The 1,094,920-nt window shown below is 44.9% G+C and overlaps 117 protein-coding genes, 3 long non-coding RNA genes, 3 other non-coding genes and 1 pseudogene across 223 annotated transcripts in view; 61 read left to right on the plus strand and 63 right to left on the minus strand.

Moving 5' to 3' along the window:
* Positions 1-608: 608 nt before the first annotated feature.
* Positions 609-3,902, minus strand: LOC133395673 (zinc finger protein 594-like). Its single transcript, XM_061664784.1, has 3 exons — positions 3,462-3,902; positions 3,020-3,224; positions 609-2,168 (listed from the first exon to the last, which is right to left on the minus strand). The coding sequence occupies exons 1-3, from the start codon at positions 3,649-3,651 to the stop codon at positions 1,634-1,636; spliced, it is 930 nt and encodes a 309-aa protein (XP_061520768.1). The 5' UTR covers positions 3,652-3,902; the 3' UTR covers positions 609-1,633.
* A 458-nt stretch (positions 3,903-4,360) lies between these two features.
* On the minus strand, positions 4,361-12,328 carry LOC133395617 (zinc finger and SCAN domain-containing protein 2-like). Of its 4 annotated transcripts, none has more exons than XM_061664679.1 (6): positions 11,537-12,328; positions 10,689-10,805; positions 10,302-10,386; positions 9,464-9,553; positions 6,527-6,728; positions 4,361-6,085 (listed from the first exon to the last, which is right to left on the minus strand). In XM_061664679.1, exons 2-6 carry the CDS (start codon positions 10,779-10,781, stop codon positions 5,434-5,436), a joined length of 1,122 nt encoding a protein of 373 aa, XP_061520663.1. In that variant the 5' UTR covers positions 10,782-10,805; positions 11,537-12,328; the 3' UTR covers positions 4,361-5,433. The 4 variants fall into 4 exon arrangements, with proteins under 4 accessions (XP_061520663.1, XP_061520661.1, XP_061520662.1 ...); XM_061664677.1 differs by having other exon boundaries at positions 10,302-10,403; XM_061664678.1 differs by having other exon boundaries at positions 10,302-10,403; positions 10,689-12,328.
* Positions 12,329-12,423: 95 nt separating this feature from the next.
* LOC133395618 (H-2 class I histocompatibility antigen, Q9 alpha chain-like) lies at positions 12,424-16,496 on the minus strand. Its single transcript, XM_061664682.1, has 8 exons — positions 16,177-16,496; positions 15,201-15,467; positions 14,798-15,076; positions 14,112-14,420; positions 13,930-14,037; positions 13,836-13,853; positions 13,064-13,145; positions 12,424-12,986 (listed from the first exon to the last, which is right to left on the minus strand). Exons 1-7 carry the CDS (start codon positions 16,238-16,240, stop codon positions 13,084-13,086), a joined length of 1,107 nt encoding a protein of 368 aa, XP_061520666.1. The 5' UTR covers positions 16,241-16,496; the 3' UTR covers positions 12,424-12,986; positions 13,064-13,083.
* A 14,704-nt stretch (positions 16,497-31,200) lies between these two features.
* LOC133395602 (major histocompatibility complex class I-related gene protein-like) lies at positions 31,201-35,290 on the minus strand. The gene is made up of 8 exons (XM_061664655.1): positions 34,982-35,290; positions 34,003-34,269; positions 33,600-33,878; positions 32,851-33,159; positions 32,669-32,776; positions 32,575-32,592; positions 31,827-31,908; positions 31,201-31,749 (listed from the first exon to the last, which is right to left on the minus strand). Exons 1-7 carry the CDS (start codon positions 35,043-35,045, stop codon positions 31,847-31,849), a joined length of 1,107 nt encoding a protein of 368 aa, XP_061520639.1. The 5' UTR covers positions 35,046-35,290; the 3' UTR covers positions 31,201-31,749; positions 31,827-31,846.
* Positions 35,291-36,287: 997 nt separating this feature from the next.
* On the plus strand, positions 36,288-50,840 carry LOC133395601 (protein MTSS 1-like). 2 transcript variants are annotated; one of them, XM_061664653.1, is made up of 15 exons: positions 36,288-36,677; positions 38,468-38,529; positions 39,543-39,616; positions 43,571-43,655; positions 43,911-44,002; positions 44,070-44,144; positions 44,263-44,274; positions 44,461-44,618; positions 44,687-44,794; positions 44,870-44,967; positions 45,093-45,315; positions 45,664-45,900; positions 46,255-46,392; positions 46,488-46,644; positions 46,825-50,840. In XM_061664653.1, exons 1-15 carry the CDS (start codon positions 36,609-36,611, stop codon positions 47,409-47,411), a joined length of 2,175 nt encoding a protein of 724 aa, XP_061520637.1. In that variant the 5' UTR covers positions 36,288-36,608; the 3' UTR covers positions 47,412-50,840. The 2 variants fall into 2 exon arrangements, with proteins under 2 accessions (XP_061520637.1, XP_061520638.1); XM_061664654.1 differs by lacking the exon at positions 45,664-45,900.
* Positions 50,841-51,222: 382 nt separating this feature from the next.
* Positions 51,223-55,631, plus strand: rnf139 (ring finger protein 139). The gene is made up of 6 exons (XM_061664785.1): positions 51,223-51,539; positions 52,439-53,094; positions 53,331-53,478; positions 53,573-53,679; positions 53,854-54,105; positions 54,255-55,631. Exons 1-6 carry the CDS (start codon positions 51,377-51,379, stop codon positions 55,047-55,049), a joined length of 2,121 nt encoding a protein of 706 aa, XP_061520769.1. The 5' UTR covers positions 51,223-51,376; the 3' UTR covers positions 55,050-55,631.
* Positions 55,632-59,216: 3,585 nt separating this feature from the next.
* Positions 59,217-61,177, plus strand: si:ch211-171h4.3 (serine/threonine-protein kinase SBK2). The gene is given in 4 exon segments (XM_061665603.1): positions 59,217-59,373; positions 59,879-60,081; positions 60,159-60,320; positions 60,480-61,177. Coding segments are annotated over 4 exon segments (1,152 nt in total). The 3' UTR covers positions 61,110-61,177.
* Positions 61,178-63,161: 1,984 nt separating this feature from the next.
* Positions 63,162-71,642, plus strand: LOC133395622 (epsin-1-like). Of its 4 annotated transcripts, none has more exons than XM_061664686.1 (10): positions 63,162-63,201; positions 63,826-63,917; positions 64,244-64,540; positions 64,616-64,771; positions 65,270-65,398; positions 65,797-65,917; positions 65,998-66,173; positions 66,784-68,158; positions 69,134-69,220; positions 69,969-71,642. In XM_061664686.1, the coding sequence occupies exons 3-10, from the start codon at positions 64,472-64,474 to the stop codon at positions 69,980-69,982; spliced, it is 2,127 nt and encodes a 708-aa protein (XP_061520670.1). In that variant the 5' UTR covers positions 63,162-63,201; positions 63,826-63,917; positions 64,244-64,471; the 3' UTR covers positions 69,983-71,642. The 4 variants fall into 4 exon arrangements, with proteins under 4 accessions (XP_061520670.1, XP_061520673.1, XP_061520672.1 ...); XM_061664689.1 differs by having other exon boundaries at positions 64,247-64,540; XM_061664688.1 differs by having other exon boundaries at positions 64,464-64,540.
* Positions 71,643-72,043: 401 nt separating this feature from the next.
* On the plus strand, positions 72,044-79,483 carry LOC133395607 (germ cell-specific gene 1-like protein). Of its 4 annotated transcripts, none has more exons than XR_009767261.1 (9): positions 72,044-72,175; positions 72,821-73,071; positions 73,318-73,742; positions 75,044-75,238; positions 75,554-75,613; positions 75,687-75,845; positions 76,395-76,506; positions 76,587-77,467; positions 77,755-79,483. XR_009767261.1 is itself a non-coding variant. In XM_061664663.1 (8 exons), the coding sequence occupies exons 3-8, from the start codon at positions 73,547-73,549 to the stop codon at positions 77,056-77,058; spliced, it is 1,194 nt and encodes a 397-aa protein (XP_061520647.1). In that variant the 5' UTR covers positions 72,044-72,175; positions 72,821-73,071; positions 73,318-73,546; the 3' UTR covers positions 77,059-79,483. The 4 variants fall into 4 exon arrangements, 1 of the variants encoding a protein (XP_061520647.1); XR_009767262.1 differs by having other exon boundaries at positions 78,175-79,483; XR_009767260.1 differs by having other exon boundaries at positions 76,587-77,109; positions 77,371-79,483.
* LOC133395610 (recoverin-like) lies at positions 78,686-82,675 on the minus strand. 2 transcript variants are annotated; one of them, XM_061664666.1, is made up of 5 exons: positions 82,565-82,675; positions 82,334-82,443; positions 80,688-81,070; positions 79,333-79,444; positions 78,686-79,156 (listed from the first exon to the last, which is right to left on the minus strand). In XM_061664666.1, the coding sequence occupies exons 3-5, from the start codon at positions 81,066-81,068 to the stop codon at positions 79,071-79,073; spliced, it is 579 nt and encodes a 192-aa protein (XP_061520650.1). In that variant the 5' UTR covers positions 81,069-81,070; positions 82,334-82,443; positions 82,565-82,675; the 3' UTR covers positions 78,686-79,070. The 2 variants fall into 2 exon arrangements, with proteins under 2 accessions (XP_061520650.1, XP_061520649.1); XM_061664665.1 differs by having other exon boundaries at positions 78,691-79,156; positions 82,372-82,443.
* Positions 80,614-85,708, plus strand: LOC133395612 (uncharacterized). The gene is made up of 3 exons (XR_009767263.1): positions 80,614-82,709; positions 83,265-83,643; positions 83,744-85,708. It is a non-coding gene; the product is annotated as an uncharacterized LOC133395612 (long non-coding RNA).
* On the minus strand, positions 84,533-85,973 carry tmem238a (transmembrane protein 238a). The gene is made up of 3 exons (XM_061664667.1): positions 85,840-85,973; positions 85,406-85,596; positions 84,533-84,872 (listed from the first exon to the last, which is right to left on the minus strand). Exons 2-3 carry the CDS (start codon positions 85,554-85,556, stop codon positions 84,709-84,711), a joined length of 315 nt encoding a protein of 104 aa, XP_061520651.1. The 5' UTR covers positions 85,557-85,596; positions 85,840-85,973; the 3' UTR covers positions 84,533-84,708.
* Positions 85,974-86,128: 155 nt separating this feature from the next.
* On the plus strand, positions 86,129-91,688 carry LOC133395787 (coiled-coil domain-containing protein 106-like). Of its 2 annotated transcripts, XM_061664979.1 has the most exons (8): positions 86,137-86,146; positions 86,257-86,300; positions 87,454-87,582; positions 87,731-87,922; positions 88,801-88,944; positions 89,239-89,445; positions 89,689-89,849; positions 91,262-91,688. In XM_061664979.1, the coding sequence occupies exons 2-8, from the start codon at positions 86,261-86,263 to the stop codon at positions 91,415-91,417; spliced, it is 1,029 nt and encodes a 342-aa protein (XP_061520963.1). In that variant the 5' UTR covers positions 86,137-86,146; positions 86,257-86,260; the 3' UTR covers positions 91,418-91,688. The 2 variants fall into 2 exon arrangements, with proteins under 2 accessions (XP_061520964.1, XP_061520963.1); XM_061664980.1 differs by lacking the exon at positions 86,257-86,300 and having other exon boundaries at positions 86,129-86,146.
* Positions 91,689-92,397: 709 nt separating this feature from the next.
* On the minus strand, positions 92,398-99,947 carry LOC133395786 (gamma-enolase). 2 transcript variants are annotated; one of them, XM_061664977.1, is made up of 13 exons: positions 99,747-99,947; positions 96,972-97,057; positions 96,325-96,420; positions 96,190-96,248; positions 96,029-96,098; positions 95,819-95,952; positions 95,623-95,714; positions 95,378-95,508; positions 95,094-95,291; positions 94,777-94,978; positions 93,955-94,063; positions 93,821-93,879; positions 92,398-92,931 (listed from the first exon to the last, which is right to left on the minus strand). In XM_061664977.1, the coding sequence occupies exons 2-13, from the start codon at positions 97,054-97,056 to the stop codon at positions 92,862-92,864; spliced, it is 1,305 nt and encodes a 434-aa protein (XP_061520961.1). In that variant the 5' UTR covers position 97,057; positions 99,747-99,947; the 3' UTR covers positions 92,398-92,861. The 2 variants fall into 2 exon arrangements, with proteins under 2 accessions (XP_061520961.1, XP_061520960.1); XM_061664976.1 differs by having other exon boundaries at positions 96,972-97,060; positions 99,747-99,946.
* Positions 99,948-102,136: 2,189 nt separating this feature from the next.
* On the plus strand, positions 102,137-113,081 carry LOC133395482 (cell division control protein 42 homolog). 2 transcript variants are annotated; one of them, XM_061664424.1, is made up of 7 exons: positions 102,137-102,228; positions 103,091-103,195; positions 103,797-103,869; positions 103,938-104,047; positions 104,125-104,322; positions 104,730-104,850; positions 112,559-113,081. In XM_061664424.1, exons 2-6 carry the CDS (start codon positions 103,091-103,093, stop codon positions 104,817-104,819), a joined length of 576 nt encoding a protein of 191 aa, XP_061520408.1. In that variant the 5' UTR covers positions 102,137-102,228; the 3' UTR covers positions 104,820-104,850; positions 112,559-113,081. The 2 variants fall into 2 exon arrangements, with proteins under 2 accessions (XP_061520408.1, XP_061520407.1); XM_061664423.1 differs by lacking the exon at positions 112,559-113,081 and having other exon boundaries at positions 104,730-105,922.
* Positions 113,082-114,742: 1,661 nt separating this feature from the next.
* chd4a (chromodomain helicase DNA binding protein 4a) lies at positions 114,743-132,793 on the plus strand. 3 transcript variants are annotated; one of them, XM_061664427.1, is made up of 28 exons: positions 114,743-115,086; positions 115,456-115,645; positions 117,008-117,117; positions 117,550-117,798; positions 121,051-121,169; positions 121,305-121,564; positions 121,646-121,776; positions 121,957-122,098; positions 122,259-122,425; positions 123,091-123,324; positions 123,398-123,601; positions 123,707-123,915; positions 124,050-124,181; positions 124,250-124,349; positions 124,732-124,923; positions 125,578-125,778; positions 126,149-126,286; positions 126,373-126,494; positions 126,572-127,932; positions 128,146-128,237; positions 128,584-129,340; positions 129,455-129,505; positions 129,588-129,737; positions 129,821-129,929; positions 130,149-130,281; positions 131,307-131,502; positions 132,079-132,254; positions 132,458-132,793. In XM_061664427.1, exons 2-28 carry the CDS (start codon positions 115,579-115,581, stop codon positions 132,473-132,475), a joined length of 5,820 nt encoding a protein of 1,939 aa, XP_061520411.1. In that variant the 5' UTR covers positions 114,743-115,086; positions 115,456-115,578; the 3' UTR covers positions 132,476-132,793. The 3 variants fall into 3 exon arrangements, with proteins under 3 accessions (XP_061520411.1, XP_061520412.1, XP_061520413.1); XM_061664428.1 differs by having other exon boundaries at positions 114,743-115,645; positions 129,458-129,505; XM_061664429.1 differs by lacking the exons at positions 130,149-130,281; positions 131,307-131,502; positions 132,079-132,254; positions 132,458-132,793 and adding an exon at positions 130,047-130,088 and having other exon boundaries at positions 114,743-115,645; positions 129,821-129,954.
* A 1,128-nt stretch (positions 132,794-133,921) lies between these two features.
* Positions 133,922-144,347, plus strand: LOC133395502 (solute carrier family 2, facilitated glucose transporter member 1-like). Its single transcript, XM_061664461.1, has 11 exons — positions 133,922-134,014; positions 134,257-134,384; positions 137,423-137,524; positions 137,623-137,783; positions 138,572-138,812; positions 138,902-139,064; positions 140,102-140,289; positions 140,372-140,476; positions 140,581-140,679; positions 140,754-140,971; positions 141,199-144,347. Exons 2-11 carry the CDS (start codon positions 134,373-134,375, stop codon positions 141,530-141,532), a joined length of 1,623 nt encoding a protein of 540 aa, XP_061520445.1. The 5' UTR covers positions 133,922-134,014; positions 134,257-134,372; the 3' UTR covers positions 141,533-144,347.
* Positions 144,348-145,130: 783 nt separating this feature from the next.
* LOC133395516 (polyhomeotic-like protein 1) lies at positions 145,131-153,393 on the plus strand. 6 transcript variants are annotated; one of them, XM_061664488.1, is made up of 15 exons: positions 145,131-145,374; positions 145,986-146,041; positions 146,131-146,264; positions 146,464-146,580; positions 147,577-147,705; positions 147,850-148,017; positions 148,146-148,215; positions 148,888-149,660; positions 149,756-149,870; positions 149,933-150,087; positions 150,177-150,240; positions 150,664-150,751; positions 151,051-151,234; positions 151,731-151,935; positions 152,060-153,393. In XM_061664488.1, the coding sequence occupies exons 3-15, from the start codon at positions 146,136-146,138 to the stop codon at positions 152,209-152,211; spliced, it is 2,349 nt and encodes a 782-aa protein (XP_061520472.1). In that variant the 5' UTR covers positions 145,131-145,374; positions 145,986-146,041; positions 146,131-146,135; the 3' UTR covers positions 152,212-153,393. The 6 variants fall into 6 exon arrangements, with proteins under 6 accessions (XP_061520472.1, XP_061520468.1, XP_061520470.1 ...); XM_061664484.1 differs by having other exon boundaries at positions 151,731-153,393; XM_061664486.1 differs by having other exon boundaries at positions 149,936-150,087; positions 151,731-153,393.
* A 295-nt stretch (positions 153,394-153,688) lies between these two features.
* LOC133395519 (tyrosine-protein kinase STYK1-like) lies at positions 153,689-160,906 on the minus strand. The gene is given in 11 exon segments (XM_061664496.1): positions 153,689-153,982; positions 153,984-154,011; positions 154,447-154,543; positions 155,538-155,578; positions 155,681-155,889; positions 157,105-157,173; positions 157,457-157,644; positions 158,057-158,278; positions 158,706-158,897; positions 159,978-160,060; positions 160,696-160,906. Coding segments are annotated over 10 exon segments (1,296 nt in total). The 5' UTR covers position 160,060; positions 160,696-160,906; the 3' UTR covers positions 153,689-153,814.
* A 284-nt stretch (positions 160,907-161,190) lies between these two features.
* LOC133395518 (uncharacterized) lies at positions 161,191-169,979 on the minus strand. Of its 5 annotated transcripts, none has more exons than XM_061664492.1 (10): positions 169,751-169,979; positions 166,873-166,907; positions 166,738-166,773; positions 166,433-166,538; positions 164,521-164,877; positions 163,582-163,737; positions 163,389-163,519; positions 162,779-162,901; positions 162,550-162,708; positions 161,191-161,889 (listed from the first exon to the last, which is right to left on the minus strand). In XM_061664492.1, the coding sequence occupies exons 1-10, from the start codon at positions 169,776-169,778 to the stop codon at positions 161,671-161,673; spliced, it is 1,350 nt and encodes a 449-aa protein (XP_061520476.1). In that variant the 5' UTR covers positions 169,779-169,979; the 3' UTR covers positions 161,191-161,670. The 5 variants fall into 5 exon arrangements, with proteins under 5 accessions (XP_061520476.1, XP_061520477.1, XP_061520475.1 ...); XM_061664493.1 differs by having other exon boundaries at positions 161,192-161,889; positions 166,442-166,538; positions 166,873-166,910; XM_061664491.1 differs by having other exon boundaries at positions 161,192-161,889; positions 166,873-166,910.
* Positions 169,980-172,183: 2,204 nt separating this feature from the next.
* Positions 172,184-175,550, plus strand: LOC133395872 (vesicle-associated membrane protein 2-like). The gene is made up of 5 exons (XM_061665140.1): positions 172,184-172,267; positions 172,773-172,893; positions 173,912-174,070; positions 174,953-175,004; positions 175,147-175,550. Coding segments are annotated over exons 1-5 (351 nt in total). The 5' UTR covers positions 172,184-172,265; the 3' UTR covers positions 175,164-175,550.
* A 661-nt stretch (positions 175,551-176,211) lies between these two features.
* LOC133395869 (neuronal pentraxin-1-like) lies at positions 176,212-186,910 on the minus strand. Of its 3 annotated transcripts, none has more exons than XM_061665135.1 (6): positions 186,420-186,910; positions 183,488-184,434; positions 181,359-182,067; positions 180,453-180,703; positions 178,676-178,855; positions 176,212-178,221 (listed from the first exon to the last, which is right to left on the minus strand). In XM_061665135.1, the coding sequence occupies exons 2-6, from the start codon at positions 184,253-184,255 to the stop codon at positions 178,012-178,014; spliced, it is 2,118 nt and encodes a 705-aa protein (XP_061521119.1). In that variant the 5' UTR covers positions 184,256-184,434; positions 186,420-186,910; the 3' UTR covers positions 176,212-178,011. The 3 variants fall into 3 exon arrangements, with proteins under 3 accessions (XP_061521119.1, XP_061521117.1, XP_061521118.1); XM_061665133.1 differs by having other exon boundaries at positions 183,488-184,514; XM_061665134.1 differs by lacking the exon at positions 186,420-186,910 and adding an exon at positions 184,739-184,849 and having other exon boundaries at positions 183,488-184,514.
* A 3,230-nt stretch (positions 186,911-190,140) lies between these two features.
* Positions 190,141-192,656, plus strand: LOC133396131 (voltage-dependent calcium channel gamma-6 subunit-like). The gene is made up of 6 exons (XM_061665616.1): positions 190,141-190,341; positions 190,962-191,072; positions 191,143-191,251; positions 191,870-191,944; positions 192,226-192,363; positions 192,445-192,656. Exons 1-6 carry the CDS (start codon positions 190,141-190,143, stop codon positions 192,654-192,656), a joined length of 846 nt encoding a protein of 281 aa, XP_061521600.1.
* A 2,804-nt stretch (positions 192,657-195,460) lies between these two features.
* LOC133395870 (voltage-dependent calcium channel gamma-4 subunit-like) lies at positions 195,461-199,856 on the minus strand. Its single transcript, XM_061665136.1, has 5 exons — positions 199,774-199,856; positions 199,046-199,303; positions 198,560-198,643; positions 197,508-197,648; positions 195,461-197,381 (listed from the first exon to the last, which is right to left on the minus strand). Exons 1-5 carry the CDS (start codon positions 199,802-199,804, stop codon positions 196,549-196,551), a joined length of 1,347 nt encoding a protein of 448 aa, XP_061521120.1. The 5' UTR covers positions 199,805-199,856; the 3' UTR covers positions 195,461-196,548.
* Positions 199,857-203,931: 4,075 nt separating this feature from the next.
* On the minus strand, positions 203,932-212,820 carry LOC133395871 (voltage-dependent calcium channel gamma-7 subunit-like). Of its 2 annotated transcripts, XM_061665138.1 has the most exons (8): positions 211,932-212,820; positions 211,450-211,566; positions 210,341-210,390; positions 207,609-207,804; positions 207,345-207,431; positions 206,259-206,399; positions 205,125-205,270; positions 203,932-204,347 (listed from the first exon to the last, which is right to left on the minus strand). In XM_061665138.1, the coding sequence occupies exons 2-8, from the start codon at positions 211,472-211,474 to the stop codon at positions 203,940-203,942; spliced, it is 1,053 nt and encodes a 350-aa protein (XP_061521122.1). In that variant the 5' UTR covers positions 211,475-211,566; positions 211,932-212,820; the 3' UTR covers positions 203,932-203,939. The 2 variants fall into 2 exon arrangements, with proteins under 2 accessions (XP_061521122.1, XP_061521123.1); XM_061665139.1 differs by lacking the exons at positions 210,341-210,390; positions 211,450-211,566; positions 211,932-212,820 and adding an exon at positions 209,616-209,682.
* Positions 212,821-218,358: 5,538 nt separating this feature from the next.
* On the minus strand, positions 218,359-254,313 carry grin2da (glutamate receptor, ionotropic, N-methyl D-aspartate 2D, a). Of its 2 annotated transcripts, XM_061665131.1 has the most exons (18): positions 254,175-254,313; positions 252,346-252,483; positions 251,280-251,546; positions 246,438-246,625; positions 244,824-244,964; positions 235,771-235,885; positions 234,714-234,919; positions 232,936-233,104; positions 232,651-232,804; positions 228,401-228,526; positions 227,398-227,510; positions 226,407-226,523; positions 225,952-226,112; positions 225,310-225,379; positions 224,373-224,490; positions 223,642-223,703; positions 223,037-223,207; positions 218,359-220,692 (listed from the first exon to the last, which is right to left on the minus strand). In XM_061665131.1, the coding sequence occupies exons 1-18, from the start codon at positions 254,280-254,282 to the stop codon at positions 218,389-218,391; spliced, it is 4,728 nt and encodes a 1,575-aa protein (XP_061521115.1). In that variant the 5' UTR covers positions 254,283-254,313; the 3' UTR covers positions 218,359-218,388. The 2 variants fall into 2 exon arrangements, with proteins under 2 accessions (XP_061521115.1, XP_061521116.1); XM_061665132.1 differs by lacking the exons at positions 244,824-244,964; positions 246,438-246,625; positions 251,280-251,546; positions 252,346-252,483; positions 254,175-254,313 and adding an exon at positions 236,589-236,684.
* A 364-nt stretch (positions 254,314-254,677) lies between these two features.
* Positions 254,678-278,477, minus strand: LOC133395892 (uncharacterized). 2 transcript variants are annotated; one of them, XR_009767287.1, is made up of 4 exons: positions 278,428-278,468; positions 277,630-277,664; positions 275,467-276,362; positions 254,678-254,778 (listed from the first exon to the last, which is right to left on the minus strand). It is a non-coding gene; the product is annotated as an uncharacterized LOC133395892 (long non-coding RNA). The 2 variants fall into 2 exon arrangements; XR_009767288.1 differs by lacking the exon at positions 277,630-277,664 and having other exon boundaries at positions 278,428-278,477.
* Positions 278,478-282,581: 4,104 nt separating this feature from the next.
* On the minus strand, positions 282,582-295,774 carry dbpa (D site albumin promoter binding protein a). Its single transcript, XM_061665188.1, has 6 exons — positions 295,688-295,774; positions 294,065-294,896; positions 292,176-292,438; positions 291,265-291,445; positions 286,122-286,384; positions 282,582-285,249 (listed from the first exon to the last, which is right to left on the minus strand). The coding sequence occupies exons 2-6, from the start codon at positions 294,258-294,260 to the stop codon at positions 285,034-285,036; spliced, it is 1,119 nt and encodes a 372-aa protein (XP_061521172.1). The 5' UTR covers positions 294,261-294,896; positions 295,688-295,774; the 3' UTR covers positions 282,582-285,033.
* A 2,370-nt stretch (positions 295,775-298,144) lies between these two features.
* znf865 (zinc finger protein 865) lies at positions 298,145-304,752 on the minus strand. Of its 2 annotated transcripts, XM_061665423.1 has the most exons (3): positions 304,216-304,752; positions 303,808-303,929; positions 298,145-302,744 (listed from the first exon to the last, which is right to left on the minus strand). In XM_061665423.1, the coding sequence occupies exon 3, from the start codon at positions 302,502-302,504 to the stop codon at positions 298,524-298,526; it is 3,981 nt and encodes a 1,326-aa protein (XP_061521407.1). In that variant the 5' UTR covers positions 302,505-302,744; positions 303,808-303,929; positions 304,216-304,752; the 3' UTR covers positions 298,145-298,523. The 2 variants fall into 2 exon arrangements, with proteins under 2 accessions (XP_061521407.1, XP_061521408.1); XM_061665424.1 differs by lacking the exon at positions 303,808-303,929.
* A 367-nt stretch (positions 304,753-305,119) lies between these two features.
* On the minus strand, positions 305,120-313,764 carry LOC133396041 (protein shisa-7-like). Its single transcript, XM_061665454.1, has 7 exons — positions 313,363-313,764; positions 312,376-312,618; positions 311,765-311,881; positions 311,547-311,680; positions 309,120-309,356; positions 308,600-308,984; positions 305,120-308,436 (listed from the first exon to the last, which is right to left on the minus strand). The coding sequence occupies exons 1-7, from the start codon at positions 313,755-313,757 to the stop codon at positions 308,070-308,072; spliced, it is 1,878 nt and encodes a 625-aa protein (XP_061521438.1). The 5' UTR covers positions 313,758-313,764; the 3' UTR covers positions 305,120-308,069.
* A 6,888-nt stretch (positions 313,765-320,652) lies between these two features.
* LOC133395547 (CCR4-NOT transcription complex subunit 3-like) lies at positions 320,653-333,463 on the minus strand. Of its 3 annotated transcripts, XR_009767248.1 has the most exons (20): positions 333,324-333,463; positions 332,058-332,120; positions 331,195-331,262; positions 331,025-331,099; positions 330,841-330,930; positions 329,767-329,895; positions 329,563-329,658; positions 328,786-328,914; positions 328,622-328,712; positions 328,397-328,530; positions 328,213-328,269; positions 326,791-327,655; positions 326,598-326,703; positions 326,191-326,341; positions 325,762-325,852; positions 325,209-325,410; positions 324,140-324,272; positions 323,823-323,948; positions 323,095-323,446; positions 322,007-322,547 (listed from the first exon to the last, which is right to left on the minus strand). XR_009767248.1 is itself a non-coding variant. In XM_061664552.1 (19 exons), the coding sequence occupies exons 2-19, from the start codon at positions 332,080-332,082 to the stop codon at positions 320,812-320,814; spliced, it is 2,571 nt and encodes an 856-aa protein (XP_061520536.1). In that variant the 5' UTR covers positions 332,083-332,120; positions 333,324-333,463; the 3' UTR covers positions 320,653-320,811. The 3 variants fall into 3 exon arrangements, 2 of the variants coding, with proteins under 2 accessions (XP_061520536.1, XP_061520534.1); XM_061664552.1 differs by lacking the exons at positions 322,007-322,547; positions 323,095-323,446 and adding an exon at positions 320,653-320,814; XM_061664550.1 differs by having other exon boundaries at positions 322,007-323,446.
* Positions 333,464-334,071: 608 nt separating this feature from the next.
* Positions 334,072-342,439, minus strand: LOC133395414 (guanine nucleotide-binding protein G(I)/G(S)/G(T) subunit beta-3-like). Of its 2 annotated transcripts, XM_061664278.1 has the most exons (10): positions 340,941-342,439; positions 338,689-338,805; positions 338,167-338,281; positions 337,947-338,092; positions 337,727-337,790; positions 337,483-337,639; positions 337,109-337,175; positions 336,819-337,020; positions 335,753-335,969; positions 334,072-334,888 (listed from the first exon to the last, which is right to left on the minus strand). In XM_061664278.1, the coding sequence occupies exons 3-10, from the start codon at positions 338,233-338,235 to the stop codon at positions 334,782-334,784; spliced, it is 1,029 nt and encodes a 342-aa protein (XP_061520262.1). In that variant the 5' UTR covers positions 338,236-338,281; positions 338,689-338,805; positions 340,941-342,439; the 3' UTR covers positions 334,072-334,781. The 2 variants fall into 2 exon arrangements, with proteins under 2 accessions (XP_061520262.1, XP_061520261.1); XM_061664277.1 differs by lacking the exon at positions 338,689-338,805 and having other exon boundaries at positions 340,941-342,438.
* Positions 342,440-342,531: 92 nt separating this feature from the next.
* On the minus strand, positions 342,532-347,001 carry LOC133395415 (CD209 antigen-like). 2 transcript variants are annotated; one of them, XM_061664280.1, is made up of 6 exons: positions 346,340-346,991; positions 345,917-346,030; positions 345,659-345,802; positions 344,345-344,556; positions 343,715-343,830; positions 342,532-343,267 (listed from the first exon to the last, which is right to left on the minus strand). In XM_061664280.1, exons 1-6 carry the CDS (start codon positions 346,440-346,442, stop codon positions 343,096-343,098), a joined length of 861 nt encoding a protein of 286 aa, XP_061520264.1. In that variant the 5' UTR covers positions 346,443-346,991; the 3' UTR covers positions 342,532-343,095. The 2 variants fall into 2 exon arrangements, with proteins under 2 accessions (XP_061520264.1, XP_061520265.1); XM_061664281.1 differs by lacking the exon at positions 343,715-343,830 and having other exon boundaries at positions 346,340-347,001.
* Positions 347,002-347,557: 556 nt separating this feature from the next.
* Positions 347,558-350,815, minus strand: ndufb9 (NADH:ubiquinone oxidoreductase subunit B9). Of its 2 annotated transcripts, XR_009767237.1 has the most exons (5): positions 350,633-350,815; positions 349,444-349,636; positions 348,987-349,100; positions 348,398-348,653; positions 347,558-347,943 (listed from the first exon to the last, which is right to left on the minus strand). XR_009767237.1 is itself a non-coding variant. In XM_061664282.1 (4 exons), exons 1-4 carry the CDS (start codon positions 350,719-350,721, stop codon positions 348,522-348,524), a joined length of 528 nt encoding a protein of 175 aa, XP_061520266.1. In that variant the 5' UTR covers positions 350,722-350,815; the 3' UTR covers positions 348,342-348,521. The 2 variants fall into 2 exon arrangements, 1 of the variants encoding a protein (XP_061520266.1); XM_061664282.1 differs by lacking the exon at positions 347,558-347,943 and having other exon boundaries at positions 348,342-348,653.
* A 321-nt stretch (positions 350,816-351,136) lies between these two features.
* tatdn1 (TatD DNase domain containing 1) lies at positions 351,137-354,890 on the plus strand. Of its 2 annotated transcripts, XM_061665443.1 has the most exons (12): positions 351,137-351,300; positions 351,878-351,943; positions 352,031-352,080; positions 352,508-352,571; positions 352,636-352,782; positions 352,857-352,899; positions 353,041-353,126; positions 353,197-353,237; positions 353,320-353,396; positions 353,584-353,654; positions 353,720-353,846; positions 354,702-354,890. In XM_061665443.1, exons 1-12 carry the CDS (start codon positions 351,222-351,224, stop codon positions 354,805-354,807), a joined length of 957 nt encoding a protein of 318 aa, XP_061521427.1. In that variant the 5' UTR covers positions 351,137-351,221; the 3' UTR covers positions 354,808-354,890. The 2 variants fall into 2 exon arrangements, with proteins under 2 accessions (XP_061521427.1, XP_061521428.1); XM_061665444.1 differs by lacking the exon at positions 352,636-352,782 and having other exon boundaries at positions 351,140-351,300.
* Positions 354,891-355,446: 556 nt separating this feature from the next.
* Positions 355,447-367,535, minus strand: LOC133395743 (ribonuclease Y-like). 2 transcript variants are annotated; one of them, XM_061664896.1, is made up of 3 exons: positions 367,317-367,535; positions 366,555-366,632; positions 355,447-356,676 (listed from the first exon to the last, which is right to left on the minus strand). In XM_061664896.1, the coding sequence occupies exon 3, from the start codon at positions 356,101-356,103 to the stop codon at positions 355,516-355,518; it is 588 nt and encodes a 195-aa protein (XP_061520880.1). In that variant the 5' UTR covers positions 356,104-356,676; positions 366,555-366,632; positions 367,317-367,535; the 3' UTR covers positions 355,447-355,515. The 2 variants fall into 2 exon arrangements, 1 of the variants encoding a protein (XP_061520880.1); XR_009767279.1 differs by lacking the exon at positions 355,447-356,676 and adding an exon at positions 356,860-360,312 and having other exon boundaries at positions 367,317-367,534.
* plekho1a (pleckstrin homology domain containing, family O member 1a) lies at positions 356,916-366,302 on the plus strand. Its single transcript, XM_061664895.1, has 10 exons — positions 356,916-357,052; positions 357,667-357,816; positions 359,300-359,440; positions 360,598-360,702; positions 361,668-361,766; positions 361,833-362,129; positions 362,187-362,284; positions 362,537-362,693; positions 363,472-363,584; positions 363,758-366,302. Exons 1-10 carry the CDS (start codon positions 357,026-357,028, stop codon positions 364,419-364,421), a joined length of 1,851 nt encoding a protein of 616 aa, XP_061520879.1. The 5' UTR covers positions 356,916-357,025; the 3' UTR covers positions 364,422-366,302.
* Positions 367,536-368,114: 579 nt separating the features above from the next.
* On the minus strand, positions 368,115-374,150 carry anp32e (acidic (leucine-rich) nuclear phosphoprotein 32 family, member E). Its single transcript, XM_061664422.1, has 7 exons — positions 373,939-374,150; positions 371,292-371,441; positions 371,080-371,202; positions 370,648-370,810; positions 370,387-370,553; positions 370,017-370,071; positions 368,115-369,912 (listed from the first exon to the last, which is right to left on the minus strand). Exons 1-7 carry the CDS (start codon positions 373,990-373,992, stop codon positions 369,785-369,787), a joined length of 840 nt encoding a protein of 279 aa, XP_061520406.1. The 5' UTR covers positions 373,993-374,150; the 3' UTR covers positions 368,115-369,784.
* Positions 374,151-374,648: 498 nt separating this feature from the next.
* Positions 374,649-381,353, minus strand: gabpb2a (GA binding protein transcription factor subunit beta 2a). 4 transcript variants are annotated; one of them, XM_061664420.1, is made up of 8 exons: positions 381,085-381,353; positions 379,159-379,266; positions 378,923-379,090; positions 378,521-378,715; positions 378,263-378,416; positions 377,464-377,640; positions 377,176-377,294; positions 374,649-376,069 (listed from the first exon to the last, which is right to left on the minus strand). In XM_061664420.1, exons 2-8 carry the CDS (start codon positions 379,264-379,266, stop codon positions 375,752-375,754), a joined length of 1,239 nt encoding a protein of 412 aa, XP_061520404.1. In that variant the 5' UTR covers positions 381,085-381,353; the 3' UTR covers positions 374,649-375,751. The 4 variants fall into 4 exon arrangements, with proteins under 4 accessions (XP_061520404.1, XP_061520405.1, XP_061520403.1 ...); XM_061664421.1 differs by lacking the exon at positions 381,085-381,353 and adding an exon at positions 380,719-381,042; XM_061664419.1 differs by lacking the exon at positions 381,085-381,353 and having other exon boundaries at positions 378,263-378,308; positions 378,384-378,416; positions 379,159-380,689.
* Positions 381,354-382,342: 989 nt separating this feature from the next.
* On the minus strand, positions 382,343-384,559 carry mllt11 (MLLT11 transcription factor 7 cofactor). Its single transcript, XM_061665035.1, has 3 exons — positions 384,435-384,559; positions 383,461-383,617; positions 382,343-382,764 (listed from the first exon to the last, which is right to left on the minus strand). Exons 2-3 carry the CDS (start codon positions 383,608-383,610, stop codon positions 382,672-382,674), a joined length of 243 nt encoding a protein of 80 aa, XP_061521019.1. The 5' UTR covers positions 383,611-383,617; positions 384,435-384,559; the 3' UTR covers positions 382,343-382,671.
* Positions 384,560-385,426: 867 nt separating this feature from the next.
* cdc42se1 (CDC42 small effector 1) lies at positions 385,427-390,952 on the plus strand. 2 transcript variants are annotated; one of them, XM_061665217.1, is made up of 5 exons: positions 385,427-385,508; positions 387,376-387,583; positions 389,813-389,917; positions 389,999-390,070; positions 390,155-390,952. In XM_061665217.1, exons 2-4 carry the CDS (start codon positions 387,452-387,454, stop codon positions 390,065-390,067), a joined length of 306 nt encoding a protein of 101 aa, XP_061521201.1. In that variant the 5' UTR covers positions 385,427-385,508; positions 387,376-387,451; the 3' UTR covers positions 390,068-390,070; positions 390,155-390,952. The 2 variants fall into 2 exon arrangements, with proteins under 2 accessions (XP_061521201.1, XP_061521200.1); XM_061665216.1 differs by having other exon boundaries at positions 385,428-385,517.
* Positions 390,953-393,029: 2,077 nt separating this feature from the next.
* bnipl (BCL2 interacting protein like) lies at positions 393,030-397,515 on the minus strand. Of its 2 annotated transcripts, XM_061665213.1 has the most exons (13): positions 397,363-397,515; positions 397,060-397,160; positions 396,857-396,922; positions 396,753-396,788; positions 396,642-396,665; positions 396,095-396,190; positions 395,277-395,429; positions 394,828-395,031; positions 394,637-394,739; positions 394,397-394,528; positions 393,574-393,660; positions 393,252-393,350; positions 393,030-393,142 (listed from the first exon to the last, which is right to left on the minus strand). In XM_061665213.1, exons 2-13 carry the CDS (start codon positions 397,142-397,144, stop codon positions 393,118-393,120), a joined length of 1,110 nt encoding a protein of 369 aa, XP_061521197.1. In that variant the 5' UTR covers positions 397,145-397,160; positions 397,363-397,515; the 3' UTR covers positions 393,030-393,117. The 2 variants fall into 2 exon arrangements, with proteins under 2 accessions (XP_061521197.1, XP_061521198.1); XM_061665214.1 differs by lacking the exon at positions 396,753-396,788.
* Positions 397,516-399,319: 1,804 nt separating this feature from the next.
* mindy1 (MINDY lysine 48 deubiquitinase 1) lies at positions 399,320-405,590 on the plus strand. Of its 2 annotated transcripts, none has more exons than XM_061664410.1 (13): positions 399,320-399,526; positions 400,528-400,587; positions 400,697-401,092; positions 401,628-401,894; positions 401,975-402,135; positions 402,200-402,257; positions 402,351-402,415; positions 402,776-402,934; positions 403,013-403,115; positions 403,255-403,397; positions 403,900-404,100; positions 404,261-404,422; positions 404,693-405,590. In XM_061664410.1, exons 3-13 carry the CDS (start codon positions 400,861-400,863, stop codon positions 404,762-404,764), a joined length of 1,623 nt encoding a protein of 540 aa, XP_061520394.1. In that variant the 5' UTR covers positions 399,320-399,526; positions 400,528-400,587; positions 400,697-400,860; the 3' UTR covers positions 404,765-405,590. The 2 variants fall into 2 exon arrangements, with proteins under 2 accessions (XP_061520394.1, XP_061520395.1); XM_061664411.1 differs by having other exon boundaries at positions 401,655-401,894.
* LOC133395474 (phosphatidylinositol 4-kinase beta-like) lies at positions 401,444-413,713 on the minus strand. Of its 3 annotated transcripts, none has more exons than XM_061664409.1 (16): positions 413,485-413,713; positions 412,046-412,462; positions 411,392-411,744; positions 410,496-410,870; positions 409,979-410,206; positions 409,309-409,548; positions 409,109-409,200; positions 408,933-409,037; positions 408,734-408,857; positions 408,529-408,642; positions 408,105-408,256; positions 407,731-407,863; positions 407,482-407,602; positions 407,255-407,411; positions 403,912-406,691; positions 401,444-402,041 (listed from the first exon to the last, which is right to left on the minus strand). In XM_061664409.1, exons 2-15 carry the CDS (start codon positions 412,458-412,460, stop codon positions 406,661-406,663), a joined length of 2,640 nt encoding a protein of 879 aa, XP_061520393.1. In that variant the 5' UTR covers positions 412,461-412,462; positions 413,485-413,713; the 3' UTR covers positions 401,444-402,041; positions 403,912-406,660. The 3 variants fall into 3 exon arrangements, with proteins under 3 accessions (XP_061520393.1, XP_061520391.1, XP_061520392.1); XM_061664407.1 differs by having other exon boundaries at positions 401,445-402,041; positions 409,109-409,206; XM_061664408.1 differs by having other exon boundaries at positions 401,446-402,041; positions 403,912-407,411; positions 409,109-409,206.
* Positions 413,714-414,460: 747 nt separating this feature from the next.
* Positions 414,461-420,148, minus strand: rfx5 (regulatory factor X, 5). Its single transcript, XM_061664594.1, has 10 exons — positions 419,158-420,148; positions 419,014-419,047; positions 418,568-418,650; positions 418,377-418,499; positions 418,186-418,302; positions 417,958-418,036; positions 417,539-417,737; positions 417,392-417,474; positions 417,185-417,313; positions 414,461-416,753 (listed from the first exon to the last, which is right to left on the minus strand). The coding sequence occupies exons 1-10, from the start codon at positions 419,265-419,267 to the stop codon at positions 415,803-415,805; spliced, it is 1,908 nt and encodes a 635-aa protein (XP_061520578.1). The 5' UTR covers positions 419,268-420,148; the 3' UTR covers positions 414,461-415,802.
* A 539-nt stretch (positions 420,149-420,687) lies between these two features.
* Positions 420,688-423,596, minus strand: psmb4 (proteasome 20S subunit beta 4). Its single transcript, XM_061664684.1, has 8 exons — positions 423,455-423,596; positions 422,541-422,667; positions 422,255-422,334; positions 422,013-422,159; positions 421,817-421,898; positions 421,631-421,747; positions 420,937-421,025; positions 420,688-420,791 (listed from the first exon to the last, which is right to left on the minus strand). Exons 1-8 carry the CDS (start codon positions 423,577-423,579, stop codon positions 420,779-420,781), a joined length of 780 nt encoding a protein of 259 aa, XP_061520668.1. The 5' UTR covers positions 423,580-423,596; the 3' UTR covers positions 420,688-420,778.
* Positions 423,597-423,978: 382 nt separating this feature from the next.
* Positions 423,979-427,625, minus strand: LOC133395712 (transmembrane protein 65-like). Its single transcript, XM_061664847.1, has 7 exons — positions 427,223-427,625; positions 426,027-426,071; positions 425,884-425,951; positions 425,727-425,781; positions 425,533-425,575; positions 425,008-425,113; positions 423,979-424,931 (listed from the first exon to the last, which is right to left on the minus strand). The coding sequence occupies exons 1-7, from the start codon at positions 427,458-427,460 to the stop codon at positions 424,812-424,814; spliced, it is 675 nt and encodes a 224-aa protein (XP_061520831.1). The 5' UTR covers positions 427,461-427,625; the 3' UTR covers positions 423,979-424,811.
* A 439-nt stretch (positions 427,626-428,064) lies between these two features.
* On the minus strand, positions 428,065-434,284 carry vps45 (vacuolar protein sorting 45 homolog). Its single transcript, XM_061665445.1, has 16 exons — positions 434,187-434,284; positions 434,002-434,123; positions 433,136-433,270; positions 432,979-433,039; positions 432,775-432,854; positions 432,475-432,543; positions 432,243-432,380; positions 432,044-432,154; positions 431,478-431,612; positions 431,100-431,213; positions 430,860-431,027; positions 430,333-430,491; positions 429,140-429,247; positions 428,936-429,057; positions 428,715-428,846; positions 428,065-428,631 (listed from the first exon to the last, which is right to left on the minus strand). Exons 2-16 carry the CDS (start codon positions 434,092-434,094, stop codon positions 428,553-428,555), a joined length of 1,704 nt encoding a protein of 567 aa, XP_061521429.1. The 5' UTR covers positions 434,095-434,123; positions 434,187-434,284; the 3' UTR covers positions 428,065-428,552.
* Positions 434,285-436,223: 1,939 nt separating this feature from the next.
* pogza (pogo transposable element derived with ZNF domain a) lies at positions 436,224-450,601 on the plus strand. 2 transcript variants are annotated; one of them, XM_061665407.1, is made up of 26 exons: positions 436,224-436,354; positions 437,463-437,542; positions 437,633-437,736; positions 437,843-437,903; positions 438,923-439,048; positions 439,131-439,271; positions 439,969-440,045; positions 440,591-440,719; positions 440,805-441,064; positions 441,469-441,626; positions 441,707-441,807; positions 443,075-443,221; positions 443,340-443,474; positions 443,579-443,656; positions 443,744-443,835; positions 443,911-444,066; positions 444,184-444,243; positions 444,672-444,778; positions 445,469-445,520; positions 446,149-446,368; positions 446,563-446,802; positions 447,689-447,778; positions 448,558-448,860; positions 449,176-449,370; positions 449,511-449,641; positions 449,962-450,601. In XM_061665407.1, the coding sequence occupies exons 2-26, from the start codon at positions 437,479-437,481 to the stop codon at positions 450,224-450,226; spliced, it is 3,492 nt and encodes a 1,163-aa protein (XP_061521391.1). In that variant the 5' UTR covers positions 436,224-436,354; positions 437,463-437,478; the 3' UTR covers positions 450,227-450,601. The 2 variants fall into 2 exon arrangements, with proteins under 2 accessions (XP_061521391.1, XP_061521393.1); XM_061665409.1 differs by having other exon boundaries at positions 449,887-449,965.
* A 2,821-nt stretch (positions 450,602-453,422) lies between these two features.
* On the plus strand, positions 453,423-455,511 carry si:ch211-191i18.2 (uncharacterized protein LOC564095 homolog). The gene is made up of 4 exons (XM_061665350.1): positions 453,423-453,543; positions 454,373-454,453; positions 454,593-454,783; positions 455,180-455,511. Exons 1-4 carry the CDS (start codon positions 453,468-453,470, stop codon positions 455,228-455,230), a joined length of 399 nt encoding a protein of 132 aa, XP_061521334.1. The 5' UTR covers positions 453,423-453,467; the 3' UTR covers positions 455,231-455,511.
* A 1,469-nt stretch (positions 455,512-456,980) lies between these two features.
* cart4 (cocaine- and amphetamine-regulated transcript 4) lies at positions 456,981-459,369 on the plus strand. The gene is made up of 4 exons (XM_061665075.1): positions 456,981-457,034; positions 457,316-457,467; positions 458,053-458,136; positions 458,251-459,369. The coding sequence occupies exons 2-4, from the start codon at positions 457,321-457,323 to the stop codon at positions 458,356-458,358; spliced, it is 339 nt and encodes a 112-aa protein (XP_061521059.1). The 5' UTR covers positions 456,981-457,034; positions 457,316-457,320; the 3' UTR covers positions 458,359-459,369.
* Positions 459,370-461,103: 1,734 nt separating this feature from the next.
* Positions 461,104-463,552, plus strand: LOC133395778 (gastrula zinc finger protein XlCGF8.2DB-like). 2 transcript variants are annotated; one of them, XM_061664965.1, is made up of 2 exons: positions 461,104-461,228; positions 462,151-463,552. In XM_061664965.1, exons 1-2 carry the CDS (start codon positions 461,174-461,176, stop codon positions 463,131-463,133), a joined length of 1,038 nt encoding a protein of 345 aa, XP_061520949.1. In that variant the 5' UTR covers positions 461,104-461,173; the 3' UTR covers positions 463,134-463,552. The 2 variants fall into 2 exon arrangements, with proteins under 2 accessions (XP_061520949.1, XP_061520950.1); XM_061664966.1 differs by lacking the exon at positions 461,104-461,228 and adding an exon at positions 461,243-461,385.
* LOC133395777 (uncharacterized) lies at positions 461,827-465,914 on the minus strand. Its single transcript, XM_061664964.1, has 5 exons — positions 465,685-465,914; positions 465,181-465,380; positions 464,608-464,899; positions 464,298-464,429; positions 461,827-464,185 (listed from the first exon to the last, which is right to left on the minus strand). The coding sequence occupies exons 1-5, from the start codon at positions 465,878-465,880 to the stop codon at positions 463,941-463,943; spliced, it is 1,065 nt and encodes a 354-aa protein (XP_061520948.1). The 5' UTR covers positions 465,881-465,914; the 3' UTR covers positions 461,827-463,940.
* A 762-nt stretch (positions 465,915-466,676) lies between these two features.
* Positions 466,677-466,795, plus strand: LOC133396188 (5S ribosomal RNA). The gene has a single exon (XR_009767325.1). It is a non-coding gene; the product is annotated as a 5S ribosomal RNA (ribosomal RNA).
* Positions 466,796-467,049: 254 nt separating this feature from the next.
* LOC133396195 (5S ribosomal RNA) lies at positions 467,050-467,168 on the plus strand. The gene has a single exon (XR_009767332.1). It is a non-coding gene; the product is annotated as a 5S ribosomal RNA (ribosomal RNA).
* A 727-nt stretch (positions 467,169-467,895) lies between these two features.
* LOC133395779 (gastrula zinc finger protein XlCGF8.2DB-like) lies at positions 467,896-471,035 on the plus strand. The gene is made up of 2 exons (XM_061664967.1): positions 467,896-468,009; positions 469,373-471,035. Exons 1-2 carry the CDS (start codon positions 467,955-467,957, stop codon positions 470,311-470,313), a joined length of 996 nt encoding a protein of 331 aa, XP_061520951.1. The 5' UTR covers positions 467,896-467,954; the 3' UTR covers positions 470,314-471,035.
* A 1,555-nt stretch (positions 471,036-472,590) lies between these two features.
* Positions 472,591-478,411, plus strand: LOC133396132 (zinc finger protein 569-like). Its single transcript, XM_061665617.1, has 5 exons — positions 472,591-472,708; positions 473,258-473,461; positions 473,815-474,994; positions 475,440-475,639; positions 476,642-478,411. The coding sequence occupies exons 1-5, from the start codon at positions 472,660-472,662 to the stop codon at positions 477,493-477,495; spliced, it is 2,487 nt and encodes an 828-aa protein (XP_061521601.1). The 5' UTR covers positions 472,591-472,659; the 3' UTR covers positions 477,496-478,411.
* A 603-nt stretch (positions 478,412-479,014) lies between these two features.
* LOC133395780 (gastrula zinc finger protein XlCGF8.2DB-like) lies at positions 479,015-481,424 on the plus strand. The gene is made up of 2 exons (XM_061664968.1): positions 479,015-479,142; positions 479,896-481,424. Exons 1-2 carry the CDS (start codon positions 479,094-479,096, stop codon positions 480,813-480,815), a joined length of 969 nt encoding a protein of 322 aa, XP_061520952.1. The 5' UTR covers positions 479,015-479,093; the 3' UTR covers positions 480,816-481,424.
* Positions 481,425-481,901: 477 nt separating this feature from the next.
* On the minus strand, positions 481,902-488,848 carry kifc1 (kinesin family member C1). Its single transcript, XM_061664714.1, has 17 exons — positions 488,756-488,848; positions 488,521-488,608; positions 487,775-487,853; positions 487,016-487,069; positions 486,853-486,936; positions 486,578-486,758; positions 485,835-486,000; positions 485,507-485,674; positions 485,274-485,387; positions 484,439-484,525; positions 484,155-484,373; positions 483,885-484,049; positions 483,384-483,522; positions 483,059-483,198; positions 482,747-482,820; positions 482,473-482,548; positions 481,902-482,362 (listed from the first exon to the last, which is right to left on the minus strand). The coding sequence occupies exons 2-17, from the start codon at positions 488,596-488,598 to the stop codon at positions 482,318-482,320; spliced, it is 1,869 nt and encodes a 622-aa protein (XP_061520698.1). The 5' UTR covers positions 488,599-488,608; positions 488,756-488,848; the 3' UTR covers positions 481,902-482,317.
* A 915-nt stretch (positions 488,849-489,763) lies between these two features.
* LOC133395885 (zinc finger protein 384-like) lies at positions 489,764-499,471 on the minus strand. Of its 4 annotated transcripts, none has more exons than XM_061665164.1 (11): positions 499,317-499,471; positions 497,579-497,646; positions 496,318-496,612; positions 495,375-495,497; positions 494,866-495,020; positions 494,594-494,670; positions 494,285-494,509; positions 493,109-493,276; positions 492,912-492,990; positions 492,497-492,655; positions 489,764-492,310 (listed from the first exon to the last, which is right to left on the minus strand). In XM_061665164.1, the coding sequence occupies exons 2-11, from the start codon at positions 497,639-497,641 to the stop codon at positions 491,957-491,959; spliced, it is 1,698 nt and encodes a 565-aa protein (XP_061521148.1). In that variant the 5' UTR covers positions 497,642-497,646; positions 499,317-499,471; the 3' UTR covers positions 489,764-491,956. The 4 variants fall into 4 exon arrangements, with proteins under 4 accessions (XP_061521148.1, XP_061521147.1, XP_061521152.1 ...); XM_061665163.1 differs by having other exon boundaries at positions 494,866-495,050; XM_061665168.1 differs by lacking the exon at positions 497,579-497,646 and having other exon boundaries at positions 494,866-495,050.
* Positions 499,472-500,258: 787 nt separating this feature from the next.
* Positions 500,259-509,476, minus strand: daxx (death-domain associated protein). 2 transcript variants are annotated; one of them, XM_061665363.1, is made up of 12 exons: positions 509,151-509,476; positions 507,421-507,647; positions 506,660-507,103; positions 505,734-505,865; positions 505,549-505,665; positions 504,968-505,199; positions 504,227-504,381; positions 504,071-504,152; positions 502,970-503,255; positions 501,694-501,888; positions 501,072-501,189; positions 500,259-500,993 (listed from the first exon to the last, which is right to left on the minus strand). In XM_061665363.1, the coding sequence occupies exons 2-12, from the start codon at positions 507,634-507,636 to the stop codon at positions 500,934-500,936; spliced, it is 2,037 nt and encodes a 678-aa protein (XP_061521347.1). In that variant the 5' UTR covers positions 507,637-507,647; positions 509,151-509,476; the 3' UTR covers positions 500,259-500,933. The 2 variants fall into 2 exon arrangements, with proteins under 2 accessions (XP_061521347.1, XP_061521346.1); XM_061665362.1 differs by having other exon boundaries at positions 507,421-507,650.
* An 887-nt stretch (positions 509,477-510,363) lies between these two features.
* tapbp.1 (TAP binding protein (tapasin), tandem duplicate 1) lies at positions 510,364-515,373 on the minus strand. The gene is made up of 8 exons (XM_061664268.1): positions 514,881-515,373; positions 513,793-513,978; positions 513,376-513,612; positions 512,934-513,293; positions 512,367-512,690; positions 512,144-512,245; positions 510,699-510,727; positions 510,364-510,620 (listed from the first exon to the last, which is right to left on the minus strand). The coding sequence occupies exons 1-8, from the start codon at positions 514,939-514,941 to the stop codon at positions 510,609-510,611; spliced, it is 1,311 nt and encodes a 436-aa protein (XP_061520252.1). The 5' UTR covers positions 514,942-515,373; the 3' UTR covers positions 510,364-510,608.
* A 2-nt stretch (positions 515,374-515,375) lies between these two features.
* Positions 515,376-519,988, plus strand: psmb9a (proteasome 20S subunit beta 9a). The gene is made up of 7 exons (XM_061664269.1): positions 515,376-515,596; positions 515,699-517,010; positions 517,447-517,514; positions 517,734-517,865; positions 518,205-518,334; positions 519,498-519,639; positions 519,763-519,988. The coding sequence occupies exons 2-7, from the start codon at positions 516,966-516,968 to the stop codon at positions 519,888-519,890; spliced, it is 645 nt and encodes a 214-aa protein (XP_061520253.1). The 5' UTR covers positions 515,376-515,596; positions 515,699-516,965; the 3' UTR covers positions 519,891-519,988.
* Positions 519,989-520,181: 193 nt separating this feature from the next.
* On the plus strand, positions 520,182-526,353 carry tap2a (transporter associated with antigen processing, subunit type a). Its single transcript, XM_061664267.1, has 11 exons — positions 520,182-521,063; positions 521,479-521,590; positions 521,907-522,037; positions 522,154-522,359; positions 522,717-522,914; positions 523,050-523,178; positions 523,281-523,469; positions 524,200-524,373; positions 524,507-524,666; positions 525,024-525,160; positions 525,351-526,353. The coding sequence occupies exons 1-11, from the start codon at positions 520,610-520,612 to the stop codon at positions 525,546-525,548; spliced, it is 2,088 nt and encodes a 695-aa protein (XP_061520251.1). The 5' UTR covers positions 520,182-520,609; the 3' UTR covers positions 525,549-526,353.
* Positions 526,354-531,437: 5,084 nt separating this feature from the next.
* Positions 531,438-542,127, plus strand: LOC133396076 (bromodomain-containing protein 2-like). The gene is given in 13 exon segments (XM_061665522.1): positions 531,438-533,403; positions 534,993-535,299; positions 536,450-536,587; positions 536,687-536,837; positions 537,136-537,335; positions 537,765-538,313; positions 538,639-538,767; positions 538,955-539,149; positions 539,233-539,486; positions 539,713-539,938; positions 539,940-540,033; positions 540,210-540,335; positions 540,778-542,127. Coding segments are annotated over 13 exon segments (2,529 nt in total). The 5' UTR covers positions 531,438-533,371; the 3' UTR covers positions 540,906-542,127.
* Positions 542,128-542,283: 156 nt separating this feature from the next.
* hsd17b8 (hydroxysteroid (17-beta) dehydrogenase 8) lies at positions 542,284-545,277 on the plus strand. Of its 4 annotated transcripts, XM_061665562.1 has the most exons (9): positions 542,284-542,338; positions 542,754-542,956; positions 543,450-543,566; positions 543,630-543,725; positions 543,868-543,953; positions 544,031-544,115; positions 544,620-544,662; positions 545,008-545,082; positions 545,165-545,277. In XM_061665562.1, exons 1-9 carry the CDS (start codon positions 542,293-542,295, stop codon positions 545,182-545,184), a joined length of 771 nt encoding a protein of 256 aa, XP_061521546.1. In that variant the 5' UTR covers positions 542,284-542,292; the 3' UTR covers positions 545,185-545,277. The 4 variants fall into 4 exon arrangements, 3 of the variants coding, with proteins under 3 accessions (XP_061521546.1, XP_061521547.1, XP_061521549.1); XR_009767319.1 differs by lacking the exon at positions 545,165-545,277 and having other exon boundaries at positions 544,322-544,662; positions 545,008-545,058; XM_061665563.1 differs by lacking the exon at positions 544,620-544,662.
* Positions 545,278-546,992: 1,715 nt separating this feature from the next.
* LOC133396073 (collagen alpha-2(XI) chain-like) lies at positions 546,993-579,241 on the minus strand. Its single transcript, XM_061665516.1, is given in 66 exon segments — positions 546,993-548,217; positions 548,859-549,095; positions 549,170-549,238; positions 549,454-549,563; positions 549,662-549,947; positions 550,022-550,075; positions 550,161-550,196; positions 551,204-551,257; positions 551,366-551,527; positions 551,621-551,674; positions 551,769-551,876; positions 552,415-552,468; positions 552,549-552,602; positions 552,691-552,744; positions 552,856-552,909; positions 552,981-553,088; positions 553,178-553,231; positions 553,320-553,373; positions 553,454-553,507; positions 553,581-553,634; positions 553,714-553,821; positions 553,901-553,954; positions 554,035-554,088; positions 554,212-554,319; positions 554,400-554,507; positions 554,643-554,696; positions 554,775-554,972; positions 555,052-555,105; positions 555,183-555,236; positions 555,316-555,369; positions 555,456-555,500; positions 555,612-555,665; positions 555,747-555,791; positions 555,873-555,926; positions 556,013-556,066; positions 556,181-556,288; positions 556,382-556,435; positions 556,523-556,567; positions 556,658-556,711; positions 556,828-556,872; positions 556,951-557,004; positions 557,176-557,220; positions 557,287-557,340; positions 557,423-557,467; positions 557,545-557,598; positions 557,850-557,894; positions 557,986-558,039; positions 558,132-558,185; positions 558,256-558,309; positions 558,387-558,440; positions 558,514-558,567; positions 558,658-558,714; positions 559,162-559,248; positions 559,399-559,473; positions 559,546-559,608; positions 559,702-559,743; positions 559,955-560,008; positions 560,808-561,026; positions 562,523-562,564; positions 562,566-562,643; positions 563,576-564,565; positions 567,399-567,521; positions 567,613-567,775; positions 568,192-568,402; positions 568,829-568,990; positions 579,021-579,241. Coding segments are annotated over 66 exon segments (6,312 nt in total). The 5' UTR covers positions 579,139-579,241; the 3' UTR covers positions 546,993-548,070.
* Positions 579,242-589,293: 10,052 nt separating this feature from the next.
* Positions 589,294-604,650, minus strand: rxrba (retinoid x receptor, beta a). 5 transcript variants are annotated; one of them, XM_061665534.1, is made up of 13 exons: positions 604,524-604,650; positions 603,681-603,858; positions 602,731-602,966; positions 602,332-602,482; positions 601,889-602,068; positions 601,174-601,194; positions 600,134-600,294; positions 599,927-600,056; positions 599,588-599,720; positions 598,181-598,216; positions 595,940-596,031; positions 595,764-595,869; positions 589,294-594,764 (listed from the first exon to the last, which is right to left on the minus strand). In XM_061665534.1, the coding sequence occupies exons 2-13, from the start codon at positions 603,694-603,696 to the stop codon at positions 594,617-594,619; spliced, it is 1,410 nt and encodes a 469-aa protein (XP_061521518.1). In that variant the 5' UTR covers positions 603,697-603,858; positions 604,524-604,650; the 3' UTR covers positions 589,294-594,616. The 5 variants fall into 5 exon arrangements, with proteins under 5 accessions (XP_061521518.1, XP_061521519.1, XP_061521520.1 ...); XM_061665535.1 differs by lacking the exon at positions 604,524-604,650 and adding an exon at positions 604,280-604,482; XM_061665536.1 differs by lacking the exon at positions 601,174-601,194 and having other exon boundaries at positions 604,524-604,649.
* Positions 604,651-615,741: 11,091 nt separating this feature from the next.
* Positions 615,742-619,007, minus strand: LOC133396088 (major histocompatibility complex class I-related gene protein-like; annotated as a pseudogene).
* Positions 619,008-619,231: 224 nt separating this feature from the next.
* On the minus strand, positions 619,232-622,716 carry LOC133396087 (major histocompatibility complex class I-related gene protein-like). 2 transcript variants are annotated; one of them, XM_061665550.1, is made up of 7 exons: positions 622,424-622,716; positions 621,525-621,791; positions 621,147-621,425; positions 620,644-620,946; positions 620,136-620,243; positions 619,746-619,763; positions 619,232-619,650 (listed from the first exon to the last, which is right to left on the minus strand). In XM_061665550.1, the coding sequence occupies exons 1-7, from the start codon at positions 622,488-622,490 to the stop codon at positions 619,598-619,600; spliced, it is 1,095 nt and encodes a 364-aa protein (XP_061521534.1). In that variant the 5' UTR covers positions 622,491-622,716; the 3' UTR covers positions 619,232-619,597. The 2 variants fall into 2 exon arrangements, with proteins under 2 accessions (XP_061521534.1, XP_061521533.1); XM_061665549.1 differs by having other exon boundaries at positions 621,147-621,428.
* A 1,005-nt stretch (positions 622,717-623,721) lies between these two features.
* Positions 623,722-632,788, plus strand: slc39a7 (solute carrier family 39 member 7). 5 transcript variants are annotated; one of them, XM_061665521.1, is made up of 9 exons: positions 623,722-624,296; positions 625,416-626,703; positions 627,475-627,533; positions 627,609-627,777; positions 629,469-629,543; positions 630,200-630,322; positions 630,386-630,460; positions 631,470-631,714; positions 631,842-632,788. In XM_061665521.1, exons 2-9 carry the CDS (start codon positions 625,425-625,427, stop codon positions 632,094-632,096), a joined length of 2,280 nt encoding a protein of 759 aa, XP_061521505.1. In that variant the 5' UTR covers positions 623,722-624,296; positions 625,416-625,424; the 3' UTR covers positions 632,097-632,788. The 5 variants fall into 5 exon arrangements, with proteins under 5 accessions (XP_061521505.1, XP_061521501.1, XP_061521502.1 ...); XM_061665517.1 differs by having other exon boundaries at positions 623,723-624,296; positions 625,416-626,991; XM_061665518.1 differs by having other exon boundaries at positions 623,725-624,296; positions 625,416-626,991; positions 629,472-629,543.
* A 3,335-nt stretch (positions 632,789-636,123) lies between these two features.
* On the minus strand, positions 636,124-640,087 carry LOC133396092 (formyl peptide receptor 2-like). Its single transcript, XM_061665553.1, has 3 exons — positions 640,055-640,087; positions 637,958-638,145; positions 636,124-637,067 (listed from the first exon to the last, which is right to left on the minus strand). The coding sequence occupies exons 2-3, from the start codon at positions 638,138-638,140 to the stop codon at positions 636,246-636,248; spliced, it is 1,005 nt and encodes a 334-aa protein (XP_061521537.1). The 5' UTR covers positions 638,141-638,145; positions 640,055-640,087; the 3' UTR covers positions 636,124-636,245.
* A 1,131-nt stretch (positions 640,088-641,218) lies between these two features.
* On the minus strand, positions 641,219-645,983 carry LOC133396086 (zinc finger and SCAN domain-containing protein 21-like). 2 transcript variants are annotated; one of them, XM_061665547.1, is made up of 3 exons: positions 645,515-645,983; positions 644,575-644,723; positions 641,219-644,034 (listed from the first exon to the last, which is right to left on the minus strand). In XM_061665547.1, the coding sequence occupies exons 1-3, from the start codon at positions 645,699-645,701 to the stop codon at positions 643,801-643,803; spliced, it is 570 nt and encodes a 189-aa protein (XP_061521531.1). In that variant the 5' UTR covers positions 645,702-645,983; the 3' UTR covers positions 641,219-643,800. The 2 variants fall into 2 exon arrangements, with proteins under 2 accessions (XP_061521531.1, XP_061521530.1); XM_061665546.1 differs by having other exon boundaries at positions 641,219-644,723.
* Positions 645,984-648,190: 2,207 nt separating this feature from the next.
* laptm4b (lysosomal protein transmembrane 4 beta) lies at positions 648,191-658,383 on the plus strand. Of its 3 annotated transcripts, none has more exons than XM_061665570.1 (8): positions 648,191-648,281; positions 648,440-648,567; positions 649,759-649,876; positions 652,455-652,528; positions 652,598-652,720; positions 652,901-652,999; positions 654,356-654,451; positions 656,590-658,383. In XM_061665570.1, exons 2-8 carry the CDS (start codon positions 648,475-648,477, stop codon positions 656,662-656,664), a joined length of 678 nt encoding a protein of 225 aa, XP_061521554.1. In that variant the 5' UTR covers positions 648,191-648,281; positions 648,440-648,474; the 3' UTR covers positions 656,665-658,383. The 3 variants fall into 3 exon arrangements, with proteins under 3 accessions (XP_061521554.1, XP_061521552.1, XP_061521553.1); XM_061665569.1 differs by having other exon boundaries at positions 648,230-648,281; positions 648,458-648,567; XM_061665568.1 differs by having other exon boundaries at positions 648,214-648,567.
* A 3,304-nt stretch (positions 658,384-661,687) lies between these two features.
* On the minus strand, positions 661,688-663,737 carry rpl30 (ribosomal protein L30). The gene is made up of 5 exons (XM_061665578.1): positions 663,677-663,737; positions 663,512-663,563; positions 663,066-663,211; positions 662,576-662,706; positions 661,688-661,801 (listed from the first exon to the last, which is right to left on the minus strand). Exons 2-5 carry the CDS (start codon positions 663,530-663,532, stop codon positions 661,749-661,751), a joined length of 351 nt encoding a protein of 116 aa, XP_061521562.1. The 5' UTR covers positions 663,533-663,563; positions 663,677-663,737; the 3' UTR covers positions 661,688-661,748.
* Positions 663,738-667,812: 4,075 nt separating this feature from the next.
* Positions 667,813-671,849, minus strand: rida (reactive intermediate imine deaminase A homolog). 2 transcript variants are annotated; one of them, XM_061665577.1, is made up of 6 exons: positions 671,452-671,657; positions 670,786-670,891; positions 670,331-670,385; positions 670,193-670,261; positions 668,728-668,783; positions 667,813-668,117 (listed from the first exon to the last, which is right to left on the minus strand). In XM_061665577.1, exons 1-6 carry the CDS (start codon positions 671,514-671,516, stop codon positions 668,061-668,063), a joined length of 408 nt encoding a protein of 135 aa, XP_061521561.1. In that variant the 5' UTR covers positions 671,517-671,657; the 3' UTR covers positions 667,813-668,060. The 2 variants fall into 2 exon arrangements, with proteins under 2 accessions (XP_061521561.1, XP_061521560.1); XM_061665576.1 differs by lacking the exon at positions 671,452-671,657 and adding an exon at positions 671,699-671,849 and having other exon boundaries at positions 667,814-668,117.
* A 585-nt stretch (positions 671,850-672,434) lies between these two features.
* On the plus strand, positions 672,435-675,113 carry mrpl9 (mitochondrial ribosomal protein L9). Its single transcript, XM_061665556.1, has 7 exons — positions 672,435-672,661; positions 672,971-673,130; positions 673,222-673,346; positions 673,429-673,482; positions 674,548-674,649; positions 674,746-674,829; positions 674,893-675,113. Exons 1-7 carry the CDS (start codon positions 672,581-672,583, stop codon positions 675,097-675,099), a joined length of 813 nt encoding a protein of 270 aa, XP_061521540.1. The 5' UTR covers positions 672,435-672,580; the 3' UTR covers positions 675,100-675,113.
* A 911-nt stretch (positions 675,114-676,024) lies between these two features.
* LOC133396098 (transmembrane protein 272-like) lies at positions 676,025-676,999 on the plus strand. Of its 2 annotated transcripts, XM_061665567.1 has the most exons (4): positions 676,025-676,178; positions 676,251-676,301; positions 676,367-676,558; positions 676,648-676,999. In XM_061665567.1, the coding sequence occupies exons 1-4, from the start codon at positions 676,025-676,027 to the stop codon at positions 676,908-676,910; spliced, it is 660 nt and encodes a 219-aa protein (XP_061521551.1). In that variant the 3' UTR covers positions 676,911-676,999. The 2 variants fall into 2 exon arrangements, with proteins under 2 accessions (XP_061521551.1, XP_061521550.1); XM_061665566.1 differs by having other exon boundaries at positions 676,025-676,301.
* Positions 677,000-677,587: 588 nt separating this feature from the next.
* On the minus strand, positions 677,588-680,287 carry prcc (proline rich mitotic checkpoint control factor). Its single transcript, XM_061665539.1, has 7 exons — positions 679,711-680,287; positions 679,580-679,627; positions 678,879-679,403; positions 678,709-678,804; positions 678,345-678,491; positions 678,205-678,270; positions 677,588-678,019 (listed from the first exon to the last, which is right to left on the minus strand). The coding sequence occupies exons 1-7, from the start codon at positions 679,918-679,920 to the stop codon at positions 677,933-677,935; spliced, it is 1,179 nt and encodes a 392-aa protein (XP_061521523.1). The 5' UTR covers positions 679,921-680,287; the 3' UTR covers positions 677,588-677,932.
* Positions 680,288-681,130: 843 nt separating this feature from the next.
* Positions 681,131-686,847, plus strand: stk3 (serine/threonine kinase 3 (STE20 homolog, yeast)). The gene is made up of 11 exons (XM_061665529.1): positions 681,131-681,306; positions 681,674-681,754; positions 682,008-682,136; positions 682,226-682,340; positions 683,192-683,356; positions 683,443-683,610; positions 683,698-683,835; positions 683,951-684,076; positions 684,155-684,356; positions 684,675-684,901; positions 685,059-686,847. Exons 1-11 carry the CDS (start codon positions 681,284-681,286, stop codon positions 685,215-685,217), a joined length of 1,533 nt encoding a protein of 510 aa, XP_061521513.1. The 5' UTR covers positions 681,131-681,283; the 3' UTR covers positions 685,218-686,847.
* An 18,368-nt stretch (positions 686,848-705,215) lies between these two features.
* Positions 705,216-750,569, plus strand: LOC133396072 (AT-rich interactive domain-containing protein 1A-like). Its single transcript, XM_061665515.1, is given in 21 exon segments — positions 705,216-706,628; positions 724,620-724,793; positions 724,795-724,857; positions 726,543-727,166; positions 727,886-728,002; positions 737,862-738,102; positions 738,513-738,602; positions 738,713-738,883; positions 739,906-740,209; positions 740,688-740,830; positions 741,229-741,326; positions 741,402-741,611; positions 741,692-741,896; positions 743,282-743,414; positions 744,400-744,575; positions 744,647-744,776; positions 744,858-744,977; positions 745,505-745,601; positions 745,685-746,504; positions 747,395-747,525; positions 747,611-750,569. Coding segments are annotated over 21 exon segments (6,786 nt in total). The 5' UTR covers positions 705,216-705,662; the 3' UTR covers positions 749,384-750,569.
* Positions 750,570-761,343: 10,774 nt separating this feature from the next.
* On the minus strand, positions 761,344-764,205 carry LOC133396083 (trophoblast glycoprotein-like). Its single transcript, XM_061665540.1, has 2 exons — positions 763,752-764,205; positions 761,344-762,238 (listed from the first exon to the last, which is right to left on the minus strand). Exons 1-2 carry the CDS (start codon positions 764,033-764,035, stop codon positions 761,383-761,385), a joined length of 1,140 nt encoding a protein of 379 aa, XP_061521524.1. The 5' UTR covers positions 764,036-764,205; the 3' UTR covers positions 761,344-761,382.
* Positions 764,206-764,881: 676 nt separating this feature from the next.
* Positions 764,882-769,889, minus strand: tmem222b (transmembrane protein 222b). 3 transcript variants are annotated; one of them, XR_009767320.1, is made up of 7 exons: positions 769,724-769,889; positions 769,117-769,201; positions 768,831-768,862; positions 768,655-768,751; positions 768,037-768,167; positions 767,635-767,802; positions 765,015-765,104 (listed from the first exon to the last, which is right to left on the minus strand). XR_009767320.1 is itself a non-coding variant. In XM_061665571.1 (6 exons), the coding sequence occupies exons 1-6, from the start codon at positions 769,834-769,836 to the stop codon at positions 764,936-764,938; spliced, it is 627 nt and encodes a 208-aa protein (XP_061521555.1). In that variant the 5' UTR covers positions 769,837-769,889; the 3' UTR covers positions 764,882-764,935. The 3 variants fall into 3 exon arrangements, 2 of the variants coding, with proteins under 2 accessions (XP_061521555.1, XP_061521556.1); XM_061665571.1 differs by lacking the exon at positions 767,635-767,802 and having other exon boundaries at positions 764,882-765,104; XM_061665572.1 differs by lacking the exon at positions 765,015-765,104 and having other exon boundaries at positions 765,115-767,802.
* A 2,389-nt stretch (positions 769,890-772,278) lies between these two features.
* paqr7a (progestin and adipoQ receptor family member VII, a) lies at positions 772,279-776,875 on the plus strand. Its single transcript, XM_061665552.1, has 2 exons — positions 772,279-772,349; positions 773,544-776,875. The coding sequence occupies exon 2, from the start codon at positions 773,556-773,558 to the stop codon at positions 774,612-774,614; it is 1,059 nt and encodes a 352-aa protein (XP_061521536.1). The 5' UTR covers positions 772,279-772,349; positions 773,544-773,555; the 3' UTR covers positions 774,615-776,875.
* Positions 776,876-778,925: 2,050 nt separating this feature from the next.
* Positions 778,926-782,384, plus strand: sh3bgrl3 (SH3 domain binding glutamate-rich protein like 3). Its single transcript, XM_061665580.1, has 3 exons — positions 778,926-779,054; positions 780,016-780,183; positions 781,166-782,384. The coding sequence occupies exons 1-3, from the start codon at positions 779,010-779,012 to the stop codon at positions 781,229-781,231; spliced, it is 279 nt and encodes a 92-aa protein (XP_061521564.1). The 5' UTR covers positions 778,926-779,009; the 3' UTR covers positions 781,232-782,384.
* Positions 782,385-783,833: 1,449 nt separating this feature from the next.
* On the plus strand, positions 783,834-787,895 carry LOC133396080 (probable histone deacetylase 1-B). 3 transcript variants are annotated; one of them, XM_061665530.1, is made up of 12 exons: positions 783,834-783,967; positions 784,368-784,480; positions 784,848-784,965; positions 785,051-785,125; positions 785,208-785,346; positions 785,473-785,614; positions 785,694-785,786; positions 785,867-785,975; positions 786,361-786,741; positions 786,922-787,077; positions 787,137-787,179; positions 787,247-787,895. In XM_061665530.1, the coding sequence occupies exons 1-12, from the start codon at positions 783,919-783,921 to the stop codon at positions 787,269-787,271; spliced, it is 1,443 nt and encodes a 480-aa protein (XP_061521514.1). In that variant the 5' UTR covers positions 783,834-783,918; the 3' UTR covers positions 787,272-787,895. The 3 variants fall into 3 exon arrangements, with proteins under 3 accessions (XP_061521514.1, XP_061521515.1, XP_061521516.1); XM_061665531.1 differs by lacking the exon at positions 787,137-787,179; XM_061665532.1 differs by lacking the exon at positions 783,834-783,967 and having other exon boundaries at positions 784,373-784,480; positions 784,850-784,965.
* eif3i (eukaryotic translation initiation factor 3, subunit I) lies at positions 787,079-791,177 on the minus strand. Its single transcript, XM_061665554.1, has 11 exons — positions 791,079-791,177; positions 790,755-790,847; positions 790,457-790,544; positions 790,309-790,374; positions 790,086-790,235; positions 789,587-789,714; positions 789,382-789,492; positions 788,744-788,833; positions 788,593-788,666; positions 788,088-788,180; positions 787,079-788,008 (listed from the first exon to the last, which is right to left on the minus strand). The coding sequence occupies exons 1-11, from the start codon at positions 791,079-791,081 to the stop codon at positions 787,927-787,929; spliced, it is 978 nt and encodes a 325-aa protein (XP_061521538.1). The 5' UTR covers positions 791,082-791,177; the 3' UTR covers positions 787,079-787,926.
* Positions 791,178-792,159: 982 nt separating this feature from the next.
* ptpn2b (protein tyrosine phosphatase non-receptor type 2b) lies at positions 792,160-801,246 on the plus strand. 2 transcript variants are annotated; one of them, XM_061665542.1, is made up of 10 exons: positions 792,160-792,204; positions 793,225-793,315; positions 793,390-793,490; positions 793,768-793,866; positions 794,279-794,416; positions 795,217-795,426; positions 796,278-796,439; positions 796,511-796,674; positions 797,846-797,914; positions 800,160-801,246. In XM_061665542.1, exons 3-10 carry the CDS (start codon positions 793,455-793,457, stop codon positions 800,179-800,181), a joined length of 900 nt encoding a protein of 299 aa, XP_061521526.1. In that variant the 5' UTR covers positions 792,160-792,204; positions 793,225-793,315; positions 793,390-793,454; the 3' UTR covers positions 800,182-801,246. The 2 variants fall into 2 exon arrangements, with proteins under 2 accessions (XP_061521526.1, XP_061521525.1); XM_061665541.1 differs by lacking the exon at positions 792,160-792,204 and adding an exon at positions 792,212-792,410 and having other exon boundaries at positions 800,160-801,221.
* On the minus strand, positions 800,982-805,025 carry psmg2 (proteasome (prosome, macropain) assembly chaperone 2). Its single transcript, XM_061665561.1, has 7 exons — positions 804,882-805,025; positions 804,480-804,651; positions 804,339-804,397; positions 803,364-803,482; positions 802,183-802,365; positions 801,976-802,096; positions 800,982-801,114 (listed from the first exon to the last, which is right to left on the minus strand). The coding sequence occupies exons 1-7, from the start codon at positions 804,936-804,938 to the stop codon at positions 801,037-801,039; spliced, it is 789 nt and encodes a 262-aa protein (XP_061521545.1). The 5' UTR covers positions 804,939-805,025; the 3' UTR covers positions 800,982-801,036.
* A 345-nt stretch (positions 805,026-805,370) lies between these two features.
* zgc:136493 (uncharacterized protein LOC692276 homolog) lies at positions 805,371-809,198 on the minus strand. The gene is made up of 6 exons (XM_061665551.1): positions 808,651-809,198; positions 807,171-807,549; positions 806,740-806,911; positions 806,347-806,525; positions 805,752-805,848; positions 805,371-805,672 (listed from the first exon to the last, which is right to left on the minus strand). The coding sequence occupies exons 1-6, from the start codon at positions 808,747-808,749 to the stop codon at positions 805,519-805,521; spliced, it is 1,080 nt and encodes a 359-aa protein (XP_061521535.1). The 5' UTR covers positions 808,750-809,198; the 3' UTR covers positions 805,371-805,518.
* Positions 809,199-813,114: 3,916 nt separating this feature from the next.
* ncaldb (neurocalcin delta b) lies at positions 813,115-819,878 on the plus strand. 2 transcript variants are annotated; one of them, XM_061665575.1, is made up of 4 exons: positions 813,115-813,295; positions 816,255-816,687; positions 817,258-817,363; positions 817,936-819,878. In XM_061665575.1, exons 2-4 carry the CDS (start codon positions 816,310-816,312, stop codon positions 818,028-818,030), a joined length of 579 nt encoding a protein of 192 aa, XP_061521559.1. In that variant the 5' UTR covers positions 813,115-813,295; positions 816,255-816,309; the 3' UTR covers positions 818,031-819,878. The 2 variants fall into 2 exon arrangements, with proteins under 2 accessions (XP_061521559.1, XP_061521558.1); XM_061665574.1 differs by lacking the exon at positions 813,115-813,295 and adding an exon at positions 813,312-814,936.
* Positions 819,879-820,400: 522 nt separating this feature from the next.
* Positions 820,401-835,083, minus strand: grhl2b (grainyhead-like transcription factor 2b). The gene is made up of 16 exons (XM_061665528.1): positions 834,681-835,083; positions 832,021-832,210; positions 831,114-831,181; positions 830,700-831,039; positions 830,245-830,303; positions 829,992-830,148; positions 829,425-829,536; positions 826,126-826,220; positions 823,894-824,052; positions 822,977-823,034; positions 822,755-822,894; positions 821,897-821,934; positions 821,691-821,782; positions 821,424-821,509; positions 821,267-821,331; positions 820,401-820,941 (listed from the first exon to the last, which is right to left on the minus strand). Exons 1-16 carry the CDS (start codon positions 834,698-834,700, stop codon positions 820,827-820,829), a joined length of 1,794 nt encoding a protein of 597 aa, XP_061521512.1. The 5' UTR covers positions 834,701-835,083; the 3' UTR covers positions 820,401-820,826.
* On the plus strand, positions 834,853-838,780 carry LOC133396107 (uncharacterized). The gene is made up of 3 exons (XR_009767321.1): positions 834,853-834,907; positions 835,078-835,169; positions 838,694-838,780. It is a non-coding gene; the product is annotated as an uncharacterized LOC133396107 (long non-coding RNA).
* A 3,226-nt stretch (positions 838,781-842,006) lies between these two features.
* znf706 (zinc finger protein 706) lies at positions 842,007-844,882 on the plus strand. Its single transcript, XM_061665581.1, has 3 exons — positions 842,007-842,281; positions 843,245-843,390; positions 844,274-844,882. The coding sequence occupies exons 2-3, from the start codon at positions 843,256-843,258 to the stop codon at positions 844,367-844,369; spliced, it is 231 nt and encodes a 76-aa protein (XP_061521565.1). The 5' UTR covers positions 842,007-842,281; positions 843,245-843,255; the 3' UTR covers positions 844,370-844,882.
* Positions 844,883-846,773: 1,891 nt separating this feature from the next.
* On the plus strand, positions 846,774-855,408 carry LOC133396095 (14-3-3 protein beta/alpha-B-like). Of its 4 annotated transcripts, none has more exons than XM_061665557.1 (6): positions 846,774-846,931; positions 849,342-849,652; positions 851,429-851,552; positions 852,399-852,562; positions 852,674-852,769; positions 854,038-855,408. In XM_061665557.1, exons 2-6 carry the CDS (start codon positions 849,356-849,358, stop codon positions 854,146-854,148), a joined length of 792 nt encoding a protein of 263 aa, XP_061521541.1. In that variant the 5' UTR covers positions 846,774-846,931; positions 849,342-849,355; the 3' UTR covers positions 854,149-855,408. The 4 variants fall into 4 exon arrangements, with proteins under 4 accessions (XP_061521541.1, XP_061521544.1, XP_061521543.1 ...); XM_061665560.1 differs by having other exon boundaries at positions 849,351-849,652; XM_061665559.1 differs by lacking the exon at positions 846,774-846,931 and adding an exon at positions 847,295-847,574 and having other exon boundaries at positions 849,351-849,652.
* Positions 855,409-858,097: 2,689 nt separating this feature from the next.
* LOC133396077 (polyadenylate-binding protein 1A-like) lies at positions 858,098-864,500 on the plus strand. Of its 4 annotated transcripts, none has more exons than XM_061665523.1 (13): positions 858,098-858,263; positions 859,311-859,504; positions 860,048-860,163; positions 860,530-860,669; positions 860,770-860,864; positions 861,016-861,153; positions 862,053-862,148; positions 862,212-862,581; positions 863,093-863,188; positions 863,259-863,374; positions 863,752-863,830; positions 864,084-864,214; positions 864,413-864,500. In XM_061665523.1, the coding sequence occupies exons 1-13, from the start codon at positions 858,098-858,100 to the stop codon at positions 864,476-864,478; spliced, it is 1,803 nt and encodes a 600-aa protein (XP_061521507.1). In that variant the 3' UTR covers positions 864,479-864,500. The 4 variants fall into 4 exon arrangements, with proteins under 4 accessions (XP_061521507.1, XP_061521510.1, XP_061521509.1 ...); XM_061665526.1 differs by having other exon boundaries at positions 858,171-858,368; XM_061665525.1 differs by having other exon boundaries at positions 858,171-858,334.
* A 1,024-nt stretch (positions 864,501-865,524) lies between these two features.
* LOC133396106 (type-4 ice-structuring protein LS-12-like) lies at positions 865,525-868,016 on the minus strand. Its single transcript, XM_061665582.1, has 5 exons — positions 867,996-868,016; positions 867,229-867,324; positions 866,417-866,482; positions 866,205-866,328; positions 865,525-865,901 (listed from the first exon to the last, which is right to left on the minus strand). The coding sequence occupies exons 3-5, from the start codon at positions 866,460-866,462 to the stop codon at positions 865,688-865,690; spliced, it is 384 nt and encodes a 127-aa protein (XP_061521566.1). The 5' UTR covers positions 866,463-866,482; positions 867,229-867,324; positions 867,996-868,016; the 3' UTR covers positions 865,525-865,687.
* A 1,412-nt stretch (positions 868,017-869,428) lies between these two features.
* On the plus strand, positions 869,429-874,790 carry lix1l (limb and CNS expressed 1 like). Of its 2 annotated transcripts, XM_061665544.1 has the most exons (7): positions 869,429-869,479; positions 869,789-870,421; positions 871,828-871,991; positions 872,109-872,249; positions 872,383-872,478; positions 872,604-872,681; positions 872,959-874,790. In XM_061665544.1, the coding sequence occupies exons 2-7, from the start codon at positions 870,043-870,045 to the stop codon at positions 873,208-873,210; spliced, it is 1,110 nt and encodes a 369-aa protein (XP_061521528.1). In that variant the 5' UTR covers positions 869,429-869,479; positions 869,789-870,042; the 3' UTR covers positions 873,211-874,790. The 2 variants fall into 2 exon arrangements, with proteins under 2 accessions (XP_061521528.1, XP_061521529.1); XM_061665545.1 differs by lacking the exon at positions 869,429-869,479 and having other exon boundaries at positions 869,703-870,421.
* A 424-nt stretch (positions 874,791-875,214) lies between these two features.
* sf3b4 (splicing factor 3b, subunit 4) lies at positions 875,215-877,920 on the plus strand. The gene is made up of 5 exons (XM_061665004.1): positions 875,215-875,295; positions 876,130-876,258; positions 876,413-877,105; positions 877,234-877,389; positions 877,470-877,920. Exons 1-5 carry the CDS (start codon positions 875,262-875,264, stop codon positions 877,643-877,645), a joined length of 1,188 nt encoding a protein of 395 aa, XP_061520988.1. The 5' UTR covers positions 875,215-875,261; the 3' UTR covers positions 877,646-877,920.
* Positions 877,921-878,452: 532 nt separating this feature from the next.
* On the plus strand, positions 878,453-888,091 carry LOC133395918 (synaptic vesicle glycoprotein 2A-like). Its single transcript, XM_061665220.1, has 13 exons — positions 878,453-878,538; positions 880,819-881,469; positions 881,696-881,876; positions 881,949-882,100; positions 882,165-882,298; positions 882,388-882,477; positions 882,670-882,777; positions 883,074-883,162; positions 883,276-883,440; positions 884,058-884,191; positions 884,547-884,753; positions 885,024-885,183; positions 885,338-888,091. The coding sequence occupies exons 2-13, from the start codon at positions 880,860-880,862 to the stop codon at positions 885,519-885,521; spliced, it is 2,214 nt and encodes a 737-aa protein (XP_061521204.1). The 5' UTR covers positions 878,453-878,538; positions 880,819-880,859; the 3' UTR covers positions 885,522-888,091.
* A 2,744-nt stretch (positions 888,092-890,835) lies between these two features.
* LOC133395425 (cathepsin S-like) lies at positions 890,836-893,020 on the minus strand. Of its 2 annotated transcripts, XM_061664300.1 has the most exons (7): positions 892,901-893,020; positions 892,257-892,379; positions 891,805-891,951; positions 891,511-891,735; positions 891,211-891,376; positions 891,020-891,122; positions 890,836-890,935 (listed from the first exon to the last, which is right to left on the minus strand). In XM_061664300.1, exons 1-7 carry the CDS (start codon positions 893,018-893,020, stop codon positions 890,836-890,838), a joined length of 984 nt encoding a protein of 327 aa, XP_061520284.1. The 2 variants fall into 2 exon arrangements, with proteins under 2 accessions (XP_061520284.1, XP_061520285.1); XM_061664301.1 differs by lacking the exon at positions 891,805-891,951.
* Positions 893,021-903,737: 10,717 nt separating this feature from the next.
* Positions 903,738-906,202, plus strand: tbxta (T-box transcription factor Ta). The gene is made up of 8 exons (XM_061665618.1): positions 903,738-903,925; positions 904,110-904,374; positions 904,485-904,619; positions 904,689-904,750; positions 905,320-905,381; positions 905,465-905,638; positions 905,718-905,844; positions 905,938-906,202. Exons 1-8 carry the CDS (start codon positions 903,738-903,740, stop codon positions 906,200-906,202), a joined length of 1,278 nt encoding a protein of 425 aa, XP_061521602.1.
* A 4,858-nt stretch (positions 906,203-911,060) lies between these two features.
* Positions 911,061-913,699, minus strand: nudc (nudC nuclear distribution protein). Of its 2 annotated transcripts, none has more exons than XM_061665429.1 (9): positions 913,523-913,699; positions 913,076-913,153; positions 912,796-912,999; positions 912,630-912,710; positions 911,993-912,103; positions 911,713-911,907; positions 911,560-911,643; positions 911,372-911,490; positions 911,061-911,308 (listed from the first exon to the last, which is right to left on the minus strand). In XM_061665429.1, exons 1-9 carry the CDS (start codon positions 913,595-913,597, stop codon positions 911,257-911,259), a joined length of 999 nt encoding a protein of 332 aa, XP_061521413.1. In that variant the 5' UTR covers positions 913,598-913,699; the 3' UTR covers positions 911,061-911,256. The 2 variants fall into 2 exon arrangements, with proteins under 2 accessions (XP_061521413.1, XP_061521415.1); XM_061665431.1 differs by having other exon boundaries at positions 912,796-912,970; positions 913,523-913,613.
* Positions 913,700-913,855: 156 nt separating this feature from the next.
* On the minus strand, positions 913,856-917,794 carry kdf1b (keratinocyte differentiation factor 1b). Its single transcript, XM_061665428.1, has 4 exons — positions 917,620-917,794; positions 915,820-916,712; positions 915,219-915,305; positions 913,856-914,923 (listed from the first exon to the last, which is right to left on the minus strand). The coding sequence occupies exons 2-4, from the start codon at positions 916,700-916,702 to the stop codon at positions 914,826-914,828; spliced, it is 1,068 nt and encodes a 355-aa protein (XP_061521412.1). The 5' UTR covers positions 916,703-916,712; positions 917,620-917,794; the 3' UTR covers positions 913,856-914,825.
* A 457-nt stretch (positions 917,795-918,251) lies between these two features.
* Positions 918,252-923,881, plus strand: LOC133395663 (palmitoyltransferase ZDHHC18-B-like). Of its 3 annotated transcripts, XM_061664767.1 has the most exons (10): positions 918,252-918,931; positions 919,023-919,183; positions 919,861-920,010; positions 920,514-920,651; positions 920,795-920,846; positions 920,930-921,032; positions 921,630-921,742; positions 921,838-921,937; positions 922,939-923,228; positions 923,345-923,881. In XM_061664767.1, the coding sequence occupies exons 1-9, from the start codon at positions 918,678-918,680 to the stop codon at positions 923,224-923,226; spliced, it is 1,359 nt and encodes a 452-aa protein (XP_061520751.1). In that variant the 5' UTR covers positions 918,252-918,677; the 3' UTR covers positions 923,227-923,228; positions 923,345-923,881. The 3 variants fall into 3 exon arrangements, with proteins under 3 accessions (XP_061520751.1, XP_061520750.1, XP_061520752.1); XM_061664766.1 differs by having other exon boundaries at positions 922,939-923,881; XM_061664768.1 differs by having other exon boundaries at positions 923,011-923,881.
* Positions 923,882-924,857: 976 nt separating this feature from the next.
* On the plus strand, positions 924,858-936,984 carry arhgef1a (Rho guanine nucleotide exchange factor (GEF) 1a). Of its 2 annotated transcripts, XM_061664765.1 has the most exons (23): positions 924,858-924,952; positions 925,105-925,187; positions 927,216-927,381; positions 928,215-928,282; positions 928,422-928,485; positions 928,580-928,712; positions 928,909-929,018; positions 929,090-929,233; positions 929,317-929,567; positions 930,103-930,228; positions 930,305-930,422; positions 930,524-930,600; positions 930,680-930,851; positions 931,945-932,021; positions 932,097-932,269; positions 932,360-932,427; positions 932,507-932,695; positions 932,773-932,859; positions 932,941-932,990; positions 933,082-933,132; positions 933,952-934,257; positions 935,052-935,202; positions 935,372-936,984. In XM_061664765.1, exons 2-23 carry the CDS (start codon positions 925,125-925,127, stop codon positions 935,398-935,400), a joined length of 2,673 nt encoding a protein of 890 aa, XP_061520749.1. In that variant the 5' UTR covers positions 924,858-924,952; positions 925,105-925,124; the 3' UTR covers positions 935,401-936,984. The 2 variants fall into 2 exon arrangements, with proteins under 2 accessions (XP_061520749.1, XP_061520748.1); XM_061664764.1 differs by having other exon boundaries at positions 932,097-932,427.
* Positions 936,985-940,483: 3,499 nt separating this feature from the next.
* On the plus strand, positions 940,484-944,622 carry LOC133395399 (tropomyosin alpha-3 chain). The gene is made up of 10 exons (XM_061664242.1): positions 940,484-940,718; positions 940,805-940,930; positions 942,479-942,612; positions 942,883-943,000; positions 943,080-943,150; positions 943,531-943,606; positions 943,688-943,750; positions 943,849-943,918; positions 944,295-944,373; positions 944,461-944,622. Exons 1-10 carry the CDS (start codon positions 940,605-940,607, stop codon positions 944,462-944,464), a joined length of 855 nt encoding a protein of 284 aa, XP_061520226.1. The 5' UTR covers positions 940,484-940,604; the 3' UTR covers positions 944,465-944,622.
* Positions 944,623-944,793: 171 nt separating this feature from the next.
* LOC133395398 (death-associated protein kinase 2-like) lies at positions 944,794-951,958 on the minus strand. Its single transcript, XM_061664241.1, is given in 13 exon segments — positions 944,794-946,188; positions 946,666-946,746; positions 946,821-946,910; positions 946,989-947,034; positions 947,132-947,284; positions 947,376-947,402; positions 947,512-947,560; positions 947,999-948,128; positions 948,194-948,332; positions 948,648-948,862; positions 948,864-948,870; positions 949,021-949,214; positions 951,450-951,958. Coding segments are annotated over 12 exon segments (1,080 nt in total). The 5' UTR covers positions 949,083-949,214; positions 951,450-951,958; the 3' UTR covers positions 944,794-946,107.
* A 374-nt stretch (positions 951,959-952,332) lies between these two features.
* ssr2 (signal sequence receptor, beta) lies at positions 952,333-955,199 on the minus strand. Its single transcript, XM_061664243.1, has 6 exons — positions 955,165-955,199; positions 954,420-954,580; positions 954,184-954,282; positions 952,998-953,106; positions 952,817-952,894; positions 952,333-952,743 (listed from the first exon to the last, which is right to left on the minus strand). Exons 2-6 carry the CDS (start codon positions 954,578-954,580, stop codon positions 952,633-952,635), a joined length of 558 nt encoding a protein of 185 aa, XP_061520227.1. The 5' UTR covers positions 955,165-955,199; the 3' UTR covers positions 952,333-952,632.
* Positions 955,200-956,046: 847 nt separating this feature from the next.
* LOC133395875 (protein TMEPAI-like) lies at positions 956,047-961,769 on the minus strand. The gene is given in 5 exon segments (XM_061665143.1): positions 956,047-957,084; positions 957,160-957,210; positions 957,291-957,442; positions 961,434-961,560; positions 961,562-961,769. Coding segments are annotated over 5 exon segments (819 nt in total). The 5' UTR covers positions 961,622-961,769; the 3' UTR covers positions 956,047-956,655.
* Positions 961,770-962,407: 638 nt separating this feature from the next.
* On the plus strand, positions 962,408-967,657 carry thap7 (THAP domain containing 7). Of its 2 annotated transcripts, none has more exons than XM_061665502.1 (5): positions 962,408-962,471; positions 963,385-963,464; positions 963,584-963,721; positions 964,061-964,162; positions 965,191-967,657. In XM_061665502.1, the coding sequence occupies exons 2-5, from the start codon at positions 963,385-963,387 to the stop codon at positions 966,161-966,163; spliced, it is 1,293 nt and encodes a 430-aa protein (XP_061521486.1). In that variant the 5' UTR covers positions 962,408-962,471; the 3' UTR covers positions 966,164-967,657. The 2 variants fall into 2 exon arrangements, with proteins under 2 accessions (XP_061521486.1, XP_061521487.1); XM_061665503.1 differs by having other exon boundaries at positions 962,420-962,672.
* A 374-nt stretch (positions 967,658-968,031) lies between these two features.
* On the plus strand, positions 968,032-973,385 carry s100v2 (S100 calcium binding protein V2). The gene is made up of 3 exons (XM_061664733.1): positions 968,032-968,211; positions 971,836-971,967; positions 972,965-973,385. The coding sequence occupies exons 1-3, from the start codon at positions 968,203-968,205 to the stop codon at positions 973,133-973,135; spliced, it is 312 nt and encodes a 103-aa protein (XP_061520717.1). The 5' UTR covers positions 968,032-968,202; the 3' UTR covers positions 973,136-973,385.
* A 98-nt stretch (positions 973,386-973,483) lies between these two features.
* On the plus strand, positions 973,484-985,394 carry sema4ab (sema domain, immunoglobulin domain (Ig), transmembrane domain (TM) and short cytoplasmic domain, (semaphorin) 4Ab). 4 transcript variants are annotated; one of them, XR_009767266.1, is made up of 15 exons: positions 975,779-975,924; positions 976,607-976,845; positions 977,020-977,180; positions 977,259-977,318; positions 977,719-977,817; positions 977,903-977,996; positions 978,429-978,551; positions 978,648-978,775; positions 978,971-979,152; positions 980,674-980,818; positions 981,104-981,293; positions 981,373-981,488; positions 981,720-981,972; positions 983,032-983,774; positions 985,043-985,394. XR_009767266.1 is itself a non-coding variant. In XM_061664730.1 (14 exons), exons 2-14 carry the CDS (start codon positions 976,746-976,748, stop codon positions 983,721-983,723), a joined length of 2,343 nt encoding a protein of 780 aa, XP_061520714.1. In that variant the 5' UTR covers positions 973,484-974,539; positions 976,607-976,745; the 3' UTR covers positions 983,724-985,392. The 4 variants fall into 4 exon arrangements, 3 of the variants coding, with proteins under 3 accessions (XP_061520714.1, XP_061520713.1, XP_061520715.1); XM_061664730.1 differs by lacking the exon at positions 975,779-975,924 and adding an exon at positions 973,484-974,539 and having other exon boundaries at positions 983,032-985,392; XM_061664729.1 differs by having other exon boundaries at positions 983,032-985,392.
* Positions 985,395-986,338: 944 nt separating this feature from the next.
* Positions 986,339-990,463, plus strand: si:dkey-81h8.1 (uncharacterized protein LOC100034657 homolog). 5 transcript variants are annotated; one of them, XM_061665021.1, is made up of 9 exons: positions 986,339-986,543; positions 987,122-987,228; positions 987,838-987,951; positions 988,038-988,094; positions 988,543-988,680; positions 989,143-989,190; positions 989,329-989,442; positions 989,632-989,742; positions 989,810-990,463. In XM_061665021.1, exons 2-9 carry the CDS (start codon positions 987,130-987,132, stop codon positions 989,897-989,899), a joined length of 771 nt encoding a protein of 256 aa, XP_061521005.1. In that variant the 5' UTR covers positions 986,339-986,543; positions 987,122-987,129; the 3' UTR covers positions 989,900-990,463. The 5 variants fall into 5 exon arrangements, with proteins under 5 accessions (XP_061521005.1, XP_061521008.1, XP_061521007.1 ...); XM_061665024.1 differs by having other exon boundaries at positions 989,813-990,463; XM_061665023.1 differs by having other exon boundaries at positions 989,635-989,742.
* Positions 990,464-991,116: 653 nt separating this feature from the next.
* Positions 991,117-993,799, plus strand: rps27.1 (ribosomal protein S27, isoform 1). The gene is made up of 4 exons (XM_061664873.1): positions 991,117-991,205; positions 991,705-991,813; positions 991,882-991,992; positions 993,675-993,799. The coding sequence occupies exons 1-4, from the start codon at positions 991,200-991,202 to the stop codon at positions 993,701-993,703; spliced, it is 255 nt and encodes an 84-aa protein (XP_061520857.1). The 5' UTR covers positions 991,117-991,199; the 3' UTR covers positions 993,704-993,799.
* Positions 993,458-993,587, plus strand: LOC133396194 (small nucleolar RNA SNORA35). Its single transcript, XR_009767331.1, has one exon. It is a non-coding gene; the product is annotated as a small nucleolar RNA SNORA35 (small nucleolar RNA).
* LOC133395726 (small conductance calcium-activated potassium channel protein 1-like) lies at positions 993,672-999,371 on the minus strand. The gene is given in 12 exon segments (XM_061664872.1): positions 993,672-994,444; positions 994,528-994,597; positions 995,014-995,141; positions 995,308-995,418; positions 995,490-995,631; positions 995,748-995,869; positions 996,426-996,716; positions 996,791-996,886; positions 997,635-998,156; positions 998,158-998,405; positions 998,508-998,526; positions 999,132-999,371. Coding segments are annotated over 10 exon segments (1,944 nt in total). The 5' UTR covers positions 998,392-998,405; positions 998,508-998,526; positions 999,132-999,371; the 3' UTR covers positions 993,672-994,216.
* Positions 999,372-1,003,100: 3,729 nt separating this feature from the next.
* On the plus strand, positions 1,003,101-1,016,493 carry chrna11 (cholinergic receptor, nicotinic, alpha 11). The gene is made up of 9 exons (XM_061664593.1): positions 1,003,101-1,003,217; positions 1,004,503-1,004,642; positions 1,004,721-1,004,765; positions 1,005,733-1,005,842; positions 1,005,911-1,005,990; positions 1,008,005-1,008,172; positions 1,008,343-1,008,537; positions 1,013,506-1,013,615; positions 1,014,779-1,016,493. The coding sequence occupies exons 1-9, from the start codon at positions 1,003,166-1,003,168 to the stop codon at positions 1,015,463-1,015,465; spliced, it is 1,587 nt and encodes a 528-aa protein (XP_061520577.1). The 5' UTR covers positions 1,003,101-1,003,165; the 3' UTR covers positions 1,015,466-1,016,493.
* Positions 1,016,494-1,020,599: 4,106 nt separating this feature from the next.
* snx27a (sorting nexin 27a) lies at positions 1,020,600-1,031,682 on the minus strand. Its single transcript, XM_061665041.1, has 13 exons — positions 1,031,219-1,031,682; positions 1,027,615-1,027,840; positions 1,026,147-1,026,339; positions 1,025,996-1,026,060; positions 1,025,399-1,025,503; positions 1,025,221-1,025,299; positions 1,024,692-1,024,855; positions 1,024,455-1,024,544; positions 1,023,885-1,024,034; positions 1,023,514-1,023,642; positions 1,023,313-1,023,372; positions 1,023,081-1,023,129; positions 1,020,600-1,022,367 (listed from the first exon to the last, which is right to left on the minus strand). Exons 1-13 carry the CDS (start codon positions 1,031,536-1,031,538, stop codon positions 1,022,297-1,022,299), a joined length of 1,701 nt encoding a protein of 566 aa, XP_061521025.1. The 5' UTR covers positions 1,031,539-1,031,682; the 3' UTR covers positions 1,020,600-1,022,296.
* A 4,892-nt stretch (positions 1,031,683-1,036,574) lies between these two features.
* LOC133395434 (ictacalcin-like) lies at positions 1,036,575-1,038,160 on the minus strand. The gene is made up of 3 exons (XM_061664313.1): positions 1,038,050-1,038,160; positions 1,036,876-1,037,021; positions 1,036,575-1,036,795 (listed from the first exon to the last, which is right to left on the minus strand). The coding sequence occupies exons 2-3, from the start codon at positions 1,037,011-1,037,013 to the stop codon at positions 1,036,655-1,036,657; spliced, it is 279 nt and encodes a 92-aa protein (XP_061520297.1). The 5' UTR covers positions 1,037,014-1,037,021; positions 1,038,050-1,038,160; the 3' UTR covers positions 1,036,575-1,036,654.
* Positions 1,038,161-1,041,680: 3,520 nt separating this feature from the next.
* LOC133395432 (protein S100-A1-like) lies at positions 1,041,681-1,043,976 on the minus strand. Of its 2 annotated transcripts, none has more exons than XM_061664312.1 (3): positions 1,043,798-1,043,976; positions 1,042,810-1,043,008; positions 1,041,681-1,041,923 (listed from the first exon to the last, which is right to left on the minus strand). In XM_061664312.1, the coding sequence occupies exons 2-3, from the start codon at positions 1,042,948-1,042,950 to the stop codon at positions 1,041,759-1,041,761; spliced, it is 306 nt and encodes a 101-aa protein (XP_061520296.1). In that variant the 5' UTR covers positions 1,042,951-1,043,008; positions 1,043,798-1,043,976; the 3' UTR covers positions 1,041,681-1,041,758. The 2 variants fall into 2 exon arrangements, with proteins under 2 accessions (XP_061520296.1, XP_061520295.1); XM_061664311.1 differs by having other exon boundaries at positions 1,041,684-1,041,923; positions 1,042,810-1,042,972; positions 1,043,798-1,043,973.
* A 468-nt stretch (positions 1,043,977-1,044,444) lies between these two features.
* trim46b (tripartite motif containing 46b) lies at positions 1,044,445-1,055,483 on the plus strand. 4 transcript variants are annotated; one of them, XM_061664307.1, is made up of 12 exons: positions 1,044,445-1,044,777; positions 1,047,002-1,047,263; positions 1,047,391-1,047,571; positions 1,047,937-1,048,135; positions 1,048,209-1,048,355; positions 1,048,498-1,048,593; positions 1,049,183-1,049,436; positions 1,050,092-1,050,213; positions 1,051,042-1,051,380; positions 1,053,413-1,053,642; positions 1,053,966-1,054,033; positions 1,054,244-1,055,483. In XM_061664307.1, the coding sequence occupies exons 1-12, from the start codon at positions 1,044,718-1,044,720 to the stop codon at positions 1,054,695-1,054,697; spliced, it is 2,412 nt and encodes an 803-aa protein (XP_061520291.1). In that variant the 5' UTR covers positions 1,044,445-1,044,717; the 3' UTR covers positions 1,054,698-1,055,483. The 4 variants fall into 4 exon arrangements, with proteins under 4 accessions (XP_061520291.1, XP_061520294.1, XP_061520292.1 ...); XM_061664308.1 differs by lacking the exon at positions 1,044,445-1,044,777 and adding an exon at positions 1,045,395-1,045,453; XM_061664309.1 differs by lacking the exon at positions 1,044,445-1,044,777 and adding an exon at positions 1,045,535-1,045,587.
* Positions 1,055,484-1,066,487: 11,004 nt separating this feature from the next.
* On the plus strand, positions 1,066,488-1,067,964 carry dpm3 (dolichyl-phosphate mannosyltransferase subunit 3, regulatory). Its single transcript, XM_061664314.1, has 2 exons — positions 1,066,488-1,066,548; positions 1,066,757-1,067,964. Exon 2 carries the CDS (start codon positions 1,066,782-1,066,784, stop codon positions 1,067,058-1,067,060), a length of 279 nt encoding a protein of 92 aa, XP_061520298.1. The 5' UTR covers positions 1,066,488-1,066,548; positions 1,066,757-1,066,781; the 3' UTR covers positions 1,067,061-1,067,964.
* A 6,212-nt stretch (positions 1,067,965-1,074,176) lies between these two features.
* efna1a (ephrin-A1a) overlaps positions 1,074,177-1,094,920 on the minus strand; it is a 20,992-nt gene continuing 248 nt past the window's right edge. The window contains exons 1-5 of one of the 2 annotated variants that reach the window (XM_061664692.1): positions 1,094,842-1,094,920; positions 1,077,099-1,077,394; positions 1,075,788-1,075,853; positions 1,075,579-1,075,674; positions 1,074,177-1,075,009 (exon numbers count right to left, since the gene is read on the minus strand). The exon at positions 1,094,842-1,094,920 is cut by the window's right edge and continues 248 nt beyond it. In XM_061664692.1, coding sequence (XP_061520676.1) covers positions 1,074,855-1,075,009; positions 1,075,579-1,075,674; positions 1,075,788-1,075,853; positions 1,077,099-1,077,394; positions 1,094,842-1,094,920 — 692 coding nt within the window. In that variant the 3' untranslated portion in view covers positions 1,074,177-1,074,854. Of the gene's footprint in view, positions 1,075,013-1,075,578; positions 1,075,675-1,075,787; positions 1,075,854-1,077,098; positions 1,077,395-1,094,841 lie in introns of both variants that reach the window. The other variant, XM_061664691.1, reaches the window with a different exon arrangement.

A 1,094,920-nucleotide genomic window follows, 5' to 3' on the forward strand; every position in this document is an offset into this window, starting at 1 on the left:
TTATTAAGATTTTAACCAAAAAGCAAAATTGTACCACTTTTCCACGCTTTCCGCTTATCATTTTTGCAGTAAATTTGCATGTTGCTATCTCCCACTTCCTGTTCTGTGGTTATCGGGACACTTCTCCTCTTGGCCATCTCTGGTGACAACTGACCCAAAAAAAAAAAAAAAGTCATCATAAAAAGTACAAATCATTTTTGTAACCTCATATGTTCGCTCACTTCGCTCAAGTCGCAACTCCGTAGCACAACCGTAAACTATTGACTCAAGTGTTTACGTGTGCGTGCGTCATGTGACCTGGCCCCTCCCCCCACGTCCTGTATATGGCGTCCTAGTACTCCGTGGCCCAGTTGACAGCACTCGCCGAGCCAGCACATTCCGCATGATTACTACTTGAAAGGCTCTGTGTCCCCATTGGCTGAGCCGCCTCTGACATCGGAGCCCAGCGGGGACCAATGAGGAGCGAGCGCCGCCGAGTTTAACGCCAGACGAGGCGCCCTCTGTTGGCCAACACCGGTAGTGACACTTTTTAAACAGCTTACATTCATTTACCTTCATCGTCTGTCTTAACGCAGCAACAATGAGAAATTACACCCAAAACAGCAGAATAAGGATTTTGATATTTTATTGCTATTAGCACATACATTTATTTGACAATTGAATCAACTCTGTATTCAATAAAATTGATAATAGGGGAGGGGGTTATAAACCGTTTATTTGCAGCACAACGCCATCCGTTTGTTAGGCCTCCGCTTAGTTGAACACAAATTGACTAACATTTTCCCTCCTGTGCTTTCCCACCTCTTCCTCTTCCTTGTTGATTCATGATGAATTGGGCCATTTTTATGTGACAAGTACAAAAACGTACGCTCACACGCACATGCCCGAACAAAGAAGCTGTGCTTATTTGCTGACAAAGTGTTGTGTACACATTCAAACAGCAGCTGTATACTTGGCGTAGTGTATTATAATATACGTAGTATACATAATATTACATGGGTAAAGTCACCTTTTTTTTTTTTTTTTTTTTAGAAAAAATGGTATATTTTTGGGGGGGTGGAGATTACAGTGCTTGTCAGTTTATTTCCAAAGCAAAGATTTTCTTTTTCCTTTCTTAACTCTGTTACTTGCTGAAAAACGTCCAAGTCGTTGTTTTTGTGCTTAGGCCAAAGCAATAGAAGTAGTGCTTTGGCGCCCTCGTTGTGCCAAAGAACTACATTGCAATGAGTAGTGCTTTGCCGCCACCCTGTGGCATCTACAGGCAATTACAAATCTTTTTTGGGGTGGACGTTGTCTTTTTACTTGCGGTTTTCTGTTATTCGCCGCAGAATAGAGGGTATATTAATAAATATGTCTCATTGGTATTTAGGATTTTGAGGTGGTCCTTGGAAAAACTGCTGTCCTTGTCCCACTAAAGTTTGAGGAACCCAAACTTGAACGTCCCGGCCACAGCAGCAGTCTTTGGTCTCACACGCACGGCAACTGATTGCTTTTTTCGCCCGCGTGTCTCCTCATGTGCATCAACAAATGTCGCTTGCGCGTGAACTTGTTCCCGCAAACGGAGCACGTGAACGGCTTCTCGCCCGTGTGCGTCCTCATGTGCGCAATCAAAACGCACTTCAAGGAGAACCTGTTACCGCAGACGGTGCAGGGAAAGGGTTTGACTCCCGTGTGCGTTCGCGAGTGCGCCGCCAAGTGCGAGCGTTGGCTGAACCCTCGGCCGCAGACGGAGCAGCTGAAAGGTTTCTCCCCCGTGTGACTTCGCGTGTGCGAAAGCAAGTGCTCCCTGCGGCCGAACGTCTTGCCGCAAACAGGAGCAGCTGAAGGGTTTCTCGCCGGTGTGGATCTTCATGTGTCGGCTGATCTCGTAGCGGTATTTGAAACTTTTGCTGCACATGGAGCACGCGAAGGGCTTCTCGCCCGTGTGGCCTCGGACGTGTCGGATGAGGCTGTCCTTGCGGCTGAAGCTTTTGCTGCAGAAGGAGCAGACGAAGGTCTTGTCGCCTTTGGACGCTTCGCCGCCGCCCTTGGACGCTTCCCGGGTTTCGTCGCTGTCGTCCGTCTCGTTGCATTCCGACGGCGTGTCCTCGATGTCCGACGGTGGGCCCGAGTGGCCGTGCGGTGGGGCTCCCTCGGCTTCCGTCCTGAGATCAGCGCCAGAAAATGTCCTGGAAATTCCCAGGGGAGGTTAACCCTTTCACAACCGATAGAGGGAAAAAAAGTTGTAGATTTCCGTTGGACATTTACAACAAAAATCAACAGCTCCGCAGGGAGGCGTCCTAAACAGATGCCCGAGCCACCTCGTCGGGCTCCTCTGGATGCGGAGGACTATCGGCCCCTCCCGGGTGACCAATTTGTCGTAACTCTCCAAGAACCCCAAATGTTTTATTTCTAGTCAAAACTAATTACCCTTAAAATAAGACTGATCCCACTCCACTGTCCTCACCTAAAAAGTAACTTCATTGTGTAAATGTGTGTAAAATATATCCGTAATATTTTCAATTTGGCATGAAAAACACAAAAAGTTCACTTACCTCAAATTTAGCTGTCTTAGGCCAACGTAGACTACGTCGGTGAGCGCTTTCATCCCATTACGGGCAAATTTCATCCCGCGATTGGAGAGACAGCGCCCTCTGGTGGGGGCGTGCCAAGCCTCGCGTTTGACAACCAACCGACTTTTCCCTACGACTGACGCGCCTCACGTGAAGGCGGTTTGTCCTGAATAGTGGAATTTATGTAACATGCTTCATGATTGTGTACATGTTAGAAGCATGGAGTTGATGCGATATCATCCTCTCTGTCGTAAGTGCTTCGCCGCCGTTTCGTGCCCTCAATCCGCAATTGCCAACCCCTATTATGGGGGCTTCAATTGCTGGCGGATTTTCGCAATTTCCTCCAGCCGGGGTTTCATTGCATTTAAGTTGCCTGCTAAGAGCTAACCTTCAAATTTGTGAATTTCGGATTTCCGGTCCGTTCATTTCCCACGGTTTTGAAAACTCGCCGCATGTCGCAAGCCCACCTGAGATGTGACCACTGAGCCTCATCTTCTTCGTCTTCACTCTTCACGTGGAACTTGGTGATGACGTCATCCTCCCGCAGACCCTCGCCCGCTTGGTCTTTAAGGTCGGGGGACTCGGGCTCGTCATCCTCCTCCTCTTTGACGAGGGGGGGCTCGGGCTCCTCCTGACGCTCACAAAGGACATCTTCACGACATGGCCGGATGTCTGAAGGACACGTGAACACAAGCACAAGACGTCATACAGACGCTCTTCTGCCCATAAACATTTTGGACATCACACATCCACAAAAAAACAAACAAGACAAAAAAAACGTATCAGTCAATTTTAGTAAAGTAAGGTCAAATGACGTTAACTGGTAAAGGTAAGAGTGCATTTCAGGAACTTTTTTGTCGTTGTTGTTGAGTCGTGTTTGCCTCTTTCGAGCGGCGCAAGTGTTCCAACCTGTGGCGTTGAAGCCGCCTGGAGGCTCGCGAGCGTCCAGCAGTCGCCGTTGTCGCTCGATCTCCTCTTTGGAGCGACAAAGTTCCTCCTCGTACTCCGCGATCGTCCTTTCGAAAAGTCCAAATATTTCTTCCACGGCGGCATTGAGTCGCTCGTTCACCAAGGCTCTCAGCATTCGGACTTTGCACATTTCCAAAACGCACTCGCCGCTGGCTTCTACTTGCTAACTTCCGGCGTTAGCCTCGCGGCTAGCAGGCTAGGCGAACGAGCCCAACATCTACTTTTACACGAGCTCGGAACAGAATAAACTCTGGCGTTTTTTTTTTAATGAACGCCACAGAAGTATAGAGACTAAATATCAACAAACGCGATTATTTGCAGCGCTCAGGTCGTCGACATTATACGTGTTGCGTCAAAAAAACAAAACAAAGGAACTCTCAATTCCATTTCCTTTTGTTGTTGTTGTTTTTTAATGACCTACGGGGTTTATACTGCCACCTAGCGCATCGGAGCGTCGCGACAGACACAGTTGGTCGATTAGTTGTTAGCAGGCACTTCTCGAGGTTTTTGCGTCCAGGAGAGAAATGTTTCCCAGGAGCCCCACAAAGTCCGAACGCCGATAAAACAGAACGACGGCGTGTGCCCCAAAATGTCACAAAAGTGGAAAAGTTGCCAATTTTCAAGGGGGGAAAAAAAGTCATAATGTTGGGGGAAAAATATCATATCGTTCACAGAGGGGGGAAAAAGCGTCAGTTATGAGAATCATATTTTTTCAAGAAAAATGTTGTAATCTTACAAGCTTTAAGTTGTACTTTACCAAAATAAATATGTTATAGAGTATTAAAAGTTTAACAAGGAAAAAAGAAAAGTCCTTTAGACGAGTTTAACTGTGTGTGATATTATGTCCTTTTATTCTGCGGAAGAGAAAAACAAATCCTGTAATAATTCACCTTTTGTTTAAAAAAATTAAAAATAAATAAGACACCATGAGTTTACTAACACAGGGTACAGCGATCATCAGTCATAATCATATTGGCAAGGCCCGCCTTACAAAAATATACAAATATGTAAATATGTGTATGTGCTAGATGTATTTGCTTTGTTTTACTCTGTTGCCGGCAGCCTGGTCGGCATTGCAAACGAGAATCTGTTCTCACCTGTCTCACCTAGACAAATAAAGGTTAAACAAATAACATTTTAAAACGACCCAAAACCAAGGACCGACTGTTGGACCGTCCCAAGATGGCACGATAGTCACGCAAGCGAGACTTCGTTCATGAACGTCGAGCAGGTTTATTTCTCCTGCTGGCGAACACAGCGTGCATCTGCGACCAAAAAAAATGCATCTGGAACTTTGTACGTGGCGTATAAAAGGCTCCAACAGAATGCAAGGCGTACTGACGTGTGTGAAAAAATCCCGCAAAAGCTCACACCTTCGAAATAGAAGCACGTCGTGCGCTAACATAGATTCGCCGCACTTTCTGGGGTCGCATGGTGGCTTATCCAACAGTTGCACTCAATAAAACAAAATAAAATTTGAGTGCGACTGCACAATACGACACAAAGCCAAATAAAGCGTGGTGAAACTCATTGCAGGAGAGTGGCATGCTGTTTTTTTTTTCAAAGGCCTAACCTTTGGCAGGATGTTACGCCTATGTTGCCCCCAACTTGTCCAAGTGTTGCCAGGCAGACCGGGAGGCTTGTTAATGATTGCCTTGACTTGTGAATAAAAGCTCGTATTGTGGAATACACCTTGCCGCCTGTCGAACCCTTCTTACACAGTGCGGCAGAACGTTTCGGGTGTCGGCCATTTGATAAAGAAGGCGAGAAACACTACAGCGTTCAAGAAGGAACTCTGAAAATGGCTCCCCGCCATTCCCTCCTCACTGTATATACGTCATCAAGAGATTTCATTGTGAGGAAGTCAAAATTCCAAGTTGCTTCGCGGATTCCAGTCGCCTCTCTGGCCACTTCACGTCCTGCATTCGTGTACCTTGAGCTGGAACTTGCGAGCGAAGCGTCGCTGGCACACGTTGCAGCCGAACGGTTTCTCCCCGGTGTGCACCTGCATGTGCATCCTCAACCCGCCCTGCTGGGAGAAGGTCCTGGCGCAGACCCCGCAGGCGAAGGGCTTCTCGCCCGTGTGCGTTCTCATGTGCAGCACCAGCGTGTAGCGTTTGGAGAACCTGGCGCGGCACACGGAGCAGGCGAAGGGTTTTTCGCCCGTGTGGGTCCTCATGTGGACCGCCAGGCCGGTGCGCCGACCGAACGCGGAGCCGCAAACGGAGCAGCTGAAGGGTTTCTCGCCGGTGTGGATCTTCATGTGTTGGCTGATGTCATAGCGGTATTTGAAACTTTTGCTGCACATGGAGCACGCGAAGGGCTTCTCGCCCGTGTGGCCTCGGGTGTGTCGGAGGAAGCTGTCCTTGCGCTTGAAGCTTTTGCTGCAGAGGGAGCAGGCGAAGGTCTTGTCGCCTTCGGCCGCTTCGTCGCCGCCGCCGCCGCCCTTGGACGCTTCCAAGGTTTCGTCGCTGTCGTCCGTCCTGTCGCATTCCGACGGCGTTCCCTCGCAGTCCAACGGGGGACCCGAGGGAACGTGCTGTGGGGCTCCCTCGTCTTCTGTCCTGAAATCGGGGGTGGAAAATGTCCACAGGAAGTTAACCCTTCGACATCCAATGCAAAAAAGTTTACATTTTGGATTTCCTTTGGACAGGTATAACAAAAATCCACACTTTTAAAAATACGAGGCTCTACTAAATGGTTGCGATAATGCTCGTCCAAATATGGTCCATTTAATAGTTTTTCACATTACAGTCATTTATGTAACATGCTTCATGATTGTGTACAAGCTAGAAGCATGGTGTTGTTGCTTTGTCACCCTCTCTGTTATAAGTGCTTTGCCACCATTTTGTGGCATCCATAAACAATTACAAACCCCGATTAGGGGCCGGGGCCCTATAGCGGCGGTCTGCCGACCTTCAAGTTTGTAAACTCCTGATTTCAGGTTCATTCATTTCCATGGAAAGTTCCCAACTTTGAAAATTCCCCGCATTTTGCAAGCCTACCTAAGATGTGACCACTGAGCTTCATCTTCTTCGTCTTCACTCTTCACGTGGAACTTGGTGATGACGTCAGCCTCCCGCAGACGCTCGCCCGCTTCGTCTTTAAGGTCGGAGGACTCGGCCTCGTCCTCTTCCTCCTCTTTGACGCGTGGGGACTCGAGCTCCTCCTGACACTCAGCAAGAACATCTCGACATGGTCGGCTGTCTGAAGGACAGGCAAACGCAAGCACAATACGTCATACAGACACTCATCCGCCTGTAAACATTTCAAACATAACTCTCCCACGTTAGCTGGAAAATAATTACTACAGGCGTAACCTGACCTTGAATTTGTTCTGTGACCAAACTCGTCACCCAATCTACTATTGCAAATCAATTTCACCATTGAAATGATCAATACTGTTACTCTTGCGATCATAATTACGTGGGCTTCCCACAACACTCCCATTTGTTGTGTTCACACGTTGCTTAAGTCTTATATGGAATGCCAAAGCAGGGCAGAACCATCAAAACGTTTTATTTTCCCCGTGTGGCCAAATGCATTTGACAAAATGATATAACAAACTTGCAATTGCAAGAATAACCCAAACAATTGTTTACTAAAGTTCATACATGATGACACTGCTTAAGTTCTAAGGACAAATGACGTTTTTTTGGGGGTGAGTAGTCTTTGCCTCTTTCGGGCATCACCGCGACGCGAGCGGCGCAAGTGTTCCAACCTGTGGCGTTGAAGCCGCCTGGAGGCTCGCGAGCGTCCAGCAGTCGCCGTTGTCGCTCGATCTCCTCTTTGGAGCGACAAAGTTCCTCCTCATACTCCGCGATCGTCCTTTCGAACAGTCCAAATATTTCTTCCACGGCGGCATTGAGTCGCTCGTTCACCAAGGCTCTCAGCATTCGGACTTTGCACATTTCCAAAACGCACTCGCCGCTGGCTTCTACTTGCTAACTTCCGGCGTTAGCCTCGCGACTAGCAGGCTAGGCTAACGAGCCCAACATCTACTTTTACACGAGCTCGGAGCAGACTAAACCCTGGCGTTTGGTTTATTGTGAACGCCACAGAAGTAGGAAGACTAAATATCAACAAACGTGATGATTTGGCGCGCTCAAGTTGTCGAAATGTAGATGGACGCTCAATTCCATGTTCTTATGTTGTTCTTTTTTTTAATAACCTACCGGGTGTATACTGCCACCTAGCGCATCGGAGCGTCGATTAGCAGACGCTTCTGAGTTTTTGCGTCCAGGAGAGAAATGTTTCCGAGGAGCCCCTCAAAATCCGAACGTAAATGAAACACAACGACCACGTGTACCCAGAAATGTCTCAAACGCTGCCGGTTTTCAAGGGGAAAAACACAGTCATAATGTTGCGAAAACAAATTGAACAAAGTTCAAATGTTACGAGAATAGTCATATTTTTTCAAGAAAAAGGCAATCTTACAAAACGAAAGTTGTATTTGACCAAAATAAAGATTGTTATATAAATTAAACATATAACAAGGCATAAAAAGTCCTTTCGACGTTTAACTTTATTCTTGTAATATTATTCTTTTGATTCTGAAAAAAATGCCCTTAAAAAAATACACTACTTTTCTGTGAATAAAAACTTTATTCCTATAACATCCTTTATTTATTTATTTATTTATTTATTTATTTTTTTAAATGTGACAATTTGTGCCAGCTTCCCCTAAAAAAAAGCAGCAAACTTTTTTTTTTTCAGTACGAAAAATAACACTCCCTAATAATGTACTTCATGAAAACATACAGTAACAACATCAATACAATGTACAAAAAAAAACATAACTACAACTATTTGCCACATTTTTTTTTGCTTCAGTTTAATGGACATTGTGCTGCTCCTTCTGGTGTGCATGCCTTGGTCACCTGGGGGAGAGCCAGTCCTCCGTAAGTTGCATTTACATGAGTTGTCTTTGGAGAGGATAAAGAATATATACTTGTGGATATTGTTTCATTGTCTGTCACCAATGCTGTTTGTTTTGCATTGTTTGTTGAGTTTGCTGCCATTATAGAGCACTTGTATCTCAAATGTTTGCTCGCAAGTCAAAGCAAAAAAAATAATAAACAATAACAAAATAGACCGAATGACAGCTCGGATCTTGAAAAATGTCCAAGTTGAGTCACTCGTATCTCAAGGTACGACTATAAAGTAATCCTGATTCTGAACTGGCACGAACAGAGAATAAAATAAGAAGTATTTCTGAACTCTTATTGTCCAGTGATTCACTATTTCTCTTGAGAGTTCAAAACAAGTTCAATGTGTGTGCGCGGCCGCGAGGAAGCCAAAGTTCCGAGTCGCTTCGCAGCTTCCGGCCGCTTTGCGCCCACACTCGTGTTTCTTCAGCTGGTACTTGCGTGCGAAGCGTCGGTAGCACACGTTGCAGCCGAACGGCTTCTCCCCGGTGTGCACCAGAATGTGCGACCTCATCACCCCCTGCTGGGAGAAGGTCCTGGCGCAGAACCTGCAGGAGAAGGGCTTCTCGCCCGTGTGCGTTCTCATGTGCAGCACCAGCGTGTAGCGCTTGGTGAAGCTGGCGTGGCACACAGAGCAGCCGAAGGGCTTCTCGCCCGTGTGGATCCTCATGTGGTCTTCCAGGCCGGTGCGCCGGCTGAAGGTGGAGCTGCACAGTGAGCAGCTGAAAGGTTTCTCCCCCGTGTGGACGCGAGTGTGCCTCTCTAACGTGGAGCGGTGTTTGAAGCTCCGACGGCAGAACGAGCAGCTGAACGGCTTGTCGCCGGCGTGGCTTCTGATGTGTCTCTTCAGACCGGCATGCCGGCTGAACGTTTTCCCACAATCGGAGCAGATAAAATTGTCATGATTTTGGGGTTTCGCTTTGGTCCTGTCAGCAGCGTGGGCCGACGTCATATCACTATTTTGGGGCTGACCGAAGTGGCGTTTGTGTGCTTGTGTCACCGTGTGACGATCACCTGACTCGCCGGTCTCCTCGCGTTGACGGCGATGAGGCCGAGCTGGCTCCTCGGCGTCGTCTTGGCTTGTCGCACGGACGTCGCCGTGACCTAATTAACAAGAGACCGACAATCTTTCATTTTAACAGTTGATTATCTTCAGACGATACAGTTGCAAGCAAAAGTTTATGTACGCTATGTGAAAAGACAAACACTTTTTTCTGTTTTTGGTCGATTAGCATGACCACAAATTATTTCCATTTTCTAAATGCCAGAAAAATAAGATTTTTTTTTTTTAAAACAACGTTTCCCCATTTTATTCAAAGTCAGAAGTTTGCCTTTAAACTGTATGTCAAACATTATGAATATCCTTTCACAAGCTTCTCACAATAGTGAGGACATTTTTGTCCCATTCCTCCTGACAGAACTGGTGTAACTGAGCCAAATTTGTAGGCCGCCTTGCTCACACATGCCCTTTGAGATCAAAGGCTCTGTGATGGCCACTTCAAAACATGGATTTTGTTGTCCTGAAGCCACTTCGTAAACCAGTTTGGCAGTATGCTTGCGGTCAACGTTCATTGGGACGACCCAATTTCATTTCAGCCAAGCGTTAACTTCCTGGCTGATGTCAAGGCGTTGCTGCGTCAGTATTTCCACATGATGATCTTTCTGGAGCAAAGCAAGCCCACAACATGATGCTGCCACCCCTGTGTTGCACAGTTGGGATGGTGTTCTCAGGCTTGCACCTTTCCCACTTTATCCTCCAACTCTAACCATTCTCATTACGGCCAAGCAGTTCAATTTTAGCTTTTTCACACCACAGGACCTGTCTCAAAAAATGAGGGACTTTGTGCCTCACCTGGGAACTCAGTGACTTGCTCCAGCTGCTCTCCTACTTTCTCCTCTTCTTTAATGTAGGAGGGAACTGATTCATGCGGCTGCTGCTGCTCAGGAGGTACATCTTGAAAAACACAAGAACGCGTGCCTTTATTATTTCATATTTGCAGCTCGTAGCACACAGATGCACCCTTGACAATGGTGGTATGGTGCCAATACTGTACATTGCTACTCGTACTCAAACCTGGACTAAAAAGCTGCAATACGACAACAGACGACGTACTGTACTATTCTGTCCTCTCTGAATGTGCAGTGAGCAGTTTGGCAGAGAACAAACGGTTCTTCAAAAAAGAGTCCACGTGGTTTTGGACGCACCAGTTGAAGTTGACAGTCAAACGAAGCGCCTCACCTGAGAACTCGGTGAGCCGCTCCAGCTCTTTTCCTGCATGCTCCTCGCCCTCCTCTTCCTCTTCTTCTTTAACACGGAGGGGCTCCGGTTCATGCTGCTGCTGCTCGGGGGGAACGTCTCGAAAAATAGTACAACACATGCTTTTGTGATTTCATATTTGCAGTTCAGAAATGACACATTCCAAACTGGAATCTTTCCATGGGCATTAGCTGGGAATTGACGGTCATTTAATGGCGAGCTGTCACTCACATTGGAGCATCAACCGAGCCCCGGCACAAACAACGCAAATCTGCGAGGAATTGAAAAAAAGACCAAAAAAAATTGTTGAAAATTCTCTTGACATGCCAGAAGACAGAGCACTGCTTTAGTCGAAATGAAACTCCTCAATTCACTTCATCATAGTTGCCATAGTTGCTGGCACAAAAGCAGAAAATTTGGGAGTTTTTCAGCAAATAGAGGATAGCACCCTTCCCCCCCCCCAAAAAATGAATGTGCGAGAGCACACATGCAATCTTGAATTGTTCTTTGAATTATTCAAAATTGGACAAACGTGTGTTGTCGTCGAGAGAGCAGCCGATTAAAAATACCGATTTTTGTTTGTTTTCTACCATTCACCGAGAGTTGTATTGGGCGAATAAAAATGGCTAAAACGTGGTTTTAGCCAGCCCTGGTAGTTTTTATTTCTCATGTTTACAATATGCGGACTGAATTACACTATTCACAAAAATACACGACGTATAACCTTTCTGGGTGAACTTCATTTTGTCTCCATACACTTACCACCGTCAATGGAAAACGAAACAATGTGATTCAAGTGCGTCGATGATGTGACTCAAAACCAAACCGACCTGCTTTGTGTCGCCGAAGTTCAACTCGAGGCTTGAAAACAGCGTCCAGCAGTCGGCGCTGTCGCTCGATCTCCTGTTTGGATCGACACAGTTCCTCCTCGTACTCCGCCATCGTTGTTTCAAACGCCACAAATATTTCTTCAACGGCAGCGTTTAGTCGCTGATTCACCAAAGCTCGCAGCATTTGGACTTTGCACATTTTGTTTCCCCTCCACAACAATAACAACACTTTACCGGGCTCTGTGCTTCGTGTCGCTAACTTCCGTGTTTTTTTTTTGTTTTGTTCGCAGCATACACGTTTCGATACGAATATTGTGGTGGTTTTTTTTAATTTTTTTTTTAAATTCATAAATGTGTATTCAACGACGCTATAACAACAAATTATGACGTCGCTCGCTAGCACTAGCTTAGCTTTAGCTTGCTCACTTCCGCATTCTCGCTCAGCGAACCGAGCTGACGAGAGCGCTTTGCGGTGAATAAATCGTCCAAAACGGTGACGACGACAAAGTGTTCCCTTTTTCGACGTGTATCGACCTTCGGCGCAGTTATGTACTTGTCCCAATTTAATTGTTTAGCGAAACGAATGACGTATCTTGACCGCGACGGGCTCCGTCTCCATCTTGTTTGCGTTCTTCTTCGTTGGCGAAACGCGAACTGGCGAGGACGCCGCCTGGCGGGCGCCGTGGTCGCCCGAACTGCCAGCAAGACGCAAGCGCTATCAATCAAACGTGTCCATTGTTTCAGATTAGTGATCTTCCGACAAATTATGGATCGGAACTAAAAATATCGGCTACCTTGGTCCAAAGTTTTGTTTACGAACACTCGCTGTGAAACTATGAAAGGATGTAGTAAGATTTCAATGAAAATTCTGTATCATGACACGAGCATGTGATGAATCTCCTCATTTTATTAGCAAGGTTTATCAATGCAAATTTGTCAATCAATCACAAAGTCGCTTTTTTCCCAGTATTTTACAAGGATTTATATTGAATTGCAGAATTCCAAAAACAAATGCAATCGACGACATTGTCCCATTCTGAGCGACGTACAAATTGACAGAGTTGTTTGTTGAAGTGAAAAGCGGTCCTGGAATCGATAACAGGATTATAAAATCATTTTGGACTGATAAAAGGAGTGCGAGGCAAACCGGCAATCGACACATTGTGATAGCAATTCATCGTAGCTGTTCAAGTGCTTGATACAACGAAAGAAGAAATCCTCTCATTGTGTGACTGCGCCGATTTCTGACAAACGTAACGGACAGAAGAAAGCAACCCGATCAACTCCAACGAGTCTCACCCAAGACACCAAAGCCAGCAAAAACTGTGACTTAACAGAAACATCTTAATTGCACAAATTGTCTGCGTGAAGAACAAATCCCATCTCTGTTTTCAAGCCCGAGCGTGATGAGAAAGCGCTCGATGGAGACATCTCTCTCGTGTTCCGACACCTGCACGGAGAAGAGCACGCGAATGCACCTGGAAAGAGTCCCGAGAACACGAGCGGAGTCCACGTCAGCGAACTCACCGTGCGACGGCGGCTGCGTCTCACTCGGAAGCGGGCGTCGGGGCGGCGGGCTCGGAAGCGGGCTCGGAATCGGCGTCGACGGCTGCCGTGAATGAAAAAAAAGATGTGAATGAAAACAAGTCCGACTGTGGAAGGAAGGACATTTGCTCCACGAAGGCCTCTTGAATCCATCTTCACTCGTACTTTGAGCTGCGGTTGGGACAAATCTTCTACTTCCTGACTACGAGAGTGCGGTGGGGAACTTCTTTGGAATCGTACAGTTCATAGCCGCATATTTACAATTCCACATTCATGAATTCGGATGTTGGGGAATATTTATTGAGGGGAAGCTATCTTCTGTTATTCGCCGTCTTTGCGCTCAGCCCAAAACCATATCGAATATTAAAATAGAGGTTTGGCGCCGCAAGGAACTTTGTGGAAGCGAGGGGAGGAGCTTCAATTGTCGGATTCGAACCGGACATTCGGGAGCGGCTCCCTCGGAATCGAATGAACCCGAGTGCGGCTTTGACACACTTCGCCGTCGGGGGCCGAGGAACACGAGTGAACTAAGTCGTACGTTTTCCACGAAATCTAAATTGACTTCAATTCGGTTTCAGGTTTTCTCTGCCTTAGGGAGCGAGTCCTTTTTTCCACAACGATGGCGACATCGACATTCACGTGCTGACTATTTGCGACTCCTCGTGCACACTTTTGGAGCAAAGGTCCACGTCAGACCTTCGCACGAGCGCTTTGCCGACTGCGGCTCAAAGGAAACAGAAGTCGTCGCACTTACAAGCTGGATCGTATTTGGCTGCGAAGAAAAAAGAGACACAAAGGTCACGATGGGCACAAATCTTCCCGACAGAGCGAACGTCGGCGTCCCTCACCTCGTCTGCTTTTGTAAAGCTTGACGAGGACCGCGACCGCCGCCGCCGCCAGAGCGAGGACCGCCAGCGGGACAGCGACGGCCAGCGCCATCTTCCTCTTTTCTTCCTCTTCGCAGAGTGAGAAGAAAGAAGAAAACGTGTGAGCGATCGTTCCGACGCGCGACGATCTGAGCGTCGGTCACCTCGGATGCGCGCGTTGCTCCGGACGCTTCTCCTCTCCAGCTTGGCGACGATGTCGTCCGCCACGCCGGACAGCTGGAACACGCATTCGTAGCGGCCCTCGGCTTCATCGGTCACCTCCGCTTTCAGGTCGGCCGTCGTCTGGAAGGTTCCGTCGTGGTTGCGGAGGGTCTCTCCCGTCTCCACGTCCTCGTGGAGCTCCTCGCCGTCCTTCCTCCAAAACAGGGCGGCCGCGCCGGGGTAGAAACCCGTCGCGTGGCAGGTGACCGGAGAGGACGGCGTCTTCTGGAGGAGAGACACCGTGGGAAGCTCTGCGGGCCGAGGGAGACGTGGACACCGGGTGAGAGAGGGGCAGAGACGGAGAGAGAGAGCGTGGGAGAGGAGGAAAAGATGGGGAGAACGTGTGAGAGGACAAAAGAGAACTTGTGAGAGGAACAAAGATGGGAAGAATGTGTAAGAGGAGGAAATATGGAAAGAAAACGAGTTGAAGAGAGCGTGTGAGGAGAAAGGTATGGAGACAATCAATGGCAGATTGAAAAGAGAGAGATTGTGTGAGAGGGTGAAAAGATGGAGAGAACAAAAGATGATGAGAACGAGTGAGAGAGGAAAGAAGCCAACGAGGAAAGAGTGCAGCTTGTAATGCCAGTAAAGGTCCTGTAGGGGGCGTGCTAACATGATGTGACTGCACCTGTTCTCATCAGGAAGTCCCTCCCATTGGTCAAATACTTCTTCAAGTAAGAAGGACAAATCTCAGTGTAGTAGTTCTTCTGGTTTAGATTCCAAAGTTCGTCACTGTCCCACTTGAGTTTGGTGACGAAAGCTTGTGGGTGAGCTGCGATCCATCTCATTGTCTTCACCTCCAACGAGATGAAGGCTTCTCCATCGTAACTGTAGTGTTCCCAACCATCGACCTCATCGGTCTCGTCGTCCCATTCGCAGCCGGACATCCACTGGATCATGTGAACACCTGAGAGAATGACGTTGAAGAGTGACGCCATGTCGAGAGAGAAGGAAACGTGTTTATGAGGAGGAAGAACGTGTACGAGCACATGAAATCTATTTGAATTGTGGAAAGCTGAACGTCAACAAACCTCCAGTTTGGTTGAAGCGCGCTTTGGCAGTTTCGATGTTGATTTTGTCGACATGCTCATTACCAATACTGTTCTCTGTCTCTCTCTCCCAGTAGTGAGGTTCATCTGCTGTGATTTTGTTCATCCAGTCCTGTTTGGGTTTTGCTTTCCTGCTCTTGCTGTCGTAGCGCGAAATCGGAACGTCGTCAACATAACCGACCTCCGAGTAGTCTGGGATGTTTGGAATTTGAGACGATGCTGTCCTGAAATACTTGAGCGTGTGAAGCACTGAAAGAAAAAACAAACAAAAAGGTTGATCTTCCTTTTTTGTTTGATGGCCCAAAATCTTGCACTCTTCCTATTTCAAATGATTTCGTCTTCCGTTGAAACATTTGAACGTCTTTTTTAGGGAAAATAAATGAAAATCAAAAGATACAAAACATTCCATTTTCTTTTGTGGTCATTTCAATACTTGAATATTTATTTAAACGTATTCTTACACACAAATTTCTCAATGGATTCGACAACAGACGCTCATCATTCTTTTGATTTCATTTTCACGACTTCCGTATCATGTTACAATTATCATGCCCTTGCTAAATAAATGGATTTAATAGTCCTTAATAACAGATTCGTCAATAAATATAGACGATATATTTTGTAAACTTAAGTTGTAACTCTGGAAAAGGAACTTCTGACAATAAATATGTTAGAATGATGATCTACTAAAAGATACGCTGAACACTTTTTTTTTTTTTTACACAGATTTTGTTTGTCGTTATTTCAAGAAATGAGATTTTATTTGTATTTTTTTCCCACATATATTGAAATGCCGCCTCCGTGAGGCGAATATTCCAATGGCAGCTTTGCCAAGTGAAACCAGTTGCAAGAACTTCGGACTGAGGGTCCAAGTGTTGCTTCCGGCAAAGTCAAGAGCGTCGACACCAATCATCGGAACACGATCGGGATCATCAAGTTGTGGACAAAGTGCACTTACCGGGCGTCACGCTGTGGATTTGCGCAGCCGCGACAAACAAGACAAACAAGTTCAGCGTCGCCATGTTTTGCTCCTTTTCGTCCACAAAGTGACGACGACTCCTCGTCGACGGCCGAACGGCAAATGACAGCAAACCGGAACACGCGCCTTCTCTACGGTGCCGATGACGTCACTTTCGCTTTCCTCATCATCGGGCGACAAGATTTGACTCGCGTGGCGTCGTTGCGTCGCTCAAATGAAGTCGAGGGTGCGAAATTGGAGACGAGAAGCAGCGCGAGTGTTTTGGGAAGCTTGTGCTGAAACAGCGACGCTTTCGCTTTCGTTCTTGGCGCGCGCGCGCGAGCCTTTCGGGGAAGTCACGTGACCGCGCCCGCCCACTTTCCGAAGAAACATACGACGACGTGCGTGGAGGAAAACTCCATTTGCGCTACGTTCATGCAAAAGTAATCACACTTCCCAAGGGTGTGGATTTTCCTCTCATTTTGTCAGTTCCAGGAAAATATTTGATGTTTGTTGGGATGATAAGAAAAATAGAGTGAGGTCACACATTCTGAGGGGCCGTAGGCGCAGAATGGCAGCCACGCTTCGTCAGACTGCTTCGCAAGTCGTGTCTTTGAGTGCCTAGAAAAGTGCTGTACGAGTGTCATGCGTTGGATTGAGTATGAGAATCAAGTTGTATTTTTATCTGTAAAAGAAAATGTCATATTACAACTCCGGCATAGAGTTATATTGTTGTAATTTGAGAATAAAAGTTGCATATTGTCAATGAAAAGAGAATGCACTCTATTGTTAGATAAAAAGCTGCACTTTTACAAGAATTAAGTTGTATTTTGGGGGGCTTTAGAGGCATCGGTTTATCTTGAGAATATTTTATTTTTGCTATTTCTTCGCTTGATAGGAGTTTTCTTTTAGATACCTGTGGATGTTTCAGCGTTCTGCAAAGTTTTATTTTTATGAGTAAGTCACAATCAAAAATAAGAACGAAGTTGTCTATTCCAGAAAAAGAACGGCAAACAATGCAGTCAAGCATAAGAAATCAATGTTTTTATTGTGGTTTCTTCCATTTAAAAACCAAACAAAAAAGAGACAGAAGCATGCACACATTCCTGGCAGCAGCCTAAAACAAACATTTGATCCTCTTAAAACAAATAAAAGTCGTATTAAATCTGGAGCATTTTGAGCAATACAGCATGTACAACATTCGCAGAAGCAGCAGCGCAGCCAATGAGTCCGCAGCACTCAATGCATGTACACTATGTACAAGCAGAAAACAAACCGCAGTTTGGCACTAGGCACACTTCCAAAATCACGTGTTGACAAAAAATATATATACAAAAAGTTGTAAATTAGAGAAGTGCTTATAGTTGGGGTAAATCAGAGGAATTTAAACTCAAACATGATTTTGGGTGGAATTGAGCAATCATTTTGAGATTTTTTGGGGGGGGGCAAAATTATATATATTATAAAAGGGGGAAGCGGGCATTTCCACCATCAGAGAAGAAGGAAAATGATGTAGTGGGACAAAAAAGAAAAAATGTAAATCTGGCATTGCTACTATTACGAAATATAGTATATTTTTATTTGATGTAACTGGTTTAATTAAAAAAAGCAAAAATAAATACTCCAATTTGGCAATAATTCTGGGGAAAAAAACAAACGCTGCCATTTCTGCTATGCGAGTTGTAGTCCAAAAAATATTTGGTATGATTGACCTCATTTAAACTAAAGAAATAAATACATTTAAAAAGTGGGGGGGGGGGGGGGGGGAAGCTCCAATGTGGGATAAAGCGGATGTATTTTTGGCCATTTCCATGTGAAAAGTAGCCAAAATTATTTTGCTGTAATTCAGCTAACAAAAAGGGTGGAAAAAAGATCCAATGGGGTGGGGGGGGGGGCATCTTTTTTACCATTTCCACCATGGAAGAAGTCATCAAAAATGATTACTTGGTATAATTGGAATGATAAAAAAAAAATATGGACCAAAAAAAAAAAAAAAGGACAATTTTTTGTTTGTTTGTTTGTTGCCATTTCCACCGTGAAAGCCGTAGTCAAAAATAAAAAAGGGGGGTTGGGAAATTGCAGCATGAAAAGAAAACAAAAAAAAACAAAAAAAACATCTGGTTTGGTTGGAGGGAGGCGACCTGAGGGTCTCGACAATCGCTTGTTGTTCCTGAGTGCTAACGAGGAAAACTTGCTGGGCTGAGCTCGGACGCTATTTACAGCCATTTAGTCCGTCCTTCCTTTTCTCCGCTTTAGCATCCTCAAACGTTTTCCTGGCGAGCGGGAAGAACCCGCGACGTCTTTTGCGGGTTCCCCCGGTCTACGCCTCGTGGATGGCGATGCGCGGCGAGCGACGGAAGTCGACGGAGGCGGACGAGCTGCGGTAGAAGGAGCGAGTCTGGCGGTGGAGGCGCGCCCGCTTGCTGCCCACGCACAGGCTGCGCTTGCTGGACGAGATGATCTCCGTGATGAACTTCTTGCAGTCCACGCACACCTCCATGGACGCCCAGTCCCCCGTCAGCTCCTTGGGGAGGTCCGGGTCGCCCCGGGTCGGAGGTGACGCGTCGTCGTCGTCGTCGTCGTCACCCGTGCCCGACTTGCTGAACCTGAGAAAGACGGCAAACACGAACGCTAAACAGAGCTCTCTCGGAGACGTTTATTTGTGTACTGAAAAAATAAAAAAAGATTAACAAGGTAATAGTGGTCGCAGAGAGAAGATATGCTGCTGCGTGTTAAAGTAGCAACTGTGAAAGTTTGTAACTACCAAATGTTTGCCAATTTCTGGTAGCCCGCCTGTGGCATTTCAAATTATATGTTAGCATTCAGCTCGCAGGCTTTTGTGAGATGAAATTATATGGTTCGGTCGAGCCCTTTTGGTGTTTACATATATAATGTTTGATTATTTTGTTGTGTGCTCCGTTTGTATGTGTTGCTGCTAAAACATTTTCTAACTTTAAATAAAAAAAAATAAAAATAAAAAAAGTTATTTTCAAGCTATTTTCTCTTTGTTAAATAAAAATCTAGTCGTATCTAAAAACTAAAAATATCCCAATGTAATTTTCAATGGGTCTACGATTCAAATATTTTACAATTTCTTTTTTTTTTTACATTCTTTTTAATTAGAAAAATATATCAGAATCAGAATCATCTTTATTTGCCAAGTATGTCCAAAACACACAAGGAATTTGTCTCCGGTCGTTGGAGCCGCTCTAGTACAACAGACAGTCAATTTACAGAACACTTTGGGGACATAAAGACATTGACAAAAAACAATTGTGCAAAAAGATGCAGAGTCCTCGAGCACTTAGAGCAGTTCGAACGACTCATATTGCAATAGTCCGGTGCAATGACCGTTGTGCAAAGGGCGCCGAGACTTCAAGGAGTGTATGCGGTTTAAAGTGACGAGTAGTGCGATCATCTGGGACAACGTCGGTTGTGCAAATGGAGCAGATGCTACTCTGGCATGAGTGGCCAGTATATGCAAATAGTGCAGCGTGGCGAGACAACTACAGTGAGTGCACGAGTAATACATAATTGGCCCCACAGAAATGTGACAACGAACTCAAGTCAAAAAATTGCCAGCTTGTTGTAATGGAATTATAGGTTAGGTGTTTAAGAAGTTGATCGCAAGAGGGAAGAAGCTGTCGGAATGTCTACTAGTTCTAGTTTGCGTCGATCGGTAGCGCCTACCCGAGGGAAGGAGCCGGAAGAGCCGGTGACCGGGGTGCGGACGGTCCGAGAGGATTTTAATGGCGGGTAGGGGGGTACCGACAATCCTTTCAGCAGTTTTGATTGTCCGTCGCAGTCGGAGTTTGTCCTTTTTTGTAGCGGCGCCAAACCAGACTGCGATGGAAGAACACAGGACCGATTCGATGACCGCTGTGTAGAACCGTCTCAGCGGCTCCGGTGGCAGGCCGTGCTTTCTCAGAAGCCGCAGGAAGTACATCCTCCGCTGGGCCTTTTTGAGGACGGAGTCGATGTTGTTCGCCCACTTCAGGTCCTGAGAGATTGTAATTCCCAGGAACTCGAAGGTCTCGACGGTTGACACAAGGCAGCTGGACGACGTGAGGGGCAGCTGTGGCGAAGGATGCCTCCTGAAGTCCACGATCATCTCTACCGTCTCGAGCGTGTTCAGCTCCGGGTTGTGTCGCCCGCACCGCGGCTCCGGCCGCTCCGCTTCCTGTCGATATGCAGACTCGTCACCGTCCTCGATGAGGCCGATGACGGCGGTGTCATCTGCAAACTTCAGGAGCTTGACAGTCGGGTTCGCTGAGGTGCGGTCGTTCGTGTACAGAGAGAAGAGCGGCGGAGAGAGGACACGACCTCGGGGCGCCCCGGTGCTGATGCTGCGTGCGGATGAGGTGGCCTCCCCCAGCCTGACCTGCTGCGTCCTGCCCGTCAGAAAGCTGTAAATCCACTGGCAGATGGCAGGTGAGACGCTGAGCTGGAGAAGCTTGCTTGAAAGGAGTTCAGGGATGACGGTGTTGAACGCTGAGCTGAAGTCCACGAACAGGATCCTCGCGTAGGTCCCTGCACTGTCGAGGTGTTCTAGGATGAAGTGCAGTCCCACGTTGACTGCATCATCCGCAGACCTGTTCGCTTGGTAGGCAAACTGCAGGGGGTCCAGCAGGGGACCTGTGACACTCTTGAGGTGGTCCGGCACGAGACGTTCAAAGGACTTCGTGACCGCAGATGTCAAAGCGACAGGCCTGTAGTCATTCAGACCCGAGATTGCAGGTTTCTTGGGGACTGGAATGACGGTGGAGCGTTTGAAGCAGGATGGAACTTCGCACATTTCCAAAGATCTGTTAAGGATCTGAGTGAAGACTGGAGCGAGCTGGTCCGCGCAGACTTTGAGGCAGGATGGGGACACGTGGTCCGGTCCTGTCGCTTTGTTAATCTTCTGTTGTTTGAAGATGCGTCTCACATCCTGTTCATGGATGGTTAACGCAGAAGTCAGAGGTGCGGTTGCGGTTGTGGTCGCGGGTGCGGCCGGGCGGGTGTGTGGAGTGAAACTGTCCTTTTCAAATCTGCAATAGAAGGTATTCAAGTCGTCGGCTAGTGTGCTATTGTTCTCAGCTTGGGGGGATCGTCGCTTGGACTTAGTCAGCGATTGGAATGCACGCCAGACTGATTTCGAGTCGTTCGCGCTAAACTGTTTTTCCAACTTTGCTGCATAGATCCTCTTTGCAATGTTAATTTCTTTAGTAAGCTGGTTTCTAGCTCGATTATACAGGGCCCTGTCCCCGCTCTGATATGTCTTATCTTCCTTAGCTTGGCGAAGCTGCTTAAGTTTAGCAGTGAACCACGGCTTGTTGTTGTTGAAGGTCCGAAATGATTTTGTTGGTACGCAAACCTCTTCACAGAAACCGATATAGGATGTGACAGTGTCCGTATATTCATCCAGGCTGCCGGCTGAATTTTCAAAGACACTCCAGTCTGTGCAGTCTAAACAGCTTTGAAGTTCCATCTTTGCTTCATTGGTCCACTTTTTGACTGTTTTCACTGTAGGCTCCGCACATTTAAGTTCTTGCTTGTACGTCGGTATTAAGTGAATTAGGCAGTGATCAGAGGAACCCAGGGCTGCACGAGGTATAGCACGGTATGCGTTTTTTACCGTCGTGTAGCAGTGGTCTAAAGTATTATTTTCCCTGGTAGGACAGTCGATGTGCTGCTTGTATTTCGGGAGTTCGTGGTTGAGTTTAGCTTTGTTAAAGTCCCCGAGAATAATGAGGGGTGAGTCAGGGTGTTTTTTTTCAATTTCGTTGACTTGTTCGGCGAGCGTTAGCAATGCGGCGCTCGTGTTAGCTTGCGGTGTGATATAGACTCCAGCCAGTATAAACGATGCAAACTCACGTGGCGAGTAAAATGGTTTACAGTTCAGAAACAGCGACTCCAAATGGGGGCTGCAGTGTGTGCTGAGCACCGTGACGTCCGTACACCATTTTTCGTTTATATGGAGGCATATCCCGCCGCCCTTCGTTTTTCCCGATGATTCCATGTCGCGGTCCGCTCGATGAATGTTGAAGCCGGGAAGCGTGACGGCGCCATCGGGTACGGCGTCGCAAAGCCGGGTCTCCGTGAAGCACATGGCCGCGGAACGTCCGAAGTCTTTACCGGTCTTTAACAGAAGATGAAGCTCGTCCGTTTTGTTGGGTAGGGAGCGTACGTTCGCGAGGTGGATCGACGGGAACGCCAATCTGTGTCCTCTCTTGCGGAGTTTCACCTGAATGCCGGCTCGTTTTCCTCTGTGGCGCCGCTTCCGCATCCATGCGCCGAAAACCGCGGACGCCGCTCCGGTGAGTAACTCGGGGAAAAAACTGAGCGGATTTTCGAAAGTTGGTGACAGAAAGTCCGGAGTAGCCTCCTTGATGGTTAGCAGGTCTCCCCTTGTGTAAGTGAGTCGTGTAAGGTCTCCAAAGACGGACGAAAAACACAAAAACAAAGACAATACTAGAGAGCGCGTTACCGAGGCGGCCACACTGGTAGGCGCCATCTTGTAGAATCATGAAAAATTTGTTAACTTGCGCGTCAGAGGGAGTCATTTTTCGGGTTACGGAGTGACGCGACGGGAAGACGGTAATGAAGGATGATAAAACGGGGAATGAGGGAGAAGCGTGTGGAAATATGAACGCACGTTCGGGATAATAGTAGGCCGTCGACCAGTATATGCCACGTGAACATTTGGGAATATAAAGGAAGTCGGTAAGCGTCGTCAGTAGACGTGCGTAGAAGTTCCTGTTTGTGGCAGACCGGATGAAGACATTTACGCAAGGGACACCGGTCGGCTGAAGACCCCCTTACCATATTAAATTGATACAATGTAAGGAATATGAATACAGTACAGTGAATGCAATCCTTTCCATTCACAGCAGTGGGCGGATGTGTCAAGTTGAGTTGCTACTGACTTACGAGAGGGAGTTAGGGTGTGTCTAACGACCAGCTACATACGATATGAGACGGTGCCTCGTTTGCATCGTGTGCCAGGGAAATTATGAGGAGGACATGTTTTTGAGAACGGCTAATATGCTGTGAGGATGAATCTGTTTGATTGTCTCCCCAGATTCAGCACGAGAGCAGGGAAGACAAAGAGGATTTGGCCATCTGTCTGGCAAGCCAATTTGGAGGAGCTTTATTGATTTGCATTCTGTCTCCTAAATCAGGTTGATTACAACACTTTGTGGACAAGCGGAGAGCTACTTTTTGAGCTAAAGGGACAAATTCATCAGGGATAGTATTCTTAGATTTCTAAAAATAAGATAACAGGGTTGCCTGCCCCAGTTATGGGGGACTGGTTCCTTACAGCGGTCGGGGAGGCTTGGTCAATGTGGGACATAAAGTAATAATTCACAAAAGGGGTCATCGGGAAGCACCGTATACAGATGAATAAATACGAGTTAAGGTTGATTGAGGAAATAGCAGACAGAATAATCTGGGAAGTCCTGCGGTGCCCTGAGCCCTAAAATCGCCGGGAACTCGCACTAAAATGTTCAATGGCAGGACATCGGCATCCCAGCTAGGGGGCCCGTTTTACGACTGGTGCGTTACGTCTGAGGATGAGAGACAGAGGTCGGGAGGGTTGCAACTCGGAGACAACTGGAAAATGGAAGACAAGAACAAAGGTTAGTTAGACTTCCAAATCTTAATTGAACAAGCTAGAAAGTAAGCGGATAGAAACCAAATTTAGAAGCTACGACAGAAACGCCGTTGACCGAACAGGTGACTACGGGAGGCTCGGTCGTGTTAGCGGGACCTTATTGACAAGTGAAAACCCAGTGTGTCCCCTCGCATACGCTGTCACAGCCGCGGGTCGCTCGCCGGTTTCGGCTTTTCAGTTCATCCGCAACGATAACAAAGACACCAGCGATGCCGGGAAGCCAGGAAGGGGGGCGCGACGGTTGTTATTCGTCACGAGAGACTCAGAGAGACTCGTCAACCTGACGATTGCATCTACATGAAGGATGTTTCTCATGACAGAAAAGAATTATGCGCAGCGACGTGGCTGGAAAGACGGACATACGAGCGAGCCGTTTCTTGTACACCCGGGGAGTCATAAGACGAAATCAGTCGGTGCCAGAGCTATTTTTAAATCGTCAATCGAGCAGGAATATCGCGGTACGGAGGAGGAAAACCACGTGTCGTGATTGTCATGGTGAGTTCAAAGCGATCGACTTTCAAATACGAGTTACGTGATGGCAGTGGAGGAGGCGGTTTTTGCCCAAACGGGAACGAGGGAAGTGGGATATTAATTGCGTGAAAAACTAAAAGCCTCAGGAGGCTGCACAAGTTGCATAGCTCGCGAATTCCAAATTGAGATCCGCGGATTGGGTAAGCACACAAAATGCTTCCAAAGGGGTTGGTTGGGAATTACGAGTCAACCAATACATATTCTGTGTCCAATGTTTATGGTTTGTCTTCAATGTTTGTGTCGTGTTGAGTAAAAGCAGAAATGAAGCACCACTGGGTCAAATTCACTCATGCGGAGAAGGCTTTTACGCACTTTGCGGGGTCATCTGAGACTAACATGTTTATGACGACCGAGGACATCGTGACGGACAAGTGGGTCAGGTCTCCACAGACCGTTGACTAACTTTTATCTCTTGCTGATACTTCTTTTGGCTGGTGATGTTGAACTAAACCCTGGGCCACTGCTAGCTGGGCCTCCACCTCTGCTACCTGGGCCAACATCACTGCCAACTGGGCCTTTACCTCGAGCAGCCGGGCTAACACCAATGCTAGATCAGCTAACATCATTGCTAGCTAGGCCTCCACCTCTGCTTGCTGAGCCTCTACCACTGCCACCTGGGCCAACACCACTGCTAGTTGGGCCAACACCACTGCTAGTTGGGCCAACACCATTGCCGGCTGGGCCTCCACCACTGCTAGGTGGGCCTCCACCACTGCTAGCTGGGCCTCTACCACTGCCACCTGGGCCAACACCACTGCTAGTTGGGCCAACACCACTGCTAGTTGGGCCTCCACCACTGCGAGCTGGGCCTCCACCATTGCCGGCTGGGCCTCCACCACTGCTAGGTGGGCCTCCACCACTGCTAGCTGGGCCTCTACCACTGCCACCTGGGCCAACACCACTGCTAGTTGGGCCAACACCACTGCTAGTTGGGCCAACACCACTGCTAGTTGGGCCAACACCACTGCTAGTTGGGCCTCCACCACTGCGAGCTGGGCCTCCACCACTGCCGGCTGGGCCTCCACCACTGCTGGTTGGGCCTCTGCCTCTGCTAGCTGGGCCTCTACCACTGCCAGTTGGGCCTCCATCACTGCCAGTTGGGCCTCCATCACTGCTAGCTGGGCCTCCACCACTGCTGGCCGGGCCTCCACCACCGCTAGCTTGGCTTCCACCACTGCCGGCTGGGCCTCCACTACTGCCGGCTGGGCCTCCACCACTGCCGGCTGGGCCTCCACCACTGCCGGCTGGGCCTCCACCACTGCCGGCTGGGCCTCCACCACTGCTGGCTGGGCCTCCACCACTGCCGCCTGGGCCTCCACCACTGCCGCCTGGGCCTCCACCACTGCCGCCTGGGCCTCCACCACTGCCGCCTGGGCCTCCACCACTGCCGCCTGGGCCTCCACCACTGCCGCCTGGGCCTCCACCGCTGCCGCCTGGGCCTCCACCACTGCCGGCTGATGCGGAAGCTGGCAGCGTAAAGCTATATGCAAACATTGCCAATAAAAGAAACAGGGGGCTTCCAAACCCCGCAATACTAAAGCACCGGAAATGCAGGGTGTTCCAAACCGTTAATAACTCTAAATTAATATGGGACTCAACACGTAAACCAAAAGGCATTATTTGTGCACACTTAAATATACGAAGCATTTTAACAAAAAGTGATCAGGTCAAACACCTTCTCACTGACTCTAATATTGACTTCCTCTGCCTATCTGAGACATGGCTCCATGAATCTTCGCCCTCAGCAATACTATCTGTACCTGGTTATAAAATGTTTAGAAACGACAGACAGGCTTCTAAGGGAGGAGGTGTTATGATTTATGCCAAGGACACTTTTAATTGTAATGAAATACATGTTACATATGAGAATGGATTAGAATTTCTTGGACTAACTGTTTCTTTGTCACAGCAAATGTCTTTTATTCTTATAGTTATTTGTAGGCCTCCCTCATCAAATGGCGCTTTTTATGAAAAGCTGGAAATGTTACTGAAACAACTCAATCTTGCAAAAGAGGTGATAATAATGGGTGACCTAAATGTTAATTGGGAAGTTAACAAAGTTAGGAAACAATTGAAAAGGGTCATGGATGATATGGATATGACTCAGGTAATTAATGGCCCTACGAGAATTACAAACTCCACCCGAACTCAGATTGATCTCGCTTTTACTAATAGGCCAGAAAGGATCTTGAAGCCATACAATATGCTCACAGGATTGTCTGATCACAATCTTATAATGGTCACGAGAAAATTAAATAAAAAGCGCTTCAAACCCTTGGCCACCACTGAATCCAATAGGGTACCAAAACATGAACAACAAAATTTCCAAGATTCTATCCAAGAAGTAAACTGGGATGTATTACTTGCTGGTAAAAATTTAGATGAGGATTGTTCTAAATTTGCCAACAAAATACAAAAAATTCTTATACAATTTACACGGATAATTCAACTAAAAGCTAGAAAGAATGGCCTTCCTTGGTTAAACACATTTATTCTGAAACTGATGAAAGAACGCGATCATTCCTTGAAATTGTCGGTCAAATCAGGATACAATAGACAGCACTTTATTTCACTGAGAAATAGGGTAGTGAAAGAAATAAGAGAATCTAAAGCTGACTTTTTCATGACTGCTTTGAATAGTGCGAAGGGAAATTCAAAAATAACCTGGAATTACATTAAAAAACTATTGGGTAATACACAAAATAACAAAACAAAACTAATGCAAATTAAATGAAATGGAAACATCCTCACGGAACCTCAAGTGATGGCTGATGCTTTTAACAACTACTTCATTGAATCTGTGTCAGAAATCTCTTCTAAGTTTGCAGTAAAACAAAGGAAGGAATACCCTGCATTGTCTGCAATATATTACAAATATTACTGAGACCAAAGTTATCGATTTCATTCATTCACTCAAACCATCTAAGGCAAAGGATGTTTTTGGAATGGACACGAACATGCTCAAAGATCTCGGTTCAACTCTTGCTACTCCTATTGCCTCAATCATTCATCTTTCAATTTCATCTGGTCACTTTCCAAAGGCCTGGAAATCTGCTATTGTTACCCCTGTCTTTAAATCCGGTCACTCAAATTGTCTGAATAACTACCGACCTATAAGCATTCTTCCGGCCATTTCCAAAGTTGCAGAAAAATGGGTGTCAGAGCAGATTGTCCATGATTTAAACAGCAGCTCCCCCTCTCTCCACGCCATGCAGTTTGGTTTCAGATCCCAGCATTCCACTGAAATGGCTACATGCCTCTTCATTGAGAAAACAAAATCTTCTCTCGACAAGGGTGGAGTTGTAGGGGCGGTGTTCTTGGACCTCAGGAAAGCTTTCGATACAGTAAATCACTCTGTTCTTCTTACCAAGCTCTCAAAATGTAACTTCTCTCACAAAGCTGTGAGCTGGACTGAATCATATCTGCATGACCGAACACAATCTGTATCAGTTAACAACTACAGATCAGAGTCTCTTAGGCGAACCTCTGGAGTCCCTCAGGGATCAATATTAGGCCCCCTTTCATTGAGTCTTTATATCAACGATTTGCCCACTGTTTGTTCTGAAGCAGAGTGCTTAATGTATGCAGACGACACGGTTTTCTTTGTTCATGGTCGCTCCAAAGATACTGTTGCTGCTAAACTCACTAATACAATGTCCTGTGTCACAACTAGGTTGCAGGAGTGCTGTCTACACCTAAACGTTTCTAAAACTGTAGGCATGTATTTCACTAAAACAAATAGAGTATCACCTGACCCCGATATACTTGTTAATGGAGAAAAAAATGCAAATTGTCAGCCAATACAAATATCTTGGGTTAATAATAGAGTCACAGCTTTCCTTTAAAGCCCATATTGACAAATTGTGTAAAAATATCAAATTAAACCTCGCAAATTTTCGTGCAATTCCAAATGAAATGTCAACTGAAGCCGCAAAAATGTACTTATATTCAATGATTCTTAGTCACTTTAACTATTGCATAACCAGTTGGTCCCAGGCTGGTCAGAATGCAAAAAAACCATTGGAAGTTTTGTACAAACAAGCAATTAAAGTGATGGATAAAAAAACCAAGGCACTATCATCACTGTGCAATTTTAAAAAAATACAGTCTTTTAAACTGGGACAGTCTTCACATATTTGCAGATTTAAATTTGATTGATAAAGTACTGCATGATTTGGCTCCAGCTCCTCTGGCTGAGTTCATCAGCCAAAGAAACAGCTCTGAGCGTGTCACTCGAGGCTCTGTCAGAGGTGACTGTCTCATTCCTCTGCGCAGGAGCACTTTCAGTAAGTCAGCCTGGTCAGTGAGGAGCGCTGGTGAGGGGAACTCAGTACCCGAGGAGGTTAAACTGCTTACAACATACAAAGCCTTCACAAAAAAACTGAAAATGTGGTTAGTTAACACCTATAGCTGCCAACACTAAAAGACGAGTATGTTATGATGTTTTTATTTTTTTTTTTTGTTATGATCAAATGATTTGTGGTTTTATTCTCTCTTAATAGTAAGTCTTTATGTATCCTGTTTTATATTATATTGTCTTGTAGATGTATTTTACTGCTTTTTTACATCATGGCCAGGGGACTACAGATGAAAACTAGCCTTCTGGCTAATTCTGGCTTTTTTAACCATGTGTATTTCATGTGTTTTATGAAATTGCATTGTCCCCTTTCAAATAAACTGATTAATAATAACTGACCTTTGTGACGGTGCACATACGGACACGGGGAAGACTCTGCTTTTTGACTCTGATTTGTGGACATCACTTTATTTTTCAGGACGCCCAGGAGGATGCAGTGTGACAGTGTTGATTTACGGCAGGTTGTGGGAGTGCTGACTTAACGCCGATTCTTATGTGATTCGTTATTTATGGAAATCATATCAATGTTTGGTGACCATTGTCGACTTTGGCCCTTCTCTGGGATATGAAGGCAGGAATTCTGGAGTCCCGGCAGGAACATCTTTTGCAGAGGTGTGATTCATTGATGAAAGGACTTGTTTACAGGACTCGTCGGCTGGGCCTCTGCAACGGGGAGACGACCTGTTTAAATGTGGATGGTGGTTTGTATTCCTGTTGTTGTGTATTTGGCTGGGCGAGGAGCCTCGAGGAACTCGGCTGTACTGACTCCTACCAGTAACATCGACTGCCGGCGAACCGGAGACAGCTGTCGCAGAAGGGTGCCCGGGTAAAGCGGACACATTGATGCGTGATGTAGCCGAACGGGAGGTTAGTATTCCAATTCTGAACTTCGATTCAACACGATACTGACATTGGAGGTTGCTCGTTTATGCGGGTTCATCACAGGACGTTGGATGGAGGAGAGCTTAGGAAGACGCTGTGCATGCATGACCGGGGGGATACAGAGTAGGACCAATATCGGAATGTCTAATACAATACTATCGAAGGAGTTCACCTAGTAAGTACCTTAGCGTGACACTGACGGTGAGTATGATATGAGTGAGTGGTTATGAATAATACGAAACAGCGATTGACACCCCTGCAGAGGTTATGATTCAAAAAGTGACAGCTATATGGAAGTTGGCATGAACAATAAATATACAGTAACTATGGTATCATGAGCTATTCGAGTCTCGAGGCTTGAAAACAGCGTCCAGCAGTCGGCGCTGTCGCTCGATCTCCTGTTTGGATCGACACAGTTCCTCCTCGTACTCCGCCATCGTTGTTTCAAACGCCACAAATATTTCTTCAACGGCAGCGTTTCGTCGCTGATTCGCCAAAGCTCGCAGCATTTGGACTTTGCACATTTTGTTTCCCCTCCACAACAATAACAACATGTTGGATATATTGTAGAAGTTATCATTTCTTTGCTTAGCTTGCATGAGTATTATGGACAATTTTTAGAAAGAATGATGTCTCGCCTTCAAGAAGATGACTCAGCAGGAATCATCAGAGAGAAGGACGTGGCCGGGACGTGGCAGGTGTTGGTGCCATGTTTTCACCTTGAAAGCCTCCCCTTAGTGTGTTGTGTCTTGTAAACTTAGAAACCTCCCTATTTCAAATAAATACAGGAGCGACGGGAGAGATTGTTGAGAGCGTGTTGAGAGGCTGTAATCTGAACAATCTCCCATTCGCCGCCCTCATGAGAAAAAGAAACCAGCGTCTTCATTCCTTTTGTCTATTTTTTATAATGTTGGGCAAGATAAATCCAACACAACAACACTTTAGCGGGCTCTGTGCTTCGTGTCGCTACCTTCCGTGCCTGTTTTGTTTTTGTTTTGTTCGCAGCATACACGTTTCGATACGAATATTGTGGTGGGTTTTTTGTTATGTTTTTATATATAGTTATATATTCAACGACGCTATAACAACAAATTGTGACGTCGCTCGCTAGCACTAGCTTAGCTTTAGCTTGCTCACTTCCGCATTCTCGCTCAGCGAACCGAGCTGACGAGAGCGCTTTGCGGTGAATAAATCGTCCAAAACGGTGACGACGACAAAGTGTTCCCTTTTCGACGTGTATCGACCTTCGGTGCGGTTATGTACTTGTCCCAATTGAATTGTTGAGCGAAACGAATGACGTATCTTGACCGCGACGGGCACCGTCTCCATCTTGTTTGCGTTCTTCTTCGTTGGCGAAACGCGAACTGGCGAGGACGCCGCCTGGCGGGCGCCGTGGTCGCCCGAACTGCCAGCAAGACGCAAGCGCTATCAATCAAACGGGTCCATTGTTTCAGATTAGTGATCTTCCGACAAATTATGGATCGGAACTAAAAATATCGGCTACCTTGGTCCAAAGTTTTGTTTACGAACACTCGCTGTGAAACTATGAAAGGATGTAGTAAGATTTCAATGAAAATTCTGTATCATGACACGAGCATGTGATGAATCTCCTCATTTTATTAGCAAGGTTTATCAATGCAAATTTGTCAATCAATCACAAAGTCGCTTTTTTCCCAGTATTTTACAAGGATTTATATTGAATTGCAGAATTCCAAAAACAAATGCAATCGACGACATTGTCCCATTCTGAGCAACGTACAAATTGACAGAGTTGTTTGTTGAAGTGAAAAGCGGTCCTGGAATCGATAACAGGATTATAAAATCATTTTGGACTGATAAAAGGAGTGCGAGGCAAACCGGCAATCGACACATTGTGATAGCAATTCATCGTAGCTGTTCAAGTGCTTGATACAACGAAAGAAGAAATCCTCTCATTGTGTGACTGCGCCGATTTCTGAAGAAGAAAGCAACCCGATCAACTCCAACGAGTCTCACCCAAGACACCAAAGCCAGCAAAAACTGTGACTTAACAGAAACATCTTAATTGCACAAATTGTCTGCGTGAAGAACAAATCCCATCTCTGTTTTCAAGCCCGAGCGTGATGAGAAAGCGCTCGATGGAGACATCTCTCTCGTGTTCCGACACCTGCACGGAGAAGAGCACGCGAATGCACCTGGAAAGAGTCCCGAGAACACGAGCGGAGTCCACGTCAGCGAACTCACCGTGCGACGGCGGCTGCGTCTCACTCGGAAGCGGGCGTCGGGGCGGCGGGCTCGGAAGCGGGCTCGGAATCGGCGTCGACGGCTGCCGTGAATGAAAAAAAAGATGTGAATGAAAACAAGTCCGACTGTGGAAGGAAGGACATTTGCTCCACGAAGGCCTCTTGAATCCATCTTCACTCGTACTTTGAGCTGCGGTTGGGACAAATCTTCTACTTCCTGACTACGAGAGTGCGGTGGGGAACTTCTTTGGAATCGTACAGTTCATAGCCGCATATTTACAATTCCACATTCATGAATTCGGATGTTGGGGAATATTTATTGAGGGGAAGCTATCTTCTGTTATTCGCCGTCTTTGCGCTCAGCCCAAAACCATATCGAATATTAAAATAGAGGTTTGGCGCCGCCCGGCGGCATCTCGGGGCCAAGGAACTTTGTGGAAGCGAGGGGAGGAGCTTCAATCGAACGAACCCCAGTGCGGCTTTGGCACGCTTCGCCGTCGAGGGCCGAGGAACACGAGTGAACTAAGTCGTACGTTTTCCACGAAATCTAAATTGACTTCAATTCGGTTTCAGGTTTTCTCTGCCTTAGGGAGCGAGTCCTTTTTTCCACAACGATGGCGACATCGACATTCACGTGCTGACTATTTGCGACTCCTCGTGCACACTTTTGGAGCAAAGGTCCACGTCAGACCTTCGCACGAGCGCTTTGCCGACTGCGGCTCAAAGGAAACAGAAGGCGTCGCACTTACAAGCTGGATCGTATTTGGCTGCGAAGAAAAAAGAGACACAAAGGTCACGATGGGCACAAATCTTCCCGACAGAGCGAACGTCGGCGTCCCTCACCTCGTCTGCTTTTGTAAAGCTTGACGAGGACCGCGACCGCCGCCGCCGCCAGAGCGAGGACCGCCAGCGGGACAGCGACGGCCAGCGCCATCTTCCTCTTTTCTTCCTCTTCGCAGAGTGAGAAGAAAGAAGAAAACGTGTGAGCGATCGTTCCGACGCGCGACGATCTGAGCGTCGGTCACCTCGGATGCGCGCGTTGCTCCGGACGCTTCTCCTCTCCAGCTTGGCGACGATGTCGTCCGCCACGCCGGACAGCTGGAACACGCATTCGTAGCGGCCCTCGGCTTCATCGGTCACCTCCGCTTTCAGGTCGGCCGTCGTCTGGAAGGTTCCGTCGTGGTTGCGGAGGGTCTCTCCCGTCTCCACGTCCTCGTGGAGCTCCTCGCCGTCCTTCCTCCAAAACAGGGCGGCCGCGCCGGGGTAGAAACCCGTCGCGTGGCAGGTGACCGGAGAGGACGGCGTCTTCTGGAGGAGAGACACCGTGGGAAGCTCTGCGGGCCGAGGGAGACGTGGACACCGGGTGAGAGAGGGGCAGAGACGGAGAGAGAGAGGAGGAAAAGATGGGGAGAACGTGTGAGAGGACAAAAGAGAACAAAGATGGGGAGAACGTGTGAGAGGACAAAAGAGAACAAAGATGGGAAGAATGTGTAAGAGGACAAAAGAGAACTTGTGAGAGGAACAAAGATGGGAAGAATGTGTAAGAGGAGGAAATATGGAAAGAAAACGAGTTGAAGGGAGCGTGTGAGGAGAAAGTATGGAGACAATCAATGGCAGATTGAAAAGAGAGAGATTGTGTGAGAGGGTGAAAAGATGGAGAGAACAAAAGATGATGAGAACGAGTGAGAGAGGAAAGGAGCCAACGAGGAAAGAGTGCAGCTTGTAATGCCAGTAAAGGTCCTGTAGGGGGCGTGCTAACATGATGTGACTGCACCTGTTCTCATCAGGAAGTCCCTCCCATTGGTCAAATACCTCTTCAAGTAAGAAGGACAAATCTCAGTGTAGTAGTTCTTCAGGTTTAGCTTCCAAAGTTCGTGACTGTCCCACTTGAGTTTGGTGACGAAAGCTTGTGGGTGAGCTGCGATCCATCTCATTGCCTTCACCTCCATCGAGATGAAGGCTTCTCCATCGTAACTGTAGTGTTCCCAACCATCGACCTCATCGGTCTCGTCGTCCCATTCGCAGCCGGACATCCACTGGATCGTGTGAACACCTGAGAGAATGACGTTGAAGAGTGACGCCATGTCGAGAGAGAAGGAAACGTGTTTATGAGGAGGAAGAACGTGTACGAGCACATGAAATCTATTTGAATTGTGGAAAGCTGAACGTCAACAAACCTCCAGTTTGGTTGAAGCGCGCTTTGGCAGTTTCGATGTTGATTTTGTTGACCTGCTCATTAACAATATTTTTCTCTGTCACTCCCTCCCAGTAGTGAGGATCATCTGCTGTGATTTTGTTCATCCAGTCCTGTTTGGGTTTTGTTTTCCTGCTCTTGCTGTCGTAGCGCGAAATCGGAACGTCGTCAACATAACCGACCCCCGAGTAGTCTGGGATGTTTGGAATTTGAGACGATGCTGTCCTGAAATACTTGAGCGTGTGAAGCACTGAAAGAAAAAACAAACAAAAAGGTTGATCTTCCTTTTTTGTTTGATGGCCCAAAATCTTGCACTCTTCCTATTTCAAATGATTTCGTCTTCCGTTGAAACATTTGAACGTCTTTTTTAGGGAAAATAAATGAAAATCAAAAGATACAAAACATTCCATTTTCTTTTGTGGTCATTTCAATACTTGAATATTTATTTAAACGTATTCTTACACACAAATTTCTCAATGGATTCGACAACAGACGCTCATCATTCTTTTGATTTCATTTTCACGACTTCCGTATCATGTTACAATTATCATGCCCTTGCTAAATAAATGGATTTAATAGTCCTTAATAACAGATTCGTCAATAAATATAGACGATATATTTTGTAAACTTAAGTTGTAACTCTGGAAAAGGAACTTCTGACAATAAATATGTTAGAATGATGATCTACAAAAAGATACGCTAAACACTTTTTTTTTTTTTTTTTACACAGATTTTGTTTGTCGTTATTTCAAGAAATGAGATTTTATTTGTATTTTTTTCCCACATATATTGAAATGCCGCCTCCGTGAGGCGAATATTCCAATGGCAGCTTTGCCAAGTGAAACCAGTTGCAAGAACTTCGGACTGAGGGTCCAAGTGTTGCTTCCGGCAAAGTCAAGAGCGTCGACACCAATCATCGGAACACGATCGGGATCATCAAGTTGTGGACAAAGTGCACTTACCGGGCGTCACGCTGTGGATTTGCGCAGCCGCGACAAACAAGACAAACAAGTTCAGCGTCGCCATGTTTTGCTCCTTTTCGTCCACAAAGTGACGACGACTCCTCGTCGCCGGCCGAACGGCAAATGACAGCAAACCGGAAGACGCGCCTTCTCTCCGGTGCCGATGACGTCACTTTCGCTTTCCTCATCATTGGGCGACAAGATTTGACTCGCGTGGCGTCGTTGTGTCGCTCAAATGAAGTCGAGGGTGCGAAATTGGAGACGAGAAGCAGCGCGAGTGTTTTGGGAAGCTTGTGCTGAAACAGCGACGCTTTCGTTCTTGGCGCACGCGCGAGCCTTTCGGGGAAATCACGTGACCGCGCCGAAACACACAACGATACGCGTGCGCACATACACGGAACACACGTGCAGTCGATCTGGTCAAGGAGTTACAAAATGTGACATTTGTGCTCGGTTGATGCGCAAGTCATCATGAATAAAAATGGCGATCCTCTTTCAAATGGAGAAAAATCCAACTCAGTGGTCGCAATGGGAGATGAGAGTCGTTCGAAAAATACCATTTGTGTCAACTCCTGACGATTCGCGACTTCCTCGACATTTGGCAGATCCACTTGTTGACACTGTTTATGACGTATGTTGCTGCGCATTGTATGCAGAGTCGTGTAGGATTGCGCAATACAATGCCGCACTGTGTCATACTAGTGTCCCGTAATCTAGTGTAGACTAGTGTATTGTGCGACAGTAGTGTCATATAGTATATAGTTGAATTCAGCATCGTGTTGTGCAGTTTATTCTAGTACTATATAGTGGAATAAGCCTGTACAGGTTAATGTTGTATGGTACAGTATGGTGTCATATATACTGTAGTGTATATATATTGTAGAATGTGAAAATACTAAAGTACATTATATTGTCGTACTATGTAGTATAGTGTACTATGGTTCAGTAAAATGCAGACTGGTATGTACTTACCAAATTACAGTGCAGTTTAGTGCAATAAGTTGTTTGTACAGGTTAATAGCGGGTTGAATGGTCATTTGTAATATACTATGCTATATAGTGTAATGTAGGCTTGTATGTAAATATATAGCATACATGTACTATAGCGTAATATAGTTTACAGTGTCGTACTGTGTAGTGTTTTATGGTACAGTATAATGTAGAATGTGCCATAATGTAGTGTAATATAATGTAAAGTATAGTGGAGCGAAGGAGCAATATATTAAAAAAAAAAAAAAAAAAAGAAAACCTCCACCAGAGGGCGTGGTCAAACTGACGCGCGGTCACGTCTTCCCTGACAGACAGGCGCGTTCCCGACGCGTGTGGAAAACGAAGCGCAAGATGACGACGTTGATGGCGGCGGTCGTCCCCGGTCGCTCCCCCGGGGCTCGCCTCCTCCTCCCCGCGGGGACAGCGCCTCCCTCCCCGCTGCGGGGCCACTAGACGCCGCCTTCGGAGCTCCGTCAGCCGGGGAGAGAACGCCAGTGGAGCCGCCCACCCCGCAGCCGGTGCACGCACGGCCCCGCTCGGCCTGGTCGCTCGCTTTGGTTCATTATTATTCATTTATACATATACATTTTCAAAAAATGACTTCTTGATGGATAACGCGCGCGCCCAGTGAGCCGAGATGGAGACCATGGAGAGGGAGTGCAGCGCGCTGGGGGGACTCTTCCAGAAAGTCATCGCGGACATGAAGGTAACCGCGCTCGTGGATTCTCATCGTCATCCAAATTCATAATCATCATAATCGTGTGATGGGATGGTGACGTCATAGCACACAGGTGTGGTGGTGGGGGGGGGGGGGGGGGGGTCTGGGGAATGTGCCGCACCCTCCCGCTTCATTCCACAAATCAATGGCTGGGTTGGGAATCGCCCCCTATCTCCTGTTTAGTGTCGTGCCCTCAATGTATCCCACAATGCATCTGAGGAACTATCTGGGTCCACTTGATCCACTTGGCTCAACAGTGGGCTTCGCGACCGGGCCCACTCTTTTTAATAGTATGGAAACAGTATTATTTTGTTAATAAATACAACAACAAAAAAGTTGGAAAGAAAATGCGAGTATGTTAGCGATTGGGTAAAAATATAAAATGAAATGTGAACAAGTAGGGTCATGTGAATTATAATTTTTTTGTCCCTCCAAATATGGATAAGAGGGGATTGGATTAAAAAAAAAAACACACACACACACACAAATAAGCAGGGGAATGTGAATAACAAGAATTTTAGAATTTTCTTCTCTTGAAAAAAAAAGCAAATAAATAGGGGATCGTGTCAAAAAAATGCCACCAAAAAAGCAGAGGTTTCCTCAAATAACAGGGGATAGAATTACTTAGTAATCAATTAAAAGTGTTTATTATGCCTGAGAGAAGACGAGGATGTCGCTTCTTTTTTGTGCAGTTGAGCTCAGACTCCGGTACCCTGCTCCCCGTCGCCACGGAAACAAACCGGGCTAATGGGCTGGCTGTGGGCCGCTCACCGTTCATCCCCAATTTTCTGACACGTGGTGAAACCGCTTCTTTCCTTGCTCACGGCAAATGTGAGCAAAATGAAAAACGAACGCAGAGGAGAGCTGTGATGGATTCCTCGGGGTTCCTCAGACCGCTGCTGTTGCCACGGTGACAATTTATGTGCCGGGTGGCTGAAAGATGCCGCGGCGGCCCTGCCCGCCTCCGCTCAAACGCGGGCACGCCAACAAAGACCGGCGCTGCAGTGTTGCCATGGCGACGGCCGGCCGCGCAGCTGGAGAGGGAGGAGGAGTGACGGGTGGTGCAAATGTGTCAAATGACCCGAAGTCGGGAGATGTGTGACGAGCCACCATCCGGGCACGCGCAAAAGTATTGGGACGCGCTCAATTCATCAATCAGAGGTTGGACTAGAATGTCTGAATCTCATTAAGACGTGCAAAGAACATGTTTTTGTCCGATTCATCGAAGCAATGTGATATCAGCGGCCATTTCGATGTCGTTTCCTCTGAATCGATTCACCTCCTGGCCAGCGGGCGGCGCTTTGCGCGTGACGACTGGCTCGACCAAACATCTGAAGCGAACTGAATCGTAACCTAAGAAATCGAAATGGAATCGAAGGTGGAGGTGCTTAACAATACATAGACACTATCCTAAAATGTTGGCCTGGCAGAAGAGGAAGGAAGACGTCAAATGTGACCGACAAGTTTCGACAAATGACACAAAAGGTGAGTTTGGCGTGGAAGAACATTTGCGCAAACGTACTCGCACCATCTCGTTCCAAAGTCTTCCCAGGAGATCGGAAGGCGTCGTATCGCTTCGAACAAATCCCACAACTTTCCCCTGAGCGTGTCCCGATACTTTTGTCCACGTTCTGCTGCAGCGGTCCTCAGTCTGAGGATTCGCGGGGTCTCGCGGATCGACACGATCGATCCGTCTCCGGGCTCTCGATGCGTCCGGAGCTCGAGAGAAGGCACGCACACGTCATGCTGGGTTTCTTCTTCTTGTCTTTGCTCCGCAGGGCAGTTATCCCGTGTGGGAAGACTTTGTCAGCAAAGCCGGCAAACTGCAGTCACAGCTCAGGTAACGTTCACCTTTTTTGAGGTCGACAGAGGTCACATGACTTGAATGGAGTCAGACTAATTAAAGGGCGAGTTTGCCATTTTCGATAAAATCACTTTTAGGGGATCCAACATCTAACATCTAACGACGTGAATGCCACAGTTCAGCTCACCAATTAGCTTGAGCTTATCTTTATTTTTGTTCAACCTTTAATGAAGAAGACAATCAAATATGTCATGGAAAATCTCATGTTTGCTATTGTGTAACTGGTGTTACTGTGTACATTCAATAGTGAATCACAACCGTTGGTTTCATTCGAATACACAATGTCCTTCAATATGAAGTCATCTTTCTTCGATTTTATTATTTTCTTTGCCATGAAGTGATGACTTGAAAATACAAACCAGTGATGCCTTTCGCAGATATCAAAACACGGACAGCGACACTGAAACGGGAGGAATCGTCCCGAGAAACATGTGTCCAAAAATGCTGAAACTTTTTTCCCCCGGTTGTTATCGGTAGACTGAAGTAATGTGAATGTTTTCGGATTGAATAGCGCTCCACGTTGAGAACAAACGGCGGCCATGCTGTGTGACTCCGACACTTAACAGCATTTACTGTTTCATCAGAAAGTGAGAATAGATCAGCGTTTCAGAGTAAAACTCCAACCGATCATGATTATTTGGACAAGGGTAGAAATCGGCTGATAAAATTGGCCAACGGATGCATTGGTCGGGCCCTAGAAAGGAAGGAACTCCCCTTTGACACCTCCCTGATAGGCCGGTTGGTGTTTCATTCTTGAGAATTGTTTTCATGTGAACGAGCAAGATTGTACAGTCTGACACGACTTATCTGAAATTGAGCAGGGACTCCGCTTGACTCGCTCGATTTTTGCGACAGTAACTTGGGGCTTACTGATGACAATTTTGGCCAACCGGAAGAAAATCATTTCCAGTTGGGGGAAAAAAAACTAATCACGAGATGCAAACAATGATGAATGAAATTGAACCAAGTGATCCCGTGATGTTTGGCAGGACGACGGTGGCGGCGGCGGCGGCCTTCCTGGACGCCTTCCAGAAGGTGGCGGACATGGCGACCGGCAGCCGAGGTAGGAGGCGGGCCTCGGCGACAGCTCGGTGGAACTAAACAGCGTCGGAAGCACTGACCGACATTCATAACCTTTGTATTAATTAATCCCTAAACTTTTATTTTCATGATGTCCCATTTTGTTATGGGGGGGGGGGGTGTTGGACTTATGGTACATTATTCTCAGGCTAAAGTAATGCATGTGTTAATTTGGTGCCATTCCTTCGGTCAAGGAACTCTTTTGAAGTGAGTTGCGATACTTCAATAACACAAAAGTAGTGCTTTGTTACCATAGAGTGGCATCTTGGTGCCAAGGAACTATGCTGAAACGAGTTGAGGGGTTTCCTCTCGACAAAAGTAGCACATTGAGGCTATATAGTGTGCCATCTTGGTGCTGAGGAACTATGTTGAACTCAGTTGAGGAGTTTCCTTTAGACAAAAGTAGCACATTGAGGTTATACTGTGGCCTCTTGGTGCCGAGAAATGATGTTGAAGTGAGTTTAGGAGTTTCATTTAGAGTTTTTTAAAAGTAGAGCTTTGGCACCATCCATCTTGGTGCTCAGGACCTATGTTGAAATCAACGGAGGAGTTTCATTGAGACAAACAGTGCTGTGCATGCATCTTGTGGCATCTTGGTGTTACGGAACTATGTTGAAGTGAGTTGAGGGGTTTCCTTTTGACAAGACTAGTGGTTTGCCGTATTGTGGCATCTTGGAACTGTGCTGAAGTGAGTTGAGGAGTTTCATGTAGCAAAAAAAAGTATTGCTTTCTATAGGCAGTTGTAAATTGTTTTAGGGTGGGCGTCGATGATTTTCGCCATTCGTGGCAGGGCTCGTTCCTCTCGCGATCGGCCGGCCCATCGGTTGTCAATACTTTATGTGCCTGGACATGGACCGGTGCGCAAGTCAGGGCGTAACCCGCTTCCCACCCGAAGTCAGCTGGGGTAGGATCTACTAGCCGCGACAAGTGGCATGGAAAATGAATGGGTGAACGTCAGCGTTTCCACGAGTTTGCCCTTCAAGTGGAAAAACAAGAATCCAGATGATGTCGGGGAAGTCGAACCTTCCAATCGTTCTCCGCCAAGCCGAGCGTGCGTCTCGCAATGACCGAGTGGGTCAAACGTTCCCCGCTATTTTTGAATCCCCGCCGGCAGCTTCGGTTACAGAGCGCTTGAAATACCCACGAGGGCCGTCCATCATCGCAAGACGGGCTCGACTTGCTAATATTCATCTTTAAATACATCGAAGTGCCGTTTCTCATTAGAATGCCGGTCGCGGGGGCCTCGGGGCGGTGTGGCATCGCTACGGCAACCGCACCAGCTGCACCCACACACACGCACACACACACAGTCACGGAAGCGCACACACACGCAGGATCTTAAAAAGAGTCAAGTGAGCTTTTCATTTGTGTGTGCGTGTTTGGGGTTCATGTGACCAGTCCATTATTTCTTTCTTTTTGGGAGAGATTACAGATTCCGGATGACATCTTTGGGGAGATTCTGCTTCTCCTCCGAAGGAAATTCTGAAAACAGACGCCGGCTGAATCGTAAACCGGGGAGGGCGAGAACGTCCCGACACACTTCTTTGAAAAATCCCAAGATCCCCAGAACATCCACGCCCAATCCCCGCTGAAGGCATCCCAACACTGCTCGCGTGCGTTTGTGTGTGCGTGCGTTTGCTATTTATTCCTGGCCCGTACAGTTTGACCTCGTTGCTCTCAGCAGGAATTCTCTCTAACTCCCTGCGAAAGACCAGCCACGCACGCACAAACGGTGCCTCGGTGTCGACACGGATGCGGCGACATCGACAACGTCGCCTTCGAGTGGGAACAAGGCGTTAACGTCGCGGGCTCGTTTTCGAAACACAAAAACAAAAACAAATTCCTTTTTTTTTTTTTCTTTCTTTCTGTGGAACCTTTCCCAAGTTATTCCCTGACAACGTGCTTTTTTTTGTGCTTTTTCTGAAACACAAATTGGTGTCAAGGAAGTACGTTGAAGCGATACATCTCGACTGAGAGACGAGCTTTGTACGTCGGGGGGGGGGGGGGGGGAAAGCTACGTTTAGCCCGGGTTGTTAGTGGAAGTTACACGCACACTTGCAGTGCATCTTTTCGAAAACCGTAGGCCATTCATTTTGAATTCTGTGGACATTTGGGATCGCAGTTGGCCGTATTTTTAAGGTCCATATCGTGGTGACTTGAGATACGAGTGCTGTGTGCGGGCAGTGAGCTCAACTCGCAAATTATGAACAGTTTTTCCAAAAAACAGTTTTCAAGTTGTCGCTTGGAGTTAACTGTCAAACTCAACGTCAAACAAAGAGAATCACACCTTGTGTATTCAAAAGAACGACACAGCTTAGTTAGCCCGCTAGCGTAATGCTAACGCGAAGTAGCATCTCTGCCGCGGTGCTTTAACCTATTCAGCAACAGCTCGGACACAAGTGGAGCAGCAGCACATGTAGACAGACAATGTAACAGTAGCCAGAGTCACATGTTCTTTATCCTCTGGGAAGAACAACTAATAATAGCGCTGGACTGATGAGCTGGAAGAAGTTGAGACGTCTCACTCAACTGTATATCCGTCTGTCTGTCTTATCCTGCCCCTGGCTTTAATTGATGCATTGTTACAAAAGCGGTTAAATTCTCATGTCATAACTTTTTTTTTTAATTAATTTATTGATTTCTTTTTTAAATAAAATGCAATGTTATGGAGTTCTATTTAACCAATCTTTTTGTTTTCTGCCAACATACTCGGAAGTTGAAGTTGACGACGTTGGGGCGTGGGGGTGTTTTTGTTTTGCAACGGGGCGCCCCGGTTTGATGCCGATGGCATTTGTTGATGTCTGGTGGTCCAAAACAACTCGATTTGCCGTCGCAGAGAGGCGGAGCTCCGTGTCGCTCCGCCGCATACGAACCGCACGAAAAACGCAGAATCTGAGCCACCAAGTTTTCTGGAACAACTGAGTGAAAACTAAGGAGAAAAAGACGAGGGAGGAAGGGAGGAGGAAGGTGGGGAGGAAAGGAGGAAAGGGGGGCGGTGTCAGTGGTGCAATGCAGCAGCAGCAGCAGCAGCAGCAGCGTCATGGCCGCACCCTGACGCTCGCGCTCCCTCTAAACCCACAAGTTGAAAATTACGACCTTTTCCAAGTCATTTTTTTACGTTTAAGGAATCAACATGTATTTATCTGCATCTACATCATTATTGATTTGATTTCATTTTGGCGTTCAGAAATGCACATTTTCTTGACTTGAACCAGTTTCACAGGCATTTATTTTCACAAAATCCCGTCTTTTAACATAAATTGGTCAATTGTTGTGCACGGAAATATTGACTTGTCACTATGCATGATTAAACAATACCAGTACAAAATATGCATGTGAGGCGTGGTTATCATTTTTGCCCACCATACATTTTCGCCATTCTCACCTTCTACACTGTCGTATGTGTGACTGTGTGTGTGTGTGTGTGTGTGTGTGTGTGGCTTTTAACGGCAAGGCCCGATCTGGTGAGTGATGTGGGAGTCGGCGAGTGAAATTTGCTCAGAATTTCATTTGTAATCAAATTGTTCGAGTGACCGTCGCAGCCCAAGTTAATACTGTACGTACATTTCCTGTGGGTGCCACAAGGTGGCGGCAAAGCACGGTGGTCTCAACGAAACTCCTCAATGCCACGAGATGGCGCCAAATGAATACTTTTGTTTTTCTTTGGTTTGAGCAAAAAAAAAAAAAAAAAGAAAAAAAAAGTGTGGGGTGTTCTTTTTTGCAAATAATGGATGATAGGTAAAAAAAATTAAAAAATGGAGAATTGGTGAATTTGCGAATGTGGAATCGCAAATATGTGGGTGTTTGCTGTATAATAACAATCAAATACAGGGGTAATTGTCTGTGTAATAATAGGATGAGGTGATGAGACATTTACTGTGGTCACGCAACAAATGATTTTTTTATGCATTTACTGTGTTTTTGATTTGGTTGCCAGGGGCGACGAGGGACATCGGCTCAGCGCTCACCAGGATGTGCATGAGGCACCGCAGCATCGAGGCCAAACTCAGACAGTTCTCCACGTACGTGCGCGCGTGGGCTCGTGCGTGCGTGTGTGTGTGTTGAACAGGTGTTGCCTCCCACATCCCCATGGCAACCCCTCCTCCTCCTCCCAATCGTCCATCTTGTTCTGCAGGGATGCAACATGAATGTTTATTTGTTTTAATCATTCAACCCCTCCTCCTTCTCCCATCTTGTCTTTTTCTGCAGCGATGATTGTTTTGTTGACTTGTTTTTATTATTGTTATAACTAACGAAACGTGTGTGTGTGTGTGCAGGTTGTTTGTGGATTGCCTCATCAACCCGCTCCAGGAGCAGATGGAGGAGTGGAAGAGAGTCGCCAACACTCTGGACAAGGACCACGCCAAAGGTACACCCGCGGGCACTGTAATTTCCACTGTGTGGCGCTCTTTCAGTCTGCGCGTTGTTTTGAACAGAGTACAAGAAAGCGCGTCAGGAGATCAAGAAGAGATCTTCGGACACTCTGAAGCTGCAGAAGAAAGCCAAGAAAGGTTTGCCAAAACATCTGCCCAATCACAGTTATGTTTTCATCCGTAGCATTTTTGATCATGTTTTGTTTCTCCGACCCGATTCTGACGGTGTTCGGCCCGTTCGGGACTGGATCTGCAGCTGATGTCTTCGGTAAGTTATCTCTCGCACAGTGACCCGAATGAAAATGATCAATTGGATGTATGCGTTTTATATTTCATACAGAGTTGTGGTTCAGACGCGTCAAGCTAATCAGAAAATATTCTCCTGAACATGGAGGAGAATGTTGCAGTTTTGTTTTTTTTTGCCCCACGGTCCCGTTTGTCCCGCCTCGCCCAGGTCGCGGGGACATCCAGCCGCAGTTGGACAACGCCAAGCAGGAAGTGAGCGACAAGTACTTCCTGCTGGAGGAGGCGGAGAAGCAGGCGGTGAGGAGAGCCATGGTGGAGGAGAGGAGTCGCTTCTGCTGCGTGGTCGCCATGCTCCGGCCCGTCGTGGTCAGTGCAAACGCCACAAAACGCAAAAGTTAACTTTGCGTCGTGCTCATATTGCGTGTGTGTGAAAGGAAGAGGAGATGTCCATGCTTGGAGAGATCAGTCACCTTCAGACGCTGACCGACGACCTGAAGATGTTAACCATGGACCCTCACAAGCTGCCAGCTGCCAGTGAACAGGTCTGTCCTCGCTCCTTCGTCTCTTCTGCGTCGTCCTCCTCCTCTTTCATCGCCTCCTTCCTCCTCCCCTCTTAGGTGATTGTTGACCTGAAGGCGTCAGAGTGCACCTGGTCCTATCAGACTCCGCCCTCATCTCCAAGCACCACCGTGTCCAGGAAGTCCAGCATGTGCAGGTTGGTTACCGTAGCAACCCGATCTCGCATCTGCAGAACGAACCCAGGCGCCGTTTATTCCTGCCTGGCCTGTGCTTCCCCCAGCGGAGAGAGCTGATAAAAACCTTGTTGCCCCGCCCCCACAGCAGCCTGAACAGCGTGAACAGCAGCGACTCTCGCTCCAGCGGCTCCCGCTGCCACTCTCCCACCTCGCACTTCCGCTACCGCGCCTCCTCCTCGTCCTCCTCGGCTCTACCGCAGCAGACGCCCGCCCGCCTCTCCTCGGTGTCCTCCCACGACTCGGGCTTCATCTCGCAGGACGCCTCCCGGTCCAAGTCGCCCTCCCCCATGCCTCCGGACCCCTCGCAGGTGAATCCACGTCACACGCTAGCGTGTTGTTGTTGTTGTTGCGCGCATAGACGTACGCTACTAGGGATGGGAATTCCGTGCCGCTCTAGCGGTGCTGTAAACGAGTATTTGCGGTCATTGAGCCCAAAAAGGGGGACCATATGAATCGAGAACATTTTCATAGATCCAGGTCAGATGGACCGCACTGTTTTTCGATTCCCTTCCCTCTACACTACAAAAGGGCCGCAATATTTGGGCTTGGGGGCGAAACTTCAGAATGACTCTGACCTCAAGATTTTGTGAGTCGTGTTAAGTCTACACTTTCAGGTATGTCTAAGCGACGCATTCCATTCTTGTCTTCACCTTCAGTTGTCCGATGGTTTGGACCGTCCCGCTCACCCCTGGCTGTGCGGCGTGTTACAACAAGACATCCACTTCCATTCACCATACTTGCCCTCCTCATCCTTCTCTTCCTCCACCGCCACCTCACCCTTGTCCCCGCCGTCCCCTTCGACCCTCTCGCCCGTCCGGTCTTCTCGTTTGGCCGACTTCCCGCCCTTCTGCTCCTCCGCGACCTCATCATCGAGCCGGGTCCCGTCCTGGAAGGTCCTTTAGTCCTGCGCTTGCTCTTCATTGCTGTCTCATTGCCTTCATTGTTGTCACTCATCCAGGTCACAGTCGTCAGCAGAAGTTGAATGGAGGCGACCGGACTCTTCTTGGTTGTTGAAGACGTTTCACCTGAATCCAGAAGCCTTCTTCAGTTCTGAATCTTAGGTGTGGAGCCTGGTGGGTGGTCAGTTGAGATTCAGAACTGAGAAAAGCGTTTTGAACTCAAGGAGAAACAACCAAGAGTCTAGTTGCCTCCGTTTCACTTTTTACCGATTGACTTCCTTGCGTTTAGCGTAGCGACGTGCTAACGTCTCAAGGTCACACATTGACAATCGCGCCTCGCCTTGCCAGGACTGGGCCAAGCCGGGCCCGTACGATCAGACCGTGTTCAACGCCCTGAGGAAGGGCAAGGAGAGGAGGGAGGCTGTTGACCCCCAAGGAGAGGAGCTACAAGGGGGCAAAGGAAGCCCCCCTGTGTCATCACCCAAGGTTTGTAATTAAGATCGACAGCATCGGGATGAGCGCAGACATCTTTTGTTTTTGTTCACACTCGTGATATGTTTGTGATACGTTGGTGTGCGCAGGAGGACAGGGAGGCCCACGTGGAGCTGGCGAAGGCGCTGGCCCGCAGTCTCCACTTGGACTTCCACGGCTCCAGCAGGGACTCGCTGCAGGGCTCCAGCGGCTACAGCAGTCAGACCAACACACCGTGCTGCTCCGAGGACGCTGGCCCCGCCCAAGGTGGGTCGCTGGGGCTTTGTTCAGCCGGGTTATGGTGGCTGAGGGCAGGTTGGAGTGAGTTCAGCATACGTGGGTTAGGGTTAGAGTTAGCTTCCACACACCTGATTTACGATTAATTTATTGAATCGCTGATCTGTATTAAATATAAAAGGTCGCGATCTGTCTGTCTGGCCTCATCAGACTGCGACTACTTCTCCATGGCAGCGGACCACGAAGGCGACCGCCAGAATCCCGACGTGGACAAGTCGCCCGGCGTCCCGCGGCCCAGCGACCACTCTCAGTCCTGCCGCCGCTTGTTTCAGTCCAAGCGTCCCGCGTCGGCTTGCGTGCTCCCCGGCCCCGCCGCGGTGGTGCCGCCGGGGGTGGCCACCATTCGGCGGACGCCGTCCTCCAAACCCAACCTGCGACGCCCGTCGGGAGGCCTCGCTTTGGGCCCCATCCCCATCAAGCCGCCCATGATCCCGGTCAAGACCCCCACCGTGCCGGACCACGCCGGCTTCCCTCGGGGCAGGACGTCCGAGGACGGCAACGCCCCGCGGAACCCCGTGAGCCCCCCGAGCACTCCCCTCTCACCGGGGAGCAGCGGAACCTTTTCGCCTCACGTTGATCGCGGCCGGGGGTCCGAGCCGGACCGACGTCCTCTGCCGGAGCTGCTGGAGGAGACGGAACACGGGGACGGGGCGGACGACTTCTTGGTGGCCATCCGGCGCGGCGTCAAGCTGAAGAGGACGACGACCGACGACCGTTCGGCACCCAGGATCCACTGAGCCCGACAAACGGTTTCTCCGATGCTGCAGCGGTTTTGTCGCAAACAAAACGGACAAAGTGAGTCACACATTTCCCCGTTTGGGACGTCCCCAACTGAAGCGCTTATCCCTTTAAGAGTCAACAATCGGACTTGTCTGGAGGACGTTTTGTCCAGGAGGTGTCAAACGCGAGCGGCGTGTGACTCACGCGTGAAAACACGGCGGTCGATGTCTTTTCTTTTTGCACGCTCTCCGCTTAAAATGCCAAAATCTGCTCCGGTATCTCATTTATTCTGCTTCACTTGACCGTGAGGGCAAAGGTGACGACAGGACGCTGGAGTTTGCCTTTCGGACTGAAAGCGTTTGGCATGTTGTTGCTGTTTTTATCTCCGCCGTGTTGTCGATTATTGATCGTTGTCGACGATCTCACCGCGCTTTTGGCCCGATACGATTCGTAACGCGATAACATACGTATGTTGGGTTTTTACCGTTTATTTTTGCAGAGGCGTACAGGGGTCAAGTCAGGTAGAGTTTATTTATGATTTGTTACGCCGACATGTTGTGGATACATTGAAGTGTGTGTCATCATATATAATAGACTTAACGACGTAACGATGTTATCGTAGACACACTCGCGGTGTACGGAGGTAGGTTTCCATGTCTCACACTGAATCACGAGCGAAGGTGTCGCGTGAAGACTCTGAAGGACACCACGTCGGCTCTGTACAAAATGGAAGCTAAGAATTAGTTAGGTGAGTAGTTGAGTGTCATCGATCCCCTGCCAAGCGAGGGATCTCCTTCTCAACCTTCTTGTACACGATGGCTGGACTCTGTCCGTCGTGTGGCTGATGCGCCGAGCAGATGAAGCTGAATGTGACGAGCCTCCAAAAGTCTACGCTCGCAATCATTTCAGCCTTGGAGAGTTCAATACACAAATCATTTTTTTTTTAAATGGTCAGGTCCAGTGTGTGTGTGTGTGTGTGTGTGTGTGTGTGATTGTTGCTTGTCCTACTCGCACACAAGTCTTGCGCGCATTTAATGTCTGGAGATTCTCATGGTAATCCGCAAAAAATGATTTTGCCGGTTAAATGGTGGCAACACGTCCCAATTGTTGTTTTTGGACCATTGCTCAGGAACTAGGTTGAAGTGAGTTGAGGACTTTCATGTAGACAAAGCGAGTGCTTTACTCCTAGCATCTTGGTGCCAAGGAACTATGTTGAAGTGAAATGTGAAACATTTAGACAAAAGTTGGGCTGTCACCATCGTGTGGCATTTTGGTCCCAGCAAACTATTTAGAAATTAATGGTGAAGCTACATTTAGACAAAAGTAGTGGTTTGCTGCCATTCGGTGGTATCTTGGTGCCAAGGAACTATGTTGAGGAGCTTTATTTAGAGAAAAAGTAGTGCTTTGCCACCATGTTTTGGTGTCTGACTGCCAAGGAACTATGTTGAAGTGAGTTTAGGCGTTTCGTGCAGACAAAAGTAGTGCTTTGCCACCATCTTGTGGTATCTTGGTGCCACGGAACTATGTTGAAGTGATTTGAGGAGGTTCCTGTAGACACAAGTAGCTCTTTGCCGCCATCTTGTGGCACCTAAAGGCACTTCTAAACCTTTTTGGGGGGCATGTCAAGTACTTGCGGAGTTTTGCTTGTCATCTGTCCAGAATGTGTACATTGTTGTCCTCAAATGTCCTTTCCTCTTTTTGAGATGCAAATGAACCGCTGAGTCCGGACCCCCAAGTAGGCTGCCCTCCTAACGGATAAAAAGGTAGAATCCACAGGCCAGCACGAGCCCGACGGCCAAGGCCACGGGTGAATTCATCGTGTGGTAGCAGGCGTGGCGGAGGTGGGTCCACACCGGCGAGGGCTCCACCAGCCGGTCCACCCTCTCGGAGATGGCGCGCAGACGCGCGCAGATGTCCCGCAGTTCTTGGCGCAGCTCGTCCAGGTCCATCTGGGTCTGCCGCTTGATCTCCACGATCATCTGGTAGAGCGTTATGTTGACCTGCTGGCCGTTCCTCGTTACCTCAAACATCTCGCGGCGGAAGGCCTCGATGTCCGCCGGGCAAGCTTCCATCCTCCGGCGGCGGCGTTGTGTGCGGGACGGGGCGGGTCGGGGCGCAAATGTGTCGACGCAGCTCTCGAAATCCTCCGTTCGACAGCGCGACAAAGGACGGCTCGCCTCTCATACGGCACGTCAACAAAGACCGAGCAGGTGATGAGGAGCTGTGTGATGTCGTATTAAGGACGGGCCATTACAGCTGCTTCGATAGCGCTTACCCCCGTTTGGCTCGTGGACTTTGTGCGCAAAAGAGGGACTAAACCTGGACTGGTAGCCAGCCAATCACTGGCCACAAGTAGAGACAGACGATCTTTCTCACTCACAGCGGCTGGGAACTGAACCTGAACAGAACAGAAGCGAGACGACTGAACTACGACGCAGCCGGAAAAACAAGTAACTGACACGTGCAATTGCCTGTTACCGCAAACTTCGATCCGAAAACAGTTCGAAATCATTTTAAGATCATCTTAGAACATTACCCGTAAAAGAAAAACTGCCCCTGAAGTGCACGCGCACACTGGCAAAGACTCTCCGTAACGTCCACGAACAACCCAGGCGAAACATACAAAGCTTGTCTCTCTGTTGAGATGTATCACTTCAACGTACTTTCTTCAGAACAATTCCTATTTACATGGGCTTTGGCGCCATCTTGTGGCATCGTTGAGATTTATGAAAAGAGCACAAAAGGCCCAGAGATTTGGATCTGTGGATAGAAATGAATAAAGTGGGAGTCCACAATTTCAAAAATGTAATACAAAAGCAATTAATCAGATACGTGAATCCGATTTGTTCTCGTATGTACTCAGTGGTTTTCAAGTTTTTAATGGCATCGCGTTTGTGTATTTCATCATGGGTTGAATCGAGGCAACTGCATGGACTTTTTTTGTTTTTGTTTGTCTTGTTTTATGAAAATAATTTGAAAATGACACGATATTAGACTAATGATTTACACAAACATTGAATAGGTGAGTTTTCCAGCATCTAACGGAGGCTAGGGTCTACAAAGTAAAAATCTGAGATCTGCGAATTGTTATTAGCCCCCCCACCCCCTCGAACAAAAACAACTAAAAAAAATCTGCTTGTAGCGAAAATGATCAAAAATTGATAATGCAATTATGCAATTTGGCTAACGATTAACAAGGACAAAAAATATGTAGTTACATACACAGTATATAATGATTTTTGTTTTGCATATTATGCTGATTGTAGTTATCAACCGACTGTTTATGTATTTAAAATTCCTGTTTCATAATTATATGGGCTACGTTTTTTATTTATTTTCTTTATCAAATTTAAAAATGTATACTCTAAACGCTGTGTTGAGCCACATGCTACAAAATGTTGTTCCGGATACTACTTGTGTGACAATAAACCTTGTGTAAGTCTAAATCGATGATGATTATTATTTTTTTTGTATTATTTATTTTTTTAAAAAAAAATATTTTGGGAAAATAACGGACGATAGGACGTTCAAATAAAATCTGTGAATCACGACTATGCGGGGGCGACACTACAGCTGAGTGGTTAGCAGGGATTTTAATCGCATTGCATTTGTGCATTTCAGGCAACCTGATGAAATTGGTTTCATATTGATTCCAGTCCGGCAGAACACTCGGACTTGATGGACACTTGTATTGCAGTTGTACTGTACACTGTGCTGTCGTTGATTTTTCCTCGAAGGGGAGAGTGAACGTTGTAGTTCCGCGCTCAGTCGTTAGGCGGCGGTAGCGTCCCACTCGCCCGACGAAGAAGACGCACCAGAAAAGTTAAAGTGGCCAACATGGCGGCCGCGACTCCGAGCTGCCGAAGCAAGTGAAGCCCGACCTAAGCCCGAACAACCCAGCCAGCGGGCGACTTCCATGCCTGTCCCCGGTCCATGGACGTCCCGGAGCCACTGGGACTGTGAGCTGTGAGCCCGAAGCCGCATGGCGTCCACTCAAGCCCGGATAGGCCAGCAGGCCCAGGCGGTGCTCGATGTGGCTCTGCGGGTCCCGTGCATCTTCATCATCGACGCGATTTTTAACTCGTATTCCGAGCCCGGACCGGGATGGGCCGGTACCGTCGGGGATGGTGTGCTCCGAGTCGTCGGTAAGTTTTCGGTCGACACGCACGCACAGTAGCAGCTCGCACCGGGGCTAATGTTAGCGAGCCGCCGAGGTCACGTCACCTGTCAGTGACGCTCCAACCGCGAAGTCGACAGCAACACTTTTTAGTTTTTTACGCTATAATATACATTTTTGTTTGTTTGTGTGCGTGTGTAAAATCCTTTGCCTTGTTTTAAATGTCGTCTCTGATCATCTTACGTGACCGCACAAATGGAGCCGGTCGCATTCATCATGCGTTTACTCGTCCAAGTTTGTTGTCGTTCACCTTTTCGACCTTATTTGAGGCCATGTACACATACGAAGGATTTTTAAAATCTGAAAAATATATATATATTATTTAAATCTGCTACACACATGCAGATTAAGAATCAAGCATTTTGACAGTTTTAACACGACACACGTACACATTCTGTACATATTGTACTGAAAAGAAAGCATTTCTGGTTGATAAAATTCATGCAGTCCACCCCAGTATTGTGGGTTCACTGCATTTCATTTTGTAAGCCACTGTAACGTGCAGTTGCAACATCAACACTGCCATATACGGGAACATTTGAACCAATTTCAATAATCATTCAATTGCAGTGGATTGCACACAAGATATGATAAAATTTACCAGAATGCATGTTTGAAAACACGTCTAAAAGACTAAATGCAAACATTTTGAATTCAAAGTTCAATACAACTGAGCTGCGCTGTCATTGTCACATAATGCGCACTTTGAACATTTGATTCAGCGCTTTCAAGTACCACTAGGGGGAGCACACATAACAAACACAACTTTTCGGAGCAATTGAGTGAAAATGGATGTAGTTGGGAGTCACTATTAATGAGCTCAAGTTGTTTGGGGAGGTTCTGTGACGCATGTCCATCATCCTGCAGGTGTACTTGTCTCCAGCGTGGTGCTGCTGCTCTCCCAGAAGGCCTTGTTCAAGTTCTACACCCTCTTCCTGGCCGTCGTCTTGGGCGCAGCGGCCGTCCTGGTCAACTACCACGCCACCTCCCACATGGACTTCTACAGCGCCTACTACAAAGCGGCGCTGGGCTTCCGGCCGCTGCCCAGAAACGGGCCGACGCTGTGGCTGGGCCTGGCCGCCGTGCAGCTGGCGTTCGGCGTGGGCTACGTGTTCCTCTTGGGACTGCAGTCGTCGCTGGCCGCCCTGGTGGTCCTGGACATCATGGTGCCCATGTGGGGGCTCGTGATCGAGCTGCCCCAGGACGCGCGGCGGGCGGTGGCCGTCTTCTCGGGCGCCGGCCTGGCCCTCAACACGGCCGCGTGCCTGGCCGTGCGGCTCAAGTGGTTCTACTACTCGTGCCGCTACGTCTACCTGCTGGTGCGACACATGTACCGCATGTACGGCCTGCAGCTGCTCCTCAAGGACACCTGGAAGCGAATCCGCTTCCCGGACGTGCTGCGGGTTTTCTGGCTGACTCGCATCGCGGCGCAGGCGATCATCCTGTTCTACGTGGTGCAAGCGGTGCGAAGGGAGAGCGGCGACGCCACGGGCGCCGACGCCGACGGGAGCTCGGGCCCGCAGGTAAAAGCTGATCCGAGAACTAACAGCTTGCAGCTCGTAGCTGGTTTGGGTCAAGTTAATTTAGTCCCTAGCATTGACCAAGTACCTGGCAGCAGGTAAGCAGGGAGGTTGCGTTCGACATAGGACAACCTTGTTTTTTTTCCAGCAGCTCAGCACGGAGCTGATTAAATTGATTGCTTCTGACTTGCACATACGTGACTTCCTCCCGCCTGTGACTGTTCGGTGGCAACCTTTAGGGTTACCTGCTGAGCTGGGACGTGTTGTGGGACGTGACGAGCAACCTGATCATCTCCGGCTGCGACTCCACGCTCACCGTCCTGGGCATGAGCGCCGTCATCTCGTCGGCGGCGCACTACCTGGGCCTCAGCATCCTCACGTTCATCGGTGCGTGTCGGCGGCCTTCCCGGCGCCGAAAAAAAAAAACAACAACAAAAAACGCTCACCGCCGGTCTTAACGCCGGTGTCGTGTCTCGTTCAGGCTCGACCGAGGAGGAGGACAAACGTTTAGGCTTCGTGGCTCCGGTGCTGTTCTTCATCTTGGCTCTGCAGACCGGCCTCAGCAGTCTGGACCCCGAGGAACGCCTGGTAGGACACGAGAAGCGCATCGGTTGATGTGCGGTGCGCAATCGCTCGGTGTGCGGCGGGTTTAAGAGTTTCTGAGAAATGACCGATGATGTACAACGTTCGTAAATCAAGAATTCACGTCATTACACGTCGCTGGCATCGCTAGATCAAAGAAGTTCCGCTCCGTTCCCAAAGGTCCGCCTGAGCCGCAACATGTGCCTTCTGCTGACGGCCATCCTGCACTTCATCCAAGGGATGACGGACCCGGTGCTGATGTCGCTCAGCGCCTCGCACGTGTCCTCTTTCCGCCGCCACTTTCCCGTGCTGCTGGTGTCGGCGGCGCTCTTCGTGCTGCCCGTGGTGCTCAGCCACGCCCTGTGGCACCACTACGCCCTCAACACCTGGCTCTTCGCCGTCACCGCCTTCTGCGTGGAGCTGTGTCTCAAGGTGCGTCGAATGTTCTGCCTGTAATTCAGATCTTTATTGTTGTTGGGACCCCAAAAAGTTAGCGGAATTTTATTCTGCCAAATATCGGCCTCGGCCTCCAAAAAGTCATATCGGTGTGTGAAGTTGAACACGCTTCCCGCTTGGGTCAGGTGTTGGTGTCGCTGACCGTCTACGGCCTCTTCATGGCGGACGGCTTCTCCAACGTGCTGTGGGAGAAGCTGGACGACTACGTGTACTACGTGCGCTCGGCGGGCAACGTGATCGAGTTCCTGTTCGGCGTGGTGATGTTCGGCAACGGCGCCTACACCATGATGTTCGAGTCGGGCAGCAAAATCCGCGCCTGCATGATGTGCCTGCACGCCTACTTCAACATTTACCTGCAGGCGCGCAACGGCTGGAAGACCTTCATCAACCGCCGCACGGCCGTCAAAAAGATCAACTCGCTGCCCGAGCTGCGCGGCGAGCAGCTGCGCCGCATCGAGGACGTGTGCGCCATCTGCTACCAGGACTTCGCCGCCTCGGCGCGCATCACGCCGTGCCGCCACTACTTCCACGCGCTGTGCCTGCGCAAGTGGCTCTACATCCAGGACACCTGCCCCATGTGCCACCAGAGGGTCAACGTGGACGACGACGGGCAGGACAGAGACGCCTTCTCCAACAATAACGGGGACTACGCGGCGCCGCAGGAGGCCCCCGCCGCCCCGCCGGCGGAGGAGAATCCGCCCGCCGACGCCCAGCCGGTCAACAGGGCTGCGGCGGCGGGCGCGTTGGCGGCCGGCGGCCGGCCGGTGCTGGCGGCGGCGGCGGGGGGGGGGCTGGACCACGAGCTGCTGGAGGACAACGACAGCATCGAGTACGACGACGACGACTGGGGCGTGCAAAACGGCGGCACGCCCGTGGAGGAAGAGTATTTGAACGATGACACGGACTCCACAGACGACTGAGGGGGGGGGGGCAAAAAAAAATAATAATAATTAAGTTCACTTCAGCTTCTTAATTGAACAAAACGTCAGGGATGATTTTGTGTTTTGGGGGGTTTTACTCCAAAAAATGGGAATATGCGTACCTGTGAGAGCGAGGGCGCGTGAGTGGCAGAGTTTAGCGCATGTGTGTTCGAGTTTGTTGGATAGCGAGTGAGAGTATGCGTGAAATAGTGAGTTGTGAGAGACGACGTGAATGCGAGCGAGCGACAGAGAGCGTGTAAATGTGAATAAGTTTGTGAAAGAGCGAGTGATCGCGTGAGAGCTTGTAAATGAGATGGAGTTGTGAAAGAGTGAGAGAGCAAGTGTGTGACAGAATATGGAATATGAGAGAGGAAGAATGTAAGCGTGGGAAATCTGCGTGAGAGCTTGTAAATGAGATGTGAGAGAGAGCAAGCGTGTGACGGAATATGAGAGTGAGGTTGGTTTTTTCCCACTGTATTTTGGGGGTTTAGTTTTTTTAATTTGTTTTGTTTAATTTTAATGTTATTTTTAAATTATTATTTTATTTTTTTTAATGTATGTATTCATTTATTTTGTTTCTTTGTGGGGTTTTTTTTTTTTGGGGGGGGGGGGGGGGGGCTGCTTGTGTTGACCAAATTGTCCCACTAAGGCTTGCACACGATTTTCCCGTTCTCGCGTCTCCTGGTTGCTGTTCCATCAGTTTGCGAGAATTATTATTTTTTTCTTCTTGTTGTTGCGGTTTTAATCTCCGCCGTCATGAAGTACTCGTCACATGTCCCCTCTCTCGTCCAATCAGTGCCAAGCTGACTGATGACTCGCTACTGGTCTCTTGTGCGACCGTGCCTACATTTATGTACGTTCTTGTACATTATGGGTTAAACTAACACATACGCACGTGCTGAATCAGCGTCTTTTGGTTCTGATAAGTTACGTTGGAAGGGTTTTCCCCCCCAAATAGAAAAAAAAAAAAGCATTAATGTGATTCTTTGTGTTGAGCGAAATCTGTAGATTATCAAGCAAGAGGAGTCCAGTTGCCTCCATCATACTCAAGTGAGTTTGCGATAATCATGGTTTTGTGGCCAGAGTTCACCAAAGGAGCCGAAGAAAGTGTTTTTGCGTCTCAGGCTCGCTCGCTCGCGTTCGCGGCCTCCGAGAAGACTTTCACGTTTCGGGGCCGTAAGATTCAGCTGGTGTGGTCTAATCAAATTTGCGTGCAGGCAGGAAGCACTTTGCAGCAGACACTGAAACAAACGCAAATCCTCGACGACTGGCGCACAGCAAAGCTATTTTTGTAAAGTTGAGTGTTTTTGAGGCCCTCAGCGGAACGTTGGCGTGAAGGCTTTAAGCACAAATGTTGTCGTTTTGTGTCATCACTGCTGTACAAGAAGAACAACTTTATTTTTTTGTTTTGTTTTTTTGGGGGAAAGCTTTTCGACGAGGCCAAGCTTTTCGTTTTGCCTTTTGGTTGAGGAAAAAAAATAATAGATTTATGTAAATAAAATCATGTTTGATATTGCTCGTGTCTCTTATCAAGTGGTCTTATTCGCGCTAGTGTGCTAGGGAACACTATTGATGAACCTTATTGGATGTTTGTACTGAACTAGCTTCTAAATGCAGTCTATGTAACATGGCTTCATGGATTGTGTACATGCTAGAGACGCAGTGTTGATGCTTTATGATCCTCTCCGTTTTTAAGCGCTTCGCCGCCATCTTGATGCGTCCACGCAATGACAAAACAGGGATTTGATCTATTTTGTTCTTAGTTGGAACTTCTTATTTTTGGGAGAAAATAGACATTTCTAAGGGGAAAACCCTCGCCCTCAATGTTTGACTGGCACCATACCTCCAGGTGGCACTGATTCGCCAATCAACTTCTGTTACACACGCACAGAGCCAAGTTTGCGCGCGTGTGTGTGTTTAAGTGAGCACAGATTGTGCTGGTTAAAGTTGCAGCCCGCATCAAGTTGCTCACACAAATTTGACTGCGTGGCTGCGAACAAGCTTGAACAGTCAGTCAAGCTCGAACAAGCTTGACTGACTGGCGCCGCCGGCTCCCGGTTCTGCTGGTGGTTCTCCAGGTTCTCGCGGTTCTCCTCCTGGTTCCGATGCCGCCCAGCTGCAGAGGACACGTTGGCTGCCAGGCGCGCCTGCTGACGGAAGAACATTTGGACTGAGATTTTGGATCGGAGCGAGAGAAAAAAAAAAAATGACGGTAATGTTGTGAATGATGTTGATTCCTTCGCGAGCGCAAAGAGAGAACAATGCTTGTCAGGTTAAAGATGATCACATCTTGATGCGTGTGATTTTTTTTTTTTTTTTTTTTTTTAAACTCCAAAATATAAAGTCCTGTATAAAATGGCACTACCTCGTGCTGACGTGTCACCTTGGGCTTCAGGAGCTTTGATTACTATTTTGAAATTCCTCATTTTTCTAATAACCTAAAAGGATGAAGAAGAGATGCGAAATTATCAATATTTCCGCTCGACTGTAACATTTAACGCCTTTCTTTGATTTTGAATTGATTGCACTCGGGCTGCAACTCACAAATATTTGAATCCTCGATTAATGTGTTCTGAGGACCGAGGTTCAAATCCCGGCCAAGTGCCTGCGTGGGCAGGCCGGTTGCCTCCGACATCCCAAATGCATGCTAGGTTAATTGAAGACTCTAAACTGCCCGTAGGTGTGTATGTGAGTGCGAATGGTTATTCGTTTATATGTGCCCTGCGATTGGCTGGCGACCGGTCCGGGGCGTACCCCGCCTCTCGCCCGAAGATAGCTGAGATGGGCTCTGTCGTGCCCGCGACCCGCGTGAGGAGGAGCGGTAAAGAAAACGGATGGATGGATTCATCTGTTTATCTTTTCGATTAATCGATGATAAAAATACATTTTAATTTCCATGCCTTTATCAATAACAGGACAACAGTCCAGAAGATGCACGTGAATGATTCCGTTCGTGCGTGGGTGGCGATCATCGTTGTCCAAAGTAAAAGATGTTTGCAAATGATAATCAGTCTGCTTTCATGGAGGATATTTACCATTGAGATGCTAAAATTCTTGAAACAATCGATTATCAAAATAGTTGTCAATTAATTTGATCGTTGATTAGTTGTGGATTCATCAATTACTTGCACTTCTAAACCCCCCCCCCCCCCCAAAAAAAAGGGGAAAAAACACACCTGCTAAATGGCTCATCAATATCCAACAAGGTTCAAAGTTCAAAGCGGCTTCTTCCATTTTGGTTATTTATGTTCATGTTGTTATTAATAGCAATCGCGTCATTGCGCTCCTCGAAAGTGCTCGACAAACATCGTACATCATCCTCATAGCGGCCGAATGTTCGTTGACGACAATTCCGCTGGACGTGTTCGAGTTCTCCGGATCGTTGCCGCCTCGTAAATGTCGGCGTCCGAACAACGAGCCGGAGATTTTATTTTTACTTTTCCGGATGATCTGTCAATGTTCCGCGTGGGGCGTCAGGTTATGTAAGAAGGGCTCATCGTAGACATATTTATTGAGGGGGACACACACACACACACACACATACTCATGCATGACGCTGACACCCTGCGAAAGTCTCCAAGCTGGAATGTGAGAGTGAAAGTTTCTTGAGTGAGATGAGCTCATTACGAAGAGGCTGCCATGTTTTAACTCGGTTGGGCAGCACGGCAGCCTCGCGGTTTGCACGTCTGTCTCACAGCTCTGAGGTTCTGCGTTCGAATCCCCTGTGGTGTTTGCGCGTTTTGTCGTGAAATTGTTCGTAGGTGGGAATGCTTGTCTGTCTACATGTTCCCTCGCATGAACTTGCGACCGGTCCCGGGTGTACGCCGCCTCTCGCCTGAAGGCAGCTGGGAGGGTTTTGATGATTTACGTATTCGTGCCTGATTCGGGGGCTTCAGCTGCTGAGGGCTTTGTTGCGGCTAATAACAGACGTGTATATGTGTGTGGGGGTCGTCACCGTGGCGACAGACATCACTCGACGGTGCCTTAAAGCCGTCATGGTTTCATCTGACTCGTTGTTGTCCAATAAAAAAAAAAAAGTCTCGTCATAGTCACGCCGTGCTCGTCTTCATTACGCGGACGAGGGGTCAAGGGTTGTGGTTACCGTGGTTACCAAACAACCACTTGAACTGACTTTCCTCTCCCGTGCGCGTGTGTGTATGCCCGTGTATGCGTGCGTAGGCCGCCACCAGGCTTCTGGACGACATGTGCCATCTGACCGCTCAGTCGCTGAACAGGTTGGAGACGTCGGAGCACTTCCAGGTGGTCAAGATGTTAGGCGAAGGCTCGTACGGGAAGGTCATGTTGGCCGTGCACAACAAGAGCGGTGAGCCACGGTGTGTGCGTTTGTGCGTGTGCGCGTGTTCTCCTCCAGTATCATCAACAACAACATTAATCACATCAACGACATGATTGACATCAGGGATCTCATCATCACCATCAACAACAGCAACGACATCCACGACATCAGAAGCAACGCTGGCGTCGCGCCAAATCCTCAAACTTTATGTCTAAATTTGGTCAATGCTATTGGTCAGTCCCCATATACGTTTTTTTGATTTTTACCAATGATTGACCAATTGAAATTGACTTGCTCTTTTGGACGATGCGATGTGCATCGTTCAACAAACGTGGCGTTTTTATTTATTTATTTTTGGTTGATTGAAAATGGATGCTTTTGGAAGACGCCAGGATTCCGAGCGACGCCAGCGAATGAATCGTCATCGACGTCATCCTTAACAACATCAATTGCATCAGCGACATCACGTCATCATTACCAGATCACGAATTGTAATCAAGCAGGGCGTCGGTGTGTGCGTCTGTGTGTCCAGGAAGCCCGATGGCCCTGAAGTTCTTCCCTCGCGTGACAACGTGCCTCTGCGCGTTCCTGCGCGAGTACAACGTGTCTTTGAGGTTCTGCACGCACCCGTCTCTGAGTCGCGCTCTGGGCATCGCCTACCTGACGCCGTCGCACTACGTGTTCGCGCAGCAGGCCGGCCTCTTCGGCGATCTGTACGACTTCATCGTACCCGAGGTAACGCTAACATCCTAGCGTGTCAAAGTAAGGGGAAAGAACGCTCGGCGAGTATTTGGACTGGGTTGCTTGGCCAGGTGGGCGTGGAGGAGGACCAGTGCCAGCGGGTGGTGTCCCAGCTGTGCGGCGCCCTGTCCCACCTTCACTCGCTGGGCTTCGTCCACAGAGACGTCAAACCCGAGAACGTCTTCCTGTGCGACGCCGCCTGCCGATGGGTCAAGCTGGGAGACTTCGGCATGGTAAGCCTTTAAGCAATGTGTATTTGAACACAAACAGTGCAGCAACACATGCAGATAGCGGTTGTGAAGCGGCAACATTCACCACTGATGGGCAAATAGGTCAACAGATATGAACATTTTCCTTTAAACTGGCGTGTGCGTAACACTTTTTCACTGCAGGTGAAGGCCCGAGGAACCAAGGTCCCGGAGGTGTGGTACCGCTCCCCCTACTGTACCCCCGAAGCCGAGGCGGCGCGAGGCACCGAGGACAGCGGCGGCGATCAGAATGACGCAAAAGAGCGAGCGAAGCCAGGAAACGAGAAGAAGAAGCGACACCCGCGAGTTTGGGCCTCCGTGGAGCCCAGTGTCGACAGCTGGGCCCTGGGGGTCCTGACCTATGCCATGCTGACGGGCGCCCACCCGTGGTCCCACACGTCCTCTGACTGCGGCGCCTACCTCAAGTATCTCCAGTGGTTCCGCACGGCCAAAGGTCTGGAGGACGAACTGGACGTGTGGGCAGAACCGCAGCGCCAGGGCCCCGACGGCTCCCCGGCGGAGTTCGGTGGGAAGGGGCAGCCCCCCGTGGCTCCCCAGTTTGCCCGCTTCACCCCGCTGGCCCGCGCTTTCTTCCGCCTGCTGATCGACCCTGGCCCGCAGGACCGAGGGCGGCCCGAGGACGCGCTGGGGTACCTGGGGGGCGCCTGGGTGCCGGCCGGGGAAAGAGAACAACTGGAGAAGCAAAGGAAGAAGAGCCCAGGAAGAGGAGCTGTGAACAAGGTGAAGGAGAAGGAGGGCCGAGGACAGCGGTGAACAAGGGACTCATGTGTTGCCTATGTTAGCTTTAACATTAGCATTAGCATTAGCACTAACAAGAGGCAGAACCAGCGAGGAGGTGAGCGAGGGACTCAGACGTTGTTTACATTAGCTTTACTATTAGCAATAGCTTTAGTGCTAGGTTACGTTAGCTTCAGCATTACATTTAGCAATAGCGCTTACAAGAGGAAGAGGAGCCATGAACAAAAGTGAAGGAGATGGAGGGCTGAGGCCGCGGATGAACTCGGGAATCACCTGTGCTTTATTTTAGCATTACCTTTGGCATGAGATTTAGCATGAGTGCTAACAAGGTGCTTGGACTTAAAAAACAGACGATGCATTAAAATCACTGACAGAGCATTGACCTCCGACAAGACTTCCGTATTTGTTCATGTTACATTTTAGTCACTGACAAATGTGCAATCTGGATCAAATGTGGATCAGATCTGGCTCAAACCCGGCTTGAAACTACTCGCATACCAAGTCCTAATGCAGAGAAGAACCCGAGCGGGATGACAAAACAGGACTGAAGTTGCGCTCAAGTAAACCGAGTTTCCTTGGCGGAGGTCACAGCTGAGGTTCTGCAGAGAGGTTCTCTCGGTTCTGCTGTGTTGAGCTGATGAACGAACTGCGTCTATATTTACCTCGCGACCTTTCAGCGCTTCATTCTTGGCTGCCGAGCGCATCCACTCGACTTTGTTTACCCGTAAACGCGTCGGACATTTTCTTGACGTCCTGACAAGAACCAGAGATGCCTGTGGTACCGTTTAGCATTTAGCATCAGCGGCAAGGCAACACACACACACACGCACGCACACACACAAACACACACAGTGGGCACCCACTCAATTCAAAGTTCCAAAATAGACATGAGCTCATAAAATTGACACGTGGGCTTTCATCACCGGATTTGAACACTCGCGGTGTTCTGACCCACTTCGCCAAATCCCCTGAACCCCCCCCCCCCCCCCCCCCCCGATCCTCTCCTCCCGCTTCAAATCATCTCACTTTGGAAAAGTGTCGGTGTTGAACCCTTTGACAAGGAAAGGTGTGGGTGTTGAACTGTTACACTGGGGGAAATGTGGGTGTGAAACTCTTTTACTGTAGAAAGTGTGGTTGCTGAAACGTTTTACTGGGAAAAGTGTGGGTGTGAAACTGTTGTACTGGGAAGAATTGTGGGTTTTAAACCCTTTAACAAGGATAAGTGAGGGTGTTGAACCATTTCACTGGGAAAAGTGTGGGTATCGAACTCATTCACTGAAACAAAGGGTGTTTCACTATCAAATGCGTGCGTGCGGGACCGTTTTATTGGGTGAAGTGTCGGTGTTGCGCCATTCAACCAGGAAATGTGTGGGTGTTGAAACCTGTCACCAGTAAAAATTTGGGTTTCAAACATTTTAGTGGGAAGTGTGGGCTTTGAACTCTGTCATGCACACCCACATGGAGACATCGGGAAAAGTGTGGGTGTTAAATGTTCAGCGGGGAAAGTGTGGGTGTGCATGAAGACAAATTTAAAGTCAAATTTTGAAATGAATTGTGCCTATTTGTGAGCTCACTGACGTCGATCGCCGTCTAGTTCTTCCACACCACTCATCTGAGCACCCAAGGGCAACGACTCGCACCCGCATGCAATTTATGAGGGTGTAAACGCGCTGACCTCCGAGCAAGACGGCGGCTTCTTCCACTTGCCGAGAATCCCGTTGCGGTGAACATAGCAGGCTGGCGAGCCGAACGTCGTCAATCCTCAGGCAGCTTAGTGGATGACAGCTCGAAATGCAGGGAAAGGGATCCCTGCCGAAACCCGAGAGCTGCACTGTTGCATGCTGGGAGACGGTCAGACTCCTGGCCAGCGTTCCCACTCACACTCAAACCAGTGGACACCGCAAAATAATAATAATGAAAGAAAAAACGTTTAATTAAAAAGATATATCCAATGGAAATATTTCAGTTGCCGTGTTTTCGGTCCTGCCTTTCTACCGATGTACTTTCCAGTCGGCAGGGGGCGCTGATGCTCGTCAACGCTGGTTGCCCAACCACCAATTGCTTCAACTCAGAAACACGAACAAGAATAAAATCCTCTTCGGATGCAGTGAGTAGCTGTGAATTTTCTCTCATTTTCCACGTTTCCGCCGCGGTTTGCCGGTGCCCGACGACTAGGACGTGATCACCTCAGCTAAATGTCGGTTAACAACGTGTATATTGTTGTCTTGTGGACTAAAAACTATATATTTTTTGACATGATTGTCCAACAATCAGCGCTCGGTCGCCGCCATGTTGACTCCTGTCGCTGTCCGAGGTCCTGGAAATAAAAACATCTAATCATTAAAAACATGACATTCACACGCTTTTACGTGGCCCAAAGTGTTCATTTTGTCGCGGAAATGTTCGCGTGTTAGTCCGCCTTGACTTACGCGAGCCTCGAGACGCTTGAGAATTGCTGAAGATGAGAAGCCAGTGGCGAATATTCGAGAATATTTTGAGACGGGAAGCACTTGGGTTCGTGGTGAGCATATCTGTCGCAGAGTTGCAAGGTTCTGGGTTCGAATTTCGTCTCTGGCCGTGTTGGGTTTGCATGTTCGTGGGGTTTACAGCTCACATTCCCCGTGGAAAACCCCCCCCAAAACAAACCAAAACAAAATAAAAAAACTGTTCCCGTGACTAAATTTGTCTTTGTGTGCCCCGACACTGACTTTGTGTCGACTCCTTGTTGCAGCGTTGAGGAGCAGAAGAGGTCAAGCACGATGAGCCAGTAAGCTGCACTCGAGCTACATTAGCATCCTTAGCACAGCAGGACATCACTCACAGGTACGTATTCATGATCTATCTACACGTCTTGATCCCCTCCGGAAAAGTGGTCGAGCCCCTTGAAATTGCCTCCGCCTCGGCATAAATTGGTCACTTCATCCAAGTCACAATAGTAAACAAACACTGCTTAAACTAATGCTACGCAAACCCGTTATCAGACAGAAAGAGTATGTCCACGTATGGTCAATTTATTTATTTGTTTCCCCCACCAATCGATGCCACTGGTCTGTCCTCACATTGTCAGGTATGTTTCGATGTTACTAACCAATTTAAAGTGTTGAACATAGCCTGAGACCAAATCTGTGAACTCTCTTGATCTGTGTGAGGAGTGTTCTGCGGGAGCCGTACGGCATGATGTCACCTCAAGATTCAAAGTTCGGATCTTTTTTACGACAACAAGGAGTGAACAAAGTTACGTTAGATACATTTATATAACCCTGTTTTTATTTTATTTCACGGATTGCTGTAATAATTTTGGTGACAGCGTATTAAAAATTCCATTCCAAAGGGTTCGCACAGTTTTTCTTGTTTATATCGTCCCTCAAGGAGGCACCATGACGTCCTCCATGCTGCGCAGACAGCTGAAGAACCTGGTCCAGAACTACTCTGAGGCCGAGGTCAAGGTAGGTCACGCCCGTCCGGAATGTAGTTGAAGAAGGAAGCCGAAGGACTGTGGGCTGACGCCGCCCGTGGCGCAGGTTCGAGAAGCCACGTCCAACGACCCGTGGGGCCCGTCCAGCTCGCAGATGGCCGACATCTCGGACCTGACTTACAACGTGGTGGCCTGCAACGAGATCATGACCATGCTGTGGAAGAGGCTCAAGGACGACAGGAATTGGAGGCACATCCACAAGGTAACAGGAACAATAGTAATACAGTGTTCCCGTTTGTATTTGTGATTCATAACCGGCAGATTTGTGGGGGGAGGGGCAAACTATATTGCGTTATTCAGTGTTGGGCTGTCACTGTTGAATCTTTCTAGAATCGATTATCCTATAGATATTTTGTTGAGTACTCGAGTAATCGATTTTTTTTTCTTCTAACCCTTCTTTTTTACTCTACTAACATAAACTCTGTACAGAATTTGAGACAACACAATCAGTTGGCATTCACAATTAGCATTAGCGATTACAATTTTAGGTTAAAAAAAATGCCAACTCCCATTCAGCTCACTTATACATCATGTTATATGTACATTAATCATCTAATCGTGTCTTAAACATCACTTACAGGTGCTCCTCTGTCGTTTTTGCCAAAGTTTATCAATGGCCCAACACTGTGTTCTGTTTTTGTGCTCAGGCCAAAGACATGTTCAGTATAAAAAGGAATTACCTTGCGTGCGATTGTTGCAGTCGCTGACTCTGCTGGAGTACCTGCTGAAGACGGGCGACGACCGCGTGCTCCTCAAGATGAAGGACAACATCTACATCGTCAAAGCGCTCACGGAGTACCGCTTTGTGGAGAAAGACGGCAAAGATCAGGTGAACGCAACTTTCTCCCTCCGCGCTAACCGTCACGGCGCTTGTTACTCCTTGGTGTTCATCTTCATTTCCGTGTTGACTTTTTAACACCGGTGGGGGACACACACGACAAAAAAGCGTCAAACACACATTGGGGAAAGAAAAAACAAAACAAACACACACAAAAAGCACCCAAAAAAACCTAACAAACGATAAAAAAACATCTCACACCACAGAAAAACTTTCACAGACATCCAGAAACTCTCAAACACACACCAACAGTTAAGTGGTAAATAGTTTTTGCCACAGGACCTTTGTGACTTGCTTGAAAGTTGAAGGTTAAGATTTGAGAATGTGACTTCCCTTTATTTTATTTTATTTTATTTTTTTGCTAACGTGAACAACGCATGTCTCCCAAGGGTACAAACGTGCGAGAGAAGGCCAAAGTTGTTCTGGTCCTGATGGAGGACGACGACAAACTCAAGGAGGAGCGAGACTTTGCTGTCAAGACCCGAGAGAAGACGTCCAAAGGTTCCGCAGGTAACTGAGCAAGTCGGTCCAGGCTCGGCTAGTTCCCTCTGCGATCTTCCCACCCGGCTTATCCGGCGTTCTCGCGACAGCCTCGTCCTCGGACGCCGTCACGGACCCCAACTACAAGCCGTGCTACGTTCCCGGCACCTCGGGGCTCCCGTCCCTGGACAACATTCCCTCAGTGGCCGACCTGACCGCTTCCTTCGCCGCACGCAAGGAGGAACGCGTCAAGCAGGAAGAGCAGAAGAAGGAGGTGGAACGGAGGGTGAGCCTGCAAAGGTTGCTGTTCTCGGCCTGGGCAGTTCAGCAATTTTAGTTTTTTTTTTAGTGGAAAGCGCATCATGAGCAAGTTTTGTGCAAATTTTGTGTCTGAAAAAAAGGAGCAGTGTTTCCAACCTATTTTCTGGAGATATGGCTAAAGACGGGTCCATGTGTTGCCAAAAGTTGCTAAATGTGCAACAGCAAAAGTGCTAAATTGACTTCTCAACTCGACTCAATTTTATTCTCGAGCACTAAAAACAATCACAGCTGAAACAAAGTACTGTATATAAATAGAAATCTAGCAGAATGTAAGACAACTAAACAGACAGTATTTAAAAACAGTATAACAACAACCAAGTTCAAAACAATGAAAACAAAAGAAAATCCCACCAGGAAAAAAAAGCTACAAGAGTTTTGTCATTGGTATCTGCTTTTTTATAAGCAAAGGAGTGGGAAATCGATTATAAACGAAAATAAACAAGTTGATGTTTTTGTGAAAATAAAATGTGAGGTTTTAGGACCGTATCGTACAGCTCTATTCCGATAAAAAGTGGTCACACACCAACACAAAATTATTTTTGCTTTAAACATAAAACATTTTCTGTGCTGTGTAGGCCAAAATGTCCGAAGATGAGCTGAAATGGGAAGATGCTGGAAAAGGAAACGGCGTTGTGGATCAGGCCTGGGGAGGAGCGGAGGAGGAGGAGGAGGAGGAGGAGGATGTCAAGCCAGAGCCCTGGGGGGTCCCCAAGGCGGACCCTTGGGGTGCACCCTCCAGGCCCGATGCATCAGATTCAGGTCCTGCTAAAACAGATGATTATTCTTTGGAGTCTCCGAGCGCTCGGGTTTTCGGCGACAAAGATGAACCCTGTGATCCGTTTAAAGCACAAACAGATACACAAGATGCCTTTGTGGCCCAAAATGACGCCCCAAAACATGCAGGCTCCTTTGAAGACCAACCCAAAAACCAAGAAGATCCCTTTAGTTCTTCTAATAATGACCCATTTAACACCCCAAAAGATGACCCGTTTAACACAGCCAAAGGTGACCCGTTTAACGCCCCAAAAGACGATCCCTTCAACACACCAAAAGATGATGCGTTCAACGCCCCAAAACAAGACCCATTCAATGCCGAAAAAGACGATCCCTTTAATGCCCCCAAAGAAGACCCGTTTAACGCCACAAAAGATGACCCATTAAATGCACTCCATGACGACCCATTTAACACCCCGAAAGATGACCCGTTTAACACCTCAAAAGATGACCCATTTAATGCACCTGAAGATGACCCATTTAACACCCCGAAAGATGACCCGTTTAACACCCCGAAGGATGACCCCTTCAACGCCCCCAAAGATGACCCATTTAATGCACCCAAAGATGACCCATTTAACACCCCGAAAGGCGACCCCTTCGATACCCCAGAAGACAAGTTCAGTGCCCCCAAAGATGATCCATTTAACACCCCTCAGGATGACCCGTTCAACACCCCAAAGGACGACTCATTTAACGACCCAAAAGATGACCCCTTCGGCACTCCAAATGACTCATTCAACGCCGCAAACGATGAGCCATTTGTAGCCTCTCTAGTATCAACTTCCTGTGAAGAAAGTCCACCTGCCGCCCCCACCGCGCCCCCGAAGGACGACCCCTTCAGCACCCCGAACGACGACCCCTTCTCAGCACCCGCTGCAGACGCTGAAGAAACAGCGGCCCATAAGGACGACCCGTTTTCCGCCCCGTCCGACGAGGACCCCTTTTCTGCCCCCCCGACGACCCGCAAAGACTCCCCCTTCGAAGAATCGGATCCCTTCGCCGCCCCCCCGCTGAACTTGTCCCAAAGCGAGGGAGACGCGTGGGGGGCTCCCTCCAGCTCGGCACCCCCCGCTGGCTCGGACCCGTGGGGCGGCGGCGCATCCTCGCCAGTTGACAATTGTGACCCGTTCGGGGATGCCACCAAAGCCCAAAGTGACCCATGGGGGGCGCCAGGTAATACAACACAACTTTATTTAGAGAAAAGTGGAAACAAGTTTCTTTAAAGTAAAAAAAGTATATAAATATATTAAAAATATAAATTATATAAATATATAAATGGATATGTATCTATTTATTATATCTTTAAATATTTTATGTTTTACATAATCAATTATTTTAATAAATAAAAGTCATTGATTAGTATTTAATTGTAGTGTTCATGATTAATTTTATTAGAATTAATCAGCCATTATTAAAAAAAAAAATTCATTTAAGAAAAGTTTAAATCACGTTTATTTTGATATTTCTTATGTATATGGGCTTTATATTTTTATATAGTTTAATAAATAAAGTAATGATTATATAATATATCATTATAATAATAATGATCATTATTTACTACCTGGAGTATTCGCAGTTAGAATTTATTTGCCAATTATTTAATACATTTATACAAATTTGTCAAATGTCAAATTGTGCATTTTGAAAAGGTAACCAAGTAAAATATGTATGTAAATGTGTAAATTATTATCTAGAAGTTCTATAACTATATATGACATGTAAATATGTAAATTATTATCTAACTATGACACATGTAGTTTGTTTCAATATAAATATTTGGATTTTTTACATTTTCTGTCATTAATTTTCCTTCAATTCAAAATGTTGATATTGTATAACAAACACATTTATATAAATGTTTATATTTTTTACCTTTAGTTTATCTCCTAATTCATACATTTTATATAATTCATTGTCCATAATCAATTATAATTCATGAACCAATTATTTAATGCAACATATTTGATGTCCATGTAAAACTGTTTCACTATTTTTTTTATTTTATTTTACTATTTACAATCAAGGAGAAAGAAAAAAATCTAATTGAATAAATGCATTTTAATGAAAAAGTCGGAACGCAGCGGGCTATTTTTTTGCCGACAGTCTTCTTCCGGAAGTTTCGACTTGAGTTGTGTTCCTCTTGTGAAGGTTCTGCTGATGCAAAAGAGGCCTGGGGTGCATGCACCTCCGCTCCCAGTGACCCTTTCGGAGACTCGAAAAGCAGAGGAGGCAAAGGTAATGCATTATTATTATCATTGTTACTATTAGTAGTAGTCGTAATATGTGAATGCCGAAAAGTGCCAACATTTTTATTATTCTGTCACTTTTTGTCCTCATACTACGTTCATGTCTCTCAACCGATTCAAAGCATTCCCACTAACAAAAGTATTCACAAAATTCACAATATCAGCGAACCTTCCCCCCTCCCACCCCCAAACCATAACCAAAATTTCCATGTTCCCGCAATTCCCCAATTTCCATGAAAAACAAAATCCCTTAACTCATTCACTGCCAGCTTTCCCAGTTAACATGGATATTTGACTTCTAAAGCCGTCAATGGCAGTGAATGTGTTAAAGTGAATGTAAACATTTTCCACATTAAACTCATCAAATCTAATTTCGGTATTTCACATTCCATGGATGAAAATTCAGAACTTAATGGCGATATTTTACATATTCACAGCCCCCCTCCACATTTCTCAAATCCTTCCCCCTTATACTGTTCAGCTCAATCAGGGCATGTTGCGTTTTATTTTCAGGCTACTTATTTTGCGATATGTTAGCATTTCAGCAATTCTCATTACAAATAATACATATTATACATATACTATAATAACTTAATTTCCCAAATTTTCAATTTCATTCCCTCCTACCCCCAACCCCCGGTTTATCGTCAACTCGTCAGTGTTCATATGCAGTTTGTCTAGTCATTGCATTAGTAAATAATCATTTGTTTCTTTGTTTCCTTTCTTGATGCCTGAAGAAAACTCCTTCTAAAATCTTGACTGGATCAGAGGAGGCGTGTACAAACTACAAAGATGGCGTTGTTTTTCGTGCTGGGCGGCGGGGGCTCCTGGACTTGGTCCACCTGAAAACTGCGCCCCCTTCCCAGCATGCACAGCGTACCCCCACCCCCACCCCCCACCCCCCACCCCGGGGCAAAGACCACCCCACCCCCACCCCCAGGCCCGCCCCCTACGAAGGAGAGCTAGTCCTAGCACATGGATGCTTGATGAGCGCTGTGATGGTTTCTATGGTTACGGTCAGGCAGGGAGTGGTGGCGGCAGTGCCACTCATGAATATTAATCATCAATTTGTTTGGCTCCTCCCTCTCTCCTTGTGCTTTTGTTGTTGTGCGTGCGTGTAGTTGTTTCTTCACGTGTTGAAGTTGTGTAGCTGTTAGCATTAGCATTGGGCTAACTCTTCGACCCCTCCCTGCTGTGACAAAGCATCCACAAAATGGTGGCATGACGGAACCGCGTTTACATTTTGGACACATGTACACACGCACGCTTAAGCACACGTGCATACATACACACACCTTCACACACATTCACACGTAGATTCATGTTCACACACACACGCACACACACACACACACACACACACACACACACGTACGCACACACACTTGGTAGCAAATTTGTGTAGATGCATGTGTCCAACAAAGCGAGTGTTGTAATTATTGAGCGTGTGCGTGTGCGCGCGCGCTGCTGTAATCACACATAAACCTTACAGTAAAATGTAAAATACAATCAGGAGTATTTATTGCTTTATAGCTTGAATATTTATTGATGCGACCACGCTGCGCACATTTAAAGTTCAGGTTGTTGTTGTTGTTTAGCCGTGATGATGATGATGATGATAATTGATGATGATGATGATATGTGACAAAGTTTAGTAACCAGCGGTGTCTTTTTTTTTTTTTTTCATTTTCAACAACGTGAACAAAATACTAATGTGCGTGTAAGACATCATTATAATGCGCTAAATACTTATTAAATTAATTGATCAAGTTAAATGAATGATGATGGTTAATTTGACCCCATTTGTACCCAAAATATATTTAGAAATAAGATCAGAACCAGATACTGTATGTTGTTATTCTCACATAACAAATCAGAAGAATCACTAACATACTGTTTTATTTTATATGAAAACATTTTATTTTTACAGTGTGAGTGTCGTAGCAATTAGTGTACAGTATGCAATTCTGTATTTTTATGTATGTATTTATTCATATTTATTTCTATTTATGTATTTGAAAGTTTTCTCTGATTTGGTCTTCTGTCAGAAGACATTTCTTCCGGCGACCACAAGAGGGCGGCAAAGATTTCATGTGTTTACAGACGGTATACGCAGAAAAATGAAATGAATAGTTCCTGAAATTCATCTTGATAGGCTGTGATGTCATTGAATTGTTTGCTTGGGCGTTTCTGATTTATTTTTCTAGGACTTAATGATGATGGATGATGACACAAATATTTCTGAACATTTCATCGAGTTCGTACTCGTGTGTGGGTATGACGTGCATTATTTATTATTTATTGTTGTGATATAAATATTGACCTGATTATGCCATAGAATCATGTATATTATTGTGGATAATTAATAATTATTATCACAGGTAAGTATTTATCGCTTTCTTGATGAAATAAACGTTTGTGTGATGAAAAGCTTCATGATAACTAAATAATCAAATGCGTCTGATTTGTAATTTTGTTTTATTAAATAACTTGTAGTGGATCGAATAAGAGCCTTCAAACGTTTCCATTTTTTAAAAATCATGTTTCAGCATTCCAGCATGTTTGAGGATTTGTGTCATGTTTCACTATTCCACGTGCTCGTTTCAGCATACGTGTTGTGGTTGCAGAAACTCACGCCGTGTTTCAGACTTGCTACGTCATCTTTCGGCACGTTTAAAGCTTCGAGCTGTCACTTTGGAAAATCATGGCGCTGTCCACTTGGACTCTGTGGCCTCTGTTCCTGGGGGGGGGGGTCAGAGGTCAAGAGTCGCTGTGCGAGTGGGCGTGGTCCAAGGGGAGCGCGGCCCGGAGGTGACAGATGGACTTGCGATGATAACTTGCGATGATGACTTGCGAGGATTACGCCAAGAAAAGCGGACGGCTTTGCCGTGCGAGCAGCCGCAGAAGCCGCGAGACTCCGGGCCGGAGAATAACAACGAAGCTGGTGAGTCCTGCACGTTTTTAAGACAAAACGTCATGTGGTGGTGGTGTTTCAGCATTCTTTATATTGTTTGAGCATTTTAGGTCACGTTTCACTTTTTCATGTCACGTTTCAACTTCATGTCAGTCCATGTTGTCATAGCAACACAAGTCATGTTTCAGCATCTGCTAACTATGTTTTTCATCGGCATCACATTCCGTGTCTTCGTTTCAGCATCTGTCTTTCCTGAAACATGTCATAGTTTAACGTTTCAGCATTCATGTCATTTCAGGCTTCTACGTCATGTGTCAGCATTCCATGCTTCAGCAGTCAATGTTTTGTGTTGGCATTTCGTGCTATGGTTCAGCATTCCAAGTTGTGTTCCAGCATTCCATGTTGCGATTCAATGTTTGATGTCGCGTTTCAGCATTCCGTCGTCGTTTCAACATTCCACATCATGTTTCAGCATTCCTTGTTGCGTTTGAGAATTTCACGCCATTTGTCGGCGTTTCATGTATTTCAGCATGCCGTCATTGTTCCACCACTCCATGCCGTGTTTCGGCATTTAACACCGTATTCCAGCATTCCATGTTTCGACATTCCGTGTTAAGTTTCCATGTCATGCTATGCTAACGTCGCTAACCATGTGTGTTTAATGGACTTCCTCAGGTTGCGGTGGTGGCTGAGACCAAGACAAAGACATTAATCCGATCCAGTCGAGTCAGCCAGATTAAGGCGGATTAACATCCCCGAGGCGACCTTTGACATCTCAGTCTTCGGTGAGAAAGTGCAGGAACAGCTGAATTAGTCGCGAAGATCCTGGGATCACGTTTAAGACGTTCATCTTCATCCTGGGACGACGCGGCAGCATGGGTTAGAGGAACCGTTCCCGACCGTAACGTGCCGTGACCCGTCGGCAGGTGAGCCGCGGAAATTATGCAATTTCACTTCATTGGTCAGAAAATGCTGATTGATGTCCGACAAAGAATGTTTCTTTTGTTGACGTATCTGTGCCGGTGACGTATACTGAGAGGCAGAACATTTAAATGCTCCTCCACAACCATCGCGCATCGTCGTCATTTTAGTTGGCAGCGTATACATTTTGTGACGTTTTTGTTTGGTTGCATGCCGAAGCAACATTTGTCACGTGAAATCTGTGCTCAAAGGTCGGAAAACGGCGGGATAGCCACGACGTTTGTCCAGGAAGTCGGGAAAGTGACGAGAAATTCTCCGTCCTCACATCTGGGTCCGCCATCGACTCACTCTCGACTTCCCTGATCTCATTCCCTGGATTTTCTCTCGCTCTCTCGCTGGCCTCCCTCGCCGCGTCCGCCATGCCGCCGCACCTCTGAGCCTCGGAACGGGAAGCGGGCCCTCGCCCTGCCGCCGTCCGCCATGTTGGAAAAGATGTCCCGCCGGCAGCGTTCCCTGCTGTCGTTGGCGTTGACCTCGCTGGCCCTCGGCTTGTCCGTGTCGGCCTTCTGCACGTCCTACTGGTGCGAGGGGACCCACAAGGTGGTCAAGCCGCTGTGCCTGTCGCCCGTCAAGATGAAGAACTGCGGGCAGAACAACAGCCAGCCCTACACCACAGGTCAGAGCGCCACCTGGTGGACGGGCGCGCTCCTACACGCAGAAATACGGAAAACTGTACTTCGTTCCAGTCAATCGTACTTAAAACAGTTTACAACAAATACGGTACTCAAAATGACTTTAAGAAAATATGCAGTAGTGCCTTAACTTAAGAGTTTCATTCATGGAGGGAGCTTGCTCTTAACTCAGCACACTCGTATCGCAAATCGTCTTTTCTAATTGAAATGAATGCAAATGCCATTAATCCGTTAGAGCCCCTAAATGAAACACCAACAAAAATCGCTGTAATGTGTTCATAAATTCATGAAATTGATCAAATGTAACTTTTGCACGATTTCATAGTAGTATAAAATAGGTTTTCCAAAACAATTAAAAACATAAAATAACTTTTTAAATTCAATAATAATTGGTATTCAAAACAAAATGTTTCTCTATAAAATGTAACTTTCACACAATTTAATCATAAAAAAGATGCAGAACCCAAAACAATGGAAACAATTTAAAATGTGTATTTTCCTCTCTAAAATGTCATTTTTACACAATTTGATTGAAAACAAAGATACAGAACCCGAAACAGTGTACAAAAATGAAAATCAGGATTTCCTTCTCTAAAATGTAACTTTTCCACAATTTGAAAAGTTTGGGAACGGCTGATATGATTGTACTGTTGCTATTTTACTTTGTGTGTGTGTGTGTGTCTCTACTTTGGTCTGTCAAGGCACTTTTTCAACGTGCTTTTAAAGGTGCTCTATAAATGAAGTTATTATTATAAAAGTGGTGTTATGACACATACTGAAGTTGTTTTATTGAACGGTGAACTGGCACAGATTCCCATAATCCCTGAAAGCTTTGTTGCTAATCTCTCAGCTCTTGTGGATTCTGGCAGGTTTATCTTTTCTTTTCTTTTTTTTTTTTCTTCCTCGAGCATGTGCTATGCAATGTTCCTCGTGTACAATCCACATGTGCGCGTTGCAGTGTTCCCCTCCTCGGGAATCGTCAGTTTTCAAACGAAGGGCGCCGCCCCTTGAGAGAGAAAAGAAGCCGCCGGTCAATCCTTCTGAAACTTCTATGTCATCGTGCTAGGTGGCTACATATGTGTTAGCATTAGAAGTCAGGCGCTAGATCAGGCGTGGGAAAGCTATGGCCCAAGGCCACAACGGTTCATTTTAAAAATCAAATGTGGCCCGTGAACGCCAAAGTTTGTCCGCCCATGCGTTAGATGTTGAAATAAATAAATAGGAATATTTTGGGATGTTGGAACGTCGCGAAGCCTAACTTTGTCAAGTGTTGCCGCCCACACAGAGGCCCCCACGCCGGACCCCAGGAACCCGCCATCCAACGTGACGCTAACGCCGCTGCAGAGGGAGCAGCTGGCGATCCTCAGGAGGAAACAACTGGCCAACGCCGTCCACTACATCTGGGAGACGGGCGAAGACAAGTACATGCTGCGCTACTTCCACACCGGATTCTGGCTCTCCTGCGAGAAGCACAATGAAGGTGAGACGGCGCGGCGGTTGCGTGGGGGGCGGCCACCTCTGTCACAGAGTCACAGTAGGATATTTGTAAGGCGAGAGGAAGCCGCAATACCCGGAGAAACTGAGAAAGAACATGACGGTAGCACGGTGTGTTTTTCTCCGAGTACTCTGGCGACCTCCCACGTTCCGAACAAAAAAAAAATGCGTGTTACTGAAGATGCTAGAGAACTTGAGCGGGCTAACTCCACGTTGGCCGCGTTGCTTGGAGAGTGATTTGAAGTTTGAAGCTGCATATCGAAAACGGATAGGTGCATTGTGATACCGGTTGGTGTTGCAGGTGAGGACCAGGAGGAAAAGTGTCGTAGTTTCATCGAACTGACTCCGGGAGAGACTCAAGGTCAGCGGCTGCGTCCCGCCCCGCTTCGCCGCCGCCGTCATATTTACCGGCGCGTGCGCGACTCCACCCGCAGGTGTCCTGTGGCTGTCGGTCATCAGTGAGTTCATGTACATCGGCCTGCTGGCCATGGGCTTCCTGCTCATGTGGGTGGAGGCCATCTGCCTGTGCGCCAAGAGGGAGATGAACGCCCTCAAGATCAACGCCTTCGCCGCCATGTGCACCGTCCTGTCAGGTAGGCCCAGTCCCGCATTTTGAAACTAATTGTATACGATAAGGAAAATGCAGATTTTCACATGCAAATAGGTCAAGACGAGTCTCATGAATACTCATCAAAGTCAGGTGGAGACTTTCATAAGTTTTAGCCAAGCAAGTCCCAAGTTCTAAAACTGGCACCTGAAGGGCCTGTAGACTAGTCGGCAACCTGATGGCGACTTGAGTCTCCGCCACGTCTCCTGGAGAACAGCTGCCGTTGCCAGGGAGTCCCCGTAAACACAAACAATTGTCGATTTCTTTTCCCCAAGTCTCCAACGGATATCTCGGAGATGTTGCGGAGACTAATCCTGTCCGGGAGATGTCTCTGCGACATCCCCGAGACCTGCTGGCGACTTCCGGGCAAACCGGTCTCCGCGAGTCGTCGCCCCGGTGAGAACGCAAGCGATAGTTCGCTCTCCCGAGTCGCCCGAGTCGCCGCGACCGAGCAGTGGCAGCGGTCACGGCGACGTCTCTGCCAGTGAGATAGGCCCTTGATGTCTGACTCGAGTCCCCCACCTCTGGCGCGCAGGCATGATGGGCATGGTGGCGCACATGATGTACACCACAGTCTTCCAGATGACCGTCAGCATCGGGCCCAAAGACTGGAGGCCGCAGACGTGGGACTACGGCTGGTCCTTTGCGTACGTCCACAAACGCATCATAATAACCAGAAGTCATAAAGCGCTGATGCCTCCCTCTCTGTCGTTCGCCCACCCCCCAGGCTAGCCTGGCTGTCGTTTAGCTGCTGCATGGCGGCCGCCGTGGCCACGCTCAACTCCTACACCAAAACCATCATCGAGATGAAGCACCGCGCCCGGGTGCGTCTGGAGGAGGCCCGCGCCGCCGCCCGTGCCCCCTCCTACGAGGAGGTGGTCCGCGCCGGGGGCGGCGTCTACTCTGTCAGTCAGCTGATCCAGCTGGGCCAGCAGGGGGCGCTCATGGACCCCCTGTGGCCACGGGGGGTGGGCCCCGCCGTGGGACCGTTGGCCTGCGGGGCCGGCGGGGCGCCGGTCGGGATCGGAGTGGCGGGCATGGGAGCCGTCGGTGTGACGGGCTCGGGTGGGCGGGCGGCGGAGCCCGGTGGCAGCGTGGTGGCGCTGGAGGGGTGCGGCGTGGACGGATGCGAAGACTGCGAAAGGGAGCTGGACGAGATGGACTATCTGCACGAGGACGGAGACGGCTCGCTCTGCTAGCGCCGCTTTGCTGGCACCTGCTGGCCTGGAGAGGAACTGCATGCCAGACAGGCTAGTAGCAAGTCATGTGACTTGAAAGTTTTTGAAACCGTCAATCAGCGTATTGGAGAAAGAACTAATTCTTTATCTTCAGATCAGTTAGACGATGTTATGACAAACCAGTGTGCTATGACTGGCACGACACATTTTTTATTTTTTTTTTAATCAGCCACCTCAAGGGTGATGGGCGCCCTCGTAGGCGAGATCCGACATCACTTGCGATGGTATATAAACTGCGTGTTCAGTCAATGAGTTGACTCCTCACTTCCACAGCAAACGTGTCCTGCGCATTTATTTTCTGGGGGTTGTCGACAGGACGGGGAGAAAAAAAAGGACATCAGCGCCGCGTTCCAAAACACAGCCATGTAAGGTAAGATTATTTGCTATTTATAATATTTACAGTCTTGTTCTGATCTTGGGGAGGTGAGCATTGCCTCTGCAAGGTCATTGTATTTTTTATTTTTTTTTGGTGATTGTCAATCGGTTTTAACCAACAGACATGGATTTGTGACAGTGGCGGTTCACCCGCACGAACTCGTCCCCCCTCGGGGAGGTTCCACTGTTGGGGGTTGGGAAAGCCTTTGTGTGATTTGTTGTTTGCTTGTCTCCGGGCAGAAGTCTGTGATTACAGCATAATTGGATGACATTACTATATAGGAAAAGAAGAGCCACTGCCGCAGTGCCCCCAGCCTGATGGTTGAATGACGTGAGGAAGGTTACGGGCTTTGGGTCAGAGCAGACTGCAAGCGAGGAGCTACCAACAAATAATGGTAGTTATTATTATTTTAGGTAACTTGCACCAAGTCTGTGTAGCTACAGCGTCCAAACACGCAAAGAGCGAAGACTGCGCCTAGTGATCATGACACGAGTCGAGTAATTTATGTCTATGAGCAAGGAGAACGCATATTATTTTCTCAAGTAATTCACACGGTGTCCAAGTGGTTAACGCTACTGCCTGACAGTTATAGTTTTGACGTTCTGGGTTTGAATCTCGGCACCAGCCTTCCGACGTGGGGTTTGCATGTTGGCGGCGCTGTGCTTTAATAAAGGCATTTTTTTTTTTTCCCCCCCTCAAAGGGCCAGCATGCGAAAAGCTATCGTGTAAAAGTTGAGGATTTAGTCGGCGCATTTAATGACTGCCGCGGCGAAGAATGAGAGCTTTGGACCTGAGACAGATGTTCTGCCCAAGATTACGGGAATAATCTGCACAAAGCGAGCGGGTGATTGACAGATCAGCAAGGTCGCTATGTGGCCTCTAATTAAAAGGGAAAAGTAGGAGAGTTGCTGTAACAACAACAACGACAGGAGGAGGATTCAGGTCAAGAAGACAGCAGATGTGAAAGGAAAGCAGGTCTCACGACTAAATTAATCTGTTCTTGTGCGACGCTAACATCTGCACCAACACCACAAGAGTCCAGGGTCAAGGAACAAATAGAAAATGAGACACAAAGCCAGATTATTCTACAATTTCAACATGAAAGATTGTCCAATATATAATGCATATACAGGTATGTGGTAATAAATAAGAATAAGGAAGAAAAGTTTCAATGTAGTACTTTCTTCTTAGATGTGGCTTTGGCGCCATCTTATGGTATCTTGGGGGACTTCATACATCAAGTGACGGCATAAGATCATTTGTGTGTAACAAAACTTTATTTTTATTTTATTTTTTTGTGGAGTGAAATAGTAGAACTGTAGTTTGAATCCGCATTTATTGACAATAAAACACACACTCAGCACATTTGGGCTGAGAAGTTCAACGAAAGTGACTTAGTCATGTGACAGGAAACAGGAAGTGGAATTACATGCTTTGGTTGTTGTCTTTAGTCCTGTAATAATTATATGCCTTATATTCTTGAAAAGATGCCTTGTTTCTCAAATATACATATATATGTATTTTGTTCTTAAAAAAAAAACACAAAAAAACCCCACACAATTATTAATTGTAAATGAAAGAAAATTGTAAATGGCTGTTATTTGGGGGGCTGGTACTGGATCAAGCGGAGGGCCTCGTCGTTGTCCAGCACACCCTGGATAAACTCGCCCTCGGCCACGCGCTCTGGGAAACATCACAAAACACAACACCACAATTTACCTGCGGGCAACATCCCCCCCCCATCCCCCCATCCTCGCTGGGCTGGCAACCAGTCTGCTGTTCGTTTAGATTTGCCCTGGCATTCAAGTAAGTTGCTGTCTTTTTTTTTTTTTTTTTTTTTTTTTTCCTCCCCCACTCACCGTTTTCTCCCTTGTCAAAGAACTTCCACAGTTTTTCTGCCCTCTTTTCTGGGGTGTTCTCATCAGCAGGAAGTTTGGACACCTCGTCTTTGGGAATCAGCTTGAAAATAGCCTGGTAAATGCACACACACACACACACACACACAGTCATGATAACAATACTAATAATAATGATAATAATATATTACACTATCATTTCTCTTGATTTCTACTGTATGCGAGTCTAAAAGTGTTGATTTGGTGGTGAGGACATGGGGGGGGGGGGGGGGTTTACAGGTGGCCTTGAAAAGCCTCGTTGGGCTTAACGTGTTTATCAGCACCAATTAAAAGTCTTAATCCTGTTTTCTCCTGCATGGAGACTTCTCATCACTTCAAATCACACATTCCCACTTTATTTTTTTCAATTTGTATTTTTTGAATGTATTTATTTTATTTTTATTTTTTTCCAATTTTGAGAATTGAATAAACCTGCCATGCATGTTTTATTTTATTTTTTTAATGTAGAAGTTTGCCGGAGAAAACCCGACTTGTCTTCGCCCGTCTCCAAACCGCACATTAAAAAAATTAAAATTCAATCAAATTTAAATAGTTACAATGTGTACGTAAATATGTTCATTTTAATTATTGAAGTAAAAATCATTCTAATTTGTTAAATATTCACAATGAATTTAACTAATTAATTGACCAATTGTATAAAATGATGAAATATGTATTTTTTTCATTTTCCCATTCCGTTTTAATATTATTTACAATAAACCAATGCACCAATTATGTCATGAGATAAAGCAGTTTTTTATTCATTGAAAAATATATAATATAAATATTAAAATATTTTAATTATCGCCATCAATTTCAGGAAAAAAAACTGCTAAATTAACCAATTTTACAGGACTCTTGATAATGTAACTGTTCGGTGGGCTTAATTAAATAACGGCGCGGGTCGTATATGATACATTGCCCATCCCTGTACTATTTATGTTTCCAAACCTTTATTGAACCAAGGCACATATTTTACATTTCAAAAATCTCACCGCCTCCCACCGAACAAAAATGTCACAAAAAGTTGATATCGTGAAATAATGATGATTGGTTGGAGTAAAACTCTCATCTTATTCTGCGGGTGGCGTGTGCGTGATGTCGCCTTTTTTAAAATTAGAAATGAATGAGTGAAAATAGGCTACATACATTTGAGTAAGCTTGTTTCCGCCTATTACGCTGCTCTGCCAGCTCATGGGTTAATTTATTGCGGCTCTCAAGGCTCTAAGAACTTTGAGAGTTTTCACCATGTCATACTTTTTAAAAAAATATATATTTTTTTACTTTTATTTTGTTGGAGGATCTAATCAAAACCTTACCGTGCAAATTTCCTTGACCTCAGACTTGGTGATGTAGCCGTTCTTGTCGACGTCGAAGAGCGAGAAGGCCCACTCCAGCTTCCTGGTGGTCTTTCCGGTGGAGGTCATGTGCAGGGCGATGATGTACTCCTTGAAGTCCAGGGTGCCGTCGTCGTTGCTGTCGAAGGATCTGAAGACGTGCTGGGCGTACGTGTTGCCGTCGCTGTCTGGGAAAAACTTGCTGTAGATGGACTGGAACTCATCCTTGGTCAGGCGACCGCTCGGACACTGCCTCTTGAAGTTGTCGTACCACTGGGTGATCTCCGTCTCGGAGAACTTGGTGTGGAGCTTCAGGTCCTCCAGGATCTCCTTGGACACGGCGCTGCTTTTGCTGTTTCCCATGACTGATGGTGATGACACAAGTGGGGGGTGGGGGTGGCGGGGTCACATTAGTAATTTGAGAGTCTTTAAGCTGCAATACTTCACAAAAACAAGCGACTGTTGTTACGTCAGCTTCCCAAATCTTCTCAAAGGTCTTAAAGCCATGAGTGATGCAATATATTGAACGATGGGTTGACTAAGCAGCTAGCATAGAACGCGTTGCAGCGATACATTTTTAACAAAACAAGCTTACTCAAATGTATCTAACCTAACTATTTTCACTTGTTATTGTTTAAAAAAAAAAAAATCATACAGACTTTCAATCTTGAGGGGACATAACGCCACACGGCTTTATGTGAAGGAAGAGGCAGTGTTACCACACTCCTCAGATAGTTTAGGAGCGTTAAATAGATAATAAATTTCCGACGCTCTAATTTGTTAATAATGCATACAAACAACAAATGACGTGGGGACAGAGCAAGAGTTTTGATTTGTGAAAATATACGAAACTGACCATATTTTGGACATGCGAAGTTTCCGCCCGACAGCGACGCTATGTGCTAGTTTCAAGTCTTGACCGTAAAGTTTCAACCGGGTCTCAAATTCCAGCGGCAAAAATCAAGCAAGTCAAGTTTTGCTCAGTCACAGCATATATTCGCACATTAGCCACTTTGCGCTCAGTATCTGTACTTGCTTTGGTTACTGTAGTTGTACGACCACATTCACAATCACTTTTTTTTTTTTTTTTTTTTTTTCAATGCTCCCAAACCGGTCTTCGTATTGTCCATTACTTTCTCTTCTCGTTTAAACGCATAACCAACACGAAGCTTAGTTCATGTTTGCCCGGCTCGTCGTCAGAAAACAAAAACAGTGACCGGAGTCGACTCGAGTCTAAATCGTAATGACTCGAGTCGTCTTCTCTGGCAGTGAAGGATGAAGTTAGGTGTCGTAGTTGTCGTCGTCTCTTATCTTTGAGTCGCAAAGCTTTTGTGTTGCTGTTCTCTGTTTTCCCGTTTGATCAACGACATAATCCCTCAATCCAAATGTAATAATCTCTTGAACTCCCTCCGTGATACTCGCTTCATGAGGTGGCCTTCTGCACTCTTGCAAAGACAAACCAAATGGCACACGGTCTTAAACAAATGCTGATTTTCAAATGTTCACAGACTTGTTAAGTCATGTAGTTCAAGTCTAAATCAGGGCAAGTCTTCATAAGTGTTAACCAAGTCTTGAAATTGGTAATTTAAGTCAAACTCAAGTCAATTTATGTGATTCGAGTCCCTCACCTCTGGATTATAAAACCGATAATGATGATGTTTCCTACCGAGGACAAGTCGACAATCTAGCAGCTTTGCAGAAGAATGGGCCTTCAAGTCAGTCCTGGGAGGAGAAGATTCTGGAAGGAACAGAAATCATTAAGTTGATCAAGCCTAACGATGTCACCTGACTGGGTGTACGTGCTCATCGAGAGAACGTTACAACCGATTATTTTTCTTATTTTGGGTTTTGTTTCCTACCTTGTTTGTGTGCGCGGGAGCAGCGGATCCGTGCGGGACCGACGGGAATATTTAGTCTGGCGGCCGCCGAGGAAATCTGCCTCCACCTGCTTGGATTAGTCAATTAAACGCCGTCATCCTGGGGCGGAGCCACGGGAGATTCCGTGTGAGTCTCAACACACACACACACACACACACACACTCACACGAATATGATGGTTTTAAGTTCTTGTTGGATGTCACTTGTGGATTTTTGTTTTTGGCCTTATGATCATTCAAGAAGATGGACTCAAAGTGTCAAAACATCAACTTGTCATCTTATTTTTACTTTTTTTTTTTTTTTCTTTGTCTCCACACTGGGAGAGCTCCAGAGCCAAGTGCCCAGGCCTGCTTGGGTTGCTGGCCAGCCAAGAGGCTCCTTGGCTGGGACATTTATGCTCACCTGGCACCCCCAAAGTCTGATTCTCCTTTGTGTCCTCCTTCCTCTCCCTCACCCTCTTCCCCTCTTCTTTCTATATACAGTATGTCAAATATATAATTGCTTTGTGTACATGTACTTTTTTTCCCACTGTGCCCAGGACTGCTTGCATTACTGCCCAGCGAGGAGACTCCTCGGCAGGGGAACTCACGCTCACCGAGTCCCCCGAAAGCCTGGTGCTTTTTTTTTTTCTCCGCTCGTCTTTTTACTTTACATCCCACCCATTTGTCTCGTGCATTTTAGTGTATCACACATCAACCTCAGTGAGGCTGTGGGTCCATGATGGGATGCGGGAGGAGAGTGGCAGCGGAAATCAAAACAAACATCAGGATCGAGTGATTAAGCGAAAGCGAGACTTTGGCGCTGCGACTTTTGACCTTACGACGAGCCAAGACTTAGCGTGTCAGTCGAGCAGGTGACGGCTATGCGGCGTTTCAACGAGCTTAAGGGGCGGCTGCATTGTGGCGGCACGCCATCTGCTCCACCTGCGCTCTTTCGCCACACAGGTGCCACTTCTTGCCAGCTGCATGATGGGAAATAGCCAGCTCTTGATGCTGACTTCATGCAGTACACATCTGTTTTCAAATGTACGTAGGAGTAAAAGTAAAAAGTCTTCAGAAAAGTAAGTCGAGTACAGATACCTGACAAATCTATGTCAGGACAGTAACAAAGTATTTGTACTTGATTATTTCCCACCACTGCTTGTTTGCGTGCTGCTTTAGAAAGGAATCCGGTGATTGAAACGAGGGGGCGGGGAGATTAGCGACGGAGTCGGGCAGCCAATGTGGCGAGTTGAGGCGGCCTAAAGAGGATTTGGCATCGGAACAAAGCAACGGCGGAAAAGGGAACGGAAAAACGGGCCTTCCAGTGTCGTCAAATCCCCTTGACCAGACTTTGGACGGATCTATTTTCAGAAGCAAAGGTCAAGCTCATTGTCGTCACGGTGACGAGGAGATCTTCATTGCCACAGAAATAAGAAGAGGAAGAAGAAGAAGAAAAAAATGGAGCAACTGCTTCATCTTCTTGTTTTGGTCTCATGAACTTCTACATGCGCACTCAGTGGACTTGATTGGCTTTAAATGGGCCACAGAAATGTATGCGCTGGTCCGGATCTGGCCCCCACCCCTTGAATTTGACATGTGCTGTATAGAATATGAATTAGTTATTGTAACATTTGGATTTCTTTTTTGTATCCAAAAATAGTCAACATTTTAATTCCTATGGCATTTAGATACACGTGTTAGTTGTGTTTCTTTAGTGTGGAGACTGTGATGGGGGGAAGGGGGGGGGGGGGCAGAGAGATTCATGATAAACTGGATTTTTTTTTTTTTTTTCCTTTTTAAACACGTTGCATTACACTAAATTAGAACGATTTAATACCGTCGCTGCCCCAAAACTTCTCTGGCCACCTCACAGGAAAACGACGAACTACCACCTGAAGTCATCATAATTGCGTGTGACTGTTGACCAAAAAAAAAAAAAAAAAAAAAACAGATGTTGGTAGAATACATTTTTAAAAAAGCTTTATTGAAATGTAACTTGAGATCATTAAATGACAATATAAATGTGAAGGTATGAAGAGTGTAACAGGAGAGCAAGGTGAAATGTTTTGGACAAGCTGGTAACACTTGAATGTGAACACTGGCTGAAGTAGGTGAGCCCTGGCCGCCCTCCGCACTCTCTCTCCTCAGCGGTGGATTCTGTACGTGAGGATCTTGCGGCTGAGGTTGCGAGCCAGGCGCTCCACGGCGCTGCCGACGTGTCCCAGCTCCTTTTTGTACGTCAGGCCCTCGATGTTTCCGCTGTACCACAGCACCCAGCCGCCCAGCGACATCAGGACCAACAGAGCTCCTGCGCGCGCGCACACAAAACTAATGTGATGAAACCTCATTTTGGACTTGAAATAGTTATTTTCAGATAAATTACAAAGGTTGTTCAAAGTGTCAAAAGCATCCACTTTGGACTCAATGAGTGGATCAACACATGTACACAGATAATTTAAAAACACACACAGGCATATAGTCTTTATCCTCTGCAAAGAATGATGAATATTACTGCAGCTCACAGAGTTGGATGAGAAATGCTTTTTGTGTGTCTGTCTGTATTATACTGCCACCAAGTGGCCAGCTCACGCACACCGGAAGGAGCAGCACAATGTCCATCAAATTGAAGCAAAGAATTTGGCAATAACTTTAATTTCTTTACATTCTATTTATTTCATGACTGTATGTACTTATGATTTACAATATGGTAGAGTGCTATTTTTCCTATTTAAAAACAAACTAATGGCATTTCAATGGAGAAAGGTGATTTATGACCACAGTACATAATATGTACTTTTGTGTACAACAACACATGTTGATCCCAGCTGTGCACTCACGTACCCGTGTAGACGAGCAAGTCTCCAAAGTCTTGACCTTTCACCTCCAGGGGGGCAAAGACCCCCAGCAGCAGGGCGACGCCCCCGAGCACATCCATGAGCACGGCGAAGGCCAGAGCCAGTTTGCAGTGGGACAAACCGTCACACAGGCCCATGCTGGCTTGCTGATACTCTGGTCAGGGGAAGGGAGGGGGGCTAAAAAAATAAATAAAATTGGTCATAAAAATGCTCCATTATGGGATAAACACTTTGAGGGAAGTCAAGTAAGCTAAGGTGAGGCTTATGTGGCAAATGCAAATGTATGTATATATATATATATATATATTTAATAAATTCAAGCTATCATTAAGACAAACTTTCTTGTATGACTTCGTCCACGTTGACAAGAACACTAAAAGCAAAACATTTAAGAGATCATTTCACACCAGTGGGACTTACTTGTTATACTCGGCCGCTGAACTGCATCAAACGCTTCCTTTAACGTCTTGAATATTTCTTGAAATTTCGCCTTCCGAAGCTTTTTCTTTTTCCCTTTCTCCCCTACTTCGGTTTCTTTACTTCCGCGTTTTCGTACCTGCGCCCGCCCACACGTGACCTTTACCCTCCCTTTTTTTTTTTTTTTCTTTTTTTTGCCGTGCAACGCGAACGACGTGCGCGTCCACGACAATTAGCATCCGGGTACTTCGGGTTTTGTGATGGCGCATGCGCGTAAATACGACCACCTGTGCGGGCCTCTTATAATCAGGTAATTGACCACCGGCGCCAGGTTGTATTACAGAAGTATAAACCACGAACTTTCACTCGACTTATTCGTCGAAAACTTGAACATTAAACGAACGTGGTTATTCCCAATAGCAGGATGAATCCGGGAAGCAACTCAGACGATGCCAACACGTCAGGTAATTGCTGACAAAGTGCGATATACGTTTAAGAATGTTTCATGAGCAGTCCACCTATTAGCTTCATAGGAGAGACAAAAATGTCTTCAATGGCTTCTTCTTGATTTTTTTTTCTTCGCTTTTTGAGTCCGAAAATAGCACCACGAATAATTTGTGTTATGACTCTTTAACTGTTTTGTTCGTTGTCCGATACTACGGTCCATCTCAGGTAATAGCCGGTACCAAGTGGAAGTTTTATGCCTGCTATTTGGGTCAGTCTCGGGTGTTAGACAGTACCGGGTGTCTATATGGCTGCTCAATGGGTAATAGACATTATCCGGTTCAACAGTTTGTGTTTGATACTCGGGTCGATCCCAGGTAATAGACAGTGCCATGTGTTTATACTGTTTATCCGCTACCTGGGTCAATCTCAGGTCATAAACGTTACCAACTGAAATACTTTATGTGTCTGCTAGTTGGGTCAATCTCAGGTAACAGACAGTACTTAATATGTGAAATAAAAAAAGAATAAGTTGGTCCAGTTAAAACAAAAACAACCTTGTTCCATTGGAAAGGGCTTGGCAAACCCTTAAAATAACGTCATAATTATTAAGATATCTTGAATAATAAGGAAACTACCTTTTTTTTATCGTTATTTGACACATTGAAAAAAAAAAGGTAGTTGAGGAGCACTTTGTGATATTTCCCAGTTTGGTTGACACAGTGATGATTTTTCTTCAAATTATTTGTCTTATCAAGGCCATTTTTTTTCTCATTAACTGTCCATTGGTGTTTTCCATTTCACTGGAATGGCAATCTGGCACAAAATGGCCGCCGCGTCATCAGCTGTTACAAATGTGGCGTAGACTTCCATTTTAGTTGCATACAGGAAATACCCCTACACGGTCTTATCTTTGTGTATTATCTTCTTTACAAAAATAATATTGTTGCCTTTTGATTGACACTGTCATTTAACAACAAGTTTATAATTACGGTTGTAATGTACAGTGGTGTGCATCTGCACTGTCATACTGAGAGCTGTGTCCTGTTTAGTGTAGCTAAATAAGTTACCCGAAATATTAAAAAAATCTCTGTATGAAGATATGGTGAGGGTGTGTACTTAATGAAGTGTCCTGTTAGTTTAGAATATTGTGTTCTCTTTCATGTGTTATAGCTCACGATATGGCTCCTGCCGCAAGAGGAGGTGGAGGTTTGTACCTGGAGTCTTACGAGGTGTCTTTCCCACTGGAGGAGGGCACGGAGAGGGCGACCTCGTACCACCATGGCCAACCGATAATGGACGGTACGCTACGCCATGTTGCTGACCGGTTTTGTTGACAGAAGTCTTATTACTGCTGCAGAACTCCATCAAACCTGATGTGGTGTAAGCAAGTAACTAAGTAGATTACTTGCATCAAACTTTGATGTTTCATGTGGCTGGCCCCCCGCAGAGGCCAGCATGCAGGATGCGCCCCCCTCGCAGTATAGCCCCTTCATCCTGGTGTCCAACCTGCGGGCGCACCTCTACGTGGCGCTGGAGAAGAACGCCTGGCTGCAGAAGCGCATCGAGGAGCTGGAGGAGGAGCGCAACTTCCTGCGCTGCCAGCTGGACCGCCTCATCGTTGGCGTGCGGGGGCACGAGGGTGAGGTGGGAGGTGGGTGGGGGTGGTTCCCCGCGACACCCGCATCCGTTTATGCATCCATCAAGCCACTTCATTGAATCATTTGCTTTTATTTGTCGTGCACCGCATACACTAACAACACGGCTGCAAACGGAGAGGAGCTGGTTTACAAAGCCACAGTCTGTCTTGACAATGTAGCATTTTGCTCCATACGTTGGAGAGACTGATGACCACAAAACGAAAGACCGCATGAAAAACTTTTCATTTTGTAGTTTTTACTCCACCCACATGCTTTAGACACATTTAAACTTACTAAAAGGCATTTTTAAAGTATTTCTAAGTGCCTGGTCTCACCCTCTCGCCGTCAAGAAATAGGAATGTATAACATGACAAAGTAAAGACTCTCTGGCTCACACGGTTCTGAAATAAGAGACAAAGGGTGCTCGCTTCAAGCTGTTTGTCACTCCCAGTTGACGTTTACTGCACTAATGACATATTAAACAAAAGATCATTCAATATTGTGTATTTAAACACCACAATGTTCGACCAAACCATACAATTTCGTCTAGCAAAAGTCCTCTAGCTTAATGCTAACTTATAATGCAAAGTGCTATAGACAGGCTAACAGGTTAGCATGAATGTTACACTAATTGTAAACTTTCAAACAACTGCTACTTTGCACACCTGGAGCTGCAACACATACAAATAAAACATACAACAACACTCACAAGCATATATTCTCTCTGCAATATGGGAATAACCACTTATTACTAGGCAATGACTTAAGGCAAAACTTGTTTGGAAAAATGTCATTCCTATTTGGGAAAACAAAATCGAAATTTAAATTTTGTGAGGGAAAAACAAAATGTAACCAGCGTCCATGTGCGTTAAATTTCCAGAGTGGTGCGGTGACGCCCATCGCGGCGGTGTGAAGATGCAACCTGCCAGCCCCACTGACCCGCCGTCACCCATGACCACACGCTCCGGAATGACCCTGAAACGCCTGCAAGGACCTCGGCCACGCCACGGGACCGCCATCCCCGGTGAGAAACATGATCACCATCTTTCCATGTACGGTACAGTCGAGCCTCACCCCAAAAAGTTGCAAAAATGGGACGGCCACCAGCAAAATGGTTTCAATTGCTTGTATTAATAGTTTAAACCCTAAATATAGTAGTACCTTTACATACTTCGTTAATCCATTTCAGCCCCCCCCCCCCAAAAAAAAAATTGTAATGTGCTTTTCTTTGAGAAAAATAGCAATTAGTAATATTGTAGGAGTTACATTTGAGGCGTGTGGCTCACTGTATTAATTCATCCTTCTGACCTGACCGCAGTCAAGCAGGAGTTTCACCTGGAGGAGGAAAAGTTCTACACCGACGACGAGTTCCTGCAGGAGCAGGAGGAGGAGGAGGAGGAGGAGGAAGAGGAGGACTCTTCCCTGGAGGCCGGCACCAAGAAGAAGGGGCGAGGGCGAGCCGGGGAGCCCAGGATGAAGAAGATGAGGATCTTCCGCATCACCCACGGCAGGGAGAGGCAGAGAGGTGAGAGGTCACGGGGATGATTCCCAGCCAGCGTTAGTGCGTCTCGAGAAGCGATCCTATTCCACTTCAATTGCTCTGAAAATGATTATTAATTGATAACTAATAATACATCCAGGCCTGGCAGAACAGTTAAATGCTCTTCCAGTAGGTGGCTTGTAGGTTCAAAAGGTCAAACTAAAAATGTTTTCTTTGTGTGTGTGTGTGTGTGTGTGTGTTTGTGTGTGTGTGTGAACTCCTTTGCAGTCAAAGACCCGGATGGCGTTCTGATCCGCTACAAGAAGATCCTGTCCACCTACCAGCGTGTGAGGAGCATGTCCAGAGCTTTCCAGATCCACGGTGTGGACCGCAACACCATGGCCTCCACCTCCCCCATCGCTGAGCTCCTACTGGTGGCGCCGGAGAAGGTCTCACGCTTATTTTGCGTTCTTCGGTGCCGGGCGGGCCGTGCATTTGGTACTTGGGCCTTCAGTAGGGATTTACAATCATAATAATACTACCACCACTATCATGTCATCATAATTACACAAGCCATGAATGCTATACTAAAAGGCAACTGTACTACGTTTATATTTTGGGGCATTTCACAATCAATACTTATCGTATAACATGACGAAAACAAAACATTTCCATAAAAAAAATACATCATACTCACCAGAGATGCTCATTATTAAATGTATTCATGTGTTTTGCTCGTCGAAATTGTCTATAACAAATTTTGCCCCGACAGATCAGAAAGTTAAAATGCTGATGTCATCAAGCGCTACCTGATTGGTTAGGAAAAAAAATGTCACATTGGTTATGTGCAGCTCTTGAAAAAAATAGGTTTCCCCCCCCCCCAAAAAAAAAAAAAAAAAAAAAACGCAGGATCTTTTTGGGGTATTTTGATCATGTTTTGTTTTCTGCAAATAAACAATAATAAAACTAAAATATAAAAGCAAAACTGGAGAAATTGATGGCCTTCGGAAGGTCCTGGGCAGATTAGAGTGACATGGCAACATGTAGAGGCAGAAATCTGATTGGACGAAAAACATCTAACCATCACACACGTACTGGAAGCAACGGAGCCCCCCTGGTGCCAAGGCATGAGAAAAATAAAATTCATTGATAATCTTTACCCTCAATTTCGTAATCCGTTCCCTCAATTTACCAATCTGTACCCTCAGTTTAGCAAATGTCTGGGGCTCCATATACAGTTCAGTTTCAGTTGAAAAAATGGGATGTAGGATATATCGCGACATGACAATTTATTCACAGAATTCACACCAGTAAGAATATAACATCCAAATAGAATTTACTTTACTTGACCGATACAGATGCGTATACAGAGCCCCAGACATTTCGCTAAACTGAGGGTACAGATTACTAAATTGAGGGTACAGATTATCAATGAATTTTATTTTTCTCATACCTTTGCACCAGGGGAGCTCTGTAGGAAGCAGTGCAGCCAAGACGAACAAATAAACTAAATAAATAATAGATCAATAAAATAATAGTCATTGCACTGCCACAAATTACCACTAGATGCCACAAGATGGCGCCAAAGCACTTGGTTTTGTTGTTTGTTTTTTATTCAACAAGCGAATGGCCTAGCTAAATGAAGCGCCACCCCTCACGTCAACATAGTTCCCTTAGCACCAAAAACGACACACGATGGAGCCAAAGCAATATTTTTACATAATAATATATTTGTATTTGTCTGAGCACAAAAACAGCAAACAGATGAGATTAAAAAAATTATCATTTATATCAAAATGTGGAATTTGGGACGCGAATGGGTGGTTGACACGTGCGCACGCGTTACTTTGACTGCATGCAGATGGACGAAGTGGGCGAGTTCGAGGCGCCCAAGGAGAAGCTTCTGGACTACGCCAGGCGCTGCTACAAAATCATGGACGAGCAGACGCATGTCAAAGTTCAGAACATGAAGAAAAGTCACAAGCTGCTGCCCATCTCCTATCGCTTTAGGAATTGATCTCCCGCATTTTTCTGACGCTTCATATTTGACCAGAAGGAAAACATTTGCACTTTGAATGACTTCCAAGTTGACGGAAGCTGCTTTATTATTGTTATTAATATTATTTTGTATTTTGCGCAGATCTTTATCAAAGTTTTCTGTGGACAAATCCTAGATGAATGATAAGAAGTGACCTCATTTAGTTTGAGATGAATATTATTTATGCCTCAAAGTTTTGCACAGTATGTTTGTTTGGAACACAAATTATGTTGTTTGCTGTATTTAAGTTGTTCAGGTAATTATGTTGAAATATTAAAAGGTTATATATTTTTTTGCATCAAGTTAAATGTAATTTGATTGGCTGAATTGAGGAAGGTTCCATTGCTACTCGGGTGACCCGCGTGTTGACCTCTTATGGTAAATGGTCACGTTAGATGTAGTTTTTGTTTTTTTTAATTCAATTTTGAGGCAAAGAAATCATAATTGTTAGACATTTAAATTCTGGCATCACATACTTAACTTTCATTACTGTACAATTGAATATTGGAAATTTGCGTGTTCAAGAGTGGCCAACTAATTAATAACTTTCTGCTAAGACAGTTGGGGAAGTTTTTTTGACGTTAAGACAGTTTAGATGACATCACCCTGCCTTAAAAGACACATTCAAAGTCACGTTAAATTTGCTTCCAAATTAACATCTTCATTGCAAAATTTATATAAACTTGGAATACTTTAAATAACAATTATTCAGTTTAACCTGGAACCAGAAATAAAAAAAGTTGTTTTTAACTTAATTCCCCAAAAATGAAAATGTCTGTTTTTGCATTTGCATGTGTCAAATGTTTACTCCCATATATATTTCAATATTTCTCAGCAGAGTTGCATCGGTAGCTCAATGCAAACGTTAAAAAAATATATATACATTTGCGGGTTTGTGCTTACGTTTCTAGCATGCTAAACATATACTGTAAGGACAAAACATTTACAATCATCAGATGTCAGACTGTAAATTGTTTTTATTTCACACATTTGCTCATGGTTCTTATTGTTCCTTGAGATCTCTTACAGTGAGTCGCGGACCGTCCGGCGACATTCGCGCGCATAGCAAAGTCGTCTATTGGCGACGTCACAGTCACGTGGTGGTGGGAAAGTGAAGATGGAGAAAGGAGGCCAAGAAGGAGAAACAAGGATGAAGATGAGGAGGCGCGCATGTTGGTTTGTCCCGGTCTTGAAGAAGTCTTTGACATTTCTTTTTCAATTACTCTTTTTAAACTACATTAACAGTGCATGTCTGGCTTTTAAACTCCACTTGCAGGTGTGTGTGCACCATCAACCCCTCAGCCCACATCATAAGAGTCCAGTGCATATTTTGTATCCTTTTTTTTTTTTTTTTAAGGTATTGTGTGAGTTTTCTTCCGTACATGGCTCAGCGTGTGCGTGTGCGCGGGCGTGCGTGTGAGTTTCACAGGACGCTGGGGTTCCTAAAGTTGTGTCCTGCAAAGCGGGCCTGGTCTCCCAGCTCTTCCTCGATCCTGCAGACAAGGAGATAGCATGAGCCAAGGAGTAAATTGCATTCTGGGAGTTTGGAGTGCTGGAGTACTGATGACACTAAGGGCCTCTTCCGATTATAGGAACTTTCCTAGCCTAGCGAGATGGCCTGGAAGCATTAATTGAATATAGCCTACTACAGATTGAATAAATTTTAATCCATAGCAGGTGGTTTGGATAGAGGAAAGTCAGAAAGAGCCACTGCTGCTCTTTCAGTGGTTTATTTAAACAAATGCTTTGAAAATACTGTAAACAAAACACACTTTGCACACCTGCTGGTACGCTGCAGTGGCTGATGTTACAACCAGGAAATAGCCGGCCAATCGTACGTCCTCATAAGTCAACCTCCGCGTCACTCAACAAAGCAAACCCGGCTTTAAAGGCGCACACACATTTACATTCTGAGTTATTACGGGGACGAATGTGTTGACGGCAACCTCCAGGGGACAAAAGTAATATCTGCACCTCGTATGCATATACTGTATTATTTCTTGGTGATGAAGAGTATGCATGAAAGTTAAAGATATATAAATACCATAAATACTTGGTTGCTGCCTCCAACGATTATTAAGACAACGTATGTTTTCTATTTATAAAGGTTGTCACAAGGGAGCCCCCCCATAAAAAGGCCCAAAAGTGACGCAAGGCAATCCTGGGATCGGAGAGACTGCTGGACAACATGCCGTCCGTAAATCATGTGATGTGGATTTAGCCAAAGGCAGCAGTGCGGTGACTTTTTAAAAACTGTTCAGACTTTCGCTACAGTTTAGGCCTCTTCCGCACCCTTCCTCATCTTCCTCAACCTCCTCTTCCTCAACCTGCCTCCACTTGCCTGCCGCAAAGGATTGTGGGTCTGCAGGTGTGGTCACTGACCTCATGAGCTGGTTGTACTTGGCCAGCCTTTCGGACCTGCAGGGGGCGCCGGTCTTAATCTGCGACACACAAATCAAGATGAAGCTTCGTGTGTGTGTGTGTGTGTGTGTGTGTGTGTGTGTGTGTGTGTATACCTGTCCAGTGCACAGTCCGACCACCAGGTCTGCGATGAACGTGTCCTCGGTCTCCCCGGAGCGATGGCTGACCATGACGCCCCAGCCGTTGGCCTGAGCCAGTTTGCACCTGCAGGGGGCGACACTCGCGTGAACGGAAGTGGGCCCAAACGGACAGGAAGTGAGTGACAGCATCTTGGTTGTTTCGTTGTCATGGTGACTGTCAGTCAGGTAGCAGACAGCATCTTGGGTTTGTTTAGAGGATGTTCTAGTTCATGTTTTGCCCTGTAGCGGGTGTGAAATGACGCAAAGTAATAATAATAATAATTTGAAACTTTAAACCTACTTTGAAATCCCTGGCTTGGAACCCTAATTTGAACCCTAACGTTGATTTAGAACCCTAACAATAACCTTAAAACCTTAGCTTTGTCTTGAAGCCCTAATTTGAATTCGCAGTCCCAATGTTGAAAAAGCAACCCCTTGCTTGGAACCAGAACTCTGGTTTGAAACCCGAACTTTAAATCCTTACCCTAATTTAAAACCCTAACTAGAAACTCAAACCCTGGTTTTAAATCCTAAATTTACTTTAAAGCCCTAATTAGAAACCCTAACTTGGTTTAAAACTCTAATATAAAACATTAACCGTGGAGTGAAACCACAATTTTATACCTGAAGACAGGTTTGAAACCCTAACTGTTTGCAACCCATTTGAAACTCTAATTTTAGATTAAAGCCCTAATTTTAAATCCTAACCCTAATTGGAAACCCAATTCCTGGTTTGAGACGGTCCCTTTAGATTTTAGTTTTTACGTGGCTGTTTTTGTTGTTTTCGTGGTTGCGTACGCTTGTATGGCCTCGGTGACGGAGCCGATCTGGTTGACTTTGAGCAGCAGGCAGTTGCAGGCGCGTTCCTCGGCCGCCTTCTCGATCCGCTTGGGATTGGTCACCGTCAGGTCGTCGCCCACCACCTGGATGCCCACCCGGGCCGTCAGACGGGACCAGGCCTCCCAGTCGTCCTGGTCGAACGGGTCCTCGATAGACACCACTGGCGTAGGAGAGAAGGTGGAGACGCGTCACACGAGGGGTGGGTGTATGTGTGTGTGGGGGTGGGGGGTTACCCGGAGTCCCTGGGAATATCCGTCGGGGTTAGGGCGACCCACCCGGGTAGTTGTTGACGAAGCCCTGGTAGATGTCGGCCAGTTCTTCAGCGCCGATGTGGCGCTCAGCGTCCGGCGGGGACTTGAAGTCCAGGTCGTACTTTCCCTCGCGGTGGAACTCGGAGGCGGCCACATCCATGCCCACCACCACCTTGTCCGTGAAGCCCGCCTTCTCGATGGCCGTCTGGAGCAGGTCCAGAGCTGGCGGGACCACAAAGACGGCGGAAAATATTGTCGTGATCGTCATGGACGGCATCGATGTTGACGTCGACGTCGTCCCTCCTCACCCTCGCTGTTCTCCAGGATGTTGGGCGCGAATCCTCCCTCGTCGCCCACGTTGGTGGCGTCCTGCCCGTACTTCTGCTGGATGACGCCCTTCAGCGTGTGGTACAGCTCGGCGCCTATCCTCAACGCCTCCCTCGGGAGGAGGGGGAACAAAACACGGGATCACCGTCAACACAACAGCTGGAGAGGAACCCACCTTGGAAACCCGAACCCCTGCCTTGAAAGTTTGTAGACTTAACCGTCTTACTTGAAGGATTCTGCGCCCACGGGAAGCACCATGAACTCCTGCATGGCCAGTTTGTTTCCGGCGTGGGAGCCTCCGTTGATCACGTTGAACGCCTGCACACGACGAGGGGCGTGGTCAAAGCAGGTGAGGAAGAGGAGGAAAGGGAAGTGAAACGCTGATGATGGTGATGCTGACGATGATGATGATGAAGACTCACGGGCACCGGCAAGACCATTTCCGTGTTTCCCGCCAAGTCTGCGATGTGTCTATAGAGGGGGACGTCCTTGTGGGCGGCGCCTGCCTTGCAGACGGCCAATGACACGCCCAGGATGGCGTTGGCCCCGAACTGAGCTGCGAGCCAATGACGCGGCAGCAAGTCATTTGATGTCACATCCTGCGTCGCATTACTTCTTTCTTTCCGACTTACATTTGTTTTCTGTGCCGTCCATCTCGATCATCACGTTGTCCAGCTGCTCTTGTTCCACCACGCTGATGCCCTGCGCGCGCACACACACACACACACACACACGGACACAAATACATTAAACACTCCAAACAAACGCCGTAAACATTCACTGCAATACTCACAGAGGCTATAAGCGCAGGACCCAGCGTGTCGTTGATGTGTCCGACGGCCTTCAAGACGCCTGAAGAAGACAAAAAAAACTAAGAATGTCTCCAGGCTGCCCCCTGTTGGTAGCGTAGTGAAGTGCACGCAATAACCTTTTCCCTTGTATCTGCTCTTGTCGCCGTCTCGCAGCTCCAAGGCCTCGTAGATGCCCGTCGACGCGCCGCTGGGCACCGCCGCTCGAAACACACCTGCAACAACATGGCAAAATGGCAGCCCGCCCCAACAAATATTAATAAGTATGTTGTATTACGAAAAAATTAGATGTTTCTTCGATCAGTCACTTTATGAATCAATCTGGCAGTTGAAGGACAATGTCAGTTGGTTTAAGATGGTTTGCCAACCGCCAGTAAAATATGGACAAGAAGAAGGACATTACATTAGGTACAGGACAGATTAATTGCATTTCCATTCATTTCAATGGGTAAAGACGATTTTAAATAAGAGCAAGGTCAAATTAACTTTGTATCTCAAAGCACCTCTGTGTATGCTTGTGAGTGCTGCGTTTGTATGTGTTTCTGCTCTGTTTGTGTTTAAGTAGCAGTTTTTGAAGTGTTTAGAATTACATTAACATCAATGTTACGTTCCTTTAGCCTGTCTACGGTGTTTCGCATTATATGTTAGCATTAAGCTAGCGGATTTGCCTTACAAGAAATTATATGGTTTGGTTGAACATTTTGGTGTTTAAACATGCAATGTTTAACTCTTTGTTTTATTCCAGTTTTCCAGTGGACGGGCGCACCTTTGTCGGTGCGGAGGTCCACCTCCACGGTGGGATTCCCTCGGGAGTCCAGGATCTCCCTGGCGACGATGCTGACAATCGACATCCTGCTGAAGACACACGGTAAGAGACACGCTTCCTTTCAGCTCGGTTGTTTGTTTGTTTGTTTGTGGCCGCACATGTGTTACATGACTCAACACACACCAAAGTCACAACATTCACACACGCACTCACACACACACACACTTGTGGACATTATGTCAACATCACTTCCTGTGGGGATCTTTCAATTTGGGGGTGCTGAATTTTTTCCCTCCCTTAAAAAACACAATTGGGGGGCGCCAGCGAAGTGGCCGACTTTCAGTCGAGGGAGGGCATGGCCACCCCTGGCCATCATCTAGCTCCGCCCCTGTATATAAACAAACAGTGGACTGATGGCAAGCCAATGTCAGGGCCTTATAAAAATAAATACCGGATTACCTTAAAATGCCATAAATAACCGCAAAACACTACTTTGTTCTAAATGAAGCACCTCAACTCAGTTCAATGTCGTTCCTTGGCACAAAAATGCAATAAGATGGCACCAAAGCACTACTTGACCTGAGTACAGAACAGTGAATAAGTGACATAATAAATACATCTACTGTGTGTGTGTGTGTGTGTGTGTGTGTGTGTGTGTTTTTCCCTCCCCTGCGCCTCATTATTATTCCAGGCACGCGCCGCTGCAACGTGAGGTGCTAAAGTGTCTTCTGGTGATGTGCAGTGGGACACTAGATGGACGTTCGGCGGTTGGTGACGTGAACGAGAGTGTGAGCGTCACACTCGGCTCATCCGCCTTGGACCCCCCACACACAATCTCCATGGGGGGTGCTGTGTGCGTGTGTGCGTCTTTTTTTATGTGCTTTTATCTTCCCGGGAGCTGTTTTACTTGAGGCCCCGCCCTGCAGCACTGCAGCGTTTTGCTCCTTCTGAGCATGAAGAAGAAGAACGCCACGTCCACGTCGTCTTACTGTGTGCAGATAGCAACATTCAATTTGTTTTTTTTTAAAAAAAGGAAAAGGATCAGATAGAAGTGGTTAAAAAAAAAAAAAAAAAGGTTAGAATATAGATGTAAAATATATTCAATACAGTGAACCATCTCATATTTGTAGTTTGGCCTTTGCAAAAATCAAATAGCTGTTTTTGGTCAAATCCAACAAAAGTATTATTTTGCCACCATCTTGTGGCATCTTGGTGCCAAGGAACTATGTTGAAGTGAGATAAGGAGATTCATTTAGAAAAAGAAAGTCCAAACTTTAACTCCACGTGTGTTACAGTGAAAGCTGTTTGAAGGTTTAGAATTACCATAACATTGATGCTAACTTCCATTTTGCCCATCTAATGGAATTTCACATGATGTGCTACAGGCCTGCTGCTGTCAAATATTTTTCAAATTGATTATTCCATTGAATAATTAATAAAAACTCATTGGAATTTTTTTTTCCATTTACTGTTTGTTAACAGGAATTTGGACAATTTTGAGGTTAGACGATGGCTCTATTGGTCGATGAATTTGATAATCGATTAACTGTTGCGGCGCAAATAAGTTAGCATTAAGCTAGCATGTTGTCACTAGACGAAAGGATATGGTTTGATCGAACACTTTGTTGCAGGTCTCTCTTTTGTTTTATGCGTATGAATACTTTAAGAAGTGTGTGGTAATAAGTGGGCCGGGGGCCTCGAGTTTGTGAAGTGTCCCCTGAGGCCGCTCCTATTTGTCGGCTTTAATGCGCTCAAGCATCTCTTCCCTTCCCGTCGCTCGTCTCTCCTGTTGTTGCGCGCGTTGCCGTGTGTTACGTAAGCCCGCGTGGAGGGAGGGAGGGCCCTGAACGCATCACGCCACACCTTCCTTCCACAGACTGCAGTGCTCACCAGAGAAAGCACAGCGGAGACAGCGGATACGGTGCTGCAATGCATCCTGGGTAAATCAACACTAGACTGATTATTTTTTTAGAATGTATTTTTCCTTCATTGAGCATGCGCGACACACACGTCAAGCGAATGGAGAGAGGGTGTCGTTTTAATCTGTACAACCGGGCACGCGCACAATAAGGAAGGCGCATCAAGACAAACATAGTCGATAGAGAGATGGAGGAGAAAATTGAGTGATAAATAATTAAATAGGCCAGTGTGGATACAGAAGACCTGCAACTCACACACACACACACACACACCCACACACACCTGAGTGCATTCTAACGTGAATGCGCCGGGGCTCGGACACAAATACACACGACAGTACCTCTGACACGCACACTCGTACGCGAACGCATAGACAACATTTTCTGTTCAATCTACGAACGTGTGTGAAAGAAAATAAACACACGTACGTGCATAAACACACGCTCGGCAACGGAGAAACATAAGCCCAAACATTTTGCCCAAAGTCCCTCACACATCGTGTCAACACAGACAAAATGCACATCCATGACACGCACACACATGTAACACAATACTGCATGAACACAAGCACGCACACAATGTATTACCATAGCCAATATGCATTATTACACACACACATTGTGCACATTCATTTAACACAGACATACACCTACACACACACACAACAATGCACATCCACTTCACACACACACACGCACGCACACACACACGATGCATATTAAACACACACACACATAACACCCACGATGCACATCCACCTCACGCACACACACACACACAGGCTGCACATTAATCACACACACATTCACAGACACACACGCAGCGCACAAATAAAGATGTCGACGCCGTCGTTACCTGCTGTGTGCGTCGTGCGTGACTTGGCGAGAGGCTGAGATGCTTCTGGAGCACCACAAGCACCCAGAGAGGAAAGCAAGGGGGTGGGGGGGGAGTAGGATAAAGGGGGGGGGGGGGTCCTGTGATGATGGGAGGGCTGATTCGGAAGAGGAAGGAGGAGGATTGGATGGAGAGTGTGATGATGGCAAGATACAGCTGAGATGCAGAGGAAGTAAAAATAGACCAGGGGAGGAGAGGGGAGGGGGCCCCTTTGGGGTGTACTCCGCAGTGGGGTCCTCTCCATTTGTGTTACGTAATAATCCATCCTCCAGCAGATATGGTGAACTCCGTCCATGGGAAACAATACAAGCACGAATCGAGGTGATGCTGCTAAAACTACCGCTAACTAAATGCTTTCAGTGTGTGCGTGTGTGTGTGCGTGTGTGTGTGTGTGGACCATCCCTTTCAAACTCAACATAAAAAGCTGAGAATTCCATGATGCGTATTTAAATCAACAACATAGCTTTGCCTATGGTAAATCCGTGTTCGCTTAATGCTAACAAACCATTCCAAACACCGCTGGTAGGCTAACGAGCAGCATTTGGTGTTGCGGCGTTACAACCCTTTAAACCACAGATATTTGAACACAAATGGTGGCGCAACACATGTGGACAGATAATAGCACAATACTCACAGGCATGTATTCTTTATCCTGTGCGAAGAACAACTCATATTACTGCGGCTTACTGAGCAATTGTGACCGTCTCCGTATATATCCGTATGTCTGCATTATAGTGCCCCCGGGTGGCCAAGGCATGCACGCCAGCGTAAGCTAATGTTAAGTGAAACATCGCAAAGCGTGCGTATTCGAAACTTCGCGTTGGTGTGTGATGTTGTGTGTTCACGCACGTGCGCGCACACACGCACGGGCGCGCTGCTGCTGCAGTAACCTGCTTGCTCTAAAAACAGGCCGATGAGGAAGTTTTCGTCGACTGGAGGCTGACAGTGATCCACAGTGACAGGCTACGTGGAGGTATGTGTGAGTGCGAGCGCGCGTGTGTGGGCACGTGTGAGCGCGCGTGTCGGTCTCGCGCGTCTAATGGGATTATTGCTGCGAGAGGAGCAGCGCGACGTCCTCCCCGGATTGGCCGCGGCCCAGCGGCCGATTGAGACGCGCACACGGCAGGGAGGAGGCGAGGTCGGGGGTCGGCGTGGGGAATCTGTGGGGTGAGACCCCAAGTGAATCAAATTGAGCGTCAAAGTGACGGGAAAAAAAAAAAGGAGGACATCATCACTACTTGTAAAAAGAAAAAAAAGACTCAGGTACAAGTAGAAGTATTGATTCAACTTCCTATGTGAAAGACTGCAATGTACCAAAGTACAGAAGTTAAAAGCATTTTTGACAGTCATTTTAATAAATGACAGTAAAAACGTTTTCCACAAGATTCAACTAAACGCAATCAAACAGTGTTCCCATCGTAGGCCACCTCTATAAAATGAGTCCATTTTTACTTTCTATTATATAAATGACAGCATACACTCAAAATCCCGTGATATGGACAATTATTATTATTATTAACTGAAGAGAGTGCACAAAATGAGCTGTCCGATATTTGTCTCCCTCTAGTGGTCACGGACGATATCGCTTGCTGGTGATCACCTTTGAACCACTTACTGGTAATAAAGGGATATGAGGAATGTGCTAGTCATACTGATATAGTTTGCAATTGTTTACATTTTGCCACCTGACTACAAATAAATGAAACGGCAAAAGTAAAAAACATTCGCAGAAATGAATCAGCTTGTCAATCAAGGCATATATCATTTAAATAAACTTAAATGATTATTGTTATTATTATTATTATTATTTATTTATTTTTTTTTGAGTCTGCACTTTTTCTGACTTCCTGACTCCGCGTGGGCTCGGAAGCTGTCTCCGGAAAGCACTCGAACGCAGCACGATACTTTCCGTGTCCGGAGGGACTGTAGGAATTTTCGCGGTTTCACCGATTTGGTGACCGGCAGTCCTCGTTTTTAGGACACAATCGACTAATTAAGGCATTTTGTCCACGGAAAAGCAATAAGTGCTGCTAACGAAATACTATGTGTGTTTCAGTGTGTAATTGTCTACATTTTACTCACGCTTTTTAAGCTATTACATTACAACACCGGTATAAATAAGTCGAAACGACAATTGTTTGCATTGGTTTCTGTGAAAATTAAAATCAGTTTAATTAAATGAATCGACTTGTCAATCAAAGGGATAGCGTTTTAAAAACAGGGTCCGGTTCACTTATTTGATGAAGTACAAACAAGTCCGGCGCTACGTAAACGCAACACATGTCACATTTCCTGATTTCCGCGCTGGGTCGGAAGCTGTTTACGGAAAGCACTCGAACGCAGCACGACTGTTTTCAGTGTTCCAGCGGTTGAGAGGAGTCGAAGTCGTCGATGTAAATTGTCGCTTTTAAGGACACAATCTACTCATTAAGTTGCTCAGAAAGTAAGTGTGGGCGAGTTGAATCGCGAACCAAACTGTTACTAGTTGAACAGCTAAAGGCAACTTGTCACCTCTGCTAGCTTGTCAAAACGTGTTTACATGTTGACGCGTCGCTCGTTCAAAGAAAACAAAAGTCACAAAACACTAAAGTGTCAATATTGTGTTAAAGTATTTTCTCTTTAAGGTTTGGAAACACTTTTATTTTTTATTTTTTAATTGTTGTTGTGGGTGTGGACGAGGCGGATGTGACTCACCTAGCGAGCCTAACATCTTTAAGTGTAATTACTTTGTTACCTATAAATGACATTTGATTTTGTTACACAACGCTATACGTGTATGTCTTTGTAGTCGAGCAGTATGATTTTTCTTTTCCTCATATATTGATATTTTATGTGATATATATATTTATTATTACTTTTTATTTGTATTTTTTTTTTTTTTTTTTTTCCCCCCAAACAATGTGTGCTCCTGTATGTCAAACGTTGGAGCAACAACTGCTGCTGCTGACCAAAATGCCGAGCTCGTCACGAAGATCATAATAATGAGCTAATTATGGCCAAACAAAGGCAGCCAATGACAAGCAGCGTTCCATTGCTGTTAACACTTTATTGGCAAATGTGAGAGTGGACTCTCACTCCTTGTGCTCACTTGGTCATCGTCATTTGTTTAGTTTTTAATATTGCGCGGTTCGCCCGTGTTGTTCAAACCGTCTCAACTTCAAGTCTCGTCTTCCGTATTTCAATACTTCAATTAAATCCACAGCAACTCTGAAAGCATTCGCGTGCCTTTTCTACACCAATGTATTTTTGTAGTTGCTATTCACTACCATTCATTTGAGATGTGATTGATCTTTTCTCCCACTCAGATGCAGACCATCAAATGTGTGGTGGTGGGCGACGGCGCCGTGGGGAAGACGTGCCTCCTCATCTCCTACACCACCAACAAGTTCCCGTCGGAATACGTCCCCACGGTCGGACACAACGCCGTCTTTCTTTCTTTTTTTTTGGTCACAGGGTTTTTCCTGGCTCAAGTTGAAGGCAGTGGTGTTGCCGGTGTGATCGTTAGCACAGGTGCGAGAAATCGCACGTGCTCGGCCCCGAAACGAAACTCCACAAAGTTGTCCGACACATTTGTAGTGGGAAAGACAATTGGTCATTTGTGGTGGAAAAGTATGACTTTTTTTTCCCCCCTCAAAAATATAAATTCATCAAACTTTTCACCTTTCAAATATTTGAATCAAAAAAGACTTTTTTTAAAATGTGTTTTGTCTTTAAAAGTATTTTTAAAAATGAATTGAAAAATCCGACTTTCTTTTATTTTTTTTCGAAGATACACGTTTTATCTTGAAAAATAAAACTTTTTTCCCCACTTAGATTTTTTTTTTCTGTGAAAAAGACTCCCTGTTTTAGATTTATTTATTTCCCCCCCCCGCCCTGAATTTTTTTGGGACTTTTTCAAACTACTAAGTGACTCTCCTTTTTGTCGGTAGCCCCAAGCAACGCTGCTGCCTCCACATTCGACGTTGACCCTGTAGTCGCCTCACACATGACGTCATTCTCCTCTGTGCGCAGGTGTTCGACAACTACGCCGTGACGGTGATGATCGGCGGCGAGCCGTACACTTTGGGACTCTTCGACACTGCGGGTAGGACGACGGCATTTTTGAACGGCGGTCGCGCCGCGCTTTGTTGACGGCCGCGTCTCCCCCCGCAGGCCAGGAGGACTACGACAGGCTGCGACCGCTCAGCTACCCTCAGACCGACGTCTTCCTCGTCTGCTTCTCCGTGGTGTCGCCTTCTTCCTTTGAGAACGTCCGCGAGAAGGTTCGGATCGCGAACACCGCGATTTTAGCGAACGTCTCTCCGATACAAAATTGAAGAGTGAGCCTTTCTCGTCACAGTGGGTGCCGGAGATCTCCCACCACTGCCCGCGGACGCCGTTCCTGCTGGTGGGGACTCAAGTGGACCTGAGGGACGACGGCACCACCCTGGAGAAGCTGGCCAAGAACAAGCAGCGAGCGCTGACCGTCGAGATGGGCGACAAACTGTCGCGGGAGCTCAAGTCCGTCAAATACGTCGAGTGTTCGGCGCTCACGCAGGTTGGTCGTCAGTTCACATTTTAGTCAGATTTTATGGAAAAAGCAAATCGTCACCTTTCTGAAATAACGTATTAACGCATTATCACCCCAGTATTAACTTGCACAAGCAAAAAGTACTGAAACATTCAATAGTTGGACATTTCAAATGTACTCGTGGTCAAATTAAGTTCACCCGTAAAGGTCATCGTGCATTTAAACCACAAAAACATGGCACGATTGTCAAGGAAGAAGCAGATGAGCACAAAGAGAGGAAATGGGTGAAAATGAAGGAGATAATGTTGATAGTTTGAGATTTTGAGGCAATGATCAATCGTCCCAGAGTGCATTTGTGCATTTCTACCGCCGCCCCCCAAAAAAGGAGAGTTTTGTTGAGACTGCGTTTAATGCCGTCGTGTGTTCTTGCTCAGAGAGGCCTGAAGAACGTGTTCGACGAGGCCATCCTGGCGGCCCTGGAGCCTCCCGAGGTGAAACCCAAGCGGCGCTGCGTCCTGCTCTAAGACGCCGCTCGGCCCGGACGGAGGCGGCCAGGTGAACGTGGGTGGGGGCGGCGGGTTCTCGGGGGGACGGGGGGGGGTTCTTTGAATGGACGCGACACACGAGGAGGCGGCTTTGTTGTTGCCAACTGGGAAAACATTTGAAGGAAACCTTGGCGGTCATGGAGACCTGCCTCAAAAAACTAAAACCACACTTAACACTTTGCAAAGTCACTCATCTTGCCGTCTTTTGGCTTTTGTTCACCTTTTCAACTCCAGAATCTTCCGTGGTTCCAACGTGATAGTGATGTGAACGCAAACAAAATTTGGATCAAAGCTTTTAAGAGAAAACTTTCAGTGCACTTTACTGAATTGCAATGAGGCACGTTTGCAATAACCTATCATTGTTATGTTTTAAATCTGTGTTTCCCAACCTTTATTGAGCCAAGGCACATTAAAAAACAAAACAAAAAAATCACGGCACACCACCAAGCACTGTTTTGCCTGTCACTATATGTCACTGGCTTACGTAAATGAGCAAACGTACATTATTTGAAACAAATAAAAAATTGGGAGCAATTAAGCGAAAATCTGGTTAGTTGTTCACAGCGCAGTAGTTGGGGATCACGTCTCACAATCAGCATGCTATCCACAAAAAGATGAATTTTCTTTTGCCGTGTCTACATGAACATTGTGTGTGTGGACGACTTTTGGGGGCGCAAAAAACAAAGTGCAATTTATCGGGGGTTCACTGTATTCATCCCTAGTGCAATCTTTTGTGCAATACCATTTAAATACCTAGTGAGGAGGAGCTAACCTTGAGCCAGTAGACCTTTTGAATCATGGGTGCTGTAGAAAATAAATTGTATTAACGTACAATACATACAGATATGTATTTTTTTTTGTCATACAATGACAGAAATTTGATCAGTTTCTCAGATTGGAATCCTTTTTTTTTTTTTTTTTTTGAAATTGTAAAGCCGGTTAGAAGTGTTCTTGTAATTCATAATATATCTCTTGTGTTGATTATTCTCTTTTGACTTTGTGACCGTTATGTGCCAACTTGGACGCAAACAAGCTTCTTCAACAGTGTTTCAGCTCCTGGAAAATAAATTAGAAAAAAAACACTTGACTCTTACTCTTTCACATTTCTTCTTACAAAGGCGATCGACACATTGGTTTTCACTTTTTGTTAAGTTTTATCTCTGCACATAAGCGGCAAGGCTAAAAACCAACATTGAATGCCCGTGACCTTCAATTCTTCAGGCAGCACTGCATTAAAAACCAGTATCGTTGTGTATAGGATATTGCCACGTGGGCTCAGGAAGACTTCAGTAAGTGACCATTTTCAGTTAACGCAGTTGGTCGCTACAGCTACAACTGCAAGTTAAAACTCTACTATGCAAAGCGAAAGCCATATATCAACAACACCCATAAAGGCCACCGGCTTCTCTCTGCCTGAGATCATCTGAGATGGACTGACGCAAAGTGGAAAAGTGTGTTGCGGTCTGACGAGTCCACATCCTCAGATTGTTTTTGGAAGTTCACGGATGCCGTGTCCTCCAGGCTAAAGAGGAAAATAGCCATCCGGATTGTTATCAGCGCAAAGTTCAAAAGCCAGCATCTGTGATGGTAAGGGGGTGTGTTAGTGGGTAACTTGCACATCTGTGAAGGCACCATTAATGCTGAAAGGTACATAAAGGTTTTGGAGCAACATATGCTGCCATCCAAGCAAAGTGTTTTTCAGGGGTGTCCCTGGTTATTCGGCAAGACAATGCCAAGCCACATTCTGCACGTGTCACAACCGCGTGCCTTGGTAGAAAAAGTGTGCGAATGCTGGACCTGTCTCCCATTGAAAATGTGTGCAGGCGCATTATGAAGTGCAAAATACGACAACTGAGACACCGGACTGTTGAGCAATTGAAGTTGCACATCAAGCATGAATGCGAAACAATTCCACCTACAAAACTTCGACAATTAGTCTCCTCAGTTCCCAAACGCTTATTGAGTGTTGTTAATCGGAAAAATGATGTAACACAGTGGTGAACATGCCCCTGTCCCAGCTTTTTTTTTTTTCCATGTTGCAGGCATCAAATTCAAAATAAGTGAATATTTGCAACAACAACAAAACGAAGTTTACCAGTTTAAGCGTTAAATACTTTGTAGTATATTCAATTGAATATAGGTTGAAAAGGATTTGCAAATCCTTGTATTCTGTTTTTATACAACGTACCATCTTCATTAGGATTGCAGTTAGTATAATGAGAAATATTTGAGGGTGAAAAGAGGAAGTGATTAATGCAGTACCATACAGTGGACTCCAGGGGGCGGGGCTTCCCCGTGTTTGAGCGCGTACAGTATGCAAATGAGCCGGCTTCATTTTGATTGGCAGTCTAAAATGGATACCGGGCCATTGTCCACGCCGCTTCCTGCTTCCCATCATGCATCACTTCCCCTTTTTGTCCCCCCCCCCCCCCCCCCCATCCTCCTCCCAAAAAAAAACATTAATTTCGACTTTTCAGCACATACTGGTGTGTACAACTACAGTATTGGTTGAAAGATGATGTCTGACCTGATTAAGGTAGATTTAGAATGTTCAAAAGGATTAGGAATGGTTTCCAATTGCAACGTGACAAGTGGCTGACATCTTTGTGGAATTTTCTTAAAATATAGACAAAACTCCTTTAAGTAAATTCACAAAAAAAAAGAATTGACTAAAGTACATAACCTATTATAGTTTTCGGCTCTTATTAGCTTATTTGTGGATATTTTTAACTGAAACTTGTCAGCCAATCGGAGAAGGGCTTCCCCGAGTAGCAGACGAAACCAAATGGTCGAGGAGATACGTTGAGAAATAATCAAGTTGAACAGTTTTAACCTAATATGAAGGCCTTTTTGACCAGATTTTCGATAGTCGATATTAAGACAAAAAACTCTCTCCGCAACTCATCATCTGATTTTCAAAATTATTGCTGCTTTGTAGTCAGGTTGAAGTGGCCATTCCAACCAAACGCGGCCAGAAATCTTGTCATAGTGCTAACACAAAACCTCCAGGCCTCCACTGTAAAGCAAGAAATAAATGTCAAGAAAAGCCTACTCGAACATCTGAACTTTATTTGGGGTTAATCAGAGGCACTTTAAATGGTGGCAGTCGTGTGCTGACTCACTTTTAGTTTGAACTTGTAAGGGGGTGTGCACACTTGTGCAACTTCATTTTCTTAGTTAAACTTACGTCCCATCGTGAAAAGTTTTAATTTTTTTAGTTGTACATTTATGTTGGAATTCTTTTTTTAAATTTTTATTTATTTATTTTTTATAAATTGATTGATCTTGGTCTCATTTTGACGTAATCACAAAAATCTGGTGTGTAGACTTTTTATATCCAACGTATAAGACAGGAAAGTTTCGATTTCAGCTCATGTGATTGGTCGACGATTGGAATGTAACCTTTGTTGTGCGTGTGGGTGCGTTTATGCGAGCGTGTTTGTGTGTCACCAGATGAGTCAACTTGGGTTTATGTGGCGGCCATCTTGTCTGGCTGCTCATTCAGCCTGTGACACTTTTCCACTTTGGCGCCTCCTCGCTGGTGAACATTATGGGATGTCCGCCTGACCTCATTATAATCACGTTGCCATGGGTGACCAGTTTAAAGGAGGCGGGTGGGTGGGTGGGGGGTTGTATGTGGGGGGGGGGGGGGCAGTTGAGTGTTGCATCATGGGACAGAAACCTGACCTCGCATGATTTTTTATTTTTTTTAACTCGTCTTTAAGGGCGTACGCGCGCGCACACATGCTGAATGTAAATAATTGTGTGTAATTTGTGTAGTTGGACACATTGTGTGCGGCAATGTCACACAAAACGGCACTTGTGTGTCGACAAAACCACACACACAATCATCTTTGTGTGTGCTAGTGGTGGTGTGCGCGTGCGTAGTTAAGTCATGTTTTATCTTCTGTTCCTTCATTAGTGTGTGTCTGTGTGTGGTTTTAGTCATGTTTTTAGATTGTGTTCCCTCTGCTGTAGTGTGTGTGCGTCTTGTGTGTGTGTAGTTTTAGTCCTTTTTTCAGTTGTGTGTTTTCGTGCATGTGTGTGTGTGGTTTTAGTCATGTTAAGTTGTGTTCCTTCAGTAGTGTGTGTATGCCTTGTGGTTGTGTAGTTGTGTGTATGTGATTTTACATTGTGGCTCTGGTTGTGCGTGCGTGTGTGTGAGTGGTTTAGTGCATATTTCTACATTGTACTCCCTCGGTAGTGTGTGTGTGCCTTGCGGTTGTATTGTTGTGTGTCTCTGGATGTGTAATCGTGACTGCATTGTGCCTGTTGGCCTGTCATTTGTGTTGTTGTACACCGTTTGCGCGACAGTGTCGTACAAAATGGCACCTGTGTGTCGACAAAACCCGTTAGTGTGTGACAAGGAGTTGAATGAAGTGAATGCATACATTTGTGTGTTTGTGTCTGTGCATGTGTATGATGTTGTGTTTATGTGCATCTGTAATTCTGTAATCTCTCAACTGTGTGTGTTGTACATGTGTGTGGTTTTAGTTGTGTTTTTACTGTACATTGTGTTCCATCGGTTGTGTGTGTGTGTGTGTGTGTGTGCGCGCCTTGTGATCGTGTAGTTGTGTGTGTCTGGATGTGTACTCATGGTTGCATTGTGTCTGTTAGCCTGTAATTTGCGCACTGTATATGCATGTGTGTGTTCACATACACGTGCACGAACGCACACACGGTCATGTGTGACATAAGTGGTTGCCATGCATACTGGGTGACTGACTATTATGGGTTGTTCTTTGTTTTGTCACGACGTGCCCTGCTATGGAATGGGAGGGGGGAGGGGAACTGAGTGTGCGTGCGGGTGTAAAGGTGGAGGGATATGGGGGGGGGTTGTGTGTTTTTATGTCTGCATGTGTTCTGTAGTTGGGGGTGGGGGGGGGTCACAAGGGTCGGGGGGGTTCAAGCATTTGCGTGTCGAGCAGGAGATTGGTCGATGGTGTGCGCGTGTGTGTGAGCTGCGCGAATGTGCATGAGGAAGTGAAGAGGAGGTATGAAATGGCGCCGTGCATGTACGTGCGCATCTCCTTGTCATGTAAAAACATCGTCTTGTGCACGCCAGCAGTCGCAGCTTGCTGGATGATTTTACAATTTTTCTTTCCCATACCCCGACTCATATGGTTTCGCTATTGCTTTAATGTGAACTATACTAAAATTCACATACATGGACTATTTAGGACTTTCAGGCTCACTACGGACACTTTCATGGAAACGTGTTGTCGTCTTCTACACGTCAGTAGCTGCAATTGTTTTGTCTATTTTCCGATTTTTCACTTTTGCTTTAATGCAAACTATATCAGAAACACACATTAACTATTTAGCTGTTTTACATTCGCCAATGTTTTTTTTTTTGTTTATGTGTAAGCGTCATCATCTCCACTTAAATAGCTACAATTTTATGGTCATTATTTTTTTGGTTGTTTATTTTGTTTTATGTTGACGTAGTTTTAATGTGAACTATTTTGGACTATTTCACTTTTCCATGTTCACTACTGACATTTTGATGTTAAAGCATAGTCTACATGTGAACAGTCCCAACTTTGTTGTCAATTTCACAATTTATCCTTCACATTGACACATTAGTCCCACTATTGCTTTAATGTAACTATTTCAACAGCCAAATTGTTGTAAATTTTATGATTTATCACTGTCAAACTATTTCAGAATTCCGTGTGGACTATTTCACTGTTCCCTGGTCAGTGCTGACATTTTTATGTAAAACCGTTGAGTACATGTCAACAGCCTTTGACGTTTTCTGTCACTTTTACAATTTTTTTACGATTGCTTTAATGCAAACTCTTTCAGAATTACGTATGGGCTATTTGATGTTCACTACTGACATTTATATGTAGAAGGGCAGTCTCCTCCATTTGAACAGATGAACCTTTTGTCAATGTTAGGATTATTCTTTCGTGTTGAGAACTTTTAATATTGCTTTATTGGGGACTATTTCAGAATATAAGTGGACGGTTTCACAGTTTCACGTTCACTACTGACATAAAACTGTTGTCTTCTACACGTCAACAGCCAGAACGTCTTCGGCAATTATAGGATTTTTTTGTTTTGTTTTCAGTACTGCTTTAATGCAAACTATTTCGCTGTTTCATGTTCACTACTGACGTTTTAACATAAAAGCATAGTTTTCTACATGTGAACAGTGGCAACTTTTTTTTCAAAATTTACGACTATTTCGTGCTGACATCTTGGTTTCAATATTGCTTTAATGTGAACTATTTCAGTAATAGACGTGGACTATTTTACAGTTTCACGTTCACTATTATTGATAATTTCCATGTGCAGGCTTCATCTTTGACGTGAACAGTCACGCCTTTTTTTCATCGATTTTCCCATTTTCCTTTCACGTTAGACCAACTGGACCACTTTGACTCTCACAGCGAAGACGGCGAGTCGTGTCGATAGCGTTGGTGGGCGAACGCAAGAGAGCGAGAGCGAGAGAGAGAGAGAGAGGGAGGGAGAGAGAGAAAGGGCTTGTGGGTATTTTCAGCCTTTCAAGTGGCTCCGCAGTTGCACTTGAGGAACCTTAAAGAGAGGAAATGATGATGGCGGGCGGGGGGGTGGGGGGGGGAATTAGTGATTATTATGGAGTGGCAGGCCAAGCAGGGAAGGAGGGGCGAGTGGGGGGGGTGCATATTATGGGATGTCTGCATTCTAAGGTGGGGGAGGGGCAGATGCCTTTTTTTTGTGCCCGCGACCAGCCCCCCCCCCCCTACCACCCCCCCAACACCACGACCACCACCTACACAATGCGAGCATCAGAGAAATATGAACAATCAAATGTGCTGCGAGGAGATGTGAATGTAGCGAGCTGAGCCCACTGTGGAGCTGCAAAGACTGCTGGGAAAAGACAAAGTAGCAAGTACAAAAAACAAATCCAAGTCTTTCTTCACGATTCATCGATTATCAAAATAGTTGTCGATTTGTGGATTAATTGTCGCATCTGTAGTCACAGGTGACCTGAGCCCATCCCAGCTAATGAAGCTAACATGCTAACGCTCTTGAATCACCTGAATATTTGTTGCATTCATTTTACATTTTTTTCCCTAAAATTGGTTAATCGAAGTGCATTGTTCATTACATGCATTTATTATTCATCTCATTAAATAATTTGTGAATTGATTTTTTTTGTAAGTAATATGAAATTATTAGTAAAATGAACATATTTACATATACATTTAACAAATTTGTATCCATTTTAAAATATGTAAAAACTTAAATTATACATAATATAGTAAAATTCCAAAATACCTTATGTTGATCGTAAACCAGACCACCACTTGACCTTACCTTTCACACCTGATTTTTGGTTCCTACCAGACCCCCCCACCCCCCCAGTCATCGCAGGAGTATTATGGGATGCACTTTGACTTACATTGTAATCTGACCCTGTCTGTCTGTACCTCCCCATCTCCATGGTGACCAGCGGCACAGGAGTGCTATTATGGTCTGTAACCCCCCTTCTGACCCCAAAATTCTTTTCTAGTAGGCCTCAGAAATGTTATCATTATGCAACACACACTTTTGCACAAGGTGCTGCGCGCATTTGTATGTATGTGTGTGGGGGTGGTGGTCTTCTCAAGACATGCAAAGGGTTTCTATGACAACTGCCCCTACTATCCTTCTGATTGGAGATTATGTGATGTTGCCCCCCCCCCCCCCCCCCCAAAAAAAAGTACACATGAACACTGTGTCCACAGGAAGGAGATAGCTGGGGGAGGGGCAGCCGTGCCAACCCGAGAAAGGAGCGAGAAGAAAGAAGACAAGTTGGGCCTGACGGACAAAGGAAAGTCCGCCAGGATTCAGCTGAAGATGTTGGGACTGCGTGATGATGATGAAGCATCTGCGCTCGTCTTCGTCGACGCAACGTTTGGTCGCCAACGACGTCACAAAGCCACGATGTCGCACAGACGTTTGGTCAGAAGACACCGGAAAGACCGTTGTCATGACGCTCCGTCTGTATGTGTTTCCGCTGCGTCTTTGTCAAAGTAGCAGTTGTTTGAAGGTTTACAATTACTGTAACATATGTGCTCATTTCCGTTAGCCCGTCTATGGTGTTTCATATTATATGTTACCGTTAAGATAGCGGACGTTGGTTTTAAAGTAAAGTTTAAATATTACAGTAAACTTCAAAATAAACTTCAACAAAAGTTAAAACTTCAAAACAACCACATTTTACAGTAAACCTTACCTGTGAGTCACAAATAAACAGCTTGAAGCATGCACGCTTCGCCTCTTATTTAGAGAACTGTGTGAGCGATATTTTTCATTTCCTGAAAGTGATGTTAAACGACAGTCTCCCATCTCTTGCCTGAACAAGGATTAAGGAATACTTTTAAAAAGTATCTTTCAATATGTTCGTGCATGTTGTAATACCTTTAGAGAGTTCACCGTAGTGAAAATTATATAGAGTCCAGTAATTACCTGTAGGGATTACAAGATGGTGGATGACCAGCGGCGCACAGCAGGGGCACGCGTCCTCGTTAGCAGGGCCACGCGTCCTCGTTAGCCGATGAGCACACGCGTGTCTTTTTTGGCCGCAACACGCCAACACGTCTGCTTTCCGCCGCTTGCTCGGCAGCTGAATGTTCTCGCACAGTCAATGGTGGGGTGGGGGGTGGGTAAGCGTATAGGAGCCAGACACTTTTCCCACCATTGACTGCCAGTAGGGAGTGCGCACGTGACATTTCACGCTGACACCGTCACAAGATTGCCCCCCTGCTCCTTAGGTTGGCCTCAGCTAGGCGTCTACCGCACGCGTGATACGGAGTCATGCGTGTGAAGAAACAGTAAACAGTATATACAGTCGATGGACGGATGATGCAAACTCCACAAGCGAAGCCAAGATTCAAACCCTGAACCTCAGAACTACAAGGCAGACATGCTAACCACTAGCGCTACGTAATAGGAAGGCATCATAGTTGGGTGGCAAGGTGATTCAAAAATAGATGTGGTGGAAATTCAGACATAGTTGACATGATAATCGAGGAACTTGCGAACCAATTAGCTTTTCGGTTCCTCGGACGAATAAAGCCGACTGAAAATAACCTTTATGTTTTTCTAATTCAAAGCAGACATTTTCTACTTGTGGGAAAATGTCTCCCACAAACCCCACGATGGAGTTTTGGTTCCCAGTCTGTCCTTTTGAACGTCTTGCCAACTTCTCTGTACAACAATTTACACCATCCATCGATTTAGCCTCCTCACCCAGAAGTTCCGCTGGATTCATTGAGGTTATATATATATATATATATATATATATATATTTTTTTTTTTTTTTTTTTTTTTTTTTTAATGGTGATCCAAAAAATATGTTTGGGTCTATCTGGCAGCGTGACCCCAACAAGTTTTCGTCATGAGTTTCAATTCAACTTAGTGGTTAGTCAATAATTTTCTGGCACCCAGAAGTACTCTTGGCAACTATTGTTTACAAACATTGTGAAAAAGTCAATCCAATTCAGCTAAAAAAAAAAAAGAGGGGGGTCACCTGGGTCACCCTTCAAATCCGGGTTGTAGGGGTCAGCCTATCGTGTGCTTGCAGTCAAGTTACAGTACAGTACGCAAGTGCGCGTGCACACGCACCCAAGTCAGCGTGCACGCGCAAGTCAGCAGTCATGTGGCGCGCACAGTTGCCATGTGACGGCGTTTCCTCCCGCCCTCTGCCTATCGCGCATTTTTTGGGGGAGTTATGCTTATTGTGGGACGTTAGTGACTCCGCTCATGGCTATTATGGGATGTCAGCAGTGGTGGGAGGGGGAGCGTCACCACGGTAACCAGGAGGGTGGGGGGGTGCACGGAGGAATGGGGAAGAGACTGCGAGGGAGGGGGTGAGTTTAATATTATGGTCTGTATGTTGCAAGGTAACTATGCAGAGTGGAGGAGGGGTGAGCGAAGTGTGTGTATGTGTGTGCGGCAAAGGAGGAGGTGGGGGGGTGATATTATGGGATGCCTGCCCCCTGATCTCTTTGTGTGTGCGTGCGCGCGCGCGGGGCGTGTGCGAGATCGCCCAAAAAAAAAAAAAAAAAAAAAAAAAAAAAGGGGGGAGACGAACGACGTCGTGCGCACACGCAGCTGCAGTCGCACAAAAACAAGGAAATCGGGTGAAATCGAGCCAACGTCGCCGTTACCTGAACAAAGCAGCGCCCGCCAACTATTGATTGAGACAACAACTGAGGCTGGAATTATTATTATTTTTTTTTTGTTAAGGGGGAGTGTGGAGTGTCAAGTTGTGAGTATGCTACTTTGCCTCAATGGACTCGAGTGGAGATAAAGATGATGGCGACTTGTCAACGCTTCTTCAGTGTTGTAGTCGTTGGTTGAGTTTGGCCGCATAATGTGAACCTGGCGGTGGGTCAAGCTCGGGCTAGCTCGCATGCTAATGGTGGCGGTGGTGGGCAACTAACGAGAGCCGGCTGATACGTTTTTTTTCGACGTTTGGCTAAAGTTAAAATGTATTGTCCGCCGTGCTGAGTGTTTTGTGTGCCGGCTTTTCACCGTTTGTTAAACATTCCCTTCCGTTTTCTATTTTTTATTTTTTTTGTTCTCGGTGGAAACGCGACCGGCTCCTCTCCGAACCGCACACGCCGTCTTTGGACAGACTCGACGAACGCTGGCATCAAACTCTGGATTATTGTCGTACAAAACAACTTTTTAATTTAGTTAGTTCAAGTGCTAGCTAGCTAAACAGCAAAAAAAAAAAGTAAAGTTTCTGCTGTCCACGATGTCTGGGAGCGAGGACGACCGAGACGACTATGGAGCCCCTCCGCCGGAGGAGCGCTTAATGCACGGTAAGACGACGTCGACGAGCTTCGGTTGTTAGCCACGCCGTGCTAATGTTTTGTCACGTTCGTATCAATCATCTCCACTTAGCACCCGGCTAACTACCGGGTTGCTAACGTTAGTTAGCTCGACGGCCGGCGAACGCCTACGCTCTTCTCCTTGATAAAACGTCGTCGAGTTCGAGCATAAATGTCACTTTAAAAAAATATTAAAAATAAAGAAATATATATGTTCATATACCCCCAAAAGAACGAGGGTGGTCCCGTCGTGAAGTCACGCCGTCATGTTCCCGCCCGGGCCTTACTCAAGTGGGCTACCGGTATTTTTTTTTTTTTCCCCCTTTACGTGTCGATGACAAGATGGAGGCAGCCAGTTAGCTTGGAAGCTGGCGGATGACGTTCGGCGGCTCCCTCCTCGTGGCCGGCTGCTTGGCTGCCAACAGAAAATGGAAAGAGAAAACAAAAAAACAACCCACCCAAAAAAGTGCTGGCTTTTCCTCGGGAGACTTTTAAACAGAAACACAATACGGAGCGTTGTGTGCTTTTAACATGAGCGTGTTATTACGTGGGGCTGTCAACAAATACTCCTCGCCAGTTAGCTTCGAGTGCTAAGTGCAAACATTTAGCTTGAACTCAGTGAGGCTGGTGTGCTGAAGTTTTTGAAATTTGATTTCACTTAGTGTTTGTTGGCGTTCAGTAAGCCACAAGGCTCAAACATCGTTTTAAAGCCCTGAAGGAATTGTTAGTTGTTAGTTAGTTAGTTAGTTGTTGTCCATTCACACTAAGTCCTGAATTTGCAATCAAATGTTTTAATCAATTCTATCCAAAGTCTGTTAATGTTCGAAAAATAAAAGAAGAATAATCTGGGTGGATATAGTATGAAGAATGAAATTTTCCATCCCTCCCGCACACAGCCAGCCCCCTTTTTTCATCTACTAAAATGCCAATATTTTACTTGGGTGAAACGAAGATGATTTATTTGAAGCCCCTGAACTAATTGTTTGTGCCTGTTAGTCTGAGGCGTTATTTAATAATAAAATGGTTTAATCAATTCAAAAATCAGCGTTAAGGAATTCCACAGAATTGGAATTGTGGACATGAGACTAAAGATGAAATTGTCCCCTACAGCTTCCTACACAGCCGCCTTTTTATTTTGATTTAAATGATGGTTGTTTTACTGTTTTTAGCACCCAAAAGAATTGTTGGCGTGTGGTGGCCATATAAAGGGTGTGAGTTTAAACTCGCTCAAGCGGTTTGTTTCTCATGGTCAAAACAGCCGCGCATCGTGATTGTTACACACGGCCACTCACGCCTACTGTTTTATGCACGTTTGTCCTAACACCGCAATGTCTCTCTTCGCCCAATCTGTAGACGACGAGGACGAGGATATTTCGGAGAATGAGCCTCAGAAGGTGAAGAAGAAGAAAAAGGCCAAGAAGAGCAGAGAGAATAAAGGCAGCAAGAGGCGCTCGCGCAGAGAGGTATGCTGTTTATAATTATTAATTTTATTTTTATTTATTTATTTATTGGGTGGGTGAGGGAGTCTGCTGTGAGATTTTTGTCTTTTATATTATTAGCCTGGTGTAAAAAAAACAAACAAAAAAAGTTATTTGACTTCCAGTTTAGCGAAATCACTTTGCGGTACTATTTACAGTATTTAGCACCAGAATGGGTGCTAAATGGTACCCAAAAGCGATTCCCCTATGTGCTCAAGTCCAAATAAACAAACATTTGGACACTATGTAGAACCTTTATTTTTTAGAGGCAATAGACGCAAATACACCCACAAGATTTGCATCACCTGCATCTAATGCAAACGTATCACGAGTGCAGAGGTCACAGTCAATGGGCTGCGGATGGCCCACGTGCATTGTGGGTAATAAAGGGCCACCAATCGGGTTCTTGCCTCCCAGGAACTCCCCACCAGCTCCCCGGAGCGCGTGGGCGTGGGCGTGGCCGGGGCCGAGGACGAGACGGGCGGCGGCGGCCAAGCTCAGCGCTCCGACAGCGAGGGCAGCGACTACACGCCGGGACGCAAGAAGAAGAAGCGGGCCGGCAGCAGCAAAGAGAAGAAGCGCAGCGGGGCCGAACGCAATTCGGCCAAGAAGAAGGAGCCCGAGCCCGAGGAGGAAGAGGAGGACGACGACGATGACGACTTCTCGGTGAGGAGACCCAGATGAGCGTTATGTGCTTTAGAACACGGCAGAGCGAGTAATCGATACTATCAATTCATTCAAATTAATTTGCCTGGAGGATTTATTTATTTGTGTTTTTTTTTTGCCAGTGTGTGTGGCCTCCATAGTTTAAAGCGTATCCCCGCTGATGTGCACTGCTTACGTTAACAACATAGCTGCAAAGGGAGAGGAGCTAGTTTACAAAAAAGCACAGTCAGTGTTGCCAACTTTGCGATTTGGGCTCTATATTTAGCCACTTTCCCCCCCCTCTAGCAACTACTTGTAAAGAGAGCGACAAGTGAGTTTAATTCCCGCTAAAAAACAGACTACATGAGCAAAGTTGTTTTGCACGGCCAATGGCGCTGAATGTTGCTGTAGACATTTGCTTTTTCAAGAGGAAGTACTTATTTACACGTATGTGAGGAGTACAATAATTTTCTTTTCTGTAGAAGTGGAGGCGATTTCTTGCTGGAGTTAAAAACCAGTTTCAAAACGTTTTTGGGGATTAAGTAGAAAAATAAAAAATCCCAGAAGGGGGAGAAAAAAAATGCAAAGCAAGCCTTGTTTAGAATGTTATTTTTATTAGATTTTTCTAAAACTAAATGGGGAAGAAATCAATTAAAATTGCATTTGTATTAGACAGAGAGAGAGAAAGAGACTGACTTTAGCAGGTCTAATTGCCCAGCCATTTATGACACAAAATCGGACCAGACGGCCAATTTGTTTAATCTCACAGGTACTTAAAAGTTATCAAGATGATGTCGTTAGGAAACAAACAAATAGAAGTTTGTTTACATTAAAAACCCTTGTGTGTGTGTGTGTGTGTGTGTTCTGGCGTGCCTTTGTGTTCCGCCTGTTAAAGCAGGTTGTGTTTGTGAGCTGCAGTGGGCCTTGGCGCTGCCCTCAAACTGTGTAATTCATTTACAAATGAGCTGTACTGTATTTCCGTGGAAGCCAAGTAATTCAGTAAAAAGAAAAAAAACAATAGTGCCACTGGGCCGAGTTGGCAAGCATTAACTTGTGCTGTGGACGTTTGTATTCATCAACTGGTATCCAACCGTCTACTGCCACTGCTGGTGGGTGCGGAAGAGGGTCTCGCCCAGCTTGTCTGTGAAATTCACGTTTGTAAACCAGTGTAATGACTCATCGCTGTTGGTGGCTACACGGCATCGCTTTGGTTTTGACATCGGCACAGGTTTTGAGGAGACGATCAAAGATGAGGTGAATCTCAGCCTGTCACGTCCGTTATGAGGGAGAGAAATGCGTGTTTTGGCACCTGCCACTCAGGATAGTATGTATGATTTAAACAGTGTGTGTCATGATCATGAGAACACGACACAGATCATGGAGTGAATGGTGAACGCCATGTTTATTAAAAAAAAAGAAAAAAAAGCCACTGATGCTTAACGTGATATGTTGAGTCTTATTTTGCCACCAGAAGCCCTTTTCACAGGCTTTTTTTTTGTGGTTTTATAGTTTGACGCGTCACAAAAGCCCAAACTATTAATGTCCAAGGCGCTGTCCTGCTTGACATTTTTACGTCTTACAAAAAGCTCGTCTATCTTTTTGGTGAGAAACCAACCGATGTTCTACTGTTGATTACTCCGGAACATAAAAAGCTAGAATCAAACTTTTCTGCTGAAATAAAAGTCTGCACATTCTTTTGGTAGATTCGGTGCTTGTATTTTCACAAAACACAATATTGTGCGGGTCTTGATTGGGGAAAAATCTGTTAAAATGCTCTGTACCGGCTTGTAATACGGGGATGATTTCATATTTTGGCTGTCATGCGAGTGGTCTCTCACTAGTTGTGAAACGGTTGAGCATGAAAAACACTTGTTTTGCACAGGTAGTTGACGTTGAAGACATTTAAGCTCAAGCCGCTGTTTTGTCACGTAAAGTGTTGAGTCCGGTTTTAAAAATCGTACGTGGACGCAATCTTCCTCCTGAGCTCCACCTTTTATCGTGCTGTAATATCACCAAGCTCATAATGGCTGCGTGTATTTGGGAAATTAACTTTGGCCTTTTTGTTTTCTCTTTGTCTCACCTGTCATGGATGTGATATGAGCGATGGTTAAACAAAGAGCCGGGCCAGCCAATAGGGAGCCTCCTACTTCATGACACTTACTGAGGCGGGGGGGGGGAGATGTTGCATGTGTGTCTGGGGCGTGTAATGCATATATGCAGTTTCCATGGCAACCTGTCTGCCGCCACACCGCACCGTTCTGTCTTCTTGACCCTTTTTTTAAAACAATTTTTTCCCCTCCTCGTTTTGGGTTAGAAAATCATTTTCATTCATTTGTAGAGACGCCCCCGTTGCATTCAGGCTCCTCGTGGAGACTGCAAATTGGGACCACAGCTTTAGTTTTGCATCATTTGGAGCGGAGACGGAGAGACAACCCGTCATCTTGCACAGTATGAATAAAGAGAATCGGCATGAGCTGGTTTCACATTCACATTGTCAAGGTATTGCAATTGGAGCTCTAAAATTATTTTTTCTCCCCCCATTGAATGGGCTCTCTGAGTACATTAGTAAACGTAAAAAGAAAACAATAGAATTTTTCTAAATACACTCAAAACGTAGTAGTACAACAGTAAAATTACTCTCTGCTCTTTGTCGCGTTTGTGAAGTAACATCAGCGGAAACGAACTGATGCTCGCCGTGCCGGTCACCTGACACGTGAAGTCCCGTAACTGGTTGCCGATTTTCATCTAAAGACGGCGTGATGCTAATGTGTTCACGTTACCTTGAATTTGTCAAAGTGTGATGGCGGTGCTGCCAATAAGATATGCGATGTTGTATTGGAAGTATTGTGTCCGGCGGCAATCATTCTTTGTCATCATGTTTTGCGTATCCTTCCTCTGCCAAGCCGCAGTACCTGGAAAAATACTCACATTTTATTAACGCAAAAGCTGACTTTAGTTGGTGGAAAGGAAAAGGGAAGACAAATCTTTTTCCTAATCTGTCCAGATTCTTCCAACCATTTTGAGCAAATTTGCCTTGCTCGCTCGGACAAACTCAGGAAAGTGTGCCAGGTGCGTTTTGGCCCCGCGAAACCATCCAGAAACAAAGATGGATGATTAAGGCACAAGAAAATGCTTTGAAATTCTTCACAGATGGAGCCGTGGCATACGGACGTTTGTCACATCAGCAATCGCGATAAGACTGCAGACACTGAGGAGAAATGGACCTCTTGTCATGTCTTTTATTTATTTTAAACCCCTGTGGTTTCCGTGCAGGAGCCCAAGTCGTCCTCCCAGCTGCTGGAGAACTGGGGCATGGAGGACATCGATCACATTTTCACCGAGGAGGACTATCGCTCTCTGACGAACTACAAGGCCTTCAGTCAGATTGTCAGGTAGAGATGCTCACGTTTTCACTCTGTTGATTAATTCCGCTAATGCGCCACTCGCAGAGAGTTGAGGTCATTCAGTTGAAATTTCAAAATAATCTGTGGGCAACTAAGCATCCGTGTTGCGTCGCTTCCATCCAGGCCGCTCATCGCCGCCAAGAACCCCAAAATCGCCGTGTCCAAGATGATGATGGTTCTAGGCGCCAAGTGGCGGGAGTTCAGCACCAACAACCCCCTGAGGGGAGCCGCCGCCGCCAATGCCGCTCTGGCAACGGCAAACGTACCCGCCGCCGTCGACACCATGGTGGCCGAGGCCGCCCCGCCCCCCGCCGCCGCCCCGGCGGAGCCCCAGCAACCCCCCGCGCCGCCGCTGCGCAAGGCCAAGACCAAGGAAGGCAAAGGTACGGCTCGGGTAGCGCTTTATGACTCGGGAGATTGTCTACTGAGCTCAGCTGACGGCAGCTTTCTTTCGTCTCGCGCAGGTCCCAACGCCCGCAAAAAGTCTAAAGCTTCGCAGAAACAACAAGAGAAGAAGAACAACGCAAAGACCAAGAAAGTGGCTCCTTTGAAAATCAAGCTGGGAGGCTTCAACAGCAAGCGGAAACGCTCATCGGTACGAGACAGGGGAAGAATTTATCAAATCCTAAGGCCAATTAAAAGTAACTACCATGTGTGCTATAGGAATTCATTTTGCAGAAAAATTGGAATGTTAGAATAACAAATTCATCCGTTACCGGTTTTGGTGTTAAGACGCGCACACTAATTCCGAGTCTTGCGCGTGGTCTCGGTTCAGAGCGAAGAGGACGAGCCCGACGTGGACAGCGACTTTGAGGACGGCAGCATGAACAGTGTCTCCGTCTCCGAAGGCTCCAACAGCCGGAGCAGTCGCAGCAAAAAGAAGCCTTCGTCCAAGGCCAAGCCCAAGAGGAAGAAAGGTAACGTGCCCGAAGACGACTTTCCGTACGAGTCCACTTTTATTTAGTCCTCGTCTTGTTTTCACGAGGGGGATAAAAAAACGGACGGATTTTTTTGGGCAACAAAATTAACTCTGCAGTCAAGTACCTTGAGCCTAAGTGTTTCCGTTTCTCCCACAAGCTGAGGATGCGGACGGCTATGAGACGGACCACCAGGACTACTGCGAGGTGTGTCAGCAGGGCGGCGAGATCATCCTGTGTGACACGTGTCCCAGAGCCTACCACATGGTCTGCCTGGACCCCGACATGGAGAAAGCGCCCGAGGGCACCTGGAGCTGTCCGCACTGCGTAAGCAAAACTCGCTCTGTCTTATGTCCGCTGTCTGTGGAGATGGCGCGTGTATGAAAAGAATTAAACCAGCGGGTGTCGAGCGCTTGTTGTTGTGGCTCAAAGTGCCTGATCAAAAGATTATGTTGTGATGAAACTGCTGGAAACCGTAACACTTTTGATTTCATTTTGCTCTGAAAACAAAATATGCTTTATTTTTGGAATAGCACCACAGGTACACTTTGCCCAGACCAGACTAAAGGCCTTTGATACTTCACAAAAGCAAATTACTTTATCATCATTTTCCCAAATTTTATTTTTTATTGTTGTTATTTTTTATTTTTTTAAAGCGTCTCAGAGCCAGAGTGATGTAATAAATAAACGATTCATTTTTAACAAAACAACAGACTTACTCAAATTTGGCTAACCTAATTTCACTCGTCTAAAAAAAAACATCCACGCTTTCAATCTTGAGGGGACATAAAGCCGCACAGCTCCCGCAGAGTGAGGCAAGAGGCGGAGTTTTCGTCTGTCTTCATTTCAAAAGGTTTAATAGATTTGTTCTCAAGCTATTGTAAACACTTTAAATTGGCTAATGCATAAAAATAACTGACGGCGTGGTGGCAGATTCATGCATAACAATAGTGGTAAGCAAATATGAACTAAACGGTGTCCCGGCTCTTCAGGAGAAGGAGGGCATCCAGTGGGAGGCGAAGGAGGAGGTGTCGGAAGGCGAGGAGGACAACGGCGACGGCGGGGAGATGGAGGAGGACGACCACCACATGGAGTTCTGCAGGGTGTGCAAGGACGGAGGCGAGCTCCTCTGCTGCGACTCGTGCCCGTCGTCCTACCACATCCACTGCCTCAACCCTCCGCTGCCCGAGATCCCCAACGGAGAGTGGATCTGCCCGCGCTGCCTGGTGAGTGTGCGCCGGGAACGCCGCCGATTGTAAATCTCCACGATCCGCTGCGAGACTTTTCCTCCTGCCGCAGTGCCCCCCCATGAAGGGGAAGGTCCAGAAGATCTTGACGTGGCAGTGGGGAGAACCTCCTCCTTCGACACCGGTACCCCGACCGCCGGAGCTCCCGGCGGACGCGCCCGACCCCGCCCCGCTGGCAGGGCGGCCCGAGCGAGAGTTCTTCGCCAAATGGTTCAACATGTCCTACTGGCACTGCTCGTGGGTCACCGAGCTGCAGGTGTGTGGCAATACAGCAAACCCAAATGCGCAAAAAAACACAAGTCATAGGTGCGCACCAAGTTTAGAAACGCTGCCCACTAAGGTGTTGCCCGTCCTCCACCAGCTGGAGCTCCATTGTCAGGTGATGTTCAGGAACTACCAGAGGAAGAACGACATGGACGAGCCGCCGCCCATCGACTTTGGCGACGGGGAGGAAGACAAGAGCGACAAGAGGAAGAACAAGGACCCCATTTATGCGCAATTGGACGAGAAGTTCCTCCGATTCGGAATTAAGATGGAGTGGCTGATGATCCACCGCATCCTCAACCACAGGTCGGCACGCGCCCTACGGATTTTCATATAATTCTTAGGCTTGGGTATCATTGTCTTCCGCCCCTGTTATTTCTTTGGATGTACAAGAACCGGTGCCACGTTTTTATTTCCATGGCTGATTGTGTTGCCTGCAGCGTGGACAGAAAGAACAACGTCCACTACCTGATCAAGTGGCGGGAGCTGGCGTACGACCAGGCCACCTGGGAGGCGGAGGACATGGACATTCCCGACTTTGACACGTACAAGCTGCAGTACTGGAACCACAGGTTCGAGCCAGAGCAACCCGTTGGTGACCTTTTGCCGTCCCCTAACACGTGTCTCACTTCTCTCGCAGAGAGCTCATGATGGGCGACGACGGCAAACCCGGGAAGAAGATCAAGGTGAAAGGGCGTGTGAAGCGTCCCGACAGACCGCCGGAGAACCCCGTCGTCGATGTACGCTCATTTTGAAGTCTTTTTTTTATATATATATCTATAGATAATACATGCTTATGACAGTTATGAACACAAAGAAGCATGACTCGTGTCGATGTAACATTTAGCTTATTTTGACAAGCAAGCAGTCATAGTGAAAAGAAGTGTTCTGCGGCATGTGATTGCCAGATGATTCCTGATTAACAATTTGCTCAGCAGTCTTTTCACTCAAAATGTAACTTGTTTTCACATGGCACTCTAGTGAGTGAGGATTAGATATGAAGTAGTGCGAGCTAGCTGATGTACATTGCCCTCTGAAATAATGGCGGGACGCAATTTGTCGCTTTTGATTGATTTTCTGCCGCCGCTCGCTCACCCGTCCGTCTTGTCATTCTGTCGCCAGCCCACCATCAAGTTCGAGCGTCAGCCCGACTATCTGGACAGCACGGGCGGCACGCTGCACCCTTACCAGCTGGAGGGCCTCAACTGGCTGCGCTTCTCCTGGGCGCAGGGCACTGACACCATCTTGGCCGACGAGATGGGGCTGGGCAAGACGGTCCAGACCGCTGTCTTCCTCTACTCGCTGTATAAAGAGGTGGGTGGCGCTTGGCTGTCGACTTCCCTTCTGACACTCCAAGCTAAACATCACGTAAGAGCAGGGCCGACCAAAGTCCGGTGGGCAGCTCATTTGCCGTAACTATATTTAGGAAAACAATATCAAATTGCTTGGTTTGGTTTTAGCCTGTTTAGTACATTGAGCAATGTCACAGTGGCCCTTGCGTCCTTCAGTTTTGCTCTGTGACCCTTGAAAGAAAGCCGTTTGGACAGACCTGCTTAAAAGGGTTCAGTGGAACGTCGCCCTGACAAAGGAGGCTTTGTGTGTGTGAGTGTGATGGCCGGAGGCCTGATGCCATTCAGCCATTTTGTGTGAAGCAAATTTGTCAACATCAAACAGTCAATTGTCATTCAGGTTGCTGGCGTGTGAGACTGCTGCCACCTGGAGGTGGGAGGCTGAAATGCACACAAGGAAGCTTCTAATATTGCTTCTCTGCGTAGTTTCTTTGTGTCCCTGTTTTTATTCTATCAATGGAAATTACCAAAACTTGGGAATATTGTCACCTGCATTGGTGTGCGCAAGTCACATGCGCGAGAGTAAAATCAACAGATCTGATTTTGTTTTGCCGGATCAGCTGTTACGTTTCATTCACGTCTTCGCGAATAACACGTGCGCCCTCCTCTGCACCCCCAGGGTCATTCCAAGGGTCCCTTCCTGGTCAGTGCGCCGCTCTCCACCATCATCAACTGGGAAAGGGAGTTTGAGATGTGGGCGCCCGACATGTACGTGGTTACGTACGTGGGGGACAAAGACAGCAGGGCCGTTATCAGAGAGAACGAGTTCTCCTTCGAGGACAACGCCATCCGGGGAGGGAAGAAAGCCTCCAGGATGAAGGTGGGAGCAGATGGTGCTGAATGATATTGAGAGAACATGTGGGGGGGGAAACACACTTTAAACACACGTATTCTTTTTGAATACATACCTGCCCCGCTCTTAAAGTTGAACCAAAGTCACTGTTGTTTTATTTCTAAATACATTAAATATCTTTTGAAGATAAGTGCTGAAAACGTGTGTAAAGACTGAGAACAATTGTGCAAATGCTAACATAGTGCGAAATGCCATGGGCTCATGGAAAACAAATGTTATAGTAATTATAGAGCTTCAAACGACTGCTACTACTAATTCAGACTTGCCTGTGTACGGTAGTGTAGTGCAATGATCGGCTGATTTTTGTAATTATTTTATTTATTCCCCCCCAAAACAGAAAGATTCATCGATCAAGTTCCACGTCTTGCTGACATCCTACGAGCTGATCACCATCGACATGGCCGTGCTAGGCTCCATCGACTGGGCCTGTTTGGTAGTGGACGAGGCCCATCGGCTGAAGAACAACCAGTCCAAGGTACTGACACTGCACAGCACCGGTTTGCCGCCATCCGGTCACAATCGCCATTCAACCCGACATGTTTTTCCCGTGGTTTCCTGCAGTTTTTCCGCGTCTTGAACAACTACCCCCTGCAACACAAGCTGCTGCTCACCGGAACGCCGCTACAAAACAACCTGGAGGAACTTTTCCACCTGCTCAACTTCCTCACGCCAGAGAGGTTCAGGTCAGCACGGCTCCTTCGCTCTTCTCTCACCGCTTTGTTTTCCGATGACTGAAGTGTGAATTGATTTGCGTCCGCAGCAACCTGGAGGGCTTCCTGGAGGAGTTTGCCGACATCGCCAAAGAGGACCAGATCAAGAAGCTGCACGACATGCTGGGTCCGCACATGCTCAGGAGGCTCAAGGCCGACGTCTTCAAGCACATGCCCTCCAAGACGGAGCTCATCCTCCGGGTGGAGCTCAGCCCGCAGCAGAAGAAATACTACAAATTTATCCTGACCAGGAACTTTGAAGCTCTCAACACCAAAGGAGGAGGGAACCAGGTTTCGCTGCTTAACGTGGTCATGGACCTCAAGAAGTGCTGCAACCACCCCTTCCTCTTCCCCGGAGCGGCAATGGAAGCTCCCAAGTTGCCCAACGGGATGTACGACGGCAGCTCGCTCATTAAGGCGGCTGGGAAACTGATGTTGCTGCAGAAGATGATGAGGAAGCTGAAGGACGGAGGACACCGAGTGCTCATCTTCTCTCAGATGACCAAGATGCTGGACCTCCTGGAGGATTTCCTGGAGAACGAGGGCTACAAGTATGAGCGTATCGACGGCAGCATCACGGGAGGGATGAGACAGGAGGCCATCGACCGCTTCAACGCTCCCGGCGCTCAGCAGTTCGCCTTCCTGCTGTCCACCAGGGCCGGAGGTCTGGGGATCAACCTGGCCACCGCCGACACCGTCATCATCTACGACTCGGACTGGAATCCTCACAACGATATCCAGGCTTTCAGCAGAGCTCATCGAATCGGTCAGAACAAAAAAGTCATGATCTACCGCTTCGTCACGAAGGCCTCGGTGGAGGAGAGGATCACGCAGGTGGCCAAGAAGAAGATGATGCTCACCCACTTGGTGGTCCGACCCGGCCTGGGCTCCAAGACGGGCTCCATGTCCAAGCAGGAACTGGACGACATTCTCAAGTTCGGCACGGAGGAGCTCTTCAAAGACGAGGGCGAGGGCGAGAACAAGGAGGAGGACAGCAGCGTCATCCACTACGACGACAAGGCCATCGACCGGCTGCTGGACAGGAACCAGGACGCCACCGACGACACGGAGCTGCAGAGCATGAACGAGTACCTGAGCTCCTTCAAGGTGGCGCAGTACGTGGTGAAGGACGAGGACGAGGAGGAGGAGGAGGTGCAGCGCGAGATCATTAAGCAGGAGGAGAGCGTGGACCCCGACTACTGGGAAAAGTTGCTGCGCCACCATTACGAGCAGCAGCAGGAGGACTTGGCCCGCAACCTGGGCAAGGGCAAGCGCATCCGCAAGCAGGTCAACTACAACGACGGCTCGCAGGAGGACAGAGCCGACTGGCAGGACGACCAGTCGGACGGCCAGTCGGATTACTCCGTGGCCTCCGAGGAGGGAGACGAGGACTTTGACGAGCGATCGGAAGGTAAGAACGTGGTCTTCGTGTCCGCGCAGTTATGATACGCCAGTCCAAACGGAGCTGCGTACGCAATTCTTTCTCGCCTCCACATCCGCCGAGCCGATTGACGTGAATAAAACTGATCGCCATAACACATCTACTGCTTTAGTAATCTTGATTTATTCATATTTAGACTTTGAGGTCACGCTGCGTTTCAACTTGTCCGTCTGTCCCATGCAGCCAATTCACGCAGACCGAACAGGAAAGGCCTGAGGAACGACAAAGACAAGCCACTGCCCCCCCTGCTGGCCAGGGTGGGAGGCAACATTGAGGTGAGAGCCCCTCACTCTCTTTTTTTCCTTTTTTTGATTTTTTTGTTTTTCTCACTCTCAGAACAACAATTGAATTGTTTAGTGTATGTATAAATGAGTGTTTATATGTGGGTAAAAATAGATGTGGAGATTGCGCACATTGTCTGCATGTCGGTTTGCAGTTCTAGATGAACTCTTGACTTTAGTAAAGTAATTGTAACGTTTTAATTAAATTTGACTTCCTACTCCTTTTCGGACCAGCAGCACACGGTGTTTCAGAATGGGATATTTATATTGTACGTTTAAAAAATGGTACCACCCCAAAAAGTTTTACAACGTCCGAATACTAAGTTGAAATGTCGCACAGGTGCTGGGCTTCAACTCCCGGCAGAGGAAGGCCTTCCTGAACGCGGTGATGCGTTACGGCATGCCGCCGCAGGATGCCTTCACCACGCAGTGGTTGGTCCGAGACCTGCGAGGGAAGTCGGAGAAAGAGTTCAAGGCCTACGTGTCTCTGTTCATGCGGCACCTCTGCGAGCCCGGAGCCGACGGCGCCGAGACCTTCGCCGACGGCGTCCCCCGGGAAGGGTTGTCACGGCAACACGTGCTAACCCGCATCGGCGTCATGTCGCTCATCCGTAAGAAGGTTCAGGAGTTCGAGCACGTCAACGGCCAGTGGTCGCTGCCGTGGATGGCCGAGCTGGAGGAGAACAAGCGGGCCTCTCAGCCCGACTCGCCCGGGAAGACGCCGTCCACGGGAACGCCCGCCGACACGCAGCCCAACACGCCCGCTGCGGGCGACGAGTCGAAAAGCGACGAGGCCGTCAGGGACGGAGACAAAGACTTGAAGAAAGACGGCGAGGCGGACAAGAACGGCAAAGACGCTGCAAAGAACGCCGGCGAGGTCATCGCCATCCCCGACGACGACGACGACAAAACTCCGTCGGAGGACAAGAAGGCGGACGAGCCCGCGGAAGCGGACAAAGCCGCCAACGGAGAAGCCGAGAGCGCCAAGGACGGTGAGAGCGACAAGAAGAGTCCGCGAGGCAGAGACGACTCCGCCTCGCCTTCGGAGGCAAAGAGCCTTGGTCCCGAGTCCAAAAGTCAGGAGTCTGACGTCAAAGGTGAACTTTTTTTAAATTTTACTTTTGCGTTTTCAACAACACAGCCCACATTGGGTGTGATAACCAAGCTCCTATAACAATTCATAAAAAAAATTTTTTTGTTGTTTTCCCCAGAAGACACGTCCGAGAAGATGGACACGACTCCGCCCGCAGACGACAAGAAAGGTAGCGCCTCCTGATTAGTTCTCAGTGTGATGACGTCATCTCTCTCTTGCGGTTGTTGAACGTGCCCGCGTTCTCTCGGCAGCCGCCAAGGAGGAGAAGGAGGCGCCGAAAGCCGAGGAGGCCCAAAAGCTGCAGAACGGCGACAGCGGCAAGGAGAGCGCCGCCGCCATCGAGGAGAAGAAGAAGGCCAAGGGCCGTTTCATGTTCAACATTGCGGACGGAGGATTCACAGGTACACACACACACACACACACACACTATACGTTGAAAGGTCAAATGTCATTCCTTGATTGACGTGAAGTCTCGTCTGTCCAGAGCTTCACTCACTGTGGCAAAACGAAGAGCGTGCCGCCACGGTCACCAAGAAGACCAACGAGATCTGGCACCGTCGCCATGACTACTGGCTGCTCGCCGGAATCATCCAGTATCCTTTTCGCCACGCCTGGAAAGTGAATGAACTCAGATTCTGGGGAGTTCACCCAAATGGGTGAAGGGTATTTCAGACAGAAGGGCCAAGATAAAATGCCTTTTTTAAATTCAGACGACACCATCTGTGGGCGGGGCATGATGTCAAGGTTCCCTTTCCTCGACAGCTTTAATTCTTCTCGATGTTGTCGTTGACCTTGACGGCGGCGCTCCTCAGACACGGCTACGCTCGCTGGCAGGACATCCAGAACGACGTCAAGTTCGCCATCCTCAACGAGCCTTTCAAAGGCGAGATGAACCGAGGCAACTTCCTGGAAATCAAGAACAAGTTCCTGGCCAGGAGGTTCAAGGTACCGAGGCCCGCCACGCCACGCTTTCGCAACCTTTCGCTCTGCACATATTTGACATTACGAAAATCGCACACCGAACCGCATAACAACCATTTTGTAAAAAGTCTATTAACTGGAATAATGATGATCTTGTCCCAATTTACTTCAGTGCCAACTCGTGGAAGAGCATTTCGTTTTTCTATCCGTCGCTGGCAAAGATAAATGAACAAACGGACATAATTAGATCGTAAATAATTCAATCAAATTGGATCACTTCCTGCAAGAGATATAAAAGATGTAAATTTACCTGTCAGGATAGTTTTTTTTTTTTCTAAATTAAGTTTGATGTAAATTTATAATATTTGAAATTAATTTAAAAAAATGAAATATGTTTACCATGTTTAATGTTATTTGTAGTAAACTGTTTCCATTTTTTTCCAATTTCTGTGTTTGTCTTTTTGTCAAGTTACTTAAAATGGAAAAGTAAATTTCAGGGTGCGGAATTTTATTTATTTTTCTCCCCCCCCCCCCCCATCAATTGATGAGTTCAACTTTATTAAAAAGAAAAAGTAATTCACCGTTAGTTTTTTTGGGGTTTGCAATTTTTAGATTAAAATTTTATAAATGTAAATTAATAATATATAGTACTAGAAGTCATAATTTGAAGTAATTTTGAAAATCAATTAAGTACGGTTCAATAAAGGTTAATTCAACTTGTTTGTTTTGTTTTTAATTAAATCATCGAAATTAATTTCAAATTAGAAAACAAATATTTTGTTTACCGTATTTTGTCTTTTGGGTTGCCCCATCAAGGCTTGTGTAATTTGTTTGGCACAGTTTTGATACCCGATACTCTTCCTGACACAATCGGCCCATTTTTTATTTTTCTTATTTTTAATTGTTTTAATTTAAGATGCATTTAATTTATTTTGCGTTAATGAATTGGGTCATTTCTCGCGGCACGCCTAAGTTCTTGTGAATCAATACACCAAGAAAGAAACCAAAAAGCAGTCTGTCGTTAACCGTTGGCCGTCGCCTCGCCGCAGCTCTTGGAGCAGGCGCTGGTGATCGAGGAGCAGCTGCGTCGCGCCGCCTACCTCAACATGTCCGAAGACCCCTCGCACCCCTCCATGGCGCTCAACACGCGCTTCAGCGAGGTGGAGTGCTTGGCCGAGTCGCACCAGCATCTCAGCAAAGAGTCCATGTCGGGGAACAAGCCGGCCAACGCCGTCCTGCACAAAGGTCAGTCCGAGTGGGATGAGAATTATTAACACGTTAGTTCTGTGTCAATGAAATTCCTCAATTTGCTACAACATAGTTCCGAGGCAACAAAATCCCTCAAGATGGTGGCAAAGCACGCATTTTGTCTGAATGAAACTCCTCAATTGAGCGAAAGTAATTTTTGGACTCTTTTAAGATGCCACAAGATGACGGCAAATTGCTATTGTTGTCCAAAGGAAACTCCTCAACTCACTTCAGCATAGTTCTTTGACAAGGTGGTGACAAAACTCGACTTTTGTCTAAATGAAATTCAACTCGAGTCAACATAAGAGGATGCGTTCTTTATTTTGGAATGAGCACAAAATAGCAATGGGAGTTTTTCAGCGGATAACAGGGGGCATAAATCCACTAATGCCCAATTTTCCAAATGCTGAACTGTGAATATGTGGAGGTACTTACTACACAACAGCAGCACAACAAAATGGCCACCTCACTATATATTGGGTAGGGAGGCATTCCTACTGTCAGCGCGCCGATGTCATGACCCGCACGGGGCCTTCCTTCAAGTAATATTAACGCGGTTGTCATTGCCGCCAGTGCTGAAGCAGCTGGAGGAGCTCCTCAGCGACATGAAGGCGGACGTGACGCGCCTCCCGGCGACCATCGCCCGAATACCGCCGGTGGCCGTGCGGTTGCAGATGTCCGAGAGGAACATCCTGAGCCGCCTGGCCAGCCGAGGACCCGACACGCAGACTCAGGCGCAGACGCAACAGGTACGTACACGCGAGCAGCGTTACAAAATCGGTTGGAATTAACCGGAAGAAACCGGGATTTACCAAATTAAACGTTTTTTTGCGCCCTCGAGTATCGGCAGCCTTCACGAGTACCAGATACCTCGAAATAAGGCCGGTATGGGCCCGATAACGTTACTCGCCCGTCCCTGGCGTTGACCTTTTCTTTCCTCCTCTTCTCGCAGATGTCTCAGCAGCAGTAGACGGACGACGCTCAGCTCTTTACCTCTAAGCCCCCCCACACCCCAACCACATTCCTGATTGGCAACAGACTGTGCGCCCACGCTTGAAGCCACACCCAGCTTGCCCCGCCCCCAACAAACAGACTTTGTTTCCCGGAGGACAGACAAATGGACGGACTTCCTTCCCGAACGTTTGAGGCTGTGGGCACAAAAGCAATTTTTATTTTTTTCTCCTTTTTTCAATTTCTGGATTAATATTATTGATATAATGTTATTATGATGTTTTTTTGGGACCTAAATAAAAAATAAAAAAAAAAGTGAAATAAAAAGTCACCTTGGTCCGGAAACTCCGATTGGCCACAATGTGACACAAGCATGACTCGGCAAAATCACCAAAGCTACACTCCAGTAATAATCATAATGTTAGTCCTCTAATGATATGTTATGAAATTACTGAGTACAGTCCATCTCTGTGAGGCAAACATGATATATTAATTTTCTCCAGCCAAAACAAAAGTGAAACTACCTCTACATATGTCCACAAGGGGGCAGCATTCTTAGAATTTGATAGGACAAACGAGACTGAACTGCTAAAGTACAATTGTTTATTCGAAAAGCAAATATTGTATAAAAAGTACTCGTGTCAGGATAATTGTTTTTAATTGTATGTAATTCTAGTGAGTCAAGGTCAATTTGAAGTTAAATGTAGTTGTAAAAAATTAACTCGTTTACATAAAAATGAGATTTTATTTAGTTCACATTTTTGAAAGATAAGATAATTCATAGTTAAATTTTTATTAAAAGGTGTAATGAAGTTACGAATAATACATTGATTCAACTGATGGAATGTTATTTTTGTCATGTCAATTGAACAGATTTCATAGTTTCTTTTTTTAAGTTACATTGAAACATTACAATACGTAGACAATACACAGTTAACAAAATATTTTTGAACTGATTTCATTTTAATTTTTTAGTTTATTTCGCGTTATTTAAAAAAAACAGGAAAATATAATTACAAATGATCAATTTTTTTTCCCAAGACCAACAAAGAAAAAATATTTTGTAATTATGTAACATATAGTGTGCATGCTCCGTTGTCCTGGTAACGGCTGGAGTGGCGTCAACATCCGCAGGATCAGCATCCACCATCAGTCAAGGTCGCAAGTGCAAGGCATCATGGGACGATAACGTCACGACATCGCTCCTCAGCTCTCTCCATCTGCGCATGCGCCCCCCCCCCCCTTCTCAGTCACGCTAGTTGACCGAGTAACAATAAAGCTATACTGTGCGTGGGTCCCCAATAAAGTGACCAAAGCAGAGGGCTGCATGCGTGCATGCGGCGGCCACCGTAGGACATGGCGGCGAGCGACGACGGTGCGCGCGCATGGACGTCAGCGGCGCGGTTGGGGGCGGGGCCACGTCACGACATCTTTTTTTTTTTCTTTTTTTTCCCCCCTTCCTCGCAGTTTTCCCATACATCCCCAAAACAAGACGAAGAAATAGGTCGTGGACGTGCTGCGCAAACATCTCTTGAGGCTCGAGCTTCTCCACGCACAGGTTAGATGACTCATAAATCAATCCTTTTATCCCGCCCCCCATCTTTTCCCAGGGCTCTTCTGTGGATATTTGTTAATAATTTCGGTAAAATTGCCACTTCAGCCGTCAACGTTGGTCGTCACTCCCCCTGCGTGGTGTGCTTTTCCGAGGGTCGGAATCCGGATCAGTTCGGTCCCGGTCCGGCTGAGGTTTAAGCACCGCGGACAGCGCCTAACTGATGGGGTCCGTTTGTTTCTTCGCAGCGGTGAGCGCAGACGGGCGGCTCCGAAGCGCCACCTGAGGAACGTGATCGTCTGCACGTCAGGTTTTGCTCGTCTTCGGCCTTCCAAATAATAATAATAATAATAGGTGGAAGACGATGGAAGGACAGGTCAGTGTTTTAAATTTATTTTTTTTGTTTACTCTTAATGTCAACATAACCATTCTGCCTGTATGCAAATTAGATTATTTCGCGTTTAATTCCTCTCAAGTGATGGCTCCTGATTTTAATTTTAGATGAATTTTGAGGTGGTTCGAATATAACAACACGTCTCAGAAACGCATGAAAGTCATGGCTCTTTAAATAAAAGGGACCAGTATTGTCTTTGAAGAGTTTTGTGTGGAAAATGAGTGCCATTAATCTTGTAACGATGCTTAATCGTCACCCAAGCTTTCATGTCATTGACGAATGAAGCAAGATGTGCACGCGCACGAGCGCGCGGATGCTGCGTCACTTTGTCATCGGACCCGCTGTCTGTCAGGTGACAGGTTTTTATTCTTTTTTAAATATTTGGAAGAGTAGAGGTCGTGCGCATGCGCGAGGACGTTGCTCCATGGTTGCTCATGGACAATGTCAATATGAGTAAAAGTCAAAAGTGTTTATATAAAAAAAAAAATGGGTTTTAACAAAGCCTCTACGTTGGAAAAGTGCAAATCAACCAAACAATTGAAAAATGCATTTATTTTATTTGCACAACGTAACAAAAATGACGATAAACATAGAAAATTGTAAGCACAGATCGACCGCCTGAATGAAAAAATTTTTATTATTCCTGAAATAAATCACTTCTATCACATACTCAATTTCAATTTGAATTGATTTTTTTAAATATTATTATTATTATGAAGGGGGCCTATCGGTGATCTAAACATGGCCCTTGAACACAAAAGTTTGCACACCCCAGCCAGCCTCTGCGAGACCATCAAATCCGCAAGCAGACTTGCGGATTTATTGACTCCTAATCGCACAGCGTCATTAAAAACATCATTTGCGTGTGCAGTCGCCGCTGTCCATAAAAACAACTTTACAGACCAAGCACATTTGCGTCCTTACACAGGACATCAAATCTTGTTGTTGTTGTTTTAAGTGCTTGTTGCGGTGTCTTCCTGCTGTGTTGCAAATGGTGCACGTTGTTTCGAGGAAAGGGTTGCCATGGAGACGAGGAGGGGGACACATATTATCAGTCCCCTTAATATTCCAAATGAGTGTTTCCTGCACTTGTCATATAAAAAGAGAGAAAAAAAACTTTTTATATATATAAAGAAACTTTTTTTTTTTTTTTTTTTGAGAAAATCTAAACAAACAAGCAAGTTTGTTGGCTTGTGACTCCTGACGACGCGGCATAATCTTCCTCAAGGCCCGTTTGATGTCTTTTCCTGTTTGAAATCTCTTTTTGTGAGCTCACATCCGAATTGGAAGTCGGCGCAGATTGCTCGTCGCCCCCTCCTGGCTCAAATAGGAACGCACATAAACATCACCTGACTCAAGGACGTCTTTGGTGTCCGCTGCACTTCCTGCCCTGTCAGCAGCGAGCCAGCGCACCGGGCACTGACAGAGCACCAAAAAAGACAAAAATTGCCAGTGGATTAAAACCATAAATCTTTCCATGGGAATTAACCACGTAGTTGTTCTTGACACAAATAATAAACTGATGAGGAAAAACACGTTGAAATACATAGAAGCGCATAATATAATATAAAAAAAAAAAAAATGTTTGTTGGATTACGTGTACATAATGGGGAAAACCTACATATCATACCTTGTTGACCTAATGACAAATGTGCACTATTTATAGACATTAAACTGTTGAAAAGCTTGCATTGTTCTACGCGTTCAAAAGGGTAAATGGGAGTCGAACCTTTTCAAAATCGCAGGCAAACTAATTGATGACACCGCAAGGTGGAGCTTTTGCGGTCATGTTTGTAAAAATGCGTGTAAAAAAGTGTTTGCTTTAGGGAGGAGGTGATATGAAAAAGAACATGTACGTTTTTGTAGCGATTTTTCAAATGTAACTCATATTTTAATCACGGAAATTTCCAAACGCAACTGTAATTTCATTACACATTTTCTCCTGGTAATGTATTGTCTTACATATATATATATATATATATATATATATATATATATATATATATATATATATATATATATATATAATTAAATTACCTAATCTGTTTCCATGTAATTAGTTACTCCCTAACACTGTCGCAAGTAATCCCAAATTATTTCTTGTTCCTCACGTTTCCCATTTGTGGGGGGGAAAAAAAAAAAAAAATTCAAATGCCACGCCATTCAAAAATCGGATGTGAATGCAGGAGAAATAAAAATAAATCAACATTGTTCGCCGGTTGAGAGGCGACAGCTGCGGGCGTGCCGTCGCCGTGACAACAGGCTAATCCAATCGTGACGTCGACTTTATTAACGAGGCACCCGATGGACCCCACAGAAGCTCGAGGGCCTTGATTACGACTGGCGCGTTCATCCATTTTATCCGTTAATTAAAATGTCTTTGTCGGACATTTTTCTTGAGTCGATTTTTTTAATTTTATTTTATTTCTTTTTTTGCTTGTGGCTTCCGCAGTTGCGACTTTCCAGTTTGGAGCATTGCGGTTTGACGGCTCAATGTATCATGTTAAACGTTTGAAATTGAAATGTGACCTTTGACCCTTACAACTCAATGGGGGGATAATGTACTTTTGATGTAAACAACACAAATAATGAGGTTGCAAAAGTATCACACCCTTGTGTAACTGGGGATGTGGCTGTGTTCAGGATGAACCGATCACTTTCAAACTCAAATGGGAGTCAGTGTTTCTGATTAACAGCTGTTCTAGTAGGCTTTTCTTGTCATTTTTGCAGCCACATGTGCACAAAATGCACTTGGCTGTAGGGCAAGCGTTCAAATCATTAATCCATTTTCTTTTTTTTCTATCTCAAAAACATGGCATTTGAACAAAGGAGTGTAGACTTTTTATGTAGATATTTTATATCATTGAATATTTGTTATTTGTTTGCACGGTGGCCCTGATGACGTCATTTAATCCATGAGCATTGTGGTGTTGCAGGTTGAATTGTTATATTTATGTATTTTTTTTGCACGATGATGCGGAATGGCGATTTGCGATCCATGTTTTTCCTTGCGGTCGCAGGGCAAGCAGGTGACAGGCTACCTCCTGTTCTCCCTGACCACGGCCGTCATCGGCTCGCTGCAGTTCGGCTTCAACACGGGCGTCATCAACGCACCCGAACAGGTTGACCTCACCTTTGACCTCCTCGTATGCGTATATTGTATACGTGCTATCGCTGCGGCGATTATTGAGTGCATTTGTTTTTTTGTGTGTTTTTTGAGAAACTGCGCTCGTTCTTCAATGACACGTGGTTGGAGCGTTACGGCGAGCCAATCGGCCCGGGCGTTTGCACCGTGGTCTGGAGCGTCACCGTCGCCATCTTTAGCGTGGGCGGCATGGTGGGATCCTTCAGCGTGGGCGTCATGGCCGACCGATTTGGCAGGTTGGGGATCGCACTTTTGTTTATGCAGCTCCTCTTGCTGCAGGTTAGCATAGCGACTGTTAGCATGTTAGCATTTGATCCAATGTCATATGTTCTATGTTAGAATTCCAACTGTTAGGAAGTTAGCGTTGGATCAATTCCCATTCCAAATAGTAGCTGACGACAGAGAAACATTTCAAATCGTTTGTGTACTCAGGTTGCTATTTTGCTAGATGCTAGCGTGCCAACTGCTAACATGTCAGAATTTCATCACTTTTTCTTTGAAAATGATGGCAAGATGTGACGTGCTAAACAAGCTCTTAGCACGTTTTTAACGAATGTTCCTATTTTGCTATGTATGAGCATATCAGTAGTTAGCATGTTAGCATTTAATCAATTTTCATTCAATATCATACCCGACTACAGGGCAAAATGTTAAAACACTTAACGAGCCTTAGCAATGTTAGTACCCACGTTGCTATGTTAGCATAGCAACTGTTAGCATTTGATCACTCATCATAAAATGTAGTGCGTGAATTCAGGGTAGAAAGTATAATCCTTATCATTCTGTAAGCGCTTTTTGCACTAATGTTGCTATCTTGCTATATGTTAGAACAACATTTGCCGACGCGTTAGCATTTGATCAATTCTTATTAAAAGTCATACCTGACTACAGCGAAGAAGTGAAAATCATCAATCTGCCTTAGCATGTTTCGTACTCATGTTGCGAGAATATATGTTAGCAAACTGTTAGCATGCTAGCATTTCTCTCGCCCTCGAAATGAAGTGATGCCTCTGATCCCCCGCAGGAAGCGCTCCATGTTCCTGGTCAACATCCTGGCGGTGATCGGCGGCCTCCTGATGGGGTTTTCCACCATGTGCTCGTCGTACGAGATGGTCATCGCCGGCCGGCTGGTCATCGGCCTCTTCTGTGGCCTCTTCACGGGCTTGACGCCCATGTACGTGGGCGAGGTGTCGCCCACCCCGCTCAGGGGGGCCTTCGGAACCTTGCACCAGCTGGGCGTGGTCGTCGGCATCCTCATCGCTCAGGTCGGATGCCGCTGACGCTAGCGTGTATATATTTACTGCATATCCGTGGACGCGGCGAAGGTGACTGCGTGTTGGTGTCGTGCGCGCAGATCTTGGGCCTGGAGTCGTTGCTGGGCTCGTCGCGTCTGTGGCCCGTGCTGCTGGCGCTGACGGTGGCGCCGGCCGTGCTGCAGTGCGTCCTGCTGCCCTTCTGCCCCGAGAGCCCCCGCTTCCTCCTCATCAACCTCAAGCAGGAGGAGGAGGCGCGCAAAGGTAAACCTCGACACTAGCATCATCATCATCCAATTGTATTTCCATAGCGTCTTTGGTACGTTCATCACGTCAACAAAAAAAAAAAAACAATAATAATGACAATAGTAATAGGAATTCATTTTAACATTTTCAACAAAGGCAGCCGTCAAAATGGAGGCCCTGTTATAGTGAAGAATAATTGGTGTGTGTGTGTGTGTGTGTGTGTGTGTGTGTCTCCTTGAGATGACAAACATCAGATGACATCAGGTTTTGACAGACGTTGACAAAAGTCTCGTCCATCACGCCGCTCGACGGGAACGAACACAACACAAGCAAGACACTCACATTTCTTTTCGCGATTATGATCAATATGTTCACAAACAAAACCAAAACAAGACATTTGCAAGGCTGTCCAGTGCATGCCAAGACAGCAGGTGGCGCCACCTTGCGGTTTTCCATCGGCTTTTATTTCCTACTGGTGGAAAAGGAAAAGCTTCAATGGAATGAAGAGAGGGTTTTTTTTTTTTTTTTGCATTTTTTTCCTAAAACAAGTTACTAGTAGTTTGTGGGAAAAAGTTGTATCTTCGCACAATAGTTTTTGAGGGAATATGTCATTATATTTAGAAATCTATATATATTTTCAAGAGAAAAATGATCTTGTTTGACCAATAAACTATACATTTTAGATGGAAATGTCCAAATTGTATCTTGCAAATTTTTTGAGATTTATTTTAGGCCTGAAAAGCAACATTTTGGGAGCAAAATTGATTTGCTATTTCGTCGTCAAAATGTTTCACAAGGAAGAAAACAAAGGTAACTTCTACATTTTTTAAGTATTTTTTTTCCACCCAAAAAAATGAAAAAAATGTATGCTTAGAGGGGAAGAAAAAGCACATATTTTTCCACCCCCCCCAAAAAAAAATGCTTTTTGAGGGGGAAAAAAAGTCAAAATGTGTGACTAAAGATATTTTTTCGAGGATGAATTTTTTTTAATCTGTCTATCTGGCTTCCTACTGATCAATCCCTCCATCCATTTATGCGTTTGTGTCCGCGTGCAGCGTTGGTGCGCCTGCGCGGCAGCGAGGACGTGAGCGGCGACCTTCAGGAAATGAAAGAGGAGAGCAGCAAGATGGCGCTGGAGAAGAAGGTGACCATCCCCGAGCTCTTCCGCTGCGCGGCGTACCGCCAGCCGCTGCTCATCGCCGTCATGCTGCAGCTGTCGCAGCAGCTGTCCGGCATCAACGCCGTGAGTCACCGCCTAGCGGTTAGCGCGACCGGCCGCCTGGCGCTCGTGAGGTTTGAAGCGGCGCTTGTGTTTGTGTGCGGAGGTGTTCTACTACTCGACGGGCATCTTCGAGTCGGCCGGCGTCCGGCAGCCCGTCTACGCCACCATCGGCGCCGGCGTCGTCAACACCGTCTTCACCGTCGTCTCGGTGGGCGCCCGCCGTCTTTTGTTTTTGTCCCGAAATGTTTCTTTTCCTCTCGGTGAGGAGATCTCCAAAATGTCACTAATGTCTGCGTGTTGTTCCTGGCGAAGCTGTTCCTGGTGGAGAAGGCGGGCCGCAGGACGCTCCACCTGCTGGGCTTGGGCGGCATGGCGCTGGCCGCCGTGCTCATGACCATCTCGCTGCTGCAGGTGAGTCGCCCGCGTCCCCGTTCACGCGGAAGCCGGTTTGACCCGGTCCGGCCCGGTCTCCCCGCTTCCGGCAGAAGGAGCTGGCGGGCATGAGCTACGTGGCCATCCTGGCCGTCATGGTGTTCGTGGCCATGTTCGAGCTGGGCCCGGGCCCCATCCCGTGGTTCATCGTGGCCGAGCTCTTCTCGCAGGGCCCGCGGCCCGCCGCCATGGCCGTGGCCGGCTGCTGCAACTGGACCTCCAACTTCCTGGTGGGCATCAGCTTCCCCAAACTTGAGGTGAGCGTGCGTGCGTGCGTGCGTGCGCACAAAAGGCAAAGGGAAAAAACTTTCAATTTTACAATAAAAAAAAAAAAATATATATATATATATTCATAGTAAAAAAATATCTATTCAAGTAAAAAAAGATATATATATATATATTCAAGTAAAAAGAACTTGAACTGAAAAATGTGAAATTGCCGAAATTTCTGCTGTATTTTTGCGAGCTTTACCGTACAAACGTGTCGTCGTCCCGCAGGAATTGTGCTGGTCCGTGGGTCTTCCTCATCTTCACCGCCTTCCTCATCCTCTTCTTCGTGTTCACCTTCCTCAAAGTCCCGGAGACCAAAGGCAAAACCTTCGACGAGATCGCCCGCAGTTTCGGCGCCTCGTCCCCAGGAGACGCCCGCCCTTGCCCCCCCGTGGGTGCCGACGGCGCCGCCCCGGCCGACGCCTCCCCGGCCAAGGAGGAGGAGAAGGAGAAGGTCCCCCTGGTGGAAAAGGAGAAGGTCCCTCTGGCGGAGAAGGGCGCCGGCGACAATACCGAGATGGTGTCCCTCAGGGAAGCATCCATTGTTATGGAGAGCGTTTAACTTTGTCCAGGAACGAGAGGATTTCACCACCCCCTCCAAAAACAAAACAAAACAAAACAAAACAAAACCCCCAAAAAGCCGACTCGGTTGAAATCCTCGCGTCCTTTGGCTGTTGCGCACATTCAATCGACATTCCGACCGAAGTCGGTCGCGCTCGTGACGGTTGGTCGCCGCGACGACCCAGCGCTTGGCCAGGGGGCGTGGCCTTCTCTTTGCTGTGTGTAACTTTGTAAGCTTAATGTAGCCACGAGCTGGCACAGGGGCGGGCGAACGGTACGCAAACGCTCCCTTCCCGTTTTTCACACAGCCCATCGAAAGTCTTGTCGTATAAATATTAATTTCGCCATTTTTCCCCTCCTAAAATTGTGGATTATATATATATATATATATATATATATATATATCATGAAATAATCAATTTTCAATTGAAAAATTGAGTTTTTTTTATTTTATTCAATAATTGGTTCATTGAAATATTGGAACTGATAAAACTCTAAAAATCAATAGTATTTGAAAATATTTAATATTTTATTCAATAATTGCTCCATTGACTGGAAATAATTCAAACAATTGTATTGTACTTTTTTATTACGAGTTGCTTCATTGATTTATTGAAAAATCATTCTAAAAATTAAGTTCATTGTTTGATCATTTTTAATACATACTTGATTGACTCACATTTACAATATTTATTTGTTAATAATAAAAGAATTCTCATCCGTTTTATCATTTATAATTAGTTGACTTAACCAATTAGTCAGTAAATAGAAATGGATTGACTGCACAGAGGTCAAATTTAACTTAAACCAATCCACAGGCTCATTTTGACTTGTTATGCAGAAAAATGATTAGCTCCTGATGACGTGTGACCTGTAACGAGTTTATTTTAATCATAGAATAATTCATTCCGATTGACATTTTATTCAGCCGAACCATATTTCGATGCACATTTGAAGTTGCGAAAGTGTTCTTGCCCGCCCCCGCGCTAACGCTAACAAATGTGTGCTTGCTTGGTGCTGTTACCACGGCAACCGTCCACCACGACAGTGTTGCAGCTTCTGGGAAAAGAAGTTCCTTAATTTCCTTCCCTCCACGGGGCCATCTTGTGCTTTTTTTACGGCTTTTTTGTTTATTATTATTTCCCAAGCGCAGTCGAGCCTTATTGACATTAGTGTGATTATTATTATCTTTTAGTCAGCAATACCAAAGTACATAAATTTTCCTTTTCAAGCTTGATGATGATATATTAGAAATCCCAAATATACTACAGCACTAAATGAGAAGTATGTAAATAACATAGAGAAATATTAAACTACAGTCTATATTGAAGAAAGAGATATTTATGTGCTCAAGATGTATTTAAGGTGGATGATGAAGGGAAAGCAATTTTCGATATTTTGAAAGCGATTATAGCTTCAAGTCGAACTGTGAAGTTTTCCGGACGTACGTTTGCGCTTTAGAAGTATTCCAAAAAAGGGGCAAAGAGTGCAATCGAGTGCCGAAACATTTCGTGGCGTGACGGGCGAGTGCTAATATGTCAAAAATGTCAATTTCTTAACTGTGGTTGCCTTTCATGCACGTAGACGGTCATTTTCTCATTCTCTCATTGATGCGACGAGAAAACGTTGAAAAATGCAACGTCATTGGCCTGCGACAATAAAACGTTGAAAAATGCAACGTCATTGGCATGCGACAATAAAATACTGAAAAACGCAACGTCATTGGCCTGCGACGACAAAACGTTGAAAAACGCAACGTCATTGGCATGCGACAATAAAATGTTGAAAAACGCAACGTCATTGGCCTGCGACGACAAAACGTTGAAAAACGCAACGTCATTGGCATGCGACAATAAAATGTTGAAAAACGCAACGTCATTGGCCTGCGACGACAAAACGTTGAAAAACGCAACGTCATTGGCATGCGACAATAAAATGTTGAAAAACGCAACGTCATTGGCCTGCGACAATAAAACGTTGAAAAACGTAACGTCATTGGTAGAAAGTTAAAAAAAAAACAGCTGGGGTTTCTCAACTTTTTGTTGTCACGGGGAGAAATCTTTGCCCTCTTAATCCAAACAAACGACTGTGTGTGTGTGTGTGTGTGTGTGTGTGTGTGTGTGTGTGTGTGTGTCCAAAATGATTGTGGCCACAAAATAGAGAAGAGGTGCGCACGTTCTACTCCTTCGTTCACCCCGACGTCCGCAAGTTGTTCATCGGAATGACAATTTAAAAGTCAAATATCGCAACTCGAGGCCAGTTATGCTTGTTCTTGTTGTTTGTCTGCCAAAATATTTCTACTTGGCAGGCATTTTTGTATTTATTTTTTGGTAAGACCATCTTGTTCCTTGAAAATCTTTAACTTGTTTTAAAAATCTTAAACTTATTTATTGGTTCTGGGTAAGTTTCACTTTAAATTAGCTATTTCCAGCCAAGCAAGTTCTAAGCGTGCACGTGTTCTCTCGCTCGTTTTTAATTTCGTCTTTTTTTTTGAGTCGGTGTGGCAACTTTGTGTGTTACCAAATGCGTGTTGTCGTATTTTGTTCGATTTCTTCACACCGACGCTGCACTTGTGACTTCTAATTTCAACGAAGGGTTTACAAGAGGTTGAAAAAGATGACGCGTTGTCGTGACGCACGCGCGCACACGACGATCGTCGCTGCTGCTTTGTGACCACCGTCGGAAGTTTGCGGGTCCGATTTTCACACGGTGACGTGTTATTTGTGCGCGTGCGCGTTGTTGTAGGCTGGATCGACGACTGACTTGTGTTTGTATTGTACATGTGGAACGTTGTTGAATAAATCCTATACACTATATCAAGACACGGAGTGGAGCGGTGGATTTTTTTTGGGGGGGGGGGGGGGGGGGGTCATATTAATAAACACTTCTAGTGAAATTGGGCCACTGAGAACAAGAGTGGGCCAATTCCATTGTTGTCATTTTGCAGGAGAGCTGAGTTCCATGTTTTGTGGCTGTGATCAAATGGATTTATTTACCATTTATTATATGGCAATGAGGGCTTTTTTTTTTTTGGGGGGGGGGGGGGGGTTCAGATATTTTTCCAAACATGACTTAAATTTTGAGGTGATATAATATGACACATTTTTAGCTACAACTCATATAAGTTTCATAGTTTGGGTTGGTACGTTTGAGGTTGTCTGGAAGAAAAACTGAAATTCGAAAAAAACTCCTTGCACGAAAGTGGTCAAATTAAATTGTAAAATTACATTATTGTAATGTTAAAAGTTGTTGAAAGAAAATAGAGAATATTTTTCTCTGCCACAGATGATGACTTTACACTGATCAAATATTTTTCTGCTCAATTAATAAACATCAAGTGCACATGCATGAGTGAATCAGATCCAAATCCAATTTAGATTTGTATTAATTAAATTATAATGAATGTATGTACCTTTGAGAATAATAATGCTCAGTTTTGATTGACATTGCCAGAGAACTATGACACATGTCTACGTATGTTTCAAGCGATCGATTGGCGATATCGATCGGCTGGATCGATCGGCGCTCGTTCGGGTTCGCTCGGGCTTTTTCGTCGTCAAAAGTGGGCGTGAGCCTGCCAACGTCAGTCGCCCGTGGGTTACCGCCGCTTCCGTCCAGCGGTGCGAGCCCACCGGAAACGTAAAAGCGACGACACCGAACCCAGACACACACACACACACACACACACACACACAGACAGACAGAGCTTCACCCACGCTGCAGCCGGAGGAGCCGGAGGAGAGCGGCGGAGGAACGGCGTCGGGAAGAGGCACGAGTCGCCGCCGATAAGGCGCTTGCCGGCCGGACGGCTGGCTGGACGCCCAGCAAGACACAAGCTAGCAGGTTCGGTGCCGGTTCGGCGATGCTAGCTAGCAAGCTAACGTTAGCTGGATTTGTTTTATTACATTAGGGTGGGGGGGGGGGAAACTGTAGACGGGCAGGTACCGAGACGCCTTAGTGAGCGGGTCGGTCCGTGACAGCGACACGTCAGCCCGGCCGCCATATTGGATGTGGCAGATCTGCCGGTAATCTCAGCAATTCAATGAAGTGTGGTTCAGAAAGATCAGGAGATAAGGTTGTAGTTCCGAGAGCAGGTTGGAGCCCCAAGGAAAAAGTCCAGTCCCAAGAGTACGTTATAGTCCTGAGAGAAGGTTGTCCCCCCAAAATGGTCCAGTCCTAAAACAAGGTTCTCGTCCTGAGAAAAAGTACTCGTCCCAACAAAATGGTCTAGTCCCAAGTGAAGGTACTAGTGCCAATAAAGTGGTCTAGTCTTGAGATAAGGTGCTACTCCCCAAATAATGTACTAGTCACAAGTGAAGGTTCTGGTCCTAGGAGAAGGCTTTCGTACACCCCCCGCCCCCTAAAAAAAAAAAAAGAGAGCTCTAGTCCCAAGTGAATGTACTGTTCCCATGTATATTCTCTACTAGTACCCCCCCCAAATAATTTTCTTCTAGGTCCAAGAGAAGGTTCTGTCCTCCCTCGCGGTTGAAATGTCAAAGTTCACGGCCAGGTACTCTGTTGCTATGTGTGAGCTTGCAATCCAAAGCCACCTTTGACTGACGTCTGTCCATCATTGCGTTCACGCACGTCTGTCCTCAGTAACCATGGAGACGCACGACGGGCAGCAACAGCGGCGGCAGGAGGCCTCGGCCAATGAGAGCGCTGCATCCGGCACCGGTGCCCGCCCCTTGGCAATCAACTCCATGTCGCTGTACGAAAGGCAGGCCGTGCAGGTGTGTGTGTGTGTGTGTGTGTGTGTGTGTGTGTGTGTGTGTGTGTGTGGCCCACAATGCATTTTGTGTCGAGGATTTGAAATGTTCTAATTTGGATTTTAGTCACTTTGACGAGTTGATATCGCACCGCACGCGTTGTTTGTTAATCTGTGCCCTGCGGTGGACTTGGCGGCATCCTCTCCCTCGTCTCCCTCGTCAGGCCCTGCAGGCGCTGCAGAGGCAGCCGCACGCCGCTCAGTACTTCCAGCAGCTGATGTTGCAGCAGCACATCAACAAAACGCAGCTGCGCAACCTGGCCGCCGTGCAGCAGGTCAAGGTGCGTACGCGTCTGTATGTGTGTGCGTGCGTGCATGTGTGTGTGTGTGTGAGACGAGTACTAGAAGGTAGAGGGCAGACCTCCACCAAGGGCCAATAAGTCGGAATTTTGTCATTAGCATTGATGTTTTGTTTACTTGGAAATGTTCGTAACGGTACCAAAAAAAAAAAAAAAGAGGATTTCCTGTTAACAAACAAACGGAAATAGAAATCTAACCTCCTTGGCGGAGGTTATAAAACATCAAAGCTCATCAAGTTATATTAGTTTATTAGTTTTGGCTAACTTGCTATAGTATGGCCCTAAAATAAAATCCAATTTTCTTTTAAAAAAAAAAAATCCAATTTCCTTTGTTCATCAAATGTTTTCCACCTTCGCTTGAAGAAAAAGCAAAGGACAATGAAATCTAAAACAAGTTTAGCTGAAGACAGAGCAAGAAATGTTTTACTTGGGTGCTATCTAGTGGCATCTTGGTGCCAAGGAACTATGTTGAAATAAATTGAGGAGCTTTATTTAGACAAAAGTAGTGCTTTGCTGCCATCTTGTGGAACCTTGGTGCCAAGGAACTGTGTTGAAGTGAATTGTGGAGCTTCATTTCAACAAGGGTAGTGCTTTGCTGTTATCTGAATGGCATCTTGGTGCCAACGAACTATGTTGAAGTGAATTGAGGAGCATCATTTTGTCAAAAGTGCTGCCATCTCGTGGCATCTTGTTGCCAAAGAACTATGTCAAAGTGAATTGGTCCATCACACAATAAACAATAAAATGCATGAATGGCCCACTATAAAGATGTTGGCGATACGGTGGAGTTGACAGGAAGTGTAACTTGTCATCCCTCAGGCGAGTTTGGGTTGCTCATCTCGTTACATCCGCGTAGCCCGCCCTTCCCGTGGCGCAGGAGCCAATCATGTTGCAGCGGGGCGTGTCCTGCCTCGAAACTATCGATCTGGCAATCCGGTGTTGGATCCGCGTGACCGGTCGTCATTGTTGTTGTTTCAGGCCGGCGCGACGTCAGACTCCGCGTCCGCGGCCGGCAGTCGGCCCGTCACCGCGGCGACCGCGTCAACCATCAGCCAGTCGCTGGTGCTGAGCGGCGGGGCGGGGGGTCGCGGTCAGATGTTTCTCAGGGTGCGTTTGGTGCTTCCCTTCACAATTTGCTCATCCACACTAAAGCTGTCCGGCTTACCCGGTCTAGAGAAACTAAAGTCGACTGACCCGAAGGGCGACGCGCTCTTGATTTTGTCTGAACCCTCCGACTTCACCTTCCCGCAGGTCAACCGTCCCCCGAGAGCACCCATCTCCTCGCAGCTCATCTTTATGCCGGGCCGAGCGCCGACGACCGCCACCGTGGCGACCGCCTCCGCGGCGACCGTCGCTCGTCCACCCAAAGAAGAAGTAGCGGCTACGATGTCCTCCGGCAGCCAAACGGACGGCGAGCTGGTCAGTGATGCCGTCCGCCGTTATGGGCCGGACCCGGAGCCCGTTGTTTTGTATAAAACGGATTCGCCTGCAGTCTGATCGAGGCTCTGGTGTGTCCTGTGTGGACCGCACGTCTTCTCCCGGCACAGAATTTGACAGTGAGGGGCGCGTCCTGTCCGAAAGGTGTCAAGACGGAGGTGCTCGAAAAGAGTGACGCAGGTGAGCAAAAACAGGAAGTCACTTAATATGCAGTACATTGAGGTAACACATACATCGACGCTTGCGAGCTTAATCACACGTCGATGGCACTTGTGGGTCGAAACCCTTATCTTGGGACTTGAATCTTCTCTCGGGACAAGAATCTTTTCTCTGGATTAGAAACTTGTCTCGGTACTAGAACCTCCTCGGGACTTTACCTTCCCTTGCGATGAGAACCTTCTGTCGGTACTAGAACCTTCACTTGATGTAGACCGTTTACTCGGGACGAGGAGATTCTCTCAAGACTAGAGCTTAATCTTGGGACAGCTGTAGAACCTTCTGTAGTGGCTAGAACCTTCACTGGACTAAAACCTTCTCTTGGGACGAGAACCTTGGGAAACTTGGGGCTAGACCATTCTCTTGGCACCAGTCCAATCTCTCGGGACTACGACCTTATCTGAGACTAGAACCTTCTCTGGTGGTTTGTACCTTCTCTCAGGACTAAACCATTCTCTCTGGACAAGGACCTTATCTCAGGACTAGACCCTTCTCTCTCTTGACTTGAACCGTCTGTTGTTGGTTTGGTTCTTAGTGTATCCTAAACATGTAAAGAGTAAACATTTCCAATCATCACATTAAACGTGACCTACATTATGTTGTTTTTGGGTCTGCCAAATTTTTCTCCATGTCCAGCGTCGTCCTCACTGGTCGCCTCCCCCAAAAAGTCCACTCACCCGCAGCCGTCCCCCATCAAGATCCCCACCTACCCTCAGCCCGCCCACTTTAAAGGCCACCCCTCCCCCCCCTCCTCCGGTTCCACCTCCTCCATCCCGTTCCCGCAGCTTCTGCTTCACGGAACCCGTACCCTCACCACGGGGACGGCGGCGCCCGCTGGCGCGCAGGCGTTGGTCTTGGCGTCCGCCGCGGCCTCACAGGCCCGTGCGTACCCGCTGGGCACGGCCGGCGTCGAGCCTATGCAGAAGAGCGCGCCGGGCGGCGACAAGGTGGCCCACGGCAACGGGCCGGTCCCCATCCAGCCCAAAACCGTGCAGGGGCTCCGCCTGCCCCTCCGGCTCACTTCCAAAAAACCCCCGCCCATCATGCCCGCCCCGCCGCCTGCCGACCGCCCCCCGCGGACGCCCCACGTCCCCGTTCAGATTGTGGGCGCCCGGCAGAGCGCGCTGGGAAGCGGTCAGGGGTTAGCCTTACTCAGGGGGGGCTGCGGTCAGGAGGGGGCGGCCGTCTTCACCAGCTCGTCCAGCCGGCTCACCGTGGTGGCCTCCGTCGCTTCCGGGGAGGGCGCCGTCCCGGGGCGAGCACCGCCCGCCTCGACCTCGCAGGTTCATCCGTGCCCCGGAACCCTGGTGCCCGCCTCCGCGCTGCCTCGTGCCCCGCTGCCCCTGGCGCAAGAGGCGCAAAGAGGGGCAGTGGATGCGCCCGCTAACGGCGACGCCACAGGAAGTCGGGTGAGGAGCTCCTTCATTCAACACAGCAGACACATGACGGGCTGTCAATCGATCCAAGACATCCGTCAATCAAACACAATTTCACATTTTTATAGAGCAAGGATGCGGCGCTGAAGCGCAAGCTGGAGTCCGGCGACGACTTCGTCCCCGAAGTCCGACGGCCGCCGCCGTTACGAGATGACGACTCAACTCTGGCCAACTTGGACGCAGGTAGCCACCGCCCAAAGTCCATCAGAAGAAATCCACTTTGACACCTCCCCTTCCCTTTCCAGCAGTTTCCGCCGCCCCTCTGGCCTCTCCCTCACCGTCCCGTGGCGTCTGCGGTGCGGGTGAGAGGGCTCCTCCCCCCCAAGCGGTGGCGAAGCCGCACATCCTGACGCATGTCATCGAGGGCTTCGTCATCCAGGAAGGCGCCCGGCCTTTTCCGGTGAGTTCCCGGCGGGAATGCGTTGGCGTCAAAGTTCCTGACTGAAACGCTTTTAAAACGCCACTCTGCCCCTCGCCTTTGACTGACAGGTATGCGGGCAAATCAAAGACTCGGCCGGGGAGGACTTCGCTTCCTCTGTAGCCACGGCAACAAGTCAGAGACAAACTTTTTTTGTAATATCATGATTTGCTATTTTTTTTCGTCAAAATGAAACTCATTACAAACATACTTCCTTGGCACCAACATGCCACCAAACGATGACAAAGCCCTACTGTTGTGTAATTGAAGCTCCTCAATTCACAAGACGACACCGAAGTGATTAGTTTATTGCTTTGTCCTGAGCACGGAAAAAGAAAACAGGTGTGTTTTTTTAGCGAACACCAGATGATATGTTCGCCCCACCCCAATCTGCCAATGTCGAATTATTGACGTACAAAAACACATGAAAACACAAAGAGAATCTGTGCGCATTCACTAATTTGGAGAGGAACGAGTGTGCGCGACATCTTGAGTGAAGAATTTTCAAATGAATTTCATCACGGTCTCTCCCCCCCCCCCCCCCCCCCTCCCCCGCAGTGCTGAAATGCGAGTGCTGCGAGAAGTTGGCCCCCGCCAGCCATTTTCCAGGAACCAAAAGGTTCTGCTCCACCTTGTGTGCAAAGAGGTACGAAGCAAGCGTGCAGCTGTCACACTTTGTCCATTTATTGTCTGCATGTTTATGAAGACTGGAAAACAAAAAACAAAAAAAGCATGTACCAAATATAAAAAACTTCTCCTTAAATAAGATTTAATAGAAGTACAAGCAAACAGTTCTTAATGCAACTGTATTGGACTTAAAAGTTCAATACAACTGAACTGCACTGAGGCGTACTTCGGCTTATTCATGAACGGCAATTAGAGGAGGCCAGGAACCCCGGCCCACCCGGTCTTCGCCTCTGACGTCGTATGTTGTGGTTCCGCAAGGCACAAGCTCACCTTTGGCAGGCGGCCATCTCGGGAGCATCGAAGTCACCTCTCCAACTCGGAGGAGGAATGCGACGTGGCCCAGAGGACGACGACGAGGAGGAGGAGGAGGAGGAAGGTGCCGCGCCGGACCAGCTCGGAAATCGCTAGCGCCAAGATCGCGGGCCAGTCGCTGTCGCTCAAGGTGGGACGGGAGCGAAGGATGATTTTAGCCTACTTTTTCACCGCTGTAGTTTGAATGCGTGACGTATCTGCTGAAAAGATGGTGCGACGTGAGATGTATTTACATTTCAACAGATAAGTTGATACAAAGAACCCCAAAAAAAACAGTCTTCGCAAATTTGCCCAATCATGAATTTACTAACAGAACAGAACTTAGCCGCTGTTTTTTTTGTTCCAAAACATCTGCATTGAAGTGAGCGGAGGAGCTCCAGGATTAAAAAAAAAAAAAAAAAAAAAAAAAAAAGATCTTGTTCCCCTCTCTCTGATATTGTATTATCACCGCTGTGAGACAAAGCTAACAAATGCTAGCAAACAATGCGTAATGCCATAGACGGGCTATTGAAGAGCATCGGCGTTGTGCCGTTTTAACCCTTTAAGCAACACATTTTTGAACACAATCTCAAGTTTTCGTCATGTTTCAAGCATTCTGAACGCTTCTGTTAATGCGCGCACCGCAGCACCTCTCCGAGTCCAGCCGCTCGGACAGCGAGTGGAGCGGCGAGGACGACGACGCCGTGTCTCCCTCGCCCGCGTCCTCCTCGGCTTCCGGCCGCCGCCGGCCCCCGCCGTCGCCGCCGCCCGCCAAGCAGATATCCGCCGCGCCTTCGAGCCCCGCACATTGGAGTGTGGACCAAGTGTCGCAGTTTATTTGCTCGCTACAAGGTGGGAAGCCTTTAAAGCGGCGCCGACGTCATTATCTGAAGACACAAGACGGATGCCCTCGGTGTTCCGGAAACTTCTCTGTGAAAGAGGGCTCCTGTTTCTCACCCGGCACGTTGCGTTTCAGGCTGCGAGGATCTGGCGGCGCTCTTCTTGTCGCAGGAGATCGACGGACAGGCGCTGATGCTGTTGAAGGAGGACCACCTGGTGTCGGCCATGAACATCAAGCTGGGCCCCGCCCTCAAGATCTGCGCGCACATCAGCAACCTGAAGGACTGATCCGCTAGCCCAGGTACCTCCGACCTTCTGACTTTGTCTCCTCTCCTGTTCCGATTAAGGCCCGGACTCGTCCCGGACTCGTCCTGTTCAGACGTCCGCAAATGTGAACTATTTTTTCTTTTTTCCACCTTTGTGACAAACGTAGCAGAACTCTCGTGAGAAACTCGAAAGCTGTGTCGGGATCGCTCGCTCTGCGCCGTGTTGTGAGTTTGCCGTTTCGTAGCGCAGTTCGAATGTGTCGTTAAGTACAGTGGTGCCTTGAGATACGAGTGACCCGACTTTTGAGTTTTTCAAGATGCGAGCCTGTCGCGCTCGCAGTCACGTATTATTTATCCTCCGCGGAGAACAGCTAATATTAGTACCGTACTGATGAGCTTGAGGGGAGTCGAGACGTCTCGATGAACACGATATCCGACCGCCTGTGGTTTTTAAAATATGGCATAATACAGACATGGAGACACATCAAGAAGTGTTTCCCAACGGACTGCTGTAATATGAATCGTTTTTTACGAAGAATGAAAAAATAAATGTCTATATATATAACAACACATCTGCATGTGTTACTCCAGTAACTCCTGTTACTTAAAGGGTTATAGCACCGCGACACTGATGCTATTGATGAGCCCGTCTCGAGCGTTTTGTGTCGTTTGTCAGCATTGAGCTAAACGGACGCTGTGGTTTCAACGCACAAGGTTCAGTTCTCTTTTAGCGCTTGGATCCACAATTTTTGGCTCACAAGTCAAAGCAAAGAAATTGGCCGAACAGTGGCTCGTATCTCAAAAGAAACTCATAACCTGATTCAGTTGTATTTCAAGGCAATAGTGTACCTGTAAGAAAATGTCTTCCACAAACCCGATGATGGAGTTTTGGTTCAGTATTTTTTTTCCCTCTTTGGAAGTGGCGACCACGCCAGCAGGCACTTGTGATCTTCTTCTCTGTACAACTATTTTCTTTTCTTTCTTTATTTTTTAAAACGCATCTTTAATCATCTCCATTAATGACATCTTTGGGTCTTTTTTGGACCGGACCGCATTGACTTTGGACATTGGGCACTTTTGTTTCTTCAGAAGCGGACCACGGAGACCTTCTTCAAGGCTTCATTTCAGCCTAAAGACAGGCCACAGGTTTTTAACAAAAAAAATAAAATATTTTTTTTTTTTTTTTTTTTTTTTGCTTTTTTGCTCGTACTTGCGAGGGGACGTTTGGATCTCCAGGCCAAACTTTCTTTTCCGAGCATCTTGCACTTAAAGCAGCGGTTCCGGCTCGTGCCGATGTCCCTGATGGAGAACGAAGAGAAACTGTGAAACTCGTGTCTTGTGCGTATTGTGCGTGTGTGTAATATTTATGTATTTATATTGAAACTCTGGTCTTCTGTTTGAACCTTGACCACTTTCTGGGTCTTCTCTTGAGGGGAAAACCTGTATGAGGGGCTGCCAGAGACGTCATTCAGGATGATATGAAACGCTCTCACACGCCATTTTGAAAAGCTCTCATATAATACAGTAATCGACATTGTATTTACAGTACCAAAATATACAAATGCTATCAGTTTTTCTCCGTTTAGCAGCAAAGTGTCTCGTCGAAGGTGCCCCGTGTCGTCCGATCAGAGCGCGGCGTAGTTGTAGGCCTCGCCGTAGCCCGCCTCCCGCAGGTACTTCTCCGTGTCCAGCGGTCCGGCGGCGCGCACGAGCGTCCGCCCGTCGGCCGTCATCTCTCCCGCTCGGAGCTCCTCCGCCAGCGTTGCCGCGGCGATGCGCCGCCGGGGGCTGCCACTGGCAGCACGAAGACATGACGGCGAAGCTGCGGGCCCATCGTACGAGCGCGTTAGCGTGACTTATAATATTTGGACTTTTCTTGAGAAAAATCAAAAACAAAAAAAACAACTTATATTCTCATAAAATTCAAGCATTTAAAAAAAATATACTGTTTAGTTTGAATAAATCTGACTTATTCCAGTCAATTTAAAACTTTTGTCTGAAAAAATGCTAAAAAGGTCACAAACGTAACCGCAAGAAACTACATCAATTAAGAGGTTTTATGTCGAAAAATGAATACTTCATCATAAAATCATATATGATGTGGAGAAAAAAAACTATCAAAAAAAAGTCTTTATTTCAGTAAAAATTGTGATATATTTCTCTCCGGGGGGCTCCACTGGCAGCACGAAGCTGCGGGACGAGCGCACCGCGGTTCGGATTCCGCGTGTTAGCACGTTAGCACGTTAGCTGTACTCACAGTTTGTTGGAGCAGCCGGGCGGACGTCGCAGGTAATTTCCTCTCTGGAGGTGCTGCAGGAGATCGGTTGACCGCAGCTGGGCGAACGGGGGCTCACCTGCATGTACGCAACATCTACTGTATGACTGGCTATACTAACATAATAAATGGAATATTATATTACAACTTAATTAAAAAAAAAAAAAAGAGACTATTCTCATAATATGCTTTTTTTCCCCCCTCAAAAATATAACTTAATTCTCGTCTTGTAATATTGCATTTATTTTTCCTCCTAAAGTAATTTTGTGCATTTAAAAAAAAAAAAATGTCATCTAATATTACACATTTTACTCAAAAAATACGTTTTACACCTTGAAAAAATAACTTTTCCTAATATTGAGCTTTAAAAAATGTTTGGGAAAAAGCAAGATGTTCTATTGTGAGAAAGAAAATGGTTATTCTCATATTATATCTTTTTTTCCTAAAGACAATCCAACACTATCTTGGAAAGAATACAATTTTATTCTCAAAACATTTTGACTTTATTTTCATAATATATAAAAAAAAAATATATATATTGGGAAAAAAATTTCATTATACCCAAAAACTATTTTTTTCCTCCCAAAATATAATTTAATTCTTGTAATATGTAGACTTTCCTTGGAAAAATATTTTTATTCTTGAAATGTAAAAACATTTTTTTTTTCAAATTAAGACTTTTTACCTAAAATGATGACTGAATTCTCGTAATATCACAACTGTTAAAAAATAAGATCTTTTATCTCCCAAAATTGTATTTTATTGTCGTCTAGGGAAAACTCTTTTCTAAGACGTTTGATTTAAAAAAAAAAAAAAAAAATATATATATATATATATATATATATATATATATATATATAATATGAACATTTTTCTCTTGAAAAACAACAATACTGCCTTTCGTCTTGAAACCTGATCATTTTGGACAAAATAAGATTGAATTCTGATAATATATACAACTTCATTGATTTTTGTTCTCAATGAAACATGACTTAATTAATTCATATACTCAGGTTGACAACGTTTTGCTTTGGCTAAACAATGACTCCTTTCCTGTTTGAATGTTTTCTTACCTAACGTGATCATCTCGTAGAGCAGGAGCCCAAAGGACCATCTGCGGAAGGCACGCGCATTGATGTCAATGAATTTTAAACGACATTTTTGTTTGAGGGGGGGGGGGCAAGTTTAATTGTTTCAGGCGAAGTTCGTCACTCACACGTCGCTGCTCGGGCTGAAATCTCTCCCGGCGAGCACTTCGGGCGCCTGCCACTTCTTCAGCTCGGTGGCGTCCGCGGCGTTTGCGGCCCGGGACTGGCGGCGGTAGGCGGCGCCCAGACCCCACAGCTTGGCCGTCAGGTCGCCGCCCACCAGGACGCTGCGAGCACCCACGTTGCTGTGAACGCACTGGCGGCTGTGGAGGTACTCCTGAGGGACGTTCATGCATGCAAATTATTATTTTCAAACACTTCAAATCTGACTTTATTATTATTTTTATCTCTAAAAAAAACCCCAACAAATTTATTCTTGTAACATTACAATGTCCTTTTTTTAAAAGAAACTTTTACAATTTTTATTCTTGTAATATTTAGACGTTTCCTGAAACAATACAAGTTTATTCCCCCAAGATTAAAACTAAAAAAAAAAAAAAAATATATATATATTTTTCAGCTTGAATAAATACAATTTATTCCTGTAAGATTAGAACTTTTTGTCTTCGGGGGGGGGGAAAAAAAGTTTTTAAAAAAATCTAATTGTAATAAACTGCATCAATCCCCAGCAAAATATTCTGACTTCATTTCCGTAACATTGATTTATTTCTTGAAACAAATTTATCTTGGGGGGAAAAAAAAAAAAAAAAATGTATCTTGAAAAAAATGTTTTCTACGCATTCTTGAAAAATGTGGCATTTAAAATACCTGTATTCTCGTAACTTTTTTTTTTCATGTTGGAAAAAAAAAATGATTTGATTCTTGTAATATTTGGACGTTTCTTGAATACAACCTCACACATTTTCAGTTTGAATAAATACGACTTATTCTCGTACGAATACAACTTTTTGTGTTGAAAATAATCAATAATCTTTGGAAGAAACTACGTCAACTAACATCTTTTCTCTAAAAAAAATCCCTTCGTATTAATGAGACTCTTATGTTTATGATTTTTTTAATGAAATCTGACTGTTGTCCTATAATTGCAATTAATTTCTCGCAAAAATACAAATTTGTATCTTGAAAAAAATATTTTCATTCCCCAAATATTTAGACATTTAGTTGAAAAAGAAAATATAGCTTTAATCTTATAAGATTAAAACATTAAAAAAAAAAGACTTTTTAGCTGGACTAAATGAATCAGCAAAAAACTACCTCAACTAAGACTTACCGTCATGTTACGACTTTTTTTTAACACCAAAATACTGACGTGAAAAAACCCCATCATATGTTAAATTAAATGTCTTGATGAGGACTTTATAGATCTTTTATTATTTAGTCCATACACTCTGATAATGATTACGTAATGAGCAAACACTGTGCGTTCTTTGACAAGAAATTTGTGACGGTTATCTGGTTGACATTGCGACGACAACGTGTCTTGAAAAGCTGCTCAAACGTTTGTCAACATTTTAGTCAAATGGGAACCAACCAGAGCCGAGGACACTTGTGTTGCCATGGCGAAGAGCCGCTTCTCTGTCATCTGGTAAGGAGATGCATCCTGCATGCATATAAAAAAATAGTAATAATAATTTTCATGTTGATTAGCTTGGTCATATCTGGCCCGGTGAGCATTTCCATTATCAAAAATCCTGTGATTTTCCCTTTCCCAGTTAACACGGATATTTGACTTCTAAAGCCGTCAATGGCAGTGAATGTGTTACAAAGAAAAAAACGGAACGGAAGCAACTGGACTTGGTGAGATATTGTTCTCCTCGTGTTGGGTGTCGCTAGATCTCGTTACGAGGTTCACGGTTGAATGACTTGATGAACGAAGTGCTGACCGTGCGTCTGCATCTCCACAGGAAGCCCAGCAAGTCTCCGTGTCGCAGCTCCTCCACGACCATCACCGCGGTGGACGGCGGCGTGGTCACCGAGCCCAGCACGGCCGGGAGGAACGGGTGCGGCCCCAACCCCGACACGAACGAGGCGAAACCCAGGAAGCGACGCCGCTCCTCGCGAGCGGCCGAGTCTGCGGACGAGGAGGTCAGGTGACAACGTTGTCTTGGAAACGCTTGCAATAACATTGAAGATAGCATTAAACAAATATGCATTGCTAACGTTATATAACGTAATGATCGTTCCATATTTGACCTGCTGTGTAGACACCCGGGGATCAACGTGCTAAACTGACTTACAACCTATAACTTTACAGAAAAGAGTTTTAAAAATGTTTAACAATAGTCGCTACAGTGATTCCTCTAACCCATTATTTAGGAAATACAAAGTACTGAAATTTTATGATCGAGTTGATTTCGGAATCTTAAACTGTGAGCTGTACAAGGCTAATAAAAATGCCTTGCCAAAAATATTCAAATAAAGTTAGAAAAACAGAGTATGCAACTACAATCTGAAATAATTAAAAGTATTTAAGTATTTAAAACCTTTGAGCACCCTCAGTACGACGTCCTTGTGGTCCACGCGGGCCCGGTAGAGGACGACGCTCTCGTCGGTCGCCATCGACAGCGTCCGCGGCAGCGCGGCCACCTGCCCGAAAGAGCCGAGACGCCCCTCCGTGGTCACCCGCGGTACTGCTACGCCGGTTGCCCTCTTGTGTACGGCCATGGGCACCTCCTCGTGTTCCAGCGGGTCGATGCCAGGGGGCGCTGGAGAGAGACGGGAATACATTAGAGCATGTATTGTGTGCTCCGTTCGTACGTGTGTGTGTTAAAGTAGCAGTTGAAGGTATAAAATTGCCATAAACATTTGGCTCATTTCTGATAGCTCGTCTAAAGCGTTTCATATTATATGTTAGCACTGAGCTTGCGGACTTTCCTTATATAGTTTGAGTGAATACAGTAATCCCTTGCGATATCGCGTTTCACTTATTGCAGCTTCATTGCATCGCATATTTTTGGGGAGGATCAGTGAAGCTAATGCACCCACTCATTACAATATGGAACAAATGCTAGTAAAGAGCAACATTTAGCTTGAGTTTCTACAACCTGAGATTGGGCTAAAACAATTGTTTACATTGTCTCCGTATGGAGGATTTTCGCCCACGGCTGGTGATGTTTTGTGATGTGCATTTACCATCAATGCCCTGCAGGTGGCGCGTTCGCCTGTGCCGTGAGCGGCCGAAGCGTGCCGGCGCTGCGTTGGCGGCGCGTCTGACGCGCTTGCGGTGCAGGTAGACCAAAACCAACATGGTCGCGATGGTGATCACGCTCCCGAGGAGGAGAAACACCGGGATGATGATCACAGCCTGCTGATACGTCACCACGACTGTGGGAAGACAGGGAGGAAAATTCAGAATACAGTGATGGATGGATGAGTATAAGCAAAGGGGGAACATTTTCTTTATATTAAAACAAAATCACTTAAAAAAAACAAATTAAAAAAAACATTTGAAATATAATTTTTTTTTATTTTTGATTTTTTTTTTTCCCCTTACTGGTTTTGTGAAAAATATTTATAAATATTAAAATCAGCAATCAGATTATGTGGGGGGAAAAACTCCAATAAAATCAGAAATTGAATGTTTGTGGGGAACACTTGAAATCTGATTTTTCCGGGGGGGGGGGGAGAAAAAAAAACTAATCTGATGTTTGTGAACAATCAAATTCTGAAATCAGATAGTGGGCAAAAAAACCCCAATTAAAATCAGGAATCAGATTTCTGTTGGGAAAAAAATGGCTTGAAATGTCATTTTTCCAGGGGGGAAAAAAAAATCACATCTAATTTTTCTGTGTTTAAAAAAAAAACAAATTTGATTAAAAGCAAAAATTGATTTTCATGGGGAGCAAAACAAATCAAAAATCAGATTTTAAAAAATACAAATGTGATTTTTTTCCAGATTTTAAAAAATAAAAATGTCATTCTTTTTGTGGGAAAAAAAAAGATTAAAAACAAACCTTGATTAAAATCAGAAATCAGATTTGGGTGAAAACAATCACTTAAAATTCAAATCGGATTCTTTTAGGGGAAAAAAATCGCTTGAAATAGGATTTTTCTGGAAGAATTTGCTGATAAACTTGTTTGGTGTCAGGACAGCAACAGGAAATCCCAGAATGGGGGAAATGGGTTTGCTGTTCCTTAAGTGGGAAAAATCACTTAGCATTGGAAATGGGATTTATTTATTTCATTTTTTTATTATATTTTTTTTTCCTTCTCGATACCGTCCAGCCCTACCATGTATAAATGTCCCACATGTACTGAGTCATTCTGCGTTTTTCGTCATCCCATTGAGGGGGCGCATCAGGGGGCGTGTCGGAAATGTCGCTTTGTGTTTCAGCTTTTGCGACACCGTGGAGGCAAAAGGTCAAAATGAAGGAAAGCGGAGATGAGGCCGTAAAGAGTTCTTACTGCATAAGTTGTCAGTCGGTGCGCACGTCCTATTTGTTGTTGTTGTTGTTGTTGTTGTTGTTGTTGTGGTGTTGGTTGCCATGCTGGAATGGAACACACACACATTGCAGTTAATAAGTTATTACAATGTTACTCCATTGTTATTACAATAGTACAATTTAGTCATTACACACTATCAGGTAGTTCTGTTCCAATATTCACACATAACTTTCTTCTCATAATATTACTTTTTTTTTTCTTAACGACTAAAATCTCGTGATATTGTGACTACTAATGGCCCTGCACGAAGCTTACCCTACTGTAGCTTTCAAATCACTTCGTTACTCAAACATGAACGTGTTGGCATGAATTGTGGATTAGTACAGTCTTCCCCCCCCCCCACACACACACACACACGCACACACTGTGAATACATCAGAACCAGTTTGCCTCCATATTCTTTCAGTGCTGCTTGCACAACAACATACCATGTGTGTGTCTCACACACACACACTGACATTATACTGTCCCATATTCACTGCATTATACACATTTGACTTTTTTTTATTTTTTGAAAAGGAACCAACTTTTGTAGCGTATTCAAATGTATCGTGATACACGTGCGTAGTCTGAGCCAATAATAAAAGCCACAACGGTTCTTAGCCTGTTTGCTGTGATTCTCGGCAGCCACGTTGACGTATTCCCGTTTAACAACAAGGCAGCGCTCGCCGCCTTTTACCTTCGTGACTGGTCCGCGTCCTCTCAGGTGTCAAAGTCATGGCGTCCGCGGGCCCCCGCGTTCATGTTGGCACATCAGGATCGGGATAGCTTCCGTGCGAGTGTCAGAACGTGTGTGTGTGTGTGTGTCGTCGCCTGCTCGGTCTCGCCTGCCCTCGTGACACACCCGCAATCCTGTTTTGCCGCTGAAATGTGACATCATCGGCTGAGCTCACAGCTAATTCATTGCTTTGTTTGTGCCCTGATTTGCGCTGAGTAACGCTTGAGGCCTCGGGCCCGTTTCGCCACGTCAACACGACGGATGAAGAAAGAAACGTCAGAGGAAACGCACGTCCTCGACAAGAACGACTTTTAAAGGCCAAATGAGATCAAAATATGCAAAATAGCCCAAAACAATCTGCCGTTTGAAACGAAATGCTGAGCATGTTCAACGTCAAAGTCGCTGACGGTCAGGTGACTTGAATCGCGGCAGCCACAAATTGGGACTTCCAATCTGAATTCGATTCATTGTGCAGCCCGACTTTGTTTAAAACCTTTATTCCCCACTCACAAACATTCATACAAATACATGTGTACAGTTATGTATTATGTTTTTCCCTTTTATTATAAAAAGCAATTGGATATGTTATTACATTGTATACATTGTAACATTGCGGCGGTGCGCTTGAAGTCTTTGCCGCGTTGGCAGGACGTTCCAGACGACGGATGCAACTTGAAGCAAGCGCTTCCTTGTTGTCGTCAGGTCGTGTTTGTCCCGCCTCTTGTGTGCGTTTGTATTGCGATGTTTTTGTTGGTTCTACTTCCTGTCCGTTGGTCTTTGGTCCCCCCAAAAACTTTTTTTTTTTTTTTTTTTTTTTTTTTTTTTTTTTTTTGCTTGGTTAATATTCCACATGTCCGGAAAGGGGAGGGGCTGGGATAACATCGGTACTGATTATTGGACTTGTTGTATTGATCGTGTTGTTTTGGACGTTTTGTCTCAGTTGGTGGCCGCCGCCACCACCACGCCGCCGCCCTCGTCCGGGTCGTCGTCGTCCTTCTCCTCCAGCGACTGGACCAGGCACGGCGTCACGTCGAAGGCGATCCTCTCGGCCGGCGTCCCCGGGCTGGGACCTCTCGTGGACGGCGCGTCGTCCCGCAGCGGCGACGGGGTCAGAGGGCACGGCTTGGACTCCGAGGTCAGTGTGACGTAATCCACCTGCGCACACAGGGAGGAGACAAAATCGGTCGGCTGTGTACGTGTCCAATTACGATGGCCTGGTAGCCATCTCGTGTCAGAACACAAGTGGACGAACAACAGACTGGTCATGGTGTGTCGAGCCCATTTGAAAAGTGAATAAAAACACCCCAAAGGTTTTGAGATCTTTAGAATTTGTGTCCTTTTTTAACAAGCTAGAAAAGTGTCAGAGCCATACAGTACTTGGTTGAAATGTTGTAATTTAGCAACAAAAACACAGTGCCACCCTTGCCACAAAAATGGTTTGACCCGCCGCATCCCTCCCAGCTCTCTTTGACCGTATTCTGAGCGGTGAACGAGAGCTGCGCAGAAGCAGAATGCAGTGTGGTGACGTCCATATGCCAACCTTGTTGAAACCCGGATATATGGCATTTTTTTTTTTAACTTTTACCGCTCAGTACCAGCACATTGTTATCCTTACCAGGCCTCATTTTTGCTGCATTTAACCACAACAATGTCGTGTGTATTTTTACACTCCTGCGGTCCGGATTGTACCCCCACCCGTGGGCCAGTTTTGGCCCGCGGGCTGTATGTTTGACACCAGTGCCGTAAATGAATCCCGGCACCCCTAAACCTCCGATCCTCGAATGGCCGATGATCCCGGTCGTCGATGTGACTCACCCTGGCGAGTTCCTCCTCCTCCTCCTCCTCCTCATCGTCCTCATCGTCGCGCCGTTCCGCGTAGCCGAAGGAGTCGACGTGCGTCGCCTCCCCGAGCGCGTCTGCCCCGACGCCCGCCGTTTCTGCCGTACGTCCGCTCAGCTGCCCGACCATCTCCACCTGCAACGCGGACGTGGTCAGGCCAACGCGTCCGGCGACCTTTCACCCGCAGAGCGAGCGCCCGAGCTACCTGGTGCGCCTCCGCCTGCGCCGCCCCCCACAGGTCGGCCAGGCGCGGGTGCGTGGGCGGGCCCAGGCTGTGGATGGTGCTGTTGGGCGTGACTTGGAGGGAGTGGGAGGCGCTGTGCAACGACTGGTTGCCACGGAGACAGACACACAACAAGACTGGTTACCTCCTCTGCGTCGTCTTTCTTGACCTTTGGGCTTAACCCTAAGAACCTTCTCAACATGTCGTCAGACAGGGACTGGGCTGGACCGCAAATAGCAAAAATCTGCGTATAATTGACGCCCATTATAAATGCATTGAAAAATATACACCTATTTTCTTTAAATCCCAACTAAATCTTGAAGAAGCGCCGATTAAACCATCAGTGGGAAAAAAAATCGGTGGATAGGTGAATCCAAGAGTGCCAAACTGCGAGAATACTCGGGGGGTCTAACTGTAATTACAAAACATTGTAAATATGAATAAAACAGACGACTTATTTTTTGAAGGTGCTAAGATCTTGTAATGCTACGTCGTCAGTCGTCCGTCGCCGGCCGTGCAGCGTAGTGCTAAAGCTGCTGAAGTCTGAAACGGGTGAGGACTGCGTTTGCGTGTGCGGTCATGCCGGTGGCACCTGCTGCTGCTGGAAGTGCAGCAGCTGCTGCTGCTGGTATTGCTGCAGCTGCTGCAGCTGGTTGTGCTGCTGGAGGAAGCCGCCCACCGTCGACTCGTAGCCCTCGCCCGGCGTCGCGCCTGCGCCGCTGCCTGCAAAGCAGCACACGCGTTGTCGACAGACGGGCAGACACGCAGACAGACGGATTGCTCACCCGCCGCCACGACGTAGGAGCCGGCGGCCGGCGAGGCGACGCCCGAAGGCTGACTGGTGATCGGCTCCCAGGCGTCGGTCGAGGACAAACAGTAGAGGCCCTGCGACACGTACGTCCGAGGCCACACGTCCGCAGACGAGTGGTGGAGGACCTGGTCTGTACGTCGCGCGAACACACACACACACACACACATATGCAGTACTTAGTTAGCTACTTACCTGACTTATTTACCTATATATACTTACTTAAATACTTAACTTACTTACCTACGTCCTTGCGTATTTACTGTATTTATATATAGCTACTCGCTCACTCAGTTTGAAGTTTTCCAAAAAGTCGGTGACCCAAAACTTTGCATGGGGACGAAAGCCCAAAAATGCAAATTAAAAAAGAAAAATCTCCATAATTTCAAAATATCTGTGTCCCTAACCAAAAGTGACATGTTTCCACCTTGGGCCGAAATTCTGAATCACGCCACCACTTTGCTCGCCGAGACGTTTCCCGTTTGATCGCAACACGCGGACGACGGGGCAGATGCCGCGCGCGTCGACGCGTCGCGAGCGGCGCTCGGAGGGGCACGTCCGCCCTGGAAACGTCCTTGGCGGCCGTCCCTCGGGCCCCCCGAGGGCGACGTTGGAGTCCAGATGGCTTTGCGGACGCGAGACGAACGTGACCCGAGCTGGCGACCGTTCGCTTCGTCACTCAGGCTTTTCACTCGGTCGTTTTGCTGCTTATGTCGAGTTTTTTTTAGATGACTTGATTTAAAAATCTTTATGCAACTTCCGCTGACCACCCAGGCTAAACTTAGCTCCTCCCCGGCATGCAAAGATCTTAGTCTCTTAGTTGAGATGTATCACTACTTTGGTGCCATCTTGTGACATCTGGGGGCATTGTCGAAATCGCACCCAAAAAAATGTTTTAAAAATTGCTGTGGCGCACCTCTGCTGGTGATGCTGTCCTGGTTGACGTCGCTGAGGTGCGCGACGCTGCCGCGGTCGGAGTCGGCGACCGGGTCGTCGTCCACGGACGTCCAGCCGAAGAGCGTGGCCTCGGAGATGGCGAACTGCTGCATGATGCCGGCGGCGAAGCGCGCCTCCTTCTCGCTGTCGCTCAGGTCGCTGTAGGCGTCGTTCTCCATGCGACGCTCCTTCTCCCGCTGCAGGTTGGCGCGGCCGGCGCCCCCCAGCGGCCCCGCCGAGGGCTTGCCCCAACTCTGCCACTCGATCATGTGGGCCACGCGGCCCCGCGCCATGGCGGTGGGCTTGGTCACCTTGTCCTTCATGGAGCGCGTCACGCCTGCGGGTGAACAACGCGACAACACGCGCAACGTCATCTTGGAAACAAGCACGAGTGTGCAATGTTGGTGCAAAATGAATCTGAACTAGAGAGAGAAATAAAGTGGATATTTTGAGGGTGGAATGGTTTGAAAGGAGGAGGTAAAGATGTAAAATAGCTCTAAATTTGAGAATTTTACCTTGAAAATTTGGAATGGTTTGAATAAGTTGTGAAATATGGATGGATGGAATTACATTTGGCAAATATTTCCATTCCTTTCAATGCAAATCGTTTCTATGGAAAATGTCGCCATCAACGGGTGAATGAGCGTTGGGTCTTTTTTCCCCCCAAAGAATAACAAGTTTGTACTCCAGCAGACGCCACAAACATCCGAGGTCAGCGAGAGAGCGCCGGCGACTGACACGACACCACGCCGCACCGCACCGCAGGAGCCGAACGCCACAAGGGGCGGAGCGGCAGGACGGCCGGAACCGCACGGAGAGCGGCCGGCTGACGTCCGACACTCGTTCTTCTTGGCTTCAAAGTAAGCGAACGCTTACTTTGCTTTGTGTGGCAATCTGAGCGGTCCATCAATGATGATGTCATTAACGTTAGCCGATGGAGGGGGGCGCGTGCGCGCGTGTGTGTTTTTGGAGGGGGCGCCCACAGGGGCGGCCATGTTGGCTCCGAGGTCCGCCGCCTCCGCCCGTTGCTCGTCCGTCAAGTTCCGACGGAGCTCCAAATTTGGTGGCGAATTGCGTCCAAAGCGGGGGCACGCTATACACACACGCTACGACCACTAACACTGCTACTGGAGGTCGTACTACTTCCACTACTATCAGCACCACTACTACTTGAGAATTGCTACAATATCCTTGATTTTCATCCGTTTTTTTTTGGACCGAGTAAAACAATTCGGCGCACTAGTAGAATGGCTGTCTCGCTAAAATGTTTTATTCCCCCCCTAGTGAGGGGGAACTGTGCAAGAGTTGACAACGGCTACTAGTTCTACTAGTGGCATTTTGCATTTAATAGTTAATAACTTCACTAGAAGTGCACAGATGTCAACTAGTGCCCAGTTTTGCCTCTTTAGGAGTAAGTCGTCGTTCTACTATTGCGCAGTAGTGGCAAAAATCTACTCGTAAGACAGAGTTGTTCTCATTGTCTTACTCGTGAGAACAAAGAGTGTACTAGTACATGGACCTTATGCTGATATTAATATATTTTTTTTTATCTATACTACTACCGCCACCTCTACAAATACTACTATAACTTCAACTCCTTTTTCTTTGCATTTCCGGCAGTGTGGATGCCCTGTTGTGGCACCACGCTGCCTCCCACAGGTCAGTCTTGGTACTGCAATAGCCATATCGCCATCGTGGCACCCGCTAGAAGAGCCGTAACACACACGTGAACATTTTTATATCATCTCGGGTGTTTCAAATCCATGAAAAATCGCAAACCCCGCTTTAGTAGCCACAAAACGTCGGCGCAGAAGTTGACGGAGGAGCACGCGAGCGGCGCGCGGAGGCGAAGCGAGCAACATGGGGGAGGCGTTACCGGCACAGACACACACCTGACACACCTGTCAGAGACGACTTAGCCAGGGCGCCGATGCCGTAGGAGTTGGCCGACTTTCTCTTGAGGCTCGGCAGGATGGACGTGGTGTCCTCCATGGACAGCTGCGAGGGGACCAAAACAGCAAGACGGATGTTGGGGAGGAGGAGGAGGAGAAGAAAAACACAAAAAGGAGATGAAGAAGACTGTGAAAGGAAAGTTAGAAAGGAAAACTAGCCAGCGTGCTAATGCTAACAGCTAAAGGACGAGGAGGAGGAGGAGGAGGAGAGAAAGAAGTGGAAAGACTGCCATGAGGAAACTCACATTGATTCCTTCCCAGGAAAACTCGGCACGGCCATGCTGCCGAGGGAGGAGGACCAGGAAGCGAGGAAGGAAGGAATTAAAAGAGGAAAGATTAAGGACATGCAACGTTTGGGGGCAAATAATTGCAAATACTACCTGATCTCCGTCTTTCCGCACCGGCACCGCATCGGCTGCTGGGGGCGCAAAAGAAAGAACACGAAAGATGAGCGACATCGTACGGCAGCGGCACCTTGGACCGCGACCTTCAACCTTACACGCGCTGGTGACGGGTGAAGAAGAAGTCGAGAAGAGCAGTCGCCGAGGATGAGGAAGAAAAGTCGACAAGAAGCGTCGACGGGAAAGAAGAAGAAGAGTCATGGAAAAAGATCTTCCCAGCGAAGATCGCATTTCACGTTTGGTCTTTCGTGTTTGCGTTGAGCGATTTGCGCGCTCTCCCCGCGTCGGTCGGGCCGCCGTTTCCCGCCAGGTTGCCGCAACACACACCCGCCCGCTAAAAATAGCTCGGCTTCTATCGGACGCTTTGCGTCATAACCGACATCGGTAAATACCCGAGCGGGCTAATAAAACGCTCGTGGTCGCGTATTCAACGCCACGCGTGAATAAATACATCGTAAATAAATGACACACAGACACACACACGCACGGGGGAAGAAGGTGAGGCCGAAGGCTCTCAAAAGGCTGCTTTAAGAAGAGCAAAGCATGCTGGGAAAATCAAGCCAATCGCCATGCCGGCACGGCGAGGGGGCGGGGCCCGTAGACATGCACGTAGTGGACATAGAAATCCTTACATAGCGCATAAATTGCGTCAACGTGTTTCCATCGTCGTCAAAGCGTGTTGACGAAGACGTGATGCTTCTGGAATAATCAGGCCGGAAAACACTTTGAAAGGCGAATGAGTCACACACTTGTGTGTGTGCGCATGTGTTTCAGTCAAACATGGTAATTGGTGTCAGTGTTGTGTGTGTGTACGTGTGAATCTGACAAGGAATCAGCACACTTTGCCAGCTGCCTTTTTCACGAAATCCTGCTCGCCAGGCCGCGAAACGCAGAACGCCGCCTTTTCGTGACCCGGGAAGCGCGTTTTTCATGTTTCCAAAGGCTCCTGCACTCGGCCGTGAGCGTCGGTCACACGAGAGTTGCCGCGCGATGAGTCTGCAGCCGCGAGACGGGACACCAGACAGGACGCGAGACGGTTGCGAGAAGACTCAAGACGAGATGTGAGGCGGTACTTGAGACGGGGAAAGAGACAGGATTCAAGGCGGGACTCGTACCAGGACTCAAGACAGGGCGCCAAACAAGACTCGTGACACAGGACAGGACATAAGACGGTCGAGACAAGACTCGAGACAGGACGGCAGACGGCGTGCGAGACGCGACTCGAGAGACTCGAGACGGTACTTGAGACGAGCGGGACGGGATGTAGGACAGGACTAGAGACAGGACAGGAGAAGAGACAGAGCGAAAGACACAAGCTGGGACGCCAGACAGTCGAGGGTGGACGCGAGACAGGACGGAGACAGCATGCAGGACAGGACTCAAGACGAGACAAAGGACAGAGCAAGAGAGAGTTGAGGAAAGGACGCGAGATCGCGACCTGGGACGAGACGCGGGACAGGACGCGAGACACAAGCTCGCGGAGTTGACCCAAATTTGCCGTCCCGTTTTCCCTCCTCCTCTCATTGACCTCCGTCTCGTCGTCCTATTTTTAGCGCCGGCCGGTCGCCGTCGACCGGAAGTCGGGAGACGTTTCCCTCCAAGAAGCGGGAAATATAACCCGCGCGTCACCGGGGAGTTCTCGCCGGTGGGCGGGGTTCTGACGCCTCGTTATGTCGATTCGGCATACAAATAAGAACGTCAGTCCCCCCCCCCCCCCCCCCCCCCTCCCTCCTCCTACTTCCTCCCTCCACGGAGGCAAGATGACGGACGGCGTTGTTTACTTGGAGAAGAAGAAGGAAAAGAGCAAGTGGGAGGAGGCCGCATTTGAAGGACGTCGAGCTTCCGAACAAAAATGGAAACCGAAGCGCCGTCAAATCGAACTGACGAGACTGAAACGTCGAACACCCTCAAACGTCGAACACCCTCAAACGTCGCCGCTGGATGACACGCCAAGGTCAAAGCACATCAGCTGAAGCAAGGATGATGATGATGATGATGATGTTGCTAATGTTGACGACGACGGCGATTACGACAGAGACGACGGCGATGATGATGAAAATGACGATTACGGCAAAAACTTTGGAAAGTTAAGCAGAGGTTAAGTTGGAGCCTGCAAACCTGACTATGACGTCATAGAAACATGTCACATGCTCCTGATAAGGACATGACCATATTTGGCCCTGGACGCCCTTGTAACGGCATGTGATGTCACGTCACCTTATAAGGATGTGAACGCATTGGTCCCGTGACGCCCTTTTCAGGAAACAAACGCAACCCACTTAAAGGTCACATTGCTCATGTCTGAGGCACAAAATTGCACCTGAACGCACCACGTTCACACATCTGCCCATGTGAGTCGCACAAACACACACACGTTTTAACACGCACTTAATCATGCACTTGTGTGTGTGTGTGTGTGTGTTTCCTCCTTATGCTGCGTTCAGGTTCTCACCTGAGTTTACAGGCACCAATTCTGACTCATCCTGCACTTGTGCGTGTGCGTGCGCGCGTGCGCCCCCGAGTCTCCAGTTTATGACGTGTCAGCGTGACGCGGGGGGGGGGGGGGGAATTTCAATGACCTTAAGTTGCATGTCAAGGCGTGGGTATCTCTCTCTCGCGTGCTCTCATGCACGCGCACAGCGCCTCTCGTCGCGCACGTCAAGACGTCGCTCCTTCCCGCAGGTCTGTTCTCGCGCACGTCCACGACGCTATGGTAACACACACACACACGCACGGGCGCGCGCACAAAAAGAGACCCCGAACGGAGCGCGAGGTGCGGTCACGTGACATTGTGTGCACCTTTAGGCCCGCGTCGTCTCACGCACGCGCACGTGACAGCGAGCGGCTTCCTGCTTACTGATGCTTCTGGATCCGATGCAGCCCATGTTGCCCTAGTGAGGCGCGCGCAGCGTGGGGGGAATCGCGTCCATCTTCCTCCTCATCCTCCTCGCCGCTCCTCTCCCCTCTCTTCCTCTTTCTCTTTCTCTTCTTTTTCTTTTTCTTCTTCCTCCGCCGTGACTCCGAGGCGGCGTGCGTGCGTGCGCGCACCGCTCTCTCCTGGCCGCGCGTCCACGCCCTCGCTCTCTGTCGTCATGCGCGCCTTTGTGCGCATGCGCGCCGCAGTGTGTACAAGCGACCGGGGGGGGGGGGGGGGGGGACAAGGCCAACGTGATGAAATTGGTTGCAAAGTGGACGAAAGTGCGAAAGGTTGGAAACTCGACTGAGCTCGCGCAGGTGACGTCATTTTAATGGGGGGCGGGGCAGCCTGGGGCAATGGGTTTTGTCATAGTTGGCGTCCCCCTCGGACTGCTGTCGTCAGTCACGCGTGCCGACTCAATGTTTTCCAAGTAAGACCAGCGCCAAACAACTTGGGTGGTACATTGGCTGGCTTGATGGAAACGTGGGGAAGGAGTGGGGGGCAAGCACAGTGTTAAGTGGTTACTGGCCCTCCTGGCCCCATCCTAGAACCACCACTGCACATTTTGATTTGGCGCAAGCAGCAATGTGGAGTAGTGGGTACCGTGTCTGCACTTCGGGGCTCCAATCTGGGCTCCGGCCTTCCTGGCATTGACTGGCGACCGGTCCAGGGTGTACCCCGCCTCTCACTCCAAGTCAGCCGGGATAGACTCCAGCTCACCTGTGAACCGAAAGAAAACCGAGCGCTCTAGAAAACGGATGGATGCATTTAGCAGCGTGCGTGCCTGGCCTCGAGTCGGCGCTGCGGTCACGACCATCACGGCCATAAGTCGGCGAAAGTCGACGATGACTCACGCCGAGACGTGAGGACAAAGACCATCGAGAGGAAGAGGAGATGAGCGAAGAGCTGACAGGAGTGAGAAATGTTTCCGCATACGAAGACAAACACAAACTATTTATAGCTGCGCGTGCGTGTGTGTTTGTGCGCGTGTGCGTGCGCGCACGGCTGCTCGAGTGCGTCAGAGGACGAATAAGGACAACGATGACGGTGGTCTCGCCGCTAAACAGCCGGGAAACACCCGACTGCGGCGACGTCGACTCGGCCCAGGAGACTTCCCCGTCTTGCTCGCACAGTTGTCCAAATAAGAGGCCCAGCGTGCTCGCTTCAAGCTGTTCATTTGTCCCTCCCACTAGAAGTTTCCTGTAAAACTGACACATTAAACAAAAGAGAGTTAAACATTGTGTCGTTAAACACCAAAATGTTCAACCAAACCATATCATTTCATCTGACGAAAGACTACTAGCTTACAGTAATGGTCCTCGGCAATGTGAAATGCCATAGATGGGCTAGTATGAATTAGCCTCAATGTAATTCTGTAATTCTGTAATTCAGAAACACATGCCCACAGAACATAGAGTACAATAATACTCGCGATGACAATTGCTGGAGTTTAGTTGGTGACCGTCTCCGCGTCTTTTTCTTGCTCTGAATTATGCTGCACCTCTTCCAGAAGAGCTCAGTGCTGCCTGGCACGTTGTGGCACAAAGCGGTACTACGCTGACGCGCGCACAACTCTTAAATTCAGACTTGCCAGTATGCCGTGAAATGCATTCATTGAAAAAGAGCTCTTGGAAATGCGCAATTTAGCGGCGGCGAGAACATTTGGCCAAGCTACAGCAAGAGTTCACTGTCATCATATTTGTTACCCCAAGATAAAGTTGAAGTATGGGGTAAAAATGTATCTTACAAGAGAAGTCTTTCTTTTTTTTTTAAAATGAAAAATTGCAACACAAATCTAAATAAATGATAAACAACTCTTAATCTTACATAAAGTTGTACGTTTCAAGATAAAAAGTAATATTACAGTGAGAAAGTCATGTTTGTTGTTGAGAAAAAAGTAAATCTGAATATTTTTCTATTTTCAAGGAATTCTTTTTATATACAATGTATACTATACACAGTACATATATAATGCCTAAATGTATTTATATATTTTATGTATCTATTTTACAAGTCTAACAAGAACTATATAATTAAAAATGTTTCAAAAAGGATAAAGGATTGTAATCTCTTTTTTTTAATAAAATGCATGAACATTGCGAGTTCATTATCGTCTCGTTCCCATGCAATAGCACACTTGAGGCAGCAGGTGGCAGCACAGTCAACCCGAGCCATTGGATGGCAGAAATGATCTGAAAAATATTACAAAACAAAAGTGATCAAGAGATTTTAGTCAAGTGAATAAAATTACACTTATTGACTTGTGTGTTATTAAATGACAGAAGAAAACGTTTTTTTCCCCTTTTGTTTTGTTTATTTCGTGACTGGGGACGTTCGCCTGGGTGTATTTGCGCATGCGCGGCATTAACTGCTCTCAGATTGCGTTTCTCTTTAAATCCTCGCCCCCCCTCGCTGTCTGTCCCGGACTGGATTATCTCATCATCGTGCAGCTGAGATGTGAGTACAGCATCATTTGATTCGTTTTGGGGGGTTTGGTTGTTGTTTAAGATTCAATTAAAATGCTAAAAGTTGATTTATGTGCCTGTCGAACGTTTTCATCCGTCCATCAAACTGCTGCGCTCACTTTTCATCGTCTAGCATTTAAAAAAAACATTATATTTTGCAACAATAGCAAATGTTTTTTTTTTTATTGTTCGTTTGTTGTTGTATGTGCTTTTGTGTGAATGTTGTTTGTTAATCTGTGTTGCGTTGATATAATCTGTCGTTAGATTGAAGTAATGTAATGTACGTCATTGGGCCGCCACTGTCACGTGATGTGCCCTCCCACCAGGGGCGTCAAACAAGGGAGGGGGGGGGGGGGACAACTATCCCAGGGCACTGAACATTTGGGGAGGGGGGCTGGCAGGGGGTTTCAAGCTCGGCCTATCTCTCCAGATGAATTTTCCCTCCTGTCGTGTGCCCCCCCCCCCCAACCCCCACCCCGCCCCGCCCCCCCCGGCAGGTCTGCTCCGGACGCAGCAGGAACCCCGGGAGCACCCGAGCCCGAGGGGGGGCCTCCGGCCGCGGCCCCCAACCTGACCAGCAACAGGCGGCTGCAGCAGACGCAGGCGCAGGTGGACGAGGTGAGGGACGCGTACTGTACGTCGCGTGTAATGTCACCTAAAATGCACCCCCGCATTTTCATGGTTCGGCATTTGGGAATTCGCCGATTGAGTCATCCTGGTGCCAAGCAAATATAATGAAGTGAGTTGAGGAGCTTCATAGAGAAAACAGTAGTGGTTTGACACCATTTGTAGCATTTTGGTGCCAAGGAACTATGTTAAAGTGAGTTGAGTAGTTTCATTTAGACAGAAATTGTTTTGATGCCACCCTGTGGAATCTTGGTGCCAAAGAACTAAATTGACGTGCGTTGAGGACTTTCATGTTGACAAAAGTAGTGCTTTAAATCCATTTTGGGATATCTTGGTGCCCAAAAAACTGTTGGCATGAGGAGTTTCATTTCGACAAAAGTAGCGCTTTGTCACTATTTTGTGGCAGGTTAGTGCCAAGGAACTATGTTAAAGTGAGTTGAGGAGTTTCACTTAGACAAGCGTAGTGCTTTGCCACTGTTTTGTAGCATGTTAGCGTGCAGGTCAAGGAACTATGTTGACGTGAGTTGCGGCTTTTCATTTATGCAAAAGCAGTGCTTTGAGGCCATTTTGTCCCATCTATAGACAATTCTAATTTTGTCAAAGTTTTTTGAACGACTTGCTGGTTTTCACTATTCAAGGTGATCCCAATTTGACCTGGCATCGGCGTTTGAATGCTCGTCGTGTCCGACCGGCGACTGTTTCCGTACTTTTTGCCCAACTTGCTGGAAAGGAAACTCGATGACAAAATTCCCCACCGATGTTTGAGCCACGAACGTTCCCGAGGACGCCCACTCGGGTGCCTTTCTGTGACGCTTCCCATCTCGCCGTGGCGACCTGTCGCCGACATTCGAAGCTCAGTGGCCACTTCCTGTTCGATGGCTAGGCGCCGTCGTCGACCGATTGTTACGTGTCGTCTTGGTCTCACGATGTCAAAATGTCAACGGCATGATGAAGAGGACGGTTTAAATACTGATTTTTTTTGCCTTTTTTTGTGGGGGGGGATTTGCAGGTGGTGGACATCATGCGCGTGAACGTGGACAAGGTCCTGGAGCGCGACCAGAAGTTGTCGGAGTTGGACGACCGCGCCGACGCCCTGCAGGCCGGCGCCTCGCAGTTTGAGAGCAGCGCCGCCAAGCTCAAGAACAAGTACTGGTGGAAGAACTGCAAGGTGCGTCCACGCGCTCCTCCTCTCAGCGGCAGCCATCCATCGTGTCGGTGGGCGCCATCCCTCCACGAGGCCTCTTGGCGCCGCCTCCGCAGCGTCCAATCAGGGCGGGCGGAGGCGGCTCACGGCAGCGGTTGAGTGACGGCGAGCAGGAAGTCCGAAATCGCGATCGGGATTATTGCGAGGATTAAGCAGACAGATGTGACGTGATTCCAGCATCGGCGCACAAACAAACACACAAATAACACAATGACACACGCACACGGAGACGCACTCACGGGTCCTCTCTCACCCCGCTCGTTAATCTCGCTCGCCCCTCCCCCCGTCCATCATCCCCTCTGCATGTGATGTCACAGAGTTGTTGCCCATGTTATATTTAGATCAGGGCTACAAGTCAAAGAGTTATTTTTAATAATGAAATAATAATGACTTCTATATTCGTATTTTCATTTTCAAAGTGGATTACAGTAAAGTGATTGTCGCAAATTGCCGAAAATTCCAAAAACATTTGTAATCGCCTATGGATGCCACCAAGTAGTGCTTTGGTGCCATTTGGTGGCATTTTGGTGCCAAAGAACTTATGTTGACATCAGTTGAGGAGTTTCATTTAGACAAAAGTAGCGCTTTGCCACCATCTTGTGGCATCTGCAGGCAATTACTCGCGTTTTTCGGGTGTCGTCAGCGACATTTACATTTACTGTAAATGCATTTTAGTTCAACGCTTTTAAGAAAAAAAAAATACACGTCACAGGACTAGAATGCAAATTCTCAATAAAGAACGGATGTAGACACAATCACTTGTGTCAATCAGAAGCACGTTAGCCACGAGCGCCGCCCTCGCGCCGCGCTAGCGCCGCGTCGACGCTCACTCTGTATTTCTTCTAGATGATGATCATCATGGCCGTGGTCGGCGTCATCTTGTTTGGCGTCATCTTCCGTAAGTGTCTGGGTCGACTTCTATCATCCAATGACAGTGTTTCTCAACCTTTGCTAACTTATAACCAGGACACACTGTATGTGACTGACTTCCGCCTGTGCAACACGCGCACAAACGTTTGCCCTCTTCTTTGCGTCCGCAGTCTATTTCTTCTACTGACCTGAACCCGCGACGCTCCTCGGCTTTCCCCCCTCAGTTTTCGTCCTGCTCTTCACCGACGTCTTCTTCGCCAAGCCCACAATGGCCGATGGGTCACATTTGGCGAATGAGGCGCGCTGACTGGAAATCCCCCCCCCCCCCTTGCATTCAAAGCTGAAAACGTTTGACGACATCGAAACGTGAATTTGTGATTTCACTTGTATGCGATTGCGACTGCGTGAGCTCAGCGTTGCTGTTTTTTGTGAGTCTGTCTGCCCTAAAGAACGTCTGAAGGCGAGATGCAATGGAAAATGGAATTTGGAACGTTTGTACAGTATACAGGTATTTGTGTGTCTGGAGTGCCTGCCCACCCAACAAGTTTAAAATTAAACTACCAAGTCAATCTTTTGATTATCTGCCTTTTTTTCTGAAAATCTGCGAGTCCTTCTGAATTTTGCTGAATTGTGACATCACAGTGGAGCGAATTCACATAATAGCTCCATGTTTTTTTGGGTTTTTTTTTCTCTTTCACTGTTTTTATCGCTATCATTTAGTCATTGTCATTTAACTGTCAGGTCACTTAAGAACAGCGATCTTACAGTAATCGATTCCTGCAAACACATTGCCTACGTTACCGCTCCAGTCCAATCGGTGGCGGTAATGCGCTGATAAGCTGATTTGTCGACCGCCACTAACCACCGGTGAAGAAGAGGTAGAAGCGGCAGAAAAACAAAACAACAACAAAAGGTGTTCTTATGTAGCTTAGCTTTTCTGTCATACCTGTGTCGCAGGTGCAAAACGGAGAGAAACCCTTCCGCTGCACCTTCTGCGGCTAGAAGAAGGTGCAGCCTTCTACTACTACTCACAATTATAGTAAATATTTGGTTGAAAAAAACATTAATATAATACAAACACAGGAAAAAATAGAATAGAAAAATGGATACGTTTTGCAGATGGATGAATAAATCGACGTTGAGCCCCCTCTAGTGACGCATTGTGGTACTGCACGCATGAATCTGAGGGCTCATGTTTTCAGTCGGAGGAAGTCGAAGAAGTGTGAGTTGTTTGAATACAACTTTATTCCAAATGCTGACTCCGTTTACAAGTCGACAAAAGTTTTGGCTTACTCGTGACTCTGGACTGAACTCACTGTCGTACATATTCATCAATGATTATTCATATTAAAAGCCAAAGACACAAATATAAATAAAGACGCTATCAAATGTGCATCAAAGGCGAGGAAGAGGAGGCGTGAGTCCTTTTCTCGTGCGTCTTCTGTCAAGAAGCAATGGCAATAAACACATTCTTCTTATTATTATTTTGATTCTTCCATAAAAATATCATGCTTCTGTCATTTGGCCCTATATTAGCATCACTTGGCATGACAATAAAACAAGATTATTTACAGCTTTTGATGTGGTCATGATGCAAACAAACACTATCACTAAGGCGACAAGATTTTAGGATAACCAGGGGTGTCCAAACATTTCCATCTTCACAAATTCACACGTGTGTGTGTTTTTTTTTTAATGGAACCTATCCTCTGTTATTCACTGGAAAAACATTTTTTTAGGTTCTGGCCAAAGCAAATGTTTTTACTTTGGCACCATCTTGGTGTCAAGGAACGATGTTTAAGCAAGTGGAGGTTTACTCTAATGCTGCGGACCGCTAAAAACAGATCACCCTCAGGTTGTCGTTTGGACACCTCTGGTGCAAAGTGCCTTACTTTGTTGGGGCAAAAAACAACAACAACACAACACAAAAACTCCAGAAGAAATATATCCATAAATTCTCTCAGTCTTTATAAATTGCCAAAGGATTCAACAATATTTTGGTACTTGTACAAAACCTTATAAAAAGTTTAAAGCGCAGCTAAAACCAGTTAGCAGAGCGACACATAATCCTTCACCTCGGTTGCCTGCGCAACAAAAGTGTGTGTGCGTGTGTGTGTTTGTGTGTTAACTGAGAATTAGGCGCGATCATGGGCGCACACACCAGTGGCGCCCATGATCATGGGCGCGCACACCAGGATTTAGTGTCGTGGCTTACGACACTAAATCCTGTCGTAAACCACACGGGTGGCCGAGGGGACGTCCGCCATTAGCGCGGTGACACGTCGAGGTAAGGTTAGCGCTGACTGGACGCCTCAGGTGCCCTTACGCAATCAGCTCATCCAATTACGCACGCACACAGAATCGGACCCCGCTGTCCGCTCCTCTGCACGGTCTCATCGAAAACGCCATCCGGTGTCAAATATCGCTCGAGTCTCATCATGCAAATCATCTCGATTGGAGGAAGTCAGGGATGAGATCTTCCTCGAGTATCGTAGGGTTTTGGAGAGAAGTAGGATGAGGGGGCGCCGGTATCGGGCGAGGAGGCCTCCTGGACGCCTCCCCAGCGAAGAGGTCCAGGCGCGGCCCCTCGGAGGAAAGACCCAAGACACGCTGGAGAAACGGATGCCGTCACTGTGGTCCGAGATGCCAAGTTACGGTTTGGAGTGGAGAGTTAGGGTGTTAAATTGGAGCAATTTACGCTCGCAATTTAAGGTTTCAAGTTAGGGTTTGAAGTTATGGTTCTTGTTAGCATTTCAAATTAGGTTGGCAAGTTACGGTTTCAAGTGGCGAGGCCGTTCATTCCGGACCTGCCACTTCTCACCGGGCCCTCGAGTCTTTGGTGTGAAAAGCTGGAACAAAGAGCGGCTGCATGTGGCTTGCGGCGCAAGCTCGAGAGCCGCACGCCGTCCGGGACGGTGTCAACACGCTCCGAGATCCCAACCGGGTTGAATGCCCAATCAAGTACAAGTCAGCAAGTCAGGAAGGGAGCCGGAGGCTCGTCCGGTTCCGGTTGGGAGAAGGCAGACGACCGGGTCTCAGTGGCAGGTGTCGAAGGGGAACTCCGCCAGGCCGCCGTGGAGCTCCACGGCCTCCTGCTCCCAGGACGCCACGTCGCCCGGTAGGCGAGCCCCGCACGACGCCAGCCTGTAGATCTCCGCGGGCGTCAGGACTCGCGACCACACGTGAACGTCCGACAGTTCTCCCATGAACGACTGCGTCACGTCGAAGCGGCCCCCCATCGTGTCCTGTGCAAAAAGACAAGGGCGCGTCACTCATCCATCACCATGTACTGACTAGCATTTAGCATTAGCATTATGTTTACATACGTATTTATCATCATTTTGCTACTGTATTTATTAGCATTTTGTTACCATAGTTCCCAGTTTTGTCAAATCTGAAAGAATAATTTGCATTTTGTTACCGTGTTTATGAGCATTTTACTAGCACATGTATCAGCCTATTTGTTGGCATATTTATTAGCATTTTGTTACCATATTTCCAATCCTCGTCAACACTGACTGCATATTTATTCGCATTTTTGCAAATTTAGAATTTTGTTACCATAATATTAGCATTTTGTTGCCATATCTAGTAGCATTGTGTTAGCATACTTATTAGCAATTTGTTATATTTAATGGCATTTTGTCACCGTATTTCATAGTCTCGGTTCATAGAAAAAGCGCCCCGAGGGCGTCTCACCTGCTCTTGTCCGAGAAGAAAGATCCCTCCCGGTTTGATGGCGTGCCAGGCAGCCAGGTTCTGACCCGACCCTTTCCTGGCCCCGTCCTGGTACACCTCCCACACGCCGTCGCGTGTCGCCCACGTCACACACACGTGGTGCCACTTCCTGTCGCTCAACGTCACGGGCAGCGTCACCGCCTATCACAACGCACCACCCATGGTTAGAATTTTGTTTGCATATTTAGGTAGGGTTTGTTAGCATATAATTGTTTTTTAGCATATTAGCATTTTGTCAGAATATTTGTTTCATACCTATTAGCTTTTCATTAGAAAATTTGTTTGCGTTTGTATATTTATTGGGCTATTTGTTGTCATATTTCTTAGCACTTGGTTAGGATATTTCCAAGCTTTATCAACACTGCATATTTTGTAGTATTTTTTTGGTATTTTTGGTTTATTATTGCATTTTTTAGCACATTTATTAAAATGGAGCATAATTTTGAGAATTTCTAGCACATTTATTAACATTCTCTTAGCTTTATTTAAAGCATTTCCTTACCATATTTCGACAAAAACGGTGGCATATTTCTTCGTATTTTTTGTTAGCATGTTTCATAGAATTTTTAGCCATTTTTAGCATATGAATAGCATGCTTTTAGCACATTTCTTTGCATTTTGTAAATGATTTGATAGCATATCTTGCTGCCTTGTCAACACTGCATATTTCTAGCTTCAATTAGCATTTTTGTCAGCATTTTGTTTGCATATTACTTTGGTTTAATCTGTCCACTGAATATATTGCCAGTAGTGCTGTGGAACGCCATTATTAGCATTCAGTTATCTCACGTAGCTGTAACAGTGACACTAGTGGCGATCTTAAAATGTATCAGTTTCCAACGAATTCAGTGCTTCCGGTTGAGTCTCTTAGCGGCGAGCAGTTAGCGGCTAACAAATTTGGCGGGTTAACGAGCCCGCTGCGAGTCCAATGTTCCCTGCGGTAGCTCAGTGTCACAAGCGTGGTGTGTGTGTGTGCTGTTGTTAACCAAGCGTGAGACAAACATGACGCTCCTGACAAACAATTGGGCCAATCAATTAGGCTTAAAAGGCTTAATCGCTGCGTTTCGTTGGCCAGGCGAGCTCAACCGAAGCTACGAATGGGGGTAGAAAAAAAAATCTAATACCGGGACCCGCCTTCCGTTTGGTGGACAGATGAGCCAGCGCTTCTCAGGATGAAAGATTAGCACGCTAACACAGTCATTAAATAATCCAAACATTCACCATTTTTGAGTTGACTGACCGGATGAGGCTAATCTGCATGGATGGACGCCCTTCCCCCCCCCAAAAAGTGCACGTAAAATGATCACAAACAAAGTGAGAGGGCAGTGTGGTAGACTATTTGTTAGTGCGTCTGCCCTACAATTCAGGGGTTCCCTTTTTGGAGGTGGCATTTTCCACCCGTGATTGCGTGAGGCCCAGTCCATTCTTTATCTGCAGTATCTGTGCTCTGCCCATGACTGGCAACCAGTCCATAATTTGTCATGCCCTGATATTGACTGACGACCAGTCTGTTAATTGGCTCTACAGGCCTTGCAGTTATCTGCCAACCAGTCCATTGTTTGTCTATATGTGCCCTGCCATTGATTGGTGACCAGGCCAGGGTGAAACCCGCCTCTCACCCAAAGTCAGCTGGTGTAGTATCTAGCTCCCCCGCCTTACTGCCCGAATGGACCCCAATAGAAAGTGAATGGATGGGACAAATTGAAAGGCCACTTAACAACAGATTTTGATCGACAACCTTGTCGTTCACCAGCAGCTCCATGGGATTGGCCCCCCACTCAATGAGCACCAGTTCGTTGGCCTGGCCCGGCACGGCGTAGGAGAAGGGCGTCCCCACCCCGGGGCCTGCGCCCGCCTTCATGCGCAGGCAGATGGTGAGGGCGAAGATCTCTGTCACCAGGGAGCGCTTCATTCTGGCGTACATGTAGTTAGTCCTCATGGGGAAGTCAAGCAGGAAGGCACTGGAGCTCTTCAGCTTCTTGTGGCCTCCTGCTGACACCAGGGGTTCACATTTTATGTCAGGTAAGATGTAATTCCATACTTTAACTTAGCAACAAGGCGTACCTCAAGGTTCAACTCTTAGCCCATTTATTTGTTTGTGTTTTTCTCAATGAATGTTGTGTTCAACTTTATGCAGATGATACAGTTATATGTACAGCGGTTTGTACCTTGCCTTAGTCCCTCAAATTCCACATTTTTCCATTTACAAGCTGTTGCTTGGTAGATTTGCAACAAAAAAAATGTGACTTATGAGCAAGCTTCATTTCCGCTGCTGCTCAAGTGACGTGGAAAAAAATGGAGAGCAACAGTTGCCCGTGTTCTTTGAGACACTTTTTGAACGTGACAGTCAAATGCAAAAATAGAAAATGAAGACACTCGGAAGGAGTACGGAGAACATGCTAACACTCACCCACCCGACTGACTCTAGACTCCCGATGTCATTCACTAGGCCACGTTCCCTCATGTAACTAACTAATTCAAACGGCGTACATCCAAAACCTAATTCCTTACAGATAGAATCAGGGCTAATTACATTCACCTGTAAATGTTAAGTGAATTTTAGGTTCATCCTAAAATGGTACCCGAAAGCTGAAAAGCTCTGAAGGTTTTGTGAGTAGTGTATATGGCATGCTACCATGCTAACCGTGCTCAGAGTGGCCGTGGTGCAGCTGGCTGAGGACGGTTTCCAGTTTGCTGTGTCCGCTATTACGTGCATTTGTCTCCTTGCTGCTGAAAGGAAGTCGCCGAGGGAGGTGATCGCCACCATGATGGTCATCGTGGTGATCGTCGTGACGGTCGTCACGGTGATCGTCGTGGTGTTCGTCATGGTGATCGTTGTGGTGTTCATACACGTCGCCGTGATGGTTGGCGGAGCGGCCGGAAGGGCGACTGCTGCTGCTGTGCCAGTCGTGGTGTTCGTAGTGAGGATCGTGATGGCGAGTGCGGTGGTCACTATGGTGGTTGTAGTGACGGCTCCCATGGTGACTGTTGTAGTGGTCGTCATGGCGACTGTTACCATGGTGTTCATCACGGTGGTCATCGTGATGATCAGTGTAGTGGTTGTCACGGTGGTGGTCGTCGTGGTGATTGTCATGGTGGTTGTCACGGTGATGGTCGTCGTGGTGGTTGTCACGGTGATGGTCGTCGTGGTGGTCGTCGTGGTGATGGTCGTCGTGGTGGTCGTCGTGGTGGTTGTCACGGTGGTGGTCGTCGTGGTGGTCGTCGTGGTGGTCGTCGTGGTGGTCGTCGTGGTGGTCCCTGTAGTAGCTATGCAGCTGCTCCTCCAGAGCGTTGATCTTGCGCTGGAGGAGTTCCCTCAAAGAGCTGGAGTAAGAGCTGGAGGAATTCCTCGTCTGCACACACAAACATTCAGAGTTGAAAAAATTCCCGTTGCGCTCCACAAAGGACAGGAAGAAGAGTTCCATTGCCGTGTGTGCTTCACAGATCAGAGTTTCGGGTTTCAAATCTTGGCTAGTTGACTATCAAAGTGTACAATACTCGATACACGGCAGTAGCTCCTCTGTAAGGACTTACAGAATCGTGGGGGGGGGGTCACGGTTTGAGTCTCGCCGCAGACAAAATGTACAAAAAGAATGGCAACTAGTTGTTGAAGAGATGCTCGTCTGCTCCTGACTACTGTCGGGGTGCCCTTGAGAAAGGTTTGCGTGGGTTTTCTCTGGGTACTCTGGCTTCCTCCCGCATCCCCAGAACATGGTGGGTGAATTGAAGACTAAATTGTCCATAGGTGTGCATGTAATGTGTGAATTGTTGTGCCGTGTGATTGGCTTGCGACCAGTCCAAAAGTTGTAAAGTCAGCTGGGATAGGCTCTCGTTCACCCACAACCCAAATGGGGAGTGGCTTAGAAAATGGATGGGTGGGTGGATCTTCCTCTTTCCTCTCCCTGGCTCGCCCCTCCTCTTCCTCACCTGAAAATCCGGCTTTGTTCCCTGCCAGTGCACGCTGCAATTAATAGCCTCGTCAGGCGGGATGAAGCTAATTGAAGGCGACGCTGGCTCGCGCCCCTCAGGGAGGACGGCGGTGTGGCATCCTGTTCGAGAAGGGAGGTAGCGGGGAGTCAATCCTGGCTTGGCTTCAAGTCTGCCTCTCACCTTTGGGATCCAAGCAGATTCTTGGCAGTATCGCCTGAGCCCACCAGACTTTCGCAAGAAGCCTTTTCAAGGCTTTCCCTCGAAAGCTTCAGAGGAGCTCGGACGACCGATCTCGGGTGATCGCTTTTGTGAATTCTGCTCGTGACTCCGACCCTCTCAAAGCATCAAATATCCCTCAAACTCGTCACTAAGAGCATTTCAAGTTTTCTCTGCTGCCATTTTTCTAAGTTTGACCCAGACGTTGACGCCAACAGTGCGTCTCATTTAACACCATGTCATGAAAATTGTACTATTTATACCATATTACGATATTATTTCTTTCTATACATTCATTAGTTCCTTTTCTTTTGTTCCAACCTCAACGCTCAGAATTTATACAGACAAGCCCTGTGTTACAGATTGGAGTCTGACAAGGTAACTTAGCGTGGTGTCCCGAAGGATTGTTAGCACACATACAGTAGCCTCGACATCGCACCCATAAATAAAATGAAGGTCTGTATAAATTGTTCTCCTGGGAAGCGGCCTAAAACGTTGCTGCACTTTGGTCCTTGAATAAAAGCAACAAAAGATGATCACTGAACTTCAGAAACGATTTCTCTATTTCAGAAATTCCACAGTATGTCTTAAGTTGAGTGCCATCTCACTTCTAAGTTCTGGCCTCACCTGCAGGTTCTCCAGACGCTCCTTCAATGTCTGCAAGGTTTTCCCAGTCTGCTCCGGCGAGAAGGAGCCGTGTTTGCCGTACGACTCCCGGTGAAGGGGATTTGACCTGTGGGAGAAGTGGTGATCGCTGTCGTGATAGGACCCGTGGTGTGAAGACGGGCCGGCGCGGTGGCCGTCGTGATGGTCGTCATCGTGATGGTCGTCGTGACGGCTGTTGTGGTGATTGTCGCGATGGTCGCTGTGATGGCCATTGCTATGGTGGCCACCGAAGCCCTCGCACAATGTGAGTTTGGCGGTGAGCTCCCTAATGGTCTCGCGCTGGTCCAGAATGGTTTCCTTCTGCCTGACCAGGCTCTCACGGAGGTGCAGGATGGTGGCTTTGGCCTCGTCCGAGATCAGAATTCTGCGGTTGCCGCCGCCGTGGCCGTTGGCGTGGCCATTGGTGCTGGGGCCGTGGGGAACACCGGGTGGGGAGTAGCAGCTGGGGTCTGCTTCTGGAGGGATGGGAATGCAAACAAATTTGGGGCTCGTGCCATAGTCGTGCTCCATGCCAAGCAAGCTCGCCGAAGCTTCAGAGCAAGACAAGAAGTAGCAGAAGACCAGTGAGCGTAAGGCGAGGAAGACGACCGAGGTGGCGCCGCCTCGTTGCTTTGCAGACAAAGTCAGATGACTGACGCCTCTCGCCATGTTTGATTTGGGTCCAAATGACTCCTCGGGCGATGACCTGAAGGTCCTGCGAGGCTTTATCTTTGCGGGGAACAACACCATGGATCATTTGGAGCGCGAGGAGAGCAAAAAAAAAAAAAAAAAAAAAAACGACCTTTCACGAATCCTTGTGCTACCACACTGGCCTCCAATGTTGATCTTGAAACATCCTTCCGCGGTGCCCGGGAACAAACGGCAGAACCTCGTCCACCCAGGTCTTCGGGCTTTGCAGAGAGGACGTCCTGTGTTGAGCAGCCAAGATTAATCCATTTAAACTTGGCCTCCAACCATCACATCGCAACACAAGACTCAGCACGATTACCTGCATGTAGGACACACAAGACAAGACACGCACACTTCAGAAGTTACACGCACACACATCAAACACATCACAAGTACTTATACACAAGTCAGGAACTGAAGTTGATGTTGATGTTTGTGTTCTTAACAATCAAAGGAGGCGACCAGATTACAAAGAGATTACTGGTAAAGTTTGGACAACAACAACAAAGTGGACCACAGAGTAATCAGTCAGCGAGATGCTACCTTCAGGAGAAATTGTGCCGTAAACCAGTAACAAGGTTTCATGAAGACTAATTGAGCAGAAGGTCTCACACACACACACACACACACACACACACACACACACAGTAGTGCATTTTTGTGTTGACGTGTGCCTTTAATGGGGAGGCGTGGCCTAGTCAGGAGCTCTGACTCCAGCTCTGGTTGGCCATTTTCCAACGTCTGCTCCGTGCTCCTTGCGAGTGTTTTCATTTCGTAGATTTGTGTGTTTGCCCGTTTGTCCCGTTCCACGAAGGGCTCGCGACGCTGAACTCTGAACTCGAAAAAAACAAGCAAGGGAAGGTACCGCTGTAGAAACAATCAACTCAACAACATCCTCCACTCGTTTTGTACTTTTCCATCAGGTTTCCGAGGTGAAAACTTTTGATGAGCTGGTTGCCAATCTGGACAACGACAGCGCTAAACACAACAAACCGTTGGGCCCTGGAGAGCTTTTTTTACGGTGCTTTGTGCTCAGGTTGCTAATCTTACTCTGAGCGCCGCTGTCTGATACTTAAAGACAACATTAGCTCAGACTTAGCAGCCATAATACTCAGCTGAGGCACGCGGCCTCGCGCACGAGCAACGCGACGCAACTTCACGGACATTTGCGCTCCTTCGAGCGTCTCGGTGTGACTTTATGTTCCGTTTTCATTCCGGATCAGACCACTTTGTCAGACTCTGAAATTGGATTTATTTCAGTCAAAAGTTCGTGTTCAAATCTGATTGGCTTTGGATAGATCGGGTGGATACTCACTCAACATTCATCCGACCGTCCATTTTCTATCCCGCCAATTTTTCACGAACGTTTCGCGAATGAGCCGGAGACCCATCCGAGCTGACTGCAGGCTAGAGGCAGGGCCTGTCACCAGCCAATTACAGCCTACCATTATTCCATCCATCCACCGGGAGGCGGGGTACACCCTGAACCGGTCGCCAGGCAATCGCAGGGCACGCATAAACGAACAACCATTGGCACTCGCATTCACACCTGCGGGCAATTTAGAGTCTTCAATCAACCGAGCACGCATGTTTTGGGGATTTGAACCCCGGTCCCCAGAACTGACAGGCAAATGTGCTAACCAGTCGTCCACCGTGACGGTTATTATATAACATTTATATGCAAAATGTAGGTGTTCAAGGGCTCACTGAACATTTACATCCAACATTTTTCATTATTATTATTTTCAAATATATTCACCTCATTATGTCATTCGTTAATATATTGTAAGTAACAAAACGGGTATTGGTAGTAAAATAATCATAAAAGCATGAGCATAATTGTCCAAGTCATTTTTAAACTATTGTCACAATATCATTAAAAAATACCAACGTGTTCGTGAAAATGCATTTCTTTTTTTTTTTTGTCTGTAAATTAATTGTCAATCATCCAGGTTAAAGGTCATTCACAAAGGTTAAAGCAAAGAAAATGTTTGTTGGATTTGTTGCTTTTTTTCCCCCTGAAAATGTTTAAAAAGGACTTTTAATTTGACTAATTAGGCTGACGATATAATTTTAACAATTGGTTTTGTTATATCATTAGTCAATTGCAATGCAAGTTTAAAACCAAACTGAATTATTTGATGATGAAAATGGAAAGTCTGCGATATTTTCTGCTAATGTTCCGCAGACGTAATTGCAGGTGGAGGCGAGCGTTCCTTCCTACCTGCTGGCGAGCGGATCCTCAATCCATCCTGCGCGACGCTGAGCGGCTTGAGGAGGATTGCTGGCTTGAGCTGGATAAATTTATCTCTCTCTCTCTCTCTCTCTCTCTCTCTCTCTCGCTCGGGCCTCGAACCGCCGCGCGAAGAAAAACGTCAGCCCGGTGCCATACAAATGGAATCGTCACCATTGCCATTCACCGGTGGGGCACATATAGACAAACGCGCATTCACACTCACGTTCACACCGGTGGCGAATTTGGAACGCGGGGAAAAATGCAAACACGCTGCCAATCTTCTTTATTGATTCAGTCGCCACCGAACGTGAAGCGATCGTTTTTCTCGTTTTGTTATCGTCGATGACGTCATCCGGAAAAAACTCACCCAGGCTTTCAAACCCTCATTTAAAACCCTAACCCTTCGTTTGAAACCCACATCCAAGGATGGAACCCCAAATGTTGCTTGGATCAGCTACTACTCACTACCTCACACTTCTGCTATACACACACAACTACACACGCACACACACATTAGCCCCTTTCACCCCCCACTGGGGTCAGTGCTGATGTCATTAACAGGTGGGTGGCAGAAATAGACACACACACATGCACACTGAAGGATGTCTGCAAGATAACACACAGACATGCAACTTTAGACACTACACACATATAATCCGCACACACGCCCACGCACACACAAAGCAGGTCAGTAACTTGTTAACATCATTGTTGTGTTGCGAGTGTTTACGAGAGAACACAATGAAAGTTATGCGAGTATTGTCAACACTTGGGAGGGGGCTCGAGGCAGAGCTGGGGGGGCGCTCCGGTCACACTAAGTCGTCCAGGGGCTCTATGCATCGGCTTTGTGACGTAGCTTCCTGCTCCGTTCACAACAGCGGGGAAATGAACCCCCAATAAAAAAATAAAATAACTGTGCTATAACCATGACAACAGCGATGTCGTCCGCAACATACGATTGAGCGTTTGACATTTTCAACAGTGTAACTTGTAAGTGTAAGCAACTACTTTCCCAAAGTCGTCTTCACGACACCTGGTTAAAGGCTTGCGACTACCTTGCAATTTACTCTCGAGAAGGTGGGGGCCGCGGAGGGCGGGCGGGTGAGGGGGTCATGCGGTGGAAATGGCCTCCTTGCTGGCGGCATTACAAATCGTCAGCTAATGCCCCCTGAGGCTGCTTTACGATGGCCTATATTTGGAGGAAGCGGAGGGGATATTTTGAGGCTCCCAACGTGTCAGAGGATGTTTGTCGCCGCTCGCCGCGCCCGCTCTAATCGCTTGCTTCCTCCCTGTCGGATTCCGACCTGCGCCCACGTCAGGTAACGGCGATTTCCCGCACTTTCTTTGGAGTTATATAAATCGGAAAATAAATCGGGCCTCGCCTGTGTGGAGTTTGCATGTTCGCCGCGTGCTTGCCTGGCTTTTCTACAGGTACTCCAGTTTCCTCCCACATTCCAAAAACATGCATGTTGTCTTTGTTACAACTAACCATTTCTCTAATAATTGATTAATCTGGCAATTATTTTTTCAATGAATTAAATTAAAACACTTTTTTTTTTTTTTAATTTCTGTCATTTTATTAAAAAACAGGACATGGTGTCAAATTGAATGTGCAGAAAATGCACAAAGGAATTGATTATTCTTCAGTTACTGGTTTCGTCCGTAACATGTCTGAAAATAGGCAAACATTTCAACACAAATATAATCAGTCTGCAGAAATCTGAGAATATTTACACTTGATTTCAGAGCCTACAAATCCAAGGATTTGGACAATTTTAAGTTAAAACAAGGTCTCTAAACAATGAATCCATTATCAAAATAAACCGTTAGTTTGTTGCACCTCTATTCGAGACAACATTTTCCACAGGTGTGAATGTGTGTGTCAATGCTTGTTTGTCTATCTGTGCCCTGTGATTGGCTTGCAAACAGTCCAGGGTGTGGTCTGCCTTTCGCCCTAAGTTAGCTAGGATAGATGTGAGTAACATCAACACTTGGGGAGGGGGCTCGAGGTTGAGCTGTGGGGGACTCCAGCTCACCTGTCACCCTCATGAGGACAAGTGCTGTAGAAAATGGATGGATAAACAAAAAGTGCCGATTGGACTAAAACATGAACTAACATGGCGGCACGGTGGCCGACTGGTTAGAGCGTCAGCCTCACAGTTCCGAGGACCCGGGTTCAATCCCCGGCCCAACCTGTGTGGCGTTTGTATGTTCTCCCCGTGCCTGCGTGGGTTTTCTCCGGGCACTCCGGTTTCCTCCCACATCCCAAAAACATGCATTCATTGGAGACTCTAAATTGCCCGTAGGCGTGACTACGAGTGCGAATGGTTGTTTGTTTCTATGCGCCCTGCGATTGGCCGGCAACCGGTTCAGGGTGTACCCCGCCTCCTGCCCGATGACAGCTGGGATAGGCTCCAGCACGCCCGCGACCCTCGTGAGGAGAAGCGGCTCAGAAAATGGATGGATGGATGGATGGATGGATGAACTAACATGTTCATGGATGACAACGAGAAAAACATCAACACACACTAGCATCTCTCCTGCAACTCGCAAAATGCTGAATACATCCATCCATCCAGTTTTCCGTACCGCTTATCCTCAATCGGGTCGCGAGTGTGCCGGAGTCTATCGCAGCTATCTTCGGGCGAGAGGCGGGGTACACCCTGAACTGGATGCCACTCACATTCATACCAACGGGCAATTTAGAGTCTTCGATCAACCTACCGCGCATGTTTTGGGGATCTGGGAGGAAACCGGAGTTCCCGGAGAAAACCCACACAGGCACGGGGAGAACACGCAAACTCCACACAGGCGGGGCCGGGATTTGAACCCCGATCCTTAGAACTGTGAGGCAGTCACATAAACACCTGTGGACAATTTAGTGTGTTGAGTGAAGCTAACATGCTAACATGTTTTGGGATCGTGGGAGGAAAAACCTGCTGAGATTCCAACCCTGAACCCCAAAGCTGTGAGGCAGACGCGTTCACCACTTTTCTCACAAAAGCAAAGAAAGTTTGAAGTTACTCGTGAAGAATCGGTCGCCGCTGAGAAAGCACAGATGCCAGACGCTCCGGAAATAGCGCACGTCCGCTTTTGATTTCAGTGCGTGGAGATGTTGCACTTGCATAACTTGCTCAAATTAGAAACCCACTGATTGGACGCGGCGCTAAACGCTTGCAAAGCCGCAGCGACTGCTCGCTTCTCATCTTTGCTTTCGCTGCTCGTTTGGTTTTCGGCTAATTGCGAACGAGTCTGATCGCTTCTGTAGTTGAGTGAGGATTCGTTAGAGGCCAACCCTGGTTTGAAACCGTACTTTAAAACCCTAACCCTAATTCAGAGCCCTAACCCTGGTTTGAAGCAGGATGCTTGTTTGTTTTTAATTTTGAGATTTGGACATATTCCTGATTTTTTTAATTCCTTTTTTCCAGGACACATGCCCGCTTTGAGCTCCTCCTGCTGAACGTCTCCTTGATGATTCGTTCACCATGATTCTTTCGTCCAATCGCATTTTTTCGCCAAAGCTGCCATTTTGTCCTCGCCAAAAGGTGCACTTCCGCCTTTTGTTGATGATGTTTTTATAGACACGCAAATCTTTTTAGAGACACACATTTCCTTTATCAGTCACACACATTTCGATTTTTTTTTTCTTGTACATTTTTTAATAAAATGTTGTTTTTTTAATTCTATTCGTCAAGTTTTTTTTTTTGACATGATGTGGTCGACCTTCCTGGTGGCGGACGAGGAGGGCCGCGGCGTGGGCCCGGCCGCCACCCCCACAGTGGGAGCGGGGGCGCACGGCGGGGCCCAGGGCACGGGCGGCCTGGCGGGCCTGATGAGCGGACGCACCACCTTTGGCGGGAACAAGCGGCGCCGGACGGGACACGCCATGACCGAGGCGCAGGAAGGGAAGGTGCGTGCAGGGCGCGATTCGCAACTGAAGTACAATTACAGATACTTGTGCACATGTACGAAAGTATGTTGCAAAATTTTAGGCTTCTGTTGGAACGCAAAAAAAATAAAAAATGTCAGGAAAACCTACTTGAACAGCTGAACTTTATCTGGGGTTACTCATAGGCACTTTGCTCTGACTTGCATTTAACGAGTGAATGTGATTGCCCTAACCCAGTGAAAGATTGAAAGTTTTTAAAAAAAAAATCATTTTTATATTTTTGATTTATTTTAATTCAGTTAATGTATTGTTGTAAAATAGTTTCTGGATTTTGAATATTTAGATCATTCTTATTTTTTTGTATTTGTATTTTTTTTTTTTTTTTTTTTTACACATGTTGCTTATTTAGATTTTTTGTAATTCAGATAATCTGTTGTATTTGGATAATTTCTGGATTGGGATTAGTTTGATGATTTTTTTTTGTATTTTTGAATAATTCTTTTCGCCCAGATGTAAAAAGATCTTGTAGTGTAGAGGCTTAATAATTTTATGGCGTGTACTTAATTTTAATTTAATTTATGGCGACGTGTACTTTAGCATTAGCATGTTGCTAACTCCATGGCGTGACCCCACGTGCGCAGATCAAGCTGGCGTTCTTCGTGGCCATCGTGGGCGTCATCCTGACCGTGCTCGGCGTGGGCACCGAGTTTTGGGCGGAGCTGGCCCCGCCCAAAAGTTTATATGGCAACCAGGTAAGACGAGGGGGTCACGTCGGGACGGTCGCGTCCCGCCCCGCCGGGCTGACTTCCTGTGCGGCTGCAGACGTGTCCGGCGGTGCACTTCGGCCTGTGGAAGGGTTGCACCAAGACGTTGTGGGTGGCCGATATCGACCCGGAGAGAGAGAGCTGCGGACCCGCCGAGCTGCCCGGAGGTATGCCCGCTCCAAAAAATTGGATTCTTCACTTCCTGTTGTCCCAAAAGCTTGACGAGGGCAACCTGAAAAGCAATCGATGGCTGACGAGACGCTTCATGAACAGACTTTGTAACTTTTGGGGTGATCTTCTTGTATTTTTATTGATATCAGGATAGTTAATTTTATTTAGATTAATACCGTACATTTATTATGCAGTGTTATTTTGTTTTATTTATTTATTATTATTATATCTATATATGTTTTTGTATTTCTATTTAAAAAGTAGGACCCTCTTGGATTTTTCATTTGGATTGTTTTTTTTTTTTTCAATTTTGTGTAGTATTTGGATAATTCTTTATTTGGGTAATGTTTGTATTTTGATTATATTAAGTTAGATTTTTTCTTTTTTTTAATGTTTTATTTCCATACATTTACAGTGTTTGGATTATTTGTAGATTTGTATTATTTGTATTTGGGATTTATTTTTTTTGTATTAAATTAAATGAATTGTAATATTTGGATATTTTTGAAATATTTAGATTTTTTTAAATTGATTTTGTAAATATTTCAAATGTATTTTGATTATTTTTATTCGATTTGTATTTTTCAATTTGATTTGTATTATTTGTCCTTCAGAGTCCAACTGCACGTACTTCAAGTTCTTCACGACGGGCGAGAACGCCGTCATGTTCCACAAGACCACACAAAAAAGTCAGTTGGGCCACTTGAAACTCTACTTTCAAGCCACGACTCGGGCTTGAAACCGTGCCTTTTGTTGTAACTGAGATTTGTAGGTTTTTTTTTTTTTTTACATTCTGATTTGCAATTTATTTTTACTGCGAATCATATATTTTGTTTGGATAATTTTTTTTATTTGGAGGCAACCCAATGGTCCTTCTTTGGATTGCGTCATCCTTTCCTCCAAAGTACATTCTTCTGGCTTCCGATCGGCTCGCCCAAGCGGCCAATGACCCCTCCTCTCCCCTGTGCAGACCTGAACGTGGCGGCGGCCATGTTGTCGGTGTTCAGCCTGGTGCTGATGGTGATGGGCGCCATCTGCATCAGCATGGCGCTCAGCAAGGAAATCGCCTTCTTCCTCAAGCCCGCGTCCTTCTGCTTCATTCTGGCAGGTGAAAATAAACGAACGAAAACGAGCTCGACGTCGGCCGTCACGTTTTTGTCATCTTGCGGTCTTGCGCTGCTTTCACCAGGTGTGCTGGTTCTGTTGTCTCTGCTGGTCTTCCAGCAGTCGGTGTGGTCTCTCCTGGCCAGCGACCACACGGTGCCGCTGCACCACAACTTCTCCTGGTCCGTGTCGTGCGTGGGCATCGCCGGCGCCGTCTTGATTGCGGGCGGCATCCTCTTCCTGCTCCTGGCTCTGCCCTACAGCCCCTGGCGGAGGTGCCACAACGGTGCCGGCTAGCGGCCGGGAGGCGCTATGACGTTCGACGCCACGACTTTTGGGCGGACGTTAAGGACCGGAGACATACGCAGAAAGCCGTTACCGCGTTTGTTCCTCATTTGAATTGTCCATGTACTAGTATCGTCATTGTCCTCACTAGTAGGACAACTGGCCTACTAGTAAGTACATAAGTTGACAATTGCATGCTAATAGTACGACTAGTGCTCAGAGGTCAACTCGTGCACAGTTGTGCCTCAATAGTAACATGTACTGTAGTTGTCCTACTAGTGTGCAGAAATTGGTCGAAGATTCACGACTATTAATCAGCACTAAGAACATACTAGTACATGGACCTTGAACTGGTTAACAAGGATATGGGATGAATGCTGTAACGGTTTGCCGTAGACAAACATGGACGCCACTTTGAGTGGCAAATTGAACAGTACGCCATCTTGGATGTGGCAAAGTGGAGGGATGACGTCTCAAAATTCTTTTGCTGCTCGGAGATGTTGCAAGTGTTTTACGCTCAAAAGTCAGATCTGATGCGACTTTGGCTCACAGGTAAGCCTTAAAAATTGATTGCATTTTGCCAAGATGAATGAATTTGCTATGTTTGCGGCTAGTAATGTACTTGGAAGTTCAGTATGTGCATAATACGACAGTACTGCGAATTTTTCCACAGTGAAAACAGCCTCCAAACAATAAAGTCGTTCCTATTTAACTAAAATGTCCTGAAGTAACGTCTGTAGTGTTCCCCCTGCTATTTGTAGACGGGAAGCTTCTAGAACCTTGGGGCGATAACTTTCGGTCGTTGTTTTGATGCCAACACCAACAGTATTTCCGAAACATAAAAGTAGTAAACATTTGGATTTTAAAATCTATGACTGAATGAGGCATTAAGTTTGTGCACTTTTTGGGTTTTCGCTTTCTGAAGTCGAGTCCATTGACTTGCATTTGTTTATGGGGCACATATGCCACATCCAATATGGCCGACACCTCCATGTCTTAATGTCTACGGCCACGCCCCTCTACACATCCAACAGGAAGTCTTAAAGCACACATGGGATCCACTAACATTCTTGCCTCGTTCCAGTTGTGAATTCATCGATCCAAATCTCTGAACGTGATCAAATCAGTCAACAATCGAGTTAGGCAAGTTGGTAAACTAGCCTAGCCGTTAGCAGAAGGTTTGTTTGCTAACGCGTGGCTTCCAATATGATCGCGAAAACACTAATGATAATAAGTCACTTGTGCGCTCATATATGAAGTCTATTATTCGTCGTATTATTTACGTACTATTGTGTATGTTGTATGTATGTCATCATTGAACACGCACACACGAGCTGTCAATCATCTCTAAAGTGTCACATGTTCAGCATTACCTTGATGTACATGTATAATAATGTGTAAGAACATTATAAATATGTATAAGAGAACATGTTAAATCATTTCTATTTGTTTCAAGAAAGGTTTTCACTTTATTCATAAACGTAATGTTGAGTAGTTTCCTTCCCTTGTGCAGTAAAACCACAGTTTAGCTTCGTTTTATGTTTGTTTCGCGACCAACGGAACCGAACTTCTTGCAAATGAAATTAGCAAGAAATATGCGGCGACATTCTGCTGCCCGCTATCCTGGAGTAAGAATCCACGAGATAGCGCAAATTATTTTCGTAAACAACTTTATTGAATATCTATTGTATACCTATTATATATATATATATATATATATATATATATGCTTACATCTGAGCAGTATTGCTTCCCAAAATCCTTTAGGCCAGAGTGGTTGAGAAAAGGAGATCGTGATTTTTTTTTTTTTTTACTTTTTAAAATGAATCAGATCCACTCAATACCTGGTGAGCAGCTGATTGTTGTGCCCACAACACAAACAAACACAGAGTTCCCCTTCTCAGCACTAGCGTCATTAACACACATTAATAATATATATATTTATATTTATACATGAAACACCAGGAACTAAATGTAAACTATGGCCTACACTAACACGCTTCTCAGAACATTAGAACATTTTTCTACTTATTATTGTTGTTCAAATGCCGGCCAGGAAAATAAAAAAACTAAACAACAAAAAAAAAAGCAACAGAGAAGCCTTGGTAGAAAATAAACAACTCATTTTGCGCACACAAAATCAAGTTCATGGGACTCCACTGAGACCACAAAGTACAACAAAGTACAAAGCCTGAGTTCAACCAAACTAAACATAACAAAGTGGAAAAACACAACAACAACAAAAAAATTACAGCGGTGCCTTGAGATACCAACAAAAATTTGAGATGAGTGCGCCTCAGACCGTCACCGCTAGCTGGCACCGCCAAACTTCACAACATCCGGCCACCATCAGTTCACATTGGTTTCATTGCAGTGGAAGGACAATACCAGTTGGTGGCGCCAATTCACCAACAAGCTGGTTGCCAACCGCCAATCGACACCACACAAGTACGAGGAAGAACAATACATTAGGCACAGTCGAGTTTTGTGCTCGCATTTTCCGTGTTACATGGAGAGGAAAAAAATGCTTTTATACAGTATAGTACAGTAAAATAGTGCAATTTTTCTTGTAAATGAAACACTTTTTTTAAAGCGGGGCTGGGACAGATTCATTGCATTTCCATTTATTTCAATGGGGAAGGATGATTTGAGATACGACCCTGGTCCCGGGACGAATTAAACTTGTATCTCAAGGCACCCATTGTAGAACAAAACTGTCAATAAAAGTACAAGAAATAGTGTGAAATTACCAATTGTAAAAAAAAAAAAAAAATGTATTTTAAAACAATTGTGTAATTTGTTTGCAAAAAAAAAAACAACCCATCAAGACACTAAGTGATGAAGTTGATGAAAGCTTTGAAGATATTGAAGAATAAATACATGATTAATATAGTGATTAATAATATTCTACATGAATTTGTCATGGTGTGCTTGACATTTACGAGTTAAGACAAAGTTAAAATTCGTGCGTCGATTTCGTCTCGTTTTGAGGCTCAAATGCTGAAGCTTGGGCTTGAAATCATTTTCACATTCAAGTGTGATGTCATCAACTTGAGATCACCCGCCGACGATGTCATCATCTTCGACATCGTCACGTCGTCGTGTTCCAGAAGGACGCGTAGCGGTCGTCGTCGTCGCGTTCCTGAGAGGAAAAAAAAACGAACACAAGGCAGGAGCGGCTCGTGTTTCACAGCATTGAGGAACGACAACAATGCCCGAACGCCGGGCGGCGTTCTTGTGTGAGCTCACTGGCACTGATGTTATGCGCACGGTGTGTGTGCAAGTCCTGGTGTGTTTGTGTGCATTTCATCTGCATTAGTGTGTGATTGTGGTTGTTTGCATGTGTGTTTGCATGATAGTGTGTTTGTGAGTGTGCATGTTTGCATTCGCGTGTGTTTGTGAGTGTGCATGTTTGTGTTTGTGTGAATGTGTATCGTATGTGTGGGGTGTGCATGTTTGTGTGGTTTTCTGTGTGTGTGGGCGTGTGCGCGTATTTGTCAATATTTGAGAACATTTGTGTGAATGTGTGTCGATGTATCAGTGTGTTTTTGTGTGTGTACATGTTTGTGCATGTTTGTGTCACTTTGTGTTTGTGTGCGTTTCATTGTGTGTGTGTGTGTGCATGTGTGTTTGCGTGCATTTGTTTGCGTGTAATTGTGTGTGTTCATGTGTGTGTCAATGTCTGTGTGCATTTGCGTGCATGTATGAGTGTTTGGGCGATTGTGTGCACACGTGTGTATTTGCGCGAATGATATTGTCCATCCGACGTATGTTTAAGTACTTATGGCTCCTGCGTATCCCAAATGTCGGGACAGATAATCTTGTATTTATAGCCCTCCTCAGTCTGTAATTGGCTCATGTTTGGACTGTAACCCCGCCTTCCCCCGGCCCCACCAATCAGCTTTCAAACGGGCGTGGTTTTCCTGTTGAGCGTGTCCGAGTTGCTGTCACGGTCTCTCTTGGCGGTCAGTCGGTCCAGCGTTCCCACGTTGCCCCTGTCCCGCTCCATGGTGGCGGTGGACATCGGCGCCTGCGCGGCGCCGGCGGGGACGGCGGCGGCGGCGCCCGTGCCGGCGCTATTCAGCGGGGCGGAGGTCTGGGCGGCGGCCGCCAAGTTGGATTTGGAGTGCGACGGGAGCGTGCCGCTACCGACGTGCGCGGCCCCTCCGCTGCCGCCGCTGCCGCCGTCCTTGGGGAAGTAGTTGTGCAGCTGGTAGAGAGCGGCGCGATCCATGGTGCCGTAGAGGGGCGGCGCACCACCGCCCAGGCTGCCCAGCTTGGCGTCCCTGGACAGGGTGTACATGGAGATGTCGCCGCCGCCGCCGCTGCTGCCGTGGTGGGGGTTGGGTAGGGTGGCTACGGAGAACGGGGGCGCGGACGGCGGCAGGCTGAAGGTTTTGGCCCCGACGGGCGACGTCTCCTGCGAGCGCGGCGGGTCGGTAGAGCGCGAGCTGGAGCGCGAGCGCCTGCGGAAGCGGTAGCTGGGCAGGCGCATCACGGCGTGCGTGGTGCTCTTGAAGAGGTCGGCGCGCGAGCGGCAGCGCAGCTCCTTGTTCTTCTCGATGTAGATGTTGACGGCCAGGACGCCCACCATCTCGGCCAGGATGAAGGAAAGGCCCCCGAAGTAGAAGGACCACCCGTACGAGTAGTGCCACTTCTTGTCTTCGTCCTTCTTGGGCGAGATGTCGCTGAGCGCCGCCGAGATGTAAACGATCACGCCGATGATGTTGCTCAGGCCTGCGAAACCAGAAGGCCAGATAGTGTGGTCCGTCGGTGGGTAGGTAGGTAGAGAGGTAGTCAGGTACGAAGGTGGTAAGGTATGCAGTGTAGGTGTGTCCCGCTAGTCGTTGGAGCGCTTCTGACCTGCGGCCACGAAGAGGATTCCTCCCCCCAGGATGACGTTCCTTTTGCTTTTGTAGAAGCTGCTGGAGGCCACGCACACGCCGCCCAGCAGAAGCAGCACGGCGCTCAGGATGGGGAACATGCTGGATGCGCGCACCACACCTGCGCGCACACACACACGCACACGTGGTCATGGTTGTTGTTGTTATTGAAGGTGGTAGGACACGCCAAGTTAGCATGGAGGAGGAAGAGGAAGTGTGACAAAAACCTGCTACAACTTCCTCACATTTATTATCAAAACACATCTAGTGATATTATTTACCGTCTGTTACAGAACGTATAACGTGACATATGTATACCAATTGAAAACGTGTATATCAAGTCATAGCATATGTCATGTATGGAAAGTGATCACGTCGTGTAGTGTACAGACAGTGAGAAGATGTATCTAAAGTGATAACATATGTTGCGCGTACAAACTTTGCCATGCAAATTAAATGATACCACATGTCGTGCACAAACAGTGATAATATGCATCGTGTGTGTAAAGTGATAACATGAGTCACGTAAGCAAAAGTGAAAAGTGTGTCAAGTGCTAACATGTGCGGGCAAGCTATACGATAGCGTCGTGCATGCAAAGTGATGTCACTTATATCATATTTCCTGTAGAAAAGGTGCGAGGCATCAAAATCGAGAGGCGACGAGTTGACGATTGCTCGTGGACGAGATGTTTGACACTGCGCTTTATGAACAACACATTCGTCTGCTGTGCACAGCGGAAAAGAATTCATTCGCTGCTTTTTGATGTTGTTTTGTCCGCATGACAGCTGCCTTTTGTGTGTGTACACCCCCAGACTCACCAGCGCACACCTGACACACACACACACACACGCGTACACACAACCGGAAACACACATCTTCTTTGCCCGACTCTCACATTTCTGCATTGATGTCCGCCCACCAGCCCCTTCTGTCCTTTCCACATCCTCGTCTTTGTGTGCGCGCACGCTTTTGTGTGTGTGTGTGTGTGTGTGTGTGTGTGTGCGTGCGCGCGCTGCGGATGTGCCACTCACGCAGCAGATACTCGGCGGAGTCTTGGTCGTAGTCGGCGTCGTCCGGGAAATGATTGATCTGGGAGCACACACCTCGCTTCAAACCTGCCAGACGAGGTCGAGGAAGAATATATCGAGGAGAAAAGAGCAGATGTAACTGTGTCGTCAAGTATGTTTACGGGTCATTTTCATATGATTCCATTGCTATTGGTAATGACACTTCTTTTATTAATGCTGCCTTGGTTGGTTTTATGGGTGTAAATCTATCAATTTTCCAAACGTTATTGATTATTTTGTAAATGTTTGGCCAATCAAGCGATAAATCCACAAATTCTATGGCAGATTTCTAAAACTTCATCAAAACCATAAATGACGATAACGACTTCAATTTTGCCACAGTTGACTTGCTCGAACCCAACAGAGATACACATTTCGCATAACGGTAAAGACACAAACGGCTTCATCCGAACCACAATTGGCACGCGCGAGGGGAGAGGAAGCAAGAACCTTCCAGGCAGCAGATCCTCCACAGTCCCGAGTGCGTGAGGGCGCCGGGATCCTTCTTGTCCTTGGCGCCGCTGTCGTCCTGCGCCGAAGACGAGTTGGCGGTGCTGTTGCAGATGAAGGCGCGCGCGTACAGCCAGTAGTCGGTGCCGATGGCCACCGTCATCAGGGCGAAGGCGGCGAACGCGCCCACGGTGGTCAGCAGCACCTGAATGCCGCGCTCGCACCACACCAGCGCCGGACGCGGCAGGAAGCTCAGGTCTGCGAGCGGGAAGTCGTCATCGTCGCACTCGTACGTGTAAGAACAACGTCACGTGTGCCACAGTGCACAAACACACTGACATGTATTGGGAAACGCACACAAACTGCCATGCACGCGTGTGTCAGCATTGGTGCGTGTGTCAACCTATGTGTGTGTGTGTGTCTGTCAATGTGTGTATGTCAGTGTGTCAGGGCATGTCTGTCTGTTTGTGTGTGTGTGTACACACACACGCACACACTAACACAGTTACACGCGGACAGACGTCATCATCATGGCAATTTTGGATTCCATGTGTGTGTATTATTGTTTGGGTGTGTCATCTTGTGTGTGTGTGTCTCTTGTGTGTCATTGTCTAAGTGTGTATCAGTGTATTTCTATGTGTCACTTTGTGTGTGTGAGACACTGTGTGAGCGTGTGTTTCAGTGTATGTGTGTGCGTATTTTAGTGTGTGTGTGCATTTGTGTGTTACCTGAGGGCACGTTCCTGCTTTTTGCCTCCATCCTTTCTTCTTCTTGGTGGGTGTCTTTCCTGAGAATCTTCCCAATTCTTCTTCTTCTCCTCCTTCAGCTCCTCTTCAGCTCCTCCATGCTTTCCCGTTTGCTCTCCTCACCTGTCTGCTGCTTTCTGTCCACTCCTCCTCCTCCTCCTCACTGTCGTCGGAGGTGAAAGGAAGGAAGGAGGGAGGGAGGGAGGGAAGGAGGGAGGGAGGGAGGGGGGAAGCGAGACAAAAGGTGAAGGAGAAAAGAGAGGGCGTGAAGCAACACAAGGTGAAGATGAGGATGGAGAAAAGGAAGAAGACTGAGCTTCCTGTCCTCGCCGGCGGAGAGGCGACGGCGATTTGAGTGAGGGAGAAAAACGATGCGAGCGAGTGGTTGCTCTACCATCGCCATGGCAACTGTGGATTCCAAAGTCTACCCTGTAGTGCGTGTGTGTGTGTGTGTACGCAATTCAGGAGGGATTAAACAGCTGGGTGGATTTTTTCCCATCAACATAAATATGAACATAAAAATCCATATTATACATCCGGCATATAAAGATAGGAGGGAGGATTCATGATGATGTCATTGGTGTTCCTGAAGAGAAATCCTGGTGACAAGAAGAAGACCCGTGTGGTTCTGATCTGGTTTTGCTGTGGTTCCGGTTGGGTGCCTATCTGGTTCTGAAGTGATTCTGGTGTGGTTCCTATCTTGTTTTATTTTTTTTCCGAATGGTCTCCGATCAGGAACTGGTCTGGTTTAATCATGTTCTGGTGTGACTCCGGTGTGGTTCTGATCTGCTCCGAGATGGTTATGTTGTCATTCTGATGTGGTTCCGCTGTAGCTCTGCTCTGCTTTCTATCTAGTTCTGATGTAACTCCAATGTGATTCTGATCTGGTTCTCGTCTAGTTTGGATCTTTTTTTTTAATGTAACTCTGATCCAGTTCTTGTCTTGTTCTTATGTGGTTCGGATGTAATTCTGGTGTGGTTCTGATCCCATTCTGGTCTGGTTCAATCTTACTCTGGTGTGACTCTGGTATGGTTCTGATCTGATGAGAGGTGGTTCTGTTGTCATTCTGATCTAGTCTGCGCTGGTTCCTGTCTGGTTTAGATCTGGTCCCGCTGTCTCAGCAGTAGCTCTGATCTGGTTCCTATCTGGTTCCGATGTGATTCTGGTGTGACTTGTATGTTCGGGTCTGGTTCTGTTCTGATATCACACTGGTATGATTGGTACGTTCTGATCTGTTTCTGGTCTAGTTTTGATATCATTCTTGTCTTACTCTTGGATGTTCTTACCTGGTTCTTCTGTGGTTCGGGTCTGGTTCTTCGTTTCCTCTGGTATGGCTCTGATCTGGTTTGGCTTTTGCTCATCTTTGTTTATGTTCTGGCTCCTATTAAGTTCGCATGTGATTCTGATCTGGTTTTGCTGTGGTTCCGGTGAGATTCCTATCTGGGTGATCCTTTACTGGTGTGACTCTGGTATGTTTCTGATGTGTTGAATGCAGTTTTGATGTGGTTCCCACCTAGTTCTTATGATCTTATTCTGATCTGAGTGATTCTGATGGCAGTTCTGATCTGGTTCTATTTCAGGGCAAACAAGCATTCACATTTCCACCTACGGAAAACTTCTCAGTCGTCAAGGAAGCTAACATGCTAATGCTATGTCTTTGGAATGGGGAGAACACGCTAACCGCTCGCAGGAAGACTCGAGCCTAGATTCAAACCCAGAACCTCAGAACTGCTATGTGGACGTGGTAACCACTAGACCGCCGAGCTGCCTGTTTTCTTTGGATCTTCCACTACGTTTGTATGTCGCATGTGTTAAATGTTCCCAGTTTGGAATGATTGTCATCCACACATGCTAATACGTTAGCGCTTCATGTTGATAACGTCGTGATGACTCATTCGCACCTTCGCTGACCAAATGAATCTTTGCCACTAATTCCCGTCGACACTCGGTCCGGAAGCAGAAGTTGAAACTTTATTGAACTCCAGAAAACACGACTCATGTCGGCATGCTCAGAAAAATACCTTAGAAAAAGTTCGACGTATTTATTATCCGTGTGCTACATTATGCTATATGTTGACAATATGTTTCATGTATCAAAAAAATGGACATGGTTAGCGTTATAAAGGCAAACGATTTGTGCAAGTGTTCTTACTGTTGTGTATGTTGACTGACGCTTACTTAATCATTATGGATGTTTAACCCTATGTTTTCTATATCATCATATATGTTGACTGTGCGTAAGATGAGAGGAAGAGGATGAGAAGAGGAAGAGCAACTTCTGTAGCCCCCCGTTCAAAATCAACCGCGTTCTCGCGCTGACATCAATCATCGCGGATTTGACTGCCTCGGCAATATTGCAGTTTGAATCAAAGTCGGCAGGCTTCTTGTTGCTGCATCGTACGGAGAGGTCCGACATTTGAAAACTTACACGGGAACCAATGATGATGTCACTTTTCTCCTCGTTGCTGTCCTAAGAAAGTTTGTTACGCTTCAGTTTTCAATCAAGCGATTTCAACTTTCAGTTTCTTGCTCATGATATTGATTCCATTTCCTGGATATAAGAGTGATTCGACTTCCTATTTCCTGGGCGAGACTTTGAATCAACTGCCTGTTTCTTGCTCATGATAATTATTTAACTTTCTGTTTCGCACTCATGCAATTGATTCAAAATCCAGTGATTCAAGTTCCTGTTTCCTACACTTGAACTAACTGTTTACTGCACGCACTTCAACTTTCTACCTGTGATACGTCAACTTCCTGTTTTTGACATGATGATTCAACTTCCAATTTCCTGTGTGTGATGATTAAACTTCCTGTTTCCTTCATGGACTAAGGATTCAACTTTCTATTTCCTGTGCGTGATGATTTAACTTTGCTTCCTGCCTGTGCCAATCACCCAACTTCCTGTTTCCTGCGGATGACAATCGGACGTCCTTGTACCTGCACGAGAGTGTGATTCGACTTCCTGTGTGCGAAGGAGCGCGTCCGTCAGCGGCGTCCGTTTGCCGCCGTTCCACTGAGCGTTCTTGTCGACCGTCTCGGCGGCGATGAGTCATCTGTCCTTTTTCTCATATTTGCTGCTTTCGCTCTCGTCCTCCCACACACGGCCAGGCTCTGTGTGTGTGTGTGTCTGTGTGTATTTTATCTTTGTGTGCTTGAGTACCGTAAGTGTACTTATGCGTGTGTGTGTGTGAATGTGCATTTCTAAGTATGTGTTAGTGCGTGTGTTTGTGGATTTCTGTGTATATGTTCGTCTGAGTGTGTGTCTATTGAATGTGTGTGCGCGTGTTTGTGTGTGTGCCCGTCTCAGTGGCAATCCTAGACCTATTTTATCGTAATATTTTAGCCGTATATATTGTATTTTGTATTAAAGGTTCAACAGATGGCAACATGTATTTTATTATATTAACAACTCAAGGCAACAACAACCCTTCCGGTCCGCTCGGCAACATGAGCGCAAGACAACCTGTAGCTGGTAAAGTCTGGTCTTCAAAATAAAAACATGCCAATAAAATAACACCACAGGATCGTTTAGTGCGTTGCGATTACGTTTGTTAACCAGAGGTTTTACCTTGTAACAATACATATATTTTTCGTGCTAATTTTTTTTTTTGCTAGCACTGACTTCCTGTCGTCGGGTGGATGCTGGTAACCTTTAGTTCGTAGTGTGAATAAACCAAACTTGTTATTGCCCGCTGTTTTCAGTTTTACCGGATTCTGTGACGTAACTGACGTGATTGTATTTTGAAGGCCGTACTTCAACGGCTACAAGACGTTTAACAGCAATGATGCTAAGCGGAACGGAAGGGTTGTTGTTGCCTTGAGTTAAAAATAAAATTGTGGAATACGCCTTGCCGACTGTTTAACACTTGAAACAAAATGTGACCGATCCGATTAGAATGTTGGGCCACGCGCATTAGTTCCGCTTTCTGTATCGGCGCGATATCACAATTTCAAAGATTACAGTACCGTATGATCTTCGGATGGGGGGGCCGGGGGCACAGGGGGCCCCCTGTAAGCACGCTCTTATAGTGTACGTGTGTGTGCGTGGAAGTGTGTGTATATACTTGCGTCTTGTGCGCGTACAGATGTGTGTGTGTGTGTGTGTGTGTGTTCGTATGCGTGTGCGACACCCCGCCACACACAGCTTAGCACGGCGAGGCGCTCATCCGCATGTGCGCGTGGTAGCGCGGTGGAAGAACGGCCGAGGGAGGGGCCGCCATGGGAAGGTGGTCGCCCAGGTGGGACCAGGGCTGCCCGTGGGGCGCCCGCGGGAAGGTGTGGGCGGCGGCGTGAAGGAGGGGGTGCGGCTGGAAAGAGGAGGAGGAGGAGGAAGAGGGGGGCGCGGCATGGTTGAGCTGGATGGAGATGTCCGAGGAGACGTCAGATTTGCTGCGGCTGCGCGGGGGCGGCGCCCACGAGTCGGGGTGCAGGAAATGGCCGCTGTAGTCGCTGCAGTCCGACAAGCGAGGGCGGTAGAGGGCGGGGTGCGGCCGGAAAAGCTCCTCCTCGGCGTAGCGCTTCATGAAGAGGTAGACCGACATCACGCCTGCGCCCTGCAACACGCACACACATGCAACACGGGCGCCTGATAGTGGAAGGATCTGGAAGTGCCGTGACATCGCCATAATCAAAGAAGTCCTAATTGGCATCCCCCATTTTTCAAAAATATAATGCAAACCATCCATCCATTTTGAGAAACAAGAATTCCCACTCACAATCACAGCTAAGAACAATTTAGACTCTTCATTAGCGTGTTTTTATGATGTAAACGGAAAAAACTTCACAGCTGAGATTCGAACCCACAACCTCAGTATTGTGAGGTACACGTGCTAACCACTAGGTCAACACACTGCGCATCATTGGCAAAATGTCATTTTTTAAAATGTCATGCTAATTATTTGTAATTATTACATCTATCCCTGACACTTGTAGCTGCATCCATGTCTGATCATGACACATCACTATGGCAACAAGCAGAAGTGTGTGCGTTTGTGCATGTGTGTTAATCTCATTTTGTGCAGCTTCAGGGGGGCAAAAAAAGTGACGAAGGAGCATGACGGGACGATTAAAGGATGATAGAAGTGGAGGAAGGAGGAGGATTAAGGAAAAAAGCGAGGGCAAAGGAAGCAGGAGAGAAAGGGAGTAAACCAAGGACGTAGGAAGAAAGGATGCAAGGATGGAAGAAAAAGAGAAAAAAAAGTAGAGGCAGGAAGTGATATCCCGTGGGAGGAAGTGAAGAAAACTGCAGACAATTCAAGTGATTATCATTCATGAATACTGATGCAGGCGAGATGACAATGTGCGCGTGTGTGCGCTCGCGGGCGTGTCACCTCTTTAAGCAGGAAGGAGGAGGCGGCGAGTGCGAAGGACCATCCGTAGCGATAGTGGAAGAACTGCTCGGCCTCGCGCGGTCGGTTCATCACTTCATCGTTGATGCTGGAGATGTACAAGACGAGGCCCACCACCAGGCTCAGGCCTGCGCGCGCGCACACACAGGCACAAACCCAAAGATTGTCGTTGCTTCATACTGCTGTACATTATGCACAGTGTACACTGTGCAGTCTACAGAACATTGTGTACACGTGAACATCAGGCTGGAAACTCTATTTTGAAACCTACACACACCCACACACTCACACGTGCGCACATTTGGTCCACGTGTGCAGACTGATCGATTGCCAACGATTACATTGCTAGTCGTTGACTGGCGACCGGTCCAGGGTGTAGGCTGCGACTGACTCCAGCTCACCCGCGAGCCTCACGGAGATAATAAGTGCGATACAAAATGGTTGAATGGAACACAACGTGTGCAATGATCGTGTGGAAGAAGTTGGATGTCAAAGCTGCAATTGCCAGGATTGCCCAGAAGACGGCAGCATTGCCACCTCCCTGAGGAGGAGGCTGAGTGGCGAATATGAGCGTGTATGTTCAAGAGCAAAAAACACACCCGCCACGAACACGCACTCAAGGTGATGTCATCATGTCTACTGAAGTGCAAAATCATTGAGGAAACCAAACAGACATGTTGTCCCGTCATCATTAATCATGATATCGTGAGTTGGTCATTTTGTAGCACTGTTGAGTGAGTATAGGTTCTCCTGGCCTTGTATAATCTGAAACCCTAATTTGAAAATCTAATCTTGATTTTAAACCAAATTCCTAACTCGAGAATGCGCGATGAGGGCCCCACAGGCATGCCCTGCTTGTGTGTGGGTGGCGCCCTCAAGTGGACAGATAAAATACCCGCGCCTCTCTCTAAATTAGTGTCACAAATTGGCATTGAAATGCCTGCATGAAACATAAATTCACACAGTAATATAATAAATAATTGGTGGCTACTTTGCATTTATTAAACAACGCGATAAACGAGGGTTTAAAAGAGTCTCGCTCGCTTGTGAGGCTCGAAAACCGTACTTTGAAACGTCAAGATGAACTTTTGAGAGAAAAGCGGGCAGAGTTTCTACCTGACAGGATGAAGAATATTCCGGAGACGAAGGCCAGGATGGTCCGCTGGGGCCTGACGTGACCCACGCTGCTGACCACGAAGGCGATGAACACGAACAGCAACGACACCACCGGGAACGGCGTGGCCGTGCGCACCATTTCTGTAAAAACATCAACAAGTCTGAGGGGTTGTCAGGGACAGAATTTGGGATTACACTACTGAAACACTCTCACACCCTACTGCAACACACACACACACACACACACACACACTACTGAAAGAGTTTTACACACAAAACTGAAACTCTCATACGCACTACTGAAAAACACAACTGAAACACTGGCTCTCATACACAACTGAAACTCACACACACTACTGAAATCCTCTCATACAAGCTACTGAAACACCCATCGACGTGACAGAAATGCTCTCATACGCACTGAAACACCCTCAAACACACGACGGGCATTTTTGTCAGTCACACAAACAACTGAAATGCTCTCACAAACACGACTGAAAATGCTACTGAAACACTTTCACACACACAATATCGAAACACTCAAAAATACAACTGAAACGTCCATCCATCCATCCATCCATTATCAACACCGCTTATCCTGGTTAGGGTCGCGGGGCGCTGGAGCCTATCCCAGCTGACTTCGGGCGAAAGGCGGACGACACCCTGAACTGTTCGCCAGTCAGTCGCAGGGCACATATAGACACGGACGACCATTCGCACTCACATTCACACCGTCACTGAGTGGGAACTGAACCCACGCCGCCTGCACCAAAGTCAGGCGAGTGCACCACTACACCATCAGTGACCTACTGAAACGTGGTTCGGTGTATTATGAGCGTATTTCAATGTGATGTGTGAGGATTCACTTGTGAGCCTGAGAGAATTTCAGTAGTGTGTGAGTGGGAAAAAATATTCAGCACGGTTTCAGTATATACGTAGGAGCGTAGTATCGTACTCGTATTTCAGTATGCAAAAAAAAGGCAGTCTGCCTGAGAGCGTTTCAGTAGTGTGTGAGGTAATCCCGAACGATGTCTCTGACGGCCCGTCGTAATCGTCGCCATGGTGGCGGTCGGCACGGCGACTCACTGAGGATGTTGGCCGTGTTCTCCGTGGTGATCTCCACCTCAGGTTCGCTGAAGTACTCGGACGCCACGCAGCGACCGTTCTCGGGGCCTGGCGAGGAACGAGACGTCACCAGCGAAACGCGCACGCACACTCACACTCACACACTCACTCACGCACACCCTCGCGTGCACGCCCTCTGTATGCCGCCCGCATGTTTGCCCGCTGACCTGTTTGGCGGCAGCCCAAACACGGCAGGCGGGCAAATGCTGAACGCTAACACGTCACCTGCCACGAAGCAGACGCGCCACAGGCCCGAGTGCAGCGCCATCTTGACCTGGGTGCTCTGGTTCTGCTGCAGGACCACGCCCTCCTCCATCAGCAGCCAATAGTCGCTGGACACGGCCGCGCCCACCAGGAGGAGGCCGCACCCCCCGAACGAAGACGACAGCAGCGTCAGCGCACGCGTGCTGAACCAACTCATCTGAGGGCAAACGGAAATACGACGTACGATGAAAGCAGGCTGGTGTGCGTCACGCAAAGATGACATCATCAGCGCGGGTTGTGCGACCGTAGCGCTCGGATGGCGTGGAACGTGAAAAGTCTCGAGGCCAGCACGGAAACTTGGCGGCGGCGCAGACGCAGATGACGCACAGATGGCGCTTTCAGGTTAGCTCACCATCAGCGTTCTGTTCAGACGCAATATGGGCTCAACCTGTGCCAACTGGCACCAGCAAGTGCCCATATTTAAACAACTAAGGGTGTGTGTTTGTGATCGCAGTGCGTATGTATGTGCATCTATGTTGTGTGTGCATATGTAGTTGCGTATACGTGTTTGTGAGCACGTGCGTGTATGTACGCGTGTGTACCGTGTTTGTGTGTACGTTGACGTGTGTATGAGTGTGTACGTGTTTGTGTGTACAGGTGTGTTTATGTGAGTGTACTTGTGTATGGACTGTATGTGTGTGCGTGTGTGTATCCAGTGAGTTTGTGTGTTTAAATTTCGCTTTAAGTGTACACGTGTCTGTGTACGTGTGCCCACGTGTGCATTTGTGTGTGTGTGTAAGTAAATGTTTTAGTGTGTTTGTACCACATGCATGTATGTGTATAACTGCGTGTTTACATGTCTCAGTATGTGTATGCATGTGTATGTGTGCACGAGTACATCGGGAAGAAGAAACGAGGCCGGACGCTAAGAACCAGGACAGAGAGGAAGAGGAGGATGAAGATGAAGGCGCAAAGATGGATGAGGTGAGGAAGAACGCGCGGCCACGAACATTCGTTGTGGTAACGACGCGCCGACACGACGGAAGAAGAACGCGAGATGCCCTTTCTATTTTCCGTACCGCTTATCCTCACTAGGGTCGCGGGTGGAGCCCCTTTTTTTTGGAATATAAAATAAAATTAACTGACCCTCTCTTATTTATCCTATTTATTTATTATTATTTAGTATTTTGAAATCTGACGGACATTGTACATAGGCCGCCGTCTTGCTCCCAGCCCCCTTATTTGCTGTTGATTGTGTCAACAGAAATAAATATGCAAGTTAAATACGTACTACTGTTTTATCATAATTGTATGAATAATTTGGACTATGGATGCCATTTGTTTTGGCTTGAGCACCTGCCCCCAAAATTTCTACACATGTGCCTTTTTTACTGCATGTTATATGATACACGTCATGTTAACATTATACAGTACACGCATGGGATTGTATTACTGTAAATAATGACGTGTGTGTTGGCATGCATCGTGCAACAACACGATTACACACAATGATATCAGTTACCTCATGATATCATATTACAATAGCTGTCACATCACGATATCAACGATATCGCGCTGATCCTCGCCGGCGCTGTCCAGGTTGCTGAATGTGCCGCTACACACGTTTGTGTTGAGCACGATTACAAAATGATAACACGAGATGACTTAAACACAACCTGACATGACAACACACACGCGTACACACCCACAAGTTGAGCAAAAGTGAGCACGTGTGTCCGATTAGAACTGCAGCGTGCAATCAGAGGGATGGCTTCCCCGAGAAGGAGTGCACACGCGCGTGCTCGCACACACACGCACAACCTCCTGGGGCAGATTGAGTGCGCTGGTTTTGTCAACAATGAGCTCCTGCATGCTCAACACTGTAGCACACGCGCGTGCATGCACGCACGCGTGCGTGTGTACACTTGCCGTGTGCGTGCGTGTCTCACACCTGCGCGAGCTCACAGAGTGAAGATGATGATGATGATGATGATGCTGAGGATAAAGAGGAGAAGAACAAGAACTCACCTTGCCGAGCTCGGAGGTGCGCACATGTGAGAAGGTGCGTGCACACTGTGGCGGCTCGGGCACCAAACTGCAGTTATTCCTCCTCTCTCTCGCTCTCTTTCGCTCCCTCCCTCCCTCCCTCCCTCGTTCTCAGAGTGCTCCCCCCTTCTTGCCTCCTTGAGCACTGCAGAGAATCTCCATGTGCTTTTGCTCCACTTTATTTGTCTTTTTTTCTTTTTAAGTACGGTGATGAGCGGGCTTGGTGGGAATAGGGTGAGCGGACGCACTGTGTGTGTGTGTAATACACCATAGGGCTGTTTAGAATTCATTATGCCACCATTAGTTTTGTTGTTTTAGAAATGCTGTAACGACAATAACCATAATGTGACCTCCGCCAAGGCTGAAATGTTAATAAAAGTGAACATGAATTCCTTGGGTGTCATATCACGGAAAAAATAAATAAAAATAAAAATATCTACACCGGGTTTTAAGTCTGAGTGTTGGATGTGCTGACCTGGTCCAGATCCGAAAAGTAGCGGTGAGCCCCTTGCTCCCTCCCTTCCTTGAATTAAAAATATGTCTAACTCTTTTGGGCCTCCCCTGTCTGTACAAATATACGTAAATTCAGTCGAAGTATAGCAAGGCGCAAATCATACTCAAAGGGGCACATATGACGTGTGCTGTAAAAACAAGATGAACAGATGTCTTGTCGTGTGTGCGAGCGTGTGTGTGTGTGTTCTGATGACCGTGAAATGTGAAGTGGCGTCCTCTCCTCTCGCCGCCGCTTCCTTCCTTCCTTCATGCGTCCGCCGCCGGCCGTGTAAATTTCCACACGCGCGCACACACACACACACACACACACACACACACAGAGAAACATGTCAACATCATCACTCTTGATTTGTAACATTTAGTTTAGTCTTTTACAGGTCTTAAGCAGCAATATTTGTATAAAGGTAATGTTACCATAATATAATTTTATACTTTTACTGACACATGACTGTTACTATTAGTGCTAATGTTCCCATGATGCAATGTGACCTATGAATACTAAAGTACTGAGTGTGTGTGCGTATATTCTGGTCCAGTTGACCCATTTAGGCCAGATGAGAGGGAGCATGTGCACACACACACACTTCCGTGCACGAGTGTGTGACAGGCTTTAGACCTGCAGGCCTGATGAAGACCTGATGTGAACTGCGTTATGTGTATGTGTGTGCTCATGTAAATTTAAGCCAATAAAGCAGATTCTGAAAACATATTAGAAGTTTTGACTGGCACCGGTCCATTGTTTTGTTTATGTGTCCCACAATCGGCTGGCGACCAGTCCAGGGTGTACCCCGCCTCTCGCTCAAAGTCAGCTGGGATAGGCTCAAATTGTAGAAAACGGAGGGAAAAAAGGCGGTTGTAATATTAAGGTGCAGTTGCAGATTGTGGCCACCAGCCAGCAGCATTGTTATTATCATGTGTTTTCCCCTGAAGCAAAGACCGTCAATACAATGTAATAAATTGTACTTATTGGCTATTATCAAAGGTTCTTTAATAATACAAATATACAAAAATGACACGTACATTATAATTGTTTTTACCTCATCTATTCTAAATGGTCAGATCTTTTTCATATTGAGCATTGTTTACTTTTTGTGTATATTAGCATGTTAGCCTTGTGCTAGCTACACAGTTGGCCGGGGACACACACGACAGTCGAGCTGCTTTTGTCCCGATGTTGCATCTTCCCACCAAGGACAACAAATAGCAGATTATTTTATGTTAGCCTTTAGCTGTTTCCAAGCCTTTGTGACTCACCTATTAGCATCTGTAGCTAGTGTTAGCCTACTGTCAGTGTGACACTCACGTGATCGGTCTACTTTGGAGGTCATCAGTCACGTCAGAGGGCCACTCCCGTTTTAGGTTTTAAGGAACTTTCCTTTCCTTTCCTGTCCAAGCGAGATGACGAAATGACCTGAAAGTACTTGGAGGGAAAGTTGATGGAATTCTAAAAATGCTTAGGAACGGTGCCTCTATGCAATCTTCAGGCAAAGGTGACATGAGAGTTTCACGCTAGAGATATATAATAATAAATAAATAAATACTGAACAGTATATGTGAACTAACATGCATCAAGAATAGTCTTACAGAAGAGTAGCAATGTGAACAAAATAATATCAATAATTATTATTATCAATAATAATAATAATTGTAAAATTCACATTACGAGCCATACAGAAAAAAAACAAACAAAAAACATTATAAAATACAGAAGCATGCGTGAGGAATAAAATATAATAAAAAATAATAAAAGTGAGAAAAAGATAAGCAAGCAAGCTCGAGACTTACGTCAGCAATACTCGCTGTCGAGTCTGCAAGGAAAAATGGAGTCGAATTCATTTGAAACAGTGCCTTCATTTTCGGGCCCCGAGTTTTAACACAAATCTGATCTGGCACCCCCTAGTGGAGGATACATGACACTGCATGTCATTGAGCACTGTTAGCTATTACCTTAGCATAAGGCAGAAGGGAGTGAGGCTGCAGCACGCCCATTTAAAAACTTTGAGGAAGTTTTCCCCTCCAGGACAGAAGCTTTGAAGTGCAACCAAACCCCAAATCCAATCAGCTGTGATTTTATTGATGAATGCAGCTGCACGCACGCGCGCGCGCACACACGCACACACACAGACACTCACAAAACTCATCAGCAGCTGTGTGTGTGTGTGTCAGGAGTGTGTGTGAGTCTCTAGGGGTGACTGGAGGCTTATGGAACGCAGCCGACGCGCCCTCGCCACTCACACACGATTATCTGCATGCTACCTGAGTTAGCATGCGGAAACGACATCAGGCGGAGTGTGCGTGCGTGTGTGTGTGTGCGTGTATGCGTGTAAGTGTGATCCCACTGATTCTCACATGAAGGAATTAGCACAACCGTACACACACATGCTCACAAGGACACACAAACACGCACATTCACACCTCCACATTAATACATTCCCCTAAACACGTACACAAGAGTACGCACACACACACACACACACACACACAGCAGATTTGCATGTACAAATACGTATACATTTTAACACGCAAACACACAACCAGTATACACACACATGCACACTCATGTACACAAACACATACATAGATACAGATAAACACAGACATATGAGTATACACACATACATATAGTTGACACACACACAAACACACACACACACACACACACAAACAAACACTCAGTCCCTCCTGCTGCGGCTGAAAAGCACAGAAGCTAACAAGATCTGGATGAGGGCTGCGTGTGTGTGTGTGTGTGTGTGCACAAAAGCGCTAGTAAGAAGAGAACATGAATAGTTGATGTGAAGCAGTATGTGGTTGAAGTTGCAAATAACACAATTAGTGTGCGTATGGAGTGTGTGTGTGTGCGCGTGGCAGTGCGTGTGTTGTTTTTGAAGTCATGAAACAAGTAACGGGTTGGAAAGATTGTTATTACCTAGGGGATAGGGTTAAGGGTAAGGTTTAGGCTTGGGGTTCGGGTTATACGTACAGGGGCAGGGTTTCGGGGTTTCGGGGTTAAAGGTTTCGATTATGATGAGATGGGCGCAGGGGTTCGTGGGTAGATGTAATGTTCGAGTTAGGGCCACAGGGTCAGGATTAGACATGGGCAGAGTTAGGGTTGGGATTGCGGGTTAGGGGTAACGTTAGAGGTAAGGGGTTGGGGTCGGGATTAGGGTTGTCCGTGGTTTAGGAATGAATGAGCAACACTTAAACACACCCAGTCAGTGATTTTGCTTTTTTTTTTTTTTTTTTTTAAAGTTCTTTATTAAAATCATCTGTCCTGCTCCATCACGTTACTGTCACCCTCACGTGTGTGTTTGTGTGTGTGTGAAGTCACTTTTGGCTTCCTTAAATAAGTAACAATTGCTTGGACTAAAAAGCGCCCTGGCTGGACCAATTTAAACCTCAATGTCACATCTTTGCCAAGTCAAGAAGGAAACAGGTTTTGTCATTTGTCATATCGTGTTTGTTGTTCTTCAAGACCAGGGGTGCAAAAGTCTGGATGGATTTTCAAAATTGGAGATTTACCATGGGAGTTAACAGGAATTAATGGGAATACATTTGAATAAACTCGGAATTTACAAAATTGAAGGTTGGCACTTAACCCATTCACTGCAAGCCGTTTTCATAGATGAGTTCCCCATATTGCCAGCTGTTTTAGAGCATTTTGACTAATCGAAAGCTTTTTCCGTTGAGTAATTACCATTCGAACCAAAACCAGTTTCTGAGTAAAAAGCAGACTAGTTTTGTGTAAAAAATAAACATATCAAGCAGAACAGTGACTTTGTCGATATTTTTTGCACCTCAAACTCTAACACAAACAAGACCGAGAAAAAGTCTGTCAAATTAATCATTTATTTACAGATATACAACTAAGAAATGCGCAATGAGCGACACTGAAAAACCGCACAGCCCAAGTTGAATGCGTGCCTTTTTTACATGGCGTTCACAGAGTGAATGCTACCTGCCGTGACACATACCGTTTACACCATACATACACTGTACCTACTCAGTTCGAGTGTCAGGTGCCGAAACTTGTCCGACTTCCAACATGCTGGCATTTCTCCCCCATAATTGACACGACAAGCCGAAATTGACGGATGAAAAACATACTTGACGAAGATATTCGTCGGTGGCAGTAAACGGGTGGATTCCAGTTGACGAATATAAACGGCCATGGCAGTCAATGACTTAAGGTACTCGAATGCCCTTGCGTGTGGGCAAGGAGCGCAATCGATTTTGCACTGATGTCTGCTAATGACAAAACAAAATGTTTATATTGAATATATCTTTCTATCCTTACCTTCAATTCCTAGTTAATTCCCATGAACGTTTCCAAATACATTTACAAAATTCTCACGGAAATTTAAGAAATTCACAGCAAATGTTCCACCCCTTTGCAATCTTCAGACACACATCATCATCATCATCATCATCATCATCAAAAGAAGAAGCTTGCTACATGGTGTCAGAGACCCCGCCACATGGTCCCCGAGGTGCGGTAGGGGTCTAGAGAGGTCGGAGGCCACACACACACACACGTGAGAGCGAAGTCACGCATAGGCCAAAAAGCGAAGAGAAAAAAAGGCCCCTCTAGGTAAACACTCGCCACCGCCGCTACAGTGACACGGTCATAAGACACTGGCGCAGCCCCCCCGCCGCCCAGCACACTGTCACTGGGTCGGAACCCTCGGTGGCGGCTCGCGGAGGCGAGCGACAGCAAAATTACGTGGCGGTCTCTGTGAGCGCATGGCTGGCGGGGGGCTCGTGAGGGGCTCGGGGGCGGGTGTGGGGGAGGTTCCAGACGAGGACAAAAGACAGAAAAGATATTCCAACTCATAGCAGATTCGACGTAAATATAGATCTTAGATATTTAGAGCAACACATATTGCACATGGATTCTTCTTCTTTTGAAAGCAGCACAAGCAGAACACACAATGGATGGGAGATAAACGAGACCGCCCAACACAAATCATCTAACTTTACCATTTGGGTTCCTTCAATTACCTCCGCCAAGGAAGTGGTGTTTACAAGTTTGTAGGACAAATTGTTGGCAACGCCAGAACACCATTCATCTATTTTCTACAGCGCTTATCCTCATAGTGCCCCGCATGAGCTGGACTTTGGGCAAGAGGCGGGGAAGACTTTGGAGTGGTCGGCAGTTACATTCAAACCAATGTACAATTTAAAGTCTTCAATGAAGACTGCATGTTTTTTGGCGGGGAACATGGGAGGAAGCTGTAATGCATTGAGAAAACCCACGCAAGCACAGAGAAAACAAGCAAATTCCACATAGGAAGGCCGCAGCCCAGATTTGAACCCGTAGCTTAGAACTGTGAGGCAGACATGCTAACCACTGACCCGCTGTGCTGCCCTACGTGAGGACACTACGGCAGGATTCTTTTTAAAGACAGCATTCTCTAAAGGTGTACAATTACATTTTTTAAGCCTTGGCGGAGGTCCGTGTGTTTCGTCATCGAAACCATAGGAGGGAAACAACAAGAAGATTGTTAACGCGACCCACTGGCACAAACACGTATTATGTGACGTATGTAGGTATATAGAAGTAGATTTAGCTTGTTAGCGAAAAGGCAGATCAACTCTTTGAAATGTTTTAAAAAACCTAAAGTCTCTTCTGGTTGGAGTAAATAATGGCTCAGATGCAGTTTCAGGCAAGCTGAAAATGTGACGCTAAAGACGACCGCATTAGCACTCCGCTCGTGTCCGTAAATGCTCAAGGTCGATGGCGGCAGGTGCGCAGCTAGCGGCTAACGGCTAGCAGCATGGATTCTTCTTATTTGCTTCTGGAGTTTGGCTGCTGGTGTCAGCTCGCTGACGGGCTAAAAAAACTGCTTGTTTTTCAAGGTGAGAAAGGTTTTTAAAAAGTGCACAACAGGAGGCGCTGCTGTGTTGCTCGCACGCCGCCGCGCTGCACATTCCAGCCGACGCTGACGCTAGCCAGCATCCAACATAGGCACTGTCTCTTTTGACATCAGAACGGCAATTAACAATCCAAATTAGCCCAGACACGTGGATTATAAATACGTAAATCATACATAATCCTTCAGACGTGTGGTAGCAGCAGTTATCATCAGGCTACACTCACACACATTTCCCTGCAACAGCCTGTGGTCTGGTCTAACACGTGTACCACCAACAAGCAAAAGAGACACTCGTTGCCATGCTCGATGCGATGCAAACGCATGGATATGATCACGTGTGAAAACCTTCTAAAGGGATACGGTTAAAGGATTAGGTTTAGGGTCATGGTTTAGGGCCTAGTGTTAGGTTTAAGGATAAGGGTTAGGGTTATAGGTAAGAGGTAGGGTGAGGGTTAAGGGGTAAGCATTTTGTTTAGGACTACGGATTGGGGATGGGGGCGAGGGGGCAGAGGTCTCTCGCCCGTGGAAAAAAACAGACGCACCTCGTTGAGGTTAGCATACACGTAAATTGATGCCACATCTCCACCATCGAGAGTGTTAATCGTCCACTTTACATTCAGTCAATACGCGGAGGGGGCGAGGGGGGGAGCGGACGCGGCTTCTGCTGTAGGTAGTTGGCGGAATCTTCCACGGGTCATATGGCACAGTGCTTACATCGTATTAGACTCAATACATTTCTCGATATATACTGTAGATTTATATAGATCAACATCGACAACGACAACGACGACGACAACACAAGAGTAACGCAAAGGCATCGAAAAACCGAATGATGTATTGCTCTGGAAACAGAAAAAAGACATTTGTCCGAGCGCGTGAGCGTTTGTGTGCCCTTTAGTGTGCATATGACGGTGTAGCGGGCAGCTAACTGGATACAAATTGATGTGGAGTTTGGCACTCAGCTTTTCATTAAGCCAGCAGAATGTTAGTCACGGTTGACTTACCCTGTTGTCAAGAGTACAAAGACAGAAAAGCACAGACTCACGAGAAGCACAGCGAGGAGAGGAGGAAAGCTAGAGAAGGTTCTAGAGGAATGAGAATACAAAGGAAAAAACAAAAGATGACACGTCAGCCTCCTCTCGGGCCAAACAAGAACGGTTTTGCTCGTACAGGAGGAAAGTGCCCTGGTGGGCGTCACAGTTCTGCGGGGATGTAAACAGTTCTTGTGGGAAAAGGGAACGTGGGGCTAAGCGATTTGTTGAAGGGGAAAAGAAGAGTATTAAAGAGCGCTAAAGGCGTGCAGGAGCAGCAGGCATACGACAAAGTTCCTGAGCCCTCAGAATGCACGATGAATACAAACTACTCCTCTGCTCCGACAACCAAAGCCCTTCACTGTCTGTAGCAAAGGACTGTCCTTCAGCCCCGAAGATTGATTGCCCCACTTCCATTGCTAAATGTATCTGTGGGAAGAAACCAGTCAGCTCCCGTTTGACTCCAAACGACTTGTGTTGGGCTTGCTTGGCTGCGTGGTCGCTTTGTGCAGAGCCTCGGGAAAAAAGACTCGGTGTGGAAACTGAGATGGCCTCAAGGATCAGACCTCACTCTCCACGCTAGAGAAATGGGTCGAGCCCCTCCGAGAGCAGAGGGCCTTGGCTTTGAGGGGCACATGAGGAGACTGAGGAAACCTCTGGGGTGGAGCAACCGAGCGCAGCCTCTGGTACTGCAGTTTGGCACTTGCCGAAGCCACGGAGGAAGGCTGGAGGGCGCCCGGGGTGGACGACACCACGGAGGGGGAGGACACCGAGGAGGAGGACGTCAGCGGAGGAGCGTGGATGGGGTGAGCCGAGGATGGTGGAGCTGGAAGGGCGGGAAGGGGGGCTGGCAAGTTGGGAACGAGGGTGGAAGGCGGGGAAGGAAGTCTCCCTCTGTCTGCTCTCTGTGTTCGTTGCTGGATGCTCAGGTTTGACTGGCTTCCGGATTTGGAGGGGTTCTGCGAGCGATCCGGCTTGGAGGACGAGGAGGAATCGTGTTTGGGCTTCGGGGTGCTGCCGAAACTCTGGCAACGGCGGTAAAGTTCTTCTTGGCTGCGTGAGGTGATGGGAGCCCACTTGGAGGAATGGGAATGTGGATGGTGTCGAGGGGAGTGGCAGGATGAACAAGCCGTGTGTCCTCTCACTTTGTCCTTGGACCTCTGCTTTGTCTTCTTCTCATCCTGCATGTGAAGTTTGTCCACTGACCAGTAACGTCGCGGCGGGGGTGGTGTGAGCGGAGATGGTGGCCAGTGCGACCCCGACCCCCAACCCCAACCACTTTCTCCGGTCCCCCACCTCTCCCCTCGTTCCAGGACCAAGTCATCTCTGCTGTTGATGCTACCTGCTTTGTCCCTGGCAGGGGTACGTACTAAAAAACCAGCCCCCTCCTCCAATCCCGCCCACAGCTCTGCCGTCACGATCGTCCCAGTACCTCTCGAACTTGCCAAACTCCCCCGAAGAGCCTTCATCATCCGAATATATCCCGACGACCTTGTCCCGGTCTCCGTCCTCATCAGAAAATTTCCTGCCTTGCCTCTTCGCATGCTCGCCTTTCCTTTGCTCTTGCTCAGACTCTTCATCTTCCTCCAAGTCGGATTCCCACTCGTGGAAAGATAAACCTTCCTTGGAGGGCATCTCACCTCTCCCGTTCCGGCCCAGCAGTGGTTTCCTCTCTCCTTCTATTCCGACAACATCCCTGTCTGAGCTTTTGCTCTTCCTCCTCTTCGAAGTGACGGGCAACAGTGGTAGGAAGGCTGATGGGATGGTGTCAGACGAGAGGTTGCCTGCCCAGAACTTGACAGATGCGGACGGCTTATTGCTGGCGGACTGATAGTGTTTGCTGTTCCTGCGTCTGTGCTGCCTTTCTTTCCCTCGGCCGTCATCGCCATCCTCTCGCTCTTTTTCTTCTCTATTCTTCCTGTCGTCGTCAGCTGCGATGTTCCATCCGTAGCTCCTAATGGAGCTCTCATTCTTTTTGCGGAAGGATTCCCTCCTCAGGTGAAGGTACGACGGGTAGTCCGGCGTTCCTGGTTTGGCCTCCTCTCGCTTCTCAGGGTCTCTTCCCTCCTGCTCCGACTTCTTTCTCTCCTTCTTCCTCACCTTTTCATCTTTCTTTTTCTTCTTTGCTTTACGCCGTTTTCGCTCCCTTTCTCTCTCCCTTTCCTCCCTCTTCTTCTTCTTTCTCCCCTTCTTCCTCCTCTTGTTCTCGCGTTCCCTCTCTTTGTGCTGCCTTTTGTCTTCTCTCAGTCCACCCACATCTCCTGGGTTGGTTGTCCCTGACCTTCCCCTTTCCCTGTCGCCCCACGATGCCCACCACTCTTGCAATTGTGCCAGCTGACTGCTTCTCCGCTCTCGCCCGTAGTCTCTCTGTGGACGTGGCTTGCGCGGCGGGATAGGCGGTGGCGGCGGGCTACATGGCAGCGAGCGCGACGACATGCGACGCGAGCGAACCTTCCGGCGGGAGCCCAGGAGAAGACTGGACTCTTCCGTAAGCAGATCTGAGTCGTAGTCATCCTCCACTGTAAATTCCCGGTCACCCGCACGATAGCGGAAGCTTAAGGAGGAGTTGTAGGAGCTGTCACTGGAGCAGGAAGAAGGAGAATTGGAGCGGGAGACAGAGACGGACGATGAGGAGGAGGAGGAGGAGGAGGAAGACGTGGATGAAGAGGACGATGATGAGGCGCTGGAGCAGGTGGAGTAGAAGCGGCATGGAGATGAGGGAGTGGTCGGAGTATGCATTGGGGAAGAAAGGGGGACTGGCAGAGGAGGAGGTGGGGGAGGACGCCGACCCCTCCTTCCCATGAGATCACTTCCTCCGTACCTGCCGCCTCCTCTTCTCCCCAGAGGGAGGATGTTCTCATACAGAGGACCCCCTGAACTCTTCCTCCTCGCTTGGGCAAGACTTCCACGCCGCCAGAAGGGAGGCCTTCGTGGCGAGGACAGCATGGGAGGCGGTGGCTTACTGATTAAGGGTCCGGGGCCTTTGGGAGGGGGCCTCAACATTCCAGTAGCTTTGGGACCTCTGGGATTAGCTTTGGGTGTCTGTTGGCTGCCTCCAACGTGTTGGTCGGAGTTAGCTCCAAGCCCCTCCGGATCTATAGGACCATAGTACCGCTTGTACTCATCCAGCCCTTGGTCACCTGCTCCTTGCAGTTTCCAGTGTTGTCCCAGGTTCTGCTGGTACTGCTGCTGGGCCTGGAGTTCAGTGATGCCTCCCGCGATACCCCCGATTCCCAGACTCGCACCGCTGCCGCCACTCAGGACCTTCTCCGGCTTGGGCCTGTTCCAGCGATCCACCACAGCCAGTCTGCGGTCATGGCGAGGCAGGAAGGTGGAGCAGGGCATGGGGCCTTCAAAGAGGGGGCTGTTTGAGGGTCCCAGCGCCATGGCCGAATGCCCCGTGGGCGGCGGCGAGCCCGGCAGCATGGTGGTGTACGTCTGCCCTTGCGGCTGCTTTGGGACGTGCTTGGGTGGCAGCTGCTGCTGCACCATGGCGATGGCGGTGGTGTTGTTGACCGTGGCGGTCACCAGGTGCTGCTGGGCCACGGTGGGCATGGTGGGCACCGTATGGTACTGCGGCAGAGAACTCTTACCGCTTCCTGGCGCCGTCTCATCCTCAAACTGACAGCAGCTGTACATGCCCTAGTAGAGATGAAACAGAGATACAGAAACACTATCATTTATGAAAGTCATTGATGAGATGCATTGATATGGTCCACATCCTAATGCCAAAGTATTCTAGACGGTTAGAATCTGCGGTGCAATCTGCTCAAGGCTTTAATGACGTCCTTCCCGACAGCAGCGGCAGCGCTATCGGCGTCCCTCGAGCCCGCCGCTCAGTGCTCTGTGAAATTGAAACTGGTGCGAGCCCCTGATTGGCTTCCAGCGAGCCACAGAGGAGACGTTAACGCGCGCACGCTATACATCTTGTGAGATAACTAACTAGCTAACAAGTCTTGAGAGTGATATTTTTATTTTCGTTTGAACGTCCTTTTTGGAGGCCTCAACAAGTCTGAAAACTCATCCATTTTTAGTTTCACCAATCGGCAGGAAACAGGGTGGACACAAAAAAAGCCTCAAGAACCCATACCTAAAATTGAACAAGGGGGCCATTTTGTTTTGAAACAGCCAATTCCAGGACTCGTACTTTGACAAACTCCAAAGAGACGCTACATTGGCCCCCCTGATCGCTGCGCACCCGCTTTAATCATATCGAAACATCGCAGATAATGACAAGTTTACCCGTGTGAAAATAAAGCGGATGAAGGAGCAATTGCGCTCCACAGCAGGGGAATGCGCGTCACCTTCACCTACAGGAAGTGCAGCCATGCAGCACACAACCTCACTTGACTGGCTCGGACTAATGAGGAACAAAGTATTTACATGAGGAAGTGTCCCCCCGGACATCAAACTGGTTCATAAATCAGCGGCTTGGTTTAAAAAGATAACGTGAGCGTCCGAGGGGAGCATCTGTTTAAAGTTCAAGCTACTTTACAGCAGATGCACGTGATTAATGCTCTCTTCCCGAAAGCAGAGCTGGCTTGAGGACAGACGGCAGGAGGAGGAGAAAGAGGAGGAGGAGGAGGACATCTTGCAACCAGGATGTCTTTTTTTGCCACAAATCTTCACTGCAGAAGCAAACTGAGACGAGAACTCGACGCCACACGTGGGCCAGCCAATTTCGGCAACAACTACAGTAAATCCTCGCTGATTTGCAACTCACCGACTCGCAAATCTTTCTTTCACTAACATTTGCTGAAAATCGCACTTATTCCATACGCGTGAAGAACAAATCTTACATCGTGAGCAAGTATTACATTGGTGCATTGCAAAAAGCTTGTTTTCTCCTCTTTTTGGTCAAATCATCCCATGCTCTACTGCGTAATAGAAAATATCTTTTTTCAGGTTAAAGAAGAGAGAGTCAACTCTTTGTTTAGGTAGGCTCCGAGTTTATATTGTCACAGAACACAATATTCTGTGGGTCTTGACAAATCAGTCAAAATGCTATTAAATGGCTGCCAAGATGCGGCGTTAAAGGCACGGATCCAAAACACAATTACACATCATAAAACCAGTTTATGTCTTTACGTTCTGTTGTACACAAAACAGTGCTATTCTCCATGAAATACATGGAACCAAACATTTTGGAGGACTCGATTCAAGGCATTTTATTTCATTTCAATGAGAACATTTGATTTGATATAAGTAAATCAAATTACAAGCTTGGTCACAGAACTAATTTCCACTCATTAGTCAAGGTACCACGGGAGTGTGATTGTGATTGTTGATGTTCAGCGCTCAAATGATGAGCTCCACCAGGAAATATAGTAAGAGAAATATACTCTTACATCATAAATAAGCAGCGTGCGTGTTTATCCGCAGCATGAAAAGATCAGTCAAAGTGCTTTTGCGCCCATAACAAGGAGAAAAGCAGTTTGTATCAGTGTCGATTTAGCTTGTTAATAGGTGGCAAGCATTATGTCATAGTCGGGTTGTAATATCCTCTTGGGTGTCGCACATAAATAAGGATCTTGTTGCGGAGTTGGAGGCGTCGTTTGTTGTGCCTTGAAAGTGAAGTTGTCAGCCCGTGGCCGTGTCTCGCAAGGAAGACAGAAAGCCCCCCCCCGGGGCGCCATCCAGCATGTACCCCTCACCGGCAGCCCCTCCCCTTCAATCATCCCACAGTCACCCAACTCTGGACGTTCTCAGCCCTCCCACACGCTTTAAAGACGTTTACATTTATGAAAACACACTCTAAATGTGTTTAAAACCACTGTACTGTATAAAAACGTTGTTTTAATATGGTCTATCTATATCAAAGATTTTCAACTATCGCAGTCTGGTTTAGAACGTATCCTCGTACCACTACTACTACTACTACTACTACTACTACTACTACTACTACTACTACTAATTTCGGAGCCGAGTGCAGTGTTTCATCAGTTCTTATGAAATTAAAGCGTGCGTGTGCATGCGTGTGTCTCACCCTGCTGAGAGCCAAGAGGAAGTCCATGCCGCCGGAGCGCTTGACGCAGTGTCGGAGCTTCCAGTAGACCAAATGCTCCCAGGCGAACACCAGCAGGCTGAGGCCCATGGCCACCAGCAGCATGTAGAAGACGCCCGCCATGTTGTCGATGTCCAGCTTGCTGCTCATCACCTGAACGGCGGCGACACACGGGAAGGAGACGCCGATGTTCACTACTAACCGGGGACACGTTAAGCCACAACTGGTAATCGGGCTCGTTGTGAGAATTCACGACTACTTCCACCGTCCGTCATCACCACTACTAGTACGATTACTACTACCAGTACAACTCCATCTATTACTACTCCTACTCCCTCCACCACTACTATTACCACCCCCATCATCACTACCACTACTACTACTCCTACCAGTATTACACCTACTAGTACTACTAGTGAATGCCCCGTGGCACCATGCTGCCTCCTACAGGACTGACTCAGTACTACGACTTTGTTTGTGTGTGTGTGTGTGTGGTTTCTCTTCAGTAGACCCCACACTACAAAAGTAGTAACTAAACGCAGACACAAAAAAGAGATGACATGTATTTGAAAATATCGACGTCGTACCTCAATCTTGTCGTTGTGGCAGATTCCCGACAGCCAAAGACGCTCCAACATGTCAATCTCATCTACAAGAATAAAACATTAACACACGCACACGCACGCACACACACAAAAAGAGAACATGAGTCCGGTCAAAGGACGTTTCTCAGAGGTCCAACACTAATTGATCTCTGGGTTAATGAGCGCCATCTGGAGGATTGGAGCGCCGCGGTGGGCCATGTTGACCGCAACAACGTCCACTGTAACTCCTGGCTCGCCTCACATTGCGACACAATTTACTCTATACATGATTTGACTTGAATAACCCTCCTACGCATTCGCAGTTCACTATTTTCAAATTCAACTTTTGCGGTCTTTTAACCTCCCCCTTCATTATTTGCTGAAAAAAACTTACCTATTTGCAGTTTTTGTACTTTTTCTGAAATGCCACAAGATGGTGCCAAAGTCCTGTTTAAATAGTAAATCAGTACCATTGGTCCGAAGAACTATGTTGAAGTTATGCACTTCTACATGTGGACAAGCATGGGCGCTCTAAAATCCAGAACCAAAACACAAAACAAACTCTTAAAAACCTTTTTGCATTAAAGGTGAAAAGTCTTCAACAACCAAGAAGAGTCCAGTTATCGCCCTCAACTTTTGCAAATCGACACAGACACCATCGCATTGTCTATGAATTTGTTCACTTATATTTTCCCGATCTGCTCAGGCAGCATGTGTGAAGAGATGTTCTGTACCGTCTCCCACCAGCTGCAGAAGCGCCAGGTCAAGCGGTCGCTTCCATCGGGAGTTCTTGTGCAGAGCGATGCCGTAGCCGGTGGTGGCAAACACTTTGCCAGAGCCGATGGTCATCACCTTGTGGAGAGAAATCAGCAAAACATGAGAGGGGTCTTCATTTGGGGGGGGGGGGGCAGCCATGGTTTGGAATCACACGCTTCAATGACACAGTTACGATCTTTGTTGTCCCATGTGACTAAATGATCCAGATAAGATCGATATTCATGGCACATATGGTTAGTTAGTTGGTTGGTTGGTGACTTTGTTCATTAGTTAGCTGGTTCAATCAGTTGGTCGTTTGGACAGTCAGTTGGTCTTTTAGTTACTGTACTTGATCAGTTAGGTGGTTGGTCAGTTCAGTTAGTCAGTAAGTAGTAAATCAGTCACTCAGTCAGTCGGAAAGTGGTCAGTCAGTCAGTCAGTCAGTCAGTTACTTATGTATTGGTCAGTCAGTCTGTCGGACGGTCGGTTACTTGGTTAGGGAGGTAATCAGTAAGTCAGTGGCTTGTCAGTTGTTTGGTTAGGTTATAGTCAGTCAGTTAATTAGTCAGTTACCTGGGTAGCTGTCATTTAGTCTTGATGGCCAGTTACTTGGTAAGGTAGTTAGTCAATCAGTTCGTGAACAAACCAGTTGCTCAGTAGTAGTCGGTCAGTTGGTGACAGTCAGTCTTTCAGTTGTTTTGTCTATGAGGTGGTTAATCAGTTGGACATTGAGTTATTTATTTATGTAGGTAGTTAGTCAGTCAGTCAGTCAGAGGCTCAGTTACTTGGTTAGGCATGAAGGTAGTCAGATAATTAGTCAGTCGGTCAGTTAATAAGTCAGTCACTTGGTTAGGTAGAAGTCAGTCCATCAGTCAGTCACTTAGTCAGTTAGTGGTTAGTCAGTTTGTTAGTCACCTTGCAGCCTTCATCCTTCCTGGCCATGTAGTTGAGCACGGCGGCATCGTAGATGAACGCGTCCAATTTACTGCAGCGGCAAACAAAAACACAAACAAACAAACGTGGTCGTGAATAACAAACAAAAACGCGTTCGCAAAGATCCAAGTCAAATGAGTCGAAAAAGCTGTCAGTGTGACGCATTGCAGTTTTCTTTCACTCTTCCCAAAGCGTGGCTCACACATTCCATTTTCCCAGGACACAAGTGCAAGTACATCCGTCGCGTTTGACGAGGACGAGTGGCCGAGACTTCCCGATCGACAAGCGGATCAAAGTCTCGGCTCAGACGCGTGATGATGTTGACGATGATGATTGTGTGAGGACGTAGGGAAGAGCTACACGAGTGCTAGCGCATCTGCTTCCCATTCAACATCCTTCCTGTTCACACTCGCCAGCTGCGAAGTGCCCGCCGAGTCTTCCGGGAGGAAACCGCTCACGGATGAAAAATGGAAAGCATGACGAGGAGGAAGATGATGCAGTGGTTCACTCGCCTGACTTTGCTGCAGAAACACGACGGTGTAAATGTATGTGAGCGTAAACTGTTGTCTGTCGCTATATATGCCCAACTCTCGTACCGACCGACGGCTTTGTCCCGTCACTCACCCCGTCTTCAGGTTGTCGATGGCCTCCTCCACGCCCTTCTGGTTGTTGCGGATCATGTACTGGTGCATGTTGGGATAGTTGGAGCGGATGTTCTCCTCCGTGCTGCCGTTGGGCACCGTACCAAAGCGCAGGGGTGGGTACTGCTCGGTGGGCTGCTGGAACTACGCCGAAGGGGGCGACAGACCAGGACATAGTGTGAGAAAGAGAAAACAAAACTAATATGAATGTTTAGTCCATTGTTTAGAATCGTTTTCATTTTGTTGAGAGAAGTACATATGACGTGGTGAAAAGGCCTGAGAAACTGAAATGGGGTGACCAGACTGCGTGTCGCCCAATTATAACTCCTTGACTAAAGACAATCACTGAGGCCAAGAAATTATTTATCTCCCCAGAAATTCCACAAGGTTCATGAATATGCATGCCTTCACGAACACGAAAACCAATCTTGACTCTACCTTCTTGTCGGAGAGTCCCGACACGGTGTCGATGTACTCCTCCTGGATCATGAAGGCGGCCAGGTTGGCGGTGTACGACGCCAAGAAGATTACGGCGAAGAAGGCCCACACCAGAACCTGCCGAGAAAGACCCGGACAAACTAGCGACCATGTGGGAGGCAGGAACTTTATTTCCACAAATGGGAGGACATTAACACATCCGACTCCGGACGAGCGAGACGGCTCTGTGACATCGTCACAAACTACTAGTAAAAGATTTCTCGGAAAAGGGAGAACGTGAGGATGCACAGCAGGTAACCGATCAGGCTCACGTAGAGCCACGCCACGAAGAGCAACATCACATAGAGCAGGTTCATTGTTACGTCGAGTCCCGTGACATCGAGCGGGCTCGCACATGTGGAGTCGGTCGTGGCGTGAGGTCCATCCAGAGATATGACATCACACCGTAACACAGCTGACATAGTGCAGTGTTACATAGAGCTGCAGAGAGCGATGTCACATAGAGTGGGGACACGTCTATCCATTGTCGATACTGCGTATTAGCGAGCCTAATGAGCTCATCCCAGATGACTTCTATGTATCACCGACTCAAAAATGTCTTAAAATGCCTCATAGGAAAGTAGTAATTGCTCCTTTTACAGGATGGCCAGAACTCTGCATCTGAGAAAAGAAGTTGCCTGCTCTGACCTGCTTTTTTGTCAAGCGAGCGGCTGATGAGCTCTCCACCTGATTGGTGGAAAGCTCTCAAGCAAAGGAGATGAGCTCGTCCCGTCCCGCTGGGCCTCGTCAACACTTGGCGCCGTCACGCCGCTTTCGTCGAGAAAGTTGCAACTTGGCCACGCTAACGAGACCCACTCGAGATCACGCTGTTTCGTGTTCCAGTTGTCGTCGCAGAAAAGCTGGTGTGCGGCACCGCTCACCCCCTTCACACTTTCCAACCAGTGTAATGAAATGATTGAAAAAAAAACAAAAACAAAAAAAAACAACTGACCATGATCTTGCTGGTGGTTCCTCGGGGGTTCTCCACAGGCACAGAGTTGTTGAAGACCAGCGCCCACAGAAGCCAAACCGACTTGCCGATCGTGAACTTGGAGCCGCCCGACTCTGAGACAAAACAGGGAACAGCGCTCCTAAGAAAGACTCCCCTCGTTGAGCACGGCGCCATGATGACGGTGATGAATTAAAACAGTGGTGGGCAAACTTTGGAGCTGAGGGCCATATTTGATTGTTAAAATAGACAGCTGGGCCAGGTGGAAAAAAAAATACATAAAATGTCTCCATACATAGTTCATAATATTCAAATTTCAATTACTAATGATTAAAAAAAATGGTTATTTAAGTATATAAGTGTCAATCATAGTTAATTCAATTATTAGTTAAAATGAACAAATAATTGGCTAATGACAATCAAATGAATTCATATAAATGTAAAAGGTTCAATGGAGGCCTGTATGTGATAGATTTTTTTTGTTTACAATAAATCAATTCACCAATTATGGATATAGCCTACATAAATAAAAAAGTGTATAATAAATAATGAAAAATATCATGATTAGGAACAAAGGACAACATTCATTTAACAAATGTCCAAATTTGGTTAATTTCATATTTTTTTTCCACAAATCGATACTCTTGGTCAGTTCCCGTATGGTTCTGTCATCTTTACGTTATTGACCAATCTAAAACGATGAAAACGGCGTGCCCTCTTCGACGACGCAATTTGAATGGCTCGACAAACATACCGTTTTTCTGGTTTCCTGAACAAATGATAGTTTGGGAGATGCGAGGACTCCACCTCCTAACCGCTCTGCGCCCGCCCGCGGATTACAACATGGAGGAACATGAAAGCCGCTATTGAGCTCATGATTGCAAGCGATGCTGTGGCTTCAGACAGGAACACGGACAATCAGTCATGCCAGCGAAAACAACTCCCGACCAACCTCACCCACATGACGACGAGACATTTCGAGCACCTTGACTCGCCCGCGTCTTACTTTTGGCGCTCTGCAGGCTGCGGTTGTAACCGACCGGACTGAAGAACTCGAAGATGAAGACGGTGACGGCCACCACCGACAGACACATCACGAACATCATCACCCACACGGCCGGGCTGTACGGCTCTGCAACGCACACGCGCACATATTTCATAAACATGTTAGGAGGGCATTGTTTTGGAAACCTTCAAACTAAATCACATGATGGTCATTATATAGCATGATGTAAAGATCCAAGCACAGAGGGGCAAAAAGTAGATCAGATCCCATTTTATGACCAATTTATACAGAAATAAAGGTCATTCCAAAGGATTCCGATACTTTTTCTCAGAACTGTATCCTGTATATACATAATATACATACAAGATGAAGCGATGCAGGCGGAGCGTGTGCGTGTTTTAGAAGATGAGAAGTCGAGCGCGGCGCGAAGCAGAAATTCCTTGAAATTGTTGGAGTGATTTGCTGAATGAGGGAAGGATTCGACCCGGCTCCAATCGGATCAAACGCGACCTCGGAGACACAGCGGCACCCCGGTCTTGCTGCTACCTCCACCAAGGCACTCTAGCGCTTGTGTGTGTGTGCTCCCGTTTGTGTGTGTGCGTGTGACGGCGAGAAGCTCGGCAGGGATGAAGTCATAAAAAAGCTTCTTTGTCGCACTTGATTGACGCAAGTGTTGTAGGAGACACTTATGCAGTGTTGCGATGCGGTGCCATCTGGGAGATGACTTGTAAATATTTACCTTGCTTGATTTCATACAGTGTGTTATTTGTTTTTTTTTAAATTAAGATCCGGCCTTGTAAAATGACTCGTTAGTTGTGAAGGTTGAACCGCTGTTCAACGCAGTGATTTTTGTTGTTGATTTAGTTTCCATCATCATAACATTATTATTCAAGCAAAATGCTGGTCATTATCCAACATGATGGAAAAAAGAGGCATGTTTACAATAGAAGTGATGACTTGTTTCGGTAGGATGCATCCTTGGTAGGGCGCATAATGGAAGTTATTCATAGTAAGATTTTTTATTAATATCTTTTTTTTTTTTTTTTTTTAGACGTGATTTTTTTTTTTTAGACGTGATTTTTTTGGGGGGGATACATGACGTGTTGTATCCTATGACCTTTTTTGGGGGGCGGGGGGGTGACATTTACCTAACATGATGTAAAGCACCATATCACTGTGATTATTTATGAAGTTTGCTTCATCGTAACATGATTTATTTATGAAGTGTACCTCATCATAACGTTCACATTATCACGACGTGGTTATTTATGAGGAGTAATTAGGAGCAGGAGCTGTTCAGTCAGGACACTAAGTCCATTCGCCTCGACGCACATATTTGATTGAATATGTCCCACGATGTAAATAACTATCATATTTCACGTACTGTAGTATTATAACAATAAAATGTAAACAATGTCAAACTAGAAACATCTCTGTCAACCCAAATGCCACATGTGCCACTCTACAAGTCACCTGTGTCACCCACATTCCCCACTGTCAGCCTACCAACCATCTGAGTCACCTTTCTTTCCCCCATGTCACATGTGTCAATCCAAATGCCACCTGTGCTACGTCACAAGTCACCTGCGTTGCCCCAGATGCCATCTATGCCACACTACATCAAATATGCGACGCCACATTCCCTATTGTGTCACCTCACAAACCACAAAATGCCACTGGTGCCACCCTATCGGTCACCTGTGTTGCTCCACGTGCCACCTGCATCACCCTATATCACCCATGTCACCCATATTCTCCTGTTTGACAGCCTTCAACCCACCCATGTTGCCCCATGTCTGTCACCCTCCATGCCACCTGTGCCACACCATAAGCCACCCAAAATGCCGTTGTGTCACCCTACATCCCCAGCGATGCCCTTTAAGTCACCTGTTTCACTCCACATGAACCTTTGTGCCACCCTACAAACCACCTATGTCAACTGTGTCACACATCATGCCACCTATGCCACACATTAACCAACTCTGTCACCCCGATAAGACACTCTTGTTGCTCCACATGCCACCTGTGTCATCCTTTGTCACCTCACGTCACCTCGGCCGCCGATGTCACTCTACATGTTACCTGTGTCACGCCACACCACCTGCGTGTTCCCATGTCACCTGCAGCATGCGGGGGAAAACAAAAACGCAAAGGTGTTGGATGAAACAAAAAGTTGAGGCCCGACTCGCCCTCTTGTAATTCTTTTAATTAACAATTGGCGCGGCCGTAAAATCAATGTGAACATAAAGACGCCACAGAGGGCTTACTCGCTTAACGAGCTGACTGATGGCTGCTCAAAGCAGCACCTGTACAATAACATTTGACTCAATTAACGAGGGGCGTCTCGCTTAACGAGCATGCGTGAGATGTGAGGAAGAATGCTGGTAAAATACTTTTAGCCATCTATGTCACAGAAACTACTCACTTTTCATCTCCGCGAGTTCCCCTGACAATGGCGGCTCATTCTCTAGACATTTGCGTCTCATTTTCTCATCCACTAAGCTTATCAAAGTGTGTCGACACAGGTGGAATTACCACGGTAAATTAAAAACAAAGCTCATTTAGAGTGAAGGTGCATCAGTGGGACTATTCTTCACACTTATCTGCCGTAAAGCGACACAGAGTCATTTGCATTCGCTGAAGGTGCACTGCGGCACTCAGGAGGAGGACGTGCCGCCTGTGGCTGAAGGTGAAAGTGACGCCAGCTTTCAGGCACTTTGCACGCGCCCTGTGGACGCACAGGGCGCACCTCTGGATAATATGAGACAGACTTGAAGTCGGCTTCCTTGAACACGGCACAGGCGGAGGAGTTCAAAGTCATCCAACATACAGCTGCCACGAATTCCATTTAACAGTGCGAGCCACAAAATCTAGTGAAAGAAATGCGCTCTGTCACCTTACGTCACCGGTGTCGCGCCCCCATGCCATCTGTGTCAACCCAAATTCCATCTGTCTTGCAAGTCACCTGCGTTGCTCCAGATGCCACCTGTCAGCCAACATCAGCTGTGACCCCCTATAATTTGCGCCACATTGTAAATCACCTCACTTCACCTATGTCACCCCTTATGTCATCTGTGTCACCCAACATATCCCTTTGTATCACCCTCCAAACAACCCATGTCACCTCACACCACTCGCCTAACATGCCACCTGTGCCACCCTACAAAGGACCTGAGTCACTAAAAATGACACCAGTGCTACCAGACTATTCACCTGTGTTGTTCCACAGACCACCTGGGTCACATACATCACCTGTCACCCCCACAATTCCTCTTTGTCTCACCCTCCAAACCACCTGTGTCACCCTTTATTCCACCTGTCCCACCCTACAAAGCACCTGTGTGACTACAGATGCCACTGGTGCCAACTGCAAGTCACCGGTGTTGTTCCACATCACCTCTGTCATCCCACACCCCTTGTATCACCTTCCAAACCACCTATGTCACCTCGAATCACTTGTGTCACCCTACGAAACACCTGTGTGACCCAACTTGTCACTAGTGTCACCTACAAGTCACCCGGTTTGCTGCACGTCACCTATGTCACGCCAAATCCCCCTTTTTGTCACCTTATAAACCACCTCTGTCACCTCACTGTCATGGTCTGTGTTTTGGTTTGGGTTGTGTTTAGTTTTGTTCCATGTTTTCCTGTGTTCCATGTTTGTCGTGTGCTCATTAAGTTGTTGTGTCCACCTGTTCTCGTCTGCTTTGTGTCGACCAATCAGCTCTCTCCAGCCACTCATGTCTTATCCAGGTGTTCCTCGTTGTCTCGTCTATCTGTTTGTATTTAGTTCCCTGGTTTCTTTCAGTTCTTGTCGGTTCATTGTCGTTGTCACATGTCTCTGCCATGTCATAGTCGTCAGTTGTCTTTATCATTGTGGTATGTTATTGTCAGGTGTCATTCTCCCTTTCTATTCCACGTCTTACTCACAGGTCATAGTTTGTTTCCAGTTTTAGATATTCGAGTGTTTCTTTGTTACTTTGATTTGATCGGTATCTGTTGTGGGACTTTGTTTAGTTTTCCCTTTTTGAAGATTAAATATTATTTTGAGACTCCCGCACTCCTGCCTTGCCTCCCTGCTTCCCTGCAATTGGGTCCACCATGTTCTTGCCTTGCGTTACTCGCCCTCGCCTTAACCACGTACGTGACACTCACGGCACCGGTGTAATCTTACAATCCAACTGTGCCACCCTAAAAAGCACCTGCGTCACCGAAACGTCATGTATTCGCAAGTAGTTACAGTTACTCACCGAGAAAGGCGGAAGGCGACACGGTGCCGTTGCTACGGGAAACCATGACGCTGATGCCCGTCTCCACGAAGGGCACGGAAAACTCCACAACCTCCGACCGCTCCTCGTTGATGGTGAGCGAGCCGATGGCCATGTCGGCCCTGTTGGATACCACCTGTGGAAACAGGAAGTCAAGGTTAGATGCCAGCTGGCGAACAGGAAGTGTGCACTTAGACACCACCTGGTCAACACGGAAGTACTCTCTCTCTCTGTATATCTCTCACACACACCGGCCTGAGGACCGACCTCGCCCACCATGCCGTTCCACTCTCCGTTGATGTTCTTCCCATGGCGTCCGTTGGTGACCAGGTAGAGGTCGTAGGTGAAGCCCACGATCTTGGCGAGCCTCTTGAGAACGTCGATGCAGAAGCCTTTGCAGCAATGCTTCATGGGAGACGCACCCTCCACCACCAAGCTGCAAGTGCAACAAAAATAGTTGGATATCGTGGATCTATATAGTTCTCCCAAAAAAATTCCTGTGTTGTATTCGATTAATTGTTTCAGCCCTAAAGTCAAACGTGCATTCCGCTAGATAGAAATTCCTTTGTGGTGATTAGGGAGTAAGAAATGAGTGAATGATTCTGAACGCAGCGTTAGGAATCATTCACTCATTTCTTACTCCCTAATCACAAATGGGATTTTTTTATAAAGTGGACTATATTTCATTTTCATTAATAAATGGGATTAACAGACGACTTCCTGGGGACATTTTGATTCTGTAGGATGGACGCATCCAAATGAATTTGTGTATGTGTACCTTTAACCAGATCCTAGGGGTGGGCTATATGACCTCAAAATCTAATTCATGATTTTTTTTCCAGAAAAATCTAATTTCAGATTTTAATCATTGTTCCCCCCCTTTGCTTATAGATCAAACAAACATGGCTAGCACTAACTTCCATCAACGAATCAAAGAGTTTCAATGAAGTCAACAGGTTCTAGAGTATTCTCTATTTGGGCTCTGATACCTGGATTTTTTCCTGTTTTACTGCCGCTTCTCCTACCAGTTCACCAGCCACCCCCCACACCCTCCACCCGATCCCCACCCTTTCCTGCTCAGGGAGGTGGCTAGGAGGTTTTGACCAAAGTGTGACTGGTGTAAGTCGCTGAGATGACTGCTTGATTTAGAAGTCACGCGCAAGACATCAAAGTTCTTCAAGTGTTGCGCGTCCGCCCGGACGCGTCTCAGTGTCTGTCCCGTCGCCTAGCAACACCACAACCAATCAGTAATGCTTGACTCTAACTCGATTTCAACCAAAACAAGGACCTTGAAGGCAACCTTAAAAGAGACCACGGCGGCAAATAAAACGTCACACAATAAAGGAAACATAAGACGATGTGTGTGTGTGTTCGCCCGCATGCTAAAAGCAGGTGAATTAAAAACTACAGCACTATTCTCTCTTGGCCAATCAAATTGATAGAGGACAGACTTCTTATCTGCCATTGCCCAGCCAGGTCGTGTGCTGCCAGTCGGTAGCTTATCTCACGCAGACACACACGCACAGGTAGTGGTTATGAGGCCCTGATTATTAACCACTGACTTTCAAGCCTCCTACGAGTTTTCTATGGAGAAAAAAATAGTAACACTCAGTTTACATATTCATTAGCTTCCATTTGCATTTATATGATGTTTTCAGTGTATATGGTGAGCAAGGAAGACGTGATTGTTGATTTGTGTGTCTGCATGAGCACTTTACTCTGATGAGCCCTTATCAGGTTAGTGGAAGCCATTAACTTCCATCCTGGGAAGAAGAGGAAGGAGGTGGAGGTAGGATAGTAAACTAAATGCTCCCTAGTCTGAAGCAACAAAAAACTAAGTAGTAACTAACTAAAAGTCTGTAGAGGTAAAAACAATCAAAACGTAGTCGCTACTTCGTGGATTTCACCTATTGCGGGGGGAGGTCCGGAACCTAACGAGCACGATAAACGAGGGATTACCGTACTGTAAAAACGCATACTGCAAAAAAAAAAAAAAAAAAAACATGGCTCAAAAATGTGGCGTCAGATGAAGCGCTGGCGTGTACCTGGAGTTGAGGGGCATGCGGCAGGGCACCGAGTCCCGAATGCAGGAACTGGTCCCCGGGTCGGCGGGCTCCACGATGACGAACGGGCGCTCCTCCAGCGTGACCACTCGCAGGTGCTGCGCGTCGTCCAGCGGCTTGAGGAAGGAGCCGTAGCGAGACCACGGGTGGTAGCGCAAGCGCAGGTGGCCGTTCTCCCACCAGCCCACCTGGTCAAACGCAAATAATTATCAAATTAAATGACGATGATTTCATTAGTGTATTATTCGATAGCACATGAGCAACACTGTGGCCTTTCCATATGACAAGAAAAAGTTTCAAACGATTAAAGGTTGGGGGAAAAAAAGACTATATGATTGAATAAAGTGAAGTGCTATTAAAAGTGAAGAAGATGATTCAAGACACTCCGAGTGCAATTAGAAAAGGCTGAAAAGTTGATAAAGGGGAACATAAAAAGAGGAAGGAAAAGGGATGACAGGAAAATGACGCTGCGGTAAAAATAAATGGCCTTTTTGCTCCGCTGTCAAAACAGGCAATTTATTTGGGATCGGCTGCTACCATTTCCTCCACCAGAGTCGGGTCAGCCAGGTCCGCCGTACCTTTGTCTTTCACGTTTGATCGTTAAAGTTCAGCGTGTGACACTAAGCGAGGAACGGGAAAATAGTATTGGCGCTAAAAGAAGCTCAGCTGTTGTTGAGCTTGGCCCACGGCAGATCGGATCATCGCGGCATGTGACCCCCAACGCCACTCGACCTCGTACTTAGCACTATGACTTGTCTGTCAACTGATTGACCAACCAATCAATTGACTGACCAACCAATTAATCAGATGACTAATCAATCAACTAATCAACCAACACATCCATTTATTAACCCCTCCCAAAGATTGTCTCTTGCCATGGGCAAACTGGACACTAACGAGCCACTTGTGAACAACCAGTCATCCAAGTAATGACTTGACTCGACTAGCTTGAAATTTAGCAGCGACTCGATTCGACTTGCTTGCTTTTTGCTGGAATACCGTGGATCCCCTTTTAACAGAGCGCCAAATGTGGACTGACCTCCTCCCAGCCCCGCCCATTATTGTAGGAGATGACGTCCAGCAGCGGATTGGACAGGTAGCCGTCGTTGTTAAACGAGTAGTCCCGCCCCCCGATGGAAATGTTGGTGAAGTACCTAAAAACAAACAAACAAACAAACAAAAACAAAACCATGTTGTTAACATGTGATCAAAAACACAAAAGAAATCACATCTCAACTGCACTTAGAGCGCCCCCTACTGTCACAAATATATTCATGCTTTTCATTTTCCAATTTGACAAGCAAGAATTCACACCAAATCAAAATACCTGTAAAGGTTGTAGTGTATTTTATCCACTCTTTCCCTAGTCCCTAATAATCACTAGTTACGGACAGTGGACCTAGATAGTTCCTAAAAATGTTCGCGAAAAATCCCTTTGTAGTGTTTTTGGAGTAAGAAATGAGTGAATGATTTTGAACACAGTAACTGCGTTCGGAATCATTCACTCATTTGCCTACTCCCTAATCACTATACAGTGTCGCCTTGAGATATAAGTGACCCGACTGAAGACTTTTTAGAGATACGAGCCGTCGTTTTTGCTTTGACTTGAGAGCGTAGACTTACGACTCACTCAGTTCACAACAAGCAGCAGTTTGGCAGCTAGCATTAGTGAACAATTCTCCAAAACAGAAGCTTCTGGAAATGTCCCTGTTAGCTCCATGCTAACACATAGTGGAAAACACCATTGACGGGCTAATGATTAGCATCTATAGTCACAGTGTTATAACCCCTTAGGCAACGGATATTTGAACACAAACGGTGGTGCAACCAGTAAACGGGTAATATTACAATACTCACAGGCATATATTCTTTACCCTCTGTAAAGAATGTCTCATATTACTGCTGAAGCGTCAGTGCTGTATATCCACGTCTGTCCTATACTGCCCCCAAGTGGTCAAGGCACCCACACCATAATGAGCAACACAATGTGCATTGAACTGAAGAAGAAAGTGTGACAAAATCATTTTCATTTCATTTGAATTCTTTTTCATTATGTCATATTGATGACCTCATTGATTGTCCATCACTGGGCTCATCGGCCACTTGCCGAGTCATCTCATTGGTCGCCACGGTTTCGTACGCTTTCACAAAGCCGCAGTGAGTCAGTTTGTCAGTTGACAATCGTCATGGTTCCGAGAGCGAGCGCGCGAGCGGATGAGGCGCTCTCACGCTCACTGCACGACAAAGCAACACTCGAGAGAGGAAATGGGACTGAATGTGTGTTCTGCCGTTTGATTGGGCACGTGCGCACGCACACACTGCAGTGTTGAAATCAATGCGAGCGTGTGAGATTGATGTTTGGACACGGGCGAGAAGCGAGACGGGACGCGTCAAGAAGCGCAACAGACGCTGTTGTAGCGCGAGTGGCACAATGAGATGTCGCTAATTTAAAAGCTGATGAAGGGGAAAAAAAGATGAGTGAGAGATGAACAAACGTTCGAGTTTGTGAGTGTCGCACGGACAAGATAAAGAGGGCAATTCCCCATCATGCTCCTTGCTTGCTTCCTTGGATGCCATCGCAACAAGATGGACGCGGGCAAACATTTTTCTCTTAAAGCTCCCGAGAGGGAAACAAAAAATCCTAATGAAGTCCGACAAGTCAGAGAACTCGAAAAGGAATGCTGTGTGGTCACAACTGCAGTAACGCTACACTTTTCATCCTTTCCATTCTAAAGGATTCTGTGACAACCATGTTCGGCAGAACCAAATTGCCTCCAAGCTTGGAGTTATGTATTTATTAAGTGATGGAAGCATGCAAACTCCCTCGTTTCCGTAACACATTTACACAATGGTTTTTGGGATCTTAATCGATTTTTACAAAGCGACAGGGCCCACATTACGTGATTAAAAAAAAAAAATGGTAATGTGTAGTTGTAGTGGAGGTACAGGTGATAGGAGGAAGAAGAGTTGTGGTAATAGCTGTAGTAGTAGTGGTAGTATTAGTCGTGGTCGTAGTTGTAGTAGCATAAGTAGTGATGGTGGTGGTGGTAATAGTTGTATAGTAGTGGTAGTAGTGGTAATTGTATTATTAGTTGTAGCCGGACTAGTACTAGTCCTGCTAGTATTGGTAGTAGTTGAGGTAATAGTAATAGCACTGGTGGTGGTGGTTGTAGTAGAAGTAGTAGTAGTAGTAGTAACAATAGTTGTAGTAATAGAAGTAAACGTAGTAGTAATAATGACTTAAAACCCCACAGGATAATCACTCAGGATCATCGTCACAGACTTTGCATAATCGACTTTAATCTGACATTTGGATGATCGGGCTCAAAATCGTCCGTCCTATCGTTATATGTGTGCCCGTCTTTTGTAAAGCTTACAAACTATAGAGTGCAATACAGTACCAGCAGCAACTGCCATTTTGTTATGAAACAGAAAGACATTGTAAGGTGCTTCTGCTGCAGCGACGGCGATGATGATGAGGACAATGGTGATGATCATGCCGTGACAGGAGTTCAGCGTGCGTAATCATCGTTCGTGTTTGTGTCGAGACGGCGCGGCGCTCGGGCGGCTTCGTTTGGCGGCTCGGGCCGCGGTTTGCCGCTGGATGCGCTCCGGCGAGCTCGTGAGGCGCTGATTGGCCATCAGAGCAGTCCAATTAATGAGAAGAACGCTGCATGAGGCTCACCGTGGACAGCTGAGCGAGGCGATTAAACACTTTGGTTTTAGTTTTACATCCTGCCTCGGTGGGCCTGCTACAATCGGCGGTCTCCCTGCGACCGGTGAGCACTGCGAGTCTATCGTAGTCGACCCGACTGAGCGCAATCAGCCAATCGCAGGGTGTAGAAACTCATCCGCCATGTCAAATACGTCCCTTTGCTAAGCGAGTGAAAATCAGATTGATCTTGACATCATCTCACTGAGGAGGCAAAATGGCGTCCCTCAGGGCTCATTAACATGTCTGCTCATCTTCCTCACATCTGTTGTGTCATTGTGTACATGCACTTGTGTGTCAGTTCCCCGCTTCCTGCTCGTCTCCCTGATGTCACCCGTCCATTTCCTCCGTCAAAACTTCACCTTGGCGGCGTCACGTTTCGCGCACGAGACTGTCCTCCATGCTCCCGAACACGAGAGAAGTAAGCCGCACTTCCACTCCGAGCCTGAAGGACGCCATCGACTCTTAAAGTATGTCAATAATTAATCGAGAAGCTAAATAAATATAAAATCACATCACATGTTGATTTGTAACACCGAAACGTGCGCAGTCAGACTTGCTCCACTGTCCTACACGGAAGTACTAAATAGGAACTTCATCAACCGCCGTAGATTTCAAAAGTCTTCGCGAGACTTTCATAGGCATGTACAGACTTCGTTGTGGATAAGCAGAAAACCCAATAAGACACAGACAAGAGGGTCAGAGGGGACAATCTGATCTGGACATTGGACATAGAGCCCATTGAGGGATGGTCAGCAGCATTTCTTGGAACCCGCTTCCATTCTTGGAACCCTCGTGGTTAAATCAAAACAATGAGGGCTTATTCCCTTAAAAGGAAGCTCACTTTTTAAACATGTTTTCATCAAGCGTGGTCAACCCGACCTGGCTCGATCAAAATGTTCTCTCTCTATTGGTTCACACTGGTTCATGCTACCGTATTTTCATTCTACCATACATTCGCCCCTTTTGGGCTCAATAATCAAACTGAAATGTTTCATGTTTCCCCTCTGTTCCAGTGTTAGAATATGAGACTTGTTTCATAGGCATTCATAGCCCACCCAAAAAATCTCAAGACTTCTATAAACCTCCATTGAAGACATCCGTAGACCTCCATAGACTTCCTTAGCATAGATTTCCATAAACATATCCGTAACAATTTATAGATTTCCATAGAAGACTTTCATAGACTTCCTTGGCTTTCATATACTTTCTGCATAATCAGTATGATGCAGACGTCACGTCAGGTCACGGATCTTTTTTTACCCTGGCGATGGTCTTTTACAATGATGTCAATCCTCAACAAATCACGCACAGAGCTTCCGAATTCCGTGAAATTAATGTCCCGTTTTCCAGAATTAACTCAATGCTGGGCTATTATTGCCGAGTCACATGACAGCAGTGACTTGATGATGTGTGCCGTCCTCTTCACAAGCTCAGCTTTTGTTGACTAAATGCTTTGCTGGCGTTCAATAAAACTCATCTCACCGCCTTCCACTTGTCTTTCTCTCTCGCTCTCGGCTTCCCAGCGGCACGCTTTGTCCTCGGCCTGATTCACAGAGGCAGCCTTTGTCCTGCCGTCTTCCTTTCACAGGGCGCATGAAACATCAAGAGCGTTTGAATGGTCAGCGGCACGATCGCGGTCGTCGTCAGGTTCATTCATAATGCTGACGGCGGGAAAAAACGCTAACGAGGACCATCAAACGCATCAAAGGAAATTCGCGGAGAAATCTTTGGGTGAATTTTGTAAAGGATAATGAATAGTCATCTCACACACATGCAGAGACACACCGGAACACACACACACGCAGAGGGATACACAAAGACATGTGCAAACACACACACACACACACACACACACACACAGTAACAGAAACTCCCAAAACTCACTCATTAGCGCCCCCTGGAAAGTTTGGAAGACAAAAAAAAAACAGTCTTTGACACCATCTTGGCCCATCGACATGAAATCGGGTGGACGCGTCACCAAGATGGGATGCACCAAAAATCTCAAGAACGCATGCCCAAAATTCAACAGGAAGTCGGACATTTTGGTTTGAAGCAGAAAATTCCAGGGCACGTATTGCGGAATGATAAATAATGCTGTTGTTATTTGTGAAACAATCTGCTGTGTGCTGCTGTAACACCTGATTTTCTCCCTCCACGATCATTTAAGGCTTACCTTACCTTACCTTACTATCTTATCTTATCTTGTCTCATCTTTATTCTTTTTCTGTCACAAACGGACCCATATGTTGGTCTCCTGCGCCTGTCTCTGTGTGTTTTTCCGTGGCCATTTTTCATCCGCCCTTCACTTTTCCTTCTCCTTGTTGCTCATTTTTCATTCAGGCTTATTGAATCAAGCACCCCCCCTCGTCCTCTACCTGCTGCTCCCTCCATCCATCCTTCCACTTTGCTCACCCGCACGTCTCGGCGGCCGCATGCAATTTGTGGTTTTGCATGTCAATTGGGGAATTGTATGCGCGGATGGACTCAGGGAGGAAGACAGGAAGGAGAGTGAGGGAGGGAGGGAGGAAGAAAGGAAGGGAGGAAGGAAGGGAAGAAGGCCTTTTGGAATAAAAAAGAAGGAGACATGAAGACATGAAACAAGCGTTCGCACTGACATTCTCACCTGTGGACAATTTTGAGTCTTCAATGAAGCTAACGTGCTAACATGTCTATGTAATGCGGGAGGAAGCTGAAATACCCACAAAAAACCCACGCCAGACCAGGCAACACCGAGATTCAAACCAAGAACCTCTAGACTGCAGGCACATATGCTAACCACTTGTTCACCGTGCTGCCAAAACGATATCTCGCCAAAGATTGTGTTTTTATTGGCACCATGCATAAAATATTGACCTCTTGGATGTATTAGTTCGTCTATTTGAGGCCAAGTAAGTCTAAATCAATACGGTGCTTGCTTTTGACACACAACAATAATCCCTCCAGCAAGATCAGATTGGGAAGTAATCGACAGAAAGGTGAGGATTATTTGTCGTTGATCTTACCTTTGGCCATTTTCTGTGGGACATCATTCAAAATCAACAGGGTTCTTACTTGGCTAGCAGGCAAAACAACCACTGAATGTTTGAAGCTCGTCTTTTCAGCGCGGCTGGCTGACATCTTGGCGTGAAAACAAACAACTTTTCGATGTTTTCCAACGCCGCCGCAGGTGTCGCTCGTCGACGCCCCCGCCCCCCGAGGCGCCACGTTAGCCGCATGCTAATTGGCCAGCTGTCAGGAACGGCGCTACGTCGGGCCCGGCTGGGCCTCGCCGGGCCCGGCTCCGTCTGTCTGTGTTGTTGTGAAAGCTGTCAGACGCTCCCTGGCTGCTGTTAGCGGGTCTCATCGCCGCTAATGGCGGTCGTCACATGGGCGCTAATGGAAGGCGCTACTTAATAGCGGAGGTGGGGAACTCGAGTCACATGACTTGACTCGAGTCAGATTTAAGTCGCCAATTTTAGAACTTGGCTAAAATTTGAACTTAATTCAAAATGCTGCTTGCCTCTTAACTGGAGCACATAAGAGGGAGCACGTAACTGCTACTCTGGCCTCCCTCCACCTGCTGCCTGCGCATTTTCGAGTTCACGTCAAGATTTTGAAGTGTCGTAATGGTGACGCCGCGCCTTACCTCGTTGAGCTGCCCCATACTGACCCTCACTATCCATTTTCGAATCCCGCATCAGAACCCATTTGTATACGTTGGCTTTGAAAGCAGCTTGAGACCCAGCCCTTGTTTTAGTGTCTCATTTATTTTTTATTGTTTTAACTTTGTTATTGTTTCTAAATTATATTACGTCCACTTGTCTTCTGTTCAATTTCTATTTAAGTGCAGCACTTTGTTGCGGCTGCGGTTGTTCTTAAAGTGCTCCTATAAATAAAACTGAGTTGAGCTGAGTGAACAACATGACTTGAAAAATTTGATTGTTGACATCTGAAAATCAGAATTTTCACAATAGGGTGCCATTTATTTTGTTTAGTTATCTTATTTATTTAAGTTATCTTTTTGTGTGTGTAATGCGTGCAAACCTGGCAACCAACTAGTGTGCTATGGTGAAAAGTATTATCAATTGTGAAAAAGAGAACAACTCGCAGGGTTTCCTAAGTCAAAGATCAGGGACACAACAACGATGACATATAACTTCACCCATCACTATAAAACCCGCAAAAAGAGGTTAGCTCTATTAACTTAACACCAGTGCGTTCTCTGTTCACCTGAAACATTTCCTAGCTTACAAGAAACCCTCAACTAACTCCTAAATAACAACATGAACAGTGAGCTATAATTAAATGCAGCAAAAATGAGAACTGGTAATAATAATAGTGTGTTGGCATTAAGTGGTAGAAGTTAAGAAAACTTTCACGTATCCTGGTTTAAGCCACATATTTACACCACGACTGTTTTTCACATTCTACACAGACATCAAGAAAAAAAACAATTTCGCAAGCACATTGTTTTTTTTTTTAATTGATATTGTAAAAGTAAGTTAAAAATGACCGAGGCAATCGCGTGACTAGGCTAACGGAACATATGTTAACAATTGAATGCACGGGCAATTGTGTACACAGTGCGTACCAATATGATGAGCCCATTATACATTGATATGATTTTCACAGTCGGGAAACCATCACGAGGCCGTGATGAAAATTTGTTTCACAACGCTGTAACAGAGAATAACAGGGAGAACTGGTTTGGGACCAATTAAAAAAAACAATGTGATTGCGAATCTGTTAGCACAGCTAAGTAACGCAGATCCTAAATGCAAAGTGGCTTCATTGCGAGTATTCGTTGTGACTGTACAACTTGACTACTGACTTGAAACTAATCATGACTGGATTTGGTTTTTGATTGATTTTTGCCACGGTAACTTGGGACCCGAGCGAAATTTTACGCTTAAGCCTTTGCCCCACCTGTGTCTAATTAGCAACACGCTAGCGCAGGCGTGACGGGACCGTTAAATGCGGTCACGCAACCCCGGCTAATCGTCCCTCCCTCGCTTGTAACACGCGTGTGTGCTAAGTGCGCTTCTTATTACGCTTGTAAATAAACCAGCTTCATATCCAGCGTGAGCACGAGCGGCGACGAGCGAGGCGGCGCGTCGCCACGGTGACCGCGGTGTGAAACCCCAGCCGGGGGATGCGGGAGGTGAGGGAGAAATTGGCGAGATGGAAGATCCGGAATGAAAAAGGCAGGGGGGGAAATGATGGGAAGGAGGAGGCAGAGTCACCGTGGAGGAACAACAGAGGGGGGAAAAAACAGCGTTAAAGATGTTTGCTTGTTAAAAATAAACTGAAAGGCTATATGAGTTTTATGCAACGGGTTTTTAGGAAGTGTGCAGACAAGTCCCAATTTAAAAGTTTGTGTGTGTGTCTGTGTGCGCGCGGGTGTGTGTGAGAGCACGTTTGTGTATGTGCGTGTGTCTGTGTGCGAGTGTAGGTGGGTGTGTCTGCATCTGTGTGCATGTGAAATTATCGTGTGTGTGCGCCAGCTTCAAGCCAAGATTTGTGCATCACCATGACAACTTCTTCAAAAGTCACAGAAATGAGAGTGCACCACCCCCCCCCCCCCCCACACACACACACACACACACATTGAGTAGCTGGTTGCTAGGTGACACGACAGCGTGTCATTTAAAACACACGTGACAGCATGTGGCTCATCGCCCACCAAGAATCTTCTGCGCCGGGTGATCCTGTCAGCAATCGTCCGTTTGCGACGACCACTTCGAGCATGACGTGTGACATGTTAGTCGGAGGACCTTGTCGGCTCCGTACAAGCGCTCCTCTTTCTCTCTCTCTCCACAACAATCTACCACCATCTCCACGACTACAACGTACATCTACTACTACTATTATAGGTAGGGTTACCACCACACTAGTACTACTCCTATTACGAACATATACCACCACCTTTATCGTCTGTCTATGCAGATTATTTCCGCCTGCTTCGCTGCTCTTTCCCTGCCTCCACCTTTGACCTCTGCAACTGAGGGCTGCTGTCCACCCCTGTGAACCCCAACCGTGATCCCCTGTGAGCGCCCCCCATCACTTCCACCAGGGTCAGACTGGATGAAACAAAGCTCTCGTGTCCTCAGGGAGCTCCAATTCCGTGTCGCCATTGCGCCGGATAATAGCGACCAAACAGGCCAACGTACAGAAGTTAACTTGTGCGCAGTTTTCCCTCACTAGTAACATGCAGTTGTCCCACTCGTGAGGACAAAGACCATACTAGTACTACCGCCACCACCATCATCAGTGCTACTGCTACTACGACTAATACTACCACGACTACTTTTGGGAGTGGCACCGTAAAGCAGCCATCAATCAAAACCCGAGCTCCGGATGTGCTGCCAATCACCGGCGCATTCCCCGCCCCCACTCACCGGATTCTGTCAGCCACTCGCTGCGTGTGGTTGCCGTCGCTGTGGCAGTTTCCGGCGTACTGAGCCCGGCCGCCGGCCCCCTGGTCCCGCCGGAGGGCCATGGCGCCGTGGGTCAGCACAGACACGCCCTTGGCGATGCGTCTGTAGGGGGCGACAGACACAAATGAACAGGACGCAGGGACACGCGTTAAAAGCTTTGAGACGTGGATGGTAAGCAGAGCTGCAGTGTTAGCAGAGATTAGCGCTAGCTACGGTGAACTACGAATTCATGGTTCAGCATTTGCAAATTCCCCTATTTCTATATTTATTTATTTTTTCGTATTACTTTGACACCATCTTGTGGATTCTTGGTCCCAAAGAACTATGTTGAAGTGAATTGAGAAGCTTCATTTAGACAAAAGTAGTGCCATGTTGTGGTATCCATTGGCAGTTGTTAAACTTCTTAGAGGTGGATATCAATTACTGGTGAATTTTTGCTATTCTTTATATATGACACAATACAACAACTACTGTACACAATATTATCTCATAAGGCGGAACATATAGACATACAACAGACATGTTGCCAGTCAACGTCAAGCTCACGCGTCTTTGGAATGTGGGAGGAAAATCGCACTTGAGTACAGGAATTGAACCTCAGAAGTGTGATACAGTAAGTTTGCTTTTTATGAACACGCTGCATCACAAGTGTGAGGGGGCGGTTTTTTGTGCAGGATTTCCCCTGCACGTTCCCTCCTGTGGCTGCTCGGTAATTGCGGGAATCAATGAGGGATTGTTCCTTTCACCTGCCTCACTGGGAACGTGCGTTTAAATTAAAGCACATTCAACTTTAATGATCCCCGCGGTGAAACGAGGTCACGCGTCAACGAATACATCAGACGGGGACGCTCGCTCGGAACGCCACGGGGAGAAAAAACAAAAGCCAAAGTGTCTCCCCCGTTAAAAATGTTGTTTCTCTTCGCGGCATGTTTATTTCTAACACTCGAGCCTCCTCATGTATTTTTAAAAGCAGGCCAGGCAGACGCATGCTCGATGTAAATGCCGCTGGAAACGAAGCTCTCCGTCATTCTGCTTTGACATTCGCGCACTAAAGACGACGCTCCGTTCAAGTGCGTTTCGTTGACTTGCTATTCGTGTAAAGCAGGAATGCGAAAACTTTTGGTGCTCAAGGGCCACATTTGAATTTTAAAACTGACAAAAGGGTTAGCTCATTTGTAGATGAGACTTTCTTTTAAAATAACTTCATTTAAATAATTAAATAATTCATTCTCTTGTTTTTCTTGTTTATTCACTTGCAAAAATTTAAAAAAATTACATTCAACATTTACTTGTTTTATTATTTATTGAAATAAATGTATTTTAAATGCATATGTATGTGCACTTTTTACAGATAGATTTAACGTGTATGCTTACTTAATGCAACAAAATTCTGCAGGACTGTTGATAAGGGAAATGCTCAGTGGGCCGGATTAAAAACAACAGAGTGGGCCGCACTTTGCCCACACCTGCTGTAAAACCAACCAAAAACGTCACGTTCACGTTTGCTCAAGTTTGGACAGGAAGAAGCACGCACACACACAATCCCCAGTAGGAGGATTAGTAGGAGAGGAGTACCTGCGTGGCTCGTCCCTCCATCCCTGAGGCCGGATGGCGAACAAGGCCTTGGGCAGCCCCTCCAGACCCAAGCCAGACAGCGCCGGGCCCACGACGAACCACATGTGGCTGGGGCCCGCCTGGCCCGACGCCCAGGCCGCGAGGAACACAAGCTCGGCCTCCTCCAGGGAGCAGTACAGCAGACGCACCTGCGCGCACACATTCGGACACGCTTGAAAGCGCCGTGCTGCGTTCGGGTTCCATTTGCTGCAAAGTGAAACGACACTGGAGAGGCTCGTTTAGAATCAGTGACATTTCATCTCGGTGCATTCGGGTCCCACCTGTTGGGAAATTACAGATTTGTCACAACCACAGTGACGCTACAAATCTTCATGGTGCATTCAGGGGTCACTGGCTGGTAAATAAGATACTTGTTTCACTTGAAAGCTCCGCGCTGCATTCAGGTTACACTCGTTAGAAGATGAAATAGTGCTGGAGGGACTTTTTTAACACACAGTGACACTTGAAAGCTTCACGGTGTATTCAGGTTCCACTGGTTGGGGAATGTAAAATACAAAGACACTTAAAAAGGTTGTGCTGCATTCGGGTTACACTACCTGCAAAGTGAAATGACACTGGAGAGACATCACGGTGCATTCAGGTTCCATTTGTTGGGAATTGAGAGATTTTTTTCAAATTCAGGGACACTTGAAAGCATCATGCTGCATTCAGGTTGTACTTGCTAGAAAATGAAGTAGTATTGCAGAGACTTGTTTAAAAGACAGTGAGGCTTGAACGCATCGCAATGCATTCAGCTACCACTGGTTGGGAAATGAGAGATTTGTTTTCAATACAGTGACACTTGAACGCACTGTGCTCCATTCAGGTTTCACTTGCTGGAATAGAAACAACACCGGAGAGACTCGTTTCGAACACGGTGACTCTGGAAACCACTGTGATGCATTCAGGGGTTACTTGCTACAAAATGAAACAACACCAGAGAGATTTGATTTAAATACAGTGACTTGACACTCAAAAGCACCACGTCGGATTCGAGCTTCACTCGATCGGCCATGAAAGCTTTTTGTGATCCACTTGGCTCACATCAAGAAGGGAGTGACGCTACATTTTACACCTCTTACTGTAATAGAGAACAAATATATAGCGTGTAAATATCAAGAGAGAGCGAGGGTGAAGTGTTGTATCGGTTTCAATTTGATAGTGGTGTCCCTCAGGGATCCGTCTAGGAGTATTCTCTATTTTCATATCATATCAGGTTATGTCTTCATCTGTGGCCGTGTCAAAGATGGCAGACGTTCAGAAGACGTAGAGGCTCGGATTCTTTGGCCTTGACAGCCAACAGATCTCCATGATCCATAAAAGAAGTGTTTCTCAAGCATGTTCTTGACAACATAACTCCATGAAAATGTTCAATAAAGTACACAAGTAGTAGACTACCAAGTAATTTTAATGAGGTGTGTACATTATTGCAAGTGGTGCACTTCATCTTCTCGATTCATTTGCGGGAGCAGAAACACGGCCGATCTTGCCATGAATTATTCAACACAACAATTAAATATCAGATTAAAAAGACGCGTGAGAAAAAGAATGGAGGATGAGGATGAGGATGGTGATTATACATTATTCATTTTATCCACCCTCTTTCATGCATCCATTCATCATTTCATCCATTCATCTTTTGTCAATCATTTCATTCATCCTGCATTTCATCCTTCCATTGTTGTTCCACTTGCTGTAAAATGAAATGACACTGAGAAAGAGTTGTTGAAGTGACACTTGAAAGCATCACGCTGCATTCAGGGGTCACCTGCTTGTAAATGACACACTTTTTTAAAACACATTGTTACCTGAAAGCATCGTGCTGTGTTCAGGTTGCACTTACCCAGTAAAGTGAAAACACAGATTTGTTTATAAATATATCATACATGTTTGAAGATAATTGCCCAAAACGTGCAAAAACTGATAACTATGTCATACTCAGTTGTGGAAATACAGCATTAAACTGTTTTTCACCAATTCAGTTTTCCTGATTTTGGCTAAAACGGTGCCCGGTGACACACTTGGGCATCCGGCATGAGTTGCCCCTCGCCCACTATATAAGAACTTGAGCACAGTCATTCGCATCAGTGGTTATCCCGGCGCAATTGTGACGTGCAGTTAGCTAGCTGGCTATGCCTACACATCGAACATATTCCCCTTGGATACTCTGCTGGTGTGGCCACTTTAGAGCGCCTCATTGTCAGCCGTGAGTGTGCGCACATCACCTTTCCCGCACACTTTAAGCACCACTTTAAAACAGAGACACTTGAAAGCATCACAGTGCATTCAGGGTCCATTTGCTAGAAAATGAGAGGTGAAAAAAAATACAGAGACACTTAAATACCATCCTACATTCAGTTAATATATGAAATGACACTGGAGACATTTGATTCAAATATATGGAGACAACTTTCTTGCGTTATTTTTAACATTTGACGATTTGAATTCTGTTTCACACAATTTTATACAAATTGCCTCTTTTCTACACATCACATCAAAACAAGAAGAAGGCAGCATCCAGCTCCACTGTCCATGCTAATGGGAAACGCGGCGCGCTGGGAAAGCGGACAGCTTTCCCGCGGAGCACCACTGAAGGACTCCTTGGTTTCCCATCAAAGGCGTGAACCTCAGCGGGAATCCTTGTCCGCCCGGCGCCTTTCAACGAGCGTCGAAGCGGGCATTGACACGAACGTTGAGGGAAAAGAAACGAAGCATTTTGAAATTCTTTGTAGGGATCGCGAGCATAAAAAAATAAAAAGTGAGAAGCAAATAAAGCAAGTGGACTTGCTCCCGCCGATGTAAGACACTGCACACAAACTACACACGAGCTCCACAGGCCATGCGTGGAATTTTCATTTCTGGTTCTGGTTTGGCGACTGCGGCCTGGAGCTGAACTCGCTCAAAACTGTAGAGATGATCGTGGACTTCAGGAGGCATCCTTCACCACAGCTGCCCCTCACGCAGTCCAGCGGCCTTGTGTCAACCGTCCAGAAGCTTCAAGTTCCTGGGAATTACAGTCTCTCAGGACCTGTAGTGGGCGATCAACATCAACTCCGTCCTCAAAAAGGTCCAGCAGAGGATGTATTTCCTGCGGCTTCAGGGGAAGCAAAGCCTGCCATGGGAGCTGTTGAGGCAGTTCTACACAGCGGTCATGGAATCAGTCCTGTGTTCTTCCATCACAGTCTGGTTTGGTGCTGCTACAAAAAAGAGACTGCAACGGACAATCAAAACTACTGAAAAGATTGTCGGTACCCCCCTACCCAACTTTGAGGACTTGCACGCTGTCAGAACTAAGACAAGAGCGTGCAAAATCCTCTCGGACCCTCCACATCTCGTTCACCGGCTCTTCCGGCTCCTACCCTCAGGTAGGCGCGACCGATCAATGCAAACTAGAACTGAGCAGACATTCCAACAGCTTCTTCCCTCTTGCCATCAACTTCTTAAACAGCTAACCTACAATTCCAATGCAACATGCTGCCAATTTCTTTGCCTTGAGTTTGTTGTCACATTTCTGTCAGGCCAATTATACGTTACTCGTGCACTCGCTGTAGTAGTCTCACCACGCTGCACTATTTGCATATCTGTTGTTGACCAATACTGGCCACTCGTGCCAGAGTATTTGCAACATTTTCTCTATTAGTCATTCAAACTGCTCTCATTGCTAGAGAACCCTGCATCTTTTTGCACAATTGTCCACTTTTTCTCAATGTCTTTATGTCTCAAAAGTGTTCTCTGTCAATTGACTCCAACTACCGGAGTCAATTCTCTGTCAATTGACTCCAACAATCGGCTCCAACTACCGGAGACAAATTCCTTGTGTGTTTTTTGGACATACTTGGCAAAGTAAAGATGATTCTGATTCTGATAAGTATCCATACAAGATTCCATTTATGAACGTGAGCGAGGGGCAACACACACATCCAAGCAAACAAACAAAAACTACTCCAAAAAGGCTCCGAACATCTTCGCATTTCAGTTCACTGTCGCCTCTGTTGGCAAAACCAAGTTTGTTGGGCTCGGTGAATTTCTTTTACAGTGTGAGCTCCCCAGTGGGTTACCTCCGCCGGAAGCTAATTAAAGACCTTATTAGCAAAAGAACGATGAGGCTTTAATAAAATGAAGATTCCTTGATCACCACCAGTGCAGGAAGTCCAAATTAAATCGATTTTTTTTTTTTTTTTTTTTTTTTTTACTGGGGACAGAAGAAGAACTGCTGCCTCAGCTAACACTGTACTGATACATTATATATTATATACTGTAAAGTATATACTATACAGTGAAGCCGTTATTGCAGGGATATGTTCCAGACCACCCACATGAGGTGAAAATCCAGGATATAGAGCAATCATATGAAAAAAAAATGTAAAATAGTTTTACCCCTCCCCACTTTAAAGTCGCTACAAAGGGAAAATAAATGTCTTGTACATTTGACACACCACAGAGAAGAGTGTTGTTAACAACCCTTGCACCTTTCTCACTGTGGTATGCGCACACTCACGGCCGACAACGAGGCACTCTAAAGGGGCCAGGCCAGCACGAAGCCCCGGTTCACATGCTAACACGTCTGACTTTCCCCACCCCCCGTCTTTCTCAGCGTGACGTGTGTGCACTCATGGCCAACAACGAGGCGCTCCAAAGCAGCCACGCCTGAAAGGAAGATGCATTTTCAGGTTGTAGGCATAGCTAGCTAGCTAACTGCTAAGTTGCATGTGCGGCGAATAACCGCTAATGCGAACAAAGGCGCTCAAGTTCTTATATGTAGGGGGGGAGGGGCGACTCATGTTGCTATTATTCCGTTCTCACCTGCGCCTCGTTGTCCTTGAGCACGCGTTTGGTGCGGGTGCCCCCGGGGTCGTCGGTGATGTTGAGGACGACCACGCTTTTCCTCTCCCAGCCGATGAAGGAGCCGTCCGTCATGCCCTCCACCATGTCCAGGAAGTCCTCGTAGCCGTGGTGGCGCGTGGTGACCACCGAGAAGGACGTCCAGTCGTACTCCTCCAAGACCTCGAAGATCACCTCCAGCTGCAGCGCCGTCGAGCAGGTGAACTGCAGGTAGATGGAGCCGCTCTCCTGCCGGGCGCGAGTTTTAACGTCACTAATTTAATATGCTAAAAATCACTGATTTACTACAATGTCATTGATTAGAATCAAAAAAAGCAAAGGATTGTTGTTACATCATCTTATCAAACTCTGTCCCAAAGGTGTTCGACTCATGATGGATGCAATAAATAAAACAAATGAGCTGAGTAAGCAGTTTAAAAGGCAGAAAGGAATCTGCACACACTTACCTTCGTGGTTGACCAGTTCTTTCTGCACGCATAACAGTGATCCATTTTTAACAAAACAGGCTGACTCAAATGTACCTAACCTATTTTCACTTTTTCTTCTTGACGTTCTATCTTGTGGCGACATAATGCGAACGGCTGCCGCAGAGTGAGTTTGGCAACACTTGGAATTTTAAGCATTCAAGCGATATTTTCAACACTTTAAATCGGCTAATAATGACGACGTGAGGACATAAAAACAGTATCGATGTGTAAAAAATATATGTATACATAAATTGACCATATTTGGACATCGGAGGTTTCGCCACAGCGTGTCATCTTTTTCCATGTAAGCCTATCTGCCCGACAGTGCCGATATTTAGAATTTATACTTGGAGAGTTAACACATACACTCTGTCTCATTCGATTCTATTCTATTCTCTTCACGGTGACGTTGATGACCTTCCATTGTGCTTTTCTTAAAGCAGACCTCCTGACTTCATTTCCTGCTTTCATGTATTATTCACACGTTGACTGACGTGGAAATGTCGGCACCGGGTAACGTGGAACGCGGGAGGAAACGAAGCGAGAGGCTAATTTGGTACCTGCGGCTCTCGTCCCAGGCTGGCACCTCCGCCCACCGCCACCACGGGAACGCCGGTTTGCGCCGAGATGAACTCCAGCATGGGGGCCAGGGGGGCGCGGTTGGGGGGCGGCGGCCTCTCCTCCTCAAACACCAAACCCTGGAGGTCACAGCAATGTCAGATTCTTTTTCGACAAGTAAGCACATCCGTATGTGTTCTTATCGAGAAACAATACTTTGACCCTCCACCTGTATTAGTTTATATTATAACCTTTATTTCATATATTAGTGACGCACGTCGTGTCAAATGTTGTTTTGAGAGTATGCCGCGGGCCGCTAATAAATGGAAGGTGGGCCGCAAACGGCCTCCGGGCCGTAGTTCAGAACATTTTCTAGTCTTTGCAAGGAAGCTGCGTTGAGCGAGCGCGTGCACACGCACTGACCCGGTGCGCACGTTCCAGCTGTGTAACTTGACGCTAAGCGACGCTGACAGCTCGGCGCTCACTGGAGAGCACTTGATATGCAAATGAGATGTGATTTAATAACAAACGGGGTGCTAAAGAAAAGCTTCGTGCCGAGGACCAGGATCCCAGACGCCGTGGAAATGTACAACGTAGTGCGGGCGTCCACGCGGGGCGACTGTAACCTCTCCTCGTCACAACGGCGTCCGGTGAGCCTCGCTAGCGCGTGGTTGCGTAAATTCAGCAGTGGTGGGAAGTAATCGGACGATTTTTTTACTTTGAACCTGTGAGCAACAATTTGACATATGAGCGGTGTGTGTTGGCAGTGAATTCCACTCAACAATTATTTTAAGAAAAAAAAGAGGCTTCAAACTGTTTAATCCCAATCCCATCTGAAGTTTACTGTCAAGCATTAAACATGGAGAATGTCATACGTTTTTTAAAACAACCATATAACTTTATCGAACACATAACGGGAAACAGGTCGACAAACAATTTCACAATATTCATAGTAATATATTCTTTATCCTCTGTGAAGAATGACTAATATTACTGGATTTACTGGGGAGTTTCGACCATCTCCATCCCATTATTCATCATTATTATTTTTATTATCATTCAATCATTATCACCAGAAGGAGCAGCATTATATCCACTGATTTGAAGTGAAAAATTGGTCAAAAACTGTTTCATCTTTTGATTTTCTATTCAACTATGCAATGAAGAACATCATCAGACTGCTTACATTGCCTGGGAGCAGCCATGAAATACCAATCGCTTAAAAGTCCACGATTTAGCGAAGGGTTTACTGTACATTGCATATTTTAAAAAAAATCACAGATGTTTGTGATATAGAAAAATGAGACCAAGACGAATCATTCCAAACCTTTTCCCACCATTAATGTGACCGATAACCTGTACAACTCAACTGAAAAAATAAATATTTTGGACAGAGGCCGTACAAAATAAACAGCGAAGATAATGTGGTTGCACAAGTGCGCACACCCTTCTAACTGGCTGTGTTCAAAAGTGGCCAATCAGATTTGCGCTCATGTTCATGTGGGAGTCAGCACACACTTGCCACTGTTTCCACCCCAAATAAACGTTGGCTGTGCTAGTAGGCTTTTGCTAACATTTTTGCAGTCACATTTTGCTGCACAAGTCCTGGTCCACAGAAAGGCTTTCACAGCAACAGAGGGAGCTCATTGTTCAAAGGTATCGGTCAGGAAAAGAGAAAGAATTTGATAGGAATGATTTACCTTGGTTTCATTTTTTTATGACAAAAACCTGGTATTTAAACAGGGGTGTGTAGACTTTTTATATCCCGTGTATTGGCTTTCTCGGACCTGAGGTTACGAGTATGCGGTGACGTCCACGCTGGCGTTATTACCTGCAACGGCGTGGTGGCGAGCAGCTCGCACAGCTGCAGCAGGAGGCTCCCCGGGCTGCTCTCGTTCACCGCCAGGTAAATGACATTGGCCTGCCCCGACGGCGTCATCACCGTCTCCCCGACCAGCGCCGCCAGGGACGACGACGGCGACAACGACGACGAGAATGCCGCCGCGGCCGCCGCCCCCGCCACCCCCGCCAAGGAGGCCGTATCCATCACACCCCTTTCGCCGCTGCCCGGGCCGCTCCCGAGACCGGGCCGCGGCCCCGGCCCCGACTCTCCGGCCCCCGCACCCCCCGCCGCTGCCGCCGCCGCCGTCTCCGGGAGCAGGGAGGATCCAGAGTGGACCACGGCGATGTTGACGCCACCCGAGTCCCTCTCTCTCTCCCGGGGCCGCAGCAGCAGGGGTGGCGAGGGCTGCGCGGGCCCCGTGCAGGCCAGGACAGCCAAGAGCAGCGAGAGGCGAGAGGCCGGCCTCGGCGCCACCATGGGGTACGGGCGGGGCCAGTGGGCGCTGGCCGCTCAGCTTTGGCGGGTGAGGCCTGGCGCCGGTTCTCGGGGTGGGTGGCGCTCACCGACTTTCACCTGATGAGGTGAGGACACCCTGCGGGGGACACCCAGTGGACATCCTGTCAGTCAAACGCACTCACAAAGACACAATATAAGGACCACTTCATGTCTAAAACCTCTGCCTATGTATTTTTTTGTTTTTTGACTGTACTTCAATTTTGGCCATTATGGTGAAAACTTGGGAGAGCTAAATATTTTTGAAGGTGGTATTTGGTGTAATAACTTTGAGAACCACTTGTCTAGGCGACAGTGAATCGGTGACACGTTCGACGTCATTTGGACAACTCCGCGAGAACTCCTTAAACTGATCTTGACTTGATCTGTTCTGACCCCTGTTGGCCTGGAGTGTAACTGCAACTAGTCAAACTCACACAACTCGTGTGTACGTGCGCGTGTGCGCCTGGTGGACGGAGAGCACGGAGGAAACCATTGGGATCACGTTGTTAAGCCTCCTGCGTCGTCATTAGGTCCAATTATATTTCCCGTGTCAGTTTCTTCTCTCTCTTCCAACCCTCACGCCGCCGCCCGCCATGCTGGGAAGTTAACGTGGGATTAGCGCTGCTGCGCTCTGCAAGAAGTCTTTTTTCTTTGCAGTTCCCAGAAAAGAAAAAAACAAACATTTAATCATCTTGTTGTTTGTGCCTGCAAAAACATTTTCTCCTCATACAACTGGGCACTTTATTAGGTACACCACATCCCAATACCATTATATGTGATTGACACTGCCACACTTAGTAATTTATTTATATTAAAATATAACATATTCAACACCATCAGTAGGGACGGTAACGGAAAACGGATTCTTTTTTAGGACGGGTTCTCAATCATTTGATTCCTAGGAATCTGATGATTCCGCTTATTGACTGTTCTTAAAAAATACAGAATAAAAAAAACAAAGAACTCGGGAAACTGCCTGTGGGGAAAAAAAAGTCTATACCTGGTGTATTAAAAGACAGCTGACATCCTGGCAAGAATGATGAAAGTTAGAAGCTCTCTTTTGACTGTTCTCAGTGTTTAAAGTTGGGCTTAAAAAGCACAAATATTTTCATTTTCTCTGGAACCATAAGACTGCAACTCGACAAGTCCCTTAGGCACTACTATTATTAAATAGAATGTACAGAATTAAAGTTTGAGCCACATTTTTGGCCACCTGTGGGCAGTATAATATACCCAATCCGATGCACATGAAGGTGACAGGCACAATTGCCCAGTAAATTTTCAGAGGATAATGTTGTATATTGTATATCTGTCTATGAGTGTTGCTTAATAACAACAATAATCACATTAGAGTCATCTCCGCTACTGATTTTGGATTCTATTTTGGATTCTATACAATCGACATCTATGAGTAGAATAACGACAAAAGGAATGAAAAACTGTCATAACAACATGAGGTGGATTTTATTGCGTGATATATACAGTGTGCAATACAGGTAGCATACATGTGTAATAGCTAGTATGCAGTCTGGAGTATGGACCGTAATGGTGCATCGAAATGGACTAAAATGTACATTTACCAAAAGACATAAAATGTTCATTCGGAACAGCAAGCAGCTGTAATGCAGCAAAGCAAAGCAAAGAATTGTGGGTAATGTTTTTTCTTGGCCGGCAGTCGTTTTCGAAAGCGTTCATTAGTGTACCGGCGCGAGGCATTTAAGGAGCATCTGTAAATCTCAGCCACAAAAACCACTTTGACTGTACGAGAGGAAAAAAAAATGGATTTTAGCGCTCTCTCCCTCACACACACACACACCAATGCGAGTTCCATTAAATCTCATTAAATCTCCAAACGGCACATCCTCCATCTTCCCCATGTAGCTCTGCCTCTTCCTCCTCTCTACCAAGAACGAGCACTCCTCCTCTTCCTCCTTCCTCCTCTTCTCCTGTGGGCCGTCACAATTCATTACGGGCCGCGCTGATTCATGGCTCGGTCCCACATCGTCGGGCCGCACGGAGGCAAGGCCATATATCTGCGGCACCCCAACATGCATGAACACACACACACACACACACACAAACAAGAAAATACACCGCATGCCTGCATCAGCATATCAAAGAAAGCAAGATAAGTGAACATAGTGCATGCGGCTCACACACACGCAGACTCGTGAGGCGCATTACACCCACACATCACACGTGGAAGGCAGTAGTGTGCGCCTCGTCATCATTCCAAGCCTGCTGGGAGCGTACAACGTCCACTATGGGCCTGCTGTAGCACTGCTGTGCGCGTCGGCGTGAGAGCGTGAAGAATAGAAAGAATGATTAATAAAGATCTTCTCCTCGATAATCTCTATTTTACAGCTTCATTTTCTGGACGTGAAATATACATCCGAGTGGGAGCTCACGGTGGAAGAAAAGATGGGATGAAATTGACTGACGTTTGGGGATCAATGGTGAAAACATGGATCGACTCCGTAGCAGCAGCAGCAGAATCATTTCTAGAATTATTTTTCAGATGAAGAGCTTCATGTCGTTTTTTAATATTTACACTCGCAGCATTCCACGCTGTTCAATGTTTCGATTCAGCCACTTTCAATTCATGTAACACTTCACTTTGCAGGATTCTACATGCCACTTTCTACGATTCTACACCAATGCGTACGATTCTATGCTATCACTTTCTGCGATTCCACACTTTCATTTGTGTGATGCTGCACCGCCACATTGTGATTCTGCACAGTAGGTTTCTCCCATTCGACACCATCACGCTTGACGATTCTACACTATCTATTTCTATGATTCTACACTCTATTGTCACGTTCAAACATTCTACAGTGTTGACGGTCTATGACAAAACGCCACCACTGAACTACCGCGAAGAGCGACGGCAAATATTTTTTGATTTGATTATTTGTGTGTGACAGACAGCTGATTGGCTGAGGGGGAGACAAAGATACAACGAGCAGGCTAAAATCACAACATAGAAAACTGTAATAGTCGGCACTGTCACGTTAAACCAAAAACCATAAAATAAAGAAAACCCAAATCATGACATGATTTTTCTCTTTTAAAATATCGGTCTACAATAATCTATACAATAATGTACTTGGTGGAAATGAAACTGAGATGGAGAAAAAAAAAGAAGAGCTGGAGAGAATAAAGCTAACGTAAATCTCTTTGACTTTAATCATCTTCAATCATTTCAGCTTCTTAATTATTCAAATCACTTCCCGCTTCGCTATTGCAGCCCAAACGGGCCCGTCGGCCACGTCGGGCCCATCGCCGGGACGACGAGGAGGAGGAAGAGGAATACGTCTTACTGGCTTAGTGCCACTGTGGAATATCAAACTTGTTATTATTTGCATCTCTGCATTAATTGTTTGATCAAAGAGATGACCGATGAGTCCTTGAGTCCACACAAACACTTCATTCGCACTTGGAACGTTCGCACCCGATACCGCGTGATGCAGAACACCACCGACGTGATCTCAAGCGCAACTCCAGACACGTCGCAAGCTCTTGGATGCGATCCGATTACTTACGAGCGATGACGTCACGCTTTGAAAGTCGCTAACAACTGCACATGTCGGATGCTCTGCTTGCATGCGTTGCTGCTTCGTGTGTGTTCAAGTTGCAGTTGTCAGTTGTTTGAAGGTTTAGAATTATTTGTAAAATCTATGCTAATTTCCGTTAGCCCTTTTACAGCGTTTCGCATAAAATGTTAGCATTAAGCTGGCGGACTTAAATTCGATTACATTTAAAATTACAATGCTCAATTGTCTATTGTCGTCTTTGCCAGTTTTACAATAAACTTCAACTGGAACTGACAAATAAACAGCTTGAAGCAAGCACATTTTGGATCTTATTAATTTGGGGGCGTGGTTATTCGGTTAATTAGCCCCACGGCGATGTCACAATCAGACCTCCCAGTTTTCCATGACGCAGCAAATGAGTCAGTCACACAAAGTCAACACTGAATTCTCACAAGCTTTTGTGTTTTTGTGTGTGCAAGTGTGTGTGTGTTGGCATCACTTCTGCGCCGCCTCCGCTCCATCCTTGAACCTCGTGTGCGCCATCCGTCACAGAACACCAGCCAGGACACTTCATTAGGTACGCCACCACCAAACAGGTTCTGCACTGACTGAAACTGTCACCTGCAGTACTGTGTGTACTGTTTGCAGTACACAATCGTTACTCTTGGGCTTTTACGCAACTTCACCGCACTACATCACTCGTGTTCCTCTTAATATTCCTCTTTTATCATCTTATTTGGCTGGTATTTATCATTCCACTTTTCTAGTCTTATTAGTCCTCTTTTATCCTCATATCGATCATGAAGTGTTTGAGAGTATGTATCCTAAGAACAACAACAACACGTGTGTGTTGGGTTAAAAAAAAAAAAAGAGGAGCATCGAGCACAGGTGGTCAGACGTGACCTGCGGCTACGCTCGCGGCAAGAAAGTCGAGTCAGGTCGCACGAACGCGACAGGAAAGGAAAAAAATAAAATTAAAGGTCGGCGGTCTCCTTGGTCATTAACAGTCGCTCACTCCGGGCAGCGTTTGATCGCCGCCCGCTAATGAGATCCTTTCAGACGCTTTCACAAGCTTTCACTTGCTTTCAGGCGTCCTCACAGCGAGTGGGAGAAGGGCACACGCGCACACGCGCACACGCGCGCGCGCACACGCCGTGACACCTCGGATCAGTCGAGACACGAGGCCGTGATGGGAGGATGGACTTCTTCAAGACAGCGTGACCTCCTCTGACTTGACTGCAGATCATTTTCCACATCTGAAATTCATCACTCCCTTTTCGACCTTTTTCACCCCCCCCATCTCCCAACTCAACAAAACCACTATCACCCGCGTTCCTTCTCTCTAAATTTTATTTAGTGGCGTCCACCGGAGTCGTACACGTGGCGCAAATTCGGTAGCGAGCCGACAAATTCTCGAAGACGAGATTGGCGAACGATGGACCGCCGGAAACGGACGAAATGAGCCGAAAAATGGCAGCTGCGAAACCAAATGGCAGATGAAACATCATCAAGAAGACATTTAAATTAGAGGAGGAATGTAAGATTATATAACAGAAATAATATGACATTCAAAGAGGAATAAACGGGGATTCATATGATAAATGAGTAAAAAGAAACTGTTAAGCGGAACAATAGACATTTGAAGGGGAATATTCAGATGGCAAAAGACAAATCATGATAAAAGAGGAACAAAAATATATTTAAAAAAAAAATAATCATCAGACAGCAAAAGTGGATCATATAATAAAACACATAAAAATAGTAATAATAAGATTGTAAAAGAAGAAAAGCGGATTGAAAGAGAAGAAAGCGATGCGACTACTTAATAAGTGCACTTCAAGGGAGCGATAAAAACAAAACAAAGAAAGTAAGAACACTAAACAAGTTAACTACGCACAGGATGCTAAGGGGGAAAAATAACACTTTCATTCCTTTTTCCCAATGGTGATATGCTAACCGGACAAATTGAAATGGGAACAACTTGTTGTGTTGTTTGTAATTAGCGAGCGCTTGAGGATTCGTCTGCTATGTGGAGACACGTTTGCCACTGGAGGCTCCGCAATGAGCTTGTTCCACAAAACTACTGTATGAGTTTCAATGAGTCCCCCACCCCTTCACCAAACAATATTTGCCGCACAAAGGCACGAGCAAGCATGAGCCCACATGATAAATCTAGTAATTCCACTTTTATCATCTTATGACTCTTCTTTTAAGGTCGTATTATTTTTCTTGTGCCCTGCTATTTCTCTTGCCCTGTCTTACTCCACTTTTATCATCTTAGTTTTCATTTTTAAGGTCGTATTTTATGCAACTATTCTTTTCATGTATTTTTTTAATCGTCATATTATTCCCATTTTAAGGTGTAATAAATGTCTGGTAATAGCTTCTGGCATACTATTTTAATTTGACTTCCTAATTATTCGTCTTTTGTTTTATTCCTCTTTTATCATTGTATTATTTCTTTTTTTAAAGTCTTACTCCTCTTTTATCCAACTAGTCCTCTTTTAGTGTTTTCATTAATCATCTTATTATTCCTCTTTTAATGTCTCCTTATTGTGTTTATTCTTTGAAGGTCTTAGTCTTACTGTTTCATTCCTCTTTAAGCATCTTATTATCATTATTTAAATATGTAATTGATGTCTAGTAATAACTTGATCAGTCGTCATCTTTTATCATAGGGTTAGATGCATTACTATTCTATTTCCTTTTATTCCTCTTAGAATTTTGATTGTCCTCCTTTATCATATTACCATTCATATTATCCGATCCTTCATTTGATCATCTTATTATTCCTCCTTCATTATTCCTCTAGTCAAAACTTAACATTGTATTGTTATTTTGTCATCTAATTATTGCTCTTGTATCATCTTATGTTCCCTTTTTCTCCTCATATTTCATCTCATTTGATGGTCCTATTTTTCCTTATTTCCTTCTTTTTTCTGCCGTTCCTCTCTCCTCGTTTGCGTTGATGCACCTGCGAGTCGTGGTGACAAGATTGCGTCATTCCGCGAATTCCTCTTTTATCATGTTATTCCTCTTTTACGGTCTTATTGTTCCTCTATATCATTCCTCTTGAAATGTCTATTTATTCCACTTTCATCATATTACTCGTTTTTGTCACCCATGCAACACAATGGCGCGGAATCGCCGCTGCGGTCCAAAAAGGGCAACTTGTCGACGAGCTCGTTATTGACGACGACGAGGAGCGAGGAAAAGGCGGGTCGATAGCGGGCGGCTGTAAACACCGAGCGAGCGGCAGCAGTCATTTGTACGGCTGCGTCGGCCACTGCAGAGTGTGTGTGTGTGTGTGTGTGTGTGTGTGTGTGGGAGGGGGGGGATGCTTGCCACAAAGTGAAACGAGGGCCCAAAGTCCTGTAATCAACATGGTGTCCATTAGCGCTCGCTAGCATGACAAAATCTTTAAAGCACATATTACAAGGAATAAAATGTACATAGTGTACAATACTACTGTGCATTACTGTTTGTTTAAGAGTATAGAAGGTGTTTATAAGAGTATGATAGAGGTTAATAGAGGTGTGGGGAAGATTAATAAGCATATGGAGAGGTTCTTACAGGTTATAAAAGAGGCAAAAAATATGTATTCCTAACTTTGCGAGAGTGGTCCGGAACCTAACCCCCGCAATAAACTAGGGATTAATATAAAACATATTTTAAATATATTGAGTTGCGACCTCGGTAAGAGAATTAAAATAAACTAGTAAGACAAGATATAAGCATAATAGCGCTTGTTAGCATGACATCTTCGCCGACCGGGCACATCAAGGTCGCACCTGCGGGGGAAGCGGCGAGTAGAAAGCGGCCGTACACGTCGACGACTCTTTGGCGGTGCCGCAGCAGCTTGTTGCTGCCAGGAAATGGGGGGCATTGATAGCTCGGCGTCGCTCTCGGTGCTGCTGTCAGCTCGCCCGCCAGGCTGCCACTCAACGCAGGAAGCAGCCGGCGGGTTGAACACGGCAGCGCCTCGTCACACGCCAAAAGGGAAACCGTTACACGGGCCGGGGGGGAGGGGAGACGACGCGGGACAGGGGTGGGGGGCCTTCACCATCGCCGCCTTCAGCTAAAGCATTTAGACTGAGCCGTTAACGGCGGGAAAAGGAGGCGAGGGTCGCCATCTGCTCGCCGTTCTCCATGAGACGCCGCTTAAGACGCCCGGTCATACAGATGTCTACTGCCAATTAGCATGCAGCGGAGAGGTCATCTTTGTTGACGCAAGCGCTAATTGATGTTCCGTAAGGTCCTACGTCACACATACACACACACACACATACACACACAAAAACATTAACTTTGGCTTTGAACGTGACAGACGCTTCCAACGGACGAACGATAATATTTACCACAGTAACAACCGCAACAATACCAATACTAACAATGAAAACAATGACAACAGTGATACCGATAATGGGAAAAACAACACTAGCGTACACGAAAACAGATAACAAAAATAACAGCAATAACAATAGCGACAGCTTATATGAGGTTCTGCGATGTTCTCTGAGGTCCTACGTCACAACAACAACAAAATAAAATCACATCATATTCAAACGGAACTTGCGTTTATAATGTTAAAACTTCTGCCTTGAACGTGACCTGCGCTTCCAACGACACCGTTGACGATAACAAATAGCAACAACAATACCAACAATAATATTGAGTACAGCGATACCGTCGACCGATAACGAGAACAGCAATGATAATGAGAGCTGTGATAACTGTAACAACATCAACGCTACCCAAAGTAACAGTCGATAACAATGAGAGGAAACTCAGCAACAACGATAACGAGATTTGCAGTAATAATAACTGTCTCAACAATACCAGCAGGAATAATGACAACTAAAACAGCTAAACGATAACGACGACAACAACAGCTGTAACAATGATAGTGACCACTGCACGATAAAGATAGCTGCAATTACGGTAATAACAATATCGCAATACCGATAAGAGAACAACAACAATAATGAGAAATGCAATAAAGACAACGACAATTACGTTAGCAACAATACCGACACTACCAACGATCACAGCGATACAGACAACAATGAATATAGCAAAAACAATAAGTGCGATAATGTTGGTTGAGGCGCTGCCCGGTGATGATTAAAGCGACATCAACAACGAGACCAAACAACAAAGCGGGACGCCGAGCCTTTCAAGCTGTGTCAGAAGATGAGCCCAGCCTGATGTCACCGCCAGCAAGCCCTCGTTCCCCTCGGGAACGCGTCAAAACGACCGGGCGGGAAAAACAAGCCGCAAACAATAGTCGCCTTGTAATTAGTCGGCGGTGGAAACAACCAATGCGCTCGTGTCCAATCAGGTTGAATTCCCTACCGGCGAGCACGACGCATCGGCCGCGACCGGGCCGCCAGTCATCCGTAGCCATGATGAAATGTTCAACAAAAACACAAAGTGTCTAAAAGAAAATGCTAAAATGTATGCAATAAATATTAAAAGCCTCTTGATTTGAATTTCATTCAAATTAACCAATATTTTGGATTAAATAATTAAACATTTAAACTGGAATATTTAATTTTAATTACATTTAATCCATTTAATTTTAATATTTGTGTAATTTATTTGATTTAATAATCTGTAAAATTTTCGATTTGAATCATAAAACGAGCGTGCTCATTTTCAAATGGTATTGTTTCTATAATAGGCGGCACGGTGGGCGACTGGTTAGCGCGTCAGCCTCACAGTTCTGAGGACCCGGGTTCAATCCCCGGCCCCGCCTGTGTGGAGTTTGCATGTTCTCCCCGTACCTGCGTGGGTTTTCTCCGGGCACTCCGGTTTCCTCGCACATCCCAAAAACATGCATGAATTGGAGACTCTAAATTGCCCGTAGGTGTGAATGTGAGTGCGAATGGTTGTTTGTTCCTATGTGCCCTGCGATTGGCTGGCACCCTAGTTCAGGGTGTACCCTCCCTCCTGCCCGATGACAGCTGGGATAGGCTCCAGCACGCCCGCGACCCTAGTGAGGAGAAATGTTTATTTTGCTAATATTTTTGTTTTTATTGTTTACAATAGCACAATTAACATAAGTATTGAACAGACTATAAGAGGGAGGCGCCACCACACCCTAGTGAGGCTAAGCGGTTCAGAAAATGGATGGATGAATGAATAATAAATGAAACACATGATACCTTTTAATTCATAAATTTTTTTTGGGGGGGGGGGGGGGACAACAAACAATTATTACTGGACTCTTGATAATCCAAATGCTCGGTAGGCCGGATTAAGGAAGGGGGCGGGCCGCCTGTAGCCCACGGCTCGTACTTTTGCCACCATCTGTGCTAACACCGGCTGGTTAGCTCAGAAACAGAAAACAACATTTCACCTGAGGTAGTAAATACAGAGCCAGAAAGTCAATGACGCGCCTCCAGTGAAATCAGACGAGCAAGACCGAGCAGCAGACGGAACGAAGATTTGCCTACCATGATTTCAGGACAAGAAGTTGTCGGATGCTGCTGTCTGCCACAGAGAAAGAAAAAAAAAAAGAAAGAAAAGAATAAAGAGACACAACAAACATGAGAAGAATATTACAAGGGGAATAAACTGGTACTGAATACTGAAACTGAACACTGCGCCGATATCAGTCCAGCAATTTCCATGCTAAGATTCCATCAGCTTCCTTCCTCACGTTCAAAAAATATAAGCAGGAGACCGCTACGTGTGATTTCCCAGCACGGAAATGCGGCCATCGTGTGAATTATTTACCGCACGGATTTCATTATCTGAGGCCCGAGCCCGGCCTACGCAGTCTGGACACGTCGAGGCCGACTGGCAAGGTCGTTTCGGTAGCGGTAGCGAGAACGCGGACGAGATGACGAGCCGGCGTCCCGCTCGGGGAACACAAACACCGCGAGATGGATGAGGAATATTTCGGCGGACAAACGTTCATAAATGTTCCAGTCAAACTTCTCCAGACGGGTCAAACTGAGCCGAGCGCCGAAACGAGAGAGCGGCTTGATCCCGTTATCCCGCCGAGCAATGCAGGAGGATTGAGAAAGCGACTCGAGACATCTTTGTGCATGAGCCGAGAGATGAACAAATTCACCAGCGGGAAACATTTCTTTTAAATTACAACATATCACATGTACGCTGAGCATTTTTTTGAATCATCATTCGTTTCATTGGCTGATGAACTCATCGACTGGCAGTTGTGGCTGTTTTCAATGCATTTGGACTGATTTCTCGAGACCCACAGAATAATGTGTTCTGCGACAATATAAACATTGAACCTACCAAAACAAAGTGTAGATGCTCTTCTTTCACCAGAAAAAGCTAGTCTCGAGCTTTTTTTGTTTTTGTGACATCTCAAACTATAAAACAACAAAACGACCTACTCTTTATCTTCTCCTCAAAAGCGATGCCGATCTCATATCCAAAGTGGTGCAACGCTGCCATCTACTGGTGTCTGTTTTTCATCACAGTTATGTAGAAGCTTGAATTTCACAGCTTGAATTGCACGCCTAACGAGTAGGTGTGCATGCAAAAAAAATAAGAAGAAGAAATAAATAAAAACGTACTTGACGCATATATTCGTCAGTGGCAGGAAATGGTTGGATTCCAGTTGACCAATGTAAATGTCCACGGCATTGAATGACTTCATTGTAAATGATCTAATTAAAACGTGGCTGGCACGGTGGCTGAGTAGTTAGTACATGTGCTGTTCAGTTCTGAGGTTGGTGGGCCCGTGACCTGAATGAGAATAAGCGCTGCAGAAAATGGATGGAGGCCGTGACGATCCTGGCTTGAATAGAGCCACGTGCGAGACCCCCCTTTGGTGTTATTTCCCAGCATATTTTCCTTCTTTTATGTTAAGGATTCGATTGTTATGTTATTTCCCGAGTGTTGCCTCCTGGCCTTCCTTGATGCGGAATCGTCTGTGATGTCCTCGTATAAAATCTGTTCCCCCGGCTGTGTGGTTGATGCTTATGATGCTGAAGCCAGTTAAACGTTCCTGGGACACGGTTGGCCTCAAGTGGGTTTTTATTAACTCGAGTTTTGAAAAGGCATCTCATCGACAGAGGGCGACTTCACAAGGGGGCGCAAATTCCGCATACAAACGGCAATTATTGACATGTCATGATGCCAATTCAAAACCATTTTATAAATAGCATTTTTTTTGGGGGGGGGGGTCAGGGGCCGCTGTGGAGCTGCACTTATAGCGCATACCAGAAACCACCAAACGTTTAATCCAAAAAGTTTCTTCAATTCTAAATTTTAAGTAGAAAGTCTCCCTGTCCGTGTACCCTGGGGGTGGTCACATGAGGGTTTTGGTGATGGTGTTGTTTTTGTTTACAGGTGTGGCTGGTGACTGAGCGTTTGGAACAACAACTGGTTGTTCACCTGACAATGTCCAAATTCTGAACAAAGAGGACCGCTGGTTTTAAAGAGGTGTAAGCGAAGACAGAAGAAGTTGAGCCGTTAGCATGTTGCTAAGCTAAACACTACAAAGTGAATCCACAAAAGTTGAATCACGGCAACTGGACTCTTCGTATTTGTTGAAGACGTTTCACCTTAAATCCAAAAGGCTTCTTCAGTTCTCCATTTTTGGATTAAAGGTGAAACGCAACCAAAGAGTCCAGTTCAAATATTATTTTGGGCCACATCTACAAACAGCCAGGCCTATATGTTTGTTTTAAAAATGAAAAATAGCCTTGGAGCACAAAAGTTAGCCCAGATGTAGCTGCACGCTAACGGGTAGTGGAGCCTTTTTAATGAATGCTTTGATTGTTCACCAAATAACAAGTAAGCTGCATGCTGATTTGGACATTGTCATACTGGCGTGATCTCCCGCAGGCTTCGTCCCAGCTTGCTCACACCCAGCTTGGCGTCTCAAAGCGGGGGAAACGTGTTCCTGGCTCAATTCCCCCGCAGGGTCTTGGCGAGGACTGCGGGGCCGCCTAATTGACTACATTGTATTCTCTACAGCGGAGTCGGATCCGCCTCGGGAGAGAAGAAGCTCGAATGAAACCCTTAGTTCGCCCTCTAGCGCCAAGAGACTCATCAGACACCAAGTGCTGAACCTGGTTGTGAGTAAGTGAAAGGAACAAGAGGATGGAAGCAGGAGAGGAAGAACAATCCTCAGGTGACACCACCTCACAGGCACCTTCTTAATTCCTGCTTCTTGCTGAAGTGGAAAACTGTGGTGGGATTATTACCTCCCTTTTTAAAGCCACCTAAAAACTGAGGTTAGGGTTAGTCTGCTCATTACCAGCTGAAGAACATCTCTAGAATCCGAGATCCATCCAGCTATGTATTTTCTGCTCTCCCAGCTGACTTTAAGCGAGAGGTGGGGTACATTCTGGACTGGTCATCAGCCAATCGCTAGGCACATATATGAAAACAAGCTTCACGCTTAAGCAGTCACACTGATGGACAAGTTCGAGTCTTTGATGAAGTGAGAACTAACATGCATGTTTTTGGAAAGTGGAAGGAAGCCGGAGTACCCACAGAAAACCCAAGCATGGGGAGAACGCGCAAATTCAACAGGATTCGAACCCCGAACATCCAAACTGTGAGGAAGAACTGCTGAGCACAAACATTTTTAAAAAAATAAATCAATAAATAATGCACAACAATTCAACATCTTGAAAAATTCCTCCATCCATCCATTTGCGATACCGCTTTTCCTCAAAAGGGTTTGCTGGAGCCAGTCCCAGAATAGTCAAATAGTCAAAGAATAGTTTTTAAAACCTTATAGTTTGTCTATAACGCTCTGAACAGTTTTGGACCAAAATATATTCAAGACCTTTAAGTTCTCTGTGAGACTTCCGAACCCCTCAGGCTCATTGAATGTTTCCAGTACCACAACTGACCAAAGTGAAACAGCATTGTGTTACAATGCTTCTTAACAAGGAAGTCATAAGCAACACATGCCAGCCTGTCCACCAAAAAAGAAGCACTGTGTTGTGATCCTAGTGTCAGTCTATCATGGCGGACATGTCCCGCTAATAAGTGTTGCCATGGCAGCAGCCCTGGAAACTGCTGAAGACATTTTTTCTGTTTAGTGTTTTCAAGACGCAAGAAATGAAAAGTGTGCCTGCCGTGGCTCTCTCCTCAACTCAATTAGCATCCATCCATCCATTTTGTGTAGTGCTTCTTAACCTGTTCGTGACTGAAATTGAGATTGAAACTTCTGTTGAAATGCAGACACGGGTACACTGTGGAGGGAGCACCAATTGATCACAGCCAATATAGCAGAGGTGGGGGACTCCAGTCACGTGACTCAAGTCAGACTTAAGGCGCCATTTTTAGGACTTGCTCGCCTAAGACCTATGCAAGACTCCACTTGCTTCTCAGTGCAAAGTGGCCAATGTTTGAATGCATGTTGTGAATGAGCACACCTGTACAATTCGACTTACGACTTGCTTACGACGACTTAGCTTAGCTTGACCCGACTTTAGTGGAGACTCGACTTGAGTTTTTGCTCCAGCAACTTGGGACTTGACTGAAACCTGAAAATTAAGACTTGAAACTACAACCCCAATTCCAATGAAGTTGGGACGTTGTGTTAAACATAAATAAAATCAGAATACAACGATTTGCAAATCATGTTCAACCTATATTTAATTGAATACACTACAAAGACAAGATATTTAATGTTCAAACTGATAAACTTGACAGTTTTCAGCAAATAATCATTAACTAAGAATTTTATGCCTGCAACACGTTCCAAAAAAAGCTGGGACAGGGTCATGGTTACCACTGTGTTACATCACTTTTTCTTTTAACAACATTCAATAAACGTTTGGAAACTGAGGACACTAATTGTTGAAGCTTTGTAGTTCTAATTCTTTCCCATTCTTGCTCGATGTACAGCTTCAGCTGTTCAACAGTCCGGGGTCTCCTTTGTCGTATTTTACGCTTCATAATGCGTCACACATTTTCAATGGGAGACTGGTCTGGACTGCAGGCAGGCCAGTCTAGTACCCGCACTCTTTTACTACGAAGCCACGCTGTTATAACATGTGCAGAATGTGGTTTGGCATTGTCTTGCTGAAATAAGCAGTGGCGTCCATGAAAAAGACGTTGCTTGGATGGCAGCATATGTTTCTCCAAAACCTGTACGTTCCTTTCAGCATTAATAGTGCCTTCACATATGTGTAAGTTACCCATGCCATTGGCACTAACACAGCCCCGTACCATCACAGATGCTGGCTTTTGAACTTTGCGTCCATAACAGTCCGGATGGTTTTTTTCCTCTTTGGCCCGGAGGACACGACGTCCACAATTTCCCCCAGAAATTTGAAATGTGGACTCATCGGACCACAGAACACTTTTCCACTTTGCGTCGGTCCATCTTAGATGAGCTCGGGCCCGAGAAGCCGGTGGCGTTTCTGGGTGTTGTTGATAAATGGCTTTTGCTTTACACAGTAGAGTTTCAAGTTGCACTTACGGTTGTAGCGCCTAACTGTATTTACTGACATTGGTTTTCTGAAGTGTTCCTGAGCCCGTGTGGTGATATCCTTTACACATTATGTATTACTCGTGCACTCACTGTAGTTGTCTCGCCATGCTGCACTATTTGCATATACTGGCCACTCATGCCAGAGTAGCATCTGCTCCATTTGCACACCGATTGAGGAGTATCTGCAACATTTGCACAACCGACATTGTCCCAGATGATCGCACTACTCGTCACTTTAAACCGCATACACTCCTTGAAGTCTCGGCGCCCTTTGCACAATGGTCATTGCACCGGACTATTGCAATATTAGTCGTTCGAACTGCTCTAAGTGCTAGAGGACTCTGCATCTTTTTGCACAATTGTTTTTTGTCAATGTCTTAATGTCCCCAAAGTGTTCTGTAAATTGACTGTCTGTTGTACTAGAGCGGCTCCAACTACCGGAGACAAATTCCTTGTGTGTTTTGGACATACTTGGCAAATAAAGATGATTCTGATTCTGATTCTGATTCTGATTCTGACATTGATGTCGGTTTTTGATGCAGTGCCGCCTGAGGAATCGAAGGTCACGGGCATTCAATGTTGGTTTTCGGCCTTGCCGCTTACATGCAGTGATTTCTCCAGATTCTCTGAACCTTTTGATGATATTATGGACCGTAGATGATGAAATCCCTAAATTCCTTGCAATTGTACTTTGAAGAACATTGTCCTTAAACTGTTCGACTATTTTCTCACGCACTTGTTCACAAAGAGGTGAACCTCGCCCCATCTTTGCTTGTGAACGACTGAGCAATTCAGGGAAAGTCCCTTTATACCCAATCATGGCACCCACCTGTTCCCAATTAGCCTGTTCACCTGTGGGATGTTCCAAACAGGTGTTTGATGAGCATGCCTCAACTGTCTCAGTCTTTTTTGCCACCTGTCCCAGCTTTTTTGGAATGTGTTGCAGCCATAAAATTCAAAGTTAATGATTATTTGCTAAAAACAATAAAGTTTATCAGTTTGAACATTAAATGTCTTGTCTTTGTCGTGTATTCAATTAAATATAGGTTGAACATGATTTGAAAATCACTGTATTCTGTTTAGCACAACGTCCCAACGTGTTTAAAGCATGTGTGAGGAATACAACTATTTTTTTTAAATAATTTTACATGGCCTATGTCACAGATTTTCACCTTTCTTGGGCAAGTCTGGAATGTATCCTGCATGACGAACGGGGGGGTGTCACTGTAATTTCAAAAATAAATAAATCCATCTTCATCACTTTCTCCTCCTCCTCATCCAAGCGCCTTCATTTCCTATTTCTGCTCCCTCCCATCACTCCTCAACCTACACTTTAGGACACTTCCTTTCCTCGCCGCCGTCGTCTCTGGCCTACATCAGATAACGCTGCGTTCGCGTGTGCACGCGCGTGTTTGCGAGTGTGCACGTGGAGGCTCATTCATCTCCTCGTGCGCTGGCATCCATTCACAAAGGCTGATCGTGCACAACGATAAAGAGGAGAAAAACGGAGCGGCGGAGGGGAGGAAGATGAAGGGATGAGCGGGTGATGGAAGGACGCAAAGAAAGGAGAGATGAGCGGAGGAAGCAATGATGAGAGGTGAAGAGGAGGGAGACGGATAAGGAAGAAAAAGAAAGGATTACGGAGATGGAAGGATGAGAAACGGGGAGTGATGAGGAAGAAGGGGTGAGAAAGATGAGGCGAGACGGGAGGAGGAAGAAAAAGGTGAGATGAATGAGTGAGGGGAGGAGAGGAAGATGAAGGGATGATGTGGAGAAAGAGGGATAAGGCAGAAGGATTAAGGTGAAGGAAGGATGAGGAATCGATGAGTCGAATGAGGGCGAGGAAGTAGGAGTGAGGAAGAGATTGCAGCTGGAGGAGGAGAGGAAGATGAAGGGCTGATGAAGGGGGAGTGAAGCGAGCGGTGCAGCGAGGAGAAGATTGCAGCTGGAGGAGGAAAAGAGGATTGGAAGGAGACAGTGTGGGAGCGAGGGATTACAAAGGACAGTAGGTGAGAGAAAAACGAGAAAAGACAAAGTCAAATAAGTTCAGCATCAAAGTGGACAAAAACAGAATGAAGGGAAGAAGAAAGAAGAAGAGATGAAGGAAGAAGAATGAAGGGAAGAACGGGAAAAGCGGAGGAGGGAAAGAAGGAGGGATGAAGCGTGACGGTAATTAGAAGAGGGAGGAGAGTAATGAACCACACAGCAAGAAAGAGGGATGAGGAAGGAAGGAAGCAAAAAAAGATGAAAAGACTCCGATGTAGGAAAGTAGAAGGGAAAAAAAATCGAATGAGAAATGTTTAACACCAAAAAAAAAACCACAATTAAAGTGATCAACGTTCCCCAAACAAAATGGCGACGACCACGAGTCACAGACGCGTGCTTTGATGCGACATGCTACATGCGTGTTCACGTGGAAACATGCAGTGATCAGCTCAAAATTCAAATGCTCCACTGACAAAGTACACACGTGTGTCCATTTATCCAGGGCCAACTTTTACATTTTATTCCCTGATGCGTTTGTTACTGTGCATATATTTGCATTCATAAAGTGCCGTGGAAAATAATTGGCCCCTGTCTCAAATTCGTAATTTGTTTTTGCATAGTTTCCCCACTTGAGCATCTCAATCTAATTCAAGTCCAGACTTTGACAAGCGACTCCAAAACCTTGTTTGTTTTTTAAGCCATTCAGAAGTTGACTTGCGGCCGTGTTTTGGAACGTTGTCCAGTTGCAGAACCCAAGTGTGCTTCAGCTTGAGGTCACAAACCGATGGTGCAAAGTTTTCCGGTAAAGAGCAGAACTCATCGTTCCATTCATCACACAAGTCGTCCAGGTCCTGAAGGAGCAACGCTGCCCCAGATCACCAGACTACCACCACCATGTTCGAGTGTCGGTATGATGTTCTTTTTCTGAAATGCTGCTTTACATTTACAACAGCTGTAACGAGACACACACATTTCAAAAAGTTCAACTTTCATCTCGTCAGTCCATAGAATATTCTGGTAAAAGTCCGATTTTTTTTGTTTTGTTTTTTTGGGCCAAAAGTGAGCTGAGCCTTTGTTCTTTTTGGTCAGCAGTGGTTTTCGCCTTGAACCTCTGCCATGGATGCCATTTTTGCACAGTGGATCTGTGGATAAAAACAGACACACGGTATGTGGCCATAACAACCAGAAAACTTGGTTTGTGGATGTGTGGGTCATGAGGCTGGATCGCAGGGCGTTTGTCAATGAAACCTCAGAGTTGGTGCAGAAAAATTAATTATACATGCAACGAATAGAATCATGAATATAGTAATAAAGTAAATAATACACTGGCGAGAAGTTGCCACCAGGCTGCAACTGTTTTGTTTGTTTTTTTAGCTTTTTTGCTTTACTCCAATAATAAAAATGACGAAAAACAAACTCTTTACTCAATAGATTACTTCCCCTTATCATAAATTCCACTTCATATCCAATCTTTTGCCTTGTACGCTGTATACACTACACGCTTATTTATTACCGGTTATGCGCGTCTCGTTAGATGCAATCGGCAATTTGTTGCCTTGAACATGTGATGTGTTGTGCCAATAAGTTGGAATCCAAAAATGAATAAATAAATAAAGAGAGAGAGGATGGCAAAGATTCCTGGGAAAGCATCCAAACTGCGTGATTCAGCCCATCAATGAAGACGAAGCCTAGCCCACACAGTCCGTCTGCGTGTGTGTGTTTGCGTGCGCGCGGGTGTGTGAATGAAATAAAGTATCAACCCGGTTTAGCATCAAAATATGATAAATGTGCGACTTTGGCGTGGAGACAACGCAGGTTTATCCACGCCGCCTCCGCTTTGTACTGATGGATTGTGGGAAGTGATGACACACGACAACTTGCATCCAGTCCGAGACGCTTATGGGGCAAACGCAGCCAAAATTCTGCACTCCACTGGCTTTTTAACGTACGTGCTACTTCCTGTCGTATTTCCTGTATGATGTCGTGACTACATCCTGTGTTATGACACAACTTCCCGTCCTGCTTCTTGGGTTAGACTGCTGCTCCTTCCTCTTACGCCGCCACTACTTCCTGTCGTACTTCCTGTGACACACCTGGTCAATTCTGATCGGGAAGTCAACGCAAGCCACAGTTGGAGGGCATGCGGGTCAGTCCCCTCAAGCCGGGCATCTTGACCTCAGCCGGCGCACGACGGCACAACACGACCTCATTAGGGCGGTGCGTGAGCTCGAGCCCAATGCCAGCTGACTGGTTGTTGGTCCATGTCAGGGAACATACTGTATATATGGACAAACAGGTGTTCACACCGTTGGACAATTTCTTCATCTTCAATTAAGCTAACACAATAACAGGCTAACCTGCTAACTCCAGATTCTAACCAGTAAACCTGAGAACTGTGAGGCAGACATGCAAACCGCTTTGTCACCGCGCTGCCTCAAAGTGAAGGAACCACAACAAAATGGAGCCTATCAAGAAGCGAGCAGAGATGAAAATATAAATGGCAACACGTCAATGGGTTAGGGTGCGTGCGCGCAAACTGTTGAATGTGCCTCAGGGTAATCTGCATCATGATGCTGATGATGATGATGATGACTGTTGTGGCATTTGTCGTGTTGTGTTGTTGTTATTGTGTTTGTGTGTATGTGCGTCAGTGCGTGTGTGCACCAGCTGCTGGAGTGCGCGTGCTGCTATAATGTTATATGTGCCCTAAAGCGCGTGTGTGTGTGTGTGTGTGTGTGTGTGTGTGTGTGTGTGTGTGTGTGTGTGTGTGTGTGTGTAGGGGGGAGATCGAGACCCCACTGCAGGACGCTGGAAGGAGGGCGCAGTGGCGCACATATGCGTGTGAGTATACGTGGCTATGCGTTTGTGTGTTTTGTCTGTGCGCTCTGTGTGTGTGTGTGTGTGTGTGTATGTATGTACTGTATTTATGTACATTTGTGTGTGCAAGTTTGTGTGTGTGTGGGTGTGTGTGTGTGTACTAGTGTACATTGTTTGTGTGTTTGTTTGTGTGCATGTGTGTTTAAATGAATGTACATGCATGTGTGTGTGTGTTTGTGTGTGTATAAATGTATGTGTGCATGCATGTGTGTGTGCGCGTGTTTGCATGTGTATGAGAGTGTGTGTGAGAGTGTAGGGGGGAGATCGAGACCCCACTGCAGGACGCTGGAAGGAGGGCGCAGTGGCGCACATATGCGTGTGAGTATACGTGGCTATGCGTTTGTGTGTTTTGTCTGTGCGCTCTGTGTGTGTGTGTGTGTGTGTGTATGTATGTACTGTATTTATGTACATTTGTGTGTGCAAGTTTGTGTGTGTGTGGGTGTGTGTGTGTGTACTAGTGTACATTGTTTGTGTGTTTGTTTGTGTGCATGTGTGTTTAAATGAATGTACATGCATGTGTGTGTGTGTTTGTGTGTGTATAAATGTATGTGTGCATGCATGTGTGTGTGCGCGTGTTTGCATGTGTATGAGAGTGTGTGTGAGAGTGTGTATCTGCATGTATTCATGTGTGTGTGAATGTGTGCGCGTGACTGTGTGTGTGCGCGTGAGTGTGTGTGTGTGTGTGTGTGTGTGTGTGTGTGTGCGTGCATTTTTTGACAAATGTCCCACGTGAGTCACACCTCTGGAACTTGGCAGCACAAACACACACGCACACACACGCACACACACGCACACACACACACACACTGACACACATGCACATCAATGACAGAAGGGTCAAAGACACGTTTATGCACACAGTGTGTGTGTGTGTGTGTGCGTGTGTGTGTGTGTGTGGGCGTGAAGGGCAAAGCCGGCGTCAGGTGTCGCGCGCGCGTGTACTCACCGTGTGCGTGAGGCTCTTCTTCTTCTTCTCCTCCTCCTGGCGCTGCTCTCTCACTCCATCCATCCGTCATCCCTCCGCCGGACATCCTTTTCCTCGTCACCCCCGTGGCGGGACGGCGTCCTCGGCATCCGGACGGTTCATGTCGCACACGTATTTCCGCACACCCCGAGAAGCCAAAATGAGGTCTGCTCGGCTCGGCTCGACTCGACTCGGCTGCGGCGGCGTGGCTACATGTTGCTGCTGCCGCCTCAGCGTCTGTTTCTCGCCCGCCCGCCCGCCTCGACACTTCTTGGCTTAACATTCAGTATGTACCCCCGTTGCCTAGCAACCTCTCTCAACCGCCCTCTCTCTCGCCTCGGCCCCTCCCCTACACGCCTGGCTCGCTACACGTGTTGAATGCAAACGAAGTCGCCGCCGCGTCCTTCCTTTCCTGCCTCCTCGGCTCCTTCGCTCCGCTCCTGACGCTTCGCGGCCCACGCGGGAGCTGGCAACAGCGAAGAATTCCAGTACACACTTTGACCCCTTAACCTTGCCTTGAAACCTTGACATGAAACCCTTACCCGAAATGTGAAACCATATCCCTTGTTTGAAACCCTTAACCAGGAGGCCTCTAAACCCCAACTTTGAAACCTTAACCCTTGCTTGAAAACATACACATGTTGAATGCCAACATGCCATCCTGCCTGCATCCTTTCCTGCCTCCTTGCCTCCTTTCACCTCTCAAGCCTTTGCAGTGCTGGCTAAAGTGAAGACATCCAATGCAGACTTACATTTGGAATCTCTATCTTATTCTTCGTCTTCATCATCATCATCATCATCATCATGGAGTTGGTCTTTATCCCGCGGTTGGTCCTCCAGCCTCCAAGAGGCGCCGTCCCGCATGCCGCGTCCTCCTCCTGACGTCAACAGAAAAATCAAAAAGTCGGCCGGTCAGGTATTGGCGACACGTCTAAAAATAGAACAAAAAAAACATCTAAAAATAGTGATGGAGCACGTCTTGATTCTCGTTTATTTTTTTTTTAAATAAATACAAATCAACTAAGAGGACATCAGTAGTCACTACAAAATTTAAAAAGAAATCTATACCAGCAAAAAAAAAAAAAAAAAAAAACATCAAGGATTCCACTTCCTCTCTCCACCTACGCTTTTCAAACCTTACTTTGCAACCGTAACCACGGGTCCAAACCGTAGAGAGACTTACTTTGGCCTGAAATCCTAAACGTGGTTTGAAACCCTAATTTGAACCTCTGACCTCTGTTTGAAACCCTAACTCTGGCTTGAAACCTTATTTCAAACCCCTAATCATGGCCCAAAACCCTAAAAGTCGGACCCTAACCTTCATCTAGAACCCGAATTTGGCATGCCAGAACTGGAAGTGACATCGCAACCAGTGCAAGCCAATAGCAGGGCAGCATTTTCCTGCATGTGCGAGTCCAGTGCACATTTTCTTTTGTTGCGCGAGCGGTCGTAATGGTGGGAAAGTATGGAAGGCGCTAATGCGAGCGCCATTATTTTTTTCTCTCTTCATTTCCGCGGGTTTAATGTTCCTCATCCTGCCACTTTTGTGACCCGGGGAGGCGCCACGGCGATAACGAGCAACAAATAATGCGCGGCGCTCGATGGAGAACGGCGGGAATGCGGCGCTCCCGACATCCATTAGCGAGCCGCCGAGACGAGGCCGGGTGAGGTCGGGGTCGCTTCTTTCGCGCTTCTGCTGAGCTCAGCTCAGAAACTTCCAGTTCTAGTTTGCCCATATTTACATGGAAATGTGGAACATGAGCAGTGAAGGGAAGTGACCACGTACATACGTATACTCCATTACTGTACTCACATTTACATATACAGTAGTTCATCATTTATATTTGGCAACTAAAATCCGTTCCGCTTGAACTTTCTTTCGTAAAAATCTCATTTTCCTTGCTTTTTGGCTGAGAAACCGGTGTTTTTGGTGCAACCAACCCATGTTCTACTGCTGATTACTAAAGCAAAGAAAAATGTAAAAACAACCTTTTTTTTTTCTGGTTAAAGACAAGAAGAGTCTATTCTTTCTTATATTGTCACAGAACACAATATTCTGTGGGACTTCATTGAAAGATGAGTCAAAATGCTTTCAAACGGCTGGCAATATGTACAGTGTGTGGATGTACGGTATGTATGACTTACTCTTCTTCTTCTTTCGGCTTGTCCCGTCTTGGGGTCTTGTGAAAACGAACAACAGTGAGCCTAAAGAGCACCAGTTTGCAACTTGCAAAAACTCCGTCTCATGTGAAAAACACATTCGGGTCAAGGTGTATTTTTTCAGTTGCACGTTGTTTTGATTGTGATTTCCAACCACTGTGCCGTTAAATGTGATGCGAGAGATCATCAGGTGTGCCGTGGGAAATGATCCGCTTCCACTTAATTGCTCGAGAAATTATTTCTTTTTAGCTTGATTGTAGCTTTTTAAGCCTGCCTGCAATAAAATAAATAAAACGATCAATAAATAGAGTTTCAGAACGGTCTTTATATCAGATTGGTCCTTGACTAAACACGTACAGAATTCACAGAGTAAATTGAGATGAACTCGTCATTATTTCAGTAAGGGCTGTCACTATTTAATCTTTTCAGAATTTATTATGCTAACAACTATTCCAGCGAGTAGCCCCCCAAAAACAGTTTTTTGTTTGCTTGTTTCTTTCTTTGTTTTCTTTTCTTTTTTTCTTCTCATTTATGAGTGGTGGACATCTGTACTTAAACTACATATGTTGGTACCGAGTGTATGGTATAAATTCTGTGTAGAGAATTTGAGACAACAAAATTAGCTAACGCTAAACGCTTAGCAATCGCGATTAGCATTAGCGCATTAGCGATTACCATTTTAGGTAAAAAAATCAAAATAAAAACGCTACCTACCATTCAGCTCACTCATACATCATGTTACATGTAAATTACACATCTAATAGTGTCTTAAAAATCACTTACAGATGCTCCTCTGACGTTTTCGGCAATATTTTCTCTGGTGCAATACGGCGTGCGTTTGCAATACATGTCCGTGTGAAACATGGCTGGTGACGCAAACATGGTTCCAGACGGAATATTTATTTTGGTCTCGGCGACGTTTCGAGGCAGAAATTTAAGACCTATTTAAGAAGTTGACTTTATTTGAGTTTGTCGATTTTTAGGGGGGGGGGGGGGGAATTTTCCATTACAAACTCCAAAATGAAGTTATGTTTACCTTGTTTTTATCAGTGTGTATATAAAAATGAATGTAGTATGTAGTATATTTCAATAGTACTGAAACCAGACCTCCGTTGAGAGGGTCAAAGGGTGGGAGACCGGTATTCACTCCAACAATCTTTTGTTTGCACCTCTAAATCCCAGGACATCTTTAAATCAGTTATATGGATATTGGGGTTTCCGGCTAACCCTTGACCGAAACCTGACCGGTATTTACAACCGGGGTCAGGTCATCAGAGAGGACTGGTTTTCATTATCGCAACCAAGGGCCCCAGGGAGGGGGGAAATTGACAGAGTAAAAGAGACACCCGCATGGGAGTGCAAGTCCAAATATGGTCACGAGGAACGGCCCTCTCACGGGTGCCCCAAGGAGGGGCTAATTCCACGCCCAGAAAATTAAACCTTGATAAACTGAGATCCAGGGGTCTTTCGGGGGCTCTTTCATCGTTCTGACCATGAAGCAGCTGCTATGACACTAAGGCCTGTTCAATAAATCGAATCAGTGTCTCGAAGTCTTCATTCAACCCATGCCAGACGGAAGTCGAAGTTCTCCCGGGAGATCAATCGACTCGGAAGCACAGGTGCAAGAAAATTAACCACAAGTACAATATACAGATAAATGAAAACGAGTCATTTGTTTTGGCACCCTAATAACAGTAACACTAGCAGTTTTGTTTTCTTTGGAGCCATACTGATTGCTCATTTAGAGCAAAAAACAAACATACCTGCAAAATAAAGCGATTCCACAGTAATTTTCTCTTTTTTTAATTTACATTTAGCAGTGGCCGCTGTCACGGCCACTTATTGCACCAACTACACTTCTAATCAAGAAAAATCGTTACAATTAGACTTTGACATATCAACCCCCCGCCAACCGTCCCGTCCCGTCCCCCCCCCACCCAAAAAAAAAAAAAAAAAACAAGAACAAGTTTAAACTTGAACAGCCCCGATGGCAAATTCCTTCGACTTCATCTACTTCCTGTCAATGAAGCGACAGCGATGTCGCCCCGCGGCAGACGTGATGATTGAGCGGACGTCCGGCGAGACGAAAGCGCATCGGGATGGTGAATTAAACATGAAGGTAAACACGGGGCTCGCGCTGGATGCGTCCGCCGGGCACGCTGAAGAAGGAAGAACGCCGATTTTCCTGGATGTGAATTTTGGACGCGGCCCGCTGCATCAGCCTATTTTGGCCCACCTCCGGCACTAAAAGCTCTGACATAATAAAAAGGGTTATTACCTGACAGACGTTGCGCTAAGGTGGCTTTCGTTTTTAACTGCAATATGGGATTATGCAGAACCACTTGGAAGTCACTCCTGAAAACATCAAAGAAGAAAAGGCACAAACAGTGGAATGCAAAGAGGGTTGTGGGGACAGGGGGGGATGTGTCGCCAGTAGGGGGCGTTCATGGTCCCCAAAAAGCAGGTTGAAATGTTTTGAGTTTTGTGTTGGTGGCAGCGGTTCGTTTGAGGCCAATGAGGCTCCGATTAGTGTAATGGGACAGATTGTAATGGAATGGTCGCGCTGCATCGCCGGAAAAATGAGAGGAATTCCAGGCGAATAAAGACGTGGTTAAGGGAGGGGCCGACCTACACGCTTCGCCACGCCGCCATCTTTGTTGAATTGGAAAGTGATGTCATCAACGTGGGACCTTAAACTAACGAGCATGTTTCGGCGGTTTTCAGCCAGCTGACCCACGGCGCCGTCTTCAGTCGTTACGGCGGCGCCTCGGTCGTACGTCCTCGTTTTGCCCGGCGAGGCAGGAGGACATCGGCCACATCGACGCTGACACATTTCCGCTCCGTTGAGCCGCCGCGCTGTGATCGTTCGACGCTCCTGGGCCGCGGCGCTCGCCCGGCCGCCTCGGCTCCGTCGTCAGGCGCCTCCTGGCGGGGCTCGTAAATCATGATTAGCGTTTACGTGGAAGACGTTCATTAGCGGTACTTGGAGCACAGCTGCTGTGACACCGCCGCCACCTGAGGAGGGAAATCAGGATAGCGTGACAGCACTTTTAGAAAGAAAGAAAGAAAGAAAGAAAGAAAGGAATAAAAGAACCTCTGTGTGCGTCCTGCAGTGCATTGTGGGAAAACAAACGCTCTCCATCCCCCTCAACCGGCTCCACAATTCCATGTTGAAGTGAGTTGAGGAGCTTCACGATGCGCTTTGCCGCCATCTTGCGGCATCTGTTGGCAATTATAAACCTATTAATGGGGGGCATCAATTACTTTCGGATTTTTGTTATTCACGGCAAGGCTTGGTCCCAAATCCGGGCATGTAAAAGTGTTCCAATAATTTGCCCACAAAAACCAGACTGAAAAAGGACTATAATTGCCTATATTAATATTTTAAACACAAAATATTCACCAAATTATGATCGCATAATATTACTCAAACTCATTCCTCTTAAATTAAGAGACACCCGCATGGGAGTGCAAGTCCCTTGCATATTATTTGATTCGGAAAGTGTCTGTGTGTGCGCGGGTGTATGTACATGGGTTTGTGTGTGTGTGTGTGTGTGTGTGTGCGCGAGTGTGTGTGCCCAACAAGCCTGCAGCGCGAGCACTCATCTTTTAAGCGCTTCGTCTGCGCCTCACACTCCAAGTTGACGTGAGAGGAAAAGTTGAGCCGACAAAAGATGAAATTTAAATGCTCGCCAGCCCGCCGGCGCCCGCGTCTGCTTTTGAACACTGGCTCAACCCTGCGTGTGCGTGCGTGTGCGTGCGCGTGTGTTAAATGGCTTGGAAATAGCGGCGCGTGAGGCCGAGAGCTCGTTTACCCGCTAAAAGTAAACGTGGAACTAGAAAATAGAAACTCTCCTCAGGCCGCGGGGGCGTCGCTCGTGGAGGGCTAATGACGGGGTGGCGACGATTCGCAAAGAGCACTCTGGGTAATAAAGACGGCTGCGATCTTCCAGTTTTTTCAAGTCAGCGTCGTGGGGACCATTTGTGGTCAAGTTTCATTTAGACAGCAATAGTGCTTTGCAGCCACCTCGTGGCATCTTGGTATCAGGGAACTAAGCTGACTTGAGTTGAGGAGTTTCACTTCGACAAAGGTAGTGCTTTGCTGCCATCTCGTGGCGTTTTGGTGTCAACGAACTATGCTGAAATGAGTCGAGGAAGTTTGCTTTGACCAAATACAGTGCTTTGCCGCCATCTTGTGTCAACTTGGAGTACAGCAACTTTGTTGAGGTCAGACAAGGAGTTTGATTTAGACAAAATTAGTTTTTTTGCTGCCATCTTGCTGCATCATGGTGTCAAGGAACTATGTTGAGGTGAGTTGAGGAGTTTCACTTCGACAACAGTCATGCTTTGCGGCCATCTTGTGGCATCTATGGGCACTAGTTATCAGTCTTTTTAGGGGGGAGACATTTCACACGCAGGTAGGTGACATCAGGGGGCGCTCAAGGTCGAGGAGGACAACTCAGTGAGTCAAAATAGACGATGCGGCACATGCGCACACAGACACACACAGCATCAACACAAACGTGCACGTGTGAATTTTGACCTGGTTTATGCATTCACTTGCATCGATTTCTAAAAAATCTTTTATGATGATGGAATCCGCACGGTGCCTGCCGCGTGAGTTGTTCACGGCGGCCACCAGAGGGTGCTGCCGCTGCCCCAACTCGCATGACGCACCAGAGACGGAGAAGTCAAGGAAATTTCGAAAACCTTGAGCGGTTTGTGGTTGTCACGGCAACAGAGTCAGAAGGAACTCATCGAGTTTGACACTGCCACTCGGCGAGTGTCAAACCAACCTATAGTACAAAATCTGACCAAATTCCAATCAAGAATTCGGCATGTGTAAGTTTTTGTGGAGAATCATATTAAAATCTCGTGACTGTTTTGAATAGTTGTGTGTTACAAAAAAAATTCACAGCAAGAAAGAAAACCTCAAATGGTGGAAAGGAGAACGTTTTATTGTCGTCACAAGAAAAAAAAGGTGGCGGCGCATGGAGTTGTAGTTCTCAAGAGTCACCAGTAGGGAACGTGGCCATCCACAAAGTTGTGAGAGGAAAACAAGGAGGCTGTGATTATCGTCGCCATGGTTACCTGCCAGGAGGCCACCATTTGCACCATGCGGAACACATCCAATATAGAAAAACTTCCGGAAAGTCTCAAACAACTGGGACCGAATTTCAAAATCCCCAAAAAAGAAAAGTCGTTCGCACACACACACATGGCTTCCCCGCCGCCGTCCGAGCATGAAAACGCTCCGGAACCTTCCTAACTCAAAGTCCCAAGTTGTTGTTTGTGTACTAAATATATTCCACCTACAAAAGTGGACAACCATGTTGGAAGTGCAGCACCCAGAATGTACTTGGGCTCCATGGAATTCAAGTGAATTGAGGGAATAAAAGGAAGTGGAAGAAGAAAAAACATCAAGCACAATACAAGCTGAGAACATTTTTCAACTTTTTTTTTTTTTTTTTTTTTACCTTTCAGGCTTCATTTGGTTTTTGGTCTCCCCATAAAAAAACAAAAAACAAAAAAGAAACACTCGAGTGAGCGTGTGTGGTGAAGATGATCCCAGCTGATTTGTGGCTAAATAAAGCAATCGTCAATCAACCAATCAAAAGACAGATCCGACAACAATTCCCACCTTGCGATGTCAACAAGCCACAAAATTTGCAAGCAAATGTTCCATTTCTTTTTTTTTTTTGCTTAGAATTTTTCTAAATATGTTTATTTAATAACTCAGACAAAAATACCTGAGAAAAATGACGCAAAAAAAAGGATTTGTTTTTCCTCTGTAATATATTCATTTATGTATATTACAACTAGAATCACATTTCAAGCATATATCATATACACATACTGTTTATATATATATATATATATATATATATATATATATAGTGAGAGTAGAAGAGTACAGTATTAGTAGGGAGCATCCATCATGGCTGGAAAGGTTTGAAGGTAGGAGGTATAGACGTGTAAATCTAGATACGCTTTCATCGATACACAAAGAGAAGATCGACTCAAACACAAACAAAGGATTAATAGGCAGTTCAAAATGTGTGTGGGTGTGCGAGTGTGTGTGTGTCAGGTGAAGGCCCGTTTCAGATCAGCAACATCGAAGTCCAAAACAACAACAATGACGTGTATGCGAGTGTGTGTTTGTATCTGTGCGTGTGTAAATATCTATAGTGCGCGCGTGTGTGCGTGTGTGCGCGCATGTATAGTATGTTTGTGTGTGTTTCTGAGTGTTGTGCTCGCACGTGTACAATTGTACACAGGAATAGTAAAATGCAAAGGTGCCGATCAAAAGTGTCGGCCGTGCACTGCGTCTGTTACCGTGGCGACCTGCGAGCCAATCAGACACGGCGAAAGAAATCGCTCATAAAAGAAAAGAAGAAAAGAAAAACACAACGAGCGTCTGATCCCCGAACTCCTTCTCACCTCTCGCAATGGTTACTAAGCCCCGCCTCTTGCACCGTATGAAATCCCTGATTGGACGAGATACATTCTGTTCCGCCTCCACCGGCTAGATTCTTTGACGTCGGGTGACCGGTTGCCGCCTGGCGTAGAAAATCGAGAAAAGTCCTGCTGGCCTGCTCGTAGAAAAATAGACATCCATCTCCCGGCCGCCGCCCGCCACGCTTCCTGTCTTTCCGCTTGAAAAATAGACTTTGACATGTAGAAAAGAACGCGACCAAGCATTAAAGCGACGACTCGGACGTGAGCGGCCGCGTGGCGTGGGCCGCATGCCGTTGCCGTACATCGTGGGCACATAGCGTAGACTGTCGCATAGAAAAGAACACGAAGCGAGCGGACGCGGTATGTCAGACGTGTGTGGAAAATCCAGATCAGGGACTGGTAAAGTGGGAGTGCGCTATGGCGCCATGGCCGCATAGCGTTGCCATGTAATGTTGCCGCATAGTGTGGCCGCATAGCGCTACCGAACATTGCCACATAGCATTGCCGCATAGCTTTGCCCTACAACGTTGTCATATAGTTTTGCGTCATTGCGTTGTAGCATAGCGTTGCAACGTAGTGTATGCGCGTAGCATTCTCACAAACGTAGCCCCAGTGTCGGCCCATAGCGTTGGCGCATAGCAACTTCCACTAAAGTGCTGCTGTTGTTAAATTGAATGGTTGCCGCTTGAAAAATAGACTTTGCCATGTAGGGGAAAAAAAACACGACGTGATCGGACGCCGTACGTGGGATGTGTGGGAATTACGCGGTGGACAGTTCGAGCGAGCTACGGTGACACGTTAAAAAACGCGCAGCGCGGCGTAGCGTTTTCCTCCTGCGGTTGTCGGACTTCCACTAAAGTGCTGCTGTTGTTAGGGTTGACTGGTTGCCGTCCGTCCTCCTCCTCCGCCGCCTCCTCGCGGGCGTCCCGCTCACAGGTCACCGTGCCGACTCTCGTACTTGTTGATGATGTTCCGGCAGCGTCCGAGCTCCTTGCGCATGTCGGCCACCTCCAGGCGCAGCGCGGCGTTCTCGCGCTCGAGGAAGGCGGCGCGCACCGAAATCTGGTTCTCCTTCAGGCGGCGGGCGTCACGCGAGCGCTTGGCCGCTTCGTTGTTCTTGACGCGCCGGCTCCAGTACTTCTCATCCTGGGGGGGGTTGCGGTATGTGTGTGTGTGGGGGGGGGGAAGGAAGTGGGAGGGAGACACACAGGGGCGAAGTGGGAGGGGGAACGGCATGAGGGTCAGTTATGTGATGAGGGGGGGGAGCGGGGAGGAGGCAAAAAACTCAGAAGGTGCTAATGCTAATGTTTTTCTAGCTATCAATCTGTCATTCGACCGTCCAACTGTATTATATATTAGTGCTTGGACTCGCCGTCTAAATCCCAAGTCGCAATTCGCACTGACAGTAACAAAGAACTAGCGACTCATAATGGAGTCGTTTGTCCTTGTGCTTTTCCGAAATAAAGACGACAAATGAAAACTCCAATTCGATTATTTGAAAACCATCTGTCGCGCCCTGGTTGCTGTTTTTTTGGGGTCACAGATTTTGTCACAACACTAGAAAGAGAGTACACTGATGCCGTTTAGCAACAAGAAGCAAGCAAGCATCAAGCAAAAAGATATTGCCAAAACGCTTCTTTTCAGCTTACACTGGCTTACTTTTTACCAGGATCCCTTGCAGCATCGTGGCCGTGGTCTATTTTGCCCCGTCTCTGTGCCGTAAAATGCATAAATCCATGCTGGCTGGCTGCCAACATCTGCCTCTATTAAGCCAGTTAGTTAGCATAGCGGCTCGTTAGCGGTAGCTGGCTAGCTATCACCAATCATCTGCCATGACGTACTGAATGAATCTGGCATAACTTTATCCAGTACAACTGCCGTGGTTGCAGACTGCCACGAACATCCATGAAGCTCCTCATGTATGTCTTTCTGTCATCCTTCCACTGATCTATCTATGTACCAGCCAGGACACACGTCATGCATCTTAGCGTTGCAAAGGATTGTGGGAGTTGTAGTACCTTCTGCTCAATGGGCACGAGCATCTTGCGCGCCTTCTTGATCATGGGCTGCGGTTTGAGCTCCTCGTCACTGAAGCAGTGCCTCCGCGGGTCGAACGCCTCCTGGCCCGGGACGCTGGACAGAGCCACGTCCGCCGGGTCGGGGTCAAAGTTGACCTGGATGTCACCGTTGCCGTTGGCCGTCGCCGCCGCCGTGGACGCCCCGGCCGGGACGGAGGGGCCGCTGGAGGAGGGGGACGCGTCCTGGCCCACCACCTGACCACCTGGAAGGGCACCGCGAGAGGGCGTGAGTCACCTGACTTTACACTCCCTACCACTGGGGGTAGCCAGTCACACTATGGCTGCATATCCTTTGTGTATTGATTTATTGTATTATATTTTTCGGTCGCTTTGCACTTTTTTCACTTTTTACCACCAGGTGTCGCCAGAATCACACTGGGACTCCTTTTTAAAATGTATTTATTTGTAATTTTATGCATAATTAATTCATATATTGACTAATTTTATTTTAGATGTTTTGTTTTTTTATTTACATTGTGGGTTTGCCTTTCTCACTATATGTAGTACAGAAAGATGGACAGACAGATGGAAAGATGAACAGATGAAAGAGAGCGAGAAAGAGAGAGAGCGCGAATGATTTATTTTCCACCAATGGGTGTCGCCAGAGTCACACTATAGCTTCCTCTTTGAGTCGTAGCATTTATTTTATAGCACCAATTGGATTTATTCTATATTATCAATGGCTTTACTTATAATTTCATTGATATTGTTGGACTTGATTTTCTTTTTCTCATGATATGATGTTTTCACTTCACTTCCTACCACTTTGTGGCCACAAACTCAGGGCGAGGGGGCGTTTGTATTGAACTTTGAAAATTGGAAATCCATGCAGAATGTGCACATTTTCGACATGTTACCAGCAGGGGGAAATCATGAGGAGATTTGATCACGTGTCGAGTGCGACACACGCGCGACGGGAACGCAGGTGTCGTTTCGGAGGCGCCGCACCTGTGTCAAATGTTCGGAATTAAGACCATCGTTAAACAAACGCAGCAAACAACAACACCGACACCCCCGTTCTGGTTGGGAATCGATGTTTCCAGGGCAACCGTGAGCCTGCTGTTGATGCGACTGCTTTGAAGGCCTCCACCTGTGTGTGCGTGTGTGCGTGCGCACACGTTTCACAGCAATCCGCACGTGCACGCCGGCCTCTTCATCCGCCTCCGCACACTTGCCGCTCCATCTGTTTGTCTGTGCATCATCCTCATCATCGTCACCCTCTTCATCTTCATCATCCTCGCATCTGGTCCTAGCTCATCCTGACTAAGTCGAATCTTACAGTTTGCCTGTTTGCCGGAGTACCTACAGAAACCCCACGCAAGCATGTGGAGATTTTTTTTTTCTTTTTATTTCCATTTCTTTTTTCAAACGTTTTCATTTTTCGTTTTGTTTTTGTCTTTTGGGGCGGGGGGGGGGGGGGGCAACCCCGAAAATGCATATTGGTGCACGAGAGGAAGCGCAAGCGTCAACTGAGATAATTCGCTTGCACAAGTGTGCAGACCTGCTCATAACTGGCATGTGGCTATGTTGAGAATGAATACATCACATCTGATTTGAAAGCAAAAACAAAAAAACATAAAAAATGAAATAAAATCAGGAAAAGCCTACTAGAACAACGGACGTTTTTTGGGGGCTAATCAGAGGCACTTTAAATGGTGGCAGGTGAGTGGTGACTTCCATTTAACATGAGTTTGAATGAGAACATCCCCAGTTCTTAGAGGGTGTGTACACTTGTGCAACCACATTATCTCAAAATAAACCGATTTTCACTTCCACTATAAAAGAGTTCTTTTTTTTTTTCAATTGAGTTGTACAGGTTATAGGTCACATTTATCGTGGTCTCATTTGTTTTTTTAATGACAAAAAAAAAACTGGCATTTGAACAGGGGTGTGTAGACTTTTTATAGGCACTGTAAAAGTAAGGTGGGTGTTTACAGTTGCTATCATTGGATGATTTACCATTTTGGGAAACTATTTTGTGCCAATTCATCAAAATAGGACAGTGAAAAATAATAATTTTTACGTTTTACTTTTGTACTTGAAAAGTACATTTCAGAGTCTTTGACGTAAGCATTTTTACTTTTCCACTTTTTTACTCGAAACGTACACACTTTTAAAATGTTACTTAATTCATTGATATTTCATATTTCTTTCAACAAGAAAACGACATTTCAGAGTCTGTGCTTTTTTGATGTTTACTTTTTTGTCTGTATTTCTTCTTGGGTACAAAGTGTGAGTGCTTTTGCCCCCCTATGACCCGCGCGCGCACACGCAGGTGACACGCCCAGCAGTGCGCTCCTGTCAACACAGCGAGTCGAAGTTATGTCGTCAGCGCGTGGACACGCGAGTGTTCCCTCCTTCATCCCTCTCTCGCTTCCTCCCCTCGCACGACCTCGCCGCACATTTTGCCCGTGCGCGTGTAAACGAGCTGAGTGACATCACCGCGCGCGCCCCTGACACGTATGACATGTGACGGGTGACGTGCCGCGGCTTTAGAGGTCAATCAGAGGTGAGCTAGTGCACCATTAAAAAAATTAATGAATTAATGAATTAACAAGTAATAATACAAGTATTAAAAGAAACACTAATGATATAACGATATGCGTGTCGCTCATTCAATAATTGGTTAAGCGATTTATCGTAAATCAAATAAATATTAGTCAAATACATTTTACAGACACATTTTGACAGAACTGCTTAGTTAATTGTTATTCAAGTAAGTATAAATAATACAGCAAAGAAGGGCAATGAATTATTTTCTTATTAAAAGTAATCATTTTTAGTTTTACATTTTTAAACGTATCTCATGATTTACATTTTTTTATTATTCATTTATCCCATTAAATAAGTGGTTAATTGTAAAGGAAATAGTCTTACACATACTTTTTAAAATTAAATAAGTGGTTAATTAATTATAATTAGCTATTATAAAAAATAAGGATGAATTATTTCATCATTAGACTCTTTTTAAGAAATTATTTTACATTCGTAAATGTCTCTGTATTTTTACTTTTTTATGAGATACGTTTCTCCCAAATGGTCACAATAAATTCACCACATGCAAACATATTTGACATATTTACCTCCTTCTTCCATAATTCTTGGCTGATTTAAACCATTGCAACATCAAAAACGTTCAGCTCATTCAGGAAATGGATCCCTTTAGTATCCCACTCTTGCCACGACTAAACTTACCCATGTACCTCTGCCATTTAATTTCTGCCTTTGTTCAGTCACACGCTCAACATTTGTCCCTTTGCGTTTCATTCCGCAGCATTTCAATCGGGCAGCATTCTACTTGCCATTACATTCTGATTCGGAAATGGAGTGCATTTGGAGCCCATGCAGGTCATGTGACCAGCGCACCCGTGCGAGGAGAAGCTGGCTTGCCTCTTTTCCTCCCCCCCCCCCACCAACCGCCCGTCCCCTCGCGGGCTCCCTGCAGCGGCACGTGACGTGGCGCCGGCACATGGCCCGAGCGTGTGAGGCGGGCGGAGAGCACACATTTCAAAACATGCAACGCCAACTCGCTCTCCTCGCCTTCCTCTCTTCACAGTGAGGCTGCGTTAACTCTTGCCTCGCCCGCCGCTACTCGACGCCGAGTCATCATCCCCGCTTCCCTGACGGAGGTAACACCAGCAGGCTATGTTGGACTCAAACCACTTAAAGGCCGGTACGCGCGTGAAGACGATCGGGCAGTTTTTGTCCCGATTTTGCACCTCACCCACCGTGGACGTCAAACGCCAAACGCTTTTGTATCATAAGATTATCCTATAAGATGATATTGTTGTCTGAGGTGTGTTAAGAGTGGATTTGTCCCGACTTCACGGGTGATATGCTCTAGTCCCGACCAATCCGCGATTAAAAAAATTCAATCAACGTATATTTTAACAACAGCGTTCAGCCAAACCATACCATTTCGTCTAATGATTTTTATTTTATCTGCCACTGAGCCCACACATGAAGATGAAAAAAAAAAAGGTTTGGTCGTATTGTGTGTGGTGTGCTTCGATAATCTCAACACATAAAACCACACGCGCCCTCGGTCCAAACCCGTACGAAACAAATCCACTTTTAACGCAGCTCAGACCTAAGGATCAACTTATCGGATAATCTTACGAGACATAAGATTGTCTGGTGTTTGGCGTCCTTGGTTGGGAAAGGGGCAAAAATTGGTACAAAACAGCCCCATTGTCTTTATGTGTGTTAACAAAAGTCCACTAGCTTAGTGCTAACATATAATGTAAAATGCCATAGACTGGCTAGCGAACATTAGCATAGGGTCATTCTAAACCTTCAAACAACTGCTTGTCATTCGAGTCTTCCAACCGGGAAAGTCAACGCTGAACATGCATGACACATCATCATCATCATCATCATCATCATCATCATCATCATCATCATCCTAATCATTGGAAACAAGGTTTTAGGCCATCTTTTATCCTTTATAGGGCTATCTATCTATCTATCTATCTAATTCTCTCTCTCTCGCCATAGTAACACTTCAGCAAGCGAGCGCTGCTTTCACCGCGGGGACTTCTGGCTCGGTGCTTCATATTGCGTTCCGTCACGTGTTCACAGTGCACGCGCACGCACACACACACACACACACACACACACACACATACTTGTGTATTCTCTGAGTCAGACTGCAGTCCCGTTTCTATTTCTCTGCTTTGTGTGATGCACACTCAACCAATCTTAACCTCAGAATACATAAACGTACACAGCATTGTACATGATGTTGTACACGATTTCTCATACAAGGTTGGACAGAATATTGTCGAAAATGTTATAATATGCAATAGTGTACACATAGTGCGCACAATGCTGTATACAGTGTTGTGTACAATGGCTTTCGACACATCAGGGTGGGACAAGTGAGTGTCGGGTATTAACTTCGCACATTAGTCAGGGCTTTACGCTGTCCGCTTACGCACGACCTATGTTACACTTTGACCGGTACTCAGACAGCAGCCCCACCTGACCCACTGTCCTGTACCGTCCTGTGCTATACGATCCTGTACCGTCCCTGTGATCGATGAGCTGTTCCGCAATGTTGACTTCGTAGCAAGTCACTCACCGTGTAGACACTCGGGTCCTCCCATCATCCCTTGCTGCTGAGGCGGCGGGGGTTGGACGGTTTCCAGTCCCAGCAGGGAGGACGAGGAGGACGAGGAGGACACGGAGGAAGAGGACGAGCACGGCGAAGGAGAGCTGGGTGGGCACTGCGAGCTCTGATTGGGCACCGCCGACTGGGAGCTCTGATGAGACACAAAACAAAAACGGGTTTGCTGTTATCTGCTGTTTGCTCTTGTTTGCACACAAATTCTTTGCAGGGGTTTTGGCACTCAGTAGCCACTCCCAACACAATCTGCTAGCACTGGATGGAACACGACCCCTGTCCTGTCCTGCCCTCTCTCATCCATTCCTGATCCGTCATTTTGTTTCCAGTCCTGTCTTATTCCACCCATCCTGACCTTTCTCGTCCTGTCCTGCCCCTACAAGACCTACCCTTTCTCATCCTGTCCTGTCCATCCCATCCTTTGACATTCTGTCCTTCCTTGTCCCGACCTTTCCTTTCTTGTCCTTCCCCGTCTCGTACCATCCTGTCCTGCCCATCCCTGTCTCACCCATTCCTGATCCATCCTGCCCTGACTCATCTTGTACCATTCTTTTGTTTCCTGTCCTGTGCAGTGTCATCCTCCCCTTTGACATTCTGCCTTGTCCCAACCTTTCCTGTGCCGCCATTACCTTCCCCATCTTGTCCTGTCCTGTCCCATTCTTTCCTGTCCAATCCTGTCCTTTCGCATACATCCTTCCCTGTCCCCTCCTTTCCTGTCCCAGCCTGTCTCGTCCAGCCCAGTACCACCACGTCCTGCCCCATCTTGTCTCAATCCTGTCGTGTCCTTTCTCATCGCATTCCATCCCACCCTGTCTTGTCCTGTCCCATTCTGCCCTGTCTTGAAGTATTTCCCGCTTCCTGTTTCCTACCTGCGAGGGGATCTGCGCGCTAGCCGAGCTGGGCCCGTTTCCGTGCATGCCCATTCCGTTTTCGGTCAGGAACTCCTCCAGGTCCATGTACTGCAGCTGGAACAGGCCGCCGTCACAGGGCAGCGTCCGCTCCCACAGCAGCGGGCCCAGGAAGGCCGACTGGGAATTGGGCCTCAGGGCGCCGGAGCCCGGGGCGCCGGGCCCGCCGGTACCGCCGGCCAATCCCAACGAGTCTTCATCCGAGTCCAAAGGTTTATCTTTATCTGATCAGGAGGAAAGATTGTCACTGGTTACCATTGTCAATTGTTTGTCTATGAGTGCCTTGACATTGCCTTGCAACCCTGTGGTATAGACCCCGGAAACTGAAAATCATTTTTCGGTGTCGTTGTAATGTATCATGGGATATTGCTTTGCTCGTCATGGTCATTGTTGAATACTTTTCAAGATGTGTTGTGACATACGTAGCATGTAGCACGTGGCAGTGTGACTACATTCAAATCGCATGTCCCTGCCAACTCGCTGCAGACACAACGGAAAGACCTACGATAAGCATATAGACGCTAGATCTAGATCTAGATTCTAGATTTAGCCTCAGCACGGATCGTACGCTGACCCTTGAATCGTGTGGCAATAACGCAACGCTAAGTAAGCGCGTGCGTCCAGCAGCTGGGAGCGCCGACATAGAGCGCAGGCAGGAAATCGGAAAGGATTAAATGTGGCAAACGCACGGGAGAGATTACGGCTTCGGCGGCGCAGGCCTCCGTAATCTCGCCTTCTTCATCGCCGTCAAGCGCGCCAGCCAATGTTGGCACGTGTAGACAAACGACAGATTGGTTGCCGCTGTGCTGCCGTTTCAATATCAATAATCCCAAACAAATCCGGCAGCGTCAATCAAAAGTGAAGGACGAGGAGTCATCGTAACAAAAACGTCGACGTCAGCGACAACTCGATGACCGTGCGTGGTCGACATGTCACACACACACACACACACACACATCGGCGCTCGTGTTGCATTCAAGGCCACTGAGGCGATTAGGATTCATATTCATATTTACTTATTGGTCGCGATTCGCCGTGATGAATGCGTTTGACTTTGTGTGCCGAGCAGGAAGTGTGCAAATGTGAGCTTGTTCATGCAAATTAGAGCTCGGACACGTGTCAAGCCGAGCGTGACGAAAGAGAGCGGGGAGAGGAAGAGGACGATGAGGAGGAAGAAGAGGAAGAGGAGAGGGGGTGTGTTTACAATGGTGTGTGTGTGTGTACATTTGTGTTTGTATGTACATTTGTGTTTGTGTGTTTGTCTGCGTGTACAATTGTGTGTCTGTGTACAGTTGTGTGTTTGGGTGCGTGTATTTTTGTGTTTGCGTACATTTGTGTGGACATTTTTATTTGCGTGTACATTTGTGTTTGTGTGCGCGTACAATTGTGTTCACGTGTACATTTGTGCGTGTGTGTTTGCGTACATTTGTCCATGTGTGTACATTTGTGTTTGTGTCCAATTTTGTTTGTGTGTACGTTTGAATGTGTGTGTGTGTAATTTTGTGTTTTTGTACATTTTTTGTGTGCACATTTCTTTTCGTGTGTACATTTGTGTTGTGTATAATTTATGCATGTGGACATTTGTCTGTGTATGTAGTGTGTACGTTTTTGTACATGCGTGTGCATGTGTGTGTGTCTGTGTGTGTGTGTGTGTGTGTGTGTGTACCGGTAGCCAGACAGTTATAGTTCCCATATCGACACACAATGGACTGATTGCCACACACACACACACACACGCACACAGTGCGTCTAACGTTCCACTTCCCAACTATGTAACTGTTGTTTTTTACTGATACTGGCCCTTTAAGAGTAACGGCGACACACGTGCACGAGCACACAAACACGCTCACCTTTCATCTCGCAGCAGTCTTTGGTGCCTCGCTGGTCGGCCTTGATTGGCAGCTGGAGGAGGGACTTGAGGTTGGTCATCGACGTGAGGTGCCCGCCCGGGGGGCCACTCGAGGCCGGGGCGGGGGCCCCGAAATGGGGGCTGGCCCCTGCCGCGGGAAGATCCGGCGGCAGGAGCTGAGCGAGAGGTCTGGACATAACTTCCGAAAGTGCGTGTGTGTGGGGGGGGCGAGGGGGGTTGAGATGGGGGGGGGGGGCAGGGGGCGACCTGTCCAAAATCAAAATAATCCAATTAGCGCGCCGTCAAAACGATGCGCGCGCACGTCGAAAGAAGAGGAAGAAGAAGAAGAAGCGTTCTTCTTATCTCCAAAACGGCCCCATGGTTGCTAAACCCGCCCCCCCCCCCCCGACCCCCACCCCCCCGGGTACTCCCCGACCCTCCGTCGCTGCTCTCCCCGCCGAGCGTGCGCTGGATCCCCGGGGTGCGCGGCCACTCAAGCGCCCCTCCGCCCGGTGGGCATCGACGCCTCCTCGTGCACGTGAGAGTGGGGCGAAAAGATTGGCAAAAGTGCCCCCCACCCCCCCAAAAAACAAAAAAAAAAGGGGAAAAAAAGACAGAAAGCGTAAAAATGTGTGACCATAAAGACGACACAAATAAAAAGAAAAACAACACGCGAGAGTGAGCGAGATGGATGGATGCTGCTCACAGCTCAAATGCGCGCTCTCTCTTTCTCTCTCTCTCTCTCCTGTCAGCTGGAACCAACACGAGCCGCTCCTGTGACGTCACAGCTCACGGGGTAGGACTGGTTTGAATACGACGGCCACGCCCCCTCGCTGCGTTCAGTGTGCAAGAAAAGATGGGAAAGAGCAAAGAGCAAATGTAAATCATGAAATTTAAAAAAACGACAATGAATTATTATTGAAATTTACTTACATAAATTTTACATGCTTTTTAGTCATTCATTTTTTAATAATTTCTAAAATGATTTATTTTAAATCATATCAAAACTTGTAAAACAATTTTACATTTACAAGTACCATTATTGTGTTTATTTTATTAAATAATAGGGTTATAAATTATTGCATAGTAAAAAAAAAAAAAAACAGCAAATATTTTGTTTTTAATTTGGCGAAAGCCTTTTGTCCCACATGAGGGAAAGGCAACACAAGATTTCCGGAAGCCGCTCGAGTAGAAGGCCACGCCCCCATGTGGAAGCCCTTCCGTGATTAGTTGTAATACACCACGCCCCCCCGTTGAAAAATAAAAAATCCAAATTCACATTTTCACATACACTCATACACACTAAAAAACACGCAATTTACACACATTAATGTACATAGACACACGATTTACACGAACACACGATCATGTACACACACGTCTTCATACACATTACCACACACACATACCCACTTATGTACTTATAAGTCACACAAACACACAGATGCACAAATTCTCCACACACACATGTACACGCGAATACACGTACTCACTCATGCGTGCATACACACATCACACACACTTAGCTATACACGAACATGTCACACATGCTCACGTACACACGCGCACATAAACACACTACCCGGTCCACACACAACGTGAGAGGACAGAAGGGAAAACACACGTTTGTTACGTCACAGTGCGCGCAAACAAACGCTGCCGCCATGTCGGCGCGCTTCCGTCCACTTGGATAGCAACGACGCGCGTTCACATGCGAGGGGGAGAAGAAGAAGAAGGCGCCGCGCGCACCCGCGACTCGTCCCCGCTGTTCTCCCGCCAAGTGTCAGCGATGGGAGCGAGCACGTGTCGGCAGCACGCCTTCGCGCTGATTGGCTGAATGTAGGTCACTCCCGGAGTCTCTGACGGCCTCCCCATTGGAGGAAAATAGGTCACAGGCCCCGCCCAATGTGTTCCCCATGCTACGGCCACGTGACCGGCAGGGAGCCTGCGTGCGAGGAAGCGACGAAACGTGAAAAAAAAAAAAAAACAGCTAAACGACAACATTGAAGTAGCTGTATGCAACATTCACTTAAATGTGAAATTAAGAAGGCACACTTTTATTGTCAACATTTCCAATCTTTATGTTAAATATCAGGACGGCACTTTAGGCCTAGTGGTTGGCAAGTCTGCATCGCAGGTGAGATGTTCTGGGTTCGACTCTTAACTCAGGTGGATGTTTCCTACCACATTCCCAAAACATGTTAGCTTCATTCAAGACCCAAAAAATTGTACACAGGTTCTTGATAAATAAAAATGTTTGGCTTCCTAGCTAACCTTGATTTTATACTTTCACCTAAAAAGAATCCTTAGCCTTAATTAAAATAGAAATGACTTTTATATATTTTTCTCATTTTTAAATTTGCATTTGCATACTGAATGCAATTAGTATCAATCTATTCAATATATAGCAACTGAATTCGTACTGATCTCTATATTTTGTATACTACATTTGAGTGTATGTGTTACAGTTCTCACGTCACGTGCTCTAGTATTGTTTTGACAATTTTTTTTTTTTTTTTTTAACGTGCCAGCTGCTGCACTGCATTCTGGGAACGTCCAACAATTCTTGGAAGGACCCAGAAGTTGTCGATGAGGATGCAACCAGCTGACGTCACTTGACAGGATTGTGCGAGTGGTAGTACGAGGACAAAATAGTCGCGCACGCAGCATTTCATTTCAAATCAGGAGGAAATCTTACTAAAATGGCGCCATCTGGTGGCCAATATTTGCCATTGTAGCATTTTGACCTGTTAAATGAAAACATTTCCATTCATAATCTTATGACTATAAAGACTTTTTTAAAACATGGTTGGGACAATTTGGGGGCCAAAAGATAACTTTTGATCTTTCAAATGGAGAGTTTGTTCGGCATACAAGAAAAATGTATAATGTTCAATAAAAGGATACTCATTTTTTATTTCTATGTATAAATCATTAGTTGGCCCTTTTAGAAAAATGTTTTAGTTTTCTAATTTTTTTTATCATGTATTTATTATAAGTATCTTAATACTTAACTACAATAAACCCTTGAGACCGACTGAAGAAGTGTAAAACTAAAAGTCACTCGTTTGCATTTGACTATTATAATCAATTTAATTAGAATTAACAAAATATTTACTAAATATCAAACGTATATGTAAAATACGATTTTCTCAAGATTTTATTTACAGTAAATTGATCGACCAATTATTTAATCAAACGCACATGAATACATTTTAATGAACACATTTTAGGTAATAATTTGAAAAAAATGACCGCAACCTCCCAAAACTGAAGCGTGGATGCAGACGCTACAGTTTCCGAATAAAATAAAGACTGTACTTGTAAAACAAGCTTCTTTTGAGGACGATTTAGAGCTTCTGTTAAGCGTTATTTAAAGAAAAAAAAAATCTTATCAAAACTACTCCCTTGAACGCACCTCACTCTTGACAAAAAACCCAAATGTGATTTTTACAATTGACTTTTTTTAATTTGATTTGAGGGGTCTTCAACAAGTCACTTTTTATACAAAGAAAATAATAGTCATTTAGTAATAATATTACGTTTTAGTTGTACAGAAACAAAACAAAAAGGTTGAACAATGTGAACAGGAGCTTAGCCAAAACTGTGTGTGCACGCTTTAGTTACAAAAAGTGTCGCACACAAGGAAAATAATAATTTCCCCCCCTCCCCCCCGCCATTTTACAAACACACCCCTACCCCCGACGTCAACCCTCACAATACCGACACCCAAAGAAGAAAAGGATACTTGGGGAGTAAAAAACAGCAAGTCGTCAATATATAATAAAATATAATCGGGAATTATATCGATACACTCCGGGTTATTTCTACATAAACAGTTTGGAAGGCGCTTTTTAAAAAAAAAAAAAAAAAGTCATTTTTTTTTTTTTTTTTTTTAAACAAACATGTTTCAGTCACATCACCTTTTTTCAACAAACAATAATTATAATAATAATAATAACAATAATAAGGCATCTGAACTGTGCTGGAAAGTCGGGAGGATTTCATGACAAGAGCAACAGTGTTTGTTAAAAAAAGAAAAAAAAAAAAAAAAAAAAAAAAAAAAAAAAAGAACGTACACAGAAAAGACAATAGTGTTTACGTGACACAGACGGTGTGTGTGTCTCTGTGTGCGTGCTGATGTGTGTCCGTGTGTCTTCAGTCAATGTGCGTTTCCATTTTCTGTCCATATGTTTGTGTTAATCTGTGTGCACGTGTGTGTGTGTGTGAACGGTTACAGCTGCTACTCAAAGTGTCATGTGACCAGTTGGTCATGTGCCTTTGCAGAATGTTTTGGAGTCGTGAGGAACCTTTACCTCCTCCTTTTTTTTTTCCTTCTTTTTTTTCTTGTCCCTTTTGTTCAAAAGCTGCCAGCTGCCACTCGCTTCTCGGATTGTTACAAAAAAGAAAAAGAAACAAAGTGACAACAAACTAATGGAACAAACAAATGAGTTGAGTTTTTAATTAGCGTACTCAGTCAGAACCGACGACCTCTCGTGCGGGACCAGAGCCGGCAGAGGTAGGTGCGCCGGCGGGCGGTCGCCGTGGGACGACGGGGACGACTTCATCCTCGCGGGCGCCCATTCGCCGTCGGCCCACCGTCCCCCCAAAGCGGGGGCCCGGCACGAGAACTTGTGTCTCTCCAGGAGCCGCGGGTTCCAGAAGCGGCGTCGGCATTTGTGGCAGCGGAAGGTGGCGCGCTTGAGGTGCCGCCCGCGGTGTTTGAGGGCTTTGAGCAGGCTGCCGCTGCGCCGCGCGCAAACGGTGCAGTGCAGACGGGCGCGGCGACCCGAAGTCCCGGGCGGGTGCCGGACGGCGCGGTGCAGCAGCAGGAAGCCCCTCCTGGCGTAGGTGGCGCTCGGGCAGACGGGGCACGGGAAGCGCTTGACGGCGACGTCCATGGACAGCAGTCCGCTGACTTTGACGGCGCCCCCGGACCAGGACCTGACCACCGACACGCCTCCGCGTACCCTCAACTGCGCCAGGAGCTTCTTCTTGTTGATCTGAGCCAGCAGTCGGCCCCTCCTCTTCCTCAGCAGCATCAACTTCCTGCGCGTTTCCTTGCTGAGCGGGACGCCCACCAGCTTCCCGTCCCTCATGATGCTGTGGATCACCACCCGCCTCTTCTTCTTGCGCCCTTTTCTGGTACTCTCCGACTGCTTTTTGGGCCGGTAGTGAAACGGGTGTTGAGGGTCTTGCGGCTGAGCGGGCGGCGCGGGGGCCTGGCTGGCCACGTGCTGCACGTACCCGGAGCCCGAGTCGTAGAAGGCGGGCGAGTAACCGGGCGGTTGCGAATGGTTGACCCGCTGGCCGTTGCGGTCGATGCCGTGCTGCGAGAGCTTGTGGCGCACCAGGCTGTTGGAGTAGGCGAAGGATTTACCGCAAACTTCGCAGCGAAACGACTTCTCCAGGCCCACGCCGCCGCCGTGCACCGTCTGCTGGTGCGCCGTCAGATGGAAATAATGGCGGAAGGATTTCCAGCACACCGTGCAGGTGTAGAGCCTCTGGGAGGGGGTCCCGGACGTGGGCGACTTCTCCTCTTGGGAGCAAGACGAGAAAAAGTCAGAGTTTCCCTGGTTGGAGACCTGTCCGATGGCAGCGGCGGCGGCGGCGTTGGCGGCTCCTTTGACTCTTCTGCCCTGGTTGTCGATCTCGCCCCTGCGGTGCAGCTTGCCGTGTCTGACGAGGCTCTGAGCGTAGGCGAACATTTTCCCGCACAGGTTGCACTTGTAGTTCTTCTGGCCCGAGTGCACCGTCAGATGTTTGGTGAGGTGGAAAGGTTCTCGGAACATTTTGCCACAAATGTCGCAGGCGTGAGGCTTCTCGCCCGTGTGGACCCGATTGTGGCGCCGCAGCGTCTCGGCCCGCCGGAAGCGCTTGCCGCAGAGCTGACACCCGTAGGGCCGCTCCGTGCCGTCGCCGGGCTGCGCGGGACCACGCCGCCTCCTGACGACGGAGTCGGGGTCTCGCTTCTCTCGGGGCTTGCGGGGCCTCCGGGGCTTGGCGTGCAGCTGGCTGTGGTGCGACAACGGCACGGTGGACCCGTTGATACTCTGCGAGGACGACGGCCCGCCCAGGTTACCGAACCCCAAACCCCCCAGCAGACCCCCGATGATGTCCCTTCTTTCTCCGTCCCTGCCTTCAGTGTTGATGTCGCACGAGGCCGCCGCCGCAGCAGCGATGGCCGACATGGCGCTGCTGGTGACCTCGTCCTCAGAATCGTCCAATAGGGAGGAGAGAGGAAGGTGCGGCTGCTGGTGGTGGTGCTGCTGCTGCTGCTGCTGCTGACTCTGCGGGTGGGGGTGAAGGGTTGGCGCTAATGGCGCCTTCCGAAGCGTTTGGTTGCTCATGTCCCCAGAGAGGGCGGCGTCCGGCGTGTAGAGCGACGACGCCTGCGAGCGCCTGTAGTCGTCGTCGTAGGACGCCTGGCCGGGGTAGCGACTTCTCGAGTAGTCGCCGGTGTATTTATCGTTGGGAACGACGGCGTTAGGATTCGAAAGCCGCATTTTGCCGCCGCCGCCGCTCGGGTTGGACGAGCCGGCGCGGTTCTTAGAACTCCGAGGAGGTTTTCCACAGGCGCCCGAGGCGGCGTGGTTGAGGAGGGAGGTGCTTTCGCGGAAGCAGCGTCCACACGCCGGGCAGCGGAACGGCTTTTCGTCGTGGATCTTCTCGTGCCGTGTGAGCGACTCGCGGCGGTTGAAGGACTTCTGGCAAATGTTGCAAATGAACGGCCGGTTCTCCGAGTGCGTGACGCTGTGTTGGATCAGGTGCCCTCGCTTCTTGAACCTTTTCCCGCAGTCGCCGCAGCAGAAGATCCTCTCCGGACTCGGCGACGTGCAGTCCGACTTCCTGCTTTGGGTGTCGGGCGTCACGCCGTGGCTGCGCAGGTGCCGCCGCAGGCTGGAGAGATGCGTGAAGGTTTTCCCGCACTCTCCGCAGTGATAGAGGGATTCCGATTCGGGTTGCCCCGACGAGTTTCCGCCGCGGTTTTCTCTGGTTTTGGGCAAGTGCTGGTCGCCGTCTACCAGCAAGGAGGCGGAGGCGGAGGAGGACGGGGCGGACGAAGAGGAGGAGGAGGAGGAGGAGACGGCGGAGGACGACGGGTGTTGCGAATGCGACGAGAGAAGAGACGAATGGTGCTGCTCGCTCATGCCGACGCTCCCGGAGGCTCCTCCGACCAGGCCCGAGGTGGCCGAGCCGTGACGATGGCTCGCCGCGCCGCCGTGAGCCTGACTCTCCGCCTTCCTCTGCGGCAGGTATCCCGCCATGGCTTTTTTCCGCCTGCTTCCGCCGCCAGAAAGCGACGAGGACGAGGCCTCCCCCGACTTGGCGCCGTCATCTTTGGGGAGGGACAAGTGGAGGGGCAGGGGGAGGGGGAGGCCCGCTTCCTGCTGCATGAGGGAAGCAATTTGATTGGACGACAGGACGGGAATGCTCTGAAAATCGAACCCCCCCAGGGGGGCGGGCTGGGGGGCCGGGTGCAGCGGGTGAGGGTGGTGGGAGTGGTTGTGGGGGTGAGATAAGGCGTGAGGGGTCAGCTGCTGCTGCTGCTGCGGGGGTTGCGGGGCCGAGTGGCTGTGGGAGGAGTGCAGGCCGGGGGGCGGGGCCAAAGACGAGTTGGACTCGGAGGACCCCTGGCCGAGACCCAGACCCAAGTGGTTGTGAGTGCCCTGCTGGACCAGGAACTGCTCCAGGCTGCTGTTGGCGGGTACTCCCGACAGGAAGTATTGGTTGGCGGCGAGCATGCAGCTGAACTGCTGGTGGAGGCTGCGGGGGTCCGACTGGCCCACCAAGGGCACCGCCGTGCCGCCGGGGGGGTTGCCGGAGGCCGACACGGAGGTGGAGGTAGACGAAGAGGAGGAGGAGGGTCCGGGGGAGGGCTGCGGCACCGACAGGCCGGGATGCAGCGGAGGAGGGGGGGGCGCGGGGAGTACCCCGGCACCGCTGCCAGCGGCCCCCCCGCCAAAGTCAAAGCGTCCCATTCCAGAGTGCAGCTGCTCCTGCGCCAGCGCCGCCTCGGCCGGGTGGAACGGTCGCAGGAACTGCGGATATCCCGACGAGGAGCTCCCGCCGCCGCCGCTCATCTTGCCGGACTTCCTGGAGCCGTGAGTCGACGACGACGACGAAGACGAGGACGACGACTGACTCTGGTGCGAGATGGATGGGGGAGGGGCGCCCATCTTGGCGAACAGGGAGGAGGAGTCGGCAAAGGCGTTACTCCGGGAGGCGGGCAGGGTCCCCAGGCCGAGGCCCGACAGCAGACCCCCGGACGTGTCGGCGGGGGACTGGTGCTGCTGCTGAAGCTGCACCTGCTGATGCTGAAGCTGCACTTGCTGCTGGTGGCTCAGCTGACGCTCTAAGCCCAGACCCTTGAACTGATGCGCCTGGTGTCCGCTCAGCATCTCCAGGATCTCCATGGGGTACTTGCTGAACTGGAACATCTCCCAAGCGAGCGATGGCCGAGCGGTCTCGGGGTCAAAGCGACCCCACGAGAACCTCGGGCAGAAAAGTCCACGCTTCCCAAGAGATCAACGTCTCATTTGCGCCGGCGAGGACTCTGACCGCTGCGGTCGTCGAGAGACCACATGAAATCCCGTTTCCTTCGGGATCCTGGAAGACGGCAAACGTTCAAATGGCGTGAGGCTGAAGACCCGCTTTCCCGCAGAATTCTTTGGAGCAGTCTGCGGATTGACAAGCAAAACGAAAGGCTAACATGAAATACGTCTCACCGATATGCTGTTTTTGTGCCAAGTAACTAGCTTGAAGTGAGTTGAACAGCTTCACTGAGACAAAAGTAGCGCTGTGCCACTATCGTATGGCATCCCGAGGCAATTACAAAACTTTTAGAAAAAGCAAAAAGCGGTGCAACACAGTAAACACGTTTATCTGTTTGGGGTGAGGTGGTCCGCCTCCACGCATTCTGTTATATAATCCAGACCGTCAGGAATTTAGAATAGAATTCACATTTGTTGGATTCATTTAGCCGTTTCTTCCTACAACTGGTTAACCCTCCCGTTATCTTTTGGGTCAATTGGACCAATTTAAAAGCTTGAATGTAGGGGCGAAAATTGTATTATTTTTATTATTTTTTTAACAGGGTGCTGTTCTTATTTTTGGTTCTATAACAACTTTTTTTTTAATCATGACACTGTATTGATTATAATACAGTACTGACACAAGGAACTGGACTTTTGGGATGATTTTAAACAGCTGACTTAATTTCCAGGAGTTTCAAATAGGCACATAAATAAAGAATTCAAAATAATTCAAAATTCCAAAAACATGCAATTGGTCACATTGACCCATGAACATTTTTGCTGTACCAAAGAAACAAAATGGAACAGAAAGGTTCATTAAAAAGTCGAGTAAAATGATTTTACAGTTTTGTGTTGAAATGCTCAAAAAGTTTAAAGTACAAAAATCCTATTCACATTTAAGGGCGCACGTGGAAGTTCTGCTTATTATGAAGCGGTCCTTGGACCCAAAAGATTTGTGAATCCCTTCTGTATGCACAAGCGCTTCTAAATAATAATGTATAACGTATGATTTCAGAAAATAAATGGACTTCATTTGCAGTTTACTAACTTGTGCTCTCTCTTTTTTCTTGAACCAGTGTCAGTCATGACAAGCTGTCAATCACAGCTTGCATCAGTGACCGCATCACTACTTACTGACCAACATTTTCATTTCTGTTGCCATCAACACAACTTTGGCCATCTAAGGGGGCGTTTGTTTGCCTCTCACCGGCTTGGTGACGCTCTGCGGGGATTCACGGAGGTTGATTTTTGGGGGTGACGACTGGGGCTTCGAGAGTAGCGGCTCTGCTCTCAGCTCGTTGGAGTCTCCTCCATCGAGCAGCCAGCGAGCTAAATGTGGGTCAAAAATGGTACAAACTATGAGTCCGAATGGCCAAATATATGAACAAAGCGCGTGTCAACTCGGTTGCAAAACGTACAATTCCAACACGACGTGAATAAAAACATACGAAAAGCACAGAAAAAGATGGAAACTGCGATGCTAATGCTAACAGCCTAGCCGAGCGACTAGCTCCGGATTAGCCTGATGCTAACGGGCGAGCTAACCTTTCGCCACAGTAAAGAAAAAAAGAAAGTTCTTTTTTTTCTTTTTCTCTTTTTTTTCAAACATTCTCACCTCTAAGTGTTCGTCAAAGGGGGGGGGGGGGGGGGAGGGGGGGGGTGTTACAAATCCTTTGAATAGTCCAACATGAGCGCCGAAAGAGGCGAGGGGTCTCTGCTGGGTGTCCGCGGGAGGCCTCTTTCCTTCGCGCCGCCCGGGCTAGCAGCGAGCTAGGCCTGCCTGGCGTCCACTCGGAGCCCGCTAACAAAAACGCCGCGGGCCGCTCAGCGCCGCCATTGTCTCCAGGCTCCGCGACGCCCGCGACCCCGCGAGCCCGCCGCCTTTCTTCCACCTTTCGGGCGTCTCGCGGCCTGCCCGGGAGGTGGGGAGGGAGGCCCCGGAGGCTGGGGGCTGCTCGCCTCTCGGTTCTCGCTCGCTTGTTCGGCGTCCGGAGCCCAGAAACGGCCGCTCCTTCCTGTGCGCGCGCTGGTTCCGTCCCGGTTGCAACGCCGTCCGCCGGCCGCGACCACCGCCCCGCTTTCACGCGCCTCACCGCTGACCCCTGCCTGCCTGCCCGGCTGCCAAATAGTGCGCCTCCTCTCGCCGCTTCGGTGCGCGTGCACGACGACGTTGGGCCTGTTGACACCCTGCGCGTGCGTGTGCTTATCCGTGTGTCGACACTGTGAATGGCAATAAATCAATTAAAGTAGGATTGATTGATGCGTGTTTTTTTTTTTTTTTTTTTTTTTACTAAATTGAATGGTTTTCGTTTTCGTGAAGGACCCACGTCTGCCTCACATTCGAAAGGATCTGGGTTCGAATCTGGGCTCTGGCCTTCCTTTGTGGAGTTCGCATGATGCCCCCCGTGCTTGCACGCGGCTTTTTGTGTTCCAAATAGCCGCGCACTGAAGACTCAAAATTGCCCACAGGTGTGAATGTGAGTGGAAGTTCTGGGTGAATTGAAGCAAACAAGACCAAGAAGCTTTCAAAGGATTTATTTGTAATTATCATTGTCAAACATTATTATTATTTTTTTTTTTTGTACAAACCCAAAATGAAAAGACACACACAAAAAAATAAAAAATTGTGAGGCCTTTCTTTGTCCTGGAAAGACAACATTTGAGGGGATGTCCTAAATAAAAAGTCTTTTACAATTTGAGGTATGCAGAGTAGCTTTGCCTTACAAATATTACATGGCCGTGGTTTACACACACACACACACACACACTCACGCATTGTGACATCATCGCTGTGACATCATCATCACATCAGCTCCTTTTTGTTTTGGAAATAATTGAATACATCTGTACGTAAAAGGCAGTTCAATGCAGTGACTCCCAACCTTATCGGGTGTGTCGTGGGAAATCATCTAGTTTCACTAAGTTATATATATATATAATTAATTATTAACTACAAATAATGTATCGCCTATCTATGCCAGCGACGTGTAGTGACATGCAAAAACAATTCAATGCTTGCGATGTTGCACCGTTTGACACCAACGTTTTTGATATGTCAAATTGTTTTGACCCGTCCACCTGTTTCACAAAGAATTTTGTTTTTGAAATGATTTAATTTCAGCGAACTCATCCACGACCGTGGCCGCTCAGATTCGTCGACTGGAATCCAGCCATTTATTGCCACTAACAAAAGTGCTCGTTAAGTATGTTTTCCAAACGGGTAGGCATGGAAGGGGGTCCTACCCAGCTTGTGTGTGGAATTCACGCTTCGACGTAACTGTAATGACAAACAGAGGCCAGTAGATGGCAGTGTTGCGCCGCTTTGGATTTGATCGCAGTACCACTTTTGAGTAGAAGATAAAGATTAGGCCGTGAATCTGGGCTCGTCCCGTCGATTTTCAGGGAGAAAATTGCTGACGCGTTGACTGTCATACAAGTTTAGGCACCTCACGTCCGAATGCGTAAGGTACAAACAGTGTATGTGTGGAAAGCGTGTGTCGCTATGGTGCCAAAAGGTTCATGGAATGAATGACGAACACCATCCATCCATCCATCCATTTTCTCTACCGCTTATTCCATGTTAAAAAAAAAAAAAAAAAAAAAAACAAACGCTGACGTTCAACTGGAGCCATGCTCTTTCTTAGTTGCATTTTTCCGTCAAAAGCCCTTTCTCGGTCTTGTTTTTGTTATTATGTTAGCGTCAAAGTCACTATTCTGACACTAAGACACTATTCTGTTTGGTGCTCATATTGTGTATTGATTTTTTTTTTACATTGACATTTTAATTTGGCGAGGTGCCGTGATATTTTTCTCAAGTAAGATTGGGAAGCACTGCTCGAACAGAAAAATATGACCAGATGGAAGCGTATGCTCTCTCTTTTCGTTTCTCCGGAATCACACAAACGGAAAAAAGACGCACACGACGAGCATGCCTCCGCACGAGAAAGTCACGCAAACCGACACAGACACACACAAAGATCATCAATTGTTTTGTGTTGAATATAGCCCTTAGTGTCAAGTGTCCCCTAGTGTCATCAAGTGTGCCGCCGCCCGCAAGCGTTGACGCTCGATAACGATGGCCGGCGAGAGCTGCGCGGACGACAAACCACGACGACATGGCGGAATTCTCCATTTTTGTAGGATGCGGGCCTTGAAAATACAGTCGAGTCCGGCCAGGACGCGTTCCGACGCGCGGGCCAAGTCGCCCCAAATAAATAAATAAATAAATAAATAATTGGACCATAACTTCACACCTTTTTTTAATTCACAAGAAGAAGGAATTACGAAAGTGTGTGTGCCATCTGAATTTGAGCTCTATTGTTTAACACTGAACTTTTTGAGTGTCAAAATTAAACTTTGAATTTCCAAAACCATCAAACGACAGTGGCTTTCTCCGAAAATGTTTTTTTTTTTTTTTAAATCCGATTCATCGATTTACCGAAAAAAATCAGTTGCAGTCCAACTCTCAAAAGTATTATAATAATAAAAATACACAGTACAGTGGATTGCAGTTCGTCATTCACAGATTCAACTAATCGTGGATTTTTTCTTTTGGGGGGGGCGACCCAGAGTTATTTGGAGAATAACTTATTTGCGGTATTGTTTTACCCCCTTTTTTTTTTTTTTTTACCCAATTACCCGCTTATGAGCATTTTTTAAGGGGAAAATGTTTTTGAAAAAAAAAAAAAAATAATTTCTCGAGTTTAGTTTTACATTATGTTGACCTCGTCTACACTCAATTATATATAATGAAATTCAGTTACGCAGAATTTTTTTCTACTTCTGAAATGTTTTTTTTTTTTTTTTTTTTTTTTAAACTCAAAAGTTTGATTTTGAAGCTAAAAATCAGTGTTAAAAGTTCAACGGCGATGACGCCATATTTGGGCGAGGATGTTGCCTCAGCGCGGACGCGGCGGCGCTGGTCGGAATGCTGCCGGCGTCGGCGCACCTTCACGGCACCTTTGGAGCAAACGTCCGAAGAAAAAGGTAACTTTGGGATTTTTTTTTTTTTTTATACAAACCTTCAAACGAAGGACAACGCAAACGGGAGCTCCCTTTCCTTCTTTCCCTCCTTCATCCCGTCTTCCTCCGTTTCCTCTCACAGCCGTGTAACAAGGTTCATCCTGTCTTCTGAGAAGTAACACACTTCAGGGTTCTTCGTATACCACACGGTAGAAAAAAAATATGTTTTGCTTACGTTGCGTGTTTCGGCAACTACTGTTGTGTGTTTGTGTGTGTATGTTCAGTCTGTAAATGTATATCTGTGTGTGTCAGTGGATGAGTGTGTGTCAGTATCTGTGTGCCATTGTGTACACGTGTTGGTTTGTGTGTACGTGGGGTAGTTTTCGTGTATGTGTGTACGTGTGTGTATGTACTTGTCAGATTATGCGAGTAGCGTTGCCGAAACATACGCCAGGTAAACTTTCGTTGTTGCGCGGCGTACAAAAGAAGCCCGAAAGCGCGCCGGCCTCAGACGGTGACTTCGTTCTTACTGGCGGTCCTCAGGGCGTGGCCCCCTCCCCCGCCCGGGATGAAGTGGAGCTGCTCGACGGTGTTCTGCCGCTTGCCGGCGAAGGCCGCGCGGCGGGCGTTGGGGTGCCCCCCGTCCCAGCCGCCGTGCTCGTGGCCCGGCGTGGGGTGGGAGTTCATCTTGATCATGTGGTGGCGCTCGGCGGAGGGCGTGACGCAGATGTTCTGCTGCGACTGGGCCTTGTGGTGGTGGCTCAGGCGGCCCATGGCGGGCACCGCGCCGCCCGCGCCTCTCTCCGACATCAGGCCCACGGCCATCGGCTGGTCCTCCAGGCGGTCGGGGGACACCAGGAGTCGCTCGTGGGACCTGCAAGCGCACGCGTCATCAACAAAAACACTGGACAGGTTTACGAGTTTTACTTTCAAACTAAAACTCATACTGATCAGCTACTAGTATGTCAGCGTGTGTGTGTGTGTGTATAAGCTAGTATCAGTGTATGTGTGTTTGTTGGTGTGTGCGTTTGCGTCACCTGCGCAGCGTCTGCGACGCGGCGCTCCTCCCGCTGCCGCCCATCATCACGTTTCGGTAGTAGTGCTGCTGCTGGTTCTTGAAGAGGCGCGACAGCGTGTTGCCCTCGCCCAGCGCCAGCAGCTGATCCTGGGAGCGCACGCGGCGCGGCGGCCGGTCGAAGCCGCCGTAATGCGCGGGCACAGGCAGCGGGTACGGGTTGGGCGCGGACGGCGGCGCGTACGGGCGGGGCCGGGAGCCGTCGAGCGGCAGGGTGCCCCTGGAGGAGCCCGACGTGTAGTCGCCCGCCCAGGGAAGGTAGTGCTGCGACGAGTAGAAGGACGGCGGCGCGTTGGTCGAGCGCCGCTTTGACGAATAATAGCCGGAATACTCGTCCAGCTCTTTCTCTGCCGCGCAAACGCCACACGTGGAAAAACAAAAGTAAACAACCCGTCACCTCGGCGACGTTTGATTGCACTTTGCATTGTTTGTCTCTGTACGCACGCAAACACACCGAAACACACTAACTCCCACGAACTCACCCAGCTTCTTGAGGGAGCTGTATCTGCTGATTTCTGGCTGCATGGCGGCTTCGTAGGACGGCGGCAGCTGCGCCAGGTTGTGGAAGGAGTGCGAGAAGGACGCGCGGCTGCCGCTGTGCCGCGCGCCGCCGCCCGCCACCAGGCCGCCGCCGCCGAGGCCCTTGCCGCCGCTCGCGATGAGTTTGGGGCCGCACGACAGCTGCGGGGTGCCCATGTTGTTCATGCGGGCGCCTCGCTCTGGAGAAAACCCACAGGACACACGCACACGCACGGTGGTTGGTGCTTGGCCGCCGTCTCCTTGGCGACAACAAAAACGCACACAATGGCTACATCTCATCTCATGTCTCGTATTTGTGACCCTCCTCACTCCGCCGTTGTTTGACCAACACCCTAAAGTCATTGTCACACACACACACACACACTTATTCACAGACATATGCACACACTGACACGATCACAAACATACTGACACATACGCACGCAAGAAAACACACACTGATGCACTCATATATACACACACGCAGAATTAAAAACTGACAAAAACACACACACTAAATGACACACAAACATGGATACACACTGACATATACACACATACAGTGACACACGCTGAAACACGTGTACACAAACACTGACACATGCACTGAAAAACAAACAACACGCTCACACAAATTAACACAAAATAATACAAAAAAAAAAACAACGACTTATAATGTAAGAATTCTTGATGTGTCATTTTTTTTACTCCTGGCTGATCCCCCCCCCCCCCGCCCCCCCTGCCCACCTCCACACCGAGCGGTTTTCAAGTTTGCCGGCCAAGCGGCGAGACGAAGCCGAAGCCGACGCGTGCGTCTCGCTCGCACTCGTTTCTTGTGCGGAGTGCAAAACAAAGCGTCGCGGGGATCGATACGCGCAGAAAAAGTGATCTGAATGCTTTTATGCAAGAGCGCCAGTGTGGAGGAGGGAGGCCTCGCTCTTTCGGGACGGGTACACTCATTTTCATTACATCACACACACACACACACACACACACGCACGCACAATAATGTGGAAGCCATTACTGTTTTATGGTAATTTAAGATAAGTTTGAAATAGTATTAATGTAGGCAGTTCATATTTGTTTCTTTTCTTTTTTTTTTGAGAGAGAGGAGGGGGGTGTCCAAATTTTGGATGTCTCGGTTCCTGAGCCCCTCAAATAGTGAGAGTTGGCCGCAATTGTAAGATGTGAAGACTTGCTGGTACGAGGACGTTGTCCGACGTGTGAGCCAGATAAACAAATGCTTGCTTTGCTTTTTGTTGCCTTGGAAACGGCCCGAATAACGCTTAGTGTGGCAGGAAGCACGAAGTGGGGGGGGAAGATTGATGGGGAGGTCAGAGAGGGGGGGAGGGTGGCGCAGGCTGGCATTAAGCAGAGGGCAAACCAGACAACCTACACACAGGCACAAACACACACACGCGCACAAACTAGCACACGTTCGCTGACATACACAGGCATGCACTGGCACAAACACACACACACACATGGAAGCCAACATGTGAGTGACGGTGGACGCCAAGGAGGGCGAGGGGTGGGTGGCGTGCACGCTGGCAGAGGGCAGAGGGCAAACCAGACAACCGTCGGGACAACTAGAAAAACGCGTCGGCGGGCGCGAGGGAGGCGTAAAACGGGAAAAAGTTCAGAGTGGGCAAAAATGGACTGCACCCCCTGTATGTCAAAATTGGAACTAACCCTCGATTTGGACCAGGATTCATCTGAAGGATTTTTCTATTTTTTCACGGAACTGAAAAAAGGACAAAAACGGAGTTAGCCCACTCCGGTGGCCCAACTGATGCCCCACTAAAAGGTTCTCCCTGTAATTGCCTATAGCGGCCATTGGACGGCTGCAGAGCACTCTATGAATCTCCTCAACTCACTTCAACATAGTTCTTTGGCACCGAGATGCGACATGATGGTGCCGAAGCAATACATGATATGACTCGAGCACAAAAACAGTGAATAGCTGCGTTTGGAACGTTCACTCAATACTGGATTTTCTCTTGGGATTAGATTAAAATTTTTGTTGTTTCGGGGCTTACTGGCAGTAAACCCGAAAGTTATAAGGAGAACACATTTATGATTATCAGTTTAAAAGTGACGGCGGTTTCCCAAATCTATGAATGAACGTGAGGCAAGTTAAGTTTTTCGGAAGTTGAGTCCGTTGAGCGCGCAGCTGACACATCCAATATGGCGGATGCGCTGCCGTATCGCAGCAAACGGCCAACCCGCTCGATGAGCCGTCTTTGTCTCCAGTCTATGTATATACAGTACGTTTACGTGTGTCATCGCCGCGAGACGCGATTGGATGATCTGAGAGCTCGTCAAGCTCCTAAAGGAGAAAAAGTCCAAGAATCCCGGAAAGGCAAAACGAGCTGAAGTCGGTCACTTACTGCGGTTGTCCTTGCTCTGGAGGATGGGCGTGTACATGTTTTTGGCCATGCGTCCGTTGGAGGTGGTTAGCATGTTGTTCCTCTCGCCGTGCCGCACGGGACTGGACTGGTGACGCAGGATGTCCACCAGCGACCTGGCGACAGCCGGCAATCAGCGCCCCGCACGCCGCACGCACACCCCGCAAGGCGTCTCGCGGCTTCCCCGAGCGGCGACTCACCTCGGCACGTTGGCGTCTCGGTTGCGCGGGCGGCGCGCCACCTTACTGAAGGCGAGCCGCACGCCCACGGCCACCACCAGCGTGAAGGAGATGACGCCGCCGATCACGTAGGCCGTGCTGTAATCACCGCACGGAGGAAGGAAACTCAGTTCAAGGAGGACACATGATGGAAAAATGATTGTTTTCATTGTTTGTCGTAAGGTTAGAGTGGCGCCGCTCAAAGCAATCAAATCTGTTAGCATTAAGCTAGCAGACTTTCATTAGAAAAAAATGGTTTGGTTGAAGATTTTGGGGTTTTAAAAAAAAAAAAAAAAAAACAATGCTTAGAACTTGTGTCACTTTCACAGTAAACTGTGTCAGCGCGAGGTCATGACCTTTGTCAGAGCACCCAAGGACTGATTTCCATGGCGACAATCTCACTTGGGTCGGCCAGCAAACGGGCCTGTTCCATTGCGACTCGCGAGTGAGTCCCGCGGTTTTTAATGTATTGTAAATAAGAGGACTTGAAAATCAAGGATGGACTTTGGGACCAATGGTGCTTGCTGCGTTGTCTTTGTTGACTGTCATTTCAAATAAAAGACAAAAAAAAACTGTCCCCCTCTCAGCCCCACCTGCTGTTCTGCTGCTGGAGCGTCTCAAAGTCCGGGTCGGGCTTGTCGTCGGCGGGCACGGTGACGGGCACCTGCGGTTCGGCCCAGTCGGGCGACTTGTAGTTGGTGCAGGAGTCCTGGTCCAGGCGGTTGCGCTGGTGCTCGCAGCAGAAGCGGTAGTGGCACGTGCCGCAGCAGTAGATGTAGCTTCCCTTGGAGCAGTTGAAGGTGCTGTCGAACTGGCCCATCACGTCGAAGTAGCCCCTGAGCGGACAAAACACAATGGTGGCCGTCGGATCGCCCCGCGGCGCCCTCGCCGCAATCGGTCTGTCCTGACGTCGTCTGTCGTTTTCACGCATGATTAACCAATTGAAAGTGTTGAAAATTCTGCGGCAAATCCACTAACTCTTTGAAACGCGTAACTGTCCGGGAAGTGTCGCAAAACTCCGTCTCTTCCCTCACTCTGCGGGAGCCGTGTGGCATTGTGTCGCCTCAAGATTGAAAGACTGGGTGTTTTTTTAGACAACAATGAGTGACAATAATTAGGTTAGATTCATTTGAGTAAGGCTGTTTTCTTCAAAATGGCTAAATCGCTATAACGCAGAAGAAACTGCTCAGCCACAAAGGCAGGCGCGGGTGGATTCATTTCTGCCTATCAAACTGCTTCGTCGGCTCATTGTTTCATTTACCGCTTCACTTACTTACTTACACTCAGACTTTTGAAAAATAGCACCGGCCGTCTGTAACATTTGCATCCATGACAGCATCGTAAAATAGATATATATATATATATATATATATTTTGGGTGTGTATTAGACAGAGAACGTGATTTTCATTTGGAACAATGGCATTTTTTTTATTTACTGCAAAGCAGTCGTTTTGTAAATATATATATATTGTACAATTTGCCTCGCAACATCTCTACAGTGCTACAGCACTGACGAGCAGTTGCTAGGCAACAGCAGGACGCCTCTGCAAGCGAGCATCATCCCACACACGTGTTGTACCTGCACACGTCCACGTCCACCAGCTGCCTGGGGGCCGGCGCCACCTGGGCGGCGCCCAGCGGGGGCTTGAGGGCGTCATCCGTCACGTTCCTGGGCAACATGGTCTGGGGAAGGGGCTTGGGGGGCGGCTCGGCCAAGGGCGGCGGCGGTCGATCGTCGGCGTCCTCCACCTCCGCCTTCTTGGGCGCCACTCTGGGCCCGGCGGCGGCGGGCGGCTGCTTGCGGCCCGCGAGGAGGAAGAGGGGGGCGCGTTTGCCGGCCGGTGGGGAGGCGGCGCCGCCGGGCGGCAGCTTCCTGACATCGTTATCGGTGGTTACCATGGAAACAGCAAGGCAGGAGAAAAGCAGCAGGGAGCAGCATAATATCCCTGGTGAAATTGTGGCTTTCATCGTCATGGTGATGCTTTGTTTAAAAAAAAAAAAAAAAGACAAAAAAAAAAAGACAAAACAACAACAAAACAGTCCTCTGCAGGGCGAGTTATAAAAAGCTTCCAAAGTATGAAAATTTTGGTCTGGCACCTGAATGTAAACGCGAACACGTCCTTGTGTAAACGCAGCTTGTTGCTAGGCGACGCGTTCAAACATCTCTCGCTGGAAATGTAAACTCTTCATCGTCCGAGCGGAGAGGGCAAAATGGTCGCCGGACGAAAAGGAGATGGAGTGTAAACATCGAAGGTGGCGTGTAAACTTTTCAAAGAGGCGACGAGCCTCGGAATCAAACCGGATGAAGAGCAGCTGAACGAGCCTCAAGGCAAACGCGTGATAAAAACCCCGGGTGAGAACGGCCACAGGGGGGCGACGTGACCCGCGAGGCGGCGGTACGACGGGCCTACGTGCGAAGGACTTCGCCCTCGCGCCAGGAGTCTCTCTGCTCCGAATTGAGCTCCAGCCAACAGAAGAGAACGAAGAAGGGCTTGGGCCCGGCTCGAGCGGGGCAGCGCGGTCGCGTCCGCGCACCGGACATGAACGGGATCGAACTCATCCGTCGGCTCAGAGAAGAAGAAGGGACTCCGGCCTCGGGGGCTGCGCGGCTATGGCTTCGTCAACACACGGACGCGAGGGCTGCGGTGCGGCGTAAAGGGATCGCTGTCCGGTGGCGCGTCCTCTAGCGCCACCTGTGGAAGAAGGAGAGTCAAGAGTGACGCGGTCGGGATTAGGGGGCCCGAATCATTCCGGCGTCCCCCCGATGAGGTTCGGCCCGGCAGCAAAAGCTCAGACGGCTTCCGGCTGGAACCGGGAGAGGATGTGCGAGAAGGTGACTTTTTTTTTTTTTTTTTTTGCTTCTTCTTCTTGACACGCTCGTCACTTTGGCACCGGCGTTTGGTTTCAGACATCGGGGAAAATCTCCAAGTTGCTCACGGCTTCTTCCACCTTCTCCTCACGCTGCGACAAAACACACAAACACAAACGTCTTTGAGATTGCGTTTTAGTTCGCTCACACGTTTGGAATGGATTCGTGGCATTTCTATTCATTTCAGCGGGGAAAGACGATTTGAAATGCGACTGTTTTGAATTGCTCATAGGACAAATCAAGATCAACGCACAACTTTGACACTGAACAGTGGTACCTTGACATCCAAGCTCCTCAAGTTGCAGCAATTGGAGCCATTAAGGTGATGCGATGCGGGCAAGGAGAACCGCAGTCGCCCGTGCGCTTTCAGACGGTTTTCGAACGAGACAGTCAAACGCAAAAAACGAAAACACTCGCGAGGAGCCGCTGCGGGCCACGGACTCGCATCCGGACGTTTTAATAAACATTGTGAGGGGAAAACGGGCTCTTGTTCACAGCAGAACGAGAAACCTTGCTGCGTAATCTCAACTCAAGCAGTTGGCAAGTCTCCAAATTGCTCGACGATCCAAAGGACACGACCGGAAACGCCGCCGTTTCAAACACAAGCCACAGTGAGAGGTTTATGAAATAAAATCACAAATACCAACCTTAGCCCGATGAATAGCTCATGCGCAGCCTCGTAATAGTGTCGACAGGAACAAATGCAAGTAAAGAGCAACGTTTAGCTTGGTTTTCTACGACGACAGTACCCCAGATTAACACATCACTGCAATCAATTCTGGGTACCCATCATGCTTTTTGCTGACGACATTGCCCTGTTCGTCAATGTGAGGGACACAAAGCTAATCGGTCTGCTTTATAATTTAAAAAAAACACACACACACACACATAAACTTGATAAACAAAATCGTCGATTAATTTGATAATTGATTAGTTGATAATCATTGCACCTCGACACTGAAGTACAGATACCTGAAGAATTTACTCAAGTACAGTACTGAAGCATTTGTACTTTCTTACTCTGCCCCGCCCTGCGATTGGCTGGCGACCAGTTGAGGGTCGCCCGAAGATAGCTGGGATAGGCTCCAGCTCCAGGAAGGAGATGACGGAGGAAATCATTTCGGCCACCGCGCGTTTGGAAAGGAAAGAAACAAAACACTTCTGTCCAGTGGGAGCTGAGCGGTGGATGTGTTACCACGGTAACCACAGCCGGTCGCATGTCCATGTCCAAAATATAAAATAAATAAATAAATAAGAGAGACTCAAGTCCGAGTACCAGCAGAAAACCCACACAAGCAGAGGCGGCACCAGATTCAAACCCAGAACCTCTGCACTGTGAAGCACACATGCTAACCGCTACCCACTGTGCCACCCACTGCAAAGACAAACTTGTACTGCATATGATTGCATTGATTCCTTTTGTTGTTGTGGTTTTTTTTACAGTGCTAAAAGTCATGCTTGGAGGAGTTTGGTGTGGAAGAACACCTCTAGGTTGAATTGGACTTTTGAGGGGAAAAAAAACAAAAAACAAACAAAACAAAAAAAAGCACCCATGTCTTTTTTTTAAGTTTGGCTGCGGCATTCCCGGCATTTCCCACAATGCACTTGACGCGCCCACACGGTGTGGGCGGGCGCTCGTTGACTCGACTCCGATGTGGGCGAACGCGGGCCGAGAGAGAGGAGAGAGAAAAAAATAAATAAAATAAAATATTAAAAAAAAAAAAAAAAAACGATCGGTGCACCATCATCGTCCTCGCCGACGCTCGCTCGGCTCAGAGTGCGTGATGACGAGCAAAATAAAAAAAAAAGGAGGACTATTAAAATAAAAGTCGGCATTTCCCTCACTCGATTCGGTAAAAAAGACATTTGAAATTAGGGGTGTGCAAACTTTTGTGCTCCAGGACCACATTCGACTTTTTGACATCCACAAAACTTTTTTTTTTTACTTTTCTTTTGACAAAGAAAAGTAAAAATTGCAAGTGAAATATATAAAATAATATTCGAAAAAAAGAAAACAATGAATGCATTTTATTTGTACTATTTATAATTTAATTGCAATTAATTAACCAATTACTTTAACTACGTATATTTAAATGCATATGTAAAATATGTTATGTCCTTAACATTTATTTGTTTTACAATAATCAATTAACGCAGTTAAAAAGGAGTTGTAAATATTTTCTTTGAATCATAAAATAATTTTTCATTTCAATTATAGTTTTTCTCTTAATCAAAACAAATTAACTGACTCTTTGTTAAAATGGTTAAAACTTTGTTAAAATTGTTAAAACACATCACACGTACTCTTCATGTCATCTTTCATTTGACTCACAAAAATAGGAGTAATGTTTGAAATGACAAGTTATATAGTATTAATAATCATTATTAAAAATATAAATAAGTCATAACCAATTATTTGATGAGATATAGGAATAAAAAAAATTCTAATTTTAATCAACTACCTTTCGAAACAAAACCAGCTAACTGAATGTAACAAATATTACAGGACTAATAAATAAGGTTAAAAAAGCTAAAATATTACCATTTATAGATTTTAAAAATAATCACTGATTTTTAATCATATACAATTAATTCAGTTATTAGTGTTAACCAATTATTTAACAATGTAAGAATCAGACTTGTTTTTCCTACATTGTTAAATAATTGATTCATTGTATTATTTACCACAAATCAATTGACTGATGAACGAAACGAAGGGTTCAAATCCCGACCTTGCCTGCGCGGAGTTTGCACGTCCTCCCCGCGCCTGCGTGGGTTTTCTCCGGGCACTCCGGTTTCCTCCCACATCCCAAAAACACGCGTGCTCGGTTGATTGCATTTAACGTAATCGGCTCGCGTTTATGACATCATCGCATCTGTCCCTGAGAGATGACGTCCACAAAGAAAGACGTCCGTCCGTTACGCAGAGCGCACATCTGCATTAGCGTCGCGGGTGATCTGTCCGAACGAGGGCGAGAGGCCGCCCGGGATTGGCCGAGAGGCGGGAGGCCGCCCGGGATCGGTCGCCAGGCGATCGCCGGAGCCGGACGACTGGTCGCCAGCCAATGTCGCGGCACAAATTGACAAAACGGACATTCTCGCAAACGTCCCGCCGAGTTGGAGGTCTTCGTCGGAGCTAACGTGCTAACGTGCTAACGTGGACGAGGCTGGCTGCCAGACAATCGTAAATGTGACATCATCATCATGGCGATCATCGCGGCATGTTGGCCTCCAGTCAGAGTGCGATGAGTTCAGCTGCACGTCGCCAGTGGGCGCGCACGCACACGCGCACAAGCACACGCAGCAGCTGTTGCAGCACTATGGCGCGTTTGTGCGTGTGTCAGCGTGTACATGTGAAGTACAGTATGTGACTGTGTGGATAATGGCGTGTGACGATGTGTGTAAGTGCGTGCATGTGTTTATGACGTGCATGTTTGCGCGTGTCGACTGTGTGTTACATTACAGTACGCGTGTACGCGTGTGTACCTTTTCTTTCCTCAATACACGCACGTGCACACACTAAGCGTTGTGCGTGTGTGCGTCTGCAGCGTTGATCCAAGATGGAGGTTTGTTGCATTGTGCCGAGAAGGCGTTCACGCGTGCACGAGAAGAGGCGCGTGCGCGGCGCCAACACTGCAGCAGCATCGTCGTCGTCGTAGTCCCCCCCCGGCAAAAAAAATATACGTTTGCCCTCCTCACCCTCTTTTTTTAAGATGCTACGTTACGTCTAGACTGCACAGCAGAGCAATTGTGGGAGGAGGGGGGGGGGGGGGTCGCCGCATTTGAGTGGCAGTTGTTATTGTAGAGGACGTATGTACGCACCTGTCGTGTTGGAGCGTGGCGCGTGGAAGAAACCACGTCGAGGCTGCCACGTCCATTCCTCGTGCAGATTCAAAAATGAATAGATCAATCAATAAATAAAAAACAGCAATTTTAAAAAACACCAGACAAAAAAAAAAAAAGCGTATCAAAAAAGAGGCCGGAGGACGTGTGAGAGTCCAGTTGTGTGGCTTCTCTTCTGCTTGTCGTCGTTGCGTCTCTCGTCCGTCCGCTGCCTCGCTTTTTTTCTTTTTTTCTTTTTTTTTGCCCACGTTCGCCTTCTTCAAGTGGCGCCAATCAGCCAATCGGCGCGCGAGCTCTCGTAGCGCTGCGAGCTGATTGGCTGGGACGCGTCCATGGCCGCCACCGGTTTGTTTTTGCTCCCTCGGGGAAAATGAAAATGAAAAATAAAAGATGTTAATTTAACAGTATTGGGAAGTAATTATTTCCGCATAACGACTACTTAATTTCATTGCAAACTTTATGTAAGTGGAATCCATTGCATTATTGTACTGGGAGAAAATGTGCAATGAAATTATAGTTGATTTTGCAAATTTACAATTTTAGTTACATTTGACAATTACCCGCAAAAACTATTATTTTTTTTAATGTCACTTCCTCCTTCTAAAGCCAATGCTTGTCATGTGCCATTCTGCTGTAGTCTCAAACATGACATATTTTTCCATATAGAACCTCGAAGCTCCATGCTTTCTTTTTTTTTTTTTTTTTTAATCCAAACAGTCAAAAACGAATTTACTGTAACGTTACTCAACATAAACCAAGTGGAAATCCCACCTCAAAAGTCACATCATTTCAACATGAAATCATCTAAAAATCAAATCATTCCAAAAGTGCCGTCATTGTAACGGGAAATCTTTTCAAAATGATTTTAAAATCATATCATTTCAAAAGCAAATCGTTTCAATATTACCTCATTTTAAAGTGACACTCTGAAAATCACATCACTTTAAAGTCAAATGAGTTCAAATTTCATTTGAATTTTTTTTTTAGAAAGGTCAATTTCAAAATGACCTTTCTAAAATCGCATCATTTTAAAATAACAACACTTCAAAAGCACATTACAATAAAGACATCATTTTGCAACCACAGAACAAATTGACATCATTTTTAAATCCGATCATTCCACACTCATCTTCTTTGAGAACGACTTCAAAACGACCTGATTTGAAAATCACATTTCAAAAAGCACTTTACAATGAAGTTCCACATTGTGTGATTTTAAACATCATTTCAAAATGACATCGTGGACGTTTGACTTGATCGATTGCAACGTGAGCGCGTGAAAGGAAGAAGAAGAAGAATCATCGTCAGCGCAAAGACGTTATGCCATCGTCGTCGTAGTGTGACGAAGCCTTTTGCGCCGTTCGCGGTGACCTCGGCGTGACGCGGCTTCCTTCAAATCTCCAAAGGTGACGCGGCCGAACCCGAATCGGCATTTCGTTTCTTCACATTTATGCAAATGAGACGTTTTGTCCGAGGCGTCCTCTTGTCTTGCTCACTTGGGAGGAGTTCAAGCCGCAGGTTAGCGCAGAAAACGCTGGCAAAACGTTTGTAGCTGCAAAATTGAACGTTGAATTCTCATCAGCATGATTTGGATTACCGTCATTGATGAAATGAGATTTTCAAACTTGTTTCCATGCTTTTTTTTTGGGGGGGGGGGGGGGGGGGGTTTGGGTGACTTGATGTGAATATTAACAAGCACTGGTTGTTAGGGCCCACAAAGCTTTTAGCCCAAGGAGACGTCACCGCAACACAACAACAACAACACAACATGACGTGATTTCAAAATCACATTTTAAAATGCTCTCATTTTAAAATGACATCCTTTTGAAATGACATCACTCTACATTTGTCATTAAAACGACATCATTTTGAAAATAACATCATTTCGACATATCAATTTCAGATACCATTTCAAAATGCTCTCATTTTAATGAAATCCATTACATATTAGACACAGTTTGATCATTTGGAAGACAAACTGCAGTTTGTCTGTGCTGCAGCACCCCTGAAAATGGGCTAGAAACGCCCATGGTGCAGACACGGAAGTACAGTAGCGAAGTATTAGCAACCAAATATTTTGTTACCTCCACTGCGAGTACCCAGCAGCATCGATCGATGCCATGGCAACCCCCCCCCCCCCCGATGATACCAGGAAGGAGGAAGAGGAGGAGGAGGAGGACGCCGGCCCACACGTGACCCGCTGGCCTCCATCCTGCTGCTGCCGCCGCCGTCGCCATGGAAACACGCATGAACGAACTGGCCCCAGGAGGGCGCGGCGTTAAAGGTGGCGACGAATAACACGTGCACCGCTCTTCTTCACTTGGGGGGGAAAAAAAAGAAGAAAAAACAAAACAACAACAATATTTAAACAAGTCATTCACATATGATATCAGAAAAATAAACAAGAAAATGAGCTCGGCCTTTCAACTGTGACGAGAAACGTGACATCATGATTATTAGTTAGCAATTATTCAACAATAATATTATACTTCCCGCTTTGCATTTATTGTACAAATATCACAGTAGCATAATTTAGTACATAGCAACTGAATCCGTTTTTTCCCCCTTGTTTCCAGGAATCTTTGCACTTATTTTATTAATTCAAACGCTTATGTGCCAGTGCATTTGTACGTCACCTCTCTGGCGACCGTCAACGAGTCGTCAATGTGACGACTTAAAAGTACTGTTGCTTTAAAAGTGTAAAAAAAAATAATAATAATATTCATAATTAATTACATAAATAAAAAAAACGAAGAGCCAAACATCTGGCGGGCTGACCGCATGCGATGCCAACTCAACCAGAAGGAAGACGAAGATAAAGCGGAAGAGGCGAGCAACATAGAGACAAACTGCAAAACAGGAGCATATGGAACCCCCCCTCACCCCCCACAGTTGAGTCGGGGTGAGGCCAAGTGAAGAAGAGTCAACACATCCACTTGATAAGTGGGCCAACGGCAGCCTGGAGCTGCCACAGTCTGTGTGGGGCGCATGCAACGATGCCTGCAGATGTGGCCAACATGGGAAGAAGATCAGCTGTGAGGATGAAGAACATCATCATCTTCATTAACACGCTCACGGCCAGGGGCGTCGTACGGGGGGGACGGGGACGGGCCAACTGTCCCACGGGGCCGAGCATTGTTGGGGCCCCTGGCTGGCTGACCTATACCCCATTATTCGCTCCGATTCCGCCCACCTAGTCACATTTTTTTTTGAAATCCTATCTCTCGCTAATTCGCAGGGGTAAACAAATTGAGAATATTTATTCAACCCTTCGATGGGAGTTCCTCAGACCGAAGGCCAACGTTTACTACACAAGCCACAGTCAGGGTGTCATGAAATAGTATAAGCCTTGCCCGACGGAATTTAAGGCACACGCTCGCGTCTGCCTGTATTGTAATGACCGTAACAATACGGGCAGTACAAATCTGAATAAAGCGCAACGTTTAGCTTGAACAAAAACTGAACAAAAACTTAGTGAAAAGTAATTCTTTTTATTCATATTTTACACTCCTTTATGGTGATTATGTCATTTACTATTTACTCTTCAGCGCTGTCTCGACAACGAGAGGCCATTCTGAGCCTTCATTTCGTATTTTTTATTTTTTTTGCACGGACCACAAAAAAAATAAAATACATTTAAAAAAAAAAAAAAAAAAAAGCTCAAGAACGAGTTTAAAAGTCGTCTTCCGACTGGTCCTTCAAAATAAAAACTTTGTCCTTCAGGTCCCTCTTGAGGTTTAAAACTCCCACCTCACAAAAAAATAGAGACTCTAAAGAAAATAGAACAATCTCAAGATGGTCGCTGGTCCAGGCAGCTCCAAACGTTGGAGGATAAGTTGCGGTGGTTTGAAAAAGTGAAGTGACCAGGAACAAAAAATAAAGGAATATAAAAAAAAAAACAAAAAAAAAAAAACACTGCTGGCGCTTGTTCCCTCATTTGAACCATCAAACACTTCCTGAGACGAGAAGGAAACTGCGGACAGGATGGCGGCGGTCGGCACCTGGCACCTTCCCGGAGCCTCCAAACTTTGTCACTTTGTCTTTGTTTGCACCTTCAACGTCACGGACACGCAAAAGGATGGAAAGTCGTTCGTGCATTTATTGCATTTTCTTGATAACCAGCACAAGGACCATGTACTAATACACGCTTTGTCTTCACTAATAGGACAACTATGCCATACATTACTAGTAAGACAAAACTATGGACTAGTTTAACTCCATGCTACTAGTACTATTAGTGACATAAAAATCAACTAGTATGCCACTACTATTACTTGAAGCGCACAGTTGTCAACAAGTGCAGTTTTGTCTCACTCGTAACATGTAGTTGCCCTACTAGTATGCCAAAGGTGTGCTACTAGTGTGCAAAAACATCACAGAGGAGTGGAAGGCAGTTGTAGGAAAAATGTTAGTAGTAAGACGCGGTCGTTCTACTAGTGCGATGAATCGTCTTAAAGTGAGGACAAAGTGTGCACTAGTACATGGACCTTAAGTTGGATATTGAGGATAAGGAATAAATGCTCAAAAAGCTTTCTGAGAAAAAAAAAAAAAAGTCAATTTTCAGCCGGAGGCCCGTTTCAGCCCTTGATGGAGCCCTACCTGAACAGGAAGTGATGTCAAGGTGGGGGAGGGGCCGAGCATGGGAGCTAGACAATCATCTTTGGTGGTCCGAGACAAGAGCAGAAGATGATTTTATGCCGAAAAAAAAAAGAAAGAAATCCCTGACGGCAGAAAATGAGGTGGGGGGGGAAAAAAAAAATAATAATAATAAAAAAAAAAAAAAAAAAAAAAAAGGAACTGAAGCACCCCGCCTCAGCCCGAAGCCACTGAGGTTTGGAATGTGAGGATGAGGTCACTGGAGGTCGCGGTCCTCCAAGTAGCGGTACTCGAAGGTGAAACCCTCCTTCTTGCGCTGGCCCCACTTCTCGTAGTCAAAATAAATGTACGTTCCCTAAGGACGACAACAGAACAATCAATTGACGCCCCTCTGAAACGGTTTACGGTTGCCTATAGATGCCACAAGATGGCGGCATCACAATACTTAAAACGAAGATCATAAAGCATCAACGCCATGCACCTCGAACGTACACAATCATGAACCTATGCTACATAAATGACTGTATTCGGGATTTTTTTACATTGATATCTAGTTATTTTATCATTATTACATAAGTATAGCAAAAACTGACACGGCCTCTCTTGTTTTGAATAAAGTCATTGTCATTTTCTTTTGGATAAGCAATTCAAATCAGCAACGATGATGATGATGATGATGATATTTGAAAACCATCTGGCTCGTAGTGACGAAACGCAACGATGGAGAGGACCTGCTCAAACTCGTCCGTGATGGTTTTGGGCTCCTCGTGCCTCTGGAACCACATCATGTATTTGGTGTGGAACCTCCACGACTGCTTCTTCAGCGCTTTGGCCGCCAGGTACTGAGCCTTGGTGCCCTGCGCGGCAAAAACAACAACACGTTACCAACGTACTGTATCGCCAATAAACCCACTCAATACTTCTGATTAAAACAATTTTCCACTGTGTGTGGCATAAATACTTTAGAATCAAAATTTGCATATGCCATGATGCATTTTTTTTTTTTTTTATCTATCTATATATTTATCGATGGAATATTGGTTCCTACCTCCAGGTAGTAGAAGATAAAAAAGAGCGTCTCCGTGGAGAGCCGCTGGTAGAACTCCACCGTGTCCGAGTGGGGCGGCGGCACCTGGTGGTGGAACGGCAGCGTGGGGCACGGGTTCCTCATCAGGTACTGCCTGGAGGGGAAAAAGAAACGCACACAAAAACGAAACTTTACACCCGGGAAACCACGGAGAACATAATTCCAGACTCAAAACGTTCACAGTCATGTGCATCGTATTTTTTAAAAAATGGTTTTTTTTAAAAAGACGTTAAAAAAACTTCACAAGAGTAGAGATAAGTAGGGTAGAATAATTCATACAAAACTGAATTGATTAATCGAAAACATTATTCAACAACTGTTTTGATAACCAACAATAATCGGTTCGTAAACAGTAATCGGAAAAAAGAAAAAAAAAAAAAGATTTTGTGATAAACTTTGAATTTATAACTGCTTATTCCATTAATTGATAGAACAATCGATAGGATAAATCGATTCTAAAAGTATTCGATAGCTGTGGCCCTATGTAGAATTAAAGAAATAAAACGAGACATCACAATTGAGACGTTGTAAACCTTGGGTCATAAAAACATGCTCACAGTGTGCGTGTTTGTGTGTTTGCTCTCAAATGTCAATTGTTCCCTCGTGACCTGCCTGTTGTGTTCACCGAGTCCTCTGTGGTCTCGAATTGAGGCTTGTGTGCGTGTGTGTGTGTGCGTGCGCGCGCCACTAATTGAAACCACAGTAGCGACACGCTGTCATGCGGTGACATTTTATGTCAAGTGTTATAGAATAATTAAAAGGCGGAACAGCAGCAGGCCGATGCAACCCTAATTTAAAATCTCAATTTGCAATCCTGACTTGAAACCCTAACACCACTTTTCAAACACTTTTGCATTTCTTTTACTAATATTGCAATAGTACTGATCATCGCAGTCATTTCGGTGTTTCTAATCGTGATTGAATTTCAATGTTTCCGATGGTTTCTTCCCTATTGCTGATGGAGCGACACACAGGAGGTGGGCAGAGGGCAAGCGCTGCCCCCTACGGAGCGGGAGGGCGCGCAACGGACCTGATCCTCTCGGAGTCGGACGGGTGCGGCATGTGGCTCCACACGGCCTCCTCCAAGGCCCGCTGGTACAGCTGCTCCTTGGACAGCGGCAAGGACCCCAGGGGGCAAACGCCCAGCGAGGGCGGGATGCTCACCTCCGACAAACACGACTGCGAAGACGACGGGGCGCCCGACGACGAGGGCGGCGTGCTGGGGAACAGCTCTGAACACAACGCAATACGCCAGAGAATGATGAGTTTAGCCTGGGACTCTCATTTGAAACCCTAACCCTCGTTTGAAACTCTTTCTTGGAAAAAAAAAAAATATATATATATATATATTTTTTGATAATATTTGTTTTATTATTTGCCTTCAAACCCTAAATTATAATCCTAACAAAACCCTCATTTGAAAACCTAACGCTTGGAACTATGGAAGAAAAAAATAAATCATTCTCAAGAATACATTTGAATTCATCGTTAGTGATCGACGAGAGAAAGTCGCAACTACGAATTCCAGTAAGCAGGAGCCGAATTAAAGGAGCCGAAGTGAATTGCGTGTGCATACGTGTTACCCGTGTTGAGGTGCAGAGAGGTCACGTCTCCGTCCACGGCTGAGCCGAGTGCCGCTCGCTCGGCCGCGGAGTTCAGGCTACTCAGGGGCTCCTGGAGATGACGACGACACACAAGAAAAACATTTAAAAAAAAAAAAAAAAAAAAAAAAAAAAAAATTATAATAATAATGGTAGGAAGAAGGCACACTTTGCCTCTTATTTGGAGAACTGTGTAAGCAAGTCTTCTTTTCATGTCCTAAAAGGGATGTTATATGATCGTCTCCCATTTGTTGACAGTGAAAGAGTGAGAAGGAAACCTTTTGTTCAGTTTTTAATGTGTCGAAATGTGCGCGCGGTAAAGGTAAAACGACGGTCTGCTCGTATGTCTGAACGTTCGTAAGCAGCGTAGTGTCTGTAACTCGGCAAGCGAGGGGCGCGAGACGTCCTCACCTTGGTGCCGTCCGAGGGCGTGGCGTACGACGGCGGCCCGTTGAACAGCACGCCGCCGCTGTTCACCATCTTGACCTCGCCGTAGGACGACGCCGACAGCGAGCCCGACGACGACGTGACGGAGGCCAGTAAGGTGGGAGCAGAGTCCTTACTGAAAAAAACAAAAACAACAATATGAATGTTCGCCTTGATTTCTATAGAACCTTTCAAGAGACCGAAGGACACTAAACAGTTAAATAAGTTATAAGTATATCATCACCGTCGGGCGGAAGGCTCAGATGTCTGTACTGTACGTATGGCCCACCCCGTATATACTGTAGATTTTGGTTGGTAGAAGGATCATCTGAAGTTATGGACTTGACAGGCTTTAATCTATTGAAGCGAATGTGTCGATGCGTCCTACTCACAGCTGTTTGGCTGTTGAGGTCAATGACAAAGATTGGCAGCTTTGTGATTGGCTGGCACTGTTGGGGGAGGAGTCTCTGGCACTGTCTGCTAGCGCAGCGCTGTAACCTGCGGCAACACCAAACACAAACGTTTGCTTTGTTTCCTTCTACCGTGCGGGAAAGAAATGTGCCGTCGTGTTTGTGCGGCCATTGCCTTGCAGGAGTTCGCCAACGTTGTCGAACATCAGACACTCGCTGCTGGGTCCGTTTTGCTTCTGTCGGCCGGGCGGGCCCGCGGAGAGCCCGGCGCCCCTGGCGGATCCCGAGCCGCCGCCGCCGCCGTCGTTGCTCCCGATGACTCCGATGACTCCCACTTGACTCTGCGCCACCACGGAGGACCCCTGCAGTCCCGACGGGCCGGACGTCAGACCCAAAATCCCAGGGCCCGACACCGAACCCAGCAGACCGCCTGCGGAGGACGTGGGCCCGCCGACCGCAACCGACGACCCCTGGGAGCCCGGCCGGCCGGAGCCCGCCGGGCCCGAGCCGGCGGCCTGGGCGTACGGCGCCGGGGTGGAGCTGGACAGAAGGCCCGTCGTGGTGCTCAGGGACGCCGGCATCCCCGAAAGGCCGAGTCCGGCCGACATGCTGCTAGCAGAGGTGGCGTTATTCCCTAGCGACAGACCCCGGCCCAGGCTGCCGCAGGCGGGCGAGGGCCGGGAGGGCGCGGGCGACTGCGAGCTGGACGCGAAAAAGCCCAGAGCATTGCTGCTGGGGGGCGACGAGGCGGCGGGGGCGGGTGCGGGGTGGCTGTTGGCAGGATGCGCGGCGGACGCCCCGGAGGTCGAGAAGCTAATGGAGGCTTTGGCCTGCTTATGATGCTGCGCCTGGGAGGGCGGCTGCTGGGTGGCGTTGCTGTAGCTGCCGGCCGACAGGTTGGCGAGGCCGCCGCTAGCTATGGTCGCCATGGAGACCAAGGAGGAAGAAGTCGGCGCCGAAGACGAACAAGAGGAGGAAGACGAGGAGGATGACGACGAGGATAACGAGGAGGAGGAGGGGTTGCCATTCTTCACAGGAGACTGAAAGGTGAACAACAAGATTTATTTTGAAAATTAGGGCTGGGGGTTATTATGAACCTCATGATTCGATTTTGGTTCTTCAGATTATGACTTCATTCGTTTTCGATACGTCAAGGTTGTGATTTGATTCGATTGGTATTCATTTGCTCGCGATTCGATTTCGAATCGTCAGGTTGTGATTCCATTCAATTGTGATTGTTTCGAAAAGCGAAAAAAGTGCCCCATGTGTGTCACCTTCGCAGCCTGGGGAGAACACCCCAGAATACCAAAAACATACACATGCGGCGAAGACTCTCCTTAACTTCATAACAACGCAAGCGAAACTTCTTCTCCCAAGCATACAAGCTCTTAAGTCTCTCAGTCGAGACCTGTCGCGTCAACATACTTCTTTGACACCAATTATTAGCCAGGGCTTTGGCGCCATCTTGTAGCTGGTGTTGTTTTTCAGCAAAATAGCTGCGGATAAGTCCCACAGGAAGAAAAACTAAACACAAAAAGGTGCAATTGTGAAGAGTAAACGGCGAATATGCCGGGGCTCAAATCAAAGCTCAACTCACCTGACTGACTTCACTGTCAGTTGAGCGACCTCGCTTCTTGTCGTCTTCAGAGTTCTCCTGACAAAAACAAACAAAAGGTTTCCTTCGGTTAATGTGCTCTAAAAATAAAGCTGAGTTGACAAGCGTTAACATCTACCTCGATGATCCCGTGACTAAGGTTTGAATCTCAAGAGATAAGTTTTACCGTAGTGCAGTTGGCGGGCGAGGGAGGGATGGGCGAGGATGAGGTGGTGGACGTGGGCGTGCTGCTGGAGTGTTGGAAGATCTCGTCCTCCAAGTGAGACTGTCCTGGCGGGGAGGTGGCCACCAGCGACGCAGCTGAAGGGAGGACACACACACACACACACACACACACACAAAGCATCAGAGTCAAGTCCCGCCGGCTTCTACAACACGGACGTCTCCTTACGAATGTCCTCCAGATCGAGGTCGTCGTACAGAAACTCGTTCTCCTCAAAGTCCGGATCCTGCGATGAGTCCAGGTAGTACTCCACGTCATCCTGAGGCAGGAAAGAACAAAGTGGTGGTGATGGTGAAAGTGGAAAAGGTTTCCCCCGGGAGCCTGGAACCGACCTTGATCTTCCTGATGGAGTCCACCTGCACCGAGTCGTTGTCCAACATCCTCAGGATGGTCTCCAGCATCCGGATGTGAAAGCGGTGCTTCTCGATGAACTTCTTCAACTCCTCGATGCGGTCCTGCTTCTGCGGCGCACTCGCCGGAACGAGAAGAAGTCACAATGGTCTTACCTCTGGTTCAGTTCGAGCCAGGAAATATACCCTGTCGTCATTTCATGTCACTTAATTAGCGATGTCAGAACTATAAAGCAAATGCCGTGCTAAAGTAGCCCTCATTAAAAAAAACAGTAGCGGTGTGTACGCAATTGGACTAAACTAGCAGCAGCAACTTTGTGTTTATTAATGCTGAGCGAGCATCACGCCAGGCTTGCGCGCTGGCCGGGTAAATAAATTAAAAGCGCAAAAATTTGCCTCATTTATAAAACGTGAGCAGCGCTCGCCACACTCAGCGAGTCACAACTTCACGCAAGCGGTGAGAAAGTGGAAAGAAGGACAAAACAACTTCAAAACTCATCCGACTAAACGAGCAAGTGTTGAATTATAGAACGTTCTTCAGTGGAAAAAAAGTCAAATTCCATCCGCGCAACTAGCCATACAAACGTAGAGAGTAGAAATGCTAAAAAAAAAAAAGGCTAGGGCAGTGTTTTCCAGTTAACACATTCGCTGCCATTGACGGCTTTAGAAGGCTCTTAAATGGGAAGGCTGCCAGTGAATTAAGGGAAACCCGCGGAACACGTGTCGATCTCTACAGTGGTGACGAGAGAAGAGACTGACCTCCTTGTCTCCTTTCTTTTTCCTGGTCTGGACCGACAGAGACTCCACCTCGCTCTCAAACTGGTCCACCTGCATGTTGAGCGTGTCTATCGTGTTCTGTGGAAAGCCAAAATGAAAGGGAGAAAACAAAAACATTGAGGAGCGCTTGAACATACACACACACACACACACACCATAAAAAGACGACGACGCAAACAAACTGACCGTCAACCACATGCCGACCTCCTCCTTCTCCTTCTGAGCCGGGTCCACTTTCTGGGCCAGACCCAGACCCTCTTTGGAGTACGCTTTCGTCTTGGTCTCTCGCTCCACGATCTTGAAACGCTCCATTTGCTGCCAGCACCAAACAAAGTCAAATTCACTGTGAACAGCGTTGCCCCACTACATCACAGATTTTTAAATACTAGTTACAAACATTGACATTATGAACATGTTGGACACGGAACACTTCTCTGTCAGTTAGAAAAATCTAACAAATTAAAACATCTGAATTTCGAGTTGTGCGTCTTCAGTGTAGCACCGTGGTGTGCCACAACATGCTGAGCAGCACTGAGCTCTACTGGAAGAGTAATTACAGTGACACCGACCGAGCTCGACAGTGAATTGCAAAAAAAAAAAAAAAAGTCAGCATCGCTCATTCCCGTGGAGCAAAGAGAATAAATACCTGGAAATATTGCTGTATGCTCTGTTTGTATGTGTTGCTGCTCTGTGTGTGTTAAAGTAGCAGTTGTTTGAAGGTTTACAATTACCGTAACATCTATGCTCATTTCCATTCGCCCATCTATGGCATTTTGCCTTCTTTGGTAGGATTAAGCTAGCAGTCCTTTTGTACATGAAATAATACGGTTTGTTTGACCATTTTGGTGTTTTACTATACAATGTTTAATTGTCTTTTGTTGTATATGTCAGTTTTCAGCAAACTTCCCCGAGGAATGACAACTAAAGAGCCCGAAGCAAGCACGCTGGGCCTCTTATTTGGAGAACTGTGCAAGCGAGAGTCTTCTTTTGGTTTCCTCAAAGTGATGTTATGTGATAGTCTCCCGTTTCTTGACAGCAAGAGTGAGAACGGGCATGAAGGTATAGTTTAAAAAGTCTGTTTCAACACATTTAAATGAGCTTAAAGAATGTGGGAGGGTTAGAAATATGTTTTCAAAAAAGGTCCTTATATTGTGGATTTTCATCGAGAGCAGGTGGGAATGCAGCCCCGCGATAAACGGGGGGGTCACAGCGCTTCCACATCTGTAGGTGGCGCTCATGCGTTTCTTTGCTCCCACTGACCGTTTCTATGAGTTTGCGGTTCTCCACCAGCTGCCGCTTGTCTTTGATCTCATTGGACGCCACCCACGTCTTGATCTGGTCCCGAAGGCGCTGAGGGGCGGAGGAGGGAGAGGCGACGCATTAAAAGAGAGAGCTTCCAAACGCGTGCGCCATTTTGTCTTTGGGTTTGGGTCGGGGAACTCACCTGCAGCTTCTTGATTTCTTTCTTAAGGTCGGCTTCATACTTCTCCTTCTGGTTGGCGTTGGCTGCATTGTGAAGCTGCGTGAACACACACACACACACACACACACACGGATGGAAACAGACACACAATCTGAATGTTTATCGCGCTCGATGATGAAATGGTTCCTCACTTTTTGCCAGATGTCTTCAAACTGCTCCACTCCTTCCGCTACTTTCTTCAGACATCGATCTATTTCACCTGGACGAGACGAAAACAGTCGTCAAATGAGCGACCAGTTGACCTCCAAGGAGGAGGCCCTCTGAGCTACTTTGTCTTTTCTACTCAGGATTTTTTTCGTCTTAAATTTCTCTGGCTTAGTGTGCACCTTGAATACAGTGAAACTCATTTTATTGCGGCGGCCCACGACACAGTGAGACCATATAAAAAAATTTAAAAAATAGAAAAAAAAAAAAAAAAAACAACATCTAACATCACGAAAAGACGCCGAAAACTCAATATTGAAGACACAGTATTCCTTCGTACCTATTTTCACTCTGTCGCTGTCAAGAAATGGGATCATATAACATCACTTTCAGAACATAAAAAGAAGAAGTCCTCCAAATAAGAGGAAAGCGGAGAGAGACAAAGAGCAGACAAAAATATTCACAGGCATATATTCACTCTGCGACGTGGGAACAATAAAGATTAGGGTACCTACTCTTCCTCTTCTTTTTGCTGTTATATACGCCACAGCTCTTCCAGTTGAGCTCAGTGCTGCCCAGCCATGTTGTGGCACAATGTGGTACTACACTGAAAGAGCACAACTCTTACATTTGGACTCTCATGTAGATGGTGGAAAACGATTTAAAAAAAAAAAAAAAAAATGCTCGCTTAAAAAACATTGCAATAAAGAAGGAGTGTGCGAAAGATGAACGAGGACAGAGGAGGGCCTCTCTGTTCCAATAATGTGAACTATACCAAAACATTTCAAGTGTGACAGGTAAACACACACTCTCTCTAACACACACACACACACACACACACACAGCTCACCTTGTAGTTTCCTTTTATCGGCCATGACTGACGATTACGATGATGTCTTCATATCTTCCTTCACTTCACGCAAGAGACAAAGTTGAAACTTTCACTCGGCACTCGATAAACAGACTCGTGACGCAACAGCGCTAAATGCTAAGTATAAACAAATAGACCGCCATATCATACTGCTTACACATTTCGCTTTGTTTTCAGCTAAACTAGACTAACTCGACAGATACTGTCGATGCGGTGCACTTGCGGACACTCCTAGCCGGTCAACGCCACGCCCCGCCGCGGCCTCGCTCTGACCTCTCACCTTGGAGTTCAGGAGCTATGTTGGAAATGTATTTTAATTCGGCTGTCCAGCAGCAGCTGTCCCAAGTCAAGTAAATCCTTTCAAGGCGGCACTTTGTAACAGCAGTCCGCGCCATTGTCAGCACTAGCCGAACAACTGTGATGGACTCTGTGGGTCGGGGCAGCGCGGGCGTCTTCCATAATCGTCGCCCGCAAATGGTACAAACCGCCTTGTAACTGACAACATGTACATTTGAGCACCGCTTTTCATCTGCCAGTGAAAATGATTTGATTTGCCTCTTCCAGTCCGCTCGGGTCAGCCGCTCCTGACTGAGCCCCGAAAAAACAGGCCGAAGCTCAGAGGGGTGCCTTTTCTGTTCTCCTCTACTCCTTGGCCTTTGACCCTCAGCGAGATGTAGATGATGTTTTGAATATGTCTTATTCCCGTTGCTCCTCTTTTGACTGACAGTCTCTTTTATTTATAGTCACGTACATTTGTGCTCTTAGTGAACTTGTTTGTCTCGAGTGTTCTTTATTTATCGCTCAGTACGTCACGTCGGTGCACCGTGCAAGTGCTTAACAAACCAAGTTGGACCGGAACCTGGGCGAAATAGCTAGAGCGTGGGGTTCACACGAGCGAACGAGTTAACTCGTGTTAACCCGAGTTTGGAGTGTGTCAAGGGGAGCTCGGGAGCAGGTGAGGAGATGAATGGAGCGTGATGTTGACGAGCAGTTTTAGAAAAACAAAAGTTGGCGGTGCACTGGACGAGCGCTCCTAAGCAAACTCGCATCGATTACGCGACGGGAGCAGAGAGGACACACGCTAGTAGTCATAGCAAATATAAAAATAATGATGATGATGATGACACTGATAGTGATGGTAAGAATGCCCTAACGGTGTTCGCGATTGGATGTTGGACCCAATTTGGAAACGAGAGAAGGATGAACACAAATGCAGCACTCAAATGGGTCCCGGGAGCGATTTACCTGGATGCGTCCGTGTTACGATTTCCTTCCTCGGTGTCCCCACATTGGTCAATGTTTGGGAATGAAGTTTTAAAAAGCCAATTTGCCCCCAAACTGTCAATAGTTGTCGCTAAACAATCAGCCCGCACATCCAAGATGGCTACCGAGAACACTCCTCCTCCTCTGATGGCTGCTGGCCATAAGTCCCGCCTCCGCAACCTGTGATTGGCGCCGCCAGGCCCGTCCCGCCCTCCTAATGTGCTGTCACTTAGAAACGCTAGTTTTTTTTTTTGCGACTTTCCGCCCAACTCGAGCTATGATTGGACACTGTAGAAAGGTGAAAGGTTAAAATCAATGGTTTTGTATAATCGGAGTTGCTCCAAACGCCATACTTTATGTCAAGCTACAAAATTGAACAAGTCTCTCTTGTAAATGTAATAATTATGTAATGTAATGTAATTATTTAATGTAATAATTATCATTACACTAATATATATAATTATGAACCAGAAATCCACATTTAGTCATTCAAAAGCTGTTATTTTTGCTAAGGCAATACAGCAATACACTAAGTAACTCCCAAAACGAATTGGTTATTTAAATGCAGTGGCAATTCAATGTCTTGCTCCTTTCTCATCTACTAACTGCTTCAAACAAGATTGAATAAAACTCTGCACCTCCTGTATGCGAAATGCCAATGTAAAGGGAGCTATGGTATATTTTCTTTATAAAAAAAAACAAAAAAACTTTATTCACACACACGCTGCCATTAATGCAGAACTCTCAATTTATTAGAAAGTTTCTTTTTACAGAGGAACTGCACATGCGTAAAAGTACTAGAAAATGCAGTTACAGGTGTTTCACAGCAGGCCTGAATTGACCTTTCATTCATCTGCATATATTAAAGATCATACATGTAAATCAACATATGGATCTGCACAATAAAAGGAGGGGGGTGGATCTCCAGGATCTCTACATGCAGTCCAGAAAAAGAAAAAAAAAACACTGAATGAAAATTGTGTCCCAGCTAACGTTTGACACTATTAAATAGAAATAAATGCATCTAGTACATACTATATACAGACAAGTGCAAGTCTTATTAATGAGACCCGTTACGGTAAAAACACATCTGCATTCCTACACTTTGTTCAGTAGCAATTATTTCAGTTTGATTTATTTATTTGATTATTGTTGCTTTAAACTTGTCAAATCATCTTAACGTGTACAAGAGTGTGCGTTTTCTCTGCTCATAGTGGTGTAGTGTAATGCGCTAGATTTTAAGAACATCTTCATTGCTGGTACAGTGGGACACGGTGGCCATCTTCCTGGCTTCCCCACACATGGTTTTTTGTTTTCTTTTGCATAGATGGATAAGGACGAGAGAGAGACAGACGTGATGAAACCTCCTTAGAACGACATCTAGCCTTCCGTTTTGTTTTTGTCTTCCCTCTCCCGACGGCGTTCCTGGCCAGGACGCGCTCAGTTCCACAGTTTGAGGAAGCTGTCCCACGATCCCGTGCAGACGCCCATGCCGTCCTCGGGAACGCCGGTGCAGCTGACGCGGTTGTCGTGGCCGGACAGAACACCTGGACGGAACGGAGAGAGAGAGCGCACGAGAGAATGTCGTGGACCAATAGATGGCTCCAATACAACGCAGACAGACGATTCGAGGTGACCTTCTGACCTTTTTGCTGGACACAGGCTATTTACACAAAGTCCCAAGTATTCCTTACAAGCCGCTCCCATTCTTGGAACTGTCTGAATCATCAAAACAGTGAGAGGACATTCTCTTGAAAGGAAGCTCACTGAGTAAACGCGTTTGTGCAGCGGGTCGATCTGACCCGGCACTATCACAAGTCTCAACTCGACCGACTTTGTGTTTATGTGATTAAACTTGACTTAGACTTGAACTGCATGACTTGACAAGTCTTGCCTGTTCATATTTGGAAATCTGATCATTTTACTCATGTTCTACCGTCAGATTGATACAGACAGTTTTAACAAATCTGACAAAAAGTATTGTTTTTTTTTGGTTGTTGTTGTTGTTTTTTTTCCCAACTGAAAACTCCTTTAAGTCATTGTGAATTGGGCTTGAGTCGCCCGGAGTCTTTGTTTGGTGACTTGATAAAAACTTTTGCAACAATGAAGTTGTTTGTTTGTTAGAAGACAATACAATATGCAAATGAATCTTACAAGAATGAAGTCATATCTAAAAAAAAAAAAGTATTAATATTACAAGAAAAACGTATTTTGAAAAATATTTTTGGAAAAAAAGACACTAGGCGCAAAGTGGCTAAAGTGCAAATATATGTTGTGACTGAGCAAGATTGGATGAGTTGACTTACGTCTCGTTTGATTTTCCGCAAAGTAACTTGGGGCTTGCTTGAGACTTTACGGTTAAGACTTGAGACTACATATGCGACTCACTCCCACCTCTGCCGTTTACTCACCGACTTTCTCCCCCTTGAGAGAATCCCAAATGTGGCAGTTGAAGTCGTCGTAGCCGGCGAAGATGAGGCGGCCTGAGTTGGAGAGCGCCAGGGACGTGACGCCGGCGTTCAGGCTGCTGTCCTGGTAGCTGATCACTTCCTGGTCGGCGCGCAGGTCGTACATCTTGCAGCTGCAGTCGTCCGAGCCTGTGATGATGGCGTTGCCGCTCTGGAAGAACTGAAGGCGGGATGGGAGAGCAGATGATTGGTTGCCTGGCTGATGTCGCGATGTCAAATGATGGCTCTTCGTGATCCGGCGCTACATCTCAGTTCTTCGTTACCGCCCCGCGAAATCACCTTTTTGTGCATTTCTACAGTATACAAGCAAGTCTAAATTTAGAATTGCGCGCCTTTGGTGTAGTACCATGTTGTGCCACAACATGCCAGGCAGCACTGAGCTCTAGTGGGAGAGAGACTGTGAAATGAACAGAGGTTTCAACTTATCTCCAGCAATAGTTGTTGTTGCCACAGAGCAAAGAGAATATATTTTCGTCGTATGCTGTTTGTATGTGTTGCTGCTCCGTGTGTGTTAAAGTAGCAGCAGTTTTTTCAAGGTTGAGGGTTCCAATAATGTCGATGCTAATTTCCGTCAGCCCCTCTAAGGAGTTTCGCATTATATGTTAGCATTAAGATAGCGTATGCTCGTTCGACCTGTGGTTCTCACACTGTTTAAACCAAATACCACCTCAAAAAGTACTGAGCACTCCAAGTACCACCCACCCTGAGCGACATTTAAATACAGTATCGTAGTAGGTCCAAGTGTTCACCAAAAAACAAGACTGAGAGGTTTTATTCCTAACAAGTATGTGTAATATGATTGGTACTACTATTGCTACTCAGAGAGCTAAGATTTTTTTTTGGATATCTTTTTTAGGTACTTGGTGTCAAAAGTTTGAGAACCCCTGGTTTAAACTAGATTAATAGGCAATTCTGAAAATGTTTTGGTGGTTGATCCCTGGCGGTTGTTCACTATCGGCGGCAGGTCTGGATCTCAAAATCTCTACGAGGAAGAGTGTGTGCGTCTCACAGCGATGGCGTTGATGTCACTGGTGTGTCCGATGAACGTCTGCTTGCAGGTGCCTTCCCGGATGTCCCACAGCTTGGCGAGGGAGTCGCAGGCCCCCGAGATGAACGTGTTCATGTCGGGGGACAGAGCCAAAGACATGCAGTCGCCGATGTGGTTGGTGAACACGATCTTCTGCTTGCCCGTCTCCAGGTCCCACAGGCAGCTGGGCGAGCAGGAAGAGGGAGCGCAGAACAGGACGTTAAGGGGAGGGAGGGGTTGAAGTGAAGATGTTTGAAGGTGCGGACGCTGACCAGGTTGTATCGCCGGAGGCTGTGAGGATCTCACTGTCGCTGAGGAAGCGGCAGCAGGACAGGTAACCTTGGCAACCGGAAACAACTGGGTTAGCCCTTTGGCAGTAGAATGAATTGTATCGAATCTTATGTGTTCTAAAAATATAAGTGACTTTACGACTATTCCATAGTTTCTCTATAGCTTCCCGAACATTGGTTGGCAACCAGTGCGTCATTTGTCTATATGTGCCCTGATATTGACCATCGACGAGTCCATTGTGTTCCTCGCCTCTCACCCAAAGTTATCGAGGATAGACTCCAGCTCACCCCGCGCCTGAGTTAGTCCTTCGGGAGGAAGGCAATTGTGAGTCGGTTGCGCACGTGGCGTTTGTCACCTGTGTGCGCGTCCAGTTCCCTCAGGGTCTTGGGACTGGCAGCCTTGATGTTGTAGACGGTGCACATGTTGTCCAGACCTCCGCTGGCCACCAGGTTGTCGGAGGGCGCGAAGGCTACGCTCATCACCCAGGCCGACTTCAGCGGTACGGCCACCAGCTGGAAGAGCAAATATTGCCAAGGTTGAGATGACGCCTTGTACACAAAATCTCTTCATCAACAGCAAATGAATCAGTGGAAATTCACCTTGTTCCCCGTGAAGGTGTCCCACACCAGGAGTTTGCCATCCTGCGACGCGCTCACCATTTGCCTGTTGGGCACACACAAGATGGCGCACACTCAAAAGTCGTGCCAGCTAACCCTTGAGTGCCTCTGTATCTAAAGCTAGCCTTTAACGAAAAAAATTGGCTCGCAACACAAAGCAAAAAAAAAAAAAAGAACTCGTAAAACTGTCAGCATCTCTCACCTGGAGTCGGCTGACCAGTGCATGGCGTAGATTTTGGCCAAGTGACCTTTGAGCGTCTTCCTCTGCTTCAGCTGAACGCGACCCACCGAGGCCAAGCTGCCCGCCGCCGCCGCCATGGTGGTGTCGTTGACGGCCTTGCGCGCCGCCTGGAACGGGAAGAGGAAGAATTAGCCAAAGCGTCACAGGTGTTGGTTTTTGTTTAGTTTATTTCAGCACTCACCTCGATCTTGGCACGGAGCCCGTCGCACTCCTTTTTCAATGCATCGATCTCAGCTTTCTCAGCTGCCATGGCGACAGTCGCTAGGGGACGTTAGTGGCGGGAAACTTGAGTGAAACTGCGAGAAAGTCAAGAGAACAGGGACAGGAAATGAAAAGTGGACGGCAAAGTAGAGATGGGATCCAGTCACATATGTGCAATTGTCATTTTGTCTTGGGCAAGTCAAGTGAAAGGTTATCTCAAGCAGAGATGGGGGCTTGAGTCATTACGACTTGAACTCGAGTCAACTCACAGTCCAAAAAACTAAGAGACTCAATTTGGAAGTATGGTAGAAGAAATAAATGGTGGAATGAACTAATGTGAATCAATAGGGTGAGAACATTTTGATAGAGTTTGACAAAAACATGTTTACTCAGTGAACTTCCTTTCCCTCATTGTTTTGATTGTTCAGACAGTTCCAAGAATGTGACCGGCTTCTAAGAAATATTTGTGACGCTGGGTTCAGTAAAAAGATCAGATCGTCACCTCCAATCGTCTGTCTTATTTGAGCCATCTATTTATCCACGACGTGTTGTTGGCGGGGGAAGATCGTGGACATCGAAGCCGACTGATTCCGTGCTGCGTGAGACTTCCAAAATAAGTCTGTAAAAAAGGTAGGCTTTCCTTACCATTGATTAATACACTTGCAGTTCACATAGAATGGATCGGCAGGCAGTGTCTGAACTCTCCTCAAAAGAGCCTCAAAGACTTTCAACAGATTCTGATCAGTAAAATTCTGCTTTTCACTTTGGCGAAGAGATGGGGACTTGAGTCATATCGAGTTGGACGTTCGTCGACTCCAGCTACTGTTTTGATGACTCGTGACGACAAACAAGCAAACAAAAGACTTGACTTGGGACGTGGTGAGATATTTTACATACAAACAATTTACAGTAGATAAATAGGCCAATAATATCATGATATAACCCTATTGATCTTCTCTCTTTATGAAGACCAGACACTGCAGACTGGAGGTAAGACTGCATTCATAAGGTGACTTGACTCGACTTATCACAGGACATGACTTGAGATCAGCGACGGGATCAAGTCAGAACCGGCCCGAGGCACAGGTAAAGCGCATGCTTGGGGCTCCTGAATCAGATTCTGCCCCTGCCTCATAAAGGCTCGGACTGGCACTGGATCGAGTCATACGTCTCAAACAAGTTACAAGTTCATTTTGTCTTGGACAAGTCAAATCCAGTCCTGTGATAAGTCAAGTGACCTTTGTTATGCACTCAATATAGTCAACCAATGACATTATTGGCTAGTTGATCTAACCTGTATTTACAGTATGTAAAACGCCACCTCAAGTGGTCAAAGGGGAGTCTCAAGTCTTTTGGTTTTTGTAGAGTCACAAGTCATCAAAACAATGGCTGGAGTCGACTCGATTCCAAGTCACCATGTCTGCGCCGGAGTGAGAAGCAGAATTCTGCAAATCAGAATCAGTCGGAATGTTTCCACAGCAACCTTGGTACTGGGCCCGGCCCAGTACGCCGTGGCGCAGGGATCACGTCAGCCGTGGCCTGGATGCGCTGACCCAGAAGACCTTCGAACGTGAAAGATTAGACAGGTACCTGACAGAAGTAATCCCGCCTAATGACTTTAGAGTTCTGACGACGAAGAAGCGGCGGTGAAGGACAGTGACCAGGAACATCAAACCCTAACCAGGATGATTTAACCTTAACCTGGAACAGCTAACCCTAACTTGCCTGGTGTCAAACATTAATTCATTCCTCTCAAAAGCCCCTTTGTGCAGTCGCAAATGTGACAAAAACTGTGACATCTCCCAGTATTATTATTATTATTATTATTTCAGTTACGTCTTTTGCCTCTGAAAGCGACTCACACTTGGTTTAACTGGATTACAAGGAGGTGGCTGCCATGTCTGTATACAACCTAGAAGCATCTGGTAATGCATGGAAATGTACTTTCTATCTATGTCTGCGACATATCGTGACAGGCAGAACAATTTAATGATCTTGAAAAGATTTGTCTCAGGTATTCTTTGTATCAGAGCCAGACATTTTTTTTTTTTTTTTTTTTGGACACCAAGCAACAGGATACTGACCTTGGACTCATTTCATTTGAGGTGGGCTGGGAGCTTACTAGCTTGTTGCTAATGCAAATTAGCTTTCAATGAACCCTCATCAGGAACATCTCTCGCCAAGCAAACCTTTTTTTCATTTGTTTCCTGATGTTTCTCAGCCACGTGCCGATGGGAAGAAAGTAAGCGTGAATTCCGGAGAGTTTGGGCGTGCAGGCGACTGATCGCCGTGCGGTAAAACGGGAGGGGCGGCTCCCGAAGCGATGAAGGTGCCTTGGCAAATCCCTCAGGAGATCTTTTACGGGAAGCTTTATAGCTCAAATACCCAGTCATCCCATTACCGGCTGCTCTTTACCCCGACTGGGATCAGTAGGCAGGACGACGGAGGAACATCCTCAAGGAGAGGACGGCAAAATTTGAAGTTGGCAAAATTTGTCAAGGCGCCGAGAATCCCGCTGAGGAGATTGAGCGTCCCGGATGTCCGTGCGAAAAAGCCCAAAGAATCCAAAGTTTATATTCACAGGGAACGAGAACTTTGCAAGCGAGTTAATGCGGGAGACGATAAAAGGTCGGGAAATTCGAGGAACCCTGGATGCTTGTCTTCTAAACTTCCAAAACTATGCAGAATACCTCACTCGCAGGAAGTCCCACTTTTGTGAAGTCAGAAATCCTGAGTGGACGGAGGGACGCTCACCTTTCCTTCACACGTCCGTTCCTTTCGTGGACACTCCACAATCCCAGGATGCGACTTTTGCCCCGCTGCTCTCGGACGCGCTCCCCCGCCGACTGCCCCTTGGTGCGCAACTCCTCCCTGTCTCTCCTCTCGCCGGTGAGGATTGCAGGGGATGAAGGAGATCAGAGATGAAGGGATAAAGCTCAAAGATGGAAATAGAGAGAAGGAGCGAGGCTAGAGGGAGTGTGGCGAGGAGGGTAAACCGATTGGCAGGTCGGGGGTGGGGGGGGGGGAATCAGGTTATGAGGTCGTCCAATGACAGAATGCGAGGAAGAGGAGAAAGGGGACAGGTGGCCGTGAAATGTGAGAGGATGAGCGGCCAGGAAAGTGTAAGAAGAATCACGCGTGCTGCGTGGAAAAAGGAAGAATGAGACAAAACCACTTGGTCCCCATTAGGGAGAGCCGGCGTCCATCCCAGCTGACTTTGAGGCGGGGTACACTTGCGACTGGTCGGCAGCAGACAATCACCCGTTCACACTCACATTCGTATCAATGAACCATTCAGTCTTCAATGAGACTAATACGCAAACCTATATTTTTTTAAAATCAGTCGTCTCGTGCAGTCAGACAAAGCCTATCAAAAATATTTGGATGGTTTTTCGACAGGGTACCAAATCCCTGGCAGCTAGTGTGTGTTGGTTTGTTACTGCTAACGAGCTGAGCCCGCTTAATCGCCGTCTAATAGGATATCCGGGAACGACCAATCTCGTTAGGGACTTAGGGAGGGGGGGGGGGGGCGGGGCTAAACGTGCGTCACGCCCAAGTGGATCAGGACTCAGCAGAGAGACCAGAACGCCACAAACCCAATAAATGCGTCTGGGCCACGGCACAGACCTGTAGGGAGCATAGCCAATCACTGTGTTTGAACGGGGGGACCAGTCGTGTTCCGAAATCAGTTTTCATTTTTTCCAATATAGTTCACGTTATAAGAAAAATATCTCCATATAGTAATTGGGGAGTATTCGATTCATCGTTTCAGCCCTACAGTTGACTTTATAGCCCGCTATATAAAAATCCTGGATGTCGTGATTCGGGAGTAGAGAATGAGTGAATGATTCCGAACGCAGAACATTCGCTCATTCCCTACTCCCGACTGGCTTATGGAACTATCTCGCCGGTCCGCTCTAGAGAAATCCCGATATTGGATGGTGGTTTTATGACCTCACGGCGATGTCCGCCCGCCGCCATGTTTTTGGCGAGGTTGGTCATGCGGTATCGTTAAAGTCAATTCATGGCAGGTGACATGAGATCACATGACTTCCTGCTGGGTCGTCAAACCCAACCGATGACCTTCTGGTTGCAGGGCGTACACTTACCCTCTGCTCCATGCCGCCCCATGTACTTATTGAGCGGTTTCTGGATTTGGTTTTTGTTCTTGGTTCCACAACTGGTACCGGCTCAGTGTGAAAGAGGGTCCACTTCACCTCCACTAAGGCCCAACAACCCTGATGTGGACCTTTTATTCACTGAGCACAAATGAAGGAAAATGATGACAAATGCATTGAAATAGATGAATAGCAAAATGTTATGTATTAATGGTAAAAAAATAAAATAAAATAAAAAACATTTTATTTAAGATTCAAATGTAAACTTGAGTAAGATACAAAAACAATTACATTTGAATTGATGTACTTATTTACAAGATGAAACTGGCATAAGTAGAGAGCCCTAGACATGAAATGGAATATATATATTTTTTTTTTTGCTAAATTGTGGACACAAAATACCAAAATGTGTATATCGTGCACACAAAATACTAATTTGTGGCAAACTACCAAAATATGTATTATATGATCAAAAAATAATTTCTGGCAAAAACACTTACGATGTGCTCACAAAATACAAATTTGTGGCCACAAAATACAAAAATATGTATAACGTGTAAACAAAATAGTCGTTTGTGGATTATTATCATTCCCAGAACAACTTGGATATCTGGGTGAGCAAATGGAGCGCACCTTCTGCAATACGCAACGTCCTGTTTCTTGCCATTTCTGGAGCTGAAGTGCTCCATTCGCTTACCCAACCTGATATTCATATGAGTAATTAGTATTTTTGTGAGCAAATTACGCCTACTTTATTATTTTGGTCCAGTTCGGCTGTGACGTGGAGGATGTCAGCGAGCGCCGAGGGCGCCGTCCAGCTCCTTCTCGCAGATGAAGGGGCGGAACATGTCGCAGGGGGCGTCGTACCAGCTGCGCAGCGCCACCCGCTCCAGCACGCGCGTCTTCACCATGTAGCCGCAGTCCTCGTCGATGTGGTTGTTGGGCTCGCCTTCCTCCCAGAAGCTTCCGGACGGACGGACACACACACACACACACACACACACACACACAAAGTTGTTATTGCTTTTTGTTGTCTCTTTTCTCTCCCCTCCTCCGAGTACCAACGGGTATTGTGGTTACTTTTTGTTCTTTTTGTCTGTCCTCTCTGATATTAGCAAGTGTTACTACTGTTGTTGTCTTTGCTCTCGCGTCTCTCTTTCTGTCCCCTCTCAATCACATGCCGTGCGCTGGTATTTCAAATAAATTCCAACACAAACTAATACTACACAAACAACAACAACAAAAAAGAACTGACACTGTGGTTAGCATGGCTGACCTTTATGTTTTGGTGTTAATTAGAAGACTCGAGTGGTGGAGCGGACTTGCTGAGCAAACACAAACGGCTCCAGAGTTGTTGTTTTGTTTGTTTTTTTGCGCCCTGACCCGTTCTAGCCGCTGAACGCTACTGACCCGCCCACCAGCGGCGTCCCGTCCACCCACGTCCACCGGTCCTCCGTGTGGCCGTCGGTGATTCCGATCCAGTAGGCGTTCCAGTGACCTCGCGGAAGTTGATCCCACAGGAACGTCTGAGCACGCACACACAAACATTGTCACGTCAAAAGTGACTTGAAATGTTGTCCGATTGTTATCGCAAATTCACGAAATTCTGGCTTTTTTTCCACGTTCCAAAAATTCTATCATTTAAAATTAATTATTTTATGATTTAAAGTCAGCTTTTTTTTGCAGTCTCACATTCATTTCTTCCATTTGATCTCATTCCCCAAAATTGCAGTGCAGCGTCAGCTCTTCAGCTTTCACATCCAGTTTCGTCACAAACTGCACTTTCTTGTTCCATATACAAATAAGTAATTTCAAAATGCAATATATTAGCTCTCTAGGTCTTTGATTTTGGGTTTTCAAGCAACCCAAATGGTGCTGTAATTAGTTGAAGTGTGAAGTAAAGCTCAAGAAATAGAGCAGAGCTGAGTTGATAAAGCATCGTGTCATCATTTTTAGTTTCAGGACGGCTCAAATTCCAAGACAAGTTGACGCACACACTCGCGCGCACACACTCGCGGGTCAGACAGACGACGGCCGTACCTGCTCGTCGGCCGCGAGGATGACGGCCAGGTGAGCTCCTTCGCTCTCGCAGTGGGCCCGGCTCACCGGCCAGTTCCGGGACACCTCCGAGATGAAGTAGCAGCTGGAGTTGAAGAAGAGCCAATCTGGCGGGCACACCACGGGCGAGGCGGGCGAGGCGGGCGAGGTGGCGGCACGGGGGCCTGCGGCTTGAACACATGCGCCATTGCTCGCTTTCAGTACACAAGAGTCAAATCTCAAAAGATTAGAATGAAATGTATATAATTAAGTATTTTCCGTATGTGTGTATTGGTGTTCCCCTGCTGTATCGCAATTCACCTTAATTGCATTGCTGATTTTTTTTCATATTCATATCACACATAATTCACCGTATTGCTGGAGTTTGAGTGCATGCTGTCATCTTTTTGTGGTAAAATAAACAATTCCTAGCCGAAAAAAATACATTAAATTATTAAAACCCATACTGCAAGGAATAAAATGTACAACCTCAATTCCAATGAAGTTGGGACATTGTGTTAAACATAAATAAAAACAGAATACAATGATTTACAAAACGTGTACAAAACATGTTCAACCTTTTGCCACCTGTCGCAGCTTTTTGGGAACGTGTCGCAGCCATAAAATTTGAAGTTAATGATTATTTGCTAAAAACAATCAAGTTTATCAGTTTGAACATTCAATATCTTGTCTTTGTAGTGCATTCAATTATATGTAGGTTGAACATGATTCACAAATCATTGTATTCTGTTTTTATTTATGTTTAACACAACGTCCCAACTTCATTGGAATTGGGGTTGTACATAGTGTACAATAGTACTGTAGATTACTGTATGTTTAAGTGTTTAAAGAGGATATAAAGTGTTTATAAGAGTATGGTAGAGGTTACTAGGAGTGAGGGGAAGATTAATAAGAGTCTGGCAAGGTAAACATATGTATTATCCAAACTTCAGGGATTTCACCTATTGTGTGAGCCCCCCCCCCGCAATAAATGAGGGGGGCTCACTTATTTACTGTATGAGGTTCACTTTTTAAATTGTACGACAATATTGAAAACAACCACTTCCCCCTTTTGGGAAAAGTGTGCGTGCTGCAACACAAAACACAAAATTTGACCTTTTGAGCCGGAAAAATGAAGGGGTTGCAACACTCGCATCCCATCCCTCGTGTGTGCGACGCCACTGGGGGGGGAAAGTGCGGGTGTTGAAGGCTTCTACTTAGAAAAGCGTGGGTGTTGAACGCTTTCACCGGAAAAAGACTGTGAACCGCATCGCAGAGTTACCCCAATAGAGGTGCGACAGTGCGGGGCCACCCTACCTGCCACGGTGGTCCTGGCATCAAGTTTCTTCTGCAGATCGTCCTTTTCCCGCCGCAGCTGGCTGATGACGGCGTTCAGGGCGTCCACGTCGGCCGTCTGCATCTGCGCCTCCGCTGCGGCGCCTCCTGCTGCTTTGTTCTTGTCTGTGCACGTGAGCGCAACACTTTTTTTATTATTATTATTATTGTGGCGCTCAGACGTCTTTTTATTTATTTTTCATTTTTTGTGTATTTTTAACGTTTTCAGTTTGTACTTACAGTGCGCGGTGACGGCGATGATGGCGACGAGCAGGACGCCGCACAACGTCGCCAGGCCGATGGTGGCCATGCGGTACGGGCCGGTCACTTTGATCGTGGGTCTCATTGCAGGGTCTGAGGGGGACAGGCGTCTCTCAGATCGGACGCCGGACATGAGGCAAAACACTTCATTGACACCCGAAAGATATCCACCCATTTTCTATAGGGGGCGCAGTCAATCCCGGGTGACTTTGACTTTGAGTTCACCCTGGACTGGTCAATGTCAGGGCACATGCAGACAAATAACAGACTGGTCGCCATTCAATGTTGGAATGGTAGGGGAGGGCCGCTACGTTTAATTTGACTACTTTCCTAAAAGCTAAGAGCAGCAAAAAAAAGTTAACTTTGTTTCTTTCTCTTTTTTTTTTAAATGAATTTGTTTACCTCCCGGCATGTGCACATCTGGACTTGGGTCCAACTCTTCATCGTCCTCAATCAGTTTGCTGAACATCCTGTCGGAACCGCACTCCGGCCCGCCGATTGGCATCTTTGCTAGAACAGACGTTGAACAAAATACAAGTAAAACGTTTAAAAAAAAAATAATAATAATAAATAAACGTTTGAGAGGTCGGAAGAGTTGAAATGAGTGAAGCGCGTTTTGGTTGATGCGCAGACTTGAAACGAGTCGCAGAACGCACTGACGTTAGGTCACTCTTTCTATAACTTGCTTTTCCGGTCCAAATCGTCAAAATAAAGGTTATCACGCTCAAGCTATGGCTTAGTCAAGTCGTGTTTCGTCAGGACTAAGACAGTAAACTCTCACATTTGTAAACGTGACTAATCGTGACTATTCCATTAAAAAAAGTGTCAAACGATCAGGTTGGACACTTTTGTGTCCAACCTGATCGCACTTTCATGATGGCACTTCGCTCTTATTTTGAAGGCTCCACTATGTATTTTCCGCTCTTATGTACGCTGTCAAACAACGGAATTTACGGGAACTCGAGGATCCCTTTGGGACAGGGTGGCATGTTGAACGAGTCTTGTCGACACATGTCAACAACAACAACATTATTACATTTAGCTGCTCATTTAAAGAGCACGAAAAAAGGTTTGGCTTTCTGCTGCGAAAGCTCAGCTAAGCTGATGTGTGCTAACCTCTTCCAGTCAATTGTCAACAACAATTTACATGGAGGAACTGCTGTATGGGCCAAAAATAACAGTTACGACTCATACGCTGACACAAAACTCTCACGAAAAACCTCCTACACACAACTCACAGGACCAAAGCACTCTCACACACACTAAATAAAATCACACGTTTGCTAAAAAAAACAACTTTCAGAAATAATATTTTTTTTACAGTACCCACCCAAAAAAGAAAAAAAAAAAAAACACACCCAAAAAAACAACCTCTCACGAAAAAAAATAAAAAGTTGTACACACAAAACTCTCAGTTAACTCACATGCCGAAAAAAAATCCCACACAAAACCAAAAAAACTCACACACACCCTTAACAAGCTCAGCAAATAAACTCTTACACCCACAAAGTCACATGCACAGACGCACACCAAAGAAACTTCCCATTCACACACAACTCTCAATACACAGGGAGTAAACGTTTTGAAAAATAAACCTGTTTTTTTGGGGAAAAAAATATTTTTCAGGATGTTTTCATGTTGAACAAAATCTAATTTTAGTTGACAAATCTCTGTTTGGTTGGTCAAAGAGCACAAAAAAGTTTGAAAAAAATTGCTTTTATAGGGAAATAACATCTCTTTTAACAATAATTTTCTATTAACTCATTAAGAAGACTGACGTGACATCTGTCTTCAGGGAGGTGGTTACCCCCTGAAGGCTGACAACCTGCTGGGTCCCAACAGGGTGGTGTGGTTCTCCTGAAAGGATTCAGACTTCTACTCCAGCAAGGCCCTCTCCTGGCACGTTGATCTCGGCGTACAACTTCAGGCCGTGCATGTCGCCACGGCAACGCCCGACCATCTGATTCCACTCCTGGAGGGGCTCAAAATGTCGATCCTGTGTTACACTACCCGTATGAGGTGAAAATAAGTGGAGTCATCACATGGAGTCAACGTTTGGATGTGATTTCATATATTAGTGGCCCTACAATGGAGCCCTGATGGACACTCAACTTATTTGTGGCAAACTAAGTATATCATTGTCTATTGTAGAGGTGCACCATTTAATCACCTCATTGACAACTCATTGATTATCAAATTAAATTGTTTCTATAGTAAAATAAACAAAACAAAAAAGAACATTATATAGCTTTTCGGTAAACACGTTTGACTAATTAATGTGGGTATGTTATTCACACACAAAAAATAAAATGAAATAAAAATTCTAACATTTGTGAGGTTTCTTCTGACTATGTATTTTGATTTGCAGAAATTACATAGTGGCCGCGTCACAAACAGAGACACATTTGTTTTCTTCATGTGTTTATTTACTGTTATGGAGTCAGGTAATAAGTCACGCACCTACAAGTTCCATCCCAAATGGGATCGGGTGGTCGTCTTGGCCAACAAACGTGAACCTCTGGACAAAGTCAAACGTTCTTCCGGACACTAATTCAACAGCGGGTGGGGGCGAGAGGTGGGGCGTTTATGTGGGGCGCTCCCTTGGGCGGGTGACGTACTGCCACCACAGAGGCGGCAGGTCGCCCTCCTTGCGGGCCGGGGGGAGGGCTTCCGACTTGGGCCCGTCGGCCGGAGTCTCGGCCTGCAGCTGAGCCACCTGGAAAGTCACAGAAGGGTAAATTCCATATGTTTATTGGATCTGGGCCGGGTTCACATCAGTCGGACTGCATAGGGAAACAATCCCCCGCCCCCCCCCCCAGAAATAACATCATCATCAAATAATATAACATTACAAGTCCACTTCCCCGTAGATTCATTTTAGTTGTATGCCAGCATCAGAATAATCTTTACAAAAGAAATGTATCTCCAGTCGTTGGGGCCATTCTATTACTATTAAAATGATACAATCGCAGTTCTGTGGAATTTTGTGCCAGCCAGCGTTGCGTGTTCTCACGGAGGTCGTGACACGAAAGCGGAAGATTGCACGCACCTCTTTATCCCAGCTGAGCGCCCTCAGCTTCTTCCACTGCTCCCTCTTGGCGAAGTAGTCGGGGTACACGGCCTTCTCGGACGGGTGCCAATGATCCAGGACCCACTCGGGCGTCTGCCACCATAACACACAAAACATTCAAAAACATTCCGCTGTTTATTGGTCACAAATTGCTACCATACGCCCAATCAAACCATTTAGTAACATTGAGAGACCTTGTTGACTTTTTCTTGCATCAAAATAAGACAAAATAAGACAAACATCGGCTATTACTTTGGAAAACAATGATCAACATTTTGATCATTAAGTCAATTAAAAATTGTCATGTTAAATTAAATCAAGGGAGAAATTGAAAAATACCTTTTTTTTTTTTTTTTATTCCATTCTTTGACTTATTGAAAAAATAACTGATCAATCAATTATGAAAATAATGGTTAGCCGCAGCCCTAGTCCTGACCTTGTAGCATTCGTAGCGCTCGTAGGAGGTTCCGCCGGGGGAGTCGGGGAAGATGTAGGGCTGCGGATGCTGCTTGTCCCAGAACTCCTCCTCTCCCGCTTTCAGCAGCATGGCGGCCTTCATCATGTCCTTCTCGTTCTTGTTCTCGTCGAAGCGGGCGCGCAGCAGGCACGCGTAGAAGCGGTACTTGTCACTTAGGCCGCACGCACACAACCGCAACGTTAGCTCGAGATCGATATTGCGTTTCATCAATCGTGTTTTTATGGGTTGCTGCGCTATGCAGGCAAGTCTGAATTGTACGTGTCGCTGCTCCGTGTGTGTTAAAGTAGTGGTTGTTGAAAGGTTTGGAATTACGGCGATGTCAATGCTAATTTCCATTAGCCCGTCTATGGCATTTCACATTATACGCTGGCATTACGGCTTTTGTTAAACAAAATGATATGGTTTAACGCTTTTTGGTGTTTAAATACATTAGTCTCTCATTTATTGCGGGGGTTTCGTTCCAGAACACCCCCGCAATAGCTGAAATCAATGAAGTAGCAACCAAGTATGTATGGCATCTTTGATATGCGTTCAGTGGTGGCTTATGTGTGAGCTATGGGACTCACAGCTATTTAAGAGAGCCAAACATTAGAGATTGGGGCACACCGTGCCAAGGAACGAGAAGCGGTTCACGTGATGGAGTATGTGCTTTGTTTAGAGCTCTCAAAATAAGATATCACACATTATAGACCTGCACGTAGCGAAATATGTCACTACCATAATTTAAAAAAAACTCTTTCATTCCAATTCCTTTTTTTTTTTTTCAATTTGGTTTTGGAGTTATGAGCTCTTTTTTTTTTTAATGAGGGGTATTTCTTCTGTGCAACTTCAACTCACAGAACTAAATATAAATATAGATCACATAAATGAACCCGACAAAATATATTTTTCTTGTTTTAATTTCAGTCATCATTTCCATGCGGAGACTGTTGCAAGACTACAAAAAAAAAAAACATCATCACAAGAGTTCAAATGACATTCAAGGTTTAGTCCAGTCGGGGGTTTTGTGCACATTAAATCTTGAATTTGAAGCTTCATTTGCCCCCCCTCCCCCTAATACGAGCTACCGGTGACCTGGCTAGCCGTTAGCTTAGTCGACAACCAAAGCGTCCTGTCGCCGCCACAACGTACAAAATGTCCCTCTTACCGAAAGATACACCACGACTCGATGTGTCTAAGGGATTTCTTGTAGAGTCGCAGCACCTTCTGCTGGTGACTGAGGTACGCGGAGGCCATTCTCCTCCTTCTCCGCTCTGTTTGACTCGGCGCTCTCCTTTCTCTTCCTTTCGTGTCACCTTCGACTCCAGCGCCGCGCAAAGCATGCTGGGACTAGGTGGCGTCACGCATGTACACCGTAATCCTTCAAACAAACGCGCACATACCCACAGCGTTGATTTGCCTCTTTGTCTGTGCATTTTACTTCCTACTCATTGTATTTAATTTTATTTCTCGATAATTTTATATATAATGCGTATCACTCTGTGAGCACTACTTAAAATGGTATTATTACTAGTTTTTGAAGAATCTATTTAAGCACAGTAATAAAGTATTTAGACTTGGTTACCTTTTATCTTTTTTTTTTGGCGTCCCGATTTATGATTTTCTATCATATACTGGTAAGATTTACCATGAACTCAATGTTGTATAGAGAAGTGTTTTGCTATAAAACAAGGGCCATTTTGGTCGCTCTTCCGGTAAAATCAGCTCCTCTTTTGGACGATTTACGGTAATCCCACATGACAGCCCGGATGAAGGCCGCATGTGTGTTTTTCACAAGCAGGACTCTCTCAACTATGGCCCGGCACAAATTCATCGGTAAGACACACGTTTATCCCCACCTTATACGTCAAAATTATAATGATCATAATTGTGTTTGAAGTCATTAAAGTGGCCTGGGCGGTTTCCCTACGAGGCTCCTGAAGGTAGCGTCCGCTACATGTCAACACGATTTAAAAACACCCTGGCTTGTTTGAAATTATTGAGCGAAGGCACAAACACTATTTAACATGAGGGGGGAAAAATGAAACCAAAACTACTATACTGAAATAATGATGGCTCAATCCAGTGTTTCTCACACTTTTTACACCAAGTAACTAACACAAAAAAAACATTTTGAAGTCCCATCATGACCCTCATTAAATTACAGTAGCCTAGTAGTCGTACGTGTTCATCAAAAACAAGTCTGAGGTTCAATTCCTCAAACGTTAATATAATTGTAAGCCACTGTAACTGCATGCAGTTTGAACTATACCGATAAGTGAAATTGGATAAGGACTCACACATTACAGTGGTTGGGAGTCACTGGTGTAGACACTGTGGCTGTGCTGATAATAATAACAATAATAATACACCGAGTATTATATTTTTCTGTAATTGTGTGACCAAACGTCAGACATTGGTGTGAACCTGACCGACCCCGTGTTCCGAGGGCTCCACAGAGGCAAGCAGAGGCACCAAGGTGAGCGCCTCCCTCCTTGACTTCTAGCGCCATCGTCCCCACTTTTTGCCTGACGCCGCCGCCCGCCTGTGTGCGCCGTTCCCTTAGACGACTTCCATCACGTCATCGACAGAGCTGTCGACGCGGGCGTTGAGAAGGTGACATTTTGGTGACACGCGCACATTCGGAACGGCCAGTCGAGGCCGACGTCCGGCCGTCGTTCGTCGTGAATCTTTCCGCGATTTTTTAAAATTATTTTTTTTATTATTTTGAAAATCGACAATGGATTGAAATCAGGAATCAAAACGTGCCTCTTTAAACAATCTTATTCCCTGTAATTGCTTATAATGACTTTAATTTTATTGACATACATGTATTTAACTTTTGTCCGAAGACACCAACATAAAAAAACAAAACAATTTTATTTTTATAAAGTTCAGTTTTAAACGATCATGTCATCATCCGGCAGTTACGCTCGTTAGCGCGGCATGCACGGGAAGTCCGCTAACCTGTTTTCCGGGTTTGCTCACAAGGTGGATTGCTAATGAAATGAAATGAAGTAAATGTGTTGTGGCTTGTCTGCAGTTCGTGATCACAGGCGGAAGCCTGGAGGACAGCGAGGAGGGCGTCAAACTGGCCCACAGCAGAGGTAACCGCGACGACAACTTCCTGGGCATTTTGGGGTGTTGTATTGTGTTTTGCTCGATGCGCAGACGGGTTCTACTGCACGGTGGGCTGCCACCCGACCCGGTGCGGCCAATTCGATGAGGGCGACGGCGCCTCGGAGTATCTGGCCCGGCTGCAGCGTCTGGCGGCGGCCAACCGAGCCAAAGTGGTCGCCGTCGGAGAGTGCGGACTAGGCCGGTTGACGTCGACGAGATCTTCGAGAGACATTTTTCAGCAATGACTTGAATTGCGTTTGTCGTCTTTCTAGATTTTGACAGGCTGGAATTTTGCCCCAAAGAAACACAACTCAAGTAAGTGCAGGTCTGGCCCGTCATTTCAAGTCACACGGAACACGACACAAAAACGTCTTTGGCATCTTCGTTTATGTGGTCCTTGTCTTTGGCGTGTTTATTTGTCACCGTTTTTGACATGTTCTTCGTCATGTGTCGCAGATACTTCGAGATGCAGTTTGATCTGGCAGAAGAGACCAAGCTTCCCATGTTCCTGCACTGCCGCAACTCCCATCAGGACTTTGTGGGTGAGTCACAAGGTCCGGTCTGGTCTGCTCGGGTATCATAGAATCTGCCGGTTTTCTTCTTTGCTTTCAGACGTCATGAGGAGGAATCGAGACAGATGCGCGGGAGGCGTCGTGAGTCGAATGTTTCTATGAATGGGATGTTTCTTCTGTGCGGTCAAACCTTTGGATTTTCACCTTGAAAGCCTTTCCTCAGGTCCACTCGTTCGACGGGACCGCAGAGGAGGCCGCCGCCCTCGTCGAGCTGGACCTCTACATCGGGATCAACGGCTGGTGATTCTTGAACTGCAGCTCGAGCTCTTCCTTTTAGAAGAGACTTGGCCTGCAATATGGTTTTGTAATGAATTTGTTCAAGATTTATTTGCCTTGTCGTCGACTGGCGAGCTTGTCCATTGGGGTATACGGAAGCATCCGCATAGTCCCAAAGACCACCTCCTGCTCACGCGACCTTCCCTTCCAGTTCCCTGAAAAGCGAGGCCAACATCGAAGCCATGAAGCGCATTCCCACCGACAGACTGATGATCGAAACGGGTGAGTTGTCTCGAGCGGATGCCGTTGCGGACGTCTTGGGTTTGACGTGTTCCTCCGGCCGCCAGATGCTCCCTGGTGCGGCGTCAAGAGCACGCACGCCAGCTTCAAGTATGTCAAGACCACCTTCCCCACCAAGAAGAAATGGGAGGCGGGGAAGTGTCTGAAGGACAGGAACGAGCCCTGTCACATCATGTGAGTACAAGGCAGACCTAAGTCGCCAAATTTAGTTCAAACGTATGAAAGACTTGACTTAGACTTGATCTAGGGCTCGCCAGACTGGCCAACGGTTACCCAGTTAACAGCCAGCCACTAAACTGAGCTCGCGACAGCCAACTCTACGCTCTCATTGGCTGACTCCCATGTGACTCGTCAGGCTAGGCCTCGCCTTTCAAAGCCACACACGTTCAAAGTCACAGATAGTACAGTGGAGACTAAGAGGATAGCGACCCCATGTGGAGAAAAAAAATATCTGCACAGCACATGCATCTGTTGCATTAGTATTGTTGTTCAATAATGCATTTTTTTTTTTTGGTATCTGATTCATAAACGATTAGATAATAGCTATCGTAATCGATTCAAAAGATTTTCGATAGCTGCAGCCGTAATGTCAAGCCACCGGTATGCTATGCTATTATTATGTGGCGTGCAGGGGCCACCTCATGGACGGGACCTCCCAAAATGACTTGCTTTGGATTCACCAATGCCATTTTTGAGCGAATTCAGAAAAAAAGAGAATGGTAACTAACACACAAGATTTGCAGAGAAAGACGAGACACAGCAACTATGACAGCTAACTTCATGCGTCACGATACAATTCGCATAGACAGACCAGTGATTTTTGTCTACGTGACACTTGCTTGAAATTTCGAGAGGACTCAACTCCACCTGCTCGATTTTTGTCCCCGCAGCTTGGGAGTTGCTCAAAAGCCGAAAGTTAAGACTTGAGATTTGCACATTTGTAACCGAGTCCCACCTCTGGTAGGACAGTCGCACGGGCGGCTTCCAGACAGGCAGCTCGGATTTGACCCGTTTGCTTGCCTCACGCAGACAAGTTCTGGAGGTGATGGCTGCAGCGAGGGAGGAGGACCCGCTGGAGCTGTCCAGCAGCATCTACCACAACACCAACAGAGTCTTCTTCTCATCCGCTGGATGATTTTGAGCCTGAGATGAACACAATGCAACAGCATGGACTGTAAATATAAACGTGTTGCAGAAATGGTTCAATAAATGATTGTATGTCACCATATTTGACATATACTGTAGCACATTGACTTATTTGCTCTGTGAATGAGCTTGTACAACTCGATTCACTCGTATCTGAAATTGTGAGTCGTGGGATTCGGGTGGAGTTTGCTGCCGCCCTCTAGTGGCAGTGTATCGGAAGCTCGCTTTTACCTACATTTTGGGGAGTTTGCGTGTTCTCCCCATGCTTGTGTGAGTTTTCTCTGGGTACTGCAGCTTACTCCTACATTCCCCAAAACTGTTCGGCTACTTGAAGACCCTAAATTGTCCATAGGTGTGAATGTGAACGACTCTCACCCAAAGTGAGCTAGGATAGGCTAGTTTCTGCGCAATCCTAATGTGGATGGATGTAACATACGAAATGGATACATAGCTAAAAATAAAATTCATTCTAATTTGATTTATTACAATAATTGGCAATTATTCTTCAAACGTTTTGCGTTTACCTGATCTCTGCCGCTTAAAAAACAAACCAAAAAAAACAAATGTGGCCCCAAAAGGCCTCAAAGAGCAACACAGGTAGACAAGCGGGTTTAAAGAAATGCGTTTATAGAAGCTGTCAGTGTGAGTAATTGCAAAATAAATCCCAAAATAAGATTGTTTTCGACAATCGGTTGTCCTAGGACAGGGTGACGCCGATCCCGAAGCCAAACACGGCACACAGCGTCATGGCCAGAGGGAGCGAGATTCCCCAGCAGGTGTCCCGCAGCTTTCTCCCGGCGGACGCCCACGGGATGGCCTTGGGGGGCCCGGCGTTGGCGTCGGTGTGCTCCGCCACCACCTTCATTCTGTCCGACAGCGTGCACAGGTCGCTGCGGACCTCCTCCCACTCCTGGCGCAAGGTCGCCATGCCCTGCGCTTCCTGGCGGAGCCTCTTGGACTCCTGGCGGACAACCTTCATGTCCCTTTGCACCGTGTTGAGCAATTCTTGGCGGAGAGCCTCGATGTCCCTCTGGGTCTGCTCGCGGATCTCCTGGCGTAGGGCCTCCATGTCCAGGGGGTTGAGGCCCAAGGCTTTCTGCACTTCCTGGCGAAGGGTCCTGGCCTCTTGGCGGGCGGTCTTGGCGTCTCGATGCGTTTGCCCCACAGCGTTCTGCACTTCCTGGCGGAGGGTCTCGACATCTCTCTGGCTTTGGGTGGCCACCTCCTGGATTACCTGGCGGAGGATCTCCATCTCTGACGCGTTCTCCAGGTTGGAGGCTTCCATGCTTTTTTTCGGTCTGAAGGCGTAGTTGAATTAGCCGTGCGCACTGTTGGAAAGTTGGGGCGTGTTTTCCCAGCTCTGGAGCGTCTCTTTCCGACAGCTCCGCAAAGAACGCCAACGACCTTTTTTCGTGTCGCGTGACTAAAGTCTACACAGATGATGAGCGACTGTGTGATGTCGTATCAAAGACACGCCCATCGATGTTGTCATGGCGATCACAGCTCTGGCTACCCGTGCTCATTGCTCATTACCAAATTTACCGTGACGGACTCATTTCCTTTTGTGCGCTCATCTGTTGCTGCAAGCGGCAGGAACGTGATTTGCGACTAGTCCACGTCACACACAATGTTTTTAAGTGCACGGATATTTTTTTTTTGTTAACCCACGGACAACATGGTGCGATTGTCAGTTTCCCAAGGGTGCGTAGTTAATGCTTTGCTTCAGTATGTCACAGTATATGCTGGGATTCATTGTTCCCGCAATAAACTGTTGCTCCCCCACCATCTAAACACAATGATGGTTTGTCTTGGTCTCTTCGGACCACAGGACATCGTTGCGGTAATCCAAGTCCTTAATCTGCGTTTCAGAAAGAGCACAAAAAAAAAACTGGCTATTACTGTAAAACCTCAATGCCACGCTCACTTGTCATCACTGAAAATATGAACAATAACGTTCCCAAAAAGTGATGGCGCCTTTGTTTAGGCCTGCGCTGGCGTGCTTGTGCCGCCAGATGGCGCCCTTACGCGCATTCGGAATCTAGGTTAAAAGTGCGCGCGCACGGCGAGGGGGAGCATCTGCGCGCACGCACGCACGCATCCACGCACGCGCGCGCACCCAGGGAGGACGCCACCTCCCTCCCGCCAGACAACAGACGAAGAGAAGAACGACAAGACGCTGAAAGAGGAGAAGAAGAAGCTGAGCGAGCATGAAGAAGAGCAACCACGCAGGACCGGTAGGAACACGCGCACCCTGTGCTACGCTCGTGCACGGCCACTACACGTTCATCCGGCCATCATCAACATCAAACATCCATTCATAAGTTCGCACCTTCATCGCTCATCCATCTTCATCGCCTTCTTCTGTGGATGCGCTCCCTGGCCACTTCATTAGGTACGCCATCAAATATGAGTTCATTAATAATGCCATTTAATTAAAGCAACAAAAAAAGGTTCATTAACGTGCTGCAGTGCATCACAAGTGTTCCAAATATGACCCTTTTGTGTAGCTGCTGATCAGATTATTAGAAACATCTCTGTGAAGCATAATTAGCAACAATATTACCAATGTGGAAGAAGTCATTCCATGGTGTACTTAATAAATTGACCGGTGAGAGTAATAGATTACAGCGGTAGTGCATCAAGCTGTTTTTTTGTTACATAATGCAAGTAGGTCACTCACTTAAGTCGCACCGCCTGCGGGCAAACGCTGCCGCTGCCCTCCAGCAGGGGGCGCAAAACACCGACACACCTCACACTTACCTGTTAGCTCGTGGCTAACATGCCACGATAGCTAGCACACGCAATCATGTTCAGATCCGTGTGTGCGTTCGTGCGTTTTGTCCCCCAGGGCCCTGAGGACCCGGCCCACCTGGGCCCGCCGCAGCCGGACAAGTTTGGCTGGCTGAGGAAGTTCTGCGGCCGCGGGATCTTCAGGGAACTTTGGAGGAGTCGCTACGTGGTCCTCAGAGGAGAACACTTGTTCATATCGGACAAGGAGGTCGGGACAACGCGCATCGTGCATACTTCTGTTTTCCCCACTCGCATGCACACTGAAATGCGTGCGCAGACGACACGCTCACAAAAAGTACACTCAAATACACGCGCACACATTCACGTACACGTGAGCACACAAATACACACACACACCCAAATCTAAACTCAAATACACATACTCTCATATGGACACACACACCTACTGTACACACACAAATTCACACTCGCGCGCACACACACACACACACACACACACCCGTGCACTAACATACTCACACACCTAACCCTAACATACACTCAAATCCGAACACACACTCATAGTTGCACACACTTATATACAAATGCATACAAACACACATGAATGCAGACATTCACGTTCAAACACGCATAGTCACATCCAAATACACACACACACACGCTCCCGTACAAACCCAAATTCGCAGGCTGCTGGCTGAGCAGTCAGCACGTGCGACTGAATCAAAGATCATGTGACACGACTGAGCCTGCAGCTGATACACACCAACACGCACACACACCCACTGATACACGCGCGCTAATGCACGCTGATGAGCATTCATTCTCACGCAGACACGCAAACACACACTGATGCCCACACAAATGCACGTTTACACAAACGCAGTCATTTTCGAGCTTCCCTTTGCGCCGTAGCTCCGTTTGCATCATCTCCACGACAACATCTGTTGGCCGATTGGTTAGGGTAGAATGACGAATATTAGTGCCGTACTGATGATCCAAGAGAGGCATTATTATGAATCCCATTTGCTGTTAACGATGTCACGTTCTTGTAAGTAGCGAACTCACAGGAAGGCACGTTAAAGGTTGTGCGTTTGTGTTTGTGTGTGGCGCCAATGTCATGTTGGTCACATATCGACACGCTTATTGACTCTTTTGTACCCGCCGCCTTCTTACGTAACAGGGACCGCAGCTGAATGGCGGCGCAGTGTGCATGGTTCCGCACCGAGTCGTCGTTTGACAAATCAGGAGTGGCATGAAAGCGTTTCAGTCGTGTGTGAGCATTTCGGTAATGTGTGAGAGTGTTTTAGGAGCACGTGAGCAAAGAATTTAGTACTGTGTGTAAGTGTGAGAGCAAAAAACATTTAAGTATTGCGTGTAGCATTTCAAGTGTGAGAGTGAACAAATTCCAGTAAAATAGTGTGAGAGCTTTTCAGTAGCGAGCGAAAGAAATTCAGTGTTGTGTGAGAGTCGTAGCATTTGAGAGCGTTAACAATTCAGTAGTGTATGCGGGCGGCAAAAAAGCATTTCAATGTCGTATGTGAGCAAAACAAATCCAAAAAAATAATCAGTAGTGTGAGAGCATTTTAGTAGTGTGTGAGGGGGGAAAAAAACAGCAGTGATGTGAGAGTGTTTCAGTAGTGTTTGACAGCCTTCCGTAGTGCGTGTAAGAGAGCGTTTCAGAAGTGAGTGTGAGAGGGTTGCCGTGACGTCTCTCCACTTTTCCTTCTCAGGTGAGGGACGAGCGCAAGGCTCAGGAGGTTTTGGACCTGGCCGACTACGAGCGCTCCGAAGAACTGAGGAAGGCCAAGAGTCGCAGCAAGAAGAACCACAGCCGCTTCACGCTCATAAGATGCCGACGGCCCGGCAACGCAGTCAGTTCAACCTGTCATTCCCGTCATCAATTGCATATGGATTTTCATATATTGGACAGAGATCATTCCTAAAAATCACTACATAGTGATTTGGGAGTCGGGAATGGATGGATGATTCCGAACGCGGTAATCATCCATTCTCGACTCCCTAATCACAACAAAGGGATTTTGGGATCCCGGACTAAAACGGTGGACTCTAGGGTTGAATCGATTCATCGAGTACTCCCTCATCAGTATATAGGGATTATATACAATGGGGATCATTTCAGGATAAGAGGTGTTTTGGGATGACAACGGCGTGAAGGTGAGGAATCATTTCGGGACTGGGAAAAATTTCAAGATCTGGGATGATTTGGTGTGTTTCGGGATGCAAGAAGTTTTTGGGATGATCTCAAAAATGTGGATCGTTTCGGGAATTAGACAGTTTCAGGATATTGGACATTTTCAGAAAGTAGGCGTTTATGGATATGGCTGTTTGGGGATCATTTGTCAGGCTCGTTTCAGGAAGTAGACCGTTTTGGGATGGAGATAATTTCAGGTTATGGGATGTTTTGAGGAACATTTGAGGATGTTGGTACAGTGTTCAGGATGTGTTCCACTTTTGGGATGATGTCACTGAGGATTTGGGCCACTTTGTGTTTTGTGTTTCGTTCCGGTGCTTCCAAAATGCAGCAGCGGGAATCTTCGGCATGTTTTAGTGTTCACTGGTGTCCTCTGAAAGATTTACTTCGTCCCCGCCTTACACTCGCTGCGTCCTCATTGGTGCATCTGCTGTGGGATCCCTCTGGCGAGCGGTGGGCGGGATTTAACGCCGCCACTGACTCTGCCACGGGTGCTCTGATTGGCTGAGCCCAGGGATTTTTATTCCCCCCCTGTAAAAAGATTTAATCCACAGAATCCCATTAGTGTGTCACAGGACGAGTCAGAGCGGAATAATCTGACGGTGTTAGCATTAGTGTTAGCACAGAGCCTCACCACCACCATCATCATCATCATCATCATCATGATGATGTCATCTTCCATCAAAGACACATAACACAACGTGACATCACTTCCTGTGAGAGAGTGACGGACACGAGCGTCCGAACAAACAGGACACCATCATCATCGCGGCGTCTTCGGGTGATGACCGGGCCGTGTCGTTCGCCCTCTTTCAGGTTCCCAACCTTCTCTTCCTGGCCGTCAGTCCCGAGGAGAAAGAGTCGTGGATCAGCGCTCTCAATGCCGCCATCGTCAGGGCCAAGAACAGAGTTTTGGACCAGGTGACCGCATCAACACACATGGCCAAATATCAGATTTCCTCCGGTCGGCATGTCCACAAAAGCATATCCAAATGCCCACATCTCCTCATGTCCCGAAAACTACACATCCAGATGTCCTCATCGCCACGTTTAAATGTCCTAATGACCACACATCCTTTTTGTCCCCATCAAAATCTGAATCAGAATCATCTTCATTGACCAAGTATGTTAAAAACACACAAGGAATTTGTCTCACGTAACTGGAGCCGCGCTAGTACTACAGCAAAGAAGCCACGAATACAAAATATACATTTAGGACACACACATGAGTACAGGGAGTTATGAAGCAATGTAAGGTGACCAGTAGGGCGGTCATACTGATCAACAGTAGTTAGGTAAATAACGCAGAGTGACGAAGATACAACAACGAATACGGTAATGTCGTCACTCCGGAGATGTGGAAAATTGGCAAAGGATCGGATAAAAATGAAACCTGAGGGTTATTAGTTTTTGGACGCTACTCCATTCTATCACAACAGGAGGCGAGTACAAACATGATAGCACAACAGATAGCAGGCACAATCCATATAAAGGATCAATGACATATTCGGGACCGTCAACATAATTTGGAAAGTTGTTCTTGAACAGCAAAGCAGACATACTCAAACCCGATTATAATTCATGCTAAAATACGCTTTGGAATTAAAAAAAAAAAAAAAAAAGTGGTAGCAGTAAGAACTGAAAATCATGCCAGTAAAATATGAGCTAGGCATTATAATAAAGCAGTTCTGCCGAGTAAAATCAGTAATACCAAGTTAGTAAATAGTAAAATATCAGACCATGGTGATCGAAATCTCTCCACGTAAAAATGTAACTTGGTGATTCGAAGGTGATTTAATCGATGAAAAGCCTAACGAAAGTCATTTCCTGGAAAAGGCTCATTCAGAACATGTGGAAAATGACCTTCAGTATGTTCTTGTGCACAGGTGATCATGGAGGGGGACGTGTTGGTGCATCCCACCAGAGATCGTGCAAAGATCCCGCAAGGACGCCGTCTTCCCACCCGTGGACACCTCATGACCGTGGTACGGCGCCCTCAAGTGGTCAGGCGCGTCTGATGTCTTCTCACTCATCTTCTGTTGGCTATTCAGGCCTCCTCGTCCTGTCACGGCATGCTGACCCTCGACCTGGTGGCCGAGGAGGAAGGTTTCTCCTCGGAATGCGACGCCACCTCCTGGGAGAACGTGTTCCGCGCGGGCTCCTACGGGCAGGTGGCGGCGGCCGGAGGAGGCGGACGTCAGCGCTCGGGGACGGACGTGTCCAGACTACGGGTCCGAACCAAAGAACCCAACGTGAAGACGGGAAGTCTGCCCCGAGGAAGTGAGCGATCCTGGGGGAAATATTCCCACCTGGAAGCCTCCAAGGTGCACAAGAGCCAGCAGCTACAGGTGAGGAAAAAAACCACATAGTGGACGGACTCTTTATTTGAGCACATCTTCTTTCAGGTCCTCCACAACCATTCCAGAACTCCTCAGCCCGGGAAGAGGACCAGCATCGCGGGTCGGAGTCGATGCGCCTCCATGGATGAAGTCCTCTCCTCCAGGTAGACACAAAAGCTGTGTTGGGAATCACTCTCTATCCCTAGATATAACATTCCCATTTAGTGATTAGGGTGTATTCGATTGATCTTTTCAACCCTAGAGTAAACTCTAGAGTCCACTATATAAAAACGCTATGTAGTGATTAGGGAGTAGGGAATGATGAATGATTCCGAACGCAGCGGCTGCGTTCACTCATTCCCTAACGGGTTTTTAGTGGAACTAGCTACAGTCGGTGGTGTTCTCATCTTTAACAGGCCGGCCATGATTCGCTCGGAGTTGCGTTGGGCTCTCGGCCGACGGCCCGCGGACGAGGAGGGCGGGGCCTCGGTGCAGCCCGTGGGTCAACTGCAGAGTCTCATCGCGCAGAAGATGCAACGAGCGCAGGAACTGCTGGAGGAAATACGATTGCAGGTGAACACGCCCCTGCATTGCGCCTTAGCATTAGTCAGGCGTGTCTGACTAGCTCTGCTAAGTAATTGTGCTGACGGGACTCATCGACTAGTCTTACTGACTAACCTTGTCAACTAGTCCTGCAGACTAGCCCAGTAGACTAGCATGTTGACGAGATCTGCTGACTACTCCTGTTGACTACCTTTGTCAACTAGTCCTGCTGACTATAGTACTTCTGTTGACTAGCCCTGCTTAGTAGTCCTACTGACTAACATGGTTGTCTCGACCTGCTCACTACTGTTGACTACCCTTGTCAAGTAGTCCTGTTGACTAGCCTTGCTGAGTAGTCGTGCTGACTAACCTTGTTGACTAGTCTTGATTACTCCTGTTGACTAGTGCTAATGATTACCCTTGTAGATTAGCCCTGCTGACTACCCATGTTGACTAGCCTGGCTGGCCCCACTGACTTGTTCTGTTAAAGGAAACCTGTCGACTCCTGTTTACTAGGTGCTCTTGATTGGTCCTTCGTCTGTTCCTGAGTCGTCGTCCAGTTGACTAGTCCGGCTGATGTTTTTTTTTTTTTTTTTTTTTGTAATCCTGTTGACAAGTCCTTGGCTTGGCTTTGACTAGTCAATGACTGGGTCTTGACAATTACCTGACCTGTTCTTGCCATGTCCTTGACCAGTACTTGGCTAGTCTGGTCTCTTTGACCAGGTGTAGGACTAGTGAAGACTGTGTGTTGACCAGTGGAGTGCTACCGACCAGTCAAGACTAAGGTAAAGTGTTGATGCTGTGACAGGAGCTGCAGAAGGCCAAAGCGGAGCGAGAGAGAGGAGGAAGCTCAACATTTGGGAAGGGGGTGGAGTCTCCACATCTTCATCACCTCAGGGGCGGAGACTCGCCTCATTCCAGGTGTGATACAGACACACCTGAATCCTTGTGACTCCATGTGACTGTCCACGTGATTCCATATGACTCCATTGGATTTCACCCGACACCATCTGACTCCACTTGAATCCATGTGGCTCCCTGTGACTCCAAAGTTTGGAGACTGAATGTGAACTTGTGTATTTGTGTGTGATCAGGTCATCCTCGTCTCCTCGTAACCGCAGCGGCGACTCTCCTGGCCGCCGACGAAAGGACTCTCCGCGGCTGAGAGGTCGTGAATCTCCACGTTCCAAAGCCCGCAAGAATCGCTCCCGGGATGTCGATTCTCCTCGGTCCCGAGGCTCTCGCTCGCCCGCTCGTACCAGTGACCTTCCTTGCCCGACCGACTCGCCGCGCAACAAAACTTGCGACTGCACCTCGGAGGCGTCCAATCCACTGGAATCTCTACTACTCTCCCTCGACCCGGACAGCAGCACCGTGGATTTGCCGGCAGAATCGTCATCGTCGCTCCACAGTGGCGACGATTCGCCCTGTGCCAATCACAACAAATCCAAGAGCCTTTCCGAGTCGCCGGACGCCGGTCAGAACAAAACGCCTCAAAAAACGGCTATGGAAGAGGAGGAGCTCCAGAAGCGGCGTGCGGAGGCTGAGCGCCTCCTGGTGGAGGCCATGTGTTCCTGGCAGGAGGCGCAGGAAGTGCTGCAGGAGGTGAAGGAGCTGCAGAGCCACACGCTGCGACGCCAGCGCAGGAGGACCTACGAGAAGATGACGCCCACCTCGCCAACCTCGCCTGAGGCCACAGGAGACGTCGACACGGGCGACGTGGCGACATCGCCCGAGGACGAGTCTGAGTCGCCTTGATCCATACTTTTCCTTCTCAGGAATTTTCCACTTTGATTCCGCTTTGCAGGGCATGTGTGCTCTTCAACCAGCACAACATTTGACTCTATGTGGTTACATTTGACTACATCTGACAACATTACGTCATGTGACTGCATGCAACTGCACTTGACTGCGTCTGACTCCAGGTGGCTAATTTGACTCCATACTACTCCATTTGACTCGTCTGAGTCCTTGTGATTCATTTGACGACTCCAAGTGACTCCACCGTACTCCATTTGACTCATCTGACTCCATTTGAGTTTACATGGCTCCATTTCACTCCGTGTGACTCGACATTATTCCACCTGCCTCAACACGGCAACGTCATCCAGGGATGAGTGAGTCAGCTTACTCTCGACTCTTCCTCCTCAGGAATTTTCCACTTTTCTTCCACTTGGGAGGACATGTTTACTCTTTAAACAGCACGGATATTACCAGCAGAAGAAGGAAAAAAGTGTCATCAGTCTGATGACTCGCTGCTGCTGCACTTTTCAACATGTTTTCAACTATGACGACTTTTTTTTTCCCAAGCCAGCTTTTCTAGCGGAAAACAAGGAAGTGTTTCTGCCTGTGGCTTCCTGTGAAGTCTCACGTTTGTTGGAGCATGAGCTTGATACGAGCGTCTCAGACGTGACACAACCAGCATTAATAAGCAACAAAATGACTTCCTATTACATTCAATTGGTTGGTTTGTATGAAACTTTCTGGGTGGACTTTTTCAAGTCACTGAGCAGATTTTTTTTATGCTACTCCAATGATGTCATCAGCAATAATGTACTCATCAGCAATGATGTCATCAAAAAACTTTAAAACTTGAACTTCAGCCGGAATTCTCATGGAAATTTTTTAAAGTCCATTCAACGGCAATATATAAAGTGACAAAAAAATAATAATTTTAATGTAAAAACCAGCACAAAAACAGAGGTGCCTCGAAGTACAAGCTATCATTCAGATGATTATTACATTTTTTTGCTCTGACTTGGGAAAGCAAACTCGAGATACGAGTGCAGTCTGGTGGCAGTGAACTCGACTCACTTCACAACGCGCGGCAGCGGGGCATACTGAAAATTCATTTTGACAGAAAATATAACATTTGTCACAGGCATACATTTATCCTCGACAAAAATATGACGAATATTGTAGTATCCTATCCGAGTCACCTCAAGTCGTCTGTTTGTGTCTGCATGTGCTGCCTCCCGGTGGCCAATGCGGGCACACCAGGAGGAGCAGCACAAGTAATTGAATTGCAGCATGAAATCATGAAATAATTTCTATTCATTTCGGTGGGGAAAGATGAGATAAGAGTACGGTCAGAGATTGAATTAAACTTGTATCTCAAGGCACCACTGCAAGTCATTTTATTTTAAAAAACAATAAGTTATCTTTATACAAATTTTGTTTTTTTTAAATGTTCATTGCACAGCATTATTTAACTTTTTAATGTTATTGTTTTATTTGTTGTGTTCATTTGGGATGAAATTTGACCTTTTCAGTGATGCTACTTGTTTTTATTGATATCGTCATGAATACAATTGAGTGAAAAAATAGTAATTACATGTTTTTAGTTCATTTTAATCTGACACATAATTTTCTGTCACTGAAAAGCACAGACACACTCAAGAGTACACTTTGTGTACCTGCCTGACTATTATGGGATGTCAGAAAGGCCACCCACACTGTCTTGCAATCACACGACCTTTGACAGGACGTGAAAAAAATAAAAATTAAAAATCTGCTCACGGGCGCACACACTTCTGTTTGTTCTCTTTGAAAATCTTTTCCTTCCTGTCGGGAGCGCACGCAAAATAAAAGTCATCGAACCAGACGAGGTGACGTCGTTAACACACGCACACAAGTGCATGACCCAAAATAAATGATTTCATCCAACGGCAGCAATGTTTACTCTCGTAAGACACACGTGCACACACTCAACGCGCACAGGTCAGCGAGCAGCGCAGCAGATGTAGGGCAGACGAGCAACATCGCCCCATTACACCGCCAACACGCCGTGTGCGTGTCATTACGCATTCATGTATGCACATTTCTTTATGGCTACTATGCAGCGGTGCGTGCGTGCGTGTTGCCGCTTTAAAGGAGAATTCATGTCATCACCTCGTTCACGTGACCGTCCTCTTCCTCCCCGTCAATCACAGCGGGTGTCAACCGTCTTGATCGTCCGACGAACGGCAGCTGAAGAAAGGGCACAAAAGTTCAAGTTGGCCTCGTCGTGTGACCACAACAACAAGCTGATTCTCAGGGGATTAGGGTTTCAAATTAGGGTGTGAAGGCAAGTTTAAGATTTCAAAGTAGGGTTTCAAGCCTGTGTTAGGCCTCCAAATTTAATTTCTAAATAAGGATTAGGGTTTCAAATTAAACATCAAAGGCAATTTTAGGGGTTTTAAACCCATTTCGGGGCTTCAAAGCCAGTTTTCGGTTTTCAAAGTGATGTGAAAGCAATTTTAAGATTTCAAGGTAGGGTTTCAAGACCATTTTAGGGTTTCGAGCCAGTGTTAGGGTTCCAAATTAAATCTTTAAATCAGGATTAGGGTTTCAACTTGAAAATCGAAGGCAGTCTTGGGGTTTTAAACCCATGTTGGGGTTTAAAACTACATTTTTGTTGCAAGCCAATTTTAGGTTTTCGAGTTAGGGTTACGTGCCTTGGTTAAGCCTTGAAATGATGTTTTGGGAGAGAATAACAAAACCATCATCTTTTACAGTGTTAGCGTGCGTGCTAACGAGGTTGTTCGGTGACGTAAAACACAAAAAGTTTCAATAATTTAGCATTGTGTGTCATCATCATCATCATCACTCGCATATATTATTTACGCACACGCAAACACACTCAGCCGAGAACAAACTGGAAGTAACACTGACCTCTCACATGTAAGTGTGTTTATGTGTGTGTTGTTTCATTCTGACTCAAAGCCCCGCAGCATGTGTCCTCAACGTCAACCCCCCTCTTTCCCTCTTTTCGCCTTTTTTTCCCCTCGTTTTCTTTGCGCGTGTTAGCCGGCTAGCAACAGAGCTAAAAATACTTCCTGTTTAGCAGCAACGTGACGTCATCACACAGCTGCGAGCTCACGGTGATGTCGTCAACACCACCGTGAGCGTTACGTGTGCGCGCGCGTATGTGTATGAGTTATAAAAATAACACAGGAACCAAAACCTTTTCGGTCAGAGAACAGACACACACACATACAATCATAATGATGATGGTAAATAAAAAAAAAAAAAAACAATCGCAGCCAAAGTGACAATGGCCTCCTCTGCCTCTTCTGTTTTGAGAAGATGACGTGATTTAATGGATAACAGAAAGCGCGTTTATTGAATAATAAATGACCTCAAATCTGTTCGTGTGCTGCTGCAGAACGACGAGGTCGCCATCTGCTGGGCAAAAGGTGCACAACGCTTTGAATCATTGCACGGTGTTACAGGACAGGTACTACTGTACACCAAAGTTCCATTACGATTTTAAAAAAATTGCATCATATTGTGTATAACTTATTAAACGCAGACTGTATGAGGAATGCTTGCAGGACCCTGCCGTTGACAGGCGACATATATACACATATATATATAATTAACTTATATGCTCACTGGCGCCTCCCAGCGGAAACATTCACATCCTAACGAACATTGACATCTGCTGAACAGAGTGAAGCCACATCAAACTTCAACTACATGACTTTATTTCCATTTTCTATCAGACCTGAATAGCATAAAAACTTATGTACACACATATTTCATGTTTTTTTTTAATAAATGTTTATAGCAGCGCGCGCACACACACAGACACACACGCACAAACACACACATTTATTTTGATGTCAGTGACAAAAAGGAAAAACAGCCGCTGAGCTTCTGCTGCCGCCCAACAAATTAAACTACATCAATCGATCACAAAAAAAGCAACTTTATCTTTGTAGAAATCTAGAAATATTGCTTTTTTGTTGTCAAATTATTTTAAAAATGTTTTCCCTTATCCCACAATGCTTTGCTGCGACTCGACTTAACTTTATTGGAATATTTCACAACATCACTTGACTGGAAAAAAAAAAAAAGGGGAAAAGAAAAAGTCACTGAGCGTGTAAAAAGCTACAATAAAACACACACACACACAAGGAATAATAATAAGAGGAGCATCCGGTGGCGTGCATATTTCTAAAAAGGTGGGCGGGGCAGGATAGTCATGTGATCCTCGGGCGAAAATGGAGATAGAAGATCCTGATCCACAACCACAAGGTATCCTGAAGGGAGGCGCTCTTAAGTACGCCGACTTTGGTTTGTGTTGGGGAAAAAAATGAAAGTCCTCAAAGATCAGATGACTTTTTGTGCTCAGTCTTTTTTTCCCTTGGAGAAGGGAAGAAAAAAAAAAAAAAAAAAAAAAAAAAAAAAAAAAACATGTCCAAGTTGGCGATGTCATGAGGATTGATGAAGAATCCCCACTGGTTTGATGACTTGGCAAAAAAAAAAAAATGTCCCAAAGATCCCAAAGCCAACGTGGCCGCCATCTTGTGTGTGGCAGTCATTCATGTAGTTCAGCTGCGTTTCAAACAGGAAGTGGCTTGAAGGTTGGGTTGCAAAATAAAAGCGGTTTGCAAAGTTGCAAAGTTTCCATGGGAATGAACACAAGTGAAGTTTGGCTCTCAATAGGGAAGTCTATATTTGAGGTTTGGCATTTGCGAATTTACCAATTGTTTTGTTTTCGTTTTGTTTATTGCTGGAAAATTCACCTATTTGTGTTTGTGTGTGCGCTCAGACCAATGTCAACGTAAACCCTCGTTCATCACCGGGGGGGGGGGGGGGGGGGGGGGGGGGGGGGGGGGGGGGGGGGGGGGGGGGGGGGTTACGTTCCATAAAACACCGCATTAAATGAAAAAGGTTCAAATAGGTGAATTTGTGAGCGCCACGCCACGAATATGCGGGGGTCCGCTGTACCTTGCGCGTACAAGTGCTCCAACTTAATTATTCGAGTTACGTGCCATCGCTCAGCTGAGTTTTTGCCGAGTTCTGCGAGCAAAACATTTTAGTTATGAGCGACCTTTGAATAGGCTGCCACTTAAAAATATATATTTAAAAAAACTGAGCAATAAAAGTACTTTTCAGTATTTTGCCATGATGTCTGCTTAGAACTAAACTAAATGTTATTTTTGCTTGAATATGATACCTTACCTCTGTTAAATAGTTAATTCCCATGGAAATTTTTCTCCCCTTTTGCAACCTTATGTAAAGTAGGGGATGGGGTGGGGGGTGGGGGCGGGGCCAGAGGGGATGACGTCTAGCATAGGACGGGACACGCACGCTCGCACGCGCACCCACACACGCACACGACGACGGCACGGCTAGTCGTCATCTTCGTCGTCCTCGCAGTCGTACTCCACGTAGTCGTCGCCGTCGCCCTCCACGTCGTCCTCGCCGTCGTCCTCCACGTCTCTCTTCCTCTTCTGTCCCTGAGCGTCCGCTCGCTCGTCTGCGCCAAGACGGACAACGTGATTGATTGACAGGAGGTGACTGATTGATTGATTGGCTCGGCAGGCGTGGCCAGACTCTGTCCCCTATCGGCACGCAACTCACCTTCCTCTTCCTCCTCCTCGCCATAATCATCCTCCTCGTCGTCATCTTCCTCCTCCTGAGCACAAGCAAGTACAATACTTTTAACGATCAATACTTTCGCGGGGTGTACTTTTGTGACGAATAATTTGATCAAGACTTTTTTTTTTTTTTTAAACAATCGATACTTTGATGATCAAAAACTTTGATCGTCGATACTTTTACAAACTATTCTTTCACAATCAGTACTTTGATGAGCAACACTTCCGTGATCAATACTTTCATGACAGGGACGCTTTTACAATCAACACACTTAAATACTTTTAAGAAACTATAATTTTTTTTTAAACATCAATACGTCCGAGGCGCGGGTCCGAAGCCAGCGGTTGCCCACCTGATGCGTGGCCCTCTTCCCACGAACGCTCAGCCCCACCTCGCCTCCCTCCGAGCCGTCGTCGTCGTCGTCGTCCTCCTCGTAGTCGCCCGTCGGGCCCGCCTCGTCCTCGCCGTCCTCGTCCTCGTAGTCGCCCGTCGGGCCCGCCTCGTCCTCGTCGTCCTCGTCTGCGTTGCGAGCAAACGCGGCGCAGTCGCGATTATTACGGGTTCACGTGCAGACTTCAATCAAAATATCAGTCACGGGGCACGTCTTCCTCACCTTCATCGTCGACCTCCGAGTCGGGCGCCTCGTTCTCCTCCTGGTCGAAGCCGTCCAGGTAGGTGACCTGCGGCAGGAGCTCGAAAACGCTGTCGCGGTAATCATCCAACGACGTGATCTCGCAGTTCAGCAGGTCCAGACTCTGAAGGTTCTTCAGGTTTTGCTGCACAGTTAGCACGCGCGACCATTAGCTCAGCACCTCCTCATCACTACGTTCATCATGTACAGCACAGCACACGGGCAAGTCAAAAGTAATGTTAAGTGGGTTTAAGCATGTGGGATGGATAAAATCATTTATATAAAAAAAAAAAGTTTCCCACGTATTTGCACAAACAGCACTTGAAGTGAAAAAGCATAAAATATTGATAAATACAATACTAAAATGACCACAAAAAAAAAAAACAATCCAGCTGTTTATGTGGAATTACTGACCAGCGCCTCCACGTTTCTCAGCTCCTTAATCTTGTTGCTGCTCAGGTTGAGGTAGATCAGGTTGGGGCATTTTTGCGACAATGTCTCGAAAGAACCCGACAGGTTGTTTTCACTCAGCTCCAGCTGGGAAGGCGAACATCGAGAAAGAATGCAGAATTCGGTAAACGAGCACAGCTGGCCGTGCGGCGGACACGCGTGTGCGCTTGCGTCACCTTGCGGAGTTTGGGCAGCGAGGGCAGCTTGGCCAGGGAATTCAGACCGACGTTGATCATGCGGAGGACCTCCAGCTCGACAAACTTGTCCGAGAGACCTTCGACTTCGCCACTCACCGAGGCACTGTTGTCCACCACCATCTCGGCCACCTGACGCACAAACACCGTGTACTTCAGTGTCATATCATATGGGCCGTTTTCTTTTCTTTTTTTTAACAATATGCATACATGCGTCAATTCAATGTATTGTGCTGCAGCTTCTCGTGTGCCCACCTTCGCCACCAGGGGGCAGTATAATACAGTCATTCAGACCCCAAAAACTCAAGAGTCACCCCTCCTCTGAGGGATTCAGTAGCTGCAATATTTTTTTTTCCCTGCAGAGGATAAAGAATATATGCCTGTGACTCCACACCATTTTAACCCCCTCATTAATAAAGTTAGCCCACTACGTAGCGTATGTGCACATATAGGAGTAACTATTTTTGGCCTTTGTAAGTGTTGAAGCATATTGTATTTACTTAAATATAGGCCATCGATGTGATAATGTAAGATGAGATTGAAATGGTGTTCAAGTGTTTTGGGGTGTGTATATATATCGGATTTAAGCTATTTATATACAGTGAACACTCACTGTATCACGATTCATCTTTTGCCCGCCCTGATGTATACGTGTTTAAACATACACACACACAGTCCTACTCATAGGTAGCATATCCATGCTTGGCAAAATTGACCGTTTTTCTAAATAACCCCCCCCCCCCCCCCCCCCCCCCCCCCCCCCCCCCCCCCCCTCTCCCCCCCCCCCCCCCCCCCCCCCCCCCCCCAGGTTGAGGGTCCTCGACAGGTCTGCTTTCTTTCACTCCCCCAACACCAATCGCTTCCGTCCATCCCCCACACTACTGCCGCCCGAGTTCATTCCTAGCCTCGTCTCGTCCCGCATGGTTTATTGCAACTCTCCACAGCGCTGCCGCCCATATTATCACAAAGACCCCCCCCCCCAAAAAAAAATCCTCCACTCACCCCAACAATCCCCTCCCGCTCTCTCAGATCCTCGTCCTCCATCCACCTCTCGCATCTCCCGTCATCCGTCAACCACCTCAGAGCCTTCAGCCCCTCATCTTTAGAACTCACCAACTACCACCAGACCCCCCCGCCCCCCAAAAAAAAACCAGACTCGTCAACCCTCTTCAAATCCAAACTCAAGACTCCACATCCACATTTGCCATTTTAATTGATGTTTTAGGTTCTGTCATTTTTATTGTACTGCCTGATTTATTTTAACTGTTTGTAAAGTGACCTTGAGTACACTGCAAGGCGCTTATAAATTAAATTTATATATATATATATATATATATATATATATATATATATATATATTTTTATGAATATAATATTTCCCCCCCCCTCAATCAACTTGTCATTTGTAGTTTACTGATCATTATTCCTGTGACAAGTGACAATAAAGCTGTATTCTATTTTTTCCTCATTCCATTATAATTGACTTCGTTATTACTTTGTGCGCGCGTGCACGAATGTTGAAGGCCCCCCCCCCCCCCCCCCCACACACACACATTAACGGCCACCATCATCGACGTGCCCGCGCATGTGCTGCCGGCTTCCCCCAATCGGGAAAAGACACCAACAGCTTGTGTGTGTGTGTGTGTGTGTGTGTGTGTGCACGCGCCGGGCCAGTTTGGGCCTTATATAACCGCGCTGCGCGCGCACCCTACAAAATGTCTGCCCCATAAAAGAGGACGACGCCACGCGGAGGTCGCCGAGCGAACCGAGCCAGTGGGGCCGAGTCAGAGCAACTTTAGGCCGCTCACAACTCGAACCTCCGACGGTGGCAAAGCAACAGCGAGAGGCTGGCGACACTTTTGTCGGTCGGAAGTGGAGCGCGTTAATCCGCCATAGACGAGTAACTTCCCTCCATTTTGAGTCGGTAGCGTCGAGGGGGGGCACAAGTCTCAGTATAGTGCTCGTTACGTTACTCGGTCGAGTCAAATGTGGTCACGTCGTCGTTAGTTTTGTGTGTCGTGTGTCCAATAAAACATTTGTTTTTGTTTTTTTTGGGGGGTGCTCGAGTGGCGTCACTCGCCCATCTTTCAAAATGTCGGGAAAAGGGGGCTCGCACGTCCCTAAAGGTCACCAATGTGCTCCGCACTCGACTTTTGAAGCTCCGACGACGACGACCGCACACAAAATGGTCGCGTCCAACTTTAAAATGTCGTCGCGGTGCCTGACGGAAGACGGCAGATGTTGATCCCGCTTTCTTTTTTTTTTTTTCATTTAGTCTACTTTTAATGGAGACAACAACAAAAAGAGAGTAAGAGAGAGTGATTAAAAGTTGTTGGTTAAAGAAGCACGTAGTCGCTGTTGAGGAGAAAGACGAGCAGCTCGGTGGAGGAGGAGGGGCGGGCGGACGCAGCGAGGGAACAGAGCCGCCGACGCCTCCACATCAACCGGGCTCCGGCTACACCGGTGGCGGTGCCGGTGATGCGACGTTCGAGGCACGAGCTCACCACGCGAGGGCGAGTGTGTGAAAGCGAAGTCGGCGGGCGGAGTGCGGCCGGTTTCAGGCGGACTCCACGTCGGCTCGCTCGATCCGCGTCCGCCTCGCTCATCATCCTAAGTGGCGGCCACTCACCTCTGCCGGATCTCGGTTCCCCAGCTCCAGCATGATCCTCTTCTTCATGTCCATCGCGAAATATTTTAAGTCGGCGGCGACGAGGGAGTAAATAAGGCGGCTATAGTGAGAAGAACGTCCCCGGGACAAGAGCGTGGCTTGCTCGTCTCTGCTGGCCACAGTTTGCTCACTGATCCTCCATGATACCTCGCGTCCTGCCCACTCCGCGGCGGTCCCGCCCCCCCGCGGCACCCGGTTGGCTGCGTGCCTCATTCGCTACGCTCATTGGACACGAGATGTGTCAGTTGAGTGTGAGCTAGCTTAATCCGAAGAGCGGGGAGGCTCGCTCCCAAACGGACCAACTGGCTGCGTAGACCGCCAGTTGTTTGCTCGTCAAATAATCATTCTCAGTGAGTTTTATAGGGCAAATCGGAGCCATCCTGAAGGGGAAATGTCTTTATATTCGACACGACGCAGATAAAACCTCAATAGCGGCAATAAATTCGATAGAAAAGACCACGAAGTGGAAGTGGGCGGGACTAAAATGGCGCTCGTTTGGGTTCTCTGATTGGGTGACCAAGCCTTCGGTCCAACTCGATCGATGACTGCACGAAATATTTAGCGATATTGTCAAATTATTGATATAATAAAAGTACTAAGTTGCTGCTGTGTACTTATTGACAAGGCCTTTTTGTGGTTGTGCTTGTTTCATTCAAAAAGGAGACTGAAGTAAACAAGTGTTTATATTCATCAGATTAGCATTGCTATCATCAACATGGTGAAGCAGTCAAGTACAGTTAAAAAAATACAACTTTATATGTACATAGAAAAAGGCTGTTGAGTCGAGGGGGGGAGAAAAAAAAAAAAAAAACACACACACAACTCACAGAACAGATGAAGATGGGCCGGGAAGGACAAAACATGAAATTCTGCTGCACATTTCACACAAGAAGAAAATATTTCATCTCCAGGGATCCAATAATCAAGTTTGAAAACTGGAAAATGCAATTGGGGACAACAACAGAAAAGTTTTCTCCTCAACAGCAGTTCACTCGTCAGCAATACATCTGTTCACTGTCAACAATAGAGAACAACCGCGTTCAATGACTGCAACAATGTTCACGCTGGTTGCCAATATTTGCACAATAACCTGAAAAAAATAAAATCCTCAAGACGTGATGCACAGGATTGAAGAATTTACTTCAGGTGGGTAATGTCCTCCACAGTCAGTTTGGCAAAAAGAACTGTGGTACTTTTATCCCCATGATATTCTCACTGCAAATGAATTCCCAATAAGCAACAATGTCATTAAAAAGTACAAATGTGTCACTTACTGTTTTCATTTCCGTTTTTACAGTTACCAATTTCTAACACTGTTTAGTCAGAGTCGATAATAACCAGATGTTGAAATGTTGATATGATGTGAGTTTTCTGAATAAAGAGGACTAAGGCTTGAATGTAACAGATTTGGATAAATTGTTGTGATATTGACTTATTGATAAACTAACTACTAAATAATGTCAATCAGGTGGGAAATCTTTTCCACGGTCACAGTTTGGCAGAGAGTTGAGTGTGGTACTTTTATCCCCAAAACCTTCCAAGAAGGAAGTACGTGATAAAAAAAAAAAAAAAAAAAAGTTGACAACAAGGAAGTGAAGAACAACACAGGGAAGGCAGGGAAGTCTAAGTGGCCAAATGCGGTCAAAGAGGAAACTTAGCGCCATCAATGATCCCGTGTGGTTAATTGACACGATTTTGAACAAAAACCGCTGGAAAGATGGCGCCACGTCAGTCCCGTGTTAAGACATCTTCCCCGTGGTCCCTTTCGGTTGCGTTATGAGCTGGCACCCGCGGGTTCTCCCCCAGTCTCCAAGAGCGTGACGCGGCCCCCGTCGCCCTCCATGATGATGCCTCCCTCCTGCAGCACAACCATCTCGCCCTCGTCCTCCACCACGCTCACCGCCGCGACCTCGTCCTCGTCGCCGCCCACCACCTCCTCGGGGCTTACGTTGGCGCCGGTGCCCGCCTGGCTCTGGGCCATGGCCTCCAGTTTGATGCGGTACTCCTCGGCCTCCTGCTCCTTGCGCATCAGCTGCTGCCGGTACTCCTGGGCCTTCCTTTTGGCCTCCTGCAGCTGCCTCTGCAGCAGCTCCTGCACACCACAAACAACAACAACAATTCATTGAAACACTTCCATTTGTTCACTACAATCAACCAAAATAAATCTGAACCGCTCGCAAAAAGTTCAGGTAAACTTTCTGGATTAATTTAAAACGCACTACAGCGAACCTCCACCTTTCGTTGCTTGCCATTTGCGTTTTTTTTTTTAACCAAGCCTCGCTGAAAATGTACAAGGGCCAAAGTGACTATGTTGAAATCATTTGGGGAGCTTCATTTAGACAAAGGTAGTTCTTTGTTGCCATTTTGTGGCATCTTGGGAGTCAAGTGAGTTGAGTTTCAGTAAGACAAAATAGTGTTTTGCCACCATTTTGTCACATCTTGGGGTCAAGGAACTATGTTGAAGTGAGTTGAGGAGTTTCATTTTGACAACAAATCGTGCTTTGCCCGCCTTCTTGTGGCATTTTGGTGTCAAGGAACAATGGTGAATGTCTTTGGAGTCCGGTACATGCTATTTTTGGTACAATAACTGTTTATTTTTTGTCAAGCTGTTCGCCTTTGGCGACAGATCTGGAACTAGGAAGCACGGCAATTCCCCGCGGCTCATGAAAGCGACCTGCCTATGATGAATCAAGTACGTTAACGTCATCGTAACCAAGCACACTGCTGTGGTAAGTTTGGATCAAATGTGAAACTTTCAAACATTTTCAAGATTTTTTTTGGGGGTGGGGGGGTGGGGTATTTATTTACAATAACGTTGTACTGTACTGGGCATTTTAGGGCACGAATAAAAACCTACAAAATCATTTTGTACTGTGCAGTAATATGGGTGCATATGGCCTCAATTTATATAAAAAAAACATTAAAAAAAAAAAAAAAAAAAGCACTTCAAAGTAACAGACAATCAGACAACACCCCGCCCCTATTAATCCATTCTATTGAGGTTCCACTGTGTGTGTGTATTGAAATAATGAAAAATTGCCTAAGTGTTTGAAATGTGGGCCTGCTTAATTGAATACAAAGCCGATTTAGTCACAGGAGGCCGCCACTTATTGTGTCGTATGAATGACAAGAAGGTGGATACAAAATTTAATTGAATAAATTGAATAAAAAATATTTTAAAAATAAGTTGCCACTCGCCGTCTCTCCTGTGTCGTTGTGATTATTGGCCACCTCCAACTTCCTCTTCCTGGAGGGCGGCGCCTGCGACTCCTCCGCCACCACCTCCTCCGTCACCGTGTTGGCTGGCACCGCCAGCACTGCACGCCACAGATGGGCTCAAGTCACACATGTGCAGGTTTTAAGGAACGCTCAAGTATTAACCTTCACGTCTCACGTTGGTGTGGCAAAAACAATCAAGCGAGTCAAGTGGAATCCCCGCTAAGTTTCAAGCCGCGTCAAGCCAATGTGTTTGCGTGCGTGTCGTACTTTGCTGCCCATGCTGCATGGTGACGAAAAAGGGCTGCGACATCCCTCCGGTGGTCTGCAGGTTGCCATGTTGGTCCGTTACAATGGTGATGACCCTCTGACCTCCCTCATTGACCACGGCAGTGTGCTGGATGTTGCTGTCCAGAGCGTTGGCAGCCATCGCTTCCTCAGATTCTCCTAGAAGGAAAAAAAAAAAAAAAAAAAAAATAGCATCACATGTGCGCAGGCTCACTGATCTTCACCCTCATGCAGTGGTTCTCAAACTTTTTACACCAAGTCCAGCTAAATAATACTTTTCAAGTACTCTCCAAGTAGCACCATCACAGTCAACCTTGCCCGCAAAATACAGTAGCGTAGTAGGCCTAAGCGTAGACCTTTAAGAGTTACAACACCGCAACACGATCCATTTGTCAGCCGGTCATTGACGTTTCGCATTGTTTATTAGCCTTTAAAGCCCAGTAAACTGACAAAAAAAAAAAAAGTCTTGAAAATTTGACACGCCACAGAGACGAGTGTTGTTAACCAGCCTTCCAAATTTGAATAATTAAAAACAAACCAAAAAATCCACACAGTTTGAGAAAATAAGGCTCCCAAATCATGAAGAATAAATTTCAACTTGGAGTGGCAGGTAACACCTCGAAAACCTCCTTTTTGAACAACTGTTCACTTTATGCCAATCAGCTGCTTGTTGTGAGGTGAGTTGCAAGTCAAAGCAAAAGCTTCGGCTGGGTCACTGGTATCTCAAGGCACCGCTGTACTGAATTCTGAAGTGTGTGTGTGTGTGTGTGTGTGTAACTACCCATGCTGGCCTTGTTGAGCAGGTCCGCCAAGTTGACAACCCCTCCCTGAATGGACGGAATGCCCTGGATGATGAACTGCGGCTGGTTGCTGGTGTTGCTGGACTCCATGTTCATGCTCACCTGGTTCATATTCACTTGGTTCTGCATGCCCTCCTAAGCACACGTACACAAACACACGCACACAAAAGGGGGTCGGGGTGGCTTGAAGCGCAACGTCACGTGGAGAGTTCAGAATTGACGCGAGGCGTTTGGCCGACCTGCAGCAACAGCATGAGTTCCGTGTTCTGGATGTCGACGGCGATGTCGAAGGGCGTCTTGTCGAACTTGCTGAGCGCGTGCACGTCGGCGCCGTGCTTGATGAGCGTCTCCACCACGCCGTGGTGGCCGTGCTGCGCCGCCCAGTGCAGCGCCGTCATCTTCAGCATGTCTTTGGCGTTGATGTCGGCGCCGCTCTGAAGGCGACACGTGACAGTAACTTAAGTGGGATTCATAACATCCCACCTTCTCTCCTAGCTCATCATTGCACCACTAATATTAGTCGTTCTCTGCAGAGGATAAAGAGCGATATAGCGGGTATCTGTTTTTTTCTTTTTGCCCTCAATATTGGTAACGAGGACTTTGTGAAGGAGTGGCTCCAAGTGGAGAACGCGAGCACTCACCCTGACTAGCAGCTCCACGATGATGGTGTGGCCCTCGGCGGCGGCCATGTGCAGAGGTGTCCGGTCCACTTTGGTGCGCGCGTCGCGACTGACGCCCGCTCGCAGCAGGACGTCCGCGGTGGAGTAGTGGCCGTGCTGGGCGGCCAGATGAAGGGGGGACGTCCCCAGCTGCGTTAGGGGTCGTGCGGTTAATGCGGTGAACGTCAACTACTCGACCGCTCGGGGCGGCGACTCACCCAGTCCGTGGTGAACGGAGCGCCGTTGGCCATCAGGTTCCTCACCTCGTCGTCCAGACCTTTACGCGCCGCCTCCAGCAGACGCTTGCCCAAGTCCACCAATGACATCTGACGCACAGAATCAAACAAAATCACTTCAAAGCCAACATACTCGTCTGTGGCGTCTCTTTTATAAATCACACCGACGACGCTACGGAGTTTTCCCACTGAGGACCACATACAGAAAAGTAGAAGGAAGACGCGAGTCCGCTTCACCTTGTATTTATTAAACATGCTATGACCAACGTGTAGCTTGTACGTCAACAAGAGCAAACAAGATGGCACCATAGCAATGTTTTTGTATGACACATGGCATTGGACCAAGGCCGGGCATTGTTAAGAACCTCCCGATTCCATTTCAATTCTTTAGGTAGCAATTCATTGCGATATTGATGTAGATGCTTCGATGGTGATTCTCGGGCTGCGACTAACGATTATTTTAATGACCGATTAATCTGTCGATGACTTTTTTCAAATATCGATTAATTAGATTTTAAAGATGAATTACTTCCCATTATTCTAAAACGGGACATTTCAAATTGATGGGGCAGAAAATACACAAACATGAATTAATTCTGATTCAGTTACTGGTTTGGTCCGTAACATCTGTCAGAAAATAGGCAAACATGTGCCTCATTGTTTCCCCAAAGTAAAACAGATGTTTGCAAATGTCTTATTTTGATTGAGCACAACGATAACCAGTCTCCTTTCATGGAGAACAACAGAAATCTGAGAATACTTACTGTTGAGCAACTGAAATTCCAAGCATCTGGACAATTTTAAGTTAAACAAGGTATCTAAACGACTAAATCGATTATGAAAATAGCTGTCAATTAATTTGATAATCAATTAGTTGTCAAAGGATTAACAGCTGGACATCTAATAGGTTCTCCCCAAAAATTCACAAATAGGTGAACACGGAACTACAAATATGCAAGGGTTAATTTTCACTGTACTCGCGGATTTTCGCTAATCGTGACAATACTGTACAGTATTTTCCTGTACATTTTATGACTAAATTTTTTGGGATGTTGCAATATATTTAAAATGCTTAACAACTTGTGACTATTTTAAATGGGTGGGAATTTTTATTTTATTTTTAGATGGTCTCTACTTTGCACGAGTTCACCGGTTACGGTGTTATAAAAGAAACAGCGCCATCTGGTGAGACACTGCCGCTATGTAATTTTGAATTTAAGGGCGGGGGGGGAGAAAGGTTTCTTGATTTAAAAAAAATAATAATGATTAAAATTTACATCAACGAACTATCCCGTCACCCATTTGAGCGTGTGAAGGAGTTGGGCTGGTCCACATCAAATAAAAATGAAGTAACTTGTTCGAAGAGATCTTCGTGCGTTTGCGTTTTCACTGGCAGAAACGAAGAAGTAACTTTAAACCGAAAAGTTAGCAACGAAGCTAGCGGGTGGCGGCGTCCGATAATGGAAGCCGCCACACCACCATGTTGCGCGGACATGAAAGACGAAGCTTTTTCTCGCCGGGCCGAGGAGCCATTTTACGCGCCTGGTGGACCGAAAAGAGTCCGCCGCCATGTGCCACGTCTCCTCCTCCGTACTCGTTATTTCCAAATCACCAATCTCCGTTTATTCAACTCCAAACGTGCACTGTACGACGAACAGGAAACCGTTTGATATAAAGTTGTTGGTTTTCCGGGGGAAGTCAGAGAGAAATTTCCTATTTTACACCGCGAGAAAAAACTACTTCCACATCCGGTTAACTAGCTTTTCTTCGAGCGCGCAGCGTCCGAGCGCTTCTGGGACGTTTTCTGACAAGGCTTTCAAACGACGACATCATTTAGTGAGCCTTAAGTGGCTAAATGCGAGGGGAAAATGTGTTTTTAATCCTCTGGGAGGAAAAGAAGCCACCTACCGCGTTCAGGTTTGTTGGCAGCCACAGGGCGGCTGTTGTCTGCTAATGTTAGCAAGCTAGCGAGCTAAACGGAACAAACCGCTGAGTGTGCGGGGGGCTTCGTGGGCGTTCGATTCTCCGTGCCGAGTAGAGTGTGATCAATAAGGTGCATTGATTAATCGCCACTAATCAAAATGTTGAGCTTTAGACGCCACCGCCGCATGCTTGACTCCGCCAAATTATTTACTGGCCAACGTAAGAAAGAGACGGCTGGTACATGCCCGGATGTTATGAGCGTACCCTCCAAAATAATAGCGTCGAATTCGTTTTGAATTCTAACGTTACGATGTCATACAATGTTCCAAAACACACTCACTCTACGTTTATCATCTATTAAACTGTTACTATTTTTTTCGCCCGGAGTTACTATGTGGAGATAATGCGTGGCTATCGTACGCGCTTCATGCTCCATCTTATTTTGAAATTCAAGACAAGGATGTGTGGATGCCAACTTTGTTTAACTTGAAGGAGCTCGCTAGCTGTTAGCCGTAGCACGCCTACTGTTAGCGAGGGACTTTAGACGTGGCTTACCTCCTTTCTACGTAAATACTCGCCTTTTATGGTTTGTTAGGTGACGCAACCCGAACTTAGTGACACGTGATAGTCAGTAGTTCCCTAAAAAGTGTTTTAATATTTTCGTGTAGCAATATGGCTACTTTGACGTGCAAGTTTACCGCTCGATGGGCGGGCTTTCCGTTGGTCTTCTGGCTGACCGCAGATCAGTTTGTTTTGTACAGTCACTGTGATGACACAGTGGCCTTTCCGTTTGCCGAACTCAGACCAGCCTCCTGTTATTGTCCTTCAGAGCAACGGTGGAAGCTAAAGTGACTGCGCCCCCCCCCCCCCCCCCCACCCGAATTAAAGCCAGATGTTGGAAGTTTTTGAGGCCAAAACTTGTTCAAATGATCCTCTACTAGTCATATTTTCAGAGGCAACTCTTACCATTCGTACATTGAGTCAGAAAATGCCAAATTGAACTACTGTACATGTTTATATTTGTGTAACATATTGTCATAAGATAGTGCTCTGTTATGTCACGTCTGAAAATGAATAAAAGGTTTGATTCGGATGTGCCCTTGTATTTCCTTTTCCGCACTCCTGATCTGTTAACTACAACTCCCAGCAGACTTTGGGATACAAACTGTTGAAGGACTCCATATTGAAATAAACACTTGAGTGTTGAGTGTATGAATTGATTTAATGAACACACTGTCGCAAATAAAAGAAAATCAGTTTTATTGTCGCTATTGTTTGATACATTCTGAAGACAGACAGGTTTTTATTGTCCAGTGGCTTCAGTGTGAGGCCTGCTCAAAGTGAAACATCAAATCAGCAGCATGAAATAAATATGTAAACATAGCTTAAAATATATTAATATGGCAACTTAGTTTTTAATTTGAAAAAATTAAAAGCAAAAGAATGATAAAGTGACGGGCTAATCCTTTCAACCTCAAAGTGGAAGCTCATGTAGCAAGTTAAAGTGACATCACGACAGCTTCTAAGCGTGCTTCACATGGGGGGCGGAGGTCAGAGGTCAGAGGGCAGGGCTCAGAGGAGCAGGTTGAGGTCGGCCAGCAGCGCGTCCACGTCGGCGATGGGATCCCTCCAGTAGTTGAAGGACGAGAACTCGCTCAGCTCCTCCTGCACGTAACACGTCGTCGTAAACACGTGTGACCTTCGACCTCTGACGTAGCGTGCCGTGAGAGCTCATCGGGCGTGTCGTGGGAAATAATCCAATTTCATTGAAATGATCTGAAAATTGTCGTCTTTGCTAGTTTTCGAAAGCCTGCGATGTGTGGTAACAGGCAGAACAATTCAATTCGCTTCCATTAGAGGGCAGCAGGTGCAATTAGCTGTACAGTGTTTTTTTTTTTGGTTTATATATAGGGCCTTAACGGTATAGATTTTTTTTTACAGGACGAGTCTGATATTTGGCAGAAAATAATTCAGGTAACCGATTAATCGTCCGATTCATTTCAGGAACAATGAATGAAATCACTTATTTTTGGGTCCCTTAACAAAAGATATAAATTACAGGCGGGACATTTGACTATTTTTCAATACTTTGTCCTTCAGTATTTGTTTAACTTCATAACAGAGAGGAATTTTGAGGCACAAAAACATGCAAAAAAAAAAAACAGCATTAATTGATGATCTTTGGTTGTGTGCAGTATTTAAGCAACGTAATGAGTTAAGTGACGTATCCCTCGTGATGAACGACAGTCACCGTATATACATTTTGGCATTTTTTTACGTTGGGTGGCGTACATACGTGAGATTGTTCTCGTGAAATATGTGACTTGCTCTTAGGCGACATCTTTAGCCCCGCCCACTCACATGCTGATCACGTCCAGTCAGCTCGTCTTTGGCTGGGTTCTGAAGACCGTCGACCAGTCCGAGGTCCCGCAGCTCGGAGAGGTCCAGCGCCGGGATGGGCTGCCTCCAGAACATGAACGATTCGTACTGGCTGCACGATTTCTCCATCATGATGGACCTGGAACACGGACGAGCGCGTTCAATGATCCGTGAAAAGCTCGTAGGTTGCCAGCCAATGGGCGCAACAAAACAGGCTGATGAAAAATTGCCACTGTTCCAAGACAGGACGAATAATACATGATCGGTAAAGTTAACAGTTTTTGTAAATCCATTCGTCAACGGGGTGGGGGTGGGGGTGGGGGGACATGCCCCGCACCCACCCTCATAGTGCCGCCCTGTACACACATGCCAATTTTTGCCACAGCCTCTTGAATGTGAGGCACATGTGCTTCTTACCAGTGCCTCTTTGATTTGTGTACTCTTTTTTTATGTAATCCTAAATAAATAATAATGTGTGCCGTTTATCTCCATCGTCTTCTCAAAATGGACGCGCAGCATGAAGTCGGCAGTTGTGTGAGACTGAACATGTCACTTTCGGCCACCCTTGGAAAATCGTCGACGCGGCTCAACGTGGCTAAGCGACACCAATTAATCAATCAAATCCATCATTCGATGAGACTTCACTCCCGTTGTCGCCGTTTGTATTCGCTGTCGTGGGTGTGAAGGCGTTGGCCGGCATGGCGAGAACAATTCAAGGCCATTTTCACCAGCGAGCATAACAAATAGCTCTGAATGTCTTCCATTCAATGTCAACATGCTCAATTGGTTGAATTTCTTTCTGTGATGTCAACAAAGCGAGCACAATATTATATATATATATTGTTTTGCCTGTCAAAACGTTTCATCGTCGCGCTTTACGCAATGAACGAAACGATTTGTCGCCGGGAGGAGCGGAAGGAATCCATTTCGGAGCAAAAATGCAAAAGCTAAATCACCGGTTTCCGCTGTGCGAACGTTTGGAGGCGAGTCGGTGTTCCTGTGCTGCTTCGGTGAAGATGAAGAGATGACGATGAAGATGCTGCAGCGTACGGCAGGTTCAGGATGAGTTTGTTGTGCGGCTCCTGCGTCAAGCTCCCTTGGACCAACACGACCACTTCCGGTGAAACTGCAGCAGAAAAAAAATAAAATAAAAGCAGACACAGTCCAGGTATACAGAAGCAAAACTTTGAAGCTTTCCTTTATCAATAATAGAATTATGTTTAACTATTCATATAAATATAGTAAAATAATAATATGTCATGCTATTTCTACTCAGGGCGAGTTGTACATCAAATACTTTTATTGTTGTCGTTATTCTTTGTTTCCGGTATATTTCTCGTGCCGCAGTGGGATGGATCCTGCGCATGCGCACACACGCCGTGTGGCCTATCAGGCCATCATTATCATTTTTATTTTTTTCAGTTTTTTTATTTAGCAGTTTATCAAAGACAACTATATTGTAATATACTTGTAACAAGACCAATTCAAATAAAAAGGGCAAACAAGCAGGAACAAACAAAAAAGAAACATGCCGTGGTGTCACGAGTAAAAATGAAATTAAAAACACTAATTGGAGCATAATCTTAAGAATTTCTTTCTTGCTTGATTTCAGCAGCAGATAATTGACGTTAAATAAAGTTCCATTTCTGTCATAAAGACGCAGAAACTAAGTTTTACCTTAACAAATTTACATTTGCAAAGATAATGAGACTACTTTGATGAGTATTCTTATGTGACGAGTCACATTTGCGTTTGTTTTTTTTCTTTCTTTCTTTTTGCCCACATGAAATGCTGACGTCAAATGACGAGATTTTGGCACGGGGATCCTGTTGCAGTGATCATGAAGTGCCGGCAGGGGGAAACCTCGACCTTCCTAGGGAGGCGGGACTTCCTGCTCGGGGGCCGCGCCTCAAAAGGGCAAAAAAAACAAAAAAAAAAACCACTCAAGAAAGTCTTCTCTAATCGAGTCAGTGAGACGCAGGGAGACGAGTTGGGAGTCCATCTACTTCAAGTCCGAAGTCTGCTTTTTCGTGAGTAAGGTGAGCTTGTTCGTCTTTTTTGTTGTTGTTGTTGCCCTTGGTGGAATGTGTCAAAAGTCCAGACGATGGTAACCGTTTTGTACGCGTTAATGATTGACAGCTCGTAGTTGGGCAGCTCTCAGATCAGTTTGCCTGTCGCGCAACAAACTAAAGTGACTTTCGTATTCGTTCGGTAAAAGTCAAACTAAAGTCAAGTGTCGGTTGGAATGAAAAAGTTAGTTTCCAGTTTAAGAGGAATGTAAAATTGGTCGTCTGTTGGAAGGTTCCAAAAAAAGTGAAGCCATGACCATATTTGGGTGAGGGCTGCAAAGTCATTGTATGCATTCAGTGTGCTAGTGGAATGGGGGGCAAGGAGGGGTCAAACTATTTTGCTCAAGCGCCACATTTGAGTTTTAAAAACTGACAGATGCGCTGTGCGGAGTTAGCAGGTTTGCCAGAATATCCCGGCATGTGCTGCACGTTCGCTTCACTGAAGACTCCAAATTGTCCATCGGTGTGAACGACGGGTCCCGCGGTTGGCCGGCGACCAATCCAAGGCCGTACCCGTTCACTCGCCCCAAACTCGGCTGGCGTCGACTCCGGTTCACTTGCGTTCCTAATTTATGATAAGCGGCGCAGATAATGAATGCATGGAAAATGTGTTTGTAAAATATTTGATTGTAATTATAAATGGAGAATTATTTATTTATTTGCTGACTGTTGCCATGGCCGCACAAGTGTAGGTGTTCATGTTTTGCCATGTAGTTGTTCTTCCCCAGACGCTGCCGGGAAAGGGAAGTGAGTCACCGCGGTGGCGGCGACTGACATTTCTGCTTGAACTTTGACCCCCCCAGTCTTTGTTATTGTGTAATCAAGCGGATTTAACCTCCGCAGGAATGTTCATCAGCTGGGAGATTTTTGCCTTCAAAATACAATCTCATATTTCCTATTTTTGAACCCTCGAGGCACCCAAAATCCGTGGTTCTCAAATCCAAAGCGATCCAACGCCGCCATCTGCAGGAAGCTGACAGTGATTACAATGGTTTACAAACCTACATTTCACATACAAGCTGAGCGAGACCCTCTTTTGCCTACTCCTACCTGTTGAAAAACATTTTGATTTAATTTTTTTTTCTTCCCGAGATGCCTTGTCAATCGGAGTCATCGAATTTTGTAATCTGCGTAATTATATATATTCTTCTACGTCATTACACAACGACATCATCACTCCATGGTGATGCCATTTGGCAACTTTTGGCAACATTCCCAGAAAATTACTTCACAGCAGTGGTCATGGGACACACACAACCGAGGTCATGAGTGTTGTCATCCAGACGTCTGTGACGATGATCACATGACCTCCAGAGCGACGGCGAGTCGCTCAATCAGACGTCTGCAGACGTGCACGTCGACCCTGCGGCGTTCCCGTGGGAACATTCCTGTCGTGGAGCGTGAAGCTGCTTGTTCCTCGCACATTCCTGCTTTATCACACGCGTCAACCTTCTGGGGCGTCGTCGCCACACGCTCCGGACCGCTGGAAATCGGCAAAGACAAAAGAAAGTATGAAAGTAGCGGGAAACTTGGAAAAAAAGGAACGTCGAGTTGATGGGGTTAAAAATCATACATGTCAATTCAGTTCCACTCAAATAGTCTTTCAATTCACAACAGAACTTCTCTTTTCCGTATCAACTATCGACGCTAACTGTTAGCACGTCAATGGCATTCATGTTAGCATTAAGCTCGTGGGCCGTTCTTAAGGCAACTTGGTTTGCGTGTTTTAAATATGCAATGTGTAATTCGAGTAAACGTCCGCTGGGAGTGGCATGAAACCGCTCGAAGCGTCTTTTTTCAACAATTGTTCATCTTTCTGTGTTGGCAGGTCGCATGTGGACACAACCTCTGGTCCCACCAAAAACACATCCGTGACTGTCTGGCCGGCTGGACGTGTGAATTTTATGGTCTCTTTCCCACCTGGATTAGTCGCCGGCTGCACTTCCCTCTCCCGGCCCGCAGGGCGGCAGCAGAGCGCGGGCATGAGCGAATTCTGGCACAAGATGGCCTGCTGCGTGATCGCAAAAGCTCCGCCGGTGAGACACAGACACGCGTCACCAGCATCAGTCATCATTTATTTATTTTTTATTTTTTTATAGAGCTTGTCCTCATTAGGGTCAGCTGGAGCCGATCCCAGCTGACTTTTAGTCAGGTCGCCAATGAAGCTAGCACGCATGTTTTTGCAATGTGGGAGGAAAACCCGCTTGAGCGTCGGGTGAACCAGCAAAGTCGGATTCAATCCCAAAACCTGAGAACTGGGAGGCAGACGTGCTGCCCACTCGCTCGCCGTCACAAACATTCTGACTCTTAAACAATGATGATGTTAGTTATTGTTAAAGGAAGCCGAGAGCAGCTCCGCTTTTATTTTTAGACTTTTCGCTTTGCTCCATTGTGACACTGCGACAATACACACACACACACACACACATGCACGCACGCACACTCGGATGGCTTCACTCCCAGGGAAATTGAAGTGAGTTTCTTTTGTGCCGCCGGGTGGGAAAAGAAAACGTAATTTTTTTATTTTTTTTCCTTCTTCTTCTTCCCTGGCGGCCGGTCACGTTGGATCGTAAGCGACTGGTTGCCACTGACTCACATGTGACTTCCAGGTTTCGACATGACTGAACGGTGACTTAGCATGTTGCTTAAGGAGTCCAATGCGCGTGAGTCGCTGTAATGCTTTGTTTATGACACAACGCACACACCGACGCACATGGAAACATGACAAGCACACAAACGCATTCCCACTCACAATGACACCAAAGGACAATTTCGTGGCCTTCGATGAAGCTAACATGCTAGCATGTTTTGGGAGTTTGGGAGGAAAAAGCCACCTGAGCACGGGGAGAAGATGCAAATTTCCAGATTCGAACCCGGAACATCTCAACTGTCAGCCACTAGTTCACCGTGCTGTCCTCGTATGTTAGTTCCTATTGGTTCTTGAACGTGCCGATGACATCACCGCGGCAACATCGGCTGTTTGGTCGTACTGCGCAGTACGTGTCAGCGTCGCTTTACGAGCCACCGGAGTTTTCCCTCTGGAACGTTGGAGACGTTTGAAAGGAATCTGAAGATTTGGCAAAAGCCAAACGAGCTCCAGATGGAGGCGAGCACTTGGTTCGGCCCGCGGGACGCCGAGGGGTTGCCATGCCGACCGCTGACAAGTCTCAGTAGCTCGCCAACGGGTGAAAATATGGGCTGTTCCGCTTTGGAAAGGGAGCTCCTCAAAAGGCCTTTGAGCCGCAAAATAAAAATGTATATATATTTTTTAAGTTCATACCTACATATAACCCTAACCCAAACAATTTGACTCCTTCCTACTTTACTTATCAACCAATTCAAACTCTTCAATATGATAGTGACATACCATCACATATATTTGTCATTTGTCAACGTATTATAAGTCCTATTTTTAAAAGAATACCAAAGTGTTCGTTCCAATGCTAGCAAAAATGGGTTAACGGAAATTATCATAACTGTTCGTAAAAAAAATGTAATAAGCGGAGGATTGGGTTAAGAAAAGAAAAGAAAAAGCAAATAAGATTGTGGGGAAAAAAACAATGAATAAGCGGTGAATGGGGTAAAAAAAAAAAAGTGAAAAAGCAGTTAATTGGGTAAAAAAATAATAAATATAAATACATGATTTCATGGAGCACACCCTTGACTGGTTGCCAGGAGATTGTTTTCAATTTCCGTTTTCCATTCGAATACCTTGTTAAATTTGGTTCTGGTTCCTCATCGAGCCCTAAAGAGGCGTTCAGGGACGTAGGTAGTGTTGCCGCTCCTTGCGCTGAGGTCACACTGGAACGAGCGGGGTGGCACGTAATCCTTTTAAATCATTCCGAAAGGTCGCCATGGATGCCAAGAAGATGGAGAAGCTTCTGGATGATCGCCTAATCCGTTAACACACACACACACACACACACACACACACACACACGCGAGCATTAATAAGACTTTGGGGAGAAAACGCGATTTGAATGAGGTTTTCTGTGGACGGCGGCCAGATGTTTGAGGGTTCCTGAACGCCACTGAATCACAATTAAACTGAAATGATGAGTTTGAGTGAGTCAGACTTTCGTGTGATGTGGGTTTTTATATTTTTTTTTTGGGTTGGTTTTTGTTCTTCCCATGTTTGCTGATGATGCAACACGGCGACCATGCGAACATGTTGAAACACTTTCGTCCAAAGTTATTTCACGCTTGTCGGCGCATGCTCACCTGCGTGCGTGTGTGTGTTTTGTGTTTCGTGTGTGCGCGTGTAGAAGAAGAGGAGGAGGCGGATCGAGCGCAGTATGATCGGCGAGCCGACAAACTTCATCCACCTGACGCACATCGGCTCGGGAGAGATGGCCGACGGGCTCCAGCCTGTAAGGGCAAACGGACGACACGCACGCAACTGACCGACTGCTCGCTGTGGTCTCACTTTGTGTGTGTGCGCGTTTTTTCAGTCGGGGTCCGTTCAGGAGCAGATGAGGTCCAAATGTCCAAACATGAACGGCAGAAACAGTCTTTTATAGCCGGTAAACCACTCCTACGACTCTTCTGCACCTCCTCTTCTGCTATATCGTGACACTTTTGAATGAATTGCTGGCTCTACTTGTCAGGCGTCCCACAGTGCTGACCGTCCTCTCCGCTGACTCCTCCGGTAGTCCCGGCGGCGGTGTGCCCGCGTTCCGTCCGGCCACAGGGGAGCGCCGTCCTCGTGAGCCCGAGCCCGTCGCTTCCTTCGCCAAAGACGCCAAAACCTCACGTCCTCCAACTTCCCGTTTGACGCCAACACGGACCAACTCGGAAGGAGAAACTTGAGCAAACCAATGAAACGACGTCGCCGCTCGAGGACAAAGTAGAGATGACGTCACTGGACTCCATTACCCACGATCTCTTTCTACTCAAAGTGTTTGTTTTGGAACATTTCCCAGCATTCCCTGCTCAAGTTCCCGGGATGCTTTGCTCTCTTGTAGGTCGGTCACATGACCCGAGCGATGACATCACGGTCTGATGCACTGGAGGACTTCCGCTTTCAAAAACTTTCTGATCATGTGACTGCTTCCTGACTTGTCATTGGAGCAATTTTGTGCGCTTTCAGGTCACGTGATCACCATCTTTTCCCCCTGGATGCTAATGCTAACGCTACAGGACATTTTTTTTAATATATTTTTTTGTTTGTAATGACAGTTTAGCTTAAAAAAAAAAAAAACATGGCAATGTGTCACCACGTTTGCATTTCAAATGAACTTTGACCTCAACACAAGCTCAGGGTGACCTTCAGATGGTGTGATATCACACACACTTGATGTTTTGCTTACGTAATGCCAGCCGCACGCACGCACACACAGATGCTAAGCTAAGCTAAACTCCGCCTGCTGGTTATGTAATGATGAATAAAGCCACGCTTCCCTCCAGCAGCGCTTTTATTGTGAAAGGGTTCAGTGCAAAAAAACATGAAATTGGGTCGCGAGTGCGTGTTTGTGTGTATTCATGTCTCTGTGTGCTTGTGTATATGTGTCTGTTTAATTGTTAGCGTGTGTATATTTTTGTGTGTTGTATTTCTGTGTGTGTCTGTGTGTATATATTTGTCTGTTTTTTTGTGTTTCTGTTTTTTCTGTGGGTAGTTTGTATGCATATGTATCTGTGTCTGTGCGTGCACACTTACGTCATTTTTTTTTTTTTTTTGGTATTATTAGTAACAGCTGGACAGAAGGCAAAGCTGCTGAAATTATGAGCGTGTGTGTTGGTGACATAAGAGAAGATGATGAAACTTTAAAGCAGGGTTCAAGGTCAGATTAGGGGACGAGTTCCAGAGGGGCAATGTAACATCCTCTGAAGCCATGAAAACCTGAGCGCGAGTGTGTATGTGTATGTGTGTGTGTTGCCATGGCGACACAGGCGTAGGAAATAGGCAAAGTGGTGGTTGCTTAAGGGTATGCGTGTGATGATGTCATCAAAGTATGTTTTAGTGGCTGTGCTTGTTTTAAAAACTGCAGCAAAGGAATGGACAGCAGAGTGAACTAGTGGTTAGCATGTCTGCCTCGCAGTCAAAGTTTCTGGGTTTGAATTTCACGCTTGCTTGGATTTTTTTTTTTATTTTTTTTTTTTACACCCACATTTCAAAAGCATGTTAGCATAGCATATTAGCTTCATTTAAGACAAAGGAAATGCTAGTTTCTTTATGTGATCAAAAGAAAAAAACGACTAGTGTCACTTGGGCAGCAACATGCTAACACAAGCTAATGTGCAAACTAGAGGTGCAACAATCGATTCATCGACAACTTATCAATTATCAAATTAATAGGCAACTCTTTTGATCATCGATGAATCATTTAGAGACCTTGTTTAACTTGTCAAAATTGTCCATTTCCAATAATGTCCTGTTTTTGAATGGAGGGAAATAAAAAAAATAATAATAATCTGATACATCGATTAATCGAAAAAAATATTGACAGATGTATCTAGTGGTAACAAGGATGTGACATCAGACATTTTTTTGTCGTCGTTTACACACATTTGGTGTTAGCGTGCAGCCGCCGGAGGTAGCGTAGCAGCGAGCTACCGAGAAAAAACAACTGAAGTGGACAGAGCCACTTTGTGTTCTGTGTTCCTGTTTATGGACTTTCCTCAGCAGACCTCGCTTCCTTCCTGCAGGCCTGCCTTCCCGCCTCTTTCCTGACCACACGCGCGCAGGCATACACACACTCTGGCGTTTTCCTGTGCTATGAATGGCTGCAGTGTTTCCTGTCTGGTCATAAACATGAGGAAGGTGTTAGCAGCTCCATTCACTTATACAATGAAGAACTTTAGAAACATTCTATGAAACAAATAGGTAAAACATTCTGTCTTCTTTGGATTTAATAAAAACACCAAATTTACACAGACATTGTACGGAGGCCTTCGTTCTTTAATCCGCCTGGAATATTTGTTACATTCATTTTGTTTTATTTTTTTTTCCCCCCCTAAAACTGATTATTTAAAATTGATCTCATTCGCAGGAAATGGTTGAATAGTTAATTAAATTGTGTAAATAATGAAAAAACTGTTATGGTAGTTTACAATAAGGACCATACTTAGATAAAACCTCATTTTTAATTCAAATGTACTACTATGGCTACTATGTTACTGTATTTTAATGTTTGTGACGGTACTAGGCGAGCCAAGTACTTTTCAAAGTTGTACTTGGTGTAAAACGTTTGACAACCACTAGTTCATGACTTCATGATGAATGATACAACTTAAAATAAGAATTATTACTTAGCTATTAAATCGAACTATTTTAGAAACACATTTTAACAACCGAAATATAATCTCATCTTCAACCAAACTGGCCCATCTGTATTTTTTCAATCTCAAATGTGGACCTTGAGTACAAAAGTGTACACACCCTGAACTCAATGTGTTAACAACTAGCATCTTCATTGAGCTTAGCTTAGCATTGCATGGCTGTCTGTTGTGTGAATGGTGCCGATGTGAGAATAACAAGAAGGATAAAAAAAAAAAAGACGCTTTATTGATAGAGTGATGAGAAAGGTTCTTGCTGCAAGAGAAAGGTGCGAGGGGAATCAAGATGATGAGCTCAGCTCGACAGACTGTCATCGTACCTACATGGAGACATCTTCATCATCAACATTATCCTCATCTCACTTATCATCCTCATCATCGTCACCCTCATGCTCATCGTCGTCCTCCTCCTCATGTGCAGCGACTCACGTTCTGACGCAGTCGGGGATCTGCACGTGCTCGGTGGGCAGCCGAGCAGAAAGCTCTTGAAGGCTGTCGACGAACTCCAGCTTCCTGCTGAACTTTGAACTGAGAAGGAGAAAGCGCGAGTTGCGGAGATGCGGCAAATAACAGGACGAGGTGACGAGAACCAGTCACATCGCTTTACGCTCCACATACAAACTGAGTGCTTTTGCCTCAAACAGCCAACCACTCCCTTTTACTCTTTCATATAGTCATATAAAGTATCCCTATATCCTTGTCTGTACGTCCATGTGCTGTTGCGGCGCCGTGAGGATGATGAAGAGCTGACCTGATGAAGGGTTTGATGATGGTGATGAGCGCTTTGATGGCCCAAGTGGGATGCACCACGAACACGCCTTTCAGATTCTTCCTCAACCTACGAATGCGCACACACGGCAACAAACAGGAAGAAAGTCAAGTTCTCTTCCTGCTGTCCCTTTGCCATTTTCATGACATCAGCAAAAAAAAAAAAGGGAAGCATTCATTTATTTACTATATGTGGATTTCTACGCAGCGTTCACAACCATTCACTCTTTCCCTACTCCCTAATCACTACACAGGGATTTTTATATACAGTAGTGAACTATATAGTTGATGCTGGGGCTGAAACGATTAATTGAATACTCCCTAATTACTACAATGGAATTTTATATATGGTTGAGTCATCACTGAAATTAAAAAAACAGTTTTTAAAATGCATTCACTGCCATCGACGGCTTTAGAAGTCAAATACCCATGTTAACTGGGAAGGCTGGCAGTGAATGAGTTTTAAACACGACTCGGTCCCCCTTAATGATGTCATCGCTGCTTTTATACTGCCCGTAGTTGTTCCCTGCATTAAGAGATGCATCGTGGGATACATTGAGGGCATTATAGGGGATAAGCTATACTCACTACACAATCCATTAGCACTACAAAATGACCAAACGTCACTTTATAAGATGAAAGTTCTTGACTATTTGAATGCGTTAAATGTCACTTTAACGTTCCATGCTGGACACAGTAGAGCAATGCAGGAAAGTGTGATGAAAGGGTGAAATGTGAGAGAGTGCGTGTGTGTGTGTGTGTGTGTGTGTGTGTGTGTGTGTGTGTGTGTGTGTGTGTGTGTTGACCTCCACGCGATGGTGTGATAACATTCCTTGAGCCAACCGATTCCGGGCAGTTTCTCCTTAATACCACCGGCGCAAAGAAAAACAATCACGTAGTTTTCACACACCATCAGATCCAACGTGCCCACCAAGTACCTGAAGTACACACACACAAACACACAGATGCATCACATCAGATGTGTGCGCGTGTACATGTGCATGCACGTGTGCGTGTGTAAGGAAACGCGGGTGTGTGTGACTTACCTGAAGAGGTTGTCCATCACATAGTGATAATTTTCCAGCGTGTTCTTGGGCAGGTAACAAGAGGAAAACACGATGATGTCATTCATCCCGTCTCCATAGTAACCTGAGGTGACAGATGAAACTTGAGAAGTGTGACATCACGAATGGGACTGTGTGTGTGTGTGCGTGCGTGTGTGTGTGTGTGTGTGTACCTCCGTGTGACAGAACCCTGAGGAACGGTTCCAGCACGCTCATGTTAACCTGTCCATCATGCGGTGCGGGTCCGGCAGAGAAAGAGCGCCACCTGGTGCCCTGGCTGTCCACAACATCCTCCCGCTCCAGCGCTCCCAGGCCCATAAGCCCCGCCTCCACTACTGACTCACAGCTGAACACCGTGCTATGCTCCTGCAGGTCATCTGTACACAAAATTTTTAGATAAAATTTTTTGTAAATTTGCCAACATTTTATCTTAAAATACAATTTTATTCTAGAAAATGGGGATGGGTGGGTTGGGCCGTTACCGGCCTTATTTCAATGTATCAAGTATTCATGAAGGCCGCTGATACTTAAGGCAAAAAAAATATGGTGTCGAGTAAGTCCTCCTCACCAGTAGTTGGCGCTACACTACGGCGATGTCACATGCGAACCGGCGACCTCTCACCTTCCAGGTCTAGGTCGTCGACGGGGAAGCGAAGAGACTCGCTGTCCGAGGGCGTTTCCATGGCGTCAAGGTCAAAGTCCGGACCGCCGTCGTCTTCATCTCCGGGAGACGGCGACAGGAACGCCGAATGGAAGTCGCCTGATTCGCTGCGACCTAAATGACGCCACCAACAAGAATATACAAGAAAACGTCATCTGAGGATAAGATAACAGTTTGCTACACACTAGTGGAACAGCACATTTGCTCAAGTTCACTTTAATTGTATGTTATTATTAATAATAATTATTAGCCTGCGACCCTAGTAAGGATAAAGCGGTGCAGAAAATGGATGGATTGATATATAGTATATATTATATGAATCTATGCGAAGACACTGGTGAAGTTTCCGCAATTACCAGCAATGATTTATCAATATGCAACCCTTTTTATTTCTATAAATCTCTGCGAGGGTTTCCATTTTCGAATGATCACTTCTACAATGTTCCTAGGAAATCACAATGGCTATATTCACAAGAGGCCACTCACGTGGTGCTTCGGGGGCTACCTAGTTGGTGACCCCTGATTTGCACACGTATTAGCAACCATACAAGAAGCAGACGGACCATAATAGCCCGTCAATGGCATTTTTCATTATACGTTAGCATTACGCTAAAGGAGTATTGTCAGATACGGTTTGGCTGAAAATTTTGCTGTTTAATATCTAAACCTGGCTTTGTCTGATTGATTTTTCTATTTTTTGTTGTCACTTTTTTGTTCTTGTCTTGCAGTTATTGTATTGTTGCTTTGCTTTGTTTTGTTTCGTTTGTCTTGTTCCCCACCTAAAGACACGCTGAGGACCGGCGCCACCAGGACCTTCCTCTTCATCCTCTTTGCCCCTCCGCCACACGACGACAGCGCCAGAGTGACCGGACGCTCTGTGGACAGGAAGTGATGTCACGGAAGTATTCGATTAATCATTTTGGCGCTACATAATCCACAATTTAAAAATCCCTAAATAGTAACTAGGGAGTAGCATTAATCCGTTCCAGAATTCAACAGTTTGTGCATGATAATTAATTCATTGCGACTCTTTCTGTTGCGTGTGACTTGGCCACCAGTATAACACAGTCATTAAGACACAAACAAAGAAGACTTTCACAACCAAACTGCAGTATTTTTTTTTTTTTTTTTGCAGAGGGCAATGAATATATGCCTGTGAGTATTGTTATATGGTGTGTCTACAGGTGTTAATGCACTGTTCGTGATTAAATAGCCGTTGCTTAAAGAGTTACAACACGGCAACACTGAGGCTATTTGTTAGCCCGTCTATGGCTTTTCGCATTAAGCTGTAAAAATCCCTATATAATGATCCGTCTTTGACTTTACCTGCTGCCACACTTGAAGACCCCTCTGATGATGATGATGATGACGATCATGATGATAAAAGAGAAGAAGATGAGTGACGTGATGTTACCTCATCAAACTCTTCTTCCTCACCTGCGTGGTTCTCCTCATCCTCAAGCTCACCCTCCTCTTCCTCACAAGAAGAAGAAGACCATGAGGTCAAAAGGTCAAAAAGTGTGTACGCGTGTGCTTCTAACCTGCCGAGTCAGCGTCTGCTGTTGCCATGGCGAGGGCGCATTCTCGGACCGCAGAGTCTTGGAAGTCTGTCGAGAAATGTGACGCGCACAATTTTCAAATCCCAACATTAATACAACACTGGTCACTTTATTAGGTACAGTACAGCAGATATGGAAACTGTGTGTTTGAGTGTCAATCGCGCGCGTGTTGTTGGAGCGTGTACCTAATGAAGTGACCTGGCAGGAAGAGGAGACGGTCACATGACCTGCAGCTTCGCTTGGCCTGGATGTTTGCGTCATGGCTGACATGTTGCCTCCACAAAACCTACACACACACGCACGCACGCACACACACACAAGTCGGTGTCATATTTGTTTTGTCATCTGTACTCAATCAGACTTGTCGAGTCTTTTTGAGAACGGTAGGTGTAATAAATGAGGTAAGAGTTTGTCAAAGTAATAAGAAGACACACGCACACACAAACACACTAAAAGGTAACATAAAGAATAATAATAAAAATATTCACGTAGTAGCTGGTCTTTAGTCGTCAGTCAGTCAGGAAACTGCGGCCTCGCCTGATGACATCATCACTGGGTGGACTCTGACACCTCACCTGTGTGGGAGGGAGGGGCCAATGTGCTTTTGTGTGTGCGTGCGTCTTTGCCGTGACGCACTAAAAAATGGCGGACAAGCGCAAACACATCTGAGGAGGAAGTAGAAGAAAGGGGAAGGTGGGTCAAGACGGGAAGTCAACACCGGCGACGGATCGGGTTTCAATCGCCCTCGTCCAATCAGAGGCCTTCGTCTGGTTTCCTGCTGTGCTGGCTCAGTAGGAAAAATTCATTGGAATATAATCCATGACATGAATATTAAGAATGTTGAAGACGTCGCCAGTATTCCCCAACCTTTCCTGAGTCCATGGCACATATTTGAAAAATCTCACAGCGGCACACAAAAAACAAAAATGTCACAAAAATACTGAAATAATGATAATCTCGTCTCACTTTACTCACAAATCGGTGTGAAATCTGGGCCTGTTTAGTTGAACACAAATGTATTATTGTGTTTTATGAATGGCAATACACAGGTTAATTGTATCTTCTGCCATCTACTGGAAGAACATTTAATTGTCCTGCCTGTCACTGTACGTCACTGGCATAGATAGATGAAATACATAATACTTTTCGGGGTTATTACATGAAATTGGATGAAAATAATTTAAATTGTAGCACCGGTTGACAGTCAACACATCAGACTTTGGAATCTTGGAATCTGATTTTACCTGAAAGAATGTTTACGACCAACCAGGTGAGAGAACTGGCCCTCGATGACATCATCATTTTTCTGTCCTCTGATTGGCTGTTTAGTGAAAAACTTGTTTCATCCAGGTTGGACTCGCAAAACAGGTCTGAATTGAGCTGCACAAATTAATACGTTATTCAGCATCTCTGGTGAGTAGGCTGTTTTTTAAAAAATGTATTTATTTATTTTTATTAGCTTTTGGCATCATCCGCTGATCCTGTTCCCCGAAATGTATCAAGGAGCCTACCAACTGCATTGTGATGAACAACAGAAGTCTCTGGGGGGGGGGAATTACAACCTCAGAATACCTGTTGTACGAGTTATACACGTTCTGCAGTTGTTGAAACCATATTGGGGTTGAAATCTGAAATATAAAACACACTGTACTCATATTACCCGTGATCCTAGTCATTTATAGAGTGTATATATACCTGTAGAAATGGACACTCATGTTGACATACACTTTGTTTATATTGCAATTACTGCAATTATAGATGCATTTTTTCCAATAACAATAACAGTTTTTGTCAATTTTGTCAATTTGAGGGCGCACTGATTATTACAAAATGTCAGTCAACAGCTTCAGTTAAAAAGACATTGGTTTAATGGAACCCCACTGCACCCTCTTTCTGTTCTAAAGTTCTACTTTAGTTTTACTACATTGACTTTGAAAACCATGCAACGTCACAGATTGTGACTGCAGCGGCGTTGCGACACACTTCACCAGTTTACGACAGCTAGCTTGTAGCCTCACGCATGCGCCAAATAATCATGGTTGTTCATAGAATGATTTTTTTTTAAAACAAAGCGTAAAGTTCTTACTAACCACTCAAGCAGTCATTACGCTCAAGTGACAATCAAACGTGTCTGTGTGTGAAAATGTATTCACTTTAGGAGGAGATAACACAAACTAGAGCAAGTACGTTGCTAGCATGCTAACTGACATGCAACTTCCTGTAGCGAATGTCACAATAATATTTTAATGACTATTAACTTCTCGTGGATATGAATATTTTGCAATAATTGTATTATAAATTAAATTGTTATAACTATTTAAAGTTGTGTGAGTTGCTGCTATGCAACAAAGCCAATGTATTTCCCCCGAGAACATAAATATAACCTTTAAATTGAAAAGCAACGAGCAAGTGCTGCCACCTGCTGACTCATTTCCCAATTTCATCTTTTCCGTCCACACGCACTGATTGTGTGGGAGCAAACACTTATTTCTACACAAACTACAACTAAGATTATTTTATTAAAACCCCGTTAAAGTACAAGTCTGCCATCGACGCTGTAAAAAAAAAATAAAAAAAAAAAAAAAACGAAGCTCCGCCTGCTGAGCATCTGTCAACAAAGTAAAGCTGCAGCAACGTGAGGTCGCAAAAAAGGTAAAAAAACCAAAATGTCGATTCATTACTTTCATTTGTTTATTTGTAACGTGCAGTTGCAGTTAGTTTCACGTTGATAAGAGGCAATGGTAACACGTTCAAACGTCAAATGTTGTTCAAATTGTGACAGCTTCCACGCACAACTTGTCATTTCCTGCTTTGTGACACAAAGACCGTGTGTAGTTAATACATCTCATGTTAAAAAAAAGAATATTTTTAGCCATGTCCTCGCTAACCAGCGTGTCGCAACCTGTCAGCTGACATCCAAAACAACATTTCTGTCCACCTCGTTTTTCAACAAGCTAACGAGTTAGCTTGGCTAAGGCTGTGACGTCAGCGTTTGTTATTGTGAGGCTTGCTGGCGGTGGTGGGCGTGGCTTGTTACAAGCCGTACAGTCGGTATGACGCGACGGCGAGTTAGCATGTGGAGCTAACCTAGCACCACTTTGATTGGCGTAAAGCTAATTATTGTTGAAACTCAGCTCAAGTTTGGGGTCGGCTGTGAGTACGAAGTACACAGTAGCACATCGTTCAATTAGAGGTGAGTCGATTAATCGACAACTAATCAATCATCCAATTAATCGACAACTATATCTCGATTATTATATAATCGTGAGTTGCAGCCCCCAAAAAATATATAAGATAAACTAAATAATCAAGAAATTACATTCGGCACAGTTTACATGTTCAAAAGGAGTAGGAGGAAATAAAAAACATCTTCAATTCAGTTTTACCTAGTGCAATGACAATAAAGACTTTATTCTTTTTTTAGCTGGTCCTACCCCTTAGTCTTTAAATAATTTGTATCTTATAATATATTAATACAAGGGAAGAAATGTGGCTTAAAGTTGTCAACACTGATTGCTTGTGTAATCTAGCTCCTCTCTGTTCGTTACGTTAAGCAGTGCACGTCAGCGTTGAAATACAGTCACCATCAAAAAACTTTAAAAAAAAAAAAAAAAAAATGTAATGTCATTTTGAATAAATGTTTTTGTCTCCAGCTGCAGGAAGTGTGTGGCCCGCCTCCTCTGTTTTGTGACACCATGTGGATCGTCACATAGGTTCGTTTATTTTATTTTATTTTTTATTCGTATTTTTTATTTTTAATTTCGTGCACACCTTACATCTATCTATATTGTGGCCACAATTAATTTTATTCGTTTTCCGTAGAGATCTTCTAGGTTTTTTCTTCTGCGTCTTCTTTGGACCATGTCAGCGCTGGGAGTGATTGACAGCGACTCGTGAAGACGCCATGTGCTGAGTCAGCCTTCGGACAGACGTATCATCTTCATCATCATCATCATCATCATCATCAGAACAACAACTGCAACAACATGTCCGGCTCCAAGCCGGCGTCAGAAGTCGACTCGTCGTGCCCTTCTCCTGCCGTGACAGACGCTGCCAAGGAACTTATTGTAACCACGGCAACAGTGGGGTCAGAGGTCACGAGCGGCGACGATGACAGCTCTCAGGCCAATCAGGAGGAGGGGGCGGAGCCAACGCCATCAGAAAACGGAACGACGCACGACAACGCGGAAGAAGAGATGCCAGGGGGCGGGGTTACAGGTGAGCGATGGTTGTTTCCACGGTTACGCCTGGTGTGGCTGTGCCGTGGTCTAGCAACATCAGTTCAGTCATGTTTCAGTCGTTTTTGTCATGCGTCAGTCACATTTCAGTCATGTTTTTAAAACTTCTTTCAGTCATGTTTGAGTTCTTGTTTCAGCCCAAATTTTGAGTAACATTTCAGTCATATTTTCAGTGGTGGTTTTTAAATGTTAGACATATTTCAGTCATGTTTTAGCCATGTTTCATCACATTTTAGTCATCTTTCTGCCATGTTTTTTTTCCATTATGTTTCAGTCATGATTTATCCACGTTTCAGTCACATTTCAGTCATGTTTCATCAGTTTGACTCATATTTCCATCATGTTTCAGTCATCTTTTATTAACGTTTTAGCCATATTTCTGTCAGGTTTCAGTCACGTTTGTCACATTGTGCTATATTTCCAGCCATGTTTCAGTCATATTTCTGTCATTTTTTAAAATAACGTTTCAGTCACATTTCAGCCACGTCTCATTGAGGTTTCAAGTCATGTTTCAGTCTCATTCCAGCCATGTTTCATGTCAGGACCTGATGCGGAGGCGATGGAGAGTTCCTCTGTGGCGACGGCCGACAGTTCAGACGAGCTGCGAGAGTCCAGCGACTCCGCGTCCTTCTCCATTCCCAGTCTGGATCTGTCCGAGGGGACGGCAGTGGCGGCGGCCGTGGCGGGAAGCTCGCAGGAGGCGGACGACGTCTTGTCGTCGTCTTACTCCGCTTTGGGGGCGGAGGGATGCTCGCCGAGTTTGAAGGACGATGAGGTGGCAGGTGAAGGTCAAATTCCAACAATGACGGCATGACGAAGAAGCACAATGAAGTCGTGACTGTAGTTGTCCTCCTGGCCAAAGGGGGCGCCGTGCCCGCCGACGCTCCGGCTGGCGCATCGGCGGCGTATTACCTGGTCAAGTGGATTACCTGGAAGGAGAAAAAGACGCCCATCATCACGCAGAGCGACAATGGACCCTGCCCCCTGCTGGCCATCATGAACATACTCTTCCTGCGCTGGAAGGTAGAACACACCCAAAACAAATGCGTGTGTGTGTGCGTGCGTCTACATATGTGTGTGTGTCCAGGCAAAACTTCATGCTCAGACTGAAGTTGTCACCACAGAAGACCTGATGGCTCACCTGGGTAAGCTGCCGCCTATGACATCATGATGACATCATCAACACCTCCATCACATGGCCTGTGCGTGTGTGCGTCCTTTGTTTTTCGTGTGTGCAGGCGAGTGTGTGCTGTCAGTTACGCCGAGAGAAAAGACAAACGGGATGGAGCTCAACTTTCAACAGGTAGACACACGCACGCACGCACACGCAAACGTTTTCTGATGTTCACTTGCGACTTGCTTCACTAACATGGCTAAAAGAACTCCGGAACATTTCTGAAACTTGGCTTAAACATGACTGACACATTTGTCAAACACGGCTAAAATGTGACTGAAATATGTAACAGCACAAAACATGGCTGAAACATGCTTAAAACTTGACTAACTTTACTAATAAATGACTGAAACATACAGAAAACATCGTAAAACATGACTAAGACATGGCTGAACCATGAAACAGGACAAAAACATGGCTGAAACGTGGCTAAAACGGGTCGGAAGTCACACTTCATCGACACTTTCTTCCTGTGTGTGCGTGCATCAGAACATGAGCGACGCCATGGCGGTGCTGCCAAAACTGTCGACGGGTCTGGACGTGAACGTTCGCTTCACGGGCGTGACGGACTTCGAGTACACGCCCGAGTGCATCGTCTTTGACCTGTTGGACATCCCCCTGTACCACGGATGGCTGGTCGACCCCCAGGTGACCCCGCCCCCGCCCGCCGGCCCCCCGACAGGACGCACCGTTGACCCTGTTGCGTGTGTGCACGTGCGTGTCTAGAGTCCAGAGTTGCTGGCTGCTGTTGGTAAACTGAGTTACAACCAGCTGGTGGAGAAGATCATCGACTACAAACATTCGACGGACAGCAGACAAGTCAGTGAAGGTAACGCGCACGCACACACAAACACAGGAAGCTGATGCAGTCAGGTGCAAATGTTGTGACTTCTGACCCGTTTCAGTTACATTTTAGTCATGTTTTATTCAGGTTTCGCATTTGCGTGCGTCTGCGTGTGTGCGTGCAGGGCTGGCGGCCGAGCACTTCCTGGAGACGACGGCGACTCAGCTGTCCTATCACGGTCTGTGTGAGCTCAACTCCGCCGCCAAAGAAGGGGAAATGTGCGTTTTCTTCAGGAACAACCACTTCAGTACCATGATCAAACACAAGGTGGCGACACACACACACACACACCATCATGTTTCAGTCGTGTTCACAGTTTGGCCGTGTTTGTCATGCTGCAAACATGTTTCAGACATGTTTCAGTCATGTTTCAAACATGGTTAGGTCATGTGGAAGTCCGTTTTCAAGTTTTAGTCAGTTTCAGTCATGGTTTAGTCACATCTCAGACATGTTTAAATCATGTTATCGTCATGTTTGAAACATGGTTCGGTCATTTAAATCATGTTTTAGTCCAGTTTCAGACATCTATGAAAAATGTTTCAGTCAGAGTTTAGTTATGTTTCCGTCATGTGTTGTTCATGTATCAATCACGGTTCAGTCCTGGTTTTGTCATTTTTAAGTAATTTTCAATTATGTTTTAGTCCATTTTAGACATGTTTTAGACATGCTTCCATTATGTTTTAGTCATGGTTTAGTCACGTTTCAAGGATGTTTCAGTCCCATTTTAGTCATGTTTCACGTTGCTGGCTTGACTGTGTTCCCCCCTCAGGGCCACTTGTACCTGCTGGTGACAGACCAGGGCTTCCTGCGTGAGGAGGGCCTGGTGTGGGAGTCTCTCCACAACGTGGAAGGAGACGGAAACTTCTGCGACTCCGACTTCCGCCTGTGTCATCCTCCTCAGAGAGACGCGGCGCCCCCCAGTGTCGCCCCGGCACCTTGCGACCAACAGCAGCAGCGCCAGATTGACCAGGTAGCACACACACACACACACACAGGGTCGTGTTTTATTCATGTTTTAGCCATGTTTCGGCCGTGTTTTAGCATGTTCCAGTCTTGTGTCAGTCGTGTGCAAGACTTGTTTTAAATGGCTCATGGCGGCGGCAAAACATTTGTGCGTGTGTGCGCCTTAGGACTATCTGGTGGCGGTGTCCCTGCAGCAGGAGAGCAGTGGCGGGGGGGCCTCGGGGCAACTCAGCGACTTGGAGTTGGCCCGGCAGCTGCAAGAGGAAGAATACCAACAACAACAACAACAACAACAGCAACAACAAGGACCACAACAGGCAGCCCCGCAGGTAACCGTGGCAACACACACACTCAACGTTTCAGTCATGTTGCAACATGTTTTAGTCATTTTCCAGATTTGTTTTAGTCATGTTTTAGCCACTTTTTAGTCGTGTTTTAGGTCTATATCGGTCAGAATACAGAATTTTTGTTTTAGATTTTTGAGTCCTGTTTCATGTTTCAGATATGTTGCAGTCAACGTTTTCATCACATTTCAGTCATTTGTTTTAGCCATATTTGTTTGATGTTTCAGTCATGTTAACATGCTGGTGTCTTTCTAGGTCAGAGGTCAGGGTTCCCAGGCAGGAGGGGCCAGGAGAAGAGAAAAAGACTCCGACTGTGTCCTGCTTTAACTTGTCCCCCCAAAGTACCTGTAGCACACACATATAATGCCAAACCTCAGTGCTTTGTGACTTTGCGTTTGGTTTTGGTGAAGGTTTGTCAAAGGTCACGTGTCATAACAAGCTCCTCCCACTAGCTTGTGGGCTAATAAAGGCGTCGCTACGCTTACCAAGTGCTCACTCTTTTCTCCACTTTTATTTATACATTATGTATATATAGTACAGCGGTCGGTAAACGTAAATACTCAAAAGAGCCATTTTGATTGTCTCCCAGAGAAAAACATTTGCCATCAAAGTAAGGGTAAACACTGCATATATTGTTCTTTTTTTATTTGGATGTATAAAACCTACAGTGTTTTTGCATTTCTGAAATCAGGTCACTGCTACGGAGAACACAAAAATATTTCTGCATGTAACAAAATCTCTGATTGGTTGAAGCTCACTTGAAAATAAAATATCCGATGTCTATTTGAATTGTCCAAGAATTCATGGAATTAAAACCAAACTTAAATTAGCGAACCAAAAATTAATTCTGCTTGTGTGTTCTGACATTTTATTGCATGTGGAGCTTGCAGTCAGCTGTCAACTTGGGTGGGGGGGGGGCGGGGGGGGATGACTGTTTCACTTAACAATATAATATATATATTTGCCAAAATAACAGCCAATAGAAATATTGATTTTACCTGCTAGGATTTTTGCTCCAGAATCTCAGCGTCGGCACATCAGGGCCGTAGATCTCCCCTTCATTTTCACACACAATTCTAAGCTGTCATCTGTGAGTCGTGAGCAATGTTGCTTTCTAATGTAATTAATGTAGTATTAAACTTTCAGTTTTCTCCAGAAACTTGTCTTTTCTCTGATTTATCCATGATTTAGCAACCGGGTGTCAAATAGGCTCAATACAGCTTGGTGTCGCACATCTGTGTCTATGACATGAATTTGGAACAACGAGAAAAATACACATATTTTAATGTCACGGGAGCAGCACAATCTTGCATTTGACAAACTAATGAACTAATTTTAGTTGAAATACTCCTTTATTTTCCAAAGTCACAAAGAGCCCAAGCAGACAGATGAGAGGGCCACATGCGGCTCTGGAGCCGCGAGTAGCAGACCCCTTGGTATTGTAGAATTTTTTTCTTTTTAAAGATGTTAAAGGAGCACTTCAGACAAGTTTTCACATTCATACTTAATTTTTTTATTTGCACTTTTTTTTTTTTTTTTTTTATCAAATAGTTGAAAGAAGGAAAAAGGCAACAGTACTTATTTTGCTTTCATGGCCTGTTTGCATTCTCAACAAACGGGAACAAAAAGATTTCAGCTAGCTGGCTAACGGAACACTGTGCTTTCTCTTTTGTGGTTAAAAAAGAGAAAAAGTTTCACTGATCGTGATCAGCTGTCAACCAAAACAGTTACTTTATTCCAGTTTAGAGTTTTTTGTACTCCCCAAAAAGTTAGCTGGTTACTACAATCTGACAGCCCTGCAGTAAATATAAATATAGACTGTACATTTATTATTAGAATTCATACTAAAGTGTGTTAGCAGTAGGCTACTACTAGGCTAGGCTAGCTCCTCGCTAACAATACAAAGGTGTGAGTTCACATAAAGTGTCTTCAATCAGGTCCTCCTCTAGCAGTCGTACAAACGAAACGGAAAGGCGCCGCCTGGTTGGCTGGAGTCAATCCCAGGAATGTAGTGTCAGCCAATCGCAGAGCGACAACAGATTCATGAAGTGTAAACTTAGTGAATGTGTTCTTGAGGAGACAAAACCAGGTTCCTTTGAAACGATAAAAATGCTTCATTTTAAAATGCTGCGGCAACTTGAAATTGCTAACGGACCTTCGTTCAACATGTAAACAAAACGTGGCTTCCGTGATCATGCTAATATTAGCACGTTGGCGTTCCCGTCACAACTCTGAGATATTGTGAAGTTTTCGACTGGAAGAAAACGACAAAACAAAAACATTCAGCGTTCGCCCTGTGTGCAAGGTTAGCATAAATGCTAAAGCTAAAAAGCCAGGCTAGTGCAGAAATTTTGGCAGGAGTGTGGCAGCGACGCGACGCAACACAAAAGCTACTTTTCATCACGCGGAGCCGCTGCGTGCTTCGGTAGAGCGAGAGGCAACGGAAGAAGGCGAAGAAGAAGCAGCCGAAGAAAAAGAAGATAAGGCAGCTCAAGTAGTTCCAGAAGGAAAAGTAAGCAGGATAGAAGCAGATGCAAAAAGAAAAAAAATACTACTAAAAAGCACAAAAACAATAAGCAGCATCAGAAAAAAAGCAGAAAATAAACAAATGAAGCAGAAGAAAATAGGAAACAGCAGCAGTAAAACAAAAAAGGATGAAGAAGCGGAATACTAAAGAGAAGAAGACGCAAGCAGAATAATAAGCAGACACAGAAAGGTTGAGCTTTGGAGGAAGGTCGAGTCGAGCGGCGTTTTTCCCGGCGGTGTCGTCGGCGTCGCGGGTGGCGACGGAATCACATGATCCCGTTGGTGACGTACTGGTAGGAGTCGTAGAGTTTGGTGGTGATGGAGCGCACCGAGCCGTCCACCAGCTGCTCCAGCAGCAGCTGCAGCTGCTCCTCCGTCAGGCTCATGTGGAAACGCTCCTTCAGGCCGCGGATGGTGCCCGCGCCCTGGAAGCACGCCAGCTGCGACCCTACGGAAAACGCACACCATCAAAACCACGCCACAAACTACACCATCTTTGGCACTTTGTTAGGATATACCTTGCTGCATGATCTCCACGATGTGCAGCACCTTGTCCATGTGCTTCCTGGCCGCGATCATCCCCTGGAGCATCAGCATCTTGTAGTACACGAACATGTCTCCATCCAGGCCGCCCATCACCTGAACACGCAAAAAGGTGGCACGGACGTCACGTACGTCACACCTTCAGCTTCCGACTTTCAAGCGAGTCCCGAGTTCGAAAAGCGCCGGCTTCGGTCACGTGACCGGAGTCGGAGTCGCGCACTCACGTCCACAAACTCCGGGGTGAGCTTGAAGGCGGACGTCTCGAAGCCGAGATTGCGAGGAGAACTGGACAAGATGAAGCCGAAGTCGATGTGAATGATGTGGCCTTCCGAGTCCACCAGGATGTTACCGTTGTGTCTGCGCAGACAAAATGGCTGCGTCGTCAAGGAACGTTTCCATGGTAACAGATACTTTGTCATTCGGTTGTCTTTAACTTTTAAGTACAATGAATGTCGCTGATTATGGTGTTACTTGGACAGCCGAGTATCTTCTCAGGTGCTACGCGGTGTAAAACTGTTTGAGAGCCACCGGCTTAGCATGAAGACCATGATTAAGGGCCCACTGCTAGCTTAGCTTAGCACAAAAGGGGTCCTCTGACCTGTCTTTGACTTGCAGGAGGTAACAAACGAGGCTGTAGCCGGCGCAGCTCTGCACAAAATTCCGCTGAGCGCTGAGGAACTGTTCGGTGGTGAAGCTGCCGTGTTCCTGCAGGAAGTAGTCCAGCAGCGACAGTTGACTCTGCTTGCGCACCTGACGCACAAACGACACGTACACATGGTGTAGACTTTTACAATCCATATTTGAAGACGTATCATCCGAGTAACCGATTTGTATGTTTTTCGGTTTGGAAAAGAAATGTGAGAATGTCGGGCTCTCGGCGGGCGGGAGGTGATCGGAGGGTACTTGGTGGCCGGGGGGTCGACATGAACACAGACTTTGATGTGGACGCTTAACATTTTATCGACAGCATAATAAAGGTGAGGATTCCGCCCGGCAGCGACGACACGTCTGCGTGTTGGTACCTGATGCAGCGACACGGCGTTGAGGACGGGTTCGATCATGCCGCTGTCTGCCGACATCACCAGGATCTTGTAAGGTTTGATCCACAGAGGAAGTCGCTCCTGACGCCAGATGGCCTTGAATACAGCAAACACGCTCGTCGTCGCGGTCGCCACGCTAACATGCTAACAGGCTAAGTGCGATGGGCGGGGAGGAAGGGGGCGGTACCTGCAGCTGCGTGAGCACCTGATAGGCCAGAAGCTCTTGTCTCAGGTCGTCTCCGCACTTGACGATGACGGGAAGGAGACGCCAGCTGGACAGGTGGCCGTAAGGGGACGCCTCGCGGATGCGCCTGCACACGCACACGCTTGTTGCCTTGGCACGACATCCCGACACGACGGCGTGTGCGCGCGGTTGCGACTCCCACCTGACTTTTTCCTCCCAGGGCTCTTTGAGGGCGACGGCCGAGGGGTCCTCGGGGTCCTTTCTGAAGGAAGTGGGCGTGTGCGCCAGGTTCTCCGACAAGCGGCGTCTGCGGCCGACGCAGCGACAACGTCAGCCGGAACGGGAACAGGAAGCGGACGAGGGCCGGCGCCGACTCACCTGATGTCTCCGGCGGCAACGAACACCTCCCTACTCTCCACGCTGGTCAGGCTGTCCACCGAAAACTGACTCAGGTTGTCACTGCTGCTTGTCTGAACCTCCGCCGCGCAACAGGAAGCAGACAGGAAGTTAACAGAAATTAAACAGGAAGTAAACGGGGAAATAAACAGGAAGCTTGTTAGCATCAGGCCAGCGCTCACCTCCACCTGCAGCTGTCCGATGTCGTCCGTGGCCCAGGCGTCGTCGTCGTTGTCGTAGTTGTGGACGGCGGAGAAGTTGCCGGGGGCAGCGGGCGCGGCCGCGACGGCGCCGTCCGCGTTGTACTCCAGGTTGTCGGCGGAGCGCGCCGAGCGGATCCGAGTCACGGGGATGCGTGCGGGAACGGCCGACGTCTCAAAGTTGTCGCACTCCAGCACCTCCACGTAGATGATGTATGGAGCCTGTCCACCCCACAGTCACGTCATATACATACAGTATACGTTTGACTAAAACCAATATTTTTATCTTACAGACAACGTAAACCAACGCGTGTCACTTTTGATCTCATGAGTATGATCATATCATTGATTGATAATTGACACACAATTATATGGGGAAGCAGTAGCTCATCATCTGTAAGGACTTGGGCTTTGCCACTGTTCTGTCTTTCAGAATAAGAGCATAATACAGTAAGTGTTATGTCAAATGTGGACAAGTTTATTATGTTTGAATTTGTCAACACCGAAATAACATTTGATTGAGTTTGTATTTTTGCTGTTGTTTTGAAGATGACAGTTTTATCGGATGTGGGCCCGCCTCACTGGCTCTTTGACCGACCGCAAAAAAATGATTATTGGCGCTTCGCGTGTACGTCGGCGTGCGTGTACCGACCTTGTCCTTGGAGTTGAGCACGGCCGCCTGCGTGTGCGGGATCCGGACCAGGTGGTGCTGGAAGTCTGCGGTGGGCAGCCAAACTCTGGCGGGAAGTTTGTGGTTGAGCAGCGACAGTTCCGAGATCAGACGCTGCGTCTTCTGCTCCTTGCCGGGCAGCGACGCCAGGCGGCGACCGATGGCCAGCAGAGACTTGACCAGCTCGCGCTGAGGACGCAGACGCTCCGGCTGGAGGACACATCGCAGCGTATCATGGCGGTCAAACACATGTCGCAAGTGCTGGGGTCTTTCTTGATGACCCTCTCGCGTTTCCCAATGCTTTTCTGTCTTTTTAATAATAATACCCAAGAATATAATCTTTTTTTTTAGCACTTTTCGTGTTCGGGGCCGGCTATACGCTGGCACGCGAGCTTGAGATTTCGAACCCCGAACCTCAGAACTATGTGGCAGATGTGCTAAACACTCCTCCACCGTGCTGCCACGGTACAAATAACCACAACAAAATGGCGTCACTCACCTCCTCATGGACCGCCTCCACTTTGGGGTTACTTCCTGTCCTGCGCATGGCGGCGCCCGGCCCGCTGGGCGCGGCGGCGTCAGACTTGGACCGCTGGTGGGTCCTCCGCGAGGGGGACGCGCACGGCAACCGGCCGGCGTCGGCGTGGCTGCCGCGATGGCGACAGTGAGCGCGGTGGCGTGATGGCGAGGGCGTCCGCGGGAAGGCGGAGCCGCGGGCGGCGGCGGGGGGCCGCAGCTCGTCGGAGAGAATGAGTTTGCGGAGTTTGGCTCCGCGGGAATGTCGCTGGGCCGAGATGTGCATGTCGGACGAGTAGGCGCCCAGCAGCCACGCGCACAGTAAAGAGAACACGATGCTGCCCCCGCAGCGATGCACCTGGCAACCAATCGCAGATCAGAAGAAGACACGCAGCACAATTGAGCGCCTCAAATTGAAGTTGTTTATAAAAAATAAAAAAAAGCTTGCATTGTGGAATACGCCTCGCTGTCTGTTAAATCCTTCCTTTTTAGACAATACGACAGAAAGTTCCAAGTGGCAGCGATCTGACAAAGAAGGCGAAACGCACGATAGAACTTCAAAAAGAACTCTGAAAACGACTCCCTTCGCTGTATACGCCATCAAGAGTCTTCACTAAGAGTAAAGGTGATGTCAAATGTTCATTTATTCACTCCGTTAGTCATTGACAATGATATCGCTCTGTTTTGTTATGTAAAGCTATAATTATTCTGAACAAAATGTATTTTTTGTACATATTTCTTGGGTGTCTGGAACGGATGACTTGGATTTACATTGTTTCCAGTAGGAAATCATGCTTTGGATTTCGCACGATTGGATTTTTGGTCAGACTGTCTGGAACGGATTCATCACGAAAACCGCAGTTCCGTTGTGCGACTCACCAGGTAAGGCTTGATGGCGTCGCCCACCTCGGCGTCCATGTGCACGTACATGCTGAGCAACTGCGGCAGGTAAAAATCGACCTCGCCGGCGGGGAAGCTGAAGAGGCGGTTCCCGATGTACGCCTGCACGCCGGGCTCCTTGGACTTGAACAGGTACGCCACCGCCATGGACACGTCGAACAGCTTGGACTCGAACAGGCGCAGCAGCCACGACGACTGATTGGACGACGGAGACGCGCCGTGCCCGTTCGCCTCGTCGTCGTCCTCCTCTTCGATGACGCCTTCCTGCTTCTGCATTTGGACTTGGAGCAGAACTTCCTTGCAGGCCTTCAGCGCCACCTCAGCGTCGATCACTGGACAAAGAACAACCAAAAATGTCAACTATATCCTCACCTTCCTCAATGAATGGCCCGAGTAATTTCTTTGAGCAAAGAAGTTGATTTTCTTTTCATGAAGCCGTCCAGAGAAAGACATGGAGAAAAGAAACGAGAGCTGCCCCACAACAACGGAAAAGAGAAAACGATAGGAGGGAAAAGAAAGAAAGAAAGAAAGAGGGAAATAATGATAAAAGGAGCACAGAGAGAAAAGAAAAAGCAAGAAAAGAAAAGAAATAGAAAACAATGAGCCCCTCGGTCCAGATGCCCCCCCACTCACCTTGCTCCGCCCCCTCTTTGGCGTCCGGCGGGGGGTCGGCGTTGGCGTCGGCGTCGCTGCTGAGGCTGCCGCTGCTGCTGGCCACGCTGCCGCTGGGGCTGGAGCTGCGGGGGCTGGCGCTGGGCGACGACGGCCGCTCGTCCCGGCAGGGCGGCGGCAGCGGCGGCTGGGGGCGGGGCTGCGGGTGACGGTGGTGGCGGCGGCGGGACGGGCAGTCCGACGAACTCTCGGAACAGCTCGACGACGACGACGACGACGAGGACGACGAGGCGCTGGAAGGGGACGAGGGGCACGAGAAGCTGGTAGGCGACGAAGACGGGGGGGCCGGCGCCGAGGCGGGGGCCGCCGCCGCGTGGGTGGGGCTTAGGTGGAGCAGTCGCAGGGCGGGAGAGAAGGAAACCTCCGTGTCGGCCATCTCTGCGGAGGGCAACACAAAGTCGGCTACTTAAGAGTTTATAGCACGTTTCATTTATTATGTATACGGTATTGGTATGTTCATATTTGATCATTTATTATTATGATTTCATACATCCATGAGATGTAATTTGTTTCCCAAAAAATACGACGAGACAATGTCATCAAATATTTCTCGATGAGAATTGCGCCGTCAAACATGTTTTGTGTTCTTGGAAGACGACACGAGCAGCTGCTGTTATTATTCTTTGTGTACATGTTTCGTTTTTATTTACGGCCGCTTCCTTGTTCCTCGACGCGGCGTCTTGATTGGCGACATGACTAAAACCTCTTGCTGTCTGGGGAAAAAAAACAACAACAACAACAACATTGGGAAGGATGTGTTTTGTGTTCCTCGGTCAGGTCGCTTTTTGATTGGCCAACATTCCGTTCCTCGTCACAAAAACTCAGGAGACGACAGATTTTTGGCCGTAAATATTTGAACGTTTGATATCGAAGATTATTGGCCCCAAACCATATGGAACCAGTTATCGGGACAAATCCACATCAGACCGAAGAATCGACTTTTAGGGGGATCTTATGAAACGTAAAATAATCTGCCGTTGGTCGTTCTTTGTTGGGAAGGCGCAAAATTTGCACAAAAACAGCCCGATTATCTTTATGCGTTTGTGACCTCACCAGTACCATGCTCAAATAACTTCACAGATCCCCGTGACATCATCTCTCACACACACACACACACACACACACTCGCATCACTGATATCTGGAAGATCACAGATCATTTGTCGACGTCACAACAACGAAGGCCCGTCTTCTTGTGACGTCACGAGACACCGCGAGGCCAACTTTGTTGACGAGTGACGTGTTTGCGCATGCGTGTTAGCCGCACAGAGGATGAAGACGATGAGGATGGAAGACACAACAAATGAACATATAAATGTACAAATTGGTAAATTCACACGAGGAAGGAAGAGAGGTGGGGGGGGGGGGCACTCGGGGGGGGGGGGGGGGGGGGGCACTCACCGGAAGGGAAATGAGGGAAGCTAGGCCGCTTTCGACGCCGTCCAAATGTGTGTCGCGGTTTCTTCTTCAGGCGCCTCTCGAGTCCACTTTGACATCCGGTTGCGCTTTCACAGCATCCGCGCAGCCATCCGGTTCTGTTGAGCTTCGTTTGTGGACGTGTTGATGATCGGTCTGATTTGTTTTCAGGCAGCAGTGACGCAATATCAATCGCATTCCCGAGATGCAGCAATAGCACACTTCCGGTTCTGGAAGACATAATAAGAGCGTCCACGTTCGGGTTCGGAACGGGTTATCGAATGCCGCCACACCCAACAATCGTTGCATTTATTCATGTTTAATACGATTGTAAATGTCAATTCATGTAATGAGTGAAGCTTTACTCGAGCATCTCATGGTTTCAGCAACCTATTCTTTTATTTTGAAAGAGCACACCAAGGTTTTCGCTGGCTAATTGTGTTTCTTGTTGACGCTGCGGATTTTTTTTGTGCGTTTTTTTTTTTCTTCCGCTTGGACCAAAACACAGACTCGGAACACCACCCTCACGAAGACGTACTGATTTTGTCATTCTTTTTTCCCTTTTGTTTTTCTTTTTTTTTGTAAAAAAAAAGAAACACAGCGGACGAATGTCTGGCACACATTCCTTAGGTTCGGGGTTTGAGTCTGACCTGTCGCCTTCCTGTGTGAATGGTCCATGTGTCCCATGTTAATTGTCTACATATGCCGCGACACTGGCTGGCGACCAGTCCAGAGTGGAGACCACTTCTTGCCCAAAATCAAGTTTCCACGTCACCCTAATGAGAAGAGTTGCAACAGAAAATGGATGGAGGGATGTAAAAAAAATAATAATAATCATAAAAAAAATACAACCCAGATTCATGTTGTAAACATGAAAATGGATCCATCACATCAGCGGGCGAGTCTCCCCTCACTTCCACTTTCTCTTCACAACAAACTAAACAGACAAGGGAAGGAAAGGTGCATTTCACTGATTATTGGCTTTTTGCTTTCTTTTTTTTTTTTAACAGTTGGATCGACAACCGTCAACGAGACATTTGAAGAACACGTTGCGAATCAAGAATAAGAAGTATAAAGTGCAAACAAGACACAACACAAATACAAAACATTTTAAAAAAAAAAAACACAGGAAAACCATGCGGGACAGGTTGTCAGAGAAACACACAAAAGAACGAGCGAGAAAACTGATTCTCGCAGGTGCTCACGGGACTACGTTACCCACAATGCCTCAGCCTCGCATCAGGATGGCGTCACACACACAAAAACAATAACTACAACAGTGAAAAGTTGACATCACACAAACACACGTGACATCACTTCCTGCCTCCTGCTTCTACTTCCTGTGTCAAAGTGCAAACCGCGTGTGCGTGATCAATTCAGAAACTTCCAAAGTCCCGAAGACACGCGCACGCGTTACCCGAGTCCCGATCTTTGCTGTCTGGAAATTTCTTCCTACTTTTACAAGCTCGTCTTCCTACAAACACTGAAGAACCCGAACACGTCCACTTCCTGTGTGACACATCCCCACCGTTTCCGGGGAAACGTGACACCACCTCCCGTCATAACGTTACTGCTGTGCCGTTAGTGCAAACAAACGTGAGTGAACACGCTAACAACATATTTTACTGCATGTGAACATTTGCCCAACGTTGTGCTCGTCGTTCTGGACGATGACGCCATCGTGGAGGACACGCCCGCTGATGATGTCATCGCTTCAGCCAGATGCCGGCGATTAGAGACCAATGAGACGGGACGTCAGTGGGTCAAGTGACCAATCCCTTTGAATGACAAGAGCGTCAGGACGCGCACTCACATAAACACACGTGTATGAATAAACCTCACACACACGTGTACATAGGTGCTCACACGTAGACACACCCAAACACACTAAAACACAAACGCACACACAAACCGACACATGCACACACACGCACAGACGCAGGTGTGCGGAGCAGAACAGTAGGAGGAGCAAAAAAAGCACACGAATGAGGAGAGGTCAGCGCAAAGAACCCCAAGCGGGTTCTGACCCGTAGTAAGTCAGCTTCTTGTTGGTGCCCTCCGGACTGAATACTACTTCCTGTTTGGGCCCGTGGGTGGTCCGGAGGGGCAGTGGGGGGGGGGGCTACGAACGAACGGACGGACGGACGGAGCCACAGTATACAGCGTTTAGTGCAATGGGAGCTCAGGTTCATGGTTAGGCGTCATTCATCCTCCTGACTGGTGGCTGATGTCGCCAATCTGGGATTTCCACCCATGAGAAGGATGAGGGGGCGGGGCTTTTGAGGTAAAAGGGGAGGCGGCCTTTAGGGGCTGTCCGCTGGCTCCTCCTCCTTTCTGACCTCAGAAGAAGAAGAAGAAGAGGAAGAAGGTGGTGGGTTGACGTCCATCGGCATCAGCGTGATTTCCACTTCGCCGGACTCGCGTTGAATTCTGGGAGCTGCAAGAGGAGGATTGTTGTTGTTTTTGTTGTTGTTGGGTCTGGGCGCCTTCTGGATGACCTCCACCATGGGCGTGCGACCCGACGGCGCCAGCTCCCACCCGGCGTTCCCGGCACTCTGGAAGAGCAGCAGCGGGCGGGCGTGGCGGTCGGGCTCGGGAAGGCCGCCAACGCCCGGCTGGCACTGCACTACCACGCCGCCGCTGCCTGGCTGGCCGCGCTGGGCGGCGTCCGGCGCCGTGGGGAGAGCGCTCAGAAGCAGGCCCGGCGGCTCCTGGATCACCAGCTCCAGCACCGACTGTGAGGCAGACGAAGACGCCTTCTGGATGACGCCACCCGTCACCGAGGTGATGATGGGGCCGTGGGGCGGCGCCTGAGTGGGCGGGGCGGGCGGAGGCAACGAGTCCTCCGGGCGAGGTTTCCTCGGTCTTCCGCGTTTTCGTTTGACCGGAGGAGTCGCCATACCGCCCGACAAAGTGCCCACCGTGGCCTCTAGGGGGCGTTTGCCGGCGCCCTCTCGAACTTTCTGGAGAACCGACGCCGGCGGCGTCACTTTCTCCCGTTCGTAGGACAAACACCCCTGTGGGACGATCATGAGGGGTAGCGGCCCGCCCTGCTGCTGGGGCAGCGTCGCCATGGCGATCACCTTCACGCCGCCGCCGCTCGCTGCCGGTCCGCCGGTCCCAGAGGCCGGGCCCGCACCGGAAGCGTCTTTGGGCGCCAGGGAAGGCGGCGACGAGCGCACCGACAGCGGCGTCTTTTCCGGGAGGGAGCTGCGAGGGAGGATTCTGGGAAGCTGCTTCATGTACGCCTCCACCTGCGGCACACAAGTCATTTTGTAGCTTTTCAGTGGTGCCTTGAGATACGAGTGTTTATTGCCACTCTCTGATGAAGTCCATGGTCAAACTAACCATAAAACAAATACAATTACACTTTGTGTATTTTAAACATAACTTTGCCTTAGAAAGTCAGCTTAGCTTAATGCTAACTATCAATGCAAAACTCCATAGATGGGCTAACGAATACCATCGGTGTCATGTGGTCCATGCTGTAAACATTGGCACTTATGTCATAGGTATGGACTTCAAAATGTCTCAGTAGTAATTTTAGATTGCTTTCAGAAATATTGGCAAAATCCGAATTCCACGAAAACTAGGCCATACGAGAACCTCGCCTCCACTGTACTACGCTCAGCAGGTCCCCAACATCACTGACACACACACGATCTGATTGGCAGCTGAAACGCACCGCAGGCCGCAGAGAGGTGACAGCGGGAGAGGGCGGAGCCTCCAGCGACAGCGATTTGGTGGAGGGCATGTTCTTGTCCGCGGCGGACATCTTCAAAGTGGTCGTGGAGGCCGAGTCTCCGCAGTCCCTCTGAGGAAACAGGAAGTGGCGAGCGGCTGTGACAGGAAGTCACGGCATAGAGACACTTGCGGGTGCGGGGTTGTCTACCTTGAGGTCTGTGGGGGTGTCGCCCTCGCATTTGGATGCCAGCGGGGTTTTCTTGATGACCTTGTGTGGCTTGGCGGGACCTCCTGAAACACACAAACATCGTCACCGGGGGGACACATGCACGCCCACGCGCGCACCCACGTTTACCTGCTAGTGCCGCCGACGCCAGCACCTCGGCTTGGCTGCATCGGGGGTTGACGATGTGTTCCTGGATCAGGTAGCGAGCGATCTCCACCACCGTGTCGAACGAATGCTTCAGGATCTTTTGCGCCCAATCGCAGATCAGCTTGCACGCCGCCTCCGTCACTTCCTGCTTGTACGTTTGCACCAACTCCGTCAACTCCGCCTGACGCGGGCGACGAGACCGAGGAGCAAAAGATTTAGTTGGATGTATTTATTTATTTTTTAGACACTGTAGCTATACTTTAATATCGAACCATTTATAAATAAACTATTTTGATCAAAACAGGAGATTGAGATGGAGGAGGAAGAGAAGGAGAGGAAATGTAGAGGAGAAGGAAAAAGAGGGGGAAGACGAGGACGAGTATGCGCGTGAGTGCACGTACGGGGTCGTTCTTGAGGTCGAGGTTGGGCAGCAGCGGGATGTTGAGGACGGTCTTCCTCCGGATTCCGCTGTAGCAGTACGTGCCGCCTCAGCAGTTAGGGAAAACGTCACGCAACACTCGACACGCTCCCCACCACACGCGCACAACGGCACGTTAACGCCACAAAAAGAAAAAAATCGCGGCGGACACTGCGACGTTGCGTCTCCGTGGCAACGCTGGTCAGGATATTTGGACTGTCCTCTGCCTCCGAGCCGTCGGGCTTTAATGTTGGGGAAAATGTCTCGGATGATTTTCCCAAAGTTGGCGGCGCTCAGCGGACGATGCTCCAGGTTCTCACAGTAGCGCCTGGAAAGGGCACAGGATACACAGACAGCACGGTGGGTGGGTCACTGTGTGCGCGCGTGTGTGTGGATGCTCACTTGTAGGTTTCGTAGACATCCTGCTTGGGCAGACACGTGTCCGAGTGCTCCTCCAAGTGACTCCGGATCCAATTGCACGTGTGAAGCTGTTCCGACGTGTTGAACAAACTGTCGCCTCCGCCACTACACACACACAGAGTTCAATTTACACATTTTGGGGTATGTGGGCAGGAGGCGGGGCTGCGTCAGACCTTTTGTCGCCGGCCCCGAGGCCCGAGGGCAGCTGGAGGTACAGGTACAGCTTGTCGTTGTCGGAGAAGCGTTGAACATCTTGCTGTCGAACAAGAACACACGAACACATTGACAAATCATATTTGCAGCTCGGGAGCACATGCCTCGGGTCAAAAGTTTTCAACATTTCAATTCCCGCAGGCTCCTTTCTCGTCATACGCACATAAAAAAAATGTCAAAACCATTCTGCACATTACGTCGGTTGCTTAGCGGGAATTCAAATCCTCGCAAGACGCTAGAGGGGTTCGGAAAATGCAACGTAGCTCTGTTGGCAGCCGTGTTGTTAGTGTGAGCAAAGTACATTAATCATATAGGCCGCAAAAAAAATATATCTTTAAAAAAATATTTTGTCCAGACAAATAAACCCAGCCGTATAAAGCAGTGAATTTGTGCCTGTGTTTCTTACCAGGATCTGGTCCACTTTGGTCTGAACACTCTTCCTGCAATGGAAGTGGGAAACAAATAATAATAATAATAATAATAAAAAGACCATTGGATGGATTTTGGTGTCGTTGACGTTGTTCCGCGACGGGCGATCGAGCCGACGTACGAGATGTTGGTCTTGAGCTTCTGCAGCAGCATGCTGGGCTCGGTGTCGCCGTCGGCCGCGTCCGCGTCGCCCTCCTCGCCGCCAGGGCGATGGTGCTGCTCCTCCAACATGTGGACCGACTAAGCGGCGCCCGGGAGCACCATCTGACCACAGCACAACCCTCAAAGTGGATCTACAAACATCCCAAATGACACAACCACGAGTACTGAAGTTATGCAAATTCACAATTCATCTATTTGTTATCGATAGCGCTTGTTAGTCCACATTAGGGTGAGCTGGATTCTATGCCATCTGACTTTGGGCGAGAGGCGGGGGCACACCCTGGACTGGTCGCCAGTCAATGGGAGGGCGCATACTGTAAAGGCAAATAAGCTTTCACAACTGTGGACAATTTAGGCTGCAATGAATCTAACGTGTGTTTAGGATGTGGGAGGAAGACAAACTCCACACAGGAGGACCGTAGCCCAAATTCGAACCCCAAACTTCAGCACTATGAGTCAGAAGTGCCAACCACCTGTACACCGTTCTGCCCTAATCAGATTTCAAACATTGCAAATAGGAACAAAGCATGTCAGATGTGAATGTCAAGATTTCCTTGAATAATCATTTGGCAACCGGGGACACACGGCGGTTCGACGGCGCTCTGCATCCCCGCTCGCCGGGCAGCCTCCGCCCGGAGGACTGCGGCGACTCGAGCCGAGCGCAGGCGGCGAGGTGACGCGAGGTTGCCGGTCAGCCGGCCTGCCGCCATGTGTCGGCTTCCTTCGATCGAGCGAGTTAGCGCCGAGCTCAGCGGCTAGCAGTCATAACTAGCGGAAACGCCGTGATCGTCATCATCATCGTCGTCACCCCCACGCGCACATAATGACGTCCGAACCCTAACGTCGACGTTTGACAACATGCGATTGTCACACGCTAACTAGCCTAGCTCGTTGCTACCAAATAGCACAAGCTAGCAAGCGGCGAGGCGAGCCGTCCACTTGTTTTCGAGCGCCATTTGACTTGGAAATAATTCCCGAACGCGGGAAATGAGTTATGTTGTTAAATAACAGCAGCATCGATGGCTAACATTAGAGTTAACGTTTTAAAAAAGAAAAATAAAGTACCTGAGCCAAGATGCAGCAAAAAAAGCCCTTGTGATTTTTTTGTGATTGGACGAACGAGTTATGTCTGCCTGACTACAAAGAGCACGTCCTTTCCCATTGGTGGGCGGGCGCTAACCTGCCCGGATACCCAAAACTGGCTGCATTCCATTCGTTGACGCGAAACATTTTTCTGACAGAGATTATTCGGATTGGACGACATCGTCTGGTCTGCCCAGTTACGAGACAGATGATTTCATCTCGGCAATTCTGCATGGCAACAATAACCATCACGTTTTAATAATAGTAATAAGGATAGCAATAATAAGAGTAATAACTAATAAATGTGTATGTCTGGTTAAATAGTGAACATTAATAAACACTGCAACATATAACTTGATACAGAAATATTCACACCTGTATATTTACAAACGAAAACTAAACAATGTCTGATTTAACATTTATTTTAATGATACAAAAGTGACAGGAAACAAACATTTGCACGACAGCAGAGGAAATGGTCTGGCTCCCCCTGGTGTTCATTCGAAGCCGCTGCAGAAAAACAGAAGGACAAACACATTTATCTTATCGCTTATCACAAATGAGGAGGATTTATTAGCTGGTGTTCCATGCTTGTATGACTTTCATAGGCTATCTTTCCCAGCTGAGGAGGAAGCGCATGAACTTTGACCCTTACCTGACTATGTGAGCAATGTCCCAGTTGGTTTCAGAAGACAGAGGGCCCACGATCTCCACGCCCTCCTCGGTTACTATGGCAACCTCATACTGAAACAACAAAAAACACTCGTGAGAAATTTAGCTGACCAGTACGTTCGATGTCATTTTGAACTGCAATTGCGGTACTACGCCAATGTATCAGAAACGCGGAAAACTTTGAAAAATTGAAAAACTACATATGTCCAACTACTGTTAAACAGGCAACATTTAGCAAAGTTACAGTTGAATAAACTCGCTGCTTTAAGTGTACACACACGCACGTTTGTCGTGTTTTAATATCAAAACAGGGTTCCATGATTTGTGTGATGTTAAACAATAAAATACACATTTGTTTTCGCCAGTGGGGGTGCCATTCCAGCACGGAAAACACTATTATGGAGTTAAAACTAATAACTTTTAGGGCAGCATACTGCTACTCGGGCTGCAACTCACGAGTATGTGAATAATTGATTAGACCATTATTTTTTTTCCCAATTAATTGTTGAATTGGATAAAAAAAGAATTCAACATCATCCCTAAATGATTAATTGAATATCAAAAAACGGTGTCGATTAACTGGTGTGCCTCTCATTACTCCATTGCCTTTTTAAAATAAAAAATAATATGTATATATATATATATATATATATTTTTTTTTTTTTTTTTAAACTCACCCTGTTGTAGGAGCGAGCGTCTCTGTAGTAGAGAACTTTGAGGCAGCGGTCCACCAGCTCGCGGGCTTCCTGTTTGCTCACCTCCACCTTGTTCTCCAGAGCCTCCCGCATCAGAGGCTGCAGACGCACACACAAGGTCAAACACACATCAGAAGAGCGTATCCTGGAGGACGACGAGTCACTGACCTGAGCCAGGTAGGCACCAAAGCCGGTGGCCACCGTGGGGGCCTCGTAGGCCACGCCCAACTTGTCCACGTAACCCAGGAAACTACGGCGAAACGAGACAGCTGATCGGTTACGACTCTGTATTTATACTGCAATTATGCGCATAGCGTAAGCCATCCCATTTTATGAAAAGTTCGCTAACTGTGTGCGGGCTGACCTCTGTCCGTTGTAGAAGCCGCCGATGACCACGGTGTTCCACAGAGGGTTCATCTTACTGCGGCGGTTGTACATGACCCTGGTGAGCCAGGAGTGCATGGCCTTGGGGCTGTAGCTGTGGCCGTCCCCCAGCAGCTCCTCGTCGATGCTGGCGGAGGAGGGGCAACAAAACGCAAAGCTCACTTTTTAGTCAAACTGATTTTCCTCTACGTTCACGCTTCCCCACCGAGGATTTACGCTTACACCATCTGCTCGATGACCTGCTTGAGGTACTGGTAGTCGGCGTAGTCGCCTGAAGCTCCCAGGATAGTGCTGTTGTTCACCTGAAAAAAAAAAAACCACACACACATTACAAAAAGATGTAAAACACACAAAATTATTTTTTTTTAATTTTAGTCAAGGTCAAATTAAGTTCAGTATTGTGCATTTTCGGTTCATCCTGAAATTTAATCCCAAAGCCCAATAGCCCCAAACCTTTATGAGCAGTGTATTCACACACTCACACTCACACACAACGGGCAAGCATCACCTTCATGAGTCGGGAGATGTTCCGGAACCTCGCCAGGGAGCCGTACGACCCCAACATGTCGGCCGCCATGACCACGCCGCCCGTGAATTTCACCGCCAGCACTGATGTTCCGGTCACCATCGGGGTCCTGCGCACAAAATTTGACACACCATGATGATGAATTTACATTAATGTTGGATGTTTTCCATCACGTCGTGTAGAATATTCTGCTGTCAACTACTAGGCAGTTTGGGAAAAAAAAAAAAAAAAAACTAGTTAAGAGATTACTCTGTATTAACATGGTGACCAGTCATACTACACAACATTAATCTTGATTTTAACTTCAGCTTTCTGTCTCTGTGATGATGGACACTTGTTTTCATTTCTTTAACCGTGATGACCATCCATGGGTTAAACTATATGTCATACACCCCCCCACAAATTAGTATTTTGTGCTCACAAATTAGTATTGTGCATGTTATACCCGACTTGTGGGCACAAATTCATATTTTGTGCACGTTACACCTAATTCGTGAGCACAAATTAGTATTTTCGTGGCCACAAATGAAAATTTTGTGCGCACATTACAGCTTTATTGTGGCCACAATTATTATTTCTCCCTCCGTGTCATGTTTTGGAAATGGTTATATAGAAAAATCGAATACTGATTTACAGGATGTGTGACAGTGTGAGTGCTAACATTAGCATGCTAATTCACCAAACAAACATGACGAGATGACACCTTTCACATTAAAATTCATCCTCAATACACAATTTATCACAATTGTCGCTTGCGGAGTCTAAAGCGAGCATCTTAACACCAGTTAGCTTAGCATCACTTAGCTCGACGATGATACAGCACCGGCGCTCAAAGCGAAAGTTAAACAACTTCAAACAAGCCCGGATTAAAAAAACGGCGAAAGCTTTGCGCTCACAGCGTGTGCCGAACCGGACCGACAGTCGGACTCTCCCTGACGCCGCTTTCGCCCGGGAACGAGTAAAAGCCGCCCGGTTTGGGTCCATTTGGCCATAAATTGAGATTCAAGCCGCTCGCCGCCATGTTGGGGAAGTCTTTGACGGAAGTGACGCCAGGAAACGACGAGCCTTGTTGGCTGTCTGCCGATGACTCTACGGCGTCACCTGCTGTTACAGTTGGGCAACTACATATGGAGTGGTCTATTTCTTGTAAACACTAGCAATGAATAAGAAACCTTTGTGCTGTTCGGAGGCTTGACATCCAGTCATTTGCACATACGGAGCTTTATCGTAGCAAATTTGATTGTCAAAATGATATTCTAATGGTTAAATCTAATCAAAAGTTCAGTCTTAAGCCCATTAGATCTGGTTTTGGGTGTTGCTACATGGATCATCTTCACGACACCTTGCCAATATGCCACAGAATAAGGAACCCCTGCGCAATGGAATGAGCAGCATCCACATCAAAACAATCACATCAATTTATTTCTCTTTTATTAAAACATATTCATGACACAGTGGTACAAAAACATCTGTGTTGCGTGTGTAATAAAAAGGACACATCTCATTTGGACTCTCCGGAAAGTTCATCCTGGCTAATTTTGAAAGAACTTATCAAGAAGCGTTCCTCAACAGAATCTACAAAATATTGCTGGAATATTTCTGTCAGAATTTTTTTTTTTCCCATGCAAAATAATGCGTTAGTGTCAATTAGTTTCACTTCCATTGCATCCCAGAGAACGTTCCAGAATAAATGAATCAATGTAAATAATCCCAACAAGACCATTTTGTGAAACATTTGTGTCATTTTGAGTGTGCAAAAAGATGAAGACAAAAAGGAGTCACTGAGCACTCCAGTTCACTGTGGTGCAAAATTTCTGCAGGGTTACCGCTGTCAAAAGTAGTGAACACTCCCCAAATAAAACCTTTTTAGCACCCGCCTATTAACCACCAAGTGGATGTTTACTTCCAGAACGAGAAGAAAACCAAAACTACTTCTTCTTAACGTTACACCTCATTTGCAGCCACAAAAGCCAGTATTTTTGTGCAAACATAAGATCTACCGTATATATATTTTTTCCACTTATGTTTGGTGCTCTGTAATTTGGTCCCCATATTTAACAGTTAAGACATTCTAAGCAAGCATGTGCACCCTTAAAAAAAAAATAATAATAATAAATGATTTGTGCAGTACAGTGCATGCATTGAACGCATGCACTGGGAGGTAGCGGTTAGCCAGCAGGTTGGCTGCTAGTGTTGGACGGGAAGTCAGTGAGAATGCGACTTCCCGTGCGATCTTCGTTGTCCGTTTTTGCATTAGGGTGGCGCCGCCTTCTCCGCTTTGTCCGCCTTGGCCTTCTTGTCGTCGTCATCGCTGATGAACAAGAGCGGGAACATCCCCAAAACGCAGCCGATGAAGACGCCGATGGCTTTCCCCTGCGGGAAGGAACGCGCACGGGCGCCACGTTAATCGCATGTGGGATGTTTGACGCGGTCGGTCGGGTCGTCTCACCGTGTGCGAGCTGAGCCGGGTCTGCCACATGTCGGCCTGCTTGGGCGTCAGGTCCGGGACCTGCATGCCCAGTTTGGACGCCAGCGCCTCCACGTAACCTGCCAAGCTAAGCACAAGCAGAAGGTGGAGACGGTGTACGCGGGTGCGAGTCGTTCGTACCAGTGAAAAGTACCAAGCGAGGCGCTTGAAGTTACTGCGTTGTGTGTGCACTCAATTTCTAGCAAGTCATGAGTCAAGTCAAGTTAGCTATACTAACACATTCACGATCATTTTCTTTTTGTGTTGATACCTCCAGATACAAATTCATTTCGTTCCGTGACCACACTCGTAACTAAGATCACCCGTATCTCAAATCATCTTTTCCAGTTGAAATGAAAGGAAATGCCATTGATCTGTTCCATCTCACCGACAAAGTGTTATTCTTATTGGCGGTATTTTCTTTCCGATGCCCCGCTTATCCTTAGCCCTTCATCAATTTTAGACAAGTCCCGAATCTTCCAATTAGGCACAAAAGAAAGTTCTCACCCCAGACCCGCCAAGTCGGAAATCAGGTTCCCCAGGGCGGCGGCTGCAGAACAGAAAAGCAAAAATATTTCAGTTGTCGTCTTCCGCTGCTTTGATAGCTTCTCACGCTCGTTTGCCGTCAAGATCACACGTGCGTCACAACTAAAGTAACCGAGAGCGTATTTTCGAAAACTAAATCATGACTTGGATCTTACCGGCCATGGTGGAAATTCCCAGCGTGACTCCGATGGAAAGCTCAATCTGCGTTCCCTGCAGGCCACAAGAAAAAGAAAAAGTTAGACGTTGACGTCAACGCAACAACAACGACGACATAAACAACACAATAAGAACACAACGTGGCCCGGCACTCACAGCTGAGATCATGATGGCGTTGTCCAGGAAACCAAAGCCGATGAAAGGAAGGGTGTTGTGGAATAAAACTGGAAAAAGATCAAAAATCTGTGAGGTGTGTGTGTACGTGTGTGTGTGTGTCTGTGTGTGAGAGAGAAGCTGACCATATCTGATCTGAGCTGCGCTGGGTGGCGAGGGTTCCACAGTCTCTGTTGGGGGGGATTAAAAAAATAATAATTATTATTATTATTTCATATTATAACAAAGATTTTTTTTTTAATAAAATAAAATAAGACCGGTAATGATAATTAAGATGATAGTACAACAACAAAAAAGAAAATCCAAAAATTAGACACATTATACTGAATACATAAATGAGACAACACACCAGTCCGTTAGACAAAAGCTTGTCTAAAAATACATGTATTTATTTTAGGTTAAGAAAAGGTTTTCGGTTAAGACAGTCAGTTGCAGTGATTCCTATTGGAAGAAAAAAAAAATGAAATATGACTCAATCTACGGTGAGCACTGCCAGTTTACATGAACGAGTCATCTTTTGGGACAATTTGATGTTTCCGTTGACTCACACACTCATGACAAACTTCTATTTTAGGAGCAAAAAGAGCAACGGCGACAGGAGAGTAAAGGCGACGGACTGGAAGTGAATATTTACGACAGTTCCCAGTTGTCAGAATAAAACTTCTGCGACGTTCTTCAGTCAAAATCTACAAAAGATAATGAATGACAGCACACTTGACTTCCGCCTGTCACATTCTGCAGTTTTGTTTTCAGGGAACAATACTACTTTACCTGCTAACGTTACAAATATAATTCAGTAAAATTCATACTTTTTTTCTTGCAATATTATGATGTTATTATTTAAAAATCGTGACCCCCCCGCCCCCCCTCCGCGGAACTATGACATATTACACACAATTCTAGAAATATGATTACATTTTTTTTTAACAAAACCTTTTCTTGTAAAACCATTTTTTGTGGGTAAAATTATGACTTTTTTTGTAATAAGATACATATTCATGTAAAACGGTAACTTATTACTCTCATTAAACTACGACCTTCTCCCATACGACACATAATTATAGCATAATGATATTTTTGTGTAAAAACGCCATCTTTGTCGCTTAACTAAATTACAAATTTACCTCGTTATGTTAAAATTTTTGGGGGGTAAAACTACTACTTTTTGTGATGTTTTTAATGCGCGTGTGGTAAAAGATGAAAAGATGCAGCCAATGAAAAGCGGCTCAGGTGAGACCAATCACGGCAGGCGTTCGGCTGTAGACCACGCCCATTCCTTTCAAAGACCGCCAGGTGAGCCTCAAACCCGGAAGTGACGCACCTTGGGCGATGGCGATGGACTCGAAGTTCTGGAGCTCCTTGAGCAAACAGGCCCTCTCGCGGGCTTGCAAGCGGTAGATAAACTCTTTGGCCCGCTTGGGCGAGTTCAGCGGCTCCCTGGGCTCGTTGCGGCCGTGAGTTCCGAGTGGACTCCGCGGCAAGTGGTGAGCTGCTCCGCCAGCCTGGAGCCTCGGCAGCCGAACCCCCGCCGCCGCCGCCGCCGAACACAAGCGGAACATCCCGAGCAAATGGCACCGAAACGGATGACTGAAGTCTTCCGGCGGCCGATTTTGTTGCTTCCGAACGTCCGTCCGAAACGAACGAGCGACTTTCAGGAGTCGACTTGGGTCTCTTGGTCAAGTTCCGAGCACTCCTCCGAACCATCGACAGGAGTCAAGTCACACCGGGTGATGCACATTTTCCGGTTGATTCCTTCAGAATAAAAGGCTTGTCTTCCGTTTTTCGGGAGTTTTCCCTCGTTATGATTTAATGGGAATCTAATAATCTGTGAGTCATTTACTTTTCAATCTAATATTATGAGATGAGTTTGAAATCGTGTTTGTTAGTTTGTGATATATTTACAATTTAAACTATTAATAGAGGCAATATAAATTTTTAGGAGGGGCATTTTTTGGCAGTACTGGTGGCAGGGCTCGATTCCTGTCAGCCGCCAATAGGATGACTGTAAAAAAAAAAAAGTGTTCTTTGAATTTGAACCTTTTTAATTTATTCATTCATCTTCTGTTCCCCTTATCCTCACTTGGGTCACGGGGGTGCCGGAGCCTATCCCAGCAATCTTCGGGCGAGAGGCGGGGTACACCCGAAGTGGACGCCAGCCAATCGCAGGGCACATATAAACAAACAATCATTCACACCCACATTCACACCTAAGGGCAATTTAGAATCTTCAATCAACCTACCATGCATGTTCTTGGGACGTGGGAGGAAACCGGAGTACCCGGAGAAAACCCACACAGGCACGGGGGAGAACATGCAAACTCCACACAGGCAGGGCTGGGATTTGAACCCCGGTTCTCAGAACTGTGAGGCGGACATGCTAACCAGGCGTCCACCATTCCACCCGTTTTCAATTTATTCATGTTTAAATGACAAGATTTGCATACATTTTGTTCGGTTGACAAATAACGTGAAAGACAATAACGTGAAAGTGATAAGTAGATCTTCAGTCTCGCCGCCTTGCATCCATACATGTCAAGCACATTTTTTTCCACACTTCCTGTCTCCACTCCTCCACTTCCTGTGTAGCCACGCTGGGACATTTGAAGAACAACAAAGATGGACGATGCAATTGTGACGTGTCCATCGAACGCTCAGTGTCTGTTGCTATGGCGACCGACGCCCCGCGACCGCTCTCCGCCGCTCGTCGATGACATCACTTCCTCCAGGAAGCTGAGACGAGAGAGAGAGGAGAGGCGTGTGTGCATGTGTCTCGTGTATGCACGTGTGTATTTGTGTTTGCGTGTGTAAGTCACCTCTTTGTGTTGAGCATGGTGCTCCCTCCCAGTACGATGCGAACGCCAGGTGTGTTGCGGTTCATGTTGTAAACACTCAGAGCTTCTTCGTAAGTCGCTCCTCCGATCACAAACACGACCACGTCCTGGGGCCTGCGCGCACACGCGTGCAAACACACTCGCGTCATTGACAGTTGCGCAACGTCAGCGACGAGCCGTCACCTGCCGCGGCGACCCGTCACCTGTCTCTGAGGCTGCTGGCTCCCAAATACGGAAACTGACTGTCCTTGAGGCGACCTTTCACCAGCTGATCCAGCGTGTCGTGAAGAAGGGGCTGATGCTGCGCGTACACGTTCTCCACACCCTGCACGCACGCACGCGTGGCGGTGAAGGTGTCACGTGGCGTGTGTGTTTACAACCGGTCGCCGTGGTGATTGTTCACGCACCTTGAGGCCTTTGAAGAACTGTTTGGTGATGGCGACGGCGTCTGTCGGCGCGATGAGGTCACTTCCTCTAACCCTCTTGCCGCCGTACTCCACCACACATTGGACCATCTGACACACAAACACACAACAACAAATTTGCGTGGTTGGATTCACATTGTCCTTGGTCACCGGTCAACATCAGCGTACACGTAGACAAACAAAATACAGTGGTGCCCTTGAGATTTGAGTTTAATTCGTACCATGGCCATGCTCTTAACTCAAAATACTATTCTCTCAAATCGTCTTTCCCCATTGAAATGAATAGAAATGCAATTAATCAATAGCAGCCTCCCTCTCTTTCCCCAGGAAAAAAAAAAAATCAAAAATAGCACTTTATAATATTGTACTTTATAAAAACACAGCGTGATACAACAATTAAATAGAATCTAAAGCATTAAACAGTTTGCGCCTCGTGATCTAATGTTTTATCCGAGTGTTCTGCGCCTCCTGGTTTTATAGTACAGTAATGCAAACAAATGAAGAATACACTTCTTCTGCTCAGTAAGTTGCTGTAATATTAGTCTTTTTTTTTTGTGTGTCAAGGATGAAGAATATATCCCGCCATATTTGTTTGAATGTCTGTTTCTTAAAGGGTTATAAAACCACGACTGTCGATTCTGTTAGCATGTCAACTGTGTTTTCCATTCATTTGGCCGTTGTTTGTTAGGATTAAGATGGCGGACTAACAAAGCAAAGCTGTGGTTGTTGTACAAAGGCAATTTGTAATTCTCTTTATTTTATGCTTTGTCCATAAACTGCACCTGGGAGTGGCATTAAACAGCTTTAAACCTCTTTTTTGATGAAATGTTCACCATATGTTAATGTCTTGTTGTGAAGTTGAACTGAGTTTACTGCCACCAAGTGCTCATATCTCAAGTTTGCGCTTGCAAGTCAAAGCGGAAATTTGGCCGAACGACGGCTCGTACCTCAAAAACCCGTAAGTCGGGTCACTCGTATCTCAAGGCGCCACTGTAATCCTCTCACATTCACACCTATAGATTTTATTTTTTTCCATCTTAAATGAAGCTGGCATGCCAACCTGTTTTTGGAATGTGGGAGAATGCCCCGAACCGTGAACCTCAGAAATGTGAGGCACCCTTGCCAACCGATCCAAAGACATCCGAGTCACAACTTGAGGTGTTTTGAGCACGTACCTTGCGGTGCCTCTCCGACACGCCTCTTCTGCTGAGTTCGTCCATGAGGCTGGACAGGATGCTGCTGCTGTGGCGTTCGTAGCGCAGCGCGTACAGCATCACCAGGCGGACGGCGTCCAGCTCGGACAGGCGCGGGTTCTGCAGCAGGCGGCGCACGTTCTGTATATACAGCGGGAGCAGCGCGCACATTTTACTCCGACAATGGACGATGGCAGTCATCGGCAAAAGTTGATTACAGGCACATATGCGCCTTAATTGTTGAAGATGTGTGTGTCTGTATTTTAGTGTTCATGTCTGTGAGTGAGCTTGTGTGTGTGTGTACTGTGTATGTCTGTGTTCGTCCATGTGTGAGCGTGTGTCTTTGTGTGTAAGAGCCTTTTCTACACTTTTCTTCACTTTCTTTCCCTGCTGCCCCAGGGTCTGCAAGATGGAAACGAGCAACAACAGACGACGCGTCCTCTTGCCTCGTGATGTTTTCCGCACACGCCCCGTGAAGAGCGAAGGCGTCAAGCGGCGTGCGCGTGTACCTGCTGCGCGCTGGAGTGGTCGTTCTGGCAGGCCAGCTCCTGCTCCACCTCCGACACCTCCATCAGCTGCCGCTCGGCCACCAGGCGAGACAGCTCGCCCACCACCGTCACGTGCTTGGACACGGTGCCCGACATCTTCTTGAACTGCGGGTAGTTGTCCACGAACGCCTGCAGGTGAGGGGAAGCGCCGATGCGTCAGCGCATGTACGCACATGTGAATGAAGCGGCAGCGCGGTGCACCTTCATGTCCGTGATGGATTCTAGCTTCTGTTGGCCTTTCGGTCTCTTTTTCTGGAAGTCCTCCATCAGGTTCTTGATGTTGGTGCCAATCTCACCAAAGTTCAAGTACAAGTTCTGGAAAAAGCAACACTGGCCGCGTCATCATCACGTTTGACAACAAAGGCTCAATTTACACGGCGTGGGACACGTGACAAATTGGATTTTGATTAATTGTGACCATGAAATATTTATTTGTGGGTTTAATATGCCAATGTACAACTTGAATGTCTGGGTCAGTAAATGGAGAGAATCTTCACCAAAAATGGCCAATGGGCTCCACCGTCCCGTTTCGAGAGACTGCACTCCATGGAGACATTTAGTTCACAAATGGATACTGACATTGGCGTAGAACTCGTCGTTCTCAGCGGACAGGACCACCTCGCGCAGGTCTTTGCTGATGCCGGGTACTCTGGACAGGTCGATACGGTTGTTGTTGAGGCCCAGCAGCTCGTGCACCATGGCCTGGTAGGTCCACTGCATGGGGAGGGGCATTGGAGTTTATGGGGATTTCAGGGCAACAATTAATCGATTAATCAACAACTAAGAATCAAATTCATCAACAACTATTTTGATAATCGTTTAGAGACCTTGCGTAGATTTAAGATGTCCAAATCCTCTGATTTTCAGCCTGTCAGCAGTAAATATTCTCAGATTTCTGTAGTCGTCCATAAAAGCAGACTGATAATCTTTGTTTAAAGCTAGAATTTGCAGTTAAATAAAAACTTTTTGTGTCATATATGTTAAAACTGTCTCTCTGATGTGAATGTAGAATATTATTCAAATGATCTTTTGAAAAATCATCCCTCTGTGGGCCCATCCAGTGTCTCAAACTTAATTTTAATTATTATTTTAAAAAATGTTGGACATTATCGATTTCTGATTCTCGTCATCATCAGATGTCTGACCTGGTTGAGGAGCGGCGTGATGGCGTCGTCACTCCGGTCCAGGATCAGCAGCAAGGGCGTGACTTCCGTCTTCCTGAAGTCGAACAGCTCGTACTCCTTGGTGATGATTTGCTGCACGGGGGGGGGGGAGCGAGAGTTCAGAGGTCAGGGTGAGCGGCGAGGAGAGCGGCGATAGGTTGGTGCTCGCCGCCGCGGAAACCTTGACGCTCTCCCCCAGGCGTTTGGACATGTCGGAGGACAGCTGGTAGCGGATCATGGGACACTTCTTCAGGGCCAGCAGGACGGACGTCAGGCCCTGCGTGCAGCGCCACAACATGGACGGATCCCAGCTACGCCCCTGTCGCACGCAACACACACACACACACACACACCAGCATGTGAGCGTGCACAAGAGCGGGACGAGCTTGCGGCATCATGCTCATGTTTCTTACCTTGGCCACACCCTGCAGGTTGAGGGAGAACACGTGAGGATTTACAGCGATGAAATCTCCATAAAACTCCTGCGGAAACACACAAACAGACACACACGTGCAGTCAGTGTGAAACAACAAAAACACAGCAATTGTGTGTATTTGGACGAATATTTTTAGAACCAATAATTCTAGCGATTATTTTGCTTTTATTCAAATTATTCAAGTCACTCAATTAGGCGTCATGGTATTGTTACGAATTCTATTCTAATGAGCGAGTGACAGCTCAGCTCCGTGTCCAAGACACGAAGGAGCACCCACCTGCACTTCAGCTACCACTTCCTGTTCGTCAGCCTCGGCCAAAGCTTTGATTTCACTTTTACTGATCACATTGCTGAAGTCTGACACGCACACACGCACGCACGCACGCACGCACACACACACACACACACACACACACACACACACACACACATGAGTATGTTGTGTATTGCCAAGATGGTGTGCAGCTCGGTGTGTTCTCACAAATGAAGTAGACGCTGTACTTTGGTCTCCTCAGCTCCTGGATGAGATGGTCCACGTTCTCCTGCAGCACAAACACATCTCACGTTATTTCTGACTCCTCTTCTGATGATGATGATGATTACTTTTCAAGTTGGGATGGTTGAATGTATGGGCGTACCTTGGTGGGTCTGAGGAAGCAGATGGCCTTCAGGTGTTTCATGATTTCTCTGCTTTGAGAGTCAATCCGTTCAAAGAGGTAGACCTCCTTCTGCAGGATCTCGGACTGCGTGTAGACCACGCTCACGATGCCGGTCTACAATGCAGACCGCATTACTGTGCCAATATGCAAAAACAACAGGCCAGCCACCAACTTGACAGCGGACAGCGCTTTGATGAACTGATTTACATATCATTTAGTTTTTCTCGTAGCTGTGCCTATGTTGTAATAGAAGAAGTACTTGTGCTACTCTACAAAAAAAACCTCAAACATAATAAATTGATTATGATTCAGTTACTGGTTTGGTCCATAATAGGTCAGAAAATAGGCAAAAATGTTGATCACTGTTTCTTAAAGTAAGAGGCAGATGTTTGCAAATGTAGTCCGTCTGTTTTCAAGGAGGACTACAGAAATTTGAGAATATTTACTGATGAGAGGCTGAAAGTCTGAAATCTGGGATGATTTGAAGCTAAACAATGTCATTAACGATTAATTGGTTATTTAAATAGTTGTCAATTGATTTGACCATCGATTAGTTGATTAATCAATGAATTGTTGCACCTATATTTACGTCTATTTAAGTCATGTTGACATCCGCAGAGGCTGAAAAACGTACCGAGCCTATTTTCACAAAGTAAAGCATGTAAATTACAGATATCTGTGTTCAGGTTAGAGTTAAAGGTCGTCAGAAAAAATACATTCTCAAAGTAGGCCTACAGATACTTGAAGAATCGACTTCAGTAAAGTAACTTGACTTGGTTATGTTTACTTGGTGACTCCCCATCACTGGTGGTTGAAAAAATGCAGTCGGTGATCGGTGTTCTCACCGTCTCCTTGTCCATGAGCAGCACCTTCATCCCTGCCCCGCTGCTCTCAATCATCTTGGAGATGTACTGTTTCACCGCCAGCGTCACGTTCATGGCGGCCACTGGACACTCGACGACGACAACTGAAACGACAACAAGAGGAAGACGCGCTGAAAGACAAAATGGACGTCCAAGGTGAGCCTTACGAGAGAGAGAAAAAGCCCCGAGAAAACTGATCAAATTTGTCAGATGATACTCCGCGATCTGCTCAAACAAAACACAGCCTGCTACTTCCGTGTTTGTGATGACGTTGCAAACGTCATCACGTAGTTGCAGTCACGTGACCCGTAGCCGGTAGCTTGAAATGCATTTGCCAGTTAAACGTTTTCTATTTATATGTTCATAAGTGCATTATTTGATTATTGCACATCTTTCGTATGAGTACTTTAGCAAGTTGTACACGTTCTTGTTACTTTGTTCCACCTGATGGCGGTCATTAATGTACACAAACCGCTGGAAGTGCTACGTTATCTTACTAGCAGGCTAACAAATCTAGTAGATGCAGAACTCCACCGAACAAGTTCAATAATAGATATATATATATATATTTAAAAAACATTATACGAATATCTGGTCAACCTTTATCTTTATGTTATTCTTTCTTGCGCATTTCATTCCTTCACTTAGTGCTGGCTAATTCTCTCCTGTAGCTCTAAACACATCTACTAAATTCAGTTAGCTATATGCAAAACAAATCAACACTAGCAAGAAACCATTGAAATCCCATTTCATGCATATATTTGTATATTTACTGTATATTATTTTTTTTAATCTTTGTAATATATAATTTAATCAGACGTCGTATTGCATGTGGTTTCTGAATCTGATGCGGCATTAATGCTACATTTTGTATGACATTTATTGATTGAATGTTTAAACTAAAATAATAGTTGTAAATGAGAGTGATGTAGGAAATGATTGTCACAGCACGACTGAACATAACACCCAAGTAAAGTTTTATTTTCGTAGCTTTGTTATTGTTTTAATCTTCAAAACTAATTTAGATCAAAACGTTAGCTAACAATGCTTAGCATTAGCTAACCTTATCGTACACCATTCTGCTCCTGCCGAACGAGAAACCATTACAAATATTCCATGCAGCCTTGACTGTGAGGTTTCTTTAGCATTTTGGTTCTGATTAGAGTTTGGTCACTCACTCATCCATGTAAGTAAACAAAAGATGGGACAGCCAGGCCCTGAAAATCCTGGATAGAAAGAACCCCAAAACATTAGACATCACTGCCATGTCTGAAACAAATCTAAGCTCTTAAATTAGAATAACTTTATTGATTTCCACAATGGAAAGTTTGTGTTGAAATCCTTAAATGGGGTTACTCCTTTCTGTACATATATCGACTACAAATCTGCAGCAGCTCCACTGGAGCAGCATCAAATGGAAAAGTGTCATTCATTTGGCAAAACATCATTTGCTTAGACAGATTTCTCTGTGAACGGGGTGAAATTCTACAATTCTCCGTCTGAACAGCTGAAATGTATCACAAACTTCACTACTTTTGAGAAAGCCACCAAATCCTGGTTGCTTCAGCAACAGAGCTGCTCTTTTGCATTTTGTGTAACATTGTCACTGTTTTTATGTAGCTTTACTCTTTATATTGTATCCACTTTTTGTTTTTTCCCTTTTTAATCAACTGTTTTAGCTTTTAATTTTTACAAAAGCCCTTATAGCAAATTAGCATTCACTACAATTTTGCATGGAATATCTGTTCTCAAATGTTGTTGTTTTTTTTAAATGTCCCTTTAAAAAATGCGACAACGATAAGCTTTAAGGACTGCTTTAGCTGACAGAAACTGGACAAACGCACGTATTTTTTGTTTTTTTACTCGTACTTACGGTATAAATTAGAAATGTTATGATGCTAATCACGTAAATTGGACAACTGGGCAATGTAAAGTGAAGACGCTGACATTGTACACAAGCACACCTTTTTGACAATTGTACAAATGACAATATCAGATACTTAGTTGTTTTAATCGGTGGAAAGTGAAGTTTGTTTCAATCAATCGGGACGATGAGTTGAAAGTAGACTGGCGAGGAACTGTTAGCATAGCTTCAAAAGCTAGGTGTATCCCTCCGCCAGGCAGTGCGGCAAGCAACGTGAGGAGGAGGGGCGGAAGGATACACAGCAAACACCGGCCTTATCACGCCAAACGCAGCGTGACTGCGGCTAAGTGCTAGTTGCTAGTCAAAGAGCTGTTTCTTGCTTTTTTCGTGTGTGTGAAAAAGACACACTACTTTGTGGTTACAATTTCACTCAAATACGTCTTAATTCGAAACTTTAAAGGCGAAGAAAAGGTAAGAGAATGTATGTGTAACTTTTTAAAAAAAAACGTCATTTTGCAGAGTTTTTACAGCACTGGTGGATTTTAGCTGCCGGGCTAGCTCGTTAGCATGTAGCATCGGCAGGCTGAGGAGGGGGAGCACAGCGAGTGTCCCACGGCAATCCGCCCAGTTTACTTGCTGCCGCTCACCTTTCACTTTATCCCTTTGGAAAGTACAACAACGAACATTAAAACAATAACTTTCTCCACAGCGCGTTAGGGCAATGTTTAAAGACACGCCAGTGCTTAACTTTGTGTCATTTTTGTCCTCCTAGCCGTGCTAAGTGAATATTTTCAATTTCCTGTTTTATTACGTTGATTTAATGACAGTATTATTTTTAGGTGGATTAGTAAGTCAAATTCAACAGCAGCAACAATGAATCGATTTATATTTGCAATTATAACAATATTGGAACATGAGACGAATTTTATGAATTTACATTTCAGACCGGTGACGTCATCAATGGAGACATTAATGAGCTACATTGTTACCTGGACTAAAGAGTTTAATTCGTTGATTGCATATTAAAATGCCCCCCCCCCCCAAAAAAAAAAGAATGAAAGGAAAAAAGCCCTGTATTTTATAAAACATATACATTTAAAGAGAATATAAAGAAATAAACAGGTTTTATTACTGTATATTGGGACAAGCTTAGTTGCAACAACAGTTGCAGTGTTTCACGTGTGCCTTTAAGGGGCATGGCCTATTGAATGACATAAGAGTTTTGTCCTACTAGAGCTGCTAACGAGTATTCTCACTTTGTAATGTAATATTGTGTAATATTAAAGTAGGCTGTTGTGTATTGTGTAATATTAAAGTAGGCTATTGCCGTTCCATTCGGCAATATCGTTGTACCGATGGATTATTAGGTTGCTGAGTGACCATTACAAATAAATAAAGTGTTGAAATCCGATCTTTTTCACCCGATACCGATCGATTGGAAATGACATGATCGGCCCCGATTTCCGGATCGGATCGGGACAGTCCTACCTATTACGTATGATCGCACATGAAGTAACAATTTGCTGAGTTTACATGTTCTAATGAATCAATGGTGGAATTAATGCTGTCAATAATGGAGGTGATCCTGCGTGTCGATGGCCGCCTGTTCTGACGTGCTGATGGAATACGAAGGAGAGGAGGAGTCGCCGCACTATGAAGGTGAACTTTTCAAATCCGTCGACATTTGTGGAAATTAAATCAACGATATGGAATACATCAAGAGTATTTCATGTTTGGTTTGGGTTGAAGATGAGGACGATGAGGAAGAGAACCCCCTGCCTGCGAATGCCACCCACGTTCCCGTGCAGGCGGTCAGCAGCTGCAGCCCCCACGCACCCAACACCACACTGGAGGTAACACTAATTGCTATTATTAATAATGTTTGTAACTAACAAGGTTTGCCTTCATCGACTCACACTGCCATCTTGTCTTCTTGTAAACGTGTGTGTGGGTGTTTAGTCGTCGGGCGCTCGTCTCAGCTTCTTGGTGAACGGTCGCCGTGTCCCCCAGATGCCTGGAGGTCAGTGCACGTCAGTCGCATTTCTACGATGCTCGGATTTGTACCCGTTTGGAACAAAATCCTCACCCATAAGCGAGCTAATCCGCGTCGCGTTCGTGCTTTCCATTTTCAATTGGAAATCGAAAAGCAGTCAAACGAAAAAATGACTTGAGTTATTTGTTTTTGTAATAGAACTAAAACAAATGACAGATTTGTCATATTTCAAATTCAGCCTCAGATTAGAAATACAAAATGGGAAAACACACAGGACTGAATTTGGTTTGAATATTTCATTCAGAAGTTTGGTAATAAACATCAGTAAAGATATCTTAGCTTGTTAGCAACCACAATCGGTCCGGACCACGACCATGGGTCACATAAACAAGACCAATTTAATATTAGAATCGAACTGGGTGCTGTGGCCTGTTTTTCAATTTTGTATTTTTGATCAGAGAATTTTTAATGCCATTTTCTTCAGAGGCCGATGTTTTATTTATTTATTTTTTATTTTTTTTAAGTCACAGTTCCAAAACCACTAAGACTTTACACCAGCAAGATGAGCTGTTTTTGTTATTATTATTTTATTGTTTTCAGTATTGAGTCATCAGTGTAGGCAAAGTGACCCCAGCCCCTCTCACTGTTGCTGTGAGAAGTCAGTCAGCCCGAAGTCTCTTTCGGGATTTTTTTTCCGGTACTCGGATAGTTTTTTTCTTTATATTGGAAGAGGAAGGATATGCAAAACCTGGCTTACGAAGAGCGGTTGCCAAAGGAGGCAATGCTTCCAACACATTTACAAGAGCGCCACTCGTCACTCTCTGACAAATTGAAAGTAACGATTGCCAACTGAAAATGAAATAATGAGTGACAGATTCAAGAAATTGGAAGGAACTCCACTGGAATCAATCTTTTGCATTAAGGCCAATAACGGATGTGTAGATCATTAGTTTCCATTGTAACATTTTAACTAAAGGCTCGAAAGGTGAACACGAGTCAGTTGTGACCTTTTGAATTGATGTCCTGTGCAATGTAACATCCTACAGGGGGCAGTACAGAGCTGAAGCTGCAATTCCATCCTGGCGGCACATCCAGCGGCTTTGTCACGGTGACGACCTGCGCGGCTATTGTGCCGTCTCCTTCCTCGTCCGGCCACAGCCCCGTCATCACGGGTACGCCACACTCACCACTGGCATCACATCAGAGACAATATTCAACATTTATACCAAGTATTTGAACGAATGGTGTGTGCAGATGTGGTCTCGGGTCAAGCCGCTCACAAAGTTTTAAATGAGTACCAGATGAACGCCGATACCCAGAAGCCTCCACTTCATTCCTCAACGCCCAAGGCCCCTTGCAGACCTACAGTTGCAACTAAAAAATACATCCCCAAAGGTTTGCTTCAATCATTTATAACAATACCAGAACTCCTATTCTAACATCTAAGTCCAGGGCATGAAAACAAGCGCACCAACTGTAGTCTCTTCATTTTACATCACGCTGACTTGTACATATTAATTTATACACATTACCATTCAAAAGTTTGGGTCTCCCTTAGAAATGAAATAAATATTATTTTTTTTTACCACGTTAACTCATTCGCTGTCGTGGAGGTTTATATTTGTTAACTTAACTGGAATCCAACCGTTTACCGGGTCCGATGTATATATCCGTCTATTTTTGTTTTCCCTTTCAACAGGTAGTTACGGTAGAGGGTCTCACCCAGTTTGTTTGTGAAATTCAGGTTTGTAAACGGCTGTAATTACTAACAGATCCGTGTAGGTGGTGACGTTGCACCGCTTTGGATTTGAAATCAGCACGGCTTTTGAGTAGAATATAAAGATTAGGAGGTGAATCACAGCTTGTCACATTGATCGTGGGGGGGAGAAATACCAGCGCATTGGAAGTCAGACACGTTAAGGGACCTGATACTCCCAACAGATGATGTATATGTGTGGTATAAACGGAGTACATGTGTAGGTAGTAGAAATTGTCGCAATCGTGAGGAGAAAAAAAAGGACACAGTTCATGGAGTGAACAACGATGTTGTTGTTGTTTCACACTGATGGTGTGTTTGTGTGTGCGTGTGCAGGTCCTGCTCGTCCTTTCAAGTGTGGGGCGTGCGCATCGCAGTACAAGTTGATCTCAGAGCTGCGGGCATTCACTTGTGTAAGTTGAAGCTGAGAGCAGTGTGAAGACAACCGCTGTGTTGGGAATCACTCCAATCACTAATCACGACAGTATATTGTAGTGAGTCGGCCATTTTGTCGTGCTGTCGGAATGTGTACTGAGTATAATTTCTCCCAGATACTGTATAGTGCCGTCAATGTATCCCACAAAGCATATTGAAAAGTTGTGTAATTTTTTGGGGGGTTTGTCTTTGGAACAACCGAATGGCATCTCCATTTATTTCAATGGGGAATGATGATTTCAAACTCCTTTGAGATGCTAGCATGGTCACGGAACAAATTAATTTCATATCTCAAGGCACCACTGTATAGTGATTCAGGAGTAGGGAATAGCAGGAGATACTGTGTTGGTAACCATTCACTCATTCTCTAATCACTACAAAGGTATTTTTTGGGTGGAGCTATCCAGGTCTACTGGAAAAAGATCACTATAGAGTGATTACGGGTTAGGAAATGAGTGAATTCTTCCCGACCCAACTAAAATGAATGTAAAGCATGAGAATGACGTCACTTCCTCCTGACCAGCTGTGCAGTCCCGTCGTCACCGAGAGTGTGAATAAACTCAAGCTAATAAGGAAGAAGAAGAACATCAAGAAGCGCCTGAAGAACAAAGTGAAGCAAGGCGGCAAAGAGTCTGCAACCAGTGCGTCCACGGTGAGTGTCAAACGCCAGCAGCCTGTCAATCAAACCCGCACGACGACGGAGATCAGGTGACGTCTTTTCTCCCGCTTATCCTCAGCCTGTAGCCAACTCCTCCCTATGGCCGGCCGCTGCCGACGCCGCCCCCCCGTCCGAGCGCACGCCGGGGCCCGCGCGGCGCCCGAGCTCCCCCCAGCTCATCCAGCCCGAGCGCGGCAAGCTGGTCATCATGGTGGACGACTTCTACTACGGATGCGACCCGGGACGCGGTCTCGTAACTGACCATGTCAAGAACAACCAGGGACACGCTGGACCCTACCACTGCATACACTGTCCGGAGACCCTAATCAATAACATCAAGTGAGACCCCCAAACGAATCTTTTTAGGACCAATTACTGTATCAATTATTCCATCGATTAATCGGATAAAAAGGTATTTTGCATTTAAATGTATTGCAAAATATTATTGGGAGTTGCAACAATTAATTGATTATACAGTAAAATCAATCAACAATTATTTTGCTTATCGATTAATCGTTTAGACATTAACTTAAAATTGTCTGATTTCAAAGAATTTCAGCCTCTCAATAATAAGAATTCTCTGATTTCTGTAGTGCTCCGTGAAAGCAGACTGATTATCTTTTGTGTTGAATCGAAATTGATTTACGGAAGATTTGCGCATGCCCAAATGAAGGTCAGACTTTGCACATACACCCCCCCACCCCCACCCCCACCCCCACCCGATCTCCCACCTCCCACCCCAGGCTGATATCTCATATGAAGACGCACGCCGCCAAGATGGCTGAAGAGGACTGCCGCATGCACCGTGTGTCTGCTTGTCCTCACTGCTTCCGGCACTTCAGCTCTCCCTTCAGACTTCAGTGCCACGTGGAGGCTGTGCACATGCGGCCCGAGCCCACTGGTCAGTACCGCGAAGGGACACACACACACATACACACACAATGTCAGCGTGTAACAAACACACAATCCTTTGTGTTGCAGCCAAGTGCAAGATCTGTGAGCTGGATTTTGGCACAGAGCCCGTCTTCCTGCAGCACATGAAGATCATGCACGAAGCAGGAGAGATGCCCTACGTATGCCAGGTGGGATACGCACGCACACACACGTGCGGTAACTGCAGTTGCCACCATGGACCAAAAGCAAGCATCTTGAGAAGATTTATTTACTTTCTGTAAGCGTTCTGTAGTCTGTCAACTTTTTTGTTGTTGGTTTTTGTGTTCAGTACATGTGCAAAATATCTTACAGTGTTATGTTTCACCCCCCCACATACTTTAAACACATGTAAATGTATTTAAAAACGTTCTTGTATTGCCTCGCTGTGGCAACCCCCGATGGGACAAGCCAAAAGTCGCAACAACATCTGTATTCAGAAGCGGTGTGTGCTGTAAATTCCACGTGATGGCAGTAATGTCTAAGGAATGGAGTTCCACAGTCGGTTACTTTGGAGTGTGCACACCAACTTGTTTTGCATTCTCAATACAACGATCGTGTAACTCCGTCCTTCGCAAAGCTGCTAGCTGTGCAGGTAGCCACCATCAACGTGCTCATGTAGACGACGGATGCAAGCTTTTCAGGTGGCTACATTCAACATACATATGGAGGAGTTTTCTTTTCTGAATGCTCAGGATCTTCCTCACTACCAAATGCCCCCCCCCCCCCCCCCCAAAGATACAGGATGCTTGGGGGATTTCATAAAAGCAAACTAGAAGTGTTCTATCCGAGAGTGGACGACTGCGACGTTACCAGCTGCCAGTCAGAACCCAAGAGACTGAGGGAAAAAAAACAAAACCAAAAAAAAAAACAAGAGACTGTAAATCTATCAAGACTTCTTCATTTTCCTTTATACATTTTATCCTTATATTGCATAGACTCAATATTTGTTTTCCATACTGTAGTGTCCAGCACTTTAAAAAAAAAAAAATTGTAAAACGCTGTAAAAAACAAGAAACAATCGCTGTGGAGGTAGGTGTGTTCCAGAAAAAAATCTTTGGTGAACCGCGATATAGCAGGGGTTCACTGGAATAGTGGTAACCATTTTTGTGCAATTTTCTGATAAAGATGGAATGAGCACTTCAAATGCCTCTAAAATCCCCTGTAACTAATACACTCAGGAACGAAATATTTGATTACTAAAGTACATGAACTATTCTCGTGTACACTTCTCTCGTCACCAATAGTGTTCCATTTGCGCTATTTCAGTTTTTAAGACACGACGCGCGGTTTGAAACATGACTGTCATTTTCACACGTCAACTTGGATAACTCGTACTCCGATTGAAGTGGGCATTCCAACCAGACTCAGCATTTTTGACAAATCGTGTCACGTTGCTAGTAATAGTGTGTGTTGCAGGTGTGTGACTTTAGGTCGTCGTTCTACTCGGACGTGTGGAGTCACTTTGAGGAGCTTCACGGCAACACCAAGAACCTGCTGTGTCCTTACTGTCTGAAGGTCCTACGCAGCAGCTCCTGCTTCATGCAGCACTTTGCTAAGCATCAGGTGACTCACACACACACACACACACACACACACACGCATACTGTGTTGTATACGTTTAATAACTTCATGAACGATGTTGAGTTCAACAATTTGTGTGCATGTGTGTGCGCGTTTCCAGAGAAAATTTGTGTTTAGCTGCAAGAAGTGTCGCCTTCACTTCCTGTGTGTCAAAGAGCGCCAGCAGCACTACAATCTGCACCACGGAACCCACATCATGCCCGTGCAAGTCACTGGACTTAAACCAGGGACCAGGGTACTCCTGCTTCTCCTTGTGCCACCACCCAAGATGTTGTCATATGATGATTTTTTATTTATTTTTTTACGCTCAGAAATGTCCCTGTGTGTGTGTGTGTGTAGGTGTCTGTCAGGACGTACTCAGTGGGTGCAGGAGCCAAGTGTGAGGATGTTACATTTCGAGCAGTGGCTGCGTGTAAGGTCTGTGAAGATATTTATCGTATACTACTTACCGTTTGAACAAATATGACAAAACGTTTTTTTGGGGGGTGTTTTTCTGTGCTCCAGGTGGTCGATGTTGAGGAGGCACCGCCCCCGCCGGAAGTTCCCAAGAAGAAACCGAGGGAGAGTTTAGCTCACCTGGTGTCAAACCTCAACAGGTACACACACACACACACACTCACACACTTGACATGTGATTCATGTTATGTCTATTTTTCATTCACATTCCTCAGCAAAGAAGAGGAAGACGTGTCCCATCCTTCACGTCGCTGTGTGGAGTGCCTGAAGTCGATCCCGAAGTTGAGCGCTCACTTCCCGTCTCGAGTGCACTGCTCGCTGTGCCCGTTTGCCACGTGCTGCTCCGCCGCCTACGCCAATCACATGATCAAGTCAGCAGTCAATCAAGTGAAATTGAACAGTTTCCCGCGACACACCTGATGAGCTCTCACGGCACGCTAGTGTGCTTGCTTAGGTCTCTCTCTGGTCTGATCCTCATGTCCCCGCAGAGAGCACACTGTCATCAAGAAGAAGCCCGACTACCCCAGCATGTTCCAGTCACACACACGGTGAGGCAGACAGCGGCATCTCATTACTTACACGTTTCACCAACCGATTCAAACAGTTCCAAATTGTACATATTCCAGAAATTCAGAAGAGGGGGTGGCGTTATTTTTCTCATTCCAAAAATTCCCACGTTTCCCATGACACCCAAAGGTCCCCATTCATTTCCAATACGATGAAAAAGAGTCCCATATCATTACCATTTCCGATTCCAAATGTTTCGTCACATTCAAATCACCCTGGGAATGTTTTTCAACATTCAAATCAATCCTACATTACAAAAATTCCACATTTTTCCACAATTCGCATACTCTGACATTGTCTAAATCAGTTATTCTCAAGGTCGCGACCAAAAGTGAGTCGCGGACACACTTTAGATGGTTTTCAGACAGCTACAAAAAACTGTGTGTGTGTGTGTATATGTGTGTGTCAGGCTACAGGAGAAGCTGAGCTGCACTTCGTGTTCATTTTGCACCGACGTAGGAGACAAGATGGCCACTCACCTGACCGAGCAACCGGGACACATGTGCATCACGTCTGGTAATACTACATGTTCTACTTGAAAGCACTATAAAATAGAAATATTTCACATTTTAAATATTAAATAATATTAATTAATTCAAATGAATATAAAAGACAATGTAAATAAATAAAACTGGTTCTATAAAGTGTGATTAAGCCGAAAGTTAATTCAAGTTAAGGTTCACAGTTAGCTCACGACAGTAGTTCTAGTACACTCACCTGTTATTAATGTTTAAGATAATACTTAATACCATTTCAGTGTGAATTTATAATTTTGTGAAAATGTTGGACTTGACTCTTTTCTTTTTGTTCTACTTATGTACTTTCTTTGAGTTGTCTGGTTTTGCGACGAAAGAAATAACCAAAGACCTACTTGAAAGACCGTTTCAATAAAAAATGTAAAAAGGATTTTGGCAGACATATCCAAATTAGCCTCCGATTTAAAATAAAAATTATTAACTTTAGCCTGAAACCAGAAACTTAAAAAAAAAAACATTTTACGCATTTCACAAAACATGGAGATGTCTGCTTTTACATTTAAACTCTTCAAGTTATTGAAGGACAATTGATAATGTGACTGCTCCGACCGGGCAGTATAGTTTGCTCACAAAAAACGAGCAAATGTTTGGAGGCCATTCTAGAAGACGGGCTGTCAGAATCCGTGCGACGCTCGTGAGGTGTCGTTGACATGCTGTTGTGATGTTTCAGATGCCTTCGAGACCGTTTTAAGCGACACGGAACCAGCGTGCAACTCTAACAGGTAGATCCTCCTTCTCCCTCCCGATGTAACTTCCTATCTATAATCATCATCACACTTGACCAGCATCTTGTGCTGGGAGATTAATCGACTTTATCGATTAATTTGAGTTTGTCATGACCATCTTTTTTTTTTTTTTTTTTTTTTTTTTTTAACGTTTCCGTACTTCATAGCATGCTGACATGTACTGCTTACAATTAACATGGCTGCAAGCAGAAAGGCGCTAATTTACAAAAGTATAGCCAGTGTTGCTAACTTTGCGACTTCTGCAACCCCTCTAGTGACTTTTTTTATTAAGGAAAAAAACCCAACAACTAGCAACCTTAATTCCCCCAAAACAGACATAATGAGCGGAATATACGTTCTCCAAATATTGGAAAGTTTTGAGCCCGAGGTACGAGCTTCCCAGCCGTAACTCTCCTTGGCTCACCTGTACAACTCTATATGCAAAAGGATTTGCGAAAGAGCTGGAGACGGTACAACGCCGCTCTTCGATAGATAGCTCATTTTATGATGTGACATTTATGAATATAATTCATTTTTTTATATAAACTCATTCACTGCCAACTTTTCAAATTGGAGTTCCTCAGTTCAAAGGATTCAAGTCTGATTTTTGGCCCGTGTCTCCCAGCCCTACCGTCAAGAAAGTTATCTTTCGTTGCCCCGCCCGTCTCCGTGTGTCGACGTCATCGGCAGTTGAAGGAGGAGCGTTCATCCCCATCCGCCTGGTTGCACCTCGCCAGCCCTCCAGCCGGCTGTCAGTCAAAGCGCTCTCCTCCCCCTGCGACCTATCCTCTCCGGCCGCCATGACCATCAAGTTCCTGAAGCCCCGCCCACCAACGCCTGAAGAGGTGAGACAGACGGAAGATGTCAATTCACGGCGTTTCTCTCGCTCTCCCGCCCTCTTTCTCTCTTTAACTCCATCGCTATTTCTCTCTCTAACTCTATCTCCAGGTATCGCCAGCTCTCTAACTCTATTTCTCTGTTGCTAATTACGGTACTGTAAATATCAGTAGGATGGCGGACTGTTGTTCTTCTATCACAGCTGGCTCCTCCTCCTCCTCCTCTTCCTGCTCCTCCTCCCCATCCGCAACAAAACAACGACCTGCTGGCAGAGTGGGAGTGGCGCGTGGCAACGTGGGTGCTGATCCGTCATGAGCAGCAGCTGCGCGTCAGCAAGGACGTCCTACTGCGGACCGGCGCCTGCGTGCTGCCCGAGAGCAGCCGCGAGGCCGAGCGCTACCGTCGCGCCGTCGAACTCATGTGCCGACACCTGCAGCCGGAGGTGTGTAGTAACGCGCTACATTTACTCCCGTTACATTTACTCAAGTAACATTTTCGATAAACTGTACTTGTCAGAATACTTTAAATGCACTGTAATTTTTACTTGACTATTTATGTGAAGAAGGATCAATACTTTTACTCCGTTACAATGATCGACATACCGTTCGCTACATTTATTTGTCCATTCATGCGTGTGCACATCTATTCTTAGACTCCATTTTCGACTTCCGCATAGGGCCCCCGTTGTGCCAATCAAACGTGAACACTAATGTCATTTGTCTCCAATTCACCAATCAGACAACAAAAGGCCGTCACATGACCGCGCACGTAGCCTTAGCGAGCCAATCAAAATGACTCATTTTGGGGAGGGGGGGGGGGGCACACAGCCGCGCAAGTGTGTTTATAGACCAGAAAACAGCAGCTTTGTCATGGAGCTCTTAAATTGTGACTTCCCAAACTTGGACATTTCAGCCCACTTATAACTTGAGAAAACACCTTGCAGTAAGGTGCAGATGTTTTTGCTGTTGGTTTGGCAGTGGATGCGGCAAAATTAGCACACACACACAATCACTAAGTCCGGTCAGCAAACAGCTTCTTCATGAAGTCATTTAAGTGAATAAAGCAAATAAAGTTTCTGTAGGGCCCAAAGCATGTGTTGTTGGTTTTTTGGCAGTTAAAATTTAAAGTGGTGGCAGTTGTGTGTCGACTCAATCACAAGTTACTCACAAATTACTCTTTACTTGAGTAGTTTTTTCATTGAGTACTTTCTGACTCAAGTAAATACTTGGATGATGACTTTTTACTTTGCCTTGAGTCATATTATTCTAAAGTAACAGTACTCTTACTTGAGTACAATATTTGGCTACTCTACCCACCTCTACTTGCAGCCCAGCGACAATAACGGACGCCTGCCCGAGAAAGTCATGGACATGGTCATGGAGAAGAGCACCGCCGTCATTCTCTCGTTGTGCTCGCAAGTGAGTCGTCACTTAAATTACACACAATACAAACTAATGAGGTCACTGCAATTCGAGTAAATACTTTACAGTGGTGCCTTGGCTTATGAGTGCCCCAACTTAACAGTTTTTCAAGTTACAAACCGTTGCTAAGTTGAATTATTATTATTTTTTTATGCTTTGCGTTGCGAGCCAAAATCGGAGTTAGGAGCAAGCTTCAGACACGCCGCCACTTTACAAGATGTCGGCAAAGCACACTTTTATCTAAATAGAACTCCTCAACTCACTCCAACATAGTTTCATGTTAGCAAGATAGCGGCAAAGCACTGCATTTTTCTCTAAATGAAGCTCTCAACTCTGTTCAACATAGTTTCTTGTCACCAAGATGGCGGCAAATCACTATTTTTATCCAACTGAAACTCCTCAGCTCGCACCAACATACTTCCTTGTGACCAATATGACATCAAATCACTGCTTTTGTCGAAATGAAACTCCTCAACTCGCTCTAACACCAAGATAACCAGCCCCTGATGTCACTCACTTGGCCATGCCCCTCAAAAGACACATATCCAACATATGAATACAAATGTGGAGTAATTACAAAAAAACGAGTTTGATTCTTTCCAATATCTTTTGAGAACCTTTTTTTCCCCCTAATTAATGACAGCTCGTAAGTCAAAAACCTCCTAAGGCGGGCCACTCGTAAGACGCAGAGTAGTTGCTGCGATCTTTTGCCGATGTCTTTTTTTGTTGACTAATCGTGTTGCCCTCGACAAACTGATCGGCCAATCGCCCATCAGATCCAGAGCGCGGCTCTCCGCCCTCGATGCGTGGGCTTCATGGATGAGCTGTCCATCTTCGTGGACGCCGACCTGTTCTCCAGCCAGAAAGCGTCAGCCTTCCAGCTGATGGGTTCTCCCACGCAGACCCCGCTCTTCGACGTGGTTCTGTCGGCGCTGTCGGACGGAACATTCCTCCCGCCTGTGCTCTTTTTCCGCGGATCGCCGGTGCGCGTTCCCGCCGGGTTCCCCAACAACGTGCTGCTAGAGGCCCGCCACGACGGCTTCAGCGACAGCCGGCGGCTATTCACGTGGACGCACAAGGTATGACCACGTTTGTTTGTTTGTTTGTTTGTTTGTTTGATGGCAGCACAGTGGGTGAGTGGTTAGCAGCGCCTCTGCCTCGCCCTTCCTGCGCAGACGTTGCATGATCTCCCTGTGATCAAGTGGGTTTTTGGTCCCACATTTCAAAAGTATGCTTCTTGGGTGAATTGAAAACTTTAGATCAGGGATTTTCCACTGAGGATGACATAAAAAATTAAATGGAAGAGGGAGGTCACTTTATTCATGTAGCACCTGCCACTGAGTATAAGTGCTGGATGAACTTTTTGTGATGTCACAACCTGCCCCTTTTTGCAGGTGTGGTGCCCCCACGTGGTGCCGTACGGCAAGTCCCTGCTGATGGTGGACGTCCATCGGGGTCACACCACGGACGAGTTCAAGTTCTATCTGAGCTCCGCCTCCACGGACGCCATCTTCATTCCCGCCGGATGCAGCTGCCGCCTGCAGCCGCTAGACGTCTGCGTCAAGCCTGTTCTCCACAAATTCCTGCAGGTAGATACCGGATTTTGTGTGGGGTGGAAAAAGTTATTTAAACAGTCATTTTAAGGCCTATATCAGCCATCCCTACCTCGTGTGAGGAATAAACATGAAGGTGAAAGTTGACTCTTGTCTTCTGCTTGTGTGGGAGAAAGGTTCGTTGGAACCATCTGGTGCAGCACGGGGGTCTGGACGGTCTGGGTCTGGACCAGCTGGCTCTGATGTTGGCCTGCTGGCTCAGTGAGGTGTCGTCCACGCTGACTTCAGACGTCAACATCTTGAGAAGGTTTGGAGACTTTGTGTTGCTGCTTTCATCTCATTTTGGACTTTCTTTTCGGGTTGCAACAATACATGTATCTGCATCTAACTGCTCGATACATTGGTCAATTCTTTAACAACGAGACTTAGGCTGAAGTTTACTCTAAAACTAAACGTCAAACAAAGAGAATTGCATCTTACATTTTGTTTTTTGGGTGGGAGGGGAAGGGGGGTGCTGAAATGGATTAATGTAATTCCCATTCATTTCTATAGGGAATGACGGTTCGAGATACACGTATTCTGACCTATGTCCTAGTGACAATGTTGCTATGGCAACTGTCCCATCAGGTCGTTTGCGGCAGTATGTCACCTGCAGAAGGAGCAGAAGGACGCCGACCAGATAATCCAAACGCTGGTCAACAAGCTGAATATACCTCTGGAGCTCCCCAAACCTCTTCTTTGTCTGGACCCTGACCCTAAACCCGATCCACGTCCCGATCCTCCTGGTCCTCCTCCCGCTAGGGAAATTCAGCTTCTACTGGTGCTGCACAAAGAGCACCAGGAGAAAATCGACTTGACCGGCGAGGAAGGCGAGCACCCGATGACGTCGTAACGTGTTTGGACATCACTAAATAACCACTGCGCCAACATCTCCATACAGTGATAATGGCGAATGATCCCGAACACAGTCACTCATTCCCTACTTCCAAATCACTACATAGTGGAATATAGTTGACTGTGGGGCTGAAACGATTACTCAAGTACTCTGTAATCACGTCATAAGGATTTTTTTGGTGGAAGCTTTCGGGAGCTATCTTGGTCCACTGTGGATACAGTGAGTCGGGAATGAGTGGATCATTCCCAGCACAGCCTTTGTGAATTTGGCGGCACCCAGTGGTCTGATGCAATATTTACACCCTGTTACTGTTCACTTGAGAACTTAAAATTTGTTCCCTCAATTCTGAGAATTATTAAAATATATTTTTGTCTCTGCTCAAGTTGACTTTTATAGTCTATCCATCTTCTTTCGTTTATTCAGATTTCTTTCAAAATGTTTGCGTTCATTATTCTTTTTTTAAATTCATTCATTTATTTTCTATTTTTTTTGTCCTTGTCTGGCTGTTAGGTCAAACAGAAAGCAATATCTGTATCCCTTTTATGCCAGAACAGATTAACCGTTTTTTTGTTTTTTTTTAAATAAAATCCGTTAATTAAAATAGGGCGGCACGGTGGATGACTCACAGTTCTGAGGACCCGGGTTCAATCCCTGGCCCCGCCTGTGTGGAGTTTGCATGGTCTCCCCGTGCCTCTGTGGGTTTTCTCCGGGCACTCCGGTTTCCTCCCACATCCCAAAAACATGCATTAATTGGAAACTCTAAATTGCCCGTAGGTGTGACTGTGAGTGCGAATGGTTGGTTGTTTGTATGTGCCCTGCGATTGGCTGGCAACAAGTTCAGGATGTACCCCGCCTCCTGCCCGATGACAGCTGGGATAGGCTCCAGCACCCCCGTGACCCTAGTGAGGAGAAGCGGCTCAGAAAATGGATGGATAATTTAAAAAATAATTTATTCATTTATTGTGCATAGTAAAAATATGACTACAAACTTCCAACTTTGATTAAATTGCATTATTTAAATATTACACTAAAATAAATATGACAAAAATGACGTGGTTTTAGTTGATTAAACAATTTCATTATAAGTAGTACAGTATATTACTCAAATCTTTTTACAACAATTTGATAATTAATAATAAAATAATGAAATAATCAAATCTTTTGAAAATAATGATACAATTAAATTTTACAAAAAAGACTAAGGTGCTCTACTAATCGAATAATTAAATGGATTATAAAAAATAAAATAAGAAAACCAACATTGTTAAAAGAAGCTAGTTTATACGCACATTTTAACTTGTTAAACTTTTTTTTTTAATATATTTTTTTTATATATATTTTTTTTTATAACCTTATCTTCCCACGCGTGACCACATCCCTCAGTGTGTGTGTGCGTGCGTGTGCACGTGCGACTGTGACGCGAACACTCGCATACCGTGCTGCGTTCACAGAGTGTCGGAACCTTCTCTTCTCCTGCTGCTGCGGTTAAATTTAGAGTCCATGAGAACCCACAGCTTTCCCAGCATGCCCTGGGGCACGCCAGCGACCTCTGGAGGACGCCTCCCCCAGTTGGTTGACCAGCTGCCAGATGCATGATGGGAACGAACGACTTCCGTGCACTCTGACCCCCGCTGTGCCCCGTTGTCACACGGGGAAGGTGTAACGTGACTGTGTCGTCACGTCTTTCTTTTTCTCTTTTCTGTTTTACTTTGTATTGTGCACTCCACTTCCTGAGTTGTGTGTGTGTGTGTTGAAAGGAAACACAATGTGAAGCACACATGTTTTATTGACATGTTTACAGGATACACACACTCCCCACTGGGGAGTCACCCCCCCCCCCCCTCCCCAGCCCCCCTCACACTCCCAGCATGTGTGTGACATGATGTCCTGTCATCAGTTATCTTATTTTTCCCACGATGCAGTTCAACCAAATAATGCAACTGCAGAATATGTCATTACAATTATCTATATTGTTATCATAAGCACATTTACATTCTCATTATTTTTTAAAATATATGTAATTTCTCTTAAATTTTAACGTGCAATAGAATTATTATGTATACACTTTATGCATGTCAACAGATGTGATACAATGTAAATATTGAGTGTATTATAACTCATTACTGTCAATATTTTTCTTGCCACTTTGTACTCATTGTACAATTATTACTCTAGCATAATTATAGCTAATATTACTTATACCAAATGTGACATCTAAATTTGTTTTTCATTTTAGATTACGTTGACATTTACTTAAGACTAATTTATCATGCCTCATCCACCCATCCTCCATCCATCCCTCTACTAATCCATCCATCCTTTTGTGTGGCATGAACTTTTCAATTCATTTTTTTGTATCTAACCTTTTTTTTTTTTTTTTTTTTTTCTTGAGAAAAATTCCATTCTACACTCACAAAACAAAACAGGGCTGATTGCAAAAAAAAATCTGCCCCTCAAGGCCCAACGCAACTGGCACCAGCCTGCGCCTACTTTCGCCAAACCTCCTTTCCCTGACCTTTCACCTCTGATGACATCATCCCGATCAAATTATTCATCAGCGTTACGCTCAGGTGCTTTGCCCTGAGAACGGAAAAAAGATGACACACACAGGAACTATATGCGTGCTTGTGTGTGTGGTCAGTCTATTGTTGAGCGTCCAGCTGCGCTTGAGTTAAACAAAGAGCTTTTGTTATGCACACAGCAGTTGGTGTTAAAAAAAAAAAAAAAAAGTGGATGTGAAGTCAGTCCAGATTGTTCAACAAGTGCAATTGACTCAATAGGGTCAGTTCGTTAGCTGTAGTTGATCCAGTCGATGTCGTTGGTGGACGTTAGTGTCGTTTAATTCCATGTATTTGGGTTAATTGGCCTGCAGTTCATTCATTGAGTCGATCATCCAAAATGGACGTCGCTTTTGTCGTTGGGATTAGGTTTTGTTTTCGTAGGTGAGTTATTTTGCTGTAGTTGGTGTGGTCGATGCAGTTTTTGTGGTTGACGTAGTTGGTGAAGACTGTGTGACCTGCTGACAAAGAAGAAGAAGAAGAAGCATAAAGTTCTTGTGGACATCTTTTGGCAAGCCACCAACCGAACTTGGCAGGAAGACCACAACAGCCCCCGTAGACACCCCGCCCATCCCCTCCCTCGGCCCCCCAACCATGGCCTGGCCCCGCCCACTCATCTTCCCTGTAGTTGAACACACACACACTCTCACACACACACACACACACACACACACACACACATGCATGCAACAAGTCAGTGCAGCATGTCGTCGTCGTGTGTGTCTGCACTCACACTCGTCCTCTTCATCACCACTGGTGAGTCCTCACACTTACGTTGTGTGTGTGTGTGTGTGTGTGTGTGTGTCTGTAACTGTACGAAGGGGAAATTAATCACATGGTCAGTTGGCGTGAACAGCACTTGTTTAACTTACTTTCCCTTTAATGTGTGTGCTGTTAACACTTTTGCTCACTCGCACAATGAAGTCTGCACTGTTTCATTGTCATGTTCAATGTTCTTCAATGTGTGTGTGTGTGTTAACAAGTTAACAAAGTCTCCCCCCCCCCCCCCCCCCCACACACACACACACAGCAGGACTTGACTGGGGCGGGAGGTGTGTGTCAGCTGTCAATCACATCATCCTTCACATTGGTGTGATGAGAAGCTGTGTGACTGACAGTTGATGACATCAGGACACGCCCCCTCACTAAATATAATCAATACGCTTCACTTCCCATCAGTATGTCCGCGTGTTGACGTGTTATCATCATGTCACGCGCGCACACGAAGGAGCTACAGTTGTGTTTTCCCATTCGTTAGCTATTCCGACAGATGTTGCCTGTTAAATGTTCTTCAATGTGTGTGTGTGTGTGTGTGTGTGTGTGTGTGTGCAGGTCATCACGGTTTTCTCTCTCTCACACGCACGCACGCACACACATGGATGATCTCCAAGCGTCAGTGTTTCCCATTACTGTAGTCAGTTGCTGCGTGCGCATGTTTGTGTGATTCATCGCAATGTTTTCTCAATATGTCATGATCAGACTCCCACTTGTGTTCCAGCCATCTTATCAGCTGGTCTCCATGGAAACCGTGTAGTAGTGCATGTTGTTTTCAGGTGTGTAAGTGTGTGTGTGTGTGTGTGTTCAGGTTGTGAGGCTGAGGTGACAACATCTTCTCCAGACTACGAGTACGATGACTACAACTCAACACTCCGCTACAGCTTCTTCAGTGAGTCGGCTTGCATAGGCGTGCATAGTCGGCAAAGCAAACACACACACACACACACATGCACGTATACACACAAGCACGCCCTCTGATTGCTGTCGTGTGTGTGTGTGTGTGTGTGCGCGCGTGTGCGTGTGTATAGGTAACACAAGCAGTGATGACCTGGAGAAATTCCTAAAGGACAGGAAGCACCTGCTGGATTCACAGGAGGACCAGGACGAAGACTGGGACCAGGACCAGTATGAAGATCAAGTGGACGTTACCACGGCCACCCAGCAAGAGAGGGGCGGAGTCACGATGCGCAACGCTTCAACCTCGACCTTCATCTGCTCGGTGAGACAACAATGACCTTCACACAACCACCGCATCACATCTAAAATCCTTAATTGCATATCATTTGTGGTTTGTATAGAATATAATGTAATATAATATAATATAATATATATATACATATATATATCAGGGGTGTAACGGTTCACAGAAGTCACGGATGTTTCATGTATGTGTGTTATTTATACGTGAAGCTTATGACGTGCCTATCAGATCCATTTTCACATGAACTGTTTTTTTTTATACAAACGCTGACTAAGCGAAATGTGTGTGCGCACTCGTGTGCGCGTGTGTTCGCGTGTGAGTGCGTGTGAATAAACAAACTCACGCACTCCAATGCTAATATGCTAACATGCTTACATGTTGTTGTGTTTATCTTCTTCTTGACCTCCTGTGCAGGGCATGATGATGATGATGATGATGATGGTTGCCATGGAAACACACACGTGACCCTGCAGTGCCGCCCCCCCCCCCCCCCCCCCCCCCCACAATCGCATGTGTGACACACACGCATACACACCAGTTTCACGCAGACAAAAGTCTATTCTTAAAGTTTGGTTTGCGTGACTTTGAATGATGTCTAATAAATATTTTAGTTAAGATTACAAGCAATCATTGTTCAGGCAGTTGACAAATGAATAAATATGAATTTAAAGTTTTTTCTTTTACGGTTATGAAAAGTTGACGTTGAGCATAATTTCATACATCATTTCACTGTGTGTATGTTTTGTTTGGGAAAAAAAAAACAATAAACACTTTACTATTAACCCTTTGGGCTCTATGCTGGCCATTCGTCTGCTTTTGTTATTTCCACCTTCGGCTCTTTAAATATATGATAAATACACTTTACAGTATATACTTAGTCTATACATTAAATTGTAACATTTGGCACTTTTGCACACATGCACACTCACACGCGCTCATGCACATGCTCACACTCACACGCAATCACACATGCATGCACACACATGGAAACACACAATCATACACAAACACACATATGCACGCACAAACTTCCTTATGTGGCGTGCGAGTGTTGACGAGGTGCGTGCGTTGGGATTCGGGGGGGTTGTCAGCCGCCTGGGGAGTGTTGTTTATTTTCATGTGCAGTTTGTGTGACACGTGGCGTGACGATGATGTCATCACGAGAACAACGAGACGCTTCTGCAAGTCTTCTCCAGAATGCAAAGCATGAATTAAAAACAAAAACAAAAATAGGAACGCAAAGCATGCTGGGAACGAGACGACCCCAAGGGCTTTTTTGGACGTGAGCCTCGTGGGCCGACACCGCCACGAGCTCCGATGGCGTCAAAGATGACAAAATGTTTTTTTAATGCCGAATAACTTGAAAGAGACAATCGTTTGTCTTCTTGGCAAGGTCACTGACAAACACGTAAACGTACACACATACAGATGCAAATACACACAAACAGATGCAAATTTACAAGCGCACACGGATATAACCATAAACACAAATGAACACACACATTCAAATACACGCAAACACACACTAACACACGCAGGCGCAATGACACACAATCAACCACGCACACCGGTATACACACTCAGAAAGACACACGCGCACTCATGTGAACACATCCTCATCCTCTATTGTCCACCAAGTGTTTTGTTGATTTGTTGTTTGTTTTTGTTACTGATTGATGAGGTCGAAGGTCGTAGTGACAGGTTGCAAGTAGCCACCTGGTGGACATCGGGAAGATCACAGTGATTGGCTTGACCTCTGACCTCTGTCACAGTGTGGGCGGAGTTGTGTTGATGTTGTGTTTGAATTATTATTATTATTATTTTTTGCGAAACAAGATGCATTCGCCCGTGACGAAGGGAAACCATCTAGGCCGGGTGTTTTCCTGGTCCAGGGCGCATGTGGGTGCAGAACTTCGGATTTAAGGCCGATTCCCATTGGCCTTTGCGGGCGAGCGCTTCGTCGCTTGTCATTGCCTTCAACAAACAAACACACACACACTTGTTTTGTCCCACTTTGCGAGCGGGCGCTTGACACGGCGTCGGGTCACCTTGCGGCGGCGACCTGTTGAATATTGAGCAGGCGGCGTCTTCATCCATCAGCGACGCCGCGAGACGCCACCTTTGTGACGTGACGAATGACGAAGGCAAAGGCGGGAGGAGAGAGAGGAGCGCATAAAGGCGAAGGCGCCACAGCGCCACGCAACACTTGAAGAACGCCGACAACGACGACAAGAACGAGAAGAAGAAGAAGCTGACAGTCGAGAACGAGGTGACGATATCTGACTTGTGAATTTCTCTTGATTGTCTTTGAAGAGTGAGTCTGCCTCGCAGTTCTGAGGTTCAGGGTTGAATCCCTGCTCTGGCTTTACTGTGTGGAGTTTGCTGGATTAGCCACGGAAAAGACACGCAAGCATGGGTCCCGTGCTTGCGTGGCTTTTCTGCGGGTACTCTGGTTTCCGCCCAAACCTCCAAAACGTAGTCCAGGTTCGCTATAGAAAATCGACAACTGCGTGTCTGGTGTTCGCTGTATTTCATTTTATTTTTTTTCAGGTGAGATGGAGAGCGTGCGAGTCTATCTGTTCCTGTATGTGTGTCTGTCCCTATTGACGGTCCTCTGCCGGGGTCAAAGGTTGACCACCGACACGCAGATTCCGGCCGTGCCCGACGAGGACAAACTCTTACGACTTGCAAACAACGACCTGGTCAGTATGTGTGTGTGTTTTCATTTTTTTCATGTGTGTTTGCAAATACATATGTATGTGTGTGTGTGTGTGTGTGTGTGTGTGCGTGTGCGTGTGCGATTGTATTTCAGTAATCCAATGTAGAACATAGACACAGAATGCAGTTGGTAAGTCAGCAAATAATAATAAGAAAACAAAATGCAATAAAAGTGTAAGAACAGCTCAAATATAAATACACACATGAAAAAAATACATAAAATGATGGCGAAGTGTCAAGTTGTTGAAAAAAAATCAATCATCTTTACACACATTTCTTTACGTCTAATTGTCTGTTAATCAATGACTGGGTTGCCAGGTTGAATTTCTCAGTAATTAGACACAATTGGAGGGAAACCATTGGAACCAATCACGTGAAGGAAAGCTGATTTTAATGAGGCGGCTCATTAAAGTCATTTCTACTCATTAGCAGCTCACCAACACAGCAAACTTACACTGACGTGTTTCACACTGTCGACACCTCATCACACGCACACGCCACAGGACATCGTCTCTATTGATACTGCTGTGTGTGTGTGTGTGCGTGCGTGCGTGCGTGTGTGTGTGCAGGCGGAGTTGCTGCAGGGCTTCCTGGACGAGGCAGAAAGCCAAGCGGGTCTGTCGGTGGAGAAGAAGGCTAGCGTCATCCCCAGGGTGAGAACATGAGTGACGGCTGTCAATCACAGCTCATCTCATGACATCCTTACGAAAAGGCGCTCTCGTACTTCGATGACGAAGTTGATTTGGGCGTGTCCTGTGTGTCAAAAGTGTGACGTCGGCGAACGCTGCGCCATGAAACACGGCCCTCGAATCGGCCGGCTGTGCGACTGCCTGCGAGGGACGGCGTGCAACACTTTCTTCCTGCGCTGCTACTGAACGCGCTGCGCCTGCGCCTGCGCCTGTGGGGACGCCTCACCACTTTCACGATCACAACGCTTTACTACGTTTGACTACATTTTGCAACACTTGCCGACACGACAACGCTTAACAACAATTTACAGCAATTTACATGTTGCATGTTAAAATACTGGATGTTTGTCGTGGATAAGCGGTAAAGAAAATGGATGGATGCATGTTACTACATTTTGCAACATTTTACAACACTTAATGACACTTTACAACACTTAACGAAACCTTACAACACTTAACATTTACAAAACTTAGCAGCGCTGTACAGCAATTTACGTTACATTTTACAATACGTTACTACATTTTGCAACACTTTACAGCATTTTACAACACTTACAAAAACTTGACAGCACTGTACAACATTTTACAACATGTTATAATACAACATGTTACTACACTTAACATTTTACAGTGCTTTACAGCACTTAACATTTGACGACACTTTACTTCACCTTACTACACTTTACAACACCCAACAACACTTTACAACACGTTACAGTCCATCTGATTACATTTTAAAACACTTTTCAACACCTAACCACATTTTACAATGCTTAACAGTTTACAACACTTTACTATAGTTTATAACACTTTGAAGCACAACATATGACAACGTGTTCAAACACTTTACAATTCAACATTTTACAACTCGTCCTAATTGACTTTAAAACATTTTACAACACTTTACATCACCTCACAAATCCCGTCTTCTCTTGTCCAACTAGCAGGCTAACGGCTGATACTGATAAAAAGCTCTCACTGCGAGCCTAAGCAACAAAGTAGAACAATAAAAATCTGGTTTAAAAAAAAAAAAAAGGGAATTATTGTGTTCTGACGTGAAAGCGTTGTGTCGTGAGGTCCTCACGGGTGTCACACAGCTGCAGCACCCATCGGTGGCGCCTCTCAGTCATCGCTGTCCTTCTCACTGTCATGTTTCAACTGTCACCTTGACTTTGTTAAATAAACGTTCTAAAGCTGCACGTGTCACATGGCTTCCTGTCTGTCCACCAATCAACAGACTGCGCTGTGACTAGCTCCGCCCACATTTAGGTACCAAACCGGAGTGCCTTAAAAATCCCGTTCGGGAACATTCAGCTCATTCCTTACTCCCTAATCACGATAATGTAAAGGGATTTTTATATAGTGGGCGATATAGTTCACCCTCGTGTTGAAACAACTAACCAAATTCTCTATAATTACTACATAAGTATTTTTATATGTTGGATTATATAGTTTTCTCACTGGCTGAAACTAGTTGACTCTAGCGCTAAATCGATTAATTGTATGCTATATTGGGATTTTTATATAATGGCCAGTAACAATTAATCGAATACTCTCTTAACACTATATGGGATTTTTTTTTTTTTTAATATGGTAGACTATGTAGTTGACACATCAGTTAAATGAGAGATTGTTTTGGAACACGACTCTGTGCCGTCAATGACAGCCTGATAGGGAGGGATTTCAAATATTAAGCGCTACCTGTGAGGTGACGTTGCTTTGCGAAGGCAACGTGATCGTCCAATCAGAGACGAGCTTGGTGACGTTGTTGTCGCGCGTTCAAGCTCCTTTTCATTTCTTTGCATCACACGGAACAGACACGCTTATCAATGAGGCTGGCATTTACTGGACCGATAACAGGCCTTCATCACACATGCATGCACGCACACACGCACACACACACACACACAAACACACAAACACACACACAATGCTATCTATTAGTAGGGTGTGGAACAAATCACATGAAAAGACAAGGTGGCCTTTTCGCAGCACTTTCAAAAGCAAATTGACACCTCCCTGACTGTGTGTGTGTGCGTGTTCATTTCAATGGATGAGAGCAAAGTGTAAAAAAAAAAAAGGATGTTCCTGTCAAGCATTAAAAAGAAATAAATATAGTTGTGCTCATTAGGAGACACACTCTCGCAGCATTTGTAAAATGTGTACATTTTTTTTTACATACGTACATATTTTTTCTTTCAAGAAAACATGATTGACCATCCAAAACACATCCATTTCATTTTAATGGGATTCAAAGTAACTAACTGACCTTAGTTAAAATTTGTCTGCAGTAACAGTAGCAAAATACATTTTAATTACAGACTGTTTGTTGTGGCCACTTTTTGCCACAAAGTTGTTTTTTGTTTTGTTTTGGGATTTACTTATATTTTTAATTGTTCTCAAATAATAACCCCCCTCATAATATATATATATATATATATATATATATATATATATATATATATATATAGAAACACTGGGAGCAGCAAACACTGGGAGAAAATGCTTGACATATTATCATCAAATCAAATGTAATACATGGTGATGACGTCAGAATTTGGTCAGTGGTCTGATCTTGTTGGACATCATTGCAAAAAAAAAAAAAGAAAATTCCCAAGCATTTAATAAATATTTGTTTATCTTTTTTACTGTACATATTGTTGAACATATATACACACCATAATAACGTAAAATGGAGGCAGAAATAATCACCAAAGGCTTTTTGTGGTTTTATTTTCACAATAAAATCCTTTACTTGTACTCTTCGACTAATCCTTTATATGAACGTTCAATAATGCCAATATAGTTCAATATAAATATACTCTTACTTTATTAGTCAAGGTTCGGTGTATTTATGGGAGACTCTTACCTACTTCGGTGCCACGATTACTTTATGTTGAAACGTCGTACCGGATGTCGGCGCACGTTTACTTCCTGATGGAGTCGAAGTGTCAATGTTGAGACAAAAGAGCGAAAACATCTCATTTTACAAACACAATAGATGGACCAACACTGGACGTTCCTTTCAAATTGCCAACCTGAGTCGATGCTCGATGGTTTGTGACCCTGTTAAATATATTAAATATCGAAATCCAACATTTTTGACCAACAAAGCACAGACGAAGCTATGCTAAAGCTAGGCTAAGCTTTTCCCACAACCTTTACAATTGTTGGACAAACGAGCCTTTTTGTGCGTCCTCGTGTTTATAATGCGTGAGTACTTTAAGAACATGTCAATATAATCCGAGCAGGAAGTAAGAATGAATGAAATTAATAAATTATTGGCATAAATATAGTCCTCCATGCAAGCAACTTGATTATCATTGTGTTGAATCAAAACAAGAGATTTTGCTTACTTTGGAAAACAATAATCAACATTTTTTTTGCTGATTTTCTGACGGTATAATACGTTATCACAATACCGAAATTGTGACTTTCAACTATAACTGCATAAAGTACTTGGACAACGGTACTGAAATAATACCACGGCAAAAAAAAAGAAATAAACGAAAACATCAGTAAAAAGCAGTGTAATAATAACTGACAAAACAATTTTAAATTCTTTTTTTTCATTTTTATTAATGCCAAATATTAGTATAGTAGTTAGGATAAGCTTGACAAAAAAAAAAAATATATATACCTTTTTAACATTTTTAAACACTACAGTATTGAACATTTAAGATATGTTTTTTATTTGTATATACAAGTTTACACTGTATTTCTCCGTCTTGCGCACACGCCCCAAAAACTTGATACACAGACTTGGAGAGCGCTGTGGCTACATTTATTGATTATAATTTAATACCGGTACTTAAAAAAAACATGGTACAGTATTGTTTTTGATGGCGTGTCTGCTGTAACTTTATTTTGCGTGTACAAATGATCACGGCGACCTTTTTTTCGAATCAAATGATCGGAGCTTCTGGAATAATCGTTGCGCTACGAACTCATCGGATGTTTGTCTTTTTTCTGTTTCAGCTCTCCCGTCAGACGTGCTAAAGGTGACGATTGTTAAAGAGGAGGCGCAGGATAAGGAACAGGAGCGCCCGTTGATCAAGGAGGAAGAGGAGGAACGCGACATCAGTCGGGAGGACGCGGACGTCCACGTGAAGCGAGAGGATGAGGAGGACGAAGAAGCTGATTGGCCACATCTTCATGAGGAGAACAGCGGGGCGCAGTCAAGTGATCACGTGACCACACAAGCAGAAGATGCCGGATCAGAAGCAGACGCCATTTTGGCTCCACTGTCAGATTATGAAGATGAATCTCGCGATATGGATGATCGCAGCGAAGAAAATAAAGCTTTCAAGCATTCCGACGAGAGTAAAAAACGTTTCAAATGTTACGAATGTGGGAAGAGTTTTGTTCATGAGCGAAATCTCGTAACTCACACGAGGATCCACACGGGAGAAAAACCTTTCGGCTGCTCAGTTTGCGGTAAAAGCTTCAGCCAGAGTGCCAATCTGCTGGTTCATGCCCGCGTCCACACGGGGGAAAAACCTTTTGCGTGCTCGCTTTGCAGCGGCAGATTCTCTCAGAAGGGACATTTGATGAGACACAAAGCAACGCACGACCACGACAAACCTTCTCCGTGCAGCTTTTGTAACACCAATTTTTATCATCGATCGGCGCTACTGGAACACATGAGGACGCACGTCGGAGAGAAACCGTTCTCCTGCTCCATGTGTCCCAAGAGATTCTCGCGGCGCGGAAACCTGCTGACGCACATGAGGACGCACACGGGAGAAAAACCTTTCGCCTGCTCGTTGTGCGGCAAAAGCTTCTCTCAGAAAGGACATCTGGTGACGCACGTGAGGACGCACTCGGGCGGAAAACCGTTCTCGTGCGCGTTGTGCTCGAAACGCTTCTCGCAGAAAGGACACATGATGTCGCACATGAGGACGCACCGCACCAAACGCATCCTCGTCATCGCCGATCCTCACGTCAGACAAATGTGCTGAAATGCACCGGTTCATTATCGCCAGTGCTGCGGAGTAACTTAATTGCATTACGTTACCAGATTACATAATTGAATGACAAAATGTATGAAATTGTAGTCCACTCGATTACAGGAAGAAAATGCGTGATTGCAATTAGTTGCTTTTGGAAATTTCCATTTGAAAAATAGCTGCAAAATGTTTGATTATTATTATTTTTTTTCTTTATATCGCGTCCTCCTTCTAAAGCAGACACTTGTGATTGTCTCTCTCTGGTCATGTGCCATTCTGCCGTAGTCTCAAACATGACATATTTTTCCAAATATGACCATGAAGTGCTACCTTGTGGCGCAATCTCATTAGTTTGTCTGAGACTTTGAAACGGTTAGATTCATACTTACACTTTTCAACATATAAAAAGACTACTGACTTGTGAAGATTTACTTATCTGTTTGTCATTTGTATCTGCTTGTCATTTGTAGCGATATTGACTAAATGGTGCACGTTTGTCACTAGGTCAACATGGCATGTTTTCCACGTGCTGTACACATAATGCCACAAACAAGTTTTATTACTTGTTTCCATTTCATCGTTTTGTAATCAGTTTATTATATGTGTAAAAAAACTAATATTTTTAAAGATTTGCTGGTGCTTTGTACTTCAGTTGAAATGGCCATTCCATCCAGACGTTATAAATCAGAATGTTGTTGCTAATTCTAGTGATTAGGGAGTAATTAATGAGTGATTTTTTTTTTTTTTTCCCCAACAACAACAACAATTCATCAGAGTATTGCGGTTAACTAGTGCTGGCACATCCAATGTATTCTTGCTTTAAAATTGTTTTGGGTTTGGTTCCGCTATTGAATACGGCCGGACGAGAACAACTTGATGTGACCAATCAGCTTCGTCTTCACTCTTCACTTGGACCTCGATGATGTCCTCCCGAGAGACGCCGCAGTCTTCCTCTCCCTCTTTGACGCCGACGGGCTCAGGCTCCTCCCCTTCCTCTCCGACATGGAGGGGCTGTGACGCCGCCTCTTTCTGGGCGGCCGCCTTTTGTTTCCCCGCTAGCGCGGCTGAAACGCAAACAAACAGAAATGCAGTGTTGCCTCGAGAATAGACACGCTAGCAAATGAAACTCTTTGGCCGATGTGAATGGAAATGAATGGGGAAAGACGGTGGCCTCACCAGTGGGGGCGTAGGCGTAGGCGTGGTCTTGTTCCACCGTACTGGCAAGCCCCGCCTCCTCTGGGCGGGCCAACGGGACGTCGGCGGTGTTGAGACGGACGTCGACGGCCTCTGCTATGGGCGAACTTATCCCTGGTGGTGACAAACGAGTATGGACTGTCAATTAGATATCACGTCATGGTGAAACTGCTGGCAACAAAAGTGAGTACACCCCTACGTGAAACTGCCCAAATTGGGCCCAATTAGCCAGTTTCCCTTCGTGCGCTAGGTGACTGACATTGTGAGCTTGAAGGTGAAAGGTCAACCGTACCGAAGGAGTTCCAGGGGGCTCGGGAGGGTACGGCTCCCGGCCTGATCCGCACCCGGTCCGCGGCTGAGGCGTACACGTCACCCGGCGCAAAACGGCGGCTGAACGCCAAGGTCGGGCCACGCGCCATTTGAAAAGCGGGCCCTCGGTCCCTGCCGCTGGCCTCTTTCCGGTTGCCCCGTGTTTCGGGAGCCTCTGGAAACGAGCGAAAGCTCAAGTAGGGAAACGGCTGAGAAATTCTGGAGCACCGAGGGACGCTACAATTGCATCTTCTCCTCGCCGCGGAACGATTACCCTGTCGACACAAACGAAGACAAGAAATAAAAACATAGTTTTACATAGTGGACCTAGATAGTTCCGCCACTAATAATCTCTGTGTAGTGATTAGGGATGACGAATGATTGCGAACGCAGTAACTGCGTTCGCAATCATTCATCATTCCCTACTCACTACAAAGGGATTTTTATACCGTACGCTATATACTGGGGCTGCAACGATTAATCGAGTAGTAATTTTAAGTTCTCCCAAAAGCAGATTAATCAGGTTGGCACTTCCATTGATCACAGTTTTACGTACCGCTCGCTCGTCCCCGACGGCTTCCCGTTTGTCTCGGTTGTGAGCCGCACAATCCCGCCGTTCGCCGTCCGGTCGGTAGCGAGCGCGTTTATCTGTCGCTCTCTTCTTAGCGGACGCGCTTGGACTGGACCCGGCTGGTTCCGGCTGCAGGTGTAGCGACGGAGCAAAATCGGGGTGGCCGGGGTCCGGGTTCGGACAACCTGCGCAATCATTAAATTCAACGGGATTAAATTCAACTCAAATAGAATCAACATTCCACTATAGAGATTCAGCACAGTACATTTTTTAAGTACAGTTCAGTTGTATTTAACTTTGAGTACGATTCTATTTTGTTTGTTTTCAACTTCTGGGGGACTTCTGTTTTGTTTTTGATGAAGACTTACTACACGACTGTATTTTAACTTTGGTCACAATGGCCTCCTCGTTTGATAACTGGCCAAACGCGATCTGGTTTGACAAGTGACTCCGAGGAAAAGACAATCCACGCGTCGGTTTTGCACACACCTGCGAGAAAATGTCTTCCGCAAACCCGATGATGGACGTTCGGTTCCCAGTCTGTGACGACATCCACTCGCCTGATCCTCGTCACCCACAGATTCCGCTGGATCAATTTGGATTTTTTGGAAGGAAATCGAAAAAAACCAAAACCGTTTTTGGCGTATCTGGCGGTGCAACCCCAAACAGAACAGGTTTTGGTCATAGTTTTCAGCACAGGTAGGGTTTTGCCACCCGGAAGTAGCCCACCTGCTAACGCTGGTTGTTCGCAGTGACGTCATCATCCTGCTGCGGCCCATAGTCAAAGAAGAATGCTTATTATAAAAGTTATATATATTAATAAATATCCGTGCGCAACGTCATACCCGCAACTCCAAATGTAGTCATTTACAACCTCTTTTTAAAATTATTTCTGAGAATGAAACCAAATAAAACATGAGTTAACTCATAATTTTTCCATCAGATAATTTTTCTATTAGACTCTACATTTAGTGGTTTTATTTAAAGTTCCGCTGGCTACTTTTTTGTATTATCTTGTATTAATGACTATATTGTATGTTTGTCTGGTTTTATTGTAAATAGTTTTTCCAATAAAGATGGTTTTAAAAAAAACGTAAAATATGTTACGTGCTGTAATTAAACCTGAGATTTATGAAGGTATTGTGTACTTGTACATGACACAATGTAGTAAAATAGAATGTAAATTGTGTTTCCCTCATAGTATGACTTACATTAACTGTTTGACTTTTTGCTTGGGCGCGACACACAACCAATCCACGTTAGCGGTGGGCGGGACATGTTCCTGGTTACGGGCGTTTGATTGGCTGCGCGAAGATCGTTTGGTTGCAACGCGCTCTCTCTTTGACACCTTAAAAAGGTTTGTACAGCGAAATAAAACAGTCACAGCTGCGACGGTTCAAATCCCAGGACATGAAACCATACAATTGCGGCTTAGTTGTGTAAAAGTAAGTACAAATAGCAATTTTCTGTCTCGTTCCTCCGCTTACGGCCATACTACCCTGAAAACGCCCGATCTCGTCCGATCTCGGAAGCTAAGCAGGGGCGGGCCTGGTTAGTACTTGGATGGGAGACCGCCTGGGAATACCAGGTGCTGTAAGCTTTTTATTCTGCATCTTTTTACTTTCAATTTACTTGCTACTGTAATTATTCATATTTATGTAAAACGCGAAAGAGAGAGCGCGTTGCAACCAAACGGTTGCAACGCGCTCTCTCTTTGACACCTTAAAAAGGTTTGTACAGCGAAATAAAACAGTCACAGCTGCGACGGTTCAAATCCCAGGACATGAAACCATACAATTGCGGCTTAGTTGTGTAAAAGTAAGTACAAATAGCAATTTTCTGTCTCGTTCCTCCGCTTACGGCCATACTACCCTGAAAACGCCCGATCTCGTCCGATCTCGGAAGCTAAGCAGGGGCGGGCCTGGTTAGTACTTGGATGGGAGACCGCCTGGGAATACCAGGTGCTGTAAGCTTTTTATTCTGCATCTTTTTACTTTCAATTTACTTGCTACTGTAATTATTCATATTTATGTAAAACGCGAAGCACATTTAATGGAATAGGCGCTACACTACCAGATCAGTATCACCATTAAATAAATCAAGAAATGTTTACCAAAGATTTATCTTTTTTTTTTTTTTTTAACTTTTTATTTCAATAACAGCATTATAAAACATTATATACATACAACATACATTAATAAATTTGTCTCCAGTGCAAATTGTTTTAACAATGTTGTCTAGGATGTGGGTGTTTTTTTTTTTTTTTTTTAATATATTTCCATTTCACAAAAAAACGTGAATATTTGTGCATGTTTGCCAAAGATAACAACTAGTATTGTCATTTCCTGGTCTTATTTAAAAGAAAAAGCTGATTGATTGATTGAATTCTTTGTTTCGAACATGTGAGCGTGATATAAAACACGAACAATAAAACAGACAAGATTAAAATACAATAAAAGTAAAGTTAAATTGTGCATATTCGAAAAAGAGTAAGAAGAAGTTAAAAACGCAATCATTTAGTAGTTGATCAAAAGTTACGGAATAATCGCTTTTGCGATTTATAGCAACTAATCCTCTCTGTGAGAGTATTCAGTGAAGCCGGAATTCCTTTCTGTCAAAGGCTGGGAAACCCTGCTGCGTCGCCATTTTCCTTTTATTTTGAAAGGCCGGATGTAAACAACGTCCGACTTCCTCGTTGGCTCGACGAGCTTGTCAACTTTGACACTCGAGAAGCGAACGATCATTAAAACACATCCAAAATGGACAAACGTCGGCAACTGGCTTCACGTTTGAAGCCCAACTCCAAAGTTGAAGGTTTGTTTTCTACAAAAAAAATGTTTTGACTCACGCAGTAGGGACTCGTTGCCAAGCTAAAGCTAAGCACTGACTGTTAGCAGGCGCTAGCTGCTGCTGCTACGGTGTATCGACACAAAACATAAAAAGACTTCACATCGACACATATTCACGTATATATGTGCTGATGTATTATAATGTCACAGTAGGCTACAGTAGTTCGTTGTTAATGGAAAACGTGTTTTTATGCTTTTTTTTTTTATATATATACTGAACAGTTCTGTGCAAAAGTATGTGGTCACCACTAGCTTTGTTTTTATAATGACCTTTCAATCAATGTGACACACACACACACAAAAAAATGGCCACCCAAAATAGGGAAAAAGCTGGGAAGGATGAAGAAGAATCAATATGACGGCATGTTTACATACATCAATAAGTAAGCAGTTTCCACAAAACCTGTGCAAAAACCAACAACCAATTACATTTCATGACATCCATTTTGAAGGGTGCATTTTATTTATTTATTTTTTAAACCATGTGAGTCAATATGGCACCACTGGAATCCCCAAATTATTCACAGCCCCTCCCTGTTCTTCGTCCTCCATGATCGCCACCTATCAAACAAATGGGGGGGGTAAAAAAAACCCAAATACAAACGCTACATCAATTGTTTTCTCTTTTAAGTTTCGAGTGTCAGTGGAAGACACACGATGCCATCAGCGTTTGACGGCTTGAGCTTTGCGGTTTTTGTAAGCGTATCATTCCCCGCTGTGGCCAATTGACATTGGAGCAGGGTTGCAAAATTCAGAAAAGAAATTCAGATCACCAATTAATCAGCTGAAATCTATATGTTCAATACAATCTTTTTGATAAGTGGTTCAGAGAGTGGATGGATGATACCTTTAACGCTGCTCGGTTTGTCCAGAAGAGATCGTCTTCGGAGAAACTTGGACAGTGCGAACGGTTCGTCGCGTTAACGCAACGTGACGGCCATGACGGCTTCTCAAACTGTCGATGTCAATCGGCCAGCCGCGGGCAAGGGAATGATACGCTTAGAAAAACAGCAACAACAAAAAAAACCTGAGTGGAGAAGTGTTTTGTGACTTTTGGGACAGCGGGATTCAGTGGCTGTGTGCTGAAAACATGCACAGAGGCTCGCAAGTCAGTTGTGGAGACATAGCATTTAACTGTTGTCCCATTTCTTTTTTTTCCCGTTTTTTATTGGTGGTTTTTCGAATTTCAAACTTCTCTGTGTTGTGTCCAATTCACAAAACTTCTTTATTTTTATATTTACAGTCTTAAATTTATATATATATATATATTTTTTTTTTTTTTAAGGAAAATGTTTGTTTTCTAATTGATTCACTCCCATATGTTTCAGTTTTACCGTTAGACGTGCTCAAAGTGATCGTCGGCGAAGAACAGCAGCAGGTGTGGCGGTCCAGGGGGGGGCAGGAGGAGCCACTGCACCCCCGCATTAAAGAGGAAGACGATGACGTCGCCACGCTCCCTGCGAAGAGAGAAGACGACGACGGCGACCAAGAGCTTCACGACAGCTCAAGCGACTCGGACGAGCGCTCGCAGCGGCTCTCGGACTCCGACCACTGCGACTCCGACGACTCCAAAGCGGACGAAAAGAAGCGCTTGACCTGCTCTCGGTGCCGCCAAAGCTTTGACACCAAGTACCAGCTGGTGCACCACACGAGGACGCACACCGGCGAGCAAATCATCTGCGCCGTGTGCGGAAAAAACTTCTCCAGCAAGAGCAACCTGCGCACGCACATGAGGACGCACTCTGGGGAAAAACCGTTCACCTGCTCCGTTTGCGGCAAGGGCTTCTCTGTCAAGAGATACCTGGTGTCCCATATGAGAACGCACACTGGAGAGAAACCTTACTCTTGCTCCGTGTGCGGCTCGGGCTTCAGCTACCGTATGTCGCTGGTTCTCCACATGAGAACGCACACAGGGGAGAAACCCTTCTCCTGCTCGGTTTGCGGCAAAAGCTTCTGCCAGAAGGGACAACTGAGAGCGCACATGAGGACGCACACGGGAGAAAAACCCTTCCCGTGCGCCTTCTGCGGCAAGACTTTTTCCGAGCGGGGACACATGATCTCGCACGTCAGGTCGCACACGGGGGAGAAACCGCACTCGTGCTCGCTCTGCGGCAAAACGTTCGCCACCAGGAGGAACATGACGATACACTTGAGGACGCACACCGGAGAGACGCCGTTCGGCTGCAGCGTTTGTCACAAGAGATTCCCGCACAAGTATCAGATCACCAGACACAAGTGTACAAACGCGCAACTTGACAACGCGCAGTAGTGGACCTAGACTAGATGGTGTCCTAATCAATGGGACCTTGACATACGAGTGCCCCAACTTCAAGTTATGGTCATGTTTTGTTTTTGTTTGTTTTGGGGTGTGGTGTGAGCCAAAAGCTCTGGATACGTTGCCGCTCGAGGGAAGCGGAGGGAAAAGAATGGAGCTTCCCGTATTGTCAGCCCTTTTAGAGCATTTTCATTTATTGTTTTCTGTGAAAATTTAAGAACTGAACCTCGCCAGAAAGAAAGATGTTACGTTGCTAGCTGTTTTCGTTTTTTAGCATTCAGCAGGGGGAACATGGGTTGGTTTCTGACCAAAAACTGGTGAAAATGAGCTTTTTAAAGGTGAAAATAAACTTTTGTGACACCTTAAATTATAACACGAGGCTGAAAAGCGCTTTTGATGGCACAATAAAATTTTAATCATGGGGCGAATTGAACACCTTAGTCAAGGTAGGACGGTACAAACCACACGCAACGCAATGAAACAACACGACCTCTGTGTATTCGGTGTCATACTTTGTGTACACAAAACACATCCCTTCCTGCAGATAAGTGTACAAATGACACTCGATAAAATACTGTGATAGCATTTCTCGAACGTTTGTTTTCTTGGGACACAAGTTTCCATACATACAGTAAGCACAAACGCATCTTCAAAAAAGACATAAAACCAGTGCTGGGCAAACTTTAAAGGAATGAAATAATAATAAATATGGCAAAAAATTTGCATATAAAATATGTACAATTTTATTTTAGTAATAAAAATAATTCAAGTTCATTTTAAAATTGTATTTTTTATTTAACTGATATCAATAATTTAAAATACATTTGAATGTAATTGAGTTACTTATTTAATTGATGAAAAAAATGTGCTTTTTTTCTCATTAAAATACACATGACAATTTTTGTATTTTTTGGGGGGCAGGGCGGGCAGCTGAAACAGATTGATGGCATTTTCATTCATTTAATTGAGTTTTCCAACAGCCTTTTTATTTTGTTGTTGTTTGGGACTAGTCCTAAGACCACTGTCATTTCTTCAGAGTTGCATTGCTGTTACTTCCACTTCGTTTTTGTTAGATCACATTTGACCACATGAAATTTCTGTCTTGGAGGACTGGATTCTAGATCGGTTGTGGAACAGAATCTGTGTTGAATTATCGGAGCATACCACACACTGTACGACCAAAACTGTTACATACCTGATTATTTATTTTTTTTTATCTTCATGTGTGACCTTTGAACTCGATCTATAATCTTTTAGGATTTGAAAAATCCTTATGTGTGTACCAGGCTTTAGTTGAAATGTTTATTATGAGAACAGAAAAACAGTGAGCGTCTGTCAGCTTTTGCGTCTCAAGAGTTTTGTGGCCGTGTGCAGCCTCACGTGTCTGCTGACGTGTCCGCTCTAGCCGAAGGGTTTGTGGCAAACGGTGCAGCGGAAGGGTTTCTCTCCGGTGGGAATGCGGGAGTGCGACACCAGTTCTGGCTGGCGCTCGAACCGTTTGCAGCAGAGAGAGCAGGGGAAGAGTCTCTCTCTCATTTCTCACAACACGACCGAGCAAAAATGTCCTTAAATATTTTCAATTTCTAACTATCGACCTATCTATGTCTACGAGTGCCCCAATTGACACATTTTATTTTTTCATTTACATGCTGCCACTTGGTCATTTTTATTGTATTTTTTTGCTACGAACTACGAGTGCGCTTGAGACACACCGCCACTTGAGTAAAGTGAAAAACAAAACGCACAGGTGTCTCATTGTTATGTCCACATACCCAGGTGTCTGGTTGTTATGGTCACACAAACATTTCGGATTCTTTTGACATTTTTATTTCATGGCAACGACAATGAGCGTGAGTTATTCACAGATGTTCGCCATTCGTGAAAGCGAGGGGTCCACTTTGATGGCCTTTCAATTGAGCTTGGTCACGGAATGAATAAACTCGGAACAACTCTATTCTATCGGCGATGGTGTCAGGCTAAAGTCAATCACACAATTCGTCACACGACAACCAACCTTCGTGCGTTGGCGATGTCGGCATCTCCATCTCGTCTTCACACTCGACTATCGTCGTCTCAAATTGTCGAAATATTTCATCCACGGCGGCGTTCAGACGCTGGCTGACGACGAGCTTCGAAGTGTGGACGAGGCTGAACATCTTCGACGCGTTCTCGCACCAAAACTCCAGCAGAAGATTTCGCTAAGGATCATTTCCGGGAGGCGTTTCGAAACGAAGCTTGCTTTGATTTATTTTGAAACGTCTTTCCCGGATGTTAGGAGAAGCAAGGCGGACAAACCGAAGAACGAGACAAAACGTTACATTTCGCCTCATCAAAGCAAACATGGAGCAACGGCTGAGAGTGGTTTCAAAGACCGAACGCCAGCTGAAAGGTGGAAGTCGCTGCTGCTTGTTTTTTTTTTTTTTTTTTTTTTTTTTTTTTTTACAAACGCGTTAAGCGAACGTGACGTCGCTGCTCAGCTAAAGCTAACGTCTGTTAGCCACAGCTGCTAACTGCTGCTACCATCTTTCGTTAGGTCGCCCAATGAGCATTTCCGACACCTTTTCTGTGGCCTTGTCATATAAATGCCCTTCTTATGGTGTTTCTGTTATTGCTAAAATGTAGATTTTTTTTTTTGGTCAAGTTTTAAATACGTTTATGTATTTAGCATTAGCATACTTAGCATTAGCATTTGGATTATGATGTCCATCCACTTTTCAAATTCGACAAATTTCAAGTTCAACAAGGTCTTAAACGATTAATCAAAAATTGTTGGTGATTAATCTGGTAATCGATTAGTTGTTGAGTAATTGATTAATAGTTGCACCTGCAGTCACAACATGGCCCCAACCTCAGAACTGCGAGGCAGATGTGCCACCCGTGGATACATTTGTTTTGGCATTTTGACGTGTTTTTTTTTCTTCTTTTGTGTGTGTTTCAGTGTTGCCATCGGATGTGCTCAAAGTGATTGTCGTGAAAAAGGAGGAGGAGGAGGAGCAGGAGGAAGAACAGGAGCCGCCTCGCGACAAAGACGAAGAGGAGCGACAGCAGCGGGGAGAGGCCGAGGCCACCGAATTCCACGTGAAGACTGATGAAGATGAGGATAACGAAGCCCAGTGGTCTCGTCTTCTTCGGCACAGTCAAAGTGAGGAGAAAAGAGGGGCGGAGTCAAGTGATCACATGACCACACAAGCATAATGGGAATTGTGATTTACTATTTTACTACATTCATTACTGCATTTATTACATTTATTCCTTTAATGTTGGTCCAACCAGGCAGCCACAAGCCTACTTATTTCTCTTGTGCCTGGTTGTTATGTTCACTGTTTGGACTATTGGTTGCGCTAGCATCAAGTGCATACATAGCCTTGACGTGGATCCAATAGACGACATGATTGTGTGCACAAGTTGGCGCCCGGTTAATAATAATAATAATTTTTAAAGAAAAAGACAATTTAAGAGAAACGCTGAGCTGAAGAAAGTATTTCTCTATTCCAGAAATCCCACAACAACGAGCTGCCGATGGAGGATCACAAGCCGACTCCGTCTTGGCTCTGCTGTCAGATTGTGATGACTCGACTTCAGAATACGACGACGCCGATGACGAGGACGAGCGCAAAGAAGCTTCGAAGCGTCCTAAAGAGACGAAAAACTGCTGGAAGTGTTGCGAGTGCGAGAAGTGTTTTGTTCACGAGAAAAACCTGGAAAGACACATGAGGAGTCACGTGGAGGAAACAAGTCTGACTTGTTCATTCTGCAGTAAAAGCTTCAGGCAGCGTTCGGATCTGATTGTGCACGCTCGTATCCACACGGGAGAGAAACCGTACTCGTGCTCGCTTTGCGCTGCCAGCTTCGCCCAGAAAGGAAGTTTGGTGAGGCACACCAGATGTCACACTGGAGAAAAACCTTTTTCCTGCTCCGTGTGCGACTGCAGCTACCGCAGGCGCGCCGCTCTGGTCAAACACACGAGAACTCACACTGGAGAAAAACCTTTCGCTTGCTCCATTTGCGCGAAGAGATTCTCAGACAAGAAGAACATGTCTGTACACATGAGGAGTCACACGGGTGAGAAACCTTTTTGTTGCGCCGTTTGTGGCGAAAGGTTCTCAGACAAGAAGAATATGATGATCCACATGAGGACGCACAGTGGGGAGAAACCTTTCTGCTGCACAGTTTGCGGCGAAAGATTCTCTCAGAGGTGCAGTCTGATGAGACACACGCGGACGCACACGGGGGAAAAACCTTTCTCTTGCTCTGTTTGTGGTAAAAGCTTCTCAGTGAAGAAAAACATGATGACGCACATGCGCATACACTCCGGAGAAAAACCTTTCTCGTGTCTCATCTGTGCCAAAAGTTTCTCCTATAAGAAAAACATGACGACGCACGTGAGGACACACACGGGGGAGAAACCTTTCTCATGTCCCGTTTGCGCTAAAAGATTCTCCGATAAGAAAAACATGATGATACACATGAGGACGCACACGGGAGAAAAACCTTTCCCATGTCCTGTTTGCACGAAGAGCTTCTCCGTGAAGAAGAACATGATGAGACACATGACAACTCACACTGGAGAGAAACCTTTCTCATGCCCGCTTTGTCACGAACGATTTTCTCAGAAGGGAAGCATGATGAGACACGCACGAATGCACTATGCAGACAAAATGCACATTCCTCATTAGTACACACACTGCTTGTTTAAAAAAAAAAAAAAAAAAAAAAAAAGGTGTAGTCTTAATTCAGAGCCGATTTCTTTTATGGCAATGATGATAGTCTCAGACGACCTTAAAATATACATTCTGTGAGTATTCTGTGGAAAATAGCCCTTACAAAAAGTCAGTTTTGGAAGTGGTCAATTGCCTTGCATAACGTTGAATAGGCGCGTCATGTCAAACTGGGTAACAATATGGCGCCCCTTCCTGTCACTGTCCACACTTTGTTTTCTCGGTCACCAATTCATCAATAAAAATTTTTAAAAGTAAAACAAAATGAGAGACGCTCGAGGAGAAGCTAACTGAAGTTTTATTACTATTATTATTATTGTTATAAAATGGAGTTAATTTTTTTTTCTTCTTCCTGACGCGGAAGGGAGCATTTCCGGAATGTTTTTCAAACTAAAACGTCAATCCGCAAGGCCCGTCCATTGCTCAACGGCCGCTGGCGACCCCGCGTCTTATTTTGAAACGCTGTTACCGGATGTTAGACGAACAGGGCGAAGAAGCCGAAGAGACCGAGACAACGCGTCGCCAGCATTTGCTTTTCAAACCAGACATGGAGGAGCACCCGAATCTGGTTTCAAACCCCGAACACAAGTTGCAATGTGAAGGTTCGTGCAGCTTTTTCACCAAAACGCGTTTTACGAACATCACGTTGTCCCACTCACTTCGTTAGCCGCGGCTGCTAACTAACTGAAGCTAATCTTTCATTTGGTCACCAAATGAGCATTATCGACGTACTTAGGAGTTTCATGATATTTCTGTTCGCCTAAGTGGAGAAAAACGGAAAATCACGCGAAGTCTCATGTAGCAGTTTTGTTCATTGTTGCTTTAGTGTTGAATTTTCCTTCGAGTGGATTAATTCGACACAGTACTCATAGTCCCACGTGTAATAGATAAGAGCAGGCGTGTAGCACGGTTGCCTATTGATGATCACATTCGCCTCACACTTTTGAGGTCCCGGGTTCGAATCTGGTCTTTGCACGTTAGCGTGAGTACTCTGCGCCATCAGCAAATAGAATCGAAGACTATGAATAGAGCTGCAGCTATCAAAAATGTTTCGAGTTGTCATAATTAGGATTCAGTTACTTGTTTGGTCCCTAAAATCCTTTGGAAAATATTGATAATTGTTTTCCAGAGTCAAAGCAAATGTTTGTAAATATTTTTTTATTTGATTTAAAAAAAATGTTTTAATTAAACACAAAGATAATCATAATACTCTGTTTTCAGGGAAGACGACAGAAATCAGGAAATGTTTCCTGTCGAGAGGCTGAAATTCCGAGGATTTCGACGATTTTAATTTCAACAAGGCCTCTAAAGGATTAATCGATCATCATGGCAGTTGTCCATTAATTTGATCATCGATTAGTTGTCGATTAATTGATTCATTGTTGCGCCCGTACCCAAGAAGTAGCTGGAAAAAAGTAACTGGAAAAAAAAAAAGATGTTCCAATAAACTTTATTGCAAAGTAAGTTTTTATCCGATGAATCAATAGAATAATCGATTCTAAAAAGATTTGATAGCTGCAGCCCTGAACAAAATGGATGGATGGAACATTTCTTGCGGAAAGTGTGTCAGTGTTGATTTTAATTTTTTTGTTTGTCTCTTCCAGTGTTACCATCAGACGTGTTCAAAGTGGTTGTTGTGAAAGAGGAAGAGGACGAAGAGGAGGATGCTGACATCACCGGCATCCACGTGAAAAGCGAACGAGAAGACGAAGACAGGCGGTCGCCCGGGGGCGATCACACCCGCGCACAAGTTGAAGGCGACGGCTCGGGCGTCAGTCTTCAGCCCGAAGAAGCCTCGTTAGACTCTTCCGGGATAGACGTGGGCGACCACGCTCGGACGGGGAGCGCCCGGTCGCGCTCGGACGATGCGCTGGCGTGCTCGCGGTGCGGCAAATTTTTTTTGTCCAAGTTGAGCCTCAAGTGGCACGAAAAGATCCACGCGGACAAACTCTTCACGTGCGTCGTTTGCTCCAAAAGTTTCCGTAAGCGTTCCGACCTGGTAGTGCACTTCCGCATCCACACAGGGGAGAAACCCTACTCGTGCTCGCTTTGCGCTACCGGCTTCGCCAAAAGCAACGCGCTGGTGCAGCACATGCGCACGCACACGGGCGCCAAGCCCTTCTCGTGCTCCGTCTGCGCCAAGAGCTTTTCCCAGAAGGGTCACATGACCACGCACATGCGCACCCACACGGGCGCCAAGCCCTTCTCGTGCTCGCTTTGCGGACGGACGTTCTCCGAGAAGGGCCACATGACCCGGCACGTGGCGGCTCACTCCGGGGAGAAACCGTTTGCCTGCTCGGTGTGCGGGAAAAGGTTCTCGCAGAAAGGTCACGTGACCACGCACATGGTGGCCCACACGGGGGAGAAACCGTTTAGCTGCCACGCCTGCCGACAGCGCTTCACGTGGCACTCACAGCTCAAAAGACATAAGTGTGCGGCACACGAGAGCGCCACCTAATGACCAATACAATGCTACCTTTTTATCGCGGAAGCTCCAACAGCTGACGTCGGTCTGGTACGTTGTAATTATGCGACTGCAACGCTGCCCGAGTAGCGTTCCACAACTGACTGATGACTCAACTCTATAGTCCACTTTATGAAAATCCCTATATAGTGTCTCCGGGGTATTCGATGAATCGTTTCAGCCCTCGAGTCAATTATATAGGCCACTGTAGAAAAATCCTTGTATAGTGATGAGGGAATAGGAAATGAGTGAATCATTCTGACTGCAGCGACTGCCAAAGTTTGGAATCATTTCTTGTTTAGTAAAAGAAGCTTAAGTGCAATGTGTCTAATGCAAAGTACAACTGGCTTAAGTTACACAACCGCACGTGTACGGTGAAGTAAACATTGTTAGCTAATTTAGTACAGCCTACCACTGCCAGTTAGAACTAATTGTAATCCATAACAGGTGGTTTGGATAGTGGGAGGATGGAAACAGTCGCCGGTGCTCTTTCAGTCACTTTATTGAACAAATGGTAACAAAATACAGTCAACACAAGTGTTTTCTTATCTGACTAGCCGACGGCCTAACCACCCTGCACGCTCATTGGCTAACGCTAAAACCGGTAAACAGCCAACCTTTTTGTACGTCTTCATTTTCTGACTTCCACATTGCTCAATAGGCCAGGCCCGCCGTTTAAAGGCATGCACACATTCAGTGTCACAGATACTACAGTGTAGAATGTCAGTATAGTGACCACAAGTGGACGAAAATAATAACTGCATCTCACATTCCATATGCATATATTGTATGTCAGTATTACAGTATATGCATGAAGCTTTTCAGGAAAGAAACTATACAATAAACAATTGTTTTCTTCTTTGCTGATTTTGTTTATTGCAGGGGTAGTCTGTTTCAGGTACATTCTGAAAGCCATTTCTTTTTTCCAAAATATAATAAGCGTGTATAAACTGCCAATAAACGTTTTCCAAAAAAAAAAAGAAAAACGAAAGAAAGATGAGTAGGTGAATCCAATTGGCAGCACTATTTTACATCAACAATGGACGAAGAAAAGCAGTGAGGAGGAATTAAAAGAAATGTCAAATCTAAACTAAACAAGAAAAACTATTAAAATGTTGCTTAATGGTGTATGGTAAGTAATAAATATTGTCTAAATACGTTTTGGTAATATTTGTTCAATTGTTGAGAACGTAAATATTTTTTTTTTTATAGAGAAGTTAAATATTAGTAATATTAAAACGTAAAATTTTGACAACGATATACATGCAGTATGTATTGTATCATGCCCAACATGTACAGTGTATGAAACATATGACGTTAAGAAGATTATTTAAAAATGACTTCAAGCAGATATGACGACGATCAGGTTGCACAAGTGATCTCAACTACAGTGAAACGGATGGATGAGCGTTTCCGGGTGGTTTTCAAAATAAAGTCAGCCGCCGCCACATCTTGAAGTGCGGGTCGGTATCAGAACGTCTTACTTTGGAATTTCTTTCCGCAAATTGGAGCGACGAGGAAAACGGCGTCTCCGAGCAGAAAAGAAGCCAAAACTTAAACGGCTCCGTCCAAACCACCCAATAGCAAACTCGATGGCGCAACGCACGCAACTGTTGCTATATCCCGAAGCCAGTTTGAAAGGTGAAGCTTGGTCCTGTTTGTACTCGCTGAGCCCGATTTGAGGAGGTAGCGAACGTGTGTCGCTGCTAAGTTAAAGCTAGCTGAGGTGAACACACGCTGTTAGCCGCAGCTAGCTTCCGCTCCATGGTTGATTTGGGCACAAAACAAGACTTGTGTGCGGCGAGATGTTTATAATTCGTCAGCAGTACACTTTCTATTGTGGTACATTTTCACTGTTGGGGAAATTGGTGGCGGTAGGGTGACGTAGTGGTTTGCACTTCCGCTTCACATTTGTGAGAAGGTTGTGCTAGTCGTAAGGCTCAAGTGTTGATGTGCAACAATGACTCGATGTATCGACCGCTAATTTATTATGAAATGATTCGACAACTATTTTGTTTCACTTAAAATTGTCCAAATCCTCCGAATTTCAGCCTCTCAACAGTAAATATTCTCCGACGTCTATAGGACTCCATGAAAGCAGTCTGATGATCTGTGTTTTGAATCAAAAGGATACATTTACAATCCATGTGCTGATCTCAAAATCCAAAGTGATGCAACATCGTCATCTACAGGGATCTGTCAGTCATTACAGTGAATTTCACAGACACGCTGGGCGAGACCTTCCACGCCTACCCGTTGAAAAAATGTACCCGGCAAATATATTAGCCGGTAGCAGGAAACGGTTGAATTCCAGTCGATGAATAGAAACGTCAACGGCAGTCAGTATGTTTGTCTTCAGTTTATTTGAAAAGTTATTTTTTGTGTGTGTTTTAGTTTTACCACCAGACGTGCTCAAAGTGGTCGTCGGTGAAGACCAGCAGCCGGACGAGGAAGAGGAGGAGGAGCGCCCGCTCATTAAGGAGGAAGAGGAGGAGCACGACGTCAGTCGGGTGGACGACGACATCACCCAGTTCCACGTGAAGTCTGAGGATGAAGCCGATTGGTCGCACATCGGTGAGGAGAAAGCAGCGGCGGAGTTGAGCGATCACACGATCGCTCGAGCGGAAGATGGAGGTTCGGAAGCCGACTCGGTTTTGGCTCCGCTGTCAGACTGCGAGCAAGCGGAAGAAGAAGAAGAAGAATCCCCTCCCGACACGGACGACAGCGACGGCAGCCGAGAACGCCGTCAAAACTGCGACGGCAAACACTTCAAATGTGGCGAATGTGGCAAAAGTTTTACCAAGCGGAAAAACTTGAGCACGCACATGTCTCTCCACAGCGGCGAAGCTTTTACCTGTTCGTTTTGCAGCAAAGCCTTCAAGAAACGTTACAATTTAGTTATCCACTCTCGCATTCACACGGGAGAGAAACCGTACTCCTGCTCACTCTGTGGCCTCAAGTTCTCCCAGAAAGGAAGTCTGGTGAGACACACGACCACTCACACGGGCCAAAAGACGTTCACCTGCTCCGTGTGCAACGTCAGCTTATGTCAGCGCTCGGATTTGATCGTGCACTCGCGCATTCACACTGGGGAGAAACCTTTTGGCTGCATGCTTTGCGGTGCCCGTTTCTCCCAAAAAGGAAGCCTGGCCAGACACGCCAGGACTCACACAGGAGAGAAACCGTTTTCCTGCTCCCTCTGCGCCGTCAATTACAGTCGCAGGTCCGCTCTGGTCAATCACATGAAAACGCACAACGGCAGCGGAGGACCAGTCAGCAACGGCAGTCAGGGAGATTTTGAACCTTCAATTTGACGGTTGTTTTCCTGGTCAACAAATGAACGCGGCCTCCGTTCTTGTTTAAGCTGAAACAAGAACCCGCGTAGCCGTCATCGAAAAATCCATTTTGAGTCATTTGGGAGTCGGGGACGAGTGAACGATTCCAAATGCAGTCGCTACTGAATCATTCACTCATTCCCCCACATTTCAATTGAACTTTTTGGTTCCTTTGTGCTTCCTTATGTGGCCGAAACAGAACTTTGTTTGTCCATGTGTCTCTGCAGCGCCACCACGTGGACAGACTTCTAAGCACAACGTGAGCAGCTGAAGACTTTTTTTTTTCTTTTTTTCCGTGGGGGAGGCCTTATGTATACTTTCCAATCTTAAATACTTGACTTGCCAAACAATTTTAGCATTAAACTACAATAAAGCATCTTTTTTTTCTTCAACAAACTAATGACAATGATGATGATAGTGCTTCAAAGACACATTTCCGGAAATCGTCACTTTTCCACAAGACGGCCACTTTAAACAGGGTTCCTACACATTTGAGATTTCAAAATTTTAGACTTTTTCCAGACCTTCCTTTCCAGACTTGTCGGTAAAAAAAATATTCAAATCATTTGAGTAAATAGATGATCATCATTCGGATTCTTTATATGCCAATATGTCACCAACTAATTTCCCCCATGTTGGAGATGTCAAACTATTTCACACAAGAGTCTGCCTTCAGCTTGCTTCATCCATTTGGGATCCTAAGCCAAGTAGTAAAAAGTCTAAGCTGCATTAAAACAAATTTTGTATTTTCTTTTGCAACACTCGAGGGCGTGACAATGAAGTCATGACAATCGAAAACGCGATTCAGTACTCCAGTAAAACCTAATCCTGTTTTGAAACCCTACTTTGGAACCCTAACCCCGTTTTGAAACCCTACATTGGAGCCGAACCCTGTTTTGAAACCCTACTTTGACACCATAACCCCGTTTTAAAACCCTACTATGGAACCCTAACCCTGTTTTGAAACCCTTACTCCATTTTGAAACCCTAACATTGTTCTGAAATGACAGTCCATACTTTCATAGGAACCCTGTTTAAATAAAAACCACAGACACAGCAATAAACTTGTGTGTACTGTATTTTAATATGACGCCAAAAATGTCTGATGGTGTCACATTTCACTAAAATATGAAGCCCACAATTTCATGACAAAAGAAAAAGACAGCATTGTTGTAAAATAAAAATAAAAATTACAAATCATATACAGTAACACTAAAACAAGGGACAATTTAAAATTTAGAAAATTCTCTGAGTGTGCGAATAATTCTAGCAGTGGTTTTACTTTTGGTTGGTATATATTTGGACTTTCCCACTACAACTACAACACACAAAAGTACTTACAGTGACAATGTTGACGTGACAATGTTACGGCCAACGACCAGTCAATAACAAAACCTTGGCCAAAGGTCAACAAGAACATGCGTTTTTATTGGATTAAAAGAAAGAAGTCGTCCTGGCGTACGGGGGACGGCACCCGGCATCTATTTCCTGTTGGCGCTGGCCGTGCCGATGACGCAATCGTTAACCTGCCGGGGCAGAAGAGGCCGAGAGGTCACGTGATCAAATCTCTTTTCGCTGTCGTCGAGTGTCGAATAAAGTCCGGAAATGTCAGCGAGGAGGCCCGGGCGACGCTCACCTTGCTGGCGAATCTCAACGAGTTGAGCGTTTCGCCGAAGCTGTCCGGCTCGGGCGAAATGTTGGCGAACATCAGACTGGAGAGAAAACACCACAAGTTTAATATTTGTTGCATTCATTTGCCGTTTTCCCAAAATGGTTACCGTTATTAAATCAAATATTTATTTATTGTAAACGATCAAAACAAATGGGGGGGGAAAAAAAACAAAAAAATCTCTATATTAAACGTGGCCCTTGAGCACAAAAGTTGGCCAAACGCCGGTGTCAGAACTCACGTTTTGCTGTTTCCGCCCAGGCAGCCCTGCAACAGGTAGGTGAGCTTGGAGTTCCGGTACGGAATAAAGTTCTCCTGCAACACAACAAGCCAGACGCAGCGCCACAAACAGGGCAACAACCTTTAACAATTTTAAGTGTTCATGTCATTATTTTTTGGTTACAAACATTGTTTAAAAGAAATATATATATATATTTTTTTTTTTTTAAAGATGAAAATAAGAACTTCAATATATATTTTTCTTTAATGGCCGAAGATGGCGAGACGGGGCAACACGACGGCCGGCGCGCCGCGTGGCGAGACGCTCGCTGACCTTGTTGGCCAGCGCGGCGATGACGATGCCCAGGTTGGACAGCGAGCCGTTGATGGCCGTCATCTCTTTGAAGCGCTCGCCCTGAGACTGACTCTTCAACATGCGCTCGCTTCCGGCCAGGTCCACCAGGCACAGTGTGGCTGCGCAGACCGGCGACATTCGAGATGTTTATCGGGGGAGGAAAACAAAATCAAAACAAATCCCACTCAACTCCTGGAAAAAGATGCTGAGGTTTTTCGGTTGGCAAACCAAAGCAGACGCGCATTTCTCATTTGTGGAACTTGGGAACAAGTTCAGGAAGAAAAAAAACAAAACAAGCACTCACATTTGCATTTGACGTCCCTGCCCGTGTTGAGCCCCTCGATGTCCAGCTGGAAGACGGAATGAGAGCGAGACGAGCGGTCGTTTTGGGACGTCTGGGCTGTGGAGCGGTTCTGGTTGGCCAGGGCGATCAAGCGCAGGACCTGAGGTGCTCAGAGAGTCGGACGTCAGCCGGGTAAAGGTCTTGCTAGGTAGACCACATATCAATTGTATTCCGAGTACCTCCACATAATCCAAAAGTTAATTCAACCTAACTAACCACGCCATAGGAACTAAAACGTTGCCTATTTTCAGGAAAAGTCGCAATGTATCGGGTTGCAACTATCAAATATTTTGAGTATTGCGCCGTTTATCTCACTGCTTAATCGGATCCATTTTTGGAAATGTCACAAACTTCTTTTCATTTATCCTCAGCTTTTTTTTTTTTTAATTGGCGCACTGGTCCCCAAATGTTAGGCAAGCAATTTTTAAACTTCATTAACTGCAGCTGGCGGTGCGCAAATACCTGGTCCTCGCCGGAGACCTTCTGGTAAGTCAGGTTGGTGACGGTCACCCCGTTGCTGTTGGACTTGCGTATTTCATGGTCGGGCCTGTTGCTGGCCTTGCCCGTGTACAGCAGGTCGCGCAGGCACTCGTTGTAAATCTCCACAAAGCTGGCGGTGAAGGAGAACTGCCGGAGGACGAAAGGGGTCAAAAGGCGCCAAGCGGCTGGAGACGCCACACCGGACGACAAAGGCGGTCAAGCGCGGACGCGCGCACGAAGCAAAGAACCAACCTCCCAGCCTTGGGCCGCGAGCTTCTGTGCCGCTCGGAAGATCTGCTGCACGGCTCTGGGAATCACGCCGCGGGCCGGGTGCCCCTCGTCTCCTTCGCCGCCGTGGCGGCCCCCCTCCATGGTGTACGTCTTGCCGCTGCCCGTCTGGCCGTAGGCGAAGCAGCACACGTTGTAGCCGTCCAGCGCCGACTGCACCAGCAGGGAGATCTCCTCGAATATCTGAAAGAAATCCCAACAGATTATACCGAACAGTGCTCGGGTGGCGCTGGCGCTCGCTCGCTTACTTCCTGCTGGGACGCGTCGGGGCCAAAGACGCGGTCAAAACTGAAAGTGTAGTTCTTGTGGGTGTCTGCACTCTTGCCTGTGTGAGACTGAGACAGGTGACAAACATTTTATTTATTTATTTATTTTGAAACATAGTATTTCCACCGGCATAGCTCATACTTTTATGCGGAACGTATGGCGCCTCCTGCTGCGAAAATCCGCGCTAAACTGCTCACTAATTCATAAGTGTCCCAAGTGGGGTGTACGAAGTGCTGCCTCCACAAGGGAAAATGCTTTTATTGTCAGGACATCACAATCCGGTTCATTGAGGGTTATCGTACCGCCTCCACGCAACAGTTTCTCCGCCTCTGACTTTGCATCGAGGCCCGATGAATATCCAGAGCCACTTTCAAACCACAGCCGGACGACACTGTGTGCGAAACGCTGCCAAGTCAAAGCCAAAAGGGTAAGCAGAGCTGCACTGAGTTCTGTTGGTTTCACAGATTAGCGCTAGCTTCTGAGAAGCGACGCACACTTAAGTTATTTGAGTCCGCCGCATGCGCCACATGCGCAGACCCTCACACTTGTCATTTGGCGTTTTAAGTAACGACGACTTCATACAGGAAGTAGTGGTAACCACTTACCTAAATAGTGTTTCATCTTAAGTAACTAAATAGTGGTGGTAACCCCTTATGTAACTAAGTAGTCGTTACCGCAAATGTAACAAAGTAGTGGTTACGCCTTAACTATCTAATTAGTGGTTATTCCTTATGTAACTAGATGCTGGTTACCGCTAATGTTTGCCGCTTTGGTCCACTTGTAGAAAACAACGGCCTTGTTCAGACCGCCGCTCACCTCTTCCGTTTTTGCCAGCGTGATTGCCTTGTTGTCGTTGGCGGGCAGCTGGATGTGGTTGCTGTGGCCTCCGTCCACCAGAGGGCGCACTCGGCAAAAGACCCTGATGTTTCCCTGTAAGCGGGGAGTGGAACACGTTGGAAAATTGAGCAAAATATGAAATCCGTGTCCAATCAAGTGAGTCGTGACTTGCGGCACACGTAGAACGGCAATTTGGCGGACGCGAGTCTTGCCTTGAGCTCCTGAACGGTGTTGTGGAGCTGCCGTCGCTCCATCTCTGCTGAGTGGAGGTCGTCCTCCAGTCGGACCACGGCGCTCCGGAGCGAGGACGCCTCCTCCTCGGACGCCCGCAGGCTGGCCTGCAACCGAGCCAGGGAGGAATCCTGCACTGACAGTTTCATCTGCAGGAGAGCGAAGGGGCTGACGTTGAGCGGCCTTCAAATGCAATTCCAGATTGCTTTACACCGAAACCCAATTTTACCCCCCTCGGTTTCGAGAAGAAGAAAAAAAAAAAAAAACAAGCGCCCGGCGAACCAGGGGAGCTCGTGCACAAGGCGTCACCTTGAGGGTTTGGAGCTCAGTCTCTTGACTGTCCCGCAGCGTCTCCATCACCCTGTGTTTATCTCGCAGGTTGCCGAGCTCGGCCTGCAGGGTCTTCTTCTCACTGCTCACCCTCTCCAACTCGTCCTGGACGCCCAGGAGCGCCCGGAGACTTTGCTGGTACTCGCTGAAATAAAAAGACAACATTGTGGTGACGCAGAAGGCACTACAACTCGCCTCCGCCTAATTTCTGACCCCCCCCCCCACGGTTATAAAACGGCTGCTATCGTGAAAACTCGTATTATTTGCACGAGGGTGGGTGTCACTTTGAAGTGCAATTCCAGAATCACGAGGCGATGCGACGTCAGAACCAGCTGGAAGTCGCTTCCGACACCGTCAAAAAAAAGAACCGCCTTTAAAAGGAGGACTAAAATGCGCACATATTATTTTGATTGACTCATTTTTTTTTGCAGGAATGCATTTGTATGCGCAAATCATCAAGCTTCATCTATCTCACGCGGCTGCCGCGTTGGGCAATATCGCCCTCTGCCGTCGCCCGAAGTTGACGTCACGACTACACTGCCGAGCGTTGCTTTCGCGTTACTGTACGCGGGAGGTCACGTGACCGAGCCCGGGGGAAACAGGTCAGCGGACTCCCTGCGTATGCCGTGATGGCTAGCGTGGCGTTAGCGGCACTTATACGAGCGATTCTAATCGGCTCGATTTGAGGACGGGGAAAAACCCCGGCGTGCGTGCGTTTGTACCCGAGGTCCCGCTCCACCTTAGCCAGTCTCGATTGGGACTCGGCAAGGGAGCTCTTCAGGTCCTCTTTTTCCTGGGTGACGGATTTCATTTTGCTCTGGTAGTCCTGGAGCTTTCCTTTCATGTCGCTGACCTTGCCCTTCATGTCCCAAGGGAGCCTGCGAGCGGGCCCGCCAGCGCCACCTAGAGGGAGACATCACAGTCCGACAGATGACCGACATCTTAAGCCAGCTGCACGCTGAGCAGAAATGCAACGGGAGAATTAGGTTGTCTTTACCTGCTTTTTTGTCCGCGGCGGCCACGCCCGCTGTCATTTTGCCTCCCTTTGCGGCGGTCGATGCCACGGGTGCTTTGAAGGCACCTGGGGGGGGGGGCAAAAACGTCCAAAATCAGCCACAGCTCCCGGTGAGGCGTCGAGAAGATCAATCAGCTCCTCTTACCTCTGGAGGGAGCGACGGCCACAGTTGCAGCTCCGACACCTCGCGTCGGCCTCACTGCGGCGGGGACAGAACGGGGGGGGGGGGGAGACTTGGATCACACTATGGAACTCATAAAGCAGGACTGTCAAACTTGCTTCCATCGCTGGCTACATCGTAGCCACGGTTGCCCTCAGTGGGACAGTCAGACCACATCCAAAATATGGGTAATTATTTATGTATACTATGTATTATGTACATAAAAAGTAGGTATTGTAGGGCTGCCAGAATTAATCGAAAACTTATCCAATCAGCAAATTAATTGTTTAGGACCATTGCTTATCTTAAAACTATCCAAATCCCAACAGTTTCTGTGGTCCTCCATGAACGCAGACAAATTATCTTCAGTGGTTTGGTTGATCAAAATATTTGAAAACATCTGCTTTTACTTTAGGAAGAAAACAAAACAAAAAAAACACCAAAAAAAAAAAAAAAAAAAATCCACACATTCCCATATTTTCTGACATGTTACGGACCAAACGAGTAACGGAACCGTAAACAATTTAATGGGGGGGGGGGGGAAATGATCGTAATTGGCTGCCGTAGTTTGAATAACGTGTAATTGACATGTAGTTGAAGCAGCCTCAGAAGCGTCTCGCCAACTCGTCGTGACCCTTCGCAATGCGAGAGACCACATGCCGTATTATGACACCGACGGTCGGACCTGAGGCCCTCGGGTTTGACACCTTCGTCCTAAAACGAGGTCAGCGGCGAGAAACTTACAAACGGGTGCCCGCCTGGTGCCCAAGACAGTGGCAGCAGCTTGTGATTTGAAGGCCTCCGGCTCCTTGCGGGACCTCTTCTGCGGGGGGGAATGCCAAACCAAACTTTGATTTACATCTCGAGCGATCACTGAGGGCGAGCCATCGATTTCAATTATGTTGTGAGGCCAAGAGGATAGAAACAACAATAGAACAAAACATGATTTAAAAAAAAAAAAACATAACTTTTTAATTCAAAAGCGGTTTTGGGAGCGGAGCACGGAAACGTCAAACTTGAACTTGTTGATCAATTGTGCTATGCGAGTTTGTTGCTCTTTGCTCAGTGTTTCCTGCTCACCATTCTGAGTGGATGGTCGTCAAGTGACAGCTTCCGGTTTGTAACTGTACACTGTTCTTTGATTTTTTTTTTTTTTTCCTCCTTGACATGCACATTGAATTATTGTTCCGACGTGAATTGAAAAGGAGACGTTGAGTCTTAATGGGTTTTATTTGCTGGTTCAATACACGTTTCGCTTGATTATCGCTGGTGTTAAACTAAGGAACGTTGCACATCAGACATCCATTTAAAACCTGCCTCAAAACGTATTTGTATTCCTTGGCTTTTAACACAGCTTCAGACTCTGCCCTTGTTTTAGTGTCTTGTTTATGTTTATTCTTTACTATTTTTTAATGTGTGTACCGGTACTGCACTTTCGTGTTTTTATGTGTACGTTAAGAGGAGAGTAAAAAGTATCGAAGATGTTTTACCTGAACAGGCTGCGGGACGTGCGAGTTTTCCGTGCTGGCGAGAACCCGCTTGCTCGCCATGACGGGCAGTCGAGACATGCTCGTTTGCCTGCAGGGGTGAAAAAAAAAAAAAAATAATAATAATAAAAATTTAAAAACAGGCAAATTGTCATCAAAATGCCGCTTTGTGATTTCCCATTGCTGGGCTACGCGACGAAACGGCGTTACGAAATGTTACTTTAGCCAAAAGAAATACCTTTGCTAGAAGCGGAAACGTCCTGACGTGCGTTTGCGTTAAACTCTCCGGCGGTTAAAAATTTGAACTGCGACTGTTTTGGTGGGCGCCGCAGACGGGCTCTCCCGATTGGCTGAGCCCGTGTAAGACCACGCCTCGACTCAATTTTTACATGCTTGTTTTGGGTTACGGAATACACCGCGCGGGTGGATACAGAACGACCAGCAACCACTAAACGAACCCTAGTCGTCGCTTGATGCGTTCACTCCTGTCCTAATATCACAAATCTAGGGTGTGGCAATTCTGTTAGGGTTTGATTGAGTCACGTTTGTAAATAATAAAAAAAAGGACGTCGACAATATTTGGTGTTCGGCGATTTCAAACTACGAAGCACCGCCCACTGATCTCGTGATCAGCATGAAATTCAGTTTAAACACAAACGCAGCTCACGAAGACTGGCGTCCCAACTTTTTAAATATTTAGCACTTTTGTGCGACATCTGGTAACTTCTTAGACTGCCCTCGCAACTTTACGCCCCAGAAACGCACACATTATTTTTGTCACAGTCAGGAAGAACGAACGGCCAATTTTTTGCAACCCGGCTGCAAAAAGTGCATTGCGAGTTGTGTTGTTTTGTCTTAGTAGATAGAAAGTCAGTCACAAAAGGCCTAAAGACTTCAGTAATGGTACTATATGATACATAATACTACTAATGCGAAAATCAAGCTAGCCTTGTAAGACAGAAATTGAATACTTAAAATTTACTTTTAAAAATATATATCATAAGATATGCATTCCAATTTTCAAATGAGCAGGATAAATAGTATTATGAGGTAAAAAAAAAAAAAGAATTCTGCTTAGCTGCCTCCTTTTTCAACTGTAAAACATATAAAGATACTTTGAAATGAATCCAATTTTGTGTATTTAACGTTGCATAATCAAAAGACACAAGCTACATTCTGTTCCGCAAGGTGGAGAACAAAAACCAAAGCAAGGCTTGGAGATATTTTTCATATGAAATCTGTTTGCCAACTTTATTCTCATGACGTCTGATCAGGTGATGAGCATACAGTATGCTAAAGAGTAGCGTAGTAGCACAGCTCAATGTGTTAGCATCAACCATGACATGAATAGTAAATTCATTTTTTTTTTCCATCGTAAGACGGCAATGGATACACGGAGGGAAAATGCGTTAGTCGAGGCAAACAAAAAAATATATTGTAAATTGTATTTACTGATTTCCCCAATACTATCAATCTTGTTGGTAGTTACAGTCCAAACATAATTTGAGTGAATATCACTAATACAACTTCAAATTTTTTTTTTGGGGAGGGGGGGGTTTAAGCTCCAAAGCTCACAGGTTGTTTGTTATAATCGTGTCTTTAAAAAAAAAGGAAAAAAAAGTTTTTCACAGGACATGCTTCCCTTTTACAGAAAACTTATGTACAGCATACTGCCATATAATAATGCCTTTAGTTTGATAATAGTGTGGGTAACATTTGCATTACAGTTGTACTGGAAGAGGTTATATGCATGGAAAAAGCCTTATTTAAAAAAAAAAAAAAAAAAAAGATGAACCATAACAGTACCTGTCAGCCATTTTGTCATACAATCACTATTCCCCAAACAACTGGTTGCCAAAATGTTCCGACGCAGGATCACAAACGCTTCTATTAGTAACAACAACAACAACAACAACAACAACACTGTTCTTTCCACATTCACGCTCTTTCACCTTCCACTGCTTGGTAGAAAAATACGCACATATTAAAAAAGTACAGCTGACAAACGTAGAAGGTGAAGTACAAAGCTTCGTCAAGTGCTTAGTTCATAAGCCCCGCGTGGTTTTAGGGCATTCGGCAGATGTCCCTCAACGGTCCATTTGAGCGGCCAAAAACACGATTCTCCTCCGCTCTGCCGCAGACACTACCCTACTTAGCGCCGTTGGAATATATGCCTGTTATTGTTATATGCTCGCTTTGAATGCTGCTGCTCCGTGTGTTAATTAGCAGTTGTTGAAAATTACTATAAACTGGGTTCTGGAACTAGAAGCAACTTCTTTGAGACCGATTAATGCGGAAGGCAACCAGTTAGATCCACGCGCCCGAAATAAATTTGCCAAATTATTTGGGGGTGAATCATCGAGCCGTCATTGCGCTCGCTAGCTCCTCTCGACGAACATTGTTATTTCCAAATTTACATCTATGCAAGTGTTATTTTTAAAAGAATAGTAATTTCAAGACAAACTTAAATGTAGCTGACTGGTTAAGTGGCACTATTTTAATTTATTTTTTTACGATGGCAACACTATAAAAATGAAGATGCACAACATAATGTCGATGTTAGCCCGTCTAGTGTGTTTCGCATGATATGTTAGCATTAAGTTAGCGGACTTGCATTCGATGAAATGATACGGTTTGGTTGTGTTTACAGCACGTGGGAGGGGTGAAACTAAAAAAAAATAATATATCAGGGGTTCTGCAGAAAATTATCCAATTCCAATAAATGTGTCTGAAAATGACTTTATTATTACAAATCTATTTCTCTCAACGCCAGCGACTTATAGTCACGGGCAGAACAAATGTCTTATGAGTAAATTTATGAGTAAATTGAGATGAGAGAGTTGTTATTTCAGTATATATACTTGTGTGATATTTTTATTTGGTGGTGTGCCATGATAAAAATTGGTGCCTGGGCTAAATAAAGGCGAGGGAAACACTGCTCTGTATCACAGATTTTCAGCGATCACGCGTTAGGTTTGGAATTTATCCCCCCCGCGATAAACAGCTGACTGTATACACACCTTTGTTTTGATAAGATTTTGGCGTCAATAAATTAATTTAAAACAAGTCAGTCATTTATTCCGGCCCACCTTGTAGGGTAGCTTCTGTATTGGCGAGCCAGCTGCTCCTTCAGGTAAACGAGGATAAACCACAACTCAGGACCCGAGGTGACATTTGCGGAAAAGTCTCCCGCCTCATCGGAGATTCGGGAGCCGCTTCCTATTTCGGCAGGAACGAGGCACTCGGCGAACAAATCGGACTCCTCGGGCCGCGCTCTGCATTAAAGCTTCTTCTTCCCAGTTGTGAAAACACTGCGCATCTTTAGACCTGATAAATCCCTTTGAAAGCCACGCCGACGCACACGTAGAAAAGCCAGTCTTTTTGTTGAATTTTCCAGACTACGTTTTAAAGACTTTTTACACGGAGTAAGTCTTGTGTCCTACGAGTTCATGTGCTCCACCTGGATGGCGGACGTGGACACGGTGAGGCAGAGGTCTTTGTGGTCTGCCACGGTTCCGGGTTTGTACTGGATCTCGCCGGCCGCCACCGTCTTGTACTGGTGGAGATCGAAGGGACAGGGGATGACGCCCTCGCCGGGCTGCTGGTAGCCGCCGGGGGGTCCGGCGTTGGGGTTCTGGCCGCCGGCGTTGGGGTTGGCCTGCCCTTGGAGGTGGCCCCCTCGACCTCGGCCCCTGCCGCGCCCGCGCCCCCGGCCGCCCGAGCCGAGGCCCCGGGCCTGCTCGGCCGCCGTTTCGGGATTGTGCTTCCTCATGTGTTTCATCAGGTACGTCTCCTACGGGAAGAAAGCGCGAGGACACCGTGACCATGATGGACGCGAGACCGGGAGACGCTCAGAAAATGCGGCAGAAGTGCGAGGGCGCTGGCCTGCAAAAATACCAATTCCAGTGGTAACCTTGACTCAACAAATTTGGGGCCCTTGTAAATGAAGGCACCGCCGTATGATTGTCATCACTCGTACCGAGGTGTAGGAGCGGTTGCAGAGGCCGCAGGAGAACAGCTTGGCGTGTTTGACGGTGTGCGTGGACAGGTGCACCTCCAGGCTGGCGGCGTCCGTGTACCCGCGGTTGCAGTTGTGGCACTTGAACGGCTTGTCCTTGTTGTGCTGCCGACGGTGAGACTGTGACAAAAGAGAGCGCGGCATCTTGTTTAAAAGAGGAAAGTGGCCACCGGGAAAGTGCCACCGTTCCAAAAAGACGCACGTTAGCGTCACTGAAGACTCTAAATTGTCCATAGGAGTGAATGAATGTGAGGGCGAATGGTCATTAATCTATATGTGCCGTGACAATTACTGATTCCCATTATTCCTTAAAGCTAACACATTTTGAGGTTGCATTTTAAGCCAGTGAGTGCGGAAATGGGCATGTTTGCGCTACCTGCAGGTTGGAGAGCTGAGTGAAAGCTTTCTCGCAGCCAGGATGGTTACACTTGTACGGCCGGTCACCGGTGTGAATCCTAGAAGACACAAAAGTGCACACCACAAATCCTAAGTGGAGTCAAAGTTCATGTGGAACACCTTCCCTTTTCCTTTTGCCGCAGAGCCGACACCACTCGGCCCGCTCCACTCCAGTACCGTGTGTGCTGCTGCAGGTGGCTGAGCTGCCGGAAGGTTTTCTGGCAGTAGGTGCAGCTGTAGGGCTTGGCCCCGCTGTGGATGCGGATGTGCTGCGACAGGTAGCTGGAGTTGGCGAAGGACTTGGAGCAGTGGGGACACTTGTGGGGCTTGGCCTCAGTGTGGTTGCTGAGGCGGGACGGCCACGTGGAAGGGTGGCGGGGGATGGAGGGCGGAGGAGGGGATGGACCCAGAGAGAGACAAACAGACAGAGAGAGAGAGAGAGAGAGAGAGAGAGAGAGAGAGAGAGAGAGAGAGAGAGAAAGAGCGAGAGAGCTTTAGGCTGGAGCATGACCAAACTTCACAGTGAACTCAAGAGCAAATCATGCGTTCAAGTGATAGTTTGTGCTCGTTTGCGCTGTGTCCGACTTAGGAAAACACAGAAGTACAACAGAAGCAAGGACAATTCACGCTTCTCTCGCTCTCGCTCTGTCTCAGTCTGTCTGGCTGCGTTTGGAATCGCTCCCTAGCCGCTATCCAGTCAACCCGATCGTGGGCGATACCGCCCGGACCCGGTGAAAGGACTTTCTGAAATCGTTTGATCACCGCCACGTTTTAAGCACAATTAAACCCTGACAATAATTAAAACCCACTTTTTAAACTACTTCTTAATGCCCGCTCGCACAGTTCTCCAAATAAGAGGCGCAGCGTGCTTGCTTCAAGCTGTTTGTCACTCCCAGTTAAAGTTTACTGTAAAACTGACGCATGAAACAAAAGATAATTTAAAAAAGGAATATTACTTAAACACCCAAATTCTCAACAAAAGCCGAACAACTCCGTCTAACGAAAGTCTGCCTGCTCAATACGAACATAGGATGCGAGGGGGGTAGTGGCTCATTGCTTTAGACAAGACCGCCCCCTAAAACCAGGCCAACCCATTGATCCTTGGGCTATTTTGAACAAAGCACGTCAGAGACATCTTATCAAGTGACCTGGGAACCGTTTTAAATTATTGAAATAAAAATACCGACTATGTCTCTGTCGAGTGGCCAAAGCAGCTCTGAGATGATTGCTGAACCTGATAATACAAATGTTTTCAAAAGAGAGCTGCATTTCTCTCCCTACCCTCAGGGGGCTCATGCGCAGCAAGGCAGGCACATGCATGCTGTTAAAAACAAACAAATAAACCTCCAGTACCGTGTGTGCTGCTGCAGGTGGCTGAGCTGCCGGAAGGCTTTCTGGCAGTAGGTGCAGCTGTAGGGCTTGGCCCCGCTGTGGATGCGGATGTGCTGCGACAGGTAGCTGGAGTTGGCGAAGGACTTGGAGCAGTGGGGACACTTGTGGGGCTTGGCCTCCGTGTGCGACTTGGCGTGGATCTGCATGTCGGACTTGCTGAAGAAGGTCACCGCGCACATGCGACACCTTGGAGGGCAAAAAAGGAGGCGGGCGTGGTGGTGAAACCCTTCACAGGCGTTACCTTCTGCTTGTTCACGTCAGCACCCCAACCTGTAGGATTTGGGCCCCTCTTTACTGGAGTGGTCGTCCTCATCGTTGGACAGGTCGTAAGGATCGGCAGAGTGATGCTGGAGATGAAACGAAAACATCAGCAAGCGCCGCGACCATCCCGTGGCGTAAGTCAACCCACCCCCACGCCCCCAACCAATAGGGGCGCCCAGTGGTAGGTGAATGTATAATAGAGGAGCCCAAAATCACATTTTGCTTCAGGTCCGCTCTGGCGAGCACAACAACCACAGGAGGGCGAAAGTAAAGAGACGCACCTGCCCGGTGGCGGCAAGGTGCGCCAATATTAACGCGTCACTTCCTGGGGGGAGGATGCTGCTCGCTCTGCTCATCGTCTGCTTGCTCTTCCTGCCTCGCTTGCCCGGCGTCGACATGACGACGGCGGGGGGCCCCGCCATGTCGCTCTTCTTGTCTGCAAACACAAACACAGCACCACCACCATCTAACGGATCATTTCTAATCCCGATATATTAAAGCACCGTGCAATTAATTGACTTCATCGCCGAATTACAATTTATGTATCAGGTCGACTTCTCGGACCGGGGGCTTCTGTTATTCAAAGCGCATCCCCACTGATGTGCCCTGCTCGCACTAACAACATGGCTGCGAACACAGAGGCGCTAGCTAGTTCACCAAAGCACAAAAATGGATTAAAATGGAAATTGCGCTTTTTGTGTTCAAAATCTGTGATTCTATTTGAAGGCCATATCGCCAAGCCCTATGATATACCAGAGAGAGAAAGAACTGTGTGCGTCCGCAAATTCACCTGCGTTTGAGGGGTGCACTGCAGACACAATCATGGTGGTGGCAGAGTGAGGTCCGGCTACAAAAGACTGCGTGGAAGCAGTGGGTACCAGCGTGCCTTGTGGGGTGGTGATGACCAAGCCCGCTGAGAGACCAAAAACAAACTAAATTGAAACAATCCAGTGGTCACTTTATTAGGCACGCCCGCACAAGCTCACTAAATCGAACGCCAGGGGCACATTTGGATGACGATACGGATCTCTTTGGATGACTACTGAGGCCGCGATATTACAAACGGCTCGTGGCAAGCACACTAATAAACACACATTCAGGTCACGTTTTTAATTGACACTAAGCCAAGGAAGTACGAACAATGTTACGTTTTGGTACAGTTTCCCGTGAGGTTTATGATGACGCTACCTTTTAATGTGTACTACTACTAACATTGTCACAATAATATATATAATAAATATTTCATAGTATTTATTACAGCTGCTGACTGAGACTCGCTACATTGTAATTACGCGACAGCAATGACGTAATTAACGGCAGTAGTGTTCCAACACTTTTTCATTTAACTGATGAGTGAACTATATAGTCCACTATATCAAAATCTAAGGATGCAGCTAGCGAATATTTTGAGATCTACCGATTATACCATCGATTAGTTGAGTAAACAAATAACATTGAATTTACATTAGTAAAAGAGATAAGACGTGCATGTATTATTTTTGTGTTGACGTTCTACTGGAGTATATGTGACTTTGAGTGTGTTTGGATTTTAGAGGGCCTTGTGAGTGACGTGGGCGTCAGCAAATGAGAGTGTCGAGGTGGCTGGCTAACCTTTTAGCCAGTCTGCGTGTTGAGTGACAAAAAAAAAAAAAAGCCACACAAGTCTGACTGGAGTCAAGTCATGTGACTCGAGTCCCCCACCTCTGGGTGTACCTAATAAGGGGGCCACTCACCTGCGGTCATGATTCCCGAGGAGGGAACAGGCACGACAGTGACGTTCTGCGAAGTGTGCGACTGGTGCAGGTGTCCGCCCACAGACGCACTTCCTCCTGCGGCCGAGCCGCTGCCCTCCTGTTTGGTGACCACCCGCAGCCCGGCCCCCGCCTCCACCGAGCCGGGGATGGCGAGGACCGCCGTGGGGTAGTGCGGGGCGGAGGAAGACGCGGCCGAGTGCGGGAACGCCGGCACGCCGGGCTTCTCGGCGCCGAGCTGCTCCTTGGTTTTGTTCAGGAACATGGCGCTCTCGATCTAGCGGGGGGAGGAGCAGAGGGGCGGGGCGGCGGCGGGGTGGAGGGATGACGGGGAAACAAGTGAGGGCCGGGGGCAATTGGAGGAAGCAGGCGAGGCGAAAACATGAGGATGTATGGGAAGAGCGAGGAGGAGGAGATGGAGACAAGAGAACAAATTAAAAAAAAGGTGAGATGCAAAGAGAAGGAACAAACAAACAAAAGCGTGAGGAGAGCTCCGAGAAATGAGAGGAGAGGGACAGGAGTAGGGTTGCAAAATTCTGGGAATTTTCAAAGTTGGAAACTTTCCATGGGAATAAACCAGGATAATTTGTACATTTTTAATTTTAATAGGCATTAAGACATTATTTCAAATTGCCAGTGCTAACAATGCACAAAGATAATCTTGATTATGATTCAGTTATTTGTTTGGTCCATAACATGGCAAAAAGAAAAAAAAAATGCCAATGTCTTATTTTAATTAAACATAAAGATAGTCACGCTGCTTTCAATTAGAGAATATTTACTGTTGAGAGGCTGAAGGATTTTAAGAGTTAAATAATGGCTCGAAATTATTAGTCAATAATCAAAATAGCTGTCATTTAACTTGATAATCAATTAGTTGTTGATTAATCAATGAATTGTCAAACAGGGAGAGCTCATTTGCATGGATGTCTACAAATTTTGTGTGTGTTTATAATTGAATAATTCCATGGAAAGTTTCCAATTTGGAATATTTCCAAAATCCCCCCGCTTAACTTCCCATGGAAATTTTACCAGAAATGTTCCACCCCTTTGCAACCCCGGACAGGAGTGATCATGTGACTGGCGGCACCGTCAAAGAAGTCACATGACTGACGCGGGTTGCGTGCGTGGCAGAGCGGAAGCATCGACATGGACATAAAACTGCAAGGAATCCTGGGACACGGAAAACATGCCACGACACCATGTGCATTCAAGACAAGGCCAACAATAAGGTTGTCTCTACCTGTCCTTGTACACTGGGGACGGGAGACCAAAAGTAGGACGAGTTGAAATGGGATTCGTCCATTATTTCTGGAATTGAAAAGTAGCACACTTAGACAACACCGATGTTCCTCCTCCTCCACACTTCCTGTGCGCGGCTGCGTCTGAAGCAGGGCGCACACACACCGGCAATCGGGCCAGCGATAGTTAGCGCAGGTGACTGTCGGCTCAAGATAGCTAGCGCCGGCTGTTACGTGGCTAACCATTAACCAGTCTGCCTGTTCTTGAGTTACTCTGCAAGTCGAGGCCGTCGGCAGCTCCTGGATGAATGTGCTTAACTTATGGTTTACCATTTGTCCAATAAAGTGATTGATTGCGTTAGCGGCTGTTGTCTGTCCTTGACCACCTTCGGGGGGATTACAATGCCTTCTAACTAGCAGTGGTAGGCTTTATTATTAGCATTCAGCTAATGTTGACTTTACGGTTGATGTGCAGTTGTGTAAGCCAGTTCTACTTTACAGTAGACATATTGCAGTTTATCTTTTTTTTTTTTTTTTTTATAAGTGTGAACTGATCCCAAACTCTATTTTTCCTCCTTATTGTTAAGCTTATTGTTACCCAAGTCTACAGGAATGGTCCATGTGGAAAACATGCATCGATATACGAGTTCAAATTCTGCGATACAGCGAAACCGCAAAAAGTGAACCGCGGTATGGCGATGGACTACTGTACAGCTTTTTTTTTTTTTTTTTAATCCTATATTCAAGCACATTTTTAATGTTCATACTGTGTTACAATAATATTGAAAATACAAGGACTAAAATCTCTGCCTAATTTTGAACACTTACTACTTACGCCTACTACGGTACTGTATTTTAATGTTGGTCATTATGATGGTACTAACTTGAGAACGTATAGAATATTGAGAACTTATATTATATATATATATATATATATATATATATATATATATATATATATATATATATATATATATATATATATATATGTTTTTTAGGTGGTAATTGGTGGTGTCAGTTTGAGAACCACTGGACTAGGCTACAAAAAGCAGGAGGCTAAACTAAGCTCATATCACAAACGTGTTTTTCCGTCTGCCCCGAATGTTAATAAGCAGCCAGTGCAGTCTATGTGAGAATTGTTGGATTTTAAATGCAAATGAAACAAAACGTCTCGGGCTACGAGCTGGTCAACTATTAGCTCTCAATGGCGCCATAATCAGAAATAATCTTATTTTAATGGGGAAACCGGTTGATTTAGCACTTGAATTCTCTGTTAAGAACTTTAAAAATAAATAAAGAAAGAAAGGAACCACGATATTTATTAGTATGGCTTGGGAGAGCTCGTCTATGCTAAGCTAAGGATGCTAACTTGCCTCCATTAATTTTCTCCTTTTGTTCGCTAAAGCTACGTGGAGGCCTCGGCTTTGGTGTGCTTTGCTTGCTAAACACAAACACGCTGGCTGTGGCTCTATTAGCTACTCGCTGCTCATAGCGCCGTGAGAACATAAAAAGACAGAGAAAAAAAGTGGCGTATTTATAAAAAAAAAAAAAAAAAAAAAAAAAAAAAAGGAAAAAAAAGAAAAAAACGAAGGCAGGCAGTGGAGGGGGAAAAAAACCGTCGACGCCGTCGTCGCCACGCCAGGGAGACGAAAGCTTCATGCACACTTCCGGCCGCTGGGACGGCGACGGCGTTCTCAGACCGTCGGTGAACAAGCGACAAATGACTCCTGGGGTAGTTACCGATTAAGTCCACTGGCCGTCAGCTCCCCCCCTCGGAGCTTCCTCGGGTCGGGACTTCACTAAAGTTTATCCAAATCCGCTTCGCTTACGCCTCGGATATTCCTTTTTTTCCTTGGCTTTTTTTTCCCACCCTCTAGCTGCCCGCCAGCGTTAAGTTGGTCAGAGCGGAATATGTGTGGTTCCGCCCAATTCTTTCAAAATAAACCATATCATAATCAGCTTTAAAAATAAAACAATGGCTGTTGGAAACTTTTCAAGTTCATGAATACAAACGTGAGACATTCACTTTCCCCAAGTACAGACAAGTTTGATCAAAAATGTGATTTTGTGTGCTGTAAACCTCAACGATGTGTGAGGAGCACATTTGGGACTTTATTTTGAAGAGTACAAAACAAACTTTACAGTAATTCCGTCCATAGAATGAGTGCCTCCTGGTGTGCGAATTATGTCTATCCATATATATATACATATCATCCAGACTATATGTGATTGTGCCACTCTTAATTTAATAGCTTTAGTGATTTAATGTGAATGTCATTTCAGTAATGGAATTTCTTTTTTATGACGAGACTAAATTGACGTAAAATTAACCTAGTTCTCGTACAACACTTCCGGTTTAGAATCATATCTTATTGATTGTGCTTTATATTGAACATGCCTCTAAAGGGTTGGTGGGAGGAGAAAAATCTACAATTTAAATATCCCATACTTGAACATCATGTACAAATCCTGAAAAAGAATAGTCAGAGGGTAAGATTTAATATAAATATATATATATCAGGGGTGGTCAAACTTTATCATACAAGTGCCACATTAGATGTTTTTTAAATGGTAAAATGGGTGTTGTAAATTGTAAATGAGGTGAAAAAAAAGAAAATGTGTTGTTTTAGTAGGCTAACAAAACTATTTGTTTTAATGTATAATTACACAACTATTGACAAATTTGTAAATGCATGTAAATTGTTTATTTACAATAAATCAATTCACCACTTATTGACAAATGAATAAAAAGTAAACTTATGGGGGGAAAAAAAGCTAAATTAATGCAACAAATATTCCGATCTTGCTATATAAATAATCAGTGGGCCGTATGTGGCCTCTTGTACAAAACACTAAATATTCTGCCTACCCCTACATTTGTCATAAAAAAATAAAAATTAAAATTTTAAAAAAGTCAAATGCAAAACGTTTATTTTATTGAAAAATGTGAGTCAAACATAATCCCTGGAGTCTCCCAAACTGCATGACAGTAGAGATACAAAGTAAAAGATTGTGTGTTTTTTTTTTTTTTTTTAAGACTGATGGTTGGTCGGACTCAAAATGTCCACCGCTCTTTCTTGCTAAATGCTAAAGATGCTAAGTGCGCGGAGCTCAGCGACGCTCACGCCACTGAAGGTCACTTATCTCTGGACGTGACAAGAAGACCGCGGTGGAAAACAAACAGAAATGTTGCCGTGGTCGCACTCGAACAACAACATGATGATGAGGTCAAACCGAAGCATCCCAAGCACTTTTAAAAAATGTAAACAGACTGGCGTTCCAGCGCCCCCTCGGTGTCCTGAGTGGAAGTTGATCTCACAACAGAAGCGGAGATCGATTTAGACTCGTGACGCGCGGTCATTCCGAGTCGGACAGTTCGATGATTTCCAGGGGGTCGCACTGGGTGGCAACGTGAACCTGTGGAGACACACAGTCGTGTTTCGGCGTGAGCGCCGGAACGAATGGCGGCGACCGACGGGACGGTGCGTCTCTTACTTTATTCTTCTTGGGGGGCGGCGACTGCGAGCTGCTGACCAGCTGGCAGTCGGACGCATTGGGGGTCCGCGGCGGAGAGGCGCAGATGATGCCCATGTTCAGTAGCACCGCCACCTCTCTGAGGGGTTCCACAGACAGAATAGAAATAAGTCTATTTTTCCTTCCAGATAATGTGAAAAGAAGTACTTCCTCTTGCACAAACGTGCAAATCAATCCCCATTTATTTGCAGGGGGATTGAGACCAAGTTCTGCTGCAAAGAGCAAAAATGTGAGTAACTGACACGTCCAAAATCCTTTTAAAAAATGTTTAATAGCGTATATTAATAGTTTAAACCGCAAATACGTACAAACCTCTTCAAGAACTATAGCGCTTAATGCATTTATGTGAAATTTCACCAGTTGTGTGTAATCGGTTAAAAATACCAATTGTCAAGCACTAGAGAACCCAGTCATTTGTTAAACTTGCTACTCTTACACTTTGCAGCAAATAAATAAAATTAAAATAATTAAAAAAAAACACCGGAACTTCTGCCAACAACCCAGGCTGAACTTAGCTTAGAAAAAAACAAAACAAAACCAAAGGGAGCAAGATCAGAGCCAAGAATTACGGTGAGATGGTCACCTGTCGCCCGCGGTGATGTGATTCTGCTTCGGCGTGGCGTCCGGCCTTTTCCTCTTGTGGCTTCTGCTCAGTCTACGTTCGGGCGGCGACAGACGAGGTGGCGAGGTGCCGTTGGAGATGGCCGAGTGGCACGTCGTCTCTGGCGGCAGCGGTGAGGACGGCCCGTTGGCGGCTGCGGGGGGGTCGGTGCCGTTGCTGGCAGAGGTGAGGGAACTCCAGTCACTTCACTTGACACATGACTCGAGTCCAGTTAGACTTAAGTCGCCAGTTTTAGGACTTAGGTTGCTAAAACTAACTAAAAACTCCACTGGACTTGAAATTGTTATTCATGAATGAAAACTGCAGTGAACATAAAAAGTCTACACACCCCTCTTCAAATGCCAGGTTTTTGTGACATTAGGGAAGGAAAAACAAGACCAAAATACATCATTTCAAAAGCTTTTTTTCACGATGAACGTGACCTATAACCTCTCCAACTCAATTGAAAAAAGAGAGTTGAAGTGCAAATAATGTGGTTGCACAAGTGTGCACACCCACTTTTACTGGGATGTGACTGTGTTCAGAATTAATCACATTCAAACTCATCTTAAAATGGGAGGCTGCACACCTGCCACCATTTAAAGTGGCTCTGATTTACCCCAAATAAATTTCAGATGTTATAGTAGGATTTTTTTTCCCCCCTCTTTTAGAAGCCTGAAGGTTTTGTGCCAACACTGACCATTTGCAACTGTTCCTAATTGCCTCCACCTTATCTCAGGCCTCAAGTCCGGAAGAAAAAGAAAAACAGCCACAAAGCATAACAGTACCACCATCATGCTTCACTGTAGTTATGGTGTTCTTTTGGTGACGAGCGGTGTTGTGTTTACGCCAAACATACAGTACATAATTGAATTATGGCCAAAAAGTTAAGCCTTTGTTTCACTGGACCATAAGACATTTTCCTACATGTGGCTGTGAGATTTTGTTTTTGATAAAATCGGTAAACGAGAACGCATGGTTTGCAACTCGACATCTAACTTCACTAAAAGCTCTGCCAAAGACAGGCAAGCTACGTTAATGTTAGTATAGCTAACTAACGCAAGAAGACATACTGAGCGTAAAGCGGCTCATGTGCAAATTTGTGTTGTGGCTGAGCAAGATTGTATTACTTCTGATTTGCTTAACCCAAGTAATGACTTGTCTCTACTTGAAATGAAGTTGGGACTCGCGTGACGTTTGACAGTTAAATTGGGAGTTGCTTGAAACTTGAAGGTTAAGACTTGAGATCGACTCCCACCTTTGGTTGCAGGTGACCAGATTGGCAGGAGGGGAGTTCTCCTCTGATGCGGCGGCGGCGTTCCCGCCAGACGAGGGCGAACGGGGCTGCGTGGGCTCCGATTGGCCGGGGCCGCTGGCAGACGTGACGTCCGACAGCGGCGAGATGCCCGACATGCTAGCGTCAGAGAGGAGGCCGCTAGTGACCGCCTCGTTTGCCGACGTCTGCTCCTCCTCGTTGGCGCCGTCGCTCATTTTCCCCGCCTCGCTGCCGCCATCTTCATTGCTGCCATCTTCACCGTCGTCATCTAATGAGGGAGGATTAAGAGGCGTTTCGACTTTAAGCCTGAAGGATGACTTTAAGGCAGGTTGACGTGGCCTCAAAAGTAAAATCTACTTTTTCTCAATAAATACAATTTCCCATTTTAAATGTTCCGCCCCCACCTTTCGCTTTTAGAAAAAGCAAATAACAATGACATTGTTTAATACAAGTTTTAATGTTTGTTTTGCTCCCTTGTGGTATTTGCGTTATTTCTCCATTTACAACAAATGCTTTGAAACCGTTTTTCCCATCTAGTTTCCCCCCCCCCAGCATTAACTTCCACAGAAAAAAATGGAAATGTTTTTTTCCCCCCATTGTTACAGCTGAGGTTGAGTAAATGTCCAACAGTTTAATATCAGAAAATCAGCCATCAAACTCTTTCCTATTGTAGACTTGTACAAGTGAGGCAAGTTGACCTCAGGAAAATATTGTGGCTGCAAAATGGCTGCTCTTGCAAGGTATAAATGGGCACAATGTCTTTGGCAAAGTCTCCATTTATTCCATTCCACCAGGCTCCTTCCTTGTCATACGGAAAACAATGTAAAAATGATTCCGCTTATGTTTTCTGTTACTTAAAATGGCCGCTAGAGGGGTCGGAAAAGTCGCTAAATCTTCAACCCTGATTGTGCCTTTGTAAACTAGCTCCATTCTGGTCACAGCCATTGATTGCTGTTAGTGTAAGAAGTGCATAATAAGCTTGAATGCATTTTGAACTGGGGGAGAAAACAAAACAAAAAAAACAAAAACAAAAAAACTTCAAATCACCAAGCTCTAGATGGTTTCCTTGCCGGTGGTTCTTACCTGGTCCATCCTGCTGGCTGCTGGCCTTGATCTCTTCCTCGATGTCTTCTTCTGAGGACACGTCATCCTCCTCCTCCTCTTGCTGCGTCCAGTAAGACAAAACAAGTGAGAAAAAGCCCTGTGCTGATCAAATCGGTCGCCATCGAGCGCTCGCACCTCTTCGCTGTGCCGCCGCGTCGTGTCCTTCTCGTCCGTCGTCTCCTGTTGGACAGCGTATTTGTTGATGACATCTTCCAGGCGATTCAGACCCAGTTCCCGGTTGTCATGTAGCTTCCGGAGCAGCGAGGGGTCCTTCAGCGCCGGGTCGTTGTCTTTAGAGACAAAGACAAGGTATTGAATGTTTGATTTTCTAACACAGTAACAGGCAATTCTCTAATTATGAGACAATAAACGTCTCTGGGTACTGTGGTGTGGTCTGTTTTTATGTGTTGTTGCTCCGCCTGTGTGTTCAAGTAGCAGTTGTTGGAGGGTTTATAATTACACAGACATCAATTCTAATTTCCGTTAGCCCATCTATGGCATTTGGTGTTATGTTCGCATTAAACGGGCAGACTTCTTCATCGAAACGATGCGGTTTAGTTGACAAGTTGGGTGTTAAAATCGATTTTCTTGATCTTCTTTTGTTTCGTTTGTCAGTTTTACATGAAACGTCAACTTGGAGTGACAAATAAACAGCTTGAAGCAAGTACACCGTGTCTCTTATTTGGAGAACTGTTCACTCTGTGCCAAAGACAGAGGGAGAATAGGCATTAAGGAATATGTAGATACAATAGAAAAATGGAAAAGTAAATGAGACTTGAGAAACTCAAAATACACAGAGCTTTGTGGAACGCAACTTGTCCGTAAGTTGGGGAGTGTCTGTAATGTGAAAGTTCCTTTGAAATCAATTCGTGTTACCAGGCTTGTATTCGCTGGTCAGTTGGCAGCCGAAGTCATAGAGCAGGTCTTGTTGGCGCCTCTGCTGGATCTTGCTGCCGGTGTCGCTGAAGGCCTTCCGGGCGATCTGTTCCTGCTGCCTGCTGCTCAGGCGCAGGTTGTGCCGCTTGCTAGCCAGCTGGACCTGCTGCAGGATGTCCTGGTAGTCGGGCGGGTTCATACAGACCTCGGGGCTGTTGATGTAGCGTTGGATCTGAAAGGACGGCAAAAACGATCGAAGGCAGCGGTTCTCGAACTGGGTTTTCATTCTTACGGCACTTAGGTGTACACGTGGTCGTTATGTTTAATTGCGGTTAGGATCGAGAGGGGGTCCTTGAAAAAAAAGTCTCCCCTTTAAGGGGTCCATGCTTTGAGAACCACTGGGCTACAGTCTTATAATTTTGGCAAGGTTGTGTGCGTGTTTTGTGTGTGTGTGTGTGTGTGCGTGCGTGCGTGTGTTTCCCAAGCTGTAAATATATTTTGAAATGCAGTTCGAGGGCTCAGACGGTGAGTAACGACACGATCGTTGACGTTCGGGCACGGACGACGGAAGCCGGGCTCACCCTCCTGCTGATCTCAGGATAGCTGGTGTCGGTGTAGAGGATTTTGCGCTCGAGGACCCGGCCCGTCAGCGAGCTGCAGTCCTTCAGCTCACACAGCTTTTTGTAGATCTTCATCATCTGTAAGAGGAGCAAAGAGCGGCGTAGGCTGGCGGGAGCTTAGCACGCCGGGCCAAAGGCAGACGGACCTTGCGCTTGAGCTTGTGCTCCTGGATGTACAAGGAGTCCTCGGTATCCAGGTCGTTCAACGAGAGCTCGGCCCGCTGCAGGCGACAGATCTCGTCGTCGTAGACCTTCAGCAGGTTCTCCAGGTACGCGATCTGGGAATGCAAGCACAGCGGAAGAGACCTCCCTCAATATGGATGGACAGCGACATGTTCGTGTTTTACTTCTGGGACCTACTGCTCCAAGTGTCCGTCATTTGCATTAAATGTGCCCACTGTTCATCTGTTATTGTTCCTATCGATCTGTACGTTTTATTTTTTGCTGGTTTGTTGGTTACTCTCAATTTCAGCGAGGTTTCCAGTTGGACTTACAGTCTTAGTACTGCATGGTCTTGAGTTTCAGTTCTGATTCGGCTTTGTGATATATAGTGTTCCCCCGCTATCATCACGGTTGATCACTCACATCCCACACTATCGCAGTGTTTTAAGCAAGTTTATGGGTTTTAAGAGCATACAACCAAGTCCGAATTCAGAGTTGAGCACCTTTGGCGAAGTACAAGGTTGTTCCACAAAATCTCCAATAAGTCGTTCCCACAAAGCAGAGAAATTGCATGCCTGTGAGGACGTTCGCATGGTCTTTGTGTGTGTTTGTATGAGTTGTTACTCCGTGTTAAAGTAGCAGTTGTTTAAAGATGTTATCTTCTTTACCTTATCATCTGTGCCTAGGTCCATTAACCCAGCTCGATGGCGTTTCGCATTAGTCAAATTGGCGTTAACCTAGCGGACGTTTGTTGGATGAAATTATATGGCTACACATATCGCAGACTTGAACCTATAGCGCTTTGGTCTGCAACGTATCCCCAGCGACGAACGGAGCTTCACTGCATGTCACTAACTAAATTTCATTGAATAGAAAGTGAACACGGCCGAGCACACCTCGGGACACTAACCTGCTTCCTGGAGGCCCTGCTTGCCTTTTTCTCCACTTTCAGCCGGTCCTCCAGAAGACCCGACGTTGAAGGCTTCTCGTCTTCCGTCGCCGGCTTCCCTCCTTGTTCCTCCACAGCCGTCTGGACAGTAATCTGGCTTTCACTTTTTAATGAGGTAGACGGAAGACAGTCCAACGCGGAGGCAGAAGCGGAGGCGGACTCAAGCGCGCTCGGCTTCTTCTTCCTCTTCGTCCTGTCTTTGTGCTGCATGAGCACCATGCACAGCTCATAGATGTAGACGAACATCCTGGAACGGTTGTTCTCCACGCGGGTCAAACAGCGGCCCAAGCTGTTGCGGAACTCCACCGACGACAGGTAGTCGGAACAGGCTTTGGCATGGTTCTTCTTCAGGAATTCCAAAACCTCGGGGCAGTCCTGGGTCACGGCGGCGACGTGCTCCACAAACTGAAAGGAGGCAGGAAACACAGATGTCACAAACGTCAGAGAACAGAACCGGAACGCCCTTTTCACACTGAGCTGCTTGGCTACATCGTGATATCGCCAATAACGCGTCCGTACGTTAGGGGCTGGGCGCCAAGGAACTTGGCCAGCTCCAAGCATCTGCTAATTATACAGTTACAGAGAAGTATTCATTGCCCAATGTATTTATGACTGCGTCTTTGAGATGTCCACCACCATATACAGTACCTCTCTGACTACATCAATGAAAACTGGCAGTCGTTTTTGTTTTTGAGGGGTCTCATTTGATTGTGCGCCATCACCTCCGAGAACAACTTCTGATTCTCCGCCTGCAGGACGTGCCTCTTCTTGCTGGCCGCAGTGAAAGGCGACTGGGCGACGTGGGTCGGGGCCGACACCGGCACTCGACGCGGCGAATTGGTCGCGGCTTTACCCTGAGAAGACGAGGACGACGGCCGAGGGGTGTCCACGTCCTCCACGACGATGACGTCTGCGATGGATCCCGGGGCTACCGCCATGTGGACAGATTCTTCTTTGAAAGCATAAATAGGAGGAGGAAGTAGAACATAACACATCCAGCAAGTATGACTGATAAAGGCAGACATCTTTATTGAAGATAAGATTTGAGCTATCAGGCTCCTCTCTCGTGGAAACATCTGATGCAGACTCTATTCAAGAGTAAACTTAAAATTTGTATTTATGATGAAGCCTATAGTCAGGGATGACTGAGGCTTGTCCTGACTCATCTCTTAGTTACAGTGGGTACAGAAAGTATTTAGACCCCCTTACATTGGGGGTCTAAATACATATTTAAGCCATTTGCTAAAATCATTCACGGCCATTTTGTCCTCATAAATGTACACACGGCCCCACAACACATATTGACAGTAAGAAAACAGAATTGAGGAAATCTCTGCGGATTTATTTAAAAAGAAAAACTGAACTATCACATGACCATAAGTATAGAGACCCTTTACTCGGTATTGAATAGAAGCACCTTCTTGGGGGTCGTCTTGGAAATAACGCAACAAGTTTTTCACTTTTTTTTTTTTTTTTTTTTTCACTCTGGAAAAGGTTTACGTGCGGAATATCTGTACTTTGCCGAATTCGTCTTCCCTTCAATGGCAACAAGTCGCGCTGTCCCTGCAGCCGAAAAACACGCACACAGCACGATGCCGCCGCCGCCACAATGCTTCACTGTTGGGATTGTATTAGGCAGGTGAACAGCAGTGCCGGGTTTTCTCCACACATACTGATTAGAATTGAGACCGTGCAGTTCTGTCTTGGTCACATCAGACCAAAGAACCGAAAAATGTCATCCTTCAAATCTGGTCCAAGAAAACAACAAAGGGTGGGACGTCTTTACATTGGAAATGGGGGCCGCTGATGAAAAATGATCACTCTTCAAAGCCAAATACTACGTGATGGGCTAATGTGGGTCCCCCTGAAGACCCCCTTGAGTTTGGGAAAGAGGGCGGAAAAAACCAAAATCACCTAACCAGGTAAGGAGAGTAGGGAGGTTGCTCTAGCTTGGTTGGCCAGGTTCAACCCGACCAGGAACTGTCAGGTGTTCCTGGTCGGGACAGCAGTCCAGCAACATTTCTGACACACCTCGAATCTGAAGCACTTTCTTAAGTCACCTCTGTGAAAAAAGCTAAGTAAATAAAATGTACTCAACTCCCATTACGTTTAAGATACATGTAGAACGAGTATAGGGAACATGCTGGCGTAGTTTTGACGTTTTTAATAAATAATAACGGGTACAAAGTGACTTGTTTACTCGCAGGAGGGATCATCTATAATGTCCCGATCATGAGGATGCATATAGGACTTTTTTTTTTTTTTTTTTAAGTTATTATTATTTGGTTTTGCAATTCAAAACGTTCCAACGAAGCTGTGAAGTGTACAGTGAAAGATGGAAGCTAGTTAACACCACACAACAGACGCACGGCAAGCACAAAACGCTATCGTTTTTTTTACACGCTAACAAGAAAAAAAGAATCATACTAATGACATGTTCATGGATACCAACCTGTTGGTTAGGACAAGAAGGGGCTGTGGGCAGAACATCGACTCCCTGTCGGCATTGTCCAAAATGTTGCCCCTCGTTAGCTTACGTTAGCGTTAGCTTGCTAGTTCGCGCGGTGACTTCAAGCTGATGTTAGCGAACTTGCTGGGATTTATTTTAAAAAAAATGTACATTTGATCTAGACAAAAAAAATAATTAACCTCGTCGAAAAGTCGAAGTTGTCTAACGCGATGTTACGACTCGTCGCTGGGATTTTTATGTCCATCTAAACGACATTTAAAAAAATAATAATTGTAGAGAACAAGCTCGGATATGTCTTCGACAGGCATAGCCGCGCATTGTAAACATTCTCACTAGCGCCACCCAGTGCAGCGGAGGGGAACTTGTTTTTGGCGTCCAGGATCAAAACAGTTGCAAGAACAACTGTGGGAAAGGTACTCTGTGGAATGACACGGATTTCTGCATAATTGATCATAAAATGTGAGCCACCTCAATAAAAACAAACACTAGTCTGCTTAAACTAATAAACACAAATAATTTTGTTGTTATGTATTTTTGGGTCACAACCTCAATTCCCAGGGTCCAGATCCGGCGCACCACATCATTCATTTTTTTATTTTTATTTTTTTGTGGCCAACAAAATAAAATTGTTTGTCAACTTGAGGTTTCTTAATAAAGTGATGAGTTATTTCATTATTTCTTTTTTTTTATGCAGAAAACCAGTACCAGTATTGCAATCATTTTCACAAAATACTTAACACAAATTGAACAATAGTTGCTTCCAGAGAACACCTCTATAATAGTCTTACGTCCTGCTATATTGCAGCAAAAAGGTTTATTATTACCTTAATTTCTATTCTAATTTCCATTAGCCAGTCTATTGTGTTGGCAAATCCACAATCTACAAGAATGGATGCCATGAGAAGACACCACAAAGGAAGCTGCTTGGAAGGAACACAAAATGTTACGAGGAAAAAGGAATTTTAAAACTCAGTTGTGTCGAACATGTCAATCCCGACATGAATATGATGGAATCATTATTAAATAAAAGTCCCAAATCCACGTGAGTGATTATCAACCGGGGGGACAACAATTAACTGAGTGTGATGCACCCTGTATTCAGAATCTTATTTTTTGTAAAATTAAAATGAGAAAACCTATAGCAACATAAACAAATGTGTATTAGATCAAATGAACAAGCCCGACAAAGCACCGATTTGAGCAAAAACTCACTTTATTCTTATTTTCTGTCGCACATTCAACATTCCAAAAATAAACCGCAACAATGTTAGCAAATATTGGAGGGAGTGAAAAGGAGAGAACTGCAGAATCCACAAATATTAAATCTTGTGTGCACAAAAAATGGTCTTATTGCTTGTGACATTGACGAGGTGTAAAAAGGAAAAGGTGACTTTTGCTTGGACTTTCCAGCGTTGCGTGCTACAAAGCGGGCAAGCTTCTTCACTTCTCTTTCTGCAGAAAGTTAAAAGTTGTGAGGTCAAACACTGACAAAACATTTCGTTTTACACTTCACTTGACAAATCAACTTGCCTTGTCTGTTTCTTGTGTCTCATCAGAACCTACAAATAAAAATAGTAGACATTCAGTTTCACCCCAATGCTTGCAGTCCGGTAATCCGACACATATTTGAAGTTCACTACAGATTTAGGTTCTCACGTTTTTTTTATTTGCAGCTTTTTGTACATATTTTTGTCCCCTTTCTGTAATACCCGACGTCGCCACAAGATGGTGCCAGATCCCTAGCTAATAGGATAGTATATGGTCTCAAGGAACCTCAGTTTGCACATGCCCTAGTGTTCGTACGATTCGGTTTTCACGATTTGTCCTGGTTTTCGTACATTTGCTTGGTTTTCGTACAAAAAAAACCCCCCAAAAAACAACAACAACTCGTGACTCCGCCATTCATTGGCCGAAATAGATGCGCTTTCATCCGAAGCATTTTGTGTAAACAGAGTTCAACAAACAGCACGGCGTATTATTGCCATGTTACGGTTACATCAGTGTAACATCTTGTCCAAAGTCAGACCTTCAAAACAAAAGCATGCCGTAGGCCTAATATATCAGTTTCACTCAATAAACAAAATAGTTTGAGCCCGACTGCAAAATAAGCCACCACGGGGCCAACAAAGGTGTGCTGAAATTGTTACTGTTACTGGCATGCTTTTATTCTGAAGGCCTGACTTTTGACAGGATGTTATGCCGATGTTATCCCAACTTGTCAACATGACTGTTGCCAAGCAGACCGGGAGAGTTGTTGCTCCCTTAAGTTGTTAATAAAAGCTTGCATTGTGGAATGCAGAAAGTTCCGAGCAGCCATTTGATTAAGAAGGCGAGAAACACGATAGAGTTCAACGAAGAACTCGTAGCAAAGGATGAAAATGGCAAACGGCTCTCTACCCCCTCCCCTGTCTTCCATACGCCATCAAGAATCTTCATTAAAGGTAAAAGTGAGGCTAAATTTTCATTTATCCCACGCATTAGCCATGTATATTAATTTCAAACTCAAACAACATACTAAATGGAGATTCCGCTGTATGTTGAAGTGACACATTCCGACTGTTTAATATTTTTGCATGAGCTAAGTTTAGCCTGGGTCGTTAGGGGAGGTTCCAGAGAATCTTCACCACATCTGTATACTTTTGCGTTGACATTATATAGTCTGTAAGCTATTTATATTTAAGGGTAATGTCGTAAGATGTGGGATCATAGTTTGTGGTATATTTTTCAATTTAAAATTTTTCAATGAATGAATACAGCAATTCTAAACATTTTTAGGCTAGCGTCAATGACTCAGGGTTTTTCGCTACTCGCAGCAGGGCTTGGTCCCCAGACATATACAATACAGCTTTCAAGATACAAGTTTTTAAAACATTTTCAATTAAATTCAGCCTCAAAGGTGCATAGGGTAAGAATACAACAACAACAACAACAACACGTCACTCTACCAGCACACTAGCTTTGGAAAATTTTACCACCTGAGCCGAGGAAGGTCCAAGAGACGAACTTGATGAGGCCGTAGAGCACCAAGGCCACTCCCACCATCGCCATGGAGTCCTCGATGGACGGCGTGCTGAAGCCTGAGACGACAAGAGTCCTTTTTACGGCATCTTAAAGCATGACCGCAATCTCGACGGCCAACTCGCTGACCCGCGAATCAACATTTCTGGGGTAAGATAGGAAAAACTTCCCTCATCTTACCGATGACTCTGAGGGCCACAGCGGCGCGGCGCGTACCCCCGGGATGCTCGGCGACACAGGTGACCTCCCCCCCGCCGCCCAGCTCCGGATCAGACGTGTCCAGCTCCAGCCGGGTGTCCTGGCTGTAGGTGCCGTCCCAAGCTAGTCTGTGGCCGGAGAGGCGACCTGGTCCCAGTGACCGGCTCTTTCCATCCGGGCCTTTCAACTCCCAGCTCAGTTCCAGGGAATGGGGGGCAAAGCCTGAGGCCTCGCAGCGGACTGTCAAAATCTGGCCGGGGGTGGGCAGGGGAAGCGGGGACGGGTGGATGGACAGGGAAGGAGGTTCTGGGTGGAAGGTGGAAAAGAGCATTGAGTTGCAAACATTGTTGCTGTTCTCTCTGTGTGCCTTTGTCAGCAGCGCTGGTGGATCTGAAGCTTACTTGTAACTTACAACTTACGCTCACAGCACAAAGCAAAAACAATCGCCCAAGAGGTGGCTCATAACTTGGGAAAACTTGGGAATTGCGTACTTATAAGTCCATACACCACAATGCACTCATTCTATTTCCAGGGCTTGACAAGGCTCACCTGCGATCTCCAGCTGAATGGTGACCTGAGCCAGAAGTTGCGGCAGGTACACCATGCAGATGTACGTTCCGGAATGGCGCACTTGGGCTTCTTGCAGCATCAGGGACGCGTTGCCGTTCCGGTGCAGCGCCTCAAAGTCCAGCGTGGCGCCTTCCTCCGGCGAGTCAGACAGCCGGTCCGCCTTGCCGTCGTAGGCCAGGAGCAGTCGGCCGGTGCCTCGCGACTGGTAGCGCCACTCCACTGCAAAGCCGGACCCGTACAGCGGAGAAGCGGGGTCGGCCCAGAACTGGCAGTCCAGCAGCACCGGCTCCCCGAGTCTGGACTGCACTAACAGTGTCGCGGAGGTCACGCTGAGGACCGCTGAGGAAAGAAAAAGCAAAGCGGGAGCATGAGAACTCCCCCAGGCGAAGTGAACGGCTCGGACGCAAACCGCAACCGTTACCGTCCAGCTCGTTGGTCCCGGCGGACGCGCGCATGATGCTGGATGTGCCGTGCCGTCCGTCCAGGTCCTGAACAGCGGCGGAAAACCAGTCGGCTTGCAGGTAAACGGGGCTGAGGTCCTCCGCCAGCGAGGTGGCCCATTTGATGGTGGAGGGTTGCGGCTGAAAGTGGCTGAGCTCACAAAAGGGCTTGCGGGTCGAGCCGCTGGGTGAGCGGTGGCACAGAGTCGCCGCCGGATCTGATCAGGGTGGCAAGCGACAGGCAACCGTTCCATCAAAGAACGCCTTGCAACATCTGCAAAAGCTGAACGGAGACAACTGGATTCTTTTGGATTTGGATTGTGGGCGACAACAAGAGGTGAACCTTGCCCGCGCCTGTATCATGATGACGAGGGTATTTATTGCACACTCCCACACACCGGCAACAACGTAGACTCTCTGGATGCTGGGGTCGACCGAAGATTGCGGGCTGACTGCACGGCGACCTTCCGTCCTGATGCGAAGTAGGGACTTCACCTGGCTGGGCCCGCGCGTGAGACTTCCCACCGCCACCTTCTCGTTCAAATACCAGCACTCCAGCGCGGGACAGGAGCGGCCGCCGCAAGCTGTGGGAACAAGTTGAACGAGTTGACTTGCTGATGGCGCGCCACATGCTACAGCATATTTTCCGTCATTGGATCTCAGTGAAAGGAGGGTTGGACTTGAGTCTGCGTGACCAAAACCGAGTCTGCCGCTTGCTTGAGCTGTGTCACGCCTTAAAAGCTTTGAGGATGGTGCGGAGTCAGCAGCAAAAGTCACCTTTATTTTCTATGGAACTGCATCTATATATCTGCAAGTTACGATTTAAATATCGGAGTTTGAATTAGAATTTCAAAAAAGTTGTTTTTTTTTTAAACTATCAAAATATTCAGTTTTTTAATAAGCCGTAAAAACAATTTAATTCCGCAAATAATTCAACATTTAAAAAAAAATCATTGAATTTTGTTTGAATTTCTTTAGTGTTAAAAATTAGAATTGAAACACAGATGGAATTGATATAGTTCCATAATTTTCACTCTACCCTTCCCGTGCCACTGATTGAACAAAGTTATGCAATTTTGAGACTTTAATATAAGAAAGCAAATGTTAAAAGGTCACCATTATATTCATGGTTTAATAATTGCACATTTATTTTACAGATACTTTTATTCTTGCGATTGCCATTTTTTTTTTTTTTTTTAATGCATGCTTACGATCAAGCGGTAACGTTGTTCGAAGCTTCGGGGACAATACCGCAAAACATTGGCTGTTGTTGTTGCGCTCTTTAGCCACAGGGGGCATCACTCCGCTAAGAACACGCCGCACCAAATTCCGTTAAAAATTGGACAAAAACAAAATTGGAGTGGTCGTAAAGTTACATGCGCGTGTACGACGACTCAAAATTCAAAGCGAGACCAAGGTAACATGCTGTTGAGCATCGTTCGGCACATGTTTCGCTGCAAATGTCTTGAAGGTGAAGGTAGCATACCTTGGACGAAGCAGGGAAGTGTAAGCAAAGAAAGGTAACAAATGGAGCGAATATTCGTCATTGTTATTCCGCTCCTTCTCGTTCTTGGTCCCCTTTTCGTCGTCGTCTTCTTATTTCACCAAACGAGAATGAAGTGAGCGGAGGCAACCGACGACATACGTTTTGTTTCCCCTTCTCACAGGTACTTTCACTTTCGTTCTCGCGGACGGCGTCAACTTCATCTTCAAAGGGAAGGTTGCAAGATAAGAGAGCGAAAGCAAAACATTGTTTCACATTGTAAAACAGTGTGTAAGTCTGTCAGGAAGATGAAAACAGAAAATGTTTCGCCTTTGCATTTGCGACGACAAGAAAATGTCACTGTTCTCTCTTTCATTTCAGGAAAATACTCTCAAGCTTGTAAGTAAAACATTTTCTGTTTCCTTTGAGACGCACGAAACACGGCAGTCCTGTGAAGGTCTGATTTCGATCTTTGTTACGAAAGTGTGAATGTGGCATCACTTGGACATAACAAAAAAAAAAAAAAAGCTCAGCCAATGAACAATGTACACGTGAATGTGCAGCCCCGTGGGGGTGCGAACACAAATATTCATACCTCCCCATATGCAAATTTCTCACATCACACGTTGTGTTTGCACTCCTTCAGCCGTTTCCGACCCTTCGGTCGTTTCCGACGATTCCGAGTCCGTCGCCAAGTGAGACGCGGCAGCCGTCACGCGGTGAGTCAGCGCACACGGACGCGCTCCGGATTGTGGAGATGGTTTAGGTCACGTTTGGATGTGAACTCACGTGCACGATTTGCTCTGCTCTTCTTCCTCCAGGTGTTGCAACACAAGTGACGTGTCTCCTTCAGGATTTTCAAATCACGTGATGTTATTTGTGCAATGATTTGTACATGAAAACCATTTGTGCAATTATGTTCCTGTTAAGTCGCGCTCAATTTGTTTTGCTCGGTTTGGCGTATTGGGTGAGATTTGAGGAGTTCGTCGGGTCGCGTTCTTCTTTCTTTGTTGATTTTTGTGTCGGTTTATCAGTCAGCATCACATCATAAAAAGGATTTTTTCTCTCCTTGGATCAAGCAATTGAATTATTAAACAACTGAACCTCAATCAATTAAATATTAACTGCAAATGTATTTGACTTAAAAGTTAAATACGACCGAATTGTACTTCAAAATGTCCTTTTTGTTTTTGTTTAAACGGCGTATGCTGAGCTACAAGCTTCCTTCTATGTCTGATTGTATTTCGTGTTTTACTGGTTATCATTTTTATTTGCATTTCATTCGGTGATTTTTCTTCGCATACCACGACCGAGAGACACGCCACATTCGCTCTCGCTTCAACAAACAACAATCACAATGTTATTGCTTGCGCTTGTTATTTGAACGGGGGATGGACATATTGGACCAATAAATGGATGAGCAGAGACGAGCATGGGAATGCAAAATGGAGTGCACTACTTGGCTGCGACCAGCAGAGGCGCTGTCGCCTCACGCTCAACGGGTTTGCTGTTGAAGAAGTTCAGCACGGCGTCGGCTCTGTGGGAAGTTGAGGGACATCCCTGCTGCTGGTTTTCTCCCTTGGAAAGAAAATAGCAGTCGGAAGTTTCGATTATTGTGGCAATTCGCGGAATGTCACTCAAACGTGTGTCAATAAAACGCTATATAAAAGTTACGAAACGTGCACAGATGTAATTTGAATGCTGTTACTGAAATGTTTCATGGATGAGCACCTCCCTATCTTGCTGACTTAGTGTGACCTTATGGGTCATTCCGATTACGCTCGAACCATGCGAGTCTTTTGGTGACTGCCAGAGCTAAAAAGAACTCCAAGTATTAGATTAGTCTCATCTGGATTTTTGGCCTGTTTTACTGCCTCTCGTTCACAAGTATCTGTACTTCATGAGTGCTTTTGCCACCTCCGTTTGATATGGAGCCAATTGACCCTTGCCGGTGGCTTGTTGCGCAATGACAAAACAAAGTGTGAGCTGAACTTTCACTTTCGTGTTCAAACCTCCGGAGTGCAGACACTCGACATTTCAGTTTTATTTGGGCTCGTGAGGAGGAGGACGGCGCGAGGTTCAGTCAGCATGTTGGACCAGTCGGCCGCACGAGGCGAGGAGGTGAAAACCGGGGTGAGCACGCACACGCATGCGTACACAACACGTATTGTTCTGTGACTGTTAACAGTTGACTTTATTTGTGTATTTGATGATTTCAGCTCTGTTAACATTCAATGATTGTAAGTTGTTTTCCCTGGACTGGTTTTGATAACTAGAATGCAACTTCCTGTTACTTTTTTTGTAATCAAACTGGATTTGGAAACTGGTTCCAGTGGCTCCTTCTTGTGTGGAGTTTGCATTTTTGCACATTATAGTAAGTATAATATTAAAAAATAATTTTACATAATGCTTAGAAAGTTGGTGATTATAGCGGGAGAACTTTGCAGTCAGTTAACATTAACAAAAAGATGTACTTGTTTTTTTATTTCACACTTGATTGGGTCGGCACTCCTGACATTAAGTGTTTGTATGCAAGACATTAAAAATGGAACTTTACATGTCTCCGCAGACAACAATCATCGCCATAGAGTTCGATGGCGGGGTCGTGCTGGGCTCGGACTCGCGCGTGACCGCAAGGTGCCAACACAGCAACACACACACACACACATTTATGGTATAGTAGCATTTATTGTCAGTCCTCAATATACTGTGTGTGGAACATACAGAGGGACAAAATTACTTTTCCAAGAGGCCATTGTCACATAAAAAAAACAATTAAAAAAAACAAAACTATAATTACTATTATAATGATATTATAATTATTAGTTTTCGTTTTAAACCATGTCGCCGACGCAGCGATTCCGTGGTGAACCGCGTGATGAACAAGCTGTCGCCCCTGCACCCGAAGATCTACTGTGCTCTGTCCGGCTCAGCGGCGGACGCTCAGACCGTTGCCGAGCTGGTCTGCTATCAGCTGCAGTTTCACAGGTTTGCCATGACAACACCGCCGTTTGTTACGCTTCCACCCGTGTTTCAATTGTTCTTTCCATTTTCGATTGGCAATCGAAAGCAGAACACACAGAAGTAATCTTGTTATGTCTGTATTTCATCGAACTCAAAAAATATGAATGAATAAATGAATTCAAGTTAAGGCTAAGATCAAGAATATGCAATTGAGTTGACATAAGGAGCTGGAAAGTCGAAGGCCACACTCACTTATTCACCTTAATTGTGTTTTGATTTTCATTTCATGTCTTTCGACGAAGCAGTAGATCGATAAATACGATACATGTTCCGACGTCATCTTCTGACTTTTGCTCTGGGCAGTTTGGAGATCGGGGCGGAGCCGCGGGTGGGTGCCGCCGCCACCCTGGTCAAGAACATCTCGTATCGGCACAGGGACGAGCTGGCGGCTAATCTCATCGTGGCCGGCTGGGACAGGAGAGGCGGCGGGCAGGTCAGAGGCCGGCTGACACCGTCTACAACAGGGGTGTCTGAACGCTGTCTTCCGTTTGGGAATTTTGGGGTGGCCCATGGCCCTGTATCCCACTAGAATAGATCCGCCCCTGCACAGAGCGCATCTCCGCATTGAGAACCAAAACAAGAACAGTCGGTGCTCAGCTGAAAAGCTTGAAATCAGTATTTTACTTGAGGGTTATTCATGTGAGATGTTTAAAAATCCGACCTTAACACAGAAAAGACATTATCCGCTAATTTTGTTGTCCTTTTTGGAGTAAGTCTGGGAGTATGTCACGTACTCAAGTCCTTGGAGCAGTGGCATGTCTTATACGTGCGGTTTTCTCTTGGCAATCTGACATGTAAATTGTATTCCTTATTTAAAACAAACTTAATTTTTTTTGGGGTGGGGGGGGAAATCTGCAAACTTGAAACTTAACACTTAAAAAACATTGTTTTTATTTCCCACATTTTAAAACAGTGCTGATGTGTCTTAACAACATCTGTAGCATGCTTTTGTCAAAATACCCGAAGGATCGAGCATTCTATACATTTTAACTGCATATTTCTTGCCCATGGTGAAATTGGCAGGTTTGAGGGGCGGGGATCTGTGTCGTGCAGTACACCAGCCCCACATACGTAAGCGAGTGAGGAATCAATTGATTTCGAACGACGCCATTGTTCAGTCTGAATCCCACGATACGTGGCCCGTGAGTGGTTCACCAGCGTTCACCACTGTGCCACATCAAAGATGGCAGCAGCGGTGACGTTCTCTCCTCTGACCGCCATTTACCGTCACGTGATTTCACAGAAAGGCACAGCAGGGTTGCAGTTACCTCTTGCTGCAAGGAAGAAGAAGGGCGTCGCTGTGCGGGTTTCTCTTGGCAATCTGACATGTAAATAGTATTCCTTATTTAAAACAAACTTTTTTTTTGGGGGGGGGGGGGGGGGGGAATCTGTTAAATTTCCATTTCAATGACCTTTGATCCCGAGGCACCACTGTATTACTTTGGGAATACACGACCAACGTCTACGACTGGACTTGACGTACTTGATTTTCGCCACACTAACTTGGCGTTTGCTCTAAACTTGAAAGTTAACACTTGAAGCGTTTCACCCCCACCACCCGCCATCCGCCTGACGTCCTCCTCTGTCGTCCGGCAGGTGTTCTCCACCCTGAGCGGCGCCCTGTTGCGCCAACCGTTTGTTGCGGGCGGCTCGGGCAGCTTTTACGTGTACGGCTTTGTGGATGCCGCGTACCGTTCGGGCATGAGCAGAGACGAGTGCAAGGAGTTTGTCCTTAACAGTAAGTGCCCTCCCGGTGACGCCATCTGTGACGTGAACAACTCGACGCAAACGCCGCTCCCAGACGATGTTTACTGCCCAACTAAACATCAAACATCATTTTTTTTCTCCCTCGCTTTCCCAGCCCTCGCTCTGGCCATGAACCGGGACGGCTCCAGCGGAGGCGTGGCCTACATCGTCACCATCGACGAGCGCGGCGCTGAGGAGCGAATCGTGTCGGGGAAGGACTTGCCCGCCTTCTTCGACAAGTGACGAGTGCCCACGTGACGCAGCCTGCTTTCACCCCTTTCCAAATGTTCAGGACTGGCGTGGCTTTCCTTGCTGTGGTCTCTAACGAGGCAAATAAAACATTTTGAAAAGCAATATTGCATCAAAGCACTGCGTTCGCCAGGAAAATGATTTAACACGGACAAACCGCGAGGCTCATTCATCGTCTTGGCGAGCATGTTGGCGCTCACAGTGGACACGGGCAAACAAATATGCGCTCGAGCACGTGACACACACGCCATTAAAACGTCCATTCGGTCTCAACCTTGGCCATTTGCACACAATGATAAATGTGAGGCAAATTGTGACAGCAAAGAGGCTGCCGCGATGACTTTCACTTTCAGTATGAGGTGCGTTCAAAGACCAGCGACAAAACACTATCGAGCGACTCAATCATGTCGGCGGTCCAACAATTGTGACTCATGAATGGCAGTGAAGGTGAATTGTACATTCTGCCATGTTGCGGAAGAGCATTCGAAGACCCTGCGAAGTAAATCCTTTTGGGGGGCAGAAGACAGTTATTTTCATTCGCTGTTGTGCGTGTCTGCACTGTTGCAAAACCAAAAACCAAAACAAGGGCACAAATAGACAGACAACGAGGACAATTAAGATTTCGCGAGAGTTGAGACTATTCGGTTTCGCCAGTGAGGGAAGTCTGTGTTCTGGTAAAAACGAAACCAAAAGCTGCTGTCAGAACTTGCAAAATGGCGAGAGCGAGTTCAGCGCTTCGCCAAGCTCTTGCTGTGTTCGTGGCGCTGGCGGCGGACGCCTGCCTGCTTCACGCCGCGGCGGGCTTCTGGGTGTCGGCGTACGTGTTGGCGGCGCTCCGCTGTTGTTTGTCGCTCGCTTGCGTCTCCCTGCTTCACCTCGGGGAGCTCCCCCCGGCGCCGGCTCGCTTCCTCGCCGTGCACAGCGCGCTCCCCGCAGCCCTGGCGAGCATCGGCGGCCACGCGGGCGGCGGCGCGCGCTGCTGGGCGATGCGCGCCGGAGCCTCGCTGGCCGCGGCCTTGTTTTGGGAAGTCGCCGTGCAGTACTCGAGGGGCCGGAAAGAGAAGCAATACAAGCGCAGAGTTTTGTTCGCGAGGGTGCTTCGCATGTACGGACCGGACTGGCCTCTGCTGCTCGGGGGCTTCTTCTTCCTCACTCTGGCTGCAGTCAGTAAGTACGCCGTCATGATGGAGGAGGATGAGGATGATGATGATGATGATGAAGGGAGATGGGGAAACGAATGGAATGACTGAGGAGGCATAATGTAACATGTAATATACAGTGTAGTACCTTGATTTAGGAGTTCCAGTTTGGTCACGGAACCAATTAAGCGGCTTGGGTTTAATTTAGGCTTTAGTTCATTCTGTGATCAAGCTTCAAAATCTATTTCCTCATAGCAAATCAATATATACATCTTCCTAATAAAGAAGAAGAGCACTGTTTTGCATGAAAACCCCCATGATAAAACACAATGAATGTAAAAAAAAAAATATATATATATATATATATATATATATATATATATATATATATATATATCATAAGAAAAAAACAATTGAAGGTCATCGCTATCTGTGTGTCCCAGGTGAGATCCAGATCCAGTTTTACACGGGCAAGGTAATTGACAACCTGCACGATTTCATGCCGGAGGAATTCTTGTCAGCGCTGCTTCTCATGGGCGTCTTCTCAGCGGCAAGGTGAGAACACGCAGTCAGACCCCCCAAATGTTGGACCTCCTCATATCCTAATCCCAATTAAACATAACCAATAACGCGTGTACCCCTAAATGCCACAGGAATTGTAAGGAAAAAAAAGTCATTGTTACGATGACAAATTCATATTTTTCTTTCACGAGAGGCAGTTGGTTTATTACGTTTGCTGATAGCCACTATGTATTTGAACGACACAAGATAATTCATTGCGGATCTCCAAGCTAAGGGTGGAGGAGGTCCGAGGATCCTAGTTTGAGAACCACTGGCATCGTGAATGTCCATCTTGTCTTTGCTCGAGCAGCTCGGTGGGCGCAGGGAGTAGAGGGGGTCTCCTGATGTGGGCCATTAACTCCTTCACGTGCAGAGTGAAAGGAAAGCTCTTTCAAGCTCAGACCAAACAGGAAATTGCATTTTTCGACTCCACGAAGACAGGTGAGGCATGGAAAGAGAGCGCTCGATGGTAAAAATGCTGCACAATGAACAAGCTGTCATCTGGCTGACTCCTTGCTAATGGCGATGGCGGGTATTTTCAATTCTTGCGCGTGCAGGCGAGCTCACCTTCTTGCTGTCCAAAGACATCCCCCAGATGGGGGAAACGGTGTGTCTGAACATCAACATTCTGCTGAGGACCCTCATCAAGACGCTGTACACCCTGGCCTTCATGTTGAACCTTTCATGGACGCTGACATGTTTAGTCCTCATGGAGCTCCCCGTCACCGGTCTCGTGGAGACCCTCTACAACACGCACCACCAGGTAAAGCTGACGGACCGGTCGGATGCATCGATTGTCACTGGCCCTCTTCGCCATTTAATCCAATCAAACCGATGTGTTCGGTATCGCTAATGTCGAGTTGGCCGTCAAATAAATTCTCGGATTTTTTTTCTGCCTTTGCTGATAAGAAAAGCAAATGACAATACAATATTTTTTTTTTTGGGCTTTTGTCTTTTCCCTTCGGGCATAAGCGGGGGCACCCTTTGAGCTACAGAAGCTGCCCAAAAAAAAAAAAAAGATTTTTTTTTTATTCCCCCCCCCTCTGAAAAGCACATTTGAATTTACGGATCAAATTGTTGCCGCGCCCAGCCCTCCGAATGAGCCACCTCGCGTTTGCAGCAATTGACGAACGCCACACACGACTCCACGACTGCGGCGAACGACACGGCCAATGAGATCATCTCGGCTGTTCGGACGGTGCGCAGCTTCCGTGCGGAGAAGCGGGAGGCCCGTCGCTATGACAACCGACTGCTGGACACGCACAGGCTCAAGATCCGGCGGGACACGGTCAGGGTCGTGTCCCTTCTGGCACAAAGGGTGAGATCTTAGTAACCATTTTGTATTGCTGCCAATAATACTCATTTTTGACTATTCTTTCAACTATAAATTACAGCTATTACAGAAGCGTTAAACTCCAAGAGCTGACCGGGGTTGATTTATACGTGTGTGTAGCTGACAGGTTTGGCCATTCATGTGCTGATGTTGTGGTATGGAAGACTGTTCATCCAGAAAGGCCAGATGACCACCGGCGACCTGATCTCCTTCATCCTCTACCAGTCACACATTGGAAACAGCATCAGGGTATCAGCACCGAATAGCTTTTCTCATAACGCAGCGGTTCTCCAAATGGTGACCCCTGCCGCTGATAACGGAGGCGCTCATATTGGGAATGTCTTCTGCCAGACACTGATCTACATCAGCGGGAACATGTTGACCTCGGTGGGCGCCGCTGGTAAAGTCTTTGAGGTTCTGGATCGACAGCCTCGGATCAGGACTGATGGGGAACTCGCACCAGATGGGCTAACTGGACACGTCATCTTTTCCCACCTCAACTTCGCCTATCCGGCACATCCCAACGTAGCGGTGCTGCAGGTGGGCATCACAATGGAGTGGAGGTCCTTGTTCTAATGTCTGTGTAGATTTATCAGTCATTCCAGTCATGTTAAGCCACAAAATATGGAGGAAACTGGACTCAACTTTAATCTCAAGGAATTCTTTAATTCTAAATTTGAGGTGTGGAGTCGTGTGTTTCCTGGGCGTGGTGACAACGTTTGTTGTTGTTGTTGTCAGGCAAGGCCGGTGAATGACTGTTTTGCATACCAAACAGTGGTTCACCGGCAAAACTCTCAAAGACAAATTAGAGACGATTCCTGCCACTGACAACGCAAGAGAGAAGGAGTATATCCGCAAGAAAAAGAAGGGCTACTACAACGATCCTGAGACAAGGAACAGGAGGCGGAATGTCGTGGTCCTTTCTGCGGCTGCTATGTCAGAAAAACTCAGAAGCATTATCTCCAAACATAACAAAACGGATGCCTTTCAAACCCAGTCACACCCAAAGAGAAAAGCTGGTCCACCTCAACAACAAAATCCTGAGAAGCAAACTAAGCGGTGTTGTGTATGCAGCGCAATGTAGTGTGGCGTACAGGTGAACGACCCGTCGGTATGCAAAACAGTCTCACCAACATCAACCGTCATTTGACCACTCTCAAGGGATACGCCTACCAGAGATACACATCCAGAGACTCCATTTGCCTTCCATTCAACCGCTTCGAGTCCTTGTTCTTACACTGCACTCAATTCAATGCGCCTTTGTCACCAGGACTTCTCTTTGGAGCTGCCGGCGGGTCAGATGACAGCGCTGGTCGGTGTGTCTGGAGAGGGAAAAAGCACTTGTGCCAGTCTGCTGAAGCGCTTGTATGAGCCGCAGGACGGACAAATTCTGCTGGACGACACCAAGCTGGAATCGTATGACGACTGTTTTCTCAGCAAGAAGGTGAAAGCCCGAACCAAAACTCCGATGTTCATCTGATGGCTGGCTAGTCCACAGACGGCTACGTGGTTTTGCTTTTCATGATTTTTAACACTGACCCCGGCAACAATCTGAACAACAATCTGTGCTTTGATAGATCTCAATGGTCAGCCAAGAGCCGGTTCTCTTCTCCGGTTCCGTCAGGCACAACATCGCCTACGGCCTTCGGGACTGCTCCTCGGATGCCGTTCGGGAAGCGGCGCGCCAAGCCGATGCCCACGACTTCATCATGCAGTTGGAGAGGGGCTACGACACCGGTGAGAAGCGGACGTGAAAAATGTTCAATCCTGACTGCAGCGCTGTGTGATGACCGCGGGCGCGCCCCGTAGGGGAGGTGTGGGCGGAGTGATTTCAGAGTGACAACAGCACCAGATTTCGGTGGAGTTCAGTAATCGACATTGAAAAAAAATGAAGGAAATCATAATAAATCCGGTGTCCGAGTGTCTCAAGCTTTGGGACACGAGAAAAATGACATACCGTCATGGACGGAGACATCCACCATTTTTGTGCACGTATGGCGTACTTCCGCCTCTGCCGTTGAGTGTGTTCCGGTGTAAATATGGGCAAGCGTGTCTTGCCTGGAGTGCTGCAATGACAATGTGATTGTCTGTCAGAGGTTGGCGAGGGTGGCAAGCTCCTGTCCAAGAGCGAGCGGCAGCGCGTGGCCATCGCTCGAGCGCTGGTCAGACGGCCGCGGGTTCTCATCCTGGATGAAGTCACCAGCTCCCTGGATGAGCACAGTGAAAGCGAGGTGCAGTAAAATGAGGATCGAAACCCGCCGCGGATCGCGAAATATCGGAGTTATTGATCTACGATCCAAAAGCACTGATCATTTGAAACTCATCTTACAACATTAACTTACATTTTAAAAATAGCAATGTAACAAAAGTTGAATGCGCCAAGATATCTTTTGTCATGAATGTGCGTGTCACCTGGCGCAGGTCGTGAAGGATCTGGCGAGGCACCCTGACCGAACCGTGCTGCTGATCACGCACAGACTGAAGACCGTCGAGGAGGCCGACCAGATCGCGGTGATTGGCGGCGGTTGTGTTCAGGAGCGAGGGACCCACCGCCAGCTGATGGACAGGAAGGGCATCTACTGTAAAATGAGAGAGAAGCACGCCACGGCGGGTAGCTGATGTGTCGCCGGTCTTTGTTGGCCTCAACGCCATCGGAAGCACTGACCTACAGTTCCAACACAAATTCCAATATTTGCCCCGTCCATTTATTAACAGTCTATTGTCTTCATTTCTTTTGCGTTTCTCTTGGCGGCGCTGCTTCCAGTAAGTGCAATGGGATTTTCTTGCACATCGCAGTTTCTGCGTGTTGCCACGTCAACCTAATCTGCCCCAGGCTCCCATAATCAGTAGCGCTAGCCGATGCAGTTGAATCTATATTAGCAATGGGTAGTGTTTATTTAACCTGCCGGCTCACCCCCGACACGAGTGAGGATAAGCGGTAGGGAAAATGGATGGGTGGATGCATTTTCAAATTTGTCACTTGATGACATCGGCGTTTTTCCGTCCTCTTATTGGTTGGTCAGAGCGAAAGCTGTTACAGCCAACTTTGACGAGCGGCATCTCCATTGAGTTTGATAAATAGAACTTTATTTGCATTGTTTCATTTTTTCTTCCCGTTGTTAGATAAATATTGATTTAAAACTGAACTGTTGTATTGCATTTTTTTGTATTGATGGATTCTACAATGGTGGTATTAAGAGAATGGTTTTGTTTAGTCATTTTAATTGTGGTTTATCATTTTACTGTTTTGTTATTTTCATTTATCCTGATTTTTTTGGTTTTGTTTTGGTGGGATTTTATCTTGATTTTAAGCTTCTCATTTTATGTTATTTTCAGTTATTACTTCTCTACCGTTGTAAAACACCATGGAATTGCCTTGACTTTTCAAGATTATGATGAATTAGCTTGACCAATAAAAGAAAAGTACAACTACAACAAAGCTTGCTGTATTAAAATGCCTCAATGAAACGATTAAACCAGTAACGTCGCGCACAAATATGAATGTACATCGACAGTGTTTATCGATAAAGACCTCTGACTTGATATTATTGAACGAGTTCCATACTTTTGAATATAGCTAGCTCAAGACAAAACTGAACAGACATTTTCAAATTCCCTACAAAAATGTGTTTTTATTTCAGGTGAACTAGATATCAAACTAAAATTCATATATGCAATTCATAAATTCATAAATGCATATTTTGCATCGTTTTGATGAGCTTGTTGGCATTTTTTTTTTTTTTTTTTGCAGCGCTCCAAGCTGCAGTTATGGCTCGGAAGCGCCTGCCCAAAAAAAACAACAAACAAAACTCCATCTTCTCGGGGCTAATAGCTGCCACGCAAAATGGCCGACCCAGCTGGAAAGTCCCTTCTTTGTTCACTTTCGTTTTAAACAATACAGTAAATGAAGTCAATGGTTGCCACCCTTTGACCGAAGTCGGGTTATAAAACTGGATAGCAGGGAGGAATTTGAGTCCTTCAAAACTTGAAGACTCTTTACTGTTCACCGTTTGGGGAAATAGTACATCGATACAAACTCAGCACAGTTCAGAAAACTCGAAACTCGAAAAAGTTCATTTGGCGTGATTCCAATTCCACACTGACGTTATTTCGACAGTCGAGATCAGGTTTAGTTTATTACCCACTCCATTCTTTAATTGGGCTCAGTTACATTAAGACTTCAATATTTATTGGATTAATTAAGGCCTTTTCTCTGTGTCTTTTTAAAAATAAAAATGTCCTCATTTTGAATTACAAATATATTTATCTCATTAAGTAATTCATAATTTATTTAGTGGAAATAATCCAATAAAAATGAGGAATACAATTTTACATACAGTTATTTTAATGATTTTATTAAATCATTGCTAAGTAATTACAAATTAATATTAAAAAATAGATTTTTTTTATTGTAGTATATATAATTCATAAGACTTACTTATTATTCTAGTTATAACGTAATAATCTAAATAATAAAATAAATATTTGAATAATTTTATTTTACATACTGTATACAGCAAATTTGCCCAGCCCCTGTCTAGATCATAAAGAATGTTTGCACTAAATAAAAATGTTATAATTCTCACAAAGTCAAATGTGCGCTGACGCCTTTTTTTTTTTTTTTTTTTCTCGACACGTTTGAAATAAAACACTTGAGAGGCCTTTGCTGAGTTGTCTTGAAAGTGGAAAGCGAAGACGACAACAAGCAGCAGCAGCAGCAGCATCTTGCTGAACTGCAGCATCATGCAAACACACAACGCAAGCGTCCCTTGGTCAACGCATTTCACGCTTGCATGGGATTTCCTTGGTTTCTTGTTGTTTTTTTTTTTTTTTTTCTGCTTGAGGAGCAGCTAAGCAGGTTTGAGGTCACGGTTGTGACGTCTGGTGCCACCCAGCCAGGGTGAGATGCCAGTTTTTGTGTCAGATGATTTCGGGTAAAACGCTCAGGCAAGGGCTATGGGGAGGGTGGCAAAAGCATGGCGTCTGAGCGCCATCTAGTGATACTGGACAAACTTTTGTGCTCAAATGCCAGATTTGAGACACGTCATTAAGGCAAAAAGATCAAATGTAATTTTTTTTTTTTTTTTTTAAACAATCACATCTTGAATAATTCTCATTTTAAAGCGCTTTATTCACAGTGACTTACCAAATCATTTCATGAATTGCATAGTCAAGAACATTTAAGTATAGAGCAAACCCTCACTGTATCATAGTCCACTAACCGCTCACTCGTGAAGCATCGTAACACTTCGGCCTTTGGTTCATGTGCACACGAAACCACCTGCTGGCCAAGGGTATCATCACAGGCAACTGCATTTTAGGCCCCGTAATGTGGAATGCATTGCAATATGGCGTTTGTTGTGGCTCTTGGAAATTACCATGAATGACAAAAAAAAAAAAAAGAAAAAGACCAAATATTGTGTCGACATGAAATAATAAAATACTGTTTGAACGTATTCTGTGTGCGTAATTGTTTCCAAAATGGTAGTAATCATATACAGGTATAGCTTAAAAAAATGTTTAGAATAAATAAGAAAACTCAATTGATTTCAGAACTCACACATAGAGATTCATTAAACACTTGGGAAAATACTTTTCAGACAGCGAATTCCTGCCTAAATTCTACATTAAAAATAAATTCCATTGTTTCATCATAGTTTGGGACGTTCCATTCTAGTTTCTATAAAGATGGTGAATCTGGGGTTGTCATTTGCTGCAAACTATAATCATCAAAATTACACATGAATAAAAATAATAATAATAATAATGAAATATTTCAGTGTGTGTGGTTCAACGCTATAATATGACCTTCACTTTTTGAATTGAACTACTTAACTAAATTAAGCTTTTGCCACTACTATAATTTATAGCGATGTACCACACCAAATTCTGAACCGCTTCCTGAAGCGGTCACGTGGTACAGTCGGGCACCATTTCCGGCCCCTCCCCCAAATGAAGGAAGCCTCGATACGGGCCTCGCGGACACGCCCCCTTCATGACTCGCACGCGCCTCGAAGAATCGACACAACCTGTAACATCTTTTTTTTCCCGTAAGCGGTATTAGTTATTACCCTATTTTGTTATACTGATTGTAAAATATTTTGTTATTCATTGCTCTTGCTCAATATATTATGTTTAAATGCGTTTTAATTGTTTTAAAATTGCGTTTAAAGAAATTTTAAGTGCCGTAAATGTAATTTACTGTAAAAAAAAAAAAAGGAATTTAGATGATTTGATTAAAATCTATTGCACATAAAAGACAAAGAAATAATTTTCCGCTTTAATTATGACTCGTGTGCTTACTGCTCAGTGCTCTGTGAGGAGGAACGCTCCTTAAAGCGGCCGCCAGGTGGCGACATCCTACTTCAAAAGGCTGGGGAAGGTCGTGACCTATACGGAGGAAGGACACAGGCGACATTTCACATGCGGAACATTTTCATTCTGATCTTTTTTTTTTACCCAAACTACATGGAAACAAACACATTTCTGCTTCTAAATTTTCACTCATTCAAATGTGCTTGTTTAAATATGGGACTCTATTATTAGGGAATTTACATTTCATGATTCTAATCAAGTTCAATTGTTCACCAGAACTATTATACATACATTTGATGCATAATCAACAGATGTTTCACACATGGTACATATCATCATTATACATATATTGCTGTCAACGATGTTACACTTCCTACTTTGCGCTCATTCCACACATTTTACTGTAGCATAATTAGCCGATTTACCATCCGCTAAAATGCGACGACAACGCCACAAGATTCCCAGGACATACGATACAAAAGCGATTAGTTGCCGGATTAGAAAGTATGTTAATCTCATGTAATCTCATTTCATCTCATTGATCTCCCGGACCCGCGTTCAGAGTTTCCGGTGTGTTAGAGAAGGACGTTCGCGATAACATTGCGCATGGAAACGTCTCTATGTACTTGAGAGTCCGGTGAGCGGACGGCTGCACCAGTTTCGCAAGCTGACGACTTCTTTTGCGAGGTTGCATAATTAAGCGGCCCGTCTGGTTTGCATCTCAACTGACCACTATTTGTCACATACAAGACGCAGCTAATCAATGCCTTGATGTGAGCTTTCGAATACCCAGGCCAGAAGCAGAAAAATCCCCCTTTTTTTTTTTAATCTTCCAGTCAGCAGAACTGGGAATGTAAATGCACCCAAGCGTTGCCTAAAACAGAGCCTGTGTGTTATGTGCATGTTTGCTAACGAGAGAGCGAGAGAAGGAGCGAGAGAGGAGGAGAGAGAGACGACTGACGACTCAGAGGCGGCTGGATGGTTGCGATGTAATCCTCTCCTTCCACGCCACCTCCCGCGCCGATGATACAAACTGGCCGGCATCAACTGGACCTGCTCTACCTGATGTTAAACAAGCATCATTCAAATCTGTGGCTCTCAAAACTTTTTTTTACACCAAGTACCACTTTAAAAAAAAAAAAAAAAAAAAAAGCACCACCATCATGATCAACGTTATACGTCTAAATTAAAGCCACTGCATCGTTTTGCACAGTTTGAATATCACCACTTCACTAAAATATGAAAACAAATGTAGATGATTTGATTAAAATAAATGTATTGCACATAAAAGTTCAATAACAATTGTAACTCAATAGATGTTAAAACAAATATTCAAAACCAAACCAAAGAATAGCAAAATGTATTGAACTTGCAGTGATTCTCCGGCGTACCTCTAAAGGGAGCGACATGTAACGTACTTTGAAAATCCCTGATTTGAATGAACAACCCGAAAGTTTGAACGCAAACTGAATGCTCACTAATCATACGATGTCAAAATTTGGACTTGTGTTGGGGAAGAAATGATCACTTGGAAGATGAACTCAGTTTCTCGCTATGAGAAAAAAAAATAAGATGAGCGGTGGCATTAATACTTAAAAAACAAAGTATGTAATTAATTTATTAATTTATCTCATTAAGTAATTAGTCAATTGATTTTTTTTTGTAAATAATAGTCGACAAATACAAAATATAAACATTTGATTACAAATTTTAACTTTTTTTATTAAAGAATTGGTGAATTGCTACAGTAAAATGAATTAAATGACATTAAAATGAGGATTTCATTAACGGCTCTTAGTATTAAAGTTTGCCCACCATTAACTCTTGAACGGTGCTATACAAATCCAAGTTCTCATTATTTGTAATAATACACGGGTTTTACCATGTTACCAACTTGACAACAAAAAGATTTTATAAGACATACATTATGTAAAACAAGTACACCTCCCAAAACCTTGAATTCAATCTGTGAATATTTTCTTTTTTATTTATTGATTTTCTTTGTTGCTCGAACCTAAACAATGCAAAAAAAATGAAAAAAAGAAAGCAAGGCGAGGCCAGCTGCGCCTCTCCGGTCTCGATTACAATGGCATGCGCATGCGCAGTAGCTTGTCTCGATGCAACGCGCCCAAACTCGTGAGCGATCATCTTTTTGGACATATTGGACGCTTCGAACATCTTCTACTACACAAAACGCATCTTTTAAATTATTTTGTTTCATGTCGAGATTAGGAGAAACAACAGCGCGTTAAGCAATAATAATTCAATCGGGGGGAGGGGGAAAAAACGTCATGTGATCAACAGTGGCCAATCACCAGGAGACTAGCGCGACGAAAAACTGCTCTTTGTTTGGATTATTTTGCCGCTTCTATCCGAAACCGTTGAGGAATTACTTGATATATTTCTACGTGGGGGACGCGAATAAGATTCACTTTTTTTCCCCCACCCCGTGAAAATGCACGCCGTGGATACATTTTCGCTGGACGAGCTTGAACCGAGTGACAGTCTTTTTCCAGGTTTCGATCACCACTGCGACTCCGGGTGTATCTGGTCACGTGACTTCCCCTCCCCCACCCTGCCCCAAAGAATAGGAGAAGGGCGGACATGTTGGAGGGAATGTGTTGCTTTAAAAAAAAAAAAAAAAAAAAAAAAAAAAAGGTATCGAGTTGGGAGGCCAGAAGATGTGAAGACAAGTTTTGCTGTATTTTTTGGATTAACCAGTCGACATTTGTCTTTGTTTTAATCCTTGATTTGGGGGGTATATATATATATATATTTATATTTATATATATATATATATTTTTTGTTACAAAATCTATCATTCAAAACTTCACGTTTGATCACAAACTTTCCCCCCCCAACAGCTTTATATCTTTTTGTAGTTTTGGTTTTTAATATTGCATGTTTGAGTGACATTGTTGGTCGTGTGTAACCTTGGAGTGTGTGGGGGGGGGATGGGCGCATGTGATTGGGTAACCATTGACACGTTCGACGGAATTGTTGTCGGGTGGTTTTGTCTAGCTTTCCTCCATTTTGGCGTTTTTGTGATGTCAAAGTAGCTATTGAATAGAAGATTGTGGTGTTGGTGACGGCAACACAAGCGAAATGTTTTATCAGGCGTAAAATAGATTAGAACTAGTTCCAATATGGTGATTTTAAAAACTGCTGCGTCATCCTGTTATGTGTGCCCACCCTGTCTTTGAATTACGCTTCTACTTTCATGATGAAAGCCGCGTTAATCGCCACTTTATTCTTTTTTTGAAACGATGTCGTGACGCACGTTTGAGTTTTTGCTAGTCTCTTTGTTCGCAGTGTTCGACGGTATTTGGTCCTTTTGTGTCTTTTAACTTCTACAAAACACGGCTGCCGATGCAGTTTCGGTTCGCTTGTGACACGCAGAGTTTGTTTGAAGGTGTCTTTGGAAAGTTTAATTGGGATACCTGAGCGTAATTCGATGATTTAACCTGTCGTCGTCGTGCTTAAAGATGGCGACCGGCGCCCCTCAGCGACTGATCTTCTGGTAAGTGGGGAGAGGCCCGAAGCTCTTTGATTTGCTCGTCATCCCGCGGCTTGACCAATAGTATTGCAGATGAACGCACTGAAAGCCCGCGTAGCTTGCGCCTTGGCCAATCGCAGCCTTCGTTGACGTAATTTTAAGACCTTCAAGTTTAGAGGCGCTTGGAACGTCCTTGCAAAATGTCCTAGTGCTCTCCTTTTCCAAAGAAGTGTACACATAATTTTGAAGAAGAAAACCAAGCAGGATCGATTAAACGTTTTTGTGCGACTCGCCCTACAAGTCAAGGAAGTGCTTTGAATGTTTTCGTCTTCAAAGTCTTCACAAGCCGTTTCAGGGTGCGGTGACGTTGACTGACAACGCGAAGAGCCAATCGCGACTCAAAGGGCGGGGACGTTTTCAGCACGCGTGGCCAATAGGGTGCGTCGTGGGCCTATAAAGGAGCTGCCGTAACTAGTCAAGCGCCATTTCCACGAAGCGGGAGGAGGGTCACGTCGCCACTGGAGGGAGTCGATACAGAGGAGGGGAAAAAAAACAAAACAAAAAAAACGGGAAGCGGCACGGAACCGGATGCTGGTTCGAGTGTAACAAAACCCAATCCGGATCCATCCTGATGGATATGGCCATTAACCCGCTGATTGACAGGTATCTACTGGTAAACTTGACCTTATGCTTCCCATCGGAGGCGATATTTTGCAACTTTTGTCACGAATGTTTTATTTTGACGAGATGTCGCCGATGCCGGCGTTCTCTCTCTCTCTCTCTCTCTCTCTCTCGCTCTCTATGTGTTTGTGTACGCACGGAGAAATTGACTGTCACACGGGGAATGTTGCCTCTTTGAAAGGGCTCGGACGCGGACTTAATTCCTAAAATGTGTGCGAAGTGTCAGTTGTGCTGGCCGGCGCCATGTTCGCAGCGCCGCTGCTAGCCTTGTTAGTTAGCTTTAGCGCGCAGTAATCTTGCACTGTAATCACGCGTCACAATTGTGACCCATATGTTCCGTTTCCAACGTGCGGAACTGTCCTGGTGGCGTTTGACGCAACAACAAGTTCAAAACGTCCGTGTTTATGCCCCGTCGCCGGTGGTTCGTTTGCTTCAACCGGTAAACGTTTACGTGTGAAGCTAATGATGCTACTAAACCGCCACCGGACTGGTTTGTGTGGTCTGTTGCCACGGTTACAGCGCCCGGTGTCACTCAAACTACATTAAGATGAAACGCAGTTACTTTTATTTTACTACTACAAATATGTCGTTTACATATCAGGATAGGTACCGAAGTAATTTTTGTAAGGTCTTGGAAAAAAAACATAATAATAATTGCCTCCCGCAGATTACCATGACCCGGATGCCTGAGAATCTACACAAACAATTTTTAGCGAGCTATATTTTTTGTTTTTGTTTTTGTTTGTTGACATTGTGAAAGGAAGTTAAAAATGACGTATGCATGTTATATGGCCAACAATGTTTACGCCCACTGTTTCTAATGTTGTACCTTTTTAAAAAAAATAAAATAAAGGACACTAACTGACAAATGTTTCCAAAGGCTCTATCATTCAAAAATGGATAATAAATACTACCAGATACGGTGTATTTAGCAAATTTTTGTCCCCTTACTATTTTCATCAAACGCAAGCTAAAGGATAAATCACCCCCCCCCCCCCCCGGCCCCCCCTCCCCCACAGTGATGCGCAATGACATCGCTGTGTGAAGTATTTAAACGCTGCTGTTGAAAGTGTCGCTATAAACACAACAACAGCACAATTCAACTCAACCCGCTAGTCATGCGTGTCGAGCAAGAGTCACAAGAGGCAGTAAGGAGTCAAGGGAAGCCACGTTGCGGGTCAAAGCGCCACTTCCTGTGACACGGGTAGCGCCGCCCTGGCAAAAAGCCAACAGGGATAACTAGTGTGCACAAGATCATCCTTGATCCTGAGGCATTCCTCTTGGGAATCTCAAGAACTTCCCAGTCATGGCTGTAATGTGGTCATAGAAACCCTGTGTAGGATAAACACTGGTTGGTGTGTGCCTGCTGACAGAGCGTTGTGCGCTGGACTGGACCAGGGGGCGCTGTTTGCTCAGAATTACTCAGCGGGAACTGATGTGTAGACTCACAATTTGTCTCTTGCATCATGTGATGATTTCACTTTTGAGTTTTGACGGCGGGTCAAAGTGAAGTGGAGACAGAGGTCGAGTATTAAAGGCCGTGCTAAGATGCCACACTCTGCTCTCCGCAGCTCCCACGGTGGGCTAGATGTTGGCCTAATGGGGCTCACGGCACTGGACCAAGGTTCCAGCACAGCTGGAAAAAGGATCCGGAAACCGTCCCTGCTCTACGAGGGCTTTGAAAGCCCCGGGATGCCCCCCCACAGCCAGAACGCGGCCCCTGGCCTCCCACAGTCCCTGGTAAAAGACTCTGGCCGACGGGGTAAGATGACCAACCAGCTGCAGTTCCTGCAGAAGGTCTTGCTCAAGTCGTTGTGGCGTCACCACTTTGCTTGGCCCTTCCATGAGCCCGTGGACGCCGCTAAGCTCAACTTGCCCGTGAGTATGCGTAACAGCGCTGTCTAGTGGGGAAATGTTTGTCTGTTTAAAGTTGGGGTAGGCAAAACATGTCCCATGGGCGCTATTCTCAGATTTAGCCCACAGAAAATTGACATTATCAAGAGAGGAAATATTTGATTGATTAATTCACTGCTTTAGTGGGATTGGTTAATTCAAATGCCTTTTGATAATTTAGATCAGGGTTGTCAAACTCATTTTTGTCACACGCCACGTCGTAGTTATGACTTCCCTCGGAGGGCCGCGCTACAACTGTGAACCCGTATAAATGAAAGATGAGCTCATAATCTGTAATTACATCCGATATACACAACACATTGAAGAATAGCCAGTTTTGAAATCAGAAGCCTATAAAAACATGTTTTTTCACTTGTACATTTCTACAAGGGCCATTGGTAACAAAAAAATAAATAAAAAAATACTTATGAATATTACACCAGAACACAATGAGCAAATTTTGATTTGCTTTCGCGGGCCGCATAAAATGATGTGGCGGGCTGGATCTGGCCCCCGGGCCACCAGTTTGACACCTGTGTTTGTTGTTGATGTTTCATGTATTTTATATTATCTCAGGTTGCAAGAAAAAGTTGTAATGCTTAATGACGTTAAACTGTTTTCAAAATAAAAAATGTAATACTGTATTTTGAATTTGAAAAAAAAAATGTAAAAAGAAATATTAGTCACATTTTTGTTGATTTAAATGATACAATACTTTTTTTCATTTAAGAAATGAAGTAGAAAACAACCAAAACTTGGTTTTCCAAAATGTATTAATTGAAATGTATTTTTTTTTTTTTAATTGTAATTATTAATTTATTGTAAATAAATAGTTGTAAAATAAACAATTTTAAATATAAATTAGATTTGTTTTAAATGTATTTTTAGTGATTGGTTGTCTAAATAATACTACTATAATTAATTTTGCCGTTTTATTCCCTTCCTAAAACTGGTTAAGAGAACGTATTTTATTCATATCTCATCAATGAGATTTTTTTTTTTTTATCGAGTAATAATAGCGTACTTTAGCCCGGCTGGCTGTTGAAAAATCCGATGTTCGTGCCCGCGCGGGGTTTTCGAGGGCACTCGCCTGCCGCGTTGAGTGGAGTTGACTCTTCGTGCACGGTCTCTTCAGGATTATCACAAGATCATCAAGATCCCGATGGACTTGGGCACCATCAAGAGGAGGCTAGAGAGTAACTACTACTACAGCGCCAGTGAATGCATGCAGGACTTCAACACCATGTTTACCAACTGCTACATTTACAACAAGGTGCGACTGTGTGTGTGTGTGTGTGTGTGTGTGTGTGTGTGAGACAAACGAGACTCGAGGCCCACAGCTCATGCGTTCCATGTGGTTTGTCTCTCGTAGCCGTCTGATGACATCGTTTTGATGGCCCAATCCCTGGAGAAAGCCTTTCTGCAGAAGGTGGCTCAGATGCCCCCCGAGGAGGTGGATCTGAGCCCCCCCCCTCCGCGCAGCCGAACGACCAAATTGGGCAAGAGGGGCCGAGGAATTACGGGTGAGTTGTGGCCGGCGCGGGCAAAACGGTCTGATGGCATAAAGCTGTTGGCCAGTGAACATCATTTCCACTTAGTGACGTTAATAAAATGAATTCGGAATCATCTGGGAATTTGTCTCCGGTAGTTGGAGTTGTATCAGAATGGTAAAAATATTAAAGTGGTAGTTCATCAGAATGTCGGAGTGAACAGCGGCAGTCATCCTTGATTTAAACGAAACCACCTAAAATAGAATAAAAGCATCGCGGCCCCCGGTTTTAAGAAGCCGTTGATTAACGTTGTTCCGTCTTTGCTTCTCAGTCTCCGGAGGCATCACCACCGCCCACCAGGTGCCCGCTGTTTCCCAGTCGGCTTACTCGCCGCCCACCCCGGAGACCCCCGAATCTATCCTCTCCGTGCTGCCGCAGACCATCGTGGCCAAGAGTCTGGCCCTCACTCTGCCCAACGAGCACGGCATCCCGACCATGACCGGCCTGCCTCCCACGCAGCCCACCACCAAGGTGCGAATCGCCACCGGCAAGCGCCGTTGTGGAGAAGATCATTCAGCATCGGATGCATGATAAGGTGGCGCGAAAAAGTTGACAGATTGGCACTGTTACCCAAAATAAATGAATCAAGGAAAGAACACAATTTGAGTGTGAGGAGACGTCAGACTTGGTATTTTAAAATAAAAAATACATAAGGTTTAAGGAAAATGTGTTATTATGATTTTTTTTTTTTAATTAGAAAATGACATATTCCAATATATTACGAATTTTCAAATCTGCAGTGTATTGGATTAGTTTTTAGTAGGGCTGAAACGCTCGAGTGTTTCAATTGCATGAAATCAGTGGAAAATGTCCAAATGTGTAGTATGGATATCCCAGACTGGATGCTTTCTTGAGAGAAGCGGGCCCCTGACACGCTTCTCGTTTTCTTTGGAACGACAGAAAAAAGGCGTGAAGAGGAAAGCTGACACAACCACCCCGACGACGGTGGCCATGCCCATCATGACCTCCATGGGCGTGAGCGGCATGGGCTTGGGTCTGGGCAGAGGGCACGACTCCCCGCTCAACCTCACCGCGCTCGGGGTGGAGCACGACTCCGGCCTGAGCCTCGGCCAAGGTCTGGGCCTGAGCCAGGGCCTGAGCCTCGGTCTGGGTCTGGGTCTGGGTCTCAACCAGGGACTGGGCATGAACGCGGACCACGGGCAGGTCATGCTGGGCGGCAAAGCGCCCGGCGGGTGCAGGAGAGGTGTGAGCGGGCGTCCTATCAAGCCCCCCAAGAAGGACTTGCCCGACTCCATCTTGCCGACCCCGGTGCGTCGCAGCAAGCTGACGCCGCAGCTGCGCTATTGCAGCGGCGTCCTGAAGGAACTTCTATCCAAGAAGCACGCCGCCTACGCCTGGCCCTTCTACAAGCCCGTGGACGCTTCCTCGCTGGGTCTCCACGACTACCATGACATCATCAAGCAGCCCATGGACCTCAGCACTATCAAGGTACACCAGCTTGTGCCAGCTAGTTTTTGAACTTAAATGGATAGATGAGGCTCGCGAAGTGATGTGTGAAATTCATAGGTAGGTTTCAGGTCTTTAGCTTAAAGTTTCGAGCAAATTCCAAGTTAGTGTGATTAGTACACAAATCGGAATGATTTCTGATAATATTCTGATTTGTGTAGTCCTCCTACTCCACAGCTTCAGCCCAACTCTCCCATCGTTTTTAGCCAAGAAAGTCCAGAAATTGGGCACTTCAGACCTGAGTCGAGCCCACCAACCCCCTCCAAAAATGGCTAACACGAATCCGTGTGCACATTGTGTCCCGCAGAGGAAGATGGACAGCAGAGAGTACGTTGACGCTCAGCAGTTCTCGGCGGACGTCAGGCTGATGTTCTCCAACTGCTACAAGTACAACCCCCCCGATCACGACGTGGTGGCCATGGCGCGGAAGCTCCAGGTAAGCTCAGGTGGCAGTTTTTGCTTTCACGCAAAGCAATATTTTGACAGGCTGGCATAGCAACAATACGAACTTGCAACTCATCGACAAGGGATGTAGTTGTTGGCTTGTTTCTCCCCAAGGAGGTGGTCCCATCTTTGGGTCACGGAGACAATGACACCCAAAGCGTTTTTGACTCGTCCCGTAGGACGTGTTCGAGTTCTGCTTTGCCAAGATGCCCGACGAGCAGCCGGCGGCCCCGAGCTCGTCGTCGTCCTCGTCGTCCTCGTCCTCCTCTTCGTCCGAGAGCGAGCTGAGCAGTGAGGAGAGCGAGAGCGAGAGCAGCCCCAGCTCGGACTCGGAGGAGGAGCGGGCCAACCGCCTGGCTGAGCTGCAGGAGCAGGTATGCGGGGGAGCGTCAGGAAAATGAGCCCCGCGGCCGTGTCGCCCCGCCGTTTTCTGACCCGCTTGCCGCTCTCCTCCCAGCTGAAAGCCGTCCACGAGCAGCTCACGGCCCTCTCTCAGGGCCCCATCGTGAAACCCAAGAAGAAGAAAGAAAAGAAGGACAAGAAGAAGAAGAGGAGGAAAAGCGAGAAGCATCAGAAGATCGAAGAAGAGCTGCTCCCCATCCGGCCGACCAAACCGCCCAAAGCTCCCAAAACGCCAAAAAGCAAGAGCAACAAGGCGATGGGCATGATGCCAATCAAGAAGGCCACCAGCAAGAAAAACAACAAGAGCAAGTGAGTGCTCCCCCCTTGTGGACAATGTCGGTACTGTTTGTAAGATTCATTTGCGCAATCTCGTGAGCCCTGCTGTGAATAGTGAATTTTTTTAAAAATTTTTTTTTGTAATAGCTTATATTAAGTTTTAATAGTTTATCATTTTCTATTAGTTTTTTTTTTAATTTTTTTTTATATAACATACTAGTATATCAATGTCACAATTGTGTGACTGCTTCTATCTCAGGTCCAAAAAGGGAGGCATGATGTTCAGCATGCCGCCAGCCGTCGCGGAGCCCATAATCCCTCACTTTGACTCCGACGAGGAGGAGGAGACGGCGCCCATGTCGTACGACGAAAAGCGCCAGCTCAGCCTGGACATCAACAAGCTGCCCGGTGAGAAGTTGGGCCGCGTGGTCTATATCATCCAGTCGCGAGAGCCCTCCCTCCGAGACACCAACCCCGAGGAGATTCGAGATCGACTTCGAGACGCTCAAGCCGTCCACGCTGCGAGAGCTTGAGCGTTACGTCATGACGTGCCTGAGGAAGAAGCCGCGGAAGCCTTACGGTAAGGAAGCGGCGCTAGGCCTAAGCATTGAAACACATGTTAGCCATTACTTAGAGATTATTTGTTGGGGGAGGGTGATAAACCACAATTAATGTTAAGCTTTTTTGGTATCGAGACATAAAACGGAAAAACAGAGAGAGTCTAACCTGAGCTCAACTTTGTGTTGTCCTTCAAAGCCATCAAGAACAGCGCTGGAAAGTCACGTGAGGAGTTGGCGCTGGAGAAACAACTCGAGCTGGAGAGAAGGCTGATGGATGTCAGCGGGCAGCTCAACTCTGGGAAGAAGCCCACCAAAGCCAAGCGTAAGTTTTTTTTTTTTTTTTTTTTTTCTTCTTCTTCTTCTTCTTCTTCTTCTTTTCTACTTTGTGTGACTGTGAAGGTTGCAAAAGGGGTGAATAATACCCGGTAAATGTCTTTGGGAAGTTAAAATGAGAGATTTTGGAACTATTGTTGGGTATCTTAATGGAAACGTATCATAGAGCATAAATATAAACATTGTTTTGCCACAAGACCGATTGAAGTTCTAAATGTTTTCAAACAAATGAACACAAACAAATGCTGAGGTCGCTATTAGCCATATTCAACTGACTTGCATGAGGAATTATGCCCAGTTATTTTCCAACTATTTAAAGTGTCTTAAATTGTAAATTCCTGTTTCGTTCCCATAAATTGCTGCTGTCAACGGAAAATGTCCAACTTTGAAAACGGAATATTTTCTCTTTCAATCGCCGCCGTTTTTTGCAGTGGAGAAACCAACCACCGAGTCGAGCGCTCAGCCGTCACGCCTCAGCGCCAGCAGCTCCTCCTCGGACTCGTCCTCATCTTCCTCATCCTCGTCATCCTCCGACACCAGCGAGTCCGACTCTGGCTGAGATGCAGACAACCCCCCCCCCCTCCGTTTTTTTTTTTTTTAAATTTTAATTTTAATGTTTATTTTTCTAATTTTTTTTAAACGGGGTCTGTTCTGTGACCCCCCCCGCCCCGGTGCGCCACTCCCCGTCGGACCGGACCAGAACGGGCGGTCCGGCCGAGAGAGGCGGCGCCTTCCCTGGGCCGCGTGAGGGAGGCCGAGGGCGACTCGTTTCGGGTCCGGGAATATGGCCGAGCTAGGCAGGCTTCATCGGGGGGAAATGCGTTGCATGTGTCTGGGGGGAGTTTGGGTGCTAGAACCAGAGTCCAAGTTTAACTTCTGGAGATTATTTTCCCTTCTTACTGTGCTCGCTGTCTTGACGGTGTGTGTAGATGTTCTGTACAGTTATAGAACTCTTTTTCTTTTATAAAGAAGCATTTTACTTCTTCCCCCTGTGGGAACCGTCAACTTTGTGTGTATTGGCTTTTCAAAGACAAACGTGTGCGTGCGGCCTGCTGAAGTTCAATAGTTTTGACGCAGGCGTTGAAAAGTGGGCGCGTACTCGCACGTGGCGTGGCGCTCCACCCGTGTGAAGTGTTTTGATTAAGTCGAAAGTTGATTTCGGCTACCTACTGTTTTTGTTTTCCCCTCCTTTCCACCGTTACTCTGTACACTCGTTTGCTCCTAGTGACCAATTTGCTAATAAAAACAAAAGCTGCGAGGGCATCTGTGTGACATCGTTTGTGCGATCCTCTTGTTTTGCCACCGAAGCAGCTGCCCGTGATGCATCACTCCGACGCTGCAAACCAACCAGTGCGCTTGATCCGCTCGCCCCGTGACCCTCGTGAGGGAGAGCTATATGGAAAATGGATGGAATCTTCAGGATAGTGGACCAGATTTAGCCTTGAGCCCAAAATAAGGATGAAACATTGTAGAGCTTGCCGATAAGAGCTCTACGATAAAATCTCGGGATAGAAAGACAAGTCAACGTAGTATATAACTTTGTTAAATTTGCATTGGCAAGTTGACATGTTCATTCACAAGATTAGGTTTTGTTTACAGTGACTCATTTAATGAGATGAATTAATGAGTGTTGTGTTAAGGAGTGATACACAACGGAATTGACTGAACAAATACACGGGCATGATGTTTTCGGAACGTTTTATTTCATTCATTTTAACGTTTGGTATAAAATGTATCATTTTTGGGGTGTGACCAAAAATAAACAAGGGTTTGAAATTTTCTTCATGCTGTTTAGAATACATTTAATGCTTTAAGATTAATTCCATGTTCAAAATCAACTCCACGGTGTTAAGTCACAAAATAAAAAATCCCCTGCACACCCATCAAGACGTTTTTAGCGCCATCTAGCGGTCACGGGAGAACTTACAACAACACGAAAAAGCAACATGGCGACCACCAGGCGACTCGTGTCAAGGTTGGCGATGGTGACAGGTAAATAAACTCAACCAATTAACGCCAAAACATAATTAACAGCCGTGCTCTCGCGCCAAAATTTGAAGTCTGGGTCTCAGTTTTTTCTTCTGTCGGTCGTTTTAACGTCTTTAAACTTTCCGTAGCAAACTTTCACTCTGCTTCTCCGAGAATTCTCGAGAGTAGCTACGTCACTAACATTTTCAGAATACCTATATATCAAAATAACCAACATCATTGGATAGCGGACAAAACACGAATAAAACCATCCCTAGTTTGTAAGAATCGGATTAAGGATTCATGACTGCTATAGACTGGTCGTCATCAGTGTCAGGACAGGTGTGGACAAGTAATCGAATGGGCGCCCCAAGTCACTTACAGGGAACGTTTAGACGACCAATGGAGTGGTCGCCATGTCGACGCTTGTTCCGTCCAGGTGGCGGCAGCGGGATTGGTCGCGCCGTGTGCCTGCGCTTGGCCTCCGAGGGCGCCTCGGTGGCGGTCGCTGACCTCGACGAGGCGTCGGCCAATGAGACGCTGCGAAGCCTGCCAGGTGACCTCAGGGGTCAGGCCCACATGGCGGCGGCGGCGGATGTGGCGTCAAAGGAGAGCGTCAAGAACCTGCTTACAAGCATCCAGGTTTTTGTTTTTCCTTATGTTGTAACGATATATATATATTTTTTTTAACAAAAACCAGATTTCTGATTTTAACAATGCTCCCCTCCTTGCTGATATATAAAACTAACGGCAATGGCGTAATTCTAAACAACTTTTGCATCAACTTCCACAAAAATAGAAATAGAAAGAAACGGGCAACAGATGTAGACAGATAATATAAGAATTCTCACAGGCATATATGCTTTATCCTCTGCGAAGATCAACTAAGATGACTGCAGTTTATTGAGGTGTGACGTCCATGTTTCTCCATGTCTGTGTTATACTGCCCCCAGGTGGCCAACGTGCACAATAAGAAGGAACAGCACGTCCATGGAAAATATGATGTAAAAAATGTGCCAAAAATATTTTGTCATTACTGTATGCTTTTTTTTTTATTTATAAAAGTACAATATAATAGCATGTTTTTTTTTTTCTGTACTAACAAAACATTACAAACACCTACCCCCCCCCGCAGGCTCGCTACTTCCAGCCGCCCTCGGTGTGCGTGAACGCAGCGGGCATCACCCTGGACAACTTCCTGCTGGACATGGAGGAGGATGACTTTGACAGGGTGGTCCAGGTCAACCTGAAGGTAGGACCCCCGCCCGAACCCGTCCTTTCGTCCGGCTCAGTGACATCAGTGTTGTCTCTCCAGGGCTCCTTTTTGGTCATTCAGGCCGTCGCTCAGGCCCTGGTGGCCTGCGGAGCCTCCAAAGGATCCATCGTTACCGTGGGCAGCATTGTGGGCAAAGTAAGACGCTGCAAAGTATCCATCAGCCCCATTTGTTACTGTTAAGTTCCCTTCGAAGACGCTATAAAAATCCAAGATATTATCATTGTGTCTGTTAACGTGAGGCGCTGGATGTTGTTCACCCGGGCGGAATGTTCCGCAGGTGGGAAACTTGGGGCAGGTCAATTACGCCGCCTCAAAAGCCGGAGTGGAGGGTTTAACCAGGACGGCTGCCAAGGAGCTCAGTAGGCGAGCAGAGCGCGGCGCACGCCGGTGTGAAACATCAGGACACAATGTTCAAACGTTCTCGTCCTTGGGGCTTCCAGGTTTGGGATCCGCTGTAACTGTGTGCTGCCGGGGTTTATATCAACGCCCATGACGGACAAAGTGCCCGAGAGGGTGATCGGCAAGGTACAACACACACTTCCCACTTTTCTTGAACATTAATACCTGTTCGCTTCTAGTTTTTATTTCTTTATTTTTTTAGTTTATTTTGAAAAAGCAGCATATATCTTGATGTATGAAATCAACTCCATCGCGTCGAACATCATATTTGAGGTGTTTTGAGTGTGAATGGTGGTTTGTTTGTATGTGCCCTGCGATTGGCTGGCGACCAGTTCAGGGCGTACCCCGCCTCTCGACCCGAAGATTGCTGGGATAGGCTCCAGCAAGCCCGCGACCCGAGTGAGGAGAAGCGGTCCGGGAAATGGATGGATGGATGATTTGCTTTGCCTACACTGCCACTCAGTGGCCGTTGGAAAGAATGCAGTTTCGCCAAGTACATTTTTTAAAATCCCAAACAAAACGTGGTCATTTATTTCAATGCAAAGTCAGATATCAATCTGATATCAATCTCATGTTTTTATTAAATAAATGCGCCGTAACGCTGCATCTGGTTGTTGTTTTTCGTGTCAGATGAAGTCTCTGATACCACTGGGAAGGATGGGCGAGGCAGCAGGTCACAAACTTTCACAAATGTCTCCCTTTTTTTGTTTTTGTTTTTGCACCTTACAGTGGTACCTTGACTTGAAAGTTGAATTTGTTCCGTGAAGAAGCTTCAAACTTAATTTACTCGGCTATCAAATCATTCTTTTTTTTCCACTTGGAAGAATTGAAATGCCATTTCCCCCCCCCCCCAAAGTCACTTGAGCAGTGACGTATCTGAAGCTCACCGATTACTAAAATTTTGCCTTGCAACACAAAGCAAAATATCGACCAAGCGACGGTCTCGGTACGACTGTATTGTGTTTGAACTTTGCGTTCCCCGCTTCGTGTGCGTGTGATGTGCTCTGTCGTCCTACAGAAGTCGCTGACGTTTGCGCCTTCCTTGCCTCGGACGACGCCCGTTACGTCACGGGTGCCAGCCTGGAAGTCACGGGTACGAAATTGAACATCACGCACACTTTAGTCATCCACTTTTCTGCCCTCCCCCGACAAAATGTTATGTCTTTCTCCTTCAGGTGGACTTTTCATGGGATAAACCAGCAGCCTGCTGAACAAATTTGCAATCCACTCGAGGAGCTGGAAACCAATCAGAGGACGGAACAATTTCTAACGTCATCGGGGGGGGGGGGGGGGGGGGCTCTAGATACTGCTGTTTATTCAATGTGAAATCTGATTGGTTCAGATTAATCGCAAAATTTAAATAAATTAACCCTTAAACGACTGGAGGCAGCTCAGTCAAGACACAATGAAATGAACACAAGAGGCTGTTGGAAATTGATTTATTTTATTTATTAAATGAACGCCTCTGAATTAGAGATCCGTCAAAATGGCTTTTTTAATTCCGATTATTTTACTTTTTTACTTCCAAACGTCATCCTCACTGACATGTACATCTTCTGCTAACAACATGGCTGCGCATCTCGTGGAGTTGGTAAAAAGCGCAGTCAGTGTGTTGCCAAATGAGCAACTTTGTTTATCCTCGGGGGGGGGGGACTTCACATTAGGCAAATACAGGCAATCGCTTGGGCCCCAAGATTTCCAGTGGCCCCCCCAAACATTGCAAAAAAAAAAAAAAAAAAAAAAAAAGATTTAAATGTATCACTATTGTTTTAGTCTTAAGTCACATGCTTAAAAACACATCAAAAATGCTTAATCTTTCATAATCACATGACATACTCACCTCTCCCTTCTCATGCAATGTACTATTCCATCTTCTGACTGCTTATGTCCAGACTTGCTTCCGGGAAAGGATAGCAAAAACAATGTTAAACACTTGAGTGGAATCGTTTTCACATTGTTTTGCGTATGACCAGAGAGGCCCAAGATGGAAGCCAATCGCAAAGTCGATGGCACTTAACATTGCCAAAGACATTTGGCCATTTAAACGTTAGGAAAGCAGTGATTTATCCACGTCGAAAACTGTATAATAAAAGAGAATGGAAGTGGTCGGTAACACTCACCTTTGCGTTTCCAGGCGTTGGTGGCACGTAAACGACAAGAAGCGCAAGAAGGTCCACGAGCTTGGTCTTCGGCTTATTGGTCCGCCGTGTTCGGTGCGCTCAGCAGCAACATAATTCTTCCATGGAAGCGCTCATTGCGTGACCACAAGTTGGTGTTCAAACATTACAGAATTGTAGCAAAGAATAAACAGCAACGCGTGCATTGTGCATGGAAGTCAATAACAGTGAATAAACGAATCACCTGTATTTTGATGTTGTACACAAAAATCATCCAATTATCTGAAACAGAACCTTGATAAAAAGTATGTAACTAAATCATAAGGGAGTATTCATGTAAAAGTGCACACTCCGTGTGTTTTGTTGAAATTGTCCTCCCAAAATGGACAAAGGTTTTAAAGTAAGAGCTAAAATAAACCTCTGCTCAGCAACAGTGTCATCTTGTGGCCAAGCTTTGTAATGCAAGCACTGCTGCTCCTACGTTTGGAAGAAAAACACGAGTCAAAAATGTCCTTTTACAAAAGATTATATATTACAGGAATTAGAAAAATACTTACACACATTAGAAAATAATACCTTTTTAGCACCATTTTTTTTTTCATGTTGAAATGTCTTCAATAAAATAAAATTTAAAAAAAAAAAAAACTAGTAATTGAGGTCATTCTCTCTGAAGGACATTTTTTTTATTATTTCGTTTTAGGTTTTTGGCCTTCCCCGCCCACTTCCCTGATATACTTAAAAACAAATTCAACAGCAATAAAATTTAACAAACAAAAACAGAAATAATCCACAATATGGCTGACAGAGACTGGGATGCCGGGCGGGGGGGGAGGGGGGGGGGTGTCCCATCCCTCCCCCTCCTTCTCGCCAACACCTCCTGCCTGCTGTGGTCTCTCGCGCCGACGTCTACAGTTAGAACGTGAAAGTCAAAAGCAGCGGCAACAGTGGTGGAGAGAGTCACCTTTTAATGGTTACACTGGAAGCAACATTGAACAGCACAGGACAGTCCGGGGGGAAACACAATCTAGCATTGCCGCAGATTCTTTGGTCTGGTCTTCCGAAAGGGGGGCCGGTGGTAGAAATAAATACAAATGAAATATACCAAATGCGACGGCGGGAATATTTGGTGGTCAGTTTCTCTCTTTTTTTTATGTCAAAGCACCCTGTTTGTTCTTAAATAAATACAATAGAATATCACTATGTCTGTACAAATGGAGTGTAATGCACATTTGCCCAGCTGGAGGCTCGATGACATGGTAAGAGGAGACAAACGGAGTCAAACTTTTGGCACAATTAGCACTTTTTGCCACACGCGTTCTCTCAGGAAAACAAAGATTTTTATTCAGCGAAGATGGCATCACGCCACATTTAGTAGGAAGGAGGAACCCCCCCCCCCAGCCCCGAGGATGCCGGGTGGCGGCCAGGGAAGGTCACAAGAGGCGATCACGCTAACAAGTTGGAAACCTTTTTCGGGAGGAATTCAGAGGTTCTTTTTCACGTGGATGAGCTGAGAGACAGCGGGGGCGGAGCGAAGGCGGTGTGACGGACGAGTGGAGGGGCAGGTGGCAGACGGGCAGCGGGAGGGTGGCCAGAGTGGGTGTGGGGGGAGGGTTAGGGGCTTTTTTGGGTAGCGGTCGCGGTCTCCCCCTCCCCCCCCCCCCCTCTTTGGACGCTGCGTCACTGGGAGGAAAACGCTCCCTCTCGATGTTCCATCCCTCCGAGACCTCTTCAGAACATTTTTTTGGATACATTTTTTGACGCCCATTAATTGTCAGGAGGATGCTGCGTTGCTTGGGCAACACCATCCCTATGTGTGTGTGTATGTGTGTGTGTATATGTGTGTTACATAACATTTACAAGTTAATTTACAAATTATTGGGCGTGAATGGCTTGTATGTAAGTGTCTCTAAGTGCTTGTGTGTGACTGTGTGTGTGTGTGTGTGTGTGTGTGTGTGTGTGTGTGATTAGCCTTGGAAGCACACAGGTCCCACTTCAAACCCAAACTGTTGGTTGCTCTCCCCAAAGTCCGACACTTTGATGTCCAGCAGAGGAAGATGTTCCACCTGTGGCGTGTTGATCTCCAGCACCGTCCTGTCGAAGCCTTTGCGGTACTGCGGGGGGGGGGGGGGGGTAGGACACGCGCGCAAAAAAAAAAAAAAAAAAAGGAAGTTCAGACGACCCAAATTCATCATTCATGAGAGTGCAACAAACAAAGTAGTAAAGTAGTTGCGCAGTAAGCAAGGACAAAAAGCTTCCTTGGAAGGGCTGCCTTTGACTTTGTTCTACCACACGTGGCCGCAGAGGGCGCTGTTGCTAAGTGAACCTCAAAAATCACAAGCTTCCGCACTGTATATTAAATCCCCTCTTGTCAGTTTTGTATGCTCGGTTCATTGCAGACACAAAATGGTCCTTGATGTTTATCGACATGTACATGTTTGGGTTCCTGGAAGACTAAAATGAAACGCGTACAGTCGGTTTAACTAATTAATTGTCTAAGACATCAAGTTTAGGTTCATTGTGTACTTTAAATTGTCTTTGATGTTAAGGGTAACATGGCTTTGATGTTTTGAAAACATGTTAGGTTCATTGAATTAAAAAAACAAAAACAAATTAAGTTCATTGAAGATCAATTTCCATTGTTTACATTAGGTTCATTAAATATTTTTTGATGACTCGCTTTGATGTTTAGAAGCTGTATGTTAGGTTTATCAAAGACTCAATTGTTTTTGATGTTAATAAAATCCGGACTCACAGAGCATCCGTCCAGCAGCGCTTTGATGTACGGGTTGGTCTCGTAGCTCAGCTCCTCTTCGTTGGCGGCCTGGAAGTGCAGCGCCCTCTCGTGGTCGTTCTTGGCGCTCTGGTCGGCCCACGCCACCGAGCGGTGGCAGTGGTAGGTCAGGTTCTGTCGGGCCACCACGCTCAAGAGGCGCAGGAATCCCAGCTGGACCACGCCCACCGGCTCGCCGTCCGAGTCCACGTAGGAGAACTGCAGGCAGTGTCGGATGATGAGGATGTTGAGGAGGACGCGGAACAGGGGCTTTATGCCGGAGAGGCACTGACCTTTGCACCTGTAGCAAACTCACTGAACCAGGAACCTGGAGTCTCTTTTTCCCACGAGTTCATCTTCACCTGCCACCGCAATCACATCACATATGAGACGAATCACTGCTTTCACCAAGAGTTCTCAATCCAATTAAACATAACTACCACTTGTACCCCTAAATGCCATAGGACTGGAAAAACTTTGCTGTCCAAAAGTTGTATATATATATATATATATATATATATTAAAAAAAAAAAAAAAAAGTCACAATGTTGACTCGACGGCAAGGGACGGGACTGACCGTGTTGATGCTCTTGTGAGGGTACAGGCACGTCTCTCCGCTGGTGAAGTTACAGAAGACCTTGAAAGAATCTCTGGAGCAGCCCTGGTTGGGGTCAATCCAATACTCTCCTGTTTTTTGATTGAGGGGGAGGGGTTGAATCATGACATGAAGGTCTGAGCTAAACCATGATTCGTGAGAGGTGGGAAGGGGACGACCGTCTCCTCACCGTCTTGGAGCTCGGGCTGGCTGAGGCGGAGATCCTGGCAGGTTCTCGCGGGACTGTCCGGCGTCCCCATCGGGAAACGCATGGTTTCGATCTCTTGCCGTAGCGAGTTGAGGGAGCCGAAGATCTCCTCCATGCCCTCGCTGCCCGTTAAGAACTCAGCGCCGGCGGTGTCGGAGGCGGGCATATCAGAGTCTGACTCGGGGAGCAGTTGGCTGGCGTCAATGGAACGCTTGGACTTGGGGCTCCTCTGGATGGGGAGTGGCTGGATGACCTCGCCGGGCGGTCCCTGGAAAAGAAAAAAAGACACAGAGTGAGTCATCCTTCATGTTAACATTCAAACGTACGAGAGAAGTTACATACAGGAGGTCCTGGAGGTCCGAGAACACCCTTTTCTCCTTTGGGACCAGATCCTCCCTAAACACAAGCAGAAGAGGAATGATTCAGGAGGAATTCTGGCGCCATCGACATTTCCTCAGCAACATTGAAGTACGATACTCACGGAGGCACCCTTGGCTCCTTTGACTCCTTGAGGACCCTGTAGAAGTCAGGAAGTGTTAGAAGATCTCAGTGCAACATGTATTACTCTGAGATAAGGGGCCGGATTTACTAAGATGCCAAATAACGGTCTCGAAATTTTATGTTCACTCAAACAGATCGCATGGGTTATTGGTGGGCGTGAGGCGTGGGATTGACTAAAACTGTAGGGCAACTGGCAACAGGTGTGAAAGTGGTGGAGCACTGTGATGGTTTTCACCACGGAAAGTTTGGGAGAGCACTGTAAGCGCAAAACAAAATGTAAAGTGATGGAATTTGAAGTGTTAGCGGAAGAGGTGAACAGATATATTGCTGAGTTACAGAAAAGAAATATAGCGCTCTGATAATTTGGGAGAAGCTAGCCACCACATAAAAGCCATGTTTTGTTTGATGAAGCTTTTACCGAGTGCATGGGAATTGGATAGATCTGCATGATATTGCATTTAAAACTCGCTCTGGCAGAGGCCAGCACCAATCGCCACAGTGCACTGAAATGACCCAGACGGGTGACCCAGACAATGCAGAGTTGAAAAGAGTTTTGTCGTAGGTGACGTGGCATGACTCCTTGTCCGTCTCCAAGTCAGCCCTGAGACCAATCGGACGATATGTCGCGCTGATTTTTGTTTCTGCCATTTCGAAAAAATGTTTGTACCAGCATAAAAGATCCGTTTCTCCCCATCGAGTCTTATTTTTCCTGCGCCTCAGCGGTGCCGGTTTGCACTTGCCTTTCAGGAGCGGTGTTTAAAGATGCAAAATCTGCCATTGCAATTTTTCTCAGGTTTGATACGTTATAAATTAATCTATCGACATATACTTCTGCCAAACGAACTGAATTTTTCCCGTTTGGCAGACCCAATTCTCGGTGCCCCTCATTAGTAGATCAGCTTCGACATCTGTTTGCGTGAGCAATCAAGTGTGTGTCTGTTTTTGCATGTGCAAATCTTTATTTAGTAAATCAGGTTCAAGATCTCACAAAGTAGGATGAGAAAGAAAAGTGCTACCACTCACAGGAAGACCAGGAGGACCAGAAGGCCCGAGGGGTCCGGTGCCGCCGGGCATTCCCTGTCATCAGCACCAGACACATCATCATCATCATCATCATCATCATCATCATCATCATCATCATCATCATCGTCATCATCATCTTGCACTTCTCAATGTCAGACTTACAGTCTCTCCCTTGGGTCCATTTGATCCATGAGGTCCGGGTAGACCTCGGTCTCCCTTCTCTCCCTGCTCTCCCGGAGGTCCGATAAGGCCAATAAGACCTGGATGTCCCTTCTCTCCTTTACCACCAGGGTCTCCTCGCAGACCCAACAAACCTGGTGGTCCCTGGAGAGGAGAGACAGAGGAAGATTAGAGGCAAAGTTATACGAGTGCAGAGGGATGCTCTTCAAGGATAACAGGAGGATGTTGGGATCTTACAACAGGTCCGGGTGGTCCCTTTGGTCCAGCTGGGCCAGGAGATCCTTGCTCACCCTAAAATACACAAAAACTCATCCAGAGATGCACATATGCACATACACCCAAAAATGTGCATTCCCTGATACACAAACTCTGATCTATCACTGACCACTGATCCTGGGAGACCTCGCAGACCCTCATTTCCTGGTTTTCCTGCTTGGCCCTGAGGACCGACCGGACCGGTCTTTCCTGGCGGGCCAAGGGCACCTGTGTCGCCCTGCGATGACAGGACAAGCACAAATGTAAATGTTTTACACAGCCACTCGGTAATTAATAATAAATAAAGGCTGACAAGGGTGTGACCGGAGACCAAGTGCGTTACTCAGTTGAGTGTGTAGTGATAAAAATGGCCACTGGATGTTACTTGTTTCACAAGTAGAAAAAATAACCTCCCAGCATTTAGCCTATTCTTTGCTTGGCTAACTCTCCAAACATATTTATAGATTTAAATGTTACTTGACTGAATAATGAAATTGTTTTAACTTTAAGTAGAATAGAAATCATATTCCAACGAAATTTCAACAATCCAGTTTAATAATTGGGCTCATGCTAAAACCGTAAGCTAGAGGGTGAAGCTAGGCTCATTTATGTGGCTGACTACTGAAATGAAATGTTAGTCTAATTTAAAAGACTATCATTTAATATCAGTAGTGGAGTATTATTACCTGATACTCCTTATTACCATGACATTTTTATTGATAAATGAAGTAAACGTATTGTAACTCTGAATCTAAATTAGTGGATTGTGGACTGACCTTGGTTCCCTTTTCTCCTTGTCGCCCCTCAGGTCCTCTTGTTCCAGCAGGACCCTGCAAACAAGCAAACAAAATTCGTGACATCTGAAGAAGTTGATGCAATTCGTCTTTGAAGCAGGACGTGGTGATCTTACCCTCTTTCCTGGCGGGCCAGGAGATCCATTCTCTCCGGGGGGACCAGGAGAGCCCTAAATCGAGAGTGAAGAAACAGGATCATTGTGAAGTGACACATTTGAAAAGGCTTCACAAGAATAATAGATTCAACTTTGCACGTACAGATTCTCCCTGTTCACCATCTTCTCCTTGTTCTCCTTTGGCACCATCTTGACCCTGTGAGGGAAACAAACAGATTGTCGGAACTTGGTTCTTGTTGGTTCTTTTCTTCACCTAAGCAGAGAAATCATGAGAGATGATCTGGACGTCAACCAAGGGGACACTCACTCTGGGTCCAACTTCACCGGGGGGACCAGGATCACCAGGGAAGCCGACTGGACCCTAAGGAAGGCAATGCTGCACACATTAAAATGGACCAAACTACAAGACACAGTTCAATGAAAGATTCTTACAGGGTTTCCTTTAGGACCGTCATCTCCTGGGCGTCCTCGTCCTCCAGCGGCACCAGCAGTTCCAGGCTGGCCGGCCTCTCCCTTCTCTCCGCGCTCACCTCGAGGACCCTGACAAAAGGACAGCAGAATCATTTGTTAGCTCGGTGTGAATCTCCTCGTGTTCTCCTTTTCCCCTTCCCCACCCACAAAGATCTCACCTTCTTTCCTGGTTCTCCTCCGATTCCAGGAGGTCCGGCCTCTCCAGGCTCTCCCTGTGGGACGTTCAGAATTAGTTTTTAGACATCAGGAAAAATCTAAGCAATTCCATTGCACTCAAGTGTGCATAAAAGGTCTGTGTACCTTCTCTCCAATAGGTCCAGGATTACCCAAACCTCCAGGAGGACCTTGAGGGCCCTGGAAAACACACGGGTTTCAGTTTGGTATCAGATACCCACGTAAATGTGGTCGTTTTATAAGAAGAGCTATAAACTCACATCAGCACCGTTGGGTCCAGCAGGGCCACGGGGTCCCGGGGGACCTGGAGGACCCTGTGGACATGCACATGTTTCGTTACTCAGCATCATTGATCATGTCTGCTATGACAGCAGTCTCCATACTCACCAGAGGTCCAACATCTCCATTCTCTCCCTTCTCGCCTGATGGTCCTGGCAGTCCCTGGGGATCAGAGTTGAGAGATAACTTCAGCTATCTGACCTCCAAAGACCCCAACTTAATCATATTGTCATGGATTTACCTGCAGTCCGATGGGTCCGGGTGCTCCAGGGAATCCTCGAGATCCTTCGTCTCCTTTGGCACCAAAAGGCCCCTGTTGACCCCTTGGCCCGAGCTCTCCATCAGCGCCCTGCGTGCCAGAGGAGAAAAGAAGGATGATGTTTCCACATGCTGGAGAGGAGAACATCAAGAACAAGTCCGGTACTCACGGCGGGACCAGGTTGGCCGACGGGACCCATCGGCCCGGGGGGACCAGGAGGTCCCTAAGAAAAAAGAAGCGTGAAAACATTAGTTGAACAAAATGTTGTGATATCAGACATGTTTTTGTGGTTGTTTCACTCACATGCTCTCCTTTTCCTCCCTTGCCTCCCTTCTGGCCGGGTTCACCCACTTCACCCTGCAATGACACGAGAAGTTATGAGAAGAGTCCCAAAAGAACTTATCAACAGCCGTACTAAACCATCACGGTTCTCAACATGCATTTTTACAAACCGCAACCTTGTCACTCTGTGCCACTGACCTTATCTCCATCCTCTCCAGGTCCTCCTGGAGATCCAGCAGGGCCTGGAAGACCCACTGGACCCTGGACTCCATCCCGACCTGCAGGGCCGATTGGGCCTTTCTCGCCCTGAGTTAGGTAAATAACCATAACAGATTAAAAAGATGCTTCAAGAGTCAAACACTTGGACCAAACCCACAAACACTCACAGGAACACCCTTCTCTCCAGCGTTACCAGGGGGTCCTTGTGGTCCTGGTCTTCCAGGGGGTCCAACAGGTCCAGCAGTGCCAGCGGGCCCTCTCTCACCAGGAGATCCCTATAAAGGTTGTATAATTTAACAGACCACAAGTCAACATGATTAAACTGTTTCCTAGCATATATATTCATATTTATCGATAAGCAGTGGTTCTAGGGCCACTTTTACAAATGATTTGTTTAATCTGAAACGTACGGCAGGTCCAGGAGGTCCGGCGGGTCCTTCACTTCCCTTCAGTCCTCCACCACCCTGGAAAAAAACACAGTAAGGACTTCAACTTTGATTGTGGACAATAACACGTGGGGGTATGGCCCATTAGATACTCACAGGTGTACCAGGCAATCCTCTCTCTCCAGGGAAACCTCTCAGTCCAGGGGGTCCATCTTTACCTGGACCTCCTGGGGGGCCCGGGTCTCCCTTTGTGCCTTCCTTCCCTGAGGGGCCAGAAAGTCCCTGCTCTCCAGGTGGACCTGGTGGTCCAGGATGGCCACGCTCACCCAAGGGACCGGTCTCTCCAGATGGGCCCTGGAGAAGAATCATGGATGAGAAACATGGAGAGCATGCAACAAATTGACGATTCCTGTGCAGTTATGTCTCAATTCACCTGAGGTCCGACGACTCCAGGAGGCCCTGGTGGACCCATCTTTCCTTGGAAACCCTGAAGCAAAGAGATCCAGTGACTTGCTGTCACCAGGGTCTCATTTTACTTTCACAAAAGATAAAACTTCAACTCACAACTTCTCCTCTCTGTCCAGGGTGTCCGGGGAGCCCATCCTTTCCTGGTGGTCCCTGTGAGGAAACACCCAAAAACCCTCAGCCAAAGACAGCTAATACTAGTCTCTCACCAGAATCCACCTCTCTCACTCACGGGAGGTCCCTTTGGTCCAGGGAAACCGTTGGCTCCCTGAGGTCCGGGCAGTCCCTGGTGACACAGCAAAGCAGGATTAGGAAGATGATCTACAAGCTTAGGCGAGTGCCACAAGAACTCACTGACAAACAAGAACTCACCCTCTCGCCAAGTGGACCAGGGGGGCCGTCACTTCCTGAAGTTCCCTGATGAGCAATGACACAAAAACAAAACAGTGAATGAAGGAATGCAAAGTGTTTGTCTTTAAAGTAGAGGAACTCCTGGCTGTTCAGTAGTTAATTTATCTAAGGACTAACCTTTGCGCCTGGTTTTCCGGTGGCACCTCGTGGTCCTCGCTGCCCTCTGGGACCCTGATAGATACACACAGTGAAATGATGTGAAAAACGGACAAGAGACAAACCGGACTTTTGGGAAGGATAAACCAACTTTACCGTTGGTCCTCTTTGTCCTCTTGGTCCTGCTTTGCCTGCGAGACCCTGAAAGACAAAACAACACAATCAAAAACCTGGAAATGCACCACAATTGTGACACCACTCCAGAGGTTTGACACTCCTTACCCTTGTTCCCTTCTCGCCATTTGAGCCAGGAAATCCTGGGAATCCTAGCGATCCCTACAAGACAACAAGACACGCTCAAACTCCTGCCCAGTACAGAAGAGCTTAGAATGCTAACAAAGTCTTTGAGCTGGGCTTCTTACCTTGGGTCCTTGTCTTCCAGGGTAGCCAGGAAGTCCAGGAACACCGAGTTTGCCCTGAAACCATGTGGATGTCTCTTTAATGAGCGGTCAGTCAAATATTATCATCACTTGTCTTTTGAATTCAAATGTATAGTAAGAGACTCGACCTCCTGGATGAACGACTCGTACCTTCTCTCCAATGAGACCGAGGGGACCGAGTTCACCAGGGGGCCCGACTCGCCCCTTTGGCCCCTCTGGGCCATCCTCTCCTCTGGGGCCCGACACGCCTATCTCACCCTGACAGCAGAAGAATAAACACACTCCAATAAATCATAAGTGTATGAAGATACATAACATAGGAGGTGGGAAAGACCATTCATTCCATGTTACCCTCTCTCCTTTGACGCCAAAGTCTCCCTTAATTCCAGGGAAACCATCTTCTCCCTGATGACACCAAGAAGATGTTCAGTCATACAGTTTTTGATTGTTTTTAACAAGCAGAGTTTTCCTCAGAAGGAGATGATCACACACCTTCTCTCCCTTGTGGCCCTTCAGTCCTCGGATTCCTTGCTCCCCCTGTGAGCACAGTGCATCAGAAGAAACTCAGGAACTATTTGACAAAAAAACAACAGCATCAAAGACCTAAAGGGAGGCACTTTAACTGACCTTGATTCCACGAGGCCCAGGATAACCAATAGCTCCTTGGGGGCCGTTGGGGCCCTGCAGACAAATACAGGATATGAATTCAATCAATGGTAATTAGCATTTAGTTCTTTAGATGTTTCTCCGGTAACAAAGTGTTTGTGTAATGGATGGGCCGGTTCAGTGCCACTGACCTGGTTCCCTTTGGTGCCAGTGGGCCCCTCTTTTCCTGGGTGACCCTGAGAGGGCAAAATGGTGGTTTTAATTTCATAATTTAGGCCAAAATACATGACAACAAATTGAAAATACAAACTCACAGGAGGGCCGTCAGCACCTGGCATCCCTGGCAGACCTGGTTTTCCTGTGGGCCCCTGTAGGAGGTAACAATGGCCTCGATTAGACTTTTCATGTTTTGTGCTTGGAAGGAGAGCATTTAGCCACAATCAGTTGACTGGCCCAGATGAAACACAAATGGGATTACTGGAATGTCAATAGACCTGTCACGAACCAGTGTCAACAAAAAAATCTCTCCTCAATCTTACCTTCTCTCCTGGGGGTCCCATGGCTCCCTGAGGTCCTGGCATTCCCTGTGGCAAAAACACACGTTAAACGTGTCAACTACAATGAAAAAGTAAGAGGATCCGGTGTCTTACCTGAGTTCCTGATGTTCCCTGCTGACCTGGAGGTCCGGGCTCTCCTTGAGGACCCTGTGAAAAGACAAAGAATTAAGGAGGTCAACACATGACTGAACATGGGAGAAGTTAAGTGATGAGATACCAAGACACTAACCAGGTTGCCCTTGGGACCAACGTGACCATCGTTTCCTCGAACGCCCTAGGAGAAGGTGAAAACCCGAGTCATGGAGGCTTCAGAGGTATTGCTGGGATAAGATAAAAACTCTTGTGACTCACAGGAGGTCCGGGAATTCCTGGAGGACCTTTGGGGCCGAGCAATCCACGAGGTCCCTAGAAACAAGAAGAAAAAAACGACACGTCGGAACAAGAACACAAAACAATCTTGCAGGCTCCGAGAGCACCACAAATTACAGCCTCCAAAATGAGCCTTTGCACGACTGGAACTCTAATGGCGCCTCCATGCAGGCTCCTCTGACACTGCTTTCTAAGCGCAATGCAACTGACAACCTAAACCGAGACGTCTCCAGGGGTCTGTGCTATGGTGAGGACGACCCTCAACTATGTTGCATGAAAACACTTACGGCTTCACCGGGGAGACCTCTGGGTCCGACCTCTCCGTCATCGCCCTGAGGACACACAGAAAGAGAACATCATTATGTTGAGACAATGGAAGACATCCATCTGATCTCAACGATTTTCAGATTGCTATGTCTCTACCCTCTCGCCGTCCTCTCCTTGAGGTCCATGGGGTCCCATTGAGCCAGTGTCCCCCTATCGACAAAACAAAAAAGAAAAAAAAAGATTTAGACCAAGAAGATTAAAAGGTTGAAATTATGTGGCATGCTTGCTAAGTGCTCATTCACCCTATGTCCTTTGTCGCCTGGCAAACCAGGAAGACCATCAAAGCCGCGGTCACCCTGTGGATATGTCCATGCTGTTAGTGACCACTTAGATTCTTTTAGACTTTGGAAAAGTTCAGAGCGTTACCTTAGTACCGGGCTCTCCAGGCATTCCCCGGGCTCCGTCAGCTCCGGCACGTCCCTGTCGGCGATGGGCCGTTAGGAAAGGGGCGTTGTCAAGCCTGCGACTTGGATAACTTTAGTTTTTGTAATACTCACTCTCCTTCCTGCTTTGCCTGGTGGTCCCAGCAAGCCTGGGGCTCCCCTGGGTCCCTAATAAATGCAGAGAACAGATTGAGGATGCTGCTCTCTACGGGCATTGCCCCTTAATTCTTACTGTTCTTACCTGAGGACCAGGATCTCCACTTTCTCCTTTCAGACCATAACTTCCTGGGTTTCCCTGAAAGAGACGCACGCATCTTCTATAGTTAAACTCTCATTCGGTTAGGTCCTGGAATCAAATAAAATCTCTGGAGGTTTGTGGTCATACCAGGGGTCCGGGACGTCCTGTGAATCCCATTGGTCCAGGAGGTCCTTTCAGAGCCATCTACAGTCAACATGTTGAAAGTCTTTCATGACAACAACCGAGGAAGTGCTATTATATCATATCTGTGGGACACTCTACATTGAAAAAGTATTGAGACACCGGGAGGAAATGAAAAGTTGCTGTCTCTTTGCAGCAAGAACAGCTTTTGCTCTTCTAGGAAGACTTTCTTCAAGATGTTGGAGGATTTTTTTCATCCAATTGTGTGATCCTCAGACTAGTTTATTCTAAAAATGTTTTATGGGCCTGTTCTTCACCAAACCAACCAAAACTGTCTTGATGGAGCTTGCTTGTTGCATGGCAAACAGAAAAAGAACTTCCCCAAGGTGTACCCACAAAGTTAGACGCATACGATTGTCCAACATGCCTCTGATTCATTACCTACTGTGTCCCTATACTTTTGTCCATAAGCGTATGCGATCCCACATCCTTACAGCAAATACAACTCACCCTGGCCTGAGACAAGATGGCGGCTGCTTGGGCTTCCTGTGCTGACACAACAGGACCCTTATCTCCTCCACTTTGGCCGAAGCGGAACTGCAAAAGTCAAAAGGCAAACAGCATTTGGACTGCATAAGGGCTAAACTTGTCCTAGCAGAGGTCTGTCCAGGTCATCGAGCCACAAAAACACATTCGCCAAGTATTTGCTGGGGAAGGAGCGAGGTAGCGACATCTCAAGTGACTCACAGGCAGCATCACGGAAGATCCGGGTGGTCCGGGAACTCCGTCGGCACCAGGCAGACCGGCTTTGCCGTGAGGTCCCTACGACATGGAGAAAGCGCGTTAGCCTGATGCACAGTGAACCATACAGCTGATGTCCTTGCACAGACTCACCCTCTCACCAGGCTCACCAACAGAGCCAGGAGGACCAGATCTACCAGGGGGGCCGGTAGGGCCCTAAAAGAGAGAGAGAGTGAGAGAGAGGGAGAGAGGAAAGACTTGTAAGAAAGCCATTTTTAGGAGGAAAATAACAAAGGTCGTAAAACTCACAGATTGTCCTTCAGGTCCAGGAGGTCCCTCAATCAGCATGCCCTGTAGAGAAGGTTCTACATGTAAGTGGGTTCCAACTTAAGAAACATCAAATCACATTCGGCTCTAAATGTTCCATGGAAATGGGTTAAGACAAAACCCGAAGAGTCAGAACTCAGACACCTATCAAGGCAGGTGTGACTTCAACCTGCTCATGGCAATGACGGTTAACAGTGAGCACAGTTTGAAAAAAAGTGACAACTGATCCACTCACAGGCTCGAGCACGGCGGGCTCTCCTTTCTCACCCTTGTGTCCTCTGATGGCCGCCTGAGGACAAACACACAAATGTGGCCGACAAGACGCCACAGTCAGTATGCCTTTGCCATGCCACGTCATATTCTCACATGCAAACAAGAAATGATGCATCCATCCATTTTCCATGCGGCTTATCCTGTTCAGGCTCACGGGGAGCTGCAGCCTCAATCTGCCGACTACACCCCGGACCGGTCGCCAGCCAATCACAGGGCACTTATAGAAACTCTCACGCTCACATTCACACCGTCACTGAGTGGGACGTGAACCCAAGTTGCTGCACAGAAGTCATGTCAGTGAACTATTACACTGTCAGTGACTTCTTGAGCGAAAACCTGCTGGTGCTGGTAAAGGAACTGCTCCTGCGCCCACCATTCTGCGGCTTATCGGCTCTACACTTGTACTTGGTGACATAAAGAGCATCACCAACAGGTGGCACAGAAATTCAATGCGCTCTCGAATGGCTCTTTATGCACCGCGCACACATTTCAACCAGCGATGTGAGGACGAGGGGTGGCCAATCTACTCAGTGTTTGCACTGGGGTCATCTTGATCCTTGAATCCCACTTCTGGCAACAAACATTGTAACTAATATTTTCTTTGTCAGTGAAATAAAAACTGGGAAACACAAAGCGTTAGCTTTTGTAGTAAGCTTGGGACTCAATAGCTTGTTCTGGTGAATTTGCATAACAACCAGAATTTGTGACAATAAAAGAGCAGAATGCGTTTGGCACCGAGTAACTGACAAATCCTGCCAATCACAGTTGGTTGAAATGATTACTTTGATTTTTGCTTTTGGAGCAAAATGACTTACGCCTGCCTCGTCTGTCACAGCGGACAGGGCGGGGCCAATGTCGCCTTCCACCTCTCGGGCCTCGGGCATGGGCTCGCCGTAGTCCCGATAGGAATAATCGTATTCCTTCACGCCCACATCGCCAGTCACGTACTCCTCGGTGAAGGGCTCCTCACCAACACCGCCCGTCGTGGTAGAGTCCACCTCCTGCCCCTCCAGAGCGGTCTCCACCTGGGGCTGCTTCAGGGTCCGAGGCAGCCGTACGGAAGGGGAAGATGAACCCGGCAAGAGCAAGAGGAAGGAGGAGTGGTGTTTACCAGGAGGAAAGGTTAGTGACAGAAGATAGTGAAAGAGGAGCATATGTGGGAAGAAATGAGTCTTACCTTGTAAAATAAGACAGACATACAAAAGACACCTTACAGACTCTGTCAACAATCCTATTCTCTCAGTTGTCTACTTTGGTACTTAGTGTGTTTCCAACAAAGGATGTCAGAGCTTCCACAAACGTGCCTTCAATCTAACAGTTGAAAGACCACATGACATGAGCTAAGGGAAACAGTTTGCTCACACGGACTGACGACTTCAGCCGGGACTTACCCTCGAAGCGGATTTATGCAGGAGCAGCGTCTCATTTGTACACAAGCAAACATCGGCAAAAACCTTTTGTTTGGCTGCTGGTATGAATATTGTTTTGCTGAGTTGAGTTTGTCGCATGAAAAGCGAAGAGCAAAGTCAATGACAGAACGCGTGAACTGGAGAAACATACACCGACGTGTGGATGCGCTCTAGTTCAGCGAGAGCTTCCGTCAAACACCAACGCGCCACATTCGGTTCCCCTTTTGTCATAAGACGTTTGGTGTCATCCCCACCGAGATGACGACCAAAAGGCGTCTTGGTGTTAAGGAAAAAGGGGACACCATGTTAAAATGTAAATGTGGGGTATGGTCCTTGGACAGGAGGCTTCTCTTCAAGTGGTCTTGTCTGGCGGCGGCAGCGCCAACAAAACTGTTGTGAGGTGTGAGTCACACAGTGGAAAGTGTGAGGTTAAACTACAAGAACGGGGTCCCCGATATACCTCTGCTAGCTTCTATTAACTGATGCACTCCTGAATTTCAGATTTCATCGCGATAAATCTCATCTACTGCTTCGAAGAGGGAATACACTGACTGGATCCAGTCTACCAGATGATCCTCACAATGACTGTCCTGTCATTAATGACAACAAAAGATCTTATTTTGCGCTTTAATGCATTATATAATGATACATAACTCTTTTTCCATCATGCAGTAGTTTGGCATTACACATTCATATTTGTGTGGCCAAAAAACTTAAATACCCTACCACTTTTGGCACCCTTTCAGTGGGGTACCACGCCGTGTGGTAGCTCCCTCAAGGGGCGGTCCATTGATGAACGGTAACGTCAATGTGATAATAGATAGGAAAGGTGTTTAAAAAGAACTCACGATTATGATCATGAGAAGATTCAAAGGGGCTCTATATTTTTATGGATTTACACTTCTGAACGTTCAAGTGGACTGAAGGAGGCCTAGTGCAGGGGGTGTGGGCCTGTCAACACCCACACTTTTTTCCAGTGTCACTAAGAGCAGTCAACAAACAATCTTCAATGTAATTATCAAGTTTTAGCAGTAACTTTTTTTGCACTTGCTGTTGGATAATCTTAAGCAGGAAAAGTGCATAAGTGTCATGTCGTTGGCGAGGTCGATAGTGTGTGTTACCTGCGTGGGGTTCTCTTCTTGTGTGACCACCTCACCCTCGGACTTCTGGCAGCGTCTCCTCATAGAAATAATCAGTCTCTGTGGGGGTGTTGCCAGCCTCGGAATATTCAGTGTCTACATCCTGATTGGTCGAGTGGGCAGAAAAGGGGGGAGCAGGGAGGAAGTAAGCAGATTTGACCGGAGCGAAGGTTAGTTCAAAGTCTGCTTGTGAGTGATGATGAGTTATAAGAGGAGAACACAACACCATTGTGGTTGTCTCAGTGGCAACGCACATGTTTCACAAACATCTGGGAAAAGAAATGTCACCAGCCTGCCGACTATAAACGTCGCCTCGAGCGACGTTTAGTGAGTCGCCATGACTTAGATGACATTTCTTTTCACTGTATCGCAGGACAACGTTGACGGGGTTTGTTAGGGGCACTGGCCTACCAGAGCCGACATCCATCCCAGGAGAAGAAAACATCGCGACTGATGCTTCGGGATGTTAGCGGCGCTCACGACCACAAAACAACCCTCCCACTTAAAGAAAAGCAGCCTCACAGAACACATCTCCATGAATTCATTGCAAAGAATGAATCAAGTCCGCTTCACGGAGGAAGTCGAGACTGTCGGAGCTTTGTGCGAGACTGCTTCGTTGACATGATCAGAAGGAAAGAGCTTTTTGGAAAAAAGACGAACAAGGAATGTGACAGCATGAGCTGGTGTTGCGTTGCGTGCTCATAGAGTGCGTCATAATGGGTATCGTCGGGGCTCTTGCTTGTTTTTGCGCCAATCCATGCCGCATTCATTTGACTGGCGCGCGAACGCCTTCCTGACAGGAGGTCCGTTGCACAGTTCGGAGGTAAGAAGGAAAGTGCACAGTGAGCCATGCTTCACTGTGCACCCTGGTATCATATCATATGGACAAGCTGGCCGCACAGTGAAGAGCATATGATATATCAACAGAAAACCTCACATCTTGAAGGTCAGACAATCCACCAAAAAAGCAGAAGATGGAAGAAGCTGACCTCCAGATGGCGCACGCGGGACATTCGACCCAAACCCGAGTCGTACCTGTTGGTAACCGTTGTCAAATTTCTTTGCTGGAACTCCGGTGCCACTCAGCGCGGTCTTGTCGAAGGGCGGGAATGGTTTGTGCAGGGACTTGATGTCCATGTCCAGTACCGCCTTGGACTTTGTGGGTTTCAGGGGAGTGGGCCGGACAGGAGCAGCAGTGGTGAGGACCTTCTTCACGTTTTGCAACTTCTCCACCACTGTATTCATGGCTTTGCTGGCTGTGGGCTTGACGAGGGGGACTTTGGAGACCACCGTTTTGACTTTGACTTCTGACTTGGCTTGAGAAATTTTAGATGCTTTTGTAGGCTCTGCCTTTGCTGCTTTTGTGGCCTTGGGTGCTTTGGTAGCTTCTACTTTGGAAGCGGATGTCGCCGCACTCACAGTAGTCTTCTCTGTTTTGACAACAGTCTTTGTTTTTGTAGTGGTTTCGCTTTTTGTGCCTTTCTTTTCTACCACAGTAAATTTGTTGTTGCTAGCAGCTCTAGCCTCATTGCTAACTTTGTTTTCAGTTTTTCCGTTAACTTTGACCTTGACTTCTTTCACCTCGATGCTCGTTTTCCCATTGGCCTTTGCCGTTGCTTTATCATTTCCGGCTTTCTTCTCAGCGGAGGACTTTCCATTACCGCTGACATACTTCTCAACGACCACCTTTCCGTTTCCTTTGACCTCGGCTGAAGCTTTAGCGGTTTTCACCACGACGGCTTTTCCATTGACCTTCTCAGCAACCACTTTAGCGCTCTTAGCGGGGGCGGTTGTGGTCTTCACCTTAGCAGCCGATGTAGTCTTGATCTTGGACAAGAAGACAGTGGTGGCGGTGGGCTTGCTGGCGGTCTTGGATTTGGGCGGCTTGGCCGTGGAAGACTTGAGAGCTTTGTTGGGAATGGGAGGCTTGACTATTTTAAAGGTCCCCCCCTTGGCTGGCTTAGCTGGGGTGGGCTTGGCTTTGACTGGGGCGGCTTTGGTGGGGGCGCCCTTCCTGTTTGTCTTCTAAAGTCCGAGTTTATTGTTTGGTTGAGGTGTTTAATGTTTGCGAGCGAGGTGGCAAAGACACAGAGAGGAGGAGGAGGAGATGCGCAGGGTTGGGAAGGGGGGACAGAAGGGGAGAGAAAGACAAGAGTGGCTGTGTTGAGAATCAATGACATCAAGATGGCAAAGGCTTGGATAATTTACTGAGACTGCACAGGCATTACTGGATACAGCAGAGTACTTTGTCATTTTAACCAATCAGGAGCACAGAAGACATTCAATTTCCCCTCATTGACCCCAGTGACTGATCTCTCCAGTAATGCCATTCTCATCATGAAACAACAAAGCGGCATTGCTGGCCTGATCACAACCGAGCCGGTTGTTGGGCGGAGGCACGGAGGGCGTGGCTGTTACAGGCGGGGAAAAAATAAACACGTCACAAATACTCTGACATCCAGTACGCACGCGTACAGTCACGCCTCGTTAGTCACCCAAATCATTCGCACTGACAAAAAGACTCAAACAAGCACACGTACGGTATATTCTTATAAGCAGTGATGTGTAAAGGTGCTTGAAATGGTGATGCAGAATGACAAACTCTCCTGTTAGTTTTGCAGAAGAAGAGTATTCAACATATACAAAGTACCTTGTAGTTAATTAAACATGCCCTGCGTTAATTATTGCTGTTCCTGAGAAACAATGTAACAGAAGGGTTGAGAAAGGCACATTTGAATCACCTGGAGAGCAGGTCAAAACTTATCGAAATGACTAAACCACCGTTTCCACCAAGTAGTCCAATTTGGTCCTCTTTGGTATGGTTCAACTGTGTTCTCTGTTTAAGGCTTTCACTGTGATTCTCACTTTTTGGGACCGTATTTTTGGGAAGCTCAGTGATAGGGTGCCTAAAGGGCGTGGCTAGACGATCTTTTGGTCTTCAGATTGGTGGATAGAAAAATATGTGAGAAAAACATGCCCAGCAGAAAGAAGACATCTAGCAGGATGGCTTTCCTGTAGATCTGAGTGGTCACTTTACAAACGTGGTGGACCTTAGTGGCCGCTTGATGGAAATGAAGGAGAGCACCTGATTTCGTTAAGAACTGGCCTGCGGAGGCCTCACAACGACGGGGAACTATATTCTTATCCTTGCCGTCACCCAACCATCCATACGGGGTTACCAGTTTTATGTCTTACCACTTACTGTGGAATGTGTGAGCTCAGTGGTTTCTTGGTTTTATCTTCTGTTGGTCAACCCATGGCTTTTAAATGTTCTCTAGAAATGGATTTGGAACCAAAGTAGAAGTCATCCATCAGTTTTTCCCCATTTGATGTCAGAGATACGAGCGATGCGCCCAGTTTAGCCACGCCCGTTTCCACCGCCGCAACAACCCAGCCATGTGGACACATCAACACACATGACATGTAAATGACCCAAAAAATTAAAAAGCAGCAATGTTAATTTGTTGAGATGAGGAAAATGTGAGCGGTGGTGCGCTTGTGGCTTCCTCTTCATATTCGGTATATTCGTGGTGGTCCTATTCCTCATCAAAGCACTGATGGGCGGGGAGGGCGAGGAGGGGATGGGGAGCGAGGAAGGAATGCGTGATGGGGGGGAAAAGAAGGTGGGTGAAGCAGGAGGAAGAGGAACAACCAAGAGATTTTACTCTCCATTCCTCAGAGCACAAGAGCAAGTCTGGAAACGTTCTCGACAAATAGAGGAGGAAAAAAGGAAGACATAAAAACCTCACTGATTTATTCATCCACAAGTGGACATATGAACACACAGTCTAGGAGGAAAAGCTTGTTGTCAATGATCTTTTTGCGTTTTTTTTTTGTTGCTATCTGGGATGAAAAAAGCGTGAGGAGGCGAAGCCCCGCCGCCATGTGCACAACCAGTCTCAGTAAGCAAAGAGGCTCCACCTTCAGCCATCTTCATGACAAAGACAAATGTAGTCCACCTCACCCCAACTCCCCCAAACCCTCCGGCCCACCGCGAGTCGAGAAGACATTTGCTCATCAACCCAACAGATGAAGACGTGGGGGAGGAAAGTGATGCTAATGCATGGGTGGGGAGAGGTTTAGGGAGGTGTAGGTGGGGAAGGAGGGGTTATGGAGAACAGCACTTTGATGACCTGTCAAAATCCTCAAAACCCAACTTGTTTTTTTCCTGAGGCTTTGACGTGGACTATCACATTGAGTTTTATTCCAAAATATGAAGGAAGAGGAGCTCTGCGTATGTGTGATCCAGTTGCAAAAGTTGAATGGAGGCAACTGGGCTTTTCTTGGTTGAAGATGTTTCCTCTTTAATCCAAAAGGTCTCTTGATGACTAAATTGGTGTGGAGCGCCCTATTTGTGTCTCTGGTGGGTGTGTCCCTTGGGGGTGGTCACATGAGGGTTGTTGTCGTTGTTGTTGTTGATGCTAAACCTCCTCCTCTGGCCCTTGTTTGACATAGATGGCTTCTTTTCCACCTCTTGAAAAGCAGAATTTGGAGAACATTGTCCTCAATTTGGAGAATATTGTCCTCAAAGGACTGTCCCTTCTTTTTTGAGACACAAATTACCTGCTGACTCTGGACCCTGAGAGTATGACCACCCCCAGGGGACAAACCCACCAGAGATACATTTAGAACAGAAGAAGCCTTTCAAACAAGAAACATCTTCAACAACCAAGAAGAGTCCAGTTGCCTCCATTCGACCTTTACGGATAAGAGTCGCTCATTTCTGTTCTTGATCATAGTGAAAGTGATCTCATTTTACGTCAGTCGGTTCCGTTCGGACTGGCAGAACCATCTAAACGTCCGGAACACAGCGATGCTGGTGGAACACTCAAGTAGTGCATCTGCTTCTGCTACTCACGTATGTATTGGGGTCCTGCGCCTGCGTCTTGGGTAGGGGAGAGTCGCAGTCGGGGCTGTAGTGCTCACAGAAGTCGTAGGCGGCCTGAGCGTTGGAGGCGATCAGTAGCTGCTGAATGTCTCCCTGAGCGCAAAAACAGCCGGGACAAAGATCAGCGAGCGAGCCCTCCTGCTGCACCCCCCTCCTCTCGCCCGGCGCGGACTGAGCTCCTCACCTGGAACACTTCCTCGTCGAGCAGGCGTGCTCCAAACACGGTGATGCCGTTGGTGTCCAACTCAGCGTGGTTGCTGCGGGGCAGTGGGCGGCTCATCTTCTTCTTGCAGTCCAGCAGCAGCGTCACATTCTTCTTGGACACCGAGATTGCGATGCGGTGCCACCTGCGGGCGGGAGGAGAAAGCCACGGGCGAATCAATGTGTGACGTGATGAGGGGTCCCAAAAAAATATCGACATGGTAGCTACTGTACTGATACTGAGTGCAAAGTAGCTAAAGTAGCCAATATGTAAATATATTTTGTGTCGGAGCAAGATTGTATGACTTATGACTTGCTTAACCTAAGAAATGATTGGACTAGACTTGCTTGAAATTTAGTCAGGGCTCAACTGCACTTAATTTGTTCCCCCCCCCCCCCCACAGTAACTTGGGACTTGCTTGAAACTTGAACGTTAAGACTTGAGACCTACTTGTGACCTCAACATATGTGATTTACTTTCACCTCTGTTGTCGATACGCCGCCGTGCACTCGAAATTCACAAATTCCCACCCCCACAAACAGATCGGCGCTCATTACTGACTTGCCATCAGCCAGGTTGATGCCCTTGAAGAGCGGGTAGTCCTCGGGGGCCGGCTTGCCGTGCTGGTCCTCGTACAGGAAGACGGGCGAGCGGCCCAACTCGATGCCCAGCTGCTGGACGCCCTGCTCGCTGTAGATAGAGAGGAGGAAGGCCTGGAGCCCGGCGTGGGCCTTCACCAGCGCCATGACGGAGAAGTTCTCCGGGAAGCGACCTGCAGACGACAAGATATTAAGAAACTGCATTGTTCCTGGAATTTTAAGATCTAACTTCTTGACAGAAAGCACTGTGACGAATTTTGAACCTAGAATCATTGAGAGCGTGCAGAGCTTTCAGGTGATGACATTTATCAGGAGCAAAGCATCATGGGAGCTGGCGGTGGGGTACACATAATAACAGTCGGTCTGGCAGCTTAAAGCCACAAAAACTCCACTTGAGATCCTCTTGTGTCTCCTCACTCAGACAGACGTAAGGTGTAATTACAGAGCATGTGCAAACATCATAATCAGACGACGCTGATGATGATTGCAGGTTTGCCGCGCTCGGGAATTTCATCACAAAAGCGAGAAGATTGCACGTCAACGTGTCGTGCCGTAGAGAGCGCTTAGTTCGCTTAGCTTCCGATAGTGTTTAAGCTTACCTGAGAAGAGCTGCTTGGTAGGGGCTGAGATCTGGGCCTTCTTGCTGATGCGATAGGCGTGGTCAGGGCTGCTGGAGCGGCGGGACGTGCAGAAGCCAGGAACTTTCTTCACGCCCTCGGGAAGAGTGGGAACCTGCAGGGCCTTCAGTACGTCCACTGGTTCTGGGGGCAAAGAGATCAACGTCAATTTCTCATCATGTCAGCTTTTCTTGTTTCACTCTTTGACCCGACAACAATCACAGGCCACGCATCACAATTCAGCCGTGGGGCAGGTGGGTGTTGCTGAAAAGTGCGGGTGTTTAACCCGTGGCAGGTACAGTAAAACTCAGGGGGCCCGATTCTGCTCTCACAAGCCGCCCTTGACGGAGCTACGCTGAGCGAGGAAGTCACAGGCGCTAAACTGCATTGTGATTCAAAAGAATAATTTTACCTGTTAAGCACAATATATTGCAGTTCATCTTTTAGAACTGATTGTTTTCAAACATTTATTTTGGTACAATTTATACTTAAATTATGTAATAGGTAATTATCTACTGTACACAGAGAGCTAAATATTTTTTTGTGGCGGCACTTGTTGTAAAAAGGCCGAGAACCACTGCACGAGAAGGACACACAATAACAACAAACAATTGTAACCACACAGACAGAGTAAAAAAAAATAAAAGACCTAACCGACATTGGGATAAAGATTCCTTTCAGACCAAGATAGACAAACCTAAACATTGGAGACACTGAAGAAAGAAGCTAATTAAAGCTAATTAAAGTCAATAAAAGTGTGCCATTGAGCTGACAATTGGGCTGCTGAGGTTGAAGCTGAGCAATCCTGCACGTCTGAGTCACAAATTCCGTTTTTCACCGGACTCACATTTACACTCTTTTTCCTGAGAAAGTAAAAGTGTCACAAAGTTGTGATGGTGAGAGGAAGAGGAAAAACGACATGCTGGGAAGCGTCACTCATCATTATTTCAGTTTGCAGCTATATCGCAGTTCGCCTCATCGCTGTCCATCTGCTGTATCGCAATTTAACATCCATCCAATTTCTACATCGCTTCTCCTCATTAGGGTCACACCCGAGGACAATTTAGAGTCTTCAGTGACCCTAATGAGCATGTTTTTGAAACGTGGCCGTAAACATGCAAATTGAACACCGGAACTCCCACTCTCAGAAATGTGAGGCGGAAATGCTAACTACTCTGTTTTAACATCAATTTATTTTGCATTGAAATATGTTTACAAAGTGTGTGAATAAGTTTGAATGTGATTACTTGATGTGGGAGGGGTATTTTAAGGCTTAAACTATAAAACCAGTTTTTATTTTTCTATTCCAAAATGGTTATGTATTTTCTATACATTTTGTGGCCTTTTCACACTACCCTTTTTCTTTGCGTTCATCACGAGGCAAGGTAAAACGGCCTTTATGTGTACGAGGGGATCACTGTACAGCGCGGTTCGGCATTCGCAACCGCAGAGCCAGCAAAAAAATGACAATATCTGATAATTAGCCTTTGTTAGTGTTTAGTGTTTTTGCTAGTTTTCGCCCGGGTTTGGTCACGCCACGTTCCGCATACAGCGGGTAGAGTTTGAGGAACAGTGAAGGACATTCCAGACGTCTAAAGCCGTCATCACAGGTATTCGTGGTCAGAGATGTAGAGTGCGTGTGTGCGTGTGTGTGTGTGTGTGTGTGTGTCTGCTGTGGGGCTTCACAAGTGACAGTGTGGTTTTATGATGGCAGGATCAGATTGCAGCCCCCCCACCCGAGTGGCACCAGTACAATGTGGCACTCTGTTTCCAGCTCACGTGAGGCCGAGGCCCTTCCTTCCTGCCGGGCTGCCATCACTCCCGCTAAAACAACACGCCAGCTTACGCCCGGCTTGGCCCGCACTGGAGCGGCCCGAAGATGAAAGCGGACAAGTATAAATATATATATATATATATTTTTTTTTTTTTTTGCCTCATCATCATCTTAAGCACTCACAGATGGCCGCCACCCAATTACACGCGGTCATCGGGACAGGAAGCAGGCGTCAGACACACCCACTACACACACACGCAAACACACTCATGCATGCACATACAAACACACGCACACAACTGTACAGCATTTGTGGCTGGTTACAGTGTTCCGAGACTATTTTAACAAAACGCGCCTGTGTTAACCTGATAAACATCATTTGAGTCGTTCATGAATAATCATGGTTATTATCTTAATGGGGGGGAAAAAAAACGACTCTGGAATGATGTTTATTAAGAAACACACTGTACTAGTGATTCTCAAACTGGGGTCCCCAGGGGGTCTGCGATCTGTAGCCTGGGGGCCTGCAAAATAATTTGCAATAAATTACTATGGCGGATCATTTTTTAAAAATAAAAATACATATTTTAAAAAATACACATTGGGAAAAGCGCACCAATAAAACATAATAAACCAATTGCTGCTCCCTATCTTGGCTTTGGGTCAATTAAAAGCTCTGATATGATATTATCACATGTATCTGACATTCATGCGTGAATAAAATGAGTTGAGTAAAGTAGTTAAAATGAGTAAAGTACTATTCTTTTGAGTAGAAAACGTTTTTTCGCGCATAAAGTTGTCTTTTTCCGAATAAAACGTGTATTATCCTGACATTTTTTCAATTCAATTAAAACATTCTTACTACAATGCTTCTCTTGTTAAACTTTGACTTTGAGATCATATCACGACTTTATCTCGTAAATATACAACATTATTCTTGTAAAATTACAACTTTTTATCCTGACAAAATAAGACTGCTTTTGTAAAGATTTGCGCGATTTTTTTTCGACACAAATTCTGAGTTTATCATTACATACAACATACACGACATACATCATAACATTACAATTATATATGCATGACACAACACAATACAGAACACACAATATGGCTCAGGGCGGCACGGTGAGCGACTGGTTAGCACATCTGCCTCACAGTTCTGAGGACCGGGGTTCAAATCCCGGCCCCGCCTGTGTGGAGTTTGCATGTTCTCCCCGTGCCTGTGTGGGTTTTCTCCGGGTACTCCGTTTTCCTCCCACATCCCAAAAACATGCATGGTAGGTTAATTGAAGACTCTGAATTGCCCGTAGGTGTGAATGTGTGCGCGCATGGTTGTTTGTTTATATGTGGCCTGCGATTGGCTGGCAACCAGTTCAGGGTGTACACCACCTCACGCCCGAAGATAGCTGGGCTAGGCTCCAGCACGCCCGCGACCCTAGTGAGCATACAGCGGTACAGAAAATGGATGGATGGAATATGGCTCAGAAGGTAAAAATCAATAATCAATGCGTTTAATGATCCCCAGAGGGAAAATCTCTATTTAACTTTTAACACATACACAAAAATGGACTCTCAGGGGTGTGAAGCTTTGACAAATTAAAAGGAGGGCATCAACACAAAAGGACCAGGATGAGCAACATAATATAAAAAAAAAAAAAAAAAGAGAAAATGAAAAGTATCTCATTTTTATTTCATTTCCATAATAAATCATAATTAATTCAGCAATTATGTATTAAAATACATTTCAATATTAAATGTATATATAGATTTTAGTCATACGTTTCTTTTATTTTTTTTTTACCATCAATTCATTAACCAATTATTTTTAAAAAGTAAGAAATAAATGCATATGCATGTTATTACTTATTTTATTCGTGAATTATTTGATAAAATTAATAAATATAAAATATATATAGATTTGTTTGATTTAGTAATTTTTATATTGTACACTACTCGTTCATTTATTAATGAATTATTTCAAAAAACAAAAACAAAATGTATACACTTTATTTATTTTTTAAAAAATGATTAGTTTTATATTTAATACGATCAATTAAAATACTATACATATTTATAATTAGTTAATTGTAGTATTTTTTTCTTTTTTACAGTAAATTACCAATTATTTAATAAATACATGTAAAAAATAAAAAATAGAAACAAATAGAACAATGTATATAGAAATTAGTTTTACTTTTTTCTTTTCGTAGTTACAAAATATCAACGAAACAAAATAAACACATAAATATAACCGTTTATTTACTAATAAGCTCGTCTTTTATTATTTACAATAAATTACCAAACAAATTATTTGATCAAATAAATGAAGAATTAAATTATATATATATTTATTCTACTTTTTTACTACTTACAAAATATCAATTAACCAATTATTTAACAAAATAAATGGATACATGTAAATATAAATTTGTTTATTTTATGAACATGGTTTTTTTTTCATTATACAGCAATATAGAAAATGGATCGATGGATTTCAAATAAATCAATCAACCCCTTGTTTAATTAGATACATTAACTCAAAAAAATGCAAAGATAAATTTGTAATTAATTTTAGGCAAATTTGCTACAGCAAAACTCTTGAAAACGCGCCGGATTAAAGTACGGACCGGGCCGCGTACTTTGCCCGATCCTGCTCGAGTGGTAGCGCCGTGTCAAATACCAGACACACACTCCAGCTGACATGCTGACCTCTCCCCTCTCACCTGTGCACAACCGACGCATTGTGAGGCAGGTCCGGCACGCGCTGACGCGCACACGCACTCGCACACGATGTCTGGAGGACACACAGGTCGCAGGTAGCTGCCTCACAAACGAATACAGCGAACCCCCGACGACTTGCGGGTCGTTTTTCAAAATTTCACTTATACATTAAGTGTTTTATTTCTTTTTTTTTTTTCCTCTTTCTAGAATGCTCCAAGATGCCACTTGATGACACCAAAGTCCTGGCTACTAGGAAAATAAAAATTGGTGTCAATGGAGTATATTGAAGTGATGTATCTCGACTGAGAGACAAACATCGTTGTGTGAAGGGAGTGGGCCAAGTTTAGCCTGGGTTGTTAGTGGAAAATACGGAGAGTCAAAATCAAATAATCTGTAAGCCATTTATTTAGGCGTCTCCCTGACAACCAACTTTTGCCAACCGGTCCACAGAGCCTATAATACTGTTGTATCTTGAGCCATTTTCCAAGTGAACGGACATTTTGGTATATGTCAGCGTTTGCTCCAGATTTAGCAGTCGCTTCCGCCCATCCGCTGACCACACGAGCGCGGCCGTTAAGTACAGGTTAGAATTTATGGAGTTGCTAACAGGACGTACAGGGCAACAAGTGTTTGTTTTTTTTAAATGACCTAAAATAAGATCCACAAGCTGTTGAGTCTACAGGAAACCCGAGAAAATAAGCAGAAAATTATTTAAATGCTGAGTCAGCACACAAGTTGGACTCTGAAGCCAACAAGCTAACACAATAATAAGAATAAAAAGGCATCCAACTGTTATACTAGTTTAAAAGTTGGATGAAACGCGGGTTGATTGGTCATGGCACAAGGATGATGTCATAGAAAAGTGAGTTTTGACGAGTCGCCGTCTCAGAAGCTACATTTGTGGAGCGACAGAGCTAACCCAAAACCCCACACAAAAAAAGTAAACAATGAAGAGTTATATCATACGGTAAATGTTTCTGTGTCGCATTGCAATACATATTGTTACATCGCATAGCTGATTGGAATAATCCTACTATCAACTTCCGTTACGGGTCAATAAATGCACTCCAGTTTAAAGCTACTGCTAACGATACCGCACAAGTATTTCTTTTTATACTTTTGCACACGAGTTTTTAAAAGCGAAATGATTTTTACAGTCGCAGCCTAGTGGTTAGCACGTCTGCCTCACAGTACCTCCCACATTCCAAAAACAACTCTAAATTGTCCAAAGGTGTGAATGTGACTGTGAATGCTTGTTTGCCTCTTGCCCCAAAATTAGCTGGGATAAGCGCCAAAAGGTGCTACTAGTATCACCAGTGGTACACAGGCTTCCTCTAGTGGAAAGAAAAAGAATTACTGCCCAAGTAGAGTTCCGTTGTATTTAGCTTTTTAGTACAATACATATGGATTTAATCTTTAACAATTGTTTTAAATTATGTGAAATCTATCTTAATTTAATGATTTACTTTTGTTTTTTTCTTTCTATATCTAAGCGCAAGTTAAAGGGCACTTTAAGGCATCGTGAGCACAAATGGTCCTGCCACGTTTCATCGCGTAGAGTGTGCTTGAGACGTGTGTGTGTGTGTGTGTGCGTTTGTTTCTGTTGTCTCGTGCGGTTTGGGGCAGCGATGCCACAGTCCCGTTTTGGAAGCGATGGGTGGATGCGGGCGCCGCAGTGGATGGAACCCGGAGGCCAGCAGCAGGACACACAAACCAAATGGGAGCGACCGCAGTGGCAGTTTAGGGAGCGTGCCAGAATGTTTGTCTGGTCCGACTGTCAGAAGTTTTACTGACTGGATGTGTTTCCCCAGCAAAATGCTGGCAAAAGGGAGGAAAATTTCTGAAATTTGCTACGTGAGTGTCAGTGGAGGCAAAATAATTAAACTTAAGAAAAAAAAAAAAAAAAAAAAAAAAAAAAAAAAAAAGCTTTCATAGTTTGGACTAAATTATCATAAAAGAATATGACAGTTAACAGCTCGCCTTGCTTCTTCTACATGATCTATTACTACTACTACTACTACTATGGGTACAGTGCTGCCTCCTACAGGTCAGTCTTGGTACTATAACAGACATCCGGTTTGGCGGGAGGTGGCGTCATCTATCAATTATCTATCCATCTGTCCATCCATCAATCCATCTATCTGTCTAACCATGTGCAAGGATAGGCGGGATGAACTCATAACCGCAGCATGACTTCAACAAATCCCAAAATATTCCTTTCGCAAACTCTTTGCACCTAATGGGAAACCTCAGAATTGTTGTATTTAGCCACAAAAACACATTAAGCAGCGCATAACGTCTACCATTCTATAGCTCCCAGCTGTGAATATTTGTTTCCAAACTGCGCGGCGCGTGTCTATGTCTGGAAAAGACATGACGTGCACGAACATCACAAGCCGAGCTGGCCTCCCGCGCCGCGCCAAATAACAGTGAGCAGGAATAACCTCGTCCACAGACCGCGGCCTATCATTATGGCGCTGGCCATTCTTCTCCCCGCGGAGCGACGCCTAGCTCCTCGACGCTCAAAGCTGCCAGAACGCGTGGGTGGACGCTCCATGTGCTCCCTCAAACCTGCAGTGATGATGCGGTTTGGAGAAGAGGGAGGGGTAAGGGAGGATCGGCTGGGACTGCAGGACGGTCGGCCAAAATTAGTGTCAGTTAGCATTCAATGCTAACAGTGCTAATACATCAATATTGCTTTGTCCACTGAGTAGACATTCAAAGACACACACAAATTGTATTGTGGCCACAATATAGATATAACGGGCACACAAAATTCTAATTTGTGCCCATGAAATAATACATTGTGACCACAAAATACTAGTTTGTGGCCATGAGTTAGCGATAACGAGCGCACGAAATACTAATTTGTGAGACAATTTACTAAATGATGTCCGCAAAACACAAACTACTCAGTTACAAATTAGCAGCAACGTGTGCGCGAAATACTGATTTGTCACCACAAAGTTGGTATAACCATGAGATTTTTCTAAAGTCAAACGTGCGGTTAAGCAAATGGAAGTGTGCTCCGTTTGCTTACCCGGGTATCGAGCTGTTCATGGGAATGATCATAAACCCAAAAATGTGCATTTCATGCACGCATTCCTATTCCTATTTTGCGACCACAAACTTTTGCACAGGGAGCAAAGAAATGCAGGAAATGTAAGCCCGAGCTTCAAAAGCACAGAGTGACCCTTAGGAACTTCCGCACGAAATTCCGTTTGGTGATCGGAGTGGACCAAGAGGGGTGACTTAGCACCTGGAGGTGGAGAACAGAAGGTGAAGTGGAGAACTGAGTCAGGACGGAGGAGGAAGAGGCCCTCACAGACACTCCATTCAGAGGAGGCCATGTTGTGTTTATCCAGGAAGACGGGCACAGAGCGTCCTTTGAGGAACTCTCTTTACTGCTTTGAAACGGAACCGTACGGAGGAGGAACATCCATGTGGACAAAATGTTTCTCCTTTCAACAGAACCTCTTTCATGGCTCCTTTTGGGAGATGAGCCTCCCTCACCTCTGCCTCACCTGACATGTCTCCTCCAATCACAGCGGTGGATTTGGTGTCATTCTATTGTCCTGTTAGGCCGTCTGCTGACTGTCTCTTACTGAACCCTTTAGCAAGCAATACAAATAAAGCATCTACCCAATGGTTGAAATGTCACTTGATGGTAAGGAGAAAGAAAGAAAGAAAAAGTTAAAAAGTGATCTTTTTTAAAATAAATAAATGAATAAATAAATAAGCAGTTCAAATGTTTGGGAACATTGAATTCACAGAATTTTTGCAATTTCTTTTGGATTGTTTCATTGCTGTTTTTTGTATGGAAATATTGTAGAAAACACGAAATACAGTATTACCGTAGGGGCTATTTCTATCTTCATCGCATGTGTCAGCTGCAACGGCACACCTTTATGCGAGTTTGACAATAAAAAATTGTGTTGTAATTTAAATTATTCCTTCGAGCAAATGGTTGAACTAGCAATTATGGTAATGGTCCTTAAAAATGATTATTTGCTTTTTAATGGGCTCTACTGTTTGGTCGGATGGAGAATTAAAAGGTTAATGTCCCTAAAACGAGATTAATTACCCCCAAATTTTTGGCTGGCACAGGTGTCAACTCAAGGCCGGGGGGCCAGATCTGCCCCCCACCCTTTTTTTTTTTTTTTTTTAAATGGCCCACTAAAGCTAATCTGTCCTAAAAATCAAATTTTCTACCATCAAATTACTTCTTTAAATATAAATAGAACTATAGTTCTAAACAGTGGACCGCTGTTATTCAATAGCGAATAGCTACGAATAATTGACGCTTCAATAAATAGGCATGAAAAAATATTGCCCCCAAAATGGGAATCATGTAAAATATATATATATATATATATATATATATATAATAAATAATAATATAGAATATGCAGGGGTTTCTGTGAAAAAAATGGGGGACAGGGAGGAAAAAAAAAAAAAAGGTAAAAATCGAGAAATAGGTGAATATGTAATGCCCAACTGAAAATATATGGGGGTCCACTGTACTTAAATATTTGGTTATCACTATTTTACTCATTTCTAATTGTATTTGTTGCTATGTGAAGCACCATGAGTTTTCTCATTTGAAAAACGTCATAAAAATAACTTATTAACTTACTAATCATATCGAGGGGGCGGGTGGGGTGGGCGAGCGGGTACAAGAAGAAGGTGGGGGCTGGCTTGTGAGGGGGTGGGCGCGAGTGCACGTCACTCTGCCAATATCAAACAAACTTATAGAGAGGCGCTTTCACGCACGCGTAAACATACGCGCGAGACACACTGGGCGCCTTTTACTCTGCACCAACCTCCATAAGAAGCCATTCATGAGCGACAAAGTCCACATGGACTTGGAAGAACACACTGGAGGGGAGGGGGGAAGTGCGGGATGCCTACGTCACAATTGAACACATTGTCCTAAATTTGATGTTTTTTTATTCTATTAACTGAACGTATTAATTGCACGTACAAGTGTCAACAGAGGCGGCGGAACCAGGGGGGCACTGGGGTCATCCCCCCCTTCCCCTCCCCACACACACACTTTTTGGCTTGCCTTTGATGTGCTCCTCATGTTTTTTTTCACACCCGTGCTTATCAGTAGCATAATTACATGTATCAACCCATCAAAGTGATGGGTATTGCATGTGTTAGCATGGTTGCCCTCTTTGTTGGAAGTGACCCCACACCCCCAACTCCACAAGTTGTTCCGCCGCCTCCGTGCGTCAATAATCGGCAGCGACGCGTACGATGACGCGCACGCGCACCAGGAGGCACCACTGGGCGCGCTGGTGCTCAGGCTGCGATGGGTGGCATGGGCACGCGCACGTGCACAGCCAGCGAAAAAGTGACAGATGAGGCAAAAATAGACCTGATTTTTTTTTGTGTGTGTGAAAAAAGAATATCGAAAAATAACTGCATGGTGACATTTAAAAACTGAAAGTTTTTTTTTAAATAACCAATCAGAGTGCAGACCCCCAAAATGTTCTTCCACCCCCCGCACTTCTTTATACATTTGCATCCATTATGTGATCTTTCCAATCTCCTGGATGACCTCCTACATTTTGTTAACGTCCCACATACAGTCTGGACTGGAGGTAAATTACATGCAGCCAATTAAGGCAAACAACCGTTAAAGTGGAGGAAAAGACAAAGGCAAGATCTTACCTGCCTGCGCCGGGGTGCTCTGGCACAGTGCGAGTACCAGGGCGACCAGGGCGACGGAGGTCAGTTCCGGGCTCCACGGCCTCCTTTTCTTCCGGAAAGGGCAATCTGCAATATCCATAGTGATGCAGCGGGGAGCGCGGAGCGGCGGCTGCTGGATGCGAGGGTGTCCTCTCCCAGAAAGCCAGCTGACGAGAGGCAGCTGACTGAACTTCCTACGTGGTGACAAGACTAAAAAAAAAAAAAGGAAAGAAAGAAAGAAAGAAAGGAGAGAGCCACCAAAGTGAGGGCAGGGGGGGCAAAAAAAAAAGGGCTTTGAGGGGCAGCCCTTAAAGCTCCATGGAGTCTGCCGAAGTGCGGGGCACAGACACCTGGAAGCTTGCGCTTTCTCTCACCCTTCCCACACTTTACTTTCTCCCACCCGAGTGAGAGTGTGTGCGAGGAGGGATGGAGGGAGGCAGAGAGTCAATGTGGGTGGGGGAGAGAGGAAAGTGGGGCGTGCGTCAGTGTGCTCTTTTTGTGGCGTTTCTAAAGATTGCTCGTAACATAACATCAGAGCATAAAAGGGATTTTTTAAAAAAAAGATTCACGTTATTATCATCTGTGCCATCTTTTAAAAACAATCTTTATACGGTTTTGAAATCACAAAAAAAGACTTCTCCTGCACAAGACGCGAGCGAGCGGGGCAGGAAGGCCAATCCCATCTCTGTCCGCGCTTTAAACCACGCCCCCAAGCAGCCCGGGTGCCGATTGGTCCATCCGACGTGGCCCAGTTCCGCCGCTCGTGTGACCAAAGTGATTGCAATCCATCATGTTTCCCACCTCATCGTTATCATCACCTTTCATTGCACACAATAGAGGTTCTAATTCCAATTCTATTCGTGCTATTTTTTAACAGAGGTACATTCTGTAATTTGCACGAACATGTTTTCCATATTGTTGTCACGTGTGGGAGATTGAAAGATGTCTTTACACTTCTTGCGAATGTTTTGAAACGTTGGTGTTGCTGTTTCTGGGAAGGAAGACACATTTAAGTGCTAGCTTTTAATTTTTTTTTTTTTTTTTTTTTCCCACTCGGGGAAGCCAAATTGGCAAAAAGGTAGATTGTGCACACAATATGAATTTGTAGGCCACGACATACTAAATTTGTGTTGACGAAATAGCTAGGTGCAGACGCGAATTAGATAAAGTCCAAAGTGCCCATGAAATACTAATTAGCGGAAATGAAATAGGTATAAAATACTAGTTGGTGGCAACAAAATACCATTATGAAGTTACAAATTAGATGTAATGTGTGCTCAAAATACTCATTTGTGGCCATAAAATAGGTACCGTAACCACTCATTATATTGCGGTACACTAATTGTGGATTCAGTGCATCGCAGATTTTTTTTAAAGGTCAATTTAGTACAGTTACTCACCGACGCATCCTGATACAGCTAGCATTATTTGCTATATGATTTTAATGTAGCAGCAATTATTCACATACGGTCGAAAGGGCTTTTATTCTTTGCAGAATAAGAAACTTTTATGAACCTTACCGGAATGCCACGGTTTATAATACGAGTCGCAAGAGTTTGATGAAATAAATTCACAAATACCGACCTTTAGCCCTTACAGTATCGCTAATGCACACGCTCACAACATTTTGGACAGAAACAAATGCAAGTAAAGAGCAATGTTTAGCTTGATTTTCTATAACTACGGTACTGTACTTAAAAGCATCACTGTAAAGAATTCTGGGATAGGATATGCCGGCCTACTTGCCATAATGCTTTTTTTTTTTGCCGACTACATTGCTAAGACCGTGAGTGTGAGGCATAGTATACAATGCTTGAATCTAAATAAGGGGGGAAGAGAACACATTTTTAGGGGTGGCACTTGCCATACACTTGTTTTGCCGTACATATTGACTTTATAGCTACAAAATAATAAATACATCATTCATCTATCCATCCATTGTAGAATTTAAGACCAGAGATGAAAACAAAAGAGAATTAAAATGTGTCAAATCTGTCTTTCTAATTGACAACATAAACGTTTGAATGATGATGAATGAAAGTATATTTATGATGGTTTTCCTCACCGGTAACAGAACTCTTAAAGCTTTTGTACTAACTTTACAAGATAAGATAAAGTGTAGTTCTGTTCAACACGTTGTCAGTGAGTCAGCGTAGAAGGTTCGCCCACCCCCCCCATAAAAAGAAAAAAGCTTTAAGGGGGCGTTCCCGTGTGAAACTGCACGGTGGTGTGGGGGGGGTTGAGCTTTGATGGCGAAGGAGAGCGAGCAGCTGAGCACCCAAACTATCATCTTGGCTGCTGCATCCAGCAATTATCTCGAAGGAATGTATAAAAAAAGCTTGTTCGGTTTTCATACCTACACATTACTAAGAAAAATATGAATTTCCATGTTGTTGGGAGCAAAAAAAAAAAAAAAAATAAATAAATAAATTCTGTCAGGACCATAAAAAAAAAATAATAATAAAAAGAACATGCCAGGCACGCACACGCAGGAAAGTTCTGCACTGTGAACATCGTGACGCATTTTTTTCTCTTCAAAAAAAGCGAAGAACTAAGTTTTGTGCCTAAAGGTACTAAAGTTCTTGGTGTGCCCCGTGTTATGTCTGCTGGACCAGACCTTGAAGGTGCCGGGAGGCGGCACATGTAGTGGGCGCTCGGCTCTCAAAAGATGCGAATATCAAAACGTAGTTTGCCTGCTTGAAGGAAAATTCATATAAACTTGATATAAAAAGTCTACACACCCCTGTTTAAACGCCAAGTTTTTTCTAAAATAAAAAATGAGACTAAACTGAATCATTTCTAAACTTTTCCCACCATTAATGGGACTTATAACATGTATAACTCAATTGAAAAAGAAGTAATCTTTTCAAGAGGTGAAATAAAATAACTGTGATAATGTGGTTGCAAAAGTATGTACACCCTCTTATGACTGGGGATGTGGCTGTGTTCAGAATTAATCAATCACATTCCAACTCATGATCAGTAGAAGTCAACAAACACCCCAACCATTTGTGCCTCTGATTAACCCCAAATAACATTCATCTGTATGTAAAAAAAAAAAACATGAAAAAACACCAAAGATATAAAAAAAAAGATGTTCCTATTTTGAAATTTGTGCAACACAACAATACTGTTAACATTAGTGTAATAACAAAGTTTTATTTTTAAAATCCAACTTAATATTGTGTGATAGCTTCTTTTTTTTCCTCTCACAATTTTGAACAAAAAAAAAAAAGTGTGACAAATTACCTACCTAATCTAAAAAACATTTCAGATAAAAACTTTGATATCTTGTAACAAACTTTTGTTCCATTTTTATTTTTCAATTTAAAAAATGTATGCTATCTTCCAACATTTGTACCTTTTCTTCTTAGAATACGCGGCTGATCAATTAAAAACACCCCCCGCCCCAACTTTGGACACCCCCGGATTCGCAGGCGTACCTAATAAATTGTATATTTTCTACCTTTATTTTTCTGCATCACTCGTTGCCAGAGCAACAGTCACAAGGTGCTGAGTGGTAAGGTCTCAAATTGTGTGACATCACGGCAATCAAAGTGGACGTAAGGTACATCCCACTCGAGCAACAGGTGCTTCCACAATCAACCTCGTCAAAAGCGCTTGAAGAGAACTTTTCAATGAGATCGTTCATCATCTCCCTCCGCATGAGGGACAATGTCGGTTCCCTGGCTCGGTGGAGAAGATGAGAGAGGCAAGCCGGGAGCTGAAAAATTCAGCTCTAGGGCGTCTCTCTCTCTCTCTCTCTCTCTCTCTCTCTCTCGCTTTCTCTGAGTTCCAAAAGTAGAAGCTTATAATTAAACTAAAGCAGCCATGTTATATTGCTGACTTCCTTGAAAAGTCTGTACTTTACAGGGCAGGGCACATACACATACACACACCACAGTTCACCAAAATAGATCATGATGGAGGGAGGAAACGGTGGGTTTGGGAGGTGGGGGGGGGGGGGGGGGGGGGGTCTTTTCACGCCTGTGAGGGTCATGCAGAGAGGCAGTACCAGCGTTATCCAGACCGAGGCCGAGGGGTGCCAGGTAGAGGAGGAATTTAGACGGAGAATGGGTCAGTGATTCTGGGCTGTGGCCGCAGGACACGCCCAGCAAGCCGCATACCTCAAATAGGCAGTAGGTGTTTTTTTTTTTTTTTTTTTTATTTCAGTCTGAAATGTGGCAGTCAGCACCTTGAGATATATAAAAAAAAAAATATATATATATATATATATATATATATATATTCCATGTAAATGTGTATTTCTGTCATGTAGCATGCACTAAATTTTAGTGGTAAGTACATGAACTTCAAAGTGAGATTCCATACATTGTGTTGGGATCTAGAAAGTACGTAAGGGGCATTTTGGGTACAAACTTTAGGGGAAAAAAACATTTTAGGAGCAGTGTCCGTTATTCACAGACTTGTTTTTTTTGGAAGGTGGGGTGAAGTGGCGCTAATTGGAGGTTGGATGAGAGTGAACACAGAGCATGAACCCTCCAAAAAGTGCCCACAATTGTGGTGGTTTTTTATATTCAGTGTGAAATGTGGCGTGAGACACGAGTGACTCGATTTAAGAGTATTTCGAAATACGAGGCAATTGAAATGTGGCACGTGTGTGCTGCCTCCAAATTAACGTCCTTGAATGTAATTGCTTCATTCGGAACACAACTGTGACGAATTAAATCTAAGTAACTCAAGTTAAAGTCAGCAAAAATGTCAGGAAAAGCCTATTAGAACATCTGAACTTCATTTGGAGTTAATCAGAGGCACCTGAAATGGTGGCAGGTGTGTGCGGACTCCCCATTTAAGTTTGAATCGAACTGGTTAATTCTGAAGACAGCCACATCCCCAGTTTTAATAGGGTGTGCACACTCTTGCAACTACATGATCTCAGTTTAGTTTTATGTTGTTGTTTTTTTTCAATTGAGTTGTACAGGTTATAGGTCACATGGAAAAAGTTATGAAATGGTTTACCTTTTAATTTTTATACAGTATATCACAAAAACAGGATCATGGGTGTGTAGACTTTTTATATACACTGTATTCCTGTAATGTACACTAGACAAAATTGACTTTTTTTGTGGGGTCGAGCTGTACTTGGGGGCTGGATAAGGGGGAGCACGGGGTAGGAAGCGGGGGAAAATGTGCCCACAAGTGGCTGTTTCTTTTATACATTGTGAAATGTGGCAGTGAGCCCTGCGAGATATAAAAATATATTCCACATGTATAAATATTTCTGTAATGTACACTAGACTTACAATTGAGGTATACTAAATATACAGTGCAATGTGGGCGCGATATGCCATTGTTTGGGAGGTACAGTGCATCTGGAGCACAGCACTTTGATTTTTTTCCACAGTTGTTCATGTTACAGCCCTATTTTAAAATGGAATTTAAAAAACAAAAGAACTTCCCTCTCAAAATTCTACGGCCAACACCCCAAAATGAAAATGTGAAAAGAGTTTTGTAGATATTTTGGTGAATTTATTTAAAAAAAAAAAAAAAAACTAAATGTAAGCATCTGTGAAAAGGTACGGGCCCAGGAGGAGGAAGAGGAGGGTGTGCTAGCAGTGGGGGGGGGCACAGAGGCATGCAGAGGGTGAGGCGGGGGGGGGGTGAATGGGGTCCATTGATGAAGGCGGACGGAGCACACTGAGGTAAAGGGGAGGGTGAGAAGAAGGATCAAAAGCTATTTACAGTACGTGTGCGTGGACAGACAGAAGCGTCGCTAACTGACCTACTGACATCCCACTCGGCGACATTCACGCCGGCAGACGTGACTTCTACGGCACACAACCTAAATGGAAATGGAACAGCAATCATCCATAGATTCAGTCTGTATACTAATGGCTCTCAACTTGTTAACCTAGTAGTCCTTTTTTATTTACCGTCACAGTGGCAATAAAAAAAAAAATACCAATGTGCTTGCTCTGTAGATTATCAGTCACCCAGGGTCATGGCAATCTGCAAATCTTGAATCGAGAGAATTGGACTTTGAACCGTGGATGACGTATAAGAAGATGTAAATAGAGGAAGGCAGTCATTCGCAGTTCAGATCTTGATTGACGATTGATTTTTTTTTATGTTGTTGGCTACAAGAAGGATTTTTGGCGAGTGAGTTGTCTTGTGCCAGCCTTAAAAACCAACAGTTTCTGGCATTAAAAAGAAATGCCTAAACTGAAAAACACATCCAAGTAAGGTGCATTTCTCAGTTATTAGCTAATGTAGCATTTTTGATACTAAATTCATAACGTTGGCAATATGGAAACATGTTTTGATAGTGGTATTGTACATATTTAACAGTTTTTGTACTTACCGTAAGTATATTTCAGTCTGAAGCGGCAGCAATGTGAAGCATTGGAATAATTCTGGAACGAAAGCCAAACTGTGACCCAGAGCGGTCGGCTGGACATTGAAGGTGAAGGGAAGGGTCACGTGGGTCATTTCGGCGTTGGTGTGGCGGCTCCGGGTGCACCAAGGTCCACTTCACACCAGTCGCTGAACTGAGCTCCTCTGGGCAGGAGATGACCCGAGGTTCTTTGTGACCAGTCACAGCACAATAGGAGCACTGAGCAAAAGAAATACAGTGGGAGGAAAAAGTATGCAAACCCTTTGGAATTTCTTTAATTTCTGCATGAATAGCTCTCGAGGTCATGCCACAGCATCTCAACTGGGTTGAGATCAGGACTTTGACTGAGCCACTCCAGAACACATATTTCCTCTTCTGAAGCCATTCTGTTGTTGATGTGTATTGGATCATTCTCCTGTTTCATCACCCATCCTCTTTTGAGCTTCAACTGTTGGACAGATGGCCTCAAGTTCTTCTGCAAAATATCACGATAAACTTGTGATTTAATTTTAACAGCGATGACAGTGGGCTGTCCAGGCCCTGAGTTGACAAAGCACACCCAAACCATGATACTCCCTCGACCATGCTTCACAGTTGGGCTAAGCTTTTGATGTTGGTGAGCGGTGCCATTTTTCCTCCACTCATGGCATTGTGTGCTCCTCCCGCACAATTCAACTTTGGTGCCATCGATCCACATAATATTTTGCCAGTAGTGCTCTGGAACATCTAAGTGCTCGTCAGCAAACTTCAAACATCCAGCAGTGGGATTTCTTTTTTTTTTTTTTTTTTAAGACATCGTGTTATGATAAATACGTCTACTCATTTATGTGCGAATTGGTGAAACTGGTATCTGGGGCTAATTTCTTATACCGGGCCCCGGGGGGAACATTAGTCACTCTAAAGGAAACAGGTTCATGATGTACCTCAAAGGTACACTGAACCAGGATGTCTCATACTATTTTGGGGAAACTTTCTGGACTCTGGAATCACTCACAAAAAGGAGCACCCCTCGGAGCGTGCGGCACCAAAACAAAGACGGGGGACTTTTCACAAGCGGGAACCCTGTAAAGAAGTTCCAGTGTGCGAGCGCGGCTGACAGAAGGACTCACCGGCCGGCAACGGCCTGGGAGGAATGCACCAGTGGAGCGAGAGGGAATGTACCACAGGGGTGTTGAGGGAGGGGGTGGGAGTGCCAGTGGAGGAAACGTAAGGGGCTGAAACAGAGGGGTCTTTTGTGAGACAGGAAGCAGCGGAGAGCAGGGCCCTCGGTCAGCGCAAGGTAGCGAAGCCACGGGTACGAGCTACAGCAGATGAGCGATGAAGAGATGAAGATGATGACACCTGCATGCATGTGGGAAAGCTCTTGTTCTTTAACTTTTCTCAGCAGCAGATAGTTTATATTACACATAAGCCGTTCCTTAAGGATCGTATAGAAACAATCCCTAAAGTAGAGTTGGGCGGTACAGCCTTAATATAAAATGTCCAAATGTTTTCACAGAATCCCATTTTCTCGTTCCCTTCTCTATCAAAATCAATATGCCGTCTCTCTTTGATAGAGAAATAGGTCCTGAGAGTTTGAAGGTCATTTGTAAACCAAAACAAAAATAGGAGACTGAAGATGTATACTCCTCAAATGAGTCCGAAAACGTTTGGTGCGGCCTCCATCAAAGCAAACAGGGGAAGCCATCTTGATTGCAGCAGGAGAGGGGGAAGAAAAAAACGGCGCTGACAAGAGTGATCAAGCGAAAGTGAGCCGAGCAGGAAAACGAGAAAATACTAAATAAAAAAACAACAACTTTGAACACATTTAGTAGGAGGGGTCCATTAATGAGGCCTTTTCCTTCATTATGAACAACACGCAGACACATCATGAAATCGCAAAAAATAAGACCTTCCCATTTCCTCTTGGCATTTCTGGCCTGTCAACTTCACAGGCAGACAAACTTCCCGTTTTCTTTTGTCGCGGCACGCACGATGTGGCGCTTGCTATCTGTCTGTTTAAGATTTTCCTGGACGCGCTTGGTCAGGTTGCATTTGCACATTGGTTGGGTGTGCATCAATCTGATACAGGGAAACCTGTTGCTAGGCAGACTCCATTGGGCTCAATCATAACTGCCCAATAAGAAGCTAATGGGAAAAGACTTGCCAGAATTGTTTGAAAGGCAAGTCTGCACATGAATGCTGTGATGAATCAGCGCTCTGTATTAAATATAAAACCCAGACTGAGTCATAGTACAATCTTTAAATCACATATAGAAACCAAAAAAAAAAAAATCATTATTCATTATAGAAAATGCTGTAAACCCTTTGCAGCTTCACATATGCTGTGGAATTTTTTTTATTTCCAGGCCTGTAATTGGGTTATTTGAACACGCCCGTGCTTCATATTAGGTTCTGGACTTTGGCCTGACGTCAGACGCCTCATCAGGCGCACATTTGTCGTCGTCCCTCAAGTTCTTCTCTCGATTAGAAAGCAGCAGAAAACCAGCCGCCGACCGATGTACAATTACGTCCTTTCAACTCCGTCTCATCCCAGTTTAGCTCCGTGTGCAGCCAAGCGGAGACGCGTGGCATATCATTACAGCTGAAAGAGCTCGAGGGACAGACGCTGACCAGTCACTGACAGGGGGGAAATTAAACAAATAAATAAATCAAACCCTGTCCCATCAGGGACAGACACAACAAGCTGCAAAATGTAGACACAGTTGTGGCTGAAAATCAACAACTTTGCCACACTAACATTTTAGGAACAATGAATGTTAATGTAACTGAAGCAACACCACTACTTTGCAGTAGCATTTACATCAATCGTAAATACTCGTTTACTCAGATATTCGAGGAAGGGATAGGGATGGAAACAAAACGGCTGATATGGAGATCTAAGCAGAGAACAAAGCAGAAACAGGGCCCGAAGAGAGGTCGCTGCCGAAAAGAGGGAAATGTAATTCCGTGGTTTGGTTTAAAAAGTCAGACGCTGAGCAGAAAACGTTCATCTGCAATAAATGACAAGTCAATACTAGCGACGCAAACATCAAATCATGATTAATGTGATGTGAAAAACTATACACAGACAGCATGAAGTTGCAGCAAAGCACTAACCTCATACCAAAACCATAAGGTGATGAAAAGATTAAAAAAACACTCCAAGTTCTCCCATATGACAAGCCGTCTCGCAGGCAGCGCTTATCTTCATATCTCTCAACCTATCAAACATGAGGTGAAAAAAAAAAAAAGGGATTTAATGTCAAATGTGTTCCTAAAACTCTGAAACAGTTAATTGATTCATTTCAGTTCATTGATCTGAACGTCCTGGGCAGATTAGATTGACATGGCAACACAGAGGCTGAAATCTGATTGGACAAAAAAAAAAAAAAAGCTAACATCCACATCCATGAACCGGAAGCAGCACAGCCAAGACGAGTCCTATCAAATGCAGAAAATAGATTGTCACGGTCAAATGAATACAATTTCAACCAGACAAAAAACAAACACCTTCTCCACCATCGCAATCCGCACTGCTGATGGCATAAAATATTTTAGGCCAAACAAACATGCATGTTTTTATATTCAAGTCTTTACATTGTCTTACACGTGTGTCTGACTTTGACCATTAATAGTTTGCATGTTATGGGTAAAATAACTAAGCCGTAAGGGACGAAGAGGAAACTGTGGCAGAGAAGGATGAGAACGCTCACAGGTATGCCGCCTCCTCATTGGCTAGGAGGAGGAGTTAAAAGAAGACGACCAGCCTCCAAAACTCGGCAAGACTAAAAAGGTACAGTCTTCCCTCTGGAGGCCGAATGACAGCAGTGCGGCCCCTCAGTGGTCAGCCGGAGCCCTGGGGGTCCTGCTGGACTGACTGAGGCGTGGACCGGACAGAAATAAGGAAATGAAAAGCAGTTTGTGTACAGTATTAAAAGCTTTACTCAGACATAATACAACAAACAGAAACAAGAGTCAGAATTAATGACTGGAAAAAAACAAAATATTTCATATTTTTCTTCTTTCAAATCTCCAAAGCACACAACAGTCACGGGGCTCCACGTTTACGATGGCGCAAGATACAAACAGGACAAAAAAGAAACGTGAAAAAGGAGGGACATGTTTCATTTGAATTGGAAAGTTGATGCATTTGTTTAATACTTTGTAATAAACAAAAGGCTGGAAGCACAGGGGAGACAGAAAATAACAGTGAATTTCATTTTAGCTAAGAGTAAACAATTAAGGAAGATTCTTGCTCTACAGGGGGAATTATTATTATTTTTTTTTTAGTTTCCTCCTCTTGTTGACCTTCAAAAGTAGCATGTAGCTTTGACCTCCTAAAACAGAGCACATGTGGACCACGCTCACCCTCTCGGGAAAAGAAAGCGCACCTGCGCTGGCGGCGTTACCCAAGCCCAATGCACAAAATCGTGCAGTGGAGGAGGGGGGGTGGGGGGGGCGGGAAAGCACCAACGCTCTGCAGGTTAAGCACCAAGATGGGCCACTAGCTGCGGTCATACAGTGGATATAAAAAGTGTACACATCCCTGTTGGAATGCCAGGTTTTTGTGATTCAAAAATAAATAAATATATGAGACCAAGTTAATAATTTCCAAACATTTTCCACCATGAATGTGACCTGGTTTTCATAATTTTGCATAGACAAACATGCGCAAACATCTCAGCTCATTTTTACTTCCACCCCCTCAAGTATATGATTTTTTTCAATGAATTGCAGAGGTTATCTATAAATCAAATTAACAGTGGAGAAAGTTTTGAAACGATTTATCTTGGTCTCATTTTCAGTCATTCAAACCTGGCATTTCAAATAGGGTGTGTAGACTTTTTACAGACACTGTACTTTCTTTTGACCGGACCCTCACACACCAGCTGCCACTCCATTCCTATGAGAGACCCTTCATCAGCTCAGAAAGAAACCGACAAGACCCGCTCCTCACTTGGGCGGGGGCTACGTCATCTACCAATGTCTTGATATACATGGCATCCATCTTTAATAAAAAACTCACTTGGTCTCAAACAGCATCTACAAACGTAACAAAATATACGCTCACCCATGACAATTATGCAGGGGTTCTCAAACTGGGGTCCGTGCACCATAGGTTTTAGAGGTTTGACAAATACTTTTCGACAAGACCATTATGTCGTATCAAAGTGCAAACCTACATAAATTTGACATCGCTGCATATTTATTTTAAAGTAAAAGGTAAAAGTACCACTATTCTCATGACATAACTTTGTTTTCCTCTAAAAAACATGCAGTTGCTATTGTAACATTACATTTTTTTCCTCGAAAATAGCAACTAATTAATTCCCACGGCATTTAGGGGTACACATGGTAGTTATGTTTAATCCGGTATATGTGCAACTGATGTGGCAAAACAGGTCGACACACTGAGCCCGAACCGGGACACTTACCTTTTTTCAAACACAAGATGTCACCACAGCACCAGACAAGACAATAGCACAAAACACCACTGTATACGGATTATAATCCCTCAAGAGAAAATACAATTTGCACCTCTCGCGCCAGGGGCATTGGGGGCCTTGGAAAAAATCGTCCTCTGAACCCAAAAAGTTTGAGAACCCGTGCATTTGTGGTCATCAAGTACAGTAAACACATGGGGGGGAGGAGGACTCTTATCTCCGCAGAGCCCTGGAAAGCTTCACATTGTTTTACGACAATAATGTCACACGAGTGCGCAGATGAACAGCCTAATCCGCTCACGCTTGATTGGAAGCTTCATTAATTCATTGAGAAAAAGCAGCTATGGCCAAAAAAGATGATGGTGGAGGGCTGGGTTGCAGTAATAAAGCAGTCAATCTCGCACAGTGGATCCGGGGATGGGACGCACTTATGTAACAGACCCCACTCCATTACCACAACTGAGCCCCTGAGAACTACAGTGGGCTAACATGATTGTCGTCTTTTTTTTTTTTTTTTTTTTTTTTAAGTGCAGAAACGATTAGAGAGGGGGCATATCTCTCAGATGAATACTGGTCTAAATCAAGGTTTAGTTCCAATTTTGACATATGGGGACAGTCCATTATTCCACTCAGCACTTTTCGCTGATTCAGTGCAACACTGGACCAGCATCCCAGAAAGTGAGAATGATAGAAGACTCACAAAGTAAATGGTGCTTTAGCTTGGATGCCAGTGCATCTGCAAGTTCTTATCTGTGAATGTAATTTATCACATTTCATGAAATGTTGATAGATTTGACGGATGCTTGGATTTAGACCAATTTTTCACAAAATGTATTTTTCTTAGACCAGTTTGTTTTCTTTCTGACCAGGATGCAACCTATGAAATTGAAGATGACAGTTGCGTTGTGGACAAAAGTGTAAGCATATCATCAAAATGCAAAAAATCTGAGGAAAACCACAATTTCTGTAAAAACAAGTATCTAAAAAAAAGCCATACGTTTTAAATTCCCCACATATACTCCATGTTAAAACCTCAACTCACTCTCCTGCAAAACGACAAAAGTGGAGTTAGCCCACTCTAGCTCTCTGTGGCTCAATTAATATTTTCCGCACAGTTCACATTGCATATTTGTGTCCGGTCATCATCATCAACGTGAAATATTGGCATTTAAGGTCATTACGGCCCCATCAGAAGCAACATGGCCGACCGCAGCGGCCTTCAACGCTCCGCCGAGGAAGCTTCTGGAGGGTAAACACAGTGAGCTGTCAATCACGCAAAAGGTGAGACAGCTCGCATACGTCTTGCCGTGTTAAAAATCTCATTTTTGGGGTTCGCTTCTAAAAAGAGCTGGTTAATAAAAAAACATCCTCTAAACCAGGGGTGGGCAACCTTTTGTGCTCAATTAAATTAGACAGATGGGCAGGTCATTTGTAAATGAGGTTAAACAAAACAAAAAAAAAAACATTTAAATAAAAAGTTTTTAAAATTGCACTTTAATAATAAAATAAAAAATGCTGATTTAATTCAATAGAACAATTATTTGAACTGAATTTTTAAAATATTTTAGCAATTAATTTTATGCAACAGGACGGCTAAATTCATGCAACTAATAAAATAAATCATGTTCATTTAATTGTATTTATAATGAATGCATTATAATTTACAAACAAATTAAGCAAATTATGAAAATTTACGTGAAATTGTTCAAAACAATTTGAATTATAGAATTAGATCAACAAACAAAAATACATTTTGATTTATCAATTTCAGTGAAAAACTTAATATTAAATTAACAAGAAACAGTACTCTTGATAACGCAAATGCGCGGTTGGTCGGATTAAAGAACGGAGCTGCCGTAGTTTGCCCACCCCTGCCTGCGCTAAACGCAAACTCAATGCCTCCATTCCCACAACTCGCTCGCCAAAGAAGAAAAGCCAAACATTGAAAAAGAAGCGCCTGTCTTACAGGTCGTCTAACGGCGGGCCAAGTCACACAAATGCAAAAGTCCTCTTTGAGAGGATGTATTTGGACTCTCTAATACTTATCTGCTTCCACTGACTGTTTCGCTGCCCGTCTACTTGCATACTGTGCATTGATTGCATTGGTGTGAATGTGCAAGACTGTGTTAGATATTTAGCACCTATTCCCTGTCCATAGAGCCTCACCGCTGCCCACAAACCTCTGGACGAGAAAAAAGCTCACGATAATGATCATGAAAGCCAGAGCAGTATTGCTGAACACTGCTAATCACGTTTGGAGCTGCGCATGGTTAAAAATCACAGTAAAAGTCAAGTGCCAATTAAGAACACGGGTGCAAAGACTGCAGTTTGGGACACAGTCATTAATTAGATGGGGAGGGGGGAGGGGATATATATTTTTTTTAATCTTTGTTGGAGTCAGGATGTCACAAACATCCTGACTACTGGCGAGCAGGATGTTTGTGATTTTCAAGTCCTAATATTTACACATCTAATGTAGAAAAGTTGTCAAAGTGCCAGGTAGTCAGTCGCGCACAACTCATTCGCATCCTAAACTCTGGTCCTTTGCTGCGTATGTCTATGCACAACTACTAATGTCATCAATTGGGAGAGGAAGAGGGGGCATAGAATATTGCAATATTACAAGGTCCAATCATCTCTTTCTTTTCATGCCACTATTCTATGGTCGCAATTAGGTGCACCGAGCTTATTTCACCGCAACCCAAAACGACATTGTCATTGCTCACCATCACATTGAGCTCGGCGTGCCTAATAAACAGAAATCGGGTTACATTTACATCGTCACACACGACTGATCTCTGACTAGATGCGGCAGCGAGGAGGAGCGAGAAAGCCAACACGAAGTACCTTGTCTCGGAGACGGCGGCTATTCGGAGGAAACGTTCACACAGGTACGACTCACAAAAGTGCAAAAATGACCACCGGGGGAAGGACGACGTCCGGGCTATTAAAAAGAGAAACCGACCCGTTTGGCGTGAAGCTCTCAACTCCCTCAAGCTCGTCAAACTGCCAACCGACTGCCAGAGTAGAGAAGAAACAAAAGATCAAATCAAAATGAAACAAAAAAAATATATATAAATTCAAGTCATTCGTTTTGTCTTACAAAGCCCACTGTGCGGACATCAGGGATGGAAGGACAACGTTAGTCATTCAAAGTGCTCCCAAACCCTCCTGGATTTCAATGCCTTGGAAAAAAGCTCTCATTTCATGAGTACAGTACTTCAAGATAGAAACCAAAAACAAGTTTCAGCATGATAATGGAAATACAAAGCATTTATAATACATTTTAGGATTAAGTTGATAAGGAGACACGCTGGTGTGACGGCGGCGAGTTGATTGAAATGCTACGCACCTGATTGGAAGCTAAAAACCATCAATGAACCCAGCGGATCTAAGATACAGAGGCGCTCTGACATGAAGGCTAACTCATGTTTAAGACCTTTACCACTCACACATGTGCATATACACACACTCCGAAATACATATATGCATATGTATGCACATATTCGACCGTTTATATGGGTAAGAAGAGGTGAAACACTGAGTACAAGAAAGACGGTGATATGAGCGTATAGTTAAAACCGTGTCGCCTCTGCAAGTTAGGTGTGTGTGTGTGTGTCTGTGTGTGTAATACAGCGGCTGAACTGTGTGTGTTTGTGTGTGTACAAGTGTGAGGGCTACTTGAAGCCCAGCAGGTGCGGCAGTTTAATTAAGTGAAGCTCGACGAGACCGACTGCGGGCGGCATGCGGCTAATCCCGGTGTGCAATGCGGCCTCCTGACCGGCGGGCCGGCTCGCCTAGGTGAGCTGGTGAGGGGCCTCCAGCATCTCCATGAGGAAGGTGTCGATGGGCGTGTCGCCTATCAGCTTGAAGAAGAACAGGTGCTCCAGGCACTTCAGGCCGATGGAGCGCAGCGCCGGCAGCCGAAGGAGGAGCTTGGCAAACCTAAAGTCGGATGCATACGACGTCAATATGAGACAATGGACCAATCTAAGCATTAGTATAGCGTTCCAACACATTGACAATTCAATTATTTTGAATGGTCCCAAACCAGTCTCCGTATTGTCTGTTTCTTTGTCTTCTCAAACACATAACCAACAAGAAGCCTGGTTTATGTTTGACCAATTATTTGTGAGCTAAACTGTGAGGTCAACGCAGTTCACCCGTCTTTGTGGGTTAGTGACGAATGAAGTTAGTTGTTCTCTTGCTAGTCCCTTTTTCCAAATTCTATCAAAAAGATAATCCTTGAATCCAAATGGAATAGCCAGAGCTCTCTCCGTGATACTTGGATTCATGAAGTTGCGTCTGCACTCCGCACCGTAGCATACTGGTGGGTTGCCAAGTTTGAGCGCATTACAAAAAAAAATTCTCTTTCAAAACAAAATAACTTGCACACACTACGAGAAAACGCAGATTTTTCCCATGTAAACAACTCAGGGCGACAATGAGCGACAATTATAAATATGGTTAAGTATTATTGTAAAACAACATATATATTGTATTAGTACGGTTTGGCAGCAGCCAGCTGTATCTCGCTTCCGACCTGATAATGTAATTTTTGTTGTGACAGCTCATGTAATACGACTGCATTTTTTGACTGGCCGCTACATCTGCGACGCTGTTCCCCTGCGATTCAAACTCTGAAAACTAGTTTCAGAATCCCGCACACGCCGCGACAGTTCCGTGGGGTTCAGTCGCGTCGCTTGGTGTGCGGCGGGCTTAAGACTTGTCAGTCCATGGGTAACAAGTCTGAGTCGAGCTGAACTTCACGAACAGCGAGTCAAAGTCAAGGCGAGAGACTTTCCTGAGATTTTAGCCAAGCAAGTCCCAAGTCTTGAATTGGTGACTTAACTCTGACTCGAGACAAGTTGTTTGACTCGAGTCAGACCACTTCTGACCAATCACACAGCAGCTTCTTCACCCGTGTGTCACCGTGGCGCGTACCTGCCCTGCTGGTCCGGGTACTTCTGCTTACAGTAAGTTTCCAGAGACGCATACACCCGTTCTCTCAGCAGCTCCACCTCGCTGGGGTTGGACAAGCCCTTGGCATCTTCATACGAGAGACACCTTGAGAAACACGACAGCGTGGACGCGAGGTCGTCGCGTTTGCTTCTTCGTACCTGGATTGAAGAGGATGATGGCGCGCAGGCAGCCCAGCTCAGTCTTGTCCATCTGCATGTCTCTCATCTTGCTCACCAGCTCTGTCAAAACCCTGCAGAGGAACATAAAGGGGGACAAGGAAGACGGTAAGAAGAGCAGCCTTCCTCATCACTGTCCATCAAAGCGCCAGTAGTTCATGCATTGATGCCACACAGAAGACCGGGCGCTTCTGTAAAAACCTCACTTGATGCGTAACGAAAACTGCATATATTTACATTAGCGCTGATGACAACAGATTTACATTTGATTGGTCAATAAACAAAATCAGTCATGCACACGAGCACAGAAGAAGAGGCGAGGTGAACAGATATTTTTCTTTCCTTTGCAGTGTTATATCCATCCATTTCTCACACAATTAAATAAAATCACCATTTGTGCTTTCTAATATCTGTCTCTGAGATCAGTGTTCCCCAACTGTCATTGAGTCGAGGACCATATTGTATATTGGAGAAACCTCACGGCACACCACCAAACAAAGATGTCGGAAAAGTATGCACTGCTTTGTGTTACAAGGCTAGATTTTGGTTCCAAAAAGAAAAGTAAATGAATAAATGAAGCAATTAAGATATTATGTAGGACCGCCCATGTAGGCAAGGAGAACCACAGTCGCCGATGCACTTTCAGCCATTTATTGAACAGGACAAAGAGTCAAACACTCAAAAATAAAATGAAACACTTGCAAGGAGCTGCTGTCAGCCACAACTCACGCCCGGACCCTCCCATGCAGACTAAGCGGCCAACCAGGCTCCAGCTCCTGGTTGTCACTCACTAGGCCACGCTCCGTAAATGCAACCATCCAACTAGGACTGGGCGAATATATGATCGCGATCGAAGATCGTGTTCAATTTCAATCTCGATATCAACTGTTTGCGTATTTCCTCGATGTAACAGGGCGGGAATGTGCATGACAACAGCCAATCAGAGCTGTCCTTTTCCTGCTCCACTTACGGTTGATCGCCCAGCCCTACATCCAACACACAAACACTCCTCTCGCCTCAAATTACTTACATATTGACTTAGTGTGAAATCTGGAACGGTTTAAATGAACACAAAGCTATTATTCTGTTGTATGAACGGCAACAGGTAGATACACAGGGTGTCTTATGGCATCTAGTGGCAGAGCATTTAATTGTTCTGCCTCTCATCATCATACGTAGCTGGCATTCAGAGATTAAAAATAAATAAATAATTTTCAGACCAATTATGTGAAACTGAATTATTTACTCTGAAACACCTGATAAGCTCTCATGGCACATGCGGCACCATTGTGTGGTTGGGAATCACGAGCTTTACACCCCCCCGTCCACACACATGCGTACAACACAACTCTCTCGTGACTGGCATAGCCTGGAACAGCTATTTGGCGCAAGTGTGTGACCTTTTACGCTTGTGATGCGTACACCGGTGAGCGGGAAGAAAGCGGAAGTGGTTCTGCCAGGTATGTTGTGGATGAGTGGCATGTGGTCGGAGACAAAAGCTTGGCAAGCTAAAGGTGCTGCTAACTTTTGTGTATATGCTTGTACACCCATTGATCATGTTTGCTGCTGAGGCCACAGTCAAGCTTGTGGTTTGAGAGAGCACGACAACTGCCCGTTTTCTTTACTTCCATGCTGTTAATCTCACCGGACGGAGAAATCCTACATAAACAGCTGTACTTTATTTGGGGTTAAACAGAGGCACTTTAAATGGTGGCAGGTGCGTGCTGACTCCCATGCAGCATCAGTTTGAATGGGATTGGTGAATTCTGAACAAAGCCACATTTCCAGTTATAAGAGTGCACACACTTGTGTAACCACATTATCTCAGTTGTTTATTTTTACTTCCCCTCATGAAAATATACATATATATATTTTTAAATTGAGTTGTACAGGTTATAGTTCACATCAATGGTGGAAAAAGCTTGGAAATTATTTAACCTGGTCTCATTCTTTTATATCAGAAAAACATGGCAGGGGTGTGTAGACTTTTTATATCCACTCAGTGTACACAAATCACTCTCACTTCCTTCTAGTGGTGTTAACAGACATCACCCAAAGCTACAAAAAAGGTAAATTAACCTGAAGGCAGCGATAGGAGCGTTCAGCACACAAAACATAGCACAGCACACATATTTATGTTTGTGATCTGTCTGACGGCTGTGTTTTTCTCAATGGGGTCTGCAGAGGAGGGGTTCAAGGAAAAAGTGTTTGTGTCGTAATTACCTGTCAAATATGGCCCCAACCTCAGCATTGTGCGCCCTGTGTATGCAATCACAACGTGTTATTACAGTGTTATTACACAGTGACATCGCTAGTACACTTGTGTTTGGGCCCTCAGCAGGAGCTCTTATTTCGTGTAAATGTGTAAAAAGGCCAGCATGGTGCGCCACTGGTGAGCACATCTGCCTCACAGTTCTGGGGACCGGGGTTCAAATCCCGGCCCCGTCTGTGTGGAGTTTGCATGTTCTCCCAGTGGGTGCGTGGGTTTTCTCTGGGCACTCTGGTTTCCTCCCACATCCCAAAAACATCCGTGGTAGGTTGATTGAAGTGGACCTGATATCTGATATCTCTTAAGGAATGCAAAAATTGCATCAAGCTTTAGGGTCACTTGACATACTTTTGAGAACGTGAAAATCAATTTCCAACACTTGACTTTTTTTTTCTAAAATAATAAGTAAACAACAATTAAAACATTGCCTAACGTTAGGATTAAAAGGGGGTCCTTGGAAAAAAAAAACTTCCCCTGTTAGTGGTCCCTGGACCCGAGGTTTGAGAACCCCCACTTTAGACATTAGTGAGCTATTTAAAAAAAGAAGTCTACACAAAGTAATAAACTGTGGCTACTACGTGGGAGTTAAAAAAAAACACTTACATGCAAAGAAAACATTTGCACTTTGGATAAATGTAAAGGTGAACAATGACAAGACATTTGTCCATTTTGATTGTGTGTGTTTAATTCTTTAGGTACACTCCATCACTCTCACAAAAGCTTGCTTCTGGGCGCAGCGACCAAAGGACTGTGTAATTAACAGCGGAGCGACACATTGTGATTGGACAGCCATTATTATCTGCACAGCGGATTTTTCAGTCAACTAATTATTTAGAAGGGAAACATCAGACCAGCCAGCTTTTTTTTTTTTTTTTGGACACAGACGTTTTACATTAAGTTAGTAAACATCAGGCAGCCATTACTGTATTATTTGGAGTCACGAAAGTGCCTCACTATAGAGTGCGTGGGCAGAATATTTATTAGTCACCAGGCTAGGCTCCCTGTATGGCCGCACACCAGAGGCAAAATGGGAGGAAGCAGCAGCAGCCAAAAGAACACAGCAGGCGCAGCCAATCACGCTCCGCGACTAGTCATGTGATCTCACTGGTCACATGATCCAGATACGTGACAGCGGTGCGGGATATGCAGCGTGAAGCCAGAGACTGATGCGCGTGTTGGACTTCAAGACGGATGTGAATCTTCATGATTGGATCTACCTGCAAGATTCCCTGTGGACTAATACTGGTTCAAATGGAGATCTTGGAAAAACTACGGTGAAGATCATCCTTCTAAAGTTCTGTCACCTGCTCATGTGTGTGTGAGTGGTTGTATGCGTGCGACTCCACAAACGTGACGGCTACCTGTCAAAGATGGCTCCGACGCCGGCGCTGTGAGCACTGCTCCGATGCACGTGGAGGCCGGTGGCCAATAAGATCCCGTCCTTGACCGAGATGGAGCGGTGGGAGAAGGAGGCGATCAGCAGCTCATTCCAACCTGTCGACGGGAAATTTAATTTCATTCTTTACATGTCGGGAATCAACTGTGCCTTTTCTTCTTTTTATATACTTCATATATACTTTATACTTCATCAAGGAGATGGCCCTGTACAATTAATTTACTGTGAATTGATGTGAGTTTGTCAGAACGATTTTTTTTTTTCGGTATCTAACTATGCTGGAGATCTTTGTGATAAAACCCACCTGCGCGAAGCAAGATAACCTGGTCGTCGAGGGGCAGTTCCGAGAAGTGGGGGATCCTCTTGGCCCACTCCACCAAGGTGAAGAGCTGCTTGTCTGCAGCCTGGCAGATGTTCGTGACGGGGTCGTTGGGCTGATGAGGAGCGGTAAAGAACATCTGACGATAGCACGCGTGTCGAGAAACGCCATTCCTTTGGTTCGTCCACTCACAGAGCTTCCTCCAGAGCTTCCGTCGGCGTGTAGCTCCGTCTTCTGCTCCACGGCCATCTCCGCCTCCAAAATCTTCTCCACTGGCATCTCCTCGTTGACCATGCTGGTGGACTCCACCTCGCCCTCGCGCTCTTTGTTCCTCTGACGCTCCTCTTGAACCGCTGCGGAGTGGGAGAACGGGGGTGAACAAATAGAGAACGAGTGCAGGGGTGGAAAAAAATAAATTTGGGGGGCACAAAAAAAGGAGATGCAGGAGAGATCTGAGATATCTGTGTGTGTGTGTGTGTGTTTGTGTTAGTTATTTATTTTAAATTGTTTAACCAGGAAAGCCTCATTGAGATTTGAAATGTCCTCTACAAGAATGCATAGTCATGCAGACAAAGGTTTCGCAACTGACTCGGCGAGATGCAGTGTGTCTGTCTACATTTGTTGTTGCGCCCTTTGTGCTCAAATATCCATTGCTTATTGTGTAATAACGCCATCACATCGACTCCATTCATTAGCCTTTCTCTGGCATTTTGCAGTGTGTGTTAGCATTAAACTAGTGGACATTCAAAATTATGTGGTTGTTTTAAATACGCATGTAATTGTCTTTGATTGGTTTTAAAGTAAACTTCAATTAGGGGTGGCAAACAGCTATAATCCTCTTTTCTGAAGACTATTTATGCCAAACTGTTGCTTGTCAAGTTGAGTTCACTGCCGCCATGTAGCGCTCACATATTAAAAAATGGCCGAGCAACAGCTCGAAAAACTCCTACTGTAAGTCGGGTCATTCGCTAGTCAAGGTACTACTGTACTTCCTTGACACCAACTGCAACTTTCCTATCAGCTAGGCTTTGGTGCAATCTTGTGGCATCTTAGGCCATTTTTCGAAAGAGCACAAAAATACTGTATGCAGAGAACCACAAATAGGTGACTTTTTCAGCAAGTTTGGGAAATGAAACCATCCCTGTAGTCCAGGCATGAATACATATCGCTGCCCGTCGCTCGCTCAATTGCACCCACGCAAGCACGCACCCGTCCCCCCCTCTTGTCCTTACATCTGTCGTTCATCTTAGCCACTGCAGAGGGGGAGGGAGGGGGAGGACGAGAGGAAACACAAAGAGGAGGAGAGGGGGAAAGGGGGTTAGTGTTTGCAAAGCTTAGCCACCCCCATCTCCTCCTCTACCACCATTGCTTTATCTCCCGGCAGCTCGGACTCAATCATTTACAACACACACTCTAGTTCGATCGAGTTTGAGAGTTAAAGTGGACGTGGAGCTTCTTTCATGCCCCTGACTCGGCTCAAATGGGAGAATCTATGAAGCATCTCCATGGCAACTGAGAAAACGCCATGCTTGTAACACAAATCACATGTTTAAAATCAACTCCCCCATTGAATTGAATGGAAATGCCATTAATCCGTTCCAACTAGGGCTCGACAGATTAATCGGCCGATACTAGCCCTTCTCAAATCCATTTTTTTAACACACTAACAAATTACAACATAAGACAGAGAAAATGACATTTAAACCAACAACAAAATAAGTGCAAATTAAGTCTCTCGGAGAGTAAAAAAATAAAAATAATACTGAATGACAAAGTATTGTAAAACAGCCAAATGTTCTGCCTGTAAGTCATATCTTTATTATTGTAAGCATTAAGGGACCAAAAGAGAAGTTATTTTATTCATATATATATATATATATATATATATATAGACACACATACATCTCTCTCTCTCTTTCTCCCCTGTGACTTTTTACTTTGGCTTACCTTCTCTCTTCATGCCCATGGCCAGGCACTTCTGGTAGCGGCAGTATTGGCAGCGGTTCCTCTGCCTCTTGTCTACCATGCAGTCCTTACTGTCCCGACAGGTGTAGGTCAGGTCTTTGCGCACCGTCCGCTTAAAGAAGCCTTTGCAGCCCTCGCAGCTGTACACGCCATAGTGCTTTCCTGGCGGGAGAAGCCCAAAAGAAGAAGGGGGGGGGGAATAAATAAATAAATGTTTGCCAGCTTTTTCAACCTTGTAAACCCAGTACGTCCAAACACTTTTTTACAACAAAAACACACCACCAACTACTGTTTTTAGACAGATTTTGCACGTTTTCATTGGTTGTTTAGCTTTGCGGTGTTGACAGACGGTCACATCGTGTTCATAAGTAGTGGATCTATGTGGTTTTCACGGAGCGAGGAGGACAGTGATGAGGACTAGTCACCGGAGGATCGGTCGCCGCAGATGGAACAAAGGCGTTTCTGGGAAAGCATCGGGCCCGGGCTCTGCCCCGACAGCTTCAGGCCTATCGGAGGTTTGACGTCGTCTGAGCTGCTCACAGCGTGTAGTCCTGACATGGACACTGTGGAGTTTATCTAAAGGAAGGACAGGAGCAGATGACAGCAACAATTGGGCTTTAAAAAAAAAAAAAAAAAAAAAAAAAAAGTAATGAAATGAGGAATTATTACTTACTCTAAGCAAAATTGTCTACCAATAGAAGAAAATTTGACTTGGCTTTGACTTTGAATAAGAATCAAAGCTAGGCTCAAAGACCCCCACCAATCTTGATATGAGATCTTTATTTCTGATGATCTTCGTGCAAAATATTTTTAGGCCCACTTACTTGCGGACTACTAATAGGACCGTAGCCGACCGATGGCGTGCCCGGCAGGCAGGGAGAGCCCAGCGAGGAGCTGATGACCGAAAAAGGAGAACCGATGCTACTGATGGGGCTGTTGACCCCGGCGCTGGAGATTGGAGGCAGGGAGGTCATAGAGGCCGCCGCTGACGGCGCCAGAGGTGGCGAGCGCTGGCCTGATGGCGGGGAGGACACCGACGAACTGTCCGGACTCTGTGAATCTGGTGAGAGGAGTTTTAGTCATGTAAATGAGTGATTGTGTGAAATGAGTGAACGACTGTGGGAAGTACCTTAGTGTGCCCTAAGAGATCATCAGGTGTGCCACAGGAAATTATCCAATTTCACGCCCAAAAATCACAGTTTGTTTTATTTTTATTTTTTACGACCAACAATCTAAATTTGTCAACCAATCTATTTAGATTCAAACCCCGAACTTCATAACTGTGACGCAGCCGTACTTATCAGTAGATAGTCCTACCTCCTTACAACTTTAAACACAATAAGAACAACATGGATAAAAGAATACACTGGATAGATGGAAATGCCATAGAACAGATAACAACTAGCATTGATTTCATAGTCATAACCCTTTAAACAAGTTGCATTTGAACACAAGCAGTAGCAACACATGCAGACAGAACATACAAGTAATAACCTTTCAATCGCGTGATCAATATTTGTTTGTCCACCAAGTTGGCGGATGAGATCAACAGGATACTCTATTCAAACACTCCAGAACAAAACAAGACCTCAACCTCCTTTATGGCAATGCGGAAAACTATCTTTATCCTCTGCAAAAAACGACTATTATTATTTCATCTTATTTGTGTCTGTCTTCTTCTGTGTTGTCTGGAACAGCCGCTGAAGGACTGCCTACGATGTGATTCTACATGGTGTGCATAGTAGTTTTTGTTGCGGTTGGCCTTGATTCTCACCTCGACTGTCTCCCATGGTGCTGGTGCTGGTGCTGCTGCTGCTGCTGCTGCTGCGTGCGGCAGGGGGGGGCCCCGGGACTCACTGACCGCTGCACACCGTCGAGCCTCCGCGTCTACAAACTCGAGACCGCGGACTGCGGCCGGGGCCGGAGCTGCTTTGGGGGAACCAAAAACGGCTCTGAAATTCCAACACATGCAAAAGGGGAATTCGTTAGCTGCTAATGGGGAGCTAAAGGTGACAAAAAATAAAAACGTAAAACAGCAATGAGCGTCTTCCATACGGGAGTGTGTCGTCAGTGCTTATGGCCAAGACAAAATATTGTGCGTATTTGCTGAATTTGTTGTCTCTTAAATAAAAATACTCAAGACAGCTGTTCGGCAGATGCCAGCTTGTCTTGTGCGGGGAACCAAAATATGCTAAAGCGACATTAATTATGCATCAAACCCATTTCGCCGACTCGCAAAAATGTGCAGCTTGTCTGGGCTGCCAAATTAAAATGGATATATTTTTTAATTCTAGTGTTTCGCTAGGAGCTAGCGTCCACATAGCCATAACGTTAGCTCGCATTGGAACGTCTTTACCTGCCGCCAGGACAAACCTTTTCTTTTATCGTTGGGCAAAAAAAAAGGTCGTATGTGTGTTGTCATAATTCCCCAAAAATGTGCGTTCACTACTCAAAAGTTGACAAAGCGAGAGAGGTGCTAACCCATGCTAGCTGCGTTAGCTCCATGCTAACATGTATTCGCAAAGAAGCTAACGCCAAAGCTAAAGTGTGTCCGTCACCCACACCCGGGAAGGCGAATGTCGCAAGGTTTTTGCGCAAATCAATGCGGTTTACTGACGTTTAGCGGCGCAGCTTCCACGCATGAATCGATGTTGCCGACTAGGCCCCGAGTGTCTGTCTGCCGCCGCCGCCACCGCCGCCCCCCCTCACCCTCACCACCAGCAGCACAACGCACACACTTAGGCCGGCAGACAGCCCTCCTTCCCCCCGCCAGGATGAAAACATGGTGACGGTTGTGATGGAGGGTTTGGCTGGTGCGTGCTATAGCCGCAACTGTACTTTCAATGGAAATGCTACCAATCCGCTCCAGTCCCCCCCCCCAAAAAAAACAAAAACAACACTCCATAATATTGTACTTTATTAAACCATAATGACATAAACCTATATGCCCCAACGCTTATTTTCACTATTCGCAGTCAGGCCCGGTCCACTGTTTAATTAATTCATTTATTTATTGACTTATTTGAGCAAGTTCGGGCTCAAAACATCATGTCATCGACCCGTTGTCATGGTTGTTAGCGCAGCATGCACAGGAAGCACGCTAACCTGTTCCGCATATAGCAGATTAGATAGAAAACAGACAGAGGGATATACTGTTCATTAAGACGTCTTAACTCCTTTCAGTATGGCATTAATATTACTCGTTCTATGCAGACGATAAAGAACATAGGCCTATATTGTGTGTCTACATGTTTGCTGCACCGTTTGTGTTCCATACGCTGCTCAAAGGGTTAAAGCACTGCCACATAGTTGCTAAAAAAAACACTAACATTAAGATAGCAGACTTAAAGACTAAGCTATGTGGTTGCTTTAATACACAAAGTGTAATTCTCTTTGCGTTCTGTTTATTTTGACAGGAAACCTCAACTAATTATAATTCAATGGGTATTGTGCTGCTTCTGGAATGTGCGCTGTGGCCACCGGGGGCAGTATATTCCGTACCTCTTTGCCTCTTCACCTTTCTGGTTAGGACTCGTTATTTAGCTGGAGTGTTTTGCACTTCAGGGCCACCGTATACAACTGCACTCCTACTGCGGCCTCAACTGATGCTGCTGGCTGCAGGATCCTTGCAGCTGGCTTGTGTGTGTGCGTGTGTGTGTGTATGGTCACGTTGAGCTCACTTGTCACTGACCGGAGAGGTGAAGAGCCTAAAACAAGTTCAGCTCAGTTGCTAAAGAGGTTACTGTAGGCCACCGGGGAGCTTTGAGTGATTATTATTGACAAGGGGAAGAAAAGATCAATGCAGTCGAAGACTCAGAATGCAGGGAAAATTGAACTCAATCCCACAGTGTTTTAGTGAGGCATATTTGTATTTAATATTTGCATAGGTTAAGTGAAGGCATGTTTACTTCGTTTAATTACATCAATTGTTGCTATCTACCTACAAAGTGAAAACCTAAAAGTGTGTCTCAGTCATTCCAATATGAATCCTTTCACCTGTTACATTATTATTGCTGGTATATATAAATCTATACTTTATTCATGGAAAGTTTACCTGACACTATCAATATTTCAGCGACAAATAACTTTTACTTTTCCTATGTGTTTTTTTTTTGTGTGTGATTTAAATCTGGAGTTGGGCTAACATTAATTAGTGAGGTGTAAAAGTGAGGACATTTCAGAAATCAATTAAACGAGGCAAACAAACAGCAACTAACAAAACAAACATCTGATGAAAAAAGTTTAAAAAAAAAAAAAAATCTAAAAATATATGCGTTTACAAAAATAATGTCTTTGTATGTACTGCACTACATCATACTGAGAGTAGAGCGGTTCCAAATATTTTGACGCACTCATGTTGCTAAAACACAATTCTCATATTGGATCTCAAACCGAGTGTCCCCAATGAACTAGCTTTAGCTCCGTTCAGCAGCAGTCAGAATAAACAACTTAGCAAAAATCCATAATCATTTTGGGGGGGGGGGGGGGGGGTCGTATTATGGGTGCATAGCAAACGTTTGATGAAAGACAACTCACATTTCAGAGAGATAAAGCTGTTTTTATTCACTCAAAACATTAGCATTTCACTGGGTCAACCACCAAAACAAGTACATTATTTTAAAAGATAGATAGATAGATAGATAGATAGATAGATAGATAGATCGATCGATCGATCGATCGATCGATAGATAGATAGATAGATAGATAGATAGAACGCAAGCCAAATAGTATATAAAGTAAACATCTATCTTTGACTTATGTGAGGATGCATTTAACGTGTACGAAGCCAACTAATTAAAAGTGTTTCTCAAATTGAATGACATCTTACATTACAAAAAAAGAAAGACAAAATATAATGGATCTTCATTAATAAATCAGATTGTTCTTATCTGACTATATGAGAGAAGAAATTTGAACGAATGCTGTACCGGCGCTCCAGCATGCGACGGACTAGATGTTGGTGTGTGCGTGTGTGTGTGTGTGTGCGTGCGTGCGTGTGCGTGTGTGTCTGTGAGTACGTGAGTGTGAGCGCTGCGTGAGGGATTAGCTGCAGTGTGTGTCCACTAGTGATTAGCCTGGTCAGTGGGCCTGTTGTGCATTCACTCCGACCATTAGCATATTAATGCTCTCTCGCTCTTGATCCCCCCATCCGCACCCCTTCTCCCCCGTCTCCACCTTCACCAACCCCCAACCCGCCCCCTCGCCCCCCGCTCTTTCTCTATACATATTTCCCACACGGACTTGTCACTTCCTGCAGCTCCCGTCTATAAATCTCACCCGTTGCTGACAATCCAGCTGCGTGTGTACGGAGGTGCTCGTTTTCCCTCCGAAATTTTCCCTCCTCTTCCTCGATCTTTGCCTCCCTTTTTCCATCCTGTGAGGAAAACGCACGCACACACACACACACACACACACACGCGCACTCACACTGGCAAATTAACGGATCCACACACAGAGGGTAAACACCCACGACGACACTTCCAGTGCCAATTGAACACGTCCTGGTCCAAAATGTGAGCAAAGCAGCTGCTTCACATGCCCCACTTCCTCAGCGGGACACCCCTGATCCACAACCACAGCCTCGACTTTGGACCAAACCGGCCGACGAGATAACGCATGCAAAATCTATGACGTCTTTTAAATCACGTCTTAAAACTCACTTTTACAGACTGTCTTTATATGTAGAGTTGTCTTCACCACCACTTTTTTTTTCACCAACCTGCGTCAGTCCTCCTGGTCTCGTTCCATGTTTTGGGGTTCTTGCATTGTGGTATATGATAGTTCCTATGACACTTGCTATTTAAGCTTGTGATTTTGTGTCATTTTGTTCTATAAATGCGTCCTGTTCTGTCAAAACACTTTGTAAACACGTTTTAAAGGCGCTATATGAATAAATGTTAAGTTCTACTTGGATGTAGCGTAATATGGGCTCACAGTCAACATCCGCCTTGATTCGAAACCAAGGTCCACTCTTTTCCCAGTTCACCCTTCGACGACAGGGAGGGGTCAGGGGCGTGATGTCCATCCACAACTCCTGGTTTCACCAAGGCAGACGCAAGAATTGCGTTTGGACAATCAGCTCCGGACCCCCGTCCTTAATTCTCGGCCGGTGGTCCGCGTGGTTCGCCCCCAATGGTCCCTTCCGACTCTTTGATGAAGACCTTTGGACCTTTGGCCCGTTGGCCGCAGGTCAGCGCATACGGCTGGATTGGAAGGGAGAAGAACGAGAGGCGGGAGCATGGGAAGGTGAGAAGAAAAGACAGAAAGTGAGAGCCCTAACTCATTCTATGCATGGGTGACACCATGATGAACAGAGGGGTCACCACCCGGGGCGGGTTGGGGCGCAGGCTGGGCCGAGCCGGGCCGCCCGCTACAAAAGAACAAGTGCACGTCAAAGAAGACAAAAGCCTGCGATGATAACTCAGCACATCGGGATGGGCACATGAGAGGCAGCGCAAGTGAAGCCAGCGCGGGGCAGGTGGGTTGGCGAGAGGGGATTGGAAGTTGGAGATGTGGGTGGAGAGGTTGGGGGTGGGACCCGCGAGTGTAAAAAACTTTAGCTCTGACGACCCCTGATCTGATTTGCCAACATTTTCTCTTTCTCTGCTCGGCTCCGTGAGGCGTTTCCTTCTTTCTGTGCGCGAGACGCTCTTTATCCAAACGATGCGGTCTTTGGTGGGGCCGGGGCCTATTCATGGGAACCCCATGTGCCGTGCCCACCATTGATGCGCAGAGCAGCGTGGCCACAAAGGATGCCAGAGCCCTCCCAGAGCCCCCCGACAGCACACTGAGACGCCTCTGATTCCTTCAAGTGATTCGCTCCAATTTATGGAGACGCTCAAAGATGATAGCACAACTAAACATCCCACAAGTGAACCACGGATGCCAACTTTGCCATCAAGTTTCCCAATGTTCAAAGCAGTTTGAATCTCTTCATCCACAGAGGCCCGAAGGCCTGAGCTCATCTGCTGCGGCGTGCTCTCCAGATGCCAACTTGGAGCGCATTTCCAATCTTTTCCCCTTCACACGGAAATCAGCTGCACATGCTCAGCGCTAAAAGCTCAGGAAGGTGAAACGAGGAATTACCTCCAAAAGCACGTGACGAAGTGGCGCTCTGCTGTGGTGTCTCCATCCTCTTCAGAGGTGCTCTCCTCTCGTCATCCTTCGCTCCCTCGCTCCTCTTCTCCTTCTCTTCGACGCCTGACCACGCCGCTCCCGCTCCTCCATCTTTCACCCTCTCCGCCTCTTCCACCTCTGGTCCCGCGTCCTTCTTCCTCTCCTTCTTCAACCCTCTATGTCCGGACCCCCCCACCTCGCCGCCACCTCCTCGACCACCCCCACCTCCGCCTTTACAATTCCGTGGCCCTTCTCCCGGTTTTCCCCGCCCTCTCCCGCTCTCTTTCTCGCTCTCCCTTTCACTCCTCGCCCGTCTCTGCCTCGCTCACTCGCTCCCTCTCCTCATTTCATGCAGCGCTGGGGTTACCTAAGAGACTGGGCCTCAATGGAGAAAATCTCCTTTGGTACAAAGAAGTGGGTGAGAGGCAGAGAGGAGGGGGGAGTATGGGGGAGGGTGGTGGGGTAGCATGGGGGGGCGGGGTGGTTGGGGTGAGGAGGTGGTGCGGGTGTGGGGAAAGATAGTAGGATGCAGAGATGGAAGATATGAAATGCACAAATGTGATTAAATGGTTTTGCTTTTGTGATTTTCCCTTATGGCTGCCGAGACAACAAGTCCCCCCCCCTACAAACCATTAGCCCCCCCCCAGCCCACCTGCTCCTCACTTAGCTCACTTGAGGAACATTTTCAGTAAAACCCGAAACACAAGACAATAAAGTCGTTCTTTTTTTTTTTTTATATGTACAATAATATCAGAGAGTGTTCACGTGTGGAGTTTGCATGTGCAGCAAAAGGCGAGCGTAAGTGCTTGGGGAGTGCGCGAACCTCACTGCTCCAATACCCTAAACGGGGCGCTGACCGGTAGGCTGGCAGCCCGGTTAACGGTTACCGCACTGGACTCCCAACCGGTGAGACTGTGGCGGCATCTGTTCGAAGCCAGATTTGGCTAGACCGCGTTGGGCTACCACTGTTACGCATCTTCCCCCGTTCTCGTGCCGGAGCCGTGATTTGAACCCGAACCTCAGAACTGTGAGGCAGACGTGCTAAGCGCTCGTTCAAAGAGGCCCCCTTTTGCCAAAAACAAATGTTTCTTTTGGAACCATTAAACCGCAGTAATGAAGCCGGCCCTCTTTAATCTGTCCTCCCGTGGCTCGTTTCGAGGTTTTAGAGGTTACTTACTGATTAGCACAAAAACTGTTGCACGTCATTTTGTGGCGGCCTCCTCGGCCGTGCTATTCAGTTTGGCGTTTGTTTCCGAGTTTGCAAACAGAGATCCCCACACCACCCCCCCACCCCGTTGCTCTGCTCTGTGTCTTTACAACTACCCCCCCCCCCCCTCCCTCCACCCTGGCCCCCGTTCTTCTCACAGAGGATGCGAGAAAACAACAGAGATAATAACAGTACGGAGCTAATTAACGGCACACGTACAGAGTTAGCGCTCTCCTACACGCCGGACCGCAAATAGCAGCAGTGTGAAATGGGATATGAGCACGGCTATTCATAACACGCTCACTTACAGTGGATATAAAAAGTCTACACACCCCCGTTCAAATGCCAGGTTTTTGTGATATTAAAAAAATAAAAATAAAAAATGAGACCGAGATAAATCATGTGAAAACTGTCACCGTGACCTCTAACCTGAAACTAACTGTCACTCGAGTGAGACTTAAGTCGCTAATTTTAGGACGCGACTTCACCGGGATACATATTTACTTGTGACCTGCACATGACTTACTCCACCTTTAAGTTACATATGTGCACTTCATATGGATCAAGTACTTCAAGTCAAAACATTATTTGACGTCTGGCTTGATTAACCTAAGCAATGATTTGATTTGCCTGAAATTTAGTGCTGGACTCGACTTGATTGGCTTGATTTCTGTCACCGTAATTTGAGCCTTTCGAGAATTCTGAAGGTTAAGACTTGAGACTTATGAATTTCACATACAGTGTGTGACTTACTTCCACCCCTGAGAGTAATTCGGGCAGAATACTCGCATCTCCCTAAAAGAAATCATAAAATGATTCAAACCTAACTGTTTTCACTCATTAATTGTCTAAAACATCCAGAGTTTCAATCTTGAGGCAACATAATGACGTACGGCTCCCGCAGAGTGAGGAAAGAGGCTGAGCTTTACGAAACTTCTCAGACAGTTTAAGTGTTCAAGAGAGTTAATCGATTGGTTTTCAAGCTATTTTCAACACTTTCGATCAGTTGAAAAATAGACAAGGTGGGGACACACCAATAGCATTGATTTGTGAAGAAAATCTCAAATTGACCATATTTGGAGATATGGGGTTTCCGCCCAACAATGACGATATGTAAATGTCATATCAAGTCCTTCGAGTGAAAAAACAAAATATGGAGGCCCTTAAGCCAAGTACTGACTTGACTCGACTTGCTTGGAAGTTAGTGGGACTCGACTTGACTGGCTGGACCTTTTTTTTCGTAGTAACTTTGGGACTCGGGATGGTTTAAGACGGGAGACTTGCGACTTCCTCCCACCTCAGGTGTGCCGGGGATCTTGGCCCTAATGGCTTCATCAGGCCTCAGTACTCGGGCCCCCGCTGATTCGCGGCGATAAAGGGCTGTTTCAATGCGGCACAGGGGGTTGCTTTTGGGGAGTGTGGAGGGGGTCGTGTGTGTATAAGCATGTGCATGTGTGTGTGCGTAGGTGGTGGGATATTTGGTAGGGGGGCTTAGGGCAGATTGTCCATGGTGCTCCCCCTCTAGTAGCCTCTGAATGAAGTTATTTCCAGGCCTCTGTCCATCTGTTACCGTGGAAGCAGCAGTGAGCAAGGTGTTGCCATGGCGCGCTGGACACAAAAAGGCGTGGCGTGGGAACGGGTCGGGGGGTCAGGAGTGAGGGTCAGCGGGTCAAGGGTCACAGGCAGCTGGACAGCACACAAGAGGAGGCCGGGGTGAGAAAAGAAAGAGGGAAGAGAGACTTTTTCTCGCCCCTCCTCGCCTTTCTTCTCTCAGACGTCCAAGAAGTGGACACCGCTGGACGTTAACATTGAACTGATAAAGCGAGGTGGGGGGTGAAAGTGGTGGGGGGCGTACATGGCGAAGGGGGGCCACTGATGGGGCCCCGTCAACGGATCTTTGCGAAGCTCCCTTACATTAGCCGGCGGCGGCTAATCGTAGACCGCATTTGCCGGCCAATTGACTGCATTCAATGCCACGCAGACACGTCGCCATTGAGGTGACGGCGGAGACCCGAGGGTCCGTGTGTCTGTGTGGCCCCCGCCCGCACTTGGCCCGCATAAGTCATACCCAAAGAAGACAAAAGGCGGCTTCATTCCGCTCCTTTTTGAACTGCAACAATACGCCAGTGACTCAATAGATGACTAAACGCTACGCTACTTTACATTTATGATGGATTTGTCTTCAACTCGTGCATCTGCTTTTCAACACTGTGGAGAACATACTTTACATTTGAAAAATCTAATTTTCAGCAATGATTTAACAAGGCAGAAAACTGATAAATAGCTATATGCAACCCTTTATTTGTACAAATCCCTGCAAGGTGTTTTTCATTTTTAAATGCTAACTTCTGCAACATTCCTAGGAAACGGCCATGTCCTATCGTAGCTGTTTTTTTTAGAACAGGCCGGCGGGATACTCATGTGGTCCTTGGGGGGGGCGGCGACCTGTTGCCCGCGGGTACCGCGTTGGCGACCTCGGATCCACTCTAACGGTTTTGAAGTATTGCTCATCAATCATAAGTGGATAGATAGACAGACCGGCAGACAAGAACAAATCCAGATATTGTGATTTTATTTGATGCACTTGGAGGACAAACCAAACGTAATGACTGAAATGTCCACCAGCCCCCGTGGCCAAGTGGAACAGACAGGAGATGGTGAGGCGCATCAGCGGATAACACGTTATGACAACGTGTATAACAACGCAATTACACACACAGTGTAAACACACACAGGGCCCCTTCGGAACGTTAATAGCTCGTCGTCGGGATGACGCGAGCTCAACATCCCCGCTCGTTCGCAGGCCGCAGTAATAGGATTAGGATCGGGCCAAGTCCAACGCTCCGTTTGCCACCTTTTGTCCGTCTGCCCCGAGACGCAGATCACAGCCATGGCGAGCGGGACAAAAGCCTTTCAACAAATTGTGTTGTCGCTACAAATGCGTCCTGATGGGAGAACGGCGAGCCGCAGGTTCCACGGCACATCAAATTAACGGCGATTGTTGACGACTCAATCTACTTTCGGCGGGGGGGGGGGTAGAGCAAGTGCGTGAAATGACGTCTTTGCACATTTGGAGCTCAATGAGATGGTGACATGTCCCTTCACTTTCACTACTGTGTTTTTAAAAAAACATATCGCACTCTACAGTATTGTACTTTATAAAAACATATGACGAATGTAAAGAACCATTTGTTTTCATATATCCATTGCTTAAAAGGTCATAACTAGGGCGACGTCAATGCTAGTTACGTGAGCCGGTCTATGGCATTTTGCATTGCGTCGTAGCATTACGCTAGCTGACATTCACAGGTTATATGGTTTGGTTGAATACACAAGGTGCAATTCTCGTTGTTTTATGTTTGAACTTCAACTGGGAGCGGGAACAATAGAAAGCACTTTGTGTCGTTCTTTTGAAGACAATGCAAATTCCCTGACAGTTAAACACCAAAGTGGCACAGTGTCTGGTGGTCGGCACGTCTGCCAAACAATGCAGAGGTTTAATATTCCAATTCGGGCTCCACGTGTGTTATGTTGCTCAATGCATGTGTCGTGTCTGTCACTTTGAACCTCGCCTCTCAGACTCTTGGCAGGAAGCGCAAGAGCTCATAAAACTCCTTTTGGTGGCTCTCCCAGAGTGCACTGGGGCAGAGGGGGGGGGGAGCACAGAGAATCTCTGTGTGGATCCCCATCGTGCGACGGGACGCCACCGGGAATGTCAATGGCCTCGCTCGAACCGAGCGCCACCTGTTGCGTCAAAGTATCACCGTGGGTTCGGACAGGGGAGAGCAAATTGTGGCCTGCGGTCCACGTAAGGCCCACCGGGCAGTTACGTTGTCAAGAGAATGTAATTAATTTTTTTTTGCATTATCCCTCTAAAATAGCTATTAAAATGTATTTATTTGTATTCATTTAGCTCATTAAATAATTGCTTCACTTCACCGTTTTTAAAGAATTAAATAAAAATATTGGCAATTTTACAATTGCCCATATCAATTTTTGACATTGCCAATGTCTAAAATCTAGACAATTTTACAGACAGATTTCACCTATTTTTTAAGTAATTGGTCAATTAAATTGTTGCAAATAATATCATTTATATATATTAGTAAAGACAATAAGTTGATATATATACCTGTATATTTCCCTTTTTAAATGTATTTAAATTAAGTAATTTGTTTATTGATTTTGTGCAATTAAATCATATCAGTAACTTTTTCCAGTTGAACTACTGAAATAAAATACATTTTCAGATTTATTAGACAACGCACCTGTATATTTTGCTCATGCTACTACATTGACGCGTAGGAATTTTTTTATTTTAAATAAAAATATCAAACGTGAAAACGTAAGCATGTTTCATGGTAAAACGTTTAACTTCATCTTCCTTCTCTCTATAAAACAACAACAGAGAGATTAATCAGTACATTCAATTTTTAAAAAAGAGGGAGGTTGTCTGTGGTGGAGCCGGTTAAGCAGAAAGAACCGTTTACCTTGAACTCCACTCATCCCGTCTCTGGGGCGGGGTCAGGTATTGTCGCCGGCCTGATAGGGTCAGGGTAGGGGCGCTCCCCCCCCCCTCCCGCCCCCTGGGGTCACGGGGCGCTGCCCTCGCGGGGGCCCCGTAGAATGGGGGGCCAGTGAGGTATTGGCAGTTTTTGTGGGGTGCAGATGCTCAATATGCAGATGTCTAATCGAATTGTGCGGCCATGAATCGGTTGCCCCTCTGATTTGCATGAGGACAATCCCCGACGGCGGCTCGGGGGTCAGCGCGGACCCGCGGCCCAAATGAGCAGCCGGCTGCAGACGCCCCTCCAGGACGTGTGAACTTGAAGTAGACTTTACTTTTTGATTGATTCCAATGTCTGTGAGTCTGTCTTGGAGCGCGTCTGACAGCTGTCCTTCCCGGGATGATGATTCCCAAAGTGACAGCAGAACCTAGTGGAAGGCGGTCCGGGGCCAGCAAGGCCTTCTCTGGTGGCCTAAACAACATGAGAAGACCTGACCACAATTGCGAGTTACTTAGTTATTTTTCAGCCAATTTCTACCTCTCCAGCGTGCAGTTAGCTAGCTAGTTAGCTATGCCTACACCCCAGAAATGGCTTGATTATTCATTCATTTTAAACCCTCCTGTTTCTTACAGCAAAAATGTTCATGGGTCAATGTGACCCACTTTATGTTTATCTTTTTTTTTTTTTTTCCCCCCATTCTAACGGTTTCTGTGAATATTAGAACATCTTAGAATAAAATCAATGAGGTACTGTATATATTGGTTTTTTTTTTTTAAAAAAATTCTAGGTTTAAACTGTAACACAGGTCAAACTGATCCATGACAATTAACAGCTCAATGAATGCAGAAAATGTAAATATTATTCCCGCAGTCTTGATGCTGTAAAGGCTCAGTAGGGACTTGAATAGTTCTTGTCCAATCTTGCTGACTGACAAATGAGCAAATCAAAACTTCCTTGAAAGAGGTTGAAAAATATATACAAATTTGCACACAAGTCTCACCAAACACTCTGTTGCTTTATTGAACCATAATTGTTTAGGTTTACATTCGATTTGTATTCCCAGTAAGACAGTAATGAAAGCCTTCATACGTTCATCCTTGGATGTGTAGGTGGAAACGACGACCTCTAGTGGTGATGTAGATTTTTTTTTTTTTTTTTTAAAAACATAATTTTATGAGGGGTTAAGCTTGAATGACCAAAAAGGAAAAAAGGCACAAAGTGGCTAAAAATACACAAATTACTTACTTTCAAATGCATGATCACTTTTTAAAAAACATATATATATATATATAAAATTATCAATAGTTTGTATCCATTGTTGCATCTTTACAGTAGAGAGGGAAAAACAGGATAATCCTATAAAAAAAACACTGTTCAATTTTTAGAATTAAAAAATAAATAAACTAAAAGGACCAAAAACGAAAAACATCCCAAAAAGTGAGTAAAAAAAAAAGATATGTATACAAATGACCTTTTTTTTTTTCAGAAGCTGTGTCACTGTTTAAATTTGTACTTTTAATACTTTTGTCCGATGTCCTATAGCCCAAGACTGGTAGTGTAACAATAAAGTTAACAATGTTGAAAAACACTCATATGCACATTGTTGTTGTTTTTTTTATATAAAAAAAAAAATAATAATAATAAAAATCCAGTTAATTCACAGTCGAAAACAATAAGTCACTTGATGACTCTTTCACATTTGGATTTAAAAAGGCCATCACAACAAGTTAGGTGTCATCAAATCGTACAGCACGCGTGTGCTGACCTGGTAGAAGTCGTATGCCTGAAGGACAAAACACTCCAATCAATTGATCAATTCATCAATCAATCGATCTCTCCAGCATGTTCCCAAACAAAGTGGTCTTAACGGTCACCGAGTGGAATCTCGAGACAGAAAGAGGGACGGAGAACATGGATCAGTATTCTCATAAGAATCATTTCTGGTACTCACCGCTATCTTTTCTTCTCCGAAACCTGCGCGCCACGATAACGGCGGCCACGAGAAGGAGCAGAACCATCGCAGTTCCTCCAACCGCCGAACCGGACAGCGCTGGACCTGGAGGCAAATCTGGACCCGGCCGTGCAAGTCAGAATTGTGAGATTTGCTGTGACGTGACATCATCTACATCGGTGGTTCTCAAACTGGGGTGCCAGGGGAGTCCGTGAGCTGTAATTTGGTAATCCATAAAAGTATTTGCCAAAGTTCTTGTACGGTTCTCGCTAGTTGCAGTTTTTTAAAAACACACTCGCTTTCGCCAAACCACTCAAGAAGGTTTGTAATTGCCTATAAATGTCACATGATGGCAGCAAAGCACTTCTTTTCTATTTGACAATGCTGACAACATGAGGCTCCTCCCCTTACTTCAAATATAGTGGTTGGTATGTTTAATTTGCTTGAGGATTATGGGCAGGGTCCTTGGAAATATGTCTCCCCTGTAAAGAAGCAAAACGTTTGAGAAAGTGATGTTGATCAAAGATACCCACCGTTGGTTTTGATCACAGCTTTGTCCAGCGCGGTGACCATCTCGTCCTGGGCGCCGTCGTCAAAATAAAAGACGCACTCATACTCAGCCCACTCATCCTCCGGAACGGCAGAAACGTTGAGGTACACGCTCTTCTGGAAGGTTTCCGTCGTGGTTGGGCAGGATCTCCCCGGCTTCCGCGTGCTTTCGGACCTCCTTGCCATCTTTCCTCCAGAACATCTTGGCTGTGTGGTCCGGGTAGAAGCCTGTGGCGTGGCAGCAGACCACCGACCAGGGCATCTTCTGGAGGAGCGCCACCTTGGGCTGCACTGCAGGTGACGCCGTGGATCATTTACTTACAGGAAAGTGTGAACAGTAATAATAATTGAATCCAATTGAAGATCTTTTCACAAGTTCTTGTCGCCCACATTCCAGCCTACAAGAACACCGATGCAAACTTGACAAAACGTAATCTGCTGGTGAGCTTTGTTCCGCTAAGACCATGAAAATGAATTGATCCCATTTTGGAATAAGGCTGCAACATGGCAAACCGTGCGCTTCACTATTGGGAGGCGATCACGACGACATCCATCGCACCTGTTCTGTTCAGGAACTTCCTCGCGTAGACCATGTAGTTGTCGATCCACCGAGCGCAGTCGTTCAGGTAGAAGTGCTTCATGAATTGGATGGTGGCCACCTCGGCGTCCCATCTCACTTTGGTGAGTTCCGCCGCCCGCTGGGGTGCGATCCAGGTCTCCGTGTCCATGTCCAGCAAGATGAAGTCCTCGCCGTTGTAGCCGTAGCGGTTAAAACCGCTCACCGCGCCCGTACCCCTGTCGACCTCGCAGCCGCTCACCCGCTGGAGGATGTGCACGCCTGAGGGGGAAACACCCGCGCAATGGTCTTCAGCGGCGCTGTTTCAACACCCGCACTTTTTCCAGCAAAGGGCAACTTGAAAATGTTGCCGTTGAACCCCATTTTACCCCAGACATCAACCACACTTTTTCTTTTTTTCCCCACAGCGTCAACTTCAAGCATAACCGCACACAATCAGAATGAACAATCGAAATGTAAATGCGTTGCAGTCTTGGTACCTCCCGTCTGGTTGGAACGGCGCTTCAGGTTGTAAATGTCTGCGTTGAAGTCGCTCTGGTGGGCCAGGCACTGGTTGGCGTACCATTCCAGGTGCTGCGGGTCCTTCTTCAGGTACTCCTGGACCCAGGTCTGCTTGTGCACCGCCACGTTGGTGTGGCTGTCATAGTAGCCCACCGGCCCGTTATTCACCATCACCACCCCCACGAACTTGGGCATCTTGGGCACCCCCAAGGTGGCGGTCAGGAAAAAACTGAGGGAGTCCTTCACTGCAGGGTAAATGAGATTAACGGATTGTAAGGACATTCGCCCCAATTTCCTGGTGTTTTAGTGACTGAATGACGTTAATGACACATTCACACTTATATGGAAGTCTTCAATTAATGAACCTGACGTTTTAACATGTTTTCGAATGTAGGGGGGGGGGGGGGGGGGGAATCGCAAGCAGGGGAGAGAACATGCAAACTCCACTGAACTTTGCTGCAATGCCAAAGGGAAAGTAAATCCTTGCAAAGTTTCTCGAGGACAAACTAAAAGTCGGCAGAACTGAAGCTCGAAGAACAAAAAAAAACAAAAAAAAAACGTTTTGTTTTTCTTACCTGAGGACGTCATCGGGCTGAGCAGCAGGACGAAGATTAACTTGATCATTTTGAACATTTTTGACCGCTTTCTGTTCAACGTTCTCGTGGAGGGGAAAGTTGTCAAGTTTAACCGGGAATTGCGCCGGAAACGAAAGCGGAAGTTGCGTCGTTTTTCTATAAATACAGTTCATAAGTGGGCGTGGCAAAATCCCGCCCACTGAGCAAATACAAAAGAATGTACAGTATTGGATTTTATTTTTTATTTTTTATTATTCATTTAGCTCATTAAGTACTCACGACTATTTAGTCACGTAGCGATGACAAAAAAAAAAACATTTTCCAGTCAATATATATGTTTATTATTACAACACAGTACAAAAAAAAAAAAAAAAAAAATAGAAAGGGAAAAATAGTTTTCACGTGCATCACATTACAGGGAAGTGCAAATAGCCTTTGGGGGGGGGGGGGGAAATTAACATTATTATGCTGTTTAATACTAAGTCACAAGCAATACATGAAATAAAACAATAAATACTAAACCCAATAAAATGTTAAAAAAAAACAAAAAAAACATTTAAAAATAAAAATCATACTAGGAAAAGAGCATTGACATCATCAATTAATAAATCATCAAACAGCATGCCTTCTCTTGTAACAAGTTCTGGTCCTGCAGTTCTTTGACAAGCATCTTGGATGTTGTCCAGACCCCATCCTGGGCTCACTGCTCACAGTCTTGAACGCTGGATTGGGATTGGGGGGGGTGCAAACTCCACACCCGCTAAGGACGGAAATATGGAATATGCAGCAGTGAATGCAGAGATTAACTCATGTGCAGTATCGAACACAGCTAGGTGGACGGTATATAACACTTACCGTCAACAGCCTGGAATTCTGAAAAACAAAAAGACAAAAAAGGGATGGTGCACGTTCATGAATGAATGATTAGACAAAAGACAAACAGCTCTGAGGAGACTTTGAACTTTGTTTATCTTTCATCTTTTCCAGGTCCCGTAACGTTGTATGGAGGCAACGGGACTATTCTTGGTTGTTGAAGACGTTTCACCTTTCATCCAAAATGATTCCTCAGTTCTAACTTTCAGCCCCCACGTGACCATCCTCACGGGACGACCCCGCCGCCACACCGAAGAACTGAAGAAGCCATGTCGATGAAAGGTGAAACGTCTTCAAGAACCAAATAAAGAGTCCAGTTGCCCCCCCATTCAATGTTTTAGGGACAATTCTATGGTTGCACATTGTTCTCACCGCTTTCAGGCCTTCTTCTCCTGATGCAACATAGCGTGACGCCGACAACCAGAAGGAACAGCAGCGCCCCGACAATGCCTCCGATGATTCCAAACTTTGGGGGAGGAACTGAAACCGAACGACAAGATTAGGTTTGTCGGGAATGGGCGGTGCGCAATAATGTTTGATACACTACAAGCCTTGTTTATACCAAGCAATGCCGTCAGTACAGTCACTGCCACTCTGGGGCACCCTTCTGTTGGCTATCGAGTGATGGCACTCGGGCACCTAAAGGGGGTTAGCTCTTGGTCAAAGCTAGACATAGTTACAGTTTGGTCCATTTTGTTTTTACCAAAACAAAACTGAGCCATCCTCCTCTTTGGCCTCCTTCTGTTAGCGACCAGGTGACGCGCTAAGGTACTCGAAAGGGGGCAGAGCTCAGCGGCGAAGCAAACGGTGTAAAGTCGACCAATGGAGATGTGCGGGAGAGAAAATTGCGTGTCAAATAAACCAATCGATTCGGTCTTACCCCAGTTGGTTCTGATGGCGTCTTTGTCCAGTTTGATGACCAGCTGCTCTTTGACGCCGTCAAGCCGAAACACACACTCGTACTCGGCCCGCTCGTCGAGCGGCACTGCCGAAACGTTGACGTTCACGCTCATCTGGAAGGTTCCGTCGTGGTTGGGGAGGATCTCTCCGTGTTCCACGTGCTCGTGGAGCTCCTCGCCGCCTCGCCTCCAGAACAGCATGGCTAGGTCTGGGTAGAAGCCCGTGGCGTGGCAGCAGACCAGCGACGAGGGTGTCTTCTGGAGGAGAGCCATCGAGGGAAGCTCTGCGGGAGAGGTGGGACTATGTCACATCGTCGCATACGTGCAAGTCGGTAAGTGGGTCTCAAGTCTTCACCTTCAAGTTTTAAGCAAGTCCCATGTTACATTTGTTGAGTCCCCACTAAATTTCGAGTCCACTCAAGTCACGACCTCGGTGGCGTCAAGTGCCAAGACCCTGACGTCTAGATCTGGAAGGCTACCTCACCTTTTCTCTGCAGGACACTCTTCCCGTAGTGCATGTACTTCTTCAGCCACTGGGGGCACTTGTGGATGTAGTAGTACTTGTTGTACTCCAGTCTCTCCGTCTCCGCGTCCCAAATAAGCTTGGTGGTGAAGGCCTGCGGGGAAGGCGCCGTCCACGTCAGGGTCTGCAGGTTCAACACAATGAAGTCTTCGCCGTCGTATCCGTACTGGTTGTAGCCCGTCACCTCGCCGCTGTCGTCATCAATTTCGCAGCCGTTCATCCGCTGCAAAACGTGGCCGGCTGCTTGGGAAGTCAGAGTGCGGCAAAGGACATCGACGGCACATTTATTCTTTCCGACCGTTTCAATTTGACTGAAGGGTCAAAGAGAACACGGCGCACCTCCGGAGCGGTTCAAACGTCGACTCAAAGCTTCGAGTTTGCTCCTGAAGACATTCTGATTGCCGAAGCACTTGAGCTTGTACCAGTCCAGGTGCAGCGGCTCGTCCCGGACCAGTTTCTTCATCCAGTCCTGTTTGGGCTCCGCCGACTGGATGTTGCTGTCGCAGTAGCCCACGCGGACGCCGTCCACCTCGGCGGCGCCCACAAACTCGGGGAAGTTTTGCAAGCCAGACGTTGCGGTGAGGAAGTACTTCAGGGAATGCCTTGCTGCACGGGTCAAAGTTCGGGGAAATAAAAATCCACTTATTCATGTGAACAATGTGTGATAAATTTGCAAGGAAATGACACAGTTGCATTTTTTTTGTTTTTAGGCCAGCTTGTTTAGACGCTTTGATCACATGAACGTAAAGAAAATGTCCGAACATAAAATCAATCTAAAAGACAGTATCAAATCATATTTATGCGAGATAAAGGGATAAAATGGGGTGTTCATAAGTTCATTGATGATTTGCGGTAAATACATTTCATAGTCATGCATATACAAAATATAGAATCACAGAATCATTCATTGACATTTAGCTTTAAAAAAAATATAGCCGATTCAAATCAAAATAAACAACAAAAACAAATGAACAATCTAACTTACAAAACGCCTTCCCAAACAAATCTTTGTTTGCTTTATTTGTTTAAGCAGCTACGAGTGTGTTTTTTTTTTTTTTTTTTTTTTTTTTTTTTTAAATAGGGTTACAAAAGAATGCCGATGTGTGGTAAAAAAATGAAACTGAAACTACATTTTGTGTCTTGTTGCGCAATGGGAGGAAGGGGGAGGCGGGGGTGAAAGTAGAGAGCAAGTATGCAAAATGGGAGCAAAATGAGGACAAAAGTGAAGGCGAGCTGACCTGCAGATGTGTCCTCCACACTCCATACGCCCAAAGCGAGCAGCAACGTCAAAATCTTGTTCTTCATCTTGACAAGTCCTCTGGCCGTGACGTCGATGGCGTTGTCTTCAGAGGACTTGGTGGGGGCGGGTTGGTGGGAGGCGCAGACGACATAAGGAAGTCCAGGAAGTGTGTACGTTGATTTGTTGACGTCACATGTTGAAACCAGAGCCCAACATGAGGTATCACGTGCATCATTTTAACCGAGAGTCGTCGAGAAAGTAATTGAGTATACAGTACCGTTACTCGCGACGTTTACTTGCCAATTGCTGCTTGTGTTGTCAGCAAACCAGCAGGTGGCGCTATTGTGCATTTGAAGCCTGGAGAAGTGAAATTGTCCTCCCCTTCTCAACATGTGACTTAAATGTGTAACATCAAATATTAGGGAGCTCACCCCTTTTACAAAATGAGGAATGCAATTTCATGTTCTTTCTACATTTTTTATTATTGTCTGTTGTTGGCAGTTGTTTGTTTTTTTGTTTTTGTCTTGTTTTTGAAATACTTTTTTTGAAACGCGCAATTTGCATACTGCCAAACAGTATCAGAGCGCAATACAAATTGATTTGGTGTACCTTGAATACATGAATTATAATTTCTAATATTACATCATTTTTATTTATTAACTAACTAACATCAAATGACAGGGAACCCACCAACTGTTTGTAAAGGTACAAAATGATCTGTAAACGTATTCTTTATTTAGTCTTGAAATTTATTCTGAATGTATTATTATATTTTGTTGGCAGATTTGTTTTCTTTTTTCTTTATTTAAACAAACAATTTACATATTTCGTCAAACAGTATAAAACACATTACATGAGCACTGCAACGTATAATGAAGTGAAAGGATTTTAAGAAATACATCAATCAATACAAATTCATTTCAAATTCATAGGTGGATAATTTGATATATTAAATACATTTAAATAACTAGATAAATAGACAAATAAATCCATGTTAAGAAGCTCACTAACCTGCTTAACAAAATATCCGTAAATATTTTATTTCTATTTGTATCTATTCATTATTTCTTATTCTTTTTCAGACTGTATTGCAGAATACAAACAACATTCAGTCATTCCAGTTCTTTGAGACAATAACATGCGAAACTTCATTATTATTATTATTTTTGTGACCAATTAAGAGATGTAAAGTTATAATCTACTTCAAGTGAAAACAATTTTAAGAGAGGAGATGATGACATTTACATTAATGGATGTGTAACCTTCCTAATAAGATATAGAGATCTTAAATTTACAATAACACAAAAACAGACAGTCATTATTACATAAAATAAAACCAGAGAGGAGCAAACGGGAAATTGTTTCTTATTCTTAATGTTTGTCTTGTTTTTTGTTTCTTTCTTTCGCAATATCTTTATTGAAAGTTTGATATGACGTCACAAAGCTTCAACAGGATGTGCCAGCAAATAATCCGCTGGAAAGAATCTCGCGAGACTTGCCACTCCCCCTTCCCCGCCCCACTTTCTCTCCTTGGCAACCCAAGACGCTATAAAAGCTGCCCTTGCGTTATATAATCACCCGGTAATGTCTCAAACGTTTGGAAACACATCCACGTAGCACTTTATGAATCCGAAAATCACACGTATGGAGTATTATTTCCAGCAAGGGAGCAGGGAAGAAGACGTCGCGCTTGGAATCGGGATGTCTTCTCGCGGGATTTGGGGGTTTTGAGCGACTGCCACGTCTCGGCTCGCAGCTAGCAAAACTCCAGGTAGCAAACATCATCCGACGTGGACCTGCGTCAAGTTTCTCCCGACGCACCAAATACAGACAAACGGCACACGCAGCCGCTGGACCATCGGCGCCCTCCGGTAGGCATCGTCAAGTTTGTTTGGCCGGTGCTACTTGTGCTGTTAGCATGTGCTCGCTAGCCGCTAAGCCGCCAATCGATGCTGCGTTTTGTTTATTTGTTAGTCCGGCTTATGTGGTGTTAAAAGTCAAGAGTTAAATCTGTTTTAATCGGTCACGGCCGCGATGTCAAGTTTAGCAACTGGAATGTCAAACTTAGGGGGGAGGAAAAAAAAAAAAAAAAAAAAAAAAAAACTACTACAATTTGAAGTTGAGCTCCGGACTGAATCGCTACACTTTTCAAAGTAAAATTTAAGCAGGCAGACGCTTTCCTACTGTTTCCGGTAAGAAAATCAATCAAATCAAAATGTGATGCATCGTGCAATGCAAGCCTCTCAATGGGCTCCATTCATCAGATTTTTGTCCACAGAGAGCAATTTAACGGTTGTTTAAGATCCAGAATCAGCCCTATTGGTTAAGGAATTTGTCCCTGGAGTTAGTCTCAGCAAGACACTATAGTATAATAAAATATTGTATATATTTAGACAAAAATATATATATTACTAAAGCATACCGTACCATTAGTAAAAAATTAGGCCCAACGATGTATATGTAATAAATATAATGAGGTAATTTTATATTTGTGGTTGTATCAGTCATAACAGGCCTAAGGAAAACCCTAACTACCACGTGGCCCATGATGGAGGGGGAAAAAAAAAAACAGCTCCAGGGTGTACATGCTTGCACATGTGTGCACAATCTTACAGCACACGACCAAGACAAATTGTCACGAAAATGTGGATAGACCGGTTAATTATGTAACTTCTGCCATTTAGTGGAAGATCATCTAATCGTTCTGCCTATCGTCATACATCGCTGGCATAGCTAGAGAAGCAAAGTGACATTATTTGTAGTAAATAGAAAAGTTGGCTAATTTCCCACAGTGCACCGCTCATCGTACACTAATGTGCCACGGCGGACTGGTTGGGAATCATTGTTTTAGACGACGAAGTTGATGATGTCCCCCCACTTCAGACATTGTACATACCAGAAAGTTTAAGCTTTTGACGGTTGACACAAGGCAGCTGGACAATGTGAGGGGCAAGATGTTTCCTGAAGCTTTCATTCATGTGCTTTTCCAGGTAAATATCATGGGGCGTCCACATCTGCTGTTGGTGACACTGGCCTCCTCTGCGCTACTGCTGCTGCTCGCCTCGCATCTCAGCGACGCTGACAGCCATTCGCACGACCACCATCACGGTCACCATCATGGCCACGCCCACAGAGATGACCACCATCACCACAGCCACTCGCACGGCCCGGAGGTGAAGATGTACCACGGCGCCAGCAAGTGGAGCGCTGAGGCCAACCTGCCGCCGGGGGAGGAGGAGCACCACGGGCACGAGCACTGGCATGGTGATCACCACGGTCATGACCCTGACCAAGACCACGGAGACGAGCATGACGATGAGCGCCTGGAAAATGATGACCACGCACACGACAATGAATGGGGTAATGACCATGACCGTGTGCAAAATGAAAACTACGAGCTTACCCGTGATGACTTTCTAAACGATGAGCAAGTGCAAAACGATGACCACGGTCACACCGATGACCATGCGCACGCCGATGACCAAGAACAATTTGATGAACAAGACCAGGCTGATGATCACAGTCACGCTGATGATCACAGTCACACTGATGATCACGGTCATCCCGATGACCAAAGGCACGCTGATGATCACGATCACGGCGATGACCATGCGCACGCCGATGACCAAGAACAATTTGATGAACAAGACCAGGCTGATGATCACAGTCACACTGATGATCACGGTCATCCCGATGACCAAAGGCACGCTGATGATCACGATCACGGCGATGACCATGTGCACGGCGATTACCAAGAGCAGGCCGATGAGCACGGTCACGCCGATGACCACGCGCACGGCGATTACCAAGAGCAACCCGATGATCACAGTCTCGCCGATGATCACAGTCACACCGATGACCACGGGCATGTCGATTACCGAGAGCAGGCCGATGACCAAGAGCAACCCGATGATCACGGTCTCGCCGATGATCACAGTCACACCGATGACCACGGGCATGTCGATTACCGAAAGCAGGCCGATGACCGAGAGCAGGCTGATGATCACGGTCATGCCGATGATCACGGTCACGCTGATGACTATGCGCACGCCGATGACCAAGAACAAGCCGATGAACAAGAACAAGCCGATGAACAAGAGCAGGCTGATGACCACGTTCATGCCGATGATCACGGTCACGCCGATGACTACGCGCACGCCGATGACCAAGAACAAGCCGATGAACAAGAGCAGGCTGATGATCACGGTCACACTGATGACCAAGAGCAGGCCGATGACCAAGAGCAGGCCGATGATCACGGTCACACTGATGATCAAGGTAATGCCGATGACCAAGAGCAGGCCGATGATCACGGTCACGGCGATGACAATACACATGCCGTCTGGCATGACAATGACCGTGCGCACAGTGATGAACACGAGCAAACCGATTACCACGAGAATGCCGATGAATATGCGCACGACGCTGATGACCACGGGCGCAGCCATTGGCACAACCACGGTCATGCACACAAGCACGAGGATGACCACGGGCACAGCCACGACCGCAGCCACACACACGACCACGGTCATGCGCACGACCACCACGGTCATGGTCACGCACCCGGTAGGGCTGTCACTATGAAATTTTTTTAGAATAGATTATTCTATTGGCTATTCCGTTGATTATTCGAATAATCAGATACAAATTTACTTTGCGTTGTTTATTGCAAAATCATTTTTCCCAATTACTTTTTATGAACCTTTTATTGTTTGTTTCGTATAGTTTGATTAAACAAAACCAAATAAACAATAAATCAATATCGCACGAGGGAGTGATATTGTACTCACCAGCTTTTTGAAACTGAGAGCTACTATCAATGTGAGGGATGGGCTACTAGTTTGGGATAAACCTCTGAGGCTGCGTCAGGTTCAACTACATGTCAATTACGGGGTTTTCATACTATGGCTGCAAATAATTATTTTCGTAACAGATTAAACTGATTATTATTTTTTGCATTAATTGATAATGATTCAGTTACTCGTTGGGCCCGTAACATGTCAGAAAATAGAGAAAAATGTTGATCATTGTTAATTTTTGCACCTCTAGCTCCCGGAGAAATGAAGAGTGACGCAGAGAAGCGGGACTTGATGGAGCTGTGGATGCAGGTTAGAACCCAAAACAATCTTCTGCCTTTTCCGCAAAACAACGCCTAACTCCCTAGCTTCCCTTCCTTCCCTCAGGCCATCGGCGCCACGCTGCTAATCAGCGCCGCGCCGTTCCTCATCCTCTTCCTCATCCCGGTTCAGTCCAACAGCGACCAGCACAGAAACCTGCTTAAGGTGCTGCTGAGCTTTGCGTCGGGAGGCCTGCTGGGCGACGCCTTCCTCCACCTCATACCGCACGCTTTGGGTACGTCGTGCGGCAAGAAGATCAGACGGAGAAAATCAAAATGATAATCATTGTCGCCTGAATCGTGTCGTATAAAAAACAAGGTACGAGAAAATAAGATTGCGCGTCTGCGACATCATCCCTCAATAATCATAAGCAATGTTTGAGGGAATTGACAGTGTTATTGGAAGTGCCCGGTCCCTAACACTGTTAATATCGTCTTTGATGACAATTCTTTTTTTTTTTTTACGCAGTAGCCTGGGGTCCCATCTCCTTGAGCCGTCACCTTATCGTGGTGGAGGGGTTTATGTGTCCCAATGATCCTAGAAGTTAAGTTGTGTGGGGCTTCACGCCCCTGGAAGGGTCACCCATGGCAAACAGGTCCTAGGTGAGGGACCAGACAAAGCACGGCTCCCAAAACCCCTATGAAGAATACATTAAATGGATCAAGCCCGGAGGCGGGTCACCGCGGCCCCCCTCTGGAGCCAGGCCTGGAGGTGGGGCTCGAAGGGTGCAGGCCCGGCACCTAGGTGGCCGGGCCTGCACCCATGGGTCCCGGCCGGGCACAGCCCGAAAGGGTAACGTGGGCCCCCCTTCCCATGAGCTCACCACCTGTGGGAGGGGCCATAGGGGTCGGGTGCAGTGTGAGCTGGGCGGTGGCCGAAGGCGGGGACCTTGGCGATCCGATTCTCGGCTACAGAAGCTGGGTCTAGGGACGTGGAATGTCACCTCTGGCAGGGAAAGGAGCCCTGATCTGGTGTGTGAGGTTGAGCAGTTCAGACTAGATATAGTCGGGCTCGCCTCCATGCACGGCTTGGGCTCTGGTACCAGTCCTCTTGAGAGGGGTTATTGGACTTCTGTGCTCACCACGGATTGTCCATAAAGAACTCCATGTTCAAGCATGAGGGTGTCCACACGTGCACTTGGCACCAGGGCAGCTGAGGCAGCCGATGGCCAAGCGGAATCCGGCTTCGGTGGTCGCTGAAGCAAAAACCCGGGCGTGGGAGGAATTCGGTAAGGCCATGGAGAATGACATCCGGTCGGCTTCGAGGAAATTCTGGTCCACCATCCGGCGCCTCAGGTGGGGGAAGCAGTGCGCCTTCAACACTGTGTATAGTAGGGATGGGGCGCTGCTGATCGGTGGGGAGAATACTTCGAAGACCTCCTCAATTCCACCGACACAGAGTCTGGGTTCTCTGAGGCGGGCTCTGCGATCTCTGGGGTTGAGGTCACCGAGGTGGTTAAAAAGCTCCTCGGTGGCAAAGCCCCGGGGGTGGATGAGATTCGCCCGGAGTTCCTAAAGGCTCTGGATGTTGTAGGGCTGTCCTGGTTAACAGGCCTCTGCAACATCGCGTGGACATCGGGGACAGTGCCTCTGGATTGGCATACTGGGGTGGTGGCCCGGGCATCTGTTTAGGATGCCTCCTAGGACGCCTCCCTGGTGAGGTGTTCTGGGCACGTCCCACCGGGAGGAGACCCCGGGGACGCTCCGGGACACGCCGGAAAGACTACGTCTCTCGGCTTGCCTGGGAACGCCTCGGGATCCCCTCGGAAGAGCAAGAGGAAGTGGCTGGGGAGAGGGCAGTCTGGGCTTCCCTGCTGATGGATGGATAGCCTGGAATCCAAACTTCCCACCGCACGTTTAGCAGCAACGACACAGACGGCATGTCAAGGAGACGTTTGAAGCTGACCTTCTTCTTCTGCCCACCAAGCAGAGCCGCACTCCCACCACGGCGGCGCCGCCGCGCACGCTGCTGAGGAGTCGCACGGCCACGGACACTCGCACGGTACGTGCACGCTCAAACCTTAAAACAAATCATTTTTCAAAATCACATGAATCGACTCATCAGATTTGATGACTTGCTAATCTAAGATTTATGAAAGACTCGACTTTGACTTTCATAACTTTTCTTGAACATAGCATGAGCGTCACCCAAGTATAACACCTTTAGCGTAATAACGTCATTTGTCCGACATTTTAAAATCCAAATGCATGTATGTTTAACAATGTTGCTCCCCATTTCTCTTAAATGTAGCTTGTAACACAAGGTATTTCAGTTATGTGGTGTCTCCGCCTGAACACTAGGGGAACTACAGTATGTCAAAGGAGTACACAGGAGACAAAAAGAACTTAGAGCCTGGGTGATATGCATGTAGAAATGCAAATGCTGTGTTACCTCTGGGGTAGAAACTCCGAAATTAATCGAGTAAGAATGCTTCTTGAGATTTACCTCATAGGAAAAAAAAATACAAAAATAGGAATGTGGTATTGCAGCCAACTAACACAGGAAAAAAAATAAAAAATAGGAATGTGGTATTGCAGCCAACTAACACAAGTGTGTAACTTGACTTGACTCAACTTGCTTGACTTTGCCACAGTAAACTTGAAGGTTAAAACTTAAGACTTATAACTTGCGCATACGTGACTTCTCGCTTCCCACAGGCGGTGCCCACGATCACATGATGTCAGTGGGCCTGTGGGTGCTGGGTGGCATCGTCGCCTTTCTGATTGTGGAGAAGTTTGTGCGTTTGCTGAAGGGAGGCCAATCGCACGGACACTCGCACGGTAAGATGGGCGCCGAGAAATCATTTCTCACTTCCTGCTGAGCTCACTTGCCGCCCTTTTTAGGTGTTGCTAAGGAGAAGGACAGCGACGGAGAGGAAAAGAAGGCACCAAAGAAGAAGAAGGTGGAAAAGAGTGTTGGTGAGTATAAACATTTTTTTAAAAGCTGCTCCGAGAGCTGGGCAATTAATCGATTTTATTCCTGCTAAGAAACAGACATAAGTAGAATTAGTTTCAACTTGATTTGTGTACGACAAGAAAGGAGGTTCGTGGAAGACAATCGGTATTGTATCTTCTATTTCGTTGATACAGTAATTCCTACAATACGTCATAGTTATTTGAAGTTTTAAAGATGGTTCAAGAGTATAAAAACATCAATTTGAGTTTAGGCATGCATTGCATAATTTGACCTCTAGGGGCAGTAGCTTTCCAGGTTAGACCCTGACCTGCAGTGTGAGCTGAAGAACATAAAATGAAGAACATAAGCTTTGAAGCCTTTTTGTAGAGCATCGTTTTACTACTCCTGCTTGTGAAGTGAGTTGAGATGAGTTCACTGTCACAAATATTTGCCCGCAAGTCAAAGCAAAAAAAAAAAAAAAAAATCGTCCGAACGAGAGCTCGTATCTGGAAAAACTCGTAAATCGGGTCACTTGTTTCTCAAGGCACCAGTGTACTTCGAGAAAACCATAGATGGAGAGCATGCAGTTTTTAGTAAAAGAAAGACAAAGCAACTTGTGGAGTTGTGCCTATTTTTTCGCAGAAGCTAACAACTATTTGCGACAGCCCCATTTATACATAGGAAAAGCAATCATTTATTGACATTTATTGACACTAGGTTTATGCTTTCAAGAGGCACATAGTATGGTGTTTTGATCAAAGGGGACATTTTCCCCATATTTTTTTAATATCTGTAAAGAAAAGCATATAGTTCAATATTTCTGTGGAAGTTAACACATTCACTGCCATTGACGGCTTTAGAAGTCAAATATACGTTAACTGGGAAGGCTGGCAAGTGAATGAGTTAATAATGCTCGGGGGGGGGTGGGGGGGGGGCCGTTTCAAAGTTTGTTTGGAATCACGAGAACTCAAGAAAGTCCCAGAAGCAGGAACAAAAAGAAAACATTGTTTAAAATTGTCCTTTTTCTATTAGGGAAGAAAATTGAAGAAAATAAAAAAAAAATGTGTGTTGCTGCGGCAGACATCAAGGTGTCCGGCTACCTCAACCTGGCGGCCGACTTCACCCACAATTTCACGGACGGCCTGGCCATCGGCGCGTCCTTCCTGGTGGGTCCCGCGGTGGGCGCCATCACCACCCTCACCATCCTGCTGCACGAGGTGCCGCACGAGATCGGAGACTTTGCCATCCTGGTCCAGTCCGGCTGCACCAAGAGAAAGGTGGGCCATTAAAATGTCTGCAAATTATTCAGTAATCTAAGTAAAACCACAAAAAAACAAAACCAAGCGTTCAGTCGCCTTTTCCACTTTAGTGGATTCCCGTTGTTAACTTCCTGTTTCCCATCAGGCCATGTGTCTGCAACTGGTCACCGCCGTGGGAGCCCTGGCCGGCACCGCCTGCTCACTGCTGGCCGAAGGCGTGGGTGCGGCGGCCACCGCTTGGATCCTCCCCTTCACGGCGGGCGGCTTCGTTTACATCGCCACGGTGACGGTCCTCCCGGAGCTTCTGTCCGGCCGCTCCAGTTTCGGCCAGTCTCTGATGGAGATTCTGGCCATGCTGTTCGGCGTCGGCATGATGGTTCTGATCGCAGAGTACGAGTGAAAAAAAAAAAAAAAAAGCTTGAAATAACGTCTTTTAGTTGTTGTTTTCTCCTTTCTTCACCTTTTTATTTGTATGTGGGACAAACGTCTTTATTTTGTGGGGTTGCTGTAGCAGCATCTTTTTTTGTTTTTCAGAGGGGTAATGAGCTGATGGACACGTCAGGAGAGGACTTACACTTTAACGCACACATTGTTCTTGTACAAAATACCTGCTTGGTTTGAAGCACACGTGGATGGAATATTCACAAATGTGAAGCCGCAGACATGACATGAGAAAAATATTTTTAAAGTTGTGGCCACAATATAGATATAACAGGCACTAAATGCTAATTTGTGGCTATAAATTTAGGTAAAAGTGTGCACACAAAATATTAGTTCTGAACCACGAAATGCTAAAATACCTCAAAGTACTACTCTGTAATCACGACTATCCAGGATTATGTATTTTGTGCACACATTATACCTAATTTGTGACCACAAATTTTTATTTTTATTTTTTGCGCAATCGAGTGTGGACACTATTATTTTTTTAAATCCCCCCCCCGTCATGCCCGGGGCTCCATACGAAAGTGTCGAAAGTGAGTGAGTGCAGGCGAGCAGAGACGGTTTGATTGTTAGCGACTGTGCAATCTGTAGACTACAACAGGATTGTACACAACTGTGAACAACAATAAAGGCTGATAACGTTTCTGACTTTTTCTGCCATGATTGTAAACATCACAACGCAATGACCCAGGAGTGGCAATTGTGCAAGTGTTCACTGAGTCACCATCCCTCCTGCATGAAATATGAAGGCAGACCTCGACAATTGAAATTTGGATTTGTGTCAAATAGGGCTTATGTACGTGTCTGCCAACCAATGCTGAAACATGCTTGGAAGTCCTGTTTTCATCCGATGACTAATTTTAAATTTTAGGCCATAGTAGTAAAGACCATCAAGAGATATACTAATTTCATGGCAGTTTAAATCAAATGCAATCTGAACAAGAGTTCTTAAACTAGGAATGGGAAAACAATATTTTTATTAAAGAAACAAATGTATTCAATAAACAAAATCAATGACTTTAAAGGATAACCCTCAATGATTGGTGTTAAAACCTTTCTCGCATTATAACTTTGAACAACTGACAGTATAAATTTGTGTAACTCCGCATTAATCTTACCCCGACTTAAATTCTGCAACAGCATTGTTGATGGAACTCAAATGGTGGCGGCTTAGACACTTTTTGCATCACGGTAAAGACAAAACACCTTCATGACAACCATGTGAGTTGCCAAATTTCCATGGGTTGCCCTTTCAACGCTGCATAAATGGTGAGGTTCTTCAGAACATCAAAAACACTCAACTACAATTACAACTTCATTAAATTTAAAATATTTATGTATTGTAATATAGAACAGCATATAGATTAATATATTGCCAAAAGTCTTTTGTCTTCATTTCATGAGAATGTAATATAATAATGCCTCAAGGACTTCCGAACCCCAAATACGGGCGTCAACCAGGTCGACACAGTTGAAAGGGTCGAAAGGGTCTAACCAATCAGATTTGAGATTCTCCACTTATGGCTTATCCAAATCAGGTTTGAGATTCACCAAACTGCGTCTTCATGAAGGCTGAGTCACGTTGGTATTTTTCCCGTCCTCTGATTGGTTGAGCTGAGTATGCGATTGATTTACTGAAAAGGACGACTTTGGACGTGATTAAAAATTCAATTTCAAGACGACTTTAAAAAACAACAACTCAACTTCGCGGGGCTAGGTCAACCAACATATTACTGTTTGACTTGTTTTCAACCCGGAAAAGCATTTTGCGGCACTTTCAGAGCAGCATGTGTTGAGCTAGCTTACACCGACAGCTAGGGGAAAAAAAAGCAGTGAGTATGGTGTATTTTTATTTGAAGTTTGAACGTTTTTGTCATGTTATTACATAAATATTGATTGTGAACTGTCATACTGTATTATACTGTATACACTACAACTTCTATAGACGTTTGGAGGTGTTGTATTGGAAGAGAAAGGTAACGGTAATGACATGCAATTGTTCTTACGAGTTCATAAATTCATACATACCTCAGAAAGTAATTTTTGAATATTTTTAAGAACCACGGGTCTATATCATTAAGAACCATGAGAAGGTGAAATATTTTTTGACATTACATTTTAACCATAAAATGCCACCTATGCATTATGCAGTATTTTGCATTTATTTCAATTTCAATCACACACAAGAGACACAACCGTGTGGCACTAGAAAGCATCACCGGACCTGTGGAGGAGACAGACTCCAGTCACATGACTTGACTCGAGTCAAACTTCCAAGTCTAGAGTGAAATCATAGATTTAGTTCTAAATACATTATACATGTATGAAGATAATTACTGAAAAGGTGCAAAGACTGAGAACTATGTAGGACTGAATTGTGGCGATACAGTGTGAAACAGATTTTTGGGCATAGCTAAAATGGTGCCCAGTGACGGACTTGGGAATCTGGCATGAGTGACCCGCCCCCCACTATGCAATAACGACAACTAGAGCATGTACTTGGCTAGCTAGCTATTCCTACACCCGGCATATGCATCTTCCCCTGATGCCACAGTTTACAGTTCCCCAAAAATGAGATGAAGAGGAGCTGAAAAGCAACATCTTGCCTGTGCACTGATTCTTTCACAACAACGATGACATCTGACTTGGTCCGCCATTGTAAAACCTACAAAGACCGGTATGCTACGTTAGCTCGGTGGTCCCCAACCTTTTTTTGCGCCCCAGACCACTTTCACGTAAAAAAATATGTTAAAAGAATTTTTCATATCGATATTTTTAATAGTAATTCGAAATGCCAGCTTAGACTTTGTTGTTGTGCGGCTTTCATTGTGGAGACTACTGGAGCAGTGAATTTCCCTTGCGGCTGAATAAAGTATCCATCGATCCGTCTATCTATTTTATGAAGTAAAAACAGATGAGTAAAAATAAAACTTACCATTCTGTCGAACGTATTGTAATAGATTTGACTTTGATGCTTTTAACATTCAGCACCTGGTGAGTGATGCGTTGATGTCACTGAGCAAGAGTGGAATTGGCTAAGATGTGGAGAATAGCCTGTGTGTGAGACAGAGTCAGATCAGGGGGTGGGGTAGCGCTGGACCCCCTCCTGAAATCTGACTGGAGGCCCCCATGACGACGAACATGGCATGGCACCGCAAATCTTGTCAGACGCAGCCAGCCTCCTGTACAGTAGATGGCGCTCTGTACCACAAAGTGTTGTAATCCACCATACTGAGAGAAAAAGAAAAGGAACATTCGACTACAGTAGAGTCTTGGAACCTGAGTACTGCACACAGCAAGAGAAAGTCAGAAAATGAGGCTGATAAACAACCTTGATGAACTTTTAAATCCACATTCTAAAGTTTCAGTAAGTAATATTTTACGCGCCTGGACTTGCGCACTTCTCATCAAAGCGATTCTCCCATCCAGACTTCTGGCACACCCACCACACATAAACTGAGAATGAATTTGGAAACAATGACTCAATGCATGTCAAAGAGGTGTGATTCATTGACAGCTGAGGCTGGCTTCAAATCATGGAAACGTGGATGGATCCGTTATGTGATTGTCATTGAAATCCATGAAAAAGATAACGCACACTAAATTTTAACATACTTTACACCAGGTGATGTATAGTCGGCCAGTCGCGACATGCGGACCGCTTCGGCGACCTATTGAAAAATGCCATGCTTTTAAAGCCAATAACAGTAACGTAGTCAGAATACCGTGCTAATGGCTCAATGCATGTTTGGGTCCATCAATTAAAAAAAGGGACTGACCCTACTACTGTGCTTGTACTAGATCAGCGGTCCTCAGAACAGAACAGAAATTGGGGGAAAAAGGCAGAAACCAGCAGCACTCAAGAACAATAACATGGTATATGACTTCAATAACATTACATAGAAGTCATGTTATTATCAGTGGAGGAAAGGGACACCCTGTCGGGAAAGGATGCAACTACTAACCAACAGGACAGGACACAGGTAGTGAACAACATAGTTATGCAGTGTCTAAACACCACATGAAAAGAAACAAGAACATTTTGACACACAATGGCAGGCGTTAAACAGTATTTAGCATTTATTTTAGCTGCCCCCCTTCTTCATCACACCCGGGATCCGCTCTCCCCGGAGTCGCCGTTGGACTCCCCCGTCTGTCCGTCAACGTCGTCGGCCAGAGCTCTCTTGTACAGGCCCTCCAGAGACTTCTTGTTCCGGCCCTTCAGCTTTAAGCCCACAAAAAAGTAAAGAAGCGGGTTGACGCAGCTGTTGAAGTAGGCCACGCCCTTGGCGGCGGGCAACCAGAGCTTGACCACCGAGCTTTTGCTTTCAACCATCCTGAGCATCAGCAGGCCGTGGTATGGGGCCCAGCACAGGAAGAAGGCACCCACCAGCAAGGCCAATACCCGCAGGGGGCGCGACTTGCCCGAAAAGCGGGTGCGGCGGATGCCCACACCAGCCAGGAGGTAGCAGCCCAGGATGACCAGGAATGGCAGCAAGAAACCGCACAGGAAGCGGATGAAGTAGAGCGCTGTCCTGGTGTCTGCGTTCTTCACCTCCTCCACTGTGCACTTGCTCAAGTTCTTGGCACCTGGGAAAACTTGCCGGTAGAAGAAGTAGGGTGAGCTGAAGACTACAGACACCGCCCACACGCACACGGCCACCACCCGGGCGGTACACACGGTGCGGTGGCGCCGGGTGAACACCGGGAACCAGACGCAGATGGCCCGGTCCAGGCTGATGACGGCCAGCATGAAGACAGAGCAAAACATGTTGGCATATTTGAAGAAACCGTTGAACTTGCAGATGAACAAGCCGAAGGGCCAGTGATCCAGGAACAGCTTCTTGATCAGGGAGAAGATTCGGGTGAAGCAGAAGATTATGTCTGCTACAGCCAGGTTGACCAGCCACACGTTGAGTACGTTTGGCTGAGGAGCAGGAAGGACAACGCACAAATATGAGTAGTGTACTGCATATACAAGAAATAATTTCATTTCTAAACTACCACATTGTTAGGTTTAAGCCCTTATATTCAAAGTTATACTTTTGCATATGAGATCAAAAGTAGACTTCTGGCATTCTGCTCTTAATCTAGTCATTAATAATGATTTACGCTACATTAGACAACAACCAGGAATGGAGTAGAAGTAGGGTTGGGAGAAAAAAATCAAATAACTGCTAAGTTGACTTCAAAAATAGGGCGATGCAAAATTTTGGCCTCGAAGCTCCGCCGGGACCAAAGTAAAAGTTCTGCCCGGAACCATGGTTGTGCCGCCGGAACCAATGTTTCACACGGACATTTATTGCAGACGGGCGCAATGTTGGGCCACCTGATAAACTTTGCCAAAAACGACAGTGTATCATCTGTAAGTGATTAAAAAAAACACTGTTAGATATGCAATGTACATATAACATGATTTATGGGTGGGCTGAATGGTAGTTATTTTTTTTAACCTAAAATGGTAATCACTCGCATGCTAATGCTAATCATGATTGCTAACCGTTTAGCATTTTGCCGTCTCAAATTCTGGACACCAAATTTATACCATACGCTCAGTACCAACAAATGCAGTTCAAGGATCATATTCCAGCACTCATAAATGAGAATAAAATGCATATTAGTATTGTAGCATGCCATCTGTAGGGTGTTTAAAAGAACGCTCTTCAACAGACAAATTACCGGGAACTTGGACTCTTTTGGGGCGAATTTGCAGGCTCCGTTTTTAAGCAATACCACCTTCGAACGATTCTGAAAAGGATTTGATAGTGACAGCCCCAGAAGAACGAAAACTTTGACAGACAAAAGATATCCATCCACCTTGAGCTTGCAACCCGCCACCCAGATCACAATAGAGTTGCCCGGGATGCCAAGCAGGATGGTGAACGTGTTGAGGACAACGGAGAGCGTGTCCATGTCGCTTCCTTTACTCGCCTTGGCCGCCGGGACATTGAGGGAGGCGTTGAGGAAGAGAGACGACGCTGTGGCACCGGGATCTATCATTGCACCTGAGAAGGAGACACAGGTGGGGGGACTCCAGTCATATGACTTGCCTCCAGCCAATTTTAGGACTTGGGACTTGCATGGCCAAAACTTAATGAAAGACTAGTCCTGACTTTGACTTGGTATTCATGAGACTTGACTTGAATGACATGACTTGACAAGTCTTTCCTTGTTTGTATTTGAAAATCAGCATTTTCAAGGTAGTGTAAAAGTTATTTCTTTGTGTAGTGCCCACAGAGCGTTTTGACAGAGGTAAAGGCAGATGGTCCTGATTTTCAAACTCAAACTCCTTTCAGACTCCAGACCATCAATAAAATATATTTTGCTGAATTTGGTACCGAGCGACCGGTATCAGTCCGCGGCCCGCTGGTTGGGGACCCCTGGTTTAGCTCACCGGTAGCTGGTCAAACATGAATTCAAGTTTATGTGGGTTATGTGTTTAATTGACTAAATAATAAAGTAATGCACAATCCAGAAACCATTAACACAAAAAAAACTGTGTGATTGTCAATGTGTAAGTGCATGGAAGCTAACTTTTTAAATGTACATTTCACTGAAGCTGTTGGCGGTTACTGTTCAATATCAAACTAACAACCATATTGTTTTGACATAGTTTATTTTTTTTTTTTTTATTGTAACATAATGACACGCTTTGGAATTGTCCTGAGGGGGGGGGGGGGGGAATGTCTGGTAACTCATGTTGAGTCACGGCGCGCTGATCCGCTCTCCCCATTGGGAGTGTCCGAGAAAACCAAACCCGTCAGCATTTTGAACGTGTCCGTTTGTGGTCGCCAGTCAATCGCAGGGCACATATCAGCAAACAAGCATTTCCACTCACATTCCCACCTATGGACAATTCGGAGGCCTCAGTGACGCTATCATGAATGTTTTTTGGAAGAAACGCAACATGGAAACTCCACTTGGAAGGCCAGAGTCAAGATTCAAACCCTGAACTCCAAAACTGTAAGGCAGACGTGCTAACCACAAGGTTTATAAAAAAAAAAAAAAAAAAGTTCGACGTTATTGTCAAAAAGACTCTTCCGACTTTGCGATGTACGTTACCTCCTCATTTCGAGAAAAGTGAAGATTGTCAGCCACCTCACACTTCTTCAGAATCACAGGAGATTGCGCTTGAGAAATTAGCGTTTATGTGAGTCACTGTGAATCTTGAGTTAGGTCATTCAAAATTAATAGATTGTCTGTCTGTCAGAGCAAAACGATATGAATATCAGCCAACTTAGTGCGTCAGAATCGGCATTCACTGGCCATTTCATTAGGTACACAATCAATGGCACCCATGGCATCCTCGATTTAACGGGCTTTAAATGAGCTTTCTGTTAACTCACAATCACCCCTCCCATGCACCAATGAGGTAAGTTTGGATAAACGTTAAATCTTTTCACGCATTTTAAAGTTTCTTTGAAATGATTCACAATAATTTTGCGTGAAACTTTAAATATTTGATGAAAACAAGGCATAAACAGACGACAACGTGAACAGAAGCAGTGTTGAATGCAGAAAAAAATACGCATGTGAATAAATAGCCTATACAAGCAGTGGACTGACAGCTATACATAAGACAAACAATCTATGACATAGCTGTATATACTTTACATAAATATGACATTGTGAACTAAAACACCAAGAATAGTCAGTGGTAGTGTGTGTGGCGACTGTACATGGATCAGGAAAGTCTATAAGCAGTGGTGACAACTCGTATACATGAACAATAATATACTATATTACCCCTACACCATACTATACCGTATATGCGGATGAGAATGTGAACAAAAGCAGCAATAATAGTCAGCAGAATTGTATGTGACTACTAGAACATGGATAAATATATTGGAAGAAGGGACCCGTGGAACACGTCATAAGAATAAATTATGACAAATGAATTAAGAGTCTCACTTGTTGAACAGCAGGAGCCAGATCGGCTGTCCACTCGATGATGTGGAGATGAAGTGAAGAGACAGACGCACTCATACACACACTTTGGTACTTCCCCTTTTGTGTCGTGTGTGTTATACACACACTGTAAAGTAGTCATCACCATAAATAAATTTACAAAGCAAATGACGAAGAGTCTTTTTTTTCCAGCCCAGTGGCGCTTCCTAAACAGTACGGGCAGGAAAAAGGAAAGGTTTTCAAATGTGCTGCCTTCTAAAAGCGACGCTTCAAAAACAATTGGGTGGTTTTGCTGACGTTTAAGACGTACCAAAAAAAAAAACCCACAAAATTGTTGCTTTTAACAAATGCAGACCTCCACCAAGGCCCGGCAGACATGTCAGACTGAGATTAGGTTTTCCCTCTCACTTAAATTACATGTGTAATGTTTGTAAACTTGTTTAAAAAAAAAAAAAAGTGTCAAGACACACTTCTTAATAATTGTTCCTCTTAACTAGATATTTTCTGCGCTTCCAACGTGGTGGAAAGAGTTTGGGGATGTTCCTTCGTCGTTCCCAGCGCACAAAGCGAAGTTTGGTGTGGAAGAACAAAGCCCATCGATTACGTTCCCAATGAATGCGGTGGAGGAGGAACGAGAAGATTGTGTCCTGCGGACACAGATGCCGGTGAATGAAGGTAAAACAGAATTGAACCTGAGGTGTTTTGCTCTATGGTGGTGATGAGATAAAACTTTTTCTACTCAAATGTAACACCTTAGGTTTGGTTTCCTGTTGATTATTTTTTTTTTCCACTTCCCTTGCTGTTAGATCTTATCCTTGGCACAAATGTAGAAAACCTGTCGATTAATTTCCTCACGGGGAAAATTATGTAATTGCATTTAAAAGTTAAATACAACTCAACTTTACGTAACAAAAGGTACTGGATTAAAAAAAGTTTAAAACGACTAACGTTATGCAGAATTTCAAAATTTAAGTGATTCTTTCATCTTCCACTAGGGGAAAGCCTACATACCACTTTGGCAATCACTGAAATAAATGTAATTAAAATTAAAACAGAAACTCGTGGTTATTATGGTAATTAGCCTCACTGTTACATTACAATTCGGTTAAATCCAGAACTGCTCGCTTGGAGACACACAAAAAAAGTAGTCAGATCACGTACGAGTCACTTTGTTGTTTAATTTCACACTGGAAGGGTGAACTCCCAACCTACTTGTAAACAAGACATTTCAAAAGTCACTTTTACATCATAGTTGCGACCCAAAATGCTCCACTCCAGTGCACTAAGCGGAAGTAATGGGCAAGTCCCGTAAGATTTTGTTAAGTGCTTTTTGGTGACTCGATCACTCTTTTACAGTATGATGGATACATACTACCACACCCTCGTATGGGGAGAATCCACACTATAGACCCTATAAACATTGTTTATATTCGTTTTACTCATCCCGCACTTTCTAAACATATTGGAACACAACAATTCAAGCATATAATGTGTAGAAAATACTGTCCGTGTTGTAGTGTCTGTACATGCATGCGTCTTTAAGAGGCGGGGCGGCACGTAAAATACGCACATGTATGGTGAGAGCATGCAGGGAGGGGCGGGGGTCTTGACTCTATGACGCTTCTCACGGGCCTATCACCCTCTGTCTACGAACTACTCACTAATCCAGGGGTGTCCAAACCTTTTCCATCGCAGGCCGCATACAGAAAAATGGAACGATGCAAGGGCCACTGACATTCTCTAACTTTCACCATTCCATCAAGTTATTATGTATCGTTTATTGTCATATATATATATATATATATATATATATATATATATTTTTTTTTTTAAACTGCTATATCACAACTTTGTGTTAAAGGTAATCTGATCTCCACATTCAGAACCAAAACAAGAGATATCTGTAGTAAGATGACAATCTTGAAAGCAGTGATAATGTTCACAATGCAGACTTTGACACAGAGAAGAAAGTGGAGCAAAACCTTTGGCTCCAGAAACTGAATTATCTTTATTCACCAGGGTGTTATGAAAGAGAAATTTTGTAACTTTAGTTGTAAATAGCTTCTTTGCATACAGTTAGTCTGGTAGCATAATTGCTCAAGTCATTTTTGACTCACTAGAACAATGTATAATAAATTGTGCTCGTGGTAATCTCCAAAGTTGAACTGAGGCAGCTGGACTTTTTGTGTTCCGAAAACCAACATTGAATGCCCGTGACCTTCGGTCCCTCAGGCGGCACTGCATAAAAAAACGACATCAATGTGTAAAGGGTATCACCACATGGGCTCAGAAGCACTTCAGAAAACCAATGTCAGTAAATACAGTTCGGCGCTACAACCATAAGTGCAACTTGAAACTCAACTATGCAAAGCAAAAGCCATTTATCAACAACACCCAGAAATGATGCCGGCTTCTCTGGGCCCGAGTTCATCTAAGATGGACTGATGCAAAGTAGAAAAGTGTTCTGTTGTCCGACGAGTCCACATTTCAAATTGTTTTTGGAAATTGTGGACTTCGTGTCCTACGGGCCAAAGAGGAAAAGAACCATCCGGACTGTTATGGACGCAAAGTTCAAAAGCCAGCATCTGTGATGCTGTGTTAGTGCCAATGGCATGGGTAACTTACACATCTGTGAAGGCACCATTAATGCTGAAAGGTACATACAGGTTTTGGAGAAACATATGCTGCCATCCAAGCAACGTCTTTTTCACGGACGCCCCTGCTTATTTCAGCAAGACGATGCCAAACCACCTTCTGCACGTGTTACAACAGCGTGGCTTCGTAGTAAAAGAGTGCGGGTACTAGACTGGCCGGCCTGCGGTCCAGACCGGTCTCCCATTGAAAATGTGTGGCACATTATGAAGCGTAAAATACGCCAACGGAGACCCCGGACTGTTGAACAGCTGAAGCTGTACATCGAGCAAGAATGGGAAAGAATTCCACCTACAAGGCTTTGACAATTAGTGTCGTCAGTTCCCAAACGTTTATTGAATGTTGTTAAAAGAAAAGCTGATGTAACCCAGTGGTAAACATGCCGGCTTTTTTGGAACGTGTTGCAGCCATAAAATTCTAAGTTAATGATTATTTGCTAAAAACAATAAAGTTGATCAGTTTGAACATGAAATATCTTGTCTTTGTAGTGTATTCAATTAAATATACGTTGAACATGATTTGCAAATCATTGTATTCTGTTTTTATTTATGTTTAACACAACGTCCCAACTTCATTGGAATTGGGGTTGAAAAGGGCTGTGTGTAAAGGGACATTTCCTCCAAGAGGAAGTACTTTTATTTTCACATAATCTGTAGAAATATATATATATATATATTTCTGTTCTTTCTGTGAATGTTGATATAAATTACTGTTGAAAATCTGTTAGTCTGAGTTTGGGTTTCATTTGAATGTCATTTTCATTTTATTTTTATTGAAGAGGTGGAAGGGGAATTTTTAAGGCTATATCGCTCAGCCCTAGCCAGTAATAGCAGTAGTAATTGTCAGGAGCGACGTATCCATAAGAGAAGTGGCAACACCCATGCTTTACACCCTGGCCCCATGCTCTCAACTTTTTTTTTTTTTTTTTTTTATAAATGTAGCATTGTAGCAAGTCAAGCAAATGTAGCAAGTCCTATGTTATTTTTAATAGTGACCAGACATTGGACACCCCTGTAACTAATCACAACTATAATATACAGAATAGATCTTGTAAGGGAGAGAGAGAAGTAGTAGTAGTAATAATAGTCTTGTTCAGGTCACTTAGTGCTGCTGTTCTCACCAACACACTTGTGCTTCTTCACCTGAAACTTGAAGGGAAAGCGTTTGTCGCACACGTTGCAGCTGAAGGGTTTCTCGCCCGTGTGCCGCCGCTTGTGCTTGCCCAGCGTGGAGCTGTCGCTGAAGCTGGTGTTGCAGATAGAGCAGGTGAAGGGTTTTTCTCCGGTGTGCGTCCGCGTGTGTTTGATCAGATCGCCGTTGGAGTAGAAGCGCTTGCCGCAAAACAGGCAAGAGAAGGGTTTCACGCCTGTGTGAATGTGAGAGTGTTTAACTAAATGTGAGCGGTGGAAAAAACGCTTGGTGCAAACCGAGCAGCTGAAAGGTTTTTCTCCCGTGTGGATCCTCATGTGGGATCGCAAGCGGTCCCTGGTGGCGAACATTTTGCTGCAAACGGTGCAGTGGAAGGGTTTGTCCCCCGTGTGGACGCTTAAGTGACGGGATAAATGGACCCGCTGGTTGAAGGTTTTGCAGCAAAACGGGCAGACGAACGGCTTCCCGCTCGGGTGCCGCTCGCGTTGCGCACAGTTTAAACCCGACAACGTGCTACCCGCTGTCATCGCATCGCCGGGAGCCGCAGTCCTTGGGTTGGGAAGGTCCGACGCGGCTCGCTGTGAGCGCGTAACCCGAGCCAAACGGCCGTGAGGTTGCACTCCCACGCGGGGGTCTACGTCAGCACGGGCCTCGGCATTCTCCTCGGGCGACCGGGCGCGGCCTCCGGCGTCGTCTTCGCTCTTCACAATGACGCTAGTCACCTGGTACTTGGCGACGTCAGCCCGTTCCTCTTGTTGCTCGGCCTCCTGACTGCTACACACGTCCACGTCCTCCTCCACTTTGATGAGGGGGGGCTCGGGCTCCTTCCGCTCCATCCTGGAGCACCACTCCTGCTGCCTGGCAGCAAGATCTGAAGGACACAAGATTACTTAGTGACAGAGTGAGAACATGCGCTATCAAAGAATGAGAGACTGGTATAACTTTGAGGAACTGAAAAAAATTATCCCAGTCGCACAGTTCTCCAACTAAGAGGCGCAGTGTGCTAGCTTCAAGCTGATTATTTGTCACGACCAGTTGAAGATTACTGTAAAATTTAAACATCAAAAAAAGACAATTAAACATTAGTCACTAAGACTGAATTAAGAATTAAATATATTTAAACACCAAAATGTTCAACCAAAATCATATAGTAATTAAACAAATAAGAATAATTGATACGTTGCCAAGGCAGTGATTTAATCACTTGTTGGAAACTTTTGACCCGAGGTATGTACTTCCAAGCTTTTATATATATATATATATATATATATATATATATATATACACACACACACACACACACTTTTTTTTTTTGTGTGCAGCGATTGTCGTGTCACCCGTACAACTAAATGAGAAAAGCACTTGAGAGAGGTATTATTCTTCGATCCATGCAGTTTGGCGGCTCATTTTATGGTGTTGTTTAACATTAAAAAAGATAATTTGTCAAAAATGTTTATTTATATGCTTTGACTAAAGGGATATTTCGTTTATAAGTTAAGGGGAAAATATCCAATAAATATATATATATATATATATATATATATATATATATATATATATTTTTTTTTTTTTTTAAATGGGACATCTTATTTTAAGGCCATATCACCCAGAACGATGTTAGTTGAACGAAAGATGACAAAGTAGAACTTGACATCTGCTCACCTGCTGCCGGTGATCGAGCCTTAAAAAGAGCGTCGAGTAGTTTGCGTTGTCGCTCGTTCTCTTCTTTTGTTCGACACAATTCGTCCTCGTACTCTGTCAGCGTTCTTTCGAGCACTACAAATATCTCCTCAACGGCAGTGTTAAGTTGCTGATTCACCAGGGCTCTCAGCATTCGGACTTTACACATTTTCTACACGGTGCCGCCGGCGGCGTTGCCGTCTGCTTTTAGCGTGCGTCGCTAACTTCCGCTTCTCTTTGTTTGCAGCTAGCACGCTAAAGCTAATTTAAACAACGCCGAGGCTGCCGCGGAGTTTAGCGCGACACAAATAAGATGCGGTGACTTTGCATTTGTTAAATATCAGATAAGTCTCGTGAGAGGACAGCAAACGTGGTGATAAAAGGGGGGAAAACACAGACTTTGACACTCACGCTGGTTCTGTTTAGCGACGTGATGCTAACGTCCGGCTTTTTCTTCTTTGCTTGTGCTTCACGGCCGACTGCGTCCTCGCCGTAACGTTACTGCTCCCTATGGAGCCAGTGGGCTACTACATGCAAAAGTCACCCAAATTGTTTTCAAGTAAGACTACCGTTCATGTACAATAATGACTGAAATAAAAGTAAACTTTCCTCCCCCAAATAATCACTTGACTAAGAGTAAGTAAGTATTAGTATATAGTATAGTAATAAGTATTGACTAACTGGTGAATAAATTCTGATTTATTTATTTAGTTAGTCAGCATGAATATCAAATAGACAAACATATACAAAAAGGAATCTGCAAATTGAGATATTGCCCAACAACATGAAGCTCAATGGAACGGATCGAAAGGAGCGTTAATCGTACGCTAAAAAAATACTCAGTAAAGTAAAATGTGTGTTGCATTAAAACTACTCTGACAAGTACAATTTATCCCAAAAGTTACTTTTGTAAATGTAACTGAGTAGATGCAACATGTTACTACCCACTTTTGCATCACTTTACTTCAGTAAAAAACTCCCAAGGTACATCACCAAACAAAAATGTCAGAAAAGGTAGACACATAGTATCTGCAGTCGCCCGGGCTTGGATACAAAGAGAAATGCTATTTGTAGTAAATAAATCATTTTCGGACTGATTAAGTGAAATTGGATCATTTCCTGTGGCACACTGAATGATCTCTCATGGCACATACACTTATGGGCCATGGCACTTCAATATGGGAAAATAAAAAACTATAATACATGTATACAGTAATGTTTAATAATTATAATAAAAAATAATAAAAAAAATAATAAAAAAATATTGTCTTTGTAGTGTATTCAATGAAATATAGGTTGAACATGATTTGCAAATCATTGTGTTCTGTTTATATTTATGTTTAACATAACCTCCCAACTTCATTGGAATTGGGGTTGTAGTTTTTTTCCCCCCCAAATCGTGCCTACACAGCAAAATCCCCTCATGTGAACACCATGTCGTGGCGGTCCACCCACTCTGCAGCTTAGCGCTGCGTGATCACCGGCCCATCTGTCAGCCTACATCCCGCATGTTTGCTCAGAGACAGTCAAGCTATACGTGTTCGCAATCTGATTTGACGTGCAGTCGCTTCCACCGTGTTATGTGTAAATCGATGTTTACGCGTCTTTTTTTTTTTTTGCCATGCAAGTCCCTTTTTATTTAGTTTTAAACTCCACTTTCACCTGACATAAATTGTAATACAGCATTAACATTGTTAGTTATTCATAAAATGCAAACACTTTGATGTTCAATAGAGTCGATTACATTTTTTTTTTAAATAAAGGAAAACAATGGACCAACACAATTTTTTTTGTCTTAACGAAATTAATGTAGAAGTGACTAAAAATAATCACAAATTGTTTTTTTAGTTAACTAATTACAGTGTGTAAAAATATTAAATAAAACATAGTATAAAAAGGACTGGAAACCATTACAATTTAATTAATTACAGTATATAGAAAATACGAAATATAAAGATTTTATTAAATAAAAATATACGTGTAGTCTTTTTAGAAGCATGTCAGTCATGTCTAAAAACAAAGACATATGAAATAAAAATATTGCAATATATATATATATATAATATACATGAAAATGAATTCGTCCATTTGAAAATAAACTACATAATCAGTTTATATTTTCATTATCCTTTTCATTAGCACTCTCTCAGTGGTCACCATCTAAGAAAAAAAAAGTGTTTTAATAAAAAAAAATTCAAACTATTAATAAATATGAAATAATGACTAAATACTGTAATTGATTAATAAATTAGGAGAACATCTGAACTTTATTGGGGTTAATCGAGGCACCTTAATTTAACATGAATTTAAATGTGATTGGTTCATTTTGAGCATAAGCACATATGCGGTCTGTCACTAAATCACTGTAACTAAGTATATGATTAAATCTGGTCTCATTTTTTTACTTTACAAAAAAATTGACATTTGAACAAGGGGGCGTGTAGACTTTTTACATTCACTGTAATTGCGGTATGAAAAAAAAAGATACATTAAAATAAATTATATTCAATAATAATAATAATACAAATAAAAGTAAGTAATGGGCTGTTAAATCATTACCATCAACGGCCACCATGTTTTATTGGGGCGGGGGAGAGAAAAGATAAATAAATAAATGGCTGGTCACGTGATTGTGGGACGAGCCAGATTAGATGAAGAGACTCTCACTCTTTTTTTTTTTTGTCTTTTTTTTCTCTCTCCCACAGGGGCAGAAGGCAAACGTCTCGATCGGCATACCTTCGATGTGACTGTAAGATCCACCTCTGTACTGTTATCATCTTTAAAAAAACAAACAAAACAAAACAATAATTATTTATATATATATATATATATATATATATATATATATATATATAAAAGCGTAGCTAAACGACGTTTTTCACCCCCGGCGGTCTTGATGTAAATTAGTGGTGGTTTTGGTTCGAGAGAGGAACATTTTGAGGATGATTTCGCCGTGGGACCGCTGGTACTCGACGAGTTGCTGCCTCTGCTGCCATGTCCGGACGGGCACCATTATTTTGGGCATTTGGTACATGGTAAGTGGTCTCTTTTTTGTTTTTGAAAAAGCAATTCAACTGCGAATTATCGATGTAATTGCCACGCGTCGCATGCCGATGGATTTGCGTTGGACAAGCTAGCTGCGATGTCGAACCTCATTTGCTTTGTAGGATGAAATAATGTTTGCCTGTGGTTTATTCGTGGTGTTTTAGACCTAAAAACATTCTGGCGCGTTTTAAGAAGCATCGTAGCAACACGTGCAGATCGGCTACAGTATTGAAGCAAATGTGTCACAAAATTCAGGCTTTATTGAGATAAAGTTTGCAGACAGGAGCGCGTATGGACAAATTTAATATACCCAGTTATAGGTGGGTGTGCACACTTTGCAACCACACGATCTCAGTTGTTAATTTAACTTCCCCACTGAATTTTTAATTTTTTTTTCAACTGAGTTGGAGAGGTTATTGGTCACGTTAATGATGTAAAATGTTTTGAAGTTATTGAGCTTGGTCTCATTTTTTTACATGACAAAAACAGGGGTGTGTAGACATTTTATATCCACTGTAGCCTTCGGTAAAATATTGTAAAAGCTAATGATGTATGTATTTAGGTAACCCATGGTTAAATGAAAAAGATAATTGTGAAATATGTTACAGTTCGTTATAACTCACAATACGATTGATTATTTTAGTGTTGTACAACTTTGCTCCTTCATACTAGTTTATCACAATTATACACTATTTGTATTTTGCTTTTAACATGTTCATGTCGCTGAAATAAGTACCCACAATATAAAAGAATACATTATCCAGAAACTGAAGATTATTGTTGACTGACTTTATTATTCAATTAAATTGTGCCTGTTTTAGTTGAGTTGTTCTAACTGATAGCATTTCCGTCATGGCCGTCAGCCGTTTCGTGCTGTTTGCCCGACATGTGCACTTCGGTTAAATTTAGTATAGATGCTTTTGTACTCACCTGAGCTTTTAAACATAGTAGCACACCTCTTAAGCCTGCTAAATCCCTGCCTGGGCTTTTGTAAGCCATATAGCCCCGCCCTAGCGTCCACTTGGCTAACGTAGAAAATGGTGATAGTATAGCAATAGCATTAGTCTGTAACTACATTTCGGCAAACTGTGTCATAGGGGATTAGCATCAAGGTCAGATTTTCTGCCACCAAAGCAGTTAAAAAAAAATAAAATAAATAATTGATTTGTTTTTCCCCGCAGCTCATCAACGCGGTTGTGCTACTCATCCTGTTGTCAGCCCTCAATGACCCCGTGCAGTACCGCTACCACCTCACCAGTTCCGAGCTGGGCACCGACGTCGATGTCATGGATGATGCCAGTGAGTGCAAAGCCAATCTTGGTTCCTGTTTCCGTTTGACAGTGTGTCATAATTACGCATTTACGGAAATAATGGAAGTCGAAAATAATCTGTTCGCTGGTCAGACAAGACGAAGACAAGCCAGCTCTCTGCGTGAATTAGGCTATTTAAAAAAAAAATTAAATAATGAATTAAAAATGTACGCAGTTGTGTGAAAATGGCTAATGCAGCCATGGTTCAGCTACTAAATAACTTTGGTTTGGGGGGGGGGGGGTGAAAGCAATGGTAGGAAGTAACGAAGTACAAATGTTAATATACTGAAGCAGATTTTTCAGGTGTCTATACATGTTATCATCAAACTTTCGGGCTTCAGCTCGATGGCAAAAATATGTCAGGAAAAGCCTACTGGAACAGCTGAACTTTATTTAGGGATAATCAGAGGCATTTTTAATGGTGGTAGTTGTGCACTGCTGACTCCCATTGTAACATGAGTCTGAATCTGATTGGTTCATTCTGAACACAGCCACATCCCCAGTTATAAAAGGGTGTGCGCACATTTGCAACCACATTATCCCAGTTGTTTATTTTTGCTTTCCCTTTCACAAAGATTTTCAAAAACCTGGATTTGAACAGGGGCGAACGTTTTATATCCACTGGAAGTACAAGAGTTGAATCAGTACTTGTACCAGTCTTTTATTATCTTTTTTTTAAACAGTATCTGTACTTCTACTTAGGTACAGGGTATAAGTACTTATGACACCTCTGCCAAAAAGCCAGGAAGTAAACTTGAAAGAAGCGGGCCATAATACCAACATTACTGCTAATCCTATCCAAACCCAAACATGCAGCCTGTCACATCTTGGCAACATTTAGCAAATCCCGTCATGGGATCAGTCACTGGAATGGTGAGTCATTCAAGATGGACGCCATAATCCAGCGCGGAATGACATGTCTGTTTTTAATCGGACTCCGCATTGGTGTGTGCAGCTTCGCTCCGTGGCCGCCACGGTCGCCCAAGGGGACGCTCGTCAGCTGTGTCCGTGCTGAGAGCGGCATTCTGGGGGGGCGGGGGGGAATAAAGAAACAACAACAACTAAAAAACCTGCCATCAGCTCAATGGAGAGGTGGGTGGGGATGATTAGCTTTTAGCTTTAGCAATGAAAAGCACAAACAACATGAGTCATTTTAACGAATGAAAAATGATAGCGCTCTGGCGGAAAGAAAGCTCGATGACCAGAATCCAATTATTACTCTTTGCGCGTTTGGCATTTCCTTTCAATATTTTGCGACACTTATTCCTATAGAAGAAGCAGCCTCAACGAGGGCCGCTAATGATAGCTGCTAGCGTAAACAAGCCGCCAATTATCGCGATCAGTATCGCTACAAAGTCCCTTTGGTGTTCTTGTCATCATGAAAATGGAGCAGAATAATGAAACTGACGTCTTATTTTCAGTGGACAAACATTTGCGCACATACCAGAACAATGATACTCATAGGCTTGTGGTTAGCTTCTTTTGTAAAGGTTCATGTTCAAAACATAAAAAGGACTGAAAGTGCAAGCACTTGTGTAAGTATTCCATCTTGGCGGGGGAAAAAAGGGAATAGCGGCTAAATTCCAGATGTAATTTTGTGCTAATTTTGCAGTTTAAAGCAGTCAGTCAGTGACAGTTTGATACTACTACTTTCCTATTTAGACAGGGCTTTGTCAGCATCTTAGGTGCTTTTCAGAAGGAGCACAAAAAAAAAAAAAAAAAACAACACGAACAGGTGACTTTTTCAGCGAATGAGACCGAAATGATGATACAGATTACTGTATCATTAGCCTAGCAACATAATTGCTTAAGTTATAGTTGATGTTTTGGGGGGAAATTAAAGCCAGCATATTCGTATTTTTTAATAGATATTGTGACAGTAAGTTACAAATGATTTATGCTATTAGGTGAAGTGTTGTTGTGAAGCACTCATACAAATGCCTTTATTCAAAACTTTCCACGCACGACATTGGCGGAAAAACGCCGTCTGTTTATAGTTGGCTATTGATAGCGCTGCTTGGGAACTATCAACACACCTCTGGATGAACCCGGCCAATCCAATTTAATTTAGAGATCACACTGAGTTCAGATTCCACTGGCCAATAACCGAAACCAAACACCGCTCTCGTCTGTCATGCCAGCTAATGAGCGTTCCTCAAGGGACTCATCAAAAGCTCTTTTTACCTCAGTAATGTTTTACACATCAGCGCTTGCGCAACACGCGTCACGTGGACTCAAACATCTCTAGAAGCTATGCCTCAAAAGACACACAAGGTTTGCCATTTTGATGCCAAGCTGCCATTTTTGGCTCTTTTGGCCATTTACAGGGTTCTTTCAGAGAGAAAATACGATAGATTTTGTCTGACTACCACCAAATTTCAAGTATGGTCTTTAGTACTTTCCCCTTGTAGACAGTTTCACTTAGCAACATGCAATTTGGTAGGCATGTGTACAACCATGAGTAGACCAGCAAAAAAAATCTCAAGAAGTCACGCTCGAAAAGACACACACAGGACGTCTGCCATCTGCGTTTTCTGACTCCAGACGTTTGTTTTCGTCCCTTGCAGATATCTGCATAGCAACAGCAATATCGCTCCTCATGATTCTTATATGTGGCATGGCGACATATGGTGCTTACAAGGTGAGTTAACACCCTTTTTCTGCCATTACGATATCTCCGTTTGCGCCTCATTTGAAATTCCCCGCACAGCAACACGCCGCGTGGATCATTCCCTTCTTCTGCTACCAAATCTTCGACTTTGCCCTTAACACCCTGGTGGCCATCAGTGTGGTTGTGTACCCCAACACAGTGCAGGACTATCTCCAGCAGCTGGTGAGTCGCAAAGTGTTTGCCTCCTTAAAATTGAGTGGGGACATGACTTGACTTGCTTGTGTTTTGCCACAGTAGAACAGTAACAGTAACCTGGGACTTGCCTGAAGGTTAAGACTTGAGACTTAATAATGACTCGCACGTACACTACGCGACGTTGTTTGATCTTCCTCCTCCTTCTAGCCGGGGACCTTCCCTTACAAAGAGGACATCATGTCCACCAATAATATGTGCCTCGTCTTCGCAGTCCTCCTTTTCATTGGCGCCATCCTCTCCTTCAAGGTAAGGTCACAACTACACTGAAACGTAGTGGGCGCGTCACTAATGGCACCGTTTGCTGGCATCTAAATACTGCCTTTGCAAACATAATAATACTCACTTTTAGTTGACACTGTCAGAAAATATGTTGGTAGTCAGGGTTTAAGGGAAAGGAGACCTGTTTGGTGACTTAAGTCGATGTTTAAAATGGTCCCAGCATACATGAACGTTACCATCAATCATTTCTCCAAGACAAATCAGCCCCCAAAAATCATTTTACTGGAAAAAAGACAGATTATTATTTTTTTTTTTTTTAATTACAACTTTTGAAAAATAATATTAGAATTACTTGTATTAGAATTGAATATATACTAGTAATTATTTCAGACAATCTGTGACATTTAAATATTTAACCAAATATTGTGAGTTATAATTATTATTTATACACATATAAGTAATATATAATTGTCAGCTTATCAGTTTAGATGAAAACTCGGTGAACATTGCAGCTAAATGTGTTCATCATATCCTTCTGTGACGAATCAGAGCACATGTCACACATCATGAATGCGTGAACATTACCATGGAGTCAATGTTCTCTCCGAGATGATCACGCGCTCAAGAGAGCAGCAGGAAGCAGATTTCCCCCCACGCATCAACACGCAGATGCCGGTGGTGGGAAGGAACGAAGTGCAAACACATCGTCGCTATACTTAAGTACATTTGTCAGGTATCTCGACTTCACAGAATTTGACTAAGCCACCTCTGACGGACGCGAATCAAAAGTACGCTGGGCACACGTCCAAAGATGGCAGAGTGGCTTTTATTGATACTTGCTCTGAGGAAGATGGATGGATCACTTTCATTCTCCTCACTTTTCAGAATGAGCAGATGGTTCAGGGGGAAATTGGACCGGCGCGCCGCTTTACTGTTGGCACGGGTGTGGGCCCGGAACGCCACTCAAGTCTTTTCACACACAAACACAATGAACCTGCTGTTCGCCTGCCAAGTCCCACCTCCGCGCGCTACCCACGCCTGATGGGATGCAGGCTGAAGGAGCACAGCAAGAAAACAGACACTCCACAAACAAAAAATAGTCACATTTTGGCAAAAGTACTCACATTCTGTACTTAAGGGGAAGTAGAGATACATGTTGGGAAAAAAATAAATAAATAAAAGACTGGTAGAAGTGCTGATTCGATCGTCCAAATAATCCATCGAGCTCTCATCAAGTTGGAAAAATTATGAATTGAAATTCTACATAATTAAAGACTCTAAAAGTTATCATGCAACAAAGCAAATGAAAGCGCTTTTGTTGAAATCGCTACGTCCTACCGCGATAAGCCTTACAGTGCATTCATTCAGTCATTGTTTCTCCAGGCCTACCTGATTGGTTGCGTGTGGAACTGCTACAGATACGTGAGCGGCCGAGGCACCACCGAGGTCCTCGTCTACGTCACTACCAACGATACCGCGGTAAGTCCCTAAAAACCCTACCCTTCTATCTATGCATCCATCTAGCATTCACACCGAGGCGAACGCTAGTCTGTAAGGTAAATATACTAAGCATTAAAACAGACAGCAATTATTAATCGTGTGAGGCCAAAAGCTAAATGTTAAAATGTTTGGAGCGTCAAGTCGGAGGAATCACATTTATAAAGATTTGGTGTCAAAAAAAAACGTAGCTATTTATTATTATATTTTTACAATTTTCTTGATTCCGACAACTAATTGGAGTAAGTACAGATCAAACAACAGACGGGCCAAGAACGCATCCCTGTTGGACACCACTTTCGACAGTAATTTAATTCACTACAAATGCTTCAAACATTCAATTGGTTCTATGTTAAAAACATAATTTAAAAAAAACAACAACAACAACAACCTCACGTTCAGGTAAAAAAATGAGGTTTTCATCTGACATTTTTAACACTTATCTCAAATTTGTCCTTCTTTTTCAATTCTTTTTGATGTTTCCTTGAACACGTTGATTGCGGTTTGCACCGGTGTTTTTTGAGACTCCCTGCTTGAGATTGGAATTGGATCGGCACGATTGTCAGATTAGATCTGGTATTCAGAGTACAGTTTGTGCGTCCGTCGGGTCCTCCCGAGAGGCTTTAAGCGTGGTCACACTTTCCATCTGCCTGTCTGCGCTAATCCCCAACACCGATACATAAGACATTAATCGGCGCTCGCCTCGCCGTTGTCACCAGGCTCATCATCATCATCATCATCACCGTCGTCGTCGTCACCATCGTCCATCACGCACCACGGTGACCGCTTGGTCCCACATGGTTGCACAATAGTGACAAGTCAGCGCATTCGTTAAGCAGAGTGGCAAATCCCATGAATATTAATAGCGCGTCTTGAATGAATGCGTCTTTTATCGTCATTCAAAAGGCAGCGGTGGATGTTTTACTGCGTGCTTTTCTATAAATGCCGTTTGCTACACACACACAGCCGCCATGCGCCCTTTATATGTGTCCTCGCTTGTCGTGGACATGTTACGCAACGGTCTGCTTGTCCGCTTCATTTCAAATCCCGTCCGTGATGGGTTCATAGCCCCCCCACCCCCCGCATCTGATGTCCCCTCGCAGCATCTTTCTCCCGCTCGTCCGAATTAGCAACGGCAGCCGTTAGGAAAAAAAAAACAAACAAAAAACAACTACAACAACAACAAACGCTCTACGGCGGACGTTTGTTATCAAGTCATGCGGCGAGTTTGGCTCACTGACTCCAAAATCTCACATTGACTTTGCGTTTTTAACGGACTGCAGTAATCCCGCCTCCATCGCTGGGGTTACGTTCCTGACCACCCACACGATAAGCGAAATCCACAATATAGAAATTAAGGAACTTAATTTGTTTTGAAGGTCTTTAAACACACCATTAAAGCAATACAAACACATAATATATTAAGTGGGGGGAAAATTAACAACTAATTCCGCTGCGATATAAAGGATTACTGTATATTCACGTAAATTAATATGTATTATACATTCCTATATATATAGCCTGTCTTTATTTAGTGTAGTTCAGTGTTTTGTTACAGTCAACTGGAGCAAGTTAAGATCAAACAAACAACAAATGGGCATATTGTTGAACAGAATCCTGTAGGTTTCTGCACAGTATAGAATATGGAAAAACATGTAATTGAAAAATTGTTGGAATATATAATTTTTTTTTTGGGGGGGGGGGGGGGGGGTAAAAATACAGGAGAACCCTATAGCACTCCACACAACAGATATTATATTTGGCTGAAATATTGTTGTAATTCTTTAAAGATATTTAAAAAGGCAAAAATTTAAATTAGTCACCAAGAGCAGACCCCTGAGTGACTTATCATCTCAAGTACATACTTAAAATTTATTATTTATTTATTTTAAACAACTTTTTGTTTTGTTTTTAAATTCTATCCTGCGTTAGACTGTCTCAAAATTCAATTTTTTATAATTTTTCTATAATCTTTGAAATGCATATTAGAACTAATATTACTGTATATTTTTGTCCATTGTATGCGGAAGAACAAAAGACAATTCCTATTCTCGGTTTCCCATGACGCAACATTCCTCCACTTTCCGCCCAATAGCTTTGTGTTCTGTGCCCTATTTCAGGTTCTGCTTCCACCCTACGAAGAAGTGGTCGCCATCCCGCCAAAGGAGCCTCCTCCCCAGTACATGGAGCCTTGAGCCCACCCCCTTTCCCTTCTCCTTAACCCCCCCGCACCTCCATCGGTAGCTTTAGCTGAGCCCTGAACGTCGACTCTTGCCGACGTTTCCGTTAGCTTAGCGCCACCTTGAGACAGTATTTCTGTCAGCGTGACATATGGTCCTCCCCGCTCTGCAAGGACACGGACATGCACTTTGAGTCGGCCGCCGACTGTTAGCCCTCTGATACTGTGAATCTCCCTCGTGGTCGTTTGTCGGGTGAGGAACAAAGAGCACTTTTTTTTCGTCCCTCTTTGAATGTAACGGTGGGGTATTTTTGTATGATTTTTTTTTGTATAACTGTGAAGGTAAAAGGGGTTGGTGGTCGTCCCCGCGAGGAAATCACGGTCTTCTAAAAGTCTTCCTCTAAGCATTACACAAAAACGTCGACGTCTTCCTCCTTTGTGTCTTTTATTTTTCTACACATTCATCTAGCTCGGCAGGACTCCGGGGCATTTTTCTGTAATGATGTAACGTAGCGCTCTTTGTGTGCATCACTGACCTTTTTTCAAACAAATAACGTATGAGATCTCACGCAGTGCATTAGCTTAGCATAATAGCACAAAATGGTAGCGCACGTAAATCAAATTGGTAGTATTTTATGAATAGCATTTGTGTATGCCGATATAATTTGCTACTTACATTTTATCCAATAGTCCATTTAAAAAAAACAAAAACATTCCGGATTTAAGATTAGCCCTACTTTTTCATTAGTCACAGTATTTGGTTCCTAACTAAAATAGACTCTGTATTGCCATAGCATCGGCATACAGTGTACTATATGTAAGTAAATGATTCCATTTTAAAGAAACTGTATCAACAAACGATCACTGAAATAGTCAACAGACACAATTTTCTACTTTCAGATGTAAGAGTCAATTTAAAAAATTCAGTTTTAACAGTCAATCGATGTATCCCAAACTTTTTCATAAGTTATTTGGTTCTTTCTTTACTACAAAATATATTGCGTATTACCATAAGATTGGCTTGTAGTATACAGTAGCTAATGCTAAAAAAATGTTTTATTTAATGACAATGAACAATCTGTGAAATAGCCTACAGCTACAGTACAAAGACAGAGTAATTTAATACTTACAGCATATGGAAGAATCCACTTAAAAAATTGCATATTTAAGAGTATCAGTTTCCGATAGTTTTTCACGAGTTACTTGGCTCTTTGGGTAAAATTGATCACGTATTACCATAACATCGGCATTTAGTGTAAACAAGTTAATGATAATTTGTTTTTTTAAATGTAATTCGTAATTCAGTAAAATAGCCCTACAGCATAAAACTCGACCTGCAACCCTCGCTACGGAAAAACTTAATGGCAGAGCAACTATAGTGGGCGCCTTCATGAGTGAGTCATGACCACTGCTTTTGCACATGCAATAGAGCTGCAATTAGAGTGAACTCGCACTTTAAAGTGACAGACATGACATTGCATGTAGTCGTGACGTTGCGTCCGGAAAAGTAAGTAAGTAAATAAATAAATAAAGCTGCAGAGCGGTTTGATATTCCAAAGCAGCGAAAGGAGAGCTCAGTCGAGTTGGTGAGTGTAAAAGACAAAATGGCAGAAGTTGGGGTGGCTGATGCCTCGTTCTGTAATTGTCAGAATCCCTTTGACTGTCCTTTGTTATGATCCAGTGATGTGTCCTCAATTCTAATAAGTAATTAAAAACATGAAATGGTGTCAACTGATTTTATTTAATGTGGTCTTATTTCTATCATGTAATCATTTTCTGAATAATTAACAGCCAACTAGAGAAAGAACAGATTGAAAAACAAAGGGGCCAATGATAGACCCCTGTGGTACTCTGCACTTCCTGAATACCGTTTCAATTTTTTAATATAAATTTGAGACTTTTCCTAATGGAATACATTTATTTATTCATCCATACATTGGATAGAAACGAAAAAGATATTTCAAATATTTCTGAATGTTTATCTTTTAGTTTTTTTTAAAGTCCTTTAGCATTCAATTCATTAAAAAAATGTTTGACGTGTAAGAAAATACAAATCATTACAATATATTTTTTCTTTATTAGGAAAATAATTTAAAAATAGATATTGTTGTGTACCACCAAAAAATGTTGTCAATTGTTGGATAAATATCTACATTTCAAAAATGAATATTCAGGATGACTATTAATTCAAGTCTTAAACAATGCGTGGAGTCCCACAGGGGATCTGTGTAGTAAAACAAGCACAATCAGCTCCCATAACACACCCGCCCGTCCGCGAGCTGTCATGTTGAAGTGAAAATAAATTACACAGCTGGTGTTTGACAATATTTTTTTTGCAGGTTTACCTTACGTAAAAACAGCAGACGGGCATCTGCTGTAGTAGCATGTTAACACACGCGGGCATTAACAGCGATGGTGGATGTGTACTAACACTTTAAGAGCCATTTTTCCAAGGAGACTCTATAATCCTACCTCCAATTAAATATATTGTTACATGCACCACTTAATGCCATGAGAATAAAAAAAAATGCCTATTTTAGAGAAAGAAAGATATATTTTTTTTATTTGAGGAAAAAGAAGGCCAACGGCCCTCGTATATATATTGTACGCGCTTTTTAAATTAATATTATAATTTATTGCAAATTATTTTGCGGAACTCCACGCTACGGCTCACAGACTGCAGTTCGAGAACCCCTGATCAAATGGCTCCACTGTGGCGTCCAAAACGAGACATAATCCACGTCACGCTTTGGCCCACTTTTTCCCCTAAGGCATTTTCTCCATTCACAATTAAATGGAGGGAAATCATCTCTGCTCATACGCTCCCATGCAACACGGCATTTCCCTTCAAATGGCAGCTTCGTCATCATTTCATGCAAGTTATTTTGCTATAAAAAATAAATACTGTAATCCATTGCCCATCAAACCTCTCTCTTTAAATTAACTTTCTAAAATATTTGAAATTTGTCAAACAAACATGTTTCTTACAACACAAGCGAAAGCCCCATTTACCATTAAACATGGTGTTCATTAATTGTAACATTTTATTATTTAAAATATATTTTTTCCACGGTCTATATTTCAGTGTTTAATATCTTAAATCAAGGTTATTTTCAACAGGTTCCATGTAATTTTATATTGTTAGTTGAAACAAAAATGTTTTTATGTTTTAAATATATTTATGTTAATCTTAAATAATCACATATTTTTAGTGTATTTATTATTTATTAAATGTAACTACAGATGCATTATAAAATGACTACAATTTGCATTTTCTTTATAACACGTTCCGAGCAATTTAATGTTAGTTAAACAGAAATATTTTGTCATACAGTGTTTAAAGATATTTATTTTATTATAATTTAGAAATATTTTTTGGGGTATTTAGATCATTGACTTTTTATTAAATGTAAATACAAATATTCAAATAAATACAATTTGAGTTTTCAGGTTCCGGGCAACAATAAAACCTTAGCCAAATTAACATAATCGCCGTAGTCATTTTTGAACATTTTTGGAAAACGGGGGAAAAAAAAAAACAACGCAACAATCAGGAGTCCAGTTGCCTCGATTCAACCTTCACGGATAACCGTGACCTGGATGACTGAGAATCTACAAAGAAAAGAACATTATGTCAAGCGCATTGGTATTTTCATTGATATCGCGGCAGTAATGCTATTGAGCTAACAATATAAAATATATATACATATATTTTCAGACCAATTTTCTAACAAAAAACCCTAATTCCTGTAAAATACTGTAGGTTGCATGCATTTTCACCACCTCTGGATGGGACACCATGAGACCATTATAAATACAAGTGATGCAGTTTTATAGAGGAAGTTGAAAGAAACTAGATCAGAAAACATTTGCTAATTGAGGACCAAAAAAAGTACATCACGTGCAAGAACGTAGACAGATTGTGACCCACTTGCCCAGTCCCTGCAAAGTAGGTGAGCGGCTATCTGTCTCATATCCGAGGTAATGCCCGGTCTCCATTTTGAACCGCCAGACAGGATAATAAATCCTTCCTCATCCCGGAGAGATGAATCCAATACATGTGTCATCATGGAAAAGCACAGTTTCTATTATTTTGACCTTTCCGTGCAGCTGAATAAGGTCACCAATATATCAACAGTTGGGGAAAAAAATGACTTCTATGACTAGAACGATGGGAGTAGTATGACATGTCCCTTGACGCTGGTCAGTGCTGATGTTCTCAAATTGATCCTTGAAGGTTGTGACTGAGTGACATTCATGTTCACACACACACACACACACACAAGTCAATGTGATATTGAATGAGGGCTTTGTTTTGTTAAGACTGGGGACATTGCTTTAGTCTTAAATGTGCCGCAATAGTGGAATTAGTTCGTCACAGTCCAACAACGTATCTCACAAGTGCTTTGATGAAGCCAAAAAATAAACATTCATAATGTTGCATTTTATATAATTAAAATTTTGTATATTTCAAGTTGTAATAATTGGATAATTTGTTAAATATTTCAAGAGTTTAACATTTTCTTTGACCCAAAAAAATAAGTTATTTAAACTTATTGAGAATCCAAATACTAAAAAACATGTTGTATTCACTTTGGAAAACTAATGTGTTGCATTATTTTCATTTATAAAAAAAAAAAAAAAAAAAAACAATTTTTAAATAAATGGGCAAAAAAACATAGGCAACAATATTAATGACCTAAAACCACAGCATTCCATTCACATGGCGACGACCCAAAATATATATACAGTATATATTTGTATGGGGGGAAAACATTTCTAGCCCATGAATACAAAACATGAAATTCAATAAGTATGGTGGTAACTGAGCATGATTTCTTGTGCTGCGTGACCACATATTGTAATGCTGCTGTTCAATCTACTTTGTAGCCTCGAAACATCTTTTGTTGTGCCCTCTTAAACTGAGGACCACTTGTAAAGACTTGACTGGACTTGAGGACATCGTCGCCCTCCTCTGGACACTTGCTGTACTTATCACAGTACTGTTGAGTTCATAAAAATAAAAAAACAAGGACAGATACTGTCAACACCAACTTTATTTATGATAATCACGGTGAATGAAGGGGGGTTGGGGGCAGTCTACTGAGATTGCTGCTGCTGATCAGGCATGCTCCTGATGATGTCAGAATCGCCTGTGCAGGGAAATAAAAGAACAAAATAAAGAAAAGTTAAAACTAAAGTACAACTACAGATGCCAAATATTATCCATTAGGGTTTCGGCGTCATGCTATTGACATTAACATATGCTTGGCAAAATGTAAAAATGTGATCATTTGTTTGTGAAATTGAAATTTAATTGCACAATGTAACCATAGGGACGCCCCCACCCGCCACCAAAAGGGCTTGTAATTGCATATAGATGTCAAAAGATGGCAGCACAACACAACAGAGGATCATAAACCACCAACGCCACCCATCTAGCATGTGCGCAATCATGGACCCATGTTACATAACTATTTAGTCAAATTATTCGACAAACAAACCACATTCTAGCATACTTTCTCTTTAGACGGTGCACGAGCTGCATTCGAGGTTCGCTAACAAAACGGGACATCTCACACGCTGACGTAAAAACAATAAAACAGTGAACAGACAAGATTTTCAGCGAGGAGAGGTTCCCAAAACAAAATCTTTGAATGTGCAACACTGCGAATGGCGAGTCGCTAAAATGAGAGACTTCACTTTATTGCTTATTGCTTGTTCAATAATTTTCACCCTTTTCCCCTGATATCACTAGTACCCTGCTCTAGTGGCATAAAAAAAGCCACTAAAAAAAGTATTTTGAGGCATATTGTTTCACTTTTGGTGCATTCAATGCTATACTTTAGCAATACTTAATGATTGACAGCAGGCTAGTGAATAATCTTCATAGTAAAATTAAATCCTAGTGGTGGTTTTGGACTCACCGGGGTCAATAATGGCCAGCGTGCACACGCGGTAGTATTTGCCGCATGCGGTGCCGAGCTCGATGTTGTTGCCGCTGTAGTGGTGCACGCCGGTCTTGGCCAGCATGGCGTAGTACTCTATCTCGGACTTCCTGCACGGTGGGGACAAAATGGCGTCACAGCACGAACATTGTGTCCTCAAAATGCATGCCTCACTTTTGTAATCAGGGGTGGGGTGGAGGGGAGGGGAGGGGAAACATGGGTAGTCAGTCAAGAGTGTAATGTTGAGCCCATTTGAACACTGCTGCAAAAAATGTGAGTGCTTCTTAGGTCTGTTGCTAACCAAAACAGCAGCCTCTAAACAGTCTCAAGCGTGGCGTGTTCCCACATGTTGTAAACTGGTTCCCTGCACAGTATAAAAGCTGAGACGGCGTTCCCCCCCCCCCAATGTAGTGAGCGTCCTGGTTAAGTAAATGTGTTCTTTTTGTGCCCTTTGTTTGGCGGTCGTTACCTGAGCGCCGGGCAGTTGTTGGCCAGGATGACCAGCTTGGCTTTGCCCTGTCGGATCATCTTCTGGGACTGCTTGTAGCCCAGCACGTACTTGCCGCTCTTCATCACAAGCTGGAGTCGGGAGTTGATGGACTCCATCGACTTTTTCTACGGTTAAAAAAAATAATAATAATAATAATAATTTATATAATTAAAAAAAAAAAAAAAAAAAAAAAAAAGCACATTCTGAACAAATCCGTGACGATGTTACCAAATGACAACTGAGCTCAATTGCAATTAGCCACCATGTTAGCATTAACTGCAAATGACGTTGGGTCAAATCACAGCCTCTCATAAATAAATGGCTAACACTTCACCTAGTTGAGATGTAACTTTATAAAATGTGATCATTTCGTCTTAGCTTGTTAGCTTAGCATTGGCCTCCACGTGAAGCTGCCTGCCACTCACCGTCTTCTTCGCGGCCACCATTTTTGCGGTTGTAAGTCCGAACCCGGCCAATCTACGGGCGAGAACAGAACGATGATACGTTTATTCATGTTCTGGATGCACAGACAAAGCACAAACGGACAACTGTGGGTGTTTTTTAATTAGAAAAGCAGGAGAGCTTCTTACGGTAAGTTAGCTCCAATATGGCCTCGGAGTGGAAAGGAAAGCCCAGCATGCTTTGCGGCTCTATCTGGAGGCGAGCATGCGCAAACGACTTTTGCGCGTATTGTGGTGCGTTCAGGAACACCTGATAATGTTTTTTATCTCACTAACAAAATTGATACGTTGTCAGCATTCGCTCTCGTTTCTTTTCACCCATAATGACATTAATGTACTTGTAAAGCTAAACAACACGCGCGCTGAGGTCGCCAGTCTTGTTTATTTTTTATTATCATTTTTAACTTTGATGTTGGCTGTAGGAAGCTCTAAAGTAGAATTTCCTACTTCAGCAGGAATATGTAATGTAGCATTAGTGGAGTACTGGAAGGATTGATTAAATCCAGTGGAGGGATCCAAATATCGACAATAACGATACAGACGTTGGTATTGATATTGATCAATATCGAGAGATCGGTCCTTGAGTTTCTGTCTCTCTTCTGTATTCTTGCAATACGACGATCTCATAGTTGTTATTTAGTGTGTAATCAATACATGTATTGGCATTTAAATGTGCTAATACAACACAGCTCAGATTTTGATTTGAATTGTCCGCCCTCTTCAGGCACACTCAGGTCGCCACCCAATGAGGCGGGGCGCCCTCTGCACGCAAGCAAGCCCCTGACCACTTGAATAATGTATTTCTGTTGCCGGCCTCCTGGAAACAGCCTCAGTTACAGTCAACAACAAATCCGACACTGACAGAACCGGCAGTGTCTGGGTAACTCGAGGCCACCACCACAACAACGCAGGAAACACCGCAGGATGCGCGACTACGCGCAACACTGAGAGGGACGATTCCCAAATTCTCTTCTTTCTTTCCCATTCCGTCTCCTGCGGAAAGGACAGGATGGGATGTTCCACAAGCTCCCAGACTTCTGCGGTGGACTCAACCAAACCTGGAGTGAAACCAGGGGAGAGCAACGGAACCAGCACCACAGGTATGAAATGTATCACGTCAAGAATTGACAAGTGTAACAATAGTAAAAGTAATACGAACGCAGGAAATAACTGCACAAAATGTAATTTGCTGTGGTGTATGTTAGCTGTGGGAATCACAGTCACGCGCAATATAATCCGGTGATACAGACAGTATCACGATACCATATTTTATGTAACTAGAACTATTTTATGTTTATGTAACAGGTAACACACTTTTTTTTTTTTAACTGAAACTATGTATCAGTAAGCCATAAACAATTAAAAAATGAATAGAAGATACAAAAAAATAAAAATATCGACTAATGTATCGATATGATTCACTGCGATATCGGTATACTTGTACAGGTATCGGCCCTCAAACAGTATCACTCAAAAGGGCAGGTTATTATGGTTGCAAAGGCAGATTTACATTGCACTATATTGTAAATATATATTTTTTTAAAAGCTGTATCAGTGAACCCAAAAAAATGGACTATAATAACATGAGTATCGCTATCAAATGCTGCATCGGTACGATGCACGGCGATATCGATCTATTGTCCCTGAAACAGTGTCAAGCAAAATTGGGCATTGTTATTGTTGTCGGTAATAAAGGTTTAAAAGGAATTAAAGATTGACTGAGCGGCTCGACCCCCCGTGGAGAGTCTGTGTTGGTTTCCTCCTCTGCGTGTCAATCATTAAAGGGACGGTGCCGAGAAAACGCGGAAACGCGTAGCAACGCACAAACACGCCCAAGTCACTTGTCGCTAACGCCTCCCTCAAGTAAAAGCCTCCCATCAGGAACAAATAAGGTAGTCGGTATTCACTTCCTCGACATACAAGAGTCAAACTCATGGGTTGTCATGCTGTCGCTAACCAAAACAGAAGCACCTACACAGACGTGGAGTCTTAATGCGCGATTTAGGATGAGCTTAGGTCGATGTTGCTCTTGTTGTTTCTCGCCATCGTCGTAATACGTGGTTGTTCTTTTTGAAGAACATTTTAAACTCCACTTTCACTCATCATCACATTTGTAGTTAAGTAAATAAAGGCCATAAATGGTTTCACTGGTCCACTTGTCTGTTTACTCAAGTTTGAACCGGACGTGAACATGCTCTCAGAGTACGCGATACAGTTAATATCAAAAGTTTACACACCCCTGCTCAAATTCTAGGTTTTTGTGACATGAAAAAAATGAGACCAAGAAAAATCATTTCAAAACTTTCTCCACCATTAATTTGTACAACACAATCAATTTATTATTATTTTTTTTTAATCTTTTCGAGAGGGCCAGTAAAAATAAACAAGTGAGACCATGTGGTTATGCAAGTATGCCGACGCTCTTATTCCTGGGTATGTGGCTCTGATCTGAAATTAACCAATCACATGCAAACGCGTGTTCAATGTGAGTCAGCACACACCTGCCACCATTTAAAGTGCCAATACTTGTTTCTACATGATTATGATGTCATTTCCTGTTCACCCAACACAGTGACGGCCAATGGCAACGTGGCCGAAGACAGCGAGAACATTCCCGACCAGACGTTGTCGCCCCCGCCGCCGGAAGACTCCTCTGACGCGAACCCCGCGGACGAGACAGCAACGGCAACAGTGCCGCCGCCAGGGCAGGAGGAAGATCTGCAGCTGATAGACGCAGACGCAGACGTCGCCAGTGTCGAACTTCCACCAGAGGCGGATGCCACCCCTGAGACGGCAACTCCAGAAAACGGTTGGTTGAAGTTCACGGAATGAATCTGAATCTCACTACTAATGCTGCATCATTCATAATCCAGAATCTTTTGAACCAACCATCATAATAAGATGATTCTAATAAGTCGGTTTGGTCAGAAGAACTGTGAAAACAAACAGTAAACAGAAAACTAACCTTATTCCAGGTACAAGCAATATGGTAAAACACCCACACACCATTACTACTAGGAAGAAACAACAAACTACAACTATGTGAACAATAAATACATATTTACAAACGCTATTTAAAAAGTGCCGCTAGGAATGCTGGGAAGTCCATGGGGCATCAACTGCTACTGTATCACCGGGGAGGTTGTTGTGTTTTATTGTTAATGTTCGTTGTTGTTTGTGTTATCTTGTAGCGCAATAGTAGTCGTGTGCGTTCTACTTGTTGTGCAACATTTTGTCATACTTAAAACATTGAACAGTTGGACATTCAATAGTTTAGAGACGATCAAATTGAGTTGACCTGGAGAGGTTATAGTGCATTTCAGGTTCAGCCCAACTTGTTGTGAGTGGTGTTAAAAAAAAATATATATATATATATATTATTAAACCTTTTTTTTTTTATCCCTTTTAATGTTCTATTGAGATTATGCAAATTAACTTTAGCTCAAGCAGAAGCTGCAGACCCAACAGAACCCAAACGAGGAACAACAGCGGAGGCACCAGGTGAGCTCACTCGATAAGCATAGTGCACAATAAAATATCACTCATATTCATATTCCCCCCCCCCCCCCTCCCCTGTTTAGCTTCAAGTGAATGACATCCTCCATGAGAGCGTACACGTGCTTTAATATTGCCAAGATGGAGAAGCTGTGACATCATCACTGTGTGCCTTCCAAACCCGAACATGACAGCACTTAATCCATTTGAGGGAACGTTTTGCATTTATAGCGACATCATCGCCAAAATGCCAAGAGTGATGAGTCAATATGGATGTTGTGACCGTGAAAAAAAAATTCGGAAATTTTGCAATTATGTATTTCCAGTGCCCCACTATAGTGGAAAAAATAAATGCTTCCCTCAAATCATATAGAAGGCTTCTTTTCCTTCATCAGGAAAGAAAATGGCTATCAAAAATTTTTTTGGTTGATAACTGCGCCACCATGCCCATAATTTAATATTTATAATTTAATAATTACAAAATATCAATAATACAAATAAATCCTTTTGAGTCACGACTCCACCCTGCCCCTTATTTATTTATGTTAATTTCAGTAAATAATACATAATAATACATAAATAATAAATAATAATAATACCAAAATTAGTTCAAATTACAATTAATTCCTATTAATTTTCTTTTTTTTTAATTTAATAAAAAAAACAATTCTAACATTCCATGGAAAATTTCTGGAAAGTTCTAAGGAATCTTTGCAACCAATTACTTTCAACAACATTAAGAGTGGTGGTGGTGGGGGGGGGGATAAAATCACCGGAATGAAGAAAACACTTCTTGCTCAGGTTCTTTTATTTGCCATTGTTAATTGTGTAACTCACCTAACATTGTACCACAGTCCAAAACAACTGTCAAATTAAGTGCTTCCGTCCATTATGTGGGCTTTTCTAATCAAAAGCCAGCAGTGAAAGTGGTTCCGCGAGCTCAGCCATCATGTGTTGTTAGAAAACATTTTGTGAGAAAATGGTTGCGCTATAACTTGTTTGTTAGATGGCCGTCTAGTCAAGAGTCGGCGAGAGGACCGACGACCGCCACCGCCTCGATTTCCACCAGGCCGCCCTGGAAAGATTTAAGAAAAATAATGAAAAGGAGAATAAATTTAAAAAATTTAAAAAAAAAAAAGGTCAACCACAAACGCTCATACAGATGTACCTTGACTTACGAGTTTAATTTGTTCCAATATTAGAATTCAATTTGTTTGTACAGCAAATCAAATTTCCCCATTGAAATGAATTGAAATGCCATTATTCCATTCCAGCCCCCCCCCCCCCAAAAAAAAACACAAATGTTTTTGTTACGTGTTCTTAATAAAGAAAAATAACAGCGTATTGTATAAAATAAGAGAATGTAAAGAAATAAACTGCTATGATGAAGTGTAATACTACTGTACTGTATTATTCTTGTGTTGGATGTGTACCTTTAAGGGGCGTGGCCTAGTGAGTGACATCAGGAGCTGGAGTTAGCCGCTCCTTGCGAGTGTTCTCATTTTGCATTTGTGTGTTTGACTGCATGTCTCGTTCAATAAACGGCTGAAAGCGTACCGGCGACTGTGGCTCTCCTTGCCCGCATGCGAGGGCATCACAGTACCTCAACTGCTCCATTACTTAAAGTGCAATCCATCAAACTACAGTTCTTCACTGGAAAAACGCGTAAGTAAGCGGGTACTTACGCGGGGGAGGGCCGCCACTTGGTAGGCAGCTCTGGCAGGGGAGTTGCTGCTGAAAACTGCAAGACAGAGAGCAAAAGTCAATTACTATTGTGTTTAATCATCCAACTCGATTACGAAAATAACATTTTAACTAGCAAGCAGGTGCAGTAGGCCGTCTCTGACTGTTTTTCCTGGTGGCACGTTTGCAGGGGCCACTTGTTGCTAGGCAGAGTTCACAGTGATCAAACATAGCTGCCTCATAAGCCAATGCAAACGAAATTGTCGTATGTTAGCAAATAAATCACAAAGTGGTAAGTGGTAAATTGAATTAAAAGTAGTTATAATTACAATCACATGCTATATTATAAACATCACTGATGGATTAAATGAATGTAAATGATTATTTTTGCAATTCGTTTTATTTTTTTTATTAAAATAAAAAAAAAAAAAATTCTAATCTGGTGGGCCACTTCTTCATGGTAATATTTTTCTATTTATTTTCTTTTTTATTTCAAAACAATCTGGTGAGTCACTGATCCACCCTGACCCAAATGTAATAAAATTTCTTTTAAATTAACAATACAAATGGTGTGGCTCAAGTGTATTTAAAAAATATTTTAATGTAAAAAAAGAATAATAAATCTGTTGGTTCACTTCACCCTGCCTCAAATGTATTTTTTGTTTAAGACGGGTGGCTGAGCGCTCTAAACTGTCCCTAAATTTATAGATTATCCAAAATTATTTTTACTTTAAAAAATCTGGTCCATCCTTGCCCCAGAATGCCTCCAATAATTTCTGTTTTGTTTTGTTTTTAAAATTTTTAAAAATTCAGGTGGCTCAGTGCTACAACTTGCCCCCCCCTTTTTTTTTCTTTCAATTAAAACAAAATATTTTCAAATCTGGTGAGTCACTGCTCTACCCTGTCCCTATTTTTTTTTTATTAAATGTGATTTTAAAAAATCTGGTGTGTCACTACTCCACTCTGTCACAAAAAATAAAAATAAAATAAAATATGGTGAGCTCACTGTTCTACGATGCCATGAATGTTTTTCCACATTTACATTTCAAAAAGATCATTCACCACCATTCCGCTAATTGATGCATTCTATCCAAATTAAATTTGCCAAAAAATTCCCCTATATTTTCAAATAATCATAATCTGACAGGTTAGTGTGCTTTCGTCGGGGTCGAGTAGAATCTGGAGTACCGATAGAAGCCTCAACCTCACAGTCAGTGCGGCTCGGTGGAGGTCGCGTTACACGCCGACCTCCTGCGTGGCGGGGTCGGCTTACGACCGCGCGGTGGGCTCGCGAGCTTCCGTTTCACCTGTCTGTTATCTGCTATTCATGTATCGAGCGAGGGTGCCCGAGATGACTGTCAAACTGCACAATGCACTCGTATAAAAGAGCTACGACAGGGCTGGCGATAAAAGCCCCCCAAACACCCGCCAAATCCTCATTACATAATTATAACGGCATTGACTTACATGTCTTGTAGACTTCATTGACGCCATTAAAGTCATTAATGTCCGCCAGCAGGACGGTCGTCTTCACCACTGCAATGGACAAACACGTCTCATTTGTTTGTTTCATAAGGGGAAAAGTAGCGAGATTTGAGTTGTCACCGTTGGTGTAGTTGCACCCTGAAGCTTTAAGGATCTCCCCCATGTTGACCAGAGCCTAAGGAATAACATTGACGAGACAACATATTCAAAGTATGCGTGCTTCTACTTAAATTCGCTGCCGGCCTTCCCAGTTAACATGAATATTTGATTTCTAAAGCCGTCAATGGCAGTGAATGTGTTAAACACAGAGTGCGAGCACTTTGGCCACCTCTGAGAGTCTGTGCGGACAACGGCCGAGACAGGTCACAACAATTGCGAACGCCACAACGTAGCGACAGCAGCCGAAGGACGCAGCGACGTTAAGGTACAACGCAAGCGAACGCGCGACTCCCTCCCGCTGTCTAATTCATCCGGGTCACCTGGGATTCCCGTCGCCGACCTGCGTTGGCATTTTTCGACAGCGTTTGCAATTGCTGTGACCCGACTCGGCCACCGTGTCTAGGTGTACGTATGACCTGTCGAGCCTGAGCCTGCACTCCTCCCTGGACCAGCTGACCGGAGGCCACGTCCAACCCCAGCTGCCCGGAGATGTACAAGGTCCTGTCCACCAGCACCGCTTGGCTGAGCAAAAAACAAACAGCAAGACTAACTCAAGACCTACTTGTTATTACTATTACCAATCTTTTACGGCCTAGGATGTGTTGTGACACCGCAGACACACAAGAGTTGCCAGCATCTTTAACAAACACAACAATATTATCATAGCAAAAAATGGGTAAATAATACATAAAGCTGGCGTCGGACTGAAACCTTGTACGTAGTCCTCCGTCTTTATAGCAAAGAAAAACAATCATATAAATGTGTGTAGTAGTAGTAGTACTAGTAGTACTAACAGGTAGGCATTTGTAATGAGCAGTTTCATCTTTATTTGGACACTTCCAAATAAACCCACTTCTTTTAATATATAAAATGTATGTGACAAGAGTCAAATATTTGCCGTTGTTGTTAGAATGACTTTTTTTTTTTTTTTTAACTCCGCCCACAAGCATCCCGATTGGTCCATACCCGGAAGTCCCCGTCGGCACGCGTTGCAACGTTATACAATAAAAACGTGCTAATAACCAAGAAAAAAAAGGAGAACAGTAATATGAATATGTGAGTGCCCGTTTTGTTGATCTTACCTGTATATTCCCTGCCTGACCGGAGCTTTGGCCGTGTATGTAATCTGCCTGCGAATGGTCGCCATTCTTTCACGTCACCGATTTGTCGAAAGAGAGTTTGTGGACTTTGTAGCTTTTTTTTTTTTTTTTTTTTTTTTTTTTTTCTGCAAGTTTCACTTATACGTGTTATCGTTTGCGTTCACTGGCCGCTAAGACACACCTGCCACGTGTCAATACATTGAAAACATATTTCATATTCACGCGTTACCTGTAGGGGCCGATGGCAGCCGGTGCTGTCGCGATGTTAATAATCTTCCTGATAAGAGGGGACATCTTTCCGGTTTTTGTTTTAGCTTTGTTGTTGCAATTCTGCAAAGACGAGCTGCATGTGTGCAAAGTGAGCGTTGTACAAATGGGACTTTGCCCCCAATTCTGTCTGACAGGCAAGCCCGCACCAAGTGAGGATGCAGGTGTACACTGTATCTAAATAGACAACTGGAGAGGCGTGAAGGGGGGTCAACGTAACGTCAAATAAATATTAGTTAGTAATACATTTTCAGAAATGTTTAAAGTCATTATGTCATAATTCATGTCATGAAAAAAATAATCTAAAAAAAATACGACAAAAAAATACAATATGAGTCGTAATTAATTGCTAGTATATGTAATGGACGTTTAAAATTGTTAGTTTATTATCATAAAATGTATTGTTTGTTAAAATGATTTCAATATAATAAACTACTAACATTACGACTGATCGCAAAAGTGCAATGGATTTTGATTCAGGCTATTCCCGGGACTACTAGTTCAGTAAGGGTCGATTTTAGATTTATTTTACTTCTTATTGTTAAGAATTTAAAATTTATTAATATAAGATTATAACTATTATTTCAACGTCAAGATCCTTGTTCGACTTTTTTCTTAGTTTAATCCAATGAAGACGTATTGCTTTTTGTAGTCAGGCAATATTCAGGCCTACTCCTATTTCAATAGGGGTCCTTTCATGTCCCTATAAGCATGCTAGCTTTTCACTGGTTGTCGCGTTAAACGTGCGATAATTTGACACTTTAGACTCGTGTACAATCACTTTATTCACACTTTTAGTCCGTTTCGTGACGAAAACTCCACAATTAATTATCACGTTGTCAACATGTTGAACTCCGGCCGCCGTGCCCTTCAGGATCTGCTCGGCCAAATGACTATCAGGAGTTTTTCTGTGACTCCAGTCCAGGTTAGTGTCTCCTCCATTAGAATCTTCGAGATAAATATTCTATCACGCGTTGTTTTACATGGGCCAGATATTCACACGCACATGTCCACTGTAGGACGCGACTGACATACTATGGCAGTTTGCCTGCTCAAGGGCACAAAGTTGCTCTGACAGTGAACTAGCATCCACAGAAGTCCTGATTTGCATATTTTTTTGGGTGGACCTTGAATCTTATGAGCTTCTGGAACATCCATGATGAGTTTAAAAGACATTTTGCTATACTATTTGGGCTGGTCTAGTATTTTTTTGATGTTTTATTTTTTTTCCCAGAGTACCGTGGTGGTGGAGCGCTGGTGGCAGGTGCCCCTGTCCAAAGTGGGCAGCCCCCCGAGGTTGCACCCCCGCAGGCACCGCATCTACAAGCTCACGGAGGACACCAAACACGCTCCCCAGAAAAAGATGGAGCTCATCCTCACACAGACCGTCCCCAGTGAGTTTCGTTCCGTGCATCCAATAAAAAGAAATGCATAAATATATGAGTTAAAATCTTTTTTTTTTTAATTATTATTATTTTTTGACAGAGCTGGGTGGCCGAGGAGACACGGTGTTTGTCAAAAAGTCAGTGGGGCGGAACAAGCTGCTGGCTCAGGGGCTCGCCGTGTATCCGTCTCCGGAGAACAAGCAGCTGTTTGCGGAGGAGTTAAGGGTGCGCATTGGATGACTCACTATAATGCGACGTTCTAATGTGGTTATTGAACGCTGTTCTCTCTCTCTCTCTCGATGTTCAGCTTTTGCGTGAGGGCACGAGCGAGGAAAGGGTCCAAACCCGAACTGGAAAAATGGTAACTCTGCACAAAAATCGGATACAGCAATCCCCCGCATAGTCGAGGTTCGCTACTCACAAATGCAACTATCCGCATTTTTTCCTGTCATTTTGCAATGTCCTATTTTAAAGTAGTACATGAAAAGTGGTGTCCAGGAAGTACATTGAAGTGATGCCTCTCGACTGAGAGACAAGCTTTGTATATCGGGGAGGAGCTAAATTTAACCCGGGTTGTTCGTGGAAGTTACAGAGATTTTTTTTTTTTTTTACTGCATGTACACACGCACTTCCGTTGCATTTTGGAGCTCTAGTGAACTGTAAGCCATTTTGAAGTGGAATGTTATAAGATAGGTTTGAAACGAAAGTACATTATTTTGGAAACATGTTTTGTGGTGTATTTAGGTTTAAACTATTGGAGTAGCCCAGTGGTTATCAAGCTTTTTACTCTCAGTACAAAAAACAAAACAAAAAACATACTGACCAACATTAAAATAAGGTAGTCTAGAAGGCCTAAGTGTTCATCAAAACGAGGCAGAGGTTTTATGACTAAAAATATGTTTTAATATTGTTGTTAGGCACTGTAATATTGTGCACATTTTTAACATCAACACTTAAATGCGTGCTTAAATAGGTAATAGACAAAAAAAGACTATTGCACACAAATGTTAAAAAAAATTGCAATCGAAATAATAGTTAAAAAGAATGATTAAATGCAAATTTATTGAATTTATATTCAACTGAACCGTACTTAAAAAATGTAGCACATGCAGTATAATTGCATATTTGTATCACTTCATTATGAGTGGAACAAATTATCGCTCTCAAAACAAACAGACACATCAATGTTTAATCCAAGAATTTAATGTCATGGAAGATTTATATATTCATTTATTTTTTGCTCTAATTTCATGTTAAATTTAGTTTTTCCACAACAACACCCTCTACGTTCCTCCCACTCCTACTTCTCAATTGACTTGATTGCGCCAAACCCGCATTATTAATGTGTAACAAAGGCCCAGCACTCAGTATTTTTAATAATAATAATGAAAAGTAAAATACTGACCAGGTGTCTTCCGGTTTCCAGACAGTAGATTACCTGAAGCGCTGCAAGTTGACCATCCACAAAATGCCCTTGGAGGACTTTAAGCTGACCAGTGAGGTCGTGAGGAGGCAGTTTCTTAAGAAGGTATGCTGAATAAACAAAAACAAAAAAAGTGTAATAGTCGCAAAAGTTTTATCCATATATGTTTGTTTATAAATGGAATGGTAACTTTTATTTTAGCTGATCATGGTGGTGCCTCCACACGCCTTGAAGCTTCCATTTGAGCCCATCACAGAGTTGGGCGACTACTGGTGCGAAGTAACGGTAAGATTCGGATTATTCAAACTTTTTTTGCGCAGGTTAAATTAACAGCAAGTGTCCTTCCAGGTGAACGGAATGGACACGGTCCGCGTGCCCTTTTCCTTGCTCCCTTACGAGGACCCGTCGGCCAGTCATCAGCGCCTCCTGAAGGCGCAGCGGCGGCGGCAGGCTGCTGAGCGAGACATTTCGCAACAGATGAGTGAGGACCGCGTGACCGAGACAAGTGGAGTCGATGCCACAGCGCCACCAAGTGACAACCGGAAAAAGGACTGAAGGACACAAAAAAGGACATGCATGGTTTGTTGAGATGTTAGTGTGAGGAACGCTGACTGGGCGAACCGTCGTTATAAATAAAAATGAGGCTCACTAAAGTAACTTTCACTGTCACTTGTTATTTTCGTAACTGAGTGACTCCGCGACCAATCGGTGGTTCAGCATTTCAAAATAGAGTTTCAAGATGGTTACGGGGTTTCAAAGTAGTTTTGTAGGCCAGGGTTAGGGTTTCACGTCAAGATTAGGGTTTCATTCTGTGTTAGGGTTTCAAATACAACTCTCAATCCAGGGTGGGACTTTCAAATTAGAGATTCTAAAACTATTTGCTTGTGGCAGCCGCATGGTTTAAACTCAACGATAAACCAATCCGTGACATAGTCGTCACGCCTCGCTCGAAAGAAACCCAAGTCCCATTGAGGAGCAATACATGCCCCATGTGACTGTCAAAGAAACTCGGTAGGATTTTCTCCAAACAAAACATCCCAATGCATTTGAAACCCACGAACACTCTCAGACAAAAACGGGTTCATTCCAAGGGTTCAATGACCTCTACGGTGGAGAGACGCTGCACAGGCGCATGCCGCAGCATCAACGGGAGGCTTCTTCGGGTCCAGAATCTGCGTTTCATTTGGATCTCAAGAAGAACGGGCATTCCTTTGAGGACAGGACGACGACGTCCAAATTCTGGATAGGGAGGACGAAATGCGTCCCTAACCAGAGGAGGAGGTTTGAGACGCCGCCGAGCGGATGAAATCATTGGAACTTGAAGTGCAAAACGTTCAAATGCGCCAGAGTGGCTTGTTTTTGTTGCTCACGTCCACGTTTAGATGCTATCAAAATGATTTCCTTTTTTGTCCTTGTGACATCGTTGCAATGACTTTGCACAACATGTCTTCACATCCTGCGTTGTGTCAAAAGCTAACAGATGCCACAGCGGCATCGCTCGGAATCAGACCAGCGGATGTTATTTTTTGCTTTTTTTGTTTTTGTTTTAAATATATATATATATATATTTTTTGAAACGAAGTCTCCACAGATGGACCACATGCCTCACGGTGACGTTCAGATTTCATCCATCGGTCAGACCTTTTCGCTCACAGTTGTATTAATTTCGCTGCCCTGTATCTTAACCTTTCTCTGTTTTCTCGCAGTGGTGGTGAACATCATGTGGTGGATGGTGATGATCTCAGCCATCGGTTTGGGTAGGGCTAGTCACCTGTCCGGACGCTTGCGGGCCTTCGCTAATCGTTTGCGTGTATTGTCACAGGCGCCACTCATTTGGGCCTGTGCCCGTCGCAGCCCAGAATCCCCGTCTACCTTCTGGTTCTGGGCGTGTCCAGCCTGCTGGCTCTGTCCGTGACGTACTGCCGCTTCGTGCGCGACGACGGCGCGATGAGCACGCTCGCCACCGTCTGCATGGCCCTGCTGCACCTCTTCACGTTCTGCTGGTTCGTCGCAGGTGCGAAAACAATCTTGTGCCACCCATCCCATTTTCTATAGCGCTTGAAACCTCAGAAATACGAGGCAGCTAAGTGTTTATCCCTTCAGGCACCAGCTGGGTCTACGGCGCGTATCCGCCCAGCTACACGCCCGGGGAAGCCCGGTACTGCCACAAGACCACCTACAACTTCGCCTTTGTGGTCACCACCCTGATGTGGGCCGCCACCACGCTGTCGCTGTGCTGCTGCGCTTGCTTCCTGTCGCTGACCTGCTTCACGGCGAGACGCAGGCTGACGCCCAGCCGCACCGCCTCGTACGGAACCGCTCATCTTCTTCAAGAAGACACGGCAGCAGCAGCAGGTGGTGTCTGATCGCAACCCAAGTGTGGACTTTTTTGGGGGGGCCTTTTCACTCTTGACAGTATTTTTCCTTTAAATTGCTTCAGTTTGTTAATAAAAACAGTTTGTACTGTCATCTTAACTTCATAAAGAAAGCATTCCCCCGGTCTAATATAAAGTTTGTAGTACCTTTTTTTTTTTTTTTTTTTTGTCACTGAAAATGCCATATTTCTTGTAAAGAGCCATACATTGTAAAATTATTCAAATATAAAACAGAAAAGAATGATTGATAACATTTGATTAACATTTCGAGCCCAGGCTGCAGTTTCAAAACAAAGGTTATGCTTGGACATTACTTCAAATTGACAATGTACAATTGATTAGGATTCAGTTACTGGTTTGTTCCGTAACATTCGTCAGAAAATCGGCAAAAAAAAAAAAAAAAAAGCAATGTTTGCAAATGTCTTATTTGGACAATCAGCCTACGTCAGACAATATTGATTGTTGAGAGGCTGAAATTCTTAGGATTTTGACAATTTCAAGTTCAACAAGCAATTGAAATGATTGTCAAAGGTTGTCAAATTTGATAATCAATACATCTGAGCTGCTCAGGAACCTTTTTACAGTTTGCTTATTTAAAAAAAAAAAAAACGTTTACTTTTTTGTGTGTATTTTGGAAGGACCAGCAATAATGTTTGACTTTTGTGCACCAGCATGTTTATTTATAAAAAAAAAAAAAAAAAAAAACTCCACATCAAGATGTCTCCAGTTGAAAGTGAATGCACTGGAACTTTCCTGGGAAGCATGACGGCGATTCACTAAACTGAGAGGAACACTAAATATTTGTTACATGAGCAGGAATACATACAAAGGAATCCATTTCCATCCCAGTGGTGTGTAAAACCCACCCGTGAGCGTTTGAAAGGTAACAGTTTACTTGAAAAAGGAGTCATGATTTTAAACAGGTGAGGAAATGTGCATTTTTTTTTTTTTTTTAATATATGTACAGGCAGCTCCAGTCTCCTTGACGCCAAACTCTGCAACGGCAGTAGCGCTCAGAATCCGTATTTCGCCTGCGTCTGCCGGCGTGTCATCCTGTTCTCCGCCCAGCTGTTCTTCAGCTCCAGCTCGCGTTCCTTCGCCTGAAGAGAAGAAAAAGGCTTTTGACCACTGAGGATGGTAGTTTAGTGACCGTGTATGCGACGTGTGGCACAATTCGTTCATGACGACCATTTTGGGATCTCTGAGCTGTTCGTGTCCGTCACCCTCTGGGTGGAAGAGGCAACACTGACCATATATGGCCATGTGGAAATACGGGCCGCCTCACCTGGTGGATGAGATACGTAATCTGGTGCTTGCGTCTCTGCTGTCCCGTGGGCATTCCTCCCCTTTTCTGCACGGAAAAACCGCGAGGTCAGCAAAAGCGGACGCTATATGAATTCTTGTCGTGTTTCGGCGGGGTCGTACCTTGCTGAAGGAGCTGCGGGTCTGCTTCTCCTCCGAAATGCTTTTGGTGATCCAGTGCTGGTGGCCGCTCAGCTGGTCGTCGCCCTTAATCTCCAGGAACTTCACCTCTTCTTTGCCCCGGTTCCTTTTGCCCTGAAGCCGCATGAACTGCAGCACAGACGCAATGATTCTCGAGCGTCGCACTTCGGCATCACTGGGGCCGTTCCCCCCCATCTCTTATTTGTCTTAATCTTTGTCGAAGTTAAAATCCATTTCCTGTCCTAAGGTTATCATCAACCCGCTTTGCCGTGACTTGTACCCTTCTGCTCCGCTTTGTGCGTTAATTTTTTTTTTCTAAATAGCAAAAATAGTTGACATTTCTTACCGCTTCGTCATCAAACATGGCCGAGTTACCAGGTACTTCGTCCTCGGGCAAGCCGGGGCTTGGATCTTGGTAATACCCATCGTTATTATCGTACCCCTGTTGAATGAGATGATGACACTGATGTCATTTGTCATACATTCTCAATCTGTGCAATTTTGACGTCTTTGTACCTCAGGGTAAGACTCTGGTCCCGCCATGGGCTGTTGATACTGAGGATATTGGCCTCCCCACGCACCAGTTCCCTCGTGGCATCCACCAAAGTCGAGGGGGGCGTCCGACTGGCCCAGCTCGTCGCCGGGAGGCGGAGGAGGAAGCGGCGGAGGAGGCGGCGGCGGCGCGGGGAGCGGCTCCACCGCGGCGACGACAGGCTCGGCTTCGTAAATCGGAACGACGGCCGGGGGCGGCGGCTCGGGGCTCTCGCCCAACGAGAAGTAATTCTGCGGCGCGATGTCCTCCTCGTGCTCGTCCGTGGCTACGATCTGTCTGGCCAGTTGCCGCGCCGCCGACTTGGCTGCCGCTTTGATGGCGGAGGGGGACGCGCTGGGGCCCAGCAGGCCCGGTGTGGGCGAGCCCGAATTGACTCCTTTGGGCTCCGGGCGCTTGGTGAGCGTGTGCGGGATTAAAGGTCTGTCGGTCACCTTCGCAGTCAGGTTTTTGGGTTGCGGCAGGAGCGAGGAGAGACCGCTACCTGTGCCCTGAAGCGAGAAAGGCAGGGCACCATTAGCTGGATGGTTGCGGTTTAATTCATTTAGGTATAGAATATAAAGTTTTTAGGTTTTTGTCGTGGTATCGTTGCAGTACCGGTACAAAGACAGAGACGTTGGTCAGACCTGCACCACTTTGACCACCAACGCTGAAGAGGTGTTCCTACCTGGGATTGGACTTTCTTCTTTACTGGTTCGTCATCGTCAGAGTCCGACTAATAACAACAACAACAAACACAATCACGATCCATCATTCGTTGATCAACGCCAGTGTGTCTGCTCGCGTGGCAACACTCACGTCGCGCTCCTCGATGTGCGGCACGGAAATCCTCACTGGCTCCGTGCGCTTCTTGGGCTCGGGCAGACCCGATAATAAACTCTTTTTGTCGTCACTGGCAGACGACCTTTTGGTGGCTGGCAGGAGGGAGAAGAGGCGCCCCGAGCCTTGTTTGCTCGACGCTCCTTCGCCGTCGCTGTCATCGCTGCTGCCATAGGCGACTAAAGACATGTTCGGCGGTATCGAGCGCCGCTATCCCGCATGGATACCACCGCTTTCCCCTCGAATCTTCCCAATCTAGAGCCTCATCGATGTGCAATAACGCGCTTCTGTCGTCGAATCACAAGCGGGCGAAGCAAAGTATGCGAACTCTCGTTAGCTTAGGCCGCTAGCCGTCGCTAAAGGAATCCGCTAGCTTGGCCCTTCTGATTTAAATCGTCGAGTTATAATTCATCCTTGTTCGGATAGTACATTTACATCGACTTTAGATTAGTATTACGATAAATAAATGAGCTCAGATTTCGCATCGGTTACATACAACACAGATCCAGTTTTCTTCTTCGTCTTGTTTATCGGCGATTAGTACGGATCGCGTTTCTCGTTCTCTGTCAGCATTGAATCAAACATTGACGCTACTGCCCCCTAACGGATGGCGTGTAAGCGGCAGTCACTGGTCATTTCTTTTTTTGTGTGTGCTTTATTTCACACTTTAACATGACGAACACGGCAGCAGCCACGTTCCATAAAATGTAAATTAAATTTAACGATTTAATGTTCGTGTCAAATTCGTTTTAAAATCTATTTAAATTGAGGGAACATTGTTGAGACGTTTTGTGAATGAACATTTTTGCAATATACCAAGTGAGATCCCTTGATAACCCATTTCTCCCTTTTTTTCGCCCTTAAAAAATATTTAACATGTAACATGAACAAAGACATGCTTCATGTTTAGTTGCAAACATTGAAAACAATCGCACCTCCTTTGCAAGTCTACAATTACAAATACATGGAGAACAAATATATAACAATAAGTAAACAAAATGGAATAAGATCAAACGAAAACATGTTGGAAAATACAAGGGGTATTTGTTAAAAAGCACCAATGTACGTATTTTCTATTGTTTGCGTGTTTATAGCTGCCAGTGCATAGTATGCAACACTGTTACTGTATTGATGAATTAATAATCATCAGATTAAAAGTTACAAATATACGTTGTTTTTTTATGCTTATTTATATCCCAAATATATTAGTGTGTGTACATGGGTGAATGAGATTATTAGCGCATTTTGGAGATTGTCGCTCCCTTGTCTCGGACACATTCAATATGGCGGACGCGCTTTACGTATCACAGGAACGGCCCAGCCCACTCAGGCTTTCTGTAGTGCGGATGCGCAATGAAAGGCTGCCCTCGAAGCAACGTGGCTCGTGATTGGTCAAAAGACACGGTTAGCTAGTGGCCCTCACTCGCCAGCAGCCTGTAGTTTTTTTTATTTTTACAACAACGACAATGTTCACTCGGTGATCATAGAAGCCAAAAAGCATCGCAGCTGAACATCATTCCTTCGCCATTTGTATCATTTGACATTCGAAACCATGGAACAATCTGCCCCCAAAAGGTTTGTGACCGTGTGGCGGCTGTTTTTAGCGTGCTAGCTGAGTCGGTAGCTCCTGCTGTGCTCGTCGGTGATGCTAATTATAGTTAGCTTTGGCGGTCTTTTCACTATTTTTTTCCCCCCGGTTATTTACGAAAAATAACAAGTACTAATGTGTAACTTTATCGTGTCGCTTTAACTGCATAGCCCGCTCATTTAGCTTTTTGGTGCATACGCACTCCCATAGAAAGTGGAACCAAAGCTTTGTTATCAGTGACTCATCATGCACTGTAATCTTATGAATTACTTTAGTGTGTAATGTTGTTTTTCCCATATATATATATATATATATATATATATATGTATATATATATATTTCCCCCCCAAACAGCAAGCTGAAAAAGCTGAGTGAAGACAGCTTGACCAAACAACCAGAGGAAGTGTTCGATGTCCTGGAAAAACTTGGTGAAGGGTGAGTAAATTCTTGAGTTCCCCTTATCACAGGTTATGACAGACAAATACATTTTTAATGTTCGTATATAAGTATTTCAGTCTTTGGGTTGCCTCATAATAATGTTATAATATTCAGGATTATGCCCGCTTATACATTTTGGAGGCGGCCACATTGGGAAAAAAAACAAAACAATGCATAGTATGTCTCCTTCAAAACATATTATGTATGTACTCCTAATGTCATTATGTTTTGTGCGTGTATGTGCGTTTAGTTCCTATGGCAGCGTGTTCAAAGCCATCCACAAGGAGTCGGGACAGGTTGTGGCCATCAAGCAGGTTCCTGTGGAGTCTGATCTGCAAGAGATTATCAAGGAGATTTCTATCATGCAGCAGTGTGACAGGTTACACAAAAAAAAAAAAAAAAAAACGTACAATAAACCTTGCAGTTTGTCCGTGACCAAAGAAGCTGATCTGTTTTCTTGCCTCAAAGTCCCTATGTGGTAAAGTACTACGGCAGCTACTTCAAGAACACAGACCTTTGGATTGTCATGGAGTACTGCGGGGCGGGCTCCGTCTCTGACATCATCAGGCTGCGCAACAAAACGGTGGGTCCGGTCGTCGCAGCCATCAAATGTCGTACACCCTCTGTTCTCATGAGAAATAAATAGAAATGCAGTGGCATCTTGATTTATGAGCGATCTGATGAGTTTTTTGAGATGCGAGCCGTTGTTTGGCCGATTCGACGACTTGCGAACAGACATTTTGTAACGCAAGCTCTGAATGGTTGCCGTGAACTCAACACACTTCACAAGAAGCAGGGATTTGGTAGAGAGTGAGGAATTCTTCAAAAAAGAAGTTCACCATCAAATTAAATGTAGAAGGTGAATTACAAGTATGCTTAAAAGAAACACAAATTTGCCCTGGGAAATGCCGCTAGTTTAATGCTAGCACAATGCAAACGCTAAAGACGTGCTACTGAAATTCGCATCGATATTGATGTCGCAGTGCTACGCAAAGGAATATATTCTTCATCCTAACAACTAATACTACTGCAGTTTAGTGAGCAGCTGTGATGTGGTTTTCATGTCTACCTGTATGCGTTTATGTCTGCATTATACTGCCCTCTGGTGGCCAAGGCGCAGACTGTAGAAGAAGCTGGCAATTCTTTAAATTGTTTTAAATTATATTGTTACTCTGTTTTTATAAACTGCAATACTATTGTGTGTTGTTTTTCTTTTTGAAAAAGTTTCAAAAAAATGTTGTTGGGCGTTTTTTTTTTTTTTTTTTAATATATATATATATTTTAATAAGATGGACTGGATTAATGTAATGTAATAGCGTTTTGCATTGCAAGCGGGGATATGTGCCAGACCCACCTGCAATGTATGAAAATCTGAGGTACACAGACCTTTTATAAAAAAAAAAAAAAAAAAACTGTTCTTATTTTTATTTTCAGCTGACAGAGGACGAGATCGCCACCATTTTAAAGTCGACACTCAAGGGTCTGGAATACCTTCACTTCATGAGGAAGATTCACCGCGACATCAAGGCTGGGAACATTCTGCTGAACACGGAGGGACACGCCAAGCTGGCCGACTTTGGAGTGGCCGGACAGCTGACGGTAATAGCTCTGGGATGCTAAAGAAGATGCTAAACAAACCCCACGCTGTATCAAATGTAAGTAAAGTCATCATTTTCCCTCCGAAGGACACCATGGCAAAGAGGAACACTGTGATCGGAACGCCTTTCTGGATGGCGCCGGAGGTGATCCAGGAGATCGGCTACAACTGCGTGGCCGACATCTGGTCCCTGGGCATCACGTCCATCGAGATGGCCGAGGGCAAGCCCCCCTACGCCGACATCCACCCCATGAGAGTGAGTATGGATGATTTGGAGAACGGAACGACTCTCTATTATTTATTTATGTTGATTCTTCCTCCTCCGCCTGTCTCGTCGCTTCAGGCCATCTTCATGATCCCCACCAACCCTCCGCCGACATTCCGGAAACCGGAGCTGTGGTCAGACGACTTCACGGACTTTGTCAAGAAGTGTCTGGTAAAGAACCCGGAGCAGAGAGCCACTGCCACGCAACTCTTACAGGTGAATTACAAACAGCTCTGTGTTTTAATATAAAAAAAAATAATATGAAGTAAAACCAATCACCCTTTGGAGACAGCTGACTAATTTCATGAATTTATGAACCCCACATCACCAGCACCCGTTCATCAGTCAGGCCAAGCCGGTCTCCATCTTGAGGGACCTTATCACCGAGGCCATGGAGATGAAGGCCAAGAGGCAGCAGGAGCAGCAGAGAGAGCTCGAAGAGGAGGAGGACAACTCTGTAAAACCAATACGCTGACTTATGGTCAAACAAACAAACAAAACAAAATGGCTGACTTGTCTCTGTGGCGTCCCACAGGAGGACGAGACCGAGGTGGACTCTCACACCATGGTGAAGTCCGGCTCGGAGGGTGCGGGCACCATGCGCGCCACCGGCACCATGAGCGACGGCGCGCAGACCATGATCGAGCACGGCAACACCATGCTGGAGTCCGACCTGGGCACCATGGTCATCAACAGCGACGACGAGGAGGAGGAGGAGGAGCAGGGATCCATGAGGCGTGAGCGCACGCGACGACGCGACTCCACCAAAACATTCACATTTTGACGACTGAACGGGCTACTGAAGGAATAGTGTAGTTGAAGTATGTTATGCGGAGTAGTCGCTGCATCTTGCGGCAATAGAGGTCGACTAGTTTTCTGCCGAAACAGGCTGCAGAAAGAATTGAGAGTTAGCGAAACTGTGCGTCGTGTTGTGTTGTCACCGAAATGCAGCGGCTGCGCAAAGCAGACTTTGGACTTGTAATTTGGCTTTCTACCACATGCCGTTTAGTCAGCAGACTCCAACATAACCTACAGTCATTGTCCTCGTTCCCCAGGGCACGCCGCCCCGCAGCAGCCCATGCGCCCGTCCTTCATGGACTACTTTGACAAGCAGGACTCCAACAAGGCAGCCCAGCAGCAACAGAAGCAGCATCAACATCAGCAGCACCAGCAGGAGAACTACAACCACAACCAGCCTCAGGAGAAGCCCGGCTACCACGTCCCGTCCAAGAACATCTTCCCCGACAACTGGAAGGTGCCACAGGACGGAGACTTTGACTTTGTGAGTAAACGCTCGACGTCATCACCATGCTCGCTGCCGCTATGGGGCGCTACAGTAAACCACTGATCGCGGGACATTGCAGACCCACCCACACCGATGTAGGTAGATAGATCAAGGTAGCGCTGCACGTTTTACACTGGCCTTATTGTTTGTTCAGTTGAAGAATCTGGACTTCGAGGAGCTTCAGATGCGACTGAGCGCTCTGGACCCCATGATGGAGCGCGAGATCGAGGAGCTGCGACAGCGCTACACGGCCAAGCGCCAGCCTATCCTCGACGCCATGGACGCCAAGAAACGGCGGCAGCAGAACTTCTAAGCCCGGTGAAACGCACGCATGTAAATATTACAAGTGGTATAGGTTTGGGGAGGAAGCAACGTTCATGACCAAAGACGATCAGAAATTGTGTTGCCTTAAATGAGGGAGGGGGCAGGCCTTTTCCTCCCAGTGGCCGTTTTAGTTTGCATAAGTCCGCCTAAATCGATGAAGACCACACATTTCAGGATTCGATTGATTCATTGTCAATGTTACGTCGTCTTTTAAGATGATCTTCGGTCTCGGTGCCTCAGAAAAGATTACTCACGCAAGCCTCGTTTACACGGACAATGCCCCCCCCCCCCCCCCCCCCCCCCATCAGAGTCTTAACGGAACACTCAAAATGTAACAAAAGACCTGGCAGTCGTCTGGAGTCCTTTGCCTTTTACGCAGGACTCAGCCAAGACGTGTCCTTGCCGCAATCGTTTGTTTTCACACTACACCAGAGAAGATAAATGATCATTGTAGAACTGACACTCAATAACGGAGAATTAAGCATTGTACATTTCAACACCAAAAAGTGACAAACGTATGCTACCTTAATGCTAACCTATAATGTGCAACGCCAAAAACGCGTCGGTGGAAATTTGCATTCAGTCATTTTAAACTTTCAAACAACTGCTACTTAAACACACACAGAGCAGCAACACATACAAACAGAACATACAACAAAGGAGAATGAAACATTGCATATTTAAACACCAAAATATATATTAAAAAAACAAAAAAAAAAAAAGCCCATGTCATTTCAAAGACGGTAGTCCTCTATCTTATGCTAACACATAATGCGAAACGCCATACACAGGCTAGCTCAATTTAGCATGTACGTCGCGGTAATTCTAAACCTTCGAACAACCTGCTCAACATTTTTCGAGTATGACCTGAACGCAACGCGGCGGAAGTTGACAGGCGTCGTCCCGCCTCCGTTTACGGTTCTCATACGACCTCCAAAGCAGCAAAGCGAGAGGCTTAACTGTTCGCTACCACGTTCAGATTGCCCATTATTTTTCCTGCATTTGAAATTGCTTGGATGGCAAGTGTACTGTAATGTACTGAAGGAAGCCGACACTTGAACGCCACTCGTTGATGACGTTTGTTTTCATTAGATTTTTGGGGGGAAACGAGCCTTTTGAATGCAACAGCGTGAACCATTTGCAGGTTCCACGTGAATGTTAACACACTTAACAAACCTGTTACACTATTTAAATAATTATCTTCATACTACATTCATTCGGCTTGTGTCCAGACATTGGTCAAAAGTTTAGGAGGGGGTTTATTTTTGGGTTTTCTGGACCACATCTCACACTTAGTTTTTTTATTGTATTTTTTTTATTTATTGTTTCTCACATTTCTTTTAGTGACACTGGTTTGAATATAGAAGCTAAAATAAAAACATTTTGTTCACAACATATGTGTATGTAAGGACAGTTTAATAAAAAGTGTACAGTTACAGTGTGAGAAAAGCAGGTAGTATTACAGTGATTGTTTAACTCAAATCACTTTTTTCATTTCACCACTAAATCATGTTGATGCAGATCTGTACGTCCGAACCGATTAATTTATTACCTTTTCTTTGTTTGTTATAATCTTTTGTATAAAGTGCATGGAATAATAAAAGTTACTTTTAGTCAAGCACAGTTGCCCTGTATTATTTTTTATGGCGTTTGAGGCAGGACATATTTTAGGCCTTGGAGCTTTTACTTCACTACTGGACTGCAGGAACTATTTCTATTAGGACCTGATGCCCAACCCCATTCTAAGACATTTTATTTTTACATTAATATTTATTTATTTTAATTTTTTCACATTTAAATTATTTTTTAAATAATTTGCTAAGTGACTTTATTTTATGTGAACATACTTTTTTATTTTTATTTTTTTACATGCAAATTCTTTATTTACTATGGTTATAAATTTAATAAAAATATTTATATGCATGTTTTTTGTTTACTACAGTTTTGTTTTTACATGCTTCTTTAAATTGACGTTTTTTTCCATTTCGATTCATTTTAAAATTAATTTCGTGCTTTCATTTAACTGTTGTTTTATGTGTGCATTTAAATTGAAAACAATTTAGTTTTCTACGTGCACATATATATATTTTTAAATGTATTGCATTTATTTGCATTCTTTTCATTGCACATAATTTTTTTAAATAATGTTGCACATTGAATTTTGTTTTTACATGCACATTTCTTTTAAATTATTTTCTACGTTATAAATTTAATTTCTTTTATCGATTTCATAAGCTCAAAAAATATTTTCATGCACAATTGTCTTCTTACATTTATTTTATTGGTTGTATTTTTACATGCACATTGGTATTTATATTTTTTTTAGATTTGTAATTGTAAAAAATCATGCGTAATAATTTTTTTTGGTATTTATTTCAGTTTTTTAGATGCACCTATATTTTTTGCTGTCTTTTTGTGTGTGTGTGTCATCGAAACGCGCAGCCACTGGTCATCTTTTATTTATTTTTGAAAGCCTGACCTCAAACGAATGTGGCCAATTACAGCCGTGCGAGATGGGCAATTTTACGGTGCCAAATGAAAAGACGCTGCCGGAATGGCGGCTGTAATTGCACGCAGTCTGCTTTTAACAGCCCTATGGGTGATTATGGGATGCCTCGGCCAATTCTGGCATGGCAGCAGACGGGGGGCCGGGTAAAGTCGGGGGGGCAGGGGGGGGGGCAGCACTGTCAATCATAAAGCAAAGGAGAGTCCATCTTTGTGAGGAGTTTATTGTAAGGGAGGAAACCGACTTGACTTTTCTTCTACCTTTTCTTCTACCTCCATTTTGACCTTGTTATTTTTTTTGCTGCATTTTCAAAGATTATTTTTAAAATAATGCTTTTTTTATATATATTTTTTTTAATAAAACCCTACGACTTATCTAATAAAACATCAAATTTAAAATGTTTAATTTCTTAAATTTGTATTTAAAAAAAAAACTAAGAATATTATAGTTGATTTTCAGGGTTTCTATTGTTTTACAAACCTTTTTTGTCTCTAATTTCTAAATGTATTTTAATTAGATTTGTAGTACAAGTATTAAAATAAAAATATTACATTTCACTCGAATAAAAGGTTTATTTTAATTACTCGTACTCCTAGTGTTGAAATAAAAATATTGAATACAGTTTTTATTTAAATCATTACAAATAACATTTTATTAAAAGAAAAACTAAAAAATAAATTGTATATATATATATATATATGTTTTTTTTTTTTTTTTTTTTTTTTTGTCGTGTTGAAATCTGAAATTCAAAGCTACAGTAAAAACTTTTTGCCTATTGTTGCTGTCCGTTAAAGTTATTTTAAATCCAAATAATCACCTACACGGTCAAACTGTTGCCATGGTTAAAAAAAAATAAAAAATAAATAAAAACTTTCCAAATTGTACAGGCCCATTGAGGGTTATTCCCTTAAATCCTCCTCTTAGCCTAACATATCGCAATGTTTCTCACACACAATGTTCCCTGGGGTCTTGAGTGTAAATCAAGGCGGCATTCCTCTATTTGTCCACAGGCTTGTTAGGCAGGAAAGGGCGTCCATAAATCAGCAGACACTTGCTGATGTTTATGCCCCGCGGCAAAGAGTTGAACAAGCGGTGAACGGGACCCTCGAGGCAATATCCTAAGTGGCCCTTCATCCCCGTCTGGGGGAAGATTGTGAAGAAGATGGACAAAGAAGAGACTTGCTCTGCGTTCCTAATCAAACCTTAATCTGGCTCGGTCGCTCGGACTCTGAGCCCTTTGAGCTCTCCGCCTTTGAGCTCTCCGTTACCATCCAACTGGCCGGTACGTATAGTGGATCTAAAAAGTCTACACACCCTCTGTTCAAATGCCAAGTTTTTGTGATCTGCACAAGCCAACATCCTCAGTAATAAGGTGTGCACACTTGTGCTACCACATTATCTCAGTTGTTTATTTTTACTCGCACTCTCAGAGAGGTTTCTAATTTTGGAAAGAGCATTAACATATCTGGATGTCCCTTACAAAAGGGCTTATATTTGTGGGTAATGTTTCACAACTCATGGCGCACTACGCAAGAGTCACCACGAGATGGCGGTCGTGAGCCACCTTGTAGCTCTTCTCCACAGCTTTCCACCCAACGAGAAAGAGTTTCGTCGAAGAAAGGTTGCAAGAAGTTGAGGAACCATTGTCTCTGAGGCTCTTTCATTATGGAGCTGATTTATCCCACAAGTGTGCCTCCTGCCTGAGCCCCGCGGGTGGAGAAAGGGATACAAAAAGTAGAAGCCCCCCAAAGCCACCCCCCCCCCCCCCCAATAATTCACAACAAGCGCTTAGGCCACAGCGGCAAGCCTCTGACCCCACGCGCTCAATGGCCATTGTGACAACAAACCGTGTGGATTTAACAGGCCTTAAGTGTCTGCTTTAAACCAAAATGGCCGACTTCCTGTGTCTTGTCAGGCATGGGTTACTCATAATAGACATTTTCATGTTGCTGAGTGAAACTTGGCTGCAGGGGGGTACACCCGACTGATCGGAGTCAATTTCTGGTAGTAACTCCGGGAATGTGACCGTTGGAATTGGACCCCAAAAAAAAAAAAGAAACCAAAACTTGCCGCTTTTGCACCAAAATGTGCATTTTACATTGTTGGTCTTGGAGGCCTTTCTCGTGCGTCCTGTCATGATACGAAGGCGGCTGCGATGGGAATTATGGACACGGCTTTCGTATTGGCTCGCATTTGATTGCGCCGGTGTACCTAATGTTATGTCCCCGTAACATCTACCAGCGAATGCGTGACATCGCCAAGCAAGGGGATTAGCATGACCTGCTTTACAGCCCAACACAAACAATAGCTTCTTCTCCTTTTTTTTTTTTTTTTTGTTACCCCACCACCCATCCGCTCGCCACCTCAACATTTAACACGCTTGCTTCCATTTGGTTTTGCTTACAGTACTACTGTACTACTACCTACCAGGGCGAGCGAGGACCAAAATACTAAAGGATTAAAACCATGTGTCAGATCAAGCTTTGTACAACAGATGGTTGCAAGAGTATGTATGCAAGCACCGTACACTGTCACTCGGGGGTCCAGGAAGCTGCTTTTTGAAAGTATTATGACGCTAAAATCAGTTAGAATATGTTGCTGTAGATTTATGTTCGGCCCTTAACTATAGTTGGGGTTAATTTGGTGAAGGAAATCAGCAAAATGAACATGAGTCAGCATGACCTGCGCTAGCAAACTATGGTGCAATATCAGAATTGGGGCGAGACGTCTGAAAATAGTTTTGAAAATAGTATGATACTAATAGCAGGTGAAATGTCTGACTTTAGATTTACGGACGTGTGTTCACTAAGTTTGGGTTTAATTGTTAAAGAACTAAAGCAAAAAAAAATAACCATTAGCCAGTAGCCCTGTGCAATCGAACAATACAATACCAGAGCTGCATCCGAAATGTACTGTTTTAATTAACACTGTCACAAAGATTTCAATTTCACTCTGTCATTGTTCTGATGTGCAGTTTCGAGTGATGTGGAAGAATATTTGTCACTCTGCTACCTTTATTTAACTACACCAGTGAGGTGGGTGTAAACTCACCATTGTCATCTATGAAAAAGGGTTGATTATTATTATTTATTTTTTTCAAATGTTACTTGTATTGAGATCTTATTCGTACTTACTTAACAGGAAAACTAAGTGTATCATATATGCCTCCTTACTATATGTGAAACCTTGGACTATGCGATGTGATTGCAGTCATTGCAACGAGTGCTCTATAATATGGAACAGAACTCAAGTGTGGGAGCTTGGAGGCCTGCTTGTGTCATAGCTGTCTCTCTCTCTCTCTCGCTCTCTCTCTCTCTCTTTCTTTTCGCTCTTGTTTCTCAAGCTCTCTCGACCATCGAGTCAAGGCGGGAGTTTACAGGAACAGCGGGCCTTGTCACACCGGCGGAGTGACACAGGAATGTATTGTATGCGTGTTGGAAAGACAGGACAGCTGGGGCCGAAGTAGTGCGCCAAGTTGCCCGAAGCTGGGCCGAGGTGACCCTGACATGTTACGGCGGGTGTTTAATAAAATCCACCGCGCTAAATGCTGATTTGTTTCTCGATAAGAGCGGGGGAATGATTTGGGGTTGTAAAAAACACAGTCGCATTCACGACCCGCGCAGGGATATTGAAGGTTGCCAGCGAGTGCTGCGGCCCGCTGAAAGCACACACAGTAAATTGAAGGCTAGGGACGCCTGGAAAACCCGGACTGGAGTTTGATTTTAATCTGCCTAAAAACGACGGAAAAAACACATAGAAATGTACTTATACGGCTCCACGTAAACGGAATAACTCTAAAGTTGAACAAAATGTCAAGCCAACGAGCTAGAGCAGTTCTTTTTGAAGGTTTTTGATGCTAAAACAGCCACTCTGTGTGTGTCTGTTTCAGGGAACGGTTAGTGTACTATGACCTCCAGACTGCAGTTGGATCATGGAGGAGAACAACTGGTTGTTCTGGAGGCCTGCAGGCAACGTGAAGGTCAGTCAGCATCCACTAGTCACCTCAAACCCAAACACGTGCATTGTAGCGATACATATCTATACGTTTATCATTTATTCATCCATTTTTGTCTCCTTGACCTCGATTTGAAGTGCGCAAATTGCCCGTGGTGGGAAATAACCAAGTACGGTGGTGCCTTGATACGAGTGACCCAATTTCGTATTTTTCAAGATACGAGCCGTCGTCCTGACGATTTTTTTGCTATGACTTGTGAGTTTAATTTGTTCCACGACCAAGCACATAACTGCATTTACTTGTACAGCGGTAAAGCCATTTACGCGATTTTCCGAGATACAAGTTGTCGGTCAGCTGAAGTTCGAGCTACGGCTCCAGCGCTAGCTATAGTGCCAGCAAAATTCACAACAAGCAGCAGTTTGGCAAAACGTGAACAATTCTTCCAAAAATAAGAGACCAAGTGAAGTTTACTGTAAAACAAAGAGAATTACACATTGCGTGTTTAACCAGACCACCTAATTTTGTCTTACGAACGTCTGCTAGCTTAATGCTAACACACAATGTACAATGGCGACATGGGAGAACAAGAACTAGGGAGCATTAACGACAATGATGCAGCAAATTTGAAACGTGAGATAATACATTCCCCATCCATGGCCTTAGTGAAGAGAATTGCTCGACGATGTCAGCGCCAATGGTGATTGGTGGAAAATGCGTTGTGTCTTGTGCTAGCCTGAAAACCCCCAGCTTCCAGTATTCAAAAATCTAATCTGAAAAACACATACAGGTAAGGTGTATTCAGTAGCTAATTTAGCATATTTTGTTTGTCAGTTCACAACATTAGCAAAGCTATGTGAAGAAGTTATTTTGATAACATAAAAGTCTTTTTTTTTTTTTTTTTTTCTATTTCTCAGTGGGCCAATGTTGGACTGTCTAAATCCTGGATTGTTGGCCAGTCACCAAGGGGACATTCGCACCTAAGGTTATCCATTTTGGAGAAAAAGTCATTACAGCCACCTGAAGGGAAACAAGGAGGCGTCGATTTGGAGGGCGAGGTGTTTAATTACGCCAGTGGACGCTGGACCAGAAACCCGCAATTATTCATTTTCTACCACGTATCCTGTTCGGGGTGACAGGGAGCCGGGAGTCTACGCCATCTTTTTTAACTCTGCCATAAGGTCAGCTTTACAGATGCCACGTCTGCTATAAATTGTAGACAGGTTGTCGTGCAGTAAAGGCTGAGGCAATTTGGCCAAAGAGCGCTTTGAAGGGCCGCGCAAACGTGCTTCATGCGACTGGAAGGCCGCAGAATTATTTGGGGGGAAAAAAAAAAAACGCCAAAATCAACACTTCAGCCCGATAATACAATTTCTCTACTGACGGTCACATCAGCTTGGCACAAAGTGCTGCCGCACGAATTGGTGGAGGGGTGTTGCAGGGGTGGGGTGGGTGACTCACCCCTCCCTTGAAAGCCCAGCTGTCAGCGGTTACATAATAGCGGAGCCTTGTTGCGCTCGCCAGACGGCTTTGTGCTCCTGTCACTGGATGTGATTGTGGGCCCAGATTAAGCGGCGGGTGAGAAGGCGCAGTTAAGGGCTTCCTACCTGCTCTCCAGCAGAGAGAGACAGAACAAACGGAATCAGAGGGCTGCGCGGCGCTTTCATGCTAGCCCGGCAAGTCGGCGTGTTGTGGCCCCTTTTGTGCTCTGATGAACACCGTCGCTCGCTTCCACCGCCTGGTGTTTTATGTAGTGGCCCCAAAGAAGACCTCCAAGGGAGACCGTAGCCAAGTGAGCAACCAGCATTAAATGTGGAAAACACTTTTGGACACACTTTTACAGCTCACAACCATCCATTTTCTACCACTTATCCAGTTTAGGGTGGTGGGAGACTCTTTGTCTGATTAACTGGCAACGTAGCCACCTTTCGCCCCCCCCCCAGTCCACGAGCGTCAGTTTTCGCCGCAACGCTGTCAGCTCTTTGGTTTCACGTTTGGTTACGCCAAATTCAGTTTCCATGTGTTCTCATCAGGATTTCAGTCGTGCCTGATCGTGAGGTCATAAAAGGCATAGGTGTCAAACTCAAGGCCGGGGGCCGGATCTGGCCCACCGCATCATTTTTCTGTGGCCTGCGAAAGCAAATCAAGTGCGTCAACTTCCATCATTCTTGCTAAAATCTGTACCGACATTTTTAATTGTCACATCAAGAAAATAATGTGTGTATATTGCAAGCATTTTTTGTTACCAAACACGTTTTTACAGTAACTCGAGCAATAGTTGAACAAACTATTGCCCTTGACCTCTGATTTCAAAACTAGTTTTCTATCAATTTGTTGTGTATATGTAATAATAATGAGCCGATAAAAACATTTTTATGGTGTTACAGACATAACGGCCGTCTGAGGGAAACCGTAAGTACAATGTGGCCCGTGACAAAAATGAGTTTGGAGCCCCTGGTATAATGGGTGCGGGTATGTGTGGGATTTGGGAGGGGGGGGCGATCGCTTATTGAAGAGGGTTCTGATTTCCCCAGGGCTCGTTCTGTTAATTCAGTATATTATAGCGCTGTTTACCCAAAAGGAAGGGTGGGGGGGGGCTAGTTCAACAAGGTTCCCGGTGGTGGCCACCCCAAGACACTGTCCCGTAGGGTTCCTCCTCCATCCTGTGATCCAGACCGGCTTTTCCCTCTCTCTCGCTCACCCTGCTTATAACAGAGAGCCAAGCCTTACATTAAATCTGTGTTTCTGCATAACCGGCCTTGTATGTGACCCCCCCCCCCCCCTCCCCCCTCCACCCATCCCCGTCCCTCGTCCCCTTCACCAGTCTGCCGGGCCCTCTTCTGCCTCGCTCTTCTCCAGCTAGCGCCTCGCTATCAGCCCAATTCGTGCAGCGCGACAACAAATAAACGCTGACAGAATAGATACCGTGTGCCTTTAAAAAGGCTAGCTATGGAAACCCTTCTGTCGCCACCCTCCAACCCCCAGGTGTGTTTACTGAGTTTCACTAACATAGAAACCCTTCTTTTTTTTGTTTGATCTTTTCTCTGAAAATAGTTAGGTAAAATGCTATTTCTGCCGCCCCTCCTCGTTTTTGCCTTTTCCTCGAGTAGCCTTAATTTGTCACCGTCTCAGTGAGGATTGTGTTTGTCTCACGAAGGATATGGAAATCTCTCAAAAAGGCGTCGAGCCAAATCCGCCCAAAAGCAAGGTTGCTAGTAAACAACAACAACAAAACACAAATTGGAGCTTTAAAACTGAGCGGGAGGCCATTCTGTTTTTTCCACCTTCCATTTTTGAGGGAGGTGTTTATTTCTTTAAAGTGGGCGCCCACAACATTTTTTTTTTTTTTTAAACTCGTCTTAAAACCCATCTTTATTCTTTGGCTTTCAACTCAGCATGAGACTTGGCATCTGTTTTAGTGTTTTAATAGTTTGTCTTATGTTTAACTTTGATCAATGTACAGCACTTTGTTCGAGTTGTGATTGTTTTTTTCAAGTGTTTTATTAATAAAGTTGAGTTGAGAACAAGTTGCTACACAGTAGGAGAGACTGGCCCTCTGTGGGTGCTCCTGTTTTGGTTAGCAATAACGTCTAGATGCAGTGAACTCTTTCTTGTGGTAATGGTCAGCAATAGAGTTTGCGTCTCCTGTATACTGAAAAAAGGTTCCGGTACTTCATTTTCGGTTGCAGATGATTGAAATGTGGTAAACTAATGTAATTTCCCCCTCTTTTACAAAAAAAAAAGAATCAAAGAACATATGCAGGTTTCACACATTTTAATCATGTGCAACTGATGTAGATGATTCAATGAAATCAATTCAAAGGAGGTTTTTATCGGAGGTCATTTACTGAGGTAATTGCACTTACTACCTGCTTTTCTCAGATGGGAAAAGAGAGTCTATTGGAGGGAGGCCTTTTTCTATTTCAGGCGTAGATGCACATACGAGCAACTGTCATCTCTCCACTTCACAGTTTCTTGTTTTTCATCCATGCATAGATCCCTGTGGTTAAAAGCCTGTGTGCATAAAACAGGGTTTCCCAAACTTTTTAGACCCAACTGTATTGTTTTTAGCAAATTAGAATTTGATGGCTGCAACACGTTCCAAAAAAGCTGGGACTGGTGGCAAAAAAGACGGAGAAAGTTGAGGAATGCTCATCAAACACCTGTTTGGAACGTCCCACAGGTGAACAGGCTCATTGGGAACAGGTGGGTGCCATGATTGGGTAGAAAAGGAGCGTCCCTGAATTGCTCAGTCGTTCACAAGCAAAGATGGGGCGAGGTTCATCTCTTTGTGAACAAGTGCCTGAGAAAATAGTCGAACAGTTTAAGGACAATGTTGCTCAACGTACAATTGCAAGGAATGTAGGGATTTCATCATCTACGGTCCATAATATCATCCAAAGGTTCAGAGAATCTGGAGAAATCACTGCATGTCAGCGACAAGGCCGAAAAAATGCCCGTGACCTTCGATCCCTCAGGTGGCTCTGCATCAAAAACCGACAATGTGTAAAGGGTATCGCCACATGGGCTCAGGAACACTTCAGAAAACCAATGTCAGTAAGTACAGTTCGGCGCGACATCCGTAAGTGCGACTTGAAACTCTACTATGCAAAGCAAAAGCCATTTATCAACCTCAGCCAGAAACGTCGCCGGCTTCTCTGGGCCCGAGCTCATCTAAGATGGGCCGATGCAAAGTGGAAAAGTGTTCTGTGGTCCGGCGAGTCCACATTTCAAATTGTTTTTGGAAATTGTGGACGTTGTGTCCTCCGGGCCAAAGAGGAAAAGAACCATCCGGACTGTTATGGACGCAAAGTTCAAAAGCCAGCATCTGTGATGGTACGGGGCTGTGTTAGTGCCAATGGCATGGGTAACTTACACATCTGTGAAGGCACCATTCATGCTGAAAGGTACGTACAGGTTTTGGAGAAACATATGCTGCCATCCAAGCAACGTCTTTTTCACGGACACCCCTGCTTATTGCAGCAAGACGATGCCAAACCACCTTCTGCACGTGTTACAACAGCGTGGCTTCGTAGTAAAAGAGTGCGGGTACTAGACTGGCCTGCCTGCGGTCCAGACCGGTCTCCCATTGAAAATGTGTGGCACATTATGAAGCGTAAAATACGCCAACGGAGACCCCGGACTGTTGAACAGCTGAAGCTGTACATCGAGCAAGAATGGGAAAGAATTCCACCTACAAAGCTTCAACAATTAGTGTCCTCAGTTCCCAAACGTTTATTGAATGTTGTTAAAAGCAAATGTGATGTAACACAAAGGTACACATGACCCTGTCCCAGCTTTTTTGGACCGTGTTGCAGCCATAAAATTCTAAGTTAATGATTATTTGCTAAAAACAATCAAGTTTATCTGTTTGAACATTAAATATCTTGTCTTTGTAGTGTATTCAATTAAATATAGGTTGAACATGATTTGCAAATCATTGTTTTCTGTTTTTATTTATGTTTAACACAACATCCCAACTTCATTGGAATTGGGGTTGTATGATTAGGACCCCATAGATGGCTCTCTGGTTTTCATGTTGGTTACGCCAATAACCGAAAATGTAAAGCCAGAATCTGACGGGACACGACCATACTTGCTGAGGGCCTCACCACTATAATGGTAATTGTCCCTCCAGGGTGGCGGAGTAGAGCAGGTGGAGGATCGGAATTGCGAGAACAAAACTTTTTATCTGGAGTCGGCTGGAAGCCCGAGCGGTAGAAGCCTGCAAGGAGGACTACACTTAATTACCGGCCTGGAGGCTTTGCGGGGACAACGTGATGACAGGGATACGAAGGTGGAGCTGGAGGTCGGATTTCAATCCTTGAATGTTGTCGCTGGGAGCGTTGAGTGTAGCTGTAGACTGCTAGCTTCTTGCGCTAGCCGCTACCTACATTCGGGGTGTAACGTTACAACTCATTCTGATTTCTTTTCAATACTGTACAGATGTGCATCGGGTCCCCGCACGGAACATATTACAAAAAGAAACAATAAGTGTAAATGGCCCCTAAACAAACACAGTACAGCTCAGGCTCTGGCTCGTTTTTAGATTTTGGCAGTGCGTCAGACTCTTTCAATTTGTTCAATCTGTGTTTTAATAGCGTGCTAATTCAGACTGTTCAAACTGTTACGTTTGTTTCCGAAAAAGAAGACAAACTATTGACGCTCGACTTATCCAGCACTTTTATCCAAGGCGGCAGCATGACGAGATTAACCGGCACCGTTGACTGCAAAGTCAAAACGAGGCCGTGCTTATACGACCGGTTTGTAGTTTTCTCCATCTGTTGCCGGCGGAACCCATCAAAACACAAGCGCTCCCTCAGAATATGAAACTCTGCTTTGGACCGCGTCACTTGGACTGTTTTAGGATTTGGATCAAGCGGCGAGGAGGGTATATTTGAACCGGCCGGGCGCCGATCCTGCCAAATAGGGCATTTTTATAAAAGGTTGGCGCGGGCCTCGACGGAGCGACGGTTGGCAGGGATGCTGTGCCCATGTGGCAACGCCAAAGCCGGGCTTTTGGTTGCCGTGCGTCTGTAGTAGTCAGGGCGGAACTCGGCATTCCGGTTCAAATGATTCATTAGAAAACAACTCTCATGGATGAAAGGTGCAAAATATTGTCAATAGGCTCCCTTGGAATTAACTCATTTGTGTGGCTAGAGCATAGCGTGTATGTAAGATAATATAATAAAATAGTTTGTTGTAGTTTCTCTTCTTTTTAGGAAAGTTCAACAGAAATACTGCAGTTTTGATAAGGAATGTGCAATATCAATAGTTTGTCTTGCATTTAGGAAAAACAACAACACAGACAAGCGCAACGTAACATTTTGAACAGTGAATTATTACGCTGGTAAATTAAAGCTTTGTCATTCATAGATACTCGATAAGGTAAACATAAAACATATGTAAGGTATTGTAAAATTACTTATTTTCAAAATAAAATGGTCATTGCCATTGCGCAATTATTCATTAAAATAAATGGTAAAAATGCAAATACAAAGTCATTACAGATGCTGTAATTTCATTAACCGATTTTAGGCAGGGAAACTACTACATTAATGCAAAACAATTACAGGAGTCTTGATCATGTAAATGTAGTCCGCGGGCTGCCTGTGCCCACCCCTGATCAACAGCGACTCGAGTTTCCGTGGCTAAAGGAGACCATTCCTCGCGCCTCGCTTTCTTTTCACCCCCCCCCCCCCCCCCCCCCCCCAACGCACGCACCAGGCGTCCTTGCAGGGTGGACGGCGGTGCGCTTTGGAGAGCTCTTAACCTCGCCTCGCATGCCTCCATTCATATCCACGCCGCTTCCTTTTGATTTGCCTTTCTTCTCAACTTTCGGGAGAAAATAAGAATTCACAGGTGGTCACGGTCTTAAAGTTGTTTTCTTTTATTAATAACACACATTTTTTAAAGACCCTTGAGGCAATTCCCACACACACACACACACACACACACACACTCATGCACACAAAAAAACTGATGTAATTTGAATATGTGCTATCACTTTTGATTTGAAAGCTTGTCTTCTTAGGGCACTGTGGTCCTGACATGACAATATTGTGAGGAGTTCATCACTTTGGCGTATGAGGAGTTCAATTGACGAAATCCATTTAGGTAAGATACAACAACAACAACAAAAAAAAGGCTTTTTCAGCGCAACACTGAACGAAATAATGATGATTATTGGGTTTTTGTTGGTTACATCTCTGTAGTCAGGCAAACACCGAATTTGGTATGGATTGTAATAATATACAAACTTTAAAAGCAAAACTGCCTATCTAATAATATATAACAGCTGTCATCTTTTCTTTTCAAGATGTCTTCTTTCGGGGAAACAAACGATGCAGACAAGTGCAACATTACAGCGAGAGCAGTCAGAATTTTGATGCCGTAAAGTCAAGGTTCCAGTTCTATACAAGCGTAAATCTTTTCTTTTTAGGAAAATGTCACATCAATTGCTTGTCTTCTTTTGGGAAACAAATGAGGCGGACAAACCGGGCTTCGATCCCCGGCCCCGCCTGTGTGGAGTTTGCATGTTCTCCCCGTGCCTGCGTTGGTTTTCTCCGGGCACTCCGGTTTCCTCCCACATCCCGAAAACATGCGTGGTAGGTTAATTGAAGACTCTAAATTGCCCGTAGGTGTGAATGTGAGTGCGAACGGTTGTTTGTTTCTATGTGCCCTGCGATTGGCTGGCAACCGGTTCAGGGTGTACCCCCGCCTCCTGCCCGATGACAGCTGGGATAGGCTCCGGCACGCCCGCGACCCTAGTGAGGAGAAGCGGCTCAGAAAAATGGATGGATGGATGGATCATGCGGACAAGTGCAACAGTCTGAATCCTTGTTCACTTTGATAATGTTTTGTTTGTCAGCCACAACTGTAAACGTCATATACACACACACACACACACACACACAAACAATCTCACACACACACATCGTGTCTGGGAAAGAGTCGAATGGCTAGTGCACTTTGCTAAGTGGCACTTCCTTCCTCGACACACTCCAGATGACGTGTTGAACGGCTGCATGGCAACCATCTGGACAGGATCCAACTGCCGTGATTGTGTGTGCGTGCATGTATGCGTGTGCGTGTGTGTGTGTGTGTGTGTGTGTGTGTGTGTGTGTGTGTCCAGGTCAGGCTTGGTTTAAGATTGCCGCTGATGTTTGGGGCGAGTGTGACAGCGGAGCATTAGTGGCCATTAATCGTGAAATTGTGTACGTTACTGTCAGGTTGTGTGCGTGTGTGTGACCAGTGAATTCAACTGAAGTCTTGTTAGGAAATTCCACACGCCATTGTTAGGTTGTCGCGGTGATCGGAAGGCAAAGAAAGATCGAAAGGTTTTGAATGGCAAATCAATCCGATCAAAACATGAAAAGGCCACAGTGATCACTCGTCACTTAACATTTTTACTGTCTAAAAAGTCAAACTTTTAAGGACGATTCTAGAAATAGAACATAGTTCTGGTTAAGTTTGCAACGTTTTCTAACCAATAAAATTCCCCCAAAATATACATCCATAGGAATATATGGTATTTTTTTGGGGGGGTGGGAAATTAGTAGCAAATACACTGCCCGTCCCAGTTAAAATTGCACGGTGGGTCCGATCAAATGCTCCGGCGCGCCATATATGGCCCCCGGGGCCGCGGGTTGCCCACCCCTGTGCTAAACGATCGCAAGCCAAACGGGCGCTTGGATGAGGCCCAAGCTGCTGCCTTGGTGACGGCCGGGGGTGATGCATCACGCTCACTGAGGGGGGGCTCGGTGGGGACTGAGTAAACACTCTTAAATCATCTGCTACCCCCACCGCTGTCACCTCTGCCACTCCCACGCACACACGAACACACACACACGCACACACACACACATGCACTGCCAACGGCGGCGTTGACCCAAGTTGATAGCAAATTGTAACGTTTATTATACAGCATTACTTGCTCGTTTAAAAGGAATTAGTTACAATATGATCGTTCAGTCTGTGATTCGTCGGCCAAAACATCAGATCACAAAGCAATTTTAATAGGCCTACTTAACATTGAAATGTTGTCATTATTCCGCAAAATCAAACATTTTTCTATTGCTTTATCAGTTCAAATGGAATCATTTGCTTTGATGCCACTTGCAGGTCTCAATGACGGCTTTCTTCCAGGAGATACAGCGCTCCACAAATAAACGAGAAGAGATCAGCCAGCATCGTCGAGCGCTTCCATGCCGACTCTTTCGATTCCCGAGAGCTTTCGATGTTTCGCCATTTTGAACCCGAGCGAGAAATTTTGAATGGATTATTCTTCATCCTCAAGAAGCTAAAAAACAAACGATAATAAATTACCTTTCGTCACTAGGAGTTGATTCATTAACGTCTATTTCGTTCAGCTATCCAATGATTGACGTCTATTTTAGCCAATGATCGCTGTCCTTTTTGGCCAATGATCAATTTAATATAATATCTTTAATGTAATGCTACTCCCAAAACTGCCAATGATGCAGCAACAGTGCCTGAACAGCCAGCCGATGACATGCAGTCAGGCCGCACGGGAAGGCGGGACTTCATTAGAAACCCAAGCCAGAGCGAGAGGAATAATACATGCCGACCGAGTTCGTAGATTTTAAATCACTGAGTTTCTAATGGGTATAACCAAAAATAGTAAATAATATATTAAAGTATAAAAACGGAAGTGTGCGATGACGTGGGCAGCCGCAAAGGATTAGTTTACGAGCGCTTAACATCATACGAGCAAGAACTGCCCTTCTATCGTTAAAAAGTCTGCATTCCAGGTCATATCAGTTTGAAGAATCATCATGTCTATTAATTGTGGTAGGGGGTGGGGTGGGGGTTCCTCACGCTCACTATTAAAGCTTGTCTGGACTTGGCGGAACGAGAGCAGCGTGGAAATGGAGAACTAAAATCAGGACAAGGACACGGCATCCACATAGAAACCATATTGCAGAGGTGCGCCAAGATGAACGAGAGAAGCGAATGCGCCCCCATAATAATAAACAGCAAGTTTATGCTAAAAGAAAAAAGCTCCCTACCCCCTCCCTCCCTCCCTCCCTCCCTCCCTCCCTCCCAGCCTTGTCTCTTCTGATAAAACACACACACACTCCTCCCATAGCCTATATACAGCAGCTGAAATTACCCCCCCCCCCCACCCCACCCTGCACACTCTCCTTTATTAAACCCCTTTGCAGAATCTGCCTTTTCGTCCCTGAAACACGCACAAACACGGCCTGTGTGCAAACTCCAAATGTTTATTTCACTGGAAGAGTGAGCCATGAGAGCAGAGAGCTCCGCATTGTAGAGAGAGAAAGGGCTGAAGCAGAGCTCGCTCGCCTTGCCTTGCCTGCTTCCCATCCCCCACGTTCACATAGCAAAGTTCTGCTTGCTTGTGCAAGCGCCTCTGCTGCGTTCACGGGCGCCAACCACGGCTCGGAAAAACAACTCGTCAGCTAATGAACGCTTTGCCTCTTTAGTATTTGTCGCGTATTTGAGTGATATTAGTGCAGTATGCCTCGAGGCACTTCACATCATTGAAGTCATCGACAAAACAGAGTGTAATATGCCGACAAAGGTCGTAAATAAAAGTGTGTGTGCATGTTCTCAGTTGCCGAGATTCGACAAAATATGACAATCACTTTTTAAACATTGTTTTTGAATCTATCTCTGTAATTAATGTTCCCCGTACATTCTCACATCAAAGTTTTGAGCCTGGTACTGCCTGTAATGGTTTTTAAAAGGGCTCGTTTTTTTTTGCGTTGCAAAAACTCCGACGGTCAGCGAAGCCAACGCCTCGGCTGCTGCTGCCATGAGAGCAGGAGGCAGGCAGGGAGCACGAAGAAGAAGGAGGAGGAGAGGGATGGGGAGAAAGAGTAGAAGAAGAAAACGTAGAAGAAGCAAGGGGCGTCTGTTCCCGTTAAATACATTTTGGCTAAAGTGTTCTTGCTACAGAATTTCCATGAAAATTCACTTTACTCACCCCCCCCACCGGCAACGTGAATTTCAAAGGCCTTACACTCATGTTTCTTAAAAACTATCTTCACTTCCACTTCTGTGTGCGCCGAGTCCACCCCCCCCCCATTACTCTTTCTCCGTTACACACACACATCTTGTAATTTCATGCTTCCCTCTGCTTCACTTCTCTTACTGCGCACACACGAAATACTCGCACGCGCGTTTGAAATACAACAGAATACGACCGTTGCAGAAGCGATGCAAAGCAGGTCAGCGGGAGGAAAGTACCACCAACTGTAAACACTGAAGAATAGTGCAGTTGGATGTAAATGTGGTTCGAATTTGACAAAGAAGAAGAAAAGAAAAGCTTGGCAATTTAGCATCGCCTATCTGTCCAGCATACCCGCTTCCGATTAGGACGAATTTCGTCGAATTCCTTCGCCCGAAACGGCAGCTTCAAACCAACGTGTCTGTCTTCCTGTTCAATTTCGGGCACGGGTCCTTGAGACTTTTTCATGCGTCCTGTTACGATAGACATGTCCACCAAATTTCACGTCAGTCAGTGAAACCGGTGTACGGGGCTAATTGTTTCTTTCGAGCAGTGCAATTTGCTTGAAAATTGTTGCATTAACGGAAATAAGGCTGATTTCCAGTTCAATTGTGAGCATGGGTCCTTGAGACTTCTTTATGCGTCCTGTTACGATAGACACGTCCACCCAATTTGGTGTTGATCAGTCATGTTCGGAGTTGTTTTATTTTGTAATGTACCAGGGGGTGCTACTGAGTCACTTTTGGGAGGGTCCTGTTTTTTTTTTTTTTTTTTTGGTGCATGTTGAGGCGCCCAAAAAGGCAGAAGAAGAACAATAAACAGTGGAGTTACATCAACAAAGTCACACATACTGTATGTGTCACTTTGTGGATACGATTGCAGACACTAAGTCTGTAACTCCAGGCATTAACACGCTGAAAGTAGTTATTAAATGAACCTACTGTATACATTTGAAGAGATGCGCCACGATATTTGGGCCGTGTTTTGGTCTAAAAGGGGGGGGGGGGGGGGGGGGGGGGGGGAAATTCATGTACTTTATTTTGCAGTCTCTAGATTTGCATAGGTGAGCTTGAAGGTAACACACTGGGGTTTTTACGGCCGGCGACGTGTTTATTCGTTAGTGGGAAATGATCCAATTTCACTTAATTGGTCTGAAATTTATGATTTACTTACTAACAAATAATATATATGTTTTTGTTTTTTGTTTCTGCAAATCAAAGCTCTGAATGACAATATTTATATTTGGAATTTGAGAGTTGTCAGTAGTTTATAATATATTTAAAACATATTCATTTGACTCAAACATACCTATAAATAGAATAAAATAAAAAGTTTCTTCTAAATTACATTTTCGGCTGAGATCAAAAATATGAAATTGAAAATCAGGCCAAAGCACTGAGTTTGATGAAAAGTTGAAGAGTCGCATTTTGTTGCTTTAGTCTAAACACTACATAATCGTCCATATTGCTGTTGGTTGATGGCGCGATGATTTTCTCTGGACTAATTACGGCGGCTAACAGGCTAATATATTTTTACTGATGCTCATAACCAAATTTCGGGGTCATGTAAACCAGACCCATTAAATAGGAAAACCAAATTCAGTCCTGTGCAGTGGTACCTGGGCCTTCAGTGGGGATTGACTCGACTGAATCCACCACTATCGAGTTGCAAAATTACCTCTGGTGCTTCCGACAGTGTTTAGGCCAGTTCACCACTGGTCCCGTGACCCCTGTTTTGTATTTTTGATCGGAGCCAATAGTTAAAATATGAAAAAAAAGGATTATTATTATTTATTTATTTATTTTTGAGGGGTTCAGATTTAAAAACAAATAACAAAATAATCATTCACTCTGTCCTATTGTGATTGCCAAATGAAAATGCAAGGGACTAAAGATCCCTGGATTGGGAAAGAGTGCTCCAAATGTAAACAATGTTTGTTCTGCGCCCGCAGTCCGGATCCAGTATTGCATTTGGCTGATGCTGGAATCCGCTTCCGTGTTTTGCCGACCTCCTCGCCCCTCACTAAGATGGCTGTGTCTCGCGGAGCCTCGTGCTGGTTCGCTCGATTTCTCGCTTGCGCTCTACTTGTGCGTTAGAATCCCCCTCTTTTTTCCCCCCTTTTTTTTGGACTACACTTAAACGCGACGCAAACACACTCGCACTCCCCCAGTTTAGCCGTCTCCGTATTTTTCGCGTGTTCTCCTTCGCCCAAACTTTCCCCCCTGTCCTTGTTTTTTTTTTTTTTTTTTTTTTTTTCTTTCCTCAAGTTGCAACGGAGTCGCGGTGGATTTACCGGATACCGGTCCGGACGGAGAGCAAAACCGGGGGAGGGGTGGGGGGATGAACCGGGACGACGGGTACGTCGTGTTAAATGCAGTTGTGTTCGATGATTATTCGGGGTTTAATCGCGAGTGAGTCGCCTTGCTAGGAGAAAAGGGGCGCTGTAGAAAGAGTGGGGAGGCGAGAGAGGGGGGATATCATGGCCGCTCAGGTCGCCAGCGTCGCCTCTCTCAACGCGAGCCCGCCGTCCGAACTCAAAAAGCCGGATCGGGACTCGCAGGAGGAGTCGGCGCCGGGGGAGAAGCAGCAGCAGCATGAGAACAAGGAAGCGGGGCCTGACGGCGGATCTCCCGGCCGAAAGGAACTGCAGGACGGCGGCGACGCTGCTGGGGGAGGAGGGGATCCTGACATGAAGAACGGCAACGGGAATTTGCCCAGGGTAAATAATAATAGCAGTAATCAGAACGATTCCGGCGGGCCCGAAGGGAATAACCATCCCGGCGTGGGACACCACCACTCGGGCCCCTTCCCACCACCTCCTTACGGCTACAACCAGCACTACAGCCGGGCCCCTTTTCATCAACATGGCGGACAACAAAGCCCTGGCATGGCAGCTGCGCCGGGGCCGGGCATGATGGACCCTTACCCCGCCAATTCCCACGAACATGGCTACCCCAACCACTATAACAACTACAGCCCGTTCCAGAGCAGGACTTCATATCAGGGTCAGGGCTACGGGGCCATGAGTTCCCCGCGGAACAGCCAGCCCCCGGCGGCCGGGGGGCAGCCAGGCAAGCAGCAGCAGCAGCAGCAGCAGCCAGCGGCGGCGGCGGCAGGAGGAGGAGGAATGGCCGCGGCCGCCGCCGCCGCCTCTTATAACAACCAGAGGTATAACATGGGAAGCCAGCAACCCACGTCGACGCCGACGTTAAACCAGCTGCTCACGTCCCCCAGCTTGGCCAGGAGCTACCCCAACTACCCGCAAGGAGACTACAACAACCAGGAAGGGGGCACCAAGTCGGCGGCGGTGGTGGCGGCGGCGGCGGCGGCGGCGGGGGACTTGGTGAGTGGCTACAGCGGGGTCCACCCGGGTTGGCAACAACGGGCCCTCCACCCGCCTCCCATGAGCCCGGGGAACACCGCACAGGCCCCCAGTCGGAACCAGGTAAGCCCCCCGCCCCCCACTCGGAAACCTACCACGCGAAGCTACCAGCCATTGTCTATGGAGCAAGAGCTCTAAAATGGCTGCCTCTCTCTTTCCACCCAACACCACCCCCTGCAATAGTGCTTCTGAGCAAGCCTACAGCCGTGCTTTCCGCGTAAAAACTACTTTTTGGGGCGAGTTGGGGAGACGAGTTTGGCAAAGTACGGCGAAGAGTTTAGCAGGAGATAGTGTGAGTTTAAAGAGCAAGGAGGTGATGTTGCTGTCCCCCCCCCCCCTTCCTCCTCGAACCTCCATTTACAGATTCACCTGCAAATTTTATTTTTTTTTTTTAAATAAAACATACCGTGTATGTTGTGTGTGTGCTTTATGAAACTTGCGTTCAACGTTTAAACGAAACGTTAAATGACTGACAGCCACGGGCGTGGAAAAAAAATCATTTGCATATTCATTAAGGAAGGAGCAAGGTGCTAAAAGCTGCTAGTTGCTGCACGGTGAAGTGTGTGCTGTGAAAATGACCACCAATTAAGTGTTTACTCGGATCAAAACGTGTGAATCTCTCTCTTTTAAGTGCGTTGATCGTTTTGTTCTCATACCCTCCGTTTCCCTTCTTCCGTATTGTCGCACCGGCCGCCTGCACTCGGGCTCAGCGCAGATTGCCTTTTGCTTTGGGATTTGAATTATGGAGGTAAAAATCGTGCTGTCAGAGCCACAAGACAGTTGGTCTTAGGTTGACATGCGAGCCGAGATCTGATTGGCTGGCCGTCCCTCCGCTCTCGGCCATTTATAATTGAATCTAATGGGGAAAAAAAGGGCTGCAGCCTCACCACCGCCACCCCCACTTTACCCTGTTACATACTCCTCCACCAAACAAAATAGTGCTGCTTTTCAGCCCCTTTTTAATGCCTTGTTATCACGAATTATAAATATGCGGGTTGCTATAAAATGTGCCTGCATGCGTTATTATGTTTTGATGTTTGTTTGTGGAATTGGCCAAAAACACTCAACCACCAAGCATGCCTTTTGGCATTTTCCAAATGGATATGAACAGGAAATTCATGTATAAGCAGAAAAGAGGCACTTATTGAAGAAGTTATACACATGGGTTATTGATGCAGGATGGTTTGATTGGCTTTGTTTTACTCGTCGTCTTATGAGTAAATTATCTATGATTTATCATTATCCTGCACATAATGTTGCTTTCAAAGATATAGCCAGACGTTTTCGTTCAAAAAATATTAATATTTTAGCAATCTATACGGTCACACAGTTGTAAAACTAAGTCAATAGCTTTTTGTTTGTGTTTCTGGATAAATAATATGATAGTGGAAAAAAAAATGAAGATGCACGTTTTTGATGGATAACAACGATTCAATAGTATACATTTTGATTTTTGTCAGATTTTAATTGAAATTATCAGTTTGGTCAAATTCTAAAATGGTTATTGTAACATTTTTGCAATTTTTATAGTAACACAGATGTAAAAGTAAGTCAACTGCATTTCTTTGTGTTTTGTATAAAAATAAAAAAAGACTTGGGAGATGCAACTTTTTTGATGGACAAGGACAATCTGATAGCATACATTTGATTTGTTGTGATTTACATCCCCCCCAATATAAATAAATGGAAAAGTACAATATCGGTCACTTGATGCATTGCCAGTTAATTGTTCAAAATGTGACATTTGCTGAAGTTTTTCTGAATAGCAGAAGTTTTTGTTTGATTTACAAGTAAATCACTCTATACTAGGACATTTTTGGCAATCTTGCACCTTACTTGTGGCGTTATCTCGAACAACATTGCTGTTCACTATGGAAAAAAGCAACGTGTTGTGTTAACGTATCCCCCTAAAAAAATTCACTTATTGGGGTGGGTCTGGAACGTAAGTCCTGCAATAAACTAGTACTCACAGTACCTTAAAATGTACTCATAGTTTTCGTGATGACAAAATGTCTGGCTAAAACCAAATTGTACGAAAATTGGACTAATAGTTCCCATATTAGAAAATAATGTAAATCCAATTAATCTGTTTCAGACACCCCAAAATTATTAACGTTAACTGAATTTTTTGGCGTAACTATAGTTTAACATACGGAAAACAATGTGTAATAAATGACCAATAGGCATGCGCCGGTTACAGCATTAAAGGTATATCGCGGTTTCAAAGCCACCAAACTTTCCATCACCGTTTTATTTTCGTTGAGTTATTAGTTTTGGTTTCGAGTAGTCTGTGAGCCCGACTCCTTTTCCCATTGTCTAAAAAGTCGACTGCTTTGGGATTTTTTTTCTGGTACCGTCATTTGGTAAACAAGAAGGATAATGCGAAACGTGCTCATGAAGAGTGGTTTGGGAGCCAATACTTTCAATACGATATCACATTTACGAGAGCGGAACCCATCACTTTTCCGACAAAGTCAAGGTAACGTTAATTTATTAATATAACCCTGTCTTGAAATGAACGTTTTCAGCCAACTGTGAGAGTTAGCGTGTCTACAATCGGCGAAATAAATACGATAGACTTGCTATTGGGCAGCTAACTAGCATGGCTAACATCAGTTAGTTTCCGCTCTGAGCTTACTTCGCAAAGCAGAGAAGAGCAAAGGAGTAGCTACTCGTTCTTTGAGAAATAATTACTTTTAATGCTGTACTACATTTTGATTTTGTTAAGAGAAATTCAATTGTTCTCTTTTTACATTTACGAATATACCTACAGAGCATATTCAATGGGGGAAAAAAAGAAAAACGTTATTTGCCCAAACATTTGAAGATACATTTTTTTTTTAGGACTGTAATTGCAATACTGTGATACAGTAAAACCGTGATATTTTTGCTCACGGTGATTGATTTTATATTCTTTGTGACTGAGGTCTATGATTTTTGACTGTATGCTATGTGTGTTCCGGTGGCATCACAAGTTGTTGCACTGGCGCGTCACGCTGGCTGTAGTTGTGTTTACAAACAGCAAAGGTGTCAGCCAAGTGTCACGGCATTTTTTCTTTTCTTCCTCTCATCCCTCCTGAAGGTTTACAGTAGCCTCATTGACTTTCCCCACACATTACCATGCGAACAGCGCTCACCCTTGCACCTCCCTTGAGTAATACCGGTCACATTTGACGTTGGTTTACTCTGCGGTTATGTCATTTGTATAGACAGAAGATGTATTCCAGGGCAATGTCGCCTCTGTACATGTTGCCTAAAAGGCAGTAGTTTCAATGAAAAATGATTGGAATTGGGTTATGGCCTTCAGACGTCATTCAAACACCAAATGAAGGAATATCCGTTCATTCATTTTCTTCAGGGCCAATCTCAAATGCATTTTAATTAGGATTAATTGAATTGTTCGACTGTTTAGGAAAATGTATTGTGTTTCTAAAGAACTTTATTTTCTTTCTAACTTTTAAGGAAATATGTTTAACATTTTGCCCGCAAGCAAATTGACTTCTCATATCGACGGCGGTTTTCATGCCAAGAAAACATCCCGCTGACTGGTCGCAATATTTTGGAATTAAATCCTAAAATGCATCACACGATGTGATATTTAGTGGCATTCAGTTTTTCTTTTTAATTTAATCACGGTCGTTTTTCTGTCGCTTGGTACACAAATCTGTGAGAAGAGGCAAACAAATCAATATCGGCCAGCGCGTCGCCAACAGATACCACTACACCGACATTAAATATGTATAGCATGCTATTACGCTTTTGAATAAAATTATATATTTCCATTAATTTTGTAATTAAAAAAAAGGACTAGCGAATCTGAGTGCAGATACTTACATTCCTATTCATTTAAATCGAGCAAAACCATTGATTCACATCGATTTTGATTTACATTTTAGTCCTCGAAAGGTAAATATATGAAAATGTGACATGTAATGATCGAATGTAAATCTACTGTCAACCAAGCCGCTTACTAGTGTCTGCTAAAATTCTGTGTAATTGGACATTTTTTTTTTTTTTGCAATTATGACCCTTTATTGTCATGTCAGATCCGCGGCACACCAAGCGACGTGGCCGAACATGACTTAAGTGGACCGCTGCAAAAAAATGATAGTCTTCACAGGACACAAAGTGATTGAGCGCTACATATCTATCAATGCGCTGTAACGGAAAAAACGCAAGCCTGTATTGGGTTTTGTGGCTCCCCGTGCAATATACTGTATCTATGTTTTTATTGAACCACAAAAACATGGCGTAATTATCAGGAAAGAAGCGAACCGACCTCAAAGAGAGGTAATTAGCATGCATTTGATTGGTGGTTACATCTGCAACGTTGCAACGTTGTTCACTGGCGATGCAAATTCTTAATCGCAACAAACCGTGGGGGTGATCGTCGGCTACTCATGAAAACTGGTTGCCAATCGCTCATTCTGTGGCCTTACATAGGTTAGCATCAACTCTTTAGGGAAAACCTCTGAAAATGTAAGCATTTTGGGCCATGACAATCCGAAAAACAGTCTGCGAAATCCTGGAGTCCTTTGAGTTTGATGATGATAATATTTACGTTGATATCTAGCAAAATGTTGATGAGGATTTTCAATCATGCCATAAAGGTCTTCAAGGGTAAATTGAGATTTAGATGCAGCGATCAAACATGTTCATTATGTTGTATGTTTTTTTTTTTTTTTTTTTTTTAATATAAATAGACTTGCCTGGTAAAATTTATAAACCAACGCGGGGAGTTTGAGGGCGCTCATGTTGATCTCCGACCACTTTTGAAGCCATTCATTGTTGTTGTTCACCAGTGTTTTTTTTCTTTCTCTCGCGTTACCGAAGTGTGTTTGTGTCTGTTCTGCTGGCCCCAAGCTTTAACCCGAGCGCAGCCGGTCATACAGATGAAGTCCAATATCGATGTCGGCGTGGGCGGGAGAAAGCGGTACGCTAGCATTGCCATTTTTGAACTCTGGAGGCAAATGGGGAGGTATGTGACATTGATGAAGGTCACAGTTAAAACATAAAAACTTTAACTGAAGGATAATATGGAACTAGGGATGTGCATACTAATTGATTAGCAATGCCATTCATTTGTGTGGGATTGATTGTCTATTAATCATGTATTTGAAACAAAAGAGAGTGCACTACTTGGCGATGACCAGCAGGTGCGCTGTTGATTCAGCGTTCACGAGAACCAGTTGTGTGGCATGTTTGTGATAGGATCAGGCCATGTGAGGGTACCGGGATTACTGTAGGTCCTCGGTTTACGACCGTACCCACATGATCGACGTACGTTTTTTTTCAAAGTTACGATTGGTGCGCAATGAACTAGTTTGCGTTCTTGCTGTTTTTCATTGCTTTTACAATTTGTAGCCTGGAAATGTTTTTCCATACAAGTATGAAATTAATATTGACTTAACTGCTAGCATTTGTGTAGGTCAGTGAGAGACTACGGCACTTTATCACTTGTGTACAAATTCGGGTGATGTCGCTGTCGAGAGAACAGAACTTCGCTGTACTTACTGTTTTGAACCCATTGCGAGGGTTACATTCCCAACCCACCCCCAAAAGCTAAAAATCTGTGTTATTGTAAGACTATAAAAGCGTATTAAAACCGCGTATATTTATTCAAACACAAAGTATTCCTCAGCGCCAGCTTTCACTCTCTCGCTTGCAGAGTCGAAATCATTAATATAGTGGCGGCGCCAGTGATCAACTGCATGCATGTGATTGCAGATGCTTGTTTGTATGGAAGTTTGGTGTAAATCAAGCGGTAAGTGCACCACCACATGCACTTTATGGTCAATCCGAGACCTCTTCAAGTTGTCCGTTGTAAGTGCAGATGCTTGTACTTTTCAGCAAATGCGTTCATCCATTCATTAAGGACAAGCTTCCTTTTTATGGCCTGATCAACAATCCTACTTAAACTTTTTCTTTGTTTGTATGCCGCCATTCAAGTGCCTGGACCAACAACTTGACAAATGTGTTAATTGAGGTCTAAAAATATTTGCTCTCGTACTTACACTTACTCGTACAGGTGGTTCATCCGTCGCCATTAAAGACGTCCTCGTGCTTTTTTTTTCTTTTTTTTTTTTTTTTCTGGCCGCATGAGTTTGAATTAAACCCAGAGCAAAAACGACCACAGTTGAATTCCTAATGGAAATGTACCAAAGCAAGGCTGTTATTTATTGACTTGACTGCCGCTAATGGATGTGCGCGCTGCTCCGCCGCCGTCTAAAAGCGAGCGCCCTCACCCGCTGCAAATTGGAAAGTAGCGTACAAATCAAACTCATGTAATGAAGCTGGGCGATATTTATCACCACCTTAGCATTCAAAAGCACAACACGTTACACCAGGAGGTTGGGATACGGGCTACAAATGCTCAAATACCTAATAATAAACACTTGTCTGATTGTTGCGTCGTATTTATTTTACGTTTTATAATATAGTGCATAGTAGAAGTGGCGGGGTATGAGGCAGGACCACCTCAAAACAGGCTTATTTCAGCGCGTTTTGACATCAAATGTTATTGACACACTTGGGAACTGTTTAAAATTGTGAAATCTTTTTTTGGTCTGTACTATATAATAACAGCTCAAATTTTAATGAGATGTGTTAAAACTAACTAAGGAGACATTTTTGTTCACTATTTTAAACATTTTCCAGGTGTATTTCTTAACATTTCAGTGACATGCTTTCGTCCAAACACCCCAAGGCCCAAGAATTATCACATTTTACACACCCTATTTCCTCATTAATGTTCCCGTGCTTAGGACATGTTTTTACTCAAACTCATATTTTTAAAGTATGTCAACATTTTTGAGACACTCTATATTATCCCTTTTTGGCATATTTTCTGCAATTTAAAAACAGTTCCCAGGTGTCGTAATGTGTCTGCCCCATGTTTCCGTCAAAATAACAATAGGATTAAGAATTAGAGTATCTTTTACACCCTCTGTTTGGACGCAAATTCATCTGTTTTGATGGGGCGATTCTGTCTCGTAAAGACGAGCCACTGTTCACCCCGCCCCCTCTTCTGCTGAGCCAATGCCAAGGGAGGTTTCATTACCATGACGACTACAGGCTGAGCTACTGGGTGGCCACTTGTGGAGCCCAGAGTGTTAAAGACGACACGGATTGTATTTTCACCTGTGGAAGCAGCACTTCATCACCAATCTAATGAAGAATTTGAAAAGAATATTCACTTGTTCAAATTGTAACCCCCAAAGTTTTCATTCTGTTGCCAAAACTGCTCCAAATGCTCTTGTGCAAAAGAGGAATGCGCTCCGTTTGAGGAGGAAGTTCACTCTGCGCTCTTTAGCCCTGCACTGCTGAGTAATGATTCTCCACAGGCCACATGGACAGCATGCTGCCTTCCGGCGCTGTGCGTGTATGTGTGTATTTGTGTGTGAGACGCAATGGTGTGTGCGTACGCTGGCAGAAACGGTGTCAGCGATACCCAGGAGGAGGGGGTTGTTTTGTGAATGATCTTCGTCTGCCCCCTGACAGCTGTGTGTGTTTGTGTTACGCTGCACTTATTTGGCGGTGGTGTGTAAGCGAGTGCGTATGCGTGTCGGTGGATGTGTGTGCGTATGTCTGCCGCCGTTGCCGCCTCGGGAAGCTCTCTGACCCGCTCTTGCTCCTCGCGTCACCAGCCGTTCATCTTGCTTAAGTGACGCCGCCTCGCGTCCGTCCACTGTCGACCTCAAGACAGCGTCGCCTTCAAGGAATAATCGCGACAAGGAAGGAAAGAGAAAATGATGGCTGTTGCTGTAATTAGCCAAACAACTAAAGTGGGGTACAGTGAAAATGATGCAGACCCACCTGCAATAGGTGAGACCATATGAAATAACTTGAAAAATACTGCTGCCCCCTCCTGTGCACCTTAAACACCTTTTATGTGTATTAAAAGTAGGACCTTATTTGAACGTATCGGGTACTTGTAAAGGCTGCCGATACCAGCCACTGATACTGACATTTCTTTTAATGCTTGGAGTGTATTATTAGCATGTTGCTACCAAAATCGTTTATTTGCTAATTCAATTAGGGTGGTAAGATAGCTTTCTGCAATATGATATTAAATGCATATACATATTTACTTTACACATTTACCTGCTTTCGTTGACAGAGAATAAGAGTGTTATTATTATTCAGTGCATTAAAAAGTTTTGTTTTCCTGTTGTATGCAGTACAGGCAACATAGCGAGTGGTGCTAGGAAAGACAGAGTCGTCGAATCGGATAACTTGCGAGTCTGCTGGAAAAAATAACAAGTTGGAGATTAGCCACTAGCTGATCGTATGGATCACGGAGCCCATGAGAGCCGTGCAGATGTATGTAGACTGTCACCTTGTTAGGCGGACATGTCACTGCTCCAGTGAGCGTTGTAGTCCAGCGACGGCAGCAGAATGGGCGAGTCGAAAGTCCTGTAAATGGGCCCATGGTAATGACGGGTTGTCAAAAACACTTGAATGACGGTTAGTCGACCTCAAATATTAAAAGCTGGTGTGGAGTAGTAAAGTCGACTTGTCACAGTAAAGCGGAGTTAAACAATGTCTTTTGAGGGCAAATGCCAAAGCAGGTCTCATTGCATTGGCGAGGGCATGGAGAACATTGGGGGGGGGGGGGGGGGGATCATTCATTCCCTTAGACATTTGCCTTCTTAAAGGCTCCAGATTAGCATAGTAATATCCTTCTCAGAGCCTCACGCTAGAGGGGAGACTTCAACATTTTCACGTACGCTGTGACGGCGCTCCAGATTTTAAGTGGTTAACCTTTAAAAATGGAAGCCGTTGTTGACACTAGACGAGAGTGAACCATGCTGCTGCCTAGATATTGTATACCGTTTGGCTCTAGCTTGGGTATATATATATATATATATTTTTTAAAAAAATATATATAGGCACACTTGTTAGTGTAGCTCCTCAACTAGATAATGCACCCTGAATAAATGCTCCCCTCAAATCAGGGGAAAATAATGTTTTAGTTCATGGATGTGAAAAGAAAAAAAATCCCATTTGAACTCTTTCGCTAGCCAAAACAGCAGCACACAGGTACGTAAAAGTACTTAAACGATCTTAAGTGAGCAGGCTTACCGTTTGTTGTGAATGAGTTCCTGCGTCGAAAAATATGTACTGTATATGTTCCAGGGAGCTACACGGTTTCTTAGTCTTGCAAAGTCTACCATAACGCTTGCTGTTTTGCTACCTTTCTCCATGGCCTCTACGACGTAGCCCCTTACACACTGGCCATCTAAGCCAGTTTCTTTTGCACCCAAACCTCCCTGCCACCCCCTTTTATGGTGTTGCCACACATCTAGTCATCTGAACGGCTGTGTACGCCAATTTGCCAGAAAATGCTGCGTGAAAGCAGCTCCTCGTCCTTTTTATTTTTTCAGAAATTGTAATGTACCATTAACTTTGTCGATACTGCTCCAGAAATACGCTCAAATAAAAGGCCTCCCCACTGATAGATGCTGCCCCCATCTGCACTTGAGCAAATAAACGCAGTGGCCACTATTGACGAGATGGCGTTTTTATTAAAATACATTGTTTTGCCACAGTAGCTTGGGGTCTGGAGGCGCAGTGGTGGCCGGTAATAGTAAGGTTACCAAGCCTGAAAGAAAGAGGCAATGCCTCGTAACAAAACTATTTGAAACGCTGAAAAAAAAAAAGCACATCATTGAAGATAAAACTTTAAATTATGCATGTGCAGATACAACTGACCAATATTACAGTCTGAAGAGAAGTAGTAGTTACAAGAATATTTGCAAGGTGAGTGTAAATAAAGAACCCCATGTTACTAAGTCAGTACAGCCCACATTTTATACAAGGTCAGTGTGTGTTTGTGCGTGTGCAGTGCAATGTGCCAGTTGCGGTTCCGACCACGAGGTAGGCATCGACACTGCTTTTAGTTTCGTCTCGAGTGACACGCTGATAGCAGTGGTTTGATTTCAAAGGTAAACTTGACTTTTTAATTGCTTGTCTACAAGTAGTTGTCTCTGAAGTGCAAGCCCACCCATCAGGCATGGAATTACACAACCAAAGGTGACACAGGTTTGCGCCTTCGCGATGTTCCATATTGTATGGTTAAAGGCTTAGCGGGAACGATTATAAGTTGTGAATATAGCACGTCCTGGATTGTTCGTCTTCCGTCACTTATCACCGCAACGCACACTGCCCACGAGTGCTGCTTTCACTCCCATCCCATCTCGACCCTTGGAACTCCTCACCCTGCCTCGCCTCCTACCTGGGAAGCATCTGAGAAATGCTGTTGTGCTCATAAGTGTGCATGCGCTGGGAGGATTTGTGAAATATTAGCAATTTTGGGGAAAATATAACAGATCATGTGGAAAACTTTATCTCGGGGTAGGGGACCGGTGAAGCCTGTGACCCTGATTAAAAAGTTGACATACTCTTGAATGCTTGGCCTGATAATATACACACGTTGACACACACATGCAGGTTTAAGGGGCTATTAATGGGAAGTTTCCAGAGATGTGACTTGTTTGATTGCAATTAGTGTGTGTGTATAAATAGTCAATGAGTTTCTAAGGTCTTGCGAGACCCCCTGCACAGTTCATCCATGGCTGCACTGACTTTGCTGGATACTGAGCCATGTGGAAAGCAAAAGAACTGTCGAAGGACCTGTGAGAAAAGGTAGTTCAACTTTATGAATCAGGAAAGGGATATAAAAAGATATCTAAATATTCAAAAATACCATTCAGTAGTGTTTAAACATTGATAAAGATGTGGAGAATTAATGGTTCTGTTGATACCAAGCCATGGTTGCGTAGACCAACAAAGATTTCAGCCACACCTGCTAGGAAGATTTTCCGGGATGCAAAGTAAAACCCACAAGCAACTTTAGCTAAAATAGATACTTCGTTCCCCCTAGAAATGATTTTGCTGCATTACTTATGTTTTCTGTAAAGCATAGTGCACATCTTCCAAATTCTCCCAGAGTATGCAAACTTATGAGCCCAGCTGTTTAAATTTGGCCGGAAATGTGGACAAGTTGCACTTTCAACATCATTTCAAACATCACGCTGACCTGCCAGGTTGCAGTCAACCATCTGTTATTGAAACTGTGAAGGGTTTATACACATTTTCATTTTTTTTTTTTCACATTGGTTATTGGTAGCTGAATTGGGAACCGTATTTACTCACCAAACTGATGGTAAGTAAAGTGTGGAGCAATTTTAGGTATTATGAAGTAATTGGTAACTGTGTTAGTGAAATCTTCATCATCCATGTGTGAACAATAAGATCAATGAACGGCGATAATAACAGAAAATTAGCAGTTTTCCGGCCAACTGACATCTTTAACATTTTAAAGTCATACAGTACTTGTGCAACAATGGAATAGCTATCTTTTCTTAGATTCAAAAACATTTGGAGAAGCTGTTTTCTTCATTTGCGCGAGAAGTTTAAGTAGATATATCTTTAGTACAGGTTACCACACTCCTTTCATCCAAAACGTCTTTTAAAAATTCCTGGGAGCAGCTGGCCGTACATCTGGCCGAGTCAGGATGTGATGCCTCCGCCCGGGCTGGAAGCTCGCACCAGCGGGCGCAAGGCCGCCACCCCCCCCCCCCCTCCGCCCACCCCGGACCCTCCTTCGCTTCTTATCCCGATTCATTGTGCGGTCAATGGGAGCTTCCAAGGTTAATGCATTGAGACGTCCGACTAATTACTTAATTGAAAACATTTTTTGCAATCTCCCGTTTACGCTAACTGTCATTTATGGGCCTGTCCTGAGCTCTGTGCGCGTCACTATCAGTTAACCTTCCCCGAAAAAGTAATTTTTAGCCTGAAGCACTCTGTGTCTAAATGTTATTGGTTTAGTGAGAGCTTTCCTATTGCTGTCGCTCCCTGTTTTGTGTGTTGTAGTGTGGTCAATAATGTGTAGTTCTCTTAAATAATGCCACTTGTGGATCACCAAAGCATGCCTAATCAAAATAGAACAAGGTACTCACATTTACTTTTGATAGCTGTCTTGGAGAGAAATGTATTTGGTTTTGGCAGTGTTGGTCAAAGATATCTGACCATTTGAAACCTTGTTACAACTACCAAGGACTCTTTGTTTGTGATAGTACAAGCTAGCAACTTTTTTATCTACCCCTAAAGTTTTTTTTTCTTTCTTTTGGGCTGTTACATTTTGTTGCGGATTTGGATAAAAGATTCATGTCGAGACAGTCTGCTTAACTTCTCAAGAACACATGAATTATGGTGATTAAATTCTGACATTTGCAACATCTCTGCTGGAATCCATTCCAGTCTTTGCTTCTTTCTGAGAAGATGGCACTGATTGTTATCCAGTTTCAAAGGGTAATGGTAGTAAATTCTGGCTGAATGACGTCATCAGACGTCAGATAGCTTTTTGGTTGCTATGGTCACTTTTGGTCATTCTGCCATCTCAAGTTTGGGAAAGTCAAAGATATCTGACAATTTCAGGCCTTTTTACCACTGCCAAACAATTCCTTTTGCTGCAGCTGTTTGTTTCGGAATTACCCATAACTACACCCATTTTCTACGAAAACTGCAAGTGCATTTCGACCATAGCAACGAGGATGTTTTGGAGGACAGTTGTGGGTTTGGAATTGTGTAAAATGAGTCTAGAGGTAATTTGTCTATCCTTGAAAGAATCCTTTCTATCAAATTCTCTTAAATATGTATGTGGCTGTGAATAGAAGTATGGATTCACATTTGGAAAGGGGCAATTTTACTTGGTTTATCTATGAATAACACAGATTGACTGCTAAATTGTACTAAATGATCTATGAAAACGTAGAATTGTTTGACCTTGGCTGAGGTCTATGCTCTACTGCAGGGGTGTCAAACTCATTTGTGTCGCGGGCCACATTGTCTCTCTCAGAGGGCCGTTAAGATTTTGAAATCATATAAATATTGAATCACCTCCTTATATTATTACATAGACAACAAATTGAAAGATGAATAGTTGGGAAATTGAAATTCAAGAGTAATACTTTGTAACTATTGTTGAAGTTACTGTATTGTAAAAAGAGGTTTGGTAACTAAATACATGGTTGGAAATATTTATTCCATATGACAATAAAAAATAAAAAAAAAATCTACAGATTTTAGCAAAAATCATGGCAGTTCAAGACATGAATTGCTTTGACGGCCCACATAAAATGATGTGGCAGGCCAGATCTGGCCCCCGGACCTTGAGTTTGACACCTGGGCTCTACTGGAATCAATGCTGGTTTTTGGTTCTGGGAAGATGATGGTCATCTCTTTGTTGAAGTAAGTTCTGGCTGATTGACGTCATCAGCTATCGGCAAGCTTTTTGGTTGCCATGGGCACGCATGAAATAGCCATTTCTCCGTCTCAAGTATGAGAGTTGAGAAAGTGTCCTGGAGAGAAGTTTCAAAGGCTTGACTTCCTAAGCGGAAGAGTGTGTGCTTTTGTCACTGTGACCGTGGATAACATCATCAGTGTGATGTAAGCCCCCCAGCCCGCCATGCGCACATGTCCACGTGGTTTGCCCTTTGGAAACAACAATTGTGGCCATAAAATTGACTCCTGTGGTCTCGGGATCGGATATCCTGTCCCCCTCTTTTGTGTGACATGTGATGCGCGCTGCCTTCCGAGGGCCGGCCTTCCGCGGCGTGTGTTTGGGCTGCCGCGTTGCGTGCTGCGGGGCTTTAACGCGGAACAATGGTGTGTGTGCGCCGTGGCGGGTTAAATTAGCAGCAGTTGTTTATCGTCTGCCTCCGCCTCCCCTCCCCGTCACTGCTTCGGCCCATCTGCTCCAGAGGGCCCCCTCCCTCTGTAGCCCTTTACAAATCCCTCCCCAAATCACACACACACACTTTTGAATAGTTGCAATTTCCACCAGCAGTCCAGACGTGACACAGTACATCAGCCCAACCTCCTCTGCCAAGAGTAATCGGGCATTCCTCTATGCAGATTAGCCATGTGCTAATTGTGGTTATTTATTTATTTGATTATGGGAGACAAAAAAAAAGCGAGGGGAGGAGTTACCTCTAGAGTTTGAAGAGATGACTGAGCGACAAATGGAGAATGCTCTCGGTGGGTTGAGTTGCCATCCAGCGTTCATGCCGGAGACTGCTAATAATGGCCTTGAAGCTACGGTGGATAGGCCAACGCTGTCAACTATTGTGGTGCTCATTGAGCTACCACTTTGTATTGTTAAGGTAGCCGTGGGTCGGATTATTCAATGTGTCACCGGATATTAATTAATCCAATCAGAATTGTTTATGATGAGAAAAGCAATCACGCATTGCAACAAGTTTTATTTTGAATATAAAATAATCAGGAACCCTATGCACTTACACATTATAAATTGCAAAAGGCAGTAAGCCAAAATGACTTTTCATGCTTGATCATAAAAATACATCAGAACAAACCACCTGACGTCTCTCTTATGGGTCACAAGAATGTAATCGGGAAGATTTGCTGTTGAGACTCGCGAGCGATAAGTCAATAAAGCGGCACAAATATACAGTACACAAAATGGTGCAAAACTGGCGTTTGTTAGCTGTGATAATTAACTGTGTAGTCTAGCAGGCTACAATACACCAGCAAATAGCCAAGTGTACTTTAAAAGCACAACTCAAATACATTATCTTCGAAGCTGGCATGCTAAACTGAAAATGTATCTGTTAAACAACGGTCCACAGCTGTAGTTACATCGCTATGATTTCAGAGCAAAGTGAGAATGTACCAATAACACCTACCTTCTTCTTGTTAGCTGCCGCTGCAAAAAAGAATACGAAGATAGAGCTGTTTACTCTGAGACGACAAATACGTTAATAATGATCATTATAATATCAGACAGTAATACTAACTCTTTGAACTGTTAGCACCGTGTACTGGTAAAATGATTCAACCATTTTTAACTGCATCATCTCTTTGTAGGAGATGCTAAGCGATAGAAAAACAACAGTCCGAAATGGTTGATGCAAACATTTATTACAATCTCGCTAACTAATTGCCGAACAAACTTGCAAACTAACTAATAGACAAACTAACCAACTGAGTAACTGATGACATACTGTAACTGATTAACGTACTGAGAAACTGACAAATTAACAAATGAATTACAGGGGTCCTCGCTGTACTTTGTTTCAAGGGTAGGAACGGTGCACAATGAACGAGTGTACGCAGCAGTGTAAGAATGTTTTTGACACGTTTACTCTAATTCTGACTTTACAACTGGGTTAAGGTAGCGATAGACGGTGCATTCCGACTTGCGTACAATTTCACGTTCGATAGCTGCAGTAGGAACGGAACTCCGCCGCAAACCATGGAGCCCTGTATCCGTTTGTCAAGGGAAAAATGCTACCCCTTAAGCGGACGAGACAGGACAAGTACTACGAGAATAATTTGAGATACAATTTAAAACATTTAATAACGAACTTGCTTTATAAGACAATCTGATGGCTTCTTTTTAAGAAGTCTTTTTTTCCTTTCCACGGGGTCGTATATAAACATGAACAGGCAGTTATCATCTGCCTCATGCAACTGCCCACCCCCAAAACTAGAGATTATTTGAGGTTATAATTAACATAGAATACATTTTATAAGTGCAAAGGCATAAAACGTGTCCGCTGGGATGTACAGTGGCAGATTTTGGAATTGTGTCCACACGCGTGCACTCACGCAGGTTTAGAGTGGCCGTTCATGAGTTGAGTGGCAGTTCAGTGTCAGCAATGACTCTCCATTTGGCTTGGGAAGCTGGAAACGCTGATTATAGTTGAGCTGTACTTTCCAGCTCTCGCTTTCTGCTGAGCTGTCAAGCTTCTTTAAAAGGAAGTGGCCATCCCGTTCCATTCCATCCCATCCCCTGGTGGTGTATCAGTATCCACCGGCCAGCTTCAGCCCGAGCTGTTGTCCGTCAAGCCCCCGTGTCACACCATGGTGGCGGCAGGGGGGATGAGATACGTGTGCTTCCTTGCAGACTGGAGTTAAAAGTGCAGTGGAGGGCACAAGAGAGTGTCTACCGAGGCTTGTTACTACCTCTTCCTCCCACGGTGCCGTTGGTAATGACCCAAAGGAGAGTAGTAACCCCCCCCCCCCCCCCCACTCCCCACCCCTTTCTACACAACACATACTGTATGTATGTTCCTGAACTTGGACGCGGCTCGTGGGAAAACCCGAAGTGGAATTAGTTATCTTGGATAATGTTGCTTGACCACTCTGAGAGCCTGTTGATTGATTGATTGATTGATTTATTTATTTTCTCTCTCCACGCCTACGCACCTTCCAAACGCGCGCATTCGGACCACCTCCCGCCGTGGCGGCCCCCCTCCCGCCCCTCCAGACCTCTTCCTCGCTGACTGCAACACTGTCATTCATAGAATGCCAAAGCCTGCTGCTTTATTAAAGACCAGGAAGTGCAAAGCCTGGCCCAGGTTCAAACAGCAGTGCAGCTGGGACCTGTTACATTTTCGGCAGACTGCCCTCTCTGTCTGGCGGGCTATAAATAGCCCTGGTGGTTGTCTCCCTTAACCAAGGAAAAGAGGTTTTGGGAGGGTGGGGAGAGGAAAACACACACACACACACACACACAGATTAATAACCGTGGGAAGCAATGAAAGCTTTGTGTCTGCTGCCCGAGGTCAGCGTGGCAGGAGGTGTTGCTTCTTCAAAGCTGCCAGTGTGGCTTGTACGTTTCTATTTTGGTCACGGCGACGGCGTCCCCGTTGTGAATTTTTGACCACAAATCAAGAAAGTGGCCTCTTCAAGAATACTCGACAGAACTCCAGGTTTTAATTATTTACGTTTGCGTCACGTGGAGGGATTCCCTCGCCATCATCTGTTTTTATGACCTTGGACCCAGCTGCCGACAGCCGGCACTACTTCTACATTACACTCCAAACCCTCCCTCCTTCCTTTCCGGAGAGACTTTGGACCATGTGGATCTTCCAGGGTCAAGACACTATCCTGACGAGTCTCCAGCTGAGTGGCGGGCCCGCGTCCAGCCACCACAGACACTCGTGCTTCCTCACGCATAACTCTACGCGACTCCGCCTCGACATTTTCGTCTGTAACAGAATCCACCCACTGGCACAATGAGCCTAGGCAGGAAAAGGCTCCTGGCAGTTATAGTAGGCCCCGTTCATTCATTCGTGGCCAATTTTTTCCTTTTCTAGTGGGAGAGTAAATCCACTTTTTGTCCTCCCTGTGCACCTTGAGAAGATATTTGCAAATGCCTTTTCAATTGCATCTTAATGTTTCATCCATTTTCTTTGGCGCTTGTCCTCCATTAGGGTCGCGGGTGACCTGGAGCCTATCCTTGAGCGTAGGCGAGAGGTGGGGCACACTTTGGACTAGTCGCCAGCCAATCACACGGAACATATACTGCAGACAAACAACCATTCACACCTATGGACAATTTAGAGTCTTTAGTTAACATAAGATGACTGGCTGGAAGATGGCGATATGCCTTTGGCAGTACATCACACTCTTTTAGAATAACAAATGCCATTGATTTTTTTTTAATAGCATAATTATTAAGACTGTTCAAACAGTTAATTACACTTGTCAGCATTATAAAATTCATAAAAAGAAAACCAAACTATTAGTGTTGCACTTTCCTCAAAAGAAACGATTTACGCTGAGACACATTGTGTTCCCTTACTGTACCGAACCTTAAACTTAAAACCAAGGTACGAACACGGTTTACGAAGGTCCTACCTGCGGTGACATGATCCAAGTTTGTACGCAAATCAGAAAGTGCTGTTAAGACCGTGCTAGAGACATAATGACAGAAAATATTTGCATGAAAACCACTTCTAGGCCATAAATGTAAAACATTCATCCAGTAATGTTAGGGTCACGGGGGGACTTTTGGTTGAGAGATGAGAGGAAGCCATAGAGATGAGAGGAAGCCATAGTACCAGGAGAAAAGCCACCGAAACACGAGGCACAGCTGTTTTTCAGACGCATTAACAGCTATGCTAGCATGCTGCCGTTCTGACAAGTCATGATAGTGAATCGTGCTTAAAAAATAAATAAATAGCAGTCCATGTTAAGCTCACTTATTCATTGAGATTCTCCATGTGTGTCTTCTAGCCTGCAAGCCCAATGGATCAGGTAGGGAAGATGCGAGGCCAACCATATGGAGGACCCAACCCTTATTCCCAACAGCAGCAACAGCCGCAGCAGCAAGGGCCTCCCACAGGACCTGGACCCCAGCAAGTGAGCTCCTATCCAGGGCAGGGCTACGGACCTCCGGGCCCCCAAAGGATATCCGATGGGGATGCAGGGTCGAACACCGGGCACCATGGGCACCATGCAGTACGGACAACAGGTCAGTACTTATTGATTTGGATGCTCTTCCGTAGCCGGGGGCTGCTCTTAAAAGGCCATACTAATAAGGCAGTGCTCTGCACGTCTTTGCGTCTCTGGAAATAAGAGTTTCTGGCTGCATCATCGGAAGGCTAAACCATGAAAAGCCATTAGGAAAAGCAAGGAAGGCCAGTTTTTACCAAGAGCCTTTAATGGCTACACCAGCTGCCTGTCAATATTTCATTTGTTTTATTTTTATGTTCAAAACAAATGCTGGGGAACTCTATGTTGTTTATTTCGGCACAGTGCGAAAGCAAGTTTGTGCCGAACAAGACCCCTAGTAAAATCTCCCATCCAGACAGTGTAATGCAGTCACGAAGCAGGTGGAGTCAGAACCTTTTTCCCCTCTTCTTTCCCATAGTTTTTATGCCTATTGTGTGTAACGATTGTTATGCTTGCCTGCATGGTGTCTGAATGTAGACTCCATGAGTGCACTCCAAGACACGAAATATATTCTATACCCTTTTGTGTATGAGGCCCATACAATACTTGATGGCCTTTTAATCTGCGTCAGGTTTTTATCAACTGTGTTTAGCATTTCTTGGAAAACATCACATGCTTTTCGTCTTTTTTTTTTTTTTTTTTTTTTTTTTGTGGTTCCTCACAAGGTCAGTACTCTCTTTTGACACCGTCTCCATCACATTGAATTCAAACTGCTGGCTGTGCACAAGGAAAGCTTTGTATTGAAGTTCAAGGGGATGATGTTTAAACCGTTCTTTTTATTTGCGTCGCTGTGATTTAAAGCGCGTGGTTGGAGTTTTGTGCATACTTTCGACTCCGCAATGAGGGGTACTTTTTATTTTTTTAGTGTTTTTATAGCCAGCTTGATCTGAGAAAGATAAAGAGACACTTTGATTAGCAGCAGCAAGAACAAAATCAAGGTGATGACTTTGTCTATTGAGACATTTGAATATAAGTTTCAGAAAGATCCTGTCAGGTAGTGAATCTAGTAATATGGTCGTAACATTTCAACTGCAGGAAAGGGCTGCATAGACAAATCTGCTGAACCGTTTAATCTTTAGCCCCTTTTACACGGCCTGTAAAAGTTGGCATTTTACTACCTTTTTTTAACTTGTCTGTATAAATGGCATCGACGTGGAATGAGGCGGGGACCAAGTCCACCTCACAAACCTTTATCTTCGAATATTGTATCAGGGGTGGGACACTGCCTGCGTGTAAGGTAGGGGTTTAACAACTCAGAATCGAAGTCGATTAATCGATGACGTCCTTGATATCCCCATTGACATCACTGATATCCCCCAAAAACGTTTACAACACTGACCAGTTTCACATAGACATTTTGAAGGACCGGCTATAGAAGCGCGAGTCCTCTGTAAACTGGCCCAAAAAATTAGTCCACCTCAAGCTTTAAACGTCGATGGAAAGTAGTCAACTCATGGGTTGAACCCCTAGTGGAAGTGAAGTTTATCACCATACACTTGTTTCATGTTGTTGTGTTAAAAGTACGTATTTTATACGACTCACCACAACATCCGCCTTTTAAATATCTGACAGCAGGATGTAGTTTTAGTAGTGCGAAAGCACACGGGCAGATAGAAGGATCTACATTTTGGCGGGATCTCTGTGTGAAAGAGCATTTTAACCTTGAAAATGAGCTTCAGCTGATTCACCTTCCTCCCTTTATAGATGTCAGCGTATGGACAACAGGGGCCAGGAGGCTATGGGCAGCAGGGTCAGGGATACTACGGTCAACACGGCGGCCCTCCTCACCCAGGCCAGCAGCAGACACCTTACCCCGGCCAACCGCAGGGGAGCTCCGGAGCGCCCTTCCCCCAGCAGGGGCACCCTTCGCAGCCACCAGGCCAACATGGGCAACCCGGGCCCCCTTACTCCCAATCCCAAGGTCCCCACGGTCCTCCCGCCGGACAGCCACCCTATGTATCTCCCCAGCAACAGTCGAGCCAACAGCAGCAGCAAGGTCCTGGTCCTCAAAACCAGCAAGGCTCACAAGGCCAGCCTGGCTACCCTCAAGCCTCTGCGCCAGGTCAGCCTACACAGCAGCAAACACCGCCGCAGCAGCAACAAGGGGCACCACCACCACCACCACCACCACCACCACCAACACAACAACAACCACCACAGCAGCAGCAACAACCAGGAAGTCAACCTCCTCAATCCCAACAACCTCCAAGTCATGGCCAGCAGAGTCAGGCATCACCATACTCGCAGACACCACCACTGCCGCAGCAGCAGCAGCAACCACTACAGCAGCAGCAGTCGCCATATCAGAGGTTCCCACCCCCTCCCCAGGTATCAACACAGCTGCTTCTATAACACCACTCACATTGACACCTGACACCACCGGTTACATTTCCTACAGCCGATTCTCGAGTTAGCCTACTCACAAAAAGCGAATACACTGAACCCCCATTTATTGCAGGGTGTAGGTTCCAGACTCACCCGCAATAAATGATTTTTAAAAAACTGTAGTTTTACCACTCCCACAAACTTTAAACATTAAAGTTGATTAAAACACGCTTGAAGTTATTGAAAGGCAATTTTTAAAGTATTCCTTAGCATCCGTTTCCTCCCGCCTGTTGTCAAAAAATAGATAGTTCTCCAAATAAGAGGCAACGTGCGCTTGCTTCAGGGTTTTTCTCAATCCCAATTTAAGCTTTCTGTAAAACTGACACATAAAAGTAAAAAAAAAAAAATGTTACAAAAAATATTCAAGCACTCAAAATGTTTAACCAAAACATATAATTTCATCTAACAGTGACTATTACTGGGTACTTTCTCTGCCTCTTTTTGCTCCTCCTCCTCTTCTTCTATTACACTACATGTCTTCCAATATACCACAGTGCTGCCCGGTATGTTGCGACGCAAAGTGGTACCACTCTAAAGGTGCACAAAAAACTCTTGCTTAAATATCCATGATATAGGCAGGGACTCACTGTATCGGATGTCAGCAACTCTAATTATTTTAATAAATATTCGCCTGATTTGAGTTTTTTTTGTCCATGGACCAGGAACTCTCCCAAGATTCATTTAGCTCCCAGTCCAGCGCGCCTCCTTCCAACCAGCCCATGCCTTCCAACAAGAGCAGTCAAGAAGACAGCATGCAGGGCCGGCCGTCCAGTTTGCCGGTGAGTCCTTTGTGTGTCTTGACTTCATATTACCATTACCATGGAGGCCAGCAGTGGTAATGTGCAACTATTTTCGATGAAAGATCCTTTTTCTGTGGGGCCGACAAGAAATGTCCAAGCCACGGCCTGACGAAGACCGAAACATAACGAACTAGATAATGGTGACCGGCAACAGCGCAAATCTGAAACTGGGATGGACTTCAGAAATTGAAGACTAACTTGAGTCTTACCAGAAAGAAACGACCACTGCGACGGAGTTGCCGGCTTCTTCTTCTTCTTCTTCTTTTTCACTTTTGGGCGGTTTGGATCCCACCATTGCACATTACTGCCAGTCACAGATCAGTCTGGGTACTAAATAAGATCCCGTTTGATTGGCAAGACTTTTCATTGTTGGCTGTACGCCCCACGCATGACAAGCGCCACGTTATAGTTTTGTTTTTTTTAGCACGTCTTCTGTGTTTATAGGCCACTCTGTGCAGCCAACCTCGTTCCGTTGCCTGGGGAAAGGGGAGTGAGTAATGAGATCATTAATGAGAGACAATGAAAGTGAGCGAGCAAACGTCAGCGGGGCGACGGACGAGGGGTGTGGGGGGGGTGAGGGATGCGGGCTAGAGAGGCGAGCGAGTAAATGACTTCAAATGGTGCGAGCGATCCGTCGGCGTGGGAGCTGCCGGGAGCGAGGGAGGAATGATAAGGAAGGCTGTCTACGCCAATAAGGGATGCCCTCAGGATGTGTTACCCTCCTGTTTATTTTCTCTCTTCTTTATTTATTTATACATCTCTGCGGGCTCTAACCATTGGCTGAACCGGCCGCGCTCGGGCTATTTTTACTTTGTCTCTCTCTTTTTTCTTTTCTTTTTTCTTTTTTCTCTCCCCCCTCCCTCCGGCAGTCTTATTGGGGATTCCCTATCTGTGCCCGTTGATTGGCTGCGAGACATTAATCTGCTTGCCTCGGCGTGTCGGGAGCACATGACTCTGTGTACAGATTAGACCACGTTAAGAGCCTGACAGCTTGTGTCAAAATTCACGAGTTAAGATTAGGTGTGCCTTTACTGTGTGGAACAAAACTCATGAGACGGCACAATAGAAAAATGGTCACAAGCGTCCTGAATTATCCTATTGTTCATAATTTACTGTTCACACGATAATTTCGATTATGACTGCCGTATTAATGCACAGCTATTTAATATGTATGAGGTTATCATCCATCCGTTTTCCATCGCGCTTGTCCTCAGTATGATCGTGGATTATCTGATTTTGGGTAAGAGGTGAGGTACACTCTGAACTGGTCGCTAGTCAATTGTACGGCAATATTGACAAACGACATTCACAGCTATGGACAATTGAGTCTTCAGTTATCATGCGTGTTTTTGGGAATGTTGGAAACTTGAGTACCCGCAGAAAACCCACCCGGGCGGCCTGCAAACTGCACACAGGAGGGCCTGAGCTGAGATGCACATCTGACATCTTTGCAACTTTGAATCTGGATTTAAAAGAAATATAAAATCCCTACGGCGTCTGAGAAGTTGGGAGGTTGTGTTTTTGTGTAGTAGGGCAAAAGCAACGCAAAGCAGGCAGCAGCAGACAACCAACTAGCTGAACAAGATGAACTGGTTTCTGGTTTGTTTTCTGCCCCCTGGCTCCAGGACACACGCAGTTGACTGTTGAGCATTAACCGTCTAACTGCAGTTGTATCTCCCAATTTTTTTTTCATGGTTTACTTGATTTGGTTCTCCACTATACAGTATTTAAAAACAAGTTGTTTTTTTGGGGGTGCGGGGGGGGGGGGGGGGGTGTAATGACAGATGAGATCCAAGGGGCTTGAATGACATGTAGCATCAGTGTCGTACGTAGCTCCTCTTTGCAGGACCTTAAAAGTCTTGGAAAGCGCTGCAGCAGCATCTTTGATATCCCGCCCTGGAAGTGACACTTCCTCGCAATGTTGACCTACAAGAACAGGACCCCCACATCCACTTTACCCCCCACCCCCTCTATTTTAATCTCCCCGTTGTCCTCTCGCAGGTCTTTTGTACATCCTTTCTCCACTGTTGGCTTAATCCCGCCAAAGGCCGCCCACTGGCTGTGCTACTCCTCTCTCTCTTTTTTTTTTTTTTTTTTTTTTTTTTTATATGTCTGAATGTGCTCGAGACTTTGAGAGGAAGGTCACATGTTGGTCACACACTTTGGCGTTTGTTTTACTTAGCCTCACATCCTCTACCCCCACCACTCTCGTCTATTGGTTTATTTCGCCTCTCATCAAAATAAGAGAATGTAGGTGACGGGCCGAGGATAAAAACACGATTGGTGGGAAAAAAATGTGAATAGACTTGCGTGCTAACATGGCTAGCTAGCATGGCGTCCACTCGTTTCTGCTCTGATGTCACTTCACAAAGTGCAGACAATTTTGATGCAGAATTTTTTTTTCTGTTTACATTTACTAATGTACCAAATATTCCATATGTTGCTTAAAATAAAATTGATTGTGTTCAGTGGAATGGTTATTTACCCCAAAATTTCAAAATAATACATTTTAGAGCTGTAATTGTGATATAGTGAAACCGCAATATTTTTGCTCAATCATACTGTCAAAATCTCCCCCATGCCTTGTGCCTAGTTAACATTACTTAACCAATTTGTCATTCAAATATATGCTGAGAAAAAGAGGCTTTTTTTATTGTTTCACGCGGGAATACAAGTGAATCGTGCTTTCTTTGATCTCGCCAACTACTGGCCTGGCATGCATGTCACATTTTCAGATTCTAGCAGGGGGTTGTTTTGACTTATATGGAGATGGAACTTTTTCATGCAGCCCTACTCTTTATGAACTATCGTAACTGTATCCTGCCCCTCTTGGTTCCTTTAAAAAAATGTCTTATCTGGACTTAGGTTTTGCCTGCGCTCGTGCTGTGCCTACCAGAATTGCCCCCACCCCACCCTTGAGCGCAGATTTCACACTCATCCAGTGTATTACCAAAGCTCTGGGACCACCCACATGAGCAAAAAAAAAAAAAAAACCCAGTCCCTCTCATCAAATTCCCTTTACTAAGGCAAGACTGCTGATTGTGGATGCTCCATTCCGGCCCTGATCACGGCCCGCTCTCCCCTTCCCACAAAGCCTCTCATTCCCTGCTCAGCCCAGCCCAGTTCGGCGCTCCTGCGGCAGCTAAGCTTGTTTTTGCGACATAGCTCTGGAGCAATCAGCCTGACAAGGCCGGCCCACTTCCCCCCACCTCCCTCCCTCTCGCTCGCTCTCTCTCCTACCCAGCCCAACCCCCCTCACTGCCTTCTTTTTTTTTCTTTCAATATTGCACTTTGATATTTTTGCTTCATTTCGCTCCCTTCTTTTCAGCTTTGTGTTTATGCCTCTGTTGTCCCGCTCTCTAAATTCTTGTTTTCTCCTTCCCTTGCCTGCGCTCGGCCCCCCCTTCCCTCTCCTCCTCGTCCTCCTCCTCCTCCTCCTCCTCTTTCTCGTTGGCTCCCTCCTTCACTAAATCAGCTTTCATAACGCTGTGCAGCACAGCCTTGTTTTGCGAGGCTGTGACGCTGCCTTATTCAGAGTGCGGGGCCGGTTTCCTGTTGCTATTCTGGGGCCCTCGCTTCCTGTGTCGACTTGTATTATTCAGATTCCCGGGCTCCTCTCGCTCTCTCCCTCCCTCCCTCCCTTACCCATCCTCCCTTCTCATTCTAACCCCCCTTTAATGTGTGATTTTTAATTAATGTACTCGAGAAAATTCATTGTGCTGACAAACTGTGTTGTTTTGCTTTTTTTTTTTTCCCCCCTTTCTCGCTCGGGTGAACTGGTTTGTTGGCGGCGAGCGAGTGAGCTCGCTGTTTGCGCTCTAGTGTGAGCCTGCACTCAGAACACCGCCCCCACCCCCCCTCCCGCAACCCTCCCCTCTGCATCCATTTGTGCTAGGCTGAGCTAGTTTTGCAGCACAAAGACTGTGGCTGACTGCAGCACTGTCTGTCTGTCCCCTCGGCGTTCTACCGGCTCTCGACCCCCCTACCGGAACTCTCCTGGATGGATGAGAGCCTCCCCACAATGAAATTACCCCTCACGCCGCCAAATAAACCTCGCTACATAATTCCGCCCCATCCCCCCTGCTAGATATTGGGCGATTTTTGCAGCGCCCTCTAGACACCCGGAATGTGTGACAGCACTGAGGGGAGGGGCGACGCCTCTCTGTAAAGCAGGCAGACTGGCTGTAGACTCCCCTCAACAATCACCTCCCCTCCCTTTCCACATCTCCCTGAGGCCCCTCCAACCCTCAGCTCTCCAAAGGCCTGAACCCCTCAACTGAGGCTGGGCAGTTGCCTGCCTCGCTGGGGCATCTGCGCTCTGCTCTGGGACTCCCCATTACCATTGTGATCCCCACAAAAGGCCCCCCAACACACACACACCATCTCCACATTATTCACTCCAATCAGAACCCCCTCACACACACACACACACACACACACATACACCCTCCTCCCTTCACCACCTCTTTCCATCGGGCGACACACAGACTGCTGCAGTGTTTGTCCCACCCTAATTCAGCCCCCACCCCCAACCCCAATTAGGCTAATGTGGAGCATTTAAAAAGTAACTCCCAATTCTCACCTAAAAAGAACAGCAAACCCCTTTTTGATGTTTCCCTCCAAACTTTTGCTTATCCATGCTTTTATTATTCCACCCACGTGGCTGCCAGTGATGAAGTAGCAGTGTAATGGTGACCTCTGGGGAGTAGCTCTTGTGTGGATGTAACCTACATCTCTCCTCTCTCTCTCTCCTCTCTCTCTCTCCTCTCTCTCTCTCTCTCTCTCTCTCTCTCTCTCTCTCTCTCTCTCTCTCTCTCTCTCTCTCTGTGTGTGTGTGTGTGTGTGTATTTTCATTGTTTTATCCCGCTTTGCCTTTATTTATTTATTTTTTTCCCCCAAGAGTTGCTAGGCACCTGTGCTGCTCCATCTAGGTACGACGTGCAGAGTGTCCCATCTGCCCGTGTTGGATGTGAAACCGTGTAATGGCTGCTTCTTGCTGCATGAGGCAGGGGCCTTGCCGTGCCTTGCTTTGCTTCTCCTCCTCTCACCACCACTTCTTTCCCTCACAGTGGAATGGGAGTGCCCCCTTATGGTTGAGCTCAGCCCTGCAAAACCTCGCGCCGGGGCTGAATCGGGTCTCTACCGAAGCTTCGGCCACCGCGGACGGTCCGGGTTTCCATCCCGCGTTTCGAGGTGTCGTCGTTTGCACGCCGGAGATGATTTGTCGTCTGTCTCGAGCGACAGGCACTCAGGCGGGCTTCCTTTATGATCTTAATGATATTGGGTCATTAGTAGCCTCAGAAACTGAAATATGATAGAAAATGGCTGTCTGAAGTGCTAATTGCAGCATCAGAGTGTGTGGCAAACAAACAGATGTCTAAAGAGTTTGAGGTTCACTGGTTTTGTCCGCCCTTGTTGCAAAGGCTCGGCCGAGTGTGTGATTAAATAAGTGGCGCCTTTTGAGGTGTCTCCCGTTCCAATGATGGGCCTCCTCCAGGCTTCTTCTTCTTCGTCTCCTTTAGTAGTAGCAGCTTGACTGCTCAGTGACCCTGGCAAGCACACAGGGAGGCCCGGGAGTGAGCGACAGGACAGAGATGGCAGCAGCCAGCCTGCGGGGGAGGGGGAGGCGAGGGGCTGTGTCGGCCCTAATGTGTCAAGCACGTGGATCGTGGTAACCATGGCACCCACGGAGATGCAAGCCCTACCCCTTGCCCTCTTAAGCACATGTAGAGTTGTCTTTATTTCTTCTTTTTGGGGGGGGCGGGCATACTGTAGGTAGTAGACAGTTTGACTGACAGGTGAACTCTGACCAGGTCACGGCGGGCTCCTTAGCGCCAGATCTAGTTCCACGACTGGTCTGTGTCACACATTCCAGATATGTGTAATTATCTCAAGGCCGCTTACTCTCTGCTCCCACTCGCAGGCGCTTTTAAAAAAAAAAAAAAAAAAAAGAGAGAAAAAAGGAGAGAGAGCGGCTGGCTTGGCAGACTAATGGCTGTGGTCGGGCTTGACTGACTCAGTGAAGTAATCTGCAAATGGAATACATTAAGGCAGGCGTAGGAAAGCGCAGATGACTCAGGAGATGTGGCGAACACGGGAATTGGTCAGGGTCCATACAACGCTAATTGCATTTCTCACCCCTCCAAAAATTGTCCTTACAATTAATTTCTCCCCCCCATTTATATTCTGAATCTAAATTTAAAAAAATCACATCCCCTCGCTGGCTTCAACCATCACGAGCAAGCTTCGGTTTGTCGCGTTCCCGTTGTGAAGTTCCATGTTAGGCAGAGCTGGGGAAGCACAAAATGGCTGCCACAGAGAGACGCTCGAAGCTCTGAGGGAGAGAGCTGCACAGTTCTCTTGTCTGCGGCGTCCGTTCTGCGCTTTGTACAATGTCAGAAGAAGAGTATTTAGTTTTCTTTGGATTTTATTTTGTTTTTACCATTTTCCATAATATAATCATCGTCATCATCATCTAAATTGCGCTTGCACGGCTGCCTTGCTGTCATTCTCCTCCTCCACCGCACTCTGATCCTTACTCGCCGTCCTTTCCCTTCTAATTAAGACTGTTGAATATCACAGCAAAACTATCACTGCCAGTAAGCCCCCCCCCCCCCACTAGCGTACCGCTCCCTCCTCTGTTCTTCACTGTCCGGGCCTGTGCAGTCAGCAGAACAGGCCGCTGTGTGTGCGCGCGTGCAGTATTGAGCCGGGAAAAATCGATGGCTGCAGAGTGGGAGTGTGGAAAGGAGCGTTTGTGTGTTCCAGTGTGGGTTTGTGTGTACTACGCCTGCACCGATTGGGGCTCTGAGGCCAGAGCTGTCAATTATCAGGTGTTTACTTCATTTTTAAAGGACAAGAAGACTTGTTTTAAGTACAGTGTTTTTTTTCCCGAGCAATCGCTTGATCGATTGTTCGTAAGCTACAATATGAGTGTAATAGTCAGACATGACTAGTAGAACTTGTTTGTTGTCGAAAACTTGTAGATCTCATTAGTAGTTGTGCCACCAAAAACATCGATTACTTTTCCTTTGTTGAGCTTGTTGGTCGTTGTTTAGAGAGAGAGACAACAGAGATCAGTTGCTTTTTATGAGTGAAATCAATTAATCAAATGGCATTCCTCGATGTAAGGGGGGGAAAAACAGGACGAGTCGATCTCTTTGTTGTTAAAAAAACAACAACGTGGAAATCATTGGTTTTTCCTTGTGTGAAATTGTCACCTAATGAAGCGGACATAATTAGTAAGCTTTTGTTTTGATTGTTGATGGAGTTACGTTGGTTCCTTGGCTAGTCCAGCTCAGTCCTCCACAAACAGGTCATCAAAGCGTTTCCTTTGTGTAAAATGCAAGCTAACAAAAGAGTCATGACTAGTTGAATTTGCAATAGACTGAGATCAGCTGCTTTTCCTTACTGAATTTAGCGTGGTAATGGAAGTCATTTGTTGTCCTCCAAAAACACAAAGTGCTTTTCCTTTGGAAATGGCAGCTCACGAAACAGATATGACTAGCCGAATTTACAATAGACTGAGATCAGCTGCTTTTCCTTAATGAAATTGACATGCAACTGAACTCTTTTGTTGTTGGCGTCCAAAAATATCAACTGGTTTTCCTTTGTGGAAATGGCAGCTATAACGGAACAGACATGACTAGTCGGGTGAGTTTGATTTAGTCAGCGATCAGCGGCTTTTCCTCAGTGAAATTAGGATAATAAAGGAGCTAATTTGTTGCTTTTTCTTTATAGCAATGGCAGCTTTTTTTTTTTGTTGACTACATTTTTTCTGTGTGGAAATGGCAGCTATAACAGAACAGACATGACTAATTGAGCTTGTTTGTTGACCAGTTTCAACTTTCTACCTTCTCTCGGCTGTCATCTGACTGAAGTGTGTGTCAGCCATTTGCAATGACCCCCTACCGAGGCCTTACTCCCCTTTGTCCCCCAAGAGGTAGTGACACGAGTTGACCCTCGGCCCCTTTCGCCCCGGGGTCTCGGGTGGGCCGAGCGTTGGAGATCGATGTCGGGCTGTTTTTTCATAACAATGGAAGGACTCTTTTGAGGGTGGCGGTTACCAAGGTGGTCATTGTGCTGGCAGGCAGACACATGACTGGTCTTGTGATGTCTCAGTGGAGCTTGGGTGGCTGTCTGGTACGGGGGTGGGCAGGGTTAAATGTCAGCCAGTCATACTGGTAGCTACAACCTTTTTTTTTTTTTTTTTTTTTTTTTAAAGGCGCAGGTTCTTAAACTGGCCGTCTGCGAGTCGTAGCATGTGGGTCCACAAATTATCTGCAATAAATGATCGTGTAGAATTTTAAAAAGTAAATGTCTACGTATAGGGATACTAAGTGTGCCTATAAAACAAACATAATAAACTAATTACTCTATTCTAGTAATTGTAAACATATTCTACAGTTTATCCCATTGATTAATTAATTGGATAAAAATTGAGTTTACATTATTAAACACAATAATGTGCATCTTTGTCCACTTGGGGTCACCATCCTCATATTCTATTGTAGTATCTGTGACTTTGAGTCTGTATGGCTTTAAAAGGGGGGGCCTTGCCTGGTGAGTGACGTGGGCGTCATCGAATGAGATAGTAGAGTTGGCTTGCTGTTATTTGGCTAACATGCCATCGTGCAAACCTATTTCTACATGGCGGGGTGAGTGAGACTGCAGTAACAGTCTGGAGGGGCGGGTGGAAGCCTTTTCAAGGCAGAGATTTTGCTTCCACCTTTTTTGTAATGAAATTATTCAAGTGTTTTGATTAATCAAATTAATTGGTGTTTTGGATTATGAGGGGGTCTGGGAAATTCTCTCCCCTGTAAGGGTTCCCTGGACCCACAAGGTTTGAGAACCCCTGGTTTACGCAATGTGTTGGTAAGATCTGTGAACTACACCAGTTTAGTGTGGAATCAGCCAGCATAATAGGCCTGCCTTCTGTGCGTCACATGCTTCGCCCGTGCAGGTCAGAGAGGCCTTGGCTTGTGCAGGCAGTCTGGGAGGGAGGTGGTTGGACGGCTGTATTGTGAATCAGCGTTCTCCGCCTGTCGCTCCCTCTGTGGTTCCGCCATCAGGTCACATCCCAAAAATAGCAACGGGCACCGTTTCAAGAGCAAAAACCGCCGGCTTCAGGGGCCGCAGCCAGCCTTGCGAGTGTGTGAGATTTCTATGGGAATTGTTGGCCACCTTCCAGCCAATGCTTTTTCCCTCCTCCCTACCTCCCCTCCCCTCCCTCCTCGCTTCCTCCGACGTGACTGGCAGATGAGCTTGCATTTCTGAGGAAGCACATGGGCTCCACGTGAGCGGCCGGCGTGTAAACATTTACCTTCACACAAATGTGATTGTCCATGGCCTTTGTGCTTCGGGCCGGGAAGACTCAATGACAATGCCACATGGGACTGGAGCAACTGCCCCTTTTAACAATTTACAGTCCTCGTGAATGGCCTAGCCCCGAACAGCAACAAAAAAAAAAAAAACAATTGACTGTAAATATACCACACACTATGATCCTCAAACACTAATAAAGTTTCAAACTCATAACATTTCAAAGATGAAAGATGTTAGTCTCTCAGCCAATATGTATCACTTCAACATACTTCCTTGACATCAAATAGTTTACCACTTTCCTATTTACACTGGGCTTTCTTGTGGCAAGTTTCAGAAGAGCACAAAAACTGCATTTGAGTTTTTCAGAAAATGGATAGGGATATGTTCCAGAGGGAAAAAAAATGTGAATATGTAAATTTGTGAATGGGTAATATGCGGGGGACTACTGTACTGTGTGCGCCTCTGTGACGTACTAAAATTGGAACGATAAATGACGTCTGTGTGTTTCCTCCAGGATCTGTCAGGCTCCATCGACGACCTTCCCACCGGCACGGAGGGCGCCCTGAGCCCGGGCGTCAGCACCTCGGGGGTGTCCAGCAGCCAGGGGGAGCAGAGCAACCCCGCCCAGTCGCCTTTCTCGCCGCACACGTCGCCCCACCTATCGGGCATCCGGGGGCCCTCGCCGTCGCCCGTGGGCTCCCCCGCCAGCGTCACGCCCTCTCGCACCGGCCCTCTGTCCCCCGCCGCTGTGCCAGGTAGATAAAAATGTCGAAATACTTAAAGACGGAAACAAACGGAAGCAATTTTGATCGGCCTGACTAAGCACAGTAAACAAAAACAACCACTGACTAATTCCAACGCCTTTTCACTGAAGAGTTGACACAGCGTCAGATGCCGCATGAAAGCAGGAGATATTTTGGAATCCAAAGTGAACGCTGGCACACAAACCAAAACACGAGCGCTCTCATTTGTAATTCATGAAGCGACTTGCCAGATGGGAACATTAAGTCTCCATCTACTATCACAATGCTTGTAAACCATCCAAGCAGCAGCCAGCCACGGTGTCAGTGGCATGGTTGCGTTTGATCTCTTTTTATTCAGGAATCGCTGTTTGTCATTATTCCGCCATTCGTTTAGTTTTCATCAAATTTGTGCGTGCTTACAGGTAATCAGATGCCTCCCCGGCCACCCAGTGTCCAGTCAGACAGCATCATGCACTCTTCCATGAACCAGTCGCCCATGGGCCAAGACAGGGGTGAGTGCGGTGGGAATTTTTCTGATTTGTAGGGTTGTAGAGAGCAATATAGCTAAACGCTATTCTAGAACTACCTCTAATGACGGCGCTTCCCGATTCTCTCCCTGCAGTGTACATGCGTAACCCACAGATGCCTCCCTACGGGTCCCCGGGACAACCTGGCTCTGCCTTATCTCCACGCCAGTCTTCGGGGAGTCAGATTCATAGCGGGATGGGACCCTACCCCCAGAACAACTCCATGGGAAATTACGGCCCTCAGGGGGCCCAGTACGGCCCTCAAGGTGAGGCCACACTGAAAGAATAACACGGGGATGGGAGCGTATTATCGACTCGAATTCCCCTTAAGGATATGACTGACCAATTATGCGGATAACCCAGATTTCCATTTTCCTCTCACTTTTCTATACGTATCAAATTATCAGTTGGCTTTGAAGTCGGAAAGGCAGCTTCTGTGAGCTTTGAAGAAGTTTTCCCAGTGAGTCATAGCAAAAGACCGCCAGGGCCCGATAAAGCACCACTTGTCATAACAGGCGGCACAGAGGTAAATTTAGAACTGGACCACAGAGGACCGATCAGATCTAGTCTGAAGCAGCTCGACTTGAAGAGGTCCTTTCCACTTAAGTTTAATCTTTGAACACAGTAGGTGATCATAAAAGCAAAGCTGCGCGTTTGTGTGAAGTAGGATGACATTCGGAATAAGGCCAGAACTACACTCCATAGTTTTAAGTTATACAATTTCTCCCTTGTGGCATAATTCAGATATTAGTCAAAGCGGGGGGGGTATATATATGAGGATATACGGAATATCCTCATATTCTGTCAATGTAAGCCTGACATCACTGAAAGAAGCCGATTGATGAGCGTACACCCATGTGCATTTACCCACGCACACCCGCTTTAACATAGACAGCGATTCTCGAAGTGAGGCAGCCTACGGGTAGAACGAGGGATTAAAACCTCTCGTTTTTGTTGAACCTGTTAGCCGTTTGTGCTAAACTATTTTACCGTGGGTCATGATGGTGGCACTTGGAGAGGCTCAGTATTGTTTTAGGTGGTACTTGGTGCAAGATGTTTGAAAACCTCCGGAATAGACAATTGAACCATTATTACCATTATAGGGAAAACCGTTGCCAATGGAAGGAAAGTAGAAAATAAGATACACTGCACCAAATGTTCTGTACCGAAAAAGTAAATGTAATGATATCGGCTAATGGTCACTTAAAAATGCAAATGAATAAATAGTCAAGTCATTCAAATCCGGCTACTTGGCAATGACAATAAAGATTCTCATTTATGCCTCCAGGTTATCCCAGGCCACCCGGCTACTCAGGGATGCCCAATGCCAACTACCCTAGCGGCCCCGGCATGGGTGGTTCCCTGAACCCCATGCCCGGCCAGGGCAGCGGGGCGCCCTACGGAAACATGCCCCCCGGCGGCAGAGTAGTCCCGGGCCAGATGGGCACGAGGCCCTACGGTCCTGGGATGGGCTCCAACATGGGCAACATACCTCCTCAGGTGGTCTCCGGGATGTGCCCGCCTCCGGGAATGAACAGGAAAGACGGCGGGCCCTCCATGCATCACGGACCTACCAACTCCATACACAACAGGTGGGTGCAACGCAACAAGCCAAAATGTGACTCACTGCATTTGCAGCGCAAATCTTTCAGCAGAATATGACTGTGCATGTGTGCGCTTTCTTTCCTGTGTGACCATGAAAAATGATCAGCTTTTCCCACGTGCTGTGTTCAGTTCGAGTACATGGCAGCAGACCAAGTAATTATCTGAGAGAGGGAGGGAGGTAGAGAGAGAGAGAGAGAGAGAGAGAGAGAGAGAGAGAGAGAGGCAGAGGGACGATCAGTGAAACGCGTCCTTCCCAAGCGAGGGTGCCAGATCAGCCTCCAGACATTCAGTCATCATGATTTTGGCAAAACCTAGAGTCACTCAATGTAAAAACAGTGCTTTATTTATTTATTTGTTTCACAATGACAGAACAAAAGCAGAGTTGTTACAAAATACAAATCTGACTTGCTCACTTAGAAATATGTTACAGGAGTTTTTTTAAGACATAAGATTCTCTTTCGACAGACCACCTGGCTACCCCATGTCGCAAGGCATGATGGGTTCAGCTTCTCCGTATGGGCCGGTCATGAACAGCATGCACGGTATGATGAACCAGGGAGGTCCGGGTCCTTATCCTATGGGTGCAAACATGGGCAACAACACCCCCGGCAAGTACAAGACGCATAGCACAGTGTTTCAAACAAACACAAATGTCACGAAAAGTGCATGTACACAACAAAATATGATCTGAATTTCTTCACTAATTTACTTACTGTGATATCTGGGCCTGTTTATTTGAGCACAAAGCTATTATTCTGCTATATGAATTGCAACAGGTACCTTTTGTCATATAGGGGAAGAACATTTAATAGTTATGCCAGTCACTATAAGTCACTGGCATAGATGAACCAATTAGGGGAAAATGGATCCTTTCCCACATCACAGCTGATGATCTCTTAAAGCACACTGTGTCACGCCACAGTGGTTGGGAATCGCTGGCATAGCCGACTATTTGCTTGGAGACCTTATGGTGTGGTGCTAATCTTCTATTGGTATACCATTTTAGGAATGGCTCCTAGTTCAGAGTTTGGCATGGACAAAATTAACCAGGCCCAGAAGATGAACAACAAAGTGGATGGGACTCCTAAGCCTGAAACCAAAAAGGTAACCATTTGCATCCTTGCGGTGATACGTTGTCATGTGTTTTTATTTAACCCAATCGTCTTTGACGTATTGTAGAAGTCGAGTTCTTCTACCATCACCAACGAGAAGATCACTCGTCTGTACGAACTCGGCCCGGAGCCCGAGAGGAAGATGTGGGTGGATCGCTACCTGGCTTTCACCGAGGAGAAAGCCATGGGCATGAACAACCTCCCCGCCGTGGGACGCAAGCCTCTGGACTTGTTCCGACTCTATGTATCCGTCAAGGAGATCGGAGGCCTCACCCAGGTTTGCCGGGATTCCGTTGCCTGGTCGTGCTTTGTGCCCAGCGTCCTTAAACCGCATCTTTCTCTCGCTTGCCCACCCAGGTAAACAAGAACAAGAAATGGCGGGAGCTCGCCACCAACCTCAACGTGGGCACGTCGAGCAGCGCGGCCAGTTCCCTCAAGAAGCAGTACATCCAGTGTTTGTACGCCTTCGAGTGCAAGATCGAGCGTGGCGAGGAGCCGCCCCCGGATTTCTTCAATACGGACACCAAAAAGAGCCAGCCTAAGATCCAGCCACCCAGTCCCGGTATGTTCGCCTATTCTAAAATCATCTTTCCCTGTTGAAATCAATAGAAATGCCGTTAATCTGTTCTAGCCTCCCAAAAACAAGACATTTTTGTAAGAAGAAAAACAGCACTTCATTAAAAACATACAGTAATGGCATAATTAAATTAAAGAAAGAATGAAAGGCTTTTTGCGAGATTTTGTTTGTGTTGCTCTTTCTGGTGTGCACACTTGGCACCCTAGGGGCAGTATAGCACAGGCATAAGGCTATACAGGGAGACAGTCACTCCTCAGTAAACCATAGTAATATTAGTCGTTCTTCGCTGAGGATCAAAACTATCCCTGTGACTGTTGTTACAGTGTTAATTTTAGTATATGGCGCTGGCTTTAAACGACTGCGAATTTTTACACGCACGGAGGAGCAACGCATACAAACAGAGCATACATTACTCACAGGCATATATTCTCTCTGCTCTGTGGGAACGACGACTATTACTGACACTTATCGTAGTTAGGGACCTCTTCTACCTCTGCTTCTTGCTGTTACTTACGCCGCATCTCTTCCAGTATAGCTCAGTGCTGCCCGGCATGTTTTGGTGCAACGTGGTACTACATCGAAGGTGCGCAACTCTAAATTCAGACCTGCCTGTATACTGTAAAAACCTTAAATAATCGCTTAAAAATCTATAATTATAACGCGGGGTTTACTGTTCATCAGGGTGCTTGTCAGCTTGCACCAGTTACGATGAAGGGGAGGGGGGGAGGGGGGGGGGGGGGGCTCATATTCACCGCCTGATTGGTGCCTGGCCCAGGGCTGCAAAGGCAACACTCCCTGGAGATTAGTACTGAGCCAGAAATGATGAATGGAGAGGCATGGGGAGGAGGGGTGGGGGAGACGCTCGAGTGTGTAAAAGTCACAATTTCTCTGACTCTTCCCCCCCCCCCCACCTCCCTCCTTTCCTCCATTGTAGAAGGGAAATCCCTGCCGGGGGGAGGTGGGGGCGAGGGGAAGTGGAGTCGGTGTATGTGTGGCTGTGTGAGGGAGACGCCATGGTGACGTGAGACATTGTGAATAAGCGTAACCTGGCAGTGACCCCAGCCTGCATATGTGTATGTATGTGTGTGTGTGTGTGTGTGCGCGCGGGCGCTGCGATTTAATGAATGGGAAGCCGTGAGTCATCAGACTCGAGTCCTGAGCAGGAGCACGATACTGTCTCTCACACACAAACACAATCCATCACAGGGCATCATGCGCACGTGCGAGCGTCACAGTCTTGACAGCCCGTCCGGCCATTTGTCATTGTCAGAAGTTATGCTGTTTCCCGGCGACTTCCAGGCGATCGGTGGTGGATGTGATGGTGTTTTATTTTCGGAATACAATTCTAATGCGTGTCCCTATTTTTGCAGCCGGTTCTGGATCGCTCCAAGGCCCCCAGACTCCTCAGTCCACCAGTAGTTCCATGGCAGAAGGGGGAGAACTGAAGCCTCCCACCCCGGCCTCCACCCCTCACACCCAGATGCCTCCCATGCCTGGTGCCAGGTATGACTCGGACATGACGTTACTTCAATTAACTGTACAAGCCAAAATACCACATTTTCTCAAGGCTGGATTTACACCGGATGGTTCAAGTGACACCATTCAAGTTGTTTTTCTCCCAAATGTTGCAATTGGATATGCCTCACGGGAGCCAAAATAGAACAAAAACACACGGAATCGGGTATCAGACCTCTTCGAAATGTGTATAAAAATCTGATGCATATCGGATATCAGCCCATGCCCATGCAGTGTAAACACGCAGATTGGATGTGCCCCGTCAATGCCCTGCTTGACGTCATCGAAATACACGACTTGTTGATGTAGTCACAGCGGCGTCTTCCCAAATAAACAAATTTAAAAAACTAGGCTTTACACGATCAGGATTTTTGGGGCCGATCAGCGGGTTGAAAATTGTCCTTATAATACAGCCGGCGCGATCCACTCTCGTTGTCGTTGCCACGGTACCGAGTGTATCTGGCCGCATTTGGGTCGACATTGATTGTAAAAAACGGGATGCGGTTGTATCTAATAGTACCTAATAGATGGCGTGTCTTCTTTATCGATTAATTGCCTCATCCAATGCAACCAGTGGAGCTCAAGGTTGCTTGTCACAAAATAATTCACACTCGTTCAACTTCTTACTTTGAGGCAAGTTGTCTGAATGCGTCACGTTTGCTAACCTGTCGCTCTTTCAACCCTGATGATGTACAGCGAGCAGTTCGGGCGCACTCTATATCATGCTTTGCAGACTCACTTTGTAGTATCTTTCGGCTTGCCTTGATTGTTGGCCGTCTAATCAAAATGTTTCCACATCTTATTCCATGCCTCCTTTTCGTTAACGAGGACCGGAAGATCACGTAAGCTTGTGGCCATTTCGAACACAAGCTTTAGGGACAAAAGTGCCGCCCACGACAGGGCACAGACTTGCATGAAGCCAGCTCTTTTTTTCCCCCCCCCTCTATAATTGTATTTATTTTTTTATTTTTAGGAGTAGCGTCAATCTGCAGGACCCCTTTGCCGACGGGGGCGACCCGGCATTTTCCAGGAGGAACGCCATGACCCCCAACTCTCAGAACTACCAGCCCGGAATGGGCGGCCCCGAGGTGATGGGTCGGATGGGTCCCTACGAGTCCAGCAAGGACCCCTTTGGCGGCATGAGGAAAGGTGAATGGACCCAGCAGCCAAGTTTGAATCGCATGCTGAAGGGAAGATAACGATATTTGTTTTTACTTAAGCTGGTGAACAGTTCATGCCACCCGGTCCTAACAGCGGGATGGGCGAACAGTACAACAGAGGCCCACCGGGACCCATGGGAAATCTGCCATTGGGGCAGAGGCAACAATATCCCTATGGCTATGACCGCAGGTACAAATTGGATTATGGGATTTCTCTCGGGGTTATTCTGTGTCCTGCTGTGGGATTAAATACATAAATATAAACATACAGGCAAGAGTCAAGCATGGGCCCCGACGGCAGCATGGGACCCGTAGCGGCTCAGCCCAACATGATGCCTTCCGGAGCCGACGCGGGGATGTACTCGCCCAGCCGACCGCCTCCCCAGCAACGGTGATGATTTGAGATTTGACATTTAGCTTGTCAAACGCACCTTTTATGTTGTTTTTCAAACGTATGTGCGAGACATGGACTATGACAGTTTCAGATCATGACCGTCATCCAAAGATTATCACGATTATCGGTATTATCACCATAAGAAATCATTGCAGCACTTCTAATTTTGAATACGACATATAGAAAACCCTTTGTACTTTTTGACACTGGAAATTGTAAACAGCAACACCCACATTTAATTTTCATGCATGCAAGACCCCTCAAAATATACTTAAATTGACTAAGATGACGGTTTTGTATGCGATAGTGGTGCGACTCAATTACAAACATTCAGCTAATTATTTAGACACTTTGTAATTGTGTCGGTCTTCTAAAAGGGCCGCCCACAAAGCCATACAAGTTACACTAAATACGCTATTAATAGTCATTAGAATTGGAAACATTATTACAAACGGTAATACCGAAAACAATATTATACCTCGTATGTGCAATGAATGAACTTCTTTATTTGTGCGGGTCCCTAGACACGACTCCTATGCCAATCAGTATCCTGGCCAAGGAGCGCCCCCTGGTGGTCCATATTCAAACCAGCAGCCAGGAATGTATCCACAGCAACAACCGGTAAGGACGTTCAGATTCAAAATAAATGATTACGGAAACATTGAGTTTTCAGGACAATAAAAAGGATGCTTGCTTCCACACAGAACTACAAGCGTCCCGTGGACGGCGGCTACGGCCCCCCCGCCAAGCGACACGAGGGGGAAATGTACAACGTCCCTTACAGCGCTCAGCAGCCCCCAGGACCTCAATCTTCCGGGCCTCAGGGCCAGCAGGACATGTATAATCAGTACAACGCCTACCCCGGAGGGGAGCGGAGGCCCCCGGGTCCGCAGAACCAGTTCCCCTTTCCCTTCGGCCGGGACCGCGGACCTTCGTCCGGCGGGCCCAATTCCCAGTCGCCGATGCCCCCGCAGATGATGGCGAGCCCCATGCCCTCGGGTCCCGACGGCCCCCAGGGCCCCATGTGGCAAGGCCGCAACGAAATGGGCTACCCCAACTATCACAACCGCCAGGGGGCCCCCGTGCCCGGCCAGGCCCCCGGCTACCACGGCATGAACCGCTCCGAGGAGATGATGCCTTCGGATCAGCGCATGAACCACGACGGGCCCTGGACCGGCCACGTCAACCAGAGGCAACCGCCCTTCGGCCCCGGCGGTTCCGGCCCCCCCATGACGAGACCCCTGCCGTCGACTTATCAGACGTCGCAGAACCATATTGCTCAGGTGTCCAGTCCGGCGCCCGTGCCCCGGCCCATGGAGAGCAGGACGTCGCCCAGCAAGTCCCCCTACATGCATCCGGGCATCAAAGTGCAGAAAGCCGGACCTCCGGTGCCCGCCTCCCACATTGGACAGGCGCCCGTGCAGCAGCCAATGATGCGGCGAGACGCGGGCTTTCCTCCCGGCTCCGTGGAATGCTCACAACCGCACCTCAAGCCCCGAAGACGGCTAACCATGAAGGACATCGGTATGCAACTGCCATTCTTTTCAATACGTCACCACGCGCCTTTGTTTCTGGAGCTAATTGGCTTATTCTGTCAATGCCAAATGCACTAACACTATAGGTAATTGCTCATTAAGTCCTTTCAGCTTTAACTGTAGTGGAAGAGGGAAATAATGATATCAAAAATGTTACTAGAAATGAAATCATCAAACAAATACTAGGTAAAGTCCTGAGTGTAGTTTGAGGTGGGGAAGCCCATTTTCAAATGGGGGGGGGGGGGGTGCTAAATGTTCTTTTTCAGAGGTATTAAAAATAAGTTTTCAAAAAGGTAACAAAAATAGTTTTAGTTCTAGTTTTGAAAAAATTTATTAGAAGTTGAGAACGGATCTAAAAATGATGAAAAAGTGTGGAAATGGTACGGAAAATAAATGATTACTCAAGAAATATTACATCAAATGGCGATTTCTTGATGAAGTGCTTTAGTTTTTAAAGTTTAGGATAAAAGCCTGGACCAAAAATAGGATTTAAAAAAAAGCTATTAAAATAACATTTTTAAAAAAAGTATAATTTATACTTAAACATAAATGTAAGCAATTTTTTTTTCATAAAAAAATATTTGTATTTTGGGAAAATCCATCACAAAGAATAAATGAAAGAAAAGTTAAAATTTTAAGTTAAGTTATTCTAAATGAAAGAATGAAATATCAGGGAAAAAATGTATTGTTTGGGGGGGAAAAAGGTTACTGACAAAAAAACCAATTTGAACACTTAATTCGAAGTGCAGTTTGGGATGAGGGGAAAAAGGACAGACAAGTATCGTAATAAATGTTTGGCATGTTAAGATCTACAGTGCGCAACCATTTGTTCAGTTGTTTTGTTTGTGGCTTTTTTTTGACTCTGTTGTGTGTTGACAGGCACGCCTGAAGCGTGGCGCGTGATGATGTCACTTAAGTCAGGGTTGCTAGCGGAGAGCACCTGGGCCTTGGACACCATCAACATCTTACTCTATGACGACAATAGCATCACCACTTTTAATTTATGCCAGGTAGCTTCTAAAAACCCAAGATTCCAAACCGCTGCGCCGGGGCCATTGTCTTTTGTCTTTTGCTGACTGGACTTCTATTTCGCAGCTCCCTGGTTTCCTGGAGCTGGTGGTGGAGTACTTCAGACGGTGCCTGATCGAGATCTTCGGCATCCTGAAGGAGTACGAAGTGGGCGATCCCGGCCAGCGCACCCTCCTCGACCCCGACGCCGCCGAAGACTCTGACGAAGACGTGCCGATGCCCGAGGGAGAGGTCGTCGACACGGACGAAGAGGACGACGACGAAGACGAAGAGGCGGCCGACACCGGGGTGCGGGTGAAGGAAGAGGAGGAGGAGGAGAGGTCCCAGAAAGACGAGGGCGAGGAAAAGCTGCGGGTCAAGGAACCTGCTACCTCAGGGTCTTCCCACGACTCCATCGCGGAGAAGCCCAAACAGGCGAGCAAGTTCGACAAACTCCCCATCAAGGTGGTGCGCAAAAAGAACCCCTTCCAGGGCAGCCACGCGTCCAAGCTGGGCCAGCGGCAGAGCTTCAACAGCGGCCTGGTCCACTGGAGCGTGGGCGGCGGCGACATCACCGAGCACATCCAGACCCACTTCGAGAGCCGCGTCAGCCGCCTTAAGGCCCGCAAGCGCTCGCCCAAGGAGACCAGACCGGGGACGGACATCCCGCGGTCCGCGGTCCCGCAGCTCCCGACGGCCGCGGGCGCGGGCGCGCCGGTGACCGCCACCATCGACGACGTCCTGTCGGCGCGGCCCGGTTCGGTCACGGAGGAGGCGGTGCGAGGCGGCGCCGAGGAGCAGAAGGAGAACGGCAAGTACCTTTTCAGCATCAACCCCGAACTGCAGAGCCGGCGCAACGTGAAGATCCTGGAGGACGAGCCGCACAGCAAGGACGAGACGCCGCTCAGCACGCTGGCCGACTGGCAGGACTCGCTGGCGCGGCGCTGCGTCTGCGTGTCCAACATCGTGCGCAGCCTCTCCTTCGTGCCCGGCAACGACCAGGAGATGTCCAAGCACCCGGGTCTGCTTCTGCTTTTGGGCCGCCTGGTTCTGCTGCACCACCGGCACCCCGAGCGCAAGCAGGCGCCCGTCACCTACGAGAAGGAGGACGAGGAGGACGAGGGCGTGAGCTGCGAGCGCGACGAGTGGTGGTGGGACTGCCTGGAGGTTCTGCGGGAGAACTGCCTGGTGACTTTGGCCAACATCTCGGGCCAGCTGGACCTGTCGGTGTACTCGGAGAGCATTTGCCTGCCGCTTCTGGACGGGCTGCTCCACTGGGCCGTGTGCCCCTCGGCCGAGGCCCTGGACCCCTTCCCCACGCTGGGCCCGCACGGCTCGCTGTCGCCGCAGAGACTGGTCCTGGAGACCCTGAGCAAGCTGAGCATCCAGGACAACAACGTGGACCTGATCCTGGCCACGCCGCCCTTCAGCCGCCTGGAGAAGCTGTACGGCGCCCTGGTGCGGCTGGTGGGCGAGCGCAAGGCGGCCGTTTGCCGCGAGATGGCCGTGGTGCTGCTGGCCAACTTGGCGCACGGCGACAGCCTGGCGGCGCGCGCCATCGCCGTGCAGAAGGGCAGCGTGGGCAACCTGCTGGGCTTCCTGGAGGACAGCCTGGCCGCCACGCAGTACCAGCAGAGCCAGAGCACGCTGCTCCAGATGCAGGCGCACTTTGAGCCCACCAGCGTGGACATGATGCGCAGGGCGGCGCGGGCCCTCCACGCCCTGGCCCGGCTGGAGGAGAACCACTCTGAGTTCACGCTGTACGAGTCGCGGCTGCTGGACGTGTCCGTGTCGCCGCTCATGAACTCGACCGTGTCGCAGGTCATCTGCGACGTACTCTTCCTCGTCGGCCAGTCATGACAGCCGTGGAGGCCCTCCTTCCGTTCCCCTTGCGCCCTGACTTTTTTGTGAGCGAAACTTTTGACTGTCCTACTTTTTTTTTTTTTATTATTATTTATGCAAAATCACCTCGGATTCCACTGTCTTTCTCCCTCTACTGCGAAAAGGAAGGAATACCATGAAGTAGAAAGATAACCGCAGGAGAAGAATGGATGGGGAACCCCCCCCCCTTCCCTCGCACCCCCCCACGCTTAGCCCTGAAACGACTTGTTTTTTAATGAAAATAGAAAAATATCCAGAAAAAAAATAACTGTAACCAAAGTTGCTGTCTCGTTTACAGTCAGTTTTGGGGAAGCTTGCTTTCTCCCCCCGAGGCGAGGTCTCGGGATTGCTGTAATGCCCCCCCCCCCCCCCCCCCCCCCAACACCCCCACACACACACACACACACGAACCACATTCGGGGGGCTGACGTGTGCTCTCCTGTGCAGTAGATTGTAGGACTTTTTTTTTTTTCTTCCCTGTACTGTACACCTTCAAAGAAAGTGTCGACATACTGTAATAATACTGTTTCACACTGAGATACGCCGGCTTGGCAGCAAACTGTAGTTTTTGTCGAAAGCGACGGCCCCCCCACCCCCCAAAGTACGGTGAACCTACAACACCCCGACCTCTTCTTCTTCTCTTTTGTCCCTTGATTGTATGACTTCTTCTGAGGACTGCTCCTCGGCGCTAGATCCAAGCAGACCCACCCGGCTGCGCTGTATATATACCATGTTGTACATGAATTACACACCCCTCTATCTCTCGCGCGTGCGCTCCCTTTCTTTTCGTTCTCAATTCTGTCGCTTCACCGTTTTTAAAAAATTACCACTTAACACACACAAGACACACGAGACTGTCTGGTGCGGCTGTAGAGAATATAACAAAAAAAAAAAAAATCATGTCTGAGTAACAGCTAGACCTTGAAGAAAAAGTTTTTTTGTTTTGTTTTTGTTTTTTTTCCAGTGATGCGGATTCTGCATATTTGTATTTCAGATGTAGCTAAAAACTTGATGTAAAGTTCCTACCCCTGCCCCCTTCCCTTTTTTTTCTCCCCGCCCCCCCCTCCCCCAAGACCCACCTGCCCTTTTTTTGGCTCAATGAATATCATTTATTCAGTATCAAATCTTTATACTATATGTTCCACGTGTTAAGAATAAATGTACATTAAATCTTGCTAAGAGCTTTGCTGTGGATTTATTCAGTACCTGTGTTGAAAGTATTTTATATTCCTCAACTAAAAGGGCCACTATTTGTGGAAATGTGATATTGTTCGCCCGCTTTTGAGATCAAGCCTTTTTTCCTTTAATGGCAATAACCGGAGTAGTATTTAATAGCCTATAGATGCCACATGATGGCAGCAAAGCACCGCTTTTGGGGGAAATAACAGGCTAGTGAATATGCAGTGTAACATTTTTGTTTGTTTGTCCAGTTTCAATTTATGTACATGCACTACCATTCAAAGGTCACTTAGTAGTCTTTTCAATTAATGTATCTTTTCTTTCAAAAAGACACCAAACAAATATTTGAATTGTAGTGTATATAAATATATAGTGCAGAAAAATCTGTAATAGATCCATGATAAAGAACAAACACTAACATACAATGTGAAATTCCATAGATATGCTAGTGATGGTTAGCAGACATAATTGACTTAAACTGCATCCAGAAACATGCACAGCTTGTCTGCTTTGTAGGACTAAAATTTTTTTAATTGGTTAACTTTTATCAAACAAATTTTTTTTGTGCTGCAACTATCCCACACTGAAACAGAACATTTAAAATGTGCCACTGTCAGCTTTGAAAATCAAATGTTTGCGCGCCAACATTTCCCCACCCTTGTACTAGAACTTCAAAATCAAAATGTGTATGATTGTCACAAAGTATAAAAGCCAAGTCCTTTTTCAAGTATAGTTTTGGGGGTGGGAATGATGCCAGCCATAGTTTAAATTTTATTCCAAAATGTGTCATCCCAGTATGCCATACAACAGTGACCCACTAGATGGCAGCAGCGCTACAAGTGTTGGGAGTGAAAAAAAAAAAAGGACCAACAGAAAAGAACCTTTAATGAAATAATCACTTATACCAACATGTTGATACGCTGCCATCCAAGGTACAGAATTACTTTGAGTCTTCCAATCTCTGAACCTCACTGATGGGATGTTTTTGCAGTGGGCGAAGCCATCTTGGAACTAGAGTTGGCTCTTTATTGCGCTGAACTCAGGAAACGTAAAAAGGATTGCCGCCATCTGTCAAAACTAAATCTGCAAGACCCGTATTCACCTGAAAAGGTATACCTTCTATTAATTCCTACACAGAAAAAAAAAAAAAAATCCCTCTGGTTCCAATTTGCAATAGAGTTAAGTACTGAGTGAGAATGTTCTGCAAGAAAAAAATATAAATAAAAAAATCCAAAACATGCAAAAAGTAGCACACAGATGAGTTTAGATTATGTACATTTTTATTTTCCCAAAAACGCTAAAATGGAAATCCATCGTCACTCCTGTTGGAAAGAGGGAGACATATTTGAGATCATGTTTAAACTCTGTACGTTCGAGTGGACGTTACCATGTTCAGGGTCGCAGCTTGATTCTGGCCCACTTGGTCCCCGAGTGAGCCCAGCTGGTGGCAGGCTTGTGGAGGGCCCCCCTTTGAGTCTTCTGGGACGCGGGGTCCTTCAGGCGCCTGATGGAGACGCCACCGTAGCGGTTTGGGATGATCAGGACGTTTGTGGGGGCGTAGCGTTGCCTGTCGGACCGGCCGCCGCTTGCCAACTTCTCTTTTTTGCTTTGGACCCCAACCTGACCCTGGTTGTAGTAGTTGTAGTTCGTGAAGGTTTTTTTCTGAGGTCTTCCTGGTTTTTGACCAATCGTGACTTTGATGGCAGCCCCTTTGGCTGACGTCTGCATGTTGACCAAGAACTTGCGTTTGCCGTAACCTGTCGCGAACAAGCTGGACGACGACTTGGAGTGGTCCCCACTGATCGGTTTCTTGAGTCCGGTATGCGGTTTGAATCTGCTCAGAGAGCCGGAACTCGCAATGGCTGTCGAGAGGAACGCCCGTTCGGGTTTTACGGGCACCGCTTTCTTGAAGGGCGCGGCCACGGGGCGGCGTCTAACCACCTTGAGTGACGAGTAGCCGCCTTGAGACGACACCTGTTTGGATCTTTGGTAGCTGTCAATGGAGACTCCGGTACCACTGCCGCTTTGGACCGAGGCCCGAACCTGGGCCGCTTGTCTGAATTGATTCTGGTGAGCCTTGCCGGTGCCGGCGTCACGTCTTGGACCGCCAGCGCCGTCATAGTCTTGCACAAAGCCAACATATGTCTTGCCTTGAGCTACAAAACAAGAATCAGAAGCTCTATTGGCAAAGACGAATTGTTTTTTTTTTTTAAAAACTCGTTCACTGCCTGGCCTCCGTGGTAACATGTCGAATTCAGTCGTCAATGGCAGTGAACGAGTTTTAAAAAAAAATAATAATAAGTAATTCATCTCTGCTAGTTTGAGTCCAGTAGACTGGCCCAGGTACCACTACTGGCACATAACTAAAATTTTTAAAATGCATACTATTACAGTGGCTTAATTTCATTGACAAGGCATTTGTTAAGTACAATTAAGTTGGCTTTAACTTTTAAAAATGAGTTTCAAATGGCTAACATTTTCAGTTAGCTTGTGTGCAGTACATTTTAAGACTATCCTTTAAGTCGTGTTTCCAGTTTCCTACATTAAAAATGTTAATGTTCAAACCGTGCACCTTAGTGCTTAAAAAAAAAGTATCTGCCTTTTATGATCACTTGGGCCTACTACATTACTGTATATAAAGAAAATTTGTAAAACAGGCTCTAAAGAAAGTTCCATAAATTGCAATTTCTGAAGCCTTTAAAAGCTAGGAATTTTTAACTCAGTGAATCACTGATTTTATTGTAAATTTATAAAAAGCACTGCAGCAAAAAAAAAAAAAAAAAATATTTCCAGCAATCAATTTTTAAAATTACAAATCTTTGACAATCTTACAAGTTACAGAAACATTACTTTTGAGATTTAGCTCCTAATTAGGACTAACTGGTGAGCAATAGGACAATTGTAAAATACCTTTGGATGTCATTTTTGTGCACACGTTCTGCTCAAGCGAAACTTTAAAAAGACATTTAAAAAAAAATAATTAAAAATAAATAAATAAAAAAATAAAATAAAAAAATAAATAACGTGTTTGCGCTCACCTTCTTGAGAAGCCCACAAACAGCGTACATGCTCTGCTTGAAGGAAGCAAATCAAAAAGACCCTGCACACACACACACGCACGCACAGCACGCACGCACGCACGCACGCACGCACACACACACACACACACACACACACAAAGTGAAAAAACAACCAAACTTAGGGACAAACTGACACCCAAATGAACAATGCCACATCAATGTTAAGTCAAACTTACCCCAAATAAATTCCACAAGCCATTTCTGCAGGCAGCCTGGGTCAACGCACCAGCAGCCACACGGGTCAGCTTCAAGCTACTTGCTCTGCACCTGCAGGATCTGCAAACCCGTCGCTTTTAAGGCTTCCAATCCTGTCCTGTCCTAATCAAGGTGAGGGCCAACAGGCGCGCGTGTGTGTGTGTGTGTGTGTGTGTGTGTGTGTGTGTGGGGCTTATCTTCGATCGTTGGAATTTTTTTTTGATTTTTTAAAAAATCACACCTGTCTGTTCATACTCATGATCATTTATCATTATAGTAACGGATAATTTATACTTAAATATATACAGAAAGATGGGTTAAAAATAAAGTTCCAAAACATTTTGGAGAGGTTTTTTTTTTTTTTTCTTCTTCATATGTATTTCCATGAATACTCTATTTGTCTGTTTATTATCATTTTACAATTTTTTTAAAGAATCAAGCAAAAAAATATTATTAGAAAATATGGGATATTTTAAACTAAATACCAATTTTAAAAGTTGAACATTTTTGCAACGGTTAATATTTTAGATTTTTAAAATTAATATAATGAATATAATATTTAAAAAATAAGTACAAAATGTCATACTTTTTTTGGGGGGGGGGGTCATTTTTGTAGTTAAAAAAATTTAAATTGTCGAGGTGTGGGAGGATATTTATGTCGCTTTTTCAAAACATAAGTATAAAATATGGTGCGAAAAAAATTACTGAAAAAAAAACAACCAAAAAACAACGTCCATTATCTTTGTAAAGGCAAAATGGCTGGTGATTGAATTCAGTGCTCATAATCTAGACGAATATCATATTTTCATGCTGTCACATTCATAGCGCGTGACCATGCGCCACATACGTGAAGTACATAGGGCGACTTTAAGCAGTACTGTAGTGGTTGTAGTACGTAGCAGAGGAGAGGAGAGGACTTCCTTCCTTCCTTCCTTCCTTCCTTCCTTCCTTTCTGTTCTCATGCGACTGATGACCGCACGAGAGCGGCGGCCTTGCATCAAAGCCACAAATTCCTGCAACAGGAATTAGCGACGCTGGCGACGACAGCTCCCCTTTTTCATATTTGCAGTTAGAATTCTTTCCATCACGCACGCAACACACGATCTCATGGTTGGGTTCCGGCCGTGCCGCTTTTGATTCGATGTCATTTTTTTAACATTTTGGACAGAAACCCGCGATATAGTCATACGCCAACCCAATCCTATTGCTATTCAATTAATACCACTCTGACAGTGTCAATGTTTTGATGATTTGCAGTCATAATGCTCCTGCTAGACCAATCAGATGCCAGGAATCCCCGCTAGGAAACTCGAAATAATATAATACAGTATAATATAATATAATATTAGTAGTAGTAATAGTAATAGTAGTAGTAGTAGTAATATTATTATCATTATTGTTATTATTATTATCAGGTTCCGGACCACAGTCGTAATAGGTGAAAGCAGAGAAGTAGTGACAAAAATTTTTTGATTATTTATACAATGTTTAAAGCTGTACTACCCTCCCGAGAGGCTTGTTGATCTTTAGCACAAGCCTATTCTCATACTTTATTAAAAACTTTCCATACTTTCTATCTTAAACATCTTTTAAACCCTTAAAAATACAGTATTCCACAGTAGTACTGTACAATATGCACATTTTATTCCTTATAATGTGTTTTCAATGAATTTTTCTATTGTTCAGTTGTTGTTGTTGTTGTTTGTTGTTGTTGTTTTTTTTTTGCAGTTTTAATGTTTTCAGCAACAAAGTTTATTTTACCATCCCAAAAAATTACAGCATACACTCAAAATGTCACAATAGGGTGTATTATTCGCAATATGAATATGAAAAACAAAAATCTGCAATACACTGAATCCCCAATAGGTGAACCACAATATAACGAGGGAACACTATTTCTTTACAGTTAACTTAACCTTCGAGAAAATTAAGTCGTAATCTAACATTTTAGCGCACAGATCATTTGCGCACGTCGTCTTGCAACACGTTCGCATTAAACAGCGGATGCAAATGCCGAGCCGTGGCGTAACGTAGCGGTAATAATGAACAGCGGCAGAAATGAATCACTAGCAAAGGCGGATCTGATCTGTGTGTGTGTTTAAAATGACTCGCTCTCTCTCTGCGGCGCGCTATTGTCTTTCCCAGACGCGCCGCTCAAATCCAGGCCGAGCTATCGACACGTGAGGCAGATGATGAAGTGTTCCGCCGCTTGCCGCTATCTGGTCCCGCCTTTAAAATGGGTCAAGGCCATTTACAACCAACCAGACGGAGAAAGTCTTCAATGGATCCTACGCTGCTTTATTCCGTTAGCTGTGTCTACATTATACTCTATGTTCTTTTAAATGTCTGGAAAATGAATTGAAGACTCCCACATCCCAAAAACGTGCATTCATTGGAGACTCCAAATTGCCCGTAGGTGTGCATGTGAGTGCGAATGTTGTTTGTTTCTATGTGCCCTGCGATTGGCTGGTCACCGGTTCAGGGCGTACCCCGCCTCCTGCCCGATGACAGCTGGGATAGGCTCCGGCGCGCCCGCGACCCTAGTGAGGAGAAGCGGCTCGGAAAATGGATGGAAGGAGAGAAAAATGCAGTTTTTGAAGAAAAAAAACGTTTTTTTTGTTCAGGATTTTATCCCCAAGAAGCAAATTATAGATTTTTCAAGAAAGGAAATGTAAATTTACAAAATGTTCATCTTCCCCAAGAGAAAAAGTCCCAAAATATTTCCAAAGAAATCTTATTTTGTTGGTGAAAAAGTCATATCTTTCTGGAAATAAAAGTCATAAGCTTAATAATGTTCATGATATATTTTTTCTTGAAATAAAATTACAGTCTAATGAAAATGTTCTTTTTTTTTTTGAAAGATGTGATCATTTATTTAAAAAAGAAATTATTTTTTTTTTCAAGAAAAAGTCATGCTTTCTAAGAAAATAAATTGAGCAAAAGATTGTTTTTCCAAAACAAAATTATCTTTTTTTTTAAGAAAAAGTAATATTTTGTTCAAAATTTGGTCATATTTTTTTAAGGAAAGTATGATTTTGTTTTTTAGGTTCTTATGAAAAAAAAAAAAAGGAGTATTTCTCTACTAGAATGAGTAATGAGTAGTATTTTTCAAAAAGAAAAGATTTTATGAGGAAAACTTTTTGGGGGGAAATTTAAATTTTTCAAGAAAAAAGTTATCATTTGTTTGACAATTTTGTTGGGAGAAGTATAGATTTTTCAGGGAAAAAAAATCTCAATCTTACAAAAATATTTCATATTGTATTTTTATATTTAAGTGTATTATAGTATAGATTTTTCAAGAAAAAAAGTCTTAATTTTACAAAAAAAAAATTACATATAAAAAAAAATATATATTTTAGGAAATAAGTTAACATTTTTCAAGAATAAAAGTCATATTTCTTATTCTCTATTTTTTATTGATTTTTCAGGACAAAAAAAGTATCAATCTTACAAAAATATTTTTGTTATATTTGAAAGAAAGGTTGCTTTTATGAGGTAAAAATATTTTTTCCAAAAACACGCGATTTATTTTTGTTGTTGTCGTTGAAAGATTTCTTTTTTCTTTTTTTTTTTTTTTAGAATAAAAGTATTGATTTGATCTTCCGACGGGAGCGAGGCCACTTCTCTTGATTGCGCAGTTCGTCTCACGGACGAGAGGAAGTCCCATTGCTCAAGAGTGTCGCAGAACAATAGCGGCTTTCCCCGTGGAACGAAGGAATGCCTGTCAGCAGGCAACGGCACATAATAAACTCATTTGCCTCACACAACAATGATGCGCCTTTTCAACTGTGCTCGATCCCCCAACATGGCCGTCCGCGCCTCGCCAAGATCTTCCCGGACAAGATGAAGATCGAGAACGAAAACGTCAACGACTCCGCGCACGCAACAGCTCGTGGGCAGCGGAAAATTAATTAAGAGCAAGAAGAAGAGCCAGAGAAGGTCCCCTACAAAGCTGATGATATTCATATTTTTTTGAAAACAAGTAAACATTTTTCAAGAACAAAGTCGTATTTGGTTTGAGAAAAGTCTCAATCTTACAAAACAAATTCATACAGTATTTTTATATTTTAAAAAATGTTTTTTACAATTACAAAAACAATTTTAGGAATAAAGTACAATTTTTTCAAGAATTTTTTTTGGACTTTTTTTCAAGACAAAAAATTCATTTTATAAAAAAAAGAAAATAAGACTTCACTTGTAATATTAACGCTGTTCTACTTTAAAAAATAATAATAAAAAAAACGTTATTCTTGTAAAATTATGACTTTTTTCTTCAAGAAAAAAAAACCCATTCTTTCAGTGTTACATATTTTAAAACAAAAAAATATTATATTAAAAATAGTAACTTTTCAACACAAAATTATGCTCTAATGTTGACTTTTCCCTAAACTTTCTTTTCTTTTACTTGATTCTTATTATTTTCGCAATATTAATATTGTTTTCGCCCCACAAAAATGAAATTTTACTCTAAAAGACTTTTTTCCCTCATAATATTGTTCTTGAAAAATGACTTAATTGTTGGAAAATAAAATTATAAATTTTATTAAATTAAAAAAATGTAATTTTACCCTAAAAAAAGATTTATATACTCATAAAATGATGCCTTTTTCTTTCTAAAAATATGACTTCATTCTTGTAATAGTCAAGAAAGGCTTGATTCTGATAATAAGACATTTTTCTAAAATAAAATAAAAATACAACTTTATTCTTATTTTTTTTTTATTACTATTCAAACCCGAAAAGGTCCCCCCCGCCCCGTTTTTTTTTTTTTAGGGGTGGGCTGTGACGTGCGTGTTGCTCTGATTGGATCCATTCTTCTTCTGTTAACAAGCTTCTCCAGAAGAACCAGAACCAGGAAGTGAAGACGAAGGGAAAAAAAGGAAGAAGAAAGAAGCAGGAAGTGCTCATTCCTTTCCCGTCATGGCCGCCTCGCTGCAAACATTTCCAAAACGGCCACGCCGCCTTAATGAGTCCGAGAGAAGTAATGACGTGTGGGCACGGGGGGCACTTTGTTACTGGACAGCCACGGGGCCTGCCCCTGCCCCCCCCCCCCCCCCCCCCCCCCCCCCCCCGGCATGTTGCATAACAGCAAATTAACCCAGCCCACCTTCCCCTCGGGACCGCCATTCCGGCGGCCATGATTAAGAAAGATGACACTTAAACAAAAGCGGGTGCCGAGTGCTCATCGTTGAGGGAATCCTATTACGTGGCAGCGTAATGTAGAGCGGGTGTTAGCAAACATCTTTCAGAGTGAAGGAGGGCCTGAGAAGAGGAAAAAAAAAAAAAAAAAAGCCCAAACACAAGCTTTTGTTTTCTTTGCCATCCGAGCCGCCCTTTGTGTCTGCGTACCAACCAGTCGCGATTGATTTCTCCGCCTTCACTTCCAATTGTTACCTCGCCCAATGAAAGCTTTGGAAGCCATTGTCGGTGAGGGAGCAGGTGATTGGTTGAGTTACACGACAATAAGATATTAAGAAAAAGGCCAAAGTTTTCAAGTGAGAATGCTTTTTTTTTTAAATGCTTAGCCTAACAGCATACTTTACCAAGTCATATTTGAACGTTTTTGACAAATAAAACTTTTTGATTTTGTCTAAAAAAAAATATTATTATTCTCGTAAATTACAACTTCTTCTTGAAAAATATTTATTTTTGTAATATTACGACCAAAAAATTACAACTTTATTCTCTCATTCTCATTTTTCATGTAAAGTCTACTTGTGCAGAAAATTAAGTTTTATTTTTTTTGAAAAAATATATACAATTTATAAGAAATAACTTTACTCTTTACTCTCATAATATTACAACTCCCCCCCCACCCCCCCCAAAAAATATGCTCTTTCATGAAAAATCGGGTTTTATTCTCATAAGATTTTCTTGAAAAAAATGACTTTATTTTAGAACTTTTTTCTGAAAATATGATTTTATTCTCTTAAGATTACAACTTTTAATTAAATTTTCCCCCTTAACATTATGACCAAAAAAAACCCACAACTTTTAAATCACCAGAGAATTTTGAAAGTTTTTAAGAAAACAAAGCATGATTTTACTAGAAGTAAATCTAAATATTTTTTTCCCCCTAGAAAAATCCATAATTTTCCCACAAAATAAAACATTGCAATTTTTGTTCCTGGAAAAAAAAAACGACTTTATTCACATAAAGTTTACGACTTTTTCAGTTGAAACCATCCTCAAACAAAGATTGGAATACATAGCCATATTATATTAGCGCATGGGGGAACCCGTGTATTTAGACTTGTGTGTGTGTGTGTGTGTGTGTGGGCACAGAACAAAGGTCACACTTTTTTTCCGCGTTACATCGACAATGGTGAAGTCGGTAACACAACTCAAGTTCTCCCCGCGGGCCGCAAACGATATTTCTCCCTTCCGTTTTCACAAGTCGTGACAGTTTTCGTACTTCGGGGTCACCGTGCATTTCGACTAAACGAGGCTTGTTGTCACATCGCTGCTTTGTGTGGTTTTATTGCGGTATTGCACATGCAGTCAAATGGCTAAAACGTCAGGAGGAGGATGCTTCTTCTTTGGCTTGAAACAATGGGAACCCTGGAAAGACAGCAAAACGAGGCGCAATCAAGTCATTGGTACCCTCGAACCAAACATACAGAGCTATTTATGATATCTTTGTTGTAAAAGAGAGGCAAAATGTGGATCTCAGCCGCTCGCTCGGAACGAATGTGGCCGTCATCTGCCTCTTATCACGGGAAGAAAAGAAAAGTTCCTTAAAGCGAAAAACGTGGAGCTGGCTTTTGAAGAGCCGCGGCCTCCGCGACTGGTTCTCATCATTGTGACAATAAAAGTCAAGGCGCTGAAACAAAGCAACGCTTCATGAAAAAAAAAAAAGAAAAGAAAGGAAGGGGGAATTTGGGGGCGGGGGATGGCGGTGGTGGGGGTGCAGGGCCTGTGCTGAATTATCTTCCTTCCTGATGCGAGAGGCTTGAAAAAAAAAAAAAGGAAAATTTGCTACGAATTCAGATGTCATTCAAGCCCAGATCGCATTTGAATCCGGCAAAACGGGCCACTCTATGAAGTCCCTCAGGGAAAACGTGCCTTATCGCAAAGGCGTGTGTGTACCCCGCTTCTCTCGCCAAATGTCGTCTTAGGTTAACCGAAGACTCGAAATTGTTCAGAGGTGTGAATGCTTGTCTACATGTGTCCTGCGATTGGCTGACAACCAGTCCGGGGTGCATCCCGCTTCTCTCGCCGAAAGTCAGCTTAATTCAAAACTCCGAACGTGAGCACGAATGGCAGCTTTTCTTTATGTGCCCTGCGATTGGCCGGCGAGCGGACTTGGACTTGAGGCACTTGCTTGTTCGCGTGGAAGACAGGAACCAGGAGTCATGTGACCTGTGCGAGGCGCTGTCATCCAAGTTTAAGAACACGCTTGTTTTTATATATATATATATATATATATATATATATATATATATATATATATATATATATTTTTTTTTTTTCTACAGACACGTGTGTACATTTTCTACAAGTTCCACTAGGATTGTTGGGGTCTCACATGTCGGCGCCCGAGGACACCTGGGACAGGCGAGGGTCCGAGTCGATCTCGAAGCGGTAGTGGTATCCCTCCCACACGTCCCTGCAGGCGTCGCGCATGTCGTACACGCGCCTCTTGATGCCCTTGCGGTTCAGGTAGAGCACCAAGAGGAAGACCAAGCCCACCAGGCCCAGCACCAAGCCCAGGAACACGTAGGAGGTCTGCAGGGCCAGTTCGGCGCCAGCGCCCCTCCGGCGGCACCCCAGGCTGCCGGAGGCGCCCACCGCCGAGAGCAGGGAGGAGTTCCTCAGGGCGGCGGGGAAGGCGCAAACCAGCCGCTCCGGGTCCCGGACGCGTCCCCGGGAACGGTTGAGCCAGCGGACGAAAGGTTCGATACCGCACGCGCACGTGAACGGGTTCTCCCCCAGGAGGATCTTGGCCTCGGGGAGCGAGTCCAGCTCGCGCAGGCCCTCCTCAGGCACGTTCTTCAGCGAGTTGAGCGTCAAATCCAGCTCCCGGAGATCCTCCAAACCGGCCAGGGTGGCGTTGTGCACGGCCACCAGGGAGTTGTTGGCCAGCAGCAGGCGCCGAAGCGCGCCCAGGTGGGAGAAGATACGTGGCGGCAGGTAGATGAGGCCGTTGTGCGACAGGTCCAGGCCGCGCAGCGACGTCAGACCGCTCCAGCGCAGCGCCGTGGCCAAGTCCCGCACGGCCGAGTCGTTGTAGAGGGCGCGGCTCAGGTTGAGCTCGCGCAGGGATTGGTTGGCCACCGTGAAGGCCTCCGGGTGGACCACCGCCAGCTGGTTGGAGCTCAGGTCCAGGGAACGCAGACTCGGCAGGCCGGCGAAGGCGTGAGAATTCACCTCGGAAATCCTGGAGGACAGATGGAGATTTTTCTTTAGTTCGTCACGCATCGCTGAGCTGCCTTGAAATGCGAGTGGCCTGATTTGACTTGAGAGCAACAATTTGAGATACAAGCGCCGTGTGGTGGCGGTGAACTTCACAACAAGCGGCAGTTTGGCAGAGTGTGACCAAATCTTCAAAACAGAAGCTTCAAGGTGTTTAATGCCCGTCCCAGTTGAAGTTTACTGTCGAACGAAACATTGAACAAAAACAATTACGCGTTGTGCGTAATAAACAACAGCTTGACTTTTCCTTTATGTCCACTAACTTAATGCTAACACATAGACGGGCTAACGAAACTAACCTAGAAGTCACCGGAGTCACAACCCTTCAAGCAACGGATACATGTAGACGGACAACATAGCAATTCATCGATTCATCGAAAACTAATAGATTATCAAATGAATTGACAACTATTAAGATGCTCGATGACTTGTTGCGAACCATTGACTCGAGTAGTTGTGAAACTCTTCTTCATTTGTCTGCGTGACCGTAGTATACTGCCACCTGGTGACCAAGTCGCACACACCTTTCCTGATGAAAAGACACGTTGCGAAAATTGCTTTTTTTGTCGTAGCTCAAGGCACCAATATTTTTAGAGGGTACAATATGGATGGTCCTTGGATGTTTGGGTAATTAATCAATTGCAACGTTTAACAAATAAATGAATAATCCATATATAGATTTCAGACTATTTAAAAAATTGGAATCAAAATACAACAATTCTTTTCATTTAATAACTTAAACTGACTCTTAAAAATATCTTTAAATGTTTCATTTAATATCGAAGAGTTACTAACAAAAAAAAAAACTATAGAATACATAAACAACATACAAGAATCCATGGAGTGATTTTGGTGACATTAAAAAAAATTATTCAAAATGGAAACAAGGCAAAGCCCAAACTTAAAAGATGGAAAACTACAAAATACATAAATGATTAAAAACATGGACAGTAACACGCTCTCATTTGTGTTCCTTTAAAAAAGTATCAACCTTAACATTTAAATAGAAATATGTATATTAATTTTATATTAAACACTATTCAAAAATCTTAACAATAAGAAAATAAATGGTGTAAAAAATAACAGGAAGCAATTACTATTCAATATATTTTTGAAAACTGTTTGCTTCAACGTATAAACACATATAATTATTAATAATTGTTATTTAATAACAAAACAAAACCTCTAGACACCGCAGAGCTTGTAAAAGTGAAAAAAAATGTAAGCAACATTTTTTCTTACTTAAAAACAAAATGCATCACTCCTAACAGTAATATAAATATATATATATATATATATATATATATATATATATAAAATATATATATATATGAACAATATTTAGAAACGTCAACAGAACAATCATGTCCCCCCCCCCCCCAAAAAAAAAAAAAAATTCACGTAATAATTCGATAACATTTTCTAGGAAATTGTATTTGCTTTTTCCTTGACGGACGGACGGACGGACGAGGTTATACCTGTTGTTGCTGAGGGAGAGGTTGGTGACGTTTTCCAGGCCTTTGAAGGACTCCGGGCCGACGCGCACGATCCGGTTGCCGGTGATGAAGAGGTTCCGGGCGTATCCGGGGATCCCGAGCGGGACGCTGCGGAGGTCCTTGGCCACGCACTTCACCGTGTGCGCCGCCTCGGAGCACTCGCAGCCCGTCGGGCAGGAGAACGGCGGCGAGGACGCCGGCGGTGCGTAAACGGAACCCAGCGGCAGCAGGAGGAGCAGCAGGCGACAGTGGCTCAAGTCCGGCATGTTGGCCAGGGAAGAGGAGGATGGAGAAGAACGACAAGAAGAAGTGGAGAAGGTTCAGCTCCGAATGCGCATCTCCACCGGCCGCGCGCCTCGAGTGCGGAGCTCCCGGGCACTTCCATGCGAACACCGGCAGCCACGAGTGGGGGGGCGGACGAAGTGTGTGTGCGGTGGGGGTCCTTTGCGAGAGAAAAGAAAGAGGGCGTCGCTTCTTTGCAAACAAATCAAGTTAGAAAAGAAGAAGAAGAAGAAAGAGCATCGCGCACGCAGCGCAGGGGAGGGGCTTGAAGTTCGGGGGCTCGGGGGCCCAGGGGGCGTCGGGGGCCGGCGGCTCGGCCTCCCTCACACGAGGAGGGACAGACTCTTCATTTTCACTTTCAACTGATGCTTTTCTTACTCTCGTCTTGAAATGTATCACACGAATTTGAATTTGTTTACGTTTCAATTTTCTATTGTTTTTGAGTTTTCATTTTTTAAGACCTTGCTACGGCGACCCAAATGGGACAACCCAAAAATCGCAACAATAACTTTGGATCAGATCCGGATTGTGCAATCCCATCAAATGGGGATTACTTTGAAGTGGATGCTAAAAAGTGCGATCTGGATCCGGTCCGGATTCAACTGCGCCGGATGAGCAGTCTGCATGCAACCCAGAGTCTTTTCGTAAACTTGACACATTTGCAATCTGGATCTGATCAGTACAAAAGTGAAAACTATCACGTATATCTATGATTCGGACTCTTTATAAAAATTTTAAGAAAGAGATGGAGTAAATCAGCAAGAAACATGAGGGAAAAAAACACTTTTTACAACAATGATAAACATCTTTATTAGTTTATACATGTTCACAAATACATTCTTGTCCGGACAGTACCTGGCAGGGTTTTTCCGCATGGAGCTAGTCTACGGTTCCGCTCTCGAGATCAGAGAGTTTGGAAGCCTGCGGACGGGCCTAAGCGTATATAGATAGCCCCCCCGCCCGACCGCCAGCTTTTGTAAGCGGACCACAGGTCTTCGCATTCCACAACCCGCCGGCTCCTGGTTACCGCAAGGCACCGCAACGGTGGGGAAGCTGTAAAAAAAAAAAAAAAAAAAAAAAAAAAACGCTTACAAATGATTGAACTGTCACGGCAATATCCTGCCTGCCTAAGAGGGTCTTGAAACTATCAATTTGAACGAAATATGCTTTTAAGTGGCAAAAAAACAACAAAAAAAACAACTTTGAAGAATCATGTGCAGGTCAGGTCAGAGTTAAAGCTACTAAATATGTCAAAACTGACAGACACCAACAGTTTGTGAACAAACTACTTGATTTTGAAGAAATGACTTTGATTTTTATGCAACCGGTGTCGCAAATTTGCGGCCTCACAAGACATTTGCACGAAGTAAGGACGTAGACTCTTACATTAGCGGGATAGACAAGCATTTTGCGAAGACTGATTTTCATCTTTTGCGACCGGTGTTCTGCATTGGAGTCCATCTGTAGGAAATGTGTGCGTGAAGTGACAATTACTGCTACGTTAGCGTATCACGCTAGTTGGCTGGCTAGTTATTGGGATTGACTAACTTTTTTTGTGATCAAAGGACTTAACAGTTTGTATCATTTCGTCGCGTTCGAAGCATTTGAGCATGTCTACTTGGGCTGTTTAACAATGAGTGAAGATGTATACTATTACGTTAGCTTATCACGCGAGCTAGCTAGTTAGCAGAATTGACCAACTTTTTGTGAAGAAATGACTGAGCTTGGATTTCTGGCATTTGAGCCTGTTCATTTGGGCTACTTAACAAGGAGAAGAGGTCGACTGCTACGTTAGCTGCTCGTTGTAGCGCTGCGTTACGCTCGGAGCACTGCGCAGACGATGCGCGCCGACTTTGAAGTAGAGGTGGAAAAACAGCAGGAGGGACACTTGTCAGGTTGGTGTGCGTGTTAAGGGGGGGTTGAGGAGGGTTCGGGTTATTCAGCGTGAAAACCTGAGCCATCCTGGCTACCTGCTACTTCGGAAGAGGGGGGAGAGGGGGGGGGGGCTTAAGGAGCTATGTGATTGGGAACAACGGGGAGATTTGGATGTGTTCGCCATGGCAACTGAGGTGGAGTGGCGGCCGTTGTGCGGAATTAAAGAGGCAAAAATAACACTGGAAAAGCAAAGGCCGTCAAAAAAAACAGCACTCAAGTTGAACACAACGACTGCTCCCATAACATTAATTTCCCCAAATAGAGCCTAAATTAATGGCGGGGTCCACTCGACCTTAAATAACCGCCTCGCCTAAAATAAATGTTTTTCGGGTGCGTGTCATTATTAGATGGCTGCAGTTCCTTCTTTCCTAGGATAGCTGATGTGTTTCGAGGTGATTACAATGACACCGCAGACTACAACAGACGTGGCATCTGTGAGGAGGACGTTTCAGGTCAGGGATCAAAGAGAAAGTCCATGCAGAGGATTTCAGACCCACAAAATAATACGCCACCTGTAGGGGCAGACGTGGCATCTGTAAAGCTGCCATTCCCATTAGGAGATCAAAGAGAAAGTGCCGGGCGAAGCATTTCAGAACAAAAGCTGCTTATCGATTCGTAAAAGAAAGGCTTCCCCGCCAATTATTTTTCAGGTGGTGTCATTTACTCGGGCATCTTGACACCGCTGCACATCGCGGTTGTTACGAGGGCACTTGCAGAGCAGACGTGGCATCTGGGAAGCTGCCACTCAGGCTTGGAGTTCCACGAGAAAATGCCGTGCGCAGCATTTTGAGCCAATAAGGCGGAACAGCGCCCCACTCTTCGCAGCGCGTTGATCGTTTGCACACTAAGCTGCAATAACTAAGCGATATTTGTTTTGCATTTACAGTACACTGTACAAGCAAGTCCGAATTGAAAGTTTATTATTGTTGTATGCTGTGTTTGTATGTTACTGCTCCGTGTGTGTTAAAGTAGCACTTGTTTGACGGTTTATAATTACCGTAACATCTACGCTAACTTTTTATTTCTGTTAGCCCATCTATGGCATTTTACATTATATGTGAGCATGAAGTGTACAGACTTTCATGAAGACGGAATTATACAGTATGGTTTGGTTGAACACTTTGGCGTTTAAATATACAATGTGTAATTCTCTCCTTTCTCTTATTTTAAAGAACCATGAGAGCAAGAGAGTCTTCTTTTCATTTCCTCAAAGTGATGTTATTCAATAGTTGACCATTTATTGGCAGTGAGAGTGAGAACAGGCACTAGGGAAAACTTTTAATAAGGTTATATCGCAGATTTGTACTCATCGTGGGTGGGTCTGGAACATAGCCGCCGTGGTAAATGGGGGTTCACTGACAAATATTTGTCCACGTTTTCTCGCTTTTGGCACTGAACGTTTTTTTTTTTTTTTTGTTTAACTGACTCGCACTTAACGGAATGACAACATTCACCCTGACGCAGAGAGGACGGTTTAAAATACGAACAAAAAAATGGATTAAAAAGATGCGAACAAGAAGTACTGAATTGTGATCATTCAGACATTTTCCCTACTGAGAGATGTGGATTACTATTATTATTGTATATTGCGTTTGTGTGGCAGTGATGGTGATGTGTGCGACATTCATTCCAGCCCCGCCTCTCTTACAGGTTTTTTCAGTCTTTTTGGCAGGGGGGGAGGGGGGGGGGGAAGACCTCGCGTTGTTTCCCGACATTCCCTGGGTGAGGTCACCGGAGGTTGATGGCGAGCACCACCGTCACGATGACGCCCAGCAGCATGAGGAAGGGCAGCCACGTTTTCAGGAACCCAGCGCAGCTGGAAACCAATCAATCCAAGACAGGATCAATACATCACTGGACACTTCGTTAGGTGCCCCTAATAGGCTGCATGAAGTTGGCTTTAACTCATATTGACCTAGAAAATAATCTTTCATAACTCAAAAAAAGTAAAACGCCACACGTTTGAACGGCACACGCAAAGCACAAACGACAGACTTTCCCGTGTGGCGTTGTGGCAACTTCATGCGGCGCCCTCAACTCCCCGCGATACCTGACGTGCTTTCCGTGCAGGAGAACCAGGAGGCAGAGCTTGACCATGTTCCACGACGCGCTGTTGTCGTAGCGCATCAGGTTGAGAGCCATGGCCACGTGCGAGTGGCAGTTGTCGCAACACAGGTTGTGCTTAAAAGAACACACATGCGCAAATTGTTACGTGGGCACACCGCCCGCTTCTTTCTTTCATAAGGGCCCTCCGAGCATTTACATCGGTGTCTTCGTTTGTATTTATTTCATTTCATTATTGGTTAAAGTATTTATTGTAAACAATGAAAGACAACTATGAGTCAAATAAATATTTTACATACAATTTTATTAGATAACAGGTCATTTATTTATTTAAATCAAAGACAAAAATAGAGCACAACAAAAAAATGTACATCGACAAAATAACACTTATCCTTAAATATTTATCATAAATATTACAATAAAATATATTAGTAAAATAAACATAATTAGAATCAATTTTTATATTACTATTCAGATATCTTTTTTTTTTTTTTTTTTTTTTTAAACATCATTTGGCCCATATGTCTGTTTTAAAAATTCAATATGGCCCTTGAGCACAAAGGTTTGCCCGCCCCTGGTCTTAACAGGGTGGGAAGCAACCTACCATCCTGTGCTTGTACTCCTCCGAAGCGTCGTGCACGGCCATGTCCCAGGCGCTCAAGCCACCGGCGTAGACTTTGCTCACGTCCAGCATCCAGTACCTCCGATGAGAAGCGACAATGTAGTGTAGAAGGCGAGTTAAGCCTGATTTACAGAAGGAAAAACATCGGATTTACTCACTTTGTTGGTTTCCCGAAAGCCATGTTGTCCTCCTGCACGACAAAGGAAAAACTTACTTAAGCGGTGTACACACATATCAATAATCGGGCCGATTTTGAACCCGATTCCCCGTTTCGATCAAAGGCCCGGATTAAATGTGTTTGGGCCGTTCCTATGAGGTTTTATTTGTTTTGGTTGTTTTTGAGATTCAAACCCCAAATCTCTGAACTGTGAGGCAAACATGTAAACGGGCAGTCCACTGTGCTGCACATTGCAAATACATTCACAATGCAATTAAATAACTTACGGAGACAAAATAGGGTCCGGCAAAGTCGCGGATGACTCCGGAGGAAGTGCAGATGCCCATGTGCCCAATGAATGGAAACAACCATCTGGCAAAACAATGAAAATAGTCACATAATTGAATTAATTATGCCATAGTAATTGTGTAGTGTAGTATTTATTGTTTAGTAATATAATTTGACAGTATGAAGAAAAAAAAAACAGCTACTGGGCTAATACTCACATAAAAGGGACAGACTTATATTTTAATTACTCACAAAAAGTTTGGGTATTAGGCTTTTGGATTACATTTTAGGACGAATTTAAAATTCCCTATAACCATTAAAGGTGAACTTAATTTGATCTTCTCAAAACTTTTAATGCAATATCACAGTTTCCCAGTTATTAAACATTCCACACTTATTTCAAAGGTTGAAACGTGTAATAAAAAATCATTTATCAATGTTTTATATCGATTATTCAATACATTTTGTTATTATGACGTCAGCAACAAGGTAGTTTGACAGCTAGCTTACTAAGCTAATAAAGCCGTCACTTCGCGTAGCGCCACATCCGGGTATGTTTGCCCAAAAGTCGAGAACCACAACGCAGAGCTAGCTAGCTTAACTCACGACAACACGGGGATGGGCGTCCACACGATACAGTGCGGGAAGCGAGCAGCCAGCGGGTTAATATTCTCCGACGCTATGTGATAGTTTTCTTTCTTCTCGGCCAAATCTGCCATAGTCAGCTGAGGGGGGAAATCAACTTCCCCAGAATCCACACGTCCCGCCTACGACTCCGTCAAGTCACACAAACGCAAGGGGGAGACGCTTCCGTTTATAGTTCACAATAAAACATTCAAACGTGTTTGTCGTTAGCGTAAACGCAATATTCGTATGAAAACATAGATTATATTTGGATATAGTACTCACGTTGTAACAAATACCGGCCATGACGTGGCGCTAAAGTATCGTTTCAGTTTGTTTTTTTGGGTGTTCTATCTTATTTTGAAATAAATCAGCTTTCGGCTCGAACAAGATACGACGTTCCGAAGTTACGAACGGTGCAGCTAAATTTTTTTGAGCAACAAGAATACGTCGCCATTGACTTATTTAGTAACATTGGGCATCGGGTGGAATTTCAGGATGAACCTAAAATGCACCTTTTGAGGTTAACTTGATTTGAACGTCTCTAAACTTTTGAATCCACATGTTCGTGTCCATGTCTGTGAGAGACTGGAGGAGTCACAGAACGGCACATAAATGGACATCCTTGGAAATCTGTTATCAATATATGGCCCATATTACAGCATTTTATTTGAATGGCTATACCATGCTAAAAACAAATAAAACCTTAAGCGAACGGCCCAAACACATTTTAATGCACACTTGTCGCCAGTTTTATTGTTGTTGTTGTTTTTTTGTTACAGTAAAAATTGTTACAGTGCAGAAGGGAACAGAAAACTTCCCAACAATCGGCACAACAGATGGGGTAACGGAACTAGCATCGCTACTGCGGTAGTTATCAACCTATGTTTGAACAAAAACCAAAGCAACACATGCTAACAGAGTATACAACAATTACTCACGGGTATATATTCTTTATCCTCTGTGAAGAACGACTAATATTACTGCAGTTTCGTTCCGACGGTAATCTGTGTTTCATCATTAGATCTACTTGTAGTACGTCCGTACGTATTATACGACGCCCTGGTGGCCAAGGCGCGCACACCAGAAGGAGCGACGCAGTGAATTAAAGCATGAAATCATGATGCACAAAGCATTTGATTATTTACATTCTATGTCTTTAAAAAAAAAGAGCAATACTATAGAGTACTATTTTTCTTATTTAAAGAAAACATCATTTTTGGTGTGTTTTATTGGAGGGTTGGAACAGATTGATGGCATTTATAGTCATTGCAATGGGAAAAGATGATTTCCTTTTCCCATTTTCTCACTTGGCGTGGCCATAAAGTTGCAAGTGAAGCGTTATCTGCAAACAAAAGGCCAGCCCAAGCCCCCCCCCCACCCCCCATGGGCCTTCTGCGCTCAATCCCGGCTCCCATTAGAGGTGACAGGCCATATATTGTACAAGGAAAGCCAAAACAAAGAGCTCAGCAAAAAAAATAAAATAAAAAAATGAGGAGGAAGCTATTAATAAGAGAAGTCACACCGGTGGAGGGAGAGCGCTGGGAACTGTCCCGGCGAAATGCCACCTCCATATGATGGGAGTGCAGCCAATTAGAGGCCGGAGATGCTCCGGACTTGTCGTCCTTTTCCCGTGCAGTCAAAGGGAAATGTCAGCGGTCCGCTTGTTTGCGGGAAGGCAACACAACTGGGAACAGAAAGTGGACAGACGCTTTTACATTGGGCTAAAACAGCAAATCCGAAAATGAATCTTACGATAACATGAGGATATTTTATCTCGAAAACTATCGTTTGGGTTAAACGGCTTCTGCGTACTGGTATATTGACCATTTTGGTAATCACCAATGCAGCACAAACCTTACATTGTGTACTGGTCTAATACATCTGTTAAGCACTGTACATTAATTGTTGGTTAAAACAATCGATCAATCAATGCATCAATAAATAACAGCAAACACGGTGTACCTCAACCTTATTAAACAAATATTTTTTAATTGCTATTTTGATTTTTGCAAATAATAATTTCCTTTTTTTTTTTTTTGAAATTTGTTTAATATTTACAGTGCCCTGCGATATGATGATCTTTTTACAAGTACATCTATCTATCTATCTATCTATCTATCTATCTATCTATCTATCTATCTATCTATCTATCTCGCAATACTATACATATGATATTACTTACAAAAAAAAAAGAACATCAAATAACAATAGAATTGTGAAATACAGTCCGATCATCATAGTTTCTGGTGCGTCTTTTTCAACAAGCTCATCACTCTTTCCAAAGTAAAAGCTCCTGCGATAAATCATATGACTTTTTTTTTTTTTTGCCACCAGCAAATGCAAAGTGCTAGCACTGAACGATTCGCGTTTGATGCCGTCCCTCTGAGTAATTCTACTCACTTGTAGTTTTTCCCCACGTGTGCTTTTATTTTGTAGGTCACGCCCGCGAGTTGTTCCGCTTCACTTCCGTTTGTGAAGTTGACCCCCCCCCCCCCCCCCCCCCCAATCATCTGCATATTTCTCATCTGGGCGAGGAAGACGACAGCAAGCGGGCGGACGGACGCAGGGTCGAGGCTGTTTTGTGGCGAAAAAGGCGGACGAAACGGTGAGACAAAAAGCGACTTAACGCTAATGGCAACTTATAACATCTCCATGACAGCCAAAAAAGTGCGAGAGAAACAACTTCCCGAACTTCTTCGCCCCTCATGTGGGATGCACGACGTCAGATAAGATTGCTCCGGTTTTACATATGTTCATTTGCTCCGGTTTTACATATGTTCATTTTCACATGTTTAGAATTACTGAGTCAAGTTATTTCGGTTTGACTTCAAGTTAAAATAATAATAGGTAAACGTTTATTGAACAGAGTCCCTCAATTCGTCTTCTGTCTTGAGTGCAGGGGGTGGAGCCAGTGTGACGTCATATACAGGTAGTAGTATACCTGTTTCAAGTTTCATATTTTTACAAATTGATCAGATTTGACCAGTATATAAACTCCGTGGTATAATATACACCCAATAAAATAAATACATAATACGCATAGTATAGCTTTACGTAATAATATGACAAATGTTTTTAATGCTACATTGATGTTTTAATTTGATTTTTCTTTTTAAAGTATTTTTCATAATATAGATTTTTATTTGTCTAAAATATATTTATGTGTCGTGAAGGCGTATTTAATGAAGCAGTTCAAGTTTCTAATGACTGGAAATGGACTCCATCATTGGGCCAGTCTTGTCTACGGAAAGCAGCTTGAGCGTTTCTGTCGGAGGAGAAAACGAGTCTCATAAGGCAGAGTCATTCTACTGGTGTGCTGAATTGTCTTCGTAGCAAGGACAGAGTGCACATGGGTGAGCATACCAGTGCATGGACTATCCATCCAGCTACCATTAGGCGAACTCGGGCAATTGCCCAGGACCCCCAATATTCCCAGGGGCCCCAAAAGTCTGCTCAAAATGAATGTATCAAGTTTTCTTTGATTTAAAGCCACTATTATTGTTCTTGTTCTTAGTCCACGTGCCACAAAACACGTCAAAATGCTTAATCCATCATGATCATTTAAACTGCACACCCTCCCGTCTCATGCAATGGACTATTCCACCTTCTTACTGCGCACACGCACTTTTGATTCAGGAAGACTGTAGAAAAAGAAACTTTTTGGCGCAGTTGTGAGGAAAATGAAGCGGCGACAGGAAGTCCGTGCATTCTAAAATGCTGCTCCAAATAAAAGGCAAATTTAACGGCAAGTACGCCACTCTGTTCGGCTCCTAAAACAGCTTTTCTGACTTGTCCGCAGCTTGCAGCCGGCATGACGACCATCGTGATGGAGCGACTCGGGCGCCTCTTCATCAGCCTGCAGCATATCAAGCAGGTCCCCCGCCTGCTGACCTCCGAGGCGTCTCCCTCCATGCCCGGCACCGTGCGCGACACCGAGGTGCCCCACTTCTTCCGCGAGCGCTACGTTCGCGCCGGCTACCGGCCTCTCCACCGAAACTGGCGCTACTACTTCCTGTCTGCCTTCCGCCGCCACAACGAGACCGTCAACATCTGGACGCACCTGCTCGCCTTCCTGGCTCTCCTGGCCAAGGTGAGCCACGTGGCGCAGACGGTGGATTTGGCGCGGGACCGTCACGCGTGGCCCTTGCTGATCCTCATGGTGTCGGCGCTCAACTACACGGCGTGGAGCGTGGCGGCGCACCTCCTGGGCAGCAAGTCGGAGATGTGCCACTACGCCTTCTTCTTCCTGGACTACGTGGGCGTGGCGCAGTACCAGTACGGCAGCGCGGTGGTGCACTACTACTATGCGGCCGAGGAAGGGTTGCACCGGCGCGCGGGCGCCGTCTTCATGCCCGTGGCGGCGCTGCTCAGCTGGCTCTCGTGTCTGGGATGCTGCTACGGTAAGTACCGGAACCACACCCTGCCGCCTTGGGTGCGTAAAGTGGGCCAGGTGGCGCCGTCCACCATCACCTACGTGTGGGACATCAGCCCTGTGGTGCACAGAGTCGTCGTCGGCGACCCCGACCCGGCCGTCGTGTACCACCTAAGCCACATTGCCTTCTTCCTGGGCTGCGCCTTCTTCTTCGCCTTCCCCGTGCTGGAGCGCTGCTGGCCCGGCGGTTGCGACTTCCTGGGTCAGGGCCATCAGCTGTTCCACGTTCTGCTCTCCTGCTGCACCATGTGTCAGATCCACGCTTCGTACCTGGACTACGGCGGGCGGCGGCGAGTGTACGCGCGGCTCCACGCCGCAGACGACCCGGCGCTCTTCGGCGCCCTGTACGTGCTGACGCTGCTCGTGTGCGTCCTCATCGCCGCCTTCATGCTGAGGAAGGCCAAACGTCTGCTGGACCGCCAGGACAAGTCCGAGTGAAGCAGGAACTAATGAGTCATGTGCACTGATAGCTGGAGTACTACTGCAAAATATCAGGTACAGTACACCTAATGAGATCCAATACAAGAGCGCTATCAAACGTGATGTATTTATTTAACAATACAGTGAACAGTGTTTATTGCGGAGGATACCTTCAAGAATAACTCGTGATTGATACAAATTTGCAATAATACGTTTTTTTTTTTTTTTTTTAAGTTTTACACCTCCCATGCAGTTTAAACACATTTAAACTTATTAAATCACTATTTTTTAAAGTATTCCTTAGCGCCTCTTGTCACTCTATAGCTGTCAAAAAATGGGATAAGAGACAATGTGTGCCTGCTTCAAGCCATTTGTCACACCTGGTTGACGTTTACTGTAAAACTGACACACAAAACAAAAGCGATATAAAAATGGTATATTTAAACACCGAAATGTTAAAGAAACCATATAATTTCTTTCATGAAAGTCTGCTAACATGTAATGGAAAATGCTATCGGCGGACTAACGGTAATTAGCATAGATGTTATGGTACTTACAAAAGTTCAAGCAACTGACACTTTCACACACACGGAGCAGCAACGCATACAAAGAGATCATACAACAATATTCACGGGCATATATTCTGTTTGCACTGGGGTAATGACTATTGCTGCAACTTAGTAGGGGATCTTCTCTGCCTCTTCTTCTTACTGTTAATTACACTGCATGTCTTCGAGTAGATGTCAGTGTTGTCCTGCATGTTGCAGTACAATGTGGTACTACTACACTGCAGACACCCCACTCTAATTTTGGACTTGTCTATAAACTGTAATAAAAAAAAAAAAAAAAGATTAAAAATGTTTGACCACAGTGTCATACAACAACAACAAACTCATTCTACAAAATAAAGTAAAATCAGGCACTCTTCGATCAAATATTCTTTGTACAGCACTTGTACTGGATCTCAACAGACTGTTGGTGTACCTGTTATCGTTTGTATTATTTAAATAATTCAAAATAATTTTTTTTCCCAGACAAAATTCTTGCTAGACAGTCATTAACTTTACCGGTGCGACGGCCAATTTGTAAATGGACAATTCAGCGTATCGGTACAATAATAAGCAATAGAGATGTGACCCACATGCTCATTAGCACATTTATTAATATTTGTGTGTTTTGTTTTGTGCATTAAGATGAGGGTCCTTTTAATAGCACTTTTACGTGAACTGAATACACGGTGGGATGTTTGCAAAGAAGAAGGGATTTCGCACCATGCGTCTTATATTCGCGCAGTCTTATTGACAATCTCGTGAGTGTTCGTGTGAACACATTAAGTGCAATTATACTGGCAGAAAACAGCGTTAAAACAACTTTCGAGCTTGGTGGAATGTGGGAAATCAACACTGTCCTGCCAGGAACAATCACTGTTGTTGGTAATAATATAGCCAAGCCCCTGGTGTCGTTCAGCGCCGATAATTTTGAGTGACAACAGGAGTGTTGCGTAACGGCCCAAAGCTGTCTCTCATGTTGTGTTGTTTCTATGAAACCCAATCGGCTGTTTTTTTTTTTTTTTTGCCTTCATAGTGTCCAAAATGTACAATGGAAAACATCAAAAGTGGAGACGTGTGTGTGTTGTGCTTTTTTTTCCCCTGGAAGTATGACTGGATGTTATTTCCTATGGGTGGGGGAATAATCCACTCTACTGTTTTCCCATTTTCCCGTCAAGCATTTTTACTATACAACAATGAATTTACTGCGAAATAAGTGAACAACATCGCTTTTATTTGCTGTTCTTCAGTCGTCCTTGAAAGGGAAAATGCCACTGCGATATTCACATGCAGCACACGGGGAGACGTTCTCGCACGGAGGTCCTGCACCGCTTGTTCGGTCTCCATGGCAGCCTTTGAAAGCCCGTGTTCCACCCGCCGTGGCCTCAGCGTGCCATTTGCATACGGATGCGCGTTGTGTCGGTGCTCCCGTGATAGCGCAAATGAGTGCCTCGTTTGACACGATACAAATAAGCACAACGTGTCTTCGGGGCTGAGAGGTAGCCTCCTTGTGTACTGGAGGGAAAAGATGCACGTGTACTGAAGTGATATGGAAGGGAATAAATTGCACTGAAAGTGATGGTTTTATACTTTTTGAAAGCCAAAAGCGACGTGTGTCCGGCCCGCGTGCCTCGGTTGGACTGGTCCCTCTTCAAAGGGAAAACTTAATGAAAATTGACTCTTAATTGTCCTGTATTCGAATTGTTGGGTGACAATAAACAACCAAGTAAAGCTATTGTCAGCATCCTATTTCTTAAAATGTGTCTGTGAGCCAGATTGTGATGTAACAGTGGGCTTCGTTTGCATTATAACCACCCTCACACCGAGTATCTCCGCCCACAACTTTGAAACTTGGCGGGTCCAAGATCCAGAGTCACTTCCAGAGTCACTTTGTCGCTCGGGCTCAAAGGTGTAAAGTGGGACGTAATTGTTATTCCTTGGAGTATTTGGACAAAAAAGACACGGAAACTACTCATTTAAAATAAAAAGCGAATGAGCCGAATGACGTGGCGGTTTGGGACTGTCACCGACATTGCCTGTGTGTGACTCACAGCAGACGAATGAAGAGACCCTCCACGTCCTCTGCAACAAGTCCCCCCCCCCAATTAAACACGGGACTTAATGACGCTGAAAACATTGCCAAGCATTCAACACGCCACACTGCACAGCTGACCTCCGACTACTGATTAGACATTATCCGTCAGCATCATGTGTCCGTAAAGCTGATAATGATGGTTCCGCAGAGGACAAAACCAAACCCACTGTCAGCAAAGTGTTTTTGGAAATCGTGGAAAAGCATTTTTATTATTTTGGGGGGCTTTGGATTGTCTAAATGCAGTTGGTGCACATTTCCCTCATAAAGACCTTCATGAATTGAAATCACCTCTGCAAAAAAATATCGTCACTGCCAGGCCGAAACCTCCTTTGTCCAAATTTGGTAAATTTTTATATATATATATATATATATTTTTTTTTAATTTACAAATATAATATACTATACAATACTATTGGTCAGTTCTCCCGTGGGTCTGTTATTTTTATGCAACCCCAATTCCAATGAAGTTGGGACGTTGTGTTAAAACATAAATAAAAACACAATACAATGATTTGCAAATTATGTTCAACCTATATTTAATTGAATACACTACAAATAAGATATTTAATGTTCAAACTGATCAACCTTATTCTTTTTGCAAATAATCATTAACTTAGAATTGTATGGCTGCAACACGTTCCAGAAAACTGGGACAGGGTCATGTTTACCACTGTGTTACATCACCTTTTCTTTTAACAAAGAAGCCTTGCCGCTTACATGCAGTGATTTCTCCAGATTCTCTGAACCTTTGGATGCTATTATGGACCGTAGATGACGAAATCCCTACAACATTCCTTGCATTTGTACGTTGAGGAACATCATCCTTAAACTGTTCGACTATGTTCTCACGCACTTGTTCACAAAGAGGTGAACCTCACCCAGTCTTTGCTTGTGAACGACTGAGCAATTCAGGGACGCTCCTTTTCTACCCAATCATGGCACCCACCTGTTCCCAGTGAGCCTGTTCACCTGTGGGACGTTCCAAACAGGTGTTTGATGAGCGTTCCTCAACTTTCTCCGTCTTTTTTGCCCCCTGTCCCAGCTTTGTTGGAACGTGTTGCAGCCATAACATTCTAAGTTAATGATTATTTGCTAAAAACAATACAGTTGGTCAGTTTGAACATTAAATATCTTGTCTTTGTAGTGTATTCGATTAAATATAGGTGGAACATGATTTGCAAATCATTGTATTCTGTTTTTATTTATGTTTAACAATGTCCCAACTTCACTGGAATTGGGGTTGTAAATTATTGACCAATCTACCAATGGAAATGGCTCAAAAAACATGCCGTTTTTTTCTAGTTTCCGGAAAAGTGATGGTTTTGGAGCTGAAAGGACTCCGCCCAACGGTAGCGATATGCTCTTTTCAAGTGATTATAGGACAGATACAGTAATTTGAATTTATTTTTTTCGGTATGGTTTTGAATGGGCTGTGTGCCTGAAATTAAATTCTTATGGTTATTCGCACAACCTATTTATCTTTAAAAAATAGGTATGTGTGATGAATTACATTTTGGATGACTTAAAAAAAAATTACAAATGCCCTATTTTTGTCATATCACTTGCACTTTTATTGACAGTTTGTTTTATTTCAAATTAGGGGTGTTAAAGTGTAACACGCTACACAGCCGTTTTATTTTGAAGTCCCCTCACTACCGATGCTTCACACTTCCTTCCGCATACAAAGTTGACGCGATCACGTGAGGCCCACTGCGAGACGAGCACAACCACGGAAAAGGGAGGAAGAGAAGAAGCGGGACGAAAGAAAACATGGCGATTAAACTGTACTACACCACTGTAACTGCCTCGCGGACGGTGAGTCGTTCAGCAGAATGTCGTCAAAGATGTTTTTTTTCCCCCCCTTTTCTGTTAAGTCGCGAGCCTCGTACGAGACACACCCAGCTTGGCTCGCTAGCTTCCTCCTGGCGGGCCCGCGGACGACAGCGTTAGGAGCAATGGCTTTTTTTTTTTTTTAGCCATTAAACGTACTCCAAAGAAAGAAGACCAACGATGTGTGTTGGACAACTGCATGCTTCGCGTCAAGTTAGTTGTTGGGTTTAAAACACTGACGAGAATTCGTTCGGGGGCGGTCGTTAGGCCACTTGGGTGACGGGTGGCGGTGAAAGAAGGGCAGACAGCGTGGAAACCCCCTCCCCTCCCCCCCCCCCAACTCCCCTGGACCCACCCCATCGCATAGGGGGGAAATAGTCACTTAAGAAAATAAAATACAATGTAAAAATATTTGCTTTGCATCTGATACTGCTTTTGCACTGCATTGGGGGACTAAAGATTCAAGGAATTTGTCTATTCATGCTTTTTTAAAATTTTATTATTTTATTTTGCAGCAAGGGTAAGGGTTTAGCAATTGTTAGGGTTTCAGTGGAAGGTGTCGCTTTCAAAGTTTGATTTTTAAAATCAGGTTTGTAGCCAGGGTTTTGGTTTCTATCCTGTGTTAGGGTTTTTAGTTTGGGTTTCAAATCATGGTTCCCAACCGCCCCCTGTTTTGTACGGTTAGGAACATTTCTTGACATAAAGAATTTGAAAATATATAGTCGCTAAATTCAAGTTCAAGAATAATTTTTAATTGGTGCTCTCGAGCTTGGGCAAGTTACACACATCCACACCCAACTTCCTGTGTGCCCCACCAACCCTTAAGACAAAAAAAAAAAAAAAAAAGTCATTTGATATAGCTGATATTTAGCAATAAGTAAATGCCACGTCCCCCCCATTGATAAAATGCAATTTTTGTGCGTTTAAACTGACTTTTTCTTGGCAGATCAAGTCCCAGCAGGCGGACGTGATGCGCATCTTGGACAGCAAAAGCATCCAGTACGAGCTGGTCGACATCTCTGTCGGCGGCGAGCTGCGCGACGAGATGCGCAGCAAAGTGGGGAACCCGGCGGCCGTCCCGCCGCAACTCTTCAACGAGGACCAGTACTGCGGGGTGAGGAACCGTCCGCTGCTGTTGTTGTTCACCTGCAACGTGAAAGTGTATTTTCCCCAAGGGAAATCGGGTGACGTGAATTAAGATCCAAATGTTTCAGTAGATCAATAACAGTTCAGAACATAGGCTCGAATTCTCTCGCGGCTGCTCGATTCCCATGTTCCTCCGCGTAACTGATAGCTTGCAGTATAAACTGTGCTTCGTAAGCGTGTCTCTTCATAGGTGCCATTTTCGGGGGTCCTTAGCCAAACCGATGTTGTTTTGCCCAATGCGCATACCGGCGCTATATACCTACTGGTGGCGTGCCTTTAGCGTCCTCGTTCACGCGCACCCTTCCCCCTTTAACGTCCGCCTTTCCTCGAAATAAGCAGCGTGTCGGCAGGAAATGCGCCCAGTCAGTCAAGCGGAGCTTTACAGATTTTGGAACTCGGTGCGCACACAAGGCGCGCCGCATTAAAGGCGTCCCCCCGTCCATTTTGGGGAAAATGTAAGACTTTTAAGTGCGCCTTATGGTCGTGGAAACATGGTATTTGCTAATAACAATAAAGTTTATTAGTTTGAAGATTAAATATCCTGTCTTTGTATTGGATTCAATTAAATGTAGGTTGGACATGATTTGCAAATCATTGTATTCTGTTTTTATTTATGTTTAACACAACGTCCCAACTTCATTGGAATTGGGGTTGTCGTGACTTTTAGGAGAGTGTCGATTATTTGCGAAGATTTGTTATTTGCAGTCAGGATCGGTTCCTATCTCATGCAACTGAACTGCCGGGGTCTACTTTAGTCGAGACCCTTATGGGTTAAACCATTACTGGTTGCTCATTGGTTAAGCAGTAACATTTAGGAATACACGACGAGACAAAATTACGACCCTCGTTCTCCTCTGTTGTAAGTGCGATGATAACTTAACTGATAATGCATTCAATGCGGCGTGGTTTTTGCAGTTTCACACTAATTATTCCTATTTTCCCCGTTGCAGGATTACGAAATGTTCTCCGAGGCGGTGGAGGCGGACACGGTGGACCAGTTCCTGAAACTAGCGTGAATCATACCCCTCCAGCTCCCATCACCCGTCAACCACACTGAAGCCCCCTTTGACTTTCATCAAATGCCATAATGAAGAATGCCAAATATCCTCAACATGCGTCTTGGTTTAAGCATAGGCGTCAACCAAGCTTGTCTTGAAATTAATCCACAAACCACCATCATCACTCAGTCTTAATGATGTGGTCTTGGTCCTCGAGCCTTTAACTTACCACATTCCCATGTTGCGCATGCAAGGTTAAATGATTTAAAAACAAAACTTTCTGGGACAATTGGCAGCCATTTTATGTCCTAGAGTGCCCATTTTGGGGAAACCCTGATCTCAATATTGGAAGTCTTAATAATATTACATTATTACAGAAGCTGTTAGTTCAGGAGGTTTTGTTGGTTTACACAGTTATTTTATTTTTATTTAAAAAAAAAAAAACAGATTTTGGCCATGTAAAAAAAATTCTACCATACACAGTGGAAGATCTTAAGTCCAAACAAAATGGCTTCCAAAATTACAGTAGAATGTAGACTGTCTGTCTGATGTTTGTTTCAGTAACTACTATTTCCTGTTCTATGGTCATCGTTACGCTTACTCCAAATTGTAGCACTTTTTTGGCGCGTACCACTTTGGAGTTTGCACTGACGTAGAAGTGAAGGCTGAATTTGAAGATGCACCCACCAAGTATTTGACGCATCTTCACTTGGTTTGTCCGTCAAGACGAGCCACAAATGTGAAAAACAAAATGCATTACTTTTGTCAGAACATTTCAGAATGTCACGAGCTCTTTGTAATTCCCTTCTTATTTCCACTTTAAATGTTGTACTGTTGACTGAAAATGACCAAAAATACACCACGTCTTGTGTTCAACCATGTAGCTGGTCCAGGGCTATGACCATTCTAAGACCTTATGCACTGAAACAGTAACACAGTGTGTTTCAATGGACCTCTCACCATATGGGGAAATATGAAGGCTTGTTTTGTATGTCCGTATGCTTGTGTTATGTTCCGATCACGTTCCATGTCTGAGCTCTTTGCTTTGTGTTTGGACCAATTCCCCTTGGCCAAAATGACAACAAGTAGAAGAAAATAGGGAATAAAATGCTGTTATCTTCCAAGAAGATTGTGATATGTGATGAATGGGTTGCAAAAATAAAAAATGGAGTTGAATCAAACTGTTTGGATTATTTCAATTTGTATGATTGTCCCAATTGTATTTAAGAATATAAAATATTAAAACGAAACATGCTTATTCATTTTAGGGGCATTTATTTGTGTGTTTTCTCAAATGTTTTAATATATTTTCAAGCCAAAGCAAATATTTAGCTATTGTGACCATAGTGCACTTAATTGTACAGAAAATGGATGGGTGGAAGGATGATCTTTATATATATATATATATATATATATATTGTATTACTCAAATTTTATTAATCAATTTATTATTGAAATAACATTTTTACATTAAAATACACATTTAAATCTGCACATACACACACATAACCTGTTTTCAACTTAAAGTATTTTTGAACAATTTTCTTCACTTTCAATTACAGTTTTGTGTATTTTTAAATATCTTTTTAATTTATTTTTATATTGATTATCCGATTCTCTGTATTCTTATATTTTTTTCAGTAAGATAAAAACTATATAATGCTAAGGTCTTTTTTTTTTTTTGGTATCTTAAATCATTTATCGATTTTAATTAAAATCTAAACAACTTTTGTATATTTGATATTTTATCTAATTTTATGCCGTCCAGTTTTTTTATGTTAAAAATATTTTGATATATATTTATAGATCCATCTTCTACCGCTTATCCGAGGTCGGGTCGCGGGGGGAGTAGCTTTAGCAGGGACTTCCCTCTCCCCAGCCACTTCGTCCAGTTCTTCCGGGGGGATTCCGAGGCGTTCCCAGGCCAGCCGAAAGACGTAGTCTCTCCGGCGCGTCCTGGGTCGTCCCCAGGGTCTCCTCCCGGTGGGACGTGCCCGAAACACCTCACCGGGGAGGCGTCCGAAACAGATGCCCCAGCCACCTCATCTGGCTCTTCTCAATGCGGAGGAGCAGCAGCTCTATTCTGAGCTTCTCACCCTATCTCTAAGGGAGAGTCCGGACATCCTGCGGAGGAAACTCATTTTCGGCCGCTTTGTATCCGGGATCTTGTTCTTTAGGGACATAGATCGACCGGTAAATTGAGAGCTACGCCTTTCCGCTTAGCTCCTTCTTTATTTATATATTTAAAATAAAATCCATATATATGTATAATTTATATATTGCTCCACACTATATATATATATATATATATATATATATATATATATATATACATTGTAGTGTATATTTTCCGTGATTATTTCCATCTGTCTCAATAATTAAAATGTACATAAACACATAAATGAGTTGTGCAATACATTATTAACTAGGTTGATTATAATGATTAAATATCAATTCCACATTTTTAAATAGAGTTAGCTATCGTAACTGCCTTCACATTGATACTTTTGGCATAAACAGGCTTCCATATGAGTTACGAGGGAATCGAGCAGAGACTTCTCATTGTTGGCGCCGACTCGTTTTGATATCGGCGCCTCCCAGCCGGGCGGTGCCAAGAAGCCTCCGCGATTGGCTGGCGACCACACACCAGCCAGGCGCCGGTGTGTGAGCCTAAATCAAGTAGTAGTGGCTTAATTGGGTGTGAAATGGCGCTGTCGCAAGGAACAAAAAAGAAAGTTTGCTATTACTACGACGGTAAATATCCCTGGCGTTTTTAAAGACATTTAACGGCGCTTTGGGCGAGCTGTGAATGCTTTGAAACATACGAGTGATACCGCTTAAAAGTGCGACGCCGGTCGGTCGGGCTAGCCGGCTTGGCAACCTACAGCTAACTAGCTCCGTGCTAAGCTAACATAGCTGCTAGTATGAACGCACACGTGATAATATTGTGTTGTCAAACTAAGACTAAACCACTTTATAATTTGAACGCGTTACAAACACCTATTTGGTATGTTGAATACTGTGAGTTTGGCAGTGGTCCCACTTTCGCCAGTGGATGCTAAAGAGCCTTGCTAACTATCCTGCCCGTCAATTAGAATTCAATCGTGAATTCGCCAAGTGTTAAGAATAATTATCATTTTTGTTTTGGTCCCAGGTGACGTGGGGAACTACTACTACGGCCAGGGCCACCCGATGAAGCCGCACAGGATCCGCATGACACACAACCTGCTCCTAAACTATGGCCTGTACAGGAAGATGGAGATCTACGTGAGGAGCGAATGCTCATAACAACCTAAATGTTTTTGGTTAAATGTACTTGGTATTGTACTGGTATATATATATTTTTTGGGTATCTCTAATTTTATTGAACCATTTTAAAATATGATGTTAAATCCATCAAAATTTACAAATAAGGAATTGTAAAGTTTTTGTTTTCATGAAAAATAAACAATTTAAAAATACTCGGGTAATTTATTAACAATAATTACTGTACTGGGCGCTCCAAAAATTACATTTTTGTATGTGTGTTTTATAAAAAAAAAAAGTCCATCTATTTACATTTAAAATGGTAAAAATAAGAGTTTATTATTTGACTCTCTTAATTTTGGCTCATACATACATGATGTGTCCAAAGAGGCCGCACAAAGCAAGCGGCGAGGAGATGACAAAGTACCACAGCGACGACTACATCAAGTTCCTCAGGTCCATCCGGCCGGACAACATGTCGGAATACAGCAAGCAGATGCAAAGATGTGAGTTTTTTTTTGTTTTTTTTTGTTTTTAAATCATATGTAAAATGTGCACATTTCAACTCACTCACTTGTATTTTCCTTACAGTCAATGTGGGAGAAGACTGTCCAGTGTTTGACGGCCTGTTCGAGTTCTGCCAGCTCTCCACAGGCGGCTCCGTGGGTGCGTTTGTCCAACCAAGCGGTCGTCCCATAATATTCTCGCCAGGACGCTTTTCATCCATGTATGTATTATGTTTTTCCAGCGGGCGCGGTGAAGCTTAACAAGCAACAGACCGACATCGCTGTCAACTGGGCTGGGGGGCTCCACCACGCCAAGAAGTCTGAGGCGTCTGGTTTCTGCTACGTCAACGACATCGTGCTCGCCATCCTTGAGCTGCTTAAGTAATATATACAATTTTTAAGAGTCTTTAAAATGATTTCTATGTAGATAATGTAATTTCCTAGCAGTGTTGACCACGTGTCCAATCCTGTCTCCTAAAATGTCCGCTGCTCTGTCGGTGTATACAGGTACCACCAGCGTGTGCTGTACATCGACATCGACATCCACCACGGCGACGGCGTGGAGGAGGCTTTCTACACCACCGACCGTGTCATGACCGTCTCCTTCCACAAGTACGGAGAGTACTTCCCGGGCACCGGAGACCTAAGGGTGAGTAGGATTGGCCCACCTTGGGCCCCTCCGGCGACAGTTCACAAAACAGTAACGCTCCTGATGCATTCACTTGTAGGACATCGGCGCCGGGAAAGGAAAGTACTACGCTGTCAACTATCCACTGAGAGATGGCATCGACGACGAGTCTTACGAGGCCATCTTCAAACCTGTAAGTGCTTTTATCAACTCTCTTTTATTGACTCTGTCAAGTCAATATATGCAGTATGAATAAGTGTGCTTGTGTGTTAGATCATGGCCAAAGTGATGGAGATGTACCAGCCAAGTGCAGTGGCCCTGCAGTGTGGTGCCGACTCCCTGTCAGGCGACAGACTGGGCTGCTTTAACCTCACCATCAAAGGTTAAAAACGGCGCTTCTGGCAAAGTAGAAGTGCTCACTAACACGTATTTAGAACGATTTGTGAATACTTGAGAATTGGACCTTTTGTGAACAAAGTCTTAGCTTTTGAGGTCAGCTCATGAAAAATGTGAGCAAAAACTTGTTGCATTTTTTTGTTTTGTTCGGTGTGTAAAAAGTATGTATATAAGTAGTAGATCATAGGAAAGTGTCTGCTCAGTACAATATGATCATTAAATTACAGTTCCTTAGGATGCTAATGCACTTATTTCCAGCAGAGACTATAAAGGGCCACTAGCTGACAGTATTGGTCTGCAGACACCTTCCTGGTCACTCCATTAGGTTCGAGTTTATACAGTGGTGACTGTCATGGAATACTTTTTTCCAGGTCATGCAAAGTGCGTGGAGTACATGAAGAGCTTCAACCTGCCGCTGCTGATGCTGGGCGGGGGCGGCTACACCATCCGCAACGTGGCGCGCTGCTGGACCTACGAGACGGCGGTGGCGCTGGACTGCTCCATCCCCAACGAGCTGCCCTACAACGACTACTTCGAGTACTTCGGGCCAGACTTCAAGCTGCACATCAGCCCTTCCAACATGACCAACCAGAACACCGACGAGTACCTGGAGAAGATCAAGCAGCGGCTTTTTGAGAACCTGCGCATGCTGCCCCATGCGCCGGGCGTCCAGATGCAGCCCATACCCGTGGACGCACCGCACCCCGACAGCGCTGATGAGGACGACGAGGACCCGGACAAACGCATTTCCAGTATGTCTGAAGGCGGACAACGTTTTAGCCCCGTTCCATGGAACAGCAACAGGGGGGGGGGGGGAATGTAGATGAGCAACTTATACTACCTCCAAAAACAGAAGATTGCTGAGACAAGCCATTCTGTTGGTGCTGAAAGGTTTAAAATAATAATGCCATGGCGTTTGCTTTGTTCTTAAGTCCGCGCACATGACAAGAGGATAGCGTGCGACGAGGAGTTCTCCGACTCGGAGGATGAGGCTGAGGGGCAAGGAGGCGGCCGGCGGAATGTGACTAATCACAAGAAGGCCAAGCGGGTGAAGAAAGAGGAGGAGCGTGACATGGACGAAAAGAAAGGTAATCAGTTTTTCTTTAATGGGGGAAATGTACACATCACTTTTTTTCCTGCTTTGTAGATGTGAATGATGATCTCAAGGAGGAAAAGATGGATACTTCAGCGTAAGATCATTTGACTCAATAACTTTGTGTTTACACAGCAATGTTTGATATGTTTAACTTTTTTTAGAGCAAAAGAAGTGAAGACTACTTGAAGACAGAAGTGCTTTGACTGCCGTGCTTATGGAGCACATACCCCGTTGCCAGTGTTAAGCCCCCACCCGCCCGATGCACCATGTAGACCAAAACAACCTCATCATTGTTTGTGCTCCATCCAAAATGAAGAAACCCATCCTTGCTCAAATTACCCTCATCAGTATTTTTTTAATACATATTAAGCGTCTATTTGTAATAATGACTGAATGCGTGTAATTATGATCTTCCTTGCTGTCGCTCCACTCTTAAGTTATTTTTAAAGCATCCTATATTTTGTTTCATTGTGCTTCAGTCTGAAGCCCCCACCCCCTTTTTATATATATATATATATATATATATATATATATATATATATATAAAAAAGCAAGTCAAGCTTATTTTGTGGTCGTGTACAAAGGTGATGTGATCTTGCTACCAGGACTTTTGACTTTGTAATAAAAAAATAATAATAAAACAGAGAAACTCACTGAGTTAATTTTGGACAAATCACACAGGCGCTATATGAAGTTGGAACTGTTTAGTTGAAGGTGGTAGAAATGCTGTGTTACGTGGGGGTGTCAAGTCTTATCATGGCAAAATGTTTAAAAAAAAAAAGACCTGCTTTGGATGCCCACTAGGCATGAGTCTCAAAACGCCTGCTGGCGTGCGTGTTTTTCACACCTCCAGCTCGAAGTCAAAGTAGTGCGGGTCAAAATAGTGAATCCTCACGTATCCGTCCTCTCCTCCGCTGCTGTAACTGGAACACGTGCCGCAAAATACATACATTAGCACAATAAAAAGCACATCAACTGGTGCTTGTGGACGGGTTTGCTTACCTCTTTCCGTCTGGGTGGAACGACACACAGTTGATGGGTCCGAAATGTCCCTTGACTCTGCCGAACTCCTCCTCATAGGCAGCGTGGAAGAACCTGAGAGTCACATGCATGTTTAATTAAAAGAATAACCAAGCATAGGGCTGGGAAATGTGGTCTGAAAATAAAATCTTTACAGAACTATAATTTCAGATTGTTAACCACCCCCCCATGACAACGTTAAATTAATCAAATGGGATAGCCAGTGTTTTTATAATTACTACATTGTCAATAGTACACTTTCTACAGCCAGCAGAGTGAGCTTCCACTTCTTGAAATCGAAATTTTATTCAAACATCTCTTTCAGAAATTAAGAATATTACATGAAATTGCTCTCCAAAAATTTATTAATAATGTAAGCTGGTAGCAAAAAACAAAACCCAAGACTTTCAAGTGCAGAGTCTAGAATGAAACATTTTACATAAATTGTATGATTCAATCCACTAAATAAGGAATGTTGGTGTCTCACCTGGCCTCGAACTTGCCAACCCTGGTGGAGGTGGTGGTCACCTCCATGGCCTCCTGACCGCCACCCATTACCACCTGTGTCGCACACGCATCTCAAAGTGAGTGTTGAAGACACACGCACACACACTGACCTGACTGCAGGGGCAACTTACGTGGTCCATGATGGGCGAGATGGAGGCCGAGTTGACGGGTCGCTCTGTCCTGAAGGTCTTGATGTGGTCCAGGGAGGCTGAGTCAAAGAGCTGAGGAGCGTCCAACGTGACAAATATTAAAATAACTAACAAAAGTGAGCATTATTGTTGGAAAGCTATAATAGTATGTATGCACAAGCAAATCTTTGACTAGCTATACCCACGCATGCGTGCCAAATTCTAAACAAGTGTTCTCATTTTGTATTTGTCCTGTTCACGCCACCTGTGTCCAAATGCCAGGTTTTGGTGATATATATATATATAATGAGATGATAAAGAAAACATTTAAAAACTTCTTCCACCATTGTGTGACTTATAACCTGTGCAACTCAATTGAAATTTTGAAAACAACACAAATGAGAAAATATTTTTTCTTTATCAGCGCAATGCATCATGGGATATATTTTACTAGTGACTACTTTTCAAGAAGCAATGTGGGCACTACATATTTGAACAGCTATACTTATTAGCAAACTCACTTCATAAACGATTTAAAGGATATGGAGTGATTTCGAACACAGCCCGAAATAATACAAAAAAAAAAAAAAAAAAAACTAAAATTAACCAAGAAAAGACTCGTAACAGGAATATGTGGTTACCTTGGCAGTGTTGTCCTTGGACGCAGTGATGACCATGGTGAGGTCCACCGACGACTGGATGTCGTTGATCTGCTTGCTGTGCTCCTTGATTGTTTTCAGGATGTCCCCTGACTGGCCGCCGACAACGACAACGGAACACCGCTCAATTCTGCATGTGTGCAAAGCACTAATGACAGGGTTGCTAATAAGACGGCCGGCCACCCACCTTGGCACCGAACTGGTTGATCTCGCCATTCTCATGCCCGGCAATGACAAACTCGCCCAGCGGGCCCCATACGGCGCTGGTGATCTTGTGGTCGTTGCACGGGACGGTCAGGTACGGCTGATTGTCGTCTGTGCAAAAATAAGGGGTTAGCTTTTTATTTTATTTTTTCACACTTACACCCCAGCTAAGAACCTCAACCCAGCTTTATTTATACAGTACTTTAAAATGACAAAAAAAAAAAGTAACATTTTGTACGACAGTGCATAAATAAAATGTTACTTAGAACTTTGCCTCAACAGTTAACAAATGCTTTATTATCAGATAATAGTGATTTATATTTCCATTATTTCAAGTGGGGAAATAAGTGGCTAGTCTTTTGTATGACAGCTAATAATGTTAAAAAAAAACATTTCCACATGGCCACAGGTTTGAACCTGCAACAGATCAATTTCCACAGGTTCTGTATAATAGTCAAATCTCAACTTAGTGATGATGTTACCAATTTGCTGTGGATCCCGCAGGTCAAAGAAGTTGAGGAAGCACTGGTAGCCCATCTGCTTGTCCGTGGAGAACATGATGATATTGCCGCTGAAGTCGAAGCCGCACGTTCTGACCGCAGAGTTGGTGTTGACCAAGGCCAACTGTTTACCTGTGAACGTATCACATTGAAGACAGGCTCAATAACCGGCCAGATTTTAAGCGTAATACAACAGCTGACTTACCCGTCTCGCAATCCCACAGCCGACAGCTGTTGTCGGCCGAACCTGTCAACACGTTCTTGGTGTCCCCTGAAGAAGGACGTGCTAAGGAAGCTGCTACCGGGTTGTGAGGTACACTTACAGAACAATACATTTGGAATTCTGTGGATACAATCGCAGTCGACACACCACACCGCTCCCGTGTGTCCATTGTAGGTGCCCAGACGCTCGCCGTTGACGGAGTACCACACATTTGTAACCTAAAACAAAAAATATATATACAGAAATATAGATCATCTTGAATAGCGAATGAGCAGGCAGGGGTTCACCGTATATGTATTTTGACTCAAAAATGGTAGTAAAACGGCTAATAGGAAAGCAGTAATTGGGGATTTTACAGGTTGCGAAGCACTTGTATGAACAACGGTGTCTAATTGCGTTTAACTGTGCAGTAGTGTTGCCAAATTCACCGTGTCCTTGGCCACGGAGAAGATGAGGTCTCCTTCTCTGTTGTACTTGAGCTGAGTGATGGACCTCTCGTGGCCCTGAAGCAGAATGGGTTTCTATGGAGAAGACAGGGACACGTAGCAGTGTATTAAAAATGGCGCTTTTGCTTACCAACTATTTGACGAACACTCACAAACCACGCTATAAAATATAGACTCGACGCAATTCTAAGCAGCGCTGCTTCTTCCTCCAGAGACAGCTAACGAGGCAGGCTCGAGACTACAGCAACGTACTGTATTTCAGTAAACAAACGGGGATACTATGAGCAAAGCACATCATATACGAACCATGTTTTCCAACCGACTGTTAATACTCGGGTCTAGAAAGGTCCGTATGCCCAAAGAGAGAGAGAGAGAAAATGAACACTCGTGTCTCTGTCGGCGAAGCCGGGGGGGAAACGGAAGTGATGCCATTACAGTGGCCAACAGCAGAAACATGCGAGTGCGCCCTCTAAGGTGTTGGAGTGTAAAGTAACTGGCCACGAAATAATATTTACTGTGTTTTTGTTTGTATTAATTGTGTTTCAATACATTTAATTCGTGTGTATTTATTTTAGATTGCTATTATTATTATTATCTAAAATAAACAAATAATCTACATTTTTAAATTTACAATTTAGAGTCTTTAAATTACGCACGTTTTTGGAATGTGGAAACCGGAGTGCCAGGAGAAAGCCCACGCAGGCACGGGGAGGACATGCAAACTCCACACAGGCGAGGCCGGATTTGTACTCCGGTCCTCAGAACTGTGAGGCAGATGTGATATTTTTTTAATTATAGCATTTTTTCATTTATTTGTACTAATTATTACCAAACATTATACGTTTTTAATGATAATTATATTAAATATAAAATGTATTATAGAAATAGTTTTAATACATAATTTTCATTTCGACATAAAACTAACAGTAATAAATAATAGTACATAGTAAAATGATTTCAAATATTTTATAAATTAAATATTTAATACATCACGTATTATTTATTAACTACATATAATTTTCAAAACTAAAATATTTTCATTTTGATATAATATATTTTTGATTAATCTAATACAAACATGTATTTACATTTTTTTTATTAATTATAAAACACATACCCATTTATCTTTTTTAGTGAAACTATTTAAATACATGTTAATTTCAACACATTTATATTTAATACAAATATTGGAACAATTTAGTTTTCATTGAGGACAAATAAGTTTCACAATTCAGTGAAATAGATTTTTTTTCGGGCATTTCACTAGATTAAATTCCATAATTATTTATTGTTAAAAAGTATTGTGTGACGTCAAATCAGATCTTTGTTTACGCGAAGATTTCTGTGGCCTTTGACAGGCGCCGCAGGACCCCATGCCTGCGCATGCGCACATCCTCAGACGTCATCTGGGGAAACGCGACGACGAATTAAAGTAAGTTTACCACGGGGGAAGTCGTAATTCCTCCCACCGAACACACAAAGAAGCGCTTTTGTTTCTTTTTTTAAATACCACCCGAGCCGGCTGAAGTTATGAGGTAGACGCTCTTGACTGGTACTTACGCTGCCATTGCCTTGGTGAAAATGGAGCGAGAGTTTGAGGACATAGAGTCGGAGGGCCGGTGGCACAAATTGTACATGGTAAGTGGAGTTAGCCGACGTAGCATGTTGCTAACGTTTAGCCGGGTGTTTTTTTTAGACGTTAAAACCTGAACGTTTCATTTTTAATAATTTCGTTTAGTGGGTGTTTGGCAAAGTTAATGATCGATAATGCCAGGTTGTCCCCAGATTAAGGTATTTATACAATTCTTTTAATTTAAATTATTTAAAGGAGGAAAGAAGGAAGGAAACACGGATGGTATGGAAAGAGGAAGGATGGAGGAATGGAAGGAAGGAATGATGACGGAATGAAGAAAGGTGCTCTCTGCCACTGTTTAAACCCCTAATCCTGGTTTAGAACTCTACTACAAACTCTAACCCAGGCTAGAAACCCGACGTTCTGTCTTACTGTGATACCCCAACACACAGCCTCCAAACCTTATTTTTGGACCCTAACCATTGCTTGATACTAACATAATTCGAAAGAGTTCATCTCTTGTATTGAAAGCTAGAATTTAAATTTATGCAGTTTGGAATTTATGTGGTGCTGTGTCGCTGTGCTCTGGGAAGGTTTGAGGAACATTCCATTCTTGGAAGGAGGACACGTCAAGCACTCACGAGATTAATCCTAATAACATTAAACCGTTTTAAAGTGAACACCTACTTTTGGCCTACCCTGGATATGTCAAATGACTTTTATCTCCACCATATGGCTAAATTCAGCACCCAGGTTGTGAGGGTTGTACTGACACAACTTTTATAATGCTATAACCACTGTCTACTATCATTCTGTATACTATTACAGACTTCATTTTACAATGTCAATAAATCCATAAATTTTACTGCCATTTTCCAGGAAATCCGAAGTCAGTCTCATGAATGCTCCTACAAAGTTGCCAAGTATCCAGAGAACCGCAGCCGCAACAGATACCGAGACGTCAGCCCGTGTACGTCTAGGCCGTGCTCGTCTCAAAATGAATGAGAGTCCTGACATTCACTCGCTCCCTCCATCTCCACGCAGTTGACCACAGCCGGGTGAAGCTGAAGAACGCAGACAACGACTATATCAACGCCAGCCTGGTGGTGATGGAAGAAGCGCAGAGACGTTACATATTGACTCAGGCAAGTCCTGGGCTTTGAGCTACTTTGTGCCATTCTGTGCCAATTAAAGCCCAGTTTGTATCTGTTACAGCAATCAAAATATAGTGGTTGACATTGACAGTGGGGTGAGACTACTGCCTTGTTGGACTCCGTTTTTAACTGCAACCTTTGATCGTACATTGAAGAGAATGTTGACTGATAAAACAAGGCAAAAATGACATATAATGTTTTGTTGGAAGTGCCCTCAGCCTGAAACACCAAGTAGCTAACATGTCTTTGTGTTTGGGTGTATCCGCAGGGTCCCCTCAGGAACACGTGTGGCCACTTCTGGCTCATGATCTGGGAGCAAAAGAGCAAAGCCATCATCATGCTCAACAGGGTCATTGAGAAAGGCTCGGTAAGGATCACGTTTCCACCAAGATGTCTGGTTCGGTACTGTACGGTTCGAAATGGTAAACTCGGGTAACAGTAACAGTATTTAAAAAATACAATCATGCGGAGACACCGATTAGCGTTCCAGGAGACTCTGGCGAAAGCACACACGGTGAGTTGACAACTAAAAAAAAAAAATATTAATGTCATCGATTATTCGAAGTTGACTCAACTATCATCACCCTTAGCATGGACTACAAAAAAAATCTGAAGTCGTTCAATGTCTAGTTTTAGAGATGAGCTTGCGTTACGTGGTGTTTTTGAGATGCAGTAGACTCTACCGTGTCGTCACTCCGCAGTGTTGTGTGCGTCCAGTATATAAGGAAATACTGTCGTACAGCGTTTTCTCACCTTCTTTTTTCTTCTTTGTCCGTCAGGAAAAGTGCGCTCAGTACTGGCCCATGTCCGAGGAGCGTGAGATGGCGTTCAAGGACACACGCTTCCTGGTCACGCTGCTGTCAGAAGACGTCAAGTCTTACTACACCACAAGAGTGCTGGAGCTGCAGAACATGAGCGTAAGTGTTTAATGTTGCCTGTCATCTGTACTTTTATGGCAGTGGTTTGCAAACCTTTTGGACCTCGGCACCCTTTTCATGCTAGAAATTCTTCCAAGGACACAGCAAATTAACATAACTACTGACGTAAATATTCATGACCCGTTTAATAGAAAGGAACGTAACCAAATTCAATGGAATTAAATACACCATGAACGACAGCCTGGGAGCCATTTGCATCCTGCCGTTCATTTTTAGCGACCCGCGGCATATACTATAATTAACAATCATACAATAATTGACATGGCCCATGACGTTTGACTCGTATTGTACTCCTTAGTTTCTACAATGGGTGGCAAGCCAGGAGAAAAGAAGAATACGTTTGTTGTAATTCCTCACGTCCCTGTTTTCCACAATTCACACATCATTCGATAAGACACGCATTGGAATTGAAATTGTTGGCTCCACTTTCTGCTGAAGTGTCAAGGTCAGCTTAGTCCAGAATGCTGCCGTTTTGGTTCTGAACAGTCCCAGCTGCAATGGCGTCCTCACTGGAAATGCCCCGCTGTGCTGCTGCACATATCGCACATGCCGGAAGCTGCTACTGTTAGTGGGATAAAGGGCTGCTGCTGATAGATTTTGTCTCCAAGGATGTTTTTCCAAAGTCAAATATCCACCCTAACCCGTTTAGATCCCCCCTTTGCACGCCACTGAGCGGAATCACGTCATGTTGTTTTACAAATTATTTGGCGCATCCCCAAGTTGCGGTTTGCTGTGAGAACCACTGCTCAATGGAGCAATTTCCAAATCTGTCCTCACAGACGGGAGAGAAGCAGGAGATCCACCATTTTCACTACACAACGTGGCCCGACTTCGGCGTGCCCGAGTCGCCGGCGTCCTTCCTCAACTTCCTGCTGAAGGTGCGGGAGTCGGGGGCGCTGGGCGCCGACCACGGCCCCGCCGTGGTGCACTGCAGCGCCGGCATCGGACGCTCGGGGACCTTCTCGCTGGTGGACACGTGTCTCATGCTGGTGAGCGCTTTCGTTTGCTGGGAAACAAAAAGTTAAACTACCGCAGGTTGAAGGAGGCGTCTGTAAAAGGGCAGGCCTTTATTTGTACATTTTATTCAACAATACATTGTTTTATAAATGGACAATTGTATTAGACCACACGTCATAAGGAGAGCATCGAGGATCTTTCGGTGATTCAATGCTGACTCTTTCAATTTTAGGGAGCTCTCAGCGATGACCATTTTTAACAGGAACAAGGTATTTTAAACCTTCTAATACCGTAATGTAATATAACATTCATAGTAATATATATATATATATATATATATATATATATACACACACACACACACACACAGAAATGGAGAAAAGTAGCTTCTAATCTTCTCAAAACATTAACGTACTCAACATTGTGGGGCGATCACGTCAGAGCAAATTGTCGCAAGCATAGCATAAAATCATGTTAAAAACTGCGCAAGGAAGTCGTTTACACTTCCCCACTGTTAAGAGGCTGTTTATGTGCTTTGGTGCTGCTGTTTTGGTTAGCAACAGTTCAAAAAGACTCAGGAGGTAGTTTTTTTAACAATAGCATCTATGAACCAAGATTTACACGTACTAGCAGTTTTTTTCTTCTGACGGGAAAAAGCGCGGCGTCTATTTGAGGAAGACATTTATTTTTGGCTCGCAGATGGATACTCTTTACGTGCTTCGGTGCTGCTATTTTGGTTAACAACGGAGTTAAATGGGCTCAGCAGTTAACTCTTAAATGTCCATGTGTGAACATGCACCACTACCCTTTTTTGTCTGATGGTTAAAAAAAAAAAAAAGAAGTAGGCATCTACTTGAGGGAGGTGTTTATTTTTGTCTGGCAGATGGACAAAAGGAAAGAGGCGTCGGCGTTGGACATCCGTAGGATCCTGCTGGACATGCGGAAGTACCGCATGGGTCTCATCCAGACGCCAGACCAGCTGCGCTTCTCCTTCGTGGCTGTACTTGAGGGAACCAAGTGCATCATGGGAGACGCGTCCGTGCAGGTAAACGCGCTCACGACGTCTGTCATCGGAACGACAAAACACGGCGGGAACGTCTGCTTCCCGTCTCGCAGAGTCCGTGGCGGGAGTTGTCCCGGGAAGACCAGGAGCCCACCGCCAACTCGCCGGAGAGATGCAACGGCAGTCAGCGGGCGGGACCACCCGGCGAAGAAGAGTACAGTAGACACGACGGCGAGAGGCCAAGCCAGTCGCCGGAGCAGGACAACAGCACCACACAGTCAGTAGTGAACAGCAGTCCATTTTTTTTATTGGGGCCAAAAAATAAATACATTTTTCTGAGGTTTCTGTACATTGGTGACAACATGGACAGAGAGGAGCTTGTTCAATAAAAGAACAGTCACAGTTGCCAACTTAACCACTCTTCAGACGACTAGTGACTCTAATTGTTACAACGAAACAAATCACGAACGGAATCATTTTCAAAAGATTTTTGCATCAAATAAAATTCATAGACGGCCACCTGCGCCTAATTTCAGGCTCTGAAAGCTCTGACGTCTTGAAAACTTACTTCACTAACCTTGCAATGGAAGTCATTCCTGAAATGGTTGACGGAATTTATTTCCAATTGCCAACATGTCGGATGACTTCATGAATTTAGGTAAAAGTTTTTTTTGTAACCATTCACGTGTGATTTCGCAGAAAAAAAGTATCTTACAACCTTGTGTTTTTGGCTTTTCAGCGACGTCTCGTAAAATAATATTTTTGGAGGCGAGGTGGTGTTGAGTTTTCAGAAAAGAAAACATTCACGAACATTAAAATACACGTCAGTACTTCATCAAAATGTTTGTTTGAGCCAGGCATAAACACTTCATGCCTCTGGCTAAATTTGAGCCAGGAAAAATCCTGGTTGTCCGTATGACAACAAAGGAGCCAAGTGGAAGACAACTGAATGTTGACAAAGACATAGTTCCCGTTTATACTTTGCCAAAGCAGTGATTAAGCCACATGTTGGAAACTTTTGACCAGAGGTCTGTGCTTCCAAGTCACAAATATTTGGGCGGCGTTATCGTGGGTTGTTACACTCTTCGATCTACGCAGTTTGGGGGCTCATTTTATGATCAACTGTTGAACATTTAAAATGTTAATTTATTTAGGATTGTGTTTACATACATATTTTCACAGAGGAAGCATATATTTTCACATCTATAAAGAATTTCTTTTATTTCTGTCGTTGTTGATACAAGTTAATCCTGGGGGTAAAACTGTTTTAACGGTTGTTTATCAGGAGAAATACAGCAAATTCCAATCGGGGAAAAGCGAAACGCAAAACTTTTGAGTAATGTCTTTGTCATTTGTTTCTTCTTCTTTCCAAATTCCTGGAAATAAAATTAGAAAAAAAAAAAAAAAAGCCATATTGCCCAGCCCTAATTTTATATATTTTTGGACAGCAAACGACGCAGGGACGACAGTTTCTCCACAGCCCAAAGGACCAATGACACCGACAGGAAGCGGAAAAGGTGATTAAACTACGCCGGAACGCAAATGCTGGCTCATCCTTCACTTCTTAGCATGAGGAAAAGCCTATTGAGCATTTATTCCCTTTCCTTGAGCTCCATCTTAAGGTTCTTTATCCTCACTAGTCAGGATATTTTGGACACTAGTAGAATATAGAATAAATGCTCAAACAACTTTCCATATAGCTGTTTGAGTATTTATTTGATAGCCAGCTTAAGGTCCATGTGCCAGTAGGACAACTACATGCTACTAGTGAGGCAAAACTGCGCACTAGTTGACATCTGTGCACTACTAGTACTAGTAATGAAGCGCTAGATGTTAACGAGTAGCATTTTATGTCACTAGCAATACTAGTAGCAAGCAGTTGTCCTACTAGCAATGAGAAAGAGTGTACTAGTATGTGGACCTTAGGTTGGATAGCAAGGATATCGAATGAATGCTCAAACGGCTTTCCATACTTTAACACACACACACACCATTTTCTCTCAATCTGCTGTTTACTCCTCGGGTAGTTTGGGCTGCATTTGCTGCTCGTGACCCAACGCCAACAGTTATGGCGCGTTTCAAAATAGCTCCAGATCTCGTACGTCCACTGCGTGTGCTCTGTGTTTTTATTTTTATTTTATTTTGCTCTGCTTGTGCTTTTGTTTTTATGATTTGCTAGACAGCCGTTTGAAATTGTTTTGAATGTGTTGCACGTTTGCATCTAAATTTGAGGTTTTCTGTAACGTATTGAAAGTCATTTGAGCAATTATTCCATAGTTTGACAATTCAGCGCACTCATAGAACAACTGGGGCGCACTAGTAGACCAACTGTGTCTTACTAGTAACATTATTTCCACAACTATGGAAAGCCGATCTGAGCATTTATTCGACATCCTTGACATCCAGCTAAAGGTCTGTGTACTAGAAGCTTCTATGTCCTCACGAGCCAGACAATTCAGGGTTGTAATAGAATGACTACGGTGCACGAGTAGAACAATTGTCTTACTAGTACCACTTTTCCACTACCATGGAAAGCTGTTTGATCTTTTATTCGATATCCTTGTTAAGGTTTGTGTACTAGTTCACTCACTCACTAGTAGTACAATTCAGCGCACTAGTAGAACAATTGTCTTACTCGTAAAAAAAAAATAAAACATTTCCACTGCTATGGAAAGCTCTTTGAGCATTTATGGGATATCCATCTTAAGGTCCTTGCACTAGTACGCGCTTTGTCCTCACTAGTAAGAAACTTGGCACACTAGTGAACAAATGTCTTACCAGGGATGTTTTTTTTTTCCTCTAGTGCTACTTTAGGCCTACTAGTATGCAATTAAAACTGACTTCTTTGATACACTAGTAGGCCCAACTCATAGGCGTGTGTCACATGATAGTAGCCTCCTTGACCCTACTAGTGGCACCAAAATGCCTACTAGTAGTTTTGCCTTCCTCGTAACACGTAGTCATCCTACTAGTGTGCAGAAATGTCATGCGGTTGTGGGAAAAAATGTAAGACACAGTCGTTCAACTAGTGCGCTGAATTGTCTTACTCATGAGGACGAAGAGCAAACTAGTATGGAACTAGTAGTATGGATCTTAAGATGGATATTGAATAAATGCTTAAAACAGCTTTACGGAACAGTGAGACTGAGGTAAAAAAAAAACAATTTCAGCGCTATTTCTTCCAGTCGGAACAGTGACATACAAAAATGTGAAAAAATATGGCTTTTTTTTCCCCACTTCTATCATCCCAACAAGTTTAACTTAAAAATTGTTGATTTTTCCCAGGAAAATGACATTTTTACGCTTTTCACCCTAAATAGTTGACCCAGAAATCCCCCCCCTCAAAAAGTCATGCATTTGTAAACATTTTCCCCCTGAATTGATGACAGGAAAAAATGTTTACACTTCCCCTTAAAGCCAACCTTTTTCTAGACAGTGACATGGTGGAGAGAGAAAAAACAAATTCCGGGACATGGGACTGTCTATTTTTTCTCCAGATGGCTTTTTTTTATTATTTTTTTTTATAATTTTTTTTTAAAAAAGCCTGCATTTTCCGCCTCTTCTGCCGGGAGGGACAGTGAGTTAGTAGAACAACACTCTTCTTTCATCCACCAATTGGAATGCATGAGAAAGATCCACAAGATGCCAAAGGGGGGTACACTGCGGTCATCTCCAGCCATGCATTTCTAATTGCTTGCAGTTCATCATTTTCAAGTCCAGACAGCTTTATTTATTATGCTATTTGCTTTTGTCTCATGACAGAGCAAAGACCGGGGACTCCTGACTCTGCCCCACCAACCCGAGGCTACGTTCGACGACGACAAAAAAACATCAGCAGGGAAAACACCAACCTCTGTGTACTTCTTCGCCAGCACCTCCTGTTCCTCTTCCTCTCCAAACTGTTTACAGCAGACACTCAAAAAAACAACACACCAGCATTTCTTAAAATGGTTTCATTATTCGCAGCTTTTGTCATACACACATTTATACCGACTGAAATAAGAGCTATGCATTGACAAGTTTTAATTTCAAATTAAACAGTTATGTATTTTTTGTGGGGGGGAGAAGACCTTTTTGATGAAAATGTTCTATTTTTTTATAAAAAAGTACTTGAAGCAGCAAAGTTAGTGGCATGTACATAGTTCTTTTTTTCCTTATAAGAGTGCGTATAAAATGCATTGTTACACATTTGAACAGAGAATTTCATGGGGGAAAAAAGAGGCAATGAATTCTTTCCTTCGTTATCTTCTAATAAAACTGGTATCTAATTTACAGAATATATGGACTTCTGTGTTAAACAATAGATTATGTTGGTAATTGTTTGAAATATCTTGATTCTTCAACCTGTTCTTTTTAAAATGCCAGAGACAACATATATTTTGCTCAAATGTGCTCCCCCTGCAAATTACACAATTCAAAGTGTAGGATGTGTGAAAGTGAAGGCGTGAGGGGGGCGTTACGCGCATTTGTTTCAGAGTCGAGTTACGGACATGGTGGAGGCGGGACTGCTGGGAAACACAGCGTGGCGCTGGGCCAAACACTTACAGTTAGGGCCCGAATGAGGTCAAGCAAGAGAAACATTCATTCTGGCTCTTGATCATTTTTTATTGAAATATAAAACGAGGTTACAAAAAGTGACTCAGAAGATGGCAGGAGGGATGCCGCTCCCAAATAGCAGACTCCAGGAAATTGGGATCTTCCATTTGGCCTCTCGGCTCTGAAAGAAAGCAGGAAGAACGGACTGTTTGAAGGGGGCACGGATGCTTATAAGATAATGTCATTCCATTTAAAATGTAAAAACTAAATGAGGATTGTAATTTAAAATATAAAAAAAGAAAAACCTAAAACATACATGTCTGCTATGCATTTATCAGTGTATTTTTTTTCTGACATGCAAATTAGATACAACTCTTGTCATTACAGTGAAATGTAGATGATGTAGTAAACTGCAGTTAAACATGGCATATGCTAAATTATGGACTTTTAATAATGACAACATTGTGTCGTGACCCAAAACAGCAGCCCCCGCCGAGGCACAGCAACAGTCTCCAGTGGCTTCATTCCGCCTGTCAGGACAAAGCCCTTTCTAATATAAAAGTAGTGCTTTGGTATCCTCTTATGGCATCTTGGTGCCAAGAAACTATGTTGAAGTGAGGGGAAGCGCTTCATTTAGTCTAATAAAAGTAAATTGTTTTTACATAAATGAGAACAAGTAAATGTATTGAATTGAAAAGTTAGATATAATGAAACTCTACTCAACAAATGTACTTTTTAAGACCCAGTTTGAACAGTGAATTCAGTGATTCTTTCGCATACCACTACGGGGCACCCACGTCTCACTAGTGGTACTAGTACAGCAGAATCATTGCCGAGTAGCGAATCGCTAATAAGCGAGGAAACACTCAACACAGTCAGTCGGTAATTATCTACCTTGACTGTTTGTCGCGGGCATCGCTAGATGAACAAATATTCATGTACTCGTAGTAAATAACCAATGAAGTGAAATGTACCATTTCCCACGACACACCTGATGATGATAATAATCTCCCATCACATTGGTTTGGAATGACAGACTTACCGGGTTGTCCAGCAAGTGGAGCCAGTCGTCCAGGTGACTGACCAGCGCCAAGGCGTCCGGCACGTTGTCGCCCTCTGAGCAGAAAACGAGCAGTACGGCCAGCGGAATGTCCTCGGTGCAACTTCAACAGCACCACATTCTTAATATATACTTTCCTGCTGAATACCATTTTTTTTTTTTTTTTTAAATGAACTATAAACGCCCTACCTGTCCATGTAGAGGCCTTTAGTGATGCCTCCGCCGGGAATGTAGAGTCTCGGCTGTTCTGTGCCGGTGTCAAAACGTCCCGGGCGAAGGGGCACCCTCTCCATCTCCTTCCAGCCCAGTTCCTTGAAGGCATCACCACTGCTCTTCAGGAGGCTTAGCGTTATCAAGTACCTTAATGGATTGCTAAAAACACACGAATACACAATATCAAAACACATAACATCATATAACTTGTATTAACTGTGCAGGGGATTATTTAAGTAATCTTTACACATTCTAAACTGCTAGAAAAGTGTAACAAGAAGTAATTAAGTTAAAATATGGTCTTCCCCCACTATATTGTGGTCCATCTTTCACACGGATTTTGAATACGACTAACAAACACTCACCTTACGAACATACGAACACTCAAGTGTTAGTTAAACAGTTGTTTTTAAATACTTCCTTCCAGAAGTACGAATTTATAGAGTTGCATGCCGTCAGTGTCGTATCACTTTGTGCCACAACATGCTGGGAAAGCACTGATGTCTACCGAAAGAGATGCAGCGTCATTTCACTGTAATACCGTTCCACATTTTGCCGTTTTTAATATACGTTGTTCCCACACAGCAGAGAATATATGCCCGTGAGTATTCTTAGATGCTGCAGGTGTGTGTTGCTGCTCTGTGTGTGTTAAGTAGCATCTGTTGGAAGGTTGACAATTACCCGAACATCTATGCTAATTTCCGTGAGCCTCTCTACGGTGTTTCGTATTCATGTTAGCATTAAGCGAGCAGACTTTGGGTAAGACAAAATTATATGGTTTGGGTGATTTAATTCTCTCAGTAAACTTCAACTGAAAGTGAAAACAAAACAGCCTGAAGCAAGCATGCATGAGCTCTTACTTGCATAAGTGTGTGAGTGAGATTGAGAACAGGTGCTAAGGAATACTGGGGAAAGAAAGTGTGTCTCTATAAGTTCAAGTGTGTTTTATTAAGTTTGAGTTCAAGCTGGTGCGAGGGGTAAAAAAAAAAAAATAATATATATATATATATATTTTTTTTATATGGTCTCTGTATTGCAGATTTTGAGCTATTGCGGATATGTCTGGGTCGTATCCTCAACGATAAATGGGGTTTACTGGAATGTATTAGATTCAAATGGCATTAAGATTTAACACAGTGATAGTATTGTTGCATTACCCTTGCAGCTGCTGGTCGTCCCTCTGGTAGGCGTGACAGCTGGACAGGACCAGCGTCCGGGAGAAGCCGCTGGCCTTGATCCAGGACAGCAGCAGCCGACGGAAGCGTCTGGATTTGGTCTGCAAGGCGGTAAGAAAAACGTCAATTTAGCAATAGCGTGCACGAGCATCCAAATACAGTCTTCTTCATCCCATCTTTTTTCCTCCCTATTCGGGGTCGCCATTTTTGGATGAAGATCCTTGAGTTGAGAGTGCTAGCTATGGTGGCAGCAAATTCACAACAAGCACCGATTTGGAAGATGGTGAACAAGTCCTCCTCCAAAAAAAAAAAGAGGCTAAGTGCTTAATACAAGCTGCTTATTGCCAATCCCAATTGAAGTTTACTGTAAAACTAAACATAACACAAATAGAATTACACGTCGTGTACGTCACCAAACCACATTAACTTTGTGTTACAAAAGTCTTGTAGCTTAATGCTAACATACAATGCAAAATGCAATAGATGGGCAAGCCAAACTAGCACAGATCTCGCTGTAATTATACACTTTTGAACAACTTATATTTTGAACACATGCAGACAGCACATAACACTCACAGGCATATATTTTTTTATCCTCTGCAAAAAGAGAATAATATGACTGAAGCTTAGTGGCGACAGTCTTCTGTGTTCTGTGTGTGGTATGTATATGCAGGACCTTACCCATGGTGGCACAATGCCCATTGAATTATCACGATGTTACAAAGGTTTTGGTTGGGCTGGAACAGATTAATGGCATTTCTATTCACTTCAATGGTGAAAGACAATTGGAGAAGTGTTGAGCGGGGCTCAAGAAAGAATTAAACTCGAAAGTCAAGGCACCACTGTATATAGTGGCTAGGGGGTGATTCCAAACACAGCTAAGGTCGTCGTCGTCGTTGTTGTCAAATGGTTAAGTAAATGTCACCTATCTGTGACGTCAACATGTGATTGCCGTACCTTGACAACTGGTGCCCTGATCTGAAGAACTGCTATCTTGAGCTCAGGTGCTGCGTACACTGTTGACAAGGGGGGGGGAAACATGTTTGTTCATATTAATAGGCACATTTATTATGGAGATTTTAAGTATCGGGGTTCCACCTTCTGCGGCCGTGTGCAGCTCCCCCGCGTCTTCCTTGCCGGTGGCGTACGGGTTGTTGCCCGCCATTGGGATGAGGCAGTCCGTGTGCAGGTAGCCCACCCTGGGCAGGTTGAGGGTGGATATGAGGAGGTCCACCGCCAGCTGGCCCACGTTGCCCACCGCCACCACTGGCTGACACAATATTATATACAAGTTAAGAGTCTACAGGGTGAGGGTGAATTTTAATTGGTATATTATGTAATTGGGCAGATGATGTATAAACAGGGTGAGTAGTTTTACTTTATTTTTGTTTTCTGTAGGTGGACGGATGTATTGAAAGGCTGAGTCGTTTTACTTTCTTCGAATGTAATTCTATCACTCATTTTAGCTTCGGAATATTGGAGTACATGAGCCGTACTTACCATAACGAGCGTCAAATCCTTAAACACAGGCGGTGAGTTTTGTGAAGTGATAAACATGTTTGTTTTGTTACTATTCTTTACAGTTAAAAGCTTTAATCATTCAAAAGTGTCACTTCTGTTTTCATGGGCGGCGCTCTGGGGTCCTTCCGGTCCGGCGTCGACGACTGTTCTCATTGAAGACCCAGAAAGTGCCTGGCGTAAATGCGTGACTAGAATGAGCTTCGAAACATTCTTACGATAGCCAGTAAAAATTAACACTTGTTTGACATCATATAAGCAATTTTATGTTGTAAAAACAGAATGTTTAAAAAGGCAGAAGTTTTTAAACCCCCCCCCCCCCCCTCCAGAAAGTATTTTTAGACAGGCACATGTTAGTAGGCCGCACTGTGGCAAAGATTTTACGTTCGGTGACGTCAGTATCTCCACTGTAAATACTGTTTGTTTAAACATACATTGTAAACAAAAACAGAAAAACTGTGAAAACATACAAAATGTTTAAAATGATTTATTTTCGAATCATAAATACACTTGACTACACAAAGTATAGATTAGTGCTATCAGTCGGTTTTGTGTATATATAGTAAAATAACATATGTGCCTTGGCTTAATAAAGGTTGGGGAAATGCTGGTCTAATATTCAGCATTTTAATTCATCGGGCATAGATTCTCCTTTCATGGCAGCCAGGGCGTTGTCGACCATCTTCTGCACCATCTTCCTTATGGTGGTGATGGTATTGGTGCCAAAGTGAGGGGTGATCAGCACATTGGGAAGCCCGAGGAGAGGATGATCCCTAGGTAGAATGGGGGAATGTTATTATATGTAAGACACTTACAACCTCCATTTGAGATGGTGTGGTTAAGAGTTAGAACCTTGGTAGAGGTTCGGGATGAGTCACATCCAGGGCAGCGGCCCGTATGGTCCAGGACTGCAGAGCCTTAACCAACACGTCCTGGTCCACCACCTGACCTGAACAAACAGGTTCCTTTTTTAATTTTTTTTTGTTTTAACAATACAGTAACTCCCTTTATTGTAAGGGCATGCATTTCAGACCCAACTCATGATAGATGAAAATTCCTGATCTCGAGAGACCAAGTGTTGCTTAGCAACTGTTCTCAACTCGTGTATAACATCACTGAGGAAACAAAAAGATTCTCGCTCACAGTTCTCCAAATAAGAGGTGAAGCGTGCTTGCTTCAAGCTGTTTCTCTCTCCCAATTGAAGTTTACTGTACAAATAAACGCATAAAAATAAAGAGAAGTAAATATTGTATATTAAAACACCAAAATGTTCAACCAAACCATATAATTTTGTCTAAGTCCAAAGCTCCGCAACTTCTGTCGACATTGTTCCTTGAAACCAAGATGGCACAAGATGGTGCCAAAGCACTACTTTTGTCTAAATGTAAACTATTTACTACGCTATGTGCTATACACAAATATGAGTGGGCGGGGTCTCCCTCCCTACCCCTGCTGATGTTGACCAGCGTGGCGGCGGGCTTCATCAAGGCCAGCTCCTTGGCACCGATGAGGCCGGTGGTCTCGGGCGTCAGGCACACGGCCACCATCACGAAGTCAGAGCGGCCCAGCAGGTCGGCCAAGTTCTCGCAGTAGCTGGCCCCCAACGCCTGCTCCTCTTCCACGCTCCTGAGTGAGACAAATTATTGTGGCAAGGGTGTGTATTTACTCAACTGCAGATGTGGTTGACGCTTGTATTAGAGGGGAGATATCCATTTGTTCTATTTAACGTCCTTCTAAGAACTGAGGTAATTGCATTTACTGCGCGTTTTGTTTCCTGATGGAGGTAAAGGAGGCGTCGATTTGAGGGAGATGTTTTTTTTTGGGTTTTTTTTTTATGGACCTTCTGTTTCTGTTGTAGTAGAGAATCTTCATGTCAAATCCCTTGGCCCGCTGAGCGATTTTGCACCCAATCTTTCCCATTCCGATGATCCCTAGAGTGGACCCCGACACCTCAACGCTACCTATCCACTGCGGCAACGTGGTGGTCTTGGGGTCCATCATCATTTGATGACCTGCAAAGACACTCAGATGCAATTCAAATGATAATACACATACAGACATATGGATATAGTCTATAGTATGACCGTGTCCTTCATAATTGCTCAGTAAGTCGCAGAAATATTAGTCATTCTTTGCAGAGGATAAAGACTATATGCTTGTGAGTATTCTTATATAATCATAGAGTAATTTCTGTACATTCTTACATAACTGTAAGCCTCGCATACAGTATGTGACTTAATTGCTTCATACTGACTGAGGACTGATGATCACCTTCAACAATGTTGCGCGCCGACGCGAGAAGGAGCCCCATGGCCATATCCGCCGTGCTGTCACTGACCACCCCAGGCGTGTTGGCCACCTTCACCCCCATGCGGGCGATGTAGGGCAGGTCCAGGTGGTCGTAGCCAGCTCCTCCGCTGGCAATCACCTTGAGCGCCGGGAGTGAGGCGAGCAGCGCCGGCGTGGGCTCCGGAAGCTTCATCCACATAAACAGGGCCTGGATTTTGGGGCCATGTAGGCCCGGGTCATTCAGGAAGTCCTGGTGGCGCACGACGCTGAAGTGCTGCCTCAGTATGTCCATGGCCTGCTCCAGGATGCCCTGCTCGCCCACCTCGGAGATCAGAGCCCAAGGTTTGTCGCCGTCCATCGCCTGCAAACAAAAAGAGTGGCCGTAAAGTTGAGAAATACCTCTACGTACCGAATCATTTTTACATCTTTAGCAAATACGGATTTTAGGTTTTTACTTAATCACTTTAATGCTTTTGCCTCATCATCTTTAAGTTTTGACTTATGTTTTCCATTTGTACTCTTTTTTAAAAATGAATTATTAGTTTTTTTTTTTTTTTTTTTTTTACCTTTTTACTTAAATGTTATATCTTTAATCATGTTTACATTTTGTTTTACTTTGAAAAACTAATCATTATTCACATCATTTTGATATTTTTATGAAATGACTTTTCTATTTTTACGTTTTTTTTTTTTTTTTTTACTCAATCTTTTTGGTTATTGGTGTTTTTATAGAATGTGTTTTACCTGTTTTTTTTGGTTTTTTTTTTACCTCCGTTTTGCCGAGAGTGAGCCTGGTTTCGTGGAACGGGGCCATTTTGAAACGGTTTGTTGCTGATGATTTCGAAAGAGCGCAATCGTGGACTGCACCCTATATGTCACAATTTTAACTCAACCTTGATTTAGACAAGAAGTCATTTGAAAGATATGCCTTCTCTTTGACAGAAATTGAGTTCGCCAACCCTAGTGCTCACAGGCTCATGGAATTTTTCTTGTCAGGAAAATAGGACAATTTATCAAACATGTATCATGTGTCATCTCTATATTTCATCCCACACTCTAAAAATGATGCACGTTTGTGGACAAATGAAGAAAGTAAGGCTGGAACAGGTTCATAATTGTGGTTAGATTCAATGTTGGACATTTACCGGTCAAAGCAAGCACACGATGGTTCCCAGTTGAAGGCAGTGAACTTTGAACCACCAGTTTAGTCATCTAGCAATAGTTTTGTGGTTTAAAATATCACGAAAACTGCTGAATTTAATTTTCGCGTGACATTTTAGACATCAAATGTTGTTGAAAAAAACATGCCAACTAGTTAAAATGCCCTCTCGTGTCTTTTTTTGCTAGATACATCGAAGTATACTGTATTATTTCTCTCTCGGACAACATTTGCAAATTGACCAACTCAATGCATATCGGTTGAGTAAAAAAGAAAAAAAAAATTATTATAAAGGATCATTACCTTGTTGTGTTGATGCCTGCTCTTTACCTGAAAGGTCCTCAACACCGTCACTGGTCTCCAAAGTCTTCTCCTCACACCGTGGAAAAACACATTTGCCATGGCGGCTGCTAGGTTAATTTGTCATCAATTAAAAGACCTTGGGTCATATTAAAAATAGTAAACAACAACGACAAATACAGCAATGTGCCTCCTGGCATCCTTGTGTTGTAACACTCTGAAGCGTTTGGCTCAGCTTTGCATAACAAAACATAACAAAAATAACAAAATAAAAAAATTAAAAAAAAATTATTATAAAGGATCATTACCTTGTTGTGTTGATGCCTGCTCTTTACCTGAAAGGTCCTCAACACCGTCACTGGTCTCCAAAGTCTTCTCCTCACACCGTGGAAAAACACATTTGCCATGGCGGCTGCTAGGTTAATTTGTCATCAATTAAAAGACCCTGGGTCATATTAAAAATAGTAAACAACAACGACAAATACAGCAATGTGCCTCCTGGCATCCTTGTGTTGTAACACTCTGAAGCGTTTGGCTCAGCTTTGCAGGGGAGAAAAACAAAAAACAAAAACAAGTCCAACCTGTAACCTGTCAAGACTGTAGAGACAGAAATTGAGCAAGACGGTACGACTTCAAAATTCAGGTTAAATTGAAAGTAAGAAGTAATAAAGCCAACTTATTATTATTAAAACCAATCGAAATAATTGGGTTGTTTCACCTTAACAAATTAGCTTTCTTTAAGTTTAAATTTTCAGGTGGTACCAAATGAATTGTTCACATGAGTCAAAGCTGAAACATTAGGTGTGACTTTTATTTTGTCTAAAGTTCATCCAATGTTTCATTTTTCCCCCCCCAGTGTGGTTCGCAGGAAGCAAAATGTAAACTTGACTCATATATGTGGTGTAGTGACACAAAGTAAATACTGGCTCCGTGTTATATTTGATCAAAAACAGAGAAATTGCTGTTTAAATCAATTGAATCAACATAAATTACTGTACATACAGTACACTTCCAAACCTGATCTATAATAAACTTCATCTTTTGGAAAAGGTACTTTTTTTAAAAATTGTTTGAATACAAAATAAAATAAAATAAAATAAATCTTCTGACAGCTGCTTGTTGATGAAAATATGACTATGAGGGAACAACAGCGGACCTAAAGCCACTTTCAAGCGACTGCAACAAACAATATTTAAAAATATGTACATAGCATATAAATTGATCGTACTAGCTTTAAACAAGAGAAAGAACATTTTGGACTGATTTTATATCATAATGCGAACATCAATACACATCATGTTGTTAAGATACCTCTGAAACCTTTTAAATTATGAATAAAATGCATAATATACAACATGGCTCTAATTAGTCCGTGTACATCAGGCCCTGCATGAGAGTATTTCACCACTAGGTGGCAGTAACACATTGATCTGTGGATTGAAGCCTCGAAAATGGTGCTGACGCGTCATACGATTACAAATAAAACAATAAATAATAATAATTATAATAATCATATAAATATATATTCAACTTTATTCATTTTACTAGTTTTAATCCACGGCAAATTTAATTTAACGGGTCCCTGCGGTGAAGCTCAACACGCCGCCGCTCAACTTGTCCCCGCTTGAGACTAAAGTCACCTGTAATCCGGTCAAGATCAACCGTTAAGTCCGCCAACGGTGACGCACGGCGACCGCAGCGGTGAAGTAACATGTCAGCTCGGGCGTTATCCCAGTCGCACACAACCCCTCAGGTCGCTAACCAAAACAGCAGCACTCACCGAGGCCCGTAAAAAGTCGCGGATAATGAGATGCTGGCGTGAGGTGCTTTCAAGACAAAGGGGCGTGGCCAGTGACTCTCGGTTGTTCCGGTATGCTGTTCACACAGTAGACGGTGTAGTTCACAGACAACTCCTGAGCACATTAGAAGTCTTTTGCGAACCAAAACAGCAGCACCTACCGAGGCACCCAAAAAGGGAGTAAAATAACGCCCTTCTGGCCACTATTTGATGGAATACAGTTATTACAGTTATCCGGGAGATGTTTTTTTTCCTCTTAAGTGATTTCATCGGTGCATAGCGTATAAATATGGCGCATTGGAAAAGCAAGAAAGCGCTTTTTGTCTTTTGTTTTGCGTTGAGTCTCACGGTGTGTTCAATGAGATCTCAAGGCAGTGAATGGCCACCACTGGAGGCGGTCCAAGGTCGACACTGAGCGGTTAGGTAAGAGATAATCGCAAGAGCACGGTGGCAGATCGGTGGCCTCACCGTGCCTCCAGCCCCCCGAAAGCCGCTGTTACCTAACGACGGCGCCCGTGCGCTGCCATGGGGCTGCCTCGCCGCGCTCGCTTTGTTTACACCGCGTAGCGGAAGTACTCACACTCTTGATTTATTTATTTATTTATTTAGTTTTAATAAAAGACTCTGGGAAATGTAGAAGTACTGATTCAACGTCTGTACTCAAGTACAAAAGTAAAAACTATGAAAAAAGTACACATGAAAAAAAAAAAATATATATATATATACCATACAGCAGCCAAGCATGTGCACAAATATTTTTGGGAAGAGGTACTCAAGTCAAACAATAGGGGTACCCAATGTCAAAATTATTCATACAATTTAGAAAGAACAGTAGTATATATTTAACTGAAATGGTTGCACAAGTGCAGACACCTTCTTATAAATGGGGATGTGGCTGTCAATAAATACCCCTCAAATATGAAAACACTTTGGGCGGAACTGATGACAGAGAGGGGAATTTCTTTTTAAATGAAGAAAAATGGGCTGCAGCAAAATAAAAGTCACTTTTTTTTTCCCATCAGGGTCAAAAGGGCATGTGCTTGAGCACCACTATGAGGTCTATGTGTGCATGCGCCTGACAATATCCGCTTTGACAACTTGGGACAGTGTGAAAAAAACTTTATACAAACCACCTGACAAACCCCAAAAAAATGCTGAATTAGCTCAAGACAACAAAGAAAAAAAATACATCTACCTCCACGTCTACCCGTGACAGATTAAAAATCCACGCTCTCTGTAACTGTAAACAAATTGCAGGGCATGATCACAAGGCTTGTTCGTTGGCGGAATATAGAAAGTACGGCCAGGTGAGGAAAGCTCTATTGCTTTGAGATCTGACTTCCCTTCATGTTGCGATCAGCTATTGGACTTCGGTTGCCGTCTGGCAAAGGACTTTTTGAAGGCAAAGAACATGACTCATCCCCGAAGAGCATTCGAGGTATCATGGCGGTCAACCTGCTGACTCGGCAGAAGGGAGGGAGTGCTGTTTCTAAGTGTTTCTTCCTAAGGCAATTAAGAAAACACGACCGAGAACAGCAGCTGAATAAGCCCCGGTGGCTTTGTGTCCCGCTAATCATCTTAAGGCGAAGGCAAAGCGTGGCTCCAAATGTGCATGCATGAGGACACATGTAGCGTACCAAGAGGCTGGTGACTGTCATTAGCAGCTCCCTCGGCTTCAGCATGCAATGCTAAAAAAAAAAAAAAAAAAAAAACACACACACAAATAAAATTCAAAGAAATCATGCAATGCTAAAAAAAATAACCCCCCCAAAAATTTAAAATCATGTCATGCTTAAAATAAATAACAAAGGTTTCAGTAATTAAACTTCATTCAATGCTGAAAAAAAAAAGAGTAAATCAATAAAATCACAGACATGCTGGTCAAAAATAACAAAAAAATCAAACGTGCAATTCTGAAAGAAAAGAAAACAAAAAAACAAAACAAAACAAAAAAATCACACAATGCTGAGAAAATAAGTATTGCGTTCAAAAATTCAAACAAATAAAATCACGCAAGGTTGCAAAACTAATTTTTTAAATTCAGGATTTTTCTTTTTTTTAGAAAATTAAACAATCATCCAAAAATAAAAATTGCAATATTTCCTTCAATGTGCTTAGTCTAAACGTGGATAACATAAAATAAAATTAAAAAATAAATAATTACTCGGCAGTACTAGTCATAAAGTAATTTATGTAAATAAAAAATAAAAAAAAACTGTAGTTAAGGAAGTGCTAAAAATGTAATTAAAATCCACACAGTGCTAAAACATGCATTCATATGTATTATTATATTATTGATAAGTAAATGTTTAAATCTTAACAAAGAACTAATATTTTTTAATCTCTCGCTCAAAATATATGAAACAGCTTTGATTTTAAAACAATACCTAAATGAGAGTTTTTGTATCGGCAAAATTCTTCGCACAGCTCCTTGTAACTCGATCGCATAACATTATTACAGGTGTACCTAATGCTTTGTCCGACGAGTGTCCACGACTCAACTCAGTGGGTATTGTGTTGCCATGCCAACGCCCCCCCCCCCCCAGATAACCATTGGCCGCCTTCTGACCATGTGACCTAATGGCTTTGACGTCACTCCTCGAGGCTTGCCGAGCTCGCAAGCGCCGTCCGCCCCTCACAAGCGAACAACTAGAGCCGGAGTTTGTACCCTGACCCCGCCGGGGAACCGCAGCTTCCTCCGTGGCTTCTCGCGATCTGTCGTCGCCTCGGATTTCGTTGTGTTTATTTATTTTTTGTTTTGTTTGTTTTTCACCCATCGGGTTATGGGCCGCTAAAGAGACTTTTTTTTTTTTTTTTTTTTTTTTACAAAAATAGCGACTTGGAAGCGAGGTAAGTTGAACCACTTTGCTAGCTTCCTGGCACTTTTGTTATTACACAGGTACGCTAAACAGGTCGACGCAAACTTCGATCAATTTCCTGCCCTACGATAAAGCGTTTCTCGCAGCGGATAAAGCTTGAGCTACTTCGGACTAATCGGATGAGGCTGCTCCTCTTAACAGTATTTTATGAAGCCCACCCCCCACAATGGGAGCCATGCTTTATACTTTCCCAATAAATTAGCGTATGTGTTAGTTTAGTGTGAACATATTTGGACAAAAGCCATCCCAAAACGTGATATAACAAATCGCTTTTAGTCTTTGAGATCGTACAAGGGTCCACAAAATGGATGCAGTTGTTTTTTTGTTTTTTTTTTAAACCGAGCTGTCAATGTATCACTTCCTGTGCTGTAAAAACAAATCAAACCGCAGAGTACAAATGTACAATCATTGCGTCATATTATTTATGCTAACACAGTGCGCAAGTAGCGAGTGGCATCTGCCTTACAGTTATGAAGTTCGGGGTTCGAATCTCTCGCTGTGGAGTTTGCATGTCCTCTCCCATGTGCTTGCTTGGGGTTTCTTCGTTTTCTCCAACTTCGTCTCACATTCCCAAAACATGCTAAGCTTCATCGAAGACTGAATTGTCCATTGGCAGTGGCGTCGCTAAGCTTATTTTGGTGGGGGTGAAGCCCCCCTAAAAAGATCTTAAGCCCCCCCCCCCAAAAAAAAAAAGGTTTTGTTGTATGTAGTTGTGTTTAATTAGTCTTAGCTCCCAAAACAGCCTCTGAAGCCACCCTAAATGGAATCGTAAAAATACAAACAACAAAAATAGAATTAACATATAATTATTGAAAATATAGAAAGCAAATAAGTCGTGGGTGGTCGACAAAACATTTTCAGCACGATGCATTTTCGCTATTTTCCCCCATCATGGAGCGGCCCTCGAACCCAATATGTGCCCCAAATTTCCCGATTGCGAAGGTCCACCTAATAAATTGGCTGCTGCAGCTCGCAGGAGGTCGACTCCACTGATGCCGATGACGCAGTTTTGTACAAACTGAAAATAGTAAGCCAGAAACTAACATCGTAACCCTAGAAACATAACCAAAGTTAAATAGGATGTCCGGAACACCCACGCAAAACCAAAAAGCCAACCCAGGGACAGCGCGGGCGGAGCCGAGAGAGAGACAATAGCCCCCTTGGAAGCGGGCCTCCGAACACTTCAAGATGGCAAATTGAGCTCAATCTGAGCGTCGGCTCTATTTTGCGTCGTGGCGTGCAACTGTCGGTTTCAGTTATGGTCTGCTTATTGGTACTCATCTGGTCTGCTGTTCCCTGGGATCTGGTTAGGCCTCTAGTTCCGTAGACCTCGACACGTTTCAAACAAACAGGGCTCTCTTTGTGCACCTCGCCGGCAGCTTGCCGCCGCCGCCGCTGTTTGTCCAATCGGCGCTCTGCTCGCCTGGCTTGCCGATGACGCTTTTCTGGCCTCGTAATGGCGCCTCTGTCGCGACAATCCTCCAACGTGACAACGCTTGACAGCGCGAAGGCGTGTCGTCTCCGTCTTGACGACGGCCGGACGGAGGGACCGCTCGCTTGGTTAAGAGCAGCGAGTGTTGGCACGCCGTCGTCGGTCGACGTGAGACAAAAGGTGTGTGTGCGTGTGTGTGTGTGCGTGTGTCGAGCGGCGAGCGGCGGGAAGTGACACAGGAAGTGGTATTCATGCAATTGAAGAGGCGGGAGTGGCGCTATCTCGCCGTTTGATCTGTTCAGTTTGCGCCCGTGTAGAGGAAGCTGCAACTCAGCTGAATCGAGTCTCATGTCGATGTTCAGATCAGTTCTCAGGCCTCGTTGCTCAATCGCTGTATCGGGAAGGTTATCGTTATCGGTGCAAAAAATATCATAGCACGATACCATGAGTTAGTTATTTACGGCGGTCACGAGGTACGTACGACATGTTGAGGTTACGAATGGTGCAGGGATGAACTTTACTGTTTTTCTTTTGGATTATTTTAGATTGAAGCCGTTTCCGGCTTTCAAAACAGATGCAGCATTTACTCGTTTTATTCCGACAGCTTCTTCCCCCTCGCCGTTAACCCCTTCAACAGTTGACTTTGTAATTTCATGATGTGTCTTCTGCGAGACAGGACCAAGCAGACTCGAACGCTCATCTCCCGACAGAGACCGTATCACGTGCAGTTGGTCGTCTTCCTCCTTGCCACGCGTTCGCCACCCTCCTCTCGCTTTCGAGGGGGGATTAACTCTGGTGCTCCTCGGTTAGGATTTACCTGCGGGATATAAATGGAGGCTCCTGCTCATGATGTAAGAGGCGTACAAGATGTTCAGAGAAAGACGCAAAGTCCGTAATCAAAGTGGAAAAAAAACCGGAATGCACATTCAATAAACTAAATGTCCAATTTATCATTCGTTGGTTTCATTACGCTCATTAATAAGTTCCCAAGGTCATTTGCAGCTCTTGGAATCTTTTAACTGATCATTTTATTCGGCTGAGTTGAGGCTGTCAAGGGTCTCAAACATTTCAGGTCTTCAAAGTCAAAGTCTTGCCTTCATGAACCTGGCTGACGTGGTGCCGCACCTTCCACCTCAAGAGGTGGTCCACGCCAGCGGGACGTGGCCGGACCGCGTGAGCGCCCCTCGTGTCCGTCTCGGGGAAAAAGCCGCGGTTACATAACCGGGTCTAGTTTGTCCCACAAGTTCACGTAAGAGTCTTAGCGGGGGCAGAAATAGCCTGGTTACTTCTGGCGTCTGCTCTGAGGGATGCTCAGCTCAGCTCTCCGTGCAACTCTTGTCGGGAACAAACTAAAAACAAATGCGCTTCATCCAAGTCGACTTTCAAACTAGCTGAGATCAAATCAACCTAATTCTTGACAATCGAATCATTATTATGGATGTAGCTACCGTCGGCGCATTCGTATGCTCCCTCACGAGGTTCTCGCCGCTTCTTTCAGCCGTCTGAAAAGGCCGCCGCCCTCTCGCTACGCATCGTCACGTTCGCCGTCAGCCATGGGGAAACAGAACAGCAAGCTCCGTCCCGACGTCATGCAGGACCTGATGGAGAACACCGACTTCACCGAGCACGAGATCACAGAGTGGTACAAGGGCTTCCTGCGGGACTGCCCCAGCGGCGCCCTGTCCATGGAGGAGTTCAAGAAGATCTACGCCAACTTCTTCCCGTACGGCGACGCCGGCAAGTTCGCCGAGCACGTCTTCCGCACGTTCGACGCCAACGGCGACAGCACCATCGACTTCCGGGAGTTCATCATCGCGCTGAGCGTCACGTCCCGCGGCCGCCTGGACCAGAAGCTCAAGTGGGCCTTCAGCATGTACGACCTGGACGGCAACGGCTACATCAGCAAGGCGGAGATGCTGGAGATTGTCACGGTGAGTCTGCTGTGTCTTGCGCGCTTCCTGCGGTGTTTTGCTTCCGGAACCAACCGCGCCGCCGCTTGTCCTCAGCTTGACTCAGCGCCACATCCAGCTGCTGTGCGCTGTTTTGGGAGCATGACCCACCACTTTTCTCACTTGTTTGGAGCCAATAGCAGTACACATCCATGTTTGTTTCGGTTCTTGGATAGGGATGAGAGAAACGATTGATCCGTAGATGCGTTGCCATGCAGACGATGATTATGAATCGATGAATAACTGTCAATCGTCGATTTTTCAATAACGTTAAGAGTGAAAAGCGGAACTCGGGAGTATAGTCGTGCTTGTATTATCTTAGGTCGAATAAAAACAGACGTGACTCAGACACATCACATAAATAACTTTTTTTTTTTTTTTTTTTTTTTTTTTTTTTGTTTGCTCCTTTTGCTAGCACAATGAATACATGTTTGAAGTCCATTAACAGCATTGTGTGACGCTCAGTAATTGCGCCCTCTGGTGGCTGCTGCCTAGTTGTACAATGACCGTGAGCATCCTTTCACATGCTGCAACCCGGCCTCCTCTCCACAGGCCATTTATAAGATGGTCTCCTCGGTGATGAAGATGCCCGAGGACGAGTCGACGCCCGAGAAGCGCACAGATAAGATCTTCAGGCAGATGGACACGAATCGAGATGGTAAGACTTTTTTTCCCCCAGCATTTTGAGGGATTTTGTTTTTTTTTTTCCTCCTGCAAAATCAGGACTTTTCTTCCAAATTCCAACAGTTAAAATTAAAACCTCTCAAAATCACTAATTATTAAATTATCATTCATCAATTCAGCCTTTTACTCATAAAATTTCTTTTTTCCCCTCTGAATATTAAGTCTTAAGTCTTTTTTCTCGTGAAATCCAATTTTTCCTCACAAACCGATGACTATTTTGCACAAAATTGTTCATTTTTGTCATTGCTAATTCAGACTTTATTTTCCTTAATTTTGTCTTGTAAAGTTGTGGTGTTTCTCGTAACATTCTGACTTATGTCACGGAAGAGTGTTTCTTTTTTCCTACTAAAATCATGTTTTCCTCCGAATGTAGCATTTTTCTCCGCTAAGTTGTGTGTTTTTGTTCAATAAAAAAAGAATAACTTACTTACGTCTTACATCTACTGCGACATCGATGCTAGTTTCGTTAGCCCGTCCGTCTGTGGCGTCTGCATTGTGTGTTAGCAATAAGCTAACGCGAGGCCGTTGCATCTTCTTTTTGTTCAGGTAAATTGTCCTTGGAAGAGTTTGTGGAGGGCGCCAGGAACGACCCGTCCATCGTGCGGCTGCTGCAGTGCGACCCGAGCAGCGCCGGCCAGTAGACCGCCGGATCGCTCGTCGTCTTCGCTCTTTTTTTTTTTTTTTTTTTTGCGTTAGTTCGTCATTCAAATAACAACAAAAATACCACCATTTGAAGGACACCTTTGAAGGACGGTATTGCTGTAGAAAAAGTGAATTCGAGACGTACGGAACTGCACTGAATCCATGTTTGCTGCTGGTCTTTTTGCTTTGGAAAGAGTCAATGGATGACAAGAACTGGAAGTGGAGCATCCCGGGAAATGTAGTTTTTCTTTTTTCAACGCGAGAAGCATTTGAACGCACATTTTGTTTTGGGAGGAACGTGTTACACGGTCGAGCCCCAAAGGAGTCGCACGCTGGTCGGACGTTTAGAGCTACAAGGATGAGATATTAATACATCCTTTTTTCGTTCTTCTGAGGTTTTATTTCTTTCTAGAATTTGAACAAAATGCTCAAAGATTGTTGCGCGAAAAGGGATGAATTTTATTTGATTTATTTATATTTAAAAAAAAAAATATATATATTTTTTAAATTGGCCTATGAAAGACAGGCCCATTAATCACTTTCAATGTGTGATCAGATATCCAAATATTTCTTACATCATTTTATTGACTTTTTAATAATGTTATAATTTATTTTGACTCCATTCAAAAATATACTTTCAACTCAAAATCTAATACGCTATCATCCATTTTCCGTACCGCTTCTCCTCACTCGGGTCGCGGGCGTGCTGTCAAATGCCAATTAATTATTTTCAATGTGAAAAATATGTATTATTTTCAACAAGTATTTTTGCATTTTTTTTACAATAGTCCTCATTCTGAAATAATGATGATAATACAAATACAATCAAATAGGCTACATTTGGCCCACACCAACCAGTATATCTTGATGTTCTTAGTGTGAAAAGATTGCATTTTGCATCAACCTGATGTATATAAGAAACACAAAAACATTTTGTAATTATTTCATAATTCCAAAAAATAGTTTTAGCGTCATTTCTTTCCTAAAAAAAAATAATACACTCATAAGTTGGCCAGCGGGTGACTCGTTTTGGGATGAACTGTATATTTATATGTATTTTTCAATACGTAACATATACATACGCAAAAACTGAAATCGCAGTTTTAAGGATATGTAGTATTCCATTCTTTTACGAAGAATTCAGGTTTGGGAAAAAAAAAGTGTAAATTATTGCAATGTGAGGTTTTCCTTTTACTTGAGAGGACAAAAAAAACAAAAAAAAACTATCATATATTTATGCTAGGACAGGACCACATGTGCGTTGTCGCTATGCAGTCACGCCACAAAATGGCGTCACCAGATGTGACGTTTTCCCCGTAACCATTGCTTATGTCACCATTTTTTTTTGTTTTTGTTTTTTTGTCCTCTGTGTTTTTTGTTTTCCTTGTACTTCACGCTTTAAAGCTGCACCAAATTTCAATTTCCAGTTGTGTTGCATTCACTGACTTTTAAGTATTTTTTTTTTTTTCCCATCCCTGCTGGGGGGAAGACACAATGTTGTTGTTTGTGTGTGTGTGTGTGTGTGTGTGTGTGTGTGTGTGCGTGGGTGGGTGGGAAGGAAACAATCACTTTAAAAGAGAACAACTGTGACAATGACGGTGGAAAAGGCCGTTAGGTATTTCTTTTGGTCCCGCCCCCATAAGCATCTTGTGGTCAAAGTGCCAAATATAGATGATTAATTCAAAAGAATATATATACGCAGTATTGCATCATTTATACTGTACAGTTGTTACCTGTCGAACAAACGAGGATGTCACTATCGTATTTGTTTTGGAGATTTTGTATTGTTAACTTCTGAGTAGGAGGACCATTTTGTTGTTTAAATAAAGACAAAAGGGCCCACTGTCTCTTTTTGTTTGTTCTGAAAAACAAAACAAAAAACGCGGAGGAACTGTTAAGAAAAACACACATATGCGATAATAAACATAAAATGGTTTTTGTTTCCCTTTTTTTTTTTCGAGAGTGATAGACATTTAAACGGGTCAATGTAACCCGCTGTATGTTTAACTGTTTTTCTGCTTACCTTTTGTTATATTATATACTATGTAAATCAATAAATAATGCAACAACAACAACAAAAATTCCATATAATAAAAGATTTACATAAAAATAGGCATGTCATCTTTTTTACTTGGGGGAGAACTTCCATAACAGGAAGGCCTAAATGGAATTATTTTGCAAAACATATTTTGAGGCAAATGTGCGTGAAACAGACGAGATACTCAAAGGTTTCCATGACATGTTTTTTTTTAATTATTATTTTTTTTTATTTAAAAAAAACCAACAAAAAAATATTGTCAAATTCATTTCTTGACACGTTGACGTGAATATTAACATTTTCATTTTTGAAAAAAAAAAAAAAAAGTCACACGAGGGCTCATGTTGAGGGCGACTTGCAATGGAATCGCTGAAATGTGAAGTATACTTGAAATTGATGGCTGCTGTATATATATATATATATATATATATATATATATATATATATATATAGCATATATATATATATATATAGCGAGAGAAATAAATAACAACAATAAAAACAAATCGGCGGGCATGCAAAGAAGCTGCTAAGGAAGAACTAATTCAGGCTACATACATATTTTCATGATGGCCAGTGGGGATGTGTGTGTGTGTGTGTGGGGGGGGTGGGGTCTTTGGCAATACAAATCAAGTATGTACACAATGAGAAGACACTTTTTTACAGCGGATCCGTAAATCTGGGCTCCGTTATTTCTGCTCTTATGCACCACCAATGATTATTTAGTTGTTGTTGTTGTTTTGGCGTGTGTGGTGGTTCATATTTCAGTCAGCGTGACCTTGTAGGTGTCGGCGTAGCTCTCCATGTGCAGGATGAACGTGTCCTCGTTGGAGTAATGCTCGATGATGTTGTCGTCCATGTTCACCAGGATGCTGGCGAAAAAAGGACCCCCCCCCCCCCCCCAAAAAAAAAAAAAAAGCCCCACGTGTTAGCACTTTGTTGCGATATTTTGTTGTATGACTGTAATAAAAAGTAGGGCTGTTCGATACCACTTTTTTTTTAAGTGATACCAGTACGAGGATTTACTCTTGACTACTTTCGATACATAAGATTTCAATGAAAACAATGCCAATGCCGATTGTGAACAAAGACATTTCTTTCTTTCTGACGCACAAGATCACTTCCGACATTTAAGCCACATGCTGCTTCAGCGAGTCTAAAGACAAACACATACAACTGTTGACATCTCTGCCTCACCCTTTTTTGCTTTTCTTGTAGACTTTGGCGATCTTGTCGGTGGTCACGTCGTACTTTTCCGATATCTATGACGCAAACGGAAATGTTTGTTTTTTTTTTTTTTTGACCAAAAATTGGGAATCGTCGTCTTCGGCGCAAAACGTCGGCCGCCGCTCACCGCGTCCACGAGGCCTCGGAGCGTGGGAGACTTGAGCATGATCGCGTCGAACACCTCGTCCGTCTCTTTGCGGACGTACAGCAGCACTGCGGGGAGGGAGGAGCGGGGGGGGGGGGGGGGGGAGGGGGGGTCGAACGTGTGATGTCAACAGCAAGAGCAATTAACTATCAACAAACAAACCGGATGGCACTAGTAGAACGGCTATGTCTACTCGCACTACTAGTGGCATTCTACAACGTGACTATTGAACACGGAGCGCTTCACTACCTCTCTTGTGCGCCTCCTCCTTGATGTGCTTGTGCGGCGACGGACACGAGTCTCCCTCGGCCGGCCGGAACATCCTCTTCACCAGCACGCTCCTGACGCAGACGTTTTCAGGAATGAGATTTGGACCGCGTTTTTGTTCGCAGCTCATTTGCATTATCTCTCTCCGCGTTGGTGTAAATGACACTTCCGGTCGGGAGCGCACTCACCCTTCTCGCTCCATCTCCTCCGCGTTGAAGGTGAACACCTGGAAGCAGATATTTAGGTTTTGGATTTTTTTTTTTTTTTTTGGGATGGAAGGAAAAAAATAGGGACATGTCAGTTATCGGCCGGGTCGATTATCGTCGCCGATATCGGTGCCGGACGATAAGAGAACAATTTAGGATTGGGTAAGCTTCAGAGAACTATGTTTTAATTTCTTGAAATGTTCAGTTGACGTTATAAGAGATGCTGCCGTCCCAGGGAACCTTTTTGTTTTTGTGTGAACTGAAAACCGAGATAAGTGAAAGAGGAACATTTCAGTTATACTGAAAGTTTAGAAAACTTGAGGGAGCAATTTATTTCTCAAACATGCTCGCTGAGCCTGGGAAACAATGAAAAATAAAACTTTCAACATCGTGCAAATCTGAAAAACTGTTTAATAAACAGATGCTTCATCAAGTTTGTATCATTCAAAATTTTGACACCAATATTTTCCCTTCAGAGATTCAAATATTGGTGATTGGCCTCCTTGACTACTAATAATCGGTATTTTTTTTAATTTTTTTTAATATATCGGTCTATCTTAATTCAATAGTTTTCCTTTTTTAATGATTATTTTTGGGTCATTATTTTTATGATGTGCTGCCACATAGTGACGTCCACTGAAATGTCCAAATATGTCTCCTTGGCAAATAAACGCATACAACCTGCAACAGTTTAAACGGTTGCTTTAACTGAATATCAACATTTTTTTTCCCCCAAAAAAGGGTGATTTAATCTATATTTTAAATGGCAAATTATTCATGAATTTATTCATCCTAATATACGCATTTACAACGATTTAGTTTTTAAGCGGCGCGCCGTACCTGTCCGGCCCGTTGCAGGTTTCCGAAGTGGACGTCGGGGATGAAGAGGACTGGCTGCGCTTCCAGGTCGCTCATGGTCTTGAAGTACGTGGTGTCCGACTTCTTCGGGACGCTTATGACGCCCGCGGTGCCATCTTTGCCTGGGTACCAAGGAAAAGTCAATCATATCTTCCATATACTTTTGATGTATTCTGAATATTCTCATGAAAGAAGACTCAGTACCTTTGGACTTCTTGCGGAAGAGCTTTCTCTCTTCATCTCTTATCTTACGTTCAGCTCCCTGAAAGAAAAACAAACAAAACAAACAAAAAAAATCAATCAATCAACAAATCTAATTCATTGACAGGAGACTGACAAAAAAAAAAAAAAGGAATGTGCTGTGAACAGAGATGATCGCCAGGGGGAGGACTTGGGCCATGATCCTGCCTAATCAGCAGTAAAGCAGACGTCATAAGGTCTTGGGGACGACATCAAAAATGTCGCTTAAATGAAGTAACAAGCCTATTTTGTCAAAGTAAGGAGTAGGAAGTGCAAATATTTGTTTCAAATGGGAGTGAAAGGTCATCAGAAAAATAAATAAATAAAGCACAGATACCTGAAAAATGTGCTTAAGTACAATAACAAAGTATTTGTACTTGTACCCCATTTCGCAATCAAAGCCATTTGCGCAGAATAATGGCAGAGGAAAAAGGCGGAAAATAAACGCCAGCTTTTACATGATAAAGGGCTTCTTATTCTACCGGGGGCGGAAAATTACCAGGTTGACTTTATCTCGCTATTGCATGTTGGCGCGACACGGAAAGAGCCAAAACAATGCCGCCTTTTGTTGCCAATCCGAAAGTGGCTTTTACCTCAGGAGGTCCACTTCCTTCCCCCGTCCGGCATCCGCGCCTCGGAAGAAAACGCCAGTTTTACTACCTCTGACGGCGGAAAAATTACCGGGTCGACTTTGTGCTTTTCGTTGAATGTCAGCGGCGTTCATACAAAATAGCGACTTCGAGGGGGGGGGGGGGGGGGAAGGTGGAAAACGGCAAATTCCACCGGCTGCGAAAAACCGCTTCCAATACCGTAACACTGCCGATCCTGATCGGGATCCGACTTTTGAAAGCGGCTTTTTTTGGGGACGTCTGGTGTCTGACCTTGTCACAGAAGACTTTGATCTGCGAGTAGGCCCTGTGCAGAGGCTTGTTGCTGCGGTTGTTGTAGCTGTACGTGTCCATCTGGATCATCAGCGGCAGACCCTTCACGCCCTTCTGCGACGAGAAGTCCGTACTCAGGCAGTTGACCGTGATGAAGATCTGAGCGGGAATACATCCAAGGTGTCATTTATACTGTGCGTGCGTACAATACGTTGCACAATCTAACCCAAAACTGACATTTTCAATGCGAAATCCATCAACTTTTGAGCTCGAGTGCCAAGTTTGATTGTCAAATGGACAGATGGGGCAACTCATTTGGTAGAAAAAAACAAAAGTCCAAATCTGCGTGGAAAATATGTAAAATTGTTTATTTTGATATTTTATTTGGATCATTCGTGTTCATTTTAAAAGGTTATTGAGCGTATTAATGTACACGTAGCGTTTCACTAAACATTTAATAAAAATACAAAATGATTTACCGACATGATGTATTTTACTTAGAAGGGTTTCTTTTAATAATCAATGAAACAATAATTCATGGTCATTGTAAATGTTATTGTTTCTGATTAAATGGTTAGTTTTTAAATGGTTTATTTTACTAGTATTTTTATACTTTATGTTTCATAGTAACAATTTCATTATGATGGTAGATTAATAAATAACTGCTGCTACGAATAATAAATATGTTACAAAAAATATGTCATTTTATCAACGATTAATTAAGTTGAACTAAAATGATCAATGATTAATAATCAATAAACAGAATAAAACTTAATAAGCGTTCATTATTAACTTGTAAAGGACTGTTAATCAAACCTACGACAATGCATCAAATGTAATATACTGCTGCTAATAATAATGCATTTTCAAATATTGTTTTAACGAACACACTATTTTTCTCAAATATAACATAACATACCATCTATATGAGGATTTCTGGATTTCTTCCGGCAGCAACACACACACACACACACACACACACACATATTATGGTCTACCCACGCTATAGTTTGACTCATTATTTTTGGGTGACTGTAATTAACAGGAAGTTGTGATTGGCTCTTCCTCTCACTATTGAGTGCTGCTCATTTAAAAGTCTCAAATGTAATAATTACGCCGTTAAAAAAAAAAAAAAAAAAAAAAAAAAAAAGGACCTTCAATAATTGACGGCCCTTCTCTTTCCTCCGATAGTGTTCAAAAAAAAAAAGGAAAATCAATGTTTCATTGGGTTATCCTGGCCACTTTAGCCACAAGCTAAATGCTAATAGCGAACACAGTAAAGTTGTTCATTTGAATTCAAATTTCAATAAATGTTATACTGTATTATCCGAGACGGTAGGGTGACTCGTAACTAACATGTTATGCTTCTCAAAAACTAAAAACAATTAAATCAATAGGGTAGCCATGAGCTATAACGCTAATGTTAGCTTACAACTTCACTTTGTTTTCCCTTAAACCTGAAAGTAAAACCGTCCATTTGAATAGATTATACAGAGCTCGAGATAGATGGACTATGTTGGGTGACTTTTTCTGCGCAACTATAACTAACATAACTGTACTAGTTTTGAAATATGCATTTAAACCTATATATAAAGTGAAATTGTCCAAGATGATCGAGAAGCTGGGTGAAATCTACCCCAAACTGTCACACACCAGCCAACTACGGTTGCTAACAGCATGCTAAGCTAATTCCGGTCCCGTAAAATGCAAATGGATGACCAGGAAGCACTATGAGCTCTCCAGTTGCTGTAGTTTATCACGTTTAAGTGAGTGTTGTGGTGTTTGTACTACGGATGAGTAAATTCTTGCGTCATTTATCCACTTTGCGCTTGTTTGCCAACAACAGAGCCTCCGGCACGGACGGGTAAATACACCCGACCGGTTTGCGAGGGGTGTTGAAATGTCAATGGCGGGTATTCTGTAGTACTTTTTTTTTTTTTTTTTTTTTGTCCAATCAGATTTCAGCCTCCATCTGTCGCCATGTCAATCCAATCTGCCCAGAGTCTTTCGAATGAGAAGAGTTAGCCCACGTGACTTAAAATTATATTAACAATGGGATTTTTTGTTTGTTTGTTTGTTTGTTTGTTTGTTTCCAATTCATCCTCACAGCACCAGCGAGTTGGCCCTCGATGACGTCAGGATTTTTCTTCACCCTCTGATTGGTTGGTCCGAGCAAAACAAACAAAATGCCCCAAATACACGGTGCGTTTATGGTGCAGTTGTTTTCCTTACTTTGGCCTCTTCATTGACGTCCCACGTGAAGGAGATGGCGTTGTAGGCGATTTCTTCAATGTTGCCGATGGTGTTGAAGCTCTCCTTGTAGTCGGCTGGGGAGGAGAAACGCAACGTTAAAAAAAAAAAAAATAAATAATAATAATAATAATAAAGAAATAAAATGCACTGAGTGGTCATTAAAAGTCACGAGCAGGTAGCCATTGTTTGTTCCTGATAAGCAATCTAAAGGCACACGCTTGAATTTGGTAAGATAAAGTCTTATCTGGCCTGGACAAACAAACTCTGTGGCTTCAAAAAGCGCCGCCACAGGGAACATTTGGGCTCTCGGGAGGCATTTTGATGGTCACGCGGCAAACAGGAGTGGAATTCCGGAATTCTCAAACATCCCCCTTTTACACTACCTGTAAAAAGCTGGCAATGTTCTCTTGCTGCTTCGAAGAGGCACTTTTACAGGGTTCTGTGCGAAAGACCGCCCGGATAAATGTTGTTGGGTTTTTTTCTGTTATGGCTCCGACGCAGCACTTTTGCAGTCGTGGCAATATCATGCCTTTGGTGGGTTCTGTGTGAAAGTCAAAGGTGGTGAAGCAGCAGTTTTGGAGCACTGCCGATGTCCTCCTTTCGCTGGTTTCTGTGTGAAAGGCGGACAAATGCGGGGTCTTCTGTCACAACGCTAATGCGGTACTTTTGCAGTTGTATCAATATTCTGCCTTTGCTGGGTTTTGAGTGAAAGGAAAAGGCGGGCGAACGCTGGGACTTTTGCTTCAGCTCCGATGCAGCACTTTTTCAGTCACGACAATATCCTCTGAGTTTTGAGTGAAAAAAAAAGTTGGTACCGCCGTACTTTTGCAGTCATAGCAATATCCTGCCTTCGGATGGTTCCGTGTGAAAGGCAAAGGTGGACAAAGACAGGTCTTCTTCTGTTACTGCTCCAATGCGCGACTTTCGCAGTAGTGTCAATATTTTACGTTTGCTGGATTCCGTGTGAAAAGTAATGGCGGCGGTGATGAGTCAAGTCTGAAGTTGCGGTAATATCCTGCTTTTGCGTGAAAATGCTACTGCTCCAAAATATTCATCATGACGCCATTGTTTTTTTTTTACAATGTATTTTGCTACTCAGAGGCACGACGGGGCGACATTTTCACGGGATCTGGTGACTGCGGTGATATGTCGTGACGGATAACGTGCGCTCGCCGTTCCTTGTTCCGCAACAGGTGCACAATGAAGACGGGAAACAAGTACCCACACACACACCCCCCTTCCCCCACCGCCCTTTTTCAAAAAGCTCATGTATTCTATGACGTGGCCCTGAGGCACCTGTCCCCCCCCCCACACACACACACATACACACACACACGCACACCCCACACACACACGCCCTCCTCTGCTGCCATTCAAATCAGCTCTCCCGACGGTTTCGGGTTGCATCCAGCTCGAAAAGGAAAAGGGCGCAGGGCCGCCTGTGATTTAGCCAACGGACGAGCTGGATGGTTTCCGTCAATCCATGCTGACACGACACAAGAATTTCAGTTGTGTGCTAAACGGGAAAATCCCAGTAGGTGTAGCCATATGACTATATTTCCTTAATCTGACATGGGGAAAATTAGCAAAAAAAAATAAAAAAATAATATTAACATTAGCAATTAATATTGCTAATGTTAATATTATTTTTTTTTAAATCAATTTTAAATTTTAAAATCTATGTTCTTATTATAAATGTTTGATTTAGATGTTTCTTTTTGATGGCTGAAAGAAATTTTTTAAGAGAAATTATATTAAAATTGGTGTAGTTGCTCAATTTCTCTTTTTTAACATGTGCATTTTATTTTTATTTTATATTTTAATTTTTAAATAATCAATAAAGTTGTTTTCTCAAGGATGGTTTTGTTTTAAGACGAGGCACTCTTTTTTTACTTTGTATACTACAATCATTATTTAAGCTTATGATAAACAATAATAATTACTTTAAACAATTAATTGTAACATAAATAAAAGTTTTAAAAAATGTAAAAGTGATGAATTATTTAATTGAATGATATTTTCTTTCATACTCGTGTGTCATTATTATTATTTTTTTTAATAGAAACTTTTTAAAGCAGAAAATAGTCAGGAAAAATGTGTTTTTTGACAAATATATCTTTTATGAAGACATCTTCTGTTTTAACAATTTAACACAAAACAATAAGCCCATCCATTCATTTTCTGTGCCGTTTATCCTCAGGCGGGTCGCGGGCGTGCCGGAGCCTATCCCAGCTATCTTCGGGCGAGAGGCGGTGTGCACCCTGAACTGGTCGCCAGCCAATCGCAGGGCGCAGGAGTTGGCACTCGCATTCACACCTACGGGCAATTTGGAGTCCTCAATGAACCCAGACAGGCACGGGGGGGAGAACATGCAAAGTCCACACGGGCGAGGCTGGATTTGAACCCGGGTCCCCAGAACTGCGAGGCAGATGTACTAACCGCTCTGCACCGTACCACCCAAATAGAAATAGAAATATGTTTCTATCAAGTTGCAACATTATTCTCATGTTTTGACAATTAAAAAAAAAAATTTTATAAAAATGAGTGATACACTGTATTACTAGCTTCATTTGTACTCTCTAAATATTCGCACAGAATTTGTTTATCTTCATATTAACTTCCAATGGTGAAAAGGAGTCGGGAAATGACGTCGTTGCCCTTTGACGCTGTGGAAGCGAGCATATTTTGGATTTAATGGTCGCTATGGCGACACACTTCCACGGCGTCGTGCGTCAACGCGCGCGTTTGTGTCCGTGGCAACTGCCGAATGATCATCCAATAGGAATATCCCGACGATGTCAATTAGGAAAATCATTATTTGAAAGGGACAGTGCCTCTTCAGATTCCACTCCCTGTCCTGACAAGCCGCGCGTGTGCGTGTGTGTGTGTGCGTGTGTGTGTGCGTGCGTGCGTGCGTGTGTGTGTGTGTGTGTGTATACCGATGTATGCATGTGTGCGTCGCATACCTCAAATTTATCGCGGGGTTAGCAGGCCCGAGCTTGTCAAACACACAAACAAGCTTCTCACACACATCAACAAGTCATAGTGGGGTTGTTCCAGCAACAATTCCCTATTATTCAGGTGTGTGTGTGTGTGTGTGCGTGTGTGTGAATGTGTGTGCGTCACGGTGTGTGATTAGCCCGAAGGCGAGCAGGCAGTGAGCAGGGTGGGGGCTTGTTTGCGCTCAGTGTGGCCCCTTTTTTTTTTTTTTACAGGCTGAGTGCATTCCAGCAATGGAATCAAAGACAAATGCGACTCCAGATCAAAACACGTCTCACCGATGTCCAGGACTCGCTGCTTGGCCGTGTGCTGCCGGGAGTGCCAGTACTTCCAGTATTTCAGCTGCTCGTCCCTGTTTTTGTCCTCGCTAAACACAACCATGATCACGCTCTGCAAAATGCATACGATGATTTGGATGTCAATCAAAAGCAGGCGGGTGAGCGCCGAGCTAGTACAACCGAAATTCGAATATTGGCTTGATTAAATGACATTGTATTCCCAATAGTCTATTCTCTTCATTTGGTAGCATCACACGTATGTGGATGGTAGATGTTTTTGTCCAATCAGATTACAGCCCCTGTGTGTTGCCATGTCAATCTAATCTGCCCACGACCTTCAGAATCAGTAGCGCTGGCCCAGGTAACTTCAACGACTGTATATTAATTTCTTTAACCAATCAGATTTTCAAATTTGTCCTCACTAACGTCCTGGAGGACTAGGATGTTGTATTAATATTATTTTTTATGATTTTGTTATGCTATTCGACAAATATTGATAGTGAACTATTCCATTTTTTTTTGTTTTTTTTTTGTTTTTCTTTGAAAAAAAAACCAAGCAGCACTCACCCGCACTTTGCTGATGGGGTGCCGTAGGCGCTTGTTGGCACTGAGCTCATTGAGGGTGACGGCGTAGAACTGGCCCTTGTTCAGGTAGGTCATGGGGCCCTCGCCCTGCTTCTGGCGCAGCGAGCGGGTGGCGTCCAGCGTGTACTGGAAGCTCTCGCTGCCACATCGCGGGACTCATCAGACATCGTTTATATATAAAAAAAAAAAAAAAAAAAAAAAAAAAAGCTCATTTTCATACTGGGAGCTGACTTACGTTCCGTCCTGGTGGAACAAGAAGTCGTCCGATGCCAGAGACGAAGGCGTGTGGTACTTCTGTCGAGAAAAAGAGCAAAACTTCATTTCGGTCGAGCTCGTCGCTCGGCACCTCGGAAAGTTTCATAGATTAGCCGCGGACGCAACATTTCCCGACAGACACAAAATTGGGTGGACACGTCGATCTTGACGAGATGCATGAAAAAGTCTCAAGGACACGTGTGACGTTGAGCGGGAAGTCTGCCATTTTGGTTTGAAGCAGCCATTTTGAGCGAATTTGAGGCTTCGTACATAAAAAGATAGCCCTCGACATCACTTTGAGCTATCGACAGGACATTTGGTGGACATGTGTGAAATTGAACATGGAGTAAGCCACTTCGGTACTTTGGCGAACTTCTTTGGCCCCGATCGGAAGCGGGTATCCAAGACCGATTTGGCCCCCGACTCGTTCCTCACCGTGTCCCTGTCCTCGTCGAAGGGGCTGTCCGGCGGGCTCTGCTGGTCGTCCTTGGGGTAGGAGCTGTGGCTGACGGCGGTCACCTCGTAGGGGCTCTGCTCGTAGACCACCCGGGACGCCTCCTCGCCGTCCACGCGGTAGTGGAGCCCGGCGCCCGCCGTCGTCATGTAGACGGGCACGTAGGCCTCGGCCTTCACCGGGGCCACGGAGGGCGCGCCGCCCGCCTGGGGGCCGCCGGGGTGCTCCGTGTTGAGCGACAGCTTGACGGGGACCGACTTGAGGACCTGGACGCGGTTGTCCAAGGCCTCGGCCTGGACGCCGTTGGGGTTGCTAGGCAACCTGGGCAAACACATAACAGCGATGCCAGTAACAAAACACAACTGTTTGTTTAGCCATTTAGTGTGTTTACCAACCTTTTCTCCTGCTCTTCTGTTATTTCCAAAGCTTTGGGAGCGGTCAGAAGGCGCTTTTCTTTAGGAACCTGGAAGATCACAATTTACAGTCCATATAAAAAGTCTACATACCCCTGTTCAAATGCCAGATTTTGTGATATGAAAAAATAAGTCCAAGGTAAATCATCGAAAAACAACATTCCCACCTATAACCTGTAAAATGCAATTGGAAAAAAAAAAAAAAAAAAAAAAAAAAGGACGTAAAAATAAATAACTGAGATGTGATTGCACAATTGTGCACACCCTATCATAAGTTGGGATGGGCCTTGTTCAGAATGAACCAATCATATTCAACCTCGTGTCCTTGAACATCTTAAGTTTATTTGGAGTTAATAAAGTAGTAGAAAAGGCCAGAAAAAGCCTACTAGAACAGCAGTGCTTTATTAAGGCACTTTAGGCACAGAAGCACTTTCAACGGTGGCAGTCGTGTGCTGACTTTAACAAATAGGTAACCGCAACTAAGTAACTGTTGCTGTTACTAACTGTGATCGTAACTAAGTAACTGCAATTAAGCGATCGTAACAATGGGTAACTCATTCTATGAAAATGAATACAAACAATAACATTTAAAATTGAGCATGAATTATTATTCATTCAAGTATTTTTTAAGTTCAACACAAACATATTTGTAATTTGCCGAGTAATCACAATTAAGTTGATGACAGACAATAAAAGAAAAAAATATAATTTCTGTCCCTTTTAAAAATCCAAATGCGGCCCTGGAGCTCAAAACGTTGCGCAACTCTGGCTTAATATGTTCGCAACATGACACGAGGTCACCGTTCACGGCAAACGATTCCGCGGACCCGCCAGGCTACAGCTCGCAGACCCCAGTTTGGAGAAGCGCAGAACCCGAGAGGCAAGGTACCTTGTAGTAGTCGTAGAGGAGACCCAGGGCATTGGCGCTGTCCTCGTCGCCGTTGATGCTCATCATGGCCTTGGTGGCGGCCGTCAGCGGGTTCTCCAGGTACGAGCGCCACGCCTCATCCTCGCTGGTGTAGGCCCGCCGCACCGCCGGGAAGGAGCTCTCGTTGGGGACCACCACCACCAGACGCTTGCTGGGCGGACACGACAGAGACCGCCACAGTCACTTCGTGAACCGGGGCCGGGCTAACTGTTCTCGAATCTGACCACGACTTCATCTACCTTGGGCGGCCGACATCGTAGCGGTGATATTTGGATCTATATAATAATAATTTATGCTTGTGCTTGAATGCAAATGTTTAGAATAAATTTAATTTACAAATGATTTATTAAAATACCGTATGTAGTGTCTGTTTACGGATATTTTTTATATGGTCGAAATGTATGTTTGTCCATTTGAATGGTATTAAATTAATCATATTCATATTTTTGCAAAATGAAAAATGTTAGTTTGTATTAGTGTATTTACAGTGAATTAAATTATTTAATGACGTAAAAACATGTATGATTGTCTATTATTCATATTTTTTACATAAACTTGATGTCCTTTTTTTTCATTATTTTGTTTAGAAATAATTAACCAATTAATACAATGTTTGAAATGGTTTATGTACATTCATTTATTTTAATAACAAAATAATAATTAATGCCCATTTCAAATAATGAATGAATTGATTGATTGATATTCGTGTGCTGCTGATTTGGTTAGCAACCTACTTCGAATGGAGTCAGCAGCAAAGGATCATCCCCTTAAGAGACCGTTTACATGCTTCGGTAGGTGCCGCTGTTTTGGTTAGCGATGGCGCTCGAGTCCCCCGCTCCACTTCCCGGCGGCGCAAATATTCACAAACTTAACGCGTTGGCCCGCATTACGAGGCGAGATCACACACACACACACACACACAACACTTAAAACGCGGCGTGTTGTCACAACGTCTTTAGTTTGGCCGCGTGTCAACTCGGCAAATGTTACACAATGCGCGGATACGTATTAGCGGTCGCGCCTTGGCCGCGCACACCTTTTGATAACACTCGCAAGAAAGCAATTCCAAAACAAATGAGGCGGATTGAGGCCTTGTGAGCGGGACATTTTGCAAGTTTCACGACACGTCTTTCTGTTTTAAATACATCTCCATGGCAACCGCCTGGTCAGTGGGATGTCAAGACTCATGTTCTTGAACACAAAACCCTTGTTAGACAAATGTGTTATTTGTTTTCTTTCTTTTTTTTTTTTTTTTATTTCATTGATTTGAAATTACCTTGAGTTCAATGTTTTATGTTTGATTTTGATTTTTGTGCAGCAGTTTGCGTCACCTGTTCTTAAATCAAATGGAGTTGAGACATATCGCACACAATGTCAGAAGTCACTTGTTGCATGATACAAATTTAACATGACTGTATTTGTTAAGTTGAATTAATATCAGGTTGAATGTATATTTAACAAAATAATAAACAAAAATATATGAATAATGCATATTGTGTTCAATTTTTTTATGAATGGGATTAAATGGCAAAATCTATCAAATAGAACCTTAACCTCATTGTAAGAGCAATATGTATTCATTAATATGTAATTAGAAATACATTTAAAAGGGGCAATTTTAATCAATATATAAAAAAAGAATTTACTTGAACACAAATAACAACTAAAATGTTCTCTTTTCCTCTCTTGTTAAACCTTGTAAGATCCATAGAATATCAACTTTAATGTAACATTGTTTGTTTTTTTGTGTATCTCCATAAGTTGAATTTAAAAAAATAACAAAAAAATACAATTGTCTACATTTTCTAATAAATTAGAAGAAAATCGAAAAAAATCAAATCTATAACCTATAAAATATAACTTGTATTTTTTTTTGTCTGTATAACATGATCTGTAAAACATAACTATAACACCCTAGTAGTAGTATCAGCTATATGCATTAATGTTATTAGTAGAACCAAAAATACTAATGAAATCTAAATTAATTTGCACACAAATAGCATCTAAAACGCTCTGGGATCCACTCCCCCAACCCCACACACAATCATGAGGTCAAATCAAACTAATTTAATGAATAATTAATAAATAAAAGATACTTGCATGTGCAGAGCGAATCTCAATGCACACAATTGAAAAATTTGCAACATGTGCAAAATAATGAATAAAGTCAAATGGCAAAATTCCACATTCATCTCCCGCTATTAATGTGCGTATTTACACAATGCCTTAATGCTCGTGCAATACAATGCAAAATGCAAATATTGAAGTTAAAAAAAAAAAAAAAAAAAAAAGTCCATGCATGTTTGATGGTATTTCCTTTGGTCAAAGAAAACTAAAAAAAAAAAAAAAAAAAAATGGCGAATCCCAAAACAAGTTCCCCTCGTTACACATTCCCCTCTATAACTTCAGCTCACAAATGACCCACAAGTGATGCAAAACGACTAGTAAGCCAGTATTCCTCAAATGCAACATTGTATTCTGAATGATTGTTTTCCCTTAAGATTCCAAAGGTAGAGCAAGCGAGCAAAAAAAAAAAAAAAAAAAAAAAAAAAACAAAGTGGGTCCCCTTCCCCAGTTTGGTCCGAGTATCAAAGATCGTCTCCTTAGGCGAGATCACTTACTTGTCTGTCTCCTGTGACATATTTCACCTCCTCTCCCCGGCTTGCTGCCTGGTGGAACTGGACTTTCAAGTCGGAGCAGGTGATAAGAGGGAGCGGGTTGGCAGAAGTTGGCGTACAGGTAAGTCCACTTTTCTTTTTTCTCCGACTGTTTTTTTTTTTTTTTAACTCCCCTCCTCCTGTCACCACCTCGCCGCCACCCTCTCGTCTCTCTTCCCGGTACCCGGCAGGTAAAAGCCCCGCGTTGTTTTACTCCACCCTCCCTCGGCTCCGTTTTCCGAACACGAAAGTTGACTTTCGTACTTTGTCACGATGTAAACATGATTTGTACACACGTCAACACGGCGATGTTTGTATTTGGCGTCGCTAAATCGCTTCGCTTTGGGAAATTCTTTCACAGACGAACGAGAGGAAGGTGAGGTCGCCGCTGATTGGCTGCCCGCGGGGCGAAGGAAGATGGCTCCTGATTGGCTGAGGGCCCACGAAGGGCAGGTAAAGGCCCCGCCTCTCTCTTGCCACAAAACGGTTTTTTGTGTATAAATAAAATGTATTTATTCCTCTTTATTTCTTTATTTTTTGTCATTGATCTCATCAAGTTATTAACTGATTTATTTCATACAAGAAAAAACAAATGCAATAGTGAAATGAACAATTCAAAACATTTCATTAAAAAGTGGTTAGTTAATGATGGTTAAATTAACTAAACAATAAAATACATCATTATTATTATATTATTGTAATAACAAAATATACATAAAGTACAAAATAATAGTTACATAAACCACTTTACATATTCCATTGCATTAAAACCAGTGGATATAAAAAGTCTACACACCTGTGTCCAAATGCTGTTTTTTGTGACGTAAAAAAAATGAGAAAGATAATAATTTCGAAACTTTTTCCACCATTATGTGCCCTATAACCTGTACAACCTCATTAAAAAATATTCTTTTTTTTTTCAAAAGGGGAACTAAAAATAAACAACTGTGATAATGTGATTGCACAAGTGCGCACACCCTCTTATAACTGTTCAGAATTAACCAATGACATTCAAGATCATGTTAAATGGGAGTCAGAACACACCGCCCACCATTTAAAGTGCCTCTCTAAAGTTCAGGTGTTCTAGCAGGCTTTTTGTGCTCATATCTTAAAGCACAAGCTGTGGTCCGGATAGAGCTTCCACAGCATCAGAGAGATCTCATTTTTCAAAGGTGTTAGTCAAAGTTTGACACACATTTTCACATTATCACAGGTTTTTATTTTTACTTCCCCTCTCTAAAAGGTATCATTTTTTTTGTTCATTTTAGTTCATAGGTCACAATGGTGGAAAAAGTTAGAACGTTAATTTTTGGTTATATCAACTGTAATTGGTTAATTATAAATAAATTCATGAGAAAAGATATTTTTTTAAATGAGCATGATTATTTTGATTAAAATAAACAATTTCACATTAAATGCAAAAATACAGTGGTATGTCAAGTTAAGTGTGCCACTACTTTTGTTTTTTTTTAAGCTATGAACCAGTGATTTTTTTTATTTTTTTTTATTTTTGGGGCCCGTGTTGTGGGCGAAATTTTGAGTTGCAAGCGAGCTTCAAATAAACCGCCGCTCAAGTGAAGCGAAAGAAAAAAGAGCAATTTAGAGGTACCGTGATGCCCTCGCTAGTGGGCAAGGAGAGCCACAGTCACAGATGCATTTGTCCATTTTTTTTTTTGGGATCTAACATGGCCGATGAGCTCAAATGTTTGCCCACCCCTGCCAGAGTCAAGAGAAAAAGAGCAGGGAGGAGGCCTGTCATTAGCTAACACAATGCCATTGTCCCTTTAATGAAGCCATTGTGTGAGCAGATCCCAGTGTTTGGAATCGGCCAGGCCGAGAGCAAACAATGCAGGTGCATGTTTGACTCCTACAATCAGCACCTCAATGCTAATCCAGCCCTATGTATTTAGCTTAAAAGTTCACGTAAAAGGCATGCGCCAGTACCGATGCGCGATGAAGTCAAACCGGATAATAATATGCATGTTTTGCTCATCAAGCAAAAGAACACCGTACCTACGGAGAAGCACGGTGCTGTTGTTCTTCAAAAATGTCAGGAAAAGCCTACTAGACTTTATGTGGTGTTAATCAGAGGCCCTTTGAATTGTGGCAGTGTGCGCTGAATGTCATTTAACATGAGTCTGCATGTGATTGGTTCCTTTCAAACATAGCCACATCCCCAGTTATAAGAGGGTGTGCACACTTGTACAACCACACTCTCAGTTGTTTATTTTTACATCCCCTCTCAAAAAATTATTATTTTTTTTTTCTAAATAGAGTTGGACAGGTTATAGGTCACAGTAGTGGTGCAAAAAAGTATTGGAATGATTTCTCTTGGTTTCATTTTTTTGATGTCACAATAAGCTGGCATTTGAACAGGTGTGTGCAGACTTTTAATATCCAACACTGTGGTTGTATTTTTATGATTTTACCACTTGATCTGGCCCCTATATCAACATATTCATGTATGTGGTATAATATATAGCACTTTCATGATCAGCGTAGTATATTTTACACGTTCCAAAAGTAAATAAGTCCATTATTTTGAGAATTGACAGAGCTTTTTTTGTTTTTTTGGGATGCAAGCAACTTATTGACGGGACAAAAAGACGAGCGCGCATTTGCGTGTGAAAGCCCGCCTTTGTCTTTATGGAAATCTTTTTTTTTTTTTTTTTTTTAAACAAAATGAACGTTCCAGGTTCAGTTTAACTGTCAGTTGTGTCATCCCCTTGTGTGTGTGTGTGTGTGTGTGTGAGTGAGAGAGACACCGGCATGTTCTTGTCTCATTTGTTTGACAGAGCAGCTGGGGCCTTTGCGGCGCTCTCTATGTTGTGTGTTGTGCCGCGCTAGATAAATACAGGTGGACTCCTTTTTCCTCCCAGCAGCACACAAACACAACACGGGGAGGGGGAGATGGAATTTGAAGGTGTTCATTCATAAATGCGATTGTGAACCGGGGGGGGGGGGCCAGGGGCCACGTTTGATTTTTAAAACCGACAAGATTGGTCAGGGTTCACGAAAAGCCTACTAGAACATCTGAACTTTATTACTCCCATTTAACATGAGTTTGAATGTGACTGGTTCATTCTGAACAGTTACATCCTCAAGTATGAGGGTGTGCACACTTGTGCAACCACAACATCTCATCTGATTATTCTTATTTTGTACTTCCCTTGATTCAAAAAACAAAAAGATTTTTTTTCTTTTCAATTGAGTTGTGTAGATTACAGGTCACATTAAGTCGGACAAAGTTTTGAAATGATTTCCATCCATTTTCAACACCGCTTATCCTGGTTAGGGTCGCGGGGCGCGGGAGCCTATCCCAGCTGACTTCGGGCGAAAGGCGGACGACACCCTGAACTGGTCGCCAGTCAGTTTGAAATTATTTATCTTGGCTTATTATTTTTATGTCGCAAAACAGAACAGGGGAGTGTAAAATTTTTATATCCACTGTAAATATTTTGGGGATAATAAAAATAATTTTACTGTTCATAATTAATGAACCAATTATTTCATCAAACCAAAAATACAATTAGTTTTATTAATATTTTATTGTTTTATTTAATTTATCTCCATTAACTAAACATTGTTTATTTCACATTTATTTTAGTTTTGTATTTTATGTAAAATTGAAAATAAAATTTGAAAAACGTTTTGCACTGTATTGTTATCATAAATGTATTTATAATTACAATTCCAATAAAAAAATGTTAAGTTTATTTTACTGGATAAAAAAAATGTTTGTTTTATTTTTGCAAAATGTCATTATTTTAATCAATTGAATCAATGTTTGATCTTACTTTTACTTTTATTGATATGTGCAACAGATCATTAATGAAATGATTTCATGAAATAAATGAATACAAAATCAAAGATATAGTAAATACATTTTATTGCCTCACTTTTGGTTCTCATCATTTGTGTTTCCGATCTTGACCTTTCCCCTTTGCTGCCTCTCTCGCCATGTGACGATGTGACAGTTGAGACATTGCGACTCCGAGCAGGCACGGGCAAGACCAAGACGGCAGCTGCCAAGACGCTCAAGAATTCCCATTCCCATGCCTCCTCCTGCCTTCTGTGTATGTGAAAGAAAAAGGGGGGGGGGGGGGGGGGGGGGGGAATACATACCAGACGTTTTTTTTTGTTTTGTTTTTTTTTTTGCTTGTCCGGACTTGGCCCCAAGATTGGGAGTCAACCTGCTTGGCTGCTCCCAAACCACGAACGAGTGCAGGCAGGTGAGATGGGATGATTTGGATGATTCGTCCTCCGCGCGGACAGAAGGAAAGTGAATATTGACACCGGCGCATAAATTACAAGGAACAATTTCACGCCGAGATCCCGCAAAACTGCCGCATCAGATGCGAAAGGGACGATTCGGTAGAGGCAGGAGCGAATAGCGATTTAGCAGCTCGGAGAGGTGAGGCAGAGGCCAGAACTTTATGAGATTTGAAAAACAAAAAGCGGAATCCGAATATGACCTGTTAAGTGCACAAGCAGCTCGTGGGGGAAGGCCAGAATGAGAGTTATGTGCTCCCTCTTACGTGCTCCAGTTGAGAGGGACAATGCCAGCTTTTGCAGGCAACGTGAAATGGAAAATGAAACAAGCGTTAACACTCACAACTATGGAGGATTTCAGTTAATATACAGCATGGACGCTCATGATCCAAGGCATACCACATCATGCGTCAGGCAGTGTTGGGGAACCCTTTTTGGTCCTCTGAGAGCCGTACGAAGTTCACACGAAAAAAATAAGGCAGAACATTTTGGGCTCAAATCAATTCAAATATATTCATTTGTATCTATTTTGTATTTGTTTATCTGTTCACGATTATATTATATTGTTATGCACGGTGAATAAATTTATTTACCATAAGTAATGAAATAAAAAATATGAATGAAATATACAAGTTGAACTATAGATGCCTTTTTAAAAATTGAATAATTGGTCCATAATTGAGCATGATTAAAATACACAATTTTATTTGTTGAATTAATTTAGAGCAGTTTTCCCCAGAAATTGGCTAGTCTTATTGTACTTATTGGTATCAATGTATCTCTAAATAATATTGGTAAAATAATAGTAAAATACAATATTTATCGTAAAATATTACTCATCAATGCGAAAGTAACAGTAAAATAAACAATTTTCTTATACCGTCCTTGTTTATTTCATTAAATAATTGGTTAATGAACTGTAATTAAATTATGAAATTCGAAATGATCTTTTTTTTTTTTTAACCTCACGTACAAATGAGTTGGCCCATGTCTCCGTTTTAAAACTCCAAAACGCGACCCTCAAGCACAAAAGTGTGGCCGCCCCAGATCCAAAGCATACCACATCATGCAGATTTCAAGCTCTCGCAGGCCCCACCCCCCTCCACCACGTACTGTGACCCTGCTGGTCACATGACCCGATGTTACGAGCAGGCGGCGGCGTTGTTGTTGTGACTGCGCTGCGATGCGTCTGTGCGGTTCGACTGGTCTGGCAACATTGTGGCAAAACTGGTTGGTGCGCAACGGGAGGGTGGAAGGAGAGGGAAGTGTCAGATGAGGAAGATTAATAAAAGGTAGCTTCCTCTTACAGGCGGGAAGGCACGGCGGGATATTCTGATGTGGTAACGTGCGGGTTTGGGGTGCGTACGGTGGCCCCGAAGAGGCAAAAAAGACGTCCCGTTTGTTGTCAAAGCTCTGATTTAGTGTTCATTTCGCCGTCACGTCGACGCAGGCAGTCGTGTACACTGACGACACCGCCTTGAGCGGGTTGGCCTATTGCTGATACGTCAATGTGCCCGCCATATTGGATGTGGCACATCTGCCCGTAAACTAACCTCACGACTTCATAAAGTGGCAACCTACTTCGTTAAAGCTTCTCGTTCATCCATCCGCTAATATATGTAGGAAACAGATGTATGTGCATATTTTTAAGATATATTTTTTTAAATGTTTTTTTTTCCAGTCCAAGTTTAAAGTTGCGCACATCCCGTGAAGTACCACGTTGTGCCACAACATGTTGGGCAGTACTGAGCTTTTCTGGAAGACATGCAGCAAGAAAAAGAAGTAGAAAAGGTCCCCTACTCAGCTGCAGTAACATTCATTGTTCCCACTATATATATAGAGAGAAGAGGCAAAATATGCCTGCGAGTGTTGTTGTATGCTGTGTTTGTATGTGTTGCTGCTCTGCGTGTGTTAGAGGAGCAGTTGTTTGAAGGTTTATAAATCAGCATAACATCTATGCTAATTTCCATTAGTCTGTCTATGGCATTTCGCATTACTGTATATGTTAGCATTAAGATCAACTTTCCTGAGACAAAATATGATTTTTTTTTTTTTTTTTGCTCACATACACAATGTGTAATTATCTTTTGTTTTATGTATCAGTTTTACAGTTAACTTAAACTGGGGGTGACAAATAAACAGCTTGAAGCAAGCACACATTGCCTCTTATTTGGAGAACCGTGCGAATTGAGTCTTCGTGACATTTTCTCAATTTTTGCGTAATAATAATAATTAGGTGGACGACACAGCCTCCATCTCAGAAGGGGGATAATATTCTCCGCAGCTACTGACTGGCCGACACCTGGAAGATTTGCTTTCACGCTGTCCGCCCCCCACCCCCAGGGGCTTGACAACCCCACCCTGGGTCTTGTAATCTAGCGAGTCCCTGCACAACAGCAACAAGCCGCCTGGGGGCCACTCGGGCGTTCCCCTCGCGCACTTTTCCCCATTCACAAAAGGTTCGTCTCACTTTTCTTATGAACAAAAAAAAAAAAAAAAAAAAGGAAAGTGATAAGGACAACCGAACGACTTGATACTTTTCTCACCGGGATAGGATTTCACTCACGGCATGATTCAGTTGATATGATGATATGTGATATGATTTGGATCCATTCATCCATTTTGTGCTCATTAGGCTCGCACATAAACTGGAGCTGACTTTTGGGCGACAGACGAGCCATACGCCAAGAACTGGTCACCAGCCAATCCAAAGCCCTCACATTCGCACTTATGGACAATTTAGAATCATCAGTTAACCTTAGATGACCTTTGGTGAGAGAAGCGGGATACACCGTGGGCCGTTCGCCAGCCAATAAATTGACATTTATTCATCACATTCATTTATTCATTTTAGAAATGGCAGTGCAACATATGGCGTTGAAAAGTAGTGACTAGTGTAATTTAGTCAAATGAGCACGAAAATGCGTACCGGCTCCATTCCACCACGTGGGGGCAACGTCGCCAACGTCATTGGCCTCGACGATGACTTCAGGGCTCGCTCAACATTCCCCAAAACGTGCAAAAATGGCCGTCCAACGCGCGACTAAATGTCGAAACCGATCAACTGTCTTCATTTGAGGGGTTTAAAAATAACCTTATTACCGATAATGTTATTGCTTTATGTGTTAAATTTCCCATATTGGGATCCTCAGCGCCTGGATTTACGACAGTCTTTGAACCTACCACCAGTGAGAATTTAGCAGCTGTCACGTTTTATTTTTTATTTTTTTTAAGACTGCGTGGGAACGACACGTACTCTGGTGACTTCAATTTCTTAATACTTATACGAGGAGGTAAGTAAACAACATTGCTCAGCATTAGCGTGCTAGGGTGGCTAACTAGTCCATGGTAAATACCCAACGCGTTTACTAATGAGGGGGCTAACTGGAATGCTAACCCACGTTACGATCTCGCCACATTTTGCCCAATTGTCAATATTTAAGCGATATCGGAGCCTTCTGGATTAACCTTAAAGATACTTTGACGACTTATGTATGACCTCGGTCACGCATTCTGTGTAGAACACGTCGGCGTTTCACCGTCAGAATCTGTTAGCCTAATGCTAACTCGACATCGTCTAATTTCCACATTTGTTCCTAAACGCATCACCAAAAAAATAAATAAACAAAAATAAAACGAAAGAAGGTTACAGACGAAAACGAGCGATTTAAACTCTCTTACATGTGATATTTGTAGTTATTAATTGCATTTATATCACATCAGACAGGCTTGATTGCCAATTGTGCGTATGAGGCTGAATCCATTCCTGACTAATAATGTTGGACTATTTCTAGACTGAGCAAACAGGCCTCTCCCCAATTTTTGGTTGGAAACTCCATTATTAAAATGACAGTGTTAACAGATAGTCGGTTTGTCCATTTAACAACAGTGTGCATTCGATATACTGCAGCTGCATTAGGCAAGACCGTAAGATTATTTATTCAATAACCGTTTATACATCTCTATTTGATTAGCAGTTCAAAGTCCATGTACTAGTAGAGTACCCTTTGTGTTCACTATTAGGACAACTTTGGCATACTAATAGGACTGCTCCATGTAGTTGTACACTAGTGAGGTAAAACACAACTGCATGCTACTGGTACTATTAGTGACATTATAAAATTATCATATTCAGTCACACCTCTGACCATTTTTGAGTCTTCAATTAGCCTAAAATGACTTTTGGCAAGAGAAGTGGGACAACCCCAGGGCACACGTTGCCTAAGTCTGTTTTGAATGTTTGTATTTCACACTAGACGTGCTCACAATGGCCCGCGGACATCAGAAGATTCAGTCGCAGCAGAAGGCGGCCAAGAAGCAGGCGGAGATGAAGAAGGCCAAGGGGCATGACCAGAAGACGGCGGCCAAGGCGGCGCTCGTCTTCACCTGCGCCGTGTGCAGGGTGACCATTTGAATTTGCTCATCGACCCTCCGTATGACGACTAGCGCGAGAAGCTAACGTATCTGCACTTGTCCAGCAGCGCAAATGGACTCGAATGCATGAAATTTACTCATGTAAATCTTTTAACAAATGCGCAAAACCCATTACAATCACAGGTGCATTTTGTTTATATCGCAGTTTTCGGAGGACTTACAAATTCCTTTCTGTAGAAAAAAAAATACATTCATGTATTAAATACACAAACACACTTTACAGTTAAAGACCACGTAAAGTGAATCCAGAGATTTGTTCCTAAATACCTAAAGACTTTTTTAAAGATAATTGCTGGAAACCTCTGCAAAGACCGAGAACTATATGGTACTCAATTGTGGTGGTGACCATTTGAATTTGCCTGACTTTCAGACTCGGGCATGAGTCCTCATCCCCCAATGTATAAAAACTAGAGCGTCTTTGTTCACATTAGCAGTTGTCCGGTGTAATCGAGACGTGCAGTTAGCTAGCTAGCTAGCTGTGCCATTGCCTACAATTCGAAAATGCATCTTCGGCTAGTCCACTGGCGTAGCGCCACATTTTCGCGGCTCAAACATGGAGTTACTGTATGTGTAGGCGTTGGAAATATGCTAGATGAAATTGTATCCATTTTGTTTTCAAAGCGGGGTGTCATTTGAGCGCATTCGGCGGATGCCTCATTTTATGCTTTGCAATTTTTTTAATTATTGAAATTTGGCAGTGTCAACTCTTCTCTCTGGTGCCAAATTTAAAGACATTTTCACTTTACAGGGGGCATATTTTCGGAAAGATTCCAAGTTTGTATGATTTCGCTGTTGGAGGTTCCTGCAGTGGTAATAGTCTGGCTGTGTTTCCCCCCCCCCCCCCCCCGCAGTCTCAGATGCCCGACCCCAAAACCTTCAAGCAGCACTTCGAGAGCAAGCATCCCAAATCCCCTCTGCCTCCTGAGCTGGAGGGCGTGGAGGCGTAAAAAAAAAAAAAAAAGTCTCTGCCACCTTTTCCCCTCGTCTCACACGGATGACGACTTCGAGGCCCCTCTTGTACCAGCTCGGCACTCTTCTTGGTCCTTTTTTTCTTTTCTTCCTCAAACATTTAAGTGACATCGCCAAATGGGAAGGTGAAGTATTTGATATAGGGAGTGATTGTCATGCTGAGCCATCGTTATGTGACAATTAAACTTTGCTCCAGGCTTTGACCTGGTTTGGGTGGGGGGCTTGCATGTGATTTCATTGTAAACAGGGCGACAATTGTTATGAATTACGTTTGTTGTAAGAAGGGGTTCTATTCATCACGCGCGTCGTTAACACTGTATTGGTTTCACCTCGCTAATCCTCATTGTTGGCTCGTCACTAACCGGCCAGGCTGCTACTTAAAAAATAAATGAATAAATGCAAAGATTACATAATTTACAGGAAAGTGTCAGGAACTGGAATGTATGCTCACTGATGTATTATAGCGTTTTATTAAATTTTACTTTGTGGTATGTCTGCCTGTTTACTTTGCCCCCCCCCCCTTTGTTCAGCAGCAGGATATGAGTCAAAATGCAACAACGCCGTCATGCCAGCAATTAACAAAAAGCCGCTTTCCTGCCTAAAACCATTTTTGTCACACTCGTTTGCATTCAAACAATCCACACCGTCCCGTGAACACCTGTTTACCTAATGACAAGCGCAATTGAAAATGGACAGGAGACTGATAGTGCCTAATGCAAATAATGACTATTGCTAACAATTATGTCTTTTGGCTGGTTAATGGCAATTTGACTGAACAAAATGGTGGGAGTATTTATGCAGACAAGCCTTGGGAGCATCCTGCATCAAAAGGTTCTTTGGCGGTTCATACACGTGACAAAAAATGTTCCTTAATACGCCACCAGCGTAAGGAGCCAGCAATGAATGAATTTCCTTGGAAAGGTCCCAATATTTTTACTCCCTTTTGCAAGGTTAATTGGGAACCGGTCTTTGATACCCGTGATGTAACATGACTACCATGTCTACCCCTACAGTCATGTGGCTTTAAAAAAAACAAAAACTTGTTTAATGCTGTTTAGTTTCACATTTTGAAATTGATTAGTAATTTGGCATGTCTTGTGAAAACCACTGGAACATTGAATTGCCCCCGTGGCTCAGTAAATGATCTCGGGATCGGTCCCATCTGCGTAATGTTGGAGCATTGTGTCGACACTTCGTATATAGCAAATAACAAAATTGCATAAGCAGTTAGTCACAGGCCTCAAATAAGTTAAATGAAACCGTTTTGTTTGAAATAAAGCAGGCCAAATTAACGGGTAAAAAAAAAAAAAAAAAGTGCAAAATGAAATTAGCTGTCTTAATGAGGTGAAAGAATTAATTCCCAGCAGCTATAGGTCATCTATTTTCAGACATACCCTGGTGGCAACTGCACAACTAGCCTAACATTGATTTCAAGCTATGAGGTTGTCATGGTAACAGCTGATGTGTGTGCATTTTTTTTTTAATAAATTCAGCTCATGGCAACTCACTCTGAGAAACTTGAAACCCCACCCAAACGTCACTGGCAAAACCTGATCAATGGGGCATGTTTCCCACATGAGTCACTTGCAAGTCTATTTGTGTCATCAATTTTTTTAAAGTGGATTTTGCGCTTTGTACGTTTGTGATTGACATTATTGAGGGAAGAAAAAACGGCAGATAGGTCAGGAAGGAAAAGGAAGAAAAAAGCAGGTCTGAGGCTGAAGGAAGTAGGAAGGAATGAAGAAAAGGTGGTTAAAGCAACGGAAGAAAGGATGTAAGGTGGGATGAATAAAAAAACAGGTTTGACGGCTGAAGGAACTCAAGGCTGTATGAATAAAAAGGAGGGCAGAAAATAGTTTTAATCAAAGAATACAAATAAAATCAGGTCTGAAGGAGGAATGAAAAAGTAGGTTAAAGTGAAGGAGGGATTAAAAATGGGTCAGATGAAAGGCAGGCAGAATAAACCACAGGAAGGGAGGAAGGCAGAAAAGTTGGGGTAAATGAAGCTGGGATGAAAAAGCAAACTAAAAAGTGGGTCTGAAGGACAAAAGGAAGGAACGATGAATAAAAACAAGTCAGAGGGAAGGAAGAAAAGCGGTATGAGGAGAAGGAAGGCAGCTAAGAGGTCAAGAAGAGAAATTACGAACGTAGGAAAGTACGTGAAAGAAACAGAATGCAAGTACGCTTCCCGTTACTAATGAAGGAAGTCAAAAAGGAACACACGCAATGAAAAAAAAAAAAAACCCCTGTAAATGGAATTCTAGTTTTGGGTTTATAGACCCCGTGCTGCTCAACGTCGTATTCGCCATTTTTTCCCTCCTCGCTGCAGTTGCCCCAGCAACCGTCCCGTGACGTCAGTCGTCCCAGCGCGACCCTGCTGGTGTGGCTTTGATTGGAGGGAAACCCCGTGGACCGAGCGACCGACGAGCGACCGACGAGCGGGAGAGCGAGCGATCATCAGCTGTGCGGCCCGGCCGGGAATCACGAATTGCGAATCAGTAAACGAGACACAAGCGCCGTCTTAAGAACGACCACTACAGGTTAGTCAGGCACCGACGGCGGGGCCGTTTCTCCGTCGACGGCGGGCGGGGTCGTCCAAACGGGGCTCGCGGGGGCCCGCTTGAATGGAGAACCGCGGCGGTGATGCTCTCTCATTGTTCGGCGGAGCTAGTTCCAAGTCTCCCTTTTTCCCCCCCCCTCCCATTCTCCGCAAATGCCGACATCTCCTCACTTGGTAGTTTTACCAACGTTCAAACCGCCGAGCTGAAATGAACCATTTTGTTAGCCAGCTTGGGCTCATCTCTTTTTCGGGGTTGTTTTCCGGGAAGCGAGGGCGGCCGGGGAGGGGAGGGGGGGGTGAAGAGAAAGAAAGGGCGTTCACTAGCGAACATGTAAGCTAGTCCGTCTCTTTTCTTTCCAGCTGCCACGGAGGTCACCGGCACAAATAATTCCTCACACGAAGCCCCCGTTAGTGTGTTGTGCGTGTACACATATTACATTCCGTGCTCGCCCCGGTGGGTTGGGTGTGTAGTTTTGTCGGTTCCTTGTGTGCAGGTGTGTATGACGCCAAACCTGCTTCGCCGACATTCCACAGAAGGGCGCAGGTGGATGTGACTCACGGGCTACTAGTGCCATTTTGACTTTAAATGTTCCTTTTCTAAGACGCTCTTCTCGAGTCTCACGGTAAGACGGCGTTCGACCTCCCAATTTCGCGATTTTCTAAGCTATTAACGACCGCCTGGGAGACCCTGTGGGGGCTGACGTTTCGAGGAGAGTAAAACGTGTTTTTACCTGTGCTCTAATGACGGCTGCCATTTTGAGTAAACCTCCTCGCCAGAGGTGTGCGACTTGAATTGCCTTTTTTCCCTGCAACCATCCCTATGGCCAAGAAGAAAATCTCAAACAAATGTCTATTAAAGTGAGCATTTGAGGGTTACATGTAAGTGGGTTTTTAGTAACATTTCATTTAAGGTTTGATTTAGTCGTACTAGTCAACCTCCCTGGACCTCGTCGTGTTTTTTCTTCTTCTGTGGACTGTATCCATAGCTCTTTTTGTAACACCCCAAGATGCGGCCAAAGGCCTGAATAATTAGTAGTAATGGGTCTCAAGAAAGTTTGTTGCCGCGATATACCAGACTTAAGATCTTTGTATGTCTGGGAGGCGTCAAGTTGAGCCTGGGTTGTGAGCAGGAGTTACTGAGTGTCTTTTTTGCATGTGTGCTTTTTATTCTGCCAAGTGCCTATAAGTGAACTCAAAATGATCTGTAAGCTGTTTTATTTTTAAGAGTAATGTGCGAGGGAGCTGGTGTAACTCATAAAAATTACTACTTTCCTCTGTCATTTTATCCAATTTTGGACTCTTAATACTCCCACTTCTTCAATGCACATATCGCAAACAATTATCCGCTAGCGCGGTGTCTTGAGTGGTTAGCATGTCCGCGCCACATTCGGGGATCACATTTTTGCTCCGACTTCCTGTGTGGAATTTAAATGTTTGCAAGTATTCCGGCTTCCCACATTCCAAGCATGTTTCTTAGGTTCATTGAAGACTGTAAATTGTTCAGGCGTGCGTCGGAACGCTTTTCTACACGCGCCCTGCGATTGGCCAGCAACTGGTCCAGGGTGATGCCCGCCCACTTGTCCAAAGTCAACAGACGGTCTTCTGCTTGCCCCGTGACCCTAATGAGCATAAACTATCGAAAATATATGGGTGTACTACCTTGTTAAAACAGCGAGCCATTACCAACTGATAAACTGTTAACTTCCACCACTGACGGTTAACAATCCAGATCTTTCTCTGCCTCAGTCTTGAGTTCAACCCTGCTTCCTCGGGCGTCAGCTTCAAAACCACACCTACTGGAATCTTCCATTATTCCAGTCCTGTTCGTAATCATCTGGCATCTTTGGGTTCATTACTAACAGAAGCGGGCAAAATGACAGATACATTTTTATTTTTATTTTTTTGTGTGCGCGCGCACGTCAGTGTAGGAAAATTGCAAATTGCTGTAGATTTCAGGCATTTGCGTGAGCTGGAGTACTTTGATTAAATAACTCGAGGGCACTGAAATGCTCAGTTTTACATAGTTTATTGCCTATTAAATGGACTATGCTTGTCTCTGTTTGCTTTTTAAATGGAATTTAGGCAAAAGGCACTGTTGCTGCAACCACTTGCACGAGGCCCAAATGCTGCGCCGATTACCTGCCGGCCCTTTTAAATATTGATCCTTGCTTTAGTTCATGGCCTGCGGGTATTTTAGAAGTCAAGAAGGCGGTCGCGTTGACATCCAGTGCAGTTTCACTGTGATCATATCCGTCCCACCCCTCCCCCTCCTCTCCCACTCTCCCTCCCCGGCGTGCTCTCCTGTCTCCCTAATCTCTGTCTCCTTTGTTTTCTCGCTGCCATCTCCCCCCTCCTTCGTCCTTCCTTCCTTAACTTCGTTGCTCCGGCAGCCCACGCAGGAGCCATGACAGACAGGGAGATCCAGGTACAGAAAGCCAAATTGGCAGAGCAGGCCGAGCGCTACGACGACATGGCGACGGCCATGAAGGCCGTGACGGAGGACGGCTCCGAGGAGCTGACCAACGAGGAGCGCAACCTGCTCTCCGTCGCCTACAAGAACGTGGTGGGTGCCCGGAGGTCCTCGTGGAGGGTCGTGTCCAGCATTGAGCAGAAGTCTGAAGAGGACGACAAGGCCAACCTGGCCAAGGAGTACAGGCAGAAGATCGAGAAGGAGCTCAACGACATCTGCAATGAAGTTCTGGTGAGCTTCTCGCACAAGCTTAGAAGTCAGTGAAGGTTCAACAAGCAAATGACTTGTATAAACATAAAACAACTCAAAACACCATTAAAACATTTTTGCATCGCTCTTCTGAATAGACAATTCGGTTGGCTTGGTGTTGCACTGCACGCGGTTAGGCTGTGTATTAGTGCTGCAGCTATCCAATGTTTTTAGAATTGAGCAGTCTACCGAATCCCGATTACCCCATCGAATAATCGGATAGAAATCGATCATCAAGCTGAGAGTAATTCAAGCCCACACAAAATAAGTTTGTAACTGCTTATTGATGCCATAAAATCTAAGCAAAGCACTTGTTTCCTATTTGGAGAACAAAAAAGGTGAGTGTGAGTTTTCAGTGAATGACGGAGCATAAGTCCAACCCAAAATCCTCCAGAAGGCAAATTCACGAATGCCAAACTGGCATTTAGGTATAGGTGGAAGGCCTGGGTTCGTGTCTGGGTCTGCTTGTTGAAGACCCCTGCCGCACTTTAGAAGACTTACAGAGTTTTGCGTCTGGCCGAGGCAGTGACGGAGACAAAAGCCAAGCTGGAATTCCAAGTTGCTTTACTCTCTTATTAAAGTGTCGTCTGTTTCCATGAGGACATCCGCAGCTCAAACTGCGGGCCGGCTATATATAGACGCACAGCGGAGCGCCAACGCTGTGTACTTTCAATTATGCACCCTTGCGATGCGTTGTGGCCACCGGAGGCAGCGCTTCGGGTCTACCGCAGATGTGGACTTATTGAGAAGAACTGGATCTATTGTTGGCTGTATGAATGGCCAGTGCCCATTGGGCACCACTGTAGGCCACCTTAAGAAAAAAAATTAAATAACTCCAGACTACCCCAGCAAATAAATACTTTAATTTTTATACTAAGTAAGCCTTTATTGGTCTTTTGTTAGCAGGCGGTTCAAACTACAAGCAGACTCCTCCCCCTATTACCTCGATTGTAAAGAGAGAGCGTTAAAGGCAACCATGGTTGAGATTTTGATTGAGATTTTGGGAACTGACAGCAGCGACATGGAGGAACGATAACCAGGTAATGACAACAAATTCCGAGAAGATATTCCCCATCTGTGCCCTTATTTTACAGAATTGTTTGTCGGCTCCAAGAATGATTCGTGCCGATTGCGTTGTCTTAACCAGCCTAAGAACTGTGAGCTTCTAGCGTTCAAAAATTCTGTTTCATCTGAAAAACAAAACTCATACGGTATGTTTATTTCAGTTATTTAGTAGCTAATTTAGCATTTTTATCAGTAGCTAATTATTAGTTCACGACGTTGGCAAAGCTATGTGAACACGTTTTGATAGCACATCCAGTTCTTTTTTTCTTCAGTGTAAACACGATGCAAGTTAGTATGAGGGCAAACTAGTTTGTGTGCAGCTTCTTTGTGGCAAGTTATCAAAATGGGTACTACATATTATTGGAATTAAAATGTTCCCCTTTACTTTTCTACTAATGTATATTTCAGTGTAATTTTTATTTTTTTTCAATCAGTACTTTGAGTTAGAGTTCACTTTGACTGTACTTCTACTTAAGTACAACTATGTAAAGTGTGTCAGGATTCGGTATTTGCCTAAAATGGGAGTGCACTGCATGGCTGCGATTTCGCATCCCCTTTGCATGGTGTGTATTTTAACTGGTTAAGTCACCTCGGTCAGCATGTAGAGTTACACAAGTGGCCAAAAAACACCTCGTGAGCCGCAAGACACGTCGCTGGTATTCAACTGTTGCGTTTTGTTTACAAACCTTGCAGAACCTGCTCGACAAACATCTGATTCCCAACGCCAATCTTGCTGACAGCAAGGTTTTCTACCTGAAGATGAAGGGTGACTACTACCGTTACCTGGCCGAGGTGGCCAGTGGAGAGAAGAAGGATGGTGAGTGACATCATCCATTCAGCTACTAACGGGGATACTCGGAGGACGGTTGCACCAAGTTTCCCAGATGATGGCATCCCGTTTGAGCATTTATTCAATATCATCGATATCCATCTTAAGGTCCTTGTACTAGTAAAACATACCAGTAAAACAATTCAACGCACTAGTACAATATCAAATAAATGCTCTAATGACTTTATGGCAAGCTGTTTAAACATTGATTCATTATCCTCGATATCCATCGTAAGATCCATGGACTAAAACGCTCTTTGTTCTTACTAGCAAGACAATGCAGTGCACTATTAGGATTTTGAATAAATGGCTTGCCACAAAGCTGTTTCAGCATTTATTCCTAAGGACCATGTACTATATTGCTGTTTGTCTTTAATAGTAAGAAAATTCACCTCACTAGTAGGATATTGAATAAATGCTCAAGCAACTTGACATTAAACGCGTTGAGGTTTTTCTTTTTTTTTTTTTTTTTTTTTGACATCCTATTAGCTAGCTGTATTTGATATGCTTGATATACAAGTATGAGATCCATGTACTAGTGCGCTCTTTGTTCTTCCTAGTAGGCCAATTCAGAGCACTAGTAGAATATCGAAGAAATGCTCCACCGGCTTTATGGCAAGTGCATTTATCCATTTTGTACTCACTAGTAAGACAACATGAGCATACAGGCACGACATGTTACTAGGAGGCGGTAGTTGGCAATTCTGTGGTTACATAAAATTCTACGTTAATATGTAGCGCTTCACTAGTACTATTAGGACGCAGACTTTGCATACCTAGGCTGGGTGATTGTGATGCTTTCAATTCTTCGCTTGCCCCGCCCCCTCTCGACAGAAATCATCAACAACTCGCAAGAGTCGTACCAGGACGCCTTGGAAATCAGCTACAACGACATGCAGCCCACTCATCCCATCCGCCTCGGCCTGGCGCTCAACTTCTCTGTCTTCTACTACGAGATCGTCAACTCGCCCACCAAGGCCTGCAACCTCGCCAAAAAAGTACCAATCGCCCTATCCTATGTTGCGCGTTGTCCGTTTTGTTTTCAGATTTTTTTTTTTGTTTTCCTCCGAAGCTCGTTTTGTAAACGCGCTGGCTGCCTTGCTTTCCAGGCCTTTGACGACGCCATCGCCATGCTGGACTCTCTCAACAGCGACTCGTACAAAGACAGCACCTTGATCATGCAGCTTCTCCGCGACAATCTGACTGTGAGTTGCCTCGTCTTTTGCTGCGTGCTGTGCCGTTTGCGTCCCCGCCCAATTTCCCTTTATTTAAAATTTCCTCATCGCCCCTTGACACTTGTTCCCGGTCATAGTGAAATGAAAACATCCTTCACAGCGCAAACCCTAAAGGCAGTGTTCTGGTTGGGAAAAAAAAAAACTCATTTTGAGGCAAGAGCGAGACCCAACTTGCTCCCCAGGACCAAAACTTACTCAAATACATCGTTTCTCCACAAAATTGGCATATATAAGGCATAGGATGACAACAATAAACACATGCTAAGGTTAGCATTGCCCGCGCCTTAGCTCTGGACCAATGCAGGATTGTTCTCCACAGTCTCCACTTTGCTGCACTTTGCCCTCAGTCTCCTTTGGAACCTGGGGTATCTGTGTGAAAAATAATATGCAGCGGTTCCTTGAGATTCAAGTCACCCGAGATAAAAGCCGAGGTGGCCAGTGGAGACTCCTTGACTATCGTGACTAACTTTCAATCGTGAGGAGACAAAATGCCCTAAGGCTACCGCAGAGTAAAGTCTTCTTTATACTCGCGCGGACGACCGCAGTTTGCCTTTATACTCGAGCGCGACCCACGCGCGCAGTTTTGAAAGTGCGCTGCAGTTCTCCTCCAAGTCGGGGGTGTCGCTACGGCTGGTATTGGATAGGACACCACAGGGTAGAGTTTCCTCTGCATTTTTCTTTGCCGTTTCCGGTAGCCGTTTTTACTTTCCTTTCATTTGTCGGCCGCGCAACCGCGGGAGTATAAAGAGGCCTTAAATGGGTCGTGTTTCAAGGTAGTCAAAATGTCCAATAGCGTTAATAGAATTGTTCTCAAGCTATTTTTAACGCTTTGGAATGGTTAATAACTTTTAAAAATCACAAAACAGGTGGGGACTGACCAATAGTAGCGATCTTTGACCACATTTGGACATAGGCAGTATCCACTACTTCTGTGTGGTGGAAAAGAGGAATAATTCGGAACAATGTAGACTAAAGCAGGGTACACGCGTAGCGATTTTTAATGAGAGTCCCCACATATGAGGAATGACTCGTTAACAGAATTTGTGGACTACTCGCCACTAAAGCCTACGTGTGTTCATTGCTCACAAGCGTACCGGTGAGTCATAGGACATTAGGGTGTGGCAGGAGTGGCTCGGTGCAATGTCCCATTTCCCCGCCAGTCTGTCGAGCTGTAGTACTTGACCCTCACTCGGCACTAATGTTTACCTTTTTTTTTTTCTTTCTCCTCCTCGTGGCAGCTGTGGATGTCCGACGCCCAGGGCGAGGCTGAGGGCGAGGAAACTGAGGCCCCGGCGGAGGCCCCGGCGGAGGCCCCGGCGGAGGCGCCGGCGGAGGCTGACAAGAACTGAACTCCTCGATAAGATGGGAAAAAAAAAAGAAAAAGAAATACCTTTTTTATTACCTCTCACCAGCCTAAGTTGTGTGCGTGGTTGTGCGTGTGCTCGTACATGCACATAAATGTATGTTTACGCTCCACTCAGTGTGTAAAGTACAATATGTGTTTGTTCATCGTAAGAACACCTCCACTGAAAAAAGAAAAAAAAAAATAGCTGTTTTTGTTATTTGAATTGAACATTACTCAATGTCTCAACCAATGGATGTTCTATTTTTTCTGATATAGTTTAGTCCTAATGTAAACCCTCCTACTTTTTTTAGTTCCAAATTAGACCGTCGTTTACGGTAGCAAGTTGCCACCGTTACAGGACAAAATCGAACCTCAAACTATATTTTGATACTTTGTATGTTTTTACTTGAACTGTTGTGACACTTGGGTCCACAAAAACACCTTGAAACGCGTCAGCTGGAACAAAAATGGTCACCACCGTCTGATTCTTGTCTGTTTTACGCCAGTTTTCCAGATTTCATCGGCGAAAGTTAGTAATTCAACCGTGGTGAACATTTTCTGTTTTGTCGCCCGGCTGTTACTTTTTACGGATGGTACATGCGTCACAATGGCTCGGTGGGTTCTGGGTGTGCTCGAGCAGCATACTTAAGGTTCTTCGTGTGACTGGACTTTTTCTTTTTGATCATCAATTTTTTTTTTTGCCGCAAAGGTTATGTTCCATCATGCTGACATTTTGTTCAGTCTATATCCTGCATACTTTGCATTTTTAACAAAGTGAACAACTTGATTAAAACAAAAGAAACGGCCTGATACTGTAAGTTTGTTTTGCTACTTTTTCTATTCAGGTGTTTATTTTGTGTTACCTTTTTGTGTGTATTTTATTCCCCCTCCCTTGACCCCAGGAATGTATGCGTTTTCTCGTAGTATGGCGTGAGAGGTAGATGTGCTTTGAAACTGGCACTTATTTTATTTTATTATTTTTTTTGGCTTAGGATTTAGCTTGAACAAGGTGAAGCATTTGTGCCGTCCTTTTCGAAAGTTAAAGTTGATGCTAATTCGCTTAGTAATGCGGTAGGAAGCAGCGTTTTGGACCATTTAGACGACACAAATTAGTGCTGGTTTCTTATTATCATGGTGGGTCAAAAAAAAAAAAGAAAAAAAAAGACGGGATGCAGGATTTGAAACATTTTGCAGGTGGCACTGTAAGTACGTTATTTGGTTATGTGCTTTCATGTGAGACCAATTAAAACATTAAATTCAAGTACGTCGGGTGTCTGCTGCTTTTGTGTGCACATTCCCTGAAATTGTATTCCGTTTTCGAAAGCGCTTGTTCGCATTTGCCTGAGCTGGTCACCAGCTAGCTACAAGGGGGTATATTGACAAACACCTTAACAGTAAGCGCCTACGGACATAATTAACTTAAGTAATATTTTTGGAATGTGGGAGGACACTGGAGTAATTAAATACCGTGATATTAGTTTCGTCGTAAGTATCTATTCAACCCACTGTACGTGCACTTCCGTGTTTTAGTGCCGGTGGCAGCCATTTTGTGCTACAACGCTGTCCTCTGGTGGTCGGTTTTGTTTCAGCCCCGAACGAGAATTTTATGATGAGATGCCTAAAGATCAACAGATTTTTTATGATGCTAATTATAGCCGTAGTATCCGTTTAGAGAGCTGCTAATCAGTTTTGATGAGCTGTTAATGAAACGGCCATGTTGTCCATGTTGTTTTACCATGTTGTCCACTGGGTGTCGCCAAAGTTGTTAAGAGTCGCTGCTGTGACGTCAGCTGGCAAACGAGAATAACGAAATGTTTGTGGATTCTTTGCTGTTTTGGAGCAGAGCTACCGGGGAAATATTTGCCAATGCATCTAAACGGGACCCACGGAACGTATAGTATGACGAAAATACGGACATTTTGGCTTTTGAGAGTTTGGCGAGAACTAGCACCGTTCAAGTGAGCCAAAGTCGACCAAGGGCGAGATATTTTCGGAAGTTCGTTCCTACAGATGACTATTAGGACAAATTTTGGGACAAATCGATTTAACGAGGAGATAACATGGGTTGTTTTGTAATACCAGCCATAGACTTTTGTTGGCAGTGGCTTCTCAATAGGCGGTTGGCGGGCCGGAACCAGTCCCTGGCCTGCTGACTGAGACCATAGATTTGATTAAAACGTCAGATTTGTTATAAGACATTTTTTTATGTTTTATGTGTTTCAAATTATTAAAGTGTTTAGGGTCATAGTTTGTGGTATATTAACCGTATAAGCAATGTTCTCATATTGCGGCTTTCATGCTGGAAAAGACGCCTTTAAGGGTATATTTTGGACAACAAAATGCGCCCTTTGTTCTTGGAAAAACGGGACTTTGCGGTTACACTTTGAAGGAGAGCATGTTTTATTACATTCTGTATGAAATAAAGGCAATGAAAGCAATTTAATCAGAATACTTTGCTTGTGACTGAATGCATGTTGCCTACCTTGCTCGCTATCAGCTGTCCCAAACCTTTTCTGCGTGTCAAGTAGACATTTTGACGGACAGCATAGAAACATAAAAACAAATGATTAAAAATACAATTCACCATTATGCCGTTCCAATGAATGTAGTTCTTGCAATTGGTCGCGTTCCTGCGCATGTTTGTCTTCCTCGAGCCGGTCCTCAAAAAAACTCCAAAGGCTCGTCTTTAATGCCGACAGAGAAAAAGGTCCGCTATGGATAATATAATCCGCCAATCAATATCACAGCTAAAAAAAAAAAATAAAAATGTAATAGCCGACTCACAGCATCCTCTTTGATCAGCTCAAGAAAATATATATATATTTTTTTGTTCAGTCTTTGTGCTGCCACGGTGGTTGGGGACCCAATGAGGCCCCTTAGCTCCCAAATGATTGAAATTAAAATTGGAAAAAAAAAAAAATAATTGGCATGACATGGGATAAATAAAAGGTTAATAAAACTCATATCAGATGACGTGGCGTCGATGACTTGTATTCACGTAGAGATGTATGCCGTCCCTTAGTCCAAAGAGAAACATTCCAACTTTGAAGAACAGAATTTCAAACAGTCCCTGATTTCACGCCAGTAAATCGAGACGAGATCATCACGATTTTTGTATGAACTTACTTTTTTGGGGGTTTTTTTGGTGCCATTTTTTTGTTTTGTTTGGTGGTGTGCCGTGAAAGCTTTCCAACAACATATATGTGCCTCGGAAACACTACGTTTGGTACTCATCTGACGTAAAATAAATACATAAATACATAAATGCATTTAAAAAAAACACATTTTGGTTTAGGGCCCTATAAAGGCTTGGGCCACAAAACTTAATTTCTTGATGCACGTATGCCAACATCAGTAAACATGTTTAGCATAAAACCTTCAAAATAAATAAATGAATATATACATATTGATATTTTAATATTTAGCCTTTATAGCTCGCGCAGGCGTCCCTAATGTTGTGGCCACTGTGTATCATCATTTTTTTGTTAGTTTTTTTCGTCCCGGAAATGCGTCAATCATCTTTAATAAAAAGGCCGCACGTCACGTAAATCACGCACATTCCTCTGTTATCTTTATTTTTTTTGAAAGTTAATAAAGCTCCAATCGCGCTCAATTGATGGCGAGGCGTTCGCGCGCGCTCCTTTATTTTATGTGACGATTGTGACGACCGTCGATCACGTGTCACCGGCAACCCTTAACAACTTGGAATATTTATTTAAAAAAAAAAGACAAAAAAAAAAAAAAACGCCCGTCGCCTGATTCATTTAACATTTCAAATCAATGCCCGGTGGTTCGGTACGTAACCAGAGCCGAAAATAGAAACCTTTTCATTCCCAACCCCGGGCATTAATAAAATAAATTAAAAAAAAAAACATCCACCCCCACCCCACCCCACCCCACGCACTCCCCCCCCAATTTTTTTTTTTTTTTTTTTTTTTTTTTGATGCCCACCAATGGCCTCGCTGTACGTGGGCGACCTGCACGTGGACGTGACCGAGGCTATGCTGTATGAGAGGCTGAGCCGCGTCGGGGTCATTTTGTCCATCCGTGTATGTCGAGACATGATGACCGGCCGCTCGCTGGGATACGCGTGCGTCAACTTCCAGCAGCTCGCAGACGGTAAATAATCAGAACAATAATCATAAGAAGAAGAAGAATTAAAGCGTCGTCCCTTCTTGCGCATTTAGTGAGTGAGTACATGACGCACATCGGTCCCAATCACAGGTCAGGACTTTGCGTGTTTTTTCCAACTTTGCGTGTTTTTTTTCCAAGTTCAATCAAGGCGCAATTGGCCATGAGGGTGAATGAGAGAGTGAATGCTCGTTTGTGTGCCTCGTGATTAACTGGCATTTGAATTGAGTTCATTCAAACCTGTACAAGGGTTGCACATGATTACAATGTGTTCAAGTCACAAATGTAAAGTATTATTTTAATTCAAGCTTTAAAGATAATCTGTGTGGATGAATGACATAGTGGTTCTAACGTCTGCCTCACATCCAAGAGGTCCTTGGTTTGAACCTTCCTGTTTTTGATATTAGGGATTTTCTCTGGGATTCCTCCCATATTCGAGAAACATGCATGTAAAATCGAATCGAATCGAATCGAAAATGGTGCTTAGGTGTGAAGTCCGGAGTGTACGACACTTCAATCCCCCAAATTCAGATGGAACAGACAATTACCCACATGCATGTTGGGTTAATTGAAGCCTCAGTTTGGGGTACTACTCATGAATCCGACACTGCGTAAGTCCTCCTCTCCATGAGTTGGCGCTACACTGCGGTGCTTTGACACATTGTGAATCATGTGAAAGAAAGGGCTTTATTCACAATTGTGTGTCATATGGTGTTAATTGAAATTGTATCAAAAGCACTAGCGGTATGGTTACTCTGTATCGGTCGTTCTGGTATCGGCCTGAAAAAAAAAGTGGGTATAGAAGATCCGTTTGCCTGTATCTACGCTGCGATTGGCTGGCGACCAACGCCGGGTGTAGCCCACTTCTCTCGCCAAAGTCAGCTAGGAGTCTCCAGGACGAGCGCTATGTGAAATATTCATCACCGTAAAGTGACTATTAAAAAAATGACACGAACACCACGGTTGCCAGACCTCACAGAAAAAAAAATGCTTTTGAATATAGAAAATGGCATTTATATCCCCCCCCCCCCCCAGCCGAACACACACTGGACACCATGAACTTCGACCTGATCAAGGGGCAGCCCATGCGCATAATGTGGTGGCAGCGGGACCCCACGCTGCGGGAGAGCGGCGTGGGCAACATCTTCATCAAGAACCTGGACCGCTCCATCGACAACAACGTCCTGTACGACATCTTCTCCATCTTCGGCAATATCCTGTCCGGCAAGGTATCGGTGAATCTTTTTACATTGTGCGAGTGTTCCTAATGTTGTGGCCGGTTAGCTTAGCTCTACGCTAATTGATCCAGGGATCCCCAACCGCTATTGTCGAAGCGTGAAAGATCGTCGGATGCGCTGGGGGAAACGATCCAATTTCGGGACTTCTCTCCCTCGTAATCGACGTGCCGAAAGCCAAGATTCTCCTTTGCTGATCTCAAATCCAATGTGATGCAACGTTGCCATCTACAGAGAACTGTTAGTCATTACAGCGACCCTCTTCCACGCCAAGTCTTTTGCAAAACATACTTGGCGAACATATTCGTTGGTAGACGTAAACGGTCGCATTACTGTTGGAAAGAACTCGAAAGGCTCCAAGGCAGTGAAGGAGTTAGAAGCACTTTTTCGTCTTTCAAAAAAAAACAAAACAACAAAAACGACAAATTCAAAGTACGTGGCCACTGTATTTGGATGCGAGTCACTTAATCCGTAATATGTTGCTTTTGAAACGGAACTGCAGGAGTGTTGGAAGAATACGCTTCCCTTCTCCTGTAGGTGGTGTGCGACGAGCACGGCTCCAAAGGTTACGGCTTTGTGCACTTTGAGACTCAGGAGGCGGCCGAGCGAGCCATTGCCGAGATGAACGGCGAGCTGCTCAAGGACCGGAAAGTGTAAGTTAATCCTATTGAATGCATTGACATAACAACAATTGAGCCCAATACGTTGTTGGTTCCATCTATTTCGCAGCTGTTACAGCTTATCGTTTACTTAGTTACAAATGGGATGTGAGTTCAGAATGAGCCAATCGCATTCAAACTCGTGTGAAAAACCGGAGTCGGCAGACACCTGGCACCATTTAAAATAACCTCCAGTAAACCCCAAGTAAAGTTTTCCCAAAATCCCAAAAGGTATGTTTGGTCCCAAAGTGTCAGGAAAAGCCTACTAGCACATCTAAACTCGTCCCAAGACTTTTGTCGTGAAAAGATGGCTGCCTAAATTACACCTTTTTGTTGACACCGAACTCCATTTCAACGCAGCTTTGTGGGCCACTTCAAATCCCGCAAGGAGCGCGAGGCCGAGCTGGCGGTCCAAGCCAAGGAGTTCACCAACGTTTACGTGAAAAACTTTGGCGTGGACGTGGACGACAACACGCTGAGGGAGATCTTCAAGACGTTCGGTCAGTGAGGTCCTCCCGCGAGTCCGCGACTGCTCTCTCTCTCTCTCTCTCTGCGAACGCCCTGACTTGATACCGTGCCGCCGTCTCCCGTGTCACCTAGGAAGCACCACCAGCGTCCGCGTCATTATGGACGAACGCGGCTCATGCCGGGGCTTCGGCTTTGTCAGCTTTGCCAGGCACGAGGACGCCCAGAAGGTAAAACGAAATGGCGCCGACCAGAGGCGGGAATATGCCACATATCGTCGCTGTCGGGCAGAAGGCTCTGTCCAAAATTGGGTCAATTTCATATTTTTTTTCACAACTATTGCAGCTCCGTTATTTTTTTCACAACGTTTTGCTTTCCCAGGCAGTGGACGAGATGAACGGGAAGGAGCTCCACGGCAGGATGATCTACGTCAGCCGCGCCCAGAAGAAGGTGGAGCGGCAGGCCGAGCTCAAGCGCAAGTTTGAGCAGATAAAGCAAGATCGCATCTCCCGCAGCCAGGTCGGTTTGCGCCAGACGAAACGCCGCGCGCAACGTAAACGTGGACGCGCACAACATTGTGGAGCAAACCGCATGTCACAGTCTACGAGAATGCCCGTTGTCGTTATACAGTCGAGACCATCTCCTTAGCCAGCTAAACCCCTTGGAACATAAATGTGGACGCACACAACATTGTGGAGCAAATCACGTCAGAGTCCATTACAACAGCAATTGTTGTTATAGACATCGTCTCCATATACGGAACTTGTTTATGGCTAATAAATTACATAGCTTTCCTGGAACATCAACATGGATGCGCACAACGTTGCGGAGCGACCACGTCAGAGTCTATTAGAATGCTAATCATTGTTGTAATTTGCTTTGTCAACAGCGGGACCTTGTTTACAACTAGTAAGTCACGTAGACGCTCCCACGAAAATAAAAATGGACCCACAACATTGTGGAGCGACCGCAAGTTAGAATCTACTGGAATGATGATGTTGATTAAAAAGACGCCATTACCACATAGGGAACTTGTTTCAACTTAATGGTCACGTAGCCGCCTCCAGAACATTTAACATGGACGCACACAACATTGTGGAGCGACTGCACGTTGGAGTCTATTATTGGAACGGTAATTGACACTGTCACAACATTGGGAACTTTTTGAAGTCTAAAAAGTCAACGTAGCGCCTCTGGAACATAAACATGGACACACACACACACAACATTGTGGCGCGACCGCAGGTAAGCCGCTCACAACAAAAAGCTAAGTTACGCAAATCTAAATAAACGAATCTTCAAGCTGAAAACAATTTCTAAACGTTTGCGTCATTTCCCTTTGCATTAGTTGTGTGTGGTTAGCTGCTAATGCAAATATTCATCTTTAATTGCCAACGTTGCACTTTTTTGCCTTCCAGGGTGTCAACTTGTACGTGAAGAATCTCGACGACGGCATTGACGACGAGTGCCTGCGAAAGGAGTTCGCGTCCTTCGGCACCATAACCAGCGCCAAGGTACCCGCCGCAGGCGTTTCGCCGTTCGACTTTTAGTCGCCGACTCGGCTGAAATCCGTCCAGGTGATGACGAAGGGCGGGCGCAGCAAAGGCTTCGGCTTCGTCTGCTTCTCGTCGCCGGAGGAGGCCGGCAAGGCGGTGGCGGAGATGAATGGCCGCAACGTTTCCACCAAGCCGCTCTTCGTGGCGCTGGCCCAGAGGAAGGAGGAGCGCCAGGCCTACCTGACCCGCCAGCACATTCAACGCATGACCAGCGCGCGGCCCGTGCCCAACCAGGTCATCAACCCCTACCAGGCAGCGCCGCCCCCGGCGTACTTCCTAGCGCCGATCCCTCAGGCGCAGAACCGCACTGCCGCTTACTTCCCGGCGGCCGCCCAGGTGGCGCAGCTGTGTCCGAGCCCTCGCTGGGCCACCGCGGGTGCCTGCTCAGAACGTAATGCTAAATTTCGACATTCACTTTAAAACGCACGTACAGTAAAACGCCGTTTATCGCGGCGGATACGGTCCATACCGACCCGCAATCAGTACAAATCTATGATACTGAGAGAGCATAAAAAAAAAAGAATAATAATCAATAATTATAGTTTTTAAGTTTTTACCTCTAACACACACTTGAAACACATTTAAACTGATTCAAACACACGACCAAAAATTCACATATTCCTCTGTGGAGCATAAACATGGCCTCACATAACATCGTGGAGTGACCACATATCACAGTCTCCACTCTTTAATCCGGGCCACATAACTAGACAAATGGATTTAGAAGGGGGGAAAAAAAGCCTACAATAGGCCACTTACCCGTAATGTTTAGCCCCCCACCTCCAAATTGTCAGCTAATTAAATCACTTGACTAACTGCCTTATGATTCGTCAGCCAATCAGGCTTCCTGACTGGCTCGGGTTCATGTTTAACATTTAACGCTGTAGCGTGTTCTCATCCAGACTACCAGAACCTCCCTGCCGGCGTACGGACTTCGGCGTCGAGTCCGCCCGGGCCCGCCTCTCAACCGCCCCGTTTGATGTCCGGCCAGCGTGCACGTCAGTCCCCTTTCATTCCGAAGTCCAACGCCTGAAAGCGCAACACGGTTCTCAGTATGTGTCCTTGCAGCGTCCCAGGCTCTGAGCCCCCAGCCCGACACCCCGCTCGCCGCCGTGTGTGCGGTTCCGCAGTACATGTTCGCCCCTGGAATCCGCAGCTCCTCGAACCACATGCCGCCTACACAGGTACAGGACCCTCTTAAAAATACACCGAGACCCCGGGTATAAAAAGAAACGCCCTATAAACACAAATTCGTCCCACGAAAACACTTTGAACTTTTGTTTTGTTTTACAAGCATGAATAGTCACAAAATCCCCTTTTACGTAAATTGGGCAATAGGTGTATACTAAAATAATAGCTTGCCACTATTTTCTATGAATTCTGAGTTGTTGTTAAAAATATGCAGTATATAACCATAAAATGCAGGGGCACACAACTGAGCTCTGGGGGACGCCGTAACGACGATGCGCCCCGCGAACAAAATGAGTTTGACAACGTCGAGCTTGACCATGTTTCCCGCCGACCGTGAATTTCCAGCTTCTACTTTTTTTCCCTCCCTCAGCCGACCGGCCACACTCCGAAGCCTCTGACGGCGTCCGTGTTGGCTTCTGCTCCTCCGCTGGAGCAGAAGCAGATGCTCGGTAAGCCCGCGTTATACACGAGACGCATACATTTAAAAAAAAAAACAAAACCCGAAAAAAACCACCCTACGTTTTGAAATTGAACAGCCGTGTCTACTATGAGCAGACTCATACAAAAAAAGACTCAAGAACTCATGCCCCAAAAGACACAGGAAGTCTGCCATTTTAGATTGATTTTGGCCATTTCCAGGGATCCTGACAAACGTGTCCAAGTCCAAATGAGCGTTATCACGTCCTCCCCCTTCCTTTCCAGGCGAGTGTTTATTCCCGCTCATCCAGAACATGCATCAAGACCTGGTGGGGAAGATCACCGGCATGCTGCTGGAGATCGACAACTCGGAGCTGCTCCACATGCTGGAGTCGCCCGAGTCGCTCAGCTCAAAGGTGAGCGCCTCTTACAAAGTCGCCGTTCCATCGCTGACCTTTCACCCCGCCCCCGCTCCCCGCCGTGGCCACCGAGCAAAACATACGGGACGACGATGTAATCCATTGAGCTGTCGTTTTGATGTCAAAAAACAACAATCCGTAAGGACATGGATAGTTTGGTTTGTTGTGACAAACGCGACTTAACGGTTTGTGCAGGTGGACGAGGCCGTGGCCGTGCTACAGGCCCATCAGGTCAAAGAGTCGTGCCAGAATTCTTACTGATGCTCCACAAACCCAACCCGAGGTAGAACTACCACTGTTCACGTCGACAAATCACTGCTGTGTTTGTGCTTGATGAGGTTTTTTTTTTTTCTCCATTTTGTGATGTTTTCTTTCGTTTTCTCTCTCAGAATGAAGGCGCTTGAGAGAACGACGCGCTCGTTCGTGGCAGTGAAGAATCTTGAGCCTTAACGCGCTCAAGTAAACGGAAAAAGTGGGGGGGGAAAAAAAGTCAGAATATAAGTAGTCAATATAAAGTATGAGAATATAAGTTCACAACAAAAAAATCCAAATACAAGTAAACACAATGTAAAGTATTAGAATATACTCCCTCTGTAAGTGAACAATCAAAAAAATCTGAATACAAGTAAACAAAACAAAAAAGTATTAGATTGGAAATAAACAGAAAAATAAAACACCAGTAAAGCATAAAATACATTTTATTAGCCAACTTAAAATGACAAAATAGAAATATTTTTCGATAATGTGGTTTTAAGGCGAGTCTTTTCCGCTGTTTTATATAGAATTGTATTCATCTGAAAATATTTGTGCTGTACGACTGCCTGTTTTTTTTGGTTTTTTTCCTATTTGCTTATTGAGTAAACATTCTTGCACAATTTCTCTGGCCCCTTTTTTTTTTTTTTTTATTTGTCATGTGGTCAAATCGCCAACACAAATACCCATCTTAGCAAAAAGGGAGGTTTCTATTTGAGGGAGGCGTTATTTTTTTTTTTCAAGCGGACAACTCGCCAAGCATCCATTTTGAATGGTGAAAAAAAAAACACAAAAAAACGCACACAAATCGACGACCTAGTTTTTTTCAGATAGTAAAAAGGAGGCATTTATTTGAGGGAGGCTTTTAATTTTGGGCAACAGCATTCAAGGGGGTTAAGCATTTAACGCTGTCCACGTGAGTTTTTATTGGTGAAATAAATTACACAAATCTATTTTTGTTGTAAAAAATGTGTGTAACTAAAAGCCTCCACCGTAATTGACGCCACACCCCATCCGCAGGTGAGTAAACAACCTGGACAAAAACGGAACGTTGGTGTGTTTCAAGATTTTATTGCGCTTTGGTTTTGGTGATGAAATCATCCATGTCACAAAGGTACAGAAACACATGCGGAGTCCAAAAGGAAGTCAGTCCACGATGGGAGAAGATGGCTTTTTTTTTTTCTTCTTCTTCTTCTTCTTCTTCGGTCTACCTGGCCTTTAGTTGGTCAGGGCCTTGGCCTGCTGGGTCACCTGCTCGAGGATGGCCTCCATCTGCTCCTGGAACTTCTGCATCACGGGCTCCATCTGGGACTGGAAGTTGGTGGTCATGGGCTCGATCTGCTCGTGCACGCTGGTGGCGGCGGTTCTCAGCTGCTGCTGGATGTTGGCCAGCATGGGCTCAAACTGTTTCTTCTGCTCCTCCAGGAAGGCCCTGCAAGGCAGGTGACATCAGCGGGGCTCTCCAAAAACAACCAACAACTGGCATAGTCCAGTATCCCTTGTTATTTTTGTGGAACATATCTACAAAATAAGGACATTTGCGAGGCTTCAAACAAAAGAGGGACAAGGCCACTGAACTTAGAATGTCATCAGCAGGTAGCAACAAATAGACTGGAGGAATCACAGAAAGGCTCAGAAGTGAACGTCCTTGGAAGCTGTCCTGGATTTTCACCTTTGGTTGTGGAATAACAACATGCGCTTCACTGTAGTATAACATTTTTTGTGTTGTACTCACTGAGCCTGGGTGCTCAGGTCCTGGGTGTTGATGAGCCTGTTCAGCTGAGCGGTCATTTGGTTCTTGATGTCTTCGAATTTCTGGCTGAGCGTTTCCAGGTCGACTGTGTCCTGGGCAAGGCTCCCTGCGTGCGCGACATCTTTTTTTTAGCGAATGTTGTTTTGCACTCTTAAAATGAAGACATTGGTATTTGCGCGGAAATGTTGCTCTACCTTGAGCCAGCGCGATCACAACAAAGGCGGCGATGAGGACCTTCATGGTTGCAGATTGGAAAAGACCTTGGAAATCGAGAAAACAAAACTTGAGTTATTGAGGTTTCTGGTCGGGAAAATTGATGGCTGGATTTATGATGGAATTCTTTTACCCCGTGTACCTTTTGTGACATTTACGGTCATTTATTCTATCTTGCCCAACTTGAGGGCGATTTATGGTCATCTTCAACTTCTGCATTATTTTAACTGGCACGCGTTATGTGAGGTTCATGGTGCGAATTTGTGTCGTCTTTTTAAGATGCACATTTTTTTGTGGGATTTTTAAGTTTTGTTTGAACCTCTGCAACTTTTGGGGGGGGATTTACAGTAATCTTATTCCAATTTCTATGATTTTTTTTTTTTTTAAGATGTGGCACCTTTGTGAGAGTTATATGATAGTCTCGTTCGAACCTTTGCAACTTTTGTCACATTTACCATAGTCTTTATTTTAACCTGCACCATTTTGAGGAGATTTATGGTAGTCTTACTTTAATTCACATGGAGGCTTAGGTCGGATCTACATTAGTCTTAGTTTAACCCGCGCGACGCTCGCGAGGTCCTATTTTAATCTTGCAAGTTTTGTGAGATTTATGGTCATCTTAATTTAAGATGTGCAAATATCTGTGAGATTTACTGTAGTCTTAACCTGCGCAACATATTGCTGGATTTCCATCCAGAGAACAAAAGTAATAGATTTGACATTTAGTGAGAATAATTTGGAATTGTAGCAAGGAAAACAATCTTGTTGACGACACAAGCGGCGTGAGACTCACCTGTAGCACAGGAGGAGTTGGACCGGGTGATGGTGGCTCCTTGGCAGGTTGGGACCCTTCTTATAGCCCCTGAGGGGGGGGCAGCCGAGGGCGCTCCTGATTGCGATTGGACGAAATAAAGATATCCGATTGGACGTTATGCGGCGCTGACAAAACGTTTTCGTGACCCTTGCTGCTCCGAGTGCCACTTGGCCAAAGTGAACCAAAGTCCATTTGTGCGCGCGGGCGGGCGTGCGTGGGTTTCTTATCATGCTGATTAAATAAAACGATGACTTCTAGGTGAATGATGACGCAGAGGGCAGTACATTTGGTCCTGACACATCAGCTTCCTGGCAAACACATTACATCATTTCCCCGATAGTGTCTTTTGTGGTTTTGGTTCATTTGGGCTTTATTTAGTCCCAGTGCCATTTTTATTCAAATATATTTTTATAACCGTTACATTTTGGGGTGGGCGGTTATAATCAAAAGTTATAATGAAGAAAAAAAAAAAAGTGTGGGAACTGGTAATGCTCTTGTTACTGCTGTATAAACTACCACCACCACCACAACTAATAATAAAACAGCTATTATTGCGATGAGTCATTTTTAAATTTTACAGTGACAATGTTGTAATGACAAACCCTGTAATACTAATAAAAATGTTACAATGTATTTTCTTGTATGTCTTACTACGGTTTGGGTTTCATTCCTTAACCATATAATGTGTGATAGAAGATACATTTAATTGGTCCAACAACAGGAGGATGTGGACGTAAACCACCTACCTTTGCTTGCCAGGTGTCCTCTCCGCTTTATCTTTATGGCTCCTTGTAAACAAACAAACAAAAAAGTCACTGTCAATCACTGTCAATTGAAATTATTATTTTTTTTTTTTTCTTTACAACGCCGGGGGGGGCCCCACATGTGCTCGTGAATAAAACCTCCGGCGATAAATCCCTCTTTGTGCTCCGAAGGCCTTGATGGAAGCCAGATGTTGGCAATTGTGGGAATGTGGAGCCCCGTTGGATTTTTTTTTTTGCGCCACAGCTTGTCCGGCATTGCCGTGAGTCCTTTTGTCGATGTCTTCAAATGATCGAAAACACATAATTTAATGTCCACAACAGAATTAAATTATGTGCGCTGTGCTTTGTGAGACATTATCCAATATATGAGTTCTTTTATTGCGTCGTTTGCTGTGCTTTATATGCTGCTAAGTAGCTTCCAATGTTGTTCCCCTTGGTAAAGCTTACAATGGTTGAGGGATATTATATTCCTCTTTTTGACCAATGAATCGCCTTTTGGGGGACTTCAACACGTCTGAAAACCACTACCAGAAGCACAGACGTACCTTTGCAACCGAAACGCTAAGATTTTTTCGAAACCCCTTATTCTCTTCCAGTGTTAGTATGGTTATGTTGTCTGTCTACATTGTGCTGCACCATTTGTGTTTTAATCTCCCTTGCTAAAAGGGTGATAATGTCGTGACTATCGATGCTTTTTGTTAGCAGAAATTCCCAAGGCATGGTTATGTGCTTGTTTTGACGACACAAAGTGTAATTCTTTGTTTCGTGTGGACTTTGACAGTAAACTTCAACTGGGAGTGGAAATAAACAGCCTGATAAGAACTTAAACTGTTTTTTTTTTTTTGTGTGTGAAGAAGAAGAAGAACTGTTCACTGTCTGCTGGACCGAAAACGGCGGCTTTAAACCAAAACGTCAGACTTGCTGAGTCTTTTTGGGCATTACTTTTTCAGACTTTTTTTTGCGTGCGTCAACTCATGATAGACATTGCAATTCAATTTCATGCCGCTAAGTCAAACTGTCTTCGAGGGCGGAATTTTCCCCGAGAAATGGACTCCAAAAGAAACCCAAAGTGGCCACTTCAACCAAAATGGCAGATTTTGTGTCTCTTTTCAGGCATGGCCTCTTAAGACTTTTTTGTTGGTCTACTCATGATGGACCTCCCTACCAAATGTCATGTTGCTATATCAAACTATCGTTGGGGGGCGGAATTTTCAAAACATCGCGAAAATGGAAGCTATAGTGGAACCAGACGTGCATTGACATCATCTCGATCGCAATGTGGATCTCTTCAAAACAATGTTCCATCTTTCCTCCTCTGGCCTCCTACCAGACCACAGAAAGAATGAACATTTATCCAAGACATGTGGGGCGGGGGGGGGGGGGGGGGGGGGGGGGGTATGTCGGGGTCCACGTCCCGTTCCCTCCTGTTTTTTCCATCACAAAGTTGGTGGTCCCGAATCTCAAAGGTTGGTCGCCATTATCTTCATCTTTCGTTGTCACATTGGGATAAAAGTGTTAAATGAAAACATGCTGCATCTGTGTGTAGAGTTGTGACTTGTAGGCCAGACTGGAAAGAACAAGAGGAGGCTCAAATTTCTTGGCCTAATATTTCGTACTTTCCAGTGATGCCTTCAGGCCTCACAGAAAAGCGAAAAGATGAGCACTTCTCAACAACTCAATATTTTTTTCGCTAAAGAAATATGTAATGTAAACAATAATGTAAATAATGATGTAGCAGATATGTGACGCAAAGTTTTGTTGTGTGGAATTTATAGGAAAACATCTCTTGTGTGATGTCTGTTTGCGGCGGTGGTGTGTTTTACGAGGTGTCACTGAAGGCAGCTCGACGAGCAGTACAGGCAGGCAGGATGCAGAGCAGAACAACAGACAAGTACAGTTCAGGTCTCCATGCGGACAAAACCCAGCCAAAATTCCTTTAATTTTTTTCATTTTTTTAAGCCACAACCGACCGTCGTCTTGCTCGGTACCGACTCCAACCGGACCCGGCTCCAACGTCGCGTCTTGGACGATGGAATCTCACGTTCTCCCGGTCCATATCCGCCCTCAGCGGCTCCAACCGGGCATCGGCTTCGGTTCGGGGCCGACCGTCGGCGGGACGCTGCGCTCCTCCTCCTCCTCCGCCGCCTCTTCGTCTCTCCGGCCCGGGGTGACGGTGCCCATCCCTCCGCTGTTGCCCTCGCCGCCGTCGCTGGCTGCCTGCTCGGGGCCTCCGCCGCCGCCGCCGCCGCTCCAGCTCCACAGTCTGTACGGGGGTGGGGGAGGAGGTGGAGCCGGCCTGGGTCTCCCCGCCGCCGGCCACGCTAACCCGGGGAACCCGGCGGTGCTGAAGGAGGCGGTGGAGGCGGTGGTCCGCAGCTTCGCCAAACACACGCAGGGCTACGGTAGAGGTAAGCACTTTTATACGCCTTGAACACACTTTTGGGGGTTCTCAAACTTTTGGGGTACAGTAAAAAAAAAAAAAAAAAAAAAAGTGTTCAAAGCACCAATCCCCCCCCCCCTCCTCAAAATCCGAACCACAATGAAACAACATTACAATGTGTACCACTAACTGCCTGTAAGTACCAGCAAAAAAAGAAGAAAAAAAATGCACTTTACTAATTATAAAACTCTACTTAAGGCTAGATATAAAATGAAATAATAAAGCATTTTTCAAGATTGATTGCTAATGTCTGGTGCTTTTACTACTTTCAGCGACTTTATACAAGACTAGCAATTTGTTTTGTCTATATAATAATATTTTTAAAAATTGTCATGTTACGAGAAGAAAGTTTAGTTTTGTACGAGAACAAATATGGATTTTGTCGAGATAAAAAGTACAAATCTTCCGAGGATGAAGTCGTAATATTATGACTTTAAAGTCACAGTTCAACAAAGGAATTTCAGAAATACATCTTTATTCTTGTAATATTATGCATTTATTCTGAAAAAGACTTTGCTCATTTGAGGTCCATTTTCAAGTCAGTGTGTAACATGTGTTCCGATTCATGATAGGATTAACTACTAAATCTTAAACAGGGATTACATTAAAGATCAATAAGCTTCTGCTGTCACTTAGAACTACATAAAACTATGCGCCTATCAAAAATAATGCTCTTACAGAAGCAACGATGTATATTTTCATTTCATATCGCTGCACTGCATCATAGTCGTGCCCTTTCGTTTGACTGAAGAGGCGAAAAGCGTGCACTGCGATTCTGTATTGGTACATCGCTGTGTCGTCGTGTTTGCATGGTATGTGTTTTTTGGGATTTTATACATTATTTCAGCTTCACGCGTTAACTGCTGTGCTTGGCGCTGTGTGTGGAACTGCATTGCATCATCACTGCAGGGGCACCGAAAGAAGTCTCCAGTGACCGCGATCCAATGTAGCGCTTCGACTACTGATGAATCCAAATAATAACAGTAACCGGGAGATGGATTATCATCATAATCATCATCATGGCGATTGACGGTGTGAACCCTGCGACGCCTCCCAGCCAAGTGCTCGCTGCTGGATCCAAAAAGGAAGCGGACCGCCCACGTTGGCAGCGCCGCCGCTAAGGCAACATTAGTCACTTCTGACAGCGCTATCGTATCATCCTGCCGGACCCAAAAACTTTTTTTGCTGACTTTCGCATACTTTTATGATCATCTGGAGATGTGCCTGCTCCTGCTCCTGCTCCACGCCCTCATGATTTACAGTAGTGGGAAGGAAGTTGACTTTTAGTCAAGGAAAGGAGTTGAATCTGGATTTCTACTTTTACACGTGTGCTCACGACGCTTCTCCCTGGCGTGTTTTTGTTGTTGATTTCAGTGAACGTGGTGGAGGCCTTGCAGGAGTTCTGGCAGATGAAGCTGAGCCGCGGCGCCGACCTGCGCAACGGAGCGCTGGTGGTGTACGAGATGGTGGCGTCCAGCAGCCCGCCGTACATCTGCTACGTGAGCCTCCCGGGGGGCAGCTGCTTCGGAAGTTTCCAAGTACGCCGCCTGTGCTCAACTCTCGTGTTTCATAAGCAAGCACGCACAAATTCCTCTCCTTCTATTTTGTTATTCTTTCTTTTTTTTTTTTTTTTTTAAATTTGATTTTTTTTACAGTTCTGTCCCACCAAGGCCGAGGCCCGACGCAGCGCCGCCAAGATCGCCCTGATGAACTCGGTTTTCAACGAACACCCGTCCCGCCGCATCACCGACGACTTCATCGAGAAGAGCGTCAGCGAGGCCTTGGCTTCCTTCAACGTAAGTCGGCGACTGCGGATGTCAGCCGAAGGCACGCGGGACATTTTACGCAAAACACAGCGTGAGGTCACGTAGGCGCGCCAAATCAAGTTCAGCTGTTCTGTACATCCAAATAACAGTGCGTTTCTCACAGGGAAACCGGGAGGAAGCCGACAACCCGAACACGGGAATCGGGGCGTTCCGCTTCATGCTGGAATCCAACAAAGGAAAATCGATGCTGGAATTTCAGGTGCGTGACCGACCGGCAAGGCGTCCGAAAGAGGAAAGCCCGGGGCTACGATGTTAAGAGTGTGATGCGTTCACTTGCAGATTTGCACCTCGTAAAAGACAGCCGTGTGTGTCTTTCTCCTGCAGGAGCTGATGACCGTCTTCCAGCTCCTCCACTGGAACGGAAGCCTGAAAGCCATGAGGGAGCGCCAGTGCTCCCGCCAGGTAGCCAGCGTAGCGTATGCCCGGCCGAAGCCGCTGGAATCGGCGCAGATGCTTTCAATTGTCACGCCGTAATGGCGCCGTTGCGGCTTTGAGGGTTTTTCGCCACACCATTACGTCGCTTCTCACATGACACGCCTCTCCGTGGTCCGTTTAGGGTGGCAAATCAGAGCTGGGAAATGTGAAAAGGAATTGACAAGATCTAATTAAAAATCCCCGCTGTAATTGAACGTTGGAACTGAACTGCAGTTTTTGTCTTTTTTTTGAATCCGTCTCACAGGAAGTGCTGGCCCACTACTCGCACCGGGCCCTCGACGACGACATGCGCACGCAGATGGCGGCCGACTGGGTGAACCGCGAGCAGAGCGTGGCGAGCACCGTCTCCGCCGAGCTGGCGGCCACCGAGCGCGAGCTGGAGGAGGCGCGGCTGGCCGGCCGCGAGCTGCGCTTCTACAAGGAGAAGAAGGACATCCTGATGTTGGCCGTGGGGCAGCTGAGCGCCGCCAACGCCGCCACGCTGCCCTCGCACTAAAAGATCGCTCGGGTAACACCACGTGAGAATTCGTACTGAATCACATCCAGCCAGGAAGCAAGCCATAAGTAATCGCTCGCTACCTTTTGGTGCCTAACAGCGTTTGTTTCCGTCACAATTTTCGAACCAGCTGGCTGGAGTTGACCTTTTTTTTTTTTTCGGTCTCGTCTCGTACCGCCGCCGCCTTTCGTCGGCGAATGTAAAAGCCCATTCAAACATGTTGCCGAGGCATCGATTCCGGGGGAGGGGAGACGTTTCTTCTAGAATAATTGCGAACAATGTTACAGTTTACAATGCGCGTCAAGTCAAAGTGGAGTTTAAAATGACGAGCGTAAAGTGGGGGATGGGGACCTGCCCCCTCCGTAGAGATTGTGGCAAAGTACCCCTTTGTTTTCTAAATGAAGCACCTCAACTCACCGCAACATAGTTCCTTATCACCGAAACAGGCAGCGAAGCACTACTTTTGTCTAGCTGCAGCTACTCAATACACTTAAACATAGTTCCTTGGCACTGAGGTGGTGGCAAGGCACTACTTTTGCCCAAATGAAGCTGGCTGTTATTTTGGTTGGATGAACTCAACTTTCGCCTGACATGAATCGCAATGTACGTTTTCACTGCAGTATCGAAGGACGAGGAGCAGTCCAAACGTCTGTGGTACAAATAGGACCTTATTTCTTTCATGCTGCAAATGTGATGTTATCTATATATTTGTCCCTGCTAATTTGAACTGTATGTCTTCTGCGTGTCAAAAGAATAAATGTTTGCGTAGGCAAACCACGGAACGTCGACGCAACGGAGTAAATTGGTAGCATGCGTACTTACTTAAGTCGTTTCCCTCTTGTGGTACACAACATTAGATGAGGATTTAGATTTAATCATCCCTGCGACCACTCGGAGGCTGTTTAATCCCTACAGTCATTTTAGTTTGTGCAGAAAAGGGTTTAAACGGTGAACAATAGACCGCTCACGTGATGTAATGCTCACTCCATTAGGCAGCTGGAATATTGCTCCCATTCATACGCCCGGCCTTGCCTTCCACTTTAACTATTGGATGATTTTATTGTCTCACATACGGAATACAGTATGTTAATATAAGCAGGAGATATGTTACGTAAGCCATTTCTATCTCATTTCTTTTTATTTTATTAGAGCTTTTGTTCTTGTATCAAAACCTACAGTGCAAATAAAAAGTTCTACACACTGCTGCGAACCACGGCTTGTACCGGAAGACTGCGAGAAAATGTCAGGAAAAGCCAACTGGAACATCTGAACTTTATTTGCGGTTAATCAGAGGCACTTAAAACGAGGGCAGGTGTGTGCTGACTCCCGTTTAAGTTTTGAAATGATTTATCTTGGTCTCATTTTTTGATATCACAAAATCTGGCAATTGAGCATGGGTGTGTAGACTTCTTATAGGTACTATATATTTTGCCTTTGGTGCATGATGTTTCTATTATGGCTTTTAACCGAACAGTATTGGTTATTTTGCAAAGGATTTCTCAAGGTCATCATTGTGTGTATTTTGTATGCGCATTTTTGTATTCAGTGTTTATACATTTATTAGATTTATATATAATAAAATACACAATGACACACATTTACAAATGGGCTCCCTCGCTTTCTTTTAAATGTCATGTAAAACAGTTAAACTGGTTTAAAAACAGGAAGCGAGCTGGACACAAATGGCCAGCATAGAGCCTGGAGGATTATTAAATATTATTTATAACAAATAAGAAACAAATGTGAAAATATATGAAGTTGAGATCGTCAGAAGAGAAAAAAAAATTATTTTTTTATCTTCATTCAATTATACAACTTGAACAATAATAGAACATACAGTACAACGTGTAAAGAACAAAGAAATACGGAGGAAAATACCAGGGGTCACAAAAAAATAATTTTAAATCAAATAAAATTACACATTTTGTAATGGGAACAAGAAGAGAAAACGTGTTTACCGACTCTTTTAACAAAGTATTACACTTCCGCATACGTAACGGAAGAGGCGGGGCTCTCTCCAAGTGGCATCCCCCCACCGTTGTTCATTCAACATGGCAGCGGGACCAATTTCCGAACGAAATCAAGGTAATGAAATCACGCCTTTGCGATCTATCTACATTCAAAGATACTTTAACCATATGTGGCTTGCTTTAACGCCGTTTCGTCTATTCTGTTGCCCTCTTCTGGTTGCTTCTTTTGCGACTTTATCGGGGCTAACAAGCACATGCCGTAATCATTAGCTCCGCTCGCCGCTAATACTTTAACTTTAACCGATGTAATGTCCAATAAAAGTATATATAATTATTGTTGTTTTAGTTTCGGAAGTTATAATTGGCCTCGATGCTTATTCTTTTTACGTAAATGACTAACTACGTACTAGCGGAAATGGTTAGCCTTGCAGGCTAGTTAGCTAACGAGGAAGCCTGTGAATGAAGTACGGCGAAGGAGGAGGGTCAATTCAGCCCAAACGTTTTTCGTTGTTATATACCAGAGTAACTTTTACTCATTTCATTCCTCAAGCTTCTTATCATCAATCATTTTTGTAGGTTCGTAATAGTAAGTTGTTTTTAGCGTTTGCTTTACTTAATGCTTAGGGTGTTCATTGTTTATAGTTTCATTTCTTCAGATAATTTGTTATTGCGCTCTTGAATGAAGTACGGCAATGAAAGAGGGACAATCTGTAATGTAACTACCACAGTGTGTGTGTGAGTGAGTGAGTGAGTGGGGGGGTTACTGTGCACAAACGTTTGTTTATAAATTAAATCAGAGCGAGGTACAGTATGTGTCGTTTGCCAAACGGGAATAGTTTGCCTAACAGATGTTGAGTAAAGGTTTTTGTTTTTACATTAAGTCTGTATATTAATTTGTGTGTATTTATGATTTGTATTTAAAATTTTTTTTTTTTTTTTTTTTTAACAGATGCCACAGTGTATGTGGGCGGCTTGGATGAGAAAGTGTCCGAGCCGTTACTATGGGAGCTTTTCCTGCAGGCCGGCCCTGTCGTCAACACGCACATGCCCAAAGACAGGGTGACGGGCCAACACCAAGGTCTGCATAAATATCGAACAAATGTGTTGGTACGATTAGATATTACGTTGAACCCCTGCCTATTTGCAATTAGCTTTTCAAAAGTCACCTATTTGTTTTTTTTCTTCTTGACATTCGCTTATATGATGCAATACTGTGCATTGTTTTGTTTTAGGATACGGCTTCGTGGAGTTCCTGAGCGAAGAAGACGCCGACTACGCCATCAAAATCATGAACATGATTAAACTGTACGGCAAGCCCATCCGCGTCAACAAGGCGTCGGCGCACAACAAGAACCTGGACGTGGGCGCCAACATCTTCATCGGCAACCTGGACTCGGAGATCGACGAGAAGCTGCTGTACGACACCTTCAGCGCCTTCGGGGTCATCCTGCAGACGCCCAAGATCATGCGCGACCCCGACACGGGCAACTCCAAGGGCTACGCCTTCATCAACTTCGCCAGCTTCGACGCGTCGGACGCCGCCATCGAGGCCATGAACGGCCAGTACCTGTGCAACCGGCCCATCACCGTGTCCTACGCCTTCAAGAAGGACTCCAAGGGCGAGCGGCACGGCTCGGCCGCCGAGCGGCTGCTGGCCGCTCAGAACCCGCTGTCGCAGGCCGACCGGCCCCACCAGCTGTTCGCCGACGCGCCGCCGCCGCAGGCCGTGCCGCCGCCCGTGCTGACGTCCATGGGCCCGGGCATGCCCATGCCGGGCGGGATGCCGCCGCCCGGCGTCTTCCCCCCGATGCCGCCGCCGGGATCCATGCCGTCCATGCCGCCCGGCATGGCCATGCATCACAACCACCAGGCGGGCGGGCACCCTCCCGGGCCGCCGCCCTTCCCTCCCGGCTCCATGCATGCGGGTGTGTGTTTCCACGGAGACGCCGTGCCGATGACCGCCGAGGCGCTCTCTCTTTCCGAGTCTTCTCTTCGCAATGTGTGGGGGGGGGGAAAAAATATTCTTTCCAATTTCACTTTTTGTGTCCCTCAGGTATGCCTCAAATGCCCATGCCCCCTCCGGCACCTCCCGGCATGGTGCCCCCGCCTCCTGCGCCCCCGGGCTCCAGTCAAGCCCGTGCGCCGCTCCCTCCCGGGATGCCGCCGCCCATGGGAATGCCGCCGCGAGCCCCCTACGGACCACCCATGGGTACGTGCAAAAAAAAAACCTGCCTCCTCCTCGCTGTCGTCTTTTTTTTCCCCACATTGTCCCCCTCGCTCCCGCTTCAGGTCATCCCGTGCCGCCCGGTATGAGAGGACCACCGCCCCCTCCTATGCCCCCACCGGGCTACGGCGCCGCCCCGCCGCGCCCGCCTCCATTCGGCTTCCAGAGAGCGCCTCTCATGCCGCCCAGGCCGCCAGTCGCACCGCCTCGGGTTCCCTTAAGGGCGCCCATGCCACCTTAATACTCTCATTTTTCTCCTTTCTTTTCTCTCATTTTTTTAAAAAAGAAAAAAAGCAATTCAAGTTTGTATGTTTAATTTTTGTTGTTGTTTTTTAGCTTTGTATTTTCGGGGGTCACTGTACAGACGAAAGACCGCTGTTGAATAAAACCTTGACAACACGTGGACGATTTTGTCAGTTACACAACACAATGTCACACAAACATAATTATTTTTTCTTATTTATTTTTATTTTTTACAATTTAGATGATTCATTTCCCCTTTTTGTTAAACTGTGCAACAGGTAAATTTTAAATATGTTTTTTTTCTGTTAGTTTTGACCCGCTGACATGTAAATTGACTTTTTGATTTTCAACATCACCCTGTCCCCCTTGCAACATCACAATTGTATTTTCTTCACATTTTTCCCACGAAATGGCCGACATACCGCGGCTCCACTTGGGAATTCCGTTCCTGACTGCAAACTTAGCGCCGTCTGAAAACGTCGGTCTGTCACTGACCTCCACGAACGCAGCAGCGAGGTCATCGTTGCAGAAAAGAATTGCGTCGGAACACTCGGAGGCGTTTCTTTTTCTCTGCCCCTCACTATATGTCGCAGCCGTAGACATGAACACATGAAACAAATAATCTGAGTCACGGGATCATTTTCCGTAGATTGGTTGGGAGTCACAGGTATACGACAGATTTACAGTAACGAGGTATTTTGCGCGTACTTCGTTACTTGGCACAGTTGGTGCGCGTCGGCTTTTGTGGTGATGATGACTGCGCGTGGGCGTGGGCTCCTCTCAGCATCGGCATCATCATCACCACCACCACAGCAACAGCCTCCCTCCTTCCTCCTCCTCCTCAGCAGCAGCAGCAGCACCATCCTCATCCTCCGAAGAGCGAGAGGCGCGGTGAGTACTTCATGTACGCGGAAAAAAAACCAAAAAAAACCGTCACATTTGCAGACGTTTACTCGTTTTCCACCCCACACTGCAACAGTCGCGATGGGCGTGTTGGGCGACGCGCAATAATTAACACTCGCGTTGATTATTTTTTTCCCCTCCTTCCGTGTGTGTGCCGCGTGTGTGTGTTGGGCCTGCAAGTCGTGACGAAGCTTCCAGCGAGGCGGATTTGCGCGAATTCACCGCAATACATCGCCTCTAATTGGCCGTTTTGCCTGTTTTGCCTCCCATTTGTGTAGCGTTTCTCTGTGCGACGGAGGCCTTTTCCCTTTTCTCCCCCCCCCCCATTATGATTGCACCCGAGGCTTCGTTTGCACAATTGCACCTGCGAGACGCCAATGCAAATATGCAGCGCACAATAAGAGCAAGCGCGCGTGCAAATATAGTGACGTTATCCATTCTTTTTTGTTGTTGTTGTTTCTGTTTGGTATGTTGCACAAATGGAGGCGATGCGATCAGCAATGCTGTTTTTTTTTTTTTTTTTTTTTCCTTGAATGGAACGCGAGGAAAACTGTGCATTGTCTATTTTCTATTGTAAATTGTGGCGATTTGGTACAGTTTAGTGTGCTTGTGTGCGTGTACATGTTATAGTCAATAGAAATAATAATAATATATATATATATATATATATATATATATATATATATATATGATAATTTACATTTTTGGCCCCTGACTGGGTAAAAACTCATGTTGCCTTCATGGACAGTCTGATTTCACGGTATTACCCCCGCGAATGAGTGATCGCTTCAAATGTCCTAACGTCTAATCAATCTATATATCACGTGTTGTTTTCAGGGACAGTCTGAAATCTATCTATCTATCTATCTATCTATCTATCTATCTATCTATCTATCTATCTATTGCAAGCTCTAATTAGATGCAATTGAAACGTGAACCTTCACAAAGATAATAAAGGTTTTTTTTTTTTTTTTTTTTTTTAAACCACCCCCGCAAACACAACAGAACATGTTGTTTTATGGCCCGCGCACACACACACACACACACAGACACACACACACACACACACACGGAAGACCAATAGGAAAGAAAACAACATCTCTGTGGCCGTTGTGCAAACATGACTGGGTTTCTTTTTAGTGTTTGTGCAAAAAAAAAAAAAAAAAAAAGCAGAGATGATGATGATGTCACACACGATTGGGCAGACTTTGAAGAACAATCCATTTCAGGCCTGGCTAGCTTTTAGCGCCTCGCCCCTGAGACGATGTGGGCACTCGCTCAATTTTTTCCATTATTTGAGGCACCTGGGTGGCGCGTGTGTTTTATTCGCCGCTGCGGTGTTAAATCTTGTTGAGAAAAAAAAACAAAACACGTAGTGGGTGAGTGAGGAAAGGAAGGAACGCACTATACAACTTTTCTCATTGGGGTTAATGGAAAGTGAATTCATCTGTTTTGCTTCTAACATGGCGTAAGGTTAGCGCGAGGGGTCGCCTTTCGGATTAGGATTGAGATTAGGATTAGATGGGTTAGGGTTATTTTTCAATTTGCGAGTCTTTACTTGATGTCTGCACTTGACGCATCCATCAACAAAACTGCAGCAAGTGTGAGTCAGCACGGACCGCCCGCAGGGAAAATGCAAACAAAAGGATTTTTCGAATTGACCACTGAGAACTCGAGCGGGCTAACTCCATTTTTGTTCTTTTCAATCAACTTTTATGGCTCCAATAAAATCTGGAGAATGTACACCTTGGCCATTTCTGTGGCAATCAGTACCGTACTTCTTCTGGATTCTGCAAAGTGAATGATTTTGGACTCGGATCATATTGCTCGCACATGAATCCGCAACTGAGGTTCTGTTATCCGCTTCACTTTCACAGGTCGGATCAGTGTCATCTAGGTTGCCTGGAAGAAAATAAACAAACCGGGATTAGAAGGGGGGGAAAAAACAGTTCAGTGCAATAGTGGTCAAAGTCTAAACGTCCCTGCAATGTATTAATATTTCATGAAAGATGATAAATGGCATTGACTTGTCCTCGCACGCCGATGCAGAAACACTTGCTTACTTTCTCAGCCTTCTGTCAGTCTCTGAAATCACTTTTCGAAACCTGGTTTCACGGGCGCGGCCGTCGTGGGAGCTGGCCCTTTGTTGCGCTGACCAATCAGGAAATGCGCTTAATGCAATAAAACGGCCTACTATGTGTCAAAACGGGAAGTAAACCTTGATTTAGACCGTGATTCGTCTGAAAGAGAATTATGCCTTCTTTGCAGTCTGTGAACTTTTCCCACCAAAGCCAAGCGTCCCCCATAAGATGGAGGACGGCTACCAGAACCGGACAGCCTTCATCAAAGGCGCCAAAGACATCGCCAAAGAAGTTAAGCGGCAGGCGTCCAAGAAGGTTGCCCGCAGCGTCGACCGCGTCAACGACGAGTACAGCCGCCGCTCCTACAGCCGCTTCGAGGAGGACGACGACGACGACTACCCGGCGCAGGACGGCGGCGGCGGGGGCGGCGGCTACTACCGCGGCGACAGCCAGGCGGCCAACGACGACGACGAGGGCGGGCGCAGCGACTCCACCGAGGGCCACGACGAGGACGACGAGATCTACGAGGGCGAGTACCAGGGCATCCCCCGGGCCGAGTCGGGCAAGGGCAGCCTGGCCGGCGGGCCCGGCTCGGTCCCGCAGCCGTTCCGAGACGTGGCGGCGTCCGAGGCGGAGAGGCGGAAAGACCAGGAGGAGCTGGCGCAGCAGTACGAGAGCATCCTGCAGGAGTGCGGCCACGGAAAGTTCCAGTGGACGCTCTACTTCGTGCTGGGCTTGGCGCTCATGGCCGACGGCGTGGAGATCTTCGTGGTGGGCTTCGTCCTGCCCAGCGCCGAGAGGGACATGTGTCTGTCGGAGCCCAACAAGAGCATGCTGGGTACGTTTGTTTGTCCGTCGTCGTCACGATGCGCCGACGACTTTCCCTGCTTCGATTCTGCTCCTGCGCGGTAAGAAGATGGATGAGTCCATTGCGTGAGCAGGGAATTGTATCGAACTATGATCATCGTTGTGAAGACATTTGGATGAAAGTGGCTTGTGGAGGTGTACCTAATATTGTGTCCGATGAGTCCAATAAGAGCGTCGTTTGCCGTGTGTGTCCTCAGGTCTGATCGTGTACTTCGGGATGATGGTGGGGGCGTTCCTGTGGGGCGCCATGGCCGACCGGATCGGGCGCCGCCAGTCTCTCCTCATCTCGCTGTCCATCAACAGCATCTTCTCCTTCTTCTCTTCCTTCGTGCAGGGATACAGCACCTTCCTCTTCTGCAGGCTCCTCTCGGGCGTCGGGTAAAAAAAAACAACAACAAAAAACGGCAAAATCCCAACAAGAACCTTGGACTGAAATAAAAATTCTCTCAGGATCGGAGGCTCCATTCCCATCGTGTTCTCGTACTACTCGGAGTTCCTGTCGCAGGAGAAGCGAGGCGAGCACCTCAGCTGGCTCTGCATGTTCTGGATGATCGGCGGCATCTACGCCTCGGCCATGGCGTGGGCCATCATCCCCCATTACGGTGAGTCGCAAAATCCCCCGCTCGGCGTGCGACCTCTGTCGAAGCGTCTCCTCTATCCCGCCAGGATGGAGTTTCCAAATGGGCTCGGCCTACCAGTTCCACAGCTGGCGCGTCTTCGTGCTGGTGTGCGCCTTCCCCTCGGTGGCCGCCATCGCCGCCCTCAACGCCGTGCCCGAGAGCCCCCGCTTCTACCTGGAGGTCAGTCAGTCGCTGAAAACGCCGCAGCCGTGAACGAGCGAGCGAGCGAACGAACGAGCGAGAACTCTGTTGCGTTTGTCCGGGAACAGAACGGCAAACACGACGAAGGCTGGATGATCCTCAAGCAAGTCCACGACACCAACATGCGAGCCAAGGGACACCCGGAAAAAGTCTTCACCGTGAGCGAATCCCGGCCCATTTTGAGTGGTTCTATTAGCCGTCTCGCTCAGTGCTGGAATGCTATTGATTTTGATGTTTCTTTCTTTTTTTTCTTTTTTTAGTGATTGACATAACAGTAAAAAAAAAAATCAGGGCAAATTGTCATTCTTCACACACGTTCTTCAAGCAATTGTGCCATTTTTCTGTCCAAGGTGACCACCATCAAGACGGTGAAGCAGATGGACGAGCTGGCGGACAGCGGCACCGACACGCCCGTCTGGCAGCGCTACCGCCTCAAGATCACGAGCCTCTCCCGGCAGGTGGGGTGAAAATCCAAATACGGTGAACGCAGGACGTACGTTCCAGACTCACCTATAATTGTTGAAAATCTGCAATATAGAGAGACCATATAAAAGGAAATACCTGAAATGACCTTCGAGGTAGGGGCTACGGCGCCACCCGTTGCCCTGGCATGCATTTTACACCATGTACATTTGTTCTCATATGGATTTCGTTTTTGTGTGGACGGCCCTGATCCGAGTTTCTTAAATAATCCGTCCATTTTCCACACCGCTTATCCTCGTTTCTTCAATAGTATTTATTGTAATCGCTGCAGATCCGGAATAACGTTCTGGCCTGCTTCAGCCCGGAATACAAGCGGACCACTTTCATGCTCATGGCTGTTTGGTTCACCATGTCATTCAGGTAAACAGTCATCAATATGCTCAAACGCTCATGTTGCTTTCCGCAAGGTTTTCCCACCGTGAGCATCTCACCGGTGGTCTCTTTTTTTTTTTTTTTTTTTTTTTTTGGGGCAGCTACTACGGCCTGACTGTTTGGTTCCCGGACATGATCAAGTACATCCAGAAGCAGGAGTACGAGTCGCACACCAAGACCTACAGCAAGGAACGCGTGGAGCACGTCACTTTCAACTTCACGCTGGAGAACCAGGTGCACCGTCAAGGCTACTACTTCAACGACAAGTGAGTGGCTTTTTACGCAGTGGTATACAAATTCTACAACACCCCTGTTCAACAAAATGAAGCCAAAATCAATCATTTCAAGGAGCCTGTTTTGAGGCCTCAGCTGAAACTGAAGCCTGAGTGAAGGTGGAAGGAATTGTGGACCATCCCAAATCGCCGTCAGTGTTAGCGGGAAAGGCCTGCTAGAACAGCCAAACTTTATTTGTGCTTAATCGGAGGCACTTCGAAAGATGGCGAGTGTGTGCGGACTCCCATTTAACATATTTAATTGTGATTGGTCAATTCTGATACAGCCACCCCCCCCCCCCCCCCCCCCGCCCCATCCCAGTTATAAGAGGGTGTGCACACTTGTGCAATCACATTAGTTCAGTTGTTTATTTTTTTTACTTCCCCCCCTTGATTTTCTTCTCAATTGAGTTGTACAGGTTATATAGATCAATTCATGGTGGAAAAAATGGAAATACTTTATATATCACAAAAACCTGGCATTTGAACAGGGGGGTGTAAATGGATGTGACATCATCATTTATTGCACATTATTTCAAGTTATGGCTCGCGCAGCCCAGTTTGACAAGCACTGCTTTCAGAAGCGGCGCCGCTGTTCCCCCCCCCCGCAGGTTCCTCAGCATGAAGATGAAGTCGATGGTGTTCGAGGACTCGGTGTTCGAGGAGTGCTACTTCGAGGACATCACGTCCACGCACACCGTCTTCCGCAACTGCACCTTCATCGCGAGCTTGTTTTACAACACAGGTACGAGTGACACGCAAATACGCCGCCGGAGCCTGAAGTCACCTCCGTAGCCACGGCGACCTGTGTCCTCTGTAACCCCGGGCGACGGTGTTGCCGAAATTGCTACCGCGGCAACATCCACAAAGCCGGCTGTCACGATTGTGTAACTAATTCGCCAAGGGATTAGCATGAATCAATCAAATGGAAAATAATATCTTGGGTAATAATCCATAATTAAGATTAACCACTGTGAAAATAAAAGCCTTCTCTCTAATAAACACCTTACTTGTAATTTTGGCGGAAAATTTGATAAAAGTCCATTGACATTATATTATCACATATACGTGGTCATCGAAACCTGTATCTGTGGGCTCAGACTTGTTCAAGTACAGGCTTGTGGACTCCAAGCTGGTGAACAGCACGTTCCTGCACAACAAGGAGGGCTGCATGCTGGACTTCAGCGACGACTTCAACAACGCCTACATGATCTACTTCGTCAACTTCCTGGGAACGCTGGCCGTGTTGCCCGGCAACATCGTGTCCGCTCTGCTCATGGACAAAATCGGCCGTTTGAGAATGCTGGGTAGGCGCCGTGTTCTTCTAGAGTGAACCCCCTGTTTTAGTCACTCCCGGTTAAAGTTCACTGTAAAACTGACACATAAAGATGATTAAACATTGTCTATCTTGACACCAAAATATTCAACCAAACCATAATTGCATCGAACAAAAGTCCACTAGCTTCATGCTAACATATCGTGTAAAACACCACAGAGAGGCTAGCAAAATGATCATCGATGTCACTGTGATTAGAAAGCGTCAAACGATTGCAACTTTCTGCTTTTGGTCCGCGCAGCGGGGTCCAGCGTCATCTCGTGCGTCAGCTGCTTCTTCCTGATGTTCGGCAACAGCGAGTCGGGCATGATCGCCCTCCTGTGTCTCTTCGGCGGCATCAGCATCGCCTCCTGGAACGCCCTGGACGTCATCACCGTGGAGCTCTACCCGTCTGATAAAAGGTAACGTTTCCTTCTCAAATAATGGTCAACAATGTCATTTTGACACAATATTTTATGGTACTGATATGACATAGTCGACTAGAATAACAGTATCATAACACACTGATTCATTTTGTTGGGTGTTTGACATTTACGTGTTTGGTGTTGCGTTCAGGACCACAGCCTTCGGCTTCCTGAACGCCCTGTGCAAGCTCGCAGCCGTGCTGGGCATCAGCATCTTCCAGTCTTTCGTGGGCATCACCAAGGCCGTGCCCATCCTGTTTGCCGCCGGCGCACTGGCCGCAGGTAGCTTCCTCGCCACAAAGTTGCCCGAAACTCGAGGCCAGGTGCTGCAGTAGTAACCCGTAGCACCGGCGGGGTGGGGGCGGCGCCTGGCCAGCCGGGCGGTGCGGGGCAGAGTCCGAGCGCCGTCTGTTACAGACTACATCGCCATTTTTTGGGGAAGTCCCAGAATCCTCCGCAATGTGGATGATATCATCTTCTTTGGGGGGATGCGTAATGACCTTTGGGGACTCCCATTTGTTTTATGGTGCAGGCGATTCTGTCGGTGTGTTGCATGTGTGTGTGTGGGTGTGTGTGTATGGGGGGGTCGAAACTTGTGTCATTCCATGACTTTTTCTTAACTCAAAATACAGCCGATTGGTTCTGAAGAGCAGAATGTACAGAGAGTAGGCAGAGTTTACATCATTGAGGGAAAAAAAACACATCAGCTCACAAGTTCAGGAGTGTGCTTTCATTTATCATTTGAGAGCACCAGTGGATTTGCACAAAATGGTTGCTTCGATCCAAAACGGCTGACTTCCACTTCAATTTCAGACATGCGTCGTCGAAACTTTGTTGTGTGTCCTGTCGTGATAGAAGTGTCCGCCGAATTTCGTGTCGATCGGTGTAACTGGGGTTGGGAGCTAATTTTTTCTAACCTTCCAGGAGGCACTAATGACTCAATTTTGGGGTGCAGCATTCGGGATACAAGCACCTTTTGATGGCCTCAACATACCTTAAAAAAAAAAAAAAAAAAAAAGACATTTTCGCAAGCATCTTGGTGAAAAGTTGCGATTAAGGGGTTCGCAATACGGCCCCACTAAAATTACTCAGTAGCTCCCCCTGGCAACTTCCTGGGTCCTTTTTCATGCATCCTGTCATAATAGACATGTCTGCCAGATTTCATGTACATCGATGAAACTAGTATCGGGGGCTACTTTTTTCCAAACTGTTTGCTTATTATAGTGGTTCCCAATACAACCCCCCTAAATTCACTCACGACCAACCCCTAGAAAATTAGAAGAAGAAGAAGAAGAAGAAGAATACATTTAGAATACATTTGTCCCCGACAACAGTTTTACCGATCGACACGGCATTTGGCAGACTTGTCCATGGTAACAGGACGCACGAAAAAATGTGAGGGACCCATGACAGAAATTCAACAAGTCGGCCATTTTGATTTGAAGCAGCCATTTTTTTGGGACAAAATCCAGGGCTCGAAATTTTGTGAACTCCTCCGAGGGAATCCCCAACTGATTGTCCTCACCTCTGTTTTGCTTATTTCTCAAATATGACACTCATAAGCACTAAAAAAGACCCTAAAAAATATTGCTGCATGAGAATGACTGATTACATAAATGATAATAAGGCTCAATATGTGACAAAAAAAAAATCACTAAAACTAAGAAAATGATCATTATTGTTTCCCCAAAAGTTAACATCCAGTTTGTGTGCAGACAATCAACGAGTGAAGATTTAATTTTGCATGCATCCTTGTAGCTACACTCTTATTTGTTGCGCCTTGCCTAAACATCAGTTAGCCTATCTTAGCTTAGCATAAACGGTAGGAAAATAGCTAGCTTGCATAATTGTTTTAAAATCCCAAAAACATCACGTTATGTCTATATTTGAAGTTATTAAACATTTTTCATTTAAATCACTTTTTTAACTGCTAAGTTTCAGCATTTATTAAATTGTCCAGTTTTTGTATATTTCTTGACAACCCAAGCTAGCTGCTACCGTTTTTTTCTTCTTCTTCTGCTAAGCCAGGCTAACAGCTTGATTGAGAGAAATTCCATTTCTCCCAGAAAAATAAATAACACACAAAAGTCTGTTTACATTATTGAACTGCAGCTTAGCAGTTAGCCTAGCATTAAAAAAAAATCAATATCTGTGGACAACAGCTTGGTTTAAATGAAAGAAAACAAAAGACAACTTACATGTGCTTACATTTTCAAAAGATGTGAGAAAATAACTGTCATTGAACCCACCATGGAAATTTCAACATATTTGACGACTGACATTTCCTGTTTGGGTTTTTTATGCTAAGCTAACAACTCAAAATGAGAGTACCTTCCCCCCAAAAACACTGTAATGTGACCAGTTTTGTCTACGTTTGAGAGCCAGTTTGCACAAAAGTAAGTGTGTTTACTTTACTAATGTACAACTGTACATAAACGTTAAGTAAATATTGGTGGAAAACAATGACCTTTAAGTTTAAAAATACAAATAAAAATAAAAAAGCACAAAAAATGCAGTTGTGCCTATACTTTCAAAAGATGTGAGAAAATAATTGAACCCACCATGGGGAAACTGATTTGACTGTTAGCAATCCAGGCTAACTGTTTCCTATTATGTTTTGGTTTTAATGCTAAGCTAAGCTAACAACTCAAATGAGAGCATTTCCACCCCTCAAAAACCAATATTGTCCACGTTTGAGAGAAACCAGTGTGTTAGTGTTCAAAACTTTTTTTTCGACTATCCTAGAGAAAGAGAGGGAGCACCACCTCACATATATGCAGTGTTGCATTGAACATAATAGACCTGGGTGCTCTTTTTGCGGGTACATTTTTTTCCCCAATGACTTTGGAAACAAAACAAAAAAAAGAGGTTTAAAAAAAAAAAAAAAAAAAAAGGGACGACTCAATCCGCCGAGCGATCGTGACGCATGTTCGTGTTGTGTTGTCTGACATTTTTGGACGTCCTTTGTGTGCCGGCCGTTTGTGTCTTTAAAAACGCAAAAAGTAGCGTTTTGTTTTGGTTTTTTTGATTGTCCGATACGCCAACAGTGACTACGTCGGTATGTTGCTTGCAGTGATTGTTCTTGATCAAAGTGGGGTCTTTACATTGGTGTTCAGAAAGTAGTGGCTGTGCCCCTTGTCAGACCCTGTTTATTTATTTATTTATTATTATTATTTTTTAATGTAAAATATGATTTAAATATATTTTTTAAATATTGAAAATATATGTATTATATATATATATATAAATATATTTGACAAATATTTTAAATATGTTTTAAAATAAATATATATTGCAAATGTATTGAAAATATATTTGTAATATGTTTTCAATACATACAGTAAATACAGTCCCAAATGTTTAAAAGGAATTTTAAATATATACAAATATGTCAGGGATATTTTAAATATTTCTTGAATATATGTACAATTCCTAAAAATATTTAAAATGTGTTTTGAATATGACTACATTTCACAAATATTTAAAATGTGTTTTAAATACATATAGTTATTATATATTCAAAATGTGTTTTTGATTGATACATTTATTTTCGAAATATTTCAAAGGTTTTCAATGGAAATTCATTTGACATATTTGGATATATTTAAAACCATTTAAATATAATTGAATATTTGTCTCGCTATATATGTATATCTAAAATATATGTATACATTCAAAAGATATTTTGAATATTTTAAATATATAGTTTAATGTATTGAAAACGTTTTGATCATATTACAGTTTATATATTTACAATGTGTTTTCATATATATATTTTTCAGATATTTTAAATGTTTTAAATAGTAGATTATTTTGTGTTGAATATATACATTTGCCATACATTCAAAATATGTTTTGAATGTGTTTGTTTTAGAAATATTTTAAATATCTCTATAACATATACATATATTTAAGATATTTGTATATATTTAAAATGCTTTCAATATATTTAAATATTTCCCCCTGAACATATTTAAAATATATTCATATTAAATATTTCCAATATTTCTCAAATATAGTTATACATTTTTAATGTACTTTAAATATATATACATATTTCTAATATATGTAAATATATTTAAGATATATATCTATACATACAAATTGTCAAAAAGGATGCTAATGTCGTAGCTATGTGAGAAGGAATGCCAATAAATGTGCATGGATGATGGAAGTACGCAGCTTGTCCAGGTCGGCCATCTTAGATTGGGGCAAAGAGAAGCCTTTCCTGCTCAAATTGAGTGCCCTCAAAAGGTTCGATTATTTCGTGTTACAAAGTGTAGAGTTATGAAAATATACATGCAGTACATATATTGTCTATGTAAAGCCTTATTAAATGGATCCCTATAGTTGAAATGAAACCTGTCTTTTGGTTTCCTGAAGACGAAAAATGATTGGATTACTTATTTTTTTATTTTCCCTCCTTCATGGACACAAAGACATTCCTGATGCCAGAATATGACACACAAAAAAAGCTGCAAGAATGCATTACGGTTTGATGGTTGTTTTGAGTTTGCCTTGTTTATATGAACGGAAACTACTCAAATTGTGAGTTAAAGTCCAAGAATCAATGTATCGTGTAAAAAAACAAAATTGATGTTTGTATGTGCAAATATGGAATTTGTGGAACATTCAGGAAAAAAATCTGTACAAATGTTTTATGGCGTGTTGTCTTTGGTTTGTAAAAATGACAAACTGCTTCTTCTTGGTGACTTCAGTATTTGAATTTGAATATATTGGTGATGCTGACATGAAAAAAAAATGTGATGTCATTCATTCTTTTGAGAGAGTTGTTCCGTCACAAGACGTTCACAAGACGTGGCAAATAAAACTCAGACAAAAGGAAGTGTGTGGAGGGTTAATATACGAAAACAAAGTTTAACTTAAAAAGGTTAAAGAGAAAATAATTGGGAACAAAAGATCAAAATACATTTACCCTATTCATAAAAATTACCTTAAAAGTCCCATATTTCAGCTATTTAGATCATCGTGTGACTCTCTAACATGGACTTTGTACAAGTGTCAATTCAGTTAAAAAAAAAATTAATCCCGAAAAGGCCCTTCTGACAGCTACTTCTGTTTGACCCAGTTTTGCATCCACTTTGTCCATAGTTGGCCAAGACCTCCCTCTTCCTCTGATTGGTCACCACTGTGTAGAAGATATGTTGACAGCACTGGCTCAGGGCAGAGGTAGGCGCAGATCTTTGCTAGTGACGGATAAGCTCGAGAAATTCAAGCTTGTCGGCAGAAAAAAAAAACATCCAGAACAATTTGAGTTCATATTTCACTTTTGAGTCACATTACATCAAGTAGTAGAACAAGTTTCTTTGGTAAAATGCCACATTTACGTGTACAAGGTTAAATTTAAAAAAAAAAAAAAAAAAAAAAAAAAAAAAGAAGCAAAGTTAGTTACCTTGAAGTGTATATTTAAAAAAAAAAAAAAAAACATTTTGTATTCAGGTTATCGTACTTGGGAGGGTTAACCAAATATCCAGCCCCAGACAATCCCCCTCCCCCCAAGAAAGTAGCTATGGGAAAATGAGACCAAAACTGATTTAAGAAAAAGGAAATAACCACATTCAATATAATTCAAACATCCTTTATTACACTTCAGATGAACCGCTGGGTACATGCAGCACGTGAAGTTGTTCACATGATCGGGAAGCAGGCGTGGCGAGCGATGCCGCACTGGTTGAGTCTGTTGCGGGCCATCTTGATGTAACCTTGGTCACCGAATTTTACACCCCAGCTACCATACAGTTGGGGGAGAAAACTGATTTAGCAGCCTTGAAAAAAATAAAAAATAAAATACAGCACTTGATAAAAATGAGACCTGTTTTTGACCAGCCAGTAGTCACTTCCTTCTTCTGTGCCATAGCCCACAGCCAGCACGCCGTGGTTGACTTTCTGGGTACACGCCAGGTCCTCGTACACTCCTAAAAAGCCCCCCCCCCCCAAAAAAAAAAAAAAAAAAAAAAAAAAAAACTGGCGCATGTGGAAAACGTTCACGTACAGCACATTTACCGTGGCGGTAGAAGTGGAATTTTGAGTGAGAAGCATCAATGGCCACCGAGATGGGGCCGACGTTGGCGAGGGCGATCTTGAGGGAGTCTTCGTCACCCTTGGGAACGAACGAGTAACCCGAGCAGTTGGCGGCACGATCCTGAGGCTTGTACTCGCACTTGCCACGCTGACGACCGACCCGAAAAAAAAAAAAACGCATACATTTCAGTTTTGTAAAACTGGAGAAAGAAAATGGATGTTATGGATAAATGGTTGACAATATGAAATGAGCGCCAATATTGATCAGCGACACATTCTCACCTTGGCCCTGTAAGGGTAGGCCCGATCCGAGTCGATGCCGCCATTCTTGACGACGTAGCGGAAGGCGTTGGTCATGAAGCCGCCGTGGCAGCCGTGGTTGCCGAAGTCCAGAGAGCAGTCCACCAGGTTCTGGGGGCTCAGCGATGTCAGCTTGCCCGTTCTCTTCTTCAGCTGGCCCTCCAGAGCCCCCACCGCGCTGAAGGCCCAGCAGGACCCGCAAGAACCCTGCCGGGAAGTTGACGTTATGCGGTTGCCGGCCGTTCGCGCTCTGGTTACGAGTCGGAGTTGTCGCACCTGCATTTTCACCTCAGTCACCAGGTCGGCCTTCCTCCAATCCAGAGACTGCGGCGTGCTTCTCTCCCAGTTGAAGTTCAACTGGATCCTCTCCAGGTCCGAGAGCACCACGGTACCGGCGAGCATGCCGCTCACCTCCTCGTCCGTCTGGAGACAAAACAGTGCAACTGCATGCAGAGACCATCCTGCACCACGCACATACAGCCACCCAGTTTATGAAAAAGGGTTCTAAATTGCCCAACACAAGTTATTAAAAGATTTGAAAACCGTTCCAAATAAACTTAACGCCACCGGAACTGTCCTTAGATGTACTGTAGTGGATTAAACAAGTCAAAACTGTATACAGAGTTGGCACATTTAATTGAGGGATTCTTTCAAATACCACTAGAGGGAGCCCACACACCACATATTTACCACGTTTTGAGGATCACCAATCGAACGAGTCTCGTTACCAGGTCTCCCAGGTGGTTCATGGCCAGCTCGTAGGTGTGCAGGCCCAGCGTGGTCTCCAGGTTGTGGACGTTGATCATCCGCAAGTTCTTTTCCCAGATCCGCCTGCGACCGGACTCTTCCACCTTGATTTAAAAAAAAAAAAAAAAAAAAGGCATGCTCCGTTTCAAAGTTAAGTGGTCCTAAATCAAGGGTGGGCAAACTATGGTCACTTTTTTTTTAATAAATAGTTTTAATTATTTAAAACCCTTAAAATTTGTATCACATTCAATCTGTATTATATACAGACCCCTCCCTCCCTTGAGCACAAAAGTCCACACACCCTCTCAACCACCGTTTCATGGCAAATTGTCTTTTAAGTGGTCCAAAAATTATTTCCTACAAATGTACATTTATACATCTTTCCATGCCAGCGACACATTATGACAGCGATCAAATTAGCTTCAACTAAACAGGCCTATGTCACACTAATGGGATTTTTAAAAATGTTTTAATTATTATTATTTATTTTTTTGAAATGCCAGCATTCACATTTTTGGGGCTATTTTCATTTCTTGGTGGGCCATGAGATTACTCCAAAAAAATAAATCAAAATAAATAAAAGTGCCTTTGCACAAACACTGCCGTAAAGACGTCACCTTCTTACCTGATGAGAGTAAACTTTTTTGTGAGCCTGCTTCCACAGCTCCCAATGTCCATCCAAAGCCGGGCTGATGTCGGCCTCTGCTAATCCCCACACGATGGCGAAGAGCAAGCTCCGAAACATGGCTGCTGGATCTGCACAATCATTTCAAATAAATAATAATGATGATGATGACGACGATGAATAAAAACAGAATCGCTCAAATGTGCTGACGCAAACATGTTGAGATTGAAGCGCTAAACCCACCTGACGAGCAGGTGATGAGGAGACGTGCACGTCACATGCAAAGGCTCCTTTTTATCCAATTGACTGCGAGCGCACCTGCAGACGATCATGCATGCTGATGACGTCATCGCCGCAGGTTGCGTTTGATTGCCCTGCCCTGAAATAAAAAAAATAGAAGAAATATAAGAAACAGCTCAATAGGTGCAATTGAAACAACTGAGCAATGAGTGGCGACAGAGGGCCAAGAATGCGATTGAGCCACATTCGAAAAACAAAATGTTTTTTTTTGATTTTTTTTAAGAGGGATTTTAAAAGAAAGAGCAGGCTAAAAATGTATTCATATTGCAAAATATCAATCACCAGCATCAGTTCAAAAGAGGTTGGTTTGGTGGAACCTTTTTGTTTTTGTAATGATGTTTTCTAATTTTGTCCACAGGAGGGCGCACTGACGACCACTTATCACTTGCATGACATTCTGAAATTGGCTGCTCCTCAGGATTTGACACCTGATATTGATGAATTTGTGAAGGCTAACAGATGCCAAATTGAAGGAGAAATGTAAGATTACTTCATACGCACTGTGACGAATGCAGTACCTTCAAGTAGAAATATTTTAAGACGCTGAATATTGCAAAATGTAATTCAACAGTTCAAAATAGGTTGGTTTGGTGGAACCCTTTTATTGTTATTTATATTTATTTTTTTTCATACACTACAGCAACATTTGCAACAAGATAATAATCCTGGAAGGGTGAGTATTTTCCCAATGTGCTTGTCTTTATTTGCATCAAAACAATGAGGAAAATGTTTAATAGTTGTTATCTATGATTTGTCTAACCACAAATATTGTGGTCTGGCCCACTTGAGAGCAAATTGGGGTGAATGTGGCCTGCGAACTAAAATCAGTTTGACACGCGTGATAGAGTAAGCAGGATATGTTTTGAACAACTTTTGTTTTGAAATGTACATTTTTGAGTGTGTGATGAAGAAAAGGGCCAATAAAGTGTTAGCTTTCATGTCACCTGGGAAAAAGCAGCTTCCCAAGCAAATAAACGCACTTCGGGAGATCTTGGGGTTTGTCTTCGGCGGCCACGGGAGCAGCGACCGCGGCCCGCGGCCCTCGGCCCTCGGCCCTCGGCCTCAGCTCCCAGCCTCGCCGGCTCCCCCTGCAACAAAAGAGCAGACGGTGATTGGGCCCCGGCTCTTTTGTCTGCGTCGGCATGGGGCCGCGGTTAAAATGGTTCAGGTCACCCGGCCGGGGGGGTTGCCGTCGCAGACCCTCCCCTCTTGACAGCTCCTCTCCCTTCGTGCCCCGACCGCTGAGGTGTCACGAGAACGAAAGCAAATATGAGAAAAACGGCTTCCGGTGTGGATGTTGGTCACCTCCGAGGTGTCGATCGACATGTTTGGATGTGTTGCGTTCTGCTTTTGTCGCCGTGTGCCATTCGACACACTTTGGACACATTTAAAACTCATTCACTGCCAGTCGTCCATGTTTACATGGATATTTGAATTCAACACCCGTCAATGGCAGTGAATGAGTTTAACTGTGCTAAGATAAACTAAGCCATCCAGCCATACAGCTCTATATAAATCCATTGATAACACTAAATAAATAACACAAAATAATACCCAAATAAATCTATCTACAGTGGATATCAAAAGTCTACACACCCCAGTTTAAATGGCAGGTTTTTCTGGTATACAAATAATGAGCCAAAGATAAATCAATTCTAAACTTCATGTGACCTATGACTTGTACAACTCAACTGGGTAAACAAAACTTTTCAAGAGGGCAAATCAAAAGGATCAACTGCAATAATGTGGTTGCACAAGTGTGCACACCCTCTTATAACTGGGGATGTGACCGTGAATCAGAATCGATCGGTCACATTCAAACTCATGTTAAATGGGAGTCAGCGTGTACATGCCAGCGTTTAAGGTCCCTCAGATTAACCCTCCAAAAAAGTTCATTTGTTTGAGTGAAAACACCGATGAAAGCCAAACAGAACAGCTGAACTTTCTTTGATGTTAATCAGAAACACTTAATCTGGTGCCATTTAACATGCGTTTGAATGCGATTGGTTCATTCCGAACACAGCCACATTCCCAGTGACAAGAGGGTGTGCACACTTGTGCAACCACCTTATCTCAGTTGTTTACGTGTACTGCTTTCTCAGCTCGGACTTGGCTTGCCAGAGTGTGAGCGGATGCTTTAAAAAGAGCAGAAGAAGAAAAAGGTAGCGGCTGTGAGGAGCCAGTCCAAGATGAAGGGGCAGCAGAAGAAAAGGGGCAATTACCGCTCCTTTCTTATGGAAATGATAATGAAGTGGGGATGCGGCCTCCCTCGGGTGAGAGGGGCCGGGAGGTGGGGGCGGGGGGACAATAGAGGGCCGCGGGCAGGTTGAGCGTCACCGTGTAAACTGCTTCCTGTTAGAGGATGCCGTTTAAGGCCCTGACTTTTACTAACAGGCCATCTCCAGGCCTCCACTACAAAGAGGCGTCCGTCCATCAAAGCTGCGGCCGACCGTTGGCCGCGCGTCCGCCGAGAAGAACGCCGCGTCGTCCCGTCGCCTTTTCCCGGGGCGGACGGATGGGCCCGGTGGCCGAACGCAAACACGGAGTTAATCCCAAATCAGCAGGACACGGGAGTCCGAATGTCGACGAAAGCGATGCTAGTTTTCCGACTTATGAGGAAGCTTCAATCCTACTAATACATTTTTCTTATCTATATTATCTATACCAGCGCCTTTTCAATGTTTTTACACCAAGTACCACCCAAACAAATACCCAATGAAAGTGAACTCTCATCACTGATTGAAACAATGTTAGACAATTCAAAAACAAATTGAACATGATCAGGAGTCATTTTTATTGACTATATTGGACAACCAAATTCGCTCAACTGACTTAACTTTTTCGAACAAAATATTATTTTTAAAAAAATACATCATAATACTATGTCAGTCAACAGTCAACTATGCTAAGCTCCTTTTATTTTAATGAAAAAATAAGAAGAAGAATAATAACAAAAGAATAGTTCAAATTGGAACTGGAAAAAAATGGTGGTTAAAAAAAATGATGACACTGTAGTGTAATTTAAAATGCATTTATATTCATATGTTCAAATGCATAATATTTGCACTTTTTCATCAATAATTGTAATATAATATATTTTTACATTTCATTTTTAAAATTCTAAATGTTCAATCCTCATCATTAGGTTTGAAAAAAAAATGACGCCAAAAATATATTTAGTTTCATCCTTATCAGTGGCCCTTTCATCACCGATTGGCTGGGAGACGTCACATGGTCTCATCATAGGGCGCCGTGTGTGCTTACCAAATTTGGCTTCCTTTAAAGCGTTACTCATTTCGTTCTGTTTTACTCACGTGATGCACACATTCTAATGAAGTGTACTTGAACAGAAGGGGGCAGTAACACAGGGCCCGTAGGTGGGGACGGCGGGTCTTGGGGGGGGGGGGGGTGGATGATTCATCTATTGTCTTTTAATGAGAGCCTTTGATGTGCCCCCACTGTTTGCTATTTGTACACCTGGGACCCTGTGCCTGCATTCACATTGGCTGTGGGGGGTGCGAGGGGGACCGCTCGCCATATTCCAGGTAACACTTTTCAATCAGCTGGCGTGGGAAGGCAGTAAAAGCAGGTCGGCCCCCTTTGTTTACCTCCTCCGCTTTACGGTGCGGTGTGCGGCCACCCCGCCACCCCCCCCCCCGCCCCCGCCCCCACCCCGACCCCCTTCCTTTCCCTTCACTCCACCCCACCCCACCCGTCCCTCATCCTCAAACATCCCAAATCTTCCTTGCTACGGCCCTGGCAGGCGCCGGCTGCCTCTCTGGGGCCGCCCCCCCCCCCCCCCCTCCCCGGCATTAGTTTCACCCATCCATGCAAAATTTGGTGGACATGTCTATCATAGTAGGACGCACGAAAAACTCTTAAGAAACCATGTCCGAAATTGAACAGGAAATCGCCCATTTTGGTTTGAAGCAGATCAGACGGGAAGACGTTGGGCCTTGCTTATTTTGAAGATTTTTGGAAAGCTAGGAAAAAAAATGTTTGTGCCTCCGACACCATGTTTTACTGACGTACACGAAATTGGGTGGACATATGGATCATGACCGGTGGCACGGAAAAGTCTCAAGGACCCATGCCTGAATTTGAACAGGAAGTCAGCCATTTTGAGCAATTTCCCTTGTGTTTTGCCAAACACCTACAAGAGATTTTTCATTTTTTATTGCTTCTCAAGGTAGGAAAAGGGGGTTCGCCGGTCACAGCTCATTGTCCCGGCGAGTCGAGGCGACGGCGTCTTGCGTGAAACATCTCCTCATTTTAATTGTGCATTTCCAGAAGTGAGGAAGTGCCGGCGGAGGCGGCGGCTCTCAAGTCACACGTCCTGTGAGCAAATAACGTCGGCCGCCCGGCGGCGCCTTCATCATGCCGTCCTTTAACACTTACTGTTTGTCGGTGCAAAGTGGCCTTTTGATCCCCCTCTGCCCCCGCCCCCGCCACACCCCCCAACCCCATTCACCCAAGCCCACCACCACCACTCCCACTGGTGGGATGATATAAAAGTCTACTCGTGATTAATATCTACTCATATTTGCCCATGTCTTCCTTGGACCCTCGCGTCATGCGGGCCTCCGAAGTGTGATATCATCGTGCATGGTTGCAGATGTGTGTGTGTGTCTGTGTGTGTGCGCGCACACATGACCGAGGGGGGGGGGGGAGGTGTGTGTGTGTGTGTGTGGGGGGGGGGGGTTAACTGTGTTTTCTCACACACTGGTGTCTGCTGACTTCAGCTGCTCATATTTACATCAGGCAACAGCAACAGGGTGAATAACAGAGGCTAAAACACACCTGCAAAAAAAAAATGGCAGTAAAAAAAACCCAAAAAAAAAAACCATTAACTTTTATTCTATTACTTCGACGGTGATCTCATAAAGCGGCGGTTCACGTACAACCTGGAAAAATCTCCCACCGCAATGACTAACATTAAAAGACAGTAGGTATGTTCATAAATGTTTATTACAAAAATATTCATTTGTAGAACTCATTCGACTAACTTGGTATTTTCTTCTTTTAATGATATATATTTTAAAACAATTTTAAAAATGTCTTTCTCATTGAGCCATTAACATATTTGGTGTGCAAAAAAAAGAAAAGTGAAATAAACTTATATAACCAAAATATAATGTTTGAGGTATATTAAAGACTGTTAAATATATATTACTATGCTCGCAATTTATAATAGTAAATATATCTTCTGTCCTTTTAAGATAATTATTTGCTGGTTGTAGCACTTCCCTAACCCTCCTGTATTTGTTTCTATGGTACGCCAAAAATGTTCATGGGTCAATGTGACCCATGTTTAAGTCATAAAAAAAGATGAATTAAAACAAATATTTTACGTACATTTATCATGAAATGGAGAAGAAGAAGAAACTATCTAAAAAAAACAACAACAAGGTAACCAGACAAGTTTTATCCTATTTCTTTTCCATTTGTAAAATACTTTTACATTCTTGGACTTTAACATGGGTCAATTTGACCCGCTTTTTACAGCGTTGTCAAGGTCACTTATCGTATATTCATTTGATTTGAATAATCATTCAAATTGCACGTTGATGCTTTAACATTAGACTTTTTCCCCAGCAGTGCCCAAAAAAAAAAAAAGCCGAGGCCGGCGACGTTAGCATGCCAAAGGTCCCGAGGGGTCCCACCGCAGGGACCCCGAGATGCGGGCCGCTGGGGGCCGGCGTTGGGTGGCGGGGGGCTAATTACTGAACCCACTAATTCTTTTTATCCCTTTCAAAGGAGAGGTAAGTTTAGATTTCCTGAACTTGAAGTGGAAACGCAAAAGCGACAGACGAAAGCTCGGGGGGCTCAATCCGCATCGAGCTCGGTGTGTGTGTTTCTGTGTGCGTGCGTGCGTGCGTGTGTGTGTGTGTGTGTGTGTGTTGTGAGAAGTGAGCACAGAGTGTTTGGCTTTCTGTTTTGGGTCCCTTTTCTCGAAGTCACAGTAAACAATGTCATTAAAACAAAGACCAAAACAAAAAAAAGGGTAAAAACATTGCAGCGTAAGACATTTGAATAATAATAATAATAAAAATACTGCATTTTGCAATTTAATAAAAGAATTTTTTTTACAATAAAATATTTTGCTCATACTTTGGTAGTACTAAATGTATTTAAAAATAAATACATTTTTGGTAAAATTTTTATTGTATGGAATACAATGTAAAAAAAAAATAATAATAATAATACTAAATTCTGTTAACATTTGCATTTGTATTGACTACATATTTTATAAAATAAAAAATGTATCGTATTGAATACAAAAATAATGTTCACACTACTATGATTAAAATAGTACCAATATGACTGTACATCATTTGGGCATAATTTGCACTATAATTCAGTAAAGATGATAGCAATTGTGTGTTTTTAAAAAGTAAAGATGAAATAATGTAAGGGCGTGTGACTGTTACTGGGGGGGCGGACGAGGGTGGCTTCAGTACTTAAAGAAATTAGCTACGGCCCTGGAAGCAAGATGAGAATGAAAAATGAAGATTGTTTTGTGCGGCGAGGATCTTTTATACCCGCCGGAGTGTTTTTTTTGTTTTTGTTTTTTGTACCTGTTGTCCGTCTTGAGGGTCCTGACTCATCCCTCTGGCTGTGTTGATTTATTTTGGCCGGCGGAGTCCTCTGGAAAATATGCATGCTTATGAGTGTCTCTTTGTCAAGCACCAGACCTCTGCAATATTTCGCACCCGGGTGCCGCTGTGCCGCCGCTCGGCCGAGCCACGACTCCACGTCGCTTTAACCCTCGCGGTGCCGCCCGCTCACTAAACGTGTGTGAGAGGGAAACCTCCAGGTAACGTTTCACCAAAACGGCACAACTTTATATGTCACAGTGGCGTACAATAATATTAAATCGTTTTGTTTGCGATGAACACTTAGGCCTGCTATCTACTGTATTTTAATGTTGGTTATTGTGCTGGTATTAGGAGTCTAGTCCAGTCTAGTACCCGCACTCTTTTACTACGAGGCCACGCTGTTGTAACACGTGCAGAATGTGGTTTGGAATTGTCTTGCTGAAATAAGCAGGGGCGTCCATGAAAAAGACCTTGCTTGGATGGCAGCATATGTTTCTCCAAAAGCTGTACGTACCTTTCAGCATGAAAGTTACCCATGCCATTGGCACTAACACAGCCCCATACCACCATAGATGCTCGCGTTTGAACTATGCGTCCATAACAGTCCGGATGGTTCTTTTCCTCTTTGGCCCGGAGGACACGACGTCCACAATTCCCAAAAACAATTTGAAATGTGGACTCATCGGACCACAGAACACTTTTCCGCTTTGCATCAGGCCATCTTAGATGAGCTCGGGCCCAGAGAAGCCGGCGGCGTTTCTGGGTGTTGTTGATAAATGGCTTTTGCTTTGCATAGTAGAGTTTCAAGTTGCACTTACGGATGTCGCGCCGAACTGCATTTACTGACATTGGTTTTCTGAAGTGTTCCTGAGCCCACGTGGCGATATCCTTTACACGTTGACGTCGGTTTTTGATGCAGTGCCGCCTGAGGGATCGAAGGTCACGGGCATTCAATGTTGGTTTTCGGCCTTGTCGCTGACATGCAGTGATTTCTCCAGATTCTCTGAACCTTTTGATGATATTATAGACCGGAGATGATGAAATCCCTAAATTCCTTGCAATTGTACGTTGAGCAACATTGTCCTTCAACTGTTCGACTATTTTCTCACGCACTTGTTCACAAAGAGGTGAAGCTCGCCCCATCTTTGCTTGTGAACGACTGAGCAATTCAGGGAAGCTCCTTTTCTACCCAATCATGGCACCCACCTGTTCCCAATGAGCCTGTTCACCTGTGGGACGTTCCAAACAGGTGTTTGATGAGCATTCCTCAACTTTCTCCGTCTTTTTTGCCACGCTTTTTTGGAATGTCTTGCAGCCATAAAATTCGAAGTGAATGATTATTTGCTAAAAAACTGTCAAGTCAATCAGTTTGAACATTAAATATCTTGTCTTGGTAGTGTGTTCAATTAAATATAGGTTGAAAATGATTTGCAAATCATTGTATTCAGTTTTTATTTATGTTTAACACAACGCCCCAACTTCATTGGAATTGGGGTTGTACTTTTGCAGGTGGTTATAGGTCTACGAAAAAGAAAGGATGTAAAACAATAATGCAACAAGTATGGGACTCTCAGGTACGTGTTTGGCTCTAGTCCAAGAGTCTTTGGAGGGTTACCTCCCTCGGGGCAGGATGTTGTTTTGTCGCTATGGGAACACGTGACTCAGCCTTGACGTACATCGGTAGCTTCCGGAAAGTGTGTGTACGTGTGTGTTCCTATGGTACTTTAACACGTCCTACCTCTCAAGTCACCAAAATAAAAACACACGCAGACGGAGTGCAGGGGTTAAGGGGCTTGGGTGGGGGTTGGTGGGGGGGGGGGGGGGGGGGGGGGGATAAAAAGAGGATACGGGATGCGAAGGTGTGAGAGGTCCCCTTTACATTTACGGCGTCCGTAGAAGTGGAGGAGGTGGCGCAGTAAAGAGGCAGTCACGCTCCAGAGGCCCCCCCCCCACCCCCCACCCCCCTCAACTCAATTCCAAGTACAACCACGCAGGAAGACGGGCCGCGTAGCGTGCCATTAAGACGCTATCAACTATATTACATGGAGCTCAGACAGATGAAAATAATGCGACGTAAAACGTTACAGTGGTGCCTTGACTTGCGCGTTTAAATCAGTCCGTGACCCAGCTTGCGTCTCAAGTTACTCGTGCGGCGAATCGGTTTGTCTGCGTGTGAGCGTTTGGGCGTGAGTCGTGGTCTACAGCAGCTTATCAGGATAACATTGACAATTTCAAATGTTTTTTTTTTTTAATTACATTTGGTTGTGATAAAATGGATGCTTGTTGTCACATTTAGCATTATTAAGTTGTATATTACCTGAGCCTGTTCTTCCATTTTCTTACACACACACACATACAGAGTGAAATATCTCATGCTTTTTATAAAAATAATTTACGATTATAGTTTATAGCTAAAAAAAACAAAAAACACCAAAACTAATCACCTTATAAATTAGAAGATGACATAAGGGACAATCAAAATGATATTTCATATAAAAGTAAGGTAGCAATTGGCCTTTTGAAAAGTATTTTCCTATATGGGTAATTATTCAACGAGATTTACTTTTGATTTGAAATGACTAACTTTTCTATTATATTATATTATATTCTCATCTACTGAGATGTACCAGTATTACCTGATAAGAAATTGTGTATTTATGTATGATAAAAATATATATATTGTGTTAATCTATATGTTTCTGTTGCACACATTTGTATTTATTTATATTCATAAAATACAAATAGTTACATGAAAGTGGTTACAAATATACGCAAATTATTATTTTTTTAATTTAAAAAATCATGAATGAATGATTTATTTATTTTTTTACTGCAGGGGTATCGATTTACTTATGAAAATGTTGAAAGTAATAATAATAATAACAACATAGTTACACATTTGAAAGGATGCAAGCACACCTGTAAAAAAATGAATGTATTTGGTAATTGATTCGAATTTCGAAAACCCACTGCAGAAGACTGATTGCTAATTTGCATAATACTGAAAGCAGTCAAAATACTGCTTTAAACATTTTCTTATAATGTATCTATTATCCTATTATCCCTTATCCTATTTTTACATTACATAATGCATTTGAATAACATTTATGACATGTTTTTTAAATAATAAATTAAAAACCTGCAAATTTCAGAAACTCCCATTTCATGAAATTATTACAGTTTTCACCCACATAATTTTATTTATGGTTTTTTTTTTTTTTTTTTTGTAGTTGTAGCGTCATAACATATCGTAGTAAAAATATTCTGGAGGGGAAATGGTGGTTTTAAAAGGCTGTCGATTTTTTTAAGACCTTCTATCGCGACTTTTGCCTGACGGCTTTGGGTCATCAGCTCTAATATTGCGCATGCGCGTGAGCGAGCCAGGCTGCGGGCCCATTATGCAAATGCGGGCATCACTTGCAGGCCATCCCGGCACGCACACATGCCGCAAGCGGGCCCAAAGCACTAATGGCCCGAGCTCAGTAAACACCTCCTTGTCCCCCCCCCCCACCCCCCCTTTGCCCCCCTTTTACTTCTCTCCCATGTGGATTTGAGACAACAAAAGATTAGCACTATTTGCAAATATACAACCGAGTTCAAAGGCAACACTTCCCCTTCCTTTGTCTCTGTAAATACTGCAAGATTCATCCCGATTTCCTGCTATTAACCCCCCAAAATCCTAAGGCGGCAAATGTTGCGTTTTTGTCAATGGAGGGGGTTGATTATGAAATCGCGGTATTAAAAATTGGGGGAATGTGGTGGTGTGCGGGCGGGTTCGGACACCGTAGGTGGGCTCCCCCTAAGCCACGCCCCCCCCCCCCCCAACACCTCCTGCGCGGTCCCGAGGGGCCCTTAAAATCTCGGGGCCCTCGCGAGTGTGCGCAGACAGTACCTGGGATCTGCTGGGTGTGCGCGGCGTGCGTCGTTCAAGCGGAAATATGAGCTCGTCGTCGAACGCGGACCAGCGCCTGGAGCACCTCCTGAGCGCCGTGGAGAGCGAGTTCCAGAAGGGCAGCGAGAAGGGCGACGCGTCCGAGAGGGATATTAAACTGGCGCTGGAGGACGCCGACTTGTGGAACAAGTTCAAGGAGTTGACCAACGAGATGATCGTCACCAAAACCGGACGGTAGGGGCCCCGATTTTACGCAGGGTCATTTCTCCATCCAAAGCAGTGAATTTACGTCCCAAACTGGGAGAAAAAAAAAATCATAATAATATTATTATTATAAATAATAATAATTGTAATGCAACACATTTGGATAATTGCGCGTCTTACCGGATTTTGGTTCCCCCCCCCCCAACCCCCGCAGGCGTATGTTCCCGGTGCTCAGGGCCAGCGTGAGCGGCCTGGACCCCAACGCCATGTATTCGGTTTTGCTGGACTTCGTGGCGGCCGACAACAACCGCTGGAAGTACGTGAACGGCGAGTGGGTGCCCGGCGGCAAGCCGGAGCCGCAAAGCCCCAGCTGCGTCTACATCCACCCGGACTCGCCCAACTTCGGCGCGCACTGGATGAAGGCGCCCGTGTCGTTCAGCAAAGTCAAGCTGTCAAACAAGCTCAACGGCGGGGGGCAGGTAAGGAAGGGGGGAAAGGGGGGTGGGGGGGGGGGGGCAGTCAGAAAAGCAGCCATTTACGGCCCTGGTTGTGATTTTTTAAATTTTCTTTTTAATTTTTATTTTCTCAGATTATGCTCAACTCCTTACACAAATACGAGCCCAGGATTCACATCGTGAAGGTGGGCGGCATCCAGAAGATGATCAGCAGCCAGTCTTTCCCGGAGACGCAGTTCATCGCCGTCACCGCTTACCAGAATGAAGAGGTCCGCTAGTAGGAAAGCCTCCTTCAAATGAATCCCCCCCCCAAAAAAAATACAAAACTTCTTTTACAGATTACAGCCCTGAAGATAAAGCACAACCCTTTCGCCAAGGCCTTCCTGGACGCCAAAGAAAGGTAGGACCTGCAGAAAAGTCAGCTCATCCTGTGCCGTGCAAAACGGTCCAATTCCAATTCATTGGTGCAATAATTCCATATTGGATTTCATCTATCGACGATCCAATTCCACTTCATTCGTCGGATAAATCCTTCTTATTTACCACAAAAGAATGCCTCTTTGTTCATCTGTCTCATGCCCGCGACATACCGTGACCCGCAGAACAATTTCATGTTCTTCCGCTAATGAACCTTTATATCCACCCGTCCCCATTCACACAATAGAAAAGTTTGTTTTCAACAAAATTGGGAGTAAATTGAGATTATTATCGAGATCATTACTTCAGTGGCTCTCCGCATATTCACACTTATTTATTTTTATTTGGAAAAAAAAAAATCATGGCGATGATAGTGAGCATCAGTTATTTGCTGATTGTTGCTATTTGCGGAAGGGCCCGGTCCTTATATAAACCACCGTATATCTTTATTTTTTTGGGGACATTTTTGACATTAATGTCAAATCCTTGGCTCAAGAAAAGGTTGGGTCCACACTTGCTTCAGGCTATGTGAAGGCTCTTCTGTAATTCCAGAAGTGATCACAAGGACCTGCCCGACCACGGCGTCGACAGTCAGCAGTCCGGCTACTCCCAACGTGAGTCTCCCGAAGGCCGACTCGGAAAAAATCGGGAAAAACAAACCGGACGAAAGTTAACCCGGTGACGTCTAATCCGACAGTGGGAGGTTGGTTCCTGCCGGGTCAGAGCCCCATCTGCCCCAGCAGCAGCCCGCCGCAGTTCAGCGGCACGGCGGGCCACTCGTCGGGCTCGTACTGCGAGCGCTACTCGGGCCTGAGGAGCCACCGGGCCAGCCCGTACCCCGGCCACTACCCCCACCGCGCCTCCGCTACCAGTAGGACCCTTACCGCCTTCCTACTTTTTACTTCAAATCCAATTTGGATGACTCGGGTTTTGCGTCCGCCCCCTCACAGACAACTACATGGACAACACCTCCGGTACCCTGGCGCCAGCCCACGACAGCTGGTCCGCCCTCCAGATCCCAAACTCCACAGGCATGGGCACCCTGTCCCACACCACCAACGCCACGTCCAACTCCAGGTGAGGCCAAACCTGCAATTAAACACAACATTTTTGTTGTTGTTTTTTTTTACAAAATCTCGCCAAATGAATGCTCAAATTTCTGATTTCTAGTCAGTACCCCAGTTTGTGGTCCGTGGCGGGCACCACCCTCACCCCGTCGGGCTCGGCGTCGGGGTCCATCCCGGGCGGTCTGACCTCGCAGTTCCTGAGGGGCTCCTCCTACACGGGCCTGACGTCCTCGCTGCCCGTCTCCTCGCCGCCCTCCATGTACGACCCGGGGCTGGGCGAGGTGGGCGTGGGGGTGGGCGACGCGCAGTTCGAGAGCTCCATCGCCCGGCTGACGGCTTCGTGGGCGCCCGTTGCCCAGAGCTACTGAGGCTCGGGACAGTTGTTGTTGTTTTTTCCGCTAACATCCAGGTGTATATTGTTTGTACATAAACTAAATTAACTCGCCGTGATGTTCCATGGAAACGTGCCTTTTCCGATTTAAGTGCCTTCCTCGCGAGTGGGGGGGGGGAGGGTCCCTTCCCCCCTCGCACATGTACATAACTGTCTATTTGTATTTGAACTCGCTTTGGGTTGTTATTTATGTCATTTAATAATAAATTAAAAACACCGTTTGCTCCAAGCTGTCTTTCATGGTCATTTTACCAGCAGTTGAAGGGGTTAACTGAAATTGGAAAAAGTCTGCAGTAAAGCCGGGATGCCCTAAGGTGGTCAAATGCATTTGTCAAGCGCCGTAGCTTTGAACATGTGTGAACTTTCTTAATAAATAGCTTTAAAATGGTCAATTGTCGAGAGATCACCGAAACCGAAAGAGTATGCATTAAAGTGAATTCTTTCTGACAGGTGGGCTAATTCGTTTATAAGGCACAACAGTAGCTTTCAAATCTAACCTTTTTGTTAAGATACAAGTTCAAAATGGTCAAACGTCGAGAGTCGAAAGAGTCTGCATTTGAGCGCTGTCTTTATGACGGGTGATCTAATACATTCAGGCGCCGTAGCTTTAATAAGTGTCCATTTTGTGAAGGTATTAGTGTCAAATTTCAATGACGGAGCAATGACTGAAAATGGAAATTGTCCGCAGTAACGTGCTGGCTTTATGACAGGAGTTTGAAAGCATTTGTTAAGGGCATATCTTTTAAAAGTTCCCACGCGGTTGAGATATTTTGACACCCTTGTTGAAATGGAAAGGGTCCGCATTAAAGCACTTCACGATGGCGGGATGCTCAAAGGTGGTGCAATACAATTGTTAAGACCTGTGCTTTAAAATGTGTCCGTTGTGTTAGGAAAAACAAGTCAAAAATGGTCAATTGTCAAGAGATCAGTGAAATTGAAAAAGTCTGCATTAAAGTGCAGTCTTTATGACAGGGGCTGTAAAACATTTGGACGCCCTTTTGATGTTGTTGAAAGAGTAAGTGATCTCCTGTATTTATTTAGCGACATGGCTTTAAAAAGTTTACATTTTGTTAAGATATGAGTATAAAATATTGTTGTCAATCGAGATCACCGAAAAATGAAACTCTGCATTGAAGTACTACTTACTTTAAACCTTATAATCTGTACTTTATATTGTAATACATTTGTGGAATGGAGTAGCTTCAAAAAGTGTCCACTTAAGATTCTAAGATTTTTTTTTTTGTTGTATTATGTTATTATTTTCTTTTTGGAAAAAAATTGAAAGAGTGCACATTAAAAGACTTTACGATGTTAGGATGCTCTGAGATGCTCTTATCAATTCGTTAAGCACAGTGTCTCCACACTTAATTAAAACACCACTAGACAGTCACTCAGTAGCCACAGTATTATTAGTTAACATTTTCATAATTAAATGTGAGACTATACAAACGCTAAATTAAATATAGTCATGATTCATAATCACATCGAATAGCCACAGTGACAAACGCATTGCGCAAATACATGTAGTGTGACTGACAGGAGGCGATATGACTCGTCTGTTGAGTGGTCGGGTGCCAAGGGGGGGGGGGGGCATGACGTCATGGGTGCGATGTGGGTGTCAGGACCTCGCAGGAGGAGGGGCAAGAGGGGGCAGCGGTGATGGAGTGGTACTCACCCAGGTGCAAATGAAGGCTGGAGGGTCACAGGGCCACAGGCAAACAGTAGTGAAGCGGCAATGTGACCTGCAGCTGGCAAGGGGGGAGGACGTAGCATAGCATAGCACATAGCGTAGCGCAGCAGACCACACCAAACTGTTCTTTTGGTGATCTGGGTACCAAAAACAAAGGATGTTATGAGAATTTTCGTGATTCAGAGGTCAAGCCTAAAGTCGACGGAAATTGCTCAAAAACAAATGGAACAAAACTCCAGTTGCCATGGTTCAAATTGTACACGGATTACTATGACCTGGATGACATTGACGTCGGGGGGAGGCGGGGGACATCGGGTCCGAGCGGACCGTGTTCCGCTCCCGATCCCCAAACCCGTTGGTGAGGCACCAGCAGTAAGGAATGCCGTCAAGCTGAAGAAGGAGTCCTATGTAGCTATATGCAGAACATATTTTGAAATTTTCCATTAAGTTTGAACACAATGTGGAACCTGCGTTATAGAATAACTACTGCTCATCGACTTGATGGTGTCCGAAAACAGATGTACTGTCCCTTTAAGAAGACAATCAACACATTTATTGAGAGCTTTACTTCCATTTAGCTTCGTTTTGTACGCTGATGTTTAAGAGCACTTGTCCTGACATTGTGGGGAGGATGTTTGCTGTTGCTCTTTACTCAGGCTTGCGTTGTAAACATCCATCTGCACTTTAGTCCTATGTGTGTGCGCGTGTGTTTGAATTGAGGCCTTTGTCCCTTTAAAAAATAAATAAATGATGACCTTTCTCCTCGGTCCTGTGTTGGTCTTCCCTAATTGCCAATTGGGAGTTTGACTTGGAAGCGTGTGTGTTCCAAATATATTTATTTGTCGGAGTGTGCCTGACACCCACGTGTGGAGGCCCAACGTAGGCCGGCACATGTTCAGGGTGCGCACCTTTAGTCACGGATCACCGCGAGGCAAATAAATGAATAAATATCACGATTATTAGGTGTATAAATTGTACATGACATGTTGTCGCATCCACTTTACCTCACGAGTCTGCTAGCTTAATGCGAACAGACAATGCAAACCGACTTGGACGAGCTCACGAAACTAGCGTCTGTACTGCGCTAGTTATAACCCTTTAGCCGCTTGAGCAAACAGTGCAACGGCAGGCGTAGACAATATAACAACGGTCACAGGCATACATTCTTTATCTTCTGCAAAAAACGACGAACTTTATCGCAGCTTACGGAGTCCCGTTCTTTGTGTATGCATTACACCGCCCCCTGGTGGCAGAGGCACGCACATCAGACACACAATGCCCATTGAATGAATGCACGAAATCATGATGCACTAACTGTTCATTAAAGCCAAAGAAAAAGCAAGGTAAAGTGGCCTGCTGCACCATTTTCAACGTGGCGGCGGATGCCACGGCGGGAGATTTACGAGGGTCCACTGGCGAAAAAACAAGCCGTGGAGTCTGGAATGGTCTGAAGAGGAGCGCTGGGCGGGGAGGTGTGTTTGCAGAACCTCTTCGGGCCTGTCCCTCTGATGTCTGTGTGTGTTCGTTAATGAACAAATTCTGCTACCTTGGTGAGACATTGCTCTCAGCTGAGCAGACTCTGCCTCCTCCGTGCCCTCAAACAAAACCTCCCCTCCCTCCCATCCTTCCCACCACCCGGCCCCTGCACCACCACCTTAAGTATGCCTGCAAATGATTTCCAGGCTGTATTACATTAATACGAGAATGTTAGGGACAACCAATGGAGTATAGCGTATAATTTGTGTCATGCGATACCACGTTGTTAATAAAAGTGTTCAAAGCAACAGTAATTATTCCATTGTATGTATTGAATTTGTAATGTAGTTGAGTATTAACTAAGAATTACATTATATGCATCATGTTACATTCTCATTGATACCCTTTTTTTTTTTTTTGTAATAATGTCCATATGATGGAAGTGTTTTTGTTCTTGTATTAATATGGGTTAGGTGATAAAAAAAATGTGCGAACTAATTCTATGTTTGTACATTACGATAACACATTTAAAATCCTAAACTGGAATAATAACAACTACAAATATTACATAAATTATTCGTGTTGCTAGAAAAGAAACTTTACAAAGTCGTGTATTTGCATGGATATATTCAACATGCTGCCAAACATCGCCGTGGCCTTCAGTCCATAACGAGGCATCATATTGCGAAAGTCGCAGACGTCCGAGGCGTGTTTTGGAGCCACACGCGCAATTCCACACACGAGGAACACTTGCTAGCCGGCGTAAGATAACGCACGTCGGCCCCTCGCGCCCCATGTAAGCAAACTGCCGCACGGGCGAGAGTAACATTTTAGCGGCGCCGCACGATAGCGTGCGCTAGAGTGAGAAACAAGACTTCTAACTCGTTGGGAGAAACACGCCGGGTTGGGAACCGCATGTCAACGGTGGCGTTCACGTGAGAAAGGAGGAAAGCGTGCTCTTGTTTGTATGCGATATATTAGGGAAGGACTACCAATCTACTACAGGCAAAAAAAAAGGGCAAAAATAAAAAATAAATAAATAAATAAATAACTTCAATTAACACATTAAAAGGTGAGTACACCAACAATGCAGCTACTTAGCATCTAAAACAATTTGTTTATATATTAAGAGCATCTGTGGGTTACAGTAAATTTTCTTTTACTGGTGTTTAGAATTGCACAGCAGGCTGGATCAAATGTGCCATATTTGACCCATGGGCCAAAAGTGGCTGACCCCTGGTCAATAAACTTCAATTTCAGTTTAGGGAAAAACTTCTCACTCATTTTCCTGAAAAATTAAGAGCATTTGCAGGATTGGGGGGGGGGGGGGGAACTTTCCGGCAACGACTGAACACTTTTTTGATATTTTATTGGAATTTGTTAGTTCAGTGTTGTTTTATTTAGTTCCTTTGTGTCAAATTTGACTCGCGGTCCGTAGGTTGCTCACCCGTGGTTAAAGATAAATAAGTAAATAAAATTAAAAAAAGTCCATCCACTTGAATGAAACACATTTGTATGATTCATTCAGAGCATTTGAGGATTAAAATGCTCTTTTTATTCGACCCATGGGCTGTAGCTTGCTCACCTATGGTCAAAAAGAGTTTGTTCAAGTTTAGGGGCCAACAGGGCACTCGTGGTGATTGTAAATCAATGACTCTCAGAGGGAATAAATAGTTGACCCCATTGCTTTGATTTATTCATAAAAAAAAAAAAAAAAAAAAGAAAAAAAAAGCAACACTTTACAGCGAGCCAACAGAGATGAGAGTTACTACATGATACCTGGACGTGAATGAAAACGGGAGGAACAAATAAGGCGCGTCCAGGCATCACGGTGAACACGCACACACATACACACACAGGAGCTCTCAGCTGAATTTGGCTTTGGAGAAGTCCATCTCTGGATGCTGAGCCATGAACCTGCAGGCCAAGCGGCACAGTTAGCACTCCCCCTTGAGGAATTGTGGGGAAGGACAAGCATACTTTTTAAGGATGTCCTGCTTCTTCTGCTCCTCGGACGTGGGCAGGCCCATGGACTTCTGCCGCTGGTCGTACATCATCTTCTCCACCATGCCGCGCGTTTCACCGTCCAGGTCGGACAGCTGTCCCGCGGGCAAATGAGACATTTTGATGTTGATACTCCCAAGTTTTTTTCTTCAAAACGATGTTACCTTTGAGTTCTCTGGGCAGATCTTCTTGGTGTTTAATTCCGGATCCGTGTCAACGATCCTGCTCCACCACTCCATTTTGTTAATCTGTAATGCAACACGACAGGTCAGCTATTGTTTGCGCTCCTTCGCAACTGAGCGGCAAGACGGGCCCACCTTCTCCAAGTGGACGACCACCACCTTGCCGTCGTCCAGAAGCCAGGAGCTTTCCTCCACCTTCACCTCGTTGAAGAGCTGCCCCTCCACGATGGGCGGGTGTCCCTTCAGGCCCACCTTGAGGGACCGCCGCTGGATGTCCACCACCACGTCTCGGCCCTTGATGCGGAACTTCACGTCGAACGGCACCGTCAGCTGCGGGTGGCGAGAGCACAAGTTCAGACCACTAACGCGCCCGTGTTTGAGCGTCACGAGCGCGCTTTCAGCTTTAGATACTCGCATCCAATTCGGACAGCGTCTGAGTCCACTTGTAGCTGGGCAGGTCCGCGCCGTTTCCCGCGTTTGGCTTCAGTTTGTCTTTGTCCTTCTCATCCTCTTCCTCGGTATCGGACTGCGGATGTGAAACACGTTACAAGTCAGCACAATCCAACATAGTGCTAGCATTGACCCTCCTGTTATGTTGTAGGTTAAATTAACTCGTCTAAAATAAATCAATCAATTAATCAATACAATCGTTTATATGTGACATATTTTGATCTAGCAATGACACAAGAAGCTAAAAAGGGGACAAGAAATGTCACCTTTATTTATGGTAAAACATGCAGGATGTCACATTAACCCATGAACTTTTTTGCTGTGTACCAAAGAAACAAACATGACAGTGGCGGTGAAATCACTCACCAGCCACAACACACAGTGAATATAAAAAGTGTACACACCCCTGTTGAAATGCCAGGTTTTTGTGGCACTCCTTTATCATCGTATTAATCCAACTTGTGACGAGGAAGCCGGCAGCTGACGCCACAATGTCTCGTATGTGATGACACAAACTGGTTTGAACTGAGCATTCTTTTATAAACTGTATGTGGAGGTGGAGCTATTTAATGGCAGGTAAGCATACATGTTCATATGCTCACCTCCTTATCTTTGTCTACATCATCTGCTGGTTTGTCCACCTTCGTGGTTTCCTTCTCCTTCGTCTCGTCATCTTTCTCCTTCTACAACACACGAGCACGGTGGCAGATATTAGCGAGGGTGTGGGACGAAGAAGAAGAAGAAGAGGGAGAGTCAGATGAACAATACCTCGTCCAGTTCCGTCTGAAGTTTCTCAGCTTCCTCGTCGGTGAGCTCCTGAATCCTGGGTGCGTCCTGACTCTTCCTCTTGCGTTCTTCCACATCGGCTAGCTGGGCGGCGCGTTTGTCTTTCTCCTTCTTTTCCTTCTCCTGCTTCTGTCTGTGGGCCTCCCTCGCCAGCTTACTGTGGTGGGCGAAAGCGTCCTTCACAAGCTAATAAAACAAAAGACCTGATAAGACGAAGACGTGATCAACAATGCTCCAGATGGCCGTTGGGAACCGTTCTCACCTTCTCTGCGGCACCTTCATCACCACCGGTGAAAAAATCTGTCTTGCGCCGCAGGAAACTGAAAAATGTATTTACTAACTGGAGACAGAACACGTTATTAAAAATCATGACTTTGTCATTGAATTGGAATTATCAATTTATTTCCCCTTAGAACTTTTAAAAGCTCAGCAGTTGACTTCATGTTACACATACTGTACTACACATTCATAATTCATGAAAGAACAAAATGGCTGACTAGATTTGTTTTTAATATAATTTCGTGTCTCTTTATTTGGCACATTTCACTGTTTTTTAAATATTCTCAATTACACACAGAACATGACATGAGCTTTATTAATGACAACACACGTGTATCATGCATGTAAAGGCGGTGTGCGCCAGCTAGCTACCGGCTAATCGCATTAGCTTTCACCGTTAGCTCCAATCACATAGCTTCCACATAAATACCTCGTGTATTCCCCCTTCGTGCTGCTGTGCCATAACAAGCAGCATTCCGTCATACTTCTCCTCGTCGTCGCCCATTATTGTTCAATAGTGAATAATGTGGACAGATGAATAATTCAATAAGGAATGAGGGAGGCCCTGGCTTGTGCTGCGCTACTGACTTCACTTCCTGGAAACAGCCCAACCGGAGGGATGGATGTTAAATTGACAGTTGAAACAACCAATAGAATGAAGCCTTGAGCTCGGAAAGGAAGTGATGTCTGACCTTTTTCTAGAGAAATTTTGGTGGACGTCTTTTTTTTTTTTATGCATATAGTTTGATGTATGTTACACAGGATAGAAGAAAAAAATACGTACGATTTCTTGATAAATGCTTTTGATAACTACACTACTTCACAATAATGGAGGAGCTGAGGTTTGATTTAGCTTCTCACTTCCTCGAAACCAGCCCCGCCTTTTGCATGGGGACCCAATTGGAGGGATGGATTTTATTTGACAGTTGAGACAACCAATAGAATGTTAGAAAGAGCCGCCAATTGACCGAGTGGATTTTCAAGACAAATTCAGCTGCAGTACAGTGTTTATGCATGTTTGTCTATTTTCCCGAATGTATCTTTGGCATATTGTGAGGTAAAGATTATTTTAAAAAATTAAAAAACAAAAGTACAGTACACTAGTACTGTAGGGTTTAGTACATATTGTACATATTAAGAACATAATTGTTCATTCTCATGGCCACAAAACCACATTCGAAAGACATTTGATGTTTGCTTCATTTACACTTGTTACGATTATTATCATGAACCAGGCAACTCCCTTCATCGCGATACGTAAGCCACATGAATGCAGGAGCCACCAGAAGAGACATAGATTAGATGGAGAAAAAGATAGGAGGACAAAACGGAGGATGAAAAACCATTGTGAGCTGATGGCGATGTGGCGTTCAGTTCCAGTACAATATATAAAAAGAAAAAGGTACACACACAAATATACAGTCAATATTGAAACAGAGAGCCCTGAGTTCAGTTGTGTCTTTCACACGCAATTGTGGCCCCTTCAAAGACTAGTGGGGAACACATACACAGGGTTCTCAATTTACGACAGTAGATTTCCCTCGCTAAATTGCGGATTTTTACGCCATAGTTTTGTATGGCTTTTAACAGGATACAAAGTCTGATTTTAGAGTTGCTCTGCCTCATTTTTATTCCGTCAGTTTTTCATTTAAAATGCTGACCCAGAGGCCATTGGAGGAACGGAACTCTGCCGTAAATGGTGGACCCTCACCCCCTGTAGCGTGTGGACGGATTCATGTTCTGACAGACGTGCGAATGAGCGGGACACCCGACGAGTCCGTCTCGGTGTGAGAGGGCGAGTAGCTCGTTGACGTAGAGCTGGACGTGCGACCTGCGGAAGCAAAACACGGGGTTATGGATGTCGCGAGGGGGGGGGGGATGGGGGGGGGGGTTTGGAGTGCGCTCGCTGGGCCCTGCAACAAGGGCTTGTGCTCTACTGGGGGGCCCCGTGTCGAGAACGGCTTTTCGTCACCGTGACGACGGGGCTGCAGCTAGGCACGTGGCTTCTACACTCCAGGAACCCAACTACTCGTCTACAAGCAACTGAATGGTACATTTTTCATCATATAAAGATATAGATGCATCTGAAGAAGAGAAAAGACAACAAATAAAAAGGCAATTCTCACCTCCGTTGTTCCTCCAAATGTCACGGGCACACTTGTCAGAGGAGGTCAATTCAGATATTTGGATGTTTGGATTTGATTTGTAGTCGTCTTGGAATGAAAGAACAGCACCAAAAGCAAACAAAACAATGATCAACTTGCATGGCGGGAAAGTCACTTTATGGTTTCGTTGAAGTGTATTGTCACCATAACTACTCGGACACGGGATTGCTCCACAATGTTGTGTTGCCAACCAAACAGGAGCATGTAAACACCTTCTCAGGTGAATTTATGAGTTTTTTCGAGAAGGGAGCCGTCGCTCAGCAGATTTGTTTTTAAGTTTGGGTTGCGGGAAAAAAATGTCAGTTACGGGACGGTGCGGGCTAAATTCACAACAAGCCGAAGTTTCATATTGATAGGTAACATTTCTTGAAAACAGACGCGAAGCGCTTGCTTCGAGTTGTTTATTGCCACTCCCAGTTGAAGTTCACTGAAAAACTTAACAAAACAAAAAAAAAGACAATAACGTGGATTTAACCAAACCATAATAACTTTGCCTTACGAAAGTCCGCTAGTTTAATGCCAACACACAATGCAAAACGCCAGAGATAGGATTGGAACTTACTGTTGTTGCTGAAGGCAAAAGAGCTGCTCTCCCTCATGGTCTCATTGCCGCTGTCGGACTGCGTTCTGTCCGGGCGCGAGACGACGGGCCGCTTCTTCTTCTTGCTCCGGCGCGTGCTGATGCGGATGATGCCGCGCACCAGCCGACACTCGGCCTCCTGCTCGTCCATCTGGTGCTCCTCGGCAAGCGAGTTGATGAGCTGGTTGATGGCCTTGCTCTTGCGCAGGAACACAGAGTCCGTGGTGCAGCGGGCCAACTCCTCGATCTGGTACTCGGTGTAGAGCTGCAGCAGCTTCTTGGTGATCAGCGAGTCCACGTTCTCCTCGCCGTCCTCCCAGTCGTCCAGTTGTATGACCTCCTGCAGGGAAGGATGGCACGGCTGCGTTTGTGGCACGTACTTCACAGAGTCGTAATCGATGTAATCCCTCGGGCTGTCCACTTTGACACCGCCGATGCAGACGTCGCCCAGCCAGTCCGCGTCGTCTTCCTTCTCCTCTTGGCGCACCGCCGGATTGTCAGCGCGGAGGCTCAGCTTTTCCGGTTCCTCCGGGACGCTCTCCTTGGGCGCCAGACAAGGGGCTCGCAGGCAAACTCTGTACAGGCCGCACGTCAGGACGCTACACATTAAAGTCCCGCAAGCCTTCGGAGAAGCGCAGGGATTGCAGGTTTCAGTGGCACGGGGTGGCGCGGCCGAGGAAGGCAGGAAGGTGTCGCACTCCTTCCCGTTTGAGTCTTTCTGAGGGGATTCCAGCTCTGGCTCGGCAGGGTCCACGCAGCGCTCCTCGTAGGACCAAGACCCCCGGCTGCCGGTCTGGCTCGCTCCTCGCTTGTAGCTGCCAGGCCTCGAGCTTTCTTTCGTGCTGTCCGCGCTGCCTACAGACATGGCTTACGGGCTTCAGGGTCGGGACACAAATACACAGAGAGGGACAGATTATAGAAAAGTGTTTTTTCATGCCTTGTACAGTGAACAGAGATACATTGCAGACCCAGCCGCAACATGTCAACATCCGCAATACAGTATAGAGAGACTGGGGATGAATAAACAGCTAAAACGTGAACCGGCAACTATGGCTCTCCTTTCCCACATGCAAGGGCGTTACAGTCAGTAAGTATACTGTAGAAACCCATCAAAAACAATCACTATAAACGGGGATAGCGACAGCTAAAGGGGGGATTTCTGCTAAATGTTTCACCTAAAATTTGATTTGCCTAAAATTATAGGTAATTTTTTTTTTTTTTTTGGTGAGCTGTCTATTTCTGAAAATGTTTTTTTTCTGCCCATGACTTGAGCGCCAGGTCGGCCAACACTCCGCCATTTCATAGTGACTACCCCAGAAGCACTTTCATGTCAAAGCCAATGTCATCTTTAAATTTCGCATTGATGTCTCTCTTCCAACATGTTGCTACTCTTGTAATTTTGACCACATGAACAACCAATTACTGGTTTAATTGTAATATGTTATATATTTTTAATTAATTTTTCATTTCAAAATAAGTGTCAACGACGTTAGCATGCATGACGTCATGTTATTTTTCAAGACATGATTAATCAATCGTCAACACAATTCTTCACGTCAACTAATCGATTATTACGTTCCACAACGAGTTATAACGTGAATGCTCATATTGATAAGAGATTACTATTACACTGAGAACAAGGGGGGGGGGGGGGGGGGGGAGTTTGGCATATTAGGCCCCATTCCCTTCAGCATTTGAAAATAAATGTCACTTTCGTGGCGGCGACGTCACTTTGTTTCCTCCATTAGAGCGCTGACGACTATCTTAGTAAACACGACTTACAATTCACGGTTCGCCCACGTAGCAACTCGTAAACGATCGCTGCACTCTTTCCCTGTCATTTAACATATCTTATTGATACATCTTGAGGCGATAAACTTTTTTTTGCAGTCGTCTTTTGGGAAGTAAATTTGTCGACAGTTCGAAAGTGCACCTGAGCGTCAACGTCAAGGTTGGAGGTAACACAACAGGTAACGGGGTAGTACTTCCGGACACGTCTTACAAAGTAAAATGCAGGTAAAGACTCGAGGTGAGCCGCGTCATCGTGTAATGGCGTGGCATTGATGGAATAACGTGATAATGATTCGATCACTTTTTTTAAATTCAAGCAGACACACAATCAACCACAAATTTAGCTTCAACGAGTTTGCTTTTATTTTGGTATTCTTAGTCAAATTCGTTGTCATATCTGCTAACTTGATGGCTAGGCCTCAAGCCGGAAGTGGTACTTTATAAATGTTTGTTTTTATTATTCCACATTCTTGGCGATAACTAATGCTCATAAAATAATACAGCGTATGATGTAACTGTAAAACTTTGCTTTTATACCTCAACGGGTACCACTGCCGTCACATCCCAAATGTAAAACGCTTTTATTTCGAAGTCGATAAGCCGGAAACCGTGTCTTCTATATGACAGGCGGGCAGCATGCACTGACGAGCCGACATTAAAGCAATTGAATTCATCCTCAACGTTACGAAAGCGGTAGAATCCGGTGAGAAATGTCTTTTCTCCACGTCAGCGCTTGATTCACAAGTCACAATATAGTAGTGTAGTTGAATGTGGCACGTGAGCGGCTAATGGCTCAAAGGCTAAAAGGATGCGCGGTGGTGAACCTTTTCAATGGACGCCAATTTGGCATGTGAAGGAAAGGGGACACGTGCAAATATCCGTCCGCCATGGATGACAACGAATGTAAATCCGGGGACGGCGCTTTCGTGTTCTTTGTAGCTGGCTATTCCTAGTGCCTTTGTGTGCGCCTGACTATTGAGCCAAAACGTGATGACGTCACTGCCCCGTACGGAAAAGTCGTGCTAAAGTGTGGCACAACAAGTCCTGTCATGAATAAAGGCGACTATCAGCAAATCGAGCCCGGCAAACCGGGGACCTCCACGGCCACCTCGCCGTGTCACCAACTCCACGGGGAGGACCGCAGCAGCGAGCCCCCGAGAAGACCCAGGAGGAGGTGGGAGGTCCTTCCGGGCAAGAACCGCTTCTTCTGCGATGGACGCCTCATCACAGCCCGCCAGAGCGGTCTACTGCCCCTGACCCTTGGCCTCATCTTTGTCACAAGTGGATTATTCTTCATCTTCGAGTGAGTGAGTTCGTGCGTGTTTGATGCCGGCATATTGCACATCGTTTACACGCTATAGCAAGCACGCCTGTTTGGTTCTCTTCTGTTGCAGCTGTCCTTTCCTTGTCGAGCACCTGTCGGGCTGCATACCCGCCGTCGGAGGAGTCCTCTTTGCGTTCGTGGCGCTCACGCTGCTGCGGACCACCTTTTCGGATCCTGGCATCCTGCCTCGAGCCACGCCGGACGAGGCAACCGACATCGAGAAGCAGATCGGTACTCGCATACTTGCAAATTCCAGATTTTGGGGGGAACCGATTCTGTTATTTGCTGAAAGTCTGGACGGGCTAACGGATGGTAGCGGTGTCGCCGTGTTATGACCCTTCAGGAAGCGGAACAAAAACGGTCATGCGACACATGTAGACAGATAACAAAACAATACTCACAGGCATATATTCTGTATCCTCTGCAAAAAAAAAAAATAGACTTAACGGGTGGCTATGATACGGACACCAGAAGGAGACGCACAATGTCCCTTGAATTGAAGCAAAAAAATTTGTTAACTGTTTAACTCTTTACATTCTGTTGAACTGTCATTACTGTATGTTTTTAAACAGTACCATATTATGGAGTGCTATTTTGCTTATTAAAAAAAACAAAACTTTCATTTCAGTGGGGAAAGATGATTTGAGATGCAAATGTTTAAGTTACAAGGGCGGTCACAGAACAAATTAAACTTTCATCTCAGGCAAAATCAAGTCCTCATTTAACACTGTGGTTTTTTTCCCCCTATTTTTCATAATTCATATCTCAATTGTGCCACTTGAGAACAAAAAAAATAGAACTGTGCCACTTAAACCACGCAGAGGTAATCCAGCCTTAATGACAATAAATGTATAGCTTTTCACTTGTTTTTTCATTAAAAACAATTTTTTTTTATTTTTTTTTCTCAGACAACGCCGGTAATGCCAGCTACCGACCCCCGCCGCGCACCAAGGAGGTGCTCATCAACCAGCAGGTGGTCAAGCTCAAGTACTGCTTCACCTGCAAGATGTTCCGGCCACCGCGCACGTCCCACTGCAGCCTGTGCGACAACTGCGTGGGTGAGCTTGCTGCGCGCATGCAGACACGCTGCCATTCATTACCTACCAGTCTCGTGATGCTACTACAGAATGACCGTATTTCCTCATACAGTGACTAAAGGTGTTTATTTACTGTACAGACTCGCGTGTGTGTGTGTGTGCGTGCGTGTGAGAGAGAGAGAGAGAGGCGTTGAAACAAAGGTATCAGTCAGTCTTATTTTCATTCTTAAAATCCATGGCTAATATATATATATATATATATATATATATATATATATATATATATATATATATTCACAGGCATATCTACTTTATCCTCTGCAAAAAAACGATTAATAGCTACTTAGTGGTGAAACTCATATTCAATTGCTGTATGTATGTATGTACCGCCCCCCGGTGGCCAAGGTGTGCATCCCAGAGGGTGCACAATGTCAATGGGCATTGAAGCATGAAATCATGATGCACAAACTGTTAAATCCTTTCCATACTATTTATTTTATTTATCTTTATCTTTCTTCCTTCAGAGCGTTTCGACCATCACTGCCCCTGGGTGGGCAACTGCGTGGGCAAGCGCAACTACCGTTTCTTCTACGCCTTCATCGTGTCCCTGTCCTTTCTGACAGTGTTCATCTTTGGCTGTGTGACGACACATCTGGCGTTGAGTAAGCGAAACAAAGTATGATAGCCATGACCCCGACGGGAATTGGAAGTAAACATACTGATTTTGAAGTGTGTCTCTTCGTTGACTTACATGACCTTTGTCCACGTAATCTTTATAAGCAAACTATTTATCGTTTCCTTTCAGGAGCCCAGGATGGGAAAGGCCTGGTTTTTGCCCTCCAAGAGAGTCCTGGCAGATATCCTTTACCTGTCGGCAACAACATTTTTAGCCGTTCATCCCTCCCAACGTGCGTTTTGTCTCCTTGACTAGAATTTGCACCGTCGTGGAGCTGGTGATTTGTTTCTTCTCAGTGTGGGCCATCTTGGGCCTCTCAGGCTTCCATACATATCTTGTAGCGTCCGACCTCACCACAAATGAAGACGTGAGTGATGTTCTCACATATTGCGGTGTCGTTGTCACGTATTGTGGTGTCAAATATGAAGATTTGTATTTATTTTTTAGGACCCTCGAAAGGCCAGTCTATTAACATAAGTTAAAAAAAAAATTACTGGAAAAAAGTGTTAAAACTACTTCAGCCTGACATATACTTTATGAATTATATTTTGGGGGATTCTGATATACTGTACACACCATTGTCCATCCTATATACGTTGGTGCACATCATTTCAGTAGACAGTAGTTGTAAAATATTGCTGCATGCTTTGAACGAGGTCTGGTGGAAAAATACCAAAATCAAATCTTCGCATTGAGAAATGCATTAGTTTCAAAGGTAAATATAAAAATGGCATTTTCTCCAGTTTTCACTTTGAATTTTGCATTACTTGGAACAAACGCCACTGTTTTTCCCCATGTGGGTTTGTAATTTATGGCTAAGCAACAGTCTGTTATTTATTTCATCCAACACAGCCAAAATGCTATGCTTGAAAAAAAAAAAAAAAGAAAAAAACTGATTGACACATATTCCTTGGGTGTTGTAGGGGTTAATCAAAGTTTTTTATTTTTATTTTTTTGTATGCAGATTAAAGGTACTTGGTCAGGGAAGAGCAATGCAGAAGATGTCACTAACCCATACAGTCACAGAAACATCTTCATCAACTGTTGCTCGGTGCTCTGCGGACCCATGCCACCCAGGTAAGACGCATTTTATTGTCCATGATCACAGGAACACGCCAGCTCAAGCGTTCGTCTTCATTTCCCCCCCCCCCCCCCCCCCCCCCCCACCGCAGTTTGATCAACAGACGAGGCCTCCTGCCCGCAGACGAGTCCGCTCAGGCCAGCACGGACATTGAACTGCCAGCCACGGCCACCAAAAGCGGGATGAATGCGGTAGGTCGGTTGACGTTCGGGAAGCAAATGGTGACACTTGTCGGCTGAATAGCGTCACTTTTCAGCGCGGGAAACCGGGAGCGCTCGCTAAGCGTGTCGGGAAAGGGAGAGTTTACATAAATTCCTCGTGTGTTTTAACATATTTGGCCAATAAAGATGATTCTATTGTGATTTAGTTCTGGCGTCTGCATGCGCACGGTTTCCTTGACGTGCTTCCATGCTGGGATGAGATCCAGAGTGTATGATTTAGCGCGGCACTCTGCGTGTGTTGCCATATGCAAAATACACAGACGACAAGTGATTGTTGGCCACTTGCATGCAGCCGATATGCCGGATTTATTCTTTAAAGGCACATTAGGACGGTAATCCAATTAAAGCATTACCATCACAGCTTTAAAAGGAGACACTGCGGTTTTTTTCTCAGTTTAAAATAAACCAAATCGAAATAGATCTACCCCAAGGATCAAGAATTCTACGCCTTTTTTTCCTCTCTTGCTCAACCTATTTTTTGTTTTGTTTTCTTCCTCAAAACACTCAGAGAGGCAACAGGATGGCGCCAGAGCCCTGCTTAGTAGAAAAGTAGCGCTTTGGCACATGTTTTGGCATCTCCGTGTCAAGGAACTATGTTGAAGTGATGGTAGGAGAAGCAAAATTACTGCGGCTTATTGAGGTGTTTTGACCGCCTCCGTGTATAGCCGTATGTCGATATAGCGTGCACACCAGATGGAGATCCACAATATCCATTGAATTGAAGCAAAAACATTTCAAAAAAACACTTTATTCTTTACATTCCAATTGATTGTCATTACTGTGTTTTTATAAAAAAAAAAAAAAAAAAAGTACAATATTATAGAATGCAAATTTTTTTAAATGAAAAAGTGTTTCCTTTTTCACTCTTGATGATTGGGCAGGCATACCAGAGCCCCAACAATTTGTCGACAAGCAATTAGAAAGTCATTTTTTTTCACACGTATTTCCACCCCCTTGTGGTGCGTTCACAGTCGAAACACGGAGCTAAAGGTCCGCCGGAGTCCACCGCTCACACGCCGCTGCTGTCCACCCCGTGTGCTCAGGGTTACCGGCGGTCGGCCCGCGGCCCGGCGACGCGACCCGAACCCGCGGCCGCCGTCTCCGCAGAGAGCGGCACGCGCAGGATCTCCGGCCCGCCGCCTGGCGACACCGCCCACGTGCGCCCCGCCAAGGCCAAAGCCAAGAAAACGAAAAAGCGCTTGCCCAAGCCCACCTCCGATGTCCCCGCTTCTCACTGTGGCCAAAGGGAGGAGCCTTAAAGGTGCCGGCTCCTTCCCTCTTTCACCTCAATGACACTTTGCTTATGATTTGGTGAACCTTTTTTCAGGGGAAGTTTATTTAACAATGGTATAACAGCTCAATTTGTTTTTGAAACAGAAGAGAGGCCGTGTGTACAGCTTCATACAGGAACAGTAAAGGTACACTTTTTACTGATCTATTTATTGTATTTGTTATTGTCGCATTGGCAGTTTTACAAGTAAGTATGCTTTTTTTAATTGGTGAAATAATGCACTAACAACTTGGGTCCATGTGTTTGGATTGTCTTCTGGATCTTGACGGGCAACGGTTTGATTTGTGTCAATGTAAAACCCCAATAAGCATCTTGTTTTGTACTCAAATTGAGTTTGCATCCATGGATATAGTGTAGTTGTGCACCCGAGTCATGTTTACTCTTAAGAAGACACCGTTTTTCGGTCCATTTGGCCAATTTGCACTAAGCCACCGAGCGGCAGAAATGCTCGGTAGGCAAGTCGTATGTGGGGGAATATGTCGCGTTTGTCCGCATTGTAACCTGCAAGGCAATACTCCTAAAGATGCAATGAACATTACCCGCCCGGATTGCGTTTCTAAGGAGAAGCATGTCGTGCTGTGTTTGTATGACTATGTCAAGAATATTAAACCAATCAAAAGCTAGAGTGATTGAATTTTTTAATGCTGCTGTTGCTTCAGTACAGCCTTTGGCCACTAGATGGAAGCGATAGCTTCTAAAAAATATAGGCGTAAAAATGTGCATCTGTCGCCGCAAACCAATAACCAGGAAGCACAATTCTTTTTTCCAGTGAAGGCTTTCCGAGGATTCGCTACGAGAAACGAAGGTCGAGGTGCGAGCGACCTATTCATTGCAGCTGGCACTTTGCAAATACATAAACATTTCTCCAAATGTAGCCTCACTCAGCTGTCTATAGAAGTGTTTCCTAACCTTCATTTAGCCAAGGCAAATATTTGATATTACAAATCACAGTACGCCACCAAACAAAAAATGCCTCCTTATTGGTTGTTTATCTGTTTCTTAGAAATCAAATTAAAGGTACAAGTTCGGGCTAGAGCGGCATGACTTTTTTTCTCCACAGATCATTTTACTAATCTACCACTGTTAGATCATACTAACAATGTTTTTTTGTTTTGTTTTTTTAAATTGCAAACCCCCCCCCTCTGAACTTTGCTGAGTTGGTTTGTGTCAAAAAGGTTTCCTCTTATACATGTATAGTCTTCCTCCCAGGCCTTATTTCCTCGCATGTATTGTAAAAAAACAAAAAAAACACACAAGCTTAAGTGCTCATTAAACCAATAATAATAACAATACTGATTTTTAGGGAATACTGCTACCAGCTACGCACACAGGCCGTGTTTTATTTCTCTGTATAAATAACCCGCTCGCCGACCCTGTGTAGGAGTTTGGGAGCAACTTGGAGATGGCGCTTGTATGCTGTAGATGTAGTGCACACTGGATAACATGCATGCCAAATGTGTGTGTGTGTAGGGGGGCTGTGACAAGATTTGAGAAGATGATTATTTTCCGAAAATACACTGAGATGTAGGAAGGAGCAAATAATAGTCCATGAGGCATTGAGATAGCTGAGCGCACGCTCGGCGTGTGCGTGTGTTGAGCGCGTGAGTGTGGGGGCGGCGGTGATGATGATTCAAGTCAGATTTCTCACAGGAACAGACACTTCACTGGAAGCAGAGGCACATCGCAGTTGGCCAGTACGGAAGGAATATTTAAACTTTTTTTTATTTTTTTAAAAAAATTATTATATTTTTTTAAAAAAAATAATTCGGCGGCCGTCGAATTTATAAAAAAAAAAAAAAAAACTGAACATTAACAGTGGATATTTAAATTTCTTTTTTTATTTCAGTTTTTGGGAGAAGATCCAACATGTCCCGAGTGGCCAGCCTGTCCAAACTGCGCCAGGAGAGGATGAGGGAGATCAACCTGAGGGTGAGTTACAATCACGAACAAACAAGTGTTTTAAAAAAAAAAAAAAAAAGAAGTCGACTTTATTTCATCTGAATACGAACTGCGTGATTTTTTTCTGTGTTGGTCTGACTTCCCCTTTTTCTTGGGTGCCACTGCGGTTTCCGGATGGTGACACGCTCATGCAAGGCCTGCACCTATCATGTCTCTGTCGTCGTACTGCTCTGAGTATGCTCGGGTCTGTGTGTGCGTGCGCGTTTGCTCGCACACGGTGTGCCCGCTCTTGCCGGATAGTCGTTGCCATAGAAATGGCCGTGCGTGTGCGGGCGTGTATGTGTGATATCGCTGCTGTGTGTGAAAATCTCCAGAGCCTCAAAAAGGTTCTCAAAATGTGTCGGTGCAGGTGCGAGGAATTTGGATTGTGATGGGGAGAAATCCGTGCTTGGAAGTTGTTCGCTTCATTTATTTATTTAGTTGCATTGTTTTCCATCCGGCACCATCTAACCTTCGAGGTGGGGATGCTAATTTCGCTTATCATTACGCCTACACACACATGCACATTTTTAATTCCCCGTGTTCTAAAATTCTGGGGGAAATGGGAAACGTTCCGTGGGAATTTGAAGGAATTACGGTCCAAACGTTTCTTTGCGATGAAGTCCGTAAATCTATTTTTTGCGGGATTTCACCACATGAGAGAAGAATGGCGAAGAGGAAAACTGATGATGGCATAGGAACCAGGCATTTGTGAAATTGGGAATTTTTTTGTCACATTTATTGTGTTCGTATATTATAAAGTGTGAATATTTTCAAAATTATTTAGCTGAGCTTTCAATGGAAAGTTTCCATCATTTTCCACTCGGCAGCACAGCGTTGTGGTTAGCACGCCTGCCTCGCTCTCCAGTCGTCTTGTGTCTGCCTAAAATGTCGGCATTGCAGCCGACAAGAACTCCACTTGGAACTTGAGAAACATACGACAAGAGGCAAAATGGAATTCTCTGTGGAATAAAAGCAGCCGGTCAGCCACGGCACGTTTGAAAGCAGCTGGGGGGGGAAAAGCAGTCCGCAATGTATGCACAGCACTGACGATAAAGAAAGAAGTTGGCAGAACGCACGTTATTTTTGTGTCACTAACCAGATGTCAGTCAACAATGCTGACAAATGTGGATGAATCCATGTTACCATTCATTGTGGCTGAATTTGCATTCGTCGATGCTATTTTATAATATTTTTTAGGTAATATTTGAATTTGTATATTCCTAATTTGCGTGTACCTATTTAAAATTTTTGTCTATTTGACATTTACGTGCTCAGCCGATGAGCCCCAATCACAAGCAGGTATCCCAGGCAAACGGGCGGAGCTCAATTCCGAACGATTTTAGCCTACACATGAATGTGGGCGGAGCATGGCATCAAACAATCAATTTGAGGATTCGCCACCCCAAGAGTTGGTGCGACACCAATTGGCAAAATTTAGGGTAGACGTGTCTATTATGACAGAACGCATGAACCATGACCCATGCCTGAACTTGGAAGAGGAAGTTTGGCCTTTTTGGTTTACAGCAGCCAATCAGAAGCAGGTATCCTCTCTCCTCTTTCCCAAACTTTTATCAAGCGGAGGCACATCAATTACTTTAGAAAAATTATCCGAGCACTACACCAAACTAAAATGTCACAAAAAAAAGTTGCTCCAGAGGTCAGTTCCGTAGGTACCTCCTGCCATCTAATGGAACAGCATTTCTTTTATTTAGCGACTGTCGCTTTAAGGTGATGTGTTTGCCTCAAAATCTGCTTGGCAGGCTGCTAAACTATGACTTCTGCTTTTTGCAGTGTGACCATCATGAGATCCAAACATCTGCCTTCCCCCTCATCTGAACTGAGGAAACAAACTAATAGAAACGCATGCATAATCATAGGAAACCCCCCCCCCCCCCCCCCCCGAGAGTAAACAGACTATTAACCAATATATTAACTGTGCAGACGTGGCGAATGCTGTCATTGTCATGATGCATTTGGGTTCACATAATTCACACCTGAGTCTTCCCCCTTCCCAAGAATAAAGAGCGAGAGCGCATGCGGGAGCGAGAGAAGGCGGCCCGTGAGAGGGAGGCCCGCTACAACAACGGCCACCTTTTCACCTCCTTCACCACAGTGTCGGGAACCACGCTGTGCTCGGCGTGCAACAAGAGCATCACGGCCAAGGAGGCGCTCTGCTGTCCCAGTAAGTCACGCAGAGTACAAAATCTGTCCTAAATTAGATGCCCTCTATTTTGTTTCAAAATAAAGAAATAAATATTTAGGTACAATTTTATTTAACTTTTACGTGCAATACAGTTTTTGGGATCCTTATTTAACCGCAGTGCAAATGTAAAAAAAAAAAATAGCAATGTTACAGTGGCTTCGAATAATATTTGCGATATTTTTTCGAAGAAAACCTATGCCTCATTTTTTGATGAACACTTAGGCCCACTGTGCGACTATTTCACTGTTGCTCATTACGGTACGGTGGTTTATTTTTTTTATTTTTATTTTTTTTTAGGTGGTGCTTTCAAGAACTACTGATTTATTGTCTTAATGTTGCCATTTCGTTTCATAAAATTGGTTAAATAAAATGTATTTATTCATTTTTCAAATTTGTTTTCCAATCAAATATTTTCTTTATTGATTTCTTGTAAATAATAATATTAAAATATTGTTGTTGTTTTTTTACATTTGCATTAAACATTTTATTAAATAATTGGTGAATTATACACTTTACAAAATGAGTGATTTATTTAAAAAATATATATATTTTTAATGAAATAAATTTTTTTTAAATATTTTATGTACATATTTTAAGTCTTTAATTGTGTGAAAGGGACACAACTGGGTGGAGCAGGGTGGGTGAGCAGCTGATTCGCTGATAGCAAAGTAGCTGGGCGGGGCTATTGGGACCAAGCAAAGGGAAAGATATTTCTAAAACAGAAAATGAGTCCAAAGCAATCGGTACAAGCAGAACGTGTGCTTTTTGAACTGACGATTGACTTCCGTGTTGCTCACATTGTTGTTTCCCAGCATGCAACGTGACCATCCACAACCGCTGCAGAGACTCTTTGCCAAACTGCGCCAAAGTCAAACAGCGGGTAAGACGCCATTTGGTCATTTATAGTAACAATTTGGGAACGATCATGTACTTAATGTCGAAACTATTTTAAAATAAAGTCTTTTTTTTGCCAGAATGTGAGAGGTTATAGTTGAGATCTGCATATTTGTCGTCCACAGCAGCAGAAGACAGCCCTAATGCGCAATAACTCGTCTTTGCAGAATGTCACACTGCGCACGAGAAGTGAGATGCTTTTTTGCCATTCTCAATCCTCACTGTTGAATTGTTATTACTACTTTTTTAAAACGTTCGTTTTTGGCTCGTCTTCGCCGTACAGATCCGGCGATGCGCGAGCGTCCCACGTCGGCCATCTACCCTTCCGAAAGCCTCCGGCATTCCCTTCTCGGATCTCGCCGAGGGCGCTCCGGGCTCACGCTGTCTAAAAGTGTCTCCACTAACAATATAGCAGGGTGAGCAAGTTGTCGGCCATATATTTGATGTTTTAAACAGACAGGTTGACAAGGTTATTTGTGGATGAGGTAAAAACATAAAATAAAATGTGTATGGAAAATATTTAAGATTAATACAATAAATCAGTCACTTTTTTTTTTTTTTACACCACCTAAAAAAAAAATAATAATACTTGGCCGAATATTTCTCCTGCAGGAACCTGAACGACGACTCTCCTCTGGGCCTGCGCCGGATCCTGTCCCAGTCCACAGACTCCCTCAGCTTCAGGAACAGGACCATGTCGGTGGAGTCCCTCAACGACGACGGTACACATGGTCGACTTGGACTGTGAGGACCGCCCCCGAGAACCCTTTTAAAGTTGACGGTCTCGTTAAAGGGGACTACTACTACACTTCAATTCTGGAGGAGATGGAGCTGGAGGTGGAGGACTTCAAGGCGGACTCGTGGAGCATGGCCGTGGACACGGATTACCTGCACGCGCATGGCAAAAACGTCATCAAGAGGCAGGATGTCATTTATGGTGAAGACCGCCTACCCCCACCCCCATCTGCAGTTGAGTGTAAATATAAACAGCAAAGCAACTCTTTTATGTCTCCGCTCAAGAGTTGATCCAGACCGAGGTGCACCACATGCGCACGCTGCGCATCATGGAGCGGGTGTTCCGGCAGGGCCTGCTGGAGGAGCTGCAGCTGGACCCCAGCACCCTGCACGCCCTGTTCCCCTGCCTGGACCAGCTGATCTGCATCCACTCGCACTTCCTGGTGCAGCTGCTGCTGCGCCGCAACGCCAGCCTGCAGCCCGAGTCCAGCCGCAACTTCACCATACACCGCCTTGGCGACATACTGCTGGAGCAGGTGGGTGACGCGCACTTTTACCAAGCCGTAAAAGTGGATTCCGGTCGTAGTGATCGCTTTCTTTTGTTCCATGACCATGCTCTTACCTCAAAACATATTTCCCCATTAAAATGAATGTGAGGGCAATTAATCCCTTCTAGAAAAAACAATCTTTTAATAAATAAAAGTAGCAGTATATTGTAGTCACAAAAGCGTAATAGAAGAAATGTAAGGATATTAACTGGATTTAGGAAGTGCGATCAAACTAAAAGTCACGCACGCACGTACAGTGTAGCACATTAGCGTGCTGTGCCTTCACATGTGCTGTCGCTATCTTATCGCTCCGACACTCGCTCTTCCACCGCCCCCCCGCGTGATCCTGTGGTGGAGCAGGAAGGCCCTGTGTCGCATGTCCGCTTTTGTTTGACATAACCTGCAGTTCTTCTTTAATAATGGTATGCAACTTAAAGCCTCTGCCTTTGCGTAAACCTCCACATCCCATCACCATGAATAGCTCGCGTATTTTTTATTTTTTTTTGTCTTGCTGTGTTTCCAGTTCTCCGGCCAGAGTGCGGACGACATGCAGAAGACCTACGCCGAGTTCTGCAGTCGCCACATGAAGGCGGTCAAGTTGTACAAGTCGCTGCTGGCCAGGGACAAGCGGTTCCAGTGCTTCATTCGGGTGAGGGGCAATAAAAGAACATAAGAAAATCCAGGGACTGTGATTGGATAGTGAGGTTGGGTGTGTGCGTATGCAGCGTGTGAGTCGAGGGCCCTGGCTGCGTTGCCATGGCGTTCAGGAATGCATTTTGCTGGTGACTCAGCGCATATCCAAGTATCCCGTCCTCATTCAGCGTATCCTGGACAACACCATTGGTGAGTTGCCACACATTGCCATTACACTGTCAGCGCAGTTATCGCATTATTGTCACAATTACAGCAGATTACAGATTATATATTTTTTTTGTGTCTTACAGAAGACGAAGAAGAAGCGTCCTCCGTAGCCCAGGGTCTGTCGATGGTCAGAGATCTTCTCAATTCAATAGATCAGCAGGTATTCTCACATTTTTAAACCCCAACTTCTGAGAGAGTCCCACGCAGTGACGTCAGTGATTTCATCTCCTGTCCGGCAGATGGAGGAGCTAGAGAAGACGCAGCGAATGCAGGAGATCCAGGCCAAGCTGGACCAGCGGGCCGAGACCCGGGTGAGGGACGGCGGACTTTTCCGGCCTGCCGAACTGCTCCGCCGCAGACTGGTTTATGCGGGAACGCTGCTGTGGAAAACCCCCGGATCCCGACTCAAAGGTAAAAAAAAAACGGATTTTCGACTACAGTGGAACCCATCTATCCATTTTATATGAGTTGTGGGTAAGCTGGAACCAGTGGGGACTGGTCAATAGAGGGCGCCAGGGCGCCGCCCCACCACAGGCGGTGGTCACCACATTGCTGTAATTTCCTTGAAGACAATTAAATGAAAATATTGATCATTGAAGTAAAAATATTTTGAAATATATGTGTGTGTATATATATATATATATATATATATATATATATATTTTGATGAGCAGGATAAATAATACAGTGGACCCCTTCATACTCGCAGTTAGGCACCCAATTCTAAATGCCATTGTGAATGAATAAAGTCAACTAGTCGATTAATCAAACTAGTCTAGTTTGACGCACGCACACTAATATAACAAAGCAGATGCTATAAAACGCCACGATGTGACGATATCGCGCTTCCTGCCTTCCGACGGTGACTACCTTTACTTTCTTCCCTATTGTTGTTGTTGTATTATTGTTGTTAGCTTCTCCTCGCCGCTGCAGTTGTTATGCCGACACTGCAGCTTTAAAAACGAGACAGTTGCACTTCCCTGGCTCTCACTCATTAACTCGATCTATATTTACACGCATACAGTTGGACACAAGTCTTTGCAAAGTCTCACGTCTTCTCACCCTTCTAAGTGCGCCCTCAAAACGAAGCGGCCTGCTTTAGAACCCGACGCGAGTGGGCTTTGAGGGGATCATTCGTACCCTCCGCAACCATCTTGGTACTGGCCTGTGTTTTTTTGGCCTTTTGCTCTCGTGAAAAACAATCTAGGGAGGCGCTGCAGAGTCACTAGATCTCAGCGCAGTTGCTCTCCGGTCAAAGCACGTTTTGTTTTCTCTGTTGGACATAACGGCAAGTAACTTGAACTGTCCCATTGTTCCCTTTTAACGTCGTTAATTGTCACTAAATGCAACAAAAATGAAGCGAAACTAGTCACCCGCCCAGACAAGCACGGACAGTCAAAGTCACCTCACAACACACTCATGAAAATCACAAAAATCAGGAATCCCATCAAAATAGAAGTATCGCAATAAATCTGAAAAGTCAAAAAGTCTGTTTTTTGTGTAGATGTGCAGGTCTTGCTGATGACAGACATCCTGGTGTTTCTTCAAGAGAAGGACCAGAGGTACATCTTCCCATGCCTGGTAAGATCCACAAAGACATGATTAGGGTTGATTATTGAACGCAAATATATACCGATAACACTTGTTTGTCTCCAGGACAAGCCTCCTGTGCTGTCCCTACAGAACCTCATCGTGAGAGACATTGCCAACCAGGAGCGAGGCATGTTCCTCATCAGCGACTGCTCGCCACCGGAGATGTACGAGGTGCACGCCGCCTCCAGGGAGGCCAAGAACGCGTGGATACGGCAAATCCAGCACACCGTCAGCAAGTGCGGGGATAGATTGGATGTTGACCACCACACGTGGGTAAATAGCATACGATGTTGGTTTATTCGTCTTTGTTTGCTGTTTGTGCTCAGGTGTCCATCACGTGAGGAGTTCCCCCTTATAGAGACAGAGCACAAGGCTCACCTGAGGAGACTCAAAGGTCAGTCGAAACATAAATAAGCCAACCAATCAATCAATCCAGCGCATTCATGGGTCGGTTGATCGTTCCACGGTCGCAGCGGACCTCCAGCAGAAAGACCGGGAAATGCTGGAGCTCCTTCAGGAGCGGGTGACCCTGTTCTGCGAGCTGGCCCAGGTGACCAGTTGCCAGGAGGACCTGGAGCCCCCCGTCACGCGCTACCTGTTCAGGGCCAACACGCCCCAAGCGCCGCGGGCGGAGAAGTTCCTGCTGGATGCCACGGCCGAGGGTGAAAAGAAAAACAAAACAAAAAACATTTCTATGCCCGGTGGTGGCGCTAGTGCGATGAGTGATGTTTCTCCACAGTGGACCGACTGAACGAACTCCTGCTGGGCTCCAGCGTGGACGTCCCTCTCCTGTGCCATCACAACCACATGGACCTGATGGACTCCAGTAATTACATTTGATTTGATTCGATTTTTTTAGTGTTGATTATTAATGCAGTGGTTTTTTTTTTTTCTTTCCTCCATGCAGGTGATCCGGATTTTCTCATCAACGGAGCTCATGAGCTGCCAGCGGCAAAGGTCAGCTCACATTGAATATCCATTCACTCACGCCACTATATTAGGTACACGCTCAATATGTTCTTGTGTTTGCGTGTGCGTGTTTTGACAGGAGGTCTGTCAGAGACTGATGAATCTTAGTGTTTACCTCCATGCGCTCCAGGTGAGTTGCTCAATATGGCACCCGCTTGCACCTTGTCCTTGAAATACGTAATCCCACATCGACAGTACAAATACATATCATTCTTGTTTCTTGGCGATATGATCTACCACTTCCTTTTAGTGGACGGTGCAACTGTAATTACAATGAGAGGAACCGTTTCCTCATAATACAAGGTCACAATCAGCGGCTCCTTTCTTTTAATACATGGTAACGACTATCTTCACAGTGAGCAACTTCCTCTTAATACATGACAATTGCCTTTTCATGATAGAATACATTGTAATCATGATTTTATCTTCCGCGATCACGCTCGTAACTTGAAACACTGGTATCGCAAATCCTCTTTAGCCGTTGAAATGAATAGAAATGCCATCAATCCGTTCCAGCCCCCATAAAACAACAATAAAATGATTTGTAACATTTTTGAATAAAAAAAGAAAAATGGTGCTATGGATTATTACACTTCATAAAAACAGAATTTAATAGAATAATTAAAGAGAATGTAAAGATTTAAACAGTTTACGCACGATAAATGATAAATGCGCTGCTCCCTCGGGTGTGCGCGCCTTTGCCACCAGGGGGCAGGAAAGTACAAACATAATAAATACATGAAGAAGACGGTCGCAACAGCTCAGTAAGCTGCAGTAATATTTGTTGTTTATGGCAGAACGTTTCGATTGTTGACTGTCTTCCAAGCGGCTACTTGCTGTGAAGTTCGCTCCGAACTCAAACATTTGCTCTCAACTCAAGACAAAAAAAAAAATAGTCCTACCTTGAAAAACTCCTCGAACTTTGACCCACCGCGCGTGTTCCCTTCAGGCTGCCGTCATCAAGCAAGACTCCATCCTGGAGCTACTGCTGCAGCAGGAGGACGCGGCGTCGCCGGCGTCGGCGGGCTCCTGGCGGCAGAACCGCGAGGCCGCCGCCGGGTCCACCATCGGCGAGCTGGCCCTGCTGCAGCGGCAGCACAGCCTGCTGCAGGAGGAGCTGCTCAGGCTGCGCGACGCCGAGACTCGCTTCAAGGACAGCGAGAAGGCCCGGGCCAAGCTGGAGAAGCAAGTTCGACACATGAAGGTCTGCGGCGAGGGCTCGTCGTCGCAGGAGCGCGCGGAGCCGCCCGCTCAAGTAAGATGATCGCCGGCCACTTCACACCCGGGCGAGCCAAACGTTTTGGGCACGCGTGGACTTTTTCAAACGGACAGATGGGCCAGGTTATTGGGGAATGAGGGGGAAAAGGAAAAAAAAAAAGTTCTAATGTGTATGTCATTCATATTTGAAAATGGTATGATTTTATAATTATGCAACCAATTGTTTACTCAAATAAACAAGTGTTAAAAAGTATATGTAAAATGATACATTTGAAGTCATTCATTCTTGTTTTGAAATATTAGAATGTATTTATAATGAAACAATTATTTAATAAAATTAAGTGAAGCCCTTAAAAAGTGTTTGTAAAATGTTTGAATTTAATAATAAATAATACGTTCTTGTCGTTTTGTTTTACTTTTCAATTAATTTAACGATACTCAATTAATCAATTATTTGCAGTTGAACAAAATAGTTAAAATGCTTATGTAAAACAGTTTACTTTAACAATAGAAATGTTACTGATAATCTTAACCAATAATTTAATCAAATAAAGGAAACCATGTTGAATGTGTTGATTTAATTTTATAGATCATATTTTTATTATAATTATTGAATCAAATCAAATCAGAAATGAAGTGTATTTAAAATATTTATTGTTAATCATGAAATAGTCATTCGTTGTCATTTTGTAATTTTATTTGTAATTGAATTATTACTAATTACTTTTGCAAAAAAAAAAAAAAAAAAGAAATTCCATGAAAAAATATTGTATTCTATTAAAAATATTTTATAAACATTTTGTATGACGCTCTAATTTTACATGTGTCCAGCCTGCAAGAGAAGGCCTGAGTGCAGCTTCCCCGTGGGACAACCAGGTCGACCAATCAAACGCTTCTCAGGGACGCAGCGACGAGGAGGTGAACATGACGTCGGATGATGATGACAACGATGAAGAAGAAGAGGCATCTGAAAGCTCCAGAGGTCGGACATCACGCTAATGACTTGTAGAGTTCAGTGTTTTGGGAGCAGTGCATAGATTCATCACCGGAAGTTTATTTACTAACGCTGTCGTGATACATTTTTAGACAAACTCAAAATAACTCCACTCGTTCCTGTTGCTTAATGATTGCACTTTTTGCCTCCACTACAGATTTCCAAGCGATTCCAGAGGAGATCTGAGCTTCCGCTAACGAGCTAAGTGACCCTCACACACTCCCGTAGAAAAGCCGTGATGCCGTAATGTGGGATCTTGAATGAATTACTTATTTAGCTGCTTTGCTTTACCTCTTGAAGGCGTGTGTGTGTGTGTGTGTCATTTGCATAATATATTTACTGGGGGGAAAAAAAAGGGAGGAAAAAACAAAATATTCAAATGACTAACACTACTACACGGATTTGCTTCTGTTCAACAAGAATTCCGATCTTTTTGTGTTGTTATTGGCTTAAAATCCAAACTTAATCACATTAATGGAACACCTTCAGGGGAATTTTAAAGTATTTAGTGCAGCGGTACCTCGACTGACAAGTGACTTGACTTACACGTTTTTCGAGACAAGCCATCACGTGGCCGATTTTTTTGATTTGATTATTTTTGGGGGGGGGGGGAGTCACAACTCGCGCTCCACAGTCGCAGTGAACGTTTCTGGAAAACAAAACCTAAAACAAAGAATTACATGTGAATTTAACTGAACCATACGAAAGTCTGCTAGCTTAATGCTAACACACAATACAAAGCGCCATAGATGGGCTAGCAAAAGTAGCGTCAATGTCGTGGCGTTATAACCCTTTAAGCAACGGTTTTCAATCATATAACAATATTCACAGGCGTATATTCTTTATCCTCTATTAAAAAGGACAAATATTACTGCAGCTCTCTGAGCAGTTGTGACCGTCTTCTTCATGTACTTTCATATGCAAGTGTTATACTGCCCTCTGGTGGCCAAGGTGCGCACACCAGAAGGAGCTACACAATGAATGCATGAAATTATGACGCACAAACTGTTTTAATTCTTTACATTTGATTCAATTATGTTATAACGGTTTGTTTTTATAACATACAATACCGAAGAGTGCTATTTTTAATCATTGAAAAAAAAAAAAATAATAATCATCGGCTGGGTTGTAAGTCGAGGCACCACTGTGCTTATTTTTCTGTGGATTTCAGCATTTTTTTGCACCAAATAGCTGCACCAGGAAGCAAAGAAGTAAACAAGATACAAGTAAACATACATATATATATATATATATATCCATATATATATATATATATATATATATATTGATATATATCCATATATATATATGATGTATTTAAAAGGGTGTCAAATCAGAAGTGTGTGCGTGTGTTTGGTTGTGTTGCATGATTCTACGCGCGTCGTCATTCAGTGCAATAGATTCCAAAAATTCAGCTTTTCCTTTCAAAACAGTTTTGACAACCTTCTTACTGAAAAGCGCTCCGATTGTACTTTGCCAATGCATTTTCTGCTCTGCTGTCACACTTTTCCATCATTAATATTTGTTCCAAGGCCCCGTTTCCGGATACAAAACGATGAACGATTGTGATATTATGATGTTAAACTCATACTGTATTTGTATACTGTATAACCTGAAAGACTATGCTAGCTTTTTGTCATATGGATTGTAAACACAGAAGAATGAAATAAACTCGGAAACCGCTCTCAGTATGACGCGGTGTAATATTCATATATTGCTGCATTAATGTGGAATGTGTTGTTTCCTCATCAATAAAGTTTTCATATTACATTTTCATATTTTTTATTTATAAATGATTCATTTACCAAATGCCAATATAACGATTGCTGTACATTAAAATTTTAATTCATTCAATCGTTTATTTCTTTGCTTTTAAAGTACATTTCCAAAATTACACTTTTTCTATACAGTCTGTATATTGTTCAATTTTACTATTGATATTTTATATTTTAAGTTATAAATGTACACACTGTAAAAAAACATTTTAAACTAATTTATCAATATTTAAACAATAGAAAAGAAATATGATTGACAAGAAAATTATTTAAATGCTAAAGCCATTATTAATTTCATTGTTTTCCTAAAAATGGCTAAAATAAAGTGATTTTCTTATTCTATTAATCAAATTAAATGTTAAAACTGCATAATATTCGTGTTTTTTTTAAAATCTAGTACAGTATATTAAGTACAGTTTAGCTGTATTTAACTGAAGTACAGTACATTTGCATTTCATGTTTTAGAACTGTTTGTTTTCCAAATTTATTTCGGTTAAATGTATTATTTAACGTTCATGTGCGATACATTTTAATTGAATCATTGAGTACAGTTTTTTTGATTATTCTATATTTAGCGCCGTGTTAATGTTCACACTGTGCACAATGTTACAGTGTCTTACGATAATATTAAATAGGCTTTTTTCGTAGTGAAACCACGTTTTTGATGGACACTTGGGCCTACCATGTGACTGCATTTCAATGTTGGTCGTTCTTATATAAAAAGGGATGATTTTCATTCTAGCAAAAGTCCGCCCACAGACAAACCAACCAAAATGCCCTCACAGAAAAAATAGCCGACAACCAGAGTGGGATGTCAAAGTTCATGCCGCAGAGACATTGAAACACGCACGCACGCACGCACGCATATGCAGAGTCGCTCATCCTAATCCTGCAGACAATGTCAGCCAAAAGATGTTTATTAATAACTCAACTGGGGCCCACAGAGGGGAATAACTGACATAGTCATAGCCCCCCCCTTGTTGCCCCGACGACCCCCCCGTAAGTCCATATATACGCTTGTCGTTGCCACTGTACCCCCTCTACCCAGGAGACCCCCAATTATAGTCAGTGCAGGCCAGGTGATGGACTACAGTTACAAGGCAGGAATGTCCAGGCAGCGTCTCTTTTGTGTGCGCCGTCGTCTTCCACATCTCTCGTTTTCTCGCCTTCTCTCTCGCCGCGTCGCAGAGACGGCGGACACCTCGTTCACAACGCATTTTTACTACGTTTTTTTGTTGTTTGTTTGGTTTTTTTTGTGTGTTTTTTTGCGTGTCCTTTTTATTTAGGCCCCACTGGACGACGCGCGTCACATTTTTTTTTATGCGAATTGGCCGCCAACACGTCTGCGCTAGCTTATTCACGCGACGGTAAAGAAACACAAGGGATATTTTACTGTGATTTATTACTATTACGAATGCACTATTCTTTCATCTTTAATTGTATAATTTAAAATAATTACATTAGATTTAAATAATTACATGAAATGATGCTGGAAGATTGAGTTGATGATTGATTAATTCATTTGAAAATGTAAACAGAAAAAAACTGAGAATATGTCTAAGATGAATAAATAGATAATAATATTGGTCAGTGTGAGCACAAAACTTTCAAGCTTCTGCTAGAAAGCAAATAAATGTCAGGAAAAGCCTACTAGAACTTTATTTGGGGTTGATAAGAGGTGTTTTAGCAGGTGTGTGCTAACTCCAATTTAACACGAGTTTGAATGTGATTGACTCATTCTTAATATGGCCACATCTCCGAATATAATAGGGTGTGCACACTTATGCAACCACATTATTTCAGTTTTTCTTTTTTAATTACAAAGTTTTGTTCATGTTATAGGACACATTAATGGTGGAAAAGGTTTTGAAATTATTTACTGTATCTTTGTCTTTATTTTTTTTTATTTTAATTTTTTTTACTGTATGTCACAAAAACCTGGCATTTGAACAGGGGTGTGTAGTCTTTTGATAGCCACCGTGTACATTCCATGAAAAGAGTTCAATTAAACGAAAACATTATTTCATTATATTAAAAAGCTACATTTAAATAATGGCATCACACAGTGTTGTACAAGGTTAATATGTAAAAATATATATGTATTTGACTCTTTACTAAGAATGAGGATTAAATGTTCGTTATTAAAGACGAGCAGGAAGTGAAGTCACTTCTGGGCACGCACACGGACGCGCGCACACGCTGTTTGTCGACTGGTGTCGGACATGTTGTTGCCGCGGCGCGGCTGCAGCATTGCAGTTTGCGTGGCACTCGGTGAAAAACTCACCGAGTGTCACACGAGATTAGAGCAGACTTGTGCGCACTTGACGGCGCCAACAGCTGTGAGTCAACACGCTAAACTAGTAGCATTACTCAGGATTAAGTACGCACACACTAACCTTTTCTTATTCCTATAAGAACAAGGTGAAAACTCGGATGGTGGGTTGAAGACTTCAGGATGAAAAATGCATAATTCGTGCATGGGCAAATTTAAATTCAAATGAAATGAAAAGGACAAATGACAAATTTGGGGGGAAAAAAAATGGATTTAAATGAAAACATTTTAAATAAAATTTAGATTCAATTCATTGAATTGAACACACGCCCGTGTGAGGATAAGCGGTACAGATAATGGTCGGAATGGATGAAATGGAAAATTGAACTTTTTTAAATGAAATTTGATTTTTAAATAAAGATTTTTTTTTTTAAGTTAAAATACTGTATTTAAATAAGACAAAGTATATATATATATATATATATATATATATATATATATATATATATGGGTGCGTGTGTATATGTACGTAAAATAAATAAAACCATTTTAAAAAAAGTGTGGACAAAATTGAGAAAATATTTAATGGGGAATTAAATCAAGATGTTGTTCTAAATTATTTAATATTCTTAAATTGTATTTGAATTAAATAAAAAATATATACACAAAATAAATTAATAAACAATTAAAATTAAAAGAACACAGTGTGGAACAATCTTCTAACGTAATGTTATTTATGACATATATAAAAATGTATAAATGCATTTTAAAAAATTACTTGAAGAGCTGAATGTCCTACAAAAGTGTAAAAATATTTAACACAAATTAAAATTAAATTAGAGCAGGATGCTTCGAGGGCAAGGACAAATTTAACTGAAAAGTAACTAAACATTTTAATAAAAGGGTGCGGAAAGTTTAGAATCAAAGAGAAAATTAGATCAATTTCAAAAAACAATTATCTAAATAAAAAAATAGTTAAAACTCAAATTAAATACATTGAATTAAATCACATTTTAAATTCAATATAAATGTTTCATTCAATTAAATTGGAGGGACAAATTGCTGGAAGTGTGAGGACATAGTGAAATAAAGAAAACGAAAAATTAAATGAGAAGACCAGGATGCTGTAAATCAGGGTGTGTCCAAACGGTGGGTGCGGCCATTGGGATGATCCCGGAGTGGGAACGTCCCCTCCTCGTCTTCCCCCCGTATAAAGGTCCGCCCTCCATCTTGGTCAGAGTTTGGTGTCTCAGCCCCGTCGCCAAGCTTTGGCATCCGTCGTCCCGTCCGTCCGTCCCTGTCATCTCGTCGTCGTCCCTAAAAAGTAAACCGAGTAATCCAAAATGGAGGCCATCAAGAAGAAGATGCTCATGCTCAAGCTGGACAAGGAGAACGCTCTGGACCAGGCCGAGCAGGCGGAAGCCGACAAGAAAGCGGCCGAGGACAGAAGCAAACAGGTGCGCCGCGAATGCGCTGAAATGTTTGGCTGCCGCGAATGCGCTGAAAGCTACAAATATGGCCGCGTGATGTTTTCTCCCCGCAGCACGAGGACGAGCTCCTGCAGATGCAGAAGAAGCTGAAGGGGACGGAGGACGAGCTGGACAAATACTCGGAGGCGCTGAAGGATGCTCAAGAGAAGCTGGAGGTGGCTGACAAGAAGGCCGCTGACGTGAGTGACGCATGCACGCGCACAAAAACGCTTTTGTTTTTCACCCAATGAAAGCTAAGCAAAGCTTTTTGAATATGGTCATATCGCCTGATAAAAGCTGCCAGTGTAAATCAAGCCTCATCAAGCCACACTGTGCATTCCATTCTCCTCATGCTCTGGATGGAGACCCCACCCCACCCCCTGCCCCCAACACACCCACCCACACACACACACACACACGCGCACACACACACAGCTGTCGAGGGGATTCAGAGCCCCTGCCTGGGCCATGATGTCAGCCGCTAAACCTCGACTCGTAGCTTAACAATGCCCCCGCTCCTTTTTAGGCGCATCCCACGCGAGCCCGTGCCAGCGCTACCTGATAGCGTCGAATGCTAAATGAGCCGACAGTGCGCCTCCATCCACGTTCGGATACAGTGGAGATCAAAAGTCTACACACCCCTGTCCAGATGTCAGAAAAAAAATGAGAGCAAGCTAAATCATTTAAAAGCATACTAGAACATCGGAACTTGATTTGATTCATCAGAGGCACTTTGAGTGGTTGCAGGTGTTTCTGCTGACTCCCATTTAACGTGTGTTTGAATCTGATTGGTGAATTCCGAACACAGTCTCAGTTTGTAACCAAGAAACCGTAACTATAACTCAGTACCTCGGGCTAATGGTAACTAGGTAACTGTAATTGTAACTATGCATTAGTAACTAAAGCAAAGTCGAGGCCATGAACAGCCTACTAGAACATCTGAAGTTTGAGGATGATCAGAGGCCTTTTAGATGGCATTTATATGACAAAAACCTGGCATTTCAGCAAGGGTGTGTAGACTTCTGTACTATCGTTTTATACTGTATCGGAATCAAAAGATCACTTCTCATATCATTTTGTGATTATTTTTGTAAAATAAATTATTAGGTTTATATTTTATATCAAATATATTATTGTTTTGAAAAAATATAATGTATAAGAGCATGTCAACAATATTTATTTTGTAAAACATTCTATCTAGCAAATTTGTTGGCATGTTAAAAGAATGATATTGTCAGTGTTTTTGGGATACAATTTTATATTTTAGCTTTTTAATGAGTATTAAGGTAATAAAGGTGTAATGTATTCAATTTAATGTATTGTAAAAATATTCAAATTGTGTATATTTCCCAAAAATATATATGCAGCAATTTTAAAAAAATGCGAGATATGTGCGTGTGTGTGTGTGTTTGTGTGTGTGTATATATATATATATATATATATATATATATCCATACATAAAGGTATGTTTATGTATTTATCGAAATATCGATTTTATTTGGTCATTCTTATATATACGATAAAGTATAAAGTTATGTATAATATATAAAATAATGTAATATGTATTTTATGCATTTTATTTCTCGAAAATAAAGTGGATTGTTTATATTGTTACTATTCATTTCAATATATAAGCGATAAATTGCAGCTATTTTCCATGAAAACTGTGAAATTGTCCCATTTCCAAGCTTCGCTGCGCCATTTTGTGTGACTCAGCCTGTACAATTTGTGCGTGCGCGCGCGCGCAGGCTGAGGCGGAGGTGGCGTCCCTGAACAGGCGCATCCAGCTGGTGGAGGAAGAGTTGGACCGAGCTCAGGAGAGGCTGGCCACCGCTCTGCAGAAGCTGGAGGAGGCCGAGAAGGCGGCCGACGAGAGCGAGAGGTAACGGTCCGGCCGGCACCGTGCAGCTAGCGTGTACGCAATCCCGAACGCATGTTACATAAAGGACAGTAGTCGCTGGTTAAATTACTCGACACGAACAAACCAGCAATTGCATTAGCTGGCGTACTAGCCTAAATAACACACTAGCGCAAACCTGAAGTGACATCGCGTACTGTATATGCAAACAAATATTAGCAGTAGAACTTGCACCAACGGCATGAAGTCAACTTGAGTGGGGTTCGCTCGCTATACACGCTTGCGTGCGCGCAGAGGCATGAAGGTGATCGAGAACAGGGCCCTGAAGGACGAGGAGAAGATGGAGCTCCAGGAGATCCAGCTGAAGGAGGCCAAGCACATCGCGGAGGACTCGGACCGCAAGTACGAGGAGGTGAGTCGGTCGTCGTGTTGTGGACTTCCTTCCCGTGAGGAGGCGGGTCGGTAACGGCGCGGATGTCGCGATGGTGCAGGTGGCTCGTAAGCTGGTGATCGTGGAAGGCGAGCTGGAGCGCACGGAGGAGCGAGCAGAGCTGGCCGAGGCGTGAGTGTCTCATCGCGCATCTGCTTTTCATTCATACTCACCTCCTCGTCCAATTGGACTTTACATTCTCATCATTTTGTCTTTTCTTATTGAGCCAGCTATCTCGTCACGTAGCCACCTAGCTACAAAGGTTGCTACCTACCTATCTACTTAGCTTCCTACGTAGCAAGTGAGTGACCAAGCTACTTACTTAGCCTGCTACCTACATCCCTACCTACCCACTTAGTTCATTTTACTACAACCTACCTACTTAGTTAGCTTGTATTTGGTTAGCTAGCTAGCATGGTAGGTAATCAGTTTGCTAACTGCCTCGCTACTTGCATATCTTCTTAGTAATAGAAAAGAAAACAGTAGTTGTTTTTTTTTCTACTGCACTCCAGTAAATGCGCCGAGCTGGAAGAGGAACTGAAGAACGTCACCAACAACCTGAAGTCCCTAGAGGCTCAGGCGGAGAAGGTAAACCTGAAAACAGTTTATGCGTCATTTCAACAATTCCCGAATTTCACACGCTCATTTGAGTGAATTTTGTCCACACAGTACTCCCAGAAGGAGGACAAATACGAGGAGGAGATCAAGATCCTGACAGACAAGCTGAAAGAGGCGAGAGAGGATCTTTTTTTTTTTAATTTATTTTTCTACATACTATAAATGCCTTCGATAGATTGAAATATTAATATGTAATGTTTTGTGTTGTTTAGGCTGAGACCAGAGCTGAGTTTGCTGAAAGGTCTGTGGCCAAGTTGGAAAAGACGATTGATGATCTGGAAGGTAAAAAAAAAAAAAAAAGTTTTTTTTTTTTTTTTTTAATTTATATGAAAACGTATTCACGTTCAGTTATGTTATACATCATGTATTTTACAAAGTGATTATTAGCTGATTATTTTATTTTTATAATTTAATATTAAATTATATAATAAAAAAATATATTTAATGTAATGATAAAATTATTTAGTTTTTGTAAAAAAAAATCTACAATGTATTTTAAATACGTTTTATTTAAAAAAAAAAACAAAAAAAAACACTTGTATGACATTTTAAAACGTTCCTTAAAACATCGCCTGCCCATAAATAATGCTTAGACAAACGAAAGCCTTGACGACCAAAAGCAGCCCGAATTGCTCATGTTGCTCACGTTGCGTTCCAGACGAGCTGTACGCGCAGAAGCTCAAGTACAAAGCCATCAGCGAGGAACTAGACCACGCGCTCAATGACATGACCTCCATGTAAGACAAACATTACATTGACATTTTTAGGGTTACACATTTACGGACAAATCTTTTTGTGTGTGTGTGTGTGTGTGTGTTTTCTAGCTAAACACCCAGGAAGCCCCACTCCCCTCCTCCTCTTCCTCCACCACACGTCGTTTCTAGCACTTTTACACTTTTTTGCAAAATCCCACCCAACAGTTTCGGTGCCGGTCAAACCTTTTCTTTGTAATTCTTTGTAACGATATTAAAAACATGAGGAAGGTCTTGCTTTTCATGCTTGTGCTAATATTTTAAAACATGGAAAAACAACGGGAATAAATGTGTTCCCAGCGGTCCTTCAATGATCTAGACCAGTAGTTCTCAAACTTTTTACACCAAGTACCACGTAAAAAAAATCATTTGCTAAGTATTCATCAAAAACAAAAGACAAGAGGATTGTAGTCCTGGAAGTATATTTAATATTCTTGTAAGCCATTATGCACTGTTAGAACATTAACACGGTGCTAAAATATAGGGAAATAATAATTAAAAGAAACCTTCAAAATGGTTAAGTTCCAATGTATAGCACATAAACCTCAAATAAAACTGTACCCATAGAAATGCTGAAAAACAAACAAGTAAATTCAACTCTATTGAACTTAGAAGTAAATGTAGCATGTAGCTGACAGCATAGCATAAGGAGCTTGACTTTATTTTACATACAGTTAAATTAAATCAGACTACAAAATTTCCTTGTATCCATTATGCCAGTGCCTGCATGCTAACATTGTTGCTACACCAAGGTTGGAGTTGTTTTAGCTCACCATTTCATTAAGATTAAAATGCTAACACAAAATTAGCATGTAGCTAAAAGGGAAAAAGTGATGGAAAGCATAGCTTGGACAGTTAATAAAGCAAAGATTCGGTCCCTTATTATTTCTTAGGGGTATAACAATGCTAATATGGAAACACACAACACAAAATATGTCTTAAAAAAGAAGCGATAGTCTGTAGTGATTTAAAAAAAAATTATTACATAATTATTATAATAAATAAATAATCATAAATAATTATTATTTATTATTATTACAAAATAATAATAAATTACATAATTACATTTATTTTAGATTGCAACATGCTTTTTAAGTGGGTTGCATTACTTGGGGAAAAAAAATTGACATAACCACAAAATTCTAAAAACAGACAGTACAATAATATACATGAGATCAAATGAATTATCATGTTTACATGACAGAATATTCTTCAGAAGTGCTGCACAAAATGGCTGCGTGGTGGTGGCCATGCTACTGCAATGACAGGTGAGTTGAGGTAGGAATGTTGTTGAAGTGGAATTTCAACAACATTGCGCTTTTTTGGGGGCGCGGGGGGGGGGGGGGCAGGGGTCATATAATGCATGGAAAAATAAAGGGAAGGTTTTCCTTCTGCGTTTTTTTTTTTTTCCACTCGTATTTCTCATCACAGGACAGAATTTAAAGCAGGAATTCATCCGAGGGTTTATTCCATATCATGAAAACCCAAAAGTGGCACTAGTAGTGGAAAAAAGGGTGCCCTAGTCGTTTTGCTAGTGCACTCAATTGTCTTACAAGTAAGGATTAAGTGTGTACATGGACAATAAGATGGATATCAAGGAGTTGGACGAAGCGCTTAAAACTTTCTTTAGCAACAACATTCCACTTTCCAATTTCATTTCCAAGTCAAACCAGTCCATCCTTTGTTTCACCGCTCGCCGCTGCCCACCTGCGGCCGACTCTATGAACTGCTACTGAGTCGTCTCCGTAGCAACGATGCGGGTTTGCTACCCATGTCCTCCGTGTCGCTTTCACATTGTCTCTGCAATAGAAGGAGCAGCAACTATTACCACAGCTTAGCAGGGGACCTTCCCTACCTCGTTTTCTTGCTGTTAATGACGCTGCGTAGTCTTCCCGTAGACCTCAGTGCTGCCCCGCCTGTTGTGGCACAACGGGGTACTACACCGTAGGCGCGCAACTCTGAATTTAGACTTCCCAAAAAGAACCCGGAGGTGTTCATATTTCCGTAATATTTGTATGGAAAATGTTCGGAATGCGTATTAAAAATCTGCAATATGGGTCAGGGGGTGAAAAATTAAACGCAATACAGTGGAGGAGCATTTTATATGAATTATCACATAATGGTTGTATCTAGTATCTTTGGCTAAAAATCTGTGTAAATGAAAACCTAGCCCTTTTTTGCTTATTTTATTATTATTATTATTTTTACTAGTGCTCTTGTACTGATGTGCGTGTGGTTGTACCTAATGAAGTGTGACTGCTCAGTGTCTTGATTTACCTCTGGTGTATCTGAGCTGCCTTTACACAACAGTTTTGCGCGGACCAGACGGTTGCAGATCCAGACCATGTTGTAGGACATCTGGAGATACAAAAAAAAAAAAAAAATTACTATATTAAGAGCCACACAAATAATTGGAGGAGGGGGGAGATTACCTTCCACTTCCTTCTGGCGTTGAACTTCTTGAAGTTCTTCATATTGATGGAGGAACGATTCCTTTTGGCCTTCTGTTTGCGCGTCAGGGGCTGCAACACAAACAGTTGAGTCGGCACCCAAAAAACCATTTTGACAGAGAAAAATACAACGTGGAAGACGCTACTAACCTTGATCCACGGGTGAAGCAGACACTGCTCGGCCGTCAATCTGTCACTGCAACACACACGTTTGAAAAATACATTGTATAAAAAAAATAGATATAAATAGCCGTGAAATATGAATGTTTGCTGTAAAAGCAGACTACAGACACCTGGGATTCTTGAGCAGGAGTTTCTGGATGAAGTCTTTGGCTGTGCAGCTGGTGGTGCTGAAGCACTGCGGGTCAAACTCGTAGTCCACGGCCAGGACGTTCCTCAGCGTGTCTTCGTCCGTGTTGCCCTGGAACGGCGACATGCCGCTCAAGCTGAGGAAAACGGCGTAGGGACATTTCTGTAAAACCACAACCCGGTCTGTTCGTTGACGCCGCACGTCACGCCAAACGTCTCCCAACTTACAGTATGTACGTGATGACTCCGATGCTCCTGAAGGCAACAGAGAGAATGCGAGCGTCAAGGTGAGGGAAAGCCCTTCACGAATCGCAGCGTGCAGGACGTGCAAAGTGCAAGGACGGGAAGCGCGCGGCATAATCACCACATATCTGACGCCGTGCCCAGGGGTTCGCCGTTGACCACTTCTGGGGCTGGACGGACGAAGACGGGACGGAAAATGTTACCACCGACTTCAATTCTGATGTAAAAAAACTATCATTATGAATGAAAATATGAAGAAGATATCATATTTTACATTTCTATAACAAGGAAAGCATTCAGACAAACATTATTAGCATTTAATCGCTTACAACTGTTTGTTGTCAAACATTTATTTAGGAACAATTTATGTAGAACTTGTGTGCAATACTTTTATATTGAATCATTATTTAAAAACTTTAATTGAATATAATAATGAATAATATGATGATAATAAGGATCATACATTAAAGTAACGTTTAAAAAAAAATTCAAATAACTATGGGCTGACCATTTTGCACAAGGCTTACAAAATAGTCAAAAAGGGTGTGTATCTAAGTTTGGCAACTCAAAAGTGCACAAAATATGTAAATAAAAAGAGCGGGGCTCACCGATGTACTGAGGGGTGCCACTTGTGCTCTTGTACTCCTCGCCGGGCACAAAATGGTGCGCGAGGCCAAAGTCAATGAGTTTGATGTCGGGATGCGGCGACTCTTTGTCCGACAGCATGATGTTTTCTGGCTGAAGGGGAGAGAAACGAGGTCAACGTACGGTTATATACGCTGCGTGTTGTCCAAACGCGCTACCTTGAGGTCGAAGTGGCCGATGTTCTTGCTGTGCATGAAGCCCAGCCCGTCCAAGATCTGCTCCATGAACTGGATGGCCTCGTCCTCCGTCAGCATCTCCTTCTCGGCGATGAAGTCGAACAGCTCGCCGCCGCTCACGCTGGAATTCGGCAACGAAAGGTGAATGACATACACGTACAATACAGGCAAAGTGCACTACACCGGCTAGAAGCAGAAACATACTTTCAGTTCCACTTTTGACGGCGCGCAAGGTGAGGTCAAAGACCACCAACAGTGCAGGACATTTCAAACAGACAAAATGGGTCACAGCAGTTTCGAGTTTTTTTATTTTAAATGTGAAGTTGGTGAGTGACAGTTTCATCAACCCTTTAAAAAAAAAAAAAAAAAAATGAGTCTGCAGCTACTACTTTTATCCCAGCTCACAAGTACCGTTCTAAACATCTGGTCGACTCACATTTCCAGGATAAGCACCACCTCCGAGCGGCTCTCGAAGACATCTTTGAGGGCAACGATGTTGGGGTGGTGCAGGGCCTGGATCACCTCCACCTCCTCCTCTACGCGGCTCCGCTCCAGGCCCAGTCGGCTGCACGAGTTCTTGCGCAGCTTCATGAACTTGCCCGCCCAGTACGTACCCGTTGCCAACTCGCGGACCCGACGGACTTCACCGAAAGTGGCCGCTGCGTAATAGGAGAGGCGTTCCAGAGAAAAAAAAAAACAAGCTTGAGGTAGAGACACATGCTTCAGGAATCCCACAAGGCTATATTCAAGAGCCCCAGGTGTTTAGTTTAAACATAATTTTTAAATTAAATCAGTGTCCTCGTCCCTACCTTCCCAATATTTCCCCGATCTCGTAGAAGTCATCCACGTTCTCTGGCTTGAACACGGCCATGCCGACTCGCTTCACACAGGTTCTTCTTCTTGTCCGGTTAATTTATATTTAACCACAAGTGGCCGCATGATCATCCACCACGTCTGCACCTGATCAATGACCAGCATCCAATAGGTTGAAGACACAGCTACCCTAAATAAACGGCAAAATACTTTTTAAAGCTAAAGTATCATTATTGTTATCCATGTGTTTTTACATGTATTGTTTAAAAAATAAAAGAAAGCGAACAAAAAAATAGTAATGCAAAATTATTATTGTTTCGTGATTAAAACTACAAATGTATTCACTTGCATTCCTGAACAGAAACATTTCTTAATTTTGGATATTACCAAAGGGAATTCACTTTTGAAATCCTGTTCAATATGGTAAAACTTGAATTAAAAGCATCTGCAATCAAGTACCTCGTGATTCTGGATGCCCTCTTTAAGTTTCCAATAAATTTGGATTTCCGAACATTCCATTCAGAGTGCTTACACCCATCCCTGGTTAATACATATATATATATATATATATATATATATATATAATTGAACAAATTGATGAGTAAAATTTTGATGAAAAGGACGGCAGGCTACGATAAGTAAGCTAACATTTAGTTTAACCCGCCTTAAAAGTATGAGCACATCGGTTGTGTTCGACTTCCACTTTCCGTGTCACACTTCCCTGGTTGCGGCACGCGTCTACAGTTAAACCATCCGAGGTGACCTGTATTTGGGCAGCATGTCATTTGCACGGGAAAAAGAACCAGAACCAAAACAAACAAACAAAAAAACAGACAGGATGTTTGTTTAACTCAGAATGACAGCACAGAACCAATATTAGTGTGCTTTCCAATGACCGTGACTGTCCCTTTACCTTCACTTCAGTTTTGTAATATTGTGTTAAGCATGAGCATAAGCATGCCCCCCCCCCCCCCCCCCCAATCTGCCATGTTCTCCTGTTTGAAATCCAGTCAATTAAGGAGTCGCCAATCTCCAGAGAATGGCGCACACATGCGCCAATGTCATTTCCTCTGAAGTGTTAGTCACGTAATTACTTCACTTTTATTGCATCAACTCTTTCTCTGACAAGTACGTGACGACACGTTCCGGAAAGTCAGGAAATTTACAACCCAGGTGCTGCGACCCACTACAAAGGTGTCATTCTGCCTGGAAAAACTCAGATTACAAACATTTGGATGATTATTATTTCGTATTTTGTCGATTGTAAGGGAATCGGTTGTTGATTAAGTGCTTTTTTTTTTTTTTTTCTTATGCTAAGTGTCGCACTGAGCAGAATAATGCCACCCAGTTGACCACAGCGGGCGGCCTCCTGCATTGGCATTCGGCACTCCAGCTGCGAACCCGTCAAATTATATTGAGCCGGCTGTCATTTTCACTGTCCTTCCAAATCATCATTAGCGCAGTGTTGAATCTTCTTTTTACGGAATTTTGCGTTGCTAAACATGATCATCTTAACTCTTTCCAAGGTCCTCAACATGCACCGATTTTATGCAATCGCGTGTATCCTGGTGAAAATGTACGAACTGTATCTTAGGGGTCGGCCTATCGAAAGTCACTCAGTAGCGCCCCCTGGAAAGTTGGGGGGGGGGGGGGGACAACAGGCATGGTTTCGGTTTAAAACGCGAAATTGGCTGGCTGTGTCTATCAGAACAGGACGCGCAAAAAAACAAAGTCTCAAGTACCCATGTTTGAAATACAACAGGAAGTCGTCCATTTTGGTTTGGTGGATTTGGGGAATTCTCAATGAAAAAGACGGGGGTTCACCGATTGGCGTGAAATTCCTCGACCGTGACAGAACATGGGGAGGAAAAAAAAAAAAACAAGTCTCAAGGACCCATTCCTTGAAATTGAACAGAAAGTCCATTTTGTTTCGAAGCAGACATGTTGGATGACGTTTTCTATGATACGCTGCGAAAAAGGGGGCGTGAGAGCCCCTTCATCACCACCTGCAGTTTTAATATTATTTTGTTCGTTCAACACTTTTATTTGATTTATTTATTTTTTTTTTTTATTTCAGTTAACCCAAGATGTACTTTGTTTGCCATCAACTGACATAAGACAAGTCATGAAAATGTGTATTTTTGGGGAGTCTAATGGCTGGTGAACAAGCAGCCATTGTGACAAAATGTAACATTGGCACTCTTTATGCCATTCAAACGGAAAAAAAAAACACCACCACAGGATTAAAAGTGTGATAGTTCGAATATTTGCGTGCGGTGTCTGGGCACGTTCATCTTGTGTCAACCTGTTGTGACACCTCGACGAAACGGGCGCTATACAAATCACATCACTTGTAAATAACACGACGGATAGAAAAGAAGTGGATAAAAAGAGCAGCGAGGGGGTCTGAGGGGGGCTTACTCACCCGGCGGGAGGTGCGTTGCTCTCGGCGGGGTTCCCGTGGAAATGATCGCTTGAGTGTCAAGCTCACGACGGCCACCGACGACGTGAGCTTGGGAATGCGGAAACGTCTCGCAGCGTCGCTGATGTCACGTCCGAATGAACCGTCACCGGAGACGGCAGTTTTCGGTTCCCGGCGACGATTCGGCCGTGGAGGGAGACCCCGCCGCCGTTTTCGTCTTATTTGGCTCGAAAGAGTTGAACAGGAAACGAATCTTTATTATTATTGTTGTCAATGACGATTGACGCGCACTTCCGGGGTGCAATCCGGGTTTCACAATAAAATCGAAAGTATTTCAAAATAGCCTTTTTTTCAACGTTAAACAGCCAATTAACATTTTAAGCTACTAAATCGCATTTGGTAGAAGCGTCCAATGAAAGTAAATCTAAATGGGCTGCAAAACATTTAAAAACAAAAAAAAAACATTTAGAAGCTGTTATGTATAGTTTACAAAGTCTAAAAAGCATAAAATTGATTTTATGGTTTAAAAGCATGTCCATCTATATTCATAAAGCTAAAAAAAAAAAAAAAGTCTATGGCACCCAATACTTAATAAAGTAGGAACTGATGGTATTTAAGTGAATATTTTGACTAATAACACAACTCGTATAAAGCTGTTAGTGTTAAAATGTACTCAATAAGAGCCCAAAACACTCAACAAAGGGGAAACGTTCAGCAATAAGGGTGCGTAACAAAGAATGAAATGAAAGGAACTATTTGTGCATAACTGCTTTCAGCGGATTTTACAATTAACACGCTGTTAGTTGAGTGTCAACATTGTGCTTTCTGGGTAGTATTCAGTAATAGAGGTTAACATAAGAGAGTAAACAAAACAATCACAACCCGGTTTAGTAAAAAAAAAAAAAAATAATTCAATTTTTATTCATAGTGAAGTCTAACAACTTCAAAACTGAGTTCAATATACAGTTGCAAACGATAGAAACTGTCACTGTAATTGTTCTCCCATTAAGAACCTCCTTGTTGACATTTAATCACTGGCACACCTTCTCGCTCCCAATATGGGTTATTAAGCTTCTCAGACCTCCTGCGCCCACTTAACCCCTTACAGACCCTCCAGTCTGAAACCCTTTATATTAAAAAAAAAAAAAAAAAAAAAAAAAAAAAGTAATTTCCCCCCCCCGCCCCCTCAGTTCTTCTTAGCCTTGGGAGAGTCGTACTTCCTCTTGCTGGAGTACCAGAGCATGAACGGGATGCCGATGGAGGGGAGGGTCATCACACCAAAGGCGGCCCAGTCCAGCTAGGGAGAGGGGGAGGGGGGAAAAAAACTGGTGAGTGTGGAGACAACAGGTTTCTTTGTGTGCGTTTCTTACATAATGCGGGGAAAAGCGGCGGTCGAACTCCCTCTGAGCAAGGATGCCGCCCTGCCCAGGGGCGCTGGTGTAGCCCACCTATAAAGCGTAAGAAGCGCCTGTCACTTCACAGTCAACCAGCTTTCACAATTGATAGAAGTATAAAAAAAAAAAAAAAAAAAAAAAACGAAAATAGTCGTACCACAACTTGTCCGCCTTCCTGAGCCAGGTAGCTGACGGAGGCTGAGGTGAAGTTGAAGTAGCCGGCTTTCAAGGGGCGCAGCACGACGGTGTGGGACACGTTGCTGGCTCTGAACGTCCCCCCAAAAGTTATGGTTGACAACATGAAAAGAAGAAAGAAACTCACTCTACAGCGCCCCCTGTAAAGTTTAAAAAAAAAGAAAAAAAAAAAAAAGAAAAAAAGAAGATAACCCACACATCAGTTTCACTCATAAATTGCGTGGACATGGCTTTTTTTTTTTATAGGAAAACGATTCCGCAAATAGTGCCCCCCCACCCCCCAAAAAAAGAAACAGAACAAAAAATTTTTTTTTACAAAAATTTCAATTACTGAGAACAGTTACCCCCAAAAATCCACAAATAGATGAAGCACAAGTATGCGGGGGTCCACTGTACAGTACAGTATATTGTACATGGAGCCGCAAAACCTGATCCGGGTTTTTTTCCATTGCAGCACATCTGTAAATGTTCAGCGCGCAAATCGCTTAGTGCCCAGCGAAAAGTCTCCATATGTAATTTTTTTCCCACGATGTCCACTTGAGTTGGGCTCGGCTGCCTTAGTGGGACGACCGTTTTTTTTTGTTTTTTTTTAGAGGAACTACAACAACAAACGTTTATTGCGGAAAAACATAAAATCCGAAAATGACATCAAACAGGAGCTCGTCGACTTGTTGGTTAGCACATCTGTCTCACGGCTCCGAAGTTCTGGGTTCAAATCTCGGCTCCTGTGTCGAGTTTGCATGTCTTGACTAAGTTTTCTCCACGTACTCCGGCTTTCCTGCATGTTAGCTTCATTGGAGACCAATGAAGCTAGCTTTTTTTGGAGACTAAAGCTAAATATACAAAACGGATAGATGGCGGTTACTAAAATAATAGATGTTTGCTTCTCTGAAGTTGAAAAATCGATTAAAAAAAAAAAAAAAAAAGAGACTCAAGTTTCCTACGATATCAATTCTCTCGGTGGTGCTTGTGCACAAACGCATCCAGTGGATCACACAAAACAAAGCTGACAGTTGGATAAATGCGTGTCAGTGTGGATCCAAGGTTAACCAGGAACACGAGCGTGTGCGTGGTGAGCTGTCAACTTAGATTTTTCTACTTGAGCGCTTACAACAAACCCCAAACTAGACATTCGCTTTCAAGGATACGGCGCAATCCGGTCCCATTTCACGTTCAGCATGCCCGAAACGATTCCAAAGTCCTCGGGAGGGAAGGAATCGTCAGACAGCTCCACCTCCAGAGCAGCGCTGCAAGGGTTCATTTCACACGTCATACATTTCTATCAGAATAATTGAGGATTGAATCAGTTGAATCACAGATTGTAAAAGTATCGGGTCGCTGCAGTCCTAGTTCCGTGTACGTCACGCAAAGATCATATTCCCACCTGGAGCCCACGTTGTAGAGGTTGTACTGCAGGGTCAGGTCTCGGCCTTCCACGTGGTAGCGGTTGAGCAGGGACTTGGAGGCCAGCAGACGGGCGCCCTCCTCTCCAGAGCCCAGGGCCAGCAGCGCCAGGACCAAAAAGACGTGCAGCAGCTTCATCATCTGCAAGGCACACGTCACACTGGCTACTAACACGGCGAGAGTACAACACGATACATCATTGAATTGTGACGAGTTACCATCTAGTGCAGCTAGCGTCTAACCACGAGTGCAAATGTAGTAATACTAACATTTCAAAGGCGGCCTATGTAGAATAAAAACAACATGGATTTGATCAATGTTACGTGGAAAAGCAAATGCTAGTTAGCTATCAACGGACAGAGTCGCAACTGTTGTAACAACGCGGCTACAAAAATAATAATTATTATTAACGTATAGTGTACACTTAAGGTCGGGCCAACGTTATGCTTTACGACAATTGTTGGCTTGAAAAAGCATTTGATTCACTGTCCGTTCAAAGTTCAGCTCGCTAGCATCCAGTAGATTGCCAAAGACGCTTACGTGGACCAGACCACACGAGAGCATTTGCATTCAAACAAAAAAGTTTACACGAACAGCGCTATGAAATGTCACACTGCCCTCGGTGTCGCGTGCAAGTGCAAGTGCCTGCTCCTAAAAGTGTTAACGTCGAATTAAAACGCGCAATTTGACGAAGGAAAGAGGAAATTACAAGCGGAGATGGTTACCGTGTGTAGCTTCTTCTTTGGGGCAGAGGAGCAAAGGAGTTTCGGACGCGCATGCGCGGAAATTGAAAATTCCCGTTGCCATGACGTGTACCGGCAGGCACGACATGTGGGTCGTCGATTCCACAGCGCCCTCTAACGCATTGGCGGCGATATGGTTTCCTCTGTGTATATATTTTCATTTGTAGTATTATTAAAACACATTTATAATAAATGATAATCATAAAAAAACTTAAAAATATAGCAATAAAAACATAAAATAAGATGTTTCATACACTGTAAATATTGGCGTTTATTATAATTAGTCAATATGTCATTTTATCGGTAGATAATTTATTTATCCACAAGGAAAATTCAAAGGAAAATTGTTCTTTGTTCAAAAACATGAAAAAGTAAACGACGAGGATATTTTTTTTGTCAAACCACTGTCAATATTGTCAATAATATTATACTTCTTACTTTGCACGAATTGTACAAATATTACTGTACCATTATTAAACTACATTTATTACTTACCATACACCAACGTGCAGTACCTTAATCTTCTGTGATTTTTATGGAAATATGTCAGAATATTCGACACTGAATGTTGAACAAGCCGCTGAATGTTGAATTTTTGAAGCCCAACAGTGTACATTGCATTGTTTTGAGGGTTAAAATAAATCAGTGAGGAATTCAAATGCACAGAATTGCACAGATTAGATTTCAATTTCTTTATCATCTCTTTTCACTGCTGCTTTGTATTTGTTTGTACTTTATCGGCGGATTATCTATCTATCTATCTATCTATCTATCTATCTATCTATCTATCTATCTATCTATCACTTGCAGAACGACAGCTGTAGAAATAAGAAATGACACTTTCCATCAATTTCAGCCTTTTAATGTAAACTGCTACACCGTATAGATACAAAATCTTTGTTAAGTAACATGAAAATGTAAACAACGAGGATATATATATATATATATTTTTTTTTTTCCTCTCAAAATTCAATAGTTGTAGCTTAAAACTCAGGTCAGCGCTGATGAAGTCAACGCACCGACGAGAGTGCATGGCTGTGCATGGCTTAATCGGAGGAACCGTCCTCCTCCTCCCCATGTTTTGTCCATTCAGAGGCAAAAGTGCTCGAGATGGTGACATTAACGCTGCCGTTAGTGGTAAACACAAACAGATAGAAGCACATCCCCCCCTCGGACTCAAGCAAAACGCTTTAGCAGCTCGAAAAAACAAAATTATAATTCTAAAGAGCAGAAGCATTCTCTGTGCAACTTCAGCTGGATTTTGCATCACAAAGCCTGGTACATTCTGTGAGTAATGACGAATGTTTATCAGGGCACTGAGTCAAAAATGTATAGCAGAAAGACAAAAAACATCTTACAAAAATAGACAAAAACACAACAAGAGATTTTTTTTTTTTTTTTTTCTCTCAGCACCGCATAGAAAATATTTGATAACACTTAAATATCACGTGGAAAAAAGTTTGGTTGAGCCTTTCAAGTGACGGAAGAGTTATGAGGGACGGCTTCGGTGGAGGTCGTGTTTTCAGCTGAACTCCAGCACGTTTGCAACCTTTTAGGACTTTTACAGCAGGTGTCCTCAATAGTCACGCTGTAGGAGGGCGGGGGGCTCTCGGACCTCTCGCCGCCGCTTCCGGACTCCCCTTTGCCCGCCCGCGGTCCGGTGCTGTGCGTGACATCGTCCACCACGACCGTGCGGTTGGGTGGCGCGCGAACGCAGGCGCGCTTCAGCTCGGGATGTTGCCGGTAGCGGCGGGCAGCCGCGCGGTGCTCCTTTCCCTCCCCGTTGGGTAAGCAGACCATCGGGGGCAGGTTGACGGTCTCCTGCGGCATGTAGGGGTAGGTGGGCTGCAGGGGACACTGCACGAAGACCGGCGGTGTGCGTTTCTGGAGGCCACGGATCGGCTGAACGAACAAAAAATGAAAGTCAAAGACGCTCACCGCGGCGAGGCTTTGTGGAATCGAGAAAGCGTGACTCACCCGGCCTTGTCCGTGTTGAGTCAGCACGCCGTTCGGCCTCCCGCTCGCATTCTGAAACGAACGCGCAGAGGCTCGTTAGAACGAGTTCAACCACCGAATGGACGCGTAACAATCGGTCCCACGGTGCTTACCCGTGGCGCCGCCGGGACTTCCCGCGCGTGGCCGAGCCTGCCGAGGAGGGAAAGGGCGAGGAGGCGGTAGTGGAGGAGAAGGCACACGACCACCAGCACCGTGACGCTCATCGCCAGCAGGAGAAGTATTATCTGAACCAGCTCCAGATCAGCTGCGGACACGGGAGGCAATGGGAAAGGGAGACCGGATGACGTTAGAAAACACAAGGCGGCGTTTACGGTGATGCGTTGGTCGTCATGGGAACTGGGCCGCAGCTTTCTCCGGAAAATCGATCAATCGAGAAAGAAAGAAAGAAAAAGCCAGGGCTTCCGAGCTCATAATACACAAACGTTATTCGTTAAGAGACAATCGTGTCAACATCACGCCACAAAAGAAGGAAATTGGATGTCAGACTCGATAAGAAATATTCATGACAATAAATTTCCTGCCCATAAAATTAGGTAAAGTTGACCATTTTTATACCATACTTAAAAAAGTCAGGCGGCACGGTTAGAGCGTCTGACTCACAGTTCTGAGGACCGGGGTTCAATCCCCGGCCCCGCCTGTGTGGAGTTTGCATGTTCTCCCCGTGCCTGCGTGGCTTTTCTCCGGGCACTCCGGTTTCCTCCCACGTCCCAAAAACATGCGTGGTAGGTTTTATTGAGGACTCTAAATTGCCCGTAGGTGCGAATGGTTGTTTGTTTATATGTACCCTGCGATTGGCTGCCGACCAGTTCAGGGTGTAGCTCGCCTCTCGCCCGAAGTTAGCTGGGATTGGCTCCAGCACGCCCGCGACCCTTGTGAGGATAAGCGGCTCAGAAAATGGATGGATGGTTGGGTGGACTTAAAAAGTCACCATATTTTGTCCACCAACGGGTTCGGGGGATTGCCGCCACGACAGGCACCGACCACCTTACGGCCAACAGCTGCGGTCGGGCCGCCTCAGCGATGGAGGCGCGGAACACGGTCCACTCGGACTCGATGTCCCCCGCCTCCCCCGGAACGTGAGCAAAGATTCTGTCGGAGGTGGGAGTCGAAACGCCTTCTGACAGGGGATTCCGCCAGACGTTCCCAGCAAGAATTATGTCTCGACAAATGCATTTCTTTGACTGACACACGCACACACACAACTCTCATGGGACGAAGCAGTCCCACTAGTCTCTCAGCTCATCGGTTTATCTGCTGTGATAATAACAGCGTGCGTGCTAGCGGGCTCTTTTGATGCATTTCGCTTGATTTCAAACAGGGGAGCGATTGCGTTGTAAAAAACAAAACTAAAAAGGGGAGAAGGGCGGCGGTAGGGGGTGGGGGTGGATGATATGAGCTGGATGAGCCATGTGGTCTGGGTTGCAGGGATCATTTATTGGACCATTTATTACCCAGACGTGTCTAGACATAATACACTCACTCACACACACACACACACACACACACAGTGTTTAATCACGGGAAGGCCAGTCAAAGTGAAAGAAGGCATGGCGGAGCAGATCAGACGCCATCTGGCTCATTAGCTATGTCTCTAATCCCAATCTAATATTCAAAAATGGTGCATGCAAATGTCACGCTGCTTTCCTGACCTTGCCTCCCTGACCTTGATTTGAATAAATATAAATACCGCGTGCTGATGAGCTTTCACAAGACATACTGTACATATTTCCAACGCAAAATGGGAGCGCTGACACATACCTATAGAAATATCCAGATCTCGTGTTTTTCTACAAATTAGGGACTGAGTCTTATTATTTTACATATTTGAAATGCAGCATACTACATTCATAGTTATTACTCCCTGTACATAATTTGCCCATGCAGGTCAACATTAAATTCGGTTTTTTTTTTTAGTTAAAAAAGAGTTTTATCCCAAACATGAAGAAATAAATCAAAATAAAACAAAAAAATGTGTAGTTTTATGCATTTGATTATATTATTATATTTTAAAAAGTTAATTATAATTAAATTTTCATACTGCTTTTGTTTGCTTGTTTTTTGTCACTCATTTTTCAGAGCCTTTAAAAGTAAATCATTATTTTTTTTAAATACATTTTTTAATAGCTTTTTTTCCACACATAGAAAGAAAAGAAGGAAATAAAATCAAGTGTAGTTACATGCATTTTTTTTCTTAGGAATGTGATTTTTTTTTTTAAATTACATTTCTAATAAGGGAATTATAATTTCATTTGTGTGCAGTAAAGCTGTAACTAAAAGTACATGAATTTTAGAAAAGTGTTGGCTTGAATCAACATTACTATGGAATTACAATTTAAATATATATTTCATATATTGTGTAATTTCACTACAGAGTTACATTTTCCTTTCGTATAGTACTCGTTGCAGTCCCTTCATTTCTCGGGATTCTCGGAGATCTATCCATGAATCTATCTATCGCTCACCAAATAAAACGAAAGGAAAACGACTCTATCTACCATTCTTTGTCTATAACACTTGCATAAATAAAACTCAAATGAAGTCATAATACAAGTAGGAATCAATCTTTCTATCTTTATGCAATACAAATCACCCATGGAAGAATTGAAGTGGGATACTTGCTGGCGTTTTGAGATGACGACGTGTTTTGAGTGCCATATCGATGACAATACGGTGCAATTAAACGCATCCAAAAGTCACTTGACTGATTATTGACCTCAAAACGACAACTTAGGAAAAATTGTGCGCACCGAAACAAGAATCAAATGTGTGACTATTAATTCGGCTTCGGGACTAACCGGAGTGAAAATGCAAAATGTCGAACAAAGAGCGAGAGGGAGACGACAAAGACCCAGACGCAGATCCTGGCTGACAGACCTTCACCTTTCACCCTTGACCCCCACCTGCCTACTCCCCCCAGCCCTGAGGGGGAGCGACCCCCAGACAGACAGCCGGCTATAATGAGGAGTCTGCTGCATCGCAAATCAATCTGGATGTGTGTTTTTTTTTTTTTTTGGGGGGGGTTGTTTAGGTTTACCCCCGTCCGGCCTTGTTCCCACCACCCGTCGCAACAAAAATCATCATCGGGCACCTTTGCGAAACTTAAAATCATATTTCATATGATAAAAACAAATGTCTTGCATTTAATTAGTGTCATTATATATGTATGTATGTATATTATAATTATAAGATTTGATCTGTCTCGCGAGCTAGCTAGCTACAGTACCTGTCTGTCTGTATGTAGTATACAGTGTGTATGCGTATCCATCAACCTACCTACCAACCTACAACACTAAATACAGTAAAACTAAAATAAAGTAAGACCACTCACCCCATCTGAATCTATCTACCAAGGTAAAAACATGGATTTATTTTTTTAGAAAGAGTGATGATTTCAATGAAATGGGGATAGATTGTGCTTCATTTTGGCTTTTTTGTTGGATATCCAAACTACAGCGAAGATTCAAACCGTTAAAAATGACGTAAATATGCTACGTTAGAGGCGTGCCGGATAATTACCGATGGTGGTGTGATGTTGCGGTTACCCTCGTTTCGCTCAATGGTGGGGAAGAGTCAGCCCAGGCCAACTAAATGTACGATCTGTATTGTTTATCTTCAGTATTATTGTTGAATTATGTGTTTTTGGAGTTATTTACAAACAAGTTGGGAGAGGGGGGTGGGGGGGGGGGTTGTCTCGTGTGTTCAGAGAATGTAAACACAGCCATATGGGATACGTGTCCCTTGAAATGCACAAGGAAATCTTAAAAAAAAAAAAAAAAAAAAATACACAAAACAAACCAAAACAACAACCATAATCACCTTTGTGTTTTTGTCGTTATATTGTTAGAGGAGTCGCAAATGTCGCAGCCAAAGCTTCTTAGAAAAGCTGAGTTTCGCTTATCTGGTTACTGCACCACGCAGGCAAGCGGCACCAAAATACAGTCCCTGCTGCAAACGCACAACAACCCCTGTGCCATGCATGCCTCGTCCCCACACTGCAGGTTCCGGATAATAAGTCATAAATATGAATGCATGTGATCTAATCATGCGATGAAAAGTGCTGCAGGAGTTGTGTTGAAACTGGATTGCACCTGCAGATACCTCACCACATCATGTGGGCTGTTTATTACATTCAAATAGACATAAATGCGTTAAATCCAGTCCTGAACATGCAGAATATGTAGGAGGATTTTTAATTTTTTTTTATTTTTATTTTTTTTAAAAAGCAGGTGACTTACATATATCCATGCCCTGTGGCTGGGGTCCGGTGCAAGAGCAATAACCATTGGACTGTGTGGGGATGGAGCTTCGCAAATGGGCCGATGGGTTTCGCATGAGACGGCCGCCGGGACGCCGGGGAAGCCGGGGGAAGCGAGGAGGAGCCACCGCCGCCGCCGCCGCCGCAAGCAGCCCGGAGCCTCCGCATGCAGCCCTGGCTACATGACCGCGGGCCCCGGAGGAGCTCGGATCCTCATTTTGACACTTCCAGCAATCTTGCCATGGATGGCAAGAAAGAAAAGATGTCGTCTCCGGTGCTTTGCATCCGTGTCTGTCTGCTGCGAAGCGTTGTGATTTACAGCCCACCCAAGTCCCCCCTCCCCCCAACTCCGTGGGGGAGGACTGGAATGGGGGGGGGGGGGGGGGGGGGGGGGTCTCATGTCGCCAGACCAGAGCCAGACACATCCTCCAGACAGCCTCTGCATAAATATATGTCTATAAAATTAAACTCCCCCATCTCTGACCGTGACCTGCAGACAAGAGATTCACTGTATAAATACATGAGAATATGTTTTCAATGGCCACAGTATTAGGTACACCAGCAGAGTGTAACAATCTAGGATGTCAACTTTAGGGGTGCTCAGCCCTTAATAATCATAATGTCATTGCTTCTTATGTTACTTCTAGAATAATTTGAAAAGTAAAAAAAAAAAAAAAAAAAAAAAAAAAAAAAGATATTAGACAACTCACTAAATTATTTGTTTTGTTCCTTACAGACCACCACAATCAGCTAATCTGTTTTGTAATACTACTTTACAGTAGTTCAATATCATGTATTTAAATATTAATCGCAATATTTTTGTCTTCAACGTCACCCACAGTAATATATGAATGCATGATTTGTCGTAAACAAGTGTTGCTTTGTAATTCGAAAGCTATTTGATCTGTTCAATAAAGTTTGACAGACAAAAAAAACAACAACCGTGACGTCAGCAAAGCCGGAAAAACGCGGTAGGAAAGACACAGCAGCCATCTTCCTGAGGTCAACTCAGCACAGGGTAGTGTTCTTTTACAGTAAACCCCAAAGTTGTTAAATATTAGTAATTTTTTCCAGGCAGAACATGAAAAATGACGTCATGATGTTCTGTCGCGTTCACGGGGAGTTCGCGTGATGGCTCGTACCGGGCTAGCGTGCTAAATTGTTTTGCGCTCGCTGAAATTAGCATCAGAATGTTAGCTGGGATACAGTTGGCGACGAGGTGACAAAATCTACGTGGTGAAAAGTCACTTGCTTGTTTTTGGAGTTTGTACGAACACTGAAGTTTGATACGATGGCGGCCTTTTTAGCTTGTAGCTGCTACATGAGCAATGCGCATACGCGGAAGGGAGCGTTTTGTTTTCTTTCCGGGGCCATTTTAGTTTCCGTAGGGGGCAACGGTTAGGGGTTGTATTTATTTCATTTTTTTTTTTAAATTTCATTCGTTATTTTCACCTATGATTATTTAGAATGAAAATTGTCCGTTTTTTTTTAAATAATTACAGCGCAACTTTTTAAATGTTGGCTGTGTGAATTTTACTCCAGCACACATTGCGTTTTTAAGAACCACACCCATGATAATCTTATGGAGTCAATTCATAGTAAAGAAAGATACCCCGCAGATTATCGCCACCCCCCAATATTTACCTTGCATGTTTTCAAAATCAATGTTCGTTTTGTGAACTTCACACAAGCAAAAGTTACATTTTTAAGAACCGCACCCTGAATAAACTTATGGAATCAGTCAATTGTAATAAAGCTTCTCCTCTGGATATGTCAGCTCATTTTGTACACAAAACAATCTGTACAATATTGCATCATAGTTTGCCGTGTTTTAGAACTCCATGGAGTGCACTGCAATGTGTTTCGCCTTTCATGATCTTGCAAAAGAACGTTATGATTATATTCCAAGTTGTCTTTTTTATCTCTTTTAGATGCCGAGACACTGTTCTGCTGGTGGCTGCAAATCCCATGACAACCGTGAGACTCGTAATGCCGGCATCACATTCCACAAGTAATAATAAAGCATTGTCTACTGGGAAACAGTTTTTTTTTTTTTTTTTTTTTTTTGCGTAGCTGAACTAAAGATTGACCGGTCATGATGTCGTCAACTGTGAATATTTGATGGCCCAGGTTGCCCAAAGAAGCCTCTCGTCGGAACCTCTGGATCGGCAACTCCCGCCGTGCAGACTCCTGGGACCCTCAGACCAACTTTGTCTACTTTTGCTCCAAACATTTCACGCCAGAGAGCTTTGAGCTGGCCAGCTGCAGGTCAGTAAACACCAAGATGAAACAACAATTTATATCAAGTGGAAGTGGAGTTCTTTACCCCCCCCCCCCCACCCCCAAAAAAAAAAAAAAAAAAAAAACAAGGTCGACTGCAGTTTAGCTCCCCCGGAATGTAAACGCGGACGCACACAACATTGTCTACCAGCATAATCAATAATATTGTGTATAGCATGCGGTAAGTCACCATGCTTTAATCTGCCTGAGAGACAGTTAATAATGTGCAGCTGTTTTGGTTAGCATCAGAGAGTCAAATGTGCTCAACGGTTTGCTATCAAACGGGGATAATTATGATAACTATGCGTTTCTTTTTTGTGCTGGTAGTGGGATCAGGAGACTGAGGGAAGATGCGTTTCCCACGGTGTTTGATTCCTCATCTGTGACCCAATCCAAATGGCTGCAGAAGGTCCTGAAACAAGAAGACAGGTTGGATAGGGGACTTATTGTGCAAAATTGTCTTTTTGTTTTGTATTGCTTGTATTCAAATAGTTGGGGCTTAAGTGTCAAAGTACACCACCAAGTAAGTCTTCTGTTATCTGCCTATTTTAAATACCCTGACTTAGGAGTTTAATTCGTTCTGTGACTGCGGTAGTAACCCAAATCTCAAATCATCTTTCTCTATTGAAATGAATACAAAGGCCATTAATCCATTCCAGCTCCCATAAAACACCAACAAGAAAAAAATGTTTTTTAACAAGAAAGTAGTACCGTACTGTATTGTGCTTCATAAAAGCCATATAGTTAAGTAGTTTAACATGATTAAATAGAATGTGACGAATCAAACAGTTTGTACATCATGATTTTATGCATTACTTGTGTGGCTCCTTCTTGTGTGCGTGCCTTGGCCACCAGAGGGCACCGTAACACATGCAAACGTACATACACGAAGAAGACAGCTACATTAATATTGACCATTTTCACACAGGATAAAGAATATAAGACAGACAATATGCAACGCCATTTGTGTTTAAGTATGCATTTCTCAAATGGTTATAACTACCACAACATTGATGCTTGTTAGCCTGTCTAAGGCATATACATTGTGTGTTAGCATTAGGCTAGTAGACTTTCGTCAGACAAATTTATGTGCTGTTTGGTTGAATACACAATTTGTAATTCTCTTCACTTTATGCTTAGTTTTCTAATTAACTTCAACTGGGAGTTTCAATCAACAGCTCGAACCGAGAAATTGGCGTCTTTTCTGAAGAATTGTTTACTAGCTGCCAAACTGCTGCTTGTTGTGAAGTTCGCTACCCCCATCTAGCGCTAGTTAACCAAATTTTTGCTCACAACGCAAGACAAGAAAGTCGCCTAAGTGATGTCTCGTATCTTGAAAAAAAAAAAACTTAGGTCAGGTCACTCTTAAGTCAAGGTAGCCCTGCACTATTGGACTATTGCTGTTTCAACCAATTAAGCTGATCTACCCGTATCGCTTTGTGTATTTCACTGTGTAGAAATGGGAACGTTTCGGGCGAGCAGAGCGCCGACAAGTGTCAAACTCCAGTCGACTCCACAGTTCAAACGTCGCTTGAAGCCGAGGAGACCAACGAGGAGCAACCCACAGCTTCTCAAGAGACACCAGAAAATGAGGGGCAGCAATCGCCCCGAGACGAGACCCCTTCACCTCCGCCGGCGTCGCCCCCTCGCGCCGTCTCGCCGTCGCGCTACATGCGCCGCCTCCCCCCGCGCCCTGGCTTTTACCTGCCCAAGGAGCACAGCTACGCCCAGCTCTGCCCCCTGCTGTGGCGGAAGCGCTACGACAAGGCCGTGGACTACCTGGAGAAGACCCTGCGGCAGCTGCACGCCGCCCGGCGACGGGAGAACCGACTGCGGGGCTCCCTGCTGAGACTGCGCGACAGACAGCAGAAGATGCAAGTAACCAGAGATGACTCCAAGAGCGCGGGGGGCTTCTGTTCTCAAGGAGGGGATTCTAGAGGTGTGGGTGAGCTTGGAAATGCTGCAGAGAAGTACTGTTGTTACTGCGGGAGAGGCCAAACGGAGAAATTCACAGAGGAACATTACTCTAAGGGGACAAATTCTCCAAGTTTCCCACTTGCAATCCAAGCTACGCGACACCTGCCCGACTGCCGTTGTGAGCAATGCGAGTTCAAAGGCAAGTCTCATAATCAGGACCCGCAACAGTCGCTGCTGTGGATACAAGGCGAAGCCGAGGGGCAGTTCATTCTGGTCCCCGTCCCCGACGAAAACCAGTTCCAGAAATATTTCACCGTGGAGGATGTCGCCTGCCAGGCCGGCCCGGTGTCCCGACCGGACTCTGAGAACGTCGGCGGTCCGACCCGAACGGGAAGACAGCAGCGTCCCGTCTTCGACACCTCATTGGAAGAACTGAGTGAAGACGTGAGGGAGAAACTGAAAGAACACCTGGAGGGCTTTCACCTGCAGCTCAGCAGCGAGTTCACCGACTGACAAACTGACGAGCGATTGTGTTCAACAGACGGAATTAAATGGTCATAACAGTATTTCAAACAATTAAAAAAAAAAAAAAAAAAACATATGCCCGAAATGTCATTTGAAGACTTATTACAGTGCATTTAGGTACAAAATTTAATTAAGTTCTCAGGTTTACTGGAAGTCAATGTTAGTTTTGTGCACGTGATGCATTTTTAAGAACCACACCTCAAATAATCTCATGGAATTAATTCACAGAATGAAATCTTCTCCCCCCCAAAATATGTCTTTGTAGTAGTTACAGTGCAATTTTCTTCTTTTAACAACCACATCCATAAAAAACACACAAAACTATATTTTTTAAAGCCCCTCCCCAAAATATTTCATTTAAATACTAAATACAAATGATTCCAAAAATTCTCAGGCTCACTGAAAGTCAATTATAGGTGCACAGGTTGCAGTTTTTAAGAGCCACACCTAATTATCTCACGAAAGACCAAAATCCACATACTAAATTATCAGGCTCACTAAAAGTCAACGTTAGCTTTAGTTTTTAAGAACCACACCCCTAATAAGCTTATGGAATCAAGTCCCAGTCATACAGCTTCCCGCCATAATATGTCAGTTTAGTTTCAATTGCAGTGCACCTTATTCGTGCACAATCCTAAATTCTCAGGCCCACTAATAGTCAACGTTAGCTTCAGTTTTTAAGAACCACCCCACAAATAAGCGTTTCGAATCATGTCAGAGGAAGAAAGCTTCCCGCCCATGTCGGTCTTGTACAAATTACAGTTCAAGTTTGGGTACACAAGCCTGCTACATTTTTTTTTAACAACCACACCACTAATAATAATATGGAATCAGTACTAAATCCTCAGAATGTCAGGATAGTACTAATTACACTGCAGGCTTTTTTTGCGCACAATGCCACTAAATTCTCAGGCTCACTCACAGTGCAACATTGTGGTCCGCAATCCTACATTCTTGGGATCGCTATAAGCAAACGTTAACTTGGGTTTTTAAGAGGCACGCCCCTAATAATCTTATGGAAACAAGTATTTGCTGGCGATTGGAAGTGTATTGACATTTGTGTTCGCACTGCGCTCAGCTTTGTGTACGTTTTTAATGCAATACACTCCACATTATGTGATCATGCCGAAACAATTTGCTGATCGGGCGTGGCGGGTGACCCCTTCTTCCCATATTTGACCAGCTTCGGGTGGGCGGGGGCTTATTTTGGATGACCCCCACCTCCCTTTTCCCACTTCCAACACAGCGTTTAGATCATATTTGACGCGACACACCCTGAACACCCCCTCAAGGACATCATCTTTGAATAAATGCTCAACATCTGCTGTTAAAATCTCTTTTTTTTTTGGGACTAAATTCCTGTGGTTAATTTCAACCAAAATGTTGCGCAGCCCCCTCACTCACACACACCCGAGTGACGGCCCTCGCTCATAAAACCAGATCGAAGGAATGCGGTTGCGCCTGTTTCCGCGTCCTCCTCCTCTTTCCCCCCCTCCCCCCCCCTTTTTTTTTTTTTTTTTTTTTTTTTTAAAATTACTATTTCAAAACTATTTTGAACCATCACGCTTGCACTTTCATGCAAATAAATGCAATCTGTGTTAAAAAATGGGGGGTGGGGAGCAAAACGGCAACTAACAGTGTCTCATACTAAAACTTTCCAGATGTGGACTTGAAGGCGCTTTGAGGAACCTGACACACTTTTTCAACAAAAACACACACTCCCAACAATCACAATGGCAACACACACATTGTCATGTCACATTATGGCGCATTTGGTTCCTTTTTTTTTTGTACATCTCCTTCCTGCTTCTCTCTCCCCCCCCCCCCCCCTCCTCCTTCTCCTCTTGTCTTTTGCAGCGAGGGGAAGGAGGGAGGATCCGGGACGGCTGCCAGCTGCTGACAACAACGCAGATCCACACGCACACAGCGACACGCTGACACGCTGACACGCACACGCACACGCAGCGAGAGGAGTGGATAGACACGCAGGACCAGAAAAAGTTGCCACATTCGAAGCAACAGTCGCCATGCCTCAGGTAAGAAAGCCAAATTCGCATTGATTTCACAGCAAAACACTTGCAAGTAACATGCGCGTCTGTATGTGGTGTTAATAGTAAAACTACGCGTGCCTGTTGGTGATTTAAAACACTCTTTTGTTTGTTTTTAAACTGAGCTATGGGCGGCGCGCGTCATGGCAGAAACGGTCAGTCGCGGACACGCGTTCGAAAAAGCAACTTTAAACTCCTTTTTTTTTTTTTTTTTTTTTTTTTTTGGTGGACTCTAAGCGACTTGGTTGGCTGCTTTTGTGTCCCAAATCACACACTTTATTACGCCGAAGCTTCTTGGTACCGAGACGCTCGCAAGCGGCCCCTCCCAAAATGTATGAAGAAGTTTTTCCAAACGTCGGACTGCGCACGCGCATCATTAACTTGTTTAATTAAAACAAGATGGCATCCTTTTTTTTTTTTTTTTTTTTTTTAATTAAATGATCTAAATAAAAACTGGATGAAATCCATCTGCATGCAGATTGCATGCCAGTCTAGATTCAACAGAGCCCGTATTTAGGTTGCCCACCCCTCTATTAATGCCACCATGTTAATTACTTTCTCAGCATCTGAGCTGGTGGGGGCCTCCCAAAGAAAATACCATTAGTATAATTGATTTAAAAATCTGTTGTTGTTTTTTGTTTTTTGTCAATGTGAAAGGCCTCCATTCTGTAAGTCGGTCATGCCCCAAAATGTTCCCAAATAAACATAAATATGCTGTATTTTAAAGATTAAACTAGAAATATGAAGATCACCTACGGGCATTTTGTATGACCAAAAAAAAAAAAATGGTTTAATCTGTACGCTATAGCAACGACTGCCAAGTGAATTACACTTTGAAGTGGGTAAAATACGCAAAAAGAATCTCACGAGACTTTAGTTTATGCTGTTGCAACTAAACCATTGTAGTCTAAAAAAAAATTAAATAACTGCAGAGGTGAAGGGCTTGCAGCAGCTTGTCATTCTTAAAAGTACATGGGTGTGGTGTTTTTTTTCCCTCTCTCCGTGTGTGTGTGTGTGTGTGTGTGTGTGTGTGTGTGAGACAAAGCTGCCTGCATGCATGGTATAACTAGTTGTCGCAATTTTATATATATTCTATTTTGCAGAACACTAACGCGTGTGCGTGTCATGTGACTTGATGTGTTGCGGGGGTGGGTGGAACAGTGGGCCTTGTACCCTTTTAAACTCTTAAACATACAATAATGCACCATAGTACAGTATACTGTGTACATTTTATTCCTTGTCATATGTTTTGATTTTATTTTCGTTTAATGTTTTAGGCTAGGATGTGTTTACCCCGCCCCAAAATAAAATAAAAAATAAAAATTGCACCAGACTCAAAATCCCGCAATTTGGCGATATGAATATGAAAGAAAAAAAAAAGTGCAATGCACTGATTCCGCAATAAGTCAGCTATAATACAAATAGAGAGGAATATATGATTGCATAATACTGCATACATTTTTTGAATAGTACCAAAGTTACACTCATGTGAAATCCTGCATATTCGTGGTTTGGCATTCTCAAATTCACAGTCGCAGATTTTTCTTTTTCAACCTGTCCTCCATTATTTGCCGAAAAAAACCAATTCCTTGTTTGTTTTTTTTTGTTTTTTTTTTTGCACTCAGGCCAAAGCGATAAAAGTATTGCTTTCCCATCTTGTGGCGTATTGGTGTCAACTGTTGGCGCAAGTTGAGTAGCTTCATTAAAGCAAAAGTGCTTTGTTGCCATCTTGTAGCATCGTGGTACCAAGGAACTATGTTGGAGCAAGTTGAGGAGCTTCATTTAGACAAAGGTAGTGCTTTGCCGCCATCTTGTGGCATCTTGGTGCCAAGGACCTACGCTAGAGTGAGTTCAGTGGCTTATTTTACACGAAAGTAGTGCTTTGCACCAGTATTGTGGCATCTTGGTCCTAAGGTGCCATGTTGAAATGATTTGAGGAGCTCCCTTTAGACAAAAGTAGTGCTTTGCTGCCATCTTGTTGCCAAGGAACTATGTTGAAGTGAGTTGAGAAGCTCCTTTGAAACAAAAGTAGTGGTTTGCAGCCATCTTGTGGCATCTATAAACCTTTTTGGGAAGCGTTTAATTACTCACAGAGTTTTGCTATTCATGGCGGCGCTCGGTCTACTGCTATCATCCCCGCTATGATTCATCATTTGCAACCCTGCTACGTTTCGTTTTTCTTAAGTAATCATTTAATTTATTCATTTATTTGTTAACACTCTACTTATTTACTGCAACGCCCTCACACGTGTGGAAAAGAGCGCCACAGTTCCCGAATGTACTTTGCAGCCATTTATTAAACGCTGAGAGAAAAGTAAAACACAAAGGCAATGAGCACACTCACACAATAACTGCTGTCGGCCACAGCTCACATCCAGACAATCACGCGCAGGCTCGCCGACGTCACATGCCACCCAGTTCCGCCTCTTAAAGGCACAGGCACATCTAACACAGACATTACAATATGTACAGAGTTTTCTGTACATTTTATGCTTGGAATAACAATGATTAATGAATTTAAATGTGTTTGAAGTTGGTGGGAGGGGTAACAATACTATAACAAAGTTCCACCTGTCGCGAGTGGGTCTGGATTAAAAGAAAATGGCATTGGTCTTGGAACTTAATCATTTTTACGGTACAGACAGTACACATACTGTATATAAACCATCATGGAAAAAAAATTGGAGGGTGCCTGACTGGGCTGTGGATTATGGTCGTCTACCACCCTGCGTTTGTAGTTCAAAAGCCTCGTGACTGGCCGTGATTTGGATTCTTTTAACCCTGATGCGACTTTTACAGTTAAGGCCCCTGTGGTCTTAACTGACAAGACTAAAGAGTCACACTTTAGACATTTAAAAAAAAAAACAAAAAAAAAAACCTCCTGTTATGTAAGATGTCATTTTTAGATGGTTGAACATGGAGTGGGTCACACTGACCCGTGGGCATGTGTGTCTAAATTTAGGGGTAATTATGGCACATTTGTGCTTTTCTAGGGGGAGAAAGAAAAGAATGCGTTTATTGTCATTGGACACTGTACGGCAAATTAGGAGAGAGACTCCTTGCATGATGCAGTGCAGATATATACGCAAGTGAAACAACAACATCAAAACATTGTAACAGTAAGGGGACCAAACTTCTGCTTTGCAACAATCTTAGCAGCAATAGCAAAAAGATATTCAGTGAACCCCATTTATTGCAAGGGATGTTCCGTAGGTGAAAATTTGCGACATAGACAAACCATGTAAAAATATTGTTTTTATGAGTTTTACCCCTCTCACATGTTTTAAACACATTTAAACTTATTAAAACACACTTTTTAAAGTATTCGTGTTCTCACTCTCTCGCTCATTTCTCAAAATAAGATGCACAGTGTGCTTGCTTCAAGCTGTTTATGTGAAGTGTTCTGTAAAACTGATGTATAAAACAAGAGAATTGCTGTATATTTAAACACCGAAACGTTCAACCAAACTGTACAATTTCATCTCACAAACGTTTGCTACCTTAATGCTAACAAATAATGTGAAACGCCATAGACAGGCTAACTGCTAAAAAAAAAATAAATATGTAAGAACATACAGGTGATGTAAGATTTCTGGTCTTATACTTTTCTAGTACTCGGACTTGGAGGGCGCCATCAACACGCTGGTCACCCAGTTCCACTCGGCCTCGGCCGACAACGGCCCCACGCTAAAGATGGACGAGTTTAAAGGGCTCCTGTCCTCTCAGCTGCCCAACCTGGCCAAGGTAAGACCACCGCGAGCCCCCCCCACCACACACACACACACACACACACACAGTGGATTTATAGCAGCTTGGGTATGGCTGCATGTTTCACACGCACGCAAACACAGAACGAGGCCTAGTGCGCTCAGACAACGTGTGTGTCCGATTGTGTCGCGCAAGCGCCTCTTTGGACTTGAGCAACGTTTCTAAAAGATGCACCGTGTGGAGGTGGGGGGCGGAACGCGGAAACCATGGCCGACCGCACTCGCAGCCTTGGGAGCAAATCACATATTGTCCAAGCGTCTTTTCCGCTGCCTTCTGGTGTGTAAACACCATGATTGATACCTTAAAGCGCTTCTCAAATGAAAGCTGTTTTTTTTTTTCCTGCAGCAAGAGAACTCATGGTGATTTTGATGTTGCGGGTCAAATTGACCCCGTTTGACAATCTAGGGGAAAACATTTGATTTATGTTATTGTGCTGGCCTTACTTTTTCCATCTAGCAATTTTCTTTACCGCTTAGCGTCACACTTTGGGTATTTTTATTTTTTAAAAATTGAAATCACATTGTGTTATTACATTTATTGATGATTGTGTCGAGACTCGTGGCTTCGGCGCCCAGAATGTGGAAAAGAAAAGACAATTAGAAGTATTTTCACTCATGGAGGCAGCACTTCATACACAGTTAGTGTGCAGATCCCTGATGCTTTGTGTTACTGTTAAAGCCTTAAGGTACGGTATATTTACTCTTCGGACACAAAGGTGGAGGTGAGAACTCGAGACGGGCGTGTTCGGAGCCGTTTTGCACTGAGCGGGTCTCCACAAACGGACGCAAAACAAGCAGTTTAATGCGCTGACCATCTTTAAAACGGCGTTTACTTGGGGGATCATTCACGGAGCAGAAAGTGCACCAAACCATTTTTGCTTCTGAAACGGAAGTCATCCATATTCATGGTGTGCTTGTAAATATAGTGAGTCAGGAGTCCAGAAAAACCAACATATTTTGCCTGTTTTCCGCAGGGCTTCATGACAGAACAAGGCCTGGGCGAGATTATGCGGAAGATGGGCGTGGGTGACGGCGAGGGCATCTCCTTCTCCCACTTCTGGAACTTAATCCAGAGTCTAGCCACCTCGCAGCACAGCCTCCTCGGCGGCAACAAGGGCACCTCGTGCAGCTGCGCCCTTCTGTGAAGACCCTCCACAAACAACCAATAAAAACAGCTCCGAGGTTCCCCCACCCCACCGCCCCTGGAAATGTAGAACCCACCATTATCATCATCATCATCATCAGATGATGTTGGGCAGAATACAAAAAAAAAAAAGAAAAAAAAAGATGGCCCAAGTGCAAGGCATTCCATTTTTTTTATACGCAAATCATCTCTATATGACAGGTTTTAACATTTCCATCATACTTGTGTAATAAAATAAAGATTCAACGCAGGCTAGTTTTCTCTCTGACCGAACCTACTCACAAGAAAAGCTTTTGTATTTTTCCTGTTTGTTTTATTTAGTGAATATGAACTAACTTTCTTTCATCAGCAAGGTGGGATTGCTGGTGCTCTTAACCAGAGTATATAAAAAAAAAAAAAAAAAAAAGAATATATCTTGTCATATGCATCAAATTGAATGGGTACAAAAGGCCATACCTGCTCTAATCATTAACTCACATAATTTGTATTTCCTTTTCATGTATAGTAAGGGTGTTGTCCAAAAGGGTTATGTTTACTTATTAAATGTATTTTATTGGCGGTTGGATGAGATCAGCGTTGACTAGAACCAGTTTGTGAAATAATGTTTGAATAAATTCACTCCTTGTGCACAACTGAACTCCGGCTAAGTTGTCGCAATGATCTGAAATCCAATCAATCCTCGTCTGTAAACCCATCGAATGGTTATCCACAAGCAACGTGTTCATACAGAACAGCGGCGCGGAGAAACGGTACAAAGTGGACAATGGGCCTTCTTGCCTGGGGAAATACTACAGTACCAGTATGTACAACAGTTTATTTCTTTACGTTTGATTGTTTTTCAACATGAATACATTGCAGTGCTATTTTGCTTTGCTAAAAATACAAAACAGAAAGTTCACATTTTTTTGGGGCGGGCTGGAACGGATTCATGGCATTTCAATTCATTTCAATGGGGAATATTGATTTGCTAGTATACGTGCAACTTGAGGTACGACTTCAGTCACGGAACCGATTGAACTTGTAAATCAAAGGTTTCCCCTGCATGTTGTACTGGATCTCATTTGCTGCACAGACCTGTCCTTTGGTGAAGTCACTGATGCTTCGTCGGCCATGTTTGTTTGATGAGTGGGGGCGGTTTTCTTCTTACCACGTGGCTGTTTTCAGGTCACCACGCTAATCCTTTCTAATCTCCTTTACTTCTTAGCCATTTTACCCTCTCGCTGTCTCTCCTTTCCCTGCTTTTAAATAAAGTTTCATTTGCCGTAGTTTGAATGCAAGTTGTAGACTTGAAACTAGGTGCCGAAAGACCGCCGGCGAGGGTTAACAGGTCCTCTTTCTCTGTGGGAAAATCCTGCTGCGTCCTGGCAGTCTACTCATAAAAGATGGCCATCTAAAGACTTGACAGGTACTTCTACAAAATGACACACCGGGGTTGGGGGATTACCCAATAAGCCAAATCGTGATTAATTACTTGGTAGCCATTAAATATAATTGTGGAGATTGAACAGCCTGTACTTACTCAGAAGCTTTTCTACTATTCATGCATTCCGGTATGGCAGGTTGCAGAATGCATGAGAAAACTGCGGGGAATGGTGTACGTTTCATTTATTTATATCGATTTATAAAATATATCGTCGTTACCGTACCGTAAACGTACATGCACGTCACAAATGTTGGATTCTGCTATCTAGCCTTGAGGCCAGTGTTAGTCGAAGTCATTGCTGTTCTAGCTAAAGTCAGCCAAGATGTCAACGATTCCGGGTCATGCAGTGGAAAAAGTCTCTTTTTAATTTGCGGTTGTCATCACGCCAATTGAGACTCGAGAAATGTTTGAATTGTGTAGGGATCGTAGTTGTTGATCATTGTGTGTCGGCGACGATCGCCGGGTCGACTTGTCCCTCCATTCGACGTAACTGCCATTTATACGAAACGTTAACATAGGGAAAAGGCCAAACAATAGCAGCTGTTGAAGGCGGTTGGAGAGGGGCCGCACGCTACGATACTACCTCCGAAGGCGGAAAATTGCCGGGTCGACTTTGTCCTCCCATTCCGTGTCTGTGCCGTGCATACAGAACAGCAACGTGGGGGGGGAGCAAGAGTATTGTTCTTGAACCCAAACGTTTGATGAATAAAATCTTTTTGGGTTGTGCAGCTGTTCATCAGATCAATCAACACGTGATACAGCACCATGATTGAAAACCAAGTCTCTGGATAAATGAACACAATATCAGTTCCAAGATTAAGACTAATTACCGTCAACAATAACTTTTTTTTATAAGTACAAAGAATTTACATAGTAAATTGACATAAACAATAAACATCATTCACAGCTTGCCAGGGGTGCTAATCGTAAGATTGTTTCTTTTCTCATTGTCTTGAGATTCAGGTCTTTTTCTGTCCTTGCTTTATGCGGTCGCACAATTAGACTCAAGAGAGGGCCATTTGGGACCTATTCGCTTGATTCTATGTGACATCAACAGAAATATTGTTATTGTTATGGGTTATTTTGAGAGAGTGACATCACTTTGACTGTTGTCAGAGAGCAAAACGTCATTTTATATGTTGCTCCAATGTGCGGCCCAGGGTCGTGAAAAACAAACAAAACAAAACAAAACACTGTTCTGTCTGGCTGGCCCCTCTTGTGTAGTGCGAGGAGGAGGGGACTATTTGTTGACATAGTAGAGACCCCACTCACCCTCTCGCCCACGGTCAGCGTTTTCTCCACACCGACACACGTTCGTCTTGTGGCCGCTTCAAGCTCTCCCGTGGGGGATACAACCGAACGATAACGTAAGGACATTTCAATTTGGTGGTACGGCTATAAATCGGTTGCACAAACAAAAGACTGTACCTGCGACGAGACGAATAAGGAGGGCCAGTTTGCGTAAAATGTTTTGTTTTGTGGAGGGTAATGCTAACGTTTCGTGTCGTATGTCAACTTCATTTCGCCGCGTCTTGGTCGATGGTAATCTTGGTAGTAGAGTTGAGGTTTAATAGTTAACCGGCTCCGAGGCGAGCTAACTGTTAGCATGTTAGCTAACATAGCAGTGTGTGGCATTTAGTCGCCACCAAAAATAAAAATTAAAAAATAGCCTCCCTTGCCCCCCCCCCAAAAAAAGTTGTCAAATACATAATGCAAGATTTTGAAATAAAAAATAAATGTGATTTAAATAAAAGTTAATGCTTAAAAAAACAAAAAATTAAAAAATGCAACTTGTTGCTTAGGAACAGTGCTGTTGGATTACTCAAGTGGCACCTCATTAATGGGGGTAGCTTATCTATCTATCTATCTATCTATCTATCTATCTATCTATCTATCTATCTATCTATCTATCTATCTATCTATCTATCTATCTACCTACCTAGCTACCAACCAACCAACTAACTAACTAACTATATACAGGGTTACCTAGCTAACCCTGTATATACCAGCCAGCCACTTGCGATGTAAACCCCCGTGCGTCCCTCTCAGGTGTCTCAGCGATGTTGGGACGTACCAACCGGAGGATGTGGTCTCAGCAAGGGTCGCCGCCCCTCCTAATGGCGTCTCCTTGACCCCCCGCCCCCACGACGACCGTCAGTCCTCCACCTGGCCTCAACTTCCTGCCGTGATGGCGACTGGCTGCCGCCTGCTGTCCATCGCCGTGACTCTGCTGGGCTTTCTGAACCCCTGCGTGACCGCACTGACGCCCAGGGTGTCCTTTCCAATGGGTGAGTAGAGACTTTGTTTTAAAGGGTAATTAGTACCTCTGAAGGTGGAAATTTGCCAGGTTACAAAACAGCAATGTCAAGAAGGAAAACATTGTTGCAGTGTTAGAGACTTCTATTTCATCTCTAACATCTCACTGCATTGTTGTCCCCCTGATCCGCCGTGCGCGATTGCAGGTAGTCCCGGGAGACGTCTCGCCCGCTTCAGCAGCGCCGACGTGGGCAACACCACCACGCTGCTGCTCGGCGACGGCGGGGATACACTCTACGTGGGAGGCCGCGACGCCGTGCTGGCGCTGGACGTCAGCCTCGAGGGCGCCATCGTGCTGAGGAACAGGGTAAGGGAAGGCGTGCCAAGTCGGAGACGTACACTGCATTTGGTCGTTTTCACTGGACATTGTGCTCTCCTCTCGCAGCTGGACTGGAGGCCGTCAGAGAAAGACCTGGAGCAATGTTCCATGAAAGGCAAGAAGATGGCAAGTAGCTTGTTTGCACACGTTTAACACTTCAAAGTTCAAGTTGACAACGTTCATGTTTACAGTACTTTATTTTCTATTGGATTTTAATCATTGAGTAGGAGTTGGTCGCGAGTGAATGGAATGTTTGTTTGACCTTACTATAGTGGACATAAATAGCTAGCTAGCTAGTTAGGAAGACATCACATATGACATTGAAATATGAAGAATATGAAAACAGATTTGTTTTTTTTCCTTTGGGGATTACTATTAATATACAATGGAACCTTAGGTTTCTTTTGCTCGTTTTCATAAGATTTAGATATTTTTTTTTTTTTTACTTACATAAAATCAGTATTTTTAATAGTAAATAAAATAGTAGAAATAATAAACATCCTTTTGTGTTACTTTATTTCCCCAGACGGACTGTCCTAATTTTATCCGTGTGCTGCTGTTCCTGAACGCCACTCACATCTACGCCTGTGGAACATTTGCCTTCAGTCCACGTTGTATCTACATTGTAAGTGTGTCTTCTGTATATGTACTGCATATTGATATACCAATGCAGATGATTGCAGTTACTTGCGTCTTGATGTATTTTCTAGAACTCTGAGACGTTAACGGTGAGCCTCAAGCCCGATGAGGGACGGGGTCGCTGCCCTTACGATCCCTACCAGCGTAACACTGCTATCGTCGTTGGTATGTGATGTCAAGCTGTGTAGCGCTACATGACACAATGCTGTGTCCTGTCCTGTCCTGTCCTGTCCTGTTCTCGGTTCTACTCTCCTGTCCCCGGAGCTCTACCTGCACCTGGACGACGGCAGCCTGAGCTTCGTCCCTTCTTTGCAGGATGTAGCACTGCCTGGTTTACTGCTCGTCCAGTCCTATTGCTACTTGTCGCACCTGAATGATCCTGTCCTGTCTTGCCTTGCTCAATGCTCCTGTCCTGTGCCGTGTGGTCCTATCTTCTTTACAGCTCGCTGTGTCTCACTGATCCTGTCCTATTTGCTACTCGTCCCACTAACTGTACCAGCATGTTAATGCATACAGACTCCGTACTACTTAGCTGCCGAACAGGACAGGTTAAAACCAAACCAAACGCATGACCGTCCTGTGGTGATTTATCCCCAGACGGAGAGCTGTACACGGGCACGGTGGCCGACTACCGGGGCAACTGGCCGCTCATCTCCCGCCACCTCAGCGAAGGCTCGCGCGTGGACCTCAAGCTGGACGACACGCTAGGATGGCTGGAGGGTAAGGATATGGCAGAGGGCGTAGTGTTGTTTTCTCTTTTAGTTTTTTTTTTTTTTTTTTTTTACATACTTGACTGTTGTTTGCCTCTGTGTGCAGATCCGACCTTCATCAGCTCCATCTTCGTTCCCGACGAGGGCAAAATCTACTTCTTCTTTAGCGAAGTGGGTCGAGAGTACGACTTCATCGACAAGTTTGTCGTCTCGCGTGTTTCCCAAGTCTGCACGGTAACAACAAATGGTTTTGTATTCAACTGCAGATGGGGTGCATCTATTGGGGGGATGGGGGTCTCGGCCAACTGGCACGAGCTGAAGTGCATTTTCACTTGCATTATATATAAGTTGCGGTACAGCATCAAGTAGATGAAATATGGTATGGGACTACTAATATATGATGTTTCTACTGGATGCGTTCCGTCCCAGAGCGATGTCGGAGGCCAGCGGACGCTTCAGCGGCGTTGGACCACCTTTGCCAAAGCGCAACTGCTGTGCCAGGCGGATGGCGAGCTGCCCTACAACGTCATCCAGGACATCGACAGTCTGCCGCCAGCCGAGGGCACGCCGGCGGATGACACGCTTTTCTACGGCATCTTCACCTCTCAGTGGTCAGTCACACGTCATCAAGATCAAAACTGTTTGGCCTTTGTAATTGTTCATCAAGTGATTTTTATTTTGTTTTATTTAGTTTTTTATTTCAACATTGATTATTCCTGAGTTGAGATGTTATTTAAGAATATATAGGGAACCAAATACATAATTGAAAGATAAATGATTGTATAATTAATCAATACAGTTATGAATTGACCGATTTGTTATTTGAGAGTTAATAATAAACTAGCCTGTGCACTTATTTAATGTATACATATATTTAATAGTAAACAAAATAGAATAAATTATACATTTCCAAAATGATTTTCTTAAAATATATTTTGTATAATTAATTATTAACTGTTTTGTTTCATGATTTGTATGAACAGTAAATTAACTTGCAAAATATTATATTTTTCAGTTTATAAGGCAAGGAGCTGTATTATCAGTAATAATAATGAAAAATTAATACATAAATAAAATACATAAAATTCCTCACTGGTTCATCATTATTTTAAGTTGTGTGATAATAATTTATTTACGAGTTAGTAAAGAAAAGAAAATTGGGGGTAGTAATTTAAATAATATAATATACAAATCAATGTAATACAAAATGTTTTGTCAAAAATCTAAATATTTAACTATATGAATAGCCTCCCAAAAAACTAAAAACAATGATCATTAAATAAAACAAAATTTTATAATACAGAAAGGTTAACGAATTTAACCAAATTAACAAAAATAGTTCTTAAATTTGTAAAAACAAACAAACAAGAAACAGTACAAGTTTACCTTTTAACATTTGTTCGTCTTTTAAAATTATTCAGCCCTTTGAGATCCCAGGGTAGTTGAACGCAACACACAGTACATTTAATTCTATGACACTCACAGTTTTAGACACAGAGGAGGCGGTGCTGGGGTTTGTTTTTAAAGAAGTGTATTTAAATGAGAAAATAATATTTATGTATTATTTTATTGTTTATGTTGTTTTCTGTTCGCCTGTGTGGAGTTTGCATGTTCGCTCCGTGCCTGCGTGGGTTTTCCCCGGTTTCCTCCCACATCCCAAAAACATGCAGGGCAGGTTAATCGAAGACTCTAAATTGCCCGTAGGTGTGAATGTGAGTGCGAATGGTTGTTTGTTTGTATGTGCCCTGCGATTGGCTGGCAACCAGTTCAGGGTGTACCCCGCCTCTCGCCCGAAGATAGCTGGGATAGGCTCCAGCACCCCCGCGACCCTAGTGAAGGAGAAGCGGAACGGAAGATGAATGAATGAATGTTCGATCTTTGCTATGTACAGCACTGTGTTCCAGCTGTATTACCATTATTATTTTTTAAGAGCTGCAGAAATAAAGCTGAGTTGAGTATACATATTTCATAGCAAGGACAAAAGGAAGTAAAGATTCTCCACGGCATATTATGGGGCATGTGACTGGTCATCAGGCGTCCTCGCAGCTTCTCCTTCACAATGGCGTCTTTATCATCGTTCGTGTGTTGTGTAGTGTCACGCGGCGTTCATTTTGTTTCCACTTTGAACGCAGGTCGGTCAACTCGGGCCTGTCGGCCGTGTGCTCGTTCAGCTTGTCGGACATCAAGTCGGCCTTCTCGGGCGGCTACAAGGTCCTCAACCGCGACACGCTGCAGTGGAGCACGCGGGTGCAAGAGAGGGTGGCCAACCCGGGCGAGGTAAATGTTGCTAAGACACAAGCAGGAAGCAGACTGACACAAATATGTAATATAGAAACTCAACTGAACTCATAATAATTACAATCTCTTTACGTGGTATTTTTCAGGACAACTTAAGAAGACGTTTCTTATTAAAATGTAGAAAGATGGAGTGTATCTTCTTCTGCCCTCTAACACACCTTGTTTAGGCTCCTCCTTTTGGAACAGTGCATCAAAAAGCCGTCAGTTCAATATGTTTCTTTTGGGTTTGATTTCCGAGGCTGTCCTTTTCTCTGGCGTATTTAGTGCGGCCTGCACAACGCGTCAGACAACGCCCTGCGCTACGTCAAAGAGAACTTTTTGGCGGACGACAGCGTACGACCGACGGGCGGGGGTCCCACGTTGGTGTCTGCCGAGCACCGCTACACCCACCTGACCGTCCAGAAGGTCCGGGCGGCCGGCGGCGTGGACTACACGGTCCTCTTTCTCCTCACGGGTAAGGCGAATGTAAGTTTATTTACGTTTTTGTTTTTTTGCTTGCACTTGGGTGTCCAACGTATTTGATGGCGTTTCAGAGTCGGGGTACCTTCACAAGGCGGTGCTGCTGCAGAGCGGGGCGCACGTGGTGGAGGAGGTGCAGGTGTTCCAGAAGCCGCAGCCCGTCAAGAGCCTCAAGCTGTCCATACCCACGGTACAGCAACAACTCTTCCACTTGAATCCATTGGCCATTGATATTATTATGGATTTCTTTACCATTTGATGCTGTGTTCCGTTTCCACTTGTGTGGCTTTTCCTCTTCTACCTCACTGGTACCCTTTGTGGCTTCACCAAAAAAAAGCCAAAGAGAATTTGAACTGAGCTAAATTGCTTTGCTGCTGGCTGAGCTGAAGCCTCACGAGATTCACCGACGTCTCCTCAACAGGGCTTGATATACGTGGGCACGTCCGAGGGCGTGCTCAGGCTCCCGGTGGCCAACTGTTCCTTTTACTGGACCTGCGCTCAGTGCGTCCTCGCCCGGGACCCCTTCTGCGGGTGGGACGCCGCCCGCCGGGCATGCGTGGGTGTCTCCGCCGCACACCTGGGCCAGGACGTGGCGGGCGGCAACGTGGCGAAGGCGTGCCAGAACGTGGCGTTGATGCCCACTGCTCGCTTTGGGCCAAACAACCTGCCTGCGGGTAAGAAAAGTTTATTCATTACCTCAAATGTTCACATTTATTGTGTATTAAAAAACATTTTATGAAAAAAAATAGTTCATTACGAGACCTTTTTATGCTCTACTGATAATGATAAATTAAGATGTAAAAAGGAAGAAGCAGACTGACTCAAAAGAGGCTCATTTGGGTAATGAAAGGTATTTCTATATTTTTAATATATATTTATTTTGTACTATGGACTTATTTTGTACTATCTATATATTTGTAAATGTATCTTATATATATTTTCAGTACTAAAAGAAAGAAAATACTTTTACTTAATTTTAGTCATTTCTTTTGTTTATCAAACTATAAAATTGTTAAAATGTTTTTTGTTTTTTTTTCCAATAATTTTATTTATTTTTTTAGTAACATTTTTACGTCGACATTTGTATTTAACTTTGTGTGCATGCATGCGTCCATGTGTTTGCGTATAGAAATAAAACATATTTGCAATGGTAAATATAGAAGAAATAGTCAGTCCATAGAGTTAAAAAATGGTTATATAATTGTTTATATATATATATTTAAAAGATTTATTTGTGTAGAATTGTACTGCAACGTTTTTATTTAATTGTGTGTACAATAGTTGATAGACTTAAAAAAAGGATAATAATGTAGTTTTTATGTTTTTGTTTTTTTTTTAGATATCCAGATATTAGATTAACATATTCAAAATGTGGATGAACAATGAAAATAAAACAATCTAAAAAACATACATATATTGAAAAAAAAAGAATAGAAAAATATTAAAGTAATTTTGTGAAAGAGTAAAAATGTAAACAAAATTTACCGTGTTATGGAGAAAAAAAATAAAAATAAAAAATAAAAAATAAATAAAAAAAATTATATATATATATATATATATATATATATATATATATATATATATATATATATATATATATATATATATATATATATATATATATCCCCCCCCCCAAAGTTACTACATAGTGATTGATTCTTTGCCCAGTAAAGGGCTAACAATCAGTACAGTAGTTTCCATAGGAGGGTCTCGAGCTGTCATCTGTTTATCAGCTCCCTGTCCGCCAGGCGAGCCGGTGTCGGTGTCCCTGCACGAGGTGGTGCGGCTCCCGTGTCCCGCCGCGTCGCGTCTCTCCCGCCAGTCGTGGGAGCGCCCCAACAGCCGCCTGTCCCCGGAGCTCTACCTGCACCTGGACGACGGCAGCCTGAGCTTCGTGGCCACGCCGGCCACTCTGGGCCACTACCTGTGCCTGTCGGCCGAGAACGGCTACCGGCAGGCCGTGGCCGTCTACCACGTCAAACAGAAGAGCGGCGCCCTACCCGCCCCCACGCCCGCTCGACCCAAGGGACCCGAGTCGGCGCTGACCGCCGCCGGGCAGCCGGGGCGCAACTTCACCTTATGGATGGTGAAAGGGGCACCCGAAGAGGCCGCCTTCCGAGACGGGGACCCCCTAATGTCGGCGCAGACGCCCTCCTACCTAAAGGAGCTCGTGGCCGTGTCGGTCCTCTTAGCGCTTTGCCTCAGCGCGCTCCTCGTCATCCTCTTCTACGTGCTCAAACAGCGGTGGCGTAGCCGCACAGTCCCCCAGCAGGTCGCGGAGGATTCGGACAGACGGACCCCGGTCGAGCACGAGGCCATCCGAGGGGGCCCGGCGCAGAGCAAGTGCAACGGACACGTCCAGGGCACGCTCTGCAACGGGGCGCTCGCCGCCTCCAACGGACACTTGCCCAATACGCCCATCTGAGCGAGCGCAACGGAGGCAGCTGTACGGATGCGCACGGTGACGAGACTCCAGGTAAGGATGGAAGACGACGTGACTGCGCTTCCTTAAATCATGTGACAAGTTTGATGTCAGTGTTTGGGCCACGCTGAAAATAGAAAAAACAACATTGCCACAATATCACGGGGAAAACATGGTAGGAAAGAGTTGTAATGTGCAGGAATAGTTGTAATTTTTTTATGTGAAAGGAATAAAGTCACAATTTTCCAAGAATAAGTAAAAAAAAAAAGACCTAATGTTCCAAGAGTAAAGCCATAATTTTCTGAGTATGTGTCATAATGTTACAAGGAATAAATGGAACGATGAATAATGCGACACAAATGCATTTGTAATATTACGAGAAAAAAAATGCTCATGTTCCAAGAATAAAGCAGAGCTTCTTTTTAATGTTACAGGAATAGATGTGAAATAATGCAAGAATTTTTTTTTTTGCAATGTGACAAGAATAGTCCTGATATGTTAAAAATGTTAATGCGATGAAGTCTACTGTCGGTCGTAATATTACAAGAAAGAAACAGTTGTTTAAACATTACAGGAAGCAGTGGTATGAGAATAAAGTTGGAATATGACAAAAATCTTGTACTATTAAAGAGAAAAAAGATGTAATGTTCCAAAAATAGTCACACGTTTACAAGAATAAGGAAAAAGGTGATGTTACAAGAATAGTCACAATGTTACGAGACTAAAATAACGTTAATAAACCAATTTGAGTAAAATGTTGATAAATGTTAAAAACAAATAGTCATTACATTATGGCAACACTCATAATATTGTGAGAATAACCTGGTAATAGTCTGATTTAGAAAAATGGTAATTTTTCAAGTTGAAAGTTGCAATATTAGAAAAGTGTTTAAAACAATTTATGAAAACAAATCTTCAAATCTTAGCAAATAAATGCAAATTACGTATATATTCTTTTTTTTACACAACCGAACTTGTCATATTTAAACTTTTTGTTCTCATCATTTGATGACCGTAATTTTTTCAGTGTGGCCTTAACACTCCTACGTCCAATTCATGTTTTTTTACGTGTTTTCATTTCACTGCATGCTACCAGTTAGCGTTTGATGCCACGTGACTGCTACATGTACAGTACTATCAATTAGTAGGCTTTCATGCACACACAAAAAAAACAATTGTTAGTAGAAAATCAACGTTTGCACACTTTTGTCACATCATGAAGTTTATGGAACTTGTTTTTGTATTATTTTCTACTAAACTGTGGCGTGTTATGGGATGGCATTGCCGCTCCTGAACGTGCCTTGTCTACACTACAACACTAGGACCCTGTGATAATGTGAGTATAGATATGAACTCGTGTCGTGTGTTCAGGTGGCTGTTTTGAATGTTAAATGTGAACATGGTACTAATGTGCTTCGTGACCACTTTTATTTCTCCACGTGGGGGAAAACCGGGACCAAATTATGCTGTTTTTACTCATCCAGGGACATAAATTTTGACTTCCTTGGATGATATTTTTTTTTGGGGGGGGGGGGGGGGGGGCGTTGGCATGTCCTCTTTTCACATGTGGACTGAATCCGGAGGGGGTGAACAACACAGCTGTAGCTACAAAAAAAAAACTGTCAGCTGAGAATACAAAAATGAGATGATGAAATCCAACCAATCATAATAAATATTGTGTTAAATGAATGCCTCTCTCTATGTCAGTCGTGACTTAGCCACGTTATCTTTGTGCAAGTGCAACTAGTGTGTACTACGGAATAATATGCTGTGTTTCCACACATTTTAAAGGGTTCTTTAGCGCCACCACATGGGCGAAAACATAATAATGCACCTTAGAAAAAGCTCGTGAGCGGAGATACGAAAAACAAATTTTAGAAAAAGAATACGGTCATTAAATGGATAAAACACAATATTTGAAATAACTGATCAAGAAGAAGATTTTTTTTCTCAAGTCTAAATTTAGCCATCAAATACAAAATAAATGTAAAATTAATTTCATAAATGAAAATATTTAAAATGAAAATAAGATGTATTAGATTTTTTGTCAAATGTATTATACTAATTATAACCCCTTAAGTGGAAATTTGACTCACTCTGCTGTATATATTTGTATATATAATGTATACAAATACATAAATGAAATACAAAATAAATATAGTCAGGTAGTAAAAAATAATTACATTCAATATTTTCCTAATATTTAATGTTGAAATAAAACTATTGTTTATTAAATTTTAAAACTCATTTAAGCAAATTATTAGCTTTAAGATATATTTTAAGATGAAAAGAAATGCATTGAATATTTTTTTCAAGTTATATTTCACACCTAAATACATTGATCTAGAACTGAATAATACATAAATGCCCTTTTTTAATTTGCATATTTCTTTGGTTTGCTTTTATTTATGGAGCCGCAGTGTAGCAATCATACCATAACTGATTAATAACACAATAACTAATTTTATCAGCATTAGTGCTTTATTGTATTTTTTTTATTCTTAAAAAAACATGTTTCTGTTTGTTATTAAATATTCAAATAAAGACACACAAAAAAAAACACAAAAAAAACAAAAACAAAAACATAATTAATAAATCATTTGCAGCGTCGCCATGTGATGACATCCCGGGAGTTGTATCCGCTTCCTTCCTTCCGTCCTGGACTGCAAGTCTGCGAAAAGTCTGCAGCGGCCCGTTTGCTGCAGTGAAATCACACACACACACACGCGCGCACACGCACGCACTCACTCCCCTGTTCTAGCAGCCTGCCTGCGCAGTGACAACATCGGGACCGAGAGGAGGTTCCTCAGTGACTCAGCACAGGTAAGAACATCATTTTTTTTTAATGCATTCCTAATGAGATGGACGACGGATTGATGTCTTGTAAATATGTCCATCTGGGCCGGAGCCAAGTCATACTGCAGCTGCACTCCACTTTGGTGCAGTGTGCCTTTTAAAGAAGTCCACTGCAGTGATAAATGTTTTACTTTATCGTCGACAATGGCGGCAATGATGGAAATAAGTCTCGTATTGTGTCATTTTCTTTCTTTTTTTTTCCTGCCTCATTTGGAGAGCTGCTTTGAAACACGTCGGAGAGGCTGGTTGAGGGTGTGCCTAATATTTTGGCCTGGCACTTGTCCCTTTAAGAGGCCTCTCTCTCTCTCTCTCTCTCTCTCTTTCTGGGCTGAGTCAGATAGAGGACACATTGATGAGCTGGGCATCCTGGCCTACATTCACACCTTAAATTCTGGATTTGGTCCATTAAATTGTATTAATTTCTTCCCAACATTTTATTCTCTTGATTTTGTACGGTTTCTCTTCCGCGTCAAGTACATGTGGGCCTGCCTGGTGGGTGTGGTTGTGTCCCCAAACTTTGTGTTTGTGTCCACCCAATGTCAAAGGTAGCGAGATGGCGCAGACCGACCCAAAAGACCCGACGCCCCCGCCGGGGTCCCTGAACCCGGGCCAGCTGCAGTCCCACTTCAAGATGGAGCCAAAGACTTTGGGGGTGGGCGAGTAGTAATGTAACCATTTCATAGACCTAATGTGAGCAGCTAAAATGCTAACATGCTATCAGTCTGCTAAAAAAAAGATAACAACTTGAGTATTGAAAGCACTAAGAACTGAGAAAGAGAAGGATTTAAAGGTACGCCCTGTATCAGGTACTATTTCAAAAAGTTAGTCCGACTGCTTAAAGTAACATGCTTGCAGTCTGATAAAAATTAGCAACTTAAGAAAGCATGGAGTAGCATGAAGATAGCAATCCTAGTTGCAGTGTACTATTTTAAAGCTGTAATAAGACCAGATAAAATGCTAACATTTGACCTTCTAAAAGATAGCAACTTGAGTACAGATTGCAATAAGGTCTTATGACAAAGATGTGCCCCGTCATGGAACTACTTCAAAAGGCTAACAAGAAGAGATAAAATGCTAACATGCTAGTAGTTGCTAAGCTAGCGTATACTAAGATAGCACCGAGAGTACTGAAAGCACTATAACGATTTGACTAGCGACAAGCCTAGTGGTAAGATAGCTTTTCAAAAGTCTAATAAGACCTGACAAAATGCTAACATGCTGTTGGTGTGCTAAAAGCTAGCTGCTACCTCGTCTTCTTCAGACCATCCAGCTGGTCATCGCGCTGCTGGTCCTGTGCCTGAGCGCGTCCGTCCTCCAGGTCCACGAGATCCATTTCACGGCCGACGTGGCGCTCTTCCTCGTAGTGGTCATTCAGGTAGGGCAGTTAGCAGACACGTTAACGTTCAGCATTTGTCCGACCCCGGCGTCCTTCACTGACCTCCCAGGTCTTTATTCGAACAGGTCACCTTATCGGGATCTGTGTTGATACACAGTGGGAGGAGGCCCACTCTGTTTTGGGTGAGTGGGCTTATACGATTGTTTACAGTTGTGCAAAATAACCTTGGGCGATGAGCCACATACTGCTTCACCAAGTCGAAAAACTGTATTATATTATTAAATATACATTATTTATATAAATCCATTTATTAAAATTGTGTATTTGATTTATTTGGATTTTTGGGGGGGTTAGTTTTTGTTTGTAGTTATCTTGGGCATAACTTTGGGAAATGAGCCACATGTTGTTTGACCAAATCCTGAAGACAAATATATATATTTTTGAATACAAATATTTAAGTCCGTATTTTTGCCAAATGGATAGTCCTTTAAGAATATTATATTTTATGTAGTATTTTTGTATTTCATTGATTTATACTGTAAATATTCAACTTTTTTTTTTATTTATTTATTTTTTTTTTTAATACTGAACTTTGCAATATTAATCGCTACGTTTGTTTTCTTTTTGCAGGTGAAATGCGCCCTGGTTCTTCATCTGATCAGCGCCGCGTTCGCCACCGCCGCCCTGGGCCTGATATCCAAGCACCTCCCGTACAGGCAGGACTCTTACCACTGCGAGCACTGCCGCCGCCTGGAGCTCCACGCCGTGGTAAAGCAACGAGAGCGCTTGTATTGCATTTTAGTAGATTGTGCAGCTGTACCTAATCAAATGTTCCGTGAGTACGAGTCGTTTAAACAAGTCTTGTCCGGTGCAAGACTGAAACAATGTGTTTGCAAGACGGAAAGAAACAAGTAAACAGTGAGCCCCTGTTAATCGCGGGGGATACGTTCTGGACTCACCCACTAAGGGTGAAAATCGGCAATCCACTTGTTTTGCTGCAATTCGAAATTTTAGCCGCTCATATACAGTGTCACATTCACCTCTATACTGTAAAACGATCGAATAAAAATCTGCGATATAGCGGAGGCGTGAACGTTGAACCGCCATATAGCGGGGGTTCACTGTATTTCAAAAATGAAAAGTGGATAAAATGCTAACTTGCTAACAGTCGCTATGCAATAGTGCCACAAAAGAAAAAGAAAAAACTCCTTTTGATGTTTGTCTTTGCAGCTACATTGTTTCAGGAAATGCACCGAGCTGATCGAGCAAAAGTGCAAAGTAAGCGGACAGCTATTGTACTTTTTTTTTTTTTTTTTTTACATACACACTATCTATTTTTGTTCCTACGTTTCACATGTGTGGCATATTTTGGTGTTAGTAATGAAATAGCGGGGCTTGTGGTTGTCCTGTGGCTAGCTGTTGATTGACGGCATCCTGAGAACGTTGGTGGTCTTCCTGGTCCTGGAGCTGCTGATCTGCATCACCGCCATGCTCTTCGGACTCACCGTGCTCGCGGCGCGCAGAACCCAGGTGATGGATTTGTATGCTTTATTTCAGAACCACACAGGGGGGACCTAGTGAATGACCTGGAGAGAGCTGGGACCAAAGTAACAAAGGGGTTGATATTTTTAATCAAGATCAGTTGAGTTCTTCTGCACCAAACTCCTCCAACCAAGCAATTTTTTCATTCTTAATTTATTATTATTATTTTTTTTAAAGCAGCCTCCAAGTGAGCGACCTCGCTATCCACAGACTCGCCCGCCGCCGTCTCCGGCTCTTCAGGCTATCCGGGCAACTGCCCCGGCTGCGGCCGAGCCCAGTGCATCCCAGGTACCGCACAACACATACACGCACAAATTATGAATTACTATCATGAATCACTGTCTTTGCGTGTCAGCAGGTGGCCGTTGTTGTGACCGAGCCCGACTCGGATCTGGTGGCAGACCTCGCCACGCCGCCCGCTGAACCTCAAGTGGAGCCCATTTAAACGTTGACCACACACACACACACACACACACACACACTCACTCACACCATTGTGTAAATAAATGCGGATGCCGCACTTGGTGCTTTTGAACAATGTGACACCGTTCGTCCCCTGCGAGTCGAGTCACATGACAAACGTGATCGGAATGTGAGCGAAAACTGCTCACCACGACATATAAACTAAAACATCAAGTCACTATATTAGTGTGTTGACGGAAATAGTGTATGATATGTTAAGCGGTAGGGAAAATGGCTGGCTGATGTACAGTGTGTATGACATAATGTAGGCACATCAGCACTTACAGATGCACATAATACCGTATTTCTGCAAATAGATGCCAGGTGGTGTTTATTTACTCATCTGCTGATTCCATTATCTAGCACATGTGGCATGTTTATCTTGGCTTACAAGCATCACATAAAAAAATAGATCACTTATCACGGTTGTGCTGAATTGTTGTATACTGTATCTATATACTGTATATATATTTACTGTATCTTTTATCACTAGTCAATCTGCATTCCAGGACACACTGTATATTGTGTAAAAGTGTCAAATAAAACTTTTAAACCATAAGTAGATAACGTGTGATTATTATTATTATTATTTTTTCCATTTTGTGTTATTCACCACAGTAGAAGAAATTTAATCCTTGAATAAAATTCATTTTTTGTTTGGTTTTAAAACATAACCTCTGCTGCTTACAGTAGAAAATGGAAAAATAAAAAGGTTCCATTTACTATAATCATTGTAATAGGAATAAAAATAATTCGTCACAGGCATGTTGAGATAATAATTTTATATATTCCATCCATCCATCCATTTTCTGAGCCGCTTCTCCTCACTAGGGTCGCGGGCGTCCTGGAGCCTATCAAAAACAATACAAATAATGAAAGCGTCATCATTTATGTTCTATGTAGCAGGAAATTGAGATATTTAAAAGATATACGTGTTTAACGTTTGTCTTTATCGTAACATTAATCCCGGAATTTTATTTGAATTTAGTTATTTGCTCATTAGTCTATTACTTAATACATTTAAAAAATAACATAAAAAGTGTGAATTTGTCAAATATTGCAAATCAGTCACCCGTACGTAAATAACAAATGAATAGTCACACTATAATAATAACCAACCTTTACCTCAGTCACAAAGGACGTAAAACTGTTGAAAAACAGACCTCACCAAGATGGCCGCGACGAAGTCGTCACTTCCGTCTCGGCTCTCAAAGGAACCGCGAATATGAGGGCCTCGCTTCCGGTTATGCCTCCTTTTCGGCAGCGGCTACTTCCTCGCCAACATGCCAGTGAGTATCAGCTCCGCCTGCGCCAACGAGATTTGCCCCGTTTCGTGACGCTCGGGAACACCCGTTCGCAACTCTACGTTTCGCCGAGACCTTTGCGATTCCGCCGGTGCCCGCCGAGTTCGTCATTGTTTGCTTTTAGTCCCACTTTGAGCCAAATTAATATGCGCTTTTCTCGAGCGCATCGTGACTGAAGATGGCGGCGCGCACACGGCAAACATGGTGCCAGTTGTGCTTCGAACACTCCCGTTGGGCACCGTAAATCTCCATAAATGTCTCAAATTGTGTCATTTTGCGCTCTTTTAAGCGAATTTAGGTGGTTACGAGTTGTGCCGAAAAGAGATAACGGGTACGTTACCTAACCAGAAATGTAGGCCAAGTCTGAGCAATCCGGAACAACCAGTTAAGAGAAATTTAAAATGCCACCTGAAGATATACCCACGGTGTCATGTGACGCCTATCATATCATGGTTGCTAATGCTTCTTTCCCTCCCTGCTTCAGCTCGCGAAAGACTTGTTGCACCCATCTCCAGAGGAGACGAGGAGGCGGCACAAGAAGAAGCGCCTCGTTCAGAGTCCCAACTCTTACTTTATGGACGTGAAATGTCCAGGTAACGCAGTCAAGTGGCTTCCGGTGTCAAATTGTGCGTGGGGAATTGACGTGACCGTCTGTCCGTAGGATGCTACAAGATCACGACGGTGTTCAGCCACGCGCAGACGGTCGTGCTGTGCGTCGGCTGCTCGACGGTCCTGTGTCAGCCTACCGGGGGCAAAGCGCGTCTCACAGAGGGTCGGTATCGCCCGGCCACCTCCACCCAAGTTTTGCTGACGTGGTTGTGAGGCTTTTTCGTGCCTCGACTTTGCCGTTTGTAGCCATGCTGACGCGATGATTAAAAACGCAGGTGTCACGGTTGAATGTTGTTAAGTACAGGTAGAAGATTAAAAAAAAAAATGTTCATACCGATTTATTAGTGGTCAAGGAGGCCGAAAACGGAGATTTGGAGCTGATTTTCCTTCAAAAATATTCGCTTCAAAATTATGTACGAACTCCGACACTTAATTTAAATGCTTTTAAGCTATAAAGTTAGGTTAATTAATAAACTGCGTTTCAGGTCTTTATCTCAGCCAATAGAAATATTTGTTTTGAAATTCTAAAAAGTTACATGAAAACTTAAATAAAAATGATTACTTAAATGGATCCCAAAGGTAAATAAAAAAAAATCCGACAATTTCAATATAAATGAAATATGAATCTTTCATTAAGTTAAAACAAAGGGTGGGGAGTTCCCATGGTCAGCAGCATCTCTCAAATAATAATATAATCATAATAATAATAATAATATATATAATCTGAAATTTACCCAGTTTTGAATTGACTTCTTATTGGCCGTCGGATGCCGAGTTGCCTCAAAATGTTGAATGTCGCAGCCAATCTTTATCACCCCCACCAATATTCGGTCTCCCCCAATCGTTGTTTACCTGCTTCGCATTTTGCAACAATCATTGTCTAGTCACTTGCATGAGTGGTCACCAACACGAGTAGCCCGCGGGCGTCTTCCTAAGTCATCGTGATTTGATCGTAATGTTGTATTCTTCACATGGATAAATATCATTAATAACATACTGTTTACTGAAAGATAATTTGAGCTCATTTGTTATGACAGAAGCGTGTATGAAACTGGTAGCCCTTCGCATGAATACCCAAGAAGTTCCGCTCAAGTTCAAAGGTTGGTTGTTAGTCTAAAACAGCGTTGCCTTGATTTAGACGTTTAATCCATTTCGTGACCACGCACGTAACTCAAAAGTTGCATAGCAAATAATCTTTCCCCATTAAAATTAATATAAATATATCGAAGCTGATCCCCCATGAAAGACCAACCAAATATTACAAGATTTTTTTTTAAAAATTGATAACACACTAGACTAATTACAGAATTAAATAGAATGTAATGACTTAAACTTTTTGTAAACAAAAAATAATTATAGACGATATGTGATTGTATTGTTTTATTGTCTGCATGTTGTTGCATTGCTTAGAGTAGTAATACGGCAACAACAATGCTAGTTTTGCTAGCGTCGGTTTTGTATTCAGTGTTAGCATTATGCTAGCAGACGTTCGTAAGACAAAGTCCCGTGGTTTGGTTGAATGCACAAAATGTAATCGTTTGTTACGTTTCAGAACAAATCAGTTTTGCAAGTCGAGGGGCAACCGTGTTGCCTTGCACATGTCAATTCTGATGCGTGTTGTTGTTCTCCCGCACCGCTAAGTGACTGGACTTCCTGCGTGGTGGTCTTCCAGTCTCATTCCGGTGCCAGATGAACCTCAGTTTGCAGAAGGGTTGAGCTAGACCACTGGCCCCCCCCTTTCGAAGGCCGAGAACAAGCTTTTAGCTCCCCGTGTTTTATTGACAAATCACGGAGTTAGCGGATGGCAAAACACTGACTCTTGTGTTTCTGTCTTTTGTCCTTTAGGGTGCTCGTTCAGAAGGAAGCAGCACTAGAATGTTCTTCCCGGAGCTGAAGGAGAGATGACGGGGCGGAGCGCAGGAGGCAGACGCGTTCCTTGTCTCTCAATAAAATGTTTTGGCTAAACGAAAGAGTCTGATTCTTGGAGACGAGCGCTGAGACGTGTTTATTAGAAATGATGACATCATCAAACTGTTACATTACAACATGGAGAGTGCCATTTTTAATTTGGTTGCACGTTTGAGTGGCCAGATTCCCTAACCCAAAAACCTCCTTTTCCACTCCTATGGAATTTATTGCACATTTGGCATCACACACAAAAAAAGGGAAATGTACATTGGGACTGTGACTTTTTGTGGTACATTTGCTCCTATTGATCTCAGCGGCCGGTTGTGAACCCCTTTTCTGTTCCATTTCTGCTTCTATGGTGATGAGACGTTTCATATTTGCCACAATTGGTGGCACGAAAAAATGCAACGAGCAGCATTTTCCTGTTCCGCAATACACAACTCCTCCCTCCAGGGGGCGCCCGACGCCCATTTTCCCATCTACCTGTCCTGGCTGCCGCCAGCACCGTCGCCCTTCTTCTCCCTCTCGCGCAGCAGGTGGCGGATGGACGAGTTCTGCGTGGACAAGGTGCTGGCGAGCAGCGGCATGAGGCCGCGGAAGCCCTCGCGCAGCTCCTCCACGTGCTTCTCCAGGCCGTGGACGTGCGTGTCCAGCTCGGCCCGGCAGCCCTGCACCTCGACCAGCACGTCGCCCAGCGTGGTTTGCAACTGAGGGGTTCCCAAAGCAGCGCTGCGTTCGCACTCGGCTCGGGATTCGCAAGAAACCGTGCGTGTGCACTTGCCTCTCTCACCTTGCAGAGGTCCACCAGCGTGCTGCCTTGGTCGGCCAGGATCCTCTTGTCCACCTTGACGCGCCGAAGCCTGGACACACGATCGAGAAGCCACGTTGACGATGGCCTCACGTTGAGCCGTGAACGACTCGGACGCCATCCACTTGTTTTCAAGCCCTCGAAACCCTAACCCTAATCCGGGTTTGAAACTATTTTGTAAACCTAACCCCGTTTTGAAACCCTACTTCGAATCCCTGAACCTGTTTTGAAAGCCTACTTTGAAACCCTAATCTTGTTCTGAAACCCTACTTTGAAACTCTGACCTGTTTTGAAACCCTAATCCTGTTTTGAAACCCTAATCTGGTTCTGAAACTCTATTTTGAAAACCTAACCCCGTTTGAAGCCTTACTTCAAAACCATAATCCTACTTTGAAACTCTACCCCCGTTTCTTTCTCCCGTTGAACTTTTGAAAGGTTTTATCTGGGCCTCATTTTTCGGCGTCTTACTGGTGGATGGCGAGCAGCAGTTTGCGCTGGTGCATGCGCACCATGGTGTGGTCTTTCTCCCTGGAGAGTTTGGTGTGTTTGTAGATGAACCAAGTCTCCCTCAGCACGTTTGCTGCCGCGATCTTCATCTGCACGGGACGAAATATTCACTCTCCGATATTGTACGAGCACTCGCAGTCAGACTAGAAACGACAGTATAGCACAAGAACTTAATCTTAGACTCCAAACCCTTGCACTAGAACATACTGTACAGGAGTAAATGATAAAATGATCAAATAAAAATGGTAATGGAACCCGTTTGGAGATGTGCGAGTCAATCATGAAGTTGTGCACGCTCTTCTCGGCCCGCGTCAGCTCCAGCTTCCTGGCCACCACCGCCACCACCAGGACGGTGCAGCCGGCCCCCTGCAGAAAAAAAACATTTTCGACATCCCTCCGACGAAAAGAATTGAAATTTTCCGGAATTTTCCGCTCGCCATGATCCCGGTGAGGAGGCAGATGCTGCGACCGCAGTAGGTGTGAGGCACCACGTCCCCGTAGCCGATAGACAGGAAGGTGACGGAGACCATCCACAGGGCCTCCATGTAGTTGCTGCTCAGGTCTCTGTAGTTGTGATGCCTGAAAACGTTTACACTTCAGTCGGATTCAACTTTAAAGGTTACAACAGGTTTGCATTTCATCTCGAAAATTCTCTTTTTAAAAAAAAAAAAAAAAAACGCATCGAAGTCGTGGACCTCTCGCATACGTGCAGCCCCCACGCCGCCACGATCCACAGGGAGACGCTGAAGATCATCAGCACGGTGCCCGGGTAGGTGGTCATCAGGGTCTTGCCCACGAAGCGGGCGTTGAAGTGGATCTGTGGGCGGCCGGACGGAAACCACCGCACTCTGAGATTGTGATTTGAGCCACTTGGAAACCATACTAAACTACCATACGTATTTTATTATACCAAACTGTACCAAACATAGCAAATTTTTACCATGCCACGCCAACTGTTAACCATACCATATCATGCAAAAACGTACCGTAAGAAACTGTGCCATACCGTACCGAACTCTTATTACACAATACCAGAACAAAACTGCACCATATCCAAACAAACTGTAACATACCATATCGTATCATGCCAAAGCCTACCGTACTATACATGCGCTTTATCACACAACGTGCTAGTATATACCAAACCAGACTGCACCATACCAAACCGTACCATACTGTAACAAAATGCACCATACCATACCGATTTGTTACAGACCTGATGGAACTATACAATGCGAAACTGTATTACACCAAATCAGACCATATCATACGATAACAAATTGTACAACGCTAAACCAACCAAACGGTACCACGCCACGCCAAACTGTATCTTACTTTTCAATCAAGTGTTTGAGACCGGCTGCGTCAGGTACCTTGTTGAGCGCCCCGATACTACGCGACGCCGTGTCGGTGAAGAGCCTGCTGTGCAGCATCATGGCGCGGCCCAGCAGGTAGAGCCTGAGGAACATGGGCAGCGCCAACACGATCTCCAGCTCCGTCTCGGACAGCACCGCCGTCGTCGGCGTCCGCCGCTGCAAGTAGGCCACAAGGCCCACCGGGTACGGGTGGACGGCCGCCGCCGCCAGCTCCAGCGCGATCAGGGCCAGGCGCTCCGTCGTCATGGCGATGCGCCAGTCCTCCGCGCTGCTGTCGTGGACGTACAGCTAGGGTGGCATTGTCAAAATATGCGAGATGAAGCCTCCAGGTAACGACTGAAACGCCAATTGGGTCGGGTTACCTGCACCTCGCTGCAGTGGTACGCTACGATGAGGCCCAGCAGGATGATGGTGGAAACGCTGATGATGGATTTGAGTGTGAGTGAGTAGACGGAGCTCTGTGGGTGACGCACACACACACACACACACACACACACACACACACATAGGTCAGGACAAAACTCAATCTATGGACTAGTAACGGAGATCCTATGCATAACCTTATAATTTTACATACATCGGAATAATCCACGTCATGAACGCCGTTTTGCGGACGTGCTGCGCTTTTCACGCAGGTGCTGTGTCAAAGTGGACCGTACCAGACCAAACTATAACGTATCAACTTGTGCCACAGCAAAATGTTGAAAAGAAGACAGAGAATGTCCGGTTTGGGTGCATTTCACAAAACAAAAGCTACTATTGCTACCGCAAGGTCGTGTATGGATGTTAGCTAGTTTAAGATAGCCTGCCACCGCGAAGTAGAATATATCACAGATATAGCTGCCAGTGCAGTTTCAGTCGCATTATTGAACAAACGGCAACAACATAAACATATAATAAACAGCAGCATGCAAACTGGCTGACAGCTAGTTAACAGCTCGCCGCTAACCTGAGCTCGCAACAGTTTCCTTCGTGGACGCTCACGTCTCTCATCAGGCCAGACCCCGCCTTTTAAAATCCTACACGCTTAAAGTCACAGATAATACAGTGTTGAAAGTGAGGAGGGTCGCCCCCAAGTGGACAACAATAATTCCTGCGCTTCCCGTGCACATTTTGCCGTTTAATAGTGGAAAATCCATGTTTTATCTGATTAGTCGATGGGCTAATCGGTGGAATAATCGATTGGAAAACTCTTCGATAACGGACCTTGCTGTAGATGCTCCAGGAGAGTTCCGTTTCCATGACCATCATGACCACGCCGAAAATCCCCACGGCGAGAGCGCAGTCGTTCAGCCTCTGCCTGCGTAGAAAGAGCGCCCTCCTGCGCACCAGCCGCCACCCGATGCTATGCGTCTTCCAGTAGCGGTCGTCCTTGGCCTCCGCCTTGCGCTTGGGGCTGGAGGGGCGGGGCGCCCCGGGCAGGAGGCCCCGATCCCGATCCGTCTCATTGCCGGGTTCGGGCGGCTCGTCGTCCCTGCTGGTGACGATGATCTCCGGGAGGCTCTGGCTCATCTCTAAGGAGAGGCGAGCCTGCCTCTGGAGGCTCTGGACCGGAGGCCTCCTGGAGCTTTTGAAGGGGGACGCGCAATGGGCCACGTCTTTAAAAGCGCAACCCTTCGCCTGGATTCCGGAAGCTGCCGAGTTCTTGGCTTTTCGCTCCTTCCTCGGACAACTCTGCCGTTTCTTCTCCTTGCATTTGACTTTGCCGGGCCTCCCGGGGGAGCACGGCCGAGGCTGGGGCGCACGGGTGGCCGTTGTACAAAGGCGTGGTGGCCATGGCCTGGGTGCGGTCCAGCCACACCGTGCGATCCGCACACCTCTGGAGGGACGGGCGGATCCCGCACTGGGGGGGGCGGGCCCGGTGGGGGGAAAGCGTCCTGGGGGGAGGCAGCGGAGAACGCTGGCCCGCCACCTCGCATTCGTCCACCAGGGAAATGTTGAGCATGGACGTGGAGGAGTGCATGGTGACACGGTTGACTTGAAGGGGACAAAAGGTCAATTCAACATGCTGAAATACATTCGAAACATCGTGCAAGCTTAAAAATATGTAAACCAAAAATATTTCACATATTTCGGTACCTGGTTTGGCTGCATTACGCTGAAAAAAAATAGAATCAAATATATAGTATACTGTATATACAGTACTATTATTTCTATTTGAAGATTTTATAGCTGTATCATAATATATTTCTGCCTTTTCACAGATTGAAACCCAATTTTAAAAGTTAGAAAAAATATTTTAAAGTTTAAATTTCATAGAAATCTGTCTGTTTTACAGACTATGGAGTTGCATGTTTTTATTTAACAGATTCCATATTTACTATGTAAAACAAAACTTTCTAGATTTCTTTTCTTTTTTTTTTTTACATTATTAAAACTTTACAATTGTAATCATCTAGAAAAGTCAAGATTCAATACAAGAACTGTACCAAAAATAGAGCTTAGTTTTTACTTTGCCGCAGTTCAGAAAAGAAAAAAAAAAGAAGATATTCAAATATGTATGTGTCAAAACTGTACGAGTTTAAAAAAAAAAAAAGAGGGGGGTTGCTCTATGTTTCGGATAAAGGGTAAAATAAATAAATAAATACATAAATAAACTCCCACAATTTGGCTTTACGTTTTTCATTGGACAATTCCGATATGTTTATCAAATGATATAAATTCCGTTTTCAGTTTGTCAGTCAGAAAGCAAGCGCTTCTTACCTTTAACAAAACAAGTGCGATACTTGCTATTTCTTCAGATTTGGAAAAATGCTGTTGCCTGTGGAATAAAACAGTCACTCCTGATGCATGTCCTCACTGAAAAAAAAGAACAAAAAGTCACGATGAATGGACATACACTGGTAAAAAAAAATATCTTTTTTAAAAAAGATTGAATGATCAGCGTAATCAGCTCCTAAAATCCAACAAGAATGGCCGCGCTCCTTCCTAACAAACCTGTCCATCAGCGGCAGCCTGCTCATGCCGGAGCTCCTCCCATCGATTGCAGCAGAGGTTATCAACCCTTTTCCGCGTATGGTGATGACATGTGACCGCACACACGCGCACACACGTGGACACACTTTGATCCACGACACGTCCCATGCATTTATTCTCCAGGCTGGCCGCGGTCCCGCCATCAGGACGTCTTCCTCAAAGCTGGGCTGAGTGACAGCGTCGACTCAACTTGCAGATGTTGCGAAGGCAAACAATCATCTGTGTGTGTGTGTGCGTGTGTGTGCGTGTGTCTGCGTTGCCAAAAATCAGCCTGGGCAGAATGACTATTACATCACTATTGAGGGCCCGGGCAAGCGGTGCGAAGGCCCAATCGTCATTGATTTTCTTTGTCGTCATGGAAGTTTTGGGAAAAAAAAGCCACTTTCACTTTGCGACATCAAATTTGGTAGACACGTCTACCTTGAGTACACCCACAAAAAAGTCTCTATAAATCGTGGCCAAAAACACACGGTCATTTTTTTTTTCCCAGGGGCCGTGTGGGTCAATTTCAAGATGGACTCCTCCTGGAGAAACAATTTAATAAAAATGTAACCTCCAAAATCAGTTTTCAGTTGGGAACATTTAGGCACATTTATCACGGGTAGACCCGCCAATGTTTTTTTCGAGAATCTACGCCTGAAAAGACACAGGAAGTCGGCCGTTTCGGGTGAAAGCAAATGGACGATATTTTTATTGTTATTATAAGAATCCTGACTATCCGTTGGGCAGATTACACTTTAATCAAGCGAGACCCAATATTTACTCGCTTATGAAATATCAATTATGTCACCTCTTAGCCGAACAGGTGGAATATTAAGCGCTAAAGTCATAACAATGACACGCGGCGAGGTTATTTATCCAAATCCGCCCGACAGATGGATCTACAGATAATATGGCTCGCTATAAATGGGCACGGCGGGTGGGGGCAGGCGGATCCGGCTAGTAGCAGGATAAAGAATCGTATTTTCTAATCGGAAGGCGACGTGTATTCAGGGTGGGATGGCCGGGTGGGCCTGGGTGGGCGAACACATAAGGGTCCCACATGCCCATCAAAGTCATGCTTGGATGAGTTTGGGGTGGAAGAATCCAATTTAACAGCGATGGGCCGGGAACTCAAATGGAGCGGAACGGATATTCCCACATCTTCTGCCTCAAAAGTTTGACCTAATTAACTTAACATGGTGAGCAAAAAACAGCTGTCGCTAACGCTTTAGTTAGCTTACGTCGCTACACCAGCGGGTGAAAATATTCGAAAAAGCTCCCGGGGCGACGACATCGTTGACATATTGGCGACACGATGAATCCCAAGAATCCCAATCCCAAATTCTTTTTTGGGGGGGGGGGTGGGGGGGGATCGAATCGGATGAGATGAGGTGAGGCTACCGAACGAAGTGTCCCGCCAGATGTTAGCCCCCCACCAAACATCTCACATCTGCCAGCCGGTGAATTAATTCAAGCCTGCCGCCAAGAAGCGCGCCAAAAAAAAAGACTTATTTTAGCATGTCTATTCTTGTGTGTGTGTCCAGTCATCTTCATTTAGTCTCCTCTGTTGTTATTGCATCCCGGATAAGTGGAATTAAGCCGAGGCGCTCGCGGGCCGCTAATTGCTCCAGCTGTTAAACGACGAGGATTCGCAGCTCCCCAACGAGGCGGGGGTCAACGGACAATTGCCAGTTAATTTTCTGCCTTGCATAATGATGAAAATATAACCCCAATAACTAGAGAACGCAATTTCTGTCGAAAATTCGGCGTGAATGCCGACGAGCTGAAAGGCTGCTCCTTGAAAAGGAGGCGGTAAATATTTCAAATCTTTTCCTCATTCCAGAATGTGATTGTGAAAATGGGGGAATTTGTTCCGTATGTCCTGAATGAGCGGAACAGTTCGAAGAATGTGGAACAATGAAAAAGGTGGGAATTTGAGGAATGTGAAATGACTTTGAATGGACTGAACATTTCTAAGTGGGCCAAGCATGCAGTAACAAAACAAACCACCAGAAGGAGCTCACGCTTCAATTCGTGTCCTGCAATCCCAATGAAGAAAGATGAATGGAGTTTTCCCAACCGAGCAAACCTGTTATTGCCCACCCTCCCTTGACTCCCACTTTGGAAAATTGCATCTAAGTGGCACGTCCATGATGGACATCGACCATTTTGACGCAGAGCGTGAAAAATGGGGGAAGACCCCCCACCCCGCCTCCCCTACCAGGGAAGAGAGGGCTAATTACGAAGGGCAGAGTCCAAGTAATAGGCTCCTCTATTCTACAACCCAAGTCTCTCACTTCCTTACTGTACCTTCCACCATTGAAGCCCCCCCCCCCCTGCCTCATTCTCACCCACCTCCGAATTGATCAGCTTCTTGCTGGCGCTGCCCTTGCATCAGCGTTCCGTGGAGGACAAATGAGGGCAATCGGGTTTAAGAATGCATACTGTCCTGGAGCTTACCGGCACGGCGTCAAATTTTGATGATCGTTTGGAGGCTTAGTCATGAAAAAGACAGCAGCAGCAGTGGAATGACATGAAATTTGGCAGACAGGTCGATCATAATAGGACAAAGAAAAATGTCTCAAGGACCCACGCTTGAAACTGAACAGGAAGTCAGCCATTTTGGTTTGCAGCAGACATGGCTCGGTCATGAAAAAGACACTAGTTTCACCAATCGACACGAAATTGGGCGGACATCTATATCATAACAAGACAGATGAAAAAGTCTCAAGCATCCATGCCTAAAATGGAACAGAAAGTTGCCAATATTGCTTTGAAGCAATTTATCAAAGTTTGATGTATTGGAGGATTCAACATGAAAAAGACAGCAGTTTCCCCATCAACATGAAAGTTGGTGGACATGTCTATTAGTGTATAACAGGATGCATGGAAAGATGAATGATGTTTTTTCCCATGCCATCAAATGTGGGCGGAGTATGGCATCAAAGTTTGATGATCATTTGGAGGCTTAGTCATGAAAAAGAGAAGTTTCATGTCTATCATTACAGAACATGAGAAAAAGTCTCAACAACCCATGCTTGAAATCGGACAGGATGTCAGCCATTTTGGTTTGAATGCAACATGGCTTAGTCATGAAAAAGACACCAGTTTCACCGATTGGCATGAAATTTGGCGGACACGTCTACCACGACAGGTTGCAGCAAAAAGTCTCAAGGACCCATGCCTGGAATTGCCACACGGAATCTGCCATTTTGGTTTGAAGCAGCCATTTGAGGCACTGGTGACTACTCTTTCTATGGAATCTATTTTTCCCCTTTGGCATTCGCACCTGCTTATATAGTATTGATGATTTCACGGCCACTATCCACTTTACTGCTGTAAAACATGAATCCCCCCCCAGCCCCCCCGCCTCCCCCACAGCCGGACCACTCGAGGCTTCTTCCGTTCTATTCTGCATTTTTTGGTGTACACGCTGACCTTCAGTCTTCTTCTGTTGAGATGAATAAGGTCAGCCCCCAGCGACAGCCGTTAAACATCAGCCTCCCTCCATCTTCGACCACTTCGCCCTCACTGCCGATCGCTTTCTTTTTTTCCTCTCTCCATTTTAGTCCCACCTCTCTCTCTCTCTCTCTCTCTCTCTCTCTCTCTCCTCCAGCATCTGCTCCTTCCTTGCCTCGCTGCCTTTCCTGCAGCTTCCTCTCCTCCTCCTCCTCCTCCTCCTCCTCCTCACCCTCATTCCTGCCTTCCCGTCTGCCTCCTGCCACGCTTCTTCTTCTTCTCCTTCTTCTTCTTCCTCCTCCGCCTCTCCGTCGACCAGGATGTGGCGTTCGGCCGCACTGCTCCTCTCGGGAATCTCGGCGTTGATCCAAGGTGAGCTGGTGATGGTATTTACTATTGGAACTATAAAAATTGGAGAAGAAAAGTGTCACCTGTTTGCTCTGCCTACTCTTAGCCAGAGTGGGAAACGATTCAGGGATGCATGTCATCTTCTTGTGTGACTCATAAGCAAACTGAGGCGGAGGGGGGTTTGGGGGCACGGATCAATGGAATCACACGTATGGACCGCCACGCTTCCATCTTGCCTGCCTCCCTCTTGTTTGCGTGTGTGTGTGTGTGCGTGCGTTTGCAGGTGCACGTGTTGCTGCGGCTGAAAGGTACAAACTTGAAAGCCTCTCGCTTGTGCGTTTGTTGTTGGCGTTGCCAGTAACGCCGAACACGAGACCACCGAAGGAAATATTGAAGGATTTGTGGCACTTCCGAGCCATAAATACAGCAGCGCCTTGACGTCCGGTTTTTTCTGCTTTGACTTGCGAGCAAAAAAACAATATTTGAGATACGAGCGCTGCGTGGTGGCAGCGAACTCAACTCACTTCGCAACAAGCGGCATTTGAAGTTTACTGTCAAACTAAAAAGAGAAAAGAGAATTACACTTTGTGCATTTCAAACTTCCCCACACCTTGGCCTTCCGCAAGCTTCATGCTAACACACAATGCAACATGCCATAGACGGGCTAACGAATAGCATCGATAGTTGCGGTGTTATAACCCTCGAAGCAACAGCTAGAACGACAAATATTCGTGCATTTTACTGATTCACTTACAGTAGTTGTGTATGTCTTCTTCATTTTTCTATATTATTGCATAATGCTTCCCCCGGTGGCCGAGTCGTGCACACCAGAAGCCGCCCGTTTTCTTTTAGAACATGCAAACTGGAGATTCCCACCCGGAACCTCAGAACTGTGAGGCAGAGCTGCCATCCACTAGGCCGCCGTGCTAACCTCACATGCTTTCGTAGCCACTCCACACACAAAAAGGATCTATTCGAGAGTGATGCTCATTTGAGAGTAAGTTCATTACAGGTTCGTTAGCGTCAATAAAAGCCTGATGAAGTTTTCTGCTGCCACTAATTAGGCTTTGTTTACCAATCTGCCATGTTCCCCGCGAGTCTTCCGTCCTTGTTCTCGCACAGTCGCCGCTTTAGCGAGCGCGAGGAGCCCGGCCGGAAAATGTGACGAAACGAGGACGAAAATGGTTTCGTTTACTGCCTCTTTTTTTTTTTTTTTTTTTTGCTAAATGAGGTCAAGTGAGGTCAGCTCCAACTCCTCCAATTGTCATTTTTCACCCAAATTGGAGCACAAATCCAAATCCCTTTGCAGTGTCTTCAGGGGGTCCTCACCAGAGAAACCTGCTGAAGAACCTGCTGAAGGACTACAACCGCATGGAGCGCCCCGTGGGCAACGACTCGCACCCGCTGACCGTCACCTTCTCGCTCAGTTTGATCCAGATCATGGACGTGGTGGGTGTCGCCGCCCCCGTGGGACCGTTTTGTGTTCAAAATGTTTAAAGTGTTTCCAAATGGATTTTTGGCTGGCAGGACGAGAAGAACCAGGTGCTCACCTCCAACATGTGGCTGCGGATGGTAAGGACGCCTGAGAGGTTCGTGGTGTTAATAAACTTGGGAGTCGCGCTCACCGGACACAACATTAGGTACACCGTCTTGTTAATGGGAAAGCGGAATTTTCCACGCAGCTCTTGTACTGCATCTCATTTGATGGCGTACCTAATGTTGTGGCCAGTCGGTGAACTCTGCACGTCTGTTACTATTTTTTAGTGTTACTCTAATCACAATTTATGGTTTTATACTTGTTTATCATAACTCTTGAATTCTAATTTATTTTTGTGTATTAGCAATAATAAAACAAAAATAGAACAAACATGTGTAGCTTTGAAAAAAAACATCGAACATATTAATACTATATCGATGTGTATATATATGGATATAATACTTTATTTATTTTGACAATATTTTTATGATTATTCTTCAAAAACAACTAAATACTCATAATGTATGATTAATTTAATATTTAGATTGTTTTAACATTCACGAAAAATATTTTACATTGATGTATTCAAAATAATGAATTATAAACCATATGTCGTTATTTGTAATAATAATTATTTAAATTCTGATTTATTGTTGATATTTCTGTATTTATTTATGAGTAACATAATTAAACATTGACCACATGCATGTCACTCTGGGGGAATAAAAAACAAAAACTATTCATATTCTAACCGTACATCATTAATTCAATACATAAAATATTACAGTAAATTCAAACTTATTCTTTTTCAAGAGTTAATTTGAATGAGTTACTGCGTTTGTTTTTATTACAATGCAATTCAATTTGAAATATTTTAGATATAACTAAAAAAAATGTCAAAACTATTTTCCCCAATTTTTTTTACGCGGTCATTCTTTGTTCATTTTTCTTTTTCAACATATATTTTTTTTTTTATTAGTAACATAATTAAAAATGGACTACACAGAATTAGAAACACGGGACACGTGTGCGTGCGTGTGCGTGTGTGTGTGTGTGATCAAGAGCTGGTTCGACCACTATCTCCAGTGGAACCAGAGCGAACATCCCGGAGTTAAAAACCTTCGCTTCACCACCGACCAAATCTGGACGCCAGATATTCTGCTATACAACAGGTAAGCGTTGAACACACACCGACACGCGCGCGGGCGCGCGTTCTAACCGGCCTGGCGCGCTTCCTCAGTGCAGACGACGACTTCGACGCCACCTTCAAGACCAACGTTCTGGTCAACTCCAGCGGCTACGCTGAATATTTGCCTCCAGGTGGGTCACACTGAAAATAAGACCAAAAATATTCCATTTGACAGCATCAATAAATTAGCCACAGTTTATACTGAAGGCCAACTGGCAAATTTGGGTGGGAAAAAAAAAACAACAATTTGTGGAGTTTGAACTTTCACCTCGCAGACCATCAGCACATTCAGACAGCATCAATGGATTATGCAAAAAATGTATTTTCCGGATTTGGATTGAAAAAACGAGGGGGAAAAAAAAAAATACATATATTTTCCGTGAAAAAAAAGTAACAACTTTATGACAATTCCATTGCAATTTTACAAAAAACAACTTGTAACCATGCACGAAAGAAGTCGTAATTTCACGAGGACACGTCTGTAATGTCATGGGATCCATAATAATAAGAAAATCGGAATTACGCAATAGTTGAATCGCAATTTTATTTCAGTAAAATGTCAATATTACGTGACAGATAAGTTGTCATTTTTCAAGAACACGTAATATTATGAGGAAAATGGATTTTATGAGAATTAAGTTGCAATACAGCAAGAATCATGCGGTAATGACGGGGAAACAAGGTTTTCTGTTTTAATTTCGATTAAAATTAAAAAAAAACCCTACAAATCCATGTATAATTGTTTTAAAAATAAGCATGACGCACATAGCGGACTATCCAGAGCTCTTACAAATGTTTCTTTTCTGGAGACTCGATGAGAAAAAAGAAAAAAATACCCCAAAAAATGGAAAACGCGGCGACATTTTCCAGCGCGGGCCTGGAAATGTCAAGCCCGCGCGAAAGAGGCGCTTTCAAACGACAGACTGGAATTTTTGGGTCCGTGCTGAGCCAGAGTCTTGTTTGTGAGCGTCGCCTCAAGGTTACGAGATGGATATCTGCGAGGGGAGCGGAGAGGCACGCTGCCAACGAGGCACCGGCGCACACAATATGATTCCCTCGCCGGACACAACATTAGGGACAGCAGCCAGCCGCCTCAAAATCGACAACTCCATTTTTCGTTATTCGAGCGATCACTCCACCGGTTGGTGGAGTTTTTGTGTTCTGGCATTTGTTGGCATCCTGGTGTGCAAGTGAGTTGAGGCGCTTCATTGAGACAAAAGTAGTCCTTTTCCACCATCTTGTGGCATCTGTAGGCAATTACAGGACAGCATTGCTATTTTGATTATTATTCACAGCGGGACTTCTATTTCCTCTCAAGATTACAACTTTTTTTTCGTGTAATAATCAGACTTTTACTTCACAATATGAAAACTTTTTTACACCTAATATTAGGGCTCCCCCCCCCTAAAATTACAACTTCTTCTTTCCATTATTATCATATATATTTTTTCTCCTATTATTTCTTGTGATGAGTCAATTTTTTTCCGAGTCATACTAAACTGTAGTATTCTCTTAATTTTACAACCTTTTTGCTCCGAATTATTCCCCCCCCCCACCCCCATTTACCATTTCTATTATCTTTTAACCCTTACAATATTAAAAAAGAAATTATACCTTATATTATGACTTTGTTTCCCCCAAATATTAATTGATGAAATAATTAATTGATTACACCCCCCCTCCCATTATTATGACTTTTTTTGTCCTAATATTACTTATTTCCTGTGATGAATCAAATTTTTTTCTTGTCATAGTACATTATTCTCTTAATAAATTTTTTTTTCTCCCCCATTTACTATTTGTATGAATATGATTTTGTGCCTTACAATATCCCAATTTGAGTTCACAGATTTCTTTTCTCCTAATGTCACCTGTTTCTTGTGATAAATCCATTCTTTAAAATGTAAATACTACAATATTATTCTGCTCGTATTAAGAGTCCCAAAAAGATTTGTATTATTGTTATTAATTTGATATGTTGTTGGGATGTAAAAAAAAAAAAAAAAAAAAAAAAAAAAAACCAAATAATATAAAAAGCATATCAAAATGGAAGCGGTGCGTCCACGTGGCGGTCGTCCGTCGTCACCTTTGCGCGACGCGGCGGCGACTCATTGGACGGATCCCGCCGACCGGCCGTCTTCGCAGGCATCTTCATGAGCACGTGCAACGTGGACGTGCGCTGGTTCCCTTTCGACATCCAGAAGTGCGTCCTGAAGTTCGGCTCGTGGACGTACGACGGCTGGCTGCTCGACCTCCAGATGAACGACGCCGACGTCTCGGGCTACATGCCCAACGGCGAGTGGGACCTCCTAGGTCAGCCTTTCACATGCTGCACATGCAACCGCTACAAAATACACCCTTAATCTACTTCAATCCATTTTTCAGGTACTTTACCTGAGTGTTTGTTTTTCTCAACACTTTTAGACGTTTACTCCCTATTTGTGAAAACAGAAATCTGTACTTCCATCCACGTACCCTTTTAGGCGTGCCCGGCGCCCGGAACGAGGTTTTCTACGACTGCTGTAAGGAGCCGTACCCGGACGTGACCTTCGTGGTGACCGTACGGCGCAGGACGCTCTACTACGCCCTCAACCTGCTCATCCCCTGCATGCTCCTGTCCTCCATGACACTCCTCATCTTCGTGCTACCCGCAGACTCGGGAGAGAAGATCTCGCTGGGTGCGTAAAAAACAAACAAACAAACAAACAAACAAACAAACAAACAAACCCCCCCCCACAAAAAATACATTAAATACATTAGTGTACAGCTGTTAATAAAAAAAATGGTATAATCATAATAATACATTAAAAAAATGGCAACAATACTATACAAAAATAAAATGTAAATACTATTTTTCAGATCCAAAAATAAGAGAAAAGATAGATTAAAAAACCTTCAAATACAAATGAAAACTTAAAAATAACACAAACTCCAAATAAAAGGTTCAGAATAAAATAAAAATACATTTTTGACAGTTCGTACTACTACTACTAGTAATAATAATAATAAATAATAGTAATACAGATACTCTTTTTTCAGGTAAGAAAAATAAAAATGAAATATTGAAATCAAACAGTAAAGAAAATAAAAATATTATTTTACACTTGTTATACTATACTTCTATTCGTACTATGAGGCCTACAACTGCTATTACATACTATTATTACCACTAAAATGACCACTTCCACGATACTGCTACTACTAATAATAATATTCAGATTCTGAATTTCCGGTAAAAATAAAAACAGATTCAATTAACTGACAAATTTCCTTTTACTGTAAGTAATACTACTGCGTACTACTACTATTACTACTACTATTATTATTAATAAATTCCTGAATAAAAATTAAAACATGATTTGTATACTGTTTTTAAGGCCCCCCCCCCCCCCAAAAAAAAAAATTCACTTTTGTTTGTGGAGATTACACAGATTATTTAAAACATTGTCAATCAATTGATTAATTTAAAATATGTTATTAAAATTGAAAACGTGTTCTGCAGCGGGAAAAAGTTCAAAAAGTACGATTTATATAGCACTGCTCAGGCATGATTTTCCACTTTTGTTAGCATCGTGAAAAGAATTTTGAATTATGACTCCCCCCCACCCCCCACCCTTCTTGTTAATCTTATCGACTGCGTTAGCATTACACTGAACATTGCGAGCTAACCCTAATTGTTGTTGTTGTTGTTGTTTTTTTGAATGACGACATACTTTTGCATTTCTGCCATATGACGTTCAGATGGCTGGAAAATTGCTCGCTACACCACCGAACATTTTGCATCAAGATTCTTGCGAGATGATGAAGCTCCCTGCAAGCGCAAACGCGCGCACACACACTCACACACACACACACACACACGTGCACACAAATGCAGATAATTTAGAGTCAGCAAGATATTTTTTTGGGGGGGAAAAAAAAATAATAATCTTTTTGATGTGTGCAGTAAAAGTCTCCAACTGGGACAACCCCCCACCCCCACCCCACACCCTCACCCCCACCCCCCCCCACCCCCCATTTTCTGCGAATATGCGGGAAATATGATCCTAATAGGCGCACGTCGATCGGGCAAGTGAAAGAAGGGGGGATGAAAGAGGGAGAGGAGATTACAGGATGAAGGGGGGAAGCCAGCAAAAAGGAAACGGGAGAAGGTGGAGGACGAGGTAGACCGGGGGGGGGGGGGGGGGGGGGGGGGGAGTGGAGCGCTGTTACAAAACGATGCGAGGCCGAAGACCTGGGAGAGGAAGTCTTCATCGACTTCAAGATTCATTTACTGAGGAATTTACATGAATCATTTAGTGGTTTATTTCCAGATTCTTTTGAAGTAAAAATACCTTCCAAAAAATCCTTGTTGTCAGTGAATGTGCGACATTAGCAAAGACACGTACACGTCTACGAAGTTGTTACTTAGTTACAGTTACTGAGTTACAGCTGTTTAGGAAGTTACTTCGTTCCAATGTGGGGTGTGTGTGTGTGTGTGTGTGTGTGTGTGTGTGTTTGTGTGTGTGTGTGGCTGTGCTCAGAATGAACCGATCGCATTTAAAGTCATGGGACATGGGAGTCGGCGCATCCCTGCCAGCCCAAATAAAGTTCAGATGTTCTAGTTGGCTTTTTCTGACATCTCCTGACCACATGATCTCTGTTGTTCATTTTTACTGACCCTCTCGATTAAAGATCGATTTTTTTTTTCAATTGAGCTTTACAATAAATTTTGAATTTTTTCCCCCCAAATTAATTCCCTTTTTTAAAAAAATTGTTTTTTTTTTAATTGACCTGGCATTTGAACTGGGGTGTGTCGACTGAATCATAGATTCTAGTCATTACTAGCCAAATGTACATAAGTTATCAATGTAAATTTTAAAAAATATACATTTTAAATGGCTTATTTGGAATGTATCCTTGTCTTTATAAACCATATGTATTTATTTATTTTTTATTTAGTTTGATAACTATATTTTTTATTTATTGTATGTTCTTTTGATCCCCCCCCCCCCCAAAAAAAAAAAAAAAAGTTAATATACCCTTTACAAAAACAAAAAAACAAATAAGTATTTATGTAAGTATTTATTTGAATAATGCTGTCGATGTATTATATGACACAGTCTTTCTTTTCTTTTGACTTAGGCACCTTTTACATCAGGACATTTAGAGAATGCCAGAGAAGCATTTTTGGTTATTGTTCGTGTTCAGAGATGTGAATTACGACAGCGCTGTTGTTGGATGCAGAATAAATGCCCGGCGAGTTTTACACTATGTCGAAAAGCAATTTAGCGGATGAGCCCTCACGGTGGTTCGTCAAATAACGTTGGCCGCTCGCCCAGCCAGGAGACTCACGTTGACTTTCGGCATGAAAGTGATTTATTATTTCATTTTTACTCTATTTTTTTTTTTTTGAAATCTTCTTTTTTTTTTATTTTTTTATTTTAAAGGGATTACCGTCTTGCTGTCGCTGACTGTGTTCATGTTGCTGGTGGCCGAGATCATGCCGGCCACGTCCGACTCGGTCCCTCTCATAGGTACGTTTTGATTCGTATTTTGAATCGTGTAAATATAGCGTGGAACTTGGCTGCCACAGAAACAAAAGGAACTTTTGGTTCTTGAAGCCTTTAGGTCCCAAGAACTGAAAGAACCCAGAACAAAAAGTTCCCGGAACTTAAGGTGGAAATTCAGCGGCAGTGAGACAAGGCACTTTCCATTTCAGGTGCCTTTTAGTCCCCAGGAACTAAAATGATCAAGAGCCAACGGTACCACAGTTCAAAGTTCGAAATGCGCCTACAGGTACTTTTGGTTCCAGGTAGTAGAAGGTTCCCTGAACTGAAACTACACAGAACCAAAGGTTTCCATAATGCGGCTACGGACGTAATGGGTAGGCTACTTTTGGTTCCAGAAGCCTTTTAGGCCTTGGAACCGGCTACTCGGGAACCAGGCAACTATTAGCTAGTGCTTGTGGCTCATGTTAGCAAACTTTGCTTGTAACTCCGGCTGCGCAGTACAGTCATCATTCTGTGCTACTTTGAAGCATATTTTGACCTAAATCGCAGCTAGCCAGACAACCGCAGAGCTAACTCATGGCTCGTGCTAGCAGCGAATGTTAGAAAACTTGCATGCTCAGCGCCTTAAGACCACTCGCGTCGTGGCGGCTCCTATTGGATTACGTGTGACCACAAAAGCCAAAGAAAAAAAAAAAAAAATGCGTTACACTTTAGGCTGCAGTTTCAGCACTTTATTTATTTGTTTTTAGCTCATGACTCGGACTTTACGGCCCCTGTTAGCTCCCGTTTCCTGCCCTTGTCACGTCCTGCTTTTCGGCTTATTACTGAGTGGGAATGGTTCATGCTGGCGGACCCCAAGTCTCATATCATCATATTTTATAGCACCGCTGGCACTGTTTCATATTTAATCACACTTTTACGGGGACTGAAACACGACTACATTGCATGAATGAGAGACTTCATTAAAGAGCTTTTACAACCTGGAAAGCGTGGCGTGCATATCAAAGTGCGACAAAGACAGGACACTTGTGGCTAAACGGGGACGACGACATTATTTACATGGAAGCACGGCTACATTTTAGGAACTGGGTGTAGAGTCTGTAACCACCTTTGGTTCTGGGTGCTTTGGGTTGCCCCAAAACCTTTGGCTGAAATGCAGGTACAGACACGACATGTACTTTTGGTTCCCGGAGCCAAAGGTAACCACAACCAAAAGTTCCTGGAACTTTGGCTGGCAACGTGGCTACAGATGCAACTGGTATTTCATTTTCACTTTCAAGAAGCTTTTCGTCCCCAGAGCAAACAGTTTCTGGATTGTCAGGTGCAAATGCGGCTACAGGAGATACTTGCAGTTCGAGGAGCCTTTTAGTCTCCCAGAACCTAGTAGTACCCAACATGTCTGGAGCCGCATTTACATGAAAAGGTTCGTAGAGCTCTTGGTGCTGGGTACTTTCATTTCTTGAAACTAAAAGGCTTGGGAACCAAAAGTTCACGTTTCCTCTGTGGCTGCAACTTCACCTGCAGTTATGGGAACTTTTGGTTCTGGAGCTAAAAAGCTCCTAGCTCTGAAAGTATCTGCTCCACATTTTTGCTTAAGGCGCTGTGGAACTTTGGTTCTGGGTACTTTCGGTTCTGTCGACGAAAAGGTTCCCAGAACCGAATGCCCCCATTGTGTATGTAGCTGCATTTCTATCTAAAGTTCCAAGAAATTTGGCTCTGTGTATTTTCAGTTTTTGGGACTAAAAGACTCCCGGTGTCAACAGTCACCATATTTTAGACTAAAGTTCCAGGAATTTGGGTTCTGGATACTTTCAGTTTTCGAAACCAAAAGTTCCTATTTCATTTGTAGCTGCGTCTGCACCTGAAGTTCTGGTAACGTTTGGTACTTGGAACTGAAAAACTGGTTCTGGGTGCTTTTAGTTTCAGGTACTAAAAGGCTCCGAGTACTGAAGGCACTCATTGCATGTGTAGCCATATGCCATGCTGAAATTGCGAGAACTATGGTTCTGAGTACTTTCAGTTCTTGGGGCTAAAAGGCTCCCAAAAACAAAATCCTTGTTGAGTCTGTCGTCAAAGTACTTCCACCTAAGGTCATGGGAACTTCTGCTTCTGTATAATTTCCAAATGCACAGTAATCGTGTTCTATGCTTCCAGGTCAGTACTTTGCCAGCATAATGATCATCGTGGGCATGTCCGTTATCGCCACCGTGGTAGTCCTGCAGTACCACCACCACGACCCCAACGGAGGGAACATGCCCAAATGGGTGAGACTGGCACACTCCCCTCCCCTCCCATCCTCATTTTGATCAATATTTAGGTTGTAGCTCTTTTTCTCCTCTTCCCTGCGGACTTCCTGTGCAGTCAGTGACTCATCTCGGGTGCTGTCAGTCTGCCCGGTTGAAAGCATGCTGCGCTTCGGATGCGCTGTAATTCTCGGGACCGTCTCTTACCTGCGCTGTCAACGGAGTCAGTGCAGTAATGCAGGATCCGCCCACCAACTCGGAGGAGGCGGCGGTACCCCTGCGGAAAACTCCAGCTCTGCGTCGTCTTCGTGTTGCGGGGGGGGGGGGGGGATTGGAATGGAGCCAAAAAGTCAGAACCGCGTCGCTTTTTCACCAGATTGCCTTCAAAATCCCGTTTTCCGGATTTGCCCGTGCGGCCCGGACGGGTCACAGTTCTCGTCGAAGCGGTTCGATTGATGCCCCCCCCCGACAGGAGGTCATAAAACCCCAGTTGTTGATTTGATTGTTTCCCAGGTGTGCCTCCCATGATGCCATTTGTTATTCCATCCCTTGATCTTGTAAAAACCGGAGGTCATGAAGTCCAGGACAAACATTTGCTACCCCCCAGGTGTGCATTCCACGGGTCTTACGACGGTCACGCAGCGTTCTCGTTTTTGCTCTTTCGACCGCAGCCGATCATTAAAAACGCCCAGACGGACATTTTCTTTCTTCAAGTTTTCATTTGTGTGTGCAGTCTTCTTGTCGTTTTAGGACGGTCATGAATCACCCTAGGATGTACTAATATCCCAGACAAATATTTGATAACTTCCAGGCATAGTTTTAAGACTGCAATTCATCAATCTACCTTTGATCTTTGACAGCTTCACTGTGGTGGGATGCTCTAAATAAATGAAGGGTCATAAATCATTCACCGAAGCGGAATCGTCTACAGTACCGCAAGTCCAGAGTGTACTTTTGTTTTTTTTGTTTTTGTTTTTTGCTTCCAGTGTGCATTGCTTTGTACTATTACGACCGCAATTAATCATCCTACGCTTTGATCCTATCGGCCGCGGGTTGCCATAAAGTAATCGAGGGTCCGCTCCCAGACAGCGATCGAGGGTCATAAATCCTCGGCCGTTTGACAGAAGCGGAATCGTCTGCCTCTCGTTCTAAAGACGGGTGCGGCTTGCTCCTCCTGTGCCCAGGTGAAGCTGGTCCTTCTCCAGTGGGTGGCGTGGTTCCTGCGGATGAAGCGCCCCGGCGAGACGGAGAAGCCGGGCAGGCCCCCCTGCGCCCCCCACCTGCGCCGCTGCTCCTCGGGCTCCCACAGCGGGAGCATCCCCAACCACGGCGATCCGGCCCTGCACCCGCTGCAACCGCAGAACTTGGCCCCCCTGCGCCAACCTCACCTCCACGCCAAGTCCAGCGCCAACAACAACGGGAGCCTGCTCTACTTACAGGGGGTGGAGGAGCCCTCGTCGTTGTCCGACGCCACCCAGAGGTGCAACAACATCCCCGCGGGGTCCCGCAGCCCGCCTGCGCGCCTGCCGCCCCACCTCCGCGGATCCCCGCCGCCGCCCGCCCCAAACTTGGACGCCGCGGTCCGCCCCGGCTCCGTCTCCAGCGTGGGCGGGTTTGGAGGCGGCGCGGGCGGCGGCCCGTGCCACGGGGACCCGCTGCTTCAGGCCATCCTGGAGGAGGTGCGCTACATGGCGGACCGATTCCGCGAGCGGGACGAGGCGGAGCGCGTGGCCGACCAGTGGAAGTTCGCGGGCGCCGTCATCGACCGCCTGTGCCTGGTGGCGTTCAGCGTCTTCAACATCATCTGCACCATATCCATCCTCATGTCGGCGCCCAACTTCGCCGACGCAATTTCTAAGGACTTTGTCTGAAAAGCCGTGAGGGGGAACAAAGCGGATGAGGGGGAATTAAGCTAACAAGCCGGCTGGGATCCAGCGGGACTTCACATTGTAGACTAGAAGACAGAGGAAAATGTGTGGATTTCACACTGCGCACTGCACTGACTGAACTTGAAGAAAATAGACAAAAAAGTGGAGTCAAAGCTTTCCGGCTTTGAGGAAAGATCGGAGGTCTAACAGAGGCGTGACAGCGTCTGTGTGAAATGGCCAGAACGGGGTTGTGAAGTTCAACAAAGCGGCAAACCTGCCTTTGCTGGGTTCTGTGCAAAAGGCAAAATGTGGGTAAAAGCTGTGAAAGGATCCCAAGCGGCTATTTTTCCACTTTTATTCCTTTCGTCACGGTTTTGTATAAACTGTGTTCTGTATAAAAGGAAATTTGCGCGGCTATTTTGCAGAATCTCTGCATGAAAGCAGCTCAACTCTCATCAGTAGTCAGACCAAAATATATACACTTTGCTCGGTTCCGTGTGAAAAGGCAAAAGAGTGTAAAAGCCCCCTTAGTTTACGTCCATGACTCGAATATTGTCATTTTGCAGGGTCTCTATGTGAAAGCGGTTTAACCCTCATAAGTGATGAAAGCATTTAGCTTTGCGGGGTTCCGTATGAAAGGCGCCGGGTCTTCTATAGCGGCTATGATTTGACAGTTTGGCAGGATCTCTATTTGAAAGGAGCTTGACTCTCATGAGCTCCGGTTTGCTGGGTGTTGTGTGAAAAGGCGCAGGTGGATAAATGCCGGGTCGACTCAAACGGCTCTATTTCGCGGGATCTCTGTGTGAAAGAGGTTTAAATCTCATTAGACTGACACATCGTCCGGTTAGGCTGGGTTCTGTGTAAACTTTAGCCTGTTACAGAGCCAATGCGGCTATTTTGCACGATCTCTGTGTGAAGAAGAGCTCCAGTGATAAGAAGGACACCTTGGATAACAAAGAGAAGGACATGCAGATTATAATTTTGAATTTGTTTTTTTTTTTAAGAGCAGCGCAGAAAACAGTAAGCGAAGAAGGCGCTCATCCATTATTCAACCCTCGGCGTCTAATGGCCATCAAATTAAAAAGTCCTCCCGTCGTCTTTAAGCGCGACCACTTGGCTTTGAAAAGACGACCCGGGCACTTTGCATTTCCGAGGGCCTCGTTATTCCCGCAGCTAACACGCCTCCCCAAAAAGGAATTCAAGCCGCGGTGGAACCGACGCAGATCTCAGATCGGCGGTAAAGGTTCCGCGTTCAACGGGGACGAGCGACGTCTTATTCAATGCGAGCAAAGTGTGTCATTTTGTCAGTGTGCCGCAAAAAGGACGAGGCTGCTTTATTTGTCTTTGAAATCGCGTCACATAGTCACGACGCTCAGAAAATAAAAATAAAAATGATACAGTGCTGTCGTCTTACGAGCCAGGAAAATAAACAAAAAAGGTTTCACATTTGTTTGAGGAATTGTTTTCTTTTTGCTCTTTCCCTTGGCCCAAAAATGAAAAATGGTACATTTCCATCCTCTTACATCATCCTCTGTGAACCAGGAAGTAGCTTCCTAGCTAACAAATGGACGGACAGACAAACAAATGAAAATGCCACACCGCGTGATTCTTTACACTTTCACTCAAGTTCCTGATTTGCCATTGGGACCCTTTTCCTTGCCCCAGAATGAAAAAATGGTACAGTCCATTCCCAGAAACACTAACAAATACACGACACATTTTCCCACTTTTGTTGTAGGTATTTATTTTCCCTTGGTGTTCAAGTCACGATGAAAAGAGAGAAAAAAAAAAAAGGCCAGATTCCCCCCCCCCCCCCCCACCCCCGAACCTTCCTAACTGTACCGACAATTTGCTGAGAGCCATTTGCGGTGTCTGTAGTACGTGTGCACGGCGCGATTGCATCTCGGGTCTCAGGGCCAATCAATGACTTTTAATTAGCACGGGCTCGCGAGGCGGGTCGATGGAACTGCCAAGAAGAAGAGGAGGAGGAGGAGGAGGAGGAGGAGGAGGAGGGAGATGGAGAGAAATGAGCCCATCCAGACGCGTGATGGATGCTCGCTCGCTCCGCCCGGGCCACGCCCGCCTACTGTGATATGTTGTTGGGCTTGATTAAACCTGATACATCCAGTTACAGCGTTCCCCCGCTATATCGTGGCTGAGAAAATATTGTACAGTATTGAAGTACTGTGGGCTGTGAAAATACAGTCACATAAAGGCTCCAGTAGAATGGACTATGTCTCCACCGGGTCATCTTGGCGCTTTTCTACACCGCGACAACGAGGCGCTCAAAAGTGGCCACGCCAGCACAAAGTCGCTCTCCACACGCTCGCTGTCACGTTTGATTTTTTCTTCTGCCCCCTTTCACTCTTCCACCTTCTCTCTGTGATATGCACACACTCGTAGCCAACAACGGGGCGCTCTAAAGCGGCTATGCCGACCAAAGCCCGGGTCCACATTCTGGCTGTCAAGTCTGACTTTTAACTGATCCCCCTCGACCCCCCTCACTCTTCCAGCTGTCTCTGCGTGACGTGCGCGCACTCATGGCCAACAACGTGGCGCTCTAAAGCGGCCACGGCAGCAGACTATCTGAAGAGATGACGTAGTTTCAGGGTGCAGGCATAGCTAGCGAGCTAACCGCACATCGCAAATGCGCTGGATAACCGCTGATGTGAAGAAGCGATGAAGTGGGTCACTCGACACCGATTTAGCCACGCTTCCAAAAAAAAAAAGGAAAATTAAGTGGTGAAAAAGTTTAATGCTATATCTCCACAATTGTGTACTACATAATTTTCAGTCTTTGTATATTTTCAGCAATTACCTTTAAAAAAATCGATAATGTATTTAGAAACAAGTGTGAATTCATTTTGCAGTGTCTTTAAATGTTCAATATTTTGTACACATGGGCTTTTTACGGCATCTTACTCGATATTTATACGTTTTCGGTACTGTACAGTAAATATATTAACCTTAAAAAGCTGTGAAAATCCACACAAAACAACAATCGCTTCGCATATATAAAAATTCAGTTAAAATGTTCAAGATCTGTCACTCTAGAAGTGAACTATAACGAGCCCAAATTTTGCATTGCAAAGTTATTAAAAGTTCCCCCGAAGCTGCAAAGACAACACACACCCATCACCAACACATTCCCCAATATATAACTTTATTTAAAATGCTGTTACAATTTATTACTCTACAATAGTCCATCTTGACACGTCGTCGTTGATTGGTAAACCATTTGTTGCCTTTATTTTTTCTTTTTCTTTTTATAGATAAAAACAAATTCTATTTTACAGCCTGTGAGGTGTGAACTGAGGTCCTTAGTCGTCGGCATGTGCTTCTAAAAGCATTGTTCACAATAATTCGTCAATAAATAAAACGGTCGGACAAAAGTGAGTGCTTTGTTTTTTTTCTCTCTCTCCGCCAGAATGACTATTTACAGGTTGACGAAAGGCTCGCACACAAAAGGTAACATAAAAACAAAACAAACCAACACACACACAAAAAAAAAATAAACGGCACTTACATTCGCGGATGACGTCGCGGCTCGACAAAAGTCGCCTTCTCCTCTTAAATAAACACTTTGTTTTTTCCTTTTTTTCTTTCAGTCACTGGCCTGATGGCAGAATACACACGCGCGAAAACTGCAGCGCTTGCACGGGGGAATTAAAACAAACAATGGTGAAACGAATATGAGTCACAGCGCAAACAAAGCCGAGCGCTCGGTGACAAATACGGACTCCAAATAACCACTTCACTGCAAACAGTGGCACTGGTTGAGTTTTGTTTACTTAGCTGAGGGTGGAGAGAGGCCATTTTCTCAATAATAACGGATAATAATTTCTCAACTATTATGGAGAAAAAGAAGACAAACAACATTGTGGCGCGACAGATAAGACGCTAAGCGTCTCCGCATAACGCAAAATCATCCTTAATACTGCGCATGAGGAACTCGTTCGCAACATGCGATAAGTCTCGTTTGAATTCATCAAAAGAACTAATTTACCTCAGTAGGTGCTGCTGTTTCGGTTAGTAACAGAGTTCCAACTGTGTGTTCGCTCATCATTACACTTCGCTTATTGGTTAGTAACAAGCAACCGCTACAAACAAAGACGCAAAGTTCGCATTTCCGACAAAAAAAAAAAAAAAAAATAGTGGCCCGGCCCTGACGCAAGTGGGAAAACAAATTCAAACCCCAAACTTGAGAACTGTGACGCAGACGTGCTAAACACAATTCTACCATGCTGCCACGTACTAGCTTCTCTTTTCAGATGGGAGAACTCAGGCGTCCATTTTAGGATGACACACTCAGCAACTCATTGAGTTGTGGCTTCCATTTATGCATTTATTTTTGTTTTTGAGGAAATACTCTCGCTATCTTGGCACACGCTATCAGGCGTGCTCTTTAACATTCATGTCATCTCCCTCCGCTCGCAAGCAACCGAACACGGTGACATTCACAAAAAGCCAGGTCTCCATCACGTGGGGGGGATTGAGCCAATTTGCCGGGACGGGAAGAGAAAACAGCGGCGTGTGGAGTCGGTGACGGTGCTGCCATGGCAACCACATCGCAACCTGAAGAGAAGGGGGAGGGCGCAGACAAGCAACCGCGCTCGGTCTCTCGGCACAAGACCAAAAAAAGGGGGAAAGGGAAAATAAATACATAAAAAGGGTTCATCCATCTTCTAAATGAACGTATCTCCTCAAATGGAGGCCGCCGCTCTGCTTGCTCAAATAAATGCCTCCCAATTGCCCTTGAAGGAAATAAACCACCACGATCCGATCTGAGAGCAACGCGAGTCGCGGCAGACGTCGTCAGCACAAGCCCTGCAGGGTAGACATGGCATCTGTAAAGCTGACGTTTACAGACAAACGCAACCGAGCACCATTCAGTATACTGAGGCTGTCGTAGAGAATCCAATTCTAAGCTCCTCGCCCCGAATGTACGCTTGGTCCTCTGCAGTTGAGTACACGCCGGGCCACTTTTTAACAGCAAAACAAGCAATTACAAGGCTGCCAAGTCACAGGTGCTCGTGTTCCGGGGCTGCAAAACACCCGGCACAAAACAATCCTGACGCCGACGCACATTGCAATGTTGTCGAGCGACAGAAAACAGAGACAAATGTGCCATGCCCCCCCCCCCCCCCCCCCACACCGCCAAAAAAATAAAAAGATAACAATCACACACAACACCTCTTTCGTCATCACTCACCCAACAAATCGACAAAGTGGTCAAACCTGCACTCACGAACTTGGCTGAAACACAACATCCAGCCCTTTCGTGTGGAATAACCTCAACTATTCAGGTTAAGAAGTACTAGTAAAAAAAAAAAAAAAAAAAAAAAAAAGTTTAAGAAAAAACAACCAAAAAAAACCCGACAAATACTGCGGCAAATGAACGCGACGGCAGGCTGTCACTGCTCAGTTAGTTAGACACACTCATACACACCTCCTGCTTAATGTTGCCACCAACTCGCCACTCCCCCGGCGGGTCACATTCGCACACTGGCACCTGCTGCCCTCTAGTGTCCATTGAGAGAACTGCAGGACATAACACGTCACTATTTTGCATGAACACAACAAACGGAGACCCCTCCAATTCAATTGCATGGAAAGATATTTGAGCATTGATTTGATGTGCTTCATATCGATCTTAAGATCAGTGTACTAGTAAGCTCTCGGTCCTCACTAGTAAGACAATTCACCACACTCGTAAAACGAGCGACCGACTGTCTTACATGTAACAATTTTTCCACTACTGTGTGACTTTTCTGGATAACTACGTTACAACTGAGGCAAAACTATTCAGGGGGCATTTTGGTGCTAGTAGAATCCTGGAGGCTACTAGTGCATGACACATGACTACTAGTTTAAAGTGCTTTGAGTACCTTTAAGTTAGCAAAGCGCTTTACAAGTGAAAGTTGAGCCCAGTCGTGCAGGACAGTAGTTTACCACTAAGGTTTAATGTGCACTAGTAGGCCAAAAGGGGCACTAGTCATGAAAAAAATGTTACTAGTAAGACAGTTGTTCTACTAGTGTGCTGAATTGTCAAAATAGTGAGGAAAAATTGCGTACTAGTACATGGCCCGTAAGCAGGACATCAAGTTTATCAAATAAATGCTCAAACGTCTTTCCATACAATTGATGTTAAACCAATAAATCAATTATTATAGCTCTTATATTAATCTATATTTGATCAGGAAAAAAGGCTTGTTAAACATACACACAATTATAACAGTTACATTTTGTGTCCCGTGTGTTTTCGGACAAAAACGACAGCGAACAACAACAAAAAAAAAAACACACCCCACTAATAGAAAACTTTTTTGTTCATGTCCAGCATCAGACTTTGCATCTTTCGGGAGCGAAAACACGCCATTTATTTTTCTCTCCGCCGTCCCTTTGTCCATTACTGTCCCTTTTGCTGAGTTGGCCGTGGGCTCGCTCCAGGCCGAGCGTATCAAATCGCCCGCCCGCCCTCCGAAGTCCCGTTTCCGGCACGTGCTCCCAACGGACGTGTTGGCGGCTCGTATGCCGGGGAAGCGTCTCACAGACACACAGTATGGAGAGCCGATGGAATGAAATGAAAGCGGACTTCCCTTCATCGCTCGCCTTGGTACGTATCCCTAGCTTAATGTGTGACATATTCATATTTCTCTGCCCCCTCCTGCAAAAAAAAAATTTTAAATCCCAGTTTGATCTTTCGCCGGGGGTGCCGACTGCCTCTGCCCGTCTCGCGAGACCTGGTGTGATCGATGGGCGCGCTCTCGGGGCGGGTGCGACGATGCGAGTGGAACAGTTCAGTGCGGGACGGGTTTGCGGCTTTGCGTCTGTTTAGGATGTGGCGATCTCTCCCCCTAGGTGGCGCCATCCCTTCTGCTGCGTCTCCATAGGCGGCAGATACTCTGCAACACAGAGCCAACGGACCAGAGAACATGTCATCCTTGCCGCACGGTCGCACCCAAACATCCTCGTACGGCCTTGAGAGCATTCCCTCCGCCTTGCTTGCAATTCTACAAACTGATCAAATCTCTGGGGAGGAACTGACATAAGAAGCCCGAAAAGAAAGAATTTCCAAACTTTTTACACCATTAAAACTCATTCACTGCCAGCCCTCCCAGTTAACGTGGATATTTGACTTCTCAAGCCGTCAATGGCAGTGAATGTGTTTTTAATGTGATCTATAACCTGTACAACTCTAGAGTTAAAAAACAAAACAAACAGACAAAACAAATCTATATCTATTTAAGAGCGGAAGTAAAAAAAAATAAAAATAAACATTCCATCCACCTTGTCTAAGGTCATAGGTTCTATCTGAGGAAAACCAGATGTTGCCACCACCACCCTTCACTCTATGTATGAGGGCCATGTTGGTTTTGCACCAAACATACATTTGGGAATTATGGCCAAAAGGTTCAACCTTGGTTTCACTGGAGCATGCCACATTTTCCCCAAACTACAGTAAAGCATGTTGGTGGCAGCATCGTGTCGTTGAGCGCCCCCCCCAGCTGGGAATGAATCCGGTCCACTCTTGAATCCGGTCCACTGAGCATTTACGTTCTCAACTGGTACCGCTCGCAACTTAGTGAGAATGGTGTTGAGTGTTTGGCGCGCTTACCGTTGTTGCTGCAGTTTTTGTTGTCTTTATCAGAAGCCTCTTCCTCAACCTGAGCGCAAAAAAAAATCTTAAATTAATTCAAAACACACACACACACACACACAAAAGACTTTTTCTGGCTGAGTGTGTTTGCAAAGATAAGCCTAATAATCAGCCATATTTAGACATTTGAACTTGGGAGTCACATGGCTTCCCTTTCCCTAGAATGGAAGAGGAAAGGAGTGGTCCCTACCTGCTTCCTCCACTTGAGCTCACAAAAGACCCGCTCGAAGCACTCGTGCATGTAGTTGAACTGCCCGACAAGAAGAAACAACACGCAAAAAAAAACAAAAACAAGAACAAATCTTTTTGTTCCTTTTGCTTTGATCACATTGGGACAAATAAAACGAGCTGGTTTATTAATCATCAATTGCATCAGCGGGTCTTCGCTCACGTATGGAGTGAAGATCTTGACCCAGCGAGGCTTCTTCTCCCCTCGGGCGTACTCGAAGCAGAAGGCCATGCCCTCCTCGTCCGTGTCCCAGCGCTGCATCTCGCCCCACTCAAATGCGATCACCTGGTTCTGAGAGCGCCGCACAAAATACACAACAACAATAATAATAAGGGAATTAAAAAGAAAATAACTCGTTTTATCGTTCAAGCCTTAAAATCCCCCTCTCAATGCTCCAATCACATTGAAACTCATCAAACCCCCTTTTTCAACAAATTGGAAATGTCGTTGAACGCGCCAAAAAAGTGTGATCTATCGGACAGAACTTTTTGTTTTTGTTTTGAACAAAGCGGGACCGCGACGGGGGCACTCACCTCCAGCGTGCCGTCCTCGGTGCAGGCGTGCAGCTTGAAGTGATGGATGCCGATGGCCGTCACGACGTGGCCCTTCCTCCGGGAGTCGCAGGAACAGTGCGGGAAAGCCACCTCGTTGTAGCCCTCGCACGAGCGCAGCTGGCTCAGGTACTGACAGGCGACACGCAAACACGTGCACAATGACACCTACGTCGGCTGGTTGGTACGCGCTCTGGGTTGTCGCTCTCGGGTTCTCAAACTTTCTTTTTTGGGGGGGGGGGGGGGGGGGGGAATCTTTTTCCAAGGTGGCAGGTCAGACCTTTCAATTGATCCGATTCTAAGGTCAGGACGAGTCATGGATTTCGTCTGTTTTTATTTACCCCGGTTTTACCGATCTTTTGCGGGGCGCTTAAGAGCTGAAAACAAAAACCCTCGCCTGCTCTGACACGAGACGCAGTTTCATCTCTATTCCAAACACGCGGGCGGTTTTATTCTAAATGCTTTTTCTGTTCATCTTTGAGAACTTCCAGTAAAGGCTCTAGTATGTATAGTAGCACCATCCCCGGACAAAGACGGGTTTGTGGGACTGACCGTGGCCATCTTGCGCTGCTCTGCCAGCTTCTGCAGCTGGTAGGATTTGTCCTCTGTTTTTATGAATCCCTTCTTCACATCATCCAGTGCCTACATGGCAACGGAGAGGAGAGATAAAAGATCGTTTCAGGCGCTTGCGCTGCCATGTCGGGGTTTTTTTCTTTTTTCTCTTTCTTTTTTCTCCCGCTTCACTGGCAAAAACTCGAGTCTGGCTCGACGTGGACGCTAACGGTTTACCTGGTGAAAGCAGTAGTGCAGGGCCAGCGGGTTGTCTCGGAGCAGCTCCTCCTCCTGGAAGCTGAAGAGCCACTTGCGCAGCGACAAGCAAGTGCCCGGCACGGCGGAAGTGTAGTTCTGCACGTAAAGCTTGTGCGGGAACTCGTTGGGCGCCAGCTTTCGCACTGGAACGTTTACGTGAGAAGATGAGAAGAAATTGAAACGGTGGGGTTTCTTACAGTAAACCCTGCTCATAAATGATCCCCGCCCAAAAACGTTCGTAGTTGCCTGTATTAATAGGTCAAAACAGAAATATACCCCAAACTAGAAAATACTAAAGATTTTCGATATACATTTCAAGAGACACAATTCCAACAAACCGTGCTTGCTAACGCCCAAAATGTCCGCCGCACTGAGTCATGCGGCCGAACGCGACTGAACTAGACAATTGCGGGGGAAAAAATAAATAAAAGTCTTCACTTATTAGTTTCAGAAATAATAATAATTACAAACAAAAAAAAAGTTCAATAATTAGAAAGGAGATTCTCACCAAATGTGTGATTGATCACTTCGAACAGTGCAAAGTAGCTGGCCATAATACTGTCCATTCCAACCTTCACCACCAACGCCTGCAACAAGAGCATTTGTGCATAATCACAATCATGCATTGGACTTTGCGATTCCACAAAATATGACTGCAGGCTCCCAGCAGCGGCGGGGTGGCCGACCTGGTAAACTTGGTCCGTGGTGCTGTTCTTGCGCACCCTGACGGAGATGCCGCTCTTGTCGGGCAGCGCCACTCGCAGCTCCACGTCCGTCACGCCGTTGTAGTTCTGCGTCGTCAAATGCATTGCTATTAAATGAGGAGTACTGAATGCCTGTTGCATTCATCGAGCAGCTTTTTCCCCCCTAAAATCAGCTGGTTAAAGTGTATTTATTAGTATTATTAGTAGTTTTTGATTTCACTCAATTCATTCTCCTTACATATTTTACTACGGTTCCATCAAGTATTTCGACCAATTACCTGGCTTGTCTGACCATTTAAAAAAAAAAAAAAATCAAATGTGGCCCTCGAGTGCAAACGTTTGCCCACCCATGTGTTAAACGGAGAAGATGTGGCGTTTTGCATCGCGTTTTAACCGGGAGACGTGGCAGATGATCCGAACGAACACGCGATAACAAGGCCAACGAGGAGCGCTAATCCTTGCGCTCATGTGGGATTTCGTGCGCAGTCATTACTGCAAACGCTGCAACTTCACCGCATCCCGCAGGGAGGATTTTGTATGGCTATACATGATTCATTAGATGCAGAACAAGTCGTATACCTCGTCTGATTCCGAGAGAAACTCCTGCATGATGTCGCTCTCCCCGATCACCCTTACAGAACAAACTAGAAGTATTGAGAGAGTGGGAAAGAGGAGGTCAGAAGGCGATCAGAGGAGCATCTTCGGGGTATTTCGACGTCGACGCGCGCACCTCGCTCCAGGTATTCCTCCAGTCCGCGGCGGCGGGCATCCAGCTGCTGCTCGGACAGCGAGAAGGGCCACTTGCCGGGCAGCTTGGGGAAGCTGAAGTTGGAGAACTCGCGCTTCAGGTTCTGGTGGAGGATGGCGAACTCCCGGTAGCGCTTGGAGCACAGCTGCCGGCCCGACATGTACACGTTGTATACCTGAAGAGGGGACCGCGGAGTCAAAACCGGCACAATCCGTCCTGGTTTCCGCCAAGCTGTAACGCTTCCGCTAAATACATGCAGTACTCAAAATAGCCGACCCGTGTCGTTCCACATTTCAGTCACAGTTTGGCTCTCAAGTGGGACCCACATTTTCCCAATGATCATGAAGTCATGACCCACTTTTACGATGAGAGTCAGAACTCAAGAATGTTCTTTATATAAAAAAAAAAAAAAAAAAAAAAAAAAAAAAAAAAAAAGTCATTTGCGACATTTATTTTAGAGCATATTATTGGGGAACTGATGAGGAACCGGATAATTGCATGTATTAAAATTACATTTAAAATGCATTTAAAAATATGAAAACACCCCAAAAATGAGTACTTACTGTAATAATATATTTAAAAAATCGAAATATATATTTGGCATTATTTAAATAGTTTTTATTTATCTCAGAACTGAGGAGGAATGAGATAAAAGCATGTAAAAAAAAACCTATTCCAAATAAATTGAAACAGAAATTGATGAAAAATCTCTCTATAATATACAGTTACTTAATATATAAAATACAAAAATATATGCAGTGTATTGAAAAAAATCTCTAGAATTTGGTATTTCACTTTTTCTCTGCCTTTCAAAACATCATTAAAAATCTGACAGGGCTGCAACGATTCATCGAATTACTCGAATAATTTAATTACAAAAAAAAAGGTTGAAGCCAAATGGTGACCCAAACTGGACAAAAATAAAACCTGCACCTCACATGCATCTTATTAGCCTAATAGCAAAGTTATTTTTAACTGAGTGTTGCAAACTGAGAATATCAATAAAAAATAGCAATGTGCTATCTTTTTTTTTTTTTTTGTGTAGATTCTCAGTCATCCAGGTGACGGTAATCCGCAAAAGTTGAATCGAGGCAGCTGGACACTTCTTGCTTGTTGAACCTTGTTTTCCGAAAAAGTTCAAAAATGTTGTTATTATATCGAGTAAAGCAAAATCAGTTTAGCGCCGATTACTCGATTATTCCACGGGAAAATCAGGAGAATACTGGATTCTAAAATGATTCAATAGCTGCGGCCCAACATTGACTAGCTGCCCGTGACCCAAATTTGGATCCCAACCCACCGGTTGAGAATCACCACTTTGGCGCTCCGCTCCAAAAATCGTTCGAAACATTTTTCAAAAATCAAGCACTTTCCGCACAAGTACCGCAATACAAGCACACTATGTGACCAGCTTCCGCATGAAACTGTTTTGTAAAAACTGGGTACTCACCACAAACCTTTCGGAGTGCTGCTCCACGTGCTTGTACGTGGGGATGGAGATGGGCACGGCCTGCTTGTCGCCGTAGTCGTAGTTGGGCTGGACGTCGTCGCCGCCCTCCAGGCCGTCGGCCTCCTGCGGCGGGACCGACAGCACGGCCAGGACCAGCTCCTTCTCGCCCGTGCGGATCAGGTCCACCACCTGCTTGTGGGTGGCGCCCTCCACGCTCACGCCGTTGCTGGAGGGACGACACGGCGCGTTGATGTCAACTAACACACATGCTGTATGCTGTCTGGATAAGAAGACGTATTTATCTACAGTGATACCTGGGCTTTTTTGGGACATCTTTTTTTTTTTTGACCCCAAAAGTTGGTCTTTTTTTTTCCTCATATGTATCTTCTCAATCGGATGTGGTGTGTTTTTTTTATGAAAAACAGTTTAGAATGGCTCCTCAATGACAAAAGTATACGGCTGTCATCAACCGAATACCTCTTGCTCCATCGTGCCTTCATACACCTGCCCGGTTGGCTTTGCCGAGGCCAGGTGGCAGCAGCGTCGGGTGTCTCGGGTAATCTGCCTACGAGGAACAGCGGGACGGCCGGCGAGTATGTGACGTGCCAATTGGCTATTTATTAATCACCGCCATTCTCCCTTTACGGATTGAAAAAGGTCAGCTTTAAATTTAGTAATTCAATTCTAGCATCGGGAGAAAACGAGTTCAAGAAGGGAGGATAAATTCAGTATGAAGAAATTAGGTGAGACACTACATCAGCTCTTGTTATGTTGCAGGTCAAACTGACCCGCTTTTAAGTTTACAAATATTTCCATAAATGGAACAGAAAATTTGAATAGAACTTTTTCTACGGCTGTGATTTTTGTCCTTGCATTCTTTTTATTATAAAGAGGATGCTATCCGTTAGCCTAATAGCATAAGTCATGTTTAAGATTTTGGGAAAACAAGAATTTTTTTTTTAGCAAGCACAATGGTATTTTTTTTATTGATATTGTGACAGTAACGTAAAAGTGACTTCTGCAATTATGCTCTGAGCCAATACAAAATGTTATTAATATGTATTACTAAACAATAGGCCTACATTAAAAATAAATAGTTTTTAAATAATACGTGAAAAAATGATGTTAGCCTAATAGCATAATTGTCGATGCATGTTGTGTTTTTTCTTTACGTCTGTGTAGATTCTCAGACAAACCAGGTAACCGGCAAAAGTTGCGTCGAGACAACTGGACTCTTCTCGTTTGTTGAATTTGTTAATTATTCTTGTCTGACTTGGGCAATTATGCTCTTAGGAAAATAAATTCTCACATAATTTTGCAAGAAAAAAAGTAAAAAAAAAATTTTTATTTTTTTTTTATAAATAACAAAAGGGTTATAATTTTATTAGAAAAAAAAAGTCTATACCTGTAATTTTGAAAACATTTTGGTCATATTCTAAAAGGGGCATAATTCAGCACAACATAAACAATTCATTTAAAGGGGTGGGGGGGGACTGTAAAGTTAATTAACCCTTTTGCTATGTTGTGGGTCAGATTGGTCAGATTTTTTGTAAATACAACAGAACATTAAGATAAAACGTCTGCTGCGCTGATTTTTAAAAATTATTTTTACTATTTGACGTGTATTTTTTTTTTTACAACTAAATCCAATGGGTCACATTGACACATTATCAGCAGCCTTACAAAGATAAAAGCAAGACACGGGGGGCAAATGGAAAGTAGACGGTTATCACGACGTCCTATCGTCTATAAAAGAAACAAGTGAGGTTTTGACGAGACCATCGGGCAGACTGAATACAAACGTCAAAGGAACTTGAACTTGCATAACACGTTGAACTTGCATACAACTGTGGTTACTTTAAATCAACGTTGCCCCCACACGAAATGGCGTTCATCCATTCCTTAGAGTCAAAACGTTGCTGTACACCGCGCATCAATTAATGTCAAACAACAGCGGGAACGCAAATCGTGTCGATAAAAAGATGAATTTCATGTTTTTGTTTAAAAAGTCAAATAATCCACCAACAAGAGCCGCTTCTGCACTCCGACATCACATTTCCCTCAAAGTATGACTAAATGAGAGCAGATATTGGACCAAACCCACACTCGCAACAAAATGCTGAGTTACAAAAAAGGAAAAAAAAGGATTCATTTGTTTCGCAACATTCCAAAGCGGGTGGATTTTCACATGACGTCAACCGTCTTTGGTTGTCGAGCAAAACACTTTTTTTTTTTTTTTTTTTTTTTTTAGCACTTGAAAATGATGATATTTTTGATGGCTAGGCAAATAAAAATGACGCTTGTTTCAGTCCCCCCCACCCCCCGTCTAATTTTAGCCTTCCCAAATCCCAAAGGTTTCATTCGCATGTCTCTTGAGTTTCAGACTTTTAGGGGACATGTTATGGAAAATTAACTTTTAAATTGCTTGTATATAAATAGTTGGTTCTCTGGAGTGCCTGCCCACCCATCAAGTAAGAAAAAGAAAATTGCCCATTTATGAAAATCTGTGGGGCTAATTTACATAATAATGCCCCCTCCACGTTTCCCCATCCATGACTTAGCAGCTAGGCTGGGTGAAGATCTGCCACTTTCTATTCGACGGCCAGACTACACTGACTTGACACATACTTGACGTTGGCCGGTGAAGTTGTCGTGAAGTAAATTTGTTGCAGTGTTTACTGAATAATCTTCAAAAGGGGGTGTACTCATTTATGTTAAAATGGACTTTTCAGCTTGAGAGTTTTGGGAGTTATTGCTCTCACAGGACAAAACAAAAGGGCAACACCATTCACTCCAGTACCAAATCTCTTTTGATGCCAATATTTAGCGCCCCGTGTGTCACGAAATATTTATAAACAGCTTTGCGAATACGAATGCGATATATATTGCTCAATTCGTCCATTCAAACAGCAAGCATTGTTTGTCTTTCAAAGCTCGTAGATGTCATTTGAGCTTTTACATAATGTTTTGACCAATGTCCACCAAACGCACACACTGCGGCGGAGAAACACATATAACACGCATATAACCTCACAAGCCTGACTCATTTGAGTATGAATGTTTATATGTGTATAAATGCGAATAAAAGACGGGGGGGAGAGAAAAAACAAAAAAAACATCGCCGAGCGTTTAGCTGGCCTGTCAGGCGATGTCGCTGAGACACGCGCGCGACGCGAGGGGCAACACTGCGGTCCATTGTGCACGAGACTGCCGCGGTTCAAACTTGTCATTATGTCGGGGAAATGTGGAGGAGCCTGCCGCTGAATTGTGGTGCCCGCCTCGGTTGAGGGCGGCCCGGCCGAGGAATGGGAGAAAAAGCCCGGTGGGGGTGTCTCGCCGAGACGGTAGCTACCTGGGCTAGCTTCTTGGCTCGGGCTAATCAACATGCACAGCCCGTAGTGCAACTTATATAAGCCGATTGGCGTTCAAAATGGCCCCAAAACACGCTTTTAGTTGCTATTTCAAAGACTCACATTTGTATTTTGGCCACGCGGGTAGTGACGCACGCCACGACGGGAGGCTAATAAATGCTCAGAGGCGACAGAAGCAACAGTTTAACCGCGGAGCTAGCAGCGGTGGCTAGCGGGGGCCGAAGCCGACTTACACTTCCAGGATCCGGTCGCCCTTCGCGATGCCCGCCCGGTCCGCAGCCCCGCCGGGCAGCACGGCGCTGACGTGCTGGAGAGGAGCGTACAGTTCCCCGTTGATGCTCCGCAGCTGGCCGCCTTCGCTGACCTGCCCGCGGACGTTGAAGCCGTAGCCCGACTCGGACTTGACTATCCGCACCATCCGCGGACCCGACGTCACAGTAGCCGGGCTGAGGCCCGCGGTGCCCGCCGCCGGTGCGGTCGCCGCCACCGGGCCGTTGTGGTGGGATGCCGAAGGGAGAGCCGCCCGCGTTTCATCGCTCTCTACATCCGCCATCTTTTCCACAGGCCCCTGCTGACTGCTGCCCTCCGGTCGGCGCTGGCTGTCTGCGGGGCTGCGATCCAAGACAACACACTCCGGCTCCGTCCCTGCTGCGGCGTTACTACCGCCGCACGCACACACACAGCGGCTGTTGTTGACTAGCCGCCCATCGGGAACGTCACGGGACACGGCCACGCAACGTGACCTCACTCGGGGGGCGTCGCCAACAATCCTCCTTGGCCTCATGGTGCAAATATGCAGCAACACTCGTCTACGTCAAATCATCTTTCCCCATTGAAATGAACGCAAGATACATTAATCCGACCCCCCCCCGCCCCCCCCCCTAAAAAAAAAACGGTTATTTAATAACTGCACCTCAACGCACCAATGTCGTGATGATGATGATGGTGGACTTCAGGAGGCATCCTTCGCCACAGCTGCCCCTCACCCTGTCCAGCCGCCTTGTGTCAACCGGTGAGACCTTCAAGTTCCTGGGAATTACAATCTCTCAGGACCTGAAGTGGGCGGCCGACATCAACTCTGTCCTAAAAAAGGCCCAGCAGAGCATGCACTTCCTGCGGCCTCTGAGGAAGCACGGCCTGCCACGGGAGCTGCTGAGGCATTTCTACACAGCGGTCATCGAATCGGTCCTGTGTTCTTCCATCACAGTCTGGTTTGGCGCTGCTACAAAAAAAAGGACAAACTCCGACTGCAACGGACAATCAAAACTGCTGAAAGGATTGTCGGTACCCCCTTACCCACCCTTGAGGACTTGCACGCTGCCAGAACTAAGACAAGAGCGTGCAAAATCCTCTCGGACCCTCCGCATCCCGGTCACCGGCTCTTCCGGCTCCTTCCCTCAGGTAGGCGCTACCGATCAATGCAAACTAGAACTAGCAGACATTCCAACAGCTTCTTCCCTCTTGCAATCAACTTCTTAAACACCTAACCTACAATTCCATTGCAACATGCTGCCAATTTTTTTTTTTTTAGGTTATTTTTATTTAATTAATTACTAATTTTTTTTCCATCCATCCATTTTCTACCGCTTATCCGGGTCGGGTCGCGGGGGCAGTAGCTTTAGCAGGGACGCCCAGACTTCCCTCTCCCCAGCCACTTCATCCAGCTCTTCCGGGGGGATCCCGAGGCGTTCCCTGGCCAGCCGAAGGACGTAGTCTCTCCAGCGTGTCCTGGGTCGTCCCCGGGATCTCTTGAACTCCTCCACTTGGGGCAGGATCTCATCCCCGACCTGGAGAGGCCGTGGCACCCTTTTCCGACTGAGGACCTTGGTCTCAGATTTGGAGGTGCTGATTCTCATCCCAGCCGCTTCACACTCGGCTGCGAACTGCTCCAGTGAGAGTTGGCGCTCACGGCTTGATGAAGCCAACAGAACCACATCATCAGCAAAAAGCAGAGATGCAATACTGAGGCCACCAAACCGGACCCCCTCTACGCCTCGGCTGCGCCTAGAAATTCTGTCCATAAAAGTTATGAACAGAATCCGCGACAAAGGGCAGCCTTGGCGGAATCCAACCCTCACCGGGAACGAGTCCGACTTACTGCCGGAAATGCGGACCAAACGCTGACTCCGGTCGTACAGGGACCGAACAGCCCGTATCAGGGGGTTCGGTACCCCATACTCCTGAAGCACCCTCCACAGGACTCCCCGAGGGACACGGTCGAACGCCTTCTCCAAGTCCACAAAACACATGTAGACTGGTTGGGCGAACTCCCATGCACCCTCGAGGACCCTGACGAGGGTGTAGAGCTGGTCCACTGTTCCACTTGCCAGGACGAAAACCACACTGCTCCTCCTGAATCTGAGATTCGACTTCCCGACGGACCCTCCTCTCCAGCACCCCTGAATAGACCTTACCAGGGAGGCTGAGCAGTGTGATCCCCCTGTAGTTGGAACACACCCTCCGGTCCCCCTTCTTAAAAAGGGGGACCACCGCCCCAGTCTGCCAATCCAGAGCCACTGTCCCCGATTTCCACGCGATGTTGCAGAGGCGTGTCCACCAGGACTGCCCCACAACATCCAGAGCCTTTAGGAACTCCGGGCGAATCTCATCCACCCCCGGGGCCCTGCCACCGAGGAGCTTTTTAACTACCTCAGTGACCTCAAACCCAGAGATAGGAGAGCCCGCCTCAGAGAACCCACACTCTGCTTCCTCATGGGAAGGCGTGTCAGTGGAATTGAGGAGGTCTTCGAAGTATTCTCCCCACCGACTCACAACGTCCCGAGTCGAGGTCAGCAGCGCCCCATCCCCACTATACACAGTGTTGGTGGTGCACTGCTTTCCTCTCCTGAAACGTCGGATGGTGGACCAGAATTTCCTCGAAGCCGTCCGGAAGTCTTTCTCCATGGCCTCACCGAACTCCTCCCATACCCGAGTTTTTGCTTCAGCGACCACCAGAGCTGCATTCTGCTTGGCCAGCCGGTACCCATCAGCTGCCTCAGGAGTCCCACAGGCCTAAAAGGCCCAATAGGACTCCTTCTTCAGCTTGACGGCATCCCTCACCGTTGGTGTCCACCAACGGGTTCGGGGATTGCCGCCACGACAGGCACCGACCACCTTACGGCCACAGCTCCGGTCGGCCGCCTCAGCAATGGAGGCATGGAACGTGGTCCACTCGGACTCGATGTCCCCAGCCTCCCCCGGAACATGAGCAAAGTTCTGTCGGAGGTGGGAGTTGAAACTCCTTCTGACAGGGGATTCTGCCAGACGTTCCCAGCAGACCCTCACAATACGTTTGGGCGTATTGTCGGACCGGCATCTTCCCCCACCATCGGAGCCAACTCACCACCAGGTGGTGATCAGTTGACAGCTCCGCCCCTCTCTTCACCCGAGTGTCCAAGACATGCGGCCGCAAGTCCGATGACACGACCACAAAGTCGATCATCGAACTGCGACCTAGTGTGTCCTGGTGCCAAGTGCACGTGGGGACACCCTTATGCTTGAACATGGTGTTCGTCATGGACAATCCGTGACAAGCACAGAAGTCCAATAACAGAACACTGCTCGGGTTCTGATCGGTTCCTCCCAATCACGCCCTTCCAGGTCTCACTGTCTTTGCCCACGTGAGCATTGAAGTCTTCCAACAGAACAATGGAGTCCCCAGCGGGAGCGCTCTCCAGCACCCCCTCCAAGGACTCCAAAAAGGGTGGGCACTCTGAACTGCTGTTTGGTGCATAGGCACAAACAACAGTCAGGACCCGTCCCTCCCACTCGAAGGCGGAGGGAAGCTACCCTCTCGTCCACCGGGGTGAACCCCAACGTAGAGGTGCCGAGCCGGGGGGCAATAAGTATACCCACACCTGCTCGGCGCCTCTCACCGTGGGCAACTCCAGAGTGGAAGAGAGTCCAACTCCTCTCGAGAGGACTGGTACCAGAGCCCAAGCTGTGTGTGGAGGCGAGTCCGACTATATCTAGTCGGAACTTCTCGACCTCACACACCAGCTCGGGCTCCTTCCCTGCCAGAGAGGTGACATTCCACGTCCCTAGAGCCAGCTTCTGTAGCCGGGGATCGGATCGCCAAGGTCCCCGCCTCCGGCCACCGCCCAGCTCACACTGCACCCGACCCCTATGGCCCCTCCCACAGGTGGTGAGCCCATGGGAAGGGGCACCCACGTTACCCTTTCGGGCTGTGCCCGGCCGGGCCCCATGGGTGCAGGCCCGGCCACCGGGCGCTCGCCTTCGAGCCCCACCACCAGGCCTGGCTCCAGTGGGGGGCCCCGGTGACCCGCGTCCGGGCAAGGAAAACGAAGTCCATTGTTTGTCGTCACCATTAGGGGTCTTTGAGCCGTGCTTTGTCTGGTCCCTCACCTTGGACCTGTTTGTCATGGGTGGCCCTGCCAGGGGCATAAAGCCCCAGACAACTTAGCTCCTAGGATAACTGGGACACACATTTATTTATTTATTTTTTTTAATTATTATTTTTTTGTCTTGACTTTGTTGTCACATTTCTGTCGGGCCAATTATGTACTACTCGTGCACTCACTGTAGTAGTCTCGCCACGCTGCACTAGTTGCATATCTGTTGTTGACCAATCCTGGCCACTCGTGCCAGAGTAGCATCTGCCCCACTTGCAAATTTATTGAGGAATATCTGCAACATTTGCACAATCGACATTGTCCCAGATTATCGCACTACTCGTCACTTTAAACCGCATACACTCCTTGAAGTCTCGGCGCCCTTTGCACAATGGTCATTGCACCGGACTATTGCTATAGTCGTCATTCGTTTTACTGTAAACAGCAATAAACAGCTTGAAGAAAGCACTTGGCCTCTGGCAAACTGCTGCTTGTTGTGAAGTTCGCTGCCTCCACTCAAGACAAAAATCAGCCAAGCGACTGGTCGTATCTCAAAAACTGCTAAGTCGGGTCAATCGTAAATCAAGGTGCCAGTTTACAGAGGGTCCTCGGTTTGCTTTCACAACATTAGATTCAACAGCCGTCTTTAAGTAGAAAATTAAAAATCAATGTTTATGATACACATTTTGATAAGTTGGCACGAACAACAACAACAACAAAATCTAATTTTACGACATCGTGACACAGGGTAGTTTGTCTCAGGGCTTACACTGGCAGACATTCACTTTATCTTCATTCATTGTCGTGGCTTCAGGCCAGTCACGCTTTCCAGTTCATTTATGCTGCACTTTTGTCTACAGTGAGAGAATTGGGACAGTTACAGAAAACACACACACACACACAGTACACACACGGAAAAGCCCCAGTTGTCCTTGTGAAACACACAATGCATGTTGTATGACTGTGACAAAGTGTCAATAAAACATGGACAGCGTTGATGTGAATATAGATGAACAAAACAGCTCGTGATACGGTATCAATACACCTATTGTGTTCTTCTTCTTCTTTAGATCGCATACTGATTGAATCAACAGCGCCCATGCTGGTTTCAGCCAAGTACTGCACTCCATTGCTTCACTGATGCGATGAATAGATCAATCCCGCAAAACTAATCCATGGATCGACTAAATAACTAATTATGCTCTCCATCATTTCCACAAAACACACATAGCGCAGGTTGAGTATTTCAATGGCGTTTATTGTATGACATGATGTATGACTTTATTGGTGTCTGATGGCGTTTTGGAGACACGAGCTCTATTTTGAGAGCGCAGGATCACGCATGAACATAGCGAGGGAAGCCACCAGGCAGACAAACTCCTGGAAATCCACCTTGTTGTCACTGTTGGCGTCCAGATCTTTGAAGATGCGGTCGATGCCCACCTGGTCCTTGGCTTTCTACTCGACACACGCGCGCGGAACGACTTTAAACACAGCTTTTTGTTTCAGATTTGGCAGTGTGCTGCGCGGTCACTCACCCCCAACTCCAACCCGAATTCCTTTTTGAACATCTCCTTCACCTCTGCTTTACTCATAGAGTTCTTGTCGCCGTCCGTGCCGGCGTACTGTTTGAAGGCGTCGATGAGTAAAAATATGGCAGTCTGAACTTCACCCATGATGATTGCTACACACGCACACACGATGGAAGAGTCATTTAAAAATATATTTGTTTTGAGAAAATGGTAGAATTTTTGGTGAATGGTCAATGCTTACATTTTTTTTTTTTACTTTTACATATATTCGTTTTCTAGCACACGGTAATGTCATGAAAAAGTATTTTTTTTAAAGAGTAAATACCTTTCCCCCCCCCCCCCCCCCCCATTTTGTTTTACTTTTACTCAATTCAGTCTCTTCATTTAGGGTGAAAACAAAACACAACAAAAACAAACCCCTCCATTTAATATATGCAATTATTATAGCACATTCCTCAGCGACACTGGCAATCTCCAGCCCTTGGCACCGCAGCTTGGATTTAAAGAGGTCGGCACAGTCCAGTCCAGTCCAGTCCAGTCTTTGAACGCTATGGCTCCCTCTAGTTTGCCGAGTGGCGCCTGTGCATGTTTACTGCCCACTGGGACCACCAGAGGCCTTGTGGTGGTGAAACACTGGCATGTTACCAAAGAGCTTTTGTTTATTCTATCCTCAAGTTGAAGGCGTGGTGTGCAGGAGGGAAAAAAAGACAATCAAACAACAACGCTTTTGTCTAAACCGCCACGAGATGAAATCTTTTTTTTTTTTTGGGGGGGGGGAATTGATTCAACCCTGCTTTTCAACCGTACTAGGACCCTGAAGAGTGGAGTGGTACGCCGTCGTCGCGCAGGAGAATACTCGCACCATTTCAGTCGAACCCTTCGAGACTTGACTTTATGGAATTTGAATTGGAGGAGCACGAAAAAGGGTTAAAGCTGCATGTGCTGAGAGAGGAAAAATAAAAAAAATAAAAAGTCTCAAGTGTTTTGCATTCGACCTGCCTTTCGTCGGGTGTGGTCGTCCGTGCAAAGCGCCGTCGGATGCACATAATGTAACCGCGGCAAGCCTCGCAAAGCCAGTAAGAACACACAGGCGCACCCTTTACAAACTTCACTCAAAGTTGATCGGTCAGCTACGGAAGCGAGTCAAACTGCTTTTCTGTCAGTGGGATTTTCCACTCACCTGAGTCGGTGCGTCTGAACGTACAGAAGAGTCAAGAGTGCAGGGATGAAGTGATGAGGAAGCGGATGCGGGGACGGCTTTATACTTCCACCACACCCTCCGTCATCCCTCCCTCGCCGATCCTCTTTTCATCCCTCACTCCTCCTTCCCTCGGCTCCTCTTTCACTTAGACTCTACTTCCTCTTTTAAAACGACATTCTGTTGCGTAACGCGAGGAACTAACGTCCAAAGGAGCATTTTTTTTCATTACATTCGCATGTTGTTTCACTTTCCGTCCACTAAAACTTCATTCAGATACCGAAAAGTTGATTAAATTGGCAAGTTCGAGTCACTGCGTACATTGTTCTCCCCTCTCCGTCGCTTGCATTTTTTTGCGGCGGGGGCTGTGACTCACAGTCACTAACCCCAAAGCGCATTACACACACACACACGCACACACACAACTCAGTGCTGTGGCAACACAATATTTTTGTCAGTCTGTTGTGTGACTAATGCAAAAAACGTCTTTCATTCACTCTCTCTGATTAAAGGCCCGATAGCATCCAGATGAGCTACATTTTCACAAAAAACTTTGGTATTTTTTTGCTCAAGACAATGAAACTAGCCGCCGTTTCCAATAATATCAATCGGTTTTGGAGCAATCGGTAAATAACTAACTGCCCTGGGAAACGCCCCTTTTACATGACCAAAATTGGTACGCCGCCATGTCTTGGTGTGACGTCCTCGACAGAACCGGAGACCGTTTCACTGAACTATACCATAAAGTGGCAGTATTTACTCATATTTTATATATCATCACTGTTGCCACTGAGTCTTCGCACTCTGAAAATGACAACTTTTCAGGAAACCCCCCAAAAATAAATAAAATAAACGGCATCTTGCTTGAGTTTCCAAACACCGCTTTGTTCAAGTTGCTATTCTAACTTACATTGACATCATATGACGTTGCACACCCACATCAACACAACAGCACCCCAAAATTATGTTCACTCGCTAATTTATTACGTCATTGATCCAATCGGTACGAAGACGGTGCCCGCACGAGCCGTGCCATCAAAGTCCACCGACCGTACAAAAAGCCTTTAACTTCACAAAAGCAAATGCCTGTGATACATCATCTTCCCAAACTCTTTTTCAAAGGACTTAGAGCCATGAGTGATGCAATACATACAACAATGAGCTGACTATACCCGTGTATTAGGCAGAAATTAATCTGCACGGACTTCCTTCTGCAACAAAGCATTAGAGTGATCGATTTCAACAAAACAAGCCTACTCAAATTTATCTAACCTCACTATTTTCACTCCTTATTGTAAAAAAAAAAACAAAACCAAAACATTCAGTCTTTCAATATCAGCGACAATTACGCCGCATGGCTTTCGCAGAACGAGGAAACGGGTGGCATTTTACAACACTTCCCAAACATTTCCAGCGTTCAAGAGCATTTATAGATTTGTTCGCCACTTTTAATTGGTTATGTCAAAACAGACGAAGTGGAGACAGACCAAATTAGTAGCATCAATTTGATTTTCACACAACCTCTTGAAACACGCACTCGACTGAAACACAAATTTCAACATGTTGTATGAGAGCATTTCAGTATAATGTGCGAGAACATATCAGTATATCCAGATGAGCACATCTCAGTCTGACGAGTGAGATTATTTCAATCGTGCGTGTGAGAGTGTTTCCCTTTTGTGATTGAGAGGATTTCAGTAGGGTGTGTGAGAGCGTTTTAGTAGTGTGTGAGTGGAGGAATTCTACTACTGTGCGTGAGCGTGTTAATGCTGAATTATGACCCCGATGGCACATTTAACATTGTTGTTTCTTTTATGCCATCTAGTGGTCAGAATGCAGCACTGCACTCTCAGAAAAAACAAAGCAATACACACACAGACACGTAGAGACACGTTGCATTGTAACCTAGCAACCTGCCTATGTTTGCATTGTAACTATGACAACTGGCAAGAGGGCGTGTGTAACTGGTAAGACTCTTGTGCCCCGATTTGTGACTTCCAGGCTCCTTTTTTTGTTTAGTTTTCTTTGTCTGAGGTTGGAAAGTTCTTGCAGCACATGTTTCCAATCAAACCAATCACGGAGTACAACATTTAAGAAGTGCATTTTAACAACAATCCAAGGGGGCCTGCATTTGATTGGTAGAAGTTGGCTCGTACCGTCCCCCCGTCCCGCGGCGTTACACAAGAACGTTCGGCTGACGTGAGGCACAAAGAACGGTATTGAGTGGAAAAAAACCGTTGACTCATAAGGCGTCTTTCCTCACAGTCACCAGCGGCCTCCATGAGACTTAAACCATGCTATAACGGAGAGAGCGTGTGCGCGGAACATTCCAGCGATTCCCCAGCATAGCGATAAATTGGTATCAACAAAAAATGGGGTGCGGCTCGTCTGCACTTTGACTCCCATGTTGCTTAAACTGCAGGTGGGGGTTAGCCCGTTGCACCTATAAGGGCGGGACAAATGAGCATTTTCATGCTTCATAATGTTACAGTATTATCCCTCCTGATACAGTATCATATGTACCAGCATGAAATGCCAACATTGTTATAGCTCGCGATGCAGGCATCAAATATCAACATGGAGACATATCGTATCCGCGTGGATCACGATACGGTATCGACGATACACCAGAGTTGCAATATCAACATTGGGATGTATCGTTTCGCTCACAAAAGAGCAGTGGTATGCCAGCGTCAAATATCGACATCACAATCCATCATATTATTAGAGATTATCGATACAGGCATAAAATATTAACATTGCAACGTGGTATCTGAATCTTATAGCTCACGATACGCTACAGCAGCAGCAACAGACCGTGTACTTCTGCGGGTGTTAAATATTGACATCGCAACGTGCCGTATTCTTAAAGCTCACGATACGGTATCAAAACAGCGCAAAATATCGACATTGCATATCCTTAAAGATCATAAAATGGCGTCGAATATCAACATCGGGACATATCGTTATTACGTTTCGTCATTGCAGTATGGTTACAGCAGTGTCAAATGTCAACATGTTGTATCTTTAGAAATCACGATACGGTGCCAACAACTATTGCTATGTCACCATCAAATATTTTGATATTGCTGTGGGGTAGCCTTATAGCTCACAATACATCAGCATGAAATCATGACAATGCAATGTTTTGTATCGATACTACTGCATCAGATATTGACACATTGTATTAGTAAAGCTAACGGTACCGTATCAATAGACCAGCATCAACTATTGAAATATTGCTATTGTAAACTATATGGTATTGATACACCGGCATTGGATATTGACATCGCAATGTGTTGTGTGTAGCTAATGATACAGCATCAATATCAGCACATCAACTATCGACATTGCAATGTATTGTTATCGCTGACGATACGGTATCGATACACAAAATCGATATTATTTATGATGTGCTGGCGACCTTCAACACGCTTGTTTTCTCTTCGCTCACATATGTTGACGTCTTACAATTGATCAATTCTTGTCATAATCGTCGGCAACATATGATGATGCTAGTGTATTGTCATACACGGTTTCCAAGGAAACGTGTCACACAAGAAGAACAATAAAACAACGGCAGTCATTTGTGGTGGGTTTGAAATCCTTTGAGACATTTTAATGGACATTAAAAAAAAAAAGACAATGAAATGCTTTACGGAATGATGTTCTCTTCTGGAAACCGTTTCTTCTACTTCTTCTGGGCGGCGTTCTTCATGCGCGCCTGATAGCATTGCTCGCATGCAATGGACAGCCCCACCACCAGGGACACAAACTCCTCAAAGTCCACTTGCCCGTCCCCGTTGGTGTCCAGGTCCTTCATGATCTTGTCCACGGCGGCCGGGTCCTTCTGGCACTGCGCAGAGCAGAGAGAATATATGCCTGTCAGTATTGTTGTATGTGTTGCTGCTCTGTGTGAGTCAAGCAGCAGTTGTTTTAAGGTTCAGAATTACGATAACATCTAGGCCAAACTCCATTAGCCTGTCTATGGCAATTCACATTAAGCTAGCGGACTTTCTTTTGACAAAATAATATGGTTTGCTTGAACATTTTGGATACTTTGACATACAGTACCTCAACTAACAAGTGACCGGACTCATGAAATATATGCGACGCAAGCCGTCGCTTGGCCAATTATTTGATTCAACTTGCGAGCAGAAATTTGAGATACGAGCGCTCGATGGTGGCAGCGAACTTGACACCAAGTAGCAGTTGAGCAGATAGTAAACAATTATTCAAAAACAATAAATACATAAAATCTTCAAGCTGTTTTTTGCATCGACATAAAACAAAGAGAATTACACGTTGCGCGTTTAAAACAACCACGTAACTTTGCCCCAGCTAAGTCCCCTAGCTTAAAGCAAACACATAACATAAAATGCCATAGATCGGCTAACGAAACTAACAATGTTGTGGTGTTGTAACCTGTTAAGCAACAGATATTTGAACTCTGATGCTGCAGCAACTAATGTAGACAGACAAGGTAATATTCACAGACATACATTCCTTATCTTCTGTGAAAAATGACTAGCATTACTGCAGTTTACTGAGTAACGGTCTTCTTTGTATACCCATAGGTCTGCATTATACAGGTAGGTGTAAAACTATATAACATTGCTGGTTTTTTTTTCCCCCTATGGTCTCTCTATATTGCAGATTTTCCACTTATCGTAGGTAGGTCTGATCGACGGGGGTTCACTGACGCAAAAAGATGCAAAACGAGCCACGCATCGATGGCGCACCTTTAAAAAGTTGGACAGCTCGTTATTCATCAGGTCCCGCATAGCCCGCCGGTTGAGGGTGCCGGTCTTGCCGTCCTTCGAGGCGTAGCGGTGGAACACCAAGATGAGGGACTCCATGGCCGTCTCCAGTTGTGAAGGCATGCTCGCTCGGGTTGGATTCGCACTGAGGGCGACGCGTGTTCGATTCAGAGTCGGTCAACTGTGCAATATGTCAATTCATTCCAATTCATTTCTAATCGCATGGGCCTGACGTCATGAAAAATAGGAGGCAACGTAGTCGCAAGTGACTCTGGAGTCGGAAGAAACACTTTTCCTTGTCTTTCTATACTGTAGCGCATTGCATACATATGTGCTTTGTGGACTGGCTAATGCCGTTTTTGTCCAGACAACCGCCTTGAATCAAGTTTTTCCTCATGCTTAGTTTCTATTGTTTGTCTTTCACGAGCCCAAATCTGCTTCTTAATATGGGTGTTCAGACTTTTGGAAAACGCTCTTTTTTGCCGTTATTGTCCCATGTTGGAATGCGGTGACACATCATGCAAAGAAAAAAAAAACATTTGGGGGCTGAGTCCCAGTGAAGGGTTAAGGGGGGAAAAAAGAAGAAAAAAAGAAGCCTGCTCACAGATGACGAAACTGTCTGCAACTCACAGTAGTTATGTGTGGAAAATGTGTGCCCCCCCCCCCCCCCCCTCTCATCCCCCCTCTTAATGTTAAAGATTGAATTCAAACAGTGGAGCACTTTTACAACAAAACTGACTTTGCTCCAGTAAGATACCCTTACAAGGGCCACACCTTTTACTTAAAGATTGTGTTAGCATGCCAGGCCCAGCCTAAAGAGCAAACAAAAAAACTTAACATAATGTTCTTTTTTTTTTTTTTTTTTCCACACACACAATTACAAAATAAGCCTTTTTACACAACTTAGCTGCAGGCTGAGCCATGAAAGGTTTGATAATTAACATGCGAGGATGAATGCGAAAATTCTTACCGTGTAAAAAGGGCTCGGAGTCAGATGAGGTCGGGAGACGCTGTGCTCAGAAGTGCAGCTCGGGGGTTTTTTTGTGTGTTTTTTTTATAGGCAGGCCCCGCCCTGCTGCGCTGCGTGTGCGTCAAAAGTGAGCGAACCCACAAGCAGACATCCGCCGCAAATAAACTTTGGACTGTGGGGAGTGGGAGAGGGAGTGGTAGGATGTCGACGACTCGCACCGGACTCATCGGAGTGCGACGAGAGTGACGCAGCGGTCTGCAGACACGCGCTCGGTGATCGAATCACTGAGTCAGCAAATCCTCAGAAAGTCTGGATTGACAACACAAAAAAAAATGTTTTTGATATTTCGTGGAGACTAAGGACATCAACCACATATGCAACATAAAGTGCACTAGTGGCGTTTGGATTGTTAAAAAATAAATAAATAAATAACCCGGTCAGAGGTGGAAATAGGGGAGTTGGGCGCCATCTGGTGGTTAACACGCGAAACAACAGAGAACAAATATTACGTTTTTTATTAAAAACAAAAAACGACCGGAGAAAGAAATATTGTGAATTAAAGTGGTGATAGTCAAATCTGAAATAATTTTAAAAATAAAATACTTCAAATGAATCAGCCTAGAAAGCGATTGGTTCCTACATTAAGTGGGCGTGGCTTACCGTGGACGGTAGTTTTAGGGCCAGACCGAATCTCCTGCATTACATTGAAGGGGAAAAAAAAAAAATAGTGCATTTGTAAAACTAGTAATTTAGTGAACGATAACGTCATTTGAACAGCGGAAGAGTCATACTTGTTTTTTCATGCGTGTGTGTGTGTGCGTGCGCGCGCCCGCGTGTGTGCGTGCGTGTGCGTGTATGTACGTACTATGGCAGATTACCGGCAGCTTTTTTTGGAGATGTTGTCAACAAGCTGCTAAAATATGGACGCGATGGATTTGAAGGCAGCCACGTCGAACATGGACGCTCTGGTCCGCATCAGCGTGAGTAAATATGCACATTTACACCTTCTATTTGTATTGAACGTGTATTTTGAGGCTATTTTTAGCAGATGCACGCCATTTTGATGGCCGTTTCCAAGCTGTTGGCCTGCTCAATTTATTCAATTTGTGTCTAAATAGAAAAAAATATATCCATTAAAGGGTAATGCGTTTGATAGGGCAGCAACAGTCAATTGCTGCTCGAGCACATCTACAGAGAGCATATTGCCTCACGTACAGTATTTATGATATTTTTTTCGGGATCAGACATGTTGATTTAATGTCTGATTACGTGCCAAATATCTTCCCTGATGGGATTATAAATAAAAAAAATGTAAGCAAAATGGCTGCAGCCAGTGCGGGTCGAGAATGTACCGTCTCCAAGGGATGCTCGTTACCATGGAGACGACAGAGCTGGATGCTGCGCCAATGCATGTTCGAAGGGAGGGCTATAAATCACAATCGCACGATGCCTATTCGGTTCGACATAACATTGTCAGATAGGCGCTTTATGCGTTTTTATGAGGAAATATATGAATATTAACAAGACTGTGCTCGCCCCTCCCCCTCCATCGCCCTCGCTCCCACCCCCTCGCCCCCTCCCCTCGGTGAAGCCGTTGCGTCGAACGTGCGTGCGTGCCTGTAAACTGTCATGGCGCCAAGGTTCCCGCAGGTGAAGGTAAGGACGCGCTACGGCAGCGGCAGCCGCTTTTTAGATGCAGAGATTGCTGGCATTCTAAAACGAGAAAAAGACAGCGACAGGATGACATTGGAGACAAAAGGGAACGGAGAAATTAGGTTATGACCAAGCAGGTTGGTTTTATTACGAGTAGCGGCCTATGGGTTTATACTGTATGCCGGTTTTTTTTTTTTTTTTTTTTTTTGCATCTATTAGCCATCCAGATGGTATTCGGCGGAGGTCCGGTGTGCCGTTTTATGGGTAGAAAAGTGCCGACTGTGCTGCACGGAGTGCTGGCATAAGCGTTCCCGCATGTCAGATCGTGACTTAAACTCGTGATGTCACCCGCTGTCATCCTCTTGCTGAGGTTTTGCGCGAAGCGAGGCCTTCCCCGATTGGCCGTCATTCTCTTACCCTTGAGCATTTGCTCAACAGCAGGACCGACTGAGCAACATTTTACTTCCGAAACATCTCACGGCACACCACCAAACAAAAATATCCGGAAAAGCCGATACACGGGTTAATTGCAACTTCTGCCATCTAGTGGAAGAGCATTTCATTGTTCTGCCTGTCGTTTTATGTCACAGGCATAGAGGGATGAACAAAGATACATCATTTGTAGTTCATAAATGGTCATTTTAACGACCAATTAAGGGAGACAAGAACTTGAGCGCTTTCGTTGGCATCGGCGGTTATCCGACGCATACGCAACGTGCCGTTAGCTAGCGGGCTATGCCTACGGTCTGAAATGAGAGATTCCCTTCGAATAGTCCGATGGCGCGGCCACATCAGAGCGCCTCGTTGCTCGCCGTGAGTGCGAGCAACGTCGTGTCGAGAAATCAAGAGAGCGAGGTTGAATATTTGCTTTTTTTTCCCTGACATGAAAACCAGCACATGGAACAAAGGCTTTGCCTTGGCATGACCACTTTAGAGCGCCTCGTTGTTGGCTGTGAGTGCATGCACATCACGCGGAGAAGGCAGACGCGCAACGTACTAATTATTACGTACGTATTAATTTTACGACTTATTCGGGACCCCTAAAATAGAAAGACTTTCACAAGAATACAGTACACACCCTTGCAAAAATTGGTGAGAAATGTATTAAGCTTGCTGCTCTAAATGGAAGACTGGGCTTTATTATCAATATTTCATATCTGCACTTTATGCATTTTTAACAAGGATGATGACCCACGGTGCTACGGCCTCTACTTTCTCGTGTTATTCACGTGGTGGAGCATCCCAAGTTGAATGCCCTAAACCTAAAGAAAGTTTATATATAAAAAAAAAAAAAAAAAAAAAAGCTCTGGATACTACTGAATTAGACTCCACAGTCTCCCCTTGGTTGCACAGTGCCCCCTACAGTAAAAGGCGTCTTCTTACTGAGAAGTAAATACAGAACAGTCTCGTTCTCCTCCATTGTTGTTATACTTTAGCTCTGGATTTTGCAATATTAGACTCCACAATCTCCATTTTGCTGCATTACGCCCTCTGGAGTGGAATAAACTGTTCTCCTCGTTCAATTACTTCGATTTGTTCCCCCCGCTGCAGTCCAACATGAAGAGCCTGGAGCACGAGCTGCACTGCCCCGTGTGCAAGGACATCGTCAAGCAGCCCGTGGTGCTGCCGTGCCTCCACAGCGTGTGCCTCATGTGCGCCTGCGAGGTCCTGGTGGCCAGCGGGTACCCGCATCCGGACCTCCCCGCCGAGCCAAACTCCCCGGCCTCCACGCCCAACACGCGCTCCCCCCGACAGCTGCGCAGGCCCACGCCCAAAGCCGAGCAGCGGCCCATCGACAGGGTGCTCCGGGCGGGTGAGAACCCATTTCATTTTTGGGATGGCTTCTCTTAGAGCAGAGGCCGCCATTTTCTCTCGCGTTGGCTCTCATTGGGTGTACCCGCCGTTGCGTAAGTGTCTTCCATCTGCTTCCGGTTTTCGAGGTCCCCACTCGCCTTCTCCGTCCACGCCCCGCTCGCCGGGGTACCCGGGGCGGCGGCGCAAGGAGGGCCCGCCCCTTGCCATGATGTTCACCTGCGTGCCCTGCGGCCGTGACGTGGAGCTGGGCGAGAAAGGCCTCACCGACTGCTTGCGGAACCTCACCCTGGAGCGCATCGTGGAGAGGTCGGTCCGCTACGCACACTCGCGCTAAAAGCGGCATATGCTACGACTACCGTGACACATACTTGTATCGGGTGACTCCGGTGGATCACTTCGTCCCCCAGCGCAAGCCGACAATCTCCAGCGTGAACGTCAGCTTTACAGAGGCCACATCTGCTCTAGAGTAAAGACATTCACCTCGAACTAGAGCTTTGCAGATGCCGAGCAGTAAATGCATCGACCGCGGCGTCCCCATGCAAGCCGACGAACTGCACCGTCGACTTTACGCCACAAACTTTGACGTAATGTTGCTTTTGGGCGTAATCTCGACGAACAAACCAAACAACACACCTTGTTTGTTCTCTGTCGCCCCCTACCTGCGTCGACAGGTACCGGCACACGGTGAGCCTGGGCAGCGTGGCCATCATGTGCCAGTTCTGCAAGCCCCCGCAGGCCCTGGAGGCCACCAAGGGCTGCGGCGACTGCAGGGCCAACTTCTGTAACGAGTGCTTCAAGCTCTACCACCCGTGGGGGACGCCGCGGGCGCAGCACGAGCACATCCTGCCCACGCTCAACTTTAGACCCAAGGCAACACGCCGCCCTCGCTATATTATCCCAGCCCTCTTGGGTGCCGTGCGTCTGAATTCATCTCGCTCCTCAGGTTTTGACTTGCACGGAGCACGACCAGGAGAAACTGCAGTTCTACTGCAGGTCCTGTCAGCGGCTGCTTTGTCCGCTCTGCAAACTGCGTCGCACGCACACGGGACACAAGATCCTGCCCGTGGCTCAGGCCTACCAAGCCCTCAAGGTACAGCAACCCCTTCGTATGTATTCACAAATTCGTCTTTTTAAGCATCAGTTGAAACAAAACCCTGCGATTGTCTCATTTTGTGATTGATGTGTTGTTGTTTTTTTGTTTTTTTTCTGGTGGGGGGGCTGGGGGGGAATAGGAGAAGATTACAAAAGAGATGAACTACATTCTGTCCAACCAGGACACGGTGCTGGCTCAGATTACGCAACTGGAGAGCGCCATCACTCAGACTGAGGTGATTAGCAAAGCATACACGCAGGAAATGATGTTAGACATGGACGAAAATCATTTTAATGCAGTAATGCGAGGCATTTCGAGTAAAGAGTTCCACTAAATGGGCATTTAAAAAAGCATCGCCCTGACACTGCGAGGCTTTTCGGTCGCTGCAGATGTCTCAATCACTACTGATTATCACTTACTGGAATACAGTATTTAAACAAAATAAAAATCAGCCCCGATAGCAAGTTTGAAATTTGGTAGGCGTGTCTATCATGTGTAGATGCACAAAAAAAGCTTCAAGAAGCCATAGTTGAAAAGACACAGGAAGGCAGCCATTTTGATATGAAGTGGCCATTTTTGGGTCCTTTGAAGAAAATCCCATCCTACAGATTATGTGTATATTGCTCCCAAATTTAACCCACATATATTAGACAGAGAGGCAACACTATTTAAGTCTTCCGTCACTGTGTGCGGGCAAAGCTTGGAGGTAGAGACTCCCGGGGAGTGATGAGAGAACAACGGGCGCACAGCAACAACAACGTCGTACTACTTGTTCTGGCGACACAACCAAAATAACGCAGGACAAATGACGGCGAACGGTGCAGGTGAACAGCGTGTCGGCCCGCGAGCAGCTGGCCCAGAGCATCAGGGACCTGACGGCGGCGCTGGCCGAGCGCCATTCCTCGCTCACCCAGGCGCTGGAGGCGGCGCGGCACAAGCGCGGCGAGGCGCTGGCCGCTCAAGTGGCGGAGCGGCGGAGCTTGATGGAGCACGCCGGGCTCGTCGCCTTCTCGCAGGAGCTGCTGAAGGAGACGGACCAGCCCTGCTTTGTGCAGGCCGCTCGCCAGACGCATAACAGGTGCGCCGTGAAAGGAAACAAAACGACTCTTGTTCTCTGGGAACGCTTCCTGGTTTTGGTTTGGTTTTTATTTGGATGATGTTTTAGACTCTCGGGCCACAACAAAGAAATATAATTAGTGAGGCAAGTAACCATGCACGAAAAGGCATACGACGTGTGCCATTTTGTGTTGAAGCAGACATTTTAAGTTATGGAAATTTTCTTTTTAAATTCAGCCCCGGAAGCCACTTTCACTTAGCAACATGAAATACGGTAGTCTGTGTCTATCGTGAGCAAGAATGCACGCCCGAAAAAGCACAGGCAGTCTGCCGTTTTGGTTGCAAGTGACCATTCAGGGTCTGGAATGTTTTATCAACTCAGCCCCTGAAGCCACTTTCACTGAGGAACGTACAATTTGCAATTCGGGTAGACGCGCGCAAAAAAAGTCCCAAAAAGCCATTCCCAGAAAAAAAAAACAGGAAGTCTGCCATTTTTGGTTTGAAGAGGCCATTTTAGGGTCAAATTTGGAGCATTTTCAGGGGACCTTCAAAGACAAATTTGGTCGAGAGATTTTGTCTGATTGCTACCAAATCGGAACCAGATGAACGACACAGGTGGTTACGTGCGGGCGGAGCGTGGCGGCGAAGTTTGACGCTTCGACTCATTTTTGTTCCAGGTTCAGCAAAGCGATTGAGAACCTTCAGCATTTTGCTCTGGCCGCTGATCCGTCCTTCAGGCATTTCCAGCTGGATGTATCCAAAGAACTCAAACTGCTCACGGAGCTGAATTTTATCCAAGGTAAGGACAAGACAAAAAATAAATAAAAAAATACAAAAATAAAAGAATTTATGTATTCATAAACTGCATTATAGCTATTGTGCAATAAACCTTTACTGTATTTGTCCCTTTTTTTCCCCGTTCATATTTGACTTTCGGTTACGATTTCCCTTAAAACAAAAATAATTGAGTTCAAATAAATTGTTCTGCAAATATTAAGTTGCAAAAATATTATTTTTAAATGTGTAATTCACATTCGCATTTTCAATCTTGAAGTTCTTTTTTATAATAAGTTAAATAATACATTACGGAGCAAATCAACTCCACCAAATACAGTTTGGTTCAAAGTTACACTAAATTTGTTGCATCTTTTTGCACAATTGTTTTTTGTCAATGTCTTTCTGTCTCCAAAGTGTTCCGTGTCAATTGACCGTCTGTTGTCGTACTAGAGCGGCTCCAACTACCGGAGACAAATTCCTTGTGTGTTGTGGACATACTTGGCAAATAAAGATGATTCTGATTCTGATTTAAAAACGAAAAGAAAAAGAAAAGAAACTACTATTTTTATTTATGTTGTAAAACTGCAGTATTTGTCACCGTGATTTTTAATTCATATTTTAGCATTTTCTTCCTAAATACAAGAAAATTGTTAATTTTCGAAAAAATATTGAATTACATGGACTGTACTTTTTTGGGGGTTTTTTTTCTGAAAAATGTGTTTTTTCTTTGCATTTTTTTCCAAATCTTATAGTTACATTTATTACATTTGATTTACATTTTTTTTCAATTTAAGTTTGTTCTATTGTCATTCTAAATGAAACGCTGTTCTTTTCCTTTTGGTCGCCACAGCTCCTTTGGCCCCAGTCCTCGACACCCAGCACTCCCTGGCCTACGACCAGCTCTACCTGAGCTGGCGTCTGCCCCCGGAATCGGCGCCCGCCTGGCACTACTCGGTGGAGTACCGCCGCCGGGGTGTGGTGCCGGGGGGGGCGTCCAGGGGCGGCAACAGGGGAGGTCTGGCCGCCGCCCGCTGGGGCTGGCAGCGACTGGACGAGGTGAGCGCAACGAGCGCCGTCATCGACAGGCTGGAGATGGACAGCGTGTACGTGCTGCGGGTGAGGGGCTGCAACAAGGCGGGCTACGGCGAGTACAGCGAGGAGGTTTACCTGCACACCCCTCCGGCACCAGGTGAGGGAGACCAAAAGGTTAGGAAACTGGCCAAGGCCCAAAAAATGCGAAACATGTCCCGACTTGCTCTGATTAGAAAAATCATGACATGTCGGGTAATCGAGTACCGCTCCAGTCCTGCGGGTGGCGATAATGTGCATTACGTGAGTGCCAACTGCCACCATACACATTCGATTTTAGTCTTAAATCTGAGGCTTTATTTTTCATTTTGTGTGTAAACCTTCCACTGGAATTTAGTATTTTTATTGGGTAAATTAGTACAGCGATTCTCAAAGTGTGGAAGATGTATCACTAGTGGTACGTAGGCTCCCTCTGGTGGCACGCCAAAGAATCACTAAATAAATATTCAAACTGTACATAACGTACATTTGCGTTGTACAGTTCTGTTGTAACTTTTGATGTAATACAGTCGCATTTCATTTCAAAATATTTGTTTTCAAACATTATTTAGTTTTTTTAATTAGGCTATTGTGCTTTCATTGGCTACAAATGTGGAACGATCTGGTGGGTTGCGTCGTCGACAATCATGCTTTTCAAGCCGTGGTGAACAGTTTGTAATTCATCCTCTCTCTCTTTTCTGCTTATCACCCCATTCCTTTTCCATCCACTCGTCACTTCCTCATCTCTCTCTCTCACGTGTTATTTCCATTTCACAGCCTGTCATCCACTTCAGCGCTCCTCCCATGCCGCCAACCCACCTACACGCCTCCTGTGGAACGTAAGAATTCATATCCCGGGACCCCCCCCCCCCCCCCCCCCCCCCCCCCCCCCCCCCCCGCGTCATACGACGATCCCTTCTTTGCTATCTCTTTGTGGTCATTCCACGCATCCGCCGCTTTTCCCATCTTTTGCACACTAACGAGATGAGTCTCGGCGGTAATGAGGTTTTCAGATTGTTAAGACCCGAGGGTTAACAATCAGATCGGATTCCGATCCGGGGCTTTTCTAAAATCGGGGTTTCGCTTGAGTGACTCCCTGCAGGTTTTCCCCTTCCTGCTATTGAAACGATCCCTCTCTCAATTGTATTTGCTCTTGAATTTTTTTTTTTTTTAACTCTGTCACGTGATACCATTAGTATTCTTCTCCCCGAGTGATCAGTGTAAAGATCGACATCCCTCCAGTGTCCACACAGTGATACCTTGAAGTTCAATTCGAGGATACTCGATGTTGATTGGGGCTCCTCTTGGGCTAATTCCCTAGTAGGAGTTCATCAAAGTACCAGCCCTGGAATTGACCCAAAATGGCCAACTTCCTGTTCATTTTTGTGTGTCCTTTTTTCACTCGTCTTGGTGTGATTGACTTGCCCACCAAATTTCGTGGTCACAGGTGAAACCGGTGTCATTTTCATGGTGACACCTCCAAATGATCATCAAATATCAACGCCATGCTTCACCCACATAAGACGGCGTAAGCCAAAAAAATCTTTGCAATTTGGGTTCACCCATCTGGCTAGGATACCTGCTTCTGGTTGGGGCTTATTTGGGAGAATCCCCTAGTTTGAGTTCTTCAAAGTACGAGCCCTGGAATTCCCTCCCAATGGCTGCTTCAAACTAAAATGGCCAACTTCCTGTTAAATTTTAGGCATGGGTTTTCCAGACATTGTGTCATGAGAAACGTGCTATGTTGATTGGTGAAATTTGTGGCTAAGCCTCCCAATGATTATCAAACTTGGATGCCCTGCTAATGGCTGCTTTAAAACAAAATGGCTGACTGACTGTTCAGTTTCGGGCAAGGGTCCATGAGACTTTTTCGTGCGTCCCACTTTCATGACGATTGGTGAAACTGGTGTCGGGGGTCAATTTTTTTTTTTCTTTCGAGAAAATTCTACCAAGCTAATAGCAATTGAATATAAACAGGAAGTAGGCACAGGAAATAGGTACTTACCAGAATAAAGTTGAACTTGAAGGCACCACTGTACAAATATCCCTAACCTCAAATCTACTTCAGTACCACTCCAAATTCTTCCCATCTTGCCTTTAATTGATACCCACCCCGCCCGGCTCCTGACTTCCTGTCCTCATCCCCCTTCCAGTGCTTAACTTCTACCTGGACTCTCGCTGGGGTCTCCACGCCGACCGGCTGGTGGTCAGCAAGGAGCAAAGAGCGGCCCGCAGCGTCCCCGGCCTCTCCCTGCTGCAGGCCGCCGACCACGCGCTCACTTCCTGTCACCTGACGTCGGACCTCCTGGTGGGAGACGTGGCCATCACGCAGGGGAGACATTACTGGGCGTGCTCGGTGGAGCCCGGCTCTTACCTCGTCAAGGTACGAGAGAACGCTTGGGGAGAAACGCTCAGGGGACACAACATTAGGTACACCCGGACTTAACTGGAAATTTGGACTTTTCTTTTTTTTAACAATACAGTAAAATATACTACATGGCTAGTTGTGTATGGACAATGATTTTTTTTTTTTTTTAAATGTATACATGTTTTTATGCATAACTAATTTTAATATTTTGTGAATTTCTTTTCCATTTAAATGTAATATACATTTTTCATAACATTAAAAAAAAAATCTAATAGATTAAGTATACGCAGTTGAAGATGCTTTAATGGGCTGACTAATCCTATTGTCTTTCTTTTTAGGTCGGTGTTGGACTAGAGTCCAAACTGCAGGAGTGGTTTCATCTACCAGAAGACATGGCCAGTCCCCGGTTAGTAGCCAGTACCATAAATTGACGTGATACCAAGTAAAACAGAGCCTTGTATCGCAAATACTGATAGCGGTACTGATACTTTTAAAAAAAACAACGATTAAGAATAGACCGAATTTCGAGTCGATCATTCATTTTCATGGCGAGGCCTCCGAAGGACCGTGATAATAATGTCTGGGTAATCGTGACTGTGATGGGCTCCCCCTGCAGGTACGACCCGGACAGCGGCCACGACAGCGGTGCGGAGGACGGCGTGGACTCTGCCCCGCCCTTCTGCTTCCTCACCATGGGCATGGGGAAGCTCTACCTGCCCCAGCACAGCTACCACCACCACCACCACCACCACCACCACAACGGGCAACGCTCGGACCCCAACGGCAACGCTCCGTCCCCGCCGGTGGGCCTGACCTACCCGCTGCCCCCCCGGCTGGGGGTGTGCCTCGACTTCGAGAAAGGCCGCGTGGCGTTCTACGACGCCCACTCCCTGCGCCCCCTGTGGGAGGGTCACGTGGACTGCTCGGGCCCGGTGTGCCCGGCCTTCTGCTTCATCGGAGGGGGAGCCCTGCATCTCCAGGAGCTGGTGGCCAACCGGGGGGCCGACCGGACGCCCGTGAGGAGGGTGACCATCCAACCGCGTGGTGGCTCCAATTTAAACAACAATTGATTACAATTTAGAATGTTCAGTAATTTGCGTTTAGAGCATTTCTACGGCAACAAATATGCAATGTAATTAAGTTTCTTACGTTTTTATTTGCAAGAATCACCGCTTTCGTCGTCTTTGCTATACCCGACACCAGATGTAATTATATACGATGCTTCATGGATGTATTGGACCACCACCCGTATCAGCTTTAGGCACAAAATGTAACAAATTCAATAATGATCAATTTGGTGCAGGAGCGCCCCCCCCGGAATTACTTGAAAATTCAGCCCCTGAAGCCAGTTTCACTTGGCAACATGACATTTGGTGGACATGTCCATCATGAGTAGACCCACAAAAAAGTCTCAAGGAACCATGCACGGAAAGACACAGGAAGTCTGCCCTTTTGGTTTGAAGCGGCCATGTTAGGCTTTGACCAGTTGCCATAAAGCAAGAAATTTTCGTAAATCAACTTTTAGTGAATTCAGCCCCCGAAACCAGTTTCCCTCTGGAGCATGACATTTGGTTGGCAGGCCTACCATGAGCAGACCCGCAAAAAAGTCTCAAGAAACCATGCCCGAAAAGACACAGGAAGTCTGCCATTTTGGTTTGAAGCGGCCATGTTAGTCCCATTTTTACCATTTCAAAAACAGGTCTAATAGATGCGTTAAGCACTGTACTGTACATTTGATGCCTGCACGTTTCTTCACAGAGCTAACGTTGTTTTAGCGTCAAACTGACCATTTCATGCCCTTAAGTGTCGAATTTGCGTGCTTTACCTAAGTAAACGTAGACCTATGGCGTCTCGAACTGCACTCCGATGCCAAGTTATTGTTTTAATGTGGTCAATTAGCGGTAGGGAGGAACAACAAGAGGCAGTAGACTGTCATTAGAAGCTGCAATTATACCTCTGGCACTCAGCTAAAAGCGCTAGTTTCGACGCTCGCGTTTGTGCGTTGTGGAATTCAAACACACGATGAGCCCCATGCCATTTGCACCCCTCTGCACATGGATGTGTGTGTGTGTGTGTGTGTGTGCGCGCCTGACAACAACATGTACCAACAGTCGGCCAGCAGTGAAAAGTTGTTTTCAAACGCTATTTTTTTTTTTTAACTCGCTTGATTGTAACGTTAGCGAGTGTCCTTTAAACACAAAGAAGTAAACACAGAATGGGGGCGGGAAAAAAAAAAAAAAAAAAAAGGATTCTGTTTGTCATCATTTCTACTTGAATTTAAGAAACACTTTTTGAAATATGGAGTGGTGCCTTTGCATTAAGTTAAGCAGGCTTTCCCTAAGGCTATGTGGTTTCAAATACACGTATGCACGTCATTCTTTATTATGTTAATTAGCCCAGCTGTGATGTAACAGCGGGGTTGGAAAGCAGATCCATTTTCAGAAAAGGCCAGTCAACTCAAGATTCACTCAAATTTCACATCTTAAAAGTGGGCAGGCACGACAGGAACCCAAACATTTGGTATATCAAACGTTCCATATAAAGCCCGCTTTAAGAGTGTGTTGTGACGCTTCGCCGATAGAGGGCAGCAAAGCACCGGCATGCTCATCACCATCGTCTTCATCCACACTGCAGGTAACGTCAAGTCCTAACAGATGGAACCCATTTGTTGCACAAACAACGCTTTAAGATTTGGCAATGTGCTGTTGAAAAATTTGAAATTGGAATGCTTGGGCGGAACGCCCACTTTCATACATATTTATCATGGAATGTTTTGAATTGCTTGTGCTTGGGCCATTTTTTTTTTTTTTTTTGGGAAACTATTGTATAATATAAGGATAACAATTTTATTTAAAGGGGTGGACATTTCCTTGTATTTTTTTTTCCAAAGAAAACGTTGAGGGCAATTTTTTGTCTCGTTTGAGAACGAATTAGATTTTTTTCTTAATTGTCAGTACGATACAGTCACGCAGACACAAACGAAGACGAGTTTCACAACTACTGTAAGTTCCTGAGGAAGACGCATAAATATTAGTCATTTTTCCACAGAGGATAAAGAATATGCCTGCGAGGAGAAATACACTCTTATTACAATGTAGTTATACTACGTTGTATATACACAGTATAATAGTGTACAATAAATATTATAACTAATAATAATAATAATAATAAATATCATGAACTTGGAAATTTCTTTAGTATTTGTTTGTATTTTTAACTAATCATACATTTACATCTAATATATATATATATAATATATATATATATAACTATTTTGGGTAATATTTTTGTATTATCAATTATTTCTGTCTAATATTTGTATGTTTTCAACTCGTATTTTTTTATTATTTACTAATAGTTTTGTTGGAATACATCCAAGTCTTTTTCTATTTTTCTCCATTTATTCATAATATTATTATTATAAGTATTACAATTAGTAGTTGTGTTAGACTTAGCATCAGTATTAGTAGTATTATCAGTATTAGTAGTAAAGTAGCAGTAAAAGCAGTATTTTTTTTAATTCCCTCAAAATGATATTTTACCACAACAACCATCCATTTATTATTTATTATTATTATTGTTGATTGCCTTTTATTGAGCTCTCTTATACTGTAGTTTTTACTACTTTTACTTTTTTTTTTTTTTTTTTTTTTTTGCAAACTCCACACAAGCGGGGCCGGGATTTGAACCACATTATTCATCATTATAAGCAGAATAGGGAGATTGAATTTGACAACGTAACATACAGTAATAACGTCACACAAGTTTCAAATGGAGGGCCCCTGGTGGGCACGGCGCCACCTGTTGGCATACTATTGTTCCAAACAATGGACTTTTGATGAAAACCTTGTCGGTATTCCAAATCCTAAATCAATGACACTTGTGGAATCTCACTTGTTTCTCTTTGCGCGTGCCAAGTCGAACATGCGCCGCGCAGGCTGCGAAGCATCTGCTTCTGACGCATTGCGTTACATGTGTAGGTGTTTCGCATTCCTTATGTAAATGCCATGTAAATCCCTGGCAAGGGTTTACTGTTTATGTGCCCCAATATGAGAGGAGGGAGGAGAGAGAGAAAGGAGAAGAAATAATAATAATAATAATAATAAAAATCCCAAAAAAATCGCATTTGTGTTTCATTAGGGAAAACTCTAACGGGCGTACTGAGGGAAAAATGGGGGAAAATGCCACATGTATTATTATTGTTGTTATTATATTCGTTTTGGATGACTGTTTTTAGTTGAATGTTTGTGTATTTCTCATGCACCATTTACTTACAATGTTTTCCTGATATTTCCACCCCCCCCCCCCCCATTTTTGTTTGTATTCTTGTATTATCATCTAAGATTGTGTGCTGTGTCAATTATTTTTGTCTAATATTTTAGTGTTGTTGTATTGAGAAATATTCCTGTCATAATATTTTCCTAATATATATATATTTTTTAAATATAATTAGTATCTGTGTTGTGGTGTTATATTTTATTTAAAAAAAATCTTTTTTTTTTTTTTTGTTATGATCAAACGATTTGTGGTTTTATCCTCTCTTAATAGTAAGTCTTTATGTATCCTGTTTTATATTATATTGTCTTGTAGCTTTTTTACATCATGGCCAGGGGACTACAGATGAAAACTAGCCTTCTGGCTAATTCTGGCTTTTTTAACCATGTGTATTTCATGTGTTTTATGAAATTGCATTGTCCCCTTTCAAATAAACAGATTAATAATAATAATAATAACCATTTAATCAACAGATATCCGAGCACAAACGGTGGCGCAACACATGGAGACAGATAATATAACAATATTCACAGGCATATATTCTTGATCCTCTGCTCTCCGTGTATCTCCCTATGTTTGTATTATACTGCCCCCATGTGGCCAAGGTGCGCATACCATAAAGAGCAGCACAATGTCCATTGAATTGAAGCAAAAATGTGGCATGAACGGATTTATCTAAATTATGTCATTATTGTATGTTTTTGGAAAGTACAATATAATAAAGTGCTATTTTTCTTCACATAAACGCACCGCAAACATTTCTGTTTTTTTATTTTCTGCAGAATTTTCTCGTTCTCGGCGGCTCACATTTCCTTTGCCGCCGCGAGAGCTTCGAACCAAACGGCTCCCGCAAAGTTGAAAGCGCGGAAGTGTCCGAAATCGTCTTAAACTACGACAAAGAATGAAGATTTACGGGGGAATTAAGGGATCCGGTCCAAGCCCTGACAGACAAATGGGGGACTTCGACTTTCCATCTCCGTAAATCAGATTTTCAAGACGTGTACTGTCAAGAACGAACGCAACGGGACGCCCTCTTACCACGCCTCCTTTCTTCCCGGCAAATCTGCAACAGATTGGGTTTCGTCCGACTGGAGGTATGCAGCCACAACAGCGCCTGCAGGGGTCCGCGTAATCCCCCCTCCCCGTGAGCATTAAACACGCAGCGTGGACATTTTCTTGAAGACCGCATACGGTCGGAATTCACCAGCCCGAGCGTCTCGAACGGCGTGGAGCGAAAGCACATTTTGATTTATTTGGTGAACCTGCGCCTCGCTGTGACTTTCCCACAGAACTCGCGCTCGTTCGCACCGATGCTGGCAGAATAAACGCAAAATGCGGTACTGCGTATACATCCATCGTATACACACACACACACAGAATGAGTCCTCCATTTTACCGCGTGCGTTAATATTTCTGTATTTTTTCATGTTAAATTTGTGTATTTTCCAGCTTTTCTGAAATGTGTGTTTTTCATGTAATATTTTTGTATTTTTATATTGGACTAGTTTTCATTTGATTTTTTGTTTTGTTTTTAAAAACGAATATTTTATATCTAAATGTTATCATCTTCAGCTAGTATTTTTTTTCAAATTCTTTCTTAATATTTATTTTTGGAAAGTAATTTAGTAGTTTTGACCAATAGTTTTCATATATTTTTCGGAATTCATAATATTTTTTGTGGCATTTTCTAATATTTTGCCTCATATGTTTGTATTTTAATTTACCCAATTTCCCCCATTATGTTTGATCTTTTTTTTTCTAATATTTGTATATTTCTTATGGAGCATTTTGTATTGTCTGTTTAATATTTTTGTATTTTTAAATATTAAAGTTGTGTCGGGACGGGGTTCCATTGTCTGTGTGCATGAGTCTATTTTTTTCCATCTAATATTTCTGTATATGGTGTCTACTGTATATATTTTTAATTGTATATTTCTCATCTAATATTTTCATATTTTTTTTGTCAATTTTTGTTTTTATTTTTTATATTTGTGAGGATAGTTTTGTATTTTCATCTAATACATTCCATATTTTTGTGGACTATTTCTTTCCTCATATTTGAATTTTTGTTACGGTGGGTGGGGGGGGGGGGGTGTTATCTAAAGCGATATAAATGGCAAAATCGTTTTGAAAACCCTGACCCCCCCAGAAACGTAAACTCATGCAAATTGGGCGTCTCAACTTTTGTCTGGCTTCAACTTGTCTGCTGTGAACTTTTCATTCGGAGGAAGGCGATAAATTATTCACCGTCTGGCACGTTCAAATCAATACGACAGGTGAGAGCCGCCCACCTCCCACTCCGCACTTAACCGCTCATTCGCCGAGGGAATCCAATTGCGCTCGCTTTGCCGCGCTATTAAATTCAATAACGCCTACTTGTGACATTATTCTTCCGGATGCTGAAACACTTTTCAGCAGCCGCCGTCGGAGTGGAATCGCATTAATAAAACATCAACTTCCAGATTCGATCACATCGGCGGCGAGAAACGATGTGCAAAGCGAAAACATCATTGTGTGTTTTTCCTGTATATGACTATTTTGGCATCATTTGCATATATTTTTAAAAATATTTTTAGAATAGCTATACAGTTACACATACATCATTTAGTATTTTGTCTTTTTAATAAAATTTATTTTGGCAACAGAAGATTGTGTAATTTTCACCCCAAGATGGATTTCTCTTTTTCTAATACTTGTCCATTTTTGACAGAATATTTTTTCTATTTTTCTCTCTTAATGTTTGTATTTTTCATGGGTTATTTGAGTTATTTTCTATATTTGTGTGTGGTTTTTTTTGCTGAATAGTTTTGTGTTTTTATAACAAGTTCATGTTTGAGTATTTCATAACAGTTGTAATATTTTCGTAAAAATATCTTATATATTTTGAGTCCGCTACAATAAGATTTTGACATCAAAAGATAATTTGGCTGAGAAATTTGACGCTACAGCTAGCTTGTGCCGGATACTGTGGTATATTATATTAATTATCATCGCATTGGTGTAATCCCTACAAAAATAAATTGCGGTCGTACGGGACGACGTGCATGTTACTTTTTTTTGGCTTGCCTTTACGAGGCTTAGCGATTTACGCTCAACTAAGCTAAAAGAGCGAGCCGCGTCAGGTTTCTCGTGGCAGACTTTTTTTTTTTTTGTCGGCACGTGCGAGCGGTATGCGAAAATATTGGTTTAACGCGCAGGAATGTCGCCAAGCCGACCGTATCCGTGGAATTGCTTCAGCTAGGAGGAAGTTAAAAGTTTTTGGGAAGTTTTAGCCTGCGCGGGTGTTACTTTAAAGCTAGTATAACACGACACATGGTCGCACGCTGGGCCCGGCGTATTATTGCTTCCATAAGAGCGGAGAAGCTTAACGATGCTTTGCGACCAACGATGTGAGCAGGTGACGGGCCGACGTATGCGCACTTTCCATTGATACGGCGGTGGAAACCCGCTGAGTCGGCCGGTTAAGTTCAGATTCCAGGTGCGTGAGGAGGAAGAAAAAAAAAAAAAAAAAAAAAAAAAGGACCCTGTCGGATGGGAATGTCAACAGGGGGATCCGTAAAGCACGCGCTTCCTGGACGGCTCTGTCCGGACCAGCTGTGCATACATCATCATCACAGCTCCCGTCGTCACGGCGTACGCGACAAGGTGGGAGGGGGGCAGGGGGGGCAATGGTCCAGAAGGATGAAGTGCTTTACCAATAAACTGTGATAACATTTCAAATAGTTGGTGCAGTAATGTCGATGCTTACAGTGTATATAAAAGTCTACACACCTGGTTCAAATTACAGGTTTTTCTGATATATATATATATATAAAAAAAAAAACAGAGCGAGAACAGAGTAAATCATTCCAAAACGAGGGTGTGCACACTTGTGCAATCGCAAGCACAACTCAGTTGTTTATTTTTTATTCAAAAAGAAAAAGAAAGAAAAAAGAAAAATATCATTTTAAAAGGTTTTGAAATGATTGATCTTGGTTTCCATTTGAACAGGGGTGTGTACACTTTTTAGATCCACTGTATATATAGTAACACGTTGACATTTTCTTCCCCATTTAACATTGGTGTAGTTTTTCTCTACTATTCTCATATGGTAGTTGTTGAACTTCTGGATTATTTTGTAAAATGTTTCTATTTTGTCTAATATTTTTGTATTTGTCCAATATTTATGTGTTTAAAATCCACAATCTCTCCAGTGTCCAGACCCAGAGCAAAAGCAGCAGTCTAATCATCTTGATTTATTATGGCCAATGGCAGACTGTGCGCGGAGGTCCCAATCAGCTTTCAGGGCATGACCCAGCGCCAGGCGCAAAGCCGTAATCCTTGAATCCTTGAACTTTTTGCAATTTCAGCATAAAGTCCAAGGCGGTCGCAGCGGCGCCCGCGATGCACTCAAAGTGATCGACGGCGCGCTGCGGCACACTTCGACTGCTAACCGGGTTATCTTTTTTTTTTTGTCTTTTCATCTCGTATATTTGATTGTTTTGAACATTTCTTTTTTGCAGTAATATGTGAGTGCTTTTTTTTTTTTAATGTGTATTTTAATTTATTTAAATTACCATTTTGATTGTTATTTATTGTACTATTATTCATTTCGGGATATTTTTTTTTTATATTTTCAGGATTTTTCTTTTCTAATTCTAATGGTAGTTTTCTAATAGCATAGTGTTTTTGTTGTTGTTTTTTTTCCCCCCCTCATATTTTTGTATTCTAAAATGAAAAAAAAAAAAAAGCTCAATACCGGACCGGTCGAGCCATTCTTCTGGTCCAAATGTTGGACTCGTTATGATACTTTGCCACTGTGGACAGAACAGCAACAAAGTTCAAACATTAATCCTGCAAACAAACTGCCGTTTTTGTCCGTTTCCCGTTTAAGTGCTCATCTTGTGAGCGTCCGCTCAATGATTAAATGCGTCACGCTCGAGCCCAGTGCACTTGTATGAATGCAAATCGCTCTGTAATTACTTGCCGCAATCAATCAGCAGCAGTATTGACGTGTTCTTTTGCACTGCTGAGTCATTGCGCTCCCAAGAAAAAGCAATTCCTGCACTGAACATACAAAGTGATGCAGCGCAGACACTCGTGCAAAAAAAAAAAAAGGTTAGCCAAACTTCTGCTGCTCCTGAAGTCCTGACTAGAACTAGGACAAGAGATCATCTACTCCAAAACCTTCCTCGTTCGATCGAGATCATCGTCAGAGCTGACTCAGACATACGCCGGGTCGCCCGCGAGTAAAACGCTGCTGCTCGAGTACTGACTAGAACTTTGCGACGCGATCATTAACTCTTAAGCTTGGCTGCACTCTCTCCAATGCTGCTCACGTTTGCAGTGTCAACACAGGGATCAATCGATTCCCGTTCGCCATGGAAACAACAGCGGGGCCCGTTCAATCCGGTCTAGACGGGTTGCCGCTGCCCTGACCCACACGAACACACGCATAATCAATACCTCGCACGTTTCCAGAATATCCCGAAGGGAACTTTCTTAACCGGTCGGTTTAACAGTCAGTAATGCTAATGCGGAAGGACACAGAGGACTGATAAGAAGGGACATCGGCGTGAGGGGGGTGGATAAGCGGGGGGGACGTCTTCCAGCTTGTCCTTCGGTGGCGGTTTTTACACTGACAACAAGCATCGGATCCCATTGTTGTCCGCGCCTCCGTGTGCGGTTACGCGAGGGGCGGCGTGAAGATAATGCGGAACGGCGTCCCATAAAGGTCAACAAACAAAGCGCGAGGGGGACAAACGCCGGCCGTGTGATGCGATTTATTAGGACAGCAGTGAGGACGAGAGAGGGATGGGAGGGGGCTCATTCCTCCATGGGGAGGGGCCAAAACAGGTGTGTGTGTGTGTGTGCGTCTTGAAAGACGGACAAGTGCGCCGCGCGCATGCTTCGGTCTGGTCACACTTGACCTCGCTCTGACCTTTGCGCCTCCCCCTGGCAGCGGCAGCCCGAGACTACATTCAAGTTTTCTCAGTGGAACGGGAGGCGCTCTCTCGCGCAAACATGCTGGATGAACTTTAGCACCGCGCGTCTTGTTTTGATGGAGAGTCGCATCAGCTGCTTCCTGTAAAGTTCTTATAAAACGTTTTTCAAGGTGTACACTTTCAGCAGACGTTAACGTGAAGCATTAGTTGGACAAACCGCTAACAGACTTCTCTCCGAACCCTGCATGGACACAGCGACGCACTCTTTAGTCACTCTTTCCTTCTCCAGAACCCGTCTCCAAATCTGGGCTCACACGTTCTGTCTGGAACTTTTGACGCCTTTTGACTGGATGGGGTCGTTGGGGGGGGGGGGTGTTCCTGTGAAACACCGACTCGATCGAGCAGAAGAGACTCTGGACTCTAAACCTTCTTTTCGATCAAGCTAACGGTCAGAGGTGACTCAGTTGTATCGTGGCTCATCCCCCGGATATGCGGCTCCAAAATGCTGCTGCTCGAGCACCGACTAGAAATCCAAGAACAGATCGCCGAACCTTCCTGAACTCTATAGACAACAGCTTAATCTTAAGCTGATTCTGGCATCTTATGCTTGTTTTTGAGTATCCTAACTTTCATGTTGCCAAGTGAAATTGTCTTCAGGGGCTGAATATTCCAAAAATTTCACGGGGAGTGCTACCAAACCAGTTTTTTCGGGGGGGGGGGGCTTGATGCCTGAAAACCCTCCTAAATTTGAGGTGAACGCTCCATTTTGTTTGACTTTCGAGGCCTATTTTTCCTTCCCCGTTGCCCCTACTTTTTCTCCCACGTGGACCCTAAAACGTCTCTTCGCGGGGTCCCGGCCTCTCCGCTGAGGTTGAAGGTGTCGGGCGGGTGATTGAGATAAAGTCTGGATGAGGAACAGCTGGATTTAATACGCCATCGAAAGGTCACTGCTTGTTCAAGCTGCACCTGCACACCCCCGTCGTTCACCCCGACACCCGTCAATTTCACCCCTTCTCTCTGTAGTGCTCTCCTCTTTCTCGCCGCTGAGCCCCCCCCCCCCCCCAACCCCCACACGGTCCTCCATCTTTTCCCTCGGATGTCTTTATGTACAGCGTCTCCAGATCGCCTGCGGGCTGCTTGCTGCGTTAGATCGACCCAATCGCTCTCTCTCTCTCTCTTTCTTTTCCTCTCAGCCGTTAACACTGGAAAGGAAAAGACGAGCTGGCAGCGTGCAGCGAGGAGAAGCCAGCGAGACTCTGCCTCAATGCGGGTCACCCACACGCGAGCGCCACACAACCAACCTGAACAACCAAACACTGCCCAAGGGTGCAACGCCTTTGATTTGAAAAAGTGCACTTAAATGACGATTCAATTAAAATGTATCCCGCATAACAGTAACATGAAAACTGTATCCATTGACAGTATAAGTAATATATCATTCCTGTTTCTATATTGCATATTCATTTCAAATGATCCATCGCAGCAGTGACCAAAAAGCAATCTAATAACATAGTTGCATATGATTATCCTGGTAGCGTGTTTTTAAAAATGGCTTATCCTGTCATTAAACAACGTACTGCCAAACTGTGACCCTTTCAGTTGTGAAAAATGTTCTGCTAATAGACACAAACGCTGCAAAAACGCCGATAAAAACAGAAGAAAACAAACAGCTGCGCCACTCTGCCAAGCGCAGAGAGGGCGTCTTACACTAATGACACCGGTGCACACAAACTGTAAACATTAGCACCCGAATAATAATCCTCCACGCTCTCGCAAGACTGATGATCGTTTTTCTCTGTGCCCAACTAAAATCAGCCATGTTTACACATCCTACACCCTAGAGGGGTGTGCGTGTGGGTGTGTGGGTGCGGCCCCCAAACCCCCCCCACCCCCACCCCACCCACCCGGAGTACCATTAACCCCGTGAATGAACCACCAAGATCGGATTTTTTTTCCTCTAATGGAACTGTTGCTCTAGGGAGACCCCACACTAGCGTTTAGTAATAGCTTTAAGCGAAGGCCTAATGATAAACACATTTGCTAAATGACTTGTCTGTCTTTAGCGGTGTTAAAAAAAAAAAAAAAGCAGTTGTAAGGAACGTTTTCTCGCCGTCTGTTGGCATTAATTCTAATTAAGCAGCTCTAATCATCATCATGATAGATCGCTGGATCGATCGATAGAGAGAGAAAAATCGAAACAAGAAAAATGAAGATTAAGCTGTTGCATGTTGGTATAAAGTATGCCTATAGTGTAGTTATTCAATTGTACAATTATTTTATACAATTAGTGCAAAATCAGGATGTATATCATAGACAGTGATATATAACATATTGATGAATTATAATATGGCCAAACGTATGAAACATTGAACAATGAGTGCAAAGTGAAAGATAGAAATATGGATAATAACATTGTATGTTAATATGCATAACATTGATTGTACATGTAATATGTATAACGCCACTGCAAAGTGTCAAGGAAGTATATTTATAACTATAATATAATATAATAACCATTTTGTGGTATATATAATAGTTATCCAATCAATAATCGCTGTTATAAGTGACCATTTTTTTGTCGCTCGTGTGTGTTTCAGCTTCAGAAAAACGGCTTCTGATGTGATTTTTAGCGAGCTAGGCTGCTTAACTACAATACCCAGAATTCTCCGCTGCACCCTGACGTCATTTCCATGCGCTAAACTGAGTTGGCCACAAACGATAGGTACGTATATTTCGGAATATTGTCATTATTATAATACGAACAATTTAAACAAAAAATACGATCTAATTTTATCTAATCCCATCCCGGTGGTTAATATTAGTAATTTCCTGTCGGGGCTTCGGAGTTAAAACAAGTAACACAAGTACCGTGCTAAAGCTAAGCTAACAGTGAGTTCCCATTCCCACCTGCCATTTTCTCCCCTTCTCAGGTCGCTTCCGTGTCCTGGTGTCATCATGACCAAACTTCTGGAGTGGCTGTGCGGTGTGTCGGTGGTGCTGGCCGCCTGGGTGCTGGTGGCCTTCGACCCGCTGGACCTGAGCGTGCCTCGCACGTACCGGGAAGTGGCCTGGCCCATGCCGCTCTACCTGCTGGTGTCGTTCGGCTGCTACTCCCTGGCCACGGTGGGCTACCGGGTGACCACCTTTAACGACTGCCAGGAGGCGGCCCAGGAGCTCCAGGCCCAGATCAAGGAGGCCAAGGAGGACTTGAGGAAGAAAGGCTTGAAGATTTAGGACTGTGGGACAACTATTTGTATATTTACATGGGGTATACTTGCAAAAATGTGGCTGGAGAAGTGGACAGCATGAGACTGGCAACCAATCATGGCCCACACAGATGTGTAAATACTTCAGATGCACAACAATATATTTGATTATTACAGACTTTTTACATTTGTAGTGTATCATACCTTATATTCAAACCACAAGTCGGAGCTGTTTTAATGACTACAATGAAGTTGTAGTCATTAAAAAGTAAACGTACTATAAAACGGTGTGCAAAAGTGCCATTTGCACATTCCTGTAGTCAAGTTTCTAAACTCAATCACATTTTGACACAGGTCTTTTTTTTTTGTTTTGTTATCAATTTCTTGGCATGCTCCCTTATGAAGGCACACGTCACCAACTGCGTGTGGTATTAGTGGATGTACTATATCTTTGACAGCACCCGAGATTAGAATTAATTAATTGCCGCGAGGCTTTGTGATCGTGATGTAAACATGGCAAAAGAAATGAAGGTAAATGAAGAAATCTGCGTAACATTCAAAGCTATATAGCGGTGCCTAGCGTTAACGAGTGACCTGTCCAATGAACAAAAAAATGTGGCTAAAACTGTTAATTCTTTACCTTCTAAGTAAGGATGTCATTAATGTATGTATACAATATTATAGAGTGCTATTTTTTTTCCTACCTTCTTGCCGTCACTATACGTCCCCTGCATAGATAGATAAAGATGAATTATTTGGAGTAAATACATGGTGAAACTGGATAGTTTCTCACGGCGCAGTGGTTGGGAATCACTGCTCTCGAATGCTTATATCGTAAAAGAACACATTGTAAACACTGTGCATTCTTGCTTGTCAAGTGTCCAACCACACACGCGTTGTGTTGTGCGTTGTGTGTGTGTGTGTGTGTGTGTGTGTGCCCTGCGGCTCTGGCAGGAAGCTCATTCAATTAAAAGTATTTTTCTTCAATTGTTTTTGTTTTTTCCCTTTACCTGGAGTCTCTGTATCAGCACATCTTCAAGCGTGAATGCACGCGAGTTGTATGTGCGCAGTTACATGCCGCCTCCGAGCTGAACCCACATTTTGTCTTACGGAATGGAATGAAAAGGTTACAAAGGTTGTTCCCGAAATGTGGTCGATATTACTACCGACGAGCACTGAAGTGACATTTTTTTCCGAGTTACTGTTGAGTTTCATCAAAACAACAGCGGAATTCTAAAATGTGACCATTAATTCATTGCCCCAAAAAATCTGATGGCAAATGATAATCATTTTGTAAGTGTATATTGTCACTCCAAAAATAATAGAAGTCAGCAATAATGATTGACATCTAAGAGATTATGGTGTGATGAAACTCAGGGCCTTAGTCAAGATGGCGGGAATTATGAAATGTTCGCACAAAACAGGCTTATGCTCGAAAGCAAAACATATGTCAGGAAAAGGCTACTAGAACATCTGAGCTTTGGGGTTAATCAGAGGCACTGCAAATAGTGGCAGGCGTGTGCTGACTACCACCGAACATTATGAACACAGCCACATTCCATTTATGCGGGTGTGCGCACCTGTGCAACCACATTATTTCAGTTATTTCTACTTCCCCTTGGCAAAAAAATCAGTTGGTTTACACAGGTTATAGGTCGCGTTTCATGGTCGAAAAGGTTTTCACATGATTTGACTTGGTCTCGTATTTTTATATTACAAGAACCTGGTATTTGAGCAGGGGTGTGTAGACTTTTCTTATCCACAGTATGGGAGCCTTAGCCTAGCGGTGTTTTGAAATGATGTGGTTTTGGTTGAACATTTGGGTATTTAAACATACAATGGTACCTTCTCTTTTGTTTTATGTGTTTACAGTAAACTTCATGCTGCGGTTTTACAGCCGCTTCTCGTTCGACAGCGGAATTTACACTTTACGGTAACTGACCTGATACGTAGCCCTAAACCATCCAGCGCGGTTAACGGGATGAAATGTATATTATTCGCCAGTTTCTCGCTTTCCCACGCGGCCTTGGTGGGCTGTCGGAGGGAGAAGGTGAGCAGAGTACGTAGCCGCGAGATAATCTGATTCTGGCAAGGAGCGCTTCTTCCGCGCGCGGACCCCCGTTGTGCGGAAACAAAGGCTAGCCGGGGCCAAAGGCGTCATTAAGGGCTCCCATAATTTACAAAAAAAAAAAAAAAAAAAAGCAACAACAAATAATTGGCTATCCCACACCAGCAGCACCACCGGGCTTTTACTGGACCACCCTTGCCATCTGGCCGTGCGCCAACAGTCCGCAAGCTACTGCCCGAGCAGACGGCATGAAAGGCGACCTGTTATTTACCCGGCAAATCTTCCGCTCTGGCAGCGGCAACAAAGGCCTTCGCTGACTCGCTAGGCAGCGAGCGGCGGTTGCGACTTGTTGCCACATGTGAAATATTTCATCTGTGCTTTTTTGTCATCACTACGCCCGCATCTCACTTTGAACACATCCACCTGTTTTTTTTTTCTTTTCTTTTTTTTTTTTTTTTTTTTTTTCCCTGCCAGCTCCATGATCAATCACATAAGTGCCAACATGTTACACAGGTGGCATAGCAGTGCACGAAACATTACTGCAGTGCGGACTCCAGAGTACAGTAGGTTCAATAATACAATAGCAAATATAACTGACAAAAGAAATGGGGGGGAAATGGGGGGAAAAAACCATTAAATATAGTAAAAGAATAAAACAATGACAGACCTAGTAAATAAAATTAAAAAATTAAAAAACACATAAAAATGGAGCTTTTAATAAAATAATATAATATAAAATAAAACACACGACACCACGACAATGGATTCAAAATAATACAATATTAAAAAGCAATTAAAATATAAATAACAAATATACAAATAAAAAATACAATAATTCCGTTATTCGGTGCAATTAAAATGAACCAAAAAAACACAATAAGAAAAAAAATAAAAACACGATCAAATAATAAAAAAGATTCAAATGGAATTTCCTGTTTTATAATGCTGACCCACTTCTATTAAAAACAAATATAAACCATTATTATGACAAAATATTCGATAAAAAATAAGAACATAAAGAAATGTTGTAGCACTTAGGGGTTTTGAAAAACTATCAATGTAAGAATGTGAACAAAAAAAAAAAAAAAATTGTAAAAGTTACCAACGCAGCTTCCATCTTTTGATGAAGTTTAGTCATTCATTTTTTATAAAGCGTTGCCACAAGGACGAGAACAGAAGCCTCATTTAAAAACAAGTGTCGTAACAAATATGAAATTATAGACTCGGGCCTTACAAATTGTCAATGAATAATACAACTCAAATGACTCTTACGAGTACAAGCATGTCTTTGTAAACTTGCACTCTCACATGATATTAAAACACACTTTTATTATTGTGTTTCTAACAGCCCGCATTTAAACTATTCGGACAAGCAACAAAGAAGGATTTGAATTCCAAGAGTAATTAGCCGAGAGCAGCTTTTTGTTGATATTTTCATCCTGCAGTCTCCTCTTGTGAGATTTCTTGCACATGCCTTTTAATTTATAAATGTGTGTAGTTTACATAATGTATAGATATTTTAAAAAACATGAATATTTTGTATCAATGTAGTTAAGTACTGTACGTACATGGGTATGTCCATCCATCCATCCATTTTCTGAGCCGCTTCTCCTCACTCGGGTCGCGGGCGCGCTGGAGCCTATCCCAGCTGTCATCGGGCAGGAGGCGGGGTACGCCCTGAACCGGTTGCCAGCCAATCGCAGGGCACACATAAACAAACAGCCATTCGCACTCATATTCACACCTACGGGCAATTTAGAGTTGTCAATTAACCAACCATGCTTGTTTTTGGGATGTGGGAGGAAACCGGAGCGCCCGGAGAAAACCCACGCAGGCACGGGGAGAACATGCAAACTCCACAAAGGCGGGGCCGGGGATTGAACCCGGGTCCTCAGAACTGTGAGGCTGACGCTCTAACCAGTCGGTCGCCGTGTCGCCACATGGGAATGTATTTTTGTTTATTGAAATAAATACATTTCAATTAAAAGAGTAGTAGTTTAAGCTCAAATAAAAAAAAAAAAAAAAAAAAAAAAAAAAAAAGAGTATAAAACTTAAAACATTTAAATCGAATTAAAAATGAAAACTAAAACAATCAAATGCAATTTTTTCACAAATAAATATATTTATAATATACATAAATATGTTTTAGAAAAAAATTAATGTGTATAAACAGTATATATTTTAACACTTGATACACATTCACTGCCATTGACGGCTTTAGAAGTCAAATATCCATGTTAACTGGGAAGGCTGGCAGTGAAGGAGTTTCAAGGACTGTTTGGGAACTGAACGTGATTGTGATTTGACCATTGACATTATTTTTGATTGGATGTCCTACTAAATTTATGTATGCTCAGTTGAGTAGTCTCCACAGTAAAGGCAAACAGAATGCTTTTCATTATTTCCGCCAAAGCTCAAAGAGGTGAGAGGCCTCGGACCGATTCCATTAGGAGGCCAAAGATCCAACACAGGCCCCCTGATGGTGACGTTTTGCCCCCGGTGACACTTTTCGTAAGAGTCTTCACTCACACGACTGCAAGCAAGTCCACGTGGAAAGGCAGAGACTCAAATAAAACAAACAGACAAAATAAATCATAGGTTATCATTTTGCTGCAGAGAAAAGACACACACACACACCCACGGAACCTCAAAGCCATCTCCAAACAGAAGGAAAAGTCACAGCCGGTAATGGAAGCCGCTGGCGAGCTGAAACGAGATTTGATGGCGAGGGTGCAAATGACAGTATGGGAAAGTGACAAGAATATTTAAGAAAAAAAAAAAGAGAGAAAAGAGTGAACTGAAGGAGAAAATAGGAAGAGGACAGGAAACCAAAGGCATCAAGGGCTTTCTGGCTCTGTTGCAGGTGCGACACACACCAACACATGGACATGCGAGCAATTGATTCTTGTCAAATTGAAACTTCTTTTTTTTTAATGACAATTCTCATGTCCACACACAGTACAACAATCACAAATAAAATTGGATCAACGGAATCCGAGTAAATCTTGCTGTTTCTTGCTCAGCGTTACGTTTGCACAGGCAGATCCGATTTAGTTTGCCAAGTATGTACAAAAAAAAAAACACACAAGGAATTTGGCTCCGGTAGTTGGAGCTGCTCTAGTACGACAACAGACAAACAATTGACAGAGAACACTTTTGTATACCTAATCAAGTGTCTCTTGTCGCTGGTTGCCCTCGGGATGCTCTCGCCTATTGCATGTTTGTCTCCTGACGGCGCCGTAACATTTTAGTTCCGCATTTAAGGTCTCCGACGCTTGTTTTCGTACATTTACACAGGCTGGGCATGGTCAATAAAAAAAAAAAAAAAAAAGGAACCGTCTCCGCTCTGTGGAGCCACTGTAATTTATGGTTCTCCCCCGACATGGAAAACTTCAGGGAGCTGAGAGGCAGCGGCACCAACGTTTGCTGCCACAGCTGTTTTTACTGTCACGACCGTAAAGATCACCCGGGAAGAGAACGGACCCCAGGACAACACAATGGCCGCTCGTGTAGACAAGTAAGTGAGGGTCAAGGGTCGTATGTGTGTGTGTGTGTGTGTGTGTGTTTGAGGTCACACATTTAAGTGCCAAAAGGCAAACCTCATGGAGGTAAACATTGGCACCTTTCTATTCGGCTTCATCACACCTCCATTGTAGCTTTTCACAGCGCTACAGCCACATTAACCCGATTAGCAGTCCTGTCACATTTAAAAGGCCAACGCGTCACTAACACACGTCACACTTCAGCAGATCGCAACCCAGGCTTCAACACAAAAGGCATGCGTGAACAAGAGTGGCTTTCAAACGGATTCGTCAGTCCAACTTTTTCAGGGAAAAAGATCAAATTAATTGAATTTTTTTTTTTTTTTTTTTTAAAAACAACAACAAATCTTCTCTAATAAAAAAATAAAATCAATAACTAGAATTGTATAAAAGTCAAGCAAATACAATTAGCATTAAAAAAAAAATACAAAAATCTAAATTTTTAATAATATATCAAAATAGCAAATCAATAAAAAAATAAAATACATCCATAAATGAATAAAATGAAATGTAAAAAAAAAATTAATTGGTAAAACCGAAAATAATTTAATGATACACAAATCAATAAAATAGTATTAAATAGTATAGAATGGGACAAAGGTAAAATAAAAGTAACTAAAAATAATCGGAAATTTTAAAAAGTCAAGTCGAAACAAAAAAAAAAGTTAAAAACTGAAATAATCTTAAAGTATAAATTGTAAAACAAATAAATAGGAAAATGATTTAAAACTTCAAATGTGTATCAATTAAAAAAACAACTAACATTGAATAAATGCTAAAAAGTATTAAAACAAGGAAAATAAAATGGAAAAAATATATTTCAGAATAGAGATTAAATGATCTTACAAGACGCAATACAATAATTGTAAGGCATATTTAAAAATAAGGTATGCCAATATAAACATGAGAACTAATTAAGAAATTATAATCAGAACAAATGCAATTTGAGTTAAAAGGAGCTGAGTGGATTACATTGAATTTTAAAAGTAGTTGACTTATGCTTTGTTAAACCTGCAAATTTTATGTACAATACTATTTATTCGCCTAGTACAATAAAAAGAAATATCACATGTTTTTACGAACAAAGTATGGATTGTCATATAAGTTAAAAAACATCAAAATATAGTATACGGTACTACTGACAGGACATTGAGCACAAAAACAAAACAAATAAAAAAAGTCACAACTTCACTCTTTTGGGTTTCCCAAAAATATTGTTTTTTTTTTGTTTTTTTATTCCACATGAAAATTTCACATTAGTCATATCAAACAGGTTTCTTTTTTATATATTCTTCTATGTATTTACATATAATACACTCGTCTTACTTACACATGTACAAAAAAAAGTTTCGGTTAAAAAAAAAAAAGAAAAGAAAAAAAAAAAAAGAAAAGACTTGAATTGTTGTCACTGTTGTGCTTTGTCGTTTCAATTTGTCCAAATTGAATATTTTAATAGCTTATAGGTTGAATTAATTTGAGCCTTTTTTTTTTTTTTTTGCGGGGGGGTTGTTTTCATTTTGATTGGGGGGGGGGGTCAAACAGAGAAGGCCAGCTTCGCTGCGAGATACAAAAACACAACAAGTCAGTGTTTGCTTTCGGCAGGAAACCATTTTGTCGCACAATTTTTACTCACACACACACACACAATCACTCACGCGCACACCTCTCATTCAGCGCATGGTATATACAGGAAACCTCCCGATGCGATGTCATAAATTAGCTTCACAGAATGTACAAACAGTTTTTCCGATGGCAGCGTGTGTAGTGTGTGATTGTGTGGTTGCCACGACAACAGTCCGTCAATGCTACATTTCGGGGGAAAAAAAATACAAAAAGAACCGCTTAGGACATCAATGCCACTGGAAACCGTTACGATAACAACAACAGCGCACACAAATAGTAGACGATTACTGGCGGGTGAGTTAAGCGTACAAGACGGAGGAGGCCACCAATCTTTGGCTTCGGGGGCAGTCGTTTCAATTTCATATTTCATAGCATTCGTCTTGATTGTTTTCCAGGCTCGCTGTGCATTATATCGCTGCAACGTCTATTCTTTCTCCTCCCGTCTCGCCCTGTGGCCGGCCACAGGGCTGAGCTCAAGCGGTCAGTGGTTTTATCCCCGCAGACTGTCCCTTCATTGTGGTCCCAGAAACAAAATTTTTAAAAAATGGGAGGGGGAATAAAAAAATAAAAAAAAAAAAAAAGCGCTCTCTCAGTGCAGCAAGAGCAGTAGCGAGAACGGGATTAGCAACGACAGGACGGAGAGCGACGTCGTCGTCGTCGTCGCCGCCGCCGCCGCCGTTGCCGCCGCCGCCGAGTTGGTCCGCACGCTCTTCCGCACCTCGGGGAGGCTGACCACCGGGTCGTCTGCTGGAAGACAGAAGAAGGGGAACGGGGAGTTCTTAAATGAGCGCCGCAGTACAAGTTTTTGTGTGAAACTGTTGATTAATGGCATCTAAAAGTGGCATCTTTAGAGTGTAGTGGCTGCACCCAAGCAAAAAGGCAGACTTTCTGTGCAATTTCAAGCATGGGTCCTTGAGACTTTTTCATGCGTCCTGTCATGACCGACATGTCCACTAAAATTTCATGTCAATAGGTGCAACTGGTGCCGGGGGCTCATTTCCTTTCCAACCATTCAGGGTGTAGTGACTTTTTTAAGCTAGTATGCTAGCTAACACTATTGATGGGCCTCATGTGAAGGTTATTTGTTTGTGACGAATCGGTTCTCTACTGAATCCAGTCATTTATGTAACATGGGTGAATAATTGCGTACATGCTAGGTGTATGGCGTTGATGCTTCATGATCCTCTCCATTTGAAATGTTTTGCCGCCATCTTGTGGAATCTACAAACCCCTCGTGGATTTTCGCTATTCGTGTGTGGGTTCTCTGGAGTGAAAAAAAAAAAAAAACCTCATAGAGGGGTTGGTCAGCATACCTGCAGGCAGTCTGTTGGACGGATTGTGAGCTACACCCCCAGCTCCAACGGCGTCCCCACCCGTGCCTCCTTTGGCCACCCTGGCCTCCTGAGAGCCTAATAGCACAGGACGGGGATGGCGGGGGGGGGGGGGGGGGGGGGGGGGGAAATTCAATTATCACGCCATCCGAGAAGACCGTCATTAAGCGTTTGAAGGCGTTAATTCTCACCGTCGGCCGCGACGACGTTCACCCTGAGCCGCAGGCACTCTTCTCCGTGGTGGTGTAAAGGTTTAGCTGCAGGGACGGCGGGAATGGGGGTGAAAAACACACGCACGCATTAGCATCCCAACTAATGCACTTATCCTCTTCTGGCCTCTTAATCCATCCCCCATGCATGCGTGCACACCCCGCACAGACGCGCAAAAGCTTTAGGAGGCCATCTGTGACGAGGCGGAGAGCGTCTTGCCCCGCCGCTTATCTAATTACAGCCGCGGTCGGGGCGACAACCCGACTCCGTGCGTGCGGTTGCACTCGGGCGACCCGAGTATGAGCGGGGGTGAGCCGACACCCTGCTTTCGGGCTTAACGTATCGCCAACAGGCGGGATGTTTGGACTGTGCAGATAGTGTCCTTTTAAGCTTACAAAAACAGGAGACATTTTGAGGTTTGGAATGGGCCCAGCCAGAGCATTTGAAATGTGTGGGGTGTCTCGAAAGGGGCTGTGCCCTCGCACTCGGACAACTTTGGAGCGCCCCTGTAAGGACGAGAGGCAGCCCAGTATAAACTCCTAACCCCCAAAAAGATTTGTATTGTACCGGTTTGAATTTACGCTGGTGGAAAAATGTTTTGAAATCATCTATTGCCGTTTCAGTTTTTTTTTTTTTTTTTTTTACTGTCATTGATAGGGTTAAGTCGAGCGTACATTATTTTGTAGTTATATTTTTATAAATTGTATTTCTTTTTAAATTCAATTTGTCATGCTATCATTTCTAAAACTATGGGAAAAGTTACAAAATTTGTCATGGTCTCATTTTTGATGATGGTTCATTTTTTTTTTTTTTAGACATCAGAAATACCTGATATTTGAAGTTTTTATATACACATTTCCCCTTAAATCACTGTACATGTTACATATATTTTGGGATGTTTCAAAATTATTCATGGTCAATTTTTTTCTAGCATCATTAAAACTTGTTCATTTGTATTTAACATGCTATAAAATTAAAATTAAAACCAGGATAATTAGCATTTTGGAACCCAGACCTACATCTCATTGGGGATTTGAAGGGGGGGGTAGTGCCCCCGCACGCTGACAGATTTGGAGAGCCCTTGCAAGGAAGAACTTTTATTGATTTATTTGTATTCTTTGTTTTCTTTTTCAGAATTGTGCATGTTCATTTCTCAAAGTTTTATGCCTATTATTAATATTTATACAATCAAATCATTATTAAGAATTCTATATTTAAAGCATTTATTTAGCAGTTTTAATGTCAGAAAAAAAACCCGAAATCACTTTCAGAAACGCATAACGGCCACTCACAGATATAATAGTAACTTTCTCCTTGGCGGAACTCCTTCCCGAGAGTGAACGGCGTGAAGCGCTGGAACTTCTCGGAGAACTTCTCGGGCCCGTGGGGCGCAAACGGGTGGCCGCACTCCCAGCGCATCTGGTCGTACGACTGCGGCTTGCACGACTCGTAGTCCTCGCGCTCCACCATGTAGAGCACGTAGCGCTCGGCGTCCAGCAGGGGCACCTCGCCCTGCGGGTAGTGCGGGCACACGATGTCCAGGTAGTCGTTGAGGCGCACCTCCACGGTGTAGTCGTCCCACACAAACCTGCCAACAAAAAGGGAGACCGTCAATAAAAGCCTCGAAAAGAGGGATTTGCACATCTACGGAATCATTCGATCTTTGTCCTCAATAGTAAGGCAATTCAGTGAACGTTAAACATTACGAGTAGGACAACCGTGTCTTACTAGTATTGTTTTCCACGACAGCGAACCCCCGCTATTGACGCCCCCCAAAAGTGGTTTGTAAAAGTGATAAAATGTTTAAAACAGAGGCTCATAAAGCATCGACACCATGCTTTTAGCATGTACACAATCACAAACCTGTGTTGCATAAGCGACTGTGTTCAGTAGTTAAATTTGTACCGTCACGAGGTTCATCAAGTATCAGCTCGTGAAGGGCTACATTTTAACTAGTAGAATATTATGTCACCAGTAGTACTAGTAGCACGGACATTTTTGCCTCACCAGAAACATGTAGTTGCCCTAACTAGTGCGCCAACGCTTTCCTACAAGTGTGCAGCAACGTCATACAGTTGTGGAAGGAAGTAGTGCAAAAAACTTTACTAGTAAGACAGTCGTTCTACTAGTGCGTCCTAGCCATTCTTCTAGTGCGCTGAATTGTCTTAGGAGTGAGGACAAAGAGCGCACTGGTATATCAAGGATAAATTGATAAATGCTCAAACGGCTTTCCATAAAGCTCCTCACTAGTAAGCGCTACTAGTATAGAATTACTTTCACACAAGCGCAAATGCATGCAACGAGAACATTTCTGTAACATGCATGAAATTTCTGCACACTGAAGGAATGGCCGTGAGGAAAAAATGTGTACTAGACAACAACTACGGGCTACTAGCGACATTATAAAATTCTACTCGTTAACATCTAGCACTTCACTATTAGCTAGCTTGTTATTTGTGCAAATGTGCTGGTTAATACTATTGATGAGCCTTCATGAAGGTAATAATCGAAGTACCGAATAGTCTTCCATGAAACATTGGTTCGTGATTATGTACATGCTAGAAGCATGGTGTTGATGCTTTATGATCCTCTGCATCTACATGCAATTACAAACCAATTTGGTGGAGATGGGGGGTGGGAGGGTCAGTGGCAGGGGTTCACAGCAGTGGAAAAAAAAAAAAAGTTATTAATAAGACACAGTTGTTCTACTAGTGCACTTTTTTGTCTTACTAGTGAGGACAAAGAGCGTACTAGTACATGGACCTTAAGCTGGACAGCAAGGACATCGAATCAGAGCCGAAACAGCTTTTTTATATACATCGATCTGGCGTACAAGAGGGAAATCACAACATGGAGGCGCGCATGAATATGGATGCATGTGGCGCTTGAGAAGATCAATGATAGAACATAGCTCAGTGAGCTCGCGGAGATGAGTATTGACATTTGTTGGCGAAATTAGGATAGGAGAAAAATCCACACTTCAAGAGTGTTGGGACAAAATGTAATCGCAGCTTCAGCGTCATAACGTATGCTGCACTGGGGTCATTTGTAGCGCGAACGAGACACTTCGGAAACAAGCGTCTCGGGACAGTTGGCAGAAAGGAAGAAAATATATATTTTCAGCTGGAACAGTGCGCCTGTGAGAGGCAGCACGTTCCACGCGTATGCGACATTGGCTAGCATAGGGAAAAGGTTTCATTTGCTCAGAGACCACAAAACACTCCAAATAATATTTCACCACTGAAATGAATGGAAATGCCATTAATGCGTTCCTGCCCCCCCCCCCCCACCTAAAAAAAACTATTTTTTTGTCATGAATTATTTAAAAAAAAGCAAAAATATGAATCTACAATACTGCGCGTTTTTTTTAAACAAATGAATAAATCAAATAGAATGTAAAGAATTTATCAGTTTGTGTAACATAATTCATTACAGCTCATTGTGGTGTGTGTGTGTGAGATTGGCAAACCGCCGCTTGATTTAAAGTGAGTATCTGGTATGTCGGAATACTCATAGGGCACCACCGTATTGGGACAATTGATGAAGGGTTAACCCTTTCTCCAGGGTCAAACGCCACACAGGTCCTGCTTCACTCCCTCTCAGTCCCAAAAAAAAAAAAAAAAAAAAAAAAGAGAGGGCGAGTAGACGAAGAGTCAGACTGTCTGCCTCCCTCGACTCCTCCACCCACTTTTACGACGTCGACGCCACTTCCTGCCTCTTCTCCGGGCTCCCAAAAAAAGACAAAGCGGCTGCGTTGGAAGCGGGCAAGGTAAAACCATTTTTGCTTGACTGCTGGAGTATTTGACAGCATCCTGCGGAGATATTCCGCCTTTATCTCGGCGGCTTCGTCACAGGAGGTATTTGGGACTCCCTCCTTCGCATTGACGCTGCTCACCTCACCCCGGGTTAATGCTCTCCTCCCACAGCCCCGTCATCTGTCAGTGGCGAGGAAGTGGAGCCCCGCACTCTTCCCAGTGTAAGCCTCATCTATCAACAACCGCAAGCGGTAGCTACGACCACTTGCGCACACAAACACACGCTTCCCACTCTCCCTTCTCGAGCTATCCCTATCAATTTACTGACTTCCGACTGTACTGGATCACCAGGGGGTCCCCGAGGGTGGACGAATAGGACAGACTTGAAATATTTCCACAACACACACCGGGTATGCGTGGCCGACATCGGTTTCGGCTGCTCTTGCAACGAACACGCGACGGTCGGCTTGTCGACGCTCCAGTAGGAGTGCGATTTAATCACATCTTTAGATCTTAAAAGAGCTTTTGGAGCCGTCCAGATCAGGCTTCGCGACTCAAAATGAGTCCCTGGGTGATTGGATGAAGCAGGGGGTGCGGGAAAGGCCGGCGAGAACATCTGAGTCGGCCTTCCGTAAAAGGCTAAAAGCAAACAAAAGCTCAAAGGTACTGTTGCAATGAGGACCTAAAGTAAACTCAACAACAATACAAAAAAATCCATGTCGCATCATACTTGTTGTTAATGGAGGATGACAGACAGATCAGAAGATTACTTTACTTTACTTTCATACGTGTCTTATTTGACCATTTTTACAACCCTACCTTAAAAAATGTGCACTCTCTTCCCTCGTGTTTATTCTTTTTCGGTTTTTCCTCGTAGAATACCCGAGGCGGCAGCCGACGCTTGCGACGCGCTCCAGATGCCCGGAGGGGCCATCAAAGCGCGCGTGGCTCCTGTGCCTGGTTAGCTTGTTTTGTTTTGTTGCCGGCAGTCTCCCGGGGGGTGCCCCCTCGGCGGACGAGCACAGACGCAGCGGCTCCAACCGACGCCCGCGGAGGGGGGGTTCCGGACTCAGAGTTCCTTCCAGCCGCTTGACTGCGCTCCCTTCACGCCCGATGACCAGATTAGCTGGCCGGAGACTCGGCCGCGTCGATGATAGGTCTGGCAAACTTAAGGCGGGACGCGGTAATGATCATTTTCGCTGGGGCCCAGGGCCTCGTTGGCACTTATCCGCCACGCTCCGTTTACCCGATTGGAGTGTTTTGACCGCCGGCGCTTTCGATCCCAGTCGAATCGATAACACCATTGAACAAACACTCTTGTCTGCTTTCTGCTTGACAAGGTTATCATTCCCCCACCCCTGCAAATACTGAACACAAACAAACAAACCCCCGCCTCCTCCCCCGAGCCGTGCCTGGTTTCCAACCGGCTGCAGTATGGTCCCAATGTGTTGCTCCGAAGGGGGGTGCAATTAGAAGACAAAAAAGGGTCTTAAAGTTGCCCTGGAGGGGGGTAATTATGCCCACTTCCCAGCCCCTTTAGGCTGTGGAAAGCGGGTCGGGGTGGGGGGCTCGGGGGGCATAGGCCTGCAGGGGGGTCAAAGGGCTTAAATTTGGGGATGGCTTTTGAAGTTTATCTCTATGAGACTTCTGTGAGTGACTGCTACAGTTATCAACAGCCACTTTCATATATTGACTCCACAACAGAGGGAGGCTGACTAGCTAACCCAACCCCCCCCCCCCCCTTTAATAATGGCAAATAAGTTTAATTAACCGGCTGCCTTTTGTTCTCTTCCCGTAACACCTCACCATTGAACCACTCCGCATCATCAGCTTAATTAACCGATCGGGGTAGCGCACTTCAAAAGGGACGGCTTAGCTTTTTGCCAAAGGGTTTAAGCTAACAAATGTGTGTCTGTAAAGCCCCTCGCTGTGTGTGTGTGTGTTTGCCATTATGAGCCACATAAAGCGAAAGGAACATCAGGTAGTCAAGCGTGCAGCACAAATTTGGTAAAAGCCAAACGGATGCACTGCAAAAACTGGGCAAAAAAAATATAAAATGTAATAAAATTGGGAATATATTCCATAATTTAGGCACAATTATATGACAGTAGAAGTAAATTCGATTTGGCAATATTTCTTAAAATAAGTAACCACAGCGAGCCTAACAAGGGTAATTTGATAGTACCTACAACTATTGACTTATTTTAGGCTAAGCTTACTCATAACCAGTAATAACGTCAATAACAATTTACAATACCTTAGTCAGATCTTTAAGGGGAAAGAAATGCTTGAAGCAAGTGAAATGCAAAAACTGCCTGGTAAGAAGAAATATCTTGGCAAAGTTGTCTCAACTGTCATCGAGTTTGTTATGTGTTTGCTTTTTTTTCTGGAAAGTGTTCAACTACGACAACAAAGGCAATTATGCTATTAGGCTAACGATAGTTAACCATGATTTTCGTTTTTTTACAGCGTACAAGGCCGAAGGAGCTGTTGATATACTGGACGTTCTTCCGGAGAGTTCTAATCTCTCTCCTCTTTAATCTCTCCGGCCAGCGTTTGGCTTTCTTCACCGCCTCCTTTCATCCGTCCGTTAGCCTCTCATCTCAGCACTCCAGAGCTCGGCGGAATGTCGGACGGATCAAAAAAAAAAAAAAAAAAAAAAAAACGGCCGGACAATCGCCGAGTCAGCTATGGAGGATTTCGTGCGCGGTCTCGATTCCTGGCGGCGGGCCTGATCGATTCTTATTGTTTCATTATTTCTGAAGGCCACCGACCACACAAACATGATTGTTTTCATCCCAGGGCTTTTACACACATCACTAATGTGATTTAAAAAAGGTGATTGGCCTACATTGCGGATGAGTGAACCCGGAATGTAGGCGGGGGCGCGAAGGGGGTCGGGACCACCTAATCGTCTCATCCGAGCTTGGATTACTGGCTGGAGCAGAAGCCAGGCTCAGTCCATTGAGCGGCACCAGACCCTGCTTAATTCCGAGGGGCGGGGGGGGTGGGGGGGCTTCGAGTGGACCAAAGTTAGTTACAGCAGGGCGGGATGCTGGTGGAGAAAAAAAGACCAAGGGTACATTTACACATCATCATCCAAGTAAAAACAATCCTTGTTCATTGGAATGTGTAATAAGTGAAAACGCTGTAATAGGCGGAGCCAGGCCAGTAGCTGGTGATGTTTACACGCCGACGACCTACAGCGGTGTCTTCTTTACGATTTTGAAACCTTTCAAGAATATATATTAACATTGCCAAAACTGTGTGAAAACTCTGCAATTTGTATGCCAGGCCAGTAGTTGGCTCCACCACCACCACCACCACCACTACTACCACCTACTGAGGATAATTTTACAAAAACTTTGTACAACACTCTTTACATTTTAAATAAAAATTGTCAAAATTATCCCTGTTCAAGTGATCCAGATAAAACGAGTAAAAATTATTTAATTTGCATGCCAGTCCAGTGCAGCGGTAGCTTGACTGGTAATAGTTGAATTCGTTCCGTGACCAATCTCGTGACTCCACTTACTCCTAAATTAATAACGACCACAATTTTGTATTTGTACATTTGACTATTTTTCCATTCAATAAACATCTGAAAGCGCATCGGAAACTGTGCCTCTCCTTCCCCACATCAGTCTCGTACCTCAGATTTTGCCTCGTAACAAAAATCGACTAAGCAACGGCTCAAAAGTCCAAAAACTCAAAGTGGGGGACTCGTAAGGCAAGGTACCATTGTTGTTGGCAATGTCACATTGAAAAGAAACACTATGCGAACCAATTGTTACCTGAAACCGTGTTTTGTATACCAGTCGTTAGCATAAATAGGAGTTTAAACTTTGATGAAGTAGCGGTAAATGTACACCGTCGTCTAGGTTGCGACATATTTGCACTCCACCGCACTGAAACAATTTGTCATGTTGAAAGAATAAGCTCCAAAGCTTAGGGGACTGAACACCAAAACTTGTATTTATTGGAGACAAGGTTTTTTGTTTTTTGTTTTTTTTAATGGTAGCATATAACCGCTGTGAAGGACAGGGCATATGAGAGAAAAGTGGTGCTGTCCCGAAGGCCATGTTGCTGGTCTTCATCAATGACTGCCATTCACCTCCTCCCACTCTCTGTCCCCCTTTCATCACTCAATAAGCACACCAGATCCCCCACCCACCCCGGAGTGTCAACTCCGACCCCCAGCCCCCCCCACGTCAGACCGCCTGAGCCAATCACAACCGGACTTGGCTGGTATTCCAAAAATGCAACTTTCTCCTGCCCACTGTTTGCAAAGGCGAAGTGCACAACGTGACGTGGGTATCTGCCTCGTGGTCGCCATGGGAACAAATACGTTCTTTTGACTTCCTTTTGAACATAATATTCTGGCGGACGCTCTTTGTGAGACTTCCTGCGATCAATTTCAATCTGCTTTCGCTGTCATTCCACCTTTGTCTGATGGATTCATCAGTTATTCTGTCCGCGACTTTGGCCCAAATAGGCGAACTCAAAGCTTTGGGGACGGCGGCGAAATAATTGGCTGATTCCACAGGCTCTGCGGGGGCTTAGATGAATACGCATGCTCTTTTGCAACGGAGTCACACAATGTCCCAGGAGACATTTGTATCTTAGAAAAAGGGTCTGCGTCGGAAAAGGTCAGCGCTGACATCACATTGCTCAGGAAGCAAATACATCGATTTCGCAGAGTCGATTTGGCAGGACAAAAAAAAAAAAAAAAAACTTGCTCACTGTTGCTGTCCTGACAAAAACAGACTGAGCCTGCAGTGTAATGATCTCCTCAGGGTGGGAGTCAAGGTGTTCAAGGGAACATATGATTTTTGTCCACAATTTTAAACAGTTCCCAGGTGTCTTAGTAACATACAGTATGTGACAAGCGTTCATCAAAATACATCAAGGATTAAAACAAATAAAAAATAAATTAAAGCATACTTCCTGTCTAACGAAAATGAACAACTGGTCATGCCGCGCCCTCTACTGCGAGGTCAATACTGTGTATGGCTTTCGTTGCAAATGATGACCGTGGGTTTGAACAAGGCAAGTGGCTTCCACTAAGTGGAGCCCAGAGTGACAAAAAGGCCACGAAATGCATTTGGACTCATGGGAGCAGCACTTTATACACTTGTCAAGCGCAGTGCAGATCTGTGCATGTGGCACATGCAGCGGACACATTACGAAACACAAATACCCCTAATTGTTGACAACTTCACCAGGCAACCAATTATGTGCTAGTTATCGTGATCCTAATCTGCGGACCCAACAAAACTAAATGCAGCTCCACTTTGCCGTTTACATGCCACCTGTAAGTACATCACCGTATTGATTTTCGAGGAAAGCGGGAGCATATGAAAAATATCAACGTCCAGCCTGTTAGCTACCCTTGCTATTGCTAATAACGTCGCATCATTCAAAGAGGGGCCATAGACAGCAATAATTACACCCTAAACCCAGACGTAAATCTGTTTACATGCCACCTGTAGGTACGTCACCATTATGATTTTCCAGGAAGGTGGAACCGTATCAGTAACACCTAGGTTCAATCTGTTAGCTACCGATGCTAAAACACGACGAGTCACGGATTACAAAGAGGAGCCGTTGACAGAGACGTTTACTCTCTGACAAAAAATACTTTAATTACGCTAGTTATGGTAAAAAAAAAAAAATGGCAATACTATATACAGTAACAATCCATTTTCTATACCGCTTGCCCTCAGCAGGGACGTGGGTGAGCTGTAGCCAATCGCAGTTGACTCTGGGGGAGAAGTGGGATACATCCTGGAATGGCCGCGGGGCAATCCAAAGGCCCAAATAGACAAATAATCCTTCAAACTTGCATTCACACCTATGGACAATTTGAAGGCTTCAATTAACCTAACACGCATGGATAGCCAGAGTACCCAGAGAAAATTCATGCAAGCACAGCAAGAACGTGCAAAAACCCAGGAAGGCTGGAGCGAAATTCAAATCCTGAACCTCAAAACTGTGAGGTAGACTCGTCCACTGTGCTGCCACGGTAAAACTAACTGATGAATTTTACCAGGGTTTATGGGAAAACCATAAACTATTTCATCCCTAATGACTGACTTCCATTCTCGGTCTAAAATGCAACCGGAGGAGCTCTCACTTCCAGATGGCGATGATACATTTTTCCGCTGGAGGGTAAGAAGCGCTACGCTGCACGTTTACACAATAAGTGAAACAGTATCCCATATTTATGCAACAAAACTAGATAATATCTGATTCCCCCGTCTCGCTAATTTGAGATTAGCACCGCAATCACATGGCTGTTTGTAAGCCAAGCCCGTTCTTCTTGCTCCGCTTTTTGTGAGGGACCGAGCCAGAAGGGGAAGTCTGGTGCCTAGATAAGGAAAAGACAAGAGGATGGGCAAGGGGGGGTCGATCATGGAGGAGACACTCGGGATCCCAGGCGAGACAGATCTGACTGCAAGGGAAGGTTGATTCCAGATGCCCAGCGTAACTCGACAATGGCGCATCCGTCTTAAAAAAATACAAGAGATGTCTATGAATCACCGCTAATCTACGGCATTGGTTTAAACAGCCTGGGAAACAGTCGCTCGACTCCTTTATGGACTCCCATGGAAACGTGTGAGAACGACCATTGTTTACACCGCAGACAGGATACGCGATTTCCCGGCAAAAAGACGTGAACGGAAGGCCGAGGCAGGCACCTCGGAGGGGAAACGCGTAGCAGACTTTGCTACGGCTAAACAGTAAGCCGACGGCGAGGAAACAACCTTTGGCCTGATTCACTACCCAACGAGGTCAAGAAAAACAACAGTGTACATCACTGAGCCCATAAGAGACGATTACATCCGTTTGACAAACTCCAGTCCAGATTGAATTCATCAGACAGATTGCACAGGCAGATTAAGTGGAGCAGGGCGGACAATGCGGGTGAAAGATTGGGATAGTCTTAGGAATTTTCAGTGAGAACAGGGAAAAGGGGAAGGGGGAAATGGCAGGGGGTGGGGGTCAAGACTGAACTCGGAACAGCGGGGTGTGTTTTGGAATAGCTTAAGGCTATTGGGAAATCGCACAAGTTCCTTATCTATAGCTGCTTTCACACTGCATTCCCACTCAATTTGTGCATGAGAGGCGTAACCGTCGAGCTGGGAGTGAGTCAAGACGCCGTCGAGATCGATGAGCCGTTAACGTTGTTACATTGATTTAACAGACCGATTCTTTCAACTTTTTCGGTGACATTGCGATGTATCGTGCATACGTACCAAATATTTTGATTCTTGTATCATCGCGATATTGTGATATTATCATTGTATTGCTAGTTACTCTGCAATTCCCACCCATAACCTACAGGATAACTGCTTACCTGGCCACACCATCTATCTTTTATCTCTACAGGAATGAGGCGAACATGCACATTTTCACCCTTTTAAGACAAATATGTGTAATTCTGTGGCTCTACCTCGACAAGACACTTGAGAAAAAGTCCGCAGATGTATGAGTGAAAAGACCAAGAAGATTTGTTAAGGTGGTACTAGTGTGGCTTTTCAGCGTGAGGTTGAGGACGGAAGTTGAAAATGGAGAGAAAATGGCTTTCCGGGGGGGGGGGGGGGAGTGCCTTGTGACTGATCACCACGGGTGCCAAGAAAATGCTAAGAAATTCCAGACCTCTTAGAAGTCTTCCCTCCTTTCTCCGCTCTCACACAGTACCTCGGAAATAATAGACTGAAAAGGGACAGCTTGTAAGGTTCAGATAAAAAAAGCTGGCAAAAAGGGGGCCCAGAGAATGAGCCTTTCCCAGAGGGCGGGGACCCTGAGTGGCGGCCTCGTATTCAAGGACCACCGCCGTGCCAGAATGACTGACAGATTGATAGAGGCCCAGGCCACTTCATCACATGGTGCCCCCTGACCTCCAATCAGTCGCACCGGTTAGTATTCTCTTTCTGGGGCGCACCGTGAAAGACCGCTCCCTAATTTGTATGGGTGCAAGGACAAAACAACGTCCATATTGAGTGGTTAAATGCCAAGTTAATTCTTCACAGGGGTGAAACATACCTGAAATAACTCCCTTATTTGAGCCGATACCGCAAGAACATGATGATAACATTCAGTAGAGGAGTGCAGACCTCTGCCGAGGATGACTACACGTGACTGAGCTATAAAACACTAAATCAAGAAAAGTCTGATATCTGTTGGATTTGTTTGATGAGAGTCAAATATTTCTTTGTTAGTAGCAATTTTCATAGCTCTTGAATCTGTCTTGAAATTCTCATCGAGAAAAAGGATACTGGGATACTGTATACTGTATATCGCTATCCACATACGAGAATCTTACAATTAGCATAGAAAGCGATACAGATCGCAAGGCAACAAAGTCAGTTTGATAGCTAGATATGCTAATCTACTAGAATCTTGAAATTCACACGTGGTTTAAAAAAAACAAAGGTCTAAAATGTTCCGTTGCTAACTGCAGTAGCTGAAATATCTCTTGATAACCACATAAATTGAAAGCTAGGATAGCTACGTAGCTCATTTGTTTGGTTAAATACTGTGAACTTACAAATTAGCATAGAAACCTAAATAGAAAGCCAGGCAGTCTGACAGCCAGTTTGATAGCTATATATGCTAATCTAATTGGATCTTGAAATTTACATAGCTAGGAAAACTAGGCAACTGGTTAGATAGCTAACTAGGTACACACTTGAATCTTAAAATTCACATAAAAACAGATAAAGTTAGATAAACACGGTATGAAGCAAGAATCAGGAATCTAGAACTTAAAAGCAAGTAGGATCTAGTTAGAGAGCTAAATTGCTACTAAAGAGTCTTCTAGAATCTTCGCTAGCTAGTTAGCGAGATATGTAGATATGTCGATCTAAAATCAGAAATGTCAACATTTTAAAAAGATATCCATCTAGCCATCCATCTAAACGGATAAATAGTTCTCCAGGTAGATACATACTTTTCCTATCTCACAGTAAATTCAATGAGGTAATTGCGAGTTGGTCAGATAGACTATGAGAATTTCAGAATTGAGGTGACTCGTCAGCTAGGCAGAGTAGCTAGTTGCTACGTAGTTAGAGAGCGAGAACGACATATTTGGAAAAAGTGGCGACTGCAGCAGCAAGTGGAAAGTCGACAAAGGGAAGCTGGCCAAGAACAAAAGGTCAGTGGAGGTTTCTGGGGTGAAGGAGAGACAGGTACAAAGCGGAGGAGGTCTACTCATACTCTGTCAGCAAGAAGAAAGAAATAAACTGCGAACGAGCCGATTATTGCTTCACACTATACGGTCCAGAGGGCTCAGAAGGCTTCGGTGTGTTAATGTGTATGAGAATGGGTGAGTCACTCCTATCTGCTGGTACATGCATACCACACACACACATTGGGCAGCCTCTTTCTGGGAAGCAACAAGTGCCCGCTGACTAAAAAGTTCCTGGTCCGACACAAAGAGCTTTGCACGCTCACGCCGTAAAAAGGTCAGGAAGTGCGGAAACTATTCGGGCTTTTGCCCCAAAACAAAAGTAGTCATTAAGCCGGCCTCGACCTCGGAAGTCGGCAGCGGTGTCCAAGTGCGCAATTTGTGGCCAGGCAGGCAGCTGCGCCTCTGAAACGGAGTGTGTGCGTGTGCGGAGAGGGGGTGGGCGGTTGGGGGGGTGGGTGGGTCAAGGACAAAAAAACGCCCAACAAGGCCCAAAAAGATCAATTTGACATCAGGGGTGGACAACCCTACAGGAAGTGGCCCATATACAGCCCACAACAGCATGTGCTCTCTAGCTATGCTCAAAACAAATAAAACATACGTAATTATGCAGTTTGTTGTCTAGTTAGTTTGCTAGATAGGAAGATCGCTAGTTAGTTTTTTTTTTTTATATATTTTTTTTTATACAGCTAGTCATTTAGGTAGCCTGTAAGATACCTAGTTTGCTAGGTAGATAATAAAATGGGTATAATAATAGCTAGTTCGCTCGGTAGATAGTTTGATAGCTACTTAGCTTGGAACATGGTAGCCTAAGACAGTAAGATAGCAAGTTAGCTAGGTAGATAGATGCTAGGTAGCTAGGTAGATATTTTGACAGCTAGTTAGCTATTTTGATTGGTAGTTCACTCGTTAGATAGTAAGATAGCTGGTGTGCTAAAATGTGTAATACTTGGTCAGCAAGGTGGATATCAAAATAGCTTGCTAGCTAGGTAGATTGATAGCTATTTATGCAGGTACAGTAGATAGTAAGAACGCTTGTTATCTCGGTAGATACTTGGATTGCTAGTTACCCATGTAGTTAGGTAGATCGATAGAAATGTAGAATGGCACTCAGGGGAATGATAGGGAAAAGGTTCCCACCCTTGAGTTACTTGAGTTAAGATTGATGACAGGTCTAATGCTCATGGACTAAACCATCCACTGGAGAGGCGGCGGGGGAGCATTAAACGTCAACACACTGTATCAAGTAACAGGTCAGAGGGGCAACGCGATTGCCGGATCGGATAAAAGCGACAAATTAAAATATTTGAGTTTTCTTTTTTCTGCAAATGCAAAGGATTACGCGAGTGCAGTCATCCAGGAAAATCAAAATAGCGAGTTTCAAAAGCGACAGATTACAGTCACACAAGAAAAACAAAACCCATCTGGGACTAGATTCACATTTTCATGGAAAGGATAATGGTGTAGCTGTCGCGTCTCATACATGCAAGGTTCAACATGAATGGTGGTTTGGTAATAAGTACCGGTACAGTACTAGTCAGACAGACAGCCAGAATCAGTAAACTCATACAGAAAGCAAGTCGGTAAGGGTAGATAGTTAGCTTTAGTTGGATAACTTGATACAAATGATCAATTGTGTTTTCTTCCGAGGGAGATATTTCTTTGGGCTAAAAAGCATTTTGCATAAATGGGTAGCGAATTAGCTCGCTGGCTATTAAGATAGACTACTACAATCTGGGAATGAACAGACAGAAAGCTGGTAAAGTTGGCTACGTAGCTTAGTAGCTAGGTAGACAGCTAGTTATATTACGATGTTTAATTTTATTTTACAATACGCTAGTTAGTCATATAAACAACTAGAATCTGAACATTTAAAAAGTACAACCCCAATTAGTACCCGCACTCTTTGACTACAAAGTCACGCTGTTGTAACAGCAGAATGTGGTTTGGCATTGTCTTGCTGAGATAAGCAGGGGCGTCCATGAAAAAGACGTTGCTCGGATGGCAGAATATGTTTCTCCAAAACCTGTATGTACCTTTCAGCATGAATGGTGCCTTCACAGATGTGTAAGTTACCCATGCCATTGGCACTAACACAGCCCCATACCATCACAGATGCTGGCTTTTGAACTTTACGTCCATAACAGTCCAGATGGTTCTTTTCCTCTTTGGCCTCGAGGACACGACGTCCACAATTCCCAAAAACAATTTGAAATGTGGACTCATCGGACCGCAGAACACTTTTCCGCTTTGCATCAGGCCATCTTAGATGAGCTCGGGCCCAGAGAAGCCGGCGGCGTTTCTGGGTGTCGTTGATAAATGGCTTTTGCTTTGCATAGTAGAGTTTCAAGTTGCACTTACGGATGTCGCGCCGAACTGCATTTACTGACATTGGTTTTCTGAAGTGTTCCTGAGCCCACGTGGCGATATCCTTTACACGTTGACGTCGGTTTTTGATGCAGTGCCGCCTGAGGGATCGAAGGTCACGGGCATTCAATGTTGGTTTTCGGCCTTGTCGCTGACATGCAGTGATTTCTCCAGATTCTCTGAACCTTTTGATGATAGTATAGACCGGAGATGATGAAATCCCTAAATTCCTTGCAATTGTACGTTGAGCAACATTGTCCTTCAACTGTTCGACTATTTTCTCACGCACTTGTTCACAAAGAGATGAAGCTCGCCCCATCTTTGCTTATGAACGACTGAGCAATTCAGGGACGCTCCTTTTCTACCCAATCATGGCACCCACCTGTTCCCAATGAGCCTGTTCACCTGTGGGACGTTCCAAACAGATGTTTGATGAGCGTTCCTCAACTTTCTCAGTCTTTTTTGCCACCTGTCCCAGCTTTTTTGGAAGCTGGGACAGGTGGAAATAAAAAAAAAATTCTAAAAAAATAGGCCATAAAATTCTAAGTTAATGATTATTTGCTAAAAAACACTAAAGTTTATTCCTTTGAACATTCAATATCTTGTCTTCGTAGTGTATTCAGTTAAATATAGGTTGAACATGATATGCAAATCATTGTGCTCGGTTTTATTTGTGTTTAACACAACCCCAATTCCAATGATGTTGGGACGTTGTAAGTAAATTGGATAGCTACTGTAAACCAGGCACCTGGTTAGATTGATAGATTAGATAAGACAGAAAATCCTCTCGGACCCTCCGCATCCCGGTCACCGGCTCTTCCGGCTCCTTCGCTCAGGTAGGCGCTACCGATCAATGCAAATTAGAACTAGCAGACGTTCCAACAGCTTCTTCCCTCTTGCAATCAACTTCTTAAACAGCTAACTTACAATTCCATTGCAACATGCTGCCAATTTCATTCACAAAACAAAGATTTATATATGTCTGTAGCTAGAATACTTAGAAGACAGCTAGCTATTGAGCTAGCAAGGTAGCCAGACGACTAGAATCTGGAAATAGTCATGGAAAGATGGTAAATTGTCTATATTGCTGCGTATTTGGAAATAGTTTGAAAAATAAGTAAGTAGTGTCAAAGTTGATAACTATAAGATAAGTAGACTGTGTTTTTTTTTTCTGTGTAGACAAAACTAAAACTGACAAACACTGAGATAGAAAAGCTACCAAGATAGCTAGCTAGCTAGGTAACTAGCAGGCTAGTCGGATAAACTACTGAGATCAGGAAATTCACAGAGACAGAAAGCTGGTAAGTTGCTCATACGCTACCAATACACACGTCTATTTTGGTGGCTATTTAAAAAAAAATATATATATGATTGTCATGTGATTTGATTGTGTTGCCACAACTAAACATGATGCCTTTAAATTCTTTTTTTTGTTTTTTAGAGGGGGTGCGTTTGTGAAACCCTGGGAGGGCATTTGTTTACTCCCCATAGCTCTAATTGACCCCCACTTATTCCGAGCAGCCCCTAACCCAGGACAATTTGGGCTCCGATTTCTGGCCCCCCAACAACTTTGTCATCCATCTCTCTTTACCCCCCACACACAGAGCGTGACCCGCCGGGCAGGCCTCCAGTTACCCACTCGCTCGCTTGTCGCCCGACATTATTGCTCGCCCCGTCACCTGAAATATGAACACCCCAACATCGACCTGACAGCCACGTAACCCCCCACCCCGTCCACAACAACCAGCCCCCTCGCTTCTCCGTGTGACAGTGTTTGATTTGAAGGTTATTGGGGCCGGGGCGGCGGCGGGGGGGCGGGGGGGGGGGGCTGTCAAGCGAAGAGGATATTGCAAAATATATTTCAACATGTTGTGAGTCAGATTTGTAGCACTGAAAATATGAAGCAGCGCAATGACACACGTGCACATCATTATCCCGGGGAAATTGCCACACTTTGTAAGAACATCAAGCAAAAGCGACGCGATTGTGCAGGTAAAAAGTACAGCACCACCAGAATGCACGCACATGTAATTAAACTGACTAAAGGCATATGTTGTCGGGTTGCTGCCTACACAAACAATCCAATTTTAGCGCTTGTAGTCAATCCTAACATGTTAATTATGACTACGTACAAAAACATTGGAATTCCAGTGGTATTCCCTCTAATGAATGTAAACACCATACGCCAAAATGACACATAATTATCCCCCATAAAGCGCACGTTGCATGATTGCTGCGCTGTAAAAGCAATGTGCACGCAAAATAATCCACTTTTAACATGTTTACTCAATTGGAACATGATCACAACAACTAGACACAAACGTACAGGAATTCTCCAGTAATAGTCCATCTCATGAACGTAAACACCATCCAATAATGATGCATAAATATCCTAAAAAGCATGAAATACAAATATGCGCTCAAGTAATCCCATTTTAACATGATAGCAACTATAAATTAAAAAAAAAAAGGAATTCTCCAGTAGTATTCCAATGCAAGAATGCTTGCATGTATCAATCTTAAAGAGCTACCCTAAAAGACAAAAATGTGCGCAAATATTCCAATTGTGAGATATTAGTTGATGACAAGTTACAAAAAAAAAAAAAAAAAACGGCAATTATCCAGAATAAAAGCACCACACCTTAATGACACCTAATTACCTCACAAAGCACGTCCTGCTGCCCTAACACACAAATATGTGCACAAATAATCGAATTGTGAGTCATTTATTAGTTGCTAACATGTTAATTATGACTAGCTACTGTAGTATACCATCTTGTAGAAGTAAGCACCACAATATATTGACATAAGTACCATTAAAACCATGTATTACTGCTCTAAAATACAAACGTGCACAAACAATAACATTTTAACATGATAACTACAACTAGATAAAAAAAAATACAAATTAACCATCATTATTTCTCCTCGTGAATGGAAACACTGTACCATAATGACCCAGAAGTATTTTTGCTCTAAAATACAAATAATCACATTTTAACACGTTAATTCAAGCCCAACACGAGAACAGTAACTAGATAGAAACATTGTGACAAAAATGATCCTTTCGCATTCCATCACAATGACCCATACAAAACACATAATGCATATTGCTGCCCTGAGATACAAAAACGCACACAAATAATCCACTTTCAACAAGTTTATTCGCATGTAGCATGATAACAACTACTGAACCTTCAGGCCACATAATTATATTGAAAGGGGCTCATGCTGCGTGGCCACTGCACAAAAAGACCAACTTGGACCAAATCACTTAACCTGAAGCCATTTCAAGGAACCGATCGTGTAAACTAGGATTACCCAAACACACATGCATCACATTTTGGGTTTTTTAGAGCAGCTTTCACCCCTCCAAACTTGTTTTTCCATACACGAGCCTTGCTTATCACACGTTGCGCAAGGGATTAAAATGTGCCATAATAATAATAACAACAGGTTCAAAAGGGAAAATAAGGGCGGCGGGAGGAGGGGAAAGTGGAAAAGGGTGTGAGGGGGGGCTCCCTGCAGTTTTTGGGCATTATCATAACAACAGCAGCCAAATTGCTCGCATCACAAATTCATTGCATATGCGGGGAAGAGATGCTGCGAAAAATAGGTTGGGAGGGGGTGTGTGTGTGGGGGGTAAAATAAAAAATAAAAAAGTTGCAGAATGTACACTGTCGTGCGTAAAAGTGCAGCACACCGGTAGAAGCGACTTACTTTTGGTTTGTGCCGTTCCAGAAGACGCTGTGACGGTCGGACGAAGCCAAGCGGGCGCACACGCTCATCAGCAAGCCCG

Source organism: Phycodurus eques, chromosome 20 (genome assembly GCF_024500275.1).
Source record: "Phycodurus eques isolate BA_2022a chromosome 20, UOR_Pequ_1.1, whole genome shotgun sequence".
Classification (NCBI taxonomy): Eukaryota; Metazoa; Chordata; class Actinopteri; order Syngnathiformes; family Syngnathidae; genus Phycodurus; species Phycodurus eques.

What these genes read in the sequence shown, in the direction of transcription:
- stk3 (XM_061665529.1), top strand. Translation starts at nt 681,284, where the DNA reads ATGGAACAATCTGCCCCCAAAAG. An exon ending in ATCATGCAGCAGTGTGACAG is followed by an intron (nt 682,137 to 682,225) that starts GTTACACAAAAA and finishes CTTGCCTCAAAG; the next exon opens with TCCCTATGTGGTAAAGTACT. An exon ending in AGGACGGAGACTTTGACTTT is followed by an intron (nt 684,902 to 685,058) that starts GTGAGTAAACGC and finishes TTGTTTGTTCAG; the next exon opens with TTGAAGAATCTGGACTTCGA.
- LOC133395474 (XM_061664407.1), bottom strand. Translation starts at nt 412,460, where the DNA reads ATGGCCGACACGGAGGTTTCCTTCTCTCCCGCCCTGCGACTGCTCCAC. An exon ending in CGTGGAGATCATGCAGCAAG is followed by an intron (nt 407,412 to 407,481) that starts GTATATCCTAAC and finishes CGTTTTCCGTAG; the next exon opens with GGTCGCAGCTGGCGTGCTTC. An exon ending in AAACTCTACGACTCCTACCA is followed by an intron (nt 406,692 to 407,254) that starts GTACGTCACCAA and finishes GTTTTCTTCCAG; the next exon opens with TCGAAAACTTCACAATATCT.
- LOC133395425 (XM_061664300.1), bottom strand. Translation starts at nt 893,020, where the DNA reads ATGTTTCGGAGCTTGCTCTTCGCCATCGTGTGGGGATTAGCAGAGGCC. An exon ending in TGACTGAGGTGAAAATGCAG is followed by an intron (nt 891,736 to 891,804) that starts GTGCGACAACTC and finishes ACTTCCCGGCAG; the next exon opens with GGTTCTTGCGGGTCCTGCTG. An exon ending in ATTCCACTTCTACCGCCACG is followed by an intron (nt 891,123 to 891,210) that starts GTAAATGTGCTG and finishes GGGGCTTTTTAG; the next exon opens with GAGTGTACGAGGACCTGGCG.
- LOC133396131 (XM_061665616.1), top strand. Translation starts at nt 190,141, where the DNA reads ATGATGTGGTCGACCTTCCTGGTGGCGGACGAGGAGGGCCGCGGCGTG. An exon ending in CCGAGGCGCAGGAAGGGAAG is followed by an intron (nt 190,342 to 190,961) that starts GTGCGTGCAGGG and finishes CCACGTGCGCAG; the next exon opens with ATCAAGCTGGCGTTCTTCGT. An exon ending in AAAGTTTATATGGCAACCAG is followed by an intron (nt 191,073 to 191,142) that starts GTAAGACGAGGG and finishes GTGCGGCTGCAG; the next exon opens with ACGTGTCCGGCGGTGCACTT.
- anp32e (XM_061664422.1), bottom strand. Translation starts at nt 373,992, where the DNA reads ATGGACATGAAGAAGAGGATCATGCTGGAGCTGGGGAACCGAGATCCG. An exon ending in TGAGAAACGTGGAGGCGCTG is followed by an intron (nt 370,811 to 371,079) that starts GTCAGTAATTCC and finishes CTAACTGTGCAG; the next exon opens with CAAAACCTGAAGAACCTTCA. An exon ending in GGAAGAGGGCCACGCATCAG is followed by an intron (nt 370,072 to 370,386) that starts GTGGGCAACCGC and finishes GCTTGTGCTCAG; the next exon opens with GAGGAGGAAGATGACGACGA.
- prcc (XM_061665539.1), bottom strand. Translation starts at nt 679,920, where the DNA reads ATGTCTTTAGTCGCCTATGGCAGCAGCGATGACAGCGACGGCGAAGGA. An exon ending in AGAAGAAAGTCCAATCCCAG is followed by an intron (nt 679,404 to 679,579) that starts GTAGGAACACCT and finishes TTCTCGCTTCAG; the next exon opens with GGCACAGGTAGCGGTCTCTC. An exon ending in CCCGCAGCTCCTTCAGCAAG is followed by an intron (nt 678,271 to 678,344) that starts GTACGACCCCGC and finishes TTTTCCGTGCAG; the next exon opens with AAAAGGGGAGGAATGCCCAC.
- mrpl9 (XM_061665556.1), top strand. Translation starts at nt 672,581, where the DNA reads ATGTTGAACTCCGGCCGCCGTGCCCTTCAGGATCTGCTCGGCCAAATG. An exon ending in TGTTTGCGGAGGAGTTAAGG is followed by an intron (nt 673,347 to 673,428) that starts GTGCGCATTGGA and finishes CTCGATGTTCAG; the next exon opens with CTTTTGCGTGAGGGCACGAG. An exon ending in AAACCCGAACTGGAAAAATG is followed by an intron (nt 673,483 to 674,547) that starts GTAACTCTGCAC and finishes TCCGGTTTCCAG; the next exon opens with ACAGTAGATTACCTGAAGCG.
- kifc1 (XM_061664714.1), bottom strand. Translation starts at nt 488,598, where the DNA reads ATGTCTCGACTGCCCGTCATGGCGAGCAAGCGGGTTCTCGCCAGCACG. An exon ending in CGCTGGCAAAAACGGAAGAG is followed by an intron (nt 484,526 to 485,273) that starts GTGAGCGGCGGT and finishes CACCTGTCTCAG; the next exon opens with TCTCACACAGGCAAGAGTGC. An exon ending in TCGCGGCCCAAGGCTGGGAG is followed by an intron (nt 484,050 to 484,154) that starts GTTGGTTCTTTG and finishes GTCCTCCGGCAG; the next exon opens with TTCTCCTTCACCGCCAGCTT.
- LOC133396080 (XM_061665530.1), top strand. Translation starts at nt 783,919, where the DNA reads ATGGCGCTGTCGCAAGGAACAAAAAAGAAAGTTTGCTATTACTACGAC. An exon ending in CAGCAAGCAGATGCAAAGAT is followed by an intron (nt 784,966 to 785,050) that starts GTGAGTTTTTTT and finishes TTTTCCTTACAG; the next exon opens with TCAATGTGGGAGAAGACTGT. An exon ending in GCCATCCTTGAGCTGCTTAA is followed by an intron (nt 785,347 to 785,472) that starts GTAATATATACA and finishes CGGTGTATACAG; the next exon opens with GTACCACCAGCGTGTGCTGT.
- LOC133395434 (XM_061664313.1), bottom strand. Translation starts at nt 1,037,013, where the DNA reads ATGGGTGAAGTTCAGACTGCCATATTTTTACTCATCGACGCCTTCAAA. An exon ending in AATTCGGGTTGGAGTTGGGG is followed by an intron (nt 1,036,796 to 1,036,875) that starts GTGAGTGACCGC and finishes TGTGTCGAGTAG; the next exon opens with AAAGCCAAGGACCAGGTGGG.
- cart4 (XM_061665075.1), top strand. Translation starts at nt 457,321, where the DNA reads ATGGAGAGCGTGCGAGTCTATCTGTTCCTGTATGTGTGTCTGTCCCTA. An exon ending in GACTTGCAAACAACGACCTG is followed by an intron (nt 457,468 to 458,052) that starts GTCAGTATGTGT and finishes GTGTGTGTGCAG; the next exon opens with GCGGAGTTGCTGCAGGGCTT. An exon ending in AGGCTAGCGTCATCCCCAGG is followed by an intron (nt 458,137 to 458,250) that starts GTGAGAACATGA and finishes GTGTGTCAAAAG; the next exon opens with TGTGACGTCGGCGAACGCTG.
- LOC133395414 (XM_061664278.1), bottom strand. Translation starts at nt 338,235, where the DNA reads ATGGCAGCTGAGAAAGCTGAGATCGATGCATTGAAAAAGGAGTGCGAC. An exon ending in GGCTCCGTGCCAAGATCGAG is followed by an intron (nt 338,093 to 338,166) that starts GTGAGTGCTGAA and finishes TTCCCGTTCCAG; the next exon opens with GCGGCGCGCAAGGCCGTCAA. An exon ending in GCCTCCGGCGATACAACCTG is followed by an intron (nt 337,021 to 337,108) that starts GTCAGCGTCCGC and finishes CTGCTCGCCCAG; the next exon opens with CTGCCTGTGGGACCTGGAGA.
- slc39a7 (XM_061665517.1), top strand. Translation starts at nt 625,425, where the DNA reads ATGGGGCGTCCACATCTGCTGTTGGTGACACTGGCCTCCTCTGCGCTA. An exon ending in ATCGCACGGACACTCGCACG is followed by an intron (nt 630,323 to 630,385) that starts GTAAGATGGGCG and finishes CGCCCTTTTTAG; the next exon opens with GTGTTGCTAAGGAGAAGGAC. An exon ending in CCGGCTGCACCAAGAGAAAG is followed by an intron (nt 631,715 to 631,841) that starts GTGGGCCATTAA and finishes GTTTCCCATCAG; the next exon opens with GCCATGTGTCTGCAACTGGT.
- LOC133395663 (XM_061664766.1), top strand. Translation starts at nt 918,678, where the DNA reads ATGAATAAAGGCGACTATCAGCAAATCGAGCCCGGCAAACCGGGGACC. An exon ending in CGACATCGAGAAGCAGATCG is followed by an intron (nt 919,184 to 919,860) that starts GTACTCGCATAC and finishes TTTTTTTCTCAG; the next exon opens with ACAACGCCGGTAATGCCAGC. An exon ending in CCAAAAGCGGGATGAATGCG is followed by an intron (nt 921,938 to 922,938) that starts GTAGGTCGGTTG and finishes GTGCGTTCACAG; the next exon opens with TCGAAACACGGAGCTAAAGG.
- LOC133395432 (XM_061664312.1), bottom strand. Translation starts at nt 1,042,950, where the DNA reads ATGCCTTCACAACTGGAGACGGCCATGGAGTCCCTCATCTTGGTGTTC. An exon ending in AGCTGTCCAACTTTTTAAAG is followed by an intron (nt 1,041,924 to 1,042,809) that starts GTGCGCCATCGA and finishes TGCTCTGCGCAG; the next exon opens with TGCCAGAAGGACCCGGCCGC.
- LOC133395610 (XM_061664666.1), bottom strand. Translation starts at nt 81,068, where the DNA reads ATGGGAAACAGCAAAAGCAGCGCCGTGTCCAAGGAGATCCTGGAGGAC. An exon ending in AGGTCAAGGAAATTTGCACG is followed by an intron (nt 79,445 to 80,687) that starts GTAAGGTTTTGA and finishes TGCATTTACCAG; the next exon opens with GCTATTTTCAAGCTGATTCC. An exon ending in CTTTGACAAGGGAGAAAACG is followed by an intron (nt 79,157 to 79,332) that starts GTGAGTGGGGGA and finishes GATGTTTCCCAG; the next exon opens with AGCGCGTGGCCGAGGGCGAG.
- lix1l (XM_061665544.1), top strand. Translation starts at nt 870,043, where the DNA reads ATGGAATCTCACGTTCTCCCGGTCCATATCCGCCCTCAGCGGCTCCAA. An exon ending in AGGCCTTGGCTTCCTTCAAC is followed by an intron (nt 872,250 to 872,382) that starts GTAAGTCGGCGA and finishes CGTTTCTCACAG; the next exon opens with GGAAACCGGGAGGAAGCCGA. An exon ending in AATCGATGCTGGAATTTCAG is followed by an intron (nt 872,479 to 872,603) that starts GTGCGTGACCGA and finishes TTTCTCCTGCAG; the next exon opens with GAGCTGATGACCGTCTTCCA.
- sema4ab (XM_061664730.1), top strand. Translation starts at nt 976,746, where the DNA reads ATGGCGACTGGCTGCCGCCTGCTGTCCATCGCCGTGACTCTGCTGGGC. An exon ending in CACGCTAGGATGGCTGGAGG is followed by an intron (nt 978,552 to 978,647) that starts GTAAGGATATGG and finishes CTCTGTGTGCAG; the next exon opens with ATCCGACCTTCATCAGCTCC. An exon ending in TCAAGCTGTCCATACCCACG is followed by an intron (nt 981,489 to 981,719) that starts GTACAGCAACAA and finishes TCTCCTCAACAG; the next exon opens with GGCTTGATATACGTGGGCAC.
- mindy1 (XM_061664410.1), top strand. Translation starts at nt 400,861, where the DNA reads ATGTCCGGCTCCAAGCCGGCGTCAGAAGTCGACTCGTCGTGCCCTTCT. An exon ending in TACTCTTCCTGCGCTGGAAG is followed by an intron (nt 402,136 to 402,199) that starts GTAGAACACACC and finishes GTGTGTGTCCAG; the next exon opens with GCAAAACTTCATGCTCAGAC. An exon ending in TGGAGCTCAACTTTCAACAG is followed by an intron (nt 402,416 to 402,775) that starts GTAGACACACGC and finishes TGCGTGCATCAG; the next exon opens with AACATGAGCGACGCCATGGC.
- znf706 (XM_061665581.1), top strand. Translation starts at nt 843,256, where the DNA reads ATGGCCCGCGGACATCAGAAGATTCAGTCGCAGCAGAAGGCGGCCAAG. An exon ending in TCACCTGCGCCGTGTGCAGG is followed by an intron (nt 843,391 to 844,273) that starts GTGACCATTTGA and finishes CCCCCCCCGCAG; the next exon opens with TCTCAGATGCCCGACCCCAA.
- chrna11 (XM_061664593.1), top strand. Translation starts at nt 1,003,166, where the DNA reads ATGTGGCGTTCGGCCGCACTGCTCCTCTCGGGAATCTCGGCGTTGATC. An exon ending in CGCTGAATATTTGCCTCCAG is followed by an intron (nt 1,005,991 to 1,008,004) that starts GTGGGTCACACT and finishes CCGTCTTCGCAG; the next exon opens with GCATCTTCATGAGCACGTGC. An exon ending in CGGCGAGTGGGACCTCCTAG is followed by an intron (nt 1,008,173 to 1,008,342) that starts GTCAGCCTTTCA and finishes GTACCCTTTTAG; the next exon opens with GCGTGCCCGGCGCCCGGAAC.
- LOC133396095 (XM_061665557.1), top strand. Translation starts at nt 849,356, where the DNA reads ATGACAGACAGGGAGATCCAGGTACAGAAAGCCAAATTGGCAGAGCAG. An exon ending in CAGTGGAGAGAAGAAGGATG is followed by an intron (nt 851,553 to 852,398) that starts GTGAGTGACATC and finishes CCCTCTCGACAG; the next exon opens with AAATCATCAACAACTCGCAA. An exon ending in CCTGCAACCTCGCCAAAAAA is followed by an intron (nt 852,563 to 852,673) that starts GTACCAATCGCC and finishes CTTGCTTTCCAG; the next exon opens with GCCTTTGACGACGCCATCGC.
- LOC133395602 (XM_061664655.1), bottom strand. Translation starts at nt 35,045, where the DNA reads ATGGCGACGCTGAACTTGTTTGTCTTGTTTGTCGCGGCTGCGCAAATC. An exon ending in GGACTTCCTGATGAGAACAG is followed by an intron (nt 33,160 to 33,599) that starts GTGCAGTCACAT and finishes CTCGGCCCGCAG; the next exon opens with AGCTTCCCACGGTGTCTCTC. An exon ending in GAGCAACGCGCGCATCCGAG is followed by an intron (nt 32,777 to 32,850) that starts GTGACCGACGCT and finishes CACTCTGCGAAG; the next exon opens with AGGAAGAAAAGAGGAAGATG.
- LOC133395607 (XM_061664663.1), top strand. Translation starts at nt 73,547, where the DNA reads ATGTTGGAAAAGATGTCCCGCCGGCAGCGTTCCCTGCTGTCGTTGGCG. An exon ending in GACTCCGGGAGAGACTCAAG is followed by an intron (nt 75,614 to 75,686) that starts GTCAGCGGCTGC and finishes CTCCACCCGCAG; the next exon opens with GTGTCCTGTGGCTGTCGGTC. An exon ending in GACTACGGCTGGTCCTTTGC is followed by an intron (nt 76,507 to 76,586) that starts GTACGTCCACAA and finishes CCCACCCCCCAG; the next exon opens with GCTAGCCTGGCTGTCGTTTA.
- rfx5 (XM_061664594.1), bottom strand. Translation starts at nt 419,267, where the DNA reads ATGTTGGAGGAGCAGCACCATCGCCCTGGCGGCGAGGAGGGCGACGCG. An exon ending in AAGCTCAAGACCAACATCTC is followed by an intron (nt 419,048 to 419,157) that starts GTACGTCGGCTC and finishes CTTCCATTGCAG; the next exon opens with GAAGAGTGTTCAGACCAAAG. An exon ending in GGCGTCGGCGGCACTAGCAG is followed by an intron (nt 417,475 to 417,538) that starts GTAAACGTGGGT and finishes TGTGTGTTTCAG; the next exon opens with GAGGTCCCGCCAAGCCACAC.
- LOC133396083 (XM_061665540.1), bottom strand. Translation starts at nt 764,035, where the DNA reads ATGCCGGACTTGAGCCACTGTCGCCTGCTGCTCCTCCTGCTGCCGCTG. An exon ending in CTCTCCCTCAGCAACAACAG is followed by an intron (nt 762,239 to 763,751) that starts GTATAACCTCGT and finishes TCTGTCCTCCAG; the next exon opens with GATTTCCGAGGTGAATTCTC.
- LOC133395516 (XM_061664484.1), top strand. Translation starts at nt 146,136, where the DNA reads ATGGAGACGCACGACGGGCAGCAACAGCGGCGGCAGGAGGCCTCGGCC. An exon ending in CCGCCGTGCAGCAGGTCAAG is followed by an intron (nt 146,581 to 147,576) that starts GTGCGTACGCGT and finishes TTGTTGTTTCAG; the next exon opens with GCCGGCGCGACGTCAGACTC. An exon ending in TCCACCTTGTGTGCAAAGAG is followed by an intron (nt 150,752 to 151,050) that starts GTACGAAGCAAG and finishes TGGTTCCGCAAG; the next exon opens with GCACAAGCTCACCTTTGGCA.
- LOC133395617 (XM_061664677.1), bottom strand. Translation starts at nt 11,885, where the DNA reads ATGAATTTAAAAAAAAAATTAAAAAAAACCACCACAATATTCGTATCG. An exon ending in GCAAGTCACTGAGTTCCCAG is followed by an intron (nt 9,554 to 10,301) that starts GTGAGGCACAAA and finishes CTTGTTAATTAG; the next exon opens with GTCACGGCGACGTCCGTGCG. An exon ending in CGAGGAGACCGGCGAGTCAG is followed by an intron (nt 6,729 to 9,463) that starts GTGATCGTCACA and finishes CCTGTCCTTCAG; the next exon opens with ACAGCCGACCATGTCGAGAT.
- rpl30 (XM_061665578.1), bottom strand. Translation starts at nt 663,532, where the DNA reads ATGGTGGCCGCGAAGAAGACG. An exon ending in AACAACTGCCCGGCGCTCAG is followed by an intron (nt 662,707 to 663,065) that starts GTAACGACCGCC and finishes CCCACCGTGCAG; the next exon opens with GAAGTCCGAGATAGAGTACT. An exon ending in GCTGGCCATTATTGACCCCG is followed by an intron (nt 661,802 to 662,575) that starts GTGAGTCCAAAA and finishes TTCCCTGCACAG; the next exon opens with GCGATTCTGACATCATCAGG.
- vps45 (XM_061665445.1), bottom strand. Translation starts at nt 434,094, where the DNA reads ATGAACGTGACGCTGGCGGTGAAACAGTACATCTCCAAGATGATTGAG. An exon ending in AAGTGGTAGCTGAAGTGCAG is followed by an intron (nt 432,544 to 432,774) that starts GTGGGTGCTCCT and finishes GTGTTTCCGCAG; the next exon opens with GAGTTTTATGGAGATTTCAT. An exon ending in TGTCGGAGAGGCACCGCAAG is followed by an intron (nt 429,248 to 430,332) that starts GTACGTGCTCAA and finishes TTTGTGTGTCAG; the next exon opens with ATGGTCCAATGTGTGGTGGA.
- sh3bgrl3 (XM_061665580.1), top strand. Translation starts at nt 779,010, where the DNA reads ATGGCGATTAAACTGTACTACACCACTGTAACTGCCTCGCGGACG. An exon ending in CTGTAACTGCCTCGCGGACG is followed by an intron (nt 779,055 to 780,015) that starts GTGAGTCGTTCA and finishes TTTTCTTGGCAG; the next exon opens with ATCAAGTCCCAGCAGGCGGA. An exon ending in ACGAGGACCAGTACTGCGGG is followed by an intron (nt 780,184 to 781,165) that starts GTGAGGAACCGT and finishes TCCCCGTTGCAG; the next exon opens with GATTACGAAATGTTCTCCGA.
- chd4a (XM_061664427.1), top strand. Translation starts at nt 115,579, where the DNA reads ATGTCTGGGAGCGAGGACGACCGAGACGACTATGGAGCCCCTCCGCCG. An exon ending in GCAAGCGGAAACGCTCATCG is followed by an intron (nt 121,777 to 121,956) that starts GTACGAGACAGG and finishes GTCTCGGTTCAG; the next exon opens with AGCGAAGAGGACGAGCCCGA. An exon ending in GGGTGGGAGGCAACATTGAG is followed by an intron (nt 128,238 to 128,583) that starts GTGAGAGCCCCT and finishes AATGTCGCACAG; the next exon opens with GTGCTGGGCTTCAACTCCCG.
- snx27a (XM_061665041.1), bottom strand. Translation starts at nt 1,031,538, where the DNA reads ATGGCGGATGTAGAGAGCGATGAAACGCGGGCGGCTCTCCCTTCGGCA. An exon ending in GGAGGAATACCTGGAGCGAG is followed by an intron (nt 1,026,061 to 1,026,146) that starts GTGCGCGCGTCG and finishes CAATACTTCTAG; the next exon opens with TTTGTTCTGTAAGGGTGATC. An exon ending in TTCTCTCGGAATCAGACGAG is followed by an intron (nt 1,025,504 to 1,025,995) that starts GTATACGACTTG and finishes TTGACGACGCAG; the next exon opens with AACTACAACGGCGTGACGGA.
- rxrba (XM_061665534.1), bottom strand. An exon ending in GGTTATCTTGCTTCGCGCAG is followed by an intron (nt 599,721 to 599,926) that starts GTGGGTTTTATC and finishes TCCCGTCGACAG; the next exon opens with GTTGGAATGAGCTGCTGATC. An exon ending in GTTGGGGCCATATTTGACAG is followed by an intron (nt 596,032 to 598,180) that starts GTAATTACGACA and finishes GTTCCTCTGCAG; the next exon opens with GGTTTTGACAGAGCTGGTGA.
- LOC133396106 (XM_061665582.1), bottom strand. Translation starts at nt 866,462, where the DNA reads ATGAAGGTCCTCATCGCCGCCTTTGTTGTGATCGCGCTGGCTCAAG. An exon ending in TGTGATCGCGCTGGCTCAAG is followed by an intron (nt 866,329 to 866,416) that starts GTAGAGCAACAT and finishes TCGCGCACGCAG; the next exon opens with GGAGCCTTGCCCAGGACACA. An exon ending in GACCTGAGCACCCAGGCTCA is followed by an intron (nt 865,902 to 866,204) that starts GTGAGTACAACA and finishes CCTGCCTTGCAG; the next exon opens with GGCCTTCCTGGAGGAGCAGA.
- tatdn1 (XM_061665443.1), top strand. Translation starts at nt 351,222, where the DNA reads ATGACAGCCCGGATGAAGGCCGCATGTGTGTTTTTCACAAGCAGGACT. An exon ending in CCCAAAGAAACACAACTCAA is followed by an intron (nt 352,900 to 353,040) that starts GTAAGTGCAGGT and finishes CATGTGTCGCAG; the next exon opens with ATACTTCGAGATGCAGTTTG. An exon ending in TACATCGGGATCAACGGCTG is followed by an intron (nt 353,397 to 353,583) that starts GTGATTCTTGAA and finishes CTTCCCTTCCAG; the next exon opens with TTCCCTGAAAAGCGAGGCCA.
- LOC133395869 (XM_061665135.1), bottom strand. Translation starts at nt 184,255, where the DNA reads ATGGTGTTGTTCCCCGCAAAGATAAAGCCTCGCAGGACCTTCAGGTCA. An exon ending in CCACGGCCACTCTGAGCACG is followed by an intron (nt 180,704 to 181,358) that starts GTTAGCATGGTA and finishes TGGTGTCAGCAG; the next exon opens with GAGGCCACAAGAAGCTGAAG. An exon ending in AGCTGCTGGTGAACGACAAG is followed by an intron (nt 178,856 to 180,452) that starts GTTGTCGATCAA and finishes GCGTTGTGATAG; the next exon opens with GCGGTGACGCTGCCCGTGAC.
- tbxta (XM_061665618.1), top strand. Translation starts at nt 903,738, where the DNA reads ATGAGCTCGTCGTCGAACGCGGACCAGCGCCTGGAGCACCTCCTGAGC. An exon ending in TTCCTGGACGCCAAAGAAAG is followed by an intron (nt 904,751 to 905,319) that starts GTAGGACCTGCA and finishes CTGTAATTCCAG; the next exon opens with AAGTGATCACAAGGACCTGC. An exon ending in AACGCCACGTCCAACTCCAG is followed by an intron (nt 905,845 to 905,937) that starts GTGAGGCCAAAC and finishes TCTGATTTCTAG; the next exon opens with TCAGTACCCCAGTTTGTGGT.
- LOC133395622 (XM_061664686.1), top strand. Translation starts at nt 64,472, where the DNA reads ATGACGTCCTCCATGCTGCGCAGACAGCTGAAGAACCTGGTCCAGAAC. An exon ending in ACTCTGAGGCCGAGGTCAAG is followed by an intron (nt 64,541 to 64,615) that starts GTAGGTCACGCC and finishes CCCGTGGCGCAG; the next exon opens with GTTCGAGAAGCCACGTCCAA. An exon ending in TGACCCATGGGGGGCGCCAG is followed by an intron (nt 68,159 to 69,133) that starts GTAATACAACAC and finishes CCTCTTGTGAAG; the next exon opens with GTTCTGCTGATGCAAAAGAG.
- LOC133395673 (XM_061664784.1), bottom strand. Translation starts at nt 3,651, where the DNA reads ATGTGCAAAGTCCGAATGCTGAGAGCCTTGGTGAACGAGCGACTCAAT. An exon ending in AGGCGGCTTCAACGCCACAG is followed by an intron (nt 3,225 to 3,461) that starts GTTGGAACACTT and finishes CGTGTCCTTCAG; the next exon opens with ACATCCGGCCATGTCGTGAA. An exon ending in GCTCAGTGGTCACATCTCAG is followed by an intron (nt 2,169 to 3,019) that starts GTGGGCTTGCGA and finishes GGGAATTTCCAG; the next exon opens with GACATTTTCTGGCGCTGATC.
- znf865 (XM_061665424.1), bottom strand. Translation starts at nt 302,504, where the DNA reads ATGTTCCAGTTCAGCAAGTACCCCATGGAGATCCTGGAGATGCTGAGC.
- dpm3 (XM_061664314.1), top strand. Translation starts at nt 1,066,782, where the DNA reads ATGACCAAACTTCTGGAGTGGCTGTGCGGTGTGTCGGTGGTGCTGGCC.
- arhgef1a (XM_061664764.1), top strand. Translation starts at nt 925,125, where the DNA reads ATGTCCCGAGTGGCCAGCCTGTCCAAACTGCGCCAGGAGAGGATGAGG. An exon ending in GCGACATACTGCTGGAGCAG is followed by an intron (nt 929,568 to 930,102) that starts GTGGGTGACGCG and finishes CTGTGTTTCCAG; the next exon opens with TTCTCCGGCCAGAGTGCGGA. An exon ending in ATGAGCTGCCAGCGGCAAAG is followed by an intron (nt 932,991 to 933,081) that starts GTCAGCTCACAT and finishes GTGTTTTGACAG; the next exon opens with GAGGTCTGTCAGAGACTGAT.
- sf3b4 (XM_061665004.1), top strand. Translation starts at nt 875,262, where the DNA reads ATGGCAGCGGGACCAATTTCCGAACGAAATCAAG. An exon ending in AATTTCCGAACGAAATCAAG is followed by an intron (nt 875,296 to 876,129) that starts GTAATGAAATCA and finishes TTTTTTTAACAG; the next exon opens with ATGCCACAGTGTATGTGGGC. An exon ending in GGTGACGGGCCAACACCAAG is followed by an intron (nt 876,259 to 876,412) that starts GTCTGCATAAAT and finishes GTTTTGTTTTAG; the next exon opens with GATACGGCTTCGTGGAGTTC.
- LOC133396086 (XM_061665546.1), bottom strand. Translation starts at nt 645,701, where the DNA reads ATGTGTAAAGTCCGAATGCTGAGAGCCCTGGTGAATCAGCAACTTAAC. An exon ending in GGCTCGATCACCGGCAGCAG is followed by an intron (nt 644,724 to 645,514) that starts GTGAGCAGATGT and finishes TGTGTCCTTCAG; the next exon opens with ATCTTGCTGCCAGGCAGCAG.
- LOC133395786 (XM_061664977.1), bottom strand. Translation starts at nt 97,056, where the DNA reads ATGTCGATTGTCAGCATCGTCGCCAGGGAGATCCTGGACTCCCGAGGG. An exon ending in CTTCGTCAACAACTACCCGG is followed by an intron (nt 94,979 to 95,093) that starts GTGGGTCGCCCT and finishes CTCCTACGCCAG; the next exon opens with TGGTGTCTATCGAGGACCCG. An exon ending in AAGTACAACCAGCTCATGAG is followed by an intron (nt 92,932 to 93,820) that starts GTCAGTGACCAC and finishes CCTTGTCTGCAG; the next exon opens with GATCGAGGAAGAGCTGGGAG.
- bnipl (XM_061665213.1), bottom strand. Translation starts at nt 397,144, where the DNA reads ATGTCAGCCATGACGCAAACATCCAGGCCAAGCGAAGCTGCAGGTCAT. An exon ending in GGTCCTCAGCGTGTCTTTAG is followed by an intron (nt 395,430 to 396,094) that starts GTGGGGAACAAG and finishes GGCGTCATTTAG; the next exon opens with GTCGCAGCGAATCAGGCGAC. An exon ending in ATCCCCGACTGCGTCAGAAC is followed by an intron (nt 393,143 to 393,251) that starts GTGAGTCGCTGC and finishes GTCTCCATGTAG; the next exon opens with GTACGATGACAGTCTGTCGA.
- LOC133395743 (XM_061664896.1), bottom strand. Translation starts at nt 356,103, where the DNA reads ATGGAAGCCTCCAACCTGGAGAACGCGTCAGAGATGGAGATCCTCCGC.
- LOC133395872 (XM_061665140.1), top strand. An exon ending in CGCAGGCGCAGGTGGACGAG is followed by an intron (nt 172,894 to 173,911) that starts GTGAGGGACGCG and finishes GGGGATTTGCAG; the next exon opens with GTGGTGGACATCATGCGCGT. An exon ending in ACTGGTGGAAGAACTGCAAG is followed by an intron (nt 174,071 to 174,952) that starts GTGCGTCCACGC and finishes TATTTCTTCTAG; the next exon opens with ATGATGATCATCATGGCCGT.
- paqr7a (XM_061665552.1), top strand. Translation starts at nt 773,556, where the DNA reads ATGACGACCATCGTGATGGAGCGACTCGGGCGCCTCTTCATCAGCCTG.
- psmb4 (XM_061664684.1), bottom strand. Translation starts at nt 423,579, where the DNA reads ATGGCGGCGAGCGGCTTGAATCTCAATTTATGGCCAAATGGACCCAAA. An exon ending in GGCTTCTACAACGGACAGAG is followed by an intron (nt 421,899 to 422,012) that starts GTCAGCCCGCAC and finishes GTTTCGCCGTAG; the next exon opens with TTTCCTGGGTTACGTGGACA. An exon ending in TTGGTGCCTACCTGGCTCAG is followed by an intron (nt 421,748 to 421,816) that starts GTCAGTGACTCG and finishes GTGCGTCTGCAG; the next exon opens with CCTCTGATGCGGGAGGCTCT.
- LOC133395518 (XM_061664491.1), bottom strand. Translation starts at nt 169,778, where the DNA reads ATGGGCTGCATCGGATCCAGAAGCATCA. An exon ending in GGACAGCATCACCAGCAGAG is followed by an intron (nt 163,738 to 164,520) that starts GTGCGCCACAGC and finishes CGCGACGTACAG; the next exon opens with ACCAGGTCCTCCACCACTCG. An exon ending in CGCAGGCGGAGGCGCACCAG is followed by an intron (nt 162,709 to 162,778) that starts GTAGCTCGGGCG and finishes TCCGCGTTGCAG; the next exon opens with GTGGAGATGGTCGGGCAGCT.
- LOC133396098 (XM_061665566.1), top strand. Translation starts at nt 676,025, where the DNA reads ATGCCACAGCGGCATCGCTCGGAATCAGACCAGCGGATGTTATTTTTT. An exon ending in GATCTCAGCCATCGGTTTGG is followed by an intron (nt 676,302 to 676,366) that starts GTAGGGCTAGTC and finishes GTATTGTCACAG; the next exon opens with GCGCCACTCATTTGGGCCTG. An exon ending in GTTCTGCTGGTTCGTCGCAG is followed by an intron (nt 676,559 to 676,647) that starts GTGCGAAAACAA and finishes TTATCCCTTCAG; the next exon opens with GCACCAGCTGGGTCTACGGC.
- cdc42se1 (XM_061665217.1), top strand. Translation starts at nt 387,452, where the DNA reads ATGGTCTCTTTCCCACCTGGATTAGTCGCCGGCTGCACTTCCCTCTCC. An exon ending in TGATCGCAAAAGCTCCGCCG is followed by an intron (nt 387,584 to 389,812) that starts GTGAGACACAGA and finishes GTGCGCGTGTAG; the next exon opens with AAGAAGAGGAGGAGGCGGAT. An exon ending in TGGCCGACGGGCTCCAGCCT is followed by an intron (nt 389,918 to 389,998) that starts GTAAGGGCAAAC and finishes GCGTTTTTTCAG; the next exon opens with TCGGGGTCCGTTCAGGAGCA.
- ssr2 (XM_061664243.1), bottom strand. Translation starts at nt 954,580, where the DNA reads ATGATGAAGCTGCTGCACGTCTTTTTGGTCCTGGCGCTGCTGGCCCTG. An exon ending in AAATGGGACCGGATTGCGCC is followed by an intron (nt 953,107 to 954,183) that starts GTATCCTTGAAA and finishes GGGGACGTTCAG; the next exon opens with AGCCAGCAACGTGTCCCACA. An exon ending in GCCGCTTTTCCCCGCATTAT is followed by an intron (nt 952,744 to 952,816) that starts GTAAGAAACGCA and finishes CCCTCTCCCTAG; the next exon opens with CTGGACTGGGCCGCCTTTGG.
- LOC133395777 (XM_061664964.1), bottom strand. Translation starts at nt 465,880, where the DNA reads ATGACCAAAACCTGTTCTGTTTGGGGTTGCACCGCCAGATACGCCAAA. An exon ending in CCGTCGGGGACGAGCGAGCG is followed by an intron (nt 464,900 to 465,180) that starts GTACGTAAAACT and finishes TTGTGTCGACAG; the next exon opens with GGTAATCGTTCCGCGGCGAG. An exon ending in AGCCCCCTGGAACTCCTTCG is followed by an intron (nt 464,430 to 464,607) that starts GTACGGTTGACC and finishes TGTCACCACCAG; the next exon opens with GGATAAGTTCGCCCATAGCA.
- psmb9a (XM_061664269.1), top strand. Translation starts at nt 516,966, where the DNA reads ATGTTGGACCAGTCGGCCGCACGAGGCGAGGAGGTGAAAACCGGG. An exon ending in GCGAGGAGGTGAAAACCGGG is followed by an intron (nt 517,011 to 517,446) that starts GTGAGCACGCAC and finishes ATGTCTCCGCAG; the next exon opens with ACAACAATCATCGCCATAGA. An exon ending in TATCAGCTGCAGTTTCACAG is followed by an intron (nt 517,866 to 518,204) that starts GTTTGCCATGAC and finishes TGCTCTGGGCAG; the next exon opens with TTTGGAGATCGGGGCGGAGC.
- LOC133396092 (XM_061665553.1), bottom strand. Translation starts at nt 638,140, where the DNA reads ATGATAGATCCCGGTGCCACAGCGTCGTCTCTCTTCCTCAACGCCTCC. An exon ending in TGGCGGGTTGCAAGCTCAAG is followed by an intron (nt 637,068 to 637,957) that starts GTGGATGGATAT and finishes CCTGCTCCTCAG; the next exon opens with CCAAACGTACTCAACGTGTG.
- LOC133395601 (XM_061664653.1), top strand. Translation starts at nt 36,609, where the DNA reads ATGGAGACCATGGAGAGGGAGTGCAGCGCGCTGGGGGGACTCTTCCAG. An exon ending in CATGGCGACCGGCAGCCGAG is followed by an intron (nt 39,617 to 43,570) that starts GTAGGAGGCGGG and finishes TTTGGTTGCCAG; the next exon opens with GGGCGACGAGGGACATCGGC. An exon ending in CCATGCTCCGGCCCGTCGTG is followed by an intron (nt 44,619 to 44,686) that starts GTCAGTGCAAAC and finishes TGTGTGTGAAAG; the next exon opens with GAAGAGGAGATGTCCATGCT.
- LOC133395618 (XM_061664682.1), bottom strand. Translation starts at nt 16,240, where the DNA reads ATGGCGACGCTGAACTTGTTTGTCTTGTTTGTCGCGGCTGCGCAAATC. An exon ending in AATCCACAGCGTGACGCCCG is followed by an intron (nt 15,468 to 16,176) that starts GTAAGTGCACTT and finishes TTTTTCTTTCAG; the next exon opens with TGCTTCACACGCTCAAGTAT. An exon ending in GCGCTTCAACCAAACTGGAG is followed by an intron (nt 15,077 to 15,200) that starts GTTTGTTGACGT and finishes TCATTCTCTCAG; the next exon opens with GTGTTCACATGATCCAGTGG.
- tapbp.1 (XM_061664268.1), bottom strand. Translation starts at nt 514,941, where the DNA reads ATGACGAATATTCGCTCCATTTGTTACCTTTCTTTGCTTACACTTCCC. An exon ending in ACTTCCCTGCTTCGTCCAAG is followed by an intron (nt 513,979 to 514,880) that starts GTATGCTACCTT and finishes TTGTTCCCACAG; the next exon opens with CTTGCGGCGGCCGCTCCTGT. An exon ending in TTGGACCTTCCTCGGCTCAG is followed by an intron (nt 510,728 to 512,143) that starts GTGGTAAAATTT and finishes TTTTATTTGTAG; the next exon opens with GTTCTGATGAGACACAAGAA.
- s100v2 (XM_061664733.1), top strand. An exon ending in AGCTGCCCAACCTGGCCAAG is followed by an intron (nt 971,968 to 972,964) that starts GTAAGACCACCG and finishes TGTTTTCCGCAG; the next exon opens with GGCTTCATGACAGAACAAGG.
- grhl2b (XM_061665528.1), bottom strand. Translation starts at nt 834,700, where the DNA reads ATGTCACAGGAGACAGACAA. An exon ending in ACCCCATCAGCAAAGTGCGG is followed by an intron (nt 829,537 to 829,991) that starts GTGAGTGCTGCT and finishes TGCATTTTGCAG; the next exon opens with AGCGTGATCATGGTTGTGTT. An exon ending in TACAAGAAAAGCAAAAAAGG is followed by an intron (nt 820,942 to 821,266) that starts GTGAGGCAGAGA and finishes TTTTTTCGCCAG; the next exon opens with CATCCTGGTGAACATGGACG.
- LOC133396087 (XM_061665549.1), bottom strand. Translation starts at nt 622,490, where the DNA reads ATGAAGAACAAGATTTTGACGTTGCTGCTCGCTTTGGGCGTATGGAGT. An exon ending in ACGTTTGAACCGCTCCGGAG is followed by an intron (nt 621,429 to 621,524) that starts GTGCGCCGTGTT and finishes TGACTTCCCAAG; the next exon opens with CAGCCGGCCACGTTTTGCAG. An exon ending in CGCCATCAGAACCAACTGGG is followed by an intron (nt 620,244 to 620,643) that starts GTAAGACCGAAT and finishes GTTCGGTTTCAG; the next exon opens with TTCCTCCCCCAAAGTTTGGA.
- LOC133395415 (XM_061664280.1), bottom strand. Translation starts at nt 346,442, where the DNA reads ATGCCAATCGGCGGGCCGGAGTGCGGTTCCGACAGGATGTTCAGCAAA. An exon ending in CATCGCCGTCACCGCGCACT is followed by an intron (nt 345,803 to 345,916) that starts GTAAGTACAAAC and finishes TCACGTGCACAG; the next exon opens with ACAAGAACAAAGCAGCAGGA. An exon ending in GGGACGCCGCTGGTGGGCGG is followed by an intron (nt 343,268 to 343,714) that starts GTCAGTAGCGTT and finishes TCCGTCCGGAAG; the next exon opens with CTTCTGGGAGGAAGGCGAGC.
- thap7 (XM_061665502.1), top strand. Translation starts at nt 963,385, where the DNA reads ATGCCGAGACACTGTTCTGCTGGTGGCTGCAAATCCCATGACAACCGT. An exon ending in GCCGGCATCACATTCCACAA is followed by an intron (nt 963,465 to 963,583) that starts GTAATAATAAAG and finishes TTGATGGCCCAG; the next exon opens with GTTGCCCAAAGAAGCCTCTC. An exon ending in TTTGAGCTGGCCAGCTGCAG is followed by an intron (nt 963,722 to 964,060) that starts GTCAGTAAACAC and finishes TTGTGCTGGTAG; the next exon opens with TGGGATCAGGAGACTGAGGG.
- LOC133395918 (XM_061665220.1), top strand. Translation starts at nt 880,860, where the DNA reads ATGGAGGACGGCTACCAGAACCGGACAGCCTTCATCAAAGGCGCCAAA. An exon ending in AGGCTCCTCTCGGGCGTCGG is followed by an intron (nt 881,877 to 881,948) that starts GTAAAAAAAAAC and finishes AAATTCTCTCAG; the next exon opens with GATCGGAGGCTCCATTCCCA. An exon ending in TGGTTCACCATGTCATTCAG is followed by an intron (nt 883,163 to 883,275) that starts GTAAACAGTCAT and finishes TTTTTGGGGCAG; the next exon opens with CTACTACGGCCTGACTGTTT.
- LOC133396077 (XM_061665523.1), top strand. Translation starts at nt 858,098, where the DNA reads ATGGCCTCGCTGTACGTGGGCGACCTGCACGTGGACGTGACCGAGGCT. An exon ending in GCAATATCCTGTCCGGCAAG is followed by an intron (nt 859,505 to 860,047) that starts GTATCGGTGAAT and finishes CTTCTCCTGTAG; the next exon opens with GTGGTGTGCGACGAGCACGG. An exon ending in CGCGGGTGCCTGCTCAGAAC is followed by an intron (nt 862,582 to 863,092) that starts GTAATGCTAAAT and finishes GTTCTCATCCAG; the next exon opens with ACTACCAGAACCTCCCTGCC.
- ndufb9 (XM_061664282.1), bottom strand. Translation starts at nt 350,721, where the DNA reads ATGGCCTCCGCGTACCTCAGTCACCAGCAGAAGGTGCTGCGACTCTAC. An exon ending in GAGTCGTGGTGTATCTTTCG is followed by an intron (nt 349,637 to 350,632) that starts GTAAGAGGGACA and finishes GTGCGGCCTAAG; the next exon opens with TGACAAGTACCGCTTCTACG. An exon ending in CGCTCAGCTGGGATAAAGAG is followed by an intron (nt 348,654 to 348,986) that starts GTGCGTGCAATC and finishes GTGACTTTCCAG; the next exon opens with GTGGCTCAGCTGCAGGCCGA.
- LOC133395885 (XM_061665163.1), bottom strand. Translation starts at nt 497,641, where the DNA reads ATGGACGAATCCCATTTCAACTCGTCCTACTTTTGGTCTCCCGTCCCC. An exon ending in AGTGCACCCCTCAAACGCAG is followed by an intron (nt 495,051 to 495,374) that starts GTGAATTTGCGG and finishes ATGATCCGTTAG; the next exon opens with ATGGTGGTGGTGCTGTGTTT. An exon ending in GCAACCGCTCCTACACCTCG is followed by an intron (nt 492,311 to 492,496) that starts GTACGAGTGATG and finishes TTCTTCCCGTAG; the next exon opens with GAGACGTACCTGATGAAACA.
- plekho1a (XM_061664895.1), top strand. Translation starts at nt 357,026, where the DNA reads ATGAAGAAGAGCAACCACGCAGGACCG. An exon ending in GTGGACACCTCATGACCGTG is followed by an intron (nt 361,767 to 361,832) that starts GTACGGCGCCCT and finishes TTGGCTATTCAG; the next exon opens with GCCTCCTCGTCCTGTCACGG. An exon ending in GGAGACTCGCCTCATTCCAG is followed by an intron (nt 363,585 to 363,757) that starts GTGTGATACAGA and finishes GTGTGTGATCAG; the next exon opens with GTCATCCTCGTCTCCTCGTA.
- ptpn2b (XM_061665541.1), top strand. Translation starts at nt 792,354, where the DNA reads ATGGAGCGAGAGTTTGAGGACATAGAGTCGGAGGGCCGGTGGCACAAA. An exon ending in GGTGGCACAAATTGTACATG is followed by an intron (nt 792,411 to 793,224) that starts GTAAGTGGAGTT and finishes GCCATTTTCCAG; the next exon opens with GAAATCCGAAGTCAGTCTCA. An exon ending in TGGGAGACGCGTCCGTGCAG is followed by an intron (nt 796,440 to 796,510) that starts GTAAACGCGCTC and finishes CCCGTCTCGCAG; the next exon opens with AGTCCGTGGCGGGAGTTGTC.
- LOC133395482 (XM_061664424.1), top strand. Translation starts at nt 103,091, where the DNA reads ATGCAGACCATCAAATGTGTGGTGGTGGGCGACGGCGCCGTGGGGAAG. An exon ending in CGTCGGAATACGTCCCCACG is followed by an intron (nt 103,196 to 103,796) that starts GTCGGACACAAC and finishes CTCTGTGCGCAG; the next exon opens with GTGTTCGACAACTACGCCGT. An exon ending in AGTGTTCGGCGCTCACGCAG is followed by an intron (nt 104,323 to 104,729) that starts GTTGGTCGTCAG and finishes GTTCTTGCTCAG; the next exon opens with AGAGGCCTGAAGAACGTGTT.
- zgc:136493 (XM_061665551.1), bottom strand. Translation starts at nt 808,749, where the DNA reads ATGGCAAATGTGTTTTTCCACGGTGTGAGGAGAAGACTTTGGAGACCA. An exon ending in TACTACAACAGAAACAGAAG is followed by an intron (nt 806,526 to 806,739) that starts GTCCATAAAAAA and finishes TGTCTCACTCAG; the next exon opens with GAGCGTGGAAGAGGAGCAGG. An exon ending in CATCCCGAACCTCTACCAAG is followed by an intron (nt 805,673 to 805,751) that starts GTTCTAACTCTT and finishes CATTCTACCTAG; the next exon opens with GGATCATCCTCTCCTCGGGC.
- LOC133395870 (XM_061665136.1), bottom strand. Translation starts at nt 199,804, where the DNA reads ATGGAGGCAAAAAGCAGGAACGTGCCCTCAG. An exon ending in CTCCGCCGAGTATCTGCTGC is followed by an intron (nt 197,649 to 198,559) that starts GTGAGTGGCACA and finishes GTGTGCGCGCAG; the next exon opens with GTGTGGTGCGCGCATCCAGC. An exon ending in AATCCTCTTCGTGGCCGCAG is followed by an intron (nt 197,382 to 197,507) that starts GTCAGAAGCGCT and finishes CTGGTTTCGCAG; the next exon opens with GCCTGAGCAACATCATCGGC.
- ncaldb (XM_061665575.1), top strand. Translation starts at nt 816,310, where the DNA reads ATGGGGAAACAGAACAGCAAGCTCCGTCCCGACGTCATGCAGGACCTG. An exon ending in AGATGCTGGAGATTGTCACG is followed by an intron (nt 816,688 to 817,257) that starts GTGAGTCTGCTG and finishes TCCTCTCCACAG; the next exon opens with GCCATTTATAAGATGGTCTC. An exon ending in GATGGACACGAATCGAGATG is followed by an intron (nt 817,364 to 817,935) that starts GTAAGACTTTTT and finishes CTTTTTGTTCAG; the next exon opens with GTAAATTGTCCTTGGAAGAG.
- LOC133395547 (XM_061664550.1), bottom strand. Translation starts at nt 332,082, where the DNA reads ATGGCCGATAAAAGGAAACTACAAG. An exon ending in AAGAAATCAAGAAGCTGCAG is followed by an intron (nt 330,931 to 331,024) that starts GTGAGTTCCCCG and finishes TCCGCCCCTCAG; the next exon opens with CGCCTTCGGGACCAGATCAA. An exon ending in CGCCCTCGGACGGCACCAAG is followed by an intron (nt 325,853 to 326,190) that starts GTGAGGACGTCT and finishes CGTCATCTCCAG; the next exon opens with GAGCCCCTGAGTAGCCTGAA.
- rps27.1 (XM_061664873.1), top strand. An exon ending in TATGGACGTGAAATGTCCAG is followed by an intron (nt 991,814 to 991,881) that starts GTAACGCAGTCA and finishes GTCTGTCCGTAG; the next exon opens with GATGCTACAAGATCACGACG. An exon ending in CAAAGCGCGTCTCACAGAGG is followed by an intron (nt 991,993 to 993,674) that starts GTCGGTATCGCC and finishes TTTGTCCTTTAG; the next exon opens with GGTGCTCGTTCAGAAGGAAG.
- LOC133395778 (XM_061664965.1), top strand. Translation starts at nt 461,174, where the DNA reads ATGGACCAACACTGGACGTTCCTTTCAAATTGCCAACCTGAGTCGATG. An exon ending in ACCTGAGTCGATGCTCGATG is followed by an intron (nt 461,229 to 462,150) that starts GTTTGTGACCCT and finishes TTTCTGTTTCAG; the next exon opens with CTCTCCCGTCAGACGTGCTA.
- eif3i (XM_061665554.1), bottom strand. An exon ending in GCGGGATCCACAGCAAATTG is followed by an intron (nt 789,715 to 790,085) that starts GTAACATCATCA and finishes ATTTTTGCACAG; the next exon opens with ACGACAATCAGCCGTACCTG. An exon ending in TTCCACCCAGACGGAAAGAG is followed by an intron (nt 788,009 to 788,087) that starts GTAAGCAAACCC and finishes CACGTGTTCCAG; the next exon opens with TTACAGCAGCGGAGGAGAGG.
- LOC133395712 (XM_061664847.1), bottom strand. Translation starts at nt 427,460, where the DNA reads ATGTTCCGCTTGTGTTCGGCGGCGGCGGCGGCGGGGGTTCGGCTGCCG. An exon ending in GTCCATCGCCATCGCCCAAG is followed by an intron (nt 426,072 to 427,222) that starts GTGCGTCACTTC and finishes CCCCCCCAACAG; the next exon opens with AGACTGTGGAACCCTCGCCA. An exon ending in CCCGGCTCAGCTCGCACACG is followed by an intron (nt 424,932 to 425,007) that starts GTGAGACGACCC and finishes TCCTTCCCGCAG; the next exon opens with GGGAAAGCCATCGGCGTCTT.
- si:ch211-191i18.2 (XM_061665350.1), top strand. Translation starts at nt 453,468, where the DNA reads ATGCATGCAACAAGTCAGTGCAGCATGTCGTCGTCGTGTGTGTCTGCA. An exon ending in ACTCCGCTACAGCTTCTTCA is followed by an intron (nt 454,454 to 454,592) that starts GTGAGTCGGCTT and finishes GCGTGTGTATAG; the next exon opens with GTAACACAAGCAGTGATGAC. An exon ending in CCTCGACCTTCATCTGCTCG is followed by an intron (nt 454,784 to 455,179) that starts GTGAGACAACAA and finishes CCTCCTGTGCAG; the next exon opens with GGCATGATGATGATGATGAT.
- mllt11 (XM_061665035.1), bottom strand. Translation starts at nt 383,610, where the DNA reads ATGATGGAGAAATCGTGCAGCCAGTACGAATCGTTCATGTTCTGGAGG. An exon ending in TGACTGGACGTGATCAGCAT is followed by an intron (nt 382,765 to 383,460) that starts GTGAGTGGGCGG and finishes TGTTACGTGCAG; the next exon opens with GAGGAGCTGAGCGAGTTCTC.
- LOC133395399 (XM_061664242.1), top strand. Translation starts at nt 940,605, where the DNA reads ATGGAGGCCATCAAGAAGAAGATGCTCATGCTCAAGCTGGACAAGGAG. An exon ending in CTGACAAGAAGGCCGCTGAC is followed by an intron (nt 940,931 to 942,478) that starts GTGAGTGACGCA and finishes GCGCGCGCGCAG; the next exon opens with GCTGAGGCGGAGGTGGCGTC. An exon ending in GCGGCCGACGAGAGCGAGAG is followed by an intron (nt 942,613 to 942,882) that starts GTAACGGTCCGG and finishes GCGTGCGCGCAG; the next exon opens with AGGCATGAAGGTGATCGAGA.
- si:dkey-81h8.1 (XM_061665021.1), top strand. Translation starts at nt 987,130, where the DNA reads ATGGCGCAGACCGACCCAAAAGACCCGACGCCCCCGCCGGGGTCCCTG. An exon ending in GGAGGCCCACTCTGTTTTGG is followed by an intron (nt 988,095 to 988,542) that starts GTGAGTGGGCTT and finishes TTCTTTTTGCAG; the next exon opens with GTGAAATGCGCCCTGGTTCT. An exon ending in CCGAGCCCAGTGCATCCCAG is followed by an intron (nt 989,743 to 989,809) that starts GTACCGCACAAC and finishes TTTGCGTGTCAG; the next exon opens with CAGGTGGCCGTTGTTGTGAC.
- LOC133396132 (XM_061665617.1), top strand. Translation starts at nt 472,660, where the DNA reads ATGGAGCAACGGCTGAGAGTGGTTTCAAAGACCGAACGCCAGCTGAAA. An exon ending in TCTTCTTCGGCACAGTCAAA is followed by an intron (nt 473,462 to 473,814) that starts GTGAGGAGAAAA and finishes TCTCTATTCCAG; the next exon opens with AAATCCCACAACAACGAGCT. An exon ending in ACACAAGTTGCAATGTGAAG is followed by an intron (nt 475,640 to 476,641) that starts GTTCGTGCAGCT and finishes TGTCTCTTCCAG; the next exon opens with TGTTACCATCAGACGTGTTC.
- LOC133395787 (XM_061664979.1), top strand. Translation starts at nt 86,261, where the DNA reads ATGAATCCGGGAAGCAACTCAGACGATGCCAACACGTCAG. An exon ending in TGGCCAACCGATAATGGACG is followed by an intron (nt 87,583 to 87,730) that starts GTACGCTACGCC and finishes GGCCCCCCGCAG; the next exon opens with AGGCCAGCATGCAGGATGCG. An exon ending in TACTGGTGGCGCCGGAGAAG is followed by an intron (nt 89,850 to 91,261) that starts GTCTCACGCTTA and finishes GACTGCATGCAG; the next exon opens with ATGGACGAAGTGGGCGAGTT.
- LOC133395779 (XM_061664967.1), top strand. Translation starts at nt 467,955, where the DNA reads ATGGACAAACGTCGGCAACTGGCTTCACGTTTGAAGCCCAACTCCAAA. An exon ending in GCCCAACTCCAAAGTTGAAG is followed by an intron (nt 468,010 to 469,372) that starts GTTTGTTTTCTA and finishes CATATGTTTCAG; the next exon opens with TTTTACCGTTAGACGTGCTC.
- rida (XM_061665577.1), bottom strand. Translation starts at nt 671,516, where the DNA reads ATGGCGACCATTCGCAGGCAGATTACATACACGGCCAAAGCTCCGGTC. An exon ending in TGCAGGCTCAGGCTCGACAG is followed by an intron (nt 670,386 to 670,785) that starts GTCATACGTACA and finishes GTTATTCCTTAG; the next exon opens with GCTCTGGTCAACATGGGGGA. An exon ending in AGGGTGCAACTACACCAACG is followed by an intron (nt 670,262 to 670,330) that starts GTGACAACTCAA and finishes TGTCCATTGCAG; the next exon opens with TGGTGAAGACGACCGTCCTG.
- hsd17b8 (XM_061665562.1), top strand. Translation starts at nt 542,293, where the DNA reads ATGGCGACCACCAGGCGACTCGTGTCAAGGTTGGCGATGGTGACAG. An exon ending in TGGGCAGCATTGTGGGCAAA is followed by an intron (nt 543,726 to 543,867) that starts GTAAGACGCTGC and finishes AATGTTCCGCAG; the next exon opens with GTGGGAAACTTGGGGCAGGT. An exon ending in CCGAGAGGGTGATCGGCAAG is followed by an intron (nt 544,116 to 544,619) that starts GTACAACACACA and finishes TTTTCGTGTCAG; the next exon opens with ATGAAGTCTCTGATACCACT.
- laptm4b (XM_061665570.1), top strand. Translation starts at nt 648,475, where the DNA reads ATGATTTCGCCGTGGGACCGCTGGTACTCGACGAGTTGCTGCCTCTGC. An exon ending in CGACATATGGTGCTTACAAG is followed by an intron (nt 652,529 to 652,597) that starts GTGAGTTAACAC and finishes TTCCCCGCACAG; the next exon opens with CAACACGCCGCGTGGATCAT. An exon ending in AGGACTATCTCCAGCAGCTG is followed by an intron (nt 652,721 to 652,900) that starts GTGAGTCGCAAA and finishes TCCTCCTTCTAG; the next exon opens with CCGGGGACCTTCCCTTACAA.
- tmem222b (XM_061665571.1), bottom strand. Translation starts at nt 769,836, where the DNA reads ATGGCAGATTTGGCCGAGAAGAAAGAAAACTATCACATAGCGTCGGAG. An exon ending in CCGGACCCTATTTTGTCTCC is followed by an intron (nt 768,863 to 769,116) that starts GTAAGTTATTTA and finishes TTTGTCGTGCAG; the next exon opens with GAGGACAACATGGCTTTCGG. An exon ending in GCTTTCGGGAAACCAACAAA is followed by an intron (nt 768,752 to 768,830) that starts GTGAGTAAATCC and finishes TTCTCATCGGAG; the next exon opens with GTACTGGATGCTGGACGTGA.
- LOC133395871 (XM_061665138.1), bottom strand. Translation starts at nt 211,474, where the DNA reads ATGACCTCCAAAGTAGACCGATCAC. An exon ending in GAACACGGCCAACATCCTCA is followed by an intron (nt 206,400 to 207,344) that starts GTGAGTCGCCGT and finishes ATGTTTTTACAG; the next exon opens with AAATGGTGCGCACGGCCACG. An exon ending in AATATTCTTCATCCTGTCAG is followed by an intron (nt 205,271 to 206,258) that starts GTAGAAACTCTG and finishes GCGCGCGCGCAG; the next exon opens with GCCTGAGCCTGGTGGTGGGC.
- LOC133395502 (XM_061664461.1), top strand. An exon ending in TCATCAACGCACCCGAACAG is followed by an intron (nt 137,525 to 137,622) that starts GTTGACCTCACC and finishes GTGTTTTTTGAG; the next exon opens with AAACTGCGCTCGTTCTTCAA. An exon ending in CCGTCTTCACCGTCGTCTCG is followed by an intron (nt 140,477 to 140,580) that starts GTGGGCGCCCGC and finishes TTCCTGGCGAAG; the next exon opens with CTGTTCCTGGTGGAGAAGGC.
- tmem238a (XM_061664667.1), bottom strand. Translation starts at nt 85,556, where the DNA reads ATGGGCCTGTGTGACGGTTTGTCCCACTGCAAACTGGCTCTGGCCTTC. An exon ending in AGACTTGCTCGTCTACACGG is followed by an intron (nt 84,873 to 85,405) that starts GTACGTGAGTGC and finishes GCGCGCGCGCAG; the next exon opens with GAGCTCTGTTGGTCCTGATG.
- daxx (XM_061665363.1), bottom strand. Translation starts at nt 507,636, where the DNA reads ATGGCGGTAGCCCCGGGATCCATCGCAGACGTCATCGTCGTGGAGGAC. An exon ending in AGCACAAGCTCAAGCGCAAG is followed by an intron (nt 505,666 to 505,733) that starts GTCCGTCTGCCT and finishes CTCCTCTTACAG; the next exon opens with ATGATGAAGATCTACAAAAA. An exon ending in CTGGTCACCTGCAACCAAAG is followed by an intron (nt 501,889 to 502,969) that starts GTGGGAGTCGAT and finishes CACCTCTGCCAG; the next exon opens with CAACGGCACCGACCCCCCCG.
- grin2da (XM_061665131.1), bottom strand. Translation starts at nt 254,282, where the DNA reads ATGACGCCGTCGGGGCAGGCCAATGTCATTTACCTGGCGGTGAACGAG. An exon ending in GCCTGGGACGAGAGCCGCAG is followed by an intron (nt 251,547 to 252,345) that starts GTACCAAATTAG and finishes CGCGCCCGGCAG; the next exon opens with GAGAGCGGCTCCATCTACCT. An exon ending in GTCGCCTTCCGCCTTTCTCG is followed by an intron (nt 228,527 to 232,650) that starts GTGAGTAACTGT and finishes TGTGCGTTGCAG; the next exon opens with AGCCGTACAGCCCGGCCGTG.
- dbpa (XM_061665188.1), bottom strand. Translation starts at nt 294,260, where the DNA reads ATGTCCAGACCTCTCGCTCAGCTCCTGCCGCCGGATCTTCCCGCGGCA. An exon ending in AGACTGCTGCGAGATGAAAG is followed by an intron (nt 292,439 to 294,064) that starts GTGAGCGTGTTT and finishes CCTCCTGATCAG; the next exon opens with ATAAAGATAAACCTTTGGAC. An exon ending in AGGACCCGAGTGTCTACACG is followed by an intron (nt 286,385 to 291,264) that starts GTGAGTGACTTG and finishes GTGCCCTTCCAG; the next exon opens with GTGGTCAGGTGGTGGGCCAG.
- kdf1b (XM_061665428.1), bottom strand. Translation starts at nt 916,702, where the DNA reads ATGTCTGTAGGCAGCGCGGACAGCACGAAAGAAAGCTCGAGGCCTGGC. An exon ending in TTTTGCCTTCAGCAACAACA is followed by an intron (nt 915,306 to 915,819) that starts GTAAGTTCCAAT and finishes TTTCATTCCAAG; the next exon opens with ACGACTACAAATCAAATCCA. An exon ending in CATTTGGAGGAACAACGGAG is followed by an intron (nt 914,924 to 915,218) that starts GTGAGAATTGCC and finishes TTGCTTCCGCAG; the next exon opens with GTCGCACGTCCAGCTCTACG.
- rnf139 (XM_061664785.1), top strand. Translation starts at nt 51,377, where the DNA reads ATGGCGTCCACTCAAGCCCGGATAGGCCAGCAGGCCCAGGCGGTGCTC. An exon ending in TGGTGTGCTCCGAGTCGTCG is followed by an intron (nt 51,540 to 52,438) that starts GTAAGTTTTCGG and finishes ATCATCCTGCAG; the next exon opens with GTGTACTTGTCTCCAGCGTG. An exon ending in ACGGGAGCTCGGGCCCGCAG is followed by an intron (nt 53,095 to 53,330) that starts GTAAAAGCTGAT and finishes GGCAACCTTTAG; the next exon opens with GGTTACCTGCTGAGCTGGGA.
- nudc (XM_061665429.1), bottom strand. Translation starts at nt 913,597, where the DNA reads ATGGGCGACGACGAGGAGAAGTATGACGGAATGCTGCTTGTTATGGCA. An exon ending in ACGAAGGGGGAATACACGAG is followed by an intron (nt 913,154 to 913,522) that starts GTATTTATGTGG and finishes TTCTGTCTCCAG; the next exon opens with TTAGTAAATACATTTTTCAG. An exon ending in TGGTCGTCCACTTGGAGAAG is followed by an intron (nt 911,644 to 911,712) that starts GTGGGCCCGTCT and finishes GTTGCATTACAG; the next exon opens with ATTAACAAAATGGAGTGGTG.
- trim46b (XM_061664307.1), top strand. Translation starts at nt 1,044,718, where the DNA reads ATGGACGCGATGGATTTGAAGGCAGCCACGTCGAACATGGACGCTCTG. An exon ending in GCGCCATCACTCAGACTGAG is followed by an intron (nt 1,048,594 to 1,049,182) that starts GTGATTAGCAAA and finishes CGAACGGTGCAG; the next exon opens with GTGAACAGCGTGTCGGCCCG. An exon ending in GCACACCCCTCCGGCACCAG is followed by an intron (nt 1,051,381 to 1,053,412) that starts GTGAGGGAGACC and finishes TCCCCCTTCCAG; the next exon opens with TGCTTAACTTCTACCTGGAC.
- pogza (XM_061665407.1), top strand. Translation starts at nt 437,479, where the DNA reads ATGGCCGCCTGTTCTGACGTGCTGATGGAATACGAAGGAGAGGAGGAG. An exon ending in ACACATGTGCATCACGTCTG is followed by an intron (nt 444,779 to 445,468) that starts GTAATACTACAT and finishes GTGATGTTTCAG; the next exon opens with ATGCCTTCGAGACCGTTTTA. An exon ending in CCAGCGTGCAACTCTAACAG is followed by an intron (nt 445,521 to 446,148) that starts GTAGATCCTCCT and finishes CGTGTCTCCCAG; the next exon opens with CCCTACCGTCAAGAAAGTTA.
- LOC133395780 (XM_061664968.1), top strand. Translation starts at nt 479,094, where the DNA reads ATGGCGCAACGCACGCAACTGTTGCTATATCCCGAAGCCAGTTTGAAA. An exon ending in TCCCGAAGCCAGTTTGAAAG is followed by an intron (nt 479,143 to 479,895) that starts GTGAAGCTTGGT and finishes TGTGTGTTTTAG; the next exon opens with TTTTACCACCAGACGTGCTC.
- LOC133396041 (XM_061665454.1), bottom strand. Translation starts at nt 313,757, where the DNA reads ATGACGATGAAAGCCACAATTTCACCAGGGATATTATGCTGCTCCCTG. An exon ending in CCAGAGCAAGGACAACCGCA is followed by an intron (nt 309,357 to 311,546) that starts GTAAGTGACCGA and finishes GGTTTTCTCCAG; the next exon opens with AGCGAGGCGCCCGCATGAAC. An exon ending in CAGCTCCCTCAAGAAGCTGG is followed by an intron (nt 308,985 to 309,119) that starts GTGAGTTCGTGG and finishes TTTGCGCGGCAG; the next exon opens with AGAAAGAGCTGGACGAGTAT.
- gabpb2a (XM_061664418.1), bottom strand. Translation starts at nt 379,485, where the DNA reads ATGGTGCCATCTTGTTTGCTCTTGTTGACGTACAAGCTACACGTTGGT. An exon ending in AACTCATGCTGTTGCTGCAG is followed by an intron (nt 378,417 to 378,520) that starts GTCGGCCAAACG and finishes ACGTGTGCTTAG; the next exon opens with GAGGGCATGCAGAACCAAGT. An exon ending in GCTCAACAAGGCCAGCATGG is followed by an intron (nt 377,641 to 378,262) that starts GTAGTTACACAC and finishes TTTTCCTTCTAG; the next exon opens with GAGAATCTGAGGAAGCGATG.
- psmg2 (XM_061665561.1), bottom strand. Translation starts at nt 804,938, where the DNA reads ATGTTTATCACTTCACAAAACTCACCGCCTGTGTTTAAGGATTTGACG. An exon ending in TCAGGGCACCAGTTGTCAAG is followed by an intron (nt 803,483 to 804,338) that starts GTACGGCAATCA and finishes ACCGCCTTGCAG; the next exon opens with ACCAAATCCAGACGCTTCCG. An exon ending in AAAGGCCTCTACATGGACAG is followed by an intron (nt 802,097 to 802,182) that starts GTAGGGCGTTTA and finishes GTGCTGTTGAAG; the next exon opens with TTGCACCGAGGACATTCCGC.
- tap2a (XM_061664267.1), top strand. Translation starts at nt 520,610, where the DNA reads ATGGCGAGAGCGAGTTCAGCGCTTCGCCAAGCTCTTGCTGTGTTCGTG. An exon ending in TTTCGACTCCACGAAGACAG is followed by an intron (nt 522,038 to 522,153) that starts GTGAGGCATGGA and finishes TTGCGCGTGCAG; the next exon opens with GCGAGCTCACCTTCTTGCTG. An exon ending in ACTGTTTTCTCAGCAAGAAG is followed by an intron (nt 524,374 to 524,506) that starts GTGAAAGCCCGA and finishes GTGCTTTGATAG; the next exon opens with ATCTCAATGGTCAGCCAAGA.